Source organism: Nyctibius grandis, chromosome 1, assembly GCF_013368605.1.
Source record: "Nyctibius grandis isolate bNycGra1 chromosome 1, bNycGra1.pri, whole genome shotgun sequence".
NCBI lineage: Eukaryota > Metazoa > Chordata > Aves > Nyctibiiformes > Nyctibiidae > Nyctibius > Nyctibius grandis.
The window spans coordinates 98,620,620-99,774,052 of record NC_090658.1 but is presented as its reverse complement, the minus strand read 5'-3'; the positions used below and the strand labels follow the sequence as shown (position 1 = coordinate 99,774,052).

The 1,153,433-nt window shown below is 38.6% G+C and overlaps 3 protein-coding genes across 4 annotated transcripts; 2 read left to right on the top strand and 1 right to left on the bottom strand.

Annotated features, from left to right (window-relative positions):
* Positions 1–220,418: 220,418 nt before the first annotated feature.
* ADGRB3 (adhesion G protein-coupled receptor B3) lies at positions 220,419–712,810 on the top strand. The gene is made up of 30 exons (XM_068399003.1): positions 220,419–221,172; positions 422,310–422,420; positions 427,568–427,729; positions 435,056–435,220; positions 438,970–439,134; positions 440,031–440,195; positions 446,612–446,713; positions 447,270–447,376; positions 464,948–465,142; positions 471,548–471,616; positions 476,587–476,695; positions 501,406–501,552; positions 502,308–502,383; positions 512,576–512,678; positions 518,159–518,202; positions 602,442–602,568; positions 604,248–604,351; positions 607,484–607,586; positions 667,597–667,747; positions 668,308–668,377; positions 673,211–673,277; positions 675,456–675,541; positions 679,000–679,098; positions 679,434–679,605; positions 686,544–686,639; positions 688,049–688,088; positions 690,637–691,280; positions 704,168–704,203; positions 710,584–710,688; positions 712,622–712,810. Exons 1-30 carry the CDS (start codon positions 220,419–220,421, stop codon positions 712,808–712,810), a joined length of 4,563 nt encoding a protein of 1,520 aa, XP_068255104.1.
* A 107,029-nt stretch (positions 712,811–819,839) lies between these two features.
* LMBRD1 (LMBR1 domain containing 1) lies at positions 819,840–912,910 on the bottom strand. 2 transcript variants are annotated; one of them, XM_068404542.1, is made up of 16 exons: positions 912,840–912,910; positions 912,077–912,253; positions 902,473–902,533; positions 886,670–886,767; positions 885,615–885,682; positions 880,974–881,062; positions 876,890–876,963; positions 858,468–858,593; positions 855,878–856,030; positions 846,479–846,543; positions 845,607–845,709; positions 844,604–844,708; positions 843,200–843,349; positions 834,303–834,381; positions 820,975–821,066; positions 819,840–820,809 (listed from the first exon to the last, which is right to left on the bottom strand). In XM_068404542.1, the coding sequence occupies exons 1-16, from the start codon at positions 912,897–912,899 to the stop codon at positions 820,690–820,692; spliced, it is 1,620 nt and encodes a 539-aa protein (XP_068260643.1). In that variant the 5' UTR covers positions 912,900–912,910; the 3' UTR covers positions 819,840–820,689. The 2 variants fall into 2 exon arrangements, with proteins under 2 accessions (XP_068260643.1, XP_068260653.1); XM_068404552.1 differs by having other exon boundaries at positions 885,615–885,679.
* Positions 912,911–950,190: 37,280 nt separating this feature from the next.
* On the top strand, positions 950,191–1,152,450 carry COL19A1 (collagen type XIX alpha 1 chain). Its single transcript, XM_068396430.1, is given in 45 exon segments — positions 950,191–950,203; positions 951,088–951,187; positions 974,170–974,293; positions 974,678–974,953; positions 976,824–976,904; positions 978,999–979,124; positions 979,604–979,666; positions 1,007,221–1,007,274; positions 1,011,339–1,011,383; positions 1,035,223–1,035,276; positions 1,052,458–1,052,511; positions 1,053,203–1,053,238; positions 1,064,377–1,064,430; positions 1,078,227–1,078,280; positions 1,088,097–1,088,150; positions 1,092,614–1,092,676; positions 1,093,475–1,093,519; positions 1,094,571–1,094,606; positions 1,095,526–1,095,561; positions 1,095,664–1,095,717; positions 1,096,917–1,096,970; positions 1,102,257–1,102,310; positions 1,103,500–1,103,589; positions 1,103,935–1,103,979; positions 1,104,081–1,104,158; positions 1,111,487–1,111,540; positions 1,115,940–1,115,993; positions 1,118,941–1,118,994; positions 1,119,947–1,120,000; positions 1,122,098–1,122,142; positions 1,122,767–1,122,817; positions 1,122,899–1,122,943; positions 1,123,893–1,123,919; positions 1,126,960–1,127,013; positions 1,130,073–1,130,117; positions 1,132,239–1,132,283; positions 1,135,195–1,135,257; positions 1,136,838–1,136,873; positions 1,137,031–1,137,060; positions 1,137,062–1,137,076; positions 1,142,654–1,142,824; positions 1,143,758–1,143,824; positions 1,145,457–1,145,612; positions 1,151,999–1,152,076; positions 1,152,314–1,152,450. Coding segments are annotated over 45 exon segments (3,024 nt in total).
* The last annotated feature ends 983 nt before the right edge of the window (positions 1,152,451–1,153,433 follow it).

Below are 1,153,433 nucleotides of genomic sequence, written 5' to 3'. Positions count from 1 at the left end.
TAGATTGGTTCTAGTTCACTACAATCTGGGTCTCCCCCCTCTTTTAGACTCACAAAATCTTTTACATATCCAGCAAAATCCAAGCTGGTTAAGAAGCAGGCCACAATTCTGCATATGTCAAATTTCCTCTTGCCTTCTCTGAAACATGTTTTTTGCATGTCTCCATTAGGAATCCTACCTGTCTCCAGTGCAGCATCTCGCTCTCCAGGAATACATTGGGATCACTTCCACTTTCTAATCAAAAGCAGCTGTTTAGGACATCTGTTCTTCTCTCCAACCTATGCAACAATGCATTGCTAGTTAATTTAGTCTTCTCCTTTAGGGCTAAACATGGGACTCTATCTCTACTTTTATTTTCTGGATTGTCTTAAACACTGAATGCCATGGTACCCAGTTGTCCCAGAAAATTAATCTCTTATACTCTGCAGTCTTCAAACAAAACCAAATGGTCTGCATACAAATCTGACCTAGAACTTTCCATTCACCTTCTACATGAGCTACAGATGTTGTCTATCTCGACTTTTGTAAGGCCTTTGACACAGTCCCCCACAACATCCTTATCTCTAAATTGGAGAGGTAAGGATTTGATGGGTGGACTGTTCAGTGGATGAGGAATTGGTTGGATGGTCACATCCAGAGGGTAGTGGTCAACGTCTCAGTGTCCAGATGGAGTTCAGTGACTAGTGGTGTCCCTCAGGGGTCTGTATTGAGAGCAGTACTCTTTAATATCTTCATCAATGACATAAAGAGTGGGATCGAGTGTACCCTCAGCAAGTTTGCGGATGACACCAAGATGAATGGTGCGGCTGACATGCTGGAGGAACAGGATGCCATCCAGAGGGACCTAAACAAGCTCAAGAAGTTGGCCCATGCGAACCTCATGAGGTTCAACAAGGCCAAGTGCAAGGTCCTGCACCTGGATCGTTGCAACCCCCAGTATCAATACAGTCTGGGGGATGAAGGGATTGAGAGCAGCCCTGACGAGGACTTGGGTGTACTGGTGGATGAAAAGCTGGATATGAGCCGGCAATGTGCACTCACATCCCAGAAAGCCAACCATATCCTGGGCTTCATCAAAAGCAGAGTGGCCAGCAGGTCCAGGGAGGTGATTCTGCCCCTCTGCTCCACTCTGGTGAGACCCCACCTGCAGTACTGTGTCCAGCTCTGGAGTCTTCAACACAGGAAAGACATGGACCTGTTGGAGTGGGTCCAGAGGAGGGACATAAAAATGACCAGAGGGCTGGAACACTTCTCCTATGAAGACAGGCTGAGAGAATTGAGGTTGTTCAGGCTAGAGAAGAGAAGGCTCTGGGAAGACCTTATTGCAGCCTTTCAGTACTTAAAGGGGGCTTATAAGAAAGATGGGGACAGACTTTTTAGTAGGGTCTGTTGCGAGAGGACAAGGGGTAATGATTTTAAACTAAAAAGAGTATATTTACACCAGATATAAGGAAGAAGTTTTCTACAATAAGGGTGGTGAAACACTGGAACAGGCTGCCCAGGGAAGTGGTAAATGCCCCATACCTGGAAACATTCAAGGTCATGTTGGATGGGCCACTGAGCAACCTGATCTAGTTGAAGATGTCCCTGCTCACTGCAGGGGGGTTGGACTAGATGACTTTTAAATATCCCTTCCAACCCAAACTATTCTATGGTTCTGTGATTCTATGATTCTATATCTATAAGTGCTTTTTCTGCTGTAGCTTGTCCCTGTAGAAACAATTTTGAACTTACATCTGTTGCTTCTGTCCTTTTAGAAAAACTGTTCCCATGCTGATTCCTGAAATATTTAAGTTGGGCTATGCACACAGCCAACAAATCTGGGCTCTGAAGCCCTGCATTCACAAATGGTTATATTCTTTGCCTGGCAGGTCTATCTTATTCATTTCTACAGATCACCTTCATTTTGACTGATAAACACATTAAATGTAGAAAAATTAAGCATAAATGTTCCACATGTTCCTGTTTACTAATGGCTTCTTGCAGTGAACTGTCTGGCATAGTTTGACTTATAAATATTAGCATCCTTTCTTTTAGCATAAAATACAGATTTAATTTAGTTTTGTTCCTCTGTACATCAGCCTAAATTTTATACAGTCTTTAATCTCTTGGAGCACTTCCTCCAGGTGTTCTAGATGCTTCTTTCAAGTAGTGCTAGATATAGGCGAATCACTAAAATATGCAGCTGTATACCCTTCATAGCTTGTCGAAGAATATCCATTCATCAATGAAACACCATTGGAGTGCCTTGTAATATAAATGAGAGGACAGCAAATAAATAGTGCCCTTTCCTAACTCTCCACATTTTAAACACTGCATTAATTTGACACGTGAGAGAAAGGAATCTACAAATAAGTTATCTCTAAATTCAGTGTTCAGGACCTTCAATCTATTCAACTATTAGTCTATAAAACTTGGACATTCTATTTGAGCGACTCTTCATCATCATAGTACATTTATATGCAAGCTATGCTTTTTAGGCTTTTTGAAACACAAGTCTTGTACTTTAGTGCTCCATACACCTCCAGGTTTTTATAATGCCATTGCTGTTTAAGTTTGCTTTCTTGAGATGGTATGACAGAATGTCAAGTCAGCAAATGCTTCAAAATAATTTCTGATCCTTCAGAAATCTTTCCTATGATTTTTGAGCTCTGACTGTCTATTCCCTTCTCCTCAAAATGGTATTGTACCTGCTTCAGCTCCAGGCTCGTAACCCTGGGCTAGATCTCCTTCATGACTTCTACTACTTTTTGCAGGCTCCTGGAGCTTACCTTCCCTGGGTACAGACAAGCAGAAGAAACAAAGAAACAATATCTCCCTCCTTCCATAAGGCTACATCTAGCCCTGTCATTGTTAAGGAACATAATCTCTAACATACTAGTAAAACAAATGTCATTTAATACTGACAGGCATCAAACAGTTCTTCCATGTTCGCTTATTTTTCATTTGCAGTTGTCGTCTTTCTTCTGAATTTCATAGGTTTTATTATAAAAAATTCAGAACCATTTATCTCATCTCAACCAGATGATCTCTCATTTTGAGTTGTTAATTAAATGTTTGTTCTACTCATCCTGCCTTAGCCTCCAAATTTTTCCTTAATCTTTTTCTTTTTTTCTTTTTTAATGATGCAAATGGGAGTTGACACTGTCTGGCCAAAGATAAGTTCAAATAATGAAAAGTTTGAGCATGCTTACACTTATTCTTATATATAAAAGCCAGAAATACCTTTTGCCTGTGTAAGTTGATCCTGTGTAAAAACAAGGTTCAGTGATTTTAATTGATTTATGTTTATACATATGTTTCTGCTTGAGGAAAAATTAGATGATCTTTATGGGTTTTTGGGAGAGAAGGATGCTCAAATTGAGGGGTGTGTGGGGTAGGTTCCCAACATGACTGTACCATGAAAGTTTTCCATCTGATTACTTAGAGCATTCTCTGGTACTCCAACCCAGTTAAGACTACCTCAACTCATTGGTGATTTATGTCTCTCAAAGGGTATTCTTCTGAGTATCAAATAATATAGGATCAGGAAGCAAATGGATAGGAGGGCCTTTCAAGCTCACTTTTAGTCATATTTGCTACTGATTATACTCTCTATTTTCATACTGCAATTTATACTCTCTATTTTCATACTGCAGCAACAGCTCTGTCTGAAACTGCTGAGAGAAGAACAGTGGAATAAATTTTGCTTTCTGGGGCTGTTCAAAATAATTTCTAAAAATCTATTCATACAGATATGTGGTGGGCCATGAAATCTTATGTTTGAATCATTTTCCCTTTTTCTCTGTATATTAAACAAAAATTGTATGTCCTCCTGCAGGGATGATTTCCTTATATATTTTTGTATGATATGATTGTTATGATTTTATATTAAATCATTCTACTTGTAGAACAGGTTTCTGTTTTATAGCCCATTTTTAGTAGTTTTGATTCATGGTATGATGGTTTGGATTTTTCATCACTTTGAACTATCATAGTTTCCACAGAAATTCTGCTTCTAATTTTTTCACACTAAAAGATTTTTATTTATGTCTTTACTCCTGTATCTTACCCTTTCCCAGTTTTTTCCCATATTCCCTTACATATCCTGGTTTAAATTGGTCTAAGCTTTATTTCGGTCACCATACAAAGACAATTTCTCTACTACAGGCAGGAAAATAATGTCCTTAAAAACAAGTCCCATGGGAGATCTGTAAATTACAGCCATCTGCTTAAAATATCACAGACTTATAATGCTAAGTATTTCAGAAGTGAATAATGTACTCCAATCTTTAAGCATGCAACCTAATTTCTTATTTCTCTCATTTTAAGTCATTCACAGGAATCTACTGACTGAATTCTGTTTCTACTAACTTCCCATTCATTTATAAGGGAGAAAAGTCATTATGGTATTTGTACAAATTAATTTCTTCTTGGGTTGTGCAATATAACCATTGATTTCTTAATAAAAACTTCATTCCCTACATACAGCAAGAACAAATAAACAATGCAAGAAAAAACTGTAGATGCTCCAGTATACTGTGGTGTTAGCAGTGCTACTGAGTATTCAAGCAAAATATTATAGGGGTTCAGTTCTGATTTAAAGAGTGACTTCTTGTGAAAAAGTGAGACTGGCATTATACAGATGGGCTACTACAAAGCAAAGCTGCTCAGGTATATGTCTCTATAGTCTGGCTTTCTGGTGATGCCCACAACATAATTAAAGAATCAGTGATCGTGTCTGGTTACTGACAGCTGCCTTCTCTTCCTTCCTTTTCTCCTTTGTTGTCTCTGACTTAACCCAAGACTGTACAATTATTGATCTATTTTTCCATTGCCAACTATTATCTATTTCTTATTAGTGACTTCTTGGCCGTTACAACACTCTAGATTATTATGCAATCCTTGTTACTGCATTTCTTCCTGCAAGTTTCTTAGGTTGAAATGGATGCTGAAGTAATTTAGGCTAAGGCAGTACCAAAATGGAAGGGAGATGGTGAAGAGATATCATCATGAAGAGATGAGTAACCTAGGGTCAGACTTCTTAGATCTTAATTAAATATCCTAACAGACAGCAAAGAAACATGGGCACAACTCAAATTCTATTTGTGTTCTTTCTTAATTATCCTTGCATTGAATGTTAAAATTTTCACAGCTTAAAAACTAAAGAGAACTTAAATACACATACATATTTATACATATTTATTTACATGTATGTACGTGTATGTGTGTATCTACCTTACTACTAACAAAATCAATGTGCTTAAAAGTAGCTGACTGTTTCTCTGTCAAGTTTAATTTCGCTTGTCTTGAGTGAGGTATCATTCACTATTTTCTTCAGTGACCTTGTTGACTAAGTACAGGGTGTTCTTACTAATTGTTCCAAAAAGCTTAAGCAGACAGGGGTAGCCTATGCGCTAGTGGACTGAAAGAAAATTTAAAATCATTTTGAGAATTTGAAGAAATAATCGGATGAAATTCAACACAAGCAAAAGCCAAGTGATTAATCATCTGCATACACTTGTTTCAAAGGCATCTGATTAGGTAATAGTTCTGTATAAAAGGATGTAGGGTTGTAATAGATCATCATCAGAACATGAGTCAAAATGCTGCCAAAAAAAACCCCAACCAGAACAAACCACAACAAAAAAAACCCAGAGATTATGATGAGATATATAAAGAGTGACATTGTCTGTAAGATACATGTAGTAATTTTTTCCCTCTACTTGTTATTGGTAGGCCTCAGGGCTGAAACACTGGGTCCAGACAGTATAGGGGAGAGCAGTGAGAATGAACAGAGGTCTAGAAAACATGACCTATGAGAAACCATTGAAAAAATTGGAATTGTTTAGCCTGAGGAAGACTGAGGTGGGTTGAGATAGCCTTCAAAAATATAAAAGACTACTGTTGGAAAGAAAGCAATACTCTATTTATGACCACAGTGGATAGAATAAATACTAACAGGTTTAAGTTTCAAAAAAGTATAAATTTACATTTAGGAAAAAACTGTTTCACAGTAATATTAGTGAAGATTGCTTGTCAGACTGCAGCATCTCATCACCTTCTTTTTCTTGTGAGCTGAACTAACATCTGTTAGAAATAACTGAGGGAAAGTTGCTGCTGTCTGGGGTATTAAAAGGATTAGGTGACCTACTGAAGTTCCTTCCAATACTATGAATACATGATTACAGGATGATTATTTTTCTTTTTTGCACATTTGTTATGCTATTTCTGTTAATATAACAGATATAACATGAAGAGATGTTTTTAGTAGAGCAGCAGAGACTTTAAAAAGTACTGGTGTGGGACAGGTAAATGACAGCAGAATTTAAATGTTTTTGACAGATCAATATGGGTGAGGTTTACTTTGTGTCATACCTCCAAAAAATCAAAAACATCAGGTTGCATCCACAAGGTTGCATAGTTCACACATTAATACACAGCACAAGAGCATGTAAAACTTTAAATAAAACAGAATTTACAGGAAAGAGGTATCAAGTAAATCCTTCCCTATCTCACGAATTTTCAAGCTTTTTTGAACTTCTTGAAAAGTTCACGAGCCTTTGAGCCAGGCTTACATGGCTTCAGTTAAGACGCTGCTGTGTTGAACATGTCAAAATCCATTGAACTGCTGACTGCAGCTGGCTTGATGAACGGAGCTGTATATTTGTGGGAATTTTATGCATTTGACCAGTTTTTCATTTTCAGTGAAATGCCTATGGCTTAACACAGCAAAAAAAAATAAAGTAAATGGTGCTCATTCTCATACTGCTTAGATCAGTTTGTGTTTGAATTAAATACACAAATGTCAGTGGAATTTCTTCTGGGTTACGCTAATGAAACCAACTCAGAGTCAGGCACACTTTTTATAACAAAATAAATCTATGTTTATTTTTAAAAAATTTTCATCTCCAAATGATTTAAATACATAGTTAAACACCAAGTTAATAGCACACAGCATTGTTCTCCCAAGCCCTGGCTCAATTTTCTCACTCCAATTAGCTAGCAATTTGTACAATTACACCTAAACGAATGCAATGCTGATTTCACTGCTTATTTTATTATAGCACTAAAGCAGGTACAGAACTCTCTACAATGCTTGTTTACAATATTACTCACAAACAATTTTTTTACACACTCTCTTTCAATTACCCAGCTTGATTAGCTACCAATCTGCACTGAAACACTCAAGTTAAAAGGAAAAGCTAATTGCTCTGAGTTTTTCAGATCATTTACAAGCAACAGGATTTGTTGGTGCTAATGAAGCTCCAGAACAGGATGGCTTCTCTCTCACAGCCTTCCTTTCCCTTTCTACTTAATAGTAAAATACATTAAAAATGTCAATCTCTAAGCACATGGAAGAGAAGGTTATCAGGAGTAGTCAGCATGGATTTACCAAGGGGAAATCATGCTTGACTAACCTGGTAGCATTCTATGATGTCGTGACTGAATGGGTAGATGCAGGGCGACCAGTGGATGTAGTCTACCTTGACCTTAGCAAGGCGTTTGACACAGTTTCTCATAACATCCTCGTGAGCAAGCTCAGGAAGTGCGAGGTCGAAGAACAGACAGTGAGATGGATTAAGAACTGTCTACACAATAGAGCCCAAAGAGTGGTAATCAATGGTACCAAGTCCAGCTGGAGACCTGTAACTAGTGGAGTCCCCCAAGGATCAGTGCTGAGTCCAGTCCTGTTCAACATCTTCATTAACGACCTTGATGAAGGGACAGAGTGTCTTCTCAGCAAGTTTGCTGATGATACAAAGCTGTGAGGTTTGGCTGATCCACCTGAAGGCTGTGTGGCCATTCAGCATGATTTGGACAGACTGGAGAGCTGGGCAAAGAGGAACCTAATGAGGTTCAACAAGAATAAGTACAGAGTCCTGCACCTGGGAAGGAGTAATAAAAATGCACCAGTACAGGTTAGGAGACGACCTGCTAGAGAGCAGCTCCGTGGAGAAGGATCTTGGAGTCCTGGTGGACAAGAAGTTATTCATGGGACAGCAATGTGCCCTTGTGGCCAAGAAGGCCAATGGGATCCTGGGGTACATTAAGAAGAGTGTGTCCAGCAGATTGAGGGAGGTCCTCCTCCCCCACCACTCTACCCTGGTGAGACCTCACCTGTAGTATTGCGTTCAGTTCTGGGCTTCCCAGTTCAAGAGGGACAGAGATCTACTGGAGAGAGTCCAACGGAGGGCTACGAGGGTGATTAAGGCACTGGAACACCTGCCTTATGAGGAAAGGTTAAGAGACCTGGGGCTTTTTAGTCTGGAGAGGAGAAGACTGAGAGGGGATCTGATTAATGTGTATAAATATATGAGGGCTGGGTGTCAAGAGGAAAGGTGCAACCTCTTTTCACTTGTGCCCTGCGATAGGACAAGGGGCAATGGATGCAAGCTAGAGCACAGGAAGTTCAACCTCAACATGAGGAAGAACTTCTTTACTGTAAGGGTTAAAGAGCACTGGAACAGGTTCACCAGAAAGGTTGTGGAGTCTTCTTCTCTGGAGACTTTCAAGACCCATCTGGATGTGTTCATGTGTAACCTGCCCTAGACTGGTCCTGCTCTGGCAGGAGGGTTGGACTTGATGATCTCCAGAGGTCCCTTCCAACCCTTAACATTCTATGATTCTATGATTCTATGATTCTATGAATATGGAAAGTTCTTTTAGACCTGTAGAGTAACTGATCAATCTGACAATATCCTTAAGTCTGTGAAAAATCCACTGAAATCAATGGAACTCTAGGAACTCTAACTGAAAAACACATTTCAGGTCTAATTATTTAAAGACAAATATGCAGTTACAGAAAAAAATATCCTCTCCTAATTCCAGCATATGACCTAGCAAAACTCATCTGATTTTGATGCAAATCAGACATTAATTCAAGAGCTTTCTGGCTCATGGCTCAATTTTATAGTGGCATCAACAAATTTGGGGGTTACATTTTTTTTTCATTTTCTTTCTCTTCTTTTTCTTACACGGGGGAAGGAAAGTTGGAAATGTTAAAAGGAAAGCTCATGAATATAATTTTTAGATAATGTAGTTGCTGTAGTTTGAAATCATAGAATCATAGAGTCATAGAATAGTTTGGGTTGGAAGGGACCTTAAAGATCATCTAGTTCCACCTGCCCTGCCACAGGCAGGGACACCTTCCACTAGATCAGGTTGCTCAAAGCCTCATCCAACCTGGCCTTAAATACGGCCAGGGAGGGGGCAGTCACAGCTTCTCTGGGCAACCTATTCCAGTCTCTCACCACCCTCACAGTCAAGAATTTCTTCCTAATATCTAATCTAAATCTACCCTCTTTCAGTTTAAAACCATTCCCCCTCGTCCTGTCACTACATGCCCTTGTAAAAAGTTATTCTCCCACTTTCCTGTAGGCCCCCTTCAGGTACGGGAAGGCTGCTAGAAGGTCTCCCCAGAGCCTTCTCTTCTCCAGGCTGAACAATACCAACTCTCTCAGCCTGTCTTCATAGAAGAGGTGCTCCAGCCCTCTGATCATTTTTGTGGCCCTCCTCTGGACTCATTCCAACAGCTCCATGTCCTTCTTATGCTGGGGGCCCCAGAGCTGTACACAGTACTCCAGGTGGGGTCTCAGGAGAGCAGAGTAAAGGGGCAGAATCACCTCCCTTGACCTGCTTGTCATGCTTCTTTTGATGCAGCCCAGGATATGATTTGCCTTCTGGGCTGCAAGCGCACACTGACGGCTCATCAACCATCACCCCCAAGTCCTTCTCCTCAGGGTTGCTCTCAATCCATTCTCCACCCAGCCTGTATTTGTGCTTGGGATTGCCCCGACTCACATGCAGGACCTTACACTTGGCCTTGTTGAACTTCATATGGTTCACGTGGGCCCAGCTCTCAAGCCTGTCAAGGTCCCTCTGGATGGCAGACCCATTCCCTCCAGCGTGTCGACTGCATCACACAGCTTGGTGTCATTGGCAAACTTGCTGAGGGCGCACTCAATCCCACTGTCCATGTCGCCAACAAAGATGTTAAACAGGACCGGTCCCAATACCGACCCCTGCCGAACGCCACTCATCACTGGTGTCCTCTTGGACATCGAGCCGTTGACCATAACTCATTGAGTGCGACCATCCAGCTAATTCCTTATCCACCGAGTGGTCCATCCATCAAGTCCATGTGTCTCCAATTTAGAGACAAGGATGTCGTGCGGGACAGTGTCAAATGCTTTGCACAAGTCCAGGTATATCCTCTGATAATAGTTTGTTCACTTCAACACAAGCTAATTTTCACTGCCTAATGGTTTTTTCTTTTCTCTGCCTTGCCTGATGTGCAATGTTATGCAATGTGTAACATATTTCTCCTGCTGTGCAATTTTGTATCGCTTCAAGAGAAGGGACACCAACCACAGCACAGTTCATGACTTGAAAAGGCAATGCATCTGAGCCTGGAAAGGCAGAGGCTGGGGAAAACACAGAAATCAGGTCTTGGACAAATACCCTAATCACTTAGAATCTGTGCTAAAACCTTGTGCTTGTCAGTCTCGTAACACCCAAGTCTATTTGTAAATCCACAGTCTAAAAAGCATGTAAAATCAAGTCAGTTTTCTAAATGTTTTAGCTTGCCAGAACAATGCACATCTCCTATGTGCAGTCCTGATGTAATGAGAGAGAAAAACAAGAACGAAGTCCCAAAACATGAAGGGGTTGATCTGCCTCTGAGACACTCTGCAGGAAATGAGGAGGCCACCCTTTGCCTGGTACTTACAGCACTTGCCTGAGAAGTATGAGACCTGACATCTAAGGTCATCTTGGGCTGATTAAGTTAAAAGCCATAACTGTCTGAAAACTGTCTCAGATGTCAGTTGTCATTACCTTCTACTTTTACTACTGGAGATGGAATGATATGGATCAAATTTTTTAATAATCAGGCCCAGAAAAAAACAAGAGGGAATTTGACTTCTGTCCTGGATCTCACTGAGATGGAGTTAATTTTCTTCACAGAAGCCCTTATGGTGCTGTAGTTTGAAACTGTGACCAAAATGGTGTTAACACACAAGTGTTTTGGCTATTGCTGAGCAATGCTTGCACAGTATCAAGGGCTTTTCTGCTTCTCACACTGCCCCCCCAAGAAAACCCATTGAGATTATATTTTTTTTTCTTCCTTTTTACCACCCTGCCCTCTAAGCAAGTAGGCTGGGAGTGGGCAGGAGATTCAGAGGGGAAACAGCTGTGACAGCTGACCTGAATTGACCAAAGGGATATTCCGTACCATGTGATGTCACGCTCAGCAATAAAAGCTGGGGAAAGAAGGATGAAGGGGGTGATGTTTGGAGTTATGGCCTTGTCTTCCCAAGTGGCCGTCATGTGTGATGAAGCCCTGCTTTCCTGGAAATGGCTAAACATCTACCTGCTGATAGCAACTAGTGAATGAATTCTTTATTTTGCTTTGCTTGCACATGCAGCTTTTGCTTTCCCTATTAAACTGTCTTTACCTCAACCCACAAGGTTTTTTTCACTTTTACTCTTCTGATTCCCTTCCCCATCCGGCTGGTGAGGAGGTGCATGGTCAGCTGTGTGGGGGCTTAGCTGCAGGCTATGGTCAACCCACCATAACTTTACAGCCAAGTCATGAGGGCTGAGCTGAATTTGAGAAGCATGAAATACGCCTCCACACTGGCATGAAGCAGATAAATCCCTCAAGGACCACACAGGTCACTAACAGTGTTTTAAGTCCAAGACAAAAGAAAACAGGATCATTAAAACAAAAATTTTAAGAGTTTTAGGCTATTGGTCACATATCGACTGGCTCTGTAAAACACTTGCACTCACCAAGCTGAAATTTGTTCTTCAAATAGAGAGCCTAGAGGGGTTTTTTTCCACTAATTTATTCAGAAGTAGAATATGTCCCTGACACGTTAAAGTCACTGGAGAACAGCAAATAGAAATTCACAAGTGAAGTTTTTCAGAATTAGAATACAGAAGTTATCCCCTTAAAATTGTCAGGGATATTTCTTAGAACATATATGAGATGGGATGCATGTATGAGAAAAGAAGCATCCTTTGGTATGTAGATTATAACAAATGTTCATTAACAGTTCATTGGACTCAACAATGTTATGATACCTAAACCCTAGAAAAGATATCACAGATGAAACCACTGTCAGTTCAGTTTATTTTGATACAAAGTCAGAAATATCTGACTTCACTCAGACAGACCAAATGTCAGTGGTTTTCCAAAGTGTTAGAGCTTTTCAAAAGAAATATTGTGATGGCCTTAGAAATTAATGTGATAAGCAAGCAGTTTCAGTAAATTCCATCCTGTTTAAATGTCGACAGTTAAGCAAGCAAGACTAAACTATATATGCTCTAATATTAATTTGTACCCAGAATGAAACTTTACAGTTTAAAAATATTGCAGAATAACTCCTTTCAGGCAAATGAAATAAAATTCTATTTGAAACCTTTACTTTTTTTCTATTTGTCAGCCTTTTTTAATTAGGTTAAAAGATGATTACACTTTTAAAACTCCATAATAAAACTAAATCATGATAAATATTCTAAACAAAGACTAGTTACAGATGTTGTGATAAAGAACAATATTACAAGAAATGACCTATGGGTCTATTATAGAGGACATCAAAATAGATATTCTAATTGTCCCTCCAACCTTCAAAAAAATTATGATATTGTAAATCTCTAAGAAAATGTAAAAGGATTGCTTCAGGAAGCACACAGACAATCATACAAGAAAACAATGAAAGCTGATACTCTTTGTCAAGTAGTCCATCAGGAGTTGTACAAAGCAACAAACTCGATCTGCCAGTTTTATGTAAACTAAAGTCAGATGTAAGCACAACGCAATAATCCTAAGATACTAAGTGTCAATAAGAAAACAATAAGAAAAGCTGAAGAGAAGAAAACAATATAAATAGAGTACTTGACTCTCTGTGATACTACCTGATGTTAGTCATATAGGGATTTGAACTCACTGGAATCTGAGCTTTCTTCACTAAATGTTGAAATAAGACTGGGAAAATAAATGCATGTAATCCCACCCCCTCCATACTTAAAACCAGAAAAATTTTTCACATGGTAAAAAAAAAAAATATAATGAAAATAACTAATAACATTGAAGATTTTGAATTTTTCATTTCCAAATAGAAAGTGATTATGAGAAAATATGTTTATACCAAAATAATCAAAAGCCTAACAAGGAATATTATCAAAAGGCCTGTGTAAATTAACTGACAGCAAGATCAAATAAACTTGGGAAGGAAAAGCTGGAACATATCACAGGACTGGATGTCACAAAAAGATCTTGCCTAGACATTGTAATAGCACTTTACAAGCATCTTGGTCAAATGGCACACATTCAAAAGCAGAGTTTTATTTGAGAACAGGCCTCTTCATTGTGGCATATTTCACAGACTAAGTTAAACTTTGTAAGTGAGAAAGAAATAATATTTTTTTTCTATTAATAACCCAAATAGTGTAGAAGACTATATGCATGCTGTTGGGCTATTTCAGCACCCCAGGACAGAAACAGTGTTATTCTAGAATCTGTTTCACAGCCTTTGTTTCAAGATCCAATTTATTCTTTAAACAGAACAAATCCAGAAGGAATACAAATCAATGTAGTTTCTGCACGTATCTGCAAGGACTTTTCTACTTGTTTGTTTTTCGTACGTCCTCTCAAAATAATACCTCTTATTTCAAGAGTTTATAGGATCCTCTGACAGACAGGGAATACTCAATCTTCTTTTGGGCTATTTTACCCTGCCCCACAGGATATGTCCACACTGCAAACAAATGAAAAGTTGTGTTTTTAACTTTCATTGTCTTATCTGTGTTATGTAGCTTAAGCTAAATTAAGAAAGAACTATTATGTCAAGCTTATAGTATGCTCAAGTACTAAAGAAAGACTCTAAATATAGAAAAGATATTTTAAATTAACTCTAGCCCTCAACCTCAGCAGATCATTCCCTAGTGAACATTTTCTGATCGTTTGTCCATTTTAATTCAAACAGTTCAAAACACAATGGGTTTCCAATATAAAAGAGATACAATAAAAAATGTAGAGTTGTCTTCCTCTCTTAATACACACTATTAGACAGTAAAATGCATCTCCATGTATTTCAGAGGCAGGTGCCTACAGACCAATAATGTCATGGCTAGGAATATTTCAAAATGAAAGAAATAATGTGAAAGAGCATATCTGTGCACAGAATCTGACACAACTGAGAGGCCCAGCTCAGTTGGTCTAAATGGCTTTTATGCTATTTGATTCTCTTGGCCTTATTTGAACTTAAATGATAATTTTTCCTAACTGTACAAAGAATTTCTGTGATTTTCTCTCAGTACCTCCCCACCATTTACTTAGTACAAAATCAGAAGAATCTGTCTGCGCATTACACCTAGACACTGATGTGGAGCTCTGACTGAAGAGCGTATTTTTGGAGAAAGGGTATGCCAATTCTTAAAATTATTGTGTGGACTAAGTTCTTGAAAACTTTGTTTAGCTACAGGTCACTAAAAAGTAGCTCGAACTCCATTGTGTGTGACAATGAGCTGTCAAGAGTCTTCTTGGCATGATTCAGTGTACCATGTACACAGAATGTGTGTCAAGGGACTGGTGCTGCTTGTCTGGTATTAAATGCCATTGAATATGATTGATGTGGGAACCTTATAAATAGCTGTGGAAATGAACACTTATGGAAGATCTTGTTGAATATTATTTTGCAGAAACAGGGCAGTTTTCAACAGAAAAATAACAGATTTCCATTCTTTATCATTGCTATTATAGTGAAGGGAAAGGAGCAAAGGAGTGTGAACTTTTTATTGGCTTAAAAGTAATTGTTTTTAATCATCTTTTAAAATGTTGAAATTCTAAATGATGTTGAAAAATAATGATCCAGAAAGAGGCAAAAGTTACACAGGGAAATAATTCTAAAAAATTGTTAGCTCTTTTGTCAAGAAAATCGGTCAAATCAACATAGCCAGGAGAGTAGCAGAAACTAGAAGAAATATAAGGCTGTGGATATAATTTTTTTGTCTCCCATGCAGACACATGAAATTTAAGCTTTACATCCTCTGAAGCAAGCTGGACCTGAATGGTTTGGCCTAATCATAGATTCAAACCACTTTACTAAAATAATTAAAAACTCTGGCTTTATTTTCTTTTAAAAATAAGAGAACAGAAGATTAGGAGTGTTGTGTCTTAATCTCCTGTGTAATGGAATGATACAACTACTATAGAAACCAGGCCATTTCTTTTGACATTCAATTCAATATATTTGTATTCATTTCATATTTACAGTTTAGTGATTATATTTCATATTTACAGTCCACTAATCTGTAGGTTTTATATTGGTAATAAAGAATTGCAGAAGAAAGTTTTTTTGAAAACTGAAAAACTGGAGATCTGGTAGTGAAGTAGAAGAGTGACGGATTTTATGAAATTATGATTATGTTATCCAAATGGAATTCTCAAAACAACTGGCAGTAATTGACAGTACTGGCTTGTATAGCTGAGACTTTCAAAAGTGGCACTGGTATTAGGCTCCAAGTTCCCACTGATACCCATATGCCTAGTTTTTTCAACTTCTTTTGAAATCTTTATTGTTTACAGTCAACTTTATGCAACAAATAACTGAAATAAATTAAGCCTTCCATGAGTAAATCTCAGGAAGATGGCATTCTATTGATTTTGTTATTTTTTAATTACCATTTTCAGTATTCTCTGTACAACCAGATAGAATTATGATATTTTCCTAATTTACAGGGTTTCTGACAAACAGCTTTCTCAGTAACACAATAGCTAGACACACAGTTTTCAGAATTAGAAAGGTTTTATTCTTGCTCAACCTAGTTGCTAACAGAACAAGACCAAAACACTTGGACAAGTTAGCAGAAGTAGTTCTTGAACACATCTATTTTATAACCACAGATAGAAACTGGATATTGGAAGAATAGATCAGTGGCGATTTACCATTCCCAGATCTGAAATTTCTCTGAATTCTCTACTTCCCTAACAGTGTTTCCCTCTCCTCCTTCAGAGTCATTATGAATGGGATTTCTCTCACCTAGTTGTAGATGTTTATACTGTAAGCTCATATTTCAGACTTAGCCATGTTAGAATCACTCCACAGTTAGTAGACAAAAAAAAATAGTTTTGATAAAATACTTTAATCTCTGCTTTTGAGTAAGATGCATTTTCCCTTGAGTTTTTCTGCTGATTCTCTCCATTGACCATAATGAGAGCCTTGTGTTACTAGTTCATACACAGAAATGTCTGCATTTGGTCAGATAAGTATGTCCTACCTTGATCCGAAAGAACTGCAGTTTCTACATACCTAGATCCAATAGCACGTTCGGGAATCAGCTGAAAATATGACACTATCTTTTCTCTCCAAGTGCAACATGTTATTCTCCCTGATCCTACTAGGTGCTGCTGGCCACAGCTTTCTACAGCAGCATGCTGCTTATCTCTGTGTGGAGAATACAGGACACATTCAGGAAGACCCTCAAAAGGAAGTCATATGCTGTCAGTATAGAGGATGGAACCGGAGTAGATGGAAGAACAAGAAAAATGGTTATCTTATGCAGAAATTTAAATGTGTTTGAGAACAGTAAATAATTAAGTAGATTATTTTTGTTTAAAAAAAAAATAAAAAATTGATTTTGAGTTATTTTGTTACAACTATTTGTGGTGCTTCTTAGACAGCAAGCTTTCTGGGAGCTCTGAGCAATACTTAATGAAAATAATAAATGAGATACAATAATTTCAGTGCAATATAATAGACACACAAAGTCGTTTGGACTGGATCTTTACAGATCATCTAGTCCAACCCCTCTGCCATGGGCAGGGTCATATTTAGCTAGATCAGGTTGCTCAAAGCCCTATCCAACCTGATCTTGAACACTTTGAATGATGGGGCATCTACAACTTCTCTGGGAAACTCGTTCCAGTATCTCACCACCCTGTTGTAAAAGATTTCTTCCTTATGTCCAATCTAAATATACCCTACTTCAGTTTAAAATCACTGTGCTTTGTCATTGGTAAAAAGTCTCTCTCAGTCTTTTTTATAAGTGTCCTTTATATATTGAAAGATCGCAGTAAGGTGTCCCTGGAGCCTTCTCTTCTACAGGCTGAACAAGCCCAATTCTCTCAGCTTCTCTTCATAGGAGAGGTGCTCAGCCCTCTGACAATTTTTGTGGGCCTCTTCTGGACACACTCTCACAGGTCCATGTGCGTCTTGTACCGGGGACTACCCAGCTGGAAGCAGTACTCCAGATGGGGTCTCACGGGTGTGGAGTAGAGGGGAAGAATCAACTCCCTTAACTTGCTGGCCACACTTCTTTTTATGCAGCCTAGGATGCGATTGGTTTTCTGGGCTGCAAGCACATGTTGCTCACTCATGTCCAATTTTTCGTCCACCAGTATCCCCAAGTCTTTCTCCACATGGCTGCTCTCAATCCATTCATCCCCTAGTCGGTATTGATATTGGGGATTGCTCTGATCGAGGTGCAGGACTTTGCACTTGGCCTTATTGAACTTCATGAGGTTCGCACGGGCCCACTCCTCAAGCCTGTAGAGGTCCCTCATCAGCCTTCAAATTTCAAGAAACCATGAGACAAATTTCTGAATATAACAAGATTGGCTTAAACCACAAGAATAAATGATAACAACAACTTTCAAACCCTTTTAATTTTCCTCTGATACTTATCTTCATGTTTTTCTTATTTTCTCTGTATCCATGAGGACAAGAAAGTATTTCCTATTGTCTCTAAATAAAGCTCAGCTTTTAAGTAATTTCTGTTTGTAGAATGGCTGCAGATATCAGCAAAGAAAGAACTAAATTTAATGATATGATAAATTATGAGCGTTATCAACATCAAATTAGACATACTGGAGAATGAGCAAGGCAAACCATTTCGTTAAGTAGCTGCATGATCCAACAACGGCCGATGGTTTGGCAAGAAGAAAAATCTAGACAGAAAATAATCCAGAAACTGCATAACAAACGTTTCAATTTCCCAGTCACCTTCATAGCCAGCTAAGTCAGTTCACCAGGTAGTTTCAATGAAGCTAATGAAACTGTTAGTGGAAGACGTAGCTGTCTGCAAGACTAGGGCCATAGAGGGCAATTCTATTTTCTCGAATAGACAAGGGGAAAACAATTTTACTACACAAGCAGGAACTGGTTCAGAAAATAAGTGGGGCAGACTGATCTTCAGTTGCCACCAATTAATATATGATAAAGTATGTTGCAAGGCTGGTTTTATTTCCCTCTTCACTTTTTGTAAATATTCTTTAGGGTTTTTTTAAGCTTTTCAAAGGCCAAACACAGAATTTTCAGTCATGATAACTATTGCAGAAAAGCATAAGGCGATTCAGTTCAAAGAGCATACAGTCCTATAAAACAGAGAATGAAACAGAAGGAAAAAAAATACAAATATATAGGCTGATATAAAATTGCCACAGCTTGCACTTAATAGAATAAAAACAGTAAGCGATTAAATGAGTATGATTAAAAAAATTATTTCTACTAGAATAAATATTTATTAACAATATTCAAAAATTTTGGAATTAACACTATAAATGGTGTGTTGCAGGATAAGCTGTAAGAACATATGATTCATTTACAGTGAATACATTTTACAGAAAATTTATGAAGGAAAGTATTAGAAGAGCCTTTGTAAGCAGTTTCCTTTCTGGTCAATAAATGAAGTTGAGTTAATTCTATCATTATCTTCTGGTTTCATTTTCCAGAGGGAAAACTGAATGCATGCCACTAAACTCATTCATTTTGAAGGACAAACATGAAAACCCAAGGCTTTAGTCATTCTGTCCTTTCAAGGTAGGGGAGGTAGAAAGCCATGCCATGAGTAGCTAGTTCCATCTTTTGCTGAATTCTCTGCTTCCTAGGAGGATTTCAGTAGCACATCAGTGCTAATCTCCAACAAACACTGAATTTTTGCTGGGGGAGTAGACCTTTTCTCTAAATTAGGGAACATAGAAAGGGTGGATGTCATAGCCGTACTTTCTTAGTGCTGTCCTGGTGAAAGCGTGTTCTTCTGTGGAAGGGGTAGCAAACTGCCTGGGAAGTCCCTGGGCCTGCTCCTCCTGAGTCCGAAGCCTGGGAAATGAAAGAGCTGTATCTACTGTTTTATAATGGAGATGAAGTCGTGCAGTGTACATAACTGTCTGCCAGTGCTGGTATGAAGCATGAGGACATATCATTGCTCCTTGAGTGCTTTGCAATTTACTGCTACGAGTGGTTTTTGTGGGAGCTCAGAAAGAGTGTTTCTCACGGTAGGTTATTCACCAAGTATGCACAGGTGTCCAGGATGAGCACTCTTAAGGTGTTATTCCCTGACATAACAGTGACGGTGTTTCTATACCCACTCAGCAAAGTCATGATTTGTCTGCAGGCCCAGAAGCGCCTTTGAAACAGTTCCTATAGAACGGGTGGGCACAAACCTTAGGTCCAAATTCCAAAACCAGAAGATGCACCAGAGGGAAAAATGAATTTCTGAGATTTTTTAAAAATAAAGCTCCCCTAAAGCTACAAATCACTTGAGAAAATCTTGACTCCCATATTTTTCCCTGGGACTCTCAGGAAGCAGTATCCTGGGCTTTGAGACACTTGAGCTCTCTCTAATGCTCCCTGACTTCCAGGGTCTCTCTTGGTCTTTCCACCTGTTCTCTGATTATGCTCAATGCTTGACTGTTGCTGCCTACTACTCACCCTCATCCTTTGTGACAGACCCTCTATCTTTGATGCTGTGATTTTCTGCCATGTCTTTTTTCACCTTTGTGCCTTTCTCACCACACTCAGTCTCAAGGACTAAACTTCTCTCTCAGATTCTATCAGCAGGGATTTAAGGTTTGGCTTCAAAGAAAACTATGCTCAGGTAAAGCTGATGCATCACTTAAGTTCTTAACACAGACTAAAGCGCACATATGTGTAAAAAGACTTTCCTCCACACCACCAAATGATGCTTTTAGTAAGCACTGAAATGTGTAAATTTAATAGGTAATGGAAGTAAAGTAGCAGAAATTATATGCTTCTGTTGCAAAGTGCCACACAGAAGTGGCAAGCTAATCGTCAATGCATTGTCCAAAAAATCTCAAAATTTCCTAGAAGACCTATCTTCCATTGGTTGCAAAATTTTTTAATGTTTCTTTCTTTTGCAAACTTCTGTAAGCCAGGAAAGGAATCAATGTCTCCCTCTCTTTACCCAGTCTTTCAAAATTCTCTACATTGTCATGATCAGGTTGTTCCCTCAGCTGCAGCCTTCAAATATTGATGGACAAAGGCTGCCCCACAAAATGGTTATTACTGTGGAACAGACTGGGGCTAGGGTTACCTTAAAAATACCATAGGGGATTGGGTTTGTTTTTTCAAGAAAACATGAGTAATTGTAGCATTGTTTACTGTGCAAGGTGCCATGTCCAATCAGTGTCAAAGGGAATTTTAGGGCTGCTACAGGAAAGGATTGCTTACACTTGTGTATCCTTATAGCTACTAGCTACAAGTTCAGTTTATTTCTTGTGTAAGTAACTACTGTACTTGTACATGAAATTTCTTCATAAAAGAGGCAATGGTTTTTGTCTTGACCTACCTTAGCTTTTAGGAAAATGAGTAGCTTCTCTAAAGACCCTATTGCCTGTCTCCTGACAAACTGTTCTTGCATCTGCTAAACTTTATCCAAACTTTTTTATTTTCTGTGCCTCGGTTGACTGCTAAAGTTTGTGTTTGTGAGATCAAATAAAGTCCTCCACAGCTGCACAGTATTACTTTCTTTTTTTTTTTTTTCTACTTGGAAGGTGTTTGTAGTACTGTATTACATACTTACAATTGACAGTTGTAGTGTACACAGGAACATAAAAGGTAACAGTAGCTCCCTTTTAGCCAGTTTTTTAGATTTAATTACTCCTTCTTAAAAAGCAATACTTTTGAGAGGCATTTTTAGGTTTTGAACCTGACAGCATAGTGCTGTGGATTTCATCCCTACGTCCAAAATTTCCTGCAGTTGTAATGGGAATTCTTAATGTACAGTGTTAGCCAATGTCAGCAGTAGTAAAAAAGGACCACACAGAGTCAAAATGTAATTTAAAAACTGCACTCACTAGAGGTTCAAGCGCTGCCAGACAAGTAGGTAAAATAAACTATCCCTGGGCATGGTTAGCAGGTAACAGGTTCTTCTCATCCTGGCGCCTTGGACCTTCCATAGCGTACAGACCATTAACATCAGAGATTTACTCTTCCAAGCATGCAAATGGCTTTTTTTTCTCCCTTATTGTTTGCCTGATTCCTTTTTAAGCTTCATTTACCCATTGATACATACCTAGACTTCAATTATAGAGCACGTTAATTAGAGTTCAGTTGCCTTTTACTAGGGTTTGTAACATTTCAGGATCTTTGTGGTCAAAGGCTACACTTATTTTAGCCCAGAAGCTCCCCTGCATGGTAGATCTTTCTCCTTTAAATTAAAATGGTCTAGTTAACATATGGTTATAGATTGCTTTTGTCTGTAAGAACTTTAGGTCACAAGATTACACAAGGAACACAGATTAAGCCACAAACATTATCCCAGGTATTTCAAGAAAAAACATTAACATAATGGTATAGGAACATGCTATTTTTAAAATGGAAATGATCTATAATTGCTGAAAGAGTAGATAAGATGTTAAGTGCAAAAATGTAGCAGAATTTCTGATCCAGAATCATTTAGTTCACTTTATCTCACTGCCTTGGGCCTCATTAAATAACATCACACATTGTTCAAATTGGCCATTTTAAGAACTTACATATTGGGAGAACTCTCGACAAAGGCAAAGACTATGTAAATAACAGCCATTGCTAAGCCCTCAGTAAAATCCACAAAATTGACAGACTTTATTTTTTTCTGTGCTTCAGTTTCTGTCTTTACTGCCCACAGAACAGATTTAGTCTCATTCAGGTTTATTTCCTTTCTCAGCTTCTCCCCAACATTTGTCTCAGAAGATCATCTTGAATGAGCTACCCTCAACATTCATTCTTGTTTTTTTACTCTTATGTCAACTTCAGTCTTTCCACAAACACTGGTATAGTTCTGGGCCTTAGTATCTTTTCTGATACATGTGCTTGAAACTTCTCCTCTGTTCTCAAATCCTGTCTTTATCTAAAGAGAAAGTTTCAATTTCCCTTGTTAGTTTGATTGATTCTGTCTTCTTGTGAGTATTGAAAATTATTTCCTTCAGATTTTCCTCTATGATATTCTTCCCCAGTTATTTGGCCATGCTGTAAAGCTTGAATCTATTTATGAAAGAATATTTATCTGTGCATCCAGTCTACTTTATAATCCTTATTTATGCAAATATCATAGAATCATAAAATGGCTTGGGTTGGAAGGAACCTTAAAGATCATATAGTTCCAACCCCCCTGCCATAGGCAGGGACACCTTCCACTACACCAGGTTGCTCAAAGCCTCATCCAACCTGGCCTTGAACACTGCCAGGGAGGGGGCATCCACAACTGCTCGGGCAAACCTGTTCCAGTGTCTCACCACCCTCACAGTCAAGAATTTCTTCCTAATATCTAATTTAAATCTACCCTCTTTCAGTTTAAAACCATTACACCTCGTCCTATCACTACATGCCCTTGTAAAAAGTCCCTCTCCCGCTTTCCTGTAGGCCCCCTTCAGGTACGGGAAGGCTGCTAGAAGGTCTCCCCAGAGCCTTCTCTTCTCCAGGCTGAACAATACCAACTCTCTCAGCCTGTCTTCATAGAAGAGGTGCTCCAGCCCTCTGATCATTTTTGTGGCCCTCCTCTGGACTCATTCCAACAGGCCCGTCTCCTTCTTGTGTTGGGGATGCCAGAGCTGGATGTAGTACTCCAGGTAGGGTCTCATGAGAGTGGAGTAAAGGGGCAGAATCACCTCCCTTGACCTGCTGGCCACGCTCTTTGATGCAGCCCAGGACTGGCTTTCTGGGCTGCAAGTGCACATTGCCGGCTCATGTTGATCTTCTCAGGAACAAATCCTTCTCCTCAGGGTTGCTCTCAATCCATTCTCCACCCAGCCTGTATTTATGCTTGGGATTGCCCTGACCCACGTGCAGGACCTTACACTTGGCCTTGTTGAACTTCATGCAGTTCACAAGGGCCCAGCTCTCAAGCCTGTCCAAGGTCCCTCTGGATGGCATCCCTTCCCTCCAATGTGTTGACTGCACCACACAGCTGGGTGTCATCATCAAACTTGCTGAGGGCGCACTCAATCCCACTGTCCATGTCACCAACAAAGATGTTAAAAAGCACCGGTCCCAATACCGACCCCTGAGGAATGCCACTCTTCACTGTTCTCCACTTGGACATTGAGCCGTTGACTGTAACCCTTTCAGTGCGACCATCCAGCCAATTCCTTATCCACCGAGTGGTCCATCCATCAAGTCCATGTCTCTCCAATTTAGAGACAAGGATGTTGTGTGGGACAGTGTCAAATGCTTTGCACAAGTCCAGGTGGATGACATCAGTCGCTCTTCCCTTATCCACCAACACTGTAACCCCGTCACAGAAAGCCACCAAATTTGTCAGGCATGATTTGCCCTTGGTGAAGCCATGTTGGCTGTCACCAATCACCTCCTTGTTTTCTATGTGCCTTAGCACAGTTTCCAAGAGGATCTGCTCCATGAACTTGCCAGTCACAGAGGTGAGACTGACTGGCCTGCAGTTCCCCAGGTCTTCCTTTCTTCCCTTTTTAAAAAAGGGGGTTATGTTTCTCCTTTTCCAGTCTGTGGGAACTTCACCAGACTGCCACGACTTCTCAAAAATGATGGATAGTGGCTTAGCAACTTCATCCGCCAGTTCCCTCAGGACCCGTGGATACACCTCATCAGGTTCCATGGACTTGTGCACCTATAGGTTCCTTAGGTGGTCTTGAACCTGACCTTCTCCTACAGTGGGCAGTTCTTCACCCTCCCAGTCCCTGCCTTTGCCTTCTGCAACTTGGGTGGTGTGGCTAAAGCACTTTCCGGTGAAGAGTGATGCAAAAAAGTCGTGGGGTACCTCAGCCTTCTCCATATCCTGGGTAACTAGGTCTCCCGTTTCCTTCCAGAGAGGGCGCACGTTTTCCCTAGTCTTTCTTTTATCACCAGTGTACCTATAGAAGCTTGTCTTGTTGTCCTTGGTGTCCCTGGTCAGATTTAACTCTATCAAGGCTTTAGCTTTCCTGACCTGATCCCTGGCTGCTCAGACAATTCATCTGTATTCCTCCCAGACTATCTGTCCTTGCTTCCATCCTCTGTTGGCTTCCTTTTTGTGCCTGAGTTTATCCAGGAGCCCCTTGTTCATCTATGCAGGCCTCCTGGCGCTGCGTTTTTGCCTGACTTCCTCTTTGTTGGGATGCATTGCTCCTGAGCTTGGAGGAGGAGATCCTTGAATATTAATCAACTCCCTTGGGCCCTTCTTCCCTCCAGGGCTTTATCCCATGGTACCCTACCAAGCAGATCCCTGTAGAGGCCAGTCTGCTCTCCTGAAGTCCAAGGTAGTGAGCTTGCTGTGAACCTTCCTTACTGCCCTAAGGATCTTGAACTCCACCATTTCATGGTCACTGCAGCCAAGGCTGCCCTTGAGCTTCACATTCCCCACCAGCCCCTCCTTGTTGGTGAGAACAAGGTCCAGCATGGCACCTCTCCTCATTGGTTCAAATATTCCTCTCATTATTTTAAACATCCAAACCTAACAGAGTGGGAAAAAAAAAAGTCAAATAAAAAGAAAAAAATCCAGAGTTTATGACCTTTACTTGAATTATAAATAAGCATTAAGTGTCTTTGATAGTATTTTTTTCATTTAAAAGACACAATAGAATCTGAGCCAAGAAGCAAGCAAGGTATAAACAAAGAAGGAAATAAGTGTAGCTCTTAATTCCGGTAGCTAAAGGAAAGGCAAACAAAATATATGCCAGTTTCTTTAGATAACTGTGGACCTTTACACCATTCTAGAAAAGAGGAGTCTGAGTGTAGACAGCACGCATTTCTACATCCATGGGCTTGAGCAAAGCATCATGGATTTTGTGTTATGGGGAATTCTGCACAGAAACTCAGTTATAAGATAGCACTGTCATTTTCTTAACTCTCCTGAAAATAGAAAAGAAAAAAAGAGAGTGTTCTTCAGAAAGACCCAAACACATATACCAAATGATTTCAAAATGAAGAATAAGCACTATCATTACTTATGATTTGTAAATGTTGCATATGTGATAAAGATTGTGCTGTCAGCACAATAAACTAGCGGTACTGACACAGCTTACATCATTGTCAAAGTTCAATTCCTCAGATGTAAGAGTTCACTGGAGAGTATAAAGTAATTGAAACAACACATACAGGCATTCCCACACAATCACAAACACACATACACACATGCAATATACCCATTCCTTTCACTTACCTGTCTATTCTTGTTTTCTGAGGAAACATGGACTTACATTTTATCATGGAAAGAAGAAAACAATACTTTTGCAGGCTGACGCTAGCCTGAAGTGATGTATCACCACTGACAGCTGTATGTGTAAAGGAGACTCCAATATTAGCCTGAAAGCAGGACACGTGTGAGTTTAGCTGTTGGCTGAGTAAAATGGAAACAGGCAGTCTGTGGCCGAGCGGCCTGCCAAATACAAGGCACATGTACCACTAGGAAAAGAGAGCCAAAAGTAGTTGACCTACTTATATCTGATCTGCTTTAATACTCTCTTATATCCAGTTCTTGAAAGCATTAGATGTTTTCAGGGCCCTGAGTGCATCCCCTGCCGCCTTCAGGGTTCAACTGCTCAGGCTCAGGGCCAACTTTGAAGATGCTCCTCTCTGGCCATGAGAAGCCCCAGCAGTGACCTATCTCCCCTGTGCCTGGGAGCTGTTTTTATGCTCAGGCTCTCACCCTTTGTCTCTGCTTGAACAATACTGCAGGTATGCCTATGCCCAGTCCTGTGTCTTCCTGACTCCAACCCAGAGCTAACTTGCAGACGTTACTTTGTGACTTTTTGGCTTGACCTTGGGCCTGCCTTACCTCTATGGACCTGCCTGACATTCTGGACTCTTGGCTGAACCAAATGACCACTGCCAGAGCTGCTCACCTGTACACATCCTGTGTGGCCCCTGCAGCGCCACCACTGCCTGTCTCCGGGTCACTTACCCTTCCAGGAGCTGCCTGCTCTTGCTGCTTCCTGGAGCTCTAATAGCAGGAGCAACATAAGGATCTGATTAGCAAGTACAATCACTTATAGAGCATAAATGTCTTATAAATGCCAGGTGGAAGGTTAATAATAAAGAAGCACAGACAAAATAACCCTGTCTAATATAAGGAGAGCACTAGATGACTTGAATTCCTCTGTGCCTGCTCTGAAATGGGTGGCTGCCTAGTCAGTAGGAAGGGGGTTGGATTGGTCTGATTTTGCTTCATTTTCTACTTGTCATACTACCTAAATAAAGGAGCCTGAGTGATGAAGCCAGCATGGAAGTGTTCTGGTGACTGGATGCATTGAGGACCCTGAAAGAGATGGGAGGACCCTGCAGCCATTGGCCATTGCCCAGTGTATGAACAGCTGTGCTCTGGAATAGTCGGCAAACAGAGAGGTCTCTGCAAGATGCTGAAGGGAGAAGCAACAGCTTTCATATTAGAAAGACCATATGTTTCTATGCATGGCACATTCTGCATCATGCACTTATATCACATCTAGAAAAAAATCTGAGATTCTGGCAGCCCCAACATTTTCAGCATTGAAGAGCTTGTGACTAGAGAATTTATATGAAAGAAAAAAAGAAAAATCTTTTTTTGGAAAGAAAAAAAAAAAAAAAAAAGTGTGCAAGTGTAGAACACCCAGTGGCTGAATTGTCTCATTATGGTTGTGTCCTTGATCCAGTTGTATAAAACTATTTGACTCTCAGGGAATTCCCTGCAGTTCTCTCAAGCTCAAAGACTTTCAACTTGTGGGTCTTCTGCTGTCATACTGACCTGAGTTGACAAGCCTGAATCTGAGCATTAGTCTTCATTTAGCTGAGATCACTGGCTGTGATCTCCGCTGCTGCACAGCCACAGTGAGGAGTTCAGTGAGAGTGACAATCAGTTCTATGTTCAGCCTAAAAAGGAGAAAATATGAAAGAATTATCATAATGGGAAAAGAGTAGAGAAATCTAGGTAGGTGAAGCCTACAAGGGAAAGCTTTTTTGTTTCTATATTCTGTTCAGGGCTATTGTTTGGGAGAGAATAGGATCTTTTTTCCGCCTTTGGACTATGTTGCAATGCTGACTTCTTAAAAAGAAAATGTAATCATTCTCATGGTAGTGATTCTGCCTAGCAGGCTGACAGGTTGAGCACACATATATAATGCAGTCTCTGAAAAACAGTCCATCTGATCTCAGGTCACATGAATGAGTCATGAGTATTTATCAGTATGTCTGAATATTTATAGTAGAAGAACAAGGTTAGTTTTGTATGGCACCATGTTCTGTGTCAGATAAACTTATGAAACTAGTAGACAGTCTAATACTGTCATTGCTGTAGATACCTAACTTTACACACCATGAATATGTTATATGTTATACATTAAAAATAGCATCCTATTGTCTTGCTTTAGATATAACTTCTGCTGCAGCCTGTAATGGATCTATACAAAATCTGAATGTCACTTCCTTTACTCCAGCAGTAATCATAAATTACCTCATATCAAGTATGTTGAGAGTCCTCTATGGGTTTCATTCCATTATTCGGCTGTGTATACACCTGCAGTACAAGCAGTGTTCAGGTAACGAAGGTCATTTTCATTCACAGGTACTCTGTAGACCTGTCATTTATAAATACCTAAGGTCCTTGTACACTCAAGTATAAACTGTTCATTATAGCTCAAATCATTTCACACTTATTAAAGCCAATAAAATACTGTATAAAAGATATTGCTTAAGAAAAATTCACACCACTAAAATACTTAAACTTATTTATAACCTCTTTTTAAACATTCAAATAAGCACTCAGTGCCTGAATTAAATATATCTCTTGTTAAGGTTTCAGAGACTTTTAAATGTGTTTATATGAAAAACAGAAAATTCTTAGTTCAGACTTGTTTATGCGGAAGTTCTTTGGGCTTGCCTTTGAGATTTAAAATCACAATTTACTGAATTATGTTCAGAAAGTTCCATTCAAAGAGAACGCTAAAGAAATCAGCTGTAACAACTAAAAATTCCATGAGACCTTACGATTTTTCCAATGCTAAAAGAAAAAAAATCTGAAAATCAAATAGGCTGAGGGAAATGATTCAATAGAACTAGGGGAGATATGTTCAGCTCTTGCTTAGATCACTAATTTGTTTGCGAACACTATGCAAAACTCTCACATTTTATATCACCATTCCAGCTGTTTATATTTGCCTTAAAAGTAAGAAGAGAATCTGCATCTTAAAGCAAAATAGCATTCAAGTAGAAAAATCACAGAATCACAGAATGTGTGAACATGTGTGAACAGCTTTATTTATTAAGTTTTAGACATACTATCTCCAAGGTATCTTAGAACACATGCTTTTGCAGACTTTCCACAAATGCCTAAACAGATTATTTAAAAAAAAATCCCCATACTTTTATATTATATTCATATCTTCCTTTGGCTCAAGGTAAAAATTTCATACTACTCAGGTTTTATCCATGACCAACTGCTGATAACAGACTGTTCAAGCTCCCCATAGATTTATCCTTAACATTTTTCTTACGTAAAGAATTATCTGCCACATAAAAATTGAGGGTTTCTGTTTTGATCTTAGTTTCCTCTTTTTGTTTTATAGGAGATAACCATGGTAAAGAGGCATGGTCACTTATGACTGCAAAGGTCCACTTGGTAAATAATATTTTAGTTGCTATAAGGACCATTTTAGGACATCTTATACCTTCCACAGTAACAGAATTTTCTTGTCTTGCTAACAGCTGCTTTGCTACTGCTATAAACAAGATACTTATCTTCTTCAAATATCAAGCTTAATGCTGCCTCAACACGTATGTCCAAACCCTGTGTTTGGATGGGAAATGATAAATTAAATTCTAGATTTCTAAACATCATTTTTAGCATAATTTTGTTACATCTGTAAAAAACTTGTCACAGCCCATTGCACTCTATTTTATTTCTTTTGGGGGGGGGTTGGGGGGATTTGTATTTTTTTATTATTTAATGTGTCTGTCAGAAAAGAGAAAATGTGGGTGTAGAGTGGAACACATTTTCTGCATTATCTTGTGAATCATAAGGAAGAACTTATCTCTTAACTTTTTCTGTGGGAGTGATCAGTCACAGACAGCCTTAATTCTTCTTGATCATGGCCTACCACAGCTCACATGCTGATTTTCTCCTAGTCCAAGTGATATTTTTCTAGATGATCAGTTTGCCATTGGCTATATAGAATTAACATACAGATGCTCAATATTTTTTTGCAGGGCTTTATGTAATGGGATAATAATAACAAGGGAGGTTGTTGCAAAATCTTATAATCATAGAGTCATAGAATCTCTTTGGTTGGAAAGGACCTTTAAGATCATCAAGTCCAACTGTTAACCTAGCACTGGCAAGTCCACCTCTAAAGCATGTCCCTAAGCACCACTTCTACACATCTTTTAAATACCTCCAGGGATGGTGACTCCACCACTTCCCTGGGAAGCCTGTTCCAATGTTTGATAACCCTTTTGGTGAAGAAACACATTAACACTTAACACTTGACACCTTAACAGTTAAACACCTACTGCAAAAATACACAACAATATAGCCTGCTCTAAGTTCCTAGAAATTCAGATAGAATTATTGGTAACGGATGGAAGTTGAGAGGAGTGAAAAATTCTGTTTAAGGATAACTTATGAGAAAAAAAAATCTGTACGCCAAAGAGACTGTGTCTACTATGTGTCTAGCAGCAGCTGCTAAACAGTGAAAAATTTGTTTTGTTCTTAGTCAAAATATCAGATGTGTTTATCTGACAAAATGTGGATGTTCCACTTTCAGGCTTGGTCTCCCTCTCTGATGCAAATTAAAATGAAATATTGTTGCTCTTTGTTGAGAATGTCTCAAGGCATTTCTTAACTCTGTGTATTATAATTTGAAGAATCTTGCCATGGTTCCTTATTTTTGCTCTATAATTTTTCCTCTGTCTGCATCTCTTCTGGTGTTATATACCTCATTCTGTCCACACTTTAATTGTTAAACCAGCTATCACCATCAGATTAAGAGTGTGGGTCAAAATAAAGTAAAACTTGTAATAATTAAATTAACACTGTGGATAATATCTGTGATTTGAACAATAAAGGCTGACCATAAAGAATAACTAATCTATTTTCCTCTCGCATTGTCTGCTATGCAACAATAGGATTGTATATGTGGTATATATGCAGTGCAGAGAACAGGTTGATGAAGGTGGAAATTATTAAATTCTCTTCTATTGACACAAGGTCATTTGTTACTGTCAAACACAGAATGGAAAGGAGTCTGTTTAAATACCTGTGCACCCTCACACACACACACACACACACATATGCATTCCAAAAGGCAGAAGTACCCATCTCCAGTCACAGCCTTCTCTTCAACTTCTGAATCACTGAGTTTGCCTGTAGGACCATTATGATCCTTCTTTGTTCTCTCTCCTGGTCAAGAGCATGAATTTTTTTTCCCCAGGAAAGAACTTTACTGTCCAAATTCACTGTATAACAATGTTATTTTCAGATGAGTCCCATCACTGGTAAAGGAAACGGCTCAGCTGTTGCAAGAACAGGGACTGAAGCTGCTTTCAGACACTTCTCCGAAGAGAAGTAAGCAGCAAGACCAAGAAATCTGTCAGAACTTCTTCTAAGTGAGTCTTATCAGAGACATCTCTGTAAATATTTGAGTGTCACAAAAGGAAATTAAATAGGAAAATGTATTAGTTCTGTTTAGCTGCGTCTCAAAGGCAGTGCTTTTGTGGTTTCTCTAACTTCTCCTTTGATTATAAGCTACAATTAATAAACAGTTCCTGTATATTGTGATGTTCATCCTAATGATTATACCTGTACAGAAAGAAGATTCAGGGATCTTGTGACTTCATATCAAGAGCAATTGGTGCTTTCCAATTTACCAAGAAAATAGCTTTTTTTTCTTTCCTAATTAGACTTCTTTGAAAGTAAATTTCCAGTTACTTCTGTTCTCCAGTGTGCTGGATCTCAACTGAGAGTCGTCTCTGGCTATTCCTTGCTCCTTGACTGGTCATCATCACTGGACAGTGTTGAGGTCAGAGGGACAATAGTTACTTATAGTGTAGCTCTGGATCACGTTCAATTTATACAGACCATATTTGGATTTGATGATCTTCCTGAGTGCATCACTACTGTTAGGGTCTTCCAGATTTTAATACTATGCATACATTATCAAACAAAGTAAAACAGAATAAGGTATCAACTAGAGACTGAAACTTTCAATATAATTTTTTTTTATTTGGAGCTGCATACTTTTTCGGTTTTGTTTTCTTTAATATTGTGATTTTAAGTATGTAAGCGTAGTTGTCAGCTTTGCACTGAAAGTAGCTTCCATTAAAATATGCTGCATGTAAAAGAGGAACATACACAATGGTTTCTTCTGTAGCATCTCTGTCACTAGATCATAACCCATTAAAATAATATGGCATAGGTAGAAGTCATTAATATGTACAGTTGTATTTTATATTTAGGAAGAAGACTGAAGAAAGAAAAGCCACAGCAATGACATCAGTTAGATGCTGATGGTGGTACTACAAAAAAAAAAGTTACAGAATCACAGAATTGTTGCAGTTGGAAGAGACCTCTGGAGATCATCTAGTCCAACCCCCCGCCAAAGCAGGTTCCCCTAGAGCATGTTGCATGGAGTCGTGTCCAGGCAGGTTTTGAATATCTCCGGAGATGGAGACTCCACAACCTCCCTGGGCAGACTGTTCCAGTGCTCTGTCACCCTCAAAGTAAAGAAGTTTTTCCTCATATTCAGATGGAACTTTCCATGTTTCAGCTTGTGCCCGTTGCCCCTTGTCCTGTCACTGGGCACCACTGAGAAGACTCTGGCCTCATCCTCTTGACACTCCACCCTAAGGTATTTGTAAGCATTGATAAGATCCCCCCTCAGTCTTCTCTTCCAAGCTAAACAGACCCAGCTCCCTCAGCCTTTCCTGTTAAGAGAGATGCCCCAGTCCTATGATCAGCTTTGTAGCCCTCCGCTGGACTCTCTCCAGTAATTTCTTGTCTTTCTTTAACATGGGGACCCATAACTAGGCACAGTACTCCAGATGTGGCCTCACCAGGGCCGTGTAGAGGGGGAGGATAACCTCCCTCGACCTGCTGGCCACACTCTTCCTAATGCACCCCAGGATACCATTGGCCTTCTTGGCCACAAGGGCACATTGCTGGCTCATGGTGAACTTGTTGTCCACCAGAACTCCCAGGTCCTTCTCCGCAGAGCTGCTTTCCAGCAGGTCAACCCCCAACCTGTACTGGTGCATGGGGTTATTCCTCCCTAAGTGCAGGACTCTACACTTGCCTTTGTTGAACTTCATGAGGTTCCTCTCTGCCCAACTCTCTAGCCTGTCCAGGTCTCACTGAATGGCAGCACAGCCTTCTGGTGTATTGGCCACTCCTCCCAGTTTTGTGTCATCAGCAAACTTGCTGAGTGTACACTCTGCCCCTTCGTCCAGGTCATTGATGAATAAGTTAAACATGACTGGACCCGGTACTGACCCCTGGTGGACACCACTAGCTACAGGCCTCCAACTAGACTCAGCGCAGCTGATCACTACCCTCTGAGCTCTGCCATTCAGCCAGTTCTGAATCCACCTCATTGTCCACTCATCTAACCCACACTCCCTGAGCTTTCCTACAAGGATGTTGTGGGAGACAGTGTCAAAAGCCTTGCTGAAGTCAAGGTAGACAACATCCACTGCTCTCCCCTCATCTACCCAGCTGGTCATGTCCTCATAGAAGGCCATCAGATTGGTGAAGCATGATTTCCCCTTGGTGAATCCATGTTGACTGCTCCTGATAACCTTCTTTTCCTCCATGCTTAGAGATGGCATCCAGAATGAGCTGTTCCATCATCTTTCCAGGGAGGAAGGTGAGGCTGACTGGCCTGTAGTTGCCTGGGTCCTCCTTCTTGCTCTTTTTGAAGACTGGAGTGACACTGGCTTTCCTCCAGTCCTCAGGCATCTCTCCTGTTCTCCATGACCTTTCAAAGATGATGGAGAGTGGCTTGGCAATAACATCTGCCAGCTCCCTCAGCACTCATGGATGCATGCCATTGGGGTCCATAGATTTGTGGGTGTCGTTTGTCTAAATGATCTCTAACCTGATCTTCCTCAACCAAGGGAAAGTTTTCCTTTCTCCAGACTTTCTCTCTTACCTCCAGGGTCTGGGATTCCTGAGGGCCAGCCTTAGCAGTAAAGACTGAGGCAAAGAAGGCATTCAGTAACTCCACCTTCTCTGCATCCTCCATCACCAGGGCACGCTCCTCATTCAGCAGTGGGCCCACATTTTCCCTAGTCTTCCTTTTGCTGCTTATGTACTTGAAGAAGCCCTTCTTGCTGTCCTTGATGTTCCTTGCCCTATTTAATTCCAAGTGGGCCTTGGCCTTCCTTGTCACATCCCTGCATACTCTGACAACCTTCCTATATTCCTCCCAAGTAGCCTGTCCCTTTTTCCACATTCTGTAGATTTCTTTCTTCCATTTGAGTTTTGTCAGAGCTCCTTCCTTATCTGTGCAGGTGTCCTGCCCCCTCTGCTTGATTTCTTACTCATAGGGATGCACCGATCTTGAGCTTGGAGGAAGTGATGCTTGAATATTGACCAGCTCTCATGGACCCCACTACCTTCTGGAGTCCTAACCCATGGGATGCCCCCAAATAGGTTCTTGAAGAGGCCAAAGTCAGCTCTCCTGAAGTCCAGGGTTGTGATCCTACTTATTGCCCTGAGTTCAGAATTTATATAATACATATTTAAGAGCCAGGCACTAGAATTAAACTCTAGGCACTAGAATTAAACTTCTACCTGAAAGTTGCATAATCTAAAACACCAGACTAAAGGAGGATTTTTCTGAATTTCTACGCTACTGAGGTGATCATTCCATTCCCTGTCACTTCTTGCTACTTTATGTGTTGTTACAACAATGTGGAATCTCATTTGGGAAAGGTTGTTCAACACTCTTCAGAAAAATATCTCACTGGAACACAGAGTGAATTGAGAAATAGGCTGAGACTGTACCCATACAAGCATCTGATTAACAGTTGTTTACCAACTGATCTTCATAAAACATCTCCGTTATTTATATGGGTATCTGGTCATGCTCTACCCTAATAATTAATTTCTAAGTTTAGTCTATTAGGAGTTTATATTACAACTGTGCCTGAAGATGGCTTTCAGAAAGAGAATTCTGCATTTCCTCTTCCTAGCGTTTTTTTATCTGTGCCAGAAAATTCATGTTTTCAGGAAATGTTTGCAGTACTTCTGTAGACCAATGAAAAGCAAAGCCATTTTTCTTTCAACTGACTGCAGCGTCATTAGCTTAAGTTTCATTGTATCTCTTTTGACAGAAGAGTGCAGAATTTGTTTTGTCATTATTCCGTCTTGTTCTGTTAAATATATGACCATTGTCACATATCCTTGTTAATATTTTCCTTAAAAGTGCACACATCCTAATACAAAGTAACCTGTATATATACAAATCTTTTCCTTCTTTGATGCTTGAAACTGGGTTAAATCACATTGAAACTGGTGAGAGTAATGACTGCCCATCACTGAGGCTAAAAGCTGGGGGGAAAGTTTATTGAAATGGTGGTTAGCTTCAAAATGCCAAATGCTATCTGCTGGAGCCGTTCCTGTTTGTAAAAATAAAGACATAAGCACAAAGGACACACATGGGTAGAAATGCTGGATACAAACACATGCGGACTTGAATAGTATCCTGAAGACCTTTGGGATAAGTGCTGGCTAGAACATGTCTTGGAATCTGAGCAAAGGAATGGTTTCTTGTTATGTAGAAAGAAACAGGATTTTGTATATATTTTTTGTAAATATAACAAGCATCAAAGACCTACCTGCTTTTAGCCATTTCTTCCCAAAGCAAGAGCAATGGGCAGAACCAAACACAGGTGACCCACTTGGATGTACAAACAAGACCTCTTGGGGATAAATGCCATACGTTCTTGTTTGTTTTTTTGTATTGGACTGTATTTAGTAGCTAATCACATCTACCAAAGACAAATTTGAGTACTGATTAAATGCGGTTTTACAGAAAATACTGTGATGATAGATTGCCTATGTCATCATGATCACTTCAGAAGCAAAGTCTACAGGAACTGCAAGTGAGAGTGCTCTATCAAATTTCAGTGTACCGTCAACCCAATAGTTGGTCGATGATTTGTTCTTGGATTGATGGCTTGTCCAAGACCAAAACAGTGAGCAAGGATCAAAGCTACAATTAAAATTCAGGAACTCCTATTATTTTTATGCTTAAGCAGGAAACTATAAAGGCATAGGGACAAAGCTAATATTTGCAGGTTTAACTAGGGTCTTATATTTATAATACACAGAATCTGTAACAAGTGGAACTAGACTCTGCATTCCAGATTGTAAAGCTTCACATGCCAATGCCAAAATCTTCTTTCTAATTATGTAAACAGATTTACAGCTTAGTATGATACAGAAATAATTTTAGAAAGTCTATCTCATATATGTTTGACTATTCTGGACATCCAGTATCTGTTGGACTGACTTGAGCTGGAAGTCTGACACTTTTAAACTGTTTACAACTGACACAGAAATTATGGATGCTTCTCAGATGCTTTGTTGTTGCTCTTTAGGTGGCCTGACCTGATAGATGTTTTTTGCTACCTCAGAAAAAACAGGGAATGATAGGGATTCTGTAGAAAGTGCTTAGAAGCTAATAGAATATTTTAGACCAGAGAAAAAATATTTCCTGTTAGAAACATGTGTTCAAGTCAGATAGCTGAACAACAGGACAGGACTACTGATTTCTTTGGGTATGCATTTTGTAGCTGTGCTATTTAAGTTCCCCATGGTATATCACAGATTTGCACCAAAAAAAAAACTTAGAGTTTGCTCTAATAAATCTTTCTGGAGGAACATTTCTGAATTTTACCCATATTTTGTGAAACATAGGCCACACCTGATATGAAAGAAAAAAGTAATCTTTAAGTAGAATTATTGTGTCAGTCTATTATCAAACTACTTTCACTCAAAATTTTGTCAAAACTGTGATGAATGGACAATGAGACAAGCATTAAGAAAATTTAAGGTGCAAGGTTGAATTTTGAAAGACAAAAGTTTCAGTCTGGCATATCAGAAATCGGACTAGTTATTGAACATCTTTTTTAAAATGTTATATCAGAACACAAAAGTTCAAGGTAGGTGTATTAAGAAATGTTGAAGAGATGATGTGTTAAAATGTGTATGATACAAGAGAAAAATATATCATAGTTCATTGAGAAATACAGAAATTAAATTTGTGAATCCTAAAGAATATTACTACATGCATCACAATTTGCTGGTAAACTCCTGTGTCTTTTTCAGCTCTGTAACTGATACTAACATTTAGGAAACTCTATAAAGCAAGGTTTAACAGAATAAAGGTATGTGCTTTGATGCCATTTCTTGTTCTCTCTTTCCTTTAGCTCCTTCTCTGCTTCCTCTCTGCCCTTTGTATCAAGCTCAATTTTCTTTTCCCTTCATTCAGATAACACCCCTAGGCTACCCTAGGCTGTCTATCTGATGTGTTTAATTTTGTTCTTCTCCTCCTTCTTTTCCCATGAAGCCAGGCTTGACTTCTCCCCCATTTTTTTTTTACATGAATGAGTTCTCTGTGGTTTTTAGGTCATGGTTCTAGTTTTGTTGTTTATAGTTCCTATATTCTAGTTCCCTACTCAGCATCTTCTCTTGGTACAACTTCTTATTTTTTAAAGAAGTTTTATGGAAATGGTAATGCTGTTTTTTAGCCAGCTCTACTTCACAAGCTACTACATGGCAGCATGGTACGCTAATCACTGACACTCTCAGTTTGGCTTGAAAGTGGAATCTAAGTGCTGATGGCTATAAATGTCGCTCTGGGGAAACACTGCCCAAATAAAATTATCCAAACATGAGCTATGTGGGCTGTCCACTCAGTGTTCATAAATTTTAACAGGTATTTTCTCTTGCTTTTTTTTAAAAAAAAAAATATTGTCAAGTGCCAAAATGGAAAAAAAAGAAAAAAGTCTTATCTTTGAAATAATGCTCTTAATCTCTTTTGTCAAAGAAAGACACTAGTCTACACCTACAAATTTAGCTTTGTTGTAAATGGATTAGATATTTATAAGTAAAATAAAAAACTGTATTTGGCATAGATTCTTCAGCAATTTTGTCCAGGCCACACAGAAATCCAAAGCAGAAACGGAAAACTTTCTAGCATATAATCTTAAAATTTTACAGAATTTGCATTGGAAATTTTTTCTGCAACTTCATGCTTGAATGGCTTTATAAGAGTAGAAATGCTGATCAACACTTCTCATGTACAGGGTAAATTCAGTGTCTTTCATCATAGTTTTAAACCAGCTTAGTTTACCTTTCTTCTGAAAAGTCAGTGGTGTTTGTAGCTCCTATGTCATACATTACCATGAAAAATATTTAAACAAACACGTATAATAGCCCCAAACAACCATCACTATCACAACCTGTTCCAGTGTTTGGCCACACTCATAGAGAAGTTTTTTCTTATTCTTAAGTAGATTTCTCTATATTTCAGTTTGTGCTCATTCCATCTTTTCTTATCACTGGCCACTTGTGAGGAGAGTTTACCTCTTTCTTCTTTATTCCTCCCATAAGTTACTTATACACATTGACAAGATTCCTCCGAGCCCTCTTTTCTCCAAGATTAGTAGTCCCATCTCTATCCTCGTATGTCAGGTGCTCCAGTCCTTCAGTATTTTAGAGACCCTTTGCTGGACTCATTCCACTCTCTTAGACTTTCCACTGTTCATACCTCTCTTGTACTGGCAAGCCCAGAAATGGACACAGCGTTCCAGATGTGTCTTACCAGTGCTAAGCAGAGATAAAGGATCACTTCCCTCAACCTGCAGGCAACACTCTCTAGTAGGTGTCACAGTAGCATATGTACCTCAGTCTGGAAATCTCTACTTCCTTTGTTGCAAAGTTGTTCCTATAGCAGAAGTTTTCAACATCAACTGATATCTAGTATTTTCATTAACAGTAATAAGAATTCAAAGCCTACAAATAGGCAAATTCAATAGCATACAAATTCAAATGCATACAAATAGGCGAATTCAATGCCGGCAGGGGGATTGGACTAGATGATCTTTCGAGGTCCCTTCCAATCCCTAACATTCTGTGATTCTGTGTGATTCTGTGATTCTGTGAAATAGTAGGACTAAATATGTTGCAGCTGAACATGTAGTTGTTGGAGACTGGACAGAGACCTAGAAAATTCATTTTCGGCAGGGCGGACATTACGGTGGGAGTCTGTTATAGACCACCCAACCAGGATGAGCAGGTGGATGAGGCGTTTTACAAGCGGCTGTCAGAAACCGCCCGGTCGCCGGCCCTTGTACTCGTGGGCGACTTCAACTTGCCGGATGTCTGCTGGAAATACAACATGGCAGAGAGGAAGCAATCTAGGAGAATCCTCGAATGTGTGGAGGACAACTTCTTCATGCAAGTGGTAAATGAGCCCACTAGAGGAGGGGCCCTGCTTGACCTGTTGTTTGTGAACAGAGAAGGACTAGTGGGAGATGTGAGGGTCAGTGGCCGTCTTGGCAATAGCGAGCACGAAATGTTAGAGTTTTCGATAGTGGGGGAAGTAAGGAGGGGCAAGAGCAGAACTTCTGCCTTAGATTTCCGGCGGGCAGACTTTAGCCTGTTTAAGAGGCTGGTGGACCGAGTCCCTTGGCAATTGGTCCTGAAGGGCAAAGGAGTCCAGGAAGGCTGGACATGCTTCAAAAGTGAATTGCTAAATATTCAGGAGCAGGCTGTCCCGGTGTGTAGGAAGACTAGCCGTCGGGCAAAAAGACCGGCCTGGTTAAACAGAGAACTTAGGCTAGAACTTAATGAGAAAAAGAGAGACTATTTGCTCTGGAAGAAGGGTCGGGTAACTCGGGAGGTCTATAGGGACGTGGCCAGGTCGTGTAGGGAGAAGATTAGAAGGGCCAAAGCTCAATTAGAGCTCAATTTGGCTGCTACGCTCAAAGATAACAAAAAAAGCTTTTACAAATACATCAACAGCAAAAGGAGGGTCAAGGAGAGCCTCCACCACTTGCTGAATGAGGAGGGTAGTGTAGTGTCAGGGGATGAGGAAAAGGCAGAGGTGCTCAATGCCTTCTTTGCCTCGGTCTTTAATGTCAAGACCGGTTGTCCTCAGGAGATTCGGCCCCCAGAGCCTGAAGTTAGGGACGGGGGGCTGTGTGAACGTCCCATGATCCAGGAGGAGACGGTTAGTGACCTGCTGTGCCAGTTGGACACCCACAAGGCTATGGGCCTGGATGGGATTCACCCTAGAGTAATGAAGGAACTGGCAAATGAACTTGCTAAACCACTCTCTATTATCTACCGGTAGTCCTGGGTAACTGGAGAAGTTCCAGCTGACTGGAAATTAGCAAACGTAATGCCCATCTACAAGAAGGGTCGGAAGGACGATCCAGGGAACTATAGGCCTGTCAGCCTGACCTCGGTGCCAGGCAAGGTGATGGAACAGATCATCCTGAGTGCCATTACACGGCACATGCAGGCCAATCAGGGCATCGGGGCCAGCCAACATGGATTCATGAAAGGCAGGTCCTGCTCGACCAACCTGGTCTCCTTCTATGACAAAGTGACCCGCTTAGTAGATGAGGGCAGGGCTGTGGATGTAGTCTATCTAGACTTCAGTAAGGCATTCGACACTGTCTCCCACAGCATCCTCCTAGACAAACTGTCTGCCCGGGGCGTGGATGGGTGGACTCTTAAATGGGTTAAAAACTGGTTGGATGGCCGAGCCCAGGGAGTGGTGGTGAATGGGGCAAAGTCCAACTGGCGGCCGGTCACTAGCGGTGTTCCCCAGGTCTCAGTTCTGGGGCCGGTGTTGTTCACTGTCTTTATAGATGATCTAGACGTAGGGATTGAGTGCACCCTCAGCAAATTTGCAGATGACACCAAGCTGGGTGGGAGTGTCGATCTGCTGGAGGGTAGGAAGGCCTTACAGAGGGATTTGGAGAGGCTAGATAGATGGGCCGAGACCAACGGCATGAGGTTCAACAAGAACAAGTGCCGGGTCTTACACTTCGGCCACAACAACCCCATGCAGCTCTACAGGCTGTGGGAAGAGTGGTTAGAAAGCGGCCCAGCGGAAAGAGACCTGGGGGTGCTGATCAACAGCCGGCTAAACATGAGCCAGCAGTGTGCCCAGGTGGCCAAGACGGCCAATGGCAGCCTGGCCTCTATTAGGAATAGTGTAGCCAGCCGGTCTAGGGAAGTGATCGTCCCTCTGTACTCCGCACTGGTGAGCCCGCATCTTGAGTACTGTGTTCAGTTCTGGGCCCCGCACTTCAAGAAAGATGTTGAGGTGTTGGAGCGAGTCCAGAGGAGGGCGACCAAGCTGGTGAAGGGTCTGGAGGGTCTGACCTATGAGGAACGGCTGAGGGAGCTGGGGTTGTTTAGCCTGGAGAAGAGGAGGCTCAGAGGTGACCTTATTGCAGTCTACAACTACCTGAAGGGAGGTTGTAGTGAAGTGGGAGTTGGCCTCTTCTCCTGGGCAACTAGCGATAGGACAAGAGGACACAGCCTCAAGCTTCGCCAGGGGAGGTTCAGGTTGGACATTAGGAAGAATTTCTTTTCAGAAAGGGTTATTAGACATTGGAATGGGCTGCCCAGGGAGGTGGTGGAGTCACCATCTCTGGATGTGTTTAAGAAAAGACTGGACATGGCACTTAGTGCCATGGTCTAGTTGACAGGGTGGTGTCAGGGCAACTGTTGGACTCGATGATCCCTGAGGTCTCTTCCAACCTGGTTGATTCTGTGATTCTGTGATTCTCATGTTTGCAGACCTTCCCAATCCTCTGAACTCTGCCTGCTAATAATGGCTTTATTTTAGCTTTAAAAGGTAGGAGTTAACTTCTAGCTTGCACATCCCTCCAGATGAACCCACCAACAGCCACTGTCAAAAGAGTCAAGTGAATCTTTTATGCTATACAGCTATACACTATGATTTGTGCAGAACAAAGAAAAAAATCACCTAAAAAAAGCTCATCATGCTTCTGTTCAGTTTTCAGACATGTCCTAGTGCAGTGTTTCCCCTTCCCTCAGAACGATTTTTCATAAGTGTAAACAATGTTTGACAGACTTATAGAAACTCTTTTTTTCTTTTTTTTTTTCCTTAATAGGTAAAGGTTTAGTAAGGAGCATGAACATTTCAGATAGTAGCCTACCAACTATACGTGATAGAATGCATTTGGTAGCTTCTAGAAATGTCATCTATGAAAATGAGGGGATAAATTTTGTGGCCAGAGCAAAAGTAACAAGATGAAAATGTATGGATTGTGTCACCATTGCTTGCCCTTTGCCAAACAGGCACTGGAGAATGACCGAACAAAAAGATTCCTTCCCTTTTTCTGGCATGTGTTACTATCAACCTCTGACCTAAATTGAAGCTTTGTGGAATACTTGAACCCCAAATTCTCAAATATTTTGTTACCAAAGGATTTGTTTTCAACCCTACTTTATTTGTTTTCAATATTTTGGTGAACAAAATAACAATTTCTCAGGTATGGGGTATTATATTTGTAATGCTAAAATGCAACTAACACATTTTACTTTATCAAAGCATAGAATTAGAGTTTTGATTATATAATCGGAAACACAAGTCATACTCAAAAAGTAGAAGTTAAGAAAGCACAAACTGAAAATAGATCTGAGATCAAACTTTGTTTTCTAGCTGTCATACAAAGATCTCTGAGGCTTTTCTCAGCTATGGAAGCCAAGGAACCAGCTGAATAGTATTTCACTGCCAAGGTACTGCCTTTCAGAGCGGGATATGTTTGGGAATTAATAGGTAAAAGACAACTGAGTAGTACTTCAGATTTAGCATACAAAACTAACTGTGAGTTTAGCTAAGCTCACTACTCCAAAAACTACTAGAACAGATTGTCTGAAGAGGCCATGACTGTCCATGAAGTTTTTTAAGAATATATGATAAGAAATATTTATCTATAATTAATTTCACATTGTGATAAGGCAGGGGGCTGTATAGCAATATAGAATCTCTTCCAAACTTATTTTTCTATAAACTATTTTTTTATCTGTGCTTTGCTGATATTCATGAGTAGCCTTTTGTGAGACCCAGACAAAGAAAAGGGAAATCATTCCCCACGTTTACAGCTTTTGCTACTAGAAATACATAAGAGATTACTATTTCCTCTGGAATATATAAGAAATTGCAGTGACATGAAAAGTACAGTGGGAAATAATTTCTTGATTGAAATTTGAAAACCTTATAATGATTGTAATTTTTTTCTGTGTCAGTGTGACTTGCCCACAATGAAAAATTTAACCAAATCACACTAATTACGTCTGATAAGAACATCCTTCTTTGGATTCTCCCTAATTAATTACAGTGTTTTTCTTTCAGAATAATTACAAATTCTACAAAGTGAAACAAAATATGCCATTATAGATCTAGATGATCTATTCTGGCTTTATATTTTTACAGCAAAAGGCAGAAAGATGCCCTTTTTTGTTTGTTTTGTTTCTGTAGTGAATATAGTGATTTTTTTTTTCCCAATGTGTATTTCACTAGTAAAATCACAGAGGCTTGGAAATGTCAGTTTTATTTAATGGATTCTGGTTTTATCACTGATAAGAAAGGAAATAAATAATTTTAATTTAGTTTAATTGCATTCCCATTGATTCCAGACTACACTCAAATCATTTCAATAAGCTTTTGCGTTGTTTCTGGAAATCAAATATTAAAGACAAAAATAAAACCACATCTTTTTATAAGACCATAAGAAATAATACACCAGAGAAGAACCATAGTCAACTAATCTAGTTGTCTGTTTATTTATGATAGAATAAATAGTACTTTAAAACTTAAAAAGCCAAATTAAAAATACTAGGAATTTCTCAATATGGTGCAAAATTACTACTTTTCCAATATTTTAACGCAGGAAGAGTTGGGTCAGAAATTCATCTTATCTCATCTGACAATTTTCAATACTGTTATAAATGTTCACTTTAAAAAAATACTGATATTGATAGTATTTTAATTGATCTAATTACTTCCAAAATCTGATTAGATATTTTGTGAAAGACAAGAAACAAGTAAAAATCCTGTTTCATTTTATATTTATTGCCTTTTATTTCCTTTCGGTGTACTCCTTTGTTCATACTTTACAAGAACAAATATCCAATTTGCCTCTCTGTATTTTTATATTTTGTGTATCAGCACTGTCATGTTTCATTTTATACAGAAAATAAACAAATTCAGATTTTTATGAGTCAGAGAACAATAACATTAAAATACTATTGTCTTTATCTTAAAATGCCATAGAAACACTTCTGTACACTGGTAGAGGACAACCTAGATATGCTTTAATACAATGTCACAATTTTTTTCATTTTCTTAGCTTAAAGCAGCTTTCCATTACCTTATGGTGTTACAACTCAGAATGCAGTAAATTGGCTAAAGAGCCAGAGGAAAAAAAAAGAAAAGCTCTGAAACTGAGTATTTAACACAATGAACCTAACTGATGGAAGTTAACTGAAGCAGCATACTTATCTTAGGCTGTTAGCAGGAGATAATCTTGTTTAGAATTTTGCTAGTATTTCATTTGCTAGTATTTCATACTACAGGTGAACAAGCATTTGCACTAGACATGATTTTACCTCATGGGGAAATCCACCCTGCTTCTTTGCCTTTAAATAGACAGATTTGTGCTATTGTATGTTTCCCTGAAAAAAAAAAATCCAGAAACACTCATAAAAACCCTCAAGCATTCACATTTTAAGTGCAATATAATAAAGTGTCCAAGTTCTCTTTTTTCATTTTTCAAATAAAAGCATATTTTAGGTTTTTACTGTGCTTGCAGTAGAACAATAATTGATGAACACCAGAAGGACTTTCTGGGGCATATTATACATTTGACAAAGTCTGAGTAGGCAGAAGAAGAAACCACAAAGGATACTGATTTTCTATGAAAGGGCAAGACTGATATTTTTTCATTTGAAGGTTTTGCTTTTCCACTGAATACCACAAATGAAATCCAGCATATAAGGAAAGAACATAAGAAAACACATATCATAGAAAAAAAATGAATTATTTCAGAACTAAACCACTTCACATGCCATCCTACTGCCCGTAATGGGAAGAAACCCATTATATACTTCAAAAAAGACACTTAAAACAGACAAATAAAGCCATTTCACATGTGTAAAAATATTAATCCATTCTTCTCTGCCGTGTATACTTTCTCTCCTTGTGTTTGGGTTGACAACAAAGAAGATGCTCCCAAAGTGTCCAGAAGTGTTTTTTTTTTCCTTTAATGAAGCAAACATCAGAATTCACCAGAACATCTGTAATGAATGGCAACTTTAACACCTCTCATGTGTTTCCCAGAGATGTACTTTTTCCTGGTAAAGGTTTCACAGATAATGTAGAATGTCAGTAGAAAGAGAGAAATAATGAAACTCTCATGTCTGATGGAGAGGGTACAAACATATGGAAGGCTGAGGATCAAGTTCTTATCCTGCTAAATTCAAATCAATTCAAAACCCCTCAGACACAAGGGGACAAGAGCACTCACCCCACACTGAAAGCTCTGGATTTGTCCAGAACATCAATCTAATATTGTTCTCCACAAAGATGACTGTTTTCCTTCCAGTGGAGAACAAAAGTAAATTTCAGAATCTCAGAAGTCATCATGCAACAGAATAGTCACCCTGCGATCAGCTGCATAGGAAACAGATCTTCAAAGTCAAAAAGGGGGATGCCTTATGCCATCTCCTTTTGTAGTCATGAAATACTTACATGTTTGGTCTTTTGGCTCTTTTCTTTGAGTTGGTTAAGGAAATCTCCTTCAGAGCAGTAAAGGCATCAAAGAAAGTCTTAGCTCTACCATTTTTCCTACTTTTTTTCCCTGTGTCCCTCTTGTGTATGGGCTTCTCAGTCACAGGGAAAAAGAAAATAAAAGGCATGGAGACCATTGTGTCTCTCTGTAGTCTAGTTCTTCCTTTTCCTTGCTGAAAGGTCAAATCAGGAATTCTGCAGTGATTAGGCCGAGCTGCATCACCATAATCAAATGCTAGTGGTTCCTGCAAGGTATGAAAAGTGTTGAACATAAGCTGGTGCAAAACTTAGACTTGCCACATGAGGAGTCACTGTTGTAGCAACACAATAACATCACGGACAATCACCACAGCTAATTTTTAGGAAAAGTGAAATCAGATGGGAAGAAATAGAAAACTGGGACAATTTAGATAGCCTTTACTTATCATGACCTCATATGAAAACCAGAAATTACTATAATAAAAGTAGGACACAGAGCTTCTATGCCTATAAATAAACTCATTTATTACTATTCATTGCTATTTATCATCAGAATGGCCTTTAAGGTACAGCTTATGCTTTCTTGAAATACACAGCTTTGGCCTGTAAGTGTATAAAACGCTTTCTTTAGTATGAGATCAAACAAGCAAAATAAGTTGACTGGGCTATAGTGAGTCCCTTCTAGGTAGTCAAAGAGAATCATACTAATTCTTTTGTATGTGGCAAAACAATGCATTATTTAAGACAGAAATCTGAATGGTACCCATAGCACACTGAGTTTGTGTCTACCCTAGTGTTTTAAATGAGGAGAGTGCTTTTGAAATGAATCTCCAAATCTTCCCCACTTACTGGGGTGGGAGACTGTATCACCCTGTAGTCTTAAAACACATGGACTGGATTCTTTTCAGATTAAACTAAACTACATACTCTAGCAGTGCACTTCCAGCCACTGAAGGGACTTCAGTCCATGGGGCCAGACTAGAGTTAGTATAAGCAGAACTGCTGGAACATATGTATACTGTGGGTGTCAGGTACCCAGTCCCAAATATTTCACTCAGCAAATCAACTTTCACTGCGCAGCCCAACTTCCTACTGCAGGTATAGCCAGAGGCATTATTTCCTTATTTTCGTGTCCATCTTAATGCATCAGCTTTTCCGCTAGCATGAACCTCCATTGATCTCAAGTCTGTTATAGGAATATTCCGTTATAAAAGCATCCAAGGTATTTCTATACCATAGCACAAGTAGCTAGACAAGAGTTTGTGAAACCGGTTTACAAACTAAATCTTGTTCTCTGTCTGTTGCTCTGTCATGACTCCTATGGAACAGCATCTGATGTATCATTTTGTCATACCGCTTTTTTCATAAAAACAAAAACTTTAATTTAAATCTTATTATAGTGGAATTCCTGCTTTGTTTAAATTTTAATACATGGAAAAAATGTTACAATCTGTATAAGTTTTAAGGTGTACATTACCTGAAAATAGAAAACAATGATTATAAAAAGAAAAATGTCATTAAACTGCCACGCACTAACCTGTTTTCAGAACTAGAGAATATACTGCTGTTCCTGCTGGTATAATGTTTACAGGCTTTTGTGTAAAACTCAGTAGCATCTACTGAGCACTTATAAGGGTTTTCACTCAGCAATGTAAATGAAATATCAGCAATTTTACCTTTAATAGCACTTTTTTCACACGGGATCTATATATAACTCATGTATATACACATATATATATACATTTTCACATACATATAGAACATTAATTGCTCAAAATAATATTAAGCTATTTTCATGTAAGGCATTTTGAGAAAGTCCATAATGTAAGTTACAAAAGTAATTACAAAGCAATGCTGTATTTATTCTACCTCGGGGATTATATAATTTGAGAGAACTAATGTTTGACAAAATTATTAATATTTTTCTGCCTTTTCCATGTAAGTACTAAAGGTTAACTACATTTTAAAATAGCATTTCATATCTTAGACTTCTCTTAGTTTTGAATCTGGGTTTATTTTTACCTAAAATTTAATAAGTTACATATGTAGAAGGCAACTTCATGACCTTTCACTGCTGTAACAGCTAGCTTCAGTACTTCATTCTCATCATTGTTTATTAGTATTACACTGATTTAACCTAAGAACTCATCTCTGCTCATGCTATATGCACACAAGTCAGATAAGGAGCTTTAAGTCACCATCCCTGGAGGTATTTGAAGGACATGTAGATGTGGCATGGTTTAGTGGTGGACTTGGCAGTGCTAGGTTGACAGTTGGACTTGATGATCTTAAAGGTCTTTTCCAACCAAAACGCTTCTATGATTCTATGAGCAAATTCACTTCATAATAAGAAAGGGAAAGAAATCTCTGTGAAGTCTTCAAGATTTCTACAACTATTGCCCTTCTTGGTTTAAGAATATAAAGATTTGATGAATTTTCCAAGTTTCTGCAAAAAAACTAGAAAAGTCTAAGGGTGTGGCATCTAACTTACTTGGCAAACTTATTTCAATGCTGCTGTTATCGCTCTTATCCTTATTATTGATTTTTAACAGTTCATTTACAGTGTGGCCTAACTGCTAATGATATTTAAAAAAATAAATACCTATTAGGTGAAGGTTAAAAAACAATATGCTGAGCACACAGAGTAATGATTTCAATGTCATTTTGTGTGGAGTTTGAACAGAGAGGCTGAATACACACTTTCAATGGCTGGATTGAAATGACATACCATAATGGCTCCAAAGGAGCTGTAACAATCTACCTGGTCAATGATCCATGAACTAAGAAGGATTTACTCAATTTGAAACCAATACCTTCTAACATGTTAAAAAATAAACAAACAAACTCTCCTATGCTCTGTTGATCTACACAGAAATTTTCTCCTTTACTCAGAGGTAGTGCATCTATCTTCTGCCTCATCCTTGTAGTTCTCTCTACTCTGGTTTCTGAAGTGCTTAAAGGACTTAAAATGAGAAGATGTTTTAGTCTGCTTTGATATTACTGTCAATGCTATTTTCAGCTCCTGGGAAGAAGGATGGGATATTTTCAAACTAATGTATTTACTAGTGATTTTAGAAAAATGAATTTTCATACTTAGCTGAACCACAGACATGAGAGTAGCTTTAGACTAATTATCTATTTTACCTAGTACTTTTCTCCCTGTCTGAAAAAGTGGATTTACTAACTACTACTTCTTTAAACAGTAATTCAGTGAGGAAAAAAAGTCTACAGATGTCTTTCATGTGTAAAAATGAGGCAGTAATAAGAATCATACACCTGTGTAATTAAAACTTCTTGAAAACTATTCTGTAGAAAATCCCCAGGAAGCCAATATACTCCTTGTAAATGAATAATAATAGACTTACTTTGTGCATGATGATGAATCTGTCTTCCTCTTTGTTTTAAAGACATGACATGTTATGAATTTTCTAAAAAAGCTAAGCAGGTATGATATCACAGTGTATCATTAGGAGTTCATTGACTGAATAATAACAACCCCAAAGGATGCCAGGTTTTGTGAAAAATATTTACCCTGCAGATGGAATTCCTGCTACCTAAAGGTGAGAGTGTGACTAGTCTAGATTAGATGCCTATATTTCACTTAGTCAAATGTAGACATTAAACCTAAAATATAAGCGTGCCTAATATATATATATTTTTTATATACCAATTAGTGTTTTAACTGTCTAATAGTCCAAATCATGAGTACAGTTAGAATAACACAATGCATTTTAGGTCTGAGTTCTGCTGTTTGTCATGTGGATCTGGAACACATATGTAACCTGTACAGTATAAAGAACTACATATGTATATTTAGGAGGAAAAAAAATCTAAAATACTTAACTTTACCCTATCTGGGTAATCACAATGTCCAGAAGCAAAAACTATTTTAAAGAGGACAAAGGCCAATTGGGAATCTTGCCATATTTATTTGTATGAACGTTGACAAAACAATCATCAAGAGAAAGCATATCTTCTCCCTATAGGTACTTTATAATAAATATTATTATGCAACAAAACATCCCAGTACACAATATGAACACATAGATATTGAAATACTAAGTAATATTGAGAAATAGAAATAATTTCAAAATGAGATCTTTAAGCTCAGGATGAGCTTTGAGTCTTAGAGTTGATATCTGATGATGGGTTGATCAGATGATCTCTGGAGGTCCCTTCAAACCAAAATTGCTTCACTAGTCTATGTTTTTACAATTCATAGGTGCTTGGAGGACAATGAACTTATAGGAAATTAATAAATGCTTAAGACACAGTACACTAATTAATATGCAGAAAAAATTACCATCTAAGCAATACAGTTATGGAAGAGAGAATGTCAGGATCCTAATATTTCTACTAATTCTTATGTTTCAGATGTAAAAAAATAAATATGGACCATATAAGTAGTCATTAACATTAAAAACCCAACATATGGGGCCGCACATAGTAATAGTAACAGTCCATAATTCTTCAGAAATATACTTATTTTCCTTCACTACATCTAAAATCTCCAGCAGTTGTAGATGGAGGTGTTACACAGGAAGAACTGAGAGGAGCATAAAAATTATTCCAACTCATGAGTTTCCTGATGTCTGTTTACTAGAATCTGAAATCAAAATAAACTATTACCCATTTCTGAACAGGTTGAGAGTTTCAATGAAGTGCTTGACTTAAAAAGAATTTCCATCAGGTGTGATGCTGGATTTTATATCCATAATACATAAAAAGGGGAAAGGTAAGATCAATGCACTGTAGCTTCTTCAGACCTAAGTCTTTTTTGAATTTAGATATGAGTTGGTAAAAAAAACCCCTGAGAATATTTATAAAAAATACATAACACCAACTATTGGCATTGTCCCTAAGTAAAGAATCCCTGTTTATTTGGATTAAAGAACTGTTCATTATTATGAATTATTTATTCTTAAAAATGCTTACTATTTTTTCCTAAGTATGTAAAAAATCCATACAAATCCTATATGCTACTTAAAAACTCAGCAAAAAAAGTGTGTTTTCAAATATAATCACACATTTTCAAAGATTGACCAAAAATAACACAGCACTAGTGGTAAATTTTAAAAGGACTTACATTTTTTGTCAGAGCCCCATTTAGTGAGTTGAATATCATTCTTACATAATATCTACTTTCATATGTAACTTTCATATGTAACATATATTGAGTAGATCTGCCTATTGCAATATCTATTTTAGTTTTTACTTTACAAAAACACACACACACATGCACACAGAAATGTTCATCCGTCCATTCACCCATCCCTCTGCCTATCTATGAAAGCAATTTATTTATTAAGTAGGAATCCATCAAGAGTGATGATGGGAACGCTGCATTCAACTATAACAAAAATAGTAGGTACATATTCTCTGTCCTAAATTTATCATTATTCTGTGTTGAAAAAAAATCCTTTCTCAATCTAAACAACAATAACAACCAAATATATCAAAGATAACATCTGATACAAGTTGTCATAAATCCAGTGAGTTCAAATGAATGCCTCTCCTTTGCACAAGTTTAGCTGCTAGACTTCTGAATCTTACTATTCACTCACTTAATGGACTTTATATTCAACTGCTTTATTTTAGTTTTGCAGTACTTCGAATCGTGAGTGCTGGGCATGCAGAATTTTCTTTGTTTTCAAATTAGGCCTTAAGTCTTGAGTACTCATAGGTTTGTTTATTATTTTGGAGGTTCTGTTATCAAATTTCTCAGTTTCTTGTGAGATATAGTCTACCTACCCTAAAATACAATAGTATCTGTTTCTAGACATCTTTAAGAACCTCCTGTCATTTCTATAAAAGAGGTAAAGTTTCAGGTCCATCTCTTCCCCCAGCGTCTGATACTAGACTTCTGTGAAAAGTCAGTGCATTTCTGGATGTTCATATTAAGTGTGAATAAATCAATCTGGAGGGAATACAACTAAGACTTTCTGTTTCACTTAAATTTTGTATTTGTAAAAATTGTGGGAATTTTTAGTACTACTACTTGTCAGAAGATCTCTTCAATCAGGTTGGAAGAGACCTCTGGGATCATTGAGTCCAACCATTGCCCTGACACCACCATGTCAACTAGAGCATGGCACTAAGTGCCATATCCAGTCTTTAAATGTACACTTTAAAAGAAAAAGTAATGGTATAGGTGCAAAAAACCCTGTAGAAACCAAACAAAAATAATCTAGAAACCTTTCTAAATTGTTATTTAAATTTAAAAAGGTGATTACCAAAGCAGAAACACCTTCTTAGACTAGGGCACTATGACAGGTTACATGAGTATGGAGCTGGTTTTCATTAGCATGCTGAGCATGCCATACTTCTGACCTATTTGCTAAACCTGCAAATAAAGTCGTGATCAGATTCAACAGAGGAAGCTTAAAGTGCGTGAGAGAGGTCTCAGAGTTGATGAGCGTATGGGAAATCTTAAAAAAGGAACTGAACCATTAATTCTGTGAACCGTGCAAAGCAATTACATCTTTGCCTTTTAGGTGTAGTAGATGCACCATCAGTCTTCAAGGTGAACAACACTGGTCAAAAACAGTCATTAATGCTGAAAGCCAGGTGCTTCTCTGGTGTCAAGCAGATCAGTGGAGCTACAACTGTTCACACTCTCTGAAAAGACAGTTTCTTAGCTTCCTCTTTCATCTGAAGGTGCTCTTTGACCAATACATATATTCTATAAATAACACTAAATAGGATTAAGATGTCAATGAAGAACTATGGAAGGCAGCAACATTCATTACCTTTTCAAATAACAAAAATTACAGCATAGGTCAACAGTTAACACTAATAATACATCTGCAATGCATAAGACTTCAAAAGAAATTCTTTAATTCTTCCAGTATTTCAGGTAGCAATAATGCCCCACTTGCATGCAGTGAAGACTGTCCTCCAAAGAAGACAGTACAATCTAAGCTAGGGAAAAAATATGTGTAAATTATATTGCATATAATGATCATTTCCAATTTCAAATTTCTCTTCTAAAACACCTACCTCAGGGAACTTTTCTGTGGTCCAAGTTATACTGCAGTATAGCAGATTTCCTGTTATGACAGAAAAATCAATTACAGTCCAGAATTTACCATAATATTTCCAAGATTTAGCATATGTTATTTTAGGATCCTTTCATGGCAATTGAGTTTAAATTCTTTTTCCTCTCTTAATCAAAAGGAAAAGAAAGATCATTAACAACAGAAAATATGTGGTAATTATTTTCTGCCCTGCATGTGTTTTTTTTTTTCAGCTGCAGGTAGATTCTGCTTTCTAACTGACAAATATATCTAATACCAAAAGAGGCTATAAAATGATGTTTTATAATGTGAATGAATGTTTTCCCATAAAATTTAACAGCAAATGACAGGAAGGGTTGTCTTCCATGAGGCCAAAATAAAAAGATTTAGGAAAAAAATCTTATTTCAAATTTTACAGCTGTTGAATAACAAAGCATCTCAGCCAAAACACAGTTCAAATTCAACTTTGAAATAGTTTTATTTTCCATTAGCTGCCTCCTCTTTTTATAACCATAAGAACTGGCCTTGTGATGTGGTTCCACACTGTTGTATTTACACATGAATCATGTATAGTTCTATTGATTACAGAAAAATCTCCTAATAGAACACAAGCTGAAGCACAAAAAAGCAACTGGCATAAGTAGTGTATGACCTGTCTGCTCCCTCTCTTCCTCCTGAACTTCCATCCCCTGCAGCCTTTCACTGAACAAAGGCAACCCCATTAGATTAATATTCAAAGGGTTAACAGTGTACAAAATATTGTGCTCTGAGAAAAAAAAAAACTGTGCTTTTACTTGTCTAGAATTTAGAACAACATTATAAGTGTGGTTGCTTTTCTGAAGCTGTTACAGTTACTACTTCCAATATTCCTTTGAGACTACTGCATTATTTCTGCTAGATCTTAGAGCAGAAGCCCAGAGTAGTTCATCATCTCTCAATATGACATGTCTCTGACCAGCAAGTCACTTAACAAAATCTCCCAGCTGGTTGGCAGTAATATATGCAAAGAGAGCAGCAAATCCCAGGGAGGAAACATCTTTTTCTCCCCCCTTTCTCTTGTCTAAGGAGCACAGATTGCCTGGAAAACAGTTTTTAGGCATCCGCAATTGAATGTGAGATGAACTTCCACAAGCTTTAATGAGGAGTAATATTACTGCCCAGGCAGCAGAAGTTAGTGCACTGCTCCATGTCCCAAATTATTTCATTAATATTAACCAAGGTTTCCAACTCTCCCCAGGCAACAATGCTATAGCAGGGAAGAAAGATGCAAATAACTCTCACAGCCACCCAACTAATCACTAGAACATGAAGAAAAAACAAGGATATGGAAGTGATGTTTTTCAGGTAAGGGAAACGGATTGTTTCCGCAGGGAAAAGAGCTTTAGTCACTGTAATTACACATAAAATCCTTTTGTACAATTTTAGCATTAAAAGTGTACTTTTCTTTTTTTGCCTTTGGCACTTTTAGGAAGAATAATAATTCCAAATAACAAGAAGGCATTAATATTACAAACTTTGCATTAGAGAGTATAAGCAGCAAGTAAATCCTTTGTCATGGCCTGCCAAAGTACTCTGTTTAATGATAGATTAGAATAACTTAATTTAAAAAGTAAATTTGAATTTGAATATAAATATATATAAAGAAGACAGGAAGTGCCATGAAGACCATTTGGAAGGGCAGGCAAGTGAGCTCTCAAGGGCAGCAGAAGACCTTAATTTGTAAAGCGGCTGTGCAAGTTGTTCAACATGGGGCTGAGAGACACCTCTAAGTTTGTGAGGGTCTGAATATACACTAGTACCATATCTGATTCATGCCATCCTTTGAATACTTCCATACTAATCTTTGCATGCAACAAAATCAATCTGGAGAGCCCTGATAATTTATTAGAATAATTTTATATGCATGCTGCTTTGAAGTTCTCTCTTTTGTCATCTTACCTAAAACAGATGTTTGCTTTTGGATAACAATATGACTGCAAATCCCTTTTTAGTGAAAATGCTTAATATTTTACAATTTTGAATGAACACATTTGACACTATTGATCACCAACCATCATATGTTTGTAATGAAAAGGCTCAGCATGACAGCTGAAGCGTATCTATCTGTAGCGTATGACTATATGCAAAGTATATATTACTCTTATAGTGAATGTGTGGATACATTGCCAAAATCTGAGTGTAATAGACTAATGTTTGTTCCATTCTAGTCATAGAGGGCTAATTTTCTTCAGTACTGTTATCCAATTACTTCCAATATTTCAGAAGACTTCTGCAGCCCCATATGTAAGGATTTTTAAAATTATTTTATTTTACCTAGTTTGCCTGCCTTGGAGGAAGGAAGCAATGACCCCGCACAGTAGCTGGCCTGGTACATAGGATATTTCCAGGCACAGAGCCTATTTCTTCAAGCCATAAATTAAAACAAGACCTTCTTTCACCAGGCCTTGGTGACTGTCCAGATAAAAAAAAAAAAAATCTTAAATATTTTTTTTAACCGCATCATTTGTCACAGAAGGGGTTTTTTTCCCTAGCATAATCCAATAGATACCATTCTCAGAAATCAAAAGTTCTGCATTTTTTCCTGCAGTCGTTTGTCTCTTTAATTTATTATGAAGTTTGGCGATACTTTATAGGAATGAGTAACAAACTATTTTACACCCCTACCCACAATTCCCATCTTCCAGGAGAATAGACTGCATTTGGGAACAAGGAGGAAGAAGAAGGATTTATTACCAAAAGTTTCCGCAAAATGGATTGTCAGATATGTTAAATATATTGTCAGTTACTGTAGGGACAGAGTATAAAACTAAAAGACTCTTGGCTAGAGCAGGAGCAGCAGGAGGCTGTGCTAATTTTGCATCTCATCCAGGGACTGTTGTGTGTCTCCCACTGCTGTGACTGTCTCACTTTGACCCTCTGATTCCTACTCCCTTCTGAACATCCCTTCACTACCTTATTTTCATCCTGTCCTAGTCACACTTTCATCATTGTATCTCCCAGTCTATTTCTAGGAGCTCCCTGGCAGCACATCACCCTTGCACAATTAATTTCTTACCTGCTTCAGTCTTGAGAGTTGAGGAGTATATCTGAAAACTTCTGTCTTCAAATATATGTAGTAAAATAATTTGTGGAAACACAGACATATACACATTAAAAAGGGTAAATACATAAGCAATAAAGAACATAATTTTAACTTAAAGCTATACACATTAGTGACTTGGTCACTGCAATGCTATTGTAATGCCTAACCTCTAGGATCTTCCCTCAGTATCTGAATCACCAGCTTTTAGTCAGATGCGTAGACATGAAGCATGAAAAACATCTAGAAAAAAACACTGTGCTAAGCTGGAAGCCAAGAGTAAGCAAAACTGTAAAGAAAAATCCTTTCCTCTCTGTGCCAAAGGGAATTATTCTTTCAAGAATAGGCTCCCCTCTCCCCCAAGTGGCACCTCTTTCTCCCTCCTCTTGTATTTTTAACAAAAAAAAACAAACAAATTGCCAGGGTCATTCTTTTAAAGACCCTGTCACCTGGGGAGGGGACTGGAGGGCTGGGACACTAACTCTCTTCTCTCCATAAAGCTCTGCATCAGACTCAGTATGATAAAATTTGCCCAGACTGTGCTCCCTTCTTTCTGCAAGGCAAAACAGCTCTGATTGGAAGGCCTGAAAATGTTCCCATTTCCTGATCAGTCTGCAGTCTGACAGTTGGACTGCTCTCCAGAGGGTTAGGAAATACAGTTTCACTTGCATATAAGACTTCAGCTAGGAAAATTCCTTTTTTTCCCCCTTGTCCTTTCATTCAGATTTTGGGTTGTTTCCTCCTCTACCATTAAGCTAGCATCCTTGCCCTGTTTCATCCCACAAACTCTTCATTCCATTCTAAACCTAAGATGAAACTGTTTCTCCAACACCCTTAACAGCTTTTAATCTATTATTTATTATTAAACCACATAATTGTATTATTTATAGCTTTTCTTGTATAGTATCTTGGGATGCATTTGTATGAAATGCTATTCAAAATAAAATTATATTGCACTAAAGAACAGTTCTCATTTATTTTTTAATAATTATTTGATCTTGCCTTGATTTACTAAGTAGCTAGGGCATCTTATTCCTGGTGATTTAAGGGATGTTGTGAAGTTAAAACTCTTATAAACTCAGATCCTCATGTAATGTAATAGGGAATGTTCCAATGCAATCAATGGAGGTCTGCCAATTCACACTAGTTCTGTCCTACAGCAGTTTTTAAAAATCTCTCCTCATCTATGTTTTAAATGACACTTTAGATGCCAAATAATTTCTTTTAATCTACATTGCTTCTCAATATACAGTTTATTTTTTCCATTTCATCTTAGTTAGACAGGTAAATGAGACTGGTTTATTTCTAAAAGCCTTCCAGTTCTGCCTCTGATATAATACTACAATTTTGAAATGTTTTCACTGCTAACTCTGCAGGGAAATGTAACAAAATTGAAGCTATATATTTTGAAAGTTTTATGGAAATGTTTTTGTCAAATCATAGTCACAGAACTTCCTTATTAATATAACATTATAGTGATCATTCTCAAACACTATAAGAATATAAAATAATATATACCTATGACAGCCTAAATTTTTGAGTCAGTGAACGATTTTAGGTGTCTCCATTTTCAGACATGCAGTTTGAGAAATCATGGGGATGCCTGATTCAGCAAGATTCTGAAAAGTAACATAAATTGTGCATCTCTCAGGGTGAGAAAAATACAGTGAGAAAGCCCTTCTTCTGTGTATCAAAAACAAGGTAGGTACCATCTGAAATTTTTCCACCCAAACTGTTTTTACTTTTTTTTATTAATATTGGCAGTAAGTTGCTACTAGTAGAAATGAAAGAACAGAAATCCTAACTAAGCAAGATCCTCCAGTGATATGAAGTACAGTTTTACATCTTGATAAACTACATAGCCACTTCAGCTGAGCTTTACGTATCTCTCACTCCAGTACTAATTCTTCACCTTTTTCTCCAATTTCTTAAGTTTGAAGAAAATATTTTAATAGTTAATAAAAATAGGTTTTATATTCTTTTGCCCTTGGTGTAATATCTGTCATAGCGTGGCATCCATAGGATCCCTAATTTCATCCTCTCTCTCGAACATGACTATTTATTATTTCAAGTAATATTATTTTAATAGTACCCCTGAACCACAAATATAAAATTTACTTCAGGTACAGAATACATACTTCACATGAAGATAGTAAAATTTCCTCACTAATAAAGTTGCTTCCTGGCTAGCATTATTTTCAAACTTTTTACTATACTGAAGTACCACATTCAAGTATAATGGCAGTTGGTGTTTCAATTTAATATAAGGCAGGAAAGAAACTCAATTGCACCATATATCTTCAGACTAACATCAATACAAAGTTCTGAGGGCTTTTTGCTTCATAGAAAGCATATTCTTGCCTTGAATTGTTATTATATTTGCTATAGAACTGGAAATTGAATTTTAAAAAGGTTTTGAAAATTTTCACACATATTTTTTGGGGCTTGTTTTTTTTTTAAATAAGCTTAAATTTCACTTAGAAATGTTATCAATACAGCATTTTTTGGTTTGTTACTTTGAGGGGAAGGTTGGTTGCTGGTACTATTTTGACAAGATTTTTAATTGGTTAACATCAAATGTAAAAATCTGGTAAAAATCTCAGTAGGTCATTTTTCAAGTAAGCAAAATAGTAGATGGCAGAAACATGCATGCAGCCAGTAGTTCCTTTTGATCTTGCAAATCCTATGGCAAGAAAAAAATATTTTAACTTTTCATATTCTACTTTCTAGCATACTAGTGTATTTGAGAATGTTATTAAATTTAAGATTGCGAGCAATCCTAATGATAAAGAAACTGGGTGAACCACTAACATGGTAAATTTCAGGAAGTAATAGATATTAATGGCTGAGCTCGTAACCCCAGGGTCCCTTTACAGTAAAAGGAGAGAAATAGGTACTGCTGGCACACACTTCATCTAATCAAAAGCAGAACTCTAAAATGGATCTAAAATTTCCATTCACTGTAAAAGACCTTAGGGTAACTAGCTCAGCTGTTAACATCTAAGAGTAAATATCTAGGGCAGGATACAGTTCAAGATTAAAGCATTTATATTCAGATGTCTGCATTAAAGTGCCTACAGACATATGGGGTGTCAAGGCTTACATTGTAGGCAATGGAGATCTAGTAAATGCAGTTGATGGATTCAAGAGAGCAAGCTAAGCAATAATAAGAAATTTACTTTAGGATCAGTTTCATAGTGAGTGAGCTGCTGTCCACGCTGTACTGGCTAAGCCTTTACTGCCTGATATGGAAGCTTGGTTAACTATCTTACATGACCGCCCACTATCACACAGATATTTACAAACACATTATCTCAGACTGAATCTTGCGTTTTGGAATAAGGTTCAGTTGCCTAAAGATCGATGTTTTATGCCATTAAAGCACCCTCAAATATACATGTTGCTGCTGCTGGGCTGCAAGATGCAACACAGCACCTGAGGGGGCCTGTGCCCTTTGGGAGCAGCAGCTGGAAGCCAGGAAGGTACCCAGTGGCATCTCAAATGACACTAGACACCTATGTTTAGGCAAACTCTTTGGGTCTTTCACTTAACTACATGCTGAATCACTGTATATTATTGATCCCCATATATTGTTGGATGAGCACTGTAGTAAAGGATGACAGTCCCACTTCTGAACTCTAATTGTATGGCTTCCCTGCTGAGAAACCTGAGTCTCGGTCAGTCTAGATTAGGCTATAGAAAGGATTGAGGCGTATGTCTCACAACTGATCTTCAGTGTTATAAAAATAGTTTTATACATATATACATATTTTCATAAATTTTAATTTTTTTTCAGTAAACTGTGCCTAAGTTTCTGCTGTCTCTGTACTGAAGACTGGAAGAATGAATGAATGACTGTAAATTAGAGCTGTGCGAGATAGCCACATGCACACAAAAACCAGCATATTAGGGTGGGCTTTTTCCTGATGTATACCGTAGCGTATTTGAAGTGGTTTTATATCTCATCAACCAAGTCAAATATATTTTAGATCTTCTGCTATGAGAGAGGCAGCTAATTATCATTTCTAGAAGGAAATAATAATGGAAAATCAAATAAAAGCTTGCACTGCCAGTATATTTCAGAATTTCATATTTAAAGTTAATAGTAAACTGGCACAGAGTCAGTTACTGTGCTGCAGAAGTAACATGTCCAGTTGCATTGGGTACTGGACAGGAACTTTTTACTCTAGGCTCTGTTTCTGCCTTTCCCTAAAGTGCTGAACAAACATTAACAGATTTACAAGGATCTTAAGCTTTTTTGGTACACTAGCATAACTTCTAGAGTAATCTTGAAGTATGTGTACATATATATATATATATATATAAAATAAAACATAGCCATAGTTACTTAGAAGCTTACAACTAAACTGTTATCAGCTTGCAACTAAGCACTCTGTATGATGGCATCTAAAACTGTTATCCATAAAAAATAATTTCCTGAATATAGAGTTGTTAATCTGCAGAAAATATGGATGAGAAAGAGTGGTTTTGGACAAGTTTTGCTTCTACCTGTTCTGATTTCCATGAAACAAATAATTCTGTTTCAGTATTCTCTACAAAAAAGGGTGCAAGATGGAGCCCTTGCAGACAAGCCTGAGCTAACTTTCAATCAACTAATCCAGGTATCAATTAGCATAAATATAGTGTAGTAAAATGAAATTTGGCAGACTTTTAACGGGACTCATTTGGTTTTTAGGTAGCTATCTTATGATGAATTCTTTGCTACTTTGCTACACTATATCTGGTACACAGACCAACAAAACCTAACTCAAGATATATACACAAGATCCAGGTACACATTTGACTGGTCCATCAATATACTTTTAATTTTGCCCACAGAATGTGCTCCACTTTGCATGAAGTAATTAAATAATCTTTCAGCCACAGAAAGAGAGCAAGTGTGAATTATTTCTCATTTCTTGAAAACAGCCATCTGGCAGACAGGGGCATGGATCCCAGCCCTGCCTCACAGGCAGGCTAGGCATTGGGAGGCCTGCTTTGTGGACAGCGTAGAGGTGAACACTGGTGCTCAAAATTTAGCATCTAACTATTCAGTTTGCCATAAACTTAGGAGCATATAGTTAAGTGTCATAAAAACTCACCGTTCTAGGGAAAAGAGAATGGCACATAACCTGTTTAGATCTAGAGAGCACCTGAGTGATGATTTTAAAGCTCTAAATTTTGGACTTAAAAGCCTAGTCTGTACAACACAGATATTTCCACCTCTCTTCCCCGTTTCATCCTCTGCCTGTCTAAACTATCTAAAAATCTCATTTAGTCAATCTTCATCATATTGACAGATATTACCACAGTAGATAATAACAGTAAGAGTTCCTTTTATCTCCAGTAGAGCTCTAAGCACAAAGCCGTAAATTTGGCCCAAAGCGACCCCAAGGATGACCGCAGTCTGAAATCCCAAAACAATGTTATCAAAAAAATAAGTGTCTACTAACTCCTAATTAAACTTTGATTAAAGCAGAATATATAAAGATACACATGTGGGAGGAGCACTAATACAAAATTAGTTCAGTCAGATCTGTTCTTTTACTATGCATATAAAATGAATTCATCATGACAGGACTCTCTACTTGTTACCAAAATATTTCTGAACCTGACTAAATACATCAAGTAAACAAACAAAGTCACCTAGAGTCTAAGGAGTAATTTAAAGTTTATCACTCAAAGGAAAAAATGGAAAGAGCAAAGAGCCATGGTCTGCTTTCAGTGGTATCAGAACAAAACCACAGCAGTTACACCAATTTTGGGTGCTATAACTGTATTACACCAATGATTACACTCTTCTTTTTCTTATCCTAGCAATGCAAGCAACACTTTAATGTATACCAGTTGGAGCACTGAGGCACTGACACTCCCTCAGAGGTCCTTTCCAGGAATCCCCCTTTCCAGCCTGGAAGACTGGTCTACTTCAAGACCCCTGAGTCTGACCATCCATGGTCCAGAGATGGCATGAGCTGCACAAATTTCCATTGCTCCCTATCTCACACATGATGTTCATCTTCAAAAAAGGTCATGGTGGAGATAGGATGAATGATATTAAATTATATCTCCCATTGCTTTAGGCAGGAGATGATGCTTTTTGTCCCAAAGAAGGAGCAGAATATACTCCAACAATAATTTTTCCAGCTGTTTTCCAAAGTTTCAATACGAAGTGGACATTGCCTTTCCCTCTTCTTCTCTTCAAGTATATTTCCAGGTCAAAAAGTCTCAAATTTCTTTTCCCAAGCCATTTGTACATCAAAAAACTGAGTGGGTAGAGTTTTATTTGTTTACTTGAGAAGAAAATTTTTTCTGAATCAAAAGAAATCTTGTTCTGAATTTTCTCAGTGTTCACTGTAGAATTATAATCCTCTGATAACAAGGAATAACAAAGCTAACTTTGGCAAAATTTTAATTATAACAGCTTTGCGAAACCCCCCACATATTTCACTAATGATTGTAATTGAAACAGTGTTTGCTTTGTTCTCGCTGTAATTGTACTTCTAAATCCCAAGGAGCCACAGTCATTTGGCTTGTGAAGATGCGTTTTAATACCAAGAGAACATAAGGTCAGAAAAGGGAATAATAAATTTGGTTTTAGATGGATAAGCTATGTTCAAAGAGCTGCCAAAGCCCCAGTTCATCCTGGGTACTACAAGTAAAAATCAGTTGGCCCTAAAAGAATTGTATTTCTCTCAGTGCTCTAGTTGTAATGCAACTGACTCCACCAATAGCTTATTTTAAGGGCATGTTTGTAATGGTACCTCAGTATGACAGTAGAGCATACCCTTTGCAGTTTTGCCATAGTCATATGCTAATAATATGTTTCACACAGTTTTGTGCTCCTAAAAATCTTAGATTCCAACACCGCTATCATGTTCAAAACATTCGTAGATAAAGACAATGCCATTTGATGATGTGAATTCAATTTTCTATTTAAGATGTTTATAAAAATATATGTAGACAACATTTATGATTACAAAAATATATGTCCTGTTTGCAGAGGCTTTGAGAAGGTAGTATATAAGTACACAAATACCAAAATGCAAAACTCTGTGGGGTTTTGCCTCCCCAGCCTGTTCTATATTTGGAGCTTTGGGATCCAATTGCTGCTTCAATCTGTGAATCATCAAGACTTGATGGAAACACCTTTGTATCCAAAAGTTTATTGTGGCTTTCTAAATACTAAAGTATATCTTAAAGGCTGGCTTTTAAGAAATGAAACAGGTAGTTACGAAATGGTGACTCCAAAACACTGATAACCATAATACTCAATGGAAAGGTTGTTTTTAATACCTCAAAATCACGATTACCACAGGATTGCGGACCTAGTCCTGCTCTCATCTGAAATAAGTGGCAAAATTCTGCTGACAGGTGAAGGGAATCTAAACAGGTCCTAAATCTGCTGCTTAGATTGGCTGGGTCCAAGAAGCGCTTTTATGGAAGATAGAGAGAAGGGATTTTCAGAGAGTTCAAGGAGTTAAATTCTAAATTACTTAGAAAATGCTGCCTTTCAGCATGTCGCATTTTGTACTGCTGTGTAAAGGGGATCGAATCTCTAGTAAATATAATGCATATTTCTGAAAACCAAACAAGAGTGACAAATTCATACATGGAAGAAACTTAAAAGGGAGGGGAACTAGAGTTCTTTGTTCAGTAGCTTGGTGACTTACTGGCTCCCATATGGTTCTCATGTTCTTTCCCTCTCTCTTTCTTTTCAAATTTGCTAGAAGATAAACTCTCAAACAAAAATCCTTCTGTTCAGATTTTCTAGGTAGTAATTTACTTCCCTCACCTTTTTTTTCTAACAAAAAATATTATATTACAGGCATTCTGGCTTTGGAAGAAGCCAAAATACCAGTGAACATACGTTATGCAGTGCATCTAACTCAGTATTTCTTAAAATAAGGTGAAATTTCTGCTTTTTTCCTCTGTAGAAAAGCTTTTTTCATATGTTCAGTGTTTCCAGCTTTTTTTGGCTGTCTAAAAAGCAATTCATGTATTTTACAATATTATTCTTGCAGAAGAGGTTTGATCTTTAAACTTGTAAAGAACCTTCAAGCAAAACAAGGAAGTAAAGATGAAAAGAAGAGGGAGCTGAAATGCCTTGTAGGTGCAATGTTTGTTTTTACTCACAACAAATTAAAAAAGATAGTAGTATAAACTGAAATAATACATATTCATGTTTGCTGATGTGCTACCAAAATAAGCAATGTGTCCTATAGATATACTTTAGTTCTTGTACAATTTATTCATTCATAACACCTTAAATTTCTTGCAATTAATGGCTAAGAAATGTCACGCAGACTAGATTTTAAGTTTAGGGAGGAAGAAAGACAAGCCCAACTTGGCATTCAACTAATATTTTTAGATGCTATTTGTCAGTAAAGAAATACTATTTCTTTATGAGATACTATTTTTATTGTTTTCACTCCATGTCCATTCTTTATGTTACAAAGATAACACGCACATATGTGCTCACAAAGTTGGCTCATTGGGTCATAGGTTCTACTTTTCCTCAATATATTAATAGGAGTTAGGGGTGTTAAAATGTAACAGTTTTGTTTTAAGAGGTGAGGAAAATTATATTAAAAAAATATAGAATAGATATCTATTATACATGCCATATATTATCACTGAAAATGGCCTTCACTTACTTTACCTCATTTAAGTGGAAATTCATATATCTCATTTCATCAAAAACTAACTGAAAAAGCCCTGCATAGGTTATATCACCTATATCACCTGCCTCGAATCAGCCATGAGTACCATTCACATTTCTTTACCCCTCCCACAGTGTGATACTCCCCCCCCCATTATCACTTCAGGCTTTTTTTCTAGTCATAAGCATGTTATTCACCTTGCTTTGTTCTTAAGCCATTTTATTTGTTTGTTTTATGCATCTACTACGCAGTGTAGTTTCATTTTTATTTCACATTCCTCCTTGAAAGTCAGTTCTATTTTTTTCTTCTTTTCCATGCCTATCAGGGCCCAGCATCAGACTGGTAAATGCAATCAAAAGTAGTAAGGAAAGTCACACTATATTTTTCTTCATAAAGATTTTAAAAAAATACATGTATGTACTGAAGCTCAGGTTCTGGTCCTCCAAATTAAGGCCAGTTTAAAGCAAAACCAGGTTTTATTATATTAATTTATTCTTATGTTTCCTTTGTTAATCATGACAATGTTCCTGCTGCTCATTAAATTAGCATTTTATTAAAACAGAAATATTCAGGTTCTCTCCAGGGACATTTTAAAATAAAGATCTCATGTATAACTACAATTAGTAATGTATTGGTCAACCTCTTAAATATAGTAACAGTATCCAATTTTTTATTTAATCTATTTCTAAATACGTTAACTTTTGGAATTGCTTGTTTGTGAATTATGCTCAGAGCTGAAACTTCACAAAGCTTCTCAAAGGCAGGCACTTGATCAACTGATATTAAGCCCTTTATCAGCAAGGGCTCAGAAATTGCATAAATTTGATTTCTTATGCTCAATGACAATAAAATATTTCCTGAATACAAATTTCAAATGATAATATTTTTCACTCCTAATGAATTGCCATTAAATTAAATCCGTAATAGAATGGAATATGAACTATGCTACCAAATCAAAGTGAAAAGGGCCCAGAAAACAAAGAAAAAGGGTACAAAGATGGGAGACTGACATGTTTGATAACCTGAGTGACTAATTTTCAATTTACAAGATAATGCTTGCAATATGTCCTGGCAGTAATAGAAAATTGTACTCAAAATAGGAAGTGCAAATATAGTACAAATCAGTGCAAGTTTTGGGGTATCATTACATTGTCCTATACTCCAGGAATTGTGCTAGTGAAATGGATGGAACTATTTGCTTAATCAAAGAAGTGGAACTTAGCTCATAATACACACTTTTCTGGCAGTGTGAGCTCTCAAGCAGCTTTAAAAAAAAAAGCTGGGGAAAAAAGGAACAAACATAATTTATTACTATACTCTATATATCAAATACACTGTTATCCAAGAAGCCATCACAAGTTGGCATGTATGACAAAGTAGTTTGAAAAGGTTATTCCTCTACAAAAAACAGCTCAAGGGTTTATAAAAAATATTAAGTATTATTTCAGCAGTATTAATTTCATTCAGTTTCCCCTGACCTTGAGAGAGGTGTTCAGATTCTTGTCTAATAGGGTCATAATTCTGCATCCTTGTGCAACATTAAAAAATAAGATTACGAAAGTAGAGTTGCATTGTAGACAAGGAGACAGTAACAAATCTCAGAAAGTTCTGTGTTTTAGTTAAAAATGTTGAGTTCACAAATATTTTCCATTTCCACACTTCCCTTCTGACATGCAACAGATAACTGACTGTTCACTCTCTTCAACTACATGAGGGAAGAATATGCAGACTACAAGAGGAATATCAATAACTGTTTTTTAACCTCATAACTCATCTTTCAAAATCATTTTCAGATTTGAAGATGGCCCTGTAGGTGCAACGTAGATTGAAGGGTGCAAATTAGGAAAGTATACAAAGTAAGCAGCTAGTCAGTCACACAGACTGCTCCAAGCCCTTCATCTCTGCCGTATCAATGAGAATATTGTGTTTTCCAAGCAAGCCATTGTTGAGAGGCTGGATCAGTTGCGTAAGATGTGCTCACCACTACTGCCATGCTCCTGACTGTACCACGCATAACAGGCATATCTGAGAAGCGATCACACAAGACTATAGGACAAATATGGATGAAAAGTGCCTGTTATGATGGCCCCTAAAATCTACTGTTGTGTAGAACAGTGCTGAGAGATTGTGAGACTAAATATAGAGGCTGTTCTCACTCCTTCCCTAGCAACTTCCCCCATTCATGCCTCTTCAGAAAAGGACTTGTGAAATCAAGCAGTAACAATACAAGGAGAGCTCTGTAGGAACATAACTGGCTAATGAAGTAAAATATTTTATCAGTTGAGCATTTAAAATGAGAAATTGAAACACTGATACAGAGAAAAAAGGAGGAAAAGCTTTTGTTCTTTCAGAAGTTGAGAAGCTGTTTACTCTAGAGATTTGTTTACTTAACCTACTAAGTGACTCATTGCAGCAGAGAATTGAGCCCTTCACCTTAAACCATCTGCAGTGTAATAGAGTGTAAGAATTAATAGCTGAGTGCTGTGATCCAAAGTGATACTTTTCTCTATTGTGCCAATATATAGGAAAGTTTTTTAAGAGAACAGGTTTTAAAATAGCTGAAATTCTCATGTCACAAAGTCTCCACATAAAAGAAATTTACTGAGTAAACACAGAAAAGATAAAGGATATTCAACCATTGCTTGAATAACATTTCTGGCCAAAAAAAAAGGAAAGAATAGAGAAGAAGGTAAGACAAAACTAAAACTTAATCCTACTCTATATGTGAACCAAGAAATTTCCTTTTTTTAAAGACTGTGTCTATTTACAAAAACAACAAATGAGCCAAAAGGAAAGCTTAATTTTTAATTTCTCTTTTGTTTGCAGGAATTATACACTTCATACAGAAAATAATACTCAGTATACAAACATACATATTACAGGAAAACACTTAAAAATCTTATTTTGATTGTCAAAAGTATGATTCTTCTTGTTTAAAGCTGGTTTTTAAATCTAATTATTGCACCATTCTCTTTCAGTAAACTGTTTAACTTTTTTCTCAGAATAGAAGTATTACCCTGATGTTTTATCTCTGTTTTTATATAGTTTGCATTTAACAAAAGTAACATGTAATAAGATTGTATCATAAAAAAATAATTTCCAGAGTAAACATTTCGTCTTCAAAAAATATTTCCATCTTCATATGTTGATTGCTTTCCCCAGATTTGCCATTTTCTTACATATAATTACCTCTCTATTCTACTTTGTTCTAATGTGCTCTTCAGATCTCATCGTTAACTTCGTCATTCACTCCTAGTAGTAAGCTGTGTCTAGAGGAACTTTTACATAGAGAGAAACTTGAAATTTTCTTCAACATGAAATCCAGTCATAAAATATAATTTAGAAAGTCTTTTGTCTTTTGCAAATGATCACCAAATAACAAATTGTACTCCGTGTTCTACCTGACAAAAAAAAAAACCCTGTAGCATTGGCTTTACACAGGAAAATTTGATCCACAATCTTAAAACATAAAAGGAATAAATTCAGGATGGTTTATGATTTTAACACAGGACTTGTGGCAGGCCTACTCCCCTTTCTGTTTCAGTGAAGGCCTAAACATTTTCTCAAAATTAAATTTCATATAATTGTATGGGAAGTCACCTAAAAGAAGAGTTATTCATTATTTATGGACACATCTATAAGGATAATATACTTCCTCATACGGACGTGAACATATATGGACAGTAGAAAACAATGTGGATTATAATAATTCCATTGCAATTACTAAATCATCTACAACACCTAAGTTTTCAGAAAATAATGTTCCTTTCATGAAAGTCTGACATAGATTTTGCAGGAATATCACAATCAGGAACTAAACTGTCCCAGCGAAAAATCCAGTTTTTTTCCCTAGACATCTGAGATATTCTCCTAAATTTCCATACCTATTCAACAGAAAATAACCTTTGATTTTTTTCTTTGTGATTGTGTAAAATAGATCAACAATTTAAGTTAAAAGGTTTATCTGATGTCTGGATTATCTGATTTTATCCGACTGATATAGGCTTTTCTGAGGGAGGACATAGATTTGCTGAACAGTCCTTGGAGAACTAGAGAGAAACGCAATGAGAAAAAATGTAGTTAATAGACAAAGAAAAAGGAAAGGTTTTAGTGGTATTAATTAACTCTTTATAAACACAGCAAGAAAACTTACAGAGATGTACCTGTACAGTTGTAACTTAGAGTCCCTATCCCCCCACTCCAAATCGATCAGCTCCTTTTCCTCTCCAGAAGGGACTGGCACTGTAATTTGGCCTTTATTATTGCAGGTTGACACACATTACTGATGACCTGTAGCTATACTGCTGCTGAGATGCTACAAAACTGTCAGTTATTACACTCCAGAACTGTCTTTCTGCTGTATTGGGTGTAGGTGTCAAGGTGCTGACAGCAGGGGGCTGGAGAGCCCATGCTGGTGCAGGGGAAAAGCATGCAGAGGAAGAAGTGGCAGAGAGGAGCTATTATTAACTGACCACAACCCCCATTTCCCATCCTTCTGTGCTTCACGGTGAAGGGAGGAGGTAGAGTAGTCAGCAATGAGAGTGAAGTTGAGCCTGGAAAAAGGAGGATGGGGAGAAGGTGTTTAGATTTTAGTCTGTTTCTCATCATTAAAATCTATTTGAATTAGCAATAAATTAAATTATTTTTCCCCAAGTCAAGTATGCTTTGCTCATGACAGTAATTGGTAAGTGACCTCTCTGTCTTTATGTTGACCCAGGAGCTTTTCCATCTCATTTTCTCCTCCTGTCCTGTTTGAGGAGGGGGAGTGAGAGAGCAGTTGGGTGGGCATCAAGCAGCCAGCCACAGTTAACCCACCAAAACTGCACAGCCAGCAGAAGCTGTGAACAGTTGACGCAGATGCTAAGTCAGTTGGCCGACACTATGGCAATCCCAGGAACTTTCTGGAATTACACTAGGATGACAGAGACACATCACAGATCCACAGGATGCCTAACGAATAGTCATGTTCCAAGGAAAATGCTGTCATTTTCTCTGACGTGTGACTTCTCAGCTTGGGTTGAAGACCCATTATCCCACCTCTGACACTTATCCTGAAGAATCTCTTAGCATTGAGACCCTACAACCTCCCTAGGCAGTTATCAAGATAATTGGTAAATTCATGCTTATATCTCCACAAAATAATTAAATAATTTTGTTGCAAAATAAGCATATCATTTCTTGTTCTACTATTAGTAGACACGAAGTATACTTAATCACTCCCTCCTTTCCTTTACATTTTATTTGATATTTCAAGCCCAATATCACTGTTGCTCCAGTTTCTTCTTTCCCTTGATGTTTTTATTTCACATCCCTAATAACTTGTATTGCTGTCCTCTAAACTCTCTCCTATTAGTCTTTTTTTTTTTAAGTCCACTGCCCAATCCTAGAGGCATTATGCCAGATGTCTCCCATGCCAAACAAAGCATCTTAATTACCTTCTATGTCTTACATGCATTATTCTGTGTAATGAAGCAGAGGTTGTAGGGAAAGGTAAGATGTTTTATTAGCCCCATGAATATAATTTAGATTATCACAGCTGCAATAGTACCATTATGCACTTTTGTAATGCACTGCAGAGTTTGCCCCTATAAAGGAATTATTCCTGATTTATTTGGGCAGAAGCATAAATAATGCTGCTAATTTACAGTAAGTTTGCAGTCCATTGAAACACCCAGTTCTTTTCTGCCATAATACTGCCTGTGTAGTTAGTCCCCACTTTTTATTTTACCACTGTATTGTGCATTTTCCCCTTTCATTGTTTTTTATGTTTTAGGCTTTTGTAAGTTTTTTTAGACTTCCCCCCTCACCCCCAGCTGTGTTACTCTTTCTTTCTAATCCTTGCTTTCTCTTTATTTACAGATCATTAAGAGGTCATAATGCACCATTTAGTTTCTCATTACCCTTCTTCCATGCCAGAATACTTTTTTAAGTTTGCAAGTTTCTGAAACTTTTTATTTGATTATTCTGTAGTATTTGCTGATTTATTTCTTCTAGATCTCTTACACACAAATTATCTTCAGATTAGATTTTAACCTGTTCTGCCTTTCATTTCAGGTAATTATTTTGCTTTCTGAAGCACAGTTATCTCATATACAGTGCAAGAACTCATTGGACAATCTTTTATTTATTCATATTGTCAAATTTTAGGAAACCAGCATAGGTCCTTGAGTTGCCTTCTATAGCCATTACAGGGACTTTAGTTGCCATTATGCTTTCTGATTCATCTTTATGGTGGATACCCATAAAGGACTAAAATGTGTTAAATTGCATTCCTGTTGGGCTACGTTACTTTCCTAACAAATATCCATAAGTAACAGATCCTGTCCTTTGGAGCTTCCATTCAAAAAAAAAAAAAAAAGTAAACATTTTAGAATATCATATCCTGCATAGTTTTGTACCCAGAGGCATTTTGGTACCACTAGGTTTGAGGATTTGGGAGGGAATATGGAAGAAAAAAAGAAAAGCAAGCTTTAAACAAAAATTCAGATGAAACCTTGACTATGCGTCCATCATGCCCTCTTCCATTAAAAAAAACTATATTGGGTCCTTATTGTTTATATTGTATCCTTATTATGCTAACCCGTTATACTCCTTTTATTTTCCACTTCTGTTGCACATGTATTCTAACAGAAATGATGGGGGAAAGGACATACTTGTTCAACAGTCGAACATAGGTGGATTCCACTGTGACTTTACTGTGGCCCAAAGATCACAGCAATAGTTTTCAGTAGTTTTCAAACTATAATTAAATGTATCGCCAAATTCTTTTGAACGGCTCATAATCTGGACCTATACATTTTTTTCCTGTTGGAATAATTTAGCTTTATTTTTATAGCAACCAATCTATTTCAATCTTTCCTCCTTTTTAATACATATCTTAGAGTTTCTCATATTATATCTGTAAGATAATTAGTGTTGTGCATTTGCAAATTTTTTTTAGAATGTTCAATCTGTTATGTATTATTCCTAGTCTAAGAACAGTTTGTCCTACTTGAAGCTTATGTTAGAGTCTCTCATTTTTAAATTGAGATGTTTCTTTAATAAAATCATGTTTTCAGAGATGCTTTCATATAAGAACCACTAACTACATTCGCTTTATTAGCATTAACTTTATATTAGATCATGCATATTTCAAGTAATATATTTATGACAATTTATAATTAAAAATACTGCTAAATAATACATTTATATTTTACTTAATATAAATATAGCACATCGCTTTTCAGAGAACAGAAGTGCAGCCTGCCATCTTGTTAAACTGTGACTCTTCTGCTCTTCCATTCAAAGTAGAAGTTACACAGATATGAATATACTAGGTTTATGGGGTTTTGTATGTCCTTATTTCATCTAAACATGTCTGTATTTTGGAGCACATTTTAGAGAAATGTATGCTTTGTGAGGATTTTTTAAACTATTTTTTAGTCTCAGTTTCAGTAGATGAAAGTCTGTTGGATGCTTCACTATCCTTATTTTAATTATCCTTATTTTAAATTATTTAAAAAATTTAAGTATTTAATCTGGTGGTAGAATTCCTTTGTTTCTATTGACTGACTTATTTATTTATTTTTGTTTTTTCTTCTAATATATAAATTGTGATGTGGATATAGTTTTAATTTTTAATTGATAACCTAAGCCAAATGCTTTGAAATTTTCAGTCCACGTCTTGCTACACAAAAACAAGGCTTAAACTGTTATGATTACCTGTTTTTATATTAGCAGATATCATTTTACTGAAGCCAGCAGAAACATCACTACTCACTAGATTTAGATCAAACACTCATTTCTTGTTTGAAAAATTAATTCTATAAAATAGTTGCTTATGCAAGTAAGGCTTCAAACCATTTTTTCCTTATTGGGTGCTATCTTGCCCTCCTGCTCTTACTGAAGAATGTTCTGTACTTCTCTCATTTTATTCATTAGTTTATTTATTTGGTTCCAGTTTCTGAAGACAGCTCTTGGACCTGTGGAATATTTAGCCCACCACTTTGCGGCTGTTGGCTTTTTTTCTCCAAAATATGGGAAACAGCAGGTTAGGAGCTCTTAGTCATACAAACAGACCTATTCTCTGCTGGAAATTCTGACTTGTTCCACTCTCTGAAAGACTGCAAATTAATAAATTGCTTTGATAAAGGGCTAAGTAACAGCTATTGTATTATGAATTTTATTTGACTAGAAACTCAATTCCAGTTCAAGGAATAAAAAGGTAATCCTTAATTTCACCTTACTCCAGGTCAGAGAATAATGGGAGCTAGACATTTACCTAGCAGAGGTTGTTTTCCTACCTGTTCTGGTATCTGAGCTGTCTGGGTCACCTACAGCAAAATGAAAACAAATCCTAACTGTCTTCGTTCCTTCACCTGAAAAAGAAGAGGAGTCCCACTGTCACAGGAGCTGTAACTCACTGCAGAGCCTACAGCAGGGGCTGTGCTGGGAGCACCGAGACACCTCAGCATTTCTTGTGTGCATCATCCATTTGAGGAGTGCTTCTTACACAGTCTTTCTGGTAACACATAAAATCCTTCTCCAATGAGATGCAAATACTGCTCCATAATACAGTTGTAAATTCAGAGTGATGCCAGTAAAATGAGGATAATAATTCAATTTTCACAGGATTTTTAATATTAGCGTGATCTGTCTGTATTTAATACAAAATTGTATTAACTTTAGTAAAAGCAGGATTATGCTCAACATCTGCAGTTGCAAAGTTGCATCTGCAAAATACAGGAAAAACTTCACATAGAAAGCTTAGTAGAAAGAAAATTAAATTTTATACATAAAGAAATATTCTATGATCTTAGTTTTGACTTAGCAATTCTGTTGTTAATAAATATTGAAGTGAAAAAATTCAAAAGTTTTACTTTTTCATAATACTGTACTATATTTAGACTCCATAAAATTTGGGACATCTGAGAAATATGACATAGTTATATACAGCCATGTCAAGGCACACAGATTTATATACATAATCTCAATGAGAAGTAACACAATGAGGTTAAACTTGTAACTCTGACCCACTAAACTTAGACCTATCCATGTAACAGAGATTTTTCTATTGAACCTAGTTTAAAAAAGAAAAAAAATAGAAATAGGATATTGATAAAATCTACTACAAATATTCAGTCACAGTTTTCTCTGTACTTACTTTAGAGATCTCATATTGCCTAAACCCAGAGATTTAGTCCTTTTTCCCGATAATGGATTTTGTAAGCATTCTTCTCTCTTGCCTTACCTAGTTACAGGAAACAAATTTCAGTCTCCTCTACAATTGCCACAAAATCATATTTCCATATTTCACAAAAACAAAACAAAACTCCAAAACTTACACTGAACACGTAACACACATCAACCATAAAACACAGCAACTGGGTTTTCTTCCACTGAAAATCTAAGATAGTAATTCCTGTATTTATATGAACAATGTTATCTGCAAGGAAAGCAGACTACCTAGCATGCCCACCTGAGTTTCAAAAGACTCAAATACATACTTTTGCCTTTGCAAGAGCATTTATCAACCACAGGACAACTCCATGTTTTCCATTTCTCCATTGGGACATCAGTCCCCTACCTCTTGCCTAGTTGTTAAACTACTTAGCTGACAACAGAAATCTCTAGTCTGAGACCTCTTCTAATTACATAGCAGACTTTGTCTTTGAGTAATAATCAGGGGACAGGACATAGGAACACTCACTGGACTACAGTGTCAGGTTCAATATTGCTAGTACTTTCTCAGTCCTAAAGTACTTCTTGGAGTACAAAATTATCCAACTGTAGAGGATGTTCTTCAAATATCAAGAGTGACATTGTCCTTCTTGTCCAAAACTGGCATGACCCAACTGGTAAGCTACTGATTTTTCTCTTCTGTTCTGTCTTTCTTTTTGTTCTCTGACCAAATGTATTTGCATTTCCTGCTGCATATGGACATATTATCCTCAGTTGGTGGGACACAGAGTTTATTCCACATAGTATATACAAGAAAGAAAGTAGTTAGGAGAGAGTATTTTGGACATGAAATGTGTGAGTTTTGTCAATAAGACAAATGTTTGTCTACCAACTTCTGAGTAAAGGTTTTAACAAGCAGATCATTATATGAAAATACATATTCACACAGCAATTTTTTTTATTGATAAAAAATTGTAATACCACTGTAGTAGTAGACCAAATGGATTTGCCCCTCTGGAATTTTAGGTTAAGAATAAATACTTTGCCCGTTGATAACAGTGCTACAAGATGAGGATGTGCAGCACTCACAATGGGGGTGAATTAAAGATTCCTCAATTTACACACAGTAGGATCTTGCAGGAGGAAGAAAAATTTATCTGAGTTGTAAAGTAAGCAGCAGTCACAGTCTTGGTGGACTGAGAGAGCACGTAGGCACTTGAAACATGCTTCAAGTAGCACAGTATGGGCTCTGGATCTCTTCTTCGGTAGTTGTACTACAGAAAGCAAATCAACAGTAATATAGTTACAAAACTCTAAAATATGAATTCACACCATGACTCCTTTCCCATGCAGAGCTGACCTGGGAGTACTGCAGTTTCTCTGCTGTGAAAGAGGTAACTGCAGAGCTGTAGGTCCTAAGTGGACTGAGGATGCATCTAGAATACCTGTTGGAGCATCTAGGGCACCTGACCCCCCACCTCCCATCTTCGCCCAGCCACCAAAATTGAACACTCAATCATTCCTATACAGACGCAAACTCAAGCTGTCTTTAAATGGGAACAGGAATGCAGCGAGGGAAGAGGAACTCAAAAATTAAATAGTCATGACCTAGATAAACACAAGCATTCTTGTTTCTCTCTAGCACCTGGATGCTGCTTCTGTGCTGCACCTGACAAAGCTTGTGAGTAACGCAGAATTTAAAATATTTCTCTTAGATTTACCCCCTCGCCCCTTTATTTTGTTACTGAATACTCACTGACAGCTGCATGTGGTACCCCGATTTAAGGACAGAATTCACTTGCTCATACATAGATGTTTCATGCTGTCAGAGATACTTTAGGGTATCTCATCTGGTCCCCAGCTGCTACGCCAGTAGATCATAGGTTTCATGCAGGTGTCTTATCTGCCAAAACCACCTGAATGCCTGAGGTCATGGAATCATAGAATCATCATAGAATCATAGAATGGTTTCGGTTGGAAGGAACCTTAAAGATCATCTAGTTCCAACCGCCCTGCCACAGGCAGGGACACCCTTCCACTAGACCAGGTTGCTCAAAGCCTCATCTAATCTGGCCTTAAACTGCCAGGGAGGGGGCATCCACAGCTTCTCTGGGCAACCTGTTCCAGTCTCTCACCACCCTCACAGTCAAGACTTTCTTCCTAATATCTAATCTAAATCTACCCTCTTTCAGTTTAAAACCGTTACCCCTCATCCTATCACTACATGCCCTTGTAAAAAGTCCCTCTCCAGCTTTCCTGTAGGCCCCCTTCAGGTACTGAAAGGCTGCTATAAGGTCTCCCCTGAGACTTCACTTCTCCAGGCTTAACAGCCCCAACTCTCTCAGCCTGTCTTCATAGGAGAGGTGCTCCAGCCCTCTGATCATCTTCATGGCCCTCCTCTGGACTCGTTCCAACAGCTCCATGTCCTTCTTATGCTGGGGGCCCCAGAGCTGAAGGCAGTACTCCAGGTGGGGTCTCACAAGAGTGGAATAAAGGGGCAGAATCACCTCCCTTGACCTGCTGGCCATACTTCTTTTGATGCAGCCCAGGATATGATTTGCCTTCTGGGCTGCAAGCGCACACTGACGGCTCATGATGAGCTTCTCATCAACCATCACCCCCAAGTCCTTCTCATCAGGGTTGCTCTCGATCCATTCTCCACCCAGCCTGTATTTGTGCTTGGGATTGCCCCGACCCATATGCAGGGCCTTGCACTTGGCCTTGTTGAACTTCATGCGGTTCGCACAGGCCCAGCTCTCAAGCCTGTCAAGGTCCCTCTGGATGGCATCCCTTCCCTCCAGTGTGTCGACCACCCGCACAGCTTGGTGTCGTCAGCAAACTTGCTGAGCACGCACTCAATCCCCTAGTGTACCTCAAACAGCACTTACTCTTTTTCACACAAAAGTGAAAATCTGAGCAACTGAGTAGAGCCTTAAGTAACTTTCTTTAGGGGGTGATAAATATTTTGGATCTCATTCTGATGATTCCAATGAGGACCAGCCAGCTGAAAGTTAGGCCTTGCAACATGTAGTAGTCAGCCTCCTATGTCCATAGTAATAAATATAAAAATTATAATTTATGAACTTATATAAGATTATCAACTCTACCATGTTAGTTGTAAAGCACAGACATGTCTTAGACTATAACTTATATTAGGCAAGAATATTTCCAGTGGAAACATTTTCTGCCTCCAAATCCCTTTGACAGACAATGTTGACTGACAATAGCTTTCATATTCTTCCTCTGGGACATTCTCTACAGGAAATTTAATTCTTTAGAAAATTGCAAAGAAGGACATTATATTAAAAGAGTTTGAAAAATCCGGACTTTAGACAATCCTAGAAATGAACAGAAGTCAATAAATGCTGCTAACAAGGTATAGAAGATATTTAATAACATGTTTTTGGTCTTGATGAGGATAAACAACAGCTGAGCCTAACTGCTCCTGTATGTACATCAGAAACCAAGAAGCACATGAAAAATTTGGATATTAAGAAGCAAATACAACATGTTGAAGTTATAATAGTTTTATGCTTATATGAGTGTGTGCTCTGTCTTCAAAAATAAGTGTAAAATGTGTGATCAAGTAGCATTACTGTTTACCAGCATGTTCACAGTCTTATACAAAATATTATTTTCAGAACAGTGTCATTTAATTGTTGTTGCACAGGTACCTCTGCACATTTAAAGAAATGCTAAAGTGTGGTAGCAAAATCTGTATGATACTATTTATATCCTGATGATGTGGAAAAATATCAGTATTTTTCTGTAGAACTCTTAGTTTATCAAGAGTATTTTAATTGCTCTTTTCAGAAAATGAGAGCATTTGCATATCTATGGCAAGGTGTCAGTTTAAGACATATCAAGTGGAGCTATGCGAGTCATACCGTGTCAGAATACAAAGTACAAAGTAACTTTAAGTAAATGCTGCAACCTGACATTATATGTCAGAATCAGATACATCATTGCCAAGGTAATCCAATCTATGACAACTTCATTATCTAAAATTTTCAATGCAGAAAAAACAAGTTAGCTATGGATTGCAAAGGTCTCTTCTAGTCTTAAAACATCTATTTCTTTGGTGCAATATTGTAAGTGATTTATATGTCATGCTTACAACTACCCTTGTACGGAGGGAGGCAGATTTTCCTTTACACAAATAAACTAGTTACAACAAAACAGTAAGATACAACACTGAGATACTATAACATTTGCCATACATGAAAAATCCTCAGGATCAGCAATGAGACACTAGGAGAGACGTATTTAAAAAAAAAAAGCTTAACAACTGTGCATAGCCAAATACAGCCTTGCCTTAATAATACAAGAAAATATTCACACAGCCTTGTTTAGGGCATTTAACTTTGGCTGCTATTTTAGGTACCTACAATCTGTTCACAGAGTCTCTAAGGCATCCAAAATTAATTTAGAAATCTAAAATCATAGTACCTTATTGCCTTTCTTAGGCCCCATTGCCTTTATAGGAAACAAAGGCCCCTAATTCAGCCACCTAGATAGATGCTTAAGCATCTTCTAATATCTCTTCTGGTGATTTGTTGGTCCTGAAGGAAGATATTTCTTGGTTTTCTGTTAGCAAAATTATTAGATTTTACTAAGACAAAATACTATAATATATAGGAATAAACTTATTCAAACACATTTCATTTGGCATGCTTCCAACAAAAATGCCTTTCTGTATGACTTTAAAGGCCTTATTTTGAGACATTTGGTGCTCAGCACCTTACAAAAAGCTATTTCATTTTACATTTCTCCGGTTAGACAACCAAGGTAAAGCTCTATATATATTTTTAAAAACGTGGCACGATGACCATGTTTGATCATGGTTTTTAACTGCTTGCTTGGGACAATTCTTACAATTCCAGACATTTCAGAAAGAAAACTCCTGGGAAACCTTCCCAAAGGTTCTTCCATGAAGTGAAATTCGAAGACAATTGTCCTCGTGGAGCAACCTTGACTTGACAGAGAAACAGAGACAACATTCTCCCCAAACTTTGATTGCTTGCTTGTTTGTGATTAAGTTGGTTCAGCTGATCATTTGGATTATTTATTTTTTATTTGCTATTTTGCCCATTTTAGTATAAGTTGCCATAAAATGGGTTTTGTAAGAGCCCTGGTGGTCTGAAGACAGGTCCAACAATAAAAATCAATCAGAAGGACAATCCCCACAGCTAGGTATATGACTTAGGAAATTTCCACTGTCTATGGGCATGACAAGTTTAGAAAATACAGCATGGCCAAACTCTTGAAAGTTAAACTGTTTAAGTGTAGTGCTTCCAAGTCTGTGGAAGTTAGCATTAGGCAGAGAAATTCAGCAGCAGCTCAGGAGAACTGCAGTGACTGGTTTAACAATGCTGGAGTTCCTGGGAAAAAGAGGAAGAATCATAAAAGGCTGCTTTTTTTTTTTTTTTTAAGAGAGATACTTACAGGTGACAATTACAATGGGTATTTCCCTTGTTCATTATTTAGGCTATCCTTAGGTTCTTGATCCCCTCAGCACGACTACCAATGCACATGCCTCAAATCCCATCACAGACTACATTGTTGTCTTTATGTTCCTTTTTAACACTTTAAAAATTAACTGACTCTTTTATCTGGGTACGTTTGATACATCTGCCTATATCTTGTACAAAATGGTTGTCCTGTTGAGTGATGCTTACTCCCACTGATGTCTGCTGCGATAAGATGGAATGAGTCACACTAGGTGTTTGTAAAGGTTAACAAGTAATATATTCAGAGCTGCAGATAAATCATGATGCCCTTCTGTAGCAGATGCTAAAGAGCAAACTGCTAAGAAATACCTAAAAGTAGGTATATAAATAGGTAGAATCATCAGCTCTAAACTAACTTTAAAGGTGCACTTTCAGAAAGCTGAGCATCATCTCTGCACAAAACAGTGACACCATGACTGACCACTGAATATTACTTCATTGTTAAGAATCTGGATACACCATAGAAAAACCACTTTCTTAGTGTCTTGTCACTGTATGCTGCCAGTGTTAAACACTTTTCATGTCCCGATTTTGCAGCTTTTACATCATGCCAAATCTGTGCCCTCTCTAGAGAATTTGCTAGCCAAGACAAAACAGCATAGTGGTTCTGCTGTAGCTCCCTGCCCCTCTGCTACAGTCACAGAGACAGTCAAAATCCACTGTTCTTTTTAATTTCTTTCCTTCTTTCTCTCTTTCTTTCTATATCAAAGGAGCCAAGGAAATCATTGATTATTCCATGAAGGATTTGGTAACTCAGTATGTAGTATCTGTCCTCTGAAACACCACTGGAGAAAGGCTTTAGCACAATCTGTAGAGGTACTATCATGTTTAGTTAGATGAATTTTTAGAAGTCATGCAAAAGTGATGCTCTTGTTGCAGTCACTCCAGGTGACTACACAGAATCAAACTGAAGACATTATCAAGCCAAATTCTAGTTCTTACCATTTCGTTCTGTCAATGAAATATTTTCCTCAGGTTTCGACAAGTATGTTACCCAGTCTCCTTCCTGCAAGAAGTCATATAGTTCTGCCACTAGAGTATAAGTTGCTACATTCTGTCTTTGTGTTGGCTCTATTCAGTAATGAAGTACTAGCTCTAACCCTCCTCCATCCTTTCCTGACATGGGAGTAAAAGATATATAGTCAAGGCTCTGGATTTTCTATGCTGATGTAATGGCCCATAGAAAATTATTGCAACCTGCTAGGCATCTGTTCTCCAAAGCAATGTCATCAGTAAATTCTGAGTGGAAGGAAGAATATTTACTCCACATTTCCATATGCTACTTCTAATATACTCAATACCTTGTGTTTCCTTTTGCCTGGGTCTAGACAGGTCCCTGTGCAGTCTATGAAAGTATTATATCACTCTATGGATGTTTCTATCACTGAGACCATCTAAAATTGTTCTTCATAGGCACCCACTTTCTCTACTGGTTGGACAGGGAGTCCATCTGTTTAGCTAAGGTGTTATGAATCAGGCTGCCAAGACAGCAGTCCATTCATTGGACATTGTAGTATTTACTCCAGGTGAAAATTTTACATTTCAAAATGCTGACTACTTACACTGAATATAAAAGCTTTTACCTGTACAGTTATAGTGTTGTTTATTGTAATAAAACATTCTAGTTCAACCAATCATTATAAATCTGTACATGAACTACACTGAACCATCTGATAAGTATATTTGTGGGAATTGTTGAAGCCACAAATGAGCACCAGTGTTTAACTTAAAATGAGTTTCAGTAAATTTGGATAAAAGGCTGCAGTTTTGATAGTCATCTTTAGGACAGTTTTGTCACTAGGTACTGTTGGTTCTTGGTGTTTCAAGCTTTTTCTGTTCAGTCTGTCTTTACAACTTTAGCCAACTTATGTTGGACAGCTTACAATGTGCTTTAGTTCCTCATCAATAGCCTGTAAATAATGTGATATTGATTTAATACAACCCACGTGAATTTTTATAAAATAGATATAAAAGCAACAAGAATAATATTTCTAGATAAAAATACTGTATTTTTCTAAATGTTTACTGCATAATATTACAGAATACAACAGAGCTAAAATTGTAATAATAGTTTAATGTAACACTCGTGTTGCTTTATATACAGCATAGTTCTTACAGAACACAAATAATTTTTTCAGAAATGTATTCATGTTTCACTTTTTTAGTATTCAGAAAAGATATTTAAGAAATTTCATCCTGAAAATGCAATGGAGTCATCTATGGCAAGTACAAATTAAATAAATAAGTGCTTGATCATTCTTAAGAAAATAAATGCCCCATTGTAAAATGATGGGGTGATAAAGCATTGATAATATCTTATAAATGACTGGCATAGTCCCTTCCCCTTCCATGGAATTGTCCAATCTCTTCCATTTTCAAGCACTTTCTTGCTATTAAATGCTATCTTGTGCTGTTCCCCCAAAGCTCCAGTTCTGAGAAGGATGAATTGTTCTACTGAACTAGAATCAGCCAAAAAAAGGGAACTTTGCTCCATTACCATTAAAAGTGTCATCTTTTGATATATTATTTCTTGAGATATAGATTGCTGGAACCTTGCAGAATATGCTAGAAAAGTATCTTCAAAGCCCTTTCCCAGTCATACTCTTCCTGAGTCATCATAGACAAGATACCTGAGTAGATGGATCTTTATCTTTTTTAAATTAAACCTTTCAAACTTGCCTCATTTCAAGAAAACTTGGTCTTGTACATTTGTATGACATTTTCAGAAGTACCTAAGCCCTACTTTCAAAAGTGACTTAAATATATTAGTCCTTAGTGACATGTAGGTATCTAGGCGCTTCAACACAAGATAAACACTTTAGATTTCTGAGAAAACAAAAATCTTAAAAAATTGTTGCAAGTGCTCTCCACGGGCGAAAATGTACCAAGTGGAGAAAAAGGAGCAAAAGGGAAGGAAATCTTCTAGAGCTGACTAACCTACTGCTTCACTAGAAAAGCAATAGACTGTAAAAGAGATTCCTTTTATTGCTTTTCATGTGTGAGGAAAAAAAGAGCACACTTAGATACGTAGTGCTTAAATGACTGTCTAAAGATGAGCTGTGTCACTGAAATACAGTCTTCTTTTTAAATCACCTCATTATTATATCTTATTTGTTAGGGCAATAAATAAATGCCAGCCAGGTAAATTTATTAACTGCTAACTTAAGGCAAAACAAGAATCAAAGCTCTCTACCAAGAGCTGTGTTTTAGAGCCGAGTGTGAGCTTGCTCCCACATTATGTCTAGCAGTGTTTCACATTATATAGGAAGAGGCACTGTCTTGGCCACTGTCTTGCCCTATTTGAAGTAAAGGTGATCATGCTCAGGTTTACATTTCTTCTTCAGCAGGTGCAATCATTGTTGCCACATAGGGGTCACAGTGTCTGCTAGAGATAAGCACCTGAGGAAAATAGCAATCTCTGCCAGGAAGGGCCCAAGTGCTACTTACAATAAGAGATTCACTTTTCAGGGAAGCTTCATAGATCTTGAGAATACTTCCTCTTCATTTCAGCTCTCCTTCCTTCCTACCATTCTCTATCACACCACATTTAATCCTTTGCCCCTACTTAACACCCTTTTATAAAACCAACGTTAGGTCACAGAATACAGTTAAAACTGCCTTCGTCCCTAAAATCAAGATTACAATAGAAATTCTTCCACAGTTAGAGAGGATGATGAACTCTTCTAAGAACAGACGTTAACAAACATAATGCTTGCATCAGCTTATGAAACTGTATCCAAAGTTATCATCAAGGGCAGTCAGAAAACCAAGTTTCTCCAGCATTGCAGATGTCTGCCCCTTCACAGCAGAACAAGACACACCATCACAGAGCAATTTAGACCTTCTGGATCTAATGAAAATGTTCAACACAAAAAGTCATCAAGGGGAGCAAAGAAAGAAATAAAAAATCTACATTATTTCAGAAACCTGACTTCATTTGCTGTCAGGGTGAGGAGGGGGAACTTCACATTCTCCTGTCTCGGAGCAAGTTGACTCTCAATATACAAAAAATACACATCCAGCTTCATTGTTGAAGACACAGCACTATTAAAGGCATTAGAAGGCTGTTAGCAGTACAGTCAGAGAGGATAAGTGATGAAGGTAAAAACAGATCAAAGTATTGTGAAAGGGTGATTTTGGACTTTTCTAGACACAGCATTGGGCTTGCCTATTTGAGGAGACAGTTGATTCCATGAAAGGAAAAAAAAAAAAAAAAAAGAAATACTTTGACCATCAAGTCTGGAGGAAGAGGGCTAAAATAAATTATGTATCTTTTAAAAACCACTGTGTCTCATTCTTGTCCCTGTCACGACTGCTTTGAGCAGGTCATCTTAGGCTATCCCTTTACTTCTTTTGACCCAGGATATTTTTGGTGTTATGTAGTCTTCCATCATGCTTCAGCTTGTGCCCTGGAACTACCAGCCACAGAGCTTGCTCTATTGCCTTGATCCTGCAGATAGATGAATATGACAAAAACAATAACAGATCATTCTGTAAATTAAATATTCGCCTGACTGTCTGACTGTAATCTCTGAAACAAAATTAATAGTGATTTTTTTTTTCTTTTTCTTTCTGGAGCATCTAGGGGTCTCATTCAAGGACTGAGTCCCAGGGTTTAAACAGACATAAAAATATGTTAAACTAAATAACCTAAAAGACTTTTAAATCTATAATTTTGACAAAATGGTAAAAAGACAAAGGAAATGTATGGAGAGTATAAAACGTTTCAGTGGTCTAACTCCATCCTCACCAGCTCATCACATTTTGTCCTATTGCAATTCTTGGTCACAGATTTCTCTGTACCTGTACTTTAAGACAGAACTCTCAATAAATATCAGTAACACTATTGCTAATTTTGACACTATCATCTGCTCCTCCCTCTGTTTTCTTTTTCTTCAGTCCTTAAATGTGTGTCTACAGGATATGGGGCAACAGAATGCTTCACTGCTTTGCCTTCACAGGACAGGTTCTGAGCAGACCTAAATGCTAAATTTAATATAATTTTTAATTTACAATAGTTAGCTATAAAGGATAGTCTCTATTAATGTAATTGTATTTTGATTTCTGTCAACTTTTTTATTTAAGCATGTGTTTAAAAAAAAAATCAGCTTTTATATGAGCTTTTAGCAAGGCAATCTTACTTTTACTTAAACCTAATAAATACATGTTCAATTCATAACACTGTCATTTCAACACACCTATAATAAAGCTGCCTATAATAATAAAATTAAATAATGAAATTAAACAATTTAAAAAATTAAATAAAATCCTACAAGAAATCATTGTCTTTCCTTTACCTGGCATACCTTGCGGCAAGGAAAACATTCACACTGCACTGATTTGTATGAATATTCATAAGTAAAATACAGTAACTTTCAAAAATGGTCATGAAGCTTTGGCCTTCCTTTTATGTAAGGCAGTGACCATACTTCCATAACATTTAACTACTTTCCATTTTAAAGCCTTTCTAAAAAGTATATTCTCTGCTTTGAATAATGGTGTGCAAAAGCAATCCACCTCAGCAGTTTAACATTCTAAGTGAAACAATCAATTTGAATGACAATCTGTTATTCATCCATAAAATGTATTAACTAATGAAAAATAGACGTTTCTTCACAATATTACAGTCACATTTCAGTAAGACACTTAAAACAACTGGGACCTCACAACCTTTAGATACAATTAAATATGTGTATGGCTAAATCAGCAGTGAGTGAAGTGTTTGAAGTCTATCAGGGTTGAGTGAAATAGCTACATAACTAGAAGTTAAGAATAAAATGAAAAAAGACAAAGACTTAATCACTAGTCAATTCCTTTGTGGATAGAGAGAAGAGAATCTAGTTATTTGACAGCTTTTATTTATCCAAAGGCCAGAATTAAGAAATATACATTTCACAGAATCATTCTTTCAATAGATCAGGGAACCTATTCCTTCATACAGATATATATGTCACAATGCAGTAATCATAAAACATGGCCCATGATAATGAAAATGGAAAAGCAAATATTGTGTGTAAGTGCAGAGTCAGAGTCAATTTGTTGTTCCAGGAAACAATTTTACTATATTTGATTCAGAACTGGATAAACAATTTTCATCCCTATTGCACTAGGGAGTCTTCATGGTTATTTTGGAAGTTACAAAAGACAAGACCTTAAGAAAGTTGTGGTAACAATATCCAGATATAATTTATATAATAAAAAACTTTCAGTCTCATGATGTTTTAAAACCACTATTGCAACACACTTCAATTTGAGTTTTGTTTGGTATCCTGAGAGACAAGTCAAGCATTGAAGGAAGAAAGAAATGGCATGAACCTGTATAAAACAGCATATCATACACATAAAAGAAGCAGCACAGTAAGACAACATACCTGTAAAAGCATTTGTGTACCCAATAGCCCAGATAAATAGTATTGCCATTGCTAATTACAGGCCACAGGGCGTATGCTAACTGTGCCTCCTGTTAACTCTGCAGGGACCCAGTCTAGCCTGTTAGGTTTGCTATCAACTTGCTGGATGAACTGAGCATGGCACCGTGTGTGTCTTGTTACCACATACAGTTTAAGGGTGGGATAACAGCAAAGGCCTTGAAAATATGGGCACCAGTTGAGGAAAGAAGCCACAGAACAACCAGCAATGCACTCATGGGCCATTACTCATAGTAGAAAAAAATGCACCTGCAAAAACACTGCTTCTGCTTTAGGAAAGGGAGCAGCAGCCAAGCAAGAGGGTGAGGCATCTGCTGCAGCCTGGAAAATAATTTTTCCCCAAGTTCATGCAGTGGGTAGCTTAGGGCGGAGGCCAAGGGCTGGCAATTGCCTTGAAACTCAACCACCTTATAAAAGGACAAAATCCTGAACTTGGGGATGGGTAAGAGTAAGGAAAAGTTTACTTCAGCTCTGGGTGTTCTTATTGAAGAGCCCTTAGGCCTGATCACTTGCACTGTGACGACATGAAGGACTGCTGCCATCGCTGCTAATTACACAGGTCAGTTCTGTGGTGTTGGGTACTCACAGCTAATATTGGGTATGATTGCTAAGTAGTGATGGCTTTGAGTATGTAATGATAATGGTATATAATGATAACTAACCATTTGCATTAAATGTGTTGTTAATGAGTACCAGTCTAGAAAAACTTTGTTTTACTATTACAGGCATGATTTATCAGCTTTTTAAATGTGCACATTACAGTGATACCTGTATCTAACTCTAAGTGTTTTATGTATAGTACCTGTATGTATGCGGTAATACATGGGAAAGGTTTATGTCGTAGGGGCAAAAGGGTTCTGGGACAGGAATTAGCAGGGCTCATTCGGAGAGCTTTAAACTAGATTCGAAGGGGGATGGGGTAGTAGCTGGGCTTGCACCACTGGGGCAACGCTCTAGTGTTGAGGTAGACCAGGAGGCCTCCCATCCCCCTGGGGTGAAATCGGTGTGCTCAGCTCGCTCCCTGAAATGCCTGTACACCAATGCACGCAGCATGGGGAATAAACAGGAGGAGTTAGAAATCCGTGTTCGGTCGGGGGCTATGATTTAGTGGCAATTACAGAGACTTGGTGGGACGCCTCGCATGACTGGAATGTGGTCATGGATGGCTATGTCCTGTTCAGGAAAGACAGGCCGCTAAGGAGAGGTGGTGGAGTTGCTCTTTATGTGAGTGAGCAGCTAGAATGTATTGAGTTCTGTCCAGGGGCGGATCAGGAGCGAGTTGAGAGTTTGTGGGTGCGAATTAAGGGGCAGGCTGGCAGGGGTGATACTGTTGTGGGTGTCTATTACAGGCCACCGGATCAGGATGAGGAGGGTGATGAGGCCTTCTACAGGCAGCTGAGAGCAGTCTCGCAATTACAGGGCCTGGTTGTCATGGGGGATTTCAACTACCCTGATATTTGCTGGGAGGCCTACTCAGCCAGCCATCCTCAGTCCAGGAGGTTCCTCCAGTGCGTTGATGATAACTTTCTGATGCAAATGGTGGATGAGCCAACTAGGAGAGGAGCGCTGCTGGATCTTATCCTCACTAACAAGGAGGGTCTGGTTGAAGAGGTGAAGGTTGAGGGCAGCCTTGGTTGTAGTGACCATGAGATGGTAGAGTTCAGGATCTCATGTGGCAGGACCAGAATAGCTAGCAGAATCACAACCCTGGACTTCAGGAGGGCCAACTTTGGCCTTTTCAAGCAATTGCTAGGGGAAATCCCATGGGACAGGGTACTAGAAGGTAAGGAGGCCCAAGATAGTTGGTTAGCATTCAAGGACTGCTTCTTCCGAGCTCAAGATCAGAGCATCCCAACAAATAGGAAGTCAAGCAAGGGTAGCAGGAGACCTGCATGGTTAAACAGGGAACTGCTGGGCAAACTCAAGTGGAAGAAGAGGGTGTTCAGATCATGGAAGGAGGGGCTGGCCACTTGGGAGGAATATAAGTCTGTTGTCAGAGGATGTAGGGAGGCAACTAGGAAAGCTAAGGCCTCCTTGGAATTAAACCTTGCAAGAGAGGTCAAGGACAACAGAAAGGGCTTCTTCAAATACATTGCAGGTAAAGCCAACACTAGAGGCAATGTAGGCCCACTGGTGAATGAGGTGGGGGCCCTGGAGACAGAGGATAAAAAGAAGGTGGAGTTACTGAATGCCTTCTTTGCCTCTGTCTATACTGCTGGAGGCTGTCCTGAGGAGCCCCGGACCCCTGAGGCCTCAGAAGAAGTCAGGATAGAGGAGGAATCTGTCTTGGTAGATGAGGGCTGGGTCAGGGACCAATTAAGCAATCTGGACGTCCATAAATCCATGGGCCCTGATGGGATGCACCCACAGGTGCTGAGGGAGCTGGCGGAAGTCATTGCTAGGCCACTCTCCATCATCTTTGCTAAGTCGTGGGCAACGGGAGAGGTGCCTGAGGACTGGAGGAAAGCGAATGTCACTCCAGTCTTCAAAAAGGGCAAGAAGGAGGACCCGGGTAACTATAGACCGGTCAGCCTCACCTCCATCCCCGGAAAGGTGATGGAACAACTTGTCCTTGGTGCTGTCTCTAGGCACATCAAGGATAGGGGGATCATTAGGGGCACTCAGCATGGCTTCACCAAGGGAAAGTCATGATTAACCAACTTGATAGCCTTTTATGAGGACATAACCCAGTGGATAGATGATGGTAAAGCAATGGATGTGGTCTATCTCGATTTCAGTAAAGCGTTTGACACGGTCTCCCACAGCATCCTCGCAGCTAAACTGAGGAAGTGTGGTCTGGATGATCGGGTAGTGAGGTGGATTGTGAACTGGCTGAAGGAAAGAAGCCAGAGAGTGGTGGTCAATGGGACAGAGTCCAGTTGGAGGTCTGTGTCTAGCGGAGTCCCTCAAGGGTCGGTACTGGGTCCAGTACTATTCAATATATTCATTAATGACTTGGATGAGGGAATAGAGTGCACTGTCAGCAAGTTCGCTGATGACACAAAACTGGGAGGAGTGGCTGACACAACGGAAGGCTGCGCAGCCATTCAGAGAGACCTGGACAGGCTGGAGAGTTGGGCAGGGAGAAATTTAATGAAATATAACAAGGGCAAGTGTAGAGTCCTGCATCTGGGCAAGAACATCCCCATGTACCAGTATAAGTTGGCGGCAGACCTGTTGGAGACCAGCATAGGGGAAAGGGACCTGGGGGTCCTAGTGGACAACAGGATGACCATGAGCCAGCAGTGTGCCCTTGTGGCCAAGAAGGCCAATGGCATCCTGGGCTGTATTAGAAGGGGTGTGGTTAGCAGGTCGAGAGAGGTTCTCCTCCCCCTCTACTCTGCCCTGGTGAGGCCGCATCTGGAATATTGTGTCCAGTTCTGGGCCCCTCAGTTCAAGAAGGACAGGGAACTGCTAGAGAGAGTCCAGCGCAGAGCCACAAAGATGATTAACGGAGTGGAACATCTCCCTTATGAGGAGAGGCTGAGGGAGCTGGGTCTCTTTAGCTTAGAGAAGAGGAGACTGAGGGGTGACCTCATTAATGTTTATAAATATGTAAAGGGCAAGTGTCCTGAGGATGGAGCCAGGCGCTTCTCAGTGACATCCCTTGACAGGACAAGGGGCAATGTGTGCAAGCTGGAACACAGGAGGTTCCACATAAATATGAGGAAAAGCTTCTTTACGGTGAGGGTGACCGAACACTGGAACAGGCTGCCCAGAGAGGTTGTGGAGTCTCCTTCTCTGGAGACATTCAAAACCCGCCTGGACGCGTTCCTGTGTGATATGGTCTAGGCAATCCTGCTCCGGCAGGGGGATTGGACTAGATGATCTTTCGAGGTCCCTTCCAATCCCTAACATTCTGTGATTCTGTGATTCTGTGATTCTGTATATTTGTACATCAATGCACACATGTTCAGGTGCAACATGTTTCATCCCTAAAAGTAAGAGGCATTGACAGGGAAATGAAGAAAAGCTGGTCCGTTTTGTATTCCTACATGATAAAAAAGTGAGCGAGCTCCAAGAAAAACTCTCATTTGCTGTACGTGAAAGAACAATTCTTGTAATTCTCATGGAAGTCTAAGAAAAACTTTGATTTCAGTAACACTTGGATCAGTTATGAAATCAGTTGTGCAAGTCTTCTATAGAACAAGACTCTGTCATCATTTTAAAGTACTTCTAACTGACTCTTCTCTGAGAAGCCAGGAGCTTGTTAATATTTTAAGGGTACTGTGCATATGAACTCTATCTATCATAAGGGAACAGAATCATTACTGGTCAGACTTCAGCTACCATAAATCTGTGTATCTTCACTGATTTCAGAGCAGCTATGCCAGTTTACCATGGTTATAAGTAGGGTCTAATGATTATAGGACTAAGCCTAGACCAAGAAGCTAGCAAGGAGTTTGAGGAAAAAGATACGCCTGTAAGCATGGATGATCTGTCAGAATTAAAATGCTTATCTTTTGGACTATGCTTTCTTGTGCGTTTTGTCTGAGGTTTTAAGATAGTCCTTTATAATTAACCATCAGCCTTTAAAAAGTCAATACATAAGAAGCAATCCTGCACTGTAGTCCCTCCTGATTCTCCTAAAATTATCCTGAAACACTTTATACTGAAGACCTACAGATCAGAAATGGATTTATGTTCGTAAGCAAAGAATTTAGCACAGTCACAAAATACAAAAATAATATGTAGCATATAAATGATAGCAGACTTAAGACCACTTCCCCTTAGCTAGCTTCTTAGTCACATCAAAAGTATTTGACTAATTCTGTCTTCTGCAGTTTAATATTTTCCCATAGTTAACCACTTCAAGTACTTCATTGAAAGATAAGTTAGATCTTCCACTTCTCTCACATCTAGGAATCATTCTGTTACCAAGATAACTTGATATCTTTGTTTATTACCTATATTTTTTAAAAAGTCATGTTGTTGATTTTCCATTCATTTCTATTTCCCTAACTAATTTCTTCATAATTTATTCCAAAGGTTTCTGTACTACCGAAATCAAGAGATAGGCTCCTATTTCTCTGGATTGTGTTTTCCTTTCTATTAATTATAGTACAATATTTATTATTTTATAGACATAGTTATATTCTGAATTTGATAAGTCAGCTATTCTTATAAAAATTTAAAATTGTGCCAGTTTCTTCATTATTCTGCAGTGACAATCATTAACTGTCTTGATCTGAGCACATTAAACTCTGAGTTCTGTTTCCTCCTCAGATGTGGTAATTTCCATTTCTATTCTGTCATTGCCATTAGCCATGCTATCTCTGCTCCTGGATATACTTTGCTCTTACTGAAAGTGATACAAAGTATTAATAACTTTGATTATTAATAACTTGAATAATTTTAATCTCCTTCCAGACTTCTTTGGGTCTCAAGTCTGTGCCTTCCTTTTATATCCATGTCTAAAAGCACTTCAACACTAAATGGAGACCAACGACATCTCTAAAGAGTAACTCACACCAGCTAAGATCATCAGTGACATGCTCCTTGGAAGAGCCTAACTTTCTCTATTATTGGGACAACTTGATTGCTGCTTAATTTAACTGTTAGCTGACATAAATTTGTCTAAAAGGGTTGACAGTTGAATAAATAAATAAGAACATGGAGAAGAACTGTTTACTTATAAATTTCCAGTTCTTGTTACTAGTGTTTCAGTCCTAGATGTCATGGGCTCAGTCCAGTTGCCACTGGATTCAGAGACAAGTTTTTTTATGAACTTCACTAGAGAGCAAATTGGGATGGAAAATACGCATAGATTTTCCAGTGTTTCAAGTAGATTGCTATGCATTCAAGGAGCAAAATGGCAGAAAAAAATCATTTGGAGTGTGATATAATTCATCACCTGAAGCATCAATTCCCTGCTGAATTTCACATGGTACTATGTAGGTACTTAGAAGATTAAATCATACATTTTGAGCAAAGAATATTCATTTCTCTGTTGTCATTCATGTATTATATAATAGTTTAGTTGCTGACAGAAAAGAAAAGGTGTTTTGGGAGTAGTATAGGAACAGTAAATGGATTTGCAGTTATGAGCCATATGAATTGTATTTCTAGTGTTGACATCACTAAATATTGGCAGTGAAAGTGGTACTAATGTGACTACTGTAAGCAACTCTTTCCTAAATATTCAAAGAAGATTTTTCATTTCACAGAGAGTATTGATCACAATATACAATGATGGAAGTATTTGAGTAGAAGTTGAGATTGCTTATTCTATGGTTTGATTCGGTATTTGAAACTGAATCAGGAGAAGGGTTCAGACTGAGGGAAAGAATCAATAGTATGGAAATTATTAGAGCTTTTCTTCTAACATTTTGACCCAAAATTGCAGAAGGCAAATGACTATGTTGTTCTGGCCAGCACACTGTGATTCTTACAAATGGAGGTCTCATAAAGATTAGCTTTATTGAAAAACGACTACTACTGTAGGCCAAAATTTTGTTGTTAGTTATAGAGCTTGTCTAAATTAATTTCATCCTATTCTGAAAGAGACAGTTTCATCTTCTCAACCTCATCTTATAGCCACCACTAACCTGTGTTTTCCAGTGTAGCCACTGAATCCTTACCATCTGATCATTGTGACCTACTGGATAGATACATTATGGGTTCATTAATGCATATTTGTATACATTCCGCTCAGAGCAGTGCTCAAGGAAACCATGATCAGAATTAAAGGAGCTTAAACCATCAGTTTCTTTGCTGCTTAAGTAGCACTTGCACAAGCCTTAGTTTTCAGCTCAATCAATTACAGTAGAGAGGTAAGAAACAAGAAGAACAATGGAAGAAGACACAAAACAGGTCAGCTGCACTAAACCAACCAGTTCCTATGTTCCTTCTTATTTGCCCAGCTGGAAAGTGTTAAGTTTAAACAATTTCCCAGCTGGTGTGAAAAGAAGTGTCCCTTTAAGTGTGATGTCTGTTAGGTCCATGTCATACTACTGTTAAAGGTACAATACATTCATCCTACCTACCCTTAAAGAAAAATGGAGTGACACTGGAATAAAGAAATGCAATTAGGACATTTTTAATACATACCTGCTGTTATTTTCAGTACATTTACATGTATAGATAGAATCTGTCTCGTTCATTAATGGTCTTTTCTTTTTCCTTTAGTATTTTCAAGTCTTTCTTGCAAACTGTATGTTCACTGATAGATTTCTTCATTGGTTTATGCAAAATGTTTGACTGGAACATCCAGTTTGAAGGTAACTACTGTTTGAAAACAATAATTAGGTATGTTGACACGGAGTGGTAAAAATAATAAATTAACTAAAGAGTAATGTGTACCTGTCACCTTGTGTACCATAAATTTTCTATGTATGCTTTAATCAAAAAACTGATAATTTAAGCAATGAAAATTGAAAAGCGCAGTTAGATAGAAATTTGCAGTTGGGTAAATAACTCAGTAGGAGATCATCCTGGAGTAAATGTTAAAAAGTGAATATGAGCTATCACAATGTTGACTATAGCAACTAGATCTTAAAATCCATTTGATTTTATTATCAGCACTTATCTAGCAGACTCTCAAGAAGTTATCTTGCTTACGCTGATGTGAAAAACATTCAGTCATAGTCATAATTATACAAATAATCAAACTAGATTAAGAACATCAAATCAAAAAGAAAACATGAACAAAACCCTGTAATATTATAGGACCATGTGTCACAAAGAACACAGGGTACATATGCAAACAGTCATTGCAACAAATAGCCTATGCCTAAACCTATACATCCATAAGTGTTTATAAATATCTAAATAGCAGTACAAATAAGAATATTCTTTAAAAAATTCCTAAGATTATCACCTCGACTAAAAACACAAGAATAAAATTAATTTTCTTTGGCTTCAGAGGAGCCAGAGCTTCATCTCAGAGCAAATATATTAATTATATTTTTGTTAATAATAATTGTATTTAACACATTTCACACTTACTTTTACTGCAGCAGACTTTTTTTTTTTTTGACATCACATGCTTACTGAGAGACAAAAATTAGAGGAACTAAAGGAAAAAAGTAATCCCATGATCTGGGAAGACCCAGATTATGACTATGTTAAAATTGGACTGAATTGCTCACTTTACTGTCCAGTAAGTATTAGAAAGCATTCATGGGTTACTGACAGGTCTGTGCTAAACAGAAGAGTATCTCTTGTCCCATGCAGTGTTTTTCAATGACTTATTTATTGTAGAGAATGTTGGTACTCATAGTTTATTCAGATACCACAATAATGAGGGTTAAATAAATTCCAATTTCTATTTAGAGTACATAGTAGCTCTGCTGTAATCAACCATTTCTCATGTTGCAACACCACCACTGCAGACACCAGTCTTCAGGGATAAACAAAAAGCAATTTTTTTTTCTTTTATGTATATATATAAAAGTATACTGTTGGGCATAATTTAAAGCACACATGCACATATACCTTGGCACATTTTACTAGTCATGAATGACTCTTGCAAGTAAATTCCTGTGAATCCATGTTATACAACTAATTGAGGTAATCAAGGTAGTCAGCATCATAAAATTGTGTCTACTGCTTCCAGAAATGATCTTCTGATTTCATTAGCTTTTAGAATTAGTATTCATCTTTGACTTTAAATAGACTACAAGCTCTGTACCTTGCATATAAATGTTCAGTCTGTCTGTTTAATCATTCAGTTTCAGTATTTTGCGTGATGCCATATGTTCCTGTGACTAAACAATCTGCAGTTGCTATTCAGCTGGCTTTTATATTTGAGATCTCTGGGATTTAAAATTTCTCTCCCAGGATTGCCGTTCCCTCCATACCCTGATCTGCCTCTCAGCTTTACAATCAACAATCCATTTTAATATTCCCTAAACGAGAACATGGATGGCGTCATTTCTCCACATGATGATGTTAATTACTGTCACCCCATCACACTCATTTGTTCATAGCAGAACCTGCAGCGATACATCTGATTAACTTCTTCCTCTTCTGTATACCTATTCCAAACACAAGCAGGTTTATTTCTTAATGATCTCATCTTGATGTAAATATATTTACTGTATTTCAAAGAGAGCTATTAAAATTTGGAGTGCCCTTTTTGTTCTCGTAAAATTTAATTCTATTTAGCTTTTTTTTTGTAAATCAAAATTATATGATCACTTTAGAAAGTCCCTTCACTTAGACAAATTACAATCAAATATTAATTATGTCAGAAATACAGTTTCCATCACTTTAAAAATAATAAAAAACTACCCACTAACAATAATTACATACTACAACAACTGAGGTGGCAGAGTTTTTCTTCATGCTATGCTTGAAATGAGAAATAATTGAACTAAATTGGACACCACTGTCTTACTGCTGCTAAGTGTATCATTACTAATTCAAGGCATCCATAGCTTAATGACAGATTATAGTGGCTTTCACTTACTGCAGTCTTGATTTAGGTAGGAAATCAACCTGGCCATCAGAACTAGGGTGAGGGGGAGCAGGGAGAGTTATTTAAAGCAGCAGCCAGCCTTGTACCATTTTAGTTGGCATTCCAGGAGCAAAATGAACTATACCTGAACCATGTTTTGTGCTATAGCCCATTTAAGGCAGCAGCTGTAGCCAGTTGTCACTATCACAGCAACTAATAAGTACTCACACTTCTTAAAATAAAATGTCTTAGTGATGAAGATTTTTGAAAACATTTCCAAAAATATCCCTGCCAAAATTGGGCTTTTTATGATTTACAGTTGTACACAGATAAAATCAAAGGCAGGTTTATGGCGCTTAAAAGGAAACAGTTGTCTCATTTTCAAAGGTAGTTTACTCACCAAAGGCAAAATTTGCAACATTTTATTTTATGATGGAAATCAAGAACACATTACACTGGCAGTTTCTAAGGCTCATTAGACCAACTAATCTGATGCCTTTCTAAATTAAGTTAGCACTTAATATGTTTTTTTTAACTTTTTAAAAAAACTTTTTGGCTTTTGTTGTCCTCTGAAATCAGCTCCTCTGTTTCTGGCAGTACTTAATTCAGCAGCAATGTTTTCTGAAGTGTATCTATCTTTAGTCCTTGTGTCAGGTTTAACAGCTTCACTTAGTGTTTTAGTTAACTTCTATGCTCAGCTACTTTGCTGTTTATAGTTTCATCTGCCTCCATCTGCTCTGAATAGAATTGCAGTAAATCTGGCCCCTTGCCTTTTCTGTGAAGCTTTAAGTAGAAAGGAAGCCTAGAGGGTAGCAGCCCCAGACTTGGAAGGCTTAGTGGAAATCCTTGCTCCCTCGCTGACCTGTATTATGTTGAATAAAACAAAACCAGTCCATTAAGGACTTAGGATCCTTAAGTCTTATGATATCTGGTGAGGAGCTGGGGAAAGGAGGAAAAGAACTTGTAAAAGAAATTCTATGAGAATAGGAAATTATCTTCTACATATGATTATAAAACAATTCATTAATTTTAGATACCTTAACAGTTCTAATTTGCTGATCATCTATAACTCCATTTGTCTTCAGTTATAGTAACAGGTGTTACTCTCCTTGATATATCACATACTAAGAGCTTTGACCTGACCGCTAGAACTAGCTTCTGAAAACTTGAATTGAATTTTTGTGAAAACTCAAATTTAAAAAAAATTAAGGAAACCTTGATTATTGATTTCTCTAAGAATGTAAAAAAAATATTCTTGTCTTGAGCTGGCCTACGGAGGGAATCGCATATTGCTTATATGGTTTATTTACTGGAATGTGGTCTAATGAAAGCAGGTAAGTGTTCATTTAATGAAAACATTGTTTTATTTAATCAAGAATGGGAATCGCTAATATCTTGGGATGAACCTAAGAGGAAAAGGGAAGTGTCTGCCTTCAGTTGTGAAACTTTTTTTGTGCATGCTTGTACTAGTTGCTTCTTATTCTCTCCCACATCCTGCTTGGGAGGGGGGTGAGCAAGAGGCTGTGTGGTGCTTTGCTGCCTACCAGGGTTAATCCACAGCAATATTAGGGGAAAAAAAAAAGGTCAGCAGACTAAACAGATCAATTCTACAGAGTAAATACCTAGAAACAGATAATTAAAAAAAACCTCTTATGTCTTCTTGGTGCAATGCCATTCTGTAGCGGGACATGTAGAATAATGATACATTTGTCCTACTAATCATGAAGTGGCACAGTTTTCAGGCAGCATTAATACTAACTTGAGATACTACTTTTGTTTATTTACAAGCTCCCAAATTTCCACTCATCCAGGAGAGATCTGTTGCAAGCTAGAACTAATTTTTATATTAGAAAGCCGGATGAGTCATTACAGTGACAGCATAAAAAGCTGAATTATGCCTTGAAAGCATTACATAGCCTCTTTAAGAAGGTTGTTTAAACAGTTAACAAACAAGACAACCATATACCAGTATAAAACTCATCTAGCATTGCCTAATAGAGGAACAGCTTCAATTGGGGAAAGCTGGCAAGAGGGACTGGATGTGAGATGCTGTGATTCAAGTGAACACCAGAAAATTCTGTTCTCTTCCTGCTTCTGAAATTCCTTTGTGCAGAGCACTCCACATCCTGACCTTCTGTTTTGATCTCAAAATCACATGTATAACCTAGCCATGCTGCATATTGGGCCATATCAGACCTAGTAAGATCTTCATCACCACTGATGCACCCTGCTTTGCTTTGAAATATTCCGAAGAAAGGGAGAGGCTTCTGTTCACTCTAGTAGGTCCCTGAGGGTGGACAATAAAAGCATCACAGTTGTGGAGCACACCAGAGACCACATCCACCTCCCAGTATATACATGCTTATTCACTGAGCAGCCTTATTTTTCCTCTTCTTAACCAATGCCTTCCTTATATAGAAAATAAAGGTAATTATACTTAAGCTTTCCTGCAAGGAGGTTCCCTTTAACACTAAGGAAATATAATATGAAAGTACTAAGTATTCCTATGCAAGAGAGAGAAGAGAATGAAAAAAAAAAAAAAAGGTCTGGATGAAGAAAAAGCAAACAAAACACACATGGAAAGTAATTTATTAAAAAAAAGATACATATAGGCATTGATATATGGGAAAATATGCTTAAAAACTCACACTAAACTCGTATATGCAATATGGAGGAAACTTTCAAAAAACAGGTGGTAACATTATAGATAACTAGAAAAAATGTATTAGATACCTGAATCTTGCTGAAAAGACATTTGATATGTTAGACTGGGACTAGGTGGAGAAGGGATATCCCTCCCTATCCCTCATGGAAGTGGGATATGCTTTTCTCCTATGCATCTGAAAGATGGGACTTGGGAGAAAAAACCGTTCAGAACTGTGATTAAAAAAAAGCTCTAAGATGCTCCATTATAACATAATAAAGCAACATATGCAACTGAAATAGAGCAAATAACTCATAGCACATTTCTTAGAAGCAGATAAATGCACTGGAGGTTATATAGAATTATTTTTAATAGATGAATGAGAGAATTTGAATGCTACAACCACATTATTAAATGGTAGTCACTAGTCCAATTTTTGAGGAGTCTTCCACACTGCAAACTACAGAACAGAACAGAGCACAGCCACTTTTTTGTCACTTGCATGCCTCAGATGGATCCTAGAGAAATCATTTAAAGATGCAAAAAGGAAAACAAACCCATCTGTCTGGCCAAAAGTCAAGAGCTCAGAACAGGGGAAAAACATGTTTCCCAAATCTTGGCATTATAAAACTTCTAGTGGAAACATAATGCAGACTAGTGTACAGAAAAATTTCTGCAAAGTTTCAGCTTCCGGAGACATTTTCAGCCACACTGAATCTCCACTAGCACCACTTTGATGAATCCTCACTAGTAATGTTTTAGTGTTTTGTTTCACAGCTGAAGATGCTGGTGCTTTGTACACCTCATCTGTGTGAGGTTTGAATAGAGTTCACCACCCTGCAAAAAAAAACGTGGATAAATCTTTGTGAGGAGATTATTTTTTATGGTGATTTTCTTCATAGACCTGTCATTTATTTTTTTCATGATCTTACTCACAGATTGCAAAAGATAAGTAGAAGAAATCAGCTAAATGTTTATTCATAGAACTAGTGTGGGATTATTTTTATCTCAGTAGGCACATCATAAGCTCAGAACTAAAGTACCTACTTTTAAATTGGATAACACTGAGGAAATAAATTTCAGGGAGCATGAAGATATCAAAGAACAGATTTTTTTAAATGTTGAATTTTTACTTTTAAAAAAAGACTATGGGGAAAAAAATATCATTCACAAAAGTGAACTTTATAGATAGCAGTTATATTGAGTCAGTTTGCTTAAGGGAAGGCGTAAAGTTTTAGTTAAAAAAGAAAATAAAATTGAGATAATGAGTGGTAGTAAGCAAGGTCAGATCTCTGCATATAAGAAAAGGCAATTTGGTTTACCTGTGATAAGTACAACCCTAGGAAGGGGACAAAAACATATAATCTTCAATTAGTGTAACATTTTACAAGTAGTGGTGATTATCCAGAAATGATGGTGACATTATACTACAACTGTTCTCTTTTGACATCTAGCTGAATCACAGGCTGTAGGCTACTATTAGCTTTTAAAAGACTCAGGATTGAGAGGTGTCCTCTGTCAGTATTTATTCATTATCTTAAATTTGATACATTTATGTGTATAGTCTGTTTCTTGCTGTTGAATAACCAACATCAGAAACTTAAGTCACGATCCACAGAAATTAAATTCAAAGGGAAAATGAAAGAGGCCAGAACTAATTATCACTTACAGTGAATTGAAGAGTAATGGATTTTTTTTCACATTTTATTTGTTTGGTTTTCTGTTGGCATCGCTCAATAAGCTTTTGCCATAACAAAAGACAAAGCTCATGATCCAAAAACAAATTCCACAAGCTCTGACATGCTTTTTTAAAATGAAATGTACACATCTCATGAAAAATACTCATGCTGACAACTGAATAGTTGAAACTGAAGGAAATAGATCCAAGTATCTTGAAGGATAACATTTAAGAAATGGACAAATTTGTTGTGATAGAAAAGAATGTGTCACAGAATACTGACAAATTGTGAATGGAGACTAGATCTCCTCAAATCTATGCAGATATAGCTATGTGAGAAAGTTCCACAGTATTTGCTGTCATGATAGATGGCACAGTTTTAGCCAGTTGTGTTAGATGCTTACCTTCATGGGGCAGGGGGCGGGGCGGGGGAAGACAATTTTTATGTAACATTATTTCTACTGATAAAGCACAACAAAATCTCAAAGGAGGAAAGTTTGAAGATAAGGTTTAAGAAGTAGAAAGTTATTCAATATCTTGTGGTATAAAAGGAAGAATTTCAGAGAAAGGGGGCAGTAGAACTGAAAAGGTAATACGCAACTGTGATTTTTCAATGAGTAAGATGCCAAAAGTGCATAAACAAGGTAAGTAGTTATGGGAGGAGATTTATTATGTGAGATCAGAAAAATAGATAACAGTCCTGGAAAGAAATGATGAACTCTTTCTTGAGAGGTTAGAAAGAATAACAAGCCTGAAAAAATAGGTAGAAAACTGCACTGACGCAATTTCACTCTTTAAGTGATCAATCAGTCTGGACTTGGCAACCTAGATTTGATGAAATTTCTTTAAAAAGTGTTTTTCAGAAAAAGTTATAGTGATATCTTCAGGAAGGAGGACTATAGTGGAGTGCTGTTGCATTGAAAGGAAAATGCCAGAGAAATATGTACATAAATATCTTAAAAATGAAAGCAGAGGGATGGGAAATATATACTAGATAATGATCTAAACTCTAAGGGTACACTGAAACTACTCATCATTATCTGCAAGCTAAAGTAGTCTGTTTTTACAAACAGAGGCAAGGTTAGTGCTGCTGGAGGAAAAAAAAAAAGAAGGTAATGACACTGAGCAGCAATAATGAATGAAGGAGTATGAGAGACAGAGTCTGACATCATAAATATTGCTTCGCAACAGCATTGGCTGTTAGAAACATTATTAGAAGGGAAAAACAGATGCAACATGTTTTTCCCACAGAGATGTCTCTACAGTCATGACCTTCAAACTATGCCATTTGCTACTTGGCACTATTTCTCTTTAAAAAGAAATGGAAGAAATGGCTATTGTTTAATTTAATATTTCCTTAATTTAACAGCTCTTGTCTACAAAGCAATATTATTTTATCATAACATGCACACAAGCACACATATAAAAACCAAACACAGATACAAATGGTACATCATTTTCTAATGTTATTTGTATCATAATAGCCATTGTCAAAACCCTTCTTAACACAGGTGCCCCGTTTGATTATTCTGTTAAATTTCTGAGGATTTTTTTAATAATATTTTATGAGTGTTTCAAAGCCACTATTTCTGCTTTTAGCTCAAAAGAGTTTTAAGCCTACCTTCTTACTATTCATTCTTCTGTACTGCCTGTAATATTTACTAGGTTTTTTGTATGAATAAAAAAATGAATGTAAGAGATAAGTATATTAAAATAAGTGTACTGAGATAAATATATAATCTGAACTGATCACAAATTTTAAATTAAAGGTTTCTTCACTGATGTATGATTACAGTTTTGGGACTCAATGTACTAATTTCAACAAAATGGGAATTAGGGAAAGTTACACTCTAGGGTTCTAGGCAGAATTTCTAAACAAGACCAGATCAAGAGTGCTAAAATATCCAGTAGTCTGACAGAGCACTGAAGATTCAGCAGTAGTCTGATGGAGTATAGGAAAGATCAGAAAGGAACAGCTAAATCCTTTCTTTGCTTGATTTGGACAAGGAACATGAATTCAAATCTTCTATATACAACGTTAGTATTCCAAGTATTGAATATTTTGTGTTAATATCTTGGGGTTTTTTTTCCCACAGAAATAAAGGTATTAAAATTCATTCAAGAAGGAAAAAAATATTTCTTGCCAGGCCGTACAAACCATTTTGCACCATCTGTCAAATCCCACAGCTTGTTTACTACAATTTTTTCTTGTTGTTGACTATATTCTACCTACCTGACTGGCATGCTTCCCAATCTAAAATGAAGGGCTTGTAGTCCACTTTCTACTTGTATTAGCTTTCACTTGCTCTTTATTGTACAAAGCAAAAAAAGTCTGTGAAACTTTTTTTTATTATAGATTTTAAATTCAGATAAAATTAAATTCTATAAACCAACCATGGATGCTGGGAAGGCCTCTAGGCTGTCATTCTGGGTGTTCAAATTTCCGAAGTTGTGTTTTTCAGGAAAGTCTCCTGTTGGTTTCTTTATTGTGTTGACTTCCCAAATGTTCATATGTGTGGGTAAACATACAAACAGATGCTCAGCCTCTATCAAAGGATGAAAAGCTATCTATGCCTCCCAGATAAGGTAAGTATAATATAATGTAGGAGTTTAATTTTTCTGATTTGAGCTGAAGAAATAGAAGCTAGAACTAGTTACCTCCAGTATTGCTAGGATGTACTTCTAAGTAGGCTTTCTATAGAAAGGTTTCTCTAGAGATACTCAGTGTGAGACCGAAAATGGAATCAGGGACTTTTTAGAAGAGGGTGTACAGATCATGGAAGGAGGGGCTGGCCAATTGGGAGGAATATAAGTCTGTTGTCAGAGGATGTAGGGAGGCAACTAGGAAAGCTAAGGCCTCCTTGGAATTAAACCTTGCAAGAGAGGTCAAGGACAACACAAAGGGCTTCTTCAAATACATTGCAGGTAAAGCCAACACTAGAGGCAATGTAGGCCCACTGATGAATGAGGTGGGGGTCCTGGAGACAGAGGATAAAAAGAAGGCGGAGTTACTGAATGCCTTCTTTGCCTCTGTCTATACTGCTGGAGGCTGTCCTGAGGAGCCCCGGACCCCTGAGGCCTCAGAAGAAGTCAGGATAGAGGAGGAATCTATCTTGGTAGATGAGGGCTGGGTCAGGGACCAATTAAGCAATCTGGACGTCCATAAATCCATGGGCCCTGATGGGATGCACCCGCGGGTGCTGAGGGAGCTGGCGGAAGTCATTGCTAGGCCACTCTCCATCATCTTTGCTAAGTCGTGGGCAACGGGAGAGGTGCCTGAGGACTGGAGGAAAGCGAATGTCACTCCAGTCTTCAAGAAGGGCAAGAAGGAGGACCCGGGTAACTATAGACCGGTCAGCCTCACCTCCATCCCCGGAAAGGTGATGGAGCAACTTGTCCTTGGTGCTGTCTCTAGGCACATCAAGGATATGGGGATCATTAGGGGCACTCAGAATGGCTTCACCAACGGGAAGTCATGGTTAACCAACTTGATAGCCTTTTATGAGGATGTTACCCGGTGGATAGATGATGGTAAAGCTGTGGATGTGGTCTATCTCGATTTCAGTAAAGCGTTTGACACGGTCTCCCACAGCATCCTCGCAGCTAAACTGAGGAAGTGTGGTCTGGATGATCGGGTAGTGAGGTGGATTGTGAACTGGCTGAAGGAAAGAAGCCAGAGAGTAGTGGTCAGTGGGACAGAGTCCAGTTGGAGGTCTGTGTCTAGCAGAGTCCCTCAAGGGTCGGTTCTGGGACAAGTTCTATTCAATATATTCATTAATGACTTGGATGAGGGATTAGAGTGCGCTGTCAGCAAGTTCGCTGATGACACAAAACTGGGAGGAGTGGCTGACACAACGGAAGGCTGCGCAGCCATTCAGAGAGACCTGGACAGGCTGGAGAGTTGGGCAGGGAGAAATTTAATGAAATATAACAAGGGCAAGTGTAGAGTCCTGCATCTGGGCAAGAACAACCCCATGTACCAGTATAAGTTGGCGGCAGACCTGTTGGAGAGCAGCGTAGGGGAAAGGGACCTGGGGGTCCTAGTGGACAACAGGATGACCATGAGCCAGCAGTGTGCCCTTGTGGCCAAGAAGGCCAATGGCATCCTGGGCTGTATTAGAAGGGGTGTGGTTAGCAGGTCGAGAGAGGTTCTCCTCCCCCTCTACTCTGCCCTGGTGAGGCCGCATCTGGAATATTGTGTCCAGTTCTGGGCCCCTCAGTTCAAGAAGGACAGGGAACTGCTAGAGAGAGTCCAGCGCAGAGCCACAAAGATGATTAAGGGGGTGGAACATCTCCCTTATGAGGAGAGGCTGAGGGAGCTGGGTCTCTTTAGCTTGGAGAAGAGGAGACTGAGGGGTGACCTCATTAATGTTTATAAATATGTAAAGGGCAAGTGTCCTGAGGATGGAGCCAGGCTCTTCTCAGTGACATCCCTTGACAGGACAAGGGGCAATGGGTGCAAGCTGGAACACAGGAGGTTCCACAGAAATATGAGGAAAAACTTCTTTATAGTGAGGGTGACTGAACACTGGAACAGGCTGCCCAGAGAGGTTGTGGAGTCTCCTTCTCTGGAGACATTCAAAACCCGCCTGGACGCGTTCCTGTGTGATATGATCTAGGCAATCCTGCTCCGGCAGGGGGATTGGACTAGATGATCTTTCGAGGTCCCTTCCAATCCCTAACATTCTGTGATTCTGTGACTTCAGTCCAGAGAGGCTACACCTACGCTAGCAGGATGTGCAGCCTGGCAAAAGTAGATCAGCAGAGTGGAAATGGTGGTACCGAGAACTATATGTGCTTCAAGCAGTTAACTTCTGATGAACCCTATTCTGTTCCCATTGACTGATACCTATGTCAGCTAAGTTGGAGTACATTAGGTGCACTCTTGCAATACACCTTTTACTTTAGTTTTGTCCAAAAGGAATTCAACTTGTATTCTCCAAGAGCAGTGTACAGAGTGACCAAAAGCATGTCACTGGAGACAATCAGGAAATTAAAGTCAGTAGTGTTTCCCTGATACAAACTGAAGCAAGAATATTGTTGGTCCATGACTTCGAACGTATTCAGGCTTTGCACAGCACAGGCTTTCAAACTATGAATGTAAAATGTAACACACATACTCATTTTTATGACACTGAAATAGTAGTGTCTGAATGAAAAGTACCTGTGTGACACTTTGACATCCATTTACAAAAGGTTTGACAACAAAGCTGAAATTCTAGTATTTTGGGGTTGTTTTATCACTAGACTTTCCAGTCACAACTGTATGCTAATACTTTTTAAAATCTTGAATTGTCTTTGTTTTGTTACTTTGTTCAAGAATGCTGTTTAAATTTTTAGGTATATATCTGGCAACATAAGTATATCATAAAAATGCATATATAAATATATAACTGTGATAAGAGAAACGCCTCATGCTCTTCCGATTTAATTTGTGCAAGAAAAGTTTTAAGATGTGAAACTCACTTTATGGAGGGGAAACAGCTGTCTGTGAAAGATTTCCCTGCAGATTGTACCACTCAACTAAAGAAATCACAGTAAAAGATGGGGTTACTTATGCTGCATGGAAATAAAATCATTTAAAAAACCACAACACCCCTGCCCCCAAGCATATCATGTTTATGTTTTGGGAACCCTCCACCTCTTTCTTTCTGTGGAATAACAGGATGGAAACAAGAAAAAAATTGGAGGAAACTGTGAACGGATCTTTGTCCCTTTTTGAGACGTTTCTCAGATTCAGCATAGCTCCAAAGGGATCAGAACAATGTAAGTCAGACTGAAATGAAACTAGTCAACAATCTTGATGCAGTTTGAGGACTGATGATTTTTGTTGCTGTTGTTGTTTATTTCAAGACCTAATTAATTGTGGTAATAGTGGCCTTAAATTAAAATGCCTTCCAGAAAAATTCAACAAACTAATTGTAATGTGTCAGTGACAAATCATGGATAAAGCATTAAATAAGATAACTTTTAATGAAAAAGACAACATTAAAAAATGAAAATATTATGAACTATATAAAGTGATCTTTATTGCAAACATAAGTGGTTTAATCAGCTGCTAAACAGATTCGTATATTTTGAGCTCTGAACATGTGCAATCATATACAATAACTCTTTGTAACATTTTCATATATTTACTTTCCAGGAATCAGTCTGAGTAACTGTTTAAATGACAACCCATTTAGAAAGTCAATAATAATTGGGTATGAAAATAACTTTGTTGCTTCTTTGTCTTTATGATGTTATTTTGTTTGTCATTGGTGTTTCAATATTATCTGTGTAAAGTTTGTAAGAAGACCATGCAACAGACCACTTTAAGTCGCTCAAATGTAAAAACCCCAATATTCTAAACTTGGTTTTGTCCAATTAGCAAGCTATTCATATTTCAAAGGACTTCAACACAGAAGTGGCCATATTTACCCTTTTCTACCTCTAATTTCCACTTTTAGCTACCAGACTAAAAATAAGTTTCTGAAAATCAAGTACTGTTGAATACACCTATGACATGGCAGATAAAATACAGAAATTCTATTTTAATATTTCTCGCTTAATATTTTTTGAACTATGAAAATGCAGTCTAAACATATGGAAGAAAGTTTTTCATCATTAAATAAGTTAAAAAAACTGGGAAGTAATTTTCCTCATCTTTCTATTAGAAACATAACCCCTGTGTTCTAAGAATAACTATATTTTGCATGTCAGGTACATTTTTCCAGTGACTGATCACGTACAAGAGGTTTCTTTTCAAAGTACTATGAACACCACTAGGTATGACACATTTGTGGTTAAAGCTGGGAATCAGCAAAGATCGGTTGTATTCCTATGCTACTAACTTCCTATCAGACCTAGGAGAACTCAATTAACCTTTAATTGACTCTGCTACCCAGTCTGATAAATCAGGACAATAATACTTGGCTATCTTTATAATGTACTTTGACATCAGTAAGAGAAAAAAGCTGGATAGGTGCAAGACTGTTCTGTGCCACAGAACTACCACAAATGTGTACTGCTCCAGGGGCACACAACGAGATGTGTGACTGCTCTGCTTACTTCAGCTAAGCATTTTTTAAAACTTTTATCAATTTTAAATTATGTACTCATATCAAATATGACAGGGAGGAAACTCATAGTGTTATTTAGTCAACAATTCTGCCCCTAGCCAGATCAGCTGACATTTGAGCTCATGATTTTGTCTTTTTTTTTTTTTTTCCCAGCAGACACAGAGAATTTATAACCTTTCATTGTTTGACAGAATGATCAAAAAAAAGAAACCAGCACCAAACAACTTTTTGCTAATGAAATTTTGTAATTATTAAAATTATTATGTTGCTGAAAAAAAAAGACAGATCATTTTTCCTGTGTATAAGAATCACACAGAATCACAGAATCACAGAATGTTAGGGATTGGAAGGGACCTCGAAAGATCATCTAGTCCAATCCCCCTGCCGGAGCAGGATTGCCTAGACCATATCACACAGGAACGCGTCCAGGCGGGTTTTGAATGTCTCCAGAGAAGGAGACTCCACAACCTCTCTGGGCAGCCTGTTCCAGTGTTCGGTCACCCTCACCGTAAAGAAGCTTTTCCTCATACTTATGTGGAACCTCCTGTGTTCCAGCTTGCACCCATTGCCCCTTGTCCTGTCAAGGGATGTCACTGAGAAGAGCCTGGCTCCGTCCTCATGACACTTGCCCTTTACATATTTATAAACATTAATGAGGTCACCCCTCAGTCTCCTCTTCTCTAAGCTAAAGAGACCCAGCTCCCTCAGCCTCTCCTCATAAGGGAGATGTTCCACTCCGTTAATCATCTTTGTGGCTCTGCGCTGGACTCTCTCTAGCAGTTCCTTGTCCTTCTTGAACTGAGGGACCCAGAACTGGACACAATATTCCAGATGTGGCCTCACCAGGGCAGAGTAGAGGGGGAGGAGAACCTCTCTCGACCTGCTAACCACACCCCTTCTAATACACCCCACGATGCCATTGGCCTTCTTGGCCACAAGGGCACACTGCTGGCTCATGGTCATCCTGTTGTCCACTAGGACCCCCAGGTCCCTTTCCCCTACGCTGCTCTCCAACAGGTCTGCCCCCAACTTATACTGGTACATGGGGTTGTTCTTGCCCAGATGCAGGACTCTACACTTGCCCTTGTTATATTTCATTAAATTTCTCCCCGCCCAACTCTCCAGCCTGTCCAGGTCTCCCTGAATGGCTGCGCAGCCTTCCGTTGTGTCAGCCACTCCTCCCAGTTTTGTGTCATCAGCGAACTTGCTGACAGTGCACTCGATTCCCTCATCCAAGTCATTAATGAATATATTGAATAGAACTTGTCCCAGAACCGACCCTTGAGGGACTCCGCTAGACACAGACCTCCAACTGGACTCTGTCCCATTGACCACCACTCTCTGGCTTCTTTCCTTCAGCCAGTTCACAATCCACCTCACTACCCGATCATCCAGACCACACTTCCTCAGTTTAGCTGCGAGGATGCTGTGGGAGACCGTGTCAAACGCTTTACTGAAATCGAGATAGACCACATCCACAGCTTTACCATCATCTATCCACCGGGTAATATCCTCAGAAAAGGCTATCAAGTTGGTTAAGCATGACTTTCCCTTGGTGAAGCCATGCTGAGTGCCCCTAATGATCCCCATATCCTTGATGTGCCTAGAGACAGCACCAAGGACAAGTTGTTTCATCACCTTTCCGGGGATGGAGGTGAGGCTGACCGGTCTATAGTTACCCGGGTCCTCCTTCTTGCCCTTTTTGAAGACTGGAGTGACATTCGCTTTCCTCCAGTCCTCAGGCACCTCTCCCGTTGCCCACGACTTAGCAAAGATGATGGAGAGTGGCCTAGCAATGACTTCCGCCAGCTCCCTCAGCACCCGCGGGTGCATCCCATCAGGGCCCATGGATTTATGGACGTCCAGATTGCTTAATTGGTCCCTGACACAGCCCTCATCTACCAAGATAGATTCCTCCTCTATCCTGACTTCTTCGGGGGCCTCAGGGGTCCGGGGCTCCTCAGGACAGCCTCCAACAGTATAGACAGAGGCAAAGAAGGCATTCAGTAACTCCGCCTTCTTTTTATCCTCTGTCTCCAGGACCCCCACCTCATTCATCAGTGGGTCTACATTGCCTCTAGTGTTGGCTTTACCTGCAATGTATTTGAAGCCCTTTCTGTTGTCCTTGACCTCTCTTGCAAGGTTTAATTCCAAGGAGGCCTTAGCTTTCCTAGTTGCCTCCCTACATCCTCTGACAACAGACTTATATTCCTCCCAAGTGGCCAGCCCCTCCTTCCATGATCTGAACACCCTCTTCTTCCACTTGAGTTTGCCCAGCAGTTCCCTGTTCAACCATGCAGGTCTCCTGGTACCCTTCCTTGACTTCCTATTTGTTGGGATGCTCTGATCTTGAGCTCGGAAGAAGAAGTCCTTGAATGCTAACCAACTATCTTGGGCCTCCTTACCTTCTAGTACCCTGTCCCATGGGATTTCCCCTAGCAATTGCTTGAAAAGGCCAAAGTTGGCCCTCCTGAAGTCCAGGGTTGTGATTCTGCTAGCTATTCTGGTCCTGCCACATGACATCCTGAACTCTACCATCTCATGTCACTACAACCAAGGCTGCCCTCAACCTTCACCTCTTCAACCAGACCCTCCTTGTTAGTGAGGATAAGATCCAGCAGCGCTCCTCTCCTAGTTGGCTCATCCACCATTTGCATCAGAAAGTTATCATCAATGCACTGGAGGAACCTCCTGGACTGAGGATGGCTGGCTGAGTAGGCCTCCCAGCAAATATCAGGGTAGTTGAAATCCACCATGACAACCAGGCCCTGTAATTGCGAGACTGCTCTCAGCTGCCTGTAGAAGGCCTCATCACCCTCCTCATCCTGATCCAGTGGCCTGTAATAGACACCCACAACAGTATCACCCCTGCCAGCCTGTCCCTTAATTCGCACCCACAAACTCTCAACTCGCTCCTGATCCACCCCTGGACAGAACTCAATATATTCTAGCTGCTCACTCACATAAAGAGCAACTCCACCACCTCTCCTTAGCAGCCTGTCTTTCTTGAACAAGACATAGCCATCCATGACCACATTCCAGTCATGCGAGGCGTCCCACCAAGTCTCTGTGATTGCCACTAAATCATAGCCCCCCGACCGAACACGGATTTCTAACTCCTCCTGTTTATTCCCCATGCTGCGTGCATTGGTGTACAGGCATTTCAGGGAGCAAGCTGAGCACACCAATTTCACCCCAGGGGGATGGGAGGCCTCCTGGTCTACCTCAACACTAGAGCGTTGCCCCAGTGGTGCAAGCCCAGCTACTACCCCATCCCCCTTCGAATCTAGTTTAAAGCTCTCCGAATGAGCCCTGCTAATTCCTGTCCCAGAACCCTTTTGCCCTTACGACATAAACCTTTCCCATGTATTACAGTCACGCCTGTTGTCTTATAAAACCAGCCATTATCAAAGAACCCAAAGCCCTGTCTGTAGCACCAGTCTCGTAGCCAGGCATTTATAGAGAGAATCCTACTATTCCAAACAACGTCATCACCTGAAAATGGAAGTAGGGAAGTGAAAACCACTTGTGCCCCAGACTCTTTCTCCAACCGTCCTAGGGCCTTGTAGTCTTTCTTCATCCCCCTCAGACTACGGGATGCAGCTTCTTCCCCGCCTGTCTGGAGGATCAGCAGGGGGTAGTAGTCTGTGGCCTTCACCAGGTTGGGGAGTTGCCTGGTGATATCCCTGATTCGGGCTCCAGGCAGGCTGCAGACCTCCCTGTGATGGGGGTCAGCTCTGCATATTGGGCCCTCAGATCCCTTTAGGAAGGAGTCTCCAACCACTAAAACTCTTCTCTTCTTCCTTGTGGAGGAGGTAGCTATACACCTGTCAGGTTTTTCTGACTGTGGTGGGACCTCTGATATAGGTTGCCTCTCCACCACATCCCCATTGGACCGGCTGTATTCCACTAGGGTTTCATATCTATTGCTCAGAGGCACCTGTGGAGGCAAGGTAGGCAAGGAGGGCACTCGCCTTTTGCCACGGCCATAGACTTGCCTCCACTCACTCCTCTCCTCTAAGTTATTGTTTTCCACCTGAGAGGGGCAGAGTACAGGGGTCCCTCGATCCTGGGAGCTCTCTGGCAGGTGCTCCCATTTTTGTTGCAGGGAGGGCAGAGCCTGGCTCCACCAGTCTATCTCCATTTCAGCCTCCCGAATGCTCCTAAGCCTTTCCACTTCGGCTTGAAGCCTTTCAACCTGGCTTTGCAGCTGTGCCGCTCGGCCGAGCAGATCATCTACCTGCTCACAGCGCACACAGCCCCCTGACACCACAGAGACGCTGTAGCATTCCCTGCAGCCGGCAACCTGCACCATCGCCTCCTTCCGTGGGAGCTCTGTCTGGGTTCCCACATCCATTTTGGTCTTCTTCCGCCGGGTGGAGACCATTGTTCTTTCACTGAGCTGGGAAATACCTGCTGGTGACACCCCTGGATCACAGCTCCTTGGCACCTTCCTCGCCTTGTGCACTGGGAGGGAGTCAGCGCCCTCCCCAGCGAGCTGCAAACTGCTGCGGCCTCTCCTGCCCTGGGACACACCCAGTCACTGCTGACTCACACAGTCACTGCTGACTCTTCCTCTACCCCCTAGGCAGGGACTAGTCCCTGCCCTCCAGGAGGCTTTTTATCACCTAATCAATCACCACCCCCAATCAGCAGGGGGTGGTGCATTTAAATCGCCCGCGGTGCCTCTGGCTATGCCTCTTCCTCTCCTGTTTTGTTGCTGGGAACCTCCCGGTCCTGGGTGGGGGGGAAGCAGCTCGGGACTGCTGCTCCGGGGGGGGGGCCAAGAGTACGAAAACTGCCCGGTTACAGCCCGATGTCGCCCTCCCCCCCGCACTAACCTCAAGTCGCTGTTGCTGCTGCCGCCCCTGTCAGGGGCATCAGGCATCAAGTCTTTCATGTCCTGTGAACTCCTTTAGCAAGATGCTTAATTTATGTGAACAACCAATTAGTCCTGATTTATGCAAAATGTTCTTGCCTGCTGTTCGGCATTACTTTCACCCTTAATCATTTTTTGTTAATAATAGGCAATATTACCATGAATTCAGACAGTAAATGCTAAACAAGGCAAAGATATTCATTTCTTTATCTCCTTGTCGCTTTTTTTTTTTTAAAATTTGGATGTTATGGTTTATTATGAAAAACAAAACATCTGTTTTGGCATATTTTTTCAAGTACTTAGGTGCATTATGGCACTGTGTGATGCCTTTATAGCAACTAGATTTTAGACCATCCTTTGTGCAAAAAAACCCAGCTCACAGTGGTATTTTTATGCATAGAACAGCAATAATATTTAAGTAAGATTACTTAAATATTTTTTAAACTCAATGATTACACAAGAATTGTACCTTTAAAAGACAGCATTTGCCCTGAACTTTCATAGCTTGATTTATTATTTGATAACACATCTTTTCCTTTCTATATCTTGATGCTGAGTGATTTTCCTGGAGAAAGGAGCTACAATAAGTGTGAACAGTCACTTTATTAGATACTCTGAATTCTTAAATTAATTGTAGTAACTTACTGCAAAACATTAAATGATAATGTCTAGGAAGTGGAACTGAAGCTTTATTAATCAGTTCTCTGCAGTTTCTTTACATTTCTAGAGAGGACATTCAATGATGGCCTCTATTAAGAACACTAGCCCAGATGAGAGATCTCTTGCTGATTATAGCAACCTTTAAGAAAGTCATAACTGTTTTGAAAGAGATATATATATAAAAATCCATACCTATGTGGCTCCTTGTTTTAAGTGGATCAGTACAAATCTCAAACTGTTGGAACAGATTTCTTCACAAATACAATAAGAAGTATTTTGCCTCTAGTAAAAATAAAGGACTTATTAAACAGCACAAACCATGTGAGTATCTCAAAGTACTCCATAAAATTTAAATAATTAAATTAAACACCAACACTGACAAATATTATTAAATTTGCATCACATATATGGAATTTGAAGAAAATGCTCTGATGTGATTCATTTGCAGAATTCAGAAAGGAAATCAAAGATCTCAGAGGATTCAAAAGTTCCATCTCCAACTGTTAGGTCATCCTCAAAATAAACCATAAATATTTCTCTTTCATATGCATAAAAATTACGTAACAATTAAAATTCAAAACAAGTATTACATCTAACCAAAGCACAGACAAATTACAAGAAAGATTATTCTGTTCTTATAACTATGTATAATGGTAATTATGCAAGAGTGTAATACAAAAAAAAATCTCAACTGGACTATATTATTATTTACACTTTAATTAGAAAAAAACATATTTTTTTTTAAGAAATACACATTATTCCATAAATGGTTAACACGAATAAGGATACTTTTCTAAGCATTTTCAGGGGTTATCCTGATGTCTTCTGTTAATTTTGACTATTTAATGCATATTTTGCATATACTAGCAAAAGGCTGAATGACCTAATAAGTATTATTTTACTAGATCTCTTTCCATGGGATTGGAAAATGCAGAATTTGGGTAAATTGTTATTACTATGTACAGACTATTAGCTGGATAAGTATTGTTTACATAAACAGAAATTTTACAACTAACGATCTGTTCAACGAGCTGAAAAGCAGCACTAAGCTATAGAAGAAAACTTATGTGCTGACATTAGTAACTACAAGGAACTTGCCTTTAAAAGTTTCATTTATAGTATGTAACTTGAAAGAATTTTGAAACTCTAGGGATTAATTCTGCTGAAATGTGTTACAGCTCTAGCTGTACAGTATTATTGAACATGTAAATGAGTTAGTGCCACCTGCATATTTTCTTCTTTCAGTTGATTGCTGGTCAATTGATCTTCTGCTGCTGATTGTTCACATTCAGGAAGAATCTCATGCATTTCACTATTTGATTTAGTTAGTATCTCCATTGAATATTCTAGATTTGGCTTTCAACCTGAGACTACCTGTGACCATCTGTTCTTTAGTCTTCTGGCAAAGTGTTCACCAATCGGAGACATATCTTAAGACTGTTGTGAATGATATAACCAAGTAATGGCCTGAATCTCAAAAAAGGGAAAAAACAGGCTAGTCATTCAGAAACTATTCAACCAAAGAAGGCAATTTGACAGTGGATAACTTTCCCAACAGTTAATTAATTTGCAAACATTAGAGTCATTTGACAGCTATGATAATAATGTAGTTTGGAAACTATACAAATAAATATCTTTCTTTTCTTTTTTTTTCCCCTTCGGTTTTCACCACTTTATTTTGTTGGTGCTTAAATGTTAATGATACACCATACTTCTTTCCATTTAATCACTTTATGTTTATCTGTGTGTGTATGTGTATACATGTCTCTATACATAGGTGTATATAAACACATGTGAGTTTCTGTGTGGCTGTTTAGAAAATGTCTTCCATGGATCTTTCGACTTTTTCTTTGCTTTTCTTCATTAGCATTCCTGTAACTATATTTGGGAACCTACTATATTAGGGAAACCTGCACCCACTATGTTTGCCAAAATAAGCATAACCACAGAAAATTATAAAACTTTTCCAAAAATATTGCTTTCAGTTATTCCAGTTATTGGGACTTACAATACAAAACTCTCATCAGTCTTCATATAAGATGTCTCACTACAGAGACATCACCAGGTGCTAGATATGTCCATCCCTAATGCTGCTGTGTGTCATGCAGGTCACCAAGTGCCCTTGTGGAAATTGGAAAAAGACTGCACATAATGTTTAGCTCATGTGCAGAATATCAGGGTCATAGGGCAGGGCAATCATGACCTCAAGAGAGACATTAGTTTTGGTTTCTAGTTTTCATCTTCCTAACAGTTCATCAGCTGTCTGTTCTACAATGCTGACCTTAACAGACCATTTTCCCTTTTCTTTTCGAGTTTGTACCTTGTATTTACATTTGTCTCTCAAGTTGTCTAATAGTTTAACTGAAAGAGGTAGAAAAATAAATGCATGAAGGATTTTGATACGCCATCTAGTCTCTCATCCTCTAAAGAAATGATCAATTATTTCTATGTCATATCCAAGAGATATTTGTCTAGCCATTTCTTGAAGTCTTCCAAGTTTTCCTAATCTATTGACTTCAGTACTTCTGTATCATTTGGAAGTCTTTCTTATTACTGAATAATGCCATTTCTTCTTATGCTTTAAGAAGAAATGGAGAATAGATCAATAAATCAAGCTTTTCTTCTCTGGAATAGCTGTTAGGTTATGTGACAAACTGCACTCATGAAGCAGCACAGAGACACAATGGCAGATGGGGAAGCCCAGATAATAACCAGCCCCAGCTACTCCAATGCCCATCCCAGAAGCTATCACCCCGCCATAAGCCTATCTATCTCCATGATCCCAGAAGAGCATAGAGCCCAAAGGCAAGCAGGAATGCAAATTACAGACTCAGAGGAAAGGACACACTGTCTGGACCCCTCCCAAGGCTGTCCCAGGAGAACCTCTGGCCCAGTGTCCAGGTGTGACACACATCATGATGAGTTAATGCTGGAGCACCTTTTGGACAGAGTGGGGTGACTGCCTAGGGGTATGGGACACATTATGGGATGCAGGGGAAGAGCATTTGGGGATTGTACAAGACTTATTACAGGATGTTTAAGGAAGGAACCAAGGGTGTTGAAAGGGAATCTAGAGGACCTTGGAAGGAACAAGTTTGGGAAAACACGGGGGTAAGGCTATAAAAAGGGCTGGTTGCACATAAATAGCTTGCTGATCATTATGCTTTGTCTGGACATACCCTGCATTTGATCAGTGCAGTCTGTTCTGTCTTGTTATTAAACTCCATTTCTAACTAAGCTGCTGGGTGAGGGACTCTGTCTTCATGTGTATGGGAGTGAGTCTGAGTGCCAGCAACAGGCATGGGACCACAGGTCAGAGGGTGCATGTGCCTGGGTGCCACCAACTGGACTGGAGAGACCAGAGTGAGTGAAATCCAAGTGCCAGCCCTGACATGGGACCAAGGTCAGAGGCTGGAGTGACTGTTGGTGTGGGAGTGCGTGTGTGATCGCTAATGAAGATCCAGCCAGATGAGCCAGCAAGCAGGTGACATGGCCTGGAACCTGGAAGGGACGGGGTGTCTCCAAGGGCAAGACCACAGGAAGGGCTGGCTTTGAGGGACCAGGGGAGTGCCAGCAGCTGCTGGAGAGACCACAGAGTCTGGAATCTCTAGGCGAGACCTGCTGGTGTGTGTGTCTGTAAGGGTGAGAGTCTGGGGAGCTTGGATACTGGGGACCAGGGGAGTCCCAGCCAGCACTGGGGGTGTGCGTGTATGTGTGTGTGAGTGAGATGGTTTGTTCCAGCAACTGGAGAGGGGCTGCAGCCTCAGAGACTTGTATGCCTAGGTGTCAGAAACCAGGGAGACTGGGATCCAGGTACAGTTACTGGGCGAACTGAGTGTCTGAGTCCACCTACTTGGGGTGGGTCCATGTTGTACATATGTGTATATATATTTATATATGTGTGTGTATATATATTCTCACTAGCAAACCTCCACCCTGCTCAGCTAGAGATGGGGACAGGATGAGGCTGTTGATGCTGTCTGTGTTTGTGGGAGTGCTCTGTGTGTCTGTGGCCTGTGTGGCTGGCTATGTATGTATATGCAGGGTATACATCTGCTCCATACGTGTGTGCCTACAGGGAACACAAGCTCAGCTTTGCAACTGGTTGCACCTAGGGCATGGAGCTGCAGTAGCCTCAGCAGTCTGTCGGGCTGTTGGATCCAGTATGATATATTCCTGTAACAGTAACCTTTCTTAAAAAAATAATTTTTTGCATACTTCCCATAGTATCCTGTTCACTAGACTTACTTTACTCAATTCTTCCTTTTAGAACATCTTTGCTAGATCTCCAGTCTGTATCTGGGATTGCTTTAATTTGAAATTCCTCTCTTTGGAAGACATGCTTGTTGAAGGTTACCTGCCCAGATGGTACTCTACCTGTTGCCCCACTAAAGAATAAAGTCAGTAGGCTTATTTAATACATCCTGCAGACTACACTCTTGATTGTACTTTGAGCATGGAGTTTTATTTTTTCACAACAGGATGATTTTACAGATTCAAGTTCAGTTTATGATCCACTATAATCCCCGGAAAGGCGGGGAATGAATTTCTTTGCAACTATTTCGTTTTCTTCCCACTTACGCTGTTAATTATATCTGTCTAAATGTAGCTACTTGCACTCATCTCTGCTGAACTACATCTGTTTTTTTTCCAGACCATTTCTCCAATTTGTCAAGATCATTTTGAATTCTCATCCTATTCTCCAGTATGCCTACATTCCCTCCTAGCTATGTGCTGTCTAAAAATTTAATCATATGCTCTTGATTCCATCATCTCAGTTGTTAATGAAAAGAAAAAACTGAATGAAGCTCCTCTCTGTACATCTTTTTGTTCTGGCAGTGAACCACAAATAACAATTCTCTGCATACAGTTTCCCAACCACTGTTTAAGGCCTTTATAGAGGAATCAGAAAAATCTATTTCCTTACCTGTATTATTAAAAAAAAAAAAAAAAGATAAAAAGTTGTAAAGGTTAAAACCATACTAAATTCAAGATACCATAGACTTATATCCAGAGTTTTCTATGTTCCCAGGGTCTCTAACCTTGAAAAGCAAAAAAATTAGGTGGGTTGGACCAGATTTATTTTTTTTTTGCAAACACCGATTAATTCATCTGTCCATTATCCTTCAGAAGCCTGACACAGTCTATTAATTCAGAATTATTTTTTTACCTGTATAATTCTATGATGTCCCTCTCCTCTACACCTCTCCTCCCCACAAATTCTATGGCCACCACTGCATGTTGTCTTTCCTTGTCTTTCAGGGTAGGATATATTTCAATGCTAAGTTTATAAGGGTATATTAACATGTCTTCAAAACTACATATAAATTTCCACAAGTATCCAAGGTATCTAAGCTCCCAATACAAAGAAAATAGATCCCCAGATTGATTAAGTTACCTGCACAAGTGCCTAGTATCATTTGAGGTCATGCAGGGTCCCCAAGAAAGCCACCGGGGATATAATACCAGATCAGTGTGAGACCTGTGTCTCCTTAGCTAGCCTGAAGATCTCAAATGGTACTGTTATGACCTGATCGTAACTGGTTCATGAATCCCTTGGAGTAAATGAAGGTGAAACAACACCAAATAACTGGTAGGGGTCTACGAACAATTTATTAATACAGGGAAAGTGGCATGACCATGAGTGTCTTAGGTTTCTCAAGCAACGGAGAACAGGGAGAAAGGGAAAAAGAGAAAGAGGAATGGAGGATATGAAAGAGGTATCACCACCCTCAGATCCAGGAATGTAAGCTGCTTGTAGAGTCAGTCCTCCAGTGGCGGGCGTACTCCAGTGGCAGGCACGCATTGGTGTCCCAAGCGGGAAGTTCTAAATACTTTAGGTCATTTGCATGCGAGATAGGAGAGGGTGGTGACATTCATCTTGTCTTCCCCCTCCATTCGCTTCTCATGCTAATTAGGACGCCTGCTCATTTGTAGTCTTAGATCGTTCCCAAAATGAGTCAGTGGTCCCCTAGGTGTCTCTGGTGGTCATGATCCCCCATAATCGTCGTGACCGCTGTACTACCCTGCTTCTGCGCAAACGTGGTTGATGCAGCTATGTTGCAAAGATGTTGCACGTGTAAGTTGGCTCCAAGAAAAAGATAACCATTCTGCCTCTGCAGCACTTATCTCTTCCTCCTCTGGCCAGAGTTGTAAAACAAGTCGTTTAAGGCATAACAAAGGCCACATACTCCACATACTCTGTCCTTCACACTTCCACAGCCCTTATCTCTTCCTCTGGCCAGAGCTGCAAAACAAGCTGTTCAAGGCATAACAAAGGTACCTGTCTGTCACAGGTACTAGAGGCTTAAGTTTAAGCAACTGGAATGCACTTTGGGTTCCATTGGTTACAGTGGGAATTTAGGACTAATAACATCTATTGCTATTTGAGATGCTGTAGGATATTCTCACCCTGCCCTAAGTATCTGTTTCAAAAGGACCTGGGCCATTCACAGGTTCAGTATAGTATCTGGAAGGAGTATATGGGAGTCTGGATACTGAAGAGCACTTCAAACGGCACCAGATGCCTAAGTGTGGGTATTTTAATCAAGTATCTGGCATGCCTTCAAACACCTACATACAGAAATCTAAATTTAAGGGTTCTAATCTCAAATTGAATCCCACCCTCAATCATAGATCCTCCTTGAGATGGCAATGAATTGCACTGAGATACCTCCAAAAGTTCTGAGTTATGTAAACAATCTCTAGTCTAAATTCCCTATAGTAGGCTGATGCCTTGACCTAGATTCAGCTCAAACACATAGTCCTTGATGCTAAGATTCTTCTAGGTGTCCTCATTGACCTCCAGATGCCCTGCCAGGAGGATTTGTGTCATAACTGCTAGGTCCATGAAGATATCACAGATATCCTAAAGCTTATCAAACAACATTGTAATCTGTATTTGGGTAATGGAACTGATTCTCTTATTCTGCCTTCACTGGCATTGACTACTCTAGTCTGTAGCTCAAGTTAAACTTTTGGGGAAGACAGAAGCAAAAAACATGCATTAAACATTCCATCCTTCTTGGTGTCATCTGTTTGCAATTCACCCTCCCCAGTAAACAGTAGACCTACAATTTCATACTAATCCACTTACAAAGTTATGACTACTGTTTTTGATGTTGCATACTACTTGCATCTTGTTTTGTGTCTTAGCCTTTCTAACCCCATCCCTACATGCTTGTGCTACTAGTTTTTTTCTGAGTGTCTTCTATTAATTCTTCACTTGGGCATGAAGCACCTTCACTGACTTTTCTCTTTATCATTTATGTTGTTTCATTATCTACTGCAAGAATGTGCCAGTAATCCAATTTAATAAGAGAAATCTCTAATCTCAAACTGGACAACAACAAGATAATACTGAAATTTTGATGTCTTCTAATAGGCCTGGGGATCTGTGAATTAGTGAGTCTTACTGGAATGACCCATTTTAATTTGACAGCTATTCCTATTATTAATAGGAATCCATATGAATTTAGCCTAATTTAGTCTCTGGCTAAATTTGTCTCTCCCACATCCTTAAATTCATTTGGAAGATTTAAAATGCATCTTCATAGCAAGAATGCCACCCAAATATACCTAATGAACACTTATTTTGAGGTTTGGTGCCATCTCTGCTTGAATCAAGGGCATTTGATAGTGATGATGGATATTTTAAAACAGCATCTATTTAGGAATATTTTAATCCTTATAAATAGAAGTTTAAGCTTGGTTTGAATAAGTTTGACTGGTTGATGGAACCAAGATGAAAAAACAATATTTTGGGGGAAGCTATTGTTTTCCTGACAAAGAGAAACACGGTTTGCATATCCCAAACCCACCAAATCATATCTTTCTCTTCTTCTCTGCTAAGACAAGGCCTCAGCATCCTCTTCTCACCCCTTCCATGCTGAGCTTCCCTCTCTCATCTGAGAGCCTTTCCTTCACCATCACCAGCTTTCTCACACACCAATACACTGACAACCATGCTTTTTCTACCTTTAATCTCCTGCCTACACTTCCACCAGAGAGAAGCACCACTCTCTTCACTTTGTAGATTTTACGTACCAGATCCTCCCCAGAAACACCTCAGGGCAAACACTAGTCTCTGCTTTCTGAATAGTCCTGTTACCTTAGTGCAGCACATCATCAGGTGAGAGAAACTGAAAGAAATGGTTGAAGCATCTGAGGTACAATTCAGACACCCAAATACAAGCTTCTGTTTCTCAGGCCCCTTCAAAAACCTTCAGGTACCTAAGTATCTGCAAGGGACTTCTGCATATGAAGTGTGACCTGCAGGACATCTTCTGAACAATGGCAGGCTAGGTAGAATTTTATATTTATTGTGAAAAATGCTCCTCAAAGTCTATATTTAAGCAACAATATCTCCTTCTGCTTTCCAATATGTTTCTACCTAAGCATCAACTAACCTCAGCCAGGCATATCTAAATTCTTACCTACTTCCCTCAGGATATCCTCTGTGACTCTGCACTTCTCTCCACCCCCCTTGAGAATTGCTCACATTTGCAGTAGTAGGTAAAGCTTAGAAGAGGTTTTAACTTATTATTACTCAGTTTGATGCCAGACAGAACATTACAAGTAGATAAAACAGATGATGTAGGAAAGAGAAATAAGTGGCAAAACAATTAGCAGTGTTCAGCAAAGAAACGGAAGTTTAAGTTTGTCATTTATAGAACCAGTACCAGATAATAGTTATTTGTTGACATCCCAGTCTTCTCACATCCAAAATATATGCATATAATGCCCATAATGTTACAAAAAGCCAGATTGTTTGCAAATATAGGGAAGTTTTCTTTCTCACAATCATTCAGGATCTACCTGATCCTAGAGCAGCTCAGTAGGCGAAAACATAGGGTAACTGCATAACATGATTCAGTGTCATACCAATGGTACCTAAGCTAAACCTTCAGGCTAAGTAACCTAGTTCCTACTGAAAGATGGATAATGGGTTTTTTTGCGTTACCCAGTGAGTGGTGTATAATCCTAGGGGAACAATGCATCAATAACAGATCCTGTACAGGTGCACTAGCAAAGTGGCAGAGTATGTTTTGTTTATGATACCGGGCTAGAAGTCTGAAGTGCTGGATTTAATTTTTGTCTCTAACACTGTGTGATTTCCAGTATCTCATTCAGTGATCTTTCTGTCACTGCTGTTCATAGATAAAATGATGAACTAGATTTTCTTAGCTATAGGTACCCCTAATTATAGAAATTACTTTTCTTCCTTACACCCTATAACTGTGCTTCCTGTATTTCCTACAAATGTATGAACTCTCCAGAACAAATACTGCCTTCAGCTTTACCTAAGGACCACTTATGAAAGAATGAGGTCTCATTTTGGTTGAGGACCTGTAAGTACTGGTCTAACGTGAATATAAAGATAACATGTCTCTGTTTTGCTTCAATAATGAAGACTTTTTCATTGTGATCTTTTTTTTTTTTCTATTCCTGTTTCATTTATTTCATTGAATCTCCACATAATGTATTAGCACTAAATCAATAACTTCAAGTTATCTTTTTAAGCAAATGGAGCAAAAAACCCAAAGCAATGGAAAGTAAAAGAAGGGTTTCTGCACATTCTGCATTGTGCCTGTCATTAGATCTGTATAAATTTCTGTGGCCATGTGTAATATTGTGAGGTAGGTGTGCTCCTTGATGGTCCATTGATGCACACACTCTGTCCAAACATAAGGGAGTATGGTCCCTTACAGTATGGTCCCTTCTTTCCTACACACCCTAGTTTCCTGGCATACAAACTGCCAGTTTCCTTCCATAGAAAAATGGCTTTACAGGGTGACAATTAGCATTCTCATTGCTCCATAGCAGTAGACTACAGTCAGATTTCAACATGAGTGCACAGCTGAGCCCAGCAGCTGAGATGGTAGCGCCTTGGGGAAAATGTATTTAAGAAAGAGGAGAAAACACCATAGAGGGAAGAGAAGGGAAAAACAGACTGAGAAACAGCAGAGGGAACACCAAGGCGAGAGAAGAAGGAGGGGACAGGTGCTCCAGGTACTGGAGAAGAGATTCCTCTGCAGCCTGTGAAAAGACCACTGTGAGCAGATATCCACACTGCAGCCTGTGGAGGACCACATGCCACAGCATGTAGGTATCCCCTGCAGGAACTGTGGCCCATGGAGGGCCCATGCTGAAGACAGGGAAAAGCATGAAGAAGACGGAGCGGCAGAGAGGAGCTGTTATGGACTGACCACAAACCCCCAAACTGACCACAAACCCCCATTCCCCCTCCCCCTGTGTCACTTGGGGTGGGAGGAGGTAGAAAAGTCATGAATGAATGAGTGAAGTTGAGCCTGGGCAAAAGGGGGCTGGGGAGGAGGGTGTTTCAGATTTTGTCTTTGTTTCTCACCATCAAACTCTATTTTAATTGTCAATATATTAGATCAGTTTTCCTTAAGTCGAGTCTGTTTTGCCCATGACGATACTTGGTAAGTGATCTCCCTGTCTTTATCTCAACCCATGATCTGTTTAATCCTTTTTTTTTCTTATTTTCTCCACCTTTCCTGTTGAGGAAGAGGAGTGAGAGAGCAGCTGGGTGGGCATCTGGCAGCCAGCCAAGGTCAACCCACCACAAGAAAGAAGAATAAATTTTAAAAAATAATCCTGTTGTACAGAAAAGTTATAAGTAATAGCAGCAACACGCTTAACTTTGTTTTACACACACTTCCTGGGTTTTACCTTTCCTGTTGATTTTTTTTTTGTTACCCTTCACTTCTCTCTGGAGTGCTAACATTGATGGCTTCCATCTGTTGGGGTAGGGGGCAGTGAGTCCTCTGCATCACTTGTCCTTCACTAAGTATGCATATGATGCTGGTGGTTTCTTCTTTCTCCCTCTAGGATCTGTTTGTGGTTATTTTAACATTTGCTAACATGCTTTTACACCTTGGTCTTTTTTCATTGGTCTGCAAGTTCACATTATACCCAAATTTGCTATATATGGTGCATTTTACATCTATTAACTATTTGTTTGTTCTCCTTGTTACCCCTCAAACTGTTTTTGTCAAGTTCCAGGTCTGCACTTCTTTAACTGACCACTGGTGAGTTGTTTATAATGATGGGGTTATAACCAGTGCCAAGCCTGTGCCCCATCTCTTTTCATCCCATGCCTGTACTCCCCTATGCAGCATCCTGTATTTCCACTTCTCAAGGCCTCTGCTGTTATATGAGACGTATATTTCTCCACACTACTTTATTAAGTTATAGTCATAAATTTTTCATTTTACACAGAATAACTGCTTGTTACTGTTATCAATATAACAACTATGGTAGTACCACACAAAGAGTAAAACATCTTAGACATAGACGCCTGCTCACAAAAAGAGAGTTGCTGTTACAGCTAAACCAAGTAAAAACAAGGCTCCAGGCAGGTCAAAACAAGTTCAGAGTGAGCTTGACAAGCCTCAGTCCTAAGGTCTTGCAAACTCAGTATAAAGCCTGTGGCATGTGACTAGCAATGGCAATCATAGAATCTTAGAATCATAGAATGGTTTGGTTGGAAGGGACCTTAGAGATCATCTAGTTCCAACCCCCCTGCCACAGGCAGGGACGCCTTTCCTCTAGACCAGGTTGCTCAAAGCCTCATCCAACCTGGCCTTAAACGCTGCCAGGGAGGGGGCATCCACAGCTTCTCTGGGCAACCTATTCCAGTGTCTCACTACCCTCACAGTCAAGAATTTCTTCCTAATATCTAATCTAAATCTACCCTCTTTCAGTTTAAAACCATTCCCCCTCGCCCTGTCACTACTTGCCCTTGGAAAAAGCAATACAGTATTACTGGTCTGCAGGGCTACACTCCAGAGAGATATCACGATAAAACTTTGAACAGAAAACAAAATATTCTAAGATTCTGAAGTTATCTGTATTTATTGCGGTCTTAATATTAAATAACCTATGTCTCCTTATAATAAATAAGCAAACACAAGACACTTGCAGTCTGTACACTCTCATTCCCCTTCACTTAGCCACTCTCACAAACGTGACTATGGAATGGAAATAACTGGTTCTGCTTTTAGCCGCTTTGCCAAAACAGGCAATTTCTTTCAAGACAGGAAATTTCTAGGACTAAATCTATTCCCGTTGCTAATGTGTGAGTGAAAAGAATAGCTTCTCAGAGACACTAGTCTGAATTGGAATAGCATATATATTGCCTCATGATCAGGACCTGTGGCACAAATGGCGATTAGCTTTCTCAAGGCTTTTCTTTGTCCAAACTGAACACAAGGTATTTATCACACTGTTTTCACCAAGGCAAAATCATGTGAAAAGAGGCAAAACAAACATCTGAGCTGCACAACTGAAACACTTGTCTTTGTGTCATTAGAATTACATTTGTCAGATAATGGATTTTTATCAGTTCAGTGTATGTGAAGACTGATTATGCCATAAAGCCCAGGAAATTATAAAAAGGAACATATTCAGTTCTCCAAAAATAAACACTTATTTTTTGTTCCAGAGGAGTTTTACTTATATTTTGTTGGCCTTTGATTGATTGTTCACGTATTTATACAAGACAATAAATTGACTATGCTTTTTATCTCATTAATGAGATAGGACACAAGTGGAAAAAATAAAGTTTTTATTATCTAATGAACAGCACAGCAGGGTACGATTTGATAAACAGAACATTTCATTTTACCACATGGGCCTTCCTACTGCAGTCCACATCTCTTGAGTATTTTAATGAACTGTGATGGTTGAACCAGTGCCACTTTTAATACTCAACATTTTATTCGCTTAGCAAAATAAGTTTTAAATTAGCAACACTTGAATAGCACATGAATGTGTAAAGGAATATGTTGCTGAGAATGATGCTAGTGACTATGGATGAATTAGAGAAATTGCTGTCTCTGCTGAACTTAAATAGTTGGACATTTGGGGTCCTTATTATTCCACTTGTGTCAGTCATTTAAATTTTGTTCTTTGTAATCTAATCGGTTTTACTTTGCTGTTCACCTGGTGTTCCTCTATCCATATTTCCATGATTTTCTTACCAAATGTTGACTGTATTGCTGGCCTGCAGTGTAGGTCTGGAATTGCAAACATCACATTCATACACATATGTGTATATATGTCCACTGGTGTGCATACTTATTATATGCAATAATCCAGAATTCTAACTGCCACAAAAGGAGAAGCAAAAGCATGGTCCAAGAATGCCTTCACAGTAGGAAACATTCTTCTGAAGGAATGTTTTTTCACAGCATCACAGAATGTTAGGGATTGGAAGGGACCTCGAAAGATCATCTAGTCCAATCCCCCTGCTGGAGCAGGATTACCTAGATCATATCACACAGGAACGCATCCAGGCGGGTTTTGAATGTCTCCAGAGAAGGAGACTCCACAACCTCTCTGGGCAGCCTGTTCCAGTGTTCGGTCACCCTCACCGTAAAGAAGTTTTTCCTCATATTTCTGTGGAACCTCCTGTGTTCCAGCTTGCACCCATTGCCCCTTGTCCTGTCAAGGGATGTCACTGAGAAGCGCCTGGCTCCATCCTCATGACACTTGCCCTTTACATATTTATAAACATTAATGAGGTCACCCCTCAGTCTCCTCTTCTCTAAGCTAAAGAGACCCAGCTCCCTCAGCCTCTCCTCATAAGGGAGATGTTCTACTCCTAATTCTAATGTTTCTGTTATGTTTTGCTCATACTCTTAGTTTCCTATAACTTGAGCCCACAGTGTCCTCCATCCTTGCTGGGATAGACTGGAGAAAGGTGGTTTCATTGTTCTCTAATGGACATCTCTAGTTCCCACAGTGAACCAAGCTGCTGGATGGAGCAGGGGGGGCGGGGGGGATGTGGCTGGGGTTGATAGATCTCTACTTAATTACAAGAAGTGGAAAGAGCAGCAAAACTAAGATGCTGAAAGTCAGTGGGCTTCCAGAAAATTTGACAGTAGATTTTGGCTTTCTGCTCTTAACCATTCATACAGTCCAGTGATGGAAAATGACATCAAAGTGGCCTAGAGCCTGTTAAATTTGGCATAATCATTTTATAAAAAGACTGTTATACTTTTTCTCCTGCTTGTTTTAGAGAACAACATGAAGGGCTGAAAAAAAAGAAATCTGAGAAGACAGTGTCTGTCTCTCCAAGTAGGAAATGAACAGAACTCATTACATAGTTATTTTCTACTTTATGTCTTAGTCATCCCAAAAAAAGGGAGAGGTGAAGAGGAAAAGTGGAAGAGAGAGTTTTCATTCGAATTAAGTTGAAGGAGTTATAATAAATCTGTCCCTTATATTTGTAATGGGAAACTGATAGGTCCACATTTGTTGTTTAACAAATCTATAGCACTAGGGATCATGCTTTTCCTGATGAAAAGAATGAATGTTTGTCAGATATTCATGCACTTGCTGTTAATTTTGATACATCTCACATTTCAATTCTAAATGTTTGCATTGATCAAATACTATTCAGTCAATAGTTTCTAGGATTCATTTAATAGCTACTTTCAATAATTATTTCTGATGCATTACAAAGTTGCTGGAATTATATGTTCGGACACCTGTCTGACAGCTATAATAGCATGTCACATATGTATTTCCCTTGTAAAAGGTTATGCAATTTTATTAACTCATTTCAGAGAAGTATTAAAAAAACGTTATGCAATTTATGTCATATTCACAATAGGTCTTTCACAAAGAGCCTTTTGGTGTAATATTGAATCCTCCACACACATAGTAATTGTACTGTAGCCATAATCCATTCTGAATTTTCTCCTCCACTGCTTCTTCCTACCCTATTATTTGTCACTTTATTTAATTTCTATGTTTGATACAATGCCTATTGTTCTAATGGAAGGATTCTAATAGCCTTCAGTGGGTGTTGGCTTGCACTCCGAGCCTTTGTGTCTGAACAAAAATACACATGACAAGTTAATCTGTAAATCAATCACTTCAGAAAAAAAACTTTTAAACCTGTAATTAAAATAATACTTGTTATAGATACATAAATGATCATACTCTCCTTGTTCAATTGCTAACCTATGATTAATCAAAGAAAAATAGTCTGGTTTTTGAGTATTTGCTTCATAATTTTCAATATCATTTCAAATCCTTTTTTTTATTTATTTGTGCATTGGTGCTTTTAAGGATGTATTTAATAGGGATTCTACTGTTGACTCAACTGTATTGAAATGCTTAACTTAAAAATTAGTCAATTTCTTCAAGATATTTTATTGTAGATAGGTGATGAGATCATTGTTTCTCATAGTTTGATACGTTTAATACCATGAGGGACTATTAGCTCACGTATATTATAGTCTATTAAATTTCACATGGTTACTGCCTAACTGCATCCAACTGCTTCAGCTCACCTATTGCAAATCACATGTTTAGCTAAAGCATATCTCTTGGAAAACTCCATTTTGGTAGAAAAACAACCCATCACTTTGACGAGTTCTCCATATTTACAGTCTTTGTTAAAAATGTGCCTCCATTCTTATTTTGTTTTAGTGAGCTTCCCATTCTTAGACTGTTTTATGCCTTTCTCGAAAAAAAATTAATGAGCCCTTTTGCACCCATATCTACTTTTATCCTTGTGAAGGTATTTATCATTGCGATTAACTTTATCATGGCTAGACAACAAGAATGCATACCAGGAATATATGCAATACACCAAAATCAGTCTCATCAGGGTTAAATACAGCAATGAAACCACCCCTGTGATTTTCTTGCTTATCCGTTAACAGAAGACTTAAATATATTGCAAATGTCCAGTCAATTTTGTAATTTCATCAGATTTACTTCACAAAATTTATTTCCTACAAAGTCCTACTGACTCACTTTAGCACAATGCCTTGTTGCCTGGCTCCTCATTAACCCAGTCCCACATTTAGCATATCCTTTTTGTTTGTTTATTTGTTTGTTTGTTTGTTTTTAGCTATTATCTAGAATACTGGCCTGTATTTGAGCTGATCATTTGGTTTGTTCTTTCTCAGCACTTACTCAAACATTAGGAACTTCCCAGTATTTTAGATGCATGTTTCAAGATATATTAAAAACTGGTCTTTATAGACAGATGTTTGTGAAAGATAGGTGTGAATTACCAGGACCTGTCAATGTATAACTGTAATGCTGTTGTCTAGCATTTTCTCAAGTTACTAATTGTCTTGAAGGTACATCATTATGTCTTAGATATTACTAGCAAGCAAACCAATATTACATAATTTCTTGCTTGTGATCCCCATTCTGTTTTAATGTTATTGCTGCTCATGTATTTTTATATTTTATTGTACATAATTTTGTATTGGAAATAAATTTTATTCAGAAAGTGCCTAACTTACACCTTAATTGAAGAACACAAATTTTACACTATTTTAGGCATCTCTGTCTCCCAAACTTCTCATTGCCTTCTGTGGTGCTGTTCACATACCCACTCATGTAAATATCTGAATATCATTAGTCCATTTGTAACACATCTATTTAAGGGAATATGAAACACTATATAAAAGAATATTCCAAATATATTCCAAAAGGATGCTGGTGTATTCTGAGAAATCATGTTTTTCAAGGGTTATCTCTGAGGTAGATATCTCCTGATTGTCTGTCTAATGTGAGCACAAAAAAAAGACTGTGTACAATTAGTATGATCAGACAATCTCTTACTTCTGACCTCAGACATTATTTTAATAGAAACTATGGTTTAAAAACAAAGAAGGCAGACAGGGTAATCTTATTCAAAAGGAATCATATATTTCCCCTCAGTATTGTACAAACTTGGCAGTGCAAAATGCATGTATATATCATTAGCTGAAGTGTGAAAACATTGTGGCAAGGACTGTAAGTGATTTATCCTGAGACAGAAAGCAGGGAAGACAGATCAACAGAGAGTATTGTAAAATTTCTGGCAGATCCTTTGTCTGATATCATTTATAGCTGTTTACTAAAATATTAAATCTTTTTATCTTGGAAGATTAAAGACAGCCAAATTAGATTCTGGCACATAGACTTGTAGAAGAATTAGATAGCTTTGTTATTGTAATGAGGTCAGAAATAACGTTTCTTGGTTTTTGAGAATTGCTAATTTAATTTTTGAGAGCAATTTACATTCGGGAACATTCTGCAGTTCCATTTTTAGTGAAAAAAAATCAATATTTTATTCTCTTTCTTTAAAATATTGTTTGCAAAATATGCAACTAGTTGGCTTACAAATAACAGCCTTCATTGGGGTTACCTGCTAGCTCTCAGGTTTGGATGAGGAAACATGAGCAGTAATTTAGAAATGAAACAACATAATGTTGCTATGAGAACTTACCATTAAGCCTAATTTTGAAAGCTTTTTGACTATAAAACTGACCAAACTTGCTAGACAAGTAAAACATGAGCCAGTCACTGAAACATCATCTCTGCATTATTTATTCTATGATACAAGCAATGTGTTTACTTTGCTATCAAAATTTTGTTTCTGAAATGAACATATATCCACTTGTCCCACCCATAATTATAATCAGGCAAAAGAAGTCTATCTACTGTGAAACATTAGGGAAAAGACACATAAAGAACTATTTTTTGAGGGGTGTTTCTTGCAAATTTCACTGTAAGAAAGAAGTGTCACCATCATAATGTGATAACACCACCACACTGCTTCCCAGCCTCTTTTGGACACCTTGAAGCTTTGTCCTTGGAAGATATTTTTGGAGGGGGGTGGATATGGATGTGTATATTTGTAAATGTAAAGGAGTTACACAACTTGTATACAGCTTGTATTATATTGATACTTCTGAAATCTTCTCACAAAGGTTTCAGGAAGATTGTGCATTTAGTTTGGCTTGCCTTATGCAGAGCTTGTAGTCTGTGTAGCAGTGCCACAGAGAGAAACCATAAGACTGTATGCTCCTTCTGTGCACTGATCTCCAAGCAACAATTAGAACTTAAATTTCTTACACACTTACACACCCAAAAAAAGTATGGGACAGTACAAAAAAGAAAAAAAGAGGGAGTAAGAAACAGAGTGGAAAGGGAAAGAAGAAGCAAGAAATGCATCGCTATTTTTTGGTTCTTTTTAGAATGTAATTGGGTGGTTTTTTTCAAGTTAGTATAGAAATGAAAGATGTTTGCTTTCCTTCAGATGCATTAAAAGAAACTGGGAACTTTCTTGGCTGTCTCCTCCCAAAAACCTCAGAGCTAGTAACCCTCATGAAAATATGAGCTAAAGTATTCAAAATATTCACCCAGAAATAGCAGATCTGACAAAATACATGCTACCTTTTGCAACTAAAGTCTAAGTAAGATATTCTAGATTGTGTTTAATGGCACAAAACAGTTCGGGCAACTGAATCAGTCTGTTCAGGTGCTAAATCCTGAGAGATTACTGAGAATAAGAACGATCAACAAATAACCATTGCTTTCTATATATATGTTGAATAATTAATTGAAGTCAGTGTAGCCTTAATTGGTTAACGGCAATAGAAAATATAATACCAAAGATACAAAAATACTTCAAGCAAATAAGATTTTCTGTATGATAAGGAATGGAGTCTCAACTTATAGGGGTGTAGACCACCACTGATCACTTTTTTTTTAAGAAAAAAAAAGGTTAATTGAAATATCAGATCCATAAATCACAGGTGGAGAAGTCACTTTAAACTGCTTATTTTGTGGGCAAGACAGTCTTAGTCTCTAAATTATGTCTCCTGGGCAGAGATTCAGCTGTGTAAGTACCTAGCAACATGCACTTAGCATGCACTGAGGCATCTGAAACATTTAGGCGTGTAGTTCCCCAAGGGGCTAGAAAGTGTGACAGATCTGCAAGACCCCTGCTCTTCTGGGATGGCAGCTAGGGGTCAGGCAGGATACAGTCAGTGTTTACACACCTGAATGCTCCTCTAGTGTTTTGCGCATTCTCATTTAAGCATCTCAGATGATGATTTGTCAGCCTGGACTATCAGCTAACAGAGAACTTCTGCAATTCAGTCTGATTTTACAAACTCTGTCTTATTGTTCTTTTGCTATGTTCTTACATTTGTAAGAACACTTACAAATAAGTTTGATCCTATTGTCTGCCTTAGACTCGAATGGATACAAAAGGCTATTAGCTGCTCAACAGACCTTTCATAACAGCTCAAGAAGCCAGCCAAAGTCTGGAAAATACAGGTTCTCCTTTGCCACGTTAACCCCTGCACCTTGCTGGGAGAATTTTTACTTCCTGCTCTCAGCATGTTTTTACATTGTTATCTGTTTTATATAGTCTGTGCCTCAGCCTCATTCTGATGAAATCTACTTTAACTTTTTCCTTCAGGCATGCATCATCAAGCTTATAATACTCTATTTGACCTCAGATCTTGGTTAGACAACAGTGGACTTAATCAGGTCAACTGGGACCATACCGGGATATTTTCCTCACTTAGTGATTTCACCTTTGTTTCTTCAGAAGATTTTTGGTATGCTTTAGCACAGCTTTTCGTTCTCTTATTTTATTTTCTTCTGCTGTCTCCCTTACAGTGTATTTTCATTTAATTCAGAGTGTTCAAACAAGTTCCCACACAGATAACCTCAGCAACTTATGGTATTTATCTAAATTCTACAGAAAAAATGCTTTATTTTTCATGTATTCTAACTAAATTGTTGTTTCTGTAATGCTACTCCAGTAACTCTACATATATTGTCTAACAAAATGTCTTTATTGCCCACTTTTAATGCATCCAATGTGCTGTCTTTCTACAGCTATAAGAACAATCTTGAGTTTGTGCACATTTGTTTTTTAGGACCACAAATTGTATATGAGGAACAGGAGATGTAGCTCTAAAGAAAAAAAAGTGATCTGTACTGGTTTGGGCTGGGATAGAGTTAATATCCTTCATCGTAGCTTGTAGGGTTCTATGTTTTGGATTTGTGAGGAAAACAGTGTTGATAACATGCCGATGTTTTACCTATTGCTGAACAGTGCTTGCGCAGCATCAAGGCCTTTTCCACTTCTCACACTGCCCCACCAGCGAGCAGGCTGGGGGTGCACAAGAAGCTGGGAGAGGACACAGCTTGGTTAGCTGACCCCAACTGACCAAAGAGATATCCCATACCATATGACATCATGCTTAGCAACAGAAGCTGGGAGGAAGGGGTAACATTGAGAGTTATGGAGTTTGTCTCCCCAAGCAACTGTTACGCATTATGTAACTCTGCTTTCCTGAAAAATGGCTAAACGCCTGCCTGTCAATGGGAAGTAGCAAAATAGTTTCTTATTTGCTTTGCTTAAGCACACAGTTTTTGCTTTCCCTATTAAACTGTCTTTATCCTGACCCATGAGTTTTCTCACTTTTACCCTTGCTACACTCTCTCCCATCCCACTGTGGGAGAGTGAGCAAACAGCTGTGTGGTGCTTAGCTGCCTACCAGAGTTAACCCACAACATGATCTTAAGGAGGCAGTGTGGGGTTCTGGCAAAGCCAGTACTTTTGAATTAGCCATCAAGGGCTTTGAGCAGAGTTCTACAGACAGTGAGAATAGGGAGAATAAATAGTTTCAGAATATAACTGTGATGGATTTACTTTTATATTTCCTGGTGCCAATGGGTAAGGGCAAAACCATCTGAAAGGAAGGGAGAAATCCAGAAGAAATGCGCTCTTTCTTGTAAAAGAACAATAAACCTCCTTCTTTTCGTTTCTGAGAAAAGTCCAGACAATTTCTGAAGAAAAAAATTACAGTTAATCCGCATTGCCTCTTTCATAGAACTATGACATGACCCTGCTATAAGAAGTTGTGTAGAAGAAGCGGAGTGGGACATCTCATACAGCTATCACAGTAATTTCCACACTGTTGAAAGCAAGATGTCAAGGACCAGTCCTTGGTCCATAGGCCAAATGGCTTAGACTGGCTCCCACCCATGCTATTTAGTATTAGCCATGCTCTAGAGCAAGCTGGGCTACAGCCCATGGCAACTGGCTGTCCTCTGGTGCCTTACGGTACCCCCTAAAATGTTTGGGTTTTTTTTCCCCTATGATTTTTCAGTTCAAAGTGCTTGAAACAACATGAAAAGTGTGTTGCAGGCCACCAAAGCTGTGCTTTTGTAGCACAAAACAATGCACATGCTGGGTGCTCTAGCATGTGTTACAGGGGTAGTATAGTAGCATGAAGGAAGGAGCAGCTAAAACTAGTGCAGACTCTTCTGTGCTACATTTTTTTTTTTTAAGAGGAAATGGAGAAACATGATTAGCCTTTGTCTGGCAGAAAGCTAACTGTAGTGATCTGGATGACAACCAGGAAGCAAGCTGACAATTAAGAACTATGGACAGACAAGGGTTCAGTGCTTGAGTTTGCTCCCTGGTGATTGTAATTGTCCTTGTAGTTATATCCATCTACCTCTATCAAAATCAGCCGTGTGGCATATGCCACCTAAATGGAACATACCTGCAGAGGGGGGTATGCAGACATCAATTCAAAAGTACATTTCCTATACTAAAACTGTTTTCATAAAGTCTGAACCTTGAAGAATGCTGTCATTTAATCTATACACCTGTCATTCTTCAATAGCTTTGTACCTATTGATGTAAGTTATGCCCAACTTAATCACCTGCAACAGCTGGTGATGAGGTACATTTTGTTTCCATGTGGCTATCACTTAGTAACTTGCTTTCAATTCCTTTGTCCTCTTCCCCTTAACCAGGAGGACAATAGTGCTAGGAAATATTTTAGGAATTTCATCTTTTTTCAGGTGACTATCAGTGACAGCTTTAGATGTAAGAAGCGTTCCCAGGAAAGCTTCTTGATTCAAAAGCTCAACAGTTTTGTTCTTCCCTTAACAAAAATGCACTCTGCAAGCAGTGGGCTATGTTTATTTATGCTATAGCAACCCTAGGTTACACAGGGGTCAAATTAAGGATCTTCACTGACATTGTAATAAGACAATTTCACTTTGAAGGGTAAGCATGATTAAAGTGTGTACTATGACCATTTTTCACTGTTAGCCACTCATCTGTCATCAACTTTCTCACAAAAGGGCAGAGAATCAGGGAAACAAGACTTAAGCAGATTTGATCACACAGACTTTTAATGAAAGGACATTCATCTGTAGCAAGCTTAAAGTGGTTAGGAAGCAGTTCAGTTTTACTAAAGCAAAATTCAAACACTTCTCTCTGATGGTGAAGCTATAATAAGCAATGTTATATAAATTTACCACATATCAGAAGAATAAAATGTGTTTTAAAAAAATCTGTTAATAATTATTCAACAGTGATTTTTAAAGTGTTAAATTAAATAACCCTACAAGTGTAGTGTTTATTCAGTTAAGGTTTTATCTACTCATTGTGAATTTTTGCTGCATATTTTGGGTAAATGTAATGGGTATGATCATATAATCAAATGCACTTGTATTTCCATGGCTTAACAAGCTACTGCCTAGCAACTGAGACAGCTGACCACATTCTTGATCTTAATTGTTGCCAATTATAAGTCACATATATTGGCCACCATTGTATTTCATTATATAACATAGGGGCAAAAGAAGTTTTGAGATTGTAAATGCACTTTCAACAAAATGAAGAAAAAAAAAAAGACCTTATCTTATGAAAGAGGCAGAGTCATGTACTTGGCTAAGCTGAATACTCAGCTTAAAAATCTACATTTTACATCTAATGATAGTTTTTGGTTTTCTAAACAGTTAAAAATATTTGATCAACATCTCTTTCAAAAGCTTGGCGAAGTAATGTATATTTTTAATAAGTTTCATATATGAAAGAGGGTCTAACCTTTGTAAAGAATTTGCTTTACCTCCATGAGTAGTAAGTAATAATTTTTTAATGACATTGTATACTTACATGAATACAGGAAGAATTAGAGCATGGCAAAATTAGTACGTGATTGTCCTATTATTTTCCCCAAGGCAACAAAATAATGTAATGTAATGAGTGATAATGAGAAAAAAGATATTTCTCTCATATTAAGTGTAAAATCTATTCTCTGGTATCATTCACCAAAACTAAGGAAAATTATGTATATGAAAGCATATCTTGACTGTACTTCATGCTTAACTAAAACCAATGAAACCCCCTGCCTACCAGCTTCAAACATCTGCTCCAAGAGTTACGATTTTCTCCAGTAAGTGGTGAAAAACTACCAGAATTTTAAAGGTGATATCTAAGGCAAATATGTAGTTGTATATATTATTTATGAAAATATTTAATCTGACATTTAGGGATATGTTAGTACAACGATTGTAGAACATGGAAGGCAAGTAATCACTTCTCCTGGAGGGTTTTCTATCAGGAACACTAAAACTTTAAACACAATTTCAAAGATCTTCACTTTTCAGAAAAGATTCTCAACTATCTTAATAAAAGAGGCTTTACCATAAAGATTTTACACCACTTATAGGATTATTATATCTGTGATGTACATAAACGCCTTACAGAACATACATTTTATTTTTGCCTTAAAATTGTTATTGTTCAACAGTATTTTCAGCATGCTGTAGCACATTCAGCCCCAAAGCCACAAGCAAAACAAGGAGAGGCAACAGGGCATATGTATTTTAAAGGAAAAGTTATCATCTGTGTAAAAGGAAGTTCTTATCAAACCAAGAGGCTGAGTGCTCATTGTGCATTAGCCCTTCAGCTTCTGACACATGCATCTTCAAATTGTATTCATTTTTCTTTAGATGGTGTAACATATAGGCTTCATTTTGCATCAGTTATATCAGAATATCAGTCATCCTTTTTAAATTATTCCTTTAACATAGGCTTTTTAATATCATTTTCTCTGCAGTTCAAAACGTTCTCCCATTCTGTATTGATGTCTTCTCTTTTTAAGTCTCTTTTTCTATACAGGGGTATCAAATGCACCTTACTCAGTATTTTGGTATTATGCTTGTTTTCCATCTATTCTCTTGAGCTATATTACGAATATTACTTTACAATTTGTCTGCCTTAAATCCTGAAAGTTCGCCTGTGTCAAAACCAAGTTTTCATAAATACACTTTGAGAGCCATTTCTATGGTGTGTACAGGATCTCCACTGCATTCTGTGATGGTCTCTCTGTAGTAGAACTCTGCCTCTGGTACTGACTGCTTTTAGGATCTTTCAGAGAATTTGTAAAGTCAGCCTACGTCACCTCATTTCTGTCACTTTATGTTATAGTAAGGGAGATGAAAATGGTAAAATAAAGGGAGTAATAAGTGCTATAACTCGTGGCATCCAGATCATCAGGGCTTTGGCAGGTCTTTTACCTTCTATCTGAAAGCCAGTTTAAAGGCTTTAAATAAAATTTCTTAAAAGATAACACAGTGTTCAAGGAATTTTAGTCACATATTTTGGCCAGCCAAAGAAAAGGAATATTTCAAATGTTCACTAACATATTTAACTAATCAACTCTTCACATCCCCAGTAACCACCAATTCCAATAAACTTACCAGCATCTAGTTACACCTTGCTACTACTCATGGCATAGCTATCCATCTATATAATGAACTCTCAGAAGAAGAAATACTGGTAGCTTTGATGAACAAATCTGTTAAAGATATTCCTAGAGAAATGTGACTTATTTAAATACAGTACATCAATGCTTTTAAATTAAGTAATCTCTCGGGTCATAAGTATTCTGATATTTGAAAATTACTCTCTTGGCAAAAGGCACTTTCCTTCCAATTCAAACAAGACAAAATTCTACTAACTCTGAATATATTGGCATAATCAATGAGGTCTTTCTTTAAAAGAGAATGGGATTTTTTAATCTACTTTTTTGGAGGATAAAAATTTAATATAGCTTATGATTTCTGCAATAAAACTAATCAATGTCAATGTAGGTATACCTGTAAGCTCCTTCGTGGGGTCCTGCAACTAATATTTAAGAGGCTTTTCGACTTAAGCAGTTTTGAAACTGCACCTTTCTTCCCACCTGTAATTTTGTTCTCTGGTTTTGCTTTGGAAATTCACAAAGAACAGAAAGATATGGCAATGGGATTAATAGGGGTGCTCTATTTGTGCATTTCCTTTACGGCAATTGCTATGGCATGGGTCATCATCAGAGAGATGAAAAGGAGATAGACAGGACCTTCTCTGAGACGTCAACAACTTGAAAGAACCCCCATTATCATGGTAAATGCAGTCTCTGGAGAAGGTGAAGGATGGAAGCTGGTGACTTCTGGTACCAAAAGGAAGGCTCTGCCCCACACTAAGGCTTACAAATGCAAAATAGGTTCACACCCCTCAAAGCTGAAGAGAAGCCAGATGTGCCTACAAGCAAAGAACCTGATCACCTAACCTGAAAACCATGCAAGACTAGCAGGAAGAAATGGTGAGTCATCATAAAGTGTGACTCCCTGCTGCAGGGGACAGAGGCACACACCTGTGAACCCAACCACAGATGGGATTCTGTGATTACTTGCCTTCCATGTTCTACAATCATTGTACTAACATATGATTATATGTTAATCATATAATTATGATTAACATACAATATATGTTATAACACAGATGAGATGTTTTCATTATTGCTGAACACTGCTTACACAGAGTCAAGGCCTTTTCTACTTCTCTACACCACCCCACCAGTGAGTAGGCTGGGGGTGGGCAAGAGGCTGGGAGGAGACACAGCTGGGACAGATGACCCCAACTGACCAAAGGGATATTCCATACCATATGACATCATGCTCATTATATAAAGCTGGGGGAAGAAGAAGGAAGGGGGGACATTCAGAATGATGGCGTTTGTCTTCCCAAGTAACCGTTACACGTGATGGAGCCCTGATGTCCTGGAGATGGCTGAACACCCGCCTGACGATGCGAAGTAGTGAACGAATTCCTTGTTTTGCCTTGCTTGCGTGTGCGGCTTTTGCTTTACCTATTAAACTGTCTTTATCTGAACCCACAAGTTTTCTCACTTTTACTCTTCTAATTCTCTCCCCCATCCCACTGTGAGGGGAGTGAGCGAGCAGCTGTGTGGTGCTTAGTTGCCAGCTGGGGTTAAACCACAACAATATCTCATTTGATAGATGAAAAACCTTAGGTGCAAAGCTCTCAAATGATTTACCCAAAGTCACACAACAAGTAAGTGACAAAGAATACAACCTAGGAATATTGATTCTCAATTCTTTCTTCTAGCCACTAAAACTCCTCTCATCATTTTCATACACCCAAACTTGAACACAGTAAGACCATTGAGATGATTAAATTTGAAAATATTCATGGTAGATTTATTTTTTCTTTATGTGTAACTTTGTTCCTTCTGTGTGCATACAAACATTTATTACATTGTCTGTTGTATAGCATGTATTATGTCCTAATATGCTACTTTGCAAAACATTAATGTACATAAAAAGTGGTTGTCAGCAGAGTCTTGCTGTGAAAGTACTTGTTCCCTTAAGCATGAAAGCAACAGTATGTTCAATTTTTGAAGCAATAAATTTGATGAAGATATCTTTAGCTTTTGAGGCCATTTGTCCTCATAAAAAACATTTTTAACACTTTCATTGTGTGCTGTGTGAAGAAACATCCATACTTCTCCCAGTAGTAGTAGTGTATGAGTGTGAACATTCAGGTTGTTATTATTTTGAAGGCATTTATTTTCTTCCTACACATTGGAAGCTTATGGTCATTGTATTCCAACCTTATCTTAGCATAGCAGGCTTTTTTTTTTTACCAGTCATTACTTATGCTTGAGCCAAGAGTTTTTAGGATCAACCTCATCAGAGTCAGAACATTTTGGAGGACTTTAGCAAAATTCAGGTTTATTGGCATACTTAAATAGATAGTGAGACTCATACAGTCTGACCCTTTTCTGCTAAGTTGAAGCCTAGGAATAGTTCGAACAAGATTTTCTGAGACTTTACCTTTTTTTCTTCTTTTTTTTTTTTTTTTTTTTAGCTGAACAGCTGTAACACAAAATGACTGTTCACACTGTGCATGTCAGAGTTAGCAGTATTCTATTTTCTACAGTATCTCAGCCCTAGGAATGGAACATCTAGATTTCACATCTAGCTACAAGCAGGAGGAATTGGCTGCTCTGAAAAGCAGTAGAGATTATAGAAGTAACTAAATCACACCTTTTTTTGGTGATTTTCAAATCGATCATAAATTGGCTCAGTCCTGTGTAGTTTTTTCATTTTCTCAGAACTGCTGGCATAATAATAAATTAAAGTGTCACTTTCTTTTCACATTAAAAATCTTAAGAGTTTGATGACTTACAAACAATACACTGTGTGAACAAGAGTAATGCTTTGGGCAAATTTTTTTAGCTTTTCATTATATTGCTTTTCCTTTACTTTCTCATTTACTGTATTCCCACATGGCTGAAAGGCAGGGAATAAGAAGGTAACCATCTGCAAAATGAAAGATACTTTTAGGCAGAGGTAATATTTTCTTTAACTTCCTTTTTACTGAGAATTTAATGTACATGCTAACTAGTTTGTTCTTTGCTTATTTTTACCATAAAGCAGAAGCATAGATTTTATACCTCCATTGTAGTTTTATAATTTCCCTGCTTCTATTATCTATTTCTTTGTTTCCAGGCATTTGTCTCTTATCACTCACGACCTCAGGAGACTAATGTTCTTTATTAATTCCAAGAGAATTGTTATCACAGAAAACATGGAGGTGAGCATGGTTGCCTAAATATAGGAATATAAATATAGTGATTTTTAAGCTCTTAATTTAACACCCATTTCACAGCTAAACTATCTTTCAAGACCTGCAAAGCTTTGGCATTCAGTCAGTAGAACTCAACAAGAAAAAACTTTTTTCGTGTATTTGATTTGGCAGGAAAAACCTGTTACATTTTCATTGGTCCCACAGCTATTTGGGTAAAGTGTTACTTTCTGCCTCTCAGACAAATAGTATGGCCATTGACGCATTTTGGGACAAACCCTGAGAAAGCAGGTGTTGCAATCATGTGTGCCAGCAGATGCATTCTCTGTTTCACCAACATTGCCAACTACAGTAAAATTCCACCAAAGAGAACCTGGGGAGTTTGCACTGAGTGGTGCATAATTTAACCCTGCCACTGTTTATTCATTATGTGTGTAAGCTCAGCATGTGAAGTCTTCGGATAAGGGACTGTGAGATACGGACCATTGTTAGAAACCAGAACCATTATCCCTTAAGCACTATAGAAAGAGATTCACAGATCCTTTGCAAGATTAATAAACCTTCATTTCTCTTTAGACTCTCTCGCCTTCCTTCCTAACACAGTTAAGAGAGGATCTGTGGTTTTGTTTAGAGTTGTTATTTTGTTCTTTGTTTCTGTAAAAATGCTATCACATCCAGCTAGAAATAAAATATGAAATGTTTTGAATAAGATACTCTAGTCTATCCTTCTATTGTAGTCCACTGAAGAAGAAACATGTATGTGTGTATGGATTGTCTGGCATTTTCTTATTTCTTTCCAGGGTGTGGAGAATGTTGAAACATAAACCTCTGAAACCCAGGGAATAAAGTCTGAAGGAAATGGAGGTAGCTGGAACATAAGCAGTGCGTTTTCTGCAGTACAGCCATAACTGCCGATTCTTAGTCACGCCTACATCTTCTCACGAAACCTCACTAAACTATGTGCAATTCTCTTGACTCAGGGTTAGTTGCAGCAGATGTCTGGTACTCACAGTATCCTCTCATAGGGCTTTGAGTCAGATGAAAAACAGGCTTAAAGCTTCCAAGGCTGTTTTATGGGAGAGGTCAGAGTAAGCGATCACACTAGTCTCTTTTGACCATAAAATCTATGAGGCTTTGAACTGTACCTTAACATCTCCCAGCGGTTCTCTTCTTCATTTTCCCAGCATACCCTCCACAGCATAGGGAGTTCTATAATATTATTATCTCCCTGAGAACACCATAGTCTAATGATCAAAGGAGGGCAAAATTGGAGGAAAATCTTAGAAACCATATGAAGAGTGTGAAAATGAGTTAAGATGTACAAGATATTTAAAATATTCCACTGCACTAGCCTTCCTGTCATTTCTATCTTTTACTTTGTTGGAAAGCTATATTTCTGTGATCTGACACAGGGAGTCATTGGGGCATCGTCAGAAGGTCTCTGCCTTCCTACCTCCTCAACCATAAATGCAACAAGTTTCTTTCATTGCTCTTCTCTGAAGTTATCTATATAAGGTTTACCGACATATTCCACAGGTAAATAACCAAATTCTAACTAGCGCTGGCAAAATCAGCATTACAGGAGCAACAGTGCTGATCAAAACAGACACACACCAAAAAAGAAAAAAAATCCAACTCAGTTTATTTTCTTACAGAAGAGACCTCAAAAAATCAACAATACAGAAAAAATGGCAAAGAAATAAATGTAGAATTGCTATTATGTCTTATATCAATTCTCCTTTTATTTATGAAACGTTCAAATAAGGCTCAAAGTTTAGTCTGATTAGATTTCTGCCATTCTGTGAGACTAAAATGGACTGAATAAAGATTTAAAACTTCTAACTAAAACTTAAAGTTTCATCTCATGATAACTATAACACAAGTTATTTAAAGTCTTGATAGAGGTGAATATTTTCCACAACATTTTACAGAAGCAGAAGGTATAAGAGAATCCATGTGATACAAAGAATGTACAATTACAATGAGGATCTTAATATAGCATTAACATAGTTCTTATTCATGTTTTCCGTATGTCTGGAGAACAAGAACAGATACTCTTTCTGATTGCTTTCCACCTATCTATTCCCCTTCACTGTTTCTTTATTGACAGCAGCATTCCTCCACCCTGCTGCTCTGGCTCTCTCCTTAGCTTGTCAGAGGAGGGTTAGATCTAATTATCAATTCAGTCCTCTGCCAGTTAGGTGCCAGCATACCACGGGTGGTGGAATGGTGTTCAAACGCAAGAATTAGGCACCCAGTCTCTATCCGATTGCATGCCTGTTGCAAACTGTGCCCCTGGGCAGAGTGGAAGGTCCCTGGAGCAGAGACAGAGTGCACAGAGGAGGCACTCTGCTCTCCTTGAGAAGCATCAAAAGGTTTCCAAGTTGAAACTTTGGGCACTATGTCTTTGATTTTTCAAAACCAAAATCAATGTATTTTATAGAAAAAAATCCAGAGAAAATATGTCCTGTGAAAATAATTTCTGTAGAAAACTCTTACTCAATTTAAATAGCTTCCTATAAACAATTTACTTGTTATTACATCGCTATAAAAATGCAGACTTTAAAAAAAAAAAAAACAAAACCTTGGTAATATGACATTTTATTCATTACAATAGCCTTATCAAGGACATTTTTGATAAAAAAAGGAATGCTGAAGTTAGGGAAACTGTATGGAGAATTAAGTCTATTTGAAGTATTCTGGACACTAGCCCTTTGAAAAACAACTCATCATAAAAGAAAGCTGTTGCTAGGATACTATAGCCACTGTCATCAGGATAATGTGGTGGGCTTTTTTTTTTCATATTTTAAACAAGAAATGTTGATTGATGAATACAGCAGATTATGAACACTGGTATCAAAGCTACCTGGTGTATTAAAGACTGAGTGGAACATTCAATTTCATGTTGAAAAGCCAAAGTGAAGCTAAAGTCTTCAAAGTGAAACTCATCAAAGTGTGCCACAAGAAATGAATGGCCACGAGGCTTGTTAGCTGCTTGAACAGAGCAACAGACACGTAGCTCAGAAGTGAGCTGAGAACATCAGCCAGAGAGACTAACGAAAAAGAGTGAACAGATGTTGCTGCGGAGGTGAGTGAAGTGTGCAGCCATTTCATTCTGAGTCAAAGACAACTAAAACCATGAGGAAAAAAAGTGACCATAAATGGGTGCTGAATTAGTCTTCTGATTGGTAATGGCTAGCTAGTTGAAATAATAAAAATAGAAGATCAAGGAGTATGGAAACTGTACAGATCTGAAGTCAAATTAGGTTTGTGGACAAAATTATGACTCTGTTAAGTCATCAGTAAAACTCCCCTCATCTGGAAGAGATTCTTTGATGGTCTTCTATGCATTTTCCTGTCAAAGAAAGTCTCCAAGGTTCTCCAGGTTATTCAGGTGTTGATGCTATAGATTTCAGTACAGTTTTGACTTGGACAGTGTGGACCTACAGTCAGAGCAGAACAGTTCACAAAGAAAATCATCTTGCATGACAAATTTCCTACTCTGCCTGAGGAAGAGTGCAAAGGTATTCTCTCCTAATTAAAATACGAATGCTGTCATCTGATAATCTTCCTTGTGAGAAATAACAAGCTCACTAATTAAATGTGCAATTTCTTGACATTTAAACAGGTCAATTTTTTTTCCTATGTGTCTGACCATTTATTTGAGGTGCTTCTTCCAGGCATGTTTGTTATACTAACCATAATTAATAACCAGCACAACAGACCCTTCTAAAACAGAAGGGTGAATAATGTATTTTTTTCCTTTTGCTCAGTTGAAGTTATTTTAAAATAGACAATAACTATAACTAAATACAGGATAGAGGTTTTGTTGTTATAAAGTCCTCATCATCTTCCCAGGTTTCCCACGTCTGTCTTCTGACATCTATCTTTCATAAGATAGTCACCTCTTTATTCCTTTTGGCTTTAATGAATAAAATGTTATTGCATAAAACTTGAAGAAGATGGCAAGAAAGTACAGCTTTACTTTACTAATATTATACCTGAAAAGGGTGCTGCTGCAGATAGACTGTAAGCTGTGGTATGGATAAAGTGGAAGACCTGTGGGCACAAACTTTTACTTTTAAGAGCTTATGTGATTCCCACAACTATAATAACTGAAAACAGACCTTGATTTTTAACACAATAGTGAGAACATAGTAAATCATATTTTAAGTGTAGCATCCAACAAGTCAGTCCAAAATTAAATTTTCTGTTTCACAGAAAATTCAAATCTTTGTGTAATTTCCTTTAGATTGAAAAGTACAAGCTTCCAAACATTCTGTGAATCAAAATTTTCGAAGTATTCTCTTTTGGAAAGAGCAAGCCCCGTTTCTGTGAATTTGCCTAGTTATTCATCAAATCTAAAGTCCTTATTTCAAGGAGTTATCAAGAAGTATGAGAAAATTAGATGACTTACAGATTTAAGTTGTTTGAACTAGGGAATGACCTTTCTCCACAGCTTTCTAAAGACAATCTGTCATTTATTACCATCTCCTTTGTTCTTCTACAATATGAAGTTAATTTATATGATCTTTCTGTTAAAAAAAAAAAAATGTATGCCAATTTATTGCTTTGGTATGACTTGGGGTTTTTTCATTGTTTTTTCCCCCCAAGTGAGATGTCTGCCAGGGATTTGACCTGTTATCTTTATGTTTATGTTGCAATTTACTAAAAGGTTACAACACTCAACTGTTCGTTGTCCTACTACAGGGATACAGAATCAGCAACATGTCTATTACGTGGCATTGCAGTTCTCAGACCAGGATGATATTTGCAGTCAGCGATAGTTTGAGTTCATATACCAGGTTATGAACTGCAGCAGTGAGAAACAGATATACTGCCTGTTTAGGATAGAGAGCTAGGGCAATAACCTCATACACTGCACCAGTGGGAAATGTCAAAATATGTCAGAGCTCTCAGAAATTATAATTTTCTATGTGTAACTAAGGTCAACAGAATGAATTGCTCAGAATCAAAATAATACTTTATCTTGATTTAAAATTCCTCTTTTTTTAATGTGTGATAAAAGACTGAACACTTTACCATCTATGATATGTTTCAGAAATATCACAACAGCAACAGTGTCCAGAAGGTAGCTCTGCTCTTTTGACAGTGTCAGTGATTTAGCCGCTACAACAGTAGACTTTTTCAGCCAACAGTCTTGGCATTAAAGTGTCTATTATAAAATTATAAATTCTAGCTTGAAACACTTAGCTTATAAAAGTCTTTCATTATAACTAGGAGGTTGTTTTTTTTTCTTTGTTCCTTTGGGGAAGTATTTTCTTTTTGCAGAAGAGAAAAGGGGGAAAAAAAAGGATTTATTGAGATGAAAATTTTGAAAAAAAATAATACTTCGAAAGAAAACTCTTTGCATCTTAGAAAATTATAACACTTGGGTTTAATTCATAAATTTACTGATGATGAGACACTACAAGTAATGTAGTCTTTTCTAATCTCACAAGAAATAGTCAGAAAATGTGGATTTAACTTATCTTTCTTAAACTATCTAAAAACTAAGTATTTTGCTTTAAACCCTTAAACTTATCTTAAACTTTTAAGGTCTGAAGAGATCTTACTTATGTAGGCTTTGTCCATAGTCTGGTGACTCTAGAAAGAGTTAATGACAGCCTAAAGCATATATCCAAATTGGGCAGAATGAACCCAATAGGTAAATTAGCACTGGCATGTGCTGAATTGCACTCAAGTCTCTTTCAACCAGGTTTCATTAAGAATCTTGGCAATTGAATTGGCAAATTCAGTTCCCAAAATGACACTTATTGCCATTTGAGATGTCCTAAGTTGTCTGAGATATCTGCACAGGAATGATACACATGCCACATGACAAAGGTAGATACCTAATTTAGGTAACAACATTGAATTGAATCCTTCCCCTACCTTTCTGATGGCTAAAGTTAAATGTCATAAAATCTATCCAAAAAAGACAATACAGTTGACTAAACACAGATCTCTAATGTCCTAGGGTCTCCAAGACATCTGCATGGGACTGTCAGGTATGAACAGACCCTATATGAGACCAACTCAAATTTTGGGCCAGTAGCTGAAAACTAGGCAGGATCTCAAAAGAAATCTTTCACAAAGAAGTCTTAAACATAATCTTGAACCACCTTAAGCCACCTCAGATGACACTAAGTCTATATTACCACATCAAAAAAAGTACAAATATTGGTAAAAGAAGCAATGAAAACTCTGTGTTTATTATGTCTCAATATTGCGTCTATATTAAATTTACTTTACTTTGTTTCACTAAAATGTAAGCTTGGAAGAACTCAAGATTCTGTAAAAAAATATTTATTCTTGAACACCATATGCAGTTTCAAATTTCCCTGCTTTTTGACCTATTTAGAATTAGGATTTACTGATATCTCAGTTTTGATAGATTCCAAGTGTTCCCTATGTTATACACTGGAATTCATGAAAAGACAAGGTTTTGTGTTTCCTGATATCCAAATTAATCTCTTTCAAAATCCATAAAAGGCAAAGCATGTTGTTAATCTACATGTAATAAATCGCTTTCCTTTATATCTAGGAAATTTTATTTTGTGCAATGTTAAAATATAAAGATTTATGGATATCTGAGTATTTTATTTTGTATCCTTGGTCATTCATTCCCCTATTTAATTTAATTTGTTAATGATAAATTATATTGTCCAGTATTATTCTTTACTGTAGAAAAATTACCAGAAAAGTGAGAGCCATTAGTAGCTAAGAAAATATAGTTTTGAGCAGTTAATATGATATGGAATGCACAGGAATGCATTCTTCCTGGACTTTGTCGACTACACTGCTCCTATAGAGTACAGTCAGTCTGACAGGTAATGAAAAGAAATGTGGTCCTTAAGATAACTACGATTCAGCACATTGAATATTCGAAAAATAAATTGGATACAGAACTGACATGATTGCAATATACATTGGTTGTTTATTGGAATGTGCAAAGGAATTGTATTAAAATCTAGGATAAAAATCAAAATAATGTCAAAATTAGAGATAAATTCTATATGCACGCATCCACATGCAGTTATATGTATACACATATACATAAGTATTTAAAAAAAATTTAAACTAAAATCAAATTCATAGCTAAGTCTGTGCTTTTTATCACTAAGGTCCCTTTGTTAATCTTGATTTCTAGTTGCCAAATGTTTAAAAATGGGAATGATCAATTTTGTAGGATTACATTTTGAGCCAAATATTGGTAATAAATAATTAGCTTTGCTAAAAAATAAAAATATGCTTAACTACATGAACCCATCTTCTGAAGTACGTTGTTTTTATTTTTAAGTTATGGTCTTTTTTACAGCCTGTGACACTTCTTACTTTCTCTGCTGATCAACTAGGGCATAGTAATGATAAAAGCACTTTCAGTCACAACAGTAATACAAAGAATAACTGTCACTTTTGGACCATGCTACACTGTGTGGAAGTTCACATCCAGGGATGCATGCAACTGACAGTTCATGCACACAAATAAATCTAGAAAGTGAACTCAGCCTCTTCAGTGATTAAGTGACATTCACCTGTGCCACCCCAAAAAAGGGATTCAAATACCTTATTCCTGGAAAAACAGCTACTGTCCCTATTTATTTCCCATATTGAATATAAAAATGGAAAAGTAACTGAAAGGAATTGAATTATGTGGATAAGATTACACTCCATTGAGCTACTAGCCATCAGATACTGCCAGACATTGTGTACTAACTTATACCCAAACTGAAATTAGTCACACTCACTAGAATGCTAATATACAAAAAATATTAGAGTTACTTGCTAGTTGGGGTGTTTGTGCGCTAGAAAGGACGGGAAATGGGCAGTGTAAATGAAAATGTACACGGCTGCAGTGATGCCCATCTCCCAGATGAAAAGGAGTCCGGCAGTGCTCTGCCAGGGCTCTGATTCCACTACCAGGTTTTGAGGTTTTTATGAGACTAAGCTGCTTCTCCATTTACTTGTTATTGTCAGTATGTCAACATTCCTGATACTTGCATGCTCTGCTACACATTAAATGAGATCCTAGAGCAGTGTTTATAGGGAGCATCCAATATACTCACAAAAACACTGTACACATGGGTGGTTTCTGAGCTTTCAACTGGTGTGGTGGAAGGTGGTGGTGGGATTCCTCCCTCCAAGGGTTACTGCATGGATGTGAAGTACCTCCTCCAGTGAGCTGCAGTGCTGGGCTTGGTGCTAGCATTGCTGCTGCTGCTGCTGCACTAAGTGAACGGGGAAGCATGACTCAGAGAGATTTTTACCTAGAGTTGCAAAATTCAGTGGGGGATAGACGCCCACACAAAACCTAAAGTCAGAGTTGCCCCTGCATGCAAGAGTCGGTTCTCTAAGTGTGTGTGCATGAACACACATGTATGTGCAGGCTGGAAAACCTTATGAAATTCTAAAACACATTTATGAGGTCTGATACAATATGCAGTTTCTCCAATGAATAAAAGATTTAAAAATAAAACACATTTGGCAAGTTCCAGTTCTTACTTGCCAACTTGGAAGGCAGCAGAGTGATCAGGGTAAAGTAATTAAACATTTTTAGCCTTCTTTTTCCATGTTATTGTCTTCATTTTATTGCTCAGTGTTAAGCTAGCCTAAATACTGCTTCAAAACATGAGCTCTGAGGTCCTCCCCTTCTTGCACTCACACTGAGGGTTCTCAGCACAGTCTCTAGTCACCATTTGTGAGTAATCATGGACTGGCACAGCTACCATTAAACACAGCAGAGCACAAATCTGGTTAGCAAAAAAGACTACACTTTACAGCCTTTAGCTCAGCAATGAGATGTTTTTGAGATTCTTCCTTGCACAGAGAGCATTGTAATGGGTTGTGTGATTAACAAGCACCACTGCCAATGGAGTCAAACATCAGAGCAAAACACGTCCCTGCTCTTGCCAAGCTACAAATTTAGGGCCCAATTCAGTTAGAGTACAGCCAGTTTCCTTGCTACAGAAGCTGGCCATGATTTTTCCTGAAATAAGTCCTTTGCCTTCAGAATGAAGATGAGAATTCAAGACAACCTAATTAAAAACATTAATGATTTTTTTTTCAGTTGGTGTTTGCTTCTGCTTGACATGATTTAATGTCAGATAGCTCTGAGCATCAGAGCTCTTCTATAGATGTATGGCTGCAGCAAAGTATTCTTCATCTGTGCCAGGGACACTTACTGTACTTCCTGCTAGATGAAATTCCTTTTTTTTTTTAAATTCTAAAAAAGTAGATCACTTCTTCCAAGATCATGTTGCTTTCCTATTATGCTGCTACTTTCTTAAATATGCACGTTGGCTTCCCAGCATAATAATAAAATCACCTCTTAAACTCTACAAAATATTTTTATAGTCAGTCTGTTTGGTCATCATTAGCCTGGCACAAAAAGACTCTTCAAGCAGAATATGGGTAACTCATAAGTACAAAGCAATTATTTATTGGCCAATGCACATAAAAGACCACTGGCAAGCTGTGACGTTAAGCACTGGTATGCCCACACTCCAGTACAGCACCTGGAGAGCCTCCATCAGCCAGGCAGGTGCCGGTGAGGAGGGAAGGGTTGGTGGCCACGGCTCCCAGGAGCCATCATCAGGAGTGCAGAACTGCTGCCTTCCTCCTACTCTGTCAGTGCTGACAGCCCTGATGGCTCAACCCCAGCCTGGCAGTTCCTGACTGTCCCTGAGTGGACCAGTCTCCAGCTACCCTCTCTCCATTTCTTTTCTTTAAGATTTTTTCTTTTCTTTAAGATTTTATCTTTTCATGATGTTTTCTGTCTTGAATCCTTGATCTCCTAGCAATCGCAGATCAGCAGCCCTACAACTCTCTGTAAATTTTACCTTTCTTATCTCTGTGCAGACAGTCTCACAGCTCTGTCTCAGCAGTCTGAGTCAAGGTTACACAGTAGGTGCTTATCAAAGCCAGACCCCTTAAACAAGCAGCTAAAACCCCGGGGGTGAGGGGCAAACAGATAGCAGGGGCTACAGAGAGAGGGTTACAGTGTGCCATGATATCATCTGTGTTTCGTTCTTGGGCACCATTTTATCCCACTCAAGCTTCATTCCTGATTACTTCCCTGATCCTTCTGATTCCACATTCTGTTCTTCACCCCCACTATGGAGCTCTGAAAGAACAAGTCTAACTACTAGCTTCCTTCAGAATTTCTCCAGTTTTGTAACGCTTGCTATCCAGAGATGCCACCAACTATTGTTTTTCAGATGTCTGGTATCAACTTATGATCTAGTATTCGTAAACCCTTGAGACAGAAACAATGTTTGGCATGAGTTTCTCACTGTAGAGTTACAATGTTCTGTCAGTAGAGAAAGGATATCATTCTGGACTTTTTCCCCTATGAGTGAGCAGACATTTAGCCAAGGAAATATGTTTTCTTCTCCTTTAATCCTCTTCACAGCAAAACTCAAGAGGAACGTCCAGAAAGGACGTCATGTGTTTGAGAATATGCTATCATATACTTTGTGAGCCCTTTAGTTGCTCCTGCCCTTTAGCCATTAAAACTTCAAACAGCAGTGTATCTAGGCAGTCAGACCATGTTTATTACAGTACATAAATCCTGTGTGTCCAGACTACCTGATCATGAAGCACAGCAGTTGTTTCTCTGGGTCTTCCTGAAACCTTCAGCAAGTTGTCAAATTCCTCTTTCCTGGGCAGAAAAAAAAAAAAGAAAAATAAAAAAAAAGAAAAAAAAGACATGATGATTTAAACCCAAATGATATATTTACTTAGATGATAAATGGGAATCTGTGTTTGAACTTAGTTGCAGGAGAGCTTCCAACCTCTCCTGTGTAGTCAGCCAGGATATAACATATATTCAGATAGGGTAATATTGATCTGAAGTGGTACACCGTGAATCCAGAAATTTGTGGCTTGCTTCCAGCATTTCAAACATAGAACTCTTAGGAAAAATACAACTTGTATTTAGATGTTTAATTCAAGAGTCCAAAAATATTCTGGATAGAAACTATATCAAAATAAATCAACTGATTTACTGTTCTTCCTCAATTTCACAATATTGTCTCTGTGCACTCTTTATACAGAATGCAAAAAGAGCAGAAAAGATATATAAAAAGGAAACATTAAACTGAATTTATGCCAAAAATAAACACATAGTGCATAAACATCAGCCTGAATCTGATTGTTTTGCTCACCTAAGCAGAACAAAGCAGTCAGTTACATCTTTCAGTAACAATATCCATTGAGTGATATAGCACACAGCTATCCCCTGGATCTAATCTGAAGGTCAACTTCACCTGATTTAAGACACAAAATCCATTTTCACATCCATTACTTTGGGGCCACTCTACAGTGGTCCACACTCTGCTCCTCAGAGTCCTTTTAGGAATGGACTGACTTTCTCTTTCCACACTTGCTCTAATCACAAGCAAAAGAAAAAGGAATAAAAGTCTGTAGAAGGCTAGAAATGATGGACCAAGAAACTGCAGAATCACCATTGCTGGATTTACTGCATTTACAACTTTCAGTATATGGATAAATTCTGTACACAGCAGGAAGGGCGAGTAGACATCACTACTTTGCATTTGGACATTTCACATATTGCTGAATTTGAGATATGGCCAGCTGTTGGGGGTTGATCTACAGTGTTCTTATTACACCAGATCAGCAGTTCTAGGCTTAAAAGTAAATTTACTCTTAACCCTAACATTAAGTATAAATGTAACTAGAGCCATACAAATGAGCATGTTCTTGCACTGGGGAAGAATTTCTTTTTCAACAGCATAATCATTTAAACAACCAACTCTTTTCTCTCCAAATTGCTTCTTGATTCAATCCAAATTTCCCAAATAATTTTAAGTGGAAGAAATGAGAAGAAAGATGAATTAGAGTTATAAAATACTGGAGGACGTTATGCTCTTCACTTGTTCTGTGAGCAGAACACACCTTCAGGAGCAACAAACACTTTCAGTCCCCTTTTCCAATTGAGGGAATCTGAAACTACATCTCACATGAGTTATATGAATTCCCTAAACATCAGCTGATTGCTCAATCATTGATCAGTGCAGGAGGATGAACCACAAGTTCCTACCTCTGCATGAATGTGCTCACAAGCAAACTATTTATCATTACCGTTCTTCCTCAGACACTCAAGTGAAAATTGGTCTTTAAAAAATACCCAAATATTTTGACATAGATGGCAAATGTTATCTTATAGCCCAGCACTTAGAAAGTTCACCTTGAGCTCAAACTTACATTAAATAGTTAATTATTTCACAACATGCACAGGAAACAAGTTCTAACCTTTATCACTTAGCAAGCCTAAGGAAGTTTCTTCATGTTTAGAACTGTTCACCAAGAGTTAACAGATTCAAGAAGCAGTTCTGTATCATTTGGCTCTACACATTATTTGTGTGTATTAATGTCAGTGTAAGAGAGTGCTGACTGTAGTATTAATTTCAAAATACTAATTTCAGCATTTCAAAATGAAATATTAAAAATGTACATACTTCATTTTGTTGTTAAAGAAGAGTTTAACATTTTATTCTTTGGATTTCAACAGAAATAAGAGAATTCTCAGTTTTTTTGATATATGTTCTGCCAAAACATTCCACGTATGCATGTATTCTAGGCTAATAGATGACAATGAAATAAATCAAAATTTAAACAGTACCGGTTTCTGACTTCATTGCTGTGTGAAGAGCTGAAGAATTTGAACTGTTGTGTACCGTGCTATTTTGCCTGCATAATGTAATAACTGCTTTATGGAAAATAAGTTGAGAATCTCATTACTTGATCTAGATTTATGATGAAACTTGTAAATGTATTTGCTTTCAATAAACCTGACAGAGACTGACCACCATCCTTGTTAACATTTTGATAGACTTTCTCTTTTAATGGCACCTAATTACAAAACAGCCAGTGCAACACACTACTAAGATCAAAATTCAGTGTAGAAATAGTAATAACTGACAGATTTAACTTATACATTCCTTTAATGAAGAGCAGAAATAGCACTTCTCTTTTCTGACATTCATATTAGAAATGTTACTCAGAAAAGGTCAGAAAAATTTCCTGGAAAAGGATAAAATCCATCTCATCTGTCTGTCTGAAGTATTCCTAAAACACCTACTTCCATGATGTCGAAGTGTGGAGAGCTCCCCTGCCTGTCTGATAAGGAAATCATACTCTTCCTGTTACTGGATGACGCAGATTGGTGTGGTCTGCAAGTAAGCCATCCCTGGAACAGGCAAAAAAGTGCAGGTGTATTTTACCTGTACATATTACCTGTAATACAAGACTTTGTATTCAATATTATATATTCTGTAGATCAACCTATTTTACTTCATTTCCTCAAAATCATTTTCCTCCATTTGTTTCACAGTATGAAGGTGGAGTTGGAGCATAACCCCATTCCTCATTGCGGTTGTTGTCTCTATTAACAGGACTGATGCGCAAAGATGAAAGCCATGAAATTGCCTTTCAAATTTAACTTTTTTCCTAGCAAATCCTCAGTTTTATCAATACTTAGGATGCCAGACATAGATAAAATTCCAAACTGGTAAACCAGGTAATAGATGTTGTATTATAAATTTGTTTTGGCAAGTGCCCAACAAAGCAGCATTAAGAGAAATTTTAATACATTTGAGAGTTGTTGAAATAGCCTTTAAAATGCATCCCAATGGCATATGTTTAAAATCCCTTATTGCATCAGTTCAGAGAGGAAATAGATTGGTTCAGTAACTGACAAGTGTTTCTGCAAGGGGAAGTTTAACTCAGATGTTCCAGTCTCTTTATTCAAATGTTACAGTCACGTCTACCCTTGCTCACACAGACTGAATGTTCAGTAGTCATAGAGTACTCCAGGTGAATATAGAAGTAATAAAGAATGAGAAGTTTTAAAATGTGAAAAAATATAGAAATAACCACAGACTGAACAACTTCTAATCAAATTTATCAAGAAAACCTATATCTTGCACTGTTTAGGGACTGGTTTTACATTAGTCTGAAATTTGTCATCTTTGCTATTAAGTTGTACCGGATTGTCTTCACTTTTTATCTGTGTTAAACTATTGTATCTTCCGTACAGACAATTTTATGCAAGTTTAAACCTGATTTCATCAGGACAGATTCAGATTGTTAACTAAACCATGATTAATCATACATCTAATTCCACTGCTTTAGCCTAGTGCATAGATGAGACCTTAGCATTTTTGGGACTTTGTTCCCATCCCCCATAAGTCAGTTTTCTGTCTCCTGCCTAACATCTATTTTGCAGTCTCAGACTCAGGAAACAATTTTATTGTTTTGTGGCGTCTTGACCTGGCTAGCTGCCAGGTGCCCATCAAGCCATTCTATCACCCCTCCTCCTCAACAGGACAGAGAAAATACAATGAAGAGCTCGTGGGTTGAGATAAGGACAGGGAGATCACTTACCATTACTGTCATGGGACAAAGAGACTGGACTTGGGAAAAAATAATTTAATTTATTGCCAACCAAGCAGAGTAGGTTAATAAGAAATAAGAACAAATACAAAAAAAAACCACCTTTCCCCCACTTCTCCTTTCTTCCCAGGCTCAACTTCACTCGCAACTCTTCTACTTCCTCCCGCTCAAGTGGTGCAATGGGATGGGGAATGGGGTCAGCTGCAGTCAGTTCATAACACTTCGTCTCTGCTGCTCCTTCCTCCCCACAATCTTCCCCTGCTCCAGCATGGGGTCTTACCCGTGGGAGACAGTCCTTAACAAACTTCTCCAACATGGATCCTTCCCACAGGGCTGCAGTTCTTCAAGAACTGCTCCAGCATGGGTCCTTTCCACAGGGTGCAGTCCTTCAGGAACAGACTGCTCCAGCGTGGGTCCCCCGCGGGATCACAGGTCTTCCAGAAAACCTGTTTCTTTGTGGGTTTCTTTCCATGGGCTGCAGTTCCTGACGAGAGTTCCAGCATGGGCTCTTCATGGGTCACAGCTTCATTTAGGGGACACTCACCTGCTCCAGCATGGGGCCCTCTAGAGGTTACAGGTGGATATCTTCTCCACTGTGGATCTCCATGGGCTGCAAGGAACAACCTGCGTCACCGCAGTCCTCTCTACAGGCTGCGGGGGAATCTCTGCTCCAGTGCCTGGAGCACCTCCTCCCTCTCCTTCACTGACCTTGGAATCAGCATAGTTGTTTCTCTCACATATTCTCACTCCTCTCTTCCAGCTGTGTCATGTTCCTTGTCAAGTTCGTCACTTACCATGGCGAACTTAGAGTTTTAACAGTTGCCCGGCCCTTGGCCCTTGGCAGCAACCCCAAGTAAATCTATCGCAGTCAGTCCCACATGGAACCCACCTTTGAATCTCACGGTGTGCTTTACCTGCAGGCCTGACAAATCCGGACAAAAAATGAAATAGATCCGAGATCCTTGAGTTTGGATAAAGCACAACCGAGGCACGGTATTGATAAACCTATCTTTGACTTTATTGATTCCAACGGCAAGGCAACTTCTTAGGATATAGAGAACAAGGAAGGGGAGGGGAGAGAGAGAGGTAAATAAAAGGAAGAGAGGGGAAGAGATCAGTTGAGAGGGAAACTATAGTCACCACCCTGGATCACACGGCGTCCCGTGGGTCCTCCGTTAGTCCTCAGCAGTCGGTGGTGGGTGCACACATGGTGTGACAAGATGGTTCCTTTTTATAGAGAATTTTTGAACAGTCATGCTGATGTGGAACTGCCAGTCACAGTCACAAAGGTGTGGTTATCATTTTGCACCAGTCACGGGCATGAAGGCGTGGCATGTGCAGTTCCTGCACTATAGGATTGGCTTGTCACTAGGCTGTCGCCTGATCTCCTCGACGGATCTCTCAGGAGGAGTGGAGGACTGTAGGGTGGGGACACCATACGTCATTCACCCTTAGTCGGTAACTAATTCTTCGCCTCAGAAAATGGCATCCAAGTTAGGCAGTCCTTCATCCCAGGAAATGGTGTCCAAGCACATGGGATAGGATAGTTTCTGAGACATTGGAGAAGGGTGAAGCAAGGCATATCGAGGAACAGTTCCCCACAGGCTGCTGTTGTGTCCCTTTCTTAAATATGTTATCACAGAGGCACTCCCACTGTTGCTGATTGTCTCAGCTTTGCCCAGCGTCAGGTCCATCTTGGACCTGGCTGGATCTGCCTCTGTCTGACACGGAGGCAGCTCCTAGTGTCTTCTCACAGATGTCACACCTGTAGCCCCCCACTACCAAAACCTTGCCACATAAACCCCAATATGTATTGGTTTCTTCAATTTGTTTCTCCTTACATAATAAGGCTGTAGAATGCAATAAAACTGTTTAGAAACATCTAAAATATACAAATTCATAGACTCTAAAAACAGACAGTACTATTGTTTCATACAGTCTGACTGCTAGTAAAAATGGTCATATAATTTCATCCATTGCTGTGAAAACTCACACCTAGTTCCTGACTCAAAATTAATCTGTTTGCAACTCAAACTTACCAGTTTATTCATGATTCACTGAACTTAACCATATTGAACTTCTCCCAGTGACTTCTGAGAGCAGCCAAAGCTCTCAGATTCCACTGCAAACACAGAACACTTCCCATTTTGAGGGATCTGAAGCACTCCTGTAGCTGACCTCCAAACTATGGATCAGATTAATCTTACATAACTTTAGCTGACTAGTCTAGTCCTGGACAGAGACAGGAGTTTATCATCTGTCTTAGATGCAATGGGCTTCAGATACCTCTCCTTATCTTATCAAATAGCCTATGAGAATAGCTTAGATAAAATGACTAACTTCTAAAGCTCTAAGATTAAATCCATACTATTGACAGGAAAAAGCATTCCTCAGTGGAATGTGAACACTAGCAAATCAGCGGTCCATAAAACAAATCATTTTAAATCTCCCAAGAAATATAATATTACAAATGTATTTAAGTTCATATGTTATCATAGCAGATTTCATGTCAAAGTCCTATGGTGAAGGCAGAAATATTTTTAGTACATAACAATAAGCTATAACTCACAAGTAGCAGTCCAGTCTACTTACAGTGTAAGAGGGATATACAGTATTGCAGCACATACATACACCATACGGTATGTGGGCTATGCGACACAGAACAGAGCCTCAGAACTTTCCAGAAATACGACTGGAGATACTGCTAACTATAGAAAAACATGTATATTTTTGGTTAAGTTTTACATTGTAAAAGTTTGAATACAAACCATTAGAACTGCAGGCCTGTATGGCCCTGGTTCTCTATTACGTACACCTTAGATGTGTTAGACCTAATGTCAGCATGGGTCTACTGTGTGTTTGATAACTAAAACCCTTTAAGAGTATTAGGCATAATTCCACAATTCATCTAATCTGTGCTGGAGTTTAAAGTAAAGCCTGTTACGTTCAAAACATCCATCTTTTTCCAGTGCTTTACACATTACGAGGACCAATTTTAAAGCTACCACTTCCATCTAACATGCAGCATAAGTAAGAAAGTTGAAATATGAAAGTGCACAGGTCATTTACAAAGAGTTTATACTGGAATATATTAAGTGGCAGGAAAGAGTGAAACTTACTTTCTAATATTTTATCCATGTTGTGTTCACAGATACTACAAAGATTTCCTTGGTATCTATTTTTACCATCTAGAATGGTAAAAGGATAAAGGTTAAAGACTAAAATCAACAAAACCATTTCGACAGCTAAATCATCAGGTTACGTGCTAAAGGAGTACTAGGTATCTAAATGCCTTGCAGATGAGACTATGCCCACAAATGTAACAGAAAACAATTTCCCCAGTTCCCTGAAGCTTAGAGTTGCTTTGAAAAAACATAACTTTTATTCTGCCTTTCAGATCACCCGTCTGCCCACTGATAGTGATATTAGTTATCTCAAGACAGTCCCATTGTCCTTAGTCCTCATTATCATTTCCTGTCTTCTTCTCCATGAATTAAACAAGCTAAAATAACTCAAAAAAGAACAAAATACTGTGGAGTTAAACTGCTCCTAATGCTTTTAATGGTTTCTCCCCCATGCTTGCCTCTTTGGTGTGCCAGCCAATAGTCCAGATGCTCCTAGAGCTGCCTGATGGGGTCTCTCTACAGGGCTTGAACTCTTTCAGAATGGAATCAGTCACACGTAGGACTCTCACAAGTTATTGATGAAAAAGGTAGACTTCTCAAACAGAGTTTTCCCTTTCTTTCAAGTAACAACAGAAAACTGAGGACTCTTTTTAGCTGAGGTACCTTCATCAGCCCATGAGAGGCTGTAATGTTGGGTTAGTCATCCAGCTCTCACAGTATGGAAAGGTGTTCTTGAAAGTTCTAGCAAAAAAAAGAAAGCGATCAGTCCAGAAGTGTTCTTGTTTCCATTTTTAGTAGTTTTCCCAGTATCTTTTTTATGCATTTACTTAAAGAGAATTTAAATTAGTTTGTTTTTCATGCAGCTAATCTTCAGTAAAAAAAAAAAGACTGATTATGACAATTTTGAAAATATCTTGTTTGGAAGTAAGTTAACACTGGGATTCCTCGGTCTATTTAAACTTGTCACCTTCAATTGTTCATAGTGACAGATTTCCTAATGCTCACCAGGCACTCACGCATTTTATGTTTGTTGGAGTGTGCATCTTGTAATGTTCACAGCTGCACTGATTCGATCATTCCTGTTTTTGCTACTGTTTCGCAAAGACTTCACAGTATGGGGGAGAATGAGAGGAGTGAATCAGTGATATTGATTTCATCCAAGCATTCCTTCAGGATTCATAAATATACAGAAAGTTTAATCCCACCATATTCCTGAAAGTGATTTAATTTTTATCATTCCCTTGTCTTTTATCTGATTTCCTTTTATTACTATAGAGCATAGAGTTAAAAAAAAAAAAGGAATAAAAATAATACAACAGCATCTAAACTCTAGATAAGCATCTGTTCAAGTTGTTCAACTTTGTCTAAATAGTTCCATACCTATTTTTTGCAGAGACTTCAAAGACAAGGGCATTATCAGCCTTTGCCCCTGCCCCTTCAGTGAACACATAATCCTTCCTATGAAGTTAAACAATTTCATCCAGAAAACACATGAGTTTCAAAACAGTGTGAGAACTAAGACACTATTGAGAGTGACTTGTTCAAACTTCTAGTCCGGAGATTTTCAGTCTTTTTCAGTTTGTTTACCTGCATAAATTTCCCAAAGGAAATACAGACCACTTCAGAAATTTCACGTCTGTACAGTTGTACAGCATATGTGGACTTGCCTTTTTATTTGCTGTTCTGCAAATCTCAGAGGTCTACACAGCAAAGGCTGAAAATCACTGTTCTGGTCTAAATCAGGCATATCAGAGATGCGAATATGCATTTCACCATTTACACAGCAGTGCCTTTGTCATCAAATGTTCACAGAGGAGACTGTGCATGAGGACCAGATTGTGAATCAAATATTCAATAGGCAGGGAGGAAAATGTGGCTTATGTAGCAACCATGAGGGGAGCAAAATGTCCTTGCAGTTTTATTTTCCTGAAAAAATTCCAAAGGTTGTAATTTCATATGATTCACAATGGGAAAATGTTTATATCTTTACAACACATGGATAGAAACCTGTTTGTCATTCAGATCTAGTTATGATCTTTTCACATAATTTGATTTGGTGAGGGCTTAGAAACTCAAAGATCTCTAAGGACAAGAAATGCATGGACCACATTGTGGTCACAATATAATTTAAAGTATTCCTGGAATTTCTTTGGACCCTCTTCCATTTTTTAATTATTTACTTATTCTATTTATAGAATTTGGTTCTGGGGAATCAGGTAGAGAAATACAGATTTGGAACTGCATCCAAAAGTTATGGTGGCTTCCAAAAACAATGCAACTAAATAAAGACATCCAACCCTCACCAGCACATTTCATCAATGCAGTGTTGGGGTTCTGACTTTAAACTCAAGCAAATTGAGACTTATTCACTTAAGTTGTTTATTTCTATCATTCTTTCAGCTGAAAACACCCATTATGGTCTATCTTTTTTCTTTACATTACCACACAATACATGTAGACATATGGACCATATTTTGGAATGGAGCTACAAGGAAAGTGTTTTGACTCCATTAACAGAAATTCTAAAGGAGATTGTAGTGACAGCTGTAGTTGTATTACCTGTTTTGAGGGCTATCATCTGTGATAGCTGAATTTGCTTTTCACCATTGCACCTACAGGTCCTTTCAGAGTTCAGATGAAATATAAGATTATAGATCTGTCTAAGATGCACTCATAACCATGGAAGGAATTTTTTATTTAAATGCCTAATATAAGAGTAAGTTTCTTTCATGCACACAAACACCACTAACACGTCTCCTACCTAACTGCACAAAACTCAACAGAAATAAATCTGATCAAGCGCACGTAACTCAAAAACCCAAACGTGCTCACAGTACCAGAACAATAAGAATAAATCAACAAAAGAATAATAAATAATGCTACCAAATGTACCATAGAATGTCAAATTATCATAATGCAATACCTGTATCATACACAAGACGGTGTAAATATACATGATAAATTAACAATTGTCAAATTAAAACTAATAGATTGTATTCTTTTATTTAAGAAAGTGTAAGTGAAAAGAGAGAAATATATCTAAAATAAAACTATGGTGTTGAAAAAAGTAAGCTTGTTATTCCCAGGATGCTCAAACAATAATTTTTTCCCCATATTCTTTTAGTTCATAAATCATTAGAAGAGTTAAATGTGAAAGGGAACAAGACTCAGCCAAGGAGTTAATGAAAAAGAGACAAGTAACTAGCAAACAGGAGAGCAGTAAAAAGGAAAGATTCATCAGGGATCTTGCCTAATGAAGATGGAAAAGACCTTGGAGTAGCTGGAGCAGCTGTTATTTGAGGTTTTCAAGGACAGGTTAGTAAGTGTCACCATTTGTCAACAATGACTGAGGTACAAATGATTCTGCTTTTTATACAGAGCTTGCATTAGGTTGTCGCCCACAGTCCTTTGCAGATCTTTTTTTTCTAGGAATCCATGAATTTGGCTTGGAAAATTACCTAAGAATCTTCATGTCATAACAAATGCTGAAAAATATTTCAACAATGTTGTTCTTTCTACATCTATTACTACATTGAACAAGGTACTGGAGCACTTGAGAGCCTGATTTCTCACCTGCATACAATCAGGTTTCAAGATAAAAGAAAAATGTCAGGAAACCAATTGTGGTTCTTTGATCCCAGAATACCACCAATGAACAAGATAGGACTGGACTGAGTTTCTAGGTTCAAGTTATGTGTTGACCTTGAGAGAGATCAAGGGTAGAGTGACAGGTTAGAAAGTCCCTCCTCTGTGGTGGCCTTTCGACAAGATAGTGCCCCTGCACACTTTGTCCCTGGCAGAGGAGGGCAAAAGGTAGGACAAGGAATGAGCTACACTATGCTTTACTTGGATTTTTTCTATGAATGAATATAAACTCTTTCTATTTCCTCATGTTTATTTTAATTTATATTTATTTTAGAAGTGCTCCCCCATTTCCAACCCCATTTTCCCCAAGTATTTGAATATTTATGAAGCTATATAAATAAGAATATATGGAGATTGAGCATTTCTTTATACAAAAGCAGTGGTAGGATTGTCAGAATATTTGTACCTTTCAGTGATTGATGTTGAGAATTTCAAATAGAATTTTCCCAGAGGGCCCAAGTGACTCCTGAAAAAAATGCTAGTTTTATACTCCACATTTCAGGAAAAAAACCCTAAATAAATAAAGAAAAGCAAGATGCAGGCAGGAAAGCACTATGTACTTTGTGAGGCTGCAGTTAGCTCTTGCCCTTTCCCAAGCACTTTTCCTGCTGCCGTTTGAGAAGTAGAGGCTGCACTGCCTAACGAGTCGCAGTGTACACAGTTACAACAATCACCACCAGTGTTACGCTTTTTAAGATGACAGCCTCACACATCTTTCATGTCATCCTTGTTAGTAATAATCCAGCAGTACAGCACTGCATGGTACAGCTATGTGTGTGGCAACAAAACTATGATTTTATTTCTTTTTTCCTTTGTGTTGCACCTTTAAATATCTACAACATCCCTGCAACTATCTTCTGGTTCTCTACAGTGCTATCTAAGCATCACGTAAAGAATTCAGCTGCCATTTTATTCTCAGAGGTGCTGCTGCCAGAAATTAAAGGAGACAAATCTTGCTCACTCTTGAGCTGCTAATTTAGTGCTGGTACAATGCTAACGACAGGGTAAGTTCCCCTGTAGTCAGGACTCAGGAATTTTTGCACTGTGCTATGAAAACTCTGTTCTTTTCGAGGGAGTGCTACCACTTAGGCTTTTGCTAATAACAGTGCTGAAAATTTGGCACAAGATTTGTTCATGCAGATGTAGCCACAGAGACCTTGCTTTTGTGCTTCATTATTGCTATTTTCCTTGATTCAAAAATAAGTCATTCTAGATTGAATGTAAATGTTTTTTTCTTTGACTATGGAAACAATGAGATGACAATCCAAGACTAATCACATTTTCAGTAAAAATAACTGAATAGGTTTACTCATCAAGCATACATTTTAAGACAGTTTTGTAACTGCATTTTACCAGAGGGCAGTAAAACCTCTGCTTCACTGAGCAGATCCTGTGTCCAAATCTTCATTTACATCCCTGTGTGGGCTGTAACACTGCAAACTTGGATTTGAGTGCACTTTCCTCCCACCTTCATCTTCTCCCAGCCATTAAAGTTTATCTGAAGAATAACACTAGATCTACATTAAGCTAGGAGCAGTATTGCTACTTGTGGGCATCTTCTGTTTTCTTGCAGTCTTAGTTAATCTATGTACGTGAATGAGTTTATTTTTTCTCTTACTTTTGGTGGAATGCTTGTGGATATTTTTTGCTCTGAGGATCTTTGTGATGAAACATCATTTTATGAAATTTACTTTATTTCTGAAAGAAAAAATATCTGCAAGTCTGCTTTAAATATCATGTATTAAGTACAGGCATCAGTTCTTTTTTTCTGCACCATATGACACAGCTAAAGAAACAAGGGAGTCCCTTTTTACAAAGGCAGCCTACTGCCATTTGCATCTTGCTTCTAAAATGTTAGGCAGTTTTATTCAAATACAGATTTTCTGATTAAGTGACTTGTAATATGCTCCCCACATAAATGAGACATCCTCAGTTATGTATTATAATCTTCTATTGTTAAGATCTTTTTCCCATTATGCAATATCCAGTGTTGCATTGCCTATGTAAGTATATTCGTTAGTAGGAAAAAAAAAAAACAGTTTTATTAGTAAGAAAGATATATTTTGGAAGCCTTTGGTTACTTAGCAACAGCTTCAGGTATTAAAACTTCTTTTACTAACACTCAAAAAAAAAAGGATACTGCTTGCTACAGTACATTAGATCAGCACACTTTCTGCAAAGGATTTTAACAGTCAAGAGATGTGACTGTGTTTAAGATTCCTTTTTCCAGTCACTAGTTCATTGTCAGCAGCAGCTACAGAGCAGCTTTATGTGCATTCAGAGACAGCCAGGAAATTAGTTCTGCATGACTGACTCAGCACTGTAGCACTGAGAACAACTCTCACCCATTTCCTTAAACAATTGTTTGTTTCTTGGTGTGATAACAATGCTAAATATCACAATTCTAGAGGAAAAAGCTCAGAGACTTCATTTGCATTCAAGGTAAAAAAGTACTATCACTAGCGAAGTGAACTCCTAGCTTATTTCTGGCATTACAAGGGATGGGCTTTTTTTAAAAATTATTATTCGAAGTTCAGAATAACTCCTGATAGCTTGTTTAGTGTTTTCTTTGATGCTAAATGGAACTGAGAAGCAAAATGTCAGCAAACCGAAATAAAGTGAAACTAATAGAGCATTTTTGAAGAGAGAAATCTGAAATGAAATAAAATCCTTGAATCAAAAATAAGGTTTATTAGGCTTTTTATGACAGGAAAACAAGTCAAAACTTAAGGCCTGTATGCATTGAGAATTAAGACGACTCATGGCAAAAGCAAAGACTTAGGGTTCAGAAGATAGATATTCAACAGATTCTTTTTGAGTTACCTTTTGCTCAAGCTGCTTGGGATTTCCCAACTCTGGCGTTTAGCCACCTGCCCCAAGGTAAGCACTGAAAATCCTGGGCAGGAGTTTGACACCTTTGAACAGGTCCTGAGGAGGCAGTTTGCTGCCCTCCAAATGCATCATGAAACAGATCAGTCTCTAAGAAAACACCGAGAACAGAGTGCATCTAGCACCTCACTCCTTTACCCACATGAATTTATGAAGACACATGAAGTACTCAGCATTCATAGCATTGAACCCTTCCCTGAAAATAGGAACTGTATCCTTGATCCTTGAGCACTGTCAGGGCTCACTCATTTCTTTCAAAACACATCCAGAAGAAACCTTTCGTTTTTCACTATTGGGATAGTGGTTACAGTACTCATTCAGGAAGGTGCAAAGGTGCAACTCTTAATTTAGGAAAGCTTAAGGAAAAAAAAATAAGGTGTATGCAAAGCTTATGAAATTCTAGAGCTAAGTAGCAACTGAGTGGTTTCTCAGCAACACCACTTTGGATTTAGGCAATACATTCTCTCTAAGGCCTGCTGAAAGGGCCTGAAACCTTTTATCGGATCTTAATAATTTCTGCTTACTTTCCATCTATGAAGTTAAACTGAAAATACTGTCTGTCAGTATTTTGTATCACTATTCTCTTAAAACAGAGAGTTCTTCACCAAGGGGTTTGCTTTCTATTACAAGTTTCCGTAATGTGTTAGTGAAGAGTGCTAAAGGACCACTAAAAGCAGTGTGGTTTCTAGTAAAGTTCACTATTACTAATATAGTTTGGCTCCAGCCACATACAGAATATTTTTCAGTTTGCTTCTTAGCTAAAGCAAAAACTCAGCTCTTATTTATGGATTTATCTATTCAGTTGGGTACATTTGTTTCCTGTAGCAATGTGCACTGTTTATTATTAGAGAATGAAAGAATATTGCTTGCTGTTGTGATAATTCTGCATTTTCTTTGATGTCTGATAAGAGATTTTTTTTCTTATTAACCTCTAGGACAGCAAGACAATTTCATGCTGTCAGTAAAATAGTGACAAGATTTGGCTCAGAGTTTCCTTTTTTCTACCCTCTTTCAAAAAAAATAAAAGCAAAATAAAATAAATCTCTGATCCATAAATATAGATTTCATGAAACATAGAGGGCATTCCATATTGGCTATACGAAGGGAAGAAAGATAATGACATTTTAGTTTGGTTTTTCAATACATTTTACTAGTATGAGTAGCTGAGTAACTTCAGTTTTCAATCTTGAATGGGTCAGTAAGGAATTCCCAAGTGATGGAATAAGAGTGATATGTGAAGGATAAAGAAATGTTTTAGTGTAAGAAAGATGTGTTATGTGGCAGGAGTAAAGCTATCAATTTGAAATCTGTATCACTCCATCCACTCCAAAAAATATCCTCTGAAATGTGTCTGTAATGTACCTTCCTTCAGCAAGGAAGACATGTCATTATAACCAATGTGACCACCATCACAGTTATTGCAGGTAAATGTACCTATCCATCAACACGTCAATAAAAAGCCAGACGAAGGAATAAAACCTTTGTCAGATCATCATATTAAACATTAAAGATAAAACCTGTATGCCATGCATGGTTCACTAGGATCATGCATGCTATATCATTCCCCTGGCACTGACACAACCTTTAGAAACTTTAAAACAGACAACCATGGAAAAAACCACAGTTGATTACAAACATAGTAATGAAGATCTCTCAGAGCCTATGAGTTTTATGACCAATTAGTAAGACATCACATTTAAATAAATTAAATTCTTAACTAAGCATCTCAATATAATAAGAAATTAATAAAATGAGTCTGCAATGTGCTCTAAAGGAAGGAAGGTCAACAGCATCCTGGGCTGCATTAGGAAGAACATTGCCAGCAGGTTGAGGGAGGTGATCCTTTACCTCTGCTCAGCACCTTACTCACAGCTGAACTACTGGGTCCAGTTCTGGACTCCCCAGTTGTGGTGGGTTGACTTTGGCTGGATGCCAGGTGCCCACCAAAGCCACTCTGTCACTCCCCCTCCTCAACTGGACAGGGGAGAGAAAATATAATGAAAGGCTTGTGGGTCAAGATACGGACAGAGAGAGATCATTCACCAATTACCGTCATGGGCAAAACAGATTCAACTTGGGGAAAATTAATTTAATTTACTACGAATCAAATCAGAGTAGGGTATTGAGAAATAAAAACTAAATCTTATTACATCTTCCCACCACTTCTCCCTTCTTCCTGGGCTCAACTTTGGTCCTGATTTTCTCTACCTCCTCACCGTGAACGGCACAGGGGGACCGTGAATGGCGGTTGTGGTCAATTCATCACGCATTGTCTCTGCCGCTCCTTCCTCCTCATTCTCTTCCCCTACCGCAGCATGGGGTCCCTCCCATGGGAGACAGTTCTCCACAAACTTCGCCACCATGGCTCCTTCCCACAGGCTGCTGTTCTTCACAAACCGCTTCAGCATGGATCCCTTCCATGGGGTGCAGTCCTTCAGGAACAGACTGCTCCAGCATGGGTCCCCCACGGGGTCACAAGTCCTCTTGCAAACCTGCTCCAGCATGGGCTACTCTCCATGGGGTCACAGGTCCTGCCAGGAGCCTGTTCCAGTACAGGCTCTCCACGGGGTCACAGTCTCCTTTGGGCATGTCCACCTGCTCCAGCATGGGGTCCTCCATGGGCTGCAGGGTGGATATCTGCTCCACTGTGGATCACCATGGGCTGCAGGGGGACAGCCTCTTTCACCATGGTCTTCACCATGCGCTGCAGGGGAATCTCTGCTCTTGTGGCTGGAGCACCTCCTCCCCCTCCTTCACTGACCTTGGTGTCTGCGCAGCTGTTTCTCTCACACATTCTCACTCCTCCCTTCGGCTGCAGTTGCTGTTGCACAGCAACTTTTTTTCCTTCTTAAATACGTTGTCACAGAGATGCTACCACTGTTGCTGATGGGCTCAGCCTTGGCCAGCGGCAGGCCCATCCTGGAGCCAGCTGGCATTGGTTCTACCAAACATAGGAGAAGCTTCTAGCATCTTCTCACAGAAGCCACCCTTGTAGCACCCCGCACTACCAAAAGCTTGCCACGCAAACCCAATACAACGGTACAAAAGAGATATGGACATAATAGAGCAAATTTAGTAAAGGGCCATGGAGATGATTAAGGACTAGAACACCTGATGTATGAGGGAAGGCTAAAAGAGATGGGACTGTTCAGCCTGAAGAAGATAAGACACGGGGGGATCTCATTAAGTTTTATAAATACCTGATGGGATGGAGTGAAGACGACGGAACCACTCTTCTCTGTGGTACCCAGTGACAGGACAAGGGGCACTGGGCATAAATTGAACTGCAAGGAATTCCATTTAAACATTTCTTTTTTTTTTTTTTTGAGAAGGTGATTGAATTCTAGAATAGGTTTCCCAGAGAGGTTGTGGAGTCCCCACCCATGGAGATACTTAGAAAACAACTGGACATCCTGCTGTAGCTGTCCCTGGATGTTAGCGAAGTGGTTGGACTAGGTGATCTCCAGAGATGATGCCCAGCCCATTGGAGATAGATAGACTTTTTAGTAGGGCCTGTTGCGAGAGAACAAGGGGTAATGCTTTTAAACTAAAAGAGAGTAGATTCAGACTAGATGTAAGAAAGACTTCTTTTACTATGAGAGTGGTGAAACACTGGAACAGGTTGCCCGGAGAGGTGGTAGATGCCCCATTCCTGGCAACATTCAAGGTCAGGTTGGATGGGGGTCTGAGAAACCTGATCTAGTTGAAGATGTCCCTGCTCACTGCAGCGCAGTTTGACTAGATGACCTTTAAAGGTCCCTTCCAATCCCAACCATTCTATGATTCTATGAGTCTGTGATTCTGTGATTCTGTGGTTCTGTGAAAATGGAACCTCAGCTTAGGGTTGTACTTAGAATTCATCAATTAGTTTGAAAATTAATAATTGATACAAGAAAACATGCAAATCATATAACACATTACTGATTTCTAGAAAGTACTAATTGTACTAACCTAAGAAGTCTTTCTCTAATACAGGAATTAGATGCTGCAAATATGCAATTCATTGGCTGACTGATATTTAAACCTTTGTCTTCTTGCTTTAATGTAGATACAGAATTATTATTCTTACTAGTTTTACCTAGTTCTGAGCTAGTGTTGCACATGCCCTTTTACAGTTCAGGGTGATCTGAAGTTGCATTTGCATACACCATTACATAAAATATAGTCATTCATTGTTTTAAAAGTATTATTAAAAAATGAACACTTTTTTCGCAATGTGCTGGGGGATCATGTTATGTCTTCCTATCCAGACCTAGGAAATTCTCTAAAAGCTTAGAGAATCAAAGCACAGGCAAAGGCAGGCACTCTTTTAGGATGCTTGCCCTAGAGGGGTGAGCAAGAGGAGCCTTTCAGAGAGCAAGAAGAAAAGCAAAGAACTGGACAATGTAGCAAAATTCCACAGTTATATGTGCATCTGGTTGTGCAATAAGGGGTTGTATAAGGCAGTGGCCTGAATCAAAGTCTCAATCCAGATCCTGGTTCAATCTGTAGGTATAGGAGCCCAGCCATTCACACAGTAGTAAGGCAATTTATGGGGAGACATGAGTTAACTGAAGAATAACACTCAGGCCACTTATTTCTAGGAGGTACAGGGGTGTAATTTATGTAAAATGGTCCAAAACCCAGGCTTACCATCTGTCACAAGAGCAGCTTTTCTGGAAACAGTTAATCAAGAAACAACAGCACACCAAATGGGAGGCTTTGCAGTAACTCAGAGTGTGGTCTAGATGGACTTTCTGAAGTTTGTCAATCTCTCTTTTGTACAAGGTGGGGTGATACTGGGCATAGTATCATATATATGGCCTCAAAGTATCAAAGACAAAGGAATAATTGACTTGCTGACTATGACGCTACAACATAGTATGCAGTTAGCCTTCGTTGCTGCAAGGGTGTTTTGTCCACCAGGGCTATACAATCCTTTTCTGCAGTGTATCTTCCTAGCTGGCAGGCTGTAATGTTCCATGAGTTTATTCCATCTCAGATGGCAGGACTTTTTATTTGTCTTTGATGAATTCTTGAGTTTCTGTTGGCCTCTGTCTCCAGTTTGTCAAGGTCTCTCTGAATGACCACGCTGCCATCCAGGGTATCAATCAGTCCTCCCAGTCTGAGGTCTCACATTGACTTAATGAAGAAATATTCTGTCCCATAACCAGGCTGTTGATTAAGACATTAAATAGCATCAACTTCAGTATCAGCCAAGGAACACCACTCATAACTGGTTGCCATTTAGGTTTTAAACTATTAAGCCTAACCATCCAGCCAAATTTTTTCCTGTTTGTATTTTACCCATCCAGTCCGTATCTCCCCAACTTGGATACAAAGATGCTATGGGAGACATTGTCAAAAGCCTAGACATTGCTAAAGCAAATTACATTTGCCACTCTCCCCAGTGCCAGCCATCTTCTCAGAGAAGGCGTAACCATTGGTATGGTATAGTTTGCCCTTATTAGACCTATGCTAGTTGTTCCAAGTCACCTTCTTGGCCTTTATGTGTCTTGAAATGGCTTCTAGGAGGATTTGCTCCATAACCTCCCAGGGACTGAGGTGAGGCTGACTGCCCTTTTGTTTCCTAGATCGTCCTTTTTGTTCTTTTTGAAAATTTCTTTTTGTAGTCAGCAGGAAAAATCTCCTAGCTACCATGACTTTTCAAAGACCACAGAGGAAGGCCTCAGAATTACCTTGGCCAGTTCTCTCAGCACATTCAGATGCATCTCATTTGGTTGCATGGAATTGTGCATATCCAAATGGATTAAACAGTACCTAACTCAAATCACCAAAAGTGTTATCAAACATTGGAACAGGCTGCCCAGGGAAGTGGTTGAGTCACCATCCCTGGAGGTATTTAAAAGACGTGTAGATGTGGTGCTTAGGGACATGGTTTAGTGGTGGACTTGTCAGTGCTAGGTTAACAGTTGGACATGATGATTTTAAAGGTCTTTTCCAACCAAAACAATTCTATGATTCTATGGATAGTACCTCTCTCCCTCAAGCTCAGCTACTAGGCAGAGAGATCTACGAGGCCTGAGATCAGTCCTTACCAGAAAAGATGAGGTAAAGAAGGTAGCAAGTACCTCTCTACTGATCTCCTGAAGGACAGGGTAGTGAGCTTGCTGTATGCCCTCCTCGCTGCCCTAAGGATCTTGAACTCCACCATTTCATTGTCACTGCAGCCAAGGCTACCCCTGAGCTTGAGGTCCTCCACCAGCCCCTCCTTGTTAGTGAGAACAAGGCTCAGCATGGCACCTTTCCTTGTCGGCTCCTCTATTGCTTGGAGAAAGAAGGTCTCATCCATGCATTCCAGGAACCTCCTGGATTGCTTGTGCCCTGCTGTGTTGTCCTTCCAACAGATATCAGGGTGATTGAAGTCCCTCATGAGGACCAAAGCCTGTGAATGTGAGGCTACACCTATCTGTCTGTATAGGGCCTCATCCGCTCGGTCTTGCTGGTCAGGTGGCCTGTAGCAGACGCCCACTATAATGTCTCCAGTCCCTGCCCTCCCTTTAATCCTGGCCCATAAGCTCTCCGTCGGCTCCTCCTCCATCCCCAGGCAGCGCTCCATGCACTCCAGCTGGTCATTGACATAGAGGGCAACACCTCCTCCTTGTCTCCCCTGCCTGTCCTTCCTAAAGAGCCTGTAACCTTCCATTCCAGCACTCCAGTCATAGGAGCTGTCCCATCACGTCTCCGTGACGCCAGTAAGGTCATAGCCCTGCAGGCGTGTGCACGTCTCTAACTCCTCTTTATTCCCCATGCTTCATGCGTTTGCATAGATAGAGACCTTTCAGTTGGGCCCCCAACAAAGGGGGTATTATGAAGGGGAGATATTTTTTACTTGCAAAGAAATCCTTTTCTGGTCACAGAAAGATCACTTCTCAAAAACAGTCCTGTCTAGTTCCATTATGATAAAAATTATTTAGGTTAAACAAATTAGGATGTTTCAAAACAAGTAAATTTAAGCTTATATGTACAAGACCTAAATTAAATAACCTGTTTTCTTCACATCATTAGTGTCACCTTGATATCATTGTCAGAGAGCAATGATTTAAATAGTATGGAACAGAATCATGAGATGCATATTGAAATAGAGATGCTGTCCCAGACATAAGGCAGAGAACTTTCTGGTGCATGATGTTTCCTACTTATGGAGTTCTGAACGAACATAACCATTTGATTCTATGGAACAAAGTTTTTCTGATTCCCTTCCAGCTCCTTTGAGACAATTTATAGCTTTAGGGTGTACTGAAGACAAAATTCGGTGAACTGTCCAAATGCATAATTGAAACTGCATAACCATAGGATTTTGTATAGGGTCATGATAGCAGTGAGATATTATTTTACCACTTCATCTTAAGTGTATCACTGGCTTAGATTTTATAGAATGCAAATGCAGAAAAATATGGTATAAAGAGAGTTACAATTACTGTGACAGGAAGTTCAATGTTTTGACAGTGATCCAGAGGTGACAAATTAGATGTACATATAAGCAAATCCAAAAAGGTTCAGAATTATGTATCAGAAAACTGATCTGGAAGCAATGTAGAGGTCAAGATCAAGAAAAGTCCTAATGGAATTAATCTCATACCCAGAAAGACTTTATCCTGAAGGACCAAATAGAAACGTTAGATGTAGTCAAACAATAAAAATGAGTGAGGTACATTCTTGTGAATGTAAGAGACTAATTAGAATTGAATGTAGTGATGTTTGACTTCCATACAGACTGGCTGTTCTCCATGATAAAACAACCAAGATTGAAATTAACAAATGAATACATTTTCACAGAATCACAGAATGTTAGGGATTGGAAGGGACCTCAAAAGATCATCTAGTTTTACAGTAGAAAGCGCTGTGGGGAAGTGTAGATGAAAAAAAGTTGTAAAGTCACCCTTAAATTTCAAAATAATAAGAAAACATCAGCATAAAATCAAAAATCAAAGCAGGAAATTAAGTATTGTCATCTTTTAAAAATATGCAAAGAGAGAAAAATCAGTAGCTTTCAATTCAAAAATTTTAAACAAATTAAGTATTCTGAGCATCTGTCCAACAAAATCAGAAGATCTATGTTTTATGAAAGCTCAGTTGTCACATTCAAAATAGCCTGGAAGACCATTCCAAAGCACATATGAAGACAAGGAAGTGAAGACACTCTAGTGATTCTATAAACTTCCTTGAAAAATATAGTTTAGCAATGGGATAATCTCAGCTGAAAGATTAAATGCATTTGTTCAGAAGGAATTTGAATGAAGCTGCTAGATAACCATATATATTATCGTGGTAAGCCAAAGGAAAAGTGGTTAGAGACAGAATTATTGAGTGTGGGACCCTTGCCTGTTATTCAAAAGGGAATCAGTGATTTGGTAAATAAGATTTAGAGGCCAGATGTCTAAGGAAGTGTCTGAGGGAATGGTTTAGCAAAGTAGGGAATGGTTTAGCAAAAGGAAAGTTGAGTTAAAGAGGAGGACGATCATTAAATGGGAGACTCAGAAATCAAGTAAACGAACAAAGGTAAAATACTAGGAGTGACGGGAGAAGACATATGCACCGTGAGATACTGATTAATTCTTGCTGTAGCAACTTACTGCTAGCTGAGCATTTTAATCACACACGTCCAGCACAGTTTTCAGTTATTTTGCTCACACACCAAAATTGCTTTTTTATGATAACATTGATGTATTCTACAGGACTTTTCAGTATAAACTTAAATTAAATGTTTTCCCCTGGAAAAATAATTAAACTTATTCATTTTAGAGATATCATGGTGCATTTTAATTTGGAAAGAAAAAAGGATAACACCAAATTACACTAATAACCAAAGTAATACTAATAATTTTTTGAAATGAAAAAGATAAGAGTTCATTGATTGTGAGCAATTAGTCTATAACAGCAGGTAGCATGAGATTTCATTACACTGAAGAATTTCTAGTTTCTGCCTTCAAGGCAGTTACTTTTTTATGTTTAGATGAATTGTAAAAAAACCCTGAAGCATCATAACATGTACATACATAATGCCACAGTGCACTTTGTTCTTTCCCCATCTAGCCTTCACTTCCTGTGTGACCCTGCCTGCCTACAGCACTTAGCTTCTACGCCCCAAGTCCCTTGGGAGGCAGTCCTGAAGGGCAAAGAAGTCCAGGAAGTCTGGACACTCTTCAAGAAAAAAATCTTAAAGGCCCAGGAGCAGGCTGTCCCCATGTGCCTAAAGACGAGCTGGTGGGGAAGAAGACCAGCCTGGCTGAACAGAGAGCTTTGGCTGGAACTCAGGAAAAAAAAGGAGAGTTTATGAGCTTTGGAAGAAGGGGCAGGTGACTCAGGAGGACTACAAGGATGTTGTGAGGCTATGCAGGGAGAAAATTAGAAGGTCCAAAGCCCAACTAGAACTTAATCTGTCGACTGCCATAAAGGACAATAAAAAATGTTTCTATAAATACATTAACAACAAAAGGAGGGCTAAGGAGAATCTTCATCCTTTATTGGATATAGAAGGAAACATAGTGACAAAGGATAAGGAAAAGGCTGAGGTGCTTAATGCCTTCTTTGCCTCAGTCTTTAGTAGTAAGACCAGTTGTTCTCTGGGTACCCAGCCATGTGATCTGGAGGACAGGGATGGGGAGCAGAGTGAAGCCCCCACAATCCATGGGGAAATGGTTAGCCACCTGCTACTCCACTTAGACACACACAAGTCTATGGGGCCATATGGGATCCACCCAAGGGTACTGAGAGAGCTGGCGGAAGTGCTCAGCAAGCCACTTCCCATCATTTATCAGCAGTCCTGGCTAACCGGGAGGTCCCAGGGGACTGGAGGTTAGCAAATGTGTCACCCATCTACAGGAAGGGACAGAAGGAGGATCCAGGGAACTATAAGCCTGTCAGTCAGACCTCGGTGCTACGGAAGGTTATGCAGCAGATCATCTTGAGTGCCATCATGTGGTATGTACAGGACAACCAGGCAATCAGGCACAGTCAGCGTGAGTTTATGAAAGGCAGGTCCTGCTTGACTAACCTGATCTCCTTCTACGATAAGGTGACCCACTTACTGAGCGAGGGAAAGGCTGTGGATGTTGTCTACCTGGACTTTAGTAAAGCCTTTGACACCGTCTCCCACAGCATTCTCCTGGATAAACTGGCTGCTCATGGCTTGGACAGATGTACGCTTTGCTGGGTAAAAAACTGGCTGGATGGCCAGGTCCAAAGAGTTGTGGTGAATGGAGTTAAATCCAGTTGGTGGCCAGTCATAAGTGGTGTTCCCCAGGGCTCAGTATTGGGGCCAGTTCTCTTTAGTATCTTTATCAATGAGCTGGACAAGGGGATTGAGTGCAGCCTCAATAAACTCACAGACAAAACGAAGTTAAGCAGAGTGTTGATTTGCTTGAGGGTAGGAAGGCCCTGCAGAGGGATCTTGACAGGCTGGATCGATGGGCCAAGGCCAGCTGTATGAGGTTCAACAAGGCTAAGTGTCAGGTCCTGCACTTGGGTCACAACAACCCCATGCACCACTACAGGCTTGGGGAAGAGTGGCTGGAAAGCTGCCCAGTAGAAAACGACCTGGGGGTGTTGATTGATGGCCAGCTGAATATGAGCCATCAGTGTGCCCAGGTGTCCAGGAAGGCCAACAGTATCCTGGCTTGTATTAGAAATAGTGTGGCCGGCAGAACTACAGAAGTGATTGTGCCCCTGTACTCCACACTGGTGAGGCTGCATCTCGAATATTGTGTTTCGTTTTGGGCCCCTCACTACAAGAAAGACATTGAGGTGCTGGAGCAAGTCCTAAGAAGGGCAACGAAACTGGTGAAGGATCTAGAGCATAAGTCTTATGAAGAGCAGCTGAGGGAACTGGGGTTGTTTAGTCTGGAGAAAAGGAGGCCGAGGGGAGACCTTATTGCTCTCTACATCTACCTGAAAGGAGGTTGTAGCAAGGCAGATGTCAGTCTCTTCTCCCAGGTAACAAGTGATAGGATGAGAGGAAATGGCCTCAAGTTGCGCCAGAGGAGGTTTAGATTGGATATTAGGAAAAATTTCTTCACCAAAAGGGTTGTCAAACATTGGAACAGGCTGCCCAGGGAAGTGGTTGAGTCACCATCCCTGGAGGTACTTAAAAGATGTATAGATGTGGTGCTTAGAGGCATAGTTAGTGGTGGACTTGGCAGTACTAGGTTAATGGTTGGACTTGCTGATCTTAAAGGTCCTCTCCAACAAATATAATTCTATGATTCTGTCATGACTTCCCATATGCAAACTGGAATGCTTGAAGCATGAACCCTGCACAGACAGGTGAGATTGCATTGTCATAACCACTGCATGTGGTCACTCATGGTAGAGGGACATTTATTTGACACCCACCTCTACCCACTTCCTCAAGATATTTTAATGTCTGAAGATTTCAAATGCTTCTCCCTAAACCATGCTGCTTGCAGAACTTGCAAAGGTAAGCAAAATCCTGCTGTACCCTTCTGTGTGGCAAGACAACATCTTCTAACAGTTGCTTGGCTCATCTCAGCAACCCATGATGGTTGACGGAATTCTGGAAATGGAAAACAATGGCTGCATTTTCATTACAAGGTGGACAGAAAAAAAAGCCTTCTTTAAACAAAAATCATGCTTCTTTCCTTATCTACAGCAATTTTAATACTTCTGTCAATATCTCATGCAGTTGAGTGCAGAGTCAAAGCACATACACACTGGACATAAGGGTTTTACACAGAGGCAGTTAAGAGGAAGCAAAGAATAAAACACAGGTTAGAGCTGAGGATAAGGTTTTATGGGATATATGCCTGAACCTGACAACACTATAGCAATAGTGAGGAGAATGACAGATGTACTGCAGTGGCTGGGAAAGAAAATTAGCTTCCTCAGGATCTAATTTGAGTATGCGTGTTTGTTTTACCAGAGCTATGTTATAAATATATTCTGACGAGTGCCAATCACTTACAAAGCAATCTCAGAATGACATGCATTCAATTACAAAACAGTGTCCTGGTCTGAAATGTGGAAGACTTTTTCTTAAGCCATTTAAAACTGCACTACATAAATACCTAGACAACACTTTGTAGAGAGAATCATACACTGAGAAGAGCTTTACCTTAAAGACCCAACAGATGTTTTGATTTTCTAATTTCTATGACAGTCATCTCATAGTGTACATAACTAGAGGGATATAACAAATACATGCATTTTACTTACTATATTTAGTAACAGCCTCTCAGGAACCTGAAAATATTAATTTCCTTATTCTTCTGTGCTTCTGAATTTTTTTCACAGTATTTCAAGGGCTGTATTTACAAGTTAATTACTTAGATCTAATCTACGTTATTCCAGTGAGAAACTAATTCCTCTTTTACTAATAGCAGCATTCAAATGTTTATGGAAATGCTACTCTTTAACCAATGATCACAGTCCCTAAATTCTCATAGTAAAGACTGAGAAACATAGACCCAAGGTTCAGGCAATGCAGACAACCAGCCTAAAACTACACTTACAAGCAACTTGCTTTCTCCTCTTGCACAGCAATTCTGCTGGCAGTTTCATCAGATTTGCATGTTTTCTGGTGGTACAATAGCCGCTGCTGGAGGACAGTTTACTGCCTTTACAATTAGCAAGTAGTGCTGCATAGTAGGAGTAGGTTGGTAGAGCTAAACAGTCAATGCTGAGGACCTGATATTGATGCTTGTTACGCTAAAACTAATTTGGTCCCATGAACTGGATGCTTTTAAGCAGCTGGAGTGCCTGGGAGCACATGGTCAGGTCAGTTTCACCCAAAATGAGTTTCACTCGCATGCAGAGTGACTGCTCTGTGATGCCTACAAGTGCCTCCGTGACACCAAGAAGTGCAGTAAAGGACCTAATTGGGAGATTCACCTCAAAAACACTTCTCTGATGTTAACTAAAATCCTAATGTGAACATGTCAGAGATCACTCACACAGAGTTTTGGGCTTCTTTTTGTTTCTATGTGACAATATCATATGGTGATTGGTAAATTCTGTATTTAGTTTCTTGGAAACATAATGACAGTTAGGGAGTAATAAGATTCTTCATATAAAAGAACATATAAAAGAACTGTGTTAGCAGAGCATGATAGAGTGATGTTCATATTATGAAAAAAAAGCAGTAAAAAAGACAGTATCAGATGAGGTCAGCTCCAGGCTTAACACAAAAAAATTCTTCATGATATTCAAGTCAAAATAATTCTCCTTCTAACCCACACTGCACATGTTACTGAAACTCAGAGACTGCAATAGTGTCAGCAACTGCTGGAGGGGAAGCATTAACAAGTGGATTCTGCCCCTAATACTACTTCACAAGCCTGTTGTGCAGGGAACTTCTGTGAACTTGTGAAGCTGATCTGGAAAGGGCAAGGAGATGACCTATATAACCTTAACCCTTAAACTACTAGACCCAACAGCTCTAGGTTGGTGAGTGTTTTTATAAGGTGGAAACAAAGGGTAACACTTGCCCCTGAAGTAATAAAATAATGTGGAAAGTTACTTCAGTATGTCAAAGGCTAGATAATGAAAGCAAGCAAGAGAACAAAAGAGGGGAGGTTGGTTGAATTGTTTATTTGATTTTATATTCTATGTAAACAGAAAAGAAGGATTTTTCATGTTCTCTGCAGCCAACACTGATAAGGCATACAAACGCTATCAAAATCAATAATTTCCACAGGAACTATCACCTCAGTATTTGCATATTTTTTCAGATTTAGAGTGAAAGCAATAGGACTTCCTTGCCCAAATCAGTAAATATAAAGAAATATATGGAAAGTAAAGTGCCTTAAAATCTGACATATTAAGATACCTTTGACCTATAGCCATCCTATCAGATTGTGCTCTATTACATACTACTATATATGTGTGAATATACATACCTATATAAATACACAACTGCGTAGTAAAGAACCATATATTTTGTTCCTGCATTACAGCTTAGTGACTACAAGGTGTGCCCATTCAAAAATTTTTAGGAGTACAAAAGTTCAAGCTCAATCCACTTTCCTCCAGACTCTTTCTCATGTGGAATTCCAGTTCCCTTCTCAGACAATACAGGGATGACCTGGGGGAACAATTCCCTTTTTTGTCTTTGGTAAAGACCCTGATGGACATGTAATAAACACCTAATCCTTACCAGCAGTGGTGCTAGAATGCTGGTAAAATGATATGCTGATAGATACTGCATAATTCTGCTCTCTCATTAATCACAATCCCTATGTTTTCCATGTCACACAATAAAGCTCTTTTTTAAAAATGAAAACCTCTAGTTCTTGTCCAGTATAGAACTTTTGTTTTGCATTATTAATTGTCAATTTTAAATAGAATTTTAAGATTCCATGTATGCCATTTACTCAGTAAAATAGGAGTTGCAATATGTGCATAAATTCATTAATGTTTGTGGTTGTTTATCTGGCTTATCCATTTAGCATAAGGGATATGGGTAATTGTGAAAAGGAGTTAGTAAGCAGTGGGCTGAGAGGCTGTAAATATTTTGCCTACATATATTCTATATATGAAAAGATTGCCAAAAAGGAAACATAATATACAAGCATCCTTCTTTTTACATATAGTTGCAAGCTTTCATTCTGAAGGCACAGTGTTTTTAAATTGTTAACTATAATTCCTTTCCATTCTTCATAGAATACTGAAGAGCAATAAAAAGATAGTTCTGTGCAATATTTTAATTTATGCACATTTTAGAAAACAATTTGGTAAATGAGAAATTGTAAGACATCTTTTTCAACATATTTTACAACATCTCTGGGGCAAGTCTGATACTGTTCATCATCACCATTATAATTTAACACTTACTCTCCAACTTTCTCCATATTTTACTGTTTTGTGTATGTACATAATCTAAGTATGTCTTATGTTTGTTTCTTTTCACTGATGTTATTAGTCATTGCAATGAACTTATTCATGACAATAACTCCATAGCATTCTCAGTCCTGTGTTGCAATTATTTCAATTGCATTTGGGTGGAAAGAATTAGAATTCAGAATAATAACGTAGAGAAGATTTAACAGCTGATTTTTAAAAATAGGGAAAGAGAGAATATGGAGAAAATATAGAGACTGATGTTTCAGCATGGAAGTCAAAGAGAAATTTCCCTTTGAGCGTCTGGCATTCAAGGTATCAATTCCAGGAAAAATATTTAGGACAAATCATCTTAAAAGAGGAGGAAATACTTTTGAAAAACATGTTTTAAGGAGTTGGAGAACCTGAGGTAGAGAAAAAATAGAATAGTGCTCTTTATCTGCAACAAGATTGTGAGAAGATGCAAAGACAATTTAGATCACCTCCTGAAAAGTCTTCACCTACAAATCACACAGAAGTTCAAAGGTGCTCAAATACGTATTTTGAAACTGGCATGGTACTTTGCTCAGCCTCTGTTTTGTAAAAATTCAGACACAGACTTTAGTTCATTTAATCATCAAAGGTAAAGAGAATAAGAAAACAGAAAATTTGGAAAAAAACCTAGTAAGCACTGCAACAGTTTGTCTTTCAATTTTATGCCTGATGTCGTTTTAAATTTGGCTTGCAGATAGGAAATAAGCGAATTTTCCATTAGACATTTTTTATTACAAGAATTAAATAAGTACTCATTTTTCAGTGCTTAAATCCTTGAAAATGGATGTTTACATTTCAGGTTTCAGTTAATTTAAAAAAAGAAAAATGGGGAAGTTCCCCAAAATTTGGATAGAATTGTACTCACTTTTAAAGGCACTGAATTTGAACTCAAAATTTTTCATTAAATCAAATTTACATTGTATTTGAAAACTACAAATTTGTAGAATGTCACTATTAATCCTTTCTGACCCTCCTCTGCTATGAAACTACCGTATCACCTTTTACCCATCTCAGATTAGCACATAGTAGCCCAACAAAAACTCCAATAGATTTTGCAGTAACAGAAGTTTCAGTCAGTTGTCTATTAAATAAAAAAATATGAAAAATGTGCTGCTTTGACATGAAGTTCTGAAAATTACCACAGCTAACACTGTATCATTTACAATTCTTATTAATGTTGTTTGCTAGTTTTTAATATTTCTGCAGCACCAAGAATATGCTAAATGTTTCCCAGTCAAATAGCAATTGCTAATTCATCTCTCCATGATGTATCACTATACACATTCAGAGAAGTTGGCAGAAATATGGAAAATTATATCATAAAAGAATACATTTGAACATATATGCATGTATATCTCTGTGGGGTCTATAAAATGCTTTTTAAATATGTTTTTTCATGCCATTTTGTCTACCCTTTATAATTACAAGAATTAAAAAAACCTCAAAGGTTATGCAGATTAACGGTAAAAGAGGACAACATTGATATAGTACCCTCACAAAATGGGTTATACAAACTGCAGCTCAAGGATGCTTGAGTTCATGTAAATTCTTAAAAACTACCAAGTCATTTGAAAAAAATGTATTTCTACAATTGTATTTGCAGCTTCTTGAAAACAGTATTGAAAGGTTGTTAAATTGTATTCTTCATATTTGCTCTCTTTCACTGTAACTGTGGTTTTACAGATGTGGGGAATGGAACTGCTGTGACCATACTCACATCGTAAGTTCATCAAAGACAATATGTTCTTGAATGACAAAAAAAATATTACACACTACTGTGTAGACTATTATTATCTAGGTTTTTTTGTTTTAATCTGCCAATGAAGGGATGATTTTTAAATTATTACTACTAATGCCATATTATCCTGCAGGCGATTATTAATAGTATTTGGTCAAAGGTGTATGTTGCAAGAGATCATATCACAGATAGATCTGATTAATTTGACTTATTTTAGAAATTATTTTTCAATTTCAGCTCTTTTTAGAAGACATCATATATTTTTGTTCTACTTAGTAAAGCCTTATGGATATCTTTAACACAAGGTTACCAAATGTGAGGTCCTTTTCAAAAATGTCTTGATTTCCATGACACATAAAAACATAAAAACATCAATGGGTCAGAGTAAAGGGTCCTTTTTGTGCCCATTTATCCTGGACTGCCAATCACCAAAATCCTTTTCAGGGAACAAATGATCCTGCACATTCTTTTAAAAAATCAGCTGACATCCTGGATATTTGTCTATGAATAGTTTTCCTGCTTTGTGCAATAATGCACTAAAACTGCTTAAATGGTCACCTCCTTCTTCTGCTAGGCCCTCTAATGAAAGGATCAAGACTTTGGCCTTTATTGTTACAGAGTGGCTGACTCCATTGTCCCCAGTAAAGCTTTAAAACCTCAGCTGAGACATACAGTGCAACTTCAAAGTTGCTCCAAAAGTGTCCTCCCAGGTTGCAGAGAATTGCAATAGAAATGAGATTGGACAATCAATGGGAGTGTCTGGATGTGGAAACAGCAGAAGAGGGATGTAAGAAAAGCAGTGTTTATGGCACCTAGATGAGCAGGTCAAGAAGATCCCTGCACTGGTACATGCAGTGTACTCAGGACAAGAAAACTAAGGAAAGCCCACATTCTGAACAGAATGAGCACCTGAGACACAAAGGTATAGAGACAAAGGAAAGTGAATCAATCCAAATGAGGCATAGAGCTTGGACAGGACTGTGAGAAAAAAGAAAAATTGAGGTCAGCTCCTAACAGATACAAAAAAAAGATATACAAAACTACCATGGCTGAAGAAGCCAAGAGACATGATAATGATTCAATAGACAATGCTCCTTCCTCCATGTCATCACAAGGAATCCTGTCCAGCCCACGTGGGTACATGCCCCTTAATCCTTGAATGCTGAACAGACTACTTGGACAAACACATGCTCTGCTTGTTATGAGAATGTGTGTATGAAAGTGAACGAAGCATTTTTTTTGTTGTAAAATAAAACTGTGTTCCCCTCCTACAAGACTGAAAGATAAATTTTATTACATTGTTGTTACCAGAATTCAACATTATTTCCTACAAGGTCTCAAGATGCCAAGAGCTAAGAAGTTGTAATTATCTGATACTAATGGCAATGCAGTGATGTTTAATTAAACTGCTACTTTCCTGCTCAGTGCAAGACCATACCACAGATCCCATAAATAAGTGTCTGTGGTGGGTTGACCTTGGCTGGACATCAGGTGCCCACCAAGCTGCTCTATCACTCCCCCTCCTCAACTGGACAGGGGAGAAAAATATGACAAGATACTCATGGGTCGAGATAAGGACAGGGAGAGATCATTCACCAATTACTGTCACAGGCAGAACAGACTGGACGTGAGGAAAATTAATTTGATTTACTACCAATCAAATCAGAGTAGGATAATGAGAAATAAACACTAAATCTTAAAACACCCTGCCCCCACCCCTTCCTTCTTCCTGGGCTCAACTTCACTCTTGATTTCCTCTACCTCCTCCCCCTGAATGGTGCAGGGGGATAGGGAATGGGGTTGCATCAGTTCACCACATGTTGTCTCTGCTGCTCCTTCCTCCTCACTCTCTTCCCCTGCTCCACAGCATGGGCTCCTCTCCATGGGGTCACAGGTCCTGCCAGGAGCCTGTTCCAGTACAGGTTCTCCACAGGGTCACAGCCTCCTTTGGGCACATCCACCTGCTCCAGCATGGGGTCTTCCATGGGCTGCAGGGTGGACAGGCTCCACTGTGGATCACCATGGGCTGCAGGGGGACAGCCTCCTTCACCATGGTCTTCACCACAGGCTGCAGGCGAATCTCTGCTCTTGTGCCTGGCGCACCTCCTCCCTCTCCTTCTTCACTGACCTTGGTGTCTGCAGAGTTGTTTCTCTCACACATTCTCACTCCTCCCTTCGGCTGCAGTTGCTGTTGCACAGCAACTTTTTTCCCTTCTTAAATATGTTATCACAGAGGTGCTACCACTGTTGCTGATGGGCTCAGGCTTGGTCAGCAGCGGGTTCGTCTTGGAGCCGGCTGGCATTGGCTCTGTGGGACATAGAGGAAGCTTCTAGCATCTTCTCACAGAAGCCACCCCTGTAGCCCCCCTGCTACAAAAACCTTGCCAACCCACTACATTGTCCAAAGAGAGCCTGCAATTTTTCTATAGGAAAACAATAATTTCAATATGTAAAATTAAAAACAGTAGTTCTTCTTACTGAGTGTCCAAAAGAATTCATATAAATTAGTTGTACAACAGAATAATCTGACATCATGCACTAGAATTTTCAGCAACTGACCCTATTTGCATGCTATTTTTGAGCTGTTTCTTTTTCACTATTCAAAAGTTCCAGTATTTGGTTTTATTTCCTTGCAAGTCTATATAAAATGTTCAGGACTTAAGAACAACAAGGGAACAAATCTATTACTATTTTCTTTCAGGGAACAAATGCTTCACCACTATTTTAATGTTGTTTTGATTTAGAACTTGTTTTTGCATGTTATTTATTTGTTTATTTATTTAAAGCAAGAAAATCAATAAACACCTGCATTTAATGCCTTTTTGACCATGAAAAAGCTAATTTATGTCTTTGGGAAAACATCTTCAAGTGAAAACTAAAATGGTAACACGTAAATAAGCACTATTCTTATATTTTACATGAACACAAATACAGAATAGAGAATGTTTTACATTTGGACTGTAACTCCACTTGATATCTTCAGACAGCTATGGATAGCCTGTGTATACATACAAAGAAGAAGTAGGATCATTTTTGTTTCAGATGAAGAGGTCTTACACACCAGTCTGTCAAACAGAATTGATGTACTTCTGAGGAGCACCATAAAGCAGCACTTCAACAAATAAAGGTCTAGCTGCAAAGCTGTGATATGAACAAAAAGACAAATACATGCAAATTAATACTTTTCAAGTACAAAAAAGGAGCAAAAATGTTATACTTTAGCAATAAGTCTTAGCAATCTGTTATGAAAGAAAAGAGAAAAAGCTTCTATAAACATACCATTGCCAGTAACCAGGAAAAAGGTGCAAAGTTCATTAATATTCACTTAGATTAAGGAAATAGAGTCCATAAATATTGAGATTCATGAATACAGTCGGGTCTTGCATATTCTCAAGTTTTCCTGAAATTAAAAAAAAATAAGCAAATAATAAAGGTCAAAGGTGGAGGTATTACAGTCAACTAAACTCACTTTGCACCATGAAAATCAGCATTTCCTCAAGTGGCACAAAGCTAACAGAAATAATAAAGACACTACCCATAACAGCCACCTTATGCTTTACTTTACACATAAGGATAGGGACAGGAGAGATTTTTGTTATTTCCAGTACTTCATCGGTTTCAGGTCACAAAGTATATTTGTCAAGAGGTACAACATGTTGTTGACCTCATCCTGCAACTGCAACCTGATCTGCAGTCAAGTAACTGGTGCCTATGGACCTCTTTAATGCATTTCCACTGAAAGTAAGTCGGTTTTCCTTCAGATAATAGAATGTATACAGATATAGGCAACTTCACAGCAGCATTTTTCTCTCAAGCTTAGATATGCACACACATAAGTACCACTGTCACCCAAACAAAGATTTTCCCTCCTTTCTCCTAAAATTACATCCATTCATAATCACAGAGCTAGTGAAGCTTCAAACATAAAAGAACTATTACATTATTTAAACTGTCCTTTTGCCAGTGGTGGGTTGTACCTTATAAATTATTTCCTTTTTTGTTTCAATGTTTTGATTTTTCTTTTGTTTTAAGGTTTTAAGTCTAATTGATACCACCATGAGAAAACTATTTCTCTTCTTTCAGATTAAATTTTCATTTTCTTAATTTCACACTTTCATATCCATTTATAATTTCTGTTGTTATTCTTTTGAGCCACTTTTTTCTATGAATTTACAACTTGCAGACAGACAAGCTGTCTTTCTTCACATGTGCCTTTAAGAAAATGCCGGACCAACTTAATCAATTTTGTAACAAACTATTATTCAGTAAAGCTGTTAAAAGCAAAGGACTTTAGACCATATATAGGACTACTTCTTCATAGCTGAGGCCTGACTGTTACAAGACTTAATTTTCACTTTTCTTTGGTCACAAATCATAAATTATTATACCTCTCTACAGAGACCTTGTGGTCATACTAAATGGAGGATTTATTAATTATGAATGATATATGACATGATGTTGCCATGAGTCCAGAACCCACTTTTTCAAAAAACTGGAAAAAAGGATGATTTGATTTGATTTGATCAAAACATAGCCTGTATATCAGCTGTTTATCCACCACATTCTGTTATGCTCTGGAGAGCAAGGGAGTCTCTTTATCTCCATATCATCTGCATTTGTGATGGCAAATCTCTTAAAAGGAATACACTTTGACAAAAGGTAAGGGAATTTCACATAAAATCTTGTCCTTGTGATATCATCCGAAACAGGAGTATCTGGAACCAATTTATTGAGTGTAAACTACTGCCAGCTTTGCTTTGAATAACGAAATACTCCAGAGATTTCTGAGACATATAGCCATAGGGAGCTGTCTGGCTACATGAGGATTTTTATATGTTTTTTAACACATCTTTCAACTTAATCAGATACACAAATGCACAAGCTATCACTCAGGGAAATTATGTGGATTTGTCACACTGCCTGAAGGACTTTGGGATCCATGAACCAATGAACGCATTACACTGAACCATGAACGTAATTTGTTCATCCATAACAGATAAAATATGGCTATTGCCATATTAACGATTAAGAATCTCAGAATAATAAATAATTCTAATGGAATTTTGTTTAAGTTATTAATTACAAAATAATAATATTCTCTTTATTTTCCAAAACAGAGTAAGATAGAATAAATTGTATATGAAAAGGACTGTAACAGAGCTGGTAAACTGTACTGCTGAATTATTACTCATCTCTTAATTGTAACAATTCAAAACCTAGGATAAAATGTAAAGGCAAGTGCTTTATGTGTTAAAATGCCAGGCAAAAAATGCAATGACAGACCTCCTTTCTCCCTGTAGTCCACACTTGGCATTGTTTATCACTGATATAATACTAATCATAGTCATATGCTCATCTAAGGTACCAGGTATTAAAAAAAGAGTCTATAAAGTCTGCTCTGTGTCACACAGAATAAGACATCTAGTCGACTTTTAAAAAGCATATAGCAGCCTTGCAAACTGATAAGAAATTATTTAAGTCAGCAGTAAATATATTTTCTAAAAATCAGGGAGCAATTTTTTCTTCAAATAGATAATTATGAGGATTTGTGCGGTCAGAGTTTAATGGGAAGGGAAAGGGAAAGGGAAAGGGAAAGGGAAAGGGAAAGGGAAAGGGAAAGGGAAAGGGAAAGGGAAAGGGAAGGAGAGTAGCAGGCCTCAAGCTATGATCACGTTCCTGAGGGGCACAGAGTCAGCTTTTTTCTCTTGTGTCTTTTTGTCTTGTCCCTAATGGTTTGAGAGTTGGTGTAACAGACTTCTTCTGCATGGGAATTCAGGGAAGATTCTGCTTTATGATAATATTTTGAAAATTCGGCGGGCGAATTCATAAAACTGCATGTTACCAATGTGGCTTGTCGTTTGTTTTTTTCATGTTTTTTTTTTTCCCTATGCTGGTCGATGATTTCTTTAGATAATTTTCTTCAAATGTCATTAAGAGTTATCCACTGAATATTTTGGATAGATTTTTTTTTTTAAACTGGCTGTCCATGTATTTACATTATTGGTACTCGTAACTTAAGTGACCCACTACAAGCACTTTGACCGATATTTTCCAAATGAAAAATACCATTACTTTTTGTAGATCTGTAAATTCTGTTTCTACTTTATTGTTATTTTCAAACTCCGCTTGGAGAAGAAATAAGTCAAGAATACTAGTGTGAAGTTAAGCACATTCTGGATAACTGCATATTCATAACGTGAGGCTGTTTATATTCAGGTAGCAGAGTTACAACTTTCTTTATGTTTTTACAGTTCACAGTAGTTCACAGTACATTAGATTTGTCCTTACAGGCTAAAAAATAGACCTCATTTCACTTCTACTTTTGTAAATCAAGATGATCATCACTGAAACTGGCAGAGCTAGAGCACTGTAAATAAGAATAATTGACATCAGAATCAGACCCATCAGTAAAGCTGACAAGGAACTTTCAGAGTATTTTTCCATCATATACAGTATCAGTCAATTCAAAGTAAAATGGTGCATAGAAACATCATTTTTCATCATAATGTATATGAAAAGTGGAAAAATACATTTTTTGTGATAATATTGTAATAATTTTTGAATTTTAATTTTCAGAAACACTTTCATTTCTATTTTTTCAATACTATTTGCAAAATATTGAAATTGGAATGAAGAACTGTGATGTTTTTCCAAAATAAAAAGTTTCAGATGAAAAAAGACAAAACTGAAAAGAAAAAAGTTCCACAGGGAAATTCAAAATAATTTGACTTTGCTTTGTTCTAAAAAAAGCAGAAATTTACATTTTGCTAGACCCTCAACTAAAATAAAAAATATGGTTTCCACAATGATATACCAATAAACTCTTTACGCCATTTTCTCCTCTGGAATAATGAAATTTCTTTGTTTTTCCCAGAAGTATTTAGCAGTAGTTCAATTTTCACTGTTAACTAGTATTACTGAGATATACACTGAAAGCTGCTGTCCTTAGCATTGCTTTCTTTCTATCGACCAAGGAAGAAAAAAAACTCTCTTCAGTAAATTATGAGACATCTTTGGATTGCTACACTGGTTCAAGTAGTATAGAAATCCTTTTCGTACCACCCTTGAGGACTTCTGTCTCGCAATACATTTTGTGTCACAGTCACTACATCTATTTTTGATCAAGGCCATCAAAATCTATGTAACTTAAAACCGAATCTCCAACATATTTTCTTAAAGACATAAACCACCACACCTCCACACAAAACCACTGATGCCAGTTTTACAACAAAATGTAAAATCTAACACTTAGAAAATAAATACTATTTTCACAATCTAGAAAAGATTTCACATCATATTTCAATAAAGTCTGCACATGCTCAGGTATATGTATGACGCATATGTTCATAATTCTAAACTGAAAAATTGAGTATTACTGGTTTACAAAAAAGAATCTTTGTTGTACAAAAGCATTACAGTCTAGGAGAGTATTTCCCTATCTCCAGGCTGCAACCTTGGAAGAAGATGCTCTGTGACAAGGGTGTCTCAAGAGTGGTAAGATTTTCAGGTGTTTGGATTAACTACCAGGTTCCATAATGTGAAAGTCACGAGAGCTGAAGCTGCATTGACATTTCTGATGTGTTGGGCTTGCTGCAGATCTAAGCACCAGGATCAGTTTCTAGCTCCTTTTTTTTTTTTTCGGAGCAACCACAGATGTAGGACTACATGGTATTTAACTGGCAGATAATGTGATTATTTTGAAGAAATCATGGTAGTTCAACTGAATTTTTTAGGATCTTAAAAAGTTATTATGAGTTTATACAGTTAAGATAGCAATTAGGACCACTAGATCTATTTTAAATTGTATTGTTTATCTAGATATTGGTACAAAAAATTTTATACAAATTCTTCCTGTCTGAGGCAGAGTATCTATCAGCATCTTTCAGGATGTGAAGTTCTGGATCACATTCTAGTTTAAAATAAGCTAAACAGGCATCTCTGGCCAAAGAAAACTGGAAAAGATATAGGAAATAAACATCTCGCATATGAATACCAAGGATTGTACCATTTCCATTCAAAAAACAAAGTATAGTAAGTTCCAGCAAAACACTTCAGCAAATAAAAATGGCAGTCCTCATGTCACAGGAATAAAAGAAGGAATAGATGTATAATACATCTAAAATATCAAAACCACAAAAAGGCAATAAACCTCACAAAGCCTAGAATGTCATAAAAACAACCCGACTAGTTAGTTTTTCTTCTCTGTGATCTGGGAATAATGAACGTTTAGAATCCAAACAACAAAAAAAAAAGTATGTAAGATTAGCCCTCAGATGCTGTAAATAAGCAAACCTTGCTAAATATTGATCTGAATCATTACAGTTTGTTGAAAAACCAAATCTCTTTCAAACAATGTGAATACAATGTCATCTCCCTTGGGCAGCCAGAAGGTCTTAGTGGGTCTAAAGTATGTCGTGCAATAAATGAGACACTGGCCAAAATTTTGTAAAGCATACCAGATCCACTTGTTTATTTTATCAAAGTTAACAGGCCATGTATCACGTTTACATAAATAAAGATGTATTTTAAAGGCTTATGCTAAAAGCTCACACATAATAAATTGAATTGTATTCAATGTATCCAATTTTAAAAGCATAAGAGTCTGAAATGACCTCAAGGACTTAAACCTGTTGGTCCTGTTATCTTAAATATGACACATAGCTTCCTTAAGGCACCCTCCAGCCGACTGGAAATACAATTCATACAATATTAAAACCTCACTGCCAAAAGATAGTTAATGGCAATGTTACACAGAAAATCACCTAATCTGTCTTTCAGTAAAGCCAAGATACCATACAGAAAGAAAAAGATGCTACAATTTTTGGGTGGTACTGTTTATTTTAACTTCTTCACTTCTATGTAAAAGTCAAACTATCAACTGGCTCTGGCCAGTGAACACTGGACAGCATCAGACAAGCTGCTCAAGCATTGAGGCCATGTCCAAGAAACTGGAGAAGACCAAAAGTGACCTCCTTAGAGGCGAGTTGCTGAGAGGAGGGATTGGCAGAGCCTCAGCTGAAGTCAGAGCTCCAACACCACAGACACGGAGAGGAACCCCAGCCACTGCACATGGGGATGGGAAGGTGATGGAGGATTAACTGAACTTGATTTTTCCAGAAATCACACATTTCAAAAAGTAGAATATTTTGTGAACTCAGTGTCAAATCAATGAAATCTGAAATATAGAAATGTGTTATTTATGGTTCTTTATATTAATGTTACAGCAGTTTTATCGTAGCCTTTTGTCTCTTCACCTAGAACAATACTCAGTTGAGGATTTTTCATCCTGCTGTCACCAGAAGGAAAGAATAATTAACGCTACAGAAATGAGTTGCTCTGGAAGTTCCTGCAGAGCTTAGAACTCGACAAGAGCCTGAACCCAGAAGATCTGCCTCTTACAGGAGGCAAGTGCGTAGTTTCTGTAAAAGTAAGAAATCCATGGCTTCCAGCTACCAATGACTTCAGCACGTATAGACCTTATGCCTCCCTCTTAGACAGGATTTTACCTATGTGAAAGCAGGTGTCTTGACTCTGAGCTCCTTCTGACTGCATTGGTAGCCAACTGCTGCTGAGTTTGGAGACATACCTGCCTTTTTTTTTAACTTCAAGCCCTGAAGATAATGCACAATTTGATTAAACCAAGCCAAAATTGCTATAAAAATGCCCAAAACAAATTATGGATCAGAGCACATTTTTTTGTACAGAGAAGGCAACCATACTGTAACACTATTCCTTCTTTGATTTATGAGACTGAATTACAGAGGATGGGCTATGCAGTCTTAGTTAATATATTGCTCATCTTAATTGTGTAAGCAATGTCAGCTAGGTGGTAAGTAGGAGGCCTCACTCCTCCTGCTCTTAAACCTTTGTGTAATCATAATGACAATGCAGCCATCAGGGCACTCTAAGAATAGTGCTCACCTCCTCTAAAGTGCTTAGATAACCATGGCCCTCTCTCCACTCTACCACAGTTAAAATGAAAGCAAGGAAAAGAAATTTATTTTTTCCTATGAGCTGTAAATATTTTTTACCCATGTATTTTACCTGTGATTTAGAGCTGTATATTTTTATCCGTGAGCTGGGCTGTGGGGAAAAAGATAGTGTTTAACACAGTTCCACCTAATTAGAGATCCAGCAAACTATTCATGTGTTGATCTCAACACTTGCAACACTTTGGGTATAGGCTACAGATCTTTATTTCGGCAGTGAGTGCCAGTTAACCATCGATCCAACAGAGAGAAGGCTGCTATTTGGGGAAATGCTAAATCATTTGTTGACAGAAATCTGAAATTGTTTGGAAAAGGATTGAGGTGACACCTTACTTTCCAAGTTCTCATATATCCAGATGACATATACCATGTGTAAGAGTTGCTTTTCAAAGACCGAATCACATCCTTAAAAAAAATCTGACAGACAAATGTGCTTGTATATGTGTTCATAAACACACACATATGCACGTGGGCTGAAGTCTATAGGTTATATTGAGACATTATATATGGATAGAGACAAAAACAGAGCAGAAAAACCTGTGGAAGGAGAACTGACAAACTTTAGGCACGGCTTATCTCACCTCATTTCAGCCGTGTAAAACATCAGCATCTGATCCAAGCTAGTTGACTGGGCTGCCACTATGGTCAATGGACAAAGAAGGGAGCCCAGGGAAGGGACACATCCTGTGCTAGGACTGGTATCTAAGGGAGAGAGGGTGAAAGAATGAATATGGGTGAGTAAGTGACACTAGACACCCAATTTTGCCTAGAGTCATCCAAGGTGATTCCCATCCTCTTTGTTCACCTAATTGCTAGCACTGTTATTATCTTGGTGCCATTGTCATGTTTTCTGAACATATCAAATATTTACTCATTTATTAAAAGTTGCCTTGGAACTATTAACAGCCATTTATCAGAGTTTTACATATACAGCATCACACCAACACCTACTCATGAAGGACATTCCTAAATGCTGAACCACTGAACAATGTTTGTGCTACAACAGTGGGTTAGGCTGGCATGCAGGAAGAAAAGAATTTTAGTAGTCTCCCTAACATTGCCTCAGCAGACTCCTGTCTCATTGCACACACCCTTAGCCTCTCTACTAGAACTTACTGTTCTCAGAATGGATGAAGGTTTCCATCTTTCGGCTCCTGGAGTGTTCCCCCTTTATCTTCCTGTCAGCTTGTCCCCCTAAGCAGTTTGTAACAACTGACCCGCGCTTTCCTAGAAATCAAAACAAATAAAGATATTTACTAACTGTTTTATCTCTTTGAAGACTATCTCTGTCAAACAAAAGTTCACACCTTGTCAAAACCAGAATTGCTGACACTAAGAAATTGCAATACCATCCTTCACTTTTGTCTTGGGAATGCTGACAGGGATGGATTGCGCACTTTGTTTAGTTATTTATTTATTTTTGCTTATTTTGCACATAGTTTCCTATTAAGTTAATCAGTATAATACCACAGGGACTGCTTATAACTCACCATAGATGTAAAGCAAAGGGATTTCAGTGACCACGGCAACTTGATCAAATAATGTAAAAATTATATGAAGTGCCATCAAAAAATGCAATGTCTAATAAATTTTCATCTGTATTTTAGATTAATACATTAATACATAGTAATTTTGTATCTGTCATAACTTTCAGTATGCTTCTAAGTCACTCATAAAAAGTGAGCTTATAAAAATCCCGGTCAACCTCCTCAAAAATCCAATTTTGCAAATCTCTCATTATTATAGATATTTATTAATAAGGTAACAAGACAGACAAAATGCTGAGTGACTTCTATAGGTTCTTATCCCCTCAAGTACTACTAATCCCCTCAAATACTGCTATAGTGTGTGTCCTAGAAAAAGCCCTTCTACATCTCACCAGGGGTCATAACAGAGATTCAAAATTATGGCAACTTATTTTACAAAATACTCATAGTCAGCAGTCTGAGCTGACTTGTTTAATTTAGTTTTTTATGTAAATTTAATTGCATATGAATGTTGTCATGTAATATTTTCATGGGCTTTTTTAATAACCACACATCAGATGGTGTTCCCTTAAAACTACCCATTTTAAACCACTACATTTAATCTTTTCAAAGGTAACTCAGTTATAGCAATTTTATACCTGAAAAATGGCTTGCAAAATATATTAAGGTTAGTAAAAATAGATAAATTAGCAAAAGACATGACTGAGAAGCTCTGTCAAAAGACTGAATATTTATGTACTTAAACTAAGACTTATTCTTTATATGGAAGCTAGCAAAGGCTTTGATGTCTTATTTGCTTTAACTGTAAGCTGTAACTTTCCTATATTCATGGATTTTCATAATGCATATTATTTTTCATCTCACTCTGTCTGTTTTCATCTCTTTCAGACCAAATTGCATTCACCCAGTACAGAAGACAAGGACTAGTTGTCCCTTTAACCTGTAACAGTTCTTTATGAAGGACAGCCAACAACAAACAAACAAACAAAAATTACAATCAAATGTCAAGAGTATGGCCTCAGAAAGAAAACACAAAACAACTCCGATAATGTTAATGGTATCCACAATAAGTTTGCAACCCAAATGCACTTAGATCTCTGTTTAACTTTATGCACCAAATAAGTAATCTCATTGAGTTCTGAGAAATTACTCCTGTGAATAAAATTAAACTTGTGCATAAATGTATAAAGAGGTCAAGGCATTCATTTCCTTTCTATTACAGAAAATTTTAATTTTCTTAAATGTCTTCTGTGAACACATCCCATCTTTTTTGCATCCAGCATCATGGTTCTGCACTAAGAGCACCACAGGTTTTAGCTGAAGGATAGAGGAAGGAAAAGGATCTGTTCTCACTTTTACTATTGTTTCTTCCTTAGTTACCTTGGCAAAGTAATTTAATGTCTGTGTGTCTATAGAATAAAGATAGTTACCGTGACATCTTTTGAAACACTTAAAATCTATAGTTGAAAAAGATACGATTATTCAATGTGGTATCATAAATACATTACACAAGTGAAGAGTGAAATTGAAAAAAGAGGAAAACTATTTAAAAATAAGCAGTTAGAATAAAAAATTGGGGGGAAGTAAACTAATGCAAGTTTGCTTCATTCACAGTGTCTGGAGGTTCCCTCACTCATAAAATTGAACTTCAGGGAATTGCTTCCACTCCCCATCCCTCATTCCTACAAAAGAGACAAACACAAAAATACAACAGACCACAAAGTGACACTTCTATTGGCGGCTGTAGAGATATGCCAAATACTGAAAAAATAAAGAAAAAGAACTCTTAATTCAAACTGAATGGTAGTTGTCTCAGAGAAAGAATGTGCATACATTCATTACTCAGGCAACCTAGCCCATTGTGTATTATCCCTATCCCTGTATAATCCTTGATTAGAGGTTTTTATACAGAATAGTACATCATCTGAGTTGTCTGTGACTGTCTATAGCATACTTTAACACAGTTCCAAAAATCAACCCCATAAAGTGTGTTCATTCTCTTCAGGCCTTCATGCTCAGGCCAGCATTTCTCAGGCACATCCACAGAGCATAACAAACAAGGAGTCTTCATACATCATATCTCTCCCACAAGCTCTCACAGCATGCCTGCAAAAAAACCTGTTCTGGGATACGTCTGACTGACCTACTCTGTATCACTGCATGTGAGGCACTATTGAATTTTGTACCAGCATCTTTGAAGAAATTTGGCAACAGAGGAAGAAACCTGGGCTGGTGACTTTTGCCTGTCCTTTCCCACTGCCTTCCAAAGGCCTGTTGGTCTGAAACTGAAGATCTGCTCATCTAGCTCCCCAGGGCTCTGTGATGCTTCACAGCAGCTACTCAAGGCATCAGGCAGAGGACTCACCCAGCTTCAGCTCTGAAGTAAGCACTGACTGCTGAGTCAGAAGGGAAGATGAAGACTGGAAGAAAGCCAACATCATCAAAGGACAGGTTTCTAGCAGTCCCTTGAATTAATTTGTATCAATATAATTGTCCTGGCTTAGACTAGGACAGAACCAATTCTCCTTTGAGTATTTTTTTTCCTCTCAGTTAAGAGGAAAAGTTTTTTCTAAGTTTATTCTAAGTAACTGCACTTTCTGAAGTTGACTACATGTTTTTCAGGCAGTGTCTGCTTCTAGAATTGATAATGCTTGAAGTTTATAGTTATTACTAAGGTAACAGTATGAATGGTATGCAGGAAGACTCTTACTTATACTTATTCCTATAGAAACCAAGGTCACTGCTAAATTTCTTGTGGTCCACAAGTGAAAGGGCGTGAAAGAGTTGCACTTGTGGGGAGGAGCAGACAGGACAGGTGACCCAAAATTGACCAACGAAGTATTGGATCTAGAGAATAAACTTGACTCTCTACCTACATAGGCCCGCGTTGCAGCTGTTAGGAGAAAACGCCCTCCTACAGGACAAGCTCAAAGGAAACGGAACACATCACGAGGTATCCTGTGGTTTGCCCTGCGTGGTTATGGGGAGGACATGAACAGATGGCATGGACAACCTACCAGTACCCTACAGGCACGAGTACGTGAGTTGCAAGCTAAAAGAAATACCAGAGAGAATTTTTCTAGGAGGATGGCTGCTCCAGTTACCAGTGAGCAGGACCCCAGTCAGGGTAGATGGGCCTCAAATTCCTTTTTCCAAAGTGTGAATAGGAGAAATGAAGGTCCAGTCCCTGTGAGCAGCACGAATCCATTTCTTAATTAGGGGGGCCCTGCCTCCAGCCAGGTGGACAGGTGACCACAGAGTTTATTGGACTGTGTGGATTCGATGGCCTGGCACATCAAAACCACAAAGGTATCGAGCCTTGGTAGACACTGGTGCACAGTGCACCCTAATGCCATCGGATCATAAAGGGGCAGAATCTATCAGTATTTCAGGAGTAACAGGAGGATCTCAAGTGTTATCTGTATTGGAGGCCGAAGTGAGCCTAACTAAAAATGAATGGAAAAAGCACCCCATTGTGACTGGCCCAGATGCTCTGTGCATCCTTGGCATAGACTACCTCAAGAGAGGGTATTTTAAGGACCCAAAAGGGTATAGATGGGCTTTTGGTATAGCAGCTGTAGAGACTGAGGACATTAAACAGCTGTCTACCTTGCCTGGCCTCTCAGAGGATCCTTCTGTTGTGGGGTTGCTGAAGGTTGAAGAACAACAGGTGCCAATTGCTACTACCACGGTACACCGACGACAATATCGCACCAATCGAGACTCCCTGATCCCCATTCATAAACTGATTAGACAATTAGAAAATCAAGGAGTGATTAGTAAGACTCGCTCACCCTTTAATAGTCCTATATGGCCAGTGCGAAAGTCTGATGGAGAATGGAGATTAACTGTGGACTATCGTGGCCTAATGAAGTTACGCCACCGCTGAGTGCTGCTGTGCCAGACATGCTAGAACTTCAATACGAACTGGAGTCAAAGGCAGCCAAGTGGTATGCCACCATAGACATTGCTAATGCATTTTTCTCTATTCCTTTGGCACCAAAGTGCAGGCCACAGTTTGCTTTTACCTGGAGAGGTATCCAGTACACCTGGAATCGACTGCCCCAGGGGTGGAAACACAGTCCTACTATTTGCCATGGACTGATCCAGACTGCACTAGAAAAGGGTGGAGCTCCAGAACATTTGCAATACATTGATGACATCATTGTATGGGGTGATACAGCAGCAGAAGTTTTTGACAAAGGGGAGAAAATAATCAAAATTCTTCTGAAATCTGGTTTTGCCCTAAAAAGAGGCAAGGTCAAGGGACCTGCCCGGGAGATCCAGTTTTTAGGGATTAAATGGCAAGATGGGCGTCGCCAGATCCCGATAGAGGTGATCAACAAAATAACAGCTATGTCCGCACCAACTAACAAAAAGGAAACACAAGCCTTCTTAGGTGTTGTGGGTTTCTGGAGAATGCATATTCCAGATTACAGCCAGATTGTACGCCCTCTTTATCAAGTGACCAGAAAGAAGAATGATTTTCAGTGGGGTCCTGAACAACGACAGGCCTTTGAACAGATTAAACAAGAGATTGTGCATGCAGTAGCCCTTGGACCAGTCCGTACGGGACAAGATGTTAAAAATGTGCTCTACACCGCAGCTGGGGACAATGGTCCTACCTGGAGCCTCTGGCAGAAAGTACCAGGGGAGACTCGAGGTCGACCCCTAGGATTTTGGAGTCGAGGATACAAGGGTTCCGAGGCCAATTACACCCCAACTGAAAAAGAGATACTGGCAGCATATGAAGGAGTTAGAGTTGCCTCAGAGGTAATCGGTACTGAAGCACAGCTTCTCCTGGCACCTCGATTACCAGTACTAGGCTGGATGTTCAAGGGTAAGGTTCCCACTACCCATCATGCAGCTGATGCTACATGGAGTAAATGGATTGCATTAATTACACAGAGGGCTCGAATAGGAAACCCTAATCGCCCAGGAATCTTAGAAGTGATCATGGACTGGCCAGAAGGCAAAGACTTCGGAATGCCACCAGAAAAGGAGCTGACATGTGCTGAAGAAGCCCCACCATATAATGAACTACCAGAGGATGAGAAGCAGTATGCCCTGTTCACCGATGGATCCTGCCGTCTTGGAGGAAAGCATCGGAAGTGGAAAGCTGCTGTATGGAGTCCCATACGACGAGTCACAGAAGCCACAGAAGGACAAGGTGAATCAAGTCAATTTGCAGAGGTAAAAGCCATCCAGCTGGCTCTAGACATTGCTGAACGAGAAAAGTGGCCAAGGCTGTATCTTTATACTGACTCATGGATGGTGGCAAATGCCTTGTGGGGGTGGTTAAAGCAGTGGAAGCGAAGCAACTGGCAGCATAAAGGTAAACCTATTTGGGCTGCTGAACTGTGGCAAGATATTGCTGCTCGGCTAGAGAAACTAGTCGTGAAGGTACGTCATGTAGATGCTCACGTACCTAAAAGTCGGGCAACTGAGGAACCGATGTTGGAACAACCAACAAGCAGATCAGGCTGCTAAAGTGTTCCAAATAGACTTGGACTGGGAACATAAAGGTGAACTATTTTTAGCTCGGTGGGCTCATGACACTTCAGGTCATCAAGGGAGAGATGCAACATACAGATGGGCTCATGACCGAGGGGTGGACTTAACTATGGACTCTATTGCACAGGTTATCCATGATTGTGAAACATGCGCCGCAATTAAGCAAGCCAAACGGTTAAAACCTTTGTGGTATGGGGGGAGGTGGTTGAAATATAAATATGGGGAGGCCTGGCAAATTGACTACATCACACTCCCTCAGACCCGCCAGGGTAAACACTATGTGCGTACCATGGTGGAGGCGACCACCGGATGGCTGGAAACATACTCTGTGCCCCATGCCACTGACCGGAACACTATTCTGGGCCTTGAAAAGCAAATCTTGTGGCGACATGGCACGCCAGAGAGAATTGAGTCGGACAATGGTACTCATTTCAAAAACAGTCTCATAGACAACTGGGCCAAAGAGCATGGCATCGAATGGGTATATCACATCCCCTATCATGCACCAGCATCTGGGAAAGTTGAACGGTATAATGGGGTGTTAAAAACTACCCTAAAAGCAATGGGGGGTGGAACCTTTAAAAACTGGGATAAGCATTTGGCACAAGCTACCTGGCTAGTTAACACCAGAGGATCTATCAACCGAGCTGGCCCTGCTCAGTCAGTTCTTTTACATACAGTAGAAGGGGATAAAGTCCCTGTGGTGCATGAAAGGAATCTGTTGGGAAAAACTGTCTGGGTTCTTCCTGCTACGGGCAAAGGTAAACCCATTCATGGGATTGCTTTTGCTCAAGGACCTGGATGTACTTGGTGGGTGATGCTGCAGGATGGTGGAGTCCGATGTGTCCCTGAAGGTGATCTGATCTTGGGTGAGAATACTTAATTCTGAACTGTATGATGTTAATTGCTGCATAATACTAACAGTGTTCATAAGTGTCTTTCAGGTTGAAGCAGTGGTGATGGGAATAGAGCTAGCTGCAAGTGGTGTCCAGTAACCTCCTCGAGACTGACATCTTTAACCTGCAACCCGTGGGCATGAACCGTGACAAAACTCATACCATGTCTCCTGCCCTGAGAGACTCCTAGCCAGATGGAAACCCACAATCCTGAACTAAATGAACTTGATGAACTTTTTTTTTCTGTATAGAGATGAATCATAAACTAATGTTATCTGTATATATTTTAAAATGAAAAGTTAGTGGTGATCTGAGTATGACGTGAATGGTATGGAATAAGGGGTGGAATGTCTTGGTTTGGCCTAAACCAGGCCGATTTTCCTTTCAGTGATTTTTACTTTCAGCTAAGTCTCCTCTAAGTAACTGCACTTTCTGAAACTAACTACATGTTTTGCAGACAGTGTCTGCTTCCAGGACTGATAACGCTCGAAGTTTGTAGTTATCGCTGAGGCACCGGTAGGGATGTTGTGCAGTAAGGCTCTTGCTGTACTTTGTCTTAGAGAAACCAAGGTCACCGCTGAATTCCTCACTGCTTACAAGTGAAAAGCCGAAGGGGGGTCGCAGCTGCAGGGGGAGCAGACAGGGCAGGTGACCCAAAATTGACCAACGAGGGTATTCCATCCCATACACGTCATTCTCGGTATAAAGCGGGGGGATCACGAGGGTCTCGCTCTTGCTCGCTCTTGCTCTTTCTGCTATGGCCGGTGTCCAAGGAGGACTCCGACTGTTTTCCTGCTGCCCCCGATCCCGATCTGTGCATCCCTGAATCCAGCTCTCGACCGTCGCTAGGCCCAGCCTGGGCCTTCCCGGAGCCTGCCCTGCAGTGCCGGTGGTGACGTTGCCGACATCGGGGGAGCTCGATCTTGGTTTTGTATATATATTTGTATATATTTGATTATTCCAATATTATTATTATACTCTTTTTCATTATTATAGGTTTATTAAAACTGTTTTAACTTTCCAACCCGTAAGTCTCTCTCCCTTTTCCCTTTCCCTTTCCCTTCGGGTAGGGGGGGAGGGTTAACAGAAAGCGTCTGCTGCAGGTTTAATCGCCAGCCCAGCTTTAAACCGTGACACCTTCCCATACACGTCATACTCGGTTTAAAGCTGAGGGATCAGGAGGGTTGCCTTCTCTTCTTCTATGGCCAGAGTCTGAAGAGGGCTCTGTCCGTTCTTCTGCCTTTGATCCTAATCCATGTGCTCCTGAATCCAGTTCCCACCTGACATTGAGTCCAGTCCGGGACTTCCTGGAGCCTGCCCTGCAGCGCCAGTGGTGACACGATCATCATCAGGGGAGCTTGATATTGGGTTTGCACATATTTGTATATATTTAATTATTTCAATTAATATTATCACACTCTTTTTCATTGTTATTGTTTATTAAAACTGTTTTAACTTTCCAACCCACAAGTCTCTCTCCCTTTACCTTTTTTCTTTTCCTCTCTGGGGAAGGAAAGGGTTAATAGAGAGCATCTGTCATCCACTTACCAGCCAGCCCAGCCTTAAAGGGTGACAAGTATATGTCCCTAAGCTTAGAGAGAATTGACCACAGAATGTCTTAACCAAATCTGCTCCTCCAGGTAATGCTGCAAATCAGGACAAGATTTGTCCACTCAGGTTTTTACATGAATAATCATTGAGAAAACTGCACAATGCAGCCTACTTTCTTTAAGGGAAGGCAAACAAACAAACAAAAAAAGCCTTTCCCTTGTGCTCAAAGTTCTTTATCTGCATTCCTGGTTCTTTCCTCACAGTGTGTCCTACAGCTAAGCTCCTTGCCCATCGCAAGACTGGGCCTCTCTGGAGTTCACTTTAACATTGGTCCAAGGCAAATCTGCAAAACCGCGTACCTCAGATGTGTACCTGAGGCAGAACGCAATCCACAGCCATCTCAGTTACCTAATGACTTGGTGAATACAGGTGGTTGCAGACTAACTGTGATATTCTTGAGTTCAAAGACAACTCTTGTCCATTCCCATTCCTTAGAGTCATCTTACTTGGAAGACACATAGAGCTGAGGCAAAGCCAAGAATATTTCTTTTTTTTCCTCCCTGCTATAGAAACATAAACAATGGAAATATTCAGGGTGGAAAAGTCTGGAACAGGAACCTAGCTGTTGTCCTGGAAGATGGCCTGGTTGCTTTGTTAGGTGGGAAGGGAAGGGAAGGGAAGGGAAGGGAAGGGAAGGGAAGGGAAGGGAAGGGAAGGGAAGGGAAGGGAAGGGAAGGGAAGGGAAGGGAAGGGAAGGGAAGGGAAGGGAAGGGAAGGGAAGGGAAGGGAAGGGAAGGGAAGGGAAAGAGGGGGATCCTACAGTACAGTGGCCAGTAGCCACAATCCTACTGTTGCAGTTTTCCACAAGGTCCTCTTTTCTGTGTACATAGGCCCTACACTCGTATCTTTGACATTTAAAAATGCTAAAGAGAGGAACACTGTAATAAGACAGTAAATCTACAGCTGCAGGGAATACTTAAGGAGCCAAACATTGCCTGGTGTGACCAGGGTAGGGTGAAATGCCTGCATATTAAGCAGGTGCCAAGACTGCTAATCCAGTGCTTTCCAGATACTTTAATTGTACATAAGTATACGTAATTCTTTAAAAATGTTTGTGTCATCATTGGTACTTTATAAACTGTTACTGGAAAATACACCAGAGAACTTTCCTTTACTTCTGTTTCTAACTAGACACCTGTGCCATTTTGCCTTGTATGTCTTTCCCTACAGGAACTCCATGAATCCAATGGTCATCAATTTATTTGTCCACTGCTATGGCTTAGTCAAGTAGCAACTGTCAAATCAACCAGTGAAGTACAGTACCTGCTAATTTTGCGGCATGGTCTGAATGTGCAATGTTCTCTTCTCAACTATAAAATGCTTTTGGAAAAAAAAATAAAAATAATCTGACACTCCTACTTAGGTGAAATATTTTTGAACTACTCATTTTCCTTTCCCATTCCAGGCAATCGTGTCCCTTTCCCTCTTCACTTATTCCTCCATCTGATTCACCTGGAAACATATAGAAATAGTGTGTGTTCACAGCCACCTCTTTATTCCAAACTCTCAGATTTTACGTTTATGTTTATCTTACTACCAACCTGGAATAAAGCAAGTGAGCAACTGTTTCAACTTGTCAAACAATAAGTCAAGATAAAAGTGGGAAAAATGTTTTTCTTTAATATGACAAAGCAAGTAATAAATACTTCATGAAAAATTGAACTGAAGTGTATTGAAGCATGCTATGACATTCTTTAAAATCAACAAAATGAATGAATGCCTTATCCCTCATCTGCTTCATTAAATGGCTTAATAATAGAAGTATTAGCAATTTTATGTAAATAAATGCATGTGATTCGTAACAGAGCTTTACAATTATTTTCATTTTGAGCCTATAAACAAGGTTGAGATTTCTTATGTACTAAACTTCCCTCTACTCACCTTTCTTTGCACCAAGTAGAATTTTAAAGTTTTCTAATTAACATCCTGGGTCCAAAAATACAACAGGAAGAAAAATCTATATGAACATTTTAAAAAATACGTTTTCATAAGAGACATGGCTTCTATATTAAAGCCACAGAGGTAGTGAGACTTTAGTGCAAACATTCAACCTCATAATTAATGCCAGTTGGCACCTCACAAGACACACCTCCCACATCCTTATTTCTAAGTGCTTGATAGCAGTTACTCTATTAAAGCTAATTGCTCAAAAGAGTTTTGCATACTAGCGATCAGATGGAAGGAAAATGTGCAAATTCAGAATCACAAAGTATAAAGAGTTAATTAATCAATAAACCATTTAGACCAGTATCAATCACTGCATCACAAACCAAACCTTTTAAACTACTGAAAATGAATTTATGGTGAAGTTTCTCCTTTCTATTAGCTACATTTGAAGTGTGAAGATTATTACTAATTATAAAATGTGTAGTTAGTGGGCCAGACCTTTGCAGCCAGTGCAGCTTATTCTGCAAGTATCAGTCTGTTCTGCTTTCAACCGGACATTTCCAACTGTGGCCGTGTATGTCAGTGCAGAGTTTTATTGTATCTCATTAATATTTTTAAATTTTATTCCAGTATGATAAAAATCACTTCTACAGCACTTCTTAAATTTTAACAAGACATGTCCCTGGCCCCAAAGGGTTCATATCTTAAAAGAAGCTTGTCAAGACATGTTGGAAGACAGCAACTCAAGAAAGGAGAGAAAGGCGGAAGAGCACTGCATTAAAGAAGACAAGCAGACAGAAGAGAGTGAACCCAGAATATCATCAAGGTGTTCTCTGGACTAGCAGGAAAAAAAAAAAAAGACATTGACTCCTGCAAGTCCTTCTACAGCAACAGCTGGGAGGGTAGATATCAGATGGCTTCACACGAGCTGGTATGTGGTTTCCTGACTTCAGGAATGTTTGTAAAGGCTCACCTTAAATCATAACACCTCTTCTCAAGCAGCTGATCAATTGTCAGTCATCCATATTTATGATTTTTGATAATTTATGGGCAGGGCTTCAGCAGCAGATTGTATCCATGCACGGAGGATCCCAGAGAACAGGCTGGGCTTGCCTATACCGTGCCAAGCCTGTGACTGACACTAGCTACTTACAGGGTCTGGCTGGTGGCTTTCAGCGACATTCATTGCTGGAGGAATGGGGCTGCAAGCACTGCTGAAACACAGAGATCCTACCTGAGCCTCAGCATCTCCTGGGCTTCTGCCAGGCATGAAGCCAACATGCATACCCCTGCCTCCATCCCAGAAGGAGTCAGAGCACTCAATCTGCCCTTGGACACTCAGGCAGCAACTTGGAGGAGGGCATGGGACAGTGATCCCATTGATGCAGTGCTGCCCTACCCTGACTTGGTGTGGGGCCACTGCAAACACCAAGAAGTACCAAGTGGAAAGAGAAGATGGAAACGGGGTGAGGGAAACTATGCTGCTAAAAGGACAGGTTGCAGAGACAGAAGTGAACATTTTTCTGATTGCTTACTAGGACTTGGGAGGATTTTTCCTCACTCCCAGACTAACAGGACTGGATCCCATAGCATGTCAGAGACCCTCCTGGACAGGTCCAAAGGCACAGTTTAAGTATGTCTTGTTACAAAGGGCAAGTCTTCAGCAAGGATTTTTATCAAAGGTCTGTCTTCCATTCAACTTAGAGACAGAAACAGATTTAGAGAAGGGATACTCAAAGAAACTGGGGAGTCAAACAGAGAGTTACGTCTACCAGCCCACTATCTGCTATAGGAGACAGCAGAAATAAGGTTCAACTCACGTAACTTCAGACATTTACATCTGAACAGGGAAAAGGGCAACTATCAGCATGTTAATCATCTACCTTACCTCAGAGATCTACAGCAAGATTAAACGAAAAATATTATAGAAGCACTTGTTTCTTATTTGTTAACCATTCCAGGAGACTAAGCAGCCCAGATATAGACATCTATATTTAAGATGTCTTCCATCTGTCTGCATTTTAGCAATCTGTCCAAAATTGAATAGATTAATTCCAACACATATCCCTTTGATGGGCCATTTTTTTGAGGAATGGTGGGGAGAAGGGGACTGAGAAACACCTCCATCCTGTAGAACCAGTCAAAGAAGGAATCTTGTTCTTCGCTGTCTGATGTTTTCAGGTAAATTAAGAAAGTTGCTGTTTAAATAAACAATATCCTTCACTTCTTATCTGTATTTCCACATAGCTGAAACAATATTGTGGGGATAGAATTCAGAGAGCAATTAATAGAGTGTAAAATCAGAATTTGGAAAATATTCTGACAGTATAGATGCTTATGAGAAGCCAGTAACACAGGAGCAAGAGAAGCAAACCAGATGAGAAGAAATACTGAGCAATGGAAATATATGGTTGAGAGAGAAAAATGAGTGCAAGAACTATGTAAGAAAAAAGATTAGGCAAGGCTCTCTAAATGGGATGAAAGGATTGTATTAAATATACTAAGAGAGAAGAAGCCAGTGGAGGCATGTAAAAGAAGAGAAGAGATGTAATTAGAACAGCTTCTTGTCAGTATGTTTAAATATCCTATTTTAGTGTTGTTTTCATGAAATATTTCTCAGGCTCTTTCTCTCACATGTTTACTGAAAACATTTTATTGAAAACAGGCTACTGATTTTTTTCAACCCTGTGTAACTTTTGAACATACAGCATGATGTAAGTGTTTGACACTGCTTACATTTGACGGCTTCCTTTTTGCATGGTGACCTACTTATTTTTAAAAGCCATGTATGATACACAAAAAATAAAGCACAGACAGAAATCTAATACTAATAAACAAAAATAAGGTTTATGAATAATAACATTATAAATACCTTTTTTTTGTTTTACGGATGAGTTAAATACATATATGGGCCTCCTACTTTTGATATCACTGTATAGCCTCCGATCTCATGCTCTCCTGAGATACAGATATTCATAACCCAATTTCTTCCTGACACAGAAAGCAAGCATTCAGTTAATGCTCTTCCTTGACTACATGTATTTATACATCATGCACAGGTACTATATGCCTTCATATATATATATATATATGTATGTTTACTTCAATAAGCACAAACATCCATGTATTCATGAGTGGCTAAAATATGAACTTGTAAGAGCTAAAAAATTTTCAGGCAGATTCAAACATACTCTCCTTGTAGACACACTTATGTTAGGAAACCATATGTGTGCATGCAGACAGTTCAATCAATAAGTAAGGTGCAATTGCCAGTGAAAGAAGCCAAGTTCTGGTACAAATACAACTGGAATATCTGAGGTTATGCTAAACTGATGGGAGATCAGATAATAATTCTGATATCTATACACTGGAAACTCAAAATTTCACATGGAATCTAATATTAAATTTTATCTTGATTAGCTATCACATCACAGAGACCAAGACCAAGTAAAGACACCCTCTAAAATAAACAACATGTGCAGTTAGGCCATTCTGAAGGAGTCTATACTGAACCATCTATTCAGGATCTGTTGCAAGCACACAAACGACTTTATCATTTATGACTTTTAGGGCCAGATTCCATATTGATTAATTCAGCATAGATATGCTGACTTCAGTGACACTACCTAAATTTACTGTGATAACACTCAGCAATGTTCATAGATAACAGAGGTTTTCGCAATACCAATAAATTCACCAGTAATTTTTAGTTATATCACTTCAATAAAAGGTCTAGGATTTACCGATTAACAACAGTGAAATAACAGATTCAAGTGTACATAGAGGAAGGAAGGAAGGAAGGAAGGAAGGAAGGAAGGAAGGGGGAAAAAAAGGAAGAAATAGAGGGGAAAAATATTTCAGTGCAATAAGACATTATTGGCAGGAGAAGACCAGGAACATTGCCAGAATTTATGAAAAAGAAAACCCTATGGCTCTTAGCAGTAGATACAATACATTTAGTGTAGTTGCTATATACTGTGTTGGGGTTAATTCCCTTCATTTATTGCCCATTTTTGATCTAGTGGTAGACAGCTATATAAACTAGTGCATCTTTCTCATTTCATTCCTCTCACCCACACAAACACAGTTTTTCATCTTTAAAAAAAAACAAAACAACAACAAAAAAACCACCTTGCTAATACTCTTTTCTTGTGCCTGACAATTTGGGAGCTCTTTCTTGCACTCTCTCATATTTTGGATAGCATCATCAGAATGTGTCTTTCAGAATGATGACAGCCACCTGCAGCTCTTTACAGTGATATCCCACATTTTCACAGAGTATTCTGCCCTTTGGTAATATAAATGTGTTCCTCTCCTCTCACTCTTCAGTTTGAGCACACAGTACACATCAAGAGCATGATTCTATTCTCACATACTTTTTACACTGGTACAAAGCCACTGATGTGAGCTGAGTTACTGCCAGGATACACCTCTCTGACTCACGTTTTACATTTCTTAAGAATATTAAGTCAACTCAGCTATTTCTCAAAAATTCCATGCAAAGAGTATTTCAGAAGACTAATACAATGACCTGAAACACATATTTCAACACATCCAAAAAGCTGCATTTCTTAAACTTTGAATGATACATTCACATCTGTTTTCACCAAGTAGTTGAGCTTCACAGCACCTCCTTGTAGAACTGTGGACTATGAACCGCTTACTGATGGTCATCTGAGAAGTCATATCCATTTCAGTAAGCAGCATTTGACATTCATGTCTTCAGCTATTAGTGTGTGATGTTTTCTCTTTTTCAGATACTTTTATGATTTTTATAATATGATGGTAAAAGTGTATATGACATATATATAAACTTACAAACAAATTTTTTCAATTAAACAGTTTACTCTGGATGTCCACCATGCAGCCAAGGAAGTGATTTGGTCAAAAGAGTGTATTTTTTTATTCTTCCAAGTATCTTCTTCCAAAATTATAAAGTATGACACTCTGACCTATATGCATTTATTCCCAAGTCTAAAACATTCCTTTAGCCAAAGATAACCCTTGTCACGTTCAATCAAGTTTTAGATACTAGATAATTTTAGAAAAGGGCATAGCTCCATCCTTTTTTAAAACATTGGGAGAAATGCAGCTAATGCTAAGTGTATGTTGTGTTCACATTTCATTATTACATTTACAAAACCAATTGAGCTCAGACTGAGAAAAAAGAACTTAAGAATTTCCTTCCTGGGTATCAACTTGATCTGAATCTTGACTATATCCTTAACTTGTGAATGTGTGCACTCACTTTAGGCAATTATAGGCACTCAGCCAGTGTTTTCAAACTGAAATACTGATATCTGGACATTCTGGACAATGATGTCCAGTGCTTGACTCCAAATTCCAACTGATTCCACAATCTGCACTTCTGAAAATCTACCTCTCAGTTTTTCAGTATTAAAACTTCCAAAAAGAGTGAAGACGAAAACAGTCATACTAGACCAAATTAAAGGTTTATCCAGCCCCGCATTCTGCTTCAGAAGTGACTGTAAGCAAATGCTGAAGGAGAAGTAAGAACAGGGCAAGATTCTCCCCTAATACGTTCCCAATCTCCAATTATTTTCAGCTCAGGGAAATTCTGAAGTGGATATGATTTTGCACATTTATTGACACTGCCTTCACCACCACCATCATTGCATTTCTCTTTCCTATGCTTGTCTAGTCTCCGAGTCTATAAAAATTTTTAATTATCTACAAGATCCTTTGGCAAAGAGTTTCAAAGATCAATTACCTGATGCATGAAGAATCACCTTTCTGTTTTGAGCATGACTCCTTCCAGCTTAATTTGATGCCTGCTGTTCTGTTTGTTAGGAAAGACAGTAAATAATCAATCCCTATCCAGTCTTTCCTTGCCACTCATGAGTCTGTAGTACCATAGTCTCATAACCTGTCCTTTTTTTCCTCCCAGGCTGAAGTTTCCTGGCTGACTCAGCTAATCCTTGAATGGCCTTTCCATGGAAATATTGGATATTTGAGAAAATACTGTCCTTAAACACATAGCATATTAATTTATTTTTATAAAAATGTATGCATTTGGATCAAAGAAGCATGAAGAGGGGGAATACGGTGACACTTAAATTCCCATTCCTTAGCACAGAATTTGGAAATCTGAGCTAGGATGAAGGTTTTCCTTTCAGTAAGGTTCTTGGGAAGAGTTATGCGCCTCAGACAGTCAGCATGCTTAGCAAGAGGCAACTTAAGGCCCCAGATAACTGGGGATATTGCTACAAAGGATCTGCCTGAAACCTCCCAAAAATTCATTTCAAACTACCACTTCCTGATGCTCAGGACACACAGTTCAGAATCCTCTCCTCAAATCAGGTTCATGGAAACTTTCTTTTAAGGAAACAGGTCATACTTTGTCAATGGCAGTAATGGCAGGAACAGTGCCACCACACTCTTTGAACTTCGACTAACTAGAACCAAAGACGTAAAGGAATACAGACTCACCTGGGTACTGGTCCTATTTTAGAAAATTCTTTCTCTATTTCGTGCTGAATAGACATTGTGGACTAAGTCTCCCCAAACGAGTCCTAAGAGGAATAATAAAAATTGAGGATACCCTTGTTTGTTAGCCCTAACCAAATGCTGCTATCCTTTTTGCTGGCTTAATAAGTTATGAGAAGGACAAACTGTATGTTTCACACTCTCGAAAAAGGATTTGAACCCAAGTCTTCCATTAATATCTTATTTAAACAAGATTCTGTACTGTTACCTTGACGAACATCTTAAAACAGAGATCACAGCTGAACTTGGCAGGGAACAAACAGCATATTTTACACAGAATCACAGAATCACAGAATGTTAGGGATTGGAAGGGACCTCGAAAGATCATCTAGTCCAATCCCCCTGCCGGAGCAGGATTGCCTAGACCATATCACACAGGAACGCGTCCAGGCGGGTTTTGAATGTCTCCAGAGAAGGAGACTCCACAACCTCTCTGGGCAGCCTGTTCCAGTGCTCAGTCACCCTCACCGTAAAGAAGTTTTTCCTCATATTTATGTGGAACCTCCTGTGTTCCAACTTGCACACATTGCCCCTTGTCCTGTCAAGGGATGTCAAGGGAGCCTGGCTCCATCCTCATGACACTTGCCCTTTACATATTTATAAACATTAATGAGGTCACCCCTCAGTCTCCTCTTCTCTAAGCTAAAGAGACCCAGCTCCCTCAGCCTCTCCTCATAAGGGAGATGTTCCACCCCCTTAATCATCTTTGTGGCTCTGCGCTGGACTCTCTCTAGCAGTTCCTTGTCCTTTTTGAACTGAGGGGCCCAAAACTGGACACAATATTCCAGATGCGGCCTCACCAGGGCAGAGTAGAGGGGGAGGAGAACCTCTCTTGACCTGCTAACCACATCCCTTCTAATACACCCCAGGATGCCATTGGCCTTCTTGGCCACAAGGGCACACTGCTGGCTCATGGTCATCCTGCTGTCCACTAGGACCCCCAGGTCCCTTTCCCCTACGCTGCTCTCCAACAGGTCTGCCCCCAACTTATACTGGTACATGGGGATGTTCTTGCCCAGATGCAGGACTCTACACTTGCCCTTGTTATATTTCATTAAATTTCTCCCCGCCCAACTCTCCAGCCTGTCCAGGTCTCTCTGAATGGCTGCGCAGCCTTCCGGTGTGTCAGCCACTCCTCCCAGTTTTGTGTCATCAGCGAACTTGCTGACAGTGCACTCTATTCCCTCATCCAAGTCATTAATGAATATATTGAATAGTACTGGTCCCAGTACCGACCCTTGAGGGACTCCGCTAGACACAGGCCTCCAACTGGACTCTGTCCCATTCACCACCACTCTCTGGCTTCTTTCCTTCAGCCAGTTCACAATCCACCTCACTACCCGATCATCCAGACCACACTTTCTCAGTTTAGCTGCGAGGATGCTGTGGGAGACCGTGTCAAACGCCTTACTGAAATCAAGATAGACCACATCCATTGCTTTACCATCATCTATCCACCGGGTTACGTCCTCAGAAAAGGCTATCAAGTTGGTTAAGCATGACTTTCCCTTGGTGAAGCCATGCTGAGTGCCCCTAATGATCCCCCTGTCCTTGATGTGCCTAGAGACAGCACCAAGAACAAGTTGTTCCATCACCTTTCCGGGGATGGAGGTGAGGCTGACCGGTCTATAGTTACCCAGGTCCTCCTTCTTGCCCTTTTTGAAGACTGGAGTGACATTCGCTTTCCTCCAGTCCTCAGGCACCTCTCCCATTGCCCACGACTTAGCAAAGATGATGGAGAGTGGCCTAGCAATGACCGTTTTGTGCATTTTAAACACTAAACTCTTACTAACAGCAGAAAGCTAAGCTCTAGATAGGATTATCAGTCCTTAATTTTCACTAATGCAAGGAAAAACTCAACAAAAGACACCACCTTTTAACACTGCTCTCTGTGATTTGTGATCTCAAGGACACACAAAGTACATAAAATCACTCTTCTCCAGACTACAAAAGCAAAATGGACATTAAAGATGGATTCAGCATTAACTCCAAATTTCTTTCTTTTTAGTAGAGTGAGCCAAAATAACACGGGGGTTTTGTATTTATCACAGTTCAATCTGATTAATGACTAGGCAATATTCTAGAGTAGATTAATAACATCAGAGATGAAAGGGCATTTTTAAAATATTTGTCCTCCTCCCAGTATAAAGAGGATTTCAGTGCATTTAGATAATTAACATGAAAACAGTGGCCTTATTTTTATTTTGTTCTCTGCATAAATGTTCTCCAATTAATTTGGTAAAGCTTACGATATAGTCCATATGTAGGAACTGCAATGAGTTCTTACTAGCTTTACAGTCATACAACAGTACAACTAGTCAGAGTCTCACCACCAGAGTATGTGCAACCATGAACTAGTGGTAAGTTTGTTTTCAGATGACAACCATTATATATGCAAGATATAAAAGTATTGAAAACATAGATTTCATAGATTGAAAGATGAGAAAAAAAATGTTCTGATCACATAATAAATAACAGCTAAAGAACGCCAAGTCATCTACAAATGCTACTGGTAATATAAATACTTCTGAGTATCCATGAAAAATGCAACTGAAGAAGCACAAATTCAGGAAAGATGCCATACAATGACATTCTGGTCAAAATAAAGAACTGCAAATATTTATGTGAAATTGCAACTTAAAAGCAAAATAAGTGAAACAGAAGGCTTTCCAGTAGAAGGCGGCTTTATGTTATTGTCACAATGGAAGTGTGGTAGCATAGGAAAATTACTGGATAAATACTTTAATAGATTAAAAAAACCTACAGTGCTTTATTGTAAACTATCTCAGAATAAGAGAATAAACCACTCCTGCAAGGAATTTTGCTCTTTATGTAAAAGATTCAATACATTCCTGTGTGAAAAAACCCTCTAAGTGAAGAGGGCCATACTTGAGAACGGAAGCCCAGGCCACAGGAAGGCATGTGCCAAAGAATGAAGGTCACAACTAGGATATTAAGTGCAGAGCGTCGAAAAGGAAAAAAGCAAGAAAATGTAATGGAACAGGATAATCGTAGATCTTAGACAACCCAGTTAGAAACAAATTAAATCTGTAAATGGCAAAGCTTAAAGATGTAATTTCTCAGAACAAAAGGAAGTTACTTCTTGATACAGCACATAATTGAGAGAAGACTATTCTGAGGAATTACTATCACCTTGAAAGACATATGATAACCTTAAATCAACCAGCTCAGCTTGATAAGCTGTAGACCCATATTCAAGCACAGTTTAGACACACCTTTAGACTTCAATCACAAGCAGAAAGAAGTCAAGGATTAAGAATATCCAAACTAATATGTAAAGTGATCTTAACATAATGAGGTTAAATGCATCTAGCAATGGATAAGATATAAAAGAAATGTCATTACACTAGCCTTTGGATAGAGGTATTCAATAAAATGGATGTTAGTAAAAAAACCCAACCCTAGTATCAAAATTAAAGGCAGCGGGGTACTTAGATGTGGCATTCATGTTGCTCCCAAACCCAAGAATATTTCCATTGAGAAATGCACATAGGGGGGTGAGGAGGAGATAAAAAAGGAAGGTAAGTTGCAAACCAGTGGAGTGAAATGAAAGGATTTGAGATGCCACTTGAGCTGAGCAGGGAACTGTCAAAATCTGCAAAAGCAGCACTCATGAAATGAGGAAAACGATCGCAAGCTATAATAGTAAAGAGATAAGAAAGAAAACTGGATAGCAAAGGTAACTGCTGAAAAGCAAACAGTTAAAAATATAAAAACAAATTAAAAGAGACTCCTTAAATATATCAAAAGCAAGAAGATTTTAAGAGTCACTATGTCTGCTGGGAACTTCAGAGAATAAAGACAGCAATTAAGGAAGAGAAGGACGTTGCTAGGAAGATAGAAGATTTATTTGCATCAGTCTTCACAATAGAGGATGTTAGGGACGTATCCACTCTTGGGTAATAAAAACGAGGTACTATCAGATGAAGAGGTGCTGGAACAAATCAATCATTTAAAAAGCAAGAAGCCACCAGGACTGAAAATCCTGAACAAGAAGTAGTTGAGCTATGCAATCTTTAATTGAAAAACAACTCCTGTACTGGAAGGTTAGAGTAGTAGCAAATGTTTCACATACACTATAAAAAGGCTCTAGGATGATTCAGGGAATCAAAGATTCATAAATCTTACATCTGTGCCTGGCAAATTAAAAATAAGAAAATAAAACACTCAGAAGACCATGAGATGATAGATCTGTGCAAAGGAAGATGATGCCTCACTCATCTGTTAGAACGTTTTCAACACATCAGTAAAATACTGTAGTAGCCAAAGAAGAACCAAATGACATCATTTATTTAAACTTCCTAAAGGCCTTGGCAAAGTTTCTCACAGGAAACTGATAAACAGAAGGGACATAGACAGCTAACTGCAGACCTCTATTCAGTGTAGCAGCCAGCAGAAGAAAGAAGCAAGATACTAAAATGAATCAAGAACAGGACTGAGATGATAAAGAAAAACAATGTTATATAAATCAGTGCTGCAGCCTGATCTGAACTACTGTGTGCAGTACTGCTTTTTACATTTCAGAAAGATATTAGAAAACCAGAGGGTGTTTAAGAGAAAAGTGACAAGAGTGACAGAAGTTCCTTAAAAAGCAGTTTTGTGGAAATAGATTGGAGTAACTGGAATTATCTTAGAAAGAAAATTAAAGAGGTATGATAAAAATATGTGAAATAATTGCTAGAAGTAAGCCAGAATCTCCTTTCTCCCTGCCTTAATACAAGAATCTGGTGACATACAATTAAATCAAAAGGCAGCAAATTTAACAGAAGTGAAACACATCACTTTTCACATAGTATACATCTATGCTGTGGGACTCGTTAATTGATAATGCTGAGCCAGAAAAAATGTGAAATTGAAAAGAACTAAATGCTTATGTGGGTAACAAGAATGCACAGATTTAAACTAGCCAAATGAGCATTGCAGGGGAACTAAAACCTAACTGGAGACTTAAATAGATTTCTAAATACTGGAGACTAGGTTAGACTCTATGAAGCCACATTGTCAAAAACATTCCTATTCTGGGTTTTCTGCACCTTCCTCAGAAGTGTTCAAGGGCCAGTGTCTGAGGTAAGATGCTGCACAGGCCTCAGATGTGCTTCAGACCCCTTTTACCCATACTCCTAGTGTCAACCTATTGCATGAATTTCACTGTTTCTAGCCCAATAATTGTGATTGAATAACAACATCAAAATATTTAAACTGAATAGCAGAATTTAAAAGTTCTTGCAAAAATCTTCAATGAAGAAGCCATACAAAGAATGAAAACAAACAAACAAGCAAGCAAGCAAATCACTGACCTTTTCAACTTGAAAATTGTCAGCAAAACAAAGGTTTGCTTGAAATTTGGAAGGAGACATTGTTTCCTGATGAAAAATCAACTTCTCAAAGGAAAACCAACACTCTCCCTGAATTTTTTAAATTTTTAAATACAACTTTTTAATCACCCCTACCCCTCAGTTATGATATATATTCTTGAGCACCATCTACTGGTGCTGCATTATTAATTAACAATTTATGAAAATATAAATCACTTCTCTAATAAAATGCAAATATAATCATATAATCTTTCAAAAGATATTTAAAATTGAGAAGGCAGAATATTGCCTACTATTTATTAAATTTATATCTCCTCTTGATGACATAAAGAAAATTAATACTGCTGAAATCCACTTAGAATCTGAACTCAGTAGAGAAATGCAACATTTCTTAACAGTTTGTAACATACTGGATCAAAAAACATACACAAGTCCGTGAAATTATTTCCAATTTATACTCGCTCTCAACCTGCTAGCGGAACAAAAGGTTTTTCTTCTTTTCATATTTAGGTATTTATTTAATTTTATAATAGCTGTAATATGGCCAGCATCTTCCACTTTATTTCTTCACTTCAGATTAAATTAAAATAACATTTCTCTTGAGATGGTCACACCGGCTTTGGATTTAAAATTTTCCCTGACTTACAGCAAGGAAATACCGTTCTTATAGAAATTTGGTGTTATGAAGTAGAACCTGTGATGCAGACTAGAAAATCTATGCTTGCCAAAGCGGATTTTGAAGGGCCTTACATGTCTGAGTGGGGCAACAAATGTGGGGAACAGACCAGTGCCACTTCTACATAAGCTAAGAGGCTCAGTAAAAATAGCACTTGACTTTTACCTCTTAAGTTGGCTTTATAACCACAGTTTCCATTATTGTGCTTAATAAGGTGACATATCTAAGTGTCTCAGTTAAACATGATGATAATAATAAAGAATTAAGTATAAAGTATGAAAACCTTTGTTGAAAAACCTTTTTAAGATATTTTTTTAATGCGTGCCTTCAGTGTTGGAGATAAGACTGTCTTTAATTTGCTGAAAGGAGAGACACTGCAGGCTGCAACAGTGCCCTTGACTTGAAAAGAGTCCCCTAAGGGTGACAGGTGATTGAGTGAGAGAACAGTCCATTCTCCAAAGCCACTTGCTTTGAACTGTGGCCTCTCTTTTAAAATTTGCACCAAAAATGGCAGTGAATTATAATTCCAATTGTGTTGTATTTTGTGCTGTGTTCACTAAAACCTGGACTGAAATTATCTAGGCTGCTGTGACCAAGATACCAAAGATCTCAAAGTGCCACTGTAGATTAGAAGGGGGGGTGGGGGAGGTAAGCAACTAAACAAATCCTTTAATTTATTCCATCCAACATATTAAATTGGGTAAGCCTCATTCTTCTTAGTAATACAGAAATTACTTAAAAATATTACTCTCCTCCCTCTTTGAGAGTTTGGATCAAGCCCAACCTTGCTGAAACAATCGTGTCGAGTCTAGAAAGCAGCACTATAAATTTAGCATTCACTGTGTTGTGCCTATCCCTACCACGCTGCTACGGAGCAACGTAACACTTCTTTCAGTGCCTTGATACTTTCTTTGTAGTACAGATGGCACCACATGTGCCATGCAGTTCTGATAGCCCTCCCGTGAAACAGTGTGGGACTGTATTAATATCTTATTCCTAGGTTTTAACAGAGGTACTCAGACAAGTTGGATCTACTCAGCATTTCTGAATGATGTATATAGGTTCACTTTGCATCTCCCCTTCAGACTGTAGTTTAGCACTGAATGCACATACTAAATAGCACCATTCCAGACGCAAATGATCTGCATGCCCAATTTAAACAAACGTATTGTTACATTTCTATTTATTTATATCTTGTAGACTTAAACATATCCTGACTCTCACTTACAGGCTATCAATAGTCCAGGTTTTTGTTATCTCAAATGCAGCTGCAGGACACCTGGCAAACAAATTATTTCTTTAGTTGGCCTCAGTTCAAGTAGAAAGGCACCTACAAGTGGATTTACAAATGGTATAGCTTATTTTAGAGTTAGTGCCAGTAATTAAAACCTGCATTGTTCAAGTCTGATTGCAACAAATGTTGAGAAGAAATCTGCAGAGTGCTCTGTGCTGCCATCCCATCCCTCTGATCTTCAGCTTCCACAGTTAGCCTAAGCATGACTTGTGAAACTTCCATCCTTTCCTTCAATTTGTAGACAAGAGGCCAAGGAGTCTTCCCTCCCAGATTTCTCTCCAGCATTGTCATGTCTTCACAAAACTGAAAAGTGGAAGTTAATCACCAGGCTGGAAGATCTAGGAGGTTGCTAAAGACAATGGTTTACCATACATTGTGTATTTATTAATTTTCGTTTCCACTTGCAATTAAAGAAGCTACAACTTGGCAATGCCATAGGAATCAGGTGAAAGAATTAGTTCAGGATGTTTTTTTTCTACGACTTACCCTCATGTTCTTCATTTAATATAAACGGGGTGAAAAGGTATTTAAATGCTGCATTGTATGTACACTTTTGATTTGTTCTGCTCATATCAACCTGTCAATGAACCAAACTTCCCCTGAAGTACTTCGAGAAATGTGATCATCACCCACAGATAATATGGAGCATCACCGAATGTGAGAGAATATGATTATCTCTAAGCCAGTAACAGTTCAGTTTTCATTGCATAGTATTTGCTGGGCATAGAACATTTTCCTTGGTTTGGGTAGATATTCTTTTGCTTTGACAACAGGAGCATGAAGTATTTATGTTTGTAAAAGCTAGCAGGGATGTGGTTCACAACCTGTACCTATTGAAAATACGGTAAAAAGCTATAACCGTGCTTTCGTTTACTTTGGTCAGAAGTGGTTTGTGACCAATAATAACTCTGATCAGAATTTGTGCAGCAAGTAATTGTAATTATAAAAGCTCTGTATTACAGGAATTCAAACCTTTCCGGGGCTAGGGCTGGGGTGTAAGGGAGAAAACTGCTTTAAGAACTGATTGCTTTGGACGCTGACCGGAAGTTTTAACTTTCATTTCATCGGGGTGGGTGGCAGGGAGCGTTCAAAACCACACAGTCGTGTTCAACGTGAACTTTGAAAGCGCAGAGGGGCTGTAACAGGGAGCCGGACCACACAACCTCGACAAGGCTTTGTTCTCCTTGCTGAATGGCAGTGCTGGGAGAGCACGGCAGCCAGGCTGCGAGCTGGTGACTGACAGCAGTATTTATTAAAATGTCATCTCCTAATTTTCACGCCGGATATCTGCTGTCGCTTAGACTGCCCCGATCTCTCACGCCAGCGGGAAAGGTCAGAGGATAACCTAACCTGCCCTGGGGAGCAGGAGAGACACAGCTGGAGGGGAGGGTGAAAATGCGTATCCGACCCTATCTAGCTGTACCAAAAAAAAAAAAACCAAACAAACAAACAAAAAAAAAAAAACCTGGGGTGGCGGTGGTCTGCCTACCTTGTGGCAAGGCTCCTTCCGCGAAACTCCCCCGCCTTTGGGCCCCAGCCGCCGCTAACGGTGCCAACCCCTGTCGCCTCTCAAACTCCGCTCGCAACCTGGCGGCGAGAGCCGCCAACGGGAGCCCCCCGGGCGGGAGCAGCGCGCCTCCCGCGCCGGGTACCCGGCACCAGGCAGCCTGCTCCGGGCAGCCCTACCGCACCCATCGGCTCCCCATCCCTCCCCGGGGCGGGCCCCGCGGCGCTCGCCGTGCAGAGCGGCCGGGCGGCGGCAGCCGGGGCAATGAGTGCAGACGCGGTTCGGGCACAGCCTTATCTCTGGCAGGGAACAAATACGGAGTTAATTGCAGCCTCGCTGAGAAAATCGCTATTGTTTCCAGTCAAAGGCAGGCGGCAGTTTGAAAGGGTTTATCCTCGGAGCCCTGTATCAGTTAATCTGCATCGCGGTACGAACTGACAGCTCTTGGGGCTGCGACAGCGCGGGGGGGGTGGTTACGCTTCAGAAGAAAGAACAAGAGGAAGGAGATCAAGTGCGGGCTTCCCGCCCCCGCTCTCCGCCATCGCCGTTTCCCTCGCTCCCCGCCCGCGAGTTTCTCTTACGCCGGGGCGCAGCCGGCCCCAGCGCTGGGAACCGAGGCCAGAAAAACCTCCCGAACGCAGAAAACAACGTTTCAGGGACGCGCTGGGTGCCGACCAGCCGCGCCGTGGGGAGCGCACGGCGGGCCCCGCTGCCGCCGCCGACAGCAGCGCCTCGCACACACGCGCACACGCGCGGCGCAGGGGCGCGCGCAGCCTCCGCGCGGCGGGCCCGGCGCAGCGGCGCGCACGCCGCCGCGGGAGAGCGGGGCGCGCAGCCACCCCCCGCGCCCAGCGGGCGGCAGACGGGCGCGCAGGGGGGGGGCGCGCACGGGCGCGCACTCACACAGCGGCACCCACGGAGGGTCGTTGGCTGGCTGGCTGGCTCGCGCGCACACAGGCGCGCACACGCACCCACGCGCAGCGGCAGAGACGCGCTCTCGCTCCCTCCGTACTCCCTGCGCGCCCGGCGCTCACACCGCTCCCCGACATCGGCAGCCAAGGACCCCCCCGCCGCTGTCCGGCCATTAGTGCCTGAGGGGGGAGGAGGAGGAGGGAGGAAAGAGAAATAAGTCTATTAGTAATAACAGCAACAACAAAACCCACCAACACATCTGCACTAGCGCCTTAGTCCTCCTCTCAGATCGTCGCCTGCCTGGCATCGCCGCTCATCGGGCTGCTGTGCTGAGACTTTGTTTCAAGTAAAAAAAAAAAAAAAAGCCAACCAAAAAAATCCTTCGCTTTGCTCAGCCTCTTCCATTTTTTTCCCCTGCAGTCTCGCTGGTTTGACGTGCTTTTTTTCTTTTTCTTTCCTTTCATGTGGTTGGATTTGGTGGATCCGGAGCCAAAGCTGCTTTTTTTCCTCGGTGGGGTGTGTGTGTGGCGTGCGGGGGTTTTCTCGCCGCGTTTTTTATCTTCCGCTGCTTTTTTTTTTAATCTTGGTTTTGAACCTGAGCCGGGGAAAATGGGAAACGGTGCCTCCGACAGAAGGGGAATCTCTCCATCACTGTTGTTGGGACGTGTGCCTGTGGTGATAGTGTTTTAGAGAAATAGCCTGACAGCTTTCGGAGTGGAAGGTAAGGGTGCCCATTTCCCATTTCCAGGGATTACGACTGGAGAGCTTTTAGTTTGGGATTCCGGGGAGGAGGCGGCGGAGGAGGGGGACAGGCTGTTGCTGAAGGATAGAGAGAGAGAGGCAGCACATACAAAATGATCTCCGCATTTACTTCAGTGCTGCAGTTTAAAAGTTAAGAGAAGTCCGTTTTGCGACAGGTCTCCTTCCCTGAGAGTAATTTCCAGCGAGACCGAGAAAACCTGAGGTTTGTGCACGATTGGGGTAATTTGCGGGGGGGGGGGGGGGATATGTTAGGTTAATAGGAAGTTAAAATAAGAAGTCAGTGGGTCTTCTGTTGGGGGGAAAAAATAAGTGGAGTGATGGCGCCGTCTATGTTCGGCTAAACTACAGTGTCACCTAGAAAATCAGTTTGGGGAATATCCAAAATAAACGCCCGTTTGCTTTTCAGCAGGAGAGGCTTCTCCCCCTTACCGAATGGGCAACCTTAAGCCTCTGTGGCCGTTCCTTAACTCCCTCCTCCATGGAAAAGAAAGATCTTTTTAATCTGAGTGCCTAATCCTTTCAGTGAGCAGATTCATTCTTGTATTTAGCAATACTGTAAACTAAACGAAATGCTGCCGGCACACTCAATTCGTGTGTGTATGTGTTCGTGTGTGTGTGTAATGCACACAGGGAGAGAGAGATTAAGACAACGTTTCAGTAGCCTTGCGTGAACAAATGAAAAACTAAAATGAGGGCTATTTGATTTTATTTCTTCATGGAAAACAGCCTAGCACTGCAGATGTCTTTATTTTTCTAGTGCAAATATTACAGAGGATGGGAAAAGTCGGAGGCTTTTTTCCTATTCAAACAGAAAAGCAAATAAGCCCCCTTTTTGCTTTCCAGATTATAAAATTAATCCTTTTTCATGTGTGGAATTCCTAATTTAGACACTTATTGTCACATTGGCTTTTAACGCCTACACCATCCTGAATAACATTGCGCAGGACTGCATTGCCTGCAAAGTGCTTCAGCGAAGGGGAAATTGTTTTCAGAATTCCCGATAAGTTTCTCTTTTTTAAAACCCTAAATGCTGTACCGACCCAATTTGGAGAAGGAGGACCGTGTTACTCATTGAGATGGATGCTCAGAAGGGAGAAAATCCGACCATGTGGATAGACCCGGCAGCAGCTCTGCTTTTTTTTTTTTTTTTAAACCTCTACTATAAAGAGGGTTAGAGTTGGTGCTGCTTTGCCCATTTCAAGATTCAGAGTTTGAATTATGATCTAGGAGATATGAAAATCTCTTCAAGGGAGCTTAATCCGGTGATTTGCTGTGTGTTACGCAATGGGAGACGGAAGATTCCTTGCTGTTTGGTGAGGAGATGAAAAGCTAGGCGAAGACACACATCAAAACTCAGTAACAGTGCCTGTGTGTGTGTGTCTGCCTCTGCTTACAGAGCAACAGTGGAAGAGACTGCAATCTAGAGAGTTTTTAAATTACCTTGGCATAAGTTCTGTCTGCTTGCATTTGACAGCAGAAGGCAAAAAGCTACTAATTTGTAAGAGATAAGCAACTTCGCAAAGGTTAATGCTGAAAACGTTCGATTTAAATTTTTTGGATAACGTTACGGAGGTAAATATAACCAAGGTTTGTTTTATTAATCCAGGCCAGTGTTAAGAGAACAGAGCATGTGGAGGCTGTAATGGTTGACAGGTGCAGTAAAACTGCTTTATTTGGAGATACTAGCACAGAAAATGTAGTATGTCTTTTCATCATTCAAGCGCACATCTGCAAAACACAGCTAATCAGACAGTACAAGAGATTTGTAACAAGAGGGCAAGTGCAGCCCAATAGGTGCAGAGATCCTGCTGTAGCACTGGCAGCTGTATAGCGATACTGGTTGTAGATACTAATACAGTGATCCATTTTCTATATCCTAAGAGGCTGTAGCACATTGAAATTATTATTTTAGCAAGCTGGCATTTAGTGGTAGTGTCAGACCAGCACTAGTTTAATCTACCTGTCTTTGTTTCTTTCTTCAATAGTTTCGTAATTTTATTAATACATCAATCTCAGTATTTCCTGCCTGGGTTTTCTTTTTATAGAGACCTCTGTATACCCGGTGGCCAGGGCGAAGGCATGTAGGCATATGGGAGATAATGCTCCATCTGTAACAAATAATATTTTATGCGTTTTTAAATTATGGCTGTAATTCTTCACAGTTACTTCTCAGACTTAATAGAAAAATAGTATATAACAACGGATGCAACTAGCTTTCTCGTTCTATTCCGATGAAATTCTGAATGTGCATATTGTATACGTACATATATTACTATAGCAGATTACTTATTTACTTTTTTAAGAAATAAATAAATAAATCGCCCTTTTCTGGGTCTGTCGGGTAAAGCATCTAGGTTTTTACCTAAGCTGAGCAGTCCTAGTCCACGCCATGATGACTACATCTTAGACAGGAGAGGACATTCCTATTAATAATCTAATAGATGTTGTTTTTTAATTTGGCTGTAGAAGACCTGTCTGTTGCGGTGGCCACGTGATGGCGCTGTGCGCACAGCGGCAAAGCCGCCCTCGCGTTATAAAATAAAAATTACCTGCCCTTCTTTCTGAAAGGGGCTCTAACTGCAGGCTTGGAAACAGCTGGCTCGAATATTGGAAGGAGTTTGGTTTTCAATGCGTGAAGAATTCTACTTGCATTTTTATTTCATTTCATCTCCTGCAGGCCAAATGACATAGGATGAAGGCTGTTCGTAATTTGCTGATTTATATATTTTCCACCTATCTACTGGTTATGTTTGGATTTAATGCTGCCCAAGACTTCTGGTGTTCCACGTTGGTGAAGGGGGTCATTTATGGATCGTATTCTGTAAGTGAAATGTTTCCTAAAAACTTCACAAACTGCACTTGGACGCTGGAAAATCCAGATCCGACCAAATATAGTATTTACCTGAAATTTTCCAAAAAGGACTTCAGCTGCTCCAACTTTTCCCTCTTGGCTTATCAGTTTGATCATTTTTCCCATGAAAAAATAAAGGATCTTTTAAAAAATAACCATTCTATAATGCAGCTCTGCGATTCCAAGAATGCTTTTGTATTTCTGCAGTATGATAAGAATTTTATTCAGATACGCCGCGTCTATCCTATTGATTTCCCGGGATTACACAAAAAGGAAGAAGACCAAAAATCCTTCTTTGAGTTTTTGGTGTTGAACAAGGTGAGCCCAAGCCAGTTTGGGTGCCATGTGTTATGCACTTGGTTGGAGAGCTGCTTGAAATCCGAGAACGGGAGAACCGAGCCCTGTGGGATCATGTATACAAAATGCACCTGCCCGCAGCATTTGGGAGAATGGGGAATAGACGACCAGTCCCTGGTGTTGCTCAATAACGTGGTGCTGCCCCTCAACGAGCAGACGGAGGGCTGCCTGACCCAGGAGCTGCAAACCACCCAGGTCTGCAACCTCACCAGAGAAGCCAAACGGCCGCCAAAAGAAGGTAGGTGCTTCTTGGAGGGGGGGCTAAATCCCACACTGGTGTGTAGGTCCTGCTACTGGCTCTCCTTGATACTTACATTCATTTGACTTGCTCTCCACTCCAGCTCGCCTCTAGACGAGGTGAAAGGGCTGGAGAAGATGCATGCTTCCTCAGGGCAGGAAAGGCTGCATTTTCATTTCTAAACTGGCCTAACCTTCAGCATATAGTTCTGCTGAGCACTGTTGAAACTCCTCATAAGTAGGATCCATCTGTTTTCAGCCCCCACTTACAGCAATGCCCACCAGTGGCAAGCCAGGAATCGCTCTCCCCCTTGCCACCTCTTTACTGCAACCACTCGACTACAAAATCTTGGCCCTCTTGATATAACACCGTGACTTTGCAAGGAAAACATTTCCAAAGGCATGCGGGCAACCTGACTAAAAGACCAGGAGATTTACCGTGGTCAGGACACCTGGTCCCAACTGGGCCATACCTCAGCAACCTAAAAACGAACCAAAAGCAAATGCAGTTATTCAGGGTGAACCCTCTGCCTGCGATGCCTGAAGATGTGAGGCACCGCACAGAGTCAGCACATACTGTTTTAACCTGCTGGGAGCCCCACGAAGGGGCCGTGGGCTGCTACTGTGCCCCTTCTGCAGGCGGCCTCGGCTCCAGGAGACCAAGGATCTGAATCTCATAGCAATAATAGTGAGGGGGGTGGGGGGGAGGAGGTGTCAAGTCCTAGCAGCTGCTTTCTGTCCCTGCTCAAAAAGAGAGTTTGTGGAAGGGTAGGAAAACAGGGGTCCAGCGATTACAGTGGCAGCCCTCTGCCTAGCCCCTCTGCTTCATAACTCCTGTTTTGGCCTCCTGACATTTTGGGGAGGTCAGGGGGTGATTTTGGGAAGGACATTGCGGGGATGAGAGGCAGAGAAAGCGGAGGGTGAACCTAGATGGGAGGCTCTGGCTGCAACTTGTGGGAGAGGGGGTCCCTTCAGAGCAGCCATGCGGGACTGGGGGAAGGAGAGGATGTGCCCCTGCGGCAAGGGATAAATCATCGAGCCCAGGGTATTGAATTTTAATGCAGGAAATGTTCCCTCGCTCCTTGTTTTCTGCATAGAGGGTGAACCTAGATGGGAGGCTCTGGCTGCAACTTGTGGGAGAGGGGGTCCCTTCAGAGCAGCCATGCGGGACTGGGGGAAGGAGAGGATGTGCCCCTGCGGCAAGGGATAAATCATCGAGCCCAGGGTATTGAATTTTAATGCAGGAAATGTTCCCTCGCTCCTTGTTTTCTGCATAGCCACAAAGCTCTCAGTCTGTGGCGAGGCAGGGCCAAGCTCCCAGCCCCCGTAATAGAAGTTGCTTTGTGGAGGAATGTAACATTGACACGTTGTTAGGAGAGGATTTTCTTTAAGGGCAGCCAAGCCCCAGTGCTGTGGGAGAAGAAAAGCTGAACTTGCTCCAGCTGCCGCGGTGCCAGCGGCTGGGGGCAGGGCCGGGGGGGAGGGGAGGGCTGAGGGACACTTCTGGTGTCCTGCAGGTCCGCGCCTCGCCCGGCCCACGGCAGCTCGGAGCCGAGGAAACGGGGCGATCCGAAATGAGGGGGAAGCTCGTCTCCTGTTAAAAAAACAACCCAGGGAAGCCTGTGCAGCGGCAGGGGTGGTATTTAACATCGTTTGGAGCTAATGAGTGCCCTGGGAGGACGAGGCAGCCCCGGCCGCGGAGCCCGGGGGACGGTGGGCAGAGCGGGGGCCGGGCGGGAGCCCCGGCGCTGCGCGGGGGCGGCCGCCTCAGCCCGCCGCTCTGCGCGGGTGCGCAGGGGCTCTCGCCGCCCGTCAGCGGGCCGTAGGAGTTAGGTGGGAGGCGCTGCTTGCGCCCTCTCCGCCTCCGTCGTGTGTGTCATGGGCCCGGGCACGGGGAAGCCACGGAGCCCATTAGAACATGCGAACGCCGAAGACCCAAAGGCGCGTAGGAGGCGCAGCCGCCGTGTGGCGGCTGCCCCGCCTGAGCAGCCCCGCGCAAGTCTGGCGGGGCCCCGCGGAGGGGGCGGGCGGCGCTCCTCCCCGCGGCCCCGGCGCTGCGGGAGTCGCTCCCACGGTGGGAGAAAGGCGAACCCCGCCCTCCCCGGCCCCGATGTCCGTCCTGAGGTACCACCTCGTTGGTGGGGCTGCGGGAGAAGGAGTGCAAGCACAGAGGGGTGCCCAGGGCGCCGGGGGCCTTCATACCGCTCGCAAAAATACGCCGAATTCCAGGGGGATGCGTGTCTCCCACTTGAAGCACCTATTTCTGCAGTGTGCTTAGTGGAAAGGACAGAGGAAGCTTAAGTCAAAACACTTCTTTTTCCTTAAATTTTGAAGCACGTTTCCAACGTATTTTGCTTCCAGTTTCAGACATATTTTAATTCTTGCCCATACTTGTGGGTTTTCCTGGATATTAGCTTGAGAAACGGCATTGTTAGATGGGGTGGAAATTTTACTTGGTAGGTGGAAGGTTTCCTTCACTTGTTTTTCACTGTACTTAGTGTTTTTTTGGTGGTGTTGAGAATTTTAACAGTAATACAATTATTTCAATGTTTTATTTAATTACTTTAATGCACTTGGAAATTGCTCATCAGATTGTTACTAAAAGTTATAATCAGTTGGCAAATTAAGCCTCACGGTACTTCTCAGTAGTAGTACGCTCTTTGTCTTCCATTCAGTATTTAAAGCATTTTTCCGTTCTCCAGAAGGCTAAAAATCTGCAAGAGAGTTGTGTTGAGTCTTTGTTTCCTGTAGATACAGTTACATTTATCAAGCACATCAGTCAGTGTATTTGTATGTATAAAGCTGGTTTGTGGTTCAGTTTGAGGGATCAAAAGGTAGACTATTCCTGTCACAAACATCATGCAATTCATGACTTGTGTCAGCAAACATTTAGGCAATAAATGCAAATTTGTTTTTTACAGGCAATCTGGTTTAAGTTAGATCAGCACAGGTAGCAAAAATAAGGTTGACCAATAACCGAGGGAATGGTTTCTTGTTGTTAGAGTTCATTGTGACGACGAGTTCACTGTGACAACTGAAAGTACAGTTTTGTTAGTGCAATTTGAGTTTTAAGGGGAATGACAGTTGCCAATCACTGTGAGAGTGCTCTGGGCTTGGTAAGATTGTGTTTTATGAATTTATGTATTACTTTGAGGTTTGGCACTGATATTGCCTAGCAATGACTTTTGGAAAGGAATTGCAAAGACCTCACAGCTTTCTACAGGATTATGCATACCCTCCCATCCTTCAGATTTGCTTTCATCAAGCTTGACTGTACGAAGTGCAAAATCTTTTCCAGAAACTATTTCCAGTCACATTTTAGAACCATAATGTAAATAGAGAGCATTTAGATTAAAGCCTACTGTTTCTTTTTTGAACCTCTGAAGATTTTTTACAATTCTGAATATGATAAATGGCTTAGGAAAATGGATGAAAGTATTTTCCTTTTTAAAAAAGTGTTGCATTTTACAAAAGATGTGACAAGTATACAGTGGATGATTGTGTTTCTAAAAATGCCGAAGAGTGCTGAACAATAAAAGGAAATAGGTCAAAAAAGGAAGCTGTAACTTATTTTTTTAATAAAATGGTTTGAAAATATGTGGTTTAATCAGCATTTCTTCCATAGGCAGATCATCTTTGGTGCCACTGATTAAAGCAGTATTGAAAATTGCCACATTTTCACAAAGACCTGGTTTTATTGTATCTTGATACTTTTCCGCAGCCTTACCTCTGAGATGCTTAGCTTGTATGAAAGCATTAGCAAATAGATCTCAATGAACACTCTGGCAGGGGCCTGAATTTAAGGGCTCAGGGGAATTTGTCCCTGTGATCTTCAGTGTTGTGACTGAAGTATCTCATGAAGTTTCTGTCAGTGAGACAGGGCTCAGTTCCAACTTTTGTGGACCTGTAAAGCCTTTGCATGTAGTCAGTCCATACAATTTTATGAATGATGATGGTAAGAATGCAAAACCATATGTTCTTATTGTGACCACTACAAAGCCATTATAATATTATAGCGAGGTTTTATGATAGTTTCTTAGAAAATAAGAGAGTTTTCCCCTGTGTTTTACTGCCATATCTGACAGGGGCTCTCATAAAACAAGGAAGATAATTCGTGCTCTTACTTTCATCCAATAGAAGAAAAGAAGATATTCACATAAATTAAATCTTGGCATTTGGCCTAATCTTGTATATCTTGTTCAGCCAGTCTAAAATAATTTTACTAGGGATTTTTTAATATGCTAGAAATGTAGCATTGGTCTACTTTGTCACAAATTCTAACAGCTCACTGTGTACCAGCATCTCAGTATTCAGCAACTGATTTTTTTTCCCTCTGATTTCAGCGCTGAAAGCGACAGGGACATCTTAACAGAAGATTTACTATAATAGTTGTCCCTTTAAAACAATGATTTATGACACATTGTTGAATAATAGTAAGATGTAGGATGCAGGTAGTTTTATGAAGCTTTCATGGCATGTCTGCATTTATTTTTATGTCGTTCCATGAATGCCCACCTCCTGTTGCACACATTTAAGATGAATTTATAATATTCATCACATACCCAGATGTCACTAGCTTGCTGAGTAGGCTGGACATCCCTAGTCAGAAAGTCATAGGCAGTAATAACATGTCATAGCATGGCTCCATCGAGGATTTAAACTATTAAATCAGTGCAGGATTTGTCCAGGAAGATCAAAAATCACAAAATGGAGTCTAACAACCTTACACTTCTCCAGGGATATTTAATATTTAGTGTACAACAACTATTTGAGACTAAAGTAAAATTTAGAAAATCCAAAATAAATACATCTATTGTCCAGAATATTGAATGAGTACAGAAACACACTTGGAAGACTCAGTAATTTTTATATGCTGCTGCTTGCAGTGGTTCTTTTATCCATGAGGTCAAGGGGAGAAAGGAAGGTGAGCGCTAATGGAAGAATAGGCTTTTTAATTTTGTGTGAAAGGTGTTCTTCATTATAGCTTATAAAATACTGTTTAAAAACTTAAAACTAATATACTAAAATAACCTGTTACCATACAGATTATAAGCAGTTACGATCAGTTTGTTATTATACTGTTATGAGCAGGTTGATCTCAGTGAAAATCTAGAATGTAAAGAAAAATAATTTTACTTTAAATAATTTTTTACATTAATATTGTTCCTCCTAAAATGTTCATGGCCAAAATCATCACGGAAACTTTCATAAAATCAGTTAGAGACATTGTGTTTCTTCTTTATGAGTCTGGTTTGCATTTAAAGGAAATGTTTCAAAATCTCCTATGGATTCCAGTGTGCTTCATATAATGCCCTTTTTTACTTACTTTGCTAAAAGAAAGCGATCACCCTATATATTTATATTCTTAGTGCATATTTGGGTCACTCTGGACCACTCATAATAGGATGCTTTATTAGAACCATGCAAGTTTGATTTCAGATTGTTTTTTTGAAGCGATGCACGATAGAAAAAGGATTAATTATCAGAATGTCTTTTAATCAATAAGCCCTACCTTTATTTTCAAGGATTATATGTGTTATCACTAATGATTGTACTTCGGTTTGTGGTGTATTGATCATTTCCACCTGATTTACTTCAGAAAACTATGAAACTTCTTGTTTTGATGTAAAGTTTAGAAGTTTGTGTGCAAGAGTAGTGCAAGCACTTCACATATGTGTACTGAATTTGGTGGATTTGGAGCAATCCAAAAGTGAATTTTCTGATACCTTCAAAAAGGAAAATACACAGAGAATTTCCTTTACTGTAGGAAAAACCTATGTAAATGGCTTTGCTTCCAGTTATTTAAATGCTTTATTAGTAGATATACTTGGTTATATATATATCTGGATGCTAATTTCTTTGGTATCACATATTCTGTCAGTATTTTGTTCAGCACTCCTCACACTAACAAGATGGCGTATTACTTACTTTGTGGGAAAGGTCAGTCTACTGCCATCAAGTGTTTGTCCTGCCTCCAGCGAGATCACAAATGTACTGTATAGGATCTGAATATCAGTTTTTCATGAGCTTCAAACATTCATGAATTCAATGAAATACTATGTTGGAATCTGGTTTATAACCAAAACCAGGATTTTACTTCCCCAGACTGCCATTTTCACTTGAATCAAATCTCTGTTTATGTGCATTATTGCACATCAGACATTGTGGAGACCTGCTCTCAGCTGGGGACAAGTGCTGCTAGAGACCTCCACTCTAAAGAGCACAGAGCATAAATAGAAACCGGTGATAAAGAATGGGGAAGTTACATAAGAAATTAAATGTTCAGACGGAAGTCAAAGAATAACCAAATTAGGAACAGATTTCTGACTCTCTTGATGCTGGTTCCAGTGAACAAGTACTTGATAGTACTGAGTCCTGTACTGTCAAATATTTCAGACCAGTCATGCCTTCTTTGTTTGCCTTTTTCATACCAGTAAGTCAAGCCTTATGTCTTCAAATACTTCTATTACACTTTGTCTGGGTGGGCAGAATATACAATATATTTCTTGGATTTTAGACCTTGTCCTCTGATTTATTTGTGCTTTTGACAAATGTGGAAGTGTTCATGCATAGAACAGCCATTAACAGAAGTTAATGGTGATTCTGTTTACATAGTGGAATTTCAGTTATTAGGTCTCAGTGACATTACATGGAATTATATCATGACATAATTCAGATACTGCATTTCTTATTTTTGCAGTGGTTTATACCTACATATATATATATTTTATACATTTATATAATACAGTGATTATATGATCTATTACGTTTAATATGTTCTCCTGTGCTCTTTTGAAAGCAATTTATCCTCTTCTGTCCAAATCTATCCATATTGCTGTTTTGTTTAGTTTTCTATCTGTCTGCAAAATCATGGAAAAATCTGCTTTGTGTGTTGGTATACATAGAGGAATTTTCAGAGGAGACTTTCTTTTTCTCTTCTTAGGGAATTAATTTTATGAAGTTTATTCAGTTGTGTTTTATCAAAGGATTCAAACTCAAAGTTGTTGTGGTTCTCAAATTGAAGTTTAGCTGTTCATTTATAAATATGCAATAATTGTAATAAAACAAAGGTCACTGCAGAATTCCATTGAGCATTATTTGCATTCACTGTTAACAAGAAATATAAAATGCTCTTTAGGATAGAGAAAGTTGTGCATGATATAAAGTACAAATTTACAAATTATGCATCGCTGATTTATGAATATTTCAGAGTTTGAGCCCTTTCTGATGCTAGTTAAATCTCAAGAGGAAGACAGTCAAATTTTTCAAAGTCATTCTCAGTTTTATTAATCTCTTAGAGAAGTTATAAATAAAGTTTTTATCAAATTACTGACACATTTTTGTGATGGACTAGCCACCATCAGAATTAATAAAAACAATCTATGATAACAGTGTATGAAACCAGTGTTGTTACTTTACTCTGCAAAGGCCAAGTTGTTGTTCTTACTCCAGGCAAATTCCCCATGCTATCAATATAATTTGGTCTAAATGAAGATTAGATTAGAGCCCACAAAAAAGATGTGAAAGAGCGATAGCATGTGTTCCTTCTACCAAAAGAAAATTATTTCATAATTTTTATTAATTCTATCCTGTCAAACTTAAGATTTTTTTTCTGTAGTTTTACTTTTGAAACCTTCCTTGACATTTGATAGTGTGAAGCAAATCCACTTCAAAAAAACCAATTTTGTAACTACTTGCTGTGTTTCTTTCTCTTTTAACTGGTTAGCCTATCTCTTTATGTACTTTACTTCAGCTTCTGGTTTTTGTTTTTCTTCATTATCTGAAGGGGAAACAAGGCACATGACATACTCAAATTAGTATTTCTTTCATGGTGCTGAAAATGTGTGCAACTGAAATTTGGAAGCAAGCTCTTTCAGTTATTCAGTTCAAATTTTGTTTATGTCTCCTTAAAATGGCAAAAACACAACAAAAATAGAAACTTTGAATACCATCCATTTTTTGGTAGCTTCATAGAAAATTCGTGACAACAGGGAGAACAATGTGTCATCCCCTTTCGGGCAGTTTTCACAAATTTCCTCTTTTATTCTTCAGGAGATGTAAAACACTTTGGGAGCTGACTGGTTCCTGTTGTTCTTCGTGTGCTGATTGCTCATTCATCAGTTATGCAGGGACAGTGTTTGTTAATAGCATGGTTTATAACTTTCAGGCATAGCTGATAGTTGTGCTATATTGAACAGCTTTACTGAGGGATGATGGGGAGGGATGAAGGATCAAGAGAGCAATTCTCCAACTCCTAGCTGTGCAAAATGATTAACAGGACTTCCAACCTCATCACTTATAACTAGCGTTGGAAATACCTTATGTTAAGTGGGAATTTGTTAACTGGTGTCATCAATTGAGGTATGTTATCACAAGTTGCTTGTGAGGCTCTGAGATCACATTGCTGCTGAGATGGCTCTGGTTTCATTCCTTTCACTTCACTGAGCTATATCAGCATACCAACAAGCAGAAAATGGTTCGCTTTGTTTTTTTTTCAGTTGGGTGATCTTGATGTTGGGTGAGTGTGCTATGAAGGCCCAGCTGAGCCTCCATCAGTACCAAAAAGTGTCACAAGAAAGAGCTGGAGAGGAACAGTGGTGCTGGTTGGTATTGGCTAAGAAGTGGCCAATACATGTTACCCTTGTTACCCTTTTCCATGTTAGCAGCCAGTTACATCATGTTGTATTTCTAGGCAGCTATACTAGGTTGGTTACAGAGTTACTGGTGAATCCTTCAAAACAGAGTACAACATATATGTTTACCCAGGGCTTCCTGCTGACCATTAAAGGTTGCTGTCAAAGCATGCACAGAGTGCTTGGGGATGAGTCTGTGAAGCTCTTGGAACTCATTCCTGTAGTGCAGCTAGAAAGGGCTTAAATTACTGATTAGAAAATCAGGGAATTGAATTCATGCTATTTATTGGTTATCAGGAATAATATTGTACATGCTTCATGCAAGAACACTTTTTCCCGAAAGGGTTTTGGAAGATCTTAAGTCTGAAGATTTCATGTGGAATATTTCTTTGAATCCTAAATGGTTCACTTTTTCTCATACATTGTTTGCTTCTCTATCCTATGAATATATCCTTTGAAGTCCCTTCTGAACTGTATACATTGAAGCTGTCAATTATCTGCAAAGCTGGGCACTTCAGCTTGAACTATAACAAGTTATGTTTTTGTCCTTGGAAGTGTTTTGTTTGTTCTGTGGCATTGGCTGATATTTGCAGTGATTGGCACACATACAGATGCTCCATACGGGTAGGTTTGAAGGTTGATAGATGTGCTTCATACTGACAAAGAAGAGGAGAAAAAATGTTCAGCACTGCAGGTGTAATGTGAGTACAGAGCCTAGTCCAGCTGGTTCTGTCTGCACCAAATGTCTAGGAAGTCACTAGTTATGCAGAAGATATCATGAAGGTTCACTCTCCTTGGAAGGGAGGAGGGCATCAAGGCTGGGATATTAGCCAATCCCAACACCTGATAAAGTTGTGGGAGTTATTTATAGGGCCCTAGGGCTTCAGCTGATTGTGCTGTTGTTTGGTTTCATAAATGCAATAGACATGCGTCTCAACTCTTGAAGCAGAATTATGATCAGAAGAAAAGTTTGATAATTATTGTCCTGGGAGAGTGCAATATACTTAAACATAATTGGAGCAGGGCCTGGAACCAATGTTTTCCTACTTTGTAAATGAATGTTCAAATTATTACATATTCGTTTTCTTTTGTCCACTGAATTTTTAATTTATCCACAAAAACTGAGGAAGCTTCAAATTTGGGAAAAATCAAGAATATTCCTTTTCCTTGACCAGACAGAACCTTCTGAGAAGCAGAGCCACTGAGTCCAGATTGCTCCAGGTGCTGCAGTTGATTACAGGGCATTCGGGTCTGGGTTGGCAATATATACACGGAAGAATATAAAAGGAGGATGCCATCTCTGGCTGTCATTTGTGCAAAGCTTGGTCAAGCAGGTGTGATCCAAGACCACTGTTTGGATTAGGCCCTACTGCAAAATAGGTGCAAGTGACTCTCAGTAGTTCGCTACTTCTCGCAGCTAAGACGATGCCCAGACCCCTGAGTGCACCTTGTGCATGTTGCTTATGGCTCTGAGACACTGGTAGGGGTGGGCTGCCTTGGGATGAACATTTTGGAGGTCTCCATTTTGGATGTAGGCCTTGGAAGTGATGATGAGGCATGTAAATTTATTTGATTTCTTTTGTAAATACAGCTTCTATGCATCACTTCCTGTCCCCGTGGTATTGTTGTAATAGTACTGCCTTGCCTTCTGGTGATGTTATGAGGATAAATACATCAAAGTTTATAGTTTGCTCAGTAATCAGGTACTTAAAATATATAGATTATGCCATCACTGCTAAACCTAAAAGATTTTTTTATTCCCCACAGTTCTGATGAAAACCAAATCTATATTGTCCTCAAGTATTTTCTGGTGCTTGAAGTGAAAGTGTGATTTTATTGGCTGTTTTGCAGATGAAATATATGAAAGGAATGAAGGATTCTTACATTTATCTCCTATTCCATGCCATTAAGGTTTTGGATAATGGATTTTTGTCCATGTGAAATCTGAAGTGTTGCAAAAAATAGATTTCAGTTTGATAACATAATACAGTAACTTTACAACAAAAGAATTGCTCTCATAAATAAGACATGAAGGGGAACCCAAGTGTGCGAGGATCTAAATATTTTTCAGACATTACTAAATTCTTGTTTTGTGTTCACTTGTACGTAATTAGTCTTATTGAATCAACAGGATTATTCAGGTAAATGGGATTTAATTAAAAGCAGGTTTGTCAGTAAATACCCTCAATTGAAAATGTGGGTACCATAAATATATCTAATCGATATTAGAACAGCAAACTATTATTTTAGTATTAAAAAGAATTTCTTTAAATATAATTAATCAAATTAATTATTACTACAAATAATAAATTACTATAAAATAAATCAATATTAATAAATATTAATAATAAAGACATTTACTATATATGGACTGTCTTATTTAAGTTGGATAAATATTCTTTGTTCTTGTTACCCTAGAACCTAGTTTTGTCCAGGTCCCAGGTCTGCACTGCTTTAACTCATCATCAGTGTACTCTTCATTAGCTCTGGGATCCCCAGTGCCATCCTCTGCCCCTACTCACAGTGCTGGACCTGTGTTCCCCTGCACTGCATCCAATGTCTCCTGCTTGGACACCTCTGATCTCAAACCATTCTCTCATTGCCATGACTGTGCTTTTCTGCATTGGGTCGTTATGCTGGGGTAATGAGTACATCGTTCTGTACAGAGTAACTGTTTGTTGCTACCGTCTATAAAAAGAATATGGTTCTAAAAAGATAAGCAAAAGTTAAACAAATCAGGCAATAGCTGGCTGGTCATCAAAAAAGCTAAACGAAGCTCCAGGAGGACCAAGACAAGTTCAGACAATACTTGACGTGTCCCGAGCCTTTTTAATGGCAATGACAGTGCTGTATTTGTTGGGTGCAGGACTACACTAAAAAACATTTAGAATTAATCAGCAAGAATGGCACTGATTATCATTATTGTAATTTTTTTTTTCCTTTCTGTTGAATGTGTTCAGGAGCTGCCATGGAATTTGTTGCAAAATTTCAGCATTTTTAAAGCTTAGATCTTTTTTTTTGGTTAGAAGAAAGAAAAAGAAGTGTCACCTTTTTATATTTGACAAATGGTATCACAGTAGACACATCTCAATAAAAACAGGCATTGCTTTAGGAGCTGTTGGCTGATGTTTGGCTATGACTGACACAACTACTGTAGGAATAGATGTTTCTTAATTCTTGTTTTTGTGTAAATTTGGGGTTGTATTTAAGTCTAAATTTTTCCTTTCACCAAACATTTTAAATATATGATACATGTTTGAACATGAAGTTGACAGTCATTTAAGATGACAGCCACTGTCAAGGAGTTTCTTCCTGAGAAGGAGAAGGCATTAAATTATGAAGTACTGGAAGATAACATTTATTGTATTATGAGCTGTGGAAGAATATGTGACCCCAAAGGATGTGAGTATACATAGTAAAGGTTATCAAAAAACACAACAAAAATGTCATCTTAACAACAGAATTTATAACTTACTTAGATGTGATGAGGTGAGAACTGCAGAAGCAAGCACGTAGGATGTTTTAGTGATCTACCGAAACACTGTCCAACAATTATTAGATTTCAGAGGTTGGTAATTGCCATTTTTTAAAATCCTAACTGAATATCTTACAGTAATACTGTGGCGTAGTGTTAAAGGATTTTTTACATTTCTAAGGTCTGTTTTCTATCGCACATATACTTCAACCACAATATTTCACATCAAACAGCTGGGTATTGAAGATCTTGGAGAATCATTTTGCATTTAAATCAGTGTGGATCTTTTCAATGATCTGGTTGCTATTTTTCTGGCTAAGAGAGACCTCAATTAAAAAATACTAGTTATTTTTCTAGCAGCACAAAATGTGAATTGCATAGCCCTATTAACATGGATCTTTGTTATATGTCTGGTACCAACCAAGGATTTAAAAGTCTTGTCCATTCAGTCTTTCCTCACAGCTCAGTTACCATTACAAGTTTTGAGCTTATGTTTCATGACTGCTTATGGTCTTTGTACATTTTAAGGGTGAATACTGTTAATTAAAGGTGATCTTTTTTGGCAAATTAAGGGGAATCACTGTGGTATTCTGATGAGAAGTCTATGTGGACCTTTACACAGGGAGAAAATTAGATTCCAAATCAGCTGAAAAGATGAAAATTCAGAAAGTATTTGTGTCTGTTATATGGATTAATTCAAAATGCATAAGTAAATGAAACAGTGGAAACGAGCCATAGGGTGCACTGGAGATTTCTTGAAGAAAAAAAAACTGGAGATACTAAATCTCTTCTATTGAAAGACACTATTGCGATATGACACCAAGATGGTGTCTGGTACTGTGATACAGTCGGGAATCCTGCCATTTCAGGACAGGAATCCCTTTCGCATGTAGGCAAAAAGACCCTCGGTATTCTCCTTTGTTCCTTTGGCAGGCACACATTGCTCATGGTAGTAGTGATGCGCTGGCGAAGACACAAAGTGCTGTGTTGATCAGAGAATACATTGTGTGCATGCTAACTTGAAGGATGATCGCACACTGTTCCTCTCATAAGACAGACCCTCAGGCCACAAAGTCCATTTCAGTATATTTGGTATTTGTAACTTGTAGCTCTCTGTTAGAAATTGTCACATTGCCCTGATTCAGCTCACAGCTAAATACTGAGCAGGCTTCTTGGTTTGCAGCTCATAACACAAGGTTTATACATACTTAAGCTTCCCTTGAAATTATACTGGCTCTAAACATGTTTTTTGCTTTTTTTCCCCCTTAGTTTCCCTGTGCTTTGTGTTATCTCTAGGTTGTTAGCTCTTTACATTATTCTTTCAGTTAAACCCTCAGATTTCCCAGAAGCTGTCACTTTCACAGAACTCCAATCTTCTTAGTACTCTAAGCTTACAGTTTATCCCTTCTGGGGCATAAAATAGGTGAAGTAAACAAACACAGAAGCTTTGTAGGAATCACAAATGAAAAAAACCCAAAACAAAACAAAAGAAAAAAGTCTTTATTTCAGCTGGCCCGAGAAATGCACAGGCTTGGACAGAGAAATAGAATCCTTGTATTTAATTCCCTGGTTTTGTTTCCTCATCACTCCAGTCACATAACCAGTTGAAGTCGAAGGTCTGTGAAGAGTCCAGTATTCCCAGCTTTACACTCTACTTTGCATGTGATTCCTTTGTGTTATGAATTATCTTCAAATTGGTTTCTTTTCTCCCGTTGCTCTGTGACATCAGCTTCCACTGATTTTCTCCATTGGTTTTATGCACAAAACGGTCTCAGTCATAAAAGATGGGATACGCCTTCCAGCCCATACCCCATTCATTTCTGCAAGTCCCATTAGTGCTGTGATAGTGGAGTGTAGACAGGCATCCCAACTGCAGTGGGTTAACCTAGGATGTGAATTAGATGTGTACGTTGCCCAGAGCCTAGTCTTCCCTCAGTCAGGAAGCACTTTAACCACTAGTACAGAGTGGGGTTTTCTCTGAGTTGCTTCTGCTGACCCCATAAATCTTACTTTCTTATTTCTTGTAGTGCTGTTGTTTCACAGGAATATCAGAATGTACCGACACTTAACGTGAGCCCTTTGCCTACTAGTGAGGGCAGTATCCTAGGAAAGAGAAAATATGGGCTTAAGTTTCCTGAGGCTAAGGATGACCACGAATTTGTATCTATCTCCTTCTCCTTAAGAGATACTTACTTTAAGTAGCATATTTGTATGTGAAAGGCATATTCCATCTTTTTCCATAGTTGGTATTTTTGAATAAAAGTGAACAAAGAGTCTTTGGGTTCAGCTCAGTATTCTCTCAGATATACAGCATTGCCCAAGAACACACAGAGGTTTGGTCATCAGCAGGTTAGATGCCTTTTTCTGGTACACAGCAGACTTATGTGGTCACCTAGGTCACCGACCAGGTTCAAAGAGGTAATAAAGTAGAGTGTGCAGTCCTGGAATCCTTTATTTAGGCCCTTTTATCTTATTTATCCCCTTTCAGATACCAAAGAAGGTATCTAGAGCATGTAAAAATATTGTGAGTTAATCTGTTTGCAGTAACCTTGAAGATTTTCATGATGTTGCTTGTCAAGCTTTGCTTACGTTAGTATTTAATTTCCACTGATTTAAGTAGGATTGAAGGAGAGAAGCTGAGCCAGGGAGTCTTTCATGTTCCCTGGTTTCGGGTTCTTGTCAGTTTAAGCACAAGAACTACTAGAAAGAGCCACAGGCACTCTTAAAAATTAAATTCTCAGTGAAATTTCTAGATTTTATTTATAGCAAACATTCTTTTTTCTGTATATATGAAAGCACAGTTACAAGTTATTTACTCATTAGTGTAAGAAAGACAAAGGTACAGGTGTTATTTAATCAAGATTTTATTTTTCTTATTACAGTGGTTTCACTGTCACAAATGATTACTACGTTTTTAATACATCTGCCATGTGTGAATCCACTGAAGTCTACTCAAATGTGACAATACCTTAAACTAAACTACGTAAGAAGTCTTTGACATCACTGAATTATAAACAAGGTTGAAAGACTTTAATTTATGAGTACAAACGTGTAACAAATGAAATTATTAAATAGTTCAATGTATGTTGTACATTTTCTTGTTTAAATTATTTATGATAAAACATATTATAAGCTCAGAGAAATGCAAATAATTGTCTACACAGAGACGATTGAGTCTAATGATATCATAAATCATTTACACTTTCATTTGGAGGATCTAGCTTATCTGAAACTGTTGAAATCAGTGCTTTTTACCGCAGAATAATGACTGTGTTCCTTCTAGCCCATTGTGTCTGCAATAGCAAATAAATGTTTTAGATTGTCCCCTGGATTTTTATGCAATTCTCTCTGTTTGCTTTGAGGATTATGGAATGTTAAATACTGTTAGGAGAGAGTAATCCATGCAGGCTGGTTGTCACCTCTGCCAAAGTAACAGATGGACTGATGACCTTTTCAGGGCAATGTTAGATCTATGTGCTTTTGAGTGGCAGTGGTGCTGGGAGCGCTGTTGCTCTCTAAGATGTCTTTATTCAGTTAATCTTCATTTGTATCACTGAATAGCTTTAACGACCAATCAGGGCATTATTTTACTTTTTTGTTTGTTTGTTTTTTATTCAAGAAAATGCTATAGATTACCCCCTCCTTTTTTTACTCACCCTGTCACTGGCACATTTGCTACAGCTGAATTTGTCCTAGTTCTCCCAGGTGATCATTTAGTAGCATGAATTTTGAACTCTGGCCAGATATCATACATAAATGTCTTTGTCCACACAGGTGTTCCCTACAGCCTTTGAGCACACTTTTCTATTTTCCAAGAAGTTTCATTTTTGTGTACACCACTCATTAGTCACATGATAAGCACAACCACACAGCACTCAGTTTTATAGTACTAACAATTTTGTGTTACGTTCATGTACAAAACCATGGTAATCTGGAACAAATCAATGCCATCTCACTGAGAAACATGCAGTTTAATGTTTCAACAAATTTCTTAGTGATGTTAAACAGTATCTTCTGAATTTATTTTTTTTTACAAAGTTTACATAGATGGTGTCTTTCTTATTCCTTTATATGTGCATTAGATTATTTCTTATATTTTTGTGGAAATTGTTGATATACAGCTATCAAAAGGCAATTTATGCCTCCACCAGGAAGTCTGGGAAGTTTATGAGAACAGGATTCTGGTTTCTGAGGCTACCCTCAAACATTTCAACACTAATAAAATAAAATAACAAAGTACTGGTGTTCTTTGTAGCAGTCATATATTTCTCCATTTAGAAAAAATGTTTGTAAACATGTGAGCTTTACTTTTTTTTAAGATTCTACTCTGAATGGATAGAAAATAGTTGCAAAGTTAGAACTAGGAAAGCTCTGGAAAACACTGGCAAGTGAGGTTGGAAGCTTGAATCCTTTACAACATCAGCTGGGTGAGAACAGTTAGCTGGGTGACTTTTTTGTTGCAAGTTAGCTTCTAGAACTGATGGCGGTCCCTGGAAGATCACTTAAGTTAGGAGGCCATACTCATGGTTTGGTTATATTTTAGCATTCCCCTGCTGCGATGTGATGTGCAGGATTCAGATGTTGAGCAGTCCCAGAAGACTAGAGTTCAAGCTTTCCAACTTAACTTATGATTGAAATAGAGATTTTTTTAATGTATAAATGCGTATTAAGATTTTGGGCTTCTTTCATATATGAGAGTAGTTCATTGTGTTCATGTAACCAGATGTAATAATAAATTCAAGAGGTTTTAAGGGTGGTGCCTTAAGACTAACATTTTACTTTCAGACCAATTTTTGTGAATAGATTCCAAAATACTTTTGAAATTATGTGAAATAGATTCATAGATAAATTTAAGTTTGAAGGGACTTCGAAGGTCATATAGTCCAATCCCTTGCTCAGGGTAAAACTAATTGAGTTGCATATTTTACTTTAGTCTTCTCTTTAGTTCATAGTGAGGGTTTCTTGATCCCTAATAGTTTGTACATATGTCAGTGCTCAGAAATAGCTAGACTCATAATCGGAGCTAGTGTGTATGTTTTCAGTGAGTTTTGTTATTCCTGTCAGTCACTGTAATGGTCCATGGTTTTTTAGTTATTCTTTAACATGTTTCAGGTTGTAATATTCTAATTAGGAGTAAAATGATCTAAAACACACTGACAGTGCGCAGAATGGCCAAAATAGTTAATCTGGAGAATAGCTAATAAATAATTCCACAGAAGGTTTTCCAAAAATAAATATGGCTATGTCAGCCTTAATCTGTAGTTTTTTTGAAACAATTTGGTATCTAGCAAGTTAGGTTCAGTATTACCCACAGGTTGTATTAAAAAAAATTAATAGTTTCTTACAGTATTTTACATCACTTATCTACACGAAGTGAGAGCATGTTTGTATGCCTTTGTTTTTGCTTGTGATATGTCACAGCTGTACCATGCTGTTGGTAGCTTCTGGCACTGAAAGACAAGATAAGGAATCACTATTGAATAGTGTTCTGGAAAGGGGAAAGAGAAGAGGCAGCCAGACAAGAATATGCAAAGTTAAAGCTTGTAGGGGAAAGATAAGGCAGTATAAAAAGAGAACTAGATTAATGCTAGCCAAAGGGGTTAAGATAATAAGGATTTTCTTACAACATCATAGGGAAGAAACAAATACCGGAAAGACTGAAGGGGATGGATATTAATCCTATTTAAAATAGCTGAGTTAAAAAGCTTCTTTTCAGGAATAAGATATTAAAGAACAATTAAAAAATAAGAACAATTTGACAAATGAGAAATAAGGCCATCTGTGGGAAATCTGAGTATGCAGGAATCCAATGGCACAGGGAATATGCATTTTAGACTATCAAACTAAGTTAATAACACAGGATTGTATAATAATTTTTTAAATTTAACAAGAAATTCATTAAATTTAGTGTTCTACGAATGTAATTTCTAGACTAGTACAGATAGGAAAAGAAGGTAAAAGTATATCACTCTGTGGAAATAACAAAATGTTAATAATTATAATGGCTTTTTATATTATTATATTTATTCTAATACTATAAATGTTACTCAGCTTTTTTTTTAAATTCTAAAATGGGTGAATGAAAGGAAAGTATTAAATGAGAGTGTATGTCCATATATATGGATTTTATTCAGACTTCTATTATGACCCTTCAAAACTTAATTCAGATGCGTTCAGTTTTTCACACAGTTTGTAGAAGTGGACTGTAGGCTATACAAAACACTACAAATTAATAGCAATGAGGTGCTGGCATCTACATGAATTCATATTTGAACTTACATCTTCAGTAGTAATTTAAAAAAGGAAATAATCTACTTGACGAAACTTGCAGTTCAACAATAAATTAGGAGGAAATGCAAATACTAGTAGGGACTGAGAAAAAGTAAAAAAGGCTGATATCAGTTAGAAACATTGGCAGGTCATATGACAATAGAATTCAGAATACGGTAAACTAATGCTTTGTGTTGGGAATAAATTGAAATACAATGGAAAGGGGGAATCCTGAAAGCAGTAATGGTGAATGATACTTGGAGGTGATTGCAGAGAAGAAAAGATGTCTATCTGATAGTGATTTGCAACTCAAAACAAAAGGTCCCTATGTAAGCAAAGGCTGAAAATGCGGCTTCTGACCTAAATTTATTGTTCTTCATGAACTGGATATACAGTTCCAAGTCTTTAATTTTTATACCAAAAAGATCATGGTACATCACAGACTTCAGAGAAGAGAAGCCACAATGAAGACACTGAAGTGAATGGTTTAGGACAGAAGATTAAAAGCAATACAAAATATCTAGCTAAAAGATACCTGGGCACAGTTAGCAGTATATACCCAAATATTTGAAGGGTATTAAAATACCACTTCAAGTCAAGGAGAAGACTTCTTTATGAAAACTCCAAGACACAGAATTAAAAGTAATTAATTGAGTGAAAAAAAGTAGAAAATCTAGGCTGAATATCAGAGCTAGCTGCAGCATCTGTTTAGATGCAGTGTAATTTTCAAAGCCACAAGCATGAGCGTCATCACTAGATATAAATAAATTAATTACAAATAAAATCAATTATTCCTAGTATACTAGTGAAGGGCTGAAGCACTTGGGAAAGGACGGTTAGAAGACAAAGACGACACTTTCTGAAGTTTGTTGCCTGAGTATGCAAGCTTGAAGTGACAGCGGTAAACATGAGCAAAAGAGAAGGATGTTAAATTAGAATCATAGAATCATAGAATCATAGTATTATGTAATATATGGTAAAGTTTCATGCAGCACTTCTCTTTTTTTCCCAGTCCATTATACAGAGGCATTAACTAAAGACCAGTCAGCCTCACCTCCATCCCTGGAAAAATGATAGAGCGGCTCATTCTGGAGGTCATCTCTAAGCACATGGAAGAGAAGAAGGTTATCAGGAGTAGTCAGCATGGATTTACCAAGGGGAAATCATGGTTGACTAACCTGATAGCATTCTATGATGTCGTGACTGAATGGGTAGATGCAGGGAGACCAGTGGGTGTAGTCTACCTTGACCTTAGCAAGACAGTTTCCCATGACATCCTCGTGAGCAAACTCAGGAAGTGTGAGGTAGAAGAACAGACAGTGAGATGGATTAAGAACTGTCTACACAATAGAGCCCAAAGAGTGGTAATCAATGGTGCCAAGTCCAGCTGGAGACGTGTAACTAGTGGAATCCCCCAGGGATCAGTGCTGGGTCCAGTCCTGGTCAACATCTTCATCAACGACCTTGATGAAGGGACAGAGTGTCTTCTCAGCAAGTTTGCTGATGATATGAAGCTGTGAGGTTTGGCTGATCCACCTGAAGGCTGTGTGGCCATTCAGCATGATTTGGACAGACTGTAGAGCTGGGCAAAGAGGAACCTAATGAGGTTCAACAAGAATAAGTACAGAGTCCTGCACCTGGGTAGGAGTAATAAAATGCACCAGTACAAGTTAGGAGGCGATCTGCTAGAGAGCAGCTCCGTGGAGAAGGACCTTGGAGTCCTGGTGGACAAGAAGTTATTCATGGGACGGCAATGTGCCCTTATGGCCAAGAAGGCCAATGGTATCCTGGGGTGCATTAAGAAGAGTGTGTCCAACAGAATAAGGGAGGTCCTCCTCCCCCTCCACTTTACCCTGGTGAGACCTCACCTGGAGTATTGCGTTCAGTTCTGGGTTCCCCAGTTCAAGAGGGACAGAAATCTACTGGAGGGCGTCCAACGGAGGGCTACGAGGATGATTAAGGCACTGGAACACCTGCCTTATGAGGAAAGGTTGAGAGACCTGGGGCTTTTTAGTCTGGGGAAGAGAAGACTGAGAGGGGATCTGATTAATGTGTATAAATATATGAGGGCTGGGTGTCAAGAGGAAAGGTGCAACCTCTTTTCACTTGTGCCCTGCGATAGGAAAAGGGGCAATGGATGCAAGCTAGACCACAGGAAGTTCAACCTCAACAGAGAATCACAGAATCACAGAATCACAGAATCAATCAGGTTGGAAGAGACCTCTGGGATCATCGAGTCCAACCATTGCCCTGACACCACCCTGTCAACTAGATCATGGCACTAAGTGCCATGTCCAGTCTTCTCTTAAACACATCCAGAGATGGCGACTCCACCACCTCCCTGGGCAGCCCGTTCCAATGTCTAATGCCCCTTTCTGAGAAGACATGCTTCCTAATGTCCAACCTGAACCTCCCCTGGCGAAGCCTGAGGCTATGTCCTCTTGTCCTATCGCTAGTTGCCTGGGAGAAGAGGCCAACTCCCACTTCACTACAACCTCCCTTCAGGTAGTTGTAGACTGCAATAAGGTCACCTCTGAGCCTCCTCTTCTCCAGGCTAAACAACCCAAGCTCCCTCAGCCATTCCTTGTAGGACAGACCCTCCAGACCCTTCACCAGCTTGGTCGCCCTCCTCTGGACTCGCTCCAACACCTCAACATCTTTCTTGAAGTGCGGGTCCCAGAACTGGACACAGTATTCAAGGTGTACCCTCACCAGTGCCGAGTACAGAGGGATGATCACTTCCCTAGCCTGGCTGGCTACACTATTCCTAATAGAGGCCAGGCTGCCATTGGCCTTCTTGGCCACCTGGGCACACTGCTGACTCATGTTCAGCCAGCTGTTGATCAGCACCCCCAAGTCTCTCTCCACTGGGCCTCTTTCTAACCACTCTTCCCACAGCCTGTAGCGCTGCATGGGGTTGTTGTGGCCGAAGTGTAAGACCCGGCACTTGTTCTTGTTGAACCTCATGCCGTTGGTCTCGACCCATCTATCTAACCTGTCCAGATCCCTCTGTAGGGCCTTTCTACCCTCCAGCAGATCGACACTCCCACCCAGCTTGGTGTCATCTGCAAATCTGCTGAGGGTGCACTCAATCCCTACGTCTAGATCATCTATAAAGATATTGAACAGCACCGGCCCCAGAACTGAGACCTGGGGAACACCACTAGTGACAGGCTGCCAGTTGGACTTTGCCCCATTCACCACCACTCTCTGGGCTTGGTCATCCAGCCAGTTTTTAACCCATTGAAGAGTCCACCCATCCACGCCCCAGGCAGCCAGTTTGTCTAGGAGGATGCTGTGGGGGACAGTGTTGAATGCCTTACTGAAGTCTAGATAGACTACATCCACAGCCCTGCCCTCATCTACTAAGTGGGTCACTTGGTCATAGAAGGAGACCACATTGGTCAAGCAGGACCTGCCTTTCATGAATCCATGTTGGCTGGCCCCGATGCCCCGATTGTCCTGCATGTGCCGTGTAATGGCACTCAGGATGATCTGTTCCATCACCTTGCCTGGCACCGAGATCAGGCTGACAGGCCTATAGTTCCCTGGATTATCCTTCCGACCCTTCTTGTAGATGGGCGTTACATTTGCTAATTTCCAGTCAGCTGGAACTTCTCCAGTTAACCAGGACTGCCGGTAGATAATCGAGAGTGGTTTGGCAAGTTCATTTGCCAGTTCCTTCATTACTCTGGGGTGAATCCCATCCGGGCCCATAGCCTTGTGGGTGTCCAACTGGCACAGCAGGTCACTAACCGTCTCCTCCTGGATTACGGGAGGTTCACACAGCCCCCCGTCCCTAACTTCAGGCTCTGGGGGCCGAGTCTCCTAAGGACAACCGGTCTTGACATTAAAGACCGAGGCAAAGAAGGCATTGAGCACCTCTGCCTTTTCCTCATCCCCTGACACTACACTACCCTCCTCATTCAGCAAGTGGTGGAGGCTCTCCTTGACCCTCCTTTTGCTGTTGATGTATTTGTAGAAACTTTTTTTGTTATCTTTGAGCGTAGCAGCCAAATCAAGCTCTAATTGAGCTTTGGCCCTTCTAATCTTCTCCCTACACGACCTGGCAACATCCCTATAGACCACCCAAGCTACCCGACCCTTCTTCCAGAGGAAGTAGGCTCTCTTTTTTTCCTTAAGTTCTAGCCTAAGTTCTCTGTTTAACCAGGCCAGTCTTTTTCCCCGACAGCTTGTCTTCCTACACACCGGGACAGCCTGCTCCTGAATATTTAGCAATTCCTTTTTAAAGCACATCCAGCCTTCCTGGAGTCCTTTGCCCTTCAGGACCGACTCCCAAGGGACTCTGTCCACCAACCTCTTAAACAGGCTAAAGTCTGCCCGGCAGAAATCTAAGGCAGAAGTTCTGCTCTTGCCCCTCCTTACTTCCCCTACTATCAAAAACTCTAACATTTCGTGGTCACTACTCCCAAGACGGCCACCGACCCTCACATCTCCCACTAGTCCTTCTGTGTTCACAAACAACAGGTCAAGCAGGGCCCCTCCTCTAGTGGGCTCATTTACCACTTGCATGAGGAAGAACTTCTTTACTGTAAGGGTTACAGAGCACTGGAACAAGCTCTCCAGAGAGGTTGTGGAGTCTCCTTTTCTGGAGACTTTCAAGACCCATCTGTATGTGTTCCTGTGTAACCTGCCCTAGATTGGTCGTGCTCTGGCAGGGGGGTTGGACTCGATGATCTCCAGAGGTCCCTTCCAACCCCTAACACTCTATGATTCTATGATTATTTTTACACCTTCTTCTTTACATAGCAAATATATTACAATGTATTGCATTATATATGTTATAGACTATAATATATACTATGTATGTTATAAATACACATAGATATGTACTCACTGTGTTTTTCCCATTCAAGACACTATCATCTGATAGTAAAGGATATGTATATTCTCATAAATAAATATGTTAATAAAAGAAAGGAAACTTTTGTCCTCCTGAACGTTAAATAATTAAGATATGGTAGGCAAAGTAGGCTAATTTAACTCCTAAATTAATTTGGTATTTTCAATGACATATAAGGATGATCCATGAATGATAGAGGGACCAGTGGGCATGAATGACACAAACCTAACTGTGTGTAGGAAGGTTTAATAGCTCCTGGGATAGCAAATTGGACCAACCATCACCATTGCCCCAAGGTGAGCCTTCTTCTTCATTGAGTTTTCTGAGTATTAAACTGCCATTTATTTCAGAAGAGCAAAACAGCTCAAGAATTATATATTTCAGTGCTTACAGCAAGACTGAAATGGAACTTAACTGGTGCATAGCATTTTTCCTCTGTTGTAAAGTGAATTCTATCCTAAATATCTCCAGAAAACATTTTGGACCTGCAAAACAAACCTAGCCTTTCCAGGGATCACTGTTCTTTCATTTGAAAAGCAAGCTTACTTCACCCTGGAGGGGTTCTTAAGGGGGTCACAGGATATATAGAAATCCAGTTTTCTTTTGCAGCAGTTTCTTCTCTGCTATTAAGGTAAAGGCAGTCTTTCAGTGAGCCTCCAGCACTTTTTCTTGTTTGTCTTCTCAATTTCTCATTGCAGGATTGATTCCTTCAAGACTAGAGAAGAATATACGCTGGGGAAAGCCTGCAATGATTTCCTGTGTCACCTCTAGATTGTCTTGGGGCTAAATACACCAAACATGTCACACCGAGGCAAAGAATTAATTCACTGAGACCGAGCTTTTCGTAAAAAGGATTAGACAGCTATAGGAATAAAAGAGAACATCCCCAGTTATACAAGAGAGGAGTTTAATTCTTTTCTTATGACACAAAATAATTTCTTTTTAGATGTTTGGATAGAGCCTGTCTGCTTTGGATTTCTTCTACCATCATAAGGCTTATCTTAAATTTCGAAGTGTGTTTAGGAGGTATATTCTTATATGTTCCAAAACTCAATGCTAAAGAAAGCTTTAGATTCTGATATATGTCAGTTGAGTTGTATTGAACTCTAGAAGGCTCACTTTCTTAGCATATAGAAAGTTCAAAAACTGTAATGCATGATTTATTAGTTTGGAGCCACACTTAATGTATTTTGAATCCTAGTCAAGACACTTCTAGTAAGAGAATACTAAATTAGATATATCCTTTTTGGATCCAGTATGGCATTTCCTACGCTTCTATGAACAGATGCATGGGGACGCTGTATTTAAAGAAAAAAGAAATCTTTATTAGAAAACACATTACAATAGATTAAGGTCATGTATTTGTTCACGAAATGTGGCTTTAAAAAGTACACGTATTCTTTTCCCCCAAGGGAAATGCCATTTATAAGGACACAATGGCCTTTGGAATGAAAGGGATATAGAAGATGGAAGAATGAGTCCTGGAAATAATCTGCTTTGATATTGTAAGCACACAGAGAGCTGCTGCCCATAGAAAATTTAACTTTTCTGTTATTTTTACAGTATATCATTCAAAGGACCTGCATATTTTTCAGCTCTTCTCATGCACAAGACATAAACAAACAATATGGGTTTTCTTTCAAAAAAAGCTGGAGTCTTTTGCACAGTAGTTTGTTGGGGAGACATAAAAATAAACTTTGTGTCTGGAGGAATGTGTTAGAGTTTGGAAAATGTCAAGGAAATTTCTTTTAAATTTTTTTTTTTGCAGCACGCTGTGTTCTATACAGAACCATGCAGAAATTTCTTAATATAAGAGAAAATAGATCTTTCTGAAGTCTTTGCTCCAGATGAATGCCAGATCTCATCTTTTTAGCAGATGTCATTGCAAAACTCTTTTCAAAGAGAATTATACTCTGCATTGAGTATCTCATTTACATATATAGCTAATTAGACCTGCAGAAAAACATTGAAACAGTGTTTTGCATGTATTCTTGGTTTGCACAAGAGGAGTTACCTTGCATTGTTTGTTCTTTCTTTGTTCTTCTATAGCTCAAGGGAACAAGGAAAGAACAAAACAAAAAATCCATGAATGTTAATACAGAACATAGGTATATGGAAAGAAATATACAAAAATCTGACAATATATTTGAGAAAAAGCAATAAATGTTTTCTTCACAGACTTACACGTCATTCAGTAACAGGTTCTTTTTTTTCTGTGTATCTTGGTGATTGTTCATAACTACAATTCCACTTCTGCATTGCCGATGAATTCTCACATATATCCTACCTTGGCCTCTTGAGGTAAAAGTATGAATTACATTTCTTCAATGATTTGTCTGCAGTAAAATTCTGCCTTTCACTTCAGATTAAATCAGATCCACAAAACCAATAGAATAACAAACTTTCATACCTTAACATGCACAAGACTTTATGTCAAATATTATCCTATATATATAACTCCATTTCATCTAAAATCATCAGTAGATTTATTAATTTTTATAGCAATTTCAGCCTCTAGAATGTAAACCTCCTATAAAAGGTCCAATTTCAATCTATGCTACCATTCATGATACTCTGTCCAAGAGAAGCAGGCTTTGAAACAGAGTAGAAATGTGACATTAGGTTTTATACAACAGAGTATAGAGGGATTTCTTAAGCTTTTTATTAAAGAACATATATTAAAAACATAGTAAGTAAACAAAATTAATCATCAGAATAGTGCACAAAATGCAAGCTTACATAATATTAAGTCTGCTGGCATATTTTATTTCTGGATAGAGTTTTAATGAAATCTGTTGCTAAACAAGCATCTTATGCCATCATTTGATTGATTCATAAACAATTTATGGTAAAATTCTCAGCAATTTATGAATCATATTTTTTATTCTGAAAGATTTTGCAATCTCCAGAAGTAGTATATAATCCTTTTTTAATAAATCCCAGTCCTATTGTAAACTGATCATTCCTCTTTTTCTTCCCAGTGAAGACAATGATAGTGGGATTTGATACACTAAAGTATCGATAAAATAATTTAACTTCTTATAGATAATATTTATTAGTACAACTAAGGGAATGCTCTTTAATGAGCAAGTTAATAGATAAGTTTAACCCATCCTTCTCAAAGCAAACTTGTGATCCAATCAGGATTTTATTAAATGTATTCTTTTGTAAATATTGTATTATGATTTTTATTATCTTTTAATCTTTGATTTGAGCCATTCGTCCCTTAGTGATTGCTTACATAACTAACATGTCATTTCTTCTGTTCCTTACATGAAAGATTTTAAAAACTCTTCAAAAAATAAAATCAAGTCAGTTCAACCAAATCCTTTAAAACCCAAAACCAAGAATGTGTGAATTGCAGTATCTGTGTAGAAGGCAAGTGTATTTTCATTTCACAATCCAAATCTTTAGTTCTGTGTTTGTGCAATTTGTCTTTGAAAATCCTGAGACATATGAATTTTCATGGCTGTTATTCCATCCATCTGACTCTGACTTCTAAATAAGCAGTAGTAGAAGAAAATCTTCAGCTTACCCTTGAATCTGGTAGAAGTAAATTGCACTACGTCATACTTTCTTCAATATCCTAATCCTTTAAATTTAAGATTGTCAGTACATTGAGCTTTGTATCAAAAAATTATTGCAAAAATGTAGTCCTTTTAAAAGTAACACTGGTATCTCTCCTCTTGCACCTATGGAACTCCCCTAGTCATTTTATATATAGTGACACTTGTCTGTGTTCAGTAGATTTCTAATTTAGAGATTTTTAGAAAAAAAATATGACGATATTTTTGGACCAGATTTTATGTTGCACAATTTCTTTCTCTTTTTTTTACATACTTATCCCTTATTTTGTAACAATAAAGGCATTTATCTCAAGAAGCTGCTCATTAGAATGGTTAGATCTTTTTCATTAAAATATTTCCTTGAAAAATGGTAATTCATTTAAACAGGAAGTTTTGCAGACCTTATAAGTTTCTGTCATAAGGGTTGGATTTCTCTTTGGAACTGGACAGAGAATGACTAGTAAATAGTTGGGAAATGCAACTGGAATGTGGGAGACCCATGTTTAAAGACATGAGCTTTAATCTGCCCTCTCCAAAAAGCACTAGATTTCTGGTAAGTTCCTTTCAATTTTTGCTGTTAAAACTATTTTCTTTTGTAAACAGAGATTACGTGTAGGGGAAAGACAATAACCCTGTAGTCCAATAATTGGGCAACTTACATATGGTGAAGAATGTTAGCAATTTAGGGATTTGAATGTGATCTCCCATATTGCCCAGGAGCACTACAACTAAATGTAGCAAATTCTGTATTGTTTTTTATGGAAAATCTGGGGATGTCTAGGCCTGTCTTGTCCTCATGTGTAAGTTGAAAAAAAAATATAAATAGTTTTAGTTTTGGGTTGGCTCCTTGTCTACACGATGCTCTGAATTCAGATTATGATTTCATTATATTGAGTGAAATTTCTCATAAAGTTGTTTGAACCAATCAGTTCATTGTCTGAGATCTCTTAGATATCTTAGATACAGTTTATAGACCACAGAGTAAGTGTAGAAAATAGTAGGTGTATTACAATGCTTGTGTTCTAAATTCCTGGTTTTATTTGTTGGTTGGTTTCTAAACAGTGTATCCTGGTATGTTATGAGATGAAAAATTTTACCCTCTCCATCATAATTAATACTTATATTTCATAGAAGTTGTGGGCGAGAGGTGTTCATGGTATATCAGAACAAACTCTCTGTACATTTGCCTTTAAATGGTCGTGTTTGCAGTTCTGACTTACCAGTTATCTTTATACATTTTTACTTTAAACTAACTTTGAATGGAATAAGTACTAGAAGAAGCATGTCTGCAGTGGTTTATATTTTTATAAAGGACAGAATATCTTCTACATCTGATCTTTAGTACTTTATACTGTAATACCTGAATTACTTTCATTACCTGAACGAGTTGGTTTAAACTGGATTGCCTAAAACTGTCTTTGATTAATAGAAGAGCCTGAAAGGACCTTGTGAAGTCATTGTATCTTTCCTCCTTCCCCCAAAAAAATTCTGAACTCTGTCTAAATAATTCCTGAGAGACATACATCTAACCTGTTCTTAGACACTGCCAGGAACTCATATTTGTCAACCACCCAAGTTGGTTTACTAGCTGTCCTTAATAAAAGTTTTGTTTTCCTTTGTTTTGTTTTGTTTTTTATTTCTAACAAGAGTTTCTTGTTAACCAGTTCTTTTATTAATCATTATGGATATGAAGAAAAAAATATTCCCTTCTTCTTGGTAGGTACCTTTTATGTAATTGAAGACTGTGATCACCCTGGACGGAACCTTACAAATATCTGTTTAATAAATCCTTCCATCCATAACTCTTCATTTTTCTAGGCTAATTATCTCCAATTTCTTCAGCATTTCCATGTAGATCACTTGCTATAGCTTTATAATTCCTGTCTTTCTCTTCTGAATTGCCTCCAAGTGAACCACCTTCTACAAGAGTAATTCTTGAAGCAAGATGCAGAACTTAAACCAGCTGTTAGTTCAAATAGATTACTCCTCATGTCTCACAGATGACACAGATGACATGTATAACATTTAGCTTTCTGAGAACTACTGGGTATTGCTGAGTCTGGTTTAGTTAGGATTCCAACATGACCTCCAGGTTTTCTCCTGAAGAGTTGCTACCTAGTAAGTGGTTCCTCCAATGTCTGTGTAGCTTCCGCTTAAATGAAGAACACTGTATTTGCCCTTACTCCCTCCAAGAAAATAGTGAAGTCTTATTGTTTTCTATCAGCTTAGAATTATTGCATGTAATCTTTAGAGTATTGTTATCCAGTGTTATTAAAAATATGAATAGAACCAGAGCCCAGATATAACCCTGCAGAATTCTGCTTAATAGATCCTTTTATTCTGAAAATGATCCTCTAATCCTTTGAGTACTTTTTCCATTAGGTTTTGCATCTATTTTACCATACATTAGTTTTAACTGGACCTTTTTCTTTCTCCAGCTAATTTATAGAATCATAGAGTGGTTTTGGTTGGAAGGAACCTTTAAAGATCATCTAGTTAATCCCCCCCTGCTGTGGACAGGGACATCTTTCACTAGATTGGGTTGCTCAAAGCCCCATCCTACCTGACCTTGAACACTTCCAATGATGGGGCATCCACAACTGCTCTGGGCAACCTGTGCCGGTGTCTCACCATTCTTGTCATAAAAAATTTCTTCCTTATGTCCAGTCTAGATCTACTCTCTTTCTATTTAAAACCCTTGCCCCTTGTCCTGTCACTACAGGCCCTGGTAAAAAGTCTCTCTCACTTTTTCTTATAAGCCCCTTTTAAGTATTGAAAGGCCACAATAAGGTCTCCCCAGAGCCTTCTTTTCTCCAGGCTGAACAAGCCCAACTGTCTCAGCCTGTCTTCATAGGAGAGGTGCTCCAGCTCTCTGATCATTTTCGTGGCCCTCCTCTGGACCTGCTGTAACAGGTCCATGTCTGTCTTGTACTGGGAGCCCCAGAGCTGGATGCAGTACTCTAGGTGGTGTCTCAAGAGAGCAGAGTAGAGGTGGGGAATGGCCTCCCTCAACCCTCTGGCCATGCATCATTTTAGGCAGGCCTCTGTACAATTAGTTTTCTGGGCTGCAAGTGCCTATTGCTGGCTCACATCTAATTTTTCATCCACCAATATCATCAAGTCCTTCTCTGCAGGGCTGCTCTCAGTTCATTCATCCCCCAGTTTGTATTGACATTGGGGATTGCCTTGACCCAGGTGCAAGACCTTGCACTTGGCCTTGTTGAACTTCATGAGGTTCACATGGGCCCACTTCTCAAGCCTGTCAGGATCACAGAATCACAGAATCACAGAATGTTAGGGATTGGAAGGGACCTTGAAAGATCATCTAGTCCAATCCCCCTGCCGGAGCAGGATTACCTAGATCATGTCACACAGGAACACCCCTGAATAGCATCCCTTCACTTAAGTGAATCAACTGCACCACTGAGCTTGGTGTCATCCACAAACTTGTTGAGAGTGCACTAAATCCCACAGCCTATGTCGTTAATAAAGATATTGAACCTGATCTCTATATGGACCCCTGGGGGACACCACTTATTACTGATCTCCATTTGGACATTGAGCAGTTGACTGTAACCAAGTACCAAATAATTTTGAATACCAAATATTTTTTTTTCCCAAAATGAAGGTAATTGAAAATTTTCTGTTCTTACTGTAGATGTTGAAGACAACTTTGTTAATACATGGTTGAGTTTTTCTTTTTCTTGTTTTCCTACATGGTAAGCATGAGAAGTTCACATGTAAATTCACACACTGCATTTTCCCTTATCCTTATTTCTACATCAGCAGAAAGAAACTCTGTTTTTGGAGGACAGTATGTAATTTTCTAGCAAGTGTTGCAGTTGTTCTACAGGTATCACTCAGCCAGCTGCTGGCTTTCTCCTTCTTTCAGCTTAAGGTACTTAACCAGCATATAGAGAGGTGGCTAAGATTTGGCATTCCTAATTGTTGGCAAACATTTTGAAAGGTGCCCAATTTCCTCATTCTTACAGTTAGGGTGGCAAAATAAACAGCATACAAATTTAAAAAAAGAATAATAGTATTCAACTTAATAATACAGTTTGAACTTTAAGAAAGGAGTAATATCCTCATCAGTTGTATAATTCTGTTTTCATGCAATGGGTATCTGTCATGGTATCCCTGTTGATAAGTAAAAATTAATATATGATTGATTAAGTAACAGTTACACAGCCCTGAATATACTTCAATTTATGTGTTGTTTAAGCTTTTAAAGTTAATTCCCATTTTCAGTGAAGCAAATTATACCATAATTTAGGAGCTGTTAGTGTATAGGATGTGTACTGAGCCTCTGCACTAGTTTTATTGCACCCTGGTTGCTCTCCTGTGAAAAACGTTACAGTTGTATTGTCAAAGAGCAGAAACAATGCCGTATGATTTCAGGCACATCCACTTGAATGGGTATGGGGGGACCTGAGCTCCTCTGCTTACACTCTGAGCATTCTGGATATGAGTCAGCTCTGATCCAAACCCAGTGTAACCACATTAGTGAATTTCTGTGCCTTTTTGTAAAGCTCCGCTGCTAGAAAGTGGCACTTTTCTAATGTGACTAAATTACTTCTGGCCCAAAACAGGCTCATGCCTGACTATACGGAGTGTGAATGGCGTTCTATCTGCATCCATGCGTACAGACAAGACCTTAGGTAATCAACCACATACATCAAGTAGCAAATGGGGAACAGAGCAAATCATTTACAGAACCTGTTAATCTGAATGCAGTGAGCATAAAACTGTTAATTGATTACTATGAACAAAAGTGAAGCTTGCAAACAAAGCGTGATGGTTTTCCATCCCCACTCATTTTTTCTTATATTTGTCACAAAAGCTTCTTTTAGCAGGTTGCATAGATATTCAGAATATAATCAAACATGACTTTTTGTTCCATTGATATTCCTGGGCATGGTTATGATGAGTCTTTGACTGTGCTTTTTTATTCCAGTAAGCTGTTTGGGTTTGATTTCTTTATATATAGCAAAAGCTGACGTAGAGGAGTGGAAGAATGGGAAAATATTGGTATTTTTAAGTGCTCCTGCTTGTGATACCAAATATAAAGCAATTTCTCTAACTTACAGTCTTGATCACCACTGCACCTCTTTTTAGTAGGGATAGTTAACGATGCTGACGATTGAAGTACCTAAACTGAGTTTTAGAATTAGCAACTTACAGAAAGATATAAGGTCATTTGAAGGTGTTTTTGGATTTGTTTCTGCCTTACCCCCTAGACTGTCTGGAGAGACAGTTAGACATGCTATATTTGTTATGTTTGATTCGATTTCTTCATTATTTCTTTGCAGCCACAGCATTTAAAATCTCAGGGCTTACTGCTCATTCACTTTACAACTGATGGGAGTTGTTTAATATATAATTGCCCACTGGCTGCCTATTACCATTGGCTAGCTAGAGGTTATTGCCTCTGCAGAAAAATGTAATTAGTTATCGTTCTCATGTGGTTTGTTGCCACTTAAGGTGTCAAGATAGTACTGTCCTGCTAGTGGGCAGTGATAAATAGACGCAAGTAGTAACCTCTTCAACAGCTTTGGGTAGATCCAGGAGAAGACACCAAGCCTTTCCTTTCTGCTATTTAAATGAATGCTTTGATGGGGTTGGGCCAGGAGGAAGCTATTGAAGGGAAATGCTGGTAGGTCTTACCAGCATATATCTATCCAATACAGCCCAGGTTTTATGAAGAGTGAATACGGTTTAAGAACAAAAATCAAAATCAGTGTTGGTTTAGAGAGACCGGTGTACAGCAACAAACACAATCCTACATTTGTACTAAATAATATTAATCATAAAAACTTAGAAAGGGAAGACTATGGCACTACAACATGCAGTAGTTTCCATATTATGGAAGCTTGCACCCTGTAACCTCGTCTCTTTGTAACTTCTATCAAACGTTATCTCCCTGCTCGCAGGGGTTCAGCTCCCCATGTTGCTTGTATCCAAGGGCCAGATTTGATATGGCCCTGCTCCATAACTTTGGCTCAGACTGTTTGGGGAAAATGTGGAGTGGTGAGACAGAGGTCTGAGAGTCTGTAGAAAAGAAATGTAAAATTACAGCTCGAGGCAGGATTTTTTTGACAGGGATTCTTAGAAGTTCAGGGGTTCAGGACCAAGAACACCAATATGGTGTTGCAACTGAATACATGGGTACATATATCTTAGAGATTGCTGCAATGGGAGCATTCAGAAGACCAACAAATCAGGACAGCTTTCAGCTGTAAAACTGGACTTTACTAAACTCACTAATTAGCAACACACTTCTTGCTAATGGTCAGTTCTTACATAATACTAAACCATCTTGTCACCAAACTGTTAGTCTTTAATACTTCTATCCTAATTTGTCTGTGAATGTACAATACCATGGAGCTGAAGTTGTTTAATTAGTGTTGATGTCTATGGTCCTTGGTGGTTGTTAGTCACAGAGACCCAGGACATCAGTCTTGAGAGCTCATTGACAAGAAGAGTCAGAACTGAAGTAAGCTTATCTTCTTTCTCCTCTGAATTTCCTTGCTTAAACCTGGTATTTTAATACTATTGCTCTCCTCCCAAAAGGGTGATTTACTCTGCTCCTGATACTGCTTATCTTGAGGTTTCTTTTTGTCTTGCCAGTCATCCTCCTTGTGTGTATAGAATCATAGAATCATAGAACCATTTTGGTTGGAAAGGGCCTTTATGATCATCGAGTCCGACCATTAACCTAACACTAAACCATGTCCCTAAGCACCACATCTACTTGCCTTTTAAATAACTCCAGGGATGGGGACTTCACCACTTCCCCAGGCAGCTTGTTCCAATGCTTGATAACCCTTTCAGTGAAGAAATTTTTCCTGATACCCAGTCTAAACCTCCCCTGGTGCAACTTGAGGCCGTTTCCTCTCGTCCTATCACTTGTTCCTTGGGAGAAGAGACTGATACCTTCCTCACTACACCCTCCTTTCAGGTAGCTGTAGAGAGCAATAAGGTTTCCACTCAGCCTCCTTTTCTCTAGACTAAACAACCCCAGTTCTCTCAGCCGCTCCTCATAAGTCTTGTGCTCTAGACCCTTCACCAGCTTCGTTGCCCTTCTTTGGACTCTCTCCAGCACTTCAATGTCTTTCTTGTAGTGAGGGGCCCAAAACTGAACACAGTATTTGAGATGCGGCCTCACCAGTGCCGAGTACAGAGGGATGCTCACTTCCCTAGTCCTTCTGGCCACACTATTTCTAATACAAGCCAGGATGCTGTTGGCCTTCTTGGCCACCTGGGCACACTGCTCGCTCATATTCAGCCAGCCATCGATCAACACCCCCAGGTCCTTTTCCTCCAGGCAGCTTTCCAGCTACTCTTCCCCAAGCCTGTAGCGTTGCATAGGGTGGGTGTGCCTCAAGTGCAGGACCCAACACTTAGCCTTGTTGAACCTCAGTATGGGAACATATCCTGCCTATTTGCAGTCCCTTGTGCTTATTTTGTCCTTTCTGGTGACATTTATTACTTGTGTGCCTCCTACCTGCAGCTACACTTATCTTTGTTTTCTCCTCTGGTGATCACACTGCTTACATGATGTCTTGCTACGCCATCACAGAATACCTACACACCACTATTAGCTGCAGTATTTTAGTATACTCATATTCAGAACCAAGGCAAGTGAATATTAATTATGTCCTGATTAATAGATTTATAATTTCTTGGTGTCATGGCCTCTGTGTTGGAAATAGTGGAAAAAGACAGGCAATTGTGTCATCAGTCTGATCACCAGTCAATGTTATCGCTGTGAACTGGATGGGGTGGATGATGCAATGTAGCAATATTGAGAATTTGTCTCTGAGATCAGCAGAGACCAGCCTTTTTAACTACAATTGATGCCTGCAGTGCCAGCAAAGACTTTTGAGGTGTTTTTTTGGGGTGTGGTGAGCACATTAACACTTAGCTTGATAGCTTATTAAGTCCAAGCTACCTTTTGTGTGTTAGGCAATAAATAATTACTTTATACTATTCTGCCTGCCAATGTCTTTGCACATGGTTAAAGATGTCTGACCAAGCTGATACAAACAGGGATCATAACACATCTCAGGGGAAAAAAGCTCTGAAGAATTTAGCTAACAAAAGTTGTGAATATAATGGCTTTCATTTCCTGCCGTTTATAAATGAGGGAACAATACTTTTTTCTAAGGCTCACCTGTGATTTTTAGATAACATAACCAGTTCTTAAAATTGCTGATATTTTCTCTTTTCTTCATGAGGTTATAATTATAAGAGAGACTGAAAACATCCTTCTTTCAATAACTGAAATCTTTTCAACCTACTTGATGAAAAGAATACTATAAATGTTATTATGTAGTACTGTGTAAAGGATGTTGAAGGTTTTATGGCAAGAGAATTATTAATTTATTACAATAAGGAAATTTCAGAAATAAAAACCTCAGATTTTCAAAGTTTCATAAATTCAATTGACTTTTCTATGTTAATTAAAAAATCCACCATCAATGACAAAAAAACCCTGTCAGTCTTCCAAGAACTCATACACAGAAAAAGTGATATAAAAAAAAGATAAAATGAGTGGAGGAGGTCAAAAACAGTTTTGGTGGTTTGTGCTCTATCCAGGGGGGTCTGTCTCTTCCTGAGATGTGCTCACCAGCATGCCAGCAGCTCACCAGAACTGTTCATGGCAGAACTGGGTAGGGACAAGGTCATGGGACAAGACAGCCGACTGATTGGTAAAATGCTGTTGAAGTTGAGTGGCACTCCTTTGCAATAAAAAGTTAAAAAAAAACCACTGAAACCCTAAAATACCATTTCAGTGCAATTTACCTTATGTGAATATCTGTTCAACATCTAGGAAGAGTGTGTTATCATATTAAGAACTGCCACCTTTTTGAACCTGAATAGCAAAATAGTAGAAGGGAGACAACTCAATTTCATTGCTCATTCCAATCTTTTTTGTTTTTTCTGTGTACAGGTTAAGAACCAACCTACACCTCTTCCTAATACCTAAATCCACATTCCCTCCCTGGTTTTATATAAAAAAAAGAGAATTTCAGTCAGTTCTTTGTATTGCTAGAAATATCAAAAGCCCTATCATGAAATACACTCAGCCTTGCATATATGAGCGAAGCCTCTTAATGTATGCAGCAGAGCTCTCTTCAATAGCTTGGTGAGTGGAGCTATGTCTTAGTGGAGCTTTTGACCTTCTGTCACTCTCACTTCTGTCACCATTGTGACCCCCTGATTCTGCAGTAGATTATCCCTGCTCCCCACTCCTGAATTTAATTTCTGGGAAACTAGTAGCACTTTAGATGAAGGGCTGCTTAAAAGCTCTTTTATATTTTCCTGGGATAAATATTAAAATTGGCAGATATATGCTGGCTATATCATGCAGGATGATCCAGACAGCTGAGTGGTTCCTTAAGGATCTGAATGACAACTGGGGACAGCTTAATGGATGTTGACATTGCTGCTTCCAGCTCTTTTCACCACCTGCAGTGCACAGATACTGGACTGCCTGTCATTCAGCTGATGAACTGTCACATCTTCAATCACGGTATTTTACGCTGAACCACTGCTGTAAACCACTGGAGTTCAGGATGTGATTGCTGAACAGCTCGGAGTCCATGAGAAAATGCAGGCTGAAGTCTCACCAGTCACTGCAAGTTAAGCTGTCCCTAATTGTCACTCAGTCCTCACTCCTGGTCATCAAAGAAAATGGTTATTCTAGTCTAGAGAAGGATGTTTTGGAGGATGAATAGGTATTTCTGCCTTGCTGTTCATCAGAGCAATAGAGACAAAAGGGATGATTTTCATAGGAGCCATTTTACCTCTTAAGAAGTTTTTATCTCATCCAAAATGGAAATCAAAAATGAAACTAATGCCAGGCTTTAATGTGCATTTAGAAGCTTCATTGATAAATCTATAAATTATGAGAAAGTAACAAAATGTATGAAGATTTGAGAGTACTGTGAACTATTTTATCTACTATACCTAATAATTTTTATAAATTGCAAGGTACTCAGAATAAAACAACTGCAGTAGGGAAGTTTCAGTGCAGTTTAATTTTCTCTGAAAGCACAAGAGTCAACAGCAAAATTGCACTGTCAGTAAATTTTACTTTAAAATCATTTCAGGAGATAAAAGGATTGTAGAGAAAATAAGCAAAACTAATAGAAGATTCAGGGAGGGTTAAGAATGTTAGTTATGTGACCTAATTTGGTGAGTTACAATCATACAAATAAAATGTTCAATAATGAAAGGCATTGTTTTGACTCTTCAGTCTGTTCTAAGGTTAACTTAGGTGGTGTCAGTAATTTCCGTTCATCAAAGAAAATAGGCCAGTCTCACATAGACTAACCTTTAAGCGTGATTCTTTACCTTCTCCAAAAATTAGGCACTTTTTTCTCTTTTATTGAAAAAAAAAAAAGAGGTAGCAGTAATATATCAGGTGCTGGACTGGGATAATGCTTGGTAGACACTGCCTTTTTACTAATAGCCTCTTTACAGAATAAAATGCAGTTATGTGAAAGATTTTAACCTTTTTTTGTACTGTTGTTTTCTTCCCTTTATCAGCTTTAGACTACCCGTGGGCTATTCCAGGATAATTTTTAATCCTCTATTTTTCTCTTGTGGAAGAGCAGTGCAGCAGTTAATAATACCATGGCCTTAATTAGAAAGCTGTGTTTAATTGGGGGACTTTTTATCCCTATTAACAGCAGTGACAGAGAAGCAGAAGATGGTATTTTAATATTAGTATTTCTGTAAAGGTAACTGCTGAGTTGCAGAGAGTCTTCTGAATTTTTATAGAAGTGCAAATGGATGTATGAAAAAGACTTGAACCCATGCCAGACATCAAGTGGCTTTTGTGATATTCCTAGCAGTTTCTCCTAGTGTGTGGCTGCTAGCTTTGAAAGAGAAAACAGGAACAGGTGATTTATAAAACAGTTAGGTGATTTATACACTTTTAGATTTTATCACAACAACAGAAACTTCTATCAAAGCAGCAAATAGTTAGCAAGAGAATGAGAGGGAAAAAAAAGCCAGAAACAGTAACAGCACCATGAGCTTACCGACAGTGCCTCTGTTAACTCAGGTTGCCATTTTTTTATGAGACACTGTTTATAATCAGATCTACATCTTTTCACTGAGAGAAATCCCATCTAAAAGGCTTTCATAACTAAGACCCAGTATCCTAAGGGGAGTAAAATGCACCCATTACCTTTGATGGCAGTTGCACATTCTCCTGTCTTTCCAGGAGTGTTGGCTAACTCATCATTTACTTGCTTTCCTTCTGAATTCTGCTTTCCAAGTAGGTACACTGTTTTATTTGGGAAGGAGATTGAGCATACTCTTAGAAAACTTAGAAAATCGATTTGTGTTAAGAGTGATCTACAAGGTAATTACTGTGCCTATAGCAAATCAGGATATACAGTAAATTTAATCTTAAAATACATTGTGTACCTATACAATTTTTTGGGGAAAAAAGTATTCTTGGTATTATGAAATTAGTTATAGCTAGTGAAGTCTAATCCTAACTATCTGTTATCCTTAGCATGCTACCTTTTAAAACAGATGAAGTTTTAGGGCTTCTCTTGAAGAGCTGAGAGGAAAGGTATCTCTCTCTCTATAAGAACAAAACAAAAGGTGGATCCATTAAGGTACACAATGGGTCCATTTAAACAGGATTACTGTCGTGGCATTGCAGAGATTAGCTGTGTTGATGTGACTGCAAGCTATGCTGCATGGATTGTAGAATAAAATCAGAGAAACAAGACGTACATTTTCTCCTTTAACTAATATAGGACTTTCTTTTCTTGTCTTTATGTGCTACATAAGAACTCTAGGATTTCAACTTCCCTGATGTGAGGTCAGAGGCAAAGACCAATCTATCTAAAAGTAGGTAAACAGTAAAAGGGAGGGTAAAGAAAATGTGAGCAGTGGGCTTTATAATGCTTTGAGATCAGCCTATCTGTCAGAGATCAGGAAAAGAGAATGAACAAATCTATAGATAACTTTGTGTGATCACCTGTCTCCAGGAGACTCCCCAAATGTATTTGTCAGCTTTGGATTCCCGAATGAGTATGGAAAGCTCAAAGACAATGTAAAAAATAGATGGAAGGCATATTATTAAAAAACAGACGTTTTCTTGTTCCTCTCTAAACCTACCTTCTAAATCTCATCAGCTGTTGAACCACTGAATGAAAAATACAGAGAGACTAATTTATTATGGAACTAGTCAGTATAGGAACAAGAAGGATGAATTAAATGCTCCCTCCAGGCGGGAGAGTGAGAGCACCTATACCAGTTATTGTCATTTAACAACAAGGACTCCCTGGGTGTCTGGCATGAGAAAATCAGTTTATCCAAATAGGCACCAGTTAGGATATTTGATCTGCTGGAACTCTGTTGCTATAAATTTCCTTTGACTACATACATGGCCACAGCAAGTAATTGTTTGTGAGCCATGAACCCTGTGAGTGTAGGAACCTTTGTCCTTCTGCCAGAGCTCAGGGGAAGATACTGCTATACTGGGAGGTGGGGTATGAAAAGGTTTGGTAAAAGGTTAGTGGAAAAGTTTGGAAGTAATTGCTGTTGAGAGAGGAAAGACATTGTGCAGACGTGAGGGTGATGATGAGTCTGTGCTATAGATTTTTTTCTGATTTACCAAGGAGAAAAAGGGAAATTAATGGCTTTGGGAAGCAAAGAAGCAATAATTACTCAGAAATCTTTAAGAGTGTGCCTTCTAGTTCAAAATGTGGACATACTCTCTGTAATATAAGATTTGGTAAAGAGGAAGGTTATTCTCTGTCTACCAACTTGTGAAAATATTTATGTTGTGCTGGGAGGCTTGAATTATGGTAATCAAGGCATTACATATCTGATACATTTTTATCAGCCATTCGAATGAAGCCATTATGTCAGAGATGCAGTGCCTTTCCAGGCAGAGATGATGCAATAGCTTGGCTTAGTCAGGAAGAGAGAATAGTGAAAAACTTCGGTGGGAAACAAAACTAGTTGAAAAAGTATTTTGACAGTTAGTTAATGGTGCTGTTTGTAGACACATGCTAATACAGGTTGGAAGGAGTAACCTGAAATGCTGTTTTAGTTTGTTGCATTCTAAATGAACTGTATCTGCTCAAAATAGAAAAAAACCCCACAACTGTAGCTCGTAGTAAGGGTTACTTCTGTAAGAAATGAGGGGTTTCAGAGTTACATTAAACTGAAAGAAATGAGGTATAAGCCTTTATGCTTTAGGACTTCAGCTAACTGCTGGCTGAAGGGCAGGCATATGTGAGTACTGGGAGCTTCTGACATTTTCATTCAGAAGTAGAGAGTCAGAATATTGGACTAAAGAGATACTTATTTGTGTCCCAGAAAGTTTACCCTACTCTCTAATACTTTATTCCAAGGAAATACTAAACTGTCAGGCATGCTGCCATGTTATTGGCAGATTGTCTCGCATCACTTTCCAAATCGTGATCGTGCTTTTCCTGCCTTTCCCTTGATCCCTTCAGTTTTTGAGAACTATTTTATTAAGGCAGAACATGCTGCTGTCCATTCACAAAAGCAAGTGGACAGAAAGATATTACCTGCCACATTACCATCATCCTCTCTTTGTCGGTGCTCCAGAGATAAGCAGCGTGATCTGTTTTGAGCTGCTGGGTGTGCCAAATGCATGCAAGCTCCCGACTCATATGGCTGCATGTTCCTCTTTTGGGTCCTTTGCAGAGTCTGACCCATTTCTCTGCTATGATTTCACACTCCCGATGTGACAGACCGTGATGGTGTGAGGCTGCAGAGACAGTGTTTGTTCCTTCTTCTGTATTTGTTCCTCTCAAATGCTCTAAGTAGCTGGGGGTTAAGTAGAATATCAAACATTAGGAGATGTTGTAGTGCTATGAGAGTCTCCAGACAGCGGAGGAATTGAAGGGGTACAAGGCAGCATGTTTGTAATTCACAATAGGAGGCTACATCTTCTCTTTTGATCACCATCTTCAGGAAAAAAAAATAAGATAAGGGCACTCTCTGGTTGACAGCTGCAGCTCAGTGACAGGCAGGGGCAGAAACCTGCTCCTTCTGGAATAAGAAAAACCTTTTGTAGATTCACACAGTTTGCATTCACTGAGATACTCTAAAATACACAATACGTTCTCATTAGCTGTATTCTTGTCCTTATGTTTAGTGTTTCTGTTTCGATAACAAATACATATGAAATGTTTACATCAGAATTTATTTAATGTTATAAAATTAGATACATTTTTTAACTGATTAGCTTCTAGACAAGTATATGATTAAGTGGTACTTCAAATACATTTCAGTTTCCACATCACATCTGATATTTAAACATCACATTTGTACTCTGTACTGATTTTTTTCTTCATTTAAAAGGTTCCATTATCTTCAACAGTTTAGGAATTTACAAAGCCTTTTCTCCTAAGGGGCATATTGTTGTGTTGCACTTATTAATGAATCCTGCTTATAACAAGTTGTTTTTTTTCTGAAAGGATAATTTTGTACATTTGCCAACCAGTGTAAGAGGACCTCCTCAACTAATAATGAAAATGATTATTTTGTTATGCAGTCATTAAGAATGTGTGCTCTCCAGGGTATTCTAATTTTGTGTGTGACAGATTTTCATGTTTCTGTTTAAATTTCTTTTGATGGCATTTGTTTGTTCTTAGCATTTTGTGTCTGTTTACTTTTCTAGTTTCTAACTATTTCCATCTATATTTTTTTCAGTGTGGCCTACATATGTTTCTTTTTCTTACTTTAATCTTTCTACTGTTTGATGAGTTGCAACATCTAACATTACATAAAAGTTATATTATTAACATATGATAAAAGCTTGTGTGATGAAAGAATATCAAAGATTAATCCTTGATCTTCCTGATTAAAAATGACTTCAGTTACATGGATGATGAGCTCTTATACACTTGCAAATTATATACTGAGGTAAAATAATATCCTGTAAAATCTTTTTTTCTTTTATTCATCTTAATCAAACTTTTCTGACCTCTGAATTCTAACACTGTATGTCTCATGTAAAGTAGCTGGGCATATTAAACCTATAACAGTAAACAGAATTTTTTATACAGTTCATAGTACTGGTGTCTGAGGATATGAAATACATCCTGAGAATATAAAAATCAAGAAATACAGTTTTGCAGAAGTTAATATAAATATAATATATTCATAACAAGTTCCTTAATGAAGAACACTGGACCTAACCTCTTGATAACAGGTTAAATTATCAAAAAAATTGTGAAGTGACTGGCTGAGCTTATACTCACTCAGTGCCTAGCAACACTGCTGATCCTGTGCAAGCAGCAGTGATGTCAGATTTACCATTGCTTCATTCTTATTCAAACTAGTGATGCTTCTATTTTAGTTTATACATTTGAATGTTTCTGTAATGCATATGTATTTCCAAGTATAAAGATAAGAATGAGAACATGGGTTTATTTTCAGCTAGTAATTTATAAACACCACTTAAGTTATCTATGGACTTTTATCTAATTTTAAAGCTCTTTAAGAGGGACAGGCGAAGCAGGAGAGGCGGTGGGGTAGCGCTGTATGTTAGGGAGTGCTTAGACTGTGTCGAAATTGAGGAAGATGGTGAGGATGACAAGGTTGAATGTTTATGGGTGAAGATCAGGGGGAAGATTGGCAGGGCGGACATTACGGTGGGAGTCTGTTATAGACCACCCAACCAGGATGAGCAGGTGGACGAGGCATTTTACAAGCGGCTGTCAGAAGCTGCCCGATCGCCGGCCCTTGTACTCGTGGGCGACTTCAACTTGCCGGATGTCTGCTGGAAATACAACATGGCAGAGAGGAAGCAATCTAGGAGATTCCTCGAATGTGTGGAGGACAACTTCCTCATGCAAGTGGTAAATGAGCCCACTAGAGGAGGGGCCCTGCTTGACCTGTTGTTTGTGAACAGAGAAGGACTAGTGGGAGATGTGAGGGTCGGTGGCTGTCTTGGGAGTAGCGACCACGAAATGTTAGAGTTTTCGATAGTGGGGGAAGTAAGGAGGGGCAAGAGCAGAACTTCTGCCTTAGATTTCTGCCGGGCAGACTTTAGCCTGTTTAAGAGGTTGGTGGACCGAGTCCCTTGGCAATTGGTCCTGAAGGGCAAAGGAGTCCAGGAAGGCTGGACATGCTTCAAAAGGGAATTGCTAAATATTCAGGAGCAGGCTGTCCCAGTGTGTAGGAAGACAAGCCGTCGGGGAAAAAGACCGGCCTGGTTAAACAGAGAACTTAGGCTAGAACTTAAGGAAAAAAAGAGAGCCTATTTGCTCTGGAAGAAGGGTCGGGTAACTCGGGAGGTCTATAGGGATGTTGCCAGGTCGTGTAGGGAGAATATTAGAAGGCCAAAGCTCAATTAGAGCTTGATTTGGCTGCTACAGTCAAAGATAACAAAAAAAGTTTCTACAAATACATCAACAGCAAAAGGAGGGTCAAGGAGAGCCTCCACCACTTGCTGAATGAGGAGGGTAGTGTAGTGTCAGGGGATGAGGAAAAGGCAGAGGTGCTCAATGCCTTCTTTGCCTCGGTCTTTAATGTCAAGACCGGTTGTCCTCAGGAGATTCGGCCCCCAGAGCCTGAAGTTAGGGACGGGGGGCTGTGTGAACCTCCCGTAATCCAGGAGGAGACGGTTAGTGACCTGCTGTGCCAGTTGGACACCCACAAGGCTATGGGCCCGGATGGGATTCACCCCAGAGTAATGAAGGAACTGGCAAATGAACTTGCCAAATCACTCTCTATTATCTACCGGCAGTCCTGGTTAACTGGAGAAGTTCCAGCTGACTGGAAATTAGCAAACGTAACGCCCATCTACAAGAAGGGTCGGAAGGATGATCCAGGGAACTATAGGCCTGTCAGCCTGACCTCGGTGCCAGGCAAGGTGATGGAACAGATCATCCTGAGTGCCATTACACGGCACATGCAGGACAATCGGGGCATCGGGGCCAGCCAACATGGATTCATGAAAGGCAGGTCCTGCTTGACCAACGTGGTCTCCTTCTATGACCAAGTGACCCACTTAGTAGATGAGGGCAGGGCTGTGGATGTAGTCTATCTAGACTTCAGTAAGGCATTCGACACTGTCTCCCACAGCATCCTCCTAGACAAACTGGCTGCCCGGGGTGTGGATGGGTGGACTCTTCAATGGGTTAAAAACTGGCTGGATGGCCGAGCCCAGAGAGTGGTGGTGAATGGGGCAAAGTCCAACTGGCAGCCTGTCACTAGCGGTGTTCCCCAGGTCTCAGTTCTGGGGCCGGTGCTGTTCAGTATCTTTATAGATGATCTAGACGTAGGGATTGAGTGCACCCTCAGCAAATTTGCAGATGACACCAAGCTGGGTGGGAGTGTCGATCTGCTGGAGGGTAGAAAGGCCCTACAGAGGGATCTGGACAGGTTAGATAGATGGGCCGAGACCAACGGCATGAGGTTCAACAAGAACAAGTGCCGGGTCTTACACTTCGGCCACAACAACCCCATGCAGCGCTACAGGCTGTGGGAAGAGTGGTTAGAAAGAGGCCCGGCGGAAAGAGACCTGGGGGTGCTGATCGACAGCCGGCTAAACATGAGGCAGCAGTGTGCCCAGGTGGCCAAGAAGGCCAATGGCAGCCTGTCCTCTATTAGGAATAGTGTAGCCAGCCGGTCTAGGGAAGTGATCATCCCTCTGTACTCGGCACTGGTGAGGGTACACCTTGAATACTGTGTCCAGTTCTGGGCCCCGCACTTCAAGAAAGATGTTGAGGTGTTGGAGCGAGTCCAGAGGAGGACGACCAAGCTGGTGAAGGGTCTGGAGGGTCTGACCTATGAGGAACGGCTGAGGGAGCTGGGGTTGTTTAGCTTGGAGAAGAGGAGGCTCAGAGGTGACCTTATTGCCGTCTACAATTACCTGAAGGGAGGTTGTAGTGAAGTGGGAGTTGGCCTCTTCTCCCAGGCAGCTAGTGATAGGACAAGAGGACACAGCCTCAAGCTTCACCAGGGGAGGTTCAGGTTGGACATTAGGAAGAATTTCTTTTCAGAAAGGGTTATTAGACATTGGAATGGGCTGCCCAGGGAGGTGGTGGAGTCACCATCTCTGGATGTGTTTAAGAAAAGACTGGACATGGCACTTAGTGCCATGATCTAGTTGACAGGGTGGTGTTAGGGCAACTGTTGGACTCGATGATCCCTGAGGTCTCTTCCAACCTGGTTGATTCTGTGATTCTGTGATTCTGTGTGATTCTGTGTAACATATAAAAGCCTTCTTAATGTCAATTTTTAATTTGAAGGAAACAAAGTACTGTTCCCTTTAACGTGTGAATAGATGGAGATGGACTAAAGATACTCACAATAGGTACATTTCTAGTTAGCTAGGTCCACACATCCTTCAGTGGGACCAAGGCACCTCAGTGACTAATACACTTTTGAGGTTTGCACTTAGAAGCTTTTGAAAGTTCTTCCCAGCATAAAACCATTATTTTCTTTTGGAAGGACTCACATAAATCATTATGAGCTAAATTTACAGTGCTGCTCCTGTTGCAACACAAGAAGACATTTTGCCTGGTAGCAGTGTGACATCCCTTGAAAGGGGAGGCATGTAGCAGCGATCTCCAGCACGGCAGGCCATTGGCTATCAGCTCAAGGGCACAGGCGAGCTATTGTTCCATGTTTCTTTATCGTACCCAGTTTGTTGCTCTTGAGTAGAGAACTTGGCAGCAATCCATATATTCCCTTGAGTGCTGGCTATGGCTGCTGGGATTCTGCATTGCATTTGCAGAGGCCTTGGAAAAAAGAGGAGACTCCTTGTTCCCTTCCCACTTGCAGTTGCCTGAGGATTGGCCGGGTTCCAGATGCAGAAATCTAGTAGTGGTTATTGTTCAACTAATGAAGTTTGAGCAGACATCATATAACACTTCATACGTGTTTGTGGTTTGGTATAATGGTTGAAATCATCTTGACTGCAACACGACAGAAATGCTAAGTAATTTTCTTCAGATTCAGAATACATGTTTTCTTCAGCCAAATGATTTAAAGACAAGGAATGAGATGAATTGGGACTATTAGGTTTGAAGTAGTAGTACCTGATTCCGAACCAAAAGTATTACACAGTTACACAATAGAAAGTGGGTAGGGTAGGAACCCCTGCCAGCACCACACCATTGATAAGCCTTTTCATGAGGCAGAACTTGCTGCAGGCTGTTTAGAACTTAATTCTGTATGTTTCAGTTCCTAAGGAAATAGAACATATTAATGCAGTAAATCTGAAGATGAGAGAATTTCTGTGTCCAAAAAGGAGCCTCTGTAGTCACTCCTGTGCCCAAATCCATGGGTCTTCCGATACCTTTATGTCTTGTTATTTGTAGGTCCTTTGGGGGCATTTAAAAACAATTAAATGCAGTGAACTGTGTTTATGGCAGAGTCTATTAACTTCCCAAATACAGATATATCCACTGAACATAGAACAAAACTAATTTTTTCTTAGCGCATCTGATTAGTTCTGTCTCTGATTTGCTCTGCTTTTGATTTTTGCTTTATGCTCCATGAAGGAGACAATCTGGCTCCTTTCATAACTCTTACTTTCTTTTTAAATGATTTAGTTTCAAGCATAGCAGAGTTACTGATGAAAGCATCAAAAGATTTTAATTGACTCCATTTCAGCACTGTCCAAAAGTATTGTTCAGTGATTAAAAATAAAAGAGAAATTCTTTTTCTGACCATTTGAGAAGTGAAAATTAGCATTGTTGATCCTGGAAAAATGTGAAACCATTAGGGCATGTTACCTTTTGCTCTAGATACACTCAAGCATTTTACCGTGTTTCAAATTCTGATGCAACTTCAGAGATACATGTGCATTTCATCAGATAAGCAGGTTTGATGGTTGTGTGTGGTGTAATGGAAGTGGCTACAGAACTAATGACTGAGGAAGCCATATGCAACTCTGACAGATTTCTGCAAACACTGGTACTTCTGCAACTCTGTATATTCTATGTATGATACTTATGCAAAGACAATTGTTTAAAAAATAATTAAAAAATTATTTGTTGTCCATTATTACACTGTAATATGTCAGATGTCTTAGTTTTCAAATATACAACTGCAGATATCTCAGAGGGACACGTAAAAATCATTGTGTAGTTGTGTAACATGTTTATAATGCTGTATTTCACAGACTAAAGGCTGAATTTATCACCATTTTTAGTACTGGAAATAGGTATTGTGTAACATGCTGAGGCTTGGCTATTCCTCGTAAGGATAAAAATTTCACCTTGAAAGCTTGGTCACAAGATTTCAAACCTGTCATTTTATAATCAGCAAATATTGTCCATTTCTGCATTTTTAGTTGAAGTGTGGTGGGGTTTTTTCTTTATTTTGATTGCACCTTTGAGGGTTGGAGTTCCAGGCTGGGGAAAAAAGAAGAAAACCTGTGTCAGTGCTGCTGTTTTCCCTAAAAGAGTGTATTTGCAGGACCTGCCCAGATGATTGGAATATCAGACACCATCCCTACAAGCAGCAGGCAGACTTCAGATAAGATAGCTAAGGATGAATGAGAAATGTTTCACGGAAATACCATGCGCATTATACGATGTGTGTACAGACTCTGTAATTTTCTTGTTGGCAGAGACAGAGCTCCAGCTATATGTTACAGATAGTTTATCTATCCTATTGTAGTACTACCTGCCACAGTCTGACATGGCAATCCAGTAAATAATTGAAAGAAAAGGTGTTATAGCTCAGAGATGACAAGTCACCTCATTTAAAACTGCAGGTAGAACAGGCAAGGAAAATTATATCTAACCTTAGGGGTTCTTCCTAAGTTTTATTTTGAGTTCATTGGATTTTTCCATAAAAGACATCCAAATTACATATTCATTATATCTTAGCTTTTCACGGTGGGTACCTGTAGAGTAAGTGGTAAAAGTCTCCCACAGCACGTTCATTTTTAATGAGAACTGAGTACTTACACTGTGTATCACAATCAAATCACTTGTCATTCTGTAATAGGACAACTACAAACGGAGCCGTTCTCACAGAATGCCTCTTTCCTTTGGGCTAAGAGGCAATACATGCAAATCACTCATCAGGTCTTGTTTATGCATTGTGTGCAAATTGTAGGTCTAGGAAAGAACCATATCAGCAAGCTGGTGTTCACTTAGCTATTACTTAGGGTTGTCTTAACAGAAATTAAGGTTCTCATGTCAGTTTTGAGGCATTAATAACTTCATTTTCTCTTTCATGTACAGATTGTGATTGAGTGCTTATTATGACTGATATTAGTTCATGCTTTAATTGTACAAACAGGACCAGCCTTTCGCTGGTGTAAATTGGTATAGTTCTCTTGAGGTAGTAGAGCAAGTTTGTATCAGCTGAAAAACACGAATTTAAATTGTTTTGTAAGATTGTAGAGCCACAAAGGCATGAGACACAGCTGCATAGTACTGTAGCACCTAACTCGTAACCTGCTGACATCTGAATCTATGTTACTAAAATACAAAGGCTTCCTGTACAATGTGTATCAGAGTTCGGCGTCTCAGAAAAGGGTTTAGAAAAAGCAGTATGCTGAGCAGGGAGCCTCTGAGTTAATCAGTAGGAAATGCTGAACATGGAAATACATCTTAAATTACATATCTCTCTGAGATTTACTCAGCACTACTGGGAAGCATTACTGTTCTCTTGGGATTTCAGTCCTGAGTCATTTCCTGACCTAAGTGTTTCTTCAGTATAATAAATGAACATGTAAATAAATAAATAAATAATTTGACTTAATACTTTCTTTCTGGGAACAACCCTCATGCCTTCCCATTTTCTTCAATAGCCTAATGTTTAGTTTGTTCAGATGTCAAAGGGATTCAAACCCATGTTCCCATTTTCCAGGAGAATGGCTTAATGATCAGGCAGTAGATTTGTTTGGGATAAGGCTGAATCATGTGTTCGGGACCCCTCCTGATGAAGCTGTTGCATTCCACATAAAGGGATTGAAGATCTGCTGGTCAAGAGAAAACTGCTGGGGGTCTCAGCAGGGGTATGGAAGACCTGCAATCTGGGAAGACCTGCAATCTGAGAAGACCTTTCAGTCACCTGCATGAACTAGGGTTTCATTACTTTACATTTAAATAACTATGATTAAATTACCTTATTGAATAAACTGTAGTGGCAACACCAGACTTTTTCAATCTACCTTTACTCTTTATATAATAAAATCAGTATAATGCCTAGAGAAGAAAAAAAATCCCCTATAATATTTCTCAGCCCATTTATATTCCTTTTTCTCTTTTTTAATCAGTGCAATGCAAATCCTTGTACTGTAGGCTTTGGACAAAAAACCCTCATCTCTTGCATCCCAAGCATGCACAATTGTTCTCTACATAGAATTGTTCTGTACATCTTCTTTTCTAATGTGTTGTGCAGCAGCAGTAGGTAATTAAAAACTTTTTCAGTCATCATCTTAGCCCCAATTTGATTTACTCATGGAAAGAAGTTTACAAATGACCACAGGAAAGCAGTTTTCTGCTGAAGGCAAAGGAATGAGAGCTAATAGATCTGTCAGAGAAATCCTATGTAAAGGCACATTAAATACTCTTTTCCGTGGTATCCTGACTGCAAAATCGGATGCTGGCTGAAAAGCTGTGACAATGAATGCTTAGACAATTAAGGAACTGCTCTCTTCTCGGGAGGTCACAATGTCTAGGCAACCTATGCAACCCGATGTTATAAATACGCCCCCCCCCCCCCCCAAAAAAAACCCTCATTATACAAAAGACTCTTTCTTATGTGCCTTCTAATACATACTCCATTATCAATATCATTCTTCCAGAGTTTGGAAATAAAAATATTTTGAAAATTAACATTATGAAGATTATTACCATAAGTATACAAGAAGAGTTCAGACTCAGTTTAGATAATGAATGGTGACTTTTTTTGTCACTAGAGCTGTGCTGCATTATTCTGTCACCTGGCTGCGGGTCATGGTCGTGCCAAGGTCATGTCTCCTGTTTTGGCTGAGCTGGTATTTTCCTGCTGCTTCTTTAGACAAGGAGAACTTATAGCTGATACTTTGCTATGGCAGTTTCATCTGGAGGACTCGTGATTTGCTCATTATGATCAAAGACACCATAAAAGAAAGCCTAAAACCAGAATGAATTTGCCACATTCTTTTGCTTTGTTTTTCTTTTTAATGTTGGTCAAAATGTAGTTTTGAAAACACAGGATTTATGATAGCTAAAATTTACAAGGGAAGACATTTTCAACCATTTAGGAGTGAGTTAACCAAACTATATTATTACCATTTTCTGAGTCATTACTTTCTCACTTATCAAATGATGCATAATACACTAATGCAGGGATCTTGAGGCTCCTTAGCCACGCAAAATTCCATTAAATTTAGTGGAAGTTTTTCTGTGTAAGAAGTGAGCAAATTTTTTAGGATATGAACTTAAATACAAAACCATCTGGTGGACCGTGAGCCACTTCTCAGTGAACAAAACTATTAACAAGGATTTTCAAAAATACCATTTTGCAAAACCTTTTTTTTTTTTGAGGACATAGGAGTTTCAGCAATTACCTATACTGTTTAATTTTAAGGCAGTATTTTTTTTAACATGGTATCTATTATAGCTGTGTATCAGAATGTGATTTTTAAAGCAAAAGTATTCTTACTGTTAGTCAATGTATTACTAATTTAATGACATACTTTTTGTTTGTGTGGCTTGTTCCTACCATGATGTTTCAGCAATGTAATAGCACAAATAGTAGGACAGTAAAAGGATGATCCTTGAGCCAGATGGACCTAATCTCAGTAAAGCAAATGAAAGAAATGCTGGAGAAAAATATAGCAATTGATAACTTAGTGCATATTTTCCCAATAAAATTCAGTTCAAGAGATTTTAGCAGATCGTATCTGCTAATATTCTTACATTAATTTTAATTATACGCAGATGATTAATTTCTTACATATACCAAAAATCTTTACTACATTAGTATGATATAAGAAATAATGTTGTATTTATTCAAGAGAGGTATCAGTTTTGCATCAGTTTTGCAGCTTAAGAAGCGGTTACTGGCTGCTACTAATTGTAAATATATTATTGAGAGTTCAGCTACAAATTATAATGAATTTTCAAAAGGTCAGTAGACATTTTGACTTGCAAAGAAATATCTTTACTTATAAAAACCATTGTAGCACATATTACAGTAGCAACCAGAATTCAGCCAACAAACGAGATGACATTTATAGACCTCTAAAAGTAAGAATAGTTTTCTGTTGTCTTTTTAGTTTAGAGAGTGTTTTTGCTTTGAAAAGTTAATCCTGTTGCTTTAGCTTAATGAAGCACCCCTAGTTCTGTGTTCTGGCAAAACAGCTATCTTATAACATGAAAATAATTTCTTTCAAATAGCTTCTTTCCTTTTTGTCCTTGTTGGTGAGTAGTCTTGGGGAAAAAAAGTGTCTGCTGGGGTCACTGTCTCAAAGTATGGAATATTCCTTTCAAAAGAAGTAATACAGCTCTTGAATTACATTTCTCTTTGAGCAGAGAAACTTCATTATGAAAGTGGTAGCCAGGTCAAACCTCTTCTGTCATCCTGTCAGTCATTAGGATATATCGTGCTTTCAAATACAGCTAAACTAAAATAGCTACTGAATCCTTATGTAGGTGCAGACTGTGGGAAATCAGTGAAAATAATGAAACTGATTTAATTCTACCAAATTAACAGAACGATAACAGTAAGTGTTAGATTATATTTATTTGTTTGATATATGGATTCTATTTATTTTTGTTTTCTTGATGCATAAACTAGCTGGGGATTGATTCTATGTCATGAACGCCTCATCTACATTCGTTTTGGTTTATAGCAACTTCATTAATACAGAGCATTTGTAAAAGATTAAAAAGCCCTTCTGTTAATGAGCTTCTAATGGCTTGCACCTTGTTCTGGTTTTTATGGTATTCCTAGCTCAGGATTTAACTTGTAGAACAGATGGAATTTGCAACAGCAACATTAAGTGCATTTCAATTTAATTTTGCTAGTCTGAGACGTAAATTTTACCCTTATATATTTGTAAATGGGATTGGTTCCCCATTGCTTACCAAAGACAGTCAGATGTTACTTTTTTTTTAAACTGCCCTTTCTTGAGAGAAATACAATATTGATAATTCAGTTAGGACTTTTTCCAGAAACCACAGTGTAACTGGCTATGGACTGGCTGTGCGTTAAGGAGCTAGCTTAGAGGACATGACTGTCCAACGAAATCCTTACTTACAGCTGGCTTTACTGAAATTTCAGCAGCCATACATCATAGACCTCATATTAAGCTTTCTGTTCAATGCTTAGTTGTTTGCAGGCTTTGAAAACCTCCATGTCTTACCTTCCTGTTCTGGTGCAGATAGGCACCCTGAGCCAGCACTAGCTTAAGAATATTTCCGAGAAATGTTAAGCAGGGCTGGGGCGGTGTCCTGACTCCTGTCAGTGCTACGTCAAGAGCAATCTTCATGCATGATTTGTGGAGTTATGGCTCACTGGTTATAGAATGATCATTCCTGCTGTGAGGAATGGGAGGAGAGAGCTGTTGTTGAAAATCAGGCAGCCTCCTGCATACTGTTAAATTCCCAGCTGGAAGTTGCACTGGAGTTATTCCTTCTCTAGAACAAAAGAGGGCAAATGGCAAATGATCTTCTTGGTCTCACAATGAACAGGATGAAATTTGTGATATTTCTTTTTTTCAAATAACAGTTTTTTACTTCTGATTATCTACTGAAATTAAGGCATAAGATACCTGAAAAAAAAAGGCAACAATTCTCCCTGTACTCATAAATCTTAGTTCCTGTTTCCAGATCTTCTCTAGATCTAAGCGTGGGCTGAATTACTTACCTAGAACAGAAGAGCCGCAGTCCATGTAAGATAACTGGTGCTATTTTCTGTTTGTGTAATTCAAGTGCTTACGTCATTATCTTCTCTGAAGGACTTGTGAGAAGTATAATGATCTTGTTCCTTCTGCTGTTATTCTAGGGTGTTCCCTGGGATGTGGGGAGAAAGGGAAGGAGGGAGAAGCAGCTTTGAGTGCAAAGGCAATGAAAATTCAGGACGTGCTGGGATACCGTCATAAAAATGGAGGTGCCATGCTGAGTTTTGGTCTGTCCATGCCACTGCTGTCCCCCACTGGTGGACCTGCAAGGGGTTTTAGCAGCAGCCATGATATCACGGTTCAAGTCCCTGACAGCCAATGGCTACAACATTCTGATTTCTGCATCTGAAATGTCCCAAAGCCGTATGGCATGTTTGTGCAAGAAAAACAAAACAAAACAAAACCCTGAGCAGCAGAAAACTGCTTGTGTTTGCATTTCTCTTTCTGAAGCACCATTTCGACCACTGCTGATGTCACTGCAGCAACAGTAACAGTTTCCATAGCAGTTAATACTGCAGTTAATACAGTTAAAAATCTGATGCAAAGGGAGATACTTTAAAAAGGCTGCAATACTTCTGCAGAAATTATGCTCCTGTTCGGTACATTTGAAGGTTTTGTTCATTAGTTTATTTTTTTTCCTCAGAAAACATTAGGGAGGTGATTGGATACTTTGGTTCCTGCATAGCTGCATTCAGAACTGGTGTTTGCTAAGAGCCCATTGAAATTTGTGTTAATTACTTAAATATTGTTAAGCTCAAAATCTTGTCTTAGGCAGAAGGCAATACATCGTAATATGTGGAGACAAGGGTTTATTGTTAGCTTAACTGAAACCTGAACAATCACATTGAAATACACCAAAGAGTTGTTTTGTCCAACTATATAATACATAAGTGCTTTTCATCTCAAAGTAATGCATTATAGCTTCATTAGGATCAATACCCTCAAAATTATTGTACGATAAGACTTATGAATATCTACCCCTTCTCTATGATGCTACGCTGGTCCTTTTAAAATGCCCCTGGGTGCCAAGGTCGGGAGGACCAGTGCTGCTGGAAGAGGATGCTGGGGCATCTCAGGGAGCTGAGTCTTCCCCAGGAGGAGCTCAGCAGCCCCTTCCCTTCCAGCCTTGCATCCACCTGCAGCTATTTTTATGTCTCCCTGTCACAGCCTGCTCACAAAAAGGGTGTTGATTGTCAGGAAGTGACTGCCAGGGGAGTGAGGATACCACTGTCTTCTTAAGACCTCCAGGAATTATTGTGATAGAAAGAAGATATAATTATATCTGGGTAGTCAGATAGAATTGGCAGCTTTTGCTAAAGTGGGGACTACTGCTGGACAGCTGTAAATCAAAAACATAGGATATTGGCAGACAAGTAGAGAAATGAGTATGGCATCCCTTTGCAGTTTTGACATTCATTTTTGCCAGATTTACCCCATTCTGATCCTATTACTCTGGTCAATTTAGGCTCATATTTGGTGGATATGGATATATCTGATCCACTGTATTGCTTCTACTTGCTAAGCAAATCAAAGGAATTCACATCATCTGCTCTTTTAGAAGTCTGGTTTAGGTATTCTGAATTGCTGTCCTACAAGCACTTCTGTCTTGCTGTATGAGGGTACAGGGAATTTAAATTCCTAATTTCTCTTAATACAGTCTGCACTGAGTGACATGAATACCCCTTCTCTCTCCTCTCATGAATGATTCATGCAGTTTGATAAAAGTTGCTGAATTAACATTGCTAACACTGTATCAATTTTGTGAAAGAAATTTTCCATAATTCATTCCTTATATGACCATCCTGTACAATTTCAAATCATGATATTGCAGTCTGAAAAAGTCTGATAGGCCTATGCATTTTTGCAGAGGTTCAGTGACTTCAGAACGAATTGGAAAGTGTATAAATTAATAAAGTCCATCTTCATAGATCCAATTGGAAATTGGAATGAAATTACTTAAATATTGATTGTTTTTAATTCCTGTTTAAAACCTGGAACACAGGAATTGTATTAGCAACATGGGACAGAATATGGATGTTTAGGATGTCTCAGTATTTTGGATTCTACCAAAATCAAAATTAAATGAAGTTATTAGTGTGACACAGGAACTAGTATGTTGCTGTAGCCTTTTTTTTGGAATGGTATTGCAGAACAACCTTGGAAAAAAAGGATTAATTAGTTGAAATGTGGAAGATTTGTTTCTTGGTGTTTCAGAGTCAGAAGCTGTGTGAAATTTTGTTTCAACAAGTAGCAGAAGGGGCTAATGATTGCCCAAAATATTATTCTTAAAAGAAATACTCTGTGAAAGGAAAGAGAAAAAGAAAATGAAGATAAGAGGAGAAGATTGCTTAAAAAAAAAAAAGCTGGACAGTATTTCTGACAACATGAAATAGATTACACCTCTTGTAATGATGTCACCTTTGGGGATTCAATGCATCAGTATGCATTGTCTAACAAACTGTGGAGAAGGCGTTCATCCAAGAGAAATGTCATGCCCAGAGGTGCTGCAGTTCTGACAGACTGAGAAAAACATTGTAAGTCAAACAGGAATGCTCACTATCATGGAGAAATAAACTTTTTCCTTTTTGGCTTCTCTTGTTTATACCTAATATGCAATAGTAAAAATATTTAAATATTTAAAATTTCATGCATTTTTATTTGTAATTGTTATTGCAAATTATGGTTAGAAATAAAATATGTTAGTAGCTGAGATTAAATTATTGTCTCCTGGTAGATTGCTGCTATTCATGAAAGAAAATGAAATATTGCTTTAGGCAGGCAGAAAAAAGGTGAAAGAGTCAGCATTTTTTTAAGTCAGACCATGTGTCTTTAATGAAAGCCATGCCACATAGTTTTTAATGTGAGTGGTGGGTCTGCACAATGGAGTTGTTTTGTTGTAACTACATTCAGCTATTCACAAAACAAACTTTTTTGACAGTAGTTTTTCTCAAAAGAGTTTTGAAAAGGTCAAAGTTTTTTGACCTTTTCAAAATGAAAGACCTCACTTTTTTTCACCAGCAAATGACATTTTAAAAAATAAGCTAATCCTATTGAAACTATTGTCTTAAAGGCCATAACCAAATGACCTAGACCAAATTAAAAAAAAATTGTGAAAATTTTAAATGTTTTTTCTTTTACATTCTATTAAAAGACAAGAAAAAAAAATTTGAGATTTTTGAAGCATTCATAGGAAAACAAGAGAATTCCTTTTCCAGATGCACAGTAACCTGTTGAAGATTCAGGTTTTGGACATGCTAAGTATTTATCGTTTCTACACCCAAGGAAACTGATTAGATCAGGTTGCTCAGGGACTTTTAGAGATGAGTTTTTAATATCTCCAGGGGCATATCTCCATCACCCGTCTGGATAACCTGTTCCAGTGTTTGACCACCCTCATGGTGAATTCATAGAATCATTTTAGTTGGAGAGGACTTTTAAGATCATCAAATCCAACCGTTAACCTAGCACTGCCAAGTCCACCACTAAACCGTGTCCCTAAGCACCACATCTACTTGTCTTTTAAATACCTCCAGGGATGGGATGGTGACTCCACCACTTCCCTGGGCAGCCTGTTCCAATGTTTGATAATGCTTTTGGTGAAGAAATTTTTCCTGATATCCAATCTAAACCTCCCCTGGTACAACTTAAGGCCATTTTCTCTCATCCTATAACTTGTTATCTGGGAGAAGAGACCGACATCTGCCTCACTACAACCTCCTTTCAGGTAGCTGTAGAGAGCAATACGGTCTCCCCTGAGCCTCCTTGTCTCCAGACTAAACAACCCCAGTTCCCTCAGCTGCTCCTCATAAGACTTGTGCTCTAGACCCTTCACCAGCTTCATTGCCCTTCTTTGGACTTGCTCCAGCACCTCAATGTCTTCCTTGTAGTGAGGGGCCCAAAACTGAACACAGTATTCGAGATGCGACCTCACCAGTGCCGAGTAAAGGGGGACAATCACCTCCATAGTGCTGCTGGCCATGCTATTTCTGATACAAGCCAGGAAGCTCTTGGTCTTCTTGGCTACTTCGGCACACTGGTGGCTTATATTCAGCCAGCTATTGATCAACACCCCCAGGTCCTTTTCCTCCAGGCAGTTTTCCAGCCATTCTTCCCCAAGCCTGTAGTGTTGCATGGGGTTGTTGTGATCCAAGTGCAGAACCCAACACTTAGCCTTGTTGAACCTCATACAGTTGGCCTTGACCCACTGATCCAGCCTGTCCAGATCCCTCTGTAGAGCCTTCTTCCTTCAAGCAGATGAACACTCCCACCCAACTTGGTGGCATCTGCGAATTTGTACATGAAGTTGGAATATCACATGTTTTCTATGAAGTAAAGCTGAGGGGGATTGTTGGGTTTGTTCAGTCTGGAGAAGAGAAAGCTCCGGGAGACCTTGTTGCAGCGTTTCAATCTTAAAGGGGGCTTACAAGAAAGATGGAGAAAGACATCTTACCAAGGCCTGTAGTGGCAGGGCAAGGGGAAATGGTTTTAAACTGAAAGAGGGTAGATTTGAATTGGATGAATGGAAGACATTTTGGTGATGAGGGTGGTGAGACGCTGCTTGTCCAGAGAAATTGTGGATGCCCCATCCATGGAACTGTATAAGGTCAGGTTTGATGGGGCTTTGAGCAACCTGATTTAGTGAAAGATGTCCCTGGCCGTGGCAGGGAGGTTGGACTAGATGATCTTTGAAAGTCCTGTCCAACCCAAACCATTCTAGGATTTTATGATTTTGTGTGGCAACCTATGTCTATTGCCTCTCATTATACTGCTGTCTACCTCTAAGTCTGTCTGTCTTTGGTGTTGTCTGTAAACTTTTGAAGAGTGAGCTCTGACCCACCATTTGGGTTCTTAAAAAAAACTTTAAATACTATTGACCCTACTGTCAATCTGAGGGATGCCTCTAGTTAGCCAGCTGCCAGCTGAACTTTGTGCCACTAATTACAACCCTCAGAGGTCAAAGTTCCAGCCGCCAATTTTCTACCTGTCTTTTTAACCCACTTATCTAGTCTCTAGTTATTTGGCTACAGATATATTATGGGAGATGGTGTCAAAGGGTGCCTTGTTATCATCAAGGCATGGGACATGCACTTTCCTCCTATCCATGTATCATGTACCACATGAAACAGTCTGTGTCCAAGAGCATGATAGAATATTATAGCTCTTACAGTAGTTTTGAATGTATAGTGCTGCACTGAAATAGTTTGGTGAAAGGCAATTAAAGTTTTTTTTATTTTTACTTAAATAAAGTAAATTTTTATGACTCATTACAGCTCTCTAAAATATTTCTTTTAATACAATCCTTTTAAAATGGGACCTCAAAGAAATAACCTTTCAATATATAATTAAGCTGCTCCTGAGTGCAAGTGAGCATTGGAATTATAATGAAAGTTTCTAAATTTGTGAGATGTGTATCAGTTTTATAACTGACTTTTTAAAGAAGGATAGCAAAATATGTTTCTGCTGCACCGAGAACTACGGTATTACCAGAACTGTAGCAAGAGTTTTAGTGTTCAGGGCAATTTAACTCCAAGTCTATGTGGCTTTTGTGTTAGATCCCAGTAGTGGCAGTGTTCATTATGATCACAGTAAGAAATGCACTCAGACTCCGTAAGGTGTTGCTGAGAATACCATTTACTGGAGCTAACAGAAAAATGAAAAAGAACATGGTCCTCCAGATGTGAGAACCCCGAGTTACGTCGTGTCATCGGATGGACCTCCAGTCTGGGCAGGGCATGCGGTGCAGATCCTGTCTATGGAGAGGTTTGCCGGCATTGTAGTCTTTAGAGTTCTTCCAGCATTTTCTTGGAGGGAAACAACTCTATTTATCATTACTAGTGTGAAAGAAATGGATGTTCGCATAAGAATTTACTGCTTCACTGTAAGGCAAAGACAAGGACACAGAGGTGGCATAACCACTGGTACTGAGTGTGAGCTGCCTGCAACCTCCTCTGTTACAATTAGCCATCTAAGTTTATCCTCCAGCCAAGGAATAAGTGCAACACAACACAGGCCTGAAAGCCATGCTGTGTATGCAGTGTAGTACTGCACATCACCTGTCTGTGGCTACTCACACTGCCTGTTATGTGGGTCACTAACTCCTCAATGTACAATAGTCTTCTGTTTAGGATCACTACACCTTTTATATTCCATGTCTTGTTCTTTGGGCTGCTTCCAGCCAATGCTGTGAAACAGATGTCCTTCTTCCAACTGGAGACCCATAGGAGAAGCACCAAATGCAATTGAAGTACATAGATGATTTGTTCTCCTCAGCCCTCTTCTTAAAGAATGTTCTCGCATCATCTTTGCTATGTCTTTTCTTTGTGTGAAATGCTAAATAGATATCTGTAATCCAGAACAGGGTGTTTTCCACCTGTATGGAGAAGAAATAAACACCAAATGAATGCCACAACTGGTTTTGGCACTCAACTGCCTATAGAAGAGGAGTGGATGCACACTGAATGGCTTCTCCAAAGAATAAACAATGTTGAAATGAGAAAAAAAGAATTGGAAAAGTTCTGTCATTTTCTAATCTGTAACATCAGGGTAGTTACCAAGAATTTCAATAAACAGACACAGATGAAATTCAATAAAGTAGAAAAGGCGTGGGCTAAATTTTTTTATTCTTGCATTACTGTGAATCTACTCCTGTCAGATTAGTCACTGTAATTTACACACTAGGGGGAACAGAAGAAAGAATAGTTGGAATCAAGTGTAGTTTATAGCAGGTTTATTTGTCTATCTTCTCTTTTGCTCCTTCCAATACACTTTTTACTTTCCCAGTAATTAACTTCCATGGGTATTTAATTTAATTCTCTCAGCATCAGCCTTTCTAGATTATTGTTTTTCCAATATTTATTCCCTGTATGATGGCAGTCCTTGCTTGTTCAATTATCCTTAAGGGTGTTTCAGTTTTTCTTACTTTTTTGTAGTGCTTTACAGCCAAGAACTAAAAGTTTGATTAAAGTGGTAGTTTGTTCTGACTCATTTATGGGTTTTATGTGTCTTTTTCTCCAAGTCATAGAATCATAGAATGGTTTGGATTGTAAAGGACCTTAAAGATCATCTAGTTCCAACCCCCCTGCCATGGACATGGACACCTTCCACTACACCAGGTTGCTCAAAGCCTCATCCAACCTGGCCTTGAACACTGCCAGGTAGGGGGCATCTACAGCTTCTCTGGGCAACCTGTTTCAGTGTCTCACCATTCTCACAGTCAAGAATTTCTTCCTAACAGCTAATCTAAATCTACTCTTTTTCAGTTTAAAACCATTCCCCCTCAACCTGTCACTACATGCCCTTGTAAAAAGTCCCTCTCCAGCTTTCCTGTAGGCCCCCTTTAGGTACTGGAATGCTGCTAGAAGGTCTCCCGGAGCCTTCTCTTCTCCAGGCTGAAGAGCCCCAACTCTCTCAGCCTGTCTTCATAGGAGAGCTGCTCCAGCCCTCTGATCATTTTTGTGGCCCTCCTCTGGACTCATTACAACAGATCCATGTCCTTCTTATATTGCGGGCCCCAGAGCTGAACGCAGTACTCCAGGTGGGGTACAACTGCTACAACTGAAAGCTTTTTGTAGAAGGTGGAAGTGGGGGGAGTTGTCTATTTTGGAATGTAAGAACTAAATTTAATCTTTATGCAAACAAACTTTAACTGAAAATGATGAGTAAAGATGGCAGTATTTGTACCCAAATTAATGAATTTTCATATTCATGCCATCAGTACCTATTAAGAACAGTGAAATAAAGTGTGCTGCAAATGAAAAATTGTATAAAATATTTCATCTTCCATCTTATGGTTTTGGTATCTTAAGAGCCATAAATTCCTGTCAGAGGTACCTAGTAGGGAGAAATCCAGGACAGGATTAGGCTGGAACAATAGAAAGTAGCTGCAGAAAGAACAGCAAGACAAAGGCTAGCATGAGGTTCAGCAGATCATGGCCTCTCCTCAGCTGTTTTTGGTGACAAATACCCTGCATTGTTCATACTGGGGTGAAAGCTCTCCCCTTTCATACAGTAGGCTTGTGGACAGCCATCCTCCTCTGAAAAAAAAGTGCTCAAAAAAGAAAGGCTCTGTCTTCTCATTTAAACAACAGTAAATGAAGAATAATTCTGAAGAAGGAACTGGAAATGCAGAAATGTCTGTGAGAAAACAGCGAAGAGTTGTAGCTGTTCAACTTAGTAATATACATACATTTAAAGCTTAAACTTATCCTCATCTCAGTAAGTGTTTTCGCTTTTATATGTTCAATTCTCATCTTTTCTTGAGGACAAGGTTTTTTTAATATGTTTGTGAATTTCTGATTGTTACCTTCTTTCTTAAAAGCCTGTCTATTCTGTAATAAATGCTGAAAGTGGTCTTATTCTTAATATCTGAAAAATGCTACTTAGTTTGTGAAGGAACAAAATCATATCTGCATATTCAGTCCAGAGGCTTAAAAGAATGACTTGGCATTTGGTTGATTGGTGGGCAAATGTTGAATGACTGAATCATTGCCCCTTAAGTTAAATACAGAAATACTGCAGATGTAGCTTTTGCCAGTTATGACTTTCAGATATCTCTTGGGACTCCTGTGCCTCCAAATGCAATTGTCAACTGACCTAGAAATATCATGGCTCTTTATGTAATTAGGCAGTTCAGTCGTGATAGTATAACTGCCAGCAAATACAATAGCACACAGAATGGTTTTGTTTAGTTTGCAGTTTTAGCAAGGAATCATTTGAGTAGCATATAAGAGTAGGGACATTTTTACTTATCCATAGATTTTTTCCATGACAGAACCTCTTACAAAACATGTATGAGCCAAGAGATATTTTGGACAGACCTCAAAGCAGAGCTTTTTTAAGGATAAAAGTTAAATGCCATGAAGTTTCTCATGACTTTAGAGTTTGTTTGAAATCAGGAAAAAAACCCACGTTTTCTGTGAGAAAAAAACTCAAAAAATCTTTTGACAGTTTTAAATCTTTAGTTGTACTTCTACCTTGATTAAAAATATGGGCCGAAAGTAAATAAAATAAAATTGAAAATCATGATTTAAAAAATGACTTGAAAAAGAATGTTTCAGAATTGTTCATTGGCCTCTTTCATTCTGAAATACATTGCAGTGACATTGCAAATCATGACTATTGTGAAGAGAATTACTTATTATCAGCTGCAACTCTGACTTTCTTACGAAGGAAAAACAGGGAAAGAAAATGTTATAAAAAGTTTAAAAAAAAGTGGCTTTATTTACCCACAGTGGAAAATATAATTAATATAAAGCAAAATATGTAGAGGAGTGTGTGAGATGATAAAGAAAGTTTAAGAAATAATTATTCTAAATGATGGGGAAGCTCATGTATATTTAAGTGCTTCCTCATCAAACATACAACATCAGTCTTGAAAGTGTATGTGAAAAGCAGACACCAGTTTTTGCCAAACGTGAGATCTGAACTAGGTACGACCTGCAACTTAATCTATATGTTCAATTCTCTCCCATGGCACCCAGGGAATGGTCTGTCATCAGAATTTATATATGTAATTACAAAAAATGTTATTAATCAGATGTGCTCTCAAACCAGACAGTACTGAGGAGGTATCTGTGTCAGGCAGACTTGGAAGGTAAACTAAGGTACCTTGGAAATATATGGGACTTCCATGGCCATGACAACTTGCATAACTGAAGCTTGTGGGATCAGGAGGACCAGCACTGGTAGTTGTACATAATTCATATTTGAAAACTTTATCAAAGCTGACGATATGTCTTTAGATAATGACTATGTCTTCTATCACTTCCATTTTACAGTGTGTATTATTCCTATTTTCTTGTTGTTTTCCATACCTAAAATTATTTTTTTGAAAAGAATTATAAGATATTGATGGATTTAAGAGAATACAAAAAACGGAGCTTTAAAGAAGAAAATATTCTGTGAGACTCACTGTAAAACTGCAAGAGTTTCGAAAACAGCAGGATTAATGAATAGCCTAATTCTAACTTGTGATGGGAGGATCTATCAAAATGAATAGCACTTTTATATTTGTTAGGGGATTTTCTGGACTAAGGAGAATATGTTACAGAATTACTGATGTGGATTTTTCAAAATGATGATCAATGGCATAGCAGGAGAGCCTGGACTTGCTCTCCAGGCTCCACTGGCTGTATTGGCTTCCCAAGGGCTATAATCAGAGTTTAGATGCATCACTCAAAAGTAGACACTTACACTTGCATATCCTAGTGGACAACAGGATGACCATGAGCCAGCAGTGTGCCCTTGTGGCCAAGAAGGCCAATGGCATCCTGGGGTGTATTAGAAGGGGTGTGGTTAGCAGGTCGAGAGAGGTTCTCCTCCCCCTCTACTCTGCCCTGGTGAGGCCGCATCTGGAATATTGTGTCCAGTTCTGGACCCCTCATTTCAAGAAGGACAGGGAACTGCTAGAGAGAGTCCAGCGCAGAGCCACGAAGATGATTAAGGGAGTGGAACATCTCCCTTATGAGGAGAGGCTGAGGGAGCTGGGTCTCTTTAGCTTAGAGAAGAGGAGACTGAGGGGTGACCTCATTAATGTTTTTAAATATGTAAAGGACAAGTGTCATGAGGATGGAGCCAGGCTCTTCTCAGTGACATCCCTTGACAGGACAAGGGGCAATGGGTGCAAGCTGGAACACAGGAGGTTCCACATAAATATGAGGAAAAACTTCTTTACGGTGAGGGTGACCGAACACTGGAACAGGCTGCCCAGAGAGGTTGTGGAGTCTCCTTCTCTGGAGACATTCAAAACCCGCCTGGACGCGTTCCTGTGTGATATGGTCTAGGCAATCCTGCTCCGGCAGGGGGATTGGACTAGATGATCTTTCGAGGTCCCTTCCAATCCCTAACATTCTGTGATTCTGTGATTCTGTGATCCTAATTTGGAGCTGAGCTCTACACAAAGTGCTAAGAAATCCTAACTCCTTTTTTTCTTGTTTTAAATGTTATATTGGTGACACCATTCACTGTTTCAATGTGGAACCCAACCTTGCTGACAGGCTTAGATCATGCATATTTTGCAGTCAATTCTAAAGGAAAATTGCCTTCTGAAGTATATGAGGAAGGGATTTTTTTTCTTATTCCAATTTTTAGAGGTATTTAGCAATGAATATGGATCAAGCTTTTCCTGTTACGTTTTGTTAGTTTCTGTCAAGTCTGCTTTTGTGGGTTTCAGCTGTCTAAGGTTACTCAACCAGAATGGCCCCTTACACAAAAGAATTATTTCCTAGGGCTATGAATAGCAGGACACAGACCTTGAACTGGACTCTGAATTCAGAGGGAACTAACACAAAGAGAATGCAAGAGTGACATGTCTGTGAAAATCCGTTTTGCCAAGCAAAATGGATTGCAGTTAAACTGTAATGTTTTGTACTAAATGGAGCCTTTTTAAGGAGCTTGTCTCCATTTCTGCGTACGAGGTGCAGTAATCAAATCTACAAACCAAGAATGAGTGGATCAGCCTGTGAGATATTATTTCTGGGTCAAGAAAATTGAGCAGAGTTCTGTATAACGTGCCTTTTTCTCTGTTGCATCATGTCGTCTCATCTTTGGTATGCTCAGTTTTTTTAGAAGATGAAATGTGTTGGAACAATGGAATAGCTCTACATATGTTTGGCATTTTAGCTTGCGTTATCTCATCGTCTTTATTGGGCCTGCACTTATCCTACCCATCCTCCTAGCCATGAAATACACTGATCTAATTGTAAACTTGAACTATGACCAAAAAAAGAAATAAGTTCTCCTTGTTAATATGTCTGCTTCATAGAAACTTATTGCGTTTGTGTTTAAATTTTAGGCACGTGCATTGTACTTAGCATTTTAAGATCTTTCTTTCATTTGTTATTAGGATAATATTTTTTATGTACGGAATGATTTATTTTTTGTTTATCTATAGTAACAGCATGGGTGATAATTATGTTCAGTTTAATGGTATTCAGTCAAAACATAACAGACTTAATCAGTGGATAGTGAGCAGAAACTGTTTGAATTAATTAGGAAATAGGTACCTAACCCTGGTGATGCTGCCACTTCTGCTGCCTGAAGCATACTACCTGCATATTTTCTGCTGCTATGTCTCAGAATTGGGAGGGAAAGGAGCATGCAGTGGATCTTCACATACTGATTTGATGATAATTAATCAAAATCTCATAAGAAACACAGTTTATGTTGGCTAACATCATGATGAGTAGCAATGGCCTGTTAAGTGTCCCAAAATACTTCTAAAATCACAAGATGCATTCTGTTAATAGAATACAGATAATATCCAGAGAGGGAAATATTCACATTTCTGAAACAGTCAATACTACAGCCTTACTGCACCTGGAATTATGTTTGCCAAAGAAAAGAAACTCTTAAGAAAGAAAATACTGGTATATATTCTATCAAAGAAGGCCCTCTGAGCCTGACTGAAGAAACTGCACTTCAGTGACCCTCAGAATGCTGTCAAGGTCGTCTAGTCATCCAGCCCTTCGCTTCTGTGCTAGAGCCAGTCATGCAAATTAAAGCCGCCTGCAGGCCTGCTGCAACTTGCAATATGAGCATAGCTCTTCAAAGATTTCTGAATATGTGCAAGTAGATTATTTGGGTTAACTTTCTTTTCCAGTTCTTCTTTTATTTGTCGGTTTAAGATTCATGTTACCTCTGCCCTTCTTCATCTCATACCGTACATCCAATTTGCACATTCTACAAGAAAGAATTACTTTTTTGATGTAAAGTGAGATGTGGTCAAAGGGAAAAATTACATCAAGGGAGGAAGAAAGCCTAGAGAAAGCACTAGGATGCATCTGCCACAAAAACCTAGTGTGTATTCTAGTTTGCTTGAACGGTTTCAGTGTTTGTTGTTGCTCTCATAATTTTGTTATCACTGCAAGCAGCAAAGTAAGCAGCATTTTTAATTTCACTTGGTATAAGGTATGTTAGAGTTGTGTTGTTGCTCATTTGTGGCTGCATAGTGACTAAAACAGATGTGGCTTTTTGGGATGAGCAGTGCTCAGGGCCTTGCATATTTGGGATTGCTCAGGGGGCTGATGAATTTGAAGGAGATGGCTCAAAGTTACGGCAAAAAAACAAAGCAAGAGTGAGGGCAGAGAAGGAACAATAGAGCTCTGAGTGCAGAGGCTATCTGCTTTATATATACTCTTTAATCTGTATGTGTATTTATTTCTTCATGTCCCTGTAGAGCTTCACATGCAGCAGGAATCATAATAGAGCTGCCTTCCACAACAGAGCTGTCAGGCAGCCAAGCTCAGCTTTTTGTGCCATTTCATGAAACTTTTGGGGCTAGATGTGAATGAGTTTATCAAATCGTACCTTCTGGTGAGGGCATGGTAAGCTTAAAGGCACTCTGTGCTTTTTTATAGGCGAATGATCTTTCATTTTTGGCTAAATCATACAGTTACATAAACTTACAAAGCAAAAGTTACTCTCCTGTCATCGTCCCTTTTCCCTTTTTGAAAAGCTGGGAAACTGAACAGTATAAAAGAAAATTAACACCAAAGAATGGCTAAAACCAGAGAGATCCAGTTAAGAAAACAGACTCTTGGATGGAGGTCAAGGTTAGACAACCATAACTCTCTTGAGAGAGAAGAGGATTAATTTGTTTCTGTCTGGACATTCGCTTTGAGCCTCCTCTGTAGCTCATCCACCTAGACTTAGTATCTCAGGGCATCATAAGATGGAGTGACCTTCTGTTTCCCATTTGGGACTGTGATAAAAGCACTACTTGAAGCCCTGTTTTCTTCAGAGTCCTCTTCCTGCAGAGAGCTTCTTGTAACTGATACAAAGACATTTCTGAAAACTTCATAAGCTGTTCTTGTGGTACTTTGCCCAAGTAATTTCCAGTGATTCTTGCCATATCTCTATGTAAAGTGATCACTACTTATAAAGATAGTCAAGAAAATGCCAGTCTAACTTCACATTCTGAGCATAAGTTCTTGGGGGTTTTGTCATTTTTTTGGAAACAAGCTCTTTTGCCTTTGCTGGGCAAGAAGACAGCCCCTGCAGCCTGGGAAAGTGCCTGGTTCCCTGCCTGCTCCCCTTCTTGGAATTTGAGGTTTCAGGTAGCCTCCTTTCCTTAGATTTAGACAAAAATTAACTTGGTTTCTGACTGCTTGTAATGCAAACTGTAGCAGATAAGGAGACTGGAAGAAAGAATATCCTTGTTTCTTGTCTGTATTCCTGTTTTCTTTTCAAGCTCGAGGAATGTCAGTCTCTAATCTGACTGAGAATTTTACGTGTAGTATTTAAAAGCAGAAAGTAGAGCTTAGGCAAAACTAAGTTTCCTGGGGGAAAAAAAAAAAAAAAAGAATTGCTGTTTTTTAAAATTAAAATTAAAACATAAAAAATGCTTCCACTCAGATGGAAGGCAATTTAAATGTTTTGACTTGGTATATCAAACTGAAAAGTTTTGCTTAAGATCTGCTGGTCAGTTATTTATTTCTGTTTGAACCAGTACTTCAGGAGAGCTAGAGCTGCAGTGCCTTCCATCCTTGGACTTTAGCTGTCAAAATCCATTGTAGTTTTTGAGTTGGTTGAATCACCTCTATGCATTACAGGCAGGCTATGTCTGTGATGCACCACAACGTTTGCACTTCTTTACCAAATGCACAGAGATGAGAAGAATAAATGGTTCTCAGACTGCTTCTGTATCATTGTTAGTAACTCTCTCGTTCCTACTGTTGTAGGACGTCTCAAGACCATTAACAACATGAAAGTGATCTAAGGATTTGAGAGTTTTGTCTCTTGGAGGGAATAAAAGTATAAAGAGACATGGTAACTGGGACTGACTTGAGCCTACACTAGCTGAAATGAAATATTTTAAATTGGAAAAAAATTCCTTTCAATCAAAATTGTCAAAGTGAGATACTTTGTCATATCCATACTATCATTAAAAAAAAAATTAGATTAAACAAAATGTTGAATTACCAGGATTTCATACCGGATTGCAGCTCTTACTTGTTATAGATTCCAGTTGCATACTTCAGCTCAACTTGCTGATATTAAGGGAATCTGATCTGAGGAATGCTAGTCAATTACTAAGAACTTACTTATTGTCACTGGTGTAGGGTTTTTTGGTCAGATGGTTTCATACATGACATATGAAATTATTTCAGAAAATACTTAAATCTGCTGTAGCTTATGTTTGGTATTGTTGCATGATGTCAAAATTACTGCAAATTGAAACAACACAAAATTACACATACCAAAAGGGGGTTTTAAATTAATTGTGTGTGGGTTTTTAATGTGTTATTGATCTCCCTGTCTTGGGGAGTATCTTTAGTTGACCAAGTGGAGCCAGTATTCACTCAGATCCCTAGTCCCACAAATACAACAGGCTGAGTTTGAATAGCTGTTTTAGGTTTTCTACTGCATTACTGTTAGTCTATACAAATAATATAGGTGTTATGGGAGACATTGTCTTCTCTTAAAAAAAAATTCAAAAAATGACTTGACTGTTTAAATTTTCAGGTTCATCTTGAGTGAATCATTTGCAGCAAGGTGCACACAACCTTCAGACTAATCTGTTTGCTTTTCTGTTTTTAGAAAAGAGCAAGACTTTACATATCGCTCTAGGGCAAGATGGAGAGACACTCAATTGTCCTGACCTGGTAGGAAGTGTTAGGCTAACAAAGTCTAGCAACTTCACTTGTGCTTCTTTAATGTACTTCTAAAAACAAGCTAATATAGACAGTCTGTTTAAAATAAATGTAACATCACATTTTTGTTTAAACAACAATCTTGTACATTTAGGCCATAAATTTTATCTTTTAAAATTTAAGGCTTTCTTATACAGCAGATAAGATGTATCTGCTTTGTAGACTTACATGCCTCATTCTTTCTGCTACTTCAGCACCCCCTGTAATTTAGCACCCTCCCCAAACCTGTACCTGCATCATCAGTGATGTTTTATTCACAAAATGTAATGGAGCTTTCCTATTAAGGTACAAAAACCTTTTAGATTCTTTTTCTTCTACACTCATACTGCCAGATCAAGCACAATACACCCGCAGCCTTTCTACACAGAGAAGAGAATTTGGCTTATCATGAAAAGCAGAAAAAAACCCCACAAAGCCAGAGCAGTGCAGTGAGGGGGAGTGCTGGAGCTGTCCGGAAGAGAACTCCAGCAAATAAAGGCTTCCCACGCTCAGTCTGCTGCGCCCCTTCTGCTCACCCCATCGGGGAGAGGCAGCAATGGGACAGCTACGGCCAGGAGGGGAAATGGTACGGTAGAAGAAAAGTATTTTATTACAAAATCATAGAAGAAGCAAAGATAACCAAAATGCTTTATGTTAAATATTAGTGTCCAAAATCAAATAATAGATGGAAACAACAGACAGTAGGTGTTTCCCAGTCTGTAAACAGACCTGCATTGCTGCTCTGATGATACTCTACTCATGCATTAGTACACTTGTGCTAGAGTTATCTAGTAGTATTTTTCAGTTGTTCCCATGTTGCCTAGGGCACTAAATGAGTCCTGCAGAAGTGTTCTTCATTGTTTCATTGAGCTTCCTTTGTGAAGCCCATACTCCACAAGGCAATATACAAACTTTCTATCCATTCAGGAAGAAAAAGAAGGAAAAAAAGAAGCTTGATGGATAGGAAGTAAATGATGTAATCCATTTCTGCCCTCTAATTTGAAGCTGTTGGGAAAAAAACAGGACTCTCATATAGCCAGTGACAATCAACAGTCTCTTCAACAAAATGACCATGCACTTACTAGCCTGTGGACCTATTATTGTCAGAGTTCCAGTTCCACTTGCAAGTAAGAAATTTTCCAATTTCTGGCCATGTTTCTATTAAAGGAAGCAGGAAACTAACTCAGCAGAAGACAGTGAGCGTAGGTAGCCAGTTCCCATCTTCCTTAGTTACATGGTTGAATAAGCATGCACATATTTAGCAAATAGCAGTGCTGGAGCCATGAGGGTCTGAGGATAGAAATGTGGGAAGATTTGTAGGAAAAGGTTATGTCTTTGATTGTACAAGCTGAGGGGACTTGGGGTGTGGGGGAGATAGAGGTGAGCTTTCAGGCACACAGACAGGTCTAAGTGAAGATGTGAGGTATTGCTCTAAGCTCAACTTAATTAGATCAATCAGCAAGGGAAGTTAGCATGCATTTACATGGTCATTTTAGTGCAGATTGGGTGTGCACTTTTGAATAGGCTCTCCCAATCATCTCCGCTTATTGTGCTTGATCCATGGTAAGGAACAAACTCAGAATTTATACCAGGTATTCATACGGAATAAAAGCAAATCAGACGATGAGCTCCAGGAGGGCATCTTAATACTTTGGGCCTTCAGTTTTCTGGATCATACTAGAGCTAATCCAAAGTAGTCACTCCAAATGCTTATAGTGTGGACACTGAGTCCTTTGCACTAATTATTTTGTTCAATAGATTAGCTTCTATTAAACTACTTTTTAAGACAGATATAAACTTACCATTTAAGTAATTGTTCACAGCATAAATTCTAATTTTAAGCTTGCTGCCTCTGCTTCCAGACAAGGCTTACATGCCTGAAAAGCTACAGTTAGGGAAAAAACAGACATCGGTTTGCATAATAATAATAATTAATAATAATAATAATAATAGTGTCTGCCTACAAACTTTGTCTTGCATTTCTGACTGCTTAAAAGGCACTCTTTCAAATGCTAATGAAGAGCAGTGGTGGAGGGGTTAAATATGTACAATCACAAAAACATTGACATTCTTCACTCTGTGTTCTGAGACATGCCAAGGTAAAGAAATGTGTGAAATATCTTTCACTAGTGTGAAACTAGCAAGAAAAAAGAAGACAATATGTTCAAAAAATCAGTTTAACGAGATTTGAAATCACAAGCTCCGAAAATCTTAACAGAAACCAAATGGTTTCTTTGTGGTGTTACTACAGTACAAGAATTTATATTGCATGGGGATTATGCTGTGTGCTTCTCTCTTAGCATACTTGAATTTCTTTTCAGTTTAACCTTCATGTTGACTTTTGGGGATATTGAAACAATTATAGTTTTTCTATCATGTGCTTCATCCTGAATTTCTGATATGCACTCTTAGCTGTAGCTGACTTTTTTTTCCTTTTTTTTTTTTTTCTGAGGGAAAGATAACAAAGGTTATAGCAGAACTGAAAAAAGAATAGTTTTTATGAAGGACATATATTAGTGCGGACTAAGGGCATAATTGAAGTTGTTTTTGATGTAGTTGGAAACAGCAGAGTCTGAGCATGCTGTACGCACATGAAAGCTCTGTTTCTTACAGTTGTGCTTACTGCAGCACTATTCATTGCAGCACTGAAGTACCGGCATGTCTGAAGTACTGAGATGTCTGAATTTTACAGCAGAAACCAGATGGAGACTCAGTGGACATAGGAGCCTTAGGTCATAGATCTTGCTGTGCAAAAAAGATGACTGTAACGGGAAAGGGTGTGTTTCTCTAAAGCTTGTCTTTGCTTCAGTATTGGGAATTGAGAGCTTGAAGTACTTGTACAGGTCTTTAAAAGAATCCAATGCAAGTATGAAGGAATAGATCTGTACATTTTGAATAGTTCTTGTCACGTAATGTGGGCACTTCAAAGAAACTGGTGTAGGGGACACCATTTGAAAGACCATCTGGTCTGAAAGAGGAATCTAATCTTAAATCAGTTTTACCATACAAATATATAGAAAGGGAAGAATGAAAATCCTGGAATGATGAGTAACCAAGACTAGTCAGGTGTTAGCTTCCCTCCCAGTATGTACAAATGACAGTCAGGAGTCCATGCTTATAGAAGTTACGTTTACTGAGACAGACGGCATGAAATCATGGAAGTGCCTTGTTGCAGTGAGAGCTACGGTAGACTCAAACGAAATAGAGACAAGCCAGGGTAGGATTTCACCAATATTTTATGTGGAAAGGGTGAGACATCAGAGAATGGCCTCAGTCCTAGAACATATAAATATTAAATACTCTGGACAGGTAAACATCTGGATACAATGTCAAAATCAAAGCAGGAGCAGTAGCAGTAAGACACCATCAGGTTATGCTTCAACTAGGCAATCCAATGTGACTCACCAAGGATGAATTAGAACCAGATACCATTACTCCAAAAAAATTGTAAATCCAATCAAAAAAAGAAAAAAAAAGAAAGAAAAAAAAAAGAAAAAAAGCTTTCTTTCCATGAGTAACTGCCCAGCAGTAATTAACAACAAATTCTGGAGAAATCCCATGGGAAATAAATCCCGTAAACAAGAGATTGGAAACAACTTATGAACTTTGTATGTAAAGTACAAGAAGTCAGCTCTATACAACCAGGAATAAGAAACCATTTTCAAAGGAAATTGCTCCTTCCTGGCAAAGCTGTGATTTGAAGTCTGTGAAAGATCATTACTGTAGAATCAGAAGATAACGTTTCTGCATATCAGCTAATCATTATGGTGGTTGTAAAACAACTGTACAGCAAATTATAGATCTACAAACAACTGAAGGTACTGAAATGGACACTGTTGTCACTGTCTGCTTCATATATTGATCATAATCTTGTGTGACCTTTCCAGAGAGGGAATATTTCTATCCTGTGGAGTCATAAATCTGGCACCTGACATTTGGCTTTTGCACATAGAGCTAGATGAAATGTTCGGTACACTGATGACTTTTGCAATGCTGTTTTGTCACTACAGATGGCTCTGCACAAGCACAGAGGAAAAGAAAAATTCTGGTATGTTTATGAGAGTATCCACATCCATGCAGGAGAGGCTCAGTGGGATGAAAGCATTGTAACTAACATCTTCCCTGCACATGATGTAAACTGTGACAGTGAGGCAGAAAACAGAAAAGGACGGTAATGCTTACAAAGAGGTAAGGATGAAGAACTAAAATTAGAGAACCCTTCTTCCCAAGATACTAGGATTTGGTAACCTATTTATCAGAATGAAGAAAGTGAAGGCTGATTCTAGTGGGTTAGGACAGATAAAAATAATGCCTGCCCCAGAAGTGGAAGTGGAGAACAATAGCATAGTGATATTATGACACCTGTCTAAATTTTGGCCTCATTTATGGGCAGGAGAACATAAACCAGTTTCTGGGAAAGAATATAGAATAACAGACCCCAGCAGTACAGCATGGAGCATTTGAAACTGCAAGATATGTGACTGATCCCATGATATTCCTACTCTGAGCTCCTGGACAGGTGAAGACATGGAAAGAAGTAATACTGATGGCAGGAAAGGTAAAGGAATAGCCAGATGTTTATGGAAGTGTACTGTTTAGTGGGATTCAATGTCCCTATGGCTGTACCCAAATATAGAAAGAGCTTTAGGCTTAATCATTTGGGATGAAGTGGTACTACCAGTTTAGCAGTGGTTATCCTGCTCTGAAAAGTGAACTCTCAAATTACAAATGTTCATTAATGAGAACTGTGGGCAAGGCCTCCAAAGCAATGACATAGTATGTTGCTATATCTCAGTGCTGGGAGATTTGGATGAGATGATACCCTGTGTCTTTATGACAGTTGCTCCACAGCCTGAACATTTCTGGACAACGGTAAGCTGCTAAAAAGGTTTCTGTGCATCATCCTGATTGAATCAATTTTTCAGTTTTAAAAAATAAGCAATAAGAACTCAAAATAACTACTGAGTGACATGACTGATTAGCACAGCAGGCATTAAGTCATGTAGAGCAGAATATGCAAAAAGAGTATTATATTTTCCGAACACAGAGCTGTAACTCTGGGACATCTTAATCAGGAGGTTCTGCAAAAGCATATGTGTCCCACTGGGATTTGTAGTTGCTGGTAACAGATTCAAGAGGGTTAGCATAAGTGTGTGCAACAGTTTTTGATATGTTGTTTAAGAAAAATAAAAAGCAAGTTTTGTGGTAGTTAAGTTGGAGCAGGGAAAGCCAAGGAAGGGCAAATATGTTAGAGATTTGGTAGGGATCTGTTATAGGTAAATGCTTTAGGAAACTGCAAACCAGAGCTAGCCAGTAACCAGTAGAAACACAGAAGTGATTGCAAGCAGTCTACCAACATTTGGTTTTGTTAGGGTCAGAGAAAGATACAAGCTTGAATAAAAGAATAGGGAACTATATTGTGGTATCGGCATAATAGATGTATACAAAATAATCTGTATGAGTCTATCTCCATATTGCTCTTCTCCTCATAGATTAATTTTGATGCAAATTCTGCAAGTTTGGAAGAGAATAAAATGTTACCAGATAGCAATGTTTGATGTAGTCAGAAACAGTGCAGCAGAAGTTCACTTTAAAGTAAACTGAAGTAAAAAAAAAAATTATTCTGACAAGCATCCTCTGGCTTGTAATCACTTTGTTGTGTTGAAAATAAAAAATGGGGAAAGGATGACAGTGATAAAGACAGAGGAAAAACCCCAGATTTCAGAAGGGAAAGTATTTGGAGCAAGGTCAAAAGTCAAAATGTAAGCGGAGTAGGAGAAAAATGTAATGATTTAATGGTTACTTCACCATATTTTGTAAAAAAAAAAAGTCTTTAAACCATCTGCCTGTGACTGTTCCCTGATGCTCAAGGAACAAAGCACTTTTGCTGTAGTCCTGAGTCATCTTAAACTCTGTGTCAAATATGTGATGTTACATCTGTCTGTTGGTGGGCGGGCTGCTGAGGTAGCCCGGGCGGAGCCAGCACCACCCACCGTTGACCAGGTGATAAGAAGCCTCCAGGAGGGCAGAGGGTGAGCAAATGGTGATTGTGTGTGCCCGGGGAGGAGGGCCACAGCCGTTTGCAGCTCATTGGGCAGTTACAGCTGAGCTGCTGTTTGCAGCTCGTTGGGCAGGGTGCTGAGTCTCTGCCAGTGCACAAGGCGACTTGGATCGCTCTAAGAGATCGGCCAGCGCGGGTGAGGGGAGAGGAGGAACAGCAGCCTGCAGGGACGCATGAGCAGGGCGTGTGGGAAGCAGCAAACAGTGGTTGGTTCCCTCCCGGCCAGAGAGAAGAACATGGTCACAACACGGCCAAGAGCCAGAATGAGGAAGAATGTGGGAGCTCAGACGGAGCTCCTGCACAAACACGCAGCTGTGCAGGTCTCTGGCTGCAGCAAGTGCCTGAGCCTGGCACTCGTACTAGAGGGAGTCAGAGACATTGCTTGTGTGTGGTGTGGTCAAGTAAATGACCTGCTCAGGCAGGTGGTTGAACTGAGAGAGGAGGTAGAAAGATTGAGGAGGATCAGAGAATGAAAGCGAGATAGATTGGTGGAGCCATGCTCTGAGGCAAAGGCAGCAGAAAGAGACTCTACAGGAAGTGGAGAACCCCCGCCCCTCCTTTCACCAGGCCAAAGGTGGGGACATAAGGGACAAGGGGGAATGGAGAGACGTCCCTCCTCGGAGAGGCAAGAGAAAACCTTCTCAGCCCCCCTCACCTTCCCAGTTGCCATTGTACAATAGGTATGGGGATTTGGGACTTGATGGCCAGGTGAATGAAGATGGAGATAAGGATCCATCCAGTGAGTCGCCCATGGCTTGTCACTCATTCCCACATCTTATGACTTCTTCAACTAAGAAGAAAAGGAGGGTAATTGTAGTAGGCGACTCTCTTCTGAGGGGAACAGAGGGGCCCATTTGTCGACCTGACCCATCCCACAGGGAAGTCTGCTGCCTCCCTGGGGCTTGGGTTAGAGATGTTAAAAGGAAGCTCACTGCTCTGGTACACCCTCTGATTATTACCCTTTGTTAGTTATCTAGGTTGGTAATGATGAGGTTGTAGAGAGAAGTCTAAAGGCAATCAAAAAGGACTTCAAGGCACTGGGGCAACTAGTTGAAGGTTCGGGTGTGCAGGTGGTGTTTTCATCAATACCTCAAGTGGTAGGGAAAAACACACCTGATTAACACATGGCTCAGAGACTGGAGCCACCATCGGAATTTTGGGTTCTTTGATCACGGGGAAGCTTATATGGCACCTGATCTGCTGGCGACAGATGGAGTGCATCTGTCTCAAAGGGGAAAAAGGATCCTCACACAGGAGTTGGCAGGCCTCGTTGAAAAGGCTTTAAACTAGGCTCGAAGGGGGAAGGGGATAAAACCAGGCTCACTGGAGATGAGCCTAAGGACAGCCTTCGGACTACTGTCCTACTCGAGGTGGATAATGGTGGTACATGGGGCAATAATAACACAGGGCTCACTAATAAGTTAGTAACCAAGGAAGTGGCCAGGAATGGTCAGATAGCAAGAGTGAAAACTGGTGGCTTAACTCCCTCTCTGAAGTGCTTATATACCAATGCACGGAGTATGGGAAATAAACAGGAGGAGTTGGAGATCTGCCTTAGATTGCATGACTATGATATAGTTGCGATCACTGAAACATGGTGGGACAGCTCCCATGACTGGAATGTTGTCATGGATGGCTATGTACTATTTAGGAAAGACAGACCAACAAGGCGAGGCGGTGGTGTTGCTCTTTATGTGCGAGAGCAACTGAAATGTATTGAGTTCTATCCGGGGGGGAGGTAGAACAGGTTGAAAGCTTGTGGGTAAGAATTAGGGGACATGCAAAGGGGAATGAAACTGTTGTGGGGGTCTACTATAGACCACCAAACCAAGAAGAAGATGTTGATGAGGCCTTCTACAGACAGCTGGAGGTAGCCTCTAGAACACACTCCTTGGTACTCATGGGTGACTTTAATGACCCTGATATTTATCGGGAAGCCCACACAGCTAGACATGTTCAGTCAAAAAGGCTCTTGCAGTGCATCGATGATAACTTCTTAATGCAGGTAGTGGAGGAACCAACGAGAAGAGGTGCACTGCTGGACCTTGTATTAATGAATAAAGAAGGACTAGTTGGGGACATTAAGATTGGGAACAGCCTTGGTGACAGTGATCATGACATGGTGGAGTTTAGTATTTTACAAGATAGAAGTAGGGCAATAAGTAGGATTACAACCCTGGACTTCCACAGGGCCAACTTTGTACTCTTCAAAGATCTACTTGCAGGAATCCCATGGGCTAAGACTCTGGAGGGCAAAGGAGCCCAAGAAAGCTGGTCAATTTTTAAATACCACTTCCTCCAAGACCAAGATAGGTGCGTTCCCTTGAGTAAAAAATCGGGTAGACGTGCTATGAGACCTGCATGGGTGAGCAAGGAGCTTCTGAAGGAAATCTCGCGGAAGAAAGAAATTTACAGTTCGTGGAAGAAGGGTCTTGTCACTTGGGAGAACTATAGGGAAGTTGTCAGGATGTGTAGGAAGGCAACAAGAAAGGCCAAAGCCCTCTTAGAACTAAAACTGGCAGAGGAAGTAAAAGAGAACAAAAAGGGCTTCTTCAAATATATCAGTAGCAAAAGGAAGAACAGGGAAAGTGTGGGCCCTCTGCTGAATGAGGCAACAGCCCTGACAACCGAGGATGCAGAGAAGGCAGAGTTGCTGAATACCTTCTTTGCTTTGGTCTTTAATCCTAAGACCAGCACTTGTGATCTCCAGACCCTGGATGTAGGAGAGGAAGCCTGGAGGAGCGAAGACTCTCCACTAGTCAGTGAAGACTGGTTAGTGATCAGTTACGGAAATTGAATACACACAAGTCCATGGGCCCTGATGAGATGCACCCAAGAGTGTTGAGAGAACTGGCTGATGTTGTTGCTCTACCGCTCTCCATCATTTTCGCAAGATCGTGGCAAACAGGAGAGATGCCTGAGGACTGGAGGAAAGCCAATGTCACTCCAGTCTTCAAACGAGGCAAGAAGGAAGATCCAGCAAACTACAAACCAGTCAGCCTCACCTCCATCCCTGGAAAAATGATGGAGCGGCTCATTCTGGAGGTTATCTCTAAGCACATGGAAGAGAAGAAGGTTATCAGGAGTAATCAGCATGGATTTACCAAGGGGAAATCATGGTTGACTAACCTGATAGCATTCTATGATGTCGTGACTGAATGGGTAGATGCAGGGAGACCAGTGGATGTAGTCTACCTTGACCTTAGCAAGGCATTTGAGACAGTTTCCCATGACATCCTCGTGAGCAAACTCAGAAAGTGTGAAGTAGAAGAACAGACAGTGAGATGGATTAAGAACTGTCTACACAATAGAGCCCAAAGAGTGGTAATCAATGGTGCCAAGTCCAGCCGGAGACCTGTAACTAGTGGAGTCCCCCAGGGATCAGTGCTGGGTCCAGTCCTGTTCAGCATCTTCATCAACGACCTTGATGAAGGGACAGAGTGTCTTCTCAGCAAGTTTGCTGATGATACGAAGCTATGAGGTTTGGCTGATCCACCTGAAGGCTGTGTGGCCATTCAGCATGATTTGGACAGACTGTAGAGCTGGGCAAAGAGGAACCTAATGAGGTTCAACAAGAATAAGTACAGAGTCCTGCACCTGGGTAGGAGTAATAAAATGCACCAGTACAGGTTAGGAGGCGATCTGCTAGAGAGCAGCTCCGTGGAGAAGGACCTTGGAGTCCTGGTGGACAAGAAGTTATCCATGGGACGGCAATGTGCCCTTGTGGCCAAGAAGGCCAATGGTATCCTGGGGTGCATTAAGAGGAGTGTGTCCAACAGAATAAGGGAGGTCCTCCTCCCCCTCTACTCTACCCTGGTGAGACCTCACCTGGAGTATTGCGTTCAGTTCTGGGCTTCCCAGTTCAAGAGGGACAGAGATCTACTGGAGAGAGTCCAACGGAGGGCTACGAGGATGATTAAGGGACTGGAACACCTGCCTTATGAGGAAAGGTTGAGAGACCTGGGGCTTTTTAGTCTGGAGAGGAGAAGACTGAGAGGGGATCTGATTAATGTGTATAAATATATGAGGGCTGGGTGTCAAGAGGAAAGGTGCAACCTCTTTTCACCTGTGCCCTGTGATAGGACAAGGGGCAATGGATGCAAGCTAGACCACAGGAAGTTCAACCTCAACATGAGGAAGAACTTTTTCACTGTAAGGGTTACAGAGCACTGGCACAAGCTCCCCAGAGGGGTTGTGGAGTCTCCTTCTCTGGAGACTTTCAAGACCAGTCTGGATGCTTTCGTGTGTAACCTGCCCTAGATTGGTCCTGCTCTGGCAGGAGAGTTGGACTTGATGATCTCCAGAGGTCACTTCCAACCCCTAACATCCTATGATTCTATGATTCTATGATCTGATTTAAAAAAAAAAAAAGACGACTTCAAAAATTTAAAATGTTGACAGTCTCTAATGGCCAAATTGAAATTGTCAACTTGTAAAATACCAAGTGTTTCAGGCTTTTACATGCAGCAGGAGAGGCTTAGAAAATGGTACCAATCAGTTTCAATGTCTCAAAGTAATCCTTAGGGAAATAACTAGTGTAGGCTGAGGTGCTTATAATAGGTTACTTAATAATGACAAAATATTGTCAATGACATAAAGGAAAAAATTAATTTACTTTCTCAGGGAACATCTTATCCTGGGTTATGGATATGAGTGTTTCAGGGCTATAACACAGTTATGCAGGAGCATCTCCTTGGGCTTTGGGGGATTTTGAAATTGCAAATCGTCATAATAATAATTTATTTTAAAGTTTCTAGAGAACATTTTATAATTCAAAATAAATTATAAATCATTTTAAGAGTATGATTTTTTTAAATAATGTATGTTGAATGCGTATAATCCAATAGATATTAGTTAGGAAATAAAATGTTAATGTCTGTACACAACATTATGGAAGGAATGTTTTTTGCCATCTAGATAAATTATAAATAGAACAGAATACTTTTATTAATGTAGAAGAGAACTGAAAGCTTACTGTGACAGACTTCTCTTCTTTCTTTGTCTTCAAATTAAATGAACATTTACATTTTAAATCATGGCCTGATACAGTCTAAATGGCCAATGCAGCAGCAGAACTCTTAATTAATGCCTGCATTTATTATCAATTTTTAACTCAAAACCACTGCAATTTGTAAAAATGATTATAAATCACTTGAGTGTATACTCTGCATTTGGCAGAATGAAAATGCATTTAACATTCAGTGATGATCAATTTTTAAAATAGTTTGTTCTACTTTAAAGCCCAATGCTATGGACATTTCAACCTATTGCCTCATTAACTGCATTCATATTAAAATACCACTCCATTTAAATGAGAAGATAATTATAATACCTTGAAGCAGATGAGATGTTATTGCAATAATTAAATCTGAAATGAGATGCAGATAGTTTCGACCTGCTGCTTTCCTGGCTATTTAGTACTGAATACTATTTCCATTGGTCACACTGAATTACAATATCGCATACCAATAACAGTGTAATACCTGTTAGATTAAAATTGCTCCTGGAGACTATAGGATGAGAATTTGTTGACCTCTGGATATTTTGTTAACCATTTATAATATGTCACCCTTTTTTCCTATGTAGATTTTCAGTTGTATACTCCCTTTCTGTATAGAAGAGGGAAAAGATGCAGGACGCTGAAAAGCTCATCCTTTCTTTCATTTCTATAGTCATGGTGATGCACCTCTGCCTTCAATGGCTAAGGGTGAGACTGTAGGAAGAGTCACTTTCTATGCGTTGTTCCCACCGCATTGTCTGAAGCTGAATATACTAATTGTGTCTAGCTCAGGCAGCATTTTTTCCTGCTTTCTTTCCCAGCTCTTGGACACAGCAATATGGGGTTCAGAGTCAGGGCCATTTCTATGGAACAGCAGTAATCCACACAATTTTACAACCATTTGATCTCATACGCCATAAATTTGGCAGTTCTTTTTGTCCATATTCTATCTGTAAATGGCTCCTGTCTTCAGGACAGGAAGCAACTGAAGATATTTTTGTAATTGAACATGAGGAAGGGAATTTATCGTTAGCAAAACCTGCAGCCACCTTTTTTTATGCTTTCTTATACATCATACAGTTACACTAAAAGGTACGGACAGATAAGTTATATTCTACACATTAGTTGTTGATCGTAATTTTAGTGCTACTGATCAGCACTGCATAAAGACACTATGAGAAAATTTTGCCATCTTATTGCACACATATACTCACAAAAATAGTGTTTGTAAATCAAAATCCTATCAGATTATAATACCAAACATGGCAGTAGCTTGGAATAGATAAACATAACCTGATTTTTTTTATAGACTTGTTGTTTAACTTGTACTATGTGTAGGGCAGACACATCAAATAGAAAAAAAGAAATATTTCGTATTTCTTGTTTTGTATATAACCCACTGCTGGATGTCTGCCAGCATTATCTTTTGATGCTCAGAGCATTATTGTTTAGCATGAAAGGTAAAACAAAAAGCACCCCCCAAAAATTATAAGCAGAGATTAAATGGACAACGCAGAAGGGGATTTTCAGCAATGTGATTTCCATTTGGCAGAAAGCTATTGCCTTAACAAAAGATGTGATTTTCCCGAGAGGCAGTCTGCCATAAAATCAATGTTTGTAAAAGTTTTATCATTTCCCAGTTCATGGCAGAACTGTGAATATGCAGGTGGTATATAAACTGCATATACTACATTTATACTGCTTTAACTAATAGGCAATCTGGTAACTATCAAAGGAGAATTCATATCAGGTAGGCAAGTGCAGCACGTCTGAGTTCCCTGGTGGCACATCATAAATGGCACATTGAGACATCACAGAGAATTAGCTTTCACATTAGAAGCCAGTTACTCTAGGTTTAAGGCTGTATCTAGGCAATCCAAACACCCCCTGCTCAGCAGCTGCCTAACCTGGGAAGTGCTTAAAACTCATTACGTGTCTTTCTGATTGCCCTTAAAATTCCCCAGCAGTCAGTCTGCAGCTGTACTCTGCTCTCCATCTGAACATCATTGCCAGGCATGGCCAGGCATTCTCCTGCCGCCTGAGTTTCACCAGGGTCCACAGGATGGGCAGAAGATGGCCATTGCTCCTTGGCCTCCCAATAGGATGAGACCCCTCTTAAAATTCACCTGCAACTGGTTTCATATCGCAAGTAGATTCAGAGAGAAAGGAGAATTAGCTATGCCCATGGTGGAACAAAAGGATAAAAATCACAGCGATTAAAGGGCTCCAAGACCAAGGGGAGCTTCGACTGGGGCTGAAGACACATCCCAGGGGAAAGCTGGTTAGGGCAACATGGAGCTTAGTGTGCTGTGGTTTCCCCCCACCCTGGGGAACAAAGATGCTTTCCAGAGTGGCTGCGGTGTTACTGGAAGGAGGAGGACAGGAGAAAGCATGGGACTTTGTGCCTGGTGGTTGTTCAGGACATGTTTGAAAATATCCACAGACCATTTTGTCTTCTGTTGCTTTTGGTGACTGGAGAGTGTTTAGGAAATCCCACTTTTTTTTTCCATTTATACACCGATAATTGAAATTGTTCTAATCAAAGCCAAGAGCAGGCAGTGACATGTGCCAGTTACATGGGAATATGTGCTTAAATGTCATTTGTTTTATTCTTTGTAGTAATTTTATGGAGTCTCATCAGTTTCTTTTGGACCAATGGCACATATCTGACTGATTTCATGATACTGCACAAGGCTACAGCCTTTGTTTCCTTGTCTCCTTTTTTACTTCCACAAACCTTATGTTCCTTTCACCATGTTGCTACAGCTTAAGAGAGAAAGAAAACAAAAGAATGCTCTCCTGTGCCTAAAACCTTAGGATTACTTGGTGGACAGGCAATGCAATGGATTTTCTCCTGAGTGGGCAGAGGCACTTGTCTTCAATGCTGTGTCAGGCACCCAAGCGAGCAGGAGCACAAGCAGGAGATCAGAAACACCTGCAGACAGCATTTTTTACTGGCTGGTGGAGGAGAATCTTCTCTGCAGTGTGCTCATTTTTTTGATAAACTCTTCTGAAGCTGTTAGGTCTCCCCTGCCACTTGTGGAGATGCTTGGCAGGTGGCTCTGGAAGCTCAAACCCACTTCACAGTTTCAGCGTCTGAGTGATTTTGCAGTTTCAGACATGCAGGAACCTTTCATTAGATCTATTTGTGTGTCTCAAGACAGGGTCAACATAAAGATCTCTTTCATCTACTGGAGAGCTTAATTGGATTATCCTTTAATGATGAAATACATAACAGACTGAGAGGGCTCTCTGAAGTCAACTGTCATTATTTTGTCCTGTGCTATGGTGTGAGGATTAAAATTTCAGGTTTTAGGGTGCAGCTAAATTTACAGGACTCTCACAGAAAGCCTGTACTCCTTTATTTGCAGTATACAAGTACTTGCATTCATGGGAAAGCGGTAGTAGGAAACCTCTGCATGTTGTCTTTTGATTCAGATATTTTTGAAACTGCTTCTTCTTGGACCTTAAAAAATCTCAAGACCTCAAACTTTGAGGCCTGTCACCTTTTGGTTTTAATGTGAATAAAAAAAATTTCTTTTGAACACAGAGCTAAGTAAATGTGTTTGTAGTGAACAATTAAACTTTAAGTTGCTTTTATGATTTTTATCTCCAGATTATTTTAAAAAAGTTTAAAAATAATACAGTGTGAGTTCACTGTAAAACTATAAACACATTTACAATTTTTATAAGACAAAAATAAAAATGGAAATGTTAGAATTCTTTTACAATTGTAATGGAGGCCCTGTAAGGTAATTCTGCCTGAAAGAGAACATTTGCAAAATTGCCTCTTCTGAGGTTATATCTTAGAGGTGTTTCTTTGACCCAAACATACACAGCCAGGTAGACAGCATATAAAGGAAGGAGAGAACACTTTCCTAACCTACAAAACTGATAATGAAATATTAAAAGCTCGAAGCACACAAAATATACCTTTTAATAATTTCAGTCTAGCATGTAGTAGGAAAATGAAGATCAGAACTGAGCTCTTAAAGGAGTTCTGGGTGTGATAATTGGTCTTTTAGTGAGAAATGGTTATGAGAATAAGGTGTCTTGCATTTATTTTGATGTGTCACACATCGTGAGAGTTTTGATAATTCATGTACCTATTTATGTTATTTCTTTAACTCACAGTTGTCTCATCTGTGCATTTCTAGAATTTATGTCTTAAACAGCTCATGAAATTAGAATCTCTGAATGTTCCCTCAGTGAAAAATCAAGTGTGAACGATTATTACTTTTTGAAGTAGGATTTACGTCTGTTATGATAAGCCCGATACCCTCAGAAAGTAACCACAAGAGCGGCCTATTAATTGTAAACCAGCCTTTCCTGTTCCCCTTTCTTCCTCCTCATCTTCATTCTGGCATCCTTATCTTACTCAGCTGGCAGAGAGATACGACAATAAAATGAGATTTCAAAGCTAGCTGTAGTAGGAACAAAATGTATTCGTTATCAATGACAGGAAGAGTGCTTGGATCGAGTTAGACATCCTAACTTGCATCCATATAGTATGTAGGTCTGGATTCTGGCATGGGCCATTGTCACTCAGGCTTCCCCACAGAAAATATTTGTCCCGGGTCAGAATGTGCAAACAAACAAGAATCCATGTAGTATGACTACAGCAGCATTAAATCCCCACTGCAGAAGTGGAAAGACTAACTTCACAGTATGGAGGCACCTAACAAAGACTTGCTGAGTCATTTCATAGACCTACAGATGCTCAGTGTTTTATTGGTCTGTCGTGTGTTCACAATGTCAGTTTTCATTTTAATTACTTTTACAATTTTTGGAAATTAATAGTTGATCACAATTTACCTGCTGTGATTTTTAAACGAACGGAATTCTTTTACTTTGGGCTCTAAAGATCAGCTGTAGCTTCATGGCTACAAAAATGTGGCAAAAATGTTATTCAGAATTTCATGTCTTGGGATACCTCGTGAAGCAAGAAATAACCAAATTTTTGCTTATAGATGTGAAAAATAGAATATTTTCCGTTGTGCATCTTTACCTTTTGAAGACTATCCTGTACAAAGCAGCAGCCCGTTACATGAAAAATAGATGTTCCATAGTGTTTTTCTCATGGGACTTTTTTTTTTTTTAAATATTTTTTTCCCCTTGAAATGAATCAGTAATTCAGATATGAAAATATGCTCTGTATATATGGGGGGGGGGGGGGCGGGGGGAGGGAGGGAAGGAAAATCCCTCTTCTTTTCACATATCAAATGCCTGTTGGCCATTGATAATTGATTATTTTATTCCACTCTCAGTCCTTTCTACTCAAGTCTGATTTCACTAGCTATTTCATCAACTGGTTTTTACTGTCACCTTTTGTTCTTGTTGCAGCAACTTTTTTTTATGCAGCTGAACCTCTTACCGTTCAGGATATAGCTGCCTTTTTGTTTGTTTATTTTTAATTCTGAGACTGATAAAAGCATATTAAGGTTAATGAATGCAAAAATTCTCCACCAGTTTTCAGAGATGAGAATGTCAGAGGTTCAAATTGGGTAAGCTCCCTAGTAACAGAGACATAATAAACAACATTCAGAATAATATAATCTGATGTTGAAGTCACTGATGATAAATTCATTGCAGTGCTTTAATGTGTAATCTTCCTCTTTCCACGAGCCTGGATTTCTTTCCTTTCTCCATCCTATTTCCAGTTATTTGTACTTCACTATTCACTACTAAATTGTGACGGTACCAGTTATTTTTGCTACCTTTCTATTAATGTGATTTGAAGCTTTTTCCTGAGCCATTGTCATCTCTGAACAGATTGTTCTGGAACCTCATAATACCGAAATACTGAAATCCTGACAGCCATAGCTGCTGCACATTCTGAATGTATCAGATTATACCAGCTCCCTAACTGGCTTATGGTTCTATGGTCTCTATAGATACAAACGTACAGTAGCATGGGGTATTTTGAATAACACAAAGTAGTAAGGGGTAGTTCTGGGAGGTTCCACTGAAGCAGTGTTGTAGCAATGCAGTTTTGTGGAACATGTATTGATATAGTTAGACCTCAATTAAAAACTTCATTTAAAAATAAAAGCTTTCTTGATTGTCCTAGATAATATACTTCACCTGTGTCTATATATGTGTTTGATGCCATGCTTTTCCTCCCCTAATATTTAATAATTAATATTGCTCAATTTTCAGAAATTTAGAGGTCTAACTAACATTAGAAAGCAATGAAGTAACAGCTCAGGAAGGCAGGAATTGGAGAGGATGAGTTAGATACCTTAATGCATTTTTGCATCCTGCTAAGGATGGACTGCTGGTAAAACTGTAGCAATATAAAACTAGTTTAGCAAACTCAGGAGGATTTACATGATAAAACTACTGAAGGGTCCCTACCTACCAGATTACCTGTAGCACCACATGGCTACAGCTTTACCACTGGGGTACATTTTCTTTCCCTGTGTTCTGCACTTTTACATCTGTTCATCACAGTTTGTAACGTGGGGTTCAGAGGTTAGTGTTCAGTGCTGCCCCAGCAGAGTCATCTGTTGGACAAAGTTCTGAAATTTGGAAAGCCTTTTTACATCGATGTAGGCCTTTTAACTGATATATGACTGCTGGAATAGGAGTGAAAATGTTAACACTTGGGTCAGTATAACCCATGAAAACAGCATTTTCCTAAATGCATGGTCCATTACACTTCTGGCCAAGCTGGAAATAGCGAGAATTAAGGCTCTCTTCTCATCCTGTGACATACCAGAAGATCTCTTTCAAGACTAAAATTGAATTAAGACTAAGATGTACAGCTGTGCATGGTGAAATGGTCATAGGTCTCCATTTAATAAAGATAAAATTATTGGCTTTACATTAAGCAAAGATTTCAGCATGGAAAAATAAAGGCTTACTTTTACTGATTTTATGTCTCTTGCCTTACTATTAACAGCTGCACTGTACCTTTTGTTTGTTTGTTTGTTTTAGTATAAATACACTGTGAAGACATATGTCTCACAGTAAAAATCTGTCATTAATTGTCTAGTTTCACTCATGTTTATATATTAATCCCAGTTAAACAAATGATGCATGGAAGGCTTTCTCTTTCATTTTACTTTCAGGCTGCTCCTGTTATGGATGATAGGAGACACATCCCATTTGGTCTTGTTGTCCAGGCTGACAGCTTTATCTATCTAACTTTCCAACAAACCTCTTTTTCTAGATACCTAATAATTCATTTCAATACATATAGGATTAATTTATTAGAGATGTAATGGATGGACATAAAAAATATTTTTGAAGAAGGCATCAGAGCCCTAGTAGTTTAAACTAGGAAAGAAAAATTTAGTTCTTGATGTTTTCATTTTCTTTAAAATGAAGATTAGCAAAGTCACCTTGTTATGACAAAGTCTGTTCTTCATCATTTAAGGTGTTTTTCAAGATAGAACAATTCAGGTATCCCTGATCCATTGCCACTCAAGTATGACACGCTAATCTTGAACCAGAAGAAATTTTAAGCCTGAAAAGATTGTTGTACCACCTCATAATAGGCTAAAGTAATTAAATTGAATTCTGTATCAAAGCCTGTACATCGGTCCGGAACCAGGTTAATGCCAGATCAGCTCGCCACCTCTTTGTGACCTGTAGGCAGAGAAAAGGCATGCCTGATTTTGAAAGGCTGTTGAAACCACTGGCCATGTATGAGCCAGTCTGGGTCTTTTACTGCAGAGCCAGTAATTGTCAAATACAGTCATTTGTAGTAAGAAGAAAAAACAAAATGTCTTACTGTGTTTTATCAATACAATTTAATGAATAAGATTGCTTCTGTCTGGTTGAGAGGCACACCTGAATAGCCAGAGTAAGGTTTATTTAATTTAGCTCTTTTGTGTCATTTTGTAGCAGTGTGACAGCTACACAATGTAGCAGCGTCAGTCCACCCTGAAAAGCACACGGGGCTTCGAAATTTCAAGAGATGAAATAAAGGTGTCAGTGGTGCCTCAAAAATAGGTGTCACATGGCTAGTTGCAGCTGTCAAAGGAAAAAATCTAACTTGGTAGTGTTTAGAAGCGATGATGTTCGTTTTGAATTCTCAGGAGTTTGGATGGTGAGAATACACAACAGTAAGGACAGAACAAATATATAGTACATAATATTTAATTATGACATATATATATTTGTAACTGCATTATTTACATTTTAACCCAGCAGGTTCCCTGGAAACATTCAAGGTTGGGCCAGATGGGGCAACCCGATCTAGTTGAAGATGTCCCTGCTCATTTCAGGGAGGGGTTGGGCTAGATGACTTCTAAAGGTCCCTTCCAACCCAAACTATTCTATGATTTTATATCATCTCTGTTATTAAGAATTTTTTCAGTGGAAATATAGCAACTTAGAGAACTCTAGTGGGAAGAAGTTACATCATACTGATGCAATTTGGTTGCTTTTGGATGGTCATGTTATGTGGCAGTCTCTGGGACTCCACCCAAAGAAAATCATTAAGATGTAACAGACCACCAAGAGCTCTGAGTATTTACATAGCATCATTGTTTTTTTCTCCATATAACACTTCAGGCAAAGGTCAAGCTAGGTATGAACTGTAAAATCTTTAAGCTGTCCCATTCATAAAAACATTACTTTCTTTCTTTCTCTGCACATGCAAAGAAGAGAAATATTTCATAACAGTGTTGGTCAGTACTCATGATAGTAAAACCCACTGTATTCCTGGTGACTTTCAAATTAATGAAAGACTTTTTCTTTCAATAATATAAGAAAGAGGATTATGAAAAGCAAAGTACTTTTTTTAAAAATACATGCAATTTAATCTGAAATATAAATAAAAATTTGTCTCAAATACTTGTAATTTCTGCATAATACTGTGACTTGGTATTAAAACCATCTTGATCTTTCAGATGCATTTTTGTATCTTGATGTGTTTAGATTTCTGTAAGGGTAATCATTATTCTGCTCTGTAATGGCTGCTATTGGGATAATTACAACATAATTATAATTTTTTTTCCTCCAAATTACTGATACTCTTAAACTTAATCTCATGCAAATACATGTTTTTGCTGGGAATAAATTACAAGCATCAGTAGGTAGATCAGTAATCATCTCATTGCTAATGATTATAACTTTGTATATTGTACTTGGTCTGGCTGGGATGGAGTTAATTTTCTTCATAGCAGCCCATGTGTTGCTCTGCTTCGTATTTGTGACTAAAACAGTATTGGTAACACACCAGTGTTTTGACTGTTGCTGAGCAGTGCCTGCACAGAGTCAAGGCTTTCTCTTTTCCCACTCTGTTCCTCAGCAAGTAGGCTGGGTGTGTGCAAGAAGCTGGGAGGGGACACAGTCAGGACAGCCGACCCGAACTGACCAGTGGGATATTCCATCTCACGGTCAGCAATAAAAACTGAAGGGAGGGGGTTTTAGGGATGTAGCCGTTGCTCAGAGACTGTCTGGGCATCAGTCTATTTGTGGGAGGTAGTGAGTGATTGCCTTTGCACCACTTAGTTTGTTTTCCTTTGTTTTTTCTTCCTTTTTTGCTTCATCTATTAAACTATCTTGACCGACGAGTCTTCTCACTTTTGCTCTTCTGATTCTCTCCGCTGTCCTGCTGCAGCAGGGGGTGAGGGGAATGAGCAAGCGGCTGTGTCATTTGTTTTAGATTGTATGTTATGTCCATCTTTATGTAAACATAGAAAATACAAAAATATACCAAAGATGTAAATAGATTTCTAAGGTTTTTAAAAAAATAAACAAAAAGCACCAAACGAAGAAGAGCAGCCCCCCTCCTCAGAAAGCACTGGAAACTAAAGGGACGAGATTTGTAGCAAATAATGATTTTCATCAGAGAATAGCAACTGCTTATCATCAAAATTTTCCCAAAATTATGTTGGATCATTTTGGGCGTATTTAACTGGCCTTTCTATAGCAGGGCTACTTTTAAGTATTGGAAGGAATGTATGAAAGAAAGCAAGTGAAAGAATTTGTCTGTTAGATGGTATTTAGGTATGCAGAATGAGATTAATCTCTCCAGTTCAAAAATCTGACTTGATCTTATGGAACCCTTTTATTGTCAATGTTTTACAGAAGAGTAGTAAATTTATAGAACCATAGAACAGCCCAGGTTGGAAGGGACTTGGAAAGACCATCTGGTCCAACCTTTAATTCTCAAGTGCCATTCTTCCAAAACAGGCATGTAAAGTAGTTAAGATAAATTGCACTTTAGAACAGCCTATTTCTCTTCCTTGATTATAAAGAAAGCCTAGGTTGGGAAGTTGAGATGCAACTCTCTACAGTGTAGCCATTTAAAGTTAGATGATGTGAATCCTATTCTTAGTGATACAGGGCAAGGACCGAGGGATGCTGAGTCTTACTCTTGTGGTTTGATGGTTAATGAAATATTCAGATTTATATAGTGCCTATGTGGAGCTGTTGTTTGAATGTTCTTTTGATAACTACAAAGAATAATTCCTTTTTCTACATGTTCCCACTTTCCTGTTTCCTGAAATGGGTTTTCCTTTTTTTATATACTTCCTTTTGGACTCTTGAATTTTATTTCAGCTAGGATCTACCAAGTTCTCTCAATGTAAAATTTAGGGAGAAGAACTTTATTTTTAGCCTTGTAAAGTGCTCAGTACCTTGCTAGTATACAATAATTCATATTAATAATAAAAAGACATAACTACTCATTCAAGAATACAGAAATATAACTATTAAAGTGAGACTAACAAGCCAAGTGACATCATAATAAGAGAAAAGCAGGTAGCTATCTCATTCAGAGTTCTTCAGGTGTAACTTACTTAATTTGATGTATCACAGATACATTATTGATGGTTCTCATCAGTTGCACCAACAGAGAGAGGTTTGAAGGATGGTGTTACAGATAATACTTTCCAGTAGGAAGTTTAAAGAAGAAAGCAAATTTAGTGGAAACAAAAGTATCTCAAAATAAAGAAGTCTACAGACATTGAGAATAATATTTGAACCATCTCAAAAAACCTTTCTGTGAAAGCAATTAAATAGAAAACTAAATGTCCAATATGACAGATAAGGGAATGAGGAAAATTTTGCAAATTACTGTCAGTCCAAAGCTAATCAAGATGCTACAAAAGAAGCTAATTAATCTGGAGCATAAGTTCAGAAGATTACTATCGAAAATGCTTAAACAGTAGGGAAAGAAATCCATTTGAGCCTCTAATGTTCAAAGTCCATTGGTTCATTGGATTTTTCCTCAAATTAAGTTATGAAATTGATTTACACAAGCAGCTTTGGAGCAATAACTACTGTTTTTTTTTGCTTAACTGCAAGTACACAAAACTAAAGAATACATATTTCTATGCGATTACATTAAAGTACTTATACTTTGATAAGCCTACATAAACAATGGTAATATTTTGATATAATTGATTGTTTGTAACAGTATTTTTTTAAATACCCTCCGAATTTAAAAGAAGTTCATAGCTAAAGATAGAAGATAAATATTTAAATTATAAAGATTTCAAAAATTTTGTTCCATGACATTTTTTCATTTTAAATAGAACAATTTATAGCATTTTAAGAAAATTAAAAAACTGAAGATGTAAACAGTGGGATGATTGTTAAGATTTCTTCATTGAAAGGTGATTTATTGTTTTTATTATAATGTTATCTTTTGATTTTAGATTTCTACTTGATACTAATTTCAACCTAAATGGATGCTCAGTGTCCAGTAGAAGAAACAAAGCTGCCATTCCACCACAGTGCGTTTCAACTCAACTGTAGTGTGATCACAGACACCAATCAGATCATGGTTGTGCAAAATTATCCTGAAACACAGGCTAGTGGAGTTACACTTTTCCATTAGACTTCTATGGCTGTCTGAGGTTCTTTTGATATTTTTTATAGCATGATGGATGGAGGCTGATGCCTTTTCTTTTACATTGCATATATATTGCATATATCTGAATCCAGCACTTTGTGCAACTTAAAGATAACTACTGAAGCATTAGATAGTTTATATGGGCTTTGCTGTATCTCAATACCAAAGTTACCAAGGTCATGCTAATAGATGCAGGGAACAGTATACTAGCCATGCATCATGCCTCTACTTCTTCATCTTTATAGCACTCGTTGGAGCTCTTGTTTTATGAACTGTGAGGGAAAGTTCCTTTGTAGGGCTCTATCTACACCACCAAGTGGGGCAGGAGCCATTCTCTGACACCAAGGCTGACTGGCATGGCACTGCTCATGTTCATACAGGTAAATTACTCCGCAAAACATGCTGGATGCATCAATACTATGCAATGAGAACGTCTGCTGACCCAAGGCAGACCATTCTTTGCGTTGAACCAAAACAGTACCAGGTTTAGTGCTGTCAGTATGACAGTATGCATAATCATGGGAATGTGCTTTTTTTAGTTGGTATAATTTCTGTTTAGTTAATTATTGTAGATGTTTTCTTGGACTCCCAATTAACTTCAATGCTTTACATAGCAGTGGCCATTCCTCTGCTGTCTTATGGCACCTTTCTTCATTACGATTAGCCTCTTCCCAGTCAAAGTAAAGAGAAGTCATTGCTACTGACAGCATTAAACACAAGAAGTATCAAGCTCAAAGCACAGATTTTCTTTCTTCTACTGAATTAGACAGTCAGGCTCAAGACTTACTTTTGTTGCCATGGTCTCACAGTGAATTAAGGAAGTAATGAATATGGATTCACATCAACATAGGCTAGATCATGTCAACTAGATAAGCTCCATCTTTAAATCACATGGAAAAAAACAGCTCTTAGCATGCATTATTAACTGGATTCCTAATTAAGGGTTGACTGTATATTATGTTTTTAATTGGTTCAAATACAAAATGACTTGTTTACATAGTTGCCTTTAGTATTATTTTCTTACATCATTAGATTTAGATTTTTCTCTTAAAAAAATGTTTAGATTTTCCCTATTATATGTAATGAAAATTAATCTTTCTTGCAACGATAGGCTAAATTCTGTTTCTGTTACACTTAACAAAATACTTTTGCTAAATTTTATCCCACATGTGAGATTTATCATGAACTCAGCTATTCACTACCATATGGGTACTAAATTAGATGCTCAACAGATAGTCTCACTCAGTCTTTCATACTTTATTAGTACATGCTGACCATCAGGTGCAGAAAATAATGTCATTAATATTCTTTTTTATGATTATAAGTACTGATGCATGTATGGAGTTTTCTTCCTCAAAAAAGGGGCATTACTTATGAATGAAGGTCAAGAATTAGTCCCCTTACAAACCTCCTTCTCTGTGACCGGAAATCTAAACCCATTCCCCTGTACTTTTGACTTTCTAGTCTAATGATATGGTATTACTCTCTAATCCTTTCTATTATCCTTATCTCCATTCTTCCATCAGGTTCCCTTTGAGCAGCATGTAAGCTTTTTTTCATTGCCTGTAACACAGAAGATGATAGAACATTTGTTCTGGTATTTTTTAACAAAAAAAAATCTGTTATATTAATATGAATACATGATCTTGAATTACAGTCCCTTCCTGCAGCTTGTATTGACATTAGCTGGCATGCAATCTACCTAAATACTGCTGACAACTTCAAAATCCAAGATACCAGCCTATCTGCCCAGTTTTCAAGGATGTGAATTGCACATATAGCTAGATTTGATTGAAACATCCCTACTCTGAGAAAATGCTTCTCCCAGGTCTGTTTTTATTTTGTATTTAATATTGTGAAATGTATGACCTTTTGGAGAATAGAAGAGCTGAATATTATGTGCACCCTTAGTGATTACACTTACCATCAGATTAAGATGCAGGCCAGCTTGTGGCATACTGTGTCTGGACCTATGATTCTTGTATTTTTGGTTGCACATTGCTTTATTTTCAACAAGAAAGGAAAGAGTGAGCTCTAATGCAGGATTCCCATGAGCTTGTGTTTATGTACTTAAGAAAAATGGAAGATGTCTGTTTAATCTACCATTATAGGACAGACCCCAAGGCATCCAGCTCCTTAGGTCAGGCTAGGATCAGACAGATTGGGTTTCAAGAGGCTGCAAAACCTCCTGTTGATTATCTGCGCTCATGCTTGAGTAAGCTGGCCCTTCACTTTAGTGGGCCGGGCTTACCTCTGGAGATACTCAAATACTACTTGAATCTTAAATCTACAATCATAAATTTTCTGGGCTTCTCCTCTGACTGCCTGGGGAATTTAGACCATTGGATTAGGCAAACACAATACTCCCTTTTGTACCTCCAAGTCAAATCATTTAAGATATAGTTGAGTGCCAGCTAAATTAGATACCACCTAGTTCCTTCAGGGAAAGTTTTGAAAGAAGAATGTAAGATTTGATTCATAAGATTGACATTGCTATTCTAAAACAGGCAAGGTTTTGGATTCCAAAAATAATAAAAATGAATAGAGTTTGGTGTGAAAGTAAAGTAGTAAATAATTCAGTTTCTTCTAAATTAAAAATGCTGAGAAAGACAGTTCTTGCCTGACTGAGCCTTAGTTCAAGAAATAATTTTAAAGGGATTGCCTAGGTGACAATTCCATTCAGCCCATATTGCTTTACCTTTAAATTACCCTGAAATTCAGGAATTAAGGAAAATTTTAATAGCTGCAGTGGTCTACACTACAGTACTGTCTGGTACCCTTGGCAGAAAAAGCTGAGTTAATGAGAGCTCATGACATAGAAATCACTTGCTTTGAGCTACTCTTTCCTTTTCCTTCCTTTTAAGAATCATACTGAAAGTTTGACTCAATAGGTCAACTTGATGTGGTACGAGCTTTTCAGTAAAGATCTGAATATCCCATATATATGGGGATGAATTGGACCTCAAACTTTGATTGCCTGTAATTCTTACAATATACTTTGTCATACAGCTGAACAGGAGGAAAATCAGTACAAGTTATGGTGTAAGAGCAAAGATTTATAAATAATTTATAAAAACATTTTTTAAAAGGGAAGAAAACTTTTTAGACTGATATGAATGTATCTCAGTAAGTGGAGCCCACTGGCTAAAAAAAATGAATCAAAGCAGTGAATCACATAGAATATTCCTTTTCTCTGACTCAGGCCCTCGGTCTTTCTGAGAATACCACAGGTAATAATTTTAAACAAGACAAGAGATACATATTCAAGAGATCATCTGAGAATTATTTAAAATATATATAAAGCAACTTATAGGCTTGAATGTGAATTTCATGTGCCATGTTTTTGCATCATTACAGAGTAAACCAAAAATGTTTGCGTTTTAAAGATCCATTTCCATTCATGTTTGCAGAATAAAAAAAGCTGTATGCAACATGCATACTTGTTCTGTGATTTACTACATATGGATCAGATTCCAGTGGCCATTAACTACTGGGACCAGCTATTTATTCCAGTGGCTATTAATTAGCTCACTCCACAAATAGTCAGAGCCTTTTCTCAGATGACAAGATTTCAAGTAAATTAGAATGTTAAATAGCTAGGTAACAAATAACTATTTGTAAGCTTCACCAGCAATGATATATTGTGTAGCAGTTTTCCAGTATAAAGACGTTTCTATGGGTAATGACTACTCTACTTAAACTTTAATTTGTTTATTTGGTGAGGGTGGGGAGAAGGAAAACTACCTCTCTATTTAGGATATCTTCATAGTAATACAGGAAGGTTATTCTCAGCTCTCTGTATTAAAAATGCAGATTATTGTGTAAATCTTTTGCCAAGAAGTTGGATAGGTTAAATAACAAGAAGGCAAGGTCTTTCTCTGATTCTTTCAGACAAGGTTTTTTTTTTTTTCCTGGGGGTTTGGTTTTGGTTTGTTTTTTTTACATGCACTTCTATTGATTCATTTTCAATGGTTTCTATTCCAGTCCCTCTCCTCCTTCCTCTCTTTCTCCTTTATAATAATGTTGGTGGCATGCACTTTTATTCTAAAATAACATGAAACTCTTTTATTTTAAGCAGATTTTCAAGAGTAGAGTGTCTTTATAAGCTTTCAATCCCTGAACTATTCAGCTTTAGTAACATATATACATGTTATTTTCTTCAAGGTGCATATTTTGCTTTTGCACTTCCAATGTTTCTTCATTTTTTTTCTGTCTGAAATAAACAAAACCAAACCAAAACAAACCCCAGAAAACACCACCCCATAGTTCTAACTTCTGCATCCAGATTTGGTTTGCATCTATGATTTCAGTCCATGTTATCCAAAACCGTTTGAAAATGAAACATGAGTAAAGATGAATTGTGATTTTCCTTAAACATTTCAGATGTTAAGTTTAGGAGCCTACTGGCAATATTGGCAAAAGACTGAACGGTATACACAGTGGGATTGCCCACAGAAGTCTTTCCAACCATCCTATTCTGTTCATCACTTTTGGAAACAGATCACTGGAATATTCAGCAGTTTGAAATCTGACTCCAATCTGTTAAATATTAGTGATGTGATGGTACTGTGAAGACTGACTAGCTGCAAACAGGGAAGTAGATTAAGCATCGTTTCTTGAATGGAAGTAAGCACCTAGCTATTCCTCACTTGGGATCAACAGCAGTATTTATGGATCTTGGCTATGCTGTGACCTTTCCAATAAATCAGCAACCTTTTTTATCTGTGGTTCAGAAATGATGTGTGTGTGATTGTGACAGAGCAAAGCAAAAAGGGGCATGCTGCTTTGAAGTAATTCAGCTTCACCAAAGGAAGCAAATCTGGCCATATCACAAATATGCCACTATACTCAGCACAGGACTGCATGGATCAAAATGAGAAAAATACCAACTGGGTAAAGTCAAGGTGTCACATACTAGAGAGGAAAAAAAAACTTAGCAAAAGGTAAAATCACATTCTCAGGCAGTCTGAAGAATAGAATCTGTGTTGCTGATTTTAGCATTGAATCACGAACCTTAACCTAAATAATCTCATGAGAACTGGAGTGTCATGTCAAGAACTCATTTGAATAACATTCAAATAATAGTTCATGTCATCCTGAAACTGTTGAGAGAAGAATCTGCAAACAACTGTAATCATCTCAATGAGAGAAAAATTCCCTGAAGACACTGAGAACTCAAGAGAGAAAGAAATTTAGGCTAAGGAGCAAGGTTGAAGCTGAGACTCTACTAACAGAAGCAGACTCTGAAGGAACTGCTATACACACCTTGGAGATCATTGATGTCATCAAGCTATTTTCTCTTTATTCTTTCCCCTTGAACATGCTTATCACCTGCCAACTAGCTATTCATTCTAATGGAAAAACTTGTTACCCCAAACCAACTCCTCCTTTCATAGTCTACTTTTTCCTTCTTTCCTTCCTCATTCCTTTTATCTTCCTCTTTACAGTCTTTCAGATACTTATAGAATTATTTAGGTTAAAAGGCACATGTGAAGGTCATCCATTACACAACCCCCTGCTAAGGCTAAGATCAAAGTTAGATCAATAAGCTCCAATACAACTTGTAATTTATTCTGTCCTTGAAAATGAGCTTTGATGGACAGTCCACACCTACTGACTGTAGCAATACCTTCAGCCTTCCTGTCTTGTAGGAAAGTGTCTTATTATATTCAAAATGAATGACTATTCATGTGACAATGTCCTACTTTTGTTTCTTTTGCTTCTTATCTTTTCATATAACATTTATTAGACAATTTTCTCAACTTTGTCAGTGATAAGTGTACTCAATAGAAGACAGTTTGAATGGTCTAAATAAAGGTATTCAATGGAAGACAGTTTGAGTGGTCTAAATGCTAAAGATTTTGTCATATTTTTGAAAGCTTGAAAAATCTAAAAAGATCAATATTTGCTGAAAGACTTGCCAAAAGTTGCAATGACAATTTGAGCACTTGAGGCTTTTGCTGCCATTTTGTAAACATTGCATTTTTCAGTTTTACATTTTTATTGGTGCTGTGTACCCACATTTGTGAATAAGTGTAGTGCTGGATTAGTCTTTTAAAATGAACATGTAATATAGTTTGAAAGAATGTCTATTTGCCAATTCAGCTGTGATAGTCAAGGAAAAAAGTAGTACCACAGAAGTGTCATAATTCACTGTGATGTAATCATTGCAAGAAGTTAGCACAGTCCTTTGTAGAAGCTTCTGTGTGCTTTACAGAAATAGCATGTTTAAGAGTGAGCCAAAATTTCTGTTAAGACTTATTTGAAATGTAATAAACCATATACATCGAAGGGTTGTGAGTAAACATAATGGTATAACATTGAACTGAAAGGTGGATCAACTTGGTTGTCTCAATAGAATGATGTGGTTGCGGATGCAAAGCTAGTATGTATACATACCATTTATAATGACTGAAACCCAAGATGTTCATCCACCAGTCAAGACAGTGGTCAGTTCCAGGAGGAATTTCCTGAAAGTACTCAGCAATAGGAAAAATGGATAGCCATCTACCTGCATAGCTGCAGAAAAGCATTTTTGCAATTCCTGTTCTTCCTGCCAAAAAAGATCTTTATGCTGTTCAGTCAATTGTATTTTTATATATTTAAAGCTAGCCCTGGTGTTTTCATGTTCCTGTTACAGAAAATAAATAGGGTCTTTGGAGAGGTTCATATTTTGCCTCAGATATTGCTGCTGTGATTGGAAATATTGTCTGTCCCTACCAGCACAAAACTGAGACAAGAGGAAAGGCTTAGCAAAGAAGAGATTGAAAAAGTTCATTGGCTTCCACCTTTATCCTAGGCAAGTCTGTATCTTTTCTCGTTAACAGAAGGCATGAGTATTCTCAGGCAGGAAATTGAGTATTTTTAGAAAATACAGGAAGAAGTATTAATGACTGGAGTGAAAATATTTTTTATGTCAGCAGCGGCTTCTTCACATGAAGAAGAGACAGCCAGTGGAAAACAAGGGGAGAGAGGGCAGTAACGATCTCCTGCGTAACAGAAGAAAGAGCACATAAGCCTTTCTGATAGGCCAGCTGCTACATTAGTCTTCAGAACTGTATGAGGAAAAAGTGGTATTTCTCTCAAACTGTGAACAAGGTAGATATGGCTGGTTTAACCATCTGGAAAACTGAGGGGTTGATGAATGCAGATAAGTGAATGGATAATTCTATCCGATAGCAGCTGTCTAGTGCACTGACTTGCTTGTTACACCCTGATCACCTGATGCTGGATTTAGGGAAAACGAGCACTTTCCAATAGCTGCTGCTTTTTTGTGTAATGAAGAGAGTACTCCCTTTCCCCTGAACCATCACACAAAGCAAGAGCAAAAGAGCTTTGTACTGGCTGAGGCCGGTCGTGGATGGGTCATGGGCTGATGGCAGCCTCTAATGGAGAGGATTGATGATTTGCACTGTACAAGTTATTGCTTGCTAACCCCTAGATGAATTAAGTTAATAAGGTTGTGAACCCCGCTAAACCACATCTGTATACGATGTCTGTGCTTTGTGTGTCAGCCTCAGTGATTAAGTTGCCTCTAGCATTTTGTGGATTTGGAAAGCCTTTCATTTTCAGCTGTTCTGTTTCCCATCAGCTGCTACACAGTGATAGGTCTCAACATGCAACATGCAATGTGCAGTGTAATTAATGAATGCATGATAATCCTGTATTTATTACTGTTATTTCTAAGTAAAAGATTAATGAGTGCAATTCAGTGGTGATGCAGAGACTACTGTGCCAGGCCTTTGTCACAGTAAGTTCTGTGGCATATGCAGAGTTTCATGTTGGTCTTGATCTGTAGAGAAGAATCTATGCTTTTCGGTCTTGAAATTCAGCTGTTAAAAACACTCCTGTCTGGTTTTGCCTAGCATAGTGACTATTCCCTGTCATGAATGGTGAGCATTACGTATTTATAATCTTTCTCTGTTTGAAAATGTGTAAAACACTATGGAAAGGATTTCAGAATTCAGAACAATATTGTTTAAATGAATTTGAAATGTATTTCGTACTGGATTTCTGCATTTAAAATGTTTTAATAATGTCTATTCGTACATGGATATGTTTTCACTGTCTGGGACACTATAGTTTCTTTTTTGCTCCTGTTTTTGACAAAAAGAAATGAAGTGAATACAATTTGTGTTATTGTAAGGAAATGTCTACTTGCACTTAGAAAACTGTCCAACATATTCAATTGAAGCCTACCACTTTAAGATAGATGTTCACTCAACTATAGCTCTTCAGATGTCTTCCCATTCTAAAAGATCATATAACCAACGCCAAGAGTGCCTGTGTACTTGGTAAAACAACGTCAGAGAAGACAAGTGTGTGAGAAACTGAGCCCTCCACTGCAAACCTCCTACACCACCCCCAGAGAGCCACACCTTCTCCCTCAGCCCCCAGGAGATGCATAAGGGACTGACAAATAACTTCTGCAGTATATGCTGAATACAAAATTATAGGGCTTTGGTAAATCAACAAGGAAATAAAATACTGAAATTGAAGAACCAGTATGAAGAACATCCTCCTTGTAGCACTCTCCCAACAAAGCCAAAGGGCTTAGGGGGTTTGTGCTTCTCTGACTTGATGCCAACACTGAGCACTGCTTCAGCAGCATCCTGTGTACTGCCAGTGAAAACCTTTCTGTAATTCATTACTGAGCTACTGCTCAGTTCATAACGAGATGCTGTTCTTTTTGTTTTACTTATCCCTATGTACTAGTTCATAAATTTATTCACATTATATTTATTTAAAGCACTGCCAAAACAGAAAAAAACTTTTGTAACCTGTACTGCAGTAACTCCCTTGCAAAACAGTTACTTGCAACATGTTTATTTGTACTATGCACAATAAGTAATTATAGCTCATACATACATTTCTTAAAATTTATCCACATAAAAAACCATGCAGGGAAGAAAGTGTGATTATCATGTCAAAAAAAGGAAATTTTATTTTTCATTGCATATAATATCATGACTGTTGCATTGTTGAACTAAAGCATGTATTAGAAAATGCACTAGTTCACCTTCTCTTCCGGTGTATGAGGCTCAGAGAGATAGCAATTTGGCCTTTTAAATTCTTGCAGTATCTTAACATATTATAGAAACCTCTTAAAGCTTATGTAGTGTATTGTGTCACTAGTTAGAAATAGTTAGGAGTTATTACACCATCACAGTTGAGGAGTAAGCTGAGGCAGACGTATTAAGTTTCCCTGACTTTTTTATAAAGCTGCTTGTTTAATGTGAAAATCTCAAGGACATGCGTCCCCAGGGGTGGTTGTCTTATGCTCCAGTAATGGAGATTAAATTTGTGGTAGTTAGCTAGCTAGCTCTTTTTCTAACAAGGAAACTAAAATTCATTAAAAACTAATTAGGAATGTATAGGAGGTTAATACTCCATGTTAAGCCTTATTAATGTGAGATAAGTAATTCATGAAGTATCAAAGGACTGCAATGGACAGAATTAAGAAGAATTATACCACCAAAAACTACATTAAAGTAACATTAAGGGTCTTGTTTGAGTCTGAAAAAGCCAGGAAATTCAGAGTTAAAGCTAAATCTCTGTCGCTAACTCACTTTTTTATGCCGGGGTAATGCACATGATGGTCCTCCATTAAGAAAACTCAGAGTACATCATTAGGTGTTCTTTTCCTCCAACTGAAGCTTCAGTATTAATTAAAAGAGAACTAAATCTTAAAGAATATGGATTATTGACCAAATGGTTTCACATTCTTAGGATGCTTACCATGCAAATTATTGGCTAGATCTGAAAAATGTTTCTTCAAATCATGCTATTACAGCTGCTTTCTAAACCATGGTGACTTGCAGTTTTAGCAGTCAAAAAAGCTGTTAGGCTGTAATACTTGTTTTCTGAAGCATAATCTTTTGAATTTCACAAATTTCTAAATTAAAGAATTAATTATTGTATTTTGTTTTGAATTTTGTTTTGTTTAATAATAAGCTTCTTTCAGTCTGGCTTTACTGAATAATTTAAAGTGAACAATGTTTCAAAAAATCATACAATAATGTCTAGAAAATTATTTTCATTGTGGTGCTCCAACCTCTACCCATATCCAGCCCCATTCCAACTTCAGCCCTACAGCTGCAGTGAGGGCACATATGTTAATGCCTCCCCCCGCAAGCACTTCTGCCCCCTTTTAAATCACAGAAGGTGGTGACATAAATGTCAACCACAGTCCCATCACACTAAAGCACTTAACTAGAAAGTATTGTACAAGCTTTCTTCAGCAATGTAAGAATTACTGAAATGGCATTTGGGTGAAGGATTAGAAAACAGCATTTGCGGCATCCTATACTTAGTGAAGCCTTGCAGAGTGGGAGGAGAGTGAGGAGGAACAGGGGAAAGAAAGTATGTGCGTGACGAACCCTTGCATATGTTCATTATCATTCTGGTAGCAAGTCCTGAAGAAGAAAAGCAGACAAATCCAAGTGTTGTTTTGACCCCAGCAAAAGATTTTTAGATCGTGAGTCAGTCAAAAGAACTGCTTGCTCCTGCACATGGACAGAAATGCCAGGGAAAGCTGGCCCACTGCAGTGTGTTGCATGAGTAAGATTCAAGGGGGTATTCTACCCAAGCATCTGCCTCCATTAAAAATGATGTGCAGGCAATAGATTTTTAATTGAAGTGAATTAGCATTTGTGGGTTTCACTGCAAAAGTGAATTTTAAAGCTGATTTGAGTGGTAAGAAAGTAAGAAGATTTGACAACTTAAACACGTAAGAAATACTAATACCTCACATTTTTAAGTGCTTTCTATCCCAAAGGAACTCTAAGTGCTTTATAAGCTACATAGATGAATTACTTCATGCATCACTGAAATGCAGCTACCTCTCTCAGTAGAAAACAGGAGAGGCTTTACAGCGCACAGCTTTATGATGCAGTATTGCTAAACAGGCAAAGGAGGATGCTGTAATGGCTCTGAATTATTTCAGCTCTCCTGTCTACTCAGATGAGAACATCTTTCACACATCTCTTTTTGTTTCCATCTCCTAAATGATAAAGTCCAAGGCATTTTTTTCAATACCAAGAGTGATGGCTGGGCCAATAGATGAGAATGTGGCTTAGGAGAGAAAATTCAAAACTGTATTTCATTAAGAACCTGAGTGGCAGCTGCCTGCGGAGGTATGCTCTTTTACCAGAAAGTGTACATGAAACTGTCTGAACTTATGCAGGTGGACCAGAGCCTCGGTTATAGACAGTTCTGACCTCCCCTGAAAATTCTTGTAAATCCAAAGATCCTTGGGAAAGTTGTGTAGCTTTTTTGATAGTATAGAAGGCAGGTGAGATGAGATGTAGGGAGTTTCTCAGGGGGACTTCTCCTCTTCCACATTTTTTTCTTTGTACTGGGTAGCATTTTAGTTTTTTATGTACATTGCTTAATTTTGTCTGTAAAATATTTCAGTATGTTGACAATATGCTGTGTGAAAGGTAGAAAAATGAGATGTCTTCAGACTTACGAGTAGGGAGATCAAAATCCAGATCATTATGGGTTACAATTAGCATATTTATAGCCATTATAACATGTAAAGATTCTACATATACTAAAGAAGCAGGATTTCATTTGCCACTAAATAGAAAAACTTAATTCAGTGAATTTGAAGTGGCCAAATGGTTTTCTTTTTCAAAAGGATGCAAGAATATTGTCAAATCATTACAGAATTTGCCTCTTTTAACTACTACAAGGATAACAACGTATAATATTCTTTATCTTATTAATAATATATACACTACAATGTCTTAGTTTTCTGATGTTGAACTGAATTGGTCCCAGTGTTTAATAGGAAGCCAGAAGGGATCCACAGGTTCATTTTGCGTAACTTCTGCAGAGGAAAGGGAATAGTATTTATCTGTTGCTCCTGCATAGAATCTAATAATTAGCTGTTTAACTAGAGTATCCTTAAAACCAAAACCAAAACCAAAACCAAACAAACAAAACCCCCATAATCCTTATTTTAAAATCCCCCATTATACAGAACCCACTTCATCACATGGTGATAAACTACAATCTCTATTCCAGGTATACACTTCATTTCTAGAAGAATTTGTCTCTCATGACCTTCAAAGACCACAGAGACCTCTACTTTATCCTTTTATAGAGCATGATCAAGTCATCTTTTAGATGGCATTCCTCAACTTGATCTGATTTGCTTTTTTACAGATCTGAAGTCATTCTTGTGGCATTTCTCTAAACCCTGTCCAATTTTTCAATATTCTTCTACACATCGGACCTCAGAGCTGCATACAGTATACGAGATACGAGCTCACTAATTATGCTTACAGTAGTCTCTTCTCTCTTTTTCCTTATTGCTTTAGCCCTTTCAGCTTCAGTTTCACACAAAGTGATACATTTTACACAAACAGATATGCACATAATACATATGCACAAACTTCTGTTGACAATAGGCATTTTACTCATCTTCTGGAAACACAGTTGAAAACAAAGCCAAGGAGCAAATCTTAGTTTTACAAACAAGGGAGGTGCTTGATTAACAACCTCCCTAAACCTGTAGGTTTCTTCTGCAATTCAGAACTTGTCTGAGAGTGTTTTAAGTATATTGAGGAGCTCTCAATCTGACCAAAAAACAGTATACCTGTTTTCCTCAGCTGCTCATATAGAGAATTGTCTTGAAGAATGGCTGAAGGATACCGCACTTTAAGAGGCCTCAGAGGATCCACCGTCTTAATAGCTATTAGGTTGGTATTCACGGGATATAGCAAGGGTGTCTGTGGGGTATGGTAAGTCAGACCTGGCTACGGAAAACATTGTTCTTCCAAAGAAGACTTCCAAAGATATGTCTTCAAGAAGCAACAAATGGTTGAACAGTTCATGATACTGAACAGTTCATCATCTGTATGCACTAAATATCAGAAGATTTCTAGAAACAGGTGATCCTAAATTTGTAGCTTTGGGCATACAAAATTAAATGTTTTCATTTTTATTCTATCCTAACAGGAATGGTTCATTTACATAAATGTCTTCAGCAGATTGTTTAAATTCCATTTTTGTTGTGGAATAACCAAGTAAAAAATAATAACTATAATTTGCTTATATTGTTTTCATAGATTTTTACTATAAACAGTACAGAAACTCAGCAAAAAGAGATAGCAACCCCCCTGAAGAACTATGGTAAACATGAGCTGCTTTGTTTCTGTTGTTTGTGCCATTTGCAAATAGACTCATAAAATGTACACTGTGCATAGCACTGTCTAGCTACCTGAGAAACACATGAAGCAAAATACACCTAGAATATGCTTGAAATCTAAAACAGAGGGCTAGTTTACAAAAATGTGAAAGTCAGATGATTAAGGATGCAGGTAAGCACTTTTCTCAGACATGTTGGATACAACATCGAAGTAGAAACTCAGACTGTTCAAGAGCATTTGTCAATCCCACTGTGGTCTATTTGCATTTTTAAATGCCTCAATAACTTTGAAAACCAATTCCAGAATAAGTAAAGTTATTGTGTTAATAAAACAGACATTTAGGAGGATTTCTGCTCTGGACTTCACTAAGTACCCACAAGACACACTCTCATTCAGTCACTGAAATGAAAGATTTTTAGAGAGAGAATAATATGAGAAAAATATTCCAAATAAAATGTAATTTCTCCCTTGGCTCACAGAAAGCAGACAAATCAATACTTTTCTCAAATTTAAGTAAGATATAGACTTCAAATTAGGTAGAACAGCTCATTGAGTCTTTGAAATCCTTGTGAGGAGCAGAAGAAGGGTTAAACATACTTTCAGAAAAAAAAACTTAATTTTTTCCTTTTTACCATAAAAGCCTTGCCCAAAGTCATATTCTCAGAAGAAAAAAAATAAGCTGCCACAAGAGTTATTGGCTGGATATAAAGTTTGGAATTAATTTTCTGTCATGACATTCACACAAAGTATTGTGTGGGGGTGAGCGGTTCTTACTGCGAAGGGTGTTGGCAGAGCCTTGACTGTCTCATGTAATTGCCTCTGCATCAAGGGCTTTTGGTAACCCTGTCATCAAGTTGCTTTCTATCTTATATGAAATATATCACCATTCAGTGCAACAACTCAAGTTCCAAGTCTAACGTGATTTCTTTGACATCTGTATGACTAAAACTCATTTGCTGAAAATTCGAACAAGACTGAAGAATTCCTTGAGTGAATATCTCTAGAAATATTTATTGTGTGTTTTTTGGTATTAATTTTAAGCTGCAGTAAAGGTATTTTGTTGGTAAGCAAGCAGTGATGTGCTTAGAAGTTAGGCATCTGCCTTTTGAATGGAAAACAGAGTACTGACTAGGGAGGATTTAGAGTAGAAATTGCATACACTCGGCTTGAGGAGTTGACCTGTTAGCCAGAATATTCAGAATAAACTTACCTGACATGAGGTAAGGCAGTCAAAACAGCTCACTTCTGGCAAAAGGGAAATTGGCCTTTTCTCCTGGCCTTTTCTCCACTCCTGACATGCACTTTCCCTCTGCTCTGTATCTCATCAGGCTCCTCTGAAAGCCGTTTTCATTCACCATGCTGGAAGAAAACTAACCCAGCAAGAAAAGAAGGGCAGTTGTCCTCGAATTCAGTGAATTGAAGTAGCTAACGATGGACTTAAGTGAAAACCAGAGCTGGTGTGAGGGAGGAGGTCTGGCAGCATGGTCAGGAGCAGAGGAGGAGGAATAGGAGGATGACCTGGTGTGTGTTGGGAACAAGCAAAGTCAGCCAAGGAGACACATTGCTGTCTTTCACAGCTGGGGTTTCCCAGTCAGGGCTGCAGCTACTTGCTTTTGTCAAAACCTGTCCAGGGCTTAGTTACTACATCACTTTTATTTTTCTCTTGAAATACAGCCAAGAAAGAGGGTAGAGCAGCTGTGATCTTGATGTCATTGGGTAAGTCAGCTCTTTCACCAGATACAGGAATACCTACTTGCACAGACCTGAACAGTTTTAGGGAACAACTAGACTCTTTAGATAGCAGTACTTCCAGAGAGTAATATATATATGATGTAATATTTTATAAGAAGTTAAATGTCAGATACCAAAGAATTTCAGGTTCCTAAGAAGGTTATGCTTTTTTTTTCCTCCCCGTTTTTTTTAAAAAATAATTTTCCTAAACATTTCACTTTAGCTGCGTCTGCTATTTGGGTCTTGTCCTTTACTCTATTTATAACTCTCCTGAATTGTACTGTAACAGAATGTAAATCATACTGCAGAGGCCTTTGGAAGGTAAAAAAACAATTCCCTATTTAGAAAGCATCCACCTAGCCTAGAACATGGGACCTCGTGATAGCAACTGACTGAGCAGCTTCTGCTTGTTACGTATTAAACAGCTGCTGGGGATCTAGTCATTGATAACATGGAAGTTTCCTATGTGAACAAGATTGCCTTTTATTCTGAAATACTCAGTCAGATCTCTGGATACAGGAACCTACAGTTTTATGTGTACAAAGCACAGCCTAGCATCTCCCACACTTTTAATCCCTCCCCCCTTAGAATCTCAAAAAGGTCAGAGCCTTTTGAGTTACGCTTTATCATTAAGGTGAGCATTTTAGGTATGGTGCAGGCCTTCTAAACTCATAATTGATTTTACTTGAGAAAAAAGCAGAAGAGGCTGCAAAGCAGCAGAAAACAGAGAGTGCCTCAATGTAGTGCCCAGAGCAGCCCAGGAGGCACCAGGACAGCCCCTGGAGGCTCTGCACAGAGCCCCAGCGTACTCTAGTGCAGTCATTTCACTGCAAGATGCTCTAAAAAGAGAATTTTCTCCCTCTACACTGAGGAAAAAATAGAGTTACCTCTTATCTCAGTAGACATTTGCTGTATTAGATCCCTCAACTTGAGCCATAAGGGCAAATTGCTGTTCTTTTATAATGATCCAATCTTCAGTGCGACTCCCTGATCAGCTCTCATCAAATGATAACAGGCACCTGCCAAATGCCTGTTACCAGGCAACCTCCACACTAATAAACCAGCTCTCCTCGACTGAGGCTTCTTTATTATCTGGGGTGATTATATTTCAGTGGCCTAACACATAAGTCAGTGCCTTTCCTTTGTTAGCCCTGTATGAGACTGTGCATTAATTTTAGTCCAAAATGGAGAGCAGGCAAAGTAGGAAGGACTGATTTTGCAGTCCAGGTGGAGACTAATTTTCGCAACAGGATGGCGTCTGTAGGCTGCTCTTCACAATGGCCAGGGTAAGTGTAACTAATGTGATTAGTAAAAGCTAGTTTTGATGCCAGTTCTGCTTTAACAGCAAGCATCGATTAAAGTTATATGCAGTTCTAGAGCTGAGCATATGTTCATTTAGTTGACCTCCACATTTGTCACCTTTGGTACCTTGAACCACTCTTTGCCTGTGGTACTTTTCTCATAGACAGAGACAATTGTCATATCATTTGGAGGACTCCAGGGACAACCAATGTTATTTATATTAGATTAGGGAGTAATTAGAATTCAGAATAATTCACGCGAAACACAACAGAAAATCTGATTAAAAATCACTAATAATCCATGTGACTCAAGTTTCTACGGGTATTGTATTTTGTTTAGCTTGATATCAGGGAAACTACATGGCAGGCTGGAAGCTCATTTTTAGGCTCACTAGCTGTCTGACATTTATAAATGCATGAACTCTGCATAGGTCTGCATTGTCCTGGCATTATCATTTCCACATCCATTCAGCCTCCCAGCTGAAGGAAGCTAAGAAGTACCACTTGCAAAGGATTTGTGTGTAATTTGTTAAAACTTGTTTCCTAGGGCCTGAGACCACAATCAAAGTTCGCAATCTGAACTGCCTTCTGATAAGCAATAACTTTTGATTATTACTCATGAAACTACCTAGAAAAAAAAAAGTAATGTAATACATCATCAATCCAGTCAAATCTGAGTGAAGCATTAATTTTTAAATTTTTTTTTTCAGACACAAAATTAGACGCACTAATATCATTTAAGTAAAAATGTTCATGATTCAGAAAATAATATATCAAGAATGAAAAAAAGTCTAATTAGGGAGTTCTGACCTAAGTGAAACCAGGGGGAGGAGAGAGTAAGTTTCAATTCTTCCTTTCAGCTCTGCTGGAGTAACAAAGACGACTTTATCAGTGATGGTAGGGCAGGGGCTGAGCTTTAGCTGCTGATATAAAAGATAGCAAAATAAGTCTGAAATTTGTGCCAGCATACACTTCTTTTTTTTTTTACAAGAAAAGTGGTTTCCTGTATTGTATATGCATGTTTGGAAACCTGCCAAAGCATTCGATATCTATGAACAGATAATAAAGAAAGTGCCTGTAAACTCTACCAACTGTAGATCTCTGTCTTTTCTGTAACTTTTGCATTGTTCTTAGGGAAGGGCAGAAAAGTAAGCTGAATTGTTCCTACTACCAGTTACCCACTTTCTCAGCAAGTGCTTTTACTGTTAGGAAATACTTGTGCCCTCTTGTTTGCAGCCAGCTAAACAGTAAACCTCAGACATGTAGGATGTTGCAAAAATGGAGAGATGGAGCGAGATGGAGAAAGGGAGAGAGAGAAGATTTGGATCACCATCCAAATGGTGATCGTTGTGTACAAGCAGGGACCAAAAGGAAGCTGAAAAATGTAGTTTCAATTTTATCAACCTCTCATGTTTGTCCTTAACATGGGTGAGAACTTCAGGCTTTTTCTGCTTCTTTCGTGGTTATTTTTATGCACGTATAAACAGTTCTAATCTGAAAATGCTTAAGTGCTTGAGTACGCACTGCCTATATTTCCACAGGTAGTTGATTCTGTTATATCTTCTGATTTGTGAATAAAGTGATTAATAAATCACTCCCCAGAGATAAGGCAGTTTCTTCTTGACAAAACAAAAATATTAAACTGAAAAGTAAATTAGGAAAACAACATATGATATAAACAGTATCGACATGTTCAAATTTCAGTTTATTGTTTTGATCAAAATGGAACTTTAGTTTCTAGTATATGTACATTTTTTAGGAAAAAGTTTTAAATGCTTGATATTACTATAGTCTTTTGCACTCTATGCTGGAGTGTAAATAGTTCAAATAAAATATCCTGCCAGAAGTATTACTTATTTATTATATCTTGTATTTGTATTTGGTTTGTGATCATATTCACATATCTAGAAACACAATGAAGCATAAAAAATATCTAAAACATAAATAGCTCTTTAATTTGGTGACTCAGTGTCATTAATTTTGACAATAGCATTGCACTATTTTGACTTGTTTCCACAACTACTTAAATGTTTCTAAAGCTGTAATTCAGACGTTTCTAAAGAATACATTCAACATTTGGAAAAATTACCACATGTAGCTGTAAACCCTCCTAGAAGGATTTCTTATGATTGTATCACTTTATGTTGAGGAAGACAGAGACTGGATGACATGATCAGAATCCTATGTTGCCTAGGAAATCAGATTGTATCTGACATTTTTTTTTCTTTCTTAATCTCTCTTTTAATTACCAATGTGATTCTAAGAATGAGATGGTACTTTTTTTACCTACCTGTAGATTTTTCTTATGTTAACAATTAGTTCTCCATACTACAGTGAAACTCTACAAGTTGCTTGAAGGAGTACTCAGGCTTAAAAAAAATATTTTAAAAACATATATAGATTATGTATGAAATAGCAAAACCAAAGCAAGATAAAAATGCTCCCTCTAGCTTTGTTGTGTAATGCTAGAAAATAGAATTGTTGAGCACATCAGTTGCCTGTCTCTCTCACCAGCCATCTGCCAGAGCAGAGATAACAAGCTGTAAATTCTGATTAAGTAGAGTATGGAAAGTGACCACCTCCAGGTAGAATACTTAATTTTTTTTTTTAAAATCTACTTATTCATGTATTGCATAAAACAAAAAAAAGAGCTCAAGCCTTGTGGTAAGGCACATATCTGTGTGAGTGATAACTGGGACAGCTCTGCACCAAAATAAAATGAAAAATAAAAAATGTAGTTTAAAGTGACAACCACAGTTATCAAGTGTCCATTTTATAATGAGCAAGAGACAGCTTTTTACCAGTGGTAAAACAGTAAACCACAACCCTACCAAAAAGGGAAAGTTAAAATGTCAGGAGTGCAGCACCAGGAGGAGTACAACAGCTGCTACTTAAAAGTGTTTTGTCTGCCTATCTATTGCCTGGGAATTTTTGCATTTCTTCTTCCTTTCTCCACCATATGTAAGAGGTCACTGAAGGAAAACCAAGGGAGATCTTTTCATTCAAAGTCATAGCAGACAAAGATAATGCTTTTCTTTTGATGAGATAAAGCAAATGCAGTGGAGACAGGTGGACATGCATAAAAAATTACTTCCTTTTTGCATGAAAGTGTTGTAGATAGGACATCTGTCCAATGTCGGAAACATCCACATGGCACATTTTAAGTGCCTTTACAAGCAGCTTCACGGTCCTTTAAAATGCTTGATTATGTCTGAAGATAGCGTACTTGGATGCTTTCCTCCCCTTTATCCATCGTGCCATCAATCTTTGATTTCTATCCAATTTTCCTTTTAAAATATGACAAAATATAAATATATAAATATATAATGTGTGACAATATAATGTGTAGCTTGTTGTCGTGATTATAAAAGAACTTTGCAATGCAAAAGCAAAAAAAGAATGATTTGTTTCAAAGCGCATATATATTCACAAGTGGAACAGCATATTCATGAGTTATCCTGAATGTTGATTCTCCAGAAGTCAAAAATCCTTCAGATCCAGACTAAAAGGCCCCCAGCTGAAAAACTTAGAAGCTGCAAACTGTTAAATAACTAACATGAACATGGGAATTTCTGAACTGTTTTGTTCTTGTCAAATGCATGGAGAATCATTGATTTTATCGTTTTCATTAAGTCCTTTGTTTTCCTCCCTGAAATGCAGGTGATTTCTATCACTAAAACTTACACAACTGGTCAATTTTTAGGAGCAGAAAATTAAAACTATTTTAAATTCTTTCCAAGACCACCATCATATAAGAAATGAATAGTATTTTCTTCTTCGGGATCAAGACAATAACTCTTGCTCCAGACGAGATTTTAAAAATGTGGAAATGTTAACATACAAATTGCTCAAATCAGGAAAGAAGGTTGGAAATCACACTTTTAACTTCCTGTAAACTTGGAAGATTGTACTCATTAGATTTTTGAATCTTGAACTGATTGAACTGCTCAATGGTATGAGAAACAATTTGGTTTCTGATTATAGAAATTTTGTCTACAACTGGGAGAAATCCTAAATTAGAGACATATATCACATCCATGGAATAGCACCTACATCAAGCTACCATTATGCAACCTAACAGGCCTCTTGCAGGACTTCAAGAAGTATTTATTTTGAAATGATTTCTTGGACAAACCGATTAGAATGAAGAGTACCTCCATGAACCACGAATTTATAATATAATTCTTAGACCATCACCAAAACTAAAGAAAGTGCAACATTTCTGTAACTGAGATATTAGGAATTCTATCTGCAGTGACTGGACCTTTCAATTAGTCAGTGGAAATTCTTCATATTATTGCTGGATTTGGATCTTCTGGAGATATTCTTGATTAAAAACCACTAAAGATATCTAAATTTAGTCAATTTTCAAATTTAGACAAATTCTATCCCAAAAGAATCAGTTCTATTACATAAACCCCCAGGTTTATTATGGAGTGAATAGAAGAAGTGGGAACCTTAGGCCTTCAGGCAGAAATTTTGTCTAATTTTGGTATAAACTTACTTCTTTTGCTGACTATTTGATGCTAGAGATTTCAGCATTCAGTTATTTTTAATGCAAGCCCTTGACACCTGCTTGTGATTGTGTGCCATTTAATGCCAGTTCCATATTGAAGCATAGTGAAAAAGGGATAAAAGCTAACATGTATGAATTTCTTAAAGATGTAGCTGACACCTTTAGGTTTGCATATTATCATTTAGTTCCTGAAGGGTCAAAGAAGACAGAACTGGAACTTAACGTTCCGTCTGAAGTGTATTCCTACCATGTCATGTATTTGGACAGTTTACTCAATACTTCTTAGAAAGGATGCTGTTCACAACTGAATCCCAGTGTCAGTTTTTGGAGACTGAATGGAGGTTATCGCAAGGGCTTAGCTTGCTCTATTAGCTGCTCTTGCAATTTAAAAATATCCATGCACCAAGTGAAATGGTTACTGTTGTGTAGTAACATAGCTCTTGAAGTGATCATCTCTAACGTATCTCATTGTCTCACCGTCACCTTCATTGACTGTTGCATCTTTCTCTTATTGATGTTTCCTTTTTTTCCTAAGCACAAACAATAAAAGATGCTATGCAAAAGATTTTGTGCTTTTCATCTTTCTCTCTCTCTGCTAATCCTCTAGGTTTGAATGGTTTTTTTAAGTAAATGTAGTAGAACTATTTGAATTATGCAGCTTTACATCTCTTCATCTTGATCACTAGTCCTTATTTGGTCTATAATTTTGTCTTTGTTGTTTATTGGTACAATTTGTGGAATAGATCAGTATATACTAACAGCTTTAAGCAGTGACATTTTACGGTTAGAACTTTGGTGTAAGAGATGACACATTATTTAGCAAATAGTTGTTGCTAGTACTTTAAAAAATACATGTTTTCTGTTCTTAAAAAAATATTACAGTTCAAAACACAAAGTTTTCCTCTTTTCTTAACGTACTATTTGTCTGCACTAATTTGAAGAAATGGTCAGATTCATGGACATATACACTCTCAGACAATACTGTAGCTTAATTTTAAACCCTGTCCTCTCTTCCTCATGCAGTATTACTCTTTAATTCGGTAAATAGCTGAGTCTGCGTCTGCTAGCTTTCTGTTGCTGTCTTATTCTTCAAACACAAAAATCCATGTGTGCATATTGCCTAGGATTAGAAAACTGTCTTTTCAATGCTAATCCAAGCAAGTGCAGTATGCTTTCAGGTACCTTACTGTTCCAGGAGAAATTTGTTCTGCTCTTACAGTAATGATGTCTCACTTCATTTTTCATGTATATGCACAAAAATAATTTCATACCACAGTTTTTTAGGTAGGGTAATCGCTACAGTTTTAATTATGTGTACACCATTGTACTTTTCCTTTAATCCATAAATAATTTAGTGTCATTTAAAACTAGCATTCTTTCGGTTAAGATCTTACTTCTCCTGACAAGAATTGCACTCTTCATGGCAGATCCCTGTTCTTTATCTTCAAGCATGAAAGCATTTGTTGGTAACCACCAATCTGGAGATAGGAATATAGCCTGCTTTTATTCCTTTGTATGCTACGGAGTAAAGAAAAAGTAAATTGTCCCTGGCAGCTGTGGTTCCAGGAAACAGAGGTCTTTGTGCAGTTACATATTTATAATGGTGTGTCAGCTGGCCAGAGGGCCTGTTAGTTATGTTCGTTCCTGTGGTCTGATCCTGCTCTCATGAAAATGTACAGAAAGGCTCGTATTGATTTGAGAAGGAGTTAGCTTGCTGCCGTAATGACACTGCTGACTAAATGGCTGCAGTTAAATTATCAGGAGTAATTGTAAAGAATGAAGGAGGAAAAAAACCTGGAAAAACGTGATCCAATGTGGCAATGAGAGCTCTCCTGCAAAGCATGTACCCCATTTGTAAAAGTTATGCTCAGTGCCAGAGCTCTCAGAGGCACATTGATTTCCCCGTGAATTCCAAATAGTTTCTAATCACAAAGAAATTATTCATCTTTCCTCTGCAATTAACATAAATATGTGGGAATAAGATTAAAGCGCTATATACACAGGTAAAATACAGTCAAATTTTTAAATTGCCCTTGGGCCAGTAAAATAATAAGATGTACTGACCCACTTAAGCAGCTTGTATGAGAAAAAATCCTGCATAAAGTCAGCAAAACCCTCTTTCTTTGCTGAGATGGTAGTTGTAGTGTGCTAAGCCTGCTTTTTTTCAGTAGCGCTGACTTCTTTAAATGCATGGATTGGCAGTCTATTGCACAGAAGCTATGGAGTTAGGCCACCTAATTTACCAACTATGAAAATGTTTCATTGAAAGATTTGACTAAATTCAGACAGTTTATATTCAAGTGCTGAATAAATAATATATTTTTTTAAAAAAAGTATGATTGCACATGTATCTCAATATATTTCAAAATACAAGAAAAATATATTATGAGCTTTCTGTATTTAGGATGAGTGAGATCCATGGTTAGTGTAAATCTCAAAGACAAATACATTTTTATATAAAAATCAATGTTTGACAATACTTACAACTTTGTGGCACCAGAGAAATTACAGCTGCGGAACTGTTATATTATCATTAATACCTACTGCAAAAATCCATGATGAGCTGGACTTATGGCCAGACTCTGAGTATAGCTGTGAGAATAATAAGTGATATAGTGTGATAGTTGCAGATAAAATGCAAAAAAAAAAAATGTTGCGTGGGTAAAAAAACAAAATATCACTCTCAAATGATATAAACACTACTTCTCCCCTGCTATAACCAAAGTTTAAGGATGATTGACATTAATTGCCAAGGTAACTTTTTCTGAATACCAATGCAGCTAAAGGTTGTAGTACAGGACTACGTATAGATAGATGTTAAAACTGTTTAACAGTAGGCAGTTAACGTGATTGCTGAAGGGCCTGAACTTTACACAGGTTTAATGGAGATAGGTAGAAACCTCAAGAGCACATGCCTGCTAGTCAGGAGTTGCACTGCAATATTAGTAGGACCTTAATCTTAACAGTGGACAGGCGAGTGACAAGAGGCACAGTACACATTGTACCCATAGATAAGATTAGATGCTACCTCAGTGAATTTAAGAGGTTAACTGTTATCTAGCATCTTGTCTTTTGAGGAGCATTTGTACAAGGAGGAGGGGAGATCTCTATAAGGAGTTCAGGTGCCTAAAGTAAGCGCTGTGGTATCTCAGCTTGCCAGTGAGAAAGAATCTCTCCTTTGTATTCATACAGTAAAAGTAATCTAGAAAAAATGTCCACAAACACCTTTTAAATGCAGCAGTTCTTTCCAGATGGTAAATTACAAGCTGAGATGACCCAAGAACTATGCAAGGACTTTAAAGAAGAGTGAAATACACACAACTTCATTACAGTTCGTTCAAGTAACAATACATGAGATAAGCTGCTGATGTTTATAGGACACATATGTCCTCTCAAAAATTATATCTTGTCCTGCAGTGTGCATTTGGCAGCACCTTCTTTAAACAGCGTCTTGAGGGTTATGTCTTTTACTTGGTGCATAGAGAACAGAGCATGCAAATTCCATTAACAATAATAGGAGCTGTGTGCCTAATTCCTCAGTAATAGTTCTGGTTAGTGTACACTCTTTAATGCTGAGGTGTGGGTTAGTGTAACCTCCCCTTTCTTTAATTACAAAATGCTCTCCAAACCAATGAAACCCTTACAACCAGTAAATCCTGTACTTTAAAAAATAATTCCCCTGTAGATAATCTAATTTATAAAATTTTCCTTGACTGGCATTAAATTATAGCTTTAGGTACTGCAAATGGGTAATGTAAGAACTGATTTAGAAGGTGGCCATGTTGAAAAGATTTGGTAGCTTTCTTGTATCTTAAGCACAAATTAATTTGTTACAATCTGTTTTCATTTAAGAATTTTCTGAACTTCATTTAGTCATTCAAAATTCTGTGTTTCCTGTGATACAAAGACTAAAATCTTTGAAGTGCAATTGTAAACCTCTGTGTATACATAAAGGCATACATGTATTATATCTATATCCCCTTGCCTTCAGCTATGTGCTTGAAAAATATTCATCCCTTCTGGAAGAGGAAGGAGTACTTACAGATCTAATACAGTCTTCCTTAGTCACCTGTTATTTATGAGACTGCTTTAGGCAAGTGTTTTCAGACATAGCTACCTAGAGCTAGTCATATTTTCTGTATGTAGGCAACTTGACAGCAACCTTGCTTAGAAAAGTGACTGCAGTCCCCATTGCATGTGTTACTTTTGATGCAGGGGAAAGTAATAATTGTTTTGTCAGAGAACTTCACACATGGACCTTGGGCTTCTGGGTCCCATAGGGCAATTTATATGTTTAAATGTGCCTGAAAACTTTACTTTGCTTGTTAAATTCATTCCACAGATTGTTACAAGCATTTGAAATAGGAACTCCTATTTCAAAGTACTGTCCTACCTTTTTATGGCTGACAATTTTATTTTAATATGGATACATGAAATAATGATGATTATGAAAGGGAAAGCATCCAACTGAAACTTAACCAGTCAATAAAAATATAAGTAATGGTACTGAACTTTCCTAAGAGAAGGGGTACATAACACTGCATCATAATAATGCCTTATTTTTATAACATCCACCGATGTCTTTTCAGATAAAAGTCTGAGAAAAGAATTAATGTGTCCAAAGAATATGTTTTGCACCCCATAAAGCAACAAAGCATTTCTTCCGAGGGTCAACCTTATCATATACTGTAGATAAAATTGCACTGACCTTCTGTCTATATTGACAAAGATTTCATTCAACAGAACTGATTTCTGACTTTTATACTTGAAAAAGTTGTATACTTTGACACCATGGCAATCAGACCTTTTCAGCCCAGACAAAATACACAGGCAACTGGGGGAAGATGTTAAATGCTCTCTTTGAAGATCAACAGAGAAAGGCACTTTAGAATATTGGCAGACATCTAAGCTTTTCACACCACTATGGTTTTATTCCAATTGTTCTTCTCAATAATTTTTTCTTCTCCTCCCCCACCCAAATAGAGCATAAATATACTAGGTTTATCAAGGTTTATATATGACTTTGAAATCTGAAGCTGATCTGATTTTTTTTTTTTTTTTAAGATCTGTATGATAATGGCTAAACATTAACACTTCTTATTCCTTAGATTTCTTTCTCAGGTTTTCAGCTGTTCTAATTGTATCAAAAGTATGATTAAATTGTGAACCAGAGAACACACAGATGCTATCATCCATCAACTTGTCACTAGATACCAAGCAGAGTTGAAGCATAACCTACTTTATGTGCTGCTAGCTTGTCTGTTGTCAATCCAGTGTCTACATACCCTATAATAATGAGTCCAATGAAGCTCTTCCTTTTATGATACCTGGTAACCTGTATTTTCACTTTCTATATAATTTTAAAATGCATTTTAATAATATGTGGATTGTTCAGTTTCCTGGAAAACTGCGTTTAGTACATGCCATCATATGTACTGGATTAATAGCCAGGAAACTCTGTTTCTATTGCTGTCTTCAGCACTGATTCACACTGTTGCCGTAGATATAGAACTGAACTACTAAATGTTTCAGTTTCCCATCTTTAAAAAATTAGAATAACTTTGGTAAATGTTTGCTACAGTAATTTAATGTCTATAGATTGGATCTATCATAGAAGTGCTAGATATTAAGCATGGTTAGTTTCACCTCACGAAAACTAGATTGGGGCAAATGCTTATTATGAATATTGTTTTAAGTAAAGTGCTGCAATGACAGACTGATGAATTGTAAAAGTGTTTTTGGTCACTGGAGAGGAGTTTTTTTCCTCACTCTCTCCTCCCTTATTTAGTCAAACAACAATTGCTACTGAGTTTCTGAAAATTTTGAAGTAAAATCTAATCTGTTCTTCTGATTTCCTCATTTGAAATGTTGACAAACTAATTTGGAAAAAAGAATTTTGAATAATATAAGCATTTATTACCTCCAATGACAGTGATAATTCTGTAATTTGTCTGGGTTTACATCCTTTAATACTTATGTCCATAGTTGCTGATTGATGAAGAATACTCTAGGATGCAACTTAACTTGACATATGCAATGGGAAGTTGTGTTAAAAACATATTATTAAGCTAGGTCTTTTTTAAAGTCAGATCCTCAGCATAAGAATATTATGTAAATCAGGTCAATTCTTTCCAAGCAGTGAAATTTAATGTCAGAAAATACATATTTTAGCATAAATTATTTAGTGAAAAGTTCAGTTCCTTTATAGTAGTGTGCCTGAAGCATTCGAATATGGGTATTTTGTCTGGCCATCGTTAACACAGGCCATATGAGATTTCACTTCCTTCCAGACATGAGTTTCAAGTCTTTTGCCATTTGACATGATTTTTTTCATCAACAACTTTTCTTCCATTATATTTTCCTTCTCTGTCAACATTTATGTATTGTCATCTTGTAACATATATCACCAAGTGTATTGGCAATTGCATTTTAAATTGTCCAGACGTTTGAAAGTCAGTTGCAAAAGCACTGTAAGTCTTTCTGGGAGAAGAGAAGGAGAAGATGGAGGAAGGGATCACAGAAGGTTTGCAGGGGTAATTTCTGTCCTTTCTACTGTTTCCAACCGGAAACATTCTTAGGTATTTACCAAGTTTTTAGTTTCTAAAAAAAAATGTAAAAAAAAATTTAAAATAATTACATTTTTTTTCCTCTACGTAAGTAACTCTTGAATTTCTAAAGTGCATAGATACTTGTATCTGGGAACTTATTTTCAGTTACAGCTGAAGAATTCAGTTGACAATTTCAGCCTCCCAGCAAAATTTAAAAATAAAACTTTGGGTGGGGAAAAAAGGCCTTGAATTCTTGGGGGGTTTGTCCCTGAGAAAAAAAAATCCCCTCAAAACAAAACAATAAACAAATCAACATCATATATTCATACTATTAGGGCTGGAAGAGACCCTGAAAAGCTATCTAGCCTACTTCTCTACTCCAGGCTAGAATCTGCTATGACTCTCATGCTTGACAGGTGTTTCCTGAACCTGTGCTTAATGACACCACCATCACCACCACAATCCGGTTTAAGCATCAATGGGCAATATATTCCAGTGCTTCACTACCCTTGTCATCAGCAAGTTTTTACTAGTTTTTGGCTTGAATCCTTACTGCCGTTTTATTTCTCATTGTAGTATAAGTTCCTTCTTCTGTCAGCTGTGGACATAGGAAAAATATTTCTTCCTTTTTGGCAAGAATTTTTTACAGCCTTGAGCACTACTATCCTAGCCTCCTCTTCCTGCAGCTGAGCAAATTCAGTTGTTTCATACTTTGTTGGCAGATTCTTCTGATCATTCTCGTTATTGTCCTTTAGCTGGTATATATCTCTTTTTTGAATTGCAGTGCCTAAAACTGGACACAGTACTGCATTTGAGGTCTTACCCATCTTGAGACCTTCAACAGGATGATTTCATATGATGCGCAAGATACATTCCAATCTCAGCAACCCAGTATGGTGTATGCATTCTTCACAATAGTGTGATATTTTTTATCCAGCAGAAGACCTATTTAGCCATTTCTTTTCTCTTTCTTGTGGTGACATAGTTGATTTTTTTTCCACACAGGTCATCTTATGTAGAACATCTCTTTTGAATGTAATCCTTTTTCAAAATTCCTCCAATTTTTCAATATGCTTTTGAATTCTAATCCTATCTTCCAGTTTATCTGTGATTTCTATGCACCTAGTATCATCTGCTGTCTTAATAAGCATTTTCACTTTTCCATCATCGATGCTGTTAATGAAAATATTTTAAAAAGCAGGCCTAAGTTGAAGTGCGTCAGGACCTCTTTGATATTTCCTTCCATGTTGATAATAGACCACTGATACTTAACAGGTAGGGGTATCTCATCAGTTTTATATCCACCCATACAGCTACCTTTTTTTCTGTCTGTCTCCCATTAATCTCTCGTCTATTCATATTCTAGACACACAATTTTTTTCATGAGCATCTGTTATTTCAGTTAAGTCATTATCTTGATCATTTTTATAATTTGTTAAGATTTCCTGCTCATGTTTTTTCCCAGTCTGCATGCCAGCATCTAAGGCATTGGAAGAATCACTGCTATCTTCTTGACAAAGTCTTATTCTGTCCTCTTTCTCCTTTTTAGGTTCATTTCCAAGTTCATATACCTTATACTTAAGAGAGAGCAGGGAGAATATAGCATATAGTTGTGCTTCGTGAGTTGTAGGTACACACTCAGTATATTCTAAGTATACTTGGGCAATATGGAATTGTAGAATCACTGTGTCATAGAAAAACTGGTTGGAAGGGACCTCTAAAGATCATCTACTCTACCCACCTCCTCAAAGCAGGAGCATCCCTGCACTAGGTCAGATCAGTTATGACTTTGTCTACCTGAGTCTTGGAAACCACCAAAGGTGGAGGTTCCACAGCCTTTCTGGACTGTCTGTTCCACAGGTTTTAATGTGGTTTTTTTTTCTTGCTCCTAATGTCCCATCTGACACTCTCAGGTTTCAATTTTTGGGTATTGTCCCTGGCATCAAAATGAGTTTGGCTCCAGCATCCTCCTTATTATGTTTTGGATAGTCATAGGCAACTATTGCTGAGAATACTGGCATTTCTACTAGCAGAAAGAACACACTGAAATAAAATCAATCCCAGTTCCATATGTTAAAACAGAATTGTATTGTAAAATCCCCTAAATTCAAAGTTTATAGTTTAGATGTTCCTCCTATTGTATAAACCCAAAGCATTTAATGAACTGGACAATATTTTTGTTTCTTCCTTGACAAAGAGCCAATTAAAAGCTTGGCTGAAAAATAGTAATGTAAAAATAATTGAGTGTGAAGAAGCTCCACTCTTGACTGAAAAATGATGCTTAACTTTGTGACTTTTTATTTAAAAGCTACAAAGGTTATAAGCTTTTAGTTTGAATTGAATTCCTTCCATTCTGGTGATCAGAGTATTTTTTGAAGTAGGAATAGGTTAAATTTAATTTTGTAAACATATGTATGTGACTGTCAATATAGCTGCAGCTAAGCTGCAAAAGAACTGAAGTAAAAATATTGCAGTATTTAGACCTCTGAAAAACTTTCTGAAATTGTAACAAAAACATCATAAAATATATCATGATAAACAGCATAGGGGATTTTACTAGGCTAAAATAGTACAGTTTAAAACTGCCTATCTATCTGCAAGGTAGTGATAAAACTGAGCTACAAATTAAATTCTAAAAATATAGCTAGTATGATATTAATATTTATATTGAACTTAGTGGCAAAAAAAATGCCCTGAGCAAATTTCCTGCTTAAACTTTTATGTCATAAAATACCTTCAAGGTAGGGTCTCAGACAGTACTTTGAGTCCACACTTAATGATATTAAATGTAACAGAATAAATTATGTACAAATCTGTAAAAATGTAGAAATACTGAGTGTATTGTAGCTCTCTGATGTAAATCAGAAGAGATTCCACAGGCAGTAGCAGACATATATCAGTGTAAAAAGACAGAAGAAAAATCAGAACAATTTTTTGAATTTAGATGGTAAATATTTTTGCTAAACCGTGCAGAAATTTTACTCTGACTGACTTCTTGAAATATAACAGAAAAAAGAAAATAATATTCTCAATTGCCACTTACTTTTGTGTTTCCCTGAATGCTTCACATACTGCTTGCATACAAAAGGACCACATCACTTAATTTAGAGATAAGCTGATGGTGAAGCAAAAGATTTTCAGGAATACACAGCAATGCTAAGCAATGTGAAGTATAAAATATTTAAATTGCATTACAGGAAAGAAGTTGACGGTGGATATTTTAACTTCAGAAAGCTGCTACAAGATCTTCAACCATGGTACAAAGATGTATAGCAAATGAAAAAATATTGTGAAAGATTACAGAGGATGAGCAGCAATTTTGGTCATGGTAAATGGAGCTGCATGAATGAAGCATGAGGTCTAATTTCTGATGATGGAGGTTAGGTGAAGTGAAATTAGTAACAAATCACACTTTCTTAGAGTGAGAGTAATTAATCATTGTAATGGTTTATTGAATGAAGTAGTAAATTCATCACTTGGAGTCTTTACCTGTAATACAATTTATTTCTAAAACTATGCCCCAAGATGTTGGGCTTGATAGTATTTACTTAGTAGTAGAGAAGAGTATTTCCCTCCTATGCAAAATTCATGAACTAGAAATGTATTGTGTAAGAGGCAAGTCTAAATGACTCTAGGAGATTTCTTTTCCATTTATATTTTGTTGTTCTGAGTGGTTTTGTCTAAGGAGATTAAGATAAAACTAAAAAGCTGCGGGGTTTTAATTGCTCATTTGAGTCTTTCCTTAGAGTTACACTTACTAATGTAACTCAAATATTTTCTTGTCTTATGTATTGTATGCCTTATGTGCATATGTACAGTGTTCTTCTATGATGATAATATTGATTGCTTACATTCTTAAGAATGTTTCTCCAAACAGTAAGTCATCTAACTGCTGTACTTACAGTTTCTGTGTCCATATATATTTGAGCATGCACACACACACTCTTTCTACTATAATAGCTAAGGGAATAAAAATGGTAAGGGCTTTTGATTCTTTGCCCCTTTGTTAGGTTTCAGATCAATGATATCTCTGTCTTCCTGAAATAATTAAAATTTGTGCTTGCCCTGGTATATGACTCAGTTCTTTCATGCTTTGTAAATTAAAGGTTTTTATGATTGTACTGGATAATATGTGTATTGGATAACACTATTTACAGTCTGTGAAGGAATCTGGCAACTTTCTGTATGATCTGGAATGACAATTTAAGATATTGATATTTTACCATATATCATCTCAGGTTTTTTTTTTTTCAGTTTAGAGCTGTGACAAATTCTGTTACTGTTCTGTAGTGAAAGTCCACATATGCATTCACAGAGAAGTTGCTCATTTGCCTTGTCACTCAAATGCAAAATTTTACTTTTTAACTTTATGGTATGTGTAGAGGATCCCTCATTTCCTCAAGCTTGCAGCCTGAACAAGTTAAGCCAAGCACACAAAGTGCCATGACGGATCCTATCAGCTACTTGATTGAAGCAGAATTCTGCATGATTGGTCCTTGTGAGGACCCAAAAATATTTCATGGTGGAGTTGGTTTTCCATCTAAAAATTCTTGTTACAAAGGTCCTTCTCTATTCTTCTTTCCTCCTTCTCTTTTTCTTTTGGTCCTCTCTTTCTTATCTGCTAATACAGCCTTTTTTGTTTGTGTTTCTCATCTGTAGTATACGGTGTATCCTGTCTTCAAACATCAGAATCATAAGTAAAAGCTATAGAGCCCTAAAAAATAGCACTTGAAAAAAACCTGAGAGTTTCTCAGACCCCAGTGGCCATTCAAACCCAAAATAGTGCTGAGAGTCTCTGTCAGATGTGTTCCTGGCTTTGTGATGAAGCAGACAAGTCTAATTTTCCTTTGACACCTCTGGATCTAATGATCCTATGTAGCTGAAAGAATTTTTGTATCTGAGCCTTTGACAGTCAATGAGGAGTCAAGGGACTCAGCTTAATTTCCCACACTTTCTAATGCAGGCTACTTCACTATCCAAATTAATCTTGTTCTATAGCATGGTACAGACATAGATATATAGATAGACCTTACTAACAAAGAGTATTGATTTCTTGAAGAAAGGTGCCTATTAGGCTCAGCAAGAGTCGTACATCTACCTGGCTAAATAAGCCAAGTTCTTTGCCTTATCTTTCCACAAACCACTTTCCCACCATCCTTGAGTTAGTAGTATCCTCCACTAAAGCAATATGGATTTTCCTCACTTTGATTAAGTTCCATATATACACCCATCATGAGCCTGTAGTTATAATTTCTATCTTCAAGTCTCAGAGGGTACTAGTTAACCTATTACCCCAATAGCAACTCTGTTCTCCTGCAGAATCAGCCCCCAGAGATCCCAGCATCTCCCTCTTTGGGTTGCTGGCATTTGGTCCTTGTCACTCTTCTCGCTGAAGGTATCCTTTCTCGTTGCAGATACTGCTGCCAAAAAGATGACAGAAATACCAATCCTATGGCTAAACCTTGCTGAAAACAGTTATTTTAAGATAGGAAATTCTAAAAATGTCATCCGAAATTTTTCATGAGGGGGATTTTTGAGTTCCACATTAAGCAAGATATCAACATACCTGTTTTTTCATGAAACTTCTTCAGCTAAGACTGTTGTTCATACCCTCAATATCAAGTGATTCTTCATGTCTACACAGCATTCATACAGGAAGTATGGACTGAAGTCTGTAATGAAACTTATATAATAAGAAAATGACAGTTAGGTATCTCTGTATTTCAAGCTATGTCTATGGCTTTCCTGGGAAATGTTTTGAAGACTGGTATTTGTCTAGCAGATACTTAGAGCTCTGTCTATACCTTAACCTTGCCTTATGCCTGTCTGTGGTATACAGAGCTGATGCAGCACTTGCTAAATTGATCCTGTAGTTGTGACTTACATGAAGAATCAGAAACTCCATAATTGCTGAATGTATGGGAAGTACTGCTGGGAATTTCACAGAGACTGAACATAGCTGTGAGATGGTGGTGGCCAAAGGACAGAAAGGACATTCTATTTACCTGCTACGCTACGAGACATGTTGTTCATGTGTTGATTTGTTTCTCATAATCTTCCTCCCACCCTTCAGAGTTCTGCTCAGGATTTCTCTCTCATGTTCTGCATTTGAGAGGAAACTGAAGTGGTGGTGGCCATGCTTTGCGTTATGTGTCTGTATGCCTCCAGAGAGAGCCAGAAGGGCTGGGACAAATCTGCCTGTCAATCACACATCCCAAAGGACTCTAGTTACTGGTCAGTAATCTTTCTTCAGATAACATCAGCTTGCAGTTTATATTTTGCAATGCATTTGTAAATGCTGAAAGAAAATTTGTATTATACTCCAAATATTGGAAAAAAGATTGGAACGATTCTATGTGAATAACATGCACCTGAATTCTTCAGATAGCTTCAAAAAACAATGTGCATGAACCCTGTTGTATCATTATAATTTTAAATGTTAAGGCCAGATTCTGCAATGCTGTCTAATATTTCTTCAGCAAGCAATCAGCTGATTCTTGCAGGATTGCAGGATCTGGCCTATAGTGATAAAACATCTCTATTGAGCAATGATACTGTTAACTTAAGAGTTATTAGAAAATATTACTGAGGATATTAATATCTAATTATACTAAACTGATTTGTAATTAACTCCACAGGAGCACAAGAATAATGTTTGCAGAATTAATTAGGACAACATTAAATAGAAGACATTTTTCTTTTCTATTTGTTTTGTTTAAGAAATCAATATAGTAATTTTGGTGGTTTTGATCTTTTTATGTCTTTAAGCTTCACTGACACGCAGGTTCCTATGGAAGCATCTATTTCTTTTCTTCTTTTAATCTACCCGTTTTACTTATGCTCCAATTTGGAACCAAACAAGTATAAGGATTGCAAGACAGGATTTATTCTTCACCTTAATTAAAGATTCTCCTAGTCCCTCAATGAATGTCGCTTAATTTGTCCTATGTAAGATAATGACCGTTTAGGACCTTGGCAAGCCTAAAGGGTTTTTTGAGCTGTTCTTTTGGGCTGCTTAGCTTGACATAAATGCAGTTAGGCATGACCTCATTTACCTCTTGTGGAAATAGATAATAGTGGCAAGATGTCAGTCCTTTATTTAGCTGTTTTTATGCCAAGTTTTACTTTTATTTTCCTCTTCACTGCTGACCTTCAGGATATGCTGCAAAGCCCTACATATTAGCCAGGTTTTCCATAAGGATTGAAGAAAGAACATTTAAGAAAGGAGTGGGAAGGTTCTCCATTTCTGTGTATTAAGGAAGGGCTTAAATGGTATTGCCTCAGCTCCTTAGCTGCAGCTGGAGGGATCACAGCACACAGAAGAGGACAGATAGTTAAGAGGAACTTCAAGACACCTCTGTGTTCTTTTAATCCCTTATTAGCTCACATAATTTTTCTCAGACCCCACGAGTTTCAAGGGATGTCCACAGTACACACAGATGTCCTGATCATCTTCCAGGGCCACCAATAAATGCCCTCTTTAGGGTTGCTTAGTTCCAGCTGTACATAGAAAGTAGTTGTAGAACAACCCAAGGTCTTTGCCATATGATTAATTTACATACACTTCATTTTGTAAAATGTGTTTTGACACCTGTTCATCAACTTAAGTCATTTCAATACAGTGTTTCATATAAAAATTATTTATCTGTATTGCTATGATGCACAGAGGCCTAATCTTCACAGGGCTCACTGGAATAAGTTGCTCTACATTTACAGAGTTACGTGTAATCTTCACTTGAAGGATTTCCCTCTCAAATAAACAACATTTATATTTATATGTGAACAACATTTCTCATATCTAAGCATGAATCCTCTCTATGTTCCTTCACTGTTTGGAAGCAGACTTTGTGTTCCCAATTCTGTTTGAGAGGTGCACAGATCCTTTTTTTCACAGGAAAGAAAGCAGTTGTTTCCAGGCTCCAGAGCTCTGCACTGAGATACAGCTGCCTCAAACTAATTTTAGCCACTCAGAAACACTTTGTCCATTTTTCTCTGAAAGCCCCTGCAATTTAAAACCTACTATCTCCATAGTCCCAGGCTGCTTGACTCACTTGCTTGTCCAGGAAAGGTAGCCATTAAATCTAGTTTTAATGCAAATTGCTCAGCAAGAAGACAGAAGTTCAGAGAAGTGGAGTAGACCAGATAAAGTGTGATTGTTGTGTCATGTCTTTTCATGAGCTTTTGAAGGTGTTTCCTACTCGCTGTCTTCAGCTCTTCTTATGGAGAACTTAATCCTTAGTGGTTATGAGTAACTGTTTCTAATGTACAACCATATTTCCATTCTTCTTAAGGGTATTTTCATTCCCAAACTGACCTGATCATGCCCCAGTTAGGATATTGCACAACTGCCTTGAACTGAATGGTGGTAACAGGTAGCAAAGTTGTCTACTTTTGTCATCTTTTAGTATAACTTGTATCAGAGAGTTCAAAGTACGTATCAAAAGAAAGGTGGTAATATTTGCCCTTCATAGATGTCACAAGGTTTAGTTGATCTTCTGAAGTAGGTTGAGTATGAACTATCCATAACAGCCTGTGGCAGAGTTCTCGGAGTATGGCTTTGTCACGTTTACAACTATAAACTTCTGCTCACTACAGAAGCTACTACTACAGCTCAAACTGACTAATGTAGTACATTTGTAATGCCCCCAAAGCTATAGTTTTTAGATGCCAGGTACAGCACTTAAAAGAATAATTCTTTTCCATAATCAAATGCTTATTTATTCCTCCATAAGCATTACTGCTTATGTGACATTGCATTGTATGTTATATTAACAGGGTTGGGAGTGAGACAGAGATAAGTGCGCACACATAGAAATGCGTGTATATGCATATGTGTGTGAAAATACATATATGCATATGAAGGTTCTCTATGTGTATGAGGGTAGAAGGTGGGAGCAGAGAGAAAGTAAAAGGTATTCTGAGTGTTCAGTATCTACAGAAAAAGCCCTTCTCTTGCCCAAGAAACCCCCATCTTGCTGCCTGTCTGCAGGACCTCACAGCTGTGCTACCTCCAGAGAACACATTTACTCTAGATTAGAGATGGAGCACCTAGTCCAGTGAGGGGCCATGAAGATAATTGAGGACTACAGCATCTCTCCTATGTTCAGTCTAGAAAGGAGAAGGCTCGGGAGATCTTACCAATTTATACAAATGCCTGAATGCAGGGTGCAAAGAGAACAGAGCCAGGCTCTTTTCAGTGGTGCACAGGACCAGAGCCAATGGGCACAGAGTGAAACATGGGAGATGCTGTCTGAACATCAGGGGACCCTTTTACTGTGAGGGTGACTGAGCACTGGTACAGGTTACCCAGGGAGGTTGTGGAGTCTCCCTTCTTGGAGATACTCAAAAGCCGTCTGGACATGGATCTGGGAAACTGGTTTTAGGTGACCCTACTTGATCTGGAGGGTTGGACCAGTTGACCTCCAGGGGTCCTTTCCAACCTCAAACATTCAGTGATTCTGTGATTGCTGTCATGTAGAGTAAAGGTAAATTTTAGTAGGGTAATTATTAAACAGAAGGCTGATTCTTCAGGTAACATCTTTTTAGTTGAATGAAACCATTCATAACACTGAAGCTTACGTAGTTTTTAACTTTATTTTTGTATATATTTTATTATGTGTTACCTCTTGAAGCAAGGAACTCCAGAACTGTTGGTGGTGCCAGCTCCAGTGTAGCGATATCTGAGGTAATTTTGGCTATCTCAAGTTCTGGAAGTGGTCTCACTTCTGACCAGAGCACAATAATTCAGGATAGACCCCGTGTTGCTTTGGCTAGACTGCTTTTGATACTTAATTATCACGTTGAATCTTGTTTCAAAGATAACTGTATTTTGCACTGCATTTAGTGGTACTGGCATGTGGTATGCTTCACCACTAATTAATTTTTACTTGCTGGTGTGTAGTATGATATGCTCTTGTTTTTCTAGACTACGTTCATCTTTTGTCCTTGCCAAGGTTTGTTATTTCTTTTGCTTACCTTCTCTAAGAAGGCTGTTGTGTTCCTTGGAATTATTTTACCTTGCAAATATAAAAATAGTTTGAAAGTTGGAGGAGATTTGAGACCTGCAATGAGTAGCAAATTGCAGGATAGATGCTCTGTGGCCTATTTCTAGTTTAAAATGCTATTGCACAGTTGCGTAACTGAAGTGGTGAACTCAATTCTCTTGTCTAGTTTCTTCCTCTGAGGCCTATGCTCATAGACTTATATAGGAAAAAAAATTTACACTTATTTAATATCCTAGTAGTTTTCATATACTAAAAAAATGGATTACGATAATAACTTTGAAATAAAGTTGTAATTAAATTCTAAGTATCATTCTTGGGGTTTAAGTAAAGAAATTTTTTAGAAAAATATAGAAACCATTTTATTATTGCAGCAGCTGTGGAGTTTGACAGTTTAATTTTTTTCCTCATCTTTCAGTAGCCAAATTTCAATGTGTCAGCTGAAATTAAGCAGCTATAATTCATCGAAAGTAGGACCAGATCTGAGTGAAATGTGACCAAAATACCACCTTACAGTTAAATGAAAGAAGGAAGTGTAGACAAAATATTTCGAATATGTATAAGCCACTTTTTAGATTAATGTAGATCTGTCTTTGCTCTGCAATAATTACCCCTATTTGAAAAAAATCTTTAAAACACTGCCAGAAGTCCTATGATGTTTTGCTCTTTTTTCCAGTCCCTCTCTTCTGTATATTTTTTACCACTTTCATGTATTTTTTTAATTGCTTTTTATTTTCTGTAGATGTTTCCACCCTTTCAGTTAGGTCCTCTGTGTCTGCTCTTCCTCTAATCACATTGCCTCTTGCCTTCCACTGTTACTGCTAAAACCCATGCTATGCAGACAGCAGTCTGTGTTGTTAAGGATCTCCGTAGCACTCTTCCTCAATCTTTTTTTAATCAAAAGACTGTTCTCCCAAAATGCTATTTTTTAAACCAAGATTCAAGTCCTACTGGTAAAAAATGAAGTCAAGAGACACAGGGTTAAGAAAAGCACTAATAGAGTTTTATATTATTTTCTATAGTGTTAAGAGAAGGGTTGGTGTTTTAGAGGACAGTATAAAATCACAGACTGTTTCTTGTGTCTGCTGGAGATGAGAAAGTTAAAACTGAGGTTGACAGGGAAAGGAAAGTATGATGTTGCTTGCAGTATATAAGTGCATCAGTATTTTTCTTCACAGGAAGTTGGAGACGCTCTCTCCAAAGGCTTATCTGATAATGGCTACTGTCAGCTACAGACTATCAATTTACAGGGACCTCTTATCTGGTGTAAGGCAATTCTTAACATTCAAGTTTCTGAGCACTTCATTCTCTGTGTTGCAATTTCTTAGGTGCCAAAACATGAATTATCTGATTCTGGAATTTAAAAAGTGATGGTACCAGGGAGGGAGAGAGCGGGGAGGCTATAAAACAGGTCAGATTTATTGACAGCGCACTCAACAAAATCAGTGAGGAATTCTGAGGAATTTGGTTTAATGTGTTTCTAATCTATAAATACCATTGCTAACCTGTACTAGAATTCCTGCTCTCCAAGGATTTAAATACTTCTCCCAAACCTCTCATATATTCTTTATTTGAAACGCTTGGTTTATTAAGTGAGTTTCTAAATTTTGAAGCTGATGATTGCTATTTATTTATCTCAGCCCAGACTGCCAGCAAATTGTGAGTTTCTTCTGCTCACCTAACCTTTCCCGCATGGTCCTCACGAAACTGACATGATAGCAGTATCCTCAGGCTTCTCAATGAAGTTAGAGCAATTTACCTCTAACTTAGGAAATAATTCTATTTTGGGGCCATTTTGATTGTTTGCTTGATTTGTATCTTAAAATAACAACAATAGTGGTTTTGTATCTATTAGGATTTTCTCAGTCATTACAGAACAAAACAAAGTAAACAAAAAATCCCACATTTTTTGATCCAGCAAGAAATTCCAGCAAATTTTAAGATCTATTTCAAGAAAATAACTGAACAAATACATAATTTGACAACAGGTAATATTTTCTCATGAAGTCTTTCTTAATAGTTGCTAAATTTGTTGAGGAAAGTAACTGGTTTAAGAATAGCTTTTTTTTTTTAAGTACTTTAGTTTCCCTGACTATGTGTGTTCTAGTAAATGAAATGGGGAAGGGACCACTCTTTGGCTGGCTGGTAAAGCACAGCTCAAATCTGTACAGTTACCCCCCAAAACAGAGCGGTCACACCTAAACTGCCTACTGGAAATAGACCCTCGTCTGGATACTCTGAAAAGTTCTTCTAGTTGACCCAAGCCACATCTGTGTCAGAGAGTGTGCTAGCGATTTAAAAGCAGGTACAGCTATATTACAGAGCTTGAGCCCTGATTAAGTTATTGGTATAGATATTGACTCTATGGCACACACAGCTTTCAGCAAGGATAACTGCAAATAGCTATTTCCCTCCTTTTTTTCAGTACTTTTTATCCTTCCAAACCAGCTTAGCAATGATATGGAAGGTATTCTTTTCAGTATTAGTCTCAGTCCTGTTTACAAAACACTGTGATTATAAATTAATGGTATGGATGCCATAAGAAGACAATACATTTCATCTGAAATACTATCCTAGTTCTCTTTAAAATAAATGTACACATCATTGGTCTGACAGTACAAAGCAGTATTACAGCCTAAATGTTATTTTCTCACAATACCTTTTTGTGAATGCTTCTCAGGTACAGATTGCAAATGTAAAATCAGGGCACTGTTTGTCTGGCTAGTATGTAGTATTGTCATTATCAAGATTACTACTGCGCTGCAGAGAAGTACTCATACAATGATGTGCTTGTTTTGTTCAATACAGTGATTTGCTGAGATGAAACCAAATTTCTAAGGTTTTTGTTCCTATGCCTGAGGACCAACAACTATGCTTAATAGAATTGTTTTCTGGACAGAATGTACAATCTAGGCAGATGCTAGACTCTTCTTACCTTGCTATTTCTGAACCTTAATACATATTTTCAAAACCATTAGATGGGTTGAGAACTCAGGTGCATCTGTAGCCAATTGTTTTAACCTTTGTTTATCAGCGTGTATGTTCACCCAGACATCCCAGATCATAAATTCAAGATGAGGGAGAACCAAAACAAAAAGTAGCTGGCACTCGATGGGAGAATGATTATTGTGTGAGTTTACTGTGTGAGCTTATTGTGTGAGCAAAGGGTTGGAAGGAACCCTCTGGAGGTCGTCAAATTCAATTGCTATCTCCAAACAAGGCCAACATCAAAGTCACATAAGGTTGTTCAGGGTCTTATCCAGTCAATATTTTAAATTCTCCAAGAACTGATGTTCCATAGCATCTCTGAGCCATCAGTTCCCAGGCTTCACTACTCTCATTATACAGGGGTTTTCCTCATGTCCAGTCAGAGCTTCCCTCGTTGCTGGTGACCATTGCCTCTTGGCCTCTCACCATGCATCTCTGAGGTCTGCCTCCATCTCTTCTACAAACACCTTTTAAGTAAGAAGAAATCTATTACAGATTGTAGTTTACCCCTACTTTATCCTGGTTAGATTAACTGAAAAGCTGCAAGTGGATGGATTCTTTTTTTTTTAATACATCATTGTCAAAAAATGAAATGTCAAAGCAGCCAGGATATTATAGAAGACCCTAGGGTATACCCTACTCAGATGTGAAATAATAATAATGATATATGAATAATAATCAGGAACAAGAAGAATATTTAAAGAGAAAAATAGGTGTGGGGAGAATATTGAAGCAAGAAATAACCTTGATCACTAAAATCTGAGGTGGAGAGACTGGATTATTATGGATTGTAACAGAACTAAGATGCAGTCAAGATTAAATTATAATTTTACCAAATGCACAAATATTGAAGGATAGAGAAAAATTGCCACTTAAATTTCAGAATGTTCCTAAATTAAAAATTATTTGAATCTGCAGTCCAGCTGGTTTAGATCAACCAGTAAGTTCTGTGTTTTGCATATGTTTACCGTTCAAGAATTTTCTCTCCCTGTCTGTCTTCTTTGTGGATGTATTTCTAACAGCAGAATACGGGAGCTGAAGGATTCTTACTGTGGCACTAGCACTGTTTTCTTCACTTTTCTTTTTACCTACAAGCTTTCATTATATTTTTTTCTCATCAGTCTCTGGTCTTCAGAGTGATTCTCATTTAGAGCTCAGTGCAATTTGTTTTTCCTTTTATGGGTCAGGCTCTCCAGCTGCATGTCAGACCTTGGAATAACTCACAGTTATCCAGCTACTAATATACAGCATTGTTTGTACACTAAGGGAGGCAAAGTCTGTCCCAAAAGTTCTCTTCGCAGACTAAATAGGAGAATGAAGTACTCAGGTGTCAAAAATTCTCAGTTAATGTCTACACTTTCTTTTTTTCACTGAAAAAATAAACATTTTCATAGGGAAAGTAAATTTTTATTGTGATAAACTTATGCCATTATGTCACACTGATAGGGCAATGACATTCATATCTATGAACTAAGTTGATTTGCTTTATATTTATTTACATTAGAATTAGGCACAGTACAGGTAATTAAAAAAGAAGAGCACTTCCTTCAAAGAGAATGTACTGTGAAATTTCTCTCTCTTTTAAGGGTTTTTTAAGATAAAGAATAAAAACTAATCTCTTTTTTTTTCCCCCTCCTTAATATAGGGTTAATGTCAAATTGTGATAACGTAGAAAGAACAGTTGTATTTTTAGAAAGCATTCCACACTAGCTTCCAGACACAGGCAACATGACTCATGGTAGCAATTTCTGTATAAACAAGCTGAAGAAAAATTTATGAGAAAAGTATTTGCATATTTAAAAAAAAATGTTAATTTTCAGATACAGCCAAAATTACATTGAACTGTTCAGCTTTGTAATAAACTTTCAGTAAAATTGTTTAAGGCATAACATTGTAATTGAATATATCTTTTCTCAGTTTACTCTTTATAAATTCCTATGCCAGGTGCATCATTTTGTTAGCATCTTCCAGTATTACATTGTGTGTTGAATTCATTCTGACACTTGTTATTTCTGTAGAATATTCAATAACTGTTTTTTATTTTGTGTCACGTATGCCCATACACCTGCAATATATATAGAATGCTTATATTCATATATATTTGTTAATGTTACAGAAGGCAAGTTCAGAAGGTCAAAGGGCTTTTTTGTTGTGTTTTTTTTTTTTTCTACTTAGAGTAGAAAGTGGCAAGTCTGTTTCATTTGTGATGCTCTTTGCATTCTGTGGGAGGTACCATGTACAATTTTAGGCTGGGCCTTCAAAAAGCTCTATTGTAGAAGGTTCTATGCTGTCATTCATATTTCTTTTGTATAACTAATTTTAACTAGTCGTTGATGAAACACTATTTTTATCTTTAAAAAAAGACAATCTCTGAACAAGACTGACCATAAGTGAAAGCTGAGGCAAAATTTTGTTGGAAGTAGTCCTGCTTGCTATCTTTAATTAGACTGGAATACAAAAGTTATATTATACTTTGTCCAAAACATAAAAACACTTGGGAAAAAAATTTACCTTGCAGAAGGTCAAGAAATAAGGAGTACAGTAAGTGCCAAGAAGCACACTGAAGAAATAGATGTGTTTAAAAGCATTTAAATGTTGACCTTCGGAAAGATAGTGACAGATGATGCTTTTATTTAAAACAAAAGACTTAATCTTTTTATGAATCAGATGCATTATCATAATCAGCATCAGTTAGCAGTCTTCACTGACAAATATTATTTTTGACATTTCTAGACTTAGCCTAATTTCAGCACATAAAGAAAAGACCTTGTCCTTCGCTGACTTTGGAAGAACAAAATATCAAAGGAAAAGTATGTATGAAAAGTTACTTAATAAACAAATTAATTAACTTTGAATGTACTTCCTCTATTTGGTGTTATAACCACAGCAATTCATACTAGTCTTCAGTGTAAACACCAGCTCTGTCAGTACAGGTCTGTAAATTGCAGTCACTCAAACTTAACTAACGGCCCTTAAGATGCAATTTTTCTCTGCATGGCGAGTGCAGGTGTGGGACTATGTGCCATCTGCAAACTGCAGTTAATAACTTTGATTTCTAAAAGAGTACATGCTTAGTTCTTTAGTTTTTATATCCTCACTGAAGTTTGGTTTTATACAGGTCAAGGCAAGTGTCTCTCTTTTTTTAAGTTTCCTAACTCCCAGTTTATAGTTCAGTCACACTTTTTCCAAATTAGATGACAGTGTTAATATGCAAAAAGCAAAATACAAAAGTTAGAGTTCAGGTTGTTCTGCCCACTCAGACAAAAAGACAGTAATTAGACCTGACAGGTCTGTACCTTTTTTTTTTTTATGTAAGGAGTAATTGAGTACCTTAACTGATAAATTGAATAGAGGTATGCTTCTCTGCCTTTCTGTGGCTATTCCCTTAATATAGGTAATTTGTACTAGAAAACGTGGATACAGTCTGAGTCTGGCAAACTTATAACCATTTAGTTGTGACTAAATTCTTTCTTTCTTCTTCATCTGCTTGCTGCTGCTTCTCTATTTCCAAAGCCATGAATGTGAGCAGAATTTTGTACCATATTTGTTCTTGCAGCTCCACTAGCGAATACGGTACAATTAACAGATTGGATTGTCAGAGGTGATTTTGCTGGAATTTGGGGAGAATATTAAAAGGAACCATCTTTTATCTTTAAGGAGCTGGAAAAAAAATGAACAACATTCATAGATTGATTAACAGTGTGTTTGTCTTGTAGGTACACTACATTTTCCTGACTAAATCACAGTAGTCTCCTGGTGTGGCATCAAACAGATATTCTGGAGAAACAATTGTTTCATACTCATCATAGATCTACAAATTTATGCTATCATCTGTTAGCTTCCTACGCAGAACTTTTTCAGATCATCCTGGACTTTCAGTGAGGAAGGGAAGGGGAAAACGTGCACCTGAGGGAAAGGCTGTATGGGAAATTGAAACTGGAATCTGTTAAATTCTAGCTAAGAAATCCTTGTGATGCTGCTTAACAGACCCTGTAGAAGCAAAGACATGTCTTTCTCTTCTCTCATGGTAAATACTTTATCACAACAAGCAGGACTCTTCACAGTGGTAAATTGCAACTTCAGTTCTCATTTTCTTTATATTTCTCATGATGACATTACACACGAATTGTCAGGCTTGTGTAGAATACAGCATCACTCAAATATACAGAGACCTTTACAGACAGCATAAATTAGAAATTAACCCCAGAACCACAGTCATGTTTTTCTCAGTCTCTTGCCTGTTTCTAAAGGGAAAAAGAAAACTGTGGACAAAAGCTACTGTGAAGAATTACCTCCCCAAAATAAGTTGATTTTAGCCTGTATCATTTTAGTGATGCAGGTTGTGGCACAGCTCCAGAAGCAACTGCACAAATGTGGAAGAGGAAACTTTAATCACTGGAGCAGGAAAGAGAAGATTGGGGAAGGATGTAACGCAGAAACATTAATATGTTTGGCCAGCTTCACTGCCAAATCCAGTATCTTTAAGCTATGCTCCCAGAGAGCTGCAACATTTAAGACTTCTCCAAATGGCTCTCGGACTTCAAGCATACCCTCTGACACCTCACCTGGGAAGCTTTTCTAATCTTGAAAAATGAGCTGGTCCAGCCTCAAAATTGTCTGGTAGCTGGGTATAAAGCAGCTGGATAAGGGACCAAGCTTTATATCAAACTTTAAATGTCTGAGGACAGAACTACTCATCCTTTCTAGAACAAAAACAAACCAGGGAGGAAACAATTCCTCCTTTTTTTTTTTTTTCTCTAAATTCAGCAAATTTGCAGATGACACCAAGCTAGCATCCTCCTGGACAAACTGGCTGCCCGGGGCTTGGATGGGTGGACTCTTAAATGGGGTTAAAAACTGGCTGGATGGCCGAGCCCAGAGAGTGGTGGTGAATGGGGCAAAGTCCAGCTGGCGGCCGGTCACTAGCGGTGTTCCCCAGGGCTCAGTTCTGGTGCCGGTGCTGTTCAATATCTTTATAGATGATCTAGACATAGGGATTGAGTGCACCCTCAGTAAATTTGCAGATGACACCAAGCTGGGTGGGAGTGTCTGTCTGCTGGAGGGTAGGAAGGCCCTTCAGAAGGATTTGGACAGGTTAGATAGATGGGCCGAGACCAACGGCATGAGGTTCAACAAGAACAAGTGCCGGGTCTTACACTTGGGCCACAACAACCCCATGCAGCGCTACAGGCTGTGGGAAGAGTGGTTAGAAAGCGGCCCAGCGGAAAGAGACCTGGGGGTGCTGATCGACAGCCGGCTAAACATGAGGCAGCAGTGTGCCCAGGTGGCCAAGAAGGCCAATGGCATCCTGGCCTCTATTAGGAATAGTGTAGCCAGCCGGTCTAGGGAAGTGATCGTCCCTCTCTACTCCGCACTGGTGAGGCCGCACCTTGAGTACTGTGTTCAGTTCTGGGCCCCGCACTTCAAGAAAGATGTTGAGGTGTTGGAGCGAGTCCAGAGGAGGGCGACCAAGCTGGTGAAGGGTCTGGAGGGTCTGACCTACAAGGAATGGCTGAGGGAGCTGGGGTTGTTTAGCCTGGAGAAGAGGAGGCTCCGAGGTGACCTTATTGCAGTCTACACCTATCTGAAGGGAGGTTGTAGTGAAGTGGGAGTTGGCCTCTTATTCTGGGCAACTAGCGATAGGACAAGAGGGCACAGCCTCAAGCTTCGCCAGGGGATGTTCATGTTGGACATCAGGAAGAATTTCTTTACAGAAAGGGTTATTAGACATTGGAATGGGCTGCCCAGGGAGGTGGTGGAGTCACCATCTCTGGATGTGTTTAAGAAAAGACTGGACATGGCACTTAGTGCCATGGTCTAGTTGACAGGGTGGTGTAGGGGCAGCGGTTGGACTCGATGATCCCTGAGGTCTCTTCCAACCTGGTTGATTCTGTGATTCTGTGATTCTGTGATTCTGTCACTACGTAAGGATGGTTAGAGCTGAAACGGTGTATAAGGGACCACCTCTGTCAGACAGAGTGACAAGGAGTGACAGGGACTACACAGCTAGTCTTACAGACACGGGAGATGGATTTTGCCCTGTATGAGGTAGCACGGAATCATCGTTTATTTTCAAAGCAAAACATCTGAACTACTCTCTGCATGGTTTGATGATCAGCAGAATATTTCAGAGAGCAGAGTCAAGCCCACAGAAAACAAATCCAGCCAGGAAACCACATACGTTCTCTTCTCAGCTTCTCAGAACTTTCTTTTTAGAAAGATGTTGCTAGAGTAATTTCTGTTTATTGTTTTCCCTGTTTCTAGCTGTTCAGCTTGCCAGCTGGATATAATTACTGACAGAAAATTACATTTATTTATAAGTAAAATTAAATTACCCTTACCATCCCCTCCCAATCTGTATCTGAAAGGATTAGAAGGGTGTAGATTACAGACCACTGTACCATTACCATAGAAAATCCCATATTCCTCCTTCTACTCTTCTTGAAGATTCCCTCTTCCAAACATAATAAAGAGTTTCCATTTACTGGCTGGTCAGTCTAGTTATTCCTAAATATAATTATTCTGCTTTCACCATTAAGGAATGTTAAATTGTGCATCCTTGACAAACCCAGATTTAGCATCTCCCAAATGCACATCTTGCCTGAAAGCCAGCTAGCTACTGCTAGGTGCAGCACTCACCTACATTGCAAATCTGATGATGCCACATCTTATTATGCTCTGAATATCTGTCCACAAAGGACACAATAAATAACATCCTGATAGGGTACTAATTTTTTTACTTCTTTTTCTCAATAACCTTTTCTATGTAAAATGCTTTTTGCAATTCCTATATCTTAAGTATGATGGTATTGACTTATTACATTATCAGGAGATGTTTGTATAGATACTGCGCAGTTTTGGAATGCAAGCTAGTGCAGAGTATTCTTCCAAAATATGAATTGGTTGAACTAGCAGATTTCTCCGGTGGACATTTGTATCAATGATTCCTACAGTGAGTAAAGTGAAGCTTCATCAGCACGTGTTCATCTGTGCACAAGGGACAGAGATGAAGTTTACAGACATCTCATGGAGCAAGACAACTAAAATTTTAAGAAAGTAAATTGGAAGATTAAAACAAATTAACGAATCTTTTCACATTTGTGTAGAATAATGTATACCTTTGTTTTTAAGAAAGGGTTAGAAAGATGGCACAAATTAAACAAAATGGAGATAGTAAGAACGAAAATCTGTAGCACAGTTGTTTTTCCTTTTACTGTCACTCACAATCTTTGACTAAAGTACGGAACATCTCCAGCTACTCTCCAGATAAGAAAATGTCCTCTTTTCTTCCATGTAATGTGGCATCAATACACTGAGTGAAGCAATCATAAAATGACTAGAGATACTATATAACAGAAAACGTGAAAAACAGTACTATGAGAAGTTGGGTTTGGCTCTACTGCTGTTATTTTACATTAGTACCCTATGGATAAGCATCCTGACTTCTGAAGTTTTCCTGGTAGGAAAACTGATTCCTGACGCTAATTCTAGTCTTTGGCACTCAGCTTAGCACAACCATGACTGCAGTGGAGGTTAGTTCTAGAGAACCTCTGTTTTCTAGATTGTTAATAAAGAACAAATATTTTATCTAGGTTACTATAATTTACATCAGCCATAAGCTAATTGTTACAAGGCTGAGACATAAGATGGGTGCAGTTGCCAAAACAGGTATTTAGTTCCATTTTACATTGCTTTGGGTGCCATGTCTGGTCTCGCACTTTTTTTGCAACCTTGTATATGCGTATACAAATACATATGTAGATGTATAAACCTATATTGTATATATATTAAATATATTTTTCAATATGGCGTAAGATTTTCTGTGGAATGATAATTCATGTAAACTGAGTGCACAGTGATCCATTTGTGCAGGTAACAGATACAGAGTCACTGAGGTAGGTGTTCCCGGTGCTAGATACACAAATGTATAGGTGGCTCCTTTTCGTATGATAACGTCAACTTTGGTCTTCTTATAGACATTACTTTTTTCCAGCTTTCAATTTTTGAACACAGTTTGGGTGAATAAAGAAGTACATTTATTTATTTTCAAATAAAATCCTCTTCAAGTATTAACACACTAGGCAATATGTGTACAAGTACAGAGCCAATGTGGAGGCACTACTAAACAAAGGCAAACAGTAGAACAGCGGGTTCCTTTTGTAATCATAAGTAAATGGTTACACTGATATTCTAAAGAAAGTGCTTCATGCTCAACTGCTACAAATCTGAGAGCTGACAGCAAATGGAGATTCCCTTATATCTTGTTTTTGAAGAGGATATTGAAAGCCTCTTTTTGCGTTTTTTTTCATCACAGAATTTTCAGTGTATAGCTCTGTCCTGGTTTGGACTAGGACGGACTTTTCTGTTAAGTTTCCTTTAAGTGACTTTACTTCCTGAAATGGACTACACATGCCGGTTGCCATGGGAACTAGGGTCCCTGTTGGGTGTCTTTGTCCCACAGAGGAAGGGGCTGTAGAGTGCCGCACCTGTGGGGAGGGGTGGGCAGGACAGGTGACCCGAACTGACCAACAGGGTATTCCATCCCACCCACGTCATCCTCAGTTAAAAGCTGAGGGACCATGAGGGTCGCACTCTCTTCCCCTATGGCCGACATCCTGGGAGGACTCTGCCCACACTCCTGCCGTCACTTCTGAACCTGGTTCCCACCTGCTGCCGTGTGTGCTTTGGGACTGCCCAGCGCCTGCCCTGCAGCGTCAGCGGTGACGTGGGCGTCGTTGGGGGGTAGATCAGTACCAGTTTTGTATACAGTTCATTATTTATTTTACTCTTTCTTTTTTTTTTATTGTTTATTAAAACTATTTTAACTTTCAACCCATAAGTCTCTCTCCCTTTTCTCTTTTCTTTTTTCCCCTGGGGAAGGAGAAGTTTAACAGTGAGCGTCTGCCATCCGTTTAACTGCCCACCCAGCCTTAAATGGCAACAAGATCTTAGGAGGCAGAGGAAGACAAGGCTTTCTTGCTCCATCTACTCACATTAGGAAACAAGTTTTTCTCTTTTTACTGTCTTCTGCCTTTTCTTTCCTGGAAACTTATAAAATATTGCCATATTCATGCCTTCCATTGCTAGACTGAGCTTCTCATGCTTCTGCTTTCTGGGAAACCTTTGAGGGATTCTGCAGTTCCCAAAAGATTCGTGTTTTCATAAGCCAAACGAGTTTCCAATGCAATGGTTCCCATGGAAGTTCTCTTCTCTGATGCACAATATGGCCAGGATTCTCCCTTCCTCTCCATTAGGCTTTTGGATCAAGCCTGGTTACAGGCAGGGGGGATGACACCTGCACTTTCTACCCTGCAATTTCCAAAGTATTTAGGTTTGTAGTTTTAGTTCTAATAGCTTAAATGTCTTTCCTTTAAAGTGGAACAAACAGTAATGTATACCATCAGCTAAAAAGTTCTCTATCAAACTAATTTGAAGTGTTCAAACTTGGAAATGGAAGAACTGAGATCTTGTTCCAGATATGTCATGAAAGACTAAACCCTGGAGAAGAATGTCAGGCCAGTCACCATTACCAGATTCTTCTTCCTGTTAGGGTATAAACAATGGAAAGCTGCCATGCTTTGAGAAGTCTTTAATCTTCTTGTGATTATCTGTCAAATTAAGGGGTTACGAAGGTAAACCTTTCTACTTTGGATTGATTTTTTTCTCCTTTTCTGAAATTAATTTTTCATATCAGAAATTATTCATTCATGGGTGCAGGGCAAAGCAAATGTAAATGTCTTGGAGCCGAGACAATGAGTTAAAGATGTCCCATAATTAACTTTGTTTTATTAAAGTAATGTTTCAAATATTTTAAAGGAATTAGATTCAAATAAGTAATCTCACTGAATTCTTAAAATAAGTTATATGCATGTTAGAAATGACAGGAGGGAAATCATTTTTCCACTGCAACAGCATCTCAACTTGGAAAACACTAAAACATGGATCTGTGATTCTGCCTACTTGACACTTGAGTGAGGTTGCTCACATCCTTGAGTTCAAGCAGAGGTGTGATTGGAGAATTAGGGCCTATGGATTTGCCTTGACCAGAAGTCCAAGCTGACTGAAAACAATGACCTTTCAAGATTAAAACCTTATTTAATAAAGATACTTCTATTTGTATAGGCTATTTAATATAATGCATATTGCATGTGTTCAAAATAAGTATGCAGTAGCTAGACTCAATGCAGAACTACAGCAGCATACTTACTGTCTTTTTATCTCTTTACCTATAGTTTGCAGCAATCAATTCAAATTAAAATCCTGTTCTGAAAGTGGCTGAACCATTTTTTTTCCAAAATAGTTGTGAAAAGACAGCACAATGTAGTGATTAAAAATATTAACTGAATGTAAATGTGCTTATCCTAAGAACATCTCAGTACTGCAATAATTTAAGTGATGCTTTGATTAGATTTCTTTCTACTGAAAAGAATTAAATTCAAAGAGGGAGGATATATTAAAAACATATATTCAAAAAATAGCCATTAGCAAAGCTAGAGAAGAGGTGATGACATCAGATAGCTGTGTAGTTAATCAGAAGAATGTAAGATTGTACACTTTGGATGGGTAAGGTAAAAACATTACCAGAGAAAAATGTGAATTCCTAAGTCATAAACCAATAATCAGTAACCAGTATAACCAATAACATGTGTGAATTTGAGTGATCCTACAAAAGGAATATGCGCAGAAAGAAAGGTCCATCTGAAAGCAATAAAAGTTTGTATTGTACCCACAAGATTTAATTTACTCCTATTGACATCATTGCTTTTATAAGATTTTTCTCTCCTTTCTTGCGATGGAAAGCTACCATGCTTTGAGAAGTCTTTAATCTTGTTGTGGTTACATGTCAAATTAAGGGATTAAGAAGGTAAACTTTTCTTCTTTTTATTGACTTTTTTCTCCTTTTCTGAAATTAATTTTTCATATCAGAAATTATTCATTTATGGGTCCAGGGCAAAGCAACTGTAAATGCCTTGGAGCCAAGACAATAAGTTAAAGATGTCCCTATAAAAATCACCACATGTTAAGTTATTGTAAAGTATGGTAATAACCTACCTTTCGTTTGTGGTGCTGAAAATATTATAGTAACATCATTATAGAATAGGAAATATTTATGTTTAGATTAAGCATGGTGCACATTCCCTGTAACAGGAGAAAAAAATCTTCCCTACATAGATTTTTACAGAAGCAAATAAATTTTCTCAAGTGAACACATTCAATACATTTCCTGCGTAAATTACTTGAATTTTAACTGTTTGTTTTCAATTCTTAAATGATTGCTAGAGCTAATAAATATTAGATGTTCTTTTGAAATATCAGGCAGAGCTGAAGTGTTTGGGTCTGGATTTACCTGTACAGGAAATTGCCTCCATCCATTTTGAAGTGGCATTTTTCCTCTATTTTTAATCAAGGTCTGTTCATTTCTGTTGTGTTGATAGTATTCTTCCGGAAAGGCTAGTGGAGAAAAACAAATTAATGATGCTGAATTGGTACTTAAATACGGCAACAACTGTGGAATCAATGTAGTTGGTCTGCTGCAGCTATGTACCAATGCTTTCTAGTCCATTCAGTCACAGTGTTGAGTTACATTCTTTGTTTAATCACAGAACCTCTTTGCATTCAGTCTTTAAGATATTGCTCTAGAAAATTATGTAAATGAAAAATTTTGTGTGAGTGAAAGTTACTTAATTGGATATGTTGTGTTTCACTCCCCATATTTAAAATATGATCATGAAGTCTGCAGAAAATCTAGGTGCCCAAGTTCATTCATATTTGTAAGGTGTTTAGTGATCTTAGGCATTTAGTTTTGCTAAGGTGGTATTATTAGGAAGAAAATTTTTATTTTCTTGAGCATATCTGTAGGCCTTCAACACTAAAGATTTACAGTCTACATAACACAGGAACATATTTGATTTAGTAGTACCAGAAGAATGAACACGGACTCTGATTTAGCAAATGAAAGTTACTTCTGTGTATAGGCTAGGACTATCGCCATTGTTATATGAAATAGATAATTTATCTGAAAGTAATATTGTAGTACTGTTGGCAAAGCCACTCTCTATTTGACATCATCCTTTTCATCACAATCTGCAATCTTGACGTATGAGGCAGGAGACTCTTGACTTATCTGAGACCAGTGATTGTTCCAGAAACTATTATAAGAATGATTTTTCAAAATTAATTACATAATTCTAAAATATTATTTAATTCTACATAATTCTAAATTATTTTCTGTCTTCCCAATTTGAGTTTTGCTTCTGGAATACCAAAGGTTTTCCAAAAGATATTTTTTAAAGTTTATATCAAGGTCATATATCTTTGAAGACATAAATAGAAAGCTTCCTGAAACTACAACTGAAAATAGGAGTTTAGAATACAAATTACCCTAAATAATGCAGTAGATGCTTATTGACAAAATTATTACAATACATTCCTTCTCCTTAGTGCTGCATTTTGAAATGAAAAGCAAGCATTTCAGAGGATGTAGGGAGGCAACTAGGAAAGCTAAGGCCTCCTTGGAATTAAACCTTGCAAGAGAGGTCAAGGACAACAGAAAGGGCTTCTTCAAATACATTGCAGGTAAAGCCAACACTAGAGGCAATGTAGGCCCACTGATGAATGAGGTGGGGGCCCTGGAGACAGAGGATAAAAAGAAGGCGGAGTTACTGAACGCCTTCTTTGCCTCTGTCTATACTGCTGGAGGCTGTCCTGAGGAGCCCCGGACCCCTGAGGCCCCAGAAGAAGTCAGGATAGAGGAGGAATCTGTCTTGGTAGATGAGGGCTGTGTCAGGGACCAATTAAGCAATCTGGACGTCCATAAATCCATGGGCCCTGATGGGATGCACCCGCGGGTGCTGAGGGAGCTGGCGGAAGTCATTGCTAGGCCACTCTCCATCATCTTTGCTAAGTCGTGGGCAACGGGAGAGGTGCCTGAGGACTGGAGGAAAGCGAATGTCACTCCAGTCTTCAAAAAGGGCAAGAAGGAGGACCCGGGTAACTATAGACCGGTCAGCCTCACCTCCATCCCCGGAAAGGTGATGGAACAACTTGTCCTTGGTGCTGTCTCTAGGCACATCAAGGATAGGGGGATCATTAGGGGCAGTCAACATGGCTTCACCAAGGGGAAGTCATGCTTAACCAACTTGATAGCCTTTTCTGAGGACGTAACCCGGTGGATAGATGATGGTAAAGCTGTGGATGTGGTCTATCTCGATTTCAGTAAAGCGTTTGACACGGTCTCCCACAGCATCCTCGCAGCTAAACTGAGGAAGTGTGGTCTGGATGATCGGGTAGTGAGGTGGATTGTGAACTGGCTGAAGGAAAGAAGCCAGAGAGTGGTGGTCAATGGGACAGAGTCCAGTTGGAGGCCTGTGTCTAGCGGAGTCCCTCAAGGGTTGGTACTGGGACCAGTGCTATTCAATATATTCATTAATGACTTGGATGAGGGAATCGAGTGCACTGTCAGCAAGTTCACTGATGACACAAAACTGGGAGGAGTGGCTGACACAACGGAAGGCTGCGCAGCCATTCAGAGAGACCTGGACAGGCTGGAGAGTTGGGCGGGGAGAAATTTAATGAAATATAACAAGGGCAAGTGTAGAGTCCTGCATCTGGGCAAGAACAACCCCATGTACCAGTATAAGTTGGGGGCAGACCTGTTGGAGACCAGCGTAGGGGAAAGGGACCTGGGGGTCCTAGTAGACAACAGGATGACCATGAGCCAGCAGTGTGCCCTTGTGGCCAAGAAGGCCAATGGCATCCTGGGGTGTATTAGAAGGGGTGTGGTTAGCAGGTCAAGAGAGGTTCTCCTCCCCCTCTACTCTGCCCTGGTGAGGCCGCATCTGGAATATTGTGTCCAGTTCTGGGCCCCTCAGTTCAAGAAGGACAGGGAACTGCTAGAGAGAGTCCAGCGCAGAGCCACGAAGATGATTAAGGGAGTGGAACATCTCCCTTATGAGGAGAGGCTGAGGGAGCTGGGTCTCTTTAGCTTAGAGAAGAGGAGACTGAGGGGTGACCTCATTAATGTTTATAAATATGTAAAGGGCAAGTGTCCTGAGGATGGAGCCAGGCTCTTCTCAGTGACATCCCTTGACAGGACAAGGGGCAATGGGTGCAAGCTGGAGCACAGGAGGTTCCACTTAAATTTGAGGAAAAACTTCTTTACGGTGAGGATAACCGAACACTGGAACAGGCTGCCCAGAGAGGTTGTGGAGTCTCCTTCTCTGGAGACATTCAAAACCCGCCTGGACGCGTTCCTGTGTGATATGGTCTAGGCAATCCTGCTCCGGCAGGGGGATTGGACTAGATGATCTTTCGAGGTCCCTTCCAATCCCTAATGTTCTGTGATTCTGTGATTCTGTGATTTCATATATCAGAGGCACATCAGAGTTAAATATGTTAACATGGAAAAAAGAAAACTCTTCACGATTCACTTTTCTCTTCAAAACAGTCAAGATTAAGTTAAATGAGTCACTTTTCATCTACTGACACAAGGTATATCTTGTCTGTGTTGCAATGCAATACAGAAGAGCGACAACTTTCTAGACATTTACTAGTCCATCAATAGGAGACCATTCAGTGCAGCAGAGCCCAGTTCTCTGATTTGTCTCCCCAGTAAAGGAGTAGGGCATCATTGAAACGTATGGGGAATCTGAGAAGAAAATACTATAGATTTCTGTCTAACGTTATTGATGAAAGTTAAATGTCCGCTCAGAACCATAATCAAGCTCAGGAGGTGACAAAACATTTGTGTGAGCTGTTTAAGTACAAGTGAGGTGAAAAGGAACCCTGTTGTGAAAAAACAGGGTATTTGGGTGTTTGGATCTGAGAAATACCTGGTTCTTGAGAAAAGGAAACAGAGACTGAAAATCACTGAATGCTTTAAATAAAGTAACTCCTTCCAGCAGGAGTGCCTTGTAATTGCTTTTTTTTTATTCCCACATATCAGCTGTAAAGGTTTTTAACTCAGGGTTCAAGAGACTAGCCATCATAATGACCTTACGCTTGGAAGCACAGCTGCGCAGCTGCGTTTTTCAACTTCAGTGGTTTCAACAACATCTCCAGCAGGCCACAACGTAATACTCACTTTTCTTTTTTTTTTTTTTTTTTTGGTAATAACAGTCTTTCAGTTTGAATGGTTAAAACCTTAACATCATAATTGGCCTTACAGGACAGATTAGAATTATATGTTCCTTTCTGATTTTTTTTTTTTTAATCTGGTGGTTCACTTTCAGCCAGATGGGACTGCCTCTCCTCCCATGACTGAGCCAGATGTTGATTTGCATCAAGTTTTTGGCAAAGAGTTCATATAAGCTTTGTACTGACCTATTCATCTGCATATCAGCCTCATTAATGATGTATAGTCTCACTGCAGTGAATAACCATTACCATCTTTTCTGTATAATTAATTCATATAGCTTCGTCATTGCCCTAGATAAGTATATTGATACCTACAGGTATACGAAGCAGTAATGCCACTTGTGATCTGCTAAAATCAGACTATAATGGCTTTTAATCTGTTACAGTTCAACTAAAATCCGGAGCATCCTGATGTCACTGTTTAAGGTTGGGCGGGCAGTCAAACGGATGGCAGGTGCTCTCTGTTAAACTTCTCCTTCCCCAGAGGGGAAAAGGAAAAGAGAAAAGGGAGAGAGACTTAACAGGTTGGAAAGTTAAAACAGTTTTAATAAACAATAACAAAGAAAAGAAAGAGTAAAATAAATAATGAACTGTATACAAAACCGCTACTGAGCTCTCCCCAGTGTCGACCACATCACTGCTGAAACTGCAGGGCAGGCGCCGGGCAGTCCGGAATGAGAGGCAGCAGCAGGCAGGAACTGGGTTCAGGAGCGAGGGCAGGAGCACAGGCAGGGTCCTCCCAGGATGTCGGCCACAGGGGAAGAAAGCGCAACCCTCATGGTCCCCTAGCTTTTAACTGAGTATCACATGGGTGGGATGGAATACCCCGTTGGTCAGGATTGGGTCACCTGTCCTGTCCGCTCCTCCCCGCAGGTACAACACTTTATGGTCCCTTCGTTTGTGGAACAAAGAGACCCAACAGGGACACTAGTTCCCACGGCAACAAGCGTGTGTAGTCAACTTCAGAAAGTACAGTCACTTAAAAGAAACTTAACTGAAACGTCTGTCCTAGTCCAAACCAGGACACCTGATTTAAAAGAAAACATGCACCTACACGAGATGTGTCCATCACCAGGAACAGAGGAACCCAGGGCTTGAATTACATGATTTAGAATGGAAGAAATCAGCTGCATAGTATGTTTTACAGTCTTAATTTTCTCCTTTCTTGTGTTCTCCAAGACAAATATGAGAAGGTATTCTTTTAGTGAAGTTCTTCTGGAGCATTAAGAAGAAATGGCAGTGTTTGCTAGACTGAAAATCCATCATGAGTCAGATGCAGAAGTATGGCTAGATCACAGTTCTTGACTGCTGTTACCTCCAGGCTTTCAAGTCATCTGCTGGGCATCAAATATCATGAAATTGGCTTGAATATTGTGCATTTGGTTTGGTTACTTTTTGAAATAATACAGTTGGTGTTCTGTCTCTGGGTTCTGAAATTTAGAATGTGCATCTAATTTTCCGGCTTTCCTCTGTATCAGTGAGGGCTAGAAACTTAATCCTTTTAACATTAAGTAAGATTCTGACAGGGGCACAAGTCTCCAGAAGCTGTAGCTTAAAAAACTCACAAGTGTAGTCATACGCAAAATAAAAATAAAAACTGTTGATAATGCTGCTAGGGAAGAGGCTCTGTAACATAACCCAGACCTTGAAAGGTTCAGTTAGCCCATGAACTGAGCTTATACATATATTTCAGTTTTGGAAGACACAAGTCTGCCTTGGAAGATTGACAGAGGCATATACCATGTCAAAAAATGATTTTTTTTTAAAAGAATAGAGCTTTTTTGTTTGATGCAAGACCTACATTACTAAGTGTTGTTATGTTCCATAACACTTGGAAATGAAATTGTTTCAGTTATTCTAGACTACAGTTATTGAAATGATTTTAAATAATATATTTATCTCCCTGATAGCATCTGTGGATATGTCCAGATTTCAGGGAAGACGTGTTTTACAGCGCCTGGAGTCCTGAGCTCCTGATTGTTCAGATCAGGGAATGCTTGTCGTTTTCTTCCAGGTTTGGTTTCCTTTCCTCCTTTCTGGGACGGCTGGAGAGCAGGGGCATTGGTGCATACTAATGTCTTGTCCCATCATTTAGTTGGGAACATGGCTAATGAAGTCAATATGGATCTAAGAACTGGAAAGTGTGCATATAATGTGTCTGTCTACAATCAATAGTCTCTCACATTAGATCGGCTAGAAAGACTTGACAAAGTTTGGGGCTTGCAACATGCCTTCATGATCAGTTACTCCAAAACTAGAAGCCTAATGCTATTTTATGTCATAGTGGCCATAAACTAGAAAAAAAATACTGTATTACTCATATAATAAACCTGACACACAGCTCACAGGAAAGATAGTGTCCCTGAAACCCTACCACAATACCCAGATCCACAAGAAATGAAATGGGAGAGTAAAGTATGATTTTGTCTACAGCATGTGTGGATGAGCTGCCCAAGAGCTAGCCAGGCTGATATCACTGCTGTAACGGGAGGTAGTTTCCTGTATTTTGGGGAGTAATAAGGGTTGTTTTCTTCTTCATGCAAACTGTTAAAATATTGGCTCTCACGTGCATACAGTTCCGATTGAACTTTTCTTCTGACATGATTCCAGCAATATCCTTTTAATAAAGGTTTAGAACTAGCAGCTTTTGTATCATTTGAGAAATTGGAAGCTCAGTTTTTAATTATATTAGTGTTATATTGCTATTAAAATGTTCTATGGCTTCAGATGAGTCAAATAACCCATTGCTTCTGTTTCCGTATCTGAAGTCTGGAATAGTAACTTCACGGGAATGTTTAGAGATCTGATTAATTAGCCAATGCTGAAGTGTAAGCACGAATACTCCTGTGCCCATCTCCAACAGTTGAATAAGTCCTTCAGAAAAATAAAAATTGCATTATTCAAGTTACAGGACAAATTTAGATTTGCAGATGTTCCCACATTAGTATTTAGTCAAGACACTGTGAATAGCACTTCTGTTTTTGTGAAAAGTACATATAGAATTGTAACAAAGGACCTTTGTTTTCCTATAACTTGGCTTCATTTCGCATAGCACAATACACATTTCACATATGATACACAATCCTGGTCTATCGGTGTATTATTAAATATGAATCTACAGATAAAAATATGAACACATTTCTTTTACTTCATATCCTAGCATGGAAGTTGCTTTGTTCATAACACATAATGAGAAAACATAGATAAAAGTAATTTGTATAAAATTTTTATTTAGATTACATAGGCAACATTTCTTCAGATAGGGATCTTATCTTCAGTGAGGTCTTGTGTCTTTCTGTCTTTTCCACTGAATTGACTAAAACTGAATAGAATAAAGTGTAATAAGAACTGTAGGCCTTTTCAGTTTGTGGGGTTTTTTTTGTTGTTGTTGTGGGGTTTTTTCATAGTTGGGTTGTTTTGTTTTTTATTTAAAGTGAATAACCTGTCTGGTCAATTCTCTGTTTTAATAACGATATCTTGTAGTTGGAGCACTATAATTTTACTTTTCAGATAGCCTTATGTGTCCAACTCAGGAAGGTATTGCTAAATTTGGTAAATTGCTAACTTCATAGTTGAAATTTTTATAATGGACCCACTAGTTGCAATTTTCCACCTTCTTTACAAAGTATTTGAGAAATAGTTGAAATGGTAAACCAGTAGTGAAGACCTTTTAATTACCGTTTTTAAAAAATATGTCTTATTTGTGCAACGTGCACAACAGTCATATTCATACAAGAGGTAAAATAATCAAATAATTTGTTAATGACATTATTGTAGTCATTCCTTTAAGCAATAAACAAAAGAAAACTTGAAAATAGATTAAAAAGATAGATATTTAGTAAAAAAATGTAAATGATATTTGGATTATATAGGAGGTAAGGTATCCATACAAAGTTAGTTATGTGAAGTGATGAAATCAGTATTTATTTTCAGATATGGTCTCTGCGTCCATTGTTTCTCAAGTTTTGATGTAGTTTGGGAAAATGTTTTACAAGAGAAAAAATGTGATTTGTCATATGGTTGCCAAAAGAATCCCACAATAGCTATCAGGAATTACATTTCAATGGAGTTAAATAAATATATTTAAGCCTTCCTCATAACTGAGTGGTATGGATTTTTTCTTTTAATAAAATTTGAAATGTGGATATAATCCACTTGTGCTAGGGCCATGCCAAAAAAGGAACTGTGACATCTTTTTAAAGTACCCTGCTCTGCCCATAATGCTGTCTGCATATTTCAATAGTAAAAAATCTCCCCTCGCCTCTTTTTTTTTCTTTTAAGAGTTCTCTTGCCTGCAGCATTCCACACAGAAACAATACAAGCTGTCAAAAACTAGATAACCAATTTACTTGGTAAATGAATTAATGCTTTCCTCATCTGACAATAATTTTGTTAGAATTGTGTCTCAAGCGGAAAATGTTGGGTTTGAGTGTGGAATAATAGTTACTTCTTTAGACTCAACAGGCTGAAATGCCAGGAATGGGATGCCATGTCCCCAGTGTGACTGGAATATCAAGTGACAACCTTGGTGGGGTGTTTTACTCGCACTATTCAGTCTTGTGTGGGAAAGAATGAACAAACTAATCAGGATTAAAATTCGTGGTGCATTAACAAAATTTAATGATGAAGGAATCCATATTTCCATATATTTGCGTGGTGCTTCATAGAACCTAGGACATACTCATTAGACTGTCACTAATATTTTGTGGTAGGTCTCCAATTTGCATGAAGACACTTCTTATTCATAAGTGAGTAGCTACTGCTAGCTCTATAATGTTGCAGCTAGGCTAGTCTGTAATTGGTTTATTTTGTGTTTGCTGTCCTGTGAATAGTGCAGCAGCAGAGAGCATGGGGCAGTTTTTCTCTCCTGTATGCACCTCTGCTGGAGAGATATTAGTTTATGACTGGAAATGAGCATTTGAATCATCGTTTATTAAGCATTTTCATCTGCAAAAATGTTCTATGTATTTTTCAGTTTAGCCCTTGAAATCTCAATTTTACTTAGACTGGCTTTTTCAATACCAAAAGCTACTCAAGTTTTTACTGTCACATCGATTTTTATGAATACTGGCAATATCCCTGGTGCTACTTAGCTATGTGAAAGATGACAGTATTTCAGAAGATGGGCAAATTGAAAGTGGAAAGCTTCATGTAGCAAAAAGAAACAAAGAATGAACTGCAGATTTGTATTTATAACATAATCTGACTCTTTTTATGGAGGCAAAGGATAACTGACTTTCTAGTTGAACAACCCAGTCCTTCAGAGTACTTACTCTGCATGTAATGCTTTTCTTCCAACTTCGACTGCTAACAGCTGTGCTCACCCAGCACATTGGGGCAGCCAACAATGTCAGTGAGGGTGGGTGTCAGTGGGACCACTGAAGGACTTTTAGGATCTGATTTGGGTGGGCCAGAAAGCTTAGCATGTAAATAAGAGAATGACAGGAAGTTTCTCTGGAAAATTCTTGCAATTCTGTTCATTTGTTATCTTAGCATAGTCATTAAAATTGTAGCATTATCCTTGTGTCATGGCAAAGTTTAACAAAATTCCTAGGGATTTTTAAAATGGTAAATTAGTGTATAATTTAATATAGTGATTTTCTCCAAGTGCCTTAGAGCACTGTATAATTGTAAAGCATATAAATTAATTTTAGACAAAATGGTAATTAAACTGCAGCAGATTCAATTTGACTTATATAAGAATAAACTGGTGTATTTTTTTTTTCTAATAGTTTATTTGAAAAATGTATGGTTTATAGTCATCTGTAACCTACAGATGATTCACAGAAGACTTCCCAGAGAAAAAAAAGGTATCCAAATGAATTAAGAAGTTGGTGTTTCTCTTCTTACTCAATAGCTTATAGGTTATAAAATTTCTTCCTTCATTGTGGAGAACAACTTCCTCATGCAAGTGGTAAATGAGCCCACTAGAGGAGGGGCCCTGCTTGACCTGTTGTTTGTGAACACAGAAGGACTAGTGGGAGATGTGAGGGTCCTTGGCCGTCTTGGGAATAGTGACCATGAAATGTTAGAGTTTTCAATAGTGGGGGAAGTAAGGAGGGGGCAAGAGCAGAACGTCTGCCTTAGATTTCTGCCGGGCAGACTTTAGCCTGTTTAAGAGGTTGGTGGACCGAGTCCCTTGGCAATTGGTCCTGAAGGGCAAAGGAGTCCAGGAAGGCTGGACATGCTTTAAAAAGGAATTGCTAAATATTCAGGAGCAGGCTGTCCCGGTGTGTAGGAAGACAAGCCGTCTGGGAAAAAGACTGGCCTGGTTAAACAGAGAACTTAGGCTAGAACTTAAGGAAAAAAAGAGAGCTTATTTGCTCTGGAAGAATGGTCGGGTAACTTGGGAGGTCTATAGGGATGTTGCCAGGTTGTGTAGGGAGAAGATTAGAAGGGCCAAAGCTCAATTAGAGCTTGATTTGGCTGCTACGGTCAAAGATATCAAAAAAAGCTTCTACAAATACATTAACAGCAAAAGGAGGGTCAAGAAGAGCCTCCACCACTTGCTGAATGAGGAGGGTAGTGTAGTGTCAGGGGATGAGGAAAAGGCAGAGGTGCTCAATGCCTTCTTTGCCTCAGTCTTTAATGTTAAGACCGGTTGTCCTCAGGAGATTCGGCCCCCAGAGCCTGAAGTTAGGGATGGGGGGCTGTGTGAACCTCCCGTAATCCAGGAGGAGACGGTTAGTGACCTGCTGTGCCAGTTGGACACCCACAAGGCTATGGGCCCGGATGGGATTCACCCCAGAGTAATGAAGGAACTGGCAAATGAACTTGCCAAACCACTCTCGATTATCTACCAGCAGTCCTGGTTAACTGGAGAAGTTCCAGCTGACTGGAAATTAGCAAATGTAACACCCATCTACAAGAAGGGTCGGAAGGATGATCCAGGGAACTATAGTCCTGTCAGCCTGACCTCGGTGCCAGGCAAGGTGATGGAACAGATCATCCTGAGTGCCATTACACGGCACATGCAGGACAATCGGGGCATCGGGGCCAGCCAACATGGATTCATGAAAGGCAGGTCCTGCTCGACCAACCTGGTCTCCTTCTATGACAAAGTGACCCGCTTAGTAGATGAGGGCAGGGCTGTGGATGTAGTCTATCTAGACTTCAGTAAGGCATTCGACACTGTCTCCCACAGCATCCTCCTAGACGAACTAGCTGCCTGGGGCGTGGATGGGTGGACTCTTAAATGGGTTAAAAACTGCCTGGATGGCCGAGCCCAGGGAGTGGTGGTGAATGGGGCAAAGTCCAGCTGGCAGTCAGTCACTAGCAGTGTTCCCCAGGTCTCAGTTCTGGGGCCGGTGCTGTTCAATATCTTTATAGATGATCTAGACGTAGGGATTGAGTGCACCCTCAGCAAATTTGCAGATGACACCAAGCTAGGTGGGAGTGTCGATCTGCTGGAGGGTAGGAAGGCCCTACAGAGGGATTTGGACAGGTTAGATAGATGGGCCGAGACCAACAGCATGAGGTACAACAAGAACAAGTGCCGGGTCTTACACTTCAGCCACAACAACCCCATGCAGCGCTACAGGCTGGGGGAAGAGTGGTTAGAAAGCGGCCCGGCGGAAAGAGACCTGGGGGTGCTGATCGACAGCCGGCTAAACATGAGGCAGCAGTGTGCCCAGGTGGCCAAGAAGGCCAATGGCAGCCTGTCCTCTATTAGGAATAGTGTAGCCAGCCGGTCTAGGGAAGTGATCGTCCCTCTCTACTCGGCACTGGTGAGCCCGCACCTTGAGTACTGTGTTCAGTTCTGGGCCCCGCACTTCAAGAAAGATATTGAGGTGTTGGAGCGAGTCCAGAGGAGGGCGACCAAGCTGGTGAAGGGTCTGGAGGGTCTGACCTTTGAGGAACGGCTGAGGGAGCTGGGGTTGTTTAGCCTGGAGAAGAGGAGGCTCCGAGGTGACCTTATTGCCGTCTACAACTACCTGAAGGGAGGTTGTAGTGAAGTGGGAGTCGGCCTCTTCTCCCAAGCAACTAGCGATAGGACAAGAGGACATAGCCTCAAGCTTCACCAGGGGAGGTTCAGGTTGGACATTAGGAAGAATTTCTTTTCAGAAAGGGTTATTAGACATTGGAATGGGCTGCCCAGGGAGGTGGTGGAGTCACCATCTCTGGATATGTTTAAGAAAAGACTGGACATGGCACTTAGTGCCATGGTCTAGTTGACAAGGTGTGTCAGGGCAACGGTTGGTCTAGATGATCCCAGAGGTTTCTTCCAACCTGGTTGATTCTGTGATTCTGTTAATGGTTTTAACATATCTTATTTTTTACAGAATTACAGTAACAGAGTACAAGAAGCTATGTAATACTGTAGAAGTTATTATAGTCTAATAGGCTTTAAGGAAAACAGTGACATATACATCTATGTAAACATAATAATCTATAACATATGTCAGTTGTCTATATGTTAGACTTTAGCGTTACACTTAGGGCCTCCAGCCGTTTTTTTTGATGATGTGTGGTTTGCTTTTCTCAACACAAAATGAATCACAAGATGAATCAGGCCCTAAAAATGCTTATTTCTTTCCACTGATTACATAGTGAGTCTAGTTGTCTAGCTCATTTATAGATATCTACTTTATATAGGTAATCCACATTTAATCAGATGAGTCTTACTGTTGTTTCAAGATAAAAACTAATATATTGTATTAGTACATCCAGGTTAAAGGGTCAACATACTCAATTTGCTGATCAGACATTTTTCCATCACTGGGATGTTGTCTCAGCAAATTACTTCAGACATTAAAAAGGTCTTGCAACTGAAAAAGAGTTCAAGTCCATGAGTTTAAGCAGTCTGGATGTTTGGATTTACTCTGCTATCACTTTCTTGATTTGTTGTTTCTCACTGTTCCTTCTTGTTTTCTGGGAACCTTCAGGCACAATAAGTAACTTGTAAGTTTTGTTTTGTTTTGTTTTGTTTTTTAATGTAGCTAAGTAAAAAAAAAATGAAGTATGCAGCAGTGTTTTCAGTAGAGCTCATTATTTCTTAGAAACTGAACTGTCTACTTTATTAAAGTTGAATTTCACCTTACAACATACAATTGCTTAACAGTTTGTTATTGTATTTGCAGCAGCAGTGTGTTATAATTGGAAGTAAAGAGTCAAACAAGCTATTCTTAACTCTTCAAAATTACATACTCAGAGATTTGTTTAGAAATTTTGGGGGGTTTATTTTTATTTTTCATTCATACTATAGTGACTAAAGTCAACGAAGAAAAAAAAAAAATAATTCCTTAGTATTTGAAGGCATTTTTTTTTTCAAGTGTGTTTGGTATCAAAGCAAGCTCTTAGTTTTACTCCCTTGGAAATGGAGGACTTGTATTGTATTTATTCCTGCAACAGACTGCACAGCAATGCAGCTAATTAGAAACTTTGGTAATATGGCATCTAAGCCATGCCCTTGAAAGATTATCATGTAAGAGAAAATAATTATCTTTGCCAATTGAAACATTAGACCTTTTAGGAGAGTGGCTGTTTAAATGTGTTTTTTACTGACCTGGTTATCAAATAATTTCAGGTGGTAACGTGACCTATTCAGAAACATACTTAAATAATGTACTTAATTTCAGGCATATGTTTCAATCCTAGCCCCTTTCACAGGAAGTAATCACATGCTTGAACATTTTAGTAAAATGGGTTTTTCTCATTAGTGACCTCAGCCAGCCATCACTCAGTGATCAAAAATGGGGAAGGTGCCCTCTCACCTGGTCTTTAGCTCCTCACCCACTGTTACAGAATACACTCAGTAGTTCTGTTATCTCCACTGGGAATTGAGTGAGCACAACTGAAGGTGAAGGCACAAGGAAAATGGGGGCCTGAAGTGGACCCTTTCTTTAACTTTTAACCTATTTTTAGTTATTACCTGCAGTACTCTCCAGATTGCTTGAAACTGATGTCTCTTGCCTTAGCAGATACCAGATTCTTTCACTACAGGAAGCCATGGAGCTCATACTCAAGACTAATCTTATATTTTTTTAATGATTATTGAACTATTGCTTAAAAAAATCTGTAACTCTAAAGCAGACTTTGCAAACAAAGCTGAACATAGATGCTTTCACTGGTGTATAGAGGGTTCTAGTGGTTATAGGTTAGTTTGGGATACAGGGGAGCCTCACTTCTCTCATCTCCTAAATATTTTGACATTTTGGCATTTTGTAAGATGTTATTTAAGCCACTCATTAAAAGTCATGGTCATACTTCTTTGTTCTCTTCTGGCCTCAGAAAATATTAAATGCAAAGTAGAGTAGCCTCAGCAATTATGGAATGCTTTTTTTTCCTCCCTCCCCCCCCCCCCCCCTAATGTATAGCTATTGTGTAAAATACTTTTAAGAGTTCAAAGTCCCTCTGACAAGTATAGATAAGAAAGCTTTTGTAAACTCTATTGTCACTGAATGCTTTAACTCTTCAAATCCCACCTCTCATACTCAACTTCATTAGAACAGAGCACAATAGGTCTGCTCTGGTAGGGCTTAACAGATTGTGTCCTTTCTGCAAATATAGTAGAGAAAAACCTAGTTTGTGAAGCCTGATAGGGCTTAGTCTAAGATCACTCAGCAACTCCCAAAGTAGAACTTTAGGTACTATGAGAGCTTTAATTTTGGAAACTTGGAGCTCCACAGACTTGAGACATGAGCAGGCAGCAGCAAAGTAGATATTTCAAGCATCTGTGTTTTGTATTTCAGTTCCTAAATCCTGGTTGTGTCCCAGTTTAGATGCCTATGCCCTTTTACAATGTCGTCTATAAAACCCAGATCTCAAAGGTATAGCTCTGCGAGAGTATTAGTCTCTCACTGAGTTCAATAGAAATTTGCTATCTATCTTTGAGTATCACAGTTTTAGGATGCTAAATCTTATTGAAAAGCTTGAGACTTAAATTCTTAAATACCCCTCTGTTTCATAAAAAGAAAGTTTAATTGTGCAAGAAATGTGGGTAATTTTATGTTTTTAGGTATCCCACTGACTAGCAGAATCAAATCATTAGAACTGAATTAGATGCCCAGAGTCCCCGTACAATGCCTCACAGGAGAAAGGCAACCTGAGTTAAAGGTACGTCTATATTATGTTTATGTGTTATAGAGATTTCCAGTGTAGAAATACCTAGCTTGGGTACTGAAACTGTCCACTGTATGGCATGTTGCACAGACTAATGTACCTTGAGAATACAGGCTCCCTGCTGTAGGAAGCTAGATCATTTAAAGTGGACTTCGATATCTTCACACAGCACTGTCAGACTCTGCAATAAAGCCAGATACTGACACTGGGCCTCACAAAACTCAGCGTGGTTCTGAGAAAGGACCTGATTAAACCACTCTATAGAAAACACCGTGAAGGGAAGTGGGGATAAACTCTGCCCCTTGAAGGTCAGAATAAGGCATGTGTCTCTGCTCAGGGATTTTGGATTACATGTGAAAGCCAGGTCAGGTCTTTCCTGAGAAAGAGGTAGTTCCTACCTGTTGTACCCAGTGGTAAAAGATGTTTGTTAGTTTTCAAATGCTTCACTGGCCTGATTGCAAACAGGTTTGCAGCCACCAGACAGCTGACTATTCAGTTCCGTGGGGGTCGTCTTTTTCAGTCTCCATCATTTTTACTGCTGTTTCTTCTTGCACAATTAACTATCCATTGAAGCAAAACTTTGACTCTGATTTTCATCTCCACAGCAGTGCAGTTTAACTGGTGCATTAGAGAGTCAGGCAGCAGCACGATATTAAAATTTCTGTAGAGAGGAATGTGTTTTAGGAGGTTATCGCAACTCACCTCTTTTAGCCATGTTTTCTCACCAGGCATCCCAGCTCACCCCCTCTCAGTTCTGTCTTCGCAACTCTTGCATGGCTATGCTGCAAACAGGAGCAGTGGAGCACTCCAAAAGCCAGCGCTTTAAAATACTGTCATTTTAGCACTAATGTACTTTGCAATGCGGTCCCAGAAAAAGTTACATCAGGGTAAAGGAGAGTGGGGAACTATAAAGGGATGAAGAGCAGGGCTGAGTGAATGCCCAGAGGCAAGGGAATAGAAACCCCTTAAACTGGATTGACCCTGAAGAACATACTAATGTAGGATTAAATCAAGTGTGTTCCTGCTCCTTTGCCTTTTGGCTCGATTAATGATAAAAATACAAAAGTGAATCCAGACTAAAAAGCTGTAACAATTCGACTGCATCAGTACAGTCAAAATGGTACAAGGTTTCTGTGTAGACTAGCCCTAAAAATTTATATGCTTGTTCATTTAACATGGTCTTTACAGAACTGTTGTCCATATTCCAAAATCTTTGCTGTTGGCAATTCTGGCAGATTGACCAAGAACTGAGTGGATATGGAAAATGAATTGACTTGGAACTACAAGGAGTGGTTTCTCCAGGGTCAAGATTTGAAGTACATTAGTGGAGAAGTGTATGCTGCCACTGTTCAGGCTGAAATTTTCTGCGGATGAGTAAGAAGACTTTGCTGCCCAAGGCTGACAGTTCAGCAATTTTCTGTGAAATAAAAGGAAAAAAAACCTCAACAATGAGCCTTCTAACCGTAATGGTGTTCCCTTCCAGATATATTAACTGATTTTCAGCTTTTTTTTTTTTTATAGAAGAGAATGCTTGAAGCTATATTGGTATCAGCATAAGCAATGAAATTGAAATCTGTGCTTTCATGTTAGCATCTTTTATAATTTTTTGTTAGTGCTCCACAATGAGTGTCTACAGACACCTAAATCACTAGTATATATTTCTTTTGAATAAATTTTATATATGAAGTGGATACAGTTTGGCAAAGAGGATTGTGAAGTTCTGCACGTAGGCAGGACTCATCATCTATTTAGTGCAAGACAGGAAACAACGAAGTGGGTAGAAGTTCTGCAGAAAAAGATCTCAGATTTGGAGTGGATGACAAATTCTGCATGAGTCAATGTTATTAAGCTACCGCAAACAAGGCAAATACCCTACTGGGATACGTCAACAGGAATATAACCTGTAGGAGTAATCCTTCCATTTTGCTTAATGCAGGTAAGGCTTCAGCTCAAGTACTCCATCAAGCTTCAAGAAAGACATAAAGCAATTACACACTGTCCAGAGAAAAGCAATGAAACAGGTCAGAGGTCTAGAAAATAGGGCCTCTGAGGAAGGTATTTGAGGTTGCTAAGTCTTGGAAAAAAGAGGAGAAGATATCATAGCAGTCTTTGAATAGGTAAATAGATGCTATGATGAGAAAGGTGATGTACTGCTCTCAAATAACAAGCTTCAAGGGCAGCATGGGACACTGTGAAAAACATTCTAAAAGAAAGATTGATTGGGTGTTTGAGTGGAGTGCAGTGATGTAGAATTTCTGTTGCTGGATGGTTTTAAGAAAAGGTTAGACAAATACCTGTCAGGGTTTATTTAGGTCACTAGGATAGACAGAAGAATGACTTTTTCAGTCGCTTTTTATAACTATGATCTATATTTCTGTGACTTCTGTTTTCACACGATAGATTCTTTGGGCATACACCTCAAGAATAAAATAAACTAATACAATTTCTGTACTGGGTACACATACATATATTTCTGACTTACGGTATTAAATAACAAATGGAAATCTCACAATGACTGTCAGGTCTGTTGACTAAATAATAAGGTGAGAAAAACCATACTCAAATGAGTCATTCTGTATGCACCAGAACTCTGGGAAGGCAGAGTCAGTTCTTAGTATACCAAAAATCTAAACTTAATTACTGGCATTGCATTAAATCTGCAAGAGGATTTTTTTATTGGATGTATTTGATAAAATCAATTTTCTAATAAAGAAAAATTAAGAGGATAAGTAAAAGGAACCAAAGTCATAAAGCGTGATACAGTTATAACTGAGGACTTTAAAATAATCTTCATAATGAGATAAGAACAGTTATTTACTACTTGTACAAAAAAATATTTGGAAAAAGCTTAACTGGATGGTACAGTCCCTGGAGAAGTAAAAAAAAAAAAATGAGGTGAATAGAAATCAAAAGTACTGAAATTGCCTAGGACAGGAAGGCCAAGACCTACTATCGTGCATTGCAGGAGACTGAGTGAATGTACTACTCTGCATAGTGATGCATTCTTAAGTACTATCAGCAATATTGCTAGGAGAAGAACTATATTTAACAATTTCTAGTCTTGAACTGTTTACTGAAATATCTGGGCATTTTGTTAAGACTGAAAAACTGAGCTTTTTTATTTTAATTTGGGGAAAAATAAATACAACTCATGATTATGAAACTGAACACCCTAGGGGTATAACCTTCTGCAGTTTGATTATATCCTGTTGTATTTCATCTCACATCACTTTGTACTGAAATAAAAATCAGAATGAGTTATAAAGGAAACACTGAAAAATAAACAAATATCTATTTCAACTTTAATTTATTCAGAGCTATGAGGCAGTGTTTATGAATGAGGGTTAAGCTGCATGTGACAGAGCAGTCCATACTGCCTAAGCAGCCTATTTCATATATGTGTAAGATGAAAGAAGCAAGCAGGAAGGATCCCTGTGTCACACCTCAGAAGTCAGTAGGGTAGTTGTCAGGCAGCTGCCTGGGATGGTTGTTTTCTTGGTCAGTGCCCAGCTGTCTCAAAACTTAATGAATGTTTTCAAGACACTGGATTGCTCTCATGTAATATGCCTATTTATATGTATATAGAATTATTTATTTTTATAGCAATGACCCAACTCCTTAGGCATGCCTGGATGAGGGAAAATACTCATGTTTTAAACCCATTACATAAGACTTTTCAGCTAACATAAATTTAAGTAGAGAGTGATTTTAGGGTATACAAGTTGAAGTATTAAGAATATATTAGCCAGTCTTCGTGACTATGTCTGTACTAGCAAGCTCTAAAAATCAGGGTCTGCCCTGGCCCTGGCCCTGAGGGAAAGTGGCACGGGAGTTTTCATCCATTTGGCTAAATGCTCTTCCCTTCAAAACTGGGACCAATGGGAACAGCGGTGGGAAAAGCCACCGGGCACCAAACCGCCATCGAGATAGAGGAGCTTGTGGCCCTGCTCAGGTGTATAAATGAGAGGCACTGGCAGCAAGGAAGTCACATCGTGCCATAAGGGTATGCATACCCCTCAGGACTGTGGCTGTGGGCAACCCACACCGGGACAGGGACACTAGGAATGGAGCATCAGGAAACCGTGAAGTACAGGGCAGGAAGCACAGCGTGAAAGACTTGGCCATAAGCGGCAGAAAAATATTTTGCTCAGAGCAGCATAAAACTGTTATGCATATATCACCTCAGCCTCCCCGCTACCTGTCTCCTCCCCAGTGAAATTTTGGAGGACTGAATGTAAGTGGTGGAGAAAATATAGAAAGCTGAGATTGTTAAGGGCAGAGGATAGATGTTTATGTGATTGTTTAGTTGTCCGCGCTCTTCTTTTTCCCAGTACCTAAAAGAGTGATCAGCAGTTTGTGTTGATTGGCAATTGATTGACTTGAGTAAAATTCCCCAGCTAGTGCCTGGTTTCCCCTGGACACCCATGTTACTCTTACAGCTGTGTCCAGAGGTGACTGGGATAGCATGATCCGGCTCTGGCCAAAGACATGTTAAGCACTGACTGTACAGTATGAATGTTCATAGGACAGTGCTTGATCCTGTGCCTTGGCCCTTTTTGCTTGATTAGGATAGCCTTCAGTTAATCCTAGCATCTGCAAAACCAAGTATTAACTAACACATTTGTATTTTGGTAGTACCTTTATATCTAGCACATCTTTGCTGAAATGGATTATCTGTTTTCATCCCACTTTACCCTTGCCTTAGTTGCTTCAGATGCAGTTTTATCCAAGAAGAGATCTAGCAGTGAAAAATGAGAGTCACAGCTCTATCTTAGAGCAAACGCCTCAGACCTAGCGAGTGGTGTGGCAGATTCAGCTACTTGTGGTATGCAAATTCCCAGTTATCAACAGGCAATGTAAGAACTGGGGATTGTGTTTCCCTCAGTTACAGGGAGCTCTACAAGACAGTGTTTACTTCACTTCTGCCCCTTGAGGACATGACTAGGAGACCCATTTTCACTAACTATTTCAGAATGCCTCGTCCTTTCTCAGGACAGGCCATAGTTACAGCTCAGTGGAGATTTAGTATTGGTTTTCTGTTCAACTGGAAATGTTTAAAACCTCCTAAAACCATAACAATGCAAACATTTCAATCACTGTGATATTTTACTAACTTTCAAGATAATTTCTTAAGTATTCCCCTCACACAGTTCTTCTTTCTTTACCACTAATGTATTGCTGACTTATGTTAAACAGAGAACTTCTGATGTTGCATTCTATTCTGCATGCCTTCTTTCTCCTCTTCATTGCACTGAAATTTCTTATAAGATTTCTATGTTCCCTGCCTCCTCTGGGTCTTAAGGCTGGTACCTTCAGCAGGGTGTGTCTGTGTGAAAGGAGTAACTGCTTGTTACTCTTTTCTGTATGAAACAATGTCTGTGCCATAGAAAGATAAACAAAAGGAAAAAAAATAGCCATAGCCTCCTGATCTGCTAGAAAAATCTCTGCAAGAAAGCAGGAAAGTCAGGAAGAGTTCAGACAGGGTAAGCACGAGGCCTTGTAAACTCAGTACAACACTTAGGGTCTCGTACTAGCAATAGCAATACTGTGTTAGAGGGCTACAGGTAACAGTAGTATCTAATTCCTGAATTCTAATTCTATTCTGGCTCTTTCTTAAGTGTAGTTTCTTCCTTGTACATGCTAGTGAAAGTATTCTCACCAGAAATGCCTAATTGTCTCTCCTAGAAAAAATACCAGACTGTGACAGGCTTTCTTTTCTAATCTCCCCAGATCCATTTCAACATACTGATTTTTTGTCATCTGTTGTCTTCCTAGCTCCTTTATTGCTTAATTCATCCCCAGGTCTGATCATTCTTTTACATTTAAGAAAATCTCAAATTAAAATAACCCGAAAAATAGAGCTCTTCTGTACTAGCTACTTGCATGTGAAAATTGGAAACAAGTACTTTTCATTATTGCTTTTAAACAAATTTTTATTTCTGGCAACCATATTAGTGAGGCAAATAATTGAATATGAGTTTAAAGTATTATTTCTCATGAACATGCTAAAATAAAGTGCTGCAGTTAGTAGATTTGATTTCTAAAATACATGATTAGAATAGGGCACCTAAATGCCAGCTTGTGTTTTTATGATTGCAGATTTTATCACAGGAATTGTATTAAAATTTATATTGAGCAATTGTACTCATGCAGCTACGGCTGTGGTCATACAGCCTTTTAAGCTACATTTTTTTCACAACTACATAAAATCTTGTCAGAGTTTTGGGAACAAGAGATGGTATAAATTACAAAAACTTTCACGCATACTAAGGACTACATTTAATTCTGATCATAATCAGTATCCTTTGTAAACATCAGCTGTCATGCTATTGACACTTTGAAAGTTAACAAAGTATTAAATTAATTGTGGGCCAAATTCTACAGTAAGGACAGCACCCAGCGCCTCCGCACAGAACTGGATCTTTTCCAGGACTTCTATCGCTAACATTGAAGTTGTGGCACTGGAGCCCTGAGATGCCTTAAACTCGAAGCAAGGCTGGGAAGAGAAACATCTAGAAACCACTAGAGCGTGCCCACTTAGAAATAACTGTCTTGGCGCATATTAAAAAACAACAACAAAAAAAAATCCAGTTGTGAATTTTTCAGGCCATAACCCTCTAATTAAGAAACAGCAGGCAGTATTTCTCTCCGCAACGGTCACGGCCACGAATGCTCCAAAAGCTGTGAGAAGGCGGGGTGCTGTGTCCCCCCGGCAGGCAGGCCCAGGCCGGCCGGCGCCGCGGCCTTGTGCCAGGCGGCTGCCGTGCGCGGTCTCCCGGCTCCCACTAGTGGCGGCCGGGGCGGTGGATGAGCCCGCGCCTGCCCCAGCCCCGGCCCGGGCCGGGCGGCTCTGCGGGTAGCGGCGCGGTTCGGCCGGCGGTGCGTGGCTCCAGGTTTGCTGGCAGAGCTGGTGAGGGCTGTTTCCTAAGGAGCCGAGCCCTTTTCTTCGTGCGGATCCTCTGTGAGCAGGGTGCGGGTTGTTTAATCAGATTGTTCTGAGTTACTCGGTAGGTGGATTGCATAAAAATGTTCCAGGTTGTGTGCTCACAACTGATGTTATTTATTTCTTAGCATGATTTCTGTGAGTCGTGCGGCACAGTTGCTCTCTCTGGTTGGATAGCCTAAGCTTTGTAAGCAGAAGAGGGATCCTTCTATTTCTAATTGAACTGAATGTTCTTAATCAGTTAATGATTTTATTGTACAAATAATAAAAGAGCTTTTCAATATGCTAGTATGCTAGTGCAAACACTCTTACAGACACTGGTTTACAGAGATTTTTGGTAACCATGAATATTCTTTTGAAGAAAAGTTGTTTACTGAATATTCATGAAGAGTTGGAGGAAAAAGAGGTCATGAATATGAACAAGTCTAATTTGGTGGGGTTTCTTTGCAAAGAAAAAAGCAAGCATTCTATTTTGATGTAGTCATGCAACTCTATTTTTTCCACTTATAATGACGTTCACATTTAATTCAGCAACTATAAGGTTTACTGGAAAGCTGAAGCTCGGGTATTTACCTTTTTAGTAAATTATCAGTGTTTCTTTACTGAAGGCTCAGCATATATATAACATTGTGCTGTCTTTTCATGGAAGCGTGCACAATATTGTCCATAATTCCTTCAATCTATGACTGAGAATGAGTCACTCATAAAAAAAAAAAACAAAAAAACAAAAAAAATTGCACAGAATTCCTTCTTCCTTAAATTTGTTCACTTTTCTGATGAAAGATATGAGGAGAAATTTTGATCAGAACTTTGTCCCTTTTCCTTAAAAATTAGCTTTCAGCAGGCTACAGCTGGGGGAAAAAAAAGTTTAGAAGCTCTGTTTGGGGTTTTAATTTCCTGATAGTTAAAGAAAATAACTTTTGCTTTTACCCTTACTTTCAAAAAAGTTCTTTTTTCATTCCTGTAGAAGTTACGATACTTTTTATGTTTACAGACATCTATAATTTATTATAGTTGTGGAAAACTTGGAACAACATAAATCTCCAACTGATTTAAAATTCAAATACAGCATGTAGAGGTACAGTGAGAGAAGGGAATGAGTTAAAAGTACTCCATGCATTAGAGGAGGTTATCCCAGTCAAATTTGGGCATAACATAATCTGAATGTTTTTAAAACTCTCAAATAAAGATATTTTAAATAATAGGGAAGACATTTAAGATGATAAATGGTATCACTATTTACATCACTAAGTCCTACTCACTTTCCATGGCTACTGGATGCCCATGTGTGATTTTTAAAATGTCTGCCAATCTGTTTAATTATTTTTAGCAATTAAGGTTGTAATTTGTGGATGTTGCTTCAGCTTCTTGCCATGTTGACTGATGCCTCAATGTGTACAATCTATGTCATGCCATATGTTCCTTGCTAGCTCCTATTAGGCAGAATGCTGTTTTTCTTTCTAATCAGGTTTTTGCTGGTACATGTTTCAGGAGAAAACAGAAAATCAAAATGCACTGAGTCTCTTTCTCCACTGCTCTGATCCTTGTATCTCGTCTCCTAAATGTGGCAAGTGAATGTGAATTGCCAATGAACAGAGAATTCTTGTTTGCATGTTTTTCTGTGCTGACTTTGTCCAGGTGAAAATAGTTCAGAAAGTTAAAAGCCACTGAAGGACCAGTCCTGTGTGGATCCACTAGCTTTGACAGATTACTCCCAAAGTACAAGTACAAACCACTAACTTTACTCAGTCCATAGAAGGAATAAGAACATCTTTGTGCTTTTTATATCCACTTTATGACTAAACTCATATACATTTCTCAAGGTGGTATGCAGTCTTTTTTGACTGTAAAATAGAAACAATTGAAGCCACAAGATGTATACCTAGCTGCCCGTGGAGTTTGCTGTGGATAGATGGATGTGGTGGAGCAGTTGCATATTAGGAAAAGAGTGGGTTTAGGAGGTTTGCAATTCTATTAGTCAATGGAATAAGTTATCTGGTTCCCATTTTAAAGCATGTTTATATAAGAATGGTAAAGGGGAATATAAAACCTTAAAGGTTTTGTTTTTATTTTTCTGGTGAAGACTAACTGTATCTTTACATGTTGGTACAGTGTCTGCTACAGATGGTTGCTAAATTAATTTTACTTGATGGGTGGCTGTTTTAATTTGTATAATGGTGCTTTTGATCAAAGATACAAAAAGATAATACACATGATAATTTTGATTGGTGAAATATAGGAGGCACTTCCAAATGTTTTTCAAGTACTGTTTGAAAAAGAAAAAAAAGCCACAAACCTATTAGCAGCACTAATTAGTAGTGAGGAGCCTTGGATTTTCTAGGGTGGAAAACATTTTTATCATTTGTTCAGAAGCTTCAAAGCTCGATTTTAAGCGCTTAACTTATGGTGATAGGAACTGAAAGGTGACAGTGACAAAGAGTAAACAACATTTGCATAGCAAACCCAATTTGACAACTAAATTTATAAATATTACAAACGAGGGGGAAAGCTTATTTCATTTTTAAAGCAAGATCTCCTCCCGAATTTCGTTCTTTTTTCTTCTGTTCTTCTATGAAGGCAATTTTATACTGTCCTTTCTTATGAACATTATTTCATATGAGCTTTATTTCAAAAGCAAGCTTAGGTATTGAACTGTAACGCAGATCCACGTTTCACGGAATCATAGAATCGTCTTGGTTGGAAAGGACCTTTAAGATCATCAAGTCCAACCATTAACCTAGCATTGCCAAGTCCACCACTAAACCATGTCCTTAAGTACCATATCTATACATCTTTTGGTAATTGTTAATGCCAAAAGCTGCTAAGGACAAATACATATTCTCAGTTTCATACTACACATCTTTTTATCATTAGTCCATATCTCTTCAGTATGTTCTACACCTGTGTATATGCAGACCTCCCACAGATTTTGATTAAAAATCCAGTGCTATGGTACCAAATCTGACTAAAAGATCTACAGTGAGGACCAAAGAGGGCAACATTGCTATATTCTAGCAATTACTTTGGCTCATTGCAGGCAAGATAACCCTGAAGTAGAGGAGTTAGTTCTTGTTAATTCAAGTTACTGTTAATTCAACACCTGTAAGCAGAACAAAGCTTTATGTGATTTTTCAGAAGTAATTTAAAATCCCAACTTTAGAGTTATACATATGTTGCAATTTGAACAATAAGAATTATAATAGAAGAACTAAAAATATAAATATTACAAACATTCCAAGGGATCGCACTTGGTTTTCATCCAAAACATACTAAAGACATTATACAGAAGCAGTCTAGAAATCCCCAGCATAACTAGTCTGGCATACAAGGTCATATTTCCAAACCTGTAACTAAGTCTATACTATTGAAGTCAGCCTGACTGAAGAGTTCACTTTGAGACAACGCTGACATTCACACATAAAAAAGGCTCTTGAAGACAGCTTTGACAACAACTTCATAGCTGATAATACTTAAGAAGACAAAATACCGGGGTTGCATTTCTACTGCCTCTTGACTAACAGGTATGTTTGATGCCATCTCAGACAGCGACCTGCTATTCTTGATCTGTGGGCTAAGTTTCACTGGTGTCCTTAGGCTAGTGTGAGCTATAATATTTCTATTTCCAGTGCTGCTCCACTAAATCAGAATTACTTGGGCATCTATAAAATGAGCCTGACGTGTACTGTGCTAATGATTAACTATTAATCAAGTGGCTTGTGGTAGGGCCTAGGGACAACTGAGATTCAAGCCTCATTATATAAGGCAATGTGCAGTTCTTAAAGAAGGCTGTGGGATTTTCACTTTTAAAACCAGCTGTGCTGTTACCACATCCAAGCTGGTTCTGCTTTTTATCCCTCTATGCATCCTTAAAACTCCAACACCTTTGGCACTAGGACTGCTAAGTTCATTTGTGTGGCTCTCTGCTGTTTGTTTCCTGAAGCCCTGTAGAAAGGGGGAGAGGTGCTGTTGCAGGATGCATACGACTTCAACCTACCTGAAAAGTATTAAAACACAAAATTCTGATACATTTGACATCAGGTATTTTACTGTAATTTTAAGCAGCCAGCTTCTCCTATGTTACTGAACTTTTTCAAACAATAAAAAGTTGTAACCTGAAGTCTGCTACATTTACTCCTTTGTGGTGCGTTTTGGCAGCTGGTATCATTGTCGGCAGGAGGGATGCTTCCACAAAAGATACCATGCTCAATACATTTTTGGCACAGTCAGGTGGCTGTTGTGAGTCACTAAGGCACCTGCTGTAAATCAGCCTGTTACATTGGCATTCTCAATTGCCTATGAATTCCAGATCTCACTTTATCGGGTTTTGGCAGATAACTATCAACAGGTGTGATTATCGGTGATAAGGAGCATGTAGTGATAATGGTTAAAGGTTTTCACAAAGTCCTTAAAAGGCCTCTTGTCAAAGTGTGTGAGATATTTTATGGTTAACAGTTGTTTTTGATTAGAATCAGACTCTTTCCTCCTGCTGTTACCCTTCCCACTCATCCGGAATCTGAAAAATAAGATGAAAACTGCTGGAAGAATACTGCCTCTGATGTTATTTTCATGAAATACTGTGGGAGCAGTTCCATAATAGAGCAAGTGACAAACAGTCACATTCCAGCTGGCAGGAGGAAAAAAAAAAGATGGACGAGAAGGGAGGGTGACTGGCTTCAGAAGGAAATATTAAATGAAGAGGGGAGAGGAGAATAAGAAATGAATAAGTGTGAAAAATCAGAGGGTAGCTGAGAAACAGCGTATTGAGAATGCAGAGACAAAGTTACGGAGAAATGGTGAGATGAGACAGGTAATGGTGGAGTTTTTTGTGATGATAGTCTAAGAAATTCAACAGAACCTCAGAAGATAAAGGAAAATTAGAGATTAAGAAGTAGAAGAAAATCAGCAAGTAAACTTCACACAAAGTACTTAAAAATTGACAAGAAGATGTAGAAGACCAAAAAAAACTCATTGGGAAATTATATCTAAACAGTGTTTGAATATAATCTATATGTAAAATAATAATAAATTTAGAAATTGGCTATATATTTTGGGGAACTGTCATAATTACTAACTTAAACTAGCATAGCAGACAAGAGAAACTCTTCAGTTCTTATTCACCACTTTGGAAATGTTTCCCTTCTAAACAGATCATTCACTGGCATCTAAGCAGTCACCTTTCATTGCTTGACACCTATATCCCCGGGGAAGGGTTTGATGAACTTGTAAACAAGCACTATGCTTTGAAGTTGAGATGAGCATGAGGGTAGACAGCAGACATCACATATGTGCACTGACTGTAAGAGTTCATAATAGGACTCCTGTCCAAAAATATGAGTGACTGTTTGCAAGGATGTGCCACTTGTACTTTTGCTTTCAACTGCATCAGCTTTGAAAAAAAAAAACAAAACCCAAACAAAACAATCACAAATCTACACTGTGAAGCTGGTCAGAGCTTCATTTAGCTCTATTTCTTTAGGGAGGTGTCAGGTGTACCTGTATACTGTTCCTTCAAAAAGGTGGATCTGTTGACTGACCCTCCACAGTGCCTGAGGTGTATCTGAACACACAGAGTATGACCAGTGCTTGTCTAGATATTCCGAGGGCTGTGTGAAAAAAAGCTGTGACAGACACTTCTGACACCTCAACGTGGATCCCTTAGCCAAAAAAGAGAAGTTGTAAGAATTTATTTTCCAAGCCTGGAATGTAAATACAAATCTGCTTGAAATCTTTCCATCAAAAAACGCAAGGGTCTGAACTCCCCTGAGAATGTATGGATCCATTCTCATCATGTGAATCAGTAGGTAATCATATGGGTAGAGGCAAAAGTTAGTCAATGTGCTTTGGTGGCTTCAGTTCCTGAAGGCCCACACGCATTATTTGCATGAGTTACAAAATTTTCAGGGTTTTATGAAGCTCATGCCAAGGTTTTTGGTTCTGAAACAGAATTGAAGTGTAATGAGAATAGATTTCTTTGTAAAGTTTCCGATGTTCTCCGCGATCAGCATAGCTTCCCTCATGGGTTTTATTCTTGCTTTAGGTTATGGCTGAAATTAGTAAGATAAAAGACAGATGATAATTTTGAAAAGTTAATTGAAGTTTAATGAAGTTCAGAAGTGTCAAGCTGAAATTATATGCAGAATTTTCTGGTTGCTTTGTATTTTCTTTTGAATTGCTTATCATTCAGGAATAGGTGAATACCTGAACAAAGTATCTGGGTAATGCCTATTGCAGATATAATAAGCAGAGACATCTTTAACTTTAAAAAAATATGCTTATGTTAGCCTTCCCTTCTCTTTCCTTCTCAACTTAGTTGCCAGGGACTGTAAGTCCACACTGTATGATGTGACTGAGTTTCTAGGAGTATAAATGAGAGAGAACATTGCTCCGTGCTCTCATTTCACAGTAGTTAATACTTACTAAGTTTCCATCTGCCACCAAATACTAAAAGGTATCTTCCAAAAATGAGAACACCTGCTTTCATGGTTAAAAGACACAACTGAGTAAATCTTTATATAGTTAAAGAGAATCTTTCAGATACTGTTATTTTGGAAGTTGTCCCACACCTTGCTGTAAGGGGCCAACTCTGGCAGTCTTTTTACTACATCTAATGAAGAGTTGTGAAATATTGAGGCAAATATATGCATTGCTTTGAGAATGATAAATAAAAAGGAAAAATCTTTAAAAAAACAGGTTTTAGGGTTTTACAAATAGCTTTCTTTTGTTTGCATGCTTTCATAAAAACTTTACTCTTGAAAAACTGTCAAGGGAAGTAAGGTGATGTTATGGATGTTGTCAGTAGCTTTTTGCAGTTTGATTTCTCACAATACTAAAACTTGAGAGGACTTTAAGCCACAGAGTTTCAGTATTATTCCAAACAGCGCTGCAGTTTGGAGTATTTGGTCTCAGAGTTTCATTTGATTTATAGAAGTGCTACAGCTTATCTCCACACCTACATCTTTGCAAAACTGCTCTGGAAATTTGAGCACAATTGTATACTACTGGAGTAAGCTTCTCTGTCTCAACTGGGGTTGAGATACAGTCAGTTTTCTCAGAATTACTTGGGGATGAAATCAGAGAGGCAACTGAAAGATGTCCAAAGCCAGTTCCCCAAATGATTTCTTTCATCAAATTGCACAGGAAGCATTTTCAACTAAAACACTTTAAAGGATTTTTTTTTTTTCTCAGTGGAGATCTTGGAAATTTGTTTCTTTCCATTCTGACTTTGATTGAAGTCAGACTTTGAAATCTCCAGAGTAGGATGAAGAGAAACCTGAAGGAACTGGAAACATTTCCTGGATCATTGAGCCATTGCCCTGTCTTCTCAGGCTGTACATCTGATAATCCTATGTGAAATAAAATTTCCATCCTTCACACAGCTCTGCCCAGGAGCAGTTCTGGCTTCTGGCTCACTTCTAATAAAATGTGATCAGGAATTGTAAGAGACTGATTAATCCTTCAGGTCCCAGCTTGATACCAAAAAGACTATAAACTATGAGGAAAACATAAAAAATAATGAATAAAAAGGTGAATAGGCTGGTATCGTAGTGAGCAATCACCTTTGTGCGATTAGTTTGGATGAGACATTGGTGTTCTGCTGCTTCTGCTGCTGAGAGTATTCTGAATGGTAACGGTTTTGGTCCCCGAGGGACAGAGCAGAGCAGCTGAGACAACATTTAATCCAGCAGATGAAGGTACAGTAAATGCCACGGGCAGTGTTCAATTTTATGTGTTAGCAGCAAGGGACAGACATTTAAAAAGTGGAGAAATGGCAACCTTGTGTGATGGGATGTGATGGGGAAACATTGCGTTTGTCCTGAATTGGCCTCTTATAGAATTAACTATGCTTTCTTATGCTACTTCTTTGTGATGGAAACAGCTAATGAGCAGAAAAAAATAAATTGACAGTATAAGCATTTTTTCCCACAAAACATAATTAGAAGGGTACTGTATGACACTTGAAAAAGGTATGTGAAATGCATCTATGGGAATCAGACAGAAGCTCATGTTTAGTGCTAAGGGCATAAAGGACATTCCTTCTAAGCTAAAAGGAGGACTGCAGAATAAGGCTACAAGAATGCTTATCAGTCTTTCACAGTACATGATCTAAACAATCAGGGTTTTACAGAAAAAAGCTTATGGGATAAGATCTCCAACTGCAATGTACTAGAGAACACTTATATTTTAGTTTTGCTTTGTTTTCTTTAGTCCTCTGTTAGCTTTAGGAACTTAAAACACCTGAAAACTCACAGTGGTTATCACGACAAGGAATCAGATCAGAACTATTTCAACTGTACATTCCCCAAAGAAATTAAGTCATTTTATTCTTTCCATTAAATACATGAACATACAGCCCACATACTGAAATCTGTTCTGTGATCTATGCTAGTTGCTGTGCTGTGTGCAGAAATGTCCAGATAGTTCTTCCTGAACACCTTCAGTATCAGAATCAGTAGAGTAGCATTCATAAAGCACCCGAACTACTTTGTCTTGCCGAGGCAAAATTTCTTTAATTATGTTTACACCCACACTAGTGTATCTGTATGTAGCTGCACTGTATTGTGCAAGTACTGAGCTGGTTTGGTGTTAGATTGAGGATCTGTACAGTGTACACCATTACAGACTGTAGAAATGTCTTGCACTGCACAGCATTATTAATTGATCATTACTAAGAATCTTAGAAGAAATTCTGGCCAAATGAAAACAATGGAAAATAATGTCATTAACAAAAATAATGAGTATCATATATAGCCAAAACTTTTTTTCTTGTCTGGATCAATTGACAAAAAATCCCATGTTCTAGGCAACAGCATGCAACATTAATTTCTCTGAATAATATTTTTAAAAATCCGATTGTTTTCCTAAGTTGACAGAGTAGTGAGTCTTTTTTTTTTTTTAGGCTGCTCAATTCTGTCCAAACTATTAGAACCTGGGAGCAGATTCCAGTTCCTGTGTCCAGACTTGTCAACAGACATCAACAATCCAACCCCACAGGGGAGGGAAGAAGACACACAGACCAGAAGGCAGTACAGAGACTTTCCAGACAGGAACTCTTAGGGACTGGAGTACACCTTGGGTATCCTGCTGTACCTACTTTACCATCAGTCATGTCAACAGCATTGTGGGCCAGCCCTGTCAACTACCTGAAAGGACAGCATCTAAACCTACTGTTTTCTTTTGGTGGGGAGTAATAGCTTGGAGAATGCCCTAGAAGAGAAAACTGGAACTGAAATAAAAATAGAACACATATTCCTTGGCAAATGAAGGACAGCAAGGTGTTCACATACAGAATGGCAGTCCTGTACAGGCTGTTGCCACTGCAGTGATTTAATACAGGTATTCCTTAGATATGATAAAATATTAACATTTTCTGCTGATGAACAAGGTTTTCCATAACTTTTCATGAAACTCCTCATTTTCCATTGATTGGCTACAGGACACTTTTTTTTTTATGGCATTGCCTGTTGTTTTGATTTTAAAGTGTTTACTGAAAATAACTTTCTAAAATCAAGGCCAAAACAAGGGAATAAAGCAGCACAGCCAATGAAATCTTATATGTGCCTTTCTTCATACAAACTGAAATTGAAATTTCATTTTAGCCCACAAGTAAATAAATCTGGATACTCTTATTCCTAAACTCAATTTTTACACATCAGAAAACTAACAGTTGAAGTGGCAAAATTGCACATACTTGGCAGACTTTTCAATACCAGTGCAACTGGGTAATTGTTGATCACAATTAGAAAAAAAGGCAACAAATTATTTTGTTTCCCACTGATTTCATTTTGCCTTGCTCATAGTCGAGTGTCCAACCGTGAAATAGAAGGACACTGGCAAGTATCACAGAATCACAGAATCACAGAATGTTAGGGATTGGAAGGGACCTCGAAAGATCATCTAGTCCAATCCCCCTGCCGGAGCAGGATTGCCTAGACCATATCACACAGGAACACGTCCAGGCGGGTTTTGAATGTCTCAGAGAAGGAGACTCCACAACCTCTCTGGGCAGCCTGTTCCAGTGTTCGGTCACCCTCACCGTAAAGAAGTTTTTCCTCATATTTATGTGGAACCTCCTGTGTTCCAGCTTGCACCCATTGCCCCTTGTCCTGTCAAGGGAAGTCACTGAGAAGAGCCTGGCTCCATCCTCATGACACTTGCCCTTTACATATTTATAAACATTAATGAGGTCACCCCTCAGTCTCCTCTTCTCTAAGCTAAAGAGACCCAGCTCCCTCAGCCTCTCCTCATAAGGGAGATGTTCCACTCCCTTAATGATCTTCGTGGCTCTGCGCTGGACTCTCTCTAGCAGTTCCCTGTCCTTCTTGAACTGAGGGGCCCAGAACTGGACACAATATTCCAGATGCGGCCTCACCAGGGCAGAGCAGAGGGGGAGGAGAACCTCTCTCGACCTGCTGACCACACCCCTTCTAATACACCCCAGGATGCCATTGGCCTTCTTGGCCACAAGGGCGCACTGCTGGCTCATGGTCATCCTGTTGTCCACTAGGACCCCCAGGTCCCTTTCCCCTACGCTGGTCTCCAACAGGTCTGCCCCCAACTTATACTGGTACATGGGGATGTTCTTGCCCAGATGCAGGACTCTACACTTGCCCTTGTTATATTTCATTAAATTTCTCCCCGCCCAACTCTCCAGCCTGTCCAGGTCTCTCTGAATGGCTGCGCAGCCTTCCGGCGCGTCAGCCACTCCTCCCAGTTTTGTGTCATCAGCGAACTTGCTGACAGTGCACTCTATTCCCTCATCCAAGTCATTAATGAATATATTGAATACTACTGGTCCCAGTACCGACCCTTGAGGGACTCCGCTAGACACAGGCCTCCAACTGGACTCTGTCCCATTGACCACCACTCTCTGGCTTCTTTCCTTCAGCCAGTTCACAATCCACCTCACTACCCGATCATCCAGACCACACTTCCTCAGTTTAGCTGCGAGGATGCTGTGGGAGACTGTGTCAAACGCTTTACTGAAATCGAGATAGACCACATCCACAGCTTTACCATCATCTATCCACCGGGTTACGTCCTCAGAAAAGGCTATCAAGTTGGTTAAGCATGACTTCCCCTTGGTGAAGCCATGCTGACTGCCCCTAATGATTCCCATATCCTTGATGTGCCTAGAGACAGCACCAAGGACAAGTTGTTCCATCACCTTTCCGGGGATGGAGGTGAGGCTGACCGGTCTATAGTTCCCCGGGTCCTCCTTCTTGCCCTTTTTGAAGACTGGAGTGACATTCGCTTTCCTCCAGTCCTCAGGCACCTCTCCCGTTGCCCACGACTTAGCAAAGATGATGGAGAGTGGCCTAGCAATGACTTCCGCCAGCTCCCTCAGCACCCGCGGGTGCATCCCATCAGGGCCCATGGATTTATGGATGTCCAGATTGCTTAATTGGTCCCTGACCCAGCCCTCATCTACCAAGACAGATTCCTCCTCTATCCTGACTTCTTCTGAGGCCTCAGGGGTCTGGGGCTCCTCAGGACAGCCTCCAGCAGTATAGACAGAGGCAAAGAAGGCATTCAGTAACTCCGCCTTCTTTTTATCCTCTCTAGGATGCAAGTCAGGGAGGGGGAAGCTACTACTATGAATGTGAAATACACTGTTCTAAAATATATTGTCTGCACTAAGTGCATCAAGGTTTGTAGGGTAGGTATTAAATCAACTTACAAAATCGAGGGAAAGAAAGTTTTCAGTGCAAAACCCCAGAACTGTATTTATTTTTCCTAACTTCATTAGTTGGTATAATATGAGATATTGCCTCTATGTGCAGAACTTGCTTTCCTTTTGTTCTCAATGAGGGCTACAGGGGTACATGAACTCTACACTTTCAAGCTTCTCATCCATTCATTTCTTCCAATCGTAGAGTCCAGTTTTCTTCCTTTCATACGAAGTCTAATGATATATACTTAGCATCTAAATAGTTAAAATCTTCAAAGTATTACATCTGTTGATTATAGCATTCTATTATTTGATTTTAAGATTGATTAAAGCATTGCAAAGATGGCACATGTAAATTATTTTAAGAGTAAGTTAAGTTTAGTTATGTTTCCTATGACGTAGAATACATTTCCTATGACATAAACCACCTTTTATCAGGGTAATTAAAAGATCCACATATATTTAGTGACTGTTTTAAAGCTTCTCTCTTAAGAACTATTTTATATGGAAAATGTATCTAGCTCTAACAAAAAATCTGTTAAGCAGGATTTTTGGGTTTCTTTTTTTCCTTTTTTTTTTTAATTACTGAATCTTTAACTTAAAAACTTTTAGAGCCAAATCCTCATTTTTTCTCTGCTCATGATTTTTTCCTGCATATTTAAGAGATAATCAAAATTACAAATGTTCAAATACATTCTGCATTCTTTTTTTAAGGAGTTGACACGAATTACATGTTCAAATTAGAGGAAGTGTATTTTTAACTAGAAAGCAAATTTGGAGATTTTCAATGGTGTCATAATTGTGAGTCATTCAGCTCATGTAAATAATTTTGGGTTTACTGTTTAGCTTTGTTTAATTGATTTATAAATACAATGATGTTTCAGTAATATGACTCCCAAAGGTACAAACCTTAATGTTGGCCTGTCCTTTGAAAAAACTATATCCCCAAAGTATTTTCGGGTAATTATCCATGCGGGACTAAACACAAATGCATTTGGTACGTGATATCCAAGCAACAACTCTGCAATGTTGTATTTTACTTCCCGCTGTTGCACAGTTGTGGACCATTTCTGATTAGCTCGTTTTTGCCAGTTTGGTTGTAGAGCACATCTCTATAGTTGTACTTCATTTTAGCCTTTAGGTGGCAGCATTTGAGAAGAGTTGTAGTTGTGGGCTTGCCGCCATCTAGACTGCAACTCATGGGCAAGAATTATAAATAGATAGGAACGAGGTATGTAGGTACTCTGCTCAGTGTGCAAGTCACAGCAAGGTTTATTCAGAAGCATTCAGAATGTAAAAAATACAGGTACACATGACCACTCCCTTCTTAACATTTCTGCTCTCATTTATGCTTTTTTTATATAGAAAGATGTGTACTTCTACAGATGGTATGTATATGCGTAGTTTTTGAAAATGCTTTGAATCAAAATGGAAACAGTTGTTCCGATTTACTGAATGTGAAATCCTTTATTTCATTCCTACATTCTTTTTTCTTTTTTTTTTCTTTTTTTTTTCTTTCCTAAAAAAGCAATTTCTGTCTAAGAAAGGGTTGAAAAATAAAGGGTCTTGAGTTTGATTTGCCGGTTATCCCCCTTTTCAGTTATCTTTCAGTCACTTTAGGATGCCTAAATCCCAATCGCCTGAATATGATGTAGTCAACGGGAGTGTTTTAAAACATACACAAAACTTTTCTCCATTGTAATTTGCTGAAAAACAAATGAACAATGTATATCTGATGTTGGATTGGGTATTCTGTACATCCACAAGATTTATTTATTATTTCTTATATGTATTGTATTTCATAGCAATAGGTAATCAAAAAAGATGCATCCATTTATGGAGTCTGGGGTGTCTGTGTGTGGTGGACAGGTATGGTGGATGGATAGAGTGAGCATCAGTACTGCTACATTTCATTCTACAGATATACTTCATAATAAATATCATAGGGAAATTTTGTATCCATACACTAGTAGAAAAAGAACTCCTGTTCCAGTATTTACACTTCTTCCTAGTATCTACCCTAAGCCTGACTTGTTCTAAGCTTAAATCCATTAAATTACTTCTTGTTAAATACTTGGTAAACATGGAGTCAACTGACCACTGTCCTCTTTATACTAAGTTTGTATGCTTTTGAGGGCCACCGAGCTAGACTAAACAAACCCATTTCTTTTTTGTAGGTCGTATTAATTCAAGGACCACACAATCACAAGACAACCATGCAGTATTCATATTAATCACATTTATAAATAATCCTGCAAATGTCAAAAGTCAGAAACCTGACTATATAGTTTGAATAGATGCAAAAATAGTAATAGAAGCTTTTTTTGTAAAAGTTTCTTAACATTCGGGGTTTTCTTTTATTTTGAGGGAGATCCAAGGACTCTACCTTGTAATTCGTGTTAATAAATAAGGCTATACTAAATTATGAAGCTAAATTCATCTATCCTAGAAGTTGCTGATTGAACTACACAATGAAAAAAAATTCCAACAAAATTTTGAGGATTTGCTTTACAATCTGTAGAAGAACACCACTGGCCAAACACTGGAACCTTTCCGAGGAGAACTACGTATTTATTCTGATTACGAACAGGAGAAGAGGAGAGCCAGGTCAATCTGTTAGGATCCAGAAAAAAAGAAAGCCAACCTGATGATTTGAGGTAGTATTGTTTCAATCTGTTCTATTGATATACTTTGACTCAAAAGAGAAAGGCCAAAACCAGACTTTCTTTCTTCATAATCTTTGCCTTACTAACATTTTCTGTCTTTGTGGCTGTGTTATGTTGGGTCATGTTGAAATGCTCTCACTAACTGATGAGCTCTTTTATTTGGATCTCAGAAGAGAGATTTTGTGACCATAACAAAATGACAGGATTGATTCACTGAAGGTTTGATTTTTTTCCTTTCCCCTAAATCCTATTCCTCATTCTACATGGGAACCTGCTACTGCAAAAAAAGGAATTTTAAAGATAAGCATTCAGCTTAGTGTTCTCTTGAGAACCGTGTCAGCATCCTGCAGAATTTTCATCACAACAAAACCAGAGGTTGCATGGAAAAAAAAAAGTAAACAGATAGTGAGGTTGCCCACTAGTAGCTGGATGTCTACACCTGTTACTGCTTTGCAAATTACAGAAATTTAAAGGCTGTCATTCAGATGTCCAATACTTATACATCCAAGAGAGAAGGAAAACATTAGAAGAAAAAACCTCAAATGTCTAGTTGGAAGAAATAAGAACTACATGCAGTGAGATGGGGAGGCGGATTCCAGGCTTGTCCTTGTGGGAATGCCATAGAAAATTCAGAATCAGCTGAAGGTGTGACCCTGAAATAAATTACTTATTATACTTTGTGGACAGGTCTCATTCAGAGTTAAAGTGGCTTCCATTCTTTTTAGCTTAATTTACCAACTAAGCTAAAATGAATTAGGGCCACTTTAATTCTGAATTAATAATTTAGTGCACGAATTTAAGTAGAGTGCTTTGGTAGTTACTCATGAGCTAACTCAAGCCTAGCATCTACACTGTTTAGTGGCCAGTGGCTTTATGCAGCAAGAGACACAGTGTACTTGTCTCTTTCATTTGCATTTGCAACCACAAAAACAATCTAAATGAAGTTGCAAAGTTATCTCTTCTGAATTACATTTTTTCCACCAGTGGTTAATATATATCCCGGATATGTACTTAACTAAGTCTAACGTGCATTGAGGAACCTGATACACACAAATGAATAATTAATATAGGTTTAAGAGCCACCATTTTATGCTATTAAATATAATACTTCACATTCTCTGTAATTTCATACTCAGTATCAGCATATATTATTGCTACAAGAGAATGCATAATTATATATTTAGACAGAAAGCTGGGATGGTAAGTCAAATGGAGTTATGAGAAGGAGTAGTGAGACAAGGAGAATCAGAGCTGCATACATATTGGAATGACAGTACACAACCTTTTTACTTGCTTGGTCACACTGAGATGCACACGTAAGTATATTAATATGCGTATTAGATGTTTTCCCTTTAATTTAGATCATAGCTGTTCAGAGAATGAGATTGACATTGATGGCTTCATTGTCATGTAGAATATGCAATGTCTTGACTTCTCTGGCAGTTTTAAAGACAGAGTAACATAAAGATGGGAAATTCTCCTATGAAGTAGTAAATGTTGCTAAAGATTTAGCTGCAGTATTTGAATTTCTCTTGATTACTTACATGTTTATAACACTCAATCAGGCGTGGCATCACTGGAATGAATGTAGTTATATTGGCAAGTATAATATAGGGCCATGCATAACAGGTTAAGAAAATGTGATTATGGTTATTACTATATCTTAGTTTTTATTCTCTTTATAGAAAGTATCCTAGCATCTGTTTGTTCAAAGCATAGAATTGGCCAAAAGGTTTAAGGAATATGTCCTGCAAATATATGTGTTTATAGGCAAACATCTGACCAAGGGCAGATTTGAGGAAATAGTCATGTAAATAAAGCCATGATTCAGCTGTAGAAGACTTAAGTATGTTTCAACTGTGATTTCAGTAGAAGATACAGTAGCGTGAGAGACATTTCCAGCACATGAAGGAAAAAAATAACTAATATTTTTTCAAGCCAAGTGAAAGTTCTTCGCTCATCACCTACACAGCTGCTGTGCTGTAGTTTTTGTTACTCTGTCATCTCTGGCTCACATTGGGGCATGTATATTTTGAATAGTCTTGAATAATTAGTGTACTTAGTGAGCCATAACATCATGTGGAGCTTAATTGTAATATGATGTCTCTGTGTTGTAGGAAGTGCCCCTGAAAGAACAAAATTTATGATCTCAAAATTTCTTCAAAATATATTGTAATGTTATAAGTATTTTAATTGAAAAGATATTTCTGGTTCTTAAAAATTGAAGTCTTGATTCTCATATACTTGTGGAAAGAGGATTCCCATGTAACTTTGGAAAGAGGGCTTTTAATTTATTTCCTGATGTCATGTTAGGCATACTTCTCTGTAATACTAAAATAATATAAACTATGTTCATGGAAGAAACATATAATGAATAAGACAAAGTAGATAAGATTTCTCATAGATATTATCTCTTTTTATAAAACAGGAACAAAATACATGTACCTTGAAGTTAGAAAAACTGTTTATATCCTTCCCAAATATAAACACACAATGGTTTTGTGTGAAGGAGAGACATGAGGCAATCATCAAATGTACATGGAAGGTCATGGAGAGAAAGCCTAAAGGACACAAAAAAACGAATCGTCTTTGTAAACTGACAGCTTTCCTCACATGAGACTGTTTCTTTTCCTTTTAGTCATCTCGGTATAATGATCTTTACTAAGGCAGGTTGAGACTGGGCAACAGAAAAGAAAGGCTAAAGAGCTATAGATCTGTCAACATTACATTCCAACTAGCTGCATTTATTCGCTTTAAATGGCCTATGTGGGGAAGGATCACTGCAAATATAACACAAACTGATTTGCATTGCTTTTAGTGTTTCAAAATGATCCTAGTTGTCCACCCTTTATAGTTCCTCATCTTTTTTTGCTCTTATCTTACTTTTTCTGCTCTATTTACATAGTGTGTTTAGGTGTTCATATTTTGGAGTAACATAAGAGTAGAGAAGATACTTCTTCCTTCTTTGAGACACAACTCTACATAGTAATAGAGCAGGAAATTCTCCACAAATGAAATTCTCCCCATCTGAGGTGTGCTTCTGTCTCATAGGTTTACTGATGTCTGTGAATGTATATGCTTCAGTATGTGTATTTTTTTTAGTTACTGAGCAGCTGAAGGTAAAGGTACAGCTCTGTCAAACTTCCCTGTACTGACTGGTTTTCTGTTTCTGCCTATTTGTGATTATTACTGTGTCAAAGTTGCAGTATATCACATCTGTATCATAGGAAGGAATTATCTAGATGAACTAAGCAGGACTGTTTAGTATACCTTAAAACCAAGCCAAAACAAACCAAAACAAAAAATAAAATAAAATAAAATAAAAATAAACCAAATTGATTTCGGAAGAGAAGAAATAATCCCCCGAATGTGTGCTGTAGATACAGGATGTGTTGATATGGGTAGAAACCTAGGGCTATTTAAAATGTATGGATATATGTTTTTGAAAGTGTACAAGAACAATTTCCTGTGACTGAGACCTATGTGTTGTGTGCTAAACACAAGTGTGGAGCTTCCCTTAACTTTTCTGAAGCCTAATGAAGTTAGGTGGGCAAGCAACTGTCAGCTGCTTTCCCTACAAGAGGTTACAGAAAGCCTTTGTGGAAATGGAACTGACAGACCAAGAATGAATTTTGGTTAATGTCTAATGAGGATGTGTCCTAATTCTTATTTATAGATTGCTAGATGAGAAATACTTATCATTAAAAGATATATTGAAATGCTACCATTGTTAATATAGCATTTATAGAGTAAGTGGTAACTTGGGACTGGACTGTATTTTGTGGATTCTGGTGTGGGAGATTTATATTTCTGAAAATCTGTATGTATTTCCCAAGAAAATGTAGAAATAAATATTTTACTGTGGAGTTTCTAATACTACTTTCTATACAGAAATACAACTAATGCCATTCAACAAAGAGAATACCAGATACGAAACTTTTCCTTTGCTGTTATCTGTCTTGAGTTATTTTACATGTTGTTGATAAAGTGTATAGATACATTGAAGTTAAAGGCAACACGACCCACCAGTAGATCTTAAAGTAGTATGATTAACAGTAGGTTTCCTCAGTGTTCGGTATCAAGTCTGAGTCTTTTCAGTATTCCTAAAGAGTAGATATAAGGCCACAGCTGACTAAAGCAATTACTAGAGTGGTAAGTAAGGATGGGGCAGTCTTGCTGGATGACTTCAGTATTCTGGTGTGCTGTGTTTTACTTTCATAATCAAGAATAAAAATCTATACCCGCCCTGCTTGCAGTTGTGACCTGAGAATTTGGAGAGATTAATAAATTAATTAATTAGATTAATGGAGAGATTTGGAGAGATTTAGAGAGATTAACATGAATTCAGTGTGATGCTGGTACATAAAGGGGGGGAACAGACTTTAGGTGTACAAATAGCAAGTCAGGGGAGAAGATAGAAAGTCAGATCTGGAGGACATAAGGTATTTTTGCAGCCACATGTAGTACTGTGGAAAACTGTACAGCTCAGAGGCTCTTACATACCAAAGAAACCTGAAAACTTTAGAAGAAGCAGAGAAAAGCCTCTGAAATTAAGTGCTTTTAGAAGGCAATAACAATAAAAAGAAACAAGTATCAATGGGTGGGAAAGTAAAGTTGAGAAATTAAAATATAAAATTAGGGTCCTCAAGTTCACAGTAATCTATGTAGCCTGAGCTGGTTGGGCAACAATTTTCCAATGAAACAATCACATGAATATGTATACAGCATTTATCAAAAGGAAAGATTTCTAAATGACACTAATGAATCTCAAGCACTACCGCTGGGATAACTTTCTTCTAAAAGAAAGAATAATAAATATATAAGTAGAAGAAAACAGGCCTCCCATTGTTCTTAAGAAAAACACCCACCCTTCCTCTAATTTAAAAAAATGTCTGTTTGTCTTTCTTTTTCTGAGGTCCATCTTCTATGTCAGATGCCATATTTCTAAACCAATATTCCCTTGTGTTTGTTGACTTACAGCAAACAGCACAGAACAGCTTTATATTTTGCCTTTCCTAACACCCCAGGGCCATAGCAGCGGCAGCTTCCTGCAGATGTGTCACTGGAGGAGGGCCTGTTTGTTGTCCTGGTGCAGATGCTATTCAGGCACCTGCGACAGCCAAACTGACTGACTCGAGAGAAGTAAGCACGTTGCTCCCATTTTCACAATCAAATCTGCTTCCATAACTTCAGTCATCTTGGTCCAAATGAGATTGTAGTTATTTACAGGGAGACAGTGCTCTCTTCCAGAGGTTGGGTGGTCTCTCTGTCTCTAGGTGAAGACCACTGGATTCACCAAACTCTGCATAAGCAGGAGCTTTGCGGACCCTGGCTGAAGAAGAAAAGGTCTTGTTATGGTTCTACAGTGACACGTATAGATCTCCAGAACCTTGCTGTGCTGCGATTGATCAGGCTTCAAATAAAATATCTACCACAGGCTCTCTAACAAGCACCCCACAGGCCTCATCTGTCACTGGTTATTTATATCAAAGTGACCTTAGAGTGATATACAAGCAGAGGATGCTTAGGGAACATTATATTGATGATCAAGGAAAATATCCTACCAGGCTGTCAGTGGCCGCAGAACAGGCTCCTTGAGGGCAGCCTGGCGCTCAGCCATCAGTCTCCCCACGGAGAGCACTGCAGTAGGTCCCATGGCCTGGCAGGATCACAGGTCAGGTCTCTGCTCAAGTCACCGAAGGAAGCAGGAGCAGTGGAGACAAACATGCGCTATTCACCCCTTACATTATAAAACCATTCCAAAAACAGTATTCAGAGAGATCCCGTTGGAAGGGTTATGAAGATGCAGAGCTCCTGATTAGGAGCAAAAATAGAAGAGCTGGACTGTTGTTCTGCCCTGGACCAGGTCAGAAAAAATACGCCATATTTAATTCGGTAGGTTTTATTCTTTAATTAACACGTTGAGTGATCATGCTTTATAGTCTAATAGCTCTGCTTTCATGTGGGTTCAAAATGCAGCCAATCTCTACTTTTAGTTCCTTGCAGCAGTTTTGAACAGTAGCAGAATATTTATGAACTCCTACAAACCCTACCGTCAGCTGTAACTCCTTTTTCCTAATGAAAACTGCAGCTGACAAGCAGCATCATCAATAGATTGGACATGATAGAAATTCACAGCCATGAAGCAGTATGCCAAGTCTGAAGCAGAATAAGATAACTGGTTTTAGGTACTCACTTTCCTGGTGGCTCAGTTTATTCGTCCTCAGCACATGCAGAAAATATCAACGATTTTTCCATCAGTGCGTAAGTATATGGAATAGGAAATATAAAGAGATACGTGGGTTTCAAAGATTCTTAACTGCTATTTCATATTGGGTATAAATTTAGAAATGTTCATTTCTTAACAACCTTATGGAGTGGGATTAACAAGGTTCAGAGCTGCTTATCATTTGGTTATTGCCTTTAACATTTTATCCCTGTATATGCTCGATGTAATTATGATTCTTGGATTACATCCCACATAATTATGATTATTCTATTTCTTTTTGACAAAGTTGCTATTATTTTTATTATGAAGAAGCCTAATGTAGGAAGTAATAATTTACTTTTAATGTAAATCCTAGTGTGCTCAAGTAGATGCAATAAAGTTTTTTTAATTGCTATTTTTACAAATTCATTCACTGATACAATTTCTAGAATAACTGATTTTTTGCTTCATGAGACAGACAAAAAATATTTGGGGCTGAATTAAGTGTGTAACTCAGGGCTTTTGTTTTATTTTCAGTGAGGTTTTTTTAATTAGAATTCAAATTCAAACAGTAGCTATAATACGCAAAAAGAAATTAAGCTCTTTCAGCTTTTACAAAATGCTATTCTTCTTGCTTTCTCCTTTCTCCTCTTTTATCTGAAACTCCTAGCCTAGTTAGCTTAATCAATGACTCTGGCCTTGAAACAGCTTTCTTATGAAATAAGCTCTTTATATGAAAAGTATCACTACTGCCCACAGGAATGCACTGGAACAGCATTAGTACAGTCAGTCCTGAATTAGGTTTAATGTTTGCCTGTTCATTTGCTGCATATTGTTACAGTGTACCAATATAATCACCTGCAATTGTTTGTGACATTTTTCTTCTAATAGAAGTTACTTAGCTTAGAGGTAATAGTAAATAGTGATGTAAATAAAATTAAATATATATATGTAACATACTAAAATTTTAGTTAAGCAAAGCAGTTAAAAACCAGTACCTCAGCTTATATACCCTGAGGATGCTCCGAATTAAGTTCAGATACAGACAATGAAAACAGAAGCCCTGATGATTAAGTTATCCTCTGTCTTCCTCAACCCTACAAAGTCCTCATGCAGTAAGCAGAGCCAGACTGACCCAATCCAGACATGTATGCATATGTGATTTCTTTCCTTCTGAAAAGATGTTTTCTTTTTTTGATACCTTTGTTTTCCTTTTTTTTATTTTTCCATTTTCTTGCTTGTCTGACATTCTTCTTTACATATTTAGTTAAGAATCATAGGACTCCTGCTTTTCCTGATGCCCTGAAGCCTGCAGCAGTCTCCTTTCTGCTACTCCAAATTCTGTCTCCTACGAGTAACTTTGTAAGTTTTCTAAGACGCGAGAGCACCTACTCCTTGCAGAGGGCATGAGAGGAACCAGAAGGAACTCCCTCCCAACAATTTACACCCTGAAGTAGTGGTGTTTATGCAGGCTTTTTATGACTTGGCCAGAACCTCTCCCCAGATCCTCAATTTTTAAGTCTTTTTATTTGGAATCCCTAAGCAGTGTTTTGACTACCAAAGTTAAGGAGCTAAATGGCCACAAAAATATTGCACTTCTCCAACTATTAGTCCCAATTCTGGATCTACAGCTAGTTTGTGAAATGGTGCAGGGCCCAAAATTTGCTTCAACTGTAAATACCAGCTAAGGGATTTGTCTTCCCTCAAACAAAGAAAGAGTTATCTCTAGGGCTAGCAAGAATTACTGTATTTAACAATTTGCATCTTATTTATGTACTTCAAATAGTACCTTCTGTTCGGACTAATATTTGTGTACTTCTTGATTGCTACACGCATTTGTCCATAAAAGCACCAGTAGTCCAGTGATCATATATAATAATTTTTCTCTCCAGAAGTGTTTTACAATTTTTAATCAATTCTTGCTTTTTTAGCAAACTGCCCGTAACAAAGGTATAGTGGATGACATTCCTAACTTCAGTTTAGTACATACCCCATGCATACAACTGTAACATTTCATGCCAGTAACAATGGTGGGTCTTGGGGTAATAAGAGAACAGCAGAACGCAACAACAACAGAAGACGTTCTCCCAACTGTCACTTTTTCTCCTAGATTATTGTACTCCCTATTTTTAATATTGGGAATAATTTATTGTCATTACCTTTTAAAAGACTGCCACTTAGAGGCAAATCCAAGCTGACCTCATCGTGAATAAGAATTTAGTGAAATCACACTTTAGCTAGCTGTAATTTTTCCTATAATCTGAAGGATTAAATTGTACTGCATAAGAATCCACATGGCCTAACAGAACACAGAGAAAGGAGCTAGAAAATAATAAATTATTATTCTAGGTCTGTCAGGCCTGTGTGCTGCTCACAACTACAGGAGTTAATCTGTCTGGTGCCAATTCTGATCACACAGCAGTTATACACACATTTAATTCCGTTATTTCGTGACTTTTGATTTATACTGGTGGAAGTGAAAGTATTGTCATTTGTAGATGATGTTACTCTGATATTCAGTATTAAAACCACAACATGAAGCAGAATTAGACTTGTCTATTCATTTGATAGTGGGAAAGAATAATTGAAATGCACCACATAAAGTGATCAAAATTATATATAGGTGCGAACTGTGATTACCAATATAGGTGGTTGTGTATTAGCATTAATGTCTTATTTTTAGACAGAATCTGTTACATAAAAAATTGCTTCTTCATGTCTTTTGGGAACTTGTAATGATTTTTAAAAAATATAAATTACATGGAAGTAAGAAATGGGAACATCTGTTCTATGGCCTAAACTCTATACATGTGCTGTCATGTGGCACCAAGCCCTTTTCCCAGAGGTAGATCTTGTGCACCCAGACTGTCCTTTTAGGATGTTTTACATATGTTAGCATGTGGGCATTTGTATAACCATGTCTTGCATCAATGGGTTCTGCAGTTATCCAGGGAAATAAACTGCTCTGACTGTAGATAAAACTACCTCAGGGCTCCAAAGTCAGTTCTGGCACAGAGCACTCCAGTTCGGTCAGGCTTTGCAGACCCATTGCTACAGCACTTTCAAAACCTTCATTAAAACTAATGGAACGTTACTTTTGAAACCTAGGATTCCTTGAATAGATTTCAGTAGAGTTTGCTACTTATGTGTCAGGCAAGTAATGATTTTTAAAACCAGGATTGTATTCTTATTTGCTGAAAGTTGTTTCTAAAATCATAAGTTTTTGGTTTTTAGAAGTACTTTATTTACGCTGAGATGTGAATGAATGCCAAGTTGAAGTAACCTTTTTGAAGTAACTTTTTTTCTTTCTTTTTTTTTAATAAAAAGAAAAGATCAAATTTAAATATATCCTAGAAAATGTAAAAATTATTCCACAAGATCAATAATAATTCCACAAGATCAGAATAAGTAGTCTCTGTGTTAGGTCTAAAGCTAGGATTCTTTTTCTGTAGTCTTCTTCTGAGAACTGGTACCTTGTGAGCTTCAACATTAGCTTTTCAGGCTACTTAACACACTCTTGATGACTAGATTGAAGAAAATAATACATGCTGTATAATTTTTGTGGTCAACATAGTGTTTTTTTTTCTGAATTTCTGACTTTATAATCTCTTCTGCCTTATTCTGTTTTTGAAGTTAACTGTTAACCACTTAATTGAATGTTCATTGTGGTAGTAGTGTTGGAGCCATGGTAGTCTAAGTACATAAGCAAGGCAAGGTTTGTAAGTGGCAGTAATAAAACACCTAGGAGCTTTGAAGTTTGATGCTTCTACTTCAGAGCTGAAAACATGTGTGCCCAAAATCTGCCTATTTTCCCCCAATACTTTCACTGTTCTAAAAAAAAAGCATTATTTCCACCCACAAACGCTTCGTCCATTCCTCAATGCTCACTGTTTTTTGTTTTCAGCTTACAATGCATATTGGCTAGCTGTGACTACACATACTGCTTTTATAGTTCTGATTCTGATTCCTGATTGGACAATCAGAATATATACTATTAAGTCTCTAGTGAGCATAATTTAATTTATTAATTCAGAATTTGCTTACCATAAATATTCCATTATACATGCTTACAGTAGACTGTATTTGAGAACACTTCTTTCAGGGTAACTAAATCATTAGAATATTTTCAAAGAGCCAAGACACAAGAGGTAAAAACATAATTTGAAGCAAATTCAATTTTTTGTTTGAAAATATCTTTATATAAAATATATTTTTGTAGCTATTTTACTGAACTCCCTAGTGAGCCCATTCTTTTCCAGTCTTTTCTAGACAGCAGAGTAGAGGCAATGTGAGAGATTTATAGGATATCTGTGAGTAGATGTGCAAGTAGCTCTGGAGAGAATTCAAACAAGGTTCATAGTTAGGAGCAGCATAATGAGATTCCAGTCTCAAGCCTCTCTTAGAGAGCCATGATACACATCCCAGTTGTAGGTCTCCAGCTGTTAAGAGAAAGTCTATTTGCACTAATAAAACACCACTAACTGCAGACTTCTCCGTGAAAGAGATGTTAGTTTATCTATTTCCATAAGCGATAGGTCGTTCTGAGAATGCATTTACTTAAGCTACAGTCAGAGTTCCCAGCTTAATGTGTATCACAAACTCTATAGTTCTAAGTCCAGAACTAAACATCTTCACTGAAAAAATCCCTGATTGCAGTCTCCAGACATTCATATATGTTGACTATTGGCATCATTTCTTCAAATGATGGACCATGATGAGCTAAGACAGATTTTAGGTAACCATGTTGCATATTATGCTTACAAGCTGAAATGAGTTACATGAGATGTATTTTGCGTAGCCATCAGGGATGTTTTTTAATGGTCCTTATTATTGACATCTTTAGGGAAAGCGGCCACAATTCTTCATAGAGTACACTTCCATTAATCACTCTGGAGGTCAAAAGGTATAGACAGTTGCAGTAATATTTGCAGGAGATGCATGAGAATTTTGAAAGAAGTGATTCAAGTGTCTGACATCATGTAGGGATGTAGAAAAAATGATACTAAAATCAGTTACTTTGATGCTTATTGATGCAAGACAGGCATGCCCTTCCACCTCTGAGGATGATACCACTTCAGTAGTGTCATCTCCATCGTTCTCCCTCATATGAGTATCAATGTCATGTTGACTAGATTGTGTTTTATACTGTTTTCTAATCTAATCAGAGAACTGGACCAGGAGGCACTTTGTCATGACTGAGTAGAAATCTCTGCCACAGGTACAGAACAGCATTTTTAAAAGTTTTTAAAAATATATATATTGCAAAAAAAACCCCAAGTATACTGATGGCTCTCAGAGTAAACTGTGTATTTTGTAGACCTGTAGAGCATCATCATCATAATCTCACTAATTCTAATGGATTCATTTTTTCAACCCAGTAAAGTGCTGCTGTTCCTGTGTTAAGAATAGTACATTATGATCCAATAGATTGTGCCCATCAAATATATCTGCTCTTAGGTCAATTTTTCTACTATATTTTTTTGTATGTTGGCATGAGGTATTTGATCTGGTGTTAAGGAGGAGAGAAATCTTGCACCTCTGGTATTCTTTAATGCAGGTTTCAGGGTGAACTTCCCTAAGAGGTGGCTGACAAACTATGCATTGCTTAGCTCAGATCTGCAGTTGAACAGTTAATTTGCTTTTATAGAGGCATTGCATGGACAACACCTGTCAAATAAGCCAACCATGTGTTCCTCTCTGATGCTATGGGCCACAGAGGTAGGAAGGATATATTAGCAGATGAGCTCAGATATTTTTTCTAAGTGTGGATTATGAAGTAGCAGTAAAGAACACTGCGTTTTAGCCTCAGTGTGATATCTGAGTCCTTAAAACCATTAAATGAATTGTGAGTCTGACCCTGAAAAGAGACTCTCAGAGACCTAGAAGAGTGTGCTTTTACTAAATCCAGTGAAAAAATCTAATGGATTTTCAAAAAATCCTGAAAGATATAGGTCCAAGTGATTTTCATTGACAGTTTTCAGGTAAATCTCTTATGTGCTTTCATACTTAACATCCCATGCATGTATTTCTGAAGGAAGGATTTAGTTATTGTGAAAATCTGTTCTGAGGTTTAAATTTTGAATTGCTGGTTTTCCTTTCATTTGTGTCATGTTTTCCCATTAAGGTAATTCTGTTAACTAGAAAAGAGTTATTTATGAGTCTTATTTGTTAAGGCCATAGGTGTCACCATAAGAGTTCAGACCTTTTAAGATGTTCCAGGTCCGTTCTGGAAACCATTGCAACACTCTACCTGTCAGGGGGCTGTGCCATACACACATCTCCCAGGTTGAACTGGGTGGAATAGTGTGTTTGAAATTGCATGCTTGTGATCGTTAACCTGCCAGTGCTGGTTAGCAAAATCCTTGCAAACAGGTTACATAAACCTCCTAGCTCAGAGCAGATCTATGGTTTTGGAAATGACCTTCTAGACCATGTCCTCAGCTGATAGAATTTGGCCTGGCTGGGTAGAACCAGGCCAGCTTACAGCAGCCAAGCCTCTTGTCCTCTTCTCTTCTCTTCTCTTCTCTTCTCTTCTCTTCTCTTCTCTTCTCTTCTCTTCTCTTCTCTTCTCTTCTCTTCTCTTCTCTTCCCTTCCCTTCCCTTCCCTTCCCTTCCCTTCCCCCTTCCCTTCCCTTCCCCCTTCCCTTCCCTTCCCCCTTCCCTTCCCTTCTCTTCCCCCTTCTCTTCTCTTCTCTTCTCTTCTCTTCTCTTCTCTTCTCTTCTCTTCTCTTCTCTTCTCTTCTAGTCTAGTCTCTTCTCGTCTCTTCTCGTCTCTTCTCTTCTCTTCTCTTCTCTTCCCTTCCCGTCCCTTCCCTTCCCCCTTCCCTTCACTTCCCCCCTTCCCTTCCCTTCTCTTCCCCCTTCTCTTCTCTTCTCTTCTCTTCTCTTCTCTTCTCTTCTCTTCTCTTCTCTTCTCTTCTCTTCTCTTCTCTTCTCTTCTCTTCTCTTCTCTTCTCTTCTCTTCTCTTCTCTTCCCTTCCCTTCCCTTCCCTTCCCTTCCCTTCCCCCTTCTCTTCTCTTCTCTTCTCTTCTCTTCTCTTCTCTTCTCTTCTCTTCTCTTCTCTTCTCTTCTCTTCTCCCCTCCCCTCCTCTCCCCTCCCCTCCCCTCCCCTCCCCTCCTCTCCTCTCCTCTCCTCTCCTCTCCTCTCCTCTCCTCTCCTCTCCTCTCCTCTCCTCTCCTCTCCTCTCCTCTCCTCTCCTCTGATAAAATTTAGCAGCAACCCATGATGTCTGTATATGAACAGCCAGCTTTGTGGAGACTTAAACAAGGACAAGAAAACGCTCTTAAAAAAGCATGCAATATCATTTAGCTTCTCCATTCTAAAAAAAAACCACCCCACATTCAGTTTAACTGTGCTTAGTGAGTAGACTTTGCAGTACCTATTATTTAAAAGATTGATTCTTGTTCCTTCTCTTCATACAGCTTCAGAATGTTTCACAGACTGTAAATTTCCCTATCATAAATTCATAGATAATTTATCTCAAATTTTAGTGAATGCTGCTGTCATTTAGAAAAGATTAGGCAACCATCTGCAGGAATGTCTGCAGTAAATAGTTGCAGGGCAAGGAAATGGTCTCGATGTCCTTGTGAATCCTGCTTTCTACAATCATCTTTACTTACTTTTCAGTGTTTCTAGAACAGAAAGGAAAGAGAACGAAGTTACTGAATTGAAGAATAGCTTATGAAATTACAACCTATCCTCAGTCATCTTCTTTTGAGTTGTAAATGCGTAGAGCAATAAAGAGGCACATACTAGCCTGTGTGTAATATCTAGGTAGCTTGCTGCAGTGTTGAGTAAAAAGAGATTGTTTATATAAATTTGCTACTATTCTGAAAGAACTACTGCACTGGCTAACCGTATCAATAATTCAATTAATTAAATATGTGACAAAAGCAAAATACTTAATGCAGAAGTGAAGTAGTATGAAATGTAAAAAAAAGTAATGAAGATAACAAAGGATTATTATGATACTATGATTTAATTTTTTAAAGGATACATATGAATAAGTTATTATAGTAGAAACATTAAAATGATGACAATACTACAAGAGAATGCATTTAAAGTCTTTCATTAAAAAAGCAATGTTTTCATTTTTTAATCCGTTATTACATTCATGAATCTCTTGAAAGAACAATAGGGAATATGACAGAATAATATACTGCTGAATTTAGAAGATTTTAATGTTAAACTTGATAATGTAAATTTCCTTTATCAGTTTTATGATTTTTATTTGAATACAAACATTTTGAGAGGGATTTCTAGGGAAATATTTGAATGGGAAAAATGTGAACTACAGAGCATCTTCTGCATACTGGCCATGATGATTATAAAATATGTGAGATTTAGTAGAGATATAAACGGGTAAAGCCGCAGTTTAGACTTTCATTCACCCCTCCTTTTTCTCTTTGCTTAGTTATAATTCTGCAAAGCACATGTGAAAACACATTACCTGCTGTGGTGACATTTTACATTCATTTTGAACAGCTATGAGTCACTTCACTAGATTCACATGCTCAGTTTCTCCTGCCTAGGTATAAGATGATGAGCAATTGGGCCCAGGAAGGCAAGTAATAGAGCTTGCACAGTTTCAGCATTCTGTGCATATGCAAAGTGAGTAAATATTATGTCTTTATGATATTCTTCACTGACCAAATCTGTAACCATGAATAAACAGGTTCAGATCCCACTGAAGATAATGGCTGGCCAAGGGAGTCACTGCAGAGATGCACAGAGAGATGGCAGATTGCATTGCCACAAGAAAGTCTATCTCATCAGGATTTGTCCTACAATTCATGTTTTAATTCAGTAATATTTCATTTCTTATGTCAATAAAAATAGCAGCAATAGTATTAATCCAACATTATTTCCTAGGAGCAAATGGGTCTCCCTAGAGACAAACACAAACTAATTACGTATATATAATGTGTTGACTGTTTAGAATACATAATTATTTTTCCTAATTTTTTGTAAGATGAAAGAGTGCATACATGTATGTATTAGTATATCTCTGTGTGCAAAAGGAAATCTTGTATCTAATTTACTACAAATGTTAACCTTTTTCTTTTACTCAATAAAACACAACAGTGTACTACAATAAAAAAATGCCTTTGTTAGTACAAATACTATTGCCTTTCATATTTCCACTACTATTAAAATCCTCTCCATCTTTTCACAAGTGATAGGATATCTTTCTCGCTATGTTCATGAATACAGCTCAGTTCAGATCTTAATTCACTCTGGTGAAATAAATTATTCCATTCAGTTTGAAACTGGTCAAAGCTCTTTTATACTGTTTCGGAGAGCCAAAAGAGGATTTATTATGGGACCAGGATCTACATAGGAAGTAGGCAAAGACTGTTTTAAGAAAGTTTTCCACATTTACTAAGAGGAGGTTCCCATGGAAATCTAATTCAGCTAACAGCTATGGTGCCATTTTGGCAACTTGCCTGCCTGGTGAGGAAATATCATTTTAAGGGGTTCCCATAGAAAGCCATAGCTTACGTCTCTACTGCAGAGTGACGATACTCACTGATGCCCTGAAGCTCTGTGTCCTGTCAATGCAGCATTTGAGAACAGGTACTTCCTTGTGGGGCCTGGATGCCTTGCTACAGTGAAGCAGGGCTGGAGACAGGGAAGGGGGTGCTCCTGGGATTTTCTTCTCTTTTGTCACAGGGTTTACTGTAAGGAAAAAACAACTGCAGCTTGTGCTTTGTTTGGTTCGTTGGTTTTATTTTTTTTTTTTTTTGACTCCAGCCCTACAGAAGAAGAACTAGAAAAAAAGCAAACAAAAACTCCTCAGTCCTTTGAATGTAATGAATTATTTTTTTTTAATATATACGGGAGGTAATTTTATAATGAAAAAGAAGCAGAAAGTCCCAGCTTCTCAATTCAATGCAAATTTGTGCTTCTAAGACAACACACATTCTGCCATCTAGTGACCAGAAGAAATTGTACTGACCAGCTGGAAGTGGGACAAGAAACCTCAAGTACTGCTACTGCTGCATATTGCACTAGTATCTTTGTGGGAAAAACTGTAGAACGGGCTATGAAGACATTAAATGTGCAAGAAACTTTTTCAAGGTCCTGGAAGTCTGCAATTAATCAGATCTGTTGAAATTGGTTAATGGTTCTGTCCCAAAAATTAATTGAAACAAACTGGTTCTTTATATATTTTTATAGCCCTCTTCTTTCTTCCTTTTTCCCTCTGCATCTCCTTCTTCCCCTTCACCTGAGACTTACATTAGCGTTTTGCATAATTTCTGGGAAAAAACATTTGTGTGGTGTCACAGACAGGATGCCAAGCTACTGCACGTGAGGCAGTTTGCATTAATGCACATTCTGGCTGCAAGGCCTTTAATATTCATTCCATAGTCAAGAGTAATTGAAAACACTCATTTGACTATTTACGGTTCAGGAGTGGGTAGGATAGTATGAAGTACATTGCCGGAGTGCTGTGAGTGAGAGAAGAAGATGACAGTCACTTTGGGGAATCAATTGCCTTTTCTTGCTTTTAAGGTTCTGTGCAGCCTTCAGGGAGCTGCTGACCATCTCACCTTCCAGGCGGTAGTACACACTGAGGATGCTCAGCAACTCTCAGAGGTTGCTTTACATTTTACACACCCTGAAGGAGTAACCCTAAAGGTCTCAGAATCACTTTTTTAGTTCAGCAGTTCATTCATACAGTCGTCATGATCTACTATGCTGAAAAAGGGTTTTTTTATTAATGCCAGTGTGTTCCGTGACATTAGTAGTACAATTCATACTAGATTTTACGCCTACAGCGAGATCAATACATTTACAATGTGAAGTTTCCATGAAATGTGACATAAAAATAACCAAACCAACATGGTTTATAATGTCATGTAATGACTCGGATATATAAATAACAGCCTTACAAATATTATTAAACAGTCTAGGCATAAAATCTGTTTGACATGTACCTTAACTTTAATGATTATCCATTTGTCAAAAAGCAAAGACTAGCCATTGGTGAGTAGAACCTTGCAAAGCTGGTATTTTTCTTTTGTATTGCTCTGTCTTCCTACTTTGCATTTTTATACTGTTAACAGATGTTTTTTCTTTTGTTTCTACAGAGAGCACATGGCACCTCTCTTCTCTCCTAAAAATGTACACCCACATTGGCTGCAAGATATTAGCTTCTCCTTTAAAAAATAAAAAGGTTACTCAATAGGAATAAAAATTCCCATAACATAACATAAAAATAAAGGTAAACCCAATGGGACTACAGATAAGAGTTGTTGTAAATAATACTCAACTGTAAACTTTGGCATTTCAGAAATCATTGTTCTTTTTTTTTTTCCCCACTCTTAGAAGGCATGGAACTATATTACATGCTTCAGAGTTATATGTAAAATTAAATGATAAACCACATGCATATTAAGACATGCATTGCTAAAATACTTTCAAAAATTGATCCATTGTGTACAGCTGAGGGGAGAAAGAATACACATCTTATTGCAGGAAACTATTGTACTTTCATAGCCACCAAAGGACCTCTGACAGCAGGATAAATTATTTTGGCAGATAACTAACCCCAGTATTTTCACAAATACTTGGAATATGTTATGATTTGTTATAAGTCACGGTCTGGTTAAAATGATCCATTCAAGGCTCTCCGTAATGCTATTTGTTATTTACATTTTGAGGTATTTCTTTATGAGTTTTATTCTCATGTAGGTAGATTATAGCATTAACAATGTAATAAAAAGCATTAAAACCCTTTCATGTCTCCAGGCCTAACTTGGAGTCACATAGGCTCACACAATGGAAGGCTGCACAGCCATTCAGAGAGACCTGGACAGGCTGGAGAGTTGGGCGGGGAGAAATTTACTGAAATATAACAAGGGCAAGTGTAGAGTCCTGCATCTGGGCAAGAACAACCCCATGTACCAGTACAAGTTGGGGGCAGACCTGTTGGAGACCAGCGTAGGGGAAAGGACCTGGGGATCCTAGTAGACAACAGGATGACCATGAGCCAGCAGTGTGCCCTTGTGGCCAAGAAGGCCAATGGCATCCTGGGGTGTATTAGAAGGGGTGTGGTTAGCAGGTCGAGAGAGGTTCTCCTCCCCCTCTACTCTGCCCTGGTGAGGCCGCATCTGGAATATTGTGTCCAGTTCTGGGCCCCTCAGTTCAAGAAGGACAGGGAACTGCTAGAGAGAGTCCAGCGCAGAGCCACGAAGATGATTAAGGGGGTGGAACATCTCCCTTATGAGGAGAGGCTGAGGGAGCTGGGTCTCTTTAGCTTGGAGAAGAGGAGACTGAGGGGTGACCTCATTAATGTTTATAAATATGTAAAGGGCAAGTGTCCTGAGGATGGAGCCAGGCTCTTCTCAGTGACATCCCTTGACAGGACAAGGGGCAATGGGTGCAAGTTGGAACACAGGAGGTTCCACATAAATATGAGGAAAAACTTCTTTACGGTGAGGGTAACCGAACACTGGAACAGGCTGCCCAGAGAGGTTGTGGAGTCTCCTTCTCTGGAGACATTCAAAACCCGCCTGGACGCATTCCTGTGTGATATGGTCTAGGCAATCCTGCTCCGGCAGGGGGATTGGACTAGATGATCTTTCGAGGTCCCTTCCAATCCCTAACATTCTGTGATTCTGTGATTCTGTGATAGGCGATTACTGGATCAGGCCATGTACCTGCCTGCTGCTGAAAAGATTCATTTTCTCTCTTTATTTAATGAAAAAATCTGATTAATATCAATGTTTGAGGTAAAAGCAGAGAAGGACTGTCCTGTTTCACCCAAGGGAAAATTAGGACAGGCATCACCAAAAAATTCTCTTCAGAAATTGATGTCTGCAAAAATGTGCTCCCTCTGGGTTAGAAAACTTATTTTCAGCAGCAAGAACTAGGTGAGAAGAGAATGAGAAAAATTCCTTTACTCAGAATGTCAATTCAAACATCCAATATTATATCCCAGACATCAGATCTTGAATCATGCTGACTCGACCTTGCAGGAGACCTCTATGCCAGATACTAGCTAGAGTAAGACGGACCCTATCACCTTTCCCACACAAACAGGTCCTTGAAACTACTGTGCCATTTGGTCATACTTTAGGTTGACTTGGGTTAAAATGCTTTCCCAGCCCAGAAAGCATTTAAATACTTCTCCTCTGTGAAGTACTGAGGGAAAACAAACGTTTAACTGGTTCATCTTCTACATTTATTATTTAGCCAGGATCTGAAAACAAAGGAAAATTTTATTCTATTTAGTAATTATTGTAAACTATAGCAGTCACTTAATTAAAATATTTTATTATAAAATGCTTTATAAAAAATGCGTTACTGTTGAGTGTCTTAGATTGAACAATTCTGAGAGCACTGTTTGTACTTATACACAGAAACTGGACACTTGTGATCCCATTACGAAAATGTACTTGACCCTTATTTTTCTTTTCTTATGAGGCCTGAATTTTGATGAGGCCTTACACGCCAGTACACTGCATTTCCTGTTACCGCTTTTGTTCTCATGCAGCATTTGGTTAAATTCTTCAGCTGAGTATGAAAATGAGAGCACTTCATAAGTCTGGTTCCATTTTTTGACAAAACTTATAAAGAAATATTTTAATCTTTGTTATGAAACATTTATCTTTAATATATATTTATATATTTACTATATAAATGCTTAATAATCAAAGGGAGATTAGTTGAAAAGTGCATCTCAAAGAGCATCAGCACTAGTTGAAGTGAATTGAATGTGTAAATTAAAAATGTGTTGTTTCTAAGTGGAAAAATAAAAAAGCCAACGCATGTTTAGATCCTGCATCAATGACTTGTATTTCATTTTGCTGGGTGATATTCATGAGCAACTCCATCACTGTGAATGGAGCTATACTGGGTATAAACCACAACCCTGAAAACTGATGTCCCAGACTTTCCTTTGCCTCTTCACCAGAGCTCTCTGTCCTTCAGGACGCTGCGTGTGCCTGTGCCCAGCACGGGATGCTGTGGGTCTGGGACCAGAGCATTCACCACCTCCCTGTATGCCTCTGGAAAGCCTTCCTCTAGCAAAGGTCTCCCATTATTGCACTCTGTAACTTAAAAAATAGAATTAAGTCTTCTGCAAGAATGGTGCCGTATCTTCTAAACTGCCTGACAAGCAGGCAGTGTGCAGGCAGCAAACAAGGCAACATGCTTTGCTTTCACAGCCTCTTCAGGGGAAAAGCTATGTAGTCTCTTGTCCTTCACCGTGTTCTTAATTACAGTTTAAATGGTCATCTGTACTGCACCTTGTAAAAACTGTAAAAGTATCATTCTGATCTTAACTTGCATTAGAATATTGACTGTAAAACTTTAATTATAGTAAGAAATTTCCCACAGAATAGAAAGCTATCTTAAATCAGAGGAGCTGTAGAAGATATGTATTTTGTAAAAATATATTTATAAATTTTGATAAAACACACATGTATGTATACACATACATATATGTATATATATTATATATATGTATGCATATATATATATAATTTGTTTATCTTCTATGTGTATTCTGGGATGTATTAAAAATGTTGAATGTTTAATTCTCAAAATATATTTTATTAATTATATTTTCAGATATTCTCTTTAGAATGCAAACTGCATTGCTGTTTTCACATTAATAATTAAACTTATATTTTAAGTGGTGCCATTAATGAATGTTTACAAAAAGAAACACAAATTTGGAGAAATATATTACCATAATAGAAAGGAAAAAAACCCACTTTCTGCTGATTGACACCTTAAAAATATATTTGCCTTTTACTATTTCTTTACTCTAAAAAGAAATTTAAGTATGTTTACTTTAATGATTTATCAAAACAATGTGTTTGCAAATAATATTTATTAGTAGCATTTCCATCTTATATAATGTTTTTCATCTTTTGAGGCAGGAAGGTAAGTTTTAGTATCTTCATGTCATTGCCAATTGGGAAGAATTTTGAATTTTGCATTTGCAAGGTAACCTTACAGCAGAAAGGTGTTAATGTTTATATTCCTAGTGCTTCAGACACCTTCTGCCTCATCAGAAACTTCATGTGGTTGTAGTTGAAGTAGTTTCGATGTTAACCCATGGTTCCCAGCACACACTTCCTAAATTAGAGTCCCAACAGAAACCAAATATTTAGCACCAAGCTGCGGACAGGTGTGTGTGCCTGGGAGGACCAGAGAGAACTGTGCTGAAGTCACAGCAGTCCCCCTCTAAGTGCAAAGGACCCTCCACATTTCATCACAGAAAAAAAAAAAATGGACTCTGAGGTAGAAGGCTAGGGGGCTTGTGCAGGACCAGAGAGGGAAAATGACAGCAGTGATAGGTCAAAAAATGAAGCACTCTTGTCTCCCACACTCTGGGCCTTTATGTCATTGATTTTTATGTGAATTTCCCTGTTAAAAGCAATGGGGACTTCTTTTATATACTGAGGGCAAGATAGAACGTATAGTCTTTATAACAGAGAGGTTTCAGAGGGAAACAGTTCACAAGCACTTGTTCTGCTGGATTCAGCCTAAAAATTAAGGAGTTCATTGGCTAAATTATTATTATTTCACATTGCCACCATTCCCAAAGAAGACTCGTTATCTCTGTTGAAGGCTTCATCTGCTAGATGAGTGCAGAAATAGAAGCCCTCTGGAGGAGCAGCAGGCTCTGCCATAGAACCGCAATGTCTAACACTGTCACAATCATTTTCTGGTGTGGTTTGCACTGATTCAAAATAAAGGAATAAAATGTCTGCATTTGAATAATTGTTTTTGTCCCATGTCATACAGCTGATTTATAGTATGTGTCACTACATTGAATGTTGGTTCATACAATAAAATCATGTTTGAAAATATGCAGACACAAATTTAAGTATTTATTAAAAGCTGAGGGTAGCAAAGTTAAGTTGATGTTAACTGCCATGATCATTTGCCTGACTCTTACCAGCAACTTCCAGGTATGTTAAGGAACATATTGCATGAGACAGTATGTGACTTTTGAGAAATGTCTACACACAAGCTTTCATAAACCTTTATTCTGTCTTTAGAATTTGGAATGATGGGAGATCATACAATTAAAAGTCAGCGACCTCGATCTGTTCATGAGAAAAGGGTCCCTCAGGAACAAGCTGATGCTGCTAAATTTATGGCACAAACTGGTAATACATCAGTTACATTTTTCTATTTACTGTTGTTAATTTTAGCAAAACCACTGCATGTTTCCATAATCTTTTGCTGCATATTTGTCAGTTTTCTAAGCTGATATACTTTTTTTGAAGCATTTATTTTTTTTCCACCAGTTAAAGTCCATAAATAAAGTAGCTGAGAACTAGGTAGATCATACAAAAACATGCACTGTGAATGCAGAAACTGAATCATTTAGTATAAGCATGGATTTCTTCAGTAGTAAAAGCAGTCTCACACGTACAAGACACAGGACAGCTTACTATGACATATTAACTTTTTTTCAAAGAAGATGTTAAGAACATGCTTCAGAATTTCTTTTTAAATAGACTGAGGTCTAATCCCAGCTTTAGGCTTTTATCAAATTTATTAATTACTAGGGTGACTTTAATGTGCACTCATTCAGCATTTACTATCTTTGGCCCACCACCACAACTCTATTCTCTAGTTTCCAGATTCATAATTGCTAAATGAAATTGGCCGTAAATAGTTTTTAATTGGATGTGCAAATTATCTACCAGTTTTTAATCTAAAACATGTTTTCTTATTTTGTTTGAGCAACTTTATCTTCTTTAGATAGAGATACCAAAATGATATTACAAACCTAGAGCTGAAGTAATTAAAAAAAAAAAAGCTTGTTTACCAACAGTGACCACAGCTGCCTTTCAGGTCAATGATAACGTTTCAGCGGTGAGTTGAATTAAGCTCTCATACGCCGAAACTACTGCCCATTTTGATATCAGTAATGAGCTGTGTATCTGTTGGTAAAATCTAACTCTCTAACTGTTCCCTACACACTCCATTCCAGTAAGTTACTGCATTGAAAATCTTGTGCCCCATGATTATTGTATGGATTTGAAACAACTTACTCTGTATTCCATAGTTACTAACCTAGAAAATATGCCTGCATCAGTCATACATAATGCTTCCAGTTTTATATTCACTGCAGTAAAAGAACTATAATTGCTTCTAGTTATGTTGCATGTTGACTTCCTTAGTAGTAGGATGCTTCTTAACAGATTTGCAGAAATCAATATATTAAGTAATCTAAATACAATTATAGCCAATCAGTGTAGATCTGTTTGGTAAAGAATTTAGAAGAAGAAAAAGACTGTTCCGCTTCTATTAATCTATAGGATTACTTTTATGGCTAACTCCCAGTTGATACTTCTGTAAGTAAAGGTAGTGGAAGAAGGGAGCCTAGAACTCTCTTGGTCTCCATGCAGTTTTTGTTTAGGCAAGTAAAACTTATTACTTACATACCTAGCTCCGACTTATAGTGTTAGTTTCTTTCTACATAGAATAACACCTTTGCTTTTATGCTCCTTCTTGAATTCATACAATTACTCCAAAAATAAGTAAGATGATCTGTTTTATTTCCTCATATAAATCCCTAAAACTTTCATGTTATCAGGTAAAACTTCTATTTGGTAATTTCTAGTCATGCATTGCAGTGCATCTATTATGGGTGTTAGAGAATTGCATTATAAATGCAGCACTTACTTATGCCATCACCTTCTGATAGATTGTGTGTGTGGAGTGGGAGATCAACGTTCAAAATTATACAGGCTTAGTTTTCAAGGTCCTGTTCTGAAAGCATGTGAGATATTTCAGCAGAGCATATAAATTTACGTGCCCAACTTCGAGGAAATATATATTTTACATATTGTAGGTTAACATGTTTTAAGTAATACTGCACTCTTTTTTCATAATAATTTTCATCTCTTCTTCATTTTGATTTTCATTTGTTGTGATCATTGCATATTTTCTTCACCTCTAATGCATTCATTTTTCTTGCAATATAATTAATGTGATATCTTCTTAAACTGATTCATAAGGGTTTTTTTAACATATTTATCTCATGAATTTACCCACGTACTAAGAAGCCTAATAGCCTTTAAAGTAAATGGAGACTGAGTTTATGAGGTTTCTTATATTTTAAACCTGTTTAATATTTTATTTTGTGTAGTAATAAAACAGATGCAAAAGTGCCACAAAATTTTTGTATGGTTTAAAAAGGCAGAGAGACAGGAATAGAGAACTGTCCTGGAAAAGATTTATGAAAAGCATTTAATACTGTTAGAATAGTGGACTTAATCCACCGAATTTTGCTGGGAATGGAAGAGTTTTAAAATATGGTATTAAAATATGCATTTTCCTGTTTCTTGTGAGTGATATGAGGCAGTAAAACATTTTATTAAAAAAAATATTGTGTGAATAATTTTTTGTCCTATATTTGTCATTTTATGTGTTTGGACTGATCCTTCCCTTAGGTGTTATGGGATTTAGAGAGTATAATACAGGTAAGTGTTACACAGATCAATGAGACCTTCCGTACAGTAAGTTACATTTCCTCTTACATGTTGAGCAGCAGAGGAGAATAAGGGCTTGGTAGTTTGCCAATAGTTAATTTGAGATTGTAGGTGTAATACGATAGGTATAAAAATTTAAGAGTTCTCAAGTAACTGAAAACTAGAAAGAAAATAAAAATTAGCCCTTTTGAAATTTTCCTTTCAGAAAATGAAAAATGGAAAAGAGATAAAGAAAAGAAGGGAAGGTGTATGCAGATTATGTAGGCAATCGAGGTTTATTCTAGAAAATAAAGAAGTCTTTCTTTTCTTAAGTTAAAAATTATTAACTATGGTATAATATGTCTGTAAAGATGTTTCTCTCCTTTAAAATATTTTAAAATAAGTAATAATTATACTGACAGCAGTACGAAAAACTCTGAAAAATAAAAAATTACCAAAAAATCATAATGCATTGTGCAAAAGGAAGCAGAGTAGCTGGTGAGATAAATTTGTTCTTTATTTTCTCTGATTTCACTCTTTTTGCACCATATATCATGTTAGTGTGGAGGATCTTGCTCCAGCAAATGTTTAAGCCTTCTATCCTTTACATATGTTGAAATATATTGCTAGATTCTGCCTTTTGTGAATGGACAGTACATATATGCTCAGAACTTTTAATAATTAATATTAATTTTGAAACTCCCTCAATACAATCACACTTCTTAGTATCATGTTACTGCTATTTTTCATCATATTCTAAGGGTTAAGAGCAACTTTTAATCACTTTAAGATATCAAAAATTTTAAATTTTTAATACTTCATTTCCATATTTTATTGGCTATGCACTGTCACCTTGTCTGTGTTGGACAATGAATAATTTACACTGAGTATATATGGCTGTTTTACATAATGAGGAACATCTTGAGAAACATAGCTTTGACTTTTTCTGCTGTTTGACCTTTCATCTAAACCATTTTAACAAAGGCAAAGTTAAACTTCAGACATGTAGGAAAAGACAAAAAATATTAGCCTAGAAACCCATAGTAATACAAGTATTCTTATCATGTACATAGGGCTTATAGTACACATTGTATAATTGTTACTGCATACCTAGATATTAGCTATATTTACATGGTCTAACCTGAACTCAAGCCATGTAACAACCTAATCAAAATGCTAAATTCATATCAGAAAAATGATTTAAAAAATAATCAGTGATTATAATTTTTTCAGCTAACAAATAAAGAAAATTATTACCTTTGATGAGGTATAAAACCTCATTATTTTGTCCTTGTCCATAGAAATTGTTAGAATTGTATATAATTTTATGAAAAGCACAGGGATTTGTGTGCTAATTATAAAGAATCCTGTCTTGTTACTTAATAAGAAGCACATTTTTTTAAAAGCATTGAATAGCCTTAGAATTGCTTCTTAGAGGACTAGCAAAGACAAGCATTTTGCAAAGGTTTCATGATTGGCCTCTGGAAATAAAAAGAAAAGCTTGGACAGATGCTTGCTACAAAAGCACGGTTTCAAGAAACAATATATCATTTGCTGCATTCTTGGAAGAACAGCACCAGAGTCTTCCTGGTTTGCAGACGTTCCCTTGATTGTGACCAATAACAAAACTTTTGGAAGACTAGAGGCATATTGAGATAACTGAAATTTTAAGCAAGCTATTCAAGACTGAAGGTTGTATCATGCCACTGATTTTAAAGCAGAAAATCCCATTTATTTCAGAAAGGACTTAGGTTTAAAAATCAAGGGTGTAATAAAGGCTTCAGCATGCCATTTTATACTGATTTTTAATGGAAGAGGATGAACATGAATTCACAATTATTTACTCAAATTGTTCAGTGACGTATATTCACATTATTTTTGCATTTGCTTTCTGAGACTACTCAAGTGATACAGTTTTCTGAACATGAATATCTTTGGGAAAGGAATTCCAGAACTGTGTGTGTGGCTGTTCGTGGAAACTAAATTTAAGCATTCTTCCCTAAACAACCATGCAAGCAGACTTTATGCTTTGACTTGCTTTCAAAATATAGAAATTATATAATGTGTTATCATCTCTCAACAATAAAAAAATTATGCTATTCAAATGTACGGTATTAATAAATCACATTTGACAATTTTTAACATAGTGGTATGTACTGTACACAGTAATGAGTTCTAGTGCATCCAAGAGTTTAGCATACCTGTAGGTCAAAAGCAAGGAGCAGATCTGTACAGTAAATGATCAAACCAAAGTTCCCATCCCACTGTTCAGGTTAAAATTTGGTAAGCAAAGTGTTTCTTTTTGCCAGGGAACTTCTCTCAAATGCTAGATGACTCTCCTCTGCTGAAGAAAAGATAAAAAATTAGGGGGTTGGTGTGTTTGTTTGGTTTTTTTTAACCAGAATTCCCTTACTGCTAGAGTTCCTTAAACTATTACCTAGCCTTCATTCTAGAGCCATAAGTATAAATATCGAAGATAAATCCTTTGCTATTACATAAAAAGAGTTGTCTATGTTCTTTAAGCATCCTGAGCGCAGTGTTGTTTCTGAAACGTTGAAGGGCAGCAGCTTTCATAAAGTTCTAAATGATGCTAAGTGATCAAAGTGTTTCCCTCTGACAGGCGTTATGTGACTGCAGCATTGTAGGTGTCTTTATTTTCTTTTCATTGAACATTTTCACAGCTGCTTTACTCCATAAACTTCTAAATATTTATTTTGGTGTGGTACTTTTGTCTTTGATTTATAAGAGCAGACGATAATGAGCTCCAGCAAAAAAAGGGTCTCATTAATACTTATGTCTATATTCATGTGTGTTTGTTGTCTTGAATACAGGTGAATCTGGTGTTGAAGAGTGGGCCCAGTGGAGTACGTGTTCAGTTACTTGTGGTCAAGGGTCGCAGGTGCGAACCAGAACTTGTGTATCACCTTACGGGACACACTGCAGCGGCCCTTTAAGAGAATCAAGGGTTTGCAATAACACTGCCCTCTGTCCAGGTAGTGTTAGCAGCCAATAAATAAAATTGTGGATGTTTTTGAACTGTATAATGATAAGAATTTGAAACTATATTTTTATTATTATTATTATTAACATGAATTTGATAAGGGCATTTCAATTAGAGCAGAAAAATGTAATTCTGTTCAGCTGTGAAATTTTGTCATGTAGAGTGTTATTTTTACTTTCAGAACAGTCAAGATATGGAACAAGAGTCCCTTTTTTTCTGACAGTATCAGACGTTTTAAAAAAGTCTATATTCTCTGATTTTCACTCAGAAAAGAGAAGGTATAGTGTGAATACAAAATACAAACTAGGGAAGAAATCCAGATCATCAATACATTAAGAAGCAGAGAGTGATTAACAGGGTGGGTTAACATATATTCTTCCATACTGCAGTTGTTTCGCTGTTTAGAATACTGTCTTCTAGACAATGGGCCAGACAATGTTCTCTGCACAGTAATGTCTTCATGGACTTTCCTTTACATTGTTCTAGCAAGAAAGAGCAACAGCTACCCATCAAAGGAAGAAAGATCAGACAAAAAGTAACTCTTACATCTGACACAAAGTAAAGGTCATCAGTATGTTGCGTCACAGTTTCCCTACTCCTTTTGTCTCAGAGATCTGGACATAGTTGGAGTTCAGCAGTAGTTATACACTAAGGAGAAGAGACAGGCACGTTTGAGTTAGTGGCTGAAAGGGCACATCTTGTTTCTTTAGTCTCTACCTGTGGATCTGATTAATCTGGGATGGGAAGCAAAAGGGAAGGCATATGCCCTGTGACTACATTAATTTTCCTCTGCTGTGTTTAAACACAAAAAAATTTATATGCCTCCCTTCAGATGCACAGACTTCTCAGCTCTTTGTAACATTTGATCCCAGGAGGGTGGTGAGCCATCTTCAGCTTCTGGGGAAGCTCACTCCATTTTTGAGTAAACTAAACTGTAATACACAGAGAATCCTCTGGACTTTATCTCAATGAGTAGTAACACATAGAATCAAACTCTCACGTTGTTACTGTGTGTTGAAAAATATCCAATGGGAAGTGCATACGTGATCCCATCAGAGTCTGTGTATCAGCATTATAAGCATTTAGGGAACCTCTGTAATGGAAAGCAACTTAAAAGATTGTATCTAGATAAACCATCACTGTAATAAGAACTGCTCTCAACACCTAATGATTTACTACTCTGCTTTAGGTAAGCAATTCACATGGGTTTTTCTAATATTTCAGGGTAGAAACCCCCAGGCAGGGCTGAATTCGATCACTTGAAGTGTTTCCATACAAAAGTGGCAGCTATTTCTAAAAAGGTTAGGCTAGCTTAAGTTCTGCCAGAGGTGGGATACATTGCAAAAGAACTCTCAACTTGAAAGTACAAAAATAAGAAGTGAAAAAAGAGAACTATAAAAGAGAAGAACAAACCTTCCAAACAAAGATAAAGGTTCCTTTGAAACCGGGTGAAGTATGAACATGAAAACACACAGTTCCGCACTCACAATGAGATACTTTCTTGCTCATTTTGTATTACCTAAGAAGAGGCAAGGTGTTTAAATCATCTAATTTTACAGAATTTTATCTTCATTCTCTCCAGTAAGGAAGGAAAACCAAAAAAATCCATCTAATGCAAAAGCCAAAATAATTAATTTGCTGTGAAAGTAAACTGGGAAAAAGTTAATTCTTAAAAATCACATTGTCTAACAAACTTCTAAACAATGCTCGCACTAAAAGGCTGCTCTGTATTTCTCAGGTCACAAAGGAGCTCTTTCCTTACACCACATGAACTCCCACTTCAGGGTATGGCTTTTGTTTCCAGATACCCAGTATGAGCAATGGCTACCAACTCTCACTGGCTGAAAGTGACACTGCCAAGATATTTTCATTTTCAGATCACCACAGCTGATTCTGATAATCTTTATGTATCTTGAGTTACGTTTCCTAAATAATTAGTCTTCTGGGCTTAATCTTGCATGTTGTTTCACATAATTACAATAACTCTCTTAATTTATGTTGCACTCTGTCTGGCTACAGGGTCATTCCTGTCTGGCTACAGGGTCATTCCTGTGTAGCAGTGTGCAAGATCAACAATTTAGAAATGTGCTTTTCCTAGTCACATCTCCATTAATTTTTCAAACATCCCTTTAATTACTAGCCTAAATATTCACTGTCCTCATTATATTATGTTTCCTGACTCAGAGAGTTGCATAGTTCAGTATTGTCCCTGGTCCATGCATAACAAAATGCATAGTTTGTACACTAGTATAATTAAAACACACGTTTGACAAAACAATCGAGCATATGCATAAATAGCTGTGATCTGGCCTGTGTACCCAGACCTGTACCACTCATTTCATACAGCTTTTGGACTCTGTTAACACAGCCAGATTTTACATCATAGAGTGTAAACTGGAAGCAAGAAACATACAACAACATAACAGTGGTCTCTCCTTGTAACCTACAAATGCAAAATCTACTGGGGCATATTCATTATATGTTTACATGATTAGTAAAAGGGAGGGAGGGGCATTTTGAGAGCTGAAATAATGTTTCCTAATCAAAAAGTTGCCCCTTCAAAATAAAAAAGTATGCAGAATGGCCTACTGAACTATACTTCAAGAATCTATCCACAAGCTTCAAAGGAACCTGTTAAACTTGAAAATACTAATGCAAGGCTTCCAGAGTATTTTCATCTATTGCCTTCATATACTGCCTTTAGTGTCCAAGATACTCATTGGGATGTTAGGGAATACATCTCTCTGTGATCTTACTGCCCTGGAAAATGTTGAGAATGGGATTCACCAGTTTCATCATTATATACATATATACATATGTATTAGTATTGAAATAAAACCTTAAATTTCAAAATAGTACTACTGATAATCCAAGTAAAATAATGAAGGAACCATTATTTACATAATTTTTGGTTTGTTTGTATTTGTTCCAGACCAATACTATTTCAGGGGGAGGAGTCCATTAGGTAATTCAGTCTGTCTTGCAATCGAGAGCCTTCTAGAAAAGTGCAGCATAGTAGGCAACAAAACATAGCTCAGGTAACCATTGTTGTTACTGGTTCTTTTGTGAGCAAGGACATCTCAGGATCCAGTACTGCAGTGCCACTCATTCATTTCAGCTTAGTGGATCATTTCTAACACAGCTAAAACGTCAAGAAGAGAGAACATGGAATTTCCATGCCTGTAGATCATCTCAATAAGTTTCTATTTCTCCTTCTCCATTGCCTTCAACAACTTTTACCACAAAATTTAGTTGAAGCTCAGCATTTTCAGGCTTACGGATAAAGCAAGACATGGCAGGAGCAGGAATACCCTAAACCATTTCAAACATTTGTATGCTCAAAAGCTATGTTTTGGCTGGTGTGATATGCTAAGGCTGCTTTACTTATCTCCCTTTTTTTCTCAGGGCTCATATCAATGAAGTTTAGCCATATTGCTGAAACATTGCACTTTTTGATGTATTCTGTGCCCACATGGTACTCTAACAAAATCATTACAGAGAAATTAGCCCTATCTTTTTTTAATTCCTATAGCTTTATTGTAAGTAATCTGTGTTCTGGAAGTTCAGGCTTTCACTTGAGAGGAAGAAAATTAGTGTAAGGAAAACTTAGGTTTATAATTAGAAAGAGGCATGGCAGAAGTAGAGTAGCTGTATGACTTAAACGTGAAGGTTAGAGGGCAGCGGTCAGAAAGTTTGCTGAGTTTACATATTACAAATTTAAGAAGGATTTTTGACTGGACAATTTAAGCTATACTAAAGAAACTATAGCACTTAAGTAAGTTTAAATTTGTGCATACAAACCCTCTAATTTAATTTAAAAAACTCCTTTAATGTAGCATCTGCTTAGATGCAGTTATTCAGCCATATTAAACTATGATACCGCTTACAATGAAACGTCAGTAGCCATAATCACTTTCCAATATCTGTTCAGTTTAAAGCTGAACAAATCAAAAGCATTTAAACCCCAATAAAAATATCCCAAAATATACTTGCAGGATGAAGGCCAGCATGGCCTCACGCCTCCTCCCATTTCACAGCAGTTGCATATTGTGAACACTGTGGGTGTTCACTTCAACATGATTAGGTTCACAGAGTGGCAGAGAGAAGGGAGAGATGCTCTGCAGTAATCCAAACTCGTTGTGCTAGCAATGTTTTTGACAGATAAGTTGGCAATAATCTGAATATTTTTGTCCCAAATAACGAATCTTGCATCTGAAATTGTGTTATAGAAAACAGTAACTCCTCTGTGGGCCAGCTCTCCATCTGGTGCAGTTTGGCATGGCTCATCTGGCTGTAATTCATCAGATGTTATAGGGTTTTTTTGCATTTAGAAAATGGTATTAAAGAAAGAAAATGTAAGTGAAATATCAGAAAAATATTCAAAGGTAAGAAATTTTAAATTAAGATGTTCTTTTAAAGCTGATCTAGATAATACTGGACACTTCCGTGATGCATTGAACAGATTAATTCTCCTTGATATTTGTTTGCTGACATTGGTTGTTTTCTTAGTGTTATGCCTTTTTTGTCCTTGACTTTATTAGTTATTTACTGGTTTCAGATATACAAGTCTATAGATACAAGAAAGTACTGTGAAATTTTTACTTAATGAGGTAAAATTTGTCACGGAAGGTGATTTTGGACACAGCTTACTTTAAACCACAAATAGAGGGTGCTGTAAGTTTGAGTCCACCCAAAGTGAAACATTTTGTTTCAGATTATGTTCAGATCCAAAACCACAAAAGAATTATTCTGTGTTGTTCTTAACATGCAGTCACTCTTGCCAGAAGAGATATACAAACTTTTGGCTCAAGACAGTATCTTTAAAGAGCACCTCAGCACATGTTTTTGTCATTTTTAAATGAAGATAACTAACTTACAACATTTTGACAGCATCAAATCAAAACTCCAAATTAAACAATAGATTTAAACTCATATGTACCCTGAAAAACCTCAGCCTGTGTCTACATAGAGTCAAGACCTTTCTGATTTATTATTTTTGACAAAATATTTTTTTCTAATTTGGATTAGTTTTGATTTACCATGTTTTGTACTTTTTGAAGTTCTTCTTGTTGCACCTGAGCATCTTAATCAACCATTGTGGTATCAGGAGATGAAATTATATCATTGTTATTACTGACTACTTTTTGGAATCGGATCTGAAAAATTGGTTTCTCATTAATTTTTCTCACATGATAATAAATTTGGAGTCTTAGAGATATGTCTGGATTCAGAATCTAATACTTAACCAAAGAGAAAAAAATGTTCAGATCATATGGCTGGATCAGACTAGCTGGATCAGACTAGTACTAAGTATAGTACCTGTTGAGAAAAGATGAAATGTAAGGGATTATATGCAGATATAGTCATCAATTTACTAGTTTTAGAAGAGTTAGATTTCCTGGGTTTGACCAAAATGTCACAGTTAATAAAGGATTCTAAAATAACTAGACTAAAATCTGTCACTTTAACATTAATTTGGAATGTTCCTGAGGGGTTTTTTTTGCTAATGTAATGCAGATTGATGTGATATTTAGAATAAGATAATTTTAATAAAGCTAGCCATGTAGGATGAGGAATAATTATTGTGCTTTTTGACCACTTGTACGTGACCAACTAAAAAACCTTTCACCAACCGAGCTGTTATCTAGTGGGTTAAAATCTTCCCTGAATGAAGCTTGACATTTTCTGTCAGGTACAATTTCTCAGAAGTTACTTAACAAGCTTTTTACCTCAGCATAGCATCTGAAACGACAATTTTCCTTACTTCTAATGAAATGCAATAGAACTCACCTACATGCAGAATTTCCCTTGATCTTGCTGATGGTTTTGTGATAATATGCCAGGGAGCTGAACCTCCTTCTGCACCATAGGCAACTGAATTTCACCTCAAGAAGTGTTATTCTGATCTCTACAAGAAAAGGGATTTATTTGTAGAAACTGGGCAGGTGATATGTGCCTTCAGGGCAAAGGAAACCTATACTTGAGAAGTTCTTTCACAGTGATCGAAAAAAGTGAGGACAAACCAGAAAATCTGTTTCTTCTGTAATGTTGTGAACCATTACCAATGATACACTAAGATGTTGTACACTGTCTCACCCTCCAGACACCCTTGAAACAGACAGAGCTGCAGAGACACACAGAGTTATATGATACCGAGTGTGATGCTCAGTCTGGGTACTAAGTCTCTGGATTTTTCTTAAATACCTAGCATTACTACAGTTCTCATTACTACATTCCTGTTTTCACACAGCCGAATTTAAACCTGTGCAACTGCTTTTATTTAAGCAGAAGAAAAATAACTAAAGTTTGTTTTGCAGTATTTTGCAATTTATAAGGAACTCTTTTACCAATGCATGTATGGAATTGTCTTACCAGTACATGCTTGACTGTAATATATTAGAAAACTTTCTGAAAATTTCACTCCAATTTTTTTTGTGAAAAGGGAATGCATATGGTATATAAGCTCATATAGATATGTATATTAGTTTCTCCTACAGTGGAAAAAAATTAAGGTAGAGAAAGATGCATCTTTTATGATCCTTTACAATAATTCTATGAAATACCCGAAAATAAAAATATTGGTATGTTTGTATTTTATTGTGTAGTCTGAAGTATGTTGAGTGAACATTTTTTTAAGATAGTCATGCATGTATTACTGTGTATTTTAAATCAATGAATATGTTCATGTAAGGAAATAGTGCATATCTCTTTTGCTTATGTGGTCTTGGAATTTTTGAGGAAGATAATCAAGCACATGTGCTGCCATGTTTCCGCCAGAATTTAGACAAGTGAAAGAATTGCAAGATGGCAGCCCCAATTTATAATGGTAACACAGTAAGAAATTATTGCATTTATTCTTATATTTTCAAAAGAAAGCTTAATTTTGATTGCTTCAAGCTTTTAAAGTTGCCTTGAGACATAAAGTATATGCCTGATTTTCACAAAGGCTAGTCTCCTGGAAATCAGGGCTATTAACCATATCTCAAGTCAAGCACCAAAGATATCATACCTAACTTTTGAAAAGGGAAACCCTCTTTCTTAAAAGAGTGAAAGAAAACACAATGTGGTAGCGAGTTTAGTTTAAAGATTAGAGAATATGGCTCAAAGTTAAATATATTTTAGAGACAATATACTTTTTGAATTGAAATTAATTAAATTTCATGAAGGATTTATTTGCTAATGCTAAAGATTACCTAAGTACTGATTTCCTTGAAGTTGGCAAAATAATTCCCGTTTAAAACATTGATTTTGTTTATTTTGAAATCCTTCTGTTACTTGTGTGTCTGTTTCTGGTTAAAATCTGTTTGGTTTGTTGCAGTACATGGCGTTTGGGAGGAATGGTCACCTTGGAGTTTGTGTTCATTCACGTGTGGTCGAGGCCAAAGAACTAGGACGAGGTCATGTATACCTCCCCAGTATGGGGGAAGATCATGTGATGGACCTGAAACACAACATAAACCTTGCAATATTGCACTCTGCCCTGGTGAGCTCATATAGCAACTGTCTGCTTTGTTACAGCGCGTTCGATGTGGGTTGTTTGTGATTTCTTTATTACCCTTTGCACATAGATAAAAAATGTTATGCAAAGTGAGTAGACAGGGTAATATTGTTCATAATACTGACTGTAGTGATTAAAGGATATAATCAGGATGGTAACTCTGTTGGAGATACTACACAAGCAGACAGTTCTTAGTTTCTTCAAGATACTGTCTCTGTAGGGTACAGTATGTTGTGTAGGAAATCTTGATTCAGGATGGGTCTTGGAGAACCAAAAGGCAAGCAACTTTCTGAGTGTGGCTTAAAGGGAGACATTCAGAGGTCACACAGTTTGTGTCCACCGTATCAGTATGAAATATATTTGTTTGGATGTTCACTGTAATTATTTATTCATCATACAACAAACATACTTGGGAAACTGTAAAATTTTAATTGCTATTAATTTATTCAAAATGAATATTATTTACATGTGTGCAGAGAGGAAAGCTGACACAAGCTAGGGCACTTTTTGAATCCCAGTTAAGCCCTTATGGTAAGAATTTTAAGTGCCTCATTTCTGTCAGTAGATTGCTAAACCACTTTCAAAAAACTACCCCTAACCAAGTAAACAATGCATGGGCTTCATGTTAAACCTTCCATCCACTGAAACTGAAACTAACTCAAAAAAATCATGTATTCTTTCAAAATTGATTTTAAAATTTTTGTCCATAGGTTATGATTAATTTTGGTCAAAATTTTCCATATGTGTGTATATATATGTATGTATGTACGTATATATGCATACACATATATATGTATATGTGTGTGTGTATATATGCATATAATACCTGAGTATTACAGTGAGTTCAATAACCATAAAGAAGATTATATATGTAATTATTGAACTCATTGTAAATACTTAGGTATTAAAAAGGTAGCTGTAATGTGAGAAATTTCTTTCATGAGTTCTGTCTGACAGTGTAAAGGTTGCCCTTGCAGCAGGCTTGTTGAATATCCACAGTTCACAACACTGCTGCAAATATATTCTCCGTGACCAGAGCTCTTCCTGAAAAGGGTTGATAGACATTTCATTAGCAAATGGTTGTTTGATGATTTGAAAACAGAGATGAAGGAAAAAATGGAACTTAATGCCTCACAGAATTAAAACTAAATTTCTTAGATTTTTATTAAACCTGAACTTTGCTTTTCTTCTGGTCAGCAAAGCATACTCCAACTTCAGGACAAAATTTGTGGAAAAGTTTTAGTCTTGAATGCAGCTGCAAAAATTTTGAATTAATCCAGTTTTTGGCCAAGTTGGCAGCTGTGCAATTTTACATGTGCCTACGCAAAAGTAATTAGCATGATATATGTGCATGAAGCAGAATTGACGAAAAATGCCAAATAAAAATAGCAGAGAAGATATTAATGTATTCAGTTCAATATTGCAAAGAAACACAAAAGATATTACACCTAGTCTGTCAAAATAAGCAGTTATTTGAGAATTCTGGTTTTTGAACAGGCATTTGGACCTAAATGACTTTCACCAGAGGAAGTTATGTACTGGTTACATCGAAAAGTAACAGTTTAAATCTTTGCAGAATGTTAAGATTTGTTGTAATTTGAATGTTCAATTTTATAAGGGAATCTGCATGTTGAATTCTTTAGTCTTTTAACAGTATTTCTGAAATAGAAAACTCACAGAATCACAGAATCACAGAATGTTAGGGATTGGAAGGGACCTCGAAAGATCATCTAGTCCAATCCCCCTGCCGGGGCAGGATTGCCTAGACCATATCACACAGGAACGCGTCCAGGCGGGTTTTGAATGTCTCCAGAGAAGGAGACTCCACAACCTCTCTGGGCAGCCTGTAAACTCACACCCTATTTGCTCCTAAAGATAAAGAAGGGAGATGTATGAAATATATATGAGAAGCCACGGAATGAGTTTTCTTCAAAGATGCTATAATAATCGATTCGATCATTCCTACCCTAAATAATACTATATAGCAATGAATAAAACTGAAGAGGGTGCATTGAAATGTAATTTCCATAATGTTTTCCTCTTCACATAAAGCTTTTATGATTAATGAATGCAACTATCTTCCATGTTTGGAAAGATTTCCATTTTCTGCTGAATAAATTATCAGGGCGCAGCTTCATAGCTTGAGAGGCATCTGCATTAAGAGTGGTTCACAACCAGGCGTTACATAGAATATTTAATATAGAACTTTATGAAAAAGCCTCAAAAACTCTCTTCCTTTAATTCTCTGGTTGCTGAAATCCTGGGCATTAGAAATAACGGATAGTATAGATGAACTGTTGGAAATGTTCTGTGGTTTCTGTCAGGCAACAGTAAGAGTTCACTTTGTATTCCACTAAATAGTGGCGCACCCATACAGATACAGTATGTTAAATCACTAACTTAACTTAAAGATTCTGCTTCCTATTTTAATTAGTAGCACCGTCAACTTAGGAAGCTACTACTCCAGCCCTCCTTTAGAATAATCCTGAAATCAGGGGTTGGTGAGTGTGCCAAGTTATGTTACTCATTTTCAGTGGTGGTGCTTTTATGGCAGTAGTAGTTATAAAAACAGGTTTTCAAGAAAGATTATTAATCAAAATTGTATTACAACCTACATTTTGAGTTAATACTGGATAACTGCAGGTGGAATGAGGAACTGATGATTGAATTGATGAAGTCTTTAGGAACACAGGATTCTGAATTAGCACAATCAGTAGTAACACATTTCATAATGCTTACCCGTTTTCAAAAATACAGTCTAGTCCTATTGTCTATTATAGACCATATAATTTTTCACTTGTATGGAAACTTATTTGGTTTATATTTTTTATTATTTTGTTTTTTACTGTTTTCATTTACCTCAAGAAGCTTTCTGATATATGAAATTAAAAATAACAGTCCTAAACCTTTACTCATAGGAATATTCATCCATACTCAAATGTATGGGCTAATACAAAATAATAAATACAGAACTACTCATCATATCTATATTGTTTAAAAATTCAACTTGACAAATCCGGAAAGAAGATTACGCAATAAGCAAACACAGAAGCAGACCTGAGGAGGAAGGCAGGCCGTTTCTGTCCTCCTGCATTTTATCTCAAAAGAATGTTGAAGAACTAGGATCATTTACCTTTCAGGGAGGATGAATGATAAAAGCATATTCAGCATTGTAAGTGTAGAGAACAGAGACTGTATGTGAGGCAAAGTGGTAACTCCTGTTTTACTTTTCCTATTCAACTAAAGAGACCTAATTTCACAGTCAGGACCAATAATCTTATAAGCTGACCCATCTGAGTGATCACCACAGCTGTAATAAATCACTTTCAAGGGCTCAGAGTTTACATGAGACAAGATTGACCCACACTTTTGCCTAAAAAGATAAGACCAGTCTTTTTAACAAGGCCTTGTTTTTAATAAGGTCTTTCAAACTGTATGGTATGTGAGCAAAATCATAATTTATCCTTTGTTGTATCAGTGTACAATTAGAGGAGATGAGATGTTCTTCACTTGAAGAAAAGGGAAAACAGTTTCAAATGATTTAAAAGTAGCTCATAATGGTGGTTTCTGTGTTGATTGCTGTAAGAAGTCAAGCGTCCCCAGGCTAGGCCCAATCTGAGGGGCTGCATTCGGGCCTCAGTTGAAGCCCCCCAACCTAGAAGGAAGCCACGAGGCCCTGCCCGACTTAGGTGGTAACTCTGCTGTGTCCATCTCTTTTGTGCCTGCCGCGGCAGTCGACGGACAGTGGCAGGAGTGGAGCTCGTGGAGCCAGTGCTCGGTGACCTGCTCAAACGGCACCCAGCAGCGGAGCCGGCAGTGCACCGCAGCAGCCCATGGCGGCTCCGAGTGCAGAGGGCCCTGGGCCGAGAGCCGGGAGTGCTATAACCCCGAGTGCACTGGTGAGTACCGACTGGCGCGGGGAGCTGCAGCTCTGCCTCTCCTGCTCAGGAGAGACTCGGCGTCCGGTCTTGGCAGTAGCTCTGAGCCGGGAACTGGGTGTACACCAGCAGGCTCCTGGGCCGCTGCAGGCCTCAGTGGGCTGCAAAAGGGCGGAGCAACCACCTCCAGAGGGAGGCCTGGGGCCTCGCTCTTTTTTATTTGGTGAGCCACGTGGAGGTAAGCTAAAGAGCACATTCAGAAAGACTGCATGAGGGGCTGCATATCAGCTTTTTGGTTTTATCACCGTTTAAAGGACATTCAAGAGTTTTAGAAAGATATGTTTGAGGCCTAAAAAACTTAATAAAGTGTTTCACAAACCTAGAAAGTGAATCTGTATGAACTGATTCCCTTTTACACTGAGACTGCTTTATGATCCTCTGGCAGTACAAAAGCAGCCTTGCAGGGTGGGTAAATTACATTTATACCTGCTTTTAAGCCTCATTTGCACTGTCAGAGCACGTAAAATCAAGCTCCTGAAATATGACATGCAAAGATGTTTTTATTTAACTTTTTTACAGGGTAGTTATACACGTTGTAAATGTGTTTCATTACCATACAACAGCACTATACAAGTATATAGAAAAAAAATGAAAAGGAGGCAATGTTTTGCAGTCTAAGTGTAAGTCAATGTGCTCCAATTCTTTTTATTTTATCTCAAGATGCAAGTCATTTAGATAACAATCCCATATTTAGGAGACAAGTAGAGACTTCCCCATCTTCCATGCACCTACATCTACCACTTCTGTTACTATTAGTTGTCTGGGAGGCTTTCTTCTCTTACCCAAGTAAAGAATAACCTATACATCCTCCTTTATGACTCATTATGTCACCACTGTAACTGTATTCTTCCAAACAGCAAATGGCCAGTGGAACCAGTGGGGCCACTGGAGTGGCTGTTCCAAATCCTGTGACGGTGGCTGGGAGAGACGGATAAGGATCTGTCAAGGTGCTGCTGTGACTGGGCAACAGTGTGAAGGAACTGGAGAGGAAGTTAGAAGGTGCAGTGAACAGAGGTGTCCTGGTGAGATACAAATATTATCATTGTTATTATCTACACTACACTATGGCTTACTTTAATGGTCATCTTTATTATCTATTTACAAGATCAATGTCCATAAAACAATAGCCATAAATAGCCATATCTGGCTTGGCTTTAGACAAGTCACTGCTATTTTTCTCAGTAGAGTTGTTTAGCTAGGTATAAACTATCCCTATTGGATATATGAGTAATGCATCATGTTTTAAATAAATCAGAATGCCACAGTATAGAAAGTTATCAGAAAAATATTTCATTGCCTAGGTATGCCTACATTATTTGGAGTGGCGATGATTTGCTATAGAAGTACTCTCTGAATGCATTGTTTCTCAGAATATCAGGGCTGGCTTTGTAAATCATGGAATTTCTTTTACCCAGTGTACAAGATATGTCTTTATAATACATTTGGGGTAAATTTCAGTGCAGTAAAGATAAGGGAAAAAGTGAACATTACTGTACTGTATAGAACAAATGAATACGTGAGCAACATTTTATAAAAAGGAAAATAATTTAAAACAAAAAACGCACATCTTTCCTTTTTTAATATAATGCTTAAATATATTTCTTTGCAGCACTTTTTACTTTGCCCTCCCCAAAAATTTAAGTCTTCCCCACTGAAAGCTAATAAAAGTTTACTTTTGAGCTTCTTCAAAAGTGATGAATAAAGAACAGCTGGTGAATATGATCATATTTTCTGTAAAGACACATTGTCCTAAAGTAAAAGAATGCATTGTTGGATAGGTGTAAAATAACAAAATAAGGTCTAAGTCGTGTAGGATGTCTTAGCCATTCACTTGGGAAATTATGTGTTCTGAACTGCAAGCCAGGAAGCAGCAAAAATCTATGTAGCAATCTCTTTGACTTCTGGACATTTTGATGGCTGTGTTCTCTGCTAGTCAGAGAAAGGATTTAAATGGCAAGGATGCTTTGGGTCAGGAAATGGGAAATATCTCAGATATGAATTTTATGTTATCAAGCCCACATTTTCATAGGCGGCATGTTTATCCCTTGACAGCCATCAAAGAATAGTTTTCAAGGTAATTGCAGTACAGTAGAACAATGAATCTCATTGCATTCGAAGAATGACAAAAAGACCATTTGTAGTTATAAAGTTACAATACTATACTGGAGAAGTTAACCAAATTTAACTTACTTCCTAAATGTTCTCTTTAATTTTAATAAAACATTCATTATTTGAAAAGCAATACAAAACAGTATTTGTATTGGATTCCTAAACAAATTATAATTTCCATACATAATGCAGACTTCCTCTATAAAAACACAGCAGTAAAAGAAGGTTAATGTGAATCTCCTCGATAAGCAGACATTCAGATCAACCAGCTTCTGCTTATAAAACTGTTCTTGAAATAATTTGCATTTGTATATTTTAAAAGTAAAACCATGTTGCTGCAGTCCAATTTTCAAAGGTTGCCACCTGCTGTTAATAAAATATTTTACAGATGTATTTACAAGTCAAATGCACACAGAGCTTTATTTGGCATTTGCTAAATTTATTTATTTACTTGATTAATCCAGGTTAGAATCAGTATGCTTATAGAAACCATAACCTAAAGCACCTTTAAACGAGATATGCAGAAGATTATACATGAATAACAGATTTAATTTATCTGTTTCTAGACTGACATTTACTAAAGCATCTCAGATTTAAATGTAGACAGTGGATAATTTATCAATGTTTTATAAAATTATATACAAATTTACATTTTATAAACACTAAGCAAAATTGAAAAGTACTATACAGAGATGAGAGATGATCGTTCAAAGTATAAGCAAATTTAATCATTTATATGCTCTTCTTCCATAGCCCTAAAATAGTTCAGAAAAGCTATTTTTGTCTCAGTGGTTTCTTTTTTGTGTAAGTCATTGAGAAACATGAGAGACTAAAATGTTTTTTTTTCCTTATATTAGCATTGCTTTGACATTCTTGTAAGACCAGATCCTAAGCTCTGGATTTGCATAACATATTTGTAAAGTGGATGACGCTGCACCTATTTGTATCACGCAGAGGTCTATAGACTTACAGAAAGTTAAATTATAGCTGACTTTAAACTGTGGCAGCAAAAGGACAATAAAACCTTTTTCTATTATGCTGGCTGCTGTTAATAAGATACTTTGCAAACAGAACTGTTCACTTGACTGACTGAAAATCTTGACTGGACTTTTTGTAGTTTGAGTTCTGCATTGTCTGAACATTATACAAGATTTTCTTCATTGTCGATCAGTGATTCTCTTCAAATGGTTCAGGCAGGGACTGAATTACATCAGATGCTCCTGGAAGCTGAATATAAGCAGCACTAAGAAAGGCAGGCTCAGAACTATTATCTGAAAGTTGGTTTCTGAAACAGCTTGGTTTCTGGACAAATGTTGAGTATCTGTCTTTGTGATACATTTCTATCCACACTTACAAATTTTAAAACTGTGGTTGTTTCCTTCCATTGCGTAATATTCTGGGAATAAAAAACAAAGATCTAAAGATATTTTGGATTCAGTCATTGCTCCTTAGTTGTATCCCAAATGTCTAAAGTTAGATTTCGCTCCTAGTAGGTCAGCAGTGTTAAGGATTTAGTACTCTGCAGTCAAAGTATCCTTTTGTGAAGGATAACTTCAGAAAATCCGAAACAAATCAGAGAAAGGAAAAAACCTTCTAGATTTGCTAAGCAGCTAGTCACGCAGGAATCACTGAGGAAAACTCACAGAGGATGAATGAAAAATAGGTCTGTCCCATAGGAATAAAGGAGACAGCTAGGTAATAAAAGAAATTGCAACCCATGACTGATAAGCAGCTACATGGCAAGCTGATCAGAAACTTTTAGAGAAATGTGTAAGAGAAATCAGATAAGTTCCATCAAATATGTCATTAAAAACTAAGAGATGTGAGAACTGACAACAAAGTACAGTATTATTCAGGAGAGAAGACTTCTGTAAATTTATTTTTATAAAAATAGGACCATGTTCTTATGACAATTCTAAGAGTGTCTTAGATTCCAATAATACAGTATTGGTTTCTGGAAATACTTAATTCCATAATAGTTAATTCTATAATAATTCTATACATGTTTCAATATTTAGGCTTTGCCCAGATTTTACTCAAAACAGATCCTCAATATTCTTCTCGTAAGCCTATTATCAGTGGTAGAAGACATAATATTGGAATTGTTTTGAACAAAATATTACTGAAAGCAATGATAGACTACCTTGTTTGTTAAGAAAAGGTAACAGTGCACAACTGCCGCCAAAGACTTGCTAATTCTTTCCTACTGAAGGTAGAAGGTTTCTTCAGAGGCAATACTAGTTACATAAGATAGAATATGAGAAGGGGGGAGATTCAAATTATTGTCAACAACTAAATAATAAAATTAAACCTTTGAGTTTTGTTTTGTCTCTGATTACAACACTATTCTACAAGACATTCAAAAGCTTTTTTCTATTGCCTCTGTTTAAGGTAATTTTGCCTGTGGCATTGAATTAGGATTCAAGTGAGGAACTACAGTTTTAGCTTCATTTGTGAGCTACTGTGTGCTGTTGGCTAACTTGCTTCACCCTTTCATTACCCTTTCCCATATTTAGTAGCTGCCTAGGTAGATTGTAAACTCTGTGAGGTTGTGCCTGTCTCTTGCTTTGTCTGTGTCTTGTAAAGAGCTTCCTCAGATCCCGGGTGGGTTGATTGCCTCTTGGAGATGCGTGTCCTCTCACCAGTAATGTCAGAGGAAGACTGTGCTTCTAGACCACTGACTTTGTTGACTGTTTGTGCTTAGGTGGGATGAATTCAGGCCTATCATTACAGGGGTATAACATGGTAAATTTGAGTACATGCTCTGTGTGGGAAGATATTGCTGAATCACATTATCAGTGAAAGAGAGATCTGCTTTTTATTTGCCAATTTTAGCAAATTTACCTCAGTATTTGCTGTTTGCTTCTAAATTTTAGCAATTCTCTATGATTTTGTACAGCTAGCTCACATTCGTCTGTGGGTGTGCTATGAATTAATTGTACCATAGTTAAAGAAATACTTGAACTGGTCCTGAGCAGAGCCAGCAGGGCCAGCAAGGCTTTTTAACTTGGATGTAATACCACTCCAGCATGACTGTAGTGTCTCCATGGGCAACATGGGTTGAAGCCTCACAGATGCTTTAATGTGGGTGGATGCCTGATAAGTAAGCTCTGCCAGATTTACTTTAGCTTTGGGAAAAGCTGATTTGTCTTTTATGCACACCATTCCCATTCCTTGATCCAAGGTATTTGTACAATGCATTGAAAGGCATAGATGAGTCAGCCAGGGATCAGGAAAACTTCTTTGTCTGGGCTAAGTAATACCTCTTCCAAGCTCTGACTTGCTCCTGCACCTCTTTCCTGATAACTCTGGATCTTGGGAATGCCTTTTACTCTGAACACAACACACAGGTGCACAGAGTATCTCTGGTGCTAGGCTAAAGTTAAAATGTAACCTTGAGTTCTGAAAGGTGTGACACAAAAGGACACAAGTAGTACCATTTCAAATAGATGGGAAATCTCTGGTATTACCTGTGACTTGCTAACATAAAAGAGAAAATATGTTGTATATAAGTATACATATATATGCAAGTATATATTTTTTCTGAAAAAAATCACATTTAACATTCAGTATTTGAGGGGAAGTAAGAGTTTTAGTTCTGAGAATGAACACCTAAAGTGTTGATTAGTGAACATAACACATTTGAAATGGCCACAGCTGCATGACAAATATACTTCTCAAAAAGCATTAAGATTTAGCAAATTTATGTAATTTATAATATTACCTCCTTCTTATGTTAATTTACGCTCCCCAAATTAGAGCATTTCTTCTGTTTATAAGGTCATAATAGGATGGTAATTGCATTTGCTTATGTCACCAGATGGCTTATGTTTATCAAAATCTGGCTTTTCCCATTGTAACACTGGCTTGATGCACTTTTGGAGAATGTCTAAAGCAGCGTTAGTATTCTAGATCATAATTATAACCAACTTTCTTTGGGTTTTGCCATTAATGAATCTCTTGTTTTTTAGCAGCACCAACTGTCTTGATTTATGATTCAGGAATGCTGATGGTGAGGCAAATTTAGCAAGCAATTTTTCTGCCCAACTGTGATTCATATTAGTATTACTGAGCAATCTGCAAGGTGTTATTTGTCCTGCACAAAGAGAGGGTACAGCTTTGTGAGAAAGTCTGCTCAGTTCCCTTACTGACCTCACTCTTCCGTCAGCAGAAGTACAAAACAGGGAAGATGGACAGTTTTATGGGTTAGATAATGGGATGGACAAAATCTGTAGTCTGTTCCTGCTTCTGCTAGAGATTTCACATGCAGCCATGGGTGAATCATCGAATTGCTTTCTGCCTTATCACCCCATCTGCTATAGTGATAGAATTTCCTTTCTTTTTTCCTTTTTCTTGTTTTGTAACTGCTTTGCTATAATACAGTGGGGTTACATTTTTCCTGAAATATGTATTACAATACTTTTAAACAGCTCATGGCTTTTCTCTGCTGAACTTGGAATGAATTAGATTTCAGCAACTAGCATTTGTCAGTGCTTTAAGTTATGACACGAATTCAGCCAGATATTTGCTGTGTTAATCTAATTTACTCAAAAATCATAAACTGGGAATCTACAGCAGAAATACAAAGAGCAAAAGGAAGCCGTATGTCATGACCATGTGAAAATAAAACACGAAACATTCGCAGAAGCTTCTTTTTCCCCATGCAGTTCTATTACTATGAAATTGTGAAAATATTTTTTCCGCTTTAAATGGTATTGCAATAACCAGTAAAAGGCCATTTTGTTTTATAGCCACTCAGTCCCACATTATTGACTGTACTTGCTTAATTAACAACTTGTACAGAAACAAATTTCAAAGAAATAACCTGCCTTTTGGTCTTCAGAATATACAGCTCTCATATGATACCTTTAGCACATTTAATGTTTCAGCTGTGGTTTCGGAACTCATTCTTTCACATACAATTTAAGTTTTAGAAAAATCTTTAAAAATTTTGGTGTAAGATAAGCATCACAGCTTATAACATTTGAAGTATCATCATCTTCTGATAGATGCTTAACATTATTGAATGAAATAGAGCAACAAGGAAAGATTCAAACCTATTAACATTGCAGCTAAAACCTAAAGAGTGTTTGCTGAAGAGAATAAAAGCATAGACTATATGAAATAAATACCATCACAGAGACAGATATACAAAAATTACAGGTTTTGCATTTTTGCATTTTTGTACTTCATTCTTAAAATTAAACCAAATGATGTTAACATATACATCTCAGGAAAAATAAGGACAAGATTGAAGACTTGCCTTTCTGATATAAAATGCCTGTTTTACATTAATGTTTCTATTTAAATTTTCATTTCTAAATGGCAGCACCTTATGAAATATGTCCTGAAGACTATTTGATGTCAATGGTGTGGAAAAGGACCCCAGCTGGGGACCTGGCATTCAATCGATGTCCTCTCAATGCCACAGGTACAGTATTACTTTGAAATTATAAGATGATAAAAAAGGAGAGAAATCTTTTGCATTGTGTTCTAGACATAATCATTACTAGACTCATATATATAAGTATGTAGGCATATATATGAATATATCTATATAAACCCCACATATTTACATATGCATATACATACATATAGTATATACGTGTACATATACACCGTCTCTTACAATTTACATATACATGGGTCTGTGGCATATATATATGTATACACATATGTATATGCATTATAGCCAGAGAGAAAAAGCTAAGAAGAAATCAATTTGACAGGACCTATCAGGCAAAGTGATGAAAATGAAACAAAACATAAAAATCTTTTTAATTAAGAAAACACGGCTAAAAACCCACCAAGTGAACTTTGAAATGTGTTTCAGAATCTTATACTACTCTCTATATACTGATGATCAGTGCATGAAATTGTTTCTGTGTGTGCTTTTAAAATAGCATGGAATGTAGTTCAAATAAGGTTCATTATTTCCAATTGCTCTCACTTATATAAATATTTTCTGTCTTCTTTGTGACTTACAGGCACCACTAGCAGACGCTGCTCTCTCAGTGTTCATGGAGTGGCCTTCTGGGAACATCCAAGCTTTGCTAGATGCATATCAAATGAGTACAGACACTTGCAGCATTCAGTAGGTGCAAAGCCAGCTTTAGTACTTGCTCTGTTTATTCATTACTAATCATTGGTGTGAAAAAAAACTTACTTACTTACTCACAAGTCATATTTCTGATAAGAAATGCCAGGAGGAAAATAGACCTAAGAAAGAATAATTTATATTAATGTATATTGTTCTGATCTTGTATATTGCTGATGTTTGAGTGAAAGAAGCTTTGTCTTACTGTAGAAATGGAAAAATCAATCAGATTCCCTTTTTTCATGTCCACTGCGTGAAATTTTTATAGCGGTCAGAGGTAAGACATGTTTTGGTTTATTAGAAAATGAGACGTGAATAAATGACTTTTACTGGAAGAGCGACCTGCTGAGTAATTTTATAATACCTTGAATTCTTTAATTGCACACAAGGAAGTGAGAAACAATATTTCTTTTTGCTATCAAATTTAGAACTTCACCTTCAAATGTAACAAGAGGAAATGATTACAGGGTAAAGCTATTGCAGTGTCTTGGAAAAAGTAAAGTACTCTAGATGAAGAAATATGTTTTTTTTCAGTATGCTTAACAAAAATTTTCTTTGCAAAGCATATGAATTTATCTACTGCCTAAATATGTTAATATGCATAGATGTAATGCATTGTATATATTGCATTATAAATATACTACCATGGTATATACTAGGTTTATTGATTACATTCTATTTCCATAGCCGAAGCATTCAGCCAGGTTAATACTATTGTGTGAAGAGCTGCTTTGAAGATTCTCATGGACAATGGTTTTTGCCTGCATGATGTATTTTACTGACATTCTTATTACTCTGCCTCCTTTTCCAAAGGCCGCTGCTCCATTAATCATTCAGCAGAGGGGCACTAATACAGCGTGTGCTTCATAACTTCCCAACCTCTCAACCAAGTGCAACACTTCTGTAGTATGCTTAAAAATCTTTGGTGGCTTGAAAAGTAGTAGCCTAGCTGTCATTCCGCAAATCTGATTTCCCACTTAAAGGAGATTTTAATGAATTCCTTTGAGCTTTCTGTTTCATTAGATTCCAACTTAATTGAGGCCTGAGATTCAGTTTCAGGGTAGCCCAAAGCAAGCATTATTTTAAAAATAGCACACAATAAAGTGTCAAAGCACTTCTTCCCACTACAGAGAAATTTTCCTCTTTTATATAGCTGCCTGCATGTTGCTCTATCCCTTTAGTGTTCACACTGGAAAAAACAACATTAAGTTTGCTTTAACTGTTTTGCATTATATATTTTTTTATATTTTATTCTTTTGCAGCAGCTGCGTATACTATGTCTAAACATACTTTATGGGCATGGACAGCAATACATTTGTATTTCATTTGCCTAGAATCTGTATTTTGGTAGATAGCACAATGAAGGCAATGACTGTAGGTAATATATATATACAGTTTTGAACACTAATAATGTCATATTGCAGAACAAAAAATTCACATTTTGTATTTGAAAACATTGAACTATTTCAAAGTAAAGTAAATTGCTTCTCTTTTACTTGCTATTTTTGCATTTAAATATTATGATCTTCCAAAATATTTAAAGGATTTTGAAATATTTTAAAGGATTTACTCATCTTGACCTGCCTGACCAGAAGACCATCCCTTCAGAGTTTTGTTACTCTGCTCTTACCTTCTTACATTTCATATCAACACTTATTCATAGCATTGCTCCTCATGCCACTGGTTCTGTAGTGATATTCAGACTTTTCGTTTCATGTTTTTCCTAGAAGTCATTCATAAGCAACTCAAACAGTGCAAATACCCTTTCATGTTATTCAGTGGTTTGACTTACCTGGATAACTTTTGGTGAAGCACTGGAGCTGCAAGTCTGCCTGGCAGGAAGGGGTCATTGTTGGACAAAAGAAGGCATTTCTAACCCATATCAGATTTATCTATTCTTCTATATTTCTTTTTTCAAAATATTAAATACAATTAGGCCACACTGTCAAATAATCTTTTGCTAAAGAACATTTAAAAATAGCTAAAACTTCTTCAGAATTACAGAAGCATCTAAACATTGTCTTATTGCTGCACAAAATTTCAGTCTAGTTTATATGCATATAAATTAGAGAAGAAAAGTGGATTTCTTTTACACTTGTGAGCTGTTCAGAAAGAAAATCAGCTTGTCTTACATCTTACTGCTTCTGAAAGTGAACAACAGAGCATATTTAAAGAATTGTAGAAAATAGAGGTAAGGACCTATAAGGTCATCGCCCTGCAAATGTAGGCTTGTCCCCCCACGATACATATGTCAGCTCTATAAATCCCTGAAAATAGGGCTTTATAAGGAAGCTGCTGACAGACGGTGTTGCTATGATAAATATGTGTGCTTATGAAAGCATTTATGAGATGCCTCAGTATGCTTGACTTACCAATAATGTTATTTTACCAACTCAGACCAGGAGTAGTGGGGGGTGTCACTCCGTTCTGTGAATGTTCCAGTAAAATCTGAGTCTGAGCTGAATGCCTTTCATTTCTTACCTGAAATACATAACAAAAGTAGGTGCACAGTCTTCAAAAATGGTATTTCTGAAGTTGATTTAAGGCAGTTGATATACAAAATATACATACAATACTTAATACATTAAAGCGTGCCTGCCTAGAGAAATACACAGGTCCCAGTCTCTTTGCCCTCCAAACAAGCCACATATGATCCAGAACCAACCCAGAAGTCATGTAGTTGAATTCACATGGTGCTGTGCCCAAGCAATACTCTCTAAAGAAAAGCGTTTCATAAGCTGGGAGCCAGAGAATACTGCCTTGGCCACAGACCCTTCTAACCTGGCTACACAGATTCTGGGCTGGAAGCTTACAGTTGTAAATAAACTAAATAGCGTGACTGCCCAAGCTTAAGACAGGATGGCTGTCCTTGCAGTCATCTACACTGTTTAACTGTTTATCTGTTAGCATACTCCCTGACATGATTTAAGACCATGCCAGTGAGCACTCTCCCAAACAATATCTAGCATCCTTTAGAGGATAGCATGGCAGAGAAACCATTCCTAGCAACCAATAAAACCATCACTTTCTAGGACAGAGGAGGGAAAGAGAGTTTAGTTTGAGGGATACAAGCTGTCTGTGCTCATTGGCCTCAGGGCTAGCGAGTTTTCCCATGGCTATTTTATTCACCTGTATTTACTATTTATATAGCAAAAAACACCTTTCATTTTAGAAGCTTGGACTGCAAGTAGAGAAGTTTGGGGCTGCATGTGTCCATCAGTGAGGCCACACCTGGAGTACTCTGTCCAGTTCTGGGCTCCTCAGTAGAAGAGGGATATGGTGTTACTGGAGCAAGTCCAGCAAAGGGCCACTAAGATGATTAAGGGACTGGAGCATCTCTCCTATGAGGAAGGGCTGAGAGAGCTGGAGCTGTTCGGCCTAGAGAACAGAAGGCTAAGGGAGGAACTTGTCAATGTGTGTAAGTACTGGAAGGGAGAGTACAAGGAAGACGGAGCTAGGCTCTTTTCAGTGGTGCCCAGTGACAGGACGAGGCAATGGGCACAAGCTGAAACACAGGAGGTCCTGTCTGAACATAAGGAAACACTTTTTCACTGTGAAAGTGACTAAGCATTCGCACAGTTTGCCCAGGGAGGTTGTGGAGTCTCCATCCCTGGAGACATTCAAAAGCCATCTGAACATGGTACTGGGAAACTTGTTCTAGGTGACCCTGTTTGAGCCTGGGAGTTGGACCAGATGACCTCCAGAGGTCCCTTCCAACCTCAACCATTCAATAATTCAGTGATTCTCTGAATCCCATGACTCCAGAAATTTACACAAGGCAGAAATCTTGAAAAGTTAATTCATAGACTTCCACTCTAATATCATTATTATTTTTACTTTCTTCCTAAAGGTAACCTTTTCCTACAAATGTTAACACAGGTTTTCAGATGTCCACATTAAGCCAGAATTCTATGCTATATATAGTTCAGAATTTTACCACATAACCACAGGTGACTGACCCCTGAAGACTGTTTCCTTACTATATGTAGCTACAGTAGGTTCACTGCCTCATGCACAAAGCCTCTTGTATTTTTACAATTTTCTTTATTCCTCACCTGGAAGTGACATGGGACAAATTTCAACCCTTAATAAGCAGTATTAAAGTAGCAGAAACTCAGCTAGTGCTGCATGTTCTTCAGCTTGACTCAAGACTTGTGTAGAGACCAATATGGTAGCTATGTAAATCATGCTAAAATGGCACTATCTTTACATCTCAAAAGCCATTTGGAAGTCTATTTACAAAAGGTGAAGAGTCAGCAAGTTAAAAATACACTCGTAATGCTAAAGATAATATACTTTGCTCATAACTCCCAGCACCATGAATAATTTAGCACTTTTTCCAGCTACTTACAGAATGTGCCAGGCAGAATTACTGCCTCTACTCAGGATAGGCATGTACTGGCACCTCAGAAGAAAGCAGGGTTTTCCATTGGTTAAATGGAAATCAATATTGTACTTAATATTCTATTACAACAGTTTCAGAGTAATTCACAATCTTTAATTGATATATCTCCTCAATATATGCTTGAGATCAGGCCCTACTACATCTCCATTTTTTGTTGATGGGAAACTGAGGGAGACCAATTAAGAAGGAAATTTATCTCTGGTATTCTGATTTAGTGCCTAGCCACTGTTCTGTCTTAATGTTCCAACCTCTTCATATGACAGCACAGAAAATCCCTGGCATGGTAAAAACATAATAACTACAGGGCCTCTGGAGAGACTATGCACTGGAACATGATGAAACAGTGAAGGGGAATGGTTTGGCTTGTGGAGTGGAGATTGGCAGTCAGCTTGCATCTTTCGAGGGCCCAGTGCCCTACATGATTCATGTGTAGGAGCTTGAGTAAAAGCAGTTAAGAGGATGATGCACTTCAGCTGTGCCGCAAACATACAGCCTGTACTTTCGTTAGTTTATTTTACCTTGTGCACTGTGGAATACAGGTCCCTTTTAAATCTAGGGATGATAATTAGATGTCTTGGAATAACAGAACCAATTAGTCATGAATAATTTATCCAACATTTGGTACAATTCAGTTATCAAATGAATTAAACAAATACTGTTTGACCAGCTTATACAGCTGGTTGACTAATATGAAAAATTATTCACTGAACAAATTAAGGGACAAAAATGCCAAAATCCATGAAATAAACCCTTGGGAAATTATTTGTTAGCTCTAATAATAATACTTAAATAACCTAATTAGGTTTATTCTTACTAAAGCACTATAAGTGGAAAATGCAAAGTGATAAATAGGTATGCTTTGCCTTCTGGAATCATGACCTAAGGGATGAAGGAATAACTTGATGAATAGAAAAAGAAACATCACAGATGATGATATATCAGTTTTTCTTCTGATTTCTTATATTGCCCTAGTGTGTTTACAGTACCTGCAGCTTTGCCTGAAGAAAATGCTCTTAGTCAAGCATGGTGGTTCAGAATTGTTACCAGTCATCTTTGCAGCTAAGAAGGAATACTTTGCCCAATGATGCACAATTTGTTAATTGTGTTCTTGAGAAAGAGGAGATTACAGCAAAGAAATTCTTCCAAGTATCTGTTTTATAGTGGTGGAGAAGAAGTAAAGTCATAAGGCTGAATAAGATCTAGTGGCAGGGGATATCCTTTCTTCAGTTCCTTCTGGTTAGTTCTTGGTCACATACTGATCACCAGATTCAGTTAATAGGGAGGAATTTCCCTGCTTTCTCTAATTCCAGATTGTATTATCAGAATTTGGAGGGTTTTTTCCCTCTGTGGGATAGACATGGTTTGGGTTTTCGGACCATTTTACCAAAGCACTTACTGCTATAGCAGAAACAATGGATGTTGTTAAAGCCTATTGTCTCTTTCTACCTTTGGCAAATAGTTTCATTTTCTGAAAACTTAACTCCTTTGGTCTAACAAGCATATTTTAATCTCTTTAAAGAGTGTCTGTTGGTAGCTTAATGGACTGTTATACACAGAAAGGCAGATTAGATGATGATCTAATGACACAGACAGACTGTATAATATTATGATGTATTCTCTTCATTGCTTATGATCTTCTTTTGATCTGGAAGCAGAAAATGGGCTGCCTAATTATTTTACCTAAAATTGGTTATTTGAGCTAGTACTTGGTTAATTTGGACTAGTATTTTCTGAGATATGTTTTCATAAAAGAAAGATAACTCCAAAATATTCTGAAGTATTATTCTGCATACCTGAAATTTTATAAACAGATGAGACATTACACAACTCTGCTGACTCAATGCACTGTTGTTAGGTTTAGCATCACCATGAGAGATTGCAAACTGAATCTTGTGGCACAAAGAAACTAAAGCAAAACACATACTGTACATATGATGTATTTTGGCTGCCACAATCTAGTCAACAGGACTGTGAAATTGATACTTTGAGACAGACAAAGCTTCAAATTTAGTCTTGTGCATTTATTTCATTTCTAGGATATCAAGCGTATGTTAGTAAACTATTAATTGTTCTTGCTGCAACAATTGTTTAGTATATAAGGTGATATCTAATTTCTAGTTTGGTCTTTATTGCTTTCTAGATGTTAAGTCTAGAAAGGGACCATCATGACTTAATTCACGTGACTTCCCGCATGACCTCTTCTTGAACTAGAATATCTCTCATAGGAAGACATCTAGTCACTGTAAAAAGTAGGACAATGGAGAATGCATTCTCCGAGACCTTTTTTTTTTTTTTTTTCAATTTTCAGTTCTCATGTTCTTGCAAGTTTTAACTAGCACACCTCAAGTGGGTTGGATCTGCTGAGAAATTTCATGCTCTTCTTTGATGCTTTGGTTTGTTTTTTTTTTTTTACTTCGTTCATTTGGATAAACAGGGTAAAATCTTTCCCGAGCATAAGAAATTCAACTATTTGTACTATAACTGGATGTGAGTGACTGCAGGACCAAGAACAGAATCAGTGATTAGGAGCCCACGGGCCTACCTCAGGTGGTAGCCAAGAAAAAAAGTCTCTGAAATGCCTTAAATAAGAGTTAATTTCATTTTCATACTCTCTTGAAACCTATCAAATTTGGTATACTACAAGCAAGAAGACAAAGAAACAAGACCCTATCATTAGGAATATCCTATATCATCCTTTGTATAAACAACTGCTTCTGAGACATAGCTAAAGACTTCTTCATCTATTCTTAATCCATTCTACGGATGATAGCCACCTAAATTAGAAAGAAAAAAAAAGCACCCAAACAAAAATCCAAAACAAAACAAAGAAACCATTCACCCCCACCCCTCTAAAAAACAAAATACAAAAAACAAAAGACTTGAATCAGAGATAATGAAAATGAGATTAAAATGGTTTGGTATATCTGAAACTTGTATGAGCATTTGTAATGAAAACCATTAATGAATAGGAACTTACCACAGAGTATTAGAAACTGGTTTTGTGTAAATGGAGAAAATACTTGAATATATAAGGCTATCTCTATTTTCTAGTCTGTTATGCGTGCATTCTAACTGATAAGGATTTAATGAATCAGAAAAAAAGATAATTTTGTGAGGAATCTGCTTAAAAAATGATGGTAATATGTCACTGACTCACCATGCACTGGAACAGCCCTTTTGCCTAAAGTGAGGCTTCCTCTAAATGGCTTTTGGACACTCTAGTTTGGAAGAGATTTGTACTACGCTCGTAAATAATAATGAAGACTAAAGCCTGTCATCAAAACACTTTGTTTCTGAAGGTCTTCTCCAATATTATCAGAAAATCTCTGCTAATACAGCCCATTTTCTAAACCAATGTAGTACAGTTTTCAAACCTGGATGATGAAATTCTACATTTAGTTGCTTCAATAAAAATAAGGTACTAATTTGTGCCAATTTGAGTGATATAATGCCTAAATCAAATATGCATTTGTGCAAACTGGGCTGCTTTTCTATCAGAAAGAGGAAGTTGGAAAACCAAAAAGCTCTTAACTCTTGAGAGTTAGGAAGGAAAAATCTGCATATGAAGTATCAAACTGGTGTCAAGATATTTGCGTTTGTGAAGGAGTATGGGAACTTATGCAGGTGAATCTTTGCATATCAAACTGATAATATAGCCATAAAAATGCATTTCTGCTGCTTCTAGTTCATACTATAATTTTGTTTCCCCTCTTTCCACAGCAGCACTATTCACAATTTTGCAAGTGCTTGGCTAAAATATAATTTGATAAAAAGAACTCTGAGGTGAATGATTTGCTCAGCTGCAGCTCATTAGAGATGATTTTGTTTTTCCAAATTATATTACAAGGGCAGCGTATCAGCCTGTCCATGTACTCCTCAGTGAACAGATTGCTGTACTCTGAGGAATGAAAGGCTTCCTCCTAAAAAATCTACTGCTCCTTTTTTGCTAGTTTGGTGCTTCATTTCTTTTTGTATAGTTGCAGAGCAAAGCAGCCAGGCTTAGTTTTGTAGATTTGAATGTACAGGCCTCAATAACATTTTTCTTCTGCCTCAGTCTATCCTCATATTGGTATACTCCAGCTCTTCATCTTCACAGCCTTTGATAGGCAGGGAAGTTTTATCAGTAAACGATCTTCTTTCCTTGCCTTACCTCCCTTGTAAGCCTAGAATCTGAAGGAGTCAGCTCTGTTTTGTCACCTCTGTATCTTGACAGGAGGATGGCAAACTGTTTTCTCTCATCAGAAAGCAACTGGTTAAGAGATTGTGGCAGGCAATAGTTTTCCCCTGCCTCACTAACATTTTCCCATTCTGCATGTGAGAAGATTAAAACTTCAGAAAAAAGTTACTGACTTCAGTATTGCTGTTTGCTTGATGGTGAGAGCACTCATTTGGTTGTGAGTGCGTAATAAGCACATCACAACTTAATTCAACTGAATAAGTTGCTTTTCTTCCTTTCTGCTTTCGAATATCTACTTTTTAATAGTCAACAAATCCCACTTGTTAAATTCAAAGAAAAGTCCCCACTATCATCTCAGCATCCATAATCATCTATCCACGTCTGATTTACCAAAGAGTAATCTGTATGTTAAATGAAATGTGCTTCTGTGGTTTCTGCGGCTGCTGTGCCTGCTGCAGCAGTGAGCAGCTGAGTGTTCCCCGATCACATTGATATTCCAGACCAACCAACACTGCAGCCAACAGGTGAACTCCACTAGTGTATGGCCAGAGGGAAAACAAGAGATGAAGGCCATTTAGGAACTCAGTAAAGAAAGAATTAATCTAATTTTCTCTTAAAGCCAAGTAGAACTGCAGGAACATTCACTCCAATGCAGATGCAGAATAACTGCAGGAATTTGACTAGGCAGCTAGCTGCAAAGCAGAGGTCACAGCATCTTACACTTACAGTCATTCCTTTGTTTTTTTGTCCACTACTTAATTTGCTGCATTCTCCCACCATATTTAAGCTCAGATTTGTTAAGTATGTAAGGCACAAAGGATTCTTCTCTTGCCTATTACTTAATGCAGTACTTCCATGCAGAAATTAGGGCTCCCCAATAATGGTCATTCCCTTGAAGAAACCATTCTGGTTTGTCCTGCAAGCAGAAGTGAGTGTCATTGAAATGACTGTATAGAAACACAAAAACAAATAAATATAGAAATTTGTTAAAATCAATTAAACATATAAATTGAAGCAGTTAATCAGAGCTTTAAGTTTTAGGGACACATACTTACCAGGATGACCATGTACTATAAAAAAAGAAAGACATCTCATTCATAGTATGTCCCTTTGTGACCCCCAGCCTCAGTCATTCAGTCAGTATGGAGAGCCAGGAGACTTTACCTCGAGCGATGTTATGCCTGTCACAGAATGAAAACAACCCTCTCAGAGTCCTCATTCTCTTTCTTCTCTCAGCTCTCGCTCTTGTCATTTTACATTATACATAGATAACATAAATCTTGAAGACATGCCCTGTGGTTAAAAAAAGGAAACAACAAAAACAACATCACCTCTCACACAGCACGCCAGCATGAGCAGGATTTAATCACAGATAATTGGAGCATTTAATAGCAGTACTTAATAAAATAATAATAGAAATCTTGGTCAACAAACACAGTGATAAGTATAAGAAAAAAAAACACAACCCCAAAAGAAGTGATCTGTTTAATGTTTATTCATTTCTCATCCCTAGAACCTTTTGCTACTCTACCAAAGAGCAGTCTTATCTATTCAAAATATGTATTAAGATATTTTGTTGAATCCATGCAGAAATCAAAATACTGAAACTTTATAATGACTTTGTCACCTGTTTGATGGTTATATCTCAAGGACTAGAATAAGTGACAATATTATGATAATGATAAAAAAAAGAATTACGGAATGGGTTAAAATGGCAAAAAAAAAATCTCATGAGCAAAATAACAGGAGTTGTCTTGTGAAAGAGGGTACAGAAAGAACAAAGCATCCCTCTGAGCTGTTCACCTTCTTCTAGAAACATATTAAACTTCCACAGATACTAGATGATTTTTTTTGAAGTTTCTCCAATACACCTCATCACATACAGAAGAGCACATACAATATCTCTGCTGTCTATGCAGAGATTGAGTTTGCCTGAGATGAATGTCTAGAACAGCACAGGTTTCTGTGTGATTAAGCTGGCTCCTTTTCACTAGAAACAAACCACTGTTTTGAGGAGTATTTTGCCTAAGAAAATTTAGAAGTATACGACAGTGGGACGACTGTTCATATACAGTGAAACAATACTCATTTTTCTTTTCATCAATGTAAATTTAGAACAAGTTCCCTAAAGCACAGGGTTGCAGTGATTTCACCTGAGTCCACAGAGGCAGATTGAGGCACAGTATCTGCAGAAACTTGGTGCCGCAGATTTCACACCATGATGGTGGATAAATGCTGGAAGGTAAAAGTTTGGTTTCAGGGCACTCCTTAAACTTTGATGTTTCTGGTTGAGGTAAATTATAGGAGGCTTTTGTTTGAGCTTCAGAATATTTGCAGGGACCTGTTACAGAATTCTAGAACTGAAAGGAAATTCATTACATCATTTTCCAGGACCTTGGGGAAAAAAAGAAGGTTTATGATCTTTGGAAAAAGGGGCAGGCAACTCAGGAAGAGTACAAGGATGTTGTTAGGTCACGTAGAAGGAAAATTAGAAAGGCAAAAGCTTAACTAGAACTCAATCTAGCCACTGCAGTAAAAGATAAAAAGTGTTTTTATAAATACATAAACAACAAGAGGAGATCAAGGGAATATCTCCATTCCTTATTGGATTGGGGGGGGAACATTATGACCAGAGATGAGGAAAAGGCTGAGTTGCTTAATACCTTTTTTGCCTCAGTCTTTCACAGTAAGACCGGTTATCCTCAGGGCAACTGCTCCCCTGAGCCAGTAGGCAAGGACGGGGAGAAGAATAGACCCCCTGTAATTCAGAACGAAGTACTTAGCAACTTCCTGTGCCACTTGGATGCTCACAAGTCTATGGGACCGACGGTATCCACCCAAGGGTACTGAGGGAGCTGGTGGAAGAACTTGATAAGCCGCTCTCCATTATTTATTATCAGTCCTGGCTAACCGGGGAGGTCCCAGATGACCAGAGACTGGCCAATGTGACACCCATCCACAAGAAGGGCCGGAAGGAGGATCCCAAGAACTACAGGCCTGTCAGCCTGACCTCAGTGCCAGGCAAGGTAATGGAACAGATCATCCTGAGTGCCATTACACGGCACATGCAGGACGACCAGGCGATCAGGCCCAGTCAGCATGGGTTTAGGAAAGGCAGGTCCTGCCTGACCAACCTGATCTCTTTTTATGACCAGGTGACCCGCCTAGTAGATGAGAGAAAGGCTGTGGATGTAGTATACTTGGACTTAAGCAAAGCCTTTGATACTGTCTCCCATGGCATTCTCCTGGATAAGCTGACAGCCCATGGCTTGGACAGGTGCACACATCGCTGGGTTAAGAACTGGCTGGATGGCCGAGCCCAGAGAGCGGTGGTGAATGGTACTGCATCCAGTTGGTGTTGGGTCACTAGTGCTGTCCCCCAGGGCTCAGTACTGGGCCCAGTCTTGTTTAATATCTTTACTGATGATCTGGATGAGATTATTGAGCGCACCCTCAGTAAATTCGCAGATGACACTAAGTTGGGTGGGAGTGTTGATCTGCCTGAGGGTAGGAAGGCTCTGCAGAGGGATCTGGACAGGTTAGATAGATGGGCTGAGACCAGTGGTATGAAGTACAACAAGGCCAGGTGCTGGGTCCTACACTTTGGCCACAACAACCCCATACAGCTCTACAGGCTGGGGGAAGAGTGGTTGGAAAGCAGCCTGGTGGAAAAGGACCTGGGGGTATTGGTGGGCAGCTGGCTGAACATGAGCCAGCAGTGTGCTCAGGTGGCCAAAAGGCCAACAGCATCCTGGCGTGTATCAGGAATAGTGTGGCCAGCAGGACTAGGGAAGTAATTGTCCCCCTGTACTTGGCACTGGTGAGGCCGCACCTCGAGTACTGTGTCCAGTTCTGGGCCTCTCACTTCAAGAAAGACATTGAGGTGCTGGAGAGAGTCCAGAGGAGGGCAACAAAGCTGATAAAGGGTCTGGAAGGTATGTCCTATGAGGAGCAGCTGGGAGAACTGGGATTGTTTAACCTGGAGAAAAGGAGGCTGAGGGGAGACCTTATCACTCTCTACAACTACCTGAAAGGAACTTGTAGTGAGGTGGGGATTGGCCTCTTCTACCAGGCAACTAGCAACAGGACAAGAGGACATAGCCTCAAGCTGCATCAGGGAAGGTTCAGGTTAGACATTAGGAAAAATTTCTTCACAGAAAGGATTAGGCATTGGAATGGGCTACCCAGGGAGGTGGTGGAGTCACCATCCCTGGAGGTGTTTAAGAGAAGACTAGATTTGGCACTTAGTGCTATGGTCTAGTTGACACACTGGTGTCAGGTCAAAGGTTGGACTCGATGATCCCAGAGGTCTCTTCCAACCTAGTTGATTCTGATATTCTGTGGTTCTGTGATCCAGCCCAAACTTCTGTCCCATCAGAATCAACTATACTTGTGCTATTCCAGCATTTTGTTTTTCTTGGCTGTTATTAAAGCCTCCTATATGGAAGACTATATAGTTTCTTCAGGTAAACTATGGTACATCATTTCCTTTACAGTTGAAAAGTTTTCCTTAATATATATCCTTAATCTTCCTTGACACAATGTGTACCAATTACTTTTTCCCGTTTCTATTATAGACAAAGGGAATGTATTATTTCCTTCCTCTCTGCAGAAACTGTTTATTTATTAGAATGTTATCATGATCTAGATTGAGACTACTAATTAATTTCACTGATGACAAAGTGGAAATTTTTTTTTATTGCTTTAGCAGTCTCCTTTATAAGGTGTTGAATGTATAGAAAAGGAAAAAGACTCTTACATGACATTAGGTTATAAATATTCAGATGCATACCTGAAGACGCATAGCTGTATCTTTAGATCCTACTCTGTTTCTTTTAAAAGATAGATGGAATAATATCTTGAACACTGAAACAGCCTGAAAATGAAGAAATAAATTGTAAATAATTAATTATATTAAGGGAAAGTAGATGAAACTTCTAGATTCTGTGCTAAAATAGTTAAAGGACTGTCTGCCAATAATGAGAAGAAACACCCAGTTTTTCTCAAATCTGAAAGGAAGAGCTTTCTCACAATGACATCACATTATAGTTTAAACATCAACATGCTGCATGAGTTCAGTTCAGTGCAGGATTATACCTATGGGAATATTTCAGCTGCCAAAAATATATTTTTCACCTTTTTAATTTATGTGCCTAACTTTAGGCACACAGACTTCAGCATTTTGGTTCCAACCTTTCTGAACCTCAATGCTAGTAACTATAAAAGTTCAGTTTAATGCAAAATCATTAATTAATATTTATTGAGGGGGTACTATCAATTTAAGCCTCAAGATTAGAAGCCACAGAGGTCAGGTAATGTGATTCAGAGCATTCAAGACAAGATTTCAGGTGCTCCGGGTTGTTCTCTAGAGGAACTAACATTCTCAAGAGCTTTTAGGTTTCTAATACAGTTGCGTAATTCAAGTGGCTACTGCAGGTGATGTGAATATTCCTTCCTGTTCTGCATGTTAAGAGCATTACGAAAAATATTTTACAAAATATTAGCATTGGGTTGTAGTGGTGCAAAGCAAAGTGGTTTGCAGATTATGAGCAACGTCAGGATATATTTTTATTTCAAACTATCTTTCCTCACTTCTATCTAAGGCTTCCTAATTCGAGTTCTTATAGTTCCCACTACCATAAAATGTATTAATGACATCATTAGTTATACCTAGCCATGAATCCAACATTGTCTTAAAAAATAATGAAAAAAGGATGATGGTGTAGTTGCTCTTCAAATTAATCATTCTTTTCAATCTTTTCTAGGTTTCTTGAGGGTTCATGGTTTTCTGTCCTTTTAAAACATGTCTAGCTGTTAAGTTTGCAGTAATTATTATGCAGTAATAAATTTGTACCCCAATGCCAGAGGCCTAGGAGCTCTGACTTTGTAAAGAGGCATTTTTATTATATCATATTTTCTGATAAATTGAGTGACAAAGGCAGTTGGACCCTGAGTCAAAGTCCAGTTAAACATTTCAGTAATTTTTCAAGTATGCAGCCATATAGTGCAGGCAGCTAGAGGTTGGGCTGACAACTGAAGTATCACTTTAACAGCTGCTTCGTTTCACTATCTCTCGGCTCATAAACTTTATTTTTAATGAGCCTGCCTGTAAGACCACTAAAAACTGACCTTCACAGAGAACTACAAGGACCTACAGTGGTGAACAAAATAGCTTTCTTGGACAGTGCATAATATCGCAGTGACCACAGCATAGAAAATAAGCAGTATGGCGAGAAAGCCATTGTACTAACTACTGATGTGAATATTCTGTATTTTCACACTGAAAGATTCTTGTGGTAGCTGTGTACTGTAGCTCCCACTTCTGCTGCTAGAGATCTGTAGAATTTTTCACTGAAAGCAGAGCTTTACTTGCTCAAAAGCCTAAAAACCAGTCAAAACTAGGATCATTTTAATTTGTTATTTGCATTCCAAAAGCAGCTGAGTCCAAGACTTCTGTGTGCTATGTGTAGTCCAAACACAAACAACAAATTGGCCCCTGCCATCTTTAAAATGTGAATTTAAAGCCTAGCAGGAGCATGGAAAAACAAATGGCGGGGGTGGACATACAGATGGAGCAAAAGGAAGCAAAATAATGCAATATAAAATAACATGCTAAATAGTTTGACAGCTTTCCTACCAGTGTTTTATACAAGCATAAGAGCGCAGTAGAGTTTTTATGAGGACTGATCACTTTGCTGTTGTTACTGGAATTAAGAGAACCACTTTGTTCTCTCTCAAGCTCTGCCTTCAAGTTGTGTGATGCCTTTCCCACAGTACATCCTGAGATATGCTAGATTTGGGAGTTCAGCTTTATGGACTGTCTTTTATGTTGTATGTCTTTTGGGCTTGACTAAAGACACGCTGAACGTTGTTAATCCTCAAAATCTGGAAATATGCTCGGGGTCAATGAACAGCTGGACAAGTTCCAGCAAAAGTCCTACTATTCTGTGTTACTGTGCTATCTGGTGCTTTTATAATTTGCTACCCAGACACAGTATGTGAGCAGATGAGGCAAATGGCAACATTTCACAGGAAAAAGCACAAATCAAGTTCTTGTTTGCTTTCACTTGTTCCCAAGAAAGTAGTTCATAATGTTATGTATACAATATCAGATCCCTGAATTTACTCAAACGAATTTTCTTCCATCCTCACACCTTTTTCTTCACTATTATTTTCCTACAAAATTACTTTCAAAGCTTCCTTCTAAAATGAATAGAAACTGCACAAAAGGATTTCTGCAAGCAAGTTTCTTGCCTAATTACTTATTACAATATTCTGAAGGCTGAGAGGTATTGCTGCTGAAATATTTGTTAAAAAAAGACCCCAATTAACTGCTTCAGTTCTCCTCACTGAAATTTTTGTAGAAATATTTGATTCTACAATTATGCTTGTACCTCTGTACTTATGGTATAGAGTAGATTCATTTCCTGTCCATGCTGCAGCAGGCAGGTGTTCTCCCAAATCTTAAGTATTTCTTGTGTTTGGGCAAGCCTGTTACGGTCCAAAACAATCCCCAGCTGCTACAAAGATGACTTAAGGCCATAGACATAACTTGAAGCAGCCACTTTACCCAGCTCCAGCTGTGTTACATATATCTAGTTTATCTTAAGACCGGTTGAGAATGTAACCAAAGTGCGATCCAAGAGCATGAAAAAAAAAGTGTTTAGATCGTATATGTCAGGGGATGATTGCATTTTTTAAGTGAAAGTTATTTTGAACCTTTTAATCACTGTACTATTTTGCTGCATATTCTATCCTTTTATTTGTTTGTTTTTTGTTTGTTTTTTTTTTAATGAAGCCCCACATATCCACACAAAGTGGCTGGGGAGATCTGGAAGTGACAAAAGGTATCTTTACACTCTTCCTTCCACTTCACCATCAAATTATGTTTGTTACATTAGTCGTCCTACCCTCTATATGTCGGTAATAAGGCCAGTTAAAAAGCAACTGAAGATACATTTACAGAGATGGTGTCAGCATTTTCGTTGCCAGTTGCGCAGAATTTTCACTTCAGCCCTCCTGCTTAGAGTGAGTTCTGTTCAAGTCATCTATCTTTTCTTTAATTTAGCTTCAGTTTGGAAGAACTTGTGTTTGTATACATAAATTCATATGCATATTTAAAAATAGGTTGTTTAAAACATGCACTCTTTTTCAGCCTTGGCTGGCCTTGTGGTATCTCTGTGATACACCGTGCATCTTGCAGGGGTGCTGAGTCAGCTTTAAGAATTAATCAGACTCACAAGTTCAACTTCTTATCAGGAGGATTCTTCTACCAGCATATGTGTTTTGGATTACATTTGTCACAGGCCCTGTACAGATCAACTGGGAGATCTACCACTAAAGTGTGCTTGCTCTCTTGGCTGATACACAGGAGCGATTCATAATTTAATTTGCATTTCTTGAAAAAACAAACAGTATTGTTCCAAATTAGCACCTTTATGTTGTTAGTACTACAGCAGCATAATCAGCTTCCACCTAATCAGCTTCCACCTAAACCATCGCTCTTGTATTGACTAGCCAAGCTGGTCTGGCAGAGATACTTCCCTATAGTAAAATAGATTGCAACAAGGACTACCTTAGCATTTACTCCTTTCAGAGCACTTAGTTGTTTAACAAGTGGCAACAGTGGTTGTACAGCTGTTCCTCTGAGGAAGACCAGTTCCTTGCTACATCATGGCAGTAGACTAAAGCTGCAGTCCAGCCCATGGAGTTCCTTTGAGAACATGGATGTAGAGAAATTATTGGTGTCCAAAGAGAAGCAAATGGGTGAAACATGACAACTTCAGAATCTTTCGGTATAAAATTCATGATTCTCTGATAAACAGAATAATTCTGTCATCATAGTCTACTATTTTGCCTTCTCTTTAACAGGATGAACTTTGTTATAATGGCTTTAATATTTAATATTTTTTGTTATGTTTAGAATTTATCATACCTTTTTCTCAGTAAATCAGGTTCTGATACTCATTTTGTTCTTCTGGTACAGATTAAAGAGCACCTCGCCAAGGGACAGAGGATGTTGGCTGGTGATGGCATGTCCCAAGTAACCAAGACACTATTGGATTTAACTCAGAGAAAAAACTTTTATGCAGGGGACCTTCTTATTTCTGTGGAAATTCTCAGAAATGTTACAGACACATTTAAAAGAGCAAGTTACATCCCTGCATCTGATGGGGTACAGGTAAGAGAAAACATTCTAAGGTTAATGTTTTCAACTGATGGAGTTTATGTCAGTATAATGCATGTCACCTATTTTTTCCCACTGAGGAAACTAAGTCTTCTGAATGAATAGATATAAACATTGTTCACATAAAAACTAAGATGCAAGTGTAAAATAGGAAAAGACTCAGCTACATTTAATGAGACAAATATCCAAAACAATGCAGCAAGTGAAAAATGTAAAATCCTTTCTTTGCAAAGTTTTCAGTTTCTTTTTCAAGGTTTGATTTGATTGATAGGGATGTGTTGGTATTTTTTTGCACTAAGCAATTCACTAGTGTTGGTTGTTCTAGTTCATCTCAGTTCAAAAATCTATCCACAGTGTTCAGTTATGTAATTCTGGCATTGCTTCTTCAGCTGAAATAAATAAAGCTCATTAAAAGTGCACAGGAGTGATGGATAGTACATTTGATATGAATTTTCTATTTCATATGTTAGATTAACTCTTGTGCAAGAGGCCAATTAAAATACTGTCAGAGATAAAAGTACTCTAATTATTTCTACATAATGGGCTGCACAACTCATTGTGTAATGTTCATTAAAAAAAATATTTCACATGACATCCAGACCAGGATGTTGGTTTCATCTATATCTGAGAATTTTAGATGCTTTTCAAAGACTGTAGATGTACTGAAAAAGAATACTAATGAGGTAGACGTGTATATATTATTTATGAAAAAGAGAGTTTCATGATCATTCATAAATCAATAATGAAGTTATTAATGCAGGTCATGTGTACGTATTTGTTTGTGTAAAGGTAACAGAAATTATAAATATACTTTGGAATATATGCATGACATATTTGACAATTTTGACAAAAAAAACCCAATTTTTCCAGAGTTAAGTTTTCAAGAGCTTGCTATCATATTTTCAATTTTCTTCTTTTTCTATGCACAAAGGAAAATGAACTTCCATATAAAACCAATGTTTCTTCTAACAGTGCTTTTCAAAAAGTATTTTGGCTGGACAATCCTCCTCTTTTTTTTTTTTTTAATTGTATGAGAACCAATATCTTTTCCTACTTTCAGTAAGTTTTACTATTAAACAGGGTGTTATTTACCTGAAATTTTTTCATGCATACAACAGTCTGATAGCCCAATGTGACTTCTTCATGGTTTACAGGCACTACAGAAATCTGTGTAGAATGAGCCTTGAGAAACTGCTTGGCACAATGATTTTGTTCATGGACTTAGCAGATCGGGTCATTTGCAGTTTACATATATTAGAGAGAATTTTGATTCTTTTCCCACTAATGACAGTGCCAAAACTTCTGTTCCCTTCAGCAATGTAGAGCTGTTTCCAAAATGCATAACAGTATTCTAGCAGAACTTGGCAAAATGATCAGTACTATTTTAATAATTTTTGATTAATCATTTTGAAGTGAAGAAATGAGAAAAGGCAAAAATTGGTAAACCATATTGTGAAGGAAATAAGGAAGGATTTCTCAAACCAAAGAAATGACTGTATTTCAGGACTTAGATGCCTAAATACCAAGAGCTCTTAAATCCCGCTGAAAAAAAAGGCACTGAAACTCAAAAAAAAAAAAGTTTAACAAATTGTAAGCTAAGGTAAAATCCCAAAACCAATGCACAGTGTTCAGGAAAGTATGTGAAAGCAGAATGAAGCATGTTTTGCACAGGGGATGTATTAAGCAATGTTCCTGTTACTGACTTCTCATGATATAAAATGAAATCCTGGCTTAGTAACATCAGTTTAAATTTTACTGTCAATTTCTGAGAAAGCAGGATTTTTCCCATATGTAAACATATGTCATATGGACCATGCTCTGGAGGATTGTATGGAATTTTTATTTTCACTACCACATATTTTTCATCACTTTCTGGTCCCTCATCAAGTAAGTGACAAAAAGGTGAAAATTAAATAATTTGCACAAAAAATACCAAGATTCTTCTTTCTGAGGAAGCTCTGTGTGGTGTTCTAATTCCATTCTCCATTTTTTTGCACTAGATAAAGAGTAGAATTTCTTAGGTGTTGGATTTTTGGTTTCAAAAAAATGTCAGAAACGCATGAGTGAGTTTTAAAAACTCTGAATAGTCATAGTTTATCATTTTGAATGATGTCAGAAGAGTAGATTATGAATGTATGGGTAATAATATTTTTTAAAAGTCCATACAAAAACAACACTTCCATCTCCATTAAAACCAAGAAAGGAAATGTGTATATGTCTGAGTATATTTGTTTGTTATACATTCCATCCATCTGGATAGTTCCTCTACTGTCTACAATCTCTGGCTTATATCCAGTATTAATATTCATGAATAGTGCAAAAGATATGATTCAGAGACTCCATAACAAAAAGAATTAACAGAAAAGTGAGACCAAATTTGAAAATTTCAGGCTAATTACTCAAAACAAAGATGCCACTACCTGATATGCTGCATAGAAAATGCCACTTGTTTAGACAGACAGATACCAAGAGCAAACAAAGCTTCTAAAGTATGCACGTCTAGTGCCAAGTTATTATAGGACTGTTTTTCTTTTTTGCATGTTTTAACCTTTTTTGCAACGATATTTATGTATACATTGCATATACAGTGTGAGGAAGAAAAATAACCACGTATGAGGCAGTTAAACAATATGGAAGGTATCCTGCATCAGTGACTGAAAACAGCAGTACAGTAGCAGAAATAGCAGAAGACAAGAGTCATGCAATTATTCTACAAGCCAGATCTTTCTCTTAATATGGGAATTACTTTAAAATACACTGTGTATGTGCACTGGTGCTATGAGATGGCCACTGGGCTATTACTTGTGTAAGAAGGATGCTACCTGGAAGATAATTAAAATTTTAAATAAGCATAATGGAAGCAAAATTTTGGGATGCTTTCCAGAACTGGTCTAAGACTGCTTGAACTACTTTCTAAGGACAGAATGGCAGGAAAGGAACCACCTTTCAGGAGAGGATGGCAAAGTGAGTTGTACAATCCCCTGATCCAGCGACCAACAGGAAACAAGATTTCTCCCCAAAGAAGTTAGAGCAGTATAATCCCGTTTATATTAGCCACAGGGACCATTGCTGTCAGTCAGGGAGATTAACAGGATTGGCTAATGCTTTTTCCTCCCACCTTCCCCCTCCCCCACACACACTCCCTATGCTGAAGTCCAAAAGTGGAGGTGACTTAAGGCTATCCATTAATTCCTCCTAGGGAGGGATTCTTCTCTAGCTGTATAAAAGGATTTATGACAGCTTTATTCCTGCAGAGAGGGTCAAAGAATTTGGACTGGAATGGAGAACTGAAGCCATTATATTACAGAAGAAAAAGATTGAAAGGAAGGAAATTAAATTAGGAAAACATAATTGTCCACTCCTGACTGTAGCTGGCATTATCCTCAGAAAAGCCTGGGCAAAAATAAAGGACTTCAAAATATGGCTCTGGCTGTCACAACATTTTCTATAGTGGCCACTTCAGTTATACATAAGCCCTGCCATGAAAGGAAGGAACTTGATTCTACAAGGAGGTCCAGTGTTTACTGCAGTAATACCATCAGATCACATCCATAATGCTTCTAAAATTTAGCCTTCATACCTGTCAATCATTTTACTAAAGGGCAGTGTTGTTTCTTGCAGCATTAATGCATGAACAAGAGAATAGTCAAAGTAGGTGAAAGACTGTTTAACCCCTATTCCCCTGTCACATTTTTGGAGTGCATCTCATATCTATTCATTATTGGAACAGCAAAGCCATTTAATCATCTCTCTGTTTAATCACAAAGCAATGGTATTGCTGACTGAAAAATCTTCATACATCTCAGCCTCCACTGCTACCATAAATATGACGTCAACCAGGGATAGAAATAGAGAAAAAAAAGATCTCAACAAGCAAGGTATTCTTGTCACTAGGTTCATATACATCATTTATGGTTTATAGGCAAATACAAAGCACACATTAAATCAGTGATTGCTCATTTTTTGTTTGTGCTTGAGTCTAGGATTATTTATAAGCTTTTTCACATATATTTCTATTAATTATTGGTCATTTTAGTGCTTTCATGTAACTAAAATAAACATAGATTTAATGAACACATAACATTATTAGCAAAACCATGTAATTTATCATCTGCAAGAAACATTTATACCTCCTGAGTGATTTTCAGGCAATCTAGGCTACTCTCAGCTAGATCTCGTTATACGGACATGGATACATTTGAAATTAAGGCTCAGACTGTTTCTGCAGGGGAATCAGTGGCTGCAATGTGGTGCAAAACTAGCTTTGAACCAGCTCCGTAGTATGATAAATTATCCCACACTGAGCTCCATGCTGCTGCAGCTAGACTACTGCTGGCACCCTAACAAAGTTAGCTAAAATTTCTGTCTACTGCATCTCCACGGTATTGCACTGGAAGAGAGCAGAAGTATCATGCAAAAAGTGTTTTCCTCAGGCAAAGTCCCCCTAAGGCTCACTCTACCTAGTAGAACTCTTTGCCAAAATCATAATGTCCTAGACTAGATGTGGTTATAGTGCCATGAAACTGCTTTGGCCATTATAGTTTATTTTACTTGGGGGACCAATAAAGCTGTACATTTTTCCTAGCTGAAGTGGCATTTACACAATTATGATTTCCTGACCTGGTTAAACTGCCAAAACCTTTGTAATGAATAGTAAATGTAACTCTTTTCAGTATGCTTTATTTTGCTAATGAATACTTGAAAGATATGAAATGTATTCTTGGTATATAAGCAATACGTAGCTACATTTTCCTCCTCTTCAGTTTGACTGGAAATTTCCCTTCTGTATCACTGCAAATTGGATCAAACCACAAGAATATTTTTCTTTTATGTCCTGTCTTTAATCCCCATCATCTCATCCCAGTGCATACTTGTCATTTTCACAGGAGCTCGCTGAGCCATTTCCTTTCTTTTCATGAAGTTTTGTGTTACTGAAGCTTATGGATATTTTGTTACCAATTTCAGCGAGAGAAGAATTGTGCCCTCATTAATGTACAGGATTATTTTGTGCACGTTCACCAAAGTGTCAGTCACCTCTATATTAAATTTGCCAAGTTAAAGCAATTTTTATTATTAGCATAATTGACTTCCTAATGCCGAAGCAAACATGGATCCTCTTGCTTGTCAAGTAGTTAGTGTTAGAACTAGATTAAACTGGTAAAAATGTTTTTATGTAAAAATAATTTTAATGTAAAAATAGTTTTCACAAGTTTCATTTGATTTTGTATCCTACAATGCTTTACTTATATGGTTGTGAGGCACCTAAAATGTCTGCAATATCTCATATTTTTAAATTAATGTATTTTCAAGCACAACCACAGTATCCATGATACACTAAGATTGGAAGTTGTTTCTGCTCTCATTTCAGTCACTGTGCAGTCGAATGCTTTGTACTATCATTAAATAGTGAGTTAAAGTTACTTCTTTTACTTAAACCTTATTTAAACCCTATTTATCCCCCAAAAAGGTCTAAAAAGTAAGTGCAAGTGAGGGAATGACCATTAATCCGAATTCCAATAGGCTCCTATGGTTGGTATTCCACTGAAAGGTTTTTCAGAGGTTGTGAGGATCTTAATTCCAATCTTCAGATAAGGTCAGCGGAAGCTACATGTATCTTTTATGAAGGAACAGACAAATTATAACTGACAGGCTGTAGACAAAATTGACATTCTGCACAAAAAGTGATACAGAGCTGAGAAGAACGGACTCTGCACAAATTCTTACCTTTCAAAGATGGGGAATTTGGGAATACAAATCGATAGAGAGAGCAGACAAAATTAGAAAAGAAAGTTCTCCACAAACACTTGAAAGAAAGTGATTTTTAAAATGTGTGATTTAAAAGCTAAATGCCCTGGCTTTTATTTGTTTTTTCCTTATAGTTAAATGAATAGGAGAATCAGATGAAGAAATAAATAGTTTAAGGTCAAAGAAACAGAAATTAATTATTCCTTTTCTGTTGAAATTACTAAAAGGACAGAGGCAAATGTAACTTTTTAAAAAGTTGCACCTGGTTTCACACAGCATTTATCAATGAAATACCATTGTATGCACTATTTATGGTCATTAAGGATCATTTTCATGTTTTGAATAGAAACTAGTGACCCTGGGCCTAGGGTTTTCTTAGTGTACTTTGTTTATTTGCAAAATATATAGTTATCTAGTTTCTGGAATGAGAGCAATTTGAAAATAGAACACCGTCACATTTAGAAGCTTAACAAGTTTAGAACAATTCTTATTTTATACAAAGTAGTAGTATGGAACCTGATTGTATGGCCAGAAATGAACAATTAACAATCTGTAATAGAGAAAGGAAAACTTTCTTAGTGTCAACTTAAGGATATGACTGTTTATGTCATTGAAAGTCATTTTACTTTGTCTTTTATTTAATTGATTTTTCAGAACTTCTTTCAAATCATTAGTAACCTCTTAGATGAAGAAAACAAAGAGAAATGGGAAGATGCACAACAGGTAAGATTTGCATTTTGTAACTCATCAATATATAAAAAAATGGAAACTATGTGTATTGTGACATTTACTGTATCAGAAGCCACACATTATTTCAGTAAGTCATGATAAAGTGGAATGTATGGTTTCAAAAATCATGTTACACATACACTCTACTGTAGGTGAAAGAAAATCCTAAGTGAGATGATATATTGGAAATAACTGATCTTTTTCAAAAGGAGTAATTCCAGAACCCACTGGCTAATTCCTCAGATTAAAATTATATTAAGAATATATGGCACTTCTCTTGATGAACAGATTTCCATTACATTTTATAGAATTATTCATTGTGTCTTTCCTTTTGATGTTATAATGAAGTACATACAAAAGCTGAAAAATACTACTGAAGGCTAGCTGCAGTGCTGCTTTTATTAAACAGAACACATCAGAACTCACCTAAAGAACTGACACACCACCACCAAAGAACTTACAGAAATTTAAACAGTAGACCTTTTTTAAAAAGTTATATTTAGGAGAACAGCTGTGATCCTTAAGTCTGACAAATTTCGAAACTAAGTTAGATATTATGATAGCACTTTATAAAATAGTAAATTCTAATAAAAGTTGTTAACTCATAACAAAATAGTTTAAAAATTCAAATCAAAACCTTTTTTTTTTCCTTGGATATAAGTATTTCCTACATGCTTATACCAGAACATTATAGGAAAATGTTAATATTTATGCTCATGAACATGACCATAGAACTATCAAATTTGTTCGACTACAAAAATAACAGTGACAATGGATTGAAAAGATAATTATGTACAGAGGAAAAATTATGGAGGTAGTCAAGGCAGGGAAACATTTCTATATGAAGAATGATTAAACAAAACAGATATTTCAGTATGGAAAAAAAGTCAACTGCTCTTATGCAACAGAAGCTTTTAAAATCAGGAGTGGATTGGAGAATGTGATGTGGGAATGATTAATCCATGAACTCGTGCTTCTTGTAAAATATCTAAAGGACATCAAATAGTAGGAGATTCGGAATTAATACTAGGAGATACTTTTTCTACAGAAAGTCAGGTTGCAGAACTTCTTGCCACTGAAAGTACACGAGTTAAAAAAGTAAATAGACTAATGAAAGAGAACTCAGTATAGGGCTGTTCATGGAAAGATCTCATTTTCGCTTAAGGAAGTCCTTTGGAAAGAAAGTATTAAAGGCTGGGCAAGAATTCCAAAAGAAATATAGCTATGTGCATGCTCCTTTATGCTATTCCTTAGACATCTGTTATCTGCCACTGTCAAAGGCAAGAAAACAGCTTACATGGATCTTTGGTCTGCTCTTGTATGGTCATTGCCACAGTGTTATATAGATATTTATAATTTGTTCACTTTTAATGTGGTTCTTGGTAAATCACTAGGTGTTTGAAGGTCTTTGAAGCTATTTAACTTCATTTTTGTAAGTTCATCTTTATAATGTGACTAAGAAAAGGAAGGTCAGGACTTTTCACTACCAATTCAAACCTTACAGTAGACATATGATGCTGCAGCTGATCCATTGTAATTTAGCCAGCAACTGTATTTTTCTTTTGTTGTTTTTCTGTTCCTCTGTGTAAGAGTTAGCTACAAAAATAGACAAAGTGTGTCATTTTCTTTAGTGGTGGTGGATGGAAGATGAAAAATCACATGCATGTGGGCAGTTTCCATAAACAGCACCAAGATTAAGGAACCAATATTAAGCAACTGTTTTAACCCCACTAATGAACAGACAGGATTCCACTCCTTATGTTATCAGCCTTGTCGTCTTCTACCTCCACCCTGCCTGCTTACCCATGCCATGTCCACCATCTGTCCCATGAAGATCAGGGGATGACAGCACCTAAGAGGAAATGGTGAGAACATGGAGGTTAAAGAGGGAACAACAAATTTCCAGTTCTCTCCCCTCATTGCTGCTGGCAGAAGAAGTGGTGTTGAAAAAGGGAGAGAAGACAAGTTATTTTTACTTTTCTGTAGCTCCTTCTCTCTGCTTGGTAATTCATTGTCTTGTAGACCTGAGTACAGCACTGGTAGGCAGGCAAGAACCCAAGCAAGCACCAAGATGAGCTGAACGCAGGAGTCACGGGGCCATAGCTGCCTGGTGACAAAACTGGGGAATTCACTAAATCTTAGACTCCTGAGCTATGGCACCTGAGGAAACCACACCACTGGTCTTGTTACTGCTCTTGGGCAATTACACAAGCCATCTCAAAGAAACTATTGAAGCAAGTAGTTCTTCATACCAGCTAGGAAGCTGGACTCTGAAGTATTCCTAAGATTCTTTTTTTCCTTCAAAATTGAAAAAAAAAAGGTTTCCTATACAAAATATTGTTTTCTATCATATTTTGGATAAAACACTGAAATGTTATGCTTAAATAGAGTTGGATTTTAAAACAGAAACAACATTATTTGAAACTACTACGTCCTGTGCAAAGACTTTTTTAGTTTTTATGTCAAAATCAAGATAGGAATTGAACTTGAAAAGAATGTGCACAAGTCATTATGTGCTGTGAATGCAATCTAATGCAAACACTATTGACTCATTAAAAAAGAGTAAAGGTGATTCAGTTTCTGGTTCAGCCACTCATCTGACTTTTTTTTGGTGATGGAACATTGCAAAACAAGGGGCAGTCTAACCAACTTTTTTTCTACCTTGCATGGTTTTCTTGAACTCCACAGCTACTGTTAGCAAAGATCTATTAGGTTGTTTTCTGTATTCTTTGCTGGAAAGAAACTCTTACTCACTGTCAGCAAATGGCTGACTTTCTATCAAGTATACAGCTGCAATGCCTCAGCACATCCTTTTTTCTAGATTAAATGCCAGCAGTTGATACCATTAATTACAGGTTGTATAGCATTCAGATAGGCAGCACTCACTTTAATACTTGCCTTTTGTTAAGAGCCAACGTAAAGCACTGCACACAGGAAGCCACTTCAAGTCCATAAGTTTATACCGGTATTTCAAAACACAGGAGTTATTCTGCATATTTTTCATCACCATCTGCTGGCATCCTATTGATTAACCAGTACTTCAGATATATAAAAATGAAGAGTACCTCTATAACACTGACTGTTCAACAGTTTCTGCTGAAGTTATTACTATAAAATTTTATGTGCAAGAACTAGGGTGAAAAAATCTTTTCACTAAAATTTATCCTTAGTACTTAACCTGCGACTGTGTGTGCTATGAAAGAGGTGGATACAAAAACCACATTTTCTACCTCAGTAACTCATTGTTAGGAAAATGGAAGTTGTCTCCTTCACCTGAAGCAGCATTTGCAACCTGTTAGGATCATAAATGTCATGAGAAAGTCTACATAAAAATGGTATTGCTGCCCTACCTTTTATTAAAAAAAAAATCATGTAGAGAACAGAGCACATAATTTTGAAATTCTCTATCCTGAACTGAGCGGCTATGGATCTAGACAGATAAAGCAAGATGAAGATGGAGAGCAGCATGATGGAATTTGTAGTCTCTGTAAGCGTTTTTTAGAGTCTGTAGTGCTGGTAGTGGAAAGAATGGGTTGAATGTTGCTCATAAAGTGAAATTTGGACATCTCACTGATATGAAGAAAAAGGCACCATGAATAGGTCTTCCATTATTTTTCTATTGCAAAATACTGTATTACTGAAAATTGTGCTGTTCATAACAGGCCATAACAAACAAAAATTATGTTTTATGTATGTTATATGAGCAGAATTTTTAAGCTTATTAATAACTGTTTCGACCTTTAATGCAGTTTTGATGATGTATCGTTATTGTTGAATATAACAATTTTTCATGTTTTTGTGATCATAGTAGCTTACAGCTTTGCAAATAAATTCTATTTCTTGGAAATGTACTAGTCTTTACCATTTTGAAAGTCATATTCAGAGGTTGCATTAGCAATACAAAGGCTACTGCAATTTATTTTATTTTATTGTGTCCAGTTTTGGGCTCCCCAGTACAAGACATGGACATAATGGAATGAGCCCAGTGAAAAGCCATGAAGATATTTAGGGGACTGAAGCATCTGATGTGCAAGGAGAAGCTGAAAGAGCTGACACTATTTTGCTTGGAAAAGAGAAAGCTCTGTGGGGATCCTCTCAATGTTAAAAATTCCGGGGGGGAGAGGGGGGGCAGGGGGAGCAGGGAGTAAAGAAGACTGAACGAAACTCTTCTCAGTCAAGTCCAGTGACAGAACAAGAAGCAAGGGGCAAAAATTAAAATACAGCAAATTCCATTTAAATACAAGAAAAACCTTTTCACTGTGAGAGTGATTGAATGCTAGAACATGTTGCGCAGACAGGCTTTGGGGTCTTCATCCTGGGAGATGTTCAAAATCCAGCTGGATGTGGTCCTGGACAACCTGCTAGAGCTGATCTTGCTCTGAGCAGGGTATTGAACAAGATGATCTCCAGGGGCCCCTTCCATCCTCAGCTATTCTATGATTCCACTACTCCACATCAGCAATGAAAATAGTATTACCAGTAACAATTTATATTACTTAAATATTGGTTAAAGCAACAGAGGTTTAAAATGCTGGAGAGGCCATGGTAAGATTTGCATTCAGCTGTCTGTGTCAATATTTCTGAGTGATTGAAAATATCTTCCAGAAGAAGAAAGAATATTTTAATTAGAATTAATCTGGAATATGAAATGCTTTAGCCATTAGTGAAAGCAATGGCCAGTAAAATTTTTTTTTATAAGTGCAGTGACTTAGAGCAAACATCCCACAGGTTCAGTACGAAGCTGATTTCATGTAGCTTTATAGGAAGTAGTGTCTGTTCACATGAGGATCTAATGACAAAATGGTTGTTTTACAGTGACAGAAAATGTTCAGTATTGAAGCATGGTAAGAGCAGTTTGACTGTTAAGTCTCACATTTCATTTGATGGCATTTAGATTTTATTTGAATTTGCTGCTGTAGATTTTGGTATTATAGTTAATGTCATGTCTGACCTTCCTTTGTTAGATCTATCAGGGCTCAGTGGAGCTAATGCAGGTGATTGAAGATTTTATACACATTGTTGGAATGGGAATGATGGACTTCCAGAATTCATACCTAATGACTGGAAATGTAGGTAAGAAATAGGAATTTCTTCTATCAAATTTATGACCTATTGAAAATCAGAAATTGCAAGTATGTACTATAGAGTTGCTGCTTCTATCACAGTCCAGATTGGGCTGGTCCTCCTCCTCCAGATTATTTCTGTTGCTTGGTTATCTCCTCTCTGGTTTAACACAGTCATTATGCCTTACACATTGGACTTCTCCATAATCATATCTCAAGATCTAAATGCAAAGTTTCAGAATCTAAATAAAATTCAGAAAATACTCATCAGAATACTGTGAACTGTAGGTATATGTTAGAGCATTTCCAGGATGTATAGTGTTTCAAATGGTAATTTAGAAAATCGTGTTAATTAAGATAACAATGATATACTTAATAGCTTGAGAAATGTTAATTTTGTTGACATTTTCTCTTTTAATATTCTATTCTCCCAAAGAACACTCTTTGCACATGTTATAGTGTGATAATAATCAGCATAGACAGATAAGCAATAATTAAAAAAAAATCTATTAGTTGCCGCCTATGGTTTCTTACATAATTTTTTTCTGTGTGTGACAGTTTCAAAATTTTATTCAGATTTATTTTTCAAACTTTGTTTTCAGCACTGGAAAGTCGCCAGGCAATATAACTGAATAATAGCAAACATCAAATGTGAAGACTCTTGGCAACTTAATGCCACTTATTAGTAGCGATAAATGCCTGTGCAATATCACATTTTATTAAAAATTCAACCAAAAAAATTAGTTTGAAAAGGTATTTTCTAAGCATTTTGTCTTTGCTTAATATCTTCCTTATTCATTTAACTTTCTATAGCTGCACTTTTTTAACGCCGGGAAATTATTAGGTAGTTGTATGTAATGAACCAACTCAAAATATGTGTTTGTCTGATAGCAAAACTTCTGGTGTCAATACATTCTTTCAGGTTTTCAGTTAACAGTCCTGCATCTATATGTCAGTCAGTTCTTCAGCAAGTCATTAGAATTACTTAGAAAATCATTTAGAAATTAGTTGGCAGAATAAAGCAGGGAAATTGTTAGAATGTCACTATTGAAAATCTAACTTGCTGTGTAATAAGAAATATTCATTATTGTTGTCCCGTTCATATTTAGATTGACAGGACTGTAAATGCTAGCCCTGTAAGCACAGCCTTGTGTTGGAAATGTGTCAAAGAACTCACTGAAAAGAGCTCTAGCAGTCTTAAAATGTTTAAAACATTTCAGTAGTTAGTATGGGGAACTTCAGCTTTTAAACAGTGATTTATTATTTGTTTACTGTTTGCACTGTAGTACCACTTAAAGCTTCTTCCAGTTGTCAGTCCTTCATTGTGCCAGACCCTGCACAAATTTATAAAGAAAAGACAGTATCTTTCTTGAAATGCTTGTTCCATGACACTTTTATGACAAAATAAAAAGATGAGCTTATTTAAAGAGCACAGCTCGTGCTCCTTGGCATGTTGTACTGCATTCTGATCTGTTTGTCCTCTGAAAAAAATGTGAAAAAAACACTGGAAAATGTTTTAAGAAGACACATTCAAATAACCTGTGTCTCTATATATTCATGGCTTCAAATAGGAAACAGCAACAACTTTCCAATTGAATCAGAAACCATGCTGTGTACTGGCTAGTCTAGATAACTGCATAATCTTAACAGTTTTTCTTTTGATCATCCTTTTCTTCACACATATATTTTTAGGCACTCAGGAGTAGGTCTGTTCTTAACTATATAATGGTCAGAGGAATAGAAAGAAACTGAGAAAAGTAAAATGAATGTATAGGTTTGTTCTGACTACCTAGCTCTGTGCCTTGACATACCGGCATGAGTTTATCCTCTCTTTGCTCGGTCAACCGTCAAAAAAGGACAGGGTCACTGCTGTGCAACTCATTGACCAGAATGATTGCACTCAGGTGACGTGGTGAGATGGGCATTGAAGATTATTATCAGCAAGGAGTAATTTCTTATTTTCATGAACAAGGAAGGAATGTGTCTGGAATAATTTGCTTTTAGTGTAGTTATCCTCAGGGGGTTGGTGTGACTGTGTCTGACTGGCTAGGTACTTGGAACTTAGGGAACGTTCATGTTGATCTCAACTGAGAGGAATGAACTATGCAGTTGTTGTTGTCTTGTCTTAGCATTAATTCTGCTGTACCAACAAGAGTGTAAAAATGTGTGAGGTCTCGTTTGTAATTTGAAATAACATTCTTGTCATTTAAGTCAGCAAACACATTCCAGGCAGGAAGCATATATGTGCAGAAAGGAGGCCCAACTTTTATATATTCATCTTCAAAAAGGACTATCCAATACTTATTCCGTAGTTATTTACCATAAAATATTCCCTCAGCACCTTCAGATATTTTAAATGCCTTTTGCCATATTTTCATTTTAGAATCACTTTACAGTTCAGATATATGAGAGAAAGGATTCAATACTAAAGAAGAATTGCTGCTTCTTGTCAGAAAAAAAAAAGCAGTTCTGTAGCAAATTTCACAGTATTGCACTGAGTTCTTGGATTCCTTCTGCTAATTTCAGTTTACAAGTGAATTTCTAATTAAATAGAAGTGATGGCACTATAGTGGTCCATATACAATTTGAACATCCAATTGTGTTTGGCGGATATGCTAATCTTCTGCGATCCTCTGCAGACGGAATTTTATTTTCTCTTTCTTTCAAGACACAGATGCAAGAAACAGTGGCTTAACAAGTTACTACACAACAGACATGCTGTAATGACCATCCATTGCACATTCTCAGTTCATGGCTCATGGGAAGTGATGAAATTACCTTGACTATATGGTAGGCTATACCAAGCCACATTATTATACATTTGGAAATAGCTAAGAAGGTCCATAAGGACAGTTGCCATGCCACTGTTAAACTATTCAGTGTGGTGGCTTTTAACTCCAGTTTTTCATTGCTTCTGAACGAAACATCAGAGACTGGTTCCAAACCCAGATGATCCAATATCTGTGCTTTGGGTTTTATTTAGGCAACTCACTCAAATCAAATGCATTTGAGTTGTCAAATCAAATGCATTGAGCAAGGCCCATCTCCTCTTAGCTCTACTCTCAAGGATAGAGAATATGATATGAAAAACTTAGCAAATATAAAAGCAACTATTTGCTTTGATCATGCATGGCAGGGACAGATGGTATTTGTTTTATTTGTTCTATATTATATTCCTTTAAGAAACAATTAGGTGAAATACAAGCCTCTGATAGGAGGTGGAAACCTCCTTCCTCATCCTGCTCCTTCTCTTCTTCCTCCTCCTCCTCCTGCACCTCCTCCTCCTCCTCAGGACCAGCTGAGCAGGCACAGGAAAAGAATAGTGTGAAAAAACAGGAGCTCTTGCTACCACTCAGAGTCCCTGAATTAGCTGAAAGCACAGACCATGCAAGGATACAGCATGCAGTGGGAGAAAAGCTTTTAAACTGTATTACCATTTGGTGTTAACCACTTGCTTTCAGTTCTCTCTGTTTTAAAAGATGAGTTCCTGATTTTAGATCAAAGAATTAATCTTGGCTTTTAACAGCCTTTTGAACTTTTTTTGAGAGCTAAAGGCTTCAGCAAATCCACCTCAGGGCTTTGGCCAATTTGGGGTCCCATCACAGTAAACCATTAAGAGTTCTGAAGAAATGTACTAAAAGGTGGCTGAACTGCTATAAAGAGATATTCATCCTTTAATTTAAAAAAAAATTGCTAGACTGGAAGATTGGAGGGCCATAAGCATAGCTGTCTTTAAAGGTATAGGTGGAATGTGGAACTGGAAATAGGGAGCAGTATTAGGAGATACATATTTCTATGGCAGATTAGGATTCTTTTGTAAAGGAAAATTTTCCCTCTGTTGTGAAATACATTTCCTTAAGAGCAGCCACCAAAAAATGGTTAAAGGAGACTCTCTTGTCAAAAAACAGCTTACAGCTCTTAGAAGATATTAATGATAACACCATAAAATCTTGAAGTGCAGTGTGTTGTCGTGGATGTTATTTGGAACTGACAGAAAATAAACAGAATTTTCAGCATGAGAAAAGCCACTTTTTGTTAATGTTAATTTTATGAATACTGATGTTTGAGTGATCAGTAATGTTCAAAAATATGCAGATATCACAAAGTTATTTAGACTAGTCGAAGCCAGGAAAAACTGAAGATCTCCATGGGGAATAGCAAAATGAAAAGAAGGGGATATCCACTGGCAGATTAAATTCAGTGTTGACAGAGCATATAAGAGGGAGTAGTTAAAACCATACATAATGTAGGAATCTAAAAGAATTCAGTAAAAACCCATGGTCACTTTTCAGCAGAGCTCAGAGGAAAAAACAGCATTAGTGTGCAAAAAGAGCAGTCTAAAGAAAATATAGATTTGTTTAAATTTTTGGTAGCCATCACTTGCAATGCTCTTTTCAATTGAGATTATATGGCTGGGATTCATTTTACTTACTTTAAGCATCACAAAGTTTGCCCTAAGCTTTCTTTATAGTCAAGGGAAACTTGCTTAGGAGAACAATTCATACCATCTCAGACATCTGAAGTAAGGGCATGGGTTGCCTTCTGGAAGTTCTTCCACTGGCTATAAAGACAGTCTAGTGACTAGCTTAGGATTGAGTGATTCAAGAGGAGTGCTACTTTGTGAGTAAATAAAACCTGTGAACAGAGAGAGGTTCAGAGTTGCATGATTAAAAAAATAACAGATTGAGAACTGGAATGATTAGAATAGATATTTGAGAACAGATAGTTAAAAGGGACTAGATGTACACAACTGAAAAGTGAATTAAAAGAGAAACTAAGCTGACATCTCTGTTTAATCTTGCTCACAGGAAAAACAGATTCTTAACTAAACTATACATTAACACATTTAATTCTGAATGAGCATGAGGCCAAGGTCTTAAGAGGAATAAAATAAAAACAAATAGAAATCTATGTGGTGGCTGCAGCTAGCTATAATATTATATGAAATAAATTAAGAGGTGTAAGCCATGCTTCCATGCATAGATGAGCTTCTAACTAACAGTCTGTTATCTCTCTACTTAAAAATGGCTACTGTGACACTGGTACCCTGATGAGTAATCTGATCCAGTATAGTAATTAACATGTAATTTTTCATTTAAGATTTCGTACTGAAATGCATAGATAAGCTTTAAAAATATTGCCAGAGAACAAAGTCTAATTTCTGCCTTCACAGACAGTCTAGGGTTGCCGTAGGGGAGAAAATTATTTTAAAACAGTGTCCGTTGTCTCAAGTCTTTGCATACTTTCTTGTTCCCCCTTCAATCTTCCATTCCATGTTCATATCCATGAAATTTGTACCAAAAGGTTAAATAAACCTGTAGGCTTATGGAGTGTATTTTAAAATTTTCCAGTCCTGGCTAGAGGTAAGTAGAAAAGTTAGTGACAAAAGGAGCTTTTGGAAGATGTACTTACTCTAGCTATAAGACACAAACAATGGTACACCTGCTGAGCTTTGGGAATCCTAGAAAATGAGCAAGCTAGATTTCTGTCTGTTACTGTGGGTTCATTCACCTTTTCCCAAGGTAAGATTTTTAGGTTTTGTAAATTTTAGATCCTGTTCATGCTGTTTAGAAACCTCTCCACATTATATGGTTCTTTTACTTATCCTAATGGCATTTGTGTAGTCTGCTTATCTTTTTTGTATCAGAGTTAGTGATGCATATCTTAAATGTGGCCCTCGAGATCCTCTGACTCATATATCATAAATATCGTACTCACCTAAAATATACCAAAATAAACCAATTCTTTGGTTTTAACGTTTGAAAGGGTCTTTTTTCAAATATGTTAAGGAAGACAGAAAAAAAGCCACAGCATCAATATTAACTTGCCCGAAGTTGTAAATAAAATGTCTAAAATTTTCAGTCAGGAAATAACTATTTTAATAATTACATAGACATATACTCAGGATTAAATTGTAATGAAATTACTGCTTGTTCTCAGTCTGTGTAGTGCTAAAGCACAGTATTGTGAATTTTAAAGTGGATACTCGTTGTTAATAAAAATTCAGCTGGTAAAAGTCCAACATTTTCTCCCAATAGAAAGAAAATTAGACCTGTCAGACAAATGAAAATGCAAATTCCATAGAATGGCCCAAACCAGCCATTCAGATCTCTCTCCTCTTTCCATCAAGTTATTCCAGAATACTCCATGTTTTCACAAAGCAAAATTTAAGGGGAAAGCCTTTAAGGAACCACTGTGTGCATTGCACTTATTATTTTTAAGAAGGTGAACAGGAATCATTTCTTGTAGAGTGTCATAGTTCATGTGTAAATACCTCTGTAATGATTAATATAGTTATGTTTGGTTTTGTCAAGGATAAATTTTCACAAGCAAAAAATACAGTGAAACTTGCATGGTTTTGCAATGAAATGCATTCCTAATAGATATAAAAACACAAGTCCCCTTTAATTCATGGAGTATTTATATTCTCTTCAGATTCTACCTACCTTTTGAATAACTAGTAAAATACACACCAAAGTAAGCAATATTTAGCTAACAATCTTTTCTTATATTTTATTACATAATTGTGCTATATAGTCTTTTGCCATTTTCCATGGTCTAATATCCCATTTCTTCTCAAAATAGCCTGAAAGAGTCGGTGGCCACCATCTTCCCATTTCAGGCTAGAATCTTGCTTTTATGACTGTGTCTATAAACATGAATCAGAAAGGACCAAATGAAGGCTTGAGAACTGTCCCACAGTTATCCATACTCTTTAATTCCTGGCACCTGCCCCGTGTCAAGGCGTGGTTCAGGGTATAGTCCAGGTGAGAAACCAGTCCTAGTAGGTGTAACTAATGCTTTTCTCATTGCACTGTCGTGCATAGTAGGTCACGTTCTGTTCTTGGAGAGCGAGCATCGTGGTCAGAGCAGTTACAAGTTTTGCCATCTGCCCCCTGTTCTTTTAATTCATGACTTTGGCTCCTGGTCTTAATCCTGTTAGTTTCACACTCAGATGTGGTCCACCAGTCTTTCCTGCCCCAAACTGCACACTGTCGGCTGAGCAGATGCTCTATTATGTGAAAGTGGGCATCTGTCACATTTCTTTCTTCACTCCTCAAAAAATCCTTCAACTCCCAAGATTCATACACAGCTAGTGTCACTCCCCTGTTTCCCTATTCTTCATTTGCTCAAACCATGTGTAACAATTTTCTCATGGCTAAAGGCTACCAGAAGAGACAGTTTTCAGAGAAAAATAGACAAAAGAATAGGAAAACTACAGAGAAAGGTAAATTAGAATTTTTTTATAGAATCATAGAATGGTTTGGATTGGAAGGGACCTTAAATATCATCTAGTTCCAACCCCCCTGCCACAGGCAGGGACACCTTCCACTAGACCAGGTTGCTCAAAGCCTCATCCAACCTGGCCTTGAACACTGCCCTTATATACTTCTGCTCAATATATATTCATATAATTTCCTTTGCAGCAGCCTCAGCAATTCCTTGATCAGATCAATATGTTGCCTTTCAGAAGACTCAAGCTTTCTCCACTGATTAAAGGGGGAAAACTTCATGCACACTTTGAAGGTCTAGCTCATCACAGCATCTGACTTAGTGCCTGAAGTAAATGATCGAGAGCTCATATTTCTTTCTCAATATCAAATAAGCTTATTAAATGATTCACGTTCCCTGAAAACTTAGCTGTGAACAGTGCATAAAAGAGTAGATTTTTTTTCTTTCTTTTCTAAAACTGCATGCTCAATGATCCTGAGGAAATACAGCTCTCAGTTACTTAAGATTTAAAGTTACTAATATCAAGGGAATGTCTATATGAACTTTTATCAAACAATCTTCACAAATGCGGATAAAAATCTAACTTAATTCTATGGCTATATTCTAAGTAATAGTCATAATTCACTAGCAGGTTTTGTGTATATGATTTATTAATTATCCTTAAAGGTAAAGCTAAATAAATAAACCATTCAGTATTTTTAAATGGGTGCTATAGGAAACTGGGATAATCTAACATGTTTCCCTTTGCTACCTTTGCTACCTTATATTACCACGGTAAGATACAGTGGAGTAAAAGATTCTAAAGAAATGGAAACTATAAAACATGCACACAGACAGGCTTCGGTCTAATTAAAAAGAAATGCCTCCAACTGAAACAGGAAGCAGTGTCTGCAGCCCATTTGTGGAAATAACTTTTTACAACATTTAGGTATATGTATCTTAGATTCTTGTATCATTCCTAAATTTCTACCTCTGTAAATTCTTTTCTGAATCATTCTGTTTATGGGTCCCTTTTTACATGAGGAAATGAAAGATGGTGTTTTCTAAAGGAATCATCTGTTTTATGACAGGCCATATTTTAACAGGTGCACTTAAGTGTTGCCCTGAGAAATTAAATATCTGAGTTTATTTACGCCTTTGCCTTGGACAGCTGCATCTTTAGATGACTCCCAACAATTTCCAAGTAAAATGAAGCTTAGGGGGTTAGAAATTAAGAATCTGTGGTGGTAGCTTTGAGTTAATGGAGTAACTGCACACCCAAGAGAGTATTACTATTTCATTTTAAGGTAGTGCCAAGAGGCAACAATCGCATTCAGTGAAGTATAGTTTCAAGATATTCCAGACAATACAGTCTTCCACTTAAAGAGGGGAGGCACTGGAGTGTCACAGTCTGATAACAAGATGCCATTCTGCACAGACTGATGACTCATTCTAGGATTTTGTGTCTCTGTAAGGCAGTCACCACAAGAGCATCCAGCCATCATCTGGTGGTGCATCAGCTAGAGGTGATCAGCTGGAGATGATGTGACTAAGTGCTGTAAATAGCAAAGTTCACCCTCAGTTTTAATGATTTCTGCAGGGTTTTGGTACTGACTCACTACTGAAAATGAAAGAAGGAAAATTAAATAGAATGAAAGTAAAAATCCGTAAATAAAAAGTAGTTAAAATAAGTATAAAACCAAGGAATCATACTTTCAGCTGGTAAAAACTAGCAAAAGTCAGTGGAAGTAGACTGATTTCCTGTCTGAGACTCTGGAATCAACAGACAATATTACTCACAAAGACTTAAGAGACAGCTATTAATTCTACATGTTACTTGCAGTGTGTCAGAGGAAGGTCTGTTAACCAAAACTGAGCTCCACTGTGAATGTGGAAGTATCATGGTTTATACCAAGCTAAGGATGTGGCATATCAGCTGCCAAAGTTTGTTTTCATTTTCTGGCTTTTCAGGGAAAACAAAAAATGCAAATAAAAAAAAACCCAACCAAGCCCCCAAAACCAAAAAAAAACCCCAACAAAACCAGAAACAACAATAAAAACCCCAAACCAACAAACAAACAAAGAAATAAACAGAAAAGGAAGGGAAAGGACTTCTATCTAGAATACTAGATAAAACAACCTGCTGTGTTGAAAAAGTATACGATTTCCTCAATGATGACTGTAGGTTTAACTCCAAATAGCAGTACAGATCTGCATTTTTTAAACTGCATATCCTGAAAGTAACGTAACAATTGAGGTAACAAACTGGATAAGCATATTTCATTTTTCAAGTCAGTTTCATGTTGGCATTGGTGGATTATTAATATCAGACAAAAGTAGTTTTATGGTAAATAATTATTTTGGCAGTGGAGCTATAAGATATTGTTGAGATCAAACTTCAAAGCCATGTAAACATATGCAGATATAATTCTGAATAATTACATAGAATCATAAAATCATTTTTGTTAGAAGAGACCTTGAGATGATCAAGTCCAACTGTTAACCTAGCACTACCGAGTCCACCACTAAACCATGTCCCTAAACACCACATTTACACGTCTTTTAAATACCTCCAGCTATGGTGACTCCACCACTTCCCCGGGCAGCCTGTTCCAATGCTTGACAACCCTTTTGGTGAAGAATTTTTTCCTAATATCCAATCTAAACCTCCCCTGGCGCAACTTGAGGCCATTTCCTCAATTATGTTTGTGCCTGTGTAATCGTTTTTTTTTTTTACTATGGAGAGTTGAACTTCAGTATATGGACCAAAGATACTATGCATATCTCTGCAATTCACTTAAGATCAGATTGTATAATAGTAAGAGAGCTAAGAGTGTCAGTAAGATCAGTTCAAAGCATCCCAAAGCATCCATATACTGGGTTTGCTAAAATCAAGAACAGGGTCTGAAAGTTATGAAGTATCTTTTGTGCCTCGTGATTTCTGAACCCGTAAGTTCACTCATTTCATGGGTTTTGTTTTGCTTTCCCTTGACTTTCGCTGTGAGTTTTAGGACCCTATTTGCTGCTCTGGCTCAAGGCTGAGATAGAGGATCTATGATAAGGTTTGTGATATAAATCAGAGGATTGTTCTACTATGGATGAATATAGCTTTTTCCCACCTTGGAAAATTTCAGGACGAACTCTGTAAAAGATTATTTTCTTTTTTTTTTTCTTTTTTTTTTCTTTCTCTACGTCTCCTTTACAGAGGGAAGAAAAACTTTTTCTCGCTCAAAGAATATGGTACAGCGCTGTGGCCTGCAGTGTTTGAATGGTACTAAATGCAAGGAGCGCAAATGTTAGAATTGCCCTGCAGTGGTGCCAAGTAGCTTGATATTGTTCTGGTTGTTTTTCTTTTTTTGTTTTAACAAACACTCTCCACATACATGGAGACGTGTAATCAGCCATAGGCAGCATTCCTCTGTAAATCTTTTAGAAAAGATACTTGATCTCATTACATGAATGACTTTTCATATAATCTGTGGTTGGTTCAAAGCTTATGCTGTTCTTTAACTTATAAGGTCTTCCACTTTTAGTGCTAATTACATTAGTTTATAGTTAGCAGTTTTAGTTATATGCCATTTTTTGTAATCCATTGCTATTAAAATCTTATGGCCTCATACTATCTTCTGTTACTCAGTAGTCAAGTATCTTGAAGGAAGGTAGATTTCAAGTACATCTATGGGAAAATAGTATATTAGTATAGTAACTTGTCTAGAAAATCCTGTCTCTAGTCCTGTTGTAGAACAGCTAGAATGTGAGCTGATCTCAAAGGCAAATACTTGGGAACCAATTCGTATGTGTATAAATTGTGCTCTTTGATGAAACATATTTCCTCCCTATATTGACACCAAAATCTCATCTCCAATAAAGCAGAGGAACGAAAAGAGACTGGCCTGCCCAAAGGGAAGAAACTGTGGGACAGTCATCAGAATGACTGGATCTTCAGGGACTGGCAGTCAGGCAGGCTGCTCCATCCGCATATACAAGATTTTTCCCATTTCTGAGGGAAGCATTTATCAAAAATACAGCAAGCTTATCCCCTCCTTTCTCATTTTTACCTCAAGAGGGTACAATATGTTCATAAAGATTAAAGGGAATGTCTTGTTTTGCCATTAGGTATCTTAGATTGTTCATTGCAGAAGTCTAGAATGAATGTTTTTAATGCTCATTTAGCTTTGAAAATTGCATCACTATCTAGACAATGAAAAATAATGGTCTCCATTCACAGTCAACAATGCACAAAGAAAAGTTAATTTCTGCAAAATTACTATCATTTAACTTTGCCAAATTGAACTTATACCTGTTTCTTGGATGAATAGTTCTGCTACTGGAGAACATGGCTGGTGGTTTTATACTGCATCATCTATTTTACATTCCTGGTTGTACTCAGAAATAATTTTCAGAAGTTAAAATTATAGATATCCAAATCTCTCATAAACTGAAATGACAGAGACCGCACATCAATAGGGTAAGACATTCAAAGATAGCACTGGTTCATCTACTTAGAAATGGTATTCAACAGCAGAGCTCAGAGGAGCTTGAAGTATTTGTGTTTATACTATTTATCATTTTATTTGACAAGATATTAGAGGGAGTTTGCTGAATATATGTGTTTGTTCCTAGAATGTACTTGAAGCAGGCATTTAGGAATTTTCTTTTAAGGCTTGGAAAATAAGGAGGCAAGTAACTGTGTAGGAATTTGGCGAATTTTCTTTCTTGTAGGCATTTGTTAGAATGTTTTCTTATGTTCATAATTTTGGTAATCTTTAAATTATCTGACATTATATTTGTTCATGAGCTTTTTAATGTATGGTTTGAGGGAGTCTCTGTCTAGTGAGTCACATGTGCACTTTTTATGGATTTTTTTTCCTATGGATATAATTACTATTGATAGCACCAGCTGCTGGATCCAGATTTTTACCTGTCAGTCAGCATTCTCTATGCTCACATTAATCTGCACTGTCACTGGTTTTAGCACTATTTAAAGTCTCTGCCAGCTATAGCTGGGCATGAAATAGGATTGTTCAACCTGCAATTTTTTTTTTTTTTAGATTTTTTTTAGATCTAGTGTTCCACTGGAATAAAGCCAAACCTTCCATTAAAACAGCTTAAATAAAGTTATGTTACCTCCCAGCTGTGGTGGACAGTTATCACAGGCTGTCTGACAAGCTAAGAATTGCTAAATTGCCAAAACACTGTTTTGTTTCTTCACAGCATTTGAACCTCTTGGTGGTACAAAACATTAGGCCTCGGTGTTTATATTGCCATATTAATCTTTCAAGTTGAAATAGTTTCATTTAGTGGAAGTATCTAAATGGGTAGGATATTTGTCATTCAGATCAAGTCTATACTACACTGAGGTTTGGACTAAAGGAGAAAATGTTTCTGTAGTTGGTGGCTAGGGTTTTCTCAGGAATGTAAGAATAGCAAGATCAAGTTACTGTTCCAGTGAGGTTTCTTTGTTCTCAGTTTAAACTTTTAGGCCCAGACTGAATTTAATCTCTGACAGGAAGAACTAAAAATGAAGGAAGGCATAATATAAAAATTCCATAATAAAATAATAAGAAAATTTGCTTATTCCTCTTGATATTATTAAATTAGGTGTTTCACTTCACTGATTTTACTTCTTATATTGCTTATCCTAAATTCTCATCAGTTCCGTTTTTAAAGTTTATGTGAATGTTGGTGTAAGTTTTGGGAAAAAAATTATTCTAAGTCCAATTAATTTCTTGCTCCAAGCAGTGCAACCAGTGTGTTGTCTCAGCACATGCACTGAAAGTCTCATTTGCTGAATGATGACATTGAGCACCTTTTGAAAATGCTTCATTACTGTTCAAAATGTCCCTTTACAATAAACAACGTGTAACTGTAGAACTCAAATGTTCAAATCCTCAAGATTTAATTAATAGCCACAGTTCGTATCGAGATAGGTCCAGATTATGCTGTCCACATCTATGCTTCAGTAAAAGTTACTGCTTTGAAATATTATCAAATAACTGAGCACCCTTACAATGACCCTTAACTTTGTTCCTCGTTTGTTCAGTTCAGAAATTTTGTTATGAATGTTTGCCACCAGAGTACAGTTAGTTGGCTTCCAATAAAGCACCATTTAGATGTCTTGGGATTAGGGACAGAAAATCCATTTAGTACATCAAAAATATTCTATAAAAGCAATAACACTGTAAAAACTACACAGAGAGGGAAAAGTAACTAAAGGAAAAAAAAAAGTAATTTTCTTTCCAGCATCCTGTAAAATGCTGTTTGTTGGGTAACAATGCTATAATCAGGATATGAAGGCAAAAATGAATAACATAGAACGGCACTTTTTGATTGTCCAGTTCTCCAGGGGATGATTTGTACTAGAAAGCCACCTTGACTGTGGATTATAATTGTAAGTGGTCAAATACTATTGGAAGGCAAGAGATATTTTTTTTCTGGCTATCTATCTCCTAGAGCTGACTGCGGAGATAATGACAGTTATCCAAATAGGGCATGGCAGTAAAACTGGACTTGGGTGTAGAATACTTGATATTGAATGATTTTGCCAGACTAAAAGTATAGATTACTTTCAAACAGAATTTGCAGAAAATTTCAGTAAATCAATAGCTTCTCTGGCATGTAAATTCAGTCACTCTGCATTAGTGCTTTCAGGTACAGGAAATTAATTGAAGCAATTGCGTTGTGTTGTTGGGTCCCAAAAATTATAGTTCAGTAGAAAAGGAAAATTCCGTCCCTGCTTCATATTTCCATATTTCATGTTCATGACATTTCATTTAAAAAGAATTCACCATGATTTTTTATGAAATAACATGAGCAAACAGTCTGGAGTAAACTCTCCCTTTCCGCTTTATATCATAGATATAGTTGTGTTTTCAGGACTATTGCACATTGTAGAATCGAATTTTAACTTTATAGGGCTTCTACCTCCAGGCAATATTTCCAGGAAACATGGGATATTTAGCCAAAGCAGTATAGTTTCAGTTTTGGGGGACTCCTATTCTGAATGTATATTTCATAAACATACTGTAATGAATGGCACAAGAAATTAAAGAAATAACAATATCAATAAAAGCAAAATTTGTATTGGAATAACTGTATCAGAAAATTGGTTGCAGATAGGATGTAGTGCCAAAGAGATAGCAGAGTCGTATCAGGTGTATAAGTTAGTAATACAAATGTTGCAGAGCCAGGCATGATGATGACTCCTTTTGATGCATCTGTCATGCCTCAGGAAAACCAGAGAATAGGTTTTCTTATTCACAGTAGTTTCTACAGATTAGCTGTCCAAAGTGGTAATTCTCTAATGCATGTAGAAGGAAAACTGAAGGCACTGTAGGGACATCTGTAAAGTTGGTCTAAATCCAAATAGACATTTTAAGAATTAGAAGCCTATCTGCTACAGGTATAATGCTATGTTATATCTTGAGGTAAGTATTTTGACCAGATTCTATGATTAGGTTTCACACTGAGCTCGGGAATAATGTGCTTGCATTTTATGTACTCAGACACAGGCAAGGGTTAATCCAGTATCCCTAAAATGCAGTTTAAGCTCACTAAGCAATATATACAAAATTCAGATTATTTTTTTAAACCCTGAGAAGGCAACCCAAGCAACCCTAATTAGGCATCTCTACCTTTTTCTGTTAACTACACTCAAAATCAATGAACAGGTAAGGCCCCTGAATTCAGACAAGGAAACAGTAACGATATAACTTTTGACTTAGTTGACTAATTGACTGTTGGTTTTCAATCCTTTTTTAGCTGCTTGGGTCTTTTTGATTCCTCCTCCCAGAACTTTGATAAACATGAAAAGCCTCTTGTTTGGGGGGAGTGGGAGGGAAGAAGCAAGGGATGGTGGAGATGGGTTGATCAGAATTGGATAACAAGAGCAGAGCACAAGGTCCACATGCCATAGTGTTCATGTGATCACGTTATAACAGCTCATAATAACCAAGCTCTGTCATTCTTTATAGGCCCAATTTTCTAGTTAGATGTTTTGTAAAGCATCTCCTCATTGTGCAGTTGTTTTATTGAAATGACCGTAATAACTCTGAGAGATTTCTCCTGAGTTATTAAAGTTAATTTAGAATTCAACAATGTGAATAAGTAAATCAAACTCAGTCTAATTAGTATTACTTACTACTTATATTGGATAGTGTCTATATGTCCCACTGAGGTACTGAGTTTTCGTTGTGCCATGCATGATGTAAACAATCTAAATAAAACATGTGTGCATTATCCTGGCAATTAGATTTCACAGTGCCCCAGGACAACTTTTTACCATCCCTTAAGCAAATCTTAATCCACTTTATCTCCTCCATGGAGAACATTCAAGATGAATTAGACATGCCTCCAGAAAACAAAGACCTAGTTATGAATTCCTGTGAGGAATGTTAGAATCATGGCTTGAACAGTTCTGTTTCAGATTCTCTCTATGACTCTGCTCAAGCCTGTCTTGAAGGCATTTACCAGGTAGATGTTGCAGCACCTGCTTATCAGGTGCTAGGTTCAAGGAGAACCTGGAGTGGGCTACTCTGTGAGGGAAACCAGGAGACATCAGGGCATGCACAGTGGCCTCACTGGCAAAGCCAAGGTCCCACAATACCCAAACAAGAAGAGCTGAGAAGGTCTATGATGATAGCCAGGCCCAGCTAACATTCCGGATCATCAGAGAAGTCCATAGTGATGAGGCAGATCTGACATCAAGCGTCAAGGGTCAGGTTCCAGTCCGGTAGTGGTGTTCAGCTAATAGTACAGTGGTCTCCAGGCAAGCCCGTAGTGAAAAGCCAGGTCCAAGGTTGCTTGACCTTGACACCAAATCTGCAGGTCAAGGTTCAGACAACCAAAATACATGGCCATGCACAGTCACAGCTGAATCAGCTTAAGGGTAGCTCCTGAGTGAAGGGGCACGGACTCCCCACTTCTCACAGCCCTTTTCACAGTAGTCTGATCTAAGTTACAAAGTTGCATTATATCAGAGCTGATTTTGAGCACGGGCAGATAAAGCTGTAGAAGTGTGTGTGTGATGGGGGTGCACTGGCTTATGACAGCTTGTTCTCCAGGTTGAATACAAAACTCAGAATGGAAGATATCCACTAGAGAAGTAATTTGATGCTGATCAGGAAATGCTAAGCTTATTACTGAATTCTTTCTGTCTCCAAAGTTCGTAGAGTCAAGAATTTATTAAAGCACTCATTTGAGACATCTTTCAATTATCTGGGATGAGTTAAGCAAGTCTGCCTTTCTTCTGAAACCTTGACTTATGTATTGTGCCTGTTGTCAAATGAGTATTCAAATACGGTTTTGGTCCTCTGTTCCTCCTACATAGCTCAGGTTTTGATGGTGATAGCCTTCAATCCTAATGGATTTTCTCATCTAAGGTGAGGAAGGTATGGTTTATAACTTCAGATGGAGGTCCCCTCTTCAGAGGGGGACCTGATTGCAAGCAGATCTTCCTAATTAAAGTGCTCAAAGCATTAGATCAGTAGTGTAACAGGCAGTGTTAGAGCAGCAATGCTTTCTCTGACTTGGCCAGGTTTTAAAAAAGAAAGCAACTGCAGATGCGTTTAATGACGGAACTAGTCTGGTCAGTAAACATAGCTACAGGCTTGAGCTTTAGGATCTTACCTGATACTCTGTCTACTTTCTCAATCTTAATGGAGCCAAAGTATAAAGAAAGCACTGAGATGCTCTGGAACACTTCCAGGGAGGCACACGGAGAAATTTGTGTATGCCTGATGAATTGCTGCAACAATGAGGGCCACCTGCAAGCATTTCCTCCATATCTACTATTTTGCAGGATATGACTTTTAATCAGGCTCTACTTTTTAGAATTCAGTGGCCACTTTCATACTATTAATGCTCCAAGATTCTATGCCAGAGTAATTTACAGTTCTCTCAGTTTTAATTTGCTCATAGTTGTATCTGAAAGTTCTTCAAGATGCCATTTTGTATGATTTAGAATGCTGTTCAATAATAAAATATAACAGAGATCTGTTTCTACTCTGCAAGAAAAAGCTGTGATGAGAAATATATATTGATTCACATGCTTTATTTTGTTTCCTCTGTGTGTGGCTTTTATGCATCAAATTTTCTACCTCCGTGTCTGAGAATTGAATTCTTATGTCACCTTTCAATACCCTGCATAACTTAGTTCACATGTTTCTAGATTTCTGAATGATAGGATTTAGTTGTCATTTCCCTAGAGGTAGGACTGGCCGTCTTTCTTTTGCTTCAATTTACTACTTCTGGGAAGCAATACCTCTGTTCTTCATCTCCCCAAGCAATGTAATGTTGAGAGAATATTTTTATCAATTCTTGACTCTGTCAAGTAGTCTCTGTCTATCTTTTTAATAGTTCTTACTGGATATCTAATCATCAGTAAACCTGCTAAATAAACATATAAATGATCTCTCTATCTCAGCTTTTCTTCTTTCTCCCTTTCTCTGATGACAGCTTCATCATCATTCGCATCTTCTGAGCTTACTACCTTAACATTACCTTCAGTCTCACTCTCTTTTTTTCTTGTTATCAGCTAGAATCAACAGCAGAGAAACTTCTTCCAGTCACTTTAGTGATCAAAAAATGCGTGGTTTCTGCACCTTCCCTGCACAGTCAATCTAAAATAGTGTTGCAGATGGCCTTGCCCCCTCAGTATTACCATGGTTTTCACCTTTATGTCTGTAACATTAAAACTCATGCACTTAAATGCCAACTTGTTCTATCTATGTCCTGCATCAGCCTCCATCTTCTGTCTTGCTTTATGCTGAGTCTTTCTTTTCATTGAGAACTGTTTTATGACAAGGGAAGAGTTGCTAAGGGAGACCTTAGTCTTAGTAGTATGAATGCACTGTAATACTAAGAGGAATGGAAAAAAAATAAAGTGCTCTCAGAAACAGAGTGCCTTGAATATGGCTCTGGGTCACTTTGGCTGCTCATGTCTTTATCTTCTTCAATATAACTCCTAGGAGATGGAGTTGTCTTCTAGTTAATGAAGTACAGCCTCCTACCATGTTTTGTTTAAAGCATTTTTCTGAATAATCACACATTCAGGAAGCATTCCATTTTTCATGAGAACACATTTTCTTCTGACTGCTCATTAAAAAATTATTTACATTTTCACTAGTTCAGTTGGGTTTTCTTCAAACTTGTGATTCTGATTTGCAAATGTAAAAGTGATTTTCTTCTTTACGTTCCACACTGGCCAGCTGCAAATAGCCATATTCATCATACAGTATGCATTAATAATAAGTCAATAGTAAGAATGATTAAAAATTATAAAAATGCTAAGATTATTAATTTTTTCCTCCTATGGGAGCATGCAGAAGTAGCATCTGGAACATGGACAAATTCTATGATGCTATAGCCATTTTTATACACTAACTCTTTCTCAGGGAATAAACTCTATTAGTTTCCATAATCTTCTTTTTTTTTTTTTTCCTGAAGAAAACTTTTATTGTCCGTAACAAAAATTCTTAATGCTCTAATTACTGTTTGAGCTTTTAATTTTTTATTTTCCATTTTTATTTCTATACCTGGAACAAGAAAAGGCTTGGAAAAAGAAGAATTGTAATCTTATGCTTTAGCTATCTTAATTTTATCAAGCTGGATTTTTTATCATAACAAATGTGCAATCACAAACCACTGAAGAGAATGCATATACATATGTGATATTGCATGAGTCTTTGAAATTAGTATATTCCTGAGTTGTTCCTGAAATACAGAATTTGGTACTGAACAACAAAAGTACACAAAACCAAAAGGAAACAGTTGCCTGCTGTCTATGAATTTTTTTTTAAATTATGTAAGTAGCAGAAGAGATCTGAGTGTTTATTAAGTGCATCCTGATCATTGCCTGATGCCATGCTGCTTTCTAACTCATCCTAAATATTATACTGGTCATATTATTGATGTGGTAGCATATTGCTGGCATTTGTTACAGGCTTTTGGGAGCATATTCAGACATCATATAGTTAAGTGACTGTTGATGTGTTTGCTTATTCTTCATATTATTTAAAGGACTGCAGTGGCTTGAAAGCTCAAAATAGAAATGAGTTCACTCATTCCCTAAGGTGCTTATCACTGATAAATGTATTATTTTACAACAAAAAGGGTAACAGGTACTTTACTTCCCCATTGCATTGTCTGTGGAATACAGAAGGGAAATACTCAGAGGTCACTGTTAAGATAGCTTCTTGATTAACCTAAAGCATTATTCTTAACCTTCAAACAGTGAGCCTGTTTAAAGCACAGTTTGCTTGACACCAGAGGAAGGACTCATGCAGAGTTCATGCCTGATTAGTGAAAAATATCTATGAAATGTCTACTTCTACTTCTGCCTATACCAATAGTGGGTCTTGCTGCCTAAACTTGGATAGTCAGAGGGTAGCTGCTATGGCCTGATGAGCTTCAGGGATGCAAGTGCACAGCAGGCTTCTAGGGACATCCCTCTCTTGTCCGCACATGGAGTAGTAGGGCATAACAAGGTTCTAATTTAAGAAGGCATAATTTCTGTGTTGATAGTCATAAGAAGCAGTAGATCTGTTAAGTTATAATTTCTTAGGAGATTTTCTGACCTTCATTTTACGTTGGTTCACTGTGGGGAGATTTCGTGAGTATTATTTGCAGAAGGAAAATTACCTGGTTGTTCTTATGTTCATATAAGAGGATGTCACTTCACCAGTCTTTCTGTTATATATAATCTTGTGAGTGGTAAGAGGTGGATTTATCTTTGTACTGAGAGAAGGATTTTAAAGGAGATCATCAAGCCTGCTCAGATGCAGAGTTCTGTAGCAAATCTGGAGATCCATAAATTGGTCTCCTTGAAAAGGGGGTTTCACCATTTGTGTTTGTTGCAGATTGTCTTTAAAATGATGAAGTTTAAGTGGACAGAGCAAATCTGTTATAAATATCATCTTCAGTATGTCCATCTGACTCTTTGATGATGAGCCAGGCGAGACTTTGTTCCCTGTGTATCCAACATGAGCTGTCTTAAATAAGCTTATCTATTCTATTAAAAAACCCAAAGGTTTTACATTTAGAGTCAACAGAATAATTCTAAAATGTATAAATGTGATTCTAATTGGGTCTTCTTAATGGAGATAGTTGCAGAAATACTCAGTATTCTGAATATTAACACAGAAATGCTTTCATATTCTTTATTCTGAACATCTGTGACAATGGCAGTTCTATTCATGACTGTTTTACCCAGAAATAAATTTAGCAGTAGCTGTCCCAGGAGGGCAGTGTAATATCCTCTGTCTGAAAATTCAAAACCTGTTGTGCGATGAACTCAAGTTTACTAAATGCTGAATAATATGTCTAGTATATGCTGTCAATGGACAAGTCAAAATAGGACAGGAAAAGTGCGAATGATGCTGCTAATATGCATAGTCATTCTCTGTTGTCTGTGACTGAAATTCAGAGTTCTACTTTCTTGCTCTGACGGGGAAGGTTATGCAGGAGTTGACATCTTATGCTAATCCCATAGATTTCTGTATCTGGTTTTCCAATTCAGTCAAGGCACTGATGCCTTTTAAAACAATTAATTCCCATTCCTCTGTATCTTAAGTGATTGTAAATTAGGGATCAACATGGTTACTGTGATGTAAAGCATGATAAACCCAGAATGTTATCACTTATGAGAAAGGGGAATCAGAACCAGTGTTGTATTCTCTTTTGTAAATACATGAATGCAACAGAATTCAGACTCAGATTTTGAGCACCTTTTCTAAAGGTTTTGGTTCAGTCTTTGATAAGATAGGGATCAACTGTTTAATTTGGCTTGCGTTGTAATTTTAAAACCTAGATCTCTACTGTGAGAGCTGAAGTTGTGTTTAGTCCATGAGCAAACATCCAGTCGTTTTTCTGTCATGCCTTCCAGTGAATCTGATTTCCTGTTCTAAAGTGATTGGTGTTATTCAAGGGGCTGATTATGAAATCTTACCAGGTTTTGTTCAACATGGGAGGCTAATGGGTAGATAGTAAAGAGAAGGGGAAGATGATTCATGACACTTATGTGGTTGTTGTATCTTTTATTATTTAGCAACCCAGATTAGTCCGAGAGCTACTGGAAGTTGCAGTAGGCAGCTTATAACTCATTCAGGGTTATTGGGATCATAGCAATACATTTCAGCTTTTCTGTTCTAGGCCATGATCTACAAGGGCTATCATACAAGAACTACACAATTTTTATTTCACTTAGAATTTTCTTGACAGATTAATTAACCACTTTTGTGCTTCTCTAAATAAACTGCTTAAATATTGTTCACATATTACTGTGTGTAACTAGCTCTTTTGGACAGTCATGGAAAATTCTCCATTCCTATGAGTTTGGAGTTAATTCCAAAGAGATTTGATTTTACTCAGCAAGTAGGAACAGTTAGTAGTTGTCAATTCTGAAATTTTCAGTAGAGCAATATTGAACAGGTTGTCTGCAACTGCAGCATGAAAATGAAATAAAGGTAAATGCAGAAGTATTTGTAAAGGATATTAAAATGAATCCATTAAGAGTCAAAGCAATCACTATATTAATTAGACCAGACTACTTAAATAGATTTTTCTGAATCAATAATTATTATGGAATCATCAAATATGTATATGTTCTTATGTGTAATTGAACCACTGTCTTGTAATTTATACAAAGGCGTATCAAAAGAATGCTCAAAGAATTCTGAAAAAAAAGGCTTTTCCTCTATGTTCCAGCTTATAGCTAGGTAAGGTTTTCTTCCATCTAGGGCGTATAAATTTCACTTGCAAAATTCAGAAGTATGATGGTGCCGTTTTTTTGAGGAAATAAAGATTATATTCTACTTCCTGCATTCTTTGAATGTTGAATACAGTCAAGTACCACAGATAAGATTCCTTTTTCTGCTTTTTTTTTAACCTTTGGGAATCATATTAAAATTGTAATTGAAGGTATATAGGAGCCACAACAAGAGAGGCTGTCCAGCGAATGAAAGAATGCAACATATTCTGCACCCTAAACATGTTTCTCTACATTCAAACTCTGTGTCTCTAAGTTTCATGTATCCACCTAGCCGTGCTGACAGACTGAACTAGTTGCCTCCAGTAAAATTCCATTGAATTATCTTACACCTTCAAATGTCAGTGCCATGTTGGAAATTAGTAGGCCCATCCTCTTGGAATCGTTCAGCAAAGTGGCTAAAGAAGGGCCTAATAATCTGTGTGGATCTGTAAGAGGCAGACTTTGTAGGATATGGAGCAAGCATTTTGGCAAATCTGTTTCAATTATTGGTTTATGTGTGCTGTGTAGTCTGTCTATGCAGATATCCGAAATCTTCAGAACGTTAAGGTTACATCTTCTGTGAAATTGAAGACAGACACTTTTGTTTGATTGCGAGTAGAAGAAAACTTGTCTGAACCATGAATCGGAATATATAGAATCATAGAATCATTCAGGTTGGAAAAGACCTTTAAGATCATCAAGTCCAACTGTAAACCTAACACTGCCCAATAAATAAATATATTTGTTGCATATAAGCCATAAGCCAAATGTTTAGGTTTTATGTTTAGGTTTTGTTTTATTCATCACCTAAATATTAACAAATATTTTTGAATCTTTGGTTCTAAGTAGTGCTTAGGTACCATGATGAATGAGCCTATTCAAAATACAGAGATAGACAGAGTCCAGAGAGGTACTATCCTAGACCCTCACCATTTATCCAGTCCTAAAGTGGTTTTCTGTTTTGCAGAGTGAATTCCATTGAATAACATTGATTTCCTATTTCAATAAAGGGAACTGTCATCCAAAAGGTGAATGAAATATTAAGGCTTTACTAGCTAATTAGATAGATAGATAGGTACACAGATAAATACTGTGCAAATAAAAAAACCAATATTGTCTTATACAGGCTGTATTTAATTTTGAAAACTAAATAACTGTGGCTTTAACTTTATTTATGTGGAAAATAAAATAAAATACTTTTTAGATTTTAAGAACTATGGAAAAAATCCATTTTTACAATGTTAATATATTCTGTATAACCATTGATTGCATGTGAAAACACACAATCCATTTTATACCCCAGTAATTCTGGAACACCTGAACTCTTCTCCCTTCACACACCACCTGAAAACTCACAAGACTAAGCATCCCTTTAGGGCTGGGAATGTATTTCCCAGTTTCAGCCCAGAGAGGATTGTAACTATCATTGTAAAGCCCTGATGATTGTTTTATAATGGAAAGCCTGAAATATCCTCAAGTACCACCTCACTAATCTGAATCTATAATACATAGTGGTCTAATTTGAAACTAAGAGTCAGATATCAAGGAATATATTTGTAGAGTTAATATTGTTAACCTCTTAATTTTCCTCTTCTCTTGGATTTGAATTACAGTTTCCTTTCAAATAAAATCCACTGATGAGACACCTAATGGTTTTCTACTTTAATTTTGCTGTCCTGATTGGTTTTACAGCTGTCCCCCATTGTCTTTATATTTAACCCCCCTTGCAGAGTCCTTGCAGTGAAATTGTTATGCAGATCAAAGTACAGTCCTGATGTCCGAACTCTTACAACTACATTAACCTCTTCATAAATTGATTAGGAAGAGCATTGCACAGGAAATGGCTATCAACATGGCTTACATTAAGAACAGAGCTAGTGCTCCAAATGTGGTGTTTGTCATCTCTCCGAGTGTACATAAACACTTGCAGTCCTGTCGGTTGCTTAAAAGTAGTTTGAGTGTTACTAGACACTGACAATGTTGCCATGGAGTCATACTTAGGTTTCACAGCAAAGCTGAAACTGATTTCCAGATAATAGTTGAGTTAGGAAACAGAGAGAAAATGAGAATGAGTAAACAAAATTCCAAATTGCCTATTATTAGATTTAATGCCTATTTCTTCTGTCTTTCTATAACTGTTACAGATATAATAGTGATGTTGTTTGGGGGTTTGGAGTTTTTTTAGATTGAAAAAATATAATTAAGAATTCAGAATGGGGATTATTCTTTCAAGGAAGAGAAATCAAGTGCTATACCGCATTATTCTCATTGGTGTAGAAACAATGAGGTCTTTTAATATGTGAATCTCCTTAATGGGTCTGTCTTGAAATTGTGCCTGTGAAGGGTATAAAAGCTTTGCTGTTGCTTCATTAGCCTGCATTTAGCAGTTATGTTTTCCAAAGCAACTTCAGTATCCTCTTCCTTTCAGTCACATTTGATCATGTTAGAATTTGCTCTGAAGACACGACGATGTCCTTATGTGTGAATTTCAGAGTATAAGCCAATACATCAATAATGCCTGTTAAGAAACTTAATCAGAATCTGACTGATAAATGATACGATCAATGCCACACAATTAATCCATAGTAGAACTGCATAATAAACAGAAGATTACACTTTCTGTGCCAGTTAGTGTCCTATAAATTCCTGCTTTACTTGAAATGTATTATTAAACATTTCCGTTATTGCTGTATTGTTATCATCATATGATGCTTTAAAGTATGAAACACAATTTTATTTGATTTTTTGATTTCTCTTACTAGTGGCTAGCATTCAGAAGCTTCCTGCTGCATCTGTTTTAACCGACATCAATTTCCCCATGAAAGGAAGAAAAGGAATGGTTGATTGGGCACGAAACTCAGAAGACAGGGTTGTCATTCCAAAAAATATCTTCACTCCTATGTCAACAGGTACAGAAGCATATCAGCATGTTAATTTTGTGTTAGCTTTAACAAGGGAACTCAGAATTTTTGTCTCATAGGAATAATGTATGATATAGAAGTGGTTATTTTATCCATCTTCAAAAGAAATCCAGTACCCACAGCTCATCCCAGAGGGAAATGATGTGGCTTAATTTCAGCTTCTTGAACTAAAGTTGCTACAGAAATCCTAGACATTATTTTTTATGCTGAAGAGCCAATGCTTAGTCATTGTGCACAGGATTGTACCTGTGGTGGTATGAGGTGACCTGAAGTGCAGCTCTGCTGAACCCCCTGAAGCTGCTCTGCTCCGACAGACTGGGCCATTCCAACAGGTGACCTAACTTTTACCAAAGGATACTCAGCAGGCAAATTCCCGTGGTTTTCAGATATGATTTACAAATACCGTTGCAGTGCAGATCTCTGACATTAGAGAATTTACTCGCTAGGCGTTAAACTCTAAAGACAGTCTTTGAGTGTACTTAATTATAAAGGTAAATGAACTAGCATGGATGTCAGTACACAATGATGGATTTTTTGAAAATATGATTTTCAGTCATTTAAATCTTTTGATATATTCCTGACAGTGCCACATCTTTATGACAGACTTTCAAGATATAAATCAAAATGAGGATAGTTTATTTAAAATAAAATTTCTACTAGAAAGATAAATAGTATTCACAGTTTTTTATGCTGATGAAGGCTTGGGAAAGAGTTTAAAAATTTTTTTTCCTTACTCATTTCAGAACTGGATGAATCAACCGTATTTGTACTTGGAGCAGTGTTATACAAAAATTTAGAACTGATTTTGCCCACTTTGAGGTAAGAAATTTCATAAATACAATACGAATTAGACTATTTCGGGATCATAACTACACTACATGTCAGGATAAAAGTAGACAGCCAAGACTGTTTGCATATTGATATTGATGGATTTTTTTCCTGTTATGCAAAATATATGCACATATATTTGTCCTTCCTTCATGCTTAGTCATTTGTATGATGGAAATAGGCTTTTTATCAGAATGGCTTAATTTATATTTTAAGTAATCTATATTAAGCCTAATTATAGAAATGTTCCATTAGAAGTATGCACACTGATGTACATTAATGCTCAGGCCACTTGTGCTTCAAACTACTGTTTGTCCAGTTAATACAAGTGATCTAGTAATGACATCATAACCTGATATACTAAGGTTGTCTGCTCTACCTCTACATAATTCTTTAGTACTTTTTCAGTGCAAGTTGTATTCAGAAGGGACAGCAGAGCTGTAGATGGGATCCATTTTAGAAACAAGACATACATGTGCCTGAACAGCTGTGGTATGTCAGTTATGAGGGCCATACACATTCATAAAGAAATAGGAAGGTCTCTTGTTTCACTTTTTCCTTTCTGTACTTGATAACAGCCAATTTGGAATGAAACATTCCCTACCCCCCCTTTTCTCAAATTACTGGTTAAGATCATTTCATGGTCCATTAATACTGTCTTATTTTACATGATCCTTTGCACCATTGGTCTACTAATGTCCTTTAATGGTAAAAGAAATGTGTGCAGATTGTGTCATAACAGCTGCTAATGAATTCACAATAATTAGAAAGGATACTAATTAAGAAGACACCAAATCACCTTTCCCTACTCTATTTAACCAAAACTTCAGAATTTGAAACCAAGGATGGAAAAACAAGTTTTTGCTAAAATCCATTTGAAAACAGAAAAGACTCAGTCCTAAGAAAAAAGAAAACCACACTTCCCAGTAATGCAATTTTAAAAAAAAAACACACTTCCCAGTAAAATTGCAATGTGCTGTGCAATGAGTAGCTGCAATGTTGGAGACAGAAATCTCTCTGAGTGCAATTCAAACAGTGACGTCCTGGCAGGACACCTGGAGGCCTGGGGACCACTGGCGAGAGCCGTCTGTGCTTAAGGCTTGGTATAAATGACAGCTCGTCCACTTCTGAAGTGTCACTAAGCACTTTCCATTTGTTGTGCCAGTTCCTGAAATTAGCCAGGAAGGAAGAAATGTTTGTGAGGGAGACTTTTTCTTCTCTTCTGTACTCAAAGATACAGAGCCAAATGGCTATTGTAGCCAGTCCTTTTTTGGCAGACCTTAGAGACAATCTGCCAATCCTAGGAAAGCATCAAGGTGGCCATGTACTTTTCAGGCCTTTATATTGTAAACCACAATCTATGGTTATGCCTTTTCATCTCTCATAGGTCAATAGTCTTAATTTACAGAAAACAAGTATGAACCTTGAATGCTGTATATTCGCTTATGTGAAAAGCCTTTCAGGGCTTTTATTTCATCCATTAGAAAAGTGATATATATATAAATGCCTTACTAGATTTTCCTTAGAACCAATAACATCCCAAGCAGCAGGAATAGGGACAGAACAGGGGCATAAAAGTACAGCAACTTAAGTACTATGGACTATGAGAAAGTGCATCTCAGTTCCCAATTTTTTTGCTTTTATCTGTTCTACTTGCAGCTGGTTACTGATTTACACAGCAAATTTGACCATTTCTCTGTACAATTCAGTTCATAGAGAGGTTTTGTGAGTTTCTAAAGCAAAATGGTCTAGTAATCTATGTATATCTATTCTAAGTGAAGTCTTTAGAAATTCAGATATGAAGATATCCCACTTTGCCTCTGAATATGTTCAGTATTATTTGAATCCAATTCTCAGCTGCCCGAGAAAAGGAAACGGGCACTATTACTTTCTCCTATGTATGTGAATAAAGAATGAAAGTCATTATTAAACTCTGATATAAAAATATAACACACATTCCCAGGTACCTTTAGTCTCTTCTTTGTTCAGAATATGGTGCCTCAGTACTTCCCCGCACTTCTTTAATATTTATATTGAAGTTATAACGAAACTTTTACAGCTTACGTCTCTTACCTCATCAGGAAGTGTATCATGCTGGATTTTCTTTGCCCATGGCAGTCATATTCAAAATTTGATTTTATGACCTTAAAATAGTACCTCAAATGTGGCCCAATTTCAAACTGTTTTCATAGGATCATAGAATCATTGAACAGTTTGGGTCAGAAGGAACCTTCAAAGACCGTCTAGTCCACCCTCCCTGCCATGGGCAGAGACATCTTCAACTAGATCAGGTTGCTCAAAGTCCCATCCAACCTGACTTTGTACACTTCCAATGATGGGACATCCACAGCTTCTCTGGACAACCTGTTCCATGTCTCACCACCCTCATCATAAAGAATTTCTTCCTTATGTCCAATTTAAATCTACCCTTCTTCAGTTTAAAACCATTGTGCCTTGTCCTGTCACTACAGGCCTTGCTAAAATGTCTCTCACCACCTTTCTTATAAGCCCCCTTTAAGTATTGAGATCCTGCAATAAGGTCTCCCTGGAGCTTTCTCTTCTCCAGGCTGAACCACCCCAACTCTCCCAGCCTGTCTTCATAGGAGAGGCGCTCCAGCCCTCTGATCATTTTCGTGGCCTTCCTCCAGATGTGCTCTAACAGGTCCGTGCCTTTCTTGTACTGGGAACTCCAGAGCTAGATGCAGTACTCCACGTGGGATCTCACAAGAGCAGAGTAGAGGGGGGAATCACTTCCCTCAACCTGCTAGCCATGCTGCTTTTGATGCAGTCCAGGATACCATTGGCTTTCTGGGCTGTAAGCACACATTGCTGGCTCATGTCCAATTTTTCATCTGCCAGTATCCTCAAGTCCCTCTCCACAGGGCTGCTCTTAATCCCTTCATCCCCCAGCCTCTATTAATATTGGGGATTGCTTCAACCCATGTGCAAGATCTTCACTTGACCCTGTTGAACTTTATGAGGTTCACATGGGCCCACCTCTCAAGACTGTCCAGGTCCCTCTGGATGTCATCCTTTCCCTCTAGTGTATCAGCTGCACCACTGAGCTTGGTGTCATCTGCAAACTTGCTGAAGGTGCACTCAATCCCACTGTCTATGATGTCATTGATTAAGTTATTAAATGCTATTGAATGCATTTTGATGCATTCAAACCGTTTTAATGTTCATGGCTCAGAGACTGGTGCCACCATCGGAATTTTGGGTTCTTTGATCATGGGGAAGTTTATATGGCACCTGGTCTGCTGGCGACTGATGGAGTACATCTGTCTCAAAGGGGAAAAAGAATCCTCACACAGGAGTTGGTGGGCCTCGTTGAAAGGGCTTTAAACTAGGCTCGAAGGGGGAAGGGGATAAAATCAGGCTCACTGGAGATGAGCCTAAGGACAGCCTTCGGACTACTGTCCTACTCGAGGTGGATAATGGTGGTACATGGGGCAATAATAACACAGGGCTCACTAATAAGTTAGTAACCAAGGAAGTGGCCAGGAATGGTCAGATAGCAAGAGTGAAAACTGGTGGCTTAACTCCCTCTCTGAAGTGCTTATATACCAATGCACGGAGTATGGGAAATAAACAGGAGGAGTTGGAGATCTGCCTTAGATTGCATGACTATGATATAGTTGCGATCACTGAAACATGGTGGGACAGCTCCCATGACTGGAATGTTGTCATGGATGGCTATGTACTATTTAGGAAAGACAGACCAACAAGGCGAGGCGGTGGTGTTGCTCTTTATGTGCGAGAGCAACTGAAATGTATTGAGTTCTATCCGGGGGGGAGGTAGAACAGGTTGAAAGCTTGTGGGTAAGAATTAAGGGACATGCAAAGGGGAATGAAACTGTTGTGGGGGTCTACTATAGACCACCAAACCAAGAAGAAGATGTTGATGAGGCCTTCTACAGACAACTGGAGGTAGCCTCTAGAACACACTCCTTGGTACTCATGGGTGACTTTAATCACCCTGATATTTGTCGGGAAGCCCACACAGCTAGACATGTTCAGTCAAAAAGGCTCTTGCAGTGCATCGATGATAACTTCTTAATGCAGGTAGTGGAGGAACCAACGAGAAGAGGTGTGCTGCTGGACCTTGTATTAATGAATAAAGAAGAACTAGTTGGGGACATTAAGGTTGGGAACAGCCTTGTTGACAGTGATCATGACATGGTGGAGTTTAGTATTTTACAAGGTAGAAGTAGGGCAATAAGTAGGATTATAACCCTGTACTTCTGCAAGGCCAACTTTGTACTCTTCAAAGATCTACTTGCAGGAATCCCATGGGCTAAGACTCTGGAGGGCAAAGGCGCCCAAGAAAGTTGGTCAATTTTTAAATACCACTTCCTGCAAGCCCAAGATAGGTGCGTTCCCTTGAGTAAAAAATCGGGTAGATGTGCTATAAGACCTGCATGGATGAGCAAGGAGCTTCTGAAGGAAATCTTGTGGAAGAAAGAAATTTACAGTTCGTGGAAGAAGGGTCTTGTCACTTGGGAGAACTATAGGGAAGTTGTCAGGACGTGTAGGAAGGCAACAAGAAAGGCCAAAGCCCTCTTAGAACTAAAACTGGCAGAGGAAGTAAAAGAGAACAAAAAGGGCTTCTTCAAATATATCAGTAGCAAAAGGAAGAACAGGGAAAGTGTGGGCCCTCTGCTGAATGAGGCGGCAGCCCTGACAACTGAGGATGCAGAGAAGGCAGAGTTGCTGAATACCTTCTTTGCATTGGTCTTTAATCCTAAGACCAGCCCTTGTGATCTCCAGACCCTGGATGTAGGAGAGGAAGCCTGGAGGAGGGAAGACTCTCCACTAGTCAGTGAAGACTGGTTAGTGATCAGTTACGGAAATTGAATACACACAGGTCCATGGGCCCCGATGAGATGCACCCAAGAGTGTTGAGAGAACTGGCTGATGTTGTTGCTCTACCGCTCTCCATCATTTTCGCAAGATCGTGGCAAACAGGAGAGATGCCTGAGGACTGGAGGAAAGCCAATGTCACTTCAGTCTTCAAAAAAGGCAAGAAGGAAGATCCAGCAAACTACAAACCAGTCAGCCTCACCTCCATCCCTGGAAAAAAGATGGAGCGGCTCATTCTGGAGGTCATCTCTAAGCACATGGAAGAGAAGAAGGTTATCAGGAGTAGTCAGCATGGATTTACCAAGGGGAAATCATGGTTGACTAACCTGATAGCATTCTATGATGTCGTGACTGAATGGGTAGATGCAGGGAGACTAGTGGATGTAGTCTACCTTGACCTTAGCAAGGCGTTTGACACAGTTTCCCATGACATCCTCGTGAGCAAACTCAGGAAGTGTGAGGTAGAAGAACAGACAGTGAGATGGATTAAGAACTGTCTACACAATAGAGCCCAAAGAGTGGTAATCAATGGTGCCAAGTCCAGCTGGAGACCTGTAACTAGTGGAGTCCCACAAGGATCAGTGCTGGATCCAGTCCTGTTCAGCATCTTCATCAACGACCTTGATGAAGGGACAGAGTGTCTTCTCAGCAAGTTTGCTGATGATATGAAGCTGTGAGGTTTGGCTGATCCACCTGAAGGCTGTGTGGCCATTCAGCATGATTTGGACAGACTGTAGAGCTGGACAAAGAGGAACCTAATGAGGTTCAACAAGAATAAGTGCAGAGTCCTGCACCTGGGAAGGAGTAATAAAATGCACCAGTACAGGTGGGCAGCCTGTTCCACTGCTTGATAACACTTTCAGTGAAGAAATTTTTCCTAATATCCAATCTAAACCTCCCCTGGCACAGCTTGAGGCCATTTCCTCTTGTCCTCTTGTCCTATAATTTGTTACATGGGACAAGAGACCGACACCCGCCTCACTATAACCTACTTTGAGGTAGTTGTAGAGAGTGATAAGGTCTCCCCTCAGCTTCCTTTTCTCCAGATTAAGCAACCCCAGTTCCCTCAGCTGCTCCTCATAAGACTTGTGTTCTAGACCCTTTATCAGCCACTCTTCCCCAAACCTGTAGTGTTGCATGGGGTTCTTTTTGCCCCTGTTGTGCAGGACCCGACACTTGGCCTTGTTGAACCTCATACAGTTGGCCTTGGCCCATCAATCCAGCTTGTCCAGATCCCTCTGCAGACCCTTCCTGCCCTCAAGCAGATTAACACTCCTGCCCAACTTGGTGTCGTCTGCGAACTTACTGAGGGTACACTCGATCCTTTTATCCAGATCGTTGATAAAGATATTAAAGAGAACTGGCCCCAATACTGAGCCCTGGAGAACACCACTTGTGACCGGCCGCCAACTGGATTTAACTCCATCCACCACATTCATTTTACACTTGTTCAGGTACATGAATGAAGTGAAGGTTTCTGTAGAAATTCCCAAATCCCACTGCATTTGGAAAAGGTTTGCTTTTGTTTGCTTACATTTTGCAATGAAAAACTATCATCATCTTGCATGGGTTTATATTAATTACTATTTGTACTAATCTTACTGAACTGTAATAAGCATTATCATGATAACCATATTAGTGCTGAACATAGTGAAATCACAGAATCATAGAATTGTTTTAGTTGGAAAGGACCTTTAAGATCATCAAGTCCAACCGTTAACCTAGCACTGCCAAATCCACCACTAAACCATGTTCCTAAGTACCACATCTACACTGGAATAGCATTGTGTGTGGAGCAAACACTAAAATGTGCAGGGAGATAACATCATCAAGTTTTTATACCTAGAAGTGTGGTAGCTACACATAATGTATTAATTAAAAAACAATTCTGGATAAGCACCTTTTGTGACGTTGGTCTAAATAAAATGACAGTTGACAAAATATGTTAATGGTGGGAATAAAGATAGACAAAACAATAAACCAAGGTGAAATAAGTAAAATGGGCTCATGTTTGAGTTCAAAGGCCACAGCATTTACACTTTGACATCCTGATAAAAGAGGTGATTTCAACTGGCTGCAGTTAAATATCCAGAAAGCTTTACCACTTCCCAAATGATTTCGTTTCCTGGCTTTACAGGAGTTAGGATGGGAGTACAGTAAATATTTGATTGTATGACACCTGTTTTTTGTAATTCTCAGAACAAAGGTGACACACATTCCCATACATTCCTTAATTTCAGTACTAAAAGGTGTGCAAGCTTCTGCATCAACACAAGGGACTTCTTTGTTTAAAATAAACAAACAAATAAATAAAAAAAATCTCAGTATATCTTTAGGGAAAATCTTTCAAAGCACCTAACCACAGAATCCCCATCTGGTACATCACAGGTGTTCTGTGAGTAAAATGAGGATTTCATTATCTAGGACAGCTTATATAATATATTTCTCAAACTCCAAAATTAGCTGCATTTTACCATATAGGCTTTATTTTTTCTTGGTTTTGCTGGCATAGAGTCTGTTAAAAGTAAGTCTTATAAACACAGTGTGAGATGAGAACTTGGCAATTACATTAATATAGAACTTTTTGGACAACGTGTTTAATCCTAGTGGTACATGTGTTTTATTCAAAGAATTTTGCCAGGACTGTTTAAACAAGAGGTTAGGGAAAAGAAAAGTACTTTATTCTTCTTTATAAAAATAGAATATTTTTTTTTCCATGCACAAGTAAATAAACTTCATCTGATTCTATTTCCTAATATACTTTGCTGCATTGCACTGTTCTTGTAATGTCATATGGATTTTTTTTTAAATCATATATTGAAATATTGAATATTTTGAGCACTATAGACTGAGTATTATTTCCATAACTCTTGCATCCCTGAGCACGTTTATGTTATTGTTAGGTTCATAGAAAATTGATTCTCAGTGTAATACTCATCTAAAACGTATTATATATAATTCCTCTCCTGGGCACTCTGAAGGAATACATTGCATCTTGCAATGCCATAAGATAGTTTTTAACTTATCCTTTAACAAATAAGAACAAATAAAGAATCGAAGATTTTGCTGTAACAAACTTTTTTTCCCATCACTCAAGCAACAACCGTACTTTTCCTGCTATAATTTCCTGCACTGAAGTGTTCTCTTTCCCCATCTGAAATATCATTCCTAACCCCCTCCTTTGGGTGCTGTACAGCCAAAAAGACCTTTAAACTTCCTTCAGTCAGCTTTGTTAGACTGAGGACAGAGTACCTCAGATAGGCTTTTACTGAGTAGCATTACTGCTATAGCATCCGTAATTTTTCTGTAATGTATACAACATTTACACATTGAACTATGACTTCTTTCATGCTGTCTTGAGATAGCAACATGCCTTGAATAATAGAAATTTAATATATCTATCTGAACAGTAAATATGAGATATGCAGCTAGGCATTCGGCCCAGACAGGACAGCAATGAGTGATGCAGATTTCATTTCACAGTGATATAGTCAGTTACATTTATTTTCTGGTGATACAGCCTGCTAGGGGCTCATGAGAACATAAGTGGATTGGTAGAGTTTTAATGAGACTGAGGTAAAATCGATGTTTCAAGGTTACAATCCAGGGAACTTAAGTGCTCTTTTGGATCTCACCCTGGAAGCATGAGAACTGTACTAAAATTAGATATAGCAAGGAAACATTTCTCAATCACAAAGGCTGGTTGTGATCAAGTACTGAAATAGCAATATTTACCTTAGCTTATGGGAATTTCCGAAATGGACAAAATCTTTTAATGGCTAGTAAGTTATATTTCTACCTGTCGTGATCTGTTAGAGAAATCAGCTTTGTATTTATTTGGAGTTTTGTTTGGTTTTTTTAATTATGTGTTACTTGGGAATGTTTATAGATATTCAGCTGCTGTATGTACAGTAAGGTACCATCATTACTTCCCTTCTACAGAATGCACTGAAACTTTGCCGAACATTAAATGTTACTCTCATAGAGATATATGTTTTCATCAACAATATGTGAGACTTTCAAGTGCAACAAAAGGGAAGAAATAGGAATTAAGTAAAATAGAAAGCCACTTCCATTATATTCTTATTATATGATTTGGCTGAGTAAAATTGCCCCAGAAGAAGAATTTCATTCCTTGTGCTGAGTGAAGTGCCCACAGAGTTTAAGTTTCTGTTACTGTAGCCATGGCAATTCCTCTTTCACTGATCCAGCAAAATGGAATCCTCTCCTAAATACCATTTCCCTGGAGAAAATGAGCAATTAAACAACAACAAAAGAATATTTATACTGTCTATTACAATTACATCTAAACTGCCTAGTTTCTTCTTTGATAACATCTACCTGTGAGTATATCTTTCTGTCAGGTTTTATGTTTGTTTATGTGCAATCAGCAGAAGGTGTTGAAAGCAGCATTGCATACAAAGGAAATACTATAATGATCATCAGAAACAGTCAGGCTGATAACTGATGGTTGTTCTAAGCCTGATGGGGACATAAGAAGCAACGATCTCAGACATGAACATCATGTCAATATGTCTATGCGTGTATTAGCATAACCTTGGCAATACTAGGTCTGTCCTAGAAAGTTAGCTACAAAACATAGTGATCCACATTTTACATGGAAAGAGAGATTGATAATGAATTAGAGAAATTAATAGAAAATTATTATTATTGTACCTGGTACAACATAAGACCAAACCTAATCTCACATATGAGAAAAAATTTATTTGTTTTGGTGGGATTTCAGTCAGGGCACTACTATGGATTATATTTCAAAAGTATTTAGATGATAAAGTTGCCTACTCATATACCAAATGCAACAGTTTCTCAAAAATTGGAAACAGGTATGTTTTTTTCATGAGCAGAGAATCTACAGAACTCTATAATCTCCCATTGCACTCATCCATCTTCACAATTTTACAGTTAACAGTCAGAAAAAAGTCCAACGCAGCACTTTGGAAGAAAAAATGCTGTTTCTTATAAAACATAGCTAGTGGGTCTGCATTGAGGGAAGCAAATGATACGCTTTCAAACATTGACAGAATATTTGTGTCATCAATACACCCTTCTAATTAGTAAATCATACTTTAAGGAATGACACTTCTGCCACCATTATTGCTCTTCAGTCTTTAATGTGTCGGGTGCAGTTGGTAATGAGTGAATTTTTTCACCACTTCCAAAAAAAAAAATATTTTCTCTCTGAACATTTGTCAACTAAAGACACGGAAAATATCGATGAGATGCTTTAAATGTAATATCAAAAGCCTCATTTAACTTCATACTAAGTTAAATCTTTCATTTTTACATGTTTTTTTCCCAGGAATTTTACGGTTGTTAATTCAAAAATCATCGTTGTTACTATACGACCTGAGCCCAAAACTACAGATTCTTTCCTGGAGATAGAACTGGCTCATCTGTCTAATGTAAGTACAAGGATAGTTGATATTCTCTTCCAAGAGTATTCATCAGATCATATGAGAGAAAGAAGCAGGGTTGTTTTAAGTATCAGGTAATAAAACTCAGTTTAACTGCTAAAATTTAAGCCCAGGAACAGCCTAACATAGTTTGAAGGGAATGTCTGCTTGTTTCATGCACGTGTATGTGCAAAACAAAATTAATAGTTGTTCCATGAGTTTTGAGGTTTTCATTTAAACACCAATTTCTACCGAAAACTCTCCATTAACTGCTTTGATGGATATAGTTGAAAATGTAGTATTGTGCTGAATGCTTAACCTTTTGCTCCCTGCATAGGTCACAGAGCTACATAGAACTTCAGGCCTTTTCTTCTTTTCTTTCATTATTTTATACTCAAAAGCCAGTTCTTACCTAACCTGTTGTAGCAGACCTTGAAAAAAATGCTCTGGTTCCAACCTAGCTTAAAATTCTTATAAATGTTTGAGATTTTTTGTGCAAATATTTTTAATTCCATACTTGTCAGCCTTTAATCTCACATTAAAAATATTTTAAATCTGAAAAAAGGGATTCTCTGTCTAAATATATGAAAAATATTAACAGTTTTTCTTTCTCGTCTCAGCAATATCCCAGCAGCCACAGGGAGAATAAAATATATCTTTTGCAGGAAATTTTTGTCATTTACAATATTGGGGAAATAATGTTAAATAACAAGCATGGGAGTAATTTATGTGAAAACATGGCATATAAACTGTTTATGTTACTAAGAGTTAAGAGTTTACATTAAATAAAGTCATAAAGAGACAATTAAAGAGACAGAGTTACTAGAGCTATAATAAACAGTATTGTTATGCAAAAGACTGTACAGCTGTGTTTTTTTTGTTATAAACAGTTGCTGAAGTGGTCATATAGGTACAATTCAGCTGGAGGAGTTCCAAATATTTCAGTCAGTAGGAAATTTGGATTCGTGTCTCTGGGCAAAAGTATGAAGAAAACTCTTTGAACTCTAGATCTTTGGTTTACATTTTACTCAAGGTTAGAGGAGACTGACTATTTTCCCATCAGTGGTCATTATGATCCACCATTCAGTTCCCAGAAAAATGATATTTCAAAGAACATCTCAGTGAAATTTACTGCAAAGTCAAGCAGAAAAAAAGAAAGGAATAGAGGAATATAAACTGAGCTGACTTGAGCTGACTCCTTACCTTTCAGTAAGATTAGAAGTTGTTTGATGAAGAATTGTGGAAATTTTGGGTTTTTTTATGATTCTCTGTTTCTATTTAATTTTAAGATGTTTTAGGGTGGGTAGGGTTGTTTTTTTGTTTTGGTTTGGTTCTTTTCCAGCCTAAGTTGTGTCATATGTATGAAGAGATAATATCAGCCTTTAACATAACTTTTGTTCCTGTCAGAAATCTCACTAAAAATATAATAGAGTATTTGCTGAAGTAGACCATAAATTAATTCTATATATCAGGAAAAAAAAAAACAACAAAAAACCAAAACACCTTTGAAATAAAATACTTGTGGTGATTTCACTAAGGTCATTATTAGGAAGAGTTGCCAGGAGGATGCCAGGGAGGGGGCATCCACAACTTCTCTGGGCAACCTGTTCCAGTGTCTCACTACCCTCACAGCAAAGAATTTCTTCCTAATATCTAATCTAAACCTACACTCTTTCAGTTTAAAACTGTTACCCCTCATCCTGTCACTACATGCCCTTGTAAAAAGTCCCTCTCCGGCTTTCCTGTAGGCCCCCTTCAGGTACCAGAAGGCTGCTAGAAGGTCTCCCCAGAGCCTTCTCTTCTCCAGGCTGAACAGCCCCAATTCTCTCAGCCTCTCTTCATAGGAGAGGTGCTCCAGCCCTCTCATCATCTTCATGGCTCTCCTCTGGACTCGATCCAACACCTCCATGTCCTTCTTATGTTGGAGGCCCCAGAGCTGTATCCAGTACTCCAGGTGGGTTTCATGAGAGCAGAGTAGAGGGGCGGAATCACCTCCTTAGATGCATAGAAATATTATCTTGTAGGTTTGAGTGGGTTTTGCCTTCAGACTGAATCTATTTCTAATCTTCTTTGCTATAATTTTCTCATTTGAAAACAAGAATTTATTTACTTACATTACTATAGAACAAGCTTTATATGTCACATACAGAAAGATAAAATTAGTTTTAATATATCTTTAGCGTTTGAACATTATATATTAATGGCTTGCAGATTAATCATGATGTCAATTAAATAGATTATTAAACAGAAAATAAAATACAGACATTCTCTTTCATCTGATTTTTTTGGAATGGCTCTTCTTGTTATTTTTCTTCCTTTCAAACCTTTGTTCTTGAAATGCTGTTCTTTATTCAGAGCCGTTTGTTTCCAAATTGATTTAATGACTAATTTTTAAGCAACCTTTAGAGTATGCCTACTAATATATAGGAGTGTACCCACATATTTGTTCTTTTACCTCCCCGTCCACTGACTAATTTAAAAGTAGATAAGAGATTATTTTAAAAGATGGGCAAATGTGATCATTTAATAAGAGTTAATATGTTTAATTCAAATTACCCTTATGTTAATTTATTCAAAATGTATCATCATTGCTTCATTTTATATGAAAATTAGCCAGTTCATTAATAAAACCAGAGGATTATTTTTTGGAGGAAGTGTAAATCACAATTACATGTGCTGTTTGGAATATAGCATGGTATTTGGATTTGCAGGTAAATTAAAATATGATAGACAGTTGACCACAGTGAGAATGTGGGTGGCAATGCATTATTTAGAGAACATGATATTTGGTATTATGCACTGTGAACATCTTGATGAATGTGATCACATTTTTCCCGTAGTTTGATTAAAGAAACACTGAAGCAATCTTTTAAAAACTGCACAACTCAGACAAAATCTTATTTCTCCAGAAAGAATATGAACTGTGTGAAAGCACAGAGGTTTACTCCAGGGACACTAAAGTAACGAGCCAGCAGTAGCATAGGGCATCAAGCTTTCAATGAGGCTGAAAACCCTGGCTGCAAAACACAGTTGGCACTGTGCTGCATTGTTGTCAAAGTTGCCAATCACATCTCGAAAGTTCAGTTTTATATGCCAGGCAGAGTTATATATACATGCACACTCACACACATATGTCCATTTTTGAGATATCCAAGTCCTGTACTGTAGTGTATAAATAAATACTGCAAGAGCTGTAAACATTAATGGACACAGTAGCTGCTTCCTTAGCTGCAGCTAAGTAATTAACTGTCAAGAGCTGTGATGAGATTGCTGTCCTCACGGAGAACGATGGCTGTTGGAGGTAGCTCAATGGCAGCAGTGTGAGGAGACATTGCCAGGAGGCCAGACTCAGAAAGACTGAAAAAGTGAGCAACAGGTTAAGGGTGAAGAAGAAAATAGGATGACAGGCTCCTTGTGGTCCTTGCAGTGCTTGAAGGGTGTTTGATCAGGATATCAAAAGAGGAAGAAGTTCTCAAAGGCTACTGTGTCCTTGTGAGCTGCCACACCTGGCAGAGCGAACCCTCACACAAGACCTTCTTGAGGAACAGGAGTAATATTTATCCTGCTTTCCATGTTTCTGCTTAATCTCTCATTAGTGACTGCAATGGCCAAATATATTCTCTTTTTTTTTCATTTGAATACATTTCAAAGAGAGTGAAGCATGTGATCTGACAGCAGAAGTTTTATTGTGTTTCAGCTTTCTGCAAAGGCTTTTATTTCCCTCTGTTTTGTGGATTTTTTTTAGTGGACATTTTTTCTGAAAGTGTTTTTGTATTCTCTCTGCTTACACTGTGGGAATAGCGAGCATAAACTGCATATCTGCTGCTAGGAAAGACAGGTCTCAGATCTCAGATATGCAATATCTTATTACAATTCAGCTATAGGGGTACTTTTTTAGTATGCATATATCTATATCAGATTGCAAGTAGAATTTCTTCACCCAGTCTTAGGATACAAATGAATACTCTTTATAAAATCAATTTTAAAAAAAGGTTAATTCTGCACCATCATTCTGTTCTTAATTCTTACTCTTCTATATCCTCTTCTATCAATGTATCTGAAAGCTTTTGGCTAATGATGCAGGACCTGGTCTCTGAATCTCAATGGGTCTGTTACCCAGTGCTTTGTCCTGTGCCCTCTTCCGTTTCCTCTTCTTCATATTATAAATACTTCAGGGAATGGAGCATCCTTTATTTATGTTTGTACATGCTATGTTAATATAAAGTGACATAAGTATACATTGGTTTTAAGTATTTATACTCTACTAATAAAATTCGATGCAGTCAGCAAAATGCTGAAGTAGAGGATCAAAATTTCCCTATATGCCTCTCTCACAAGCATCTTCAGAAGGACCTTTTTTATCTTTGATAAAGAGGTGGATGGAAGAATTTAAATATTTAATAGATTTTTACTTCACAGGCTGCCATGTTTTTTCTATAGCTAAAACACTTTTCAGAATGAAATATCAAGGTGTGTTTTGTCTATATTAAACTATTTCTATATATACTGCACCAACACTATTCATGAGAGAACTACACTAACGTTGATATAAGAAAATGGTATATTCCACCTGTTTCTTCAAATCACTTGTGATTTTGTTAAAAATATTTTTTATTCTGTATTTTATATCTAATTTATTTATATAGTGCTGACTTCTGGGAATATCCAATGTTTATGATGAAAAGGAATACAGTTTTGCAGTTTTTAGCCGACTAAGAACTTCTAAATCAATCTGAGTTTCGATAAAGGAAGATTTACAAGATTAGGGACAAAATTCGATTTTTAATTTTGTCTCAACTCTTCCTAGGCAAAAAAATAAACATGAGTAATAATAAAGACATTTCAGTTTCCCAAAACATTACCCACAGTTTAATGATGTGTAATAAACCTAGATTCCCATCCTGTTCTAAATCAAATCAGAAATCTTCCACTGCCTTCAAAGAGGTTGGAGATGGGATTGTAAAGCTCAAGATAAAAAACTTATTTCAAACAAAAATCTCTGCTGAATTAGGACCTAATTGACAAAAGGATTTGGATAAAGAATGTCGGGTCATCTGAAATCCCAGCCTCCAGACATATTGCCCAACATATGCTTAAAATTTTTAAAGGCAATACTGGTTTTGACATCCCAGTTCCCGAGGGGCCTAAAGTTCTGCTTCTAAACTCACCCAGAAGTGTTCAGTCAAGTCAAGTCTCTTAACAGATTAACTCTTATCTCGTATTTCAATTCTACTAGGATATACCAAATAATAGACAACTTTACGCTTACCTTTTCTAAGAGAGAGAAATCAGCAAATACTCTGCTTTGAGGTTCAAGTGCTTTTTAAATACCCCGTAAGAATTAACCTTAAGCTTTTGCAACTTCAGTGTCATCAATGCGTCAGAGTATAAGTATGATCTTGTAGGAGAAGACCTAAATAAATATTTAGGTCAAGCATAACATTTTTTTGTATACCAGTAACTAACAGGTTGGTTTGTTTTCTTCTTAGGGCACATTGAACCCCTACTGTGTGCTGTGGGATGATTCAAGAACGTAAGTGACAGATGTTTGCTTCTATTGCTATGGCTCAAATATTACGAAGTACCTAACAATATTTAAGTAGTTGGTCAGTAAATGGGTCTGTACAAGGGCAGGGAAAATGAACCTTTCACAGAGTGAAAGTACTGGGTTCTCCAGTCACTTGGCTTCCTTTCCGCAGCTGTGTAAATTGAAATAATACAATATCTCACCAGGAAGAGATTACTCACATAGTCATTTTAATCTGCTTTTTCAAGATTAAAATGAGGATGTCTAAGAACTGTAGTTCCTTGATGGTAGTTGCTGAGCAACAAGCTAGTGGGTAAACAATCAGACAGATAACTAATGAAGGCTCCCATTTCTGTTAGTGCAAGGAGAAATATCATTTTCAAGTGTGATACCACAGCAATCTTCATTTTGGTTAGTTCAAATTTTCATTTTAGTTTAGTAAAATAATAGCTGTATACTAAATAGTGAAAGCTTGCTAGAAGTCTTCTGCTACTTTTTTTCAGTGTGTTTCCCTTCTGTAGCAAACCAGAAAATGTCACTGTAAAGAAGTGAAGCAGTAAAATCAGTGTGGTTTAAAAAGAATTCTAAGTTTATGCAGTTGTAATTTGCTGCATTAAACTTTCACAGTAAATTTCCCATTAAAGTCAAGGTGAACTTTGCCTAAATACAGATTGTTTCAAGAAGGATCTCTATGTGGTTGCCATATTAATTGTTTTAAAGATGATGATGTACTTCTTGTCCAGGTATGTTATGTATGTCTGTCTTGTACTACAGACTCGGCTACAGTGTTAGAAATTGTATGCCTGTGATTTTGTGAGTGCTTTTGTCGTTGAGCCTGGGTTTACATCAGTACACTGATGGCTGAGAAACAACATTATAGTGTAGAAATGAGAAACTTTGGACATGATACTAGAAATCCTTTCAAATACAAGTAGTACCATGGTCTGTGCCTCTACGAAAGAATCATAATGCAGTTATTTGCCAGCAACATCATAATGTTCCATTTTCTGTAAAATGTGTGGAATAAAGTACATGAAAGACTTGATATTATGTATTATTATGTGCACATGAAATGCAAAACATTTGGAACATGTTCTTTGTTTCCTCTTCACAATGTTTTGCTTACACAGTATTTACCATTTTTTACATGCATTACTTTAAGCACTCTGTATTTAGAGCACATGTTCTGATGTTACTGCTCCAGTCCAGAATATCAAAGGCATATTTGCAAGGAAATAGACTACCAAAAAAAAACCATGCTGTGGATTTAACAACGTGATTAAAATATTTCATGCAGGTATTTGGGATGGATGTGTGAAGCAATCACAAACAAATGTATTTTGTGCTTGCCAGTTATTTTGCATGCATTTCTCTTAGTATTGTTTATACAGAACTTCAGTGCTACATATAAGTACCGATTTCAGTGTGCTTCAGAATCTGGATGGAAAAGTGAACTTTTGAAACATCTAAAATTTACATAAAGCTTGCATAAAATAGTCTGAGGTTTTGAGGGGGAAACACATGCTTTTGTATTCTGAAGGATATATTCTCTAGTCATATTATTTAATAGTAGCTATTGAAGATGTTAAAATATTTGAAGATTGGGGGTATCCTTAGAGATTTATCAGTTTTGAAAAGTGATATGAGCCATCAAATATTCACAATAAGAGATGATTTATCAGTAAGGTCTGCATGGATACGATTGTCATTTGTTTTACACATGTATGTGTGTTATTTTATGAGAATGTTACATTTTCTCTTACCTGAGTGTGTAATAGCAAGAGCAAAATTCTACTTTTTTCTTCCAGCCCTTAGGAAAAGATCCCTGATGTTAACTGTGGGAACATTAGTTGTTTCGTAATTTTTCTTTTTGTTTTGGAGCATTTTTTTTGTATTTACTCAGGAATAGTTCTGAATTTGTTTTCTGACACCATGAGTTTTAAATTATCATGAAAGCTCTGTAATGCTGAATCGGTTCCTATCATTTATAAATCTTAATAAATAAATATATAGAGGACTATGTAATTGGTTAGGTGCCCGTGATGATTTTGGGTTCTTGGTAGCTTTTTTTTCTTTTGTTTTTTCCACTTTTTTCTACGTCTCAGGAATTAACCACTCTCAGCAGCAGGCAACTGAATTCGATTAATTAATATCCTCATCCACATTGCAAATCCTACAGAGCTGTGCTGTGCTCATGTCCTTCCAAACTGGATAATCTTTGAATAACCCAGATTTGGCAATCATTTTGGAACAAACCCAACAAAATGTAGTCTGCTTTTAGTTGAAGGTGCTTAACTAATCAGTAGTCTACACTGAGACGGGTGTTTTAAATTAAGTGCTTTTCAGATGAAAACTATGTTTGCCTTTATCATCGACATACAACCAGCAGTAACCTCTAACGGGTTTTGCCACCTTTTTAGCCATGTCTCCCACATCTTTGTCTGCATGCATTGCAAGTTCACATTTGGTAAAAGGTACTTCTTCCACTGACCTTGTCAGTTTAGTACTTCTCCAATAGCAGCTTTGTCTGTCTGGGTTTTGGGCATGCTTCTCTGGAGATTGATGAGTGCTTCACAGTTCCCTGTCATCCATCCTTGAAGAAAGTTCTGGGTCTGTGAGCTGTTTAGTCACATCAGATCATCAAACTATCCTACTGCCATTGCTATTTGTGGCAATTTGGTCATCCTAACTTTGGCAAAAGCAGTTTAATCCATTCTTTCTGTGAGATTTGGTGGTTCTTCCCTGTGATGATATTTTATAAGATTTTCCATTTATCAAGCTGGTAGGCTTGTGCCCTCTCCATAGGCAGCTAGTCAAATGTGTGTACAATATTGAGACAGTGCAACTAAAGAATAAAATATTATGTCATGTATTATAAAGGGCAAACTCAAATCCAGTAATTCAGCATTTTATTTCAGTTGATTCTCTCAAAACATAGAGCACATCTATCTGTGTTGTTTGAAACAAGGCTGTTAGTGAGTTCTGGTGTTTCCTTTATTTCCAACTTCCTTACATGAAGCTGGTTGCATCAATGGTATGTAAGTGGTGATTTTTTCCCCCTCAAAAATCTGACTGATATCTTCATCCATTCATTTCAGAAAATGTATTCTAAATGTTACCTTCAGTAAAATCTTAGGTTACTGAATGCTTGTCACAGAATCACAGAACGTTAGGGATTGGAAGGGACCTCGAAAGATCATCTAGTCCAATCCCCCTGCCGGAGCAGGATTGCCTAAACCATATCACACAGGAACGCATCCAGGCGGGTTTTGAATGTCTCCAGAGAAGGAGACTCCACAACCTCTCTGGGCAGCCTGTTCCAGTGTTCGGTCACCCTCACCGTAAAGAAGTTTTTCCTCATATTTATGTGGAACCTCCTGTGTTCCAGCTTGCACCCATTGCCCCTTGTCCTGTCAAGGGATGTCACTGAGAAGAGCCTGGCTCCATCCTCATGACACTTGCCCTTTACATATTTATAAACATGAATGAGGTCACCCCTCAGTCTCCTCTTCTCCAAGCTAAAGAGACCCAGCTCCCTCAGCCTCTCCTCATAAGGGAGATGTTCCACCCCCTTAATCATCTTCGTGGCTCTGCGCTGGACTCTCTGTAGCAGTTCCCTGTCCTTCTTGAACTGAGGGGCCCAGAACTGGACACAATATTCCAGATGCGGCCTCACCAGGGCAGAGTAGAGGGGGAGGAGAACCTCTCTTGACCTGCTAACCACACCCCTTCTAATACACCCCAGGATGCCATTGGCCTTCTTGGCCACAAGGGCACACTGCTGGCTCATGGTCATCCTGCTGTCCACTAGGACCCCCAGGTCCCTTTCCCCTACGCTGCTCTCCAACAGGTCTGTCCCCAACTTGTACTCATACATGGGGTTGTTCTTGCCCAGATGCAGGACTCTACACTTGCCCTTGTTATATTTCATTAAATTTCTCCCCGCCCAACTCTCCAGCCTGTCCAGGTCTCTCTGAATGGCTGCGCAGCCTTCCGGCATCTCAGCCACTCCTCCCAGTTTTGTGTCATCAGCGAACTTGCTGACAGTGCACTCTATTCCCTCATCCAAGTCATTAATGAATATATTGAATAGAACTGGTCCCAGTACCGACCCTTGAGGGACTCCGCTAGACACAGGCCTCCAGCTGGACTCTGTCCCATTGACCACCAATTGTCCTTTCAGTGCATTGGAAATTGTGTGGAATATTTGTAATTGACGTTCTGAGGAGAAACAATTGAGTTCCTTAAACCAACAAAACAAAAACTCAAGAAAGAGTTGTATGTTTTCTGCTTTGCATTGTCTGGCATAAACAAACTACCCCTGCTCTCAGGAACTCTGATACACTAATTCCAGTGTCTCAGTCCACAGAGAGAAAGAAAATAAGTTGGTCAGATATTAGGGCTGACTTTCCCACTCTACAGAAGTGATTTTAAAGATTTAAAAAAAAACTAATGAAAGCTTTTCTTCTGACCCTCATACCTTTCTGGAAAGGAAAAGAGGGGAGAAGGACACAGCAGATACAGTCTCAACCAGCAAGTAATCAAACAGTTAGAGCATTTACTTGGACACCTCAGGGACCAGCCCTTCAGTTTTTTCTTTACAGAAGTTACTTGAGGAGTTTGATGCACACTTTTCAGCCTCACAGGAGCAGCCTGTGCCCACTGAGCTGTTGGCTCCCCTGGAGTGTTATTCATGTGTCCTGCTGGAACTCTGCCATATTATTTAGGAAAATATTCATGGGTTGGGGAGCTGATTCCCATCACCCCTATATTTAATTTTACTACTCTTTCCATGTATTTGTCACCATGCCATGCCTAAATCTTACCCATATCACTGTCAGTGTTTTTTTCCTAGCGCTGTTTTGCTTTATGTAAGTCTGGGCAAGGCTATGTAAGCACAGTGGATCAAAGAATCCTTATATGCATGCATACATTTACATTTTAAAAGTGACATTTACTGTGGCAGTTTTGAAGGCTGTCTGAACAGTTCTCTTGAACTTTGTTGCCTTCTCTGATGCTTATATCTGTAATAGGTGCCAGAACAGACAGTCTGTATGGAGCTCTAGGATCCATGAAAGTTTGGCCTGACTTGTCACTTGTCTCAGTGGACCCAGCCCCTGGGCTCTTGAACCAGGGTGCAGAATTAAAAACACAGTAAGAAGCTGGAAGCTGGGTGCCACAGTACTTAGCATCGTGAGTACCACCCTCACATGCAACCCTCTGCTAACACCGTCACAGTGAGGGCATGGAAGGTGGGGTGGACACAGTGAGTTACTGGAAGGAGGTCACATCTCACATGGGAGTTTCAATAGTCATTGGCTGATTAGCAAAAGAGTGGAGCTAGTGTTCGTTCTTTTAGAAATGTGTTGAACGTAATGTGTGCACATGTGCTCTCCACAGGACAGTGTCAGTTGTTGCCGGTGTGCTCCACAGCTGTATGCAGTGCAACATGACATCTCACAGCACTGGGTAAGGAAAGAGCTTTAGCATTCTGGGACTCTTTTCTGCCAGCTGCTGCAGAAGGATGTTATAACAGTATGACAGCCTTTTATTTGTCCATATGTGTGCTCGTAGCAGTTTCTGCCCGCTGAATATACAATTGGCTGAAGTACAATGCAATTAGCTGAAATTTTTCATATTGCAAGGATTTTGATCTGGTTCAGTTTTAGTTTAGGGCAAGCAGTAGGTCTTCTGTCTATTTTTTTCCATTGCCATACAAATTTACATTGATAGTGGCTTAAATTTTCTACCCTGAATCTATGTGAAACTATGAATACCTATATATGAGAAGTGAGAAGTTGTATACATTTGTGTAACTTCAGGATGTCTCTCTAGACATATTATAACATCCTCTATTAAAAAGAGGGTTAAAAAAAGTTTACTATTACTTTTTCTTTAATTATACCCTAGAGCTTTTAATTATTTTTCTCCCATTGTCCCTGGATACATTGGTGGAGAAATAGTCCATAAAGGAATTTGTTCAATGCGAATAAAGAAGAGTCTACCAGTTAATTGTGATTTTCTCACAGATTTGCCTATAGGGCAGAATGTGACTCAGCCTTAGGATATAAGCTTGCATGCATACCAGCAAAAAAACTTTTGCATTTTATTGCCTTGTGATAAAATTGACAGGGAACACTGATCAGCTTTGTCCCTCTCCTCTCCACTATGTTTTTTAAAACTACCATGATGGACCATTACAGTTATTCTTTGTTCAGCCTAGCCTTGCAAGCCTTTGAAAATATGTCAAGATGACTCTTTATAACTCACTTCAAAATGTCTCAAGCTAATAATCCAATAATTAGAATATCCTAAATCAGAATTTGCTTCCGGAAATATGAGTAATAGTCTCTCCTTACTTTCTATTACTTTACAGTCCTATTATTTTTGTCATGAGGAAGATATGGAGGAAATAGATTTTTCTACAAGTAGAATAAAAATTGAATAAGAGTAATTCGTGTAAGTGTATTTTGGCAATATATGCCAGCTGAAGTTTTGCTTGTTCCATCAACTTCAGTCAGACTTGTCGGTTCAGCTTTTCAGTCAGACTTTGCTTCTTTCATATTTTTCAAGGCAGAAAATTTGCTTTCCACATTAGCTTCTATGCTTATATTTGTGAATATAATGGAAGAGTTAACATTAATGAACTTATTCAAAAGATAAATGCCTCGTGCAGTACCTACTTTTATGAAGAACTTTCCATAATAGAACCTGTGTAATAGCACACTACATAATCTTCTGTTCCTGGCAGCCTCACATAAAGAGTTGAAAGACTCTACAGAATCTTATTCTTTATCATTAAAACAGTATGGAATGAAAAACCTGATCCAAACTCCCTTGCAGACAGCCAAAATTCTTTGACTGATTTGAATCAGATCGGATCAAGTGGCAAACCACTGCTCAAGCCATGCAAGACCTAAATTTAAGTATTTTTAAATTCCCAAACTGCTAAGATTATACTGTAACGCAGGAGTACTTAGTTCTGAAATGTGTAGGTATTATACAACATGAAATGAAGTGTCTTTATGTTGAAAAAGAGTCAGACCAAAATTTTCTTTGCTTAAGTCATAGACAAAATGAATCAGTATATATGGGAGGAATTTATAATTTAGCTCTTTTTTCTAACACTGCTCTTCGCTAACACCTACATGGCCATGAACAGAGCTTACATGGCCTGCTGAGATTTATAGCAAAAAAAGGAAATCAAATTAATTCTTGCTAGTAAGTTCACTTCCTTTTTAATTTTTACTGAGTGATTAATCAACTCCATTTGTTGGGAACTCAATTGTTATTTATTGCCATTATATAAATGTAGATTTTCAGAAACTAAAAATAGTGGTTTCTTGTAATATCAGGCAATTATAATTCTGAAATGTGAATGAATAAAAAGTAGTGGTTGTATCTTCATAATCAAATTTAAAGATTTGAACTGGACTTTTGACATATTTTTTAATGTATAATGAGGGCAGAAGGTAATTAAGCAGTTTGAATAAACTTTAGAACAGAAAAAAATTGGCCATAATTTGGTTTGTATCTACGTTTCCAGAAAAATTCATGGATGTTACTAAGTCAAATAAAATGTGATTGTTGTTTTCCCTAGTAATACCTCACCAAGAAATGCAACAGATGGGATCTGTGAATCCAGCATGGTGCTGGACTTGGACTGACTCTTGTAGGGGAAAACAGTGTTCGACAAATCCAATACAGCTTCCAAAAGTACAATGTAGCACAATTACAACTGCAAAAGTTTACCAATCTTTCTCGTTCGTAATATATAACTCTTAAAGTGTGTTACACCTGTAGATTTAAAAGAAATTTAACACAGAAGTTGGTATCATCCTCCTTGGTTTACAGATAGGGGAAACTAGGGCATAATGAAAGCAAAGCTGTTTGTCCAAGGTCACACATCAAACCCGTTAGAGTTCTAACTTCCTGAGTCCTAATTGAGAATGCTCTCTAGCTGTTCTCAAAACCAATATAATTTCCCTGCTGTGATGCAGAACTCTAAAGGTTAAATAGTTTTATAATGATATTTCTGTTTTTTTCTCATTCGTTCTGATGAGCTCATGACTATTGCCAGTCCTGGAGAGTTTAGTTCTGTTTATCCAACAGAAGTAGCGCAGCAGAAGTAAAGGTCCTTCTATTATGCCCTCCTTAAACAAAAAAGAAATCTAATTGCATCACCCAAGAAGATGAAAAATCTGGGGAATATTGCTTATCCGTGTGAGAAGGAGCTGTGGGAAGTGCCCTTCTGCCATTCTCTCCTGTTCATTTGTCAAGGGGGACACAGATCATGTGCATAAATTGCTTTTAAGTAAATCATATTCTATAGTTTTGCACAGACATATATTTGTTTCTTTTAAACTTATTTGCGGTCAGTACAAAAAAGACAAAGCTACAACTGTTATAAATACCCCTACTTTTAGTACTGTTATGAGGAGAATATAATACAAGGCATTTTTGAGCATTTGCAGAGTATAGGATTGCTTGTCTTTACTTCCAAATGCATGGATCTAAATCTGATTGAAGTCTTCTGAATTAATAACTGTTCTCTCTGATAAATCAAACATCATGTAATTCATCAAAGTCTGGTCTGTTTTTCTACAAGAAAAGGTATTTGTATGGCAAAATGACCTTAAATGAAATGTTTGTAATAGTGTTTTGAAATGCATCTTAGAGGGTGTCCCTCAGTTGTTCTTGAACTGTCAACACTGAAATCATATCTCTGCCTGATAAAACTGTAAAACTCAATCAAAACCAAACACGTCCAGTTTAAATCCGCCATATTTTATCAAATGCTGTCACAAGTATATGCCTTTAATGCTGTATCACCATCTCACTGACCTCACAGGTATCTTAACATGTAATTAATCCTTTGCTGAATCTCTGTACCATAGTTGAGCAACACGAGCAGATTCACTTAAATCTCTTCTTGGACCAGTCACTAGAGGGAAGCAAAGACCTTCACGTGCCTATCCATGACGTCAATCAATGTCTTTATGTCCTCACTGACAAAATCTCGTCAGTATTCAATCTAAAATTTCGGAAAAGGCCTATTTGGTGGAAAGCCACCCTTTGAAAAAAAAAAAAGACAAAAACATATTTCTGTATGGTTAACTTCCAGAAGCCATTGTCATTAAAAAATAGTGTTCATGAATGATGTTTTGAGAATTTGAATCTAGACAAGAAGCAGAGTGGATAAAGAAGACGTGTTTAAGACTTTCATTCTTTGAAGCATCCCAATATTCAGAAAAATGCATTGAAATGTTGGTAGCATAGCTATGCACTTGCATCATTTATGTGTGTCAAAACCTAGGATAAAATACACCAGTCTCTTGATGTCTTTTTGTTGATCCTCCCGTAGTTATCCATGCTTCCATTCCATAGTGTTTTGTCTGTGGTACTCAGAATCTCATCCTGCATAAACAGTTTTTCTGTATATACCAGGTAAACAGATCAAGAGAACATCGAGTCATTAAATGAGGACTAGTTCATCATGCACTCCATTTCAGCACAGAGAAAGCATAAAGTGTATATGAACTTATATTTATCTTCCAATTTATGTGGGGTTATATATGGGGTAGGCTTGCTGTATACTATGTTTTACTGTGTTTAATTCAGCCCTGTTCTGCTTACTGAGAGTACAACTCAACATGCCATTGTCTCCTATGAACTAGGCTGGTTAAATTCTTTTAAAACAGAAACAGGAGAGGAAAACATTACATTTTCTGACATTTGATTAAAGGAATATACCTGGTATGAATTGAATTTACCATTAAATTGAAATCCCAGTAACAAGAGTAGAATATTAAAAATAATGTTTTAGTTTTTGTCAGTTACAATTCTAGATGTTTTAAAGATTGTAAGGACAATATTTATACTACTTACCACTTAATTTGTATAAAAGATCTTTTATTAAGCTTAAGCTATGCAGGATGGCCAGACCTTAATCAGAATAATACAAATGTATATCAGGATTTGAACAAGTTTAAATGGAAGGTAATATGCTAGATGAACAGCTCCAAGCAAAGCAATTTAATGAAAAAACTGTTGTGTTGAATAGCTGCTAGATTATGACTGAACAGATTTTTAGCTGAAAGCATGGTGTATTTGTGATGATTTTTTAATGTTATCATCATCTTCTCTGATAATATTGAGTAAGAGAGGTTTCTTGCATAGCTAGTTAACTAAGTGTAATATACATATGCATTCAAGGGCATGTGCTGGGGATAACATCCTGCAATCCATGCTATTATTCTAAGCAATGGAGAATATAATATAATACTAAATTTCACAGGCTATGGTTATGGTTCCCAATGCTACATGTTATCCTAATGATGCAATTTCTAGTGGTTGTCTTCTCTGTTCCATCTCCCCATAACTTTGTGGAAGCAGAGCAAAATGTTTGTCTTATAAATTACGGAAATATCTTTGCATATATCAAAAGCATGAATTAAAATGCTATCACGTTACTATCAGTTCATCACATAACATAAATATGTTCCCGATGTCAAGTTTACCAATAGATCCATTGAAGGCTCAGGCTTAAACAGCATGCCGGACTGGGACCATAGAATCAGAATCATTCCACAGATATTGGCACAAATCCAGGAGTTATTGCATCAACTTGAATGGTGATAATCAAGGGATTGTAGATATTGACATACAGAGCAATACAGAACCAGAAAAACAGAATCACTCCTTATAATGAATTTGATATATTTGTGTGCTTAGCCTGTAAAGAATACATTATTTTGACTAGACATAAAACTAAATCCTTTAGGTTTATACTACTTCATGATTGCAATTTGACTGCAATATAGATGTATTCAATGTCTTTTTAAAATGTCAGGGAGTACTTTCTTTGATATCTGCTCAGTTTTAAATGGTTACTCACAAAAAGAAGCTATGGTTTTAATATATCAAAATAGCTTAAAATGTAAATATGTCAAATGTCAGATAATAACACAAAACAAAATGATTTATTTAAAACAAAAAAGAACAATCTCGTTTGAACAACTTCTGATTGCATTTAACCAACATAGTGCCAAGCAGCTAGTACAGGAATTCTAAAATGAGAGAGAGTCAGAAGTGTTCAGGAGACAGTCTAATCTCTCTTTAAGCAGAAATACTTTAAAAGTTGTAGCACATACAGGAAAAAGGCAACGGTATCTTTTTCTATGCACATCACTCATCTTCAGCCCATTCTTCCCCTCTCTTCTCCTTTTTCTTGTAAGTGGACAGTCAAACATCTGATGTTTTAAGTACACAAATTGTGTGTATACTCACACACATACTTCCTCATTTCATGTACACAGACAGATTAAAATCTTTGAGGAATAAAACATGTAAAACATATTTGCTAGCACCAACCCAAGAAGTACAACTGGAAATATGAAATACCATTTTCTTTGTTGTACTTCACAGCAAGGCATGCTCTTCATAGTGCAATATATATTTATTTGATGTCACACTCAATATGCTCTTAATGTTATTTATATTGGACACCATATACTGATCTTGAAATAACACACCTTAATGTGAATTACATTGTGTCTTCTTCGTTGTAAATGCAGGAGAAAAACTATGCTGAATTCACCAAAAACGTATATATTTTTATATATATATTTTCTATGTATCCTGACTTACTTTCCCTGTACAATCAACTGCCGGGAATATGTTTTATTTTTGTTTTGCATTTGAAGCAGACCATTCTGTTCTTGTATTTTTGTAATCGATTTATACAAGAAAACTCTGATCAGACACAACCTTCTTTTACTCTGAGCTTTTTCCAGCAAATAGGAAGATTTTCATCAGAGTCAAGGAGATACACAGGTCTCTAAATATCATAGTGAGTCAGTGTTTCAGCCAAAATTAGAACACAAGATGCGCTTAGGTCCACAACCCCGTGACCTAGACACTAGAATTACCCATCTTTCTTTAGTCTAGAAGATGTCTAGCACTCGTAAAGGAGCCCACGTGGTCCTGGCTTCATTCTCATCTTCCTGCAAAAATAACAACACCTCTTGTGTGTCATTTTAAGGAACCACGAAAGACTAGTGTGTAGGTGCACGACTATCTAAGAGTGGTGATACAAGTTGAAATCCCAGACAAAAAGCATCACTATTTCATCACTTAATCTCAGGAGAACAAAGCAACTGCTTGCTCAGACAATTGTGGGGAAGAACCAGGGAGGACTGAGAGTGAGGTGGGAAGGTATTTTCTAAATTTTCTGCTGTGTATGGAGTTTCTATATATACTGGCATGCTATTTCAGAGATACTGTTCTTTTACAACCTCTCTCTGCTGCTGCCAGCTCAAACTGTTACTCAAATGTCATTTTATAACCTATACAACTATTTTTCCTTTTGGTTTGTTTGGACCTTTACATTTTCAGTTTATTTTGATTAATGCAATTGTTTCTGAGAAAACATATATCACAAAACCCAAGGAAGACCCAGGTCAGTGTTTTGGGGATGCGAATAAGTTTTTGATATTCTTTGTATTTGATTCTGAAGTATAGATCATCATTAGCCAACTTTACAGCTGGTGTTTTTAATACTTTCCCTTCTGGATTTTTTTTTTTTTTGTTTAGTTTTGTTTACAAGGAGGCATTTTACAAATGCAAGCTGATACAAATGTGAGAATGATATCTTGTTAACATGAGAAAATATTCAAGCACGCTTTTTTTGCCAGATTTACTGCATTGCAAGTGTCCAAGTTAGTTAAGTGTAGAAGCCTAAACATAGGCTACTGAATGCAGCAGGATGATTTATTTTCCTTAAACTTGGTGCCAAAATGTCCTGGACAGCCAAATGAGAGAAAAGAACTACAAGAGTGACTCACAGAAACTAAACAAGATGCCTACCCTTTTCTGTTAACCAGACTGAGACAGAAATCTGCTTGGAGCTAGGAAACTGGAAATAATTGATATGTAAATGTGTTTGAATAGGCCCTAGAATTAAGGGTTAATAGTAAAGGCTCAATTTAGATATCTTAATACAGATGTGTAGAACAATTTCATGATATATCTACAGGAGATAGGAGAAACCTATGCCCTTCAAAGAAGGTGAAGGCAAAGCCACTGTAAGACATCTCTAGTAGTACTATATGTAGGAAATTAAATCAATTGCTAACAGTAGAATTAACTGCAAAATTAAGAAAATGAAAACACTAAAATGTGTATGTCTGCCAGTACCACAGTCATCTGGTTCCTACTACAGGGAGACTGTCCTCTAGGCTCTATAGACCGTACTGACAAGATCTCCATTGACTATAATGGAAGCTTAGACAACTTGTATACATATAGGTACCCGAATTTAGAAGTTTCAATACCAAACTGAATCCTGCCCTATGTATCAATTTCCACCTCAGAATATGGATTGCCAAATTATGTCCTTGGGGTAAACACATACTTAATAAAGAGGTGGGGATACCTTTTGCAAAATAACCTCAGGTTAAAGTCTTTGTGGAGTTCTAGGTGTTCTAAGCCCTCTTCAGTCTGAGGGGATTAAAACTCACAGCTTTTCCTTCCCAGGAGAGAGCCCTGACCATCAGACTATAAGCAATGATCTCACAGAACTGCTTTCTTTGCAAGCAAAGGTAAAAATAATAAGCATAAATAAAAATATTGAAAATATACTATTGACATTGAACTCACAGAAATGGATATAGAAGAATAAAGTTCAGAAGCAAATTAAAATAAAAAGTCTGTAGTTTTTGGAGATCGACATTTTCCAACTTTGTAAATTCATCGTTAAGTTCATAGTGACAACCAGTGACTCTATGGAGAAAATACCCTCCAATGGCAACACACAAGGTATCAGTATCTTGTTAGAGGACAGGCAATGCATTCAGTAAAGTTAATTTTGGAAATATGAAATGTAATTGATAGACATTTTTAAATGAAACAAAATGAGAAATTAACCCTCATTTGGACTAAGAAATGCTCTGAGACAGAATATTTAGTTTCTAAAAAAAAGTTTGTAGTGAGAATCAAGGGTTAACAAAATAATGTGTTACCTTATCTCCACTCTTGAGTAAGATAATAAACAATGGGTATTTGTGATCCTACAAGGTTGATTATGTTCCCGAAAGCACTTTTGAGGCATTTTCTGCCCTCTTTACAAGCTTACTTATGAAGTAAAAGAACTTTAATATATTATCAGCCTTCCATTGTGTTATTATAGTTACCAAGAAGAGATTATAATGAAGATAGTAAGTGGTACACAGTCTATCCATTCTCATGACAATAGCTGTAATGAGAACACAAAACGGTCTGATATTTAACTTTTGTGGCATTTTGAAAACCATAATCTTGAAAAACTTTGTGAATGTCATAGTTGGTATTGAACAGACTTTTTTTACTGCAGCACAACACTTTGTGTTGTTTTAAGCAGTTCTGTTTTTCAGATTTCAATTCCTGTCATGAAATGCATGTGCCATTTATCAGTTTACACAGGCAAAGAGTCAATCAGGCTAACTCTTCTGGCTATATGGTTCCTCTGCCATATTTTCTTAATAATGAGGAGGTCTGAAATTTGTGAAGCAGAAAATCTAGTCTCATTCTGCTTAGTGACACTAATAAAGAACATAAACGTCTCATGATTTATTAGTGCCAATTGTATCTCAGTATTTTTCATTGCCTCTTAAATCGATTCCTAAAGGCTAAAAACCCAGAAATAACCTTTTCACTATCTTTCTTAATTGAAGTGGGTGACATACTTTAAAACTTAAAAGCTAGACCTGAATGACTTACATCACACCTTTCCCCTGTCCACTGATCTGGCACCTTTATTTTCTTGTGTATTGAAATTAATTTAACAAGACAGATAGCACTCACACATACAAAATAGAGCCCATTTAGGTGCAAACATCCTGGTTGCAGGGATTACATGTGTCAGCAGACAGGACTACATAGCAAGAAAACTAATTAACAATAAAGCATTATCAGATGCATTATAGTAACAAGAGTTTCATGAATTGCATCTTATAAATATTCAAAAACTGCTTTTCTGAACCATGCATTGAATAATTCCACATGCTATCAAATTTGGGTTTTGCTTGCTCTCAGTTCTCCCTTAAACCTCATATTTTAGCCTCTTCTTCAGTATAGTGTACAGGACATAAATTCTGATCATTGTTAAATCACATTTTTTTAATTACATTTTATGCAGTCTTTCCAAAAGGATGTGTAAAAATAATGAAATTTTAGTTTGAGGGATATTTTGCCCTTTACAATAGTGTAATCAGTGAAACATGTGGAAACTCCCGAGCAGTTACTCAAGTGGTAAAAAAGCAATGAATAACATAAGGATTGTATTTATTTCCAGAAAAAAAATGTTCTTGTTTACCAAATAATTCAATATTTACTTATTTTGCTCCTTGTGCACACTATCAGTTAACTTAGAAATATTCATCTAAAGTAAATTATACTTCAGCCTATGGTGCTTTTTTCTCAGTCTTTTGGGATATTTACACATGGAATAATGTTTAAATACTGAAGTTGATTTACCTTGTGTTTTCAACTTGCTCTCCACTTGGTGAAAATGCCTAGAATTTTTACAATGTATGCTGTCAATTACACTTGTAATTTTTTTTTCATCACCTATGAGAAGTACAGATTAGCCCTTATTGCTAATTTTCAGTGGAAAAATGTAAAACAAAACCATAATATAGGAAAATGCTGTGTAGCATAGGTTCAACTTGGTTATATAATAGGTTCATTATCTTCAATCTATGTGAGTTTAGTTTGATATCTGCACATTAAGTGAGCATGTCTGTCAAATTTTTGGCACTGTTTGTCTCCCTAAATTTAAGCTCTTTGCTGAACTGAAAGTCTCTTTTGTATTTATCTGCTGAAAGAAAAATTCAGTAGGTGGTTACAAAGGTCACAATGTAACTGTAGCTAAAGTTTAAAGGAAAAAATAGATATATTTAATACCAAGAGTACTCCTGTCTTAAAAAGCACGTCTCAAGTAAGGACAGAGAACAATGATGCCGTGCAAAACTTTGGAATCTAAACAGACACAAGCAGTCCTGTTTATGGTTATAAACAATTAGTTTAATTCTGGATGCCATAATAACCGAGAACTGCTTTTGCAGGAAAAATGTATTTCTAGTAGTCTTACTGACCGTCAAAGACTTCATTTTCTGTTTTAATTGTACACTTCCTTTCTCCATAAAACTGCAGAAGAGCCATCCAGAAGCCTTTGAACAAAACGTAAATTCATCAACAGTCAGAGTGGAGAATTTAATCCACTGAAACCCTGTGCTCAAACAAGGGCAATAGAAGTACAGCACTTTTCTGAAAAGAGACTGCATCAGAGCGGCATTATGGAGTGTCACATTTTCTTTCAGTTACTTCCATTTAACTTCGGACGGGTTTGTGACTAAAACCAAGCAAACTACAGACAAACAGCCTATTCTCACTGTAAAACCTCAGTCAGAGACTTGAAAGTCAAGCCATGTCCTTTCTGTCTGTCAGTGACTCTGCCCATTGGAGTGAACTGCCAGTACTGGTAAAGATGCACCAGAGCGGTGCACTGTGAGATGATTCCTCACGTACTGAAGTTGCACATTTTGTCTAACTCTCCCTAGTTGTTAAGAGGTCTGTGATACTAAAAGAAGTACTGCTGCTACTGAGATGATACTGGTATCCTATCCCTTGCCAGAGTAGTTTTAAAAAGGAAAATATTTTCCACTTTACAAATGAGAAATCTGAAGCCCAGATGTCCTTGTTTGAGTTCCACAGTGGTCAAAAAGAAGGAGAGGGCAGAGGTGGATGTTGAACCCTCAACTTCTGAGTCAATGTGAACTGCCAGGGATTGTTTAGTGCCAAATATATAAGAAGTCCCTGAAACAGGATTCCCACACCTTCCAGGGAAGAGATATCCTCATTTGGTTAGGATCGGTCTCCCTATTTATCATTTTCTGGTCCTATGAATTATATCTTTACATGCAGACTGTGGCACAATTCAACAGGTTGTGAAGAGAGTGACCTTCAATCTAGAGTCGCCAGTCCTGGAGATAAGATGCTTCTCAACTCCTTCTGGCTGATGAGGACCTAAAATCCAGGTCTTCCTCTTTGGGGTAAAAGGTGTTTGGGACAGCACTGCTTATGTCTTTCTGGCAGTTACATTTAAAACGGAATCAGCCAGTCATGTGTATGACACACTTCACAGAATCACAGAATGTTAGGGATTGGAAGGGACCTCGAAAGATCATCTAGTTCAATCCCTCTGCCGGAGCAGGATTGCCTAGACCATATCACACAGGAATGCATCCAGGCGGGTTTTGAATGTCTCCAGAGAAGGAAACTCCACAACCTCTCTGGGCAGCCTGTTCCAGTGTTCAGTCACCCTCACCGTAAAGAAGTTTTTCCTCATATTTAAGTGGAACCTCCTGTGTTCCAGCTTGCACCCATTGCCCCTTGACCTGTCAAGGGATGTCACTGAGAAGAGCCTGGCTCCATCCTCATGACACTTGCCCTTTACATATTATAAACATTATGAGGTCACCCCTCAGTCTCCTCTTCTCTAAGCTAAAGAGACCCAGCTCCCTCAGCCTCTCCTCATAAGGGAGATGTTCCACTCCCTTAATCATCTTCGTGGCTCTGCGCTGGACTTATCTGTGTAAGAAAAGTGGTTTCAGGTGTCAATTCCTGTAGATGCCAACAAAGTGGATTTTTAAACATTTTATTTACCAGTTTTCTATTGATTTATGTGTGCTTTAGTCAAGGCTGCTGTGAATACTGTCCTCAAGCATGTAACTGTCCCTATTCACTGTTCAAAGAAACTTAAACGCCTCCCTCTTCAGACTTGTGAATTTTATTCCCAATGCCATGAATACCATGTTATTTAAATGCATGGCTCTTTTATACCTACCCCCCCACCTCCCCCAGCAACAGTTTCTCTGGTCTCTGGACTGGAACCAGTCCAAATCTGAACCCAATCAGACGTTTTCCTCCTAGTCATTTGACGCCTTTTAAAAATCAGATGGAACTCAAGACGATTCTGATGTTTTAGTTCACCAAGAAATAATTCTCAAATGTGATTTTCCTGTTTCACAATTTCTCCTGAGACTAACATCTCACCAAAGTATTAGATTAAGATTGCTTAAACATGCACCCTGTGAACAGTCTAACTGAAATCTAAAGGAGTGCAATATTCAAGAACATCTGTAAGTTTGAACAATTGAAGTCGTCTTCAATTTAGGAGTAGAAACTTGAGATGCTTTGTTAAAAATTGTTAAAAGAATTTCCAAAAGATTATTTAAAATCTTTCTTCATATATCCTCAAACCTTCCAGATCCTCACGTATGTGTACAGAGAGAAGCAAATTTTCTGAGTATATTTGCTGGTATATATTGTGTTGTTTTCCCATTCTGTGTGGTTTTGAAAGTAAGGAGGAAAACCGTCCCTTTGAGAGGGGAAGATACTAATATCAAGATGATGATGATGTTTAGTTTGGAACATGGTTTTCTCCTCATTTTTAAGTCTTTCTTCTGTGCATAAAACCAGCAACAAGTGTATGTATGTGACTAATGGCAACATTTCAGTGTTGTACTTGTGATGAACTGCAAAATAACACCTACCAAGAAGCATCCCACATTTTGCTATTTCTAGTTTCCTTGATTTTCCTATCCAGTGCTCTGTAACATTGATGACAATATTTCAAGTATCACTGCAGATGCCAGCTATCTCTAAAGACATCTAGATGCAAAGGGAAAAATAACATTCACAAACCATTTCTACACCTAGTCACTGCAGCGTACTGCAATGTAGAGTCAATATATCCACACTACCTTCATCCACAGTGGTCCTTCACGATGGTTCTCTTGGTAACCTCCGAGTAGGACTCCTGGCAGACCAGGATACTGGTAGCAACCTAACGGTGGTAGAAACAGCTCAGCGCAGGCAGGATAGTTTTCTCTGAATCTGTAAACTGGAACAAATTATTTTAGGAACTGAGACAAATCACTACTATATCATGGCAAAGGAACAATCTTTCTCAGACTAAAATAAAAATACTTTTGGGGGCATAGTAATTTCTTAGCTATACCTGCTTATGGCATATATGATTAAGACTATGATATAAGATTAAGATTATTTAAGCGCGCATTCATATAAATACATTTCATTCAACATTAAAGACTGAAATAATAGCAACTTTTGCCTTGCTGAGTACTGGACAAATAATTTACTGTCTGCATATATGTGCACACACTTTACCCTTGTATTAGGCACCTGGTATCTGATTGCTTGCTCTTTGCTTGTTGCGGGAGGTGGGCTCCCAGTCAGAAAGCCAGTGGTCCTGGTCAGTGCTTAAATGCAAAAGTGGGAACTCACTAAAGGAAGAATCTGACTGAAGATGCTGCATGTGGACAATGAAATTGCCTGCCTTCCTTTAGTCCTTGATCCAGAGTAGTAGAAGTGGAAGCACTTGTACTGTATAAAACGTTGATATGAATTAAGACCCAGAATTTGGAAATGTATTATGCCATAAGACTTGCCTGTCTTCCATTTAAAATCAATAGGAGTGTGGAGCAACTATTTTCCAGACTATCAGCAGTGATTTCAGAGAGAAATTTGGGGGTAAAAAAGTTACTTTAACCTTGCAGTTTATTTCCATGTTCATATTGTGGGCATTCAAAAAATCTCTAAGAGTAACCCATAGGTGGAATTGGACAGATTAGGTTTTATACAGAGAGACTTTCAGGCAAGAAAACATAGAAAACTTCTTGACTCAGCAGTTCTTTAAAAAGTCATCTGTTTCAGTCCACTGCTAGTACAAAATATACATTTGCTTTTTCTGGTCAGCAAAAGTTCCTGTAAGCAATATTTTTTCCTGATATTTTAGTTCATGTTGCATTTCTTAAGTCTTCCTATATAATTTCAAGAAAATGATGTTATCTCTTTGCTATAAAATACACATCTTCTCCTCTCTCTAGATGTATATTTTTGCCTCTCGTACTCCAACAATTTGGATAATTGAATTTCACGGTTTGACTGAAAGTCAGACGTTACAAAAAAAATTGTAGCTAGACATATATATAATAAGGGACATTGTTATTGGGCACTTCTGTCACCGATATTGTATATGGATAGACTAAATCTGGTTCATTCATTAGGAATATAAAACATTTGTGTTACTATATTTTCTAATAGATTATGAAAATACTAATATTTTTCTGTTTGCTGTTACATTCTAGAAAGGGTCATGTAAAAATCTGAGCAAAGATTCAAGTAACTACTTGTAATTTTCTTTCTCTGAGGAAAGTTCATATTTCTCATTTTCTTATGTTTTCTGTAGCAATTTTTTAGGTTATGTCTTCCTTATATTACTCTGCAGTAGACAAAAGCTTCTTTTTTATCTTTGTCTTTTTATGGTAATGCTTTGAGATTCAAATATTTGAACAATAGTTTCTGATCTAGTTTAAGCATGCATTAATGTCAGCCAGACAGTGCTAAACATCAGTGCCCTGGTGCTCAAAACAAATATTCTACACTTTCTATCATTAAAAAAAAAAAGAGTTAAAGAGTTGACTTCTTAAATATTCCTGAAGCTACATAAATGCTGTCCATTTTATTATCTGAGCAAGGCATATTATTAATCTATCAGGTTTTCATGTTAATGAACAAGATATTTAATCAGAACGTCAGTGCCTCTAAACTATGTGAATACCTAAAACAAATACACTGTTCCTTATTGCACGGCCCCATCATGCCTTTTTGTTATGGTGGGTACAAGACACCCCGGTGAAAAGCCTGGGCTGAGTTACTTATAGTTCTGAGTGATTCCAATAGTTGAATGTATTCTCCCAGCTAGGACTTTTGGGATTGCAAATCACATTTTTTTTCCATTATTACGCCCTAAGCAAACTTAGTTTAAAAATTGAAAATAACCAGGTAAAACACTTCATCAGGCAACCTGCAGGTGGGTTTTGTGTTTGTTATTGAGAGAGTTGTGGGAAGAGAACCAACTGCAGAAATGTCACTCTGACTTACAAAGTCTTAAGTAGACATATAACGTTAGGACAGAAAGTGCATAATTCCCAACTGAGCAGGGTAGAGTTCAGTAAATATAAATATTTCCATAAATGATGGACTATATAAGGTACCCAGTGTATATTTTTGAGTCAGGGAAGATTCACCATTTATAAATGCAGGAGATAGAGATTAAATCAGACAGCTATGTAGCCATAGCACTGTTTTTTTCCTAATATTCTATCTTTCCACCCAGCCACACTTCCCAAATGCCAAACTCTCAGATATACAGAGATGAGATGTAGGCATACCAATTACGTAACAGGAGGTATATATGGGTAAAAAAAAAATGAGTGGAAGCCACTTTCCTTTAATATGAGCTAATCCAAAAAAATTCCTGTTCTCCATACTTGAAAGTGAAAGACCGTTATCTGGACTTTTACTACCAAAGAACACTAAGCAGAAAAATTCAGAGAAATTAGAGTACTGTTAAGTTTTCTTCTCCCCTGCCCCCTTCCCTTTTTTAATTTATTATTAATTCTAAGTCTGTTTACAAGAGAACTAAAAAAAACTTGTCTAAAGTAGTATTCCTGTGAACATCAGTAAGGTGGTATTGTAGAAAACCTGTACATTATGTGTGCACGCTGGCAAGCTCAGATGTCTCCGTGTAGGTCATCTATTCTCCATTACCACCTAAGTGCATTTAAAACAATTTCCAAACACATAAACATCTTTTCTATACCCGTAGGATGACATTTAGCAGGCAAGGGAGGGCAGAACTGGGACTTGTCTGCTTGTATCATATGCTGTAGCACTTACAATTGAGTAGCAAACCTTCATGCAGCCTCCTTCCCCCAAAACCTCTCCCATGTATACAAAGTCACATTCAGAACGTGACTGAAAATTTATGACCCAAAGTCAATAATTAAAAATATGTCTCTTCTAGCAGTTGTAAAAGCATCCCGTTCCGTGGCTATCTCCTCCTTTGATGGACATACTGGTACATATGACGCTGCCTCTGGCACTGTTTCGGGATCATTCTGCTACAGAATTTCTCAGGCAGTGTTGCACTTCCATGTGTCACTTTCTTTTAATTCACCCTTTGAACTTTACAGGTGCATACAATATCTTGTAATTAAATATACATCTATTCCAAATGGAAGCCAAAGGCATTTTCACTGGGACAAATATGCAGCTTTCACTTTTCATTTTCCTCATCCACTTTTATGCAAATATGAGTGCCATGGCCATCTTCCTTCAGATGGCAGAACAGAGTCCTAACATTAAACTGTAACATATATATTTCTGTTGCAAGGGTGCCAGTGAAATGAATTTTGAATAATTTTGAATGCAGATGTTCTGTGTCTCTTTAATAGTGGACTTTCCCTATGATAAATTATCTTAAAGTTGTCCAATATTTTTTTCAGAAATTTAACTTCAAATGTAAGAAATTTTAAATAAGTTTTAAACTCCACTGCACTTAAAACTTAATTTATTTGTTACATAAAGTATGTGCAGTGGATATAACAACTTTTCGCTTGCCCCATGGGGACTTCAGGATAGACTGATTTGGATTTTAAGGTCATATGCAACAGCATAATACAGTTTACTTTCAGATAACTGTTCCTCAGAAATTCAGATACATCTTTGAACCACCTAACATTTTTTTTACTAACGTAAATTGCTAATAAGTTTCCTATGTACATGGTTCATTAATTAGGATTTTTTAACCTTTGAAGAAATGAAACCTGAAAAATAATTAATGTATACTACAGATGTGTTTCCAAAATAATGCAGGAGAAAGTTGTACTGGAAATTCAAAGTACCAGTGAGAAGTAAAAGACTCTAATTCCAACAAAACTTTATCACAGTATTTTCTTGCTCTGTGTCAAGCAGGATTGGACAGGGCCTTCTGGGTCACTGCGTACAGCAACGGGCTTTGGCAGGCAATCACATCATAAGATTCTGTTATTAAAGCTCTATCACAAAACCTGTTAGACTGTGATCTGTCCATGTGCCAGTGTTGTCCAGGTTAAACTGCTCTTTTCCCTCATTATTTTCCTGGTGGATATAACTGCTGTTCTCAAATATCCCTCAGTCTTCGTTTTGCTAAATTTAACAATTTAAGGTCTTTTAGACTTCTCTTTCAGAATGGATAGTCAGGGCACAGAAAATCTAGTAACCCTTTTTTTGCGCCACTTTCAATCTGAATTCATCATTCTTGAGCATGAGTGACAAAAGTAGGGCACATAGATGTAATATCGCACATTAATGATGTGGAGGAGGACAAAGAAGTAAGTGGTAATCTTTTTGCGTCAAAAATGATTTGGGAACAGCTGGTAAAGTAGCTTCTAATGAAATAGAATTAGATATCCTTCTTAAATACCAATGTCAGATTTGACCTTCGATGAGGCTATTTTAAAGTTACTAGGGAGATAAATATTACTTAAAACTGTACTGCACAAATAGTAGGATCTCATTATTTCAACATACCAGAGCTGATAGAAATTTTTATTTTCATGAACTAAATGCTATATATTGTCATTTCGAAAGTTGGTTTTGGTAAGCAATAACCACACTGATTGCAAAAGAGCTACTTGCATGAAATGAACTTGGATTTAGTGATCATAAATTGAGTCAAGAAAATCAAACTAAATAGAGAGTAGAATTCTATCATTTTCTTAAAGTTTCTCCTGTTGAAATTGAAGATACGAAAGATTGTTACCTGATCCAAAAGATTATTCACTTGAGCAAATAGTCAGATTAGAGTGAAAGGTTTTCTCTGGGAGAAAACTTGCATCAGGAGCTTCTGGAACAGCTGTTCTGCTGAGGATACAAATACTAAAACATGAAAAGTCAAGTCTTATAAATATTGAATTACCTCTTGTCCCTCTGCTTTCCACGGGAAATAGCTCTACAGAAGACTAATATCAAATAAAAGAGATATGAAATAACGCAAATATAAGTAACACATGTTTTTTTAATGCAGAAATTACTTTTTTCATATTTATTGACTAGTCTTCAATAATGATGCTTGGCTTAATGAGTTTTAATACACATACAGAAAGATTCTCATCTGCTATAATTAAGTGTACCTTGAAATCTGTCAGGCAGCACCAGATCATATCAGATGAGAATGTGACTTATAACCTTTGTGCTGAATATGTCTGAAGAGTAATCACATATGCGTGAACTTCAGCACTGTGTATTTTGGGTATTCATTTCCAAGTACATTTGGCATCTCATAACATGATTGTATATCATTAAGATAACGTTCAAAAGAGTATTTTAGTGGTCATGGTATGTGTGGATAGTAATACTGGGAAACCAAGAGCCATAAAATAAGATTAGTGTTTTTCACAGGCTTAAAAAATTAGTCACAGAAATGCTTTATCATTGTAACATTTTCCTTTCCGGTAGCTTAATCACAAATCCAGACTTCTCTGTAGATATAGGAAAAAGAAACCCTCAACCATTTCAGTCTGAAGGTGTATTTTAGCAGACCTTTTCAGATACTCATCTTTGCCTCCTGTGACAAACTGACCTTTCAGTTTAACCAAACTGACCTCGGGAAATGGGACTCGTGATGACACTGTGTTTTTCTCTGTGTTCAAGTATAGATGTACCTGCATGTGTTCCCATCCTGAACTAACTGAATCACGTCCTGCAAACTTCATGTAAGTAAGCTACCAAGTAATGAGAGTGGCACCACTGCAGGAAAGGCTGCAGCTCAGCTCTGACGTTTTAGGTACAAGAGGATCTGCCCAGGAACAGACTTTTAAATGTATTTAAAACAGGAAAAGCTACAGCTGGATCTGAGAATCAGCCACCAACACACAAATCCATAAAATTAATAGTTTTTTAGTTCCACATATGTTTTTCCCTGTGACATGAAGTGCAGAGACATCTCCCCCGTCCTCTCGTAGTCCTGATGTACATTTTGGATATTCCTGCTGCTGTTGTGCGCTTGTGCCTCTAAGTGGAACTGAAGGGATTGAGAAGACTTTTTGGTAGGACCTGTACAAACACACATCCAGTGTTTCACAATTAGGGCAATCTCTGCCTTGCAGTATTTCTGTCTAAACAGCCAAGTTATATTATTGAAAGAGAAACAAGCCGGTAAGTCAGATGGCTTGCTCTGAACAGAAAAGCAGGGATTTATGCAGACTTCAAGGTGTATTCATTAAGCAATCATTGACTCATTTCCTCAGTACCCATCACTAGCATCTCCTCCTGAAAATGATGGCATTGTTTTGTATCACTTTCTAGCACTTATTTCTCTTGAACCAAAGTCCTGTTAAACTTTCAGTACTGTTAAATCCTCAGTCTATATGGAAAAATTTTCGATAGTTAAATTAAATAGATTTTGTTTTCTGTGTATTTTCCATGATTTAGAGGTGGTAACTGCACTTTTAAATAAATTTCAGGAGAATGGAGAATATTTTTTTCCTGTTCAATAAGTATTTTAAACTCATTTAGAAACACTAGTGCTACAGATACCTTTTAACATATGCAAAGTAATAAGCTATACTCTAAATATTTGACAATTACTAAGATCATTCTTATTATTGTTCCTCGTTTCCATCACTCTGTTTAGAAAGAAACTAAACTATATCCAGATTTAGTGTATCATTTTTTTATTTGTGATCACCTCAGAAAAGGCAAAGATATTGCTATGTTTGCCATGGTCTGCAGAAGGAATCTAGTGAATTATTTAGTATTGCTGCATAGTTGTCTACAAGAGAGATTTTATGATCTTTTCTATTTGCATAGTTTGTGTGAGAAAGAGACAGAAAACAAGATGGCTTAACTTTGTCTTCTTTATAGGACACATTTATCTTCTGACATGTCAGCATTTTTTCAAGGAAGTGAAATTCACTTGCTGGCCATTTCTCCTTCCTTTTTTAGTATTTGTTTCCCACAAAATCCAAGAAAACAAATCTTTGGTGCAGATTTTTGTGTAACATCTACAACACAACAAGGAGAATTGTACAGACTCATTTATAGTGTCGCTCTCAAGTGTGCTAAAGGCAGTCGGGCTTATTCTGCTGCTTATGCACTGTGGTGCTTTACCAGTGATGCTTCTTCAATTTCTGATTGAGTGGGTCATACTAAAAAATCAACTGTTCCATCATGTGTCTGAGATTTTTCTTATAATGTGTGAGGAGTGGGAGGTGCAGAATAGGGGTGGGAGTAGAAGGAAAAGTCTCTTGAGGTTTTTTTCTGAATCAGAAGGAGTTTTATTAACTACAGCTTGTTGAGATCAAGCCCTTACAGGGTACTTCTCAGCTCACAGCTGTGTAGTATGTTTGTCTACATTGTCCTAAAGGTTCTCGGTTGTCAGGTGAAAGCTCTGCATTACTGCAGGTTTCATTCTTTCTCCTTCATCATTAGCTCAGAAAAGTCGGTAATGATCAGTCCTGGTGAGGTTTAAAACTCCATTCTCCACTCCTAATTTCTCCAAAAGGGAAGTGACATTTCTATTATTCTTGTCAGTCTTACTTTATTAAGGGCATCTTTCCACTGCAATCAGGAACCTGAAAGTGTGACATGAGCCACTTGCGATAAATATAGGTTGTGCTGAGAGGCAGGAGCAAATATCTTGCTTGCCTGTGGCCCTGGGTAAGTGAGCAATAACCTGGCTGTGATAGCGGGCGTCAGTGTGAGCCGCTCGAACCAGCTGGGGTTATTCCTAAGCAGCTGGACCATACTGGCAGCCATGTTATATTTGTATGTTAAGCTAAAATAAAGACTGTCATGTACTGTTATTTCATAGTTGCAAGGCAGACATATTCTGATGATTCCAAAAGCTTGTTTGGAAAGAATATTTCAAGCTGTGGTTCTAATTTGGTTCCTTCTTTGAGAAATGCTCGCTATAGATTCGAGATCCTCTGTGTCTATAAATGCAGTTCACAACTTCATCCCAGTTGCTTACACCAGTTAGCACTGAGACAACAAAACCAGAAAGCTGAATAAAATAGCTATTCTTCCCTCTCCATTTCTCTTTTCTCTCACTCTGCCATAATAACTGTATGAGCTAATGCAGATAGGAAAATACAAAATCCTTCTTCCTTGCTACAAGATGTAGACACATACTCTTTGCAGTGATTCAGACTACAGTCAGCCTAGATTATTTATATTTCTTGTATTAAGCGTGAAGTCTTGATAACTAACATTTTTTTCAGCTATCATCAGGACTTTTCAGGATATAATTTACTGTGTATTCATCACCCCATATCCAGCTTCCCTCCTGAGAGGTCCCTGGCAGCATGATTACCCTCCCTGTCCAGAAAACAATAAATACTCTGCATTACCATTTAGAAAATGCTGCTGTGTATCTAGAGGGAAAACCAGTTAAATTAGTTTTATTTATGAATACCAGAGAAATAGCAAAAAAAATAATCTTTACATTACATATTAAATAAAAGTACTCTAGAAGTTAGGCTAGACTTAGGAAAAAAAGTGTGTTTTGTGGTTATGTGTGAATGTGTGGGTGTATTTTACACATTTGACTGAGATCCATAAAATACACGTGTATTCAGAGTGCTTTAAAACTACTTTCTGTTTTTTTCCTGAAATCCAGATATTAAAAACAACATAAATGATGCATTACATTGACCTTCTCCGTATTTTTTATTATGTTCTATTTATGTCAGGAACAGGAAAATAAGAATCATGTCCACGGATATCATGGTAATTGTCTGTAAGAAGCTTTGCAATGACTTCTTGCACTTACGAGTTTCTAATATTTCCCTTTTATCACCGAAGCCTAGTAAACTCATTATTTCTGCATCATCTATACCATTCTTCAGCGCTTGAAATGCACCAGGCAGACAGTGTCTTTTTCTCTTGCTTTTCCTACCTTTCTAAGAACTTTAAGACTGTAAAGGAAACAACTCTTACAAACTCTGATTTGTTTCCACAGCATAAAATAAGATTGGCCTTGCAGCTCCCTAAAATTTCAGACTTTCATTGACAAGGCGAAGGGTGCAGGGAGTGCTTCTGCATTTGGCGTCAGGGCTCAGGGGGGTTGGGGGCCAGGAGCAGCGAGGGCTCCTCAGGGGTCCATCAGGGCAGAGCCTGGCAGCAAGGGCCTGTCTCACCGCCCCAGCCAGGAGCAGGGCAGACGGGGGGCACCGGGGCAGCTGCAGCCTGGGGACAAGGATGGGCTGGGATGTGGGCCTGTGAATGGACCCAGCTCAGCATGGCCCATGGCCAGGTAGGGCTGGGCTGTGGGGAGCTGGAGACACTGGGTGTGCTGTGGTGTCACTGGGGCAGGGGCTGACGGCCCCAGGGGGCTGACATGGGGTCCTGTGCCGTGGGTAGGTGGGGGGAGCCCCAGGGCAGGGAGCTGGGCAGGGACATGATGTCCTAGCAGTGCCCTCAGGACCCTGGCTCTTACCACTGTTTGCCCCAGATATGGTTTCTCCCACATCTTTTTTCTTCCCGTTAAGGAGAGAAGCTAGTCCTTCAGAGATGGGAATTTGTATCTCAACAAACTGACACTTTTCTGCAGTACCTGGAAGGGACTCAGGAGAGAGACATTTTTGGCACTGCTGACCTCCAATTCAGCCTCCAACTCCCTAGAAGTTTTCAGGTGTTTGTGTAGGGGCAGGAGGGAAAAGTCATATGGAAACCTGCAGAAGTTAACACAATGTGGGAAGGGATGAATATCCATGCGTTATGGGGCACAGGTAGCAAAAGTCTGATTTTAAAATTATCATCTTCTAATTTCTGTTACAAAACCCAGTTTACAATTTGTCTAAATGTAACTGGACCAGTCATCGTAGGTACATTAGGTGTTGGTCTCTGCCTGAAATGTACAGGGGGTAAAATTTCAGCTAAATTAGCAGTCATTTCTTAGTATAGAATTTATGATTTTTTTTTTTTCTTGGTACCTAAAGTTGCCTCTTTGAAAAGATTTAGGTCTCGCACGCGGTGGCACAGGATATGCAGTGGCATCACTGTCAAATACATGCGTGTAGGCACCTCTTTGAAAATATTATCCCATACGCCGCCAAGATAAGAATTTCTGAAAAGTCTCGGGGTCTGTATATTATGTTGAGTTCTATTAGTAGTTGATTGCCAAACCTTTTGAAGAATGACTCTGTCCTAGGCATTTCAGGTGTCCTTGAAATGATTTCTGATAGCACCAAAATGTTGGTGTGGAGCTTGGCTATAGAAAATCAAAACAGAAAAACTCCTGTGTCTTGATGCCCAAGGGAAAAAGCAGCCTAGTTGCAAAGCCTGAGAGTGAAGAGGAAGACTTGGGGGAGTTGTAAAGAAGGACTATTGGCATGGTGAGTAGGAGAGAGAGATGCTGGCAAGAGAAACCAAGTGGGCAGATTTGAAGCAGTAGAGGGAGAGGGAGCAAAAAGTGTTTAAGGGAGGGAAACTGCAGCAGAAATGAGGAGAGAAGAGAGGGGAAAAACAAGTGCAGTGAAAATAAAACAATGTAAAATGAAAAGGATATGACTACTGGAATACACTAGCCTCAGAACCTGAGGGAAAAAAGCTACCGTTCCTGACTTTTAGAGGGTTGTCAGTAAAACAAGTGGGATTTCAAAGTGAGAGGTTGGGAAGGAGTCTTGCTTGTTTATCTATTAAACCTAAGAAGCTCCATAAACCCAAAAAGCCCTAGGATAAAAGAGCGGTATTATTTCATTTGCCCACTTGAGTTCTAGAAAGTTGGAAAATGCCAGGACTGAAGTTCTCTGTGTAATCTTAATTCAGCCATTTCACACATATGTGCTTTGGTGCATTTTTGAATTACATAATCTTGTACTTCTTGTTTACTGTAAGACACCTACTTCACTCAGTGCATAGAGTACGTGTTCTCTGAAATTCAATCAAGAGTTTTAGAACGTCTCTTCACTTATTCCAGGAATTGAAGGTTGTACATCTAGTGGGGCTTTCCTGAGAAAGAACGGAAATCCTTCTCGTAGGCTTCATGACCCTACAGAGCTAGAAGTCCAATTAATGACAGGGTCCAAAAGGTGACAAAGAGCAAAGAAAAAAATGCAAGGGGCTCTGAGGGAGATATAGAACAGAGTGCTGCTGATTGCCAAAAGGAGCAGTAAGTGCTGCCCAGGAGCTGGGTAGTGGCTGTGGACAGAAATACTTTTCATGGAGAAGGAAGCGATCATAGAAAATATCACCCGATTTCAGCAGAGGAAAGAATAGTTTTATATCTAAGGGAGTTGAAGGTTGCTATGGAGAACTAGATTCTTATCCTCCCTCTGATATCCCTGTGCTGAGGTCATTTCAATCAAAGTCTTCACAGGTGTTGTTACTTGTATGATCCTCAACCATTGCTCATTGCAACTCACCCTCTGGACCAAATCTTTGAAATAATTGACTCTTACTTCTGCTTGCCAGTCATATGTTCCAAAACTCATCCTATTAGTATTATTAATTATACTTATTAATAAATATTTATTACAGAAGTTCCTAGGGACTAGTATAGGCTCCATTGTATTAAGAATTTAAAAAGTGATAAAATGATCTCTCTACTCCAAAGAGAGATCGTCACTGTCTAAATACCTAAGACAGGCAGACCACAGGAGGGGAGGCAACCAGGGCAGTGGGGAATGATTTGCTCAAGGTCACTCAGGAGGCATTTAATGGCAGTGCTGGAATGAGATATTGGAATCACAGGAGCTCTGCTGCTAAGAGTCATTTGTTTAAAAAGATTGCCGTGCATTTAAATAAAATTATCTGTAATGGAAGCCTGTCACCTGTGATCTGAGCAAAGTAATTTATTATGCAAGAACCGTACAGATAATTTACAATAGTTCTTCTCTGCTTTTAATGTATAGTAACTGTAATCATGGAATTGCTTCTGAAATCTCTTTTATGCTCTTTGGCACTCCATATGGTAGTTGGATACTGCAGGAAAAAAATATCCTCCAGGAATCATTGAGCCAGGCTTTAAGCCAGGCAATCTCCTCTAACACTTTCAGAGCAAGCCATGCTATAAAAATGTAAATGTGGTAGCAATACTTCTTCTTCACACCATTTTTCAAAAGGTAAACGTAAGTGTTGTTCAAACGACGGTGCAGCTTGAGAGCATTTGTAAAGGACATAAAAATCTGAGTTGCTCTGCGTAGGTGGCTTTACACACCTGTGACTGTGAAGGCTCTCTGATTCAGACATATATCATCCAACCACATCAGTAGAAAGACTTACAGTAATTGCAGCTCCTCACAATTTTTTTTCCTTTCTCCTCTCCCCCTACTTCTATTTTAGACATCTTTTGTTGCAAGCATTCAGGCATTCTCCCTTCCTGAGGCATTTGGGCAAATGTTACCCACTAAGAGGTGTGGTTTTCTAGTGTGTTCACCGGCATAAATGAAGCAGATTACAACAAGCAAGTAGCAGATGAGGTAACAGAGAGAGAGGGGGATGGAGAAACAGAAAGAAAGGGCAAAAATAGGATAATAGAATAAGCACGAAGACACACAAGTACTGGGAAAGAAAAATTCAAGTGACAGAAGTAAAATGAGAAGGAAAATTAGGGGGAAAAAATGGGAAGGAAAATTAGGAAAAGTAGACCAGAAATATTATAAATGTGAAGCAGAGAGATCTAGCCTTGAAGAGGGAAACAAGAACTCCTACTGCAGCTATGGAGCAACCAGATTGGTGCCACAGATCCCCTTTGTAACAAAAAAAATTGAACGATTAGTGCAAATTTATCCTTCCTGTGTTGTGAGGGATTGGAAAACTACCACCAAATACATTAACAAACACTGAAAGATTATATGCTTATATGCAATTCAGAAAAGGAGGAAAGAGAAGAAGGGAAGTCAAAAGGGAGACAAGAAAGAGAAATTGAGAACAGAAAAGAGGAGACAGGCTGTTGAACAGGCAAGAGATAGGTAGAAAAGGGAAGAGTAAATAGAAAGGGAAAGAAAAGAAGCAAGGCCACCAGCCCTTCCCTAAAGGGGATGTGAAAACTAAAAGGGTTCTTCTCTCAGAAAGCAGAAGTGGGGAGTAAAAGTCTTGCAAGGAGAAGATGGTAGAAAGAAACTAAATCTTCCCGTTCTAAATTTCAAACCTCTGCTTCAGTCACTTGAATGGGTTTGACATCGGTGAAATCAGAGCTTTTTTCTTTTTTTCCCACTTGTAATTTACACATGAAGTATTGAGAGGAATCAGTACCTATTTTTAGACCCTATTGCCTAAATTAAAATATAGTAGTATTAGCTAGTGAGTTAGGACTGCATTGGTCCTAGTGCAACAGTGTTTTCTCAAGTAAAATACACAAATTATATTCAAGAGCTGGAACTGCCAAGGTAAAAGCTTAAGGGATGTAGCTGCCCCTTGCCTTGTGCTATCCCTGATCCCCTTCCCTCCCTGTCTCTCACCCTCCTTCTGGACTGTATGCTCTGAGTTTCCCTGCATGCTTCCAAAAGTCTTAATTGTATGTAGATAGTACTAAATTAATATGCCACTTTTCTTTTTTGATCTTCTCATTTTGTGGTTAATTGCTTCTTAATATTATGTGAGAATTTGTTGCATCCATGAGCATCTTTAAGAGGAATTGAAATAACCTTTAAGTAAAGGAATACAGAACAATTTCCAATCCTAGTAATCAACATAAATGCATTGTAAATGCCTTATTTATTTCTTTGGAGTCAAGCAATCTAATTGGGTTTGTTTTTCTAATAGATGCATATACCAGGAATGTTATAGTCCTTCATATATAGCGCAATTAATTGGGCTAAAATTAAAATTCAAGCTCAAATGGACAGAGGTCAGGAAGAAAAAAGTAGGGGAGGGGCAGGGAGCAGGGGTAAATTTACAAATTTTTTAACAGCACCAGCCTCTCTTGAAATCAAAGGGTCTGAGGAGCACAAGCTATTTCTAATGGTATTGCTCTGCTTAGTTTTTGCTGTGTAGCCAAGGAAACTGTCAAGTAGTAAGGCTTATTTAAGTAGAGTTATGCTGCACAGGATTTGACTAAACCATTTTTGGTGCAGGGTACATCTAGGTTTCAGGGGAGCAGTACCAGTTCTGAGTCCCCAACTGTTTCCAGGTGTGTTTTCCAAGTGTGTTTCCAGCTCATGTCCCATACCAAGGCCACATAAGCCATGCACACAACATCTGCGCAGTCTGCTTCCTCATTAAGGAAATCACATGAATTCACGAAAGGAGCCATGGTGCAAGTAGTAGATTCCCAGTCTGGATTCATCAAGGTACCCAGGCACAGTGTATGCCGAGACTCACCTCCACAGCCGACCATAGCTGCTTATTCAAGGACTTGTATACTTTAGCCAAGTGGGATGTGACAGTTTTCCATGCTGCAGCCTTCTTTACTGTGACTCTGCCCAGATTTCTAAGCTGAAATTTAATGTGCAGAATCTGTCTCAATGCTTCCTCATTAACTGCTGGGATCTTAAGTCTTTTAATTTTTCCTGCAGAGTACTGAATGCCTAAATCACTGTAAGAATGCATGTCTAAGACACTTTAGTTATTTTGAAAGCTGCAGAGCAGAGACTAAGTGTTGGGAATGTTTTTAAAGTGTGTACTACAGCAGCAGTTCACAGTCCTGAACTCAGTTTTTGGCATGTTTCAAAACGATCAGTTGCTTTTAAGCTGAAGTTTACTATTTGCACATTCATTTAGTAATTTACTTCCTTAATTCCCCCTCTACTCCACTCTCATGAGACCACACCTGGAGTATTGTGTTCAGCTTTGGGGCCCCCAACATACATAAGAAGGACATGGAGCTGTGGAACGGAGTCCAGAGGAGGGCCACGAAGATGATCAGAGGGCTGGAGCACCTCTCCTATGAAGAGAGGCTGAGAGAGTTGGGGCTCTTCAGCCTGGAGAAGAGAAGGCTCTGGGGACACCTTCTAGCAGCCTTCCAGTACCTGAAGGGGGTTACAGGAAAGCTGGAGAGGGACTTTTTACAAGGGCATGTAGTGATAAGACGAGGGGGAACAGTTTTTAAACTGAAAGAGGGTAGATTTAGATTAGATATTAGGAAGAAATTCTTGACTGTGAGGGTGGTGAGACACTGGAACAGGTTGCCCAGAGAAGCTGTGGATGCCCCCTCCCTGTCAGTGTTCAAGGCCAGGTTGGATGGGGCTTTGAGCAACCTGGTCTAGTGGAAGGGTGTCCCTGCCCGTGGCAGGGGGGTTGGAACTAAATGATCTTTAAGGTCCCTTCCAACCCAAACCATTCTATGATTCTATGATTCTGTGATAGTTTGTTTTGTACTTACATACACATTTCTTTGAAATATTACCTTTAGTGTGAAATGCTACCTTTGAAATATACCTCACAATATAAATTTTTCAGAAATTTTCACTGTGGAAGTCCAATAAAACTCTTAGTACTGGTAGGTTTGCCCAGACTTAATGAATTTTGATTTATTTATAAATTAAGAATGGGAATTGTTGGATAATATAAATCCATCTGGAAACAGACTAGGTTTGGTATTTAATAAATACTCTGATACATCTCTGTGCCTAATTCTGCTCCTTTCTTGTAAGCCTCATTGTGCTTTTGAAAGAGCATATTTTTCCACATACAGGTGCTGAAAATTCATATATTGAGAAGCACTTCTGTTAGTTACATCTAAAGTAAAATGCACAGCAGTGAAAAAGAATTAAAAGGATTCTGTAGAATAGTGTCATAGAGTTTCAGGTCTGTTGCTAACAATTCATGTCAACTTTGCTCGGTCCACAAGTTCAGTGACTTCTTGTAGACTAAGAGAGGGTCCAATAAATGTTTAACTTGGTTTCTTAGAGAAACCTGGATGTTTTCTTTTCCTTTTTAAATATATTTGTACTGATCTTAAAATTTCCACAGACTAAATCATGCTATCAGCAATACTCATTGTTAAGTAAAAGGCATATGAAAATGCTACAAATAGGATTCAGTAATAGGTAGTCAGATGCAATACATATACTATAATATTTTACAGCCATTTTTCAGGACAGGACCTTACTTTAAGGATTTTAGTCAGTTAATTAATCGTTGCATTGGCAGTCTCAGTTCTCTAGGGATGCTACAGGGATCTTCTGTGTCACTACGACACCTTTACTCCTTTTAAAACTTTAATTCTAGTGATATTCCCATGGATCAAGGGAATCCTGATGTAATTGTAATGGACATCTAATTTTGTTTCAAATAATATTTGGCCTGTAATGAGTGTAACCAAAACACTTTTTATTCTTCAAGCATTATAGCTAACATTTTAGGAACCTCTTCGGACTAGGTTTTAATTTGCATATCCAATCAAATCAGGTTTGATGGCAGGTGCATGTCTGAATGTTAAACACAGAGATTCTCTACAGATATAAAAGGGGCTGGTTTTATATGTTCTTTTATCCATGGTTACATAGCTGAGTTATAAACAGTCTGCAAATCTCTCCCTAGACATATAACTACCTGGCTTGCTAAACAAGCATTTTAAGCAATTATTTGTCTGAATTCAATGATTTATACTCACAACTAGATGCATAAAATCATGTCACAAAGATGATTACAGGCACAAATTAGAAGTCAGTTGTAAAGGATCGGCAATAAATGTTTTTCTAAAATAAATTGCAAACTTCCTTTCAAACTTTAAACCTCTCACAAATGTGTTACAAAATGAAAGAAACAATTGCAGATATATTTAGAAGTGCAGTAAATATAGTGAGATGGAAGTAGCTGCTGTTGGGATGAGGGATATGGTATCAAACTTTAAAGATAGATAACTTCACTTATGGTTCAGCAGGCCTGGTTTTCTTTCAGAGTACATAGTATAGACCTAACAGTGCTAAGTTCTCATCTGATTTAATTTTGAGCAAATAGCTCATATCAACTGCACATACTAGAAGGTAAGGGGGCCCAAGATAGTTGGTTAGCATTCAAGGACTGCTTCTTCCGAGCTCAAGATCAGAGCATCCCAACAGGTAGGAAGTCAAGGAAGGGTACCAGGAGACCTGCATGGTTAACAGGGAACTGCTGGGCAAACTCAAGTGGAAGAAGAGGGTGTACAGATCATGGAAGGAGGGCCTGGCCACTTGGGAGGAATATAAGTCTGTTGTCAGAGGATGTAGGGAGGCAAATAGGAAAGCTAAGGCCTCCTTGGAATTAAACCTTGCAAGAGAGGTCAAGGACAACAGAAAGGGCTTCTTCAAATACATTGCAGGTAAAGCCAACACTAGAGGCAATGTAGGCCCACTGATGAATGAGGTGGGGGCCCTGGAGACAGAGGATAAAAAGAAGGCGGAGTTACTGAATGCCTTCTTTGCCTCTGTCTATACTGCTGGAGGCTGTCCTGAGGAGCCCCGGACCCCTGAGGCCCCAGAAGAAGTCAGGATAGAGGAGGAATCTGTCTTGGTAGATGAGGGCTGGGTCAGGGACCAATTAAGCAATCTGGACGTCCATAAATCCATGGGCCCTGATGGGATGCACCCGCGGGTGTTGAGGGAGCTGGCGGAAGTCATTGCTAGGCCACTCTCCATCATCTTTGCTAAGTCGTGGGCAACGGGAGAGGTGCCTGAGGACTGGAGGAAAGCGAATGTCACTCCAGTCTTCAAGAAGGGCAAGAAGGAGGACCCGGGTAACTATAGACCGGTCAGCCTCACCTCCATCCCCGAAAGGTGATGGAACAACTTGTTCTTGGTGCTGTCTCTAGGCACATCAAGGATAGGGGGATCATTAGGGGCAGTCAGCATGGCTTCACCAAGGGGAAGTCATGCTTAACCAACTTGATAGCCTTTTCTGAGGACGTAAACCGGTGGATAGATGATGGTAAAGCTGTGGATGTGGTCTATCTCGATTTCAACAAAGCGTTTGACACGGTCTCCCACAGCATCCTCGCAGCTAAACTGAGGAAGTGTGGTCTGGATGATCGGGTAGTGAGGTGGATTGTGAACTGGCTGAAGGAAAGAAGCCAGAGAGTGGTGGTCAATGAGACAGAGTCCAGTTGGAGGCCTGTGTCTAGCGGAGTCCCTCAAGGGTCGGTACTGGGACCCGTTCTATTCAATATATTCATTAATGACTTGGATGAGGGATTAGAGTGCACTGTCAGCAAGTTCGCTGATGATACAAAACTGGGAGGAGTGGCTGACACACTGGAAGGCTGCGCAGCCATTCAGAGGGACAGGCTGGAGAGTTGGGCGGGGAGAAATTTAATGAAATATAACAAGGGCAAGTGTAGAGTCCTGCATCTGGGCAAGAACAACGCCATGTACCAGTACAAGTTGGGGACAGACCTGTTGGAGAGCAGCGTAGGGGAAAGGGACCTGGGGGTCCTAGTGGACAGCAGGATGACCATGAGCCAGCAGTGTGCCCTTGTGGCCAAGAAGGCCAATGGCATCCTGGGGTGTATTAGAAGGGGTGTGGTTAGCAGGTCAAGAGAGGTTCTCCTTCCCCTCTACTCTGCCCTGGTGAGGCCACATCTGGAATATTGTGTCCAGTTCTGGGCCCCTCAGTTTAAGAAGGACAGGGAACTGCTAGAGAGAGTCCAGCGCAGAGCCACAAAGATGATTAAGGGGGTGGAACGTCTCCCTTATGAGGAGAGGCTGAGGGAGCTGGTTCTCTTTAGCTTAGAGGAGAGGAGACTGAGGGGTGACCTCATTAATGTTTATAAATATGTAAAGGGCAAGTGTCATGAGGATGGAGCCAGGCTCTTCTCAGTGACATCCCTTGACAGGTCAAGGGGCAATGGGTGCAAGCTGGAACACAGGAGGTTCCACATAAATATGAGGAAAAACTTCTTTACGGTGAGGGTGACCGAACACTGGAACAGGCTGCCCAGAGAGGTTGTGGAGTCTCCTTCTCTGGAGACATTCAAAACCCGCCTGGACGCGTTCCTGTGTGATATGGTCTAGGCAATCCTGCTCCGGCAGGGGGATTGGACTAGATGATCTTTCGAGGTCCTTTCCAATCCCTAACATTCTGTGATTCTGTGATTCTGTGATACTTGCAATAGATAAACCTCAAGCCCAACACTTTTTTAACTGTTTAGTTGTATTCTTCCACAAAGAGAAGAAAAAGAATGGCGAGCTATATTAACACAATTAATATGTTTTCATTTAAGAAGCGTAAGAAGTTATCAGCATGCAGATGACAGTGGAATCATCTGTGAGAGAACTGGGTTGACAACATAACATACATATATCAGCTGATTAAAAAGAAAGAAGCGCAGAGATAACCAATTTCTCCCATTTGAGAAGTACTTTGATTATAACATAGTCTAGATTTTGAAAGCTGTTAATAGGCAGAGATAATGGTTATTCAGGAAAGGGTCAATATATTAAGTAGAGAGCTAGTCCGTCGTCAATTCCAGCAAAAATATTTGGAACAATTTTGCACTGTCTTGTGTCACAATCTGGCTAGGAATAAAAGCACGGGACAGTAGAACTTACTAAGGTTATGGAATTTTATTACAATTGCTGCAGAGTGAGGAGGCCTTACTTTGTTTCTGAGATATTTTAATTGCCATACCCATCTACAGTTACAGTCGGCTTGGAAATTGAGGAGACCAGTAGCCTCTCACTTTGGCAGGACAAGATTCTGTATCTAAAGGGTTTTCTTCTAGCTCATTATTTTGATTTGTGGATCAAATCATACTTGATCATCAGAGAGAAATCTATTTGAGAACTGATGCAATATGCCACAAAATGGTTCTTCTCACACCCTAAAGAAAGGATGTAACTGAGCCAGCTATTGATTCAAAGTCATGCTCCCAAAATGTATAATATAGTTAAGCATATCTTTTAGAAATGATTGGCATATTCAAATCTAATTTATGCACACATTAGATCTCTAAGTGCATAATGATGCACAAAATTAGATGGGAATATAGAATATCAGCAAGTTTCAATTTACCACATTTGGATGATGTATACTCAGGTTCATGTTGTATTCTTTTAGCCTATGTTCTGAGCCAAGTGTCAGTGATTGAAAGTGATTAGTAGAAGTTTTTTTGAGAGAAAAAATATTGAGGAATAAAGGCATAGAAAAGAGATAAAATTAATAATGTCTAAAAAAAACCAGAAACAGCAAATACCTTTTTAAAAACCTGTTATCACAGAAAATATATATAAATAAGGCTGAAATTATCTCATTCACTTTATAATGGGGAGTAAATATCAGGAAAGGAGTATCACTGTATGCGTGAGTAACACTGACACAAGAGCAGATTACTATAGGAAGTTCATTAACATTTCAGATTGAAGATTAAGCGTTCAGGAAATTAAATTCATAAAATCACAGAATCATGTAAGTTGGAAGAGACCTCCAGAGGTCATCTAGTCTGACCCCCACTCAAAGGGGTCCAGCTTAAAGCAGGTTGCTCAGGGCCATGTACAGCCAGGTTTTGAATAGCCACAAGGCTGGAAACTCCACAGCCTTTCTTGGCAACCTGGTCCAGTGCTTGGTCACACTCATGTTCTGGAAGAGCCATCAGTGAGTGATTGTGTGGCAATTAAGAGTGACAATTAGCATACTTAGTCTCAAGAGAGTGTTGATATATTTGTAAACAGAACCAAATGTCTGTGGATTAATGCCTAGAATATACCACCTGACCCTGCATCCTATATGTCTGTGAAAGAAGGCCCCCTAAAAGCTCTGTTCATGAAAATGTGAGTGATATACTCCAAACACAGGCAAAAATGACATGCCGTCTTTGAGATCAAAAGAATTACTGACTTCAGTAGGCCTACAGATGCTTATTTCTAAAAACTTATAGATGAAGAAGAATGTACTGGATGGATAGAGAAAAATAAATGTGGTACAGATTTCCAGAAAAGAAAAGATTGATACTGACAACTATGATACCATAAATATTATTTGAATGCCTTGTAAAGCAATGAAACAAATATTCCATCATTAATAGCTTGGATAAAAGAGCCATGAACGCTAGGCAGTGAGGTTTTAGAAGAACTGTATATCATCAGTCAAACTTCATTGCTTGTTTTGATGCAATTACAAAATTAATGGGCAATGGGAATGAAGTAAATCATATATATTTGGATTCTAGTGAAGCATTTGATATGGCATCTTAGGAATTCTCAGTTTTAAAATTTGATTCAGTGCTGCCTTCAGTAAGATCATGACCATGCAGGCTGTAAACTGCCTAAATGAGTACAAAAAAAACAGAAATAATAAACAGCAGCATATTAAGAGGAGGAATCTAAAAGACTTGGCCTTTTTTAGCAAGAGTTGGCAAGAGTTAGATTTGTTTAATGTCTATATTAGTAAGCTGAAAGAAAAAGTAAAGAGCACACTAATAAAATCTGAAGATAGTATTAAATTGGAAGGAGTGTGCACATCATTAAAGAAAAAGATAAAGTGGAATTTGAGAAATTACAGATGTGGTAAAACTGAAAAATGCTATTCATCTTAGAAATATGAAAGCCTATGCACCTTGAGGAAATGATCTGAATCACTTGTATGTTGGAAGATACTGGTATCTATAAGCCACAAGAAGGCAGATAAATTCAGAAGATTCTGTGATGTATTACCATTGGTACATATAAGAGTGATTTTATGGGACAGTAACAATAGTTTCTTCATATGTGCATAAAAAAAGTTTCAATTCAGGTGATGGAACTAGGCTGGAAGAAATATTGCAAAACTGGATGCATTCAGATGAAAGGGTAAATAAGGAGGCTAAGAGGAATGATGTGCAAGCAGTGACAAAAAAAGGACAGATTAGTTATGAATCAAGTACCAATCTTGTGCTCTAATCGATGAAAATGTCTACCATCAGCAAGGGGAGTAAAGTAAAAGAGAAATATCACCTGTGACATTAAGCAATGCAAGAAATTTTTAAAAATAAAAATTAAAAAAAAAGGAAAAGAAAAAGGCAAATGCTCCATTACAGCAAACGGTAGTTCCTGCTGGTCCCTAGAAAAAGTCCATTCTAAAAAGTCATCTCAGAGTCTTAACTGTGTGTCTGCTCCTCCTCTTTTCAGGAGTCTGTAAATACCCAGTCTTGTTTCAAGCTGCCTGCTAGCTGAGCTCTCACAGTCTGCCACACATTAGAAGACGTTTTGCCTGTGTATGCCCAAACGCTGCTGGGCAATAAGTGATCATCCTTCTCTTCAGAGACTCTCTTGCCACTTTGATTGCTAGGATAAAGCAAACAATCACATTTCTGCCAGTTCACTTGCCCCATTCTCATAAAGAAGCACAACATATAATAAGCTGCAAATAAATGGAAAAGAAACAATGTCCATTCATCAAAATGATGAGCCTATTCTCATCTGCGTTTTCTACAATTATACTGTGTGACTGACTCAGAAGTATGCATTACCTTCAGGCAGCTACTCTAGAATATTCCCTCTCCCCTGCAGGTACTACTGATATTCTGAAATTTAGTCTGTGCATAATACCAGGAGGGGGCCTTTGGAAACTTCTCCAGTTCTCATTTTGGTATCTATAGTAACACTCAAAATCTTGTTGCAGACAAAAAGGAACAAACATATGTAGAGCTAAGGGGTTTTCATCAGTCTAATTGAAATCTTAACAGGCTAATCAAAAGACAAATATCTATTATTAGTTCAGTTACAATGCTACCAACAATCACAAACCAAATTAATAAAGAAAAGCTTCATTAATAATACAGATAAAATTGTTACACAGAAGCTTCCTGCTATCTACCCCCTTTCTTTGGTATTCCACTCCCTATACAATCTTCTTCTGGGTCCTAAGCTGATGGTGTCTCTTCCTCAAGTAGAACAGGGGGATGAGTTAAAGTGAGACATCAGCATCCTGGGGCATCAACAGAAAAAGTGCAATGTTCAGGGTGGGGGCTGCTGCCTCCTTGGTGTTGAGTACACTTGGTTTTATTTTTGTATGTGTTTTAACACAGTGGGCTCACGTGCCCTTTCTTTTCTTTGGCTCCCGATCAATCAGTTTTCTGTTAGCTCCACAGCTGATTTTACTTGATTTACAAGGTCACAAGCATGTAGTGACCACTGATCGACTGTGATTTGTTGTGATTGTGATTTGCAGTTGTATTAACTGCAGGTTTTGTTTCTGTTGTGAGACCTCTGGTATTATCCTGTGTCTGCACTCTCCCACATTGCATTTTATTCTGCAGTCAGAAAGTTCAGTTCACACACAGAATAACTACTTGTTTTTGCTGTAAACCAAAGCTAAACTAAAACACATTTAGGCTGTTATATAGCTGCTGTCACAACTGAAACAAATCAGTGTGGGGAGACAAGTCCTGAGTACCCCACTGTCAGGTCAACACAAACCTTGTGGCCTTTACTAGTAATGGCATATTTACTGAAAAATATCATCGCCACAGAAGACTATGCCTTCCATTCTTCAGCCTAACATACTGCAGCCAGGGTTACCAGGCAGATATTGCTTGTTTGCTCTGCCTGACAAACTAAATGACAGCACTTCTTGGAGAGCTTTCTTAGCTTTGCATAAGATGTAGTTATGCTGTCACTAAGTTCCATAAATATATCTGCTTTATAAAAAAAAAAGTGCTTTATATAAGTGCTTTATAAACTCCACATCATAAAGAACAGTAAGCTGCCACTTTATTAGGGAAAAGACAGTAAAGGCAAAAGAAAAATTGAAACATTACTGGACTGTGCGTGTAGAGATGTTTCTATCCATCTTATTCAGTCAGTCTAATGCTAGTATCTAAAAGGAAAACAACTTTCATGAACTCTGAAGACAACCATGTCTTCTCATCTGACACTTCATAAGACCTGGCTTTTCACCCCTTTCTTTCAGTCATAGGTACTATCTAGTGGACTAGTGGATTCTTAAAATACAAATTGTGAGTTTCAGAAATGAGAGGGGAAGATAAGTGACCATATATACCATCTCATTCTTGTCCGTCATACATCTGTAAAATTTGGTTATATTAGCTATAGTTTAATTGCCAGCTCCACCATGGTCAAAAGGATTATTTCAAGAACATATTTATTTATGTGTTTTTTTTCTTTTAACACTATAGTTCATATTTATCTTCCTTGTTAGTCTTGTAATTATTGAAGTGCAGTTTCAAGTGGCAATTTAATGTATGAGTGCAAGTGGTCATTGTCATCTTTTCACAAGACAATGGGCTTTAGGGTAATAAACAGATATGATTCCATGTAAATTTTAAATAGAGAAAAATATTCTGCTTTTAATTTTAAGCTTAAAAAAAATAAAACATTTTTTCAAAGGTAAATATTTTCTTTGACACATTTATATGACTGAGGGAAGCCCATTGGTGAAAGTTATTGAAGGGGACAGATTGCAACCAAAAGGACAAAAAAAAGAAGACAAATACCTAAATACCTTGTTGTAATGAAGGAGCCCTAAGAATCTTCATTTCTTCCTAGTATGCACTAATATTTCTTCCTCCAAGCCAATCACACTGTGTCTAGCAGCCCTTTTTTTCGCAAGTGGTTGACTTGCATGGGAAGCCAACATCACTGCACTCAGACCCTTATCTACTAAGTCAAAATTCAATGGAGCTGAATCAGTCCTTTGATTATTAGACTAACCATAAATGGAAAGCCCATATTGCTTCTTTCACTTACTTAGAAGTGAAACAACACTCCTGGGAGTGTTCTCCTACGAGGATGTTGTAAAATGTTGTAAAATTACTTTTCTTGTTCTACATGCTTAATGCTTCCAGCGATCAGATACTGCAGTGTAATAATGAAGCATCCAACAGAGCACTGGACTTTTTGAGCATCTCAATATGATTGAAAGAAGTAGTTTTTGATCATAAAAAAAAAAAAATCTTATACACAAAGAGGAAAAAAGGCAGTTAGTTTATTTTTAATTCATATCAGTAAAAGAAAAACAGAGAATAATTTGTCTCTCCATTTCAAGAGAGAGTTTTCCAAAACTGTTGAAATCACTGAGGAAATATAAAAAAAATATTTTCTTTCTTGTCATAAACATTTTTGGTCCTGCTGGAGAGAATGACATAAATTTAACACCTTTCTCCTGAAGCTGTTTGAAGACATTGTTTCTTTTGCTTCTGAACAGTTGTTCTGAAGATACTTTAAAGGAGATGGAGAACACACAACTACCTTCAGGATGAATTTGTTGCTTTCACTGATGAGAAGAGTAGAATATTATCTGTAACATGTTTTAGATAAATAACAATTGGTATACGCACAGTTTAGAATAGACTGCATAGTTTGAAATCCAAGTGAAAGATTTGCTAAAGAAAAATGATTCTGCATATTTTTACATCACATGCTCTTGAATTAAGAGTAATTCATTGAGCCTCTCTCCTTTGTGACTGTTCTAGTCATTATTTGAGGGCCACCATCATTGCCCTTACTCTTGCACGATCATCAGATAAACCACGATATCAAAATAGCATTTTACAATTTTCTTCTATGGCATGCGTCAGTGTTCAAAATAACAGCTCATAGTGAATCAAGCCTGAGATCACAAGAATGCAATGTTTTTCACTGTTGTACAAAAATATGCTTTCAAGCCATAGTATATTTGTGTGTATGTGCTTGTGTACATGTGCATATTTCTAAATATGGTGAACAAATATTATAGTACTTGTGGCAGGCAATTCAGTCCTCAGAAACAAGGAGCAAAAAAAGTCAGAGAAGTAGGTAAGTGAATCTTTGAAGAACATCAGTGAACAGGCTGTATTCCAATGTAACAGTCTCGAAGTCATTAAGGAAGAAACTCTTGTAGCGTGTGGGGTTAAAGGTCTATGGTCTATGGTCTATGGTCCCATAGAAGGGCTCCCATGGTGGAACCTTAGACTAAGGAAGGCCTATATATTCTTGCACTCTGCATACTCCATGCTGATTAGAACAAGTAGGCTGTAAAATTAGGTTATCAGATTATCTGTATCAGTGACATAGACAGTTGGTTTGAGTTTCCAGTTGAGGACTGTATGACTGACTTCTGTACTAAATAAAAATGTGCTGGAGCATCCAAAGCATTTAGACATCATCTTCACAAGGAACTAATTACTGTAGTGAGTATGATGTGTATGGATATTGGATATAAAAAAGAATAAAAGACAAGACCCAAAAGTAAAATGTTAACCAAATGTCGGCTGAAGATGAGAATTTGCTTTGTAACAAGGTTTGAAATGTTCTCAGTTTCATTCACATGATATAGGAAACCATATCACATGTAGGGAACCATCCACATCTGCTATAGGAGGATTTGGGAACTGGAAAAACATTTAGACTGAACCCGTCCAAAAGACATGGACTTCACCTAAATCAGAATAAGTTAGGCTACTTACACTTCAAATTCAAACATTATAGGGAAGGTTAAAATGTAAATTGTCAGATATAGAACAGCATATATTTAATAATTACACATTACTGAAAAGTGAAGTTAAAGCTTTCTATCGTAGAAAAAAGAATAACAGTGAAGAACTACCCAAACAAATATAATCCCAATGCAGAAGATTAAATGAAATAGGTAGTAAAACAACACCAGCAGTATCAGTGATTCTCTACATATGTTGGAAGTCTGAAAAGTAAGATGCAAGAATTGAATTGCAAGTTTCTGTGTAATAAATTTGATGAGCGAAAGATAATTAGTGAGGTAATGTAATAGTGGGGTTCACTATACCTTAAAATGTAGCATAGGGTAAGTTAAGTTTGGTGTATTGAAATGTAGCGCAGAATATGAAATGAACTTTCATGCCTGAATAGAAAGAATGCAATATTAAGGTCATGTTGTCAATTAACCAAACAAGATGGTGGAGTGGCTCTGGACCACTGTGAATAACTAGAAATACTGCAAAGGCAGAAAACATAACAATAATGGAAGATGAGGAGGCACTTAATGGAAGTATCAGGTAAGAGGTTTAAAACAAATAAAGCACTTTTTCACTTAGTATGTAATTAAATTGTGGAGCTGAATGTGTTGGACGTTCTGGAAGCCAAAAATCTAAATTAATTCCAAAACCTCTTAGGCATGTTCACTGATGACAGGTCTATAAATGCTATTAAGTACAGTGGTCCGAATGCAACTTCCAGGTCAGGAAGTCCCTAGGTCCCTGACACCTCAAAGGATATCCGGAGATATATCACTATAGGCTTGCCTTGTTCCTGTGCTCTTTTCCATATCTGAGACAATGCTGAGCTATATCAGACTTTTTTCTGCTCCAATGTGGTAGTGTTATGTTCTTACAAGTGTTGTACAAGATTGCTCCCAAAGTGATTCCGATCTACAGTATTTTATGTTTCTTCTTTCATTTCAAAATTACTTTGTCTTAATAACAAAAAACCACACAAACTGACCCTAGTGGTCAGTTTCCCACTATGATAATAGTCACAGAGAACTTGTTCTTATTTCATCCTAATAACATGAAGGGATTGATAAAAAAGCAATTCTTTGATCATTTAGTTATTGAGGGAAGTGGTAGTTTGATTTGGAGGGAGAGAAGCTGGTCTGCAAATTTTTTAACCATTTTACCCTGTGCACAACCAGTCTAGCAAATGCCTCTTACATTCACGCTGATAGCCAGTGAGGCAGATAACGGTTGTTAGGGGTCCTCCATACTTTTTCCAGATTCAAAAAATGAGTGAGGTGAGTGCTCTGCCCCACTATTGTGCATCCTTCCAGCAAGAGAATAACTATCAAGCAGAAAAGATACTTTCTTAACCCTGATGAAATATATATCCTAATTGTAGTTTCAGAGTTCAGGTCACTGGTATACTCTAGCTATGTTGCATTTTCTCAGCAATGGAGAACATCTGTAAGCCCAGCTGCATTATACAGTCAGATCTGTGCAAAGCAGGTGGAGTGAATCTCATCTGATTTGCCCTGAGTAGAGAACATTTGCATTTTTAAACTGCTCAAGAGCAGCTTCAGCTCTGTGAAAGAAGACACTGTATTTGGCTCCAGACCACTGCAGTACGGCAGTACGCTTACTTCCGTGTACCAGATCCAGGCAAAGTTGTTGGCCTTATGCTCAGAAATGCATGGAAAACACTCTGTTCTCTAAAGGTGCCAAATGACCTCAAGAAGAAATTGCTATAAATTTTACCTCCTCAAAGCCTGTAACAGCGACTGCACTCCTGCTATGCTGTCCAATGCATCCAATGCTTTTCAGGAAGCAGCACATCTTGGAGTTGCCTCCACAATGGAGAGCGTGGTATGAACTGGCCTAAGAAATGCTGAGCTACCTCATCTGCTTACACGAGTGTGATTATTATATGGGGAAAGTAACTCTCATGCACAATGATGTGGGCAAATAGGAGACTACATTCCACGCTGTTAAATTTGTCAGCACAGTTGTACTAGATGTACGTGTCACTGGGGTTGCTTCAGCTGTAAATGGTTTTTGACAGACAATAGGGTCAATTCCCTTGAAATCAGATTAGTGTTGGCTGACACTGGTTTAAATTGTTCCAAAGTTTTTGAAGGCTAACATAAAATCAGGATAACTCATGCTGAATTTTGTTGATTTTAAAAATACACCTTCTAGTAAGAATTTATCAAAGCAAATATCAATTGAGGAACTGATACAATAATTATTTAAAGCCTTCTTGATAACTAGATGAATATAAAAAATGAGGCGGTAACAAATATAACTATTTGTTGCCACACACCTGTGTATAGCATATTTCAGCAAAAGGATTTCCTTGGTGTCCCGAGTACAAGGGAGTAGGCAGAATGCCTCTTACAACACTATTGTATTGCTGTGCTCTCTCTCAAACATCCTTATGCTGGTTTCTAACTAAATATTAGAACAGGGACCTAATCAGTAGCTCTTGTAGCCCTGAAAAGGAACACCAGAGATATCAAATGTATAGTTTCATTTCCATCCATTATCTGTCTGTTTTGTTTGGATCACAGTGTGCTTATGACTAGTAAATTAAATGCAGTCTCAAATGTAAGAGAACTACAGTAAACCTGTTCTAAGCACAGAAGAAAAAGCAATCTGAACGCCAGAAAATTTTGATAAAGTGCTGCAGCAGTATCTATAACTAAAGACAGGTTATGTTTATATTTTTGCAATCCATCCAGCTTTCTGTTACAAAACACCAGAGCGTGGAAGGACAAAATACAGCTCGTGTGAATTTGTCACTATAAGTTTGTATCTTTAGATATGGGTGTCTTTAGGCTGTGCTCTTTCCCCATGGACATAAAGTGAAATAGCTTGCTCTTTTTGCCTTTGTGTGAAGGAAACCTTTGCTTCCTTCTGTAGAGTGTACATCACTGACAGAAACTTGGATACTGCTGCAATGAGTCTGAATTCTGCAGATTCACAGAACTGAAGAGCCACTTTGTCACTTTGTCAATGGATTAAATTGCAGCCGTTCGCGGTGGAATTATACCCAATTACAGCTTTCTGATAAATGCATCATAATGTTACATAGACATATTGTAAAACTACCATGTCTCAGTGCTACTTTCACTCAGAAGCATTGAACTGCAACATCAATATATCAGTCCATGGTTATTGTATTATATTGTTTCACTCTGTTTCACACAATCTTTCTCGTAGAGGGAAAAGGTTCACAAATCTCTCCATGGTTAAAAAAAAAAATAAAATAAAAAAGGGCAAAGTCTGCAAACTACACTAACCACGGAGCACCATGGAGGAATGCGTTCTGCTGTGAAGTGGCAAGCATTTTTGTATATAGAATAACCACACTTTGTGGGTGATCTCATAAAAGCCAGCAATTTGCTTCCCAAAAACTCTACATCTCAGTTATACAATGGTGAATCAAATTAGGACCATGAATACATTTTGAGGATGGGGAAGGGAGGAGAGCTAGTTATGTAAATGTAAAAGGCAAAAAGATGTGTTTGAAAATATAAACAGCTCTTACTGAACTGAATTAATGGAATGGAAGTGGGAAGATGAGCTCAGTGTCAGTATTGGTACAGCTCCTTTTCATATCTATGATTAAAGATTCACCCGAGAATAGACTATAAGACTCCCCCCTTTAACATGGGAAATTACGTACCTCCTAACTTCTAGGTAAAAGTACCTGTGAAACGTTCCTGTTCTGTCTCACTGACTGCTGATGTATTTTGCTTCAGCCTGAAGGGCTAAGAGGTTTTGCTCCATAATTCCCTTTCAGAAAAATAAGGTACTCTGTTGGGAAGTAGGGCATATGAATTCATATTCCTCCAGAAATACAGAGAAATGGAACCCAATGCCTTCTGTATCCTATGGAAGTGCTTTGACCCAGGGGATAGAAAAGAGAGAACTACAGCTGTTTGACTACCATTTTTGTGAATTTTCCCCCCAACTACTTTTTCTACATAGATCTACTCAGTAAATTCAACCTGCCTTTGCAAATAGTTTCAGGATATTTTCACTGACTTTACAGCATGAAAAGAAAGGAAAAAAATGTTCATACTAATCTAAATGCATATCTACAAGCATCATTAATCTCAACCTACCTCTGTGCTTGTTTGAGAAAACTGTGCAGATAGTGAAGTAATGGCCACATGAGAAAAGGGTACTTGAAGTTAATTGAGTGTTTGTATAGGATTTGGTGTTCTAAGACTTTTACCTTATTAGGTGTATTTTTGGTCAGCTCACTAATGGGAAAATATTCTTAAGCAGGAGATGATCCAGAGAACCTCAATTACAGTTAATATAAAGATAGAGGGAGTGATATGAAAAAGGTGAAGAACTGCATGTGAACATTTTAATGTTTTTCAAACACTCCAATTCCACTATATGTTCATTTTGATCAGCTATTTCTGTTCCTTGGTCACAACCTTGTTTATATAAATCACTGTGCTTCTTTAGTAGTAACCTACTATAGATTGGAGAGAAACTGTATATAGTAATTCTACAGAATCTATCCTTAGTGACAGTTTAAATTTTCGTTTATTATATTTCTTTGAAATCCCTTAGATTTCCACATAATCATTTCGTTTCCTGTGACCATTTCTTTTCTGCTGCTAGCACTAAGCTAGTCCGATGACTCCAACACCTCTGAGCTATTGATCTGTCTGACATCTGATTCAACCTGTTCACAGTTATCTGGAGTGCTCCAAAGGTAGATCAGAAAGATTCATTACCTACTTCTCTGACACAAAATGTCTGGAAGAATAACACTTTTGCCCAGTCAACAGGCAAGTTAATTTTTGGAGATTTGGGGATTTTGTTTTTTAATTATAAAAAAAGTATTCACTTCAATACTTTGAATACTTGAAATGGTAGCAAAACACTTGCAAAAATTAATTATGTAAATAGAACTCTCTATGATGGGGCCATGGCTCAATAAGGTCTCCCGTGTGCTTCTCTAGCTAAGTTACATGCTTAAAATGAAGTTGAATCACCTTTGAACAAAAGCTAACTAGAGTCTTAATGCAAAAAAAAAAAAAAAAAAAAAAATTGTACAAAACAAAATAATGTATTTTTTAAAATTAGCTCTCATTTTTATGAGTACTGAACTGTTTGTGCATATTTCAGCACATGGATTCGTTACCCTGATGTGTGTAAATGGGTATTTACAGACACAAATGGAAAGGTTACTGCTGACTGCTGTGGTATTTTGCTCAGATCTTCAGTGGCCTCGTGTTATAATGTATTTGTAAGTTCGATTTACACCAACTTTGAGATAGGCAGAATTTGTGCTTGCGCTTCAGAAGGTTACGTTACAAGAATTTTTGAAAATCCGGATAGTGTATCTGCATTAAAAATGAGGAAAATGAAATTATTCTCAGCCTCTTCCTTCAGAATCATGTTTAGGTCACCTGGAAATAGTAAACTAATTCCAAATGGGCAGAAGCACAAAAGAAGTAGTAACCAGCATCTGTAAATCTTCAAATGGGTCTCCAGATGAATTTAAACAGCCAAGAGAAATACAAGTTTCAGGTAACTCAAAAACCAACAGAACTGGAATTTGTGAAAGTCTAAGTACCTGACTCCTCGTAGGGATTATCTGGTGGACAAGAATTTTTGATTCTGGTATACAAATGTGTCTATCACTGACTTCAGAGCCTACATTTTGTCTTCATAGTCAAGCTCTCCATGTACTTTTAAAATTAAGTGAAATTATACTCTGACTTTGACGAAACTGTACCTACATTTTTTACTATTTCTATTGTATTAGTACAAGATTTGTACTATATGTATTGGTCTTCTTAAAAAGATCTTAACCACACATAAATTACGTGCATTATAAAGAAAATAAGGGTGTTTTTATGTGGGAGTCAAGGAGAAAGTACTCGGGGGAAAAGGTGACTCATCAATATTTAGGTCTTTAGAAATAAAAGCACAACTGGTGATGGCAGACAGACAGGAGGAAAGGAACAGAGGGAGTGGGTGAAGCTGAAAGCAGACTCGGAGCAAGACAATGGTCTGGACTGGCTCCAGACACAGCATGGAAATCACCAAGCATAACACTGACAAGATGCATCGTAATGTGTGCTGATGTGCTAGAGGCAAGACTGAGAACCTGTCTCTGTGGGAAAAGTGTCTTACACTGTAATTAACCAGGAAGTAGTCAGGAAAAAAAAATTCGAAGAAGGGCTGAACTTCTGTGGAAAAACAGCCTCTGCAAGCTAGACATTTAAATTAACATGTAAGCAAATTTAAAACTTTATCAATTGAATTACTTTAAGATGTTGAACCATAGAATCATAGAATTGAATAGAAACAGAGGGGTAACATTTTGTCTCTCTCTGTAAGATTTTGGAAGCAGGACTATTATTCTTTCTCAAGCATCAAGAGTTTCTTTGGAAATATATTCAAGAGATGCTCAAAGAATATGACAGAGACTTTCCTTCTTAGTATATACAGTTCATACAAAGGGTCATAGATGGGGGACACATAACTTTGAAATGAAAGTGACTCAAAGTAAATGAAGAGGCATTTCCAGATTGATGGGATAGAAGTGCAAGCTTCACCACCTACTCAGAGATGAGATACACAGAAGGGAGAGATCTGGAAAAGAAGTGTTAATCAAATGAATGGCAGAGAAAGAGAAAAGCAAGTTCACAGTCAGCCATTGTAGTTAGAAACTGGAATTCAGAAATTTCAGTTAGAAACTCGAATTAGGAAAGGAAAGAGAAACAGAATTGGTTATGAATTTTGGCTTGATCTTGAAGCCTTTGCCATTTGGAAAATGTTTTATAACATACATAAAGGAAATTCAATGTTTTTTTAAAAAACGTAACTTTGTTAGTGAACTATAGAGTTTCTCAAAGGTGCAAAATCAGTAGTTTATTATGACTATCAAGTCCTTCATTAATTTACTCCAGTCCTTTTCTGAATCCTTTTCCCCCAGCATCATGAAAATGAGGTCAGCATTACCATTCTGTTTTTAGTCTTTCCCTTGAGCCTTCTTGAGCATCTCAGGAATTTACTGTTGAATGGAGTGAATACTTCTTCATTGCATGTTATTCCTGTCTCTGCTTCCTCTGAAGCCTGAGCTTTTGCAGGTGATGTTGATAGACTGCAATGAGAGAGGGGGAAACTGGAAGCAGAGTTACCAAGCAAAGAGGTCAGTTGTCTGGGAGCACACTTTATATTCCCAGCAATACTGAATGACCCTGGGAAAATCACTTCTTTTTTTCTGTACAAAAGCTTTCCCACCTCTGACATAAAAACAACTATGACCTCACTTGCAGAATTCTTTTGAGATAGATACACTGTTGTGCAAATGTGTGTTATTTTCCCTCCTGTTTAGGGACTTCAGTGACGTGTTGATAAACAGTTTGGTTTAAGCTCTCAGTTCATTTCAATAGCAACTTATCTAATTAGCTACAAACTAACTCCACTCAGTGATCATTTTCTTCAGGTCGATTTTGTCTGTGGTCCACTTTGCCTGCTTTATCTCTGTTACTTTTTCCAAAATGTTCTCTCATCATCTCTAATGGGAAAAGAAACTTAGTTGAAAGAGGTACAAAGTCAGTGTGACCTGAATGAATGTGATATTCAGAACTATGCATGAAGGTACGACAAAAAAGAGGAGAGCTTTCAAAATTTTCATAATCGATGAGGCAAAGAAAACAGGAACTCCAAAGAAACTGCAGAAAGGGCAGTTAGGTGGGGCTCAAAAGACATGAAAGAGCTGTAGATATTGACCTTCTAGAGATACTCAAGAAGGATCAATAATATTGAGACCTACACAGAGATTACGCACAGCAGAAGGAAAAAAATATCAGTGTCACGTGGTAGATCATAAAAAACCTGTAAAAGAAATGTTCAGAGCAAAGTGAGGGCTGAAACTGAGACTTAAAAATCATCAAGGAATCTGTGTTGCAAAAGCTAGCCAGGGAACAGGGAGGATAAGGTCATTGGTTTTGCATAAAAAGAGGTTAGAGACTATGAGGTCAAATATGTGTGGTTTCCAAAACTAGGGAAATAGTGGCAGTTCTATATAGAGTGAAAAAGGTCAAGTGGAGTTTAAATGATTAATTAATAATGAATGACATAGTTTCATATGGCAGGATAATAACATACAAAACAGAAAATACAATAATGCTGATTGAAAGATGGTGTTTTCCAGACAAAGCTAACCCAGAACTAATTACAGCAGACACAGGGCAGGGTCAGAGAGATAGAACAGAGTTGTCACTTTGCCACTGAAGCTAAATCAGATCTTAGACTACAGTATTGGGACTATTTTGTCTTTGTTTCCACTATGAGCTGTCTTTGATTTGTGATAATATCACTGACTTAAGTGTTGATCAAACGTTTATAGACTTGTTTCTCATGCCTTATATTAGTGAGGGCCAGGACCACTATACTTTATTTCTCTCCCAACAGTGAAGTAAAAAGTGCTTTTGTTTTATACACATGTAAGCATAAATGTGAAGGTAAAATTACACACAGATACATTTTCTTTGAGGAAAAAAGTTCACTGAATAGGCTGATCTACTGAACTGATTTTATATATAATACAAATAAGGATAAATGAGCAAACCTATAAGTCAAGAAAAACTAAGCTATCAGCTGTATTCACAGATACACAGATGTGTTTTGTGTAGTTGCATCTGAAATGTTTATCTCTTTTGTAATATGCATGTTGCTTATCTCAAATCAGTTCAGTGTGTCTTCAGTTTTGCAGAGAAGAAACTCCTTGACTTGCTTATATTTTTAAGATTGAAAGTCTTCCATAAAAGAAAGTGTAGCACTTCAGTGCTTTAGGATCGCTCTACACCATACTCACTGATCTGAAATTATTGCAGCACTTTACTTTTTGTTATAAGTGTCTTTCTTTGTAAATGGTAGGGATTCTGGGCTTGCAAACTAGAAAATAATTTAAAATTATTGGTGTGGTTCACATTTTTAGGAGACCTTCATTCTTCCAAATTAGAACCCAAATTTGTGAAGTGCTCCAATAACTTTAAATTGCTGCGTACTCTAGATCCAAACCCTAATCTTTCCAAAGTGAAGAGCTTATAAACCTGTTGAAGCCCTTTAATAATTCTGTTTTAGATTACAGATGCATAACTAGAATTTTAATTTAATTTTATTTTAAATACTTAATTAAAAAAATCCTAACCTGAACCAATCACATAAATATAAACTTCTGTCATGTCTTCAGTTTCTGATGTTAGCTCTTGAACTTTTAGCAGCATCATGATAAAAACCTTCTGTTTAATTATTGTGAATGACAAAATATTGTTGGGAAAAGCTGGGCTTTGCTCTGAAGCCTTTAGTAGATTTTTGAAAGGGACACTATCTTCATTTTGCATCACACACCAAGTATGTATAGACCTTGGACTACTTGGAGGTTATTAAGCATTTCTATATATAGTCCATAAAAAAACAGCTGTAGTTATCATTGACAGAACAGGCTGATGATCTGCTGTGCCAGGCTGGGAAAGCCAGAGGCAGCAGCTGATCAACATTTGGAGAGCCAGCTGTTTCCCCAGTCCTTTCTTTGATCTTGTACATCAGCAAGAATGTATTTTGCAGGTTTGTTTTTAAGGCTTTACAATGCAAGACTTGGTAGTTTATGTGTATGATTTCTGATGTCCATCCATAACCTACGCTGAGTTATGAAGGCCTATTGTGTATTGTATCAGTGTTTATGCATAAAACAAAAAGAAAGTCAGAGAATATAATTTATCTGCTACTCAGATACAATCTGCTGGATGCTCAGCCCTCTTATGCATATTTTTTGTGTAAAATCCTTGACCCAAAATTTTCTGGACATTTGCAAACCAGAGACTGGAGCAGTATCCCAACCAAAGCCAAAATTTTGTGTGTAACGCCTCTTTAATTCCATACGAAACCAGCTCAATGCTCACAAATGTGAGGGAACAAGAGTGAAATCTGTATGCATACTTTGTTGAATTGATGTATTGGCATCTGAATTTGATATATACACAAAAAAATACAAAAATTTTGACCTAAATATGTCAAATTGCCCAAAATTTCATTCAAATACAAACATTTCCATATTCACAGAAAACCACAAACAGATCTGTGAACTTCTTTATATTTAAAATTAACAACAACATATTTGTCGTTAGCCTGCAAAAAAGTTAGAGGGCAGCTCAACACTTGACATCATTGATTTTTTAAACAAGGGCCACATTTACTGATTGTGTCTCACAGTGCTCCATTGATGCCAATCACCTTAATCAGCTGGCTAAACTCAGTTCATGCCTGCTGTGCGTAACCGAAGAGGTACAAACAAGCAAAGCAAAGCATGCCAGTGAAACTGGCTCAATATGTTACAAATAAAATTAACAAGCATTAGGTTTAACAGCTAAAAAAATAGAATCAGAAGTGAAAAGATATGCAGGTATCCTGGTATTGAATTTTGTTTGACCCGGCCTAAAAATGGATTTCTATGTCTTCTTTTGACAACAAGTACTTAGAACAAAGAGAATGTTCATTCTGCTGTTAAAGCTTCTTTTACATGAATATATATTTTTCATTATCTTTAAAAAAAATACATTAACATAAAACCAGAAAGTTACTAAAATCTCGGTTCAGACTTTTAATCTGAATAAGCAATCCAAATGTAGTGATATGTTTTCATCTTGGAGTATGGGGGATGCTGTCTGCCCACCCTTTCAAGCCTAAACTCTAAAGCAGCTCTGAACTTTTTATGGCTAACTTGAGACTGTGGATGACAAAAAGATAGTGTAAAGACATTTGTTGCAATGCCAAAGCTGCTACAGGTTCCTGTTATGAATAAATTCCAAGCATATCCATGCATAACCTGAGTGTTTTTACAGTTTTCATGGGAGGTTTATGGTCTAGGTCTACTACATGAGAGCAATACTTTTACATGTACTCGATGCTTCTTTACACCAAAGGCACCTCCAAAACACTCATAGTTCATCCTGGAAGTGGAGATGACTCTCTCCTTTTGCATCACATCTGCAAGCAGATAGGATTAATTAGTTCCCAGCTTTCTTAGTTCCACTTCTTTTTTCTGGGGAGTCCACCTTCAGTCAATAACCACATTACTCACTTTGTCTGCTGGCTTTAACGCAAAGTCTTACAGTCAAGGATCATATTATAGCCTGGATTTGACCCAGAGAGTCTTCCTGATGAGATCCTGAGCCAGTTGCCATCCTTACAACCCCTGGAAAAGAAGGGCAGCATTTATATTGTTTTAAACTCTAGCACTCTGCTGACCTGCCAGTGTGAGTCCCCAGCCCAGCTGCAGGCTGGCACTCTGCCACCATCAGTTCTGTTTGAACAGGAAACTGCTTTTCACACGGAGATCAATGCATCAAGCAATGGGATGTGAGAAATGACATGCAAGCAGTATACTTATTCCAGGGACTTTTTTTCCCTGTGTTTTCTAGACATTTTTTTCCTTATTCCCAGCTACAAAGAGAAGTGTTAAGAAAATGAACAAAAGGAATTGGATGACTAGTGGGATAAACAAGTACTCACAATAATAAAATTTGTTCTTAAACATTCCTATGGAACCTTTGTTTTTGAAAGTTTGAATAAATTTATTTTCCTCTACATATTTTTAAAGCTTAAGAGCAATGAATAGCATCATATAACTAGAGAATTTTGGCCTGATTTTGGTTATATTCAGGAATTGTAGGTCTGAAAGGAAAAGACTAATTTTCCTTAAATACCTGTGTTTCAAAGTAAGAAAAGCAAAGAATACCCCTCTCATGCTAACAACAAAGAGAAAATCATCTAATATGCTTAAAAAAGTCTTGTCCAGAATCCCGTAGAGGAATCATCTTATGCTTTCAGTAAACCTTATGTAAGAACGCTAGAAAGCTGTTATATGAAAAATACATGTTGTATTTATTCATAGCAGACCATCTGAACACACTGTTCTTGTCCTGACACGTGAGACGAGAGCCTATAATCAGCTGGCTTCCTTTCTTCTAGAGCTAAGAGACTACTTTTACGAATTTTCATATATTGCTTTTAGAAATTATTTCAAGTGTTAAAAAAGACAAGGCTGGAAATGAAGGCTGTGCAAATTCTCTGCAAACTTTCAGTCTGCCTTCAATTCCAGACCCTATTGACAGAAACATTGATTTTCAAATTTAAGTTAGACTGCAATTGCTAAGGCTTTGGCTGGTTTCATTTTTTAAAATATGAACTGAGTTTCACCGTACTTCGAAAAAATAGACCCTGCTTTTTGTCAAAAATAAGTGACTGTTCGTTCAAGAAGCCAATCATCTCAATAGACAAAAGTGCTTGCCTCATGTTTCAGGTTCAGATAAAATACAAACCCGGAAAAGATTAACCTGGCTTCAGATTTTACTGCAGGCTTTTCAAAGAGCTCTACCAGAAACCTGTCTGTCTGAGAGACAGTCTTCATTGCACGTTCACTGGGATTGCATCTGAGTTTGGCCCTGATGCCATCAGCTACCGTTATTCAAATTGTTTTGTAAAGATCATCTTAAGAACACTGAAAGTCTCCAAGTAATTAAAAAAAAATACTCCAAAAGTCTCTGTAATGACATAAAAATAAAATATACTCTGAAAAGTGTGCCAAAGTAGTTGTTGAATTTAAATTCAATTACTCTAGTTCAAAATTGCCAGTGGCTATGCTGACCATTGCTACTGGGTGCGCATCATACTGGTTTGGAACTCTAGTACCTTATGCGTGCCACCAGTTTTTGATGTATAAAAAGACACATATGATTTTAGTGCTAGAAGATCTGGAGTCTCAGTCCTTGCTATTGCAGTATCCTTTATAGTAAGCCCCCAATGACAGATTTACAAAAGAATGGTAATTTAAAATCATGTCTATTCCACCTGAAGCAATGTATATTTTGGAGGCATTAAACTGTATGAAATTTCTAAACATCCAGACCTTGTCATCAGCTTGGCAAGCAGGCAGCACAGATGTGGCAGAAGGAATATTAAGGGCTAATTTTATAACATCAATCTGTTTGTCTTCAGCATATAAATGAAATTCAGCCTACACGGATAGATCAGATTACTGAAGAGAAGCAGGTATGGATCAAAAATCAGGGCCTTGAGAAGAGAGCCCTGTGTGACACCCGCAGAGAAGATTTCATGGAGTTGATCAAGCCACAGGAGGTGGGCCAATCTCATTCGGGTAGAGTGAAACAGAACCAAGAAATAACACAACACTTCAAAACAACTCTTACAAAGCATTTGAGGAGAATTGAGTGTCTACTTATGTCAAAGACAGCTATTATAGGTAGGGGGCTAACAAGAGAAAGTTCTGCTTGAGTTCACAAGGAATTGCTGATGACTGCAATAATGAAAGTTTGGCACTGTATTGTGGTCTGAAAACAAACGAGACTTAGTAGAGCAACTGCTCGTCAGAAGGCAGACAGAACAACTGTTAGTTCAAGAGAAAAAAAAAAAATCCCAAACTATCAAATAAATAAATAAATAAACCCAATTGAAAGTAATGGAAGTTAAAAACAACTTCAGGGCCCTGTATCAGTTTTCACAGGGACCAGCATGAGAGAGAATCAGTTTTGATGAGGCAAAGTTTGGATATTAATAGAGCACATGAAGAATGGGTCTAATCATATCAAATTGATAATTGTGTGTTAGGAGATGTGACACAGTTGAGTATTTCCTTGTTTTTGAAATGCTGTTTAGTTTAACTATTAACTTGAGTACAAGAAACAAGAAAACAGAAACATGTGAAGAGTAATGTGGATGTGAATACCTGCTATTTTGACCAGAAAAAGGACCAAATCCTACCCAGAAAAACAGGAACATCAGTGAGCATGGTACTCTGTTACTAAAAGAATCCATGAGATTTGTCACAGATGCCAGAAAGCACTCCCAGGTTACCTTCAAGTTTTTACACCATGAGCCGAGGCATCAATCAATCCATGCAAGTGAATGCCCAGAAGTGAAAGCATTTTGCCATGCTGTAATTATTATAATGACTGATAAATATCCAGTGGTAACACATCGATCATAGATAATAAAGGGCTGATTATTGAGCCCTGGGGATACCTCAAGTCTGACTCCACAGGGATAATTAAAAGTTGTCCACAGGATGTTAAATCTATTAGAAGCATTCAAGTGTAATACAAGTAATTCCCAGACATGTTTCAGGAGTAGAAAGCAAAATTTCATGGTTTGTAATATCAAATGTTGCAGTAAACTCTCAGAGAAAGGAAAGGAAAACCCTTGCCACAGTTTGCCAGCAAACCATTTTTCATTCTCTAGCTGCTAGGAGGGACTTGAAAGCAAGCTTGAAATATTCTTTGTGAGCTTTGTTCCAGTTCAGTAAAACCCAAGCAGCAACCTCATGCATGAGAACTTCAATGAAAATTAGGGAATCTGAAATTAATTTGTGTTATAAAAAAAAAACTATTTCCTAGCCCTGTGGATTAAAGAAAGGGGTGGTTGGTGGTTGGGCAGTGTGTTTTCTTTTTTTCTTTTCAGAACACAGGTAGCTGCTGCAATCTTAAAGTACAATTTAAACTGCAGCATCTGTGATAGTGGGAGAAGGAAAATATATATGTATTGTTTAATGAATATTAAGGCTATAAATTAAAAAAAAAAAAAAAGACAGGCTCTTTCAAGTGATTAGTCTTAATAAGTACCCCTGTTTTGTTTGTTCTTAGGAGAATGTTTTTAAAGGCATATTTTTCTTGGGCTTTTCTTGTTTGCTATTTAAAGAACTTACAAATTGAAAACTGACTAAAATACTGGACCTATGTCTATTGCCTCACGCAGTGAGGCAGGTATCACTCTATGCCCATAGTGAATTTTGATACTAGAGTCAGCACAAGCAGTTCTGACAATTTAGAGCACATTTGCCCCAGGTGAATAAAGGAAATGGGATATGCTCAGTCTTCCTCAGTGTGTCACTGATCTACAGCAAAGGGGAGAACTAGGTTTGTCAGAGTGTGTTTCATAACAGAGAATGCAGTGGACAGAGACACAACTACATCAGACAATAAGGAATATTAAAGAAGGGTACCTGAAATATTTTCCTTCTTCAGTATTGGGTACCTAATTAGAAATAGACATGGAGAATTAGACATCAATGAAGCTGTAATTCAATACTTTCCAGTTGTAGATGACATCTACATGTTTATGGACAATTGGCTCGTTGCTTTCATTGAGGAGGATCAGTGAGGCACCTATTATAGTGATTTACATGATGGCCTTTTATATGATGACTTATATGATGTCCTTCAAGAGCATTTGCTTTTGAAGCTATATTCCTACCCTAATTTTCCTCCTGAACATCTGGAGCTTTATACCACCTCTTCCATCTCAGAGGAGAAAGTTTCAACTACAACCCTATTCACTGTTGTTGAAGAAAGTAATGAAATTTCATGGGGGTAAAGGGAACAAATTAAAGAAAATCTGTTTCTGTAGCCCAACTGATTTCCAGGAGAACAGAAGGAGGGGAACATTTTGGATTCTGGGCACGTTTGCATCATATTTGCATTCTGGATATCATCTCCTGCATCAGCAATCTTGAGACAGCCCTGAAAGCAGGACACAGTCCAAGATTGTTCCATATTGCAAGAAAGGGACCTACCTGTGTTTCTACAGACAACCATAATCTACTTTACTCACTGGTTCCATAATTTTTGTGTTCTGTCTATGGCTCATTTCAGCCTAAAACATGCATAGTACTTAATGTTTGGGGCCTTGCTTGCAGCCCGGTGCTGCAAAGCTCACCATCCTGGCATGAGATGTAGGCAGCTCAGTCCCCTCACACAGCACTGACCTGAGGGATTTCTCTCCCCATCATAACACCCATTTAAATTTTAAAGCATTATTTTTTGTGCTAATGCCAGTGCAGGTTCTCAGGGGCACAGCAGGATCCCCATGCACACACACCAAAACTTTATAACCCTCTGTGTCTGCTTTCCCTCCTGTGCTACGTAAAGCAGCAGATGTGCCAGGACTACAATATACATACACTGTACCTACACGCTAGTCCTAGATCAACCAGGATTCACCCCAGACAAAAAGCCTTAGATCTGCCACAGCAAGATGAGGGTGCTAAGCACTCTTCAAGCATGCTCAGGGGGCTAAACCAGAGACGCCTGGTATCTACGTTGCAGTCCTAGTGTGTTTTAATAGGGAGAAAAGTGAAATTTTCAGGAAGCCACGCCTCTGAAAAAGGGTGGGAAAAGAGGTTGCAGAGGAGGATTATGGAGAAAGACAGTTATAGGCTGGTCAAGATGTTCAGAGCCTGTTGGCAAAATCAAGGCCCTAACACTTGATAAGAAAATACAACTTCTATAAAAGTTGTCCTTTCTAATTGCCAGTCATTTTGGCTTTGGTTTTTTTAATAGTTTATATATAAAATATTACAATATTGGTATGTACTTTCTTTGGTCCACAAAGGTTCTATTTAACTCAACAGGAGTTGTATGCACAGATCAATGATAATAAAAAAAACCATAATGTTTTTTGTAGAATTATAAAAGCTACAATATAGGGCCTTATCCACCTCCTGGGAGGTAATATGGCTTGTCACCTCTAAATAACTTCACAGAGAACATTGTGCCTCACAGGAGGCCATTGTGTAAGAAACTCAGGGGCTGGATCACTGACCCACTTCACGATTCAGTTTAACAGACTGAGTTTAACTCTGTGGGTGAAAGAATTTTGCTAATATTACTTGAACTATTTATTAGTTCTTTCTAAAAATCTCAGTGGTTCCCAGTATGATGAATACAACAGTTAACAGGGGAACTTTTCCACAGAAAATCAATTTTCTGCAGTATTATTTTGTCCCTGTACAGAACAATAAAACACGGAAAAAATCATCAAAACTATTTCTTATTATCATTGATTTGACTATGGTGTGCTTTATAGCTTGGATTTCTCAGTGTGTCGACTAATTAGCTTCACAAATTACTAAGAAAATTCCACTGCTTTCAATTGACTGTTCTGAACATATAAAATAGTTTCTGCATCATGTAAAAATGAAATATGACCTTTTAAATGTTTTAACTTTACTTCCCTTTTTTGTGAGTCATGATACTCTGGTTTTTGTTCTGTATTATGTTCCTGTTGAAGCACTACTCAGGTGCTTAAGATAAGCCAAATGCTTAAAAATATGTTCAATTTTATTGTAAAGTATATATTCAGATTATAACAACTGTTTCATATAAACATAGAGATTAAGTCTCTTCACTGGCATATGGGGAGCCCGTCCACACCAGAGATTGGGCAGTTTCACTTTTTCTGTCTTGAGCCTAAATGCCACAGTAATTTCAACTCCTAAATTAGGCAGTTTGAATATACCCCTGAGTCAATTATAGAAAGCCAGCATTGCAAAGTCAGGGTAAGTGGCTGTACAAATGTCTTCTTCCTCCTCTCCCTAGCACACACACAGAGACACACATACGACCTTGGACACACACACACCGCAGAACTGCTTCAAAGCCAGGTGAAACTCTTCTGCTTACTTCAGCTGGCCCTGGATCTTACATTTGCATTTGCATAACAGTTCTGCTCAGTTCTGAAATCTAATAGGTCACATCTGTACAAATCCTGAAACAAGCATACCGCAATTAAAAAAAAAAAAAAAGTCGTACAGCTCTCTAAGCCATGCTGATAAACTGCCAAGCATTTACCTTATCCAGTCCCCAGTTTTGTGCACAAATGTACAAGATGCGGCACAGTCCTATTACAGTCATTGTAAGTGGAAGGCACTTCAGCATTTTCAGGAATGTTCAGCAAGTGCAGCTCCCTTTAGAAGAACTCACTGGCTTATAGCATGTAGTGAAGGAGGTCACTCAAGAGATTACTTACCCTGGAATCTCACCCATTCCCAGCAGACTGTTCTGTAACCTGCTCTTAAAAACTTGAGATGATGGAGATTCCACGGCTCCCCGAGGCAGAATGATCAAGGCTTTACTGTCCCTACTGCTGGGAAGTTTTCCACAGTAGCCCCTACTTCAGTCTAAGATCAGCACTTTTTTTTCCTGTCTCTGGTGAAAAAGGAGAATAGGACAGTAATGTCTTTTCCTGGCAACCTCTTATATATGAGGAAACTGTTGTCATGTTTCCTCTCAGGTTTTCTTTTCCCTCAATTAAATATGCCTGTTCTTAAAGCCTTTCTCACCGGTCATGTTTTCTGGATCTTTGATCCTCTTTGTTACTCTCTTCTGTACTTTCTCCAGTTGCTTTGCTTTTTCATCAAACGTCGTGTGTTAAATTGGATATTGCCCTGATGCCTGGTTTCAGTAGAGTGGGAAGATTAAACTATAAAAAACTCTCTAGACACAGATATATTTCTTTTCTCATTTGACTTGCACAGGAAGGGGAATATTTAATGTCTCATATTTCTTAGGACACTAAGTGGAATAGAAGATACTAAGTCTAAGTATCAGATCATAGAGTTTGTCAACAATATATAACCAAATGCCAGAAATTTAGCTAGGTCTGCTTTGGCATCATAAGATCCCAGAAAACCAGTTTAGGCTGCCCTTGGTTGTCCTTCAAGAGGTAATTTCTTTTGCATATCCCCCAACCATACTATCTGTTGGATATTTGATTTTGTATATCTGTCAGTCAGATGAGTTTGAAATCTGTGTAGTTTGCTATTTTTCATATTAGTCTTGAATTAAAATACCTACTAACTTGTGGCATAGAAGAGAAGGTGGGAATGAATAGATCTTTTCTTAGCATTAAATATTTAAAATATGTTAGAGGAAGTGAGTGCAAAAATGATCTTGCTTTCATATGTTGCAGCATTGACTCATAAGCTGATGAAGGTGGTGGAGAAATATGATCAAACAAAGATTTAGTGACCTAGTAATCTAATGAGATTCCAAAGAGGAGCTGCAGCGATGAAAGATTAGCTGGAAAGAGGAGCAATTGTGGTTGATAGTTAATACAAAATGAAATACCGTATGTGGCTGTAACTTCATAACTTGAGTCATAAAAATATACACATTCTGTTTGCATGAGCTTTTCAGATAATTCCCTTGGGAGGTAGTGAGGAATTTGCTTTTCCAAAAGAAAGCTTTGGTAATTTTATATACTGTCTCTTCTTTTGTGCAACAACCTCCTTTCATTTACCCAAAAGCAAAAAGGGACAGTTAAAACAATGATTCTAGTTCTCCAGCATATAAAGCATGCAGCGTATTCATGAAAGGACCCAAAACTGGTAAAAGCAAAAATGTAGGAGTCACAAGATAGCTGGATATCTCTTCCCTTCATTAATATGGTGATGTACTTGTCATGGAAAGCAGTGCTTACAGTACATGCATTTATGGCAGTGTTTGATATGTTGCCTCATGGACACAGAGGCAACATATCCAGAAACTCCTTCAAAAAAAATTTGATGTGAACTTTGTAGTTTCTGGCAGCAATTTCATGGGAAAACTGTAAACACAAGTACAGAAAAAGAAGCAGAGTTGTGTGCTGTCTACAATAGTAAATACTCAGATAAATTTTTATATAAATTCTATGACACTATCCATAGGAGTAGCAACCTGCAACCAGGTTGCTATTGTCATTTGCATTTCAACTGGCAAAATCACGGTTTTATATACACAGTAGTATTAGAACCAGATCCTTCAGTGACTTACATATGTAAAGATGGGACTATCTACATGTATAACATTGCATACTCAACTGTGTGCGTGCTCAGAATCTCAGTTGTGTGAACAGTGATGTATTTTGTATATCAAGGTTTCCTTTGTCAGTTTAAGGAACAAAAATACTATGTAAACTATTTAATTTCAAGAGGAAAACACAAGATTTAAAGGCAGACTGTTTTCTGAAGCACCAATGAGGTCTAATGTTGTAGTTGTTTTTTGAGCCTTTACATTTCTCTCTAAAGTAATTTTTACAAAGTTGATTAAATGTCTACATCAATTTATATTTAAAACAGAAATTAAGTGTTGTGAGGAAAATGTTGGGCTTATGAACACACCTGTTTTCCATAATTTGAGATAAATTCCTATTCACATAGTTTTGTTATTTTTCCTAATTAACTTCAAAAAATCCTCTTTAATATTTGTTTTTTCTGCTGGAAGGGATCTACCAAAAAATATATTGCCTCCAGACAAAAAAGGCACATATCTCTAGAACTCATTCTAGAAATTATTTTACCTTGTGGAGAAGGAACTGTTTGCTGCATGCTTTCTCTATGTGTGAACACTTCTTTTTCCAGTGGATCTGATGCTTTTAAAAATTGTTTTAAGGGGAAAAAATCAAATATACTAAGATGTTGCATTCACTACTCAAGATACTAAAATCAGGGGCATTCACGTCTCTCTCAAAAATATTTCCTAATATAGTAGATGAATCAATATGTCTTTCTGCAACATGAGCTTGTAATGCCATTACAAGCAAAAATTGGCATTAACCCTATTTATCATAAAAACTTAAATATTTATTCTTCATGTCCAAGACAATTTTCCCTCATGTTCTTATCCCATTCCTCGGTTTTGCCATCACTCTGTATATACCACAGTCGCTATAGGCTTGACCAAAATACACATTAACATCATGCAGGTGGTGCTGGATTCACCCTTCATTCGTGGAGCAGAAGATCCCATGCATCATTGTTAAATAAGGGTAAAATATTTGAAAACCTGTTAATTTGCAGGGGGAGGTACATAAACATACTGAACACAAAAATCACAAAGATGTTTTGTGAAAGTTTACAGAACCTTTAATTAGTGCCATCTGCCTTGTACAGACATAAAAGAATTTGTTGGACAGAATATACATAGAGGCATTATGCAATAAGCTTCTCTTTTTCCTGACACCCAGCTCAAGTACTGCAGTGTTTCTTTTCCTTCTGGCTGCTCCAGGATTCTGACCATGGTCCTTCTTGAGCTACAGCCCCATCCTTGTATCCCCAGCAATGCCCTGTCAAGGAGTCCTCCCCTTCATGCCACACTTCGCACTTTTACACCCCGGGTAGCACAAGGGCAGCTGCATCAGTAATATTTTCTAGTAGCTACTTCCATGGAACTCTCTCCAGTTGAACAGTTTCACATGGGCAGCAAAGCATATCATGAGTTTCATATGGTTTCACTCATGGAAGAACTACGGTATCCAGGTAGAAAGTACTGCAGCGTGATCTCTCTTGCAGCCTGCTGACTTCTTCCAGGACTTGTACTGGGATTTCTCCCAATAAACATACCTTTTGCAATGACATTGAACAGTAATGACTGATAATTAAGTGGAACAATGTTAGCATGAACTTCACTTAACAAAGAAACATTTTTTGCAACTGCTAGCAAATATTTAATTGCCTATTGATGTTGTCAACAAATTAAATAAAGGGGAATCTTTACCTGGATATTCAGCACGAGTTGGACTCATGACCTTGTTATAGGTACTCTGGACTTCAAGTGACTTCTCTTAGGAACTGTAGTGTTTGAGAAACACCAAGACAAATAGTTCTAGATCATCGAAATGACAAGATGTGTTATCAGTCATTTTTCTTTTAGAAATTGGAGAGGAAGGGCTGATAAGGGAAAGGAATTACATTACATGTACAGAGGGACCTTTAAAACATGTTTTGATAGAGAAGTATGTTTCTGTGATTATGATTATTATTTGCATTTGAGTTGGAATTGATTCCTAATTCTGCTGTGTTTCAAAAAGATACTCAATTAACATAAATCTGTTTACAGTTTTTTATTTGCTGTAGTATGAGTTTATTCACTAATAATAATTTATGTTATTAAAACAAATTATACTGATATAATAATCAATTATTTGAATGAGTAATTAATTCAAGAAGAAAGATCTTCCATAACCTAAGTTACAATGTAATATACATAGTCTTTATACTTTTTAAAGATTGTTATGATTTAAAGGACAGAAGGATCTGCTCTGATTATCTAGTACAGTAGCATAGAATTTTGCCATCTGAAATATGTGACCAGTGATCCTTACTTACTTTAAAGGCCTATTTTGAATTTTAACTCATTGATATTTTGTGATACTGAGGTGGAAATGGCTGTGATTTCACAAGAAAGTTGAGCATGTGACTACCTTTGAGTATATGAGTAAATCTACTGAAATCACTGGCATAAGAAGTTATAGACGTTTAAATACTATGCAGAACCATGGTCTTAGAGAAGGAATAGATTATGGCATTTCTGAATTTCATTTCCTACACTAAAAATCTGAATTTTCTCGCAGAGAGAAAGCTATTCCAGTGTTAAAATTGTCAAAGGTAAAAGCAAATCCAACTTAGAAATTAGTTCAGTAGAAGTGGAATTAATTCTGTTTAAAATATCTTAATTTTGGGGTTTTTTTATATATTTAAGTGAGTTCAAAATTGGAAATTTGTGAAACTTGGAACTATGGAGCAGTAAAATATTTGCAGTTTTAAAGCAAGTGAACTAACATTCTTCCAAAGCAGACTTTTTTAACATGTCTTCGAGAATTAAAGTACTAGTACTGGTATTGTAACTCTTCTGTAGGTATCTGTAAGAAATTCCAGTTTACATTGTACCACATACTGGTATTAATTAACATATCATTGAAAATGATGAATGGCTTAATTCAACTAATGCTGCAATCATTTTAATTAATTTTAATGTGAGATGGACGGAAAGATAAAAAGACACTAGACATTAAAACACAGCCATAAGAGAAGCTGCAGCTGAGGCCATTGTTTCTGTATTTCTGACCTTGAGAGTTTCATTCCTCCATTTTTCCACAAGTGCTAACATCTTTGCATGTATTTATATCATATAACCTTTAGAATAAGTTAGACTCTTTAAAGCATTTACTAATACTATTTTCATATGCATCCACCTGTAAAGCTAGATATCTTACTCATTGAAAGCATAGGGCAAAAAAGAGCAATAAAAACTTTCTAAAATAAGCTAAAAATGGTTTTATGTTCCTATAAAATAACTTCTCCATACATTTTCTTTAAAATGTCATTACTTCAAAGTCTGATAGCTGACAGCCCTGCAGGGTCATGAGCAAGGTCTGTGTGTCCAATTGGAAAGTTGAGAATTTTTCCCTTTACAAGTTATTGCCTCTAGCCCTGCAGGACTACTAGGTATTGGAATTAAAAGGAGTGACATTTTTAAACACAGAATAGATGTTACTGGCTTGAGATTAAAACTTGACCATTCTAAGGGTCAAGAGGTATAATTTTATAAAGAGAAAGGCAACATTGTGAAGAAAAGAAACAAATATTTTTTTAAGTGCTTAACAGTTAAGATCATGCACAGAATAAAAAGTGTGAAGCCATCATTAGGGTAAATCTAAATGTAGACCTTATGAAGTGTATCAAAATCAGACGAGATACAATAACAAGTATCACCATTGCAACACCTGTTATCTATGTCTACTATATATGTACACACACATATACACACACATACAAGATCTATCTTGATAAAATACTACGAAATATTTCAGGATGTGAGTACACTTGTAAAATCCCAATTCCACACTATAAGATTAGGGAAATAAGAAATTCTCTCTCATATGAGATAAAACTTTAATGCAAAGCAATAAATATTTAATTCTGTTCAATGTCCACTTATGTGATGCCAATAAATTCAATTTGTAAATTTAGGATATCATAGTACCTCAAAATTATATTGAGGGTCAGCTAAGATACTGCTGTCTCAGCACTATGTTTTGGGTTTAATATGCATATTCAATGTGGAACAACCAGCAAAGTGAAATGTGATTAATTTGAAAGCAAAACCATTGAACCAGGAATAATAGTTAAAGTATAAGCTGGGCTGAACAGGTGAAAGATTAGTCTAGCCCCAGCATCCTGCCAGCCACAGTGGCTGTTAACGGATGCCTAGAAACAGTGGATAAGAACAAGGTACTTATTTAGTAGAAATACCCCTGGTATGCGTTCCAAATTCCCACAGGTTTGCGATGTACAGTCAGATTTTTTATCTTTGTGTGCCGTAGCCTTAAAAGATCTTTTTGTCTGTGAATTTATCTAATCATTCTTTCAGTTTGCATAATCTTCTGTCATTTGTAACCTTCTGTGGCAGTGATTTCCACAGTTTAACTACGCCCTGTGAGAAAAAATGCCTCCGATTGTTTGCTTTGAATATAGAGCCTAATAATTTCATTTAATGCCCTTAGATCTTATATAAGAATAATAAAAAGTCATTTCTGGCTCATTTTCACCATGGCACTCTGACAGACCTTTATCAGACCTCCCTTGACCATTTCTTACCCAGACTGGAGGGACTTACCTTATGGAAGCTGTCCCATATCTTCTGTCACCTCATCCCCTTTCCCTGTAGCTTTCCTAGTTCCACTAGATCTGTTTGAGTTAGGAAGAGATCAGAACTGCATATTGCATTCAAAATGTGGGCATACCATAGACTTTTTTAGAGTGGCATAGTCATATTTGCTGTTTTGCTATTTCCAAACCCCTGCTGAAAACTAATATAACTGAAGAACACATCATGCACTTGACATGCTCTAGCATTTTTGAATTGAAATATACGCATAAGTTTTCTCCAATGCATAGTCGATAGAAAGATGTTTGCTTATATGTAATTTTAGATATCATTTAGCTGTCTGAGAGATCAAAATATAGTGCCAGGTTCTGATGTGAGTTATACTGAGGATACTGCATTGAAGTTGACAGGACCTATCAATATACAGCATGCACTGGCATGAAGTGGATTCATGACATTCCCTGAATACTATATATACACAGACAATGATTGCAATTGCACTCATCATTATGTAATTTCTAGGAGATACATTCTAGCTAATAAGTTTCATGAACTAAGTAGTCTGTATATAATTCAGATTGAGCAGTACAATCTAAATTAATTGTATTCTTTATTTATTGCACTTTTAAAACATCAAGTAGCATGAAAAGGTAACAATGCAAATTACTTCAAAATGTAAGACACTGTAGCAGTTTCTACTTGCAACAGTATCTCTGACTGAAGGGAAAGACATTTCAGATTTGGATTTTTCAACTAAAGCATGACACATCTATGTGACACGTCACAGACAGACAGACAGCTTGTGATATACCTTTCATGCCAATGAGAGCTGATTCCATTCTGCAAAAGCTGCAACATTAACTGAATAATGTGACTGTACATGTTTTTAGATATGTATACTTTCAATATTCTGTATGTTAGTAGGTGATAAACATCAAAAATGGTGTATGAGACCTCCATATAGACATAGAAGGAAATGAATATAGCACTGTATTTGGATGCATTTTTTTTTTGAGCCTAGAAACGATATACCTTTTCATTTTTATTTTGGCCTTGAGACCTAGGGATGTCTATTAATTTCCCTGTGCCTAACGCTGAGATTCAGGATGACACTGTCCATCTCTTTTTTTTTAAGGCCTTCAGCTGAAAGGTGCTATGTAATGTGGGTAGACCATTAGTGTATTAACACTGATTATTTTGGCACACGTTTTCAGTCCATTTCTACCATACATGAAGACTAGAGACTACACCAACTTTGTCAGTCCACAGAAGACAAGCCCCTTATTACAACCCTTGCACCTGCAGAGCATCGGGAATTCTTGTGCCATTTCCCACAAGGAAGCCATACACAAACAAAAAATATTCTCAGGAGATGGAATAAAGTAGATAGGCTACTAGCTTTTCTCATTTGTTCAGACAGGCTTTTTTTGGCATCTAGTTAAGGCACATACTCCCTAACACCTCCTCTATGCGTTTTTTTTAGACTGTGAAATAAAAGCACTTGTCCAGCCTCTTAACCAATTTATGCAGCTTTTAATGCCAGCAGCCACATTTGTCTAAACACACAATCTAGCTGACATGTGACTAGCTGAAGTGGATTTACCACAGAGTTAAAAGGACTTAAACCCTGTAATGCCACTGCTCAGTGCAGTACGTTTTTCTGGGACTTCCAGATATATGGTTGTTAGAAATGCAAATTGTCTGTTGCATTGTGGATGCATCAGACATACTGCACATGTGCAGATCAAATTCAGAGCATGTCCACAGAATCCACTGGACCTGTGCCCCACAAAGGGCCTCCTCTGCAACACATGCCCTTATACTATTGAGTTAGCACAATCCCTGGTACATAAAGTTCACTGTCCAGACATGGCACAGTGTAGGCCCTCATTCTTTTCCCAGCATTTTACAGATGAAATATGGAAGCATCTGTTTTCAGGTGTTGTGATGCAGTGTGATGCACATCTTCTTCTAGCCTCTGTACTAGGCAGTCCTGGGAAAAACTGCAGTGGAACAGTTTAGATGCTATCCCTGGAGATTGTCATTATCAGCTGACTTTGTTTTAGGCAACACTGCCATTACACAGGTGTGAAATGGTATTAAAAAGCATGTCAGTTAGGTGTAATTTACTTTACTGGGCAGTTGGTTGGTAAATACATCCACTCAGGAAGATTCAGATGAGCAGTAGCTCACATAACTGCAGTCCAAAGTGGTTACATTCAAACTGTTTTGAGTCTGGAAGCTGAGCAGACACATTAAGTCCTAAGGTAATAAGCCTTACTGAAAGGCAAGAACATCAGGGCTAAGACTGGCTTACAAGGGTCCAAAATATACAATAAGGAGGTGTCTTCTACATCTTCTTTTTCTTTTAGCAAGAAAGCCTCCATTTCCTAAATCTGTACTTGACTTTATTTGACTGTAATCACAATGATTTTCCCACATCTTAAAAAAAAAGTGAAAATTATTAAGACAAAAAGATGCATACTTTATAAAGTCGTAGAAGTTAGCTCTGTGAATTACAGAGCTTTCAATGTGCAGCTTACATCTATCAGCTTTAACACCATCTGAGTTGTTTAGTTTTGTTTTTTAATCAGATCGCAAACAACACTGTAAGAAAGCTTTGTGTTTAGCTATATTGCATCATATTTGCTATCAGCTAGGCATATACAAAGTCACTGCATCTCAACTGCTTACATAGATTTGTTGCATTGCCCCATTTTAATAAAGTCGCAGTCATTATATGAGATAGGCAGATACTTGCCACTGTAGGTACCTCAGTCCTTAATGGACTTTGTGAGACCTCCTTTCCAGTCACCATGCAACTCTGGAGAATCCTAAATCCAAAGTTTCTTGTGCATTTTATGTTAAGCTGCTTGGTCACCAAGTCTTCATTCTAATATGCTCAGAAGAACCTCAGCATTAACTCTTATCAAGATACATAAACAGGTCATCTCTCTGTCGTTCTTGACTGTGACCTTGACTTGGTGAATTGCCTGCTATGTAAAACATGGACAGCACATGTATGAAGACCTATACTGTAGTTCTTTTGTCCAATAGTTCAATGGTTAGAAAATTCACCCAGGACAGGAGAGACTTACCCAAAGTGACATCTCACCTGTGCTTGCAAAATTCAGAACCTTTTCAGGAGGAATGACCAAATCTCCAGGCTGTAGGGCATTTTGGAATAAGGAAGCTTCTCTAATTCCCTCTGTTCACCATTTGTCCTGTTCTTTCATATTATAACTAAATATTGATTGTCTGAAAGGGAAAGATTGCTTACTTTTACAATTTGTAGTTAAGGTTTTCACTGAAGAAAAGATATCCAACCGAAGATGTTAAGCATCAGTCACTACAAACCCCTTGTCACCTCAAACTGGCTAATTACTATGTCTGATCTCAGTCAAGAGCCACTAGCAAGCTACATGCCTTTGTCCTACTGAGGCATTTGTTTCAAATGTGTTTTTAATGTGCAGCCTGATAACCAATAAAAGATTTGGTGCAGGTTCAGTCAGGGTGCACTCTGACTCAATAAAGAGAGAATAGGGAGATAAGCATTACTCTTATTGAAGCAGTTGTTAATTGGCCAGTCAGGTGCACAAGATAACATCTGATCTAACAAAGAGACATCTCTAAGGAAGAAAAAAAATACTTATTTTAATTAAGAGAGACGGCCAGATTATCTCCCAAATAAGAAAGAAATCAATCCATTTGAGGAAAAAGAGATTAGATCTGTTTAGACTCCTGGGGAGGACTTACAAAAGAGAATTGGTTATAAAAAGCAAGTGTCTTACACAAAGAAAAGGACATAACCTGAGGCCTAATGTATACAGAAAATAGAACTCTTTATAAACTGAATGTTTAGGAAATCTTGCAGAATAACAGCTGGATAAAAGCAGAGACATACTGCTGACATAATCCCTATGTCAGTAGAGCAAATGTCAGTTTTATCTTATTTCTTTGTTTGTGTCTTATAAACATTTGTAACTATGTCCTATTTTTGTTTGGTTTTTGCTTGTTTGTTTGGTTTGTCTCAGCCTGGCTTGCCTTAAGTTTGTTTTCAAAGTGTAAGCAGACAGAAGAAAAAAGTCTTTATTTCTTTCTATAAAGTTAGAGACTGACACAACTTAGCTCGAGTTGCCATAGCTCCACAGAATGTTCTTCAGAGAACCCAACAGGTAACAGATTTGTAGGGTACACAGTAGGATTGTGTAGGATCAGCAGGTGCTATCACAAGATCCAGAGGAGGAGAAGCTGATAACCAGGAGGGTTCTTAGTCATGCAGCTAAGACATGAAGGAACATGTATGAAACCTGAGGATCTTCAAAGAACATGTAACACTGATGTTTGACTGTTCAATCTACTGAATAAGTAATACTGAGTGGAGCAGGAACTGGAATAAAGGTGTCAATCCCTGTCTTCCTGCAGCATGGATACAAGGTCAGTGCTTTGCTTCACCTTCTGGCCCGACGCATAGTTCTGTTCACTGAGAACTTGCTTCAACAGGAATGGATGAGAGTGCCCCAGAAGAAGTCAGGATAGAGGAGGAATCTGTCTTGGTTGATGAGGGCTGGGTCAGGGACCAATTAAGCAATCTGGACGTCCATAAATCCATGGGCCCTGATGGGATGCACCCGCAGGTGCTGAGGGAGCTGGCGGAAGTCATTGCTAGGCCACTCTCCATCATCTTTGGTAAGTCGTGGGCAACGGGAGACGTGCTTGAGGACTGGAGGAAAGCGAATGTCACTCCAGTCTTCAAGAAGGGCAAGAAGGAGGACCCGGGTAACTATAGACCAGTCAGCCTCACCTCCATCCCCGGAAAGGTGATGGAACAACTTGTTCTTGGTGCTGTCTCTAGGCACATCAAGGATAGGGGGATCATTAGGGGCAGTCAGCATGGCTTCACCAAGGGGAAGTCATGCTTAACCAACTTGATAGCCTTTTCTGAGGACGTAAACCGGTGGATAGATGATGGTAAAGCTGTGGATGTGGTCTATCTCGATTTCAGTAAAGCGTTTGACACGGTCTCCCACAGCATCCTCGCAGCTAAACTGAGGAAGTGTGGTCTGGATGATCAGGTAGTGAGGTGGATTGTGAACTGGCTGAAGGAAAGAAGCCAGAGAGTGGTGGTGAATGGGACAGAGTCCAGTTGGAGGCCTGTGTCTAGCGGAGTCCCTCAAGGGTTGGTACTGGGACCAGTTCTATTCAATATATTCATTAATGACTTGGATGAGGGAATAGAGTGCACTGTCAGCAAGTTCGCTGATGACACCAAACTGGGAGGAGTGGCTGACACACGGGAAGGCTGCGCAGCCATTCAGAGGGACATAGACAGGCTGGAGAGTTGGGCGGGGAGAAATTTAATGAAATATAACAAGGGCAAGTGTAGAGTCCTGCATCTGGGCAAGAACAACGCCATGTACCAGTACAAGTTGGGGACAGACCTGTTGGAGAGCAGCGTAGGGGAAAGGGACCTGGGGGTCCTAGTGGACAGCAGGATGACCATGAGCCAGCAGTGTGCCCTTGTGGCCAAGAAGGCCAATGGCATCCTGGGGTGTATTAGAAGGGGTGTGGTCAGCAGGTCGAGAGAGGTTCTCCTCCCCCTCTACTCTGCCCTGGTGAGGCCACATCTGGAATGTTGTGTCCAGTTCTGGGCCCCTCAGTTCAAGAAGGACAGGGAACTGCTAGAGAGAGTCCAGCGCAGAGCCACGAAGATGATTAAGGGGGTGGAACGTCTCCCTTATGAGGAGAGGCTGAGGGAGCTGGTTCTCTTTAGCTTAGAGAAGAGGAGACTGAGGGGTGACCTCATTAATGTTTTTAAATATGTAAAGGGCAAGTGTCATGAGGATGGAGCCAGGCTCTTCTCAGTGACATCCCTTGACAGGACTAGGGGCAATGGGTGCAAGCTGGAACACAGGAGGTTCCACATAAATATGAGGAAAAACTTCTTTACGATGAGGGTGACCGAACACTGGAACAGGCTGCCCAGAGAGGTTGTGGAGTCTCCTTCTCTGGAGACATTCAAAACCCACCTGGACGAGTTCCTGTGTGATATGGTTTAGGCAATCCTGCTCCGGCAGGGATATTGGACTAGATGATCTTTCGAGGTCCTTTCCAATCCCTAACATTCTGTGATTCTGTGATACTCTCACACCAGAATATACTGTAGTTTGGGGTTAAGTCTTCTGCTGCAAAATATCTATTCAACACCCCTCATGGAGAGAAGGAAATTGAACTCACCTCTTCTATCTCACAGCCACTGCATTGCTAAATAAAATGGGGACTTTCCACTGGACATCTTTGATGTGAAGCCTAACTTCAGATTTTGAAAGGTAGCATGTACACATCTAGCTCCAAAAGAGAGCTTAGCTCTCTTTTGCATCACCAGAGCAATGACCATCATTTCAGCGCCTGACCACTTAAAATGTTTGCTTCTGCCATTCACATTTTGTGGCTTAACTTTCTTCCTACCTCATGGTTGGCATCTCTGGAGCCTAATTCAAAGTACTCTCTGAGGAGGCTGGACATGTACTGGTTTTTGTTTTATCTGGACATTCAATCTACAATAGCATAGGATGTTGTAACAGTAACCATGATGGAAGCCTGGCCTCTGTTCTTACCCTCATCAATTCCCTTTCACACTTGTTCCTCTCTCTGCTGGTCATAGCTGGCCTTGAAACTAGAACTAATGATACCATGCTTTATTGCTAATCTTGTCATTTGGAAGAAACATTAACAACAGCTACAACCCTGATCCAAGCTTTGACATTCTTAATTTCCAGGATAAACTTCTGAGCCCCTAATCTTTTCAAGCCCCTGACAATATACAATTTAGAAGGATCCTTTTTGCTAGGAGTGCCTATGAATAATAGCACTGTGTGAAAGATTTCACAACTTGATCATTGGGAAAAGACTATATGGCAATATTTCCTTTGATCACCATAAACCTACATAAATATTTATACAGTCTGAACAAATGAATATGAAAGATATTACTGATTTCATGAGGACTGAAAGTTAATAAAATATTTGTGGAAGTCTATCCTTTTTTCTACTAAATATCTGATAATGTCATCCTATAAAATTAACGTAATTGAAACCGAGCTATTTTATGCATATCCAAAATGCCACTAAACTCACTACTGCAAACTTTGAGAACATACATTTTAACATAGCAAGTCTCTATATGACTTTTCCCCAAGAAACCACATACGTCATACAGCAACTTAAATGAAGAGCCTGATCTCTGAATGTACCCCCAGTTAATAATATGTGTGCTTGCAAAATGTAACATGATCCTTGTTGTCTTGGTTATTCAGCATTGTCAGGTATATCTCCCTTTCACAGTGAAAAAGCTTAGCAAAACTGTATTGAAATGAAAGACAAAATTAGAGTACAGACTGATAATAAATGAGACCTCATCAGGAATGAATGGAGACAGGGATACACTGTAGAATTTCTAGTAGAGTTGACCAGTTTGCTTCAATTATTGTTTTTATGAAAATAAGAAATACCCCTCTTTTGCTTCCTGTAGTTTCTAGGAAATCATCATCTTGGGACAAGATATCCTGGAAGGGAAGTGTGGCCTCTTGTCTGCCTAATTCATTCTGGAGATCCATGGGGAAAGAAGTCACAGTTCTCATAAATCCTCAGCAGATACCTACATCCTTTGACAGTGTGTACATAGTAGGAATGCCTGGTACTTACTTCTATGCTGCTTTCTCTGAGACCATCGATAGGGTCAGACAGAGATGAAGCTATGGAATGTGATCGGTCTCCCTCAATTTTTTTGATGCACCAACACTCATTGTCTTAGGAGATTTTCTCCGTAATCTTGGAAAAGAGGGGAGAATGCTCTTGTTCGAATGTCCATCCATTAGCCTTTTTAAAGTACAGAAATAGAGCTGAATAACTGTAGGTTGTCTGATGTTGTTCAAAAACATGAATGGATCCTGTAACTCTTATAATGATAAGTCTGCATTATAGCAGTAGTACAGAGCACTAGTAATCAAGAACTATGCAGTAGGAGGCAGGAGACTCCTAGTATTTGCCTCATCCTGTTTTTGTCATATCAGTCCTTTAGAATTTCTTTTCCTTTTCCACTTTGATGTACTTGCAGTATGCTAATGACAACAATTAACCCCATGCTAATAGGGCAGCTATTGATTACAGCACATCTTATGCACGCTGTGTGCTAGATCATACTCTAAACTGTATGGATAGGAAAGTTATAAAGATTAGTAAAATATTCCCCCAAGTATTAATGCTCACTTCAATTGCTCCCCTTTTGGTGAATCATTTGTGTATAGTAGTCGAACTGATAACCAAGGCAATTTTTGATCTTCCCTCCAACCTTTCTATGAGTTGTACATTATTAGAAAGTTAAAGTAACAATGTATGCTTATAACTACAATGGCTCTGTTATAAAACCTACTTTTTAGGGTTTATTATCATTTGGTTTAAATCACATTGGAATAAAGCCTGGTTTCCAGCCCAAATGCACATTTGTTTTACAAAGCAATTATTCAAGTAGGATTTATTCTCCATATAAAGATCAGCAAGAAAATTAATTTTTCAAGGATTTCTACTTTCTTTGGCAAAAAAAATAAATTCACAAGTATGTCATTAAGGAAAATAAACAATTCCATGCCTGAATTGGAAAAGTGACCTTATTCTCTAGGAAAATGAACTCCCCATAATATTCTGGTTGGAGATCCAGTTGTAAAATATTCATCGCCTAGCTTTTTCTTCTGAAACCACACAAGTTGAGACATCCTTTCTGGGACATTTGTGGTATTTTAGACATGTAGTCATAAGGCAGTTATTTTTGACCATTCTATTTCTTTTCATTTCCATGATTTCATGCATTAGTTTTTCTAAATTGTGTGAGGAGAAAAAAAACCCTAAGTCATAATAACATAATGTTAAACATATTAATATGAACAATAATGTAAACAATACTTTGTTGAACTATGGTTTTATGTGTGACATTATTAAGGAAAGTGTGTTTGCATCCACTTTTTCGTGTTTTTTTTTTCTTTTTCTTTCTTTCCTTTTTTTTTTTACTTTGGGAAAAACTGTGGAGATAAACCAGATGTTGCCATATACTGCTGGTAGAATAAGATTGATCACAGTAGAAATTATGCATGCTAAGAGTTAGGCCATGTCTCAGACATATGGACACGCACAACTGAAAGGAGACTCCTGCAGTTGAGCCTCCCCTATGGCTTCCCTGGGATTTTCGGTCCAGGTGTAACAAAGTAAGCAGGTGTTGGAAGGACTTTATCTTCACTAATGTGCCAGCCAGCACATCTGAACAGGCACAATGATGTACACAAACTGCTACTCATAAGGGCCATGAGCACCTTTCCTACCTTTTGTTAGGCTAAAAAATTCTTATGTCTGCATTTTCCATGTGCTTCTCATCATTATATGTCATTCTTTACTGAGAATAGAGTTGGAATAACAAAATCTCTCCTAAAGGAAAAACAGCACATAGTTGAACAGAAAGAAATGTATAATAATGTACACACCCAAGAAGCGGGGAGAATTAAAATTATCTCAGGAAAAATAATATTATAATTTCTTAACTTCTGTGTAGTTTGCTTTCTACAAAGCTGTTACTAAATACCTAAACAACAGATTCTTGCTGTTATTTAAGTAATGTAACTTAACGGTAGAAAAGGTTTCTCATCCTACTTTCATCACAGATGCCAATCATCAAAGAAATTACTAAAGTAAGCTACCATCATACATGTATAGCCAAGATGTTAACTCTTCATTCATGATGATCGAAACACAGGTAACTACTGGGATCACTAATTGCCAGTATGGAAAAAATAGTTAACGCTATTGTTAACTTCTTTTTTCTCTGTCTCACAGCATCTCCCTCAAAAATAAAAATCTTTCCCTTGAAAAAAACTCTTCAAAATAAACTAATAAGGTAGACAGGTTACCTTATTGCCATCCAGAGGGACCTTGACCGGCTTGAGAGCTGGGTCTGTTCTAACCACATGAAGTTCAACAAGGCCAAGTGCAAGGTCCTGCATGTGGGTCAGGGCAAACCCAAGCACAAATACAGGCTGGGCAGAGAATGGATTGAGAGCAGCCCTGAGAAGAAGGACTTGGGGTTGGTGGTTGACGAGAAGCTCAACATGAGCTGGCAATGTGCACTTGCAGCCCAGAAGGCCAACTGTATCCTGGGCTGCATCAAAAGCAGCATGACCAGCAGGTCGAGGGAGGTGATTCTTCCTCTCTGTTCCGCTCTCCTGAGACTCCACCTGCAGTACTGCATTCAGCTCTGGGGCCCCCAACATAAGAGGGACATGGAGCTGTTGGAGCGAGTCCAGAGGAGGGCCATGAAGATGATGAGAGGGCTGGAGCACCTCTCCTATGAAGACAGGCTGAGAGAGTTGGGGCTCTTCAGCCTGGAGAAGAGAAGGCTCTGGGGACACCTTCTAGCAGCCTTCCAGTACCTGAAGGGGGCCTACAGGAAAGCTGGAGAGGGACTTTTTACAAGGGCACGTAGTGACAGGACAAGGGGGAACAGTTTTAAACTGAAAGAGGGTAGATTTAGATTAGATATTAGGAAGAAATTCTTTACTGTGAGGGTAGAGAGACACTGGAACAGGTTGCCCAGAGAAGTTGTGGATGCCCTCTGCCTGGCAATGTTTAAGGCCAGATTGGACGGGGCTTTGAGCAACCTGGTCTAGTGGAAAGGTGTCCCTGCCCATGGCAGGGGGGTTGTAACTAGATGATCTTTAAGGTCCCTTCCAACCCAAACCATTCTATGATTCTATGATTCTGTGATTATGAGATGGAGTGCTTTACTAAGTGAGTGGTTTTGACAGCAATGGCATAGCTGATTTTTATTCATCCGTATGTTAAAGTAGACAAAACAATGCAATTAGTAAGACATATATATTATTAATTTTAACAAAATATGTCAATAGTAAGTGGTAAACCATGTCATGATACCAAGAAAAATATTGCAAAATAAGGGAAACAGTTGCTAGCATATCAAATGTGGCTTCATCATCAGTCTGTGTCAGATCGGCAGTTGCGTCTGTGAATGAATCTTTTATACTACAAAAGTGCTCCTGTCCTATAAACTGTATTTCCATTTCAATATTTGAGACAGTCATATCATTGTTTTCAGTAGCGAGCATCACTTATATATCATGCAATATTGCATAGTACATTATTAAAGAGTAAAAATCACATTATTTCTTCTATCTCATACATGATTAAAATATTTTTCTGTACATCGTTTGGCCATCCTTTTCATTGCACAGTAAGTTCCCAATTCTTGATTAGAACTAAAAATTTTACATTAAACTCTGAAAGGGTTTTGAAAAGACACTCTAGCATTCCTCTAACTGTGAGACTACTCTAAGGAGGACATACTCATAAGCAAAACTTGGAGCTGAGTGTTTTTTGGTGCTTATGCCATGTTAGCCATAGATCCGTGGCCCCAAATTACATCCTACTTAGACATTTTTCCCCTACTTCCCTTCTTTCTCTGGTTTTTCCCCTGCCTCAGCTGCAGGATGACACAGGATCTGCAATGGTGAATCTATGCTTCTTGGGAATTCCTTTGCTTATATCATGGGAATTCTGCCAGGTTGATTAAATCATCTGTAGCTCAGTGGAACAGTACAAAATTGCCAATACTGGACATGAACCTAAATTTATATTTGCTACGTATTTTCAATTTTATAATTTTCCTTGATATAAATAGAACATGTTAATAGTGCCTGTCACTCCTTTATAGCTTTCTACATAACAAGAAAGATTCACAGAAATATTAGGTGCCCTTTGCATATTCATATGATAACCCTAAATGTTAGACACATAGTCAATCACACCAAAAAGGAATTAAACTTCCAAATTAGAGGTAGATTCTGATTGGCCCAGAAGAGTTGTATTATTAGAGGGACAAATCATAGATGGAGGACTCCATAAAAAGTGTAGCATTGAAATGTACTAAGTATAATACATGTGTTTTAACTCCATATTTCCATTCCTTATTTACTTTATACCTAAACTCAAATACTGATTTTATGTTGGCAAGTCAAAACATCCAGTATCTCTGAGTGGGTTAGTAATCATACATTTACTGTTCTGCAGGCAGGAGCATCATGCAATAAATTTCAGTTACACTTTTCTTCTGGATTCTGCTCATGGACTTAGTATAGCATTCTGCACAGCTTCTCTCAGCCATCATTTCAACAGGCTACAAATATATTTATTAATGAGGCTTTTTTTTTTTTCAACTGCATTGGTTAGAAAAGAGAGCTAGACCATATTTAATCACTGAAATTTCATCTGTTACATATTCAAATATAATGCTGCTAGGCAAGAAATTGAAGTGTATCTCTGAAAAAATGAGCAATGAACTGTAAAAAGTGTGCATATTAGACTGACTCTGCTCCTGCCATGTCAATGGATGTCTTATTGTTAAATTCAATTAGAGCACTTTTTTCATTTCAGAGTGCTTTCGGAAATTCCACTAAAATTTTCTGTAGTATTCAAGAAGTTGCAAAATATGAAGTGTATTTGTAATATGTGGTGATATAGTACAACAGTGAACTGCTCAGCTAATGCATGACTGGAATGTTGTATTTGCGTGGATGACTTGATGAACAGAATGAGCCCCTCTAAAACTAGTGGATTGCCCATGATTTATACTAATTTAAATATAATTATAATTGTAACAGATGTTTTGTTTTAAATTGAACTGGTCTCTGTGCTTTTCTACCTTTTAAAATTAGAACTTGTCTAACTCTATGCACTGGACACCGTCTGCAAGGATTTAGTGCTAACTGTGTATACTGTGCATCCAGTGTTTTTCAGTGTAGGCTGAATTCAATATATTAAATCTTATTCTTAGGATGAATAATACCATCCTTTTGTTTTAAAACATGTCAATTTCTCTTAAGCGATTACGCTTTAATATTTAATCAGCACAGATAAATGCATTTCATTTGGCCTTAACTATATGTCACAATAAGAGACAGGAAAGCTAATAAAATATATTGGTTAAGTTGTCCAGAAGATAAAGGTTCAGAATTTCAAATCTGTAACTATATTTTTCAAAGTGGATGTTGATTTAGCCAGTGGCTCTCTGAAAGACACGATTTCTGAAGGAAAGCTAATAGACAGCTTTAGTGGCTTGAGGAATTGGTGATTTTCTCTCAGTTGTTTCCCTCAGTTGCTGTTTTGTTTGTTTGTTACAGGATACTGTTCTGAAGACAATAGTGTGTAAGGGTAACATCTGGCATGAGTTCAAAAACTAGTGGCGCAAAATGCTGAGGTGGGCTGGGGTGAACTGCACTCTGAGAGCAGGCTTGGGATAACAAATTGCCTTTGCATGAGGGCCCTGGCATATAAAATCACTCACAAAGGTGGGTTGTTGAGGCAGAAGAGGTGAAACAAGGGTGATCACAGGGACTGGAAATTATTATTCCCCCACATTGTTTCTTCCACCTTCGTTTTTCTTTTTTCAAGTCATTTAGTGAGCTGAGGTGAAATGGACAGGAATTGACAGCATACACGCTGCTGCTGGCAGCAGAGTCGCTGCAGTTGCTCCCTGGACTTGAAAGGAGGGGAAAAAGAAGAAAGAAACCCAGTTGTTGTTCTCTAAACATAACATATGTAAAGAGAATAGGTTTGATTTAGTTGAAGACAACCCCTTTTTCCTGTGGAAATTATTTCCCCCTCCACTGCAGTTCAGGAAAAGGGAGAGATGATTTTTTGTCTCTCCCTCTCCTTGCCTGCACAAAGAAAACGTGGGTTGATACCATTTTTATTGTTCTGCTGGGGTGGGTTTCAGACCTCGCATTAGCATATTGAATGTCTAATTGAATTCGGGGGCTGTGTTAATCATCTTGTTTTGTTTAGGGGCGGTTGGTGAAAGATGACAGCAAATGTTCCCTTTGGCTTGGGGTTAGCGTGGTGCTGCCACCCCAAGAAAAAGAAATTGAGAAGGGGGAGGGAGCTAGGGAAAGGCGAATTGACTGAGTGATGTCTGGAGGGCGAACTCGTGTGTCTCTTTGGTGATGTGTGCTGCTGTACTGAAAGCCACCCCTCTGCTGGAGCTAAGGCAAGAGTTGGAGGCATCTGATGCTGCCGTTTCCAGGGTGAAATTTCTAAGGCTGATCACTAAAAACTACAAGCACAGAAACAAAAATCCTCAGCAAAAATAGTCGTCAGAACGGAAGATCCGGCATCTCCCGGTCCAAGTGGCATAACCCAGACAGACGTTTGAGAACAGTCTGCCTTTAAACTAGCCGCACACACGAGAGAGGGGGAAAAACCCACAAAACCCACAGTACAACTGCCGACCACCACATTTTCTACAAAAGGGCCAGAAACAGAGCCGGTAGGAAAAGGGGAGGGGGGAGAGCAGAGAAAAAAAGCCTCCCCCTCTTCCCCCGATGAGTTTTTCGCAGTGCTCTGGTGAGGCTCGGAGGTGGCTGGCAGCGCAGGGGGCGGCTGCTGCCGCGGCTGGCGGGGCTCCGCGCAGCGCAGCGCGCCGGGGCTGTCAGCACCACGGCGCCGGACAGCTCCGCGCCGCCCCGCTCAGCGCCGCTCCCGCTCCCGCTCCCCGCCCGGCCGCGCCACGCCGCGGGGGCGCCGCCGGGGCCGGTCCTGCCCCACAACAAGTACCTCTCTGCTGTCCGGGAACTACACTACACTCTCCTCGCGATTAAACTGCATTGTCTCCTCACGGATTTGGCCGTCAGGCGTAATTATCCCGATTTCCCCCCCCCTCCCCCTCTCTCTCTCCTTTGCAGGAACGACTCTTTGGGAACCTGGTCCACCCAGGGATGTAAAACTGTGCTTACCGATGCATCCCATACGAAATGCTTATGTGATCGTCTCTCTACCTTCGCCATTTTGGCTCAGCAACCTAGAGAAATAGTAAGTAACGAAGGGGGGAAAAAATGCAGTTTTAATGCAAAAGGCAATAGCTGGGGGGGGGGGGGGGGGGGGGGATGCGGGGGGCGGGGGCTGGTCGAGCTTTCCTCTCAAGTATATTTCAGACGTTGCGTTGAGGAATTGTTTAATATTGCAGGTAGGCAAATGTTAGTCTCCTGGTGTCTACAGTGTCTCACAGAAACGAATTCCAGATTCTGTAATGTAACTAAATCCTCGTGAAATTTGCATGTTCTTGAACTCTGAATTTTTCAGAGAAAGCCTTCTAATTGTGATGCAAATGTTTTGAAAACTTTTGTATTGAACAATTATCAACTTAACAAGCTTTTTAAAGGTTGCAAGCCTGTACAGGGGAATGCACAGGGCTTTATTATTGCTCTTGGAAGGAAAACCCTGGATACTGTAGTCAAACAGATTGCAGATCTGCATTAGACATTTTCAGCACAGATTTTCTATGTAGTCTGTTGATATGATGTAAGAAAAATAATCACATTTTTGTGAGAAAGAGGGGGACCTTAAGTGTATGAGCAGACACTTACAGTATTATTGAATGAAAAAAAATAGCTAAAAAGCAAATATTTGTGAAGTTATCCTGCTAAGGCATAATTTCAGCTTCCTGGTTTTGGAAGCGTATGATCAGACTCTTTTTAATAGCAAAGTATATCAGTTTGGAACAAAGTGGTTGAAATCAAATGTTACTTTCTGCCTGAGATCTGGCCTAAAAGTACACCAGTCTTATCTCCTATTTGGGTGACAAAAGATATCTTGATAAAATGTAATTTACAATACATCGCCGAGACTTTAAAAAGCATTTTGGTAAATCAGACACAGTGTGCTTTCAAACTTTTAGATCTAAATTTTTTCCATTTGAATTAGCAAATACCATGTCTATTTCAGAACATGAGCACTTATACACATGGAGGAAAAACCTTACCTGATATATGATGATAATAGTTTCTTTTACAACAGGGAAAGCTAGTTTGTTTTCAAGGTCATTTATTTATTTTCGTTTTTATTGATACATGGAGTACAAATTAAATAGTTCTAAATTTCCAGCTTCTTTACAGAAGGCTTATGATATTGTTCCCATAGATATCTTGCCATTCCTTCTAGGCAATCAGAGGCCCAAGGAAATTAAGTGTGTGAGAAGAGTGGATTGAAGTCAAAGTTATTAAAAGTCAGAAAGTTTGGTAATTCTGCAGCAAGCATGAACCAAATTCTGGGACAAATTACTGGTTGATCTTTAATATACTACAGTGAAACCAAGCTGTTTGTTTAATACATAATTCTAAATATTGCTATTTCTCAAGAGAAATATATCTTTTAATTAATTTTAATTGGGAAGTCATTTAAACTTGTGCTAGTGTTTCCTGTTACATTGTAATATTACTACTTACTTTATTTTTCAAAATATCATGCAGGTATTGTATTTTAAAGCTCAAAGGCCTCTGAGGAATGTATCAATAATTAAAGAGATCTCAGAGTTATGTATGGATCCGTTTTGGAATTAAGTTGATGTCTGCTTCATAAGTAATATTGCTGAAGCTATCTGTGACAGCATGGCTGCTTTTATCATTTTGCTTTTGTTGCTTTTTTTCTTTTGACTTTTTGTTTTAATTGCTGGAGGATGGTTTTTCTTCATGGTTGTCTATTGTAACCTACAGATCATGGAATCATCTGGTACACCCTCAGTGACCTTAATAGTAGGCAGTGGTCTTTCATGCTTGGCCTTGATCACCCTAGCAGTTGTCTATGCAGCGCTATGGAGGTATGTAATGGATTGACAAAGCTGAATCTGAATACACAGTTATATTTAGTTGAATTAAAATTTAAAGAGAGTATTAGATACAACATTTATTATTTGGAGAAGAAAAAAAGAAAGCAAAATGTAGTGCGTGTTTTGATGCCTAAATTTGTTGATGTGATTGATTAGTTTTACTCTCTTGGCCTACTGGTGATGGTATAGCCCACTCTTCTCTTTCCCCTCTCCAATGTGAATGGTACTGGTCTTTCAGTGGGGTATTCGTAAGTTTCAATGAAGACACAAAATGAAGTAGTCTCAAATAGTGTGGTGGTACATTCCAGTAACAGACTTTCTTTCCATCCTGAGCTTATTATATTAAAATATTATATTGACTGAAAAGTGCAATAGACATTCATGGAGAAAGTTAATTTGAGAAGTGATGAGAAATAACATAATGTCTTAGTGTAGAAGAAACAGAAAAGTAAGTGGAAAAGTCACGCAAAGTAATAAATATTTTAAAAAAGTTAACACGGGTCCTCATTTAACTTTTTCAGTAATAAAAGAAAAATGGGTTCTTATGCAAGTAAGAAGAAACACAGGGAGAAAATAATAATTTTTAGAGTAATGTAAAATCAACCAATAGAATTTTGCTTTTAGAAGCAGGTTGATAATTTTACACCCTTTTCTCTTTCACTGTCTTAAGTAGCCACAGAGACTCACAGGATTAGACATATATATAAGAAAAATATAGAATATCTAGTTAACATAAGTTATAATAAAAAGATCATGAGAATTAACAGTTCTTGTCTGTCAAAGCTAAGAATGAGAGTATTTCAGAATGTAATTCCCATCTGAAGAATTATAGTGTTATTTTTGTACTTCCTGATATATTTAGCACTTCGATGGAAATACTGTCATGCTCAGTGGAACTGGTCTTCTCCGTTATTTAGATTAGATATAAGGAAGGAATTTTTTATGATGACGGTGATGAGACACTGGCACAGGTTGCCCAGAGAAGTTGTGGATGCCCCCTCCGTGGAAGTGTTCAAGGCCAGGTTGGATGGGGCTCTGAGCAACCTGATCCAGAGGAAGGTGTCCCTGCCCATGGCAGGGGCGTTGTAACTAGATGATCTTTAAGGTCCCTTCCAACCCAAACCAGCCTATGATTCTATGATTCTGGTAACTTCCAAGTAGAGAAAAAAATGTGTGTGATGTGGTATGGACCTAGTGTGGGTTCTGCATCCAGCTGAAGAAAAGAGAACTCATATAGATCTCAGTGTTCTATCGGTGAGCTATTTGGAAAGTATTATGACAACTGAGTGGCCTGTCATTTGAGTTATTAAAATTTGCGTTCAACACATTTCTCATGTTGAACATAGTAACCAGCTACAGGGAGAAGATAGACACAGAAATTTATAGGTATATATGCTTGTTTTTATAAATCTAGGGGTAGGGAGAAATTTTATATTTTGACATTATGTCTGTATTTATATATTGGAACATCCATCTTCCCTTTGAATGGCAGGGCCTGTTTAGAAGTGGTATGAGGTGGAGGTATTCTGGTCTGAAGAAGGCCTGTGATCATTCTTTTATGGTTGATTGATTTGATCCCCCCCCAAACAAAAATTCAAACTGAAAAATAAATTTAATGTCCGTTAAATATTCACCTTTCCCTTCCCTTCCTTTCCCTTCCCTTCCTTTCCTTTCCCATCAATAGTGGGCTGGCAGAAAAACTAAAACCTTCCTAGCTTAAGTCAATGTTATGAGCTCCTGCTTACACTGTATTTACTCAACCACTAAGATCCTTTATAGACCATAGATACTCAGTGTTGGGAACTGGTCCAGGTGTATCAATAGTTAACAAGTTAGAAAGTAGCAGCATACTCACTGTGCAGACAAAGGCACTAGACTTTCTGTATTTGCTTGCAAACACATAGAACTGGCCTTAACAATACTGTTATATTTTAAGGAAAAATGTTGATTTTGGTATTAGGGTTGTTCTGTTTTCTTAACTAAAAAATGTAATGCTGTATTACTTAATTGACTGATAGCTGATCAAAAAGGAATGCAAATTATTTCATGTCCAAAGCTCAGCATTTCTCATGGGTTCAGTACCCTTTGTTATGACCTCCTCAGGGTGTCAGCTATAGTTATAAAGCTCAGGAGGAGACAGCAATATTAACTAAGCTGCAGTAAGAAGCATATAGTATAGGTCATAGAATATATAAACGTATGGTATGGTCTTCAGAGGAACTGAGCATCCTTAACTTTCATTTACTTTAGTAATCAACATTTCTCTGTTAGCAGCTCTGAAAATCAAGTCAGTAAGGTACTTCACTTGAAACATAATCATTCTCTTTCTCTCCTGTAGCATATAAAAGGCTGTATATAGAAAAATGACAATATTGGCATCTTGTAAGGAAATAGGTGATAAGAGTATTTGACTTTTTCATCCTAAGCCTACTTGTAAATTGAATATAAGTTTACAAGCGAGTGTGTGATACTCACTGCTATAATTTAATCTTTCTGTACAAACTTAGCTATTTTTTAGCATTAGGTCCTATGAAAAGAAAAATATTACCGTATTATTATTTCTTCATACAAACTATTTTGTAAATGTGGTGGAACATCAAGATTAATGTTATTGTTATCCCAATAACATTTCAAAATGCACTGCCATAGTATCATCAACCAACCTGCATCTTATTTATGCATCGTGGACCAGATCTTCTGTTCATGTAAAGCACCATCTTTTTCCTGAAGTTAGTTATGGTGAGTGGTCTATGCCAGCTGTGGATATCCCCAGGGATGAGCAGAGAGCATAAGAAGTTCCTGTCGTGAATGCATGCAAGCCCGTTATTATCAGTATGGTGTTAGAATAACGTTGCCAACAGTTTTCAGAAGAAACTTTGATAGATTGTTTTAAAAACATACCAAGATACTAAGAGGGAATTGCAGAATGTCTATCAAAATATCATAGTTCCTATGTTTGTAATGTGATAACTCCCTGATACTCTTTTTGAACACTTGAAACAGAGCACTTGCCTTTCAGAGTATCTCCAATATTTAATGTAAGAATTGCATCAAAGCTTTGTATGACTTACAAGTTGTTTTCCTTTTAGAAAAGTTGTACCCTCTCTTTGTTTATTTGAACAGGTACATCAGATCTGAGAGGTCAATAATTCTAATCAATTTCTGCCTGTCTATTATCTCATCAAATATCCTTATCCTGGTTGGACAAACTCAGACGCATAACAAGGTACGATGATGAATTGTATTAAATTTGCACTTAAATATTGATATCTTTGTTTTATTTGTGCTTAGCTTAAAATAATTACATCCATTTAGTCCTATACTCATAGGACTTGGCATTTTTGGTAAAATATTAACAAACAAGGGAAAATATTTACCGTCTGTCATAGTATTATTTTCCCCTCCAAAAATCCCTTTTGGTATTGTTCCCTCTGGATAATCTGTATTCTCTGTGGTAAACTTGCATGTATAAATTTCAAAGCAAAAAAGTTCAAAGACTCAACATCAAAAGCAGAAACTCTGGTTCATTATAATAGTTGTAATAGGATTGTACTACAGTGTTCTTGTCTTTTTATTAACACACTAGTACTCAAAAGGCAAGTAGAAATTCTTTAATGTTAGAGTACTACTCTTGAAAATGTGCAGAAACAGACATCATAACAATCTATAGAACTGTTAAATCTCTGCCTGATGTAGCTATAAGAAAGTAGTAACCCTGCATACCTTACTTAGTGATATATTGCTGATTTATTACTAATCTGTTCTCAGACCTTCTGCACATAGTTGTCATTTGTCCCTCTCCTGTAGAGCAGGGCTGTGTCAGTGTTATGAGGCATCACCCAGTGATGCTAGGCAACTTTCACAAGTGACAATAAGTGGTTGCTTAAAATGAACTATAGCTACATGATAGCTTGGCATAGAAAATAGGATGTAATTGGTGAATAGGGCAGTATGTGATAAAATGCTGTTAAGTTTTGGAGTGAGCAAGTATCTATAAAGTAATTCTTTATCACGCTGTGATAAACTGCTTAATGCACTGCTCATCTTAATTCTTCCAATATCTAATGAAATACCTTCATCATCTGCTATAGGATAACTGGTGTTTCTACAACACACCTATAATTAATCATTTATTCTTTTCAAATATGTACTTAGAAATTTAGCTGCCAGAAGTCTCAAAAATTCAATGCGAGTCACATGGCTGTACTTTGTAAAACATACCCAAAACATAGTCATTTCCAACACAAAATTTAACAAAATTATTAAAATCAGGATATTAATATGCTTTAAAGTTTGAAAGTATGTAGGGGTAAAAACACACAAAATATAGATTTGCAGAAGAAACACAGAATCACAGAATCAACCAGGTTGGAAGAGACCTCAGGGATCATCGAGTCCAACCGCTGCCCCTACACCACCCTGTCAACTAGACCATGTCACTAAGTGCCATGTCCAGTGACTCTCACACATGTGACTCTCGCAGATTTTATTCAGGGGAAAAAAGTCAGAAAAATGCAATCAGCTTCAGAGTGCCAGAGTGCAGAAGAAGGATTAAACCTCTCTAGAATTTCAGCACTAACATGCATAGTAGTATATACTATTTTATTATGTATTTCGAGAAGAAATATGGTTCAGTAGCTGAAAGTTCCTGTGTATATTGCCACTGTGGAATCAGGGTTTGAGGGCATCAAAATGACTGTGTTTGTTAACATGCTCCGTAGGTATGCTGGCAGCCTTTCTCTGATGCTTGACTCGGGGAACTTTGAACTAATACACACCCTTAATCCAGTTCCTGTTTTTTTTTAATCTTAGTCTCCTTGAGCTCCCTCATTTCTGCTTCCTGCACTCCTGAAAGTACAGAGATGGTATATTGACTTATTTCTGAGAACAGCAGATCCTAAAAATGGAGATGTTCAGAGGAAATAATTGACAGAAAAAACAACACATCACAAAGTTTACATTTTGAATATATGGCCTGAAAAATTACTCTAAAACACCACTTTTTACTACACTTGTCTTCTTTTTGAGTCCACATCTTGCTTTTGATACATGTACCACCTGGGAGCTTCTAGCCAGGGAGTACCTCTAATGGATCAAAGGCAGAATACATTTTTTATACCAAGGAAGATATTCCCTGTTACAGACCAAAAATATTTTTATCACTATGTTCACTGGTATGTGAATATATTGTAGCTCCAAGGGGCTCACCTGTGAATGCACCAGCAACGAAATGGCCAGCTAAAGCCAATGTTTAGCAAAAGCTTATTCAAATTAAAGCAATCAGATCCAGGTATTGCTTCAGTATGTTTCTAAGAAGGAATGTGTTTTGGCATCAGATGTGTGTGAATTCAAGTTCTGAACTTTTTCTTTTCAAAGATCATATATGACCAGAAGAAGCCAATAAGTGATTTTTCGTCCATAGATCTAGATTACAATACTGACATCTGTAGGAAAAAATATGTTTTCATTTTGCTATGCTGGAAAATTAAATCTGTAAATGGTAACTTTAGAAAGAAAATCAGGTCCTTACCTGTGGTTTAAGATGAAAAACATTTCAGATTTGTTTCTGAGATTTTATTATTTACTAGAAATCAAACAATTTGGGTTTCTAGTGTTTGTTTGAAAATTTTGGGAGAAATCTTGGGAATATTTTATCAAGACAATGAAATATTCAAGTCAGCAGAAATTGTTTCCTGAATAAAGGCTGAGGTGGTGTTTTATGGCAAGAAAATGAGCTCAGATTTTTAACATACCAGAGAAAATTTGAGAAATATTATATGCCAAGTTTTAGAGTTTATTTACTCTGTTCCATTCTCATTTTTGTGTTCATACTATTCTCATATTATTGGTGCACGTAGTTAAGGTCCATATGATGCTCCTGATATTCACAAAGTTCAAGAATGTCCCTTTTTTCCATGCTTTAGTTTGTCTTTGCTTCTGAGTTTAAATTGTCCCCAGCTCTATATTTGTGTATATTCCCTTTGAGAATAGGTGCTTGTAAATGTCATCAACGTTGAATTCCAGTTTAAAGTTGAACAGTGTGTAAATTAAGTATACTGAAGATGTGTTTATAACAAACAGCGTATTGTCAGTCTGTTTGCAGTTTGTGATTTTCTCTACCTGCGTTAAACACTGCACCAACTACTTTTATTCATTTCAATGCTATTCAACCTCCAGGAAATTTCAGTGGTTCATTTTAGTATACCCATTGACATCTGTGACAAAGGAAAAAATATTGTGTCTCTTGGTGTGGATAAGTGCAAGTTTTCTGTTATTTTCTTTCTGTTTTATGTAAATCATAGATGCATAGCATGTTAAGTTTAGCTCTACTCTTTGAAGGCTGAGTATATCCTTGATGTTTTTACAAAAGCTTATTTTAGTAAAGACTAAGTGAGTTTGAATATTGCACTCTCTTTGGTTCAACTAAGTTATTTTTTAAGCAAAAAAGTTCATGGTATTTCCCACAGGCAGAAATGGACAAAATATTTACAGAGGACGTGTAGAAATAGTTTAAATTCTTTCAAGCTACCATAGCCTTTCCATTTCTAGTATTCCCTGTTCAAAAGTGATTTTTTCTCCAGTTTCAGTAACTCGAGAATACCAACATTAGACCAGAGTTCTAGGTCATGGGGCTTTTTATCTTGTTTTAGAATAGTTTGTGATGGGGGGCATGGAGGGGTGTATGGTTTCTCTTGGAAGGTTTGGAATGGGATAGCAAAAAAAGCCTTTTGTCAACAGAAAAGCCTTACTCTTTTATTCCTTCTTACCCAAACGTATTGTGCATTTTATTGAAGGACACAGCTGAGAAACATTCTGCTTTTTTTCAGTATGTTTCCCTAAAGCTTTCAAAATGCACAGCTTTATTCAAAGCCTTCTTAACGTTTCAGACTGAGTAAGAGATATCTGTTTTGTCGCATCCTGTTTTGAAATACAGGTCACTGAAGGCTGAATTTACAAGAATATTATTAAATTAATTATGTATCTTGTTTAAATATACTCAGTGTTATACTAGGTATGAGCAGCATATTAATTTACTTTGCTATTTCTTTCTATCTATCTCTTGTTTTGTTTTTGGTGTTAAATGTTAGCCACATAATCATTTTTAAATTTTAGGATATGTAATTGATACACTGGAGATAGCCCTTTAACAAATGAATTTAGTTGTGACATTGAAATTAAGTCTCCCAAATTAAAGAAGGGTGACACTTTTCATGTATAACCTAACTGCTCAAATATGAGTTATTTCACAAATACTATGAGATGTCCCTAACATCTACAAAAGCATTACGTATTTACTTTGAAGAGACTGACAGTTTTCTTTAAGGAAATATCTAGCAGTGATTTGTAGGTTTCACTGTAACATAACTCTTGCTATATTATGTTTCCCAATGTTCTTCTTGTCATCAAGAAAAATGGTTGTATTTCTTCTATAAGTGGACCTTTAATGTTTAAGCTATAAATCTTTACTACGCTTCTGATCCCATTTAATGAATAGATTCTCTACCCCCAATAAGGTATTGATTAATATTATGTGGATTTTTTCATAAATTCTCTTTCTTTTTGCATACATTCAAAAAACACCTTGTTTTTTTCACAGTTCTGCCTAAATAAAAACACATTAGCTGTTTGATGTAAACAATTCTTGTCTACCTATTTTTCCTGTGAAGAAAACAAAGATGAATACAATTTACAATAAACCATAGAATTCATTATACCTATGGGCAAAAGTTAATTATTTTCTATATTATTGGTTTCTGAGTGTACTTAAGAGTTTGTTGCTGGAGTTTGGGTCACTTGTGAGAAACAGGCATTTTGTTTAGAAATGTCATAAGACACTGTACATTTTGTTAGCCGTAGTCAGGTTTATGTGTGCCTACCAAGGGAAGAACAGGGAAGATGTTGAGGCAGAAGGCAAGATTTAGCAACCCTGATATTCTGTGTCATCTCTGTTTAATTGCAATATTCAGTTTATTATTTTTTTGGAAGTAATCTCTTAGACCATACCTGAAATGATATGAAAAAGGCATGTCCTGACCACCTAAAGCATATAACATAAACACTCAGTAGTTTTGATAAATACATTGTAAACAAGCAAAAGCTCCATAAAATCTCATAGATAATAAGGTTACAATGTTCACTACATAGGCCGAATGGACAAAAATAACCCCACTTTAGTCTTTTTTTTTTTAAATAGAGGTTCTAGGCTGAAAGAAGCAAATAGAGTGGAAAGGAGTTGAGAAGCCACAGCATCTCATTCCCATAGCACTCTGAAACAGCTGACTGTGTAACTAGGGCTCCCCCAGGTTTTGAAAAACGATGGGTGGCAGGATCCCCTGAGAACCTTGCAAATGTTCAGGTGGTATTAATGCTGCCTCTAACCATGTGGCTCTTGCCCCGTATCTGCCACTGCCTTACAGATGTGGGCATCATGGCAATATATCTCCTAGGAAACAGCGGGGGAGCCCTAAGAGCAGATGGAATGAACAGAGAAATGGTGCTAACACAGCATTAAGGCTGTGTTAGAAAATCAATGAGGAAGTAAGGAATTTAGCATGCCAGGCAGTAGCACTCCATATTTCAAGTCTTGCCCAGAGAACTTCAGGGGAATACCCCCCATTTAAGCAGCTGAAGCCTGGGAAAATATGTCCTTCCATATTTGCCAGTACCCAACTTCCAGATTAACACCTACTCTGCTGATTGTCGTCTCTTTCTTTGTGTAACCACTTTTTGAACACCTGAGTCACAGAGCCTCTGGTATGGGTCAGCCGTCACAGAAACACACCAATAAATAGGTCAGCAGTCAGACTGCACTGCACCACACACATCTGCCTGCTGTGTATTTGGGAACTCAGAAACAATTAACTGGAGAAGAGCTCACTTAGCTGAATAACTGTTACAGGAGTAGGTCTGTTTAAGCGACACCGTTTTACCATGCCAAATTCTGACAAAACCCGTTAACATCAGCTGAATTAACAACCTGCTTTTAGATTCTCAAGAAAACCTCTGGGAGCAGGTCTTTCTTACCCAAGATCAGTAAATATTGTCATTCATGCTACTGTTACCTGCCTCAGAGGAGAAGGTAACATTCTTCTCAAAAGTGCCTGCCAGTCTGTTTCTCAAAATACATCAACTTTATAATTCAGTTTGCTATTTCTAAACACAACAGACGTTTTGATTGTAAGTTGGTTACAGGAAAGAAATTGTGTAGATATTAGCAGCATGTGTTCTCTGGGTCCAATCCTGAGAACCTTTTTAAGAGCTCTGTGAGCTATTGTAGAATCACAGAATTGTTCAGGTTGGAAAATCATCTGGTCCAACCTCATTCTCAAGGCAGAGTCAGCTATAGGGTCAGAACGGATTGCTCAGGGCTTTGTACAGTCAAGTTTTGAAAACCTCCAGGTGTGGAAACCGCACAGCCCCCTTAGGAAACTTGCTCCACTGCTTGACTGTCCTCATGGTTAAAAAGTTTTTCCATATAGCTGGTCTGGACCTCTTGTTTCAATTTATGCCCATTGTCCCTTGTCATCCTACCACACATCACTGTGAAGAGCTTGGATTCATCTTCTCAATGACCTCTCTATAGGCACTGACAGGCTGCTGTTAGATGCCCCTGAAGCCATTTCTTCTCCAGGCTGAACAAGCCAACCTTCCTCAGCCTCTCTTCACAAGGCAAGTGTTCCAGCCCCCAAGCATCTTGGTGGCCTCTGCTAAACTCACTCCAGTTTATCGTCTTCCATGCACTGGGCAACTCAATTGTATTGGACACAGTATTCTAGATATAGTCTAATGAGTGCTGAACAGAGGAGGACAATTCATCCCTCAACCTACTGGCTGTGCCTCTCTTGATGCAGCCCCAGATGCTGTCAACCATCTGTGCTTCCAGGGGACACTACTAACTCATATTCAGCTCACTGCCCATCTCTCCAACCTGTCTAGGTCTCTCTGGATGGCAGCCATGCCCTTGAGCATATCAATTGGTCCCCACAATTTGGTGTTATCTACAAACTATATGAACAAGCACTCCACTGCCTACTCCAGATCATTGACATTAAACATAGGTCCCTGGATAGACCCATATAGTACCCTGCTTATTATCTGCTTCCAGATAAATTGTCACTCATTAGTCATTACACTCTAAGCCAACCGCTCAAGTAGTTTTTTATCCATCTGGTTGTCCACTCATCCAGCTGTGACCTCCTAGACTGGTTACAAGAATATTGTGAGAGACTTTGTTGGAGCTCATTTTAATGAGCTTTATTTTGAAAAGCAAAAGTTATATTGGTTTGGGAAACCAAAATTTACCAAGGTTTACTCGTGAAAGACTTAGATTGTGTCTGACCCATGACTCACACTGGTGCCAGCTCTAGTGTCTCTTAGCTGGTAAGGGTCTTCTCCCACCCACCCACACAACCACACATTGCATGCATGTGCTGAGGAATGTCACACAGGTGTAGTCTATTTCCTCCTCCCTGGTTGTGGTGCTGGACTTGGTGCTGGCATGTATGCCTCTGCTGTCCTACTGTAGCACAAAAAAAAATAGCTCAGACTTTCCTGAGGTAACCCTCTGCTGTCCTACTCTTCCCGAAATGGTGAGCTTTTTCCTACTTGTTCTTTGGGACCTGTTTAGTGTAGTTTTCTCTGTTCTAGAATTCACCCCCACAGCCCTGAGGAAAATAGCTCATTCTCTCACAAACACCTGTTTGAATAATTTCAGGCAATCTGTTGATGACTCAAGCAGCTATTTTGGGCTTCACACCTTTTTTCTACTTATCTTTTGCTTATTTGTTGAATTTCAGTGGAAATAGAGAAGCAGTCAATGGGAAGCAGATCAGCCTACAAACAGTTAAAATGTTCATGTCTTTTATTTACATACTCCTAGTTTTAAGAAAGAGAAAATCATAAACACTTCTAAGTACAATGGTAAAAAAGATTTTTAAATGAAGATATGATAGGAATAGACTTCACAAGAGTAAATGATTTAAGTAATAATGATAACAACAGCAACATTAGAAATCAGCATTCAGCTACTTATTTATTTTCATTCTAGTATGATAGTTGAATTTCCTACACAGGTTTTCTTATGTGGACTACCATTTGTAAGAATGTAGGCATAGAATCCATCTGTCACATAAACCAAAACAGATAAAGAACCGTAGTAAGATATTTTAGATATAGATATCTGGTAAAATAATACATTAAAAAATACAGCCCTGAGATAAATGCAATGTAAATCTTATGACCTACTACAATAGTTATTACATCATTACTCTTTCTATATAACAAAATGAAACATGTTAGAAAACAAACTCTTTTAAAAGGCTATCATTTAAGGAACAAGAGTGTAAATTTGTCTGGTTTACTGGATTTTATTTATATTTTCCTACAAATCCCTGTTGTATCTGCATATTTTCAGGAACATATGGTAATGTTTAACCTTAACATGCATTGTGAAGTTCATTTGTACACTTTTTTTTTTTTGTATTCTCCTGGGTCAGAGTTTTTAGGCCCCTATACCTTGCAGTCAAGTCAATGAGAGCATTATAAGGGCAATGACTATTGGATTGGTCTGATTCTCAGATTGGTCTGATCAGAAGCTGCAAAATAAGTATTCTTTCCTTAACACTACATACTTCATTCTGTAAAAGCTATGGGGCTCCATCCTGTGATCCTTATACATGAAAGTATTCTCTAGCCCTGTGTTTACTTTTACTTTAAAGTTTTAGAATGAGTATAACATAGAAGTTGGGAAAATCAGGCTCAGAAGTGATTTAAGAGTCAGTATGAAAATGAATCAAGGGGTTTTTGTTTGTTACTTATGACTGGAATACACTCAGTTCTGAAAACAGAGCCTGCAAGTGAATCAATTCACTTTTTATGCTGGAGTCCCTCTTGCTTTTGCAACGATGTTTTGCTAGATTCAGTCAAACTCGTCCAGGATGCTGTTTGAACAGCAGCCAAAACCAACCACTCCAGAAGTACAAGAAGCTCTGCCCTGGGCAATTGTGAGTTAACCTACCTTGTACCTTATTAGATTGTTTAGTCTGTGATTGATTTTAAATCAAGGCCAAAATAAACTTCCCATAAAATGATAATTGTTCTCAGGTGCTAAGAGTAAGGTCTAAGTACCAGTGCCTATGTCCAGATCTGTTTATTTTATATTTGTCTGCCTTTGGAGAAAAAAAAAAATTGTATGGGATGAGACTGGATCTCAAGTTTCTTTCTTTCTTTTCCTGTGAATCTTGTTTGTCTGACTACAAGTAGCCAGGTTTCAACAGGAAAAGCATGAGTGTCTTTCCCATTTCCACCTTCTAACTCTTCTACAGGGTGATGGCAGGTGAAATTTCATGGGAAGTGGGATAAGCAGAATGCACATCTCTGTTCTAGATAGAGGCCAACAATCAGATGGAAAGCTGAGGATGATCTTTCCTGCTTTTTCTTTCTGAGGAAAAAAATGTGGTCACTGCATGCTGAACTTGTTGAAGTCAACATTCACTAAGTGTGATCTGAGCATATTTATTACATCATGAGAAAAAGCAATGTTGTTAGATGCTCTGGATCACAGCAGGACTTTGTGATGAGAGGGATGCTCAGCTTGTCACATAAAAGGACTCCTAGGTATGGTTAGGTACCCAAAATTATGTACTCAGAGATCCTCTTGGTGTAAGTGTAAAATGCATGTAGTGACTCTAATTTTAGACTGCTGCTGAAACATAACCTTTTTATATTTGTTTTCATGGACATACATGCTTATTATGTTGAGTCTCAATGAGTCACAACATAGACATCAAACCTGGTACTGAAAGATTTGACAGTAACTGCGTTTTTCTCTTTTGACAGTTTTGTCAAAATTTATATAAAACTGACATTATGGATGAATAAGTAGGTATTTTATGGAATTTAATAGAAAATTATGCTCAGAATAATTGTTGAAAGAAAACTGTAAAGGTAAATTTGCGAAGCATGCATTTGGCTATAATCATGGACATTTTTAATGAATGTAATTGTGAGATTTCCAGAACCCTGCAGGAAAATGTACATGTTTGTAATAAAAAGGCCTCAAGTTGTTAAAACTGATAGAATTTCTGAAATGTCAAGAAAGTTCAGTTTGCACTAGACTTCTGGGTTTAAAAACAGGATGAAAAACATGTTAGTATCTCTGTCTTCTGAAGAAAACTGTAATGTATCTGGCACAAGGAGTCCAGCAGTTGGAAGGAAGTATGAATAAGGTTGGCACAAAATGTTGTTCCATTAGTAAGTGATTACATATCTGTCTCTAATTAGTAGCATGGCATATAATTTGTGCTCTGTGCTCTTTATTTTATAAAAAGTCACATCTTCAATCTATCCCATATTTGCTAAATAATTTCTTTAAGCTAGGAAATCTAAATGGATTTATTATTCTTTAAATACCACTTAAAGTTAGATGAAGGCTTAAATGAGAATGGCTTCCTTGACAAGCTTAGCTGAACCATACAGGGCAACAAAGTTCAATGTGTCAGAACCTATAGCTATTAAAACTTGGTTTTTAAAAAGAAGGGATTAATTGTAAAGATGTTGTTATTTGCATTGAGATTTTACTCTTCTTATATTTAAGAGGGCTTTCAAGTCTCTGTTGTTTACTGTATATCCTCCTATGTCAAGTCAATCAGAATTCGGGCTTCAGTGTTAGCAATTTAATTATTGCTATAAAACCTTAATTTTGTCACTTTTAATCTTTTGAAGTAAATACAGAATAGTAATAATGTTTCACTGGACTGAGTAATCCCACAAGGCGTTGCAGTTGTACTACAATGGAAGAAAAATGGTTTTGTTTGGAATCGTAGTTAGACCTCAGTATCAAAGCAGCATTAATGATGGACAAGAACTGCTGCTAGACTCAGTTTGTCTCTTGTAGCTATTCATAACATAAACCTCATCCCATAAAATCACTCCAGAAACAAATTTGTAAGAGTTTAAGCCTGATGAAGTGTCTCTTTCCATTTATTTCTAAAGGATTCTTCCTTTTGGAAAGAACAATAGTACCTAACACCAGTAAAAATATATTCTAGTCAGAGTTTTAAACCTTAATGGGAATACTCAATGACATTCCATAAATACCTAAAGAACATATCTGTCCTAGGTAAACATTAGCCATTAAACAATCAAACATGTCTTTTTAATTGTAGGAAATTGTGTGTCAATTGCAGATAGGAAGCTTTCAGAACTTCGAACTGTGTCATTAATCCCTGTGCACACATTTTGCCAGTAGCAAATGCAAAGCCTGAAATGAATCAGAACTAAGCCAAATTGCATTCCCTTGCAGTTGCCATGGCTAGGAGCACGCACACAGGTTATTGATATAGCTCAGCTGACACTTGTTATGCTTCGATGACTTGATTGTTTGAGCCCCTGGAGGTCTCAGTTCGTTGAAGTTTCAATAGGTATGATAAGCAAAGCAGAGCCAAAGCAGCACTTTGAGGTTTCTTTGTCAAAGCAGCATTTTGCAAGGTTTCCATTCGGGAAATATGTATACTGCACCCAGCACAATTGGACCTTGGTGTCTCTCAGTGTTGCACAGTATTAGTGTTAAATAATAAGAATTCATATGGGCTTTGCTAATCTCAGCTCGTGGTCCTTCTGTTCTCTATATTTAAACCTTTCATCATGTGTCAGCTAGAAGGACTGGTTTGGGTCACTTGGATTCACTTGTCTCCCCTTGAAACTGGTGATCGGAAATCATTCTGCTAGTGCACCATGAAAGCTTAAACTTCTGGAAAGAATTTGTCTAAGTGGTGTTGAATAAAAGGGAATAAAAAAATGGATGATTATGAATGCACAAAAGAAGTAATCTTTCAGTGCAATCCCTAGCTTATTTCTTCTCCAAACTTCTTGTTAGGCTCATAGGCACAATACTCCTCTGTGACAGTCTGGTTCTCTCACCATGGTCTGCTAGAGGCTTTGTTTTCAGTAGCTTCTAAAGTATAAGAATAGATCTATAATAAAACATTACCCAGTTTCTAAACACAGTAAAAAAAAAAAAATAAAAAGTCTTGTGCCTGCTGGCATCTGGAAGGGAAGACTGCTTTCCCACAATGATCTAAACCTGTCAGTACTATTGGTTTAGAGACGCTGCTTTGTGTACAGAGTGTGAGTGTGGCACTGATTTCAGTGATTGGCTCTGCAGGCAAAGTTATCTGATCTGTGCAGGTCACAGAGCATCCACTAAAGGAATTCCCATCAGAGGAGCAGAGAGAATATAGATAAACTTTCCAAAGGTAATTTGGCTATATCATGTCATCCAGGGTGTGACTGACATGGATATAGTCTGGGACATTTTGCAGGAGGAGACATCCACGTTAAGTATGTAATTTAAAATGTAACATTTTATACTTGCTAATTTTAGTTGCCAAGATGCATCTGAGAGACATGTAGCATTAATTACTAATTATTGTTGTTGTTGATAAAAATAAACCTATCATTAAGGCTCTGGGAGTATTTTCAACATCAACAAATTTTCAATTTGATTTATTAACAGATATAAACATTTTTATTTTATTTCTCCCTCCAGTCAGAGCCTCAACTTATTTCATACTTGCCCCTCCTATAGGGAAAAGCTTGAGTAAATATACCAGCCCTTCACTCTGTTCTCAACGTCAGCACATCGAGATCCATCAGCTCTCCTGTAGAAACATGGGGTGAGGGAAAGAGGTGAGGGCACCTTCAGCTGTAGTAAGACTGCTTGGTCTCCATTTATGAGCATTTAATCTTATAAATGTTAATTGGTATACAGAAGCAGTGGATGTTGTGGAGAAGGCTGGACATGAAACTCTGTCAGGTAAAATGGAGCAAAAAAGATGCTCTGTTTTCACCCAGCCGCACAAGTGAGGGTAGTATAGCCCACAGGCTGTACTTGAAGCAGAAGTGCTATGAAGGAGATAAACTTTGCTCTTGTTGATTACAGTCACACATGAGTGGAACCAAAGAATTAATTTATTTTTTGCATTAGCAGAATCTTCCGACTGGTCTGGAAGTGTCACCCACCGAGCACTCCACATGTTAAGCAGATTAGAGCGGTTAAATATGTAGGCCTCAAAAGCTGGTATACCAGTGAAACACATACCAGAAAAGAAAGGTCACAACTTCTACTCCATATACAGACGGGTACAAATAACAGTATTATCATCAAAGCCAACATTTGGGAATTCAGGGACTTCTACACAGGTCTCCATTTTCAAATAGAGAAGACAGCTTACAGGATGCAAACATTACTTTCCAATCATGTAGGTTTTCTTTGATATTTTAATTTCACTGGTGAACAATTTTCTGATGATGGTAAGGCACTGGAAGTCATAAGAAATAAAGGCAGCATCTGACTACAGTATTCAAATCTTTAGTGTCTCTGGCCAGTTGGGCAGGTTTTGTTTCAAGGTCATTTCTTACAGAGGAACCCACCATGTTCCTGGGTTTCCCCAATGATCCAACCTGGAGTCTGACAGGAACAACTTCCTCAAGGAGTTGCAAGTTAGAAGTTAGGAGCTACAAGTTAGAAGGTCACACATGTGGTCACAATGAGTGGAGCACATTTCTTACTTCCCCTAAGATACTCCCTGCTCTTAGATGTTCACTAATTTTAGTGCATTCCACACAGATAGCTCTGTGCCAGATAAAAATCCATCTCCTCCCACTGAGATACTATTTTTTTCTGCAGATAGTCTCAGTACATATTGTTTTACATGCGAACTGTTTGCATCCCATATACATTAAATTTTTAATATGAGACTCAGTGAGACACAGAGCCAGGGGTTAATCATGTTGTTAGCCATGTGGTTAATGATTTTAAATAACTGAGGGATTTTATTTCCTTTAAAATGCTACTAATGTATTATTTAATAAGTCATAATTGTATATAATAAAATGCCTAGGCTCAGTCAATGATAATTATGTTACTTTGGAACAATTTGAAGTCACGCACACTGAAAATAAAACAGTAGCACTTGCTTTCAATCTGAAGCTGTATGGTAAAAATCTATGTTTCTTTGAGCTTTATGTGCAAAGTTGCATTTTGCTTAATATTTTTATGGTTATTTACCTTTCAAAATCACCATATCTAAATTGGAACAGAGCTCAAAGCACTTTGGCAAAAAAAATGTTTATATATGCTAATGATTTCTAATTAGGAAGAAAAAATTGCTAAAAACTAAGATAATGTGTAACTAGCAATACAGTTACTCTGTCTTTAATTATATGCAGTGCCTTCCAGGTCATAGAGAGTTTGGGTGGAGAACAGCAGACCAGCATGTTCAGTAGACAAGACAGCTACCCATTCTTCTCAAACACCAACTTTTTGTCCAAGGGAAAATCTTCCTTGTGAAAACAGAGCTGTGGTACTGCTGGCTTTGTGGAGAAGATGGTCACAGTAAAATTATTTCACTTCCTAGTTACTGTGAAAAATGCAGGTCACTTCTTGGGCAGGAGTAAGGTGCTTCTTGAGCTCCGTAGGCATGATGTCTGTCACTGACTGTCAGAAAGGAGAGAGGGAGAATCTTCCAGCCAGGCTGTCTTTAGGTAGGAGCCAAGAACTGCTTCACACAGCCCCTGCTGTGTGGCATGGGGAGGGAAAGGTCCTAGTTTTGAAGGCTGCATTTTCCTTTCCTATCTCCTTCTTGCAAGAAGTGTTCATAGTAAGTGGAAATTTCCCCTTCAGGCCTTCACGTGGAAGAAAAAAATCTGTTTTCAATTTACAGATTAAGAAAGTAAAATGGTCATTGCATAGTCTCTTCTTTCATCAGTTCCCCTTTCTTTTTCTTTTCTTCCCTTCATTTCTTTTATCTTCTTTCTTCATTTATTACTTGCCTTGCTTTTATGATTTGTGATCTTCTGCTTTTGGTCTGGCTTTTCTCACCCTTTCCTTTGTTTGTCGTCCAACATTATGATCAAAGCCAACATTTAGGGATTCAGAGACTTCTACACAGGTCTTCTCCATTTTCAAATAGAGAAGACAGCTTACAGGATGCAGACATTACTTTCTGATCATGTAGGTTTTCTTTGATATTTTAATTTCACTGGTGAACAATTTTCTAATGATGTCAAGGCACTGAAACTCATAAGAAAGAGAGGCAGCATCTGACTACAGTATTCAAATCTTTAGTGTCTCTGGCCAGCTGGGCAAGTTTTGTTTCCAGATTTTTTCTTACAGAGGAACCCACCATGTTCCTGGACCATTGGAGGGTTTGCCCAATGCTCCAACCTGGAGTCTGACAGAAACAACTTCCTCAAGGATTTACATGTTAAAAGAAGGAAAAGTCCTTCTCTGTTCTTGTCACGGTTTAAAGTTCTATTTTTTCCCCCACTCTTCTGCCTCTTGTTAGTTTCATGAGAGGCAGACATCTTCCTGCTCGCTTTGTCCCTCTACACTTCTTGTCCACTTTTTGACTCTGTTGAAGTTCTCCTCTGCCTTGACTGTCAAGCTTCTCAACAGATAATCTTTTTACAGTAATGGCTATCCTCTCTTCTGTTGTTGCCTTCCAATTACCAAATTCCCTTTCTCAAGGAGGATAAGCTGAACATTTCAAGCTCAGTTATAACACTTGAATGCAGTAGCTTTGCCTCATAGATAGAAAGATGAGAAATAAAGGAAAGTGTAGTTATGAGATGTGATAGCTCAGTAAGACTCTGATCATGTACCAGTGGGACATACATTGTGTGCAAGCAGTTCTCCATTGCTGTGCTTCTCAATAAGAAATGTTTTGGTTTTCTTTCCGTTATTGACCTATAGTTTAAAAGACAGTGAGGAGCAGAAATTATATTATTATGTATTTATTATAGAATTATACTATACAATGATGCTATATATAGTATTTTTTACATATTCTGGAATTATTATATAAAGGTTTCCACTCAAAATTCAGTAGCCCTAACTGGGGGGTTATATCCTAAACCAGATGGCAATCTAATGTACTTTCACTGACACTCTGTCAGACCCATGGCACAGAGTAGGATTAAGAAACTGCCTTGTGCATGGGTGCAAGAAAGCCCAATGATCCAAAGGCTTCTTCTGAAGTCCCTTCACTAAATCATCCATTCTGTCATATGTTTGCCCTGTTCCTGTGTGGCTTTATGCTATTATAGGAAATCACACTATCTGGGTTTTTTTTTTCTGTTTAGCAAGTTGAACGTCACTATCTCCTTTTCTATACTTGTATCTTGAGCTACTCTGCCATCTTTTAAAGTAGGCCAGGCATTTTTTGACTAATTTATGACTAATATTACCTTTTAAAAACCAAATCTACCTTTATAAAATTGTTATTTTTATTCATTAAAATAATTAAACATTTTAAACAGAGAATATTGAACTCAGTAAATAAATAAACAGATTGTTTATTACACACCCATCTTCCAGGCTGATCTTAGGCCTTTTTTTATCTCTGTGCCGTCAGAGATTGAGGATGTTAGATTGATGCTCAGAGCATCATGTCATTTCCCTGTATCTAGCACTTCCCTGTATCTATGTTTACTAAAATCCACCTTTTAAAATCCATGTTAAAATATGGGCTGGGTGAAAAACATTAAAGAGGTCTGGGTTGTCAATAGACTTGTACCTGCAGCTAGTAAATCCTTGCAAAATGGCAGGTATAGTGTAACAGCAGAACTACTTGAAAACTGTCACATTCAGCACACAGAGGTATGAGTCACCAGATAAAACTTAAAAACAGTGAAAATCAAGTCTGAAGTCTAATTCAGCTCCTTTGCATTCCTTTCAAAATGCAAACAGGCCATAAACCCTCTGCTGCCTGGTTAAGCAGTTAGATTATAGTTGCTTTGTATCAAGTACTTTTAGCACAAAGTAGCTTGAATATACTAGCAAATATATCCCTCCTCATTTCTGCTAGCTGCTTGTCAAAGAGTAATAGAACGGGTGCTGTTCTGTTGGTTCCTTTAGTTCCAAATATGGAATTCATTCCCTCCCAACTCTCATTTAGGAGTAGATTTTCCATACAGTGCTTTCTAAACTGCACAATGCTCCCAGATTATAATGGGGGCTGTGCAGCATAAAATCCTGCAGTGCTTTGAAATTAAGCTTAAAACCCTGCAGTGCTTTGGAAATGATGGATTTTTATTCAGTGGTATGTGTTGGCACCAGAGTGGAGAAAGGCCCGGGGAGTTTCACAAATATTGCTGGGACAGGACTAATGCATTCCTTCACAGAGGACCTATCCAAGGAACACCATTTTGTATTGACTATACCTGCTAAAAAAAGATCATACCAAACATTTGATATACTTTTAGATAATATTATGAAAGACTAATTCTGGCAGACCCAACACAGAAGCAAAATTTCTACTTGTCATAGTATTAACCCGTTTACTTGTGGGGTGCCCTTCTTTGCCTTTCATATAGCAATCCCTATGTTTTTTTTAAATTATTTTTAAGGTGTAGAAACATAAAATCATTTTGGTTGGAAAAGACCTTTAAGATCATCAAGTCCAACTGTTAACCTAGCCCTACCAAGTCCACCACTAAACCATGTCCCTAAGCACCACATCTACTAGTCTTTTAAATACCTCCATGGATGGTGACTCCACCACTTCCCTGGGCAGCCTGTTCCAATCCTTGATAACCCTTTCCATGAAGAAATTTTTCCTAATATCCAATCTAAACCTCCCCTGGCACTGCTTGAGGCCATTTCCTCTCATCCCATCATTTGTTACCTAGGAGAAGGGACTGACACCCACCTCGCTACAACCTCCTTTCAAGTACTTGTAGACAGCAATAAGGTCTCCCCTGAGCCTCCTTTTCTCCAGACTAAACAACCCCAGTTCCCTCAGCCGCTCTTCATAAGACTTGTTCTCCAGACCCTTCACCAGCTTCGTTGCCCTTATTTGGACTCACTCCAGCACCTCAATGACTTTCTTGTAGTGAGGGGCCCAAAACTGAACACAGCATTCAAGGTGCGGCCTCACCAGTGCCAAGTACAGAGGGATGATCACTTCCCTAGTCCTGCTGGCCACACTATTTGTGATACAAACCGGAACGCTGTTGGCCTTCTTGGCCACCTGGGCACACTGGTGGCTCATATTCAGCTGGCCATCGATCAACACCCCCAGGTCCTTTTCCACCACGCAGCTTTCCAGCCACTCTTCCCCAAGCCTATAGCATTGCATGGGGTGATTGTGACCCAAGTGCAGGACCCGACCCATATTTTCTGATGGGACAGTTTTCAAGATATTGATTTGCAGAATGGATTTGAAATAAAAAGATCTAACCATTTGTTATACATCTGTAATAAACAGGACATTTAATCAACAGAATTTGATAGATGATAGTGTGTGCAGCTGAATTAGACCCTAATTCAGAAGTTAATTCTTTGGAGTTTCACGAAAGCTCTGGGACCTATGCAACAATTCCCTTTAAGACAGGCCTTTTGTTGTAATGATTGTGGCATTGTAAAAAGCTAAAATAACCATTATTATGTAGCTCTGTGGACCAGTTAGTTTTTACATAATTGTTCCTGAACAATAATTCGTGCTTCACATGCTAAACACCCTTATGGAAAGTCCTGTATATTTCATTAAAAATGGTAATTGTTATGTATTTCTGTTATTCTTAAAAAAATACTGTATCCTTGTTTTATATTTTTGGAGAATATTCAATATATCTCTTGAAAATATAGAATTCCAGAGCAGTTTGGAATAAGTTCTAAAGAACTCCATTAAATTCTATAGGAACTTTCTTTGTGCATGTATGTGTGAGAGTGTGTATGTATGTGTGTGTGTGTGTCTCTGTGTGTGTGTGTGTATGTCTGTGCGTGTGTCTGTGTGTGTGCGTGCGCGCGTGTGTCCATGTGTGTGTGTGCGCGCACAGATAAGTGCAGGATTTTCCGAATAGAAATCAGTCATATATTAATTTTGGCTTTCAAATACACAACTTCCTTTGATTATGATGGGATCTATAAGTATATATGACAGTAAAGCACAGGCCACTAGTAATTAAATCTACCAGCTTCAAAATTCTTAAGTCAAAATGCAATAACTGATTGACACATTTCCAATATGAGCAAACAATGAAAACAAAGGCAATGTGATAGATACATAGATAATGAAATTCAGGAAAATACCTGAGCTTAAAGGCAAGAATAACCCACAATGTGTGCTACTGAATCAAAAGGTAATATGCTATTTTCGATTTTTCCTTTCTTTGAAGATATGTTTGAAAAATATTTAAGTGGCTATATTATCTTGCAAACCAAAAAATACATCCAAAGCATTTTTATTTTTTATATTGCAATATTCTAATACATATCAATGCATAATATCATTTATATATTCCTTTAGTCTCATTTGAGGTATGTTAATATTTATCAATTTAAACAATTCAATTAATCATAAGCCTTCCTTGCTTCGGAAATATTTCAGAGTTCAAAATAATGTTTAGCCTTTTAATGAGGCTGACAGTGGTAGGTGAAGTCTTTACTGTAAAAGCACATTGGATGTTCTTCTGCATATTTGACATCTGGTTCTTTACATCATGTGAGTTCCTATATCACTTGTCTCACATTCGTGGCATTTTAGTTTTTGTTAGAAGTAAGTATCAGCAGCTTTTATTGCACTAAGAAGCTGTGAACGTGTTATGGGTCCATGAGCAAGCTGCTTGAATTGGGTCTTATTTTGCACAATGATACAGTTGCTTTTCAGTGAGCTGAGAATCAAGTCATGTCTGATTTTAAGTATTCGTGACATTATATCCAGCTGAATTTATTACTCTTTCTATGAAGTTTTTCTGTGAACAATCACAATACTGACAAGCCTACCATGTTAACATTTTTAAGCAGCTAGTGGGGTTGATTTGCCTACAGGTTCCCAGGGGACAGTGGGTGTTCCAATCATTTTACAAAAAGAAGTGACAGCTTGTGCTTTCTCAAGTGACTATGCCACTTTCTTTATGCCTCTAGATTCTTCAATCTCATCAGGAAACTTAATATTTGATCAGAAGCTTTACTATAGATTTGCAATGTAATATTAAACTGATTTAACTTTAACTTTGCAGCTCTTCAATTACTGATCTTGTCATGTATAAGCACAAGTTTGTGTGCCATAGAAATCATTAGCCTGATTTTCAGTACCTTCTCTAACTTTAAAGTAGAAAGAATTGATTTATTTCTTAATATAACTATGGGGTTTAGGATGATATTTAGCATTTAACCAGCGACTTTTGTTAATAAGACAGCACTAATAACTTACCCTTTTCTTGAAAATACTAATATGCAAGCACATCAGTCATCAACTGCACTTACATTGTAGTAGCTTAACTTAAAGCAGTTGAAGATATTACAGATGCATAAACTATTAGCTTTAAAATTGTTTGTATTTTAAGCATTCAGCACATTTCTATGGGATATCCCCCTAATGATGTGTGAAATATCACTGAAAGTGCAATATTCTAGACTTAAGGAAGTCAGTGACAATTCTGTGCCAACTCTAAGTAGCTCCATGGTTTTGCTCTTTGTGGAAGGACTCAAGCACTTGAAGTTACTGCAATATATTCAGAAATGAAACCCAGATACCTTTAGTTTTGGAAAAGAAAAAAAAAAAGATACTTTAAATCTCAAGGCTTCCTGAATACAATTTCAGTCTTGCTGCAAAATGCACCCATCTCTGTGGAGCTGAACTGCTCAGCATGTCGCTTGCCTCCAAACCCATGTATGACACAGAAATCAGATATTCCCCCAAGTACCAGATCTGAAGGGCCTAATCTGTTCTGTGTTCTGAGAGCACATCTAACCTACAGTGACAGAGCCAGCCTTCTAACAAAGAATGCCTAACACTGCATTTTTTTTTTCCCTCTGGGAGCCAGGCTCTGGCTGAAGAAGGGATAAATTCATAAGTTCCCACTGTCAAGTTTTGTACTACAGGTCTTCAGGTTAAAATGTGGTTACGAGTCTTCTGCTTTTCTGAAACCAGTGGAAAGTAAAACTCAGGACTAATTTATACAAAGTAACATCCGTGGAATTCAAATGCTGTCTTGCGATAATTTAAATTTTAAAAAATGTTTTCCCTTTCTGATCCTGTGTGAAACCAAACTGCCTGTCAGTAACACCTTCTTAAACAAAGATTATAACATACCAAGCATTTGTGCATGAAAGTGTTGATGCTAATTATCATTCCATAACAGGAATGTGCTGTTGATTGTAATAGGATGTAATCATATGTTTAGAGAATTTTCAAGCCTACCTAAATACACATCAGCTGCACTCCTTCAGTAGCAGTTAGGCTGGTCCTCGGTCAAAGACTTCAGCAGATGGTGGGAGTGTGGTGCTTGTATGGACCCATTGCTCCCTGTGATGGGGTGGCACATCCAGGGATGCCTTGGGATCAGTGCACAGCCCTGCTCCCTGCCACATGGAGGAACTAACTGTAGGTGCATCATTTTTCATACTGACTGGGCTGCATGCTTATCTTGAGGGCTATTTTCTAACACTGGTCTCTACTTTATATACATTTTATAACAAAATACGACCTCTGAAATGGTATGTTTAACATATATGTCAGATTTGTTTGGATTCTTAACCACAGTGTTAAGTTTCATTTAAATGAAAAAGAACGGGTCACACTGATAAAGCTGTCTACATTCAGATTCTTGCTAAATTTTTGTCATTATACTCTTTCCATTGTGATGTACTTGTGACATACTGTGAGGTGAACTAATAAGCATAGAAAATGTGAATATACAGAGTTGCATTTTAAGCTAGAGGCCACTTAAATAGTTGAAAAGTATCATTTAATTCACAGAAGGATAAAGCTTGGCTATAGACTGTATAATTAAGCAGATGAAAGCAGTTAGCCTTATTAAGCCTCATTTTCATATATCACATAGCATGAAAGGCAACATTTTTTTTCATGTTTGTATGGTCTCACAGTCATTCCAGGGTTATGGACAAGATTACAGCAGATTTTGAAAAGTTTGTGATGGATTTATTACATTCAATAAGCATTCAATATATGGCTTCTCTGCCTTGGCTGACATTTTGAAATTAGACTTCTGCAGTGAATTCTTGTCAGGAATGGGTTTTAGATTACTCAAGCTTTCATGATTAGAGCTTTTCGTACATAATGTCAAGTACAATCGTCAGTTAAATGCTAAATGAGCATACTATTGTTATTGCAGTAGCAGGACAGAGAATAGACTCTAAAGATTTTAATTTTTTGCTGACTTGGAACTTTATTATGAACTTTATTCACAGTTCTATTCTTGAATGTATGTGGAGATATAGAGGTGAAAGATTTCTGTATAGATTTAAAAACTGTATTTTAAACTGTTTACAGTATATATGGTATTAGAACAAGTTATTTAATTGATTTATCAAGAAAGCAAAATATTATTTATATCTTAATTTCTGCCAGATTATCAGTCATGTATACATGTGCTTTCTATATGGTAGATGTGTATTTGTACATAAGTGAACTGTAACTACCATAGTCTTTTTAAAAATGTCTTTTCAGTACTTCTGTCTTGCACAGCAACATTAAAGTTGAGAATTTGCAATTATGACCAACCTGAAAAACAACTGTATATCTTAGAGTAACAGACATACACAGACAAATGAAATGACATGTGCATAATACATTTTCTCATGTTTGCACATTAATTTGTACTGAATTAATTCAATGGCTGTCTAAAATCCCGTTTGGATCTTTTATATGAATAAAGCAGTGCTTGAGCCAGCTAAGTTATCTCAGGCCCCAAACCCAGTAAGAATTTAGGTGTTAACTCAGAAATATGGAAGTTTTTAGTCAGAAAAGCCATAAAACGTAATGCCTTCTGTGCCCTTACATAAGATGGCTAGACTCTAAAGTGTAGTAAAAGTTAAGATACCTGAAAAAAAGTGTGCACAGATATCAGTGTGCTGAGTCAGCAATGCCTATACTAAAAACGAGAAAACATTGAGGAGAGGTTTACAGCTCACTATTGCAAGCTTAGCACTTCTACCTGCTTGAGATTCATAATCAGAGAGCCCCCTCCTTGTTCAGGTTAGCTCTTTTTCCTTTTTTACATGATGTCTGAGAGTTACAGTACTTAGGTAGGATGTGTAGAAGGGATTCTTGTCCTTCCTCTTCTCAAGTAGGAGCCAGAAACACATGTTCATGTGCTGAGGAATGACCAAACAGCTTATTGCTGGGTGTTTTGAAAGGGTATCTTCTCAGACATTTCTGTGGAAGAAATTTCGCTTTATGTAAAATATTTAAATATTAGTTGGAACGTAGGCTAGAGAGCAGGTCTCATGGGTAAATATCCTGTTAACAAGTTTGGAATCACTCCCTTTCCCTTCCTTCTCACTATCAAGCTAAAAACTTATTGTCTCACTGAATAATTATTATTATCAACAGAGGAAAAGTCTCCATAGAAAAAGGGAGAGAAGCAAAGTCTCTGCCAATTCTGGCAGAGTTATTCACATACTGGTATCTCCCCACTGGTATGACAACTTTTCCCTGGCTTTGCTAGGATGTTGAACAAGCACAGTGTACAATCTATAAGGCTTATTCCAAAATTTTAGGAAGAGGAACTTCAAATTTATGAAGTTTCAAATTCTGGCCAACATCAGAATTTACAGGGTTCTGTACATTCCTCCTGTCAGAAATCAGTGTGCCTTGAGAACCACTCTGGTAGAAAATAAATGCCTTCTAAATTAGGCAGCAACAAAGCAGGGACTGTGAAGATCTGTGTTTTGGCACCTGAAATGATAGGGCCCTAAGTACCTTTGTAAATATGAGTCTAGTTTGCCTGTGTTGTGGCAACTATTCATACAATATCTATAAGCTTTATCCTACAGATGTTAAAACTAGATCAATCTAAAATAATTTTTGTACTCTTTCTTGGATATACTATACAAATGAAAAGTCAAATCTTGGTAATTTGTTTATATGACTGCCATACTCATGGCATGTGTGAACAGGAAGAGCAAGGCTGGATGTGTAGACAAACTGATAGAGTTTTCAACATTTTACTGCAAAACAGAATCCTCCTGCCATTTTGGAAACAAACAAACAAACAAGACTTTAAAACTGTGTTAGCTTTAAACTGGTTTCTGTTTTTCACAAATTTGAAAACTGCGTTTTCCTGTCCTTGGCTCTCATCTTGCTTTGCTATCACTGTGAGCAAGGTTTGAACTCCAATCAGACAAAATATGATCAGATAAAACACTCATCCAGTGACGAGTGGCATTCCTGAGGGGTCAGTATTGGGACTGGTGCTTTTTAACATCTTTGTTGGCAACATGGACAGTGGGATTGAGTGCTCCCTCAGCAAGTTTGCCGATGACACCAAGCTGTGTGGTGCAGTTGACACGCTGGAGGGAAGGGATGCCATCCAGAGGGACCTTGACAAGATTGAGAGCTGGGCCCGTGCGAACCGCATGAAGTTCAACAAAGCCAAGTGCAAGGTCCTGCACGTGGGTCGGGGCAATCCCAAGCATAAATACAGGCTGGGCAGAGAATGGATTGAGAGCAGCCCTGAGGAGAAGGACTTGGGGGTGATGGTTGATGAGAAGCTCAACATGAGCCAGCAACGTGCACTCGCAGCCCAGAAAGCCAACCATATCCTGGGCTGCATCAAAAGCAGCATGGCCAGCAGTTCGAGGGAGGTGATTCTCCCCCTCTACTCTGCTCTCCTGAGACCCCACCTGCAGTACTGCGTCCGGCTCTGGGGTCCCCAACATAAGAAGGACATGGAGCTGTTGGAACGAGTCCAGAGGAAGGCCACGAAGATGATCAGAGGGCTGGAGCACCTCTCCTATGAAGAGAGGCTGAGAGAGGTGGGCTTGTTCAGACTGGAAAAGAGAAGGCTCTGGGGAGGCCTTCTAGCAGCCGTCCAGTACCTGAAGGGGGCCTACAGGAAAGCAGGAGGGGGGCTTTTTACAAGGGCATGTAGTGATAGGACGAGGGGGAACGGTTTTAAACTGCAAGAGGATAGATTTAGATTAGATATTAGGAAGAAATTCTTTACTGTGAGGGTAGTGAGACACTGGAACAAGTTGCCTGGAGAAGTTGTGGCTGCCCTCTCCTTGGCAGTGTTTAAGGCCAGGCTGGATGGGACTTTGAGCAACCTGGTCTAGAGGAAAGGTGTCCCTGCTTGTGACAGGGGGGTTGTAACTAGATGATCTTTAAGGACCCTTCCAATCCAAACCATTTTATGATTCTATGATTCTATGATTTTTCAACTAAAAGATTGGTCTTTGTTTTAACTGTTACAACTCCACCATCCCAGCAGCAATGTTTGTTTTGGTTTGGTTTTTATTAATTCCTCAGTACAGTAGAAACTAATTAATGGTTTAAGTATTTTGCTAGTGGTTAGTGTTTCTTGAAAGCAAATATCCTCAGAATTTATCTGTCAATGGGAGACCATTATCCTGTGACAACATTTTAATCCACTGAAATTTTCTCTTATTGCCTTGAATCTTAATATGTATTTGATTTTACCAATATTACCAACCAATGTAAATATTTTTCCTCTGTTCTGTGTTCTGCGCCGTTTGGCAACAACATGTTTTCAGCAATATGTATTTTCTACTTTTCTGTATGATCACTATTCTTCAAAATGTAGCAATTTTTAGTGTTACAAGTGCCCCATGAGGCAAGACCACAAGGCACTGAGCCAAATAGATTACTGGAATAAGCAGACCAACTTCCATTGACTTTGCCAGCATCGGGCCAGTTTACACTAGTGTCAGATTTGGTTTATCTCATTTTATCTGACAAAGAACATCCCATCAGTCTACATACTTTGCTTTTGATTTAGCAATTTTAGGTTAGTAACTGACTGTGGCAGCTCATGCTTTTTTTTTCTGAAATGGTGCGGTCTTCTAATGTCAAGCTGCAGACATAAAATGGCCAGAAGGCTATTTCAAGTAGCCCTTGGAGGATCATTTCAACACAATCGTCTCAGCCCAGGGTAGTAATATTGCAGTAAAGTATGACCAGTCTCAAAGCCAACAACTGGACCAGCTGAGACTATAGCAATAAAAGAAGGAGACATCATTCTGCATTCTTCCCTCACCCCCATCCAGTAGTGACCAAAGGCTCCAGGCGGGGCCCATTGCAGCCCTGTTTGGAAAACAGCAGTTCCCGGGATATTCCAACAACAACCATGTGTAGACCAGCACCAAACTTATGACAGTGAAAAGATTTTTGTGTGTGTGTGCATCTGTTGCATACTGCTTCCTGAATTGTGCTCCATGCACTGTCTCCACATGTGAAGCCCTACCCTGGAACATCTGAGATTTACTAAACTAGACGCATAATAAAGGCCACTAGGTAGTCACAGAAATCTAGCGACCAGGGGAATTAAAACACAGTCTAGAGTTTCATTTTGTGTGAAATAAGCTAACTCCACTGACTTCAAGACAGTTACATAGGCTGAGGCCAGGCTGGTCTGTGCTTCTTGAAGCAAGACAGAATCCTGAAAAACAGAGAAAACACATACTAGTTTTCCACCTTCCTGAAAGAGTGCAGGGGAACATTTGCAAAGCCTCTAATTACATAAGGGTGCAGAGGGCATGCATTGTCAGGGTGCTGTGTTGGCCATAAGATTAAACCACTGTTCATATTTTGAAAATATAGTGACAAACAGAGAAATTGAAGTGTGCAGGTACAACCAGCATGAAACTCATTAATGTGTCAGAGCATTTTTGTCATCTTATTTTGAGTTTGAGTTTTGAACAAATGACGGTGTGTTTTAGCTTAATCAGTGACTTCATGGTGCCTCTTAGTACTAATGAAAACTTCAGAGTTAGAGCCTTAGAGAATGCAATTAACCTATTTGGAAAATATAATTTTAAATCTTTAAAAATCAAAAAATATGTTAAAGGCAGTGATAATTTTGGATTCTGAACAGAAGGTCCTCAAAGTGTCAACATGGGCTATTCTGTATCAGAATTAACCCATTACTGGAGACTTGTATTAGCAGGAATTTAAACAGAAATGAACAATGAACTCCAGCTCATTCCATCTCCCTTTTTTTGGTTGCATTCTCAGATATCTGAGAAAAACTGCATTTCCTACCTCCTTTGGAGAGAACTAACAAGTTCCCTGCCAAGGTGAGCCAGCGAGGCTCACTTAGTATCTCAGTTAGTCTCCCAAGAGTCACAGCAGAATAAAGCAGTCACCCTCTCTCAAGTGCAATTAACAAGAAAAGTTGTATTAAAATTTTGTTTTAAATCATTAAGATTGGTCAGAGAGAAGTAAAACTAGAAAACCATCTTGTGGGAGGCACAATATTGTATCTCCTGTTTTATATTTCTAGGTCAATTTCAACATTGCCTGCACTCTAAGTTGATCAGTAAAAATATCAATCATGATGTTCTCTGAGGTTTGCAATATCTCTTCCAGGTATAAAAATAATGAAGATTAAAACATTCTGACATTTAAAGGGGGTAGGGGGGAAACCCTGAAAGGATTTGTTTCTCAAAATCAAAGTCATTCAGTTACTGCCTGAATATTTTCCATAAATGTCAAGTTTATTCTCAAATTATCTTGAAGACATCTGAGCATAAACTACTGAAATTGTAGGAAGAATATTGCTTTTACTGCAAATCTTCCCTACCATTTATGACTAAATCAGATCAATGGGACCGTATTCCTTTGAGGACAGTCTTCAGAATCATCTACATGTCCTTAAAACTTTCTTGAGTGCCCACCAATTAATTGAGATTACACTTATGCATTTATTTGCATTCATCCATTTCAACATATAGGCTGACACAATAATGGACAGAAGTTATGAATTTTTACCCAATTAACTGAGAAAAATTGAAGGCCTGAACATAACAATGTCAGAACCAGAAACCATAATATTTCAGAATGGACTTCTGCAATGATAGTTTTCTTTATCTACTTCTGTCCAGGCAGAAAGGCTTCTCTGCTTGCTTAGTTTAGCATTACAATGGTAGGATATACCTTCCTCTTCCATCCCATCTAAACACAATTATAAGATGATGCAACTAGCTTCACTTTAGTACATCAGTAGCTTCTCTCGCTCTGCTTTTTTCCTGCTTCATCTTTTCTCAGGCCAAGCAGGGGAAACTCACTGAGAGATCTGTCCTGGTGAGTATAGACACATCACACACAGATTTGTGAAAATACCTATTTTGGGATTGGTTTACAGATTTATTACTAGTATATATCCTACTACCCTGCTGTAATAGAGTACATTTTCAAGCTGCATCCCAAAAATGCCACTTTTCAGTCTTCCCCATTGAGAAAAGACCCAGGTGTGAAATATTCACTGAAGACACATAGCTGCAGACTGTGGGTAAGGGCACATCCCTGACAAAGGAGGAGCGGTATTTCTGAGACAATCTGCCCCATGGAGCCTCCAGGGTAGAGGGAGCCTCCCCAAACCCAAATGCAATCAGAGTGCCCATTCTGGACCACTAGCTTTATAAAGGTATTGGCTAAGCCTGCTAATATTTTAGATTTTGAAGCTCCTCCCTGTTACACCTGAACCATTAGCACTGGCTTGGTTTAAGGGAAGAATGCATAGCAAGCTACTGGTAGTCTATGAGCTACACTCGATTACACTCCATCAACTGCTGGCAACTTTTTTTACAGCTGTAGTCTCTCTCTCCATTTTCATTTTGATCAACTGTCAAAGAAGACTTCTTGTAATAGACGAGAGCTCCCATGCATGTGAGTCTTGTAGAGGAATCTCTCTGTATCAAATCTCTCTGAACTAACACCGAGCACTGACAATTTCTTAAAGCGCTAACAGCTTCTTTTTTTAATTCAAAATTGTCTTATTTATACATTATATAGCTTAGTGATGAGAGCCCGCTATCAGCTTGGGTGTGTTTCTTTCATATGCCAAAGTCATCCTTTCCAAAGTAGAGGATGACAGTTGATCTTTACGTGCTTACAGACCAAGGACAGCCACTCAGAGAGAAGTATCTGCCAATACTGAGAAAAATTGAGTTCTCACTCATACCTACAAATCCCTGCTTATAACACTCTTTGTCCTTATCTTGACAATATTGTACAAGCTTTTCCATTTCAAGATTTAGACTTTCAGTTTTCTCTCTACTTGCTCACATATGCTGTACAAGTAGTATCCCTTGTATCTCTGTCATTACAAAAAATCACATCACCCACATAACAAATAAGTTAAAGCTGATAAACGCAACACTTTAAATATGGTCTTTTGGAAATTATGACATTAGAAGATTTCCCAGGCTGGCCTTCCTAGCATGGGTTTCGTCTGGTGAGGGAAAAGGAAGTGTCATAGCTCATCATTTATAAGGACTAAGTAGTAAATGTGAGTTTTCTTTTCTTTGGGGGGCAGCAATATTTTTGTTCTATACACTTGCAAAAGACCTGATCAGTTAATATTTTAATGACTTGATCATACCTGCCTCTGAAGTTTTACCATGTTAAGTGTTTTTTCTTAGAGTCATCAGTTGAATGGTAGGAGCAACGGAGGGGCCTTACAACACCAAAGCCAAAATTTAACAGATGCGATCAGTGTGAAATAGTATGCATCTTTTTTGTACAAGTCACTCTGAACATTATTTGCCCACCTTTTTGTGTACAAAGCAAAAGGAGAGTCTGCTCTTTATCCACATTTGCTTGGCTAAGTTGCTATGTACAGAACATGATATGATGTATTAAATTTTTTCCCTTCTCATTTGCCCATTGTCTTATAGCCTATGAGTTACATAATTTCCTAAAGAGCTCATTACAAAATGTTGTATAGCCTCTTTGCTGTATAAAAAAGACTATTCTGATCAATAAGGAAACAAGGTTTTTGAACTTTTTTAAGATATAAGATACAAATGTATTGCATTTTTTAAAACCAAAAACCTCTTTATGCATTCCATTATAATTCTATATAACTAAAGAGTCCTACGAAGAGTTCTTTCAAAAAAAAAAAATCTGTTTCTTGCATTTGTGTTGATTTATCAATTAACTTGCAGAAATAGTGAGGAGCAACTTAACCTCAGAACAGTATAATTGATTAGACAAAAGTCCACTTATATCTGTGCAGTTTTATAATATCTTATGCAAGTTTTCTAACTCTGAGGCAAGGTCATGGTGCCATTATGCTTTCTTCCTATTTTTGATCAATGTCAACACATCACATATATTATCATTTAAGCCATCAGGCAATCCAATACTTAGGGAGCAACCAAAACCAGATTAATAGAAGCAGCCTAAATTCCTACCTAAGTAGCGAGGTAATCATCATAATTGCAAGAAGTCTAACATGGTATGATGAGAGAAGTGTTCACTGAGAATGGGGGAGAGAAACTCAAGAGTTTCAAGTGAAAGCAGGGAAGAGGATGTAAAGTAAAATGGGTGGACTGTTAAAACAGAAAGAATCCCAACACACTGACTAGCTGACTTGGCACCTGGTGCAAGGATGTGTTATCCATCATTCATGAAACCTGATTTCTGGAGTGAATACAATAACACACATAGAACAAGCAGCAGCTAGCAGCAAAATATGTAAGCCTTAGGCTTTTTGGAAAGAATATTAGAATGGCAGGGTATTGCCCTTCTTTAATGATTACAGGACTGGATTGCTTATGGTCATATCTCCTGCATGGTAAAAAAGATTTCTTTGTCTTTAGATAAATGTCTGAATACACCCTTTCATTGCTATCTATCATCTCCCTCATTGATTAAGGATCTTAGAGTTCCTTGTTGCATACTAAGGTTGGTTTTGTATGACAGAGGAGTATGCCTGGGGCAAATGAGGCTAAAAGGATAACACAGGAAAAAAGGAGAGTGACAACACTGAAGAATCTATTCAGAGGAGACTGATAGTTGTAAAGAAATAAAGGAAAGAATACAACAATAAAAGTTAAATAAAACCTAGAAAGATTAAAGGAAAGGTAATTAACAATATAGAAAAAAGCATAAAATTCAATTAAAAACTCAATGTTGATGTAAAAAGCACATAGAATTATATTAGTGCTTTAAACAGATATTAAACCCCTGAGAACACACAGGTATCAAAAGTGCCCAAAGCCAGACATCAATTTTTATTGTCTTCAAGACAAGTCTATATTTTTCTATATTCAGTGAAGAATAGGGAATATAAAATTCTAGACATAAGATATAGAAATGTCAGGTGAAGTAGCAGCATTTGCATAAAATAACCAATAATAATAACAATAATAGTCAAGTGACTTTGATTAGTGTACCTTTTAGTGTTGAGTAAACTGTCATGCACTTTACTTTTAATAAATGGGATATGTTTTCAATTACTGTACATGAAACTTTTGCATTAACAGAGTATAATGTAATTTGAAATGTGAAGTTGCTAGACCAGCAACTGAGTTCAAGCAAAACTAACTAATGTAGAAGAGGAAGAAACGACATTCCTGTTTTTCTTGTGTAACAAAGCCATCTGATACAACTGTGATCCATCCCCCAGTATGGAGAAACAAGTTTGTAGCAAACCCAAAAGTAACACCCACACGCATACACACACCCTCCAGAAAGAAGCAGATTTACGTGTGTAATTCAGGAGGGCACGTCAGATTTTCCAAAGTCATCACCAAATTATTAAAGGTGCTTAGGCATCTAGAGGTCCATAGCGATCACGGAATAGCGAAACCCTGAACTGAGAAGTTCAGCCTATAGATGCAAACTTGGTCTTCTCACCTCTACTTTGACTTGCTTGCTCTCCTGCTTTTTTTGTGAGTTGTTACTGATACTGGTCACCCGTTTCAAATATAGAGAATAGCTTTCAAACAAGGAGAATACTGCAGAATTTAAGACTTTTTTACATGCAACTGCTTGCATAGAGACTTTAATAATACTTCTTCAATTTTTTGTTTGACATCATCTAATCCATCACATTGCACCTGGAGTGACTTTATTGGTCCTGAATCATCACCTGTAGAAACAATATTTTTTAACATCAATGCTTCTGTAATTGCCCATGGAATGTGTTACATTACCAAAAGCTTTTTCCTATTAGATGACCTATTTTTTTCCTGCTTTCAGATAAGATTTTTTGTTCTGTCTGCAGTGAATAAAGAGAATAACTGATCCCTGATATTTTAATAGGAAAGGTCAAAGCACTTTTGCATGGTATCCCAGCTTAATTGCTCCTCTACTAGTACGTTAATACATTCTGTATAGTATCAGCAGTTATAAAGAGTAATAAGGTGCAAGAATTCAGACTGTGAAGTTTGCTATATTCCTAACCCCTATTTAATTCTGTAGTAATCTCACAGAACTGTGCAGGGGTGAAAAAAAAATCTTGTTAAACTATGGGGATCTGCCAAATACGTTGTGGACATCCAGAACATTTTAGTTGAAAGCAGTACACGGTGAATAATTTGACAAAGAGTTATTTGGAAGCCTTGAATAAAAGGCTTGACGCTTTACTGCCAAAGACTCCGCGTAATCATTTATTCCTGTGCAAAGAGAGTCTAAGTGCCACAAACCCAGAGCAACAGTATTTACTCCCACTTTGCACTCATATTAAGCAAGTGTAAAAAACATATATACACAAAGGTGCTTAGTGCTTATTCATCAAGTGGATGGATAAGTACTAAGGCATGCAAGTGCCAGAGAGGTTCAAGTAGTAGAAAATATGAAAAGATTCCAGCTTTAGTTGAAACACACACAGATAATACAAAGTCAAGAAAAGGGGAGAAGTAGAAATGTTAGTATTGCTGAATCTGTAAAAATGAAAAAGAACCTGAGTCTTTTACTACAAAAACTATTTATTAAATTATGTAAATGTAATATATAGATAAATTATTTAATAACAGCTTGTCTGTGGAAGAGGACAAAGCAAGCTGTCTGTTTTTATAACATTTTCCATTAAGATATTAGTCATAATTAAGAAATGCATTTAATTAGGCCTTTGTCTTAAAATTCCACGCAATCCTCAGACTCAGTCAAAGGTATATGTGGTTCTCATAATTCAGTGTCTGGGAGTTTCACATCCACCACTGTATTTGTCCTGGCAGTGCTTCTGGAAGGAAGTATTAGTTTTCCCACTTCGCAAATATGGCAGGGAGCGAGACGAACCACCAGTAATATTTCATATAATAGGTACTCAGGCATGTTTGAGCAAAAAGAAATTATAGAAACCTTTCTGCAATTTTTAATTTCTAAATTAAGCTTTGAGGCAGTAAGGGAAGCATTCATCAGAATGTTTTCAGAGAGAGAAAATGAGATCCACGTTTTGTTACAAGGATTTCGGAAACTCCATGTCTTTGTCTCTACGTCTATAACGAATTAAACAGGCCAGGAAATGTTCTCTGGCCCTGAGTACAATTGGTGTTGTACAGCTTATCCATACAAAGTCTTACCTTCCAGAAGAGGCAGGCTGCATCCATGCTGCCTGTTGGCCTGTGCTGTCCTGTGGAGCATGATGGATATTGCGCAGGGGGATGTTGCTTGGAAGAGACCATGGCAGGGGTCATGCTAGCAGTTCAGCAGTATGAATAATCACCTGCCACGTGCTTGGACCCATAGCCTGGCCCTATTTAATTTGCTAGTATAGACATAGCCTGCATTTTGCAAATATTGACTTGGTTTTGGTATAATATGGTGTGATGAGGTCTTGAAGTTGATATATCTAGCAAAGTCGCTGCTACAGGAACTTTCATATGTTCTCTTAGGAAAAAAAAAGACACAAAAAAACTCCACTAAACCCAAAAACAAAGTCTAAATTAACAACACTAAAAGCACTCCATACCACTTGTCAAAGAGTTTTCTAGACTCTGGTAAGGTATATTTTTTATTTGCTTACATTCATCACCTTATTCTTCTAGTGTCTGAACTCACTGAATCAGAGCAAACTACCACACAGGTTATTGTTCTTTCTGCACTGACTTTGCTTGTATCCTGGTGTCACTCAAATTTTGGAAGACATCTCTGCCTGAAGCACAATATGGATTAGACAGTGCTGCCTCTTCAAAATTTGGCCATCAGTTACATGCAAATCAATTCAGTCCTTCCAATACAATACTAAGTTTGTCAGATGCTGACTTCACTGATACCTCTCTCTTTGGCAGAGTTGGACAGGTTTCTGGCAAGTCTAGTCCATTAGTTATTCATCTCTAATTTGTCAAAATTAACTGTCAGGTGCTGGGATTGTTGCCAGGATAAGGTCAATGTAGACTTGAAAATCTTTCTTTAAAGCCTTTTATTCTTTTGTTGGTAGCTGCTAAATTTAAGCAGTGGATAGTGGCCGCTGCCATGTGCTTTTGCGTTTGCATTCAGTGCTGAAAAAAAATTAGTCAATATCTTGAAGTCTAATGTAGAATGTTATGCAAGAATTTTGAACACAAGAATTCCACCAATTCTTTACAACTTTTTTGATGTTAAAATGCAAAAGGAAAAAAAAATCAACTGCTAATCTCTCCTTTTCCACTTGAGATTATCAGTCAGTTTCTGTAAAGGCGTTTCATGTGGCCTGTCCTGGTTTCATAGGGATTTTGTTTCAGTTTGTGGCCAGCCATAGTGATCAAGGCCCTTAGCAGTTAAATCTAGGGCAGCTGACCCTGGTGTATTCTGTATCATCGACATCAAGCTCACTATAAAAGAGAGGATTTGCTGGCAAGAGGGGGGGGGGGGGTCTTGCTGCTCTCCCCCCCTTCTCCCCCCCTTCTCCCCCCCTTCTCCCCCCCCCTTCTCCCCCCCCTTCTCCCTCTTCCTCATTGTGATTCCTGTAGCAACTTGCCAGTTGTTAGATAAGTATAGTTTTGTCTGTTCTGTGTTGTTATTTATATTGATTTCTTCATTTCATTAAATCTGTTCAACTTCAACCTACAGGCGTCCCTCCTTTTCCCAATTCCCTTCCTCATTTGGGGAAGAGACATTGGGTGATAGAAAAACTGCTTATTGTTTAGCCCCGGGCGTGGGCTAAACGTGCACATGGCCATAACTGTTTCCTGGTCTTCTTCCAACTGTTTGGTGTTTGTCTACGGCATGCTGACCACAAGAAGTGGTGCCCAACATTGCTGGTATTATAGAATTACTCCATAAAATTCCATGTAGAGTCTCAGAATGTTTTTTTTATTTTGTGTTTTCCTGTCACTTTTTAGAGTCATGCATGTGACTGTATGAATGTAAGAATTAAAAATAGTCTGTAAAAATTTCTCCATTTATTTGTCATAGCAAGGTATCATCTCAAATTAGAAACCCTGGTTAGCAGAGGTTTGTCTAAAGGTGGCTGAATTTCCTGTTTATTCATTTCCTGTTTATTCATATCATGCTTGTGAATTTCCCATTTATTAATTCTCATTCAGAGAGATGTCAGTTTGTTGGACCTCAAAACTGCATTTATTCATCTGCCATATTTATTAACATCTCTGCTGTAAATGTACACATCCTGGTCATATATTCAGATATTTAGGACTCCAGATGATAGCATCTCTGAGCCACAACCGGCTCTGTTTAAGAAGAGTGCTTGACGATTTGACAGCCTGAATGACAATCCTGGAAGTGCTCAGGTGGTGAAGATCCACGACCAACACCCATTAGATGCACAGCTTCCTGACAAGGGCTTTGATGCAGGTGTACAATGAAACAGGTTCTTTAGCTAGATGGATTAGCCAGGAACCTACACTAACATCTGACTGTGATAATGCTTTGTCCACTGGGATTCAAATTAATGCCCAGTGAGCTACAGACATCACATGTTCTTGTCTTCCTGTCCTTACAAATGCACAGCTTCCCTGATGGGCTTCAGTTAATCCTTTCACAGTTGTGACTTCCTCTTTTCCTCAATGTTGCCTGATAAAATCCCTCTTAGGCTGCTAACATGTAAACTATGTTGCTATTTTTTAAGGCTTCGTGAGACCTCACTTTTCCTAGTGCGAGATCTGTATCTAAATAAATCTGTGCTGGCAAACTAGTATCTCTGATGCTATCAGCTATCTTGGCTTTTATTAGTGTCTGCTTTTAACGTTCTGTATTTGCAGGATTCAGCAAGACTAAAAGCTGCTTTTTTTTTTTCTTCCTCTTGCTCCTGGAACCTTCCACTAAGTTTGGCCTTATCATATCTAATATTCTTTCTGCCTGGTCCATTAATATGAAAAGTCCCTTGTATTTTGTTGTATCTTTTTCTTCCATTGACACTCTGGGACGCGTAGGGTCTTCAGCAATGTCACCTGTGGCATACATCAGAACACTTGCCTGATACTGCTGACTATACTACAAGCCGCTGATGCAGCTGAAGTCTCTAGACGGAGCAAGGCTCTCACAATGGCCTTTACCACCCAGCCATTTGTAGTCTTGGCTTCATTACTGCAGAGAGCTGGAGCTGAGTTTCCTTCAGAAGTTTCCTCTTCCCCTGTTAATTCACCCCGGCAGCAGTGTTGCAAGGTTTCTTTTTCTTTATTCCTCCTTTAGATAGCAAGATTCTTTCCACTCCTCGTGTCACTGTGGGTGACCACATAAACAAAGATGCCTGATATTTGAGCTTCAGCTGAAAAATTCTCAGATGGGGACATTCTCCTTATTGTCCTCACCTTTCTGCAATTTGGAGTCCTTTCCTCTGGACAATGGCACAGACTACTGCCTGACACACGGCTTCAGCTATGGATATAAAGACACAGCTCATTTCTGGTGGTCAAACTGATGTTTACCAACACCAGAAGTATCAGTCGAAACAAAACTGTTGCCCAGAGTAAACAGGCAAAAACTATGGATCAGGGTGAGCTTTGCCTTCAAACCCATCTGTAACTATCAGGAAGCTCTAACGCAGGCCCTGTTGCAAGGGCCTTATGAGCCTTGCAAACCTAACTTGCCCAAACCTCAACACTAGAGGGGAAAGGGGTGAAATGTCTGTCAGTATTTGGCTTTAGAATTTCCTATGGCGAACGACTCCCTTGCCAGTACAAAAAGGCAGACAGAGAGCAAAGATCTGGCCTGTTTAGTCCCAGTTGCACTAGGAAGATTATTTCATTAAAATTTATCACCATGTTTTGACGGATGTAATTCCATTAATTCTAGCTGCTTTGCTAATGCAACAAAATAAGTGTCTCAAATCCCTCACCTCTGGACTAAGTGATGTATAGTTGTATTAATTTCAGTCCAGGGACTAGAAAAATAGGATTAGAACAAGGTGAACCAGTTCAAAGGCTAGGATAAACTGAACAAGTGCAAGGCTCACATGGTCCTGTTTAAAGGGGTTAAGCCACAAGAAGAGTGGGAAGCAGTGCAGCAATTAGTCTCAGTTGTACTTTTTTATTAGACATATGTATCTCTACTCTGTTTTATTTGTATCAGAATTGTTCTTCTGAAGATGTTTATTTCCTTTCCCAAAAACTTATTTTACAAATTATATAAAAAGAAATACATTTTAAAAATTAGATTTCTAAGAAATTTGTCTAGCACACACAAGAAAGACTGGGCAATGATTCTTGTATCAAAATTGAGTGGAAAAATCAATATTTCTGTTAATGGAAAATTAATCCTAAATTAATGTCCTGTTCATCAATTTGTTAAACTCCCATTGCTGAAAAAAAAAAAACCAAACCAAAACTCCAGATAGCTTTTACTGTCTATAAATGTATAATAAGACTATAGAAGTTATGTATCTCCAGCCAGCAATTTCAAGAATGCTACTTATCTTTTCAACCCACAAAAAAAAGCCCAAAACAAAAAATCCATAGGCACATACACAAAACAGTTTTAAAACAAGAGCACAGCAACTTTGTCCCTAAAAAAGACTCCAGTGATTATGAAGGGTCAGAAGAGTGCTTTCCCTGATTTTCCTTTTCATTTTAAAAGAAGAGAATTTATATAACTGTCAGGAAACTGCTACACAACAAAACAGCTATAGAGAGCCAGATGTCTTGGCCTGGCTTCCAGGAGCTGTGTTACTAGATTTTGAACCAAGTAATTTAACCCAAATTTGCAGAGACACACATTCAAAATAACCTGGGAGATCCTCCATGCACTTGCTGCTTTGCTTTTGATGACTCTGGGCATCTTGCTGAGTATGTTTGCTGCAGTCCGGTAGAATAGCAGAAAGCACAATAATGATATCAACAATACATAGAGCTATTTTTATAGTGTCTGAATCAGTCTCTATGGCAACATTTTTTTAGCCTATTCAGATAGGCTTCCCCTTCTTGCATTATTCTGTTGAGTGACAGATATTCGTAGAAAGATAAAACATAATGTCCACATACAAACATCTGTCGAGTTTGGAAGAGTAGGTGGTTGTTTGCTTTATATGTGACCTTTCCCTTTAACAGATTTTTCAAAGACATTCCACTAAACTTCTTTCCTTTGAGAAAAAGTTACTAAGAAAAAAGAGATACATTCAACTAGAAATCCAATTACTCCAAATATGCATAGATATATAATCTTTCCTCTTCAAGTCTGAGTGTTTTATGAGAGTGAGTGTGTCATCATTACTGTTCTATAGTTGGGGGGAGGCAAATATAGACAGGAAAATAAAAAACATCCAAGGTCAGCCAGCCAGCTAACAGTTTCACCAACTGTAGAAGCAGATTTACAAATTTTCAGTACCTTAACAAGTGGTTTCTGATACTACATTTTATACCTAAGCTCTCTTTATTTGGAAGGTTTGCATTTCTGGTTCATTATATCCTTGCCTCTCTCATCTGTTGCTGTATGAAAAATGCCCACAAACAAGCAGAAGATAGGACTATACCCTGAGAACTGCAAAACTGACTGCCTCAAAAGGCCATTAAATTCACAGAGAAAAAGGAACCTGTATGAAAGTAGAGGAAATTTGTTTTTATAAAAACCTGTTCAGTTATATTAAATCAAAGTATTTCATGTAAGAATAGTAGATCTGAAACTTATGTTCTTTATTGGAGGGAAAAAAGATAAGACTAAAGAGTGATGGCTATAATGAAGTGGGGATGATATCCCTGGGCAGTACAGGAGTGAAAGCAGCTGGTGCTGGTTTGGGCTACCTGCGCAGAAGAGTTTTACTGAGGATCTTGGACCTTTGTGTAAATAGACAAGCAGAGGAGTGCCTGTTCTTCTTCACAACTGTGTAGATGAAAGGGATTTTCTTCACACAGGCAGAATTCTTATCCCTCCTGATTTGACCTGATTTTTAAAATTACCTGATATAATTTTGCTACCTGCAAGCTTGAGAACATAGGAACAGCAGTATTGGATCAGCTCAGTGATCTGTCTTATTCGTGCCTCATTAAGCAGACATATAGGAAAGACTATAGGAACAGCGAATGAATGATCCTATCTTTGATATGCCTTCCTGACTTTTGGCAGTCAGCAGTTTAAAGATTTTCTGAGCCAGGAGTGCATCCAAAGCATCCAGCAGTCAGCATATTCTCTAATCCATTTTAAACTCATTTATCTCTTTGGCTACCTTCAAATCCTAAAGCAGTGAGTTCCAAGTTTCAATATTGTGATGTATCAATGACATAAAAGTAATATGTTGAGCATCCTAGTTCTAACACTTAAAATTTTATTTGAATGCAAATCACATTATTTGTATCCTGAGCAGAGCTGTTTGTCTTTACAGTCACTCACAATAACTGGAAGTAAATTTTAAAACGCACCACAGATGTGTATTCAACACTCAGACAAAATTGCAGATGATCTACTGTATCCTGTTGGCTGTTATGTTTCTTGCAAAAACCAGAGTGCTGTGATACAAGCCAAAGCATCATCATTTCAGCTTCATCAGAATGTGCTTATATTTTTAAGCACCAGCAATTCTCTTACAAATATTATAAACTCTGCAATTTCTTTAATTAAAAATTTAATATTAGATGGTTTGTGATTTAGAATAAGAAATGGCAAGAGGAAGTTTTGAAATGTATATGATGATAGTTTATTGAGATCAGCTGAGTAATTAGAATGAGTGTTCTCACCAGAAAAGTTTAAAAAAAAAATCCATTAGCAATATCAACCAATGCTTTTGTGCCACATATAGACAGAAAGCTATCTTCAATAGGCAAACTAAATGTAGAATAAAATAGTCAAAAATATTCTTTAAAATTATTTTTAATGGCTAAAAATAGCAAAGTTATTTACAGGAGAGGGAGAGAGAGGGGGAAAAAGCCACAAAGTATCCGCCTCATCTGGCTGAAGTTGATTCAACAGTAGTTCTACAGTAATTAGCAGCAAGAATTTACCATAAAGCCATCACAGCATTACCACCTTCAAGGGCTGAAAAAAATTTATCTTGAGAAAATATATGCCTAGCGTGGATTAAGAAGGTAATATTAATGAAGGAAAGAACCAGGAAATAGCAGCACACTTAAAGCTGACTAGAGCTAAAATCGATGGCAAGAGGCAGTCAGAAGCACATGAGTAATTTATTAAGCAATGATAGATTTGGGTAAGTAGCACTGCAAAATCATCCTTCTTCTGATATGTGGGGTGAAGATAAATTAGCAGTTTTGTAAACTGAGCAGTTCTGTTTGCCCTTTGACTAATATATAAAACAAGCCTTCAAGAAATGCTTCTGCTCTTTTCCTACCTTGCTTTCACTGCTGTACTTATTCCCAAAGCTATATTAAATCTCCTGGGGTAAAGACACTACTAGAATTCTGTCAAAGCATCGCCCTGAGTGATTACATTATTAGCAATCATGTTTAGCAGGTGTCCTGGAGTGCTCGGCTCTGTACCAACGGGGAGGGAGAGCACTAGGGGCTCCTCTCTCAAGGAGACTGCAGTCTGAGTCAGGCACAGGGCAGATACAATTCAAAACACTGAACTGAAAGCAATAAAGATGTACTTTTATTTAAGTCCATCCTCTCTTTGGTGAAATATATGTTCATTCATACAATGATCTCATACACTTCATTAGGGAACACAAATCACCCTCTTAGGAAGCTTTAATATCTTTCCTGTGTGTGTGCAAGTGGCCACTGTTCTATTATGAGGGGAGCAGAAGATTAAATATCCCAGATAAATATGGGAATCTCAGACCATCTTCTTTGATATGAAAAATACACAGGTAAAAGAATAAAGTACACTTTAAACAAGTGTTGATAACAGGGGCTTTGTACACTGCCTGCTTCCTCTTGTGGCTGCTTATATGTCCACAGCTCAGAAATTGATATGACCTTCTTCAAACTGATCATGTAGACTTTCTGGTTCCCTTTTTCTCCCTGAAATAGCAAACTTTGAGACACTGTAACTCTTTTATTGCTGCAGGCATCTTTAATGCGAAGCTCTTCACATTTCTTGGCAAGCATTATCTAAGAGCATAGCTAAAGCCCACCTGGAGCTGTCATGTTGCTAGGCACTAGTTCTCTCAGTAGTTTATCTTACTGAAATCTCTGTCTACTCTTTCCAGTGTCCCTCCACAAAATTTTTCCTTCCTCATTTGGAAACCCCTTTTTTCTCCAGCAGGAGGCTCATGTTCTTAGACTCCATAGGAGTTAAGCAAAGGTGAAACTAGTAGATATGAGGCCTTGCAGAGAGCTTTGGAGTGCTAACAAGACTCTTTATAATGACTTTCATAGGAAGAATATATTTAGAGCATATAGGAAGAAGAACCCTGTGCTCACTGGTATCTGTGAGGAATCAGTGCTATCCAAATAATAACAGTATCCCAGCTCCTCATCCAGGCTGTGTTGACAGGAGTAGATTCATACCAAATATGAACTAACTCAGCTAAACCTTTTCTGTGGCTCCATGAGAAGAAACAGAGGGAAGTGGAATAGAGGCAAGAAAGCCAGGGCCAATAAAAAGACTGCTATTCTCCTTAATCAAGAAATCTGGCTTGAAGTAACATGGTAGAGGAGCTTTTACTACCTTTTATTAGTCCTCCTGCTGCATCTGATCCCCCTATGAAACCATTTCATTCTTTGTTCCTTTAAAAACACAGGTTGTTATAGTGTTCCTCTTGAATTATCATAACTTTACAAATTTTTATAATCATGTTAAAGAAGTCATTGTGAAAGATTCCACACGCTTTGTCATAAATATTATTTTGTCATTACCACAAACCATTTATCCTACTGTTTTAACATAGCAGATAAAGAGAACTGAATGAATGTGATACCTCACAGAATTTCCTCCTTTCTGGAAGACAATGCAAAGGTATAAGCAGCATAAGTGTTTTCACCTTTTATAAAAAAAAAATCTTGACATTTTGCTTTCTTTTGCAAGTGATGAATGGAAGCTAATGTCAAAATATTAACTGAGAGGAGAAGTTGACTTTTTTATGTATTGTTCTCCTTCCCATTCTTGGTCGATCTTCCATATACATGAGTGGTCACAACCTCTTCTCTCTGATTGTGGATACTGTTGCTTTTTCCTTTCAACTTCCGTAAGTTATCTAATTACCCATCATGCCAGTAGCCGTAGTATACAATGACCAGAACTGATGGTCAGACAGAGATGCAAAGTATCCTGAGGAACTGCCTCCTTTGACTTCCTCAGTATGCACATGCATCCATCGCTATACAATCTTTCTTCTATGTGAAAATCACTGATATTTTCATTAATATAATTAGAAACTCATAATTACTCAGTGTTTTCCCTCTCCTGTATTTAGAGGGACTCTAAATTTGTTGCCTAATTTTTTAGCTATGTTTTCCATAAAATAGAGCTCTCTACTAGGAATTATTTCTTCCAGCTGAAATTTTATCCTGTAGATGAGGCAGCTTCATCGCCATTATGTGGATCTCTACATGAAGTGAAGAAAGATATGGATGGCCTCTGAAACAACCCATGGCTAATTAATTAAAGGCATTACAAATTAATATCATGACCATAAGAGGAATTAATGTGATTCATGGTGCTGTAGTATAATAATTTGCATTGACTGCATTGTACATGAACTAGGGCACTGTCCGTTGCCCAAATTGGAGATTCTGTTCTTTGCCCCTCACTCTGCATTCACTCTCAGGTACACAGGTTGATGTGATGTGATATAGAGATGTAAAGCAATATCTCCTCTGTCTTCTATCTGCTGAAAATATTGCTTTGCAATGCATAAGCCGTCCAAGGCTCTCTCTACCTCCACTTGATTTTCCGGTTTGATAATGTGCGCTCTGTTTCTAAGGCTACAGGGAAAAAGTACATATTTCTAAAAAAAAAATATTCAGGTTTTCAATTAAATGAGACAGTAAAAACTGATAAAATACATGCATACACGTATGTGTTTCATTAACAACTTTCAGATGTATTTACATCAATTTTTTTGAAGTGCCTGTCTGTGTGTGTATGTCTATATGTTATATGAACACTGCTTGATTCAAAAGTCTCTGTTCTCATCTCTTCATAGGCATGCATGGGCACAGACACATACACACACACAAACACACTTGGATTCAGTGTTAGGTTCCTGTACTGGGTCTGGCTGGGATAGAGTTCATTTTCTTCACAGGAGTGCGTATGGTGCTGTGATTTGGATTTCTGACTAAAACAGTTTTGCTAACACACTGGTATTTTAGCTATTGCTGAGCAGTGCTTACACAGCATCAAGACCTTCTCCATTTCTCATCTACCCTGCCAGCGAGTATCAGTGTTCGCGAGAGGGCACGGAGACACCGCACGCAGACCAATATGATCGTTAAGCAGATCTCGTTTATTTACGTATCTGAGGGTACATTTATACTATTCCATTGAGGGTGCATTTATACTAGTCTATTTTTGTACACACTCTGTGTACATGTCATTTCTATTATGATTGGTTAGTATGCTTTGTTCACACGCCTCTATATTAGTTCTGATTGGCTTATGCTAAAAAGTTATATCTTGCAGGTGCAGCATTCTTTCTTATTTTTCAACTTCCCTACATATCTTGTTGGTCTCATAGCCAAGGCCCTTGTTCTGTATTATGATTGGTCAGTTCATTACCACCCCATTACCACCCCCTGGACATGCCTGGACATAGCTCGTTCAGTACCTCGTTCCCACCATTGTCTCGTGGGAACCCCACAAATCCCCCTTTTTGTTTTTGAACGAGCTATGTCCTGTCATGTCCTTTTTGTCTTTGTTTCTTACTTCAACCTGGTTCCCTGCGTCTCGCAGAGCCCGGTCAGAGAATCCCAGCCTTGGTTACCCATAAATCCTGCTCTCTGTTGTTGTGCCAAAAAGGCTGTATTGACCATTTGTTGCACAGTTTTCTGCAAACATGCAAACAAACAGGGTAACACAAGTAGGATAATGCCTATTATAAACATTCCCATAAGCAGACTCTATCTACAAAACATGCAGTTTGCTTCAGAACACACTGTTATTCTCTATTATTCTAGCTGAAAGGAAAATTACTGACAGGAAAGCTGATTCTGTGTAAAGGTAACACAGAGCAGGCCTTTTAGAGCCTACTCTGAGGCCTACTCTTGCTAAATCGTTGCTAAACCATCCAGTATCAATTTCCCCCTTTGGAAGTAGTTAGATTTATTATCTCACTACTTCCATATACTCTTCTCAATGATTGTCTTAACACAACCCATGAAGATCCCTATGATAACTATAATCACAACTACATAAACTATTCCCTCTAACAATGCGGCTAACTATCCTTTTAGAGACAATCCACCTAATTCTTGCAGGATTTTGTTGAGCCAATTATTTTCTGCTGCATCCCTGATTGCCCTGCTGTCTTCTGCTACTCTCTGTCGAACTGCCTCCCAATGTATTACAATTGGGGGTCGCTCCTTATCTCCTGCTAAAGTTAAATGGTTAAGTACATAAACAGCTTTTGCAAGTCTCTCAGAAGGTTCAGTCACCTCTCCCCCCTTTTTGTTTTTGCAGAAGCTGTTTTAATGTACTATGAGCACGTTCCACAATCGCCTGACCTGTAGGCGAATGAGGAATCCCAGTGACATGTGTAATACCCCATAGTTGACAAAATTGACGAAAAATCTGTGAACAATATGCTGGTCCATTATCAGTCTTAAGTTGTTGTGGAATCCCAAGACTTGCAAAGCACGCAAGTAAATGTCGTTTGACATGACGACCTGTTTCCCCAGTTTGTGTTGTTGCCCATATTACATGTGAAAACATATCAACAGATACATGAACATATTTGAGTCTTCCAAATTCTGCAATGTGAGTAACGTCCATTTGCCACAGTTGCAACGCACTCAGTCCCCGAGGATTTACCCCTATTCCAATTCCCATGCCAATTTTCTGACAACTAGGACAAGCACTAACTAATTCACGTGCTTGTGCCATGGCGAGGTGAAATTGTTTCGCTAACATTTTCGCTGATTGATGAAAGAATTGATGGGATAGGCGCACTTGTTCAAATAAATTTGGTAATATTTGCGTATAGGACACAAGTGTGTCTGTTTTATTATTTCCAATGCTCAAACCTTGATCAAATTGATGACTACGAATGTGAGTAACAAAATAAGGTACCTCTCTGAGGTTTATTGCCTGATGCAACTGTAGCAAAATGGTGTAAAGTCGCATATTCTTCACTGGTCGTATAAAAGCTCTTTCAATTCGATTTACAATGCCTGCTGCATAAAGAGAGTCTGTTACAATATTTACAGGTAAGTCCTTCCATTTTACAAAGACCTGGTATATTGCAAAAAGTTCAAATGTCTGCAATGAGTCCTCAGTTTGCCCTGAGAATTTGTAATGTTTCCATTGTCCATCCTCTTGCCAGGTAATAACTGTTGAATGTGATCGCTTTCCTGCATCAGTAAAAACAGTTAGTCCAGTCACAGGTATCTCTGATCTGATAGGTTTTTCTTCCCAATCCTGTTTGCAAATAAACTGTAGCTTTTTATCTTTTGGCAAATGGGTTAACAATTGTCCAGTAAAGTCCTGTAAGGCTATTTGAAAAATAGTTGACTGATTTGTTAACCACTGTAGATATTCCTTCTTGATAGGTAAATAGATAACATCTGAGTCTAGTCCAGTAATGTCTAGTCCGGTAATGTCTAGTCTGGTCGAGCATTGCCTTCTGCAATAAACCCAGGCAAATTAGTATGATTTCTTACATGTAAAACATAAAACAATGCAGTTCAGATTTGAATTTCTTGCCACAGAGCTCGCAGCAATTCAAAAACACACTGATTACATGTATTGTCTATAACAGAACTATCCAATTGTTTTACAATGCCAGCTACATATGCTGAATCAGTAACTAAATTAAAGGGAATGGGAAAATTCTGAAATACTTCTAATACAGCTCGTAATTCTACCACCTGAGGTGAATCCTTTTTTTGTGCTACCATAGATTCCCACTTGCCGTCAGAATACCAGACAAGGCCCGCCTTCCCTGTGTTCCCAGATCCATCTGTAAAAATGGTAATTCCATCCACGGGAGTGTCTGTACACCACACTCCCGTGGCAATTGGAAGTTCCGCACTCAACAACCTGTCCCGAGAAATTCTCCATAGCTGTTTGTAAAGCAAAGCTATTAGCCATACACCACTCAAAATATTGAGCTGCAATAGGAACAGTTAGTGATGCAGGATCTCTGGCCACAAGCTCCCGACATCGCATCCGTCCTTTGATGATAATCTGTGCCAATAGCTCTGTAACGAATCTGATCATTCTGAATTCCATTGACCAATTATTGCATACGGAATTTGCCTATCAAACAAAGTGATAATTTGTATTTCCTGATTCAAATCAATACGATGTACAAATTTGGAATGTAGCCTGCTTTCTACTTCTGTAATCAGTTGCTGTACCTCTGCAGTAGTCTGTCGTGGTGTTGTTAATTTTGTGTCCTCTGCTAACAATTGGAATAGAGGCTGCAATTGTGACGACGTAAGCCCCAAGTACGGCCGCAGCCATAACTTGAGCCTTATGTTCCACAGTACCCACTTTTGCACATGCCTTTATCATAACATTCAAATCTGTTTTTCCAGGTAAAGCTTCAATGATCTTTTGACAATCAGCATTAGCATTATCCCTGTTTGCCACAGGTCCAAGGCTTGGCAGCCGCACAGGTTAACCCCGCGTGGAAACACCAGCCCTGCGCTCTGCAGCTGGTTGTTATCAGCTGACCTTGAGCATTATACTGAGACCTGCACAGCTTCACAAAATGCCCTAGCTTCCCACAGCAATGACACATCAAAACAGAGTTATCTCTCCCACCCAGCTTCGACTTCTTAAGGCAGTTTTTCTTAAAGTGACCTTCCTGTTCGCATGTATAACAACGATGAACTACCTTAACTGCCGCCGCAAAAGTTTTTGTTAAATGCTCCATCTGAAATGTAGTGGTTCCTATTTTCCCGCAAGCATCCATTAGTTCAGTTAAGGTGGCATTACGATTTGCCATCCCTGCAACAACTTTTCTGCAGTCCTCACCTGTGTTGTCTTTCGCTAAGTATAGTGTAATGCTTCTTTTACAATTTTCCAATCTAACAGTTGTCAAATATTTCTTCCCTCAGGACCCGCACCCACAATCACCGGATATGCTTGTGGAATTATAACTCCTTCTAATAACGCATCTCGACGCATCTCGAATGATCCCTTTCCATTTTACTCCTCCCCCCTCTTCCCCTGTATAAGCGGGCGGACGCTGATTCTCTCCCTCACCTCCCACATTACCAGATGGACGCAGACCTCTCCCCCAGCCCTGATCTAAAGGCGGAGTAGGGAATTGTAAAGGAGGTTGAGGTGGCCCTAATACTTGTCCCGAACACAGAGGGGGGTTTTGGGGAGACATAGTCACGTGTCCCGAGGCGTTGGCTGAACGGTGCTGCTGCAATTCCGTCTTTAATTCTTCCAGTCGTCTACCAAGCTCTGTAACGTCAATTTCGTGTCCATTTCGTGATGGTAACGGTCCTTTAAGTCCTTGTGACTCTGGTACTGCTGACTCTGTAACTGGAGACTTTAACGGTGGTTGTTTAGCGCCGGAATGTAAACTTTGTTCAACAGACTCAGGAAACAGCGAATCCGGTAAAGGTGGATATGAAACAGTTTTACCCTCCTTCTTGTCCTCCTGCTCAGCCTCATCCGTAGAGAGATCAATGAGAGGGAGGGGGTTTCGGAGGGGGTTTCGGCCAAATCTCCTGTTCAGCGTCTGAATCAATTAGTCCAAATCGAGTTCGTGTTTTAGGGCGCACTATCAGTCCTGATGGATCTGTATCTATTTTACTTGCTCCCCGCTCCTCAGCTTTCTTCAGAGCCGTCCGTACCGACGGTGATAAAGGAGCTGCCACCGGTACAGCCACCGGGGCCATGGGAGGTGTTGGTCCCGCAAACAGTGAGGGGGTAGTAGACGTCTGCGGTCCTAAAGCCATAAAAGCTGAATGTGTGACTTCTCTCTCTGCTTTTATTCCCTTTAACGCTTCGCTAACCAGCCTCCATGTAGTAGACAATTTATAGGCTTCCTTATCACCACTTGACACCGCATTCCAGAGAGAGTCACCAATCTTCTCCCATAAAGGCACTTCAAAGACATCATTAAAGGTTGTAAAATGTCCTTTGTCTTTTGCCCAAAGCAGTAACTGCTTTAACGCAGCTTCGTCATATTTAATTCCTCTCTCAGAGAGTATATGTTGGAGGAGTTTCACCACTGCCACTTCTGTCTTGGTCAGGGTAGACCCCATTCCTCCCCCAGCTGCCTGGGAAGCCCTACCCAGGTTTTCCTTTGCTAGCAAAACTCAGGCTTACCGCATCCGTTCCTGCCGGTGAGAAAATCCAGTGCCGGGGCAGCACTCTACAGCTGGCTTCCTCTCACCCTTTCCTTTCGTGCTGTTGTCCGCTGCTTCTCCGCAGTCTCCGGGCCGAAGAGTCCCTGTCCCGGGCGCCACTTATCAGTGTTCGCGAGAGGGCACGGAGACACCGCACACAGACCAATATGATCGTTAAGCAGATCTCGTTTATTTACGTATCTGAGGGTACATTTATACTATTCCATTGAGGGTGCATTTATACTAGTCTATTTTTGTACACACTCTGTGTACATGTCATTTCTATTATGATTGGTTAGTATGCTTTGTTCACACGCCTCTATATTAGTTCTGATTGGCTTATGCTAAAAAGTTATATCTTGCAGGTGCAGCATTCTTTCTTATTTTTCAACTTCCCTACATATCTTGTTGGTCTCATAGCCAAGGCCCTTGTTCTGTATTATGATTGGTCAGTTCATTACCACCCCATTACCACCCCCTGGACATGCCTGGACATAGCTCGTTCAGTACCTCGTTCCCACCATTGTCTCGTGGGAACCCCACAAGCGAGTGGGCTGGGGGTGGGCAAGAAGTTCTGAGGGATCACAGCTGGGACAGCTGACTCCAACTGACCAAAGGGATATGGACTACCATATGACAACGTGCTCAGCAATACAACTGGGGGTGGTATTTCAAAGGTAGCTGTTGCTTGGAGACTGGCTGGGCAGCGATCTGCTGGTGGGAGGTGGTGAGTGATTGCCTTTGCATCACTTGGTGCAGTTTTTTTTTTTCTTCGCTTATTAAACTGTCTTTATCTCAACCCACAAGTTTTTCTTGCTTTTGCTCTTCTTATTCTCTCCTCCATCTTGCTGGGGGGAGTGAGCAAGTGACTGGGTGGCTTAGCTGACTGGCTTAGCTGCTGGCCAAGGTCAGCTCACCACATTTGCTCAAACCCACCGCATGTTTTACTGGATAAGACAACAAAGACAAAATGGTCTGCATGCCTCTGTAGGTGGGCATGACCCCAAGCATTGGCAGGAAGTCATCCATACTCGTGAAGCATTAGTACGCTTCCCAGCACAATTTTGTCCCACACTAACTAGCAATATCCCAGTCAATGCCTTGAGTGCGGCAGAGTTGGAACTGGCAAGGGAGCAGTGACAGCAGGCTGTTTGGACATGGCCACCTTATTTTGTAGTGTAAAGAAATTTACTAATATAGACATTTGCTGTATCATTCCAGCTGGCCGCAGGATGAGTGAATGCTTTCTAACCCATTTTGTTTGCAAGTACAAATAGGTGTAGCTGTAATCTATCTTTAAGAAATTTATCAGTTATTTTTGAAAAATAAAGTGGAGTTATGTGGTGTGAGAAGACTTTGGATGACCACAGTACTGTAGATACTGTCTCCCTTTCCTGGATTATTTCTATTTTGGACTTAAACTACTTCTCTCAAAAGGGATAATTTCTCACCGTCTCCATAGTGCTAATCCTAAAAGACTCTGTCCTTTGAGGAAAACTAGGCATGCTTGAAACTGAGGGTGCTTTTAGGGGCAAAATGATCCTTTTCCTGTTATTATTCTTATATAAAGACTTTTAAGACCTATGTGTACAACTGTGATTAAAAAATAAACATAAAAAGAATAAGGGTAGGTGACATACGGTAATGTTGTAATAACATTGCAAAGCTATTGCTTCAATGTTTTCAGCCAATAGTGTAAAGAGATGGAACTCTTACAGTTATGCAGAGAAGGAATGTTGCTGACACCAGTATCCCAGACAAGAAGATGGGCTGTTTTCATATGGCAGGATTATAATAATCACAGTCAGACTAAGTGAAAGGCAAGTGCAGGCTTTGTTGTTGAACTGCTCATTCTAGTCATCATTTTGATGGCTGTGGAAACTCCCTAAAATTACAGCAATTTTATTGTTAGTAAATGAGATCAAAATTTTAAATAGAGCAAACAGATGATCTGATTTAAGAGTAGAGATACTCAAGTGACAACCAATTTTCCTAAAAGAAAAAATTTTTTTACAAGTTTTCACCTATGTAGCATTGAGGGACAACACAAGGCATTTTTCTATCTACCCAATGAGGGCTTTTCCTGGTAATTTTTCCATCAGGACATCAGTTTGCACTGGCTGCACTTGGATCCTCCTATAGGAATCTGAGGTCTCACATATCAGGCTCCATTGTCTTGAACATGTCAGTATCCATTCTGATACCTTCTTATGTTACACAATCTCTTCAAGGAAGCTCCTTCAATTCCTTGCCTTTGTCAGTGCCTGGACACCTCGTCCTCCTCTTCTCTGAACTCCATAGGGAACTCCCTCTCAGCTGTGCTCTGAACTATTCTTTTCTTCAGCTGCAGTCATCGCTGACTCATGTGTAACCCTTGTGCTTAGCTCAGCGCCTCCTTCATTATATCAGTCCTGGCTCATTGCCTCTAGCTACTGACACAGCCCCCACAGTGAACTTTTAAATAAATTAAAGTTAGGAAGACTCAGGGCCTTCGGAACACTCTTGCACGGGTTGCTCATCACTCTAATTGACTGTTGGCTCTTGTATCCTTCATTCTTCTCCAAACAGGTACCATAATTAGTATGCTAACGCAACCAAATATTTCTACTTGCAACAACCCAAAGAGAGATCTAAAAATCTGTGTATCTTTATGTAATAAGTTGAAATTAACACAGCACATTGTTGTATGTTATAGCCAAACAGCTTTTGCTTTGTTATTAATGCAGTTGTCTCATTATTATATCTCTTCAAACCTGCCAAGAGCATTTGTCTTCATTTAAGAGAGCACACTTCACATTCCATACTTTAACATCAAACCAATATGGAATTTTCAGAGTCTAAAAACAGTTCCTGAAAAACAACTGTCCTGAAAACCAAAGTGTAATAGTATCAGTGAAGCCTGTTTATTATTTATCCCTAATCTCCACCTTAATTTGCATAGTTTCAAGTACATAGGCAGACCAATAAAACCACTCTGACAGCCAGCGTGCATTCTCATTTTCCTGTGAGTCACAGACAGTTACAGAGACTTTTCAGGCCAAATCATACTTTCATCGATAGCAATCCCGTCTGTTATGTTCACACTGCACCCTCAGTTCTGCTTCTATAATACTGTTACCCTCAATGATGTGCAAGAACATAAGAACTTCAATTCTTCTGTGGTTTTCAGAGACCAGGTTGATTTTGCTTGCCCATCAATTAAAAAAAAAAATCTATATTTTATCCACAAATTTATATTTTATCCATCTTTAAATAATAAATATTTCAGGTTTGGTAATGCAAAACCTCAAAATATTTTTATAGAGTAATTTTTTAGGATAGCATCACCTTCAATTTAATTTTTTAATTGTCATTCCTCAATAGCTCAGTAATGAAGTTGTTTTAACAAAGCATGCCAGTGATTTCCACTTTTTTTCTTGAACTGAGCATGATCACTTTACACTCAACAGGGCTGATTTTTCAGAATAAAAGACAAATACAAGACAAAGAAGAGAACTAGGAAAGGGTGTTCTCTGGCACAGTGAAACATCACTATTACAACACAGTGATAGCCATTTGAGATTAATTAGTCAGGAAGAAATTGAAAAACTTTTATTTAAATTGATTTTATGCTTCAGAGTTGTAAAGGGCTTCTTACTTTCTTTTGAGTCTGCCCGAAAACCTGCTGTTCTGAGCTTCATAAACTTCAGAACACATTAATGTGAGGACATAGTTAAAATACTAAGTTATTTTGTCCTGCCAGAGTTGATATTTACCTTGTTTAAAATGTTTAACATCAAAGCCAACAGAATAAATTTATGATGTGAAGTAGGCCATATTCACTTACCAGAAAAATACTTTGTAAATATTTAGAACACTTAGGATAAGAAGTAAGATCACAATCCTCTGCTCATGCACCTTTCATCCCTTCGGTGTGTCATCTATAGGTGTAATGCCCAATATAAAGCCCACTTAAATTCATGAGAGTCTTTCCACTGACTTTTCAATTAATCCTGTAAACAAGTAGAGGACCCTATTCCTTCATTTCCTGTCTGCCTAGAAAAATATACATGTTCACAGCACAAAGGCAAAAAGGGAAGAGCTTCCCTTGCCAGGTTTTGTAATCGAAGAAATTAAATTGCCTCTGAGTAATCTGTTCTGTGGTAGTGCTTTTACTGAGCTCATTTGCTTGAATATAACCCAGCAATAACAATCCAAACCAGGAGGAAGACTAAAATGAGTATGAGCGTAAGGAAACTGTATGAGAACTGTCTTCCAGCTGGCTTTCAATTTACAGTAGGCATGCCACCAAGGAAGCAATTCTGAGTTAACGCATTACAAACCTGCGCATTGCACTGACAATCTTCAGAGAATGCTGTAAACAACATGGAATGAATTTTACTGTCTCATATGTTAGTAATAGCTGAGCATGTTATGAATTATCCAGCTGGACTTCTTGCCTCTATCCCAACCAGTAACCAAAATGAGCTGCAAATATTTCTGTAGCCCTGAGGCAAACTAGCACAACACGGCTTGCATCCATTACAACTGAGCCCTCCAGGGCAGGAGGACAGTTGTGTGCAAGCTGACTGCCAGGCAGGGCTCCTGGCCCAGGCTCTCCTTCAATCTGTGTGTGGTTCTGGGCTGGGAGAGCATTTTTTGGCCCAGGTCAAAACTGTGCCGAGGAATTCACTGACAACTGAGCAGCATGGATGACGTACCAGTGCGTAAAGGATGCCTTTACTGTTACTAGTGTAGACAGATTCTGCCATACGACAGAGTAAGGAAGGTTTCTGTATGCAGCAAGCAACTTTCATGAATTATTTTCCATCAAAAAAACCAGCAGCCTATCCCTTCACATCTAGTTAATAGAATGATTTTGTTCTATGTGCATTATAAGGTCTAGAGAATAGTGGCTAGCAGAGGAATTAGTTTGGATAAAAAAGAGCAGTTCTCTGTAGACATAACTGGGGGATGCCGAACTACAACTATACAGTATCAAATTTAAATGCAGAGTTTTTTTATATGAGTGATAGAGGTGACGAATATCAAAGAAGAACTTTGAAGAAAAATAACTGCAAAGGGCAGAAGCTAAAAAGAAGGCTCCGTACACTTTTTGTGTATCAGCACCTCTATTGCTGGGCTCTGCACCTGGGAAAAAATGGGGGACATTCTGACTAATCTCCTTCATAAACAAGTGTCAATAAAGACTGTGAATGCTTTATTGACAGAGAGGTAATTTTCAGAAATACCTTTGAGGTAAACATTGGAAAAAGAGGAGCAGGAGTTGAATCTGTTGGTAAAGTATCTAGATACTAAAGTATCTAGTATCTTATATTCACTTTAGGTGAATATAAGACAGATATTTAAAGTGTGTCTGGAAGGTGCAATTGTGGAGAAAACTTACAGTTTAAAGTATACGTTTTCTTTCAGTCACACTTACAGCATTGCACTAGAATCACTGGGGTTATACTGTCAGATAAGAGGACAGACTCCAGAAGAGAAGACAAGATATGACAGACGAACAGAACTTAAATCAAAATAGGTGAACAAATTATACTGCACCCTGAGACTGGGCACATGTAGTGGCCCCAAACTTTAGCAATTGTTGTGATAATTTGCACATGATACAAAAAAAAATCAAAACTTGATACTGAAAATATCTTGCTGTGGCATTGCAGCGCTGTTGATGATATAATGTCCTTTGTGAGACTGTAGTCGTAAACTAAACCAAAGGAACTGCAGAAACAGCTGGGTCATTTACAGACAGCTTATAAGCTATTTATCAGAACCTAGAAAGGCATCTGTCCTGGTTTCATTGGTATAAAATTATAGAATACTGTTCTGTTACATTTTGTTTCAGTGTGGCCGGCTGTGGTGTGGTGATCACGGCCATTAGCAGTAAGCCAGGGCAGCTGACCTAGGCTGGCCCACAGGTGTATTCTATAACATTAATGTTGTCTTCACTATAAATGGGAAAGCTTGCTGGCGATGGCTGTGGCTTTTTACTCTCTTGTCTTCTTCATCTTTCTCTTTCTCCTCTCTTCTCAATGGTTACTATCCCTGGAGGGACTTGCTGCCACTCTATGGTCTGAGTACAACTTTGTCTCTTTTGTATTAGTATTGGTACTTGTTTTCTTATTTTATTAAATCTATTTAACTTTCAACCCACAAGTCTTTCTCCTTTTCCCAGTTCCCTTTCTTGGTTGGGGAGGGGAGATTGGGTGATATTATTTTATTGGCTACTTATTTTTTAGCCCTGGGTGGAGCCTAAACAGAGACAGCATCTTGCTGCTTGTGGGCAAGCAAAAATGACTAAGTAGAACAAAAAATTGAGTGTCCTTAGTTATTGTTCATTATCTTTGTGGGGGAGATCATGTTAAGTACTCAAAATCTACTGCTGTTGCACTAAAAAACTAGCTTACTCTAAAAGTCCAAGTAAAGGTTACTATTCACATTGTCATAATGCATATAGAGTCCTGCAGTATAATAATTAACTGTGCATATCTCTTCACATAAATGCTCATGAAGTAAAATGCTAATTATTTTGGGTTATCATGTCAGATATCAGAACCTAATGTAATGAAGTTAAACCACTTGAGCCTTCAACTTTTAAGGACACCAGAGAAGATTTTTAGATCTAAAAGTTTGTGATTAAATTAAATAGTTTCATAGCTGTTGATTTAAAAGATGAATAACATTATTTTAGAACAATTCCTTCCACCACAGTGATATTTGCAATATGGGTATCAGATTTCCTGAATTCTTCGCTTGAACAAGTGGTGTTAGTAGTTCTTGAGCCTGGCAAAATAAAAGAATATGGGATATTTTTAAATTAAATGGTACCTTTAAAGCTTTATGGTGCCAGTAATATTAATGATCCTGGAAGAGAAACCTGAAAGTCTACAGCTCTGATTTCTCAGGCGTTTAAGGTACTAACAGATTCAAATATGTTTGCAACTGAAGAGACAGCCTTCCTTGCCCTTTTTTTTTTTTTTGGTCACTGAAAATCTGTCACTTCCAGAAAAACACTCCTGAGATGCAAGCCCTTTCTTCTTCAACCCACAGCCTCTGAAACTCCATCTACTATTTCATAGCAATTTACTCTAAAAGTCAGTATTTAATCTAGAATTCAGTATTATCTGACTAGTATACTGTATCCCTGTATTCTGACAGTGTCTGCCATTCCTGAGACAAAGGTAATGTATTGTGCAAATCAGTTTAAAAACAAATAATAAAAAATCAAATAAAGAATAATAAGCAGTGTCTTCCTTTATGAATTTATATTTTTAATTTAAAGAAGGAAAAGATGAACTGTCTTGTAGTTGAGGACCTGAGAATCACAAAAAGCCAATAAAATCTACCAGTTTTGATGTAGAATTATATTTCTGTTCTTTGCTACATTCTTTGCATTCTCTTTGTTTTGTTTGTTCTTTGTTTCATTTATTCTTTATTGTGGTGCTTAAGTGCTCTTTGTGTATTCGGTGCATGTCTGAAATTCATAAGAATAAAATTAGCACCCATTTAATTTATCTCCTTAGGCTTATCTCCTCAGAGCTTAATCAAGGGCAAGATTTTTTTTCATCTCCAAGAAATTTTATTATTTATATTATTTTCTACTAGTTTTCCTTTCTACTTCATGACATAATCCAGATGAGTGGATTATAGCCCTATTCATTTTGCTATCACCAATACAGATTTAATTTTTCATGTTCATTCTCCAGTAGCTTTGATTCTTACACTATTTATCAGAATCCAGAGATGAGACAGGAAACTAGTTTGTTGAAGGAAAAAGAACCTGTCTCAGGGCAAGAAGACAAATCGGGTGTCCTTACTTAACCCTCTTTGTCTTTGTGTGGATGATCTGTTCACACTGCTATTAAAAAAGCCACTGTTCTATTAAAATACCCAGCAATCAGATGCTCCAAAAATAATGATAAATTATTATTTTGAAGTTGCATTTATGACCTATTTTTTGTAGGTCATAAAAATGGATAAATGTTCTCTATATTATTCATTATTATTATATTGAAAATATTAATTGCTAGAATAAGTAGCTTTGAATTTCCACTCTTTTTTACATTTCTCAACTGTGCTTCAGTACCTTCAGAGTGCACGTCTTACAAGAATGAAAGAAGGAAATAATTTGATACCTGATGTGAGCTCTTGCTTTCAATAGTATATTGTGTATTAAAAAGGGATGAATGGTCTTGCTTAGATATTCAAGGCAGCTAAACACCTGAGGCTCAATTAAAGCTCATGAAAAAGTGCATTCTGAGGACAAAAAAAGCTCCCTTCCCCCACTTGTAATTAGAATTAAATATAGGGAGCTGAGAACAACAGCAGTGGGAGGAGGAGGAGGTTAGAGTAACAGAGTTGACTGAATTTCAGAAGCTTGAAGAAATAGTTAATAAATTAGGCTGTTAAAATTCATTTTGCTGCAAGTTGACAGGTGCTCAGCACAGGTAATTAATTCAGTGAGTTTTAATAAACTAGAATCAGAAACAAATGAGAAACATCTCCTCCTAAAGCAATGGGTAAGATGTGTACCCCTATCTGTTGGTGCAGACAGGTTGACACACTGTGGCTTCCTGTGAGTGATGGGCCACAAGGTTTTAGGGATGCTGCTGCATGTGCAGCAATGTGAGGGGAAGTGGTGGTCCCTTGGCAAGGGAGACGAGGAGAGGGAGAAGGAGAGATTGGGAGTAGTCCATGACCTGGTGAGAAAGAAAAAAATACTAATAAAGTACTTGCTAAAATTATGGCTCCCTAGCTAGAGATACTCAATGCCTCATTTAATAACAGCCTTTGGTGAAAATGAATTTTTGTTCCTATTTGGAAATAGACTTCCCAGATATAGCACTTTCCCAGTCAGAACAGCATTGTTTGTTTCTTTATTTATCGAAGGGGAAGAATACAGAAGTACATGAAAGCTAGATTTCCAGGGAGGTATCGGTCAACCATGATGAGCCCATGGCTATTCCTGGGCAAGGGGAGTTTCATTTGCCAGGCCTGCTTCTCTGACTGGGGAAGGAGGGAGGCTGAATTCACTTCAAGCACTGACTGCACATGGTTCTGTAGTCATGATCCCGCAGTGGTTGTTAGGTGATATTTTGAGGCTGATTTGCATCTTTCTGATGGTATGTGATGCAAATATGCTGTTACATCAGTGATACTGACTTACCATCCGTGTTCATTAAAGACCCCTGTCTGCCATTCAGAAGAGTTCGTTATAATCAGTAGTCATATATTCCAGCTACAGAACAGATCGCTTCTAATAAAACTTGCTTCTGTTTTCTCATTTTGTGATCAACATGATCATTAACATTTTCATCACAGTTCTTTCTTCCACAACAGCCATGTCCACATTTGTCTCAGATTATCATCATCTATCTTTCTTCCAATACAGGGGATAAATTATGAACTAAATTCTACAGTCTATATTCAGTCAGCCGTAAGAGTTAGCAATGTTTTCACTGAAAAGATCAGGATTTGTTTGTATTTGCATTATTTATAAGGGAAAAGGTATATTCACCTTTTTTTCAGGGTAATACTGTGTTTTACCTATGCAGTTTCTCCCTAAAAGTTTCTGTACTATTTCTCAGAAGTCATTTTATTGTCAAATTCTCCTTCCAACACAATATGCTATCTTTTACAAAAACATTGATAGGAAAGCAAATGAAAGTTGCATAGTGAGAATTCATAACATATGAGCCAGCTAGTAAAAGAAAGGACACTTCTGTATTTTCTATTGTATTCATTGTGTGTTTCACTGCATAGCTTTCATTTTAAATAAGTATTTATTTTTCATATACAGGAAATACTGCTATCAGTCAGGCTTTAACAGGATAGATTTTATGAATCCACATACTTTAGGGACATCTAAATATAAGAATTAATGACAAAATCTAGGATGGAATGGCTAGTGCTTTTTCAGGATCTACTGGGTTTTTTCCAGTTTATATTCCTCACTCTTTAAAAATAAATAGTTCTCTTGCATATAATTATATAGAACCCCTTTCCCTCAGATCTAAATAGACAATTTGACCCAGGATTAAGAAACAAGGTGTTTGTCACATCTGTAAATTCACAGCAGGAAATCATTAAGTTTTGACTCTTCAAGTGCATAAGTTTTTGAAAGTTCACAGGTTGATATCAGCTAATGTTAATATCAGCTGATACCATAGAATCATAGAATGGTTTGGATTGGAAGGGACCTTAAAGATCATCTAGTTCCAACCCCGTTGCCATGGGCAGGGACACTTTCCACTAGACTAGATTGCTCAAAGCCCCATCCAACCTGGCCTTGAACACTGCCAGGAGGGGGCATCCACAGCTTCTCTGGGCAACCTGTTCCAGTGTCTCACCACCCTCACAGTAAAGAATTTCTTCTTAATATCTAATCTAAGTCTACCCTCTTTCAGTTTAAAACCATTACCCCTTGTCCTATCGTATCATTTATCAACTATGTATTTGAGATAACTATTGGAGTGAACCAACACAACTGATTTCAGAGAAGAATCTGGGAAAATTAACACAATAGAAAATTCAAAACAAAAAAACCTGTAAGTAATTAGGAATATAAAATGAACTAAAAAACATATGTGGTGCAATATATATCTCATCCTTCCCAAATTTTTGTAGCTACCAGCCTTGATTCAACAATATATGCAAGCATCTATATATAATTAGGAACTTGCATATTTTTTCCCCAAATAGTTTGCTGAACTGGGATTTTTGTAAAAAAAAATTGTCTAGCCTTTTATTACATGTGTGTAAGATAGCTCTTAGTTGTGTATACTGCATTAAAATATCTACATTTCTCAACTATGATCTTGCATTGTTAATATTTGGTATGTGAAACGTTTTTTTTTACCTTTATATCATTTTGACACTTCAAATTGGGATAAGGATAAATTGTGGTAAGGATATTCTCAACATTTCTGGTGTGATTTTGGTACTTGGGTACAATGCATACTGGATTTTATAGCCCGCAACTGGCATTTTCAGCAACACAGTGGAGGGTAGATCAACATTTATGCCAAGAATTTAATTTATATAAGCTACAATGTCAAGTTTAATTAAGGACTACAGTGACAAAAGAAAGCTGATTGCATGTGCTCAGAATACTTTTCAAATGACAAATGACTGACACCGTAAAAATATCCAGTGTAAATGTTAAAGTTATGATACTTAAACCTGACTAAAAAGATGTCAGGCAGTGTAATCCAATAGGTTAACATTCTATAAGATTTCAATAAAAAATCAAATAAATCAAACTTAATCTAGTGCCTAAAATTCAGATTTACAGTCAGGATCTTTCTGTATGGAGGGAAAGAGAATGTAGCTGGCAATTAGGAGCATTTGTATCCCCACATTTTCTTTATTCAGCTCTGTGAGATTTTATAGTCAGTAACTTTGTAACTGGCTTACCACAATGGCTTTATGATGATCCCCGGTGAAAGTAAATGTGTAGAGGAAAATCTGGTGGCATTATTTGTTTTGTGTTCTTTGTCCCTGGTCAGCACACTTAGTGTTTGGGAAAATGGTCAAAACTTCTTCTGCCTAATCCCCATCAACATCTCTCTTTCTTTCTCTCTCTCTTTGTGACCACCACATCATAAAGGGAGTTGATGCTAAGGATAAAGGTCAAGATGGTAGAATATGGCAACTCTTTGAACTGAAAAGAGAAATGAGTGTCCCTGAGTATTCAACATGAGTTTCTCTTTACTCCCTGCAGGGCATCTGCACCACAACCACCGCATTCTTGCACTTCTTCTTCTTAGCTTCATTCTGTTGGGTTTTGACAGAAGCGTGGCAGTCATATATGGCTGTTACTGGAAAAATCAGGACACGGCTCATAAGGAAGCGTTTCCTGTGCCTTGGGTGGGGTAAGTCTGTAAAATTCATTTCCTCAGAATTGCTGGAATGAAGCTAATGCAGCAACAATGTCAAGAATATCATCACTTTCTTCGGTAAACCTGAAAGATAGTAGACAGCACGTTACTAAAAAGAAAACTAGGTAAGGAGCCTTTCCACTTTATCTCAAGCTCAAGATATGCTGGTGTATATTTTAGCATTCTTTTATAAATATGTTTTAACAAAATTTTAGATTTTCAGCAAAGTAGTGTATATCAAAAAATCAAAATAAAACAAGAAAAAGCATTCACTGGATATTCATAAATCCTCTTCCTAGGTTACTTTAAGACCTGTCAAGTGTACCAGTAATTTAGCTACATGAAAGTGGTGCACCATGGGCAGAAAACAGTGTCCTTCTTCCTGCCAGTGCTTCAGAAAAACAAATCCTGCAATAACACTGTACTTCATTAAATGTTTAATTCCATGTAAAATTGGCCATTTTGCATTAGCTTGCCCTGTCATGTTTTGTCCAGGTGGAACAGCAATATTTTGCTCAGTATCTAATGGTTATTACTGTTTCAATTTTTTTCAGGTTTACCAGCATTAGTGGTTGCTATATCAATAGGCTTTACCAAGACAAAAGGATATGGAACAGCCCATTAGTAAGTCAATCTGAAATGATAAATTATGTTTTTAGTTAACAAGACTGTCATACCCACCAGGAATTACATAGCATAGTCTACAGGCTCTACAGGTATCCATTCACACTTAGAACTGCCCTAAGAGTCACTGAGTGGTCCACAAAAGAACAAAGAGAAAACCATATGCCGGTCTTGGACTGAGCTCAGCAAAGCACCAGGGATCCTGGATTTCTTGTGAGGATTTGAAGTAGCAAGCCTTTTAGAAACACTGAGGATTAGGTTCACTTAAACACCTAATGTTTATATACATTTACCAAAGAGAATGTTAAATGTTATGGCTAGCCTTTGCCACCCTCTAAACATGTCTAAAACTGTACTGGCAAAAGTCTCTTTGGCACCCAGGTTTCTGCCCACCAAGCAGGTACCTTGGCTTTAATGCCCCTGAGCTGCTTGGAGACAAAGCCCCTCAGAAATCTCAAAATAGCTCTCCCATCCATGCCCTCTCTCCTGGAGCATCTGATCCAGCCCATTTCCTGGACTGGGCTGTACTTGAGAGACAGTGAGGAGCAGATCTGTGTACTTCATTTACATTTTATTAATACAGTTCCTGTTTAGCCACCTGGACGGTTCCACTGCATATTTAGCACCATGGAAAATTCACTCCTCAGCAAAGCTTCCCTTCGGTTGTCTCCTGCTGAAGAAGGAGCTTGGGCTGAGCCTCCCTCCTGCCAGCAGAGCACTCTAACCACCGAGACATCATGTATGTGAGAGTGCGTTTCCTTCAGTCATCCTGTTTGGAGCTCTCCTCACGTTGCCTAAGAAATTAAATATTCATCTGGACAGAAAGAGAGGAAATATGACTCTGTAGCCTGGTAATGAGAGCATTCATCAGAGATGAGGATGAGTTAGGTCAAGTCCTCACTTCAATGAATATTTAATTATTCTCCTTAACATCATCACTGAGTGAGATCAGGATTTCCCCCTCTCTGTCCTGTGTGTCCCACCATCTTGGCACATGGCAGGGGAGGCTTCAAACCCTTGCTCCAGCTCTGGATGTGTAAGGATTCAAAAACAAATCTCCTCCTGAATACCAGCTCTAACCACTGAGCTCTTTAGTTTTAAATTGTGACAACATGTGTCTTGCATTTTTTAACGAGGAATGGCTTACCTAACTGGATTGCTTAAATTGCATTTACAGCTGGCAATCATTAGTGAAACAAGGATCTTAGCCATCTTTTGGGAGTTATATTGAGGATCTGCTCCTCTGACATTATTTTCTAACTTATATGTGCTTATCTTGTTGGCTTTTTTACTATTTCATCCTTGAACCAGGACTGGAAAGACATTTAAGCTGTGAGAATTACCAGTCACAAGACTACAATGTCCAGACCCCATTGGGGATATAGCTCTGTCCCTTGCAGGATCAATCCCACTGCATTTACTCTACTGAAATTATTCACGTGTGACTCCTTGCTTTAGTTAGTGTTGCTGCCTGCTTCCTTCCTGGGCTGAATGCATTTTTAAAAGAGGATATACTAAAATATTCAGACAAAGCAACAAATCATTCATTAAAGATAACCTGGAAAGTAAAAAAGAACAGGTCTCTCTACATGTAACAGCTTCTCTCCCAGGGCCAAGATCAGCTGACCCAGTAGCGTGGGACAAAAGCACAAAAGGAAGTGTACAAGGAACAAACAGAACCATAATGCAGCGTTCTCATCTTATTTGCAAATACATTTTCTTCACATTTGACATCAGAATTGCATAAGGAAAACAGGGAATGCAAGGAATGGAGACTCCTCCTCCATCACCAGCTGATGTGCTGTCCCACTCTAGAAGATAGCGAAGAATTGTGTCCCATAACAGCTGTGAGGCTGTGTGAAAACAGAGCTCCTGTCCTTCTCATCCTCCCATAACTATAGCACTTCTGTAAGTTTTTTAACTATTTACACTATATTTGGCCTGTTTGGCTGCAGTTACACACATGCTGCCATCAGAAATGCGTCCTGTTGCAAACTCTTCCTGGTCTGTAAGATGCTATTTTTGAAAATAACATTTCCAAATGGAGAAAATGAAGAGTGAAAATGAAGGAACTGATTCCAGTCCTGTAGTCCCACACATGAAGAGGTTGACGGAAAGGGAGAAAACCCAAGGATCTTTGAAGCAGATGTCAGTTTCATGCAGTATATGACTGATGGGGGTGGCTTGAATTGTTCACACTCAAAACAATTCTGTGATCAACAGTCTCCGATTTCCATCTTTTTCTTTCAGCCCTTATGTACAGTTATATTACTGTACATTTGAAACTACATATGAAAACTATTTCACACAGGCACTTGTACTGATATAGATATCGAAGCTGAAGGGATTTCCTAAAAATAATAAAAAACCACAATGACAAGCTTTTAGATATTTCAGGATATCTGAAAAAGATTTGTGTGTCTGAAAGCTTGATTGTTTTTTCCAACTATTTCTGTAAGTCTAATAAATATTGTTGCTACCTCACTTCAGATGATCAGAGCTATGAAAGCATCACTTTATAACTACAAGTTATAGCTAATAAACCTGCGTGACCTACTCATGTTAACATACAGTGTCATATATTAATGAGCAGTGCAGATAACTTCCAGGAATTCATTATATCAGCAAAAATTAAAATTCTGTCATAGTCACGTTCTCCTAAGAGAAGGAACCATTCTCCTAGAGAGCATCAAACAAATCATAAAATGTGCAGGACACAGGAGCAAGTCTACAGATATTTCATCACTCAGCAGAATTTTATGACCATGTAACATGGTCCCATAAAACCACCAGTGGATGCTCTTAATACTAATCAATTTATATGGCTTTCTGCTATGTGAGGATCAGGGAGAAAGGAGACAGAACAGGAGAACAAAATAAAAACAACTCTAAAGGATAGCAAAAAGCTATCAGAGCAATGAGAAAGAAGAGAAAAAATGGTGAAATACTGACAGCAATTACCTTACGGTACAAAAAGGCACCTGAGAATCTGTCTTCAGAAAGTCTTGAACAGAAAACGACTGGGAACAAGTGCATTTCAAAGTCATCAACCAGCACATATTGAATACATTGCAATAATCACATCACACATTGTTGAAAATTCAGATTGTGTAAAGAAAAGAGGACAACTTCTATTTTTTTTTCTCAGTTCTGCCTCTAAATGGAAGTTACTCTTTTGAACAGCCTTTTTACTTGAGGGCATGGGAGAGGGAGGTAACAGTTCTCTCTTGGTCTTAAAGATTTTGGAGGTAGAAACTGTTTTCTTTTTATTTAAAAAAAAAAACCCTTGTTGACCCTTTTTTTTCAGCACAGGTAACTGAAATTATGTTTCAAATACTATACATCAACAATTTTTATGAACTGATGTTTCTGTCTCCCAATAAACATGAACATTTTAATTATATGTTTTAGTTATGCACAGTGGTCATCTTCACTAAGTTTAGAAGTTAATACTGGTAGGGAAAAGCACTGTAAATACATTCTTCCCTCCCAGAAGCCCATGTTCTCAGTCTCTCACAATAAATAATCTATCTTTTTGAAAAAATAGCATTAAAAATTGCAGAAAATTTTGAAAGCATTTTTCTTTGAAGTTACAAAAAGAAATTGAACATTATTGTTTTAGTAGTTTTTTGAGGTATGATGTAGAACAGCCTGACATGTATTACGTTTTTAACAGTGATATGAACTTTTTGCATCAATTTAACATTCCAGAACTTAGCACATGGATGCAGTTGGGTTCATGTGTCAGATTTCACATGGCTTCATTGCAATGGGAAACACTTTTATTCTTTGCAGTTAGAATTCCAGCTGTAACAGACCATTGATGTTATGATATGCCTGCATTTACTTTACTTTGTTTTCAAAAGTACAAAAACATTACCAGGAAATAAAGAAGATATGTATGATTCTGATGTGAGTGTTTCTGGATGTAAAATCCAAGTAAATTATTTGAATGCGTATACTTGAGTTTTCTTATATGTAGGTGTGATCATGCATTCAAATAAACATGCAGTTCTTTGAATGTGTAATCACTGGGAAAATAGCACAGCTGCACTTCAGTGTGTGAAGCTCCTGATCTTTTGCAGATATGGAAAGCTTTACATCATGGTGTATCAAATATTTAGAATTTGATTCTATAAGCGCTCTGTGTTTGGAAATCTGATGGTTTTTAGTGAAAGCCCTGATGCAGTATGACAAATTCTGCAAGATTAGTAGCTCACCAGAAAATACAATTTTCAGATGCTTCAAAATATACATTTAAATTGTTTGCAAAATATTCTGGAAAACACAGAACAGTTAGATAACATGGTTTTTCTTTAATGGGAATATTGTCTGTAAGAGCTAGTCCTAATAGCAATTACGAAATGACATCAGAGAAGATATACAGAAGCCTGTTTTTTCTAAAGTTCTATGTTATAGGTACTTGACCTTTATTGTTTTAAGTATAGAACTGTCAGGCATTGCAAGCTAGAAATGTTTCTAGATACCTACCTGGCAGGTCCTGTTCAGTTAACTCATCATACATGGTTAGAGGAGATTCACTAGAGATTTACAAACTTATTTTATATTGTGCTCATAGTATATTTTAGGCATTTCAGTATACGTATAATTCACATTAAAACTTCTGAAATATTAACAGTTGGTAATGGAAATAACTTTCAACTCTCTACATCATCATATCAACAAAGTAATTATATTTTGTGTGTGCCCTCTACATGTAGGACTGAACATAAATCAGAAAAATATCATGCCATAGTAATTATTAATGCTTTCTTGGCAATGCGTTATGCTTATTTTTAATTTGTGTTAGTTCTTCTCTAATGTTCTTTCCAGCTGTTGGCTGTCTCTTGAAGGAGGGCTACTTTATGCTTTCGTTGGACCTGCAGCTGCTGTTGTCCTGGTAAACGTTAATATAATTTCCAGTATTTTCATACAAAATGATGGAATATGCTATTGAAATTATAAAGACTTAGCTATACAGTAGCATTACATTTTGCTGTAAATACTGAGCTCAGTATTGTTTAACATACCTTCAGTATTTTGAATGCATGATTCATTTAATTGTATCACTTCCTTACATCTGTTGTCTCTCCATGTTTATGCCGTAAGCTGTGAAAGAATAACGTACTGATTGGTGGCACAGAAAACTTGTTACAGGCATCACTGAGTTATTATCAGTAGCATCTACGCAATAGTCACTGCCTTGTGAAGTTCAGTGAGAGTCTTGATAGAGTGCTGTTTGGCAGTGTATCGTTGTGCCAGCAAAAGCAATCAGAGGAATAGAACTAGCCAGCAAGTTCTCCATGGCTACTGCTTTTGAAATCAAAGAAAAAGATCATCATAGCTGGGAAATGTTACTCATTTGTTTATTAATCTTCCACATCTCTGGAAATGCATTTAGGTGTAGGATTCACTTTGCCTAATTGTAGATATCTGCAATGTAAATTTCTGCATCTAAGCTAGTTATCCCAGCCACATTTCATTGTCAGTGGAGCAAAATATGCATTTAGGGCTCAAACCATCAGAAGTATTTCAGGTGTCTACTTTAGGGTAAGATGAATTGTACCCTACATGTGCCATCAGCTATCAGTCATCTGCTCTGGAGTCTGTATGGGTTTTGTACAATAATTTGTTTAGTATTTTTCCCTTACAGATTTTGAATGTAATTCTTCTTTCCACTCCACCAATTTGATACTACTCTATCAACACGTTATTTCTGATTTTCACTTGCAAAAGGGAATCAATCTTTACTAGTCATCAAAGATATATCAATTTAGCTACATAGATTTTCCTGAAATGGATGTTTACTACCCCCATAGAGTTTGTCTCATCATTGCCTGGAGTCAAGCCAGGATCCTTTTGTACAACTCATAGTCCCTGTCATGATAGAGGAGCCAAGGATGTTTACAAAAAGCCAGTCATAATTCTCACATGGAACTGTATGTTCTCTGTGTAATTGCCAAGCTTTGTTCAGAGATATTTGAAGTTCACAGTCACAGTTTGCCCTACCATTAGCTACTAGCTGTGGAGGGAGCCGTTCCATGCAGCCACTTAAGCCTAAGTGTATGAAGCAAAAGAATTATATAACATCAGCTGAAAAATGTAAAGGCTGAAAATAAAGTTACAATAAGAAAAGCTGGAAAAGAGTTGGCAGGACAGACTGGCAACAATTAGGTATTTTGGCACAGCTCTTGAAAAATCTGAAAGGAAAAAAGGATTACCCTTTTCTCATTAAAAAAATAAGGAACATTTATTTAATAGATTCAAAACTTGGTATTACCTCTTTGCAGGGCCATGCAGAGACAGGTTCATAGAGTTCAGTTCAATAATACAAATGGATAATAACAGTCATTAAGTTGTTCATTAAATGCCATTAGCATGTCCTTTGAGTGCCACAGTCTGACTGCTGAAACACTTGAATTTTTTTTTAGGTTAGGTCTTCAACCCATGTATGTGATCATAACACCATTTACTTTAATGGAGCTAAACAGACTTACCCCAGGCATTCATCTGGCCCACAAAAATAAAAGGAAACTGCAGTCAAACAAGGCTGAAGACTGGCATTTTGGTTAATGACACAGACAATGACTAATGTGCGGGAGGGTATGGAAAACCACAGGCTGGTTCTGCATAAGTGGGAACACCCACACGGGCTGTAAATGCCTAGAAAGGAGCACGGTTACGGTCACCGTGTGCTCTGAGTAGCTCTTCCCTGCATGCACAACTCAGTGCAGTGGTGTTCCTGGAACAGGATATATTGTGGCAATTAAAACTGAGGAAATATTAAATCTATATTGCTCAAGCTTCTGGCCAGCAGACATGTACACATATACCTTGACATCAGATATAACTCAAGATTCAAAACCAAGCCTGTTGCAGCATGCGTATGTGTTTACCCTTTTGAGAACACACACCTTTGATGTGCTCAGGGACAGTGTTACACAGTTTCTGATAGAATACTCAAAAATGTAACACAAGGCATTTTGCAGGCCTGTAAGAGCTTTTTCTTCTGAAGCAGCAGGGTAAAGTGTTTTCTTTCAGGCACTGAAAGATCAACTGTTTGTTTTCTGTTTGACAGGTCAACATGGTGATTGGCATTTTGGTATTTAATAAACTTGTTTCCAGAGATGGAATACTAGATAAAAAGCTCAAACACAGAGCAGGGTAAGCAACAATTGGGTTATTTTAAAGCGTATTAAAATTGTATCACCAATTTTCAATTACCGATATTCACCAAAAATGCTTTTGGTTGTGCTTTGAACTTTGATATCAGTGTAACAGTGTGTCTAACAGATTCCATTCGTCTCAAAAGCTGCTGTTGCATTATCGTGAGGGAATGCAACTAAACAAACTAAACATAATAAAACACAAGTACAACAGTATTAAGTTAATAATAATGAGGATTAAACAAATCTGAGCAGAGGTTTCTCAAGAATGTCACACATGTAAAGTTGTTGCAGTTAGGAAAACAGTTTTATGAACTGTATGTACAGAAGGAACTGATTATTTTTGTCTAGATGTCAACTTTAATTACTGTGGTGGGAAATGTTACTCATTTGTGTAAACTATTATAAAATATATTTTACAGCAATATATCCCTTAGTGAGGTCAATGCTATTCTGTCATTCTGACTATGTGAAGAATTTGCCTCTGTTCTTACATCCATACCTACATAGATGTATGTTCTAAATTAGCGTAACAGAATTTCAAAGTAAAAAAAAGTGTTTTAAAAGCAAAAAAAAAAAAAAAGAAAAAAGGTAAATGGAAATTCTGTGTTATTGATTATTTACTTACATTTACATTAAAATTCTGATTATCATGAGAAGAAAGGATTATGACAGTGGTGGTATCAGAAACTTTTTCAGTGGATTACAATGAATTTGAAGTACTGCAGCAGCAAACCTAGATTCATTCCGTATTGGAGAAAATTATTTCACAAGTGCATTATCACTTTCTTAATGCTTATGAAAGGATACTTAAACTTTGCATAATTGATTTTTACAGCTACATGTTCTAGTATTGTCTTTTGGGCCAGCTTGTAGTTAACACCACCAATATCTGCATTTCTAGCAATGATAAGCAATGATATCTTTATTTTACTGTGTATTATTGCCATGGGTAAATTTATTACAGGTTCACTTTGAATTATTTTACCATTTCACTAACAGTAGCATTCCTAATAAGTTCAATTCACTGGTTAGATGAGCAAATTTATGATAAATACTTCAGCTGGTGTGATTTGCATTTAATATTAATTCAATTAAATCTTCTGGTTTTCAGCTCTTTTGCCATTATTCTGACAAACATGTACCAAAAGCTTTAATTTTGTTTCTTCCCTTTTCCAATTATTTCATTAGAAAGTATTAATTTCTTAACCTTACTTTTGTCTGCATTGCTTCATCAGCATTAACTGTATAATAATATTGATGAAATCTAGAATATTATAAAACTACCAAAATTATTTCAAGAGTAGTAATAACTTAGTAATCAACAATTCAAATTCATATCTGCTCTAATTACAGTGATTTAAGGAGCTGGAGCAGCTATGGGTTTGACTTTATACATTTTCTAAGGATATCCAAGATTAGATTTAACTGCATAATATTTTTTCAGCTACTCAGTTGTCAGCTATAGAAATCTATTTGCTTATAGCATACTTTCCTGATGAAACAAATAACTTGCTTTCTAACAGTGCGCAACTTAGTAAAGAGGTATTTTATTTTAAAGTAAGTGGATAAAGAACTAGAAATTATTCTGTCAGAAACAATCCAGCTATTCTGGGATAGCATGTAAATGCCCTAATAGAGAAACACTTAACTTTTGTGATAGTATGAGATGGTGGCTTGGTAACAGCATTCCTTGGTGCTACTTGGCAGATAAAGGTCTTGAGTCATTCTTTGGGGCATAGACATTTGTGCAGCATCTGACCTCCAGTAGAAAGGGGATTGTCACTCATTTCTCAAATATCTCTTGCCAGCCATGCTTAGGAAGGCAACGTCATTCTTTCTGGCAAACATTGGACTTATACCTGTTCTAAGTTCAGTCAAAAGTTCAACTGTAGAAGTCATTTATGTAGGATTTAAAGCAGTGAATGGGGCAAAATATACTAACTCCATATATTTTTTCCACCTTGATATGCATACGGAGAATCAACAAGTGTCTTGATGGATACCAATCATTCTCCTGGCATTAAGGGGTAGCACACATACATACCCAGCCAGAAAGATTATATTTGGTCTACATACACAACGAGTTCTATTATTTGCAAGATCCAGAACAATTTTATAGAGGTAAAGAGAATAATCTAGTCTGATAACATTGCAGTATTGCCAAGCAAAGATGGACAGTATTTTCCCAAGCTTAGCTTAAGCTTACCCAAGGCATTTTTCTAGTTCATTCATTAATGTAGATCTTTAAATGGTGTAAATTGATGTGGATTCACTGAGTTCTTTTTACACCCCATAATCACCTTATACAAGATCATGGTTCTCACTGTTTTTTATGGAAAAAAAATGCATTTTTATGGAAAATATACTGCACTTTTTTTATGGAAAATCATCATTTGGTTTATCAAAATGGAAACCACTGGAGTTCAATGTTGTTTTGGGCAGTATGTTAAAAATCTTGTGAATGCTGGGTTTGGCAATAAAAAGGAGTTCCATTCGTTGAAATAACTGGGAAAAAAATGAAGTGTTACCTGTCTTCACGATGTTGACCACTTTCCAGACGGGAATAGGTAAAGCACCTTTCCTGTTTGTTGCATCTGTCAGCTCTGGTTATTTCTGGTTCTGATAGCAGGAAGATAAAAAATAGCAAAAGTCTTTATTTAGTCATCTCAGGAAGTTGAATGCTTACTGTATGTAAAAGAAAATTTAAATTCCAGGTTTTGCTCCTTAGCTCTTCTGACAGGTGCTGAGGTACAATTGTCCATACAAAATGCTTTGAGCTTAATGCTTGTGTACTGTGTTTTATTAAAATGCAAAACAGGTCACCCTTTTTTTAGTACCAACTGATATTTATTTCATCAGATTCCATACATTTCAAGCCCTGTATTCAGACCTTCATATGGCATGAATAAAATCACTCCAGAAGTTAGTGGGCCATTCAGATCACTAGTACAAATCTGACTATATAGTATGCCCTTACTGATTTGATGCTTGAATACATTTTGCAGGTTTCTTTCCCTATTAATGCTCTGTAATTGTACATACTTCATACTCCTCCTTTAAGTGTCCTATACTCTTTATCATGCAAGTTTGGATAAAACAGTCTTTTAACAGGTCTGAATAGAGGGATTTCACTTTGTGTGTCTATCCTAGCACGTGCCTATGTTTACTTCAGTGTACTGAGCAGTTTTGATCACTGGACACTCGGGGCCTTTTTTAGCTTAAATGGAAGAACTAGAGTCTGCATGAAATGAAGCCCCATAGCATTAACATTTAAAGCTAACAATAATGTAAAGTACAAAGTACAGTTTTGCAACAACATAGAGCATTCATCCTGAATAAGTCAACTTACTTTTTCTGCATGACATCATATTTAAAAGCTAAATTGCGGTAGCAACGTTTTTTGGTGACAATTCAATATTTTGTTCTTTTTGTGGGTGTTCTGTTTGTTTGCAGTCAGATGAGTGAGCCTCATAGCGGTTTGACGCTCAAATGTGCCAAGTGTGGAGTAGTTTCAACAACAGCTTTGTCAGCCACCACCGCCAGTAATGCCATGTTAGTCCTGATCATTTACATCTTCTTGTTACAAATCTTATACAGTGCATGTGAGACAATAGTTTGATGATGATGACAACTGTGTTTGCTAACACTGTATAGAGTGCTGAGCACGTTTAAATACTTTTTAACAAAAAAAAAATTGCAACTGTGTTTCTTAACTGTATACAGGATATTCTTTAGAACATAAAGTACCGACACTGTTACATTCCTGTCTCTGATTTTCAAGTTAACTTGATAAAGTGCCATCCTTAAATATGTTTTATTTTAATAGTGAGCTTTTAATAATTTTTTACAATATTACAATGCTACTTTTCTCTTTTTTTTTTCAATAGGGCATCCCTTTGGAGTTCATGTGTGGTGTTGCCACTTCTGGCCCTGACTTGGATGTCTGCAGTTCTGGCCATGACAGACAAAAGATCAATATTATTTCAGATACTTTTTGCAGTATTTGATTCATTACAAGGCTTTGTTATTGTCATGGTCCATTGTATTCTCCGAAGGGAGGTGAGGAATGGCTTCCCAGTTTTCTAAAGGGTTGTGCTCCTGTTAATCTCTCAACTGCTCTTTAATGTTATATACAGCTTGCTCTGAGGAATTATATTTCACAGAAAGAGAAAAGTATTTTATGGTGAGATGTAGAGGAACAAGTGAAAAAGAGAGGGGGAAGATCAGTTAATTCCAGGTGCAGAATGACAGTTTCAGTAGAAAACTGTACCCACTTCATTAAATGTGGCTTTTAATCATTCCCAAGTTCAGTTTATTTTTAAGTGTTAGGCTTTCCCAACATTGTGGGTATAGGGAAATGCTAATGTGAATGCCCTTTTCCTGAAGACCAAAAGCTGTAGATTTTTACAGTCTCTAAAACTGATTCAAACACAAAATGATTTCTGCTTACACTGTCCCTGAAAGAGGACACAAGGAGATGAGGTGTTATGTTGGTGAGGATCTACCCTTTCCATTCTACAAACTCAGGTACATACTTAAAGTAACATACTTAAGTTCTGAGGACAGTGAGGATGAAGACATATTAATGCATTGAGAACAGCAAGGAAAAACTAGTACCCCAGCCTCCCTTTCACAGCTCAGTGCCACCCACTGCAGAATTCATCACCACTGAAATCTGATGTCAAAGCTACCACACAAGTGTTCTTTAACCTGGTGACAGTTTCTCAAACTTATCTAACCTGCTAACTAACCCTACATTTTGACTGAGATGATAGGTTTGAGAGCAGTAACACAACAACTTTGATGGCAGATCTGTGGTTGTGGGACAATCTATCAAAAATGAGCAGGCAGAGCCAGACTGGAGAGCAGTAACCTGGTCCACCAGCATACCTATGCATTAGCTATTTATCAACTTCAGGATATTTGCCACACCAATAAACCAAATTACACTGTCTAGTATGGTTTCTTGTGATTGGCAAGAGTCATTCAAAAGCACTTCAGGACTAAAAAAACAGGAAGATGTTTCAAGAAAGATTTATTGTCAATGCTGAGTGAGGAATCTCACACAGTGGTTTCCCTTTCCACCATTCACACCCTTTAAACATTGAAACTCACTATATTCATGAAAAAGAATTATGAGTGGCATAATTTATTTCAATCTTTCAGTAGTGTACCATTTTGCATGAACTTTATATGACTACCCTACACAGTGTGCATATGTGATTATCTTATCAAAGAAATAAGTTTTCAATTTTTAAGGAAAAAACTTATCAATAGCCTGCAGAAATTAGCACATTCCATTGTGGTGACTCCATCCCACTTTACTCAAGCTGTTAGAGGCTAAAAACTTTTGTTTTTCTTAGTTTATCAGCTTTCATAGTGGAAGGGGCTTATCTTCTTTAACATCTTTTCTTTTCTGTTTTTTTTTTCTTTTCCTTTTTTGCTTTTTTTTTTTTGTTCAGGATAAAAATATGTGCAGAATAAGAGATAATACTCAAGACAAATCTATTTTATGTAGAACTGTCTTGCTATCCCCTTATTTTCTACAGCATTTTCTTTCCCCATATGATTTACATCCGTGAAAAAGAGTATTCTCATCTGCAGAACTGAAAGCCATCATTTCACATATTCTTTTAGTAAAAGAGTAAGACACTGTGACTATTTTCAGTAGAAAGAATGGCAGTTCCATACTGATTTTTCTGTCTATGAAATTTGTATTTCCATTGGGTTATATTAATTAGCTTGGAAAGGGCATACTGCCTCCCACTTACTGTCCTGAGGAACCATCTTTATCTTAAAATATGTATCTTTAGCTCAAAGTTGCAGATGAAACCTTCAAAACCAAATCAGTATAAACAGCATTATCTTTCATAGAATCATAGAATATCTCAAGATGGAAGGGACCCATAAGGATCATTAAGTCCAACTCCTTGCTCCTCGCAGGACTACCTAAACTAAACCATATGACTAAGAGCATTGTCCAGACACTCCTTGAACTCAGTTTTGGTGCCATGACCACTTCCCTGGGGAGCCTGTTCCAGTGATTGACCACCCTCTCAGTGAAGAACCTTTTCTTAATGTCCAATCTGAACTTCCCTACATGCAGCTGCATTCCATTTCCTCATGTCCTAATTCCATTTCCTCGTGTCGTTTGCAAGGATGCAGAGAGGTTGCAACACATACCTGGTTATCAGTCATTGATTTCATCAAAAAGAAAAGACTAAGATCCATGAGAGATTCTAAAAGTAACATAGCATAGCACTGTATAAAATAAAAAAAATTTAGACATTAAAGCCTACCTCAGTGCAGTAATGCAGGAGTTTATTTGGAAAAAAGATATTTTGACTGCTTAAGATGAAATTGAAGAGGCATCTTCCCACAATGCCCCAAGCCTTGAATTCAAGACAGGTTCCCTATTCTAATGACAGATATTTGCTGCAAATGCTTCATTCACAGGAAATGCTTTGATATTGCTGAACATCACATGTAAACGTTCTTATCTGACCCTACTGACAGGTAGGACTGTGCTGATAGAGGTGGAATTAGTCTTTTCTGTAAGTAAACTCAGTTTTCAAATTTGTAGGATACCTTGACCTGAACCACTTTTAGCTCACTGGTTCTAGTGCAAGCAAGACGCAAAAATATCTGTTTATAAAGATGTTTATACAGGAATTTAGTATCTTAATTGTTTGTGTGTAGGCAATCATCTAGTTATGGTTTATTTTATTTGCTGCCCTTTTAGCAAATCACATATACGTATCCCATTTAACTGCAAAGAAGAATTATTTTGATTAACTACTTTCCTGCAAGCCAGTCTTGGCAGTTACACCTCCTGGTCCTAACACTGAAATTCTAGAAAAAAGTCATTTGATAAAATAGCTAATCAATCTATCTACATGGTATTTTAAACAATGACCTCATGAGAAAATTTCCCAGTGAGGCCCAAAAACACCTAGGTTTGATAAGGTTGTCTGTTATCAAAAAGGAGAAGGAATTTTTTTCTTCAGTCATGACAACTTAGGCAGAAGTAAATGTACAGAGACAACATAGACTAATCAGTAGATTACCTCCAGTGAAGATGATGATAGTGCTGGTGGTGGAAGAAGCAGCCTAGGTATTGCTGTTTGAACTCTATTTGACAGAACACATTGAATCTTCTTTAGTCCTCCAGATTTAAGTTGTAAACTGGGTAAAACACTTGAGGAACTAATTAAGGTAATTTTTTTTCATATGGGAAAAGAAAATGAATAGAAAGTTCTTCAAGAACAGCAAAGACATAAGATTGATGAACTTGAAAGAATTTTTGTTTCAAAAATGTGCATGTTCTGCACTTATATGGACCAGTTTGTAGCAGCAAAGATGTAATTGTTTACTGCAACAAGTTCCTACACAGAAAGACATATAACTCCAGTAAGTTATATTGCAGTCTGGCTCTAGAGAGTCTGTCTTTCTAGCTCCAAAGACCCTTAGGTAAGTACAAGCCAAGATAGTGGCCACCATGCACTGTGTGCAATGCAGTCTTTGCATTGCACAGGGTACCTCCCCACGTTAAAGAATAGTATGTTACTTTCTGTTATCTGCAAAAGCATTTTGCTCTGCCAATGCCTGTCAAGGAAAACCTGCCAACATATTTGTCACTCTTGATGACAGCTACAAAGCTATCTATCTCAGTTATAGCCTGTAGGATTGATCTAATATTTATAGCATGCCAGCACAGGCAAAACAAGAATTCTTACTGTCAGGAAAAAAAACATGGGGTGGAATATATCACCATAAAAATCAAACAAAGAGGACAGCCCTGCTTTACTATGCCTTTATTGTCATTACATTACAAAAAGACACAGAATCTTACAAGTATATATATAAAACCCCTGTTTTTCCTCTTAGTTATAGATATAAACATAAGCGATGGAAACATTTTTTGCTTTCTTTAGTATGCTATATCAAAGATCTTGTGTGACAACAGCTGCATTAGGAAGCCAGGGATGTTCACTGAGTAAGACATAACAACTAGAAAAGAACCAAGTGATGTGTTGTGTCTATTTTTGCCCTCCATCAATTCAGGGTCTTTTGGAAAGACAAATCTTTCTACACTTCCGTTTCCTAACTTCTAAGATAAATATAATAGTTCTTAAGCATGAGACCTCTTATAGACCATTTGGAAATTAGGAAAGAAAAATGCAAAGAGTTAGGTATTATTGCTTTATATTGCATTCTTAGCCCAGAAAGCCTACTATTTTTTTCCCCTCTTCCTGCTTTTTAAATACCTAATTGGGCATTGGATGATGGTGAGGTGTGTGTCACAGAACAGAGATCTATAGAAGAGGTTAGTGCTGAAGCTTCTCCATCAGAGCAAAATTATTTGCCTGACCTGCTTGAACACGAGATGCTCTAAAGCTAAATTGAATCACACTGAGTAACTGAACGCTGGTGATGGGAGGAACCCACATGTATTTTCTTCTTTTGATGTGCTCTGCTGACTAGAGAGCATTTGGTTTAAATGCATTGTTGGCATCTAAAGCCCACATTTCTGTATTGCAGGAGAAAAATAAAGAGTGTATGAGTAGGGAGAGGGTAAGTTATAAAAGCCTGGAGTTGGTTACTGTTGCTAAGGAAACCACTTCCCTGGTATCCACACGTTCATCACATCTGTCTCTCCTGCTCTGCCTGGCTCTAAGAAAATCTTGTAAATTGATGTTAAAAGGGGGGAGGGGTGAACAAGATTATGTTTCAAAGTAAAATGTAAAGACAGCACAGTCTTTACAAGTTCAAACAAGCGGTTTAGAAAAATAAGCTAGTATTGAGAAAGTTCAACCTTTTTGTTTCTGACTTGTGTGAGGACACCTAGAAGTTGCAACATATGTCAGTATGATGGATACAGCTATATTTGACGTTCTGTTAACATGTTCAAAAAATATGCTGCTTGCACTTCAGAAACGTTATAAGAAACATGCACATTTAAGAGGATCCTAACATCAAGATTCACTGCTTTAACATAGAAGATAGTGAAAGTAGGACATGAGATTCTTGAGATCCCTGGAGCTATCTGAACTGGGGAAGCTTCATGAACACGAAGTCCCAAAACTAAGGAGGACCACTGCACAGAGTGAGAGATCACACAGTATTTTCTGAAGTGATAATGCTTTGGGGTCAAGCTTCATGAGACTTGAGATGAGATTCCGCACAGCTGGGGTTGCTTTGGAGGGAAGGATTTTTTATTTATTTTTTTTTTGTCAAACCACTGTGCCAGTTCTTATCCAAGAGCATAAAACTCTGAAATGTGACCTGACTTCAACACTGATAAAGCAAGAGAAGACTTGGATTAAATTTGCAACAAATGGGAGATGCCAAATTAAATTGTCAAACTCATAGAAAACCACAGCAAGTGTAGTGCCTAAAATCAGAATCTGAGCCGTGATACAGGTCAAGCACACTTTACATTACCTTATCACCTGTGGGAAATCTTGATGATTTGAAATCAATCCAAACTTTCCCACCTTGCTTCATTCCACTTTCTGCTCTATATTAGTCTTCTTCTACCTGCAACAGCCACTTATCAAGACTGCAGAGCACTCGTACCCATTTAATAGTTGAGCACTTTAAAATAATGCTTCCTAACTAAAAAAAATAAATAATTTTTTTCTATTTCATTTTCCCTTTTGTGAAAGCACTTGAACAGCTTGCAGTAGAATACAATGTTATTGAAAGGGGATGTCTTTTCATCAGCAATAATTAATGAATTATCCTCTTCTGCTCTTCACAAAATGTCCATGAGTAGAATACGATTTTGTGCCTTTTAATTATTCTGAATAAGACATCAAGTAGTTTCTACAGATAATAAATGGAATATAGATTTTTGTAGGCATTTCTTTGAGAGAATTTTCATGTTCAAACAAGATATGATACTAGTTTGTTTTGATTGGAGGTCACCCAACTAAGTTCCTGTTTTCCAAGTCACATCAGGTTGCTAATATGGATAGTTGCATTTCTGGAACCAAAATTCACATTTTAAAACTTTGCATTCCAAAAGTTGCCTTGCTGTCCTTACTTTGGTATGTGTGAGAAAGCAGCAAAATGTGTTTGCATTCTACTGTCAGCAAACAGGAACTGTATTTTTCTTTTGAATGTGTCTCTATGTTGAACCACATCTTTCTGACGAAAGTGTTGAGCAATAAAATTTCTTTAGACATACATTCTGCCCAAAATCAAAGTAAAAATAACCTTTCCTATGGAAAGATAATTCCTCAAATATGCTTGTGTTTTAGGGACAAGTCTTCAAATTTACTTTATGGATCATCTTAGTAAACAGTGATTTCTGAGAAGTTCCTCTTTTGTTTTAGTTTCGAGAAACTAGACTCTGTGCAAATAGTCTACTTTTCTTCTTCTTGGGCTTACGCTGAAGATATTTACCTGGTCTGAAGAGTTTTACTCCTAGAAGAGGTGCATGCGATTCCCTATACATGGTGTTAGAGCTTATGGTTGGAATCAGTAGCATCTTTCAAATTGACTTATTCTTTAAAGTATATTTAGGAGAGCACTATGTATCTGATTATAGTAACTGTTAAGAACTGTCTTTCAAGTATCTTACATTTATCAAGCAGAAGATACATTTTACATTGCAATGGTTAATAGTATATCTGTTAATCCTGCTATCAATCAGACCTGTACCAAACTGAATGAGAAGACAAAGCCAAATACTACCACCCAAAACAGATTTGGCTTGAGTACCAGATCATCACTGACTACTAGTTAGTTCTGTCCATAGGCAAATCTAATTCTGTGGTCTTGATGTGATAGACTGACAGACTGTGCAGCAGCCACAAAATATAGCAAATGTATGAAATGGCAGAAATAAACATTTATGTTTACTGCTTCTGATTTATTAAGTATGCTAAAGAAAAGTCATGCATTATATTCCATACAGTTTAATTTAATCTTTAATAGGAGTAGAGTATATGGCGTTGCACAAGAATCAGTATAAGATATTGTTTTCACAGGTTCAAGATGCATTCAGATGTCGACTGAGAAATTGCCAGGATCCAGTCAATGCAGATTCTTCAAGTTCATTTCCTAATGGACATGCTCAAATCATGGTTAGCTTTTATTTTTTTCTTTGACTCTTAATTTAGTGTTCATATCCAAAAGAAAAAACTTACATATGTGGCAAGTATGCACAGCTGAATTACTAGCACCATTTTCAAGTGTAAGTCTGTTTAGGTCATTATCTGCTTGCTTAAATCTCTTAGCAAGTTTTAAATTATTGGTGCGGTCATTTAGTGGAGCACAGTGAATTAGTGTCTTCTACCAGTGTTCTTTATGACAAAAGATTCTTATATAAGAAAATGAGAAAGCAATCTAATAACGTATCATGACTTTTTGTACTATTGGTGTAAAACGCACTGGTACATTTGAAAGTCTTCCCTTCAGGAGGCCTTGAAAAATGTTCCTCTCAAACTAATTCGGACAAGGAGAAAGTGCTAGATTTAATAGATTCTAGAGGGGGAATCTATTTAGTGGCTTGAATTAAGGAGATAGTGAATGGCTTAGTATGCCAATTTGGATTTATTAGTACTGTTAGGTAGTATATGAAGACAAAATATTGGTCCCTTCACTTTCAATGACAGTTTGTCATTGATTATAATGGCGACAGGATCAGGCCCTAAAAAAAATTTAGCCTAAAAAAATGCAAGGCTCAGCAAGAAGACGCCCTTCAAAAAATGATGAATCAAAATAAGAATCCAATGTTTGGACTTCACAAGCAAGAAGGAAGTCAGTTTTGCTAAACATTTTTCATGTAATAAACTTTTCTGTGGAACTAAAAACATAATTTAACATTACTTGAAATCTATAACTGGATAAGTAGTTTTGCTTAGCTGGGAAAAGTGTGCTTGGATTTTCAGCTGTTAAAATTCATTCTTAGCTCTTACAACTCATTTTTGCCCAATGAAATAAATAATAGTTGTTTTCAGGGAGTACAAACTTTACATGATTACATTAGTAGCAAGGATGGACAGAATGTTATATAACAAATAACCACTTCATAACAAATTAATGATGTTTCAGACAGGGTAGACTAATTGGATTACACTTATTCACAGTAATTTGTATTGCAGGGTATTTTCCATACTTCTGTTTATAAAATTACTATGAAAAGCTTCCTTAAAGTTGATCCTTCCATGACATGTAGAAGTTACTCTTCCATATACATAAAAAAAACTATACACTGTATCGTTTTATTAAAATTCTATACTCCCACCTATTTTATTTTATTTTTTCTGGTCAGGCAGCATACTTTGAAAACCACCCAGTTATACTTTAGGAAACTTTGTAAAGCTCTGCTGTTGTAAAACAATACACTTCACCTTCTCAGCAACAAGAAACCACTTTTAAGAGACTATGACTCTGTAAGTAGGACATTTTGGAAGCGCTAGTTGGCAAAAAGGTATTGTGGTTTAGTTTTCAATTAATAATAGTTGTCCTGTTTCGTTTTTTCTTGTTACAGACTGATTTTGAAAAGGATGTGGACATTGCTTGTCGGTCAGGTAAGAATACTGAGAGAGTATTTAGCCAACAAAAAGAGGTCTCGTATTAGGTCTTTGTGAAGTGAAAACCAGAAAAATATCAGAGTTTAATTGTTTCCAACACATATTTATAAATGTAAACAAAAAAGTGATGCCACTGTACAAATACATTTATTACATTTTCTTATAAAAGTTTTTTACTAGAATTCAGCAGTTGGGAAGCAGACAAAGGTATGGTTGTCTATTAGAAGGCAAATGGTTTTGGAAAGAAAGTCAGTCTTATGCACAAAATTTTCCTTGCCATAGTACACAAGCAAATGGGAAACAGTCATTTTGCTACAGAAAAAAAAAATTAGTGTATCTTAAAAGCTATGTATATGAAGGGTGCATCAATTGGTTTAGTTTTTAAAAAAGGTAAGTTTTTTAGGGCTCTAAGTGAAATCAACAGTAGTTTAAGCAACATGGTATCAGGAAAATGAAATTTTATTTAACCTTATTGGAACAAGTTGGTTTTTTTAAGACATTTCAGTAATGTGATCCTTAATGAGTCAGCTGTGTCTGTTTCCGCATATTAAAAATAACACATTTTAAACAATTCATTTGCAAACCTTGCTTAAATAAAGCACAGTGTAAAATAAATGACCCTTTAAACCCTATAGAAATTTTTAAACCTAGGAGATATTCCCAAAGGACAGTTTTTCTCTGGGAGGCAATCGTGCTTAGACACCCTTTGTTTTCAATGAAGAGAGAAAGAAAGAGAGAGAGGTTGTCCTCTCCACAGGGTGAGTCAGGGCAGAAGCCTGACTTAGCTGTTCTGCATCACCCACCTGAAGGACACTGTCTCTCTTCGCTGGCTATATGGGGGGCCAAGAAGGCTGATCTCATTAAGGTAAAGTTTGAGTTTCCAGTCACCCACCTTTAAAACCTGCCAGTTAATTTTCTTGCAATATGGTAATAGTTCTTCCATATAGATCAGTTTTAATATGCACATGTATTTTGAAGAGAGCAGGACAGTACATTGCAACACAAATGCGTGTCTGTCACCGTCCAATGCAGCTGAAAGTCCAGAATTTGTCCATGTAGCTCCAACTTCTTACCTTTGCCGGTATAGCTCTGCAGTACAGAGAGCCTTGTCAGGGGCATCCTTAAGGAGATGGACTTTGAATACAGTTATGAACAGGCTTTACTAGATAAACATTTAAACTCAATTTCTTTTAATGAAAGATTTAAGAATAGGCCACTGTTTGAAGTGTCTTAACAAGTGTGACTGGAAACAATGAAGCAGCCACACTGAAGTCGGGTATTTGTGCACTGTTGTTTAGGGGTAAATTGTTCTTTTAATAATGGAAAAATAAGAGGCAGTTTTGTGTGAGGTGGGAGAGTAGGCTACCTTATGAGCTGCCTGCTATGGAACATGGCAGTGAACTGACAGATACCAGGGGATCTGGGTCATCAGAGCCCTCAGGCTACCAGAAGCGATGTAAATGTGACACCTGAGATACTTCAAGTTGTCTTACTGTCTCAGTCCATGAGCTGCATTTTATTGCACAAACTGGCACTGGTGTGAATTAAAATATTTTCAACTGGGACAAGAAAATCCTTGCACCCAGCTGGAATAAATCCAGTAATTAATTAATTTAAATTTTTCTTTCTTACTATCTATCCTTTTTTCTTTCATTACAAATGTTGAATTATAGATTTATATTTAATTTTTAAGATCAATAATTGTGATTGAATATATGCTTTGCTTTTGAATGCATCCTTCAGTGCTCCTAGAAATTTTGTATTCTGTGACAGAATTATTATCTTTTACACGTGGAGCTTACTCCAACAAAAAATTGCTGGATGTTGTTGCAAGTTTGTCCAGGAAGGCTTAAACCTACATCAAAAGTGGATTATGACTGTTTTATGAGGCATGTTTATATTCTTTATAACCTTTTCAGATGCAGCAACACATGTCTTTCTGATGCCAATGGAACTTCTTCCCAATGTGATTACTTTTTTGTCACTTTTCCTTGAAAAAATAATTTAGCACAGAAGAGTTTTTAAAAGTCAGTGAAAATGAACATTAGGAGCTCAGGAACACATGTTCATAGTTATAATCCTATGGTAGGTCATTACAACGGATTGAATAAATGATTCTTCCTTACAATCTGTTTGACATTTTCTAGGAGGTTATGTGGAGTTAATAATGGTAGTACAGATGTCATAGTGCATTTTTTTTGGAAAACCCTTAATTGAGTTCCACGTGACAGGCTTTTGCTTAAGCTGTAGGTCACCTAAGATCTATGTAAGGCAGTAGGAATAAATGGAGTGTTTTTAATTTATATAAATAATTGAGGCTTATTCAGAGATCTGTGTCAGTTATACACAGTAGATTAAGAGATGTTGATTTTAAAAAAAACACCTTCCCAAAACTATATTTATATAATAAAAGTTATTAAATTGATAGAAAAACTGTTGAGAAGATGCACTGGTAAAGGGAGGGCTGCTAAATAAAGCCACAAGAAAAAGCAGTGTTAGGCAGACATGGTTTCATGTTGTGAGAATTCTGTTCTCTGACCCACAGTTCTGCATAAAGACATTGGACCTTGCAGAGCAGCTACTATAACAGGAACACTCTCTAGAATTTCATTAAACGATGAAGAGGAGGAGAAGGGACCAAACCCTGAAGGAATGAGCTATTCTACCTTGCCTGGAAACATCATCTCCAAAGTCATCATCCAGCAACCAACAGGTCTCCACATGCCTATGAGTATGAGTGAACTGGCCAATCAGTGCTTGAAAAAAGATAACAGTGAGTTGCGGAGGACTGTGTATTTATGCACTGATGATAATTTGAGAGGTGCAGATATGGACATAGTCCATCCTCAAGAACGGATGATAGAAAGCGACTATATAGTCATGCCCCGGGGCTCAGTAAATACCCAGCAATCACTGAAAGATGAGAGCAAAATGAATATAGGCATGGATACGTTGCCTCATGAAAGGCTGTTGCACTACAAAGTTAATCCAGAGTTCAATATGAATCCCTCTGTAATGGACCAATTTAATATCAATTTAGACCAGCATCTTCCCACCCAAGAACACATGCAGAGTTTACCATTTGAGCCTCGCACAGCAGTGAAGAATTTCATTGCCTCAGAGCTGGATGACAACGCGGGATTATCAAGAAGTGAAACTGGATCCACAATATCAATGAGCTCTTTAGAGGTCAGTGGTGCATAAACAAACTGCATGCTCTGTTGTTCTAATTATATGGTAAGACAATAAATTGTGGCTTGTGTCTAAGGGATGAAGCTAATGTTTTAATTCAGTATAAATTATTGTTTGGGATCATACACTGCTGTTCATATTTCTTTTATTATCAGAAGTGTTTGTACCTAGAAAACAAGATTAAAGTTTCAGAGTCAGTCTGTATGAAACTGTATAGTTCTGGAGATTTAACATTCCACACAACTGCAAAGGATTTCATGACCTACCAGGTAAAGACCACTGGAAAATATTGTGTTGCTGTGAGAAGAAAAACTACTCCTGCAAGATACAAGTGATAATCATTGACCCTACCTGCAAGTACATGCCGTTTAAAATGTTTGCCATTTTGTTGCTGACAGTCATATCTATTTCAGATATGACAGGTCTGATTCTGCTCTCACTAGTGTAAATCTTGGATTCTTCTATCCAATAGTTCACCATTTACTGATTTTGTTTTGTTTGCATGTGTATGCAGGCATTGGTACAACTGATGTGTGCAATAGGTACAGGTGGACTTTGTGTGGAGTATCCTAGATTCCAGTCAGATTGCAAAAGTGAATTGAAAAGCCTTTAAAAGGGATTCAGTCCATTACTGCAATCTGTCTATGGGATTTAAACATTATAAAAGTGAAAACTATTTACATCATTTCTTAAGACCTAAGTGTCAAAAACTGCCATTCCTATTGATCTTTCACTTATTCAAAACCAGCAGTGAGGTGTACTTGATTTCATACATGCATCTCTCTAAGAATTGGAAATACATTTCACCAGCATTTCAAATGTTATGAAATGCAGCATTTGGTGGGAAAGAAAAAGACAAGTGAGAAAAATATGGTACTTATTCTCTGAAAGAAGTACAGATGGAAAAAAATTCTACACTATGTGCAAACTTGAAGCCATTCGCTATTAGTCTAGAACGTCTGGACTCGTCTGTGTAGCGAAGCAGAGGCTTTTCCTGATTTTTCAACTGTGAGGCAGAACTGTAGCCCATACTTTGTAGAATAGGGGATAGTTATGGATATTTCTTTTAAAACGGAATTGAAGTTTTATGTTTGTATTATCTGGAGAATTTAGGCAGAAGATCAGAACTTAGTTTCTTTACAAAGCCTCTACAAGCTTTGAAAGTTAAATACTTTCCATGCTGTTGTCTGTGTGCTATCATGAGGTTTTACAAGATATAATTTAACTGAAAAAAATAATTGAAAAATGAATTGTGGGGCTTTGCAAGTAATCAAATAGTATCCACTTTTTGTTTGTTGTTGAAGTGAATATGTATAACCTTGGGACAAGGTTTCAAAATTATTTCTAAAAGATAGTGTAAGTGCTTGCCCACTGAATGCTCAGACAGACAGGCTCTTTTAAAGCAAGTTTGCATTGTTAAAGGAGTTACTGCCCTCTGCTCAGATATATTAGTTAATAGGTCTCAGGTGGCACACAGGAATTCTCTGATTTAATTCAACCCCAGAAGCAGGATAGCTGAAGTCACCTTCCAGTAGTATCCTCTTCTACTCATCTACAATACCCTCTTTCAGATACTTTTTGTCAGATATACTCAAATTCCCACTTCACTTCTCTGGAGAAATAGAAATGTCCCAAGACAGTCAGGGGAGGCCTCCTTTTGTGTCTTCTGCATAGTAGAGGGAGTTGGGTTCCTCCCCTGTTTTCCATTTTATGTTTCCAGGTGCTTTCTCTGGAATTAGCGTACTACTATTATTTTTATCATGTAATTATACACTAATTATCAATTACCATGTAAGTAAAATGCACTTAGGCAGTTGTGACCTGTGTTAACACAATTCTTCACTTTTAATTTTTAAATTTAAGGTCAGTAATTATTAAGAACATAATAATGGGAATATCTTATGCAGCGGTTAGAGAATTTATCGTCTGATCAGAATGCCTTAAGATGTCATGTGACCCGTTTTCAGCCAAGATTCAACCCAGCTTCTGATTTCAGAAGCGTAATTAAGAACCCACAAACACCTCTAGCCACAAAAATACTGCAGGCATAACTGTTTGCAACTGGACACAGTAAAATAAAATATATTGACATACATACAATAGTTCTTATTTGTCCACTCATTTTATGGAAAATGCTAGTCTTTGTGGCCATAAAACTGAACCAACAAAATTATAGGACACTTTGGAAGATGTAAACCCTAAGTTTTTTTACATCATGAAATAAAATTATTTCTTTGAAATTTTATTTCCATCTTACTAGTGAAACACTGGAGTACTGTGTTTCAAGGAACCAGTTTGCAGAAATATATGCATTAGCATTCAAAGAATTCAACATGTTTGGAAAATTTAGCTTTTGAGTAACATCTTTACCTTCCTAAGTTCATGAAATCAATTATTTTTTTCTATTTTGCACATTCCAAGAGATGATCAGCCCTTACATCATTATGCATCTATTCAAATAATTAAAAAGTGTATATAGAGATAAACAGCCAAAAAAACAAAGCTATTAAAATGGAAGGCTGAAATGTCAGGTCTTTTTCATGTTCTCTTTTATTTAGACTTTGTATTCATTATGATCACTGAAGATGGATGTTTTGGAACACTATAGTACCAGCACAAGAATGTATGTCCTGACTTAACTCTGCAGGGAGAATCCATCACCCCTACCATTAGATATCTCAATGTAGGCATTCCCCTTCTGGTAAGGAAAAAGAGATTTTTACATTTGGCTCCCCTTTAGGGTCAATGGAGAGAAATAGTCCCTTTTAGGCCACTTTTAGACATCTGCTCCAGGACAAAGTAAATCACATGCCCTCAGTGCAGTTCTCCCTCTTCCAATGCCATAGTGGAAGGCAGAATGAGTAGTTCAGATGTAAATATCAAAAATTTTGATGTCCTAAATTTAGTCAGATGAATCCTACAATGTGTCAGAAACTTTTGTCTAGTTTTTATATCTACATATTTTTTTCTCAAGAAAATGCTTAGTTGGGAACAATCAAATGTTTTATTATATATGGAAGAATTTCAGCTTTCACAAGATAGTCTGTGAATGCCATAATATTTTCATACAAGTGTTGCCCAAATAAGTATAAATTTAAGGATCTGCAGATTCCCAATGTGCAAGTCAGTGATTTTTTATTTTATTTGGTACGTACCCAACAGTACTCATGCGGTTATAGGCACAGGCAGACATATTAGTACATCACAGAGTTTCTTAGGAGGAGTAATTGAACATCTGGCTAATCTCCTGCACATCCCTTATATGCATGGATTAAAACTGGCTTTGCTACCTTGGCATCAAAGTGGCTTGGAGTGTGCTCCTTCAGTTCAAAGTGTTTTGATTTTAATGAAGAAAGCATTCTTGATGCACTCTTTTGGAATGGTTTTTGTTTTGAAAATGTAGACTTGGAGTGGTGAGCTCATTAAAATGAAATTACTTTGAGGTGAAGTAGTGCATTCCCAGCCACTTAGATGCAAGGAAAGGTTAGAAGGTTTAAATGCAGAGGAAGAAGCTGATCTCTGCAACATATCTCCAGGGTAAGTAATTATTTTATTTTTATTTAAAAAAAAATGCAAGAGAGAGTAGATATCTGCTGCCTGACTACGCGAGACTTGCATCGTTACCTTTGTGGAAGAAGAATGACAGGTTCTTTCAAGGGAACTATGGTTAGTGTAGTGTGAGCAGAAGTGGAAAAGAGCTGAAAGGAGACAAATACTTTTAACTATTATAAGAGGAAGGACATGCAAAGACAGGCAATACAAACATTTGTTAAAGGGAAAAAAGAGCATCTGCTTTATAAGAACAGGAAGGAAAGGACTTCCCAAACTGTTTGCCATATAAAGGACTGGAATTCTCTTTCCAGTCTCATATCTTCTTTCTTTATTTTTCTGTCTCAGTTTCTGCTATGAGATCTTTATATGGAGAAAGACATAAAGACCTCAGATGGGAAGCTGATTGTGTGACCAAAATAATCCTTCTGTATTCATTCATGAGAGCTCGTAATACATTCAAAGAAAGTCAGCTGCAGAGCTCCTTGGCCAGATCACTGATGTGGGACTTTGGGAAGAAAAACTGTTCCCGATGAGAAAAATAAAGGGATATGTTAAAGATAGTGAAGTGCAAAGAAAAAATAAAGGTATAGATAAAGAGGAAAGAAAAGAAAGACAAGCATGCCAAAAAAAGGAAAAGAAAGATGGCAGAAATGGAGAAGTATCTTAAAATGAAAGTGATGGAAAGAATGAAATAAAAGCATGAGGGGAGGAGCAAGGTCTAAAATAAAAAAAAAAGAACGGGAAAGGAGAGAAGAAATACACAGTTAAAACAGTCAGTCTTGTCAATAAAGTACCAGAGCATCGGGCAGAACAAAAGCAAAATGGTGTGAAGTCATTTTGTTTTATGATATGAGAAGTAAAAAAGGGGGAGAGAGAAAGAACAAAAGTAGAGAGACGAGCACCAGAGGAATTTCCTCTTTATCATGTTTCCACATTGCATTTATTTTCAGGCATTCTGTGTCTCAGATTTCTCTCCCTCCCATTCCTCATTTCATTCTTCAATAAGCTGTGGAGACAGTTCTTGCCAATTTTGTGACTTTTCAGTGAAATGAAGTCTAGCCCTATAAAAACCCTCTCTTGATTTCGCTTGAGTGAGTACGTCTCAGATTCCTCTGACTTCAGAAATTGTTGCAGCTTATTTTCAGGTTACCATACAGGAGTGGGGTTAGAATCAGGCAGAGCTGATTCTAGTAACTGAAGATGTAAAGAACCAAAATTTTAGTCCGTATTATGAAGTGTAGCATTTATTTCACACTTTATATTATAAGCAGCTCTCTTAACTACACATGATCCTTAAGAAACACATTTTCAATAGCTTGTCCATTTAAGAAATGCTTTCTTTCCCCTCAAAGCCTTCAGAAACACAAAACAAGTGGGTTTTGTTGATTGAGGAAATACATATGCAGGTTACCCTATAAAAAAAAGCGAGCAGCAAACCAGAATAATTTGCCAGAATATTTTTAAATTGCAATCTATGAAGTTACATTTGTGCTGTGTTGATGTGCTAAATTTGCTAGCATATTTTAAAGACTTGAAATTCCCACTTTAAAGAGCTAATCCACTTTTTCATGAAAATTTACCTGTTTTATGTCTAGCTCATGTTATGAACTAGTAGCCAACATAATCTTCTGTCCAGAAACTAAGGGGTTTTTTTTCAGTTATATACACATAAAAGGCATTTTAGATCAAAACTGTTTATCCGCATTCCACTTTTGTATTTCTGAGGGCCAAAAAAAGATTTTCCTTTCATTTTGTTCAGGCAAAAATCCTCCCAGACTAAGAACTTGTATGTCAAATCTTATCTCAGGGTGAATTATGATCTAGTGGCAATTATGATCTAGTGGCAATTACAGAGACTTGGTGGGATGCATCGCATGACTGGAATGTGATCATGGATGGCTATGTCCTGTTCAGGAAAGACAGGCCGCTAAGGAGAGGTGGTGGAGTTGCTCTTTATGTGAGTGAGCAGCTAGAATGTATTGAGTTCTGTCCAGAGGCGGATCAGGAGCGAGTTGAGAGTTTGTGGGTGCGAATTAAGGGGCAGGCTGGCAGGGGTGATACTGTTGTGGGTGTCTATTACAGGCCACCGGATCAGGATGAGGACGGTGATGAGGCCTTCTACAGGCAGCTGAGAGCAGTCTCGCAATTACAGGGCCTGGTTGTCATGGGGGATTTCAACTACCCTGATATTTGCTGGGAGGCCTACTCAGCCAGCCATCCCCAGTCCAGGAGGTTCCTCCAGTGCGTTGATGATAACTTTCTGATGCAAATGGTGGATGAGCCAACTAGGAGAGGAGCGCTGCTGGATCTTATCCTCACTAACAAGGAGGGTCTGGTTGAAGAGGTGAAGGTTGAGGGCAGCCTTGGTTGTAGTGACCATGAGATGGTAGAGTTCAGGATCTCATGTGGCAGGAACAGAATAGCTAGCAGAATCGCAACCCTGGACTTCAGGAGGGCCAACTTTGGCCTTTTCAAGCAATTGCTAGGGGAAATCCCATGGGACAGGGTACTAGAAGGTAAGGGGGCCCAAGATAGTTGGTTAGCATTCAAGGACTGCTTCTTCCGAGCTCAAGATCAGAGCATCCCAACAGGTAGGAAGTCAAGGAAGGGTACCAGGAGACCTGCATGGTTAAAGAGGGAACTGCTGGGCAAACTCAAGTGGAAGAAGAGGGTGTACAGATCATGGAAGGAGGGGCTGGCCACTTGGGAGGAATATAAGTCTGTTGTCAGAGGATGTAGGGAGGCAACTAGGAAAGCTAAGGCCTCCTTGGAATTAAACCTTGCAAGAGAGGTCAAGGACAACAGAAAGGGCTTCTTCAAATACATTGCAGGTAAAACCAACACTAGAGGCAATGTAGGCCCACTGATGAATGAGGTGGGGGTCCTGGAGACAGAGGATAAAAAGAAGGCGGAGTTACTGAATGCCTTCTTTGCCTCTGTCTATACTGCTGGAGGCTGTCCTGAGGAGCCCTGGACCCCTGAGGCCTCAGAAGAAGTGAGGATAGAGGAGGAATCTGTCTTGGTTGATGAGGGCTGGGTCAGGGACCAATTAAGCAACCTGGACGTCCATAAATCCATGGGCCCTGATGGGATGCACCCGCGGGTGCTGAGGGAGCTGGCGGAAGTCATTGCTAGGCCACTCTCCATCATCTTTGCTAAGTCGTGGGCAACGGGAGAGGTGCCTGAGGACTGGAGGAAAGCGAATGTCACTCCAGTCTTCAAGAAGGGCAAGAAGGAGGACCCGGGTAACTATAGACCGGTCAGCCTCACCTCCATCCCCAGAAAGGTGATGGAACAACTTGTTCTTGGTGCTGTCTCTAGGCACATCAAGGATAGGGGGATCATTAGGGGCACTCAGCATGGCTTCCCCAAGGGGAAGTCATGCTCAACCAACTTGATAGCCTTTTATGAGGATGTTACCCAGTGGATAGATGATGGTAAAGCTGTGGATGTGGTCTATCTCGATTTCAGTAAAGCGTTTGACACGTTCTCCCACAGCATCCTCGCAGCTAAACTGAGGAAGTGTGGTCTGGATGATCGGGTAGTGAGGTGGATTGTGAACTGGCTGAAGGAAAGAAGCCAGAGAGTGGTGATCAATGGGACAGAGTCCAGTTGGAGGTCTGTGTCTAGCGGAGTCCCTCAAGGGTTGGTTCTGGGACCAGTTCTATTCAATATATTCATTAATGACTTGGATGAGGGATTAGAGTGCACTGTCAGCAAGTTCGCTGATGACACAAAAATGGGAGGAGTGGCTGACGCGCCGGAAGGCTGCGCAGTCATTCATAGAGACCTGGACAGGCTGGAGAGTTGGGCGGGGAGAGATTTAATGAAATATAACAAGGGCAAGTGTAGAGTCCTGCATCTGGGCAAGAACAACCCCATGTACCAGTACAAGTTGGGGGCAGACCTGTTGGAGAGCAGCGTAGGGGAAAGGGACCTGGGGGTCCTAGTGGACAGCAGGATGACCATGAGCCAGCAGTGTGCCCTTGTGGCCAAGAAGGCCAATGGCATCCTGGGGTGTATTAGAAGGGGTGTGGTCAGCAGGTCAAGAGAGGTTCTCCTCCCCCTCTACTCTGCCCTGGTGAGGCCGCATCTGGAATATTGTGTCCAGTTCTGGGCCCCTCAGTTCAAGAAGGACGGGGAACTGCTAGAGAGAGTCCAGCGCAGAGCCACGAAGATGATTAAGGGAGTGGAACATCTCCCTTATGAGGAGAGGCTGAGGGAGCTGGGTCTCTTTAGCTTAGAGAAGAGGAGACTGAGGGGTGACCTCATTAATGTTTATAAATATGTAAAGGGCAAGTGTCATGAGGATGGAGCCAGGCTCTTCTCAGTGACATCCCTTGACAGGACAAGGGGCAATGGGTGCAAGCTGGAACACAGGAGGTTCCACTTAAATTTGAGGAAAAACTTCTTTACGGTGAGGGTGACTGAACACTGGAACAGGCTGCCCAGAGAGGTTGTGGAGTCTCCTTCTCTGGAGACATTCAAAACCCGCCTGGACGCGTTCCTGTGTGATATGGTCTAGGCAATCCTGCCCCGGCAGGGGGATTGGACTAGATGATCTTTCGAGGTCCCTTCCAATCCCTAACATTCTGTGATTCTGTGATTATAAACTGCTGATAATAAGGCTTTATATTAATGGAAGCATGGTTATAGCCCTCACTATAATACGGTATCTCTGGTTTCAATTATACTTTGCACAATGCAATATATCTTCAGGAGCATCTCATGTAATTAATCAGGTAGTGGTGTAATGCAGACTAGAATAAGGAGAAAACCAGGCATTTGTCATTTTACAGAGATGGAGAGGGATTTTATTAGTCATTTAGTGAGAGCAGCTCTTTCCTGGTGCCAGCGGATTAGTGCATGCTGGTGTATGGAAATTCTTCTTCAGTACTCTATTTTTGTCCCTCAGTGAGCAGAGTTTAAAGTTTCTCTGGAATTACACAGAGAAGCTATACATGATTAGTACAAAGTAAAATTGATTTAAAATAAAGTACTACTGCAGACCTCTTTTCACAGAGTTTCACTTTGGTCCTGGCATGAAGGGTGGAGGTCTTTTTTTTTGCTGTAAAATGGATTTTATCAATTAAGATCAAAGAGCTGGAGAAATCAGACATGGAAAAAATCTTGTCAGATCATCTCTTCTATCAATGCAAGAACATTTTCTACAGCATATTTCTCTAATACATAGTCAAACATCACTTTCAAGACTAGAGTGAAGGGCTTCCACTGTTTCTTTTAGCAGATTATTTCATAGTTACACAAACTTTCTTTATTCCCAACAGCACCTCTGAAATTTCCTTTATTTTTTCTATTTTTTCTGAATTACAACTTTTCAGGTTTTTCTCACACCATCTTTGTGTATCAGTGTTTATATCCTTCCAAGGTTTCTGAGCAAGCTTCTGTGTTTGCCTCTTCCAGAGCTAATGTTTAAACAAGTTGCATCACTCTTTTATCTTTTCCCCTTGATCCAGTGTTATTAACTCTTTAAAAGTACTTTTTGCTGCTCTCATCTGAAATTTCCCCAGTTTACAGGCATGATTTGGCTTCTGTCAGTTTAGAGTGCCAATGCAACTCACTGGAGTTGTTCAGAAAGGGCTGTTCACATCCTTACCTGCTTAAATAGAGACTTGACTTTTTTTTTGCAGCATTCGTAATTGTGCATGGATTGCAGTTCACTACTTACCCATACCCCTCAGCTTTTTCAGAATTATCCCAGATAACTCCCTGATGCTAAATAATTGCATGTGTCTTTGGCTTTCTAGGCAGTCCTTTTATTGGTTAACCTTGCAGGTCTCCAGCATTAGGGCTCTTCAGCTTGGAAAACAGACAATTGAGTAGTGAATAGGGAACAATTATTCATATTTCCTATAATACAAAAAACAGGAGCATCAAATGAAGTGGCAAAGGGATAAACAACATTATTTTCTTTGTCACACTATGCATATTTAAATTGTGGAATTCACTACCTCAGCACATTTTGGATGTCAAAATTAGGAATAATTATAAAACATTATTAGACTAATGAAATAATGTAAAAAATGTTATTAAACTCAACAGAGTAAGCTCCTCTCAAGGAAATTCCTAAACCACTGAAGAACTAGGGAGGGTATTGCAGCAGAAATATCACTTTATACTTGCCCTTCTCTATATCATTCCTGAAGCATCACTGCAGAACCTGGGCAAATACAAAATACTAAATGAGGCAAACCATAGATATTATCCTTTACAGTCATTTGTTTTTTGTATTCTAGTAACATTAATACTCAAGTAGATCTCCAACTGATCCTTGAAAGAAACACCAGCTTCCAGTCTAATTTTTATGTTGGCTAAAATAATTCTGTTTTGCAGGTGGGTAAAAGAAACAGCTTTTTGAAAAGAAACATACTGGTGTGACCAGTTCAACAGCTCATTTGATGCAAGAGACTTTTTTTCCCTTATTCCACTTCACTCAGCTTCTGGCTTTCATTAATTTAAATTGTAGAATGAGCCAGATGGTTGATTTCTGAAAGCATCTAGGTATGTGTGGAAAACTCCACTTTTGTCAGCCAAAAGAGACACAACAAGTAAACTTCATTTAAGAAAAAAAAAGTATATATACAATCACAATTAAAGTTTTGATTTGCATGTTCTAAGCTTGTTGTATGTCATAGAGAAAGTAGGAGAAAAATTTAGTAAAATGACAACTTCCATTTGGGACTGAAGGGAAACTTCCATCCTCATAAATTAAGATTTCCAATGACTTCATGTTTCTCAATATGTTCCCTCTCTCAAAAAATAACACTGCAGTCACTTCAAGGCAATGATGTAGTAGCCAGGAGGGCCTGATCGTGTACCTGGTGGTGTCAGTGACAATATTGTAGATGATTTTCAGTGGTGCAGGATCACATTCATAACCAGCATCCTTTATTTTTCAGAAGTTCACAGAACTTCGTTGCTACTGTTCAGACCTATGGCAGTTACATACTTTTTATGTCTTAGGAGAATAGGCTCTGACAGCACTTGTGCTGTATTTCACCATATGCAGCCATGGAAAAAGTGAAGCACATGCACAAAACAGATGTTCTTTACTATATAAGTTTAGAATAAATGTGTTTGTGACAGATTCTTGTTGAGCCCTGGAAAAAGTCCTCACTGAGCTAAACCTGTTTGGTCATAACTGGTGTGATTTAACACCAAAATTGCAATAGTTACCACTTTCTGACAATAGCACAGTTAAATATGTTGCAGTCTGTTACATATGTCTTTTTACCATGTAAACAGTGATAGAGTTGTCTGGCTGCAAAACCTAATAATCCTGCTATGCCAATAATATTTTCATTGTGGTCAAGCAGACTTAAGGCAAAATGCAAATGGTTCAATTTTATAAATCACAGTATCTAGCAAACTACACATTTCTTCCTGAGTTTTCCATGTTTTCACTTAGGATTCTCAGTTAGATGGTTCAATGATATTAGGTTTATTACTCAACTGTAGCTTAAAAATAGCTTTTTCAAGCATTTTTCAAAGCTGCTTCTGTAAACTTCACCTCATTATCTGCTGTACAAGTTTCTTCTTCTGTAACCATTGAGTCTTTGCAGTGGTAGATGTGCTCTAATTGCACTTTAAAAATAGATCCTTCCTTATTAGAGATATGTAGATTTCTTCAGATGATGGTTTACTGGGGAATGATGAAGGCCTATGTCAAAGGTACATTTGTAGCGTGGCCCCCTTAATATGAGTGAGAAGTAAGAACTTAGCTACTTTAGGAATTTGAGCATAATGTCCTCATATTTTTCTTACCTCCGAGACCTTTGTTGTTTCCATGGTTTCATGCTACTTATTTTTGCAGAATTATTTAATTTATTTTTAAATACCCTCTTTCAAGTGTGCTAGGTTAAATCAAGCCTTGCTGATTAAAGATAGCCTCTGCAAAGCTTGTTGTTGTCGGTTGGTTTAATTGTTTTATAGACTGTTCTTTTATACTGCCTCCCGGCTCTTCAGGCATCAGAGTGTGTCAACAGTGCTATAGTGATCTTCTTCATATTATTGTGGATTGGAGCACCAAAATTTTACTACAAAACCAGACAATATGTCACAAAGTGGTATTATCAATGGCTCAGATACCAAATACTTTCTGCTTTCTGCAACTGAAAGACTTGTAAAATTATTTCTTTCAATTGCAAGAAAACAGAACAGCTTACTAAAACCTGCATGTTTGTTAAACCAGATAAAATCAAAGACTAATGAAGTCAGTAATATTATTCATCTTGACTTAATGAGTTTGATTTGTATCATCTTAATGTAGAAATTAGGTACAATTTGAAAAGCTTCATTCACCATTACTTAAAGCCATCATATCCTAACACAAAAATTAGGGTTAAATTGTACCAGCAAGCCTTTTTCGCTTCTTGGTACTTTTCTCTTCGTTTAAGTCTCCTTCCTGAAGGAGAATGTATGTTTTCTTTCCATTCACATGTTCTTTGCACTCTTTTTTTCAGCTCTTCCAACTGCTGTTTCTACATCTCTTTAGTCTATTGCAATCCATTCAATTTCCAACCTTAGGCGAAAAAAGATATTTTTATCTCTTCCTTATAATATTTCTGCTTCTTTCTGATATAATTTGACTTTATAATTGGTCTCTTTTAGAATCTGTAAAAAATTCTGTGCTAAATTATTTGTGATATCTCTAAGCAATTGTATTCTATTGCATTGTATACAAGTGATAACTTCACTAGTAAATCATTCTTGCTTTATATCAGATGTTTTGAATCAGATTTGTTGTAAGTGTAAAACAAAATCATTGCTTTATCCATCCAGAGTGTCACTGCAAACAAACAAGCTGAAGCTATGGAAAGTATAGATGGCTTCAGCTTGATTTTGCTCTCATTTATTCCATTAAAATCAATGGAGTTGTACCAATGTAAGCCGGATGTAGGAAAGTATCAATTTCAGCATACCTATACGAATCTAAATCATAGATACATATAGATAGCTGTGTAAAAAGTAGAAATATGACGATAATTTGTGAATCCTATGGGAAGCAGACAAATAGGTGTATTTTATACGCCAACAGGTTCAGTCACATGCAAATAACATGCACGTTATGCATCCTGGTGGAATGCAGTCTGATTTATTTCAGAGAAAAGAATATGATACTGGTCTAAAAAATTGTATGCAAAGTCACACATTAATCTTAAATTATCAAGATAAAATCTACAGCCTCTCACAGAATACCTAATATATATGATAGGAAAATAAGAATGTTATTCAGACTCATTAATATGATTTGGTGAATAGTCCCCTTGTTAATACAAGCTCTTTTTTCTTTCTTTTTTACTGCTTAATAGAGAAGAAAATCACGTTATTCGGACCTTGACTTTGAAGTAAGTTTTACTGAATTATTCCTGATTATTAAAATTATTTTCCTAAAAGTAAATGTAAAGTGTTCATTTTAGCAGATTTTAGCATTCTGACATAGTAGATGTCATACGGTTGTTCAATTGGTACTGTACAGAACATTCATTAAAACTACTTTGGTGCAACTTGTTTGTAAAATATTCTGAGATCAAACTGTCATATTGCAGTATTAACCACCATGGTTTCAGTTTTTAAATTCTCTGCCTCTTCATTTTCATCTGTTTTTCCTTTTTTTTGTTTTTGTTTGTTTTGCTGGCTATCTATTGAAAAAGTGTGACACTTTTGTAGGACAGGCCACGTTGTTGCAGAAGGTTGCTTTGTTCAAGAGATTCTAAACCATTTGTTCTATCTATCTCTCTTTCTTCAATACTAATTTACTGACATATGAGTTTCACATCCAAATAGTGATTATGAATGTGTCAAATTTTGAATGATGAAGTGCTACAGTTGTCAAAGCTTATGGATCAGATGCTATATAAAAAATCAAGTTCATGTAAGGTTCTTCAGTTGAATATCCACAATTTCAGACTTAGACCCCATTGAATGAGGTTTGGTTGTGCTGGTTAATGACCATTTTATTCTACCTCAGTCAGTATGATTATGTGTAGATGTGGTGCTTAGGGACATGGTTTAGTGGTGGACTTGGCAGTGCTAGGTTAACAGTCGGATTTGATGAACTTAAAACTCTTTTCCAACAAAAATGACTCTATGATTCCCTGATTCTATGATTAAATCTCTTAGAGATTTTTTTATTTGAGGTTTTTTTCTCTACTTTCTACTAGAAGCAATATAGCAGTTAGTTTTCAACGGGATGTTAATAATGTATGGATTGGGGGTTTTTGCATAGGTTGTCTGTTCAAGCATGTTAATAGTTGTTTGATATAATTCATTATGTGTGTCTCCAGAGAAGTTGAACAATCATAATATTTGCATGGAACCCGCAGATCTTGGGCTAAACTTTAACGTCCAGTGATCAGTATGTCAACCATAACTTTATAAATTACCCTCTCTGCATATGCAAACAGAAGCATTTTTTATTGTTATTTGGGCTGTAAGCACAGCACAGGTACTTTCAGATTTCAGATTCTAGTCCATAGAGAAGGGAGAGGCAGGACTAGTAAAATGCAGCCACAGCAGTGATCACAGAAGCCTTGCAATGAGAGAAGGGTTTGCTTTGGTGACCTGCTTTTGCTGAAATGCTGACCTTCCATGTCTAATTGTGGTTTCTTGGTAGTTTAACATCATGCCTTAGTCTCCTATGTCATTTTCCCCTAGAGAATATAGTTACCTTAAGCAGTCATGTAATGTCTCAAATAATGCACCAGACAAAGATTCACACAGTAAATTTGAGGAAAATAAAATGAAAAGATTATCCTGAATGTGCTTTAGGATAAATGCATAGAAAGGAAGAAGAAGAACATGAATCAACAACAAAATTCTGATGAGGAAGCAATTCTAAAATTAAATGCAAGTAATATGAACAGAAGTTTTATGATTATAGTGATATAAAGAATTCTGAATTTTACTGTTCTTTATTGAAAGGTAGGAATATCACGCAGCTTATTATGAGCTGTATTAACATTCTCTGTGTCAACAGATGCTGAAACATTCTTCCTATCACTCAGGAGAGCATAATCCAACACCAAATAAACACCAACAATACTGTAGACATTCTGCTCTCAAGAATCAGGCCTCCCATTACATATTTTCTTTTGACTCACATATAGTGTATTTAAGATGCTTACACCTTTTTCTTGTTTTGTTTGCAGCATTGTTGCTCCATGGCCTAATATTTTTAGAAATATGATTATAATGCAGAAGAATATATTTGTTTGTAAAAAGGGAAGGATGGGGCCACTGGGAGTCACTGCTGAGGAACTGAGAGGGGCAACGACACTGTGCCAGTTGCTGCTGTTTTAGAAATACTGACTCAGACTGACTAAGCCTGTAGGCTTTCCTGTGTTCTTACACATAGCGTAGCTGGCTGGCTGAGGTAAAAGAAAATAAAAAAGCCATAAAATGTTCAAATAGCCACTCAGATTCCTTTGCTCAGCAAGGTATACTGATGAAGGGAATTGAAATAGTGTTGCGTGGCCAAAACACTGCTATTCTGATACTTCTAAACAGCTTGACCTCAAAATAGAATATAGCCTGAAGGTGGGGTCAAGGTAGAGTGACTGGCCATACTACTTAAATGTTTAACACTTTCTCTGCTTTGTCTGTGACCAGTGCCAGCTGGCACTATCTGAGGCAATGTCCTTCCACAGTTCTGAGGATAACAAATGCTATGAATGTGGTTCTGAGGATAAAAAATGCTAAATACGCAGTATGGATTGGGCTGTGTCAAGTTTGGCTCCCTCCATCCTTTTCCTTTTAACACTCTCCCAGCAGTCCAGTATCCAAAATATGACCAAAATTCATAGGGCTGGGTGTTTTGGATCCTTGCTGCTGCTGGCTGTGGTAACTCCAGCCAAGTGGTAACTTCAACCCCAGTCATTATGTTCTGTTTTTCCCTGAAGCTGGACAGGTAGTTTTTCGTGAAGGCTCAGCACTAATACTTAGCTGTCAGAACAAATAAAATTCATTCTAATTATGTTGAACAGAAATACAGATGCTTTGGAAATTCCCAGGAGGACTTTATAATAGGTGTGCGCTGACACTTACGAAAACATACAAGAGAGTTAAACAGTGTTATTGATATGCATTTTAGGATTCAAGATCACAATTACCTTTAAATTCTATGAGAGGGTCTGACTCCTGAATTTCCCCAGCCATCCACCCCACTCTCCCCTTTCTATGAGGCATTCATTGGATCTCCTCTGGCAATAACATTTATGCCAAATAATTCAGAGAAGTGCCTTATTACCCTGCTCCTCACGATTCAAGTAATCTCTGGCTCTTTTTGAGCTCCAACCATGAGGGAGATCACAGATACACAGGACCACTGTGAATACCAGAATATCTTCTTTTCTTTCAACAGAGCAGTAGACTCTCACCAGCAATAATGCTAAATTGATCATTAATTGCTGGAACTGCATTCTTTCAGAATTTCATCTGCAATAGCTATTCATTATAACAATATTGCAAACTCACACAAAAGTTTAAAATCATTCTTTTACTAACCTGAAGACATCTCTCAAAGACAAAGGTGAAAAAAAGTATGCCTGCAGGGAAAAACCTTTCCCATTCCTAAATTTGGCAACTGATCATACCTATAACATCTTGAAAACACAGCATGTTTCCATTATGGGGCTGCAAAGGCATTCCCCCATCTGTTCTTTTCACTTAGCTGTTTCATACAATATTTGAGAGAGAGTATTTTTACCTGTGACAACATAGAAAATCTCCAAGGCAAATCAAATTACATTATGATGATGATGATGGTGATGATGATGATGATGATTATTATTATTATTACTGTTGTTCATAAGATTGACCACAAATTTTCATGAGAATATTTGTACTTGAGCTAGAGTTCAGCTAAAACCCTGTCATAAATAAAAAAGGGAGCTGGGTACAGAGTTATGTTTGAAGTCCTTCCCTTCTTGATGATAGCCATCCACACTCTGAATCCCCTTCTGAGAGTAGGTGTTCAGCAGAGCAAGGCTTAGTCTTTCCAAAATATACACTTGATGTTACTTGTGAGTAGGGGTAGAAATGTGGAACGGGTGTCAGTTCAGTCTGACCCGCTTTAGGGTGTGGGGCACAAGAGTTACGGAGCCTGCAGGAAAGACCACAAGAAGATGTGTGTCTCTAGCCTAGTGGCTAACTCAGGTGCTTCTGGAGAGGATGCGGCATTAATGGGCAAATCCCCAGCTGCTCTTAAAGAAGGTGCGCTTTCAAAGGGCAGCATGAGAAGCTCTTTTTCCATCCTGTTCAGGTCCTGATGCTACTACAATCATCCTAGTATATATTGGTCAAGATCTCCAGCTCGCTATTGATAAAAATTATGTATTTCTAAGATTGATAAAGCTGTGTTTTCCACATTGTCTGTTTAATAGAGAAAATGGATTAAGCCCCCACAAATACTTTGTGGGCTATTTTCTTATAAAACAGAAAGAATTACCCAACAGAGCACAGTTTCTGGAAAGCAGATAAGATGGTGCTCTCTAACAAGGAATTCAAAAGAAGTCTAGAACAGAAGAGTTAAAATCGGGAATTTAAGTTACTGCATCTTCAGTTCAGATCGTTCTTTATAAGCAGTGGGGAGGGGCAGGTGTCAGTGGGTAGGAATTACGGAATGGAAGCCAGGAAAACACAAAGCAACCAAAAGATCCATGGGTACATGTGCATACCAGTCATTCTGCTATTAAGAATAAAATTTCAGGCCCCTTTTCTGGCAGACTTCCCACTGCAAGTGTTTAATTTCTCCTCCCACCCGCTTCTCCTCAGGAATAATGTAATGAACTGAGTAAGACATTTGCATTATTCATATTTGCTATTTAATGAATTCTCGGGCACACAATTCAGAAAAATTGTGTACCAGAAAGAATGGTACCAGAAAGTACCATTCCTACATTCCTAGCCTTCTATTAAAAAGTTTCCAACTGGAGATACTTGTTTCACAGTCACATGCTATTTCCTGCTTTTAGAGCCAGTATTTTAACACACCAAATCTGTTTTATTCCCTGCAGCATGTCTCCTTATTTCAGCCAATAATGATCTTTGAGGCAGAACCATTCTTTTTTAAATTCCATGTATATGAAATTTGCTACATATACCTGTCTACCATACCAGCAATAGCTTAAAAGAATCCCTAGGAAGTCACTTAAGTGAAACTTCCCTCATAAATTTAGATCACCTACCTCTAGTTAAATTACATTTTGCATGGAGTTCCTCACCAAATCCTGCAAAATTGTTTCCCTTATTCACCCCACAACTCATGCTAAGTTAACAGGTCTTTAATTGCTTGCTGTATCTCATGTCTCTTTTGTGAATAATGTTACCAATTTCCTGTTCTCAGAAGGGAAACAAGTTCTCAGGCTATGGTGTAGCTTTATTAAGGATGATATGGTTATTACAGCATAACAGTAGAAATGCACGGCCAAGAGAGCAGCCACATTTCATGAAATTTATAAACATGGGATGCAAATGAAAGATAAAAGTTAAAATTTGTATTGGTAAAGCATTATTTGAGGGTCAGTGACTGCCACTCCATTTTAAATAGTACTAACTCAGACTTGGCAGAAGCATTACTTGCTGGGAAGGGTCACATTCAGGCACAGATATGTAAGTTTGCAGGGTTTGTCACGTACAACGCCAGGGAAAATCAGGCTTGATGATAAGTGGACATGCAGAGAGACTGATGTCCTGCACCTTTTCTATCAGCATTATTGGCTGGTGCCCTGGCTGTAACTCAAGTTCAAGCAGTTACAAAAGCTTAAGAAAAGCCAAGCTGAGCCCATCTGCTGTTGGACTGAGGTGAAGCATCCTCAGTCCCCGTCCACCCAGACCACAGGACCATGAGACTGGTTGAAGAGTAAGCAACCTTTGGCTTTGCTCCAGAGGCCAGTCTGAATCCATACCTGAGCGTGAGCTTGTTTGGAAACAACGCAGATGGTAGGCTTGACAGTCCAGGCTTGCAAACAGGCTTCACTCTCCATGTAGCTGCCAAGGCAGATACATGGCCCAGGGTCTCCTTCAGCTGTGGGGCCTGTTTGGAGTCCCCACCTCTTGCACAGGAGTGCCATATAATTAGTTTTTGTGGAAGAGTGCCCTGTGCATGGGCTAGAGGGAGGGCAGTTTCCAATTGCCCAGTCCATGACATAAGAAAGCAAGTAAAACTGAAAAACTGTGTCTCCTTTTCGTAATATGATTGCCATTTCAACTGCATTTTATGATGATCTGAATGACACAAAGATGTCTAATTAAAAAGACATAACATTTGGGACTTTTCCATTTTGGGCCAAGATTTCTGAATTCAGTGTTCTCATCACAATTATTCCGATAGGGACCATTACAAACTGCTGTTGCGTTCCTATAGAAATTAAAATATTAGCATCCATGCTGAAAACAGAAATTCTAGAAAATACTCCTAATGTGCAAGAGAAACATCCTTCTGAGAAACGGCCATCACTTTCAAAATACTTCCAGGCTAGCACAAAACCAGTGTCCCTTAATTTCAACAACTCAATAAATGTGGAGTAAAAACAGTCTCTTGTACACAGGAAGAACATTAAACAGAGCAGAAAGAAGGCTCAGTGCAATTTATTTCCATTGGTCAAGTCTATAGGGAAAAGATGGCCCTGCCAAATTCAATTTACTTTGTTATGTGGGGAAAATAATGCTTCTCTTAAAAAAGCCCAGATTCAATTATAAATATAAGCAATTATGTTCCATTTTGCAGAAGGTCATGCATACAAGAAAGAGGCACATGGAATTGTTTCAAGAGTTAAATCAGAAATTTCAGACGCTGGACAGATTTCGGGATGTACCAAAATCAGGCAGTATGGTAAGTTTTCCTTCTTAGATATTTAAAATATGATAGATCCTTAACAACAGCAATGAAACAAGAGTCCTTTGAATTCAGTATATTTCCCAAGAAGACCTCACTCTGTGCTATCTTTAGATATTTTCAGTAATCTGACCTATGATGAGACCATTAGGTTTTACAACTAGACCATAACTAACTCACTGGCATCATTGTAGATGACATGTAATTGAACTGTAGGGAACACATTTCAAATCTGTATGTGCCTACCAAGTCTAAAGGACTTTATATAGAGAAAGCAGCTCACTAGTGTAATTTGGCCAGTAGGGCTTTTCCTCTAGCTAGGCAGGCAGATATTAAATTAGTTACTACAAACAAGTCCAGCTAGATTCACCTATATGTGAGACGGTCCAGAAAGCACACAGGGTCTCTGTAATGCCATGTCTTTTCCATAATAGGTTTATAAATACTTACCATGGGAAAAGCAAAAATTAAATCATCCTCAGTTGACTCTGCTATCATCATAATTCAAATTTATACACACACACTCATACACACATGCATAACACCCTGACTTCATCTGGTAATGAGAGCAAGGAAATAGTTGATTCTGCCTAATTAAAATAGCTAATTTAGTGTGACGTATTTGTTAGCAGTAATATTATGATTCATAATAATTTTATACACAAATTTTATAATGTAAAAATTGTATATTAAATGGAACAAAGCTAGAATCATTGTATTCTATAACTTTTTCAGAAGAGCTGCTCTCAGACATGAAGAAGAGGTATTAAGCAGATGTGAGGCCAATGGATTTACATCATTTACATCATCTTCATCCAGCAGAAATTTGGCCCTGATTCTTTGATGAACCTTTAGTTGTGATATGTGTTATTTTGTGCTCAGTTCTCGCTCACTCCCCCTTCTGAGATTTGCTGACATGTAAAGTTTTCATTTGCCTCCCTGTTTGAGATTTGCTGTCCATGTAAAGCTTCAGTTAATTCAAAATCTCAAAGGGAATCTCAGTGGAAGAGTTGTGTTTACTCTGTTTCACATTGGTGCTATGTTTTTGAAAGGTCTGCTAATAAAAGCTGCCTAGAGGAATGGTCTATCTGTAAGACAGTCAGAGAGTGATCCAGGTACCTAAATATAGGCATCTCAGGCTATTTCAGATAGCCTCAGGTGTCTTAGTCTACAGTATGGTACAGGCAGTGATGACATAGGACTCAAAGGAGACCTGCATGTCTCAGGAAAGATAGTTGGAGATCGGGCAAAAATCCAAAGGCTTCTAAAATGGTGCAAAAATTTTAGGTTTTGGTAACTATGTCCCACCCAACATGTTACAGCAGAAATCACTAATTAAATTGGTCTCAGTCCATAATGTATTTTGCTCTATACAATTTAGCATTCAAAAAAAAAATTCAGTAGAAAATAATGAGCTTTCAGCCTGTTAATCCTAATATACATGAGCTCATCAGCCTGTAGAGCAAGGTAGCTCTCACAGCATTTTCAAGGACTAGGTTTCCATGGTTCTGTCATGCATCTGCCCCAATTTAAAATCCAGCTGCCAATCTCTGTTCCAAACCACTCCATATTTCAGTCAACAAGCTCTTCTCAATTACCTTCTCTTCTCTTCCCCCACTTTTCTACACAGCCACTATTAAAAAGATTGGTACTAGCTATTGGTTCTGGATCACTCGGCCATTCCTCATGTACACTGGTTCTCATGAAAGAAAGGGCTTAGCTGGCAGCTCAGGTGAGGAGCCTGCCAAAGTGTTGATTGTTCACAGAGAGCCACAACGGTGCTGAACACCTGCCAGCTTGGCTCCCTGCAAAGCCATTTCCCCTCTCTGGCTTCTGTGTCTCATGAGAGCACATTAGTGATCAGCCTTATAAACAGAAAACACATTATTTCATCCTTGTTTTTAATTTTTCTTTCTTCTCTGGTCTTCAGGAGAACTCAGCACCGAACAAGGCTCCATGGGACAGTTTCAAAACCACAGGCGACTACCAACACTATACAACGATAAATGTATTGGACACAGAGGCAAAAGATGCTTTAGAACTCAGACCAGCAGAATGGGAGAAATGTCTGAACTTGCCTTTAGATGTGCAAGAAGGTGACTTTCAAACAGAAGTTTAACAAAAACAAAAACTGAACAAAATGAAAGCAAAAGTAATTCATTGCACTGACAATAAAGAGACTTTGGGAATCCTGACACTCCTGTCTGAACATTGTGACTACTTTATGTCAGGTTCTTCCTGTGCCAAATGTCAGTGGTTTTTTCGTACAGTATATTCCCACTAGTGCGGCTAGTGGAGAACCAGGTGTACAATTCTTACCATCGTGTGTTGTAAGTACCCGTGGAATGGATTTGTAAGGTAATCTTTCTAGATAAACCTCAAGCAACGATTCATGTTGTAACAGCTTCATTTGGTTTAGTTTTCAAAAAACTTCACCATGAAGCACAATGTATATATTTATGCAGTTTTTAAAGTTTATAACAGTCTGTTTGGCCATTACTACACTTTTTACTTTATAATATAAAAGCGAAGTTTTTGTCATTAAATGAATGTCTGTTGAGCTACATTCTTCATTGCTTTAAATGCAATAAAGTAATAATCTCACTTTTATATGAATAATATATTTCACATCTTTATTATTGCAGTTTTCTCTGGAAAGCTCAGAGTAGCTTTCTCTGCTGCAGCTGTGTATAAAATATTTAAAATGTTGTATGGTGTAAATAAACCTTTGTCTACATATCAGTTTCTTAGTGCATTTTATTCTGTATTTGTTTATCTTAAATTTGCATATTTATAAAGTTTTATTTAAAAACACACATATTGAATATGTATTCGGAGTTTTAATAGTATGTTGTTCTAGATCCTGCAAGGAGTTTCTAAAGCATATTAGTAGGTTTGTATAGCCACTCTGCATTTTCTTAGGTATTCTTTTGTGACAAAAAAGTACGTTATGTTAGACTTGTCAGAATACTATTACAATTGTTCTGTTTTATAAGAATTTTTGTCTTGTTGCAGAAAGACAAATAATGGAAAATAAGTTTCAATGCACAGCACCCAAAGAAAATGTTGATTTATAATCATTATATCTTGTGCATGGTCTTGTTGCTGTATAACAACAAGAAAGACTTTACAGATAAAAAATTCTGAAGTATTTTAGACAAAAAAAAGTTGAGTGTGTTTCATATTATAAATCAAGAGCAGAGCATGATTTATATTGAAAATGCAGTTAAACAATTAAGAACAGAAAGACTAAATCCCCCTTTCCATGCTTAGAACCAAAAGCAAATCTTCAACATCTCTCCTCATCTACAGCATAGCTTGGGGCGGGGCAGACAGGGGAGGATATCTCAAATCCTATTTCTATTTCTAGAAAAAAAGTTTCCAAAACTATTTTAGTTCCTGCTGTACAGAACTGAATATGCTGCAGCCTACTAGCTAGAGAGCTCTTAGAGAGGAAGAAAACATGACCACCAAGCTGCTTAGGAAGCAAAAAAGACTAGAACAGAGGCTCATCAGTGAGAACTTAACCCAGAGCATTGGTAGAAGGAGATCATCATCCATCTTTTGAGAGAAAAGTACTTAGGATCAACCTTTGGACCAACCTTCAGAAAAGTGCTTCAGTTTGTAAATCCTTGCTCCAGGCCATAATAAGGTACTTAAGCCATGAAAAGGAGCCTGACTTTGCCTACTTTGAGTGAGCATCTAATGCAGAGTGCAGACTTCACTAATCTAATGCTTCAGCACAAATACAAAATAACTAGCTACCAAACTGGTGTCAAGTCCCTTAACTGGTTTAGGTGCCTAGAAGTTAGATGATGTAGTACTCAATACTGCAATACATCAATAAACAGAACTAGCCCATTATCAAGCGGCTGATGCAGGAGGAGGCAGCTGGTAAGGCTGGCTGTGTAGCCTACTAACATCACACCACTGAGATCATAGCGCACCAGAAATATGTCTCTCTTTTTTTATATCTAGTTCTAATCTAAAAGGGGGTTGTTTTCCTTTTAGATAAAGATACAACAGAAACGGCTCATTTTTTAAGGATTTCATCCAGTATGGTAGGCATCTCTCAAGCAGAGCATGTTTTACAAAATTTCTAATTTTTGAGACCAAATCAGGAAGCTTAGGCCCCTGAATCTGCTAAGGCCCAGATATAAGCCTTAGCATCCTCCTTGACTGGTCTAAACATAATACAAATCTAGAGCATCTTAGTTATTTCAATAACTATAGTGCAGATATTGTTTGCATAAGCTTTATATCACCTAACTCCTGTTCAATAGCGGTCTAGTTACAACCGCAGAGAGCTTAGGGTAGGCTGCAAAGTTACACAGGAAACATGATAAACCAGTCTACACTCAATATACTGCTGACCCAGTTGTGCAGTTATTAATAACTCAGTTGATTCAGGTTTAACATTATCCTGGGTGTTTATGTACCACACAGCAATCACAGATGTGCTTTCACTGTATGAGCAGCAATGTTCAGTGCCTCTTTATTTAGAGCTTGAGCTGCCCTGACCATAAAGTGCTAGACATTTTTATGTTCCTATATATTTCATATTTAGAAATATTAAGAACATGCTGAAACACAGTGTATTTGCCTACTGATTTGATTGCTTCATATTAAAGCAGAGTTTGCTTTCCGTAAGCAAGATGCTGCATGTACTTACAGTTTGCTGTTCAATGTCTATGAAATGGTGCAAGTCAGACTGAACCCAGCAGGAGAGTACAAACTTGTATGCACCGTCTTAGATGTTGTTAGAACACTGATGAGATGTTTGGCATTATATTATGTGCAAATAAAAATTGAGTCAGAACTCCCCACATTATACTAGACACAGAGATGACAGGGAGCTCTGCATTTGGCTGCCATGGCGGGCTGGTGCCACTTTACATGCCCTGTGCTACCTCACCTGGTCTCCAGCTGCAGTTACAGAAAGGTTCAGGTGCTTGAGGGCTGAGCTAAGCAACGTTGCTGCAGCTGGCAGTAGAGTATATTGAGACAGTTGAGCTCAGCCTAGAATTTACCTTGATCCAATTTAAAATACATATTCCCTAGATGTATATAGAAAAAGCAAATACTTTTTTGGGAAAGGCTTCATTTTCTCAACAGTTTAAATACACATTATTAATCATATAAGACTATATGCAATTCCTCTGTCTCTGTCTTCCTCTGACATACGTATTCAGAGAAATATTTTTTTCTGACAAGGCAATGCTAAGCAAAATATGGTCTGGATTTTTCAGTATAGAGAAGCAGTGCATACAGGAAATCTAGCTGAGCAGCTATAGATCACTCAGACAGCAGTTCAAGATATCCATGATTTCACATCCAAGGCTGTGTAAAGGGGTTCGGTGTTGCTGGCATAAAAGCACTAACAAAGTTATTTGCTACATGGACTCTTGCCAATGTGATGTTATTTAACCCAGAATCTTCTGGGGAGGTAAACTCTGAATTAGTCATTATTGAACTTCAGCTCATACTCTGCAATATCTCTTGGAAAGAATAAGAAGGAGGAAAGAGAGACTAAGTGCTGCTACACGGGATGAGAGGAAGAAGAGCAGTGCTGCCGTGCTGATGCATCTTTGGAGTGCCATGGGCTTAACAATGGCATATATGTCATGCAAATGATTCCTTATGATGAAGATTTAGGACAAAGCTGTAACAAAAGACACAAACAGATAAGGGTCTTTTCCACTTCATTCAGTATTGGGTCTGAATTTCTTCATAATCAGTGAAACAGTACTCTTCTCTGGGAAATGTTATCCTGACACTCCTCCTATAAGAACATCATTTGCTTCTGTGATGATAAGACATAAATCACATAATATTGTTTTACACAAGATTAAACTGGGGTAGTTTCTTTTAAAAACAAAAACCCCAACCAAACAAAAAAACCCAAGCCAAAGCTGCACCAGGTGAAAAGTCCTCTGATGCTTTGGCTTGTCTCCATTTCCCATAGTTGCTAGGCAATGCTGCACTTAGAAACCAGATTTAACAAAAGATCTGCTTCCCACTTGGAAGCAGGCATCCATCTGTCAAAGCATCAGCAGTGTGCTTTCCATCGGGTTATGCAAAAGGATATGGAAATGTCTGTTAGCAATCAGCACATGGAGACTTTGTGTATTGATAGTAGACTTTCAGTTCCTCAGGCATTAGCTCCAGGCTGTGCTGTATCTCTGGATAAGCCACGAGAAGCAGCTTGTATGAGCAAACATTATTCCCCTCTCGCGAAAAGTGTTATAGGGCTCTCTTGTGCAATCAAGCCCTTTCTCATGTGCTGAGGGAAGTAAAGAGAGAGATACACAATTGAATATGTGTTTGGGGAGCTGTGATTCATTTCAAGCCAGGTCTCAACCAGTGCGATGCTGTAAACTTTTCTACTTACTTTTCTAGAAATATCTTTCTTTGCAAGTAAAGCAAAAGAAGCCTAAGAAAAATTCAATTGCTAATAAGACAGGCATGACTACTAACCCTAGCACTCCCACTGAAATGTTCTGTCTGTTAATTACAATTGCAAGGTAAACAAAGAGCCATGTATCTGGTTTTGACAAACCAGATAGGCTCTTAGATAGGCTGCATTGGACCATAGTGTGGCAATGAGTTACTCACTCAGATTAACTACACTACAGTATTGCTCCTCTTGTTCTGAACTAGTTTCGTTTTATCACTCACTATTTCCTCTAAGGAACAGTTAGTAACTTTTACCAATTCAACTTTCTCTCTTGACTGTGCAGGCTTCTGCTGGAAAAGTTATCCTTTTTCAGGATTACAAACCCACACGCAATTAGTCCTCGCGTGGAAGCCGTTCCCTGATTTCTACCATTCTCGTCTCCTTTACAGCTTTTCCAGATCTCCTAAAGTTCTTAAATAATTCTCAGTAAATCCTGAACTCATTAGAGCATTCTGTTTGATCCCTGCAGAAAAAGGGAAAACTCAACCACAAAGCTTCTAAAATGACATTTCATTCAGTAGGGGGAGGAAAAAAGAAAACTCAAAAATACCTAAATTTTAATTTTTTATCTAACCATTTAATGGAAAAATACATGACCATCTCTTTGAGCAAGAAATGGGCACCAGGCACCTTCTCTTAAGTAATCATCTTGACAGGTGGACTTCAGTAATTTATTTTCTGCTGCTCCTTCTCTCTGCTGTTGTGAATGTACACTTTCTTTCTTAAGTAGCACTGCTGCAGCAAGACTAGTAGAGAGTTATCTACAGCCCATTGGCTGGGTTATACAGTCAGAAAGCGAGCAAGTACTATATGAATCCTTTCAGACAGAATAGTAGTTTTTTTCCACATCCTGACAGTGTGCTGAATTCTGGGCTTTTTTTTTCCATTTTTGTAAACCCCCCTTCCTCCAGCTGTGCGTTCAAAGACCGAGTGACATCCACTCACTTGCTGACTCACATCTTTAAAACTCAGAATGGGTACCTGAGACAGGGAAGGGATTGGGAGCTGCTGCTCATAACTCTTCATCCCCGTGACTAAAAGTTAAGCGCCTGTACCTCAAGAGCCGTGGGAGCCGTGGGATAGGAGCGAGTTGAGAGTTTGTGGGTGCGAATTAAGGGGCAGGCTGGCAGGGGTGATACTGTTGTGGGTGTCTATTACAGGCCACCGGATCAGGATGAGGAGGGTGATGAGGCCTGTGGATGTGGTCTATCTCGATTTCAGTAAAGCGTTTGACACGGTCTCCCACAGCATCCTCGCAGCTAAACTGAGGAAGTGTGGTCTGGATGATCGGGTAGTGAGGTGGATTGTGAACTGGCTGAAGGAAAGAAGCCAGAGAGTGGTGATCAATGGGACAGAGTCCAGTTGGAGGTCTGTGTCTAGCGGAGTCCCTCAAGGGTCGGTACTGGGACCAGTACTATTCAATATATTAATTAATGACTTGGATGAGGGAATCGAGTGCACTGTCAGCAAGTTCGCTGATGACACAAAACTGGGAGGAGTGGCTGATGCACCGGAAGGCTGCGCAGCCATTCAGAGAGACCTAGACAGGCTGGAGAGTTGGGCGGGGAGAAATTTAATGAAATATAACAAGGGCAAGTGTAGAGTCCTGCATCTGGGCAAGAACAACCCCATGTACCAGTACAAGTTGGGGGCAGACCTGTTGGAGAGCAGCGTAGGGGAAAGGGACCTGGGGGTCCTAGTGGACAGCAGGATGACCATGAGCCAGCAGTGTGCCCTTGTGGCCAAGAAGGCCAATGGCATCCTGGGCTGTATTAGAAGGGGTGTGGTTAGCAGGTCGAGAGAGGTTCTCCTCCCCCTCTACTCTGCCCTGGTGAGGCCGCATCTGGAGTATTGTGTCCAGTTCTGGGCCCCTCAGTTCAAGAAGGACAGGGAACTGCTAAAGAGAGACCAGCGCAGAGCCACGAAGATGATTAAGGGGGTGGAACATCTCCCTTATGAGGAGAGGCTGAGGGAGCTGGGTCTCTTTAGCTTGGAGAAGAGGAGACTGAGGGGTGACCTCATTAATGTTTATAAATATGTGAAGGGCAAGTGTCCTGAGGATGGAGCCAGGCTCTTCTCAGTGACATCCCTTGACAGGACAAGGGGCAATGGGTGCAAGTTGGAACACAGGAGGTTCCACTTAAATATGAGGAAAAACTTCTTTACGGTGAGGGTGACCGAACACTGGAACAGGCTGCCCAGAGAGGTTGTGGAGTCTCCTTCTCTGGAGACATTCAAAACCCGCCTGGACGCGTTCCGGTGTGATATGGTCTAGGCAATCCTGCCCCGGCAGGGGGATTGGACTAGATGATCTTTCGAGGTCCCTTCCAATCCCTAACATTCTGTGATTCTGTGATTTAAGAAACAGCTCTAGCTTCAGTGTTTTCTTGTTGATTAGCTTAGGCAGCTATTGGGAAGCCCAGCTGGAGATGTCTACTTCCTTGCATGCATTGTATAAGCAGATAATGTGCCCTGTTCAATATATGCAGTCAACCTTAGGAAACAGGCATCTAAACCTTACATCATGCAATGTTGACCATCAAAAAATCTATGTCTTTTTGTCGATCGAACCCTCAGGAATTGAAATACTTGCTAAAATCTGGTTCTCAGAATCCAATTTTAAGAACAGCAACAAGCTCGTGTTTTCTCCCATCATCAGTTCAATGATTTATTGCATTATGTCCTTAGGCTGTTGACTCAGGAAATCGCAGAAGGTGATGCTTGAAGGACCTCTTAGTATAAAAAAGAAACTGGAATTGATTCGTGTGTATGTTCAATTTCTTATTTGGCGTCTCCTTGGACCTAACCACTTAATTTCCTGCTCTTCTCAAGAACTGTGTATTAGGAAAAGATTTTGAGAGCTCTGTTTTTAGTAATTACGTTCTTAAACCAAGCAAGAATTAGCTATGGTTTCTAAAGACAGATATGTAGAATCCATTCTATTTAATTTAGAATTCTAACTAAAACACTGTCTTGCCAATATTTCAAGCATGGAATTCTGCAGGGCAATCTAACTCTGCCTATCATAGCTTTCTAGGTTCTTTCTGTAATCTAAAGAAAAAGGGAGGCACCCTCTGAAGCCCAGATAGACCCAGCCAGTTGTCTAAGTTAAGTACTAACTTCTTTCCATTTATTGCATAGAGAATTTAAAAGCCCCCTGAGGGCAATAAAATTCTTCTAAATTAAGGAACAGCTTTAGCTATATTTAGTCATCAACATGCGAGCTAATGTCTAAGCTCCCATTATAATAATTGGAGAACAGGTCAATACAGTCAATAAAGACTAAAGACCAATTCAGCTTACCCATTACTAGAGGAAGGATGCAGTTAATATGAGATGCCCTGGTAGCTTTTGAAATATTTGCATGAGGATTGCAGACACGAAAGGCAACTTAAGGGAGACCTACACCCTTCTGGTCCAAGCAGTACCCCATCCCACACCTTAAACAATAGTAGACACTTGTGTTTGGACTGGTGAATCCAGCTCCAGGGGAAGATATTTCTGAGATGCTCAGGGATATCCAGTCTCCAGATACCACTCAGAGAGGCATGGGGGTGTGGGTCTTATGTCAGGTTTGACAACTTGATATGAATGTCATAGGTAACCTCATTATCATACATTGCCACTCCTTACTCAGAATCCACCTTGCCTGCTCCTCTTCTGAACATTTATGTCTGTTCAAGTAGAGAATTAATCTTCTCTGTAATTTTATTGTTAGACCTCTAAATTCTGGATGTGGATTATCCAAGTTCTCATCCCCCTGAGACGTAAAGGGCACGCAACCCAGGACAATCTAATCTGCCAAGTATCAGTAGACTGTGAAAAAGCACATTCTGGAAGATCATATATGGGTCAGACAGGCATGCAGAAGTCATGGAGCCAGGAAAATTACAGTGTTATACTTTGAGCTAGTTTTAGATTTCAGCCACAAATGTCTGATGTAGAATAACTCTATGTAGTTCCATCATACACACTTTCCAAAAAATAAAGGGTCAGAATCATTTGCCTCAGCACCATCCTTTGGCTATAACCTCATGACTATCTTTTGGGGAGAATTACCCAACTGACTAAAAGGTATTATAACATTTACATGTATTCAAAGTGAAAAGAGAATATTTAACTTTGGCCTGCAAAATTATATGGAAATTTTATTTTCTAAAGAAGCTTATTAGAAAGATATGTGTATTGAATTAAAAAAAAAGATTTAAAGTAGATTTCTTTTTTAATTTACCATTGCCGCTTAAGACCCTATGTTCTTCTAAAACTGGGCCAGCAATAGAGAAATTTATTAATTTTTGTATGGGAAAGCAAGATCATCCTCTTCCCAGCAATTAATGTTTGCATAGCAAGAGGCCCCCTATTTTAATAAAGAAACCTATTTGAGGATTACAGTCTTTGTAGCATGCATCAGAATTTCAGATCTTAAGAACTCAGTGTAACGGATCTCCAAAAGCTAGAAAGAAAATATCCTTTCTTCATCACAGAACAAGTTCCAATGATATGGTCCAGTTTTTGCATCTGAATAGAAGGTTGTGACCTCTGTTAAGAGAACCAGGTATGAAGACCTCTTGTTCCATTTTCAGTCCACCTAAAATGACAAAGTGCTGGAGAGCTTTGGAAACTGCAACGATCTGAAGACACCAGAGAGCTCACCGCAGCTACCAAATCAATAGCATATTTTGTGTTGGGTATTAGCTGGTAGGTACTTGGCTACAAAATCCTGGACTCTGAGGCCATTTTTTATGTTTTTACTGTTTTGAAAGTTCAAGTCCACAGCATTTACTTCCAGTCTTGGCCAGCTATGTGCCACAGCTATTGTATCAGCAAGTAAAAACATAAGCAGAAGACTTTATGGAGAGGTATAGTTTCCTAAAGCTAGTCCCTAAAGAATTTTTTTCTCAAGATATGTTCTCTAACTGATTTGGAGTAATTTGGAATAAAAGGTAACAACCAAAGATTACTAATTACAAAAAAAAAAAAAGAGATGTTTTACAAGAAATTCAAGAAAACAAATGGCTAGTGGGAAACTTGCTATCTGTCATTCCCTCTGATCCCTTCTGAAAAACAAGGATAAAGGAGCAAATCTGACTTTGATTACCCAGTCATAGGTTCATAGGGTAATCATAAGATCATAAGAAGACCCAGGTTGGAATGACCTGGAATGGCTGTTAGGCATGTCCCACTCCCAAGCCACCCCTTCTCCAGGCTGAACAAGCCCAGTTCCCTCATTTCTTCCATCCCCATTGCAAGTGCTTCAGACCCCAACCATCTTGGTAGGCATACCCTACACTCAGTCCAGTTTATCAGTGCTGGAAAGCCCAAAATTGGACATAGTATCCTAAATGTGATATAACAAGTACCCTTGCCTCAATCTGCTGTCTGTGCTCCTGATACAGTCCAAGATAATGTTGGACATCTCTGCTGCACACTGCTGTTGGTCTCTCTCTCCTATCACTCTGCATGGAAGTCCTGCTTGCACATACCAACTGGTTGCCCCAGTTTGGTGTCATCTGCAGACCTGATGAGAATGCACCACCTTACATCCTTGACAAATGCATTTATTATCTTCCTCTAAACCCACAACCCCTCTGAGCCCAACTGTCCAACCACTTCTTTACTCACCAGGTTGTCCATCCATCCACTGCCATCCCATTAGCATCCTAGCTTGGTTACAGTCCTAAAAAAACCAAAAACTACCAGCTCCTGCAGCTGTCATACCTTCAAACCATTTCAGTTCTGCAAGGATCGATCTGAGCTAATATTTGGAACTTAACAAGCTGTAACTCATACACTGCTTGAAGGACCTCTTCCAGAGTATATGCAAAAATATTGAGCAAGTGAGATTATTTGAGGAAACCTGTCTGAATGTATTTCAGGTAATTAAGCATCTGTTGCCATACCAGCTGCTGCATCAGGAAATGCTTGTCAGCTTGTGTCTACATTTGACTTTATCATACAGACCAAAGACAACAGAACATATTTATCTTTCTTTAATGACTGTGTTTTGACTACTTGTGACATATGCTGTGACTTAGATATTGATTTTAGTCTTTAATAGGGTAAATATTGATACAGTTACAACTTTTATCAAACTTCCAGGTTGCCTTTCTACACAAGTTTTGTGATCTGTAGCTAGATGACTGGTTTTAACATTTATTAAATTGTTGACTAAGATAGATATCTTTTTTACAGTGAAAGTGAGTAATTAAAGTATTCTCCATTCTTCCAAAATATCTCTTTTAAAAAATGCTAACCACTTACTAAAAGTTAAAAATAAAAACCTATACGAATGATGTTTTAAGACAGTAATATATTTACTTTCAAATATAGATGATGAACATTTTGAAATATTATTTTAACACAATAACTGTGTTATATCATATGTTATTAGCCATAACTGACTATTGGATTACCTAAAATGGAGGTAATAACACATTAATACATTTTACTTGTTTTCTTGTTTCTGAGGGGGAGGACAAGCACACCACCTACTGTCCCCACCTCGGGGGTGTCAATGGCTTCACAGCAAGACTGCTGCCCTGGGCCCGCTGCAGCTGCTCGCTGCCCACTGACAGCAGCCAAGGGTGAGCAGTTAGGCTGCAGTGGGAAATGAGAAGGCTGGGCAGAGAAAGTTTTTACTCGAGATTCCCAGAGCCTGTTCTGGCATGGAGCAAGTGTGCACTTCTGGTGATGCTGTGTCCACCACTAACCTCAAACATATGCAGGTCTTAGGCATACGAACATGCCAAATGCTCGGCCTTTCTTTCCCTTGTCTGACAGCAGCAGAGAGCAGAAAGCGTTTTTTTCATCACAGAATCACAGAATGTTAGGGATTGGAAGGGACCTCGAAAGATCATCTAGTCCAATCCCCTGCCGGAGCAGGATTGCCTAGATCATATCACACAGGAACGCGTCCAGGTGGGTTTTGAATGTCTCCAGAGAAGGAGACTCCACAACCTCTCTGGGCAGCCTGTTCCAGTGTTCGGTCACCCTCACCGTAAAGAAGTTTTTCCTCATATTTATGTGGAACCTCCTGTGTTCCAGCTTGCACCCATTGCCCCTTGTCCTGTCAAGGGATGTCACTGAGAAGAGCCTGGCTCCATCCTCAGGACACTTGCCCTTCACATATTTATAAACATTAATGAGGTCACCCCTCAGTCTCCTCTTCTCTAAGCTAAAGAGACCCAGCTCCCTCAGCCTCTCCTCATAAGGGAGATGTTCCACCCCCTTAATCATCTTCGTGGCTCTGCGCTGGACTCTCTCTATCAGTTCCCTGTCCTTCTTGAACTGAGGGGCCCAGAACTGGACACAATACTCCAGATGCGGCCTCACCAGGGCAGAGTAGAGGGGGAGGAGAACCTCTCTCGACCTGCTAACCACACCCCTTCTAATACACCCCAGGATGCCATTGGCCTTCTTGGCCACAAGGGCACACTGCTGGCTCATGGTCATCCTGCTGTCCACTAGGACCCCCAGGTCCCTTTCCCCTACGCTGGTCTCCAACAGGTCTGCCCCCAACTTGTACTGGTACATGGGGTTGTTCTTGCCCAGATGCAGGACTCTACACTTGCCCTTGTTATATTTCATTAAATTTCTCCCCGCCCAACTCTCCAGCCTGTCCAGGTCTCTCTGAATGGCTGTGCAGCCTTCCGGCGCATCAGCCACTCCTCCCATTTTTGTGTCATCAGCGAACTTGCTGACAGTGCACTCGATTCCCTCATCCAAGTCATTAATTAATATATTGAATAGTACTGGTCCCAGTACCGACTCTTGAGGGACTCCGCTAGAACACAGGCCTCCAACTGGACTCTGTCCCATTGACCACCACTCTCTGGCTTCTTTCCTTCAGCCAGTTCACAATCCACCTCACTACCCGATCATCCAGACCACACTTCCTCAGTTTAGCTGCAAGGATGCTGTGGGAGACCGTGTCAAACGCTTTACTGAAATCGAGATAGACCACATCCACAGCTTTACCATCATCTATCCACCAGGTTACGTCCTCAGAAAAGGCTATCAAGTTGGTTAAGCATGACTTCCCCTTGGTGAAGCCATGCTGAGTGCCCCTAATGATCCCCCTGTCCTTGATGTGCCTAGAGACAGCACCAAGAACAAGTTGTTCCATCACCTTTCTGGGGATGGAGGTGAGGCTGACCGGTCTATAGTTACCCGGGTCCTCCTTCTTGCCCTTCTTGAAGACTGGAGTGACATTCGCTTTCCTCCAGTCCTCAGGCACCTCTCCCGTTGCCCACGACTTAGCAAAGATGATGGAGAGTGGCCTAGCAATGACTTCCGCCAGCTCCCTCAGCACCCGCGGGTGCATCCCATCAGGGCCCATGGATTTATGGACGTCCAGGTTGCTTAATTGGTCCCTGACCCAGCCCTCATCTACCAAGACAGATTCCTCCTCTATCCTGACTTCTTCTGAGGCCTCAGGGGTCCGGGGCTCCTCAGGACAGCCTCCAGCAGTATAGACAGAGGCAAAGAAGGCATTCAGCAACTCCGCCTTCTTTTTATCCTCTGTCTCCAGGACCCCCACCTCATTCATCAGTGGGCCTACATTGCCTCTAGTGTTGGCTTTACCTGCAATGTATTTGAAGAAGCCCTTTCTGTTGTCCTTGACCTCTCTTGCAAGGTTTAATTCCAAGGAGGCCTTAGCTTTCCTAGTTGCCTCCCTACATCCTCTGACAACAGACTTATATTCCTCCCAAGTGGCCAGCCCCTCCTTCCATGATCTGTACACCCTCTTCTTCCACTTGAGTTTGCCCAGCAGTTCCCTCTTTAACCATGCAGGTCTCCTGGTGCCCTTCCTTGACTTCCTACTTGTTGGGATGCTCTGATCTTGAGCTCGGAAGAAGCAGTCCTTGAATGCTAACCAACTATCTTGAGCCCCCTTACCTTCTAGTACCCTGTCCCATGGGATTTCCCCTAGCAATTGCTTGAAAAGGCCAAAGTTGGCCCTCCTGAAGTCCAGGGTTGTGATTCTGCTAGCTATTCTGTTCCTGCCACATGAGATCCTGAACTCTACCATCTCATGGTCACTACAACCAAGGCTGCCCTCAACCTTCACCTCTTCAACCAGACCCTCCTTGTTAGTGAGGATAAGATCCAGCAGCGCTCCTCTCCTAGTTGGCTCATCCACCATTTGCATCAGAAAGTTATCATCAACGCACTGGAGGAACCTCCTGGACTGAGGATGGCTGGCTGAGTAGTCCTCCCAGAAAGCATGAGAGAAGTGAAATCTCTACTCCTTCATCCTTCTCTCAGGCCTAAGACTGATAAGGAATGAGTGTTACCCTTTGCCTGACACCGTTGCTTCTCTGTGATGCGTAGAAGAATATTGATGGTTCTGCTTCTGCCATTGACCTTCCTGCCGTATCTTCTTGACAGAGGTACTGATTATCTAAACACAAGAAGGATGAGAAAACAAAGTGAACTGTCTCAGCAATTTAGTGGAAAAAAGGAGTTAAATATCCCACACTCCTTTCTGAAGAATTAAGAATGATGAAACTACTAAGGGCTTTGTTGTGGACTATTATTTGCTGGCCTGCTGCCTGAGGAAAGGTACTGGAAGATTGAGGGGACTGTAAGAGAAAACAGAGAGTCTAAAATAGATTGTAAAGAGACAGGAGGCCTTCAGTAAGGCTGCTAAAATTGCCTTTTTGTCTCAAGAGCCTCTCCAAAAAACCTTCAGCCATTCAAGTCATTGAAGGAATTTCATGGTGATCAGAAACTAAATGATTACAATTCATTGATTTCCTAATTCAAGGAGCAACTATTGTAACTTTTACTACCATTTCAAAGGGATGCCGCATTTCAGCAGTTGCTTTTTGTGACTCAGATGTCTATCATTTGCCCTCTCTGTGAACTGAGAGACAGCGGTATGCTAGTTAGTCCCACTTCCACATCAAAGCTAGTATAATCAACCCATAGTTCTCTCCAGGATGTGAATGTTTTATGAAACACCAGTTACCAACCTTGATTGACAGCTCCTCCTGCAACCTGTGGCATCTATTTGTGAAGCCAGCAGGCTTTTTAGCTTTATGTTACACAACCACAGTGTCAGAGTCAAACCTCATGAAAACTGAATTAACCTGGATGAGAAAAAGACAAGCCAGTAAGTTCTTCTTGCCAGGGAATGCTTCAGCTTTATTGCAGCCACGTTGTGATCTGTGTCACCATAGATGGACATAGACCAGAAAAATGTGTCCCCTGTCGCCTAAGGATTCTGGACAGGCAGAAAAGCTAGTAGAGAATTTATTTTGGTGACAGCTGGAGGGGCCTGGAAAGCTGTCAGCTCTAATATAGTCAGGTTGATGTTTAATTCCCATATGCAAGATGCAGGTATAGGCATGCAAAATTTGGAACTCACTCCATCAGGGGAGCAGCAGCGTCTGCTCTGGTCAGCAGGGTATGTTACATTTGCTACTGTTCAGGGATTGCACTTCAGCAGAGTATTCTTGGAGACACGCATAACCTGATAGTTTCAGGTTCCTGGGTAGTGGAAAATCCTTTTTCACATGAGAACAATACAGATTTACCTCCAAATAAAAAGAAAAATTACAAATTAAATTACTTTAAGTGTAGGTGAATCACCTTACTTGAAGAGATAAGAAACTTAAACCAGGTTTTGTTTTTTGTTATAACACCATAAATCTGCAGTAAATCCATGGGTCTCATCAGAGCTCTCTCTTATTCATTCCAGTGCAAGCAAAGGAAAAAAAGTCTAGCTAGCTTTTTCCTCATGCTAGTGTAAACATATTTACACATCTGATGTGTATGTACAGGGATTAAATTTCTTTTATCATTGTATATATGTATATAGTTCTCTCACATATGTCAGGAAAACACATCTATACATCTGTTTTCTTTTCCTCTTTTACAGGAAGACTCTGGCAAGGACAGGTCATTGGCAAGAGACAGAAGCTGAACTCTAGCTATTATCATCAATGTCCCAAATACTTTATGAAACTTTCCAGAAACATTGAGAATTTCAGTTTTGTTTGGAACTTTTCTACAAGCTTTCCTTTCAGACAACATCCAAAAAAGAACTTACATTACCTGTAGTTAGGGCTTTAGCAATTCCTCACACTTATTAAGAAGAATAGATTGTTTCTTTAACAACTAGTCCTAAGGTTTTCATAATTGCAGTGTTTCCTAGATACATTATGTCACAGATACACATCTAATCTTTTATTATATGCATTCAGTCTGTCTTTAAAAGACAAAAGATGGAAAAATAACACCTCTTGCAGAGCAAAGTTGTTACTCTGAGTGTCAAGCATTAGGCTTCTCACAACCCATGATCCTATAATAGTATGAAGATTAGGTGGAGAGTCTGATCCTGATCCTGAATACAATCGCTCAGCCCTCAGCTGGTTATGTTTTCAAGAGCTTGAGCAAAGAGAGACAAAACCAGGTTTTCACCTGAACTTATGCACATTTGAGATATCTTTATTTGAATCAAAACTTGCTGTATACCAGGTTGAGATGAATTTAGCTCAATTTGAGGTTATCCTTGAGAGGCTGGATCACCGCATATATCATCTGACAAGTCTGAAGGGAATATATAATGAGCTCTTACAGTTCTGCACAAGGACCACAGAGCAGACCACAAGATGCCTCCAGCACTCCGGTACTGCTGATATGAGATATTCTGAGGAGGGGAAATTTTCACTAGTATCCCGTTCCTCGCTTCATATCAATCTTGGCAGATTCTTTAATTTCCTAGGGCAGTTTGACCAACTTGAAACTGTGCCATCCGAGCAGAATGGTACAAGTATGACGACATGAGACAATGTACAATACGTATATGAAATGTGGCAATCCTCGGATAAGCTATGAAATGATTCTCTGCCTGGAGCTTCAATAACTCTTACAGACAGGATAAGTGCTCAGGAATCGCAGTAAATTTAAAAAAAAAAAAAAAAAAAGACAATGAAGCAAAGAAAATTAACTTCCACAGTTGCTGGAGGTTTGACTGTGACCTTTATATGTGTGTGTTTTTGTGAGTGTGTGTGTGTCTTTGCAGAAAGACATTAGGGAAGAAACTAAAATGTGCTCTCTTAGCCCTTCCATATCTGACAGCAATTTCATTATTTTTGTGTGAAAAGCTGTTCCATACCCTTTGTAAGCTCGTGAATGAAGAACATATGCATTTATTATAAGTGGGGTTTTGAATGACTAAGAAATAAATCACTTTTCTTCTGTAAAATCAAACTTCAAGTATGTCCATACCAAGTGAATTAGTCTTTCAAAAGAAACTCATTAGTGCATGATCAATGTAAGAAAAGGAGACATGCATCTTTATGAGGGAAAAATTTTGCTCCACAAGTAGCTCCAGAAAGCCAGATTCTGGTACACTGTCATCGGGGCTCTTCATCACAGTCAAGTTACAAAAAAGAGCAGCAGGCATCCCACAGCCAGCTACTCCTAGACTGCTGCAAGCAAAACTGTGAACACCAGGCTAGACAGAATTCTTCTTGCCGCTATGCCAGATACTATTGCTGAAATTCTCCCGCATTTTTCTTTGCCCTACCGGTAAATCACCAGGGTGCTTTTAGCAATAAATACATCTAGACTCAGCCTCTAAAAATCACAGTTTTGCACACCTGCAGTAAATTGCACTTAAAGATAAACAAACTAAAATATTTAGTTTCAACATCATCCTTAAAAGGTATTTTTGTTTTGTCTTTATTTGGCTTTGGTCGTCTTTGTGTTTTTTTCAATAAAAGTGGACCTAGGTGAAACTGAAGACTTCAAGAAACCTGAATCATATAATGAAAAGCAATTTACCATTCTGCCTGGAGAGAGAGGTTTTCAATCAGTGTGTCCTTCCTGCAATGACTTATGGATTAGAAGTGCAGAGGCTCTTAAAAAAAAAAAAAAAAAAAAAGAAAAGAAACGTGCAACTAAGTGAAGATGAATATATTAAAGCTGAAAATAGCACATACAGACAAGAAAGACAAAATGAGTAGTTCTGCCAGGGAGACTCAACAGAAAATAAAAAGAGAATAGTCCTGGGCCAGACACTGTGCAAGACAACATGATAAAACCTATAGCAGATGAGGTACATGACAGAATAAGAGGCAGATGCAAAAATAATGGGAAGGTGAGGTAGGAGAAGTACAGGGGTAGCCAGTCACAGATAGGTCTGCAGAGGACTAGGATACTGCATAACTGACAATCCATGTTTGATTCCATTGGTTGCTGTTGCAACTCATATCTGAAATGTTCGTGACGTGTATTTCTTGACATCTTAAAATTATTAAAAACAGGTGATGCTCCAGGAAAGTCATGATTTTTTGTAAAATATTTCATTTAAAATATATAAATAATAAAATAATAAAATATTTTCATTATATAAATAATGAAATTTGCTAAAAACATACATGATTGCTAATTGGGAAAGAGGTGGTCTAATGTTTGAGGCAGTTTGCACTGAGGAATCCACAGCCTGTAATCCAAAATCTCAGGGTACAGAGGAAGAGGACATCTCTGTTCATTTGGCATTCGATTATTGTAAATGTATACTCTGCCTGCAGCCTGAGCACATACAGAAATTTCTTCCTACTGTTAATGCCACACTAGAGACTTGCTTTAGTTAAGCTAATGCAAAAAGGATGACCATGATGACAGTAAGAACTGCATCCTATGAGCCTGCTGTTACACTGTGAGTTCATACCATGTTCAGTTGTGTTAGGCATAAAATCTTAAGAATGTTCAAATGGGCAAGAGAAGACTTTGGTTCATAAAAATCACTGCAGTCTTATCTGCTCACTGCTGGTAACTGTGACTACACTGTTTAGAAGTTCAACTAGTGACAAGTAGTCATATACTTTTCAATATCCAGCCTTCATCTTGTGATGCTCAGACAGAATTGACCTACAATAATAGTGGCCTGCCCTCACCAGTTGAATAAAGTAGCTCACTTCTGCTGGGCTGTTCCAGAAATCACCTGCTGCTGTGCAAGTAAGGGGGCTGGAAGCCAAAGACAAAGCAAATAGAGCTCAAAGTGAGATCTGGAGCCTCTCATACCAAAAGCAGTCCTGTTTGCTGAGGACTGTTCTTGACCTACCTCCCAACCACACAGCAATAGGAATATATTGTCATAAGGCCATAGAAATACTGGTCCAGCTCAAAACTTTTCAGAAGAAAGTCTGGAGTAGTCATGGGGTAGAAAGCAATTCATAACATGAAGATAAGAAAAATCAATACCAACCTTGAAAAATATTTCTATCACCCTCTGGACCTCAGATCTGTGAATAATCAGTGTGGAGTGCTCACATTAATCACGGGTATGGTGGGAATGACTTTTGACAGACAGTTATTTTTACACAGCATCCATCTTGAACCAGAGGGGACCAAAACTAGGCACTTGAAACTTAGCACAATACAATGCAATACAATAATTAGTAACTTTCAGAAAAAACATCTTTCTGCACTTCCTTAAAGCTACTACTTGTGACACACAAATTCTCGTTGCATTGAGTTCTTTTGGATGACCCTGACTACCCTCTATTACCAAGGGGTTTAGAAGGCTTAGCCTGATGATCACTGATCTGAAAGACATTATTCAGCCCCATTCTTTCCAGGTGCAGGCCTGCAGAAAAAGACATTTTTAGTAGGCTTAAGCAAGATGATACTGCTTACCAAATCTGCTGGGGTTGGTGTGTTTGACAGCACTCACTTTAGAAGGATGTGCTGATCTACACATGATTTGTGAGGGATGTGATTTCTGACAGCTATGATTATTAGTGTCCCTGAATGCTTTGGGAACACAAGTCAGGGTAATAGCCTAATATTCTTGAATACAGTATTTCAAAAATGTGACTGCAGTTGCTGCTGAGCCATGAACATGAAGGAAGTAGTCTACATGAAATTAAGGAAAAGAAACCTCAACCTTTGGTGTAATAACTCTTCATGTACACACTGCAGTCAAAAAGGCATCATTTCAAATGAACTTTATTTTCAACAATTTTTCCCAGTCCTACCACAGAATGTAGGCTGGCTTCTTGAGCACAGATCCATCACTCAATAGTTACCAATTCTATTTCCCATGTGCTTGCTTTTCCTCTTCTGACCACCAAAACCATGAAAAACTGTTTTGAAAACCTTTGGAAAGGTGAAGTTAGTGGCCGATACACCAGAAGGCTGTGCTGCTATTCAGCGAGACCTGGACAGGCTGGAGAGTTGAGCAGAGAAGAACCTAATGAAATTCAACAATGGCAAGTGTAGGGTTCTGCACCTAGGGAGGAATAACCCCATGCACCAGTACAGGTTAGGGGCTGATCTGCTGGAAGGCAGCTCTGCAGAGAAGGATCTGGGAGTCCTGGTAGACAAGTTCACCATGAGCAAACAATGTGCCTTTGTGGCCAAGAAGGCGAATGGTACCCTGGGGTGCATTAGGAAAGTGTGGCCAGGAGGTTGAGGGAGGTTATCCTCCCCCTCTACACTGCCCTAGTGAGGCCACACCTGGAGTACTGTGTCCAGTTCTAGGCTCCCCAGTTCAAGAAAGACAAGGAACTACTGGAGAGAGTTCAGTGGAGGGCTACGAAGATGATCAGAGGACTGGAGCATCTTTCTTAACAGGAAAGGCTGAGGGAGCTGGGTCTGTTTAGCCTGGAGAAGAGAAGACTGAGGGGGAATCTTATAAATACTTACACATACCTTAAGGGCAGGTGTCAAGAGGATGGGGTCAGACTCTTCTCAGTGGTGACCAGCGACAAGACAAGGGGCAACGGGCACAAACTGAAACACAGGAAGTTCCATCTGAATATGAGGAAAAACTTCTTTACGTTGAGGGTGATGGAGCACTGGAACAGGCTGCCCAGGGAGGTTGTGGAGTCTCCTTCTCTGAAGATATTCAAAACCTGCCTGGACACGACCCTGCGCAACATGCTCTAGGTGAACCTGCTTTAGCAGGGTGTTGGACTAGATGATCTCCAAAGATCCCTTCCAACACCAACCATTCTGTGAATTGAGAGGGAGAGTGTTCACAAAGGTACACGTTAGCCTCTTCAAACTTGTCTCCCCATTTCCTCTACAAACATGGAATAAGAATCAGATTCCTCAAGGGGCAGTTCAAAACCTTTATACTCGTATCTGGCTCCAAACGACCTTTTTAGGATTGAAAACAGGCCTGAACTATATAAGGAACATAGATAGTTTAGACTCAGTAAGTGATAATCAACCTTTATAATATGCCCTTGATTGCATTAAGAAATGCTATATGTTTTGTGGTTTAATGGCATAATTTTTGTACCTCCCCACCATTTTCCTCTCCTGTATCAGAAGAGAGTGTGCCTAAATTTTCCTGATACATGAGCAGCAGATATCCACATATTACTCCATGAAGACTTTGGCACCTCAGTTGGAGATTATACCTTTTCACAGAGTTTGGCTTTATTTCCATCTGAGAAAGCAACAAAGGCAAAAAGCAGCATATTCTTCCTACTTTCCTGCAAGACTATTCTGTTTCAGTCTTATTTTTCTCCAGCTCCCACAGAGTTAATAAACCATATGTAAAAAAAAAACACGTAGGATGATGATCTCTAATGACAAACTCTTCTACCCAGGTTTTGAAGGTCAGAGGCACTATTATCAGTCCATATAACTGTTTTCATAAAACTGGACACAGAATTTCAGCCAGTAGTTCCTGCATGCATTTGATGACTTCTGGTTGAGACAGAGCAATACGAGCTGTCCAAGCTCACAGTAAAAATTTCAAGTGATAAAAAACAGACAGTCCATATGTAAAATTTAATTTTCTGTCTTTATGGTATGCATATTGAAACAAAAAAAAATGCAGTCACTTTATTTTTGCTATGTTTTCAAGCATATAATCAGCTTTTCAGCACCTTTTCACCCTTTGAGAAGAAGTGCTCTAACAACCTGTGGCCTCAGCAATCTGCAGCTGAAGATAACATGCACAAAATCAGAGGCAGAAGGGAATTGCAGCTGGGGTCTACCAAAAAAGAGTAGTATTAAGCTCAGAGGTGCAGAGACTGAAGAGACAACTAGGGAAGAAGAAAAGGACTTGGGGGATGGGGTATCAGGGACATAGGGCTACTGTCTAGGAGTACTTCCCCTGAGTATCATCCCACTGAAAAGCCCCTAGGGGCTACTGGGGGCACCAAGGTGAAAAGCATGTTCTTCCCACAAATAAAGCAATTCATATAGCAGGTTACATTAGGAGGAGCATGGCTAGCAAGAGAAGCTGTATTCCATCTATTCAGCAGTGGTGAAATGCATCTGCAATAGTTTCTAGTGCCTAGTTTTGTTTCCCCTGCCCAGTTCAAGAGGGATATGGAGAAAACAGAGAGGGTCTGGCAGAGGGTCTCCAAGACAGTCATGGGTCTAGGGCACATGACCTACCTCTATGGAGGAAGTTGACCTCCGGAGGTCCTTTCCTATCAACCTTCCTATCAACCTCACGCATGTATAATCCATGCTGCTTCTGAATGACGAGAGGTGGGGGTGTAGGACAGATGGGGTTGTTTCATTTTTTTGACAGATAAGCCAGGGTTTATAAAGATAAGAGTGTGATAAATGTGGGACAGAGTCAAAAGATGCTTCAAAAGGTATTTGGGATTAAAGCTTTAACCCTTAGATGTTTCTAAAAAGAGTCAAAAAGAATTCCATAAAGTTGAAAGTCAAACACATTCTATGAATAAGAATAATGCAAAGTGTCAGCAAAAGGCTGGAAATCATTCTGGGAAGAATCAAAGGACACTTCAAGAAAGCTAAAGAGGCAGAGAAGTTCATTACAGAGAGGCACAAAAAATAACATATTTGTGTTCTGTAAATATGAAAGACAGCAAAGAGTTGAAGTTTGAAATGGAAAGATGTGGTAGTAGAGTGATTTCTTCACAATATTTCTCTTTGTATGTCTTCATAATGGAACCCTTGACCAAAATTACAGAATCACAGAATCACAGAATCAACCAGGTTGGAAGAGACCTCAGGGATCATCGAGTCCAACCGCTGCCCCTACACCACCCTGTCAACTAGACCATGGCACTAAGTGCCATGTCCAGTCTTTTCTTAAACACATCCAGAGATGGTGACTCCACCACCTCCCTGGGCAGCCCATTCCGATGTCTAATAACCCTTTCTGTAAAGAAATTCTTCCTGATGTCCAACCTGAACCTCCCCTGGTGAAGCTTCAAATAGGTAATGAAAATGCTCTCTTTATTCCACACAGGCCTGAAGCTTCTGCTGCTTTACTCAAAATGTTAAACCAAACCCTTCTGGATGAAAGTAAAAGTAAGTGACTCTGGCCATCTACATTATTGACAATTTTTCTGAAGACTTGTTTAAAAATCAAGGTTGCAATTATTGTGTTTTTAGGCACCTACCTACCTCTGGTCCAAGCAAAGGGGCAAGGGATGATGAAATACCACACCTGGAAAAAATGGTATCATTTCCTCTACATTCCACTGAGTTTTTAAATCTTTTTAAGAATTATGGAAGACAACTGTAATTCATAAAGGGATATAGGTCATACTACAGAATGATTTGCTGCAGTAAGCATGATTAAAAAACTTCTAAATACATGTGTACAACACATAAGCCCTTGACAAGTCCCAGACATCTGATATGTCAACTATTGCAGTTCCACATGTATATATAGTAAATACATTTTACAATATTTAAGGAGATAAGAGAATCCATAGATATGCTTTTCCCATTTCTCCTATTTAACATTCAGAAAACACTTCAATTTTTCCCAAATCAGAGAATTTTCATAGAACAGAAGGCTTGGGCTCTTGATAAGGTCTAACACAATTTGGAAAATATTTTACATTTTTTATTTTTACTTTCTACTGAATAGGAGTGTGAGCGACTAGCAACGAACAGAAGTATTTCTGTATGAAGGGAAATCAGAATTGTGATTACAAATTTGTAGTAGTACATCTCCAATAGATTATACTAGAACTGTTGCCATCTACTTATGACTGCAGGAAAAATGATTCAAAGTATAGGAAGTTCAATGGACAAGAAATAAGATTCACACTAAGCCATCTGCCAATACAATATTGGTTAGTTTTCTTTGGGCAAAGAGGATATCTTCCATATCAACCCTTTACAAGCCAGAAATGATAGACAGTTTCACTAGCAGCCTCACCTGTCATACAATCCTCACTGCATAAAAAAAAAAAAATCTACTTTTTTTCTTAATGTACATACTTGATTTTTCCTCAATACTTCTTGCTCATGTCAGCATTCAAAAGCTTCTCAGGAGACTCCCAAAGCCTCTACAGTCTGACATATGCTAAGATTACCAATGAGCAATTCAAGTACATTTTTTTAATTGGAGCAAAATTGTAACAGATTCTCCTATACGCAACAGAATTGAAACATGCAGACAGTATGACTGGTTTTGATTCTCGTTTCCATCCTCCCTATCAAAATGTGAAGCCACTAGGTAATGACCTCACCAAAATAAAAAAAAAAGGTGATCAAGTTTGTCTTCTAACTACATTACTGAATTGTATGCTAGCCACATTTCCAGTGAGTTATTGAGTTATTCTGTCAAAATGAGATCGATTGATCTCTTTTAAAAACAAGGAGAGCACTTTCACAGAAGAAGAGATTTATTGTTCACTTATCTTTAGTTGGGAACACAGAGGTGCACATCCCAATTAGTAGATCCTGAACTGGCAAAATAATAAAATACCACCTTCGGTTGCAAACTCTTCCATGTCATATACTGTGAATAACCTTTGAAAATGTTATCTTACCATCTAATCTTGAATCTATTGAAATAACTTCAATTTGTTTGCTGCAGAATGAGAATGCAGCTCTTTTATGCACCTTTTCAGGATTTCTAGAAAGATTTGCAGAGATAATGTAATGGAACAAATACTATGTTAAACTGTTCTTTAAATCCACACAGCAGAAGAGACTGGTACCTGAATCTATTTTTTAAAACGGCAATTAAATGACCTCAGGCAGAACGGATGTTTGGATAGTATGACAATAACATCTGTTGCTGTGGACTCAGGTACATATGAATAGATATGTATTGTCATAATGTAGTTTAGTTTTCAGCTATTTTCTGTACTGTAATGTCACAGTAAGATTATTTAACCACAAAATGGTTTAGTTTCAGCATGTATTTTTTCATCAAATGAAAATAAGAATTGGGAAATGGGTGAATATATCATCCACTTTACTACAGCTCAAGTCGATTGCCAACTATTAGCCTGATAATTGCTTTTCATGGTATTTTATGTAAACTAGCACACTTTAAAACTGTTTCTTTTTGAAGGAGGTGTGGCACTCCATAACACTGAATGATAGGGGAAGTTTAGGAAACCAGCTATGAGTACCTGTTAATGTTGGGCAAGAATGACTGGCAGTTAAGTCACACTTAAATGACTGTCTGGAGGAGTTAATGGTCTGAGGCAATGTTCAGTGCTGAGACAGTCATTAAGTATGAGAATCTACCTGACCTGGATGTCATTACTGCTTACGTTAATTGCTGCAGTGACGAATACTGCATGCGACACTCTACCACATCTCTCTAAAGCCGTTTCTGCATCAAAATCTCCCTCAGATCTCAGATCTATGGTGACACCTGGCAGTCAGGAACACCACGTATAAATGCATTTGTTGTATCGAAGATAAAACACCAAATGTTTGAACTGACCACAACCACCAACTAGTTGGCAGGCTCAGCCTGTAATTTTGTCATGATGCTAAATATCCGTTCCCACATAGTCACTTATTAGCTATAGATCTCCCATACTTACATTGTTCAGGAAGTATTGTGTGTGCCTAAGCCTTTGTACTTGCCCAACCTAAATACAGTTTTTCAAACAGATATAGATCTGCTAGGAGCTACATTAAATAGATTAAGCTGAAATGGCTGAGTGCTTACTTGAAATGAAGTACATCAGGAATAACTTGAATTACTATTGTTTATCTGACAGTAGAAGCTGGGAATATCCACTGTACCTGCAACTCATACATCTGCAATAACTGCATCTCATACGAGGTCTCTGCTCTGAAAAGATTTGAGTCCTCATAGGTAACACAAGCAAAGGATGGCAATAAAATAAGGCTAGCATTTAAATGCCTTTAAAAACATTTGACCTAAAGACACACGCTCAATATTAAGTCTAAGGTGGGAGATACTGAAACCCAGGAAAACCTCCAGGGACTTACTTGATAGCTCAGACTGCTGTTGCAGTCACAGTGGAATTACACCATTCTAAAAGCATTTTATGAAACACCACAGTCATGAGATCACGAGACTTGCTCACAGCTGGAACTCTTTCTAACTAGCTTTTATTTAATAGGTTTGCATTGTATTTTGAATACTTTACAGTATTACTCCTCCCACAAGCTGAAAGTTTATAGAATCATAGAATTATAGAATAGTTTGGGTTGGAAGGGACCTTTATAGGTCATCTAGTCCAACTCCCCTGCAGTGAGCAGGGACATCTTCAACTAGATCAGGTTGCTCAGAGCCCCGTCCAACCTGACCTTGAATGTTTCCAGGGACGAGGCATCCACCACTTCTCTGGGCAACCTGTACCAGTGTTTCACCACCCTCATTGTAAAAAATTTCTTCCTTATATCTAGTCTAAATCTACCCTCTTTTAGTTGAAAACCATTACCCCTTGTCCTGTCACTACAGGCCTTGGTAAAACATTTGTCCCCATCTTTCTTATAAGCCCCCGTTAAGTACTGAAAGGCCACAATAAGGTCTCACCGGAACCTTCTTTTCTCCAGGCTGAACAACCCCAGCTCTCTCAGCTTGTCTTCATAGGAGAGGTGTTCCAGCCCTCTGGTCATTTTTGTGGCCCTCCTATGGACCTGCTCCAACAGGTCCGTGTCTTTCCTGTGCTGAGGACTCCAGAGCTGGACACAGTACTGCAGGTGGGGTCTCACCAGAGTGAAGTAGAGGGGGAGAATCACCTCCCTGGACCTGCTGGCCACGCTTCTTATTATGCAGCCCAGGATATGGATGGCTTTCTGGGCTGTGAGCACACATTGCCGGCTCATGCCCAGCTTTTCATCCACCAGTATCCCCAAGTCCTTCTTGGCAGGGCTGCTCTCAATCCCTTAATCCTCCTTCCTGTATTGATACCAGGGGTTGCCCTGGCCCAGGTGCAGGACCTTGCCCTTGGCCTTGTTGAACCTCATGAGGTTCACATGGGCACACTGCTCGAGTTTGTCCAGGTCCTTCTGGATGGCATCCCGTCCCTCAAGCGTGTCAACCACACCACTCAGCTTGGTGTTGTCTGCAAACTTTCTGAGAGTGCACTCAATCCATGTCACTGATGAAAACATTAAACAGTACTGGTCCCAGTACAGACTACTGAGCGACACCGCTTGTTACTGATCTCCATCTAGACACTGAGCCATTGACCACTACCCTCTGGATGCAACAATTCCTCATCCACTGAACAGTCCACCCATCAAATCCATATCTCTCCAATTTAGGGAGAAGGATGTTGTGGGGGACTGTGTCAAAGGCCTTACAGAAGTCCAGCTAGATGGCATCTATAACTCTTCCCTTGCCCACTGATGTAGTCACTCCATCGCAGAAGGCCACTAGGTTGGTCAGGCAGGACTTGCCCTTGGTGAAGCCATGCTGGCTGTCTCGAATCACATCCCTGTACACCACGTGCCTTAGCATAGCTTCTAGGAGGATCTGTTCCATGATCTTCCCAGGCACAGAGGTAAGGCTGACAGGTCAGTTAGTTCCCAAGGTCCTCCTTGCTACCCTTTTTAAAAACAAGTGCAATGTTTTCCTTTTTCCGGTTGCTGGGGACTTCATCTGACTGCCATGACTTTTCAAATATCATGGAGAGTGGCTGGGCAGCTACATCAGCCCATTCCCGCAGGACTCTGGGATGCATCTCATCAGGTCCCACAGACTTACATATATTCAGGTTCCTCAGGTGGTCACGAACCTGATCTTCTCTTACAGTGGGAGGGACTTTGCTCCTCCAGTCCCTACCTTGAGGTCCATCTACTCGAGAGGTGTGGGAAGAGAGGCTGCCAGTGAACACTGGAGCAAAAAAGTTGTTGAGTACCTCAGCCTTCTCCTCATCCGTTGTTACCAGTTTGCCAGTCTTGCTCCTCGGGGGTCGGGGAGTACACTTTCTTTGACATTCTTTTTTCTGGCTGACATATCTGTAGAAGCCCTTATTATTCTTCGTGTTGCTTGCCAAATTCAGCTCCACCCATGCCTTGGCTTTCCTGACCCCACCCTTACACAATCAGGCAGCATCCCTATACTCTTCCCACGACACCTGTCCCTGCTGCCACTGCCTGTGTATTTCTTTCTTGCCCTTTAGTTTGACCAGCAGGTCTCCACTCAGCCATGCTGGTCTCTTGCTTCCCTTGCCTGATTTGTTTCTTACACTTTGGGATCAAGAGCTCTTGTGCTCTATGGAAAGCATCCTTGAAGATCTGCCAGCTCTGTTCTGCTCCCATTTCCCTGAAGGCAGTTTTCCACAGGGTCGTATTGACTGATTCCTTGAAGAGCTGGAATTGTGCTGTCCTAAAATTCAGGGTCCTGACTTTTCTCTTTGCCTGACCCATATCCCTCAGGACTGCGAACTCCACCAGTGTGTGATCACTGCAGCCCAGGCTGCTTCCAATCTTGATGTCATCGATTAGCTCACTTGCATTCGTGACCATCAGGTCCAGTATTGCATCGCCTCTGGCAGGGCTTTCTATTACCTGGCTTAAGAAGTTATCCTCCATGCACTCCAGGAGTCTTCCTGATTGCTGGGCTGTCAGCCGTCTCACCTTCTTAGAGGAACATCCTTTAATTCCTTTGAGATGTTTCACTGGTGTTTCCCTGTTGGTTCATATTACCTCAGGAGCCCCTGGCTCATCTCCATAAGACTTCAAGTGTGCTCCAGTGTACCCAGCACATCTCAGAGCAACAGGTTGAGGGCCCTCACTAGCACCCCGTCCCTCTAACCTTGATGTGTTGTCCCACAGCTTGTCACGGGTAAGCCTGATTGATAGTATCCCACTCCCCCTTCAAGTGTAGTTTAAAGCTCTGTCAATGGGCCCCACTAGCTCGTGAGCAAAGACCCTTTTCCTCCTTTGAGAAAGGTGAATCCCATCTGATGCAGCAAGCCTGGTGCCATGTAGACCTTTCCCATTATCAAAAAAAAACAAAATCGTGGCAGTGACACCAGCCACAAAGCCATGTATGTATTAATAGACTGAGTGCGTCTGTTTCTTCCAATGTCACTGCCTGCAACTGGAAGGAGAGCAGAAAAAATAAGCTGTGCTCCAGATTCCCTTACCAACCATCCCAAGGACTTGAAGTCACTTTTGATCATCCTTGGACTACGTGTTGTGACTTCATCGCCACCCACATGGAAGAGCAGTAATGCATAATAGCCCGAAGGCCATGCCAAGCTAGAAAGTTTCCTAGTGATGTCTAGGATGTTTATGACCTCTTCATGTCCTTAGTCACTTGTGGGGACCAGTTATTTGCTTATTACTGCCAGCTGAAGTCAGAGAGTATACTCCAGTGAGCAGCTGCTCCCCAGTGTACAGAAGGGTTGACAGCGTGGCACTAACTGGTAGACATCTGAGCCCTTTGCAACAACCCACTTCTGTTTTACAATTCAGTACATTGCAGTACTACTACATAAAACAAAAATAAGGTACGCTTTCCTTCAGATCAGTTAAAACTATTTGTATCTTTGAGTTATGGCACACCAGAACTAGAAGAAGAGTGTAAAGATAACCATTATCAATACATTAATTTTCATAGTGTTCATTTATCTCTTTCCAAGACTGCAGATGTCAATGCAAACAAGGTCTCTTTATTGGATATAATAGATCAAGTGAACAGTTTCTGCAAGAAAATATATGGAAGAATACAAAAATCTCTCTAAAGGATCATTAATAAAAGGGTGAATATTCTTTCAATATATCCATGTTTTTATACATTTTTGTAAGCCTTATGCAAGTCTTATGCACTGCTTGGTACATGTACCCTAATGCAAAATTTGTAATGCGAGGTCTCTCTGTTCTTGATGTGTTGTATTAAAAATTATGATACACATACCCAGTACTGTTGGTAACAGTGTGAGCTACTTTCCTGAGGTATTTACTGTAGACATTCAGAAAGTGTTACGTGACTCAAGGACTTGACTTTTTTTATGGCCATAGTGACTTTTAGAGGAATATAACAAAGTATTTTATTAGTGTACTTTCAAATGTTCGGTAATTCAACAACAACGGTTTGCACCGACTGGCTGTACAGCCCCAACAAATTACTGAGGTTTTAAAAGACTTAAAGGGGAATAGTATTTGATAAAAAGTCCTAAAAGGAATTCTCTCTCTGCATTTGTACTGATAGCATCTAATATTTTTTGCAGGTAAGAGGGCCTAACAGGATCAGTAATTGTATCTTTTCTCCAGTTTCATGAAAACAAAAATCAACACCTTATATAGTCAGTCCACTTTTTCATGCTTTCCCCAAAAACAAACAATAGCTTTAATCAGGAGCAGTTTCAACTCTTTGAAGACCTCCAGACCTTAGAGGAGGTAGAAAGATGAAAGTAAGCAAGACTTTTATCTTGACCTTTCTGCTTTAAAATATGAATGTAAATGACAATGTGCATTTACATTTTAAATGAAGGAGAAACTAGGATCCACTTAAGAAATATATGCTCCTGAATCTAACTACTTGACTACTCCTTAAATTGTTTGTTGATATAAGAAACTCAGCTGTCAGATAAACAAAGTGTAGCTTCAGTACACAGTGCTTTTTTTAAAAGCTAGAAAATTAAGGCATGCTAGTATAAACCACTAGTAGGTAAGGCCAAGTGTAGAAACAGAGACTTTCAGGCACAGAAAGAAGTAATTAGATAAAGTAAGGTGAAAATGAAATGACAGAGCAAGGGATCTAAAACCGCACATTGGCTTTAGGGACATGAAAGAATGTTATGTCTGACAGTATCAGAACTCATACAAAACCTGGAGGAAGAGAATAAAAGAGTTAGAGTCAGACAAGGAAAGATTACCCCTATCAAATTATGTAGGAGCAGTAGGAGAACCCAAGCCTGGCTAGAAACCAAAGGGTGAAGTGGAGCAGAGATTACATGTGTTTACCTGACGCTTCTTAAGGCTTTGTGCTCAATGCCTGGGTGAGAGGCATTACATCGAACGGAAAAACAAAAGACTATCTAGAAAGGAATTCCTGAAAGACAGACGGTAGCAAAAAATCTTAAGATCTTCTTGGATGAGGCTAAAGAACAAGCAAGAAGTATGTTTCAGAGCTTTCTCACATAGTTCTGTCTCAAACTCAGCAACACAATTGAGACAAATCCAACAAGAAATTCATTTTTTTTTTCTCCACAAAGGTATTTGATATGTCACACGCATTGGAAATGTGCTTGGCTTGTAATAGGAAAAACTTCATCTGCTATAACCTTTCAGAATGCTAACTTTGTTCAGCTAGAAAGACATTCTAGGTGAGTTGTCCTATATATTTATGCTGGTCTTATTTTGGAGTACAAAAAGACCTAAAGAATTGCATATTAAGATGTATATTATTTTAAGGTCTTTTCTGTCTTATTCAAGTTCAAAGAGCTTTAGACTTTATGACCACAAATATTTCATGTTACTTTTAAATGAAAAATAATTTAAAATAATATAAGCTAAGTATAGGGGTTTATTCTTTTTCTTTTTTTTTCCATCCACATTTAATTACAAAATGTAGGGGTTAGGCAAAGAGAATTGTGTTATATTAGAAGGATTTCACAGACAAATGTTATTTCACAGTTATGGCAAGTAGTATCCTTTTCTTCATTGTTTTTAATATGTTTCCATGTTGTGCTTTTGTTTAGAAAAGAGTATTATGTATGTCTGGGCAGGATGGTACTAGCTGCTGGGCCATGGGACAGGCAAAACGAGGAGACAGCCAGACTGAGTCTTACTTGTGAGCATCTGAGCAAGAACAGCGTGAACATCTGTAACTCAGGAAAATTGTGAAATCTCAGCAAAGAAGGGGCTTGCAAAAGTAGTCAAAGCCAGTAGACTGGTGAGAAAGACAAAGAACAAACATACAAACAAAGCTCAGAGGGGACTGTCATTCAGGAAGTCACTGAAAGGCTGTTGGCCTCAGAGAACATCCAAAGAAAAAGACCTGTCATTGTCTTCTTGTGGGCAAGGGTCTTCTTACCAAGCCCCTTTATTTCTATTCTTTCTCACTCCTCGTTCTCTCTAGTGTACGCATTCTGATAAAACTTAGTTTTGGAGATTCAAATAATACTGGTATTTTCAGAGGAAACACATTAAGAAATAAATCTTCCTCGATACAGTAGCTAGCTCAGGGTCCACACTCACAGGTGTCGTTTAAATCCTTTAGTTAAACTTGAAACTCCACAGGAATTATTTTCAAAGATAAGTTACCTGAGTAAGGAAGACATATTTAATTTTCTAGGCACATTTCACATCCTTTCAGAAGAATGTTTAGAATTTGAATTAAAATCCTTTTTATCTCATCTGTACTTTCCTAAATTTATTATGTGAGATGAATCCACATGCTTCCAGCGTCTCACAGTAGTTCGGTCAACAAAGACACTTTAAACGGGCAAAACCAGGGCCAATCCCTGTACCCCACTCCATGCTATTTGACATTAAAAAAAAAAATTATTTTTTCATAAGCATGTCAGAGAGGAGTGAATCATTATGGATAGCTCTCATTCTCTCACATAGCCTCCATTCTTCCACTAGACCTCTTTTCTGGTTGCTCACTTCCTTCCCTTACTAGGATGTTACCTAATTCTTACCATAACTGCTCATGCCATTCATCATATATTAAGTGCCTCCCTGTTTTTTCTACATTTCATGCTTAATATAGCCATCTCTCAGCTCTTAATAAGGTTCTTGGTAAGGTCAGTGAGAGCAATGAGAGCAGAGCTCTTCTCTGGTGAGTCAGGAAGGTATGGCAGATGGTACACTGATGTGTTAATTAACTGGCTGCTTTGCCTGTGATCTTCCTATTGCTCACCTCCTGCTGTTAAGAGCTAGGAAATAATGGAAGGGGTTAATGAGACAGAAACTTGTCCAGGTGGTCAAAACTTCATTACAGCTCCTGAAGACTAACTGCCATCTCAACAGTCAACAGCAAAGGGGATGAATGTGACCACCATCATTACATGCCATCTACAGTACAAAACCCTGCAGACTGCTGCAGGACTTGCGTTTCTTTGCAACAGAGTTGCTTTAGTTTGCTAATGTTGAAGGAGAAATATTGTCAAGCTGATATTGCCAAAAACACCAAAGGGGAGAAATGGTAGTAGTGCAACAGCTGAAAGGAGATGGACAAAACCAGAGTCTTCTACCAAGTAGTCAGCTCCATTGCTTCCCACCTTTTCCCAGGGTACGGAAAAGAACTGTCCCAGATTAATCACTCACACACCTAGCTCTTTCCTATCTACCACAGTTTCAACACATTTACTTTTACAGAGACAGCAGTTATCCACAGGCAACCTCAGCTTCCTCCCTTACAGACAAAAGTCCTTTCACCTCTAGCTAGCAGCTCTTTACATCAGTCAACAGGGAAACTTAGAGATAATTTTATCCCCACTTTACTGTGTCCTCACTAAAACCTTGCACTGTTACATGGGAGTCCTCTGACAGGTGTCCTGTCATCAGCTTATGCGCAATATATGTGACACAAAGCTATTATTCTTTCTTCTCAGACCTTACTTCAATCCCATTTTTCTAACACAAAGGAGAACCTCACTCCTTTTCTAATACTGTGATGCCTACAAAAATTCATAGTGTCCTCTGGTACCCTGACAGTCCTGCTTACCCTTCTGATCAATGTCATTTTACTGTTTCTTGTACTCCCCCTTGTGTTTATACCCATCTGCTTTCTGTTTCGTTATTATTATGCTGAATACTGGCTGGACCAGGGGTTATCACTTTGTTCTGCATTTGAACAGTGCATGGAATCGAAGTAGGTCCTCTGGTTAATGATTACAGCTCCCAGATGCAATAGCAATACAAATAAATTAAACAATGTTAATCATAACCTTAGTCACTTCATTCTAGAAGTTGAACAATATCCAAAGACCGTACAGTACCTCTGCATTATTTCTGAATTTCTGAGGATATTTATAGGGATAAAGATTTGAAATGTTAACAACCTGTGTGCAAACCAACAAACATCCAGGCTGAAACAAGTCTTTCAAGCACAGTAAAGCAAATCTCTGGTGGATTCATTAATGACAATACTTGGCAGGCCATCAGTCATTGTACATCCTTCCAAACAAACCTTTATGTGCATCCTTGCTTCACACACCACCCACTGAGCTTGAATATGTTTTAATCCACATCCGTCTACTTTTTGTTTCAGAAGCAGTTACCTTGGAGCTAAAGCTATATGCCTCACTCTACGATCTTGTAAGCAAAAGCTTGCCTGGGAGTCAGTAGGAAGCAGGTCAAAATTTTACTAGATAGTTAAAGAAGTTGCTAGGTGCCTGGATAATTTTGGAAATCTCTCTAATCTTCTATCTCTTTTGGCTTCTAGATTCCTTGGAAAATATGATTAATAACTATCTTGGTTGGCTTTGGGCAAATTACTCAATCTTTGTATTTGGATCAGATTTTTAAAGATATTATGATATAGAAGGGCAGCATATAGTGGGTAAATCCAATGTTGAGAAACTCGAGAGGGTCCAGTATAGTGCTACTGAGGTAGTCAAAGGCCAAGAGCACATGGCCTACAAGTAGAGGTGGAAGGAGTTGTGTTGGTTTAATTTGACAGAAAAGAGGGTAAGGGGTGAGTTAATTACCTGCCTAACACTCCTTGAAACAATTACAGAAATTATGGAGCTAAGCCCTACTAGGAAGTGGCAAGTGATATAAACATTGGCAAACACCACAAGTTGTGGTTTAGGAAGTTTAAATTGAATACTGGAGTGGGACAGGGGCAAGGGAATAATGAGAAGGTCAATGCAGCACTGACTCAGGTTGCCTGGAGAGGTTATGGAGTCTCTGTTCTTGCAGCTTTTCAGGACTTGATTGGACAAAGCCATGGCCAACCTGTTCTGGTACCAGCAATAGTTGTGCTTCAGGCAGGAGGGTGGACTCATGGCCTTCAGAAGTCCCTTCCAGGCAACATTTCTATGGTTCTGCAATTCGATGATGCAATTTTTTGACAGCATCGAGACACTGAACATTTTAGAAATGTCAATATCTTTAAAAAGCATTCCTTTGTACCTTAGTTGATCATCTGTAAAATGAATACCATATCACCCTACCTCCCAAGGGGACTACCTGAATGCATCAGTTAATTAATTATGTGAAGCTGCCACCTACTACAGTTATGAATGCCTGAGGGGAAAAAAAAACTAAATAAAAAATATGTGACAAAACCCTCCACTGGCCTAAACTGCTATAGCTCTAGTGACTGAAACAATATTACAGTAATTTACTCCAGCTGAGCTACCAGCCCATGTTGTTTATTCATCCAAATGAGCAATTGTTAAGTTGAATGCTGCTCATATGAATTATTAAAGTGAGGAATTTTTGCACTCTAAATATTGGCTCTCTAAAAAGCGATGTTTGCCTCAATTTAGTATCACCATTGGGGAAACTTCAGAGAGTTGTGAAAGACTCCAGAAAGAACTATGCTTACTGAAGACTCATTATAGTAACACACTGCTAAAGACTAAATAAACATGCATACTTTGCAGGAGGAGAGACTGTTTATCACATTCTGTCAAAAGTATAGCAAAAATTAATACCTGAAAATTCTAAGCTATTATATTCCTTCAAAATCATTTGTATTTTGAAACTGCAATCTCTTATGCAAATCTGAAGGATAAATAAAGGACTCTCACCATACTTAATTGACCTCTGTGTTTGCCTGAGAAAACATCGCACAGTCAAGCAAAGCACCATAAATTTAAACAGTTTTCAAACACACCTCCCAGGAGATGGAATAAAAGTTCATGAAAAGGTCAAGACTGCAGTCATCAAAGTAGTGGAAACAGTGCCTGGAGAAGACCATCATTCATAGGGAATGGAGAGGTGCCAGATAAAGATGCTGCTACCCAGACTTCTTCAACCCTTCCTTAAGAAGAGGGCTAATTTCTTAAGGAGCTATTAGAGAATTATGCTGTCTCCTTGAAAATGGGACATCACTCAAGAAATCACTTCCAAGGAAAGAGGAAGTCTTTTCTGAGGAGCCAGGTCAACTTCACAAATAGTCTGGTAGAGAGAGTGAATGTGATAAGCATTGTAAAAGGGCTTAGATTAAGTTAAGTAACTCTTTATTGCTATAGAAAGCCAGCTGAGCTTTGAAGAAAGAGCAGGTGATTAATTTAATAGGCTAAAAGATACTGCTAGGACTGGTCAGTAATTAATTAAATTGGAGACTAGTGCTCAGGTAAAATACTGAGCAAAATCCAATAGACTCAAGAGCATGTACCAGTGAATTAGTTACTGGCAGTTTGAACAAACTTCCACACTGTCATGTATAAACCCCATTTACTAGATGGTCAATGCACACCGGTACAGTCCAAGAAGCAGGTGACAGTGCTGCTATCCATGAGTATCACAGAATCACAGAATCACAGAATGTTAGGGATTGGAAGGGACCTCGAAAGATCATCTAGTCCAATCCCCCTGCCGGGGCAGGATTGCCTAGACCATATCACACAGGAACGCGTCCAGGTGGGTTTTGAATGTCTCCAGAGAAGGAGACTCCACAACCTCTCTGGGCAGCCTGTTCCAGTGTTCGGTCACCCTCACCGTAAAGAAGTTTTTCCTCAAATTTAAGTGGAACCTCCTGTGTTCCAGCTTGCACCCATTGCCCCTTGTCCTGTCAAGGGAAGTCACTGAGAAGAGCCTGGCTCCATCCTCAGGACACTTGCCCTTTACATATTTATAAACATTAATGAGGTCACCCCTCAGTCTCCTCTTCTCCAAGCTAAAGAGACCCAGCTCCCTCAGCCTCTCCTCATAAGGGAGATGTTCCACCCCCTTAATCATCTTCGTGGCTCTGCGCTGGACTCTCTCTAGCAGTTCCCTGTCCTTCTTGAACTGAGGGGCCCAGAACTGGACACAATACTCCAGATGCGGCCTCACCAGGGCAGAGTAGAGGGGGAGGAGAACCTCTCTCGACCTGCTAACCACACCCCTTCTAATACACCCCAGGATGCCATTGGCCTTCTTGGCCACAAGGGCACACTGCTGGCTCATGGTCATCCTGCTGTCCACTAGGACCGCCAGGTCCCTTTCCCCTACGCTGCTCTCCAACAGGCCTGTCCCCAACTTGTACTGGTACATGGCGTTGTTCTTGCCCAGATGCAGGACTCTACACTTGCCCTTGTTATATTTCATTAAATTTCTCCCCGCCCAACTCTCCAGCCTGTCTAGGTCCCTCTGAATGGCTGCGCAGCCTTCCGTTGTGTCAGCCACTCCTCCCAGTTTTGTGTCATCAGCGAACTTGCTGACAGTGCACTCGATTCCCTCATCCAAGTCATTAATGAATATATTGAATAGAACTGGTCCCAGTACCGACCCTTGAGGGACTCCGCTAGACACAGACCTCCAACTGGACTCTGTCCCATTGACCACCACTCTCTGGCTTCTTTCCTTCAGCCAGTTCACAATCCACCTCACTACCCGATCATCCAGACCACACTTCCTCAGTTTAGCTGAGAGGATGCTGTGGGAGACCGTGTCAAACGCTTTACTGAAATCGAGATAGACCACATCCACAGCTTTACCATTATCTATCCACTGGGTTACATCCTCATAAAAGGCTATCAAGTTGGTTAAGCATGACTTCCCCTTGGTGAAGCCATGCTGAGTGCCCCTAATGATCCCCCTATCCTTGATGTGCCTAGAGACAGCACCAAGGACAAGTTGTTCCATCACCTTTCCGGGGATGGAGGTGAGGCTGACCGGTCTATAGTTACCCAGGTCCTCCTTCTTGCCCTTTTTGAAGACTGGAGTGACATTCGCTTTCCTCCAGTCCTCAGGCACCTCTCCCGTTGCCCACGACTTAGCATGAGTAGCTGTCATTTGGAACCCCCTGAGGGAAAATACTAGAAATAAATCCTCTTCTTTAATCGTAATAAACTCTTCACAGCATAATGAAATATAGGATAATAGTATCATTAGCAGAGAGAAAAGAATGCACAGATACCTCTGTGTCAGATACCTCTGTGTTAGCTGTAACTCTTCTTCATAGGAGGTTCTCTAAGGCAAGACAGCCTCACTCTTTGCAGATCACACGACTCTGCTTAGTACCCCAGCAACAAGAAGGGAAAAGCAGAGGAGAGCACAAGCAGAGCATGGCTGTGCTGCCAAACTGACAAGCCCACACTGACAACTTCCTTCAGTGCTGCCACGAATGTCTCTAGAGGGACAGCTACGGCCAGCCTCGTGTTCACATTGCCCTTGTAAGTCAGTGCTGAGTCCAAACCACAGCTGCCCTTAGGGCTTACTGTCCAGTGAACTCTCCTGCATGCAGGTGGGCTTGCAGCTTCCAGCCCCTGCATCTGGCCCTGCTGGACATCAGCAAACTGAATACACCAGTGTCTACCACATGCATATAAATATACTCAGTATAACCCTGATTGCTCTTTGATTCCCTTAATATATAACCTCTTCCTCTGTTTGAGTTTTCATAATTTGCCTTACACAAGTCTAACAAAGTAACATCTTCAGTTGATTTCCAGTATGGTCAGCAAAAACAATTGATGAACTTGGACTGTAATAGAAGCTATTTACTAGCAGATACTGTGATAGCTATCCATATATTGAGAAAAAAAGGCTATCTACTGCATGCACTGAGTGAGGCAAATGTCCCGGGAAAAATAGTGTGCAATTATGTGGTTGAAGGCTATCTTAATTTATATGCATCAGAGGTACTCTGGTATTTTCAAGTTTTTTGAAAGCTTGATTTTGCAGCCTTGGTAATGCTCTTTTAACAGAATTTCTCATCTTTCCTCATGAACTCCTTTCTGTGGCATAATTTCAACTACCACATGAGTCAAGAGGAAAACTATTATAAAGTGAAGAAAACACATGCAGGCTGAACTGGATAACTGATAGCAGTAGCAAGTTAACATCATTCAAGATTGTGTCCATAGCAGTAAACTGAAGTGTTCCAGGACATGGGCACTGACACTGAAACTTGTTCATCTATATGTTATAGTTATAAATTATTAGAATAGCCCCCGCCATGTTTTGGTCTGGGCCAGCTAGCCTTCTTCCATATCAGCCACTGGAAAGGTCCATGAGTGACAGAAATAGCCAAAATCAAATTTGCACATAGGCTGATGAATATGTTATGTATTACAATCTGAAAATAATGTAAAAATATAAGATCATTTAATTGTCTCTGTCTACCCTTGTTTTTTAATCCAGAGCTGAAAAGAGAGATGTGTCCCTATCTACCAGTTTTGTAATGTGTTAAGCATTTCTTGACAGGCTTTTCAATAATCGTTATTTAATTTCTGAAAGTTTAGAAAGCTTAGAAAATGGATGAACAGTAAAATAGGAGTTATATTTCATGGCAAATACAAAAATTTCAATTTTAAGCTATTGGAATACCACTGCCATTTCTTTGGATGAATGAATTACTTTCAGTTCTGTTTTTTGGGTTATCGGAGGCTCTGGTAATAGATATAATGTTTCTTTGAGCACAGAAGGTGGCAGGGAACCATCTCTATCTACTCCTAAAGGAGACTGATATGACAAGGAGTAGCTGATGTGTCACAGTGGGGACGAAAAGGAATTACTATATAAAACTCTGCGTCTATAAATGTAATTTCCAATAAAGACTAGATGGGTTATGCGGAGTGCTGTCTTCATCTCAGAGGGTTTCACAGGAATATGTCAGATACCAGCACTGTAAATGCCTCTTTTGGCAACTGCAATAGCTACTGTAGCTCTGGCAGTAACTTACATGAAGTTTTAGGCTTTAAAGTCACTTTTATTGGCAGATGGAGCACAGGCCAGGAAAGCTGTATTTTCTTATTCTCTCTTCAGAAGGCACTGAGGGATCTTTTAATTTCCACTTGAATAATCACCAGAAACAGGCACAAGTCTGGTTTTGGCTTTTTTCTCATGCCTTTTTTTAAGTAGGTCATTTTCTCAGATGGCTTTTGAAAACCGTTATCTATTTGAAACATGTCCTGATAGCATAGTTAATGCCAATTATGCACTTGCTGCCCTCTCCTCAGTAATTCTGTTCATTTATTAATTTGTTCTAAAGTGGCTAATACATTGTGCCCTTAACGCCTGAGAGCTGCAGCAGTGGTCTGTAAACTGCTGAGTATTATATTCCACTCTACTCAAGACCCCGTTCTTCAGCTGAGGCATCATCTGGGCCACCCACCATATCTGTGTTTGAGAGCTCTCTCAAGACCAAGAACAGAGCATTTCTAACAAGGAGGTGACAGCTGAGTTAAAAAAAAAAAACCCACACAAACAAAACAAAACAAATTAACAAAAAAACACCTACACAAATCCCTCCATTTATTTATCTAATAAACACGGTGTATGCAACAGGCAAAGATGACAGGTTTTGGCACTGACACATCCCAAAGAGCTAAAGTGTCAGACCAGCACATACAGCAACCCTAGGCTGCAGCAGGTTCAGACTGTAGCATTCAAAGAGAAGGGCACTGTGTTTGGCACTCAAATTAGCATAGCAAGTGGAAAAGAAGACAAAGGACCAGGAAAGGGAAGGACATTCTATTCCCTCATCTCTTCAAAACCGACCAGAAATGCAACAAACTGAAATAAAACATTTTAGCTAGTGTGAGATGACAGCTACTACCCTTTAAAAACTGATAACTGCTAGGGGGGTAAAATGACCATAGATGTTGTATCACAGAAGCCGTTTTTAAGTTAGAGAACAGAAATTATCCCACAGTACATCACCAATCTCAATGATACAAGCAGGGAATCCAGCCCCAGCAGCAGCACACAGTAGCAGGCACCAGCCATGCTTGACCCAGCTGAGCTGCCTGTGAGCAGTGGCAGTTTGTTCCACAGAAGCTCGTCCTGTTCATGCCTTCCCGACATCTCATACCAGCCACAAGTGCATGAGGTGACATGAGTAATATTGGTCAAGTTTGAAGCTTTCATTCCCTTGACTTCTCTGAAGAGGGAGAATTTTACAGGCAGAATAGACTTCCAGATTGCCAAATTTTGGAAGTTTGTTTTGTTGAGAAATGTACATGCCATGTACTTATTCTGGAAAACTGAGGGCATTAAAGCAGTAGTTATAAAGGTGATTCCTTGTTTCTAACAGATCTTGTTCCAAACAACCTCTGAGAAACCTTCATCTACTGAACAGATGAGCTGAACAGATGGGTTACTGAGTTCACTTGTACCTGAGGAAGGGTACTAATAAGTTGGTCTTCACAGACTGGTAGGAGACCTTTTAGACTATGCCTACTTGGAGCAAAGCAGTGAGGTCTCTCTCTGCAGGAGCTGATATGCATCCAGGCCAGGGTACGCACCCATGCTGGTGTCTTGAAATCTGTCATCTTGGGTAATATTGTCACATTACCACATCTATTTTCCACCTCTCTGCTAGCCTCTTTGGCACAAGATGTGGAAACACTGCACTGAGTTCTGCTATGCAGTGCTGACATACCCTTAGATCCTCTGGGCTCAGACCAACAAGGTCTTTGTAGGTAGGGATCAGCATAAAGAACTTGACTTAATATTATGAGAAGCCTGTAGGACCAACATTGATAACGTGTTACTGAATCCATGTGCCACAATGCTCTATATCAATAAGAAGCTCCCAAATGCCGATGACAAATGTATTGTATTACCCTAGGTCATATTCAGTAAATGACAAAGGACGGTTTTAGATGGCCCGCTCACCTCCACCCAGATGGGACAGATGGTTCCAGCCACCCAGGCATAGCAGAAAGCTTTAATCACGGACAGAAACATCATGACCAAAGTCTATCAGGAGAGAATAGTCAGAGAAGGAAACAAATGGGCTGTGACATTCATATATTATATCCAACATGTGACAGAAAAGAAAGAAAACTCAGTTGGCCATCCACTGTTTAATAGATTTCAGCTTGATTAACCATCATAGCAATTGATAAGACTATCTTCTCTTCCTGTTTCTCAAGACTGGTACTACATGCATTTTCCCGTTGTTCTATGTGGACTTCTCAATATTCAATAATATCTGTTCATATTTCAGAAAACTCTTAAGAAAGCACAGCTAAACTCCATGTACACTAAGACAACTAATGGAACATGACATTGACCTAGAGGTATTTAGTGCTTTTGAAAGGAAAGCACCTGTTTTTTCACTTTTCACATATTTATGCAGTAGCTGATAACACATGAATGTAAGGAGACTTGGTATTCTCTCTCTCAAATAGAGTAAAGACTAACACCACAGAGACGTGTAAATTTATGTCAGTACCTAAATAATGAATTGTGTCAAAATACTAAATCAATTTCAGTTCTTATAAATGAGAACAGATGTGATTTAAAATGTCTCTCCCTTGAAGTACTAAAGGGATTGCTATAATTGATCATCTGAAATCAAATACATCGTTTGTAAACTTGTTGAAGTCAGACAACCCAACATACGTTTTTTCTGATCAGTTCCCAAAGGATTATGGCTTAGTTTAAATAGCTACACTGTTTTGTTGAAGACTTGCTACACTTGACTCCAGAGATTATAATCTTTCAGGGGAGAGGGTGAAGCCATTACTATGTGTTGTGTTTCTCACACATCCAAAGCTGCCGGTGCAGGCACAGAAACTTACATTCTGCATTCAGATGCAGTGGTGTAAATCTGGCACCACCATTAAAATCCATGCAGTTATGAATTGGCATTAGGGTAAGCAGAATTTAGTCACAGTGCATATTCCTTTTCATTAAAACTCCAAAGCATTTTGAAAGCCCTCAGGTAAGAAGTACTGAAAGAAATGTAAAGTATATTAACAGTTATTGATGCGCACAATTTCATACATAACAAGTCTGAGTATAAACTGCAAAGGACTATGGAAAGAGAAGTCTAGAGCGTCTGAGAAACATAGCACAATTCAGTTCAAATGCTGGGGAATGAAAACATGCTCTGTACTTCCAGACCTGCTCTAATTTACACTGTGTGCCTGGCCCAACTTTGATTCCCTCAGTGGCTGTGTACATCTAGACTGGAGCTGAAAATCTGGTAGTCCTGTAGCAATTTAAAGCATGTGATGACTGACTTGTGATCTCAAAGGTGTGCACATTGACTGCTACTGATATGGCCTCTGTTTTCATGTTTATTCAAATGGGCGTCAAATTTACAGAGCATAGAGAAACACTCTCTAAATTGTTTTACCCCTCCTGTGCTCTTCCCACCCTGGACTAGTGGAGCTGGGATACAGGTAACTAAAGCATGTCCAGCTAATGACTGGATGTCTGCTCCGCAGAGGTGGATGCCAGCTCCCAGATCCCTCTTGAGTCCACGCAAGTGTGTGAGTGAACAAGTGAGGGACAACTGCACTTTGGGTTGTGCAAATACACATACCCAAATCATTCCTATTCATGTCACTTCACATCTACCATGCACTATTGTTTCCTGTAATTGCTTAGGGATGAACATTAATCATATTTTCTGGCCAGAGTAATTGTTTGAATTGAGTCCTAATCATCTTTTTTTTTCTATCTTGTTTTTCCCTTTCCTTCTGTTTCTTACCTTTTGCTATTTCTTTTCTTTTGTGGAAGTTCACCAACCCTCTCATCGTGAAGGTCATCCTACACCCTTTGTCTGTAATTTTGTTTTTTTGTGATCCCTTTTTTTCCAGCTGCTTGCCAAAGCTGCCAGCTAGGGTGACTCCGTAACTCATGTACAGATCCCTTGTCAATTCGAATGGACTCCAGCAGTTGCTCCAGCTCTGTGTATGATGCTGCTAAGCAACACGGTTATTGGAAGAGCTTTTTCTTATTATTATTATTTGGAGAGGTGAACATTTTGTTACATTGCAACCATTTTAAACATACTTTCAAGACATAATTCCCTTCAGTTCAAAATACAGGAAAACGTTGCTCAGGGGAGTTAAGGAGCAAAGCAAATGAATCCTGCTGTGGTGCAGAGATAATGTGACATTTGTCTGCATGGGTACTGCTATACAAAAAAAAAATTGACAGGTATAACAACACAGCCTTATGTTTTGTGACTTAGAAAGCTTTGCATACAGAACCTCATCTTCACATTCTCTGCCAAGTGACTGGAAGGGGAAGAACTAAAATTAGTCTTAGTTAGAAGCTAAGGAAACAGAGGGAATATTAATGTTCTAATTAAAAGAGGGGAATCTTGTATGCCCAGTGAAGCCTCTCTGTAGACCAAATCCTTGAAAATAGAATAAAAGGAAGCTGCAATAGGTGGGTACTAAAGAGATTTCTTCTTTTTTTTTTTCATCTTTTTCTAATGTTATTAGAGCAAAGCAGTAACTCCATTTTCAAGAAGGTAATTTCACTATAAGCTGTTGTTTATATTGGGGAAGGCTAGTAAAACAAAGGACTGTGAGTTTGGAGCCTGGTTTTTAATCCTGGCCCTTCAGAGACTTTCTGTGTAACCTTAGATAAGTCATTTATCCTCCATGCTTGATTCTCCTGATATAAATTTTAGGTGTTTCCTTCCTATCTCACAGGATTCACGCAGCGGAGTCAATTAGCTTTTTTACAATATCTGGAGATCTTTTGGTGGAAGGTGCTCCATAAATATAAAATAATATTTTAAAGGAATTATAACTTCCTATAAAAATATTCTTCTCTGGCTAGTAGAAGACGCTTTTGCTCTCCACTTGAGAGACTATTTTTGTAATAATTTCTGCCCTCCCCCCAAGTATATGACTGAAATATTCAAAATATGTACATGAATTTTGGGTTTATGAGAGATGCCAGTTTGAAGGGTACAAAGATGGAAGCAATCTAACCACAGGGGAGATCCAAAGTTAGTGTTAAAAATGCACAAAGTCAGTTACTATGTCTAGCAGACAATACCACTCTTAATCTTGACACAGTAGTTTTTCTCCCAATGCTTATATAGTTATCTCTATTAACCCAGACATTTAGACAATTGCCTCATTTGAAGGTAAATAGTCTTACGCATCTCTAAGGGACTGTTTCTCTGCTTAGATTTAGGCATGTAAGAAGGAGGAAGGATGAAGGATATTACAGTCTGTCAAATAGGATTTATTTCATATATGAATAAAACACACTTCTACAAATACTAAAGGAAGTCCCTTGCTCTAAAAAGTTAGATCAGCAAAAAAAGAGCAACAATAAGTGATGCAGAAAAAATTGTTTAATTCTGGGCTTCACTCCTCCCAAAATTAGTTTGCTAGGGCTTAACAAAATTAAATTTAACAATCAGCAGGAAAGTAAGCCAAAAAAAAGACGTTTGATATTTAGTAAATGAGTGTATTCAATTCAGCAGGGTCTTATGACTTTCACCATATGCACTAGGGAAAAGGAATTAGGACAAACAATTTTTATCCCTTTGGACTCAAGAACATTCTCAGAAATCTACTGGGTTTCACGTAGAGAAGTCCCAAAGGACTGGAAAATGGAATCTTTAAAAAGAGAAGGATGGGGGTGTGGGGGAGTTCTCCAGAGAATTACAGAGCAGTTGACTTCAATTCCCAGAAAGATTCTGGAACAAACTCTGAAACAATCAATTCAAAAGCAGCAGAAGAGAGTAAGATGATAAAAGACAGCCCACTTGAGTGTGTTAAGGACTGATGATGTCAAACCAATCTAATGTCCTTGTCTGCCAATATAATTGGCATAATGGATTAAAGGGAAACAGTAGATATAATGTATCTTGCTTTAGCAAGGACTCAGAAACTGTCTTGAGACACATTCTTCTAAAAAGGCTGAAGAAATATTACCTACATCAATTGTGCTTACACTGTAAATACAAATATCAGCAGTGCTACATGAACCACTTTGGAGTGATATGCAGCGGCAGCTGCTTCTGCACCAAAAGCAGTACATGTGAGATGTGCACTTCAGGCTTCCCTGCAAGAACAGGGTGAGACAGAAGATGTGGCTTCAGAGAGTTTAAGTGGGTGAAAGAAAGGGAAATGCGAAGTGAAGTGTGGTAAAAGGAAACAGGGGAAGTGAAAATTATGGGTAGGATTCTGATTCAAGTACTTAAAACATACCTAGAAGAGCAGGGTAGGTAGGGAGCATCAGGTTGGAGAGGCAGAGATAGTCAGTAGATTATAGGTTAGAAATCCAGACTGGTAAATTAAAGGGTACATGAACGTATTTTTGTTTGGGCAGTAGACTCGCCATAGTGGACTGTGCATCCATTGTAACATTGATCTGTGCCTACATTTTCAAGAGGTTTAGAATTTGGCACCTGATCTATGTTGGAACTAGTGCGCTATTGCTCTGTCAGAGCTGCCCACAGTCCAGAAAACTTGGACAAATGTATAAAAATCCTAAATTTCAAAGGTGAAAAATAGCCTAACTATTATGACAAACTTTTTAATGGACACAGAGAAGTGAAATGCCACCTAGAGAAGTTGTAGAATGTTTCTTTCAAGGCTTCTGATGACTCTGATATTCATCTGTGAACGAACCTTTATGCTGCTTCAGAAGAGAGGATTATGCTGGATAATCCTGTGAGGTCTTCTCTAGCCCTGCATTTCCCTAGGGACATTCTTTTATTGGCAGTTTAAATTCTGAAACAGCACTACACTCTCTGGACAAGGTCCAGTGAAACAAGGGACAATCCTGCCACCAAAGTCCAGGCTTGCAGGAGACAGACAAGCTAGAAAAGCTGACCTCTGTTCCTCAGACCCTCACCTGACAAGTGTGCTAGCAGGAAGTCTGCCTGTTATCTTCCCTCCTTTGTTAGTCTCAAAAATTTTGTTGAGAGCAACAGGAAACACCCTATATATGAAGAGCTAAATATTTACTGCTAAGCCAGTGTGCGCTTTAACAGTCAAATAAAATTGTAACAGTTACTGTTAGTCCAGTTGCAGGAATACCAACACTCATTGTCCAAATTGATTTTTAAAAAAGCCAACTTAATACCCTTAAAATTGTTTTACAGGAAAGCTTACAAATAAGGACACCTTTTCTTGGATGTCATGCTCATCTTTCCAACATAACTTGGCAAATGCAGCTGATTCCTGCTCCTTGAGCAGTAAAGGCAGAAGATGTTATGATAAACCATCAGTTTCCTGCGGTCCTCAGTAGGAGGAGGGTGATGCTCAAGGTGGGGCTTTCTTCTCAGTCCTGGGACTGCTCGTTTTCCTTCTCCTGGGCTGCCAGTTGCAGCCTAGCAGTGGCCCCCAGCTCCCCACACAGAGAGTTATGGTTTGTCAGGCAGTGACTGGGGGAGGGAGGAGGGAAGGGTGTCACCCCCTCCCCAGCAGGACCACCCCCAGAGCTGAAGCTGGAGCAGGGAGGCAGCAGTCACTGGGCCTGGCGCAGGGGTTACAGAATCACAGAATCACAGAATCACAGAATGTTAGGGATTGGAAGGGACCTCGAAAGATCATCTAGTCCAATCCCCCTGCCGGGGCAGGATTGCCTAGACCATATCACACAGGAACGCGTCCAGGCGGGTTTTGAATGTCTCCAGAGAAGGAGACTCCACAACCTCTCTGGGCAGCCTGTTCCAGTGTTCAGTCACCCTTACAGTAAAGAAGTTTTTCCTCAAATTTAAGTGGAACCTCCTGTGCTCCAGCTTGCACCCATTGCCCCTTGTCCTGTCAAGGGATGTCACTGAGAAGAGCCTGGCTCCATCCTCTTGACACTTGCCCTTTACATATTTATAAACATTAATGAGGTCACCCCTCAGTCTCCTCTTCTCTAAGCTAAAGAGACCCAGCTCCCTCAGCCTCTCCTCATAAGGGAGATGTTCCACCCCCTTAATCATCTTTGTGGCTCTGCGCTGGACTCTCTCTAGCAGTTCCCTGTCCTTCTTGAACTGAGGGGCCCAGAACTGGACACAATACTCCAGATGCGGCCTCACCAGGGCAGAGTAGAGGGGGAGGAGAACCTCTCTCGACCTGCTGACCACACCCCTTCTAATACACCCCAGGATGCCATTGGCCTTCTTGGCCACAAGGGCACACTGCTGGCTCATGGTCATCCTGTTGTCCACTAGGACCCCCAGGTCCCTTTCCCCTACACTGCTCTCCAACAGCTCTGTCCCCAACTTGTACTGGTACATGGGGTTGTTCTTGCCCAGATGCAGGACTCTACACTTGCCCTTGTTATATTTCATTAAATTTCTCCCCGCCCAACTCTCCAGCCTGTCCAGGTCTCTCTGAATGGCTGCGCAGCCTTCCGGCGCATCAGCCACTCCTCCCAGTTTTGTGTCATCAGCGAACTTGCTGACAGCGCACTCTAATCCCTCATCCAAGTCATTAATGAATATATTGAATAGAACTGGTCCCAGAACCAACCCTTGCGGAACTCCACGAGACACAGACCTCCAACTGGACTCTGTCCCGCTGACCACTACTCTCTGGCTTCTTTCCTTCAGCCAGTTCACAATCCACCTCACTACCCGATCATCCAGACCACACTTCCCCAGTTTAGCTGCGAGGATGCTGTGGGAGACCGTGTCAAACGCTTTACTGAAATCGAGATAGACCACATCCACAGCTTTACCATCATCTATCCACCGGGTAACATCCTCATAAAAGGCTATCAAGTTGGTTGAGCAAGACTTCCCGTTGGTGAAGCCATGTTGACTGCCCCTAATGATCCCCCTATCCTTGATGTGCCTAGAGACAGCACCAAGGACAAGTTGTTCCATCACCTTTCCGGGGATGGAGGTGAGGCTGACCGGTCTATAGTTACCCGGGTCCTCCTTCCTGCCCTTTTTGAAGACTGGAGTGACATTCGCTTTCCTCCAGTCCTCAGGCACCTCTCCTGTTGCCCATGACTTAGCAAAGATGATGGAGAGTGGCCTAGCAATGACTTCCGCCAGCTCCCTCAGCACCCGCGGGTGCATCCCATCAGGGCCCATGGATTTATGGACATCCAGGTTGCTTAATTGGTCCCTGACCCAGCCCTCATCAACCAAGACAGATTCCTCCTCTATCCTGACTTCTTCTGAGGCCGCAGGGGTCCAGGGATCCTCAGGACAGCCTCCAACAGTATAGACAGAGGCAAAGAAGGCATTCAGTAACTCCGCCTTCTTTTTATCCTCTGTCTCCAGGACCCCCACCTCATTCATCAGTGGGCCTACATTGCCTCTAGTGTTGGCTTTACCTGCAATGTATTTGAAGAAGCCCTTTCTGTTGTCCTTGACCTCTCTTGAAAGGTTTAATTCCAAGGAGGTCTTAGCTTTCCTAGTTGCCTCCCTACATCCTCTGACAACAGACTTATATTCCTCCCAAGTGGCCAGCCCCTCCTTCCACGATCTGTACACCTTCTTCTTCCACTTGAGTTTGCCCAGCAGTTCCCTGTTCAACCATGCAGGTCTCCTGGTACCCTTCCTTGACTTCCTACCTGTTGGGATGCTCTGATCTTGAGCTCGGAAGAAGCAGTCCTTGAACGCTAACCAACTATCTTGGGCCCCCTTACCTTCTAGTACCCTGTCCCATGGGATTTCCCCTAGCAATTGCCTGAAAAGGCCAAAGTTGGCCCTCCTGAAGTTCAGGGTTGCGATTCTGCTAGCTATTGTGTTCCTGCCACATGAGATCCTGAACTCTACCATCTCATGGTCGCTACAACCAAGGCTGCCCTCAACCTTCACCTCTTCCACCAGACCCTCCTTGTTAGTGAGGATCAGATCCAGCAGCGCTCCTCTCCTAGTTGGCTCATCCACCATTTGCATCAGAATTATGCAGGGTATTTATCAGGGTTAAACCAGCGACACCCAGCTCAGGCCACGACGAGGCTGAGCCCCTGCACTGCTGGGTCAACGCACAGCCGGGGGCCTTATGCAAGCAGGCAAACCAGTCTAAACTCGTGGAATTTTACTTAATTTAATTTAGTGCCAATTTATGTAAACTTTTAATAGTGATTCAGACATTTAGGAATAAAGAAGACAATGTACCAGCAGAAACAATTTTCTTCTCCTTTCCCCAGGCACAGCTTTGGTTGAACACCTCTCCTCCACCCTTCCTCATCCCAGCTCCCTTGTTTTCAGTGTGCGTTATGGTCAGGCCCTCCTAAGCCCTTGCATGAGGCGATGGGTGGTGCAGGAGGTTTAAGTCTGGCTGCAATGATTTTGTTCTGCCCCTCTTTGCTTCTTGTTTTCCTCCACTGCTCCTTGCTTCTTACTGCCTCTCTGCTCATCCAGGGGCCTCATCCTTTTGGGGATGGCCCTGTCCCTGTGTGGGTTACCCATGGCTGCAGTCCCTCAGGAGTGTCCCTGCTCTGGCATGGGTCACCCACAGGCCGCTGTCCCCTCAGAGGTGCTCTTGCTCTGTCACAGAGCACTTCTTTCAAAGAGTGCATCTCCAGCTGTATCCCCAGCAAGTCTCCCCTTCCACACTTCTCCTCCTGTGTCTCCTCAGGTGTGTCCTCACATAACTCCTCAGGTGAGTCCACGTGTATCTCCTGCCTCTGGCAGCTTCCACCCTTTCTTAAACACATGCGAGGACCATGCGCTCCTCTGACCAGCTTAGTTTTAGGGCACAGTGTGGTGTCTCCAGCTGCTGCCGAGCCATCTGGAACTGACCATGACCTCCTCAGGCAGTTCCTGCCTCCTCCTACACAGGTCACCCTGTGGCCCTGACTGCACACACCCCACCAGGTATGCCCGATGCAACTTTTAACAGGAAAATTATTATTCAAGACAAGCCTACATGTCCTAAGAGACATGTCCTGGACTTCAGGAGACATTGTGGGCTAGGAATTGTCTTTGAGATAGGAAAAGGGTCCTCTGTGTGGGCCCCCTGAGCCTGCTCTGAACATAGAAATCAAACGGTTCCCAGACAAAATTGCATAGGATTTCAGCTCTGAAGACGAAGGACTGAGGGCTGAAAATGAGGTTAAGGCTGGTTAAGAGTGACAGAGCAAAGTTCATTTAGCAACCTGGGATTTACATTTTTTGCTGTTCTTTAAAGCTTTGGGAGACATCCCAGTGTCACAGTGAATGCTCTGTGAATTCCTTCTTCAAATATTGCTAATATTTGGCATGACATCTTTAATTAGTCAGTCTTTATAGACTGAGCAGTACATCCATTTGAAACTGGCAACAGCATAGCTTATTATTGAAAAAAACATATCTGCTAATGCCCATGTACATTCCTTAAAAGAAGATTAATCCTTTAGAATAGTAAAAGTCTATATAATTAGGAGTAATGGAATCCAATCAGGAGCAAAAAATCAAGGAATCAGCAAATATCCCTGACACTGACATCTATTTGGCTGGGGAATGGCATCTCAAGGAAAATGATGTTCACTCCCATCTTTTGTTCAGTTCGCATTTAAATGCCCAGAACTTCAATAAATGTTCAGTGTAAAGCAACCCTGCATTGACAGAGTGTGAGTTACAGCCTTACTTCATCTAACTTCTGTTTTTATATCATATTTCTTGAATTCAAAAAAGAGAGGTTTTCACATAAACCACACAAGCCGTTATTTATATTCTCTATATAGATTAGACTACAGTCAGAAAGAGTTATAGATATCTACAGCAATTTAGGGCCTTTTTGCATTGATTCATTGATGGCTACTCCAGATTTCAGCTGCACTAAAAGATGTAAATTTCCACCTGAGGTTGCAGTCATTGCTTTCAAATCACCAAACATGTTCCATCAATATTTACGGATATTGCCTGCAGAAGAATAAAAAAACACAATGTAAGCATTGAATGGGTCCAAATCCAAAGCTGCACTCGAATATACCTTCCTTTTGGCATACACTGAAATAATCATTTCTTGTTGCAATAAATTAAAGCTGTGTCAGTCAATCAGTTTCTTCAATGACTGCCTCTGACCTGCTGGCAATATTTTAGAAATGGGTGGCTTCAGCCACTCACAAGGGACAATTTGTGCTCAGTATCTCACCAATTTATTCTCACCCATAGTCAATAAGGCAAGTGATTTTCCTGCTGGGTTAATGACCTCTGATTGTGCTGTTCCTACAGTTTCACTAGCCTGGCCTCACACCATGCATTGGTCTGATGCAGATGCTGTCAAGATAAGGAATCCAGGTTATAGTCACCATTTGTTTCGGTGAAAATAAACTAGGACATAATAAAAGGGGAATAACAGGAAGAAACATACCACTTATAAAGTGCTGTTGAAGAAGAGAGGGTAATTTTAAAATTATTTTAATAGACAAGATGGTCTTCAAGGGTCAAGTTCCCCCGTGCTAACATAAGTAGGCTGGAGTGCAGCAGCACAGAACACTGTCTACCGTCTGCAGGTTGGCAGTGGGTTCCCTCTCCTTGACCCTGCTTTGCTTCTGTGCAGACCTATAGCTTTGCAGGGATGAGTATTTCACCATAAACAGAAGAAAAGAAAAAAATGGAACCTATACCATGAATCAATTAGTCTGGTAAAATTAAATACTGAACTTCAGATTTTATAGCCACTTATATTTCCCATAGCCTCATTTGAGCAGAGGAAAGCCATTTTGGTTGAAAGCTCATAGAGAAGAGCAAAGTTATTTGAAAGTCATTGATCAGCGGTAAAATCCTTTCTTACTCTGAAAATGAGAATTTATTTCCAATAAGAATACCCTTAATTTTATCAAGAGATCATTGTGCAGAATCTGTGGCAAATGCAACATGATTCTGTAAGAAAGACCTTGAAATCTAAAGGCACATACATAAGTCAACAGGCTTCAGTCAGAAATCTGTTATAATTAGAGCTGATTGAGGAAGACTATTCATATTTATAGGCTGAGACTTATTAAGCTTAGCATTTTCACACCTTGGTTCAATAACCAGTTCTACAAGCCAGCTTGAAACACCTTGGAAAATATTCCACAGGCATCAAATGGCAATGGAAATAATGATATGTTTACTTACAAAAAATGCAGTGTTTCTCAGGGACTTATCGGGCACTTCAGAAAAAGAGAAGAGAATGTTTCTACACACCCACAATAAATTATCACCTTTATTGTTCCACCAGCATTTCTTCCCCTTTATCTCTTCTTAATCCAGTCTGTGTATTAATTAATCACCATTATATAAATCTTAAGTCACATTGCAGGGTACTTAGGATTCAGCTCATTGGTTAGTAATTAACCTACCTTGCCTTTAGTCATAAACCTTTATATCACAGCCCTGCTTTTGACATATGAATCAACAAGTCTGAAAAACTGAAACTCAGTTCAGATTAATAGCTGACCAGATATAAGACAGATTTTTCCATTTAAAGACATCCCTTACACTTTGAAACTTACTGCTTTCTCAAAGATAGGTTAATATGACAAAAATCTGTGACTTAATGCACCATGAAATTTAAGATGTCACACACAAATGACAGTGATAAGATTCCTATTGATTTTCTACCTCTTGCAAGTTGATACACTTGGCATATTCCTGCCAGGACAGCTCTGCAGGTTTCTGCTGATCTGTTAGGGTAACTCAAGGCAACCATCTGCAACTCCTATTTGCTTCTGTGGGTACAGCCTCTCAGTTTAAGAAAGAATGGAGCACTGAGCATGTGCATTACATCCTTCCAGGTAAACAGAGGACTTATGTTCTCACTCATGACATGTCTCAACCATCCCTCTGGGCTCTGAGCACCTCTGAGACCTGCACTTTTGGGCCTCCAGAGTAGAGGTGAAACTTATGCCACGTAAGGTTCAGATTGGACTGTTTTCATTCTACTTTGCCACATATCTAGTAACTGCATTTGCACCATTCCTTCCACTTAGGACAAAGCCGGCTAGATGCTCTTACAAGGCTATGGCTTCTTACTTCCTTTCCAGAAATCTCTCACTTCTGGTAGCACCAAAAGAAGTTCTTCCTTGCTTCCTTGCTTTTTGTCATGAGGCTGACCTTCCCCAAGACAGGCTGAGCCATTTCGCTATTCATTCGTACTCACTTTATGGGCTGGGCAGTGCACACGCAGCACCTGGCAGATTTTAGTAAGGCAGTGATGGGAGCAGACAGAGCTGCATATGGAGCTACTAGCAACTGATGTAAGGAATAATCACACCCATTTACGTGGTAAGGGCCAGAACTGAAATGGAAGCAATTATTTTCCCTAGGCCACCTCTTTTTGTTCCCTCCTTTTGCTACAGAATAGGATTCTGCGAAGCACTGATTAAACAAAAGAGGAGGAAAAAGTAAAGATACATGGAAGAGAGGGAGGGAGGGAGGGAGAAAGGGGATTTAGGAAAAGAAATGGAGCTTCAGCTCAAGGCATTTGGTAGATGTCACAGTAGCAAGCCCTAAACAAGGCAAAATGAAAGCATAATCACCAATATTTTAATGATATTTCTGAAACTAGAAATTTTGGGGACCTAACTGGTTCTGGATGAAACACTTGTCTCTTTCTTGATTAATCAAACCTCAGAAAGAGATCTGTGGCCCACTTAAATTACTAATATCTGAATTACTTTCAATTCCCAATTGACTACAAGCAATTGATTTGGTTTCATCACAATGAAATTACTAAGATTACTTAAAAAAAAAAAAAAAAAAAAAAAGAGAGTATGGGAAGATTTCTTGGATCCTGCACAGACATTAGGGGGAAAATAGGCACATAACAGCCTATAAGCAGTTACTATCTTATCAAATTTCTCTTCAAGTGAAATATTTTAAGAACAAAATAAATCCTTGTACAACTAGGGACATTTCCACAAGATTAGAATGACCTTCAAGCAAGATCATGTCTAAGTGCATTATTTATTTGACTATGTCGCTTTAAAAGAAAAAGTCTAATGCTATGAAATAGGAGCTCATTAGATCATTGCTTAGATCAGCTTTTTTGGACTCTTTATTGATATTTTCCGCCTCCCATGACCTCATTAGCAGACTGGCAAGGTTCTTGCTTATTTTATCTCATTCCTTGTGAAATATATAGATTTCACATCATTTTCATCCTGTACTTAACTTTCTTCCCATGCTGGAATTAATAATTCTTTTTACACACTTGAAAAACTAGAAATATGCACCACCTCACATTTACCCATTTAAAGTAATTACCTTCAGTATGATTAATAAATGAGGACATTACCGACATGTGGAGGTGGTTTTGTTTATTTGATATTATTTGCCTGACCAGCAGTAGCATAATAGCAGGAATATTAAAAAGCAACAGGGAACAAACATCACCCTACTTTTACAGGACAAGCAAGTATTCTTATGGAAAAAGAGGAAACTTTCCCTGGAGGAAAAGCATGTTGTTGGCCAGGCATTGAGCTGTAACTCTGGGTATCAAAAGACATTTTCCTTTTCCACCACAGATTTCCTCTGTTATCTTGTACAAGACTGCTTAGGCTGTGTGCCTGAGCAAAAGACAAAAATATCTTCCTTCCTTTGACTGCTGTCATGACTATTTATCATATGCTTTTCAAGGAAAAAAATATTTCATCTCTTTGTGCATGTCTGTGAAGGGAGAGACTGAGCTGCCATAGCCTACAGTTCTCCCTCTGCTCATCATAAGGGGAACGTGAGATCCAAAATTCAACTAAGTCACACTCAGTGAGCGCTAGCCAGTCCCCCAGGCTTTTGGACCAGACATGTTAGATGCCCACAGAGTACTCAGTACAGACTGTTCTGGTAGATTTTGGAGCAGAGTTCATACAGATTTCTGCCATTTGGAATACTTAACCAACAAACTGATGATTCTCATAAAGAAGTTCCTTTTCTTGATGTTGCCACAATTAAGCCTAATGTATTTTTCCAAAATACCATAGGGAAAAATAACAATGATTCATTATTAGGAAGCCATGTATTTTACTATGTCTAATTACATAGTGATACAGATTTAGCTATAGATACAGATATTATTCTCAAATGCAGGCTTATTGTTGCTGTTAATTTCACAAGTTGAAACAAATGCTTGCTTGCTCTAATAGTTAAGCTTAAATTCAGAATTTTCCGATTTAAATTATATTTAAGCTAAAGAATACACACACACACTTTAACAATTAGTCAGAAATACTACTACTTTTGGTTTGTCTTCTTATGGTGCCCACTAAAGGAGGCGTCTTTACAAAACGTATGTAATTTCTCATGACACTGGATATTCTGAACCTGGAACTGAAAATTAAGTTTAGGAAAAATAGTCCTAGCTGAAAAGCCTTTTTTTTTTTTTGCTAGGGGTCAACCTCTGCTGATTCTAACAATGTCAGAATATGATTCAGAAAGGCAAAGTGGGATACAACTCCAGAATAAGACATCTACCTTTAGATGTCTACGTGAGAGTACCTACAGGTGTACTAGGTGTCTAAGTTCCTACTATAATCAATGAAGACCTACCCAGTACAGTCAGTGGTGACTCAGGATTAGTTCAAATCACTTAAAGTAGACATCTGAATTTGGTTAGCTAAACTGCATTTTAAACTTTGTTATCTGTATTGAGCAGGTTTCCAATAATCTGGGCTGAATCCTGCCTTTTTTATCTCCAGTTGACTACTCCGACACTGTTTGTGTTCTGTTAGTGAAAATGGATGTCTTGCAATCATCTGGAAACCACCAAACAATTTGTGTAGCTTTGTAATAAGCAGCACTGCAAGGTTCTGCTTCGTGTATGGGCTGCACTTGTCATAGTTGTTCTTGTTTTGAACAATTTATATTTGTAGTTACGCCTCCAGGGATAATGAAGCCTTGAAATGGTAGATTCACAGCTCACGAGGCAAGGTCTATACACAGAAAACACTTACTACATTGCCCATAAAACCTTGCCTAGAATGCTGCAAAATTATTATCTAAGAGAAAACAAGGATACAGTATCACAGCCAGATGAAACATCAAATCACAAGTCTTGATCAAATAGTGTCAGAAGTCTCATCTCAGCTTCTCCTCCCTGACTGATGCTTTCTCCAACTCGTTAGCATCAGCACAGTATGGTCCCTAACTAGCTAGTTGTCAAATGTGTCTTGGTCATCCCTGGATGCTGGCCTAAGTATTTAGACTCATAGGTTGACATGGTGATAGAAAGCCAAGTGTCAGTAGAAGAGTAAAATCACTGCAATCCTTTCCACACTGTTACCCTCTCTTGTGGCCCAATACAGATGGGATGTTCAGCACACAGCTTGATACAAAGCAGGTAAAATATAAATGAAACTGCTGGTGACATTCATAAACTGTGCTGTGAATAAAGTAGCACCAACCATGTAAAATGATGTTAACGCTGTCAATAATGGTCCCTACAGTTTGAGGCTTCCACATGAAACATCTTCAGTCAATCTCCAAAAAAGATGACATGAAGTTGACATTTTTAAAGGTGATGTAGGAAATTGAGAGGTTCTACTCATTCTGGGGTGAGTTTTGCCACTGCTTTTAATAAGAAAGACTGTGAAGGCCCAGTAATCAGGTGGACATGAAGGAAGGTATCGAACAGCAAGTTTGGGGACTGGAGAGTCTAGGAGACCACAAGCCTAATAATGATTTCTTCCAACTTGGTGTTTTCTTTGGCAAGCTTACAGAATTACTGTGGTCTCCTACTGAACATTCAAAGCTGGAGAACTCCCCATCTGTTGCTGTTAGCTGTGGTCCCAACTGTTCACATTTTCAGCAGTGTGCCAGAGCACTGAGTCACTCATTTATTATCTCCAGCATACTGTTTTCAAAAGTGTTTAGGGAGCTCAGTCTCACAAACTCATTGCTGAGGCAAATCCTTGATACTGGTGAAGATTTTAAAAGGGAAGTTTGGAATTTTTTGTTGTTGTTATTTATCTTTGTAGGAGGTAATAGAGGTATGTGTAAGTCAGGTTCACAAAAATTATGTTTTCATCCTTTATAAGTAAATTATCTTGCTAAGCAACTCATCTGGAACTTTTCTTCTCATTTTAGTTACTTGTGCTCAGCGAACGATATCTTCGGACTATCAGTGAATATAATGAATTGTAATTTATATTAATTATATGTTTACGATATTGCCAAGAGATGCAAAATATGAAACACTGTGCAAACAAATATAAGATGCAAGACCAAATGGTTGCAGATTAAATAGACCATTGATTTGCTGTTTGTTCTTCAGTACATTACTCAATTTCTTACAGCATTTTTTTGGTCTGTTTATTATAGTTCTCCTTAAAGTCTAGCTTCTTTAAACCTGGCACTTAGTAACAAGTCATTGACCTAAAGTGTGTATTGTGTCTCACAAGTGTACCTGCAAGATCCAATATCCTTATACAATACAGAGTCATATAATTCAAGGAGATATGTAAGAGTATGTTTTTAATATTCAAATTCACTCATAACCAGCTGGCAATATCTCAAAAATAAATTGAATCAAAATTACATGTATATGATAGGATAAAACAAGTAGCATCTTTCAGGAATCTTTCTTCATTTCAGAAAAGATTGGAATCTATTCTAACAGTACTACTAAGTAGCTAACACTACTTGATGCACAGATGTACAATAACATTTCACTTGCTTTCATCTGTGAAGGGTGGTGCAAAGATCCTGTACCAAGGAAGACTGAGGCTTTCAGTGTATATGGTACCATTCAAATATAATATGGACATCCAACCAAGATCTGAATATGCCATCTGACACTTTATCCAAATGAACAGGCTGTCTCAGCTTGGATGCGCATTGTACAAAAAAGAGACACAGGGCTTCTAGATCCCAGCTGGTTCATGCAGGGCCAATTTGGATTTGCCTTTACTGCACTTCAGAAGGTTACTCTACACACGTAACCTTGGATAGTGGGGTGAGAATACCTTACCTTAAAAATATTTATGCCTCATTACCATAGTATGTGCAGACTTCAATCTTTAATTAAGTGAATACTTTTCTGTAACTGAAGAATGAAGGCACTGAGTGGTTATGTGACTTGTCTTAAGTCCAGTAGGTTTGAAGTCAGCACATAACATCAACTACTGGCCTATCATATGACACTTCTCCTTCCCATACACCTTTACAAGAAAAATTCAAATTTACATGACAATGTGAAGCATTCCAGGTAGTTTGTCAAAGGCTACCAAGTATGATTTCTTTTGCCTATGAAACTTTTCCAGTCATTACAGTCAAAGGAACCATTTCATCCATGTAACATGGTCCTCAGACCATCAAGTACTTACAGATTTGCTTAGTATTTTATATGAGAGTAACAGCATTGAAGCCAATAAAGTGATAAGAAATATGCCATTGTACACATCTGCAGGTTTTGTCACAAACTCTACAAGCAATAAATCTTGCTCTTCTCCAAAATATTCCACTGGCAATCACAATTAGTACCAACAGATTCATGGCACAGCCCTGTCTCAGTCCCTTGCCACAGATGCCATACCACATGTCCTTATCTGACATGGTACCTGTCTAAAATGACATGATCGTGGCCTCCTCATCTCCCATTTACATCAGGATACACCTAGCCCATATGATCCATGAGCACTCATGTGAGGAAAAAAAAAAAGTCAAAAGATTCAGGACTATAACAGTAAAGCCCAGACAATGTGGTGAGCATGGAAACAATGGGTATGTATTCTAAACCAGTTACTGTCATAGCATGAAGTGAACAGCATATGGAACATGCAAGATTTGAATAAAATTGATGCCTGTCCCTCCCCTCAATGGTAAGACTTGGAGCTCAAAGGCTGCTTCTACAAGTTGCAGGCAAAAGAATAATTTGATTTAACTTGTTGCCATTACCATATTTCTTTCACATCATTACCCCACCAGCTAAAGTTGCGTGAAATCAACTGTTGAAGCCGCACAAGCAAAGCATTAGCCTGAATAATACACCATAATTTTTGGTGTCTGTCTCCTATTGCTCAAAGCAAAATAAAAAGTTTGATCTATATTACCTTATTTACTTCTATTACCTTAGTTTCCTAAATAAAGCAGTAAAGAATATCCCTCTGCAGATTTTTTTTTTTTATTTCTAGGTAGAGCATATTTCTGTGTATGATTCAAAACAATGTGGCAGGAATTTTGCTAGGACCTTGCACTAAAATGCTGTTGTCTTGACTCTTTAGTCAAGTAGTGATACAGCCAAAATCTTCAGGGTGAGATGCCTTCCTGAACAAAGAGTGGGAACTGTGGGATGAGGGAACAGGGAGCTCTGCCATCCAGCAGTGAGGGAGAAAGGCTCCCAGCCAACAGGGCTCTCCACTCCATACCACAGAGCGATCATTACCCTCTGTACTAGGTAATCAGCTACTTTCAATTGTTCATAATCCATCAAGATCTTCAGCTGGTGCATGAACATAGCTCTGTTGGGACTCAGAGACAAGGCAATTTATCCAGCTAAGGATCTGGCTTAAATTCAACCAAAGGAAAACAGGGGGTTTTAAACAAGTTCTCTGATGATATAACTGGATAGCACATAAATGGAAGAGACAAGTCCTTCATGCTAAACTCAAACTCTGCTTCTGCACAGTGAAGTGAGAATACTGCCTTGGTTCCAGGGCAAACACAGGCCTGGATGCAGAAGCTCCCATAGCAGGGCTTGTATTTTCTTGCATTGTAATTCTAACTTATTTCTTACAAGTTTCTGGTTTTGGAGCTCACACATAATTGCTAACCTCATGTGCATGTAAGGGAGAGATACTTTAGTTATAATTAGCATAAATAATTACAGGTACATAAAAAGACGAAAACCAAAACTGTCTCATAAGAAAACATTCTTTGTACCATGTGTTCCAAACTGATTTTCAGTTCACACAACATCTTTCATTTCTCCAATTACCAACCTCAGCTTAATTTGGAGCAAACATATACAGCAGGGGAAGACGAGAAAAGGGCACTTGCTTCTGACAAACGTTGTGAATCTCCCCTTTTTTTTAATACTGAACCATAACCTGCACAGATGATCAGGTAATTGAAGCATAATGGAATGTAGAGTAAATTATAATGACTGGTATGGTTTAGGAGAAAGATGCTTCTGAGCAACATATTAATGCCTGAGAACAGGAGACAGTTATTATGCCTTACCAGGCCACTGACAGATGGCTACAAATTATAAACCATTAAGGAATTTTAAAACTGAATTGGGCATAGTAATCTTCATGAAAGAACCACCAAGAAAATTCTTTATCCTAATTGAGACAAAGGCAGACTTGTGCCTCAAACTGCAAGATGTAATTGTCTAGTCATGGAGAAAAATGTATTATTCATCTTCTCCCAAGGCACCAAATCCCTTCCTAAATATGATCCTCTGTATAACTGAAGAATATACCAGTTGCTTTAGGTTAATCCCTGTCATGGTGGCCATTAAATTTCAAATTAGTCTTAAACAGTCATCCTTTTTCTCAACTGTCCAATGATCCAGAGCAAATAGCTTGTAACAAACTCACAAAACAGGGGCAGCCAATATGCGTATATTGGCATTGCTGTTGCTGTCTCACCCCCTTCTGCAGACTGAGAGGTGACCACATCAAACTCTGAATCCATCCCCCGAGAGGAGGCTTTCAGAATAAGCACAGAAGATGTCAGTTCAGCAAACACAATGGTGGAATAAAGGCTTGGAAAGCAGAGAAGGGAGTTAATGCATCTGCCTGTTCTTACTCATTTAAAAGCTATGGCTAAATGAAGATCCCCACAAAACGGTTTCAGATATGCATAATTGAGTCTAATAAATATTTTATTGTTTTATTAGTAATTCTTAGAGTAGGACTTCACTGCAACATAGTATTACTGAGAATCTTTATTATATAATCTCTCCTAGTAAAATTTAGCTGACAATCCTATTTCATTTCTTCCTTTGGCACCTTGTTTAGATTTCCATTTTAAGCAGGACTTTAAGATACACTTTGGCAGAAGGCTTCCCTGCACAGAACATCCCATTTAAAAATTAATACCTTGCTGCCTCCACTAATCAAAGCTGGAAAAGTTTACATTAGTGTTTTAAGATCAGAGTCCATGGTTCATTAAAACCCAGCTTCACTGGACTTAAATCAGAGGTGAAGGCAAATGGGTGTAAGGCAGACCGAACTGCTATTATTTTTATTTCTTCCCTATTCCCACAGAACCTGATTCATACACCTTGCAACCTTTACACATGACCTTTGTAATTTGGCCCACTACATGTAAGAACAAAGTTATCTCTGCTGTTAATTATTTTATATGATCCCATGCTAAAGGAGAATACAAGAAACTCAAGGACCATTCTTTTAAATTAGTGCCATTCTGCTTTGACTATCTCACACCATTCTGCTAGATTCTGAACAAGTAATTTTAAAGCCCTAGTGTAAGCACAGTGATCCAATTTAAAAAATGCTGTAAACAAAGCCTAAAAGATGCAGATTATATACTAGAGAAAGTTAGGAAGACGTAAATTCCCCTAATTAAACTTCAATATATTATCTCTGAATTTGGCTTATGATTTCAGAAAAATCACTTTCGTAATGCATAGATCTATCATACTGGTTTCACCACTGTAGATTATCATGATGCTTCTCCCCCATATTTCTAACTCACTGCGTGAAACTCCAGTCTACATACACTAAAGCTGAAATTCTTTGCAAGTATGTTGTCGGCATCAACAAAGGGCTCAGTTGAACTACCTAGAGGTTTCCTCTGAAAACAAAATCAGCCCAAATCATGACTATTTAGGACTCTAATTTACCTCTGTGAGTAGTGTTATTTACTACACAGTCCTTGTCCATCCTGCAAGTGTTCCACCCCCGCCAAGGCAGAATTCAATTTCCTAAACAAGGATCTCAGATCAAGTCACCTGTACACTGTTCAGCACCTCAGAGCTGCCTCCACATCCAGTCTGTCACCACCCTGTACTGGCTTAGCTCTGCAGATTTACTTATAAGACTTACAAAGCTCCTTCTGAATAGGAGGAGACTCCTTCAAGAGAGAGGAACCTCTTTGTCTGCTGTCCTCCAACTAGAATGAGATTAGACAGGGTTCACACAACATCTGTTACACCAGATGGATTTGTCACTGACCAGGCAGAATAAAGTTATCATAAACACTGCAGGAATCAAGTAGTGTGTTTAATGCTAGATCTGGCTTCCTAGTTTACCTTGACATGTCCTAGCAGAAAGAATTCACAAGGTCCAGGACCACTAGTGATGGAAAAACTCCTTAAAACCACCTTATTTTGCATAGCTTTTCATCTTTTTTAATTGAAAGTGTTAATTTTCTAAACAACTCTTCATTTTATCAGTTAATGCATTGATTCTGATTAAAATAATTGAAGAATTATATGATTAATTATGGAAATTGTCTTCACCAAGCTGATGTCAACACATTAACTTGTTGCCATGTCAATATTCACCTTGCAATTTTCCATACGCAAACAATTCTAACAAAATCAAACACAGATATATTGGTTTCATTTGTCTTTAACTAAGGCTGCCACCTTATTCTAGAAGATAAGGTGAATTCTGTGTCAGCATACCTAGTATGCAGCTCATTTACATCAGGTGTGTTTCCTAGGTTGACATTTTTTCTGATTGCATTTCTGTAAGGTTCAGTTTCTCACTTAAGCTCCCTGATTCAATTGGACAGATTGTGATATAGATTAGAAAGACCCTTTGCCAGGTGAACATTTGATGCTTTTGATAGCCAGCACAAACAAAAACGTTTTATTAGTCCAAAAGCAAGACAATTTCTTACCTAGAATGTTCCAAATATTACATAACTGAACAGCAAATGGAATCTATTCTGTCTGTGGCTGGTGGAGAGTTCTCTCGGCAGTGGAACCTGCCCGCTTTGAAAGCTCCAACAGCTTTGATCCTCTTCCTTTCCATAAAAAAAACGCCCAAGGGTTGTGCTGCCATTCAGAGGGATCTTGACAGGCTGGAGAAAAGGGGTGATAGGAACCTCATGAAGATCAATAAGACAAAGTACGAAGGTCTGCACCTGGGGAGGAACAACTCCAGGCACCATGCTGGGGGCACACAGCTGGAAAGCAGATTTGCAGAAAAAGAACCTGAGGGACATGGTGGACACCATGTTGAACACAAGCCAGCAACGTGCCCTTGTGGCAAAGAAGGCTAAGGGTATTCTGGGATGCATTAGGAGGATTGCCACCAGCAGGTCATTGGAGGTGATCCTTCCCCTCAACTCAGCACCAGTGAGGCCACACCTGAAATACCGTGTCCAGTTCTGGGCTCCTCAGTACAAGAGAGACATGGACCTACAGGAGATGGTCCAGCAAAGGGTCACAAAGATGTTGAAGGAACTGGAGTATCTCTCCTATGAGGAAAGGCTAAGAGAGCTGGGGCTGTTCAGGCTAGAGAAAAGAAGCCTCAGGAGGGACCTCATCAATGTATAGAAGTACCTGAAGGGAAGGTGCAAAGAAGACAGCCAGGTTCTTTTTAGTAGAGCCTAGTGACAGGCAATGGGCACAAATTTACGCACAGGAGGTTCCATCTGAACATCAGGAAACACTTCTCCTCCTCTCAGAGAGGTTGTTGAGTGTCCTGCTTTGGAGATATTCAAAAGCAGTCTGGACATGGTCCTGAGGAACTGGCTCTAGGTGGCCCTGCTTGAGCAAGGATGTTAGACCAAATGACCTTCAGAGGTCCCCTTCCAACCTCAACCATCCTATGATTCTATGAAAAAAGTGCCATTAACAGCTTCCCTACATGCTCAGACTTCAAACTGGATTTCCAAATTGTAGGATTATCAACCCTTCTCCAGTACAGCAAGTTCTGTCTCCAGCTACTAAAGGCAAGAAAATGTTATTAAAGGAAATGATAAGATTAGTCTATGTGGTGGGTTAGCCTCAGCTAACAGCCAAACTACCACCCAGCTGCTCACTCTCCCCCTTCCCCCAGTCAACAGGACAGGGGGAGAAAACAGGACAAACAGGAATGAGAAATCTCATGGGTTAGGATAAAGGCAGGGAGATTGCTTACCAATTACCATGACAGGCAAAACAGACTAAATGCAGGGGAAATTAATGTATTGCCAAGTAAAACAGCTATTTAATTACTGATTCAGTTAATGAGAAACAAAAATAAACTTTAAAACACCACCTTTCCCCTACCCCCCCTCTTCCCAGGCTCAGCTTCACTCCTTCACTGCCAACTCTTCTACCTTCCCCTCACCCCAAGCAGAACTTAGGGATGGGGAACAGGGGTTGGGGTCAGAACATAACAGATCCTCTTGGCCACTCCTCCCTCCTCACTCTTTTCTCTGCTCCAGCGTGGGCTCTCCATGTGCTGCAGTTCCTTCAGGCCATATCCACCTGCTCCATCATGGGGTCCTCCATGAGCTGCAGCGTGGATATCTGCTCTGCCATGGAGTACCTCCTCTTTCTCTGACCTGGTGTTCCCTGTGCTGTTTCTCACTCTTTTTGTTCCCTCCTCCTCTCCATGTGGCATTTTCTGCCCTTTCTTAAATACATTTTCCCAGAAGCACCACCACCTTGGCTGCAGGGTTCAGCTATGCCCTGCAGTGGGTCAGTTGGAGCTGGCTGGATCTGACTGTGTCCAGCACGGGGCAGACCCAGCCTCTCCTCACAGAGGCTGCCCTGCAGCCCCCACTGCCAGTGCCTGGGTACCTGCACCCAACACAGCCTGGCATAATCTATCTCATTTTGGAAAACTATGTTGCATTTTACTCCTTTTCACCTCCAAGTCTTCAGTTACTGTTTTCATCAGAATTGCTCCCAAACTGTCACACTCTATTGAATCCAGATATCAGGGTTTGTAGCTGCCTGGTTCATTTGTTTTCCCTTTCTTCAATGCTAAAAGTGCAAAAACATGAGAGAAATAGTTATGGAATAGCTGTAAGTAACCAGGGACAGAAATAGCGGTTACAAGGGGACAGCCTTATGAAGCTCAGATACCAGTCACAGTATCGTCTTAAGAAGCTGGGATAGATTGTCACTGTTTAAGTACAGAGCGTCAGCACTGCTTGTCATTAGACATAGTCCTCTAGGTGTATAAGTAAGCCTTAAACAATCTCATGCAGATAAAACAGCCCATTAGAAATGGATGTTGATTAACTGTATAATACAGGAGGAGAAAGGACAGTTCTCTGTTGCCGGAGGAGATTAATTCTTTGGAAACTGACAGCTATTATTATTGAATGGTTAACTTTCACTTTACAGAAGCCTTGCAAAAGTCAATAGAGCTATTTGTCCAGGAAAATGAGAAAATTTTGTTACGAAAATTCATTTGCTGGTTCATGTCACTCAGTTTTTTAATCTGTCAGTACAGGTTTTTATTTTTTTCCCAAAATACAGAATTCCAGGGCTCTGAACCTTCTACCAGTAACCGAAATGATTAATCTGCTTCAGCGAGATTAAGAGTGAAGATAAATCAGTAAATGAAATAATCTCTTTTCCTCTTAATACCTTTTTATTTTGCCACATGAAACTGTTATGATAGAAGAGTGTGCCAGAACGTGTACTTTATGAGCATAATATCATGTAAATCAAGAAAAAATTATGGAGGTTGTTTTACACACTCTATATATATGACTTATTTCCATTGATTCAGATTTGTGATTTCTGATGTTATTACATATTCCATATATGTATACTAAAAACAAAGATCTCTTTAGGTCTCCAAAGGTCCCTTTATTAATTTTAACCAATGAATGTTTCATAAATGTATTACCCATCCAGGAGTAGAAGTCAAAGTTAGGCTCCCTCTCACATAAGGAGCTGTGAAAGCCAGGTAGGACATACAGTCATGCCACACTTACAGGCACAAGGAGTCTTGAATTATTTCATGACAGTGACAGAGGTTCAAGGGCAGAGAACTGAGCTCTTTTATCTCCCTACCATTCATTGCCAAACAGTCTGGCGGTGAGACATTCTCCAGGGAGATGGGAGATGGGACTGGGAAGGCATGTGATTGAAACGTTTTAGTTGAGAAAGCAAAATGAAACTGAGTCTCTTACATCTTAGATAAGTGCCTTACATGTAAAGTTGAACTATACAAGGGAGGAAACCTAGCTAGGTCCTTCTGTGCCATGAAACAAACAAACAAGTGATCCTACTTTCATTATTTGGAAGAAACTAATTAAGTACCTATCTTCAGGACACAATTTCCAAGTCAGTGGAGTTTCCAGGGGAGTGTAAGTCAAGATGCATGCTGTTACACTCAAAATTTTCTTGAGGGTAGAAAAGAACACACCATATATAGGGAACTAAGAGTTTTTTCTTAGGCCAGGAGGAGCAAACGAGATAATTTTGAATGTTATCATATTATAAAGGGCTGTGCCTACCCTATTGTGGAAAACAGGTAGAACGGTGAGCCCAGGTGACAGTACTTGCTGGCAGGAGTGCTCTTTGGACCATCTGATGGTGCCCCTGGTGTTGCTGTGTGGGGTTGGACCCTCAGAAGCAGCACTGGCCAATGCTTCTCATCAAGCCCAGTGCTCTTAGCAGCCTCTTAGTCTCTCATCTTCCCACACTGTGACAGCAGAGCTCAAAGACAATCAGGGCCTTTCCCTTGCATGTAACCTGATGCAAGGGCAGGTAAGACTTTTAGGCTCTACAGCTGTCTATTTTAGTGGCCTGCTATCTAGCCTGACCCCCCATAATGCACCCAAATGTCAAATGAATTCTTCCTGAATCATTTTGGATTCCACTGAAATTTCCCTAGAGGAAGGACATAATCACTACCTGTAAGTGAGTTTTGTTTTGGGGGTGACAGGAACTAAACAGTTCGTGTCAGAAACATGACCTTTAGGTTTTATGTTATGGACATCACTTGTCATGTATCTAAACAGTGCTTGTGTTTCTTGACCAAGTCTTGACAATATTTCAATCAGACAGTGAAATAAACATTGCTGCTGCCAAACTAGAAACTGATCAGAAGTATAAGTCTAGATCAGCAAAACCTCAATTAATCAGAAATCTGTGGCTCAGGATCAAATCTATTAGTGAAAAGCTAACTAGAGGATAACATAGAGGGAATGGAAGAAAAAGAACCTGAGCTGGGTGTCACTGATTTAACCCCTGCCCCGGTGCCAGTGACTGCTGCCTCCCCTGCTCCAGCTTCAGCTCTGGAGGTGGCCCCACCAGGGAAGGGAGACACACACAGGCCCTTCCCCTCCAGTCACTGCCTGACAAACCATAGCCCTTTGTGTGCCCGGGGCTGGGGGCCACTGCCAGGCTGCAGCTGGTAGCCCAGGAGAAGGAAAACACTGAGGAGAAGAAGCCCACCATGAGTATCACTCTCCTCCCACTGAGGACCGCAGGATGCTGATGGTTTGTCATAACACCTTCTGCCCCTCTGCTCCAAGAAGCAGGAAGCTGCCAGCCTGCGTTTTCCAAGCTACGTTGGAAGGATGAGCATGACATCCAAGAAAAGGCATCCTTATTTGTAGGCTTTTTTTGTGTAAGAGTATTAAAGAGGCATTTCTTTTTCTTTTTTAATCAATGTGGACAATGAGTGTTGGTATTCCTGCAAGTGGACTAACAATTAATGTCTGTTGCATTTTGATTAGACTGCTAAAGTATTCACTGGACTAACAATAAATTCGTAGTTCCATAGATATATACACACACACACACACGTATGTATGCATATATATAAAATGTGTTCCCTTTTGGCCATAAAAAGATTTTGAGTGCATCATCTGCTGCTTCTTGCCTGGGAGAGCTTTCTGTCAACTTTTTTGGCCATAAAGGAGCTTATTTCAGCTTCCTGACTACTTCTGCGAAGCACACCTTCATGAGGGCAGCGGAAGCACACCTTCATGAGGGCAGCGGTCTGCTACAGGGACCAGACACAAAAACCTGAGCCTAAATAAATTACCTGTAACTACTTGGGAAGGGTCCAAAAGAAGCAGGAATTGAACTGACATCATGTCTGTGCTCAACGTAAATTCACCCTGTAAGAGCAGTACTTCTGCATGGTACTTCTCATCCCTGGGGCTTCCAAGGCACTTTACCTACGAAATTTGCATGTTAATTATTCATTAAATTCTGGGTTCACCTTCCTGATCTTTGAAACACAGTAGTTATTCTACAGGACACAGCAACAACCAACAGAGAGCGTGGATAGAGAAATAAATTGTTAATTACATGAAGAGTGAATCATAAGGAAGAACATAGTTACACTGATGAATGTATTTCCCAGCTCAAAAACAGCACCTTCAGCAACATAATGCCTGTGAAATTGTCCTATGTATCAATTTGTTCATAAAAAAGTGTGTCCTATTGAATCACTGACACTTTTCACAGCACATTGTACTTGATGGCCATAAAGCTCTTAAGGGCCACGACCTACCTGTAAAACCCTTGCAATGAAAATAATCTTTCCCTTAGATTAATTCATAATGAAGCTCTTCCATTTTGATATTTTGAAGTCTGTTTGACACCTGGAATTGGGAACTAACTGAAACTTCCTCAGAGGCCACAAATTTCCATGATGGAGACAAATTGTCAAGAACAGTAGTGCGTCCTTGGCATTTAGTACAACAGCATTTTCGTATGGTTGGACATGCCCTGGGAGAACAAAATATCATTTACCCCTCCTCAGTTGGAAGAAAAATGACAAAAGAGAAAGCTGCAAAAGAAGCCGCAATGCCAGCTTTGTCAGGGAAAATTTACATCTCTACAGTTTTAATGCAAAAGGCTTTCTACTTTTTTCCATTTTCAGATTTTCATGTCTGAGCTGGCAATTTTCCTGAAGGACCAATCTTCTGACAGAATTATTGTCAGGGAGGTCAGCTGCAAATTTCAATAAGTCAGTGCAGGGCACAAGGAAAACATTGTCAGGAATATTTCCCTGAAGCTTGGCATCAGATATAAACACTGAATGTATGGCTCTATGTGTAAATCTTTGAATAATAATTCACCCTGGAAATTTATAATTTTAAATTCTCAATACAGCCTGCTACTTAGGTACAAATTCTCCACTGATAACTGCTGTTCTCTTGCTATAGAGAAACATTTTGCCACACTTACTGGAGCCAATGAACTTCTTAGAAAATAGAAAGCAAAAATTATTTTATTACAGATATTAAACCCCAGGAATTACTGTGATAATCACTTGCTAAGCAGTCAGTTAAGAGGAACTATGATTTTAGACATAAGAATTATATTGTACATCCATATAAATTATATTTAAAATAAGACTAAATTACAATATTTGCATCCAATTTTTGGTGTTGCCACCTCATAGATTTTAATCATGGGCCTTTATCTTAAAAATTTTAGATCTGACATTGTCTGAACACACCAGAAATTTATTACCAATTTAAATTAAGTTTAAAAAGCAAAGCCAGAAAAAAAGTCAAGAAAAAGAAACCCACTTGGTATTCCTAACCATTCTGGTTCCAGGGAAAAATCTTGAAAATGGGCCACAAAGCCAGAAGTGTCAAAAGGGTATTGCCAGCAGGCATATACCTGAATGTGTTATGACACATCTAAATGTACCATCATAAGTAACTCCTATTACCAAACTCATGTCACGATTTTCTGAGTCCTGACTCACAGCTTTTAAGGCCTTGAAGGAGCAGTTTGGGAATTTCAGTGCCCACAAGGCTTGGCAGTATTCAGCACTAAAATATTCTTTCAGGCCCATCCTTTCATATCAGCTTCCAAATTATGACCACAGTCAAACTGAGATACGTGGGCAAATTGAGAAATGACAGCATTTCCTTTAAAATCTTGCCTGTTGAAAACATCCTCTCAGAGATCCCACTTTGCTTTGGAGGTGGGAAGCAGCTTTCAAAATTCAAAAGCAAGGTAGTGGGGTGGGAAGTGTAAAATGGAAGAGTGAAGGGCATTGCAAGGGTAGGGGGAGCTGCTGCCACCTCACTCGGCAATCCAGCCTGTCATCTCTATGCATCTCAAGACACAGTTCAATAGCAATTCAAGACAATGCAAGCTCCGCTGAACTTGCTCCGATTTATTGATGTCTCTCTTGTACTGGGGTGCTCAAGAATGCCCACAGTATTTCAGATGTGACATAATCAGTGCTGAGTAGAGGAGGACAATCCATTGCTCTACCTACTGGCTGTGTTCCCACTGATAGAGTCCCAGATGCTGTTGGCCCTCACTGCTGCCAGGGCCACTGCTGGCTCATGCTCAGCTTACTGCCCACCAGTCTGTGCCATAGCAAGGGGCACTTCCTCCTCAGGTGCAGGACTTGTCATTTGTTCTTGCTGAATTTCATTAAGTCACTATTGTCCCGTTCCTCCAGCCTGTCTACATCCCCCTGGATGGCAGCCATGCCTTTGAGCATATCAAATGGTGCCACCCAAATTTGGTGTTATCTACAAACTTTATGAGCAAGCACGCAGTCACTTCCTCCAGGGCAATAGATAAAGGTGTTAAACAGGTGAGTCTCATCCTGCCTTCTGCAGTTTTCCAGACACCTTCAGTGCAAACCACTGTGTGTGCTGGCTGTGCTGGGACTTTGGTTCAACCATGTAGGGTTATCTACATGTCCCTTTGGGAAGACGTAACCCCAAACAGTGGAAGTGGCATTAGCCGTTCTAGGCCAAGCTAGGAGAGAATTTGTGACGAAACTTTCTAGGGTGTTCTCCTATGACAGTTACACTAGTCCTGAATTATGATGTGAGTGAGGAACAAGGCCTCGACTTATAGCACAGCCCCCACTACAGGCAGCAGTATATCACACTGACCTCTGTAACTCCAAGGGTACAGCCATCAGCTTTTAGACACATTTGCACATTTTCATTTAAAGACTGAAAGCACAAGCATTTCGGGCAGAAAGCTAAAGGAAGCATACGTAAATCCTCACAGATACATTCAAATAGAGCCCTCCCAGTGCAAGGGAGCTCAGAAACAGGTTCACACAAGGTCTGAATGTAAATGATTGGAAGAAATTCTCATAGATCTCATAAGGGTTCTCATAGTGCTGAACAGCTAACTTCAGCCCTGCTTTGCTGACACAAGCCCAAGGCTTATGTTAACAGGATAAGCCAAACTGTTTTCACTCCTACTTACCACTTAAGACAAAAATAACTTCTGTGGTTCATTCTGTCCTCTGGTTACAAATGTCCTGCCTTATTTGGTGGCTTGAGGATTCAGGAAACACAAACTGAAAGAGAAAGGCAGTTGCTATTGTATCAAAATGTCTTATACATCCTTCTCTGCTGCTCTCTAAAAAGTAATCAGCTATTGTCGGATATATACAAGAGCTAGGACAAAAGCTCAGGACCAAAGTTTCCTTACATCAACAAAGGAGGGGCTTATCCAGACAGAGTGGAAAAAAGCAGATACCTTATTTAAGATTGTCGTCCTCCTTCAGGGCTGGGGACATGGAGGGGATATTTGACTTTGCAGTGCTGGGCCAGGATCTTCAATTGGCCAAAGCCTTGAAGGGAAATTATACCCCTTCTTCCACTGTGCACCTGCTGTAAGACACAAAAGACCTTATTAGAACACAATTAACATAAGCCATATAACTTTATTAATAGTAAAAATTAATCTACAGAGGGAAAAAAGATTTTAAGACTGTTAACAAGCACATTCCCTGCCAGCAACATATTTACACAGAGAGCATGAACTGCATGGTCCCCACGTAGTCTCTCTCAGCCCATCCTGCCCTGCACTCCAGCATGTTCCTTGGGAGTGTGTGGCCCAAACTGTTCTTGAGAAAGGCACATGCTGCCTCTTCTCCCCTTTTTAGGGCTCCCATTTGAAGCAGGCTGCAGCAACAAAATGTCTTTTTCTCCCCTAGGTACATCAACATTTTTTTCTTTAAACGAAACATATAGGAGGTCTTGCCATCACGGAAAACACACAGAAAGGGGAAGAGCTGGCACCTCTCACACCAGAAGGAGCTGGGGGGGAGACAGAAAGGTCCCAAATAATTACACTGTCATGCTGGGTCCCAGCCTCAGGACATTTTTTAAGTGGAGCAAGAGTCCATTTTTTACAGCAGGGTGCTATGGATTGGTAGTGAAAATATTGCTACATGCAGTACTTGAATTAGGAACTAGAAATAAATTAAACAGCTTCACCCTTTGTGTGACAGAGTTCATGAAAAATCACTGAAAAAGCTATTAGAACACAGGCAGATTTTTGAATAATGCTTTCCCTGTGCTTGCAAGGTGGAAGCAAGCTTGGTAACAAAATAATGTTTAATTGTTTTCTTTCTGCTAAAGGGCTCAGTTATTAAAGTTGTGGTAATAAAGCCCACTTCAACCATCTGAATAGTCTAATAAATCAGTTAAAGGACCAATTTATCACAGTGCCATTTTTACCAGTTGGCCAATAGTCAAGAGGAGACAAAAGAATATTAGTGAATAACAGGAAAAATCTATAGTGTCAACTCCTTTTTGTTTCCTTTGCATCACTATAAATAAGACTTCATGTATTTTGAGTAAGATTAATTTTAAACAATTTTCTCTATTCTTCTTACCTTAAGTGTTAAGTGGTCGCAAAGAGGTTACATCCCTGAAGTGCAAGATGAGGTTCTGCTGTTAAACTTCTAGCACAGGATTCAGGCAGCCAGGGATGCACAGGTTGTGATTTACTGGTAATGGGCCACCTGAAAAAAGGTTAGCTTGAACCAAATATGATTTGCAGAAAGGATTCAAGCCTACTGTGTTTGTTCCTCCTTCAGCAGTAAGTAAACAGATCAGACAGAAGAAGTGATCCAGCCGGCTACTTCTCCACTGAAAAGTAGTGCTGCACAACAGGAGAGATTTGTAGAGTGAAATATTTGGTGCTGAGAATATATGTGTCCACATATATTTACATTCTGAAGGTTTTAATTCAGACTACCTGTGGTCTGGTCCAACAGACAGGACATTCCCTAGTGGCTGGAGCACATTAGATTTGCTGCTGGAGCACACCTCAGATTTCATTTCAGTTCACATAGTCTGAGACTTCTCCACGATGCAACTCAAAGCATGGTAAGTAGGAACAGTCGGAAGATTCACATCAAAAGCATGTTCCTGATTTGAACCTAAACATTAATATAGTTGCTACCATAGAGTCTGTCAACTAAGAGGTTCTGGCATGCAAGATAATTTCTTGGCCATCTTCAGCAGCATAGCCAATGCTACTTTCTATTTGGAAGCTAGGCCTCCTACTCTGTTGTGATTAAGGGATATTGAAAGATTGTACTTGCAAAGACCAAAAGTAGGTTTCTGCATCTGTGCAACACATTATTTTCCTGAAAGAGAGAAGTTAAAACCAGAGATATAGGATTGTAATGCACAGACATGAAAAAATGCAGTACAGATTTACATGAAAGCAAGCTTGCATCCCATATAAGTGCTGATGAGCTGAAGATTTGGTGGAGTTTAAACCATTTAAACCAGTTCAACTACTGTGTCTAAAACAAGTTAACACCAGAATACAAGTTGTGGAATATACTGTAACAGCTGGCTCCGTGTTGTTATCCATCTGCATTCAGAAAGAATGATTATTTTCTTCCCCTCACTCTAGAACTATGCACAGCTAACTGTACCTTTGCCACATTCCAGTTGAACTCCTGAATGGAGTCTAGTGAGTCTACGGCTACACCTGGGGTCTGTTTACCTTTTAAAACATTGTGCCATGAAAACACATTACACCATAGACCAATTTGCAATAGGCAAGCTTGTTTTAAAACAAGCTGTAATGTTGTTTAAATATGATTAAGTTGTATGTTCTGACATGGAGGACAGGACAGCTGAGGAACCCTGGATGAAACCCTTGAAAAAGCAAAGAAATGGGCCTGCTAGCAAAAGTATCCCCAATATTGGGACTGGTTCGCCCTGACTCTGAGCAAAAATTCAATAGCCATTGTAATGTTTGCAAAGCCTATCATTTCCCTGTTCACCTGATAGGTTAAACTATAGATATTCACAGGACATCCTATCTTATGGAATAGTTGTATCCAGTGTTCCAGAAATCTACAATATTATTTTAGACAATGGAATAAATAAACTGAATATTTAAAAGTCTTGCATTTATACTGCTTTTGAGAAAATATAAGTTATGAAGTTGTGGGGTTGCAGATATAGCTGAGAAGTTTAGTCATGGCAAAGTTTAAAGAAATTATTAGACTATAAAAACAATTTCAGTATTTTTAAATGTTAGAAAACATAAAGACAGATAAAATATTTTAGAAATTAAGTGAAATGTTCAAAAGTTGGAAAAAATTGTATGTATGTCATCTCTAGTGTTTCTAAGGTCTATCTTGAAAAGAAAAAAGTAGGACTTTTTCAATGTTGCCTTAAGAAGAACTTACTAGCTTCTTTTATTAAGCTTTCTAAGACAACAGGAAAAAAAAGGCTGCACCAAAACAGGGGTTTAAGCATAAAGCATCTCCTTACTGGACCTACATGCTGCTCCTTGCCCTAAAAACCAGATCAGCTGTCATTTTTGCCTGAAACATTTTTTTTCTGTCTCAAAGTCCAAGTCTCTGCATTCAGAGACAGGTCACTTAATAACAATAATTCAATTAAATATATTTACTTCTGCAGTTCTACATTGCCAGTCATTTCCTATATCTGCCCACACAACTCTCCTCCTACGAGCTGCACATCTTGCTTTTGAATCCTCCTACAAATCTCCAATTTATTCATCGTTACTAATACTGTGTGTGTCTCTAGGTTTAAAATGCATTTAACGCTCAAAATTTAATTTTAATTTGTCTTAATTTTGTCGTATGTGGTTCTTATAACCAATCCACAGAGCAAAGATATTAACCAAAATTTTCTCTAGCTAGAGACAATAGAGAAGAGAGAAGACTCCTACACCCATGTCTGCCAGGGAGGCCTCTTCTTCCTTTCTCTTCCCACTGTTGTCCCCAAAATGATGGTGTCTCTTTAGAATAGTAGAATCATAGAATCGTTTTGATTGGAAAGGACCTTTAAGATCATCAAGTCCAACAGTTAACCTATCACTTTCAAGTCCACCACTAAACCATGTCCCTAAGCACCACATCTACACATCTTTTAAATACCTCCAGGGATGGTGACTCCACCACTTCCTTGGGCAGCCTATTCCAATGCTTGATAAACCTTTCGGTGAAGAAATTTTTCCTAATATCCAATCTAAACCTCCCCTGGCGCAACTTGAGGCGATCTCCTCTCATCCTATCTTGTCCTATTGTCCTTCCTGAGAATGTCTTTTCATGCACAGTTGCTACAGATGTTGGGTTCTTCAGGAACAGGATGTGGTGCAGAAATATATAATCAGTTTAGCTTACACAACATGCATGGATATATAAAGAATATAATTTTGAGGTTACCACATTCGCACTTCAGTCATTTGCATTTACCTCTTCCATTTCTTTTTGATCCATAAGAAACCATGGAGTTTTGAGCGCAAATATTCCTAAGAAATAATCTAACTGACCCTTGAAGCAGACGATAGATGAGGTGATCTCTCAAGTTTCCTTCCAGTACACATTCTATGGTCATTACAGATTTACACTGAATACTCAGTTCTGGAAAACTTGCCACTATTGTCATCTTACTAATACATGTCCAAGGGGACTGTAATTATTACTCAATAGTGAACAACTTGTGTCTTAAACAGTTGGAGAACGAGAGGCCAGAATTTCTTTTGTTCATATTGCCTAGATTGATAGCTTAAAAGGAAGTTATTTACAAATATGAAGAAAGATACATCTGCAAATATTTCTTCTCAACCACACTGACAGAGTATTTCATTTGGAATTTGTGAACATTTTATACATCAAATTTTTGTTCATATGAAGGCTTAAGAAAAGTCTTGAAGCATACATCTGTTCATTAAAAGAATAAAAGGGTAAAAGAACAAGCCTATATTAAAAAAACCATTATCACCATGGTAACTAAACACAGGCTCATTTTGTAAAACCAAATTTTACTGGGAGGGCAGAATAGATCATTATTTCTATATCACCTAATCAAACATTCAAAAAACTCTCAAACAATAGATGATAATTTCTCAATAACTAATAACCCCATGATTATAAAATTCTAAAAAAAAAAGTCATGAAAAGCTGTATTTTCAAACCTATTTATATGATATCGTCAAACATTTTGAGACAAGCACCTTTGTTTTAAACATTTCACAGATTATTTGTGAAGAAGAAAAAATGTGAAGTTAATGATTACACTACGTTCAAATAACAGTGTAATGTCTAAAGGCTAACTGCCTGTTAGCCTTCCCCCCAAACTGTTTATAAAGGATCAGAACTGTACTCAGTGTTTTGCACTAAAAAAAAAAAAGATTTGTTTGATTTGCAGAACAGCATAATGAGTGATTAGGTGCTCACCTTACCTACGTACCATGTACCAGTGCTCCAAATGTATGAGAAGTCACAGTAGATGTGAATTTTTTAAAATGCCAGAGTGCAAATGCCTCAGATCAGTAAAGGGGGAAAAAGATCCATCAGACTAATTACTACCAACAGCCAAGAAATAGATGCTAGATTAATTTATTTGTCCATTTAGGATTTGACCTTCCAGCTGAAGCTACCAACAAAGGCTTCCATCTAACGGCAATTTTGGTGGCAGTTTCTGTGAAGTGTCCATCTGTCTATGGCCTTCTACCACTTGCATCTTCCCAGTAACTGAATACCCATTTTCATATTAGCACCTGGATTGAACTGAGCAACACGTTTTCATGAGTTACCACCTATTCAGCACCCACAGAAACCCCAGACTTCTCTACTTCACTGTAATATATTGCCTGTTGTCCTCTGCTTTATGCATCAAAATACTGATGTGCAGTATAACAATTTCCCCAAAAGCTTGGTGCTCATCATTTCATGGCACACTGCAAGTGTCATTATTTCTTTTAGAAAAGATGACAACTAGGTGCTATCTAATATGCAGAGTCTCTTTTTCAGTTCTGGTACTGGCCAAGCTGTTATGAACGAAAACTTCTCTTTTTTTTAATTTTTTTTGTACGGTCCCATCAGGCCTAATAGAATGGAAATAAGTTATTACATCTTACGTTATAACAAATATATATATATTGGCCTGGTTGTCATGGGGGATTTCAACTACCCTGATATTTGCTGGGAGGCCTACTCAGCCAGCCATCCTCAGTCCAGGAGGTTCCTCCAGTGCATTGATGATAACTTTCTGATGCAAATGGTGGATAAGCCAACTAGGAGAGGAGCGCTGCTGGATCTTATCCTCACTAACAAGGAGGGTCTGGTTGAAGAGGTGAAGGTTGAGGGCAGCCTTGGCTGTAGTGACCATGAGATGGTAGAGTTCAGGATCTCATGTGGCAGGAACAGAATAGCTAGCAGAATTACAACCCTGGACTTCAGGAGGGCCAACTTTGGCCTTTTCAAGCAATTGCTAGGGGAAATCCCATGGGACAGGGTACTAGAAGGTAAGGGGGCCCAAGATAGTTGGTTAGCATTCAAGGACTGCTTCTTCCGAGCTCAAGATCAGAGCATCCCAGCAGGTAGGAAGTCAAGGAAGGGTACCAGGAGACCTGCATGGTTAAAGAGGGAACTGCTGGGCAAACTCAAGTGGAAGAAGAGGGTGTACAGATCATGGAAGGAGGGGCTGGCCACTTGGGAGGAATATAAGTCTGTTGTCAGAGGATGTAGGGAGGCAACTAGGAAAGCTAAGGCCTCCTTGGAATTAAACCTTGCAAGAGAGGTCAAGGACAACAGAAAGGGCTTCTTCAAATACATTGCAGGTAAAACCAACACTAGAGGCAATGTAGGCCCACTGATGAATGAGGTGGGGGCCCTGGAGACAGAGGATAAAAAGAAGGCAGAGTTACTGAATGCCTTCTTTGCCTCTGTCTATACTGCTGGAGGCTGTCCTGAGGAGCCCCGGACCCCTGAGGCCTCAGAAGAAGTCAGGATAGAGGAGAAATCTGTCTTGGTTGATGAGGGCTGGGTCAGGGACCAATTAAGCAATCTGGACGTCCAAAAATCCATGGGCCCTGATGGGATGCACCCGCGGGTGCTGAGGGAGCTGGCAGAAGTCATTGCTAGGCCACTCTCCATCATCTTTGCTAAGTCGTGGGCAACGGGAGAGGTGCCTGAGGACTGGAGGAAAGCGAATGTCACTCCAGTCTTCAAGAAGGGCAAGAAGGAGGACCCGGGTAACTATAGACCGGTCAGCCTCACCTCCATCCCCGGAAAGGTGATGGAACAACTTGTCCTTGGTGCTGTCTCTAGGCACATCAAGGACAGGGGGATCATTAGGGGCACTCAGCATGGCTTCACCAAGGGGAAGTCATGCTTAACCAACTTGATAGCCTTTTATGAGGACGTAACCCGGTGGATAGATGATGGTAAAGCTGTGGATGTGGTCTATCTCGATTTCAGTAAAGCGTCTGACACTGTCTCCCACAGCTAGCTAAACTTCCTCGCAGCTAAACTGAGGAAGTGTGGTCTGGATGATCGGGTAGTGAGGTGGATTGTGAACTGGCTGAAGGAAAGAAGCCAGAGAGTGGTGGTCAATGGGACAGAGTCCAGTCGGAGGTCTGTGTCTAGCGGAGTCCCTCAAGGGTCGGTACTGGGACCACTACTATTCAATATATTCATTAATGACTTGGATGAGGGAATAGAGTGCACTGTCAGGAAGTTCGCTGATGACACAAAACTGGGAGGAGTGGCTGACACACGGGAAGGCTGCGCAGCCGTTCAGAGGGACCTAGACAGGCTGGAGAGTTGGGCGGGGAGAAATTTAATGAAATATAACAAGGGCAAGTGTAGAGTCCTGCATCTGGGCAAGAACAACCCCATGTACCAGTACAAGTTGGGGACAGACCTGTTGGAGACCAGCGGAGGGGAAAGGGACCTGGGGATCCTAGTGGACAACAGGATGACCATGAGCCAGCAGTGTGCCCTTGTGGCCAAGAAGGCCAATGGCATCCTGGGGTGTATTAGAAGGGGTGTGGTTAGCAGGTCGAGAGAGGTTCTCCTCCCCCTCTACTCTGCCCTGGTGAGGCCGCATCTGGAGTATTGTGTCCAGTTCTGGGCCCCTCAGTTCAAGAAGGACAGGGAACTGCTAGAGAGTCCAGCGCAGAGCCACGAAGATGATTAAGGGAGTGGAACATCTCCCTTATGAGGAGAGGCTGAGGGAGCTGGGTCCCTTTAGCTTAGAGAAGAGGAGACTGAGGGGTGACCTCATTAATGTTTATAAATATGTAAAGGGCAAGTGTCATGAGGATGGAGCCAGGCTCTTCTCAGTGACATCCCTTGACAGGACAAGGGGCAATGGGTGCAAGCTGGAACACAGGAGGTTCCGCATAAATATGAGGAAAAACTTCTTTATGGTGAGGGTGACCGAACACTGGAACAGGCTGCCCAGAGAGGTTGTGGAGTCTCCTTCTCTGGAGACATTCAAAACCCGCCTGGACGCGTTCCTGTGTGATATGGTCTAGGTAATCCTGCTCCGGCAGGGGGATTGGACTAGATGATCTTTTGAGGTCCCTTCCAATCCCTAACATTCTGTGATTCTGTGATTCTGTGAAATATGCATTATTTTAAGTTCCTAATAAAAACCCAGAAAGATATTTCTCAATAGCACTGGTGGCAAGTTTTCTTTCAGCACTTCCTAACAACCAGCTAATTATACGTAGTGTCAGATATTGGACCTTTTTTCCTCAGGCTCATTGTAGGATTGCCTTCATTTTAACTTCATGCAACCTAAAATGTTACTTCTTATGTGGTCAGATACCATTTCCACTTCCCAATGAATATTTCAGTATTTCATATGAAGTATTCATTGGAGCAGGAAACAAAATGATGGTGTTTTGCTTCCCTAGTGGGTGCCCTAACTGCTAGCCTGTACAGCCTGTCTGTTCTGCTTTCTGTCTTTCACCCAATGAATATTTAAGTAGTGTGTACAAAGTGGATTTATTACAAGACAACAAAACTTAAGGACTAGTGGAAAAACACCATACACCCTGATTCTCAAATCAATGGTCTTTAAATAGGAAGGGGAGGGAAGACCTTCCCTCTAATCATGTTATATGACATCTAAATATGTATCAGAATCTCTCTCTTCCAAAAGCAAATGTTTGTTTTGTCAGTTCTGCCAGTACTTTTATATAAGATAGGAACTAAGTGACTTGAAGCTACCAGAATTTAGTCAGTAATGAGTAAAATTCAGTTGCAGAGTCAGCTTCAGTGACTGCAAGTCTAATGGATATTCTTGCGAACATTAGCAGGAGCTAAGTGTTATACCGAGGCACTTAGAGGAGCAGATGAGTGCACCTTCTTTTTGATGTATCCACAACAACGTATCTAGCCTCAACAGGATTTATCTGATTGCTACAGAGACAGCAAATAGATTTCTGTTTCTTAACGATCCTCAGTATAAAAGTCATTCTTAGGAGCTCTGTGGAATTAATTTTCACATTTCACTCATTCTTTTATGGGTGGTTTCCAATTCCAGATGAAGTGCAAGTGATTGAGGGCTAAGAAAATATTTTGAAGGAAATGTTCTGAGCTCTTGAATGGAAAATAATTTTCTCTGGCTTTAATTATTTCTAATTTTGATGACAAAACGTTAAGTGAAGCATGTTAAGAACTCAAAATAATTTAATCAGAATGTGCTATCGTAATTCAAATCCACACTATCCATGAAACAATGTCAGCATAATCTCAGACTAAACGTCAAGTCATTTTAGCACAGCATTTCAGAGGTTCTATTAAGACCAGTTATGAAGCAGTAAACATCCTGAAGCAAATTTCATTAAGATTTTGTTTTCAAAAGTGCAAGAGGAAATAAAGCTTTGAGAGGACAGGCTCACTGGGGGATCTACGACATCAAGAAAAGGAAGACTTGAATTTTTTCTGCCTCATGCAGGCTCACCTCGCTGGATAAGGATAAAGCAACACAATCAGGGTAGGGAACACTCCTCTTTCTTCAGTGCATGACTAAAATGTAGGGCTAGCAGAGACAAAACTCTGTGTGTATCGTATGTGTATGATAAGAAGCTGTATGATAAGGAGAGAGTGAGGTGGATGAAGTAGCTTGGTTTTATGAGCCCAGACTCCTGAGAAAGAGCAAGCACCTATGAAATTACTACACAAATCTACTGAAGCCTGACATGGGACTGAGTAACTGCTAGTTGTGACAAATGTCTACTTGGTTGCCCAGCTACCATAAGGAGTATATAATGATGGACAGGTAAAACTTGGTGGACAGAAGATCATGGAAAAGCCTTCACATCTTTGAAAAGATAGTTCTGCAAGAAGTCAGTCCTGCGCAGTACCAATTTTACAATGATAAATTACTCTGTGAAAGATGACTATCAAAAGCCAAGAGGCAGGCCTCTCAAGAAGTGGAAGATAACAAACACCTTATTCTCTACCTTTGCACAAAACCATTCACATTGGAAGTGTCTACTCAGCAACAGAAAAGATGATGCTATTAATAAAATGGACAAAAGACAGCCTCAGATAGAGCGTACTCACTGAGTAAACAACTTCCATTAAAATTTTGACATTTTCCTGATTGAACAATATAGAAAACAAGACTATGCATTCCAAATGCAGATATCTGGCATTCTAATGCCACTGTTTTTTATGAGGAAAAGGAAGAAAAGGCAACATGAAGCAGCTTTTCTCCCTAGAAAGCAAAAGGACTGGGTTTGAAAACGAAGTTGCAGGTCTCAGCAAGTGTCAGGAAAAAGAGATGGCCATCGGGCAAATTCAGTTCTCAGATGCTGTGAAAGGAAAAGATTAAATGGTGTCTCATCAACTCAGAGTACCCATGCCTGGAATGCCTGATTAACCTGGCTGGAACAAACAACACCCCTGAAAGAGAAATGATAGGTAAGGAGTCTTGTAGAAAAGAACTAGATACTGTATGCTCAGTTCTTTCTTTTCTTGGACACAGAGGCAAACTTTCCCTGTGAGGAACATGTCAAAATATAAAGTGCAATCCTTCTACACTCAGGTAAAAGAAAAAAAAGGTTAGCTGTGCCATGAATTCTCTGTTCCTGACAGGCAAGGACTGGAGAGCTTCTATTCGATGTATACCAGGCTTCTATAGCACCTTTTGCCTAGCTGCAAGAATATGGCCCTTCTTTTAGAACACTATATGTTTTAATTTTAAAAACTCCACTTGTGGATTATTCCTGCTATATTAGACTGAAGACATATTAGTTGAATCGTAAAGTTAGCACTGCAATTGATCTATTCCTACAAATTATTTAAAAGAAAAAAGCTGTAGCCATCTTCTAAAATATTCAACCAATCAAGGTTTTTATTTACTGCTGTTGGTTAAGTTCCGTAGTCGTGATTCATAACTAAATTATTGCTTTGTCTAACTCACAGCCTAAAAGCCATTTAAATCCTCCTGCATAAATTTCAGGTTTTATATGACTGAAAGACCTTTCTCATTCCCTTTCCCACTCAGGTATCCCTCTCTAATAGAGCATTCAAAAAAGTAATCAAACAATCCTTAAAGAAAAATGTACAGATGACAGCTTTCCTTACATTTCTATACAGATAGGAAAAAATTTATATTCTGCTTTTCAAAAATATCCTTAATTGAAAGGAATTCTCTTTCTGGCACTTTCCTCATCTGGACTAAAAGTGTACACACATGCAGACAAAGATTTTTTTTCTTTTGAATGTTAGTAAATGAAACGGAAGACAAAAAAGGGAGATGAAGGATGAATTACGATGTAAGAGAAAAGGATGTGCCAACTCTTCAAATCTTTCTGGTTTTGTACTTGTGAATAGGAATGACTCTTTCAAGTAGTGCAGTTAATAATACAAGACTTTATGCTGATGAGATTAGGGGACAAACAAAATATTTGAAGGTTGATAGAGCTTATAGTGGTGGCGGTACCCTTCTTCTTCAAGATAGCTTGTGCTGTGTGCCAGGGCTTGAATCTTCCTTCTAATTACTTGCTGACCCAGTGAACAAAACACATTGGTCACACATCCAAGTCTTACACGTTGTGATTTACTCTCCTCTGGAGCACTATGCTAGGCCATTAGACAAATCATCCATAGCGCTTTCTGAGACTGTGAGTCAAGAGTTGGATTACTGCCAGTTCAGAAAAGTCCTCCTAAAACTAGCAGTTAAAAGTTATTCAGTGGATCTCCTGAATTTTGTAAAATTATCAGGACCAGAATTTAAAGGTTCCACTTCATTTACAATGACCTTTCGTACCCTTTTTGAAAAACAAAAAAATCACACTTTTTAAATAACTGATTACAAAAACCCTTATAAGAAATGTTTGCTACATATAAGGTATCTCCCTTGTCATGACAAAAGTCACCATTTTTACTTGTAAACAAGCTCACCTGCAAATCTAGACATTAAGACCAGCCAAAAAATCATAGTTTAGCTCTTTGGAGAGGTTATCTTATCAGAGCTTTCTTGAAATTTATTCATTTTAATGAGTTTAACTTTCTCTATATACCCAAATTAAAAATCTGATTTCTCAAAGTACAGAATACCTTGTTGCTCCCACAGGAGTTAGAGGAGCTGATTGGCTCTGCATATACATATACTGATAGAGATCCCTCAGTGTCAGCCAGCCAATTAAAAAGAACCGATCATCATCATCATCAGGAAAAGGTAAAACAAACACACTGAACTCTACTGATTTGTGCTTTAGATGCCATCATGACACTTTCAGCTGTGACCTCATGCACAGTAACATGAACTGTGTCAGCCCCATACGTTGCTGCAGTGAGTATGTGCAGTAGTTCCATTCAGGACATACAAGACTTGCAAATTTTGCAACTCCTTAAACTGCTAGTTTTGAACAACATAAAGATTTCTCCAGTACTAAAAACATAATCAAAGAAGATATAAGTTGTAGAAGAGAATATTACAGAGATTCTTCTGTTCCTCAGAAAAAATAGCTTTCTCAGGGCTCCTAAGAAAAAAAGTGTAGGAGTCAGATTAGATTTTGAGAACGGAACTTCAAAAAGGAAGACTTCTTTTTTCTCTGAACAAGTAAACATTTCACCTCTCACATTGAACAGTAATTTTTGACATAAAACCTAAGCCAGGCAGCTGAGTACCAAATCAGAATTTACAAGCATCTTGCATCCAGAATCGGAACCGCAAAGAATAAGCAATTGTCTTCCTAAACACACAGCTAATTGAATATACAATTGTCATACCACTATTATTTCAATTTCAATTCTTGCTGGCCTCACATTTCTAATTTTATTTCTCAATCAGAACTTTACAGAAGGATTATAGAAATCTACAGACAGAGCCATAATCTCAACTATCCTGCTGACGGACTTGATATCCACATATTCTCCAAGACAGACATTACTGAAAAGTGGAAGATCTTTTATTTTATATAGGTGGTTTACTCAGATGCAGTGGAGTGATGCCAGTCACTTCAGATAGAGAATATTCATGAACTTCCAAAAAGAAATTCCAAGGAATAAAACAGACAAGGAATTTCTAGAATCTTTAAGAAAAAACATAACAAACATTTCTTCCTGGCTAGTCTTTTTTGGCCTGTTTAACTGCTATTGGAGCAGGGAAGGAGACAGCTAATTTAGATGTTCCTACAGAAACTACTAAGGCTATAAAATGAAATCTTGGATTATTTAATGTGGCTTGATCATTGGAAGTGCTTAAATAGGCTTTTGAGAAGAAAAATTATGACTTAATTGTATACATATCACTTATTTCAATTAAAAAAAAATCCAGTCTCTTATCTCTTTTTACTGATATTCAGTAAAAACAAGTTAGTTCCTCAGAAAGACAATACTCTTCCCAATATTCAGAAGTTCTGGTGCAATAATGGCGATATGATGTATGGCTGAAGGCACAAAAAGCCAAACCTGTGACAGAAAACCAGAGCCAGGCTATTCATTTTTTTTTATATGTGTGGTAGTTTAGACTGAAACTATACTCTCAATAGAAAAGGAAGCATTAGAGAGAATTCTTTAAATCAGTATTCAGGCAGAGTTCTTCAGCACGACAATAATCTTCTCACACGTGGCTTCTAAGGAGCTGTTACAAACAGATTTTTGCAAAGTAGCAGGTTTTTGTATCACTTCTGCTGAATACCTTAAAAACCCAATTGGATCATTAAAACCTTAATCTAAAGCCTATGATAAGCTATAACAACAAAGAATGTGAACAAGGTAGGAAAAAAGGGTTTTAATAACAAGTGTGTCATTTACTTAATAGTGAGCAAATATAACTTCGCTTTGGCTTAATTTCTACTTGAAAATAATAAAAGTCCCTGCACTGTGGGACCAAGCAATATAGGAGCAGAAACCATTGTCTGTGCTACAGGAATCCTGAGAGATGTAGATCATGACTGGATTCCATTATTGCTGACATTTCACAAAGCCATTAAAAGAGAGAGCTCTCATTCCTAGCACTTACAGTCAACTATCAAGTAAATCTGGTTACCGGTGAAGAGTACAAATCTAGAATGAGATGAGGACAGGAAGGCTGTGAGGGCATTTGGTACAGCATGTGTGTGTTTGTAACAGCTGACATATACAGGAATACATATACATGTGTGTGTGTGTGTACACTTATAAATGTATATATACACACACAAGCATAAAGGCACTTGTCATGAGCACTTAACAGCTAGCCATAGGTTCTTTACTTATTTCATCAAGGTCACTAAGGAAGGATTGTCTTTGAGTATGAAGACATTAGCACCTAAGGAGACCATTTATCTCAAGTAGAGGATAAAACATGAGACTGACCACATGATGAATCAAGCCCAAAGTGAAAACTGACAGAGAACGTGAGCAGAGAAAAGAAAGGAGGAGTCTTCAAAAGCCTTACTGCTAAGCAGAAAAGGGTGGGACATACGAAAATAATAGTAATTTTCTGTGAAATAGGTTTGTGGATTATAGAAATTGTGGACTGATTTTCACAGAATGACTGAGGTGGAAAGGGACGTCTGGAGGTTGTCTGGTCCCACACCCTTGCTCAAGCAGGGCCACCTAGAGCCAGTTGCCTCAGACCATGTTCAGACTCAAATATATCCAAGAAAGGAGACTCCACAATCTCCCTGGGCAACCTGTGCCAGTGCTCAGTCACCCTCACAGTGAAAAAGTGTTCCCTGGTGTTCAGAAGGAACCTCCCATGTTTCAGTTTGTGTCTTTTGCCTCTGGTCCTGTCACCGGGCACCACTGAAAAGAACCTGGCTCTGTCTTCTTTGCACCCTCCCTTCAGGTATTTCTATACATTGACAAGATCTCCCCTGAGGCTTCTCTTCTCCAGGCTGAACAGTGCCAGCTCTCTCAGCCCTTCTTCATATGAAAGGTGCTCCAGTCCCTTAATCATCTTCATGGCCCTCAGCCATGTGGCCACTTGAATCATTAGTGTTTATTTTTAAATTTTCCTGTATTCTATTTCAAATACTGGGATTGTTCTCTTTCTCCTTTTGAAGACTAAAGCTTTTTGGCCAGTGAAATTGCTATTCTGTTTTCCAGTTATATGGTCAAGGAAAACTGTCTTAAATTACAGACGTTCCAATGATTTGTGGTCTTGTGATATACAACATCCTTTCCCAAACTGATTTGAAATACAATTATTCCACAGTCTTCATACTCCAAAGCCCTATCCAAAACCCAGTGTACATACACATGAGCTGAAGAACATTTTATTTCCAAGTTCTGTGAGGAGGACCTGGGGTTCACTTTTGCATCTCTAAACTAGAACAGAAGCAGCTGAAGGGAGGAGTTGCATTTCATTTGCAGCAGATTCCCACATGAGCTCTGTGTAGAATAATGCTGCATGACATTTTAAGATCACTGTGAATCTTTGAATCAGATCAGAGCCTTCAGGAAAAGAACTGAGACTCAGGAGACACAAAGCCAGGCTTATTTTGTCTTCCCATAATGATAATTTTGTATTGTCATTACCACTTTTAAGAGAAATGAGGCTGGCTTGTTGTCCTGACCCTTCAGTCAATATTTTCTGGAATCAAAACATTATCTTGCTACCTATTTTCAATAAATGGGATTCCAAGAAGAAATGAAAGTTGGTTAAAATTATAAAATAGTCTTCTGCTGCTCATGAATTCCTGTGGTAACAGGAACTGAGCATGTTTGACAGTTTTCAGTATAATGTATTTGACCTAAGAGTGCAAAAATTTTAGCTGTAACACCCATTCAAACAAAGCAAATAATACTAGCCTTCAGAGTGAATCTTCACAGAATGAAAAAGAAGATTTAATGAGAATGTTACAAATACTTCAAAATGCACAAATACTTCAGAATGCACAAATACTTCAAAAGGCTCAAGGAACAGAACTTATAAAGAAAGTGTTGTGTATAAGCCATAGCTTTAAAATGAACAGTTGAATATACATTTGCAGTAATGAAATTCAATACAAATAGAAGTATGACAACTACTGTTTTTCATCCCTCATAGCTTCAGCAACTCAGAATGAAGAGTTAAATTGTTCTGCAGCACCCAGCAGCACTTGAGACAAGGTCAGGCTGCTATGGTGAAAGAGGCCACCCATCTTCTTCTTCACAAACTAGTAAAATTATTAAGGGTGCAGTCCAGAGATTTAAGTCATGATATTCAAGCATTCCAGCACCAAGTTTAAGGTGCAGACTTACATGGGGTTGAATTATGTATTTCAGCTCCTTGCAAAGTTAATAGGGATAGTAACTTAAGAATGGGATACACAGCTGTCTGCTTTCTGACTAGTGTCAAGGAAGGTATCCATAAGAAATGTCAGTCACACACAACATATAATTTCTTCCTGAAAACTCAGGGTGCCCAAGGGAAAGCTTCAGATCTTGACACACTTTGATTAAAGACACAGAAAAAGATTTTAGCCGTGTACAACCTGGGGCAAAATAGAAAGTCTACATATCACCATTGTAATGTAATAAATAAATTCAGGCAGGATACAGCAGACAAGGGGTCAGTTCTTTCCTTGGCCTGAGGGCTTTCCCCAACATATCACTTCCTGGGCAGTTCTCTAAACTCAGCACTACAGCATAACAGATCAGGGCTGAAGGGAGAAGCACCTTTTGTCCCTCCTGTTGGCAGTAAGACACCATGCCACAAAACATTAGATATAGAAAGCTAATGAAACTGCTAAAGGGTCCTTTTAAGGCCTATGGATTGTTGGAACCCAATCCCAAAGAGGTTCAAAACAGGTTGAACACCAACTGTTTCACTCCACAGGTGAAACAGCCACTGGATGTTTTATTGCTGGCACCAGTTTTATCACACAGTCATTGCACCGTATGTTCTATTGCCAGCCAGGTCAATATATTTGCACCAAGACTAGCCCCTTTAAGTCTTTCAGAAGCATGAGACCTCTTAGAAATGAACAACTTATTTTTATCATCAATTCACACTGCAGAGCAGTCTTAGCATGTACAGACTGAGATTTTTTTGAACAAAACAAAACCAGAAGATGCACATCCAGAGTGAACCTCATGAACTCCAACCACAAACAGTCTGCAGGATCAGAACTACTTCAAATCAATGCTTCCAAAATGCACATGGCATTGACACAAGGGTCTTCACACCAAGTGATTTGTTCTATAGATCTACACTTAACCGAATCACAGTACCCACTAATGCAGACAGTCAAAAGAGGAGGACTCAATCTTTTTGTTCATAAATGAAGACTGAAACAGAGTTAGTTTGGCTACAGAAGCATCTGATATGAACTCTTTCTTTCAACAGAGTTCAGTAAAAATTAGATTGGAACAGAAACTTCAGGGATGCACCTGTGAATCTTGGAGGGAATTTAATGTTGCCAGAAATTAGGAAGAAAATATAGTCAAAGCCTGAACTGAAGCAATAGAAAATGGTACTTAGTTCTTCTCTCATACTTTCTTTATTGCTTCACTTTTGTTTAAACAAGGCAATATATAATTTTTTTTTCCACTTAGAGGAATCTTCAGCCCCTTACAAAATGCCCCTAGTCTGCACACAAAACATGCACAGAAACGACTGCATGATATTCACAGGTGACAAAGAGCTACAGAGAACTAACATAGATGGCAACTAAGGAGGAACAAAAGATCTATTTAAGTATTTATTAGTGTACTGAGTCTGGCTGGGATGGAGTTAACTTTCTTCATAGCACCCAGTATGATGCTGTGTTTTAGATTTATGACTAAAACAGCATTAATAGCACCCTAATGTTTTGACTATTGCTAAGCAGTGCTTGCACAGCATCATGGCCATCTCTGTTTCTCATGCTGCTCCCCAGTGATTAGGCTGGGGGTGGGCAAGAATTTGGGAGGCAACAGCCAGGACAGCTGACCCCCACTGACCAAAGGGACATCCCATACCATATGATGTTATGCTCAACAATAAAAACTTGGGGAGAGGAGGAGACAGGGAGGACATTCACGGTTATGGCATTTGTCTTCCCAAGTAACCGTTACGCAAGATGAAGCTCTGCTGTCCAGAAAGCAGCTGAATATCTGCCTACTGATGGGAAGTACAGAATAAATTCCTTATTTTGCTTTGCTTGGGTACACAGATTTGTTTCACCTATTAAACTGTCTTTATCTCAAGCCACAAGTTTTCTTGGTTTTGCTCTTCTGATTCTTTCCCCCACCCCGTCGTGGGGGGATGAGGGGAGTAAATGAGAAGCTGGGTAGGTGCTTAGTTGCTAGCCACGGTCAACCCACTACAGCTAGGCTAGAAAGAATCATATTCACTGTAAGTAAGGGGCCAGGGGCACCACCAAAAGAGGCAGGTGTAAACCCCTCCTTTAGTAACAATTTGTTTTAATAGAGTAGAACAACTTCAGATAGCAGAGGCTGAAACTCTGGCTTAGGCTGCCACCAGCGTGAAAGACAGAACACACAACTGGGATATCTGAGGACAAGGGTATGGTTTAAATAAGACCAAAAGGAAATCAAAGAACAAATCTTCCAGGTGAGGACTTCACCTACTGTCATATCCAATCCACATTGCCACACATCTCTTTCTCCAGTTACTATTACTCATGTCTAAACAGTACATGAGGTTACAATAACACTTCTCCCTCTAGGCTGTAAACCAACCAAATGCCATATGGCTACATTGGACTGGCATTGAGTCCAAGGCAATAAAACCAGGGGAGGTGCAGAGGAAGAAAAGAAGAAGAAAAAAAGCAAGCCCTCCATCATGGTGTAGGGACTACTTTAGAGCACCAAACCAGGCAGATGAGAGGAATAAGGATTTTTTTTTTTAAATACCTATTTAAATATTCTGAAGTGCTCAACCTAGAGATAATTTAGTACCTGTTGTGGAAACAAGTACAATAGAATACAGATTATTCATCAATATCTTAGAGTAAAAAATAGTAGACCACCTCTTCCAAGTCTTCAAAACAAATTTCCTAGCTAAGATAGCTAGGAGACAAGGATAAGCTAATAGTGGGGGAAACAAGAGATTTTCCAATACTTAAAGAATGATAGTAAGAGCACAGATAAAAAGAACCCTTGAGCAGATAAAGGAGAAGAACTCATGAGGTGTTTAGCAGCTTAAAATTTGAAAAAAAGCAGCACATTAAATAAAAGTATGTTCAAATTACTAAGTGTAGGAGAGTCAAATGAGAAAGTCCAGGGCAAAATGAGATAGACGATATTCCTTCCTAATAATCACAAAGAATTTTCCATACATGCAACAGTCACAAGAGGAAGAGCAAAGAAAGTAAAAAACAAATGAGGCAAGAATTCTGGCTGGAAATGGAGAGAAAAGGCAAGACCCCAATGAAACACCAGATATTGAGAAGATGTTTTGGAAAGCATCACTACACATTTGACATATTTTTTCTCTCTTTCCCTGAGCTTTCAGGATCCTGGACTAGACAGATGTTTGGTCTGACCCACCAGAGATATTCCTGTGTGCTTTAGCTATTCTTATATATTAGAACTGACGAAGATCAGGGCCAGAAAGAGAGGAAATTACAGAAAAGCTGGAAAAGGTCATTATCTGCCTTTCACAGGTGTACAACAAGGAGTCCAAAAAAATCATAAAATAGCTTAAATTCAATTCCCAAGAAAAGGCTGGAACATATAAGCAATCTTCTTTGCACAGACAGCTAGACAAATGTTTAACCTGTCAAGAATAAGACATCAAATCAGTTGCATTTTCTTCTACAACATTTTTCCGCACTTTTTTTTTTGTTACACTTTCTTCTATAGATAACATTTTCTAGCTACCCTTGACTGAATAGCTCCTGTTATCAGTGCCCCAATGTGAAAACAGCAACACAAGTGCTCTTTAACAGGGGAATGGGGAGGGAGAGAGAAGGTATGTTACTTAAGTACAGCATATTATCATATTTTGATTTTCTTTATTTGCTTAACTTTCAGAAATTCTGTCCCAGATCAGCATGTTTCCATTAGTGATTTTATGTCACTAAAATTGATTTACAGCTTTTCAGATATCTATTTTTTTGTCACAATTTATCTTCATTGCTCAGCAGCCACCAGCAGTGGATATTCAGCTTTGGTCTTTCCTCTTAAAGAGATACCAGCTAAAGTCAGAGTTGCAATTTTTTCTGTATCTGCTCCTTGACAATATTTGAAAAAATGTGAATTACTTGTTGTACAAACCACTATAATGGGGAACTAGCTTCAGATGGGCCACTTCTTTCTATAGTGTGAATTCAGCCTCTGCAACACCCACAACCTGGAACACCTGTAACTACTTTAAATCAACATGGAAGCATCATCATGCTATAAAACATTCCACACCTCCACCTCCAATCTCCTTCTCCCTGTCTCTCACCTGTGGCAAGTAACAGACTGACTACCAGAAAATCTTGACCAGCAGGTTAGAAGCATTGTCCAACCAACAAGAGTCTTTTACAAGACAGATGTTAGCAGCCTTCCAGTACCTGAAGGGGGCCTACAGGAAAGCGGGAGAGGGGCTTTTTACAAGGGCAAGTAGTGATAGGACAAGGTGGGACAGTTTTAAACTGAAAGAGGGTAGATTTAGACTGGATATTAGGAAGAAATTCTTTACTGTGAGGGTGGTGAGACACTGGAACAGGTTGCCCAGAGAAGTTGTGGATGCTCCCTCCCTGGCAGTGTGTAAGGCCAGATTGAATGGGGCTTTGAGCAATCTGGTCTAGTAGAAAGGTGTCCCTGCCTGTGGCAGGGGAGTTGGAACTAGATGATCTTTAAGGTCCCTTCCAACCCAAACCATTCTATGATTCTGTTAAGAACATGGGCTCTAATGTGAGCTGGTTAGCATGACTGTAAGCCTTTCTCTAATAGATTAAGCATTTGGAAGCATAATACGGGATCTTGCAGGTTCTTGACACAGTAAAGACAGGCACTTTCCTTCAAACAGATGCTTAAGAACGGGCTAGACAAAGGTCTCATGAGAGACACCATAACTTTGCTAAACAATGAGTTCCAGTACTTCACTGTTCTTGTGATTACAATTGTTCTTCCAGAAGTTCATCCAGCCTGTCCCTGTAAGTCATATTTTGACACCTAATCATTCCTGTTACCCTCCCAATAATTTTCTCCCATTTGTTTACATGTTTCTGAAATGAAGTACCCAAAATCTTCCAGGTCAAGCTTGAAGATTTTTAACTGGAACAATGATTTCACAGTTCTTGCAAGTCATTTATGTGCTCATATCAATTTGTTAAGGGACTAAAAAGAGAGTAGCCACAAGTTCTACTTGTTTAGTTTGTAATGCACAGCAATTTCCAGTGACTTTTCCAAATTAGAACTGGCAGCCACTTGTTCTTCATATTGCCTTTCTGCCTGATCACATCACTCATTCTTGTCATTTGTCGGAGGATTTTAAACTTTATTCTTTTATTCTGCAATGCTTGCACTCCTCCCCAAACTTAAACTATTTGCAAGTTTATTAAATCTACCCCCCATTCCATCATCTAGGTCCATCTATAATGTTAATATTGTATAACACTCAATCTGGGACAGACAGCAATACCCAACTGAACACATTTTTCCTAGTTTATTAATGATGTTATTATCTGCTGAGTGCAGTTCTCCAGTCACTGTTGCATTTACCCACTAGTAGGTTTCCTGAGATTGCTTATCAGAACGTCATTATGACTGTCAAAATGCTTTCTAAAGCCAGAACTTTCTTCTCCACCCACAATGCCCATACCTTTCTCAGCGTAGAAAATTTATTTCAGTAAATCTCTATTAATTATTACTTATCTGCTGGCAAGCTTCCAGGTACTTACCAATTATTAAACTATTTTTCTTGGAAGCTGTCTGGTCTAGATTTTTCTATTACTTTCAGCTCTCCAAGTGAAAGAAACTCTAGACTTACTCTTTTTTCCAGTGTTCTGACACACCATCACTGAATTCCCCAAAACTGAAAGGGTTTGTCATCTTATCATCCTCTTTTTTTTGAAGGGGGTTGGGGGGTGGGGCAGGAAGCAGGGGCGAGTGTTTTATCTTAGGATAAAGTTCAACAGGCTTAACCCATCTTGAAGTATCTTACTGAAGTACCCTCTTAATCTGTCCCGTCTTTATTCAGAGCTACATTTTCCCATTTCATCACTGGATTAAATCTTTCAGCCTCCAGCCAACAGGATTCAGCCACGTGACCTTTTCAGTGAAGACTGGCACAATAAAAACATCGTAAATCCTCTGATGGTCTCAGCAATGCATGTTGGGACCCACTCTGAGTCACAGAGGAGTCCTTCCCTGTTTTCTTACTGATATTTATAGGATTATCTTTTACTGCAATTAAAGCCCTTCCCTTTCACCTTTGTCTCAAAGATGATTCTGGGCTCCTCCTTGGGGCATGAAATTCAGCCCGTCTTACTCCATAGCAAGCTGTAAGCTCACCTGCTCAAGCAGTGCGAATGCACTTGTAAAGGAACAGGCAGGTGATGACAAGCTGGCTCATCTCTGTCTGATCAGCTCCTCATGGACCCTCAAGGAGCAAGTGTGCACTGCAATGCCTCAGCACAGTCCAAGAACTCTTCTGTGGCAACCTGTCAAAAAAGCTTGGCTTCTCTCCCTGCAGGTGACAGCTGTCCCCTAGTCCATGCAAGTCTGTTGCCCTTTGGATACGCCGGCCATGCAGGAGCTAGGCGTTGCTAAGGCATACCAGAGATCTCCTGCACCTTTGTGTGAAAAATGTCACATAATCAACTTGGCCTTTAGAGCACATTTAGTTCAAGTCATACTACAGTAAAACATCAAAAAAAAAAAATTATTATTGAAAAAGACATTACATACTGCCAGTTCAGAAGTCAAGATTAAATAAGATTAGGGCATAAGAGTCAGAGGTAGAAAAAGGGAAGAGATGAGAAAAGAAGGAGCCCTTGGTGACCAGACTTCCTAGGACACAGTTTCACAGCAGCCTAAAACTAATCAGAGAGGTTTCCCTTAGCTAAGTAAGTGTCCTCCGGAGTGGCTAAGACAGCATCATATCCACCTGCATATCTGAGTCTGTAGCCTTGACAGGGACCTCCTTCCTCAAGTGGTAGAGTATGTCAGTTCTTACAGACATCTTTCTGGAGTCTTCCAAGGATGGATAATCTTTCTTCCAGAGACTTATGATGTGATCCTATGAGCAACTTGCTGGCTGTCCTGAGGACAGTCATGATCCTTCCCCAGTTCATTCCCCCCACCCCAGTCACGCAGTTGTCCTCTCTCCTTTGTGCGTCCTCATCTGTTTACTTTTGCTGTTACAGTAGCAAACTGGATCACTTCACAAACAGATTAGGCAAGCACCAGATGCAGCAGGAATATGCAGAGAGGGAGAGGAAAAAGGAGCAAAATTGTCCCTATTGTCAGCAAGCTGTTAAAGCAGTTCAGCATGACTCAGTTTCATCCTCATCCTTTCCTTCCTTACCTAATGGACAGTGTGATTGTAATTAATTCAAACAGGCACTGTTTCATAGATACTGATTTTTGTATTTCTCTGGCTAAACAAAATATAATATCTGATTCAAGAGTAAGAAGAACTCCCTGTTTTTGATAACTTTCACTTGTGATAACTCAAAAGTATGCTTAAACACAAAATGATTTACACTAAACTTCATATGCTACATCAAACTATACATTAGTAAAATGTTATAGAAGTGTCCACATTATGTCAATTACACTTAACATTCCTGTCCCTGGGCCGAGATGAGCCATAACAAAAGTAATTTTACTACTTTGGGGCAACAGTTTCCACCCTAGGAACTTTTTAAAATCAAAGTTACATCATCACTGTAGAAGAGCATTTTTTGTAACTAAGAACTAATCATATGAACATAAGATGCAAAAAAAAAAAAAAAAGACTCATTACTAGCTCTTGAGAGAAACTAACACAACAGCAAACAAACAACTAGAAGTGCTTTAGGGATAGTTAAAAACTGGATATGGCTTGCTAGGGCTGGGCAATTTCAGAGATACTCTGCCAAACTCCCCACTGGAGCACATTAAATAGTTCTTTTTTTCTTCATATCGATGACAGCCACTGCAGGTGACTACAGAGCAGGATCCTCTTCAGAACAGCAGGAACAAGAGCAGCTAGCTGAATCCATTGCGGTATGGAGAATAGCTCTCATCAAGCATGCAATTTAATCGTCAAGTCCAATACGTAAAGTTTTATAACTGCAATTGCTCACACAGGAGCATTACAGATTTGGGAGTACTGGCATATTTCAAAAAAATAATGATGCTGTATGAGCTGTGATAAAATGTAAGGGAAATAAAAAAGTACATCTGCCAACTAGCAGCGTAATCTTTGCAGTTAAAGAGCTGAGGATTTGCAAAAGAATCACTGAGAACTGCTTTGGGAAGAGTCCAAACAATACACCCGTGTCAGAGAGCAGCAACAGGGCAGTAGGTGCAGCAAAAGCATGTAGTTTCTTTTATCCATGAGAGGATGGTGATTTAGGAGAATTCAACCAAGCTACCAGATTACTTAAATGCAACTCCCACACTAAATTTTGCAACATTATTGTAACAAAATGAGTGGGTTTCTCAAAGCACTTGGAGATCATTTTCCCACAGGACTGGATGACAGACCTGAAAAAGCATTTTAAAAAATAAGCTGAAAAACAAAGGCAAAATCATAAAGCTTAAAAAATTGTCATTGGAGAACAATAAGTTATGTCCTATGTTTAATTTAAGATGAATAGGTAAATCTACATAAGGCTCTTCAGAAACAGATGGCGTAAGATTAAAAGTAACACTATCAGGAGTGACATGCTGGTATTTTTGAGATAAGCTCTTCAATTCAAAACATCCCCATCGTATCAGACAACTCAGAGTAGCTGCTACAAAGATTTGTTCAGGCACTAGCCTAAAACAGGACACTAATACGGAAACATTTCTATTTAGAGTACATTCCTTAAGACAGAAATTCACGTATGTGAAGAGCAGCCCTTCTTCACATTACTCATCCAGCCCAATCTTAGATTTGCCAAGTCTGAATGATGTACTTTATTACTGTGTCTTTGGCAGGGGACCTGAGAGCCTCACTGGGAGCTGTGAAGACATACCCAGCAAGCCTGTCAAAACAGGGACTGTTCACACATAGCTGAGAGGATGAGACAGAGCCGTCCTCACACAACTTCTGCAGTTGCACCGGAAATCTGTGGAAACAGTTGAAAGGCATTAAAACAGCTCCTCACTCCACTGTAGGATGATGCCAGCTTGTCAGGATGCTGATCTTAAGCTTCTTCTAAAGCAAAAAGTAGACATGCTTCATCAGTGAAAGACAGCAGCACTCCTGTTGGTGGGATGCGGATTTCTACTGTTACCACTTAGAGCTGGCAGCATTTGTCTGCTCAGCAAGTCTTGAATATCAATGCTGGTTCCACACACATCACATGGGGAGCACTGGCTCCACAGCATGATAAATCCTTTCTTTAGCAGGGCAACATGGCAGGATGAGGGATGAATGAGTGCTCTTTTTCTTGATTACGTTACGATGAAGCTTTTTTCAAACCTGTAGGACCAATCTAGCTACTCTTGGAGTACTTCCAAGGCCACACAAATTATAATTTGATGCCAACCAGGGACATCACTAACACTCTTGACTTGTGGACGCACTGCAGAGCAACCGGCTATAGAAGCTGATTCTTCTGCTTTTCTCTCTTCTATGCCAACAGATGTTTAGAAGTCTGCAATATATCAAGTTCAACAGCAGGGATATTGAGTGCTCCCTCAGAGAATGGTGATGAGGATTCTTTTCCAGGTGTGAAAACAAAAGTTTCTTCCATTCAAATTGAGGATAGTGGCATGATCTATCAGTACTGGACAGGTATGGCAGCCAGCTGGTTGTCTGCATCAAGTGGGTAGTCCCAGCTGTATTTCAAACAGTGCAAGTTAGATGTGCAAGTTAGGCACATCTGCAGAGAAAGACATCTCTGAACATACAAAGGATCTTAACTACAGATATCTAGGAAGCCTGGTAGCCCAAATAATGCATTAGTAGTTTTTAAAAATACCTGGGATTAGTCTGTTTAAAATTGGAAGGCTCAGGATTCAGACAGGACTTATCAGACTAAAGTTCTGCCTACATCTTTTAATCAATCTTTGCTATGAATGTAAAAGAATTCAAGTGCCAGATCTAAAAATCTAGGTTCAGCTCCCACTGAGCTTCCACCAAATGTTCGTCTCATGCCTATAAAAGATGCAAAGCCACATTCCCAAGTAGGCAGTATAGCTCTTGAGATGTAACTCATCAAGAGAATCATAGAATGGTTTGGGTTGGAAGGGACCTTTAAAGGTCATCTAGTCCAACCCCCTGCAGTGAGCAGAGACATCTTCAACTAGATTAGGTTGCTCAGAGCCTCATCCAACATGACCTTGAATGCTTCCAGGGATCTACCACCACTCTCAGCAACCAGTTCCAGTGTTTCACCACCCTCATCGTAAAAAATTTCCTCCCTAAGCACCACATCTACTCATCTTTTAAACACCTCCAGGGATGGTGACTCCACCACTTCCCTGGGCAGCCCGTTCCAATGCTTGACAACCCTTTCGGCAAAGAAATTTTTCCTAATATCCAATCTAAACCTCCCCTGGCACAATTTGAGGCCATTTCCTCTCATCCTATCATTTGTTACTTGGAGACCAACACCCACCTCACTACAACCTCCTTTCAGGTAGCTGTAGAGAGTGATAAGGTCTCCCCTCAGCCTCCTTTTCTCCAGGCTAAACAACCCCAGTTCCCTCAGCCGCTCCTCATAAGACTTTTGCTCTAGACCCTTCACCAGCTTCCTTGCCCTTCTTTGGGCTCTTTCCAGCACCTCAATGTCTTTCTTGTAGTGAGGAGCCCAAAAGTGAACACAGTATTCGAGGTGCGGACTCACCAGTGCCGAGTACAGAGGGACAATCAGTTCCCTAGTCCTGCTGGCCACACTATTTCTGATACAAGCCAGGATGTTGTTGGCCTTCTTGGCACGCTGCTGGCTCACATTCAGACGGCCATCGATCAACACACCCAGGGTCCTTTTCCACCAGGCAGCTTTCCAGCCACTCTTCCTCAAGCCTGTAGCGTTGCAAGGGGTTGTTGTGCCCCAAGTGCAGGACCTGTCACTTGGCCTTGTTGAATCTCATTCAGTTGGTCTCGGCCCATCGATCCAACCTGTCCAGATCCCTCTGCAGAGCCTTCCTACTCTCAAGCAGATCAACACTCCCGCCCAACTTGGTGTCATCTGCGAACTTATTGAGGGTGCGCTCTATCAATGATCTGGATGAGGGGATCAAGATATTAAAGAGAACTGTCCCAATACTGAGCCCTGGCAAACACCACTTGTGAGCGGCCGCCAACTGGATTTAACTCCATTGACCACAACTCTTTGGGCCTGGCCATCCAGACAGTTTTTTACCCAGCAAAAGAGTATTCCTGTCCAAGGCATGAGCAGCCAGTTAAGCCCCCTTGAAGTATCGAAAGGCTGCAATAAGGTCTCCATGGAACCTTCTCTTCTCCAGGCTGAACAACCCCAGCTCTCTCAGCCTTTCTTCATAGGAGAGGTATTCCAGCCCTCTGGTCATTTTTGTGGCCCTCCTCTGGACCCGCTCCAACAGGTCCATGTCTTTCCTGTGCTGAGGACTCCAGAGCTGGACGCAGTACTGCAGGTGGGGTCTCACCAGAGCAGAGTAGAGGGGCAGAATCATCTCCCTTGACCTGCTGGCCACGCTGCTTTTGATGCAGCCCAGGATATGGTTGGCTTTCTGGGCTGCGAGTGCATATTGCCGGTTCGTGTCTGGGTTTTCATCTACTGTTCTTGGCAGGGCTGCTCTCAATCCCTTCATCCCCCAGCCTGTATTGGTACCAGGGGTTGCCCGACCCAGGTGCAGGACCTTGCACTTGGCCTTGTTGAACCTCATTAGGTTCACAGGGGCCACTTCTCGAGGCTGTCCAGGTCCCTCTTGATGGTATCCTGTCCCCCGGGTGTGTCAACCACACCATTCAGCTTGGTGTTTGCAAATTTACTGAGGGTGCACTCAATCCCACTGACTCTGTCATTGATGAAGAAGATATTAAACAGTACTGGTCCCAGTACAGACCCCTGAGGGACACCGCTTGTTACTGATCTCTATCTGGACACTGAGCCATTGACCACTACTCTCTGGATGCGACCATCCAACCAATTCCTTATCCACCAAATAGTCCATCCATCAAATCTGTATCTTTCCAACTTAGAGACAGGGATGTTGTTGGGGACAGTGTCAAAGGCCTTACAGAAGTCCAGATGATATCCATAGCTCTTCCCTTGGCAACTGATGTAGTAGAGAAATCTGATTCCCTGTCAGCAATGAAAGACTATAGATCAAAACTTAGGAACCTACACACCAGGTTTAGGTCCTGTGCATCTGTTAACTGCAAAAGCTCCTTTCTTAGTACTCTAGTTTTGTATACACCATCCTGCAGCATTAACTCTCCCCACAATGAGAATTAGCCTAGAGTGAAGCAGCATCTAACTTTCAGATACCAGATTGTCTAAAATTTTAGTAGTGTTGGGCTCTGCAGTGCAAGCTGTAAGTTCTTCTGTGGATCTAGCACATGGAAGAGTCTTTTCTCACAACCCTTGCCTTGTCTATGAAAAAGTGCTTCTTCAAGCACCCTATTTTCCTAAAGAAGTCAGCATTTTCCAGCATATTACCAGGTAGCATTTGGTCAGGCTTTAAATAGCACAGGGTTAGGAGTCACGTAGTAAAAATAGTATCTACAAAAAACGTTCTATCATTAAGTCTCCTAACATTATCACAGAATCACAGAATGTTAGGGATTGGAAAGGACCTTGAATTTATGCTCAAATCTAGTTCAGGGAAGATGCAATTCAGCTTCTGAAAGCACCCTTCTGCTCCCTATCAGAATTGCAGACATAAGTAGTTAAGCCTGAAAACTGTTCTACAACAATTGCATTAGTCAAGTATTAATTTTTCAGGAATGTATTTTCAAATACAGAAAAACTGCTGGCATGTTCAACTCCATTCATTAGAAGGTTATATATTTTTTTTAATTCCTTCATAAGCTGGGAAACAGTTTGTTTTATATTTTCCCTAAGGACTTCAAGCACAAAGCAGCATATTCCAAATCACCCAGGATTTGAACTCCCAGAGGTTTTCAGTAGGAGCTGTACCCCTAATTTTTTGAAAATCCTACACTAAAACAATCCTATTAACTGTGTCTGCACAAGGCATATTTTTCTAGTCAGGAACATTAATAAAACTATCATTATTTCTTCAAGATCATTTTCTGAAAAAGATAAAGTACCTGCTTCATAGTTGGGAAAATGAGGATTCCTCTGGAGCTCATGTTTTGTAATTGTGATTTTTTTCTCCATGCATGAGAAAGCTCATCGTTAAGAACGCTACTTTTGGATTCAAAGAAAGAAGCTATTCTACATTTAGGACTATGAACCTGAAAACAGAAAAAAACACTTTTCTTTACAATAAATTGAAGTATTCTTCACTGACCCATTCCAAAAGAATATTCCATGCAAGTCAGATACACTTGCCATCAGCATCTTGACATTTGGAAAGGATGTAAAGACAGCAGGCAATAAAAATTCAGATTTGCACTGTTCTAACTTAAAAGTTTAGAGAACAAGTACAACTCACAGAAGTTTAGGATGTGATACCTTTAAATTATACATTAAGTGTCAGAATTAAACATTTCAGTCCCAGGATACTCCTTCAAGTGCTTAATACAGTCATAAGTTCATAAGCTGCAAGTTTTGCTGGGTAGGAGTGGGGGGGGAGACCATAGACATTCACATTAATAAAAGTCCTTCTTCCCGTCCGGACTCTGAAGTACTCTCAGTTGAAGTGATACACTTACTACATGTGGGAGAATTTTCACACTCTATATAGCTCACAGTAACACCATGATTTATGTTTAAGCAGCTTAGCAGAAGCAGAGGCACTATTAAATAATCTGGTCTGGAGGGTATGACCTATAAGGAACGGCTGAGGGAGCTGGGGTTGTTTAGACTGGAGAAGAGGAGGCTCAGAGGTGACCTTATTGCAGTCTACAACTACCGGAAGGAAGGTTGTAGTGGAGTGGGAGTTGGCCTCTTCTCCCGGGCAACTAGCGATAAGACAAGAGGACATAGCCTCAAGCTTCGCCAGCGGAGGTTCAGGTTAGACATCAGGAAGCATTTCTTCTCAGAAAGGGTCATTAGACATTGGAACGGGCTGCCCAGGGAGGTGGTGGAGTCATCATCTCTGGATGTGTTTAAGAAAAGACTGGACATGGCACTTAGTGCCACAGTCTAGTTGACATGGTGGTGTAAGGGCAATGGTTGGACTCGATGATCCCAGAGGTCTCTTCCAACCTGATTGATTCTGTGACTCTGTGATTCTGTGATATTTTACTTCCTCACAGGAAGTTTGGTACATTCTGGTGAAAAGCCCCATATCCAGACTTCAGTTTCAGTAGGAACTCTACCACATATTCAGCTTCACATTTGCTTTGAATGTTCTCACAGTCCCTACCTTTATGCAAGATATTTGGATTCTCACGATAAGGTCTTTGACATAATTCTTCAAAATTGCACAAAAAATTTAATTTGTATGTTTTTACAGGCAACCTGCATATCTTCTCTGGGGAAAAAAGCAGATATGTTTATAACAAGTAAAATTAAGACTCAACAGTAATCAGCGGTTATAATGGAAGGCCCCACATGTCCTTCTGGGTGGTGAACGCAGAAGGATCAGGAAACTTACCAGATCTGTGTGGCTTACCTCTAAGAGCAGCCCTCCAGAAACCAAAATTCTTCTGTCTGACCCCCTAAAATAGATCACACTTTTCCTAGAAATGAATCTGGAAGAAAGCTATAAATTTGCTTTTGTTAGATGTGCTTAAATTCTCTGTTTATTTCAAAGAAATAATTCTCTTCATAGCTACAAATTTGCTTGAAGAGCTATCACTCATGCAATCTCTCTGAATAGGAGGATGTTAAAATTAGTCCAACTTCCAGATAACTTCTGTAACAACCACATCTCACTAAAGCTCGTCAAGAACACTAGAATTTCTGATTCCTTTAATTATCCAGAATTAGCGGTGTCTTAATTTAGAAGCAGAATTTGTTTTAAAATTTAGACCATTAACAGAAAATGGTATCTTACCACAATCAAAACAAGGCTTTTATTTCTTTTGAGAAGTATAGTCAAAATACACTTTTACAGGAAAGAAATAGTGATTCTCAGTTTAATTTCTTTGCTTTATCGTCAAGAAGGCTGACTTCGCAGAAGGTTGCAAGAGAACCCCTCTACACTAATGTAAGATGTATTATCAATATGAACTATAATCTTCAACCTAAGAGCATAAAAAATGTTACAGCTTGAGTAACATTCAAGTTACTCAAGTTACTTCAAATTATTTTAGACTATTTTAGAAAGGGATGAATCTTTTTCCTTTGCTTAATCTCACAAGCAGTGCTTTATTTCCCTATCCATACCCAGAACTGTTTCAGTGCTGTCATAATGGCTTGAATATCTACATACTTACATGAAGACAAATTATCTTCTACACTTAATTAGTTTTCTTAAACACTTCAACCGTACTCTGCTATGCGTACCAGTAGTTATCAGTCTTCTAGGATAAACCACATAATAGCTTCTAAGAAGGGGTAAAGTTTTTCACAGTGCTGTTGTAGGCCACTGTCCAATTCAGGAACTTGTGTTGAGATATTGAGAGAGTCAAGTAACAAAACAGCTGTGACCCCAAGAAATCCAATTTCTAAGCAGAAGGCATCTCAAAGAATCTGAAGAGTTATGTCTACACTGATTATGTAGAAGCAAAACATGAGCATTGAAAGGGTTCATTAGTTTTTAGCTTAAATTGTCACGTTCTCTGAGCATGAAATTACCATTCTATGTGGTACATAGAATGTTCCACTGTGGTACAGGTATACCCTACCTAGAAGTAGATGACTGTCTTCTGTGCAAAATCTGAAGTCCACCCTGAAACCTTTTCCTGAACTCAAAGCAGAAAATACAAAAAGGTAGCAGATGTTTCTTTGCACTCTTTACCAGGAAAGGCTTTTCACTCATTTCTGACAACGAGCAGGAAATCTGCAGCGTACTGCCAGCTTTCCGCTAAGAAACAAAACAGACTATTGTATTTATGATTTGTAACTCTAGATAAACCACCGATCACTACAGAATGAGCAGCAAGATGATTTGGCATATGTTGTTGCTGAATTCTATTAAACATATTCCTGGTGACCATGTCTTATGCTTGATGTGTCTGAAAGATTTAAGGTTCACTAGTTTCTAAATGTTCATGAAGCTGATTAGAAAAGGACAACAACAACAAAATCTAACTTAAGCTAGGTCTGACAATAGCAATATATCTATTCAGAATTTTTGAAAGCTCACACTACAGGGATCGATTTGGAATATCATTCACATAATCAAAGCAGTGAAACAATTCTGATGCGTTTTTAAGTGACTTTAATACAGGAAAAAAAAAAAGACATCTCTGAAGACTCAGTTGAAGATGTTAGATGCTTGCTTACAAGGTAGAATACTCAAATCTGCTCCAAAACCTGCAGAAAACTCTGGACTATTGTTTCATAGCTAACAGCTAAATGAGTGAACTGTATCAATCATACTACAAGTGCTGCCACAGCAGGGATAACTTTGTGGAACAAAAATAATTCATTGTTTTACTTGCAAGTATTTTATCAAAGACAGCACAAGAGACAACTAGGAAATAATATATTGGAAGTTCTGTTTCTTAAAGTTCCTGCAAGTATCGATCAAAGCCAAGTATTTTAACCCAGGGCTATATCAAATTTCACTGCTCGTTTTCTTTGCTGGGTGATACTGGATTTACAAATCCAGGTGGTAAGTTCATCACACAATAAACTTCAAAGAACACCTCTAGTTCATTTAAAGGCACAGTAGAGTTAAAAGTGTCAAGTTTCCATCACATGAAGTGTTGATTAGGGATGAATTCTTGAGTGTATATTCATTACAATTACACTAGTGCATACAAAATCTTTTAAAATCTTGTCAGTCAAATGATTCATTGAGAGAGAAACTTTAGTGAGGATGTGGCAGGTGAAGAATAGTTCTGATTATAAATGCTGAGTTATTTATTGCTTGTATGACAGAGGGTGACAGCAAATATCTGAAACAACTTTTGAAGTCTCATGCAGAAGCCTAACTCTCATGCAACTAGCAATGGGCTGGTTGTAAGTCTGGTTAACACCTGGATTAAAAAAAATGGTACTTACTGAATCCTCCCATTAAAGAGATAAAGCCACCAATTCAAAGGCAGATCATTGTATTTCTGCATAAAGACTATTTACAAAGGAAACAGGACTGGACTGGGAAGAATCCGGAAATAAAGAAAAGCCTGGAAACAGCAGAGACCTATAGCAACATATGCCTACAGACTGGCCAGGCATCTCGGCCAGGGACCCCTAAGCCTGCGTGCAACACGCAAGCAGCTATATGGCATGAAACCAACACCTTCCTGCTAATCTTCCCCAGACAAGGAGCAATCGCCCCAGCAAGAAGTTAAGATAGAATGGATACAATGCTGCAAAATTGGGTAGCACAGCCCAATCTTATACCCAAAAAGATTAAAAAACAAATCTGTACACAATACAGCCAAAGAAGGAAGTCATAATTGGTTAAAGGTGAAGATGAAATATGAACAAAACTCACAAAAAAGGAGAACATCTGAGCAGTTAACTTCATTTAAATTTGCTCATGTAAGTTTTCCACCAGGGCATCCACAAAGAAGTATATGCTAACTTCTTGATATCCTCTGGATGCAGCTTCCAGACAGTCACCATCAGGTTCCACCTCCTGTTTGAGTTACTTGAACTTATAATTCCTTGCAAGTTTCCCCAACGGTCCCATTTAAATAGTGTTCAGTTAATTCTAGTCAAAGGGAGCTTAGACTGCCTAGTTAAGTTTCAGTACCTACTATCAGTGTTCAAATACAATTCTGTCCTTTCAAATGTCCTACTGGTAGCAAAATGATTGATTGCTATTAGTTGAGCATACTTGACTGCGTATTTGCAGCTTATGATCAGCCTTCCAGGTTGCTACATAAACATGTAATTATTGGAGCAGTTGGCACAGGCAGCCTGTTTTAACTTCAATTTTCTTTGTTGCTGTAAGGGTCAAAACATCAGTTCCTTGTGTTCATGCATTAACTAAGCAACTCACCTAAGACTTCTTGAAATACTGAAACTGAATTAAAATTCAGAAGTTCCTGAGTGCCAGCTGTTCTGAAATACCACAGGAAGAGGCCAGACTGGTTTTTGAAATAACTGAACAGAAACCTGTTAGTTTTTAAGAGTTTGCAAACATGTAAGCAGGACATTATATATATATATTTATATATATTTTTTTTTTTTTTTATATATATATTATCCAGCCTGTGTATTATATTTACAGGCCAGATTGATGGGCCGAGGCCAACTGAATGAGGTTCAACAAGGTTAAGTGTCAGGTCCTGCACTTGGGGCACAACAACCCCATGCAACGCTACAGGCTTGGGGAAGCTGCCTGGTGGAAAAGGACCTGGGTGTGTTGATCGATGGCCAGCTGAATATGAGCCAGCAGTGTGCCCAGGTGGCCAAGAAGGCCAACAACATCCTGGCTTGTATCAGAAATAACGTGGCCCACAGGACTAGGGAAGTGATTGTCCCTCTGTACTCAGCACTGGTGAGTCTGCACCTCGAATACTGTGTTCACTTTTGGGCTCCTCACTATGAGGAAGACATTGAGGTGCTGGAGCAAGTGCAAAGAAGGGTAATGAAGCTGGCGAAGGGTCTAGAGCTAAAGTCTTACGAGGAGCGGCTAAGGGAGGTGGGGTTGTTTAGCCTGGAGAAAAGGAGGCTGAGGGGAGACCTTATCACTTTCTACAACTACCTGAAAGAAGGTAGTAGCGAGGAGGATGCTAGTCTCTTCACACATAGCACAAGAGGAAATGGCCTCAAGTTGTGCCAGGGGAGGTTTAGATTGGATATTACGAAAAGCTTCTTCACCAAAAGGGCTATCAAGCATTGGAACACGCTGCCCAGGGAAGTGGTTGAGTCACCATCCCTGTAGGTATTTAAAAGACATGTAGATGTGGTGCTTAGGGACATGGTTTAGTGGTTGACTTGGCAGTGCTAGGTTAATGGTTGGACTCCATCTTAAAGGTCCTTTCCAACCAAAATGATTCCATAATTCTATATTAGTAATTCCTCTACGTTTCAATAATTATTTAAGAATTCGTCTTAAGTTACATTTCCATGTGCAGTGCATGCATCATTTCCCTCAGGTAGCATTAGAAGTTTAGAAACCTGTACTTGTCAACATTTTTCTTTCAGAGTCTGTCAAAGGATATCTGAAGATATTTTTCAGCCTTAGAAATACAGCTCAGTAACTATATAGCTAAAATAACACTACTTTACAAAGACAACAAGAATCACAAAAATATTTATGAACTGTGTTTATATAAACATATTGGCTTGTAAACAAGTTGACAACATTTACATTAAATATTGAAAGAAAACTTCAATTTGCATTAGAGAAAAATAAGTTAAAAATTAATCACATCTTAATTATTCCATTGGTTATTACTAAGTCAGGCACCTGGCAGTTTCAGAACTGAACTGTACTAAAACAGTGCAACAATGCTGAATATTGTCATTTACACAAATTATTTCCTTTGACAGAGCAAAAGCCACCTCATAGTTACCTGAGGATTCCCATGGTAACTCAGCAGGGATAACAGTATGAAAATGACTTACTCTTCTGTTTTGGGCATACTTTAAGGACAGTCTCTTGTTAGCTAGAGTTTTATATGGGAATCCCAGAAACACCAGCAAAACTAAAGCAAAAGTTAAGTCACATCTTCCTGAAAGTGTAAGCCTCATCCAAATCTTTCTAGCAATGTTTATACCAGCTGTTTTGAAGGATTTTAGCTAGTTTTATTTATGAGCTTGAATAAGAAAAAAAAAGTCAGGCATGAAAGTATTTAAGAAAACCTAAGTCAACAGAAAAGTATCACGAATTCTGAAATAGTTACAATAGTTCATCAAATTATACATCAGAAAGTTACATATATATTTAATCATAAAACAGTATTTTCTATATATTATTCAAACCCAGCTTCAATATTTGTTCTGCTATAACAGTGATACTCAAAAAGTGATACTCAGTTTTTTATCCCTTTAAGTGAGTACACTTATTTCCTCTATTTTCACAGGTGCAAGGATGCTTATTTGGATACCAATTCCACATGGGTATGACTTTCCACATAATTTTAAATTACATTTTTCCATCCTGAAGGCAAAAGGCCATCAACGGTAATAAACAGACAGTTCATCATCACTCATGTCTGAATCATCTTCATCTACTTCACCTTCAATGATTGATTTCTCGCCTTTGCAGCATGAAACAATTAATCCAATTAGAAAGACCTGCAAATTTAAAATATTAAGTAAAAGTTACTGTTATTCAATTAAGGGGCATACAAGGGCAATATATGTAAAACAGAATGGCAGTGTGGTGATGCAAATGATTCAATGACAACTACTGTAAATTATCCAATTTGATTCAGTGATCTCTATAATCAAAGTACTTACAACAATGAATGCCCAGTTCCCAAAGTAATAGGCAGCACTGAAGAACCAAAATTTATGAAGAAAGAGGTACGTCCGAGTAACAATACACTGATCTAAAAGTAAAGCAAATAGTACTTATTAACACCGAACAAATAAAAATCAGCTAATTCCAATTTATAGGATAATAATTCAACAGTTTTGGAGAGTATTCAGCTCTGAAGAACAATTATACTCCATTAAATTAAATTTACTCTCCTCTATAAAAAAGGTACACAAGAGGCATATTTGTTATTATGGGAGAGTGAATATGAAAACAGGTAACATTAAGCTGAGAGTCAGACAAGTTATATATACCCATTACTATTGGGTATAATTTCTCCTTCAGATGTGTCAGTTATTGCCTGTTGTGACATAGATCTTAATTATTCACCTCCCATTTTAGATAAACTGCAGCCATAAGGAGGAGATACAAAGCAGACTCTGTACTAAAAAGTACATTTAAGTACTTTGGAAAAAAGTGTCTCTACCAGGACTGCGTAAGTTTTGTGAAAAATCAAATCAACTACAATGTTGAGTCATTTACACGAAAAAAACCACCACATACTGGGCCTTTGTGTCCCAGATAGCAAAGGGCTTAGATTCAACTTCCACATTAGATAACTGCTGCTTTAACAGTACCACATACTATAGCTCACTATTTCCTGGGGAGAGAAAAGTTGGGAGTGAAGGATAGGTCTTTTTCAGAAAGGTCTGCTACTTGACCTTGCCAAGATGATCTCCCCCCCCCAACCAAATCCCTGGAGTGTCTAGAATGATTGTATCTAAACAGATAAACAACTCAATTCCTTCAACAGTTCTCCAATGACTTACACTTGATAAAACTAAACAGAATAATTTAAAATACTAAGTTAAATACTACTTCATGCAGCAGACTAATCTCTGGAATCTATTACACAGTATCAGCACACAAGAAGTCAAACTGGGATTTCACAACTACTAGGCAGAAGAGATACAATACACAAACAGGCACATTCTGAAGATAATTAAAGTGCAAAACAACTTAATTAGAGAAAGCATGTGTCTCCACTAACACATATAGAGTGAAAGCACAAGAAAGGAATTTGGCTGAACTAATCTTTCCTGGTTTTCCAGACCAGATCTCACTTATGCACAGAAAACTGATTCCCCCCGCCCATTAACACCAGTCAATAGTACTTACCCGACAAAAGAGGAAAAAAATTGTAAAGTAGCACATCACTCACAACATTCCATTATTTGCTAGCATGACATGCCCATAGAAAAAGTGAAGTTTTCAACAAAGTAAGAAGTGCTGGTAAAATGAAGATGCTTCATAACTGCAGATAGTATTGTCAACACCATCTGCAGCTCTCCAGCTGGTTACTCAAATCAAAAAACAGCTAAAAAACTTTCAGATGGCTCTCTACAGTAATTGGATTAAATAGATGATGGTAAATATTTTAGAACTGTTTGACCTTGAGAAAACATTTCTATGGAATGTGTCACAAGTTCAGCTAACTTTTAGTTATTCCTTCTGAATTAAGATATTACCAAATAGGCTGACATGACATTTTTAATCAACTTATTCCTCCATATGACATAATTTAGAATAAGTTATAATGAATAACCTGAATTAAGAAAACTACTTGTTATCCAGAATGATAGTTGTGAATATTACTAACATACCTCGATCATTTGGAACAAAAGTATACCTGGAAGGCTACCAAGCCTCAGATAGATAACTGCCACCACTTTAAGAATACAGCATATTATGTAGTGCTGACCAAACAAAGGCAAAGAGCCAAGATTCAAGATAAAACAATTTTTTAAGCAAAGGATGACAAGTACTAAGAGCCACAACTACCTCAAGAGTCAACTATATTTTACTTCAAGGCCACTGATGAAGCTTTTCATTCTGGTGAATTAGCAAACTCTTAGGCTCAATGTACTAAAATATTTTCAAGCAAATCTTCTGAGAAGTAAATTAGCTATAGTTTAAGATGAATTACAAGGATGAACAAATCTTAAAACCTAAAAAGTAATTTCACATACTGACAACTAAAGTTATGAGAACTTATTTACAGATAATGCAGTATGTCTTTTCTGCATCTCAAAATACAGTGAGCTTTCACAAAAGCATATAGAAGGAAATAGTTTCTCAGAGAAGAGTTTGAAATCATTTTGAACAACATAATTTAAAAACATTGGCATTCTTTGAGAGTCAATACTGAGGTGCACATTTGTTTTACCCCTCCACTAATCAACTGGACAATGAAACAGATTATATCCTCTGTAAATCTGTAGATCAAACTGGGGAGAAGTGGGGAACAGAGGCCCAACACACTAGATGGTAAGATTCAGAGAGAGCCTATTTTCCTAGCCCCTTGAAATAGTCCTCAAAGTTTAACAGAGACAGAAGTGCTGCACCTGGAACAAAGTGACACCATGCAACAGTGCAGGCTGAGGGTTAGCATACAATGAAGATGTGTTTGTTTAGCTTGGAGTAAAGGTGCTTGCAGGTATGTCTTACTGCTACCTCTGCTATCTAGTGGGGGCCTACAATATGCAGGGTGAGATTCTTCCTAGACCTGCACAACAAAAGGACAACAGATGACAGAGTTGCAGCAAGAAATATTCCTGTTAGATAACAGGAGAAGCTTTACCATCAGCATAAACAGTGAAGCTGGTTACCCAAAGAGGTTTCGGACTGTACATCTGTGGAGACATTCACAACTGGATGGACCTGAGCAACCTCTCTCCTTGACCCTGCTGGGGGGTTGGACCAGACTACCTCTTGAGGTCCTGAGTGTGCTCAAAATCATTATCGTTCACATTACATGAAGGTAGATACAGAGACAACACAGATAGATCTAACATTAAACACAATATTTTGGATGGAAAACCCAAACTGAGAATAAGTTTCTTCCACAGACAGATGAAGTTTACATGCCCAGTTTCAAGCAGAACTTAGTTTTGCTTAAAATACACTCAAAACCACTTCCAAAGGAAAACCTGTGGCTTTACTGTGCTAGAATGTATAAGCATTGCATATTCCAAACGCTAAAAGCATTAAAGGCGTGGCTTCAGGTACCCAAGAACACTTAGTGTTTCATACAGCCCTGCTGCCAATCATTCAAAAGCTATGTTGCAAAAAGCAGCTGCTGCTCGCAGTCCAACTTGTAACTTGAGCTTCAAGAAAGGGTTTGATGTGTTTATAAACTTAAATTACACATCAAGTTCCAAAAGATTTGATATTTCACCTGGAAAAGTGTAATTAAGGGGAAATCTCCATTTCTTCCTTACAGGCATTACTTATGGACCTGCATCTAACCTGTGCCCCTACTCACAGTTTAAATATCTCACTTGGATAAGAACATTTATATGGAATGATGGTTAACACCCATCTCTGGTACCTCAGATGCAGAAGCACTTCTAACAGCTGTGACTTTTTAAACACATTGTTTCTAGGCTTTTGTGTATTTCCAGATATTATTTCTTATTGTGCTACTGAGATATGATGACATATCTGTTTTACTATTCCTGTATGCTTCACTTGGGTTATGTGACTTAAGACAAGCAGCATCTTATATCATAGAATCATCAACAGTCTACAGGCTGAGTCAGTTCTACATTACCATAAAACAAGTCAACTGCCTCTAAATTGTTTTTAAAGAGGCTCATATTTTCTTACTATAGCTTTCCTGCAACAAAACTAAAATGAATTTTGACAAATAGACTAAATAACTAGAGCAAGAACGGTTGACTTTGGATGCTGTAACTTGTGGAACACAGCTGGATAAACCACTCCTTAACATCTTCTTAGTTGTTATCTGGCACCTACAAGTAGTATCAATATTGATGTTTTTCTCTGCCACAGAATATCAGCATTTTAAGCAAAGTGAGAAAAACACCAGGATTCCTATGAACTGAGCAGGTACAGGGCAAAGATTTCAGGCTTGAAAATGGCCTCAGAGAAACATGCCTTTACTTACCAGAAACTAAGCAACAGCAGAAGATGAAGCAGCCTTTGGGTTATTTTACTTGAAAAATCTATGATAGCATATGTTTTACTGGATGGTAGAATGATTCCTAGATAGGTATGCCCCTTAAGCAACTCACTAAGGCAAACTAAGGGCTCTGACAAAGCCTTGTTATTTTTATAATGGGAACATTTTCTTTGCAGCAATATATTTAATGCTTTCTCAAACGTCAAAATACAAGGAATTTTTTTAATTGGATATCTCATCTTGAAGAAAAGCGTATTGTAACTCAGACCACTTATGAAAGACTATGGAAATGTGTTAAGACCCATAGATTAGCTCCATGGGGCTATAGTGTACACAGAATAAGAGTCCTATTTAATTTTGTCTTAAAATTCAACATTTCACTAGGGAAATCATGCAAAGAGTTATAGTCAATTTATAGTAATCAAACTGACCAAAAACGTTAAGTAACTTTGCCTGTACAATGAAACTGCACAATGGCCCACAAAAAACCATGACACTTCAACTAGGTAAGAAGCTGAGTGTCATCTAATGGCATAGGACCCATACAGCCATACTCCATATTGATGACTGCGTAATCTCCAATTAATTTTTCTCTCAAGCAGCAGCAACACTTCCACTTCTAGCATAAATACCTGTTGAGTGATCAGAATCCCTTTTGACCACCAGAAGGAAGGAGTGCTACAGTACTGTAAGCCATCCTGAGATGCATGGACTGGTTTTCCCACTCAATTAAAAAAATTTCAAACACAAAATAGTGGAAATATACAGCAAGTAATAAAATATACAAATAAATACTCTGCTAAAGACTGAAACCTCAAAAGACAGAACGTGGACTTGTTTCTGTTTCTGGCTTTGGTCACAGACCAAAGTGTTTGGATGGGCAATACAAAATAAGCTTCAAGAGTCTTCAGATATTAGCAGGTATATTAAAAGTTTTATAATTACAAATTTCCCCTTTGCTTTTGTAACTATCATTTCACAACTTAACATCTTCATCAACATTTTTCTAAGTGTTAAGGTCACTCCAGGACTTCCAACTTCCACAGTTTATGTTTAAGGTTGTACACTTTCACAGGTTTCTCTGGAAACAGCTTCATGAAGTGGCAGTAACAGCTGCCCCCAGCCACAAATGCAATATTTCTTTCTTTTCTTGTTGGCTAAACATGGAAAAAAGTGACTATGCTTTTAGTTGCCAGTTACTCAGCAGATTCTACAAAAGTGTTTTTTTCACATATTCTATATGAGCACATCCCCGCTCGTTCCATATTCTTCTCTGCTGTGATATATATATACACACACACACAAAATTAATATTAGCCTCATTGAGCTGTTGAGCCTGTCTTTTCACTTCACAATCCAGCCCCTGTGCTGCTACTTCTCTGGTTTCACTAGCAAAAATCAATCTGCTATACAAAGCTTTTACAAGTTTCAGTTTGTAGCATCCCATACCAGTTATCCCTTTCCCTCAGCTAACTTTTTCCAACAATTGCTTAAACCTTAAAGTTGTTGCTCCTTCAGCTTTTGCAATAATGCAAGTATTGCAGACCTTCACCACTGCTTGCCTCAAGGTTAACTTTGCAACAAATTTATACCTTCAATCTCTTATGAGGCTGAAAAACACCTTGGAAAACATACTACTGGAATTGGTTCATTCACATATAGCAAGGATCTGAAAACATTTCTCAACTAGTTGCATAACTACAATAGCTCCCCATTTAAAGAGATGTGAATCACTAAGCTTCCAACATTTCAAGATGACAGCACACTGAAGTACTACAGTGCACTACAGAAGCATGAGTATCAAATCACTCAGATGTTAAGCAATACTTTACAGCTATCTACAATCTTTTTAAATACCAGTCTAACATGTAATCTGGATAAAGTCTAGTCCAAAAACCTATCCTATTCAACAAGACTGCTCAGTAGGTTTGAAATCAAATCCTGCCAAAGGAAAAGATTTAGCAGGCTAAGGAGGAGCCAGGAACTTGGAAACCAGGGACTAATGAGGAACTTGGAAAAACTATTTGGGACAAACTATCATTTAGAAGGCAAACTCGGCTTTTTTTCAGTGACTCAAGCTACAGGTAAGTTGCATCTGATACCTCATACCGCATATCTGCAAATCAAACCCAACCTGATGATGACTAGACAGCCAGAAAATTATGTAATCAATGGGAATCAGTCTGGTTTTATAACAGTCAGATCTGATTTTGTGACAGAAGTTACAAGCCTGGATAACCAATAGCTATTTGTAGTTACTTTGCAGTACATTAACTATTGCGGCAGTCACACAACTTCTTGATGATAATTACACACTATGAATGTTTACATTAAATGGCTCAAGAATCTGCAAGTCCCATCAGTGCTAGCAGGACTTCATAGCATAAGGAGATTTCCAGTAAGATCCTCCAAGATTTTGTGCTGAAAGGAGAAGAAAGTCACTAGTCAAAGTTTCTGAATGCTAAATAACAAGGACGAAGTCCTGTTGAGCAATATGGGTCACGTAACCATTTTTTCCAAAAGTCAAATTTAAGCAAAGTAGCATGCATGAACAGGAAATACAGGATTTAGTTGCAGAAAGGGAGTACTAGATCTTACAAAGATACAAGCACAAACAAGCTTCAGCTAAACATAGGTGAGAGTTCTCACCACTTTCCTCTATACATTCAAAGTCTATCAGTCCTCTGTTTGCCACTTTAGATTTGGAGTTCATCCTAGCACAGCTATGGCATTACAATGGAAAATTGCACCAAGCTATAAGGTTTCTATTTTGGTTTTGTTACAGAGAATCTGAGAGGGTGCCAAGATTCGCATGCATTAACAGACTAGAAGAAAACCATTTAATGAGATTCAAAGAGCTAAAACATTTAATCTCATTTTTTGTGAGTTTAAAGGATGACTTGATTTTAACATTTATTAAATACCTTCAAGTGAAGAAAATACTAATGCTACGAGGCCATGTGTATAGTGAAAAGGTACAGCACGAACCAATGACTAAAATCCGAAGCCATGTCAATTCCAAACAGAGGTAATGTCCTTTTCCTACAGGGAAGCAATAAACCATTGGATCAACTTGCAGAGGGAAGAAGCGCTCTGTGTTTCACTTGAAACTAGATACCTTTTGAAACACTATGTGCAATTTAGGTCAGTTACACTGGACAGATGTATTTGGACACAAGCCTTATAGTTGCCTTTAAGCTGCTGACAAATTTGAACTTCTGCAAGAGGTGTTTTCTGAGTCTCCCTTGAACATCTTATTTTTAAGTAACTGAAGGCAAACAACCCTTATTTTAAAGACATACTGATAAACTTTGAAGGCAATACCCTAGGGATGAACATGGATGCAAGATTCCAGAAAGGAAGCAGTCAATGGACAGCATAACCCATTGTTTTCATTCTAATCAAAACACTTTCCATTAGCTACCTACCATGTTTTCGAGTATCAGCTTAGTACAAGCTTCAGCTTACACTAGTTCAGACTTCTCCTTGAAACTACATTACACCATTTGACCTTCAATGTTAACCTCATTTTTTGTCATGCCCTTTCTACTTGCCTCACACTGTCTTTAGCTGACCACTTAAGAAGGATATCTGTCCTATATGAAAAGGATTCATTGTTCTCCCCATCCTGAGATCATGCTACATGGAAAAGAATTTGGAGGATGGGGAGAAAGAAAGTATTTTAACAGACTGATCCTGACCTCTTAATATCCTTACATGGAGTACCTCAGATTCTGTCCTTAGACAGAAGTACTTATAGCCAGCTAACACTCAAAGCAGCATTTGACAAAGCAGGGTAACTTTCAGTACTGGAACACGTTACTCATTCTCTGGAGAACAAAATCAGTTATGACTATCATTAAAGAGTCAAACTTAAAAGACCCAATGCCAAATTCTTTCAAATAAGAAGTTGGATGTGAACTAGTGATTTTCTCATTAATGATGCTCTGAAAACAATGGCTTCCTTCCCATCCTTTCTCATTTTCTGCCTCCTTCAGACACAATTTATGATACAATTGACTGTAATCCAGTCATGCTTCTCTCACAGTTCAGATTGGACTGTGTAAATCCTAGGTCATTCACCAACTTAGCCACAGGACATGTCCTAGGCAGTGAAACAGACCACCTTCATGAATTGACCCTTTCTAATTCTATTGGGGAAGTCACATTTGAAGATGGACAGGAAACATCTGTATGTAGCTTCACCAACTGTAGTTACAGACTGCTAAGTTTTCTGCATTGCTGTTCCTGAGCATGTCATGTACTGAATTCACCAGCTGTCTCTATCAAGAGACAAAGATTATTTGATTACACCAGCAGAAACAGCTCCCATTTCGTTGAAAATATTTCTAATACATGTAATTAATGTTTCTCAGTGATGAAAAGATTAGGTGGTGTTGCTATTTATAGAGAGGCTAAATATGATGCCTTCTTCTTTTGGTAAGAGAACTGCCTTTATTAAAAGGATCATTTTGTAGACAAAGTGTTGGTAGGTTTCTTACTCAAAGGGGTACTTACACTAGGTTCATTACTCCATTTTAAGAATGGGTGCACACTCCTCAATCCTTTTTAGGGAGCTTCAACTCTTATTCCGAAGTACTGATAATATCAGAGCATCCCACTTTACCTGTTGGGCTTAAATCCGACAGGCAATAGAATTAGGATGTTGATCCAAGAGAATATGCAATTGCTTTACTGCTAAACTCTGTTTAGCATTTCAGAGTATCTAGTAAACGCAGTCTCTCCTCTCTCCAGTTATGACCTCTTGGAGGGAGAAGAGGGGTAGTTCAGAGTAGCTCATATCTGTCCACAATGGTGGGACCTAAACAGGGCTGTCTGGAGTCAAACATGCACCATTGTGCTTATTTGAATTTTCATGATTAGAGGACTTCAGTAGCATTAGGTATAAGTAGAAATTCAGTGTAAAGTACTAGCAAGGTCGTTCAATAAGGTAGCAGGAAAATGGATAAAGCCCTCATCAAAATCCTCATTTAGGCTTTTTCTGAAGCATTTTATAACTTCACAAATTAATTTATTTAAAACAACCATTTGGAAGTAGTAATCCATGGTCATAAGATACTTAATATAAAATTACTAATATTGAAAGTTCTGAGCAACTTGCTTGTGCTTTCACTTTGCATGCCTCCTGTATTTCTCTGAAGGAGAAACAAAGAATATGCTCCTCTTTTGGCATTCATATTTGGCATTCCTTTCCAACTTGAATAACATCTACATTTAGTCTTATAACTCAGGCTAAAATAAAGCCTGAGGTCTTGGCACTTGCTGACTTCCAGCTGACAAGAGTGTCCTATAAGAAGGCACAGATCTAATTAGCACAGTAAGTCCTGCTCAGTTCAAAGCCTGAGAAATGGAGATAACCTTTTTTCTTTCCCACTTCACATGCAGTTGGAGTCAGTGCAGGTCTACGCAAAAGGCCCAGCAGATAGACTGTACCCAGCATTTAGTAGGCCTCAGGTAAGGCTCATTTCCCCAATTAAGGAAATGAGAGAATCCAAGTCAAGGCGGACTCATAGCATGTTATGAACTTAAAGTGAATGATGCTCAAAAAACAACTTTCATGGTTTTCTGGTCTAGAAAGAGGCAGATAGTGTTCATCAGATCTCATAATTGAGGCTGGGAAAATCTTGTATACAGGCTTGCAGCTGAGTTGCTGCTCATTTACATTAAATCTCATTAACCTGTTTAGCTAAACCTATACCAAGTTTTCAATGCATTAATCCAGCTGCAAGACTCTTAATCACATAATTGAACTCCTTTGCTTGACCTCATGCTCAACTGTGGACCCACCAGTTCAGCTGGCATTAGTCCTTCAAAACAGTGATCAAATGAGGTCTTTGGCCAACTGTATCTAACACTGAAAACTAATGCTTGTTTTGCCTATAACAAATACATTAAACTTGCTGCTCCAAAAGACTATTTAAAAAGTTTTTAAAAAGCCTATGTTAACCAGAACAGAAGCCTTTTGTGCAAGATGTTTAAATGTAACTAAAAAGGGTACTTTACTGAGTTAAAGATGTAGCCTGCTTTATCACTTTTTGGCTTCTGTCCTGTCTGTTTCGTCTAGTTATGCTATCATGGTCCCCGTCATTCAGTATAAAGCAGATTCACCTCCTGCATACCAGGAGTAAATAAGAGACAAGCTTTGCTGTATGAAAGCAGACAATAAATGCTAAAACCCCATGAACTATATATTTATCCTTAAATACTTAAGAGTGGTTTTTATGAGGTTGCACTTGTACTACCTAATGTTTCTTCAGAAAGCGTAAGTGTCCTTTTCATCAAGCTGAACACTGGTTTGAAACACACATATAGAAAACACTTCCCATTAAAACCTGAAGATCTAACAACACTGAAGTTTTTGAGAGTATTAGTTGCTACAACAAGATTAGATCAGGTCTCTTGTACCATCTCAGAAAGAAAAAATGTACTTATAGTAAGCAGAGATCATATATACAACATCTGAGTATTCAACAAGACAGAGCAGATAAGCTTATCTATCAGCACAGCCATTAAAAGGTCAGTTTGTTTTATGTTTAAGGAAAAATACCTGTTAGAATTAATTCAGCTTAAATAAAACAAAATAAAGTAAGTGCAGAGAACACAAATCAATATTTGCATTTAGTTTCAGTTCAGTGCTTTACATAAGATAAAATTCTAGTACCAGAGAGATCAATAAAAACTACAAGTGCTTGGCCAACCTTTATCTTAACTTGGAAGTCAGTTGCATCTATTTTTGCTCTCTATTTAGTATCCTTAAAAACAAGAGAAATTGTATTTAAAAATCTAGTTCCTACCTTCAAAATAAGTTTCACTTGTCAACATATTCTATCCTATCACAGAGCAAAAGAGTAGCATCTACAACAGTTATTTTCTTTATTTTTCATTATCAGGTATTAAAACAGCAGGTATTCCAAGGCAAGCATTACATTTCCACTTTCTAAAATTGACTGGATGAAACAGTGAATAAAGTGTTTTTACTAATGCAACTTTTTTTCCCCCCAAGTTGAGCATTACTAAAGGAACTTTTCTTACATTTATAAAAACTCTTTAATGGCCTGACTGTATCTGTAGTTAACAGAACTCCACTATAGCCTTTTGATCACATTAACATTCACATTTAAGAAATATCCATCCATCTTCTACTTACACTAGGCTAGCATAGGACAGCATATCAATACCTTCTCCACCTCTTTCCTATTAAGAAAGGAGAACATGACTCAAAGATACCCAGTGCAACAACACATTAATGATAGCAAACCAAAGCCATCATTCACACAGGCCAACTCTTGTGTTCAGAACATCAGAACACTAGTTTTAAGCATCAGCTATATTGTTTCCATCGATCAAAGCAAATCAGGAAAAAAATCATGCAAATTATTCAAAGTACTCAAAAAATATCATCAAGCATAGGTGGAATTTAGGAAGTTTATTTCAGTTCAACCCCAGTTCCTACAATTAAGCAACAAAGTCTGAGGAAATCAGACTATTTGAATTTCTTCCAGAAAAGTAAAGACTAATGAGCTTATTGATGCCAGTGAGTTTATTTTTCTCCCAGCAAATACTAGCCAAGCTGAGAAGCTGTTTACAAGCAACAAAGATCTGCACAACCTGCTCAAAGTGATCTCATTTTGAAAGATGACAGATTTTGCTGTTCTAAACTCTGCTACAGAAGAGTTTCTATTTTTAATCACAAAAATATGGCAGCTTAAATATTAATTGAATGATTTGTCAAAAAATTAAAACACTTAAAACTGCATTAAGCCTAAAAATAGCCATCAAAAATACAGGTGGATGAATGATTCATTTGAAGTATGGGGAAGACAGGAGAAAAATCCATCCCCCTTGGGAAATGATGTGAACCACCAGGAATAAGACTAACACCTACATACTAAATTTGAGGACGAGTTTAAATACAAGTGAACCACCTTGCAAAACAGACCGCAGCCCGATAGATTGGGAACAAAGAACCAATGGTCCAGTTATCTCCAGTAGTACAAAAATTGTTTAAAATTAAATATTATCTTTTCCAATAAGACAAGTAGGAAGAAAACCTGAGGAGCTGCTAAGATCTTCTAGAAGAATAGTCAGAATTCAGGAATTAAAGAATACTGATGAGAATACAGGACAACTATTTATCTTTTCTGTCAACTCATAAACACAAGTCTTTTTAAATATGTAAATGCTTACATAATTCAACTCCTCTTTACACAGAGGAGCTGAAAGTTTGCCAGAGTGAGAACCGTTGAGAACTTCAGCCTGAAAAAAATCTGGACCATTCTGAAGGCCATAAATCTTTTGCTGAGATCAATTTTTTTAAACAGGAGATGAAAGCAATCGATAAAATTGATGGTGACCTTAAACAGCAGTATCAGTATTGCAATGGCTAGTGCAATCCAAACTGTGCAAAAAATGTGTATATGCAGAGGGAAAGCAAGGGAGAAGATAACATTGTAAAAAACAAATCCAGCATGATTTCAATTAGCTTGTGTTTTGAATGAAACCAGGCTAAAGCTCATTCCCAGCTTTAGCCAAGTTTCATAGAGGAATAAAGACTAAATAAAACGTTACCATTCTCTCTCAAAAAAAAACCCCTCAACATTAACGCCTACATAGATATAAAGTCAAGAAAAGCTCCACAATTATCCAACTGCTTGCTAGTCACTGCTCACAGATCCAGAATATTCACAGTACATCTTCTGCCCAAAGAACTGGTCAAAAAGGGATGGTTAATAACACAGATTAGAAAGGGTTATACTGGATGTTACAGGGAGCGATAAATTAAGAGTAAGAGGATTACAGGAAAATAGCCCAAGATCTCAAGTTCTACTGGTATTGTTGCTCACGGAACAGCCCATATTTACATTTTAATAAAAATTGCAGAATTCTCATATCTGTAAAGTTGCACTGAGAAGCTCAAATCTTAGTTTTCCTAAGTACATTGTGAAACTGAATAGAACACTTCTTTGCATGTTTCTATGATAAATATATACACTGAAGTGACACTTCAGATGCTGAACTATTCACTGGCTAGGGTTTATTTTTAAGGTCTTCTACATACATGTTCAAGCAAATGGGAGATTTTAAAGTTAACTGGAATGCATTGTTACACAATGTTTCTACTAAAAATAGTAATTTCTTCAAATGAATTAAGTAAGCTGTAAGTGAGCTGTTTTCTGGACATAGCTATACATCAAAGCTTTGTATTAGACCAAAGCAAATCAAAGCCACAAAGAGACTGCGCTGCTTATTACAGCTGAGCATGCACATATCACATAGGAAATACAGGAAATGAATTTATCTTACCTTCAGGTGCATCTGCATCACAGTCTTTAGATACAAATGTTGTCACATTCCTTGGCTGGCCATCAATTGTCTTATTACTCTGCATTATAAATACACAAAATTAGTACACCAGTCTACCAGCAATGTTCTTCCATACACAATGATGGTCCTTGAAACAGACACATCTCCCAATAATTTATTAATTTCATAAAAAAGGCTTTGACAAATCTCCTACAATACTCAAAAGGATTGTTTTTGAACAGTGTGTGCAGAGAAAGGTATAAGTGGTACAACATGATCATTTCTAAATATGCTTTCATTTAGAAGAAGTTAATAGCTTGTCTTCTTTTTGAAGACTCATGAAAAATAAAAACTTATCTCTGAAATTAAACCTTTTAACTGTGCATAAAATGAATCTGGAATTCAACTTTGGTGATGAAGGCACCATAGAAGTGTTAGGCTTGCATAATGATAACAGCTTACTTCTGGCCTAAAAGCCAGATGACAGTATCCAATATATTTAGATAGCCAGAGTGGAGAAGGACAAATTATGCTGAAGTGAACTGTTGAAACCCCAGGTATTCCTGTTTAAATGCCTCAAATCTTTGCAAAACTGACCTTTTCAGAGACTACATCAACTCTATGTACCACACTTACTTTTGTATAATCAATGAATAATTTTAGTGGAGTGCAATGCAAATCCTTTGTACTACATTGATTTCTTCATACACTAACTCACTTCAGAGGGTCTCATATCTACTGTACTTACTTTCACCCTCATGATTTCCTAAACAGGAAGCCCTCTAAAGAAATCAGTAAGGATTCTCCTTCAGGCTGAAGAAAACACGTCCCTTAAAACCTACCGGAAATCAGTACAAAACGACACAAAACTAAGTGTTTCTCTGACAACTTAATTGACCAAGTTTATCAATATTAAGTAAATTCAGCTTTCACTCTGAACATTCAAGAAAAACCACCAAGTGCCTATCCTAAAAAGCAGCACTTTGTATGAGCAGTTAACTTTGTTTCATGCAAACACATGGAAACAACTACTGCCTTAAAATAAACTGATCCAAAAGGAGCATGATTAGGCACAGGAATCAAGAACTAAAGTGGAACCAAAAGTAAGGTGACAATGTTTAGATAGAAACAATAGGATAAGAACAGAAGACATGAAACTTCAATTATTCAGTGCACATTTAGCATTGGTCCAGCTCCAGGAGGTGCTCCAGCTGGCTGTCACCAGTACAGCTTACACTGTAGAGAGTGCTTCTTTCAGAAGAACAACATTATACATTGTACAACTATACAAGGGCATACAAAAAGCAGAGAACCAGAGTCTTACCAGTTCAAAATTTTGTCCTCCTTATCTTTATTCATTTTGATTTTAAAATAGTAGGAATTTAAAATACAACGTTCAACAATAGCTAGACCTGCAGGTTTCCTTTGATAGCAGCTATGCTTTTTTCTAGGTCTGATATCATTCTTGTTCTCCATGAACACTTCTGTAATTTAAGACTTCTGACATATCTGGATTCTATTCTAAATGCTTTCCACAAGCTGAAGGCACCAGGGTGTACTTTAAAGTCATAAAACTAGCCTCTCTTTCCCTAGCAATCCTTTCGTCTCTCCTACTCAAGTCAAAACCTTGTAAAGGTCCACTGGAAGTTTTCTACCTTCTCACAAAAGAGACATGAAAACTGAAACACGTAGTCCAAAACAGAGATATAAAGTAAAGCATTTCATTGTATTAACCCTTCCTAACAAAAATTAAGAACCACATTTGCCATGCTAAGAGGAATGGTAAACTCATAACTACCAGCTGAACACCATTTTCATTTTTACATAGCTAGAGTTTCTAACATTCAAATTTAAGATTCTTTAATATATAAGTAGTACTACACAAAGCAAACTGCATAAGTATTAAACAAAGCAAAAGTAGTTTTACACAAAGCTAACTCACACAGAACAGAAATAAGTTAGAACTTATTACTTACATTAAAGGATTAATTAAAAATTAACAATATTTATGGTAAGACTCAGCAAGAGTTCAGTATCACCTCATCCAGTGAAAGAAATTAGAGTAAATCACACATATGCCAGCACATAGCTGGTTTCTACATGCTAGAACTCTTCCAAGCAGATCCCTGAACAGGCCAAAATCTGCACTCCTGAGTCCAGGGTTGTGATCCTACTATTTGCCCTGTTCTCTCCTCTTTAGGATCCTGAACTTTCACTATCTCATGCTCACTGCAGCCAAGACTGCCCTTGATCACTTCTTCCTTGTTTTCAGCACCAGGTACAAGACAGCATCTCTCTATTTCAGCTCGTTATTTACCTGTGCCAGGAAGGTATCATCAGTGCACTCCAGAAGCCTCCTGGATTGCTTGTGCTCAACTGTGTTGCTTTTCCAGCAGATACCTGGGTGGCTCAAGCCTCCTATGAGGACCAGGGACTGTGAACCTGAAGTCACTTACAGGTGTCTTAAGGGATCATCTGCTACTTCCTACTGATTAGGCAGCCTGTAGCAGACAATATCACCTGTGCTTATGTGCCCTCTAATCCTAACCCATAAGCACTTAGCTGGCTTATCCACCCCAAGGCAAAACTCTACACATTCCCACTGCTCTCTCATATGAGGGTCACCTCTTCCTATTGGCCATCCCAGCCTGTCCCTCTTAGAGCTCACACCTAGCCATGGCAGCACTCCAGTCGTGTGGGCTATTTCACCACATCTCCAATCCCAGTGAAACTGTAGACCTGCAACTGCAGGCAGACTTCTATCTCCTCCTTTGTTTCCCCTGCAGTATGCATTAGCACCCAGGCACTTCAGAGGCACCCAAGCTGTGCTGATTTCCCAGAAAAAGTATGAGAGCTTTGCCCTTAATGCTGTCATCTCAGCACTTTTGTATTAGTACACATACACATGAGGTAGAGCCCCTTTTGCCCCATAGGGCATGGAGAAAATGACTGGACATAGAAAAGATGCATAAGTGACAGTAGAGATGTGTCTACAGAACAGTTCCTCAAAATAATTTACTTAGCATTATGCAGTAGAGCACTCAAGTCTCAGACATTTTTAGTATGAGTATTGTCAGAGTAAAACTCCAGTGTTCCAGTTATCACATTCAGTCCAAAGCTGAAAGCAGGATGCCTCAAGGACAAGCAGGAGATAAAACCAAGTATAGTAACTCAGTGTGTGTGCTTCAAGAGCTGACACATTTTGGATAGTTAAGGAAATAGCAAGTTATCATATAAAGGGTTAGGTTACAGCCTGTTACACTTATATAATTTATTCCTGCTTATGTTCAGGATTAAAAACTAAAAAGATGTGTTTGAGCACTTGGTGATCTAAAGGATACTTCTAGATTCCTGCTGATGACAATGGAGACACTCAGTGTCCTGCAGCTTAGCCCCACTCCTCCAAACCGTCTATGTGAAGGTTGAGGAAGGAAAGTGACTGCTGCTGCTCTGGCTCTCAACCAGGGAAAAGTATCAGTGTCACCTATGGCAAATGCTGGCCTTTTAATTACTGTCTGGGCCAGTCAAGTCTTACAGGTCCACAAGGTAGAAACATCAGCATGCAGTGGTCTTTCTTTCAGACAAATGGAAAAAACTTGGCCTCGTCAAACAGAAATAGCAATTACACTTCAAGTAGGGGCAAAGTCATGTTTTTGCTACAAAGCTGAGAAGAAGGCCTGCATGGGGACAGAAGTCTTTACCTTTGTGAAAGGCTATAAAGAGACTCATGGCTGTTCAGCAAATGTTACAAAGGTTGTCTTAAGAAGTGAAACCAAGCATTCCTCAGCATTTGAAGATCTATGCAAGTTGACCAAAGCCCTAGACAGTTGGTAAGACACTATCCAAAAGAAACTTTCAAAAGTTTCCCATAGACATCACAGCTGAAGACACTTTCAATTAATTTGAGACACATGCTTTGAATATCCAACTGGTCAAAGAGTTAAATAAAGCAAGTAGCCCAGGTCTAACAAACATACATTGCCTCACAAGAACTCAATTTTTCTATACACAATTCAATTATCAGGAAAAGTCGACAGCACTTCAAAGTTAAAAGGTCTTGTGAAGAGTAACAGTCTCCAAAGGAAACAGTTCAAGATTCAAACAGGATTCTAACCTGTTTAATGCATCGCTATAGATTTTGGTTACAAGTTAGTTTGACAGGTTACTAGATTAGGAATTACTGTAGAACAAAAAAGGGGGAAGTGCTCCTTTTACACACTGTATTTCTGTGAGCCACCAGATTCTGACATATATGTTTATCATCCCACTCATCCACTAAACTGACTTGGAATATTGCTTATTTATTGCTTGATTCTGTACAGTGTTGGTTACCAGTGGTGTTACTTTACATGATGAAATTGACTGTGGTGTATGTGAGCAATGAAAATCTAGACTGTCCAAGCAAACTGGTGCATACAGTTTCCATCATCAGGAAGCTTGCCATATCCACAAAATGCATTTCACTTGTCCAGTTCCTGTGTATGTTCCTGGCCACTCCTCAGTTCCATAATAACCAATTCATAACTCTTAAGAATCTCCTCATTGCTAACATCCACAGAAAAATCTGTTGCTCCTCTTCATTCCCAGCCACCGTCTCTCCTCATTTCAAAATACAAAAATTTAACATCCAGTTACCAGGTTAGTCAGACACAGAAAATGTCTGGTACATTCTGAAAGATTCTTTGAGAGGATGTCATCTGAAATCCTTGTATTTACTTGGTATGCCAGAGAAGTCCAGGTGTAGTTTACCAGCATACTCTTTATGCTTCACGTTATATTAACAATAAAAATAACTTCCACCCAAGTTACTTTATGCACTTTAAACACAGCTCTTTGAAATGGGACATAAGAAGCTAAAGAGCCAGGATGGCTATCTTGCCCATAACAATTTTTTAATCCTTGAAATGAAAAGTCGTAGTGCTACTCAACCATTCCAGCTAATCCTTCTTACAGTGCTGACCAGGATTGTATTTCAATAGCTGTTTGAATGACATAAGAGCCTCCCTACTGCTGTGCTCCATTCTCTTCGCCCTTTTCATTGCAAACTATGTATCTATGTTCAGATACTATTTGTCATAACAAACACTTGCATGTCAGCTGTTTAAGTCCAAATCCTTCTGCCCCCGCCTTAATATACACACATTTTATTTTACTGAAACATTGCCATTTTATCCATAAAGCAAAACAAACTGCTAGCTACAGTCTTTATTATTTGCTTTTTCTCTTCAGTCTTCCATGTTATCTGCAAGTTTTACCAATGAAGGCTCCTTTTCTCAGGTCACTGAAAGGCTTAAAGACTAGCTTGGTAGCATCCTTAACAAAATTGTCCTTCCCACCCTTACACTCACAATGGTTTTGCACTGTAATGAGAGACATACGATCAGTCTACAATATAAAAAAAAAACACAACAAAAAAACAAACTGCTTTTTGCAGGGACTTGAGCTCATAATTAATTCAAATATAGCTATATGATGTCCTAGACTACATACAGAGTAAGTAATCATGCCAGGAGTTCTATGTAAACTCACTATAGAAGCAAACCACTTTCCTAAACAGATTTTCAGCTTAGTTTCTTGCTGTTACTATCCTAATTCTGACAAGTTGAGCCAATTTATAGATGCCTAAGCATGTTTATTTTGTATTAGTTATATCTAGCATAAAGTCTAATAAAAATGCATTAAGCTTGCTAAATACTAAATATTCAAGTCCCCCACAGTGATTCTATTATTGTGCTTGGATTGTTATCAGGATGACCAACCTCTCATTACCAGACATAATTTAGATGTAAAGACAGCAGAAAAGTAGCATTTATTGAATGCTTCACTTCCTGCAGTGACAATTCTACTACATCCACTCAGCACATTAAAGTTGATCAGGTTCCTCTTCACTAGCGTGTTTAACACTACTTCAACTTCAATTTTTCCTCATAATCCTTTTGCTCAAAAAGTATTCTGCATCTACTCTGTTTAAACAGAAAGAATTGATAGTGATAAGTTACACATTTTGCTAAGTATTTTCAGATGAAGAAGGTTGGTGGGTGACTGGTTTTTTAAAGCAGTGTGTTCTTCTCCTAGAAGCACAGCCTTCTAGAAAACTAACAGAAGTATTCCAAATTAAGGTCATGGAGAACAGGAGAAGTGCCTACGGACTGGAAGAAGGCCAGTGTCACTCCAGTGTTCAAAAAGGGCAAGAAGGAGGACCAAGGCAACTACAGGCCAGTCAGCCTCACCTCCATCCCTGGAAGGGTGATGGAACAGCTCATCCCAGATGCCATCTCTAAGCATGTGGAGGAAAAGGAGGTTATCAGGAGTAGTCAACATGGACCCACCAAGGGGAAATCATGCTTGACCAATCTGATGGCCTTCTATGAGGACACAACCAGCTGGGTAGATGAGGAGAGAGCAGTGGATGTTGTCTACCTTGACTTCAGCAAGGCTTTTGACACTGTCTCCCTTAACATCCCCATAGGTAAGCTTAGGAAGTGTGGGTTAGATGAGTGGACAGTGAGGTGTATCGAGAACTGTGTTCAGTTCTGGGCCCCGCACTTCAAGAAAGATGTTGAGGTGTTGGAGCGAGTCCAGAGGAGGGCGACCAAGCTGGTGAAGGGTCTGGAGGGTCTGACCTACGAGGAACGGCTGAGGGAGCTGGGGTTGTTTAGACTGGAGAAGAGGAGGCTCAGAGGTGACCTTATTGCAGTCTACAACTACCTGAAGGGAGGTTGTAGTGAAGTGGGAGTTGGCCTCTTCTCCCGGGCAACTAGCGATAGGACAAGAGGACACAGCCTCAAGCTTCGCCAAGGGAGGTTCAGGTTGGACATTAGGAAGAATTTCTTTTCAGAAAGGGTTATTAGACATTGGAATGGGCTGCCCAGGGAGGTGGTGGAGTCACCATCTCTGGATGTGTTTAAGAAAAGACTGGACATGACACTTAGTGCCATGGTCTAGTCGACAGGGTGGTGTCAGGGCAACGGTTGGACTCGATGATCCCTGAGGTCTCTTCCAACCTGGTTGATTCTGTGATTCTGTGAACTGGCTGAATGGCAGTGCTCAGACAGTTGTGATCAGCAGTGGTGAGTATAGTTGGAGGCCTGTAGTGGCGTTCCCCAGGGGTCAGTACCAGCTCCAGTCCTGTTTAACTTGTTCATCAATAATCTGGATGAAGGGACTGAGTGTACACTCAGCAAGTTTGCTGATGACACAAAACTCGGAGGAGTGGCCGATACACCAGAAGGCTGTGCTGCCATTCAGAGAGATCTGAACAGGCTAGAGAGTTGGGCAGAGAAGAACCTAATGAAGTTCAACAACGGCAAGTGTAGGGTCCTGCACCTAGGTAGGAATAACCCCACACACCAGTACAGGCTGGGGGTTGACCTGCTGGACAGCAGCTCTGCAGAGGAAGACCTGGGAGTTCCGGTGGACAACAAGTTCACCATGAGCCAGCAATGGGCCCTTGTGGCCAAGAAGGCCAATGGTATCCTGGGGTGCATTAGGAAGAGTGTGGCCAGCAGGGCGAGGGAAGTTATCCTCCCCCTGTACACTGCCCTGGTGAGGCCACATCTGGGGTACTGTGTGCAGTTCTGGGCCCCCCAGTTGAAGAAAGATAAGGAACTACTACAGAGAGTCCAGCAGAGGGCTACAAAGATGATCAGAGGACTGGAGCATCTCTCTTACGGGGAGAGGCTGAGGGAGCTGGATCTGAAGAGAAGACTGAGAGGGGAATCTTATCATGCTTACGAATACCTTAGGGCAGGTGTCAAGGGGATGGGGTCAGACTCTTCTCAGTGGTACCCAGTGACAGGATGAGGGGCAACAGGCACAAACTGAAACATGGAAAGTTCCACCTGAATATGAGGAAAAACTTCTTTACTTTGAGGGTAACAGAGCACTGGAACAGGCTACCCAGGGACATTGTGGAGTCTCCTTCTCTGCAAATATTCAAAATCCACCTGGACATGACCCTGTGCAACATGCTCTAGGGGAACCTGCTTTGGCAGGGGGTTGGACTAGATAATCTCCAAAGGTCTCTTCCAACCCTAACCATTCTGTGATTCTGCAAAATGCTCAAAGCAGCACCCAGTTACTTCAGTCTCATTTAAATCCCTTCTCCCAACCATTCTGGCTCAAGTTTTTGTCTTTGTGAAACTTATACTTAAACCCCAAACAGCACACCAAGAGATCTGGGCTTCATTGTGCCTGAACACGCGTAACCACTTCATGACCCAGTAAGCTATCTACATTTGCAAGATCAGATTTAACAAAGCCTGCCCCTCTAGGATACCAGATCTTGGTAAACAATTCTTCATAAAACCCCTCAAGAGACTAATGTTAACTACTTAATTCTGTAGATTTTATAGAACAAGAACTGCAGTGAGCTTCATGAGGCTGGACAGTCCAAAGTGTCTGAAATGTGATTAATGAGCACATGCTCAGCTTCGTTCTGATTATCCTCCTCTACTGTACCAAGTTATCTTTGTCATTTCTCACAAATATATGCATTAAAAAAACTATCAACTGCCAAACAATAACACTGCTTTCAGTCTATAGACAGCCTTACACACTAAAACTAATCCTCATTGCAGTCACTCAGCAACCTAAGCATACCAGAACAAAATCTAGTGGAAGCTAGCAGCTGTCTTACCAGAAGTAGTAAAGCAATATGCAAAGTTTTGCACTGTCTGAAGATTATCTAGGAATTAAGCTGTGTTATGTATAGTACAACCAGTTTCTGGCTTGTGTATTATCAAGAGACCTACTAGTAGTTAAAATAACCTAGCTACAATAGAGTCTTCAAAACTGAGAATGGGTTTGGCTTTAAAAGTTGCTGTAAACAGTACATTTTTGATAGAGAAGGCAAGATCCCTTTTTCTTTAAAAAAAAAAAAAAGGATTACATCTCACCTGTACCAGGTATTTTTGGCTTCCATACATTACATATTGAGGGGCAAGACTGTAGATCATGTAACTTGTATGAAGAACTATCAACAGAAGTATCATACAGAGAAACAAGAGTGCTTGAGGTCGAGTTTTTCCTCGCCTGATTTTATAAAGCTAAAAAACAGAAAACAAACATAATGAAAAATCTTTTTTTTTTTCTTAAGACATTTCAAATCCTCTTTAATTCAAGTAACAGCTTTAATTCTCCTGACAGAAGTGGAAGGCTGCTAAAATTATCCTCTGGCAACTTAATTCCCATCAGTCAAAGCAGATTTTCAGGTGTATTTACCTGAATTTCAAAGCACAGCTATTCAACCATATTAATTATTGTTTGTATTAATTACCCAGAACATTCATAAACCAGCAGTTAGTAGCAAGATTTAAATGGTGTTGCCTATCACTGATAAACTGTGCCTTGGTTTATCAATGAATACTGTGTCCTTCAGTCAGGGTGAGGTGTCATCTATCACCACACCTCTAATCAGATCTAGAAACAGAGGAGGGAGTTATGAGAGAATATTCCCAGGCTCTGAGAAGACTTTCACACCACACAGTGGCATCTTTTCCTCTACACTGCAGGGAACAACAATCCCTTGCTATTACCCTGGGGATTACAGAATAGTGGTATCTACAAAGGCTCAACCTGAGTACCATATTAGGGTAAAGAAGCTGGCAGCTGAGGGGTAAATGATGGAAGACCAAAACCAACAGCCAATCTCCCAACTCACTAGAAGGACTCAGGGTAACTGTTCACTGTTTTGGGGTGTCACCACATGAAAGGGTGACAGTATTAAAGAGAAAGAAGGTACAAAGCAGGGAAATATTTAACCACACATCACACACATAAATGGCGTACTGTTGGATACAAAGCTGCTTTTTCAAATACAGTAATATATAATTTGCATCATATTTAGATATGCCATATCATCACTGTACTGTTTTATCTCTTATCAAGCTAGATAAACTTGCTTGCCATGTAAAAAGCAAGTCAAGCACTACTGACTGCATGCATATTTCAGATTTTGACCATAAAATTCACTAATACTTCTAGTATGTCAGAATCATATGGCTTTAACCTGGAAAAGTCAGAAGCCAAAGTGTCACTGATTAAACATGTGAAAGAGTCAGCTGACTATATTGCTTATCACACTAGAACACCAGTTTTGGTCTGATAACTTAGCAAAACGGAATACCTTTCAAAATCATTGAAAATTGTACAGTAGGCTTCTAACACTCATTAGACATACAGATATTTGCAACATCCAGTATTTATGAAGCAGTACATAAATAATGAATATTTATTATTCAATATCACATATTTAAGAGTTTAGTTTACAGTACTCAGTAAAATGTTTAAGTCATATTTACCCTTATCCAGAAGAACCATATACCCATATTTCGAATCCCTGCCATTGAAGTGAAGATAAAGTACATAACAATAGTTGTAATAAGAATATAATCAAGTGGAAAAACCTAAAACAAGAACACAAGCAGTTAAAAAGACAAGACAATGTTCAAATTAGAAAACAAGCTCTTCCCACACTTAAAGCTAAATAAGTAGTTTCTATCTATAGCATTTGAGGTAGTAAGAGTCCTTCCATTTAAAGCTTTCACATAGCTGATATACAAATACAGCTAATATAGCTTGCTGCTAATAGAGCTTGTACAATTAGTTTGGGAAAGCAACTGAGCATTTTTCTTAATTTAAAGCTTGCTTTACTTTTGAAGTGTTATACATTTTTAGGCTAAGAAATACTTGATTCCATTCTGAGAGCACATTTAAAAGAAAGTCCACAGTAGTAACAATCATTTTTGGACTGTATAGACACTATTTGTGAATATTTCTGAACCTATTTGCGTACAAAACTCGATTTTTATATTTACATTAATAACAGCTTGAGATAATACTGCTGCTGAACACTACTTTTCTCAGTAAACTGCAAGCTTAGGCATTCAATAGTTTTAGAAACCATGGGGGAGCAATGCATTGTTGCCAACCCATTATACCAAGAATATGGAAAGACCTCAACTAGGGGAGAGTAAAACACGAGGTTACACTAAGGTTTTTCTTTTTCTTAGCTTGCCTGTAACTGATTGGCAAATTCATATGTGGCCTTGTTACCTTCCAACCCTACTGAAGTTAACAGATGTTTGTTCTTATGTAGGGTTTCAAAGACTAATGCATTACTATAACACAGATAACTACAGAGTGTAATAAATAAGGAAGTTGCCTTGCTTTTACAGAACACACATCTAGACCTTTGTTTTAATGAATTACTTGGGGAGAAGTGTAGTTTGCCTTTTGACAGCTTACCAGAAAACAGAGAGGAGCATCCTTACATCTGTATACCATCAATTTTTTTTTACTTACTGTTTGAAGAACAGGTAACAGCATATTCAATGGATTGGTCAGATTAGTTCCTAAAATTATAAATCCCGAGTCGAAGCCAGCCGAATGCAGAGCTTTGTCCAGACTGCAGTAATTAAGAAAAATCGGGTAAGTACTACGGTTCTCCCAGAGCTTTGTCTTCAGCTTAACTTAAAAGCGCAGCTCATAAAAAAAAGCTGAACTAAGCCCAGAGACTGACAGCTTTTTCATATCTATATAGACACATGCTTTGTTTTACCACACTCATTGCACTTGTCCTATGAAAAGGTATATTGATTTCTGCATCTCCTTGGCATTTTAGCTTTTCCCTAGTTTGGGTCATAGAGCTTATTTGCCCAGTTGGAAAATTAAAAATGCCAATGACCTCTGGTTAGTGTCAATCTTCATTGAAATCCACCAGATTTGCAGCTGGCTGTATTGCTTTCAACACCATGAAACAATTACAATGTAATACACATTATAATGTATTATCCATGTCATTTACTACAAGAATTTAAGCACCTGTTACCCAGCCCAAGAAATACCTACATGTGTTAAGATTCACTCAAGCAATCAGAATACTTCTGTAGTCTGAATTAAACTTCCTTAATGTATATGCTTAATTACTCTGTTGAATCAGAATCGTTTTCAGCAGCATACAGTTAATCAAGCTGAACCTTGTCCTTTTTTTGAATCTGTCTAAGCACTTTTTTTCAGTTTCAACATATACTATTACAATGAGAATTGCCGCTCTAGTTACAGAAATGTAGCATAGAAAATAAGCGGGCTAACTCTTGAAGCAAACCACCCGATTTTGATGTTAGAGCAGAAACTATGTAGTTTAAGTGGAAAGAAAAATGCTGAAATGTACGTACTTTGACAAGAACAGAGAGACGGTGAAGAGCAGTGCCACGATGATGAAGAACACTCCCCACACAATCTAGAAGTAAAGATTTATTACAATTTAACTGAAAGTGCTTGCAGTTGATACAAGAAGTGAAGACTTACCTAAGTTTCAATAAAGGACTAATGTTCTCAGACCACCTCAGAGCTCAAACACACTTGAAACTAACTTTTTGGTAAATACTTGATAGAAGTGCTAAGAAAATGTTTATTCTGTTAAACAGTGTTTATGTTAAGCATTTAAAATGTTGATCATCTGAGATGAGAAACACCTGTTTGCCTGGTGGATACACTAAGGTCAGAATCAAGCGTTAAAGTACACCACATGCTATAGTGCAACACAGAAGTCTACCTGTAAGTCAAAAGTGTCATTAAGAACAAAGATGAGATGTTATATTAAATGAACACACGGTTTAGCAGAATGCATAACCTGTACTTGCTATATTAAATGGAAAACTCAAACTATATATATGCATTTCAGTTTAATTAAGGGATATTAGTTTGTTTCCCTTGGCCACCACAGCTGTGTGCTCACTTTCCAACAGGAGGCAATCTGTGCACAGCTTACAAGGAACATCTCACCCTTCCTGAGTGAGAGCTCCCTTCTGTAGCACTATCAGAAACACTCAATAACCAAACACTTGGAGGGAGTGATGTAAAATTCAAGAAACCAAGCCCAAATTCCAGATCCACCTTTTTTTTTTTTTCTTACTTCTGCCTGCAAATCCTCTCAGTTACTCATCAGTATTGAGTATTTCAAAGCAATTTTCAAGGTTCAAGTTACAGAAAGCATCAACTTTCAAAGTATTTTGACTCAAAGGTTTTAAGTCACAAATTTAACTTTGAAGTGATGTGAAAACTTGAGAATGGACAAAAAATTGCTTATAAACACTAAGGTAGTAGGAAAGATACTTGAGTTTTAAGAAAATCTAAAAAAGTACTACTTAAATACTATTATTCTAAAACACTATCTATCCACAAGTGAATAAAATAAGATGAGACTACTATGACCATATCACAACCACCAGATAAAGGCCTCTCTTCTGAAGAAGGTTCTAGAAGAGCTTCTATACCCCTTTAGCTGCACTAGGGGAAGCCACTGCCCCACAAACTTCCTTTGGAGTGCATACCCTATTCAAGAATTTGAAACCAAAAGAAAGTGTAACAGCTGTGGCTATTTAGTCAGCAAGTCATAAGCATAGGCAAACACAGGTAAAAATTTTTAAGGACCTGTCCTGGTTTGGACTAGAACAGAACCAATTTTCCTTTCAGCTATTTTTCCTTTCAATTAAGTTTCTTCTAAGTAACTGCACTTTCTGAAGCCAACTACATGTTTTTCAGACAGTGTCTACTTCTAGGACTGATAACGCTTGAAGTTTATAGTTATTACTAAGGTAACGGTGTGAATGGTATGCAAAAAGGTTCTTGCTTATACTTATTCCTATGGAAAACAAGGCCACTGCTAAATTCTTTATGGTCCACAAGTGAAAGGCCATAAGAGTCACACTTGCGGGGAGAAGCAGGCGGGACAGGTGACCCAAAACTGACCAAAGTATTCCATCTCATACACATCATTCTCGGTTTAAAGTTGAGGGATCATGAGGGTTGCCCTCTCTTCTTCCATGGCCAGCATCCGAAGAGGACTCTGTCCATTTTTCTCCCACCTTCAATCCCAATCCTTGCACTCCCGAATCCAGTTTCCATCTGCCCCGAGTCCAGTCTGGGACTTCCCAGAGCCTGCCTTGCAGTGCCAGTGGTGACATGACAGTCATTTGTGGAGCTCGATCTTGGTTTTGTATATGTTTGTATATATTTAATTATCTCCATTATTTTATACTCTTTTATTGTTATTGTTTATTAAAATTGTTTTAACGTTCCAACCCGTACGTCTCTCTCCCTTTTTTCCTTCCCCTTCTGGGGGAAGGAAAGGATTAATAGAGAGCATCTGCCATCCGTTTAACAGCCAGCCCAGCTTTAAACCTTGACAGGAACACTATACTTAGATACCGCTATTGTTTTTAAAATCAGCAATAGCAGGCTTTTTTTGGAAGCTTTTGCACACTAATATGGAACTGCCTGACATATAAAATAAGAACAGAATTTCTTGGCTAAGCCAAGGTGGCGTATGAAAAACTAAACTAAGTTTGCCAGGAGTAAATGAAGATTTTGTAGACCAACCATATCAGCAGTTCAGCTGCGTTTGTGCTTTCAGATTTTTCAGGTTTGAAGGGCCAGATTAAAATAAGCAAACAGCTTAACAAAACAGAAGATTCAGTCCTTGACTACAGTCAAAGTATGAAAAGTTTGAGTTCATTTTAAACAGGAAGAATTCAGGCAATTTAGCAATAAGTTTAGAGAACTGAAAGTAATATTTTGATACCTGTACATTCTGTTTTCCCCATTTTCTACTCATTTTTATCTTTAGAGGAAGAAGCCACCTTCTTTCAAAGCTGGCTTCATTTCTTCCAGTTCTTCTACGAATGGTCTGAATCAAGTAGATTCAGAGAAATAAGCTTGTTCCTTAAGATCTTAATTAAAACACAGGAAAGTGTTTTTATTATGCCTACCAAATACAACACTCAAGCCAGGGACTTTGATTTCTTGAACTAGCTTGTAGCCCAGGAAAAACAATAGGAGGTTTCTTGTTGAGGACAGCTTAGAGAACATTCTCCACTTCTTTGGCAGGTTTTCTGCCTCACAGTCTTTTCTTTGGGGGTTAGGGAATGGTGCACAAAAGTGAGCCCAGACAGCAAACCCATTAAGTTACAGCTCCAACAGGTTCACTATATTTTCCTAGAAACTGTAGTCACAGAATACACTCAGATAAGCATGCTGAACTTCCCAAAACAATAATGTTTTCAGATTGCTAGACCTGAGCCAACCTAAACAGACTTATTTCCAAATTCTATATGTAGGAACACAATGCATGGCCTTCCACATAAATGAGGAAGTTTCATAGCTACTCTTAAATTAATTTATTAACCTTAAAACTTGGCACAGAGCCATCTTGAAAAGGTTAAGAACTTTATTACAGCTGCTTTTTAAAAATATGCAGAGTTACAATTGATACCAGACAGTTCAATTTAGCAACGGTTTAGCAAGAGTAGGCCTCAGAGTAGGCTCTAAAAAGCCTGCTCTGTGTTACCTTTACACAGAACAAGCTTTCCTGTCAATAAGTTTCCTTTTAGCTAGAATAATAGAAAATAACAATAGGTTCTGAAGCAAACTACATGTTTTGTAGATAGAGTCTGTTTATGGGATTGATAACAAGGTTCTAGTAAACAATGATTCACGCTGTTTATGCTTAGTCTTAGAAAAACAAAGGTCTCTGCTAATTATATAAGGCCAAAAGACAAAACAAAACTGTGAAGAACAACTTTGTGATGTCTAAATTAACCTGATTCATAAACTCTTGTGTCAGAGGAGAGATAAGTCCAAAACGATATCTTCTTCTTGAGAACACATGTACTTGTAAACAAGAAGGCCTCCACCACGCTTGCGCACAAGCACGATTAAATGGGGATTGCGACCACCAGCGACCCCCAGAAACCACCCAAGACCCCTTCCCCAATTTAGTACGCATGCGTAAAGACATTATGTAATGCATTATATAACGTGTTATGTATAAGTTTTTTTTAAAATGGGTGGGCTTTTTCTTGGAATTATGTACATAAGGAGCGAGCTTTTGTTCTTCGGTGTGCATGCTAGGAGGAGAGATCCCCCGTGCACCTAGCACTGCAATAAACCAATGTCGGCTTTCTAAACTATCATTTGGTTTGGAGAGTTTTCTTGGTTACTATTTTCCGGTAACAGAATGTTATTATTGTTCATTAAATCCTGAAGATAAGCTTCTGTCTACAAACTCAAACACAATATTAGAACATGGTTTAAGACAACTCAAATTATATAGGCCTTATTAGGTAGAGATTTAGATACTAATATCAAGGTAAGTATTAACTTGTGCATTTCCACATATTTAAGTGTACTAAGATTTTACTTCTCCACAGCAAACTCCCATTAGGTATTAGCTGTAGAAAATAGATGTTTAAAAACAATTAAGACCAAGAGTCTGAAGCTTGCATTACTTCATTACCTTTTACCAACTATGGCCAGTAGACAGGTATCCATACCTCCTCTGTAATATGTCTTCTGAAGATATGCATAACACTCTTAGAAGTAGATAAGTAGTTGAAAAAGCACTCTTTCTCCCATTTTAACCTCAACTCCAGTACCATTACACATGAGACTGAAAAGGGTAATATTAAGACCTTCATTCTTCCTTAGTTCTTCCTGTATTTCCACAGTGCTATTAAGACTACTGAACCATAAATGATTTACAATTAACATCGGCCTACGTTTACACAATTTCAGAGCATCAGTTGACTTAGGCCTTTCACAGAAGGTATGCTTGTGTTCTTACCTAAATTTTCCTCATATCTCAACTGATTACAGACCAATTGACACCTCATTTCTAGTCTATTAACCAGTACTTGGCCAACAATTAAGAAAATACCAACACCTAGCAGTTGAGGTTGCAACTTACACAGCCCAGCTGAGCCTTATCAAGTGGTATCAACCTGACTTAAATTAACAGCATGTTAATTTAAGAGTTGTGTATCATTTGGTATCTGGGTAAAGGAAAGAACAGGTATTTCCTTTCCCACCCCCCCACATCAAGCCTAAGATAGGCTAGAAAAACATTGCAGCAGGAGCTATACACTCACTGTTGCCTTTTACTTGTCACCTATAGCAAAGGACAAATCTGTCATCCACAACCTTACTGTGACACTACTGTACTGTTGTTTACTAGCTTTAAACCACCTAGAGTATCTTCAGAGATTCTAGACACACTTAGCCATGGAAATTTACAAAATAGTTTTGCTTTGTGTCACAGCGTAAGTGAGAAGGAATCCAAGCCCCTGAGAACATGAGTACATGTTCAACTTCAGAGCAAAGGACAGCACTTAATCAAAACCTCTTGCTCTCATAGCAGGACTATTTATCAAGTGATGCTGAAAAGCTTTTAGTATTAGAACATGTGAAAACAAAAAGCCTGGGTTTCAGCCAAACACCACACAGAGGAATTTAGTAAGGTCATTACAAAAAAAAAACCCAACCCTTGATCTACATTAAAAGCAGTCCAACTTTCAAGACAATCTTATTTCCTACTCCCTAGTCCTTTTGAAAGCAGGACCTCAATGCAACCATACCTCAAGCTACATTATGTCCTCCACTACAATCAGTTTGAACTGTTCCATTGTCAGGCCACTTCCTCATATACCTCAGCTACAAAACTCAGACTCCATACCCACTTACACACAATCATTTGCTACAGAACAGGTTTCAGAGCTGCTCCTTGCACTTACATGAGTTTGATCTCCTCAGTGTCTGCTTGGGTCTTCTAATCTACAATCTGTTGTAGAAGCTAGTACGCATAGAAGTAAGTGCCACAAAAAAGTGAACCATGTTTTTATGGAAGACTGTAGACATTACAAAAACAATGGGTTGAAATAATACCTACTAATACAACTTATGCTGCTGCCTGAAATGAGTTCCTTTGGCATCTTAATAGAAAGCCTCTAGACAGGCAAGTAAGGAAGCAGTTAAAGCAGAAGACAATAGGAACTGGTTTACTTAAAGCTTTGTTTTATATTTGAATATATGGGATTAAAAGACATGGCTAAGCAAAACCCAAGACAAAAATGTCAATAGAGGCATTTCTCAATAGTAAAAAAAAAAGAAGCATGCTACTTCTAGGTCATAGTGGAAAGCTAAATTGCATTTCAGTTTAATAAGTCAGGCCAAATAATTTAGAAATATTCAATTGATAAGTGTATTTTTCCACTGCTACTACACATAATCAAGTCACAAGCTGATAAGTCTTTTCTGATATTATTCATGTCCTGCCTACATCATTTTCCCCTCCTACCTTCTCTTCAACTTCCTGAACATTCCCCTGACCCTTGTATCATCCTTGTTTTGAGTTATTCAGAGAGCTCTTTGTCTCCTATCGCTGCTCCCAGATCTCAGCCAAGCTAAGTTGTATTGTCTATGGATAATTTCAAACCGTTACGAAGACAGTCAAGGAATTTAGGGCTTAATTTATTCTAAGCAGAAATGACCACATGATCCACAAACTTAGGTGGCACTTCTTTAAAAAGCCTCAAAATTAACTTCCAAAAATTGTTAATATTTACCCCTCCAAAAAGCCAAAAGAATACTCACCTGCCCAATTGTTTCCTATAGTGGTACTCCTGTACCAACAAAACAAGAAACTGTGAACCTGCTTAGGACAGCTATTCATGACTTTCAACCAACACTGAAGCAACACAAAAATCCGAAGGAGCAGTTATCCTCTCAGGGTTGGTATCCATTAACAGACTAAAGAAAACTGGTAGGTAGCACATTATTGAACAGTTATACTGACCAAGAAGCAAAGCTAGATTCTTTATGGGAGACACTTACTATTTGTATTGGGTTTACATGGCAAGGTTTTGGTAGCAAGGGGTCTGTAGAGGTGTCCTCTCTGAGAAGAGGCCAGAGGCTGCCCGGTGCTGGACACAGCCCTTTCCAGTTGGCTCCAATTGATTCACTGCTGGCCAAAGCTGAGCCCAGCAGCCAAGCTAGTGGCCCCTCTGGGAAAACATATCTAAGAAATAGGAAAATACCAGACAGTAGAGAGGAGCGAGAGGAAAAAGTGAGAAACAGCCCTGCAGATGTTAATGTCAGAGAAAGAGCAGGTGCTGCTCCAGGCAATGGAGCAGACATCCCCCCCTAGCCCATTAAGAGGACCATGCTGGAGCAGATAACCACACTCAACCCTTGGAGGACCCCACACCAGCACAACTGGATGTTTTCCAAAGGAAGCTGCAGCCTATAGAGATCCCACATGCTGAAGCAGGTTCTTCTGTCAGGAACTACAGCCCATGGAGTAGACCTGTGCTAGAACAGGGACAAAAGTGCAAGGAGGAAGCAGCAGCAGCAAAGAGGTGTTATAGACTGATGGCAACTCCCTATTCTCCATCCCCACTGTGCCACTTCAGAGTCAGGACTAAAGGAGTGAAGTTGAGCCTGGGAAAGACTGGGAGGGGGCAGGCAGGAAGGTGTTTTAAATGGACTTTGTTTTTTCCCAGTCAAATCAATTTTAATTGGCAATTTTCCTCAACTCTGTTTTGTTCATGACAGTAATTGGTAAGTGATTGCCCTGTCTATCTCGACCCACACATTTTCATATCTTATTTCCTTCCTCGTCCCATTTATGGGAAGTAAGAGAACAGCTAGGTGGGCATGTGGCAGCCAGCCAAGTCAACACACCACACTATTGCATGACATGACCTACTTTTCAGGAAGTTTCAGGTAACCTGGCAAACATGGGTTAAAAATTATTGTTAGAAGAAGCAAAACACTTAGTATTAAGTTATCACTATGTAATTTTATGAAATATTCACACCTCTTGCTTGTCATGCTGCCAGCCTCACTGATGTAGAGGATACAGCTATGAATGCAGGAAGAAAGCCTGTCAGTTTAGCCACACCACCTCTTTGAGGCAACTGAACAGACTCCTGACAGCACCTACAGTCTGCACTAACACTCAGCCAGCATGGCTGTTATCCAAGCAGTTGCCTACAGTTTCCCCTCTTTCAGCTCTCTCCAGAGGAGTAGAGGGAAAGAAAAAAAAAAAAAATCAGAAGCCCATTAAAAAAACAGAGGAATATTGACACATCTATACAAAGTCCTCATTATCCTTAAGATTAGACAGGAGAACAGTTTATCGTTCCCTTGCTAGAGTTCAAGTGTACTATTCTCTATTTATCAAGAGAACACTGCTCTCTTTGTAGTACCTTCCATGTACTTGGACTGATGTCAATGCCTTTAAGTCCCTGCTTAAGCTAAGCCACATGAGTGTGCTCTGTTCACACAGGTCTCAATCTTCAAAATGGAGCACTTAATTTTCTTACATTACTCACCTTAGGCATCTCTCTTCAGTTGGTTCACAACTGTTTTGAAGTACTCCATGAAAAACAGATGCAATAATCCAGACTTACCATTGTTGAGTAGAGTTCTATGTTTCACAACCTATAGTCTTGTCCAGATATTGAACAAACATAACTATGTGCTCTGGGGTTTTCCCTAAACAGTTTTTATACCTATTCCTAGAGTATACCACATTTCTCTTGCTGCTGATATTATCAGATGAAAGTGTGAGAAACCATAATAAAGAAAGGAGAAGCAGTAGATTTGTTATCTACAGGAAAGGTTACATTTTGTAGAAATAAATCAGACTAGTTTGACATTACTTGACAGTCCCATGCTGACCATTACTCATTTCCTTGTGATCTTCCAGGTGTTTTGCTTTTGACTAAATCAAAAAATTACCAGCTTCATCTTTGAGTCTGATTTAGCTTTGAGTAAAATGAGTGGTCTCAAAATTTAATTTACTCCATGTCAAAGCAAGCTTACTCTTCAGAGAAAAAACGTTTGGTTTTGTTTAACAAATCACATGCTAATAGATATTTAGTGGTAACAAAGTGATTAAAGCAAGAATATAGGAGGACACTATACAAAGATGATATGATTATAGAAGTCTTAATGTCAACACTAAGTTAACACTGTAAAAGACCTCCAAGGCTAAGTGTTATTCCTGAACACTTTATTCTGTTCCATCAGGCCCAGTAAGAGTCTGCAACTCGCATAAACCTGACCATCCCAAACACAAAGCAGAAATAACATTCTCCCTATCAAGTACTTCCCTCAACAAATGGAATTTCTCTTGAAGTTTGAAAAATAACCACTTTCTTGAACAATAATATACAAGTTGTGCTAAAGATAGAAGTGTTGTAAAAGAAAAAAGAAAAGCTCCAAGATATTTTCTGCACTTCTACATTGATCAGAAGTATTACATATGGATATTAAAAGATTTCCCTCTTTGCATGAAAGCCACTAACTGAATGATTGACAAGTTATATATATGCAAAGACAACTCCAAACCAGCAAAACAGTCCTGCAAGAGTTAAGATGTTATTAATTAAATGATGGATATTATCACCTCCACAAGACAGCTCAAGGAAAAGTCAAAGTCAAAGTAAACAAGTTTTGTAACAATCCTATTCTAAGTGAAAAATCTGTCAGTAAAAGTCATCCACCTGCAACTCCCCTTTAGTCTGCAATTCTTAAGTCAACAATTCCCAGTGACTGTCACAGTTACTGAGAATAAAAAGCATTCCAACCACAAGAACAAAGAGACACTGGAATACCATCCTGACCATAAGTGATAATCTAAGTAATTAATGATATTGTAATTGATAAGCTTGACCTATGATTTATATGGGAAGAAGAAAGCTGGAAGTTATTCCAATTTAAGTCTCTTTTACCTTTAGAGGTCGGATAGCTTCACAGAACTTCATCCACCAGCTTTTCTCAATAGATTCCAGATGCCTCTCTCTTCTTCGAAGTGTCCTTAGTCTCTCTTCTAGTTGTTGTACAGTCCGTCTATCCCTTGATGACAGAGGCCGACCATCTCTGCACTGGTTACCAAAAAATAGTGTAGGAGATCAAGGGACATTGAATCAAGAAAATAGACTTGACATTTAGTTTAAGGAGTTATAGTGACTCTAAAGACTTTATAATATATAATTCACACCATTTCTATGCATAGCAAGAAGATGAAGCACAAAGTCACAAGCTGCAACAAGGGGAATTCCTATTAGTTGGTAGAAAACACTCTTTACAATGAGGATGGTCAAAAAAATTAACAGAGTGGGCAGTCTCCATGGCTAGAAACACTTAAAATGCCCAGATGTGATCTGAATAACCTGGTCTAACCTGAAAGGGGTCCTTGCTTTGTGTAGAGGGTTGAACCTGATGACTTTCAGAGGTCCCTTCCAATCAAATTCCATGACTAAGCCAATATATTAAGCTTGGCATCTGTATTTTCTTTCCAGCATTCCACTACAGATACTCAGCTATGTTTCTTGTACTTGCAAGAGCAAGATGACTTGCTGCTCCAAATATTAACCTTACAGAAATCCAAACAAGAGGCACCATTACCCCACGAATTAGTTGAGTGTACCAGATAAACATAATCAAACAATCAAGTACATACTTTAATTCTGAGCCTGTAAATACTGAGCAGGCACCATTGCACTCTGTTGTAAATTGAGTAGCACATCCTTAAATCTCAGTTATACTAATACTGTATAGCAAACTGATCCTTAGATAAAAAAGAATTCTTGTAGTTTTAGTATATTTCCCACTAGAGATTTTTAATTTTTAAATTCCCTATTAATTTTTTTCCTCTTATTTTAAAAGAGCCTTCCTGCAAACAGTGAAACACTTCACACACAGTGAAGTTAAAGCAAGTCTCTTTTAGATAAATTTCTCAAAAAGGTTACAAGACTAAGACCACAACCACATTCTAGGTACACGTAACAAATTGGAAATAATAATGTACTTTTAACAGGAACACATAATCTCCATACCCTGTATAGTACCTCAGTGACTTGAAAAAGACTTTTTGGAAACAGTCCAAGCTCCCAAGCTGCATGTCCAAGCTTTGACTACTTAAGACTAATGAAATAAAGCCACCAGGCATACTAATAGCAGAAGACCATACTACATACTGAGTCATTTCATTAGATAAAATAGCATGCTTTCATACGTCTAGTTTTCACTGTACATTACCCTCAGTAACACTCACTCTCTTCGTGACTTCCTGCAAACGTAACTGAAGAACTAAGATTTGAATTACACACTGAGGCAGAATCCATAAACCAAGGAAAATCAGTTTATACTAATGGTCAAGTTAAAATATAGGCATAACTTAAAGACTTTCTGCTTTTTGATCCTATTTGTTAGCTAGATCAAACAAGATCAGTTGCTTGCAAACTCTCATAATGCGACATAGTCTTCTATAACAAGTAATACTCCATTTTCCAGGGATTTCTCATTTTTCTCATATTGATTTCAGTAATACAGATGCCTTTGTTGTTGTAGCACTCTGTACAAAACCAAAACTTCACATTTTAAACTAGAGGAGACTACTTTTTAGGTTTCATTATGCAACAAGATTTCTAGAACACTGAAGGTGCCCACACTGCGTAGAGGTAGCCAAGTATCAAGGGAGGAGTTTTCAACACCGCTGAGGTCTACTGCCACAGAGACCACAACAGCACAAATGGACTGCCAGGATGAAAGTGATGCATCTTAATGCCCCTTCCCCCCATTCAGGGCTGTGAAAACACTGGTCAAACCACTGTCTGAAACAGGTTGGGAAAAGGGTGAAAGATTAGCATTTTGTAATAAAAGAAAGAAGAAATCTTATCCTCCTTCAGCTTGCACTCTTTGGTTGTTAAAAGTGTCCTACTTACATTAGGCACGGCATTTCAGTAAGCTGCAAAGCCATCATGGGTTTATAAGTGGTGCTAACATCCTATGGATGTTTAGGACTCAGAACAGATTTCCATGTGTACACCTTCCATAAAGAAATGATTTATAACAGCAAGGTACATTAACTGAGACATAAGAATATCTAAGCCTGTTATTCATAAAGATGATTAATAGTTTGATGAATCTAACTCGTGACAGCTTCATGTGGCAAGTATCCAGTGTTGATAACTACAATGAGTGAGCATCAACAAATTGGATGATGTATCTGGTAGCAGACTAAGTGACGTTAATATTCTTATCTTCTACAAAGTACCTCTTCCATACATCCAAGCAGGACTAGAGAAGTTTGAGTTTAGCTTATCAGCTAGACAGAAATAACTACTGCTGCTGGACTGATAAAGAAAACTTGATTTCTACACAAAAGTGACCACATTTGTTTACAAATAACTCAACTGCAAGTTAGTCACTTCTGACTTGCTATGCTTTCTGGAACAGAAAATCTCTACAGCATGACCACAAACTAGTAACCAAGCAAGAAAAAATTCATTAAAAAAGTAAGAACAGTGAAGACCATACCTTTGATTTAATCCTTAATAAACGTTGCTCCACTTCTTCAATATCTTCAGTGTTCTCTAAACGTTCATAAGCTGCACTGGTAGTTCCCTTAATCAAGTTTAGGGGCAAAGCTGACATACCATAAGCCTAAAATAAAACGGAAACATACATACTCAAATTTTCTGGCATACATTTTCATCTGATACAGCTACAACATATCACAGCCTTAAGGTATCACTGCTGGTTCTCGCCGCCCCCCCCCCAACTTTTACTAAGGCAATCAATTCTTTTCATTTTTTGATCAAAACATAAACATGCTATTCAGATTCCAGTGTCCCTCATTGTTCCAACAGTACTTAAATGTCTCAATCACTGAGACAACAGCATATGTTAAGACTTCCTATAAGCATAGCCCACTGAAGATTTATCAAGCTAGCCCTTGGGGTTTTTTGTTAAATCATTTAGCTTCCCAAAACCTGAACTTTCCCACTTTAGATCATAATCAAAACACTATGTAATATAGGAATTTCAAGAAACTGAATTTAAATAGTTTTAGAAGCAAAGTACACACAATTTCTTTGTAGCCAGGAGTCTTCACCTTTCTACATAATTTCATTTTAAAAGTACAAGATTTAATAAAAAAAAATCTTCAGTAAAAAGACACAGCAGAAGCTAGGTGAACACCTAAACTCAGTTACATTCAAAAATTGCTTAGATACCCTGGCACATTCATAAATTTTGTTGGCATTTACTCCTAGTTATAAATCTTATACCACTCCAAGTATTTGCCAGCTTTTACATCAACACTATGTCCAGATTCTTCCAATGCAAAGTCTGTAAGCTTTCCACTAACATAAGAAGAAACAGGTATTTAAGGCAAGGGAAACAGGAAGAAAATGCCACTACTTCCTCCCTGCTACCCTATGAGTCTTATAGATCTAGACAAAAGTCAGAAGTTTCTCCAAGCAGTTTAGAGATGTTAGCCATAGGCATTTTATTTGGTTTTACTGTGGGTGGAAGGCTGTTGGTGACAGGATGTTCTTGGTGAAGAGCTCAGCAGGAAGGTTTTTCTCTTTAATCACAAGTAACACATGCAGTTTTACTAGAGTGCTTGATATCTGAACATTCACTAACTTCAGAAATGAGCAGTTTTATAGATTTTCACAGGAATACCACTCCCTCCTTCAAGCATAGCTTTACATTTCATACTGAGAACAGATTTAACACAAATGCTAGTGTGTTATAAATGTCATCATACATGCTGTCAGATCACATGAGCTTTCTGTACACAAGATTTGATCAGACCTGCAGGAAAACCTACTTAGACATACTAATGCCTCATGCATTGTACTCAAAGCAAGACATTGTCCATTTTTTGGATGTATTTTTCAACAGGCCATATACCCTGCCACTAACACACATTTCTAAGCCCTTTTAACAAAGTGGTCTTATTTACTATTATTGTAGCTCAAAAACACATTAACTATTTAAATTAATAACCATTTTAATATAAATATCTGACACTGAGCCCACAAACTGCAGTTATACTCTGCAAGCGATATTACATGATTTCTAGACGCATTCCTTCAAGTATTAGGCTATGAAAGCATGAAATATAAGTTTAGCAGTCTGATAACCTTGTTCATGTATTATAGAATTAGGTTTCCTATGTTCAGAGTGACAATTACCAGTAAATTGTTAGAATAGTGTCAGTTAAGTTCGACAAGCAGATAGCATATGTGCTTCTCAACAGGCTTCAAACACAAGGAAACGGTGGTGCCTGTTAAATAACTTTAAAGCATTTAAGTAAGGGTAGTAGAAAATTATTTTCCTTCAAATATTTCTTGAAGTACCTATTAGCAAAGAACACATTCAGCTAGATCTTGCACAACTTGCACTACGTGATTTTAAACTGAAAGAGGTAGATTTAGATTAGATCTTAGGAAGAAATTCTTTACTGTGAGGGTGGTGAGACACTGGAACAGGTTGCCCAGAGAAGTTGTGGATGCCCCCTCCCTGGCAGTGTTTAAGGCCAGGTAGAATGGGGCTTTGATCAACCTGGTCTAGTGAAAGGTGTCCCTGCCCATGGCAGGTGGGGTTGGAACTAGATAATCTTTAAGGTCCCTTCCATCCCAAACCATTCTATGATTCTACTATTTTTTTTTAGTGTAGCTATGAAGTATTTGAATTGGTTTTACCCTAGGCTCCTAGAGAATAATGTAGGCTGTTAGCTATCTGCTCAGCATTTCATGATTTCACAGCTGACATAGCCTCATTTGTCACCCAAAAATACAGCTTAAAAAAAAAAGTATTTGCAGCACTGTTTACAGACTGTTCAAAATAAAGTTAAACTCCATTTTCTTTAGCCACAAAGGGTAACTGGCAATTTCAGTCCCTATGTTAGAGTTTTTTTGCTGTAAAAGCTATACAAATGAGACATGTCTTATCACAGGCTAGTAAAGGCAAAGAAATTTCATGCTTTCAGCTATGAAACATAGCTGTGTCACAGTTCAGCTATACGACCACAGAAAGGCCTACCTACAAGATGAGGTATTTTAGGTAAGGAAAATAATTTAACCTTGGCTGGACTTCAAAACTCTGTCCATACACACGGCTCAGTTCGCCCTTTAGAGTATCTCCTTTGACAGGATCAAGCTGCTTTGCTATCTACAGGAGCTAAAAGGCAGTCTCCCCCAATCCTTCTCTTCTCTAAGCTGAAGAAAGAATTCCTTCAACCTTTCTTTATGGGTTGTGTTCTCCAACTCTAATCACTTTCAGAAGCCTCCACTCGAGTCTCTACAGTTTTCCTGTTTCTTAAACTGGGAGACCAAAACCAGACATAGTATTCCCAGGTGTGGCTTTGGAAGTGCCAAGTACAGTGGAATTATCACATCCCTTGATCTACTGGCTATACTCTTGCTGATGCAGCCCAGGATACTGTTTGACTTTCTGCTGCAGGGCACATCACTAGCTCTTGCTCAGCTTGCTCAGTCTGCTAGGACTTCCAGGTCCTTTTCAGCAAAGACATCCCCCATCTGGTCAGACCCCAGCATGAACTGTTGCTTGGAATTAATCCATTCCAAGAGAAGGACTCAACAACTGCTAAACCTGATGTCATTCTTGTTGGCCTCATCTTCCTACCTGTCAATGTCTCTATGGTGGGGCTCTTCATTCTGTTGCATCTACTTCTCCCAGTTTTACAACATTATCAAACTTGATGACTACATACTCAACCCCATAATCCAGACCATTTATGAAGACTAAGTAGTATTAGTTACTACTAACCCTAAAGAGCTCACTCAGGTCTGGCTGCTAGTAGCATAACTCCAGAATTTAGATGAAAGTATAAACAACATCCAATTTCATAACTAGAATGCAGGCTGCAATCTAACCTAGGTCCTTCTGTGGAACCCAGAAGATTTCCAGTCACAGCCAAAAGACATTCAGTACGTAGAAACACATATAATGAGACTGCTATGACAACAGGCCTACACAAGCCTACACAATTTTACAAACCTAAGCTTAGAAGCAATTAGGTAGGCCACTCTCCATCATCTTTGCTAAGTCGCGGGCAACAGGAGAGGTGCCTGAGGACTGGAGGAAAGCGAATGTCACTCCAGTCTTCAAAAAGGGCAAGAAGGAGGACCCGGGGAACCATAGACCGGTCAGCCTCACCTCCATCCCCGGAAAGGTGATGGAGCAACTTGTTCTTGGTGCTGTCTCTAGGCACATCAAGGATAGGGGGATCATTAGGGGCACTCAGCACGGCTTCACCAAGGGGAAGTCATGCTTAACCAACTTGATAGCCTTTTATGAGGATGTTACCCGGTGGATAGATGATGGTAAAGCTGTGGATGTGGTCTATCTCGATTTCAGTAAAGCGTTTGACACGGTCTCCCACAGCATCCTCGCAGCTAAACTGAGGAAGTGTGGTCTGGATGATCGGATAGTGAGGTGGATTGTGAACTGGCTGAAGGAAAGAAGCCAGAGAGTGGTGGTCAGCGGGACGGAGTCCAGTTGGAGGCCTGTGTCTAGTGGAGTTCCGCAAGGGTCGGTACTGGGACCAGTTCTATTCAGTATATTCATTAATGACTTGGATGAGGGAATAGAGTGCACTGTCAGCAAGTTCGCTGATGACACAAAACTGGGAGGAGTGGCTGACACACCAGAAGGCTGCGCAGCCATTCAGAGGGACCTGGACAGGCTGGAGAGTTGGGCGGGGAGAAACTTAATGAAATATAACAAGGGCAAGTGTAGAGTCCTGCATCTGGGCAAGAACAACCCCATGTACCAGTACAAGTTGGGGGCAGAGCTGTTGGAGACCAGCGGAGGGGAAAGGGACCTGGGGGTCCTAGTGGACAGCAGGATGACCATGAGCCAGCAGTGTGCCCTTGTGGCCAAGAAGGCCAATGGCATCCTGGGCTGTATTAGAAGGGGTGTGGTCAGCAGGTCGAGAGAGGTTCTCCTCCCCCTCTACTCTGCCCTGGTGAGGCCGCATCTGGAGTATTGTGTCCAGTTCTGGGCCCCTCAGTTCAAGAAGGACGGGGAACTGCTAGAGAGAGTCCAGTGCAGAGCCACGAAGATGATTAAGGGAGGGGAACATCTCCCTTATGAGGAGAGGCTGAAGGAGCTGGGTCTCTTTAGCTTGGAGAAGAGGAGACTGAGGGGTGACCTCATTCATGTTTATAAATATGTAAAGGGCAAGTGTCATGAGGATGGAGCCAGGCTCTTCTCAGTGACATCCCTTGACAGGACAAGGGGCAATGGGTGCAAGCTGGAACACAGGAGGTTCCACTTAAATATGAGGAAAAACTTCTTTACGGTGAGGGTAACTGAACACTGGAACAGGCTGCCCAGAGAGGTTGTGGAGTCTCCTTCTCTGGAGACATTCAAAACCCGCCTGGATGCGTTCCTGTGTGACATGGTCTAGGCAATCCTGCCCCGGCAGGGGGATTGGACTAGATGATCTTTTGAGGTCCCTTCCAATCCCTAACATTCTGTGATTCTGTGATTCTGTAATTAGATTTCACCATTAAGCAAAGGCTTCCACCTGTTCTTCAAACAGCTACCATCAACTAAGAGGTATCAAGTATTTACTCAACAGAAATAGTTAAGGAATTAAATTCAGTTCTATATCTTCTAAAATTTTCTACATCTTTTTTACATGAAGTATTCTATATCTTCTAAAAGTTTCTACAAAGCAAACTGCAGCTCAAAGTGATGCATTGTTTTGCTGTTTTTGCAGATGTGAATTACATACTTGAACATCAAGCTTGCTCTAGTGATAAAGGCAGCCTAAGTTCCTTCCTTGAATACAAAAGATGCTAATAGTGAGATAATTACACAAGTAAGCCTACCATCATCAGTGGGGGAAAAAGCCACACTCGTCCTTCAAGACATCAATATATAGAATAAAGGACAGAAAAACGAGTCATCTCATGTGATGTGTCACAGTCTGAACAGAAGCTGTATTAGCTCAGTTTCAGGGCTGCATTTCTCTTCAGGCTGATGTAGAAGTTCAAGGCTGCCCTGAACAAAGTTTTAATCCCCTGGGTTAGTGCAAGTGTTAAATTATTCACTAGGCTACTATTCTGGGCATCTGCAACTCAACAAGCAAGCAATATATCAAAGTAGCACAGGAAAACCAAAGCCGTACACTAAAGCCAAGAGAGGGCTCAGTCCTGAAACAAATTGTTGGTTCAAAGTTTAGAATATGAGTAAAAACAGATCAGAAGAGCCTTTAAAGTAGTTAATACACATACATGAATTTTGATAGAACAAGTAATTAAGTCTTGACGTATTTACACCACTGAAACAACAGTTGCCAGGGCTCATTTTCAGACAACCTTTGCCTAGAAGTGTTAAGTCAGATAAGAGGCACTGTTTTTATTTATACACTAAATAAAAACAGTCATGCAAATGTAACAGGCAATTATAGCACACACGGTTGTTTTTTTCCATGTAGGTTCTTCAAAATGAACTGAATCTAGTACTAAACACTAACTATTCAGGCTGGTATCTGATAAAACATGCTGCAAGGTTATGTCTTTAAAGTCTAAGGCTGCTATCTCTGCTGTTACTGAATGCTTCATCAGCTTCACTGAAATCCCATTTTAAAGGAGGAAAAAGAAAAATCTAAATTTATGGTTAAAACAACTTATTTTAGAGAAGATTCCCCTTTCTTGAATCCTCACAAGTGATCAATATAAGAGATCACCCGCTATCAGTTAGCTTAAGTGCTGGAAAGTCAAACCATAAGAGCTCACTACCTAGTAAGTGCAAGTTAGAGGCATAATCCATGAGCAGCTGTCTCATTCTGGTTTGAGTCTGCCCACTGGCAATACAGATAATATCTCTGGGTGGATGAAGTTCATATTTATACTTCATAGATTTCTTGAAGTAGGTGGCCTTCTACTCTAAAGCAGAAGAGAAAAAAAACAAACAGAATAACTTAAGCAAAGCAAAAGAAAACCCAGCTTACCTATCCTACAAAAAGAACAGTCTAAACAAAGCTCTTAATGCTTCTTCCTTATTCATTATTCACAAAAGCAGTAGCTAGGCCCGAGACAGGTATCTGCAAAAAATCTGTCACTATTAAAGCAGGAGCCTGTAACTCACATGAAAGCAACAATTAGTTCAATACTATTTATGCAGTATCAGCAGGCATTGAAGATCAGTGAGAAGCATACTCTCGCTGTTCTCCCAGCATGCCATTGAACCTAAATATACAGTTCTCCACACAGAGCACTAAAATACCTCAACAGAGACTACATAAGCATTGCTTCCAGTTTGCTTAACCTTCACATCGCCTGTGTCCCTTTCCTTCCCATCCTGTCTGCAGCAGATCCAGCTATTCTTGTGTCATTCCACAGTTAATATTTAGAAGGAAGAGTTGCTGTTCTGATCCTTTGGTCTCGGCATGCAGACTCGGCATCTTGCAACACCAAACTCACATAGCCCATGGCTAGATAAGGGAACAGTCTTTCTTATTAGTTGTCCAGTATGTTAATAGTCACTCACAAGCAGAAGACAGGAAACAAGCGAAGTTGAGACAAGCTCTAAAATCACATTTTACAGAAGCTGCAGCAAGCAACTAAGGCAGGGATAAACCCTTGAGTATTAAAAAGATCCAGAAAGGTTTTCCAGTGGGAACCGTAACCACTAGTTTAACGTTTTTAAATTGCACAAGCTACCAAAGAGTTCCACTGAAAAGGGTGTATTAAGGTGAGAATATCTAATAATCAATCAGATCAGCCATAACCACGCAGATCAGTCATGAGGAGCACAGAAAAAAACACATTGAAATGAATATAGCAAACGCCTTTAGAAAAGGAGTGAAACGAGTAAAAGGTAACTTTGAACACCTACTGCAAAAAGCCTGAAACCATCAGGCATTACAGTTTAACTATAAGTTGATTACGTTTCATTTTCTACATCTGCTATGTTCAGCTAATAAGATATGGTCTAATGATGAACTTGTGGCCCAAACAGGATAATGTCTCTTTGTTAGAGATCAAAGAGAACAGGTAAGTTGTTTCTGATCAGTTTGGTACACAACCAGCACTGTAACTGAAGGTAGTTTGCCAACTTATTCTGGTTAAAGATATTTTTAAGAATTAAACTTGTGACTTCAAGAAATTATCAGAAAGTACTTGTATAGCATAGCAGAAAGGCTCCCCATTCCATTTATTTTTAGAGGCCCATATATATGGAGATATGGCTTTTAAGTGCTATCACTGTGGTGTTTTAAAAGGTGTATATATAATCTCGTGCAAAAACTGTAGAAGTGACCACTGACAAACATTTCTGGCACGGCATTGCCCTCTAGCGAAGGCACATGAAACAGCCAAAGAAGAGAGAACTATTATAGAAGGCATAAGAAGAAATGCTCACAACTTTAAATACACAAATATTCAAATTCCTGTTTTCTTACAACAGCTTGTTTCAAGACTTCACCTGAAAGTGTGACCATGAAGACAATGTTCAATTCTACCAACTATTCTATTCAAGTTAAAACCAGTTAACTCTAGTTTAGGATACACAGTGCTTTAAAGAAACACAAGTCAGGCAAGAGTTCGTTAGTTTTAATATGAATACCCTGCAAACCCCCCTCCATTTCAAGAATATTTTAGAATAGAATAGATTTTCTGTATTCATAGCCTAATTAGCTTTTCATTTGAATTACGTTAAGCATGAGGGAAGTCACATTACGGTACCTTTTATCCCTCAGAGCAATTGATATAGTTCAATTGTGAACATATGGAACGCTATTTCACATGGACACAATGCACCCTTGTCAGCATTGCTTCTGATGGAGCAGGTAAGCTAGTCCAATTAAGGAGTCTCAAGTGTGGTGCACTTTCATACGCCATACCAATACAGGCAACACTTCTGAGCTTGTGTAAGAGGAACTAGGACTCCACTTTTCTTGAAGAACTTGTCTAAGAGGAACTAGGATTCCACCTTTCTTCTCTGTGCACCTAGACTGCACAGTTTTCTTGAAAAGTAATCTAACTCTACAAGTAAGTCATCTACTTTCCCACATTAAAGAAATCTGTTTCCATCTCTAACTATCTACACATACTACCATTCCAAAGATAAAAGCTGGAATTCAAGAATCTTATTTCCAGAACACCATTAAGCATGGCAAACAGTGACAGTGGTTCACACATCTTCCTTAAATTGTGAAGAGTAAAGGAGAAAGCCTCCTAAATGCATCTGAAGACGGTAGACCATCTCAGGGACAGTTGGGTTTTTGTTTTCTTGGGGTTTTTTTGGTTTGGTTTTTGGGGGGGGGGGGGGGGGGCTGTTTTTGTTGGTTTTTTTTTTTTTGAAAAGCTCATGCCATACAGCTTGGAAAATCATTCAGTATGTTAACTAGTAAAATCTCAGTTCTTTCACGGGCATTTTTAGTATCCAATCTTCAGTTGCTATAAGAGCACATACATTTTTGAATAACATTGCTATAAAAAAAAATCTCAAAGCACAGAACAGATTGACCAAACTGAACTGGTATGTGCAGTATGGCATTTCTTGCGTGATCTGTTGTACACAACATGAACAGCACATTGAGTACTTATTTATCCATTTCTCTAACATTCATCACTACAGTTTTACCTTCATATTTCATATTAATGTTTTCTCTCCACCATTCAGATTCAAAGATTGTCTCGCTTATTTGTCAATGTTTAAGTGGACCAAAAAACATGGTCAAGGCTTGTAAGATGCAGAAACCAAGTACGACAGCCTCTACACTACAGTTGTTCTACTACACACAGTGAACTTGTGCTTTCTGGACATACCATCTGTAAAAAAGTTAACTCTGACTCAGTTGTAATACTGAACATAACTATTTTGCCCAGTTGCCATCTTCTGCATTGCTCCATCAGGCTTAAAAGAGAATTAACAACCAAGAGATTAACCTCCTTTCAAGCTGCAACTCTAAAATCTCAAAGTACAAAACTATTGTTGATCCAGCAGCTTAATACCTACAGTTCTCCAAGAGTGGAGTAGGAATCGGGCTGTTAAAACAAAGAACGCTCAAATTGGTTTGCTATGTCAGGTATTTACTGCTTCATGGAGAAGTGAACATAATCAAATAACTACATTTCTTTTATATTTAAGAATTGACATTGAAGTGATTAAGTGGTAATGACAATGAATGCTACTAACGTCTGGATTTCTCAACTGTTTGATGTCTACTTAAAAGAAAATCAGTAGTAAACAAGTGCTTTTAAGGTTAGACAGATTATAAAAGGCTTTAGGCTTTTGGCTGTTAATAGTCAACTGCAAGAAAAGTAAATCATACTCCAGACAAAAATTAGGTGTGAAAAGGTCATTAAATTTGTCAGTAGACAAACTGAGCTTTGTAACATCATCTCTTTCAGGATGAAGAAAAAAGGATCACTTTACTATTTCATAAGAAATGAAATAATGCTTATTAAATGTTTTGGAAAAATTACAGAGCCAGTTATAATCATCATTCAAGGACATGCTAAATGAGATGCACAAGATCACTCAAAAATTAATCTGCCTATCATTATGTGAGTAATACATTATTCTGCCTTGAATTCAAATAACAACCTGGAGCTGACAACAACTATTGTATTAATACCTAGGGCAATGTAAATCCATTTCAATGCAAAACACATTAATGAAAGAATAGATGCAAACTACATCATCTGTGAAACTGTTTCAAACAAAGCACTGCAGCCCTAGTTTATCATTTTCTTGTTGTATTCCACATTTACAGACATGGAAAGCTGTCAGTATAAATCATCAAGGTCGTGGATTTGCAGAGACCCCCTGAGGATCACTTGTTCGCATTTCTTACAAAACATTTTTAAAATATCAAGTGCTGTACTTCAGTATTATGCATTACATAACACAAAAAAAGTAGACTTCGCATTATTAAAGCTTTAAAACAGAAAAGCAACTACCAATTCAAGATTATGTTGAAAATTGAGCCATACCAAGAAATAAGTTTAATCGATGTTACTCATTTAAACATTGCATGTACTTGAGAAAAAAGACATCTATGTTTATGCTTGTCATTAATATTAACATATCTATCATGAACATTTGTAGACTTCATCTATGCATTTGATAAAACCAGTATTTTATTATTTCCCCTTAAAAAGTTAAAAATTTAAAATACACATCTTCCCTAGTTGCATCCTTCTCCCCCACTTCCAGTCTTCCACAGTATCAATTAATGTCAAAAGACTATTCTTCATTGTATTCAGGAAGGAAATGCAACATGAAGTCTGAGTTTTAGTATTATATTCTAGAAGACCGTGCCAATAACAATCAGCTCAGTCACAAGAAACGTAACTGCAGCTTCCATGGCTAAAAAAATACTTTTATAATTTTACATCCATTCACAGAAGCATGCAAGTTTGCTTCTTGTACAACCAAGTTTTTAAGGTTACAAAATGATGGAAAAAGTAATTTGTATCGCTTAGATAAAGTATTAAATGTTTGGTTCCCTCCCCTTCCACCCAGGCTTATTCTCCCCTCCACTTACACAAGGAGCTTCTGAAAATTGCCACCTATCAAACTATTTAAAAGATATTACTATCCTCTGACATAGAATAGTCTTGCAAGAATTAGTAGTTGCTAAAACTTAGAACTACCTACTTCTCTGAAGTATTGCATACTGTTCTTCAAAGTGTCCACTGCACTTTGAAGATTAGTTGTACTGGGGTGAATAAATAATAGTAAGAATCTCTAATAAATCATTTTCTCACAAAAATAACAGCTGTGATGGAAAAAAAGTTGTTAAACATGAGTTAAATGAGGTTATAACAGTAAAAACTGTATTGTGGAATTAAGTTAATCCAATAAAGAACCATTCTTATTGTCGATCACTGTCCCCTCAAGCTTTTCATAGGCTAGAGCCAAGCTTAAACAGAAAGGACTCTCTCACACTATGAAGTACAACACAGTAAGTGCCACTCATGGGTACCACTGCTAAATCCTGTAGGTCCACATAGTAGACAGACTGCAGAACCCCTAAGGCTGGAAAAGATTTTTGGAGGTCATCTCGTCCAACATCTCTGCTCAAGCAGAGTCACCTAGAGCTACTTGCCCAGGACTGTGTCCATATGGCTCTTGAATATCTCCAAGGAGGGAGACTGAGCAACCTGTGACAGTGACTGGTCACCCTCACAGTAAAAGAACGTTTCCTGATGTCCAGAGGGAACCTCCTGTGTTTCAGTTTGTGCCCTTTGCCTCTGGTCCTGTCACTGGGCATCAGTGACAAGCCTGGCTCCATACTCCTTGCACTCTCCCTTCAGATAGTTGTACAAATTGACAGTATTTCCCCTGAGCCTTCCTCTTCTCTAGGTTAAACAGTGCTACCTCTCAACCTTTCCTCATAGGAGGCAAGTCCCTTAATCATCTTTGTGATCCTTTGCTGGACTGTCTCCTGAAGCTCCACATCATCCACTGGGCCCAGCCATTCAGCCAGTTTTCAATCCACCTCGCTGCCTGCTCAGCCAGCTCATATTTCACAAGCTTCTCTATGAGGATCTTATGGGAGACCCTCTATTAGGCTAGGTTTGGCTTCCCAATAGGAATTTGGAAAATGCACATCACTGACAAGATATGTTAGCATGTTATAACAGTAAACTAGTGTGTCAAGAGCTGAATGCGGAAGCAGGAAGCATTACTACAAAAACAGCTTAGTTCAAAAGTGTTCTTCAGAATACAGCTTTTGAAGCTTCAAGAGTTAAGCACTATGCATGTGTTCATAAACTTGCTTTCAGAATTTTACTATTTAAAAAATGGTACTGTAGCAATATGAATAAGAAACAGTACAGAAAACAGTACTCACCTAAACAGATTCTATTTCAAACAAGTCATGCTGTTAAAACAGTATTCTGCTTTACCACACATCCAACTGATTTTTTTTTTTTGATCCTAACCTGTAAGTTTGCTACACTCCATATTTAAGTTTTTGGAAAATGTAGACAATTCAGGTCTGTGCCCAACTCCTAATGAAACAAGTACCTGAGAAAGAAAAACTACTCATTGGAATGTCTATAGTAAAAACCAGAAACAAAAGTTTATAGGACAAATGTAAAAGGCAATTTGAGAATTTACTGTTACAGACTTTTTAATACGGTTAAATACAACTAAGATGTCTCCTCTAGCTTACCCTTATACACTATCTTAATGTTTAGCCTCATGCTAGACACCTTTCATTTCCCTTTGCAATCAAGTGTTAGAGAAGCTCTGTTTCTCCTGTGGAAGGCTAACACTACTGAAAAAGGTTCAGACTTGAGAATCACACAGCCAGACTCTGTTAAAGGTCCAGAGAAGCCACAGTTGCTGCATTCTGCACGACTGTCCCAAATGTCATCACACAGAAAACTAAACAGAACAAGGCAATTTATTTTCCCCACTTAAAGTGTGGAGTTAAGATCCTCTCTCTAAACACTCATTTTACTCCTCCTCAGTCATCTTCCTTGCATCTCATTTCTATTCTCATTTAAATGACGTGTTAAGAAATGCCATAAAACATTTAATTTGCTCCTTTATTCAAATATTAGCTGTTGACTCCTGAAGATATTTCATAACAAGCATAAAACTTGAATTCAAATCTAGTTCTTACAGTAACTCTTGCTTTTAACCAAGAGCATCTGCAGAAACATACACCATCTTCTGTATTAAGTCTTTACTGAAGGTAGTTTTGAAGAAGCCCTGACCTTCCCTGGGAGAATCAACTTTTACATTAATTCCTTAAGCTGGTAATTTCTACGTTAGTACCCTCCCAGTGATTTACCTTCAGAGATTAGATGCTTTCAGGTTCAATATGTATTACTAATCCCTCCCCAATTTTATAACTAGTATTTAAGAGAAATTGAAGAACTCATGATTTTTTCATACCAGATCAGTTTTATTTCTTTAGCATCTTCAGCTTTAAGAGTGTATTTCATGCTACCCCGTTCAGAAGCTGGGGAGAAGCTCACAACTCAGTGAAATTCTGCATTTTTCCTCAAGCTATGAGAAAAGCTCTTCTCTGTATGTATCACTGGGTCAAATTTAGTGAACTGATTTTGATGTTTGACGCCATAGAAATTAAATTGTATATTGAACTGTAGTGTTATCTACCTTTCTATCACATCCAGCAACACAAGTCCTCAGTCAGCAACTCTCATCCAGCATGATGCTTCAATTTGTGTCATCCCCCATCTGCCCCCTCCCCCTCAAAGAAAAAAACAACACACCAAACATTATACTATTGTGCAGCCTGATAACAAGTCTGTCCTCTGTTGCATGAATAACTCACCATATACTTGAGAAATAGATTAAATCAGCCTGGGCCTTAAGAGAGGCCCAGAACACTGGATCGATGCTGATGGTAGTCCATAAAAAATAGATTTTAAACTATTGGAGTAAATTTGTTAGTTCCATAATTTAAACTGTAGCCATTTACAATCTAAAGACCACCTCCCTGCATCCCTCCTCCTGTGGAAGCAGGAGAATATGCTTTCATAGAGAAAGCCTAGGAGTGTATACGTGCAGAAGTAAGCTTTTGCTCCCAGTACCTACCCAAATTCAAGGCTGCCTGCTGCCAGCACAAAAGCCTCATTTCCCCAACTTCTCAGTGTTGTATATTAACACAATGCAGAATTGCAATTCTAGAACAACCATAATCTAATTCTTCACACTGAAGGCCACACAAAGCAGTACTGTCAATGTACATTTGACTAATTGTAGAATGGATAAATTGTACTCCAAGTGACTTAACTGGAATCACTTGATTAATGTGTTTCATGGTACTCTTCCACAAATAACATTTTAAGATGAAATTAGTTAACTGTAGTCAGTGCAGACACAGCATTCCTATTTACTTTTAGTATTTTGTGTTATAAGTAGTAGGCGTTCAATGTAAAACCATTCTTAATCAGGTATCAAAGTATTTGCTAATATATCACTTATTACAATACAACTTTCATTAGATGTTCATTTAGGATAGATTTTTTTTTTTCTTTAGAGTAAAAAGGTGAATATGAGTATACAGAAGACCAGATACTAAGCTGTTCTTAGCTTCCCTTTAACCATACAATTGCAACACAGGCAATGGAACAGACTGAGGATATTCAGAAGTCAGAGGAACATCAAAAAAATTCAGTTATGTCTATACTATAAAATCCTCAGCTCTAACTAGTGTAAACCAAAGATCTCAGATCACCTCTGTTCAGAGACAAGGGAACTCAAGATTCAACACATTATGGCCCCATCTATTCTCTCCACTGTTTTTTCTGTCATCTGTGGAAAATCTTGAAGTAGGTGTCTTTGTTCTTGTGTTCACCCTTATATAAAGGCATTCTCTTTTTGCATTTAAAAAAAAAAAATCTACCACTGATTATCAAACAGTGGTTTGATGACTAAGCACAAAGGCCTCCCACCTTTAGCAACTGGGACAAACAATTTGACAGGCATGCAGAAGGCTGGGTGAAAAATACAGGAGCCTAACTACTTAGTTGTCAGATGTCTAAAGTCAGAGGCAAGCATTACAGACAATGCCTCACAGACTTGCCTGTGCACTAATGCCTTTTCTTATCAAGAGGCAATTTTTTTTTTATATATAAAAGACTAACACAGAAAAAAAAAGTCCACAGTGCAAGTTGGAAGGTGGGAAGTTACCAAGAGAAAAACAGTTACTCCTTCCAGAATCATGCTTCTCCTCCTCCCAAGTAGGGGGAGTAGAGTAATCCAAACTGGTAGACTGAGAGGCTATATTCTGGGCCAGCCTCTCCCTGAGGCTTAGGGAAGTGTGACAGCCCAGGAATTTTTCACTACTGAAGTAACTTTTGTATTAAGTCATACCTTTGGGAAAAGCCCAACCCACAGTATAAACTGGAATGCAGGTACATGGCATCCCCATGCTGTTGAGGTCACACTCACAATTCACTCTTCAGACCATGACAACAGCACTGCTCATGCTGTCATGCTCTTACAGGTGGAAATTGCTTACGTATGGAAGCCTGACCATCACTGACAGTGGACAAAGTGTTATGAAAGCACTAGAGCATAAAAGAAAAACTATTCCTGTTCCAACTTTGAGAACACAGACCTTCTAACAAGTGGTTTTTACTGTCCACAACACATTTGTACCTCAGTCCATCCCTGCACCAAAGCCAGCCCACTGCTTCAGCATAAGATTCTACGATTACCTGAAAACAATGACAAAACACTCTCGTATCAGAGGTGGACAACAACCACCTCCTGTGTGAGCTCATCCCTAAAACTTCCATGAAATAGCTCCTCCATTTTTTCAACCCTGCCTTAACAGCTACTGTAAAACAGAAGGGATAGCTTCAGAAGGATCAAATACAGCACTTAAAGTAAACAGTAATTTCATGCTCCAGGCATTTTGTACAGACATCTCAGTTGAAGTTTTCAAAGCAACAAATTAGCCTAAAAACTTACTAAATAAGGCATTCAGAGAAGACTATTTTAGTTCTCATGCTTGATGTTTCACCTCATTTACCACCTAGTATTTGTACAAGTCCTAAATATAGTTAGACTAAGGCAACAACATTGAGGACAGAGGTATTGTCTTCATCTGAGAAACCACATAGACAACACAGCACACTGAAGTTACTGAACATCAAATGGAAGTCACATATGTCCAGGTTCAGCTAGTTTTGAGGACAGAAGCATATTGTGATAGTCAGCTGAATTGTGCCTAGAACCAATTTGTGCTCAAAAATAAATAGGGAAATAACATTGGAAATAGGAAATATTAGCAATAAATTAAAAAACTTCCAAATGCTATTTTAAAACATTCTTACATTTCAGTCAGCAATAAGTTTGTGCAAAATAAAACAATCTTGCATTTTAGATGTTTATAGATGTTTACTAACAGTTATAAAAAAACATACTTGGGTGGCTGTTTGAAAAAAACCTAAGTATATTCTCCCAGCTAATGAGTCTGTTCTTAATGTTAGCCTCATGGAGGTTAAAAAAAATACATGTGCTCTGCAGCAATGTAACTGAACAAATGATTAATCTTTCCTTCCATAATTAAGAGAAATAAATCTACAAGCTGACATATTATTACAGGTTAAGCAAAGGTCCCGATCTTTTTTGACCAGCATATGATCTAGAAGTCAGCAATATAGCCTGAATGATTTAGTGACCCATGTCAGTCAAAAAAGGCTTGAAGTAATAAGATTTATGATTTGGGTCAAGTTAAAGGACTTAGTCAATGGAGCTGAGAGCAATTCAGCTCACCTGAGATACCTACTAGCTGATCTGCCAAATTGCTCTCCTACCTACTGCACAGAGCTGATGACCACCAAGCTGTCAGTGTTCTGACACTTCCATCAAAGAACCTGTACTGAATTGCCTCCCATAATCCTGCTGTAACTTACACCAGCTGAAGTCACTAGGATAAGGACAGAAAATCACTAGCTATGCTTGTTACTCAGTTTAGATTTAAGACTCTAAAGGTAGCATTTAGCAGGTACTTTACCCCTCTACCCAGTTATGACTAAAACACTCTTCCCTCTTTCTTATACCCTCGTTCTACGATAATTTATCCATTTATCCTTTGCCTGACAACAAGCTACCACAAAACATCTCCTTGGCTAGCAATGCTTCAACATAACTTACTGCATGAGCTATTGTTACAGAGCCACTTAGAATTCGCTAGCAGAGCTATGTGGGAACAGCTTTACTATGTCAGAGCTAGGCTGCAATGGAAGAGAAAGTTATTTTAGCAAGGACATGAACTTTAAAGATTAAAACCTATCAGGAAAACACTGACTTCCGAGAAGTGTTAAAGCTTTGTCTGCAGTTATCTTAAGCTTTAAAGCTTCATCTTTGTTGAAAAATTTTACCTTGATGACAAGTTAATACATGTAGCATTACAAACAGGCTGATTATTCAGTGACTGAAGAAATAGAACAGATTGGAAAAGCAACTAACCACATGAACATCAGGTATTGACCAAAGTTAATAACTTAAAATGGTTTCTTTCTTTCACACATAAAGCAAGAGTCAAGCAGTTGAACTAACATAGCCTTAATCATATGATTTACAGTCAGTTACAGAACAAACACTTACAAATCCTTCTAAGCTACAGAAAAAAAACTTTAGTTTAGTTGCATGCCCAGGATTAACAAGAATATTCCCGAGGCTTTAGAAAACAAGCCTCTACACTGTTTCAAACTCTATTTGCCTTTACCTTTTTAGCTATTCTTGATTTAAGGCATACATCACAGAAGATGCTGCAGATTCTTCATACCTAAAAGTGAATCCTGAGATGCATAGATATTCACCCTTACTCGAATTCTAGAAATACAGAACTGTGAAGCAATACTCTCTTACAGACACTGCTCTTTCATTTATTGAATGAAGAACAGCCTTTTACAAAAAGAGACGGTTATGATTACAAACATTTTGCATACTTCTTTACACATCAAGTTATTCTGACAGACTTTTCATTGTAAAGCTCTGTAGAGATAAAAACATCAATGCAGAAAAAATTGTAGTAAAGGTTATATTCTGTATTATAGACTGACCAGACCTAGTCTAGGTTATGCCACAGTTCAATGAATAAAAAATCCACAATATTTAGTTCTCCACTGTTGGATGGAGAAAGAGACAGAAGCCTAAAAACAGGAGGAGCCAGTGAAAATGTTTTACAAGTCATAAGGAATAATGTGACCTCCCCTTGCAGAAACACATTGAAATTAAGTCTGATTGTGCTCAAGTACCAAAACAGTGGTTCTTAAACCTGCAGTAAAAAAGTTATTCCTCTCATTCCAAGAACTTAGAAGTAGTGTTTCAAACCATGAAAATCCAGAGCTAGAAGACACTGTTGAAGCTACTTAGCATGATAACAGTCTTCCGTACAGGTATAGCCTGTGATAACTGCAAGTATCATAAATGTAAAGAGCTGAACCATTTGCATAACAACTTACTGTGTAAGTGATAGCCGCCAACATTCCAATCACAGTCAAGGAACTAATGGAAAATGAAAGAGCAGTCAAGCCATCTGCAAAAAAAAAAAAAAAAAAAGCCTGTTGAAAATTCCTACAGTAGAGGTATAAGAGCCTGAATTGGTTGCCTGAAGATAAAGTCCATTAGATTGAAAAAAAAAAAAAATTGAGACATAGTTACCCATAGTTAACCATAACATACCCATTGTTAGCCATAACAACTCAGATGAAAAATTCACCTCACATAGCTTTTTATCAGCAGTAGATCCTCTTCCACTACTGCAAGCTGGACAGCCATCTCTCCTTTGCTACAACTTCACAGATGTTGCATTCAGACAAATGGTTGAATAGCCACTAATGAACTTGCTCCCATAGCTGTCTAATGCCTCTTCAGGACTTATTTCTGGCCTCTACAGGGTGCTGTGGTAATTTTCACAATTTACATATGCATCTGGATGGTTGATCTTTGTTTTGTTTGTATCACCCAATTTCTCACACTAAAGCACTATCCAGAGAATCAGGCAAGCACAGATCCTTAAAACAAGTAAACAAGCCAGACTGCGGGCCCCAGCTTCACTCAGACCACATACATCCAGATGAACAAACTGCAAAGAGGTCAGGGGACTAAGGAGTTATTGTAGCCTTACTATCACTCTAGAAATGAAAAGGGATAGTAGAAGAAAAGTCTTACCAAACTCATCCCCAAAGGCAAACTCCCTGAATCCTCACACATTTTTTCACAACAGCCCTGTCCCTAACTTCACCATGCAGGACACAACATGGCAAGCTTTTTTGGTAAAATAGTAGCATGGAAACTTACATTAGCTATTACAGAAATTAACTTCAAGCACTCAATTTCATGTTCACATTCAGTCATAATAACTGAACTACTATTTATTGTTCTCCCTCATGTCCTCCCCTCTAGTTAATGCAAGAATTTAGAGCACAATAACTTTTACTCTTACACAGAATTATTAGACAGTTTCCATTCATTAGCTGGTTTCCTTTCTTTTTTCCCTGAACATAGCATCAAGCATTCACAAACTGAGAAAACCTGTTCTAGTTATCCTCTATGAGAAGCTGTATCTTTCCTCTGACCTCCTTCCAAAAGTATCTTGGCCTCCTTCCAAAAATACCAAAAACTAATACAACAGCACTACTAAATCCAACTTCACAACTCAAATCTTCCCTTTGCTATTTTTGCTAGATAATACCAAACAACTTTTGCAAAGCTAACAGCAATATGTTCATAAGTTTCAAATACTACAGCTATGTTTCAAAGTGGAAAAAAATAAAAACCCCAGTACTATTCCCCCTTTAGTATTTGTGAAAATTCTACCTATGTTCTGAAGTTTAGGGGGAAGAACCCACACACATAAGTGACCCCTATTTGTACACGTCACAGAATGTACTTAAATACCATATTTGATGATCCTCCTGTACCTTTCAAAATGTATTTGAAACCAACATTTAACATCCATTTTAAAAGTTTGAACTATATTCAATGGTACATTAAGAAACTAACTGGCTGAAAAATTGATAATTGTATACCAGAAGCATATCATCAGGCTCTGCCTCAGTGCATGAGTTTGAGTTTGCATTCCCTTTATAATCCCACTACAAACTAAATGGACATAGAACAAACACCCAAAATGAAGATCTTTGTATATCCTGGGTTAACTGCAAGAAGACAAAGGATAAGTTAATATAAAAACAGGACAACAGCTATAAGAAAAGACAACAGGCAAGAATTCTGTCCTCATTTCTTCAGCATCTGGAACACAAAAGAACCTTTTGCAACAATACTGACCAGGGACTTGCTGGCTGTGGAGTAGCTCTACAAAAACCCTGGGGGGATCTTAGCAGACAGCAAGCTGAAGTTAAGCCAGCAGTGTGCCCTGGCAGCACAGAAGTCCAACAGCATCCAGGGCTGTATCAACAGGAACATGACCATCTATTAAGGGAAGGGACCATACAGGGAATACTGCAACCAGTTTTGAGGCCCCCACTACAGGCAAGATTGCTAAATCTCACCAAGTTAAGGGGAGAGCTAAGTTGGAGCACTTGTGCAGAGAAGCTGAGTGAGCCAGGCTTGTTCAGCCTGGAATAGAGCAGCTCTGGAGAGACCTAACATCGCCTGTCTGCTTATCAAAGAGGTGGAGCCCAGGCTCTTCAGTGGTGCATAGTAGTTGGTTGTCAGACAATAGGTGACAGTGTGTATACCACACTGGATAAGAGGAGAATTTCTTTTTCACCATGAGATGGGAGAGTCCATCCTTAGGGTTTTTTTAAGAGCCAGATGATAAAGCCCTGAGCAACCTGGTCTGACCTTACAGTTTCCTTCTTTGTGCAGGGGATTGGACTAGATGACCTGAGGTCTCTTCAGCCTGAACTATCCTATGAAATTAAAAGTCACAAGAGAATGCTGGTAGAGTCAGAAATCAAACCTGACTTCCACATCCCAATCCAGTATCTTAGTGATTAAAGCTTCCTAGAAATAAACATTAGGTACACTGTACTTTCATAGAAAGGACATGTACAGAGCTGAATATTTAACTGACAGCCATATCAAGGTAGCCTAGAAAAATTAGTTTACATCTCAGCTCAACCACTGTCACTACCTGTATAAACAGTTTAAGCATTTTATTTTATGCTGTCAGTTAGAATATTTGTGAAGCAAGAGAAACACAAACAAGCAGACAGGCAAAATTATGAAAAACCTACGGACTTGTCCTACCTATCTCCTATGCTTGCAAGCACAGCTTACAGCATAGCACATATTATGATGAAAGACTCTGCAAGGATGTCAAAGGCAACAAGAAGGGCTTTAAGTACATAAGTGGCAAGAAGAAGACAAAGCAAAATGTGGGCCTGCTGCTGAGTGGGGCAGGGACCCTGGTGACACAGGACATGGAAAAGGCTGAGGTACTGAATGCCTTCTTTGCCTCAATCTTTACTAGCAAGACCAGACTTCAGGAAACCCAAGAGCAGGGGGAAAGTCTGGAAGGAAGATGTACCCTTGGTGTCAGAAAATCAGGTTAGAGAATACTTAAGCAAACTAGACATACAAAGTTGATGGGCCCTAAAGGGATACACCAAGTGCTGACAGAGCTGGTGTCATTGCAGGGAACTTTTAGTTGGTACAAAAATTCCTAGAATAATGCAGAATATGACTTGACCAAGGCTCATAGCATTATATCCTAAAACATTCAGACATAAGCCAGTACTCTGATACATAGCAAGAATGAGGCACAAATATTAGAGTACATGTGCATTTGGATTAATGTTTGTTAGATAATTTTTAGTTACCATTTTTCTGGATACATTTGGAAAGTGACATCAAGTCTGTCTCAGCTCACCTATAAAACACTTCCTTCACACCTTTGCTCTGAAAACACAAGCTGGCTAAATACATGAACTGCATAAGCTAAAGGTTAAATACAACTTCATGGAGTTTGGCCTTCACAATACTTCTTTATAGCCCTAGCATAAAGTACAACAAATGCAAACAAAACAATTTTAGAAAAGGTCAATACTAAAAACAAAGGGAAAAAAATGATAACACCCATAGGATTTTCCTGTCTAAACAGACAAAGCCCTTATGAAATAGTCCCGTTCTTACAGTAAATGGCCATATCACATTTAATTAAGTAAGCACTCAAAAACTGTCATATGACAAGCTACACACTCACCATACTAAAGTTCACTGATGTTAGGGTATCTAAGTAACATAAAAGCCGTGTTAAGCAAAGACTCCAAGAAAGTACCTTCCCCTCCCCACCATTAATATCACAGGACACAACATTGGAATCCTTGCTGTCAAATGGGGACTGTACTGAACGCAGACCCTACCAGTGTCTCCTCTGTACTTTAAAGATGGTTCTGATTTTTTTTTGTCTGAACAGAAAGAACAATCTTATTGCAAAGATATACTGTAGGTGAGCAGTTAGAGTCAAGTTAGAAACCGGTCACCAAGAAAGTTAGTTTTCTTGTTCAGTCAATGATGAGTACACCAAAATAAGTTAGCAGCAAGTTATGCAAAGCTTGGAACAAATCTCAGACTTACGACTACTTCCAAATTCTTCAAACAGGAGCTTCACTTTCTCCCACTCTGTGGAATTATTCTTGTTGGGAATATCCAAAGGAACAAAAGCACTGTAACAAAGCAAAAAAGTCATCTCACTTACCCTAATTAGTCAAATATCAAAAGAATTCTACTTCCAAGTTAAGAAAATAGAAATCCATTTATTCCTGAAGAAAAATTGTATGATGTTAAGTCTAAAAAATTCTGAAAACAATGTTTCCTTTTATTCACATTCCCCTCAAATGCTCTATTTAGATCAGCAGAGTACACGTGCGAGTGTGTGCAGTCAGGCCTGAGGTAAAGGAACAAGTGATTTTATATTTACCAGTCCTAACAGAGGTAAGGACCCTACACTCAAGCATCATTAAAAGATGTATTCTCATTTACTATCCTGATTTGACTTATGTGCAGAGGAGAAAGAAAGACTTTAAGCATCAATTGAGACAAATTCTCTTATAAATCCACACTTCTGGAAGCTAGAATACACCAATTAATGATTCCCACACCAAGAACTAATTGGAGTTTAAAGGGACATGTTTATCTTCCATCATTACAGCTAAAATAACACCACAGCTGCTGCATTCCATTCCTTGTTCTGTAATTAGCCCAGAGAACTTAACTGTGGAGAAGTTCATTAAATACTTTTGACCTTCCAATAAGCAGAGACTAGCAAAGAGTGCTCAGAAGAATGTCAGGTAGAACAGTCCCCTAGCTGAGAGCTTCCTGCTGTCAGTCTCCCATCTAAAGCCCAATAAAAAGAGTAACCCTTCAGCATCTCCACAGACAAAGCAGCTAATTTTCTAATAGCTGGAAAACCAATACCTCCATACCAATCCGAAACCATAGCATCCAGACATAAAACAGAATGTGTACAGGTCACAAGAAGTCAGATTTGGAGGGAAACTTTAGGTAAAGAATGTGAGAACCTAAACCAAGGTCCATAAAGAATGCTCACAAGTATCTTTTGGAAGAAAGAGTACTTAATTAGATCCCTGCTTCAAGTCCCAATAAACGAGTAACAAATACACATCTTCCAGGGGTATGCCTCAAACTTCTAAGTACAGAACATAAGCGTGTGTTTCAAAGGTTAGTGCTAAACTAATTGTGTGCACTTATAATCATCACATCAAAACCAAAACCAAACTGGTAGTCTGCAAAATTAAAATCTTAAAAATTAAAATTTCAACTTTTAAAATTTTAAAATTTTAACTTTTAAAAAAGTGTTTGATGATTTTTAGCTTCTTACTGTACAAGAGGTAGATTAAGGCTAGCATTTACTTAAGTTGATGCACGCTTGCTGACTTTAGATTTTGTACTTGTACCTGCCTCTAGTAGTAATTCGTTCTATAAAATAGCATCAAGGCAAGATCAAGACACAGGTATTAAAACAAAGTTAGGCAAAATTTCTACTTACAAGAGATAGCAACACAAATAACTGCAGGTTTATTTGCTAAAAAGGCTTAAAATAGGATATTCTGGGAAACTAAGTGAGCTCAAGTCCTTTTATTTTAGGATCAGTATGAATTTGCTATCTGTGGACCACATGCAGAGAACAAATAAGATTGAAGAACATCTTAGGATATTTATAACTTGCTTGCCTTTTTTCCCCCCTCCAAGAACAAGAGGGTTAAAACTTTTTTTTTGCTGAGACTACCTGCAACCAGCATGTCAAAGGACACTAATCAAGAGCAGAAGCCACAGTACCCATTATACACACTCTTCAATTAGTACTCAGCTAAATCTTGACTGAAGCAGATGGATATCTGATTCTACTCCTGTTTAAGTTCCATGCACCCAGGACCTCAGAAAGGCACGACCACCCCATGCAACACTACAGCCTTGAGGAAGAGTGGCTGGAAAGCTGCCTGGTGGAAAAGGACCTGGGGGCATTGATCGATGGCCAGCTGAATATGAGCCAGCAGTGTGCCCAGGTGGCCAAGGCGGCCAACAGCATCCTGGCTTGGATCAGAAATAGCGTGGCCAGCAGGACTAGGGAAGTGATTGTCCCCCTGTACTCAGCACTGGTGAGGCCACACCTCGAATACTGTGTTCAGTTTTGGGCCCCTCACTATGAGAAAGACATTGAGGTGCTGAAGCAAGTCCAAAGAAGGGCAATGAGGGTGGTGAAGGGTCTAGAGCACAAGTCTTATGAGGAGCAGCTAAGGGAGGTGGGGTTGTTTAGCCTGGAGAAAAGGAGGCTGAGGGGAGACCTTATCACTCTCTACAACTACCTGAAAGGAGGCTGTAGCAGGGTGGGTGTCAGTCTCTTTTCCCAGGTAACAAGTGATAGGACAAGAGAAAACGGCCTCAAGTTGCACCAGGGGAGGTTTTCATTGGATATCAGGAAAAATTTCTTCACTGAAAGGGTTATCAAGCATTGGAACAGGCTGCCCAGGGAAGTGGTGGACTTCTTGTGTAGACATATCTTTAAAGGAACCAAGCTATTTATTGACCCGTTTTAATTATAAAGATTACTTGCTAAATAGATCAGAACAGAGGTTGTCTTGATATGAGACACTACTCACATAAGCACAAGAAGATCGAATATTTCCTAGAAAGTTAACAGGAAATATTCCAACCACTCTTGCTCTTATAACCTGTGTGCATGAGTATTCTAGTCCATTAAGCCTAGCCTCCTAAAATTAAATCCCGTACATAAAATTCCACTCTGTTTTAACATTGGTCTCATCCAGACCACTAGTGAGAACATCTGCTACTGCCAGGTATAAGCAGTACTGCAAAACTGGTCTTCACTATCACGTTCAGTTGAGCCCCTCATACAGAATCTTCAGCTCCAATACTGCTTTCTCTCTTTCCTATCACACTGGGTCTTCTGAGGCTGCTCTTTGCCCTTGCTGTGCAGACAGCTGACTAACTCTACAACAGACAACTTCTCCACAACAAGCACATACATAAACACTGAGACACCCACTTTTATACATTTATATAACTACACAAGAACCAAAGTCCACATTTTCCTTCAGCACAGGCACCTCAGTTGCTTCCTAAACTGAGCTGTTCAGTCTTGTAGTTTCCCTCAAAGGGGACAGACAAGAATTATATTCTTCTGTAGCAGCATCTTAAGTAGCAAGGGTGCTTTTTCATTCCAAGGACATTAGTATGATGCTACTATTTAATTATTACCACCTTAAAAGAAAGCAAGCAACCTCATATGTATAATAGCAGAAAAACTGTTCCAATTAGAATCCGGAAACACCAAAATCCCTATCAGTACCTAAAGGAGTCCTGCCTCCCTGCAGCAGATACCTCCTGCTATTTAGATGAGTAGGTTTCAAATCTGCCTATGGAGAAGCATTGTTCAGTAACTAAGTTAGTCCCAGCCCAAGTACTACAGCTGTCTGGTTTGCAAGGCCATCTCATTGTCATATGGCACAGTATCAGAGGGGATCGCAGAAGCTGCTGTAATTTATAAGTTGTGAAGACTTCAAAGAACAAGCCTAAGAGCACAGAGGACAATTAGGAAGTCAAGAACCAAGTTCCATCTTACTAGAAGAGAGGAACAAACATGCTTACAGCTACTGAGGATTCAGCTGACACCTATTAGAGATACTGCAAAGTTTTCTAAACTGGATATATTGTACAGTACATTATGCATGCATATGATGTGAGCCAACAACCAGAGAAACAGGTTTTGTCAGAATCTCTAGTAAAATTTCTAGACCATGATTAAGCTAACTCAAACTCCTTTAGTCTCTCATAATAGCAAATATGTTACTTTTAACTGAAAGGTCAATAGACAACTTAGAAATGCACCCTAAGTGTTTATCAAAACTAGAAACAATATTCCAATAAGGTGGTATACATTTCAAAGTATTAATTTCACTCTAGTTTCTACTTCATACTCCAGTACTTTGACAGGATCATTTTAGTGTACATTTTGGAAATTTTACCAACTTTGCTGCTGCAGTTAAAATGCTAAAAAGGTTATGACAGAACATGCATTAGAAACCTTCAGTATTGGTGTGCATGTCTTTCTTAATGGTGATCTTAAATTGAACTTGTAATAGTGCTTAGAGTTTCAGAATAACAGCACATGCTACAAACAAGTTACCCACTTGAGTAATGTCTGCCTTTCAAACAAATGCCAGCAAAACCTTTATCATATAAGGCACAACTATGTCAAGTATAACCCCACACTATATGTCCTTCACATAACACTTCCATTTAGGAAAGTACTAAGAATATAACACCTAACTCATTCCTAAAAGCTGTTTTGGGATGTCCACGAAAGCATTTGATAGAGGCAGAAACAGAAAGAGCAGAAATATTTTACTCCCTGTTGTACACTGAGATATTAATACAGTTGTAAATAAATGTCATAGCCATCATGTCCTTGATGGATGTTCACACTGCACAAACAGGCAGAACACGGAAGCACAAGTACCTCTACAATTAAGAAAACCATTTTAGCTTCCAGTTAAACTCTTATTTTTCATGCACCTAGTTCTCAGGATATTTAAACCCTATTAGGCATTAAGCTGCATATTCATCATACAGATTGAGCGCACCATAATCTACCTTTTTAATCTTGCACAGAACAAAGTTCCATTTGTGGTTCTATTTAGTATATCTCCTGTTAATGTTCAATACATAAATACTCACCCAATTAAGAGAAGAACTGCACAAATTGTGATGAATCCCAGAGTATATTTGAGTGCAGTTTTAACCTGCTGTATATTAAAGAGAAAGTTAATATATTAACATAAAATAAATCCAAAGGGATTTGTCCAACAAGTTATGGCAACACATACTTAGCATAACAGGTGTTCTACAAAAGGACCTCCACAGAAGACATAAGTAGTTTTAGATACAAGTCAGAAGTATACATTCTTGAAGAGTCCCATAGCTTGAGAACTGTGAACAGTGACACTGAATTATGTTTCCGCCATAAACTATGCACTTGAGCAGCTGTGGCCAGAAGCCAGGGTACATTCGTACAGTGCAAATACACTCAAGAAAATTCTTATTACCAATGCTTTATATTATGGCTATGATTAGAAGTCTTTTTCTCATGTTAAGGTTACAACTGAATAGTGGTGAAAATGATGATCAATTAAAAGATGCTTTAAGAAAAGTATTTTCATTTGAGAAGATAGCACCTTACTGGCATGCATTTATTGTATTCCCTGGAACGTCACGCATGTCAAAAATCTTCACTGCGTTACAAAAACAACCAAGTGCTAGCTTCAGGTAAATTACTACTGCCTACTTCAAGAAAAAATGCAAATGCTACAAGGAGGAAGGCACCCAAATTTAGTTTCTGTCTCAGAATCAGAATCATCTTCCTATCCTCTCCTTTAATACCTGCTCATACATGTTTTCTATTCTAAGGAAAATACCATGTAAGAAGCTTTAGCTTCCTGTATATGAAATCAGGCTCAAAGGAATTTGTAGGAAGTTTAAAGAATTCATGGCAATACAGATGTTAATTACTTATTTCACTAAGGGTTCATTTCATGTAAGACCACAGTGCTTAGAGCAGACTGTGTCAGACTAAGTGTTAAGAGCTGCCTCAGTATTTTAAAGGAACTGTAGTAATAGACTTAGAAATGCTATTAACATTGTAGTATTCAAGTTAGACAATTGTTCTTTCTTTCATTTTTGCCTGTATTCATTTGTCTTTTCACTGCTTGGTGCATTTGCTAGAGTGAACTTACTGAGCATGTGTTGCCATCATCTTCTTCCTTCTCCTCATAATAGAAATAGACAAAGGGAATCCACAGAAAGACGCAGAACAGAATGATGGAGTACAAAGCTAGGAGAAAGAATTTAATTAAGTGAAAAGACAAAGTTAACATTGGCACTTCATTTACTGCACAGTAATTCAAAGGAAAGAATGAAATATTAGTTTTGTCTCATTCTAGCTCTTACTAATTTTAAGCTTTGAAGAGTTAATGAAATTTACTAGCCAGTATATGAACTATTACTGTTTTGTTAACTCCAAACGACTTACAGAATAAACTCTTTCAGACTAAGGATTTCAGATCAACCTTCAATTCAGCAATGACAAAAAGACTAAAGGTAATCATCTGCTTGCAGTTGATATACAGGACTAGCACACTGGGGAAGAGGTAGCAGAGAGGACAGTGAATAAAAGCAAGCTATGCCACCTAATAACAGAAGTTGTTCATAGAAGAGGTACATAAAAATATAACAAATTTAAAGCTATTTTGATCACTGTTCTACTATTGATGCAAGTACATGACAGATGGAAGGCATGGTTCTGTTACTGATGACTTCAATTCACAAAATAGAACAAGCTGTAGCAATATAGTATCATCACTTAACATCCCTTTTTTAAAAGAAGGACTAATTGGAGATGGCAAGAGACATTTATCTGAGCAGTCACTAAATCAAAACAGTCATGCCATCATATTACTTTGATGCACAGGTGATCTTAAGAGACTTTAAACCAGTTTAACGTAAGTGAAGGGTTAAACTAATACGTAAGTCTTCACAAATACTAACTGGCAAGTTTGAAGCCATTAAGAAAGCTAGTCAAAGTCAATTGGACTGATTATGAAGGGAGGACACCAATTTCAGATCAAGAATTTCAAGTTTAAATCTTCAGCTCTATGTATTATGAGAAGTTACATACTTTTTAGGACATTATTTAGCAAAATCCTTCAGTACTTCAAAATATCTTATACCATGAATGTTTCAGAAGTCCACTAGGAAGCCAAAAATTGTCAAGCAGCATGTTACAGTATTTGCACCCCACAAGAAAGGTATCCTAGAATAGGCAACCAAGCCCTCAAAATATTAGAAGTACCTCACAGCCAAGACTGCTTGTACAAGCACAAAACCAGCCCTTTGAGTGTGGGTAAAGATACTCAGGACCACACAAATCCTGTGATCTTTGGCTACTGTTAATCTTTGCCTCATTTTGCATAACTAATTAGCACCTTCCCACCACTAACCAATATAATCATTCCTAACTTGTTTGTGGCCTCTTATCTTGGCTGGCGCACTCCTTACAGTATCCACGTGCTTCAAAGAAATCTACTGCAGCATTTTTACTGAAGGTGGTGTAGAAGCCAAATAAAGTATTAACAGCTAGAACCTAAATATGAATGAGAAATTACTTCTAAACAGAATTCATTCTTTGGAAAAATATTTCAAGAGAGGTATCTACTGTTTAGAGTGCTGAATTAGTATAGCAGTGTAACAAATGGAACAAGTTCTTGGTTAGTTCATAAACTTTCTCACATTTGCAAAGAGCATAAAATTCAGGGCTCTAAAACACCTTAAAACTGCAAACTCTGAAATGTAGCATACTTAGACCTTCTAGAGCAGTACTCAACCTGCTTCAATACTGTGAATGCTTTCAGAAATCAAGCCTCTCTAATCTAATATCTGCTTTTTTAGACTAGTCCTAAATCCACACTGCCCTGTGTCAGTAAATTACACAAGTTTCATGCATCATTAATCAAAGATCAGAATAATCAGCCCATAGAGATCACTGAAAGCAACAGAAAACATCCTCACTTCCAAGTTTTATTACATTAACCTCAGCGTACCTTACTCATACGAAGTATACCCATAGCTCATTAGATAATGGGACTGATCCATGTTTCTCCCAAGGGGATAAAGGAAGAAATACTCAAATTCAAGAGAGTATCTATGAACTGTGTGAAATAAGGCCACCATTTACCACTACACCAATCAAACATTGGTACTACCTAAATGCTGTTGCTGCAGTAACTTCATTCAATGGTAAGATCATAGCTCAGGCTTCTAACACTAAACTTAGTTCTTTGAATCTAAGCTGCTGGTGTTCAGTTACTGAATATATAGCTAATCTATATATTGGATTTGTTTTACACAAGTATTTTTTATTGTCATATTATAAAACTACAAATCCTTTCTTTTCTGAAAACTGTTTCCTGATACTTTCCTGTAATTCTTCATACTTAATGTCCAGTTTTCCAAGTTTTTTCTAATCTGCTAGAGTATATTAGCAGAGGACTACTCTCAGTGGCTACTGACAATCAGCTACACTTATCAACTGAACTTTTGTTGAATTGTCATATCTAATTGGATTGAGGCTGTTGAATTGATGTACAGTTTGTCCAGCCTTCATCAGGTTTTGAAAAAGCCACTCATTGCACAAGCATCTGAACAGCACACAGTAAGTCAAGTAAGCAAAGTTTTCAATTCTGTTCAAGAAACACTACCACAAATACTATTTTCACTTACTGATATTAACATCACTGTGTTCAGCTTTTAAATGACTGTCACAAGTGTTTGGCAACTGACTTGTCAAAAACTTTTAGAAATGTATCTTGTTACCTTTAAGTCTCCTATTCCAAGTTTCCAGGCTGACTAAGTGGTGCCTCTCAACTCATATGGTGAATTATCAAGCTTAAACCATTATAGTAAAGCTTAAGTTGGAGGCAATTCTATAAACCAAAACCTTTATCGATGTTATAACAGTTCAATACCATGACCACATGAATACCTAGAGCAGTCTGTGTGCCAAATAAGTAGCTGAACTTAAGTATTTTTACATATCAGATATGACTGATAGCTGACAGCGGCGGCAGCAGCGAAAGCGGCGGCAGCGACTTGAGGTTAGTGCAGGGGCGAGGGCGACATCGGGCTTAACCGGGCGGTTTTTCGTACTCTGGGCCCCCCTGAGCCCCCCACGAGCATCAGCCCCGAGCTGCTTCCCTCTGACCCCGGACCCGGAAGTTCCCAGCAACGAATCAGGAGAGGAGGGGGCGTAGCCGGAGGCACCGCGGGCGATTTAAACACTCCACCCCCTGTTATCGTTGATAAAGAGCCTCCTGGAGGACAGGGACTAGTCCCTGCCCAGAGGGGAGAGACTCAGCAGTGCCTGGGTGAGTCAGCAGTGACTGGGTGTGTCCCAGGGCAGGAGAGGCTGCAGTTGTTTGCAGCTCGTTGGGGAGGGCACTGACTCCCTCCCAGTGCACAAGGCGAGGAAGGTGCCAAGGAGCTGTGAACCAGGGGTGCCACCAACAGGTATTTCCCAGTTCAGTGAAAGAACAATGGTATCCACCCGGTGGAAGAAGACCAAAATGGATGTGGGAACCCAGACAGAGCTCCCACGGAAGGAGGCGATGGTGCAGGTTGCAGGCTGCAGGGAATGCTACAGCGTCTCTGTGGTGTCAGGGGGCTGTGTGTGCTGTGAGCAAGTAGATGATCTGCTTGGCCGAGCGGCACAGCTGCAAAGCCAGGTTGAAAGGCTTCAAGCCGAAGTAGAAAGGCTTAGGAGCATTCGGGAGGCTGAAATGGAGATAGACTGGAGGAGCCAGGCTCTGCCCTCCCTGCAACAAAAATGGGAGCACCTGCCGGAGAGCTCCCAGGATCGAGGGACCCCTGTACTCTGCCCCTCTCAGGTGGAAAACAATAACCTAGAGGAGAAGAGTGAGTGGAGGCAAGTCTATGGCCGTGGCAAAAGGCGAGTGCCCTCCTTGCCTACCTCGCCTCCACAGGTGCCTCTGAGCAATAGATATGAAGCCCTAGTAGAATACAGCAGGTCCAATGGGGATGTGGTGGAGAGGCAACCTATATCAGAGGTCCCACCACAGTCAGAAAAACCTGACAGGCGTATAGCTACCTCCTCCACAAGGAAGAAGAGAAGAGTTTTAGTGGTTGGAGACTCCTTTCTAAAGGGATCTGAGGGCCCAATATGCAGAGCTGACCCCCATCACAGGGAGGTCTGCAGCCTGCCTGGAGCCCGAATCAGGGATATCACCAGGCAACTCCCCAACCTGGTGAAGGCCACAGACTACTACCCCCTGCTCATCTTCCAGACAGGTGGGGAAGAAGCTGCATCCCGTAGTCTGAAGGGGATGAAGAAAGACTACAAGGCCCTAGGACGGTTGGTGAAAGAGTCTGGGGCACAAGTTGTTTTCTCCTCCCTCCTTCCATTTTCAGGTGATGACGTGGGATGGAACAGTAGGATTCTCTCTATTAACGCCTGGCTACGAGACTGGTGCTACAGGCAGGGCTTTGGGTTCTTTGATAATGGCTGGTTTTATAAGACAACAGGCGTGACAGTGATACATGGGAAAGGTTTATGTCGTAGGGGCAAAAGGGTTCTGGGACAGGAATTAGCAGGGCTCATTCGGAGAGCTTTAAACTAGATTCGAAGGGGGATGGGGTGGTAGCTGGGCTTGCACCACTGGGGCAACGCTCTAGTGTTGAGGTAGACCAGGAGACCCCCTATCCCCCTGGGGTGAAATCAGGGGGTGAATCTGGGATGAAATCGGTGTGCCCAGCTCGCTCCCTGAAATGCCTGTACACCAATGCACGCAGCATGGGGAATAAGCAGGAGGAGTTAGAAATCCGTGTTCGGTCGGGGGGCTATGATCTAGTGGCAATTACAGAGACTTGGTGGGACGCCTCGCATGACTGGAATGTGGTCATGGATGGCTATGTCTTGTTCAGGAAAGACAGGCCGCTAAGGAGAGGTGGTGGAGTTGCTCTTTATGTGAGTGAGCAGCTAGAATGTATTGAGTTCTGTCCAGAGGCAGATCAGGAGCGAGTTGAGAGTTTGTGGGTGCGAATTAAGGGGCAGGCTGGCAGGGGTGATACTGTTATGGGTGTCTATTACAGGCCACCAGATCAGGATGAGGAGGGTGATGAGGCCTTCTACAGGCAGCTGAAAGCAGTCTCTCAATTACAGGGCCTGGTTGTTGTGGGGGATTTCAACTACCCTGATATTTGCTGGGAGGCCTACTCAGCCAGCCATCCTCAGTCCAGGAGATTCCTCCAGTGCATTAATGATAACTTTCTGATGCAAATGGTGGATGAGCCAACTAGGAGAGGAGCGCTGCTGGATCTGATCCTCACTAACAAGGAGGGTCTGGTTGCAGAGGTGAAGGTTGAGGGCAGCCTTGGTTGTAGCGACCATGAGATGGTAGACTTCAGGATCTCATGTGGCAGGAACAGAATAGCTAGCAGAATCACAACCCTGAACTTCAGGAGGGCCAACTTTGGCCTTTTCAAGCAATTGCTAGGGGAAATCCCATGGGACAGGGTACTAGAAGGTAAGGGGGCCCAAGATAGTTGGTTAGCATTCAAGGACTGCTTCTTCCGAGCTCAAGATCAGAGCATCCCAACAGGTAGGAAGTCAAGGAAGGGTACCAGGAGACCTGCATGGTTGAACAGGGATCTGCTGGGCAAACTCAAGTGGAAGAAGAGGGTGTACAGATCGTGGAAGGAGGGGCTGGCCACTTGGGAGGAATATAAGTCTGTTGTCAGAGGATGTAGGGAGGCAACTAGGAAAGCTAAGGCCTCCTTGGAATTAAACCTTGCAAGAGAGGTCAAGGACAACAGAAAGGGCTTCTTCAAATACATTGCAGGTAAAGCCAACACTAGAGGCAATGTAGGCCCACTGATGAATGAGGTGGGGGCCCTGGAGACAGAGGATAAAAAGAAGGCGGAGTTACTGAATGCCTTCTTTGCCTCTGTCTATACTGTTGGAGGCTGTCCTGAGGAGCCCTGGACCCCTGAGGCCTCAGAAGAAGTCAGGATAGAGGAGGAATCTGTCTTGGTTGATGAGGGCTGGGTCAGGGACCAATTAAGCAACCTGGACGTCCATAAATCTATGGGCCCTGATGGGATGCACCCGCGGGTGCTGAGGGAGCTGGCGGAAGTCATTGCTAGGCCACTCTCCAACATCTTTGCTAAGTCGTGGGCAACGGGAGAGGTGCCTGAGGACTGGAGGAAAGCGAATGTCACTCCAGTCTTCAAGAAGGGCAAGAAGGAGGACCCGGGGAACTATAGACCGGTCAGCCTCACCTCCATCCCTGGAAAGGTGATGGAGCAACTTGTTCTTGGTGCTGTCTCTAGGCACATCAAGGATAGGGGGATCATTAGGGGCACTCAGCATGGCTTCACCAACGGGAAGTCTTGCTCAACCAACTTGGTAGCCTTTTATGAGGATGTTACCCGGTGGATAGATGATGGTAAAGCTGTGGATGTGGTCTATCTCGATTTCAGTAAAGCGTTTGACACGGTCTCCCACAGCATCCTCGCAGCTAAACTGGGGAAGTGTGGTCTGGATGATCGGGTAGTGAGGTGGATTGTGAACTGGCTGAAGGAAAGAAGCCAGAGAGTGGTGGTCAGCGGGACGGAGTCCAGTTGGAGGTCTGTGTCTAGCGGAGTTCCGCAAGGGTCGGTTCTGGGACCAGTTCTATTCAGTATATTCATTAATGACTTGGATGAGGGAATAGAGTGCACTGTCAGCAAGTTCGCTGATGACACAAAACTGGGAGGAGTGGCTGAGATGCCGGAAGGCTGCGCAGCCATTCAGAGAGACCTGGACAGGCTGGAGAGTTGGGCGGGGAGAAATTTAAGGAAATATAACAAGGGCAAGTGTAGAGTCCTGCATCTGGGCAAGAACAAACCCATGTACCAGTACAAGTTGGGGGCAGACCTGTTGGAGAGCAGCGGAGGGGAAAGGGACCTGGGGGTCCTAGTGGACAACAGGATGCCATGCATCCTGTTGCATCATGATGCAACCATGAGCCAGCAGTGTGCCCTTGTGGTCAAGAAGGCCAATGGCATCCTGGGCTGTATTAGAAGGGGTGTGGTCAGCAGGTCGAGAGAGGTTCTCCTCCCCCTCTACTCTGCCCTGGTGAGGCCGCATCTGGAGTATTGTGTCCAGTTCTGGGCCCCTCAGTTCAAGAAGGACAGCGAACTGCTAGAGAGAGTCCAGCGCAGAGCCACGAAGATGATTAAGGGAGTGGAACATCTCCCTTATGAGGAGAGGCTGAGGGAGCTGGGTCTCTTTAGCTTAGAGAAGAGGAGACTGAGGGGTGACCTCATTAATGTTTATAAATATGTAAAGGGCAAGTGTCAAGAGGATGGAGCCAGGCTCTTCTCAGTGACATCCCTTGACAGGACAAGGGGCAATGGGTGCAAGCTGGAACACAAGAGGTTTCACTTAAATTTGAGGAAAAACTTCTTTACAGTGAGGGTAACTGAACACTGGAACAGGCTGCCCAGAGAGGTTGTGGAGTCTCCTTCTCTGGAGACATTCAAAACCCGCCTGGACACGTTCCTGTGTGATATGGTCTAGGCAATCCTGCCCCGGCAGGGGGATTGGACTAGATGATCTTTCGAGGTCCCTTCCAATCCCTAACATTCTGTGATTCTGTGACTTTCACAGCAAAGGCAGTCAGAAAAATGACTATACTGGTTCCCCAAACCCACTATTTCAGTAATATATTGCAATATGCAAAAAGTTCATGTAAAGCCAGATCGAAGACACACGAAAACAAAGTACTTTCATTCAGTAAGAATTAACTTCTATGGAACTAAGCATTGTTACCAACAGTTCTATTCCAATTTCTTTAAACTCATTTCCTTTTCCACATCCAATTGAACCCCAGAATCACCCCAGAATCACCCCAGAATCACCCCAGAATCACCCCAGAATCACCCCAGAATCACCCCAGAATCACCCCAGAATCACCCCAGAATCACCCCAGAATCACCCCAGAATCACCCCAGAATCACCCCAGAATCACCCCAGAATCACCCCAGAATCACCCAGGTTGGAAGAGACCTCAGAGATCATTGAGTCCAACCGTTGCCCTGACACCACCCTGTCAACTAGACCGTGGCACTAAGTGCCATGTCTAGTCTTTTCTTAAACACATCCATAGATGGTGACTCCACCACCTCCCTGGGCAGCCCATTCCAATGTCTAATAACCCTGTCTGAAAAGAAATTCTTCCTAATGTCCAACCTGAACCTCCCCTAAAAATTGCTTGCAGGAAAACAATGTTTAGGATATTGTTAGCATTCTGTAGCATTTAAATCAAGTTTAGATGCAAGTTTAAGCAGCTCTAAATAGAATATTGCATAAAGCTCTTGACATACTCCCTCGGTTTCATACCTTTGAAGTTAACATCTATAAGCTTCTCCTCATTGTCAGTGTAAACAAAGCAAGTGATTATCCAGACTAGCCTTACCAAAAGGTTAAGCTAACTCTACTTTCCATGAAGTCACAGTTAACTCAATCCAATCTCCAAGTCCTTGCCAGGGATTTATCAAGTTAAGAAAAAAAATCCATACTGGTTTAACAATATGTCATGTCAGCAGGAAAACAATAGGGAAGAGTTTAGCCTAGAATTTTTGCAACCTGATGCAGTAGTGTTGAATCCTCTGCAAAATGGAGTAAAGCAGGACATGATGAAGGACAGAACCTTTTAAAGGTCACACTAAGTCCTCTTATGTCAAGCCAACTCCTTTGTAATTTGAAGCTAAGTATTATCTACCTCCTTTTCTATACTCTTCCCTCAACTATCAAACCAAAATGCTTCAACTCATTGAAAGCTTACTTGGTAGCAACTGAGTTATTTTTTAAAAATTACCTGAGTAGCCAAAATCAACTCTGAAGGAAAGTCAGGTCAGTCAAGTACTAGAAAATGCCACTCAACTTCTTGAAAAGAAGAGGTAGCTTCTGGTCTTTACTTCAAAAAGCCAAGCCACATCTGACCAAAGATCTATTTGTAAGTTTCAGATAATTCTGCTAAACTAATCAAAACTTATCTAACAGCTGATTAGCAAGTTACAAGAAATACCTACCCTAGCTAGTCCCACACTATCTATAGAAGCATGTTAAAAAGATTGATTCTCATGGTTTAGTCTCATTCCTGACCATATAAAATTAATGCCTTTCGCATAGAACTCCATCAGCTCAAGCCTCACACCTTCTTAAAAAAGACTACTGGCTATTAAACTAGTGGAAGAATCTAGTAAGATATATTTCTGCAAGTCTTTGATAATAAAACATCCTTCAATTTCTGCAATTCTCAATAAGGATTTGGAAAAAACATTACAAACCTCTAAAAATCAGTGCAGAATGCAAAAGTGGAGTTACAGAATCACAGAATGTTAGGGATTGGAAGGAACCTCGAAAGATCATCTAGTCCAATCCCCCTGCCGGAGCAGGATTGCCTAGACCATATCACACAGGAACGCGTCCAGGTGGGTTTTGAATGTCTCCAGAGAAGGAGACTCCACAACCTCTCTGGGCAGCCTGTTCCAGTGTTCGGTCACCCTCACCGTAAAGAAGTTTTTCCTCATATTTATGTGGAACCTCCTGTGTTCCAGCTTGCACCCATTGCCCCTTGTCCTGTCAATAGATGTCTCTGAGAAGAGCCTGGCTCCATCCTCTTGACACTTGCCCTTTACATATTTATAAACATTAATGAGGTTCCCCCCCTCAGTCTCCTCTTCTCCAAGCTAAAGAGACCCAGCTCCCTCAGCCTCTCCTCATAAGGGAGATGTTCCACTCCCTTAATCATCTTCGTGGCTCTGCCACTATAGTTCAATAGTCAATGAACTATTAGACCAATAGTTCATCAAGCCCAGTACTATCCTGTCAATGGTGACAAAAGAAGGAGGTATTTAGAGGAAGCACATGAGCCTGGTCACTACCTGCAGTTTTCAGCCTTTAGGACTCTCCACAGAACCATCACCAGAGCATCCTGGCCTATTCCCTTTTCCCACTCAAAATGAGTCTATTTCAAGCAGGCAAACAACATCAAAAAGCTAGTAGCAAGGCTGATGTTGTTGTGGTACTGATAAGCAACTACAGTATACTTAGAGCAGCAGTAAGTAACTGGATATTGAAGACTCATCTGATCTTGCTTGTTCATTTACTTCTGTGGAAGAGCTTTCAGTTTTCACCCTCATCTAAGAAATGATTAGGTCAGATTTTTCTTTACCACATTGGGCTTGGTCTTTAGCTAAACTAAATCCCTCAAGCTGAAACTCAACATGTGAAGTATACCACAGAAATTGCTTCTAGATTCAAGTCTCCTCTACCTCATGATCCATTCTTGACTCTTAAGGCATGGGCAAAAGCCACATTACAGAGCTAGATTGTGTCCCCAAGGTAAAGATTAAATACATGGGTTCTACCTGTGAGTTCAAGACTGCGTAAGCGTAGCTACAATATTCAGACATAACTATTTACTGGAGATATAGTAGTCTCCATCCTTGGAGATATTCAGAATTCAACTGGAGACTGGCATAAATGAGCTGCTGTGAATATGGAGTACATTGAACTAAGTTATCTCCAGAGAGCCCTTTCCAACTTCAGCACTTTTATGAGTCAAAGTGAATTTATATCAATTTTGAAATTTGGGTTAGCACACCACAAGCATCCACCAAACGCCAATGGCCCAAGCAGGGGGGCAAAAAGCACACTAGAGTGCTGCTGGAAACAGGACCCCTTCTAGCCCTAATAGAGCACTTCCATTTCAAAAGAGCATCTAGCTTTAATACTTAAGTGATACTTCTCACACTATTTAAGCTATTCCCTACAAAAATTGAGCCAAGTTAATTCCAGGTGCAGCCAAAGTTTTGCTTCTGCCAACTCAATTGTGGAAGCCAGCAGACCTGTAGAGCTATAATGGTTCTCCTTGGGGGTTCTTCAGTGAAGACTCTGGGAAATCCCCAAGTAGAGACTAATACCTTCAGGCAGTTCACAAGCCTGTCAGGTAGTCACCTCCACCTAAGATGAGGAACAATCAACTTCAGTTGCAGTTTTCTGTCATGCAGATATTATTTGAAGCCATTAAATAATCACAATTCCTTCAAATTTTGCTTTACTAAAAGAACTGAAGTTCTCAGCCAATGCTGACTTGTAACAGATGTTTTGCATTACAAACATTAAGCTCTAATAGCATACTCCGTATCAACTGAGACAGGATCTGCATACACAATAAATTCAGCATGAGACTCATTCCAGAATTTTCCATCCATCATGAACAGTCTGCTGGCACTTAGTCCTTAAGTTCACCTTAAATGTGCTCTCTAGAAGTTATGGGCTTTCAACACATTTCAAGACAAGATTTAATATTACAACTTGAGGGTAACTTTATTTACATGTAGTAGCATAAACTCCAACATTTACTGTTGCAACACCTCTGCTATTTGCTCTGTTGAAAAACCTTGTTACCATAGTAATTATATAGGACTGTAACAAAAGTGAATTTAAAAGCAGCTTTGCATTTGCTTTTCCTAAGCAAAATCATTCCAAAGACAGACCTTTTTGTTCATCCACCAGATGAAGTCTTAAAACTGCTTGTGAGAATTTTTTAGTTACAACTGAAAACTAAATTTACAGCTCACATAGTTAAAGTAGTAAAACATTGTTCTTCCTGTTATAGTACAAAGGAAACTTTAAAAGATTTAGCAAAGTTCCTATCAACAAGATGTGAGACTGGTCATCTGGTTTTTGAATTTTATTTTTCAGAACTTTTGAAAAAGGAGGAGCAGCACCTTTCATCAGCTCATACAAGTTAGTTACCCAGGGGCAAGCATCTAATTGCCTGTTGTTTTGCCCACTAAAAGGGCTGTTTATTCCCTGGAAAGCTAACCTTCAAACTCAAAGGTCTTGCAGCAGCAAACAGCCAGTCAACCAAGTGACAAAGATATTCCCTTTCCCCTAACTCCCCTGTGACCTTGTGGCATGACAGATTGTCTCAGCTTTTGTTATTGCACTTCCATGGACTTTAGTTTTAAAATCGGGGATTGCTCTTTGCTCTGGTTCAGAGGTCCAACTTTTGTTTCAAAACATTTTTCTGGGTCGTATCAGAAACTTAAAGCACTGTCACTGGAAAAGTGCTTCACTGTATAGCCAGTACAACGATGGTTCCTGCGAGTCTAAGCAATCTTCAGCAAGAATTCCTTGGTAAAGTTTCTTTGTTTTAAAGATGTTTCTCTGAGAGCAATTCTTATCTCAAGTCAAAATGACTCATTTTCATCTGTTTTGCACCGTATCAATACAAAGACACCTTAACTATGAGAAAGTTAGACCTCGTAGTAGTCTTCAAGTAAATTATAGCAATAGTCCCTTCATTATGTTTTGACTTGGTTTCTTTCTCCTAGTAGCATACAAGGGCAACCAGGAACAACATTAGGGCCAAAGAATAGCAAAATGCAGTAGGTAGAAGGAACAAAAATATCTTCAAGAACTGGGAAGATTTCAAGCAGAGTATCTGAGATCAATATAGTCCCTCAAATCCCTTTGAGAGACTACAGGAGGCTCAAGAATATTATCAGAAGTCTCTCCCAGCACACAAAACTTCTGCTCTTCCAGACGATATCATACTGGTGCGTTGTATAACATCAATACTACTACGTTGCTTAAAACAATGCTTTGTTATTTACTCCCTCACTTCTGCTGAGAAGTCACAAGCTACTTCAAAAACCTAAGATGAGTGTTTCTTCCCAAATACATTATTCTCACATCTAAAAAAATTTCTTAAAAAATTTTTCATCAAGACTGCAAGAACAGACATCTTGTTTTGACCAGTGAAAGTTAAGGAATACAAAAAACAGTAGTGAATTTCAAGTCATCATCACACACTTGTTTGAAGCAGGACAGTTAAAGCACTTCATCACAGTAAGTGTCAATACTGTAACAGACTTTCAATTTATGTTCTAGCACATTACTTCTCAAAAATCACACTTATTAGGAGAGTGTTTCTATAGACATAACTCTACAATATTTGTCAAGTACAGCTATGCAAGTCTTCCACAGTATTTAGCATGTCTTCTCTTAGGACCAGTTCATGAAAATATGCAGCTAATTTGACTTGCACCTACTAATTCCTACAAGCCCAAGTCCTTGTGTCAATGCCAGTATCAAACACTTGCAGTAAGCAGTCAAAACTCCATGCAAAAATCATCCAACTTATACCAAGTATTATTTTGGATAAATTCTTACTCCAGAACTTTTTTTACCTAGGAACCACCATACAATAACTATTGCTGACTTAAGAAAATACTTCTATTTAAGAAAAAAGAAATGGAAAATCAAAAGTTTAGCATAGACTTTAAAGCATACCTAAAGAGTATATGATTTAGCAGATAGTCCTTATCACACTATAGTTGGGAGACACTTAACACATGCAGGTCAAGAGATTTCAGTCTACCTCACAGCAAGACTGGGATCTACTGATGGCATCCTTTCACCATTGACAAAAACTTTACCAAAGGACACTTGGTAAAAGAACAGCAAGCTGACTTCAACAGGTAGGATTTACTTAGTAGAGGAAGAAGAGCTACAGAACACAGCTCCAGGTACTGTCAATTGTTTCAGCCTGATTCTTTGTGGTACAGAGGAAAGTGCCGTTGGACAGTTTCCAATTATAACCCTTTCTGAAAAGGGTTTTCCTTCCAAACACAAGCTGACATGCTGTTTTAGAGCACCTGCCAGCCACTGATCATTCTTCAACCACTCAAGTACTGGCAGACCCATTCTACTACAGTTGGTTTTATGAGAATTAACACACTAAGGCTTCAAAGCAATCAGCAGACTTGTTTCCCAAGTAAAGCTTTTAGGCTACTGAAGTCCCACTTCAAATAACAGGTATTTCAAGCTTCATTCTGAAAGTTACCTCATTTATAATTCTACCAGTATAAAGCTGCTCCACTTTTCTATCAGTCTAGCCAAGAAATCAGCTGGGTATGAGAGAGAAAACATTGCTCATGGGGACTAGCAACTTTGGAAAAAAAGAAAAAGCTTTTCTACATTTAGTGACAGCTTTCTCAGTAAGTTGCAATACAGGTAGTAAAGTATTCCTTAATATTCTAAAACATCATTTAAACCACAGCCTCCAAATTCTTGCTACAATTAGAACTGACTTGGGTTGAAGGGCAGTGACTTAAGTGTACCATACTATAAGTTGCCAATATAGCTACAGGAGGCAAGTAAGATCTATACAGTTATCACTGCATTTTCAGGAGACATAAGAAAGTACTGGTATTCATGTCCTTAAGTACAAAAGGATATTTCAGTTCTGCTCATCCTGTTTATTTAAAAAAAACAAAAACAAAACATGTCAAGACCAAATACTTTTATAAGAGGATACCAGTAGAAAAAAATGGATTATTATTACAAGACTGGAAGAGTGGTTTAACTTATTCCTTCTCAGCTTTCCTTTCACTATGCTGTGCAACAGCATCAGGGCACTAGACCTAATGATGCAGGACAGGCATTAAGTTGTGTTTTCATATAGGAACGATAGAGACTTCTGAAAAATAAGTTACCTATTACTGTTCACTTCAATGTGGCTATAGTTATAAAAATGTGCATTAATTCCTCAAATTAAGATCACAAAAGAAAAATACTTTTAAGACCATCTTTAAATCTCTACCACCACCTGGAGGATATGCTATGAAATAAAACATTAGTTCTACAATATTTCAAGTAGACCTGTCCAGACAGGCCAAAAACAAAAGCAGTTTTTCAGGTTTAAGCTCAAATCTATTCCAAAAATTAGTCCAGGATTTACCAAGAGACATCTTGCTTTAAAAAGAGACTCAGTTAGCCAAAAACATCTTATGGAAATTCATCCATCAGTCTCACAAGTCTATAGAAAATGGTCCACAGAAGACTCTGAAGGCTGTTCCACATTAGGAGTCATGAAATGCTTGGGCTGTTAAACAAGACCTTAGCAACCTAACAAGAGTAGAAAGCAAATACAAAGCAATTCCACTATTCTATAGTGAAGAATTTTTGTGGAAAATGAACTTTTAAAATACTAGTTTCTTTTTGAAAAGAGAAGTTTCTTACTACTTTTGGCTTTAGGTTTCACTCAGCATGAAACTGCACATTCTAGTTTCTGTCACTATCGCTGGCAGGCAATAAGTATTCTTAAACTTAAAAAAAGTCCACTATTTAGAACCAATTATTTCCTGATCTTTTATATATATATATATTATTTTTTTTTTTAAAGAGGCAACCCATAGTCTTCCAAGAGAAAAAACTTCAAGTCTTAGGAAATGTGACCAAAAGCAGGCAACTACCTCCAAGTTCATATCACTGACCAAGGTAGGCATTTCACTCAAACTGTGACAAGCAACTAGCTCTTACCTTAGTGGTAGAACTTTTCGTAAGTTTCATAAGGACAACTAAAATAAACTGATCTAAAATTACAGAGAGGTTTTGTGAACAGTTACTTTATTAAGATTTAATTTCAGTTAATTTTTTGCTTCAGTTTTGTTTAGGAATACCACTCTAATCAACTCCTTTATGCTCCTTTACAGTAGCTCTTACTTTGAATATGGTAGTTGCTGAATCTGAATGCTTAAAACACAAGTGTTACACTCAGGTGCATGAACTTTATACACATTAGGCAAGTTTCACACTGCTGCATACGTTAAGTGCCATAAAAGTTACAGCAAAACCATGTGTTTCCCTTAATGGACCTCTAAATACACACACAGGAAACATGTTAACAGTAGATTATACAACAGAAGCTATTAGCCTTTTCATAGATAGGCCTTCAGTATGTTTGCATTTTTAGGGGGCTCTTGAATGTAAAAAAATTCACTGAAGGGCACTAAGTGCAAGGCTAACGTTTAACCAAAAAGGGATAATCCAGTATGACCCCTAAAAACTTCAGCCTTCACTTAAAGGTCCTATTAATTAAAAAAATTAGAAGTTAAAAATACTTACTGTAATATCCATAAAGTACAGTGTCTTCAATTTGTCTTGAAACATTAGCATCAGCCCAATCCTAGTAATAAAGGATAGTAGCGTTTAACATCAAATGAAAAAAAAAAACCACTTCATTCAATAGCATTCTTACAGAACTGAAAAGACTGCTCATATCAAATGCCTAATGAAAAGCATTAAGCACCCAGTTTGCCCATTTTAAGTGCTGGAATTTAAGCTAGAGGTAATTCACCTAACAAAGACAATTAAGCAATGTGCTGCATTTCAGGGGACAGACACTGCAGCAGTATCCCCACTGCTTATGCTCACTTTGGCTGTTAATCACATACTTAAAAGTTCTTTTTTTCAGATTAAGAATCCTTAGTTACCATACATTATATTGTCAACACACAATTGAAATAAAATTATCAGTGAGTATCATTTTCATCAGCTAACAGTTTATTACATTTGTTCTGTACTTGATATTTAAGTGGCACTCCAATACCTATTTTTATGAAACCAATTTTTGTTTTCTACACATCAGACAACGCAGCTACTGAGTCTGGAGCTCAATCCAAACACTTTTTCAACATGTTTTGTAAAAGACAACTGGAGATACGGTTATTTGCAGTTCTAGCCCTTTTTTCTGGGCTCTGAGCACTGCAGTAGACACTAAGCTTCAAAGTCAGGACCTTGTAGGGACAAAGCTGTCCTCAGGATGAGTTTTCTACAAAACCCAACATGTGATAGGCTTGGAAGCAGCGTGGTACATTATAAAAGACTGCACAGACAACTAAGCTGTATGAGTTGCGCAGCCCAGTAGTTGGATGCATTGGATTTAATTTTATAATTAACATATTTACATCTGCTTTGTAAGTCTTCAGAAAATATGCATGTGCAAAGCATCAGTGGAGAAATCCAGTCAAGTCGAGGATCCACTCACTTTGAAGTCAATCTCTCTGAATCAAAAAAGCACTAGTTTTATATCAGTAAGGTTGACACCAGGAATTGCTAAAAGAGTAGCCCCAAAATCCCACTTGAGGCCAATACCCACATTACTGAATTTCAGTCACAGAAACGGCACCACAAACTAGAGTTTGGGAACACCTTCTAGAAAGAAAAGTCAGATAAAGATAACAATGTTTTCTAGACACAACTCAATAGAAAAGGCAGAGTTAAATTTGATAAGCAGAATTTGCTTTGTTAGGACTTCGAATTAGGAAGAAAAAGTTAATTCTGCACAGATGGCCCTTTCTAAGGTAGCAAACCTATTTAAGCATGTAAGTCTAGCTATGAACAGTATATAAAGACCCATATTCTTCTAAGAATCTCTACAGTACTTCACTTCCTGTTGCTACTATATTTGGCAACACTACAAGAGAATCACTCATTAAAGAGCACAAATACATAGAGGCAGATATAAAAAATGCTACTTATCAAACATTACTGGCTATAGAGTGTAGCAGAGGTACAAATGACTGGGCATATAGGAATGAGCATAGGACAGTGGCATAAAGCAAAGATTTCACAGACCAGAAAGAACATAGAATAGTTTCAGCAGCTCTCAAGTGTGTTGCGCTAATTCCCACATCATCTTGATAACCGAGTCTCTTAAGATCATCATAGAATGGGACCTTCAAAGATCATCTAGTCCAACCTCCCTGCCATAGGCAGAGACATCTTTCACGAGATGAGGTTGCTCATCCAACCTGATCTTTAACACTTCCAGTGATGGGATATCTACAACTTCTCTGGGTAACCTGTTCCAGAGTCTCACCACAAAGAAATTTTTTCTTCATGTCCAAACCAAATTTACCTTCTTTCAGTTTAAAACTGTTGCCCCTTGTCCTGTCACTACAGGCCCTGGTCAACAGTGTTTCTTATAAGCCCTCTTTGTATATTGAGAGGCTGCAATAAGGTCTTCCCAGAGCCTTCTCTTCTCCAGGCTGAACAATGTGAACTCTCTCAGCCTTTCCTCATCAGAGAGGTGTTCCAGCCCTCTGATCATTTTTCTGGCCCTGCTCTAACAGCTCCATGTCTTTCTTGCACTGTGGGCCACAGAGCTGGACACAGTATGCAGTGCACACAGCATTTCTATTACAGCATAGCTATGACTAAAATTTATATATACAGGTGCAACAGTCCTTAGACATAAGAATGGTGAATAGCTTTTTATTATGCTCAATTGTAGCTTACAAACTCTTATTTTTATTAGTTATCTACCCAGTTTAAGCCATCATTTCCTTTTTCAGAAGTATAAGCCTTTACTTTAGTTTGACCAAGCCTTAAATTACATCAATATTCAAGTTAGCTTCAGAAAATAATACACCAAACCAGGTACCAGAAAAGTTATTTGATTACTTGATTCTATGCACACTAGCATAACTTCAACACTAACTGTATGCCAGTCGAGTTTCCGACCTAAGCACTGAAGGTCTTTACATAACACTAAAGGGCAGACTGTTTCCTGAAGTTCCTAACCAAAAAGCCACATGCTGATCACAAAGCCATAATTCTTAACACAAATTAGTGGAGTAATATCTCAAATCTTACCACAGAACTGCAGGAGCTCATCCATGCATGTAAGGATTTAGATCCTACAACTCCCCAGATGTAACAGCATTGATAACGCTTATTTGAACAAGAGCCTGAACTCTCATGTAATACAGGCTTGATGACATACTTCATTTTTCTATTATCTCAGAAAACCAGCATCACCTTCCTTCATGTTACTATATTAAGACTTCCAGTAGGCCACTTTCCATTAAGCTTTTAAAGTTCACTGTCTAAAATAAATTATTATCCAACTGGAATCTTAGTGGAAAAGTATACATGCATTTTCTCATTTAATCAGCAAAAGGAAAGGATGAAAAATATTTCAGCAGAAGAAACAGAAGCAACACCTTAACTTAAGTGTCTGTCAGGTACACGATAAGCCCAATCTTTGAAGATTGTCAGGCTCAAGCCCAACAGCATTTCATCTGAAAAATTTCTAGGCATTTGTATGAAAATACACCATGAAAGAATTTGATCATAATAAGTTAAGAATACATACACAAAATATTAAAGCGTTTAAATTGCCTAGTCTTAAAATTAAGGAAGTGCAATGCTTTAATTATGCCTAAGGGAAAATCAAGACTGAACTGAACAGGTGGCACTATTTACTTCCAAGTAAATATTTGAAAGAGGTCTCTCCTGTGAGCAATGGTGACATTCAAAACCCACACCAACCAAGAATAAGAACAGCAACAGTAAGACCCAAAGATGTGGCACAGCCACTTTACAGGAAGAGGTAGCTAGTAATTGAAATACAGTAGGGCTTAACTGCCAAAAACCTGCCTCTCCATCTCCAGAAAAGCATTAATAACATTTATAACAGGATACAGATGTAGAACTTTAACATTGTAATTGCTCTTAATTTTGTTGCTCAAATTAAGTTGTGTACAGGAGCAGAGTAACATACAAGGAAACTTACAGCATATTAAAATACTGAGGTGTTATCTTACATTAAAAGATGTAAAGATGCAAAGATATGCATATGTGCCTGAACTTACAAACTTTGCATCACTCTGCACAAGAAGAATCTTTAATGCAAGCCAATAGTATATCGTATCTATTATGTCAGCTTTCAGTCAGCTGCTGAAGCCCCACATTTACACAAACTAAGGAGGTAAAAATCCTTATTCTTACTGGCAAATTATCCATTTGCACACATCATCAGCAACTCAAAAGCAGTAACCAGTTCATTTGAGCTGTTTCAAAAGCTAGTGACAGCAGCACTGTCTTGGCAAAAGCAAGAAGGACTGCCTACCTAGTGAGTATCAGAGCTCCGACATTCTTGGCAGCAGTGCTAATATATCAAGTTGATAAACACATGAATTTACTGCACAAGCACATCCAGGACTCAGCTGAGACCTCATCTGGACAGCCTCTAGATCTAGTCTGTTTTCTTCTCCATCCATTATGGCCCAAGGTTACAATGTATACAGCTAATACCTTAGAAGCACAATAGATTAGGAATGTGAGAATTCATTATTGCTTTCAACAGTAGTTTAAGATGTGAAAATGTGACCACAAATTCTCTTAAAATCTGTAGAATTCAGTTCTACAGTTCTGTTGTACTTCATTCTGTTCCATGCAGCTTAGCCAGCATACATCATAGCACCTTTAAAATATCTGTAACAACGCATTGTATTGATAGACAAGGGAATCAACAAATTGAAAGGATATGTGCAACGAGTATGATGGCCTACGTTAAGCTGTTACTCTTAAGTATTCCTTAACACAAGACACGTTGAAGGATTCAGGAAATTTAAATACAGTTACAAGTGTAAAAAGTAAATAGATTAGTAAAATGTTGCTATGTAAATAAGTATATAAAAACTGCAGTTTAAGACACTTCCAGTTTACCTAAATGCTAAAACCAAAAGCTCCCTCAAAAGATTCATTTTATAATTACATTCATAGAAAGTTAGTTATGAAGAATGCTTGCTTCCCCCAGTGATCATTGAGCAGTCTTCCTTCTCCCAGCAACTGTGTCCAGTTAGTGACTTATGTTAACATATTTCAACAGAACAGTACTATTCAAACTGTACAGATAACTTTCCCAAACAAAAGCAGTACAAGCTCAAACATTTTTGACCTTCACCATTTTTTTGGTGAGGGAATGGCCATGAATTTCATTCTTTTGTCCCTGTTAAAGGGGACATTTCTACTGTCACTGCTGAACCCTGCAATAATTTCATGCGTACCCAGTGAAGATAGCTCCCATTCTCCACAAATATACCTTAACAGAGCTTAAAGTGGTGCAACATTCCAGGTTTCAGTATTTGTGATGTTTCATCAAATGTAGATGAAGCAATCATTCTGCTGATTAGCATCTCCCAAAGCTTAGGCAACAAAAGGAAGATACAATATCAAGGACTGGAGAGTGGGTCATAGCATTGTTAGATATAAACAAAATTCATATCCAGGTCTTGGATATTCCAGCCTGTTACCTCCAAAATGGGACAGAGGCACGATTTTGACTGCCAGATGGAGAACCATCTAGAAACATGCACATCTCAGCCACATCTGACTACCATGAATATTTTGGCCAAGTATTGTTACTTCACAAGTAGTAATTCCTACTCTGGTCAGGAAGCATGGTTGAGATAATGATTTCTCAGCTAACACCTTTCTAGAATAAGAATCTGACATTTCTAGTGGTTCTGTATTATGAACAGCTACATAATGAGTTCCTCCCCAAGATGCAAAAGATCTTAATAGAACAGTCTGTGAAAAGGGTCTCCCATTAAACAGACACTACTCCTTGAATCATTAATGAGACAACTGGCTTTTAACAGCTCAGGCAGGCATCCAAGGTTTGTGAGGTGTTCAGTCTAACCAAACCGAAAGAAATGTCGCTGGCTTTTAACTTCATATAGTAGCAAGAATCCACACATTTCACAAAGAAAAGCTCTCATCACCTCCCCTGCCTTCTTCTGCATCAACAATATAATTAAAAAAAGACAGCGTGATGATGATAATGTTCTTGTTTCAAGCAGTCTTCCTGCTGCAAGACAGTATCAACTATACAGGAGACTTGTAGGTCAGACCCAGAGGTCTCAGGTTCCAGGTAGCAATCTTAAGTCTTTAAGCTAGGGTGAGGTTTTCTGTTTGTAAGTGCTTGTTATAAATCAAACAAGCTTTCAGATCAAACAGATCAGATCCAACTGGATGTATTTGAAGTCCATTGCACAAACTAAAGCACTGTCAATGCAAACAGCCAAAACCTTCAAGATAAAAGTGGTGCTGGCAAATATCATCAGGACTTCACTTACAAGGTAACACTCAAGTTCTTTTGATTAGTACTAGAATCAAAAGCTTGCTTTCCTATTTAATAGCACTATGAATCAAAGTAATCCCAGCCTCCGTAAAAGGTGTTGTTACAATGAATTCTATTATACATAGGAATAATGACCACCCAAGCCCGTGCACCACCACTCCATTCCTAAAGGACTACACAACTACTGTGCAAAGCCTTCGAATACCAAAAGTGCTCAATTAACTCACTATAAAAGCTTTAAGATAATATTTGTTAAATCTCACAAAATATGGTGAGAGACACCAACTGGTACCAAAAGTCACAAGCCACTTGTTTATAGTAAAGAATAACTTTTCTTAATTGAAAGATGTATAAACAGTACATTAAGTTTAACAGTCCTGTCAAAACGGACAAAACCTCAAGGTTAACAAAGGCTGGCCAAGGTATAGTATATGGCCCTTGTCAAGGATGACACTTCAGAACACATGATGGAAGAGGGCTACACAATATTGTTTTAAGTGAATTCATCCAGAAAGCAGCATCATTTTGACAGCCTTCACAGAAGGGTAATCTGCCTGGGTACTACACTTCAGACAATTAAGCCAATCCCTGTAGCCAGGACACATACCTTTGCTTGCCACTGAACACACAATTCAATGAGACCTTTGAACCATCAGACTATGCCTTCAATTTAACCTCTGCCGTTAGTATAACGTGCTTGTCCCTGAGTTTGCTCACAGAAAAACCTCAAGAATATCTACAAGTTGGTAACTAGGGTCAGATGCATTAAAAATGAACCGAAAGCCCACGTATAGTTCCTCTTCCTTGTAAGTTGAGCATCCTTGACTTTCATCTCTAACACTGATACTGGGAATTACAGTTGGGAAGTAGAGGGAAAGAGTACATACAGCAAAAAAAAATTGTTTACCTAGGATGTGGATAGCTGCCACTGCTCTTTTGGCATATACTCTGAAAACACCTAGTTGGAAGGTTTTTTGATGAACTAGTGATTTATCTACAGAGAATATTATCCACATCTGCTACTGTTACTGGAAAATAGTAACCAAGAAAACTCTCTAAACCAAACGATAGTTTAGAAAGCCGACATTGGTTTATTGCAGCGCTGGGTGCATGGGGGATCCCTCCTCCTAGCATGCACACCTGGGAACAAAAGCTTGCTCATTTTATACATTACAGAAAAGTGAATATTCATATAATTCCAAGAAAAGCCCACCTATTCCAAGAAACATGCATATGCTAATACATTATGTAATTGTCTTTGTGCATGTGTACTAAATTGGGGAAGGGGTCTTGGGTGGTCTCTGGAAGTCTCTGGTGGTCACAATCCCCCCTAATTGTGCTTCTGCACAAGCGTGGTCGAGGCCTTCTTATTTACAAGTGCAGGTGGCCTCAAGGAGAAGATATTGTTCTGGTTCTCACTGGACTTCTCTCCTCTGGTGCCAGAGTTTGTGAATCAAGTTAATTTAGATATCAAAGTTGTTTTTCACAGTCCTGTTTGTCTTTGGCCCTTCTTTATAATTAGCAAGGAATTTAACAGAGACCTTGGATTTTCTAAGACTAAGCGCAAGCAAGAATCATTGACAACTATAACACTGTTATCAGTCCCATAAGCAGACTCTATCTATAAAACATGCAGTTTGCTTCAGAACATACTGTTATTCTCTGTTATTCTAGCTGAAAGGAAAATTACTAACAGGAAAGTTGATTCTGTGTAAAGGTAACACAGAGCAGGCTTTTTAGAGCCTACTCTGAGGCCTACTCTTGGCTAAACCATTGCTAAACCGTCTGGTATCACTACCTGGATCTGCCTCAAAAATTCACTAAGAAGAATCTAGCGAAGACTTAACTCACTCTGATCATCCAAAACAACAAAGGATTCTTGCCAGAGTCAGTCCTTCAGACTCCAGCATCAGATAAAGGGCCTTGGAGGTGCTGGGTTTGAAAGAATGGTCCATAGCAGGGAGTAGTCTCTTGGAAATATTCAGAACCCAATCCAGTCTGTCCTACTTGTGAAGCACTAGCAGAAAAGAAGCACATGTTACCCAGGACAGTGTTAAAAGCTTTAACAATTCATTAAGATCTCATGTTAAGATGCTGTCAACCTCCTAACTTGACATTACTCCTGAACTGAAATTACTACACCAATAGAGCTGTGTGTTTACACATAGGTTTGTATGTTCCGACTGACTTCAGATCCACTCAACCTTATCAGGAAGGCCACGTTAATATTTCTATATCACAACTTCAACACTTGTGTTGAATCAAATGTATTAATATCAGAAGATCTCATGTTATTGCTGCAAGGCTAGAAACTCATTCAGCTGAGCCTTAAAAGAGAACGAAGAATTCTTCTGCAAGGCAGTATGGAGAAGTTTTATTTCAACAGGCCATCAGCAGCATCTACAAATACTAGGAACTAAGCAGGACCAAGAAGCCTCAGAAGCACAGGCAAAGGTACTTTAAAGAAAAAAAAACTTTACCACAAGCAGGAAAGCTTGCTTTCAGGTAAAATTTTTAAACAGAATCTATCCACCCCATCAAATCACATACTCTGTATTATTCTCATTGAACTGCATATGAAAGGTTTCTTCCATCTTCTATGTCCATTTTAATTCTGAACAAGCAAGGTCTGAAGACACAAATTTTTAACAATAACACTGAACAATAGCTTAATTTATTCTGTGTTACCACTGAGCAGTAAACACAACAAAAAAATCACATCACAGCTCGATTCTAAAGGCTTCTTATGACTTCCATTTACATGAGCAGCAGCCAGAAGGCACTATATTGGCTGCAAGCTAGATCTGAAGCATTACCAGTGATCTGGCTGGACCTAAGTTTTCCTCTGGAAGGAGGGCTGGAAGGGAATACAGTCTTTAAGTCCAGTGTGCAGGCATTTACCATCTGCCCACTCTCTCATTTGTTTCAGGATCATCTCTTTTACTATAGGTCCAGGTAGGCTCCAAATGAAACTAAACTGTTATTTAAATTATTAATATGCTCCCACTTGACCTGTTTTTAATGGCAGTGTCCTCACAAAGACACTGGGTCACTACCTTCAAGAACCCTCCTTGAAAATTAAAAAGGCCAATGCTTTAAGCTTTGGGAAGAACTCTTACTTACAGTAATGCTTAGAGTAGACTACAGTGAGTAGTCATCTCATTAAGAACTCATTTTGCACAGCAACCCCGTACAGTTTAAGCTTATAAAAACTGTAGTTCAGTTAAGGCAGCATCAGCCAAGAAGAGGTACTACTGTATTCCCCTCCCCCAAGCGTTTTTCCAGCTTTTCCTCTAAAAGGGCTTATTAACTCAGGCTCTGCATTATAGGTAGATTGACACAGTAAATCTTTATAAGTCATAATGTTTCAGTACCAGAATAATAGAATGCTGGCAAAAAAGACAAAATAATCTTAAATTGCAAATTGGCAATAGAGTCTGTTTTCGAACAAAGGGGCAACAAATTCCTTTCCACAATGCCCCATTATAATGTACTAAAAAGCAACACGTAAGAGATTTATTTATATCTTCAGGATGGTACACGCACTCCTTTTAGCACACTAGAAGGAATGCATGTTTGTAAATGAGTAGAATATCAAATAAATAATAGAAGTGAGAACTGAAATCCAATTCAAGTAACAGTGTTGTATTCACAGTACTAGTTCTCAGCTTTCCAAAAAAGCCAGGCACTAGAACAGGTATTAGCACTGGTTTTAAACACTTTGACAACCCAAGAACATCCTCTTCCAAGACAAGTGCTTCTTTTGAAGAGACAATTAACATTTTTAAAAGTCCATACCTTAAATGTACCATTTTGATTTTTCATATATGAAACCAAGAAGATGTCCACTGGTAGTAGCGCTGATGAGATAAGAGCAACTGCCAACGCAAAGATAGCCGTTATAGTAGAAATCACTTCACTTTCCCGCCGACTCTGATACTTGCGCACGTAAACCCAGCAGAAAACTAGAATAGCCTGAAAGACATGGGGAAAGGTAGTTATGAGTTACGTAATAAGGATGTCAGACAGCAGGTACTTAAGTTAGACCTTATATCTTGGTATCAATGACTTGCATAGCATCAACACGCTTTTTCCCTGAGCCCTAAGCATCAGTGTTACATTCACCACACACAATTCACTCTTTGTACCTTCGCTAAGAACAGCTTGAGCAACAACAAGAGCAGCACTCGCACACGGAGCAGGCTAAAACACAAACAAGCAGCGCTGAGCACGCAGGCAGGAAGGAAAGACAGCCCCACACCCTCAGCTCCAGGCTCTGCTGTGGCCCACGGCACCACGGCCCAGGCACCGGCAGGCGCTGTACGGAAGGGCTCGCTGCCGGGGCAGGCTGGACTGAGGGGGCACAGGCCGAGCGAGGAGGACAGGTGGGGAAGCTCGGAGCTAGAACAGCGAGCGGCCGAGGAAGGAGAAACACCCGGCCCGGCGGGGGCTAGCGGAAGGGAAGGCGGGGATCCCGCTGGGCTGGGGACGGGCAGGGGTGTGTGACCGGGACAGCCGCGCGGGCCGGCCGAGCCCCGGCCACGGCAGAGCCGCCTCTCACCAGCAGCGCCAGGCCGAAGAGGCACCATCCCGTCAGCAGCTCGGAGGCGGCCGCCGCCATCTTGGCTTCCGTCAGCTACAGCACACCCGCCCCCCTGAGGCGGGGACTTTTAACGGGGCGGGCATCGCGTCACCATGGGGACTGTGTCTAACAGCCGCCGGGCGCGGAGTGTGACGTCATGTGCCAGTGACGGTGACAGCTTTCGCTTTAGTCAGCAATGAGTAGCTGCTGCCCTGGTTCGCACGTTCAGCTATCGGTGCTGCAAGCAGCAGCGAAGGGCTGGTAGCCAGGGGCTCGCCACGCAGGGAGTCTCCGTGTCCGCTGAGTTAGTCTGTGATATGAGAGAAGCGCGGCTGGAGGGGAACAGTGACGAGAGGCGGCAGGCGCGCGCTGCCGGGAGCCCCTCCCGCGCCCGGGGTTCGCCGCCGCCCCGCGACCGAGCGCAGCGGTCGGGGGGCAGGAAGGGGGGATAGGGCGCGTCAGGGCGAGCCGCGGCGGGGGGCCGCTGCCGGCTGGCCCCAGTCCCTGCTCCCGCGTGGGGTCTGCCATTCCTTCCCCTCCCGGGGCCGGTAGGCAGAGGCACGGCAGTGGCCGGTCCGTGGGGGCTCCTGCTGAAGCGGGAAGGGGCAGCGGGAGAGAAAAGCGGGGGGGGGGGGGGGGGGCGTAGATAAAGATAAAAGATGCACGAGGAGGTATGAAGCACTTTTAAGTTTTTTGTTTGTTACTTTTCTCTGTTAAAGTACCTAAAGTATTTCCTAGATGGCTTGCAGCTTCCTAAGGCGCCTGGCAGACGTGCGGGCTTTGTCAGCGCTCCGCGCCCGTGCGGACACGCGTGGAGGGATTTTCGGAAGGGGGCGGGCAGCGTGCGGCGGCCGCGGAGCGCACGAGCTCGGGGGGGCGGAGCCGTGAGGGCGGGAACGTGGCCCGGCGGCGGGGGCGGGCGGCTTCTTGGCCGGCGGCTGCGAGGGCAGTACGGGCCGCGTTCGTGAGGGGTCCGGCGGGCCGGGGTGCGCGGCGGGGCGGGGGCAGTCTCGCACCCTGAAGCCTTTGCTCCGGGCTTGAGTTCACTGCGACGGCGCTGAGGAACGAAAGGCGGGCGGGGCCGGTGTCGCAGGCAGGCTCGTACTGTCGAGGGCGGTAGGCGGCCTCACCCGGAGGCAACCCCCGCCTCTGGGAGGGTGCCCTTGAGGTAAGTAGCAAGTGTTGGGGGAAGCTCGAGCCTACCGAGAGGGGACATAGGGCGGTGGTGCCAGGCTGTGAGAGCGGTGGGGGGTGGGAGCGGAGTGTGATCTGGGAGAGGCCTCGCCTCAGAGCAGGGGATGCTAGCGGCCGGTGTGAGGGTGGCCTTGGGGAGGGGCTCGATGTGGGGCTGGGTGGTGCTCAGGGGAGCTTGTAGCCTTGAGAGGGTAGATTTGGTGGCACGGGCTGTGGGAGAGACTCACCTTAAAGGTTTTGATGTCTGTCTAAGGCTTTAATTTGCTGCGAGTGCCTCGTGCAGGTCAGGTGTGAAGGAGCCTGCAGGAGTGACGGAGGGGTGAGATTGGGAGCCTTGTTTGGAGCACGGCCTGCCCTGGTGGGTTTCTGTAAAAATGTGCATGAGCTTTGTTAGTTCATCGGCCTCGGTACAAGGGGCTCACAGAGCTGCAGGAAGGGACCTGCCAGGGTGCAAGGGTGGCCATGTTTTCATCCTGAAGCAGTAGATACCTTTGCTATGTTTCTATTTGCTGTGAGAGCAAAAGTACTCATGAGCCAAGAAAGAGGTTGTTGAGATTGGCACACGGAAATCAAGGAGGTGATTGGTGACAGCCAACATAGCTTCACCAAGGGCAAATCATGCCTCACAAATTTGGTGGCCTTCTACGGCGGGGTTACAGCACTGGTGGATAGGGGAAGAGCAACTGATGTCATCTACCTGGACTTGTGCAAAGCGTTTGACACTGTCCCGCACGACATCCTTGTCTCTAAATTAGAGAGATGTGGACTTGACAGATGGACCACTCGGTGGATAAAGAATTGGCTGGATGGTCGCACTCAAAGAGTTGCGGTCAACAGCTCAATATCCAAGTGGACACCAGTGACAAGTGGCATTCCTCAGCGGTCAGTATTGGGACCGGTCCTGTTTAACATCTTTGTCGGCGACATGGACAGTGGGATTGAGTGCGCCCTCAGCAAGTTTGCCAGTGACACCAAGCTGTGCGGTATGGTAGACACGCTGGAGGGAAGGGATGCCATCCAGAGGGACCTTGACAGGCTTGAGAGCTGGGCCTGTGCAAACCGCATGAATTTCAACAAGGCCAAGTGCAAGGTCCTGCATGTCGGTCAGGGCAATCCCAAGCACAAATACAGGCTGGGCAGAGAATGGATTGAGAGCAGCCCTGAGGAGAAGGACTTGGGGGTGATGGTTGATGAGAAGCTCAACATGAGCCGGCAGTGCGTGCTTGCAGCCCAGAAGGCCAACCGCATCCTGGGCTGCACCAAAAGAAGCGTGGCCAGCACGTCGAGGGAGGTGATTCTGCCCCTTTACTCCGCACTCGTGAGACCCCACCTGGAGTACTGCATCTAGTTCTGGGGCCCCCAACATAAGAAGGACATGTAGCTGTTGGAGCGAGTCCAGAGGAGGGCCACGAAGATGATCAGAGGGCTGGAGCACCTCTGCTATGAAGACAGGCTGAGAGAGTTGCGGTTGTTCAGCCTGGAGAAGAGAAGGCTCTGGGGAGACCTTCTAGCAGCCTTCCAGTACCTGCAGGGGGCCTACAGGAAAGTGGGAGAGGGGCTTTTTACAAGGGCATGTAGTGACAGGACAAGGTGGAACAGTTTTAAACTGAAAGAGGGTAGATTTAGATTGGATATTAGGAAGAAATTTTTGACTGTGAGGGTAGTGAGACACTGGAACAGGTTGCCCAGAGAAGCTGTGGATGCCCCCTCCCTGTCAGTGTTTAAGGCCAGGTTGGATGGGGCTTTGAGCAACCTGGTCTAGAGGAAAGGTGTCCCTGCCTGTGGCAGAGGGGCTGGAACTAGATGATCTTTAAGGTCCCTTCCAACTCAAACCATTCTATGATTCTATGAGATTCAGGCTGTTTTGTAGCCTTGTGAGAAGAGACCGTTTGGGGCAGGGGGAGCTTGGCCCTGGAGTGGCAAGCGTCCAGTTGTGAGGCCAGTGTGGGTGACAGGAGCTTGTGATGGCAGCAGTGCTCATGAACTAACGGTGAGGTGAGAGGTGGGACTTCTTGTGGGTCCATAGCCTCCAGAGAAGGGACCTGTTGGTGAAGGAGCTGTGAGAGCCTCACCCCAGGCTGTTTTTTGTCTTTGCTGAGCCTTAATTTATTATGAGGGCTATATAGGAGACAGTAGTGTGTGGTGGTGCTCATAAGCTATGTCCAGGTCATCTGAGGTGGGTGCTCAGGTGGACTGGTACTCTCAGGAGAAGGTATGTGGTGGTGTGTGTGAGAAGAGCAGCAGAGGGGTTGAGGCTTGCCAAGGAGAGGCTGTCACCTGTGCCTGATTTTCACTTGCTTTGAGGGTGTAACAGGCAGCAGTGGCATGTGACAATGCTCATGAGCTGAGTTACAGGCAGGTGGGGGATTTTGGGTGGGTTTTTCACAGAGAGGAAAAGGACATGTTGGGGGAGGGAGCCTTGGAGCAGCAGATATCGATGCTTGGTGTTTATTTGCTGTGAGGGGGTGTGAGTGATGGCACTCGGAAGTCCACTAATAAGGTGACCAGGTAATGAGTTTTGAGGCAACTGAACAGCAGTCTGCCAGTGCCTGTAGGGAGGTCATTGAAAAGATGGAGCCAGGCACTTCATGGTGGGAGGAGAAGGGACAACAGACATGAACTGAAACAAGAGTGTGTCAGACTTGGTGTAAGAAAAAATTTTCACTGTGCAGACAGTTCAGCAGTGGAACAGATTGCCTGGAGAGGTTGTGCGTTCTTGGATGTTTTCAAACACAGTGTGGTAATAATGCCCTAAGCAACCTGGTTTCAAGTTATAGTTGACTGTGCTTTGAACTAGATGATTTCCTGGGGACCCTTCTAGCCTGAATTATTCTATGGTCCAGTGATATGTTCTTTGAAGATTAATTTCAGAACCCAAGAGCTTTCTGTAGTGGAAACTGAGAGACTTCAGAAAGAGTTCTACTGAGTTAATACACAAGTCGTGGGTGGGTTTGCTACGTTAATATTTTTTTAACAGAGTCTCTTCAGGATGAAGGGACTTAAAGGCAAAGGGCATTTCCTATCTCTTAATGCATATGGTCTGAGTGTCACAGAAACAGGACATAAAACAATCCTGCAGGTACTAAAAGGCTAAATATCTCCTGTTTGAGCCCTTACGCTTATGAATGCTGTATGATGTGCACATAGACAGTTCTTCTCAAAGAATATCTAGTTACTACCAAATAGCCTTCCTATTTCAGCAAACACTGAAATACTTGACTTGTGAATAATTGAAATGTTTATGATTTAAAGAAATTGAAGTTTACCTGAAGTGGCAAATAAATCCACTATCCTTTTCAACTGTGAAAACACACAGAAGGAAAACACCACCCTGAATAATGTTTTACTGCCTGTTTAGGATTAAATTATAACTATATTGTGTATGTCTTCAGGTTTTTTTTTTATATATTACTATTAATGTGTATGTATTATCTCCACCACAGAAAATATTTCCCTCAATGTCATTACTATTAAATATGTATAATTCAAAGCTGCTCTAGACCTCATGAAGAATTAAAAACTTAAAGAACAACATTAAAAATAAACTATTCCCAAGTGGGAATGGAAGTAATTTGCCCTTGGAGTATATAAAGATTTTTGTTTTTTACAGCACTGCATACCTTTATCAATAAAATATTGAAATACCAAACACCAGAGACCCATAAGTAGTTAAGAAATAAAGCTGCTGTAAAAAAAAAAAAAAAAAAAAAAAAAAGCTATAGCTGTATCCTACCACAAATCTTTTTGTTTTGACTGAAATGGTTACATAAATATTTAACCTGCCTTTGTAAATAAGCCATTAGAGTAACTTCAGCATGATCAAAAAATCTTTTCCATTCTAAACAGTTAAGAGTTTATGTAGTTTAACGAACAGTAAAAAAAAAAAAAATCAAACTAGACCCCAAAATTATGTATTTTCCACTAACAGAAAAATACAATTTATCTTTGAGTCTTTTGTTAAAATCTTTCTATATTTTTGCAGTAAATGGTAGTTTTAAAGAAATTAGCATTGATCTGTCAGATCCTATTTGGTAAATATAGTTGCTAACCTAGTCTTAATTGGGTAACAGGCAAGGTTTTCAAGGTTTCAGTGAAAATTTTTTCATGTCCCTGTGTGTAAAATGATTACTGTAATTCATAGTTTAAAGGAAGAACTTCAGGTTTTGACAGAATGGAAGTAATGGGTTTATGTACAGTGTAGGTAAAATGGAAGTTCATGCCACATTACCACTAGCTATCTGAATGGTTTTTCTTTATTCCCTTAAATTCAGAGTTTATAAATTCAAAACATTTTGTCCTTTATTCTAATAAAATCAGCAGATAATTGTCTGAAGAATGATCTACAAACAGAATTCAGAGGAACAACTTCAATTTTTTTTACTGTTGGGTGGGACACTGCAGGTGTCAAGTACATGCAAAAATGTAAAAAAACCCACAGTTTAATAGCAAAGCTAGTATTTTTTTAATTATTCAGACAGTGGCCTTTCTCCTGTGCCTTATGCCAAGACAAGTCCTTTAAACTTCAGTCATAAAAATGGTGTTCAGTTGATGTGTTGACTTTTGTGATATCTTTTAGAAGCAGAAATTTCATCCCTTGTTTAGTATGCCTGGCAAACCTGAGATTAACAGTCTTCATGGCTGTGTTCACACAGCTCTGTAAGCAGGTGCTCATGGATAAATTTGAGGTCAGATTTCTGAGTATTCACAATGTCTGTTGACAGGACCAGCCTTGAGGGTAGGCTGGTTAGATGTTTCTTGGCATACCAGGGCTATGTTTGTCTTTCACAGTCACAGTAGACAGCTTCTAGGACAGCTACTGTTTGTACTGCCCCAGGTCTACCTGCACTTTACTCAATTGTGTTGTTACGTCATGGAGGGAAAATGAGCAGCCACAGAACAGAACTCCATAAGGCATATTGGTCATTAAGACTAATTAATAAGAGACCATAGATCAAGAAATAAGAGATGAGACAACTGGTCACTAGTGCAGAAGAAAAATCTCTACTCTGTATGAATAGAAGAGGAGGCCAGAAGAACAGGTATATTTTTGTAGAGAGTTATTGTTTGAGAGAAGATGTGTGGGGGGGTGGGTTTGTGGTATAAGCCAGCCAGTGAAGTGGCCTCATTCATACCAAAGTTACTGATAACCTCCCAGATGAAAGGTAGTGCGAGGCCATGTGAGTGCTTAGGATCCTCATGATCAGTAGATGTAGTCTTGGCTGCAGTGATGTACACCAGTGCTGTTTTTCCAACAGCCAGGTTAAGCTAGTATGGCTTATAAGATGAGCCTACTAGTTGTAGCTGTGGTGCTGTTCTCCCCTACATTCCAGTAGTGCATGTGCCTCTCTTCCTGCCTAGACTCAAGAGATTTGTCTTGTCTTCTTTCACACTTCTGTGCTTTTGCAAGTAAAGTCTTGTCATCAAGATGCCACAATGTGGAGCAAGACCAGCAAATGCACTAAAGAGTGCCAGTGGATAGAAGTACTTGTGTAGGGCATAGTGTATGGGGTCACGGGGTGAGAACAGTACAAAAAGTGAAATGATTTCTGGAAAGGTTTTATTGGACATGTTTGTAGCTAGGGTTGATAACTGCAACCTAATAATTGACTCTTTAAAAATTCTCACTGCGCATGCTACAAAAAAAAAAAAATATTAGCTATTTTTACAGATCATTGAGAGAATGTGTGAATGAAAATAGAGTGAGTGAGTCTGCAGAGAATGCTGTTACCATATTCCTCAAAAAAACCTGACATGCATTGTAGTGGTAGCAGTTGTAGTGTGGAAAAATAAAGAATTATATCAGTGGCTTTCCCTATATACCCTCCCCACTTTCCCATGCAAGACAGTTGCACAGTGTCAAAAAAAGGACTGCAAAAATTTTGTGTTATAAAGAAAAGAAATTTTAAAATAAATTTTAAATTTATATTGTTTATAAAATAGTAAGAAATAAGTCCAAACTATGAAAAATGTCTTAGATGCTACTTAAAAGTAAATTCCACAGGTTTGTTATTAATAAAGTATTCATGTGGTAAAAAACAGAGAAAGAAGAGGAGTGATATTGTAGAAATTAAAGTATATGAAACAAGATACAGTCTTCATTTTGACCAGGACAAGGGATTAGTATCATACTTGAACTGGATAGTGTACATACCAACAGGGAGCAGGTGCACCTTCTCGCTTGACTGAGCTGCTCTTCTCGCCACTTGATAATCCCACAAGTTTCAAGGGGGCTGAAAGCATGTGGGCTAATGGCAATGCCGTATTTAAAAATTCAGTGATTAACTCTACTTTTTCTATATTTTTTTTTCTCGTGTTAGATGAGAAAGTAGTGAAACTGGGGTTAGTAGTATTTGACAGAATATATCATGGTCTTGTACTTGAAGGTGTAATTATTCTTTGTGTTATGTGGTTTAGAATCCAGTAAAACCTGTAAGCCCTATGGCACAGAATGCACTGGACCTGGCACTGTGCAAGTACACACATTAACCATTGGCAATAATAAGTTTTTTTTTTTAAAGTCCTTAAACTTGTGTGAAGAAAATTGACTGTAACTGCTTGAAATTTCTTCTGTTTGATTTAAAGCTGTAGTTCATTTACCATTACTGCAGACCAAGCTAGATTTCTGAGTTTGGTTTGTCATACTGTATTATGTCAATGCAGGCGTCTTTCCTTCCATCAGTGCACTTCAGTGCTTACTTAGCCTTATTTAACCAGTAGCATAGCTTTGGTTTTCTTCTTATACACTATTAAGAGTTAATTTTCATTCTGTGAGTAAGACTTTCCACTGTATCATGCATGGCCAAAAAACAACAGCAAAAAAAAGGACAAAATTGGAATCTGCCAGTCTGCATGATAATTAACGAATATTTTAGAAGGTGTTCACAAAATTAACTTGGACATTATTTTATCACTACATTAATAGAGAACATCATGATGTGTCCTTTATGTCTTTGCTCCTTGTATTGTTTCCTTATCATAAACTATTACCTTGTTTCAAGCTCCTCAGTCATGCTGATCTCTTCAGAGTGCTTGGCTTTAGTGCAGTCTATCATTCCTTTTCACCGAGAGAAACCTCATTTTCACTTCAAGCCTTATTTAGTATCAGTACTTTGTACTATGGTATCAGTGGCTCAACATTTACATGAAAAATAGGGACAAGTTTTATGAACCTCATGAAAACTCCAGTTTGACCTTAACTTGGTTTAAGTCAGCTCAGTTCTTATTTTGGGTAAGCATAGAGAAGAGAACAATTTTCAAAAGAAGTAATGATGTCACACTGAGGAAAAACAAATGGTCACACTGGGTTGGGAAAGAAGTTTTCTCAATATTCAGTGGAATTTAGGGAAAGCATATATGAAGCAGGTAAGCATACAGTGGGGCTCCTCCCAGCATCCCCATCAGCACTGACAGGCTGTTCTTCAGGGAGCCCAAGTCAAAGGTTGCATCATTTTTGGAGGCTAAACATAGGCTTTCTGTGCCATCGATTTGTCAAGTCACGTTTTGTGTCTATTTATCATGTCATTTTTAACAATATTTTTACAATAAATTCCACAAAATAATTTATATAAATCAAATTGTATAACTGATAGACATAATAATTGATGTACTTAAAATGGATCATTGTCCTAGGCAAAGCTCAGTCCCTAGAACGTACAAGTTTCTAACATGCAAAGAAAAACCCGGCATAGTTTGGGACTAGTAAACTCTTTATCAAAGCATAGAACTGTCACAAGGTGGAGAGGAATAACTCATCTGTGCATTAAGATGTGTCTCTTTTATTGCTGTGGTAGTACTGAAGTAGGGGAAAAGCTGGTTTTTGTTGTTGTTTATTAATTTGGAACAGAGATCATCTTTTAAAAGGTTGCAAAATGCTAAATAAAAATAAATAGTTGAGTTAGAAATTCAGAATTAATCTATGGAAGGATTTAGAGTGGTTGTTCTTTTAATATATTAACAACTGCATAATAATGTTTATGGAGGTTCTTTTCTGTTCTGTTCCTCATTTTGTTTACTTGAACAAAAACAGAATTTTAAAAAAAGAAGTCTGAGGGCAGAAGAGGTGATTCATTTCTCCAGGAGACAGAGAGTGTAGGTCAGTAACATTTTCTTTAATGAGGGCTGTAAAAACAATTAGGAACCCTCAAGGTCAATTTATTTCTAAATTTTTTTTTTTAAAAAAAAACACAATAATTAAAAGCTGTTCTGTATGCAAATTACAGTTCTGTATGAGCTTATAAGAATGAAAACAATGTGAACTTCCACAACAGAAATGTGTGAACATTCCCACAACAAAAATGAATGTGAACTCCTGTATTCCCCTGAAACTTTCTGCCTGATGTTTTCAGTCAGAATAAAAAGAAATTTCCCCAGTATTTTTCTCATGGTACTAGTCAAATAAAGAACTGACTGTCTGATCATATTAGAACATCCAAGCTACTGTTTTCTGCATATTTGTCCTAAATTATTAGAGATACTTCTAGTCCTCTGTACATGGGAAAACTGCAACCAAGGCATAAACTTAGAAGGAACATGTTTGGAGATTTTTCCAGGATCACAGAATCACAGAATGTTAGGGATTGGAAGGGACCTCGAAAGATCATCTAGTCCAATCCCCCTGCCGGAGCAGGATTACCTAGTTCATATCACACAGGAACGCGTCCAGGCGGGTTTTGAATGTCTCCAGAGAAGGAGACTCCACAACCTCTCTGGGCAGCCTGTTCCCGTGTTCAGTTACCCTCACCGTAAAGAAGTTTTTCCTCATATTTAAGTGGAACCTCCTGTGTTCCAGCTTGCACCCATTGCCCCTTGTCCTGTCAAGGGATGTCAATGAGAAGCGCCTGGCTCCATCCTCATGACACTTGCCCTTTACATATTTATAAACATTAATGAGGTCACCCCTCAGTCTCCTTTTCTCTAAGCTAAAGAGACCCAGCTCCCTCAGCCTCTCCTCATAAGGGAGATGTTCCACTCCCTTAATCATCTTCGTGGCTCTGCGTTGGACTCTCTCTAGCAGTTCCCCGTCCTTCTTGAACTGAGGGGCCCAGAACTGGACACAATATTCCAGATGCAGCCTCACCAGGGCAGAGTAGAGGGGGAGGAGAACCTCTCTTGACCTGCTAACCACACCCCTTCTAATACACCCCAGGATGCCATTGGCCTTCTTGGCCACAAGGGCACACTGCTGGCTCATGGTCATCCTGTTGTCTACTAGGATCCCCAGGTCCCTTTCCCCTACGCTGCTCTCCAACAGGTCTGTCCCCAACTTGTACTGGTACATGGGGTTGTTCTTGCCCAGATGCAGGACTCTACACTTGCCCTTGTTATATTTCATTAAATTTCTCCCCACTCAACTCTCCAGCTGAGGAAACTAGATAGAGAGTAAGCAAAACAATCAATTAAATTCTGAGACCCTGAACTTAATGGTAAAGCTGCCAGTAAGTTTGGCTTTTGAAAAAACTAATGTTCAGAAGTAGTCAAAAAGGCAAATGACAATAGTAATATAAAAACCAAATAATCATTACACTTAATGAATAGTGAGATGTTTCAACGTTCATGTCAAAAAAAGATAAAAAATTTGAGATAGTTTAGAGGAGGATGAGCATGAACAAATCAAGGAATAGCATCTGTGCACAGAAAAAAAGTAGATAATTTGGAATCTCCATCTTGGAAAAGGTGCTAATCAAGGAGAAATTATAGAAATTTTAAAAGTTCTGACTGGCACGAGGAAGAGTGAATAGAGAACAATTAGTTGTGCTTATATCAAGAAAAATGAGCACAAAATAGATTAACAAGCAGCAGACTTAGAATGGGACTGCTTCATACAATGTAAAAACTAGATATCCTTACCTTAGGATGATTTAAATGCCAAGAGTATGCATATGTTAAAAACTAATAGAGAAATTCATGGATGAGAGGTCCGTCAAGCAGTATTAAGCACTCTGATAGAGAGGCAACCTCTAGCTCAGAAGGTCCATAAGCAGGAGAGTGCTAGAAATGGGCAGGATTTGCAAGGGAAGCTTCTTCAGCTTTCCCTGTTTTCCAAAGGGTTTGCTGTTGGCACTGGAAGATCAATATAGGAAGCTGCACAGTCTTTCAGTCATTCCGGTTATTACCTTCCAGTTAGTCCAAGCTCAGTATACCTGTTCTTAGGATTTCAACAAAGGCTAGGTTTTTGATCATTTGATACAGTTAGAGGGTAATCTTCATGATAAAGGTTAATTTCTTCTGCCTCAGAAGACTGATTCAAAGCCATTTACATTATTTAAACCTATAGCATATGGACTGCATTAAGAATCCTGAACATTAAGGGCTGTCTAGCAGCACAGGAGAGGTGATTTTATATTGTAATGAATGGCTGAGCCTCATCTCTAACCAATAAAACAGGCCTTAAACCCATACCCAAGAGCACAGAAGTTTCCTTTTGTTTCAAAATGAAACAAAAGGTAGGGTTAGTGCTTCCATGTGGAAAGAAAGAGTTGATGAATCTAATTTCCTCAGTTCAGGAAATACATTGATAAACTGGAGGGAGTTCAGGGGAGGGTCACCAGGATGACTGGGTCTGGAGCACTTGTTTTGTGAGGAGAGGTGAGGGAGTTGGGCTTGTTCAGCCTGGGGAAGAGATGGCTTTGGGGGCCCTATCAGCAGCATGTCAGGGCTGCCAGGGAGGTTGTCTAGATGATGCAGTCAGTCTTGTGTGGAGAGACAGCAGACATAAATTGAAATAGGAGGATCTGACTGGATATATGGAAGGAAAAAAAAGTGTAAGGATAAGCAGTGGAGCAGATAGCTCTGATAGGTTTCATAACCTCTGTTCTTGGAGGTTCACAAGACTTGACTGATAAAACATGGATTCATTGTGGCCTTGCTTTGAGCAGGAGGTTGGGCAAGAAAGGTCACAAGAGTTGCGTCCTACTTCGAGTCAGTGATTGTCCTGGTTTAGACTAGGACCAGTGGCAATTAATGCCACTCATAGGGCGACTGTATTTAGATAGAAAATAACGTTTTGGAGAATGCAAAGGAAACTGTTATTCTCGACAGTTGCACCAGGAATTGAATAGTAGGGCAGTAACACAAAGCAGTGTCACAGAAAGGAGGAATGGCATGAGATTATGGCTGCTGACTTTGAAGTTTTATCATTTAGGCCTTTTTGATCAGTAGTGCTATAGCAGCAGTTACATCTGTAGCTTTGTCTTCACAGAAGAGCAAATTATTTTACTTTCTGCTATTTCTAACCTTTCTTAAATCTATGATCTTTAACTATGTGGATCATGTATCACTTGGTTGTCAGTGAATATGGATACAACCAAATATTCTCATTGCCTGTATCCTGAGACAAAAAATTTTTAAACATATGGAGACAAAAGACACTGAGTATATGCAAACCGTGCAGAGCCAGGCCTGTGTATGTACATAGTGAGGAGCAATCTCAGAGTCTTTGTTCAGTATTGAAAGTTTTGGTGTGTATAATGTGTATTTTGCAAGACCTAAAGGAATGCTAGGGCTTCAAGCTACTACTAAGACTTAATATTCTCTGTCCCCAGTAACAGAAACCGTGGAGATGGATATATGATATAGTAACACTTTTTCTTCTATGTTGTTGACAAGGATTTAGTTTAAAATATTCTTCCTGTTTCATTTATTTTCTGCGAGTGAACTGCTTTTCTCTTTGGGTTATAGCTGAATAATCATTAGAATGGGGAGGGGGGAAACACAGAGGGTAATTATAGAGGAGGAGTGATGTCGAAACTCACCATTTTGTAATAGGTGATTCAAATAAATTTTAATTTATTAATAATTACAAAACACTTCAATCTTCTATGCAAAAACCCAGTTTAAGTGGCAGGAGTCATCTTTCTTGGCGGCTGGCATTTCGGGGGCGTTTTACTCTTTCACTCAGCAGAGGGCTCCCATTGTGTCGTTCTCCAAAATCATTTCCAAGCCTGATGCAGTCAATAGGAGGTTTGCCAGAAATCTTAGTAGAAGCCAAATCTTCATGTCCTTACCTTGAGGAATTTCTCATTTCCACAGAAGTTTTAGCATAGCAAGAACTTCAGGAGTTGGTTTGTAATATATGAGTGATTTTTGTAGTTAAGTATATATCAACTTTAAAGTAAATCCAGTTTTTCAAAATTAAAATGGGTTGTTCCGAATCTTAATCTTTGTCTGTCAAGCTCTGTCACTATTGATGGCACCATTGCTTTCCAAAGCATTCAGGCCTATAATTCAGTACCATCATAAAAATTTCCATTTCTGTAGATATGCACAACTAGAGCATACCTAAATTTTGCTATTCTTGACTATTATATATTCAAGAATTAATTATTTTCTATTATTGTATTACTTGCTTTTCTAAAACATTCTATCCCATATTTGCAACCATAGCATTTCCATTCTGAACTCTGATGAACTTTGTAATTCAAAAAGAGATGGAAAATCATATTACATCTGGTCATGTTGATCTTTTCACCTTCATCTTCCAGTCTCTGTTGGTCCCTTATTTGTTGCATGACAGACAAGCTAGGAGGAGTTTGTACAATCCTGTATCTCTTTTATGTACTGACAGACCTCGGTGTCTGTTCTCATTCCTTTATCCCAGCAACCGTTTTGGTTTTTCATTGAAGTGCATAGTTCGTTTGCCAGAATCTGTCCCCTTTTTTGATACAGCCTATTAAAATATGGAATATCCTTCATAAGCCAGTCCACAGAGCCTTCATTCATGTCTTAAATACCCCTTACCACTAATTTTTGGTTTAATACCTAAAGTGCCATGCAACCAGTTAATGGCCACAAAAGTGATGATTTCTGAAATTTCTTTTCTACATCTTGTATCTCCCTTTTATAGAAACAGTTAGTACATATTTATATTAGTGTAGTTCTCATTCATCTTCTTTTATTATTTCATATATTTTACGTTGTATTTTAATTTGATTAAAAAGTTTTCTGTAGTGAAATTGGTTTTTTGCTTCTTACCACACAAGGTCTTCAACACAGTAATACAGTACATGTTAGTATTTGATGTTTTATCTAATAAGCAAATGCAAAACAAGTTCTACTGGTTTGGATGATTAAATCTTGAGATCCTTTCTAACATTTACTAAAAAGTGATACAGATAGTATTTTTCAGTGCGAAATGATAGAAACGTGCAGATTTTGTGTAAAATGATGCAAGGCAGGTATTCACTTAAATAATAACGTACTTGTATTTGTTTTGTGTGTATATTTGCTTTTATATTCAAAATAAACTTTTCACTTCCATTTCTTCACTGTGTTATCGTTTGCTTTCTTATAGTCACCAACATCAAAAGGACCGTGGGAAATTTCTGCTCTGTTTAAGGTTAGCTCTGTTTGCTATAGTGCACTCACTGTCTCTGAAGTTTTAACCAGAAGAAAGAGGCAGTGCACAAAAGAATCCGATGCACGGGTCATACCTGTTTGTAGAGGCGAAGGACATCAAGACATTTCAGAAAGCACATTTTCAGTCACTCAGAAACTCTGGGGGGAATCTGGTATGAAGAAGAGCTGAAAATATGTACCCAGATGAGTTGATAGCCAAATTATTGTTTGTTCCATGTTGGCTACTTAAAAGATGTAGAGCAAATACAGTCTCCAAAGAATTTGCTTTCTGTGTTGGTATACTTGTTATTACAGGAGGTATTTTATGGCATGGAACTGGTCTTTGATCAGCATGGAGAAGTCTTCAGGACACTTAATAGTAGTCTTCCAACACGTAGGAGGTTATCAAGAAAGATGAAGCTGAGCTGTTTGGAAGTATGTATCGGGATGATGATAGTGGGCACAAGCAGAAGTGAGAGAGATTCTGACTGCATATGAGGAGAAACCTCTTCACCATGGGGACAGTCAAGCAGTGGAGCAGGTTGCCTTGAGATGCTGTTGTCTCCCTCCTTGGCGGCTTTCAAGACCTGACTTGCTACAGCTACACTACTGTTCTGGTATCATACCATACCAGTACTCTTACACTGGTAAAGTAATTCTGTTGTAGATGTTGCTTAAATTGGTCCCTTCCTTACCTAGTTTCATCGGTAGTTTATTTTCGGTTTGTTTGTTGTACTATGTACCAGTTCAACTTCATCATGTTTGGCCATAGCCTGCACTGTGCGGACTCTCTACAATATTACTGGTCACCTAGCAGGTATGTGTGTTTTACCTTGTTTTCTACAGCATCATCTTACACTTGCTAATCTTTCAGAAATTAGTTCAGTTTTATTTTTATGCACTTTTAAATAGCATACTCAGTGTGTTATTTTCTAGCATTTTATAGTTTTTTTTAAAATGTTTTCCAATATATGAGCATTTATATTATGATTGTTGTTAGCTTCACCGTCATCTTTGCTCAGGTGCAGTTTTACGCAGATCACCTTTGAAGCCTTAGCTGTTGCAGATGATATTAGACAGGTTGCTGGGCAACTTCAAAACTCATTTCAGTTCCTACTTTTCCAGTTTCAAAAAAATAATGTTCTTACATGTGCTTAGAACATTCCCTTAAAATTTGGAGATTGCTCAGCTGGCTTGCTGCAAAACTATCACATTACTTCCAGATAAACATCATTAAACTGAGAATGGGGCTTTGCTTTACTCAGCTAGAAAACATTGTGAATAGCTTGCTTTTGATGTGAAAATGCTTGAGTAGGAAATAATTATGTGTTCATTTTTGTAGGGTGATTTAGATTGCCCAGGAAAAAGGTGATACAGTGAAATCAAACATAAGGTTACACTTACTTGCAGGAACAAATACTGTAGGGCTAAGCCTACTGAGTGGTATACAGTGTTTTTGAAAGCTGTAACTCTGAGTGGTAATGATAGCTTCATGCACACTGTAATGGCTTCAAAAAGATGGGGCTTAACAGAAAGAAATACTAAGTAGCAGTAATGTAGCTGTGTTACTACTTTCTATGGTATTGATGGTATAACTATGCCATTATGTTAGCTTCTAGCATCCAAGCATTCTGCTTTCTAATTGATGTCAGTGAGCAGGAATGGTTCCAGGGAAAAAAAATCTCGAAACAAACAAAAAAACTACCACCAAACCACACTGCTTTGTAGTGAAAAACAGATTAAAAAAAAAAAAAAGCTCCTTGATCTATCTTTGTTATTCAGGAGAAGAGTTGAGGATAGCCTAAGTTTGTACATGGAAAAAAGACTTGTGATACCATAGGGATATTTAACAGATAAAGACATATCATAATCTAAAGGCTGAAGCCTGAAGCTAGATAAATTGAGAAAAACAAGGCACATGGCGGAAACCTGTAGATATGGTTACATATGCAACTATTGGCCTAGGCATGTGGTACAATCTTTGTAATTTCATATATTTAAAACTAGATAATATATTTTTCTAAAAGATGATGTATAGTTCTCCTATAAATTAAGAATTTGTCAGAAATGACTGAATATCATTTTTACAGTCTAGATTATGCAAGAAAACAGGCAGAATAGTTGTGACAGGTATTATAATGTCACGAAGGAAAGAAGCTGCCAGGACAGGGACCCTCTGACCCTCCCTTCCCTGAGGGAGAACAGAATCTTTCCTGGAAGTAGTTTAGTGTGCCTAGATGGACAATGTCTCCTCTGGACATGGACCTGGGCAACTGGGTCTAGGCGGCCCTGCTTGAGAAGAGGGATTGGACCAGGTGATGTCCAGAGGTCCCTTCCAACCTCAGCCATTCTATGAGGAGGTTCAACAGTATCAGGCTGGAACAAGGAGAGAAAAACAATCAAGAAGCATGAAGCTATAGTCAAGGAAGTCTTCTGCAGCAAAGATAAGATTCTATGCGAAGTTTCAGTGATGACAGTTAGGAAAAGACTTTTTGAGAGACCTGGTGGACTCTGAAACATAAGTAACAACTGACTGCTGCAAGATTTTCAGGAGTATGGGATGGAAAGACTTATCCTGCAAAGGTATGGTGGACAGTGAGTAGATATGTTTTCAAACCTTTTTATTTATACTGTTTCACCTAACAGAACTGAGCTACTTCTATTCAAAGAGTTACTTTGTTAAAGCTTCTATAAAGTCTACTTTTAGATGTGAGAAATTGACTTCCAGAATAACATGCAGGTAGCTCCACTTTGAGAACTTGGCTGACATGCAGTCAGGTGCAGAGATCATGGCCTTGAAAACACAGTGACAATAACAAAGCCTCATTCAGAATGTGCTTAAAAAAAGGGCAAGGGTTCCCTCGTGATACTTTTTTCATGTCATTTAGCTGTCTTTCCATTACAGGTGGAAAAAGGTGTCATTTAATCTGTAGGTAGCTGACTAGATCATCAGTGGTCTGTCTGGATGTCCCAGATGAGTAACTGCAGCAACCACTGCAGGAAGGGAAAATAAGGAATCTACACATGATGAGAGCTGGAAAGGGATGAGAAAGCAAAACAGAGGGAAGAACCTCAAGCATACTAAAAAACAATACTGTATTAACTGCAGCACACTGTTACAGACTCTATTATAATCCAGACGAGAAGCTAGCAAAATCTCAGCTTCTAAATAGTATTTTTTCCAGTCTCTGGGTCACAAAGTTTTGTCATCTTTGTTATTGTTCAAGTTACACTGTTACCACTAAATACAGCACAACCTAGGATCCACAAAAGCCTTTCTGGCAAGCACTGTCGTTCTGGTATATTTATTTCTTAGTTGTCTTTTCCCTGAGCGTGACAGGAAGTGTTGGTAATACTTTCTGTTTAGAGTGAAATCCTGGCTTGATAGAAGTGTCTGATACTCCTAGCTCACAGCAACTAGAGAGAGGTCACAGAAACCAGGTGCGAAATTCTGGCCCAGCTGCAGTTTATAGCAAAGGATACGCTGACTTCAATGAAGCCAAAATTTCACTCTAAATAAAACAACTTACCAAAACTTCCTGTGATCTGCAGAAAGACAGAAGCATTTTGATTGCACTATCTAGTTCTCTTTTGCTTATTCTTTCCAGTGGGAGTCTAGGGTGGAGTTATATAGTAGTGGTCTCCCACTGGTAACAGGGGAGAGAAGGACTCTGTGTTAAGAAAGCAAATATGAAAGCAGAGGGCAAGGTCATTAATGGAACTGCTCAGTCCTGTACGAGAAAGTTTCTTTGGGGAGAAACAGTAAGAAAAGGAATGACAAAAATTAATTTCTAGGTAAGGATTATTGAAGGTGTTTAAAAACATTTCAGTTTTTAAGTTAACCATAGTGACTTTTTTTTGTTTTCAGGGTTACTTAATTAGTTCATGAAGCTATTTTGAGAGGTTTTTTTCATTGTATTATTTTAATAGTGATGTGTATTTATCTTCATTATTTCCTGTGTTGTGGTGTTCTTGTGCCTTTACTGAAAGCCTATTAAGAACTTCTCAACTATCTCAAAGCTATGAAGACATTTTAATAAATAATTAGCTTCAGAGACAAGAAGGTAAATACTGCTGAAATATGGGGGGGGGGGGGGAATTATGGCTTGATTATGTATTTCTCGGGCATCAAAAGGATACCCCTTGGCTACATAAGAAAAGTAAGATTAAATTCTTAATTCACTCTGATACATAGTCTTTGTTTAATGTCCATGCCCATGTGCACATGTGGAATTAACCATATAATGATATTTCACTGTTATCTCAATTTATTGTTAAATGGAAAAACTTACAGGACTCTAAAATTGATGACATCTAAAAAAGAACTGCCTTACACAGTAATCTACACCAAAAGAGATTAAGTGCATCTGATTTCATCAGGATTAGCTTGTAATTTAACAAAGAGACAAAAAGGAATCCAGCCCAATCCATTTGGCTACTGTAAGATACTAGGGTATCCTTTGACATAATTTTAGCTTCTGATTCTTTCATTTTATCTTATTGCCTCAGTTCCTGACTGTCATACCAATAAATAATTCACAGAGTAGAAATAAATCACTAAATTAATTTGATGTTTTATTTTTTAGATATTATAGCTCTATGTTAGATATTATGTAATATTTAAATAACGTAGATTAAAAAAAAAACACAAAAAAAACCCCTGCAGATGTAATACAAAAATGAGGAACAAAGTGCACATAGGTGAGCAGTGATGGCCTCCCATGGGCTAAATATCAAAGAATCTTTCCTGTCTCCTGCCCCTTTTCCTTGTCTGTGTTTCCTTGCCTTGATAGCTTGTTGGTTTGCTCCAGCCTAGAGACAAGCTGTCACGATGCAGGCAAGGCAAAGGATTGGGGAGTTTGGTGGGATGGTGTGTTTGAACTCAACGTAATGGCAATGGCATAGACTGAGAAGTATTTAAAACTTCAGAACCAACTTATGACATGAAGGAATATATAGGAAAGTGGGGATCTGAGCAATTATGACAAATATGTATTCCCTGAGACCATCTAGGGTATAAGCGGAGAACTCTTTTCTACAAATTTGAATATTTATCTTTAATATCCTGATAAAATCACAGGAGTGGAAACCATCCATTGACACGGCTACCTAAAATTTTATCATCTAAAAGTGCTAGTTGAGGATTATATTTAAAAAGGATATGCACACCTTTACTGTAGGCCAAGGTAAGTTTGTGTTAATAAAACTGTCGAGGACAGCTGCTCTGAATATAAATGGAAGGGGTTTACAAGGATGTAACTGAAAATTCTAGTTTAATCATGTCTGCTATAGGCAATGCTTGTGGAATATTCATTTAAGTCCTCTGTACATAGAATTTGACTCATTTAATTAAAAATGCAGACTCATGTTGATTTAAGCCAGTCCAATTTACTTTGTGAACAATTTACATAATTGTAAAAATATGTTGTAGTAGTGTAGGTCATTTTTGTAGTTAATTTTTAGCCGTAAAAAAAACATAAATATTTCTAAGTATATAAGACTACCATACCTGTATATAAAAGCTGTACTGGTCCCTACTAAACAAGTTTAAATAAACTTGTGTTGGATGTCCACAGGTTCTATAAACCTTTAACCAAGCACAGATTCAGTACAGAAACTTAGCTGTCAGGTTGAAGTTAGGAATGCTGTCACTCTAAAATCAAGGAAGAGAGACACTTGCAGAGAACAGTTAATCCCAAATCTGGATTTCCCAAGGGAAATTACACCTTTAATTTAGACATCTCAGGTGCCTCACCTAACATGACTTACATTCAAGTTTCACCACATTTGTTTGGTTACTTCTGCAGACAGGAACATAACTCAGTTCCACGATTCCCTTGGCCTGAACTAACTGATACTGCTTAAGGGTGAATTTAAAATCATGTTTAAATTGCTTTTGGTTTATTAACTCTTCTTCATGTGGCAGAAACATGCCAAATCAAGTGAGTACATGTAGTCCTTTGTCCTCCTGTAATTGCAGAAGTGTGCTGGGACGTAGACAGCTTCTTCCTCAGTGCACTGGGAACGTTCCTCCAGCAGTTTGCCATGCTGTATCACAGACAGCCATGGGATACACTCGGATGTCACACAGATTTATGTAGCAAAGCTCAGTACGGGGAAGGACTCCGAAGAAGGCTTGACAGCTTCATCACTTGGAACTAGGCTAGTCTAATTTGGCATTCAAACCTAGGTCCTGACTGCAAGGAATACTTCTGTGGGCAAGATAAACTGTGTGAAGGCAAATGTGTGCCTGATGCAAGCTCTTGTTTTCTGTTATGTGTTCTTCTATTTACAGGCATTCTAGGGTTAGAGTAGTCTTTTTTTTTTTTTTCCACTCCTGTCAACAGGCTTAGTTTATTCAGTTTCAGCCTTTTTTCCTAATTTTATTCTCAAGGAGTCAAATCCTCTGTTGAAGTAAATTTTGAAGTTCCCTAAAAATCAGTGAAGTATTTGTAACATATGAAGAGTTCCTTAAAGAAATAACTTCTAAGTTCTGGGAAATGGAACAATATTGCAATAGAAAAGACAAGCTCAGTGTTTCTGATGAACGTCTCAGCAAGTCAGTCCTAAAACAGTTTGTGAGTTCCTAGACTTTTTTTTTTTTAAGAATCTGGCCTTGTAATTTTAATACATGAACCAAAGTTACTTCTTCCCAAATAGGTTTGAAGGCACATCAAGCTATGATTATTCATACTGAAAAGATCTGGATGAACACAATTTTATTACACAAAATTTTATATCTTCATGAAAAGTGTCTTCTGCCTCATGCACAAGCAGGACCTGTTTGTATTCTTCTCTGAATACAGCCTGATAACACCTCAGCAGTGTAGTTACCTTCAGTAAAATTCATATTTTTGGCCTAAGGTCGTCTTCCTACCCTAAGTTTTATGACTAAGTACATTCTTTACTAGGTATCCATGTCAGATACTACTGCTCTAATAATTATGAATTATATCTGCTGCTTTATACATGAACTCTAAATGGATTTGAATAATTTTGGACATGAAAATACAGCCTCACTAAATAGTTGCAGAATGCCACTTTAAGTTGTTAGAACGTAGTTGGTTCAAGCACTAATAATTGGTTCCAGCGCAATTAGTCAATGACTAATTGGCAAGATTAAGTTAAGTACTCTGTTAAAATAACCAACAGGATATATCTGGATTCCACTTATCAGGAAAGGGAAGAAACCAGAGCAGTTCCTAGCTACTCCAGGCTTCATCAAAATGGCACGTTCATGCTGAATTGTTTGGCCTTGCTCCAAAATTAAATTCGTCCATCGTGTCCAAACCACACTTGACATGCCAAAAATAAACAGTTTAGAGATTGATGCAAATGTTACGCTTGATACACTACACAGCTACATTTGTTTTAAGAACTTTCCATTTATTTAAATGCTGGCCTTTCTAGGAGCTAGTGCTTGATTTTGCATTCCTAGTAAACAGTAAAATTCATTTGAATTGCAGCGCATAAAGATACAAATAGTCATACAAACACAGTCTGATAGATTGTTCCTTTCAACTGTCATTTTCTATTAGTGCACAAATTCCTCAGCTTTCAAAAATACATATATACACAGGGTGATGTAGGATGTTGACTTGCAATATGTATAGGTCAGTAGGCTGTTTTAGAGGGCATGTAGCAGCTAGATTTTTTTCTGCATGTACTTCTGTCTCGCTTCTAGCTGCAGCCTTTAGATGCTATTGAATTCTGAGTTGTTTTACATCTGAGATCATGACTAGATAGCTCCAGGCAGACATCAAGCTTACATAAACCTGTAAAATTACTGACTGAAAAGTATAACGTTGGTTAAATTCTGAGACTATTTAGTCCTAGATAAAAGAGAAATAAAGTATGTGGATGCAGAGATGCAGATTAAATACACACTTAATTTGACTTCCCAGATTATTGTGCCTATTTATTCAGCAATAAATATTAATAAAATAGTTGTCATTTTTATTATTTCATTTTTATGTTGCTTGACAGTATTGAAATTGAGCCATTAAAATAACATAACGGTAAATAGCTCTGAGTGAACTCAGGATCCTGGATGTGTTAATATAGTTATAGCTACTATGTTGATAGAACTGATGATTTCATCTATCGGTTAGTCTTGCATAGGCAAATTTATAGAAGTTATTTTATGAAAATTTGAAACTATTTGTAACTGGACCTAAAAATGATTTCCTTATCGTTGTAGTATTCTGTTTTTAAATAAAATTTGGGCAAATTATCTGGATAGGAAGGACACAAGAAGGAGACACTGGCTAATACTGAGACTTGTAAATTCTTAGACATATTTGTTACAATTTAAAATGGAATTTTAACTGACATTTCTTGGACTATCCATGCTTTGTCTTCCTGATGTTTAAAAGAAAAAGCATAGAATATTCAGCCTTTTGATCTAAAACAAAGTTGCCCTTTAAGCTTGAAGGGTTTATACAGCCTAGTCTATTTGTAGGATCTTAAACTTTGCTCTTCACTATCCTTTTTCTAATATTTGCATTATAGAAGTTTTAAATTAACATATTTCATTGCTTTATAGATGTTTTCAGATTGCCTGTAGGATTTTAGTATATTCATACAGAAGTACTGGGGCAAACACCTGTAATTCCCAGCCCAGCTGCCTAAAACCTGGCTTTCATCTTTTGGTTATGTGTAGTGACTTTTAAAGACATACAGGTACTTGAGTCTAAAACAAGCCAGATGATGTAGTTTCACTTGGTTTGGAAAATCACATTTCGGCTTTTCTCATCCCTAATCAGCTGTTTGACCATGTACTTTTTTCTTGTACAAAAAGAAAGCCACCAAAAGGCACATATTTGCTGCGTTACAGGTAGGATGGATTCCATGTGAAAGAAAGAAGACAAAGAAAAATGATGGTAAATGTTCAGAATTCTTTCTTCATTGTGTATTTCCTTGTGTTGTTCATGAAACAATAGAACATGTGGCAAGCTGTTTGTAGTATGGCCGTACAGTTATATACATGCATTTATCTATCCATAGGGAGACAAAGTAAAGTATGCCTTTTAATAGATTAAGGACATATACATTTTGACACTATTAATCTTAGCATTGTTTCTCTAAGCCTGGACAGGACTGATGTTCTACTGAGTTCTACAAATCCAGCACTATTTCAGGTTTGAGTAACTTAACTGAATTTTTGTACTAACACTTTAAAGAGTAGTATATGCACAGAAATGTATTTTTCTGGAATGGTAATGAATACTTTACAAATTATATGATACAGCTATTGACATGTTTGCAACTGTTAGATATAAGCAATATATCAAGACATTGATTTATTTACTTTGAAATGCATGTATTTTGAATTAAAATGCTATTATTAAAAATAGGAAACACATTAGGACTAGATAGCACTAAACATTACAAATGATACAGCTCCACATTATTTTTTGAGATTGAGACTATCAGTGGCATTACAATTGGAGATAAAGTACGGACTTTTTTTGTTGCTGTACCATTATATTTATTAGTATTTGGTTATTTTAACACATGTTATGAAGTGTCAAAGAGTGGAGGAAATGTCTGAGCCAAGATGACTAATACCACAGAAAAAGTATTCTCTCTGCATCTTTTTCACAGTTATTTTGGCCGCTTTACTGAAAATCTGAGTGCTTCCTAAGTATTCAAAAAAAGAAGCAGCAGTTAGAGTTTTTTCCTCTTTTCTATAAAAGAAATTAAGTGACATACAGCTTTTCTGTTGGCTTTGCTGCTCAGGGGTGCTTAGTGTGTGTGCACATGCATCCAAATAATTCCCTTTTGATGTAATTTTTGCCAAAGTTCCCTCATTTGAGTGACGTTTTTGCCCCATTTACATTAATATTAAAATTTCCATAACTTCCCCAAGGCTGGGATTCCACCTGTTTTGTCTAAGTTCATTATAGTTCAGTCTAATGTATTTAAAAGCATTTATATTTTAATTGCTTCAGTGGAATGCAGTTGTCATGACCGTCAAATCTTGCAGAGGGCAGAAAGGATCATCTGGCAAAGAACAATTCCACATAAGGGCTTATACAACGAAACAGAAATACTAAGCTCTACATTCAGTGAGAAATTGCATGGTAAGGGGTGTTTCAAATTTATCTCCTCCTAAAAAATTGTTTTCAAGTAGAATACTGCTGCTTTTAAAGACTTTTGTCAAAGTTTACAGCTTCATTCCTGCATATGTGTTGTCATAAGCAACACGTTAAAAATGTGGGTCTAACAAGATGGAGACAAATCTGTTAGCATCACACAGACAAGAGTAAATTATGCTGCTTTGCTGGTTTGGATATCTAATTGTGCTGAAAAAGAAACAAAGGTTGAAAGTGAGCATCAGCAATAAACAAAAATTTTCTAGAAAAAATAATTCTGTCCCTTTGCCCCTGAGTTCTCTCACCTTTTTCCCCTGTATCTTGCCTGCAACTGCAGTTGTAGTAAAAGCTGTTCAGTGGAGCGGTTCACCCTTGGCACAGGAGATGGAACATGCTCTGCATGTCTGTGCTAACTATGGTTTCAAACTTAAATTTCTCTCTTTTCTGCTTCTTGGTGCCTTGGCTCTTGCCTGGATCTGGGTCTAATCCTGTCGTCTGTGTGTCAGTAAGCGTTTTAGCTAAGCTCTGAGATAGCTGGCAAACTGTTACTGCAAAGACAGCATGGGATATCATCCATTTGCTGTGGGTGCTTCAGCTCTTATCATCAGTTTTTCTAGTACTTCCCAGACACAAAGGAGATGAGACATTGTATAGACAATGTTTTCTCTGGAGTGCACCAGTAACTGCTTGCAGGTGAAACAGAGTGCAGGTGGTTGGGATTTCTAAGCTGTTTATGATAACAGAGATGTTTTTCCAGTTGTGGCTTTGCTTCTTTTATTGTGGGAGGCAGAGAGAGAAGCTCTTTTTTTGTCTCATGATAGAAGTTTGTAAACAGTAAGGTTTTCCTGTTCCAAATTTTCATGTCACTAGACATTCAAGACTTTATTCATTAATGTGAACAGTGTTGTCCATAAGTATATATGGTGGCAATCCCTAATGTCAAGGTCCTCAACTAGTATAAATCAGGGTAATTCCTTTGATTTATGTGACTGGCATAATCCTGTTTAGTTGAAGAGCTGGGCCAGAGTACAAGAAGGCTGTGTGTTAGCCAGGGAAGGCTGTAGTAGTTTCTAATTCTTCTACTTACTGCATTCATATGGATGTGGAGTGTTGTGAAGTTGACGTGGTCCAAATAAGGTATTTTTAATTTTCTATTTGGAGTGTCATTATCTCGGTAAGTGAAACAACATCCTCGGTTTACGGGTTATGTTTCATTATTACTTCATAGGAAATGAAGACACAGTTTGGATCTGGACTTTTGAGCAATACTGAGACTTTGAGGGACAGAAATATTTCTTTAATAGGTGAACTAATTGTATGTGCAAAGTGTTACGCAATTAAAATGTTTATCTGATTCAGAACTTTCATTGAAATTAGTAAGACTCTGTATATTCATGTAACACAGCTGAATACATATATTTAGGACATGTAAAATGAATTAAAACAAAAAGATTTTAAGAATTTTGTAGCTTGAAAGAGCCATGAGAAATGCAGTTCTTTCCAAATCAAAAATGGTAATGCCTTTCACTAGGAGCAGAGCTTTTACAAAGGGTCTTTCAACTGAGGATCTCACAACTCTGCTTGAAACACTGAATTATGGCTCAACACTAAAGCCTTTATCAAATTAACAGTCTGAAGGGGAAGGGAGTGCTCTGATGATTTGTCAGCTGTAGGATTGGGCTCTGGTGCCTCGCCCTGCGAGGTAGGGCAGCTTTACTTTCTATAATTTACAGAATGAGCAAGCGAGAAGTGTGGCTTGCCTAAAGTTACACCACAAGTCTGTGGCAAAGTTGTGGAATAAAACACCCTAGCAGGCATGTATGTAAGCTGCAATTTCATCTGCAATTTCATCTTTCTCTCGTGATTCTAAGTTGGGAAGAACAACAACTGTTTTGAAATTTAAACCAGGAAGATAATCATGTCTTTCCATGTGATTTGTTGGTTGTCCTGGCTAGTTATCTTGGTTGAAATGAGGAAACACTTTTCAAAATCGGGGAGGGGGGTGGGAAGAGTGGCAACAACCTAACCCTATGAATTTTCTGACCTGAAGACCAGTTGAGCTAAATTGATGTTAAGCTAATAAATTTTCCTATAATAAGTCACCACCTTCCTTTTTCTCCCCATCAGAATGATTCTACTAGAAAAAGATAAAATATGTCTTGGATATATATAAATGAGATATGTTTAATTAAAGCCCTACTCTCTCTGTCTTCTGTGTATGTATTTCTAGTCATTTTACTTTTCTCCATCCTTCTATCTGGCTTACATATTTAAAATGCGATACAGAAAACTGCCACAAGCACACTTGGAGAACCTGAGAAAAGTGCAGTTTTGCACATTGAGCTGAGAGCCCATGGCAGTGCTCAAACTCACCATCACATCACAGACAGATGATACTACAGTACAAGAACATTCAGGTTTGTAAATGATAGACTTTAAAAGGCAAAACAAATGTCAGTAATCTGCTGTGCTTTGCAGCATCAGTGCCATAAATAGGCACACTCTCTTGGTTACTTGGGTGGCTGATTTTTAAATTTATGATAAAGTATATAAAATTAATGATGTGTGCTTACACTTAAGTGATAAAAGCCAGTTTCCCCTGGTGTGCTAATGTACATAATTGGTTCTTTACAACTAGAAACCAGATACTCTTTCATTCATGCATTCACACTGGCAGTTTAATGGAACTGGGGTTTTCTTTTTGGAGGGGGTAGGGAGAGAAAAAAAAACTCTTACATTCTTACTGGACTTGGGGTGTACAAGTATGATTATGTACAATCTGTGTCTGGGGGGCTGTTTGTCCTTTCCTGCAGAATTCCAGCACAGAATCCTTTATTCTGTGCTTGCTGAGTGGGAGGGTCACACTGTGTGAGACTAATAAGGACAGAGCTGCATCCCCCTCTACCACTCTCGAGACTCACTCCAGCAACTCCTCAGCGCTACAGCAGCTCTGTAGAGGCATTTTCAGTGCTTCTGGGCAACATACTAAAATAACAATTGGAGGTAAGCAACTCATTATTTGTAGTCAATTGTCTAAACATCTCTCATGCGCGTGCACACTGCAATATTCCTGTTTTGTTTTGTGGGTTTTTTCCAAAATTGCCAGGTAAGTTTATTACTGATTTTGCCAGTATTAACTGTGTCCTATATAAACATAATGTGCACAGTAGGTTTTTAACGTACTGTAATCAGTCTATGCTGTAGGATTCTGCTCATGCTTGTGTAAATGCATTGTATATGTTTGTGCGTGGCTCTAGGTATATGCTGATATGCTAATGAAAACATTCCTAGTCAATTTGCAGTGATTTACAAAACCAATTAAACTGTTGCAAATTGCCACAATGCTGAGCATGCTTATTAACTGTATGCATATATTTACATGTAAAAACCTCTCTCTTGGTGTGTATCATTCTAATTAGCATGAGTATGGAGTCGCCAATATCCAGTTAGTTGAAACATACCTGCGAGGAGCAGCGGCGCGGGTGGGAGGCGCGGTGAATGCTCTCCGGGACGGGGGACCCGCGCGGTTCGGCGGCTCTTGGGCAAACCCCGGGGACGTCGAGCCGGAGTCCGCGGTCCTCCTTACCTTGCTCGCCCCCCCGCCGCGGCCCGGCGGCAGAGGGCCCCCTCGCTCGCGGTGGGTGCCCGGCCCCGCTCCCAGGCGCCGCCGGCCCGAGCGGGCTCCCAGCCCCGCTCCGCCCCGGGGCGGCGGAGGAAGCGTCGGCGGGCGCCTGTCCCCTGACTCGACTCGCCGGGGGCCAGCGGCTCCCCGGCGCCGCAGGCAGGTTCCGGAGAGACAGGGCGGCAGAGCCCGGGAGCGAGGGGCGGCGGGTAGGAGCCCGGGAGCGGGGGTCCGGGGGCGAGGCGCAGAGCCCAGCCGCGGGGAGAGCGGGGCGGGGGCGCTGCCCGGGCCGGCGCCTCCCGCTCCCCGCCCAGCCCCGCCGGCCGGGCTGACCGCTCTCCTTGCCGCCTGCTCACCCGCCTGCTGTTTCAAACCCTCTCTCCAGCAAACCCAACTCAATCCAAGAGAAATTAAACTCTCCATGTTACAGCCTGAGCTGCTGGGGCTCGGGTCGCTCCGGTGCGCCGGCTGTGGGAGGCAGCGGAGCGTCCCGAAGCAGCCGGCGGGAGAGGACCCGAGCCCGGAGGTGCGGTGGCAGCGAGGGGGTGGAGGTATTAAGGGATTTAATTGGCAAGAGCCCTTCAGAAAATGAGAGCTCTGGAGCGGCAGCTCTAGTGAATTACTGATGCCTGCTTGTAAAGCAGGTGCAGGAAATTAAATGGTGATGTTATTTGAACATGAATTCACTTTGCTGCTGTTGGGGAGGCTGGAAAAGTTAATGATGGTGTAGATGCTGTCAGTGCATGTGACTGACAGAATAGCTCTGATGATGAATAAGGTGCCTTACGAAAATAATTATAAAAATTGCATCTTAGGTATGTGATTTGTTTTTCTTACAGAAAATGTGATTAGAAAAATATTTGTTGTTATCTGTGTTTCATTACATTCACGTGTATCTATACATTGCCGTTGGCTTAGAAGAAAAGCTCATACTGTCTTTAGAGAACAAAAGATACGTTGTTGAAGCCAGACTCTATTTTTGTGAGATTTAAACTGTAAACTCAATCCAGGCTGCTCTAGACACTTGTATATTTTGCAGGGCAGAGAAATACCGTGTTTTGGTTTCTTTTGCACTTAAACTGAAAAAATTGCATGTTGTCCTTGTTCAATTTGAAGACTACTTCAGCAGTCACTGGCAGTGTTGTGACACGAAACAGTTTAGCTAATATATTTAAAATTGAAAACCTTGGAGAAAAATAAAAGAAAATTAGTCATTACTAATGAAATGAAAATTTAGTGCCTTTACAACTAATATCGCTGAGTTAATATTTCTAAGGTATTACTTTTGAGTTTAATAAAGACCCAAAGGAGTATATTTGTCATTTATTTCTAAATTTACATAAGTCTTTTTCTGTAGCTCCTTACAACAGATAAATGATACACGTTGTGCGTGACTAGCGACTTCCTCTTTTCTTTACAGTTAAGAAATTCTTGTCTGTAGTTTTTTGATGGGGTGAGGGGAAAAGAATAAAACTAGATTGTTCTGAATATGATTATTTTCTGTTTCAGATTTGTAGCTGATTGTTCACATGTGTCCAGGGGGAGATGGAGTACATTGGATCCTGCATAGTTTGGCTTTGTATGGCAGTCTTCCTCCTCTTTCCTGTTTCTACTTCTGTGGCTGTCAGTGACCAGACAGGTACTTCTATTTTTCTTGCCTATCACAGACCAAAGGCATACATCTCAGTACTGAACAAATTTGAACAAATAATGACAGTAGATGGACAATAAGCAGTATGATAAGATAAAATTATACAATATTTTTTTTTAACCTCTTTTTTAAAAAGTCTTTTGAAGCAATTCCAAAGCAGCCTTTCTGTTTCATGTGCTTGGAAATTTCATGTTTAGAAGCAGTTGTAAGTTCCTAAGAGTTTTGTTTTGTACTTTTTCAACTTACCGTACAAAACAGGATTCTAAATAGGATCTCGCAAAACTTTCATTAACAAAATCGTGTGGCTTTATTAGAGCAGATCGGTGATTACGTTGACCAAAACAACATAATGCTTATGTTAACCTCACCTAAACTTAATCCCCAGACCAGGTCATACGTTTCACAGATGCAGAGTTAGACAAAACCTTGTCCCTAAGAAGACAGGGGAAAGGAATATAGTGATATTGTTTAATGTAAAAGCTGTAACCCGTCTTCTGCAAATTTTCTTATACTTCTCTGTTTTCTTCTCCCTCTTACTGTCCACATATTATTTATCTCTCTCACTTAAACTCTACATTGACTTTCCAGAGAGTGGTAATTCTGTCTTAAAGGCACATCATGTGTGCTTGTAGAATAAGGCATTGTCAGTTTTCTAGAACTGCTCAGCCTCAGCACGTACCTCAACTTTCTAGAATTTTCCTACAGTTATCAGCAAGGAGAACATGCTTCTTGCTATTTAAATAGAAATAGAGTTACTTTTCTTTTTTTTTTTTCAGAAAATGAAACTTATTTTTAGTAATGCTGTTTTCCAGAAACCTGAAGAAAGATAATAGAAGCAATGTATATACAACAACTTTGAATCTCAATAACACATTTGAAACTCAGGCCCAAGAAATTTAAAAAGTCAATGACTAGAATAATAATCCTTTTACTACTTCTGGAAACAATAAATAGTAATATTTAATAAATAATAAGTGTAGTGTGGGGGCTCTAAGGTAAGAATAATGCATTGTGAAGAGTCTGAATTTAAGTTAAAGACTTTTTTGCCTTATATTTTTGGGGCAGCAAGGCTAAGTGCTCTACTGATGAATTATTCTTAACCCCTGTGAGCAAGTGAGCATACATCATAGCTGTGCAATCATTCTCTTCAGCTGTCTGAAAGAAGCACAATAGGTTGTCTTATCTGCCGTTGCTAGCTGGTGAATTGTAGAAGGGAAGTTTTAAACTTGAAAAATTTCAAAACAAAATGCCAGGAAGCATTGTCTCTTTTCTTTTGATATTTTTTTTTTTTCCCTAATGAAAAGGTGTCTTAGTAAAAGGTGGACCAGTCGTAGAAGATGTGATAGATACACTGAACTGCTAATAAACAGTGTATCTGAACTGTACATTGCAGTCTGTTAGAAGTTTGTGGCTAGGCAGCCAGCAGAGAAGTTGCAGTTTTCCTTAACCTGATTGCCAGAAATGGATCAAATATGAGTCAAATTGAACCACTGGAAAGAAGAGGAGAGAGTGAACCTCTCCTGAGAATAACTGATGGTGTGCAATTGGGAGAGGCTTCTGCATTTTGAGGTGATACAGGCAGATGGTGAGGAATAACAAGTAGATGGCTGCCAGCTTGAGCAGCTCTGCCAACAGCAGGGAATAGGCTCAGAGTGAAGCCCCAAGTTGATAACAGGAAAGAGACTCTTCTAGAGACTGAAGGGATGGTTACTGTCCAAAAACGAAATACATGTTATAAACCAGAAAGCAGGAGCTGAGAAAGAATGGACCTTGTGATGGTGCAGCAGTAAGGGGAACGTGTGCCTGCAAGCCTTTTGTTGATCTGCCCTGTTCAGCTGAACCAACCACTCTGTTGCAAAGTTGTCTCTCTCGTTCTAGTTGTGATAATTTGTATGCAGGTGAATGTTACAATTTGGAAATGTCCTCACTTCAAGAGAGAAATATCTAACTTCCTCTTTTATTTTGTTTGGTTTTTTTTCCTTTCTTTCATTAACTGGCTCTTTCTTGGGCCTTTGTTCTCTCCCATGTACTGCTCTGTTTGGATCAGCATCTGTCCTTCAGGATCTGCCTAGACAGTCCTTTTGGTTTTCTTCCTTCAATATCATATGCATAGTATTTATTTCTCACTGTGCTAATATGAAAGCTTTTCCTTCAAAGCTCATTTAGATAGGATCTTGGATTATTGCATTTACGTTCTGAAATTTCTCACCTGATCTACCTGAGTCTAAAGCAATAGCCTTGAAATGCAGGGAAAAGTGTAAATTTAAGTTAATTTGAAGGGGGTGGGGCAAGGGGAAAAGGTGTGTTAGGAAAAGGAAATCTCTTGTGCAAGAGAAAGGATTAACTTGTGTGCATATGTAGGGGAGAGCTTTCTGAGCTGGCATTCTGAATATACTTTGGAACTTATTCACTGGGTCAATATTGTAATAAATAAATACCAGTACTGGAAAAAAATGTCAGAGAGTGAGAGAGTATGCTGGATCTTCTCAGAGCAGTCCTCCTTAGGCTCTGAATATGTGCCAGTAACCACTAGATTCACATCAAGGATTTCTTTCAGTTCTCACTTGTCCAGAAGTTTTGATGCGCTCAGAAGGAAGCAGTCACTTCTAATGACAGAGTATAGCAGATCTGAGGGAGAGGGTTCAGGAGTTCTCTAAGATCATGTTTTTGATCTGACGTCAAGAATATTTTCTTCATGTTGTCAACTTATATTTTTTATTGTTGGGAACATTTGATTTTGGAGCGTGGATGTGAGCTCTTTCTGTAGTGACACATGAAGTTCTAATTTGATCATTCTTGAAAGCTTCATATTAAGAATATTAATACTTTGTCTCATTCCCAGATCATTGCTGCTTTTTCAACTTTCTTTTACAATTACTGTATTCCAAAGTCACTTGCTAACTCATGAAAAATGTAATATAAACAAAGTCCTGGGACTGTCAGACATGGTGAATTTCCATTGCCTTTTGACGAGAAGTGTGTTGTGGAAAGTAATGGCTCTAGATCACAAATTTAGACAGGCACTTTAACCCAAATACAGTGCATGGTTTCAAGTATGCAAATCAGTTCAGCTTTTCAGTTTTCATGTTTTAGTTCAGCTAGAGATTTCTCAAAATCAAGATAATGGCTCTACAGTAACTCATATACAATGTGTTCATATTCTTAATATTTAATTCTGAGTATTTAAGGCTGGATCCACAAACTATTGTTAGCTTTGCAACGTTTAAGCGACCCTGCCTCCCTTTGATTCCTTGACTTGTAGTTGAATACTAAGTCTACTTGAGCAGTGAGTTAAGGAGCTTTAGAATGTGGTTTGTGAAAGCCTGCCCACTGTGGAAAGCCACTTCAGCTAGTGAGTAAGTAGTGCGTAAGAGAGAGCCCAGACTACAAAGGGGAACATTCTCAGTTACACACATTCTTGCAGTGTGAAGCCTGTAAACTATAGCAGCCCTTTTTTTTTTTTTTTATAGAAAGGTAGAGAAAGAAAAAAGCATCAGCTCCTATGGCCAAGATATTCACCTGGGATATGAAGTCCTGTTTTTCACTGCCTATTCTTCCTCATGGGAGAATCCATTTCTCCAGGGTCTAGTGTGAGCATCCTAATACTTGAACTCCCTTGGTATGGATTTTTTATTCCTGCCTGCCACAGCTGTTATTATTTACGTAAACATCTAAATAGTCACCAGACTTGGAGTTGACTTCTTTCCTATATCAACAAAATTGTAGATTCGGTCTCCTTCATTCTTCTTCCCACCCTTGTCTTAATTAACACGTATATTGTAATGTAATATGATGTGGCTTACAGAGTAAAAAAGGAAAACAAAAAAACCACATCTGATCTTTGGTACCTCTATGCATGAGGCTACAGGTATGTAGGAAATATGAATTCTTGACCCTGTTTGAAAGCAGGCCAGCTGGGTCTGCTTATCTTCAGTACAAATACCTCTGAGGTGGACTCGTTGAATGTCATTGCTGACACTTGCAGGTATGTCACACACTCCGAAGAGGTTCCCTATGCCTATATATTTACAAAACCTGATCCAGTAAGAGTGTGAGACAAATCCTAGCTAATACAGGTTTCTGCCTGAAGCTTGAGTCTGACATAGGATGTAGGTATATGTTGGGTGCGGCTTTGCTGTTTGGCCACTTCCATTTAGCTGGTTATGCTTACTGATGGAAACTTTGGTGCCCTTGCAGTGTGCACGTCAGCAGTGTTAGACTGCAGCTGAAAACTTCATCTGAACATAAAGTTTAATTATAAAGGAGCAGATAGGTATTTGTAAAGTGAATCTAGCCATTACAGGTTACACTTGATCTGGAGGAGCCAAGAGTGCTTATTGGAAGCTACAGTTCCCAGTCAGGAAGTGCACTCAAGAGATGTAAGAGTGAGACTGAAGCATGCACTGGAGTCTCCTCTGTCCGTGTTTGCACAGAATGGAAAACTGGGCATGGGGCCTAGATGGAAGCTGCAGTGTGCTTCGACAGGTGCCCTGACCATTCCAGGAATTCAGAACGTGACATTACATGTTGCAGCAGATAAGTCTAGATGCAATGCCTTTAATTTTTTTGCATAATGCTATTAGAAAACAAAAAAAATTCTTACTAGCATTTTGTTGGAGAGACAGAAGATCAGTGATCTGTGATATATCTGCTTGTTCTGCATAAATACATGTTTTCAAAATTATTAGGTTGATTTTATGATAATAAGCTCCTACATGTAGAGCTCATTGATTTCTAAAGATTAAGGTCTGCAATTTGTCCTATGGATAGGTGATGTCATTAATTTATAGGCAGGTTAACTTCAGCTTTGACATCACCATTTTTATATGAATTGTGGACTTCTATCCAGACAGACACAGTTTTATCAGTGCAGAGCAATCTAGTGTATAAATGTAAGCTTGTTCTTTTTACTGCTTCATTATAGTAATGTATTCTAACAGGACAGGTAGGTGCACGGTTTCTGTGCCTGCATTAGCAGTAAGGGTTTGTCTTGTTCTTTTTCTTTCTAGAATGTCTTCATGTAGATCTAATTCAGCTACCCACAGGCTGAATGGGTAAACTGTCTGTTTTCTCTCAGGCCAAAAGAAATTTAAAGATCTGTCAGTGGTACAAAAAATCTTGGAAGAGGCTAACTTTTTGACTAAAAACTGTAACTGTAGAAAGAATTTTTGTCAATCTATAGCAATGGAAGTTGTCAGTCTTGGTATGGAGAGTTTCTGTTTTAATATTTTAGAGTTTTGCCTTAGCTCTCTGGGAAAAAGAATCACATTGGGCTAAGGAGTGCATCAGCAGCATGAGATAGAAGAAGATTCATAGTAACTCGTTCAGTTCTTCTGGGGTTATGGAATACAACCAAATAAGTAACACTTACATGGCCTGTCTATGCTGTGACTGTTACGCCACTGATAAAAATAAGTCCACAGTCCAGTCTGTGACATGTGAGGAATAGTTGCTATCATCTGGATAACACAGAAATTAAGGCTTGAGTCTTTCTTTGGACTTGGAAGAAAGTGGCTGGGGGAATAAGCTAAAACTCCATAGTCTTTTACTACTCAGCCCTCATGTAGTTAATGCTGGAAGAAAAAAAGCATGGTTGTGTCCCAGGTTCTCTAGATCTTACTACAGCAGTTCAAGGTAAAATCAGCAATAAGTCATGTCTGGCGGCACTTATTATAAATACTGTAAAGGAATTTAACCAAAAAGGGAATGTGCCCCATAGTCTTTATATATACATTTAAAAAACCTTGGTTAGAAAATGCGTAGATTTAAGAAAAACGTTTGTCAGTGTATGTGTGACATGCTATTGTGGCTTCAGCCATAACAGGCTTCCTTTATGGCAACGTATTTCTTATAGCTATACTTGTATAAATCTACCATAACCACATTCATTGTTCTGGAGTGGCTATAGATAAAAGTCTATAGTTTAGTAATCTGTATAAGTGATTGAAGTCTGAGGTTTATAGATTAAAGGGTATCTAAGGTGAGCTTGTTTCTGTCCCATGGGGTGTGTATGTATATCAAATGGTGTATTGAAATTGTTATGTTAGTATGTAATTCCAGTTAGTGCTTTTCACACTACATAAAACTCCGTGCAAACCAAGAATGATGAAAGATTTTATTTCGGTTTCAGAGTTTTCAACATGAATATTCTTTACAGTTCTGCATCTTTTCTGTGGAAAGGGAATTTACAGTGGGAATTGCTGTTGTTTTTAATGCATATAATTTATCTCATTTGTCATGAAACTTTATCTGTATAGGTAAATGCATGTATATACGCATATTTATGTATATATGTGAAGGAAAGAATACATTATCTTAGAGCCTTAGAAATAATTTATGAGTGATGTTACTTGTAATTGTAAATTGCAATTTAGACATAAAGGACATGGAACTTGATGAACCTTATGAAAAAATGTCTTCCACCTCCTCTGTTCTTTAAACAATTGACATAGCTTTCATTAACCGTGTTGTCAGGAGGTGTCTTTATATCTGTATTATATAATTTAGTTTCACTTTTACTGGTTGTATCCAATTGGCCATTCTTAATCCAGATCAAATACTGTAACACATTTAATAGAATTTAAGACTTTTGAAGGATAATATGCTTTCTACATTACTACAGAATGAATGACAAATTTCACATGCTTTAAGATTACAAATATAGCTATTTTGAATGCCAACTTTCAGTCAGGATGGTCTTGGAAATCTTTAAATATAGATGATTTCCAGGTTAATGGTAGGAAATTCCTCCTTACTTGTTTCGTTGAACTCCACTTCAGAAAGCCCCTTGACCTTCACTGTTCAGCAGTTTCAGACATACCTTGGCCATCTTTTTAGTCACGTCATCTCAGCATGGAGCTCTGTGCTTGATAAGCACATGGGCCAAACCCTGCTTGTCATCTTCCATTTGATAGTTTTATTAGGGCTTAGCAGGGCACAATGGACAAAAGTGACATTTCTCTGTATTTGCTGCTTAAAAGTGTGTATTTCTGTGTATATATAAAAAGAGAAGAAAGGTCTTTATGAAAATAAGGTAGTGCATATTTATAATACAATGTTCGATCTAAGTTTTCAGTTAGATTTAACTGTAGAATTTACCATGTTCCAGATTTTAGAACGTTCTGGTTCTTTACCTAAATACTTTGGTTTAGACTTAATCTCCTGTAAAGCTGCTTAATTTTCAACCATTTTTTTTTCAAAATATAAATATTGCTTACATTGTTTATTATATTATATGATTATATCCTTGTTAATCCACAGTTTGAAATTACTGTTCACTGAAGTAACAATAGATCATTGTCATGGTAATCAAGCATTTATGCTTTATTGTTTCGTGTTCATTAATGGGGGAAAAAGAGATTTTCTAATATATAACCAGAAATTAAAAAAAAAAACAACTTAGAGCAGATGTTATTGCTTTACAGAGCATTGTAGATGGAAAGAGCTTGTAAGAATTTAGTGTTTTTCTTCTGGCTATATTGTTCATCTGAGCTTTGGTCATAAACAGCTGAATTAAAATGTGATAAAATTTATATCTGCTTATATTATTAGAAGTGGAGTATGAAATCTGAAATATCTTTGCTCATATTTAGTTTTTTGTGATTTGGTTTATTGCTGGTTTTCATATCCTAAAGAAACAAAAAGAAACATTCCTCTTAATATTACTATCACTGTCATAATGTTTTGTTCTGATTAATTTTTGTTTGATAGAATTTTATGATAGATACTAAACTGTATTCTCTTGAAGGTACCGTGTGTCCTTTAATGAAAACAGTTGTTCATCATCTCAAACAAATCACAGAGACAGCCTTGGTGTTTTCAGGTAAATGACTGCATGAATATGGATATCTAAATTAATTGGCTTAGTAGTGGATGTAATCATAGTCCGAATGATGCTGGGCTTTAAAACTGAAAGGACAGTGCAGAATGCCACCCCCATGCTCCAAAAGCTGTTGTTTTTAGGAACGTGGGGTTAAAATCAGAACGTGTTGTTCTTGGAAAGTATTGGTTCAAGTTCTGCAGCCACGCTAATTTCCGTTGTTTTTCCCAAACATCCTTCATTGTTATCAGTTCTGATGATAAAAGGAAGTAATGAATGCATTTCTCAGGTTGCAAAGTACTGAGTGAATTTTGCACTGATAGTTTCTCTGTCAATAAAATGAGTATTGGAAGTTTCTCTGACTTAAAGTACTGGTTTTCAAAATAGCTTGTCAGTCTGTACCCAAGCATGCTAGTTAGTCATGTTAGTCACCAAGCATGCTAAAAGTCAGTATCTACCTCCGTTTTTTAAATTCCATTGAATAAATTAAATCACTGTATCTTATTTCACAGGGTTTGACCTGGCAGAAAGCTTTTCTTTGAGGCAAGCATCTTGTGGAGGGGAAAAAATCTGTTTTAAACTGGGAAGCGCACCTCTCATCAGAGACACAAAGTAAGTAAGATATTACATTCGTCCTAAGTCTTTAAAAGATGGAGCTCAGCCTAAATGCTGCTAATGAACTGAAACACTGAGCAGTGTATCCAAAGGATGCCACAGAAACACAAGTATGTCTGTTGTCAAGTATTTTCATCTGTAACAGTTTTTTCTTCAGGAGGCATTTTGATTCGAGTGTTTTTTTTCTTCTGGAATCTGGATGTATCTAGATAGAAAGTTAATCGTGAATGTGTTTTTCTCAAATCATGATTCTGATACTGAAAACTCTACTGTTTATACGTAAATATTTATAAAACAAAGGAAACTAAGAGCTTTCATGGTATGACAAGAAGTGTTATACTAATCTTCCCTCAGTGAAATTGGTTGTCCTCTCTCTAATTACTGCTGGCAGGATTAAAAAGAGAGAGCGTGCCACAATTTCCTTAAATGCTATATTTTCCTGATTGTTTTTTTTCTTCCAGTGGAATTGGCATCTTGCCTTTGAGCAGCAACAGAATGGTGCGTACTCAGCGTAGAGGTGAAACTAGGCAGCATCCTATTCCAACACAGGATGGGATGAAAGGCAGAGACTGTATGAAAAATCAAAAGGAAGGTGAAAGAGAATAAGGCACAATGGGATTGGATGGATTTAATTTTGCACGGGGACAAGGAAATGGCAAGAAGCAGTTAGGAATGTAGTTTCAAGTTCCCCATGCTTAGTGGAGAGAGAGAGAGAGAATCATCTCAGAGCTTCTTGGTTGAGATGTGCTCCAAGTCATGGGACTGTGGTTTCTGTACAGCATGTTCCTGAGATGATGAGGGAAGCAACTGTATTCCCATGACTTCAGGTTGGGTATTCTCTGTTGCAAGAGGTCTGGCTCCAACTTGCCTGGGAAAAAATACACCCAGCCCTCAGACTTCCCCTTTGGTTGTATCCTGGGCAGAGCAAAGAGGGACTGTGGGTAGCGTGAGGCCAGGAGAGAGGGAGAAGAGAGGAATCAGAGACACACAGACACAAACTAAAGTGATCTTTGGGAGAGGAGAATGATTAAAGAAATAGGACCTAAATATTCTAGATAGATTCTAAGTTTTTCTGCAGTATTAGATACTGTAAATGCTAAATTCTTATGCTTGTGTAATTCTGCAAAGTTAAACAAAGTAATTGCTGTCTTTTCTCAAAACCTTGAACATTTGCTATTGAGGGAAATATTACTAGGTAAAATTACTTGATACAGAGAGCGCTCTATTTTTATTAGTGCCTTCCCAGTATTATCAAGATTGTCTTTAGAACAAGAACCGGTAAAATTAGGTATCACCCATACATGTCTTTACTAAAAATATCTTGAAAGTTTGTCAGTAAGAAAGAAAACTTTTTTTTAAATTCATTATTCATTCTACATATTTTTACACATTTTTTTCAGTGGATGGGAATTTGAGGGAAACATGAGACTATAGCAGAGTAGTAAATCAAGGTAATAGCAAAAAATGTGGGGCAATTTGCCTTTAGGAATAAGAAACAAAGTAGCGCTTTGTGTGCAGTGAAAAGCATATTACAAGCTGACTTTAATCTGAAACTGTACGAAAATCATTGGCAAAAATGGAGTGAGAGGAGGTAGAAATTGGAGAAGGGTGAGTTATTTGAAATTCATATTTGAGGGAAAATTCACGATTCGAAAAGATTGATTTCTAAGTTTTTGGTATTTTTGGAAGGAGTCTGACAGGTGATTTTGAGGTTGAAAAATGTCAAGCTTTTTTCCTAGCTTTTGTTAGTAGGCCTGAATACTAATGTCTGTGCTTTTTTTTTTCTTTTGCAAATGGTTTATTAATGAAGGCAGTGAAAATGGGGAATTCACATCATGGCTGATACCTGTGGCTTAGCAAAGTCTTAACTCTTAGCGGTTGCAAGGAAAATACTCTAGAAACAGAAAACTTTTTTTTTTTTTTACTTTATGGGGTGGGAGAGAAATCTAACAAATTTTTTTCTGTCTATATTTTATCTGTTCAGCTTTTTGGTGGGAGGATGACTTTTTGAGACAAAAATGGCTAGTTTTTCTTCATTTTCAGCTTAACTTGGGCAAGGGATAAAGAATTTCACTAAAGGGTAAACCTGGAAGGCAGATGGTTTGGCTTTAATGGTCCCTTGCTTCTCATGTTCCTCTCCCTCCCTGTTGTTTTCTTCTGTGTTCTTCCTCATTAAAGAAGAACTAAAGAGAAAATCTTTCCAGTTTCTTCCATTAGGTGTGCATAGTTTTAGAGGAAAACTTTATCTGGATGAAACAACTGAAATGATTATTAATAAAATGCCTAACAGTGCTAATGTATGAATAAAGTTAGGCTGAAAATTAATACCATGTTATTGATGTTAATAAGGTACGAGATACGCTTTTCTGTCAGCTTGCTGTAGAAGTAAATAGTACCTCTTATAGATCTCGCTGAACAAAAAAAGGGTTAAAAGTACTTTCAATAACATTCAAGCATTGCAGAATTTCCATTAAATCCTAGTTGTTCATGGCAATAGTCTTGCTTCTGCTTTTTTAACCTTTCTTCACGGAGAAATGAGTGTCGTAATTAAGAATAGAACTTTTTTATTCAATGTGTTGAATATATAATGGCTTTCTGTTGTTGAGATAACACTTCAGACTAGGTTTTTAAAAATTATTTGTTTAAAGTATTTTTTATAGTCTTCTGAATTTCTGAGTTGGTTTTTGAAAATAAGGACAGAGGGCAGTCAGGAGCACAAAGTCAGGTTTTGATGTGGCAGGGTTACAATGAAGGATAGTCAGGAACTCTGATATCTGTCATCATAACCTTATAATTTACTTTATCTCAGTTATCCATGTACGGTATCTTGTAATATATTTTTTTATTTAAATCTCCTTCTCTTACGTTATGTCAGATTGCATGGTTCCAGACTCCTTTTTCTGCCCTCTTTCCCCCCTGTTTCTGCCTCAGAAAATATGTTAGTAGACGTGGTGTGCAGTAAGCAGCAGAACAGTGTTTGTTATCCATCCTGCAGGAAACTGAGAGTATCTGATTAAGCTGACTAGCAAGTATCAAGTAACTTGGCACATCTCCTCTTGCATTTCATTCATTCAGTCGTAGTGTGGGTAATAGAAAGCTATGCTGTGCCATTTTTCTTGTGTGATGCCATTTTGGTTTTTTTCAATGGACATGGGGTAGTGTTGCACCTATTTATATGTTGTAAATAATTTACAATGCAGTGTCAGCTTGGGAAATCGATTATGTCTATTTATGTTGGATTTTAGTTATAGCTCTTATCTTTATCTCTTTTTGTACATATTTTGTCTTGTGATAGGAGATGCTTTTCTTATGCTCCATGTAAATGACTATTAAATATTTAATTATAATAATATTTTCAGGATTAAAGAGTGATTTTTAATTTAAAATACTGTGAGTTACTTATTGCAATTATTGCATGGACATTAACAGAAGTTATTACTGAGTAAAGTAGTATAACTGAGCCTTTGAATCCTAAAGAAATTCACAGTAAAATACCATTATGCACACAATCTAATTATATAGTCATAATAATAGTAATTGTATAATGTTTTAATTTTATTTCAATAAGTACCTTATGGAGTCACATTTTGTTATCTAGTTTAACACATACTGCCTACGCAGTGTATTCCATTTTGGCATAGAGCTTGCTGACAAAAGCACCACAAGGCTGTGTGCTGATGGCAACTCCTTTAGATCTGCCAGCAGTATTCAGAACTCTGGACATGAGGCCTTTTAGGCTAATCTTTGTTCTTTAGTTGCCTCGCAGTAAATATCAGTATGCTGAAATAATTTCACTGTGCTTCTCTAAAGATGCATCAGATGCCAGTTGTTCCTCATTCTCACTTTTCTGGGTTGCTGGTGGGCCATTTTTCTTCTCCTTTGAAAGTGCCAATAAAGGAAATAGCAAGCTGATTTCGGCTGAGTTTCAGAATGTTTTTGAAATGGATGTTTATGATTAGAAAATCTTAATGGCACAGTCATGGCTTTCTTATTTTGTAGTTTGTTCGTCTTGACAAACCATATTAATTTACTGAGGAGATTATCGTAGCTGGCTGTTAAGTGATCTCAGTTACAGCAGTTGGGATTACTCTCACGACTTTTTTAGGAATTCTTCCCCTTTCAGTGTACGATACTGCAGAAGAGCTTGGATTTTGACTGTATTTGGACTACTGAGCTCCATCAACAATGTTGTCACTCACTGCTGCCAGAAGAGCTGTGGCTGTGGCTTGGGCCATATTTCAGAGAAAGTGTTTCGCCGTCTTGTGATGTCTAGTTTCTGGATACAGAAATGCTGTTCCCATTTCTGTCAGTATATTCCAGGCTTGATGAGTCTTTCTGATAAGAACAGAAATCAATGACGAAAGAATATTTATATGGAGTTTTGTTGTTTGTTTTTAGTTCTAACCTTTTTAATGGCATTTCCTAGAGCACAGCTGGCTTCAAGCGAGGCAGTTTCTGTGCTCAACCTTTTCATAGCTAGAACTTTGCTCCCCAAAGGCACCTATATCTGGGTGGGTTTGCAACCATTTATTTTACCCTATGTTCTCTGATTGTATCTGCAGAGACTTCTTTCTTCACCAAAATAATAAATACGGAGATCCTTGCACTTGACTTCATCTGTCAGTGAATGTCCACATGGGCATGACTTCTGATTAGCTTTGCACATGGCATGTGTTTTGGGCAGTGGAGGCAAGTTCAGCAGTCTTCTTGAAAAATATTATTGAAATATATATTGAGAAGTCATATACCTATTTCTTAAACACAATATAGAATGGATAGATGTGAACACTGGTTTCCAAAAGATTTCATCGAAAACTTTTAAAACACCTACTGAAAATGGCAATGAAGTGCCATCCCTGTTTGGTGGCATCAGTTACATTTATGCTAACCAGCTTTTATCTGTGCTTACACAAAGTCCTGCTAGCCTTTGGTCTATTAAAATATTAGATAGTTATGTAAGAAACCACCTCTCCCTCCCTATATCGTGTATTTATTTGAGGGCATTTGAGCTGTTGGAGCCAACAATGCTAAGACTGAAATGTCTGGTATTTTGGTTGCAGGGTATTTTCAAGAAAAGGGCCTTGTCTCTGGAATTTGCTTCCTGAGTGTGGGAGCCTGAATTTGGTACAAATCCTGATGCTTTCTTCAGGTCTTTCAAAGTAGTGGATGAGAAGCTGCAGTGATACAATCTTTCTTTTTCCTATTCTGGTTGAAAGGTACTGAAATTGTGTACTTTGTTTCTTTCCAGAAACTTGAAAACTTACTGCATTTTGTAAATTAAAAATAAGGATAATAGCGGGATTGCTATTGAAAGAACAAATTGGAGCTATACCTGCCATGTAAATACCAATTATTTCATTCATAACTAAGGAGAAAACCTGGGCCTCTTACCATGAAAAATGACAGGACAATGCTTCTTTTAAAGAATGAAAACATGTGAATGTCTTTTTTCTGCATATTTGGGCTTGTTTCTACCTGACAATTTACAAGAAATATGCCCAGATCTTTTATAAAATTTAGAATTCAGACATTAACTGATTTTGATTGCTATATTGAGCTTGACTCATCCTATAATTTAACATGCAATTTATTATGCAGAAAGAACTGGGAAAGCAAAAGTAATGACAGATAGGTGGCAGAGGGGAAGAGTATATATAAAAATGTATAGTACTGACATTGAAAGCAGACTGTGAGGGAACAGAGGGCAGAAAAAACATTTTAATTATGCCACTGACTGTAGCAAATCTGAATTCTTTGATCACTGGTGTGTTCCCCAGAGAGCAGAGCACTTAATGTGGCAGTGTGATACCAGTTGAATTGTTAAGACAATGTTGGATGAAGCAGACTGTTTCTTTTCCTTTTTCCCCCAGCAATGTTGTTCTTGCCATAAAGCACTTGCAGGTAAAGAGAAGGAGCTTTTGGGAGATGTGTACTTTAAGGGCACTGGTCCACAATGAGAGTGTGCAGGACACCAGCAGTGTTTGTGGATCCTTGTGTGCTTCATGGTTCAGGATGAAATTCAAGGCAGGCAAAAAGCAAATCACAGAAGCACTGGGTGAACAAATAGTAAAGGCAGTTTACTACTTTCCTTACTTAAAAAGATTTCCTTAATTTGAAAACCATGTATTTCTGTTCAGATTAGTGTTACTTTTTCCCACTGCCGTTTCTTTAAAGAAGAAATCTGTCCAGCCAAGATTATTATTTGGAAGAAAAATAAAATTAGGAGTTCACCTTCACAGCATTCCTCTCCAGTTCTCAGCCTGATCTCACTCCCTCCACATCAGCATCAGCCTCTTTGGTCAGCGAGGCCAGCAGCCGATCCCCATAGCTGTGTGATCTCCGGCAACCACAGCAGGGAAGGAGCAAGAACATGCTGCTGGGTTGGGAAGCAGCCTGCCATTAACTTAAGCAAGCCCTGGAATTGCACCTTTGGTTTAATGGTTTAACCTGCCCTGTGGAAAACAATTCTGTTGTTCTGATTAAAACAATGGCATCTGCAGTATCTAAGCAATTTCACTTTTGCTATATACTCCTGTATAGAGTTACTTTTTATTTTCATCCAATATGGATGCCAAAACTGTTGTCCAATTTTCTTATTGGATAAGATAGCAAAACTTAAAACATATTCTGTCATAGATAGCGCAATTGCTAAACAAAGTTACTGTGTTATTAGATTTCTAGATTCAGCACAAGCGATTTGCCTGGATGCTTCCCCATGGCCCTTGTTCAAAAAATTGGACACAGATTCTGCCATGGGTTGTTCAATTTACCGGTATGTTAGCTGAAGAGAGCCTTAAGTGATGCTGGACTGCGGGGAACTTTCACAAGAGTCTACACATCTCTTGCTCCCTGCCAAACATTCTGACTTTTAAAATCTTTGTAGTGTTGTTTTGTTTTTTCTTGGCCATCTTTTTTTTTAAGAAAAATGTCCCTCAAAAGTGTGTACAAGATAGTACTATAAAACAATAAGCAGGATGCAGATCTAAGTCTGTAACAAGACCTGTGTTTGATAAGAACGCTAGTCAGAATAGTCTTAGAACAAAAATGCAGTTGCAGAATTAATACAGTTGAAGTTTCTTAGAAATACAGAGTAAATATGGGTACATACAGCAATGATACATGCAACCACAGAGAAGTCAATGAAATGTACTGGATATAATGCATGCAGCTGAGGATTGACTGTAGCCCCCATATGTTGTAGTATAAAATTAGAGATTGAAAGATCATTTATCAGTTTTGCTGATTGGGCTGAGAGTATTCAAGTGTCTTTGTAAAATGCATATAATTTCTCCAGCTGAAGCAGTGGTGCCATGTACTTCAGAAGTCATTTATCAGCAGACTGAAAAAAACCCAACTGTAATAAATCAGATTTTTTTTTTCTGGCTTTTGTGATTTAACACTTTTAGTGAAATGTAGTTTGCATTAGCTATGCTGTCAGACATTCTTCCTCTTAACTAAAGTTGTACCTGCAAAAAGATGTTTGTGCTAATACATAGAATCACAGAATCACAGAATCACATCTGTGTCTACACTGGGGCTTTGTTGTTTAAAGGTGTCATAGAGATATCCTTCCCTTCCCCCACCTTGCCTCTGAGTTTTTAGTTTTTCTATCTAAAAATAGTTCATCGGCTCTCTCACAGTGAAACTGCCTGGTGCTTTTTTCATTACACTGATTTTCATTTGTTTTCAGTTGGTTGTGAAAGATTTTTGGCCTCTAGCATTTCTCTGTGGTTAGCTCTTTGCCGTTTTTATCATCATGCCATGAAACATTTTTTATTTAACGAGATAAATTGCCAAATTTTAAAAATACTTCTTTAATTTTGCATGAACAGTACAGTCCATGCCCTGTATTTTTCACTTGGAGGTCTGGGTATCAACTTGATTTCAGTCATAAGTGTACAGTTTGCTGATTGCGGCCTTGTCTCAAGTGAATATTTGTCATGTCACAAACTCATTTCAAAACTTGGAATGGCTTAATAACCTTCAACATGAAGAACAATCTGTAATCTATAGAAACTAAGTCCTGATGTACAAATATTGATGTATTAATGGAACCATGTGCAAGAGATCATGTTATTTTTGGATTTAGTCAGTGTGACTAGTTGCAGAATCTCAGAATTCTCTTAAAAAAAATCCTAAAAATACTCTGGGATTGAGCATAACCATACAGGCCTGGAATAACTTGTTGATAGTTCCTAATATGGCATTAGGCTTTTAATTCTCATATGAAAATGCATGTATCTTTTATTTTAGGGATTAGATTGCTACACCCGTAATAGCAATGTTAATGTCTAAGTCCTAGATAAACTGATTTATCTCTTACTCGGTTTTCTCTGTGAACTCTGCTGAGAGTTTAGTAAGAAATGTGTATGTTCATAACCTATGGTGAGCAAATACTGTTCAAATACTGTTGAATGCATATCCCATAAAACAGCAATGGCTATTTTATGACTAAGGAACATGAGGTTTGCTTTGGACCACTCCTGAGAAGTAACAACACAAATAGCATCATCAAGCTGCTGTGACTCCATGCACCTTATTTTTCATCTTACTGGATCTGTCTCTAAGTGAGCAGTTCAGAGTGCTAGAGTACTGCCAGTTTAAATTAATCTATGAAACTAAACAAAAAAAGTAATAGTATTCGCCAGGAGCACATACAATAGCAGGAACTGTTTGCCAAGACTTGGGGGAAGAAGTGCACTTCCAGATCCAATTCTTGCACTCCATGCTGGATGTGCTTACTTTGAAGTACAGCACATGCGATTGCAGCATTAAATTATCACTGTTCCTCAGGATTGACATCTAGCAGCTGATTTGTACGGGATTAGTAGATAATGCTCACTCATTTTATAGGTAAAGGTGTTACTTGGAAACCAGGTGTTTTGGGACAGGAGTGTTCTAGTGCAGTAGGTTGGGGGTTTTTAAATATCTTCTGTGAAATTAAGTAACTGAGAACTGAGAATATTTGACATAGGACATTTCATTCCTATATGAACTGTGGACAATATGTGATAAAGATAGTAACTCATAAGAATAATCATATGGACAGACACGTTGGAAGAAAATGTACCATAATAGGACCAAACATAGAAGATAAGTTGTAGTGGTAGTTCAGTAATGAAACTGTATGATGACTTGAATGTCTGAAAATGTTCGATGCAAGAAATGCCATCAGATGTCTGTGTTTACTCAAAAAGGAACACAGACTTTGAAACGATTTCTTACTTTTTATAGGTTCCTTTCCTTTCCGCAGGACTTTCTTTAAATTTAGGAAGTGATGAATGATTGTATTACTGTTAGTATGTGCAGACAGATATGCTGTGCTACGCTACCAGGAAATTACATAAACTTAAGATTGGTTTGTTGTGAAAGTATTAGGAGCACTAAAAAAACACTTTGTGATTCAAGATAGCTGACATGATTTCATGGAAAGGAAAGTCATGACTCATGAACCGGTTAGAGTTCTGGAAAGATTGAAGAGTTACAACATTTCATTGCTCTCCTTAAGGAACAGTTAGCACTACTAATATGAATCCATATTATGCCTAAGATTACGTTTTTTACAGCATCCTAACTTTTGTTATTGCAATTAAATGACATCTCTTTAAAGAGCTTATGTTGGATTGATTTTGTTCTCGTACACAAGTAATTGTGCACTCCTATCCAACTGGCTCTAGGTGGCCCTGACTGAGCAGGGGTAGTTGGACCAGATGACCTCCAGAGGTCCCTTCCAACCCAAACCATTCTGTGATTCTGTTATAGACTATACTGTTAAGGGATTTTCTTCCTTAAGAATACAGATTCTCATAATATTGGGTACTAAATTCCATTGCCAGCCAAGTAATTTATAGGGTAAGAGCAAATTCATGAAAATGCTGGTTTTTTCATAGGTCAATGAGGAAACAAAGCATTTCATTTTTAAAACTTCCGAAATATTTCTTGCATCTCATTGCATGCTTAAATGTTACAATTTTATACAATGCAAAATATTGGTGATAAGAGTGATATTTCTTTACTGTCATAACTCTTCCACACTTCATCTACTAGCCTGAGGTTTGTAGTAGGTAATATGATGCTCTTTGAATTTTCATCAGCAGTAAAGATTTCAATCTCAGCCTTACTGTTGAAAAATAAGATCATTGTTCATTCTACTTCTGTTACTTTCACATAGAAGTTACACAGGTGATTCAACCTCACATTAAGTTATAGTTGATGCATTGTTTTAATGTGAAATTTTTGTACTGTGGAGCCTTTGCTGTTTTGAGAAACAAGTGTAAATTCCCAGCATATCAAGCTTCCTTGTTTGGATATAAGGCATCTGGCCTGTTTCCCCAGCCTGAGAAAGACTCCCCGTAATATCCAGTGTTCTTGCAAGTTGGTTTGATGCGTTCCTTTGATGTGAAGCTCAGGAAAAATCTAAATAAAATGTTCATTGACTTATCCAAAGCTACCACTGCTTGCAGCCTTCATTCAACACCTCTGTCTGGGTGTTGGTGCATGGGCCTAATGCAAAACCCCATCTCTCTTTACAAGCTTTTTTTCAGTTTCTCTCCTAGCCCTTTAAAGGGAATACCTGGCTATTTCCCAGCTGGGTCTGATAGTAACAGGGTTAGCAAGCCACAGGTCCTTGGCTCATCCTGTTAAACACAGTTATGACTCAGCAGATAGCAATGCAATGTTGGTATTTTTGAGCTTGATATATTTTAACCCCATTTAATCTGTAACTTACCAAAAATCTCATTATTACAGAAAGTGAGAGATACAGGCTAAGCTGTATGTACTCTTTTTTAACTTGACTTTAATTAGACAACTCATTTCTCAGTCCTGAGACTTCAGAAAAGTGATAATTTCCACTTTCTGAAAATGCTATTAAGTCTTTCTGTGTGATGCAAATGAATTGTTTGATCTTTTATTTTCCATATTCATTCACTTAGAATCCATGAACATTAACGGTTTTTACAAACTGTAAAAGAGCACATTATTTATCTAATTATTCTTCAAATTGTAAGCAGAACACTAGGCTTAAATATTCATAGACTAGTCATGCTGTGTGTAGGGGGTGTTAAAGCAAAAGCATGTTCTCTCTCTGTAGCTTCACTCTTGCAGCTGACAGAGCTACTTATTTCAGGTCAGACCTTGGTATCTGGTATCATTAACCTCCTTTCCTACTCTGGTCTCTTCTGTTGGTAACTTAATCTTCACCACTTATACCTTCTTTTTTGGGAGAGATCAGCTGGAACCAAGATTGGGTAGATATATCCATCTATAACGGTGTTGTAGGCTGTAGTACCTTGGGTGTTGCCTGTGCCTTTTTTCTCAAGCACTTCTTAGCACGGCCTGCTTGTGACTTTATCCTGGAATGAATTTATTTCTAGACAGTCCTACATGCTGAAGGGGAGGAGGCTAGTTATCCAGACAATTATTTGAAGAGGTTAGGAAAAAAGCATCCCTTAGTTTGGTTTACCTGCACTCCATACAGCAGTCCTTCTAGCTCTCTGTTACCACTGCCAGCCATGCTATTATGTTCACTGTGAGCACTCAGCATTTTCATAAGAGGCATGCTGGCCTGCAAGATGGTTTGGCTTTTACCATCAGCCAGGGTTGTCTAGGACCTGGCAGAACGAACCAGGGAAGGAAGGGAGGAGCCTGTTCCAAGTGTAATCAACAGTTCGCTTTGCTAGCGCTTGTTCCATTCATTCATTGTAAAAAGCTACCAAAAGTTTGGGATGGGGGTGAGGGGAGACTAAACAGGAAGAACTGTAGGGTTGTAAGGAAACAACACTTTTGGGTTGGGTAGCACGATGTCATGCATAAATACACAAGGTAGTTCTTGCAAGACCAGCGTGAGAAGTAGGAGGGTGTGAGTCTCTCAGCATGCAGCTCTGCTGGAGCAGACTAGCCCTCCTGTGTACCAAACTAAAAAGACCGTTCTGTTTCTGGAATCAGCTAGCATCTCTAGATACCTGTACAAATGTCTGTCCGGTGCTCATAAATTGGCTGTGAAAACTGCCAAGGAGAGATGGATGCTTAGTTTTATCCCTCCTCTAGAGAAGATTGTATGGATATATAGGCCAAGAAAAAAGAAAAGGCATTCCTGATTTCGTCCCTCCTTTCCAAAGTATGAAGTTCATCGTCGGTATTCAGACTGAATGATCATGGCCTCCAATAGACAAATCCTCTATTGTAGTCTGCATTTTCTTTGCTTTTCCAGACAACGGCAACCACTGAGTTCTACAAATAATTAACACTGTACCATAGATCTTGCTTCAGGGTTGGAAGCATGTAAAAATGCGTGCAGAGCAATTTTCGCTGCCGGTTGACTTTCAGAGGTTACAGTAATTATTTTTTTCTCTAACATCTTCAGAGAATTTCTTGATCAGCTGAATAACTCCATTCCACTGTAGATAATCCTATTTAGCGTAAGAATTTAATTTCTCATTGACTTCAGAGACTGCCACATAACAGACTACTCTAATATCTAGACCTGTTGTCTTTGTTCCATTTCTGGGAGCAAACTAGAAAGACCATGTAAGTTATAGAGCTGCTCATAAACTGTCTAAATAAAGACACGGGTAGATGTTAAAAGGAGTATGTAAAGTTCCTTTAAAGGTATTTAAGTTCACATCCTCTTCTCTTGATGGTTGCCACACTTGAAAGAAAAAGAGTACCACAACGGGATTTTAGGACATTTAGCACAGGAAAATGGCCTTGAGAGATTATGTAAAAATGCAAAAACGCTTGATAAAATTCTTGAATTACTTTCAGAAAACTTAAATCTCTGCCATTCTTTTAAGCACCTCTTAGCTTTAAATTTTGAACAAAGACCGTATCTGAGGAGTCAATCACAAACCCACCGAATAAATGGAGAGATCATCACGCTTCTCCAGATTCTGCCATCATGCTTCTCCTGATTCTGCCATCAATCTCTAAAGACAAGGTTTTGTTCAGTTTTTGTGGATTGCTTGTAAGAAATGTGTCAGACCCTGAGTAAGTTTCCTTATAGAGGCAGTCAATTTACTAGTGTGGTCCTGAGCAAGGAAAAGCACTGAAGATTTCTGGGACTTTCATGCTGGACAATAAGACGATGTTTGCATGTGTGCAGGGAGGTTTTGTTCCCTACAGTGAATTACAGGAGTAGAAACCTGTTAGAAAAATGAGAATGGAGGGTGCACACTTGTGTGTTGTTCTACATTTAGCTACAGAAAGGAAAGGATAATGAGATACACATCTAGGAAGAGCATGATTCCTGACAGGAGATGATGAGTGTTCAAAAGAGATGGTTTTCTTTTGAGTTATTTTTCTATTTTCAGTGTAGCTATGATAGAGAGACGGATCACAGAATCACAGAATCACAGAATGTTAGGGATTGGAAGGGACCTCGAAAGATCATCTAGTCCAATCCCCCTGCCGGAGCAGGATTACCTAGACCATATCACACAGGAACGCGTCCAGGCGGGTTTTGAATGTCTCCAGAGAAGGAGACTCCACAACCTCTCTGGGCAGCCTGTTCCAGTGTTCAGTTACCCTCACCGTAAAGAAGTTTTTCCTCAAATTTAAGTGGAACCTCCTGTGTTCCAGCTTGCACCCATTGCCCCTTGTCCTGTCAAGGGATGTCACTGAGAAGCGCCTGGCTCCATCCTCATGACACTTGCCCTTTACATATTTATAAACATTAATGAGGTCACCCCTCAGTCTCCTCTTCTCTAAGCTAAAGAGACCCAGCTCCCTCAGCCTCTCCTCATAAGGGAGATGTTCCACCCCCTTAATCATCTTCGTGGCTCTGCGCTGGACTCTCTAGGCAATGTAGGCCCACTGATGAATGAGGTGGGAGCCCTGGAGACAGACGATAAAAAGAAGGTGGAGTTACTGAATGCCTTCTTTGCCTCTGTCTATACTGCTGGAAGCTGTCCTGAGGAGCCCCGGACCCCTGAGGCCTCAGAAGAAGTCAGGATAGAGGAGGAATCTGTCTTGGTTGATGAGGGCTGGGTCAGGGACCAGTTAAGCAACCTGGACGTCCATAAATCCATGGGCCCTGATGGGATGCACCCGCGGGTGCTGAGGGAGCTGGCGGAAGTCATTGCTAGGCCACTCTCCATCATCTTTGCAAAGTCGTGGGCAACGGGAGAGGTGCCTGAGGACTGGAGGAAAGCGAATGTCACTCCAGTCTTCAAAAAGGGCAAGAAGGAGGACCCGGGTAACTATAGACCAGTCAGCCTCACCTCCATCCCCGGAAAGGTGATGGAGCAACTTGTTCTTGGTGCTGTCTCTAGGCACATCAAGGATAGGGGGATCATTAGGGGCACTCAACATGGCTTCACCAATGGGAAGTCATGCTTAACCAACCTGATAGCCTTTTATGAGGACATAACCCAGTGGACAGATGATGGTAAAGCTGTGGATGTGGTCTATCTCGATTTCAGTAAAGCGTTTGACACGGTCTCCCACAGCATCCTCGCAGCTAAACTGAGGAAGTGTGGTCTGGATGATCGGGTAGTGAGGTGGATTGTGAACTGGCTGAAGGAAAGAAGCCAGAGAGTGGTGGTCAATGGGACAGAGTCCAGTTGGAGGCCTGTGTCTAGCGGAGTCCCTCAAGGGTCGGTACTGGGACCAGTTCTATTCAATATATTCATTAATGACTTGGATGAGGGAATAGAGTGCGCTGTCAGCAAGTTCGCTGATGACACAAAACTGGGAGGACTGGCTGACGCACCGGGAGGCTGCGCAGCTATTCAGAGGGACCTGGACAGGCTGGAGAGTTGAGTGGGGAGAAATTTAATGAAATATAACAAGGGCAAGTGTAGAGTCCTGCATCTGGGCAAGAACAACCCCATGTACCAGTACAAGTTGGGGGCAGACCTGTTGGAGAGCAGCGTAGGGGAAAGGGACCTGGGGGTCCTAGTGGACAGCAGGATGACCATGAGCCAGCAATGTGCCCTTGTGGCCAAGAAGGCCAATGGCATCCTGGGGTGTATTAGAAGGGGTGTGGTTAGCAGGTCAAGAGAGGTTCTCCTCCCCCTCTACTCTGCCCTGGTGAGGCTGCATCTGGAGTATTGTGTCCAGTTCTGGGCCCCTCAGTTCAAGAAGGACAGGGAAGTGCTAGAGAGAGTCCAGCGCAGAGCCACGAAGATGATTAAGGGAGTGGAACATCTCCCTTATGAGGAGAGGCTGAGGGAGCTGGGTCTCTTTAGCTTAGAGGAGACTGAGGGGTGACCTCATTAATGTTTATAAATATGTAAAGGGCAAGTGTCCTGAGGATGGAGCCAGGCTCTTCTCAGTGACATCCCTTAGATGCTGGTATTGGAAGGAGGCGCTCTTCCTAACTGACATTTTTTGATACATGAGCAAATTTATCATCCATGGAATGTGGAGAAATGCTCAGTGAAAGAGCACTTGATATGAGAAATATCACTGTATTCACAAGACACTAAAACCAGTGGAATGAATGCAACTTCTTGTTGTAGCGTTCGTGTGAGGAGGGACACATGGGACTGAAGGTATCAATTAATGCGTCGGTATCTTCTACAGAGGTGTTACCTGACTGCCACAGCTACTGAAAATATATATGAGAAGAATCAGGTTGAAAAAACAGACTGGGGCAACAGAGGCTGGTTTTGGGCACTTTCTGCCAGCAGCATTAGAAAGTCTCATGTTTCTCAGTCAGTAAGTGATGCCAACAAATGGAAGACCAATCTGGTTTGAGCAGCATGGGGCAGAGAGACACCAGAAAGTGTCGTACAATTGCATGATTAGGAGAAAGCAGATGCAGAGGAAATGTTTTTCCCCTCTGTAAAAGGACTAGCACATTTTTCTCATCTGTATTCCCTGTCTCTCAGACACCAAGAGCGGTACGTTTGCTTGTTCTCTGGTCATGTCCTAAGGAAAAGAAACAATCTGAATGCAAGACCTGTGTTTAGTGTAAGATCTGAGTAAATCATATATATTGACTTCAGTCTTTCTGAATCCCAGGTAACCGTGCATTAGATGTTGAACTCAAAAATGTCTGGAGGAACATCTCAATGCCTATATACTGCAAAAGCCACCCGAATCTTTCTAGTACCCTAAATATTTCCTTTACTTGCTTTGTACATTAAAAGGCAACTTGCTGTAGTAAGTAAGTAGGGTAAGGTGTGATATTTTGGAAGGGGAAACATGCTGTTTGAATATAGTATTTTATAATGTAATACTGTTTCTAGTTTATGAACCTATTTTGTCATCTTTTTACATTATAAAAAATATTCATTACTGAAAAGGGGTGAAAGAGTAAATGACTGTGTGCCCAAATCATACATTCCTGCTTTTGGTCTTTGCTAGGGTTATTTTTATTTTCCAGGTGCAAGGAAAGTTCACTGATTGCTCTGAGACCTATTTGGTTCATAAAACAAATACTGGAGTTGAGCAAGGCAAGTGTATAACTGTATCAGCAGTGCTGAAAGTAGCCTCCCACAAGATAAGACTCCAAATGCCTAAATGTTGACCTGAATTTTCTCAAAACTTTATCAGGCTGCAGAATTCTGCTTAGGCAAATTAGAAGAAAAAGTGTTGCATTTCCAATGTCCGTTATTATATGTTAGTACTTTTAAGTCTGTTGTTCTTATTGCTGCTGACTGATATTTTTTTTTTCAGAAAAGTTAAAATGCACAGAAATTGGCCAAACTTGGAAAGCAGGCGTAGTTTTGCTACCCTGACCTCTTTAAAATCAGTGGAAGACTGACCTTTGTCTTCATTAGGACCGGGGGTTCACCAATAATTCCTGTAAATAAGGATACAGGATACTGCTGGAAACCCTAGATGAAAAGGACTCTGTGCAGGCATAACAGTTTTGGTGTTTCTATTTCTCTTTCAAACAAATCTTTTTTTAAATGCCCTTTAAAATTTTGATAGCAATAACATTGACTTCCACAAAAAAAAAAAATTTAAACCACCTGTATATTAAAAGTGCCAGCTAATCTATACCTGTTCAGTAAATGAAAGCAGAGGCATGAAAGTATATGAAAGATTAAGTAAATCACTTTTCTCAGTGTTAAAATAAAATTTGCAGTTTTGCTTTCAGTGGTACATTTTCTGAGTGGGCTGAGCTCTCCCTAAGTGATTAATAACTCTTAAGCTGTCTGAATAGTTTCCCTTGAGTTGCATCATATAATGTGTCATATGAAAACAACTTGAGGCCTGATGTAACATGAAACTGTATAGTGCATCTTAATGTGATTTGAGGAAGATGGATGGGAAGGAAATTATTTCTTATTCTAAGTAACAAACAGCTGTTCTTAACTTTTATTTGAAAAGAATTTAAAATACCCTTCTAGGCAGAGATTGTTAAATTGTTCTGGTTAGCTACTTCCGCTTCTCCCATTGTACTAGTCAAGTTAGGCAAAATGCAAGAATCAAAAGTATAGTAATTTGATGCAGAAATATTGAGAATAATGTGGAGATTTTTTTTGTATTTGGTCACCTGGACTTTACTTTTTTATTCATAATGGGATCTCAGTTTAAATCCCTTAGCAAACACAAAAAGGTTAAGATTTCAGTGTCTCCGTCAATGTGGTACTAAATAAATCGTTACCCACCATAGGAAAATTGTTTAAACTAACTCCTTGAGCTCTGGTCACCAAATTATTGTAACATTGTCATGTTACAAGTGACATATACCAGGTAACGGTATATGTCAGCTGGAAAAGATATGTCTTGCTATAAACTCTAAACATCTCTCACTTCACTCTCAGGAAATGCAAGTTGGCTCATCTTTCTCTTCTTGGAAGATATTCAGCAAGCTGGAGGCTTCATTGATACTTGTAAATACGGAAGTTTATCATATGCTGTAGTGTATTCTCATTCGATATGGAACAATTAGAGTTCATAAGATTTAAAAATAGGTGCTGCTTTTCCATTAGTGCTTTTTTTAAAATTAAAAACAAAAGGTAAATAGAGGATTGCCTTACTAAATTTGATATGGGTAACTCAATGCTGCTCTACAAAGATAGAGCTAAAACTGTTTATAGCACAGTAAATACTCAGTTAATTCATTCATAATTACTTCTTTTAGCATGGTAGCACTAAGAGAACCAGCTGGTATCTGCATTTCAGAACTTTTGAGGAAACAAATGAATAAGCAAACATTTTGCCAAAAATCAGTCTATACTTGATTATTACAAACAGTGGAAGGTATCCACAAATACAGTTGTAAAGTTAATGTGAAATTCCTGTAACTACTCTTCTAGTAACCTCCTAATGTACAGTCTGTGCTGTGCTTGGGCCACAGCACCTGTTTTTAGGAAAAATTATGGCTGCATTTTATCCAGTAAAAAAGAGGAGAATGCAACAAAAGCCTTTGCAACTCTGAGTATACATATGCTTTGACAGAGTAGCACATAGTTGTTGCAGGAACGTCAGTGTGTATTTATTAACATTCTTGATGCATCTGCCTGATGCTGCAACCTGTGGAACATTAAGAGATACCTGAATGTCTGAATTTGTAACATATATATGTACAATCTAAAATCTTGTATTCTTAGGGATTTTCCTTCTTGTTATCTTTGGTTTCCTCAAATTTACAGTACACCTCAATCCAGCAGGCTAGGGTGGTGTAAATTCAAGCCTGTGTATTCAGTTCATGTGCTTCAATTCCTGCTATTGTTTTCAGCAGTTTCCACCAAGGGTGTGCTTCACTTTGAGAACACAGTACTCAGTTCATCAACTTTCATTTTTTATTATGTACCACTGACAATATGGACAGAGGGAGAAAATCAAACTCTCTAAATTCCACCTAAAGTATAATTTAGTCAGACTGTAGGCACCTGAGTCTCAGAGAATCATTCAAATTGCCTACTCTCAAGCACCACCTAACCCCTGGTGGCACCTAAAATGAATCATTTTGGACAACAGATTTCCCCTGGCGTCTGGGCATAAGTTCCAGGAAGCTCAGAAGAACCATGGCTTAAGCATCCAGGCATGTGACTCCCATCCAGGTTTCACTGTGACTCAAGCATGTGTGTTAGAGATTCCTGAATGCTGCCTATGTCCCCAGGGGTGCCTAAGCCATTGACTGTGCTTAAATTGCACATGATAAGCTTGGACAGCATTGAATTCAACACAGACCACAGCAGTCATGAGCACTTTCAGTGTAGAGAAGAGAGAGAGGATCTTTTCAATAGCCTTAAAGGTTAGAGCAGTCATCCAGGAAGGATGTCTAGTTTGGACGGTCCTAAGCTAAGGAAGCTCAACAGGAATGGAAGAACTTGACAGTTGTCTCACTGTTCAGGATATTTCCTGTGGGAGGAAAATCTCAGATTCATGTTTTTGCTCCCGAGTCCATTTATGTATTTCGGTTCAGACACTTTTGTCCAAAAAAATATAAGCATTTCCCCCAGATGACAAGGATACCCTCATTTACTCATCTGTTTTAACTTGTAAGTTCTTTCTTGTCATCTTTATAGATGAATTTGCACACTTCTTAATTGCTACCCATGTTTCTGTAATGTTAGGGCCTTCTTAAGACCTGTCATCTCTCTTACTGCTTTTGCCTTAGACACCATGACGTGCTACCCTAAGTTAATGTTCTCTGTATTTGTGCTTTACATCTGTAGACTTTGAGATGAGTTTGGTACAGGTCTCCTTCATCTTTGTTCTCTCTCTGTTTCCTGTTTTTCTTTCCCTGTGCTACATGGAAAGGGTAAATACTCTGTGAGAAGGCACTTGTTGAGCTGTGGACATGTGGAACAACTTGCTTTTGTATTTTTCATTAACATTTAATGCTGCTTCTTTGCTGTTTTCAACCTACACATGACGTCTCATTAGTTTTCTCATTAGTTTTTAAATGTTGGTAGATGTGATCAGGTGAAACAGTATATTAAACATTCAAAGAACTTCTGAATTTCAAATTCAGTATTCTGCAAAATTTTGTCTTGGCTTTTCTCATGTTCCAGTATGAGGTTTTATGTTCGTGTTTCTGTTCCAGCTTCCCCCCCTACCCCCGCCATCAAATGCCATTATATATTTGTTGTTTAAAACACATACATACTTTTCCTGTTTCTGAGGAGTTTTTAGCTGAGCTTTACAGAGTAGAAGATACCATGGTAGTAATACTTAAATTTTGCTATAGTATCTTACTGATCATCTGTACCTAAGTCACTTCAATGCTAGATGCGTACTTTTTATTCTGCTACATTCACTTGAAGCTGTTAAGGGAGCAAGACCATAGGGGAAATTGTGTATGGTAGTAGACAGTATGCTAGTTTTCTGAGTATTTTATCCCTTCATTTTTTTCATTTTAGCATTCACTTCCTTTTAGCAATGACTTTTTGGTCACCAAGGAATGTTCATATAGTTACACAATGAGAACTCTTCTCAGAATAGTATTGCTTCTGTTAAGTTATGTCTTTGGTATACAGTAGTTGAATACCAAATTTGTGCTGTTTGTTGGCCAGACACTCGAACAAGTTTTCCAGAGGGTTGTGGAATAATGTCCGTTCTTGGAGACTTTCAAAACTCACCTGGACAGGACTTACATAATTTTCAGGGCAGCCCTGCTTTGAGCAGGGGGTTAGATCCATTGGCCTCCAAGAGGTACCTTCCTACCTAAATTATTTTGCGAATCTAACTGAATTTATCCTTGTCCAATTCTACTTAAGTCTTACCTCTTTAGTTGACTTCACTGAAATCAGTGTAATGCCCTTAGGAGTTATTTTGACCTTGTCTGCTTTTCTTGTTTCTCTCAATACAGTTTTGTCTGTCAGTTCAAAGGTAAGAGAAGCTAGAGTGAACTCCTGCCCTTTTTCATAATGCTGGCCCATACTTTTAACTCTTGTCCTGTTTCCCAAATGGTTTGATAAACAGTTAAGGAGGATAATTTTATATCATATGCACTCACATGCAACCGAATTTTTTTGAGAAAATTCTAAAAGAAACACTTAAAAACTGAGAAGACTAATACTGTCATTTGTTTAGATAGCTCTTAAAATGTCAGGGAGGCTTACAGTAAAAAGCAACAACGAAGGGGGGGGGGAAGTGCTCCATAATTGCTCGAATGCCTACCATGTCCAGAAACTACTTCTGTTTGTTTTGTGGACTTACCATACCAACCATGGTTTCCCCTGCTTTCATTTGATGAAGACTTCTGATCGTTTCCCTTCCACAGTTGTCTGCCCTTTACTCATTAACGTAAACTCCCCTGTGTCTCCCAATATGGAACTTAGCTGGAAAAGTTAATTGATTTTGGAGAGCTAATCAGATGCTCCCACAGCCAGATATCCTGTCTAGTTTACAGCTGTAAACTTGAGATGCCATCTCCTTAGCTTGCCTGGGGTGCTGTAAACCACAGGGTTGATCACGTTTGGATAGTTTACTGTTCTGCAGAAACACACTCATGTATTATCGGTGCCTAATGAAGGTGTTTTCTTTGTAAATCATAAACATATTCTTTATGCTATAACTAAAATACAGAGTAGTGTGAAATCTAGATCTAAGTCTTACAAAGCCTATTCACTTTTGCCTTGCCTTTTGACGTTGAAACGTCTGTAGCTGTACAACAGAGCATATGGGTCCACTAACAATGTGGGAGAGCCGCCAATTTGGTCCCGGGATAAAACAGGAATCGTCCGTGGGAAATAAGCCAAAGAAGTGTGATTCCCACATAAAGGACTTAAATAGGTGTTAGTCCATAAAGAAGCTCTTTGGCAAGATTTAGAGCAAGTTTCTCTACACAGAAGGCATTTTTCCAGAGATCCTATGTTAACTGAAGTGCACTGATTTCCAGGAGGGTTGTAGGGTTATTGTCTTGTCAGCTGGTGCTTTCCTCTTTCTTTTTTTTCCCTTCATTTTGTTTTGGTTTTATTTTTTTTAATAAAGCCTTTATAGCACATTACCGTGTAATTATAATCCCATCTGTAGTTTTTTTAGAACTAAACCATTTACTTCACATGATTGTGGGAAGAAAAGCGGAGGAAATTTTTCTGCTGCGTGGGGCCCTCGAGTTTCCTCCGCTGTGATCCAGGGAATGCCTTTTGCAATGCGGCCAGTTGGGCAATCCTGACAGTTTTCAGCAAACAGTGATGTTAACACTTTAGCTACTCATGTGTTCTGTAGTGTTTGCATCTCTGGTTTTCATTTGTCTCACCTCTGTCTTAGAAAATAAATAATTTGAAATGCAGACACTTCAGAAGAAAAAAGTTGATTGCAACATCCTAATTTGTTTAGTACAGAATTAGAATGTATTAAATGGTTACCAAAGTCTGTAGAGTTGCGTACAGACTAATTTAATTTTTTCTGAAATACAAGCTTTTCACATAGTTGATAGAAGTGGTGTTGTACTGCATTCTGTGGTATAGGTAGCAAGTCAGACTTTTTTGTAGAGGCGTCGACATGTCTTAAGTAAGAAAGGAATAACAAAATCAAACAGCAGCAAGTCTTTCATTCAGAAGTACCTTCCTTATTTTTGTTCAACCCTGCTAAAGTCCAGCTGTTCTGATACTCAAGATGTCTGAGTCATTGCCCATGGAGGTCACTGGATCAAACCCCCTGCTCAAAGCAAGACCAACTTGAAAGTTAGATCAGGTTATTATGAGCCTTGTCCAGCTGTGTTTTGAAAGTCTCCAAGGATGAGGATTATTGCACAAATCCTCTGGGAAACTTGTTCCGGTATCCCAAGCAAGAAATTGGGAAAAGAAGTATTTTAAAATAAGTTTATATGTGGCATTCACTTTGCAACAGTTCTTTTAAGATTCCTATTTACAGTAATCACAGATTTTTAAAAAGTTAGAACACAAAATTCACTAGCAAAATCTTCAGCCATTTATTCTTATAAATAGATTGAATTGTACTTTTGAGAAGAGGCATTTCTTAATGCTGAAGCCTATGAGTTTGTATGAGTGTGAGTGAGCATTTGGCTCCTTGTTTTCACCAGGTACTATTTCTGTTCATTCATTTTAAGCAGTGTTTGTGTGTATAAGAATAACAAGAAATCTTTTTTTTCCTCCCTCTTATTGCAGGCAAGTATTTCCAAATGGGCTTCCTGAAGAATACTCTCTAGTTGCTATGTTCCGCATACGACGAAATACCAAGAAAGAACGTTGGTATATATGGCAAGTTTTAAATCAGTATGACACACCTGAGGTTAGTTATCTTTGATTTTTTTCATTATTTTTTTTTCCCCCATATAATATGGCAAATATAACTTAGTGGATGTTTCACCACTGGATTTAGCTACAGTTTATATGGAATAGAGAGATTGCTCTGAAATAATTGACGATTTATTATAAGAATGACAGAAATTTAACAAAATTTATTGAGTTAAGACTGCAAACTGGGTTAAGAAGGCATGTTATGATTTCTAGCTGATACGTATTTACAAAGTTACATAGAAGAATGCTTCATAATGTAATTCTTGCCTAATCTATGTAGTCAAAGTATTTTTATTATATGTAGTTTATATATGTGTTTAATTCTTATACACATGACTTTTAAATGACCACTTCTTTTATTTTATTTTGCTTTCAGATCTCTGTCCTTCTGGATGGCACAAAAAAGGTTGTGGAGTATATGACCAAATCTGCTCAGGGAAATATACTGCACTACACTTTTAAGAGTCGAGAGATTTATCCATTGTTTGATCGGCAGTGGCATAAGCTTGGTATTAGCGTGCAGTCCGGGATCATTTCCCTCTATTTGGATTGTAATTTAATTGAGAGAAAGCAGACTGATGAAAAATTCACCATTGACTTGCAGGGAAGGACTCTGATTGCTTCTCGTGCTGCAGATGATAAGCCTGTAGATGTGAGTAGTATGAAAGGAAAAACGGATAACTTAAAATCATGTTTTAGCCACACTTTTACTAACACCATCGTAAAGAATTATGCAGATGAAAGGTTCAAAACTGGTTATTAATTTTTGAGTTTGTATTCTTAATTTGAAGTTCTTAAGTCTTTTTCTCCAAACAGTATTCAGTGCTGTAGCATCTGCTAAGGCAAGCCTTCTGTTACCAAAGTAACTACAAAAACTCAGTCCTGGTTTCAGGAGTCGGTTTTTCTGTATTCGCTTTGGAGTAAGAGTCACATAGCTACCATAGATATATTATTACTACATTTAATGATAACTTCCAGTGGTAATTTTTTTTCTTTCAATTTTTATAAGGTTTTATCAGTCATCTGTTACAGTTTATCTCTCTTTGATAAAGGGGAGAGACAAAAAATTAAGGATTACCTCTGTATCAAGATTGTATCACATTCCAGGGTAATTCAGCTATGCAGAAATAGGGGCACATTGTTCATAGTTGTCACTCCTGCTTCTGAACGGGAGGGATTAGGAAGTGGCTGGAGGTGTGTTTCCTGCAGCCTTTGGTGCAAGAATTACCCAAGGCAAGCCCATAACTTTCTGGGCTGTGTTCTGTCCCAGAGACGCTCTCCTCTGTTTCCTCATGCAGAGAGATCACAGCAAGTAGTTTGAAAGCTCCAGGAAATGTCAGTTTGTTTTAAGTATGCTGACATCCAGTTACCAGGTCTACAGCATCTGGCTTGGAGTTTATAATGACCATCTGAAAGTTTCAGCTATATTATGTACACTGTAGAGTTCCAGATTAAAATAGCACGTAGTAAATGCAAGCTAGCATTGTGGGAGGAGTCAGTCCTGTGAGGCGCTAAACACTTTGGCCTGGACTCAGAGCTCTTATTTCATAGGGCTGAGCTCATGCTTCATTTTATTTTCTAAGACTGAGTTCAACCTTATTTGAAATGTATGTACCATCTCTGCATTTCCAAGTAGCACACAGGAGAAGGAGGAGATTCTTTTTATCTTGTGTTGGTTGTATGGCACAGCCTGGATAATTCTGAGTGGAAGTTGTCAATCGGGATTTCCACGTTTGCAAGAACACGTTATGGGCGTAAAGCTGATGAAGGCAGCAGGGTGGATCCTGTACCAATGGTTAGTCTTCTTAGTACTAAGTGCAAGGGAGAGAATAAGAGGATACAAAACAGATGCAGAAAGAGGCATACAAGGGCAAGATTAGCTAGTTAAAATTAGATACTGTTCATCTCACCAGCCCACCCAAAATCTCTGAAACAGAAGCTTCATGTACAGAATTTGTGATTTTTGCTCTTCAGGTGATTTAGTGGCAAGGTCCAGGCAAAGGTCTGTCCAAAGTGATAGAAGATGTGTTTAAGAAAAGACTGGACATGGCACTTAGTGCCATGGTCTAGTTGACATGGTGTTGTCAGGGCAATGGTTGGACTTGATGATCCCAGATGTCTCTTCCAACCTGGTTGATTCTGTGATTCTGTGAGGATGTGTGTGAGAGAGAGCTTATCAAATCTTTACTCTAGTTCACTGCAGGAGAAAATTACGTTCTTGAAAAGAAGGTTTGCAAAGGATGTCTAGAGAGCTAAAATGCCTATGTAGCATAGCAAGCGCAGTACAGAGGGATGCGACTTACGTGAAGATAAATTAAATCTAAAATGTGATTTACATCAAAGTAATAGACTGCATAATACGTGAGGAGCTGTGTAACTGTTTTGGATTTGTCTGTTTTTCCAGCATTTCAGAAATATGCAGTGTTTCAGAGAGAAAGTTTATTATGCCGAGATAAGAAAATGCATGCCATAACATAAGATTTTTTACATCTCATATTAATCTCTTTTGTATTTCTTAATAGATTGAACTTCACCGCATAACAGTTTATTGTAATCCAAAAATTGCAACAGAAGATGCATGTTGTGAAATATCTGCAGACCTGGTAAGTTATTTGTTAAAATGCAAATGTTAATACAAAAGAATTTGATTCATTGTTTCTTACTGAAGAGTTGTAAAGAAAATTCAGTAGAAATGTTAGATTAATTACCTCCTAAGAATGAATACTGTATCTGGAGTCATGGTACGTTGTTACTTGCTGCCTAACTAAATGGCACAGTGGAACTTCAATAGAAGGCACTAGGTGCTGCTAGTGCTTTTTAAATGCATTTCTTAACATTGATTAATATCTAATTAGTAACTGAGGAGTTCTCAGAGAGTAGGAAACAAATCACTGCAATGACCTGAGGATGGCTTCAAATAACAGAGGCCATTTCAATAACAGTTGCATCTAGTGAAGCATTACAGATGTTAAACAAAGCCCATTAAAGACTCTGCATGACAGTGGAAGGGAAGAAAAACAGGAAGGTGTTAAGGGTTTTTCCCTTATTTCAATATGCTAACATGGAGGAATAGGTGTTTCATAATTGGCAAATAATTTTGTCTTTATAATGCATGTGCTAAAATTATATATTGTTTAACATAAGGGAAAACATTGATTTAGTTTAGAGGGTTCACTTTTCCCTTTTGTTGTGATAGACAGAATCAGTGTAAACTGAAAGACACCAGAACTATAGAAATGTTTGAAGCTGTGGATGTGATTGTTTTGCTGAATCAAGCCCATCTGGAGAAAAAAAAAAAGGAAAAAAAAACTCAGAAAGAAAATATGTTAAAATATTTGTCTGTTATAGTCTATAAGAGCAGTCTCCTCCGAGATAGCGGGCAGTACCATCGCCACCCAGCCTGTAGTCAGCAAAAAAAACTAGGGCATGCAGGAGGACTAATTGTTTCCATCTACAAAGAGGTGTCAGAAAAAGGTGCCTGGAATGAAGGGATAAAGCTGCCCAAGAAGAGAGGAGCAGAAGATTTGTGGGAACTGACAACTGATAGGTGCTCAGAAGCATGGAAGAGGCTGGATCTAATTTATCAAGGGAAATTTCAATTATAAATAATGATTTATTGTACAAATATATTTCAAAATACATTCCTGATAATAGTGCAAGCTTTCTCTTGAATGTATAAGCTCATGGATAAGTGAAATGAATGGATTTTTTTTCTGAGGGTTCCACTTTGTGTATGGAAATACAATTTATTTAGCAGTTATGACACAGTGACAAAAAAGTAAAAACAAAACAAACCCTAACTATATATGAGCACAAAAAAGTCAAGGGTGGGCTTTCTTAATAGCATCTTAAACATTCATTAAGATACATAGCTAAAAGCACCATCAGTTTCATTTGTATGTGTTATGTTGAAGATGTAAAAAAACAGTGGACTACTTGTTAATGACTTTCATATTGAACCAGCATTACATTTTCTGATTTATTTTTTCATTACTTCCTTACCAATTATAAGGGCTACATTTTCAGTGATTTAAGGGAAGGAATTTTTGCTTGGATACAAATTTCTACACTAAGCTGTAAATCCTGTGGGAATTTCTTTGACAGAAGCCTTGCAGGAGACCTCGTTACATCTTAATGAGAGTTTATGAAATTTATCAGGTTCTGTTGACTTGTCCTGCAGTATATTTTCAGGTTGGCTCAGCTCTCATGAGTTACAGACAGCTGAATATTGCCTTCAGGGCTTTTTGTTTGTTTGCAAACTGTGCATGCCCACAGCATTTCATTACAAAAAAAAAGGACAAAAATTACCATCACACTCACTCTGACATTTTGCATTTTGGGGTGGGGGATGGAGGACAGGATGACACCGAGAAGTAACCTCTTTTTTTTCCCCATGAACATCTTCTGCTTCACTAGTTCCAATTTTGGGAGACTTTATTCCTCTGTCTGGGCTCTTTTGGAAGAAAGAAGTGGGACAGTCAGATCAGTTTTAACTGGCATTGATTTTAGCACAGAAGGATCACAATGTCTAGACTTCATTTTACTACAGCTTTTTCCTCTGTTTAGCAATTGTTCTGGCTTCTCTGTAATATGGTGTGTACAGGAGTATTAAACCAAAGTAACTTAAAAATAGTGTTTGGATGGTATTTATCTATTAGCCAAAGGGGGCCGAAAATCGGAAAATCTTTTTATTTTAGTGCCCACGTGAGGAGAGGTTACTTGCTACGACTTCATCACCAATGACTGTTCATGCCAGCAAAATATACGCGCTTCCAGGAACGCAGCAAGAATCTAGAGAGAGATGCCACTGCTTTCCAAATAAAGTATGAAGTTTTCCTATTGCTTTTTAGTGCATCACGCTGTTTAACCCTGCTAGTTATTAAAAAAAAAAAAAGTTGGGTTTTTTTTGTAGTTATGAAAAACATCTTACTGGTTTGTAGTGTTGTGATGTACTTACATTGTATATCCCAGTAAAGAAGCAGTACATTTTCGCTTTAGTTAATTTAAAGTTATAGTTACAGAGGTCTGTAAGGTTTAGTTGTTTGAATACACCAAAAAAAAGATCCCTGGTAAAAATGAGAATTCTGTTTCGGTGTTATATTTAGTGTAAACATTTTTACTTGAGAATAGATTATTTTCTATGTAATGCTTTTTTTTAAAATCCTTCTCCTGGGTTTTGCACTATAATTGTTCTGAGTCATTTGCTTTGTTAGGCTTTTGTGGTGTAAAGATAAGGAAACCAAACCAAATACATATTTTGGATCTGCTTCTTTGTTGATTTTTTTATTTCTTTTAAAATCAGGGAGAAGCAGGATTGCCAGGAGTAGCTGGTTTGCCAGGCCAGAAAGGAGTTAAAGGTGAAAAGGTAAAATATCAGTTGAATTCTCTCTTTCAAATCTGTATTTTTGGCTTATCTTTCTGAAATAGAAACTTTATGGATTTTCTTATTCCTTAAAGAAATCTCCCTCTATACAGGTTAAATCTTTTATCAGTCAGTCTCTGGTTCTGCACATGGGCTTCCTTCCAGGCAGCCTATAGCTGTCTCACTTTGGGGTCCCCTTATCAACTCCATGGAACACAGTTTACCTGTCTGGGAAGCACAAGCCTACCCAACCCTGTCAGCATGTCCTATTGCCTGTTCCCCTTATCAAAAAAAGGGAAGTCATGTATGTCGTCTGTGACAAGGATTTTCCCATATTATGTGTGTACGTCATTGCTGATGGACAGAATTCTGTGTGGTGATTCATCCTTGCAGTCATCAGCAGGAGGGTGTGAATTCACTCATATGACCTTAGCACTGTTTATTCTTTGACACCACTCTTACCTGAAACTTTCTTAATCGTGAAAAGACAGGGACCTGACATTGGCAAGCCTCTAGGGCAGGCCAATTGATGCTCCTTTCCTTGGGCCTATTCTGTATTTTTCTTCTGTAATGCTTACCATGACATTCCTGTGTTATTTAGCTTGGGAGTTTCCTAATAATGAAGGTCAGCATATCAGATGTTTTCCCTTCACACTCTATTCCCTAAATTTGGTTGGAGGATGCTGGATTAGGACATGTCTGGGAATGTGTTTTTCTTGTGCTAATAGAGGGGGCAACTTGAATCCGGTATTGCGAATCAGCCAGAAAGACAGTGGGTAGGAATTTTGAGTTCAGGGAATGCAGTGTGAGAGGAAGATACCTGGAATGTCCTAATCTGGAGGTTAGGATGGAGCTGTCCTAATCCAGCATCCTCCTTCACAGCACACTGTTTAATACATGGTCTGAAATAATTTGTGAAGACAGCTAGCACTGTTCCTAGGACTACAGTACGTGGCTGAAATGGGTCCAGTTCTGAGAGGGCTTATCCACACAGTCGGTTGAAATTAAGTAAATCCCTTGATAGTGTCTTCCCTCCACATCTCCACCCTTCCAATACATATTTCAATTTTGATACTAGCTGTATCATTTTCCTAGGTGGAAAAAAAAGTTTGAGCATGTTAGTTTCTGAACCTAGCTGAACCTAGAGGGACTGCTGGCAGTTTCCAAATGTAATTATGAATTTTTGCTAATCCTAGGTCTGAGTATATAGAACAATTATCTTTGTTAGAGTTAGCCTGTTACCAGCATAGGGAGTTTCCTACCATTTATTTAGGAAACTGTTCTTCTGCTCCTGACATATCCATTTAGACTATTACTGCTACGAAGATGAGAAAGGAGACTTCAGAAGTCTAATTTTTTTACTATTCTGTCTCACAACCAATCAGCAATATTTACCATGCTAAGCATAGTACCTCTAAATAAAGCATATGGGTGCCTGTGGTCACTTCCAGTTCTGTTCTCCTGTTTGTTTTACAAAGAAACCCTCATTGCATTGATTCAAAAACCATCCAACAGTCAATGAACCCTTTCAACTTCTGTGCATCACTGACAGCAAATTGCATGAGACCATGTCTGACATGGTTGGTAATTACAAAGTCCAAAATTTTCGTTTTAGAGGGCATCTTCTGTGAAGTAAAACTGAAAATTGTTAAGCTTGAAATTCATGAAAAATAAATCATTCAAGATTTATACAAATAGATTTTTTTTTTAGTGACCTACTATTTGCAATAAGTGCAAATTTGATCTGTTTGTCACCAGCCACTCTGATACTTCACTGAATATTTAAAGCCTGAGCAGGATTATGTGCATCCAGCAGCTTAGCCTAATGATAGTAAATTGATATTTGTGACTAAAAGAATCAGCAGGTTAACGTCAGAGGTAGTGCAGAAAACAGCTAGGAAGCTTCTTAATTTGAACCTTAATTTGAAGTAAGTTGACGAGTACTTCCTACTTCCTAGCTTTGGGGTTTTTGTTGGGTTTTTTTTTTTGTTTATTTGGGGGTGGGTGGAGGGCACATTACTGCTGTGATTAAAAGGATGGTCTCACACTTGACCTTTGGGAGCAAACGAATGCTGCCTTGAATAGTGCCTTCCATGATGGAGTTGAATGCCATGTTCTCTGAGGCTTTAGTACCGTTCTTTCTTTGCCTCTACTTTTGTGCAAGTTTTCAGTAACACTTGCTCTCAGTGATGGCCTTGTTACATCAATAACTAGAGATGGAGAGGCAGCAAGACCCCAGACCATTTCAGACATGCAGGATACACGATTTATTACCATGTCATGTAAAGGAGAGTAACAAACTGTGGTTAGATTGTTTGTAATAAGTTATATATGAAATAGGCAACTTCTTGATGACTTTGCTGGCCAGTCACAAAACAAAAGAGATTTCTGTAAGTCGTCTGATGATTCCTCAGCCTGTGTTTCCCATTTTGCCTGTGCTCAGCTCCTCATTTTATTGTTTTTCTTTTGCTTCTAAATCATATTATTATTAGCATCCAACTAAATATATTTAAATATCCTTGCCATGGCAGCATCCAAGGGAAAACAAGTTAATGTTAATTTTTTAGCTTCTTTGCTAGGAAATTTCTGTATCTGTTGATGTCATCTCTTGTTCAGCACAACATTGCTTATCCTTTTATCTTACATTGTCTCATTCCAATTTCCCATCCACCGTAATTAAATGTGTTACTGAATTTACATGTCTTTTTGTTGCTATGGGATTGTTAAGAAAGTCTCTACATACACAAATTAGTGTTAGGTTATATTTGAGCTCCCCAAAATTGCCATTCACTTCAGTCTAACATAGTTATTCCCTAAGATCAGACTCTGTTTTGCATGTTCAGGAATATCTAAGCTATCACAAGTACAAAGCATGATACCTGATAAGCCATTTTTAGGCATTTTAAATTGAATTATTAGCCTGTTTCCAACCTCATTCCTGTACAGTTGGCAGTACTCTTGGCAGTCCTGTACTTTTGGCTCATCTGAGTACCTCTGAACGGGTCTGAGCTGAAGTCCAAAATGTATTGTGGGCCCAAATGACTAAAGTGCCATATTTTCACTGGAACAAGCATTCATGCAAATATTGATGAATCTCTGGAAAGCTGTCTGTCTGAATGTACAGGAGCATCACCGATCAAAATTATTCAGTTTGTATGAATGACGTTCCTATTTCTATGCCTGGCCTTCCATTATGGCTTCGTGAAGACATTATAAGGACAGTTCTTACTCAACAAGAGCAGTATCATCTCTATTGGCTTTGAGGAGGTGCTTTGCGGGTGTAGAAGCTGCTCAGTTTCAAGTCTGTCGTCTCCCTTGCTGAATGAGCAGACTGTTCATTTTGGTACCATATACCTCTTGCTGTGTAGCAAAAACTGCCTCAAGGGTAGTAGTCCCTGTCCCTTTTGTTTGCGGTGCAAGCTTGGATCCAGAATGGTTGCTTTGCAGGATTTTGTTTGCTGGGAGATGCAGCTTCTGCAGCAGGGGACAACCTCCTGTTCTTTAATGTCTGAATAATTGAGATTCAAAAAGTCACCGGGACCAACTTTGTTTGCTGCTTACTGACCTCTGCACTTGAAACACATTTTGGACTACCTGGTAGCTTTTTCCTGTTCGATGAAAACTGAGAGGCAGCAGCAGTCAGGTGTACAATTTAGGTTGTCCCTGAATAATGACCTCTATTACTCTCACAGTAGCTTGATTCTCAGCACAGTGTATTTCACAGGTTTTAAGTGGTCACAAGTCAGGTGGAACTCTCCTGTGGTTTAACACATTTTGATACATGTTCTGTAGAGCTAGGTTTCCTCTTCTGCTGAGCTGAGTGAGAAATTAACCATGTTTTCTGCTTTGGAAGCAACTTCTACTACTTCAGCACGTTATATAACTACTCAGACTCTTACAAACATATTAATTGTTAGCAAATGTCTTTTGATCATGATGTGAAGGTTCTGTTTTGTCCTCAATATGTAGAAATTCTTCAGAAAGAACATGGATCTCAGTAATTGAAATGATTACGTATATACTGAATATACAAACTAATTTTCTCTATCAGAGGCTAAAAAAAAAAATTGTATGCTTTTTTTAATTTTCATTTCTTTTAAGTAAATTTAGTGCCAATGAAGGATGTAAAATTGAAAACCACAGAGAATTAAATATTTTGATACAATAATAACCCATTCCGAGCTGTGTTAATAGGTCATTGGTTAATGCTGTATGTACAGTAGGGAGCATAAAGCCAGAGGCAGAGTGCTTTCAAACATTGAAGTGCCTATTGATACACACCATGGAGAAATTTATTGCTGTTCAAGTGAGCTTCATTAATTTAAATTTTACTTAAGGAAAAAGACATTCAAAAGGCTATTTTAGGATTGGTAGAAATAGTTTCATGAAATATATTATTACACTAGGAAAATATTTGTAATAGAATGATAAGAAAAAAGAAGTCACAGAGAACAAATGAGGTGTCTGACTGCTCTTTCTGCCTATTTTCCGTGCTAGTCTTCCTTTCCTCCTTCTCTGTCATTTCTCTTATTACCCAGGTCCACCGAATGCCATCTATGGCATATCTGTTGTGTTATGCAGCATTAGACTGGTTCCCTTCTGGTCTGATTTTTGTTTCAGAGGTTGTTAAAGGCCTGGATAGGGACCTAGAAGCTGGAATGTATGAAAAAAAAAAAAAAAAAAAGAATTCCTGGGCAAAATACAGCTGGCTGTTAGTGATGACAAAGTCAGGAATTGCCAGTGTACTTGGCAGACTAAAATCTTATAATGGGCAGAAGTGAACACTCCACATCTATGGAGCTGAGAATTTATTGGTACTCCTACTTAATGTTATAACCATCTAATAGTCGAAATTATCTAATATAGAAAAACATCATCAGTAATACAGTTTAATTTGTTTTCTTTTTAAAAAAGTCTTAAATATATACCTTTTCTATGTTATTCACCGTTCCAGTATTCATTTCAGTCCTAAGGGTGGCAGTTTAAGTCCTCCTCAAGAGGGAGTGGAGAGGGTGGCGATGAGTTCTAGCACTATGAGGTGCTCAGAGAGTTGGGGATGTCACCCGTCCCCAGCGGGGCCACCCCAGAGCTGAAGCTGGAGCAGGAGAGGCAGCAGCCACAGGCCCCAGTGCAGGGGTTAAACCAGGCCATGCCTGAGCCCCTGCACTGCAGCCAACTGAGGGCTTCTGCTGGGAATAACAGGGATGATATTTCCTGGGCTATATGCTCCCTGCTTCTCCCCCACTGCCAGGGAAACCCTGGAGTGATGCCACCTTTGGGATGAGTTTTCTTTCTCACCCTTGGCAAATTTTCCAAATTTCCCTTTATTGTATTCATCAGCTAACAGTTCCTAATGAGTTCGTTCCCCCCTACCCCCCGCGGGTCTAAATACTTCTATCACAATTTTATAATTGTGAGAACTGTTTACCTATATGTACATCTAATTTTTAAATTTTAGCTTACATAATTTCTTACAGAGACTGCCTCTGACATTAATCATACAAATGACAGATCTGGTATAAAGGATGTGTTCTCTACATTACCTCTTTCGCCTTCCACTTTATCACTTTTGGAAACCCTACTAGTACCCTGTCTGCTGGGAACAACTCAATTCAGAGTGTGCTGGTATTTCTTCCTTGATAATAATTCACATTTTTCTTACCTGGACGTTCTGATGCTGTTGGCACACATAATTATGCAGAGATGAAAACTGAGAAAGCTAATTTACTTAATCAAATCTTACAAAACCAAAACTGGTTTTGGTTGAGAAGTATTTTGACAACTGACATAGGTTACTCATTTTATCTGAACTAATATGTCCCCATTGTAGACAAGAACAATGCTGTAATATAATACTCTAGCAGCATGTGCTCTAGGCCATGTTAATGTCATTCTTTCTATTTATTAAGTGCAGTTGCTTTTATCTTAGTATTAAAGTCATCATCTGTACCTGGTTAGTTCAGAATCCTGATGAGAATATTTTCCTCCTCTCAAAATTCCTTGTAGACTTAGTTTTCTAGATTAAATATTAATGTGTCAAGTTAATCCCACTCCATATCACAATGTAAACATATTTTAAATAAATTTGCAATTTAAGACACGAGATAATGTGTTTAAATAAAATACTTTCTTGAAAGAAAGTTTCTTGATTTTATATGAGAAAGGACTGTAATTTGTTAACATAAGTAATTACCGATTCGTTTTTCTCTCTATCACCACATTTAGTTTCAGACTATTTTTGCTGTACATGACTCTTCAACAGTAATGTGTGGTATAGGAATCAAGGTACTGAATTTTTTGTCTGCTACTAGCTTATCACTTCTAGTTCTACAACAGGTGCATTGAATAAAGGCTGCATGGTGCAAAGAGGTAAAGGTCAAGTGCTTTTGAAACTCTCTGAATCAGTAATGTAAAAAAATGGTCACAAATATAATACTGCAGGTGGTCTCAGATGTGCAAAATTGTTTCCGCTTCACATAGAGGGCTGATTGGTATCATTGGAAAGAAGCATGTTTGCTGTCTGAAATATCTTTTTAAGAATTTAGTTTGGCTTGGCTTTATGGAAAGTTGACAGAAGCATTTTTATTTTTCATTTCAGCCTGCTGAATTTGCACCCTGTCTGCTTATGAGTTTACCAAAATAAACATTGTCAAAAATATAGTAGCCATCCTATTGTTTGCAAGAAACAACCTTATGAAAAATGTGCTATGGCTTAAATATTTTATTCAATAAATATCTTGTGCTCAGTTGAAAAAGGATTTTCACTGGTACCCTTAGTAGAAAATCCTAACAGCAGACTAAAAGCTCACGGTACTACCTTTGAATGCTGTTACACTGAGTGTACCTCGTAACCTGTGAGTGCCAGCATTGTACTGCTAGCGTTCACCAGCTTATGAAATTGTTCTTATGGCAGCGTATATTTTGGTTGGCTTTGGTAGTTCTAAGCAAATGCTATTCTTTATTCTCATTCTTACTAATTTATTTACATAAAATTAAAAAGATCAGATGCAGTGTGTGTTGGGAGTTAGAATACCCTTGTTAAGGCATAAAAGAGATGAGGCAGATGTAGGCCTGATGGTCAGGTTTTTTCATCTCATTTTATACTTTTGGCATCTGCTGTGTAAGAAACAGAAGAGGATGCTCGTTCACTTTTGTGGAGGACTTTGACTTCTGCAGAAGAAAAGGAAAATGCTATTATGCAAAATAAATGGGAAAAACTCCTTTTAAAAATGTATTTGCCCATTGTTTTTTCCTTTTTATTCTGTCATGCTGCCTGTGTGAATACTGTCATAGTTTGCACAACATATAGTCTCTGATCTTTTATCTCATTGAATAAAACCGTGAAAATTCTTTCAGACTGTGGTTATTAAAATCACAATTACAAGATAGAAGCATAACTTCATGATCTAATTTGCAGTAGAAAATAATTGTCTTCAAGGTGGGAAGTCTGTCTGGGGTTAGTGGAGCAGAAGTGTAAACATACCTTGGTTAACTGGCTAGTAAGTCATGTATGCTAAAGGCTTCCTGGCGTGTAGCAGACTGTGTAATTTTAGACTCTACAGTATATAAAAATACACCCCTGAATGCAACAAAGCGGTTCTGGTCTATTAAAATACTGGCAAGTGGCATAAGGGAACAGAGCGTGCGTAGATAAGAGAGTCACTCTGTGGGTGATTCGATAAGGTAACCAGGGGCAAGTCCTGCTTCTTCATCTGTCACAGTGCCAGTGGGTTCATTACTGTTTGCACACACAGGATTTTGGTCTACTTTGAGTTAGAGCGAACTAAGGACAGTTCCAATATTTGAATAAAAAGGACATAGGAGATGGCTCATACGCTTCACCAGAACATCGTTTCTTCTGAGCAGTGTTTTAAACTGATGCCTGGAACGGTGCTTTGCACCTGGGAGTTACTCATTTTGACTGATTTGCATAGCTCACCTGTTATTAACAAAGGAGTTTTGAGCCAGGCTGCACACATGCAGTTATTTTATGATGGTTTCTGTGAATAGTTGTTAAGAAATGAGGGGCAAGGAAGGTAGATAAGTTTAATGGTAGGCGAGAAGCAACAATAGTATTAGGGTATGACAGCTTACTTCAAAATTAATGGTGACAGTCGTTAGGACACATCACGCTGCTTTTAGAAAAAGGTAACGAGGAAACCTGACCTGTAACAGTTTGGTTTTGGGGTTTTTTTTGGTTTGTTTTGTTTGGGGCTTTTTTTCCCTTTTTTTCTTTCCTTGAGGGGAGAGACAAAAATATTGAATTCTCAGAACTTAACTGAGACTGCCATCCAGGGCCCTGGGTCTGATCCGTAGGCTCCCTGCTTAGAGCATAAGGAAGGTTAAGCACCTCGGAGTACAGTGTGCTGAGTCAGCAGCAGCTGCTTGCCAGCCTAGAGGGAATGCTGAGGAAAAGCATGTATTGTAAATCATTCCTTTACCAGGGATTAAATGTTTTATAATGGCTGTTCTGGGATGTAGCAAATATGGTTGTTAAGTACTGCTTCTTGCCAATCTTACTGCTCCTTTCTTAACTTCAGACAGGTTAGTAGCTGCATTTCAGAACAGAGGTATTATGTTTATCCTGAAAAGATAAAGGTACTACAAGTATTGTGTCTGTGAAGCTCTTCCAGATTTTTGGTTTTGGGGGAGGTTTGGGTTGGTGTTTTAGGGTTTTTTTGTTTTTTTTAAAGCTTTACAGCAGTGTTTGTATTCTGATACTGAATTCTGGGATACCTAGCTGATGTTATTCTACTATAACTACATTAATTAAAATAACTTTAAACCAGATGGAGAGACTTAGGTTGTCATTTAAGAAATGGCTATGCACTTTACATGGGGATGGTCCCATACAAAATGCAGGAACGGTCATCCGGATAGGAACGTGGTTTCCTTGCTCTCGGGAGAGACCAGGCTGCTGGGATGCCGTTCACTTGTGCAGTTCCTAATGTTCCTCTTGTGAACTTTGGAACAACTTTACATCCCATGACCACCAGTGCACTGGCAGGCATCGGGGCTCTAGGCAAGCGGGGGTACAGGCTGCGAGCATTCATAGGCTGCGGAGGGCACAGAACATGTACGTTCTGTGGCCTAGACAAAGCCTTTCTGCTGTGCTGTTGAGTTAAGCATCTCCTGTCCTATATGTAAAAGAAGAAAAAGAAGTCATTGCAGCACTGTCTGTATATCCTATTTGGGAAGATCATGAGAAACTAATATTCATTACTGCAGGGTGGGTTTATTGACTAAGCTGATGAACTTTGCCTAATACCAAGAAGTTTCTGCATATGCTGAATATCAGAATTATGAGTTTCCAGGATCCTGTTGTTAAAAAGTTATGCACTCTGAGTTTGCAGGTCTTGGGCACTAATTCCTCAGCAGGGGCTTTTGGGTTTGTCGTTTTCCATTTGGGCTCCAAACCTAGGTTTGCAAGGTATTTTAGGAAGCAATTACTTGTGTAAATGTGTCTCTCCTGCTTCTTTGTGCAACCAAAACCAATTTGATAGTTAACTCTTTTCAGACCAGCGATGTTTTCTTCATAAAGAATTGGATTACTCCAAAAAGAGGCTGTGGCATTTTCTGTTTGCTAGAGAACGTTGTTTTCTTGGTACAAGTAAACAAACCTAATGTTTTGTTTTATTTTTAAATGGAGACTATAATACTGTTTCAGTGCTTTCATTATATTCCTCTAGTGTCCACCCGATTTTTATTTTAAACTTAGTAACCCTTACTTGGCATTACTAAGCAAAATTTCTGTGTTTGTTTTCTTCAATCATTTTTAAAACTTATGGTCCAATTTGCAGCTGCTGGGACCTTCCATACCTGATCAGTCAGTCATTTGTTTCTTAAAAATAAAATTTTCTTATAGATTGCTTATGGTTTGTGGTTTGGTTTCTCTGAGGGAGTATCAGGGAGAGAGAGAGGAACAGAGTTTAAATAGTGTCTTTTAAAAATATTGTAGGCACATGACTTCTAGACCAAAGAAACCTGTATTACATGTTGAGCTTTCTCAATGTAGAACACGCTCAACACAGTGAAATTGGACCCACTTGGCTTCATTCTACTCTTGCAGTGAATTCCCTTAAAATCAGCAGATTTGCTTTTTATGGAAATGTGCAAGTGCAAGTACTTGTCAAATGAGGGTCTTAATTGACATTATACATGTTTTAAAATGTATTTATTTTGTCTGATTTTAGTGTTACATGTTAAGACATCCTTCTCCACAGTGGTTATATCAGTAAGCATGAAAAAAACAGGGTAAAAGATGCTTTTCTGTTGAATCAGATATGACCTGATTTGTTGTTAACCTCAGAAGTCTTTAGAACTTCTAACAAACAGTAATTTGTTTTGTAGGGTGAAAGGGGTGCAAAAGGGCAGGATGGTGTTGCTGGTCTTCCTGGTGAAAAGGTATGTTCATTTATATTGATATGTAATTGACTCACGGGAAGTCCTTCAATATGTTAGTGGCTCTGATCTGTAATTATGTACACAAATGGGAGGATAGAACACTTCTGTTAGAAAATGAAGTTCTCTAACATGCACTGCCATGTTTTTTGTAACACACTGAAAAAGCCACTTAGACCAATAGTATTCTCTGCAGGTGTACTTGTTTGTTTGTTTTTTCTAGAAGCAGGGTCTATACAGAGCCAGAGGAAGCCACTTGTTCCACTGTGCAGTTTGTGGTCTGCAAGCCTAGAAAAGAGTTCTTATGCTTTCAACAGGCCACTTGGTAGAGCTTTGAGATAAACACCATTGACCTCTAAGCAAAGACTTGGGAATAGCTGTGGCTGAGAAAGCATGTCAGCCTACCTATGTATTCAAGAGGATAAGTTTCACTTTATTTCAGGATGTTAGTGCATGAATTAAGGCAGTTGTACAGGTTTACTGAGTTCAGAGCTAGTTCCCTGTATTAGAGGGAGTCGACTAGTCTAATATCCAGTATCTTCAGTACAGAAGAAAGCCCTCGTAACACTGAGGAAACAGCATGTTGCTGGAGTTTCTAATCATTTGGCCTCTTGTGATTTTTTTTTTTCCTGTTCCATAGCAATAGTTGAAAGAAATAGTGGATTTTCTGCATATACACGGAAGGCAGTCTATATATAAATGAATGAAACTCTCCAGATACATGTGTTAGTTCACTCTTTATTATTATTATTTTTATTTCAGTAGTATCTTTAGCATCACAATTTGAGTCCTCATCCCTAAATTCTGTCAGTTCATGTTCTTTTTCATCATGTGCTTCAAGTTTCTGTTCTTTCAGCACCATAAATAAGTATGCCTTTTAAAGGCAGCTGTTGCTGCAAGAGGCTCAGAATTTCAATGTTGCGCTTTATAGGTTGACATGCTGCTTTCACATGTGTGAAACATTTTAGTAATGGCAGAGGGTTTGTTTTTTTTAGTAATTATCCAGATTTCTAAGCACTGAAAAAAGTACAGTTTCACTTCACTGTCAGGTTTAAAATCTAATTAACAGGATATAGAATTATGAAACTATCTTCCATTTTTACTTACTGTTTCTGTCTCAAATTGTGTTTTTGTTAAAAATGAGAGGTAGATGTATAATATTGCCAAAGAGATGGGTTAAAATAACAATATTTGCTGCTGATGCTAAGTTATATATGGTAGAAAAACTGAGAGCAGGCTGCAAAGATGTTCAAAGGCTTTTGCAGTGTTGAGGGACTGAGTCGTAAAGTGCCATGTAAAAGAGAGAGTAATAGTAAAGTGATGCAGATGAAGAGGAAAAACAAACCAAACTATATATTTCATGTCAGACTAGCTATTAGTGTTCATAAAAGTGATGCTGGAATTACAGATCAATGAGAACATCCATTTGCTGTTAAATACTGGTCACATAAACAAATGGAATTTAGGAATTATAAGGAAGAGAATAGGGAACAAAGCAAGAGCATCTTAAAGTCGCTATTATTAATGAAACTGTATTGTGCTGCATGTTGAATGCTGTATATGGTTCTGGTTCCTACATCTCAAAGTGGATCTAATATTACTGGAAAACGTTCAGAAGAGGCATCAAGAGTAATCAAGAGCATTGGGCATCTTCCAATTAAAGTGTGACAATGTGGAATTCAATTTGAAAAAGGCACAACTGAGAGGAATATGTCCTATCCTGTGCTCTATAAAATCATGAGTGGAACAGAGAAGATTAATAGAGACTGACTTATTTATTTTACTCTGTTTCAGTGTGAGAACTAGAGCATCAAACCTACCTGGTAGCAAGTTCAAAAAGGATAGAAAGGGGTCATTCTTCATACTACATGATTAAAGTTGGAAAGCTCTGCCGCAAGATTAAATGGTCTGAAAAATGGTTAGAAAGTTTACGGAATAAAAATCCATGAAGGGTGTCAGACATAGACGCTGCTACTTTTCTGAAAGTTCTTGAGCTCCAAGATGTCAAAGTCTGGGAAACCCACTGGAGAATTCTCTGTGGTTGACCTTTTATTGTACTTTTCTGTAGGCATCTGTTGTTGCCACAATTGCAATCATATACTTGACTAGAGAAACATTTGATTTGATCCAGCTAGACAGTTTTTACTGTGCTCCCAGATGTGAATTAATGGAAAGTGTTATTGTAAAACATTGTAGATTGAATGAGATTGATCTAGAATGAAGCTGTGTTTTCCCTTGGCTCTTCCTGTAGCTCCTTCTCTGATGTTATCTTTCTTTAAAATTACTAGACTACATTGCTTTTCCAGTACAAGTTATTATTATAGTTTCCATGGTTAATACTGTTTGGGTTCTTTTTGCTTAGCGCCTTGCAGATTCACTGTCAAGCCAAATCCCAAAGCTCCTGTTAGTTTATGTAAAGCTCAACAGTCAGATCATATTTAATATCAAGACACTGTGCTTTTCCTGAACATTATAACTCTCTTAATTGAGACTACATAAAAGCCATGCCATTGTTGTAAATTAAAAATTAACTACCATGGAATCTGAAACTGGCAAAACCAAAAGCTGTTTTAAAAAAAGAAAAAGGCAAACCAAGTATTTTGTACATGCATAGCTAGACGAAAAAAACCTGAGGTCCAGCCACCCAGCTTCTGCTAGCCTGAATTGTCATGTCTGTGCAGAGTAGTAGAGTGCTGCATGAAATTTTTAGCTCCTTCCTGGAGGTAGAATCACTCTGTTTTCCTCATGTTGTGAACAGTGTTAACATGCTCTGTCTCTCAGCTGATGCATCAAGAGCTTGAAGGTATCAGAGGAGAGTGTTCTGTGCTAGTTTTAGTTTATAGTTCTAAAAAAAATAAGAGGGCAATAGTCCTCCCTTGGAAGGAAACTCTCTTCATTTGTAGAGTACCAGGAGTCAGGGGAAGTTCAGATTGAACATTAGGAAAAGGTTCGTCACTGAGAGGGTGGTCAGTCACTGGAACAGGCTTCCCAGAGAAGTGGTCACAAACCAAGCCTCTCAGAGTTCAAGGAGCATCTGGACAATGCTCTTAGTCGTATGGTTTAGTTTTAGGTAGGTCTGCAAGGAGCAGGGAGTTGAACTCTATGATCCTTATGGGTCCCTTCCAACTCGAGATATTCTATGCTTCTATGATATGGAATACATTGCCATGATCCCCTCCCTGCAGTCATGACTGATTTGTAGCTCAGCCTTCTGGGGACACTTCTTCAAGGTATCTGCCAAGTCGTGATACAGGAAGAACTGGAATGTTGTGGTAAACCAGAATCACTATGATGTGTGTGAGACCTCATGCCTTGGCCTTCTTAAAGGTGTTCAGCAAAGCCTGTGAGGACAGAAGAAACACGTGTCAAGGGAAGTAGTGTATTAGCCTACTTATTCTTTGGCAATTAGCAAGTGAAATTTTCACTGGATAATCTTCTGAAGCCATTTAGTATAATTGGATTGTGGCCAGAGTGCTGGCTATATGGCCTGAAAATAAGCATGCTGAAATTACTGGTATAGGATGACAGTAGCCTATATGCTGCAAATCAGGCTCCACAAGTTAAGCAACCCAGATCTAGAAGGTAGACTAACCTCATTATGACAACAAGAACTGACTGCTCTGCCATAAGGAATGATCTTCATACACCGCTGTTGTGTGCAGGGTGACACTACCAGTGTAACCTGAGCAACGTTGGTGCACTGCTGGAAAGTATTCCTGTAAAACAAGTTTGATTATTTTCCTAGTGTTGCTGTCATACTGAAATGGTGAGAGGACTCTCCTGTTGGTGAGACCCATAGGCTTCTCCTTTACTGCAGTGATAGTGTCTTTTCCTTGTGTAAAGGTTGCATTTATGCAGGTCCTTTCCATAGCACCTACTGGGGGATTGATACAGATAAGAATGGTCAACTTCTCTGCTGTACTTCTTGTATCAGGGGAGAACAGGGTTAGTTTCTCCACTATTCCAGCCCAGGAAACAATTAGACTTTGCACTAAGCATATAGTGTGTTGGGTCCTCCTTTTGTAGTATACTTCTAGGCCTTCCAAATATTCCAGCCTTAAAAATGCGTTCTTAGATCTTTTTTTGGGGGGAGGGAGGGGAGGGGAACCACCCACAACGCACCAGATCTTTTTATTCTCATTTACAGGGAGTTCATTCTGTCCCTTTCCTTTCCTGAGCTTTTTGTAAACTTGAACAAGCTGGGTTTGATTTGCCTCTGTATAGTCAAGATTTTTCTGTTTGCTGCACTTCTTGTGTCACTCATCCAAATAACTATATTGGGTCTATGATACCATGACAATGAAGCTCCAAATTAAAAGTTTGTTTATGTCCTGGATGCTTGGTGTTGTACTCCTGCCTTCGGGGGAATGGGGGGAGGGGGTATTTCTGGTCTGTCATGCCCTGGCAGTCAGGCAGACCTCGCAACTGTCTTGGCATATCACATTTTAGGGGGTAGATGGTCTGTGGGTACTCAAAGTTTAGCGTGAGTGTTCCTAGTTCTGAGAGAGAGATTGCTACCCTGGCATATACTTTGATACGAAGTACTAAGCCTCTTGGGGAATATATGTGTGTTAAGGGTTCTGTTAGCCAAAAAGCCCTTAGGCTTCTGAGAATGTGCTGGTGGCAGCATGGCTCAAAGGACTCAAGCTGCTGAAGGTGAGTAATTGGCTCTGTTCTTGGCTATTCCATATTTGTGTGTTGTTTTTTTTTTTTATGTTATGAAAATACTTTTTCTTCTTCCTCGGTCACTACATTCTTAAAAATAAAACTGATGTAGTCAGAATTCAGAAGAATCAGAAGACTTACCAAACTAAAAGAAGTTTTCACCTGTTCTCCTTTATCCAAACTTCCATGGTAATTGCTATCTTATGGTCAATAATATACAATACATAGTGATGAAGAAGATGCATCTATGTTTCTTAAATGACGTTTTGTGAAATATTTGTGATACCATTCATTCACTTCTAATATTTGACTTTCAAATGGTTTAGCTTTACTGTTGTAGTTTTTTGCACTAATTTTTTTGCATTCTAGATTATGAACAGACATCCTAAAATAATAAATCTATTGAGTAAGCTTTCTAAAATAGCTGGTTTTGCACAGTAAGCCTGAAGAAGCAGTGAAATATTCAATATGCTGTGCTTTTGCTACTGCACTATATGTGTGCTCCTGTAGCGTATTAGTAAAATAAACAGTTTAGACAGACTGAAAGGAGAAAGAAATGCTTATGTGAATAAAACCAATGTTTATCACTACACAACTTAAATTTACATTCAAAGTCAGACTAGAGAAAAAACCTGAGTGTACATTTCAAGAGCTCGACCAACTGTACGAGTGCTGTTCGTACTTCAAGAGTCATGAAAATGAGATTGGGTTTACATGAGACTGTGCAGTAGGTATCTGTAAAAAGATTGTTCCTTTTTTCATCACTTGCATGTACTTGTGACAATGGCCCAACAGAGTGTACATGAGCTCACGTATTTTGTGAGCTAGAAGATAACAGAACTAGACTATATAATGCTGTTTGTGGTGGTGTTTTTCTCATTGAACTGTATGAGATGATTATCTGTAACTTCAGTTTTCTCAAGTCCATTATCAGTGTGCTGTCTTCAGTTTTAACTGACTCTGAAACCTAACACTGATGATTTTATTCTTGTTAAATTTTATTACCCTTTTGTAATAGGGTTTTATTTATATTTGGTACAGTTAAGGAAATGATTAGTTAAAAGGGTTCCTAAACCGTGATACAGATACCATTTGTGGTATGCATGCTGCATCAAAACGGCATGTTAACACTTCCTGAACAGCCTTTTTTTGCATTGCCTGGTGGGAAGTGCTCCCCTTTCCTCCCTTAGCGGTACTTGAGAAAATGAGTTTGAAAACTGCTGCATTATAAGATTATATTTTTTTAAGAAGAAATTGAATTCAGAAGCTCAATGTAAAACATGGCTTACGAATGTCCAGTGCTTTGTTTTCCAATATGATTTAAATACATATATATTAATTTAAAATTTTGAAAAAAAAATATAAATGACGTGCTAGTATAGGATGTGACTTCAATTTACTTTCAGAGATGCTTTTAATGCCCATCTCCGTACTGAGTTACTCAAGGGTTAGGTCTTCAGGTCCAGCTATGTCATAAAAGCCACAACCGGAAACTTGTTAAATGTACATCCAAATCAAATCGCATCATCATGAAAATCCTTGTGACCATTGACCTGCTTTCCCCATTGGTCCAGCTAGACCATGGAAACCCTGTCTAGAATTTTCCAAGGCATATTTGACTTTGCAGAAGTGCCACGGATATATGGCCTGTTATGCCAATTCAGCATATGCTCCTGGAGCATCAATCACTCATGCAAATGCACAAATCTAAGGAGACATCGGTGTTGAGCTTACAGTAATGCAGTCTTTTCCTTGCAGCTGTCTCGAAAGATCTCTGGACACAGTGCCTTCCACAGTTCATGTACTGTATAGATCCTTGACAGGGGTCAGGATATTTCCGAAGTAGCTCATCAGCATCTCTGAGAAAGCTTTTAAAAATGCATGTGGATCCCTGGATAGGTACTGCTTAAACCCATCTTGCTCAGTTTGCCTGTCTTTCATTCAGTGCCATGCAATTTCTGAGCTCCTGTCATTGCTGATCAATTATATTTCAACATTTTCAGATGGGGTATGTCTTAAATTGTGCAAGTTATGTAGCTTTTGAAAAAGCCTTTCACTGCTTTACTCTGGGGTCTCCAACAGAGATAAAAGTAGTGTAATCGCTAATATAATAAAAAGTATTTGACATCAGAAACCTTTTCAAAGTAGGAGAATTGTGAGCTGTAATAACGTAAAGCTGAAACAATGTTTTAATAGGAAATACAGTGCAAATTTTTTAAAACTAGGTTTTACGTGTGGGTAAAGAAGTAAATAGATCAGCCTCAAAAAAGAAAGACAGTGGTTTTGCAGTTGGAAACTTTATCACCACTGCGTTAAAGCCTTGAGTTTGGGAAATGCTGGCCATTGGAAATGAAGCAGTTGGATACCTCTGTTACAGCAGCAAATTTGGTACGGGTTTCTTGTATTCTTTTTGTGTTTTCAGTGATATCTTTTTGTATAATTAGCGCACATCTGATTTTTAAGAGGTGGATGAATGTGAAAATAGTAGCTCTCTAGCTTGCTGATGCATGAGTATGCTTTATAAAAATCTTACTGGGCAAATACACTTTAGACCATTATATTTTCAAAAACTCATTTCATTGCATCAGCACATATAGTTCTTGCTTGCTTGCCTTTGCTCTCTCCGTAGTGTTACAGGGAAGTGTTTTGAATAGCCTTTGATCATAAATTTGATTCCAGAGAGCTGTCTGCTGTGCTGACTTATTTTTGCCTTATTAGGTCATTTTTGCAGTTCACAACTCCAGGAACTGTTGAGCTCCCTGGTTTTTCAATTCCTAAAGCTAAACGACAGCATTTCAGTTTGGTTCTTGATAGAAAAGCTCTGTGGAATCGAATTACCTTGCGTGCAATGAGACTGCTTGGGTGTTATTTCCACTCTGGAGGGAATGGTGCTAGTGACTGCTGTATGTTGTGTTCTGTTGGTGAGCAGAGACTTCATTTTTAATTAAAGAATCACTGCTTTTTGAGGGGAAAAAAAAAATTATGCTTCAGTCTGTCAGCTAATCCATTCGAGGGAACTCGTGACATTGTCTTCTGTCCTCTTGTGGTTTCCCTCACAATCAGATTAATATGTCTCAGTAGAACAAAAGTGCAAATGCATTTTGGGAGCCAGGCACTAACGCTTGTATTGCTCAGTATCAAAGCCATAGGCGAGTGACGCTGGTGAGACAAGAGTGGGAGTGGAAGGGTATAGCCTCTGCTATTTGCGATGAAGCTGTACTAGGCAGCAGAACGCGGCCAGTCACGGGGGCCTGGCGTGCAGCAGCCGCTATTGTGATGTGAGGTGTGGCCAAAGAAACCAGAGGTCACCGGCCATTTTATAGGGGTCTGGGCTGCTGGGAGCACAGCTGAGGGTGGCACGCTGCCACGCAGGACAGGCTTTTGTTAGCATGTTATATAACGTGGAAGTAAAAAATAATGCGGTTGTTGAATAATGCGGTCGTTAAATGCAGCTCTTTGTTCCGTAATCAGAGATTCATGAATACTCTAGCTGTGAGCCTGCCTGGCTCTGGGATCCTTAACTACATTTGAAAAGCCTCAGTCAGGACCTTATGGACTTTGAAAGGGCAGGGGGAGGCTTGAAGGTTTTTCTTCGGTTGTTCATAAATTATATTTATTGGGCTCTTTCTGCGAGGTTTCTGTGGCACATAGATTTTTTTTTTTTCCCCTCCTTCAGATATGAGGGCTATAGACTGTAGGTTTGGAAACTAATATTCTGAGCTTTTCACATCCCATCAGAAAGTAGGGCTTTAAGAAAAATACCTGTTATTGCAAGTCTTAGCATTGTAAAAGTTGGCAGCAGTGTGTTGCAGGAGATGGACTAATCAGGGAGGAAGGAACTTTCTCACTGTACTACAGCATTGTACAGCTTGTCTGACACGTTTTGCTTGGTTTTGTTTGTTTTCTTTTGAGGAATTAGATGTTGAATTTCAACAAATAGAGATGTAGGACCTGATGAATTATTGATCTGTATTAAGATAATTTAAAAAATGGATAACTTATGTTTCTGTAATTTATTTAAATTATATATAAAAGTATTTTCTCCCTGGCTAATAACTTCTATTACAAGTAGCGCATGAGATTAAAAAAAAAAAAATTGTTAGCCTGGTGCAGTAGAAAATTTTTGTGTAGTACACATTGTACAGAGTTTATAGATAATACTGTTGGCTGGTGTTACTTGTGACCTATTAACTGTTAACTCTTCTTTGCCCTTTTTTTGGTGGGTGAGTTTTATTAGTCATGTAATTACTTAAATAAATCCAGCACAGATGTGAATTTTTAATGCCAATGAATATACTTCTTCCCCTCCAAAGAAACTTGGAGGTTATAATGTAAATTTTATATTCCAAATTCCATGTGTATTGCTTTTTTTTTTTTTCATTCATAGATATCAAGTTGTTGGACATAAAATCTGCATTTTATTAATAAAGTAAAATAATTCATAGGTATTGAAAAAGAGGATGCATTTTTTTGATTCTCACTACTAGCTGGTATTTATCAACACCTAAGATTAATACGGCGTGTTTCAAGTCTGAATCGATTAAATCAATGTGACATGCTGAGGCTGGGCCAAGTCTGGTCTAATCAGCAGTCAGCACTGTTGCTCTGGCATGAGGCTCCCAAAAATAGAAGCACAAGAAGTCAAACAAGTAAGTGGAAGGGCACTAAAAGAAAAAGTGCTGCTAATTCCACTGTTGACTTTCTGTCTAATGGATTCTTGTTCCCAGGCCACGCTAAGTAAAGCAACTGGCACGGGGTGTGTTTCTGCAGATGGCTCAGCAGTGACACACGCAGCCCAGCTGGTTGACAGGTGTTTGATTTGTATTTAACAAGCACCTCACACAAGCCAGATTTTTTTTCCCCCTACACATACTGAGAAGCTAGTCAGCTGATGCTTTTTCTTCAGAATTAATAACCCTTTCACTGTATTTCCTTTTTGTTGTGAATGGCAGTTCTTCTGATTTTCACTTACAAATGAAGATAACATCATTTTAGTTTGTAATAAGAAAGACACTAAATAGGAGAAATTAATCCATAGTTTATTTAATAGTTGTAACCTGTTACCTTTACACGTGGAAGATGCACAACATTTTATTTACCACTATTGGCAGTAAGGTCTCAAGAAATGTTTATTTAGCTGTCCACTTCTTAGAATGAAAATTCCCATAAAGAATATGCATGGAAGGAGAATGCCAGACTTCTAGTGTACAGCTGTTACACTCTGGGTTCATGTGCCTTCCCATAACTTGAGAAGGTCTTGGGACTTTCTTGAACAGTGTAGCACAAGCCTGGAGTAAAAGAAATTCCCTGCCCAGAGGAGTATACAGTATTGATAGAGATGCACCCAAGGCTGCGAGGGAAGAGCAAAGGTGGGAAACTACTTAACAGACAAGAATAAATAGTGTACAATGCTATTCCTTATTGATTTAGTTGTAAGCTATATAACAAGCACACTGCATAATAGGAGAGAAATTGTCTCAATGATGATCTGTTTATTTAATTTGGGGGTTTTGTTTTAATAACTGTGAGTGGAAGAAATTATGATCTTTGTGGCATTTGTTAGTCACTGCTGTGATAGCAACTCTGCTGGCAAAAAACAGAAGTGGAAATAGTAGAGTATCAGGATGCTCTTACAGATCATCTTTGATTAATGTGAACTCTCAGAGTCTCAGCCAGTAGGATGTGTAATATAACAGTGACTATGGCCAGTTTGTCTTCCTCCACCCACCCCGTTTCTTCATACTTTGGTCTGAGCATTTTTCTTTTCTGGTATCAAATCCATGACGAAGAAGAAGGTGAAACTTCAGGAACTGTTAACAAAAATGTGTGGCTCTTTGCAGTGACAGTGTTATAATGCCAGTGTTGTGAAATAGCCCGAAGAAATACCACCCTGTAGAATGTCGTGTACTGGCAGTACTTCTGCTAAACCTCAGAAGAATGAAAAAGGAATGCAGCCAGAGAAATGGCTGTCAGAGTAGTGTTGATTCTCTAAATAAACATTGGTTTTTAGTGAGAGGATGATTAAAAACTTATGCAGGGAGCCTGTGTCCCTCAGATAGTGGACTAGCTTTTTTCTGTCAGGCATCCCACATGTGGGATATGGAGGAGGCTAATAAGCTTCAAAGATGTTAAGAAAAGGCCCTGAAAGGAAAAGTTAAAACCCTACAAGGCTGAGATGTTGCTCTTCCCAACAAAGCTGCTCAGAATTTATAGTAATGGGGTACACTTGGAGACTTACCTTTAGCAAGCAGTTCTCAGGGCTCCTGTGGTGACAGCAGATCCGCTAATCCCAGATTCACAGGTGAGGAACTGTCTCTTGGAGTCCTAGATACGTGGTCGGTACATCCTCTTCATCCAAATACTAGCCCATCTCCAAAATACATCAAATGTCAAAAGGCATTGTTTTTGAAGTGAAGAGACATATTTATTGGGAAGGTCTTAAACTTCTGAGTGTAAATGGAGACATGGAAACTGTATCTTGAACTGCTTTATTTATCAGTAGTTGATAGGAGGTTTGCAGCTACACAAGCACACCATCAATATGGTATTTCAGAAAAAGTAGTCATCTGAGTTAGTTCATAGAATAGACATTCCAGTCTATATGTGGTTTATTTATTTTTGATTCACCTTAAATCCTTAATTTTGCTATTGCTCATTTGCATTTCATATCTGTGTGATTAGACATTAAACTTAATAGTGTTTAATGGTCTGTGGGACAGATCTTTTTTAGTGTAAACTGACATTTGTACCAGCTGAGAAATATGCCTCCTGAATCTTCAGGTTATGGAAATGGTTGGACTCAATGATCTTAAAGGTCCTTTCCAACCAAAACAATTCTATGATTCTATGATGATAATAGTAATTCTTGCAGTAAAGAGTAGCCTCTGACATCTAGGAGGTTGACCAATGCTGTTTACCTTCCTAATACGAACTTAGGGCTCCAATTATTATCGTGACTATAATAGTCATAAAATATTTTATTATTTTGAAAAGACCTTGATAATTCATTGATATTAGATAACACTTTTTAACTTATATTTAACATTATTGTATTTCAAATATTATTTTAGCAAGGGCAATTAGATTAATTTCCAGTTCTGTTGAAACTTTAACAGGATTTAGATTTGCTTTAACGCCATGTTATGGCTGGGTTAACAAGAAATCAATAGATGGTATGTAAGCCAGGCAATATTTCTTTTGACAGAACTACTGTAAGGGGAAAAACATAGTTATAGAAATATGTCAGTTGTCCACGAGTATTAGATGACTTCAAAATTTTTTCTACTGTATTGCTTCAGATGATAGAAATATCCAACTGGCTAAACTTAATTTTCTAAACTGTTCATCCATAAGACAAGATGAATCTTTGAGAACCTTTTGCAGCCAGAAGCCTATTTGCCTATCCTCAGTATACTACAAGAAGTGTTCTCATGGTTTTTGTTGGCATATTCTTTATGCTCTGTGTATGGTGTTGTAGGTCAGCTGAAGTGGATTGTTTTCAAGCCCATGTTCAATTCCTGTCTGCACTGCATTTTAAAATAAAAATCTGGAAAAAAAAAATAACATTGTCCACTCTTATGTAGTGTAGTGTGCTTCTTACCCTTCTTACCTAAGGAATGTAACTGGATGTTGGACCATTAAAAAAGCCGTTAGTTGAGTCATTTGACTCAGTCTGAAAAGTAGAGGAAAAAATTGTGAAGGTCCTTCAGGCTTTAGGACACAGTGAGACAAAATGAGGAGAAGCTGCCCTGTTCCACTGCTCTTCTGCATTGCCTAGAACTTTCCCCTTGCTTGTAAAGCTCTTTTGTTACAGCCCATGAGGGCTCCACAGAGGCTAATGAGTTTCCTTTCACAACTGAGTAACTAAACCCAAACTACCTGAGGTCCTGGTTATGCGCTGATATGTTCTGCCTTCATTTTTCTCTTCTGTTTGCTATTTAAGTTCCTTGCAGTCCAATTCTGTTCTGTTTGAAATCAGTGGCATTTAAGAGTGGTGACTGAAAACGTGCCCTCTGGACTGAGTTGTCACTTCTTGATGAAGGAGGTCAAGAAGGCGACAGTTGTCACTTCTTCAAGGACGTGCGATAGCAGTGAATACCACTTGTATTTGCCAAACACAGAAAGAACACCTACTGACAGCAGAAGCTCTGCTTCTGCTGATACTTTTTTTGACAGTATAAAAACCTCTCATTGACATCTATCATAAAGGCTTCAGTCAGTTCATTATCAGTTTTCGAAAGAAAAAAAGAAAAAGGCAATATGCCGTCCTGTGGTTATGCATGAAAATAAATGGAGTGATCCTTTCATCTCAGGTTTTTCAGAACAACTCTGACTTCTCATGTTGTGTGAAAATAATTTGTGGGAGCAAAATATAGAAACAGACTTTTGACTTATGCACTTTATTTGTGAAATATGTGTGCTTTCTGTATTTGAATATAGAAATTGTGCAAGATGCATGCTTTTTAAGACATGCTATTAGCAAAAAAGGAAACAATGCCAACTAAAGAGAGTGCAATCTGGAGTAAGGGCCCTTTGGCCATGTCCTCTGGAGCTCTGAGCTGCCTCTGGCTGCTGATTCATTAGTTTACATGCAAAGCACCGAAACCTAAATTTTGAAGTGTCATTTAATTTGGGGTGTAATTCAGGCACGTCTAGGTGCCTGAATGGATAGGCAAGTCAGACTTGTCCCAAAGATGGGTATCAGGAAGGGTTGGGAACGAGGGAAAATTGATGCCTCCTGAACTGAGATTATGTTATGAGGTGCAATGAGAACAGTAGGGCTATTCTCATTTGCCTTTCTGTTGAGCAGCTACATAAAAAAAGCCACAGGATCCCTGACCACTAGGACACAAGGACACAAAAGTCCTCTCACCAGCCCTCACGCCCTTGGCGAAACCATGGTGTACCTGCTCTGCTGGGGCTGCTGTGGAAGCAGCACAGAGCAAAGGAAACAATTTACCTGTCACAAGCCCTTCTTCATAAGGTTATTTTAAGGGAGGATCTTATGCTTGCCTACATGGGTCAAGTGAGCATCAAGGATAGCACCGAACTATCAAGGGTATCCACTGAGCACAGGTAGCTCAGCAGTAACCAAGTGGGAACAAAAGGATCAGTAGATTCAGTGAAACCAAAATGTCATAATATTTAGCAGAAATTTCCTGACATGATTAATCCAGGAGCTTCATAGGGCAAGTCTTAGTAAATATCAGCTGAATATATTTTTATGTAATTAGTATTCTATCAGGTAATCCTAGCCATTAACAGAAGCCTGTTTATAGAAACAAGGAAATATTCCAGTAGGCTAAGGAAGGTGTCATAGAATGGAGCATAATTGGTGTGGGATTTTTATCTGTTAAAGGCGAAGGTGGTGCTGGACTAGCTTGATACGTGCTCCACAGGGTAGGATGCAGCTCGAGCCCCTGACAGTACGTTGTTGAACATTCCGCTCCATTTCTGCAATGCTAAAAATAGTTGTCCTCATTTTAAAACACCGAGTTATTAGATTATTCCAAGGGTCTGGCATACTCAGCGTAATGGAAGGCACATATCCATAAATTATCAAAACAGTAAGTAGTGTTTGACTGCACTGATTTTACTTCTGTTAAGATGAGTTTCCTTGCTAGTAACCCTGGAGTACTAAGCCTATTCTGTAAATCAAGCTCTTGGCAGTGCCCCAGTAAATTTAAAAATAAAAGGAAAAATGTTTGGCTTTCGTATTGAGGATGGAGAAGCATCTGACTGCTTCTTGGTGGCTTGTTTGGTTTTTTTAATTTTGCAGAATCATATCTACAAAATGCTTAAAGTATTTTGCAGTAATTGTTTCTCTTTCCGAGCCTTCAAGAGACTCTCACGAAGTTCCAGCATGTTTGCCGTTATAGATCATGTTAATGCCTAAAATGTTCAAAATAGCAAAACACATTCCAAGTGATGGCTAAAAGTTTCTCTCAACTCTTTTTTTTTTTTTTTTTTTTAATGATTAGATAGTGTGGCGCCTGATTGATTTTTGGCACCATATTGTTTCGTAGTACAAGTAACCAATGCACTTAATAAAATTCACATACTTCTATGTTAAGATAGCTTCTCCTTTTGTTTTTTTAAATCTTTTTTTAATGTGAAAGTCTTTTATTTACGAGGGAAAAAAATAGCTAAATGAGGAAGTCAAGGTATAAATATTAATGTAAATGCATTCTAAGAAAGTTGCTAAGTACACAGATACAAAGCATCTTACTCTGTCTTGAAAACCTTTTGGTATAAACTGAATCCCTAGTTGTATAGGATGTTGCAGTGCAATTGCAAACTGCAAAATCAGTGAGTGATAAATACATTAAGAGCCATGATTATAAATACACTGCACGTTTCCGAAATAGTTAAAGCAACCACAGCATTAATCATTTTAGATTTAAGAAGAATCAGTAACGATGTAGGAAGTTATTTTTGCATTGTTGTGTTGAAGGGATAATCATTTGTAGAATACTGATTAAACAGTGCAAAGCAAAACATCTATTGCTTGTCTCCACAAAAACCAGTGAATGTGGGGGTTTTTTTCTAGTTTACAGTAATCGAATGTAGTAGGGAAAATGAAATATTGTTATTCCCTGGTAACTATTAGACTATGAAGAATTTTTCTGAATTCATGCTGTAAATCTGGAGAAAACGAAGGGCTAAGGATTACTTGTAATGATTAATTAGAATTTTTCCCCAGCACGTTAGCATCTGTTTTTACAGAGGGGAGCTGGAAGGAAGATGTTGGAAACCATGGCATGAGTGGAGTTAGAAAAATACCATTTTAACAAGCTATTTTAAGCTGTATTTTAATTGTTGTATATCATGAGTGCTTTGTATTTATTTGCTTAATTACTTGTATAATTTTGATGAGTAGTTGTTCTTTTATTGACTCTGTCTGTTGTTAAGAGAGATTGGAGTTTTTCCTTTGTCTCTTTTCTATTTTTGTGTCTGTGAGGCATTTGTCTTCTGCTTGGCTTGGAATCAAATGAGTGAACTTTCAAAACTTTCTTTTGTTGCTGAATTCTGGCTTGGCTAGAAAATGGAACTGGATGGTGTGCGAGTTACTAGGGCAAACTTCTGTCAAGGAATTAAGACCCATGAATGGAATGGAGAAAGCATTTGATTTTAGATTCCTTTAATAAGTCTTCTAAGCTCCCACTTGAAGTCATATGAGCATGGATGAATTCTTCTAACAGAACTGAGCTCAGTGACTTCAGATTTATTGAGACCAAAATTAATGTACTTCACGGTGGCATGTTTCATGAATCTGTAAATGGAGGGTGGTTCTTAGCTTTGAGTGGCAGAGCCTGGTTCTCACTAGGTCTCTAATTGTTTAACAAGGTTTACTAAGAAGGAATGGAAAAGGAAACCACTGCAATATTTTATATTTTAATTCTAAATGAGATATTACTAGGTTTTTAACTATACCTTTTCCTTGGAAAGTCCTATATTAAGTGTAGAATTGAATTGTCTGTAGATTTCAGCTCAGAGCTATTGATTTATTTTTTTTTTTTAGTTTGCTCAATTAGTCCTTATTCAGATATTGAAGATGAAGTTTACCATGTTACACAGCTTGGATAGTTACCTTTTAAAAAACATTTTGGATTAACAAGGTACTTGCTTGTATTTGTGCTCAGTTGCTGAGCATAACTTTTAAGCATCCAGTTTCTTGAATGGAATTTACAAACCCATATCAGATTCTTAATTTTCATGGGCAGTGCAAGGAGAAAGTCATTTGGGGGACACGGGTGACTAACAGTCAACTGTAAGGCTGACTTATTTTGCTCTTTTAAAACATGGGGTAGGGGAGGTAGTAACTTAACAACATATACAGGACATTCACTTAGGAAGCAGGGTAAGCAGATTTTTGTCTGCCTGGTTGCACAGGATCAAAATTTGCATTTCCTTCTGCTGAGTAGGTTGGGCACTCCCCTAGAGATGGAGGAAAGAACTGAAACTCCCCTTTGACTGAGCAGAGCCTAGAAACCATCAGTCTGCTTCATATGTACAATTCCCTGTGGAACCTAACAGTTTAAGTGTAGACCCCTGTGAGCTCAAGCACCTAATAGGTATGAGGGGGAGAGTGGGAGCTGTGGCACCCTTGTTGTGATTTTAGGTACTTGGATAGTATGCAAGTGTCTTCTGAAATATTTTTTTCTGAATTAGGGCCTGAAATAAAACTTGAGACAGATTTTCACATGATCCAAACTCTCTAATCTTTTTTGTTGTCCACTTGTCTGGAGCAATCTACAACTATATCTGCTGCATAATTAGATAACCTGTAATTGTTAATTGCCTAATATTTTGAAAGTGAAATGTATTTTAACCAAACACAAGTCAACAGACATAAACAACCCTAGAAATCAGTGCAACTGTTCTGTAGAAAAGGAATGAGAAGCAATACATGTCCAGATGTGTTTTTCTCTTAATTTAGCTCAGTCACAAGTTAGATCTGTAAAATGATGGCTATGTACATTTTATTTCAGGGGGAAGCTGGCTTAGTAGGTGCTCCTGGCATACCTGGTCTTACTGGTTCCAAGGTAAAAAAATAAAAATATAAGAATAAAGCAGCCTAATTTTATGTATTTTCACTCTCAACATCTTTTTTGCCAGCTGTCTAATATCTACATAAATTGGATTTGAATTACATATGCAGTTTCCGAGTTGTATAATGTGACAGAGGAACTTTACTATCAGCTTCTCTTTCAGAGAAGAACGGATGTGAGGTGCAGTGGCATGAACCTGCCTATCGGTATTATTTTGCATTAAGAGCAGTTGCCAAAGTCTCAGAACTGTGCAGGTCTTTCCAACCAGAAGATAGCAGATTCAAACATTTGAAATTTGAGAGTCTCGTGATCTCAGCAAAATGAGATGAGGGACAGCACTGCTTCTTCCACTCTTCCATTTTAATCTTTTGCTTTTCTCCAGAGGTGGAATATTGTAGGAAGGCCAGAACTTGTAAGAAGAGACATCTGTATTATAGAATTTGCTGGTAATATTTGTTAAAGTTGCCTGACTCTTTTCATGATCAGATTTGTTTTCTGTTGATTGCAGCTGGCTTAACCATAGGTATTTGGAATGAAAACTTAAATGTCACATTTGTCTGTCCACCTAAGTCCTTTTAGAAAATTGTAGGGGAAATAGTTCTGCCCCTTCCAAAAATTAAGGGACTACACAAAAAAAAATCCCAAATTATTTTGTTCATGTTAAAATTTCAAGTAAGTGTTCTGCAACATGAACTTGATGCAAGGGGCTGATTTGTGTATCTTTAGGGCAGGTACTTCCTGCAATATAGCAGAAAGGGAAGGAAGGAACTTATTTTCTGCAGTTGAGGTAGCCAGCATTGAGTTCCGCAACATGCTTGCCATACTCAATTCATAGGTTCAAAGCCAGGATCTCATTGATTTCTACTGTAGGTGTATTTAAAACTCTGAAAATCATATCAGCAACACTGCAGTGAGTATCAAGATGAGTAATCAGTGATCATCCATTAAAAAGCTTGTGTGAAATGTTTTGCCTAACATAATAAGAGAAAAGAGAATTTAAGTCACTCATAAATGTGTTATTTTGCAACTTTCAAGTTTTTATTTCTTCAACATGAAAATTCTTTGAAGTAATTTACCAGTGGCTAATATTGTTGTACTTTTAATGCTGATAAGTGGAAATTACTTAAACTTACTTCTCTATACTTTCTGTTGACTGTATTTTTTTATTTTCTCTAACTGGAAATATTTGTTTTAAATTCAAATATGTGCAAAACGTCTGGACACTTAGACTGTACTTCTGAAAAAGAAGGAATTAGTTAATCACCCCATACATTGGTACAGGCAGAGAACTGACTGGTTGAGCAGCAGCATTGCGGAAAAGAACCTGGAGGTGGACATGAGTCTGGATATAAGCGAAGTGTTCTCCTTTTGGGAATAAAATGAACCACATATTGGACTAATTAGTAAAACTGCAGCTGGCAGATCAGGGGAAGATATTTTCCCCCCTTTGCTTGATGGTGCTGCATCTGGTGTGCTGCGTCATGTTTGGGGGAGTCTTCCACCCTCACTTCTTCAAGAGATGTGGAGAAACCACACAGAGTCCAGCAGGGAGCTAGTGTTTGTTCAGGGGCCTAGAAAACAAGACCTTTAAGCAGAGTTTCAAGGAGCTAAGTTTGTTGAGTTTGGCAAAGAGGAGGCCAAGGAGTGATCAAGACTGTCTTACTGGCCTAAGGAACGTAGCTGGTTGATCTTCTAGGACAGCTTCCTAAAAGCCCAAAAGCAGTGCATTCTGATGCGTGGGGAGTTGAGCGAATATGGCAGAAGGCCAGCATAGATGAACAAGGAGTTCCTGGCTGAGCTCAAGACACAAAAAGAAAGTAACAGTAGAAGCAGGGGTGAGCTACCCAGTAGGAATATAGAAACATTGCCAGAGCTACCCAGTAGGAATATAGAAACATTGCCATTCCATTGTAGCGATGAAGTTGGAAACCAAAAACTCATCTGGAATTAAAACTAATGAGGGGTTTGAAGGGCAGCATGAATGGCTTCTGTTAAGTGCATCTGTAGCAAAAACAAGGCTGAAGAAAATGTTGACCCACTGCCTAATGGGGTGAGGGACGTGAAAAAGGCCAAGAGTACCTGATGCCTTTTTTGCCTTGGTTTTCATTAATAAAGTTTGCCCTCAGGCCTCCCAGGTTACGTAATCTTCCTAGCAGAGTGTGTGAGAATGAACCATTGCCTGCTGAAAGGGAAGAGAGGGTTAAGGAGCACTTAAGCTAATTGGACATTTGCGAGATACCAAACAGTATGCATCCAGGGGTGCTGAGGGAACTGGCTGATGTCGCTGCAAGGGTGTCCTCTGTCATTATCAAAAGATCATGACAACTAGGGGAGGTCTCTGATGACTGGAAACAGGCAAACATCACATTCATCTTCAAGAAGGGTCTAGGGTACTGCAGGCCAGTCAGCCTCATCTCTGTCCCTGGAAAAATTATATAGCAAATCCTGGAAGGCATTTCTGAACACATGAAGGACTAGAAGGTGACTGGGAACAGCCAGTATGGATTCACTGAGGACAAATCATGCCTGATCGACCTGATTGCCTACTCTGATAAGATGTCTGTGTGGATTAGGTGAGACTAGTGGATATTTTATATCCTGACTTCAGCCAGGCTCTTGGCACAGTCTCCAGTCATATCATTGTAGTCAAATCTGTGAGATACAGACTAGATAAATGGACAATAAGGTGGTTGGAAGATTGGTTGGACTGTTGGGCTCAAAGGTGGAATAACTGTTCTGTGGTACAACTGCTACCTAGTAACTAGTGTCATCCCCTGTGGGGTGATACTGGGGCCGCTGTAGGTGGTTAATGAAAAGTCCAGAACTATTTGATAATCTATACTTCTGTACATCTACAAAGCTTTGAATTTAATTCCTAGATGTGTAGTACATGATGCTGTATCAGTTGGAAGATTTGGCAAAATACTGCTAGAAATTTTGCAAGCTGTAGCCTGCTGTTCTAGTTAACCTCACTTAAACGTTAGACTTCTATATGAGGAAATGACACTCTCTGAAGGGTGAAAGAATGTTTAGACATTGCTCACTCTAATTTTTTGAAAGTAATTTAGAAAATACCATATGCTTCACTTTGGAAATTTTCCAAACTTTTCATCTTCACACCTGTAAAAATCACATGTGTTGTACTGAGGCAGTGCGACTGAATTCTAGAGACTGGCAAAGACATACAAACCATCTCCTGCTAGATGATTTGAGGGAGAAAGAGAATGGTTTGGGGTTTTTTTATTAAGTAGTTTTTGTGTTACAAATATATAATTTTGGCTGTATGTCTGCTGTGTGTCTCACAAAACATACAAGTATACATTAATAAAGATCTAAAACAGGTGTTATTCTTCTTATAATATAGCCAGGCTATGGACTATTTGACAAAGACATTAATGTAGTAAGATTGCACATTAGGATCTTTTTCTGAGCTAAAAGTTATCAAATTGGAGCTTGAAGAGCATTAAAAAGGTCTTTTTATTGAAACATCATGAAATAAAGAATTCAGTCTGCTGAAATCAGCTGAGCTTGAATTAATTTTTCAAAACCTACCCTTCTGGCTTTTTTTTTTTAAATACTTGGGTAATTGGATGTTGTTTTCAAAGTGAAAGAAATTAGTTTTCTTTCAGTAAATTGTATCTATATTTTTCTCAATTGTTCTGAGTTTTGGAGGCTTTCACAGCTGACTTAGTCATATTTAAAAATTAAAATGAAGGTATTAATAAGAATAAATGTATTAAAACTGCTTCTGCAGAATAGCAGGACTGTAAAGAGCAGGTTTAGCTTCAATAAATAGTTCAGAATTTTTAAAGCCAAGAAGATCCCTTAGGCTAAATGGAAAAATGATTCTCTACTGTTAATTGACACAACTGTGGAAAACTGTTGTTTTTTTGTGGAGGTTTCTCACCTTTTTGAATGAGAGACAATCAGCATCCAAATTATTTCTTCTCTTTTAATCCCATAATAAAAATTCAGTGCAATAAAACTATTTTTAAAGAATGCAATTATTTGAAGAATGTTTATGTTTGAGTTTTTTATTTTTTTGTTTTATGTTCCAGGGTGAACGTGGCTTTGCGGGTAGTAAAGGTGAAGAAGGTGAAAAGGTAAATTATCCTGTCCATGTTATTTATTTTTTCGGTATAACAATTTGATATATGGCCAACCAAGTAGAGCTTTGTTCTGAAGGTCTTCATTAACTCTTTCATAAATAAAATTCTTATTTTTTTGATATGTAAATGATTCCTGAAATGCTCAAGAACAAGAAGGGTTTTTTTGTGTGTTAATCAGTGTCATCAGTGCTTCTTTTAGACACACTTTTTTTTTTAAAGAAAATATTTAATAATGAAATGTAACAGAACTGTAACCACTGGACTCCAGTAGTGTCTACTGCTATCTTATTTCTATGGTAACTAGTAAATGTTTATTTATACAGTATGAAATGTATGATGAAATGATGTGTAAATATTTATAGTACTTAATATTGCTTTTATGCATTACAAATGCACTTTTATAGAAACTAATTCTGTTGATAGTAACTATTAAATATTTTACAAACTTTTTTCCTAAGAACGTAAATTTACTGCAGTAGCAAAATTTAACATTTGCTACAGCATAACTGACTGCTAATTTAAAAAGGTTAATTTTCACTGATATGTTTCTGTGTACCTACACAGCAGTTAACATGAGTTTTGTCTCCTGCACTCATCTGACTCTGAGTGAATTGACTTGACTGAATTGGCCAAGCTGAATGCTGGTGCATTTACCTCTTCCTCAGACTGAAAGTTCAGTCCCTTTGCCTGATGGACTGGTGTGTTGCCCTAAGGACATTCTTAGTCTCCTGACAGCCATAAAGTGATTCCAAGTGTAAATTCCAGGAGAAGCCTCTCCTTGTTCTTCACCAGTGTGTATCGGAAATGGAGCTTGAAGCAGTTTATCCTGGTTGCAGATGCTCTGCAGTGGTCAGAAGTTGTTCAAAAGCTTGTGCACTAAAATGGGAACAAAACTGGCACTGTGGAAGGCTGTTTTGGCTGACAAAATGCCAGTCTGGGTCACTGTAGATGATACAACCTAGTCTTCTTGTCTGGATTCAGACAAGTAGGTCTTCACAGGCAAGTGTGTGTTGAGGGACAAGTGGAAGGAAGAGCCTGTTCTCAGCTTGCCTGATAGGAATTAAAGTAACAATGGTGATAGTTTATGGTTGAAACTTCAGCTCCTAACCATGCTACTGCCTGCATACTGCTTTTTTACTATTTTTGGCTGATTTGGATTAGGCAATCTGAATTAAGAGTCTTTTCTTGGATCGTAGACAATTTCTCTGTGTAAATAGTTTCTCTGTGCTTCGGCTCACTGCCTGAAAAAGGTGCAGAAAAGAATTTCTGCTGAATTTATATATCATAAAGATGAACGATGAATTTATATATCATAATAATGAACGTCATTATTAGCAAAAATTTGACATTGAAGTGCCTACCTCGAACGAACATCACATTGTTTGGCTGCCAGTCAAGGAGTTGAAGCAGATGTACATTTCTCGTTACTGTAAGTTATTCAGCTTCGTTCTGTAAGTTTGCTTGATAAATCAAGCATGTTGGCAATTCATGTTCATGATGAACTGACCATGTTCATTAGACTTTGGAACGGGCTGCCCTGGAGGTGGTGGAGTCACCATCTCTGGAGGTGTTTAAGAAAAGACTGGACATGGCACTTAGTGCCGTGGTCTAGTTGACATGGTGGTGTCAGGGCAACGGTTGGACTCGATGATCCCTGAGGTCTCTTCCAACCTGATTGATTCTGTGATTGATTCTGTGATTCTGTGACAGCTATGGCTATTCTGGCAATATTCAGATTGAAGAAAATGGAGAGTAGGTGGCAGCTTCTGAATTTTAAAAAGTGCAATATATTTGTGAGGCTGCTTTGGACATGGGTATAGTCACTCACCTACCATACCTCTTCAGAAGTGTCAGCCAGCTTTCCAGTGTTCATATTTTAAAGAAAGCATGTTGTGGATTGATAGGATGTAAGCAGAGTTAAAATTGTGGAGGAAGTATTCTGTAATCAGGAAGGAAGAAATGTCAGAAGTAAAATGCGGCATCCATAGCAACTAACATTTATAATGTGAAGATTCATTCTCTAAAAAAAGCACTTGTTAAGCTGGAGTGTTTCTAACTCCACTGACAGATCTTATTTCCTTGGTGGCATCATTATTCATCAGTTCTGAAGGGCTTGTGGATTTTTTTTCTTTTTTTTTTTTTCATAATTGCTCTGCAGCTGTGCTGTGCTTTCCTCAAGTTTTATGAATAAATTGTGTTTGGACACAAGCACGTGGTTCCAGCTGTTGCTGCCACTCTCTTTGCTTGATTTCCCTTATTTTAAGGCAGAGGTAAAATGACCCAACCACTGATAGTCACATTTTTCTTATCTAGAAGCTGGATCAGCACATTTAGACCATTTTTTTTCTTTTTCTCTTGTAACTTCAGAAGTTAATTAAAAGATCCAATTTAAAAGTATTTCCAGTGTAACTATTAACAATGTATTCAGCTGTCCTTCAAATAAAAGGAAATACACAAGTGGAAGTATCTTTACTTACCAGTGATCACTCAAAAATAATTTGGGACAGTCTCATCAGAAACTACACGTCATGATTTGTGAGGAGAGTGTGTTTTAAGATTACGGGAAGTAGGTCTCAGCCTGGGCTTTAACAGTTACTCAGTTTAGCCTTAATTCAAATTGAATTCATTATTGAAGAACAACAATGCTGAGTTTCCAGTGACTGAACTCCAGTATTAAAAATGTATCAACACCTTTGTATTTTAACATAGTGTCACAAAATAAAATAGTTCTGTACTAACTTGTGACAAACACAATTAAAAAGCCTGGAACTTAAAATTTTATTTTTTGTAATACAAAAAACACTGCCCCATCTTGCATATCAAGGAACAAGATAGTGTTTGCCCAGTCTCTTTTGCATATCACGTGGAGTGGGACACAGCTGCCTAAACATGGGGTGTTTGCCATTCCAAAATCTCTATAGAGGTACATTAAAATGAACAATCCTATATTTTTGTTTTGGTGACCATATCTTTCCATAGGGTTGAAATCGACTCAACCTTATACTTATTGGTTCACCAAATTAAACTGGTTGACTAGTTCTGCTTTGGCAGAGCAAACTTTGTGGACATCAGGGAGAAGTAGGTAACTGAGGTGGAAGTGAGTGATCGTATGTGAATTAAAGATACAAGAGGCATCTATAATTCAAGCTTTGAGGGAGATTCTTTTAGGCTGTTTAAAGGTTTCTTTGCCACACTTGTTTCTTCTTGAGGAATCCAGAAGTCTTGTTCCACCTTCCTCCTTTTTTCTTGGTCTCAAGTTGAATTTTGTTCTCTCTTACAGAGGCCAGTAGTGGTAAGGGAAGCTACAGAACTGCGTGTGCAGGTGTTATGCTGCAAATTTTCCCTCCATGGGAAATACACTCTCAGTGTAAATTTGTTTTAATTCTCCTTGGTATTCTGCTTTCTTTGTGTTACTTAGATAATGACATTGCCTTATATGATAGTCTTATAGCTGCAACAAAAACATTGGTCTACCCTTCTATAGCATGACTGGAAAAGTATGCACTGAGAGCAGTTTTAATTGGTTTGCTGCCAGGAAGGCAGACAGTATCAAGTGGATCCATCCTCCTTCTAATACTGTTCATAACTGTAATTTTGCTGTATGGGATAGAAAGTATGAGTACTGAATTTTATGATGATAGGAAGTCAGGAGGGACTGATAATAACTATAAGAAAGCTTTAAAATCCAGAATGTTCTTGGCAAATCAGAGATGTAGCCTGTAAAAATTAGGATCCAATGCAGAAGGAACAAGTGCAAGAACTACCTGTAAAGGAGAATAAATCTGAGCTCAGAAAAAACAAATAGTATCTACTCAGAAATTAAAATCTGAGGATTATTTGGATCAGAAGCTGAACACAGGTAAATGAACTCAGGCAGTTGCAAATGGAAGACTCTTAGTAAGATGTTTTAAAGGGGAATATTGTCTGCAACACTAATTAAATAGCCCTGTGCTGTTAGTGTTGGTAAAGTTTTAACGTACAGGATGTTGAAAGGAGAGCACTGAGAACGACTGGTGCTCAGGAGCACATAACCTTTGAGGAAGGATTGCATGAATGAAGATTACCTAGTGTAGAGTCAGCTGAAAAGAAATATGTAAACAGTCTTCAAATACATAACACTGCTGCGGAGAGGAAGGGAATGGTGTATTTGCTGTGCCCATAGTAGATAACATGCAAAGCAATGGGCTGAAAGTGCAGCAAGGAAGATGCTGTGTAGCCATTAGAAAAGGGTTTTTAATTTTAACACTTTTATTTATTATGGAAGTAATTTCCTCTTCCAGTGGTCTGTACTTTTTATCCTGGTTACAGAAAAGAGAATAAACTAAAGAAAGGCTTGCTTCGTGAAAATACAGGAGATCATATTATCTTAAATGATCCTCCCATTTTCTGTTAATAGCATCAAAATTATGCAAGTTGTCACTTATACTGATTTCTAACTGGATAAGCACAGAGGACAGCAAGACAGTTTCTTTTTCAATGTACATCCTTGTTTGTTTTAATGCCTAGTTAATACTTTTCTGTGATAGGACAGTAAAGCCCAAGGGGGTTGTGCAGCCTCTTTTCCTGGAGGTTTTCGAGACCAGCCTTGAGCAACCTGGCCTGACCCCATAGCTGACCCTGCTTGGAGCAGGAGGTTGACCTATAGACCTCCTGAGGTCACGACCAGCCTCAATTATCCGATGATTTTATGAATAGTGAACATGAATGTGATATTTTTCTGATTTGGCACATGTGTTCACATTATAAATCCACATAAAAAAGAAGAACAATAAAAAGTGATAATGGTTTGGGGTTTGGGATTTTTTTTTTCCAAATATTGTCGGGGTGGAGTGTGAATGTATATTTAATTTATAGTGCGGACTAATATTGTTCACCAGAATATGTTATAGGCAGATTTTTTTAAGATGTGTATATATATTCACACACCTTTGTTTTGGAGCATCACATCTAGGGGTGACCAGTGCCCTTGCTTAAGTACCTGATTACCTGTCAGCTGATGCTCTCATCCTTATAGAAGCTGTTGTGGAACGATTGTTTGGGTAGCATTGTACATGGTTGCCTGGATGATGGGCGTGTATGCATTGTCTGGGATGTTTTTAACTTAGGTTTGCTGAAACCCTGTGAAACAGTTTATTTTCCAATACAAATAGTTACAAAATAAATTGTTCAACATAAATGAAATCTAAAGATGTCTTCAAAATTTAAGTACCAAAAAAAGGAGAATCTTAAAATTTATTACTATGAAAATTGCCATGCAGCTGTTGGGTTGTCTGATCACAGATCCATTCACCTGAGCTGTGGCAATTCCCACAGCTGAACATCTGTCCCTGCATCTTCTAAATACAGTTTTATTTACAAGGTGAACCCCTTGTTTCATTTTTACAACCTTTGATGTATTGCTATTTTCTTCTTTCTTTTTTATTTTTGACTACTTTCTTCCAAACAGTGTCTCAATGTAAAGCAATTACTTTCTGAAAAATAAAATCAGTGTCAGTCTTTGGCAATTCAGAGAGTCAGGCACTGAAATCAGTGACACATAAAATAAAACTTGCCTTTCCAGTCAGCTTGTAGACAGAGTTTCTGAGACAGAGTTCTAACAATCAGAGATCTCTGATCCTGGTTTTGATATGTCTGGGAATACTGTAAATACAAAATGGTAAAAAAGGAATAAAATATGGAATAGGTTGATACAGAGGATTACATGCAGGGAATTGCTGTATAATGCACCAACAAGAACTTGAGCCTTATAGAAATTGCAGTGCAGTGAAATTACATGTGTTCCTGCTTCGAGTATCTCACAAGCCTCCAAGTTGGAACAAAAAGCACAGAACCCCCAAAATAACAGATTTTAAAGCCAGGGAAAAACCTGATATCAAAAGGGTCCACAAAATGGGCCTCCCCTCTAACAACGACGTTAGAAGCACCAGGTTTTCCTAAAACATGCTTGAAGCTATGTCACAAAATTTGGTGCATCATTTAATAACTGTCAATTTACTCTAAATGGAGAAATTCAAAATCCACCAAACAAAACCAAAGGGCAGAGTCTTAGCTCAAGCACCAGTTGGTCTGAGTTTCTTAAATGCAGCCGTTGAATAGGAGATAAGTTATCTAGTTATACATTGTCACTAGCAATTTAAAAAACATTAATTTCAGACATCGCAATACCTAATTATAAATGTTTTATCTTTCTCTCAGGTAACCCTTGCCTCTCCAGCAGTCACCTTCTGTACTGTAATTTGTAGCTTCTTAATTTGCTGAGGCAAGATGTTGAAGTGCTTCAGATCAGATGAGTGGGCCCATACAATGTTTTGAGCTTGGCAGCTGTTATGAGCTTAACCAAGACATGGACTCTAAGTTAGATCTGAGATCCTGAAACTGACAGAGGTTGAAATCTTATTTATTGTTATTTATTTTGATACTTGGAGTATGTGCATCGCTTGAGAGTTGAAACTGGCCTAAAGCCTGTTAGTTAATCAGACAAATAACCTCTGAGGTGCCTTTTTCCTTTGTTAAATCTGTAATTCATTCTGTTTTATCTCCTGGCTCTTGCTTCCTTTGGTCGCTTCAGCTAGTACTCTTTACCCAGGTCCCCCATTTTTCTGTCATCTTGTCTGCCTTCTTGGTTAGAATATGTATTTGCTGTACTTCACAGATATGGTTCTTTCTGTGATTGAGCTGAGAATTCAGTTTTGTGGGACACATGGAACCTGAACACCGTATAAATTTCATAATTTGGTAACGTGTGGAACAAATCTATATTTTGTTTGGAATAGTGGTGATAGAAAAGCCAATACATTTACATGTTAATTATAGCTGAGCAAACATGACTGGATTGTCACTAATAGATAGTAGTGATTTCACAGAGCTGGGAAACGTGAATTCCTTGCCTCACTTAGCTGCTTCAAAATACTGGTATAAAATCCCTGTTTCTGTTTTAACTCAGAGAGGCAAGTAAGGTATGCTATTATGTAGACTAAATAGCAGTGCTAGTTGATGCCTCAGAATTTGTGAGTGATAGAGTAGGAGAATGGCTGTGCTCTGGAGAGGGAGTCTTCAATTGCAGTTTTCCTTGGCTGGTTGCTTTCTTTTATAAAGCATATTCCCCTCCCATCTCACACTAAATATTTAGAGGATTTTAAAACTGGATGTCTTTGGAGCTGACTATGTAGCAGCATATGTGCAGTGATATGCATTTGTGAACACTTGATCTTTGGTAAAATTATTTTACTGTAACTGATACTCCTCAGTAAAATGATATAAATAAAGTTGCATGTATTTGACTAAGGGAAACTTTGAGAGTAAACCATAATCAATCATTATTTCCAAAGTTTCATCCTTTTATCTTTACTTTTTTATCTTTTGATTGTACTTTTGCCTGTGTATATGCATGAGAAGAGAGAGTCTGGGGCTTGTCTGTGATTCTGTGATTGTCCAGCCTAAATGTAGAAAAAATTGTCATCTGCTTCATTTTCATCTAAACGCAGGATGTTCTTTGTATATATTTACTATTTTGTGAAGTACAATTTGAATTATCCCAGGAAATAGGGCTTCCTCTATTTCCTTTAGAAGAAAATTCCTAATAGATCTTAGTGTCAAGAAGATTTCCTGGAGGTTCAACATTTACTACTTCTTCCTATCACACCTAATAAAATACTTCTCTGTCTATCTTCCATCCATTCAGAACATACAAGGCTGTAAACTTCCAGTGTGTCCCCAGCTGTAGTCTTTTATTTCAGAGTCTTCAATATGCTTTTCTTAAGCCAAAGTAAATGAAGATGGAATCACTTTTCCTTGCTAAGATCCTAGTTGAAGGTAGTCATTATTTAGTCTTTCTAATATTTTGATGTCTGTACCATAAATCTCAGTGATGAAAATGGTCCATATAAGACAGCTCAAGTACTGGAGAAGCCTCCGATCTGCATGAAAAATAAAAGCTATTATTCTTGGATAAAAGACAATCATGGACCTCAAAGGTCTATAATTAAAAATACTAAAAAATGACAATAAAGAGAAGCATTTAGTAACCCTCCTGTGTATTAGTACAGTGCTCCTGTTTGTCAGCTGTAGATTCTGCTGGAAATGCTTCAGTCTGAACAAAAGATTAGAAGAGTAAATTCAGTAAGGTGCAAATCTTGATGTAACCATGGCCACTGCATATACAGACCTGTTAGTCTGAATGTTTTTTGGAGTAAAGGAGGAACATGCATTTTGCATTATAGACTAAGGGTCCAGTTCCCTAGTTTGGATGGTGATGGAGTCAGTGCCACTCTGCTGAAAATGTGGTTTCTTACCTTTGCTAACCATCAATACAGATCTTTTATTGGGGCAGGGCGGAGATTTTCTGAAGTCCTTTAAGTCCTATTTCATGCAGTTGAGACTGGGTGCTTTACCAGCTGGATGTAAATGTGAAGTGAGTTTTTTCATACTTGTCTCCTAATGCTATATAGGGAAGCATTAGAGTTTTCTCTTTCTCATCTTGTATCTATTTAGTCACCTGTTTGCACCTTTTAAGCTTTGGTGTTGGGGGGAATGTTTTTCTCTGCTTTGCTTGTACGATTGTTCTGCTCTGACATTGTGGGTATTTAGCATTTTAGAATTTTTTTCGTTATGTCATATAAGGTTAAATTTTGTTTACAAGACAGCCATCTCAATGAATGGGCGTGCAAGTGTTTTTATTTGACAAATTTATTTTTTTATTACCAAGCAGATCATATACGATCACAGAGACACCTGTACACAGATATTTTAAGGGAAAAGTGAAAGCATATTGTTAATTCTACAGGAAGTAGAATTACTCTACCTGTAATAAAAACAGTCACATTGGCATTTATCCTAGTAAGCTAAACATCACCAGTGTTTATCCTGTAATTCTGTGGTATTTGGCTTAATCTGGCCATCTTCATACTGTTTAACTCTCTTGCCCTTTGAAACAGGCTTAATCCAAACTGCCTGTTGGGAATAGTCCCTAGTCTGTGCTAACTTTTGAACAGTGCCTGGGAATTATATGGGGAAATGCTAATTAGATTCATTGAAATGTCTCCAAGAGGCCTTCACAGCTGGGGTGTATCAATTTAATGATATAGATGACCAAGTTCCAGGTACCAAGCTGTATCACTGTTTAATTTACTTACACGTACCCATTTGGCCAGATTAAAGGCAGCGTCCTGCTTCTAACGATAGCAAGGAGTGGTGCCCAGGGAAAAGCATAAGGACAAAGTAAGCAGGTACAGTGCTTCTCCTCAGGTTCTCTTCCAGCCTCCAATTGTTTGAGACTACAACCTCAGCCAGATGTGTTTTCAGTGAATTTAGTAGCCTTCAATGGACTTCTCTTCCATTAGTGAGTGCAGTTTTCGTTTGAATTCATGTAAACTTTAAGCATCTGCAATATCCTGTGGTGAGGAATTATGCCATTTATCTTTGTGTATGAAGAACCACTTCCATTTGTTTATTTGGAACCTGCTTCCTCTTAATTTAATTTGGTGTCCCCTACTACTTCTGTTGGAAGATTCCTGTTCTTTTCAGTATCAATCAAGAACCAATAAGCATCTACCATGCATTCCTGAGCTGTATCTTCCAAATTGAAGAATACCAATTTACTTAGTATCTCCTACTATGAAAACTGTTCTGTATTTGATCATCCATTGACAGGACAAAGGACAATGGGTGCAAGCTGGAACACAGGAGGTTCCACGTAAATATGAGGAAAAACTTCTTTACGGTGAGGGTAACTGAACACTGGAACAGGCTGCCCAGAGAGGTTGTGAAGTCTCCTTCTCTGGAGACATTCAAAACCCGCCTGGACGCGTTCCTGTGTGACATGATCTAGGTAATCCTGCTCCGGCAGGGGGATTGGACTAGATATCTTTCAAGGTCCCTTCCAATCCCTAACATTCTGTGATTCTGTGATCCTTACTAGCTGCCTCTGGATGTTTTTGAGTGGTAGAGTGAAATTCTTTGTTTCATTCTCCGTGCCTTCCTGATATGTCCTCACATGGAACTTCCTTTTTTACCCTCTCTTTAGCATTGAGTGTGGCCTCAAGATCTCACTCTTAAGTTATTTTGAATTGACCATTACCAGTCACTGCATTTAGGAAGGTGTGATTGTGTTCACAGAGGTTATGGCTGTGTATGGAACATAAGGATTTTACCATCTTCATAATTTTAAATATACCTGCACCAAACTTTATTTGTCCTTCTTTTGCCATGCCATTTCATTTCATCATGCCATTATTGAGTTTGTCACGGTTCATCCTCATCTGTTTTATCCTGTATAATTTTGTATCATGACCAGATTTAGTCATGTACCTCAAAATGGTTTTCTTTGAGGTTTGAGTGTAAACAATTCGTGTCTTGCTGAGAACAAGATTGGTGGAGGAGAGAAGTGACTTTGCCAATACCTAAATTCTGATGTGAACTCTCAAGCTCTTTCTGCCTTGGATTAGAAATATAATATTTGACAGGTGCAAAAGTATCTTTTTCAGTCAGACTTCTCTCCACCAAGATTTGGTGTAATCTTAAGCTCTGAAAATGGCCACTTGCACATATTTAGTGCAATTTACTTCAGTCCACAAAGCTCTTCAAATTCCCATTGATCCCACAAGGTAGGAAGCTTCTTGCATGGTAGGCTCAGATGTAGAGCTCTAGGCAAGAAAGCACATGCAGTGCTCTGCAGAAACAGCAAAGCCTGTTCTGAACGAGCCATCTGGGGTATCAGCAGCTTTGCAGCTTCATTAGTGGGCACTCTGTTGAGATACAAGGTTAAATAGCATGAGCAGAGTGCCAGGTCATTTGGATGTACTGCTTCCAGTAACAGTTACTTCTGTTACTCCAAGTGCCACCTTGGAGATTTCTGTGAAGACATATCCAGAGATGGATACCATTACAGCTGTGGATGCCTAGAAAAGATGTACTAGTTTGGAAACAGCTAAGGCTGTAAACCTTTTGAATGGTAATTTTGACAAATGGTAATTAATTTAAAATCAATGTAACAATTTTTATCTATAAGGAGTCCTGCACATTTAACATCTGAGAAAACATTCTGGAGGAGCAAAGAAATATCCACTGGCAGTGGTACAGAGCACAGCATCATCCTCTCCCTACATAGACATGTTGAGGTTCCAGTTTCCATTTAACAACCCTGAGGGTTGTGTAGCACCAGGGGGGTGAATGCTGGGGCTTGGGTCAGGGCACTTATGTGCAGGAGAGAAGGTAGAGATGGGCATTGGACCTTGAGTGGGCTACTTGGGGAAAACATGAAGAATGGGTGGTGTATGTATATTTCTGAGAGAGATGGAAGAGACTTGAGTAATTCAGAAGCCAGAGTGGGGTACGTCAGTACTAATGTGGGAATAAAATCAAGATTTCTAGTGTGTCCTAGCTCTTCCATTTGACTGTGCTGCCTTCCAGAAGGTATGCGGTCTGGATGTCGTCTGTAAGTAGTAAATCTTACTCCTTTTCAAGGTCAAAAGTAGAAGACAGAATTTCTGGTTTCCTTGCTCTTCATCAGCTTGGCTAGTGAATTGCTTGTATTCTGTGATGAGAGCAAGGTATCCCATGGTCAGCCTGTGCTTTTGGTTCACCAGAAGAGAGGGGTCAGCCTCTGCTGCAGCTACCTAGTCTTTTAGCTCAAATGATAAGGCTTATTGCTGTGAATTAAAATATTCTCTTTTCTGACTCTGCAGATGATCTTTGGTGAAAGGCCTTATAATTCATTATGACAGATGATTTTTGTTGTTTACCATTTATTAATCTGAACAGACTGAATTTAAAAAAGATGATTGCTGAGTCAAAAGATAAGAAATGCCAGAATAGAATTAATTTGCAAACTAAATGTGACCTCAATTGGATTAGAGAGAGGCCTGGAAATAGCCCATCTTATGAGTGTTCCCACAAGATACTCAGAGAAATAGGTCTGACTGAAGTTCAACATCCAGTCATTTTTGTTCAAACTTATTTTCTTATCAGTGTTTCTGGATTTATTTTTTTTTGGTCTGCTTGCTATTTTTGTTACTTGTTCTTGATTATCTGTGCCTTCTCTCTTCCCTTTTTTTCTGGCTCATAACTTACCTTTCCTGTTGTGCAGACACCCACCTATACACATATTTGTCCATTCTCTTTCCCTGTTTTACTCTTGCAAAAGCTGTTTACATTTCATTAATACCTTTGCGTAATATCTTTGAGGAAAGGGTTGTCTTTAACTGGAAGTGCTGTGAGAAGCATTGGAGGTACATTGTATCATAACATGAGTAGTTCAGCTCCTTACAGATCTCATGGGTTCTGGATAACTTCAAGTGGTATCATTGATCTGGTCTTACAGATAGCCATGACTGAAAATTAAAGTAGTATCATATGGCTGTAATTCTCAATATTTTCTGACAATGTAGTCTAGGTGGGATATTTTTTCTTGATCCCGAATCCGGTGATAGGCTTAACTTTGAGCGAGTGTATTTCCTTGATTTCCAGTTGAAAGTGCACATTTACACTAATACGCTTGTATGTTTACATACATATTTATATGTGTCCTAGAATAAGTCATTCCCTTCTAGGAAATGTAATACAGTCATGAAAATATTTAGTAACATACCAAGTAATAGATTTCTAAATTAAATCATCTCTGACTTAATTATTTTGATTTACTGCAGTGCAGTTACTAAAGGAAAGCTTTCTTTACCAAGAACTTTAAGCCAGTAAGGAGGCTCTGGAGGAAGGCATTACAGCAATAGAGAGTAAGCACAACTGAATCCTTGCTGGCAGGTGCACTGTGTTACTTTAACATAGAGAACTGAATAGAGCTGCTGACATGTGAGTGTCCTTTCTTTCAAACAGCAGGCAGTTCTTGGGAGTTGCTGAGCAAAAATATGCTGTAAGACTGAGCTGGCAGGGCTCCACAGCAAGGAGGCCATCAATACACTGCAGCTGCTACTATCAGTGAGATCATGTTGTATGCACTGTTGCAGAGGATTATTCTTTATGAAAAAGAGAGTACTGACAGGTATCTAATGAGAAGAGGTAATAGGATAATCTAATAAAATAGTATTGGTGTTGCAATATTAGAAAACATCATTTAGCATAAATTGCATATATATTATGCTGCCTTGTAGTTTTTATAGGTTAGCCTCACATTGTGAGACCTTTTTAAAATTATTTTATGTGATATTTCTAAAATAGGCATGAATGCTAAGAAGTAAATTTGCAGATGAAATACATGCGTTTAAGTCAATGAGCTCCCTGAATCGGCCCTTGCAATTTTGAGTGAGTGAATATCCAATTAGAGAGTTGTTTGCAATTAGGATAAGGATCAGAATTCATGAACAGCGAGTGACGAAAGAAACAACAAAATGGATACTCACATTGGTCACTGTAGAACAGATCACAGAACCTTTGTTCATGAATATACCAAAAATAAAATTCGGTGTGTGTGTGAGCGGGGGAAGCTTTCCACAACCTGCAAAGACAGATATGGATGTTACTCCTGAAAAGTCAGCAATATATGTCTCCAAAGCACTTTTTTTTTTTTTCTCCACTTAACAGTAGTTGATGTTTGTTAAGGTAGTACTGTCAATGATAAAAACAGTCTTTCTCCCCGGTCTCCTCCTTTCCAGCTGCTTCTTCCTATCCCCAGTGTCCCTGTGCACTGCTATTACAACTGTTCGTGTGATACCTAGTAAATTAAATGAACCAGGGAACTGTTTTGACCAAAAAAGCGCCTCTGTTTACAGGGTTATATCCCAGCAGATTCTGTTTCTCCAGACTGCTGTCTGGCTTTTCTTCAGCAACCAAGGTATTCCAGAAGAACAGGCATATTTTAATGACCAGAACTTGCTGCAGACCTATATAGATGACTTTTTGGGCTGAAGAAGAACAGTATGATTGCTTTTAGATGAAGCTAAACTGAAAGATGTACTCCAAGAAAAAGCCTAAGGTGCTGCAATTACTAATGGCTCTTGAGTTCATGAAAACAGACTAAAGCTACTCCAAGGTATGTTTGGAATAGCTCCAACAAAATACATATAGTGTGTCCATCTAGTACTCTGGATCATTTGCTCCATAGATCCTCTTCTGTTGTGCTGCACTGTTTATTAATGTAGACGTACCTAGAAAATACTTACTTTGAAGAAGACCTGACATAGTAGGCATGCAAGTCAAGGGTATTCAAGCTGTTATCAGAGATCTGCACAAAAGTTAAAGAATGGTAAATTGTACAAAACTATGTATCTAATGTAGTTAACCCAATCAGCAGCTTTATGCTGCTATTTTGTACAGTACTCTCATTGGCCATCTTTGTGTATTCTTAAATTGTATTTTAAGAAACCAAAGAAGCTAGCTTAGAAGTACAGCTAATTTACAACAGAAGTTCAGAGTTTCTGTGAAAGTAAGTGGAGACTGAGTTGTCTTAGATGCCTACAGGGAACTTATCGTTGATCTTCCTTGTGTGGTGAGGCCAATATATATTGTGCACAGATAAAGAAAGTTTTGCCCTGTACCTTTTTGAGTCTTATGTACTTACTGAAGGCCAGTGTTAACTTAAACTTGCTTCTTTTGTCAATAGCCACCCAGCAGATACAGCTCAAATTTCCCAGGATGCCCTTTCTAAAGATGCTTCCATCCCCTTCAGTAGGTTGCACAAGATTCTCGCACCGATTTATTCTAGACCCACTGATTTTTCACACTTCACTGCACAGCGGTCCAGCTAGACCATAAATATGACAATTGTTTTCATGCACGGTACCCTGTGGGCTGTTCACATGGACAGTTGCCAGGGAAGTGGGAGCTGTGGATTTTGATCCTCTGAAAAAGAGAGAAAATTTCCTGCATTAAATCTATAATTACTCAGTTTTATGCAAAAGACAGACATTTCCTGCTGTTCTAGCTGTGTTTTGAACTGGCTTTAGTGAAGTCTGAGCAAGGTGTCCTTATTCTGAACACAGACCAAGCCTCCTTCTCAGATAAATATCCATCAGAAGACTGAAAGCATCACACCTTTAGATTGTACCAGGGTCCATAAGAACTTTATTGAAACCCCGGTTTCCTGGTCTAAAGCATGCGTTTCTGTGACCTTAATAAACTACTTACTGTGGTCTAAGAAAATAGACGTAACCAATACTGCTATCTGTATGGGCCTGATGAACACGGTTAATAGTCACAGCTACAGAAAACGGCATTATTTCAGTTGTCGTGTGATAAAAATAGAGCTAGAGGTGCAGCCTTTGCAGAAAAGATATAGCAGTCCGTCAGCTTGCACAAACACTTGATGTTACTTTAACCATCTGCAGAACATCTTTTAGAGTCTAAATAACAATATCAATACCCTGCCAAAACCATGAAAACATAGGTGTCTAAAAAATACTATGCTGTGAAAGCAATACTATTTGTCAACTACTGACAAGAACAGATTGGTTTTAGGTTGCCTTAGGAGACCAGCCTTGAAAAGAGACTATTTTATTCCTTCTACGGAAAAATCTTCATTCAACACTAACATAAGCCAGTATAAACAGAAACCTCCTCACTAAAAGGCAGATAGAATTTTAAACAATCGTAGCTGAAAGTCAAATCCATTTGTAGTATTTACTTAAGAAAGGGAAAAATAATGTGCTTATTAAATAACACAGCTTTTTCTTTTTGGTTTTAATCTATTGGTAGACACACAAGACACTAAAATTCAAAAATTATTGTAGAACTTGGTGCTGGAAACTTTGAGCCTGATTCAACTATTAGTTTTGTTCGAGAGTGATATAAGAGCAAAATTCTGTAAAAGCTCTAATATTTGTGCAAGTCAAAACATGTATTATGATTGTCTTGTGTCAGGCACAGTACAAAGACAGAGCAGACCATTTATCTCAACCCAAAGATATTATAAGTTTAAGACAGAAGATGGATACCTACATAACAACCAGACTTCACTGATGAATAACAAATAAATAGTATGAAAGATGATGTTTCATCTGTTGTGTAGGTTTTGTGCTCATCACATCAGAGAAGAATTGGGCTGGAGGCAGAGGTTATTAAAGGAGATAATGGTATGACTTTGTGTAAACCTTGCAATGCCAATTTGTGCACTTGTCCCTGAGTTTAGTACTTAGGGTCCCCAGCATTTAAGTATGTGTGCATGAGGACCAGCAAAGGAGAAGATAAATGATAGTTTTAGCAATGACATTCAGAACGGGTGGGTGAGAGCAGGATGAGGGAGCATTTATGAAGAGTGGAGAAAATAGTGTGATCAAGTTTGCATGAAAGTGATAGCTCTGTAGACAGCTGAAAAAGGTCGTGTCTATGGTCTGGATGTGGTTTGGATCTGAGAGACTCACTTCAAGGTTATTCCCAGTTCTTGGGAACTAATAGAATCAGTGTTTTTCCAGTGACAAAAGAGGAAGCTTTATCAAGGAAAAAGTGTTGAAAGAAACTTTTAAAATTAATTTGAATGGTTAGATATCAACAAGAAGATACTGGAAAGTTAAAGTGTTTGCTTGGACAGGAGGCAAGTCTGGAGTAGAAGTGTAAATGATGAGTCATAGAAATGATTGTTGATTTTTATATTTGCATATGAGATTAGCCAGAGAGACTGTAGAAGGAGAGGAAGACTGGACCATGAATGTACCCTCTATAGCCTTTTTACAGAAAGTGGCATGTACGAGTTGTCTGACTAAATTCCTTAGTCTTTATAGTTTGGAAAGCTTTTTGCTTTGGGATTATGAGGAAAGACATAGCACAATAAATGATGTACAATACACCAATTTTTAAACGGAAGTGATATTCCATTCATAGAATATATTGTAGAACTTAACACAGATGGAGTGAGTAAAGAATAGAATATTCATTGCTATTCATGGTGGGGTTTTTAGAGTCTTTAAAATATATTCTATGATTTCTTTCTGTATATGTAAATTCTTGAAATAAACATCTTATTGATTTTTTGAGGAAGCTTTGAGTTATTTTAGAAAGGTGTCTGTATCCACTAAAGCCTCTGGACGTAAATACCAAGTAGCATTTGCAAATGAAGATCATAATGAAAAAACTTAGTGGGTTTTCCTTATAAACACATTTTACTTGACTGATTGTACTTTCTCTGAAGAGAGCGTCAATATATTTGAGTGGATTTTAAGAATACATATGATCTTGGAGACTGAAACTCTGCTTTTGGATAGCTCATGCTTTAGGTTGTATTATTTTTTTTATTTTTGTTTATAATTAACAAAAAGAGTGGAGTTTTGGATGTAGATTTTGTTTGTTGTTTCTCCTTGACATTGAAAGGTTTGAAGAAAAAAAAAGGGGGGGGAATGATGATGGCAGGATGAGCCACGGCAGCATAACGTACAGAGGAAAGTTTGCAAACCACAACATCTAAATTTCATGTGTCAAAAAGCAAAGCCAGTGGGAGCATCTTAAGTCTGAGTACATTCGTTTGTAGGAGTTATCCAAAATATCAGTAATTTTTCTTCTTGTGCTGGCTAACATCTGTCACTCAAAAGGATGAAGTTGTGTCTTTGTTTCTTTTACCCTAACAAGTCTCTTGGATGAAAATGTATGTTACATATTATTCTACATAGTTTATTTTTTCCACTTATGACAGTATTATTTAATGTCTTTCAGTATTTCATTAATGATCTCAACTATTAGCTCTGGGAATCAGGGAATGTTAGGCAGTCGTTTAGATTTCCACAAGATAGGGTTACATTGAAGATAAGGACCAAGGTGAGATTCAGAGATCTGTAAGGAACTCATTAAGAGATCAAAGGAATGTTCACTTGTTTTTTCCATAAGTCATTTCTGGTAGCCTTGCTGTGGCATTTTCTAGATGTGAAAGAATAGAATTTGAGTTTTCTGAAGGCTTAGTTCTCAAGTATATCATAGTTCTTTAGGCTACGTAAGAAAATATTTCAATAAGACAATAACTGAGGCCACTTTACTGCCTGCCAGGGTGCCATGGAGATGATAGACTATTTTAGAAATTGGTGTTTGCAGATGTTGCAATGTGAGAGTTTAGTTTTCATGAAGAATGTAAAAGTATGCCTACACTACATGACTTGATCCAATGTGGGTACAGTCCTTCAATCTAAAGAGGTTGCTAACTCTTCAGAATACATTTATTTGTCCACTCCTGTTTCCTCCATGTTATTTGGTTTGATTTTTGTTTTGCTGTTCTTTATCTCTGAACTGATACTATCCAATCACTGTGCTTGCTGATAATGACATGGTGATAGTGCAAGCAGCTCAGTCATATTGTTACACTATATATTGCTGGCATTTGAATCAATGTTGTGTGTCTTTCAATGCCTTCATGAAAAAAGAGAGAGAATTTGTTTATTAAATTAGATAATTTTGACTCCTTAAGACATGTGCCTCCTGCAAACACTGTGATCATTACTCAGCAAGGACATCATCCTAAGAAAAGCTGAAACTTTTTTAACACGTGACTTTGTTAGGTTTTCCAAGAGAGAGCAATCATAGCAGAACTAATGTGGAGCAAATGTTATCCTGGAAGAGTATACAGGGTTATATCTGGCTCATCTGTGTAAAGACACACATACAATGAAGTATCATCAAGTCTATCTAGAGCATTTTCAAGCAAAATCTACAGTTAAGGCAATTTCACTCTGTTCTTAGATTGGTACAGTTCTTCTCTGCCTTTTCAACCCCAATATCCTCCCCCCCTCCCCTGCCAACCCTAAATCCTTTTGGCTACAAATTAAATCCACTATTTGTATTATTACTATGGAAAACTATTGTCCCATTTATACCATTCTTTCACATTTTTGAGATTCATCAGCGTGTCCTATATTCACTCTTTCCTCGTAACTTTTTTCCAAACTTTCTATCATTCTGGTTTGGAGAAGAGCAGATACCTAAAAGTTTACAAAGTTCCATGAAAAATACGATGGCCTGAACTAGATGCTGTTTTTCACTGTTCTCATCAGTGGCAAGTAAACTAGAATAATTGGGTTTTTTCAATTTGCATTTGGCAAATGGAGAATGGAGTTTAGCCCTTTAGAAATAGCTTTGTGTCACAGACTCCTGCTCACTATGTGATCCGTGATAATCCCCAGATCCTTTTCTGCAGTAGTGCTGCAGGGATTATTCTTTACTTTTTGTTTCTGCATTTGATTTCTCCATTTGAAGAGCACTACACTAACATTTATTGGACTTGATTTTTTTTGATCACTGTTCTGATTCATCATAGTCATTTTGCATTTTAAGGTTTTTCTACAAAGAATAAAAATGGATGGCTGCCTCATTCCTTCTGACAGAGGCAATTCATCAGTGCAGTTTTGGAGCCACGGGCTGTCCTGGCTTCAGATCATTCTTTGCCTAAGATTTTTGGATTCAGTTGAGGTGGTAGTTTGCCTTTATATAGCCTCTCTGGCTTAGAAATGCTTAGAGCTTGCTTAGAAATGTAATGTGTGACACTGCATGGTAGCTAACTGGTATGAACGTCTTCAGTATTGCTCAGTCTATGTAAGTGAAGCAGGAAGGAAAGATCTTTCTCCTGACATGTTATCCGGCTTGGTCAGGTGTGACACCTGTTCTTTGGGGCTCTTTCACAAGGCGGTGATGGCACAGTTTGGAATCAGAAGTTTTTTGGTCACGGTTTCTTGATAAGTGTATCTGTTGAGCGCTCTGAATTGCTGATGCCTATGAAGCTTTGTGATCACCTGCTTTCTTGGTGTGTCTGAGTATCCTAAATAGGTGGGTTTGGGGAGACACAGGCTTCATGGTGACATCCTTCCAGGTCATCACTGTTGATTTTAGTTTACTAGAAATAAAAGTGTATTTCTGCAACATTTTATGCTGTCTCTTTCTGAACCTGCTTAGGTAATAGTCTTATGTGTTACAGGGTTACAGATTGTTTCGACATCAGCTTTTGTGTCCCTCTTTGTTTTCTTGCATAGCCCCTCTCAGTCTGAACTGAGAAAGGATCATTAGTCTGCCTTGAGTTCCACTCCTTTTAAATGGTGTAGAGTCTCAGCAGTCCTGAGGTGCTTCAACCTGAGTATTGCTGCTTTCCTGAAGTGTACTATCCCACTTTCTGCAGAAAGGTTACAGGTCAGTCAATAAGAACGTTATTGGGATGGAGCCCTTCATAACTGGACATCTATCAGCAAAACCAGAAAGAGACGTAGGTGTTTTTTCACCTGAAGATGCTGATTTTTTAAGTTCGTGACTTATTTAGGAAAAATTAGTATGCATTACTATGAGCTGGGTTCAGTTTATAAGAAGCTGTGGAGAAATGGTGGCAAGAAAAGAAAATTCACATAGAGTATTCTGCTGAGACAGAACTGTAGCAAAACACAGAAGAGTACTTAAAAACAACAATAACCAACTCAACTATATCATAAAGATATGTAGGGTAAAATCACGGAGTTTCAGAGGTTAAAAATTATAAGGTACCCACACTGAGTAAGTGATACTGTATAGCTTGTGTACTTTGGAGAGTATTTCAGCTATTGTTAACAATGGTACTTTAAAATCCTTGGAACGAAGAATATCAGGAATTCCTGATTAGTATCATTAACAGGGCAGTGCTGCAAAAGAAACTTAAACTTTTTAGGTAAATTTTTAAGTATGAATGTATTTTATTTCCAAATACATTACTTTGCCTTTATAATAAGGAGGAAATAGTATGCAAGGAAAATGAGGCAACCTTAAAGTTGACAAGTGAGTTGAAGGCTGGTACTCTAGTCTTGCAGCAGCCATGCGTGAACCCCTGGCTCTAATTAAAGAGGGTTACCATGGAATTCAGTGTGTCTGCTATTACACACAGCAGACTGAATTCCTCCCAGTGCTTATACTGAAGCAACCCCATCAGCTTGTTCCATTGGGATAACTGAAAGCAGAATGCACCCAAAGAAATACAAATAATTCAGTGTTATAGTGGATTAGGTTTAGTTAACTAACAAAAGAGGCATGGCACTTCCAGAGTTTTGTCATCCTGTTTCTGCAATAAATAGTCTTTAATTGTCTCATCTGAATTTAGTATAAGCAGGCAGGAACATTAGATAGAAAACGGCATTAACACATTTTTCTCTCTTTTTTGTTAATCTATGAGGTAAGCCACAATGTTGATTAACAGCCTCCTCTACACTGCAGAGCAGCTTCGGCGATTCTGCAAATTGGCTAGATTTGGAGCTGTTAATTATGCAGTATAGTGCACTCCATAAAGGCAGAAATGAGCGTGACTTGGCTCAGTTCTCATGAGAATAAATTGTAAAAATTGGACCTCTGTTTGATTTGAATTTTGGCTTCACAGAGGACACGGACATTCCACGCAACAGGCTTGGCAAGGACAAATCATTTACTCCATTAAAAAATCAGAATAGGTTTATAGTAAAATCGCATACCTGGCAGAAAGCCCGTGGCTCTTGGGACTCTGCAGAGGTCCGGGCTCATTAACAGGGAGTGCTTTTCATCATTTTGTCTATGAAACCGATAAACATCCTAAATCTGAATATCTTGTAAATCATAAGGAAGGGAGTTTTTCTTTCTTTCCTGCATTCACCAACCACACTTGTATATGTCTGGAACAGCCCACCGGCATTTTAAAGTTATTGTCTGCCTGCTGTAGAAGAAAAAGGCACCGTCTCCAACACATGCTGCTCATTTAACATCAAGGCAAATGATGTGCGATGGTAAGGGGAGGGTCTTCTTTTGGTTTAGGCTCTCTGTTTAGATTTTTATGTAAACTTAGATGTTGGATAACAAATTATGACAAGATACTTTTACCTTAGGTACTTTATAGGATGCTACTACTTCTGAAGTAAAACTGTACATATTTATACCATTTTCTCGTAAAGTATGAAAGCAGATAAACACATAATAGAAGAAAAAAGAGCTCTGCAAATTGTAATGATTTTTAAACTCCTAGGAACATATTCAGATAAGGAGATATTATGGTAAATATACGACTGTTCCTTTGTAGCTATTTCAAGGAGGTAGCAATGTGAGTGATACTAGTTGAAAGATCCTGAAAACAGTACTGAATGTCTAGTGTGTCATAGTGGTGAAAACTGAAATGTCATTTTTGCAGTTTCTTCTAAAAGTTTTAATTGAGCTATTTAAAAAAAAAGAATAAGTTTGGGACTTCAGCTGTTATTCTTTAAACTGATAGTGAAAGACAATTACTATCTCAACCAATGCCATAATCCATAGAACAAAGAGGACTTTATAGATTAAACATACTAGAGTAACCAGTGTTAAATTCCTATAACTGTTTGGTGTCATTTAAACTTTTGCAATAAATGCATAGATTTAACTGGTTTAATTTTTTTTCTTGTTGTTGACAAGCAATAAAGTCAATACTTGAGGAAAAACCTTAACAGTATGATTCAGGCTAATGCATAGCATTAGGGTTGTTATCAACAAGATATATTAAAATGGAAACAATGAACTAGCGAAGCCATCCTGTGCATGGGATTATTAAATTTACAGTTTGCTGTTGCTAATTTGTTAGCAGGCTTCAGTTGTTTGAGAAAGCTCATACAAACTCGTTTTGCAAAACCAATGATTAGATTAAATGTTCTCTGTCATTGCCACTGGAGGAATAGCTTTGAATCAGGGCTGTGTCACAAATGGAGTTAACTGAATGATCTCAGTTCAATACCATTTACCTAACAGAATTATGAAGATGATGCTGACATAATGAATAGGTTCTGTTCAGACAAATGTAGTCCGCTGGAGATAATTGAAATTCAGTGCCGGGCTGTTCCCTTTCCTTGGTTGATATGAAGAGGTTGGCATCTAATAAAGTCAGTCCTCATGCTTTTATCGGAGTTATGTTACTTTTATGATTTGACAGAGTTCAGTCTAGTGACATTGATGCAATTTTAGAGCTGTTTAGACTTGTTAGTTCTGGAAGATGTTCTCCCTTAAATTATGCTTCTTAAGCAGGTGTATTTTTTTCACTTTGATGAATACTATTAACTAGAATAGTATGGTAGTTAGAGATAATACAGAATTTAATTCCTTCATGTGTCCTACAAAGAATATTGTGTTTTGTAGTCAGTGTTTCATAAGGAAACACAGGAACCAGCCTGTGTAGTTGAATCTGAAGGATCCTTCCCACCATTTTTAACTTGATTCACAGTGTTGTTCATATTCATACTTGTGAGAAAATTTTCAGAACAAAAATTGTTTCCATTTTTCAAATGCAATCAGTGAACCATATACCAGTATGAGTCAAAGACAAATGATAATATTGAGGACAGTTCTGTTATCAAATATGTAAAACAAGAACTGTTTATTAAAAACAGTGAGGGTGACCGAACACTGGAACAGGCTGCCCAGAGAGGTTGTGGAGTCTCCTTCTCTGGAGACATTCAAAACCCGCCTGGACGCGTTCCTGTGTGATATGGTCTAGGCAATCCTGCTCCGGCAGGGGGATTGGACTAGATGATCTTTCGAGGTCCCTTCCAATCCCTAACATTCTGTGATTCTATGATTCTGTGAAAAAACAATCTCAGAATGAAAGCAATAATTTAATGTCTGTGTTAATATTTTCAAAAGGAAAACTGTTCCCCTGTGTAAATTTCTGTTTCACCACCATGTTCTCAGAGCACTCTGAGAACCAAGAATATTTTTCTGTGGTGAGTCTTTATGGATGTTCAATGGCACTGTGAAGTACAGAGAGCTGTATATCTCAGAGTGCTAGGCATTTTTCAAAGCCTTTTATTTGGAAAGAGTTTCTGTTGGAATGTAAAAAATAATTTTGCTTGTACAGCCAGCAATGTATATGTGGCACTTCAAGTAGAACAGAAGAGAATCTTAAAATATTTTTCCTGTTAAAAAGTCTCATGGGTTAGTATTTGTCTTGTATATATAACAAAATAAATATTCATCCTTTTAGGGTGAAAAAGGAGATAAAGGAGAACCAGGACCAGAAGGCATTCATGGAAGAGAGGTAAACTGAACGATAACGAAACAGTCAAGTTACAAAATTTTGGGGGGATGGTTAAGCAATTAAATTAAGAATTTATGTAAGGAGAGTGGTGAAAAATGTTTATCCCTGGATAGTTAACATCCACAAGATGATGGGGCAAGAAAAAGAGATGCACTCAGGCGAGATGAGACTTCTAATGGCTTCAGGTTGGACAGGAGAGCTGTGGGTAAGGATGTGGTAGGTTCCATGGTATTTCTACTGAGGGCTCGTGAGATAAACTGAAGCAAGCGTGAGGATTAAAGCAACACAAAATAGATGAGAATCATTCCTGGTTGGATAATCTGCTGGAAAAGAGGGCATTTCTTGAGCCAGGGTAAAGGTAGGCCTGCAGCCTTGATTTCTGAAAAGGAAAATACACAGGCTGTTAGTCATTCCTGGGTGAGGGCCATGGGTCACTCACTGTGCCATGTGGCTCATGTGATAGAGAATTTGAGTTAAAATTTCACTTTTTTTCTCTGCCAGATTTGACTGCCTGCTTAGTTAATCGATCTGGTCCATATTTGAGGTAGAACATGAATCTGCGTCTAAAAACACTGGATAATCCTGGTCATTGAGTTCACATTCAAGCTTAACCTGAGCTAACACTATAGACATGCCCATTAATAAACTTCACTTTTGCCTAATTTATTTTTAAATTTAAATATATTTTTGTATATATTAAACCAAGATGAGAGGGCAGAAAATCGGAATTTTTTTCAATGCAGTACTAAAATGGCCAATGAACAGCAAGATTTAAAAAATAAATAAATAAAATTAAGCCAGCAGTTTTCTTTATCCCCCTCTTCCACTCCTGTCTCCTCCTTGACCTAGCTGGGGGTCAGCCTGGGTTTAGGTTTTAATGCAGGATACTGTTGGCTCTCCAATTGCAAAGCATTGCAGTTCAAGGCAGAGAGCATCTCACAGAGGGATCTGAACCTGACTGTCCAAATTCTGTGGAGAATGACTGGTATTAGGACTGGAATCTAGATACAGGATTTGGAAAAACGATTCAGCAAAGCTTTTTTAAGCAACTTTACCAGAAGAGTGAAAGGGTCAGCATTTGACACAAAAATGCTATGACAGTCTAGCTAGGCCTACTGAAAATGCAGTAGAAAAGACTACATAATTATGACACTTTTTTATGTCATCTGGCTTTCTACGCACACTGTAACCATAAAAAATTTTTCCTATTTTAGGTTATTATTATTTAATGTTAGATAAAACAGGCTATTTTTGACTAATAGTGGATGTCCTCCACATGAAAACATATACTATATACTGAGCTGAAACTATGTTTAGGTATTCAAAGAGGTATTCTCTTGTAGCCTACCTGTCTGTAAAGGTGAACCGTATACTTCTGTCATGCATACATATATGCTGACAGCATGGAAAAAACATATCTGTGTTTCTTTCCATAGCTCTGGGGACATTTCTGTGTTGGTCTTACACGATCTCCTTTACTACATGGGATCTTGTTCCATAAACCTTTTAGGAAGAGTAAGGTATACGAAGTATCTGGTGAACTCTAGAACGTATTTGACATGGTGGCACTGTGAAAGTGTAAAATATCAAACCTTTATATTTTGAAATATTTACTGAACTGTTGTGATGTGTCAAGAAATGGTAGATTATCATCATGGGAACTGCCATTAAAATATTTTGGAAGTAAAATTTCACAAGGCAATGTAACATTACATTGTTTGAATCCACACATAATTTCTTTTTAACAACACTTACATAAAATCACAGAATCACAGAATCACAGAATCACAGAATCACAGAATGTTAGGGATTGGAAGGGACCTCGAAAGATCATCTAGTCCAATCCCCCTGCCGGAGCAGGATTGCCTAGACCATATCACACAGGAACACGTCCAGGCGGGTTTTGAATGTCTCCAGAGAAGGAGACTCCACAACCTCTCTGGGCAGCCTGTTCCAGTGTTCAGTTACCCTCACCGTAAAGAAGTTTTTCCTCATATTTATGTGGAACCTCCTGTGCTCCAGCTTGCACCCATTGCCCCTTGTCCTGTCAAGGGATGTCACTGAGAAGAGCCTGGCTCCATCCTCATGACACTTGCCCTTTACATATTTATAAACATTAATGAGGTCACCCCTCAGTCTCCTCTTCTCTAAGCTAAAGAGACCCAGCTCCCTCAGCCTCTCCTCATAAGGGAGATGTTCCACTCCCTTAATCATCTTCGTGGCTCTGCGCTGGACTCTCTCTAGCACTTCCCTGTCCTTCTTGAACTGAGGGGCCCAGAACTGGACACAATACTCCAGATGCGGCCTCACCAGGGCAGAGTAGAGGGGGAGGAGAAACTCTCTCGACCTGCTGACCACACCCCTTCTAATACAGCCCAGGATGCCATTGGCCTTCTTGGCCACAAGGGCACACTGCTGGCTCATGGTCATCCTGTTGTCCACTAGGACCCCCAGGTCCCTTTCCCCTCCGCTGCTCTCCAACAGGTCTGTCCCCAGCTTGTACTCATACATGGGGTTGTTCTTGTCCAGATGCAGGACTCTACACTTGCCCTTGTTATATTTCATTAAATTTCTCCCCGCCCAACTCTCCAGCCTGTCCAGGTCTCTCTGAATGGCTGCGCAGCCTTCCGTTGTGTCAGCCACTCCTCCCAGTTTTGTGTCATCAGCGAACTTGCTGACAGCGCACTCTAATCCCTCATCCAAGTCATTAATGAATATATTGAATAGTACTGGTCCCAGAACCGACCCTTGCGGAACTCCGCTAGACACAGACCTCCAACTGGACTCTGTCCCGCTGACCACTACTCTCTGGCTTCTTTCCTTCAGCCAGTTCACAAATACACCTCACTAACCCGATCATCCAGACCACACTTCCCCAGTTTAGCTGCGAGGATGCTGTGGGAGACCGTGTCAAACGCTTTACTGAAATCGAGATAGACCACATCCACCGCTTTACCATCATCTATCCACCGGGTAACATTCTCATAAAAGGCTATCTAGTTGGTTGAGCAAGACTTCCCGTTGGTGAAGCCATGCTGAGTGCCCCTAATGATCCCCCCTGTCGTTGATGTGCCTAGAGGACAGCACCAAGAACAAGTTGCCTCCATCACCTTTCCGGGGATGGAGGTGAGGCTGACCGGTCCTATAGTTACCCAGGTCCTCCTTCCTGCCCTTTTGAAGACTGGAGTGACATTCGCTTTCCTCCAGTCCTCAGGCACCTCTCCCGTTGCCCATGGACTTAGCCAAAGATGATGGAGAGTGGCCTAGCAATGACTTCCGCCAGCTCCCTCAGCACCCGCGGGTGCATCCCATCAGGGCCCATGGATTTATGGACGTCCAGGTTGCTTAACTGGTCCCTGGACCCAGCCTCATCAACCAAGACAGATTCCTCCTCTATCCTGACTTCTTCTGGGGCCACAGAGGTCCGGGGCTCCTCAGGACAGCCTCCAACAGTATAGACAGAGGCAAGAAGGCATTCAGTAACTCCGCCTTCTTTTTATCCTCTGTCTCCAGGACCCCCACCTCATTCATCAGTGGGCCTACATTGCCTCTAGTGTTGGCTTTACCTGCAATGTATTTGAAGAAGCCCTTTCTGTTGTCCTTGACCTCTCTTGCAAGGTTTAATTCCAAGGAGGCCTTAGCTTTCCTAGTTGCCTCCCTACATCCTCTGACAACACACTTATATTCCTCCCAAGTGGCCAGCCCCTCCTTCCACGATCTGTACACCCTCTTCTTCCACTTGAGTTTGCCCAGCAGTTCCCTGTTTAACCATGCAGGTCTCCTGGTACCCTTCCTTGACTTCCTACCTGTTGGGATGCTCTGATCTTGAGCTCGGAAGAAGCAGTCCTTGAATGCTAACCAACTATCTTGGGCCCCCTTACCTTCTAGTACCCTGTCCCATGGGATTTCCCCTAGCAATTGCTTGAAAAGGCCAAAGTTGGCCCTCCTGAAGTTCAGGGTTGTGATTCTGCTAGCTATTCTGTTCCTGCCACATGAGATCCTGAACTCTACCATCTCATGGTCGCTACAACCAAGGCTACCCTCAACCTTCACCTCTTCAACCAGACCCTCCTTGTTAGTGAGGATCAGATCCAGCAGCGCTCCTCTCCTAGTTGGCTCATCCACCATTTGCATCAGAAAGTTATCATCAACGCACTGGAGGAACCTCCTGGACTGAGGATGGCTGGCTGAGTAGGCCTCCCAGCAAATATCAGGGTAGTTGAAATCCCCCACAACAACCAGGCCCTGTAATTGCGAGACTGCTCTCAGCTGCCTGTAGAAGGCCTCATCACCCTCCTCATCCTGATCTGGTGGCCTGTAATAGACACCCACAACAGTATCACCCCTGCCAGCCTGCCCCTTAATTCGCACCCACAAACTCTCAACTCGCTCCTGATCCGCCTCTGGACAGAACTCAATACATTCTAGCTGCTCACTCACATAAAGAGCAACTCCACCACCTCTCCTTAGTGGCCTGTCTTTCCTGAACAGGACATAGCCATCCATGACCACATTCCAGTCATGCGAGGCGTCCCACCAAGTCTCTGTAATTGCCACTAGATCATAGCCCCCCGACCGAACACGGATTTCTAACTCCTCCTGCTTATTCCCCATGCTGCGTGCATTGGTGTACAGGCATTTCAGGGAGCGAGCTGGGCACACCGATTTCATCCCAGATTCACCCCCTGATTTCACCCCAGGGGGATAGGGGGTCTCCTGGTCTACCTCAACACTAGAGCGTTGCCCCAGTGGTGCAAGCCCAGCTACCACCCCATCCCCCTTTGAATCTAGTTTAAAGCTCTCCAAATGAGCCCTGCTAATTCCTGTCCCAGAACCCTTTTGCCCCTACGACATAAACCTTTCCCATGTATCACTGTCATGCCTGGTGTCTTATAAAACCAGCCATTATCAAAGAACCCAAAGCCCTGCCTGTAGCACCAGTCTCGTAGCCAGGCGTTAATAGAGAGAATCCTACTGTTCCATCCCACGTCATCACCTGAAAATGGAAGGAGGGAGGAGAAAACAACTTGTGCTCCAGACTCTTTCACCAACCGCCCTAGGGCCTTGTAGTCTTTCTTCATCCCCCTCAGACTACGGGATGCAGCTTCTTCCCCACCTGTCTGGAAGATGAGCAGGGGGTAGTAGTCTGTGGCCTTCACCAGGTTGGGGAGTTGCCTGGTGATATCCCTGATTCGGGCTCCAGGCAGGCTGCAGACCTCCCTGTGATGGGGGTCAGCTCTGCATATTGGGCCCTCAGATCCCTTTAGGAAGGAGCCTCCAACCACTAAAACTCTTCTCTTCTTCCTTGTGGAGGAGGTAGCTATACGCCCGTCAGGTTTTTCTGACTGTGGTGGGACCTCTGATATAGGTTGCCTCTCCACCACATCCCCATTGGACCGGCTGTATTCCACTAGGGCTTCATATCTATTGCTCAGAGGCACCTGTGGAGGCAAGGTAGGCAAGGAGGGTACTCGCCTTTTGCCACGGCCATAGACTTGCCTCCACTCACTCCTCTCCTCTAGGTTATCATTTTCCACCTGAGAGGGGCAGAGTACAGGGGTCCCTCGATCCTGGGAGCTCTCCGGCAGGTGCTCCCATTTTTGTTGCAGGGAAGGCAGAGCCTGGCTCCACCTGTCTATCTCCATTTCAGTCTCCCGAATGCTCCTAAGCCTTTCTACTTCGGCTTGAAGCCTTTCAACCTGGCTTTGCAGCTGTGCCGCTCGGCCAAGCAGATCATCTACTTGCTCACAGCGCACACAGCCCCCTGACACCACAGAGACGGTGTAGCATTCCCTGCAGCCCGCAACCTGCACCATCGCCTCCTTCCGTGGGAGCTCTGTCTGGGTTCCCACATCCATTTTGGTCTTCTTCCACCGGGTAGATACCATTGTTCTTCCACTGAACTGGGAAATACCTGTTGGTGGCACCCCTGGTTCACAGCTCCTTGGCACCTTCCTCGCCTTGTGCACTGGGAGGGTCAGTGCCCTCCCCAACGAGCTGCAAACAACTGCAGCCTCTCCTGCCCTGGGACACACCCAGTCACTGCTGACTCACACAGGCACTGCTGAGTCTCCCTCTCCTCTCTGGGCAGGACTAGTCCCTGCCCTCCAGGAGGATCTTTATCAATGATAACAGGGGGTGGTGCGTTTAAATCGCCCGCGGTGCCTCCGCGGTGCCTCCGGCTACGCCCCCTCCTCTCCTGATTCGTTGCCGGGAACCTCCGGGTCCGGGGTCAGAGGGAAGCAGCTCGGGGCTGATGCTCGCGGGAGGCTCAGGGGGGCCCAGAGTACGAAAAACCGCCCGGTTAAGCCCGATGTCGCCCTCGCCCCTGCACTAACCTCAGGTCACTGCCGCTGCTTTCGCTGCTGCCACCGCTGTCAGCTCGCAAATGCTTTGGATTCAGTTGTCACAATGCATGGAGATGCCAGTCATTAAGTTTAAATTTAAAGGACTGTGTATCATTGACTCTTGGTTGCTATCAATGTCTCTCAAACTCATTCCACTACAGAAATGTAACATCTGATATTTCTGAAATAATCAAGTTAATCTGCTTACATGGGTGTAATCTACAGTGCTGTATAAAGAAAACCTGAAAACACAAAGCTAGCGGTATAGGCTGCTGGCAGCCGTTGTCCCTGTGCCTGGGGGAGTGAGGCTTGTACTCACAACTGAAGAACTTGAAAATGATGATTGAACATTTTAGCTTGCACAAATGGTAGAAACATATTTGAATTTATTTTAATCAAAATCAGGAAAGTGGGTGTCACAAAAAGAAATTTTGGGTTGCTTGCTGTTACTACTTGTGTTTTGTTAGATGTACAAAAGTTCTTCCTAGAATGAAGTAGCATGAAAAAGGGGAAGCCAGACCTAATTTGGAGACTTGGCTTTATTTAATGATGAAGAGAAGAGATACCTAAAATTTTAATCCCCTCATCCCTCACTGGTTTTGCTAACTGGGTCAGTTAATCTCATTGAGAACCAGGTTTGGATGCAGGAACTGTGAATATATTTAACTGCTCTGCACATCTGCCAGTTTATCACTCCAAGAATCTGAGCCAAGATCTACAATGCCATGTCCCAGTCTGGGACATTATTCAAAATCCATCTGACAACATGAATACTTACTATAAATACTAGTAATGTGGCTGTCATTGTTTTTAGCTTCTTAAGGAGTAGTTATAAATAACTTAATGTATTACTAATGTAGTCCTCCCATGGTATGTGTTCACATTACATCTGTAACCAGGTATTTGCCTGTATAATATAAACAGCCAGTATGCTTGAGTGGTATCTCTAAGTTTCATCCCTTAAGACTTTTATAGTCACTTGACTTGTTCAGTTCTGGGCCCCGCACTTCAAGAAAGATGTTGAGGTGTTGGAGCGAGTCGAGAGGAGGGCGACCAAGCTGGTGAAGGGTCTGGAGGGTCTGACCTACGAGGAACGGCTGAGGGAGCTGGGGTTGTTTAGCCTGGAGAAGAGGAGGCTCCGAGGTGACCTTATTGCAGTCTACACCTACCTGAAGGGAGGTTGTAGTGGAGTGGGAGTCGGCCTCTTCTCCCGGGCAACTAGCGATAGGACAAGAGGACACAGCCTCAAGCTTCGCCAGGGGAGGTTCAGGTTGGACATCAGGAAGAATTTCTTTACAGGAAGGGTTATTAGACATTGGCATGGGCTGCCCAGGGAGGTGGTGGAGTCACCATCTCTGGATGTGTTTAAGAAAAGACTGGACATGACACTTAGTGCCATGATCTAGTTGACAGGGTGGTGTAAGGGCAACGGTTGGACTCGATGATCCCAGAGGTCTCTTCCAACCTTATTGATTCTGTGATTCTGTGATTCTGTGAATAATGCTATCATTTCTATCACTGTAACAAGCGGAGCTTCACAGATACACTGTCAGAAAGAAATCCTGATAAATACAGTTTCTTCTCCATCACGCTGATATCGCATATAGAATTAGGACAAATTTGCAATACAAATGTCCATGAAAGTATCTGTGGAGTAAGATCTGTGTGATATTCATACGCTTGTCAGTTGAACTGAAATGGAAAGACGATTTTTATCATTAAAGCTTTTAGACTCCCTTTGGAGTCATGTCATGTTCTTGATCAGCAGTGCAGGTAGGAAGTGAATACCATGGCATGCTACCAATTAATGTTTTGCTGACATAAATCCTTCAGCAGAAGTAAGTGAAAACAGAAAATTTTATCACATCTATCAGCATGTGTCATGCATAGGTAGGGGAAGAATAGGGTCTTCTAAGCTGAAAAGAAAGAAGAAAAAAAAGGGTAACAAAAAATCTGAAATTAAAATCTGGTGTATAATCTCCACAGCATTAAACCAGATGGTTCACCTTTTATTTTTTTTCTCCTGCTGGGAAAGGTCATACCCTAAGTGACTTTTAAAAACTTTACTACATAAAATATTGTTATTCTTTACATACCTGATGTCAAAGAATGGGCCTGTGAAGTTCAATGAGCAATGAAAAAACCCCAGGTTTTCAATGGAAAGACAGAAAACATATTGGACCTTTTTATTTTTATGCTTGTGGGAAAAGGTGAACAGAAATATTAACATTTTTAAAGGGATCCAGTGTCTTGATATGATAGTAACTGTTGTTTACCTTCACACCCTCATGGCCTGTCTCTCTAATCTTTAACACTCTTAGTATTAGCATTGTAAGGAAATATTTGAATAGGAAGGGAAGAATCCTATTGCTTGAAAGTATGAAGTTGGAAACAACATTTAATTATATCTAGAGTTTGAGGATTCTGTTAGGAACAAAGGATAAGGAGATAGTAGGCGTTGCTCAGGATCCAGAAAATTCTAGTAGTGTAGAAATTTGAAGCTTTTGAATGACGTTAACGAGAAAAGAGCAATGGTAATATTCAAAGTACATGAGACACAAGCTGAAAATAGTATATTGTTTGGAGCTTTGAAAATGCTTTGCTAAATTAGGAAAGTTATCCCAGCGTATGCAGCTTGGTGTTGTACAGCTGACTCTGAAGCTGTTGTTTTAATTTAGATTTTAAGGCGGTTCTGTGGAGAACGTGTAGTTCTGTTGTCTTACTCATTAGAGTATTTCCAAGTTTTATTACTCGGTAGAGATTGTTGATTTCATCTATAATAATTTGGTTGCACATTGCTGGTTAGTGTGTTGGATTGTTTACCGTATTTCCAGTACTTTAGATAATATGTGTTGTTCTAGGAGATTTTAACCTGATGTGAGATTGAACCAGATTACTCTAATGCAGACCAAGGAACTGTAAATAATGAATGATGTTTTTCCAAACAGATATCTTTTAGAGTGAAAACCCTGTTCTCCTCAAAAGATTATGCCAATCTTACTGCATTTTTATTTGCCACATGCATGCAGTGTAGTGCATGTTGCATAAATAGGTGCATTTCCAGTGAGCAAGACTTGGCTGCTGCAGGAGTTGCTGAAGTCCTCTGGTTGGGGTCCAGCTGATCTCTGCATTTTTTTCAGTGGGAAGAGCACCTATTGTCAGCTGCTGGTACATTTTACCTGTTTCGTCTCTTTTCTGTGGTGACGTATAAGCACTGGCTTCTGCTCTTTCTCTCTGAGAAAATTTTCAGTGTATGATACAGTTTTCTCAGGCCTTGGTGAACGTGCTAGAACATGTTAAGTCAAAATTCATCAAGTAGAGCATTAGGGCATAAAAAGCATGTTTTACTTGGAGGCAACACTTAACATAACAAATCTCCTAACGTTCCTGAACTCTAGAAAGTTTTCTTATTGATAATTTTGTGCAAAGCTAACAATTCAGTTATTTTGATACTCCTTTTCAGACTTCTCTGATCAAATTCGTGTCAAATTTATGGTAAACATTTTGTCTCAGGGTGAAAGGTTAATGTACTTCTCAAATATTTCCCAGCTGTGGGTAAGTAACTGATGGCAACTGAGAAAAGTCTGTGGGCCTTGTCTTCTAACACTACTGGTGAGGTTTGCATTGTGGCTGATATCTATCTCTTCATCTTAGTAGTTTGTCTTCAAGAAGACATTAAACAAGATCTTGGCTCTTGATGTGCCTGGTCCCTCTGGTCTCCAGTCCATACAGAAACCCTTGACAAGGGGGTTGTCTGACCAGTTGTCTGCTGCCAGGCAGCATAAGCCTTAGAAACTCTGGCAGCTCTGTAAGAGTTTCCCAGTAAGCTTTCTCTCCTTACCCTCACTTTCTTGAGGCTTCTGCCTTTGCTCCTAGATCAGCTCATTGTCAGTCTACTGCTGAAAATTGTCCTCAAACCTCATTGGCCTGTCATTCAAATCCCTTCTTTGGGCTGAGAGTTTTTATCACAGGGATTGCCAGCTACTTGATCTCAGCCGGAGAGGTGGCTGCTCATTAAACCCTTCTAAATCCTTTGTGTGGCTTTTAAACCCAGCTCAACATCACAGTGTCAAGATTAAAAGCAACAGACTATTCTGCAAGAAAATCTAATTTACAGAAGCAAACTCCTTTAAATTACAGGATGCTTTCCCCATCCTGTGCAAGCATCAACACACAATTCCCTTTTGATCTAACCCCTGTAGGTTGTATGGGAGCGCTCACAGAAGGCATGTACTTGGTTCAAGTTGTTGCTGTTGTTTGATGAGTGGGTGTTCTGGTTTGACTTAAAACAGACCAATTTTCCTGCCAGTGATTTTTACTTTCAGCTAGATTTCTTCTAAGTAACTGCACTTTCTGAAACTAACTGCATGTTTTGCAGACAGTGTCTGCTTCCAGAACTGATAACACTCAAAGTCTGTAGTTATCACTGAGGCACCGGTAGGGATGTTATGCAGAAAGGCTCTTGCTGTACTTATTCCTGGAGAAACCAAGGTCACTGCTAAATTCCTCACTAATTACACGTGAAGAGCTGCAGGAGAGTTGCACCTCTAGGGAGGAGCAGTCAGGCAGGTGACCCAAAACTGACCAACGAAGATATTCCATCCCATACACGTCATTCTCAGTATAAAGCGGGGGGATCACAAGGGTCTTGCTCTCTTTCTGCTATGGCCAGCATCTGAAGAGGACTCTCTTTTCCTGCTGCCCCTGATCCTGATCTGTGTATCCCTGAATCCATTTCCCGTCCGTTGCTGGGCCCAGTCTGAACCTTCCCCGAGCCTGCCCTGCAGTGCCAGGGGTGATGTGACTGACATCGGGGGAGCTCGATCTTGGTTTTGTATATATTTGTATATATTTAATTATTTCCATTATTATTATACGCTTTTTCATTATTATAATTCATTAAAACTGTTGTAACTTTCCAACCCATAAGTCTCTCTCCCTTTTCTCTTTCCCTTCCCCTTCTGGAGAGGGGGAGGAGGGTTAATAGAGAGCATCTGCCACCAGTTTCATAGCTGGCCCAGCTTAAACTGTGACAGTGGGATAGACAATACTCCTATGGGCTAGGATTCCTTCGTAGGGTAGTTCCTCAGGCACTACAGGCACAAGCAGCAAGCTATGAATCCTGCATTCTCTTCATCTTCTGTCATTTGTGCTAATGATGGTAGTAGTACCGGTTTGCAGATCATCATGTTGACCCAAAAGAATTGGCTTAGGGGAAAATGTTGTTCGTTTCCCTTTTCTCACAAAATCTTTGACTGTTCTGTTCTTAAGAATGACTGAAACAAAAGGAAGTGAAAAACTGTTTGTTTTTCTGTTTCTGGTTATACCTGGCACTTCTTTTGAATGAATAAAATATTCTCAGACTTGGTAAGAAACATATTTATCACATCACTAAGTATAGTTGCATTTTCTTCACTGTGGAACTCCAGAGCACAGCAAACATTGTATGAGATTGTTGCTGGCTTAAAAGCAAAATTCAAATAGAAAAACTATCGCCTTTTATGCCAGTAGTGTTGGGACACCATTAATAAAATCCCGTCCTTTGAAGAATTTGTAAAACTGTGGTCCTTTTTAGAGTTTTAAAGCACAGTTACTGTTTTTTAATTGTTTTCTTCTAATCCAGTTGGTTTTGTAGGCTGGCTAAGACTCCAGTAAACTAATATGAGAGAAAAGAGTGGTTAAAGATTTGTCAAAAATAATGTCAACCAATATGGTAACTTCCCTTTTAAAATCCTTCCAGCAGAAGAAATACCATTGTCATCCCCTCCCAAGTAAAAAGCCTGCCTCTAGTTTAATCTTTCCCCTGCTGGCCCCAATTTTGCTGACTTTACACCCTTATCGGTATTTGTGATATACTTGTTCCAGTGATTTCTCCCTTGGTCAGCAATTGTGTTACAGTAATACCTGTCTTGTTATATATATATAACATTTCTCATTTCTGCCATTTTTCATGTTATTATCTTGTTAGCACTGTGTTGGCCTTCTGCATGTGTATCCTAACGCTTACTTTATATTTTGGCATCCACAGAGGAGCCTCAATGTAAGTTTATTCTGACCTGTAAAAAGACCAAGCTGTAGTCCTTTCAAAGGAGAAAAAGGTACCAGTTCAAGACTGTTTGTGAACTCACAAATATATATTGTTATATTTCTCCAAAAAAGCTAGAATTAAATCGGGATAGAATTCAATAATTTGTTTACTCTCTGTTATGAGAGCTGCTGGAATTTTTACCTAGTTCTTGAATTTCTGGCAAATCTGGTAACAGACTCCTTAGATCAATAGGAATTAGTTTGTTGTTTTCAAAACTGACCTTGTTCTCCTAAAATATTGAGAAAATGAGCTTTTCTAATTCAAAGCCTAATCTAAGATCATCCAAATTATATCTGTTTAGATAACCACATCCTTTTTACTGAAGCATCCTGTTCTGGTCTCTGCCAGAGACAGGATACTGTACTGTACTGTGCTACAAGGGGCTACAGATTTGACTTAGCACAGGAATTCTTACTATGCATGTCATTTCAGAGACAGTCAGCAACAGCTAAACCTCTCAGCAGCTTTAAAAGGGAGGCTGTAGGGAAGAATAGGCATGATGCAGTACCAGATGTATTTTTTGCAAGCATTCACTATGTCTGGAACTTATTAAGATAATAATATTTTTAAAAGATATATAATGTGTAGAAGAATAAGAAATACTTCTAATGGCATAACCTTTTAAGCATTATTTTTTTTTCTGATGCTTTTCTTTTTCTTTTTTCTTTTCTTTTTCTTCCTGAAAGCTAATTTAATTATTTTTAAAAAAAATACTTTATATAAAAACCTTCCTGGGTACTCAAAAATCGTGCTTCAAACACTATAAGGCTTGTTGCCAAATATTTAGTTTCCCCTTGTCCTCTTTATGTGAGGTGAACCTCTGTGGTCATCATCTCTGCAGTAGCTGTCAAACTGCATACCTCACCAAGGTGCACTGCAGGAACACTACTAAAAGCTTTAAACACACCAATTAGGAAAAAATTAGGTTCATAGTTTGACAGCGCATGGCTTGGGTTCAGTATCTTCAGTATCTGCAACTGTCTTTTCTATTCAGTAGAGACACACATAGATCTATCGCCTTCTGTGAGTTGCAGATTTTTTTTATCTTTTCTCTTCTGTAAATATATAGCCTAAGAGCTAATTCTTAAACTCAAACTTATTGTTCCACTGCAGATTTGCTAATACTGTTTTTGAATCAGATCCATACAGTTTGCATACCTGAAATATCTCTAAAATAGCTTTTTGGAATATGGAGTGGTTGTGTTTTATGCACTCTTTCAGAAGGAGGTGAAAAGTAAAACGTAGTAAATGGAGACGATATTAAAACTATGTCATAAATATGCAGATTGTAAAAAGAAAGCAATTTTTTGGCTTGGTTTTTTAATCCATCTGCCTATTACATTTTTTAAGTTCAAACAGCAAAACTACTTCCGATTTAACTATTACATATTTGGCAAGCTTAATAAAGGACAAATCAAAGCTAAATCAGGGGTATTTACAACAACCACAAATTTAATCCAAAGTGGGTACTTAAATGCTCATATAGTTCTAAATTATGTTCCTTCCAGATGGTGAATTAATGTAATTTTAGCAGGAAGTGAAGTTGCACAAATATGCAGTATTTAGAACACTCACTGATTTAATGTTTCTGTACCCACCAAGGCACAGATGTTACTTATCATTGTCATGCCAGTTGTCTCTATCTTTCCAATTATTGCAAACTGAGGAAGAGAGTTTGCAAGGGCAAAAAAGGGGGCTGAGAAGAACTTAAGTTAGTAAACCCTACTTCAGATGTAGAGGAATCTTTTCTGCTCTCAGCCTATTTAACCTCCACAGTAATAACGATGGTGGCCTACTTGTGGAATATCTCATAATGATTCGGTCCTTGTATTGCCTATATCACCGCCATTTGTTTTCTAAGTAAAATCTTTGAACCTGTCTCTTTGAACGAGTAGAGCTGTCTCTGACTTACAATGTACATGCTCTCCTGTCACATGCCTCTAAAGCAGTGATCAGAGGGAAGGCACAAGACAAATCTCTTGGCTTAAAAAAAAAGGAGTTCCTAGTAGGTTGGTCCAGCATCAGAATTAAGTTCATTCCTCACTGCAGAATGGCTTGAATTTGCTGAGCATATTTCAAAACCTCTTGTTTTTCCATGTGCTTTGCAGCAAGGAGAAGACAAACAAAGATTATGTGCTGGGTGCTAAAGACTTCTTTTGGGGTGCTACTGGTGAGACGTCTTAGTGGAAGAGCTGTATTGTAGATATTGTAGAGAGTAGATTCAGACTAGATATAAAGAGCAAATTTTTTACGATGAGGATGATGGAAGACTGGAACAGGTTGCCCGTAGAAGTTGTGGATGCCCCATCCCAAGGTCAGGTTGGACGGGGCTCTGAGCAACCTGATCTAGTTGAAGATGGCCCTGCTTACTGCAGGGGAGTTGGACTAGACGTTTAAAGGTCCCTTCCAACCCAAAATATTCTATGATTCTACAATTGTGAAATTGCTGCGTATATAATTTGTAAGAGTAGGCAGTATTATCTGCTTCTCCAGCTGAAGGCAGAACTAAGGAGGGAAGTATGAAGGACTGGATTATTTCTCTAATTGCCTTTTCAAACACTAGTGAAGATCGGAGTATTGGAGGATGTGCAGCAGCAATGAGCTGTACCCTGCTGCAGCTCACCAGTTCAGTATTGCTACTTGAAACATAGAATCCACAGCGCTCTGTCCACCTCTGCCTCTTTCCCAATTTTAGCAGAGGTCAAGTGTACGTACTAGTGCTTTCTCTAGTATTCTATTTTATCTTTAATGTCATTAATGTCAAGACCGGTTGTCCTCAGGAGACTCGACCCCCAGAGCCTGAAGTTAGGGACGAGGGCTGTGTGAACCTCCCATGATCCAGGAGGAGACGGTTAGTGACCTGCTGTGCCAGTTGGACACCCACAAGGCTATGGGCCCGGATGGGATTCACCCCAGAGTAATGAAAGAACTGGCAAATGAACTTGCCAAACCACTCTCGATTATCTACCGGCAGTCCTGGTTAACTGGAGAAGTTCCAGCTGACTGGAAATTAGCAAACGTAACGCCCATCTACAAGAAGGGTCGGAAGGACGATCCAGGGAACTATAGGCCTGTCAACCTGACCTCGGTGCCAGGCAAGGTGATGGAACAGATCATCATGAGTGCCATTACACAGCACATGCAGGACAATCGGGGCATCGGGGCCAGCCAACATGGATTCATGAAAGGCAGGTCCTGCTCGACCAACCTGGTCTCCTTCTATGACAAAGTGACCCTCTTAGTAGATGAGGGCAGGGCTGTGGATGTAGTCTATCTAGACTTCAGTAAGGCATTCGACACTGTCTCCCACAGCATCCTCCTAGACAAACTGACTGCCCGGGGCTTGGATGGGTGGACTCTTAAATGGGTTAAAAACTGGCTGGATGGCCGAGCCCAGAGAGGGTGGTGAATGGGGCAAAGTCCAACTGGCGGCCGGTCACTAGCGGTGTTCCCCAGGGCTCAGTTCTGGGGTCGGTGCTGTTCAATATCTTTATAGATGATCTAGACATAGGGATTGAGTGCACCCTCAGCAAATTTGCAGATGACACCAAGCTGGGTGGGAGTGTCGATCTGCTGGAGGGTAGGAAGGCCCTACAGAGGGATTTGGACAGGTTAGATAGATGGGCTGAGACCAACGGCATGAGATTCAACAAGAACAAGTGCCGGGTCTTACACTTCGGCCACAACAACCCCATGCAGCTCTACAGGCTGGGGGAAGAGTGGGTAGAAAGCGGCCCGGTGGAAAGAGACCTGGGGGTGCTGATCGACAGCCGGCTAAACATGAGGCAGCAGTGTGCCCAGGTGGCCAAGAAGGCCAATGGCATCCTGGCCTCTATTAGGAATAGTGTAGCGAGCCGGTCTAGGGAAGTGATCGTCCCTCTGTACTCGGCACTGATGAGGCCGCATCTTGAGTACTGTGGTCAGTTCTGGGCCCCGCACTTCAAGAAAGATGTTGAGGTGTTGGAGCGAGTCCAGAGGAGGGCGACCAAGCTGGTGAAGGGTCTGGAGGGTCTGACCTATGAGGAACGGCTGAGGGAGCTGGGGTTGTTTAGCCTGGAGAAGAGGAGGCTCCGAGGTGACCTTATTGCAGTCTACACCTACCTGAAGGGAGGTTGTAGTGAAGTGGAAGTTGGCCTCTTCTCCCGGGCAACTAGCGATAAGACAAGAGGACACAGCCTCAAGCTTCGCCAGGGGAGGTTCAAGTTGGACATCAGGAAGAATTTCTTTACAGAAAGGGTTATTAGACATTGGAATGGGCTGCCCAGGGAGGTGGTGGAGTCACCATCTCTGGATGTGTTTAAGAAAAGACTGGACATGGCACTTAGTGCCATGATCTAGTTGACAGGGTGGTGTCAGGGCAACGGTTGGACTCGATGATCCCTGAGGTCTCTTTCAACCTGATTGATTCTGTGATTCTGTGATCTTTGTCAGCGGTACAAGATACAGACCTACTGGGACTGCAAAGGAAGTTTGCATTTCTACATGCTACTTGCCATAATGGGGCACAATCAAGTAGATAGTTTGGCTTTGTACGTTTAATTATGTGTTGAAGGCCCATGCTATCTTTGATAGATGTTTCTCTGTTCACAAAATAATGAAAATAAAGAATTATGAGATAGTAATACTAATAATGTGGTAATACTTCAAGGCTTAGTTGGTTAGTACGTGCTAATTCACAGCACTGCAGGATTTTGTCCAATGCTTTCCACAGATGACAACAAGTATGCTTTTTTGTTCTTTGCCCAGGGACTAAAAGGTGATCCTGGTAGTCCTGGTGTGGCTGGTCCTAAAGGAGAAAAGGTACCTTTTTATCTGTAAAGTTGTATGTATACGTGAGTGTGTGTGATATTTCTTCAATATTGAACATGTTGACTTAACTGTGTGTGACGAACACCCACTGCTGCCGTTTGTGTAGCTTAAGGGTTGAAGAATATGAATACAGGCTAACTGTAAATATGGAAGACAAGTACTGTTTATCACAACAAATTTTGAAACTAATTCAGAGCAGGAGCCTAAATTTGATGTTCTCAGTTGCTCTCTGGGTGCTCTGATTTGCTCCCATGGACTGAACCTCAAGGTCTCACAGTGCAATTCATACCTTAGAGACCTAATCCTGTGAACTTCCTACACAGTCAGTTCTCTTTACATGTCTGCGCTGTCACACTGACTTCGGTGGCCACCTTGTGCGTGGAAGCTGCAGCTTGTAATTTAACATATGCAGATGTGTTTTGAAGAATTGCTTTTTTTAAGCTGTGATTCATTTATGCAGAGGCCTGCCATTTTCTTTCCATTTAACCTGTGGTGAACTGTGTATATCCACGCCATTACTGAAAAAGAATATTGCTTTACTCGAGTATTTTCATAATCAGAGCATGTTTGATGATTATACTGAATTTACTTCTGCAGTGGTGCATGTCCTCTAAAATGCCTAGAGGTTAAAAATGTGTAACTAAAGAGATCACTGATTTATTTACTCTCCTGTTTTAACTAGGGAGATGCAGGACCTCCGGGACCAACTGCCTTGAGCGTAAGTACACGTAAAACAAAAACAGACGAAAGAAAATCATTAAGAAATGATGCAGGTTTTAGCTTATTTGCAATATAAATACTTCCATTATTAAATTTAAGAGCCAAGTCTCTCTCTTTAGAATGCCTTTACATTTTCTATATGAATTGTGAAGCAGGGAAAGGGGAATTTTATAAATATAAAGAAAATAAGCGGATTTAAACCACTTGTTTCCCACCAAATAATAACAAGAATATGGGTTTTTTTTTATTCTATGTATAGATAGCATAGGCTGGTTGAAGTGAAAGAATTCCCTTGTTATTTTTAGTGAAAAACATTTTTCAGTAAAATCTTGCAAAACTACTTAGGCTTTTTAAGATATTGTAAATATTCTATTGTCACGTTATTTTATTAAGTACTTAGTTATGTATGCAATGCCATATGTACAACACAGTATTATATATGTAGCATGAATATGTTCAAATTTGACACACAGGATGCTATTTTCAGAAAGTTATGGACATGGGGGACACATCCAGCAGCCAGGTAGATGTAAGGCTGCCACAGCTCCTTGTCCTCAGATCCAACTGGTAACAGGGCTGAGCGTGCATTCCCAATCAGAAGCTGCTTTCAAATTGTCTGAGCTTATGCCTTCTGTACCTTAAGTGATTCTCTTCATAAAATGGACTGTCAGAGAATTAGATTTCTTTGATTATAAAATGCTGTGCAAATGTTTCAGTTGAGTTGATTCAGGCATAACAAGATGTCTCTGCGTTGGTACATCCACTGATGGTAGTCTTCACACTGTTTAAAAGGAAACGTTTAAATTTTAGGAAAGCAGACACGAGTTTTCAGAAGGATGATACTAACTGACATACTGAAACATTTTTTTGTGTGGTTGCTGACTGAGTGAAGAGACAAGAGTGAGTGTGAATTGGTTTAGCAGTTTGAAGACGGATTACAACACTGTGGGAATATATTGCCCAGCAGGAGGGCTTTCTCTCTCCACCACTGTAAATAGTCATGCATTTCTGTTGGCAAGAGCTAAAAGAAGATGAATGACATGAATGGTGGTGGCTCGGGGAAAATCCAGTCTTCAGAGTTGTTTTATTTGTGTGACTTTTGTATGGTCGTGACTCTTATGATATATAATCATGAAAGGAAGATGTTGTATCTTGCTGTGAATAAGTAGTAGGTCAGATAATATCAAGGTTCATGTGTCACTGAATGAGAACTTACTATGTCAGGACCATTCATGCTGTTTACAGCCAAAATGTGACATCAGTGTTTCAGTTACGAACCCTGTTAAAGCAGTTTTAAAATGTTCCATTCATTTGGGACACATGCATAATGTCATAAATTTATCCTCCATTTATAGTAATTTTTAGTTTTTCCTAATGTGAAAGTGATTTATTTCTTTCTATGAAAATGCAAAATTAATTATTATACTGGGGGGCAGGGAGAGAAGAGGAGTGAAAATAATGACACGTTGTTACAGCTAAGTCAAAAATGTGTTTGGGCAGTGAAGGGAGGGAATATTCAAGGAGACTTGTTTTGCTCAAACCGGATGATTGGGTCTGGGTCACCAACCTTCTGCCCCAGTGCAGTTGCATATTGAGACAGGTGGGAAATGATGGTATTATTTCCTCTCCTGCCCTGCGTAGCTCTTCCATCCCTATGTATTTCCACAGAAATCATACGCCAGTGGAATAAACTGGAGAAGGTCTACCATATATGCTGGTCTCAGTAGCAACTAGAGTATCAGCAGTGTTGTGCAGGGCCTAAGCTTTCTCCCCACACGCAGACCTGCACCATGGTCCTGTCCTCAGCACAGGAAGCGTGAAGGTAGCAAAAGGGTGAGACTGCTTCACTGCAGTCATTCCTAAACAGCTGATTGGTGGTCCTTCAGTCCGCAGACAGTTGTCTGTAGGTAATCTACAGAAACATGTAACAGTAAGTAGTAGAAACTCTTGTTTTTTCATTTGTCTGTGCTAATCGGTGATTAGCTAATCTGTGCTAGACCTGTGAATGTCTAAAAGGTGTCAGCGACCCTGTGTCTAAAAGGGTTCAGGCATCCCTGATGTGTAGGAAATCCCCTGCTGTTCAGAACCACAGTAAGCGCGCTCTGCCCTCCAGCATGAAACAAATGCAGAAGAGAATGAAGTTATTGGTACTTGGAGGAAAAAGCTGTATTTTGAAAAATGTTCAGCTGACAGGTATAGCCATTATAGTCTCTGTAAGGAATGAGGGATACTTGGAGGCAGTATGTATGGCAGAATTCATAAACACCCAACATCTGTAACAACCAATCAGGTGAATGAACATGTGCCAAACTGCAAAACAGGGGAAATAATACTACTGCTTTTTAAGATGCAAAAATGATTTTATGAGTTTGAAATGGAAATTTCATAGCTCAGAAAGTGCATGGCTCTGAAAAAAAAGTAGAGCTCTGAATGATCCTGTTTGATGTCAGTTAACAGAAGATCTCTGCTGAAATCCTGAAGCATGCACACTTAACAAAACTTCTTGCTTACAGCAGTAGCAGAGAATTCAGAAAGAAATTGTGTATGCCTGACTATATGTTTCTGCAGTGAACAGAGATGGGATTAGAATTGCAGCCCATGTGATTCTGTACATTTCTTTAAGGCAGGTATGGAAGTCTTGTTAATACAATTTGATCATTCTTGCATGTTGAATTAGAGGGAAAAGAAGAAACAACATTATAGCGCAAAATATACTAAGCTGTAAAAATGAAGTATGTTAAAAAAATTATAGGCTTTATGTAGAATCCTTATGAAATTAGTAATTTCAGTAGTTCTAAGTATATTTGTTTGATTCATGCATCATTCATATAAATACATTTTAGTGGCTCGGATCACTAACTTTGACATATATTGTGCATATTTAAGCACTTTTAGTAAGGATGCAAAGTTCTTGTATGTTTCTGTGGAGTCAGTTAACACTGCACAAGTCAAGATATATGTATGTATTTTTTCTCCTTAGTTATGGTGGTAGTTTTATGGGAGTAGTCCAAACTCATGATTGATTCTCATCCTTTCTTTATGCTGTCTTTAATTTCTCTTTTATGTTAACTTTCTGAATTGCTTTGTAAGTACTAGCTGTCTCTTTTCTTTAGTACTTTTCAAGTGTCTTATATTGCATGCTGGGAATATGTTTTGATTTTTTTCTCCCTAATTATGCTCACTTTATGCAGGGATGTATTTAGTTTTTAAAAGTCTAAGTTCCCTGATAAATTGTACTGTAGTCAAGGACCCTTCAGAGAATAAACAGGAGGGATTGTAGTGCTCTGTTGTGAGGTTGTGTCAAAATGCGGAATTTAGTGGCAGAAGCCGGGGTCTGTTTTCTGCAGGAGCACAGCTGGCTCCACAGCTCGCCCGCTCTGATATCCCCAGCTTAAGCCTGTGCGTGCCATGTCAGAAGAGTGACAGGTGAGGGAAGGTAGTGCAGCCATCTCTTGTAAAATATATGATAACTATTCCTCTTGACACTCAATACGCTGCTTTTAGTTCCTGAGGAAAACGAGCGTCTGTCTGTATGTTCCTGCGAACCTATCCCTTTCAGGAGTTATAAAATAGTCATCCAGATGGCACCAAGTGTTTACGCAGAAGCTGAGGCTTAAGTCGGTCACAGACAGAAGTCCCCAAGACTTGCTTACTAAACAGATAGTTGGAATGTTGGCTCCTAGGTCTGGTTAAATCGAGCCGAAGGAAGCTGGCGCACGAGTGCGGCGCGGAGGCGGCGGAGGGAGGAAGCTGCAGATTCAGGCTCAGGCAAGCTCTGCCATCACTTTTGACTCTCCCCTCCCTAAACAAACATCAGCAACAGATTATGCAGCTTTCCCCTCAGAGCTGCAGCAGTTATTCGTGTAAAGCTAAAATTCACTTTCAGCAATGTTGCCTAGGAATCTCACAAATTCATTTGATGCAATACTTCAGTTATAGTGTAATTATTTGGCATTTATACAGAGCTCTGAAGAGGAGGCATTTGGTACGCCGACATCTTCACTGTTGTAGCAGGCAGCAGTATTTCGGTGATTCTTCCTGAAAAATCACATGCCAGTTTTTGCTTACTTATCTCTTCCACGTGATTCCTTTCTTGTCTCACACTGAAAAAATAAGTCACGTGAATAACTTGTATTACTTATGAAGGGGGCACACACCTCCATTAGTAAGCATGTCAGCTAATATTATCCTCTCTTTCTTTTCAAGTAATGATATATACTAAAGGAGAGTGATTCTAGTTAACTAAAGAAAGTACAGACAGAAAATTATATTTTCATTCTACATCTCTTCTTTTCACATACATCCCTCTAAGAAAAATCTGAATTTTGTCTGCTTGAGCCTTTGGAGGTGTATTAATTTAATGAAAATACTGTTCAGGAGTTTTGCATCAGATATAGAGATCTTTAACTCTCACAGTATAACTTGCCAGTATTCTTTTCTTTAAAAAATGCTTTTTAAATATGGAAGCAGATCCTATTAAGATTACCCTCTTAGTGAAATAGAAGATGTTTTAGCAGTTTCAGTCTGTTCTTTATCTTCTTTATGGAGCAGTACTGATACTGAAGACACAAGTGAAGACTGATGTCTAAGCCTCACAGAAAATTTGTTTTTCAAAAATCCACAGTCTGCTAAACTGGCGTGAGTGTGATTTACACGTCCTTCATTAGAAGAATGATTTTAGAATAGTCCTATATATAGTAGACATCAATGTAAAAAATAATTTCAAATTACTCCTCAGGATTTTAAATGATATTTTTATTGCTTAGAAAATAAACTCATGTCTATTAAAAGTAGTAGGTTCATAAAATGTGAACTTATGTGAAACTACTCTTCCAATTTCCCTTTGAAATGATTGCCTCTGAAGCAAAGTACATTTCAAGTTAAGTTACCAGAGAGATACAGAATGACCAAATCCAAAGCATAATGAGATCAGTGAGGAACATATTTTCTGTTTGCTTCAGTAATAAATTATCATGAAAATGTAGCTGATCATGCTTTCTGGCAGACTGAAATACTTTTACTAAATGCTGTCTCCTTTCCCACAGAAGTAAGTGGGTTGGCAGCAGATTTAAAAGCAAAATCATGGCATATTCTGCTTTGCACTCACAAGCAGAACAGCATGATTACTGCAGTAGCAATAACAGACCAAACATGGGGTATAAATCTTTCAACTTTCATCTCGACTTACTTCAGTAAGGATGTAATCCAAAACAATTCTGTGATTCTATGATGTGAATGAGGCCAGGTCATATTTGGAAATGCTGAGGATACTGGTATTTGAAATAAGTGATAGTCTAATTTCCCTCACTAAATGGTAATACAATGAGAAATTAATTATCCATCTGTGATTTTCCTGTGCCATTTTTCCTATTTTAGCAAAATTTTTTGACAGTAGGGTGTGTCTGTGGGCTCTGTGAGTTTCCATGTGGGTGGTGATGGGAAGTCCTGTGGACAAGAAGGGGAAACCATCACAGTTGTGTTTTAAGATCTCTCTCTTCCTCACCTTCCTATTTGGGCTTCAAGGTAGGGCAGTGGAACAGTCACTGCAAGTAAACTGGCTTGAAGATATCTGGGAAACCAACAGTGTAGCCATCTTGACTGCAGAGAAGGTATTTATATTTCAGGTCCTTTGCTTACTGATGGTAATAGCCCATTCTTACATGAGAGGAAGCTACTCATTTCCCCACAATATGGTAGAAACAGGTCAAAGAGGAAAATATTCTCAAAATAGGTTAGAAGGATCATGGTGACAATCATGACCTGCACAGTAGAACTATCTGTTAACACCTCCAGACAAGTAGATGAATTTAAGACTTAATTGAACTGCATCTTGATGCATCCTGTCTGGGATGCTGAGGCATTCTTACATGAGCGCAGCCACAGCAGTACCGAGTGTCCTAGGAGCAACATATTTGGGTGACCGGGGAATACTCTCAGACAGTCGGGCTGCAGCTCTTTATCAGGATCACACGTTGTGTTATGTCAAGAATCTGGAAATCGGTGGTTGCTTTTTACCTGACTCATGATTTGTGTGATTCTGTGCTGCTCTACTCGTGGGCTTTAACAGAGGGATCTTTATGTATGTAATTCATCAGTGTGGAGACTTTTTTTTATCCCAGTGAGAACTGTGTGTTGAAGAACTAGGTCAAGCCCTTGCAGTGGGATTTGCTCACCAATTCTCTTGTAAAAAAAAATCTACTGTTGATTTTGTTTCAGCAGAGCTATACCTTTCAATTTATAAACATTATTTCCAAATTGCTTAGCCAAATAATGTTTATTAGAGCTGTCTTTTTAAAGTAGCAAGTTTTATCATTATAAAAGCTCTCATATTCAAATGGTAAAAAATGACCTATTCTTACATTACCACGAGGTGTTTCTGCATATCTAACTTAAGTTTTGTCTCTGTCTCTGCTTGACTCATCTTACTAAACTATATGCACTTTCTCCCTATCTAGTAGCATTTATTCCATAAAAATTGAGGGCATGTGTTTGCTGGAATTCACAGCGAGGAAAAAAATGGATGAGAGTGATTTGTGTATTCAACACAGAAATCAGTCTGTAAAGGTCTATAATGAAATAATTTTTGTGCTTTAATTAGACCTGCCTTATTATTTTTAGCATTTTTATTGTATTTCTAATTTGTGTTGAGAAGGAAAGGCTGCCATGCTCAGAGCCTATTTCAGCAACACTACCTACGAGGGCATAAGGCAGCTGTCTAGCCTTCTGCTTCAAAACGATCAGTTATGTTTTGAAGCAACTTTCAGAATATCAAAAATGTACTTACCTATCTAATATTTTACTCTTTTGGCATTGGCTATAAGCTTCCGGAGGAAGTAATATAACAGCTTTAAGTAACTTTACTCTTCCATTTCAGCTGAGATTTTTTTGTGTGTGTTTTGTTTTGTTTTGTTTTAATTCACCAGGAGATCATGATAAAAGCTTTGCTTTTGTTCAGAGTGTGTTCTTAGGAGTTACTTTGAGCTGTTAAATTTGTAAACTACATCTCCGCTTTGTCTCTGTAGATACTTGTCGTGATGTAACAGGCATTTTAACATTTTTGTTAGCTGCATAGTCACACAACAGGATTTTAGCCCTTCTGTTATAAGCAGTTTCTGATAGTTACATGCCAGTTAATACACTTTAAACTGATAGCTTATGAAACTTCAAACAACTTAACTGGATGAACTGTTAGCAGATTTTTCTATCACTTCAAAAACACATTTTTCTTCTGCCATCTCAAGTTTAATAATTCTCATTAGCTTTTATCTCATGTTACTTGCTAAAAATATTAACAGTTAAGAATTAAAATGTTAATTTCTACAGATATTTTCAATGAGATGCAAGATCTTTTAAAAGCTCATTTATTCTACTGTAGCATTTTTAAAATCTGCTGGTTTTCCTGTATTGCCTTGACTAAAAGTTAGTCTAAGTTTTGATGATCTTTTTATTTCAATATCTGTGAGCTTGTGTTTCATAGCGTGCTTGCTTTTTCTTTATCTGGCCTAACAACCAGCATCTTTCCCTTTCCAGCACTTCCCTTTACGGTTTAACTGTTATAAAGGAATTCACAAGTTTCCACTCTTCACTTAATTTTCAAGATTTTGTACAACCCTCTTGTGCCTGCCTGTGTATCACGTTTTATCTCTTTTCATAACCATCCTCACTCATTGTAATAGATTTTCTAAGTTCCAGATGCACCTGAGCCCGTCTACAGCTTACTGACTTTTTTTTTCCCCAAGATACATTGTAAAGTTTGAGACATTTCCACTTCATGTTCCTCAAGCTCTTCGAGGCACGTAACTCCAGTGGACTTGTCTGGTTCGTGACAGGTACAAGCCCTAAAGACTGCATATGTTATTTTAGCTTGTTTCTCCATGAAGTAGTTAGAAGGCCACCACCTTCCAACCTCAGAGGTGGCCTGATAGAGTCAGGAAAATTCCATGCATATTTGGCCACTTGTAAGGATGCATTATATTTTCCTGCCAGTCTGATGTCACTGAAATAGCGTTGTTCTTATATCTCACTTTGCCTTGTGTGCTATTCCTGCACCTCCTTTTGCCCATAGCCGTACCCATCCTCTTGCCACTGCAAGACTATCAGGGTGAAAATCAGCGCACAATGAATCATTTTAATAGCTTTGGATGTTGTTTGCCTGGGGAGATGGTACATGTAAAATAGGTTGCCTTCTGACACAAGCATTTTCAATGCAATCGATGGCATATCCCATGAGGCCACATGTATGTGTTCACTATATATGCTTTCCCTTTCTGTCTGCAGTGGTGGACTTCTTTGGTGGGGTTTATCTACCCGCTGTGCCTTCCGTGATTTGAAGGAGTCAAGAATCTGATCTTTGATCTCCAAAGGGAGATCTCCAGAAGTTAAACAGGGATAAGACTGAAGTAGATACTTTGGTCTGCTTTCCTACAAATACGTACTTCTTTTCTGTGCTAAACTGTTACACTCATTGCCAAGTTTTATAGCAGTTTAACAGGGGATGTTTTATTTGTCCCTTTAGAGAGTTTTCGCTGTTGAGAAGTTTTCTTCTTCATTCCTCCTGCAGGTCTCTTCTTCAGTTGTTTTTCCAGGATCTCATTCAGTGAATACTGAACAGGGATAGCATTGCTAAGTCATTACCATTGCCAAGTTATTACAGTTTTACAGCTGTGTTAGTTAACATGGCCCATGTTGTCCTATCACTTTTTAAACCGAAGATCCCACTGAAGTTAGTGTGAACTTTTACCTCAGTTTCAATGTCAGGATGTGGCTCCTTGTACAGGGTAGTCCTCCCTGCCTAGTTACCAATTGTAAGCTGCTCTCCTCCCTTTCCTTGAAGATAAACCTCCTTATCTGGTTCCTTTTTCTTGACAATAATATTGTAGGGAGAAGAAAAAGAATAAAAGTAGGTCTAGGACAAAAATGTTGGCTATTAATTATCATTATTGTGCAGTTACATTCTTGTGTAATTCTTGTCCCCTTGGAGCCTTATTGTACAGATATGTGAGGCTAAATATTTCCTCCTTCATAAAACAGACATTACTGGTTTTCATCTCATTCCCCTGCATAAAGTTGTCACGAGAAATGAAATATTTACAAAACAAAACTCCACCTCTTCCTGAATTCCCAGAATTTCTCTGTGAAGGTGAATATTGCTAACAGTGGGGCAGACAGAATTCTGTGCAAGTTTCCAAACTACATTGAGGAAAAAGAGAAGGTTTACAGAGGTCACATTCACATACTGCTTTATGGGTTTGTGCATGTATAAGCTACATAACTGCACTGTAATTAACTTACTGTGATTTGTTTGTTGGACACAACATTGTCATGCATATTCTAGTTCCATAAACTTTTGGGAAAAGGTGGAAATGGTGTACACCAGTTGTGTAAAAGATCCTAAACCTTATCTTGTTTACATAATAAACTAAAGTGAAACGAGAAATATCCTCGAGTGAAATACTGTCTGAGGTACTTTCTAGCTTCAGTGGTTGAAAGCAGAGAAATGACAGGACTATAGCTCCAAAAAGGCCTTGGAGGAAGGCTATCAGGAAAGAAATAGTCGCTACAGGATCTTTTATTTTGTTTAAACACACAAAGAGCATGTCTCCTCATTTCCACAGCCACAAAAGAAAAGCAGACAGTGAATTAGAAAGGGGATGACAACATTATCACAAGTAAAAAACCACCACTACCAAAAAAAAAAAAAAAAGGAAAAAAAGACAGGCTGGGCCTGTAATGAGTTACATTATAACTGCTCTGCAGAAGATGATGGGCAGTTTGTTGCTTCAGAAAAACACTTAACTGACTATTTTTATTTAAAATTGAAGTCAAATTTCATTCTAATCAACTTAAAACATCACTGGAAGATGTATGAGCTAGCAGCTTTGGCATGCCCACTTACTTTCTCCAGTTTATCTTGGGAATTAGAGATCATAAATGAACTTTTTAATTCATTTCTGGAAATGTGGACACTTTTTAAAAACATGATTCTTAGGGGGCCTCGGTTTACCCTTATTGGGGCAATAAATATGCGCAATTGATTCTAAATAAGGAGTTTAGAGTTTAACCAAAGATATAACTCAAGCTGAAGCAATACCTGAGTCTGAGTAATTTAAATGGTTAAGAATTTAATATTTTAATATTTCAAGCCCTTAAATAAATTAAACATAAGTTCTTTAATTTTGTGATACCCTGTAAGAATATGCAATATTACATTCAAGACTTTTTTTTTAATTATACAAAGTAGAACTGTTCAGTGCTCTTTGCTGATTATATTGAAACTCATTTCATATTTCTTGTTGCTATAATGGAAATTGGATAGCTTCCTCGTACTATTTTTTTTTAAATTGTGTTCCAAGGTGACTCATAAAGTAAAGGGTGGGGGGCAGTGTTCTAAGTACAGAGCTGTTATTTGAAGGCCTTATGATTATATCATATGTTAAGCAGATATAAGATTAAAGCCCCAAAGCCTCGGAAACAGTCTGTGATTCTGACTGCAAAGGCAGATCCTTGCACTGAATTCAGAAGGAAGGCTCAGAAGTTGAGGGTATATTCAAAACACTCAAAGTTCCTGTGTCTGGTCAGGGGGGAGGGCGAGAGATAAGTGCCTGTGAAGAGTTTTGAAAAGCTGAGCCAGGCACACAGAGGAAACTGCACAGGGATGGTCCTTACATACAGTGAGTGTAAGGCCTTCTGCTATATTTAGTCCCCTTTCCTTCCCCTCCCTTCCCTTCCCCTCCCCCTTCAGTGCCTATATTTGAAATTCAGTTGTAGAGTAAGTTGTCATTCATTTAATATAATTTTTTTCTTTTTTTCTTACGTCATCTTAACAAGAGAAGTCACTTTTCATATAAAACTGTAGTTAGATATACCTATGCTTAAGTAGTGCTGACTTACCTCTTCTTTTCCAAATGATTCAGTCTTTATAGGAAGGAATGTGATTAATAATTATTGTTTTCATTTTTTCTTGCACCTTAATATAACCTTATCCTGAAATATGTTATTATGAATAGCCTATTTTTATTATTAGAAATAAATGCTTTGTCTTGACATCTGGCTCTTTGGCTTAGTCTTACTTCTATAGAATAATACAGGATGGAAATAACCCTGAATGTTATATTTGTTTAATGTTTGTATTTTCAGGGTTTGCCAGGGTTGGAGGGTCCCCAAGGTCCACCTGGCAAAGAAGGTCAAAGGGTGAGTAAACTTGGTGAACAACTGGTGAGTGTGCTAACTGACCGTGATGTGTGACTTCTCTCAAGGCACTAATAAAAAATGGAAAGGTAGCAGCTGAGTATGATGTGTGCTGACAACAAACTGAGCTTTGGAATTTGAGGTTTCTTTTCAGTTGAAGATTTAACAATTTCAACCATCTAAAGTGTTTTTAATGACTGGCAGCACAGATGTAGATATTGTTTGGGCAACATGTTTCTGCTGTAATTTTAAATGAAAGAATATTAAAATTTCTTGGAAGTTTTTATTTTATTGTGGGGATAGACCATACCTTACTACTTTTAGAATATATAAACATATGAATTTAAGGTCATTATCTAAACTATTAACAGAAAACAGAACTAGTGACCCAAGTTTTGTTGTAGATGCCATTATACAAGTGTCAGAGCCTAACACAGATATACAAAAAAAGTAAGAAAAAAGAAAAAAAAACAAAGAGATTACACCCAAGACATGAAATAAACCTTTGGTTATTCAGAATTTTAATATAATGAAGTAATTGACTGACTGGTTTCTCTGTGTTATGTTTTTGTTTTCCCTGACTTACTGAATTTGGTAGTTCAGTAGAACAGATAACGAATATTTACGATTGTGGTATCTCAAGAAATAATTCACTTCTGAGAGTTTATAATCTAGTCTACTCCCAAAAGTTTGGGAAGATAGACTCAAACATTTCAGTATTTTTATGAAATAAATTGTGCCCAGCTTGTGTTTTGAAGTTGGGTCTCTCAATAATTCTTCATGCTATTCAGTATCTCAGTTAAATTATCTGAAGCGGAAGGATTTAGTATTGCTCATCATTGATCTTAGTCATCTACAGTGAATTATTTAAGGTCAGTTTAATAATTCCAGTAATAATAATAATAATAACAGAAGACTAGTTCTTGAACAAAATGAGTAATAGTGTGTAGGCCCCAAAGCCATGTTTCATATTGTTTTTTAAGTTATAAAAATAGTACAAAATTTCATTTAAGTTGAACATGAAAATTTGAAAGCAGAGGTTATTTAAATTTCACAGTAAGGATTGAGAACCCATTCAGAAAAAGTCAACGTAGTAAGGGAGAATCAAAAGTTCTGGTAAATATGCTATTAAATATTCACCAGAACTTTTGATTCTTATCTTATAAATTATATTATTATATTATAAATTATAATTGTATTATAAATATATTTTAAAATATAAAACCTATTAAAGGTTTTATAATTACTATGACTCTTACTGTTATGCAGTTAAATATCCAGGATACTGAAAAGCTATGGATATCCAGTTTAGGCATATTTTAGCTTGTTTTTCTGTGGAGTATTGAAGCTGCAGAAACACACAGTTTGTTAGTTCTCCTTTAGGAACAGTTATAAATGTGGCTGTGTGAACTTCTTAATTTTTTGAGGCAAAGGTCCAGAGTTAACATACTGTATTGTATATAATAGTGGATAAATGAATTTGGAAATACTTTTTTTTTCCCCATTTTGCAGTGGGAATTAGGGGATTGATACATTTATCATGGCCATGTCCTATTCACACATAAAATTGAACTGCTGTTTCACTCCAATATCTACAAAAACAGGAGTTCTGATTGTTTTATAATCTTGGCCACGCACACAGTTGCCTTGAGCCAAACAATGGGAACAGCAGACTAGAGCCTCAGCATCTGTCTTTATCTTTCTACCTATCTATCTTTCAGATGCTCACAATACTCTTTCTGCTGGCCACCCCCGCCCAAGCATTAATAACATAGTTTGCAGTATTAATTTGATTCCCATGTGTGTTTGCATTTCCAATGCATTTAATTACACAATAGCATACTGTTTGTAACAAGATCTCTGCTCTGTTTAATGACAAACAAGACAGTGCGCATCTAATGGCTATTAAATATTCCTTTTTATTTAATTATAGATGTCATGTTCCTCTGTACTACTTCCAGCCGATCCTCCAAATCTTTCACATTATATGAAGTTATTGCTTTTGTCATGGACTGTCTTTTGAAGATTAAAGCATAATATTGAGATTTTTAGTTCAAAGTTATGCCAACCTTAAAATACTTATTGACATATATGTGACATTGGCTTACAAGCAGAAATTTACAACATCACTGAATTAGGTGAAGACTGCAGGTTATTTATTTCAAGAGCAAAGGAGGATCAATACATTATTTCAAATAAACTGGTAACAGCTTTTGTCCAATGGGTACATTGTAGCTATAGTTACATGGTATCATTTGAGACAACACGTGATTATTAATAAATATTTCACTTTCTGTGGCTTGGTGATCTGATGTATTACTACTATATGATCATGCTGGGATATGATCTTGCTCCCACCTGAACAAGCAGTTTACATTCTTACACATTTAAATGATGGTACACAAATAAGTTAGCCATGGAACTTGATGACAGAAGTGTGTGAAATGTCTTCTGTCTGAGTTGGTCTCCTGGATGCTTTCCAGATATCCCAAAGGATGAAGGAGTTTGCAGAAAACAGCGTACCCTAATGTGATATATTTACAGAACTGTACTGTAGGGAGATCATTCAGAATGAGAGAGATGAAGCCCTGAAAGCTCTTTGACTAGATCTGTGCAATGTTAAACGATCTTATATCAGGATATATGCTCCACTTTTTGGCTTTGCTTAAGATTAAATTCCAAACTCACTAAAAATCTGAAGTAGTGCAGTCATGGAGAAAAACTAGTGCGATGATAAACAAAAATTGGATTCTTATGCATATTACTTCTTTCATACTCCCTTGGTTACAAAATGCATAATTTTTTTTTTCTGAATAAACAAACACATTAATAGTCTAGCATTTAGCAAGTGTGTTGGTTATGCTTATAAGAGTAAACTCATTAGTCCCCCTTCTTTCTCCACTTTGTGTGACACCTTTTCCTCTCATCTCCTTTGTTACATCTTCTCATTCTGCACATAGCTGGCTTATGCAGGAGAGAGCAACCTTCATGAGCAATGCGGTAGTACAAATAATGGTCTTCAGACCCACATAGCTTGTTTCCTTTGCAGAGCAATAGAAGAGGAATAGAGTTATGAGCTAAAGTGAAGCAATTGGGTTTCTCTTTGCTACCATGCTTCTGTATCTGCACAAAAGAAACTACTTAGCATTTACTGTAGCTCTACCAAAAAAAAAAAGATATTCAGTGATTCATCATACATGGTGCATGCTTATTTAGGGTGTTACTTAGAAGAGGAAAGTAACGGTTGTGGCAGAAGGAATAGTGGCTGCATGATAATCTGGTGATATCCAGAGACCACGCAGTGAACTGATTTCTGATTCTTCAGCCAACGTGAGACACATACAGTACTCATTTATGAGGTCTTTTTTGTTGTGACAGTCTCTTGAGTGAACTTAGTTATATTTTGTATGAGTATGTACTGCATTTATGTTTCTCCTTTTGTGATGGTACCCACTTCCACTCACACGTGTTAGCCAGCATTGTGTTTTCCTATGGGTGCAACGAGTCCTCAAACCTTTGCTGTTCTTACAAAAAGACTAGTGTTTCTGCTTGCTCTACCACTCGTGACTGGTATAATTTTTTAGTTTTGTTATGTTTAGTAAAGTGGTTTATGTTAGGCATGAGGCCTTGCTAAGTAAGAGACTTTGATTTTTAATTCTGGTCACTGGGAGAAGAGGGCCAGTAGAGATGGCTACTCATTGCCTCTTCCTCATCCCTGTATGAGAGACACTAGACCATTCTGTGGGTATTACCTTCATACATAATTTTTCAGTGTCCGTCTTGTTGGCTTCAGGCATTCAGAGCAGCATATTACTGCTGGAGCAACTTAATACTATTGCACCAGCGCTCAGAATGATGTCAGGAGCTTCAGGAGGGAATCAGATATAACTCAGAAAAGTCCCTGGTCCAATATTACTGACCAACAAATAAAAAAAGAAATATTGGGTGCTCACCTAGCACTGCATGGAATTTAAACCACAGTGGACAACTACGCCATCTTTCTGGCTCTCTGCGTTACGCAGGACTTTATTATTTCTCTCGGTATTCCTGCACTTTAGCTAAGTACATCTTTCACAGAAGCAGTTTCCACCTGAAAGACATCAACAATAGAAACTTCGCAAGTCTCCTTGATTTTTTTTTTTTTGTTCCAGTGTTTCATGTTGATCCCACATTTCAAAATGTGCTTTTTATTTTACACTTGAGCATGTAGCTTCAGCCTCCAGCAACTGTTTGGGTTTTTTTTTTATGACTGCTTTACATTAAAGAGCTATTAAAAGGTTTTTTTTCTCTGTAATCAAATCACCATTCCATTTATTTTTGAGAAAGTTCAACTAAGATCCTTCAGCTCCTCATGTAAGGAATTTTCTTCTGTCTTCAAACAGTTTTGTCATGTTGCTCTACTTTTTTCAAAATTTCCAGTATTTACAAGTACAGACTGCATGGAGTTTGCCAGATTCTACCTTCACTATGTTAAATGCCGTAAAGTGAATTTATATTTACAAAATATAATTCCAAAGCTTTTGGAGATTAATTATTAATTTCAGTTGGATGTCTTTGTAGCAGAGACTTTCGCTGGACTTGATGCATTTTTTATAAATACTATTTTTTTAAAAACAATTTAATTTTTTAATATAATATTTTAGTGAATTCCAAAAATTCTCTTAACACAAAGCATCAAAGCAAATTTTTTAGACAACTATACTGTGAAATCTAGAAATGGTCATTTTTCATTCAGGCCCAGCACGCAGCTAACAAACACAGCAGTTTGTGCAGCAGTTTCTGCTTCTTTGAGATCTTCTTGATACTTTCTTGAGCTTCTGGGCACTTTTTCTGGGATTTGGGAACTTCTGGGAACTCTTAGGAAAGCAAGGTTGCCTGCTGCTGCCAGGTGAGGCTAAAGTAAGGGTAGCTCTAGCAGCTTCTAATGAAATCCATCAGCTGTCCTTGATCAAAGGGTGCCTGCAGCCTTTGTTCTACCTGACCCCTGAGTAGGGAGGGTCAAGCACCGTTTTAGCCCGTGCCAGGAAGACAGCTATATAACAGCCAGGTGATGCAGCAGTTTGTGCAGTGATAACAGAAGCAGCCAATAGATGTGCAGCAATTTGCACAGCAATTCATGGAGAAGGACACAAAGAAGAGGCTAGCGAACTTTCTTTGTGCAGCATACACATCCTTAAAGATGATGGTCACAAGGCACAGGACCCAGGTGCTTCTGAAGTAACTGTCTGTTTGCTGTCAGACTCTTGCACCCAGGCAGCTTCAGATGGAGGACACAGCCCTGTAAGTCCACGGGCCCTGACAGGTTGCATCCAGAAGTGCAGAGGCAGCTGTCTGGTGTCATTGCAAGGCCACTCTTGATTATCTTTGAATGGTCATGGTGACTGGGAGAGGTTCCTGAAGACTGGAAAAGAGCAAATGTCACTTCTATCTTCAAGAAGGAAGATCCGGGGAACTACAGGTCAATCAGCCTCACCTCAATCCCTGTGAATGTGATAGGGGAAATCCCCCTGGAAACCATTTCCAAACACATGAAGGACAAGAAAGTGAGTGGGATAGTCTGCATGGATTTATGAAGGGGAAATTACGCTTGACCAACTACACTGCCTTCTACAATGAGGTGACTAGCTTGATGGGTGAGAGGTGAGCAGTGGATGTTGTTGACCTCAACTTTAGCAAAGCCTTTGACACTACCTCCCATAACTTCATCTCATCAACTTCATAGACAAGCTGGCAAAGTACAAGTTAGATAAGTGGACAGTGAGGTGGATTGAAAACGAGCTGAACAGAGGGCCCAGAGGGTTGTGATCAGTGGCACAAAGTCCTGTTGGAGACGAGTCACTGGTGGTGTACCCCAGGGATCGGTACTGGAGCCAGCACTGTCCAGCATCTTCATTAACAACCTGGACAATGGGGCAGAATGTAGCAGAGAGCTGGGGCAAGAGGAATCGCATGAAGTTCAACAAGGGGAAATGCAAAATCCTGCATCTAGGAAGGAATAACCCCAGGTATCAGTATACACTAGAAGCAAACTATCTGGGAAGAAGCTGTGCGGAGAACCTGCTGGACAACAAGCAGACCATGAGCCGGCAATGCACTGTCGTGGCAGAAAAAGGCCAACAATATCCTGGACTGCATTTGGAAGAGCATTGCCAGCAGGTCAGGGGAGATATCCTTCCCCTTTGCTTAGCATTGCTGAGACCACGTCAAGGAAGACATGGACTTACTGAACTGTTTCTAGCACAGGGCCGCAAAGCAGATTAAATGGACTGGAGCATCTTTCATAAAAGGAGAGGCAGAGGGAGCTGGGACTCTTCAGCCTGGAGAAGAGAATGCTCAGGAGGGATCTTATCAGTGTGCATAAATACCTGATGTGAGGGAATAAAGAACAAGGAGCCAGATTCTCCTCAGTCGTAACCAGTGACAGGACAAGAGTCAATAGGCACAAATTAAAAAAAAAAACAGAAAATCCCATCTGAACACAAGAAAACACTTTTTTATTGTAGGGGTGGTCAAATACTGATACAGGTTGCCCAGAGATGTTGTGGAGTCTCCATCTGTGGAGACATTCAAAAGTCAAGTAGACCCAGCCCTGGGCAATTGATCCTGCTTGAGGAGGGAGATTGTACTAGATCATCTCAAGAGATTCCTTCCAGCCCAGACAATTCTGGTTTTTATTTAACTAGCTCTAGCTTATTCTCAGCATAGCTGCCAGCAACTTCATTTTTATGGGTTAATAGGATTTTTTTAAATGTTTCATGTGTATTTAAACAGACTGATTCTCCTCCATGGTGGTTTCCCTGGTTCCAGTGGTTAATTTAGTACAACGTTTACAAATCTTTCTACGGTACCACAGCCGTGTTCTTGACTCCGTATTCCTTGGGAAGTTGCAGGTGTCTTGAAGTAAACATTTTTGAAACTACTTCCTTATTTCCAGTTGTTGTATTTATAATACCAAATACTTCACTTAAGAAGAGGTTATTTTAGCATTATCTAAGTAACAAGTTAAGCGTCTCGTAAAACTGAGAATCCTTTGGGTTGTCATATCTAGTGTTTCAGCATTGATTTCACTAAAATTATGTGTTTAGAGGGACCTTGTGAAATTGCAATACTTGCCTTATGTTAATAATCAATTTACTCTCTGAGACTACAAGTTTTTCTAATCAAGCATGAATAAAATTATTATGACACAGTGGAAAATCTACCTAAATAAATAAATTGGTAGGGAGCTGTTAGATTTTCTTAACATAATTATTTAGAGTGACATCAAAATTAATTTAAATTCAGATTGCATTTGTCTGATTTATAGAACTTAAATATTTCTTTGACATAATTTGTTTTGTAGTTCAGTGAGTAAATGTACTCAACCAATTGTAAAACAAGCTTTACAGAGCAATGATAATTACTGCATAGTAGGTCAGGCTTCTGGCACAGAGCAAACAGTATTTTTCACAGCTACAGCTCTGGAGTTTTGGAACCTCTCTTAATCTTCTCATTCCTTCCTGACTTTGATGTAAGTTGTTTTTACATGTGTAAAGCTCCAGTCTGATTTTATCTTTAAGTTGTAGTGTTGTAAGTTCCTTTGCTCAGGTATTTAGCAGTCTAAAAATGGTTAATGTGAAAGACAGAGATAATTATCAGTTTTTCTACCAGAATGTCTCTACCCTAAAAGCAAAGTAAATAACTAGTAAGGTAGGATACAGCTTAAAAAAATAAATTATTTTTCCCACTTTGGCATTTAAAAATGGGATGAAAAGGGTTGTAATTTAGAAAGTTGAAGACAGATTTGTCAATTAGAAAATAGTTCTATCGTTTTTTAATTTCTTTGTTGTTTTCCAATAAAGGAATGAAAATTTAACTTTTAAAGGAATAGCAGAAATTATTCTACTTTTAAGATCTCATTTAGAATTTTTAGGCTCCCTTCCAAGTACTCTATTATCGATGTTTCTTTTAATGTCTCTTAGCAAAAGGTATAGCAACATGAGAGAATAGAAAATCATTTCTCATAATTAAAAATTAAGATGTTCATTATAAAAATATCTAAATGTAGTTGAAAAATTTTGCTACAAATGTTTTTGATTTTAAAATGCACTTTTGTGAATACACTTGAAAAATTGTGATGGATTTTGTGCAGGGATTTGTTGGCAAAATAGGTTGTGGCATTTCACTTCTTGGCACTGCTATGCCTGTTTAAGGACTTTTTTTCATCTTTGTTAAATGTATTTTAATAATATTATATAGTCGTGCTAGGCATTCTCTTTTAGCATTTTAGTAATGCAAAAATCAAGAAACTAGAGTTTATTGGAAGTCATTCCTAAAATTAGAAAGCCAAGGTTGAATGCAGGAATGCTTCTGCATTAGCAAGGAGCTCCCTAGTGACTCCTCTTCCAAAACAGGGGATTAGGGCCTGTGCTCTGTTCTTCGGTGAGCCGTGTTTCTGTGAAAAGCTTTAGTGGGATATGAGGGGCAGACTTTCACTTGTTTTCTGCAAACGGCTTAATTTCTTGCCTTCTGGCCTTATTTGTAGTGACTTTATTCAGGTTCGACAGTTAATACAGAGGATAATTTGTAATACACTGGTTACCATAATACATCCTCAAGACCATGGTTAATAGGATTGAAGAAGGAATTGTACATTCAAGTCCTAACACTGTATTACTGTAATTAAAAAGGTTTCATTGACTGCAACATAGATTTCCAATGTAGGAAAGAGACTATCCAAACTATAAGATTTCTAAGGATTAAAAAAAAACTTGTGCAAGTGTGACACTACCAAAGTTAATGACAAAACTCTTATTAACAGCAGTTGTGCAGTCAGATGGTTAAATGCCAAAGCCCTCTTTAAATATTACCAAATTTTTGGCTAAATGCACAATGGAAAATTATTACTGTATTCGGACTATGCATTTGTTGTAGATTTGTCATTCGTATTTTGTGAACTGTCAAATAGTTGATTTGGATCCTAGAGAACCTTCTTTTGTCCCACAACCCATCGGTAGATGCACACTGTTGTGTAACTGGGTTGGATGGGTGATTATTCTGATTTTTGTGATTAATTCTGATCTTCTGTTTCCGATTAGCTCTTGAACTGGCTTTCTTAGTGATACTGCCATGTGATGTCTGCCTTCATTCCCCTAAAAATGGCAGTCTGGCAAAGTTTTTCTGGTAAACCATGGAGCAGAGAACTGTCACCAGCTTTGGGCTGGGCTGCATTTCCCCTGGGTTAGAGTTGGTTGGAGCTCTGCAAGCTCCAGGTGAGCTCCCAGGAGCACCAGATTGTGACTACAGACAGGGAGGGAAAACTAGGAAATTTATATGGACTAAGCATATCAATTTAGAGGACTGAGACAAAGGAAAGACTCTTTTCTGTACTCTGAATTAGCACAGGCACTGGGATTTGCCTGGCTGCTTGGTTGCAACTTAGGGCATCTAGAGAAACAGTCGTTTAACTGCCCAGAGCTCCACTCACCTGGCTGCGTTTAGGTGCCCAAGGGGCTGATGGGGTGTCCATGGACTGGGCGCTCTGAGATGGGGGTCTTTACTTTCCACCTGCCTCCTCCTTTGGATGTATCTGTCCCTTTGTCAGTCTGGTTTTGAGGATTATTCAAGGCAATCTTAGTTTAGCTTGGCAAAAGTATTATATAAGCCTCATTAACCTTGCATAACAACTGTAGTAGTTAAGACTTTAAGGCCCAGCTTCCTACTTTCTCTAGAACTAGTTCCTGTTTTGAAATGTGATGATGTGTTTCAGAAACCACTAATTAGCACTTTTCCCTTGAAAATTCACACAGGCTTATTCTAAGAACTTTTCCCTTCATACTCAAGTGTGGGTTCTTTAAATTATTAATTCCATAAATGGTATCAGCATTCCTACATAACTCTGATCAATTTTATCCTAAAATAATCCACAGCTTATTTTTAGACACTAGGATTAGCTATTTTACTCTTCTATAGCTAGAGATACGCGAATAGGTGGATGCAACATGATACAGCAGGGGGTTAAGGTATAGATTTGAATTCTTGCATTGTGTGTTGGACCTACAACGGTGCCCAGGGGTGACAGTCAGAATCAGAGCACAAGCTTATAGAAGGATGCACGGAACCTCCCTTTTGAACAAGTTTTCATGTAATGTAAGGCAAAGCTCATCATGTCATTTTGATTAACAGAAAGGGCAAAGGAAGAGAAGAATAAAGCATGCAGTTGACCATGTACTTCAGCTAGGCACTCAGCTGGGATTTGCTGAAGCATATAATTTCTCATTTATTTTATTTTTAATATTTTATCTTTTTCACCCCTGACCAAGCAATTATTTGAATTATTTGTGTGTGTATCGTAGCTGAAGTTTGTCCTATGGAAAAGAGGAAAGTAGCTGACTGTCCAAATGAGTTGAGGGCAGGCATTTCATGAGTCCAGGGGACAGGATACAGTGTCGGTAACATTTAGACAACTTCTTATCTCATTGTCAACAAAAATACATGCAGCACAAAGGAAATAACCAGCAACTGTTTTGGTTTTCTTTTCTTTAGATATTATTCTAAGTAGCATTAGACAACTTGTTGATACCACCTATCTTTTTTAAGTTAGTGTAGGTGGCGTATTTTTTATTTAGTTAAAAAAAGTATGTGATGCCTAGAACATGTATTTATATTTTGAGTGTTTTTTTAATTTTTGCTCGGTGAACTCAAATAAATAAAGATAATGAGCCTCCTGTGCCAGCTGCCTGTCCCATGCACAGTGGTACAGCAGCGAGTACCGCTCTCCTGGATCTGCCAAGACCTGCTTCTGAGCAGGAGATGGGAACTGTGGCTCTCCACTAAGCCCGCTCTACAAACTGGAGAGGGCACCAAGATTTTTTTCACTTCTTTCTTGCCAGAAGGAAGACTCAGAATCAAACTGTAAATATTTAGTCACAGTCTGGCTCATGGTCTGCTCAAGGCAAGGCCATAATGGGCTTATCAAAAACATTCTTCTAATTGTTTTTATTATCCTAACCAAAAACATAAGCTACTTTTCTCTACTTACACTCTTTACTCTATATTTTATTTTTTTCCATACTGATGCTGGGAAATCATAGAGAAGCAGGAGTGCTGGCAAGTAGGTGGAGCTGTGTGTATCCCTAACATTTAAATCACTGTATCCGAAAGGCCTTGCTGAAAGGTAGTATCCTTTTACACATTTCTGTGTTAAAATATCAGACAGTTTAGAAGGGTGCTTGTAGGAAAAAAAAAAAGGACTTTTGTTCCTCTAAAAAAAGCTGATGTTTCACACGGGTCTGTGTGATTGTTCTACACTTTTTTGTACACATGGCACATGGTATAATGACTAGTAATATAATGATTGGATAAGAGACAGGGCAAGTGTTTCTTCTGTGTTTCACTGGGTGTCTTGGTAGTTAATAAATGCCAGTGAAAAATAACTACCCCCAATTTTTATTTTTTTAATGACTGTTTTTTTGGAAAGTTTGTCAAGTTTAGACTTTGCAGTATGTCATAAATCACATTTTAGCTCATCTTGTAAATAGAGATAAAATTGCCTTCCCAACATATTCCATGTTTTCCTGTGTAATTAACACCTTGTTCACAGTTGTGTCTGCCAGTCAAAGCCCTGCCTTCTTCCCCCTGACACTTCCTTGATACTTTGTTTAGACTGCTGTGATTTTAAGTGTCATCCTCAGGGTACTTTAAATAAGTCCAAACAGGAAAAGGAAGGTGCTTCAAGAAGTCGACAGTATAGATCATAATAACTGAGAGGGACTATTTTAAAAGTATGAAGCAATTTGTATTTGCTTGTTACTTATATCATTACCTCTCAGTCTGGTTTTCATACATTCTAAAGAAAGTTTACCGTTTTTCATAGAAGTCAGGAAATATTAGTTTCTGTCTGTATTTCTGAAGTAAAGATCAGTCCAAAGTCTAGATCTAGCTAACAACAGCCCCCTTTTTCTTGTGCACGTGTGCCTTTCCCAGTACTGTGCCCTCTGTCAGGCCAGGCAAGCTGCTCAGTTGCCCAGTGAACTGAATCAATGAACTGATCAAAGCTAAAAACAACTCTACTTTTTTGTGGGCTATCCTTATCCCGGATGAGTTTCCGTTTCTGGCTCATCACAGGACTGCATGGACAGTCTTTCCAACACAGCAAAGGACATGCTGGGGGTGGGTGGTAAGGGGCAATATAGCCTTGAGCCCAATATAGGCACTTAGTACCATATTTTGGTTCTGAAAATTCACCCTGAGCTGCCCCAGTTACAGCCCTGCATGTGCTAGTACTGGTAGGATTAAACAGCTCAGCACATGACATATGGCTCAGCTAGTTAAGACCCAGGAATCTGGCACTCCAAATATGCCGAGGTGGGCTTTTTTCGTCACGCTGCCCTTAAAACATACTGACTGACTGAGGACCTTCATAAAACCATGGTGGCGGTCTACATGTTATGTGGCACAGCCTTGTGAGTGAAACTCATCCCCACAACCCTTGTTCAGTTCTTTCTTCAACTTGAAGGGCTCCAAATCCTTACCTCCTGCTTCTCAGGAGAGTCCCTCGCATCTAGGCAAGAGGTTACCCTGGTGAGCTGCAGGGTGTGAGGAAGAGGGATTTTCCACCCTCACTGTCAACATCTTGTTTCTCCTCAGCATAGATCAAGATTAATGAGAGGCAGAGTGCGAGAGTGGTTTCCTACAAATCAAGGCTCTCACCTGTAAAGAGCGAAGCTGAGATTTCACTCGCTGTTCCTTAGATTACTTCTGCAGTTTGTGTGAGATCGTCATTGAATAAAACACAGAAGTAGGCTTAGAATAGGGACCATAGCTTACAGAAATACCCCTATGTGTAAATTTTGAGCTGTCAGCAAGCATTTTCATTTTGTAGCTTCTTAAGCCAAGTTTTCACCAGGACATCCCCCTAATGCTTTTTTTTTAATTTACGTTTGCCATATGCAAGGGAAAAGTTTAGTCTTCGTGGATATAATACTTTTTTTTTTTAGCATCACACCTAGGTATTAGTTGTTCTCAGGTTTTTTTTCTAAAAAACATGCATCAGATTTCAGCTTGGCAATAAAAATGTAGATGACTGTAAATTACTTCCATTTTTATACTGATCTTCCATAAAAAAAAATGTGTGAATGCAGCAGTTGTTCACTCAAGTTCTGTACTAAAAAATTGTAATAATTCCGTGTGCATGTTTGTCAGATGAGTGGAAAGTCTCGCATTGACTTAAGTAGACTTTTATGAACCTTAAGTTTTAACACAAATGATGTTGAATGTACACTATATACACCGATGGTAGTAATTGCGTGAGGAAGGTGAATTGGTTTTGCAAATAAATCTCTGACTTTACTGATTTTTTTCCCATCCTGAAGGAGAAGGGTATGGGTGTTTGTTAATTGGGTTGTACTGCACATACATACTTACTGTGCAAGTCAGGGTGACTACTGCAGCACAGTTTAACATCTCAAGCTCTGGTATATCCAGATAAAATATAATTTCTTTACATCTTATCAAGATGCTCTGTTTATAGCCCTATCAATGCGCACTCACATTTGAGACATAGTTTTAAAATGTGAAATGTGACAGTAGATGTTACAGTGATGCAGATATAGTTTGTCGTAATTAATAAAAACAATACTAAAATTACTAGAATTTGATAGCATTGCTGTGACTGATACACAGAGTATTCTTTTGGATAGTTTTGGAACATTTTGATAATAAGCAAGGCCATAAATCTTTCTTTTAAACAAAATTCTTATTCCAAATCAGCCACTAGCCGTAACATTTATAAACATCTGTTGTTCTTTTTTTGTTTCCAGGGAAGACGAGGCAAACCAGGCCTCCCAGGAAAACCGGGGCCACCAGGACCTCCTGTGAGTAACTAATAAGTAGAATGGGAAATTTTCACTCTATCCTGGAACAGTGAACTTTGTTAGAATTTTTATAGCAGGTTACCTGATCATAATTATGGTTGAAAACAGTTGATTTTTGTTCACTCTGCTGCATCAAACAGCTACTATTCCCAGGCTTTTGATACAGCAAAGATAAAAGGACTGGGTGCACAAATACACAGGAGGGAAAGAACAAGATGCAAACTTCAGTGAAGGAAGCAGGAATTGTCTGGCATTTCAAAGAAAGACTGGCCATGTATGCTAAATGTGAATACTGTGCATTCATTCACTTTGCAAAATGCGTGATGCTCTGTAGAAGATGGGATAATTTCTGTCTCAGAGGGGTAATTTGAAAGATGAAGGACTGTGTGAAGTATGTGCCAACTGTCTGAATGGTGGGGAGGATTATACACAGCACTGGAATGAGTACTCAGCTGTAGTTCAAATGAGTTTACTGAAGAATTAAAAAGATTAAGAAATACATGACTCTATCGAAGGGTTTGTAATCTGAAGCACTAAAGGGTTTAGCTCAGATCTAAGAGGTTTGGGATTTTTTTTTTTTTAACAGATACATGATTTCAAATATGAAGTGAGGCATGGATCTATTTTAGCCTAGAATGAACACAGCCTTCCTTTGGTAGAGGAAGACTTGATCATATTTGTAACGTTCCCTATGCATTGTATTGTAAAAATGCTGTCATGCACAAATACAAACAGCTATTTGTGGATTAAGTAAAATTCTGTTGCTTTACATTCTTTGTATCAAACAAGGATTTCATAATTCCTTTCTCTCTTTACTTGAAATATGTAAAGGCCAGTAGTTTATACATCAGAACACTTGTCTTGTTTGTAGATAAGAGAATAATGGCCTGCTGCATGAAATACAAGGAATAAAATGAAACAGATGTAATTTTAACTCATCTAAAACCAAAACTGCATAAATTTTTTAATTTCCCCCCCCTTTCCCTTGCAAAATGTGTTCAGAAAGAGGAGCTGATGATGGAGTTCATTTATTCTGCATAAAACTGAGTAGTTAAAAATCCCTCCCTCTTCTCCCCTGCATATAGTCATATTGAAGCCTTGCTTATTTGAGTCTTTTGTACAGTTTGGGCTTTTTAATGCTGAAACGGTACTGCAGACTGCAGGAGTCGAAACAGAGGCAAGGAGTGATGCAGAATTCTTCTTAATGTAAATGCCAAAAATGACTTTTAAAAGAAAAAAAAAAAAAACACAAACCATAGCAGAGGTCAATGTTAGACCTAATCTACTTAGCTTTTTGTGAACCAGTGAAAAGCTGTTTCTCCATTACAGATTTCTGCCACCATAGATTTACTGGCAGGTCAGACTTGTGATGATGTATGATCCTTGACAGACATACCAGAAATCTTGCGTGAAAGCTAAATTGCACTTTTACTACTGAGACCTATTTCAGATCTTCTTACAGCAAATGGGAAGCTCAACTTTGTCAGCATGGCAGCATCCCTACGAGGAGCTCTGTGTGGGTACCTTAGCCTAGCACTACATATCAGAAAAGCATTCCTCAAACAATCATGGCCTAAATATTGGTTAAAGGTATTTGTTTCTGGAATGACTATCTTGATGCAGTCCTTACTTTGGATAGAGCTACACCAGCATCTTGTGCTCCTCTTCCAAGATTGAGAATAATATGCATAGGAAAAGCATACTCTAAAAGCAGTAATGCCTGTTTATGCACATTGGCAGTATACCCATATTTAAAGTGCTACAACTTATACATACTGAAAAGACTTTAATATGATCCATTATTCCTCCTCTCTTTTTCAAGGCTCAAACCATATTAAATTTTTGATATATTGTTACCCCTTCTCTTCTAATAGTAAGTAGTGGCACATGGAGGTATTGCTGGCCTTTACTTTGGGCCTTTCCGAAGTGCAACAGAACTATTGCACCTGCAGGGTGGTTGCTATCTAAGTTTGGCATATACAGGGTACAAAAGGCTTAACAGATTGACTGAACATGTAAAAATTAGACTCTCCAGAAAAAGTAAGATTGGTGTGTGTTATATATTTCAGAAGAATACGATATTTTTATTTGAGAAAAAGGAGATTCAGTCATTAGTTGTCAGGGTAGCTACAGTACACACTGCATGTTTGAAATTAATAAATTTACCTAATTTATTTATCAGTTTATGCCGTGACATTAAGTACTTAATTTAGATATTGGGAGAACAGCAGGTGTACAGTAATGACAAAAAAAAACTGTGAGAAGGAAAGTTCTGCCTCCTTGAGGAAGTTGCTGAACGGGATACAATACTTGGGGGATTTGGTATAAAGGACAGTCCTAAAAAAAGTGTGTGCAGGGAGGGGTTATGAGACCACATTCTGAAGAGTCAAAAGGGCTTTAAGTTGGACAATACTAAGTGTTTCTATTAATTTAAATAATATTTTTTTACCTACTTTTTGCATGGCAGCGTTTAAAATTTTCTTGATATTCTTATCTGCCTCTACTCTGACTTTTCTAACCCTCTCTCAATAAATCATCTTTTTCCCCCCCCAACTTAATTTCTGGGGATTTTTTTCCAGTAAAATTGATGTTTCTAGTGAGTTTCTAGATCAGGTAACATCATCTGCACATCTTTGGTTAAAAACCTGTATCAGTGTCAGAAACTTAGGTTGCTTGCAATTGATGATGAAACTACTCAGTTAAAGTGGGACTGTCTGTACAACTTCTTCCAGGTATCCTTTCTTTTGTGTCATTTTTCCCTTATCCTTTCTTTTATGTCATTTTTTCCCTTTGGAGTAAATCCTGCACCCACAAAAGGCAAGGTGTCAATGAGGATTTTTATTGATGGGTTTTAAAAAAATATTTCTGTAAGCTTACCCAGATAATGATCCTCCTTTGAGTATTTTTTAAGGTTTATTAAATATTATAGACTTTTAAAATGTCCTTTTATTCCCTTCTGGTTCAGAATTCATGGTTCGCATCCTTGCTGTTTGCTGTTGGATTTGAGTACTGTTCTGTTATTTCAGTACTGGAGAGCTGAGATATGTGCTCGCTCGTGTCTCACACCAGTGGGTAGCAATTTATGCTGAAAACAAGGAATCCAAATGGGTTAAGTAGAACAGCAGCTCCCTCTAGTGCTTTTTTGATCCCTTCCCCCTTTTAAAGGGTCTAGAGAGTAGTTTGACTCTTCTGTTAAATACACTATTCATTTCACTCTCAGAAGCATTCTGAAAATTATGTTTGTGAAGTCAAAATCTCTGCACCCTTCAAATGTATTTCATATGGTTTCTTTCTTGTGTTTTCTTCTAAAGTCTTCTGAAAGTGATACTGTCTCTTTCACATGCTGTTATCCTGCTCTGCATGGCTCTTCACTGAAATGGAAATACTGATTTTATGAAACAAAAAGAAATACTATCACGGTAGGATGCTGTGAGGTTTTATGTACAGCATTGTGATCTGACTGCAAAACTGTGGTAGCTGCTAACAAAAATATCTACACGAATCAGCAATGCAGAAGGGGTTACCAGCAGACCATAGCTTGTTTTGCAGAGGTATAATGCATTGGCTTTCTAGTTACAACACTTTTTTTTTCAGCACTTAAAAGCCAATGTATGGAAGGAGTCTGAACTTAGTATTTATATGCTGTTGGCCAAAGGATGTACAGACCCAGTTCTGTAGTCTTCACTTAGTCAAAGTGCTTTTCTGGTCTTGGGTTGTAGAATTACTACTTGCCTGGTTTTGTGTAGAGTTCTGTTAACAGGAGATCGTTTGTTTTTCTGTTTGCATGATTTCTTGCACTGTTTTACATATTATGGTTATTTGTGGGAGGTTTTGGGGTTGGGAGGTTTTTTTGTTGTTTTTTGGGTTCTTTTTTTTTTTGTATTCTTACTTTTACATGAATCAGCAGCCGAGTATTTCTATTTACATAGGTAGGCTAGAGGACAGAAAAAGGAGTTTTACTGGTTTCTCCATTACAGGTTAACTTTATCTTTTCTGTCCCAATTTTCTCTGTCTCTACTGGAACTCTTATGACTGGAGGAATTCCGTTTCTCAGTAGTTCCCATTTTAGTGGGACATCAGATTGTTTTTTAAAATAAAAAGAGTGCCAAGCTACAGTTGTGCTACAGACTTCCACCAGGATAACAGTGTTCTTTGGGGTGAGTCAGAATATGACTTCTGCCCAGTGTTGCTGTTTGGCAGAAGGGAAGTGCTATCAGCACTGTTTTTTAAAGGTAGGAAACATGAGGACTACCTGATTTGGCCAAGTGCTGTCTTGTCTAAGAAGCTGTCTCTGACAGAGCAAGGAAAAAAACTTTGGGTCTCCTAAACCACAAGTTAGTGAGCTGCAGTCACACTTATTCATCCTTTTAAACCTGCTGTTTTCTACCGACATGTCCAAAGTTACTTTTTGCAACAAGAATAGATTTATTTCACAATTACTGTAGCCCTTGAATCTCATCAGTCAGTTCCTTATTTACCTTTGCAAGGGTCTGAGCTTCGTATCTTTTATCTTCACAACTATTCTTGCTTGTAAGATTGGCTTTGTGTTACTCCTTAAAGTCTTAAATTAAAATAGGGTTTCATTTTTGTTTGTTGCATGTGAGGCAGTGGAGAAGTTCACAGACTACTTTAATTTCTTCATTTATTTCCGTACACTTTTGGTCTCTTGTTATTCAGTATGTATGAGTGCCACCAAACTAGTTATCTTAAGTAGCAGCAGTTTGCCTTGGAAATCTCATTTCCTCTGCCTCAGGAAATACTGTCATTCCTCGACCAATATTTTGAAAGTGAATTAATATTATCAGTTAATTACAATAAACAGAAAATTAAAGCAATGATAAGCGAAAATTGTCAGTATCATTTCTGATATTCCTGGACTTCCAGCTGCTTTTTAGAAGTATATTGGAAATGCTTACATGATAGGACAAGAATGGCTGGTAAGGGTTGATCATATTGCTTGTTTCTGTGCATTCAACTGTTTTAAATCCATATCAAAATGTAATTTACTTAATGTATTCTATTGTGGCAGACGTCATGCCTTCATTCTTTCCATTTGCTCTTTGGAATAGTTATACACTATTGCGCATCTGCACTGATGAGTTTCACGATTTTTTACATTATAGTAATCTGAAAAAAACAGTATTTTATTTTAATGGGCAGACACAGATCTGAAATAGATGGGTAAAGTGATTACACTGACTCACTTGCACTGCTGTGTTCTCTGAAATGGCCTGTTCTTGAGATACAACCAGTGCAATTTACTTGTTACACATTTTACTGCATGGAGTGTGAGACTGGGTAGGCTTTTTCAGCAGTCTCATCTTTACAGAAATGCAGACAAACTATCAAAGTGAAGGGAGAAAAATATATTATAAACCCTAGTAACTTCACAGTTTGGAGCTATTCCCTTTTAAGCACCTGTGTTTCTATTCCTGCCTTGTCTATAGAAATAACATCTGAAACCTGTTTGCAATTTTGGAAAACAATCAGGACACATTTTCAGTTCTTTTATTTTCATGCAACTGTGTTCTCTGTGTGCTTCAGTTCTCTCAATTACACAACCAGATATTAAAAAAGAAAAAGGAAACCCCGCTCAAGTGAGCTTTTCACTGGTATTTGGAAAGCAGCAAGTCTGAAAAATATCCAAAGTGGCAGATGTGCAAAATTCTCATTCAAAAGCAAGAAATTGCCTGTACAATAATTCTTCAAGTCCTGTTAATTTTGTTACTTCTCCACTTGCAAACCAATACCACTAGTTCTTTTTTTCTGTCTGTAGAGACTTCTGAGTGGATTATGCAGCTGTATTAGTGGAGAGAAACAGTGTGGAAGGGAAGAAAGAGACTAGAGTTTAGGAAAACAGTCTGGAATAAAAGTATTTTCTGTTGTTGTACACTTGTTCTATTAGTTTTATTTTAGAAAGAATGATGAAAAGATAAAATTATTACATTTACGTAAATTTTTACAAATGGAAAGACTAAAACAGAGAGATGGCTTACCTCTGGTAGCACAAAGGCTGTGGCATAGTCAAGAATGCAACCCAAATGCCATAAGTTCCCCTTGAGTACCTTAGTCACGAGACAGTTCTGTGTCTTTTTGAGGTTATGCTTCTTTTCTGTGTCTTTTTGAGGTTATGCCTCTTTTTCAAAACTGTGATGTGTACCAAGGCTTTCCATTTTGACAAAACTGATTTATTTGACATCCAGATAATATCTAGAGGTCACGATCAGTGGCAGATACAGCATTCAATCCTTTCTGTGTTGTATGATTGCAGCAGTTTCATTTGTAGAAAAACAGTAAAAGAAGCAACATGGTGGCAAATGAGAAGGGAGAAAAAATTCTTATCTTTGCTTGCAGGATTACAGAACCCTGCAAGGATTCTGGATTCAAGGATTCAGCACTGCAGGATTACAGTGTTGAAGTTGAGACATCTAATAAGTAGGCAGTGTCATCACAGTTCAGTCCCAATTCTGGATTGCCATCTTTAATATGGATATCAAAGTAAAATACTGCTATTAACTTTTGAAATCAGACTTGAGTGAGCATCTCAGTCAACATATCATGACTATATTTGTCTTATTTTTCAACGTAGATTTGAAGTGACAGTTCACTTCCGAAATAAAATGAATGGAAAAATTTATGGCCTTGTAGCTCTTCTGATGTTGAGGAGGAACAAAGAGGGCATGAGGCACCTGTGATGTTTCATGTGGCTTCCAAATCTTCCTTATGTCCCCTAATATTTAAGTACCACTATCTTTCTGTAACAATGTAATCACATCAAAATACATAGGATCATATTTCATAATTTAGTGATGATGTCTCAGAGCACACCTATCTTGTTCTGTTATGCTGCAGTAGTGTTCTGCCAGGTCCTACTGACTTATCCATCAGTTTTAATAACTTTTGCCTATTGACTTTAATTTGGCTCTACCATCTTCCTAGGTTTTTTTATACCTTCAGACTCCATGGGAACTTTGTGATTGCCTCTCTTTCATTAGTTTCCATCAGACTGAAATTTTTTTCCTCAAGGAAGTAGCAGTCTGTTTGGTTAATCAAAATCATGGTTCTGTTTCTCATCTTTTTTAAGTTCAGTACCTCAAGGGAAGTACCTTTACTGGTAAGGAGAGCCATCAGGGTTTCGCAGAATGATATTCTACATGTGGGAAAACTTTGTGCGTTTGCCATTCTGTGCACTCCTACAGAGCAGATGCATCTTGCCAAAGCAGGCCTTGCTGTCCGAGTGCAAATCATGACCTACCTCATTTAAATGCTTTGTCAGAGCACTTCAAAATATGATTACATAGGTGCCAAATGATACCACCCTCAGGATGTGCATCCTCAAAGTAGCTATCACATAATTAGTATCACCAAACTGATCTCTTTTTATGCAAGTGCTTTACATTCTGGTAATTCTCAAGCTTTTAATAATTGTTCATCAGCGTAGCCTGCCACTGGGACTTAGGAACCAGCCTTGTGACTCATTACTCCTGGTTAGAGATGCAGAAATAATATATGTTGGAAAAAAGTTAACTTCCTGAAGTGTGAGTCTCCTGGAGGAGACAAAGTTACAAGTCTCTTGTTTTGAAATTGTCTACGGTCTCTCCTGCCACCCCTACAAAGGTGCTAAGAGAAATTATGCAGAATAGTTGCATTAGTGAAAGAAAGCCCTCTTCAGTCTTCATGAGTCATCGCTGTGAGGCTCCATGTTCTTACCATATTCTGGTGATGGGACAAGAGCATGCCTCCTGCACCATGATTTTCCTTCTTATTACTAGTTGTCCACATAAAAATGCTTTTAAACTCCTGCGACAATTATAATATCTATGAAGACTTAGAATTATTTTCATAAAGCTGGTTATTTGTAAACCAACACTAATCTAGACAACCACGAGAATGGTGCTTTTCTGAAAACAGAAATGCTTTTCAGTTTCAGCTTTGTAACAGTATCAGTTGACCTTCCAGTCACAGTCAGAGTTCCCTTACTCATGAGAGCTATTATTTTCTAAAAGTTGAACTACACTGCTTCCACAAATGTGTATACTATGTCCTAGTGATCCTTACAACTGCTACTGTGATGCAAAGGTATCAAATAGCAAGGATTGTCTGTCACATTCAGTTCACAAGCAGCATCTTCTACACATGTGAAATTATCAGATATGAGGAACACCACCTGTGACAAAATCATTGCTGCTTCTGTCATCATTTTTTTTCCCTGAATTGCCTAATGGTTTATATAGCAGCAACTCTGAAGTAGTAAACAGTTGAGGTCCTCCTTAGAAAAGTATAGTGACTGGTTATTTAGTTTATATTGACCCAGAATACATAGCATTTCAATATTGTCCTTGGATCTCTCGCAGAAATCAGTGGACAGAAGTTTTTTCAATTTTTCTAGGAATACTTTGGAGTCTTACTGCTGCACTGCTACGAATTGGACAGTGGTTCTTGTTACAAAAGTCTTAACCAGTTGAAAACAATAGTATTTTCATCTTGACCAATTTGTATCTTGGGTGAGAAGTGATTTTGACCCCTGACTTCCTGTAATGGTTTTACAGGTCCTTTAGCATGAAAATGGGAGAAATTTTCAATAGATTCTTATTCTGAAAGTGTAGAAAGCTGTTTTCTTGTTACCATGCATAACACCAGAATATTTCTGTCATAAGTGTGATGTATGTGTAATAACAGTGCACATAAACCAACAAAGATCTTATACAAAATTAAAATGTGCTATAAAAACTCTGATTAACCTCTGACATAGCTTCTGACTGATAAACATCCTCCATTTGCTTTTGAGGAACAACTCTTTCCAAAGCCAAAGAGAATTCAGTTTCCTAAAGCAGCCTTTAGGGTGCATATATGCCAACTACATTTTCCCCACTGACACAAAAGCTACAGAGAGTAAATTTTTAGCCTGTGATTATAAAAAACCCCAGAGGAGGAGAGTTGCCTTTGTGCCCTGTCTCTGTTAAATGCAGATCATTCAGACTACGTGATTTAACTGAATATATTATTATCTTATTAATGTAGTCAAATGTTTCTTACAGCTATCGTGAATGGCTGTAGTTCATATTGCATGATGAAAATTTGAGCTTGAAGAGAGATACTATGCTGATTTGTAAATTTACCCAAGTTTTAGTTCATAAGGTCTTTACTCAACTTTTTGTGTTCTGCCCTGATTTACAACACTTAAAAATCTCATTGAGGGCCTAGTTTGTGGCAGAATGTATCTTAAAATTTTTTATTTTTCCCAAGCACATGTTTTTTAATCTCTGCATCGTAAGCCTGCATTTGAGTAGGAAGTTCATTCCCCATTGTTGAACTTTTTTGTGAGAGATGTGTGTATAAGTATAAACTTGCAATGCTAATAAAGCTAGGAGGTTAGTCTTTTGGAGAATTCTGGCATTCCTCAACTTCTCTTTCTGTACTCAAAAATCTAGCTCTTTGCTCACACTAGGAGATGCTTCTGCTTAAAAACTTGTTCTTCGAGTTAGTGGAGAGTTTTAAAATACTGCAGAACAAAGATGCTGCTCATACCAGAAGCGATTAGTATTAAAATTGATATGGATGTTACCTCTGCCTTCTATGATGGACCAATTCACTCCAAAAGAAGTTGCCATTTTTCAAACCTCAGGATTTCACAAACTGACTCTGCTTCTCCTCTGTGCCTGAAAAAAAAGATAGAATGAAATTACAGAAAATAATTTACTGTGTAATCAAATAAAAATCTAAACCCTTTTACATGACCACTGTTCTTTGAATATAGACATGTAAACAAAACACATTAAATTAAAATTAATTTCTGATGCATGTTTTTCTATATAGGGTCCTTCTGGACTAAAAGGAATTCTGGATTCATTGAACAAGCATTATAATGAGGTATGGAGATTTGATATAGTGTCTGTGTGTCTGTTTATGGCTAAGAAATATGTGTTCAAGGTAGAAATGACCACAGTTTTGATCCTTGCGAACCACGTTCTAAATTCATCCAAAAGGTAGATCCTTCCCTGTCCCTTTTCTGCATCCCTGTATAGTCTCAGTCCACACTCTAGTCGCATACCTATTGTGTCATCTATCATGCTGCCATTTGTCTCATCTCCCATCCATCTACTCCCATATTTTTGCCTGGTGCAAAACAAGAAGGAGGTGGGTTGACCACCTAGCTGTTAGCGTAAAGCACCAGCTCCCCATTTCTGAAATGAATTGCTCTAAACTGTACATGGCATTTCTTCTTTCTTGACCTACTCTGTCATGATCCTAAGAGTAGAATAGAAAGACAAGGAGGCATAATTTTGAAAGACCTGCTAGCAATCAATGAGAATTGTCCTTATGTTTGTATTATAGACTAATAAAAATATTGTCTCAATTATAGAGTCTCCTGCAGCTAGAAGAACTTCATAGAAAGAAGTTAAATTGCATAGGACAGTGTTCCGTGTGACAGAGCTTTTAAATTCTTACCGCAGATTTTTCAAATCATTTAAGCAGTATTAGTATCTGCCATTGTAAGGCATTGTGATTCAAAGGTCATGCAAGTTTTCTTAATTGATGCCAAAGTGAGTACGTAACTGATCTGGATAGAAAATCATATTTCATTCAAAGACCGATGAAGCACTATTACAGGAGTATTTGGTTAATACAAGGGTTACTGTGTGTTTCATGCCTTAAGTCATGCAGGCCAAACCCGGAAGACATCCATCTCTTAATATTGAAATGCGTAACTATAAAGAACAGGTGAATTCAGGATATTTTTCTTATATGATGTACCTAGATGAGTACTAAATTCTTTTTTGGAGTAGGGATTCTAGAGCGAAACTCATGTCAAACATATCTTTCCAGTTGCTTTTGCCACTGAAGTGATTCCTCTTGATATTTTTGGTATTTAATCCATTCCAGATCAGTATATCACCTTAGAACATGCATTAGGAATTAAGCATAGTTTTATATGCTGTCCTGGATAGGGACGTTTTTATACCTGGAGACTTAGTTTCTGGTTTTGGTCTGCCATTTCATATGTATGTGTTGAAGTTTTCTGTATTTTGGTTTTACACCTTTTGTTTTCTTACCAGTTTCTTTTTCCTGCCAAAGACAGCTTTCACTGATACCAGCCCTGTTTCCTCTATCAATACAGTATTTATTGTAACTCATTCCCCGCCTCTGGACTCTTAATTTCTTTTACCCTGATGGTCCCTTTAAGGTTAATTATGCAGGAGGAAATACAAACAGTGGTGATCTTCAGGAACTGGCAAGCATCTGTCTCCAAAAATCATGTTTCTTATCATTGTAAGGCTCTAAGAGTTCTTGAGGTGTCTTATATTTCCTAATTAACAATATTCTGGAAAAATGTAGACCAGCTGCTCTGTGCCTATAAATTAATCATCTTTTAAATCCTGTATAGCTTACCAACTTTCTTCTTCCTTCTACTGTCTAGTTTGAAGATTTAAATGACTGTCATGAGCAATTAACTCTTCAACAAGGAAATGCTGTTTGGTTTTACATGAGAGAGGAGATGGCTTTCTGATTCAAGTAGTAGGTTTTAAATATGCAAACTTTCTGTAACTACGTGTTCAGATCTTCCTAGAGTCAGCTTAAGTCTTCAACTGCTACAGCAAACGTATTAGTTTCTATACATTTTATGGTGGGAATTGTATATTCCTATCAAGAACAAGACAAAGATATCGAAGACGTCATCAAAGACAAGGACAGCTTGTCTGCTTTGCCATTGATTATTCATTTAGGCACCAGTAACTTTCCTTTTTTCCCCATACTATTACGTAGTATGATGAGTGCTGATTTTTTCAATGCGTCTTGGAGGTACCAAGCAATCTTTAACATTCCATGATATAATTTGTAATGTGTTTTGATTATTTGCATTTCTAAGTTGATATTTCAGTGATATTCTGAGGGTTTTGAGATTCCTTACACCACAGGAAAAAGTCTTGTCATTTTCCAACAATTAAATGCATGTTCTCAAGGATCTCACAAGGTCTTCTTTCAGTTTGGTTTTTGAAGGTGTTTAAATTGTGACCTCATTTTTGTTGCTATAAAGATTTTTTTTTTCCTGAGGATATTAGTATGGCTTCTTTGCACTGGTGTTATAAGAATTGTGAGAAACTGCTACCAAGAAATGTGAGGGATCAGTGAGAGAGGTCTTAAGACCCATCATAATTAATAATGTCTCTTTTTCTATATTTTCTCAGTTTCTTGGCAGATTATTTGCAGTTCTTCTGATTTCTGTATGGTATCAATGAGTAGCTGTAATTGCACAATGTATTTATATAATTTGTTGCAACCAAGCTTTTTCTGGCTCAGTATCGATCGCCTTATCGTGTAAGGAGGCTGGAGTGCAAGTCTTTAAAAGCATAATTTAGTTGATCCATGTATACAGAGAAAGAGAGCACTATAAATACAATTGCTGATTGCAGCAGTAAATTGTGCTGAAAGTCTTTCTTTAATGAAGGTGAGGGGAACCTGCTGAGGATAAGTAGTAGCATTGATCCTTAATGGGGTGGGAGACTGTGCTGGAGCATTTCTTCCCTATTTCTTCCTTTGGTGCCTGTTCTTGCAAAGCATGTGACTATTTTTATATTCATTCTTGTTATGTCTTTTGCGCTTTCAGCATAAATGAGATGCTTTGCGTGTGTTTGATACATGCATTTTGTTCTCTTCATTATGCCAAGAAACTGGTTCTGCCCTGCTCTATAGGTTGCATTCCTTCAGTGACTGGTAAATGATGCCTCGTGATTTGTGTTTATACACTCTTAGGCCTCTGTCATCATCCTTTGCCTGTCCTTTCAAGGCCTCTGCTTGTCATCTTTTTTGCTTACCAGTTTTCTGTACAAAGATATAAGGTCACTTCAGTGAAACCTGCTTCTAAAGATCTTTCAAAAGAGCATACAGATCCGTTTAATCTAAAAGGTTCTCCAACACGTAAAAATAAAAATGAAACCACAACACAAACTAATAGAAACTAAATCACAATCTGCTCAGGAAATGTTTCAAAATCATTATAATTTATAATAATTATAGATTATTCTTGAATAATTCATTATTACTTTTCTAAGATTTTTTTCTTTGGCATACTTTACTTACATTTTGTTGTAAAGAGCAAATGACCTATAAATATACAAAGAGCACAAACGTAGTTATTTGGTCTAATAAACTTTTTTTTCTTCCATATATGCAAAAGAAATGCACAACTAAGAATAAATAATAACCTACAGTATACTCATAATAAGATACCTAGATTGTTCTCAGTCAAGTGGTAGTCAACTACTTCTCAGCAATAATCATGTTCCCTTCTTTGGGTATCTGCCTCTTGCTCTGGAGCTGATTTTGGTATTTAGGGTAGTAACAGTGTTACGAACCCTAAACACTGAAGAAGATCCTTCAGGACATTAACATTTATAAAATAATTATTAATTTTATTCAGGTTATAATCTGTTATCAACTTCTGAGAATATTAACAGAGTGTAAATGGCACTTTTATTCATCATGATGTTTTCCCATTTTAGAGTTACAAAAACTGGAACATGGCAAGGGGAGATGGCTTGCTCAGGGTTCCCATTCAGCCCAATGGCAGATGTTCTAGGACTTGGACTCCTTGGGCCCAGACCGAGCTGATTTTTCAGGGTCATTGGTTTTGTTGCTTTTTCCATTGTCATTAAAAGAAAACATGTTCCCGTTAGGTAGACTGAGCCAGGCTTTGTGAAGAGGAAACCGTTTGCTTTGTATTTTATTGTGTCTTTACCTTGTACAGAAGAGTAAATAGATGCAGTGCAATAATACCTGAGCAAGTATACGACCTGAACTCCTGTTTTCTTTGAGGAGCAGTGTGAGGAGCCTATTGATCGTATTCATTCCCTCTCCTTCTGTCTCACTACTGAGTAGACTTAAATTAGCTCTATTTTACATTTCATGCTGCTCAAAAGTAAAAAGCTTGTCTTTTTGTCATAGGAGAGAAGTGATTTTTGTTGTTCTTTTCCAACATACTTGAGAAATGTACTGTAATAATAAGCATAAAAATATGTTCTTTGCATTGAGTTAAGAAAAAAAAAATCACAGATTTGCATAGCAATATTCAACATAGACATTTCCCTTTTATGCTTTTGTTCATCTTCTGCTCGTCTGACTGGAGTATGAATGCATGACAAAGGATGTGTTGCTGCAATACATTACTTAGATGTGCTGCATAGGCATTTAGTGTCTCTTTCTAGTAGTAAATTAGGACTTCTGAATTTACATACTGGTAAATTACATTACATTATTATGGTAAATATATTGTTACTGTAAATAAATGGTGACATGTTCTGTTCTCTGATCTTTGTGGTGATATTTCTTCCCAGAGTGACACAAGACTACTAGGATTACTTGGGACTCCTGGACCTAAAGGCCAGAAGGGAGACATTGTAAGCATTTTGGATGAAATTTGGAGAAATTTCAAAGCTCCTATCTAACCTGTCTCTGCCACCGTTAACACAGTATCTTTTATTTGATTTGTCACAATGGTCTTTGAAGGAATAGATTTTAGATATGACTGGCTCTTTGATCTGTGTAGTCCCATATCCAACTCCTTGTGCCATCCTGCAGGTACAGCACGTGAGCCTTTCTCCTCTCATCTATCGTAGCCAGAAACGGAAAATGCAGGAAGAATTATGTGTGGTTTCTAGAACAGTGTCTGAGGAGAAGTCAAATGAGCTGGCCTGCCGGTTAGGGGGAAAAGGCTCTAAAATAAAGTTGAAATTCAGAAAATGTATTAATAGTAAATCATGAATATTTAAAGCAGGTTCTCTGCAACAAAGGGACTTGCTGTACCAAAAATACTTATAGTCAACCTATGAAAGTTACATGGAGGTCAGATTCAGAATCCACAGCCTATGACAGTATATTGTTTATAGGCATCTGTCCTGTTTAAATAGCGGAAATTTTTTACAATTGGATGCCTATTAAACTTGGAAGAAAAGAGATAAATGCTCTGGATATGTCATAGGATTGACAATATTTTTTATTGAGAAGTCTGAAATCTGCTAAAGGAAACAGTGATTTAATTAATTTAATTTGGAGATGATTAAATCTCAAATTTCTGTTGCATAAAAGTTAAGATTTTTGCGTCTTACACAGAGCAAAGCACAGTTATAGGACAGGACGAGTTTATTTTCATTTGTTAGAATATAAGAGGTTTTAAATATAATTTATTTTGTTAAAAGGGTGAAAAAGGAGAATTCGGAATGACTGGTGCAAAAGGAGAAAAGGTAAATGAATTCCTTGCTTCTGTGCTTATGTATGATACTTAGAAGGTGACTGAACCTACTGATTGTGAATCAAATCTTGGAAAATATACTCAGAATCAAGAAAATATATTTGGACATAGGAAAAGCTGTCAGTCTCTGAATGTCCTTAGTAGTTTACTCAAGCCCCTCCTTGAGAGAGTATTTACATATGCAAGTAAATTTGCCTGTTCCAACAGCTCACAAACCCCTTAACTTTAAACACTTTCAGACTTCTACTGAATGCCAGTTTAAAATTATGTTTATACAAGTTTGTGACCAGTGATTGCCTCATGAATTAGATGCCATTCTTACTTTTTCAAGTTACAAATGTGATCTTCAGTATCTATATGAAAAAGCAGGAGTCTTTAAATTATTAAAATTTATAAATAAACTTCCTAATTTAATATCTTTTAGTTTAAGCTTAAATTTTCCGGAAAGATTTGAGGGGGAAGGATGTTACTGGGTAATAGGTGTATACTGTGTTTTTCTAGGAACGTGTGAGGTACCCAGTTCTTCATCCACTGAATAACAGGCATTCTGCTATTCAGCTGTCAGACTTGCAGATGGTTTCTCTGGTCATATCCTTGTGCATAAATGGTTTTCATACGGGCAGAAACTTTTTTACTCTGTCTATGACAGATTCGTGATTTTGTGTGTTTCCAACCAAAATTATTCTATGATTCTATTCTATGAGTCTATAAAGCATTTGTGTTGGAGAATTTGTCATATTTGTACACTGCATAAATGCATGATCACTGTATTTTTAGTTCATGTTCCTGACCCTCCCTTGTGCTCCTTCGTGAGAGGATCACACATGGTAGAATTCTGTTTTCTCTCTGTAGTCATAGTCGTCTCATTAAATCAACATCATCCCTCAAGTCAACTTTTGTACTCCATATATTTATATTTTATATAGGTTAGGAAAAAAAAGAAAACCCCAAACACTCTCAGGGGTTCTTCACCAAAACCAGATGTATGTACTATTTACCATTTGAAATAAATTTATGTTAACCTCTTCCCTGTGTTTCCATAGGGAGAGCCTTCTGAAAAAGGGGACAAGGGAGATCCAGTAAGTACAGCTGTTTTGAGCTGATTATGTGAATAATTTATGTCTGATAATGATTTTAGTATTATATTCATGCTGTAATTCTTTTCTTTGTACACCTTCATTAGATTCAGTGATTATGTAGGATAGCATGTTTATTGTCTCCTTCTTACACGTGCATCAAGTTCATACAAGTTATAAATAAAAAAGAGATGCCCTGTTCTTCACCATTTCTGTAGTTGGTACAGTCCACGAACTGAGTTTAAAGTACAGGCTTTTTTTGTTCCCTAAAGGTTCGTTCTTTCAGTTATTTCTCAAAATTATATGTGGGCTGATCTGTATTATTTTAATTGTTTCACCAGTTTCCAGTGTGGCATTTAACATCTGGCAGTTTTCTTATAGCCATTTTATGTGTGCATAATTTTTTGTTATTTTGGGGGCTATTTTCAGAACACTCATTCTTTAAGGGTCTGTTTACATGTGTTCCTTGTTTTTAATTAACTATTGTCCTCTCTTGTGACATTTGACAAAAGCTAGTTATGTTGTTTAATACACAACTGAAGGTTGCTCAGATACTTGTGATTAACGTATTATAATAACCAAAATAAGGCATACTGTAATTATGCGTGGTTTTGGAGATGAATACTATGTCACCAGTAGCAATTTAGTGGTGAAGAATGGGCTTTAGACTGGAGAAGCTCTTAAGCAAATGTGCTGTTTTCAAATTATTTTTCTTTAAAATGCTAGGACAACCTGTAAACAGAATTAGTTTGAAAAAGGAATGCCCTTTGGAGTTTCCACAAGGCATCAGAAATTCTTAAATGCTTTTTCAGTATTTGTTAAGTCTGTAAACTGTGTTATAGCATTTTAAGGTAGCAAATTAAACTTTTAGTTGATCGTAGTTAAAGTTTTAACTTCTTATGGTCATACCTGCTGTTTTCAGGGAGAAACTGGAATGGCGGGATCAAAAGGAAATAAGGTATTTTTTGACTTGTACACACTATATACATCGCTGGTGTACGTTGCTGGTACTGAGACATAGCAGTAAACTTTGATTTCTTTTCTCAAACAATATTATTAGGGTGAAACAGGAGACCCTGGACCACCTGGTCTTACTGGGAATCCAGGATTAGAGGTATGTGAAAGGTATTTTTGTGGTATTAACAGCCATTACATTGTATGCTGTTATAAAAGAGGACTATGAATGCTATCAACTCTTGAGCTAGTATGACAGGACAGAGGATGCAAATAGTTTATATCAAAAGTTTGTGCATGAATCATGGCTGTTTTAGTTCATAATATACTTGTTGGTCTCAGCATCACTCAGCAAGGAATATTAATGCAAAGCACAAATGTTATTTGCTCACTCAAGAATGTGAGCATCCATTTTGCAATTACAAATCAATCAATAAGTGGGTGTATTCTCTTTATCCATCAGTGAGGCAAGGAGTAACCACTGCCAGTACATTAAGGTTCCTATGTTTAATCCTGTGAGACTGCAGGTAATGCTAAATTAGTCATTGCCTTGCTTTGAAGAAAGTAACTGAAGCACCGTTTGTTCTTGGGGATCTCTCATGGTGCCTTGAATTGTATCAAATAAAGGCAGAATTGGAAACTGTGAAAACGTAGCCTCCACCCAACACTATTCATGTTGGATATGGTAGTACCCAAGTTCCTTAGATCATCAAAAGAAGTCCCAGGGGGAATAGATGCAGCTATAGGGTCCACAAAACTGTGGTCTTAAAAATTATTCTCCACTCTAACTCTTTAGACTGCTCTTTGGAGGCTAACGTCCTTCATTGGTAGGAGCTGCTGAAATAATTGTTGTTACTGCAGTGGAAATCCAGGTCACCTTCACACTGTATACCTTCCAGAAGAGGCTCATAGAGATCCAAAGGATCATTAGGGTTTGCGCCAAGTCGTCCTTTTATCTGTACATCACAGTCCTCTTTTCTTTCAGCGCTCTGAACTCCTTCTAATGAGATTTATTCCAAAAAGAGAAGGAGCACTTATCAATTCTAGATCTGTCCCTTGAGGGAGGAAATCTCCTTGTTTTACCACTTTTGTTTTGTCTTTCCCTTTAGGCAATGCCTTTGCATTTAGTTGTGTTTGCTTTATATACATACTTTGTATTTTGTATGTATTAGTCACAAAGATTTATTGAACTAAATGTTAGATTAAGAAAGAGTAAACAAACTCTATACTTCTTACTCCATGTAGAAGATAGTTCTTAATGCCAGATGTTTTTATTTATTTATATGTAACAATGATTTACACTGAACTACAGCGAGTGTATTGTCTTTTACCTCAAGTATATACTATATCATTTCATAGGGGCTGCAAGGACCTCCAGGACCTGTCGGGCCCAGGGGACTACCAGGAGAAGTTGTATGTATTGTGCAATCTCACCAAGCTGTAGAAGTGTGGTTTGTGAACAGTTAGACAGTGAAGCCGTACCACGGAAGTTATCATAGGTGCTCCTTTTGTGGTGGTAGCAATCAGCCATTGAAGCACAGTAGTATGGGATGTCTCAGGATAGAGTTCTGCTGTTTGCTTATGGTCTTTTTGTCCTTGTGTTACCATCTGCACAAGCAAGTAAGGATGATAATACTAATTTGCACAGATAATTAGCTCTACAAAAATCACTCTTATCTCACAAGAGTAGGTGAAAATTGAAAGAATCTCTAGCAAAGTTTTAATAAAGTTATATCGTGAGCTGGCAAGGAGAGTGTGTGTAGAGCAAAATGAGAAGAAACAGGGAAAGAAAGAGTACCCCAAGGATTTAAACACGTGGCCTTCCTTATTTCTGTCTATGGTTTTGTATCATTCTGAATTTTTTTACTTCCTGTAAAAGGAGTAAAGATGAACAAAATTATATTTATTATCTTAACATTTAGGTCAGATTTATGAGTAAAACTCATATTCGGAGCAAGACATAATTCCATTAAAACTAGGGACAATATTAAAATCTTTAGCCAGAGTAGAAGTATTGGTTGGAAAGAATTTAATAGAAAACCCCTTTTTAAATTACTGTTCAATAGATTAAATTACTAAAATACTTCTGCAGAAAGTGGAATGAGAGATTATTCTTATGATTGTCATTTGATATTCCAATGTAATTGTGCAGTGGCTTACTGACAGTCATGAAGTGCCTAAAGCCGTTACATGGCTGCTGTAGGTGAAAAATAGCTTAATTTGTGCACCCTGACAGGTGGCAGATGATGTGTGTGTGTGTTTATGTGTCCGTGTGAGAATGTCAAAACCCAAACTGTTGAACTCACAAGCAGAAGCCTACTACTTGTTAGGTCCAACAGTAGGGGCTGCTTTTAAATTTTGATAGCACCTGGACTAAACAAAAGTGGCACATCCCGAGGTCTCCAGTTAATAAAGAGACATGAGACAGACTCGCCAGTTTGGAGGCTGATCACCTGTTGTGCTTCTGCACATAGACTATTTAGATGGCAAGAACTATTTAGATGGTGAGGGTACCCAGAAGAGGAAGTGGTGCCAAAAAAGAAGTGTGGCCCAGTGGAAAGAGACCTGGGGGTGCTGATCGACAGCCAGCTAAACATGAGCCAGCAGTGTGCCCAGGTGGCCAAGAAGGCCAATGGCATCCTGGCCTCTATTAGGAATAGTGTAGCGAGCCGGTCTAGGGAAGTGATCGTCCCTCTCTACTCGGCACTGGTGAGGCCGCATCTTGAGTACTGTGTTCAGTTCTGGGCCCCGCACTTCAAGAAAGATGTTGAGGTGTTGGAGCGAGTCCAGAGGAGGGCGACCAAGCTGGTGAAGGGTCTGGAGGGTCTGACCTACAAGGAACGGCTGAGGGAGCTGGGGTTGTTTAGCCTGGAGAAGAGGAGGCTCCGAGGTGACCTTATTGCAGTCTACACCTACCTGAAGGGAGGTTGTAGTGAAGTGGGAGTTGGCCTCTTCTCCCGGGCAACTAGCGATAGGACAAGAGGACACAGCCTCAAGCTTCGCCAGGGGAGGTTCAGGTTGGACATCAGGAAGAATTTCTTTACAGAAAGGGTTATTAGACATTGGAATGGGCTGCCCAGGGAGGTGGTGGAGTCACCATCTCTGGATGTGTTTAAGAAAAGACTGGACATGGCACTTAGTGCCATGGTCTAGTTGACATGGTGGTGTAGGGGCAGCGGTTGGACTCGATGATCCCTGAGGTCTCTTCCAACCTGATTGATTCTGTGATTCTGTGAAAGAGGTGGTGTCTCAAGGAAGAAGGGGAAGATATTGGCTGGAGGAAAGGTCCTGGAAGTAGGGGAAGGTCATGGAGATCAGGGAGGTGCATGGAAACAATTGCAAGGGACCTTAGCCACTAACCCCTGAGACTGGTAACTATGAGCAGCTGCACAACACAAGCCAAGACAACTTGCTGCCCAACCATCCCAGATGAGAAACGGTCTCCCTGCTAGAAAGGGAAGTCAGGACCCAATGAACGTAACACTTACAGGGGAACAAGTGAGAGTGTGAGATAATCAAGAACAGTAAAAGTTCTCGTCTCAGTGGTTCTTGACTAAACCCCAATATCCAGGTCTGCTACAGGCTGTCAGATGGTGTCTGAAGCAGGATACAGATGGTTCATTGAACCTCGAGGTCATGGCCTGTTGATGAAGGATCTCCAGGAGGAGCAGGGTGAAGGGACAGCTCACCAGAGATGCAACATACCAATAAACTTTATGCTTGTGGGTGCAAAACTGATGGGTTGGGATTGTCGAGGCAGTGGGGGGTCTCAGCAGAGTGTTAATGTGCCCATAGTTATTACGCTTTTGGGAGCACCACAGTCAGGTCTGCCAACTGGTTGGGGTTTGTCGAGGTGATGGGGGCCTCCTTCACAGGGTTTTAGTTTGCCTGTAACTGTTATGCTACTCGGCAACAAACTGATGGGTCTGCTGGCCAGTCAAGATCCCTCAAACCAGTAGGGGCCTCCCCCGAGATCCAGCACGCCTGTAAGCCTTGTGCCTCTGGGCAGGAAGAGCACGGGTGAAACTTCAATCCGGTCTGAATACTTTAGGAATCATCTTAAACTACTGGGCACTGTTATACTAAGCTTGAAAGTTCCCTGGGCGTTTGACTTGACACTCTAATATAGCAGACGGCCTGTTCTGAGGAGGTGGCTGCCTGTCTCCCTTCTAAATTATGGCGCAATCCCTTTTTAGGTGTGCAGGCAACTATATTCTGCCTAATCGCCATGTAAACTGAAATTAGGTTTCGGTCCACAATAGTGGTATCATCACATAACCTAACAAGCTGCACCTACCCCCTTTCCCTGGTTCTCCTCCCTCCCTTCCTCCATAAACCATAACATAGTTTTTAAGTACCCTTTGGAGGTTCGAGTGGTTAGATCCAAGACATGGACCAAGAAAAGCAGACAATGGAGAGCTTGGCTTTAGCCTAGCAGTTAAGCCATTCACCTGAAAAGACCTGGGATTTTGATCTTTGCTCTGTGGGTTGGTTTTGGTTTTTATCTTATTTCTTCAAACAGAAGTGTCTAGGAGCTGGTGTTGCTGCATTTTGTCTTAGGTCTTTCCACACGCTCTGAGTCTACTTTGTGGAAGAGAACTCTTAATGTGAACAGACTTTTAAGTCATATACTTTATTAGTATTAAAATACAGTTCTGAGTGTACACAGCTGGCAGACTATTTATTGTTGACCTGTTAAAAGTCTTAGGGATATAACCAAAGTGTCAGCTAGAGTACAGCATCTTCAGCTCCTGGAAGGAAAAAAAAAACACTAGTGTTCAAATCTGCTTGTACTCATTTTGTACTGTGTTACTTATTGATCATTTCTTTATACCTTGTTTTCCTACTCAGTTGAGTGCCTCAGTTGAGGCACATATTTTTTAAATTGTGCCTGATTTACCCGTCTTCTATAACAATAGTTTGTAAGCCTTTTCTGCTCTGCTTCTATTTATATCTAGATCCCCAATCTTACTGTGAAAGATAACAAAGTACTGCACTTCTGTTTTGTTTGTGTTGTCATCATCCCACTTGAGTTCATAATTCCTGCTTTTGAAACTGCTGTTCTGATAGATCTTTGATCAAGTGACATTATGAACAGATAAATGCAATATATAATAAATGTAGATCCTAGATATAGACGATCTTGAAGACTCATATTTGTCCATACAATTCTAGTATATAAAAACATATATTTAAACATATTATAGAAACATGTATTTAGTTCCAGCCTCCTTGTTTTGTTTTATCTTCTAAAGATGGATTAGAAACATTATGGATTAACAAATACAATAATTCATCTTACGCAGCATTTTGAAAATTATGAAAGGTTGAAAATTGTTTTACTTTCACTTATGTCATCGAAGAGTTGTCCAGCAGATAAGACTTGCCTTTTTCCTTTCCTAAGATATCCCTTAAGCTTGGTCCAACCAAAATAATAATCGGAGAAGTCCTTAGGAAAGAAGATAGACTGTATGTATTTTATGTTGCTATCAAAAGGGGATAGGGTAGGACACGATGTCTGATCCATAATCAGTAAATTTAAACTTCCATATATTCTTATAATGATTTTGTGTTGGCATAAGCAGAATATTCTTCATTAAGGTACTTTTTTTTCCCCCTTATGCTTTTAATTTGGATGGCTGGGTGAAACAAGTAGCTATCTGTATTAAGGACAGAATACAGCAGAGAAAGGGAACACACAGCTGTTGAACCCTCACTACTGGTGTGAAAATGTTGTCATCCTTCATATGTCGGTGTTCACGAAACTATGTTTTACACTGTGAAGAAAAATAAAAACAACATGTGTTTCTTTGTCTTTTCCTTAGAAAGTTCATTTTCCATTCCGGATTAAGTATCATACTTAGATTTTACTATGCAGTTTTGACAATTTTATCGTTTAGTCTGGAAAGTACTGGTATTCTTACTAAAATGCTTGATACAATAGTTGGCTGAATAGCATTGAAGGGTTATGGAAAAAGTTTTCTGGAATTGTTACAGCATAGTAAGAGAATACAATTTAACCTTCCCTATTATTTAAATAGCTTCTATTTAAATTTTATTCCATTTCATTTCTCTGCATTTATAAAAATTCTTCATGAAAAGGGCAAGGGAAAATACTGAATTTAAAATCAAAGTGTGAAAGTTGAGAAGATTTAGACAAAAGAAAGGATGGGAATATATTTATTTTGCTGAAAATATTTGACTGTCCATTAAATATCTAAAACATTTTAAAGGAATTTGGTGGATTAAGTAATGTGCAGGAGAAGGAATTCATTGAGCGTTTTAAGATACAAATGTGAATAATTAACTACTGTAGGAAATCATACAGCCCTTCATACGCAAAAGAAATGAGACACTTATTTAAAACTCAAGTTTGTACATGCTACCACCTTCCTTGAAAAAATTATTGTTTTTCAAGACTTTGAATTATTTTGAAATCGAAGAAATAAAACTGTCAGTCTCTGCCATTCTGCCCTGATAGGGTCCGGAAAATAATCTTGATTATTACATTTCAACTTAAAGAAAAATAATTCAGATATTTGATTAAAGAAGCATTCATTAACTTGTACTCTTTAACATTTTGGGTCAATACTAATACACAGTAAATAATCAGGTGTAAACTAATTTTCATCTGTGATTTTAGATAATCTTTAAGGGAATAGCTATAAAAATGTACAGTTATATTTTTATTAATTTCAGGGCTTACCAGGAGAGCATGGGGTACCAGGACACCCAGGAGTTAAAGGAGACAAGGTATGTTTTAAGTGCTTTTAATTAAGCTTGATATGTTAGAGCATATTAGACTCATCTCTGAAGTAACCTTCCATCCTTCTGTAGTGCCTCTGTGTAGCAGCTTTATGAATTGATTTTAAAATGTACCAGCAGCAACCCCCTGTGTGCCCCTCGGAGATGCTGCAGGGCAATTTGGCAACCCAGTTGCTCTTTAGATTCATAATTTAAGTAATATTTCAAGGAGGTTGCATTGGGTTCTTAATTAAATCTGTGCAGTGCAGAAATGTCAGTTCAGATCCTGACCACAGAACAGCTTTTTCGGTATAGTGTCCTAACCAGACTAATGTGTAAAATCCCGCTTCACAGTCAGACATACTCACCTTGTCAGAGCACTGGGGCAGCTATACTGTCTCAGCTGTGAGCCAAGGCTGGGATCTCTTTATGGCATTGTATTTTGCTGTGTAGAAATCCCTTAGTTAGAATCAGCTACATCAGCAAGAGTTAAAAATGGTATGTGTATATATGTTGAATGTAGAGAAGGGGAGAAAAGAGGATATATAGGTATACTGTGAGCTATGTGATGTGTTGTGGTATTTGTACATTGCAGGGTACAAGGGAAACTAATAAAATCCATTAATAGTTTGAAGAAGTGACCTGATGAAAAGGCAGGAGAAGAAAAAAATATATTCATCTTGCAAAATGGGAAATAGTGGATTCAGAAAGAATCACAGAGAATGATGCAGCAGCGTGTAAAAGACAAGAAGACAGTGTAATAAAAGGCACAAATCCACCTGTGTAAGCAGGAGGAGTTGTAGAGATGTGGAGCAAGAGACACTGCATGCATTGCAGTAAGAAGTAGAGGTGTAAACAGGAATACAGTGAAGACCAGGGTTTTAGCACTAGGAATAGATAACTGGACAGAGGCAGTTTGAAGCTGTCACTGTGAATTAATTGGCAGGCCTGGGGACAAAGAAATGTAGATCAGATGCATTGCAAGCGTGGAAAACCAAGAAAATGCTAGTTACTATTAGTGGTTGTGTGGTCCATGCCTCCTCTTCTGTAACTTTTTGAAGAAAAATATGGGGGTTCTTTTCTTCTCTATTTCTTCTCAAAGCACTGGCACTTTCTATGATAACTTTGATAATATTTAGAGTTTTTTCATAAGAGAAAATTCTCACATTTCAATTAGTGATTCAGATTTATCTTGTAGGGAGACCCTGGTGGGATTATGGGACCACCTGGACATCCAGGTCCAAAAGGTGATGTGGGGCCTCCTGGACCAAGTCTGCCTGGAACACCAGTAAGTCCATAGTCTGAAAAGGCTTTTATGACTTTTTTTCTTGTAGGAACAACTGTTAAAGAATTCTCATTGTGCAATGAAATAAATCAGAACAAATATTTTTTTGGATGTAATTTCAAAATTGAAATACATATTATAGTGGTATTGTAAGCACACTAAAGTATAGTCTAGAAACAGTGCAAGGCTCACACACGCTCCTAGTGACAGTGGTATTAACAAGGAAGACATAGGTAAATCTGTCATAGTTTATTTATAAAGGCCGACTGATTTTGGCAATAAAATTCAGATAGTCTCTTTGATTTCAAAACATAATTTGTTTTTTTTCCTGGGTTTGTTCTTTTTAAGGGTCCCACTGGTATTCCTGGAAACCCAGGTCCACGGGGACCAAAGGTATAAAAATATATTATTTCTGTTTCTTAAAAGATAAAAAGATAATATGCTAGTTTACATTTTCAGACATGTTGTAAGTGAAAGCTTTGTACCCTTCTCAGGGAGAAAGAGGACTACCTGGTGTACAAGGAACACCTGGGGAGATGGGGCCCCCTGGAATAGGCATTCAAGGATCACCAGTAAGTATACCAATGCCCAGAATTTAGGCTTCTCACTGTGCATCACTGAGAAACTGCAACAAGTGAACAAAGAATAGTAGAACACCATGGCATGAATTCCCTTCTGACCTGACTCCCAACTCAGCGTCTTTTCCCTTTATCCAGACCCACAAAGATCTAGTGCTAAGTGAGAAATGGAAGCCTTGGAGAACTGAGAGTCAATGGCTGCTTTACAGATGTACTTCCTAGTAATGGTGTTGAGAAATCTTCACACTGTGTCTGTTTCTAAGCAACAATTGTTTGCAGTTGTCAGCAAAATCCAGCCTTAGTACTGGTACAAGAGAAGAGGCATACCTGACATTGTAGTTGATGACATTTTGAAACTCATACTGATATTGGGAAAGGCAAAGACACATGCAAGAGACGTGGAAGGCTTTGCATCAGCTCCTAGCTTTTGTATTTGTGATGAATGCTAATTACAAGCTTAGGTCTACTGCTTATAAATGAGAACTTACAGTGCCAGGTACTATGCCAGAAAATAGTAAAGTTCTGATTTTGAACAGCTCTCCTCATGGTGTCTCTGTGCAGTTTAAATTCAAACATGCAGCAAGTTGATGCAGTGTATCTAGAGCATTCGTACTAAATAGCTGTTGTATAGCAATAACGGTTTCAGTTATTCACCTTGTTTCCCAGGTTTGTTTCTTTCTATTGCCTTTAAAGAAATCCATCTGCAGTGTCTTCAGAGTGTTCAGTACAAAATTGATGGTATTGATGGTGTAGATGGTACATGTTATTACATGAGCTCTGCTGTGGTGAGTAGGGCAATCTCTCTTCAGTCCAGACCAACACAGTTGGCTGGTACATTTCAGTTTATTAACAGCACTCAGATATAGAGAGCAAATGTTTCAGAAACGTTATTAGAGATTCACATTGAGATCTTAATAGAAGATAATAATCCTTAAAAAATAATTTATTCAGTTAAAATATTTTCAAATCCAAATTTTAAAAGTGACCCATTTATATTTAAATCATCTGATTTGTTTTTATTCAACTGAATATCAGCTTTTTTTATGCATCTCCTAGCTAAATAGCAAGTTTCAGCACAGATCATTTTTCTTTGTCATTACTTGCCCTTAAAAATGGGCCTCAGCAAATTCTTGAATTCTCTAATTTTGGCAAAATTAGATTTGGATTTAAAGCCAAATCATAGAGCAAGTATTTCTTGCAATGTGAACTGCACCAATATCCTCCATTCAGTATTTTTTGATGAAGTTCATGTCCCTTATCCCCAAAAGTATAACTACTGATTATTCAGAGTTTTCTTGCAGGGTCCTATAGGTCCAACTGGATCAACAGGTGTGCAGGTAGGATATAAGTTTTCTCTTTAATATAAAAAAACATTAATTTACTTTTACAAACTTTACAGTAAAAGAAAATATTCTTAAATCCTAAATGACCTTTCCTGCTCTTAGGGCCCTAGGGGACCCCCAGGATTACCAGGAACTCCAGGTACCCCTGGTATTAATGTAAGTGACAGTTCTCTATATATACAACAAAAAGTAATGTGTCCCTTGTCAATGATTTAAGGCCACCAAATCTTACATTTTTTTCTAGGGCACTCCAGGAAGAGATGGAAAGCCAGGACTGCCAGGCCCTCCAGGTGATCCTGTACGTATATGTAGAAAGCTTGTACATTTGCTTTGGTGCAAATACTTTAAATTTAGAGGAGATGAGATAATCTAGCAAGCCTAGTAGTCCAACTGATTAAATTAATTTGATTTTTCAATTACTATATCCTTTACTTTTATTTTCCTTGATTATATTGCAGTATAAATTAAGCTTATGTTAACGTGAACAGGATAAATACTCTGTTTTCAGGTGTTACAGTTTCTATACTAGAGTTTCTGCCAGCCTATAACTTGGCATAATGTTCCTCAGTCTCAGAAGCAGTTCTGTATAATGGAAATTTTCAGGAGCATAGTTTGATTATTCCTGTTAAAAGGTTGAAGAAAAAAGTTTTTTGGGGATTCTGAAGCTAATTTTGCTATGCCACAGAAAGAAGACTTTCATTTTTGATGAAATTCTGAGAACAGTTAGTCTCTAAAGCAATAAATTCCCTGTAGCACTAATGAAAAGTTAAATAGCTGGGTTTGAAAACAAAAACACTAGATAAATTCTGATCCTTCACCACACTTTAGGAGTTACCATCTCTTGGGTATTAGAGCAATGATTTGTATTTAACAATGCTGTAGCTTTGCAGATTTTGTGAAGTCCAGCACTGCAAGATTGAAAATGCACGTGCCTCAGACCAAACTGTACCCTTAACATAACTAAGTATTTTACATGGGAGTCAGGAGGGCCCAATGTGCATATCGGCAGAATTTGTAGAATGGCAAAAGTTGATTTGTTATTCCTGCTTCTGTCTGGAGTCCCAACAACTACCTCAGAACTTTCAAAAAGCAAATTTCTCTTTAGAAACAAATGCTTACAGAGGCTTTTATGACAGCAAATGAAGCTTTCTGAATTCCCTGAGTGGTTGTTAGACAGTCTTCCATCAATAAAAAAACTGTGGATGGTTGGAAGAAACAAACCAAAAAAAAAAAAAAAAAAAGATTGTTAAACTCACCTGTGATCCTATTGGTTTAATAGGATTTGATATTTCCCAAGAGATTTTAGTCAAAGGCAGAGTTTAAAAAAAAAAATGTGAGATATAATGATAGTAGTGTTTATTGAAGACATATCAAACCAAAGGAAATAAAAATTACAAAACCTAACATTTGAAATGTGTTGTGTCCTTTAGCAAAATCTCTGCTTCTTGCCAAGGCATGAATTTGGCCTTTTCTCTGAGTGAGTAGAGTATCTCAGTGGTCTCAGTCTGTTCATGTCTTAAACTAGCAATTCTTCACATACCTGACCATCATACAGACTCCTTAGATGCAGGGACTTGCTTCATGTCATATGACTGAGGTCCATCTCCAAGTGTCCAGCAATGCAAATATAAGGCAGGGTTTCCCAAACTAGTCTGCAGACTGCTTGTAGCCTGTGAAGAGAACAGAAATGCTCCAGAGTGCTGCAGGAATGCATTAGGCAGTAAAATATATCATGCTTTCAATTAAACATTTGATGGTACAGGTGCACAGCAGTCCACAGGTAAGCCTGAGGATTGACAGCAAGGAGCTTATCAAGGGATAAACTAGCCCCACAATCACACAAAGATTTCATCTCAGAGAGAACAGTCAGCTTTCTCCAGAGAAGAGCCTGGGAACTAGCCAGGACGTATGCGCTGTTGATAATCAGGGATCAGGATGGTGGTTCTGATTAGTTGCTTCCTTGGTTCCTGCATTAGCAAACTGGTTCAGTGCTTTAAGAGACACAAGTACCAGTAGCCCGTCAAAGGCCTAAAATCAGTATGTAAAAGCAGGTCACAGAATCACAGAATGGTTAGGGTTGGAATGGACCTCTGGAGATCATCTAGTCCAACACCCTGCCAAAGCAGGTTCACCTAGAGCACATTGCACAGGGTCATGTCCAGGCAGGTTTTGAATATCTCCAGAGAAGGAGACTCCACAACCTCCCTGGGAAGCCTGTTCCAGTGCTCTATTACCCTCAAAGCAAAGAAGTTTTTCCTCATATTCAGATGGAACTTCCCATGTTTCAGTTTGTGCCCATTGCCCCTTGTCCTGTCACTGGGCACCACTGAGAATAGTCTGGCCCCCTCCTCTTGACACCAACCCTTAAGGTATTTGTAAGTGTTGATAAGATCCCCCCCTCAGTCTTCTCTTGTCCAGGTCTGTCACCGGCATTGAGTATGAAGGGAGAACTCAAGGCAGAGAGTCAGAAAGACTGAGATATAAAATGAGCTTCAGTTAGGAATAGATATAAAAATAACAAGAAAAAGGCACTGTGAATACAATTATTTGAACGACTAGTAAAGTCTATTATTTAATAATCAAGGAGATCAAATTATAGACTGTGCAGAGAAAGCTGAATAATTCAGTGGATTTTCACTGTCCACTGAAAAAAAATTGCTTTTCAAAGAATACATAAAATTAATTTTTATTAATTTAACAGAAAAAAAGAATGAGTTAAAGAGGTTTTAGATACAATGTGAAGCTCTGGTGTAATTCACCCAAAGAATGAACAAAACAGTCTCTGAATGATTAGCAGGTACCTTTGAGTACTTCGAAAAAGGTGCGGCTTTTGAGAAAGGGAGAGATGCTAACAGAAAGCATGTCTTCGTAAAAGGTGAACAGAAGAGGAACCAGAGTATAATCGGTCAGTTGAAAAGGGTTTAATTGGAAGAAAGATATGAAATTTAAAAAAAAAAATAATTCTAAGTACCAGTGATATGAATGATATGAATGATATGAATGAACCACAAGATGACATATTTTTTTTAAGAACCAGTCAGTTCTGAAATAAATCAGATTTCCAGCTTTGGAAGATTAGCTTTCATGGGAAAGGCAGGGAAGCAGTCATGTTATATATTTTGGCTTCAATAAAACTTTGAGACTGTCGTCTTGATGTTTTTACAAGCACACAAAAATGCTCTTGAAGTAATTGCCATATAGTTAATGCTTATCAAAAACTATGGATATGAGTGTCTATCAGCCAATTACTGCCAGACTTGGAAAGAGAGGTCTCTCCCATGCCCAGTTCTTGTCAGTGATTTAATTTAATTAGGATAAGTAGATATAAACTCTGCAACTGGACTGGGAAAGATTGCTAGGTTTCTGAGCAACCTTGTGTAGTGGAAAGGTGTCCGTGTCCGTGGCAGGGGGGTTGGAACTAGATGATCTTTAAGGTCCCTTCCAACCCAAACCATTCTACGATTCTATGCAGCTAAAACAAGAACATTAGAAAAGAGGAGAGACTGGGGAAATTACCCTTGTGTAGTCCAGCAGAAAGACCAACAGGTGACATGGTAATAGCGTGCCTACCTGTAAAAAGTTGTCACAAGAAGAAGGATAAAAAGTCAGGCCATGTAGGAATGTGGGTTTTTTTAAGGCTTGGTACAGGTTTTTAAGAGCAGATGACACTGTCTATGTTGTTTACCTTTGTGCAGAGGATTCACTTTATACCTTACATAGTTATGTTCTTAAGTTATGTTAGGTGGCTGTGTCTCACCTGAGAAAACTTCTCAGTGTGCTTTCAAAGGTGGTGAGGCTACATTGTAAATGGTGTACTCCTGATTACACCTACAGTTATGTATGTTCAGCAGTGCTTCTCTTGTGCTGGTAATTGACACCCATTGCTACCAACCAACAGCTTTTCTAATATGCTACAAAAGTGCTTACATTTTATTTTTCTTCTTAAAGTTGGAAATTATTGAAACAGACTGAACAAAAACAGTAACAAATTTTGAATGTGTCTGATTTTACAGTATGCCCAGGGCTATTTTTGCTTTAGCAATTGCAAGAAGAAATGAGCACTGGTAATTGAAGAGCCTGTTTGTGAGTGAAGCTGATGATAACCAGTTCAATCAGTTTCTACAGTGAGTCTTTAGATATAAGTTTAATGGCAGCACTTGGAAATCTGATATATATTGCAGTATAGTGTAAACCTATTGATTGAGCTTTAAATGGGTTAGCTTTTTAGTCTGGTAGCAATTTAGCGGTGGCACCACAGACTTTTGCACTAATTCTTAATGTTTAAAGGCAGGACAAAATACTATATATGTTGCTTATGTTGCTGTAGCTGGATTATTTCCAGTATCTGAGCAGGTTTATTGAAGTTAGCTTTGGCATCTCCACAATTCACGCTACAGTTCACAGTAGAGTCAAAGCCTAGAAGAAAGCAGAAGGAAAACAATTGAAGTTAATCAGGTGAGAATTGTCTGTGAGAATTTCCAATAGTGATAAGCTGTTGCTGGTATGCTACAAAAACAACAATATATTATTATTATTTTAAAGTGAAATTTGCTATGTTCTGGAGTTATGCTGTTGTCACGGTCTAAGGAACCTCACTGAAATTGTAGTGAAGAATTACATTGTTAGGTTGGATAGACAGCAATATTTAACTATATTTCAAACCCTGATTTTTCTCTGAAGTTTTCATTAAAAAAATAGCTTCAACCAATATATATGTAATCAGCTATGTGTATGACAATATGAACTTAGGAGCAATGAAAACCCATCAGAATCATTAACTGCAGCTGCCTTTTTTAATTTCAGATTGCACTGCCACTTGTGGGAGACATGGGTGCTATACTGAAGGTAAAAATTTTCAGAGATTAAATATCTTTGTTTACTATAAGCATGCTTTTTAAAACAAAATATGCACTTGAAGGTTTCTACAGTTTCAGTTCTGACCTACTTGGCTAGCCTAAAATAATTCTGAGATTTTTGTTGATTTTTGGTTGGGTTTTTTTTTAAATACTCAAGAAATATATTTTATAGGAATTTTGCAAAATAGCATTTGAACAGTATGTGAGGTAGTAGCCAGCAAGTGCCAATTCCGTACATCCAGTCCACAGTGTGAATTGCTACAAGTATACCCCATTCTCCACTTCACTTTGTAGCATTGATATTGGTAATATACCAAATGGGGAAAATAGTCTAGAATTTCTCAGGTATTATTTTGAAAAATAATAAAATTTTAAGTGATCTGCCATATTGCAAAGTGAAAAGTGTACTCAGGAGGTTTTCTGTATGAAAAGCACACATCATTTCTGAGGAAAGAGATTATCCTATTCTACTGTCCTTTATTAATACGTATATTTAGGGTTTCTTGACTTCATCATTCCCAAATTTGATTTCTTTTAGGTCCGTCTTTGGGCTTTTCCCTGTTTCTTTCTGTTTGTAATTGTATTTTCTTTCTCGTGTACATGCACCTCTACCTCTTTGTCAGTTCTCTCTCTTACTGATTCTTTATGCTTCATTCTTCATTTCTCTCTGTTTCGTGGTTAGCACTTCTATAAGATTGTAATTTAGCTGGAAAATGCTCTCTCAATGAAGCAGGAATCATTTACTTTAACTGTGGCTTCTGAAGCTGGTGAGATTAACAAGTAGCCTCCATCTCTACCTAATCCTTAAAAGGAAGATGGTCTGCTCAAACCTAAACACGAGTGTGTCTGGGACTATCCAAAATGAACGCATGTATGAGTCCTCTCAAAATGAAGCTAAGAATTTGTTAGCATGGTTTGAGTAGAGTGTGTGAGATATGGGGAGGGAAACAAGGAAGGATATCTGAACAAATATTTTGTGTAGAAGAGAAAAGGGACTGAAGGGAAGGCTTTGGGGTAAAATGAAGGGATGGTCACACAGACAGGAGGGAAGCAGTCTGCATGGATCAGACCTTCTGCCCGTGCCACAGAATGGTTGTCACTTTGCTTTGTCTCTGTTCCTCAGGGTGATCCCGGCACAAGAGGTCCTCCAGGCATCCCTGGTAGAGAAGGGCCAAAGGTAAGTTTTGACGAGAGTACTTTACGTTGCTTTGTTGCTTGCTAAAAGTAAAAGACCAGACTCTTACCTTTGACAGTCTTGAGTTTTTTGTCTGATCCCTATCCCTGTAGCATCCGAGCAGCTTAAAGCTTTAAACGATTTTTATGGTTCAGCCCTCTTCCTGTGTCAGTTTGCCTTTCCTCTCAGGAAAGTTAGCAAAATAGCCCGAGTTGAGTCCCAAGCCAGGATAGCTCTTGTGTGTCTTGTGTCCATTAAAGCTAGCTCAGATTTGACTGTCCAGTCATGCATTGCCATCTATAGGCTTATTTTAGGCGAATCAGTCATGCAAGAATCCCACGGTGAAGAAGGAAACTTCCCGTATCTCTCTCAAGTGTGCAACAGCTGGACCACCCTGTGCCTTTGCACCGTGTTCCCATGAGAGTAAAGCAACCGTTTCACTGGGACTTGAAGTTTCACTGATGTCCGTCAAACTTCCTCACTGTAATCGGATCAAATGCCACATGGTTTGGCATATAGATATCTCCTGTGGCTGGGCCTAATTCCATTAAAGGGTACTTTCTCTATTTGGACAAGCATTTAAGCTCTTTGGTATTTAGAAGGATGTCTCCGTCAGGCCTTTTGCTAGTTTGCCTGCTAGGTAAAAAACACTCATTTCCTTTCACCTCAATGGGAGGCACATTTTAAAGCTTTCAGGTTCTATTGAGCCTTTTTTTCCTGCTTTAGGCACTATTGCTGTAAGGGTTTCATGCTAGCATATATTAAATATACGGGCGTATAGCTACCTCCTCCACAAGGAAGAAGAGACGAGTTTTAGTGGTTGGAGACTCCTTCCTAAAGGGATCTGAGGGCCCAATATGCAGAGCTGACCCCCATCACAGGGAGGTCTGCAGCCTGCCTGGAGCCCGAATCAGGGATATCACCAGGCAACTCCCCAACCTGGTGAAGGCCACAGACTACTACCCCCTGCTCATCTTCCAGACAGGTGGGGAAGAAGCTGCAACCCGTAGTCTGAGGGGGATGAAGAAAGACTACAAGGCCCTAGGACGGTTGGTGAAAGAGTCTGGGGCACAAGTTGTTTTCTCCTCCCTCCTTCCATTTTCAGGTGATGACGTGGGATGGAACAGTAGGATTCTCTCTATTAACACCTGGCTACGAGACTGGTGCTACAGGCAGGGCTTTGGGTTCTTTGATAATGGCTGGTTTTATAAGACACCAGGCGTGACAGTGATACATGGGAAAGGTTTATGTCGTAGGGGCAAAAGGGTTCTGGGACAGGAATTAGCAGGGCTCATTCGGAGAGCTTTAAACTAGATTCGAAGGGGGATGGGGTGGTAGCTGGGCTTGCACCACTGGGGCAATGCTCTAGTGTTGAGGTAGACCAGGAGGCCCCCCATCCCCCTGGGGTGAAATCAGGGGGTGAATCTGGGATGAAATCAGTGTGCCCAGCTTGCTCCCTGAAATGCCTGTACACCAATGCACGCAGCATGGGGAATAAGCAGGAGGAGTTAGAAATCCGTGTTCGGTCGGGGGGCTATGATCTAGTGGCAATCACAGAGACTTGGTGGGACGCCTCGCATGACTGGAATGTGGTCATGGATGGCTATGTCCTGTTCAGGAAAGACAGGCCGCTAAGGAGAGGTGGTGGAGTTGCTCTTTATGTGAGTGAGCAGCTAGAATGTATTGAGTTCTGTCCAGGGGCGGATCAGGAGCGAGTTGAGAGTTTGTGGGTGCGAATTAAGGGGCAGGCTGGCAGGGGTGATACTGTTGTGGGTGTCTATTACAGGCCACCGGATCAGGATGAGGAGGGTGATGAGGCCTTCTACAGGCAGCTGAGAGCAGTCTCACAATTACAGGGCCTGGTTGTTGTGGGGGATTTCAACTACCCTGATATTTGCTGGAGGCCTACTCAGCCAGCCATCCTCAGTCCAGGAGGTTCCTCCAGTGCGTTGATGATAACTTTCTGATGCAAATGGTGGATGAGCCAACTAGGAGAGGAGCGCTGCTGGATCTGATCCTCACTAACAAGGAGGGTCTGGTTGAAGAGGTGAAGGTTGAGGGCAGCCTTGGTTGTAGCGACCATGAGATGGTAGAGTTCAGGATCTCATGTGGCAGGAACAGAATAGCTAGCAGAATCACAACCCTGAACTTCAGGAGGGCCAACTTTGGCCTTTTCAAGCAATTGCTAGGGGAAATCCCATGGGAGAGGGTACTAGAAGGTAAGGGGGCCCAAGATAGTTGGTTAGCGTTCAAGGACTGCTTCTTCCGAGCTCAAGATCAGAGCATCCCAACAGGTAGGAAGTCAAGGAAGGGTACCAGGAGACCTGCATGGTTAAACAGGGAACTGCTGGGCAAACTCAAGTGGAAGAAGAGAGTGTACAGATCGTGGAAGGAGGGGCTGGCCACTTGGGAGGAATATAAGTGTGTTGTCAGAGGATGTAGGGAGGCAACTAGGAAAGCTAAGGCCTCCTTGGAATTAAACCTTGCAAGAGAGGTCAAGGACAACAGAAAGGGCTTCTTCAAATACATTGCAGGTAAAGCCAACACTAGAGGCAATGTAGGCCCACTGATGAATGAGGTGGGGGTCCTGGAGACAGAGGATAAAAAGAAGGCGGAGTTACTGAATGCCTTCTTTGCCTCTGTCTATACTGTTGGAGGCAGTCCTGAGGAGCCCTGGACCCCTGAGGCCTCAGAAGAAGTCAGGATAGAGGAGGAATCTGTCTTGGTTGATGAGGGCTGGGTCAGGGACCAATTAAGCAACCTGGATGTCCATAAATCCATGGGCCCTGATGGGATGCACCCGCGGGTGCTGAGGGAGCTGGCGGAAGTCATTGCTAGGCCACTCTCCATCATCTTTGCTAAGTCATGGGCAACAGGAGAGGTGCCTGAGGACTGGAGGAAAGCGAATGTCACTCCAGTCTTCAAAAAGGGCAGGAAGGAGGACCCGGGTAACTATAGACCGGTCAGCCTCACCTCCATCCCTGGAAAGGTGATGGAGCAACTTGTTCTTGGTGCTGTCTCTAGGCACATCAAGGATAGGGGGATCATTAGGGGCACTCAGCATGGCTTCACCAACGGGAAGTCTTGCTCAACCAACTTGATAGCCTTTTCTGAGGACGTAACCCGGTGGATAGATGATGGTAAAGCTGTGGATGTGGTCTATCTCGATTTCAGTAAAGCGTTTGACACGGTCTCCCACAGCATCCTCGCAGCTAAACTGGGGAAGTGTGGTCTGGATGATCGGGTAGTGAGGTGGATTGTAAACTGGCTGAAGGAAAGAAGCCAGAGAGTAGTGGTCAATGGGACAGAGTCCAGTTGGAGGCCTGTGTCTAGCGGAGTTCCGCAAGGGTCGGTTCTGGGACCAGTTCTATTCAATATATTCATTAATGACTTGGATGAGGGATTAGAGTGCGCTGTCAGCAAGTTCGCTGATGACACAAAACTGGGAGGAGTGGCTGACACACCGGAAGGCTGCGCAGCCATTCAGAGGGACCTGGACAGGCTGGAGAGTTGGGCGGGGAGAAATTTAATGAAATATAACAAGGGCAAGTGTAGAGTCCTGCATCTGGGCAAGAACAACCCCATGTACCAGTACAAATTGGGGACAGACCTGTTGGAGAGCAGCGTAGGGGAAAGGGACCTGGGGGTCCTAGTGGACAACAGGATGACCATGAGCCAGCAGTGTGCCCTTGTGGCCAAGAAGGCCAATGGCATCCTGGGCTGTATTAGAAGGGGTGTGGTCAGCAGGTCAAGAGAGGTTCTCCTCCCCCTCTACTCTGCCCTGGTGAGGCCGCATCTGGAGTATTGTGTCCAGTTCTGGGCCCCTCAGTTCAAGAAGGACAGGGAACTGCTAGAGAGAGTCCAGCGCAGAGCCACGAAGATGATTAAGGGAGTGGAACATCTCCCTTATGAGGAGAGGCTGAGGGAGCTGGGTCTCTTTAGCTTAGAGAAGAGGAGACTGAGGGGTGACCTCATTAATGTTTATAAATATGTAAAGGGCAAGTGTCAAGAGGATGGAGCCAGGCTCTTCTCAGTGACATCCCTTGACAGGACAAGGGGCAATGGGTGCAAGCTGGAACACAGGAGGTTCCACTTAAATTTGAGGAAAAACTTCTTTACTGTAAGGGTGACTGAACACTGGAACAGGCTGCCCAGAGAGGTTGTGGAGTCTCCTTCTCTGGAGACATTCAAAACCCGCCTGGACGCGTTCCTGTGTGATATGGTCTAGGCAATCCTGCTCCGGCAGGGGGATTGGACTAGATGATCTTTCGAGGTCCCTTCCAATCCCTAACATTCTGTGATTCTGTGATTCTGTGAAATGTGGGTCATAAAATGCCCTACAGAGCATGACATTCATTGTTCTCTAACAGAAAGTATTTGTTTGAATGTTACATTTTCACAGGGAAGCAAAGGTGAACGTGGATTTCCTGGGCTTGCTGGAGAGAAGGGTGATGAGGTAAAATTACTTCATTTCTATAGCAGTTGCATTCTTATCTGAACCTGAATGAAGATCTAGACTGAGAAGGAAACCCACAGAATGTTATTCACTTCTTTAAAACAGCTGACATAGTCATGTATTGCTATAAATAGTCCTTGATTCTGAATTTTCAACAAGGTTAAATGCTATTATTCAATTAAATAACGTCTATTTAATTTTTGTCTGAGGATTTTGGCTCATTTGTATATTTTAAAGCCTCACATACATTTAAATGCTAATTTTTAAGAGTATAGGATAGAGCAATAAATAGGCAAACACCAAATAATTTCAGAAAATACTTCATGGTTTATAACATATTTGTTTTCATTGTGTTATGTCCCCTTTAGAATTCACTTTCAAAAACATTCCATTAGGCAAATACTCTGATGAGAACGGTCATAGCAGCAATTACTATTAAGAGGAAACTGGAAAATATTTGAAGAGACTGAATTTAAAACATTTACAGTATTTTGCATCATATACTGCATTCTTAGAGTTATTTTTATGTCATTATGGAGAAGGCAAATCCCACATGACTTGTGGTGCCAAATGCAAAATAGCTGCTATAGCTTTCACTTTAAATTGAAATATTTGCAGTTAACAGTTCAAGAGCAATCTCTGTCAAAAAAAAAAAAAATATCCAAAGCAGAAGCTATTGAGCAAATGAATCTGGGTAAATACATGAATTTCCTAGTGATCTTAGCCAACTGAAGGAATTTAAACAAGTAGTCCGTTACAAAATATTTGGTAAACACTCCGAAATTTCAAAATACTTAACTAGCACTGTTAAATACATACTACTCTCTTGGAATTTGGGAGTGCTGGCTACAAGAGAAAGTACCTGGAAAATATGAAAGGAATTTAGAGCTTATTGATTGAGGATTTTGTAATTCTTTATGAGCTTTTTACATTTCTTTGGCACTAAGGCAAATAGTAAGAATTTTCAAACAGTAGTAGAATGAGAATAATTTTCGAAAACATCATGTTCATCAGGATCCTTGGCTTCCAAAAGTAAACAGTTGTATGAGGAAAAAAAAGATGCAGCAGAAGCATTAGGTATGTATTCCTGCTACTGCTTTGCCCCAGACTTTAGCAGATTGTCAGACTAAAGTATCATGCTTATTTTTCCTCTTGTTTTTACATGATCTATTTTTTACATGATCTATAGAGCTCATTATGTCTTTGCTTCTTAAAAGTAAGTGCCTCCTGAGGTTGGATTTAGAACATGGACCTTAAAATGATGGGGCAGCCATAAGCAAAGCCCAAGCAGAATTTTATTTAAAAAATAAATGGGAAAGTAACACAACCTTCGTGTGCGCTGTAGGGTACCTCTACAACTTAACCCTAACAGTCTGAGGCATTAGCAAAACTTATTGATTCTGTAGGGTGCTGTGCTGTGTAAGTAAGTTAGCTATTCACGTGCTTCCTCACTGTGTGATAGCTGGTTAGCTGCCTTAGCTCTGATATATTCAGTGTTTAGCAGCAGCTTTTGATTACGACATTATGAGGGTGCAAGTGAATTTATTTTCAGAAACATGTATGAAAGAGTTTACAAAGTTTAAAAGTAACTTTTTTTACAGATTTACAATTTTAAAATAATGCATTTATTTTCATTATTTAGGTAGCATGGGAATGGGAAGAGATTGAGAGGCCCACCTGAAGCTCTTTGAAACACACTCATTAACTTCCATGTGCTTTCAAATAGCCTTTAATCTTTGTTGAAGCTTAGTTGTCTTCCTTTTAAAAACATTCCTTTTTTAGAGGAAGGTTTTTCTAACATCAGTAATAACAATTACATAAAATGTTCCTTTGGCTTCATATTCATTTTCCAGGTGACTCTACCATCAGAGTAAAGTAATTTAAGATGAGCAGAGAACACATTAGCAGTTGGATTGCCAGTCTGAAAAGCTGCAGAGGTGGATCAATGTCCTCTGTGTGCAGGACTGAGAAAGGGAAATCAATGTCTCTCCATCTCCACATCTTTCCAGATTTATTCCTGTCTGAAGCTTTTCCCTCAGTCTCCCCCTCAGAGCCCCTGTTTTAGGGTTCGTGACCTCTGTGGTTTTCTTGACTACCCCCTTAGCCATGCCTTCTTAAACACTGCATTTAACATGAGAAATACACCTTTTCTGAGGCGATTCCTCTTGTCAGGGGATAGGCACCCTGTGCAGATAAAATGAATCACTGCTGGGAGGGACCTATTTTCCTTCATGGATTATAGGGAGAACAGAGAGCAATTAGCCCTCATTAGTACATGACTTTTATGTGTCTAAAATTGCACCTAAGCCTGGTGTGGCAGAGGAAAGACTTCAGTGATGTGCAGGCTTGTCTCAAATCCTACCTGTATCCACTGTAGTAAGTTGCACACGTGTATGTTTAGTAAGTGGATACCAGAATCCATTGATTGCCAGGCAATCGAATAAGAATTAGAGCAGGAAATTAAGTCATTAAATACTATGAAAAATGTCATGTTCCATTATCAAAAAAGCAAAATCTATAAATTGGGCAGAAAGCATCACTGCATTTAGATAATATCAGGTAACACTGAAAAGTCTGAGTAGATGTCTTCTCACCAGCAAAAAAACCTTTTAGTGATAGAAAATGGAAAAATAATTTCTAAGGAAAAGCCAGATGTCTTATCTGCACAACTAAAGACAAAAAGATACACAGAATATAAGCTAACAATGTGAAAGGTTGAAGGACAAGTGTTGTTGATCAGTCAAGCAAGAAGTTGCCTCTAACTTTGTTCAATGATAATTTCTTCCCTGCATGGTGGGGTTTCTTTCATTCCTAAAAATAATGCCAACCTTTTAAATGAAAATGTGCTTTAATATAGTTTAATTTTAACTGCTGGACATGTTGAATATAAGTAGTTTTTGAGGTATAAGTGGGAGAGGAAATAGGCATATGCTCTTTTAATTTCCAGGGCCTTCAAGGTGCTCCTGGACTGCCTGGTATACCAGGACCCAGTGGACCATCTGTAAGTGCATGATATCACCTGTGATCTAATCTGTCTCTGCAGAGATTGCTATAACTGTCTAGTAAAACTTCGTATTCTTAGTTTCTTGTCCCTTCTTTTGGCTTTTAGGAGAGTAATAATAAAATCTTACTCCTTCTGGCTCTAATAAAAGAAACTATGTTGTGAGTTGATGTTACTGAAAATACTATCATTGTCTGGGCTCAAAGTTTATGTAACTTAAATGGGTTTGGAGTTTTGGCATTACTAGAGACTCTGTGAGGTTACATGACTTATGATGTGCAAACTTGCAGTTAATTTTGTACCCATGTTATTGTCATAATGTTAGTAATAAAAATCTAAAAATAGTTCCAGCTAGGCATTCTGACAATATTCAATGCTGAAACCAAATAATCACTTGGTTTCACAATTAAAAAAAGAGTATGAGAATAAACTGACAATATTTAAAGTCACTGGAAAATATCATTTAAAATGTTGATATTTCTGGGAAAAGTCCACTTAGAGGTTTGGTTTTTTTTTAATTTTATTTTCTACATACTGGATGGGATCACGTTAGTTGGTATGATCATTATTCATTCCTAGGTTGCTGACAGTACTAATGCTTCCCTTCTTTCAAAAATGGTAACACATTTAGGAAGTTTAATGTGGAATATGTAAACTGGCATTTTAGCAGTAAAGCATGATTTTTAGTATCAAGAGGTGCCAGTTAAGGTCAGTGCATTTAGTCTGCCAAGGTGAAAACGCAACCACAAACACAAGTTTTACCCTTCAAAGGGCTTATCAGTAGGACACAGCTGTTGTATCAAACAGAAGAGAAATATTTAAACCTGGAGGAGAAGCATAATTAGGTTTAAAAGACCTTCAAACAGTACAAGTTTTAAAAACTAAGTTGCAGTGCAAAAATACTGTGTTTCATTTTTTCTTAACTGATATAAACTGATACTGTGTTGTGCAGGGAGTCACAGGAAGACCTGGACATCCCGGTCCAGCAGGGTCGAAAGGCGAAAAGGTATTCCGTCTTTTTTAGTCTTGGTAAAGATCTGCAAAGGTCTTGCAATCCCGTTACGCTCCTGTGTTTGGGTTTGGTTTTTTTTTTTTAACATAGAGTCCAAACAAGAGCTGGATGTACATTTTCAAATGAATTTTTATTTGTGTCTTAGTACAAGTACCTTCCCCAAACAATGCCATACATATGGGCTTATATTTTGAAGCGTAGTTCTTGTGGTGTATGTAAGTTGCAGAGAATGTTCTCTAAGTATGACATATTATATAAAATATAGGAAAGTGCAAATACATTTGTGAAGTGGTATATGACTAGTTACTACTTACTCTGCTTCTCATTCTTTTACCAGTATTTTAGTCAAAAGTAATTGAATGCTTTAAAAGTGCTTCCCAAGTACTGAAAGCTACTGAGTATAAGTTATTCTGCAAAAATATATAAGCTTCCTTTATACATGATTTACACTCTTATAGCACTACTTTTTATCAATGTTTTATGTGCTCTTTTATCAGGCACCCATTACTATCCATTATAACTAAGAGGTCAGATTCATTTCTTGGGCACCTCAGATGAGTGAAATACAGCACAGACAAATTTAGTTTGCTGCAAAATACTTTCTGGGACAAGTTCTCGATTTTGTATATGAATACACTTCTTTGGAAGTTTTTTCAGCTTTAGCCTGCAGTTTTCCAGGCATAGCGCTGCCACATCAATGTGATACTACTAATATTCTACAAAACCTTGACTCTGGTATGAATAAGAAAGGAAACTATTTTGTAAAGCTCTGAAATTATTTCAGTATAAAAATCGATTGGGATCTGACTCCTTGCAGACCATTATAGCAAAAATTTACTACATTTATTTCCTTTTTATGTAACCAAATGCAAAACACAAGTCTCTCTTAATTCCTTGTTTACCACTCACACACAGGTGGGAATGAGAGAGAAGCCACTGCTCTATAACTAGTGTCTCATCGATCAAAAAGGGCAAAAGTCAGATGGCTGAAGAGTGATGAAGTAAACTGAAATATAGCCAGAGTCGTTTTCTCCTCCTTCCTTCATCTGGGGAACATGTTTGGGAAGTGATCATATAAGATGTTTTCTAAAGTAGTGTTTTGTCTCCCCGTGAAGTACTCCAAATCACTCTGTGGAGGCTGACAGTTTCTATCAATTAGTACGAACATTTGGAAATTATCCTAGTATAATTGTAATTAAATGTTTGTATATTTCTGATGGGCTAATTATTGCTGTTGAACACTTAGCTTGACTTTTGCCACCTTAATAATTTTAAATATGCAGCCTAAGTGTCTAATTGACATATGTCTAATAAGATCCAATTCAATTGGTGAAAAAATCTGGCAGACTTGTTCCAAATTATACAGTGTTTTTAACTGAATCATAGTGGTGAGATTTTGAACATATCTTGTTTAGGAAATTTGATGTTGAAATCTTTGTAACTCTGTACTGTTTGGAGACCCCACCATTCTGCTGGGGCAAAAACTCAAGAAGCTTTTTTTTTTTAATATAAGCACATCAGCAGAACAGACTACAGATACAGGTAACCACGGATGAATGTTTTACAGAAAAACCCAAAAAGATATTAATTATATCTCTTAATAAAGAAGATCTTTATTTTTATTCAATGTGTTTCTAAATAAACTGAAGTTCTGAAACTGTAGCTCTTATCTGTGAATGATCAAACTGAGGATTGGCTTTTGCAAAATAATAAACAAAGCATAAAATAAATGTCAACTTTTATCTGCCAGTTGCTTAGAAATTGATAAACAGTGCTTTTTTTACTTCCTTTCCCTCTTTATATATATGAAGTGCTTCACAGCCCAAGTTACCAGTACTATTTTGCCACAAGGAAGTTCCTACACATAAAGCATCAAGTAACTAACAAAATAAAAAACTAGTATAAAGTAATGACTAATAATTTGCCTAAAGCTTAAGCAGGAGCTGGGCAGGAGAATTTATTCTTTATATTACTTGCTCATATTGACTGTATCTCTTGCATATTATCATTATGGTCATCATAGCTTGGGTATGGAATAGATCTGGACATCAGTTACAGTAAATGAGCTATATGAATCTCTTGCTGTACTAGGGTAGTGAAGGTTCTCCTGGGAAACCTGGACCCCCTGGGCCTCCGGTGAGACATTTTGTTTTATATTTTGAATGTTATATTAAGAACAATATACCCATGAGTAAAATGTAATGTAATATCAAGAATTGACTGTCAATCTAATACGTATTAATAGTGCAAGAAGACAAGAAGGTCTTTTTGCAAAAGGTTTCTGTATTCCTTTCTTTTTCTTGTGATTCATTGCTGAGTAAGTTCAGGTCACTAAAGCCATCCTAGAAACGTGGTCAAATGAGTCACTCTAATGACATTGGACACCAAGGTTAATTTAGACAGCTTGGGCACCTGAGACCAGGGAACTCAGGGAACCTGGGGAAAGTCCGTGGAGCTCACTAGACTACAAATTAACTGGAATAGTACCTAACACAAAATTAATTCTGGAGAATTATAATAATAATAGATATCAAAATGTATACTGAGATTTACAGGTTTCTGACTTCGTAATTCAAAAAAATTCCCCATCTGCATTGGTATGTATTTTACATTCTTACTGAAATGTCTGGAATCTTCGAAAAATTGATCCAGAACAAAAATGATACTACAGCTTTGCTGAGCTACAAGGCTTGAACGGGGCAAGAGTTCTGCCTTTACAACTCATAGTTATGACATTTACTTGAGTTTTATGTTTTAAAGGGCATGCCTTACAATGAACGAAATGGAATGAGCAGCTTATATAAACTCCAGGTATTTCTCTTTAATGTTAATTTTTTTTGTCAATCAACATCTAATTTTGGCCCAGCTCAACTTTTAAACTTGCTGTTACAGGGAGGTGTGAGTGTCGCTAGTTATCCAGGTCCACCAGGACCTCCAGTAAGTATTAACAGAAACGTAATTTCTAGTAGTTAATTAAAATAGTAACAAAGGGGTTGGCTAGTTGAATGCAGTTTTGGTAAGTGACATGGAATTTGGATTTATAAGTGAAAAATAGAAAAAATAAGGATATGATTGGTATGTAGTAAATGATAAAGAATGTGATTTTATGTGTTATCAAGCATTTTAGCCCATTTTGGAGATAGTTTATTTTGATGTAATTATTTCACCCTAGCAAGTAAAAGCTGCAAAAATGGTACATAATTTGGTATTGGACTCCTTAGTGAAAGTATCCTAATATCTTAAAATGTGTAATATAATGTTTATAGTTAGTGATGGCATAGTTATGTAATGGATTAAATTTGGTGCTGGAAATAAGAAGCTCATGAATTCTGATCTCAGTTCTGTCACTGATTCACTGTGTGTAGCTACAGTGCAGAAAAATGTGTAAAACCGAGAATATTGTGGTAGTAATACAGGGCTGGTGTCTTTCCACACTGCACAGTGCAGATGTATCACCTTGGAGCTGGACACTGTTGCTTTGGTTCTGTGGAGCCACAGATGCTTTGCACTTATTTAGGTCCTGCTTCTTGTTAGCATCATAGGCAAATGCTACTGTTATACGATGATTGTCATTTTGATACTGCATGAAAATATTGTAACCATCAGTGAGGACTTTGTCCTTACATTATGGGCCGTTCGTAGTCACGGACTTGCACCAGACTGCAGATCTGTCTTTCTCTGTATTCTGGAACAGCAAAACAAAAAAAACAAATATTACTAAGATTTTATACTAAATTAATCAGCTGAGAGGGCTGGACTTAATATTGATTCTAAATGCACTGCATTGGCAAGGTATATTCATAATGCTGTGAAAAAAAAAAAAAAATCTTACTGCGTAACTCTGTTCTCTTTTTAAATGTGTTTCCACTTCTTCATTTCTTTGCAGGGTCCAAAAGGAGATCCTGGCACAGTGGTATGTATGTATTTTTTGGTCGTGATAGAGAATTCCCCAAGTAGTTCAACACATGATCCTAGTCACATGGGTGGAAGAGTCCGTTAACGTTCTTTAGCAGGTAGCTTACCTCCTGCAGAATCAGTACATCTGAAAAAGCCTTTTTAATTGCCAGGCTTGCAAATTTTGCAATTTCTGATAAATAGTTCTTAAATGATAATATAATGAATCACTGAACATAATATTAACCGCTTGTGGATTCGTCTCTGCTGAGCTGTCCCTGGATATATTTAAGAATAGAGAAAGTGAAATAAAGGTGGAAAATACCTTAAGAGCTATTAGATTGTTCTCAACATTAAATTTGAAACTGATAAGGGAGAAAGGACAGTGTGCAACAACTAAAAGTTGATGTTCCTTTGGAAATGGCATGACAGATAGTTACAGTATGATCACATTGCTTCTGGTGAGCAAGGTGATGATGATCATGGGCGCCACGTACCTTTCAACTATGCAGTTTGACATTCAAAAGCAGATCTATTTAAGTTTTTGATATTTTTTCCTTTCAGCATTGTGTTATGTCCTTTTCACATAATCTTTAAAAGTTATGAGGAGAAGAAGGACAACTAGTGGAAGAATCTCAAGCAGTTGCATAGGCTAGCTGCCAGCAGAATGTAGATCCAAATCCTGACTGGGTGTACATTTTTCCCAAAGTCTTTGACATGTGATGTATCTTGCCTTTATAAGAGAGAAACTATATTTGTCATTAGCTTGTGATTTGTCACTACAGTTTCTAGCCTTGAAGGTGGCAAAGTTGAAACTTACAGGTATTGCATCTTGATCATTGGACGTCAGTGAAAATACCCAGAAGATAATAGTAAAATTTGAGTAAAATTTGGGTTTAGCCCAAAAAGTATGATAGTATCAAGTGTCATTTTAAAGGGATATTGTTTTAAGAATTTGATAGGTGCTTCCACAGCAGGTAAAATTTCATTACATTTGTGTACTTCTTTTTCAAGTTTAAGGAACATCACATAATTGCATAATGATAGTTACACCACTACAACACTGCAAGGCAGCGAAACAGGTACTGCTTCTTCATGGTCAGTGTGGTAGAACTGTGTCCAGCAGACCTCTTTCGAACTTCAGGCAGTATGACTGAATCAGGATGAGTACCATGTGTCAGCTAATGGAAATTTATGAGAAGAATTTGCTGATGAAAGCAGTAGAAACTGAGCTAGTTAGGAAAGAAAATTGTGCCCAGTCAGACTGCACTCCCCATGATCTGCTGATGAATTATCTATTTGATAAAGATCAGGAAACCCTGAAAAATATTGGAGAGATCCTTTTCAAAACAAAATCACATCTCTTCCAGCAAAGTAAAGAACAGCTATGTCTGCTACTAATGAAACAAATTAATACTTCAGAGAAATACTTACAGAGTTCCTTAACGCATTCAGGAGCTCATTCAACCACCAAGAAGCTGACACTTGACCTCTCCAGCTCCTGTCCTATCTTCAAATTGTTAGTCTTGGGCAAACTAAACAAGGAGATGGTTCAGCCAACATCTTGGATGCCTGGTAGTAAAGAATCAGGTCAGAGCATAACACATAGACTGTTTAAATGTCACTAGAGACTGGCCTTGTCTGAACACATCAGGCCACAGTATTTGGAAGATGATGATGAATGTCTTCTCCTGTTGAAGGGTTCTTGTCTTCTCACTTGGGTACATATCATAGAGTCTTTCTCTTTGGTATCAGTATGAAACTACTGAGAAATGTCTGTACTCATGAAAGCAGCATGCCAGTAACGTTTAGTTGTATCTTTTTTTTCTACCAGTCCAGGCACAGTATGTACACAAAAATAGCAGCAGAATTAAGTGCAGCTAGCTCAGACTAACCCAGCCAAGACCGAAGTGGTACAGGGAGGTAACATTTTTAAGAGCTGCCTAGGACTTCATCTATCATGAAGGTGCATAATCTCCACTCAGCCAACTTGTGCAAGGCCTAGGATTGTGTTTGATTCCTTGCCAAGTGTTAATGGGCAGCCAGCTAGCTGAAAAACTAAACTTTGATCCATGAACCAGTGTGATAACTGTGCTCCTCAAGGACAATAAGAAACCCAAAACAGAACCCCTCAGCACTCAAAGCAAAACATGGAGCTGTGAGATAATTTCCTAAAACAGTTGATTAATCTAAATTAATCTATTTTCAAAAAAAATTCACAAAGTCTCTTTTTTTTTGGGGGAGGAGGCGGAGAAGTATTTTCACCATAATGCCTAAAAGCTGAATATGTCTTCCTGTACTAGCATCCCCTTCCTACTTGGGAAGAACCATCTCCCAAACAGAGTTTAGGTGTAGAAAGTGAGATCTGCCAGACACTTCATGAAATCCAGATGGGAATTTGCTGTGGCTTTTGATTTAACTGGGAATTGCTGAAATACTGGAGTTGCTGGCTGTAGTTTAAATCTCTGTGGTAAATTATCTGTCAGTTTTCTTTAAAAAAAGAATTAAAAGGGCCTCCCCACCCTACATGTTGAACTAATTTCTCCAGTGGAGCAGAGTTTTCTGGTTTTCTTTCAAAACTTGAAGACTTACACGGGGACCTAGTCTGTGTGTCCATTGCTGCAGACTAAGATCTGTTTAGGGAACACAGCTCTCTTCTGAAACAATGATGTGTCTGGAAAGTCACATAGAATTGCTCGGAGGTTGGTTCTCTCGTGGACAGCATATGCTTACACCCCATGGCTCTACTGCCTGGAGGTGCTTTAGAGTGACCTAACTTGCAAGAACGCTTGATGGGAGTCTTCTGGATTACGTTCTTCATCAAAATTAAAACCATTAATCCAAGTATTGATACAGTGCCTTTGGGAAAAGCTTAAGTTTGCAGATCACTAAAACAGGGCATAACAAAATCTTTTCACCTAGTAACTGGTTAGCTGTTTTACTAATCTCAAGTTAAATAATCCTCTGTTGCTTGCTGTTCAATGTTTCTCATGCAGAGTACAGAAATTCTAATCTATGCAATCCTTTTTAATTAAAAAAAAAAAAACAAAAAAAAACAGGGAGACCCAGGACCAATGGGATTACCAGGACTGGAAGGACTCCCAGGGGAAAAGGTAGGGACTCTTAAAAATAAGCATGGCTTCCTAGTGGCAACTATCTGCAACTAAATGTTTTCTGAAACAGTGTTTGATATTTTTTTTGTGAAAGTTAATGTTTCTATATTTGCATATTTATCTGTATTTCCTTTTTTTGCTTTACTGTGAATCTAAAACATATACACATCCAACATAAAATTTCATTTTCTGCACATGGAAAATTGTATGTAGGAGATCTTGTAGTATTTCATTTTCTTAAGTTGATAGAATACTACTGTATACTATATTATGTATAGTACATACTATATATAACTATATTACTTTGGTAGTAATATAGTTAACACGTTCCCAGGTATGGTCACTAGTTCTTGTTCTCTGTTGAACATCATCTTACATTTACAGTCCCTCTGTCTTAGAACAAGACTTAGGGCATAGCTACAGACCTGAAGAAAAGTTTGTACCTGAATTAATCTAGACCTAGTGCATGCAAGACTTCCATACAAGAAAAGACTATTTCAGATGAGTGCAAAAATGTAGGAAAGGGTAGAAACAGAGGGCGAGACTGATTTCCTGCAGTTTCTGTCATATTGCAGCCTACTCCATCTGAGGGCAAAGGTGAAAATCTCACTTCTTGGACTGTTGTTCATTATTCAAGTCCCCTTGTTTCTGTTTTGCTTCTCTTGCACTCCATACTGCCTGTATGATGCCACTGTAGCACATCCTGAACTGTAGTTCAAATCTGCCTTCCAGTGCTAGGAAATGATCCTTTCCTTTCAGCTGATGGCATGTTTCAGCCTTTCACTTATTAGTTGTGGAGGCTGATAAGAATTTAAAGAAAAGCTTGTAACGAAATGCTAAAAATATCAAGGTTTTGATATTCATTTCTAAATATGGCCAGGCACAAAAAATTCAGCAGAGACATGAAAAAATCTGAAAATATGCTATCAGTGGAAACACACTGATTTTGACCATATCTTCTAAATTTAGGGAGAAAAAAGAATACTTTTTTTTCAAAATTGAATATTTATTCAGCTTTTTTGAATTACATGTTATTCAATTACTTTTTACAAAAAAATAGTTTACTGAAACTTATTTTTAATCAAAAAGCAATGTAGATGAAAGGTTTATCTCTTGATATCACTGTACATTTCTCCTACTTGTGCAGAGAGTGGGGATTGACATGATCTAAGGTAGGTGTCTACACTAGATGTTTAAATTACATGATTCTTGCTCTGAAAGACTGCAATTTATAAGCAATTAATGACTAGCCTGATTTCAAAATGAGCAAACACAGGGAGATATTACAGGTCTAATTGAGACAAAGTGGGGACAAGAATTAAATAAAGGGAATAAGCAACGGAGCAGATTGTATAAACAAGCTGAGTGAGTGCTTGGCCCTTCCCCAAATAAAAATATCCTTTCCTTAACTAAATTTGGTCAAAATTCCACACTTCTGGTGCATATAAATGAGCAGAATCCCAGAGTCTGCCTGCCAGTCCCAACAGTATAGTGCATTCTGGTTTTTAATTTAGAGCTATTAGGTACATCTGTGTAGCAGAATGCCGTCTTCCACAGACAATGTCGGCTGTAATTTCATAGTAATTTCATGAACTGGCTTAAGCAATTTTGTCCTTGGAGTAAAATATACCTTCCCTCAGCTGTGCTGACACAGTGGTTTGTGCAGCCGTGCTGCAAATCACATGACTGAAAGGACCAGAATAACCCTCAAAACAAAAACAGCTACAAGGGAGGTGCTGAGAATTTCTAGCTTCACTGTCATAGCCGGTGTGTAAGGAAAACACCACGATAGAAGTTCTGGGTGCAGAATAACCACAGAGACAGAGTGCAGTGCTCTAGCCAATATGCCCTGCTACAGATCCTCCATGCTCAAGTGTTCCTGAGGAGCACATCATGTTCTTCACTGAGAAGTGAACTTGCATTAAGTGACTTCTCCTAGCCTCCAGAGCAAGAGAGGTTGAACTGTGGCCTGTAAGCAAGCTTCTCCCTCTGGACACGAGGTCAGACATATGACTTGTCATCCGTCCACACTTTGTATAATGGAATTCAGTGTTTCTAATTACCAGCGTTATCATTGCACTACCTGAAAAAAAATTATGAGAATGAGACAAATCAGCATTAGGTATAAGAACAGAAACCAGAAATCCCAGCATCTCCTGGGGCTGTCCTGCACAGCAGAACACGGCTGTAGCTATATTGGTGGAACTTTTGCAAAAGAGCCCGAGGTAACAAACTCATCTAACAAAAACATTCTCCTGTTAGTATGGCTTTAACTGTGTCAGGGCTTTCCTGACATGATTATAGAAACTGCGAACATGAGTTTTTTCTTACATTTTTTAACCAACGTTACACTAGCAGTGTGGTGTTACAGACCAATACATGTCAGCAGTGGGTTAGGGCAAATCTCGCTGTAGACTTTCACCGCTGGTGAGCTCCATCCATCTGCTTTGGATTATAGTCCTCTGAAGAGAGAAAGATGAGTTTGTACCCACACCTCATCAGCTCCAGCACAAAAGCTATTGTCTCAGCTTAAAGCATAGATGAAGGTGGCCATATGCTAAAGGGAGAAACTTTGCCCTGGAAAGACATGGCACAAGCAAATCGAGGATGCTGACTTGCAGCAAATGGATGACTGGGTAGTAGGAAGCTGAAAACTTCTTTGAAAGGTACATCTTAAATATGGGGATGTTGATATGGTAGTGAATTACCCTATGTGAATTTTGGTCATTGTCAGGACCACAAATGATAATTATTTGGAAAACTACAGGTAAGTCTGGGACATTCCATCCCTTTTCAAGGAAGGCCTCAAGCAGAGTATAAGGGATAGCATGGAAATTATATGACATTACACAGGAGAATCTAAACAAAGGGTTTAAGTTACTTGCTCAGGTCTGTAAAATGAGTCAGTTGCAGAGCTAAATATTAGCATTTAGCAGAGCCTGGCTTTTGTCCTTGTTTTCAGTTCTCTGAATAATCCTTCCTCAGGTTTCACTGGGAATCCACAAACAAACTTCTGTTTTGAGTGTTACCATTTAAGTATAGATTTCTCTTTTCTTCAGGGTGACCGTGGACCAGCTGGCACACCGGGAGTAGCAGGGACACCAGTACGTATATTCATTAAAGAAAACTCAGTTTGTTAGAAGCAGCTGAAAAAAAAAGGTCAAGCAAGGTGCTGAGCTGTAATCTCAGTCACTGTTTGCGGAATGCCAGCACTTCACTAATGCTTTATAGGCAGGTATGAAACACCACTGAGGGTTCATACTGTTATTAAAATAACAGGAGGGAATGATGTGAACACATAATAAAGCTGGAATTTGAAGCTGCATATGCTTGGTTAAGAAAGCATATGAGATTCTTCTCATTGCCTCAATTTAATATAGCTAAAGACATTGTCTGTGTTCCTGGGCATGCACAAATTTCTGAGCATCTTGCTATCACAAAGAAAAATTATGAACGTTAGTTATTGCAATCCACGAGGATCTGCATATCAAATCGATCAAACATTTGCTTTAGGGGAATGCTTTGTCAGGTATTCAAAGAAGTTTCTGAAAGTCATCCAGAAACTTTGTTGTAGGTGAAAGTAAATATAGCTAATGATAAACTGAAATTGTAATTATTCATTTGTGCTCCTAAAGGAAATGAAGACAAGTTTTCTTTAGATTGCATTCACAGTTTAATAAAAAAGTTTATCCATGTTTCAGGAGGCAATATGGAGTTATTTATATGCAAATACCTTTATTATTAAATTTGGGCAGCTACCAATCCATTCAGGAGATGTTTTTAAATTATAAATATGTGTTTCATGAAATGAAGAGAAGTTGGTGTCTATTCCCTCTCATTTCCATTAGCCACTGATTTAGTCTATTTACTGTGACTTCCAAGAGAGAACATCAGCTTAAATAGCTTAATTTAGTTAAGTTCTCCTAAAACAAGGTAAAATTGCACATTTAAGGGGAAAGAGAAGTATTTCTCTGAGATTTATAGCCCATGTAAGAGTTTCAAAGTTTGTTGCTCTGAACTATATTTCACACTGTGAATCAATAGTGCAGTAGCCAGTTAGGATGATCCCAATTGTTCATTCCCTGTGTATTTCCCACTGGATATTTTACAAGTCTTATTCTTGTTGCTCTCTATTCTAACTGCATATGAAATATTTAACGAGTTTCCTTCATTAATGATGGAGTTGCATTCTGTTGATTACATGTAATTCTAATAAATTCCACTGAAATAAATTATTTGCTGTAACATTTTATGCTAAGCAGTTTTAATTAACAAATTAATAGACTTATGAGAGACAATATTTTTAATAGTCTAGGAAGAGTTTTTGAAATATATCCACATACCTTACTGGAAGAGAATTTGTCCTCCTTGGCTAGCATTATTCCCTAGATTGACTAGTGGACTATTTTTTCCCATTTGGAGATAAAAACATCTCATTTTAACTTTGGCTTTTTACTGAGCGGGATTATCAAGGAAGCTTGGATTGAGATTCTACAAGAATTTCACCGATGCCTATTTCCTCAGCACAAATCCTCAGTCCTATTGTTCCTGAAGTTCACTGGCGTTGATATGTTAGATCCCTCACTTCTAAAAGTCAGATGAAGATCTGATCAAAGGATATTTCCAGGGAATGTAGGCTCAGGGTTATAGATTCTTGTCAGATAGGTTGTTAAAAGCAAGGCATCATTTAAAAAAAAGAAAGATATTTAAAATCACCGTCTAAATGATAAGATGAGAAAGGATAGTGAATTCTGGCAGGCTGAACATAAAACGACAATAAAAGTGGCCAAAAAAAGAGCACGAAGAAAATTTGCAAAGGGCATTAAGTCAGTAGTAAACTCACTTTTAAAAATATCAGGACTCGGAAGTACCTGAAGGAAAAAAATCTTGATTTCACATATACAGTGATAAACTTTGATCTGACTATGACTTCTCAAGAAGGAAATCATGGTGGTGTAAAAGAAAATTTCATGAAAACATTATCTCAGTATTCAGAAAGGGTAAAGACAACCAAATGATTGAGTTATGTTGTACACAAAAGCCAGATTAACATGGCACAAATATTAAAAAAATCTGGTAAAATATTTCTTTTTCCTCTTTTAAAGCATTTAATGAACAGTAACATGAATATTTCACTCAAGTATATATCCTCTCTTATTTTTGACCTAAGAGAAATTATGTTTTGCTTCCTAGTAATTTGAATTTGCAATATTCCCTTTTTGCAGGGAAAGCCAGGATCTTCTGGGTCCCCAGGGATGCCAGGGGAACCTGTAAGTATATATCTGAGTTACAGAATCACAGAATCACAGAATGTTAGGGATTGGAAGGGACCTAGAAAGATATCTAGTCCAATCCCCCTGCCGAAGCAGGATTGCCTAGACCATACCACACAGGAACGCGTCCAGGCGGGTTTTGAATGTCTCCAGAGAAGGAGACTCCACAACCTCTCTGGGCAGCCTGTTCCAGTGTTCGGTCACCCTCACCGTAAAGACGTTTTTCCTCATATTTAAGTGGAACCTCCTGTGTTCCAGCTTGCACCCATTGCCCCTTGTCCTGTCAAGGGATGTCACTGAGAAGAGCCTGGCTCCATCCTCATGACACTTGCCCTTTACATATTTATAAACATTAATGAGGTCACCCCTCAGTCTCCTCTTCTCTAAGCTAAAGAGACCCAGCTCCCTCAGCCTCTTCTCATAAGGGAGATGTTCCACTGCCTTAATGATCTTCGTGGCTCTGCGCTGGACTCTCTCTAGCAGTTCCCTGTCCTTCTTGAACTGAGGGGCCCAGAACTGGACACAATATTCCAGATGCGGCCTCACCAGGGCAGAGTAGAGGGGGAGGAGAACCTCTCTTGACCTGCTAACCACACCCCTTCTAATACACCCCAGGATGCCATTGGCCTTCTTGGCCACAAGGGCACACTGCTGGCTCATGGTCATCCCGTTGTCCACTAGGACCCCCAGGTCCCTTTCCCCTACGCTGCTCTCCAACAGCTCTGCCCCCAACTTGTACTGGTACATGGGGTTGTTCTTGCCCAGATGCAGGACTCTACGCTTGCCCTTGTTATATTTCATTAAATTTCTCCCCACCCAACTCTCCAGCCTGTCCAGGTCTCTCTGAATGGCTGTGCAGCCTTCCGTTGTGTCAGCCACTCCTCCCAGTTTTATGTCATCAGCGAACTTGCTGACAGTGCACTCGATTCCCTCATCCAAGTCATTAATGAATATATTGAATAGAACTGGTCCCAGTACCGACCCTTGAGGGACTCCGCTAGACACAGGCCTCCGAATGGACTCTGTCCCATTGACCACCACTCTCTGGCTTCTTTCCTTCAGCCAGTTCACAATCCACCTCACTACCCGATCATCCAGACCACACTTCCTCAGTTTAGCTGCGAGGATGCTGTGGGAGACCGTGTCAAACGCTTTACTGAAATCGAGATAGACCACATCCACAGCTTTACCATCATCTATCCACCGGGTTACATCCTCATAAAAGGCTATCAAGTTGGTTAAGCATGACTTCCCGTTGGTGAAGCCATGCTGAGTGCCCCTAATGATCCCCCTATCCTTGATGTGCCTAGAGACAGCATCAATAACAAGTTGTTCCATCACCTTTCCGGGGATGGAGGTGAGGCTGATCGGTCTATAGTTACCCGGGTCCTCCTTCTTGCCCTTTTTGAAGACTGGAGTGACATTCGCTTTCCTCCAGTCCTCAGGCACCTCTCCCGTTGCCCACAACTTAGCAAAGATGATGGAGAGTGGCTTAGCAATGACTTCCGCCAGCTCCCTCAGCACCCGCGGGTGCATCCCATCAGGGCCCATGGATTTATGGACGTCCAGGTTGCTTAATTGGTCCCTGACCCAGCCCTCATCTACCAAGACAGATTCCTTCTCTATCCTGACTTCTTCTGTGGCCTCAGGGGTCCAGGGCTCCTCAGGACTGCCTCCAACAGTATAGACAGAGGCAAAGAAGGCATTCAGTAACTCCGCCTTGCTTTTATCCTCTGTCTCCAGGACCCCCACCTCATTCATCAGTGGGCCTACATTGCCTCTAGAGTTGGCTTTACCTGCAATGTATTTGAAGAAGCCCTTTCTGTTGTCCTTGACCTCTCTTGCAAGGTTTAATTCCAAGGAGGCCTTAGCTTTCCTAGTTGCCTCCCTACATCCTCTGACAACAGACTTATATTCCTCCCAAGTGGCCAGCCCCTCCTTCCATGATCTGTACACCCTCTTCTTCCACTTGAGTTTGCCCAGCAGTTCCCTGTTTAACCATGCAGGTCTCCTGGTACCCTTCCTTGACTTCCTACTTGTTGGGATGCTCTGATCTTGAGCTCGGAAGAAGCAGTCCTTGAATGCTAACCAACTATCTTGGGCCCCCTTACCTTCTAGTACCCTGTCCCATGGGATTTCCCCTAGCAATTGCTTGAAAAGGCCAAAGTTGGCCCTCCTGAAGTCCAGGATTGCAATTCTGCTAGCTATTCTGTTCCTGCCACATGAGATCCTGAACTCTACCATCTCATGGTCGCTACAACCAAGGCTGCCCTCAACCTTCCCCTCTTCAACCAGACCCTCCTTGTTAGTGAGGATAAGATCCAGCAGCGCTCCTCTCCTAGTTGGCTCATCCACCATTTGCATCAGAAAGTTATCATCAACGCACTGGAGGAACCTCCTGGACTGGGGATGGCTGGCTGAGTAGGCCTCCCAGCAAATATCAGGGTAGTTGAAATCCCCCACGACAACCAGGCCCTGTAATTGCGAGACTGCTCTCAGCTGCCTGTAGAAGGCCTCATCACCGTCCTCATCCTGATCCGGTGGCCTGTAATAGACACCCACAACAGTATCACCCCTGCCAGCCTGCCCCTTAATTCGCACCCACAAACTCTCAACTCGCTCCTGATCCGCCTCTGGACAGAACTCAATACATTCTAGCTGCTCACTCACATAAAGAGCAACTCCACCACCTCTCCTTAGCGGCCTGTCTTTCCTGAACAGGACATAGCCATCCATGACCACATTCCAGTCATGCGAGGCATCCCACCAAGTCTCTGTAATTGCCACTAGATCATAGCCCCCCGACCGAACACGGAGTTCTGAACGCTTATGATAATACACAAATATTTCAGACACTGAATGCAAGATTTTACATGCAGATTTATATTTGTGTTTTCTTCTTTCTTAGGGTGAAAGAGGACCTATAGGGGATATAGGCTTCCCTGGGCCAGAAGGGCCACAAGGAAAACCAGTAAGCAATTTTATGCTGAATATATATGTTCGTTACAAAAGGATGCATCTTAGTTTATCAGAAGTTACAAAAGAAAGATTACATCCTGCTTTGTGTTAGGCTAGGTAACATTTGAAGAACACTTAGAGCTACAGTGCTCAATATTAATCATCCAGTCAAGAATTTCTGGTATTGTGATGTTTTAATAATTAATGTTACTGAGATGTTGCCTTTAAAGGTCTTGTGAGCGTCCTTTGGATCCTGTTGACATAAAGGATCTTCTCATATTTTTTCCGAAGGAGAATATTAACCCAGCCACTCAACGCAGTCTATAAAGGATGGGGTGACAAAATACCTTCTCGGTTTCAGTTTAGATAGAGAAGCGTGTGCTTCATGACTCTGAATAAATTTTGTAACTCTTCTCTATACAGGTGATGCAATGCTGCAGCTGAAGCATTTACTGTTCACTTAGGATATGTCTAATCTGAACCTCTTTATTTAATAGAAGTATGACAACAGTGTAGTCAGCACTGTCTGAGCTGGTTAAAACAACCTAGTTTATATTCTAGAAGTGGTTCAGCTAGGATAGCGCAGAACTCATTATCCCTCCCGAAGCTTGGTGTTTTGGGGACAAGCATGAGAAGCAGACCATTTCAGTTTGTCAGCACACCTCCACATTACACTTCTGTCTTGAAAGAAGAGACAATTTCTGTAACTTCAGCAGCAAATTGGCCCAAGGTGCCTAATCTGTGCAAAACTCCATGTTGCAGTATGAGAGGGAAGGAAATACTACTGACATTTTTTGCTCACGCAAGTCCTTCTTTCTTACTCAGCGAAACAGCAGTGAGTTTGCTGCAGATCCATGCATATCCTAGTAAATTAAACAGTGCCAGAGCATTTATCTTGCCATTACCTGGCATTTTGCAATTGTTAACAGGCTCTCTGACATTATTCTGGCCCATGCCAACTAGGACTCTCAGATAATGCCACATTCCAGTTTGGAGGATAATGTAGGCCTGGGACTGTTTCCGGCAGGTGGTATGAATGAGACCACCCTCTTTTGGGAAGGAAGTATGTTTAGCCCAGGAGGCTGATGCTGTGCTGTGCCACAAGTCCTAAGGACCAAAGAATGGACCTGGCCCCTTACTATTAAGGCATAATCTCTCTAACAGCAGAAGGGTAATAGGGCATCAGGGCAAATATCTAGAATAAGAGAAATCTCGTCTTTGGTTGTATAATGACTAGCTGGGACTGGAAAAGTCATGTACAGGTCCATATTCCATGTTTCAGAATTTCCATATAACTTGTCATTTAAAGTTGTCTGCTCTTTAAAGTTGATGCACACCTTGATGCCGAAGATTTTCTTTTTTTTTGCTCTGCTCTCAGCTCAGATTTAATGTGCTTACAATTCAGTATCGCCCTGAGCTCTGTCATTTCACATCTCAAGACTGTTTGTGAGTGTTTCTATATTGTAACCACACAAACTGCTGCCTCTGCAGCTTCAGAATATGTACTGATAGCAGCACTAAACATTGAGATTTACCCTTTATATCTTTAAAATGCATATATATAAGCATATTTATTATTTTTTTTTTTAATAGGGAATCAACGGAAAAGATGGATTGCCAGGTCCTCCGGTAGGAAAACATGCTTTTTTGCATACTAGTGGTTTTTATTCTTCCCAGAGTACCATAGCTCTTAATCCTAGGCAGTTGCTTTCAGTTCTGCTAACAGATGAATATACAACAAAGCCTTAAGTGATATGTTTATCTTTTTTCAAAAACAATTTTTCAGGGTGCTGTGGGGAGACCAGGAGACAGAGGACCCAAAAGGAGAACGTGTAGTCCCCTTGTTTTAGTATTTTTTTTCTTTTTACTGAGCATCTAAGCACTTCATCAGCACATATTTACAGGCAAAACCAAGAAATTAATTCTCTGTGAACTTCAAGCAGTCTCTTAGACAGCTAAGACGTTTAGTCCTAGACACACTTCAAGGAACTGGAATTGAATTGGCTACTGCATTTAGAGGAAAACACATTTTATAGACTTTCTAACACAGTTGGCCTGGACAGTGTAAATTCATCAATAGGTTGAAAATTAGAAAGTAGCTAATCCTGTTGTGATGCTGTCAGGCTTTGCAAGAGCTATAAAGCTTGCCCCATCATCATCCCTGGGATCTTTGTATGTCACAAACACAAATAATGTTTTATATAAAACAAGCTTGTTACACTTAGGCAGCAGGAATGCCAATGCAATACCTTACTGCTTCCCAAAATGTTTAGACAGTTCTGTTAATGGTAACAAGATCATGGTGGACAGGAATCGTTACAGGAGGTGAGAGATGATCTTTATTTTGCTAAACAAAGAAAATCCTAGCACATGCTCTGCTCCTCTTATAACATTGCTGAAGCCCTGATGTCCTAACCCATATGATACCACATTTATTTGACGAAAAGCACCTCCCTGTGTAATCTGGAAAAGGAAATGCTGCTTTATGACACTGAAGAGACCTGAGGTTTTAACCATTATTACAATCATTGTCCCTTACAAAAATTAAGTTTGAAACGTTTTGTTTCTGCCTTTAAGGACACAAATAAAGTGTAAGAACCTTCTTATTGTTCCACGTACTGCGTTACACCACTCAGCCTTGACCTTCTCGGCGTCAGTCTATCTGAATGCACTGCAAATAGTACTGTACACATACAGCCAGGAGGGGAGCTGGACCTGCAAGCACGTGACCTTGAAACATACTGACCAGGGAGGAGGATGTTGAAAGTCTATGAGAGACAGAGACACAGCCTTAGCTTGCTTCACCAAAGTGAAACTTGGGAAGCTTCAGGGTAAGAGGAGAGGGTGTATTTATTCCAGTCTCATCGATGATAGAGTACATACATGCCATACACATGTACATGTAGCTATAGATGTAAATATGGATACATGCTTGCTTCTCAGAGGGGGTCACAGATGCCTGAATCTGCTTCATTTCTGGATCACTGGCAAACCTGTCACAATCTAGCTCCCTCTGTACAGAGTTAGAAAAAAAAAAGTACATATGTATATAAAAGAAATATATAGATACATTTTAAAGAAATAAATCCATTTCCAGAAGTATTTTGTCTTAAGTAGTATCAAAAATCTCATCACAGCCTTTTAAAAACAGGAAAGTTATGAATATGCCCAATGCAGTATCTGAATACAGTTTTCAGAAAGCTGTCAGTTGTTCCTTACAATTCTGCAGGAAAATAAAAGATTTGTTGACAACCAGGAAGATCTGCCTAAGAAATAACTATGAAATACACAGCAGAAGTCTGCACCTCAGATAAGTCATCAGTGGGGGAGCTGGAGTTGATTTTTTTTTCTCTGGATCAAGTACTACAGCCCTGTGTCTGTGAGAGAGATTGCAATGATGACTGAAAATAACACAAAGTCAAGCTTTTCTTGCAGCCATTATTATTACTGCTGTGTAGTGTACTCCTTCAGTTTGAGACCAGGGGTTTCAGTTACAGAAAAGAGAAGCATCAAAATTGGAAGGGCAGAACAAAACTCTTGAGGTTTTCATGTCTAATATATGTGTATCCTTGTAGAATCCGTTGTAAGAAGGAAGAGCTCACCTGGGCTGAAGTAATCTTATACATCCTTTGAGTGACTAAACACTATTACTACTTTATAAACTGAGTGACAAACCATTTGAAAACATGTAGTTTATACCAATCAGAAATATGCCTTTCAAATAATTTCAACAACAGATTAAAGTACTGGCAGTTGGCTCATTTATTGCTATTATTTGCCTACCTTGATCACAGACCGGGAGCCCACTAGACTAGAGCATGTAGAAACCAGGCAAAACAATTGCTTTTTCTGCACATCATTTAGAACAAGATTAAATGCAAGAGACAGGAGAACACTAGAAAGGAGGAAGACTGAATAAATCAGCACAGTAGGCAGAGATCACAAAATGTGAATGTCCTACTCTGGTTTTTGTACAATTCATAGTGAAGGAGAGTTTAAAGAGGAATCTGGAGGAAGATACGACCTATTTTTATGAATTTTTACAGGGAGCTTTTTCCAAACACAAAGAAAACACTGGAGACAGTTAAAAAATGTTTGTTTGAAAAGTGACTGTAGTATTTAATCTGCCTCCTACACATTGGCATCCTGTAAAATGGGAATTGTTTAGAAGAAAAGCAGTTCCAGGATCAGCTTCAGATCGCCATAGCACTGTGGTCTTAGAGAAACCTGTGGTTTTCTTTATTTCTAGTAGAATAGCTATCCATACCTACTCTGCAGGGTTATAAACCTGAGAAATTATATACGTATATTTATGCCTTAAATACATTTTTAGTGAAGGCTTCTTGTAAGTATAGTAATCTTCAGACAGCTTTTTTTATATATGCATGTGTGCATGCATGTGTGGTCTCATTTGAAAGCACTGTCAGACAAAATAATGTGTTCAGTGGCTACCTACACTGGACTTCAATCTCCAAAAAAGCGAGTAAACAAAAAATTATAGTAAAGGCTATACCTCTTTCAAGGTGTGCAATAACATATGGTATAACAGGAGTTATTCTTCAATTTTATAATATTTCAGGTTGCTATGAGTGAAGTGGGAGATGGGGGTTCAGATGCAAAAACTTTAAGGCCAGGAAAGAGCCTACTTCCTGCAGACCACCCAAGTTCTGCTTCTGCCCTGAATTTCTCAAGGTGTTGCAACACACGTCCTGATGCAATAGCTGTATGTGGGACAGAATGCTTTTTCCTATAAATCTTAAAATGTATAGAAACTTGAAAAGGCATGCTTCTTCCATCAGAACATTATTTGTCCAATTCCCCCAATGCACATACGCACCCTTCATCCTTTCCTGCTCCCATTGACTTGAAAATTTGAGAGTCTTTGACAAGGGTTACAGGTGTCTTTTGGGTATCATATCATATCTTCTCTTTTTTCTACTGAATAGCTAAATTAACTATAAGTTTGGAAAGCTATAAGATAGGAAATCATTAATATGCTGCGTATTTAGAGTTTTGCCCAAAATATTAATGCCTGGAAACTAAAACTGGAAATCAGGTATCTGCAATATTGGCAGAATAGGTCTTTTAAGAGAAACATAATAAATGTAATCACATTAAGATTGTTTCCATGTCACGCTGACTTGCCTGACTACGTGATCGTGTTAGCAGTTTGACAGTTTATGAGGCAAGGTTTTGGTAGCAGAGGGCTGCAGGAGTGGCCTCTGTGAGAAGACACTGAAGCTGCCCCCATGTCAGACAGAACCAGTTCCAGCTGTCTCCAGGACCCACTGCTGACCAAAGCTGAGCCCATCAGTGATGTTGGTAGCACCTCTGTAATAGAAAGGGTGAAAAACAGTGGTCAACAGCTATGAGAGAGGGGTGAGAAAATGTAAGAGAAACAACTCTGCAAACATCAAGGTCAATGAGGAAGAGGTGCTCCAGGCTCTGGAGCAGAGATTCCCCTGCAGCACATGGAGGACCATGGTGGAGCAGATATCCACCCTGCAGCCCATGGAGGACCCCATGCCAGAGTAGGTGGATAGGCCTGGAAGGAAGCTGTAGCCTGTGGAAAGCCTGCATTGGAACAGGCTCCTGGCAGGACCTGTGGCCCATGGAGAGGAGCCCACACAGGAGCAGGTTTGCTGGCAGGACTTGTGTCCCATGGGGGATCCACACTGGAGCAGTCCATTCCTGAAGAACTGCAGCCTGTGGGAAGGACCCACACTGGAGCAGTTCATGAAGGACTGTATCCCATGGGAAGGACCCTACGCTGGAGCAGGAGAAGAATGTGAGAAGGAAGGAGCAGCAGAGACGAAGTGTTATGGACTGACTGCAACCTCCATTCCTCATTCCCCCTGCACCACTCGGGGGGAGGAGGTAGAAGAGTCAGGATGAAGTTGAGCCTGGGAAGAAGGGATTGGGTTGGGTGGAAGGTCTCGCTATCCTGCTCTGATATTAATTGTCAATAAGTTAAATTAATCTTCCCCAGATCAAGTCTGTTTTCTCCTGATGGTAACTGGTGAGTGAGCTCCCTGTCCTTATCTTGACTCGCAAGCTTTTCATCTCATTTTCTCTCCCTGTATTGCTGAGGAGGGGGAGTGAGAGAGCAGCTGGGTGGGTACGTGGCAGCCAGACAAGGTCAACCCACCACACAGGGTAAAATTATAGGTGTGGGATGATGAGGTCTCAGATTTTGACACTTTTATCTTCTTCTTGTGGTAGACTTCCCAGAGTTCAGAGCATCTGCGCTCTTACTAAGGGCAATTTAAACTCCAATTAGGAATGCATTATGGTTTTGGTTAATGCAATAAAACATCACAAGTCACAGGGGTCTTTGTAGTGAAGCTTAGTTATAGTGAGTGATAAGCCCTAACTCACTGGCAATCATACAGATTGGAGGACAGAGAGGTGATAAAAATGTACAACTTCCTGCTTGCATCCTTACCTTCCTTTCTTTTTCAATCTTCTCATGTCCTGTACATATGATTTAAGAATATAACTACACTTTTATTGTTTTGTCAGTTAATGATGTTTCAGATCTGAATACAGTTTACCAGCACTTGCTGTAGATTAAGAATGCAATTAATTCCATTCATTCACCACTCATAAATGTAGATTCTGGATTTATCTAGTAATGAGGTAGTCAATTCTTGGTGCTGTTTGCTGCTTATGGTGGAGCCTAACATTAGCTTAAGCAGTGCAGCAGGGGCAGTCAGAAACCCTCAAGAACTGTCAGCTATTCGTTAACAATCTGAACGCGTGACTTGCAGCACTCTGCTCCACAGCTGTAGTTCAATGAACTAATAGCTTATATATTAATAATTAAGTCACTCTAAGAGATTTAATTCCTCACAAATAAAACAAGTTTAAATGCCATCTCAGCCATGATGGAAGCTGTTGCTGGCCAGAACACTAACCTTTAATTTATTTTGTTTGCAAGGAATTCACTCGTTATAAATGGATTTGTGTATTGTTTCTTTGATTAATTGAAATTTTGTGTACATGCAGAAATAAAATATTAGGCTTCTGGGGAGAGGTACAGAAAAAAGCCTGATGCCTTGCGCCTGTGTGAATTTGAGCACCTAAATTCTACCTATGCCATATTTGACATTTCTAGGTCCTTGTATAAAGGCTGCAAATTTTCTGCACCCAAGTTCTGTCCTTGAAAAGTGGGTTACAGAGTCAAGCTATTTCTTTGTCATTGACTTCAACATTAAAAGTGTAAGAAAACAAAATGTTACTTGCTGTGTTTTCAGAGACAAGGGTTAGCCTGTAAAATCAGCTTCCCTGCATGACTCATAAAATTATTTCTGAACAGGGAAGAATTTTCTCTTTAGCATTCTTGGGTGACTTTTCCTAGTTTGTGTCACTGTGTGCAATGGTTTTCTTTCTGCTTTTATTTTACATAGGGAGATCAGGGTATTCCAGGAGACAAAGGTCCACAAGGCGAACGAGGGAAACCTGGCCCATCAGGAGAAAAGGGAGATGTGGGTCCTGTGGGGCCACCAGGAGACAGAGGCCATCCAGGATCACCAGGTCATCAAGGTCCCCCGGGTTCACCAGGACCCCCAGGGTTTCTGGTACGTTTTCCTTGGTTGCTTGTGAGTGCAGACAATGTGAAGGTAGCATGTGCTGAGCAGTAGAAATTCAACCAAGGAGCACAACAGTATCAGAAAAACTAAGATATTTCTGAGATAATTTCAGTGTTCAGTTAAGAGGTGGAAGAAATATATCAAGGTGGGTACGCAGTTATTTTGAAATTTTTTTTTAACATGTGCTATGGATAAGCTTTAATTATGTATTTCTTTAGCTCCCGACAAATCAATATGGGTACTCAATACTGTTAATTTTCAAGTTTTTTATAAGCTTAAGACATAAAGTGTAAGTGTTTGCAACTGAGAAAGAAAAGGAGGCAGACAAAAATGATTCTCAATAAAAGGGATATCAGCATTTTAAAAGACGAAGATGAAATGCTGCCTGTCAGTTGTAGATATCTTGGTTTGTCTCCATGTACGCACAGGCATACGTCCATGTTATGGATTCTTTTTACCCTCAATCAGACAGGGTAAAGCTCTAAAAAACTTTTCCAGTGAAGTTGTTGGTCCTGTGATGCAGTTTTAGTTAGTCAGCTGTGCATCAAAGCAGTTAGTCCCTAGAGGGGGTGAGATGTTGGCAAACGGTACGCAAAAGGCAAGTTAAGCATAGCGGTGTCACTGGACATCCTTACTGTCATATGCAAATTCACTTCCATACACATAACATGCTGATCATCTTGACAGTTGAGAGTGCCTCTTCCACTTCATGGTATTAGTGATCTTTATAATATTATAATGTATTTGCAATAAAGTGGCCTTTGCAGTTAATTAAATAACACAAATATATTAAAATATTTCATTTTTTGTGAAAGCTTTGCATTTTTAATGCTAATTTCAGCATTTTTTTATTTTTGTAGCATCATAAAGTGCCCTCTGTATGTTTCTTCTGATACATATCACCTTTTTTTTCCTCATCAGGCTGATACAGTTTCACTTGAAGAAATAAAAAAATATATCAAACAAGAGGTTCTTAAAGTTTTTGAAGGTAAGAAAATGAAGTATTATATGACTAAATGTAAATCTTAAATTCAGTTCTAAATGTTTTACATCTCTACAGCCTTTATGTACATTTGTTTATGTCATCTAACTTACATTGGACTTAGCAGCTGCCTTGTTGCTGTAGCTGTTATTTAAGTCTACTTAATGCAAATATGTTCAACCAATTATAAATTATAGTATCTGTTAACCAGAGTATTTCCTTATGTAAAAGATTAGCATCAAAAGGTAGTTTGCTCCAAATCATAATAGCAAACATATGTATGTATAATTGTAGATACATATATGTATCATAAATTATTGCAGATACACATGTATATCTAATTATTTTGGCCACGTAGTGGATGACTAAATGAGAGAAAGGCTTGACAGCTTTCAGTTATGCAGGTCTAAACTGCTGTGCATTTTCAGGTGCTCGAACACCTCTTAACAGTAGCTTCTCTTCCATTGCAAGATGCATTTCTTATGTCTGCAATATACTTAGCTATTTTGTAATTGATATTTGTGGATGCAAAACTCTTTTATCTTTTAGGGATAAAAGAAATCATACAAAGCTTGAGACTTTTTAAACTGTTCAGGCAGGTTTTTGCTTTATAGCAAGGTTATCATTTTGTGTATTTTCACCCTCCCCCAGACTGCTACCCCTTAGGAGCTCAACCTACTATGTATTTCAAGAGCAGTTTGTTGGCTGAAGTTACCTCCTTTTCCCATTCAAATGGAATGGTAACAAGTATTTAGTCTATTCATAAAAACAAAATATTAAAAGGTCTCCTGCCTACAGGGAATATTGGTTTTTGCCTTTATAGCTATTCCTTTTTCTACATCTCGCTAGTGTTCCCAGAGATCTTCTATTTTTGGCTTTGTTACACTGTGCCTATTTTCTATCACCTTGCTTAATTTTTTGTTTGATGCCCGCTCTTCTCTTTACTCTAATTTTTTTCATAAATCTTAAAACTCCACCACAGTAAATACCTACTAAATGGTGAAATGCTTAGTTAAGTTTTTTAATCTGGTATAAATGGGACAGATTCAAGGTTAGTACCTGTTTTGTCTACCTCTAAGGAAAACTGAAATGTTACCAAGTGCACTTTATTCCACCAGCATGAACAGTCCATGCTGAAATCTCTGCAATTAATAATGTTTGCTGAGCACATACAGGGTTTTTTCACAACTGTTTTCAGGGTTTCAGCACATTCCAAGAACTGTTTGTGGTATTTAAGCTCTATTTTGCAACTTAGTATGAGTTACAAACACATAAGGTAGCCCTTCATAGGGGTATTAAGTACTAATTTTTCTGTGTACTTAGTACATTGTAAGTACTTCCATGAACAGGAGTCAGAAGTAACTTCAAATATTGGAATACATTAGTAAAAGAGAGTAGTAATAGAAACTTTAGTACAAATTCGTTCAGATGATTTCAAAGAGTAAAGACTCAGACATGAGTCTGAGTTGGAATTGAAGACTTCTACTTATAGGAGCATTTAATACCTTGACATTTAGAAGGATTAAACACCTTACTTCCAGAAACTTACTTTAGCTGGGGCTTTGGAATTTATTTAATTTCCTGTATTTTGCTAGCAGATTTCTTACCCACTTTTTCTCATGTCCTTTGTTAATGAAGAAAGGATGGCTCAGTTTGTATCCCAGCTGAAGCTGCCTGCTGCACTGCTTGCCTCCCAAGCTCATGGAAAACCAGGGCCCGCAGGAAAAGATGGGTTACCAGGGCCACCAGGAAAGGATGGTTTGCCAGGGCCACCAGGAGAACGTGGAATTCAAGGTAGGAATTCCAAAAAATGTTCCCATGAATTGTATCTGGAAATCTTTATATACTTGCTAATGATTATTAAATAAGCCAGGGTTACCTATCTAGCTTCCTAATTATTAACTTTTAAAAACTGTACTTATGTTTTTCAAGACTAGATCTAAATATTAACCCATAGTAAATGTGTGGATTTTACTGATTAAAAACTCCTAATCAGTGCATTTTATTCTAATAAGTGATAAAGTTAATTACTGACAGATATCTAAAGCTGACAGATATCTAGACTACTGTAGCAGGTTTTTTTTCCTCAAAAATACTTTAACAAGGAAGACAAACTATGCCAGCACTCTGATGTAACTATTTAGATCCTGTTCCATGTTGAGAGACCATCTTATTTAAGAAAAAAAATTTGATCTCCAAGTCTGAGTGCTCTCAACTCTGATCCTGAGACAACAGAGGGGAGGAAAAACTGAAGGCAAATATTATTCTTTAAGAAGCAGTGAAAACTGAAACATTACCACATGAATTCCTCTTACAGTGAAGTAATCTATTTTCACAAATGAGTTTCAGAGTAATCAGCTTTTCACTATACCCCAAATGGTAATTTGTACATTGCAGTGCATTTGGACAATATAGGACTCTCGTTTCACTGAACTGTCTTTCACTGCAGAATTAACTTCAAGGGATCCAGGCTCATTGTAGCTGTGCTCTACTGTAGAGTCAGCCTCTCAGAGATTAAAAGGAAGAGGAGAACAGAATAAAAGGGAAAAAGAATTTATCGATGAGTAATATTTTGTGGGTGGGTAATATGTAATTTGCAGTTTATCTGTAGGTAGTTCTTTATTATCTTTTGTTAGTTTGGTCTGCTCTGGAGTCAGAGCAAGTCAGACTGGAATGAAGAACATGAGAGCAAAGCTGAAGATGTGTGGATCCTAAAGCTATCAGAAGAATAAAGACTTACTAATTTTGATAAGCGCAAACCCCTGACAGAAGCTTGAAAAATGTGATGGGCTCAGAATGAGAAGAACAAGAATAAAGGATCAAGGAAAACAGTAAAAAGCTTAGAATCTTACAACACTGACTTCATCATTACCTAAATATTCAGATCACTGTAAACAGTCAACTTCAATGTCAGTGCCAGATTGTTCAATGATGATGTATGTGGTGGATAGTCTCAGATGCTTCTGGGAAGTGGAACATTGTACTAGGCTTTATTTCCAGCTAGTGAGCATCAAGAGTAAAGATGATAGCTATGCTTGAAAAAAAAATAAAGCTGCTTTTTCATGCCTTATGCTTAAGTAAAAGTAGTGCCCCATGTACGCAGGATTTCCATTTGTTTTACTGATAAACTCAATACTCTTTTTTGATTAGTAAAAGGGAAGCTAAGTGAGAAGCGTTTACTTCTCTGATGCATCAAAAAGATATATGAAATTATACTTCCAAGGAAAGAAAACCAAAAATTTGTCTTGCCGCCTTTTTATACTCTGAGTAAGAGAGAGTCACGTGAGAGAAGCACACTTACAAATACCCTTCACGCCTTTCCCAGTTGTGCCTGTGCGTGTTATTGTTTTGTGCCACCAGTAAAAATCAATTCAAATCTCAGAGCAGATTGAAAAGTGTCCTTCCATATTCCAGCTTATTTTCAACCGTAAAAGACATAGCAGACAAGAATTCTTGGAGGAGCATATTACGTGCATGTGTGGCTGAGACCATCAAGGTAGCATGCTGTGTGCACATATGCCCAAGTCATAAATACACATTTGGTATTGACTGACAGATATTCCTTATTATATTTCTCACTTGGGTGTAGCCCCTATTGCCAACTCCAGGGTTTTGTTGTGTGGGCAAAACACAGCAATACACATCTGGGCTGGCAGAGTGAAACAATGGCTTGTCCTATACAGCCAATGAAAAGTAGATATTTTGGAAAGCAGTTAACAGGACCTCTACGAACACTTCCAGAGCCTGTTTGTGATACTGCACGCTGAGCAGAGGGCCCGCTAGAGCCAGCCAGCGGGAAGGACAGGTGTCACAGTGTGTCCAAGGAGGTGCTTAACTTAACTTGCGGCTTCGCAGGGGTCCCTCCATACGCCTTGAGTGTGGTGCCAGTTTCCCCAGGAACTGCTCTGGTATGACCTGGCCAGATTCCACCAGAGCCTCCTTCTGCACAGCAAACCAATAGGTAGGGGTTAGTCCCAGTAGCAGAAAACACAGATACTAACTTTTGAAAGTGTAGGCATGGTCTTCAAAAAGCACATTGAAGGGATTGCTAGACTCTTGGGCATAGAGTCATTCATTTCTGATGAAGTCCAGAATTGTTACCTGCTGGCCTTCAGCAAGGTTGTTCATAGTGTACCTCAGGTGCTTCCCAGTGGTTCAGGTACAAATAATTTTGATTTTATAGGATGGTCTCAATAAAAATAGAACATGCAAACAAAAAACAAGGAAGAATTTCAACTTAAATTATGAAACATACAATTGGTATTTAAATAGACTTTATATAATAGTGATTGGAAGATTTTTTTTATATATGTATTTCTTCACTTAAAAAAAATAACCTATGTCATATGCATCAGTAAGCTGATACTGTGAGGCAGTGTTACCAGTGAAATGTACAGCATCTGCTTAAGGGGGAGCAGAGGAACTTGTTTACTCTGTATGCGTTCTAAAGGATGCTGATGTCTCGTAGAGAAACAGGAAGTTTATCTCAAGACTTTATAGACAAGCTATAGCAATGTCACCTATTTGCAAACAGTCAGTCAGCCTGTCATGTGTTAGAAGATCTAGATCAATAACTCCGTTGACTTAAGTGGATTTTTAAAACTGTAGTAGTGAGTGAGTTTTGGTCGATTAGACCAAATGCACCTTGGGATAATTTTGCAATCCAGAGATCCTTTGTGTTAATATGACTATTGCTTTTTTCTCAATAGAGAAAATAAAATTTCATCTTAGTTAAACTTCACTGTTTCTATCAAATTAAGGAAACGAGTTTTTTTATAGGTCCTCATAACTCTTGGTAGCCTCGAGGAATCAAACATCACAGCTCAGGAAAGAAAAATACCATGTGATGAATAGTGAAAGTTCCTTATCTTTATTGCTAATCTCTGTTGTAAAATTTGTGTCTCTTATTATAGTTATTAATTTGTATGGTGGGAGCATGTAGAAACCTCGGGTGACATCAGGAACCCATTGTAGTGGATGTTGTCCAGACACAGTCACTCTTCTGAAATAGCTGCGCTGCTTTCAAGTGTTACCTCCTGTAAACTGTTTTTTGCCATGGAGGGTGAAGTTAAACCTGTTTTACTTAGATTTGAAACTCAGTTACTACCTCTCAGCTGAGAGGGCTATAACACACAGAAGGATATGCACTAGAGGCTGGATAAGAGGGCTTGCTCTTAGCACCCTTCCTGTTGCTTTGCAGTTGTTTGTTTTTAAGAACACAGAGTATTTGCACAGTAAAACACAGTGGATACTTTGGTCTCATTGCTCCCTGTCGTGGTAACGTGTTTGCCTCACATGTGTATTAAAGAACCTCTGACTTCTCTAGATATTGACATGTTAGTTTCAGGTGCTGCGTTATCCATGCAGGTGGAAGAGGGTCTCCATGATGTAGGTGAAATACCTTTTGGAGCTGTTTAAATGAGAGAACTTTCTACCTCCAAGTTCACGGACATGAACTTGTGTCATTTCCAAGTAGAGCTGAGGGTGTTGCAGTAGGGATGCTTCTGATGTTTGTGGAGAGCACCAAACCAGGAGTTGTCTTGTAGCTATCACCATTCATCTATGAGCCAAAGAACGCTTATCCATTTGATCGCATACTTGCTACATACTGCTACCAAGTGTTTACCGTACTACCCACCTTGGGTACATGTTTACATACCACAACTTTTGGGTTGCAGAAATCGCAACAAAACTTCTGGAAACCGAGTGAAAGGCTTTGCTAAAGCAGTAGCCTTCTGAATTAAGCAGGTGCTTCTTACTGGAACTGTAATTCTACCAGTAAAAATAGACAGCATCTTATATGTGCCTTTGCATAAAAACAATAAATCAAAACCTCATTTAAGTGTATGGTAATATTTTCCTTTGACTGTGTGTGAGTTTGTCACTTTAAGCTCAGAGAGAAGGTGATATTATCCTCTAGAAGTGTAATCAAGACCCTACTCCTGAGCAAAATATACCTCACTAAAACTCAAGTATTTTCCTGCCAGAATTACACGTTACATTGTTCAGATTGTTTACATATAGGCCTGTTTACTAGTATGCTTACACCCTGTTAAATAAAACTGTATTTTTAGAAAAGAAACCTGGGAATTTTTGTATTAAACTTCAATGTCACCAGAACTTACCTGCCGCTGTGTACAAACTGCATGTTTGCATGTGTACTCAGATACAGCCAGTAATGGTTTACACTACCCTGGATCATATATTTGCATTGGCAGGCTGCTCTTTGTCCTGTTGTGGGGCTTTTTTCCTTTTTGTCTTGAATTCCAGTGATGTTTAAAGAATCTTTCAGTCTATCTCAGTCCCTTTTCAACTATGACATCTCTGATACCTACAGTAATGGTTATTGTGGAGCTTGTAAATCTGATATATCGTAAATGTGATTTCTCTCTTTTCCCCGTAGCTAAAGAAATGGTAAACAAATGATTAGTGGCAGCACTACTTTGTAAAACTGCAATTAACTGGGTTTGTAGTGAGAAATGTACTGTAACTATCTGTTGTAAATTAAGAAACATGGAAATATATATAATAAATAGGAAATGTAATAGATCTGTGGTTGTGTGATTGAGCTTCTCAAACAGTAGCAACTACTATGCGTTACACAAGATTTTCAGAGCCAGCCAACTTGATCTAGTTATAAATACTACTATGGTCATTAAAGGGCAAAATCAAGATTCATAATTGAATTCAAACATCTGCATATTCCCTTTTCTGAGTCTTTATAGCTTGTGTGTGTATATGCCTTGTACATATACACACATATACACAACTGAGTGACCAGAATGCATGAGTAATATTGTTTCTTTGTGAGCTTCTAAACAGTTCGTTTTCTTTTGTTATGTTATGCACGTCACTCTGCATGCATTTTCTAATGGTTTTGTCTCACTGTAAGTTCCTTGTTGGGGTCTTGAGAGAAAAGATTAAGATGATTGATGCTCTGTTTTGAAACCTCAGTGACTGCAACAGATAATAGACTTTCTACCAAAGTGTATAATGAGCTTGTGTTTAACGGAAAGCTTGAATACTTTGTGTACCATTCCTACTGCATTGTGTCTGTTGTAACAACCCTGAATTGGTGCCCACAGCACTTACAGTAGTTTCCTTCTGGATTGTCCTGGAAAGTACCAGTGTTGCCATAGACTGCAGTACACTGATAAGACAACCTTTGCCATCCATCTGCCAGCGACCATTAATCTTCATGAGACATCAGGTGGATGGATACCACCGGGCTGACTGGCCGGCCATGACTCTTCTCTTTTAATTCAAACTCAGTTACAGCTCTGCACAAGAGGAACTTTATTGTATGGCATACGTGACACTGGAAATATACTGGTCCCTGAAGCAGAACAAATTTAATTCCAAATGTGACCAGAAGTTGGCAAATTAATCTTCAACATAGGTCACCCTACATGCCAACATCTGGGGTGTTGGGAAGGGAAGACGATCTCCTTATAATCCTTTTTAAAATAAGGGGTGTTGGCAGGTGTCATGCTTGTTCCTTTAGAAATGACTTCATTCCCCGTCCTACATAAATTACATTCTCTAAACAGAAAAGCTACATTCTTAGATGGATTTTTAACTTGAAATATTAAGCAAAATGTTATACTGATACTCACAAGTCCTCTGCTCTAAAGCAGCCAGGGACTGCTTGCTTCTAAATGTAACACCGGAGTGGGAGCCGGGCTTCTCTCGCACGTACAGGGGAATACCTGAGCATACAACTTCCAGTGTACAGTCTGAAAAAAAGCCAGACATAAAGATTTATGTAGAGTGGAGAGGGCAAAGTCTCGCTCAGTTTGGGGACTGTCAGAGAAGGGCTGGTCAGACTCTAGATGGCCTTTGGGTTGGTGCTTTCCATCACTTCATCGAACACGTAACACTGGAGCAGAATATGCATTTGATTCATTATCAGAGGAACTTCAGGAAGGTCACTTAAAATCTTGGGGAAGATGTCTAGCAAACATAGCGAGAGTCCTCTGGCAGAGGATGCAACAGTTACTGCTAGAAATCCTCGTATGTTCCAGAAGGAACTTACAAACATAAGAGCTGTCTCAGAAAACGAAGTGAGCATGGGTTTTCCCAGCTACATGTGTCTTGGTAATTTCCTATCAACGAGATATATGGAAGATTGCTTTCTATAATAAGAGGACACTCTTATTTTCATGTCTTATTTTGTGTAGGTTATAGAGGACAGAAAGGGGAAAGAGGCGAGCCTGGAATTGGACTGCCCGGTAACCCTGGACTACCCGGCCCTGCAGGTACAAGTCTCCAGATTTATTTTTTCTATTGATATTTGTGAACTAACAGGCCTTTCTCCTGGTTTTCGCACCATTTTTACGCCAGTGCCTTCCCTGCCGCGGCTGGTCGTAGCGTGAGGTCAGATCCACCGGCCTTCTCGCAGATGAGCTGGCACGCAGCTGACTGTCCGTGAGGAGCTGCGGGACTCTACACGCACTCTGGCGAGGACTCTGCTAATTCTGGCTTTGTTTTACCAGCTGCTGGCCTGCCAGGCCCGCCGGGAACGCCAGGCTCACCCGGACCGCAGGGGCCACCCGGACCCAACGGGAGGTGCAATCCGGCAGATTGCTACTACCACGTATCACAGACTCGGTCACGCACCAGTGGGAAATGAAAACCCTCTCCCCTAGACACTCGGGTTCACAGTCACTCTTCACTCCTCTCAATAAGTTAAGTTAACCTTTGAAATATTTGGTGCATTTTTTTTTCCCCTCGACACTGCATGGTACATAGATAATTTATGAGGCGCTGAAATGAGCCTTTTTCTATGTTATTTGCAGTGTCGTAATTATGAAATGATGACATATATTTTTCAGAGTGCATTCCATGTGTTATGTTTCTCATATTTATTTTGCTTAGAGGAGAAAATAGGCCCAAATAATTTTCATGAGCTTCTTTCTTCAAACAAAAAATATTTTATTATAAGTTAAGACAGTATGTAAGCTGGCTTTATTTTTCTTGCTGGTGGTGAAGTTTAAATGGAGAAAATGCATTTCTGAAGTTTTAAAGCGTACCCGTTCATGGCGAATGGAGGACCTGAGCTGGAGCGCTGGGAACTCTGTTTAGACTAAACGTTCACGTCCCTTGAGGGGGCTTCAGCACGCCTTCTGAAGCAGGTCTGTGCCGAGCACCACGAACGCTACCAACCGTTTCAGTCACTTCCTAGATGTCGAAGAAGGAAACAAAGATGTGTTTATGATCTCTCTAATCCTGTCCAACATTTAGCTTCAGACTGACTGGAAATTCTCCAAGTGTAGCCCCAAGAAGCATCTCTCCTGACTGGATGTTGTCCCAGCTGAGGACTTGTACGTTCATTTAGTCATGGTTACGTTTACTCCAGGTATTAAACGGCTAGGGGCTGGTGTTGGTGTTCCCAACTGAGAACTGGCATGTCTTCTAACCATTACATGGACTTAGTAAGTATAGTATCATTGCCTGTAACCAAGCCACTCTGCCATTATGTCTGCTTACAGCAAAGACAACCCCTTGCTTTAGAGCAGAGGGTGGTGGGGTACACAGTGAGACAGTCAAAGAAGGAACTTCACAAGCCTCTAATCTTACTGATGGCACAGTTTTCCTCTTCCTCCTGCAATAATC

Coding starts and splice junctions, on each gene's coding strand:
- ADGRB3 (XM_068399003.1), top strand. CDS start 220,419: ATGAAGGCTGTTCGTAATTTGCTGATTTATATATTTTCCACCTATCTA. Junction 435,221..438,969: donor CAATATTGCACTCTGCCCTG/GTGAGCTCATAT, acceptor CTGCCGCGGCAG/TCGACGGACAGTGGCAGGAG. Junction 673,278..675,455: donor CTGCAGCTGCTGTTGTCCTG/GTAAACGTTAAT, acceptor TCTGTTTGACAG/GTCAACATGGTGATTGGCAT.
- LMBRD1 (XM_068404542.1), bottom strand. CDS start 912,899: ATGGCGGCGGCCGCCTCCGAGCTGCTGACGGGATGGTGCCTCTTCGGC. Junction 881,063..885,614: donor GCAGTTCTTCTCTTAATTGG/GTGAGTATTTAT, acceptor GCTTTGTTACAG/TGCTTTTGTTCCTTTGGATA. Junction 856,031..858,467: donor TATTAAGGATTAAATCAAAG/GTATGGTCTTCA, acceptor TTTGGTAACCAG/TGCAGAGATGGTCGGCCTCT.